This window comes from Thalassophryne amazonica, chromosome 2 (genome assembly GCF_902500255.1).
Source record: "Thalassophryne amazonica chromosome 2, fThaAma1.1, whole genome shotgun sequence".
Classification (NCBI taxonomy): domain Eukaryota; kingdom Metazoa; phylum Chordata; class Actinopteri; order Batrachoidiformes; family Batrachoididae; genus Thalassophryne; species Thalassophryne amazonica.
Genome location: NC_047104.1, coordinates 103,988,009 through 105,141,441, shown reverse-complemented (window position 1 = coordinate 105,141,441; position 1,153,433 = coordinate 103,988,009). Strand labels below are relative to the sequence as shown.

General features: G+C 42.1%; 5 protein-coding genes across 8 annotated transcripts in view; 1 reads left to right on the top strand and 4 right to left on the bottom strand.

The window, feature by feature from the left end:
• tub (TUB bipartite transcription factor) overlaps nucleotides 1–75,657 on the top strand; it is a 168,175-nt gene extending 92,518 nt beyond the window's left edge. For 2 of the 3 annotated variants that reach the window (XM_034191093.1, XM_034191106.1), the window contains exons 2-12: nucleotides 24,326–24,377; nucleotides 28,622–28,784; nucleotides 35,081–35,218; nucleotides 44,089–44,244; nucleotides 48,004–48,125; nucleotides 54,889–55,080; nucleotides 55,246–55,358; nucleotides 63,048–63,162; nucleotides 65,109–65,207; nucleotides 65,306–65,477; nucleotides 74,623–75,657. In XM_034191093.1, coding sequence (XP_034046984.1) covers nucleotides 24,326–24,377; nucleotides 28,622–28,784; nucleotides 35,081–35,218; nucleotides 44,089–44,244; nucleotides 48,004–48,125; nucleotides 54,889–55,080; nucleotides 55,246–55,358; nucleotides 63,048–63,162; nucleotides 65,109–65,207; nucleotides 65,306–65,477; nucleotides 74,623–74,756 — 1,456 coding nt within the window. In that variant the 3' untranslated portion in view covers nucleotides 74,757–75,657. The remainder of the gene's footprint in view (nucleotides 1–24,325; nucleotides 24,378–28,621; nucleotides 28,785–35,080; nucleotides 35,219–44,088; nucleotides 44,245–48,003; nucleotides 48,126–54,888; nucleotides 55,081–55,245; nucleotides 55,359–63,047; nucleotides 63,163–65,108; nucleotides 65,208–65,305; nucleotides 65,478–74,622) is intronic. The other variant, XM_034191101.1, reaches the window with a different exon arrangement.
• Nucleotides 75,658–89,636: 13,979 nt separating this feature from the next.
• ric3a (RIC3 acetylcholine receptor chaperone a) lies at nucleotides 89,637–124,327 on the bottom strand. Its single transcript, XM_034163311.1, has 6 exons — nucleotides 123,948–124,327; nucleotides 121,165–121,379; nucleotides 108,811–108,886; nucleotides 105,844–105,940; nucleotides 93,491–93,648; nucleotides 89,637–90,393 (listed from the first exon to the last, which is right to left on the bottom strand). Exons 1-6 carry the CDS (start codon nucleotides 124,147–124,149, stop codon nucleotides 89,687–89,689), a joined length of 1,455 nt encoding a protein of 484 aa, XP_034019202.1. The 5' UTR covers nucleotides 124,150–124,327; the 3' UTR covers nucleotides 89,637–89,686.
• A 171,267-nt stretch (nucleotides 124,328–295,594) lies between these two features.
• Nucleotides 295,595–848,826, bottom strand: lmo1 (LIM domain only 1). 2 transcript variants are annotated; one of them, XM_034191072.1, is made up of 5 exons: nucleotides 427,668–427,689; nucleotides 417,982–418,079; nucleotides 352,413–352,626; nucleotides 298,250–298,375; nucleotides 295,595–296,364 (listed from the first exon to the last, which is right to left on the bottom strand). In XM_034191072.1, exons 2-5 carry the CDS (start codon nucleotides 418,001–418,003, stop codon nucleotides 296,259–296,261), a joined length of 468 nt encoding a protein of 155 aa, XP_034046963.1. In that variant the 5' UTR covers nucleotides 418,004–418,079; nucleotides 427,668–427,689; the 3' UTR covers nucleotides 295,595–296,258. The 2 variants fall into 2 exon arrangements, with proteins under 2 accessions (XP_034046963.1, XP_034046973.1); XM_034191082.1 differs by lacking the exons at nucleotides 417,982–418,079; nucleotides 427,668–427,689 and adding an exon at nucleotides 848,805–848,826.
• A 191,256-nt stretch (nucleotides 848,827–1,040,082) lies between these two features.
• Nucleotides 1,040,083–1,059,338, bottom strand: LOC117503971 (serine/threonine-protein kinase 33-like). The gene is made up of 6 exons (XM_034163300.1): nucleotides 1,059,261–1,059,338; nucleotides 1,046,423–1,046,510; nucleotides 1,040,680–1,040,755; nucleotides 1,040,475–1,040,587; nucleotides 1,040,257–1,040,342; nucleotides 1,040,083–1,040,172 (listed from the first exon to the last, which is right to left on the bottom strand). The coding sequence occupies exons 1-6, from the start codon at nucleotides 1,059,273–1,059,275 to the stop codon at nucleotides 1,040,083–1,040,085; spliced, it is 468 nt and encodes a 155-aa protein (XP_034019191.1). The 5' UTR covers nucleotides 1,059,276–1,059,338.
• A 10,527-nt stretch (nucleotides 1,059,339–1,069,865) lies between these two features.
• Nucleotides 1,069,866–1,126,984, bottom strand: stk33 (serine/threonine kinase 33). Its single transcript, XM_034163290.1, is given in 11 exon segments — nucleotides 1,069,866–1,069,955; nucleotides 1,070,040–1,070,125; nucleotides 1,070,258–1,070,370; nucleotides 1,070,462–1,070,537; nucleotides 1,076,191–1,076,235; nucleotides 1,076,238–1,076,277; nucleotides 1,089,029–1,089,111; nucleotides 1,107,347–1,107,485; nucleotides 1,111,376–1,111,480; nucleotides 1,126,063–1,126,176; nucleotides 1,126,733–1,126,984. Coding segments are annotated over 11 exon segments (939 nt in total). The 5' UTR covers nucleotides 1,126,781–1,126,984.
• Nucleotides 1,126,985–1,153,433: the final 26,449 nt, after the last annotated feature.

The following is a 1,153,433-nucleotide window of genomic DNA, read 5'->3' as shown; positions in this document are numbered from 1 at the left end:
CCAGAGTAGCTCCGGTCTCTTGCCTGCAAAAACACCTTGACACATTTGTGCTCTGGGTCGTAAACAAACCACAACACATGTCCACTTTCCCACTGCATTGTCACCTTTTCTTTGCATTTTCACTTTCTTTGCATGCACTTTGTCCAAAAACCCATTGAAAATGCCATGGTTGGTCCGCCGGAAGTAGAGAAATGATGTCAGATGCATGATATTTTACCCCTTTAGCGCCCGCCCTCAAACAAGACTGCAGTGTTCTATTACTCAATGGCTCTGTAAATGGAAGGACTATGTAGACAAATGGCCATGATTTCTAAACAGTTAATGTGGTGTTTTTGCAAAAAGTCTACATACAAGCACATCTTGAAAGTTTAATTGAAGCGCGTATAGAAGCACAATTAGGAGAATCTGGGTCACTGTCCAATAACTTATGGAACTGACAGTAGGTGGTTGTTATTGTGGGCTTTGTTTGTTTCTTTGTATGTACAGTAGTGTTCAGAATAATAGTAGTGCTATGTGACTAAAAAGATTAATCCAGGTTTTGAGTATATTTCTTATTGTTACATGGGAAACAAGGTACCAGTAGATTCAGTAGATTCTCACAAATCCAACAAGACCAAGCATTCATGATATGCACACTCTTAAGCCTATGAAATTGGGCTATTAGTAAAAAAAGTAGAAAAGGGGGTGTTCACAATAATAGTAGCATCTGCTGTTGACGCTACAAACTCAAAACTATTATGTTCAAACTGCTTTTTTAGCAATCCTGTGAATCACTAAACTAGTATTTAGTTGTATAACCACAGTTTTTCATGATTTCTTCACATCTGCGAGGCATTAATTTTGTTGGTTTGGAACCAAGATTTTGCTCGTTTACTAGTGTGCTTGGGGTCATTGTCTTGTTGAAACAGCCATTTCAAGGGCATGTCCTCTTCAGCATAAGGCAACATGACCTCTTCAAGTATTTTGACATATCCAAACTGATCCATGATACCTGGTATGCAATATATAGGCCCAACACCATAGTAGTAGAAACATGCCCATATCATGATGCTTGCACCACCATGCTTCACTGTCTTCACTGTGAACTGTGGCTTGAATTCAGAGTTTGGGGGTTGTCTCACAAACTGTCTGTGGCCCTTGGACCCAAAAGGAACAATTTTAGTCTCATCAGTCCACAAAATATTCCTCCATTTCTCTTTAGGCCAGTTGATATGTTCTTTGGCAAATTGTAACCTCTTCTGCACGTCTTTTATTTAACAGAGGGACTTTGCGGGTGATTCTTGCAAATAAATTAGCTTCACACATGCGTCTTCTAACTGTCACAGCACTTACAGGTAACTTCAGACTGTCTTTGATCATCCTGGAGCTGATCAGTGGGTGAGCCTTTGCCATTCTAGTTATTCTTCTGTCCATTTTGATGGATGTTTTCCATTTTCTTCCACGCATTTGTCCATTTTAAAGCATTGGAGATCATTGTAGATGAAGAGCCTATAATTTTTTGCACTTGCGTATAAGTTTTCCCCTCTCCAATCAACTTTTTAATCAAACTACGCTGTTCTTCTGAACAATGTTTTGAACGTCCCATTTTCCTCAGGCTTTCAAAGAGAAAAGCATGTTCAACAGGTGCTGGCTTCATCCTTAAGGGTACACCTGATTCACACCTGTTTGTTCCACAAAATTGACAAACTCACTGACTGAATGCCACACTACTATTATTGTGAACACCCCCTTTTCTATTTTTTTTTTAACTAATAGCCCAATTTCATAGCCTTAAGAGTGTGCATATCATGAATGCTTGATCTTGTTGGATTTGTGAGAATTTACTGGTACCTTGTTTTCCATGTAAGGGCCCTGTCCCACTGGCGTTTAGGATTGCATATGGATTGCGCACAAAATTGGCCCATATTTGCCAGATATCTGCAATATCCGTGTAACATGCCTGTATGAGTCGGCCGTCATCATCCGCAGAGGCACGCATGTCCGCAGCCAGGATTTTTGAGCTGTTCAAAAATCTGGATGCGGATAATATCCGCCTTACATACTCCATATATACTCAATTCATACACAATACATACTCACTCTATGCGCTGTATATCTGCCGTTAACCGCTGATATCTGCAACTGACAGGGAATTGTGGCTTGACAGTGGACCGGGACAGTGTGTAAAACAGATATATTGCGTGCCCATCATGTCCACATCACAAACTAAAATATGTTGTAGGTAATGCATGCAAATTGGCCACAAATAAAGCGTTTTTATTACATCTGCTTTGTAGCTGATTTGTGGACAATCTGAGAATGCATAACAAACACGTCATGTAAACCCAAAGTACTATATGTGTCAGAAAGCGACATACTTACCAGTCAGTGCTGGTCCAGCTGTGTAAATCCACAAAGACGTAATAGCTGCTGCAATCCAGGACTTTTATTTAACACCAACAAAAGGAAGAGTTGCTGTTTAGCACTTGACACTCTCAAAAAAAAAAACCAAGAACACGTCTCACACCCCGAGCGGCTTCCCCCCTCCCGCTCCCCAAACTTATGAACAGTTAACCCTTGCATGACAACATGAACAAACTCTGTGATCAAATGTCCAAGTCCAGCAAATGCTCTAGAGGCTGTATTGTTGGTGCGAATAGTGATGCCGAAAGGAGCGAGTGCGCTTCTTTTATGACCGCAATGCAGATGCCATGTACGCGCAACACGTGCGTGATGCATTGATAATACACCCGTCATACTGCGGTGATAATCTCAATGTGTCGGATCAGTTTCCTCACTACATGCGTTATATAACCATGATTGTTCATCATATATTCGCTATATATTATTAATATATCCGTAACTCATACTGGGACATTTGTCATTTTTGTTGCGAACGACATGGAACGCCCGCAATTTGTATACTCAATTTATGCGCAATTAATCCTCTCCCCAGTGGGACAGCGCTCTAACAATAAGAAATATACTCAAAACCTGGATTAATCTTTTTAGTCACATAGCACTACTATTATTCTGAACACTACTGTAGCTACAGTAATGTTTGCTCCTTTATATCCATGTTAGTTAATTTTGGCCACGAAGTTATTAAAGCGACCCTGTGTAGTCAGTGACTATTGTATTTCTTTTTGTTAATTTGATTTATGTTTGCATACAGTAGTGTTGGGCTGTTAGTAAAAAAAGTAGAAAAGGGGGTGTTCACAATAATAGTAGTGTGGCATTCAGTCAGTGAGTTTGTCAATTTTGTGGAACAAACAGGTGTGAAACAGGTGTCCCCTATTTAAGGATGAAGCCAGCACCTGTTGAACATGCTTTTCTCTTTGAAAGCCTGAGGAAAATGGGAAGTTCAAGACATTGTTCAGCAGAACAGCGTAGTTTGATTAAAAGGTTGATTGGAGAGGGGAAAACGTATATGCAGGTGCAAAAACTTACAGGCTGTTCATCTACAATTATCTCCAATGCTTTAAACTGGACAAAAAAACAGAGACACGTGGAAGAAAATGGAAAACAACCATCAAAATGGATAGAAGAATAACCAGAATGGCAAAGGCTCACCCATTGATCAGCTCCAGGATGATCAAAGACAGTCTGGAGTTACCTGTAAGTGCTGTGACAGTTAGAAGACGCATGTGTGAAGCTAATTTATTTGCAAGAATCCCCTGCAAAGTCCCTCTGTTAAATAAAAGACATGTGCAAAAGAGGTTACAATTTGCCAAAGAACACATCAACTGGCCTAAAGAGAAATGGAGGAATATTTTGTGGACTGATGAGAGCAAAACTGTTCTTTTTGGGTCCAAGGGCCACAGACAGTTTGTGAGATGACCCCCAAACTCTGAATTCAAGCCACAGTTCACAGTGAAGACAGTGAAGACAGTGAAGCATGGTGGTGCAAGCATCATGATATGGGCATGTTTCTCCTACTATGGTGCTGGGCCTATATATCGCATACCAGGTATCATGGATCAGTTTTGATATGTCAAAATACTTGAAGAGGTCATGTTGCCTTATGCTGAAGAGGACATACCCTTGAAATGGGTGTTTCAACAAGACAATGACCCCAAGCACACTAGTAAACGGGCAAAATCTTGGTTCCAAACCAACAAAATTAATGCCTCGCAGATGTGAAGAAATCATGAAAAACTGGTTATACAACTAAATACTAGTTTAGTGATTTACAGGATTGCTAAAAAAGGAGTTTGAACATAATAGTTTTGAGTTTGTAGTGTCAACAGCAGTGGTGTCAAAAGTACACACATTTGTTACTTAAGTAGAAGTATAGATACTGCAGTTTAAAAACACTCTGGTAAAAGTTGAAGTATCAACTTGACCTCTTTACTCAAGTAAAAGTGAAAAAGTATGTGCTCCAAAACCTACTTAAAGTATAAAAGTATAAAGTAACCTTTAAAAAAAAAAAAAACAACTTAGATGCCACTATATGAATTGAAAGCTTAATTTAAAAACTGATTCGTTCTACATGTGGCCCAAGACCCAAAACCCAAAATTACCCCCCAACACCACCTGCACAAAAATGTTTCAATTCTAGAAGCTCTGAAATGCAATCTGGGACTATTCCAGACAATAAACTGCAGTGAGTGCAGCATCCATTTAGTGAAGGGGGAAAAAAACAAAAACAAAACACAACTTTCCTTATTCAAATTCATTCCAGTAGTATTTTGCTCTTACTAGGATGTAGCAGTTTTCTAGTTTGGCAGATAGTTCTGGAGGAAATCACTGAAGAAATTAACAAATTTAAAATATGGTTTGACCAAAACAAACTCATTAAATAAGACAGGGATGAAGTGGAGGTATAAGAATCACTAGGTGTTCACAGGAAACACTCATTTATTTATGTATGTATTTATTTACGTATGTTCATTGTTAGTTGCTTTTATATTTTCTGTTGTGTTTCTATTCAGGTTCTTTTTGCCTCTTTCTCTAGAATTGTATATAATAATCATTAGATTATTAATATATAAACAAAAATAAATTTAAGAAATATTACAATTTGAAAACAAATGCACTCGAACGTGATGACAGCTGCAACTGCATAATGCTAAGTTTTAACATTGAAAATGCCATAGACATGCTAACGCGTTAGCATCTCTCCCGTTTTTAAGTTATAAAATACATCCATCAACTGTTTCAGAAGACCATAACAGGTCAGTTTAACATAGAAAAGGTAAATAATACTCACATAAGTATGCTCTTTAGGGTTTTAGCGGGGGAAAATTAAGCAAAAGAAAGAAAGAATAAACGAAGCAATGGTCGTAGCATTGCTTCAATCTGCGAACCACTGCTTCGATTGGTTCACGGTTCACAGCAAAGCCGTGCTGCAGAAAAGTTGATTACAGGCGCACATGACGTGAAATATATATATAAACATTAAACTGAAGCCAAAAGTAACGAGGCTGTTTGTTTTAAAAATGTAAGGAATAGAAAGTACAGATACTTGTGTGAAAATGTAATGAGTAGAAGTCAGAAGTAGGCAGAAAAATAAGTAATGGAGTAAAGTATAGATACCTAAAAAGTGTACTTAAGTACAGTAACGAAGTATTTGTACTTCGTCACTTGACACCTCTGGTCAGCACATGCTACTATTATTGTGAACACCCCCTTTTCTACGTTTTTTACTAATAGCTCAATTTCATAGCCTTAAGAGTGTGCATATCATGAATGCTTGGTCTTGTTGGATTTGTGAGAATCTATTGAATCTACTGGTACCTTGTTTCCCATGTAACAAGAAAACATATACTCAAAACCTGGATTATTCTTTTTAGTCACATAGCACTACTATTATTCTGAACACTACTGTATATAGATCATGAGCACAGATTTTGTCAACAGCTTGAGACACACACACACACACACAAACTGTTCAGTGGTTCCACAACATCATGCACGGAGCTCAGTGCATATGTTAAAACAAGTGGTCTTGCATAGTGACAAAGGTTATGTTGAAGTCAATTGATTTTTGAAAAATCCCTTTTTTTTACAAGGTAAAATTAGATCTTTACTCGATATGGTGCCACCAGTGTTCATTCTGTTCAGATTAAGAATGTGCATAGTCTAAGAATAGCCATTAAATAAGACTTGCAACCTGTTTCCTGGTGGCCTTAAAGATTTCAAAGGTGTTTCCAGTAATGACAAACCATGCACTTTTATAAGAAGATAACACAGTCACCATTCCTATAGATGCGTTTTTATGTGACAGTTATTTTTCTTTTATTGGCAATTAAATATGTACTACATTGCAAAGTATTGAACATTAATCAGCATGACATAGCTGAACAAAGCCACCCATGTGGTGAACAACATATGTGTGGGATAGATTAGAGCAAAACAAAAAACAAACAACAAACAAACAATCAAAACCAGAAATAAGATGGGATAAGAAAAAATCCCATCAATCCTTCTCACAAGAATCCAAGCTACGTGCCCTAGGCAGAATTCAAGCCACAAGATCTTTTTTGGTTCACTGCAAGCGACATCTGTGTTGTTTCTTCCTTTGTTCCATGTACTCAGCCTGTCAATAACTGTAGGTAAACAACATGTAGATGCTCTAAAAACCACATGTGAAGGGAAATGGCGTGGGGAGGCTTCCAGTGGGTAGCAACCAACATTTTTCTGCTGCAAGCCCAGCTAATAACCAGTGCCTGTTTTGGACAGACATTGAGAACGAGTGTAGTGGCTGAGCAAAAAACATAAATGTCATACAACTCAGAGAGTTTAGAAGCAGCTAACTCCCAGAACCAAACTACTGGAGGGTATTCCCAAAATGTGTGAAAATAAGTTCTTGCAGCCCTTATGGAGCATAAAAAGGAGTTAAGGTCAGTGCTTCATAGGTGTCAAATATGTTGGGTGATATACTCATAATGGATTTCCTGATGATAGAGATTTTTAGAAGACGGGGAAATGTTAGACCAGACTTTGTTCCAGTCAAATACTGGGTCCAAGCAGGAACATGGGTTCTCCCCATACAATCCTAAGCTGCGGGGACCTGTACGCTTGCGGTGACATAAATCTATAAAGTTTAGAGACTAGGTCACTTGTGCCTCTTGTACTATACAAAATTTTATGAAGTGGATGAAATGTGAGATGGTTCTGGGAGGGAACTGCACTGGTCATTAGAGCTGACCTTAATTGCAAATAAAAGGAAAAGGAGCTGCGTGGTATGTCAAATTATGTTTGTAACGCTGCATTTACACATAACGACAACAAGTCACGAATGCCACGAAGTACACATTCTTGGCCGCTGATCACGAATGTGATGATTCGGGGCAGAGTCGTCAAGTGTCCTCAGGAACTGCTGCAACCTGTTACCACACATTACGATTAATGGCAGGTGTTGCTGGAGAATTATCAGGAACCATTACGCACAGTCAAGAATAGTGTTCCGCGTTGTTGCGTGCTATTGCGCATAACAGCGCATCGTTAAGTTCTGTCACGTTGTGAACGAGGTGAATTGTCTCCACACACACACCCATATTCATCCAACCGTTGCTAACAATTCAGATCGCTCCAGTTTTTCAGAAGAACTTTGTGACTGCATGCGTAGTTGGGCTCTGTGCCATGGAGTGGTGCAGAGAGGAGGAGGAGGAGACGGACAGAGCCAGATGTGTGGCTTCATGCGGGTCTCGTCTCGTGCATTTTCCCAAACATCATGCACATGAAGCAGGTGGAACACCTGCATGAGCGTGCTGAAGAGCACTGAAATTAGACTTTTAGCCAGCTTGGTGTCAGCAGTCAAACTGAATGCAGTGCAGCAGGGTTTAATTGTGTGCGCGCTTCTTCCTCCGCCGGACTGGAGGAGGTGCAAAGATGTCAGCTGCACGTGAGTCTCCTCTCGCTCCTCTGGTTGCTCAGACTCATTCTCCCACTCATCGGTTACAACAGCAGGTGGAACACCTGCAGGAGCATCCTGAGGAGCTTCAGCAGGAACTGTGGAACGACATTTGGAGCCGAGTTTAATTGTGCGCACGTGACAGAAAACTGATTCGTCGTGGCGCTCAGAGAAATGTGACACCACCTTACAAGTCATGTCAAAACTTGACAGTTTCCGTGTCACTTCGTAATAACGCGTGACAGTTTGGGCTCCAAGAACCATCACAGGAACCACTATGAATGTTGCCACGTTCTATTAAGGATCAATATTCATCAAGACGGATCAATACGCTCAGTTGCGACCTCCACGACGTGAGACGAAATGAGGGTGGTGTGTGACATTCGTGGAAGATTTTTTGACAGGCAAAAACGTGCTCCAGGAATATCAAGAATATCAAGAACCAACACGCACTATTAAGAAACCTATTCAGATGTGTTAAGTCACATTAAGAATGTCAGGAATGTGTCACGAATGACAGAAAAATGACTTTCGTAATGCGTCTTGGTTATGTGTAAACGCACCTTAAGTCTTGAAAAGAACACAAACCTCCTCACCATAAATGTCCCAGAGTGGACAAATGCTTCTCTCTCCAACAAGTTAAGTGAATGTGCTGGCTACCAATCAGTGGTCTGCCTTAGTTAAACAATGGGGAACAAGTGTTCCACCTGCACGTACAACCACATACTGTAGATTTTCTGTCACCTTGAAGATGGGAAGCAAATGCAACACAATAGGACTGAAATTTATGGTGGTACTCAGAGATTGGCACATTCAAACACATAACATCTTGGAAGGAGTATGGGATCACTACTTCCAGCACACACCACAACAACTGGGCATCAGGCTTGAGTCAGGTAAATGTGGATTTAAATATTCAAAGTTTCAAAGCGAGAGACCATCAGATAGCCTGACATGGTACTGAGCATGTTTTGCAGTCATTTACTTTGCCATAAAAAATTTTGTCAGAGTTGTTTGTATTTTTGCTCCAACCCTGTGGAACTAGAGGAAGAGGTATCACCAAACTACAGAGGTTAATCCTAGGTAGAATATTGATAGTTAATGCTACTTGGCTGCAGAGAGAATTTGGCAGTTGTGACCATCTGTCCAAGATCATTTAAATACTGTATGATTTGAAGGGAAAATTTCTGTCACCAGATACATCAAAATTTGTTACAGTCATAATAACTGGAGAGACCATTAAACATTTCCTAATTCAGTGGTAACAGAGCAGATTTCTGTTAATTTATTTTAAGCCCAGATATCTTCCCATATTCATCAAAAAATGAATACACTGAACAGTGTTATGATACAAGAGCACATCGTTGGCATATATTGAAATATGATGATGCATGTCATTAATGGAGATCAAGGACATCAGAGGAGATTGATGAATTGGCTGAGCCAGTGCCTCAATGGAGAGTCTTGCCTGTTGGGGTAGTATCTCACTGGGCTGCGACAGCTTGCAAATGGCATTGATGAGGGATCCCCTCGTGTGAGTTGCAGAGTGTCACTCACATGGCACTTGATTTTTGAACTGTCCAAAAAATAGTGCAACAAAGTTCCTCACCACACAGTCACGTCGGCATCACATACCCTTCTGAATGTAGTCTCCCTGACTCAGAATATGCAAAACATGTGAAACAACTGTGTGAGGGGTTGACGATGGATGAAACTACACTGTGAGTGATTGGAGACAAAAATGAGGATGTGACATTCCACGTAGGATAAATGCATGACCTGCCTTGGGAGCATGGCAAAATAGCAGAGATGATCGGAGAGGAACACTTTTTTCTGGAAGTGGCTTAGCAAGTCCAGCAACTCCCAGCCAAGCGGCTCTGCTGCCGGCCTGGCTCTGACCCACTCCTGGACTTGCATGGGCTCCTCTCAAAGTGCTACTCGATGTGCTGGAATGGCCACCTCTCTTCACCTCTCCTGCACCCCATCAGTGGGCAGGGCTCCTGCTCACTGATATCCTTACCTGAAGACTACAGTATAAATATGTTTAACCCCTTAATGCCTATTGTCGCATATATGCTACAATATTTGACTCAAATATGCAACATACCAAATTGACCAGTATGCCTGTTGTCAACATACCATTATTATTATTATAACATTATAACATAAATTATTACCAAAATACCAAAATTACTATTTAGTTTTTGTGCAAAAGTGAAATTAATAATCTCAACATTATTTACCATCTACTTAAAGGCAAAAACACACACAAAACATTTTTTATATACACCTATTCAGGCGTTAAGGGGTTAATGCTTTATTGTGTAATCCTCAGCAATTTTATACACTGTATTATTTATTTTATGTACCTGCATCTTAATGCTGATTAAATCTAATCACATCAAAATTGCATAATAATTATGTTAATTATACAAGATAAATGGCATAGGTAATATAATTATTATGCAATTCAAACAATATACGTTATGTATTTTAAATAAATACTGGCATTATTATTGATTTAGAGTAATTATATTTTATTAATACTAAATACATAAAGCTGAGGATTATGCATTTCAAATAAATAGGATTTATTACAGTAATGAATATGCATCATGTAAGGTTTATTTGGTAGGTTTGTATTAAAATTATCTAAAAAAAGTAAATGGGAATTTGTCATGTAATAAAATTACATAAATCTTAAAAGTTAGGGTTAAATATTTCTGTGAGTGCAAGCTCATCTAGCAGAGGATAAAGATAAAGATAAAGATAAACTTTATTGATCTCACAGAGGAGAAATTCACATGTTACGTCAGCTCTTAAAGAACACACAAGGTGGGTGCAAGTAGAGGAAAATGTTCATCAAACAGCATGTGCAAGGATAAGCAATAATAATAATAATAATACTTGTAACAGTACAAGACATAAGAAATGAGGCAGAAATAGAATATGTATGTATACACACACACACACACACACACACACACACACACACACACACACACATACATGCATATGTGTATATACAGTAGTATTCAGAATAATAATAGTGCTATGTGACTAAAAAGATTAATAGAGGTTTTGAGTATATTTCTTATTGTTACATGGGAAACAAGGTACCAGTAGATTTAGTAGATTCTCACAAATCCAACAAGACCAAGCATTTATGATATACACACTCTTAAGGCTATGAAATTGGGCTGTTAGTAAAAAAAAGTAGAAAAGGGGTGTTCACAATAATAGTAGCATCTGCTGTTGATGCTACAAACTCAAAACTGTTATGTTCAAACTGCTTTTTTAGCAATCCTGTGAATCACTAAACTAGTATTTAGTTGTATAACCACAGTTCTTCATGATTTCTTCACATCTGTGAGGCATTAATTTTGTTGGTTTGGAACCAAGATTTTGTTCATTTACTAGTGTGCTTGGGGTCATTGTCTTGTTGAAACAGCCATTTCAAGGGCATGTCCTCTTCAGCATAAGGCAACATGACCTCTTCAAGTATTTTGACATATCCAAACTGATCCATGATACCTGGTATGTGATATATAGGCCCAACACCATAGTAGTAGAAACATGCTCATATCATGATGCTTGCACCACCATGCTTCACTGTCGTCACTGTGAACTATGAACTAACAAAATGAAAATGGCAAAAGTTATTCCACTATACAAAAATGGAAATAAACACATCTTCACAAACTACAGACCGGTCTCTCTACTCCCACAATTTTCCAAAATTTTAGAAAAGCTTTTTAACAACAGGTTAGAATCCTTTAGAGAAAAATATAACATAATTAACGAAAGTCAGTATGGGTTTAGGTCTGGAAGGTCAACTTCACTTGCAATAATTGAAGCAATAGAAGAGATCACAAACACCTTAGATAGTAAAAACTATATAGATGGAATATTCATTGATTTAAAGAAAGCGTTTGACACACTTAATCACTCAATTCTACTCAATAAACTGGAAAGATATGGTATCAGGGGAGTGGCTTGGAACTGGAGTCAAAGCTATTTAACGGAGAGACAACAGTTTGTGCAGATGGGTGCATTCAAATCTGGATGTTTGGGCATCGCTTGTGGGGTCCCACAGGGATCCATACTGGGTCCACATTTTTTTAATCTTTATATAAATGACATTTTAAATGTGTCACAATTATTAAAATTATTATTATTTGCAGATGACACCAATATATGATTATTCCTGTGATAATTATAGCAAACTTATTAATGTGGTAAATAGTGAATTAATTAAGCTGAAAACCTGGTTGAATATTAATAAATTATCCCTAAATATAAATAAGACTAAAGTCAGGTTTTTCGGAAATCATAATGACAATTCTAATTTACCAATAAATATAGACGGTGTTGAAATAGATAAAGTGTCAGAAATCAAATTTTTAGGGATAACCATTGGTAGTAAATTAAGCTGGAAGTCTCATATCAGCCACATACATAAAAAAGTTTCCAAGAATGTCTCTATTATGTACAAAGCAAAATATTTTCTGGATCATAATGCATTATATTTATTGTATTGTTCTTTAGTCTCTACTTATTTAACATACTGTATAGAAATCTGGGGCAACAATTCCAAAAGTTTGCTACATCCCCTCTGTATACTCCAAAAGCATGCAATAAGAATCATCTATAAGGTAGGATATCTCGATCACACAGTCTATTTTTGCAATCCAAATTGTTGAAAATGCTAGATTTGGTTAATTTCTACACTGCGCAATTATTATATAAAGCCAGTAAAAACTCATTACCTAGTAATATTCTGAGTCTCTTCACTCAGAGAGAAGGGACCTATAATTTTACGGGATGTGGTAACTTTAAAGTCAAGGCAGTGAAAACTACCAGGAAAAGTTTCTGTGTGTCCGTGTGTGGCATTAAGCTGTGGAATAGTTTGGTACCTCAGCTCAAGCAATGTCCAAATATCCATGAATGAGGAGAGAGGTGCGTGATCATTATGTCTTTTTAATTTATTTCAACTTAATTTACCTTTGCTTTTTTGCCTTGTCAGCAATAGAAGGGGTCTCGCTAGGACACACAAACTTTCATAAAATACATAGAATTATACTGTACATCAATTTAATTATATATATCATAGCCATAATTGTAAATTATATTATTAAAGAAGAAAATAATAATAATAATAAAATCTTACTATATGTTTGTTAATATAATATATGTTAACATATTTGCATAATACCTGTTATTGCTGGTGTTGTAACCATGGTCAAAAGTATCATTTTTATACATCAAGATCCTGTAGTCGAAATGCTAGTCAAATAGAAGTATGGTGCCGATGGTAATAACTTAGAGAGAGGGGGAAACATATGTATGTATATATGTATATATATATATATGTATGTATGTGTATATATGTATGTATATGTATATATGTGTATGTGTTTGTGTATATATATATATATATATATGGAAAAGAAAAGCGAAGGATTGCACCACCGTGCCGTTCATGGCGCGGGACAAAACCACCTCCGTGCAAGCAAAGAACCAAGCAAAGTTTAAAAAACAAGATAAACCTCAGGCAGGATTCCATCTGCTCCTGGGAATTTGCCCTTGTTCATATTATTGATCACTTCTTCAATTTGTACAGTAAAAGATGCACCTGATTTTCCAGATTTGGTGTTCTAGACACATCCATCCACACAAATGGATTAATGAATTAATTCCCACTTAATCCAGTTAAGGGTCACAGGGGGGGCTGGAGCCTATCCCAGCAGTCGTAGGATGTGAGGCGTGGTACACCCTGGACAGGACGCCAAACTATCACAGGGCCGCACACACATTCACACCCCCACGCACGCCTATGGTCAATTTAAAGTACCCATTTCACCTAATGTGCATGTCTTTGGATGTGGGAGGAAGCTGGAGCCCCTAGAGAGAACATGCAAACTCCAACCAGAAAGGTCCCAGGTGGCAAGCGATCCCACCACCATGCTGTCAGACTCTGGAAATTGATGGACACAATTTTAAAAGCTTCAGAATGTCTAATTGACATAATTTGCAGTTAATTGTGAAACCTTTGGCTGTATTTTACAGCCAACCTGATCAGTGAGTACATTCTTACATTAATGTGCAAGAAAAAAAAATCTGATGAATTAAGCCAGAAAACAATTTTGGATCTCCACAAGCAGAATGTTATCTGAGTGTTGAGCAGCGCAAACGCCGAAATAACCCCTGGGAACATTTAAAAAAACAGGAAAAAGGGTGCCGTTGTGTGATGAGGGATATTTTGGATCCGTTCTATTTATGAATCACCCCCCCCCCCCCCCCCCCCAAAAAAAAAGCAGAAATGATCAAATTCTTCTGTTTGGATATTAATTAATGTGGAAGGAGTGCCACAGGCCAAAAATATTTATCTTGTGTGAATTACAGCTTCAGTTACATAAATGATGTTTTACAGAAAATTAACATTCTAAATTGATAATGAAGTTTCAGCATAATAAAATCAGTTCTATTGAATTTGCTCAACAGTAATTTATTAATGCCAGAGAGCTTGTCAAGCCACTTGTAGCCTGCACGCCACAGTGGGCCGCCCTGCACATGCACTGTGAGTATTTAGGCTTTACAGTTTAATTGCTGTAAAATAATCATAAAATAACATTTTGGTCCTCTGACTGACAGTTTAGTTTGAGATGAAGAAAACCGCACTCCCTTTTCTGTCAGGTTTCCCCACTGCAGACTCACTTCTATTCACTCACTTTGAAACATTCTCCTCTTTTCACACTGTGCAGCAGGCAGCGTGATGGCACAAATATAAGGTCTGCATGCTTGTAGCTCATACCGGTGGACTTCACATGCCACATTTGAAGCTAGGTGTGCTAATGAACACTGATGTTGCGGGTCTTTAGATAACACTATGTCTACAAGTCAGGTTCCGTCTTGTGAGCCATCTCAATATGAAAGGCATCAGGGTGCTGATAAATGTACACGTAAATGTAGTACATATGCATGAAATTGTTGTATGGCTGGGGGGCCTGGCTGCCTTTTTGTTTCTGTCTTTTGTTTTTCCTTCCAGGTGGCTTGCATTTGGGACTGAGTGGCTGTGTTGCTGAGGTTATCAGGACCTCACCCTGATCACCTGCGGCTCGTCAGGACTCACAGCTGAGGTGCATCTATATGGATTGGAACATGGTGGCATTTAAGACTGGAGTATACAGTGTGTATTTGCCAGAGACTCGACCTTGTGACCAGACGGGTGAGATCGTCGTCTCGGGAGCCATCTCATCATCAGTGGATGCAGAGAACGTCCAGGGTTTGATGCACGGTCTGTGAAAGAGGAGGGGGTGAGGTCTCACGCTCGTCAGCACACTTCCTGAGGTACGTTAGATTTTGTGACTAACATTTATACAGTCAGTAAATGTGGTGTCCCTCACACCTTTTTATATTGAACTGTATGTTAGTCATGTATCGGCTTCCACTGCAGTGGAGTTTTGTGAACTGGATGTTCCATGCCTGCAGGTTGGGAAGCTGATTAGTAATCAAGCCAGGAAGTGTTTGCTGTTTGTACACCTTTAAGTGTTCTCTCTGTGTGTAGAGTGTGGACTCACATAATGGTTCCTTCTTTCACAGACTCGGTTTGTTGCGGCCACCTGGGGGGTGTCGGCGGGGTCCTTGGGTCCGAACAGCTTCTGCCTCCGGACCGTTAGCGCTGCTGGGAGCGCACCACGCCAGACCGCACTTTCTTTTGTTATTTTTTGTATCACTGTTATGTATTAAATTCAGTTAGCCTTTGTACCGTGCTCTGCTTATTTCATACTGGGTCCTTCAAACGCTGGTCGGTTCTCCGAGCTGCGTCCGACACATAACAGTAGTCTCTAGCCAAACATCACGGACCCAGCGGTAGCAGAGACGGTAACGCGCCGGGAAGGCGGCAGCAGACGTTCAGAAGTTATCCGGATCAGTTGCGGGTGCTCTCCGCCCGGATGGTGCGTGTTTGAGAACCCATTACTGAATACTGATTCGTGCTCTCTTGCAGCCGTGTTCCTGTGTGTGCCTTATCCGTGGGTCGTGGTGGAGTGTGACTGGCGACGGCTTCGCGTCGCACTTCGACCGGATAAGAGGTTTGAACGGGAGCTGCAGGAGTGAGTCTGTAATGGGTGAACGCGCACGGCGGAGCTCTGTGGCACGGGTCGCGGTGCTTCCTGTGTTACAGTCGTAGCCCCGTTTCCCCGGGTAATGATAGCTACTGCGTCTGTTGTGTCAGCTCCGGTGTTATTTAGTTGAATCACATTTTTGGTTGTGTGCTGCTCACAGAAAGGCAGCATGAGTTTGTTTTCTCAGTTACCAAAGGGGTTTTTTCATTTTTAGCACTTTGGCTCCCTCTTTTGGTGACTGAGTCACATTACCGTCAAGCTCTTAAGTTGGAACAGGTGTGTTCCATTTGTTGGAGCTTGACGGTATAAATCACTTATTTGTTTTGTGTGGGTGTTTTTTGAGTTGGTTTTTGTGTGGGATTTTATTTTTTGTTTTTCACTATTTAGTGTCTGGGGTCGTGACCCTGCAGTTCTGCCAAAAAAAAAAAAAAAAAAAAAAAAAAAAAAAGACCCGAGCAACCTTATGTCAGTCTGTTAGTCTTTCTTTTTATTTTTTTTTTCGGTTTCGCCTCCCAGGGTTTGATGGGACGGTCCCCTGGGGGGTCATGGGGGGGGTATTTGGGTTGTTGTTTTTTCTTTCTTTTTTTTTGTTTTGTTTTTTGTTATGCCCTCTCTTCTCCTCTGACTCCAGCCGTGTGAGCCGTAGTGTCGGCGTTGCTGGAGTGGTGCAGTTAGGTTGTGCTGGGCGTTTCCCAGGTAACCTCTGCACCCGGGAGGGGGGGGGGGGGTTTGGGGTATTTTCTTTTTGTTCCCTCTCTTCTCCTCTGGCTCCAGCCGTGTGAGCCGTAGTGTCGGCGTTGCTGGAGTGGTGCAGTGTGGTTATGCTGGGCGTTTCCCAGGTAACCTCTGCACCTGGGGGGGGGGGGGGGGGTGTTTTCCCCCCAGTTTCCGCCCTCAGGGTTTGACTGTGGTGTCCTCTGGGGGGGAAAGGGCTGTGGGTCCATCTAGCCATAGACAGCCGGGGCTGGGTCCGTTGGTCGTGAGGGGAGGCGTCTCCTGGGGTTGACGAGTGGTCCTCTGGGAGGCGCTGGGAGTCCCCGTGGGTGACGTTGGATCCCAGAGGGACCTCGGCTGTGGTTATTACTCCTAGAGCTGGCGGGAAGTCCTCTGGGGGGTGTTGGTCCCTACATGTCGTTTGGGGGGGGGGGGGGGGGGTGTTTTAGCGCTTTTATTTGTAAGCTTAAGTTTGGGGTTTTCTTTTCTCCTCATCCCGGGGTTTGATAGGACGGTCCCCTGGGGAGGGGGGGGGTGGTTTGGTTGTTTGTGTTTGTCTTTTTTGTTTTATGACTAATGACCGCACATGGTTGGATAAAGGCTGACCGCACAGGTTTAAGAACTCCTGGCCACACCTGTGCTAAGTGACTGACTGAAACAAAGGCAAGGATGCAGCCAGAGGAGAGGACATCAACCATTCTGTTGGAAGACGAATGCAGATGCGGTTTCCAGCCATGGTCCCTGGAGGGGGGTGTTTCTCCTGGGCCAGTTTTGTGTGGTCGCCGGGAGGCTTCCCATGAGGGTGGGGTACTGTTGTATGGCTGGGGGGCCTGGCTGCCTTTTTGTTTCTGTCTTTTGTTTTTCCTTCCAGGTGGCTTGCATTTGGGACTGAGTGGCTGTGTTGCTGAGGTTATCAGGACCTCACCCTGATCACCTGCGGCTCGTCAGGACTCACAGCTGAGGTGCATCTATATGGATTGGAACATGGTGGCATTTAAGACTGGAGTATACAGTGTGTATTTGCCAGAGACTCGACCTTGTGACCAGACGGGTGAGATCGTCGTCTCGGGAGCCATCTCATCATCAGTGGATGCAGAGAACGTCCAGGGTTTGATGCACGGTCTGTGAAAGAGGAGGGGGTGAGGTCTCACGCTCGTCAGCACACTTCCTGAGGTACGTTAGATTTTGTGACTAACATTTATACAGTCAGTAAATGTGGTGTCCCTCACACCTTTTTATATTGAACTGTATGTTAGTCATGTATCGGCTTCCACTGCAGTGGAGTTTTGTGAACTGGATGTTCCATGCCTGCAGGTTGGGAAGCTGATTAGTAATCAAGCCAGGAAGTGTTTGCTGTTTGTACACCTTTAAGTGTTCTCTCTGTGTGTAGAGTGTGGACTCACATAATGGTTCCTTCTTTCACAGACTCGGTTTGTTGCGGCCACCTGGGGGGTGTCGGCGGGGTCCTTGGGTCCGAACAGCTTCTGGCTCCGGACCGTTAGCGCTGCTGGGAGCGCACCACGCCAGACCGCACTTTCTTTTGTTATTTTTTGTATCACTGTTATGTATTAAATTCAGTTAGCCTTTGTACCGTGCTCTGCTTATTTCATACTGGGTCCTTCAAACGCTGGTCGGTTCTCCGAGCTGCGTCCGACACATAACAGAAATGGTGTTTTTGACTATGTACGACTTCATCATATGACTTCTACATGACTCCAAGATGAAGTCATTCATACTAGTCAATCACAAATACTTTGCTGATCAATATATGCTTGATCATCCATCTAGGCTTCTTGGTTGTTGAGATACGAGGTCTGTCCATAAAGTATAGGTCCTTTTTATTTTTTTCAAAAACTATATGGATTTCATTCATATGTTTTTACGTCAGACATGCTTGAACCCTCGTGCGCATGTGTGAGTTTTTCCACGCCTGTCCGTGACGTCATTCGCCTGTGAGCACTCCTTGTGGGAGGAGTCGTCCAGCCCCTCGTTGGAATTCCTTTGTTTGAGAAGTTGCTGAGAGACTGGCGCTTTGTTTAATCAAAATTTTTTCTAAACCTGTGAGACACATCGAAGTGGACACGGTTCGAAAAATTAAGCTGGTTTTCGGTGAAAATTTTAACGGCTGATGAGAGATTTTGAGGTGATACTGTCGCTTTAAGGGCTTCCTACGGTGCGAGACGTCGTGCAGCGCTCTCAGGCGCCGTCGTCAGCCTGTTTCAAGCTGAAAACCTCCACATTTCAGGCTCTATTGATCCAGGACGTCGTGAGAGAACAGAGAAGTTTCAGAAGAAGTCGGTTTCAGCATTTTATCCGGATATTCCACTATTAAAGGAGATTTTTTTAATGAAAGACGTGCGGGCGGATTGCAGCGTCGGCACGCAGCCGCCGCGACGCTCCGCCACAGGAAAAACACCTCCATTGGAAACCTTAAGGACAAGTTGGAACATGTCCAGCTGTTAAACAATTTCTCATATACTCACTCCACTGAAAGCCATCAAAAGCCGCCTGGATTGTTGTATGGCTGGGAGGGCCTGGCTGCCTTTTTGTTTCTGTCTTTTGTTTTTCCTTCCAGGTGGCTTGCATTTGGGACTGAGTGGCTGTGTTGCTGAGGTTATCAGGACCTCACCCTGATCACCTGCGGCTCGTCAGGACTCACAGCTGTGGTGCATCTATATGGATTGGAACATGGTGGCATTTAAGACTGGAGTATACAGTGTGTATTTGCCAGAGACTCGACCTTGTGACCAGACGGGTGAGATCGTCGTCTCGGGAGCCATCTCATCATCAGTGGATGCAGAGAACATCCAGGGTTTGATGCACGGTCTGTGAAAGAGGAGGGGGTGAGGTCTCACGCTCGTCAGCACACTTCCTGAGGTACGTTAGATTTTGTGACTAACGTTTATACAGTCAGTAAATGTGGTGTCCCTCACACCTTATTATATTGAGCTGTACGTTAGTCATGTATCGGCTTCCACTGCAGTGGAGTTTTGTGAACTGGATGTTCCATGCCTGCAGGTTGGGAAGCTGATTAGTAATTAAGCCAGGAGGTGTTTGCTGTTTATGTACACCTTTGAGTGGTCTCTCTGTGTGTAGAGTGTGGACTCACATAATGGTTCCTTCTTTCACAGACTCGGTTTGTTGCAGCCACCTGGGGGGTGTCGGCGGGGTCCTTGGGTCCGAACGGCTTCTGGCTCCGGACCGTTAGCGCTGCTGGGAGCGCACCGTATCACCACCACGCCAGACCGCACACTCTTTTGTTGTTTTTGTATCACATCACTGTTATGTATTAAATTCAGTTAGCCTTTGTACCGTGCTCTGCTTATTTCATACTGGGTCCTTCAAACGCTGGTCGGTTCTCCGAGCTGCGTCCGACACATAACATGGATTTTACAAATGGTTATCAACACGGAGGTGTTTTTCCTGTGCCACCACGCCGCGCCGGCTGCATCCCCACACGCGGACCCGTCCGCAGGTCTTTCATTAAAAAAATCTCCTTTAACAGTGGAATATCCAGATAAAATGCTGAAACCGACTTCTTCTGAAACTTCTCTGTTCTCTCACGACGTCCTGGATCAATAGAGCCTGAAATGTAGAGGTTTTCAGCTTGAAACAGGCTGACGACGGCGGCTGAGAGCGCTGCACGATGTCTTGCTCCGTGGGAAGTCCTTAAAGCGACAGTATCACCTCAAAATCTCTCATCAGCCGTTAAAATTTTCACCGAAAACCAGCTTAATTTTTCGAACCATGTCCACTTCGATGTGTCTCACAGGTTTAGAAAAAATTTTGATCAAACAACGCGCCAGTCTCTCAGCAACTTCTCAGACAAAGGAATTCCGACGAGGGGCTGGACGACTCCTCCCACAAGGAGTGCTCACAGGCGGATGAGGTCACCGACAGGCGTGGAAAAACTCACGCATGCGCACGAGGGTTCAAGCATGTCTGACGTAAAAACATATGAATGAAATCCATATAGTTTTTGAAAAAAATAAAAAGGACCTATACTTTATGGACAGACCTCGTATACAAAGAAGGTGTTATTTGAACCATGTTTTCCTTGTCTTTGACTAAGCTACTCCAAAATCTAATCACCTCTTGATGTAGTCTATGTAGTATTCCTACTGATGCTGAAGGAAATTCATCCAGCTGTTTTTGAGTTATCTTGTTCACACACTGGCTCATATCAAAGATTCACGGCATCATGAACAACTTAACAGTGTAGTCAGTCAGTGCAAAATACCATTTGGGATTTGACAAACATCTGTTTTTAAAGGTCCACCAGAACTTCAGGATCACAACTAAAGAAGAGATGAAGGAGATGGAGGCATTGGATGGAAATGTGACCTTTCAGCGGGCACTCCATCACCATGGCTTTAAAGGTTGCGGACCAAGGAGGAAGCTATTAATCCAAAATTGACATACAAAAGGCATGACCTTTTTCCTAGTGATCAAAGTAAACTGTTCTGTGTGTGTGTGTGTGTGTGTGTGTGTTGTCATCTTGACTGCTCCTGTCTCGGGACGGGGTCTCCACAGCAGGTACAGCCACATCTGCATTGCTAGCTGGCACAGGTTTCACGCCGGATGCCCTTCCTAACGCAACTCCAGTTCCACCCGGAGAAATCAAAAGTAAACTGTTGTGTAGCTTCTTAAAATATCAGTTTTAGAGTAATAGCTTCATCCATGGTTGACAACCATTCCGGCTATGGTGATGAATTGCTGTGTTAAAGGTGACATGATGTCACATTTCCAGCTTCCCTCCTATGGAAAAGCAAGTAATTTTGAAGTATGTACACTGTTGACCCATTATTTTTTTTTAAATATATTCCTGTGTACTTTACAAGTTCTTTTCACAAACACAATATCATTGATACGAATACAAAAAGTACCAAAAATAAACATAGCCTAAAATAATCAAATCAACAAATATTCCAGTATGATTGCTGGGATAGACTCAAGCTGCCCCCCCCCCCCCCCCCAATGACCCTTAATTGGAGTAACTGTGCATAGGTAATGGATGAATAAAAAATCCATAATTCCCAGAATTCTAGTATTATCAAACATATTGATGCAAAAATCCCATAAAAATATTTTAGGTCTATTAAAGGGCCATAGCCTGCATTGGGCAGCGGGGTGAGCAAACATTCAGACTGTAGCTCTGTAAGTGATACTCGAGCAGTAGACACTGCAAGCAGAAGGGGGCAGTACGGGGTTTTTATTTCATTCCATATACCCAAAGTTTTGTTCAGGTGCAGCATTGTTGATCTTGCACACCTGAATCCGTCAGATCTCAAAAGTTAAATAGAGCAGCCCTGAGTACTTGGCTGAGAGACTGTTTAGGGACACCAGGAGCTGCACCTGTTTTGCCATGTATAAAGGCAGCAGAAAGTACAGCGGCAGATTTGAGACAAAAACAAAGCTTAAAAAAATAAACAATGATGTCAGTTATTAAATTAGTTACTGACAGTTTTGATAGTCAACTAATCGTGGCAGCCCTAATTGATGTAAATTAAGTGTAACATATTCAGTGACTTGGAAATGTTCATGTTTCCATCACCTGACTTGTCTAATGAAAACTGGCTGTAAAAGTAATGATTTAATACTTACTATTACTTAATTAATTTATTACTTACTTAATATTTACAATACATTCTACACACCGACCTTTTTTGGAACATGTTGTAGGTCATAAATGCAGGTATAGCTGTATATTAACAAATGAAAGGAAGTTGTACACACAGAACATGAACTACGAATGAACTCGTATGTTGGGTTCATAGTATTTGCAGTGAAACAGAACTCAAAGTGAATGTAAGTAAATGTAGCACTGTGAAGTTGAGGGGGGTGATGCATTTTTCATACCGTGCATCCAGAAAGTATTCACAGCGCTTCACTTCTTCCTCACTTTTGTTATGGTACAACCTTGTTCCAAAATAGAGTAAATAAATTTTTGTCCCTCAAAAATCTACTCATAACACCCCATAATGACAACATGAAAAAAGGTTTGTTTTTTAGGATTTTTTTTTTTTTTTTTTGCAGATTTATTAAAAATAAAAAGTCACACGTACACAAGTATTCACATCCTTTGCTCAATACTTCATTGATGCACCTTTGGCAGCAATTACAGCCTCAAGTCTTCTTAAATATGATGCCACAAGCTTGGGGCACCAATCTTTGGGCAGTTTTGCCCATTCCTATTTGTAGCACCTCTGAAGCTCCATCAGGTTAGATGGGAAGCATCGGTGCACAGCCATTTTCAGATCTCTCCAAAGATGTTCAATCAGATTCAGGTCTGGGCTCTGGCTGGGCCACTCAAGGACATTCACAGAGTTGTCCTGAAGCCACTCCTTTGATATCTTGGCTGTGTGCTTTTAGCATTGATCTGCTAAAAGATGAATCATCACCCCAGTCTGAGGTCAAGAGCGCTCTGGAGCAGGTTTTCATCCAGGATGTTTCGGTACATTGTTGCATTCATCTTTCCCTCAATCCTGACTAGTCTCCCAGTTCCTGCTGCTGAAAAACATCCCCACAGCATGATGCTGCCACCACCATGCCTCACTGTAGGGATGGTGCCTGGTTTCCTCCCAACATAACACCTGGCATTCACACTAAAGAGTTCAATCTTTGTCTCATCAGACCAGAGAATTTTGTTTCTCATGGTCTGAGGTCCTTCAGGTGACTTTTGCCAAACTCCAGCTGGGCTGCCATGTGCTTTTTACTAAGGAGTGGCTTCTGTCTGGCCACTCTACCATAATGGCCTGATTGGTGGATTGCTGCAGAGATGGTTGCCTTTCTGGAAGGTTCTTCTCTCATCACAGAGGAATGCTGGAGCTCTGACAGAGTGACGATCGGGTTCTTGGTCACTTCCCTGACAAAGGCCCTTCTCTCAAGATTGCTCAGTCGTAGATGGGCAGTCAGTCCTAAGAAGAGTCCTGATGGATCCAAATGTCTTCCATTTACAGATAATGGAGGCCACTGTGCTCATTGGGACCTTCAAAGTAGCAGAAATATTTCTGTACCCTTCCCCAGATTTGTGCCTCGAGACAATTCTGTCTCAGAGGTCTACAGACAATTTCTTTGACTTCATGCTTGGTTTGTGCTCTGACATGCACTGTCAGCTGTGGGACCTTATATATAGACAGGTGTGTGGCTTTTTAAATCATGTTCAGTCAACTCAATTTACCCCAGATAGACTCCAGTTCAGTTGTAGAAACATCTCAAGGATGATAGGGGAAACAGGGTGCACCTGAGCTCAATTTTGAGCTTCATGGCAAAGGCTATGAATATTTATGTACGTGTGATTTCTTATTTTTTATGTTTAATATATTTGCAAAAATCTCAATAAAACTTTTTTCACATTTCATCCATTTTGATATAAGACCCTAACATAACAAAATGTGGAAAAAGTGCAGCGCTGTGAATATGTTCTGAATGCACTGTATTGCCCACTGTATGGCATAATGGAGGAACATCTGTAAGGATATATAGTGCACTCTAATTTTTTTAGTTTTAAATTGTTGCTGTTTTTTAAATTTGGTGTTAAATCCTATGGAATACTATATCGAGTTTATGTTTGTAATACGTTGTGTATAAACATGACTGATAAATTGTTTTTTCAACAACTCAATTCCTGTCTTTTCTCGTCTTGCAGCTCTTTAGACGATGAGGGTAGCAACCTCCGCCAGCAGAAACTGGACAGACAGGTGAGTTGTTGCAGTCCTCATTTGAGTTCTGGCAAGAGAGGTTAGATCAGGGTGCCTTCACTGTGACACAAACCTCGGCTGCTCCATCACGAGACTGCAGGCGGCCAGCAACAAATCAATATCACACAGGTCTGCTGGGAAAGTTAAAAATGAAATCATTATTTTACGAGCACAAAATGGAAAGCCAAACCACTGAGATGTTTAGGATTTTGAACTATGATGCTTCTTCTGATGCTGTCAATCTGACAATGGTGCTGACTTTTGCAGCAGAGCCCCACAGAGCTGTGAGCCAGAAAGTCTCATTTCAGTCTCAGTCAGTGCATTTTCAGTTTCTTCCTACAATTTGAGAAAGCTGCTGGAGTTTAAACCCACTGATTTCTGTTCTGATGTGAACCTTTTTGTATTGCATTCAGGTTTCAGTCACATTTTCTTAATGCTGTCAGAATCTTCCTGTCTTGTGTTATAGACAGGCCAACACCAGAGCTTGCTGTTTTCGTGATTGTGGGGGGGGGGGGGGGGCACTGGCCTTCTATGGTGCACTGATCCAGATGCTCAAAGTGCCACACACACACACACACACACACACACACACACACACACACACACACACACACACACACACACACACACACACACACACACACACACACACACACACACACACACACACGCTGTTATGCAAGGCACATCAGGAGCAACATGGGGATTAAGGTCCTTGGTGAAGGGCATCTTAGTAAGTTTGCTGTCTGCTGACCTTTTGGCTCATAGCCCTATTGGGAAGGAAATATTTGCAGCTGAACCCCCACCCAAAGACTCTGTCAAAGGTGACATCAGACCGATGACTTACAGCCTAGGCTAATAAGCAAGCAGTTGAGGAGTTCACGTGCAGAATTTTTAAATGGAGAAAAATGCATTTAAAGAAATGTATTTAAAGAAAAATGCTTTAAAAAATGCCCCGATTTCTATAACAATAAAATGAAAACTCTTTGTTCAATTTGTTTAATATTTTGTACACTGATAATTACCCATCCTGCCAAGTGCATGTTGGCCTTAACTATAAATTTGTGGTTTTGGAGATACTGGGTTTGGATGTGAACCCTTCATTATAAACTCCACCTTGCACTTTGCATGATGAGTCTAATGTCTACAGACAGCCATACAGTACAGTGTGATATGATGCAATTTCACAAACGCAAACATCATCGCACAGAAGCACCCTGGCATACACATTGTGTGTCCCCACTTCTGTCTGACCTGTGCACTGCAGCAAAGGAGGTGCACAACAGGCTGCAGCCTTATCTCTGGTCCACACAGGGTTTCGGGGCAGTGTAATAAAATAAATAAATAAATATAAAAAAAATCAATCAACTTTTACCACTCACATTAGAGAAGTAAAAGTGCCTTCACCGTCTACCCTGCTGGGTGTGACTGCCTTTGGAACTCAGTCATTGATAAAAGGTTGTGGCTATCGTGATGTCACACACCAATACTTATGAGTAACATGCTTGATATGCAAGTTCAAAAATGGGAGTAGGGTTAGGAATAGTGAGTTAAAAAAGCTCCGCCATGAAAATTTGACTCATTTCGTCACGGGAGCATGAAAAAACAAACAAACAAACAAGCAAACAAAAAAACGTGAGACTGGGCTGTTAGTACCCTGCTGTGGCCTATGACTGTTCCTGTCAAACATTTTGGATCAAACGCTTCTGAGCAGAAACTGTATTGCATGTACTGTAAATGTAAGTACTGTTTTGTGTCAGGATTAACAACACAGCAGACTCCTGGAGCTTGTTTTGGAGTCAACAAGCTCCAGGACACAGATGTGACATAGGACAACGACGACATAGCACGAATAAGTAGGAATGAGGGTGAAGCATGGTGAAACAGCTTGCACCAAAACATCGAGCCGAAGTCGGGAGGGACACGGTCTGGCAGGCGTGAACGATCCTGCTGCGATGGTTTTGTGCATGCTCGTGCATTTTATTGAATCCCTCTTATCAAGCGGACAATACAAGTATGAGCCGTCTGTTCCTCTGTAGATGACCCATGGTCACAGACGTACAGTCATGACATGACATGAATCAAACAGTGCGCTCTTATCATGTCCACATCTGCTGGCCTGGCATGTCCAGCCAGCCCCGAGCACATGTCTGGTCCAACACGCATGTCCTGTGGATAGCGCGCCACAGGACAGACACCGTGTCATGTGGAACAGAGCTCATGTGGGTGACGTGACATTCAGATCGCCGGCTGCGTGATATGATCTGATGGTCTGCTTCATCTGGAGCAGCCTGTCAATGTGCGCGCAGTGCGCTAGCTCTCTGCAGCTCGTCCCAACAGCAATATATGTTGTTATGTATGTCTACATGAGGATAGCAAGCAGACAAAGGTGCATCACAGTGGACAGTTGTAAGTTCATGTCTGTCCAAAAATGGTATGTGTTCCCCAGTTGGGACATCCAGAACCAGAGATCTCAACAGCTGCTGCTGTCGGTGGACACACCTCCTGTCATTTCAGTGCGCACACCAACGTGTCACTCTCTGTTATGTGATCATTATTTTTTAGTTATTTGTTATGTAATTGTGTATGTAGGTAGTGTAGTATTTATTAATATACCTGTCCTGGCTGTGGTCTCTGTGTTTGTATTGTGACACGTCCTATGCACTGAGTCGTCATTTGTGGGAGGCAGCTCCTCGTGCTGTGTGTGCTGAGACTTGGCTGTCCGCCCAGCATGTGTTCTTGTCTGTACGTACATAAGAATTCTATGCAAGTGCTTCCCTCCCACACACACACACACTCGCACACACATGCCACATGTGTAGGGGGGAGTGGGCGGGCGGGGGGATACACATACGCCACGTGTTTGAGGGGGAGTGCAGCACACATGCACATGTGCGAGACACATGCACCACGTGTGTGTTGTTGTTTTGCAATGCCACAGTCGTGGGGGCACTTAGACAAATTCCACATCCAGCTTGAACGTGATCGTCTGCTGACTGTTTTCGTGCTGACAGCGGAAATGGCACCACGTTTTCTGAGTGCCAGGCAAGTGGTGTTGGATGTTCATGTGTGTCACCTGGAATTTGGCCGACACCTGCCACAAGAGGAATCGAATGGGCTATCACAGGGCACTCTCTGTCTTTCAGCCGCTGGTGTGCACAAATAATTGTAGCGACACATGTACGAGGCGTTGGAAGCAGCTCCAATTTTTCATGAATGGCATGCAGTTTCTCCTTTGTGCGTGAGTCGGCTTAAATCGTGTTATGTTGGAAGGGGCCCTATGATGGCAGGCTGACCGAGCCCACAGCATAAATCCAAAGCAACATTCACAGACAGACATAAGATCAGGTGATCCATGAACACAGTGTCAGAGTTTCACAAAATAACATGTAAAAATTGTTCCTGGAAGATGTTTGTGATAACCAGGGCAAGAGCAGAACCATGAGAAATACTGTCACACAGTCTGCGATGCCCATACCTTTGCAGGAAAACAGTCCAAGTCTTTAGGATCCTGGTGCTGCCTGTCTTATTGTATGCTTGTGACACTTGGACAAAAGCCCTGTGACCTAAGGTAATGACTGGGTATCTCAGGTACTCGGTCTTGTTGGATCATCTTTGGATACCGCTGGAATGACTTTCTGTCAAAGGAATGGTTCATTCCACAGAATGAGGAGTAACATTTTCATCGAGAAATGCACCACATGGCAAAATGTCATAACTGACATTTGTCAGATTATGATCCAGCATTGCCTCAGTATTGAGGACTCCAGTAGCTTTCGGAAGCCAAGGGGATGGTCACGTTGCACTTGGCTGCTAGAGATACTGTATATGGTTCCTTTTGAGTCATGGGGATGTCTTGGTTTTTCGGCCCGGGTACTTTCTATGTAGCATGCAAGGTGGTTGCGTGGTTTGTAAAAGTGTGGCACCAGTGCATGTTCACAGACTTGATGTCTGAGGAGCTAAAATATGTGAAAAAGGTTTTATTATTTACTGAATAATGCTGCGGGTAATGCTGTGAGTGAGGTGATGTTGGATCATTATGTGCAGTTCTGTAAGTGTCGTAGGAAGACCTCTCAAATGCCAACAGACAGGTTGTTCTGTGATGTGGTAATTGGTGCTTCAGTGTCTCTGATTTCATATTTTCATGTAGTACTGTCACCTGATGCTTGCACCAGTGTGTCTTATGGGTCTTCTCTTTATCTTTTCTTCTGTCTGTGCTTGTTTGTACTCTTGTGATACCACAGCGAGCACTTCTGGAACAGAAACAGAAAAAGAAAAGGCAGGAGCCTCTGATGGTCCAGTCCAATGTGGACGGGAGATCCCGAGCTCGCCGCACCAAACAGAGTGAGGAACAGGCTCCCCTGGTGGAGTCCTACCTCAGCAGCAACAGCAGCACTATCTACCATGGTAATTAAAATGTCCCCTCAGTCTTCACTGTGACGCTTGTGTGGTACCATCAACACCAACACCAACACCACAAACAGAGAATTTAGCATTTGGTTTATTTCTTTATTAAAACCCCCAAAATTGGAGGTAATAACATCCACACAGTCAAAAATAAAATGCAACGATAAAACATACAATAAAAACTATCAAACAATTAAAACGACAGAGTAAGTAAATTGACGAGAGTAAACTCAACAGACTATGGTTTTACAAAATTAAGATAAGAGCTATCTTAAAGAATCAGTGGTGCCATTACACTGAAATTCAATAGATAATTTCCTAAAATTCTAAAAACAATCCAATGGCTTATCGCCCTGCGACATAAATATATCAAATATGGCAACAGTATACAGTTGGTTTTGGATCAGTGTGTGTTAATTCAGATATTTTCATGCATTTGCTAATCATTATATGATATGAAAGTGCATTAAAATATGCATTTATGCACATTATGAAATGCAATATTTTTGTTACAGTGCAAAAATAATGCATATCTTCATACAAACAGAACTGCATCTACAGTATTTTGCATATCCAAATGCATTTGATATGGAATTCACTGTATAGTATCCTAATAAAGACAACCCCCCCCCCCCCCCTCAAACTACCACTATTATGTAGCAGACCTGATAAACTTTCAGAAAGGTGTACACCAAAAAAACAAATGAGGTCAAACATCCAACATAATTTGGTAGTTCAGTGCCTCCACTGACTGTTGGTTTGTTACAGAGGTATTACTGCTCCTGGAGATCTGCCCTGCATGTTTTCCAACTCCACCCATCACTACCGTATTTTCTGCACCATAAGGCGCACCAGATTATAAGGCGCGCCCTCAATTAATGGGTACTTAACCCTTAGAAAAGGCGCACCGGATTATAGCGCGCAGCCTCAATTAGCAGGTACTTAACCCTTACAAAAGGCGCACGCTAAAACATATAGTCTACAAAAAAAAAAAAAAAGTCACGGAAGCAAAACGGTGAGTTTATTTGAACTTTTTAACAACTTTCAACTACCGGTATTTAACAATATGGTACTCACATTATTTTTTATTATGGTTCTGTCACAAATCCATCGAAGTCCTCATCTTCTGTGTCTGAATTGAACAGCTGGTCTTCTAGCTGTGGCCACCTCGCTTTGTTTCTGCGGAAACTCCGTTTGGTCTTTTTAACTTGGCGCAGTTCATTTTCTTGTTTCCTCTCGCAGCTGCTCTGTTCCCATGAACAACCGAGTAACTGATAGCCTGCAGTTTGAATTGTGCCTCGTAAGCATGTATCTTCGCTGGCGCCATTTTCGGGGGTCCTTAGACAAACAAATGTTGTTTTGCAGGATACATGTAGTATACGGTAACTACCGGAGGAGTGGCGGAGGTAAGTGTATGTACCACGGACTCACGGACTCTTCTCTGATTGGTTTATCACTGGCAGCGTACGTACTCTACGCTACCAGCGTACGTACGTTACGTATTATGTAATGTTCTCCGATTGGTTTATCGCTGCCAGGGTACGTACTCTACGCTGCTAGCGTACGTACTTTACGTATTACGTCCTTGTGTCAGCGTGAAATGGTCCGATATTCCGACGATCAAAGACAACGTCGGTCGTTTTTACAGATTTTGGAATTCAGTGCACATATAAGGCGCACCGGATTATAGGGCGCATGGCCGATTTTTGTGAAAATTTAAGCCTTTTAGGTGCGCCTTATGGTGTGGAAAATACGGTAATTAAATAAGTCAGATGTCCTCAGCCAGTCAAGAGGTACAAAACACCAGGCTTGACAAATAAGATACACATGTAAATTGTGCAGAGCAACTGATCTCCAGGAGCAGTGCTGGTGGCCCCTCTAAACAGTGCTGAAATGATCCCTCCTGAATGAATCATTATTTTGTATTTATTCTCCATGGGAGAAATATACACTGCAATTAGACGTACAGTGTGTGTGTGTGTGTGTGTGTGTGTGTGTGTGTGTATATATATATATATATATATATATATATATATATATATATATATATATATATATATATATATAGATAGATAGATAGATAGATAGATAGATAGATAGATAGATAGATAGATAGATAGATAGATAGATAGATAGATAGATAGATAGATAGATAGATAGATACACACACACACACACTATGTTAAATTCATAAAATGTGTTTTTATTTGTAGTATTTACATTTAGGCTTCATGTAAAACCAGTGTATACCAAAGTACAGTTATGCTCAGATATTTACCTCCACTCATAATAGACATGACGGTCATAGCAACACATACACACACACACACACACACACACCCCCTCAACTTCAACCACTTAGTCCAATTAAGGGTCACGGTGGGGCTGGAGCCTATTCCAGCAGTCTTAGAGCGTGAGGCGGGTACACCCTGGACAGGACGCCAGTCTGTCACAGGGCCACATATGGACAAAAAAACAAATTCACACCCGCATACTCATCTACGGACAATTTTAAAGCTTCCAATCCATCTAACTTGCATGTCTTTGGATGTGGGAGGAAGCCGGAGCACCCGGAGAGAACCCATGCAAACACATGCAGAACACACAAACTCCACATAGAAAGGCCACAGCTGGGAATTGAACCCATGAACTTTTTGCTGTGAGGCAACAGTGCTAACCACTATGCCACCGTGCTGCCTGACATAGCAGCACTTGGTTTTTAATTCATTCTCTTTGCTGTTTTTTCCCCCCTCTGGGGCAGAATGATTGAAATAATCCCTCCCAAAAAATTAGTGCATAGGATTTACTTCATTTTAGGTTTACTGAAATCAACAGTCGAATTACAACCCCTGGCAAAAATTATGGAATCACCGGCCTCGGAGGATGTTCATTCAGTTGTTTAATTTTGTAGAAAAAAAGCAGATCACAGACATGACACAAAACTAAAGTCATTTCAAATGGCAACTTTCTGGCTTTAAGACGCACTATAAGAAATCAGGAAAAAAAATTGTGGCAGTCAGTAACGGTTACTTTTTTAGACCAAGCAGAGGGAAAAAAATATGGAATCACTCAATTCTCAGGAAAAAATGATGGAATCATGAAAAACAAAAGAATGCTCCAACACATCACTAGTATTTTGTTGCACCACCTCTGGCTTTTATAACAGCTTGCAGTCTCTGAGGCATGGACTTAATGAGTGACAACAGTACTCTTCATCAATCTGGCTCCAACTTTCTCTGATTGCTGTTGCCAGATCAGCTTTGCAGGTTGGAGCCTTGTCATGGACTATTTTCTTCAACTTCCACCAAAGATTTTCAATTGGATTAAGATCCGGACTATTTGCAGGCCATGACATTGACCCTATGTGTCTTTTTGCAAGGAATGTTTTCACAGTTTTTGCTCTATGGCAAGATGCATTATCATCTTGAAAAATGATTTCATCATCCCCAAACATCCTTTCAATTGATGGGATAAGAAAAGTGTCCAAAATATCAACGTAAACTTGTGCATTTATTGATGATGTAATGACAGCCATCACCCCAGTGCCTTTACCTGACATGCAGCCCCATATCATCAATGACTGTGGAAATTTACATGTTCTCTTCAGGCAGTCATCTTTATAAATCTCATTGGAACGGCACCAAACAAAAGTTCCAGCATCATCACCTTGCCCAATGCAGATTCGAGATTCATCACTGAATATGACTTTCATCCAGTCATCCACAGTCCACGATTGCATTTCCTTAGCCCATTGTAACCTTGTTTCTTTCTGTTCAGGTGTTAATGATGGCTTTCGTTTATCTTTTCTGTATGTAAATCCCATTTCCTTTAGGTGGTTTCTTACAGTTCGGTCACAGACGTTGACTCCAGTTTCCTCCCATTCGTTCCTCATTTGTTTTGTTGTGCATTTTCGATTTTTGAGACATATTGCTTTAAGTTTTCTGTCTTGACGCTTTGATGTCTTCCTTGGTCTACCAGTATGTTTGCCTTTAACAACCTTCCCATGTTGTTTGTATTTGGTCCAGAGTTTAGACACAGCTGACTGTGAACAACCAACATCTTTTGCAACATTGCGTGATGATTTACCCTCTTTTAAGAGTTTGATAATCCTCTCCTTTGTTTCAATTGACATCTCTCGTGTTGGAGCCATGATTCATGTCAGTCCACTTGGTGCAACAGCTCTCCAAGGTGTGATCACTCCTTTTTAGATGCAGACTAATGAGCAGATCTGATTTGATGCAGGTGTTAGTTTTGGGGATGAAAATTTACAGGGTGATTCCATAATTTATTCCTCAGAATTGAGTGAGTCCATATTTTTTCCCTCTGCTTGGTCTAAAAAAGTAACCGTTACTGACTGCCACAATTATTTTTCTTGATTTCTTATAGTGTTTCTTAAAGCCAGAAAGTTGCCATTTGAAATGACTTTAGTTTTGTGTCATGTCTGTGATCTGCTTTTTTTCTACAAAATTAAACAACTGAATGAACATCCTCCGAGGCCGGTGATTCCATAATTATTGCCAGGGGTTGTATACATGAAGGGTCAAAAATACTTGTACTTATACCACTCTGATTCATTCAGTAGTGCTGAAAGTTCCAAAATGTCTTTTAACTTGGCAAAGCTTCTTAATGATCGCTTAGTGATCATGTGTGTGTCCAGCTGGGAGCTTCTTTTTGCTCATATTAAAGGGGTTTATTTGACAGCACTCACTGGACTGACCAATAAACAGTACAGTGGGAAAGTCAAAGGAGTTCAATACTGATCTGAGAAAGAGGATCATGGATTTATCCAAGTCTGGAATGTCTCTTGTATCCATTTCCAAACAACTGCAGATTCCAAGAATATCACTTCTAACAACTGTATAGAATTACAAGTTATTGGGACGTCATCTTAGACTCCCTAAATAAGTGCTTGTTTGACACAAAGTCATTCCAGCAATACCCAAGGATTCTCCGAAGACACCTAGTACCAAAGACATCCAGTCGTCACTTTAGGTGACTGGTTAGTGTCCAACTCTCATAACCATACAACAAGACAGGAAACACCAGGACCCTAAAGACTTGGTCCTTCATGCAGGTGTCTCTTAATCGCAAAAGCTGAGGACCCACAGTGTCACTACTACCTCAATAGTTTCACTACCTACAGATATACTTCTGATGACTGAGTTCAGAAAGTTCTTTAAAGCCTGGCTCTTAGTCTTGATCCAGGACAGTTGCAAACCCAGGCAAGTCCTATTTTTCACTCAACTTCTCAAGTGCTGCAATCAGGTTATCCATTGATTCTACAAAGAAAACACCATTGTTCAAGATTTAAAGTTCAGTAAACCTTTCCTTGCCAACAAAAGCACCTACACCACAACCATACCAAACACTTGGTCCATGCAAGCTTTGGACAGTGTAACAGCCAGAACACCTCCCTGACAAACACCAGTTTTCACTCATAAAAACTCAGAGTCTCTGCCTGCACTCTGCATATCACTCACAGTATCTGTACAGAGGCTGGCTATGATGTCTAGTAACTTCTTGGGGATCCCACAAACTCTCACAATGTCCCAGAGAGCAGCCCGATCAACTGAATCAAACATGTAAGTGACAGCTGGGATAACTAGTGACAGATGGGAGAGGAGTTTTAGAATATTGTGCTATTTCATTGTTAATTTATTTGATGTGCCCAGGGACTGCGGATGGAAATTAGCTATTTAGCTATAATCTGGTGCAGCTCATCTCTAATAATAATAATAATAATAAACTAATACCTGTTGCCTTCAATGCTGTGTGAAGATTGTTTCCTGGAAATTTCAGATTTTGCGTGTGAGGTGAAACGGAACTGAATGAATGGAAGTATATTGTGATCTGTTGCATGCATCACCAAAAATAAGTCCCTTTGCCACAGCAAATCCGAGGTGGATCTGCATTTTGAATTGGCACAGGTTTTATGCCTGGTGCCCTTCCTGATGCAACACCACATTACATGGAGAAATGTGGCAGGAGTGAGGTTTGAAGCAGGAACCTTCCACACTGAAACCAAGTGCACGAACCACCTGGTCACCAGTAAATTAAAAACTGCTTACTCTGACTGGAAACATACTGTTGTGTACTCATGCTGCTGTGTCCAACATGCCCATGGACACAAAAAGAAGCAGAATTCAAGTTGCTTTTGACACAATGGGCATTTGGTGTAAAAACCATAACTGTGTTAGATGGAAACTGTGATTGACACTTGCGTTGTACTCTCGTTTTCTCTCCATTCTTCCCTAACTATTGCTCTCAGTGGTCATTGTCTCCATCTTTTTGTTTAGTGCAAGAAGCTGAGCTTGAGGAGGTGAAGGTGACATCAGACCCACAGCCGCCTCGCTCGGCCAAAAAGGGCAAAGCGTCTTCCAGCAGCACGCCACAGATGGGCAGCGACAAAAAGGAGCGGAAGGGAAAGCATAAAGGTCAGCCTGCTGCCATTAAGACAAACAAGTAGTCAGATTGAGGGAAGAAAGACAGATCTGAAACAAGTGGACAGCTGAGTTTCAAGAAAGACTCAACTACTAGAACAGGGTGCAAACAAACAGGATGTATTTAAACAGTTTGCGATGTCATATATAACAAGCAGTCTTTTTTTTTTTACATGACGGCTTAAATTTGACTGTTAAGCGCAAACTATAGCAATAAACTGTAAGTGTAACAGCTCGGCTGAGAACCCCAACAATGGAAAGTAAAATCAGGTTTACTGTCTCACAGCTGATAAATAGCACAATTTGTACAGCAAGCAACATGCTTGGTCATTTAATAGGCAGAGGTCAGGTACAACAGTCAGGACTCTTTCAGAGGGAGCACTAGACAGGCTGTCCAAAATACAAGCAATAGGTCGGTGAAAAGAAATGTTTCATACCAAGCAAACTAATCCAAGATAGCAGGCACAAACTTAGGACACTTGAAACGGCAGTGAAGGTCTGTAACAGTGAGGCAAAAACACTGCAAAACACTGGGAATTTGAACATGGGAAAGCAGGAACAAATCCAGACAGTCTGGCAAAGAGAGAACGCTCTAACGACAGTTATACAGGCAACTTAACAGTCAAATGCAGGGACACACGACCCTGGAAGGCCAGAAACAGTAAGTTAAGCTACATAAAATGAACTCAGAAGAAATGTCAAGGTAAAAGCACCACACATGATTTAACATTGGACACAATTAACCAGAAATTACAATAATATTCAGAGAATAATGCCAGAAAGAGAAGAATACAGAGAAGAGCACAAGCACCAAAGTGTGACCCATGACGTGCAAGATCAAGATTTCATTTTTGACAGTGTCTTACATGGGCGATGATGCTGCCATTTTAGCTGCTACTGTGGTACCAAAGCTTTCACTGACAGCCTGCCAACACTACAAGTAAAGGCATCAATTAGTCAGCACTCAGTCATAACAAGTCTCCACCGTGTGCTTAGAACAGAAACACAAAATTATTGATTCTGGTTGATAATTTACTTGTACATCTCTGAAATTTAAGATGTTTTTTGTTGTTTTATCTGGTGTGATGCATGATCATCTTTGGTGTGGCTTTGTCCCAGAAAAATGAAGGGAATGAATTCCACTGAGGCATGAGATTAATCAGGCCAGTAGCACAGAGCTCACAGCTGATGGACACGCCTCACGATATGTTTCAGTGTGTGTTAAGTGGCTGCTTATTACTGTACAGTGAACTCAGACAAAATGTAAGGCATAAAGTACAGAGGAATAAAGGATGTGAAAGTTAACCCAGGCAAAATACTTCTCTACATATATATATATATATTAGTGCTGGGCAATGATTAAAATTTTTAAATTGTGATTAATTGCATGAGTTTCTGCAATTAATCGACATTAATTGCACTGTTACGCACAAAATTCAATAATGAATTGAAAAGTAGTGTGTATTGCACACTTTTATTTTAAACGTACTGCTACTGTATATGCACAAAAGAGCAATCACTTTTGGTTTGCAAAGACTAAACAAAGGAAGTGTCAATTCATACGTAACCATGTTAATAATTTCAAATTCTATTAGTATATAGCGCAGCCTGGTTAGGGGTTATGGTTAGCATTAATAGTTGCAGTTAACACAATTTAGGAATCTACGTATCAAGTATGTAGCCTCATGATCACATAATCTATACTGATCAATGAGAGAGACGCTACATACCTATGGCTACCTAATTTTGCTTTATGAATATGGCTACGTGCGACTAGCAACTTTCCAAACAAATAAGCTCTTACCCAGCAATGTCTACAGCAAGAGTGTAAGTTGTAATGCCGTTGTTTTGTAGTCCTCTTCTCTTCATACAACTGGTATATTCTTTTTGTAATGGTGCATCTTGAGGGAGGCTCATCCTAAGAACGTTCCGCAGACAGACATCTTCCACAATACTAGTTAGCCTGTTAGTAACAGTCCACTTCACCATGACATTTATTAACTTGCACTCTAAAAAATTAACCGCTGGCTGAACAAGAAAATGTGATGTAACAATTTGCCTACAATTTCAATTTGCAATTTATTTTCATTTATATATATATATATATATATATATATATATATATTTTTTTTTTTTTAAAGTTATTTCAACTTAACTGAAGTAATTTCAGCTTAACTAGAGAAGTATTCTGGCATTAACTCAGTTGAAAGGTGAAATAACTAAGTTGAAATAACTTAAAATCTATGCAAATTGTTACATCAATTTTTCTTGTTGAGACAGCAGTTCCTTTTTTAGAGTATGCTTTTGTTTATCTTTACTTCCCACACACTGTATCCAGTGTAGTCTGCCGATGCCTCCCTCCACTGTTTGTTTGATTGGGTGATTTGCTGGCATCAACGGTGTGTATTGTATTTACTTGATACCTCAGACTCAAAGTACTCCGATCTTAAGAAAATTCAACTTTGCAGTGGTTACAAATAACTTTGGATCTATTAACTCCACTGTTTGGAATAGATTTATAGTGAAATGTCTATGTAAGAATCTGCTACCAAATTCCTTTTTTTTTTTTGTCCCTGCCAGTTCTTTCCTATTCCAGTTCATGTGAGTGCTGCACCAGTTTTAGGCCCAGCCCAAATGTTCTCATTGGTTGAGATGTGATGACCAGGGCTGGATCCAGAGTGAAAATCTGACAGATGCATTTTTGTCTAATGATAAAATAAAAATCGTACGCGTCTTGTCTTAATAATCTTCATTCTTTTATTCGTGTGCAACATACACTGTCACACTTCTTTTAATATATTTATTATACTTCATGGACACTTCTTATTTGTATAAATATGATGTCCTAAAAAAACAACACTATAACAAAAATTGACTGTAAACAGGATCAAATTTATTGCCAAAATCTTTCAGTTATACCTGAATCTATATATGATTTTTTTTTCAATTGATAAAATCAATAAAAATATGACTGCATATATTCTTAATAATAATATATTGAGATACAGACAGTTCACAGAAGACATTTTCCATTGATACCAATCAAAATTAGAAACAGTCCAGCAGGTAACAATATTCATCATGTCCATGACTAAATGTACTAAAACAAATACATCACAATTGTACATATATCACAATTGTGATATATGTACAATTGTGATGTATTTGTTTTAGTATATTTAGATTTTGTAGTGATTTTGTTGTATGGCTGGGGGGGCCTGGCTGCCTTTTTGTTTCTGTCTTTTGGTTTTCCTTCCAGGTGGCTTGCATTTGGGACTGAGTGGCTGTGTTGCTGAGGTTATCAGGACCTCACCCTGATCACCTGCGGCTCGTCAGGACTCACAGCTGTGGTGCATCTATATGGATTGGAACATGGTGGCATTTAAGACTGGAGTATACAGTGTGTATTTGCCAGAGACTCGACCTTGTGACCAGACGGGTGAGATTGTCGTCTCGGGAGCCATCTCATCATCAGTGGATGCAGAGAACGTCCAGGGTTTGATGCACGGTCTGTGAAAGAGGAGGGGGTGAGGTCTCACGCTCGTCAGCACACTTCCTGAGGTACGTTAGATTTTGTGACTAACATTTATACAGTCAGTAAATGTGGCGTCCCTCACACCTTTTTATATTGAGCTGTATGTTAGTCATGTATCGGCTTCCACTGCAGTGGAGTTTTGTGAACTGGATGTTCCATGCCTGCAGGTTGGGAAGCTGATTAGTAATCAAGCCAGGAAGTGTTTGCTGTTTGTACACCTTTAAGTGTTCTCTCTGTGTGTAGAGTGTGGACTCACATAATGGTTCCTTCTTTCACAGACTCGGTTTGTTGCGGCCACCTGGGGGGTGTCGGCGGGGTCCTTGGGTCCGAACAGCTTCTGGCTCCGGACCGTTAGCGCTGCTGGGAGCGCACCACGCCAGACCGCACTTTCTTTTGTTATGTTTTGTATCACTGTTATGTATTAAATTCAGTTAGCCTTTGTACCGTGCTCTGCTTATTTCATACTGGGTCCTTCAAACGCTGGTCGGTTCTCCGAGCTGCGTCCGACACATAACAGATTTGGCACTTTATAAGCTGATTAAATTGAAATTGAATTGAAATTGAACATTAGTCTTAAAGTAAATAAATATGAAACTGGTCACTGGATCCTTAAACTCTGGACATAATAAACTCTACATGGTGGATCCTTGATCTCTGGACATAAATAGGAATAAACAAAATCTGTAGTTTTTGTCAAAAGCATTTCCTTTCAGGCATTATTGGCATGAATATCTTTCCATATATCTGAGCTGAGCTCTTACAGCTCACTGTGCTTCACTTCAGGATGTAATTTGTAAAGAAATGCAGCACGTTTCATCTTGGGAGGAAAAAACGTTTTAGTCGATTTTAGTTTCTTGTCTGTATTATAACGTTTGGAAAGATGTGTCATTTTATTTAAAGCAGCGATTCGTTTTGAAGTTATTCCAACCGGACTCTGCAGAGAGCCGCGCAGTGTTTCGAGCTGTGTGAATGGAATGGAGGACGATTCTCATTTCTTGACAGCAACAAGAGAAGAGTCCCAGTTAGTGACTTTAATCCACACAAAAGTGACTCAGGGTATTTTAATGACTTTGAGAGGGATTAGGAAGCGGACTTGCCGTTTCTGAAGAGCAGCGAATCAAAGAACCAACGAGCTAGTGGATCGGAGCATTGCTTCAGTGGTTCACAGTTCAAAGTGGAGTCGCGCTGCAGAAACAGTTGATTACAGAGCCGCTGCAGACCAAACCCTGAATATCTGACTTTATTTGTACGCCCGTATAACTCTGAATCTCTGAAAAATCCGTATAATTTATGGACTATAGGTTGACATGAAAACCACCTAAAAGCTGTGTTCACCGCAGGGACACATTCTGCACTATTTGGGATTATTCAAGATTTTTCTTTTACCGATGACGAACGATGCGTAAAAAAATTTGACCGATGCAACTGCATCGGTCCAAACCGGTCTGGATCAGGGCCTGATGACAACCATCCCAAACCAGTCCTGATCAACATCCCCATCCCACCCCTAGCCATACATATTAAAAACTGTAATGATATCAAAAGGTTAAATGTGTTGGGTACAGAAATTATTATCAACCAGCTGGCAAATGACACAAGAGTATTTCTAAAAAAAAAAAAAAAGATCAAATCCCAATAAGTACTGAAAAAAATTCTCTAAGGCTTCATGATTAATGTTAAATTTAACAAAATGTGAACTTTTTGTGCTTCATGACTCACCATTAAAAGAAATTTGCTATGTTCCTATTAAATCAGATATATAATACCTGGGTATTCACCTTACTAAGGACCAAAAATTAAGTCAATCAGTGAACATAAATAAGGAACCTAATGAATGCAAAACAAAATTAAATATATGGCTTCAAAGAGACTTATCAATTTTAGGTCAAATATATCTGACCAAAGTGGAAAGTTTATCAAGATGTTTATCAAGATGGACCCAGTGTATTCACTGTCATTCCAAACCAACTGATGAAATCTAGCAAAATAAATAACGCCTCCTACTGGAATGGTGTGTGAGTCCAGAATGTAATTATCAATGTCCATCGTTCACTGTATCCCTAATTTCTCCAGAAATATTAGTCTTATCAACTTTTTGTATTCGAGGTGTTCATCCTTGACATAAAATACATAAGCATACCAAATGGCAGATGTTAGATCTCCCCAGTTTTTCCATGATTGAAACCAGACACACACACACACACACACACACACACACACACACACACACACACACACACACACACACACACACACACACACACACACACACACACACACACACACACACACACACACACAGGCCACTTGGCTTTTAATATACAGAATTTTATCTGGAGAAACAGACCACATTGCTTGAAGAAAAATCATATAACCCTCCATATCAGATTCCACGAAGTTATGTAATGCACTACCCTGAGAATTTGTATTTCTTACTAAAAACATAATGACACACCAAACTATACAACTGCCCTCACTTTCACTTCAGGGAACTTTAATTCTGGACAGGAAGTGCAGTCGCTCTTTTATTAGAAAGTGTTTTGCAGAGAATTTATTCTCTGGACACCAAAATAAAAATGACATTTTAAATAAATTTGATACAAAAAAAAAAAAAATCAATTACCAAATTGAGAACTATGTATCTTACTTTTTCCATACCCAAGAAACACACTTTAAAATTATGAATAACATCTACCCATCTAAAGAATTACTGAGGTTATGCTTTAATATTGAAGATAATATTTGTACATTTTGTGAAGATGATAGAATAGAATAGAATAGAATGGAATAGAATCTTTATTGTCATTGCACATATATACAACGAAATTGGAACCACTGACCATGTACAGTATGTTTCTTATGTGAGAAAATTCATTATTTCTGGGTTAATATTCAAAAATGGTTGAAAGAAAAATTTCCATCATCGCCAGTTTGTCTCTCAAGAGATAATAATAATAATAATAATAATAATAATAATAACAACCTTTATTTAACCAGGTAGAATTCCATTGAGATTGAAATGTCTTTTACAAGGATGACCTAACATTTGGTTTAATTTTAGGAAACAAAAAAGATAAACTCTGTGTCAATGTCATTTTATGTTTAGCCAAGTTCTTGATACAGAAAACACAATGCAAACATGTTACCCCCCCTCCCAAATTTTACTTTCTTTAAAAATTATTTTGAATTAAATCTTTAAAATTTATTAAAACAGCTAAAGGACAAAAAAAAAAAAAAAAAAAACTGTTCTCTTTTATGATTGACAGCACAGAGGCTCTGATCATGGCAGCAAAAGAACAAGCACACCAGATCTATAAAGGCAGCAGTCTACCACAGCCGACAGCACCCAAGTTGCAGGCTGTGCAAATGTGCTCCAGAGACAGTCCAACACATAGTAGCAGGATGCAAGATGCAAGCTGGGACAGCGTACACTGAGATGCACAACCAAGTTTTGGGAATCGTGACCAGGAACATCTGTGCCCCATATGGATTAGAAATCCCCAAGTCCCAGCTTGCATACTGCTACTATGTGCTGGACTGTCTCTGGGGCACATTTTGTAGACTGTGCAAATGCGCTCCAGAGACAGTCTAGCACATAGTAGCAGGATGCAGGATGCAAGCTGGGACAGCGTACACTGAGATGCACAACCAAATGTCGAGAATTGTGTTCAGAAACATCTGAGTCACATATGGATTAGAAGTCCCCATGTCCCGATGGGAGACACCACCAAAGGTGATTGAGAACGACAGGACTAAGGTCCTGTAGGACTTCAAATTCCAGATAGAGAAGCAGCTGCTGGCCAACCAACCAGACATAGTGATTTTTTTTGATAAGGGAAAGAAAACCGCAGTTGAAAATAGAGAAGTAACAAGGGCTGAAAGAGCAACTGGAGCAGATGTGGAAGGTAAAGTCCAAAGTGGTCCCAGTGGTAATAGGAGCACTAGGAGCTGTAATGCCCCAATTGGAAGAGTGGCTCCAGCAGATTCCAGGCACAACATCAGAGGTCTCTGTCCAGAAGAGTGCCATCTTAGGAACACCTAAGATACTGTGCCGAACCCTCAGAATCCCATGCCTCTGGTAGAAGACCTGAACTTAAGGAACATACATACCACCCTCCCCGGTGGGGGGGGGATTGATTAGCTATCAAGGTGACAAGGCTTTAACTGTGACCTACTTTTATCAAGGTCACAAAGTGCACAGATCTCTGATGTGTGAACTTATCCAAGATGTTTGCGCAGAGCACATGTGCATCCTATATGAAAGTGACACCTGGAAACATATGGACATATGGATGGATGAGCACGCCGGAAGATGAGTCAAAACAGTACTTCACAGCACAGTGGGCATCTTTACTGGCCCAAGAATGACGGGTTTTGTCCTGTAACTCAGTCGTACATGCAGCTACACAAATGGCAACAAGCAGGTTCGAAGACCAGCACAAAGAATGACTCACTAATGCCAGGGAGAGAGAATTTGCAGCTCAGAACCCACCACCATTGACCTGTTTTCCAGTGCCCTCAAGTGTGTTGCTCACAAATTGGTCTCATGGGCCGCTTTTGAAATAATCAATACTAAAACAACTCTCCATTGTCACTGATGGGGCTTGTCTATAATTACCGTATTACTGCTGATATATCATCCAGAATAGTCATGTTTTTACATCATGCAAAAAGGAGAACATGTTTTTGATTATATCTGTCAGGTGCTTGCTTAATTTATAGTAGGACTGCTGAAAAACTAATGACCTGATTTTTTAGAAAATTTGGTGAAAATGTTTGTTCTCCTTGAAATGTAAGAAAATAATATCACATATCATGATAAAGGGGCTGAACAAGCATTTGAAAACTTTGTGTGTGACATGTTTTGAATTAAACTTGAAAAACATTTTGAAGTAAATTCCAATTAAAAAAGAAATAAATCAGTAACAATTCTGATTTTGGCAGTGGATTGGTCTCTGATAGGTGTCTTTCAGTTTGCAGTCATGATCATGTTTTATTTTGTTGTACTTTTCTGAAAAATAGATGCAGAAGTGGAGCTGCTTTTGTAGCCCAGATAAATTTTCTTTTAGAAATATGTACTTGACAGCAGCAGGGATTTTATATCTTTCTTCTTACACAAGCTCACTGAATAGCAAAAGAAAACAGAAACAAACAAATAATCCAATACTTATAGATGTCAAAATAATGCTTTAACCTAAGAGCTTTTTTAGGCTAAGTTTTATTTGTTAAACCTCTTCTGACCACTGTTGTTTTTCCATTCATTTAAATCCTTTTACTATCTGCTGTATATTGAACAGTTGTGAAGTCCTTCTGGCTTGTTGTGGCTCAGCAGGGAGCGATGGCCCGGCTTCCCAGCAGGAGGACAGCCAGATCCAGATCCTGACAGTGGGTCACTTCACCACGGAGGAGGGCGAGGGAGAATCTGTCATGAGCTGCACTCAGTCACAGAGCAAACAGGACCTGCGGGTCACTATGCTCAAGAAAGGTAGTGTCAATGCATGCACAAATGCAACAATAACAAGTGCACATTTACTCCAAATGCATAGAGTGATCCAAGTGTAATCACCAGGGGTGAAGGGCAATCTACAGTCCTGGTCAGAATTGCTGGGCCCCTATAGTTTGAGCACAAATTTAAAATATCTCCAGAAATAAATGCAAATGAACCAATTTTGTGTTGTCAGAATATTTTCTAAAATGTCCAAAGTTATCAATCAATCAATCAATCAATTTTTTATATAGCGCCAAATCACAACAAACAGTTGCCCCAAGGCGCTTTATATTGTAAGGCAAGGCCATACAATAATTATGTAAAACCCCAACGGTCAAAACGACCCCCTGTGAGCAAGCACTTGGCTACAGTGGGAAGGAAAAACTCCCTTTTAACAGGAAGAAACCTCCAGCAGAACCAGGCTCAGGGAGGGGCAGTCTTCTGCTGGGACTGGTTGGGGCTGAGGGAGAGAACCAGGAAAAAGACATGCTGTGGAGGGGAGCAGAGATCGATCACTAATGATTAAATGCAGAGTGGTGCATACAGAGCAAAAAGAGAAAGAAACAGTGCATCATGGGAACCCCCCAGCAGTCTACGTCTATAGCAGCATAACTAAGGGATGGTTCAGGGTCACCTGATCCAGCCCTAACTATAAGCTTTAGCAAAAAGGAAAGTTTTAAGCCTAATCTTAAAAGTAGAGAGGGTGTCTGTCTCCCTGATCTGAATTGGGAGCTGGTTCCACAGGAGAGGAGCCTGAAAGCTGAAGGCTCTGCCTCCCATTCTACTCTTACAAACCCTAGGAACTACAAGTAAGCCTGCAGTCTGAGAGCGAAGCGCTCTATTGGGGTGATATGGTACTACGAGGTCCCTAAGATAAGATGGGACCTGATTATTCAAAACCTTATAAGTAAGAAGAATAATTTTAAATTCTATTCTAGAATTAACAGGAAGCCAAAGAAGAGAGGCCAATATGGGTGAGATATGCTCTTTCCTTCTAGTCCCCGTCAGTACTCTAGCTGCAGCATTTTGAATTAACTGAAGGGTTTTTAGGGAACTTTTAGGACAACCTGATAATAATGAATTACAATAGTCCAGCCTAGAGGAAATAAATGCATGAATTAGTTTTTCAGCATCACTCTGAGACAAGACCTTTCTGATTTTAGAGATATTGCGTAAATGCAAAAAAGCAGTCCTACATATTTGTTTAATATGCGCTTTGAATGACATATCCTGATCAAAAATGACTCCAAGATTTCTCACAGTATTACTAGAGGTCAGGGTAATGCCATCCACAGTAAGGATCTGGTTAGACACCATGTTTCTAAGATTTGTGGGGCCAAGTACAATAACTTCAGTTTTATCTGAGTTTAAAAGCAGGAAATTAGAGGTCATCCATGTCTTTATGTCTGTAAGACAATCCTGCAGTTTAGCTAATTGGTGTGTGTCCTCTGGCTTCATGGATAGATAAAGCTGGGTATCATCTGCGTAACAATGAAAATTTAAGCAATACCGTCTAATAATACTGCCTAAGGGAAGCATGTATAAAGTGAATAAAATTGGTCCTAGCACAGAACCTTGTGGAACTCCATAATTAACTTTAGTCTGTGAAGAAGATTCCCCATTTACATGAACAAATTGTAATCTATTAGACAAATATGATTCAAACCACCGCAGCGCAGTGCCTTTAATACCTATGGCATGCTCTAATCTCTGTAATAAAATTTTATGGTCAACAGTATCAAAAGCAGCACTGAGGTCTAACAGAACAAGCACAGAGATGAGTCCACTGTCCGAGGCCATAAGAAGATCATTTGTAACCTTCACTAATGCTGTTTCTGTACTATGATGAATTCTAAAACCTGACTGAAACTCTTCAAATAGACCATTCCTCTGCAGATGATCAGTTAGCTGTTTTGCAACTACCCTTTCAAGAACTTTTGAGAGAAAAGGAAGGTTGGAGATTGGCCTATAATTAGCTAAGATAGCTGGGTCAAGTGATGGCTTTTTAAGTAATGGTTTAATTACTGCCACCTTAAAAGCCTGTGGTACATAGCCAACTAACAAAGATAGATTGATCATATTTAAGATCGAAGCATTAAATAATGGTAGGGCTTCCTTGAGCAGCCTGGGAGGAATGGGGTCTAATAAACATGTTGATGGTTTGGATGAAGTAACTAATGAAAATAACTCAGACAGAACAATCGGAGAGAAAGAGTCTAACCAAATACCGGCATCACTGAAAGCAGCCAAAGATAACGGTACGTCTTTGGGATGGTTATGAGTAATTTTTTCTCTAATAGTTAAAATTTTGTTAGCAAAAAAGTCATGAAGTCATTACTAGTTAAAGTTAATGGAATACTCAGCTCAATAGAGCTCTGACTCTTTGTCAGCCTGGCTACAGTGCTGAAAAGAAACCTGAGGTTGTTCTTATTTTCTTCAATTAGTGATGAGTAGAAAGATGTCCTAGCTTTACGGAGGGCTTTTTTTTATAGAGCAACAGACTCTTTTTCCAGGCTAAGTGAAGATCTTCTAAATTAGTGAGACGCCATTTCCTCTCCAACTTACGGGTTATCTGCTTTAAGCTACGAACAACAACAAAACAAAATGCTTTAATTTCGTAAAAATGAATGAATACATAAATAAATAATACAGACATGTGTATGTTTGATACTGTCATTGATATCCGTTGACAAATGCACAATCCATAATTACTTTTATAGCCAGTTTTCTTTAGACAAGTGAGGGGATGGATTCATCAACATTTCTAAGTGATTGAATATGTCTGTGTGACTTTCACATCAATAATTAATAAGTATAAAAAGTATGGTACTGTATGGTGGATCTGTCTGCAGTTGACTGTTCTCAAAGTGACTATGCAAGAAGTGGACTAGTGGAGAAACTGGACATAACACAAAACAGACTTTGGTGCAAGAAAACTCAATATTTGCTTGAGTCTCCCATGTGCCTTCTGGCAAACTGCATTTAAAATGTCACCTCTCCTTTTTAAGAAAATCCTTTTCTGATGCAGCAGACAAAACATTTATTTGCCTTGTTTCTCCAGTCACATCTACAGAAGGCATAGCTTTGCCATGGGAATCTTGATGGCTTCCCTCACTTAGTTTTCTTCTTGCAGTTGTTGATAAATTTACCACACAGTAACATACTATTGGTTATTTAGCATTTAGTTTGGGACATATTTTAAATTAATAATCCTGACAAGGGCAGTATATAATAATTTGAAGCCTGCTCCTATGGCTCAAGCAATAACAGAATGACGGAAAGAGTTTGTGGAAAGAGTTTGGATGATGACAGATGAGAAAAGGCTCAGACAATTTTGAGATTCCCCAAGAATTCTCAACTTTTCTTCTAATATAAGTGGCAAATGTCAGGAAAATTATGTACTTCACATTTTGCCAAGATATGACCTATAGTGTTTTTTTTGCCATAACATGGACACACCTTTAGTATTCTGGCTGCACAGAGTCCATCACTAACAGCATCCGTATCTGTTATTTATTTATTTATTTATTGTGGTTTCTCCAGGACTTCAGTTGAGAGTCTTCTCAACTTACATCCTAAACAGGGAACAGTTGAGGCTATATTTATTATTATATTTATACTTATTTCACAGAATCATTGGCAAAAACCAGTTATAACTCATCGTAATACTGTGTTGTTTTCCTTTCATTATTACTTTTTTGTTTGTTTTTTTGCTGTAAATTATATGAATGTTTTCTTTTTGGTTTCCTTTTGAAGGTATATCTAGCAGTATGAACTTTGATGAAGAAGAGGATGATGATGATGAAATTAGCTCCAGTTCTTCGCAGCTGAATAACAACACAAGGCCAGGCTCTGCCACCAGCAAGAAATCATGCAAGGTACAAGGAAAAACTTTTTCTTTTTTTGGTCACGGCAAGTACCTTTTGTTGATGGATGTCAAGTAAAAAAATAAATGAGGTTTCTTCATTCTTCAGCAGGACTCTTTTTTGACATTTGTTTTTATATTAAAATACAAAGTAACTGTAGTGGGAAAATGTCTCCTACAACATTTTTGTCCATATGGTGCTCTTCTCTGGACATGATCCAGCACACAGCTGCTTCAACGTTGAGAAACACAAACTGGAAAGATAGATGGGTGCTTTGAACAGCCCAGTCTCACACTTTTTTTCATCCTCCTGTCACGAAATGAGTCAAATTTTTTTTTTTAACTCACTACTACTAACCCTACTCCTTCCCCCCACCCTAACCATAACCACCCCGACGCCTCCGCTTCACTTTTAATTTTGTGCAGCTATCACGGAATGAATTAGAATGAATTTGTGATGCCGTGACGAAAATAAGGCGCTTTTTGTCACAATATCATGAACCAATAGATTAATGTATATTTTGTGCTGCTGAATCACGACTTGCCGTGAGACCGGGTTGCTTTGAAGAAGTGGGGATGGACCAGTTGTCTGGCCTGGGTGGGTGTTTACCAGGACCCACCGCAGTCCTGTAGTATGGTGGATGTGGTGGATGCTGTGACATTGGAGCAGGGCCCCAGACCTGACCTGATAGACAGCAATGTATTAACTTTTTTTAGCTCTCCAAATAGTCTTTAAGTTATTATTCATTTACACTGAAACCATATGGTGGGTTTTGCATGTTGTGCTTATTCGTGAATACAACTTTTCTGGTCATGTTCTAAATGTGCACATTTCTGTGTGCAGGTGGCACAATAATAATAATTTGATTCACAGCAGAGGAAGAGGGTTCCATAAGGGATGAGGTAATAATAATACTAATAATGACAATAATAATTTTATTTATATAGCACTTTAACAAAAAAGTGCTTCACAAACCAAATGACATTAAAACAATTGCCAAAAAAGTAAAATCATTTAAAATAAATTACAAATTACAAATTAAATTACAAATTATAAATTCAAGACACGAAAACATTTCCCACCATCAACAGTTGTAGGTGGCCAAGAAAATGTAGATTTAAAAATGCCCCGAGCCTAATTTCAGCCTGCAGTTTGTTTCATAGCCACAGTGCACGAAATACAAATGATCGACCACCCGCTGATTCCTGCCTAACTTTCGGAATCAAGCAATCACTGAGTGAGATAGTAAAATGTGCAAAGCCATTTCTCAGTTTTGGTGGGCCAATGACCATCACCTCAGTTTTGTTTGAATTGAAAACAAAGAATTCAGCTGACAATCAACTCCTCACAGTGATTAAACAGGCCTCAGTCTTGCTCATGGTTGTGCTATTCACCCCATCACCAGCAAACAAAGGCAAATACAGCCGTAAGTCGTCAACATAACAGTGAAAGTTCAGTCCAAAGCCATGAATGATCTTCCCTAATGTGGCTACATACAGGGAAAATAACAAAGGTCCTAGAACTCAACCCTAAGGGACCCCATGCTTAACAGTGGTATAATCACATGTCACATTGTTAAAAACAAAACACTGGAATTGACTAAATAAATATGACTTCACCCAAAAAAGCCAAAATCATTCTCAAGCCTATTTAAAAGGACGCTGTGATCAATAGTATGAAATGCAGCACTGAGGTCCAACAACAACAATACTGATACAGAGTTTGAGTCCATATTAATTAATACAACCCAAATTCAGTAAAAAAGTGACAAATTTCTGCCTAAAAAATTTGCATTAAATTTTGGATTAGAATTTTGATGCATTCTTTGGTTTACTTGTTGACTCTGCATTGTGTTGTTATGACTCTGCCCATTCGCTCCCCTCGGGACGCAAACTTACAATCTCCAACATGGAAGTCGGACTCTCTAACCAGAAGGTTAAAACCCAGGGCTCTGGCCTTGTGACCAGAGAGTTCTTTTGAGCTGTTGGGAGTGAGGTTTACTAACTACATATGCACAGTGACACATGCTGGCCTCCGTTACATAAACTCAATTAAAATGAGTGACTGGAATGCACTGGAAATACATTACTCACACTTAAATGCTCTGCTTCTGCACCAGCTCCAGCTCCCCTGGCAACTTTAGTCCAAAGTCCTTTATAGCACAGGGTCCAATGTACCAAGTCAGAGACTTTGACTTCCCTGTGTTCAGTGGGCATTATTATCTAGGAACATCCATCCATCCATTCATCTCTTTCTGCTTACTCTTACTCCAGTTAAGCGTTGATCCAGGAACAATTACTCATCACTCACTCATCTTCAACCGCTTTTCCATTCATCTTTCTGCTTACTCTTACTCCAGTTAAGCGTTGATCCAGGAACAATTACTCATCACTCACTCACTCATCTTCAACCGCTTTTCCTGGGGAAACAGCTCCAGCAGGTGACCCCAGACTTCCCTTTCCTGTGCCACACTGACCACCTCTAACTAGGGGATCCCGAGGCGTTCCCAGGCCAGTGTGGAGATGTAATCTCTCCACCTTGTCCTGGGTCTTCCCTGGGGTTTCCTCCTAGATGGACGTGCCTTTAACACCTACCTAGGGAGGCGCCCAGGAGGCATCCTTACCAGATGCCAGAACCACCTCAGCTGGCTCCTTTCAACACGAAGGAGCAGCAACTCTACTCTGAGCTCCCCACGGATGACCGAACTTCTCACCCTATCTCTAAGGGAGACACCAGCCACCCTCCTGAGGAAGCCCATTTTGGCCGCTTGTACCCGTGATCTAGTTCTTTCGGTCATGACCCAACCCTCATGACCATAGGTGAGAGTAGGAACGAAGATTGACCAGTAGATCGAGAGCTTCACCTTTTGGGTAAGCTCCCTTTTCGTCACAACAGTACTGTAGAACGAATGCAATACCGCCCCTTCTGTGACGATTCTCTGGCCAATCACACGCTCCATCATCCCATCACTCGTGAACAAGACCCCGAGGTACTTAAATTCCTTCACTTGGGGCAAAGCCGTATTCCCTACCCGGAGTAGGCAATCCATCGGTTTCCTGCTGAGAACCATGGCCTCAGATTTAGAGGTGCTGATCCTCATCCCAGCTGCTTCACACTCGGCTGTGAACCAGTCCAGTGAGCGTTGGAGGTCACCGGTCGATGAAGCCAACAGGACCGCATCATCTGCAAAAAGCAGTGATGAGATCCTGAGCCCACCAAACCGGAAACCCTCCTCCCCCCGACTAAGCCTCGATATCCTGTCCATGAATATTGCAAACAGGATTGGTGACAAGGCGCAGCCCTGGTGGAGGCCAACCTCCACCGGAAACGAGTCCGACTTACTGCCAAGCACCCGAACACAGCTCTTGCTTTGCAAGTACAGAGATTGGATGGCCCTGAGAAGGGACCCCCTCACTCCATACTCCCGCAGCACGTTCCACAGTATCTCCCAGGGTACCCGATCATACGCCTTCTTCAAGTCCACAAAACACATATAGACTGGATGGGCATACTCCCAGGCACCCTCCAGGATCATTGTGAGAGTAAAGAGCTGGTCGGTTGTTCCACGACCAGGACGGAACCCGCATTGTTCCTCTCAAATCAGAGGTTCGACTATCGGCCGAACCCTCCTTTCCACCACCCTGGAGTAGAATTTACCAGGGAGGCTGAGTAGTGTGATGCCCCTGTAATTGGCACACACTCTCTGGTCCTCCTTTTTAAAGTCCTTCTCTGTGGTTGCTCTGAACTCCTCCCACACTGCTTTCCCTCTCCAACAGCATAGGCGGCTGCCCTTTGGGCCTGTCGGTACCTTGCAACTGCCTCTGGAGTCCTCCAAGATAACATGTCCTGGAAGGACTCCTTCTTCAGTTGGACAGCTTCCCTGACCACTGGTGTCTACCACAGTGTTCAAGGGTTTCCGCCCCTTGAGGCACCTAAGACCTTCAGGCCACAGCTCCCCGCCGCAGCTTCAGCAGCTTCAGCAGCTTCAGCAGCTTCAGCAGCTTCAGCAGCTTCAGCTTTGAACATTGCCCATTCTGGTTCAATGCCTTCATCCCTGTGGATGCTTGGACTGTTGGACAATGGGCTCCTCCAGATGTTCCCAGTTCACCCGCACTATCCGTTTGGGCTTACCAGGTCTATCCAAAGTCCTTCCCGACCCTCTGATCCAACTCACCACCAGATGGTAATCAGTTGACAGTTCTGCCCCTCTCTTCAGAAGAAGAAGAATAATCGCCTTTATTGTCATTGTAATTTGCATTACAATGAGATTTGAGTGCAACTCCAAAAAGGTGCTTTCTGTGGTCAAATCACATCAAATCAATTTTATTTATATAGCGCCAAATCACAACAAACAGTTGCCCCAAGGCGCTTTATATTGTAAGGCAAAAGCCATACAATAATTACAGAAAAACCCCAACGGTCAAAACGACCGCCTGTGAGCAAGCACTTGGCGACAGTGGGAAGGAAAACCCCCTTTTAACAGGAAGAAACCTCCAGCAGAACCAGGCTCAGGGAGGGGCAGTCTTCTGCTGGGACTGGTGGTGCGAGTAATTTGTAGCCAAATAAAAGACAGTGAAATTTAACAGTAAATTATTCAGAGTATATGTACACCTAATATAAACACAAGGTAAAATAAAATAAAATAAAATGAAATGAAATGTGGACCAAGTAAAATGTAAAATGAGAATTATATACAACTGTGGAATCATATTGCACAGGAATATTGCACATGGTTTACAGATATTGCACAAGAAACTTGAAAGGTGCAGATTTGAGCAATTTGTGACCTCTTCTGTGTGTTGGACCAGTTACTGACTGTATAAAATAAAAAGATTTTCTAGGATTTTCTAAGTAACAGTTTGTCCTCACAGAATTTTAAAATCACCTACAGTTAAAAACTTTTCATAAAATGGTACAAACCTACTGAAGCTGACCAATGAAAGTCTTAAAAGGGGGATTTAACTCAAAAAGCTATAGTTCAAAACTAGAAGGTGAGTCAGTTAAAATATGATAACAGTCAAAATTGTCTCTAAAAAGTAAAGTCAAGCCTGCTCCCCTGCCAGTTGTCTGAGTTGTATTAAAGAACCTAGAATCAGAGGGAGTAAGTTCGGTTCATGGAATGGACTCACCCAAGCTGAGCCAGGTCTCCATTAACACCAGGAAACTCAGTCCACCAGAGTTGTAAAAATCCTGCAATACAAACGTTTTATTGGATCGTGACCTGGCGTCCACAAGCGGCATTCAAATTTTCCCAGCCTCTTTTCATGGTTGCAAAGAATAAACCAGAGTGCAAAACTACACCAGCTCTGCTTGGTCTCCTTCGGAGCCACCACATCTGTGGCTGATGGTCAAGAAAAAGTGGCTAGATCCACTCACAGGTGAACCCCCATTCATGATAAGAGCTGCAAAAGCTATCTACTGTCTAAACAGATATTCCCAAAACAAGAAGCTACGACTCGGGCACTTGCTTTCCACGTCTCCATCGGGCACTCCTCATCCTATCCAGAGAAGTAGCATTCAAACATTGCAGGTTATGTGGCAAATTAGCGAATAACAGAGATTAATTAAAATCCTGAAAACATGGGCCAATTCTCAGAGTATCACAAATCTTGATCAAGGACTGTCAATCAAACATGAACAGCATATTAGCTCGGCAGGTGAGAAATGTTAGCACAGTAATAAAAAAAACAAAAACAGTTTGAGGTGGCAGGGCAACTTTTCTGGCCATGTTATAAATATGCACATCTGTGTGCAGGTGACACAATAATAATAATTTGATTCATAGCAGCGGAGGAGGGTTCCATAAGTGCTGAGGTATGCAAATGTGAGCCTTCTTTTAGAACACTGATGATTCGGTTCAACTCAAACAGCTCAAGGAAACAAATTAAAGAGCCCTATTGTGCATTTTAACAAAACATCAAATGTTTACAGTGCATCTAGAAAGTATTCACAGCGCTCCACATTTTATGTAATAGCTTTATTCCACAATGGAGTAAATTCATTTTTTCCCTCAAACTTCTACTCACAACACCCCATAATAACAACATGAAAGTTTTTTTTCCTAATTTTTGCAAATTTATTGAAAATATAAAACTAAGAAATCACGTATACATAAGTATCCACACCCTTTGTTCCAACACTTTGCTTATGCACCTTTGGCAGGAATTACAACCTCAAATTTTCTTGAATATGATGCCACAAGCTTGGTGCACCTATCTTTGGGCAGTTTTGCCCATTCCTCTTTGGAACACCTCTCAAGCTCCATCAGGTTGGACTTGGGTGTGAAGCCAGACTGCTGTGGTCACTGAGCAGGTAGTAAATGTGACTGAATTCTGTCATCACAACTTTCCTGGCAAGTAAAGAGAAGAGCTGATTTGTCACAATACCATTAACCTTGGGCGTGTTTCTTAAACAAGTCATTTAAATAATTTATCCTAAATGTGCATATTCTTGATGAACTGCATATTTTATGAGCATAATATAATTTAGGAAGATTTATTTAATTCTTATTTATGCAAAACCGCATTCATATTTTATTTGTTGGGAAATTTTCATGACTTATTGCCGTCTTGAGCAGGCCTGGCTCACTGGTGTCAGTCCCACCATTGTGCTTCTCCTCATCTCCCATTCATACCACTCAATCCTCCATTTCAGTTTTATTTTAACCACAATGTGCTTATTATTTGTCCCAGCAGACAGTCTTGCTTCAGGCTTATTACTGGCAGCGGTAAAGCATTCCAGTCACTCACAAAATGTGCACTGCTGTGTCATGCAGGAAGTGGCATCTGCACCCACTCCACCAGTCAAGGAACCGACCATCGACATAGATGACCTTGAGGAGTTTTCTCTGCGGCCTGCACCTCAGGGAGTCAGAGTGAAGTGCAGAATCACCCGGGACAAGAAAGGCATGGACCGAGGGATGTATCCCACCTACTACCTTCACCTGGAGAGAGATGACAGCAAGAAGGTGAGAATGTTTAACAGCCGCGGATCATTTAAACACGTGCACAGGACATGGTTTTAGATTTTGTGAAATTTCAGTATATTAAAACAGCAAACACACAACTCATTCCTCTGTTCTTGTCAAAACCTGTGTTTTTATGAATTTGCTTTCTGGTTTGCCTTGCTGTAGGTGTTCCTGTTAGCTGGTCGGAAAAGAAAAAAAAGTAAAACCTCAAATTACCTCATTTCCATTGATCCCACTGATCTGTCTCGAGGCGGAGAGAGCTTCATTGGTAAACTGAGGTAAGACGTCAGCTCATTCAATTTCCGTTTATCTTATTTTAATTATACAGCGCCAAATCACAGCAAAGCTGCCTCAAGGCGCTTCACACAAGTAAGGTCTAACCTTACCAACCTCTAGAGCAAGTACACAGGTAAGGAAAAACTCCCTCTGATGATATTGAGGAAGAAACCTCAAGCAGACCAGACTCAGAAGGGCGACCCACTGCTTCGGTCATTCTACAGTTACAAGGTTTTTACAAAGTTTTACCAAGCTGAAGAAACAGAAAACAGGAAAAGCAGAATAGCATCAAAAACAAAGTGCATTATTGAGGTGAGCACGCAGTCATTGGAGCCACAGGCAGGGCGTCAGGGCATCAAATGTAATCTACTGTAAATACATAATTGTGCATTAATCTTTTAATTAATTTTGCTTCTTTGATTCAATGAAGTAATGTTTGGTTTAAGCAAAACCTAATTTTTTATTGGATAGTATAATTCATGATTCCACAGGACAACAAACAGGAGATAATAATCAGTGAATAATTCAGCTTTAATGGCAAAGTGTCATCACGTGATATTCATTTTGTTTAGTTTTAATTCTTCGCAAAATTTATCAGTAAATATTTTGGCATGCACAATATGTTCATTACTGCTGTGTATGTCTGTTTTTTTAATCATGTCTTTTATCAAGATTTTTTCACCGTGCAGTACATGCAGATGGCAGCCCCTGTCTTTTATTTCATTCATATGTAATGTCTGCTTGGTGAAAACCATGGTGCAGTGAAAAATCGTATCATTTCCTATTGCCAAATACAACATTTTATTCTTTCAGGCTGTAATTCAAATGTTACTGTTGAGATAGAAACAGCTCCAAGATGTTTAACATTCTGACATTGACTTGATTTAGTTCATTTGGTCTCAGACAAAATTCCATTGAAGGAAAAGCATCTACACTTTCTGGTTTGAAAGAGGAAAGTTTCTTTTTTTTCCCCATCTCATCTCAGTATGTCACTCACATACAAGTGGGTGAAGCTCATGCGCCTTTGGCTTCACAGATATTCAGACTAATATCCACCTGCTTATTAATTTAATCATCATCAGTTTCATTTATTTTCAGAGACTTAAGAATAAACTTCTTTCCGGTGTTGTGAATAAACAAATACTCACAAACCCTCCATGATAACAGGGTTACAGCTGATTTATGAATTTTTTAATGAATTCTTGCTGTCTGATCTAAATTATCTTCTCCCTGTGTGTGTGTGTAAAACACACCCACCTTGTTTTTCTAATGTGATTAATTTGTCAGCACCTGCCACATTGTCTCTATTGTGTTCCATTTTTGGGGTATAATTGTTCATTTTGTATGACGATGTATTTAAAGGCTAAACAATTTGAAGAAATAATTATGTAGAAATTGTCAACCAAATAACACACTGTTTTGAAAACAGACATTGTTTGTCAAAAAATGTCCAATACACACTGAGGTGATGAATCCTGAAAACTCATTTTTCAGTTGTCTAACAAATTAATTTCTGTGTATTTTGCTTAGAATGGAAATAAGAACAGATACATAGAAAAAAAAAGGTGCTAAATGCCACTTAAAGTGGTTCTTGGCTCATAATCATGGCCATAATCAATGCTGTGGTGTGTTGTGATGTGACGTAAACCTCACTCCCCAATGCCAAACGATGTTCTATCGACAGATGTGTGGGGCTTTGAATTTTAGCCTTGTAGCTGCAGCTCCTATGCTGGTGATTGTGAGTTTGAGGACAGTGAAGAACAAAGTGATGCAGGTTAGTAACATGATGGGGAATCAAACCTAGGCCTGCATATTGGTAGCCCAATGAGCTACCTGCTCTACATACATAAACAAGGCATCCAGACGATTGCAATGCCGCCAACTAACTTTTTGTCTACGCTTAACATCTAAAGGTGACATCACTGACATCAGACATCTGTCCAGAACACTTTGAATATCATCTAGTACATGAGATATGGTGTTTAATGAACTCTGATTTGATCTTGACCTTTGACCTATGATGTTGACGTGACCTGTCTCATGAGGTCTATTCACTTAGTTTATCCACCAAGTTTGATTGGAATTGTGCTTTTTTTTAAAGACAAACAGACACAGCCAATTATAATAGCCTCAAAGTAACAGCAAAAGCACGAGAAGCTAAAAAGTAGTTCTAAAGAAATGGATTCATATACAAGATATAATTAAGCAGCACTTAAATGTTTGTTGATAAATACCTGTGAGTTTTTTTCTACTGATATTTGTCTTAAGGAACTGTTCCTGATGAACTGAAGAGTTAAGGTCATGTAACTATTATAAGATGGGTAAGAAGCGAGTGCAGATGTAATCCTTAGAGACAGCTTCAGGGCTGTATTATTGGCTCCATGGAAACTCCGGGGGAGTTTAATCAAATATGGCTCTGTGCAGCCTTTAATCTTCAGAGCCGGTCAGACCTTTGGTCGATGCGCTGCTCAAACCTGTGCAATCATGTTTTGCTCTTGAATGATGGTGATCTAAATTTAAAAGAACAGTGACCTTTCATCTAGTGGTTCTCTACAGTGTTTGAGTGGGTTAGTCTGAATGAGGATGACCAATGAGAGTCGACTGTTTATAGCTTCAGGCTTGAACACCGCTGAAAGGGGGGAAAAAAAACTAACAAAAATAAAGCTACCCACATTTCACTCTTGAAAACACACAAATCTAAGCTCAAGGTTGGTGAGTTTATTTTACCAGTTTTATTTGTTATTATCTATCGTCCACCTGGTCGTTACTGTGAGTTTCTCTGTGAATTTTCAGACCTTTTGTCTGACTTAGTGCTTAGCTCAGATAAGATAATTATAGTGGCCGATTTTAACAAACACACAGATGCTGAGAATGACAGCCTCAACACTGCATTTAATCTATTGTTAGACTCGATTGGCTTTGCTCAAAATGTAAATGAGTCCACCCACCACTTTAATCATACCTTAGATCTTGTTCTGACTTATGGTATGGAAATTAAAGACTTAACAGTATTCCCTGAAAACCCCCTTCTTGTCTGATAATTTCTTAATAACATTTACATTTACTCTGATGGACTACCCAGCAGTGGGGAATAAGTTTCATTACAGTAGAAGTCTTTCAGAAAGCGCTGTAACTAGGTTTAAGGATATGATTCCTTCTTTATGTTCTCTAATGCCATATACCAACACAGATCAGAGTAGCTACCTAAACACTCTAAACTCGTCAATAGTTTTATATCCTCTTTGAGGACAACTTTGGATGCTGTAGCTCCTCTGAAAAAGAGAGCCTTAAATCAGAAGTGCCTGACTCCGTGGTATAACTCACAAACTCACAGCTTAAAGCAGATATCCCGTAAGTTGGAGAGGAAATGGCGTCTCACTAATTTAGAAGATCTTCACTTAGCCTGGAAAAAGAGTCTGTTGCTCTATAAAAAGCCCTCCGTAAAGCTAGGACATCTTACTACTCATCACTAATTGAAGAAAATAAGAACAACCCCAGGTTTCTTTTCAGCACTGTAGCCAGGCTGACAAAGAGTCAGAGCTCTATTGAGCCGAGTATTCCTTTAACTTTAACTAGTAATGACTTCATGACTTTCTTTGCTAATAAAATTTTAACTATTAGAGAAAAAATTACTCATAACCATCCCAAAGACATATCGTTATCTTTGGCTGCTTTCAGTGATGCCGGTATTTGGTTAGACTCTTTCTCTCCGATTGTTCTGTCTGAGTTATTTTCATTAGTTACTTCTTCCAAACCATCAACATGTCTATTAGACCCCATTCCTACCAGGCTGCTCAAGGAAGCCCTACCATTAATTAATGCTTCGATCTTAAATATGATCAATCTATCTTTATTAGTTGGCTATGTACCATAGGCTTTTAAGGTGGCAGTAATTAAACCATTACTTAAAAAGCCATCACTTGACCCAGCTATCTTAGCTAATTATAGGCCAATCTCCAACCTTCCTTTTCTCTCAAAAATTCTTGAAAGGGTAGTTGTAAAACAGCTAACTGATCATCTGCAGAGGAATGGTCTATTTGAAGAGTTTCAGTCAGGGTTTAGAATTCATGATAGTACAGAAACAGCATTAGTGAAGGTTACAAATGATCTTCTTATGGCCTCAGACAGTGGACTCATCTCTGTGCTTGTTCTGTTAGACCTCAGTGCTGCTTTTGATAATGTTGACCATAAAATTTTATTACAGAGATTAGAGCATGCCATAGGTATTAAAGGCACTGCGCTGCGGTGGTTTGAATCATATTTATCTAATAGATTACAATTTGTTCATGTAAATGGGGAATCTTCTTCACAGACTAAGGTTAATTATGGAGTTCCACAAGGTTCTGTGCTAGGACCAATTTTATTCACTTTATACATGTTTCCCTTAGGCAGTATTATTAGACGGCATTGCTTAAATTTTCATTGTTACGCAGATGATACCCAGCTTTATCTATCCATGAAGCCAGAGGACACACACCAATTAGCTAAACTGCAGGATTGTCTTACAGACATAAAGACATGGATGACCTCTAATTTCCTGCTTTTAAACTCAGATAAAACTGAAGTTATTGTACTTGGCCCCACAAATCTTAGAAACATGGTGTCTAACCAGATCCTTACTCTGGATGGCATTACCCTGACCTCTAGTAATACTGTGAGAAATCTTGGAGTCATTTTTGATCAGGATATGTCATTCAATGCGCATATTAAACAAATATGTAGGCCTGCTTTTTTGCATTTGCGCAGTATCTCTAAAATTAGAAAGGTCTTGTCTCAGAGTGATGCTGAAAAACTAATTCATGCATTTATTTCCTCTAGGCTGGACTATTGTAATTCATTATTATCAGGTTGTCCTAAAAGTTCCCTGAAAAGCCTTCAGTTAATTCAAAATGCTGCAGCTAGAGTACTGACAGGGACTAGAAGGAGAGAGCATATCTCACCCATATTGGCTTCTCTTCATTGGCTTCCTGTTAATTCTAGAATAGAATTTAAAATTCTTCTTCTTACTTATAAGGTTTTGAATAATCAGGTCCCATCTTATCTTAGGGACCTCATAGTACCATATCACCCCAATAGAGCGCTTCGCTCTCAGACTGCAGGCTTACTTGTAGTTCCTAGGGTTTGTAAGAGTAGAATGGGAGGCAGAGGCTTCAGCTTTCAGGCTCCTCTCCTCTGGAACCAGCTCCCAATTCGGATCAGGGAGACAGACACCCTCTCTACTTTTAAGATTAGGCTTAAAACTTTCCTTTTTGCTAAAGCTTATAGTTAGGGCTGGATCAGGTGACCCTGAACCATCCCTTAGTTATGCTGCTATAGACTTAGACTGCTGGGGGGTTCCCATGATGCACTGTGTGTTTCTTTCTCTTTTTGCTCTGTATGCACCACTCTGCATTTAATCATTAGTGATTGATCTCTGCTCCCCTCCACAGCATGTCTTTTTCCTGATTCTCTCCCTCAGCCCAAACCAGTCACAGCAGAAGACTGCCCCTCCCTGAGCCTGGTTCTGCTGGAGGTTTCTTCCTGTTAAAATGGAGTTTTTCCTTCCCACTGTCACCAAGTGCTTGCTCACAGGGGGTCGTTTTGACCGTTGGGGTTTTTCCGTAATTATTGTATGGCTTTGCCTTACAATATAAAGCGCCTTGGGGCAACTGTTTGTTGTGATTTGGCGCTATATAAATAAAATTGATTTGATTTGAAACAGCCTTGATTTCTTCTTCTTCCCAATGGGCCTCATGTATCAATGTTGCGCACTTGTGGTGTAAATTTACGGCGTAAACTTGAAATACACCAAAGTCGCCGTGACATGTATCAAGCCGTGCGCACCTGCCCATTTCTGGCGTACGCCTGACGTGATCTTGATAAATGCAGCGGGTAGAAATGATCGTAATTATAATAAACACGGCCATAAATATTCAGACTGCGCTTCAGACACACCCTCATTTTACGACATGGAAGCCGGAAAGACGGCAATGAAAAAGAACTCCACCAATCACGATGCGTGCCAATAGAGCGTCAAAAGCGGCTGTCGTATCAATTGTTTTGTAGTATATAATCAATAAAGTGTTACAGTGGTCCCTCATTAATCGCTGGAGTTACGTTCTAAAAAATAGCCCATAATACGCGAAACCGCGACGTAGTCAGCGTTATTTTTTACAATTATTATAGACATTTCAAAGCTGTAAAACCCCTCACTACACAGTTTATACACTTTCTCAATCAGGCATGAACATTTTCTCACTTTTCTCTTGTGTGTAAACACTCTCAAAGTTCAAACCTCAGTAGGAAAATAATACCAAACTGTTTTCAGGCCCAAACATTTGTTTGAGAAATAAAAATAGAACGTTTTCCTTTAAATAATTATGATGGCATTTAGAACTAACAAATTAATTTTAACGATCAACGAACGAGGTCGGACACATAAGAAATTATTAATAGTGACTGACCAGTATTTCACAGATCGGGCCTCTGCGTCCTGACGCCGCGCCTTTTCCCACTCACACCTGGCTGCAGCAGGTGTGTGTTTCCGTGTGACAAACACAGTTATGAGTAGTTGTTGGCGCTCTTTTCTCTTCTGGGCAACAAGATTCTTATAAACAGATACGCAGAACACAGAACACTGTAAAAAAAAACAAAGGAATGCAAAATTGGACTAAATACTCCGCGAGACTTCGAGGCCACGACAGGTGAACGGCGTTATAGCGAGGGACCACTGTATTCTCTTTTCACATGTCAATAATTCTTGACATGTGGATATTTGCTCGCTCAATTAATAAGACACGCCTAATCTGTCAGATTTCTTTATTTTTTAAATGTATTTCTGTGTTTATTTTATTGTGACAACCGAATGGAGACGACAAAACCTGGTTGCAGCACGGGCGAATTAAGGGAATGACAAAACTACAGTTGTTATTATCAATTTCATAGTCGAAAATGATCACACCACATAAAGTTACGCTCAGCGCTGCTCTGGCTCCAGGCTCGAAGTCTGGAGAAAAAGGCGAGCAGCGCTTTCTTTGCAGTAACGCTGTGGCCACGGATCGTGCTCCATAACAATCCCGCAAAGACGGGATTTGTATTGATTATTATGTAATATAATCAGGAAAGTGTTATTTATGTAACATATGCATTGATTTGTATAATGGCACTGTTTATCATGTTGATCATCTTCATTTTTATGTGGATTCCAGCACTGGTTCATTTTGGTGTATAATTTACGACACCTCTCGACCTGGTGTATATTTTCAGCGCAGCGTACGCCAACGACCACATTGATAAATGCCAAGTACCGCAGCCGTTTTGGCGTACACCCCATATACGCTCAAATATCTCCGTACGCAACGTTGATACATGAGGCCCAATGAGATTAAAACAAAGTCATTGCAAATACACTGTGTGAATCCTGAACTCCCAGGTCACTGAATGCCATGGAGCTTATTTCTGCTTTAATATATTTCAGACATGTCAGAGGACCAAGTTTGTTTTCTCAGAATATCCCGAAAACTAGCTTTTGACTTTTTCTTTGTGTATGTGTGTGCACGTGTGTTTGTGATGTCATATCTGAGTGCTTTGACCACCTCAGAAGAAATTGTGTTTTCTTCTGCAGTCATATCGACTTGGCAGCAGAAGTCTCAGGCACAGTCATTTCAGTTTCATCTGCCAACTGACAGAGCATTTCACTTTTCTTCATAAAGGTCAAACCTCATGGGGACCAAATTCACCGTATATGACAGTGGTCTGAACCCGATGAAGAGCACCACCAGCCTCGAAGCGAGCAATCTGCGTCAAGAACTAGCAGCCATTTGTTATGTGAGTTGTGAAAAATGTTGTTTTTTCCAAACTCTGGCATTTCCTCAAACACATCAACAACTTACAACTGGTGTGAATATTGAAATTAGTTTGTGTGGCAAATGAAAGAGACATTTTAGCTTTTATAATGTAATATAACAAAATATAATATTATCATGTTTTGTCCTTTCAGGCCTTCTGTCATTGTGAGCACTGGATTATACAGTATATGGTTGTTTAGCTACAACATTTCTATGACTGCAAGTGTTGTTTTATTTGCCCTGTATGGCCGAAGCTTGAACATCAGCAGTTCTTTGCGGCCTATGTTGTTTTTCGCAAAATACTGGTTCAGTTGTTTGGACTGCTGCCTGGAACATCTGGAGAATTTGTGGGATCCCCAAGAAGTCACTGGACATCATTGTCAGCCTTTTCACAGATACTGTGAGTGCTGTATGGAGCAAAGGTAGACAACTATGTTTTTCCCAGTGAAAACTAATGTTCATCTTGGATGTGTTCTGGCTGTGACACTGTTCAGTGCATGGACTGGGTGTGTAGTAAGGTTTTGGTAACTAGTGATGTAGGTGCTTTTCTTGGTGAGGAAAAGTTTACCGGTATTGACTTCATGGACGATGCTGTGATCTTTTTGGAATCAGTGGATACTCTGATTGTAGCAACTGAAAAGCTGAGTGAGGAATCATAGAGTCTGTGTTTGAGATTGTCCTGGATCAAGACTAAGATCCAGGCTTTTAGTTGTAATGACCTCCTGAACTCAGCTATCTGAAGTGTATCTGTGTGTGGTGAAAGTGTTGAACTTGTAGAGACATCTCACTTATCTCTGCAGCAATATTCATGTCTCTGGGTCCTCAGACTGTAAGACTGATTGATGCTGAAGAAAAGCTCATGAGGTCACTGGACAGAGGTGTTTGATGATGCTAATATCTTTGCAGTAGAATTGAAGGTCTTAGTCTTTAGGTTCCTGGTGCTGTCTCACTGTATGGTTGTGAGTCTTGGATGGTAACCATTGACCAAAGACTGCCGGTCTGTGGTACCAGGTCTCTTTGAATGATCCTTTGGTACCGCTGGACCGACTTTGTACCAAACCACTGGTTACTTAGGCAGACTACGATGAGGAGTATCACTTCCATTATGAGGGCGTGCCGTGTCACTGTTGACATTTTGCCAATGTGGCACGTTTTGTTTGTGCATGATCCAGCACATCGGTGCTGGATTGTTGAGGACTCCAGTGGCGGGAGAAGACCAAATGGACACCCATGCTTCACATGGCAGCAGTAGAAATAGCTGGTTATTTTAGAGATGACGGAATGGACTAGTTGCCTGTCTGGATGATTGCCATCCAGGATCCAAGGTGGTTCTGTGATGTCATGCTTCCAGACTACAATTGATGGCCAAAGCAGATGGTCACCCCAGTGAGTCTTACCACTGTCCCTTAGTGAAGACACGCATGAAGGAAAATGATTCTGGTCCAACACCTTCAAATAGAAATAATGATTTATTTTTTGTAAATATATTTATGCATTATATTTGTCAATTACATATGTAAACAGACCTGTTATATCAAAAACATGCTTCTTTCTATGAGCAAGGACAGCATCTCTACATCTGAAGTTGGCTCTGGACTGTCCACTGCTCCTAGTGGTTGGACTGTGTCTAATTATAATTAGGATGGATTCAATGCAGAGGACAAATTTCATTATATGTATTCATCTATGTACAGTGACAATAAGGTCCCTTCATCTGTCAGGCTCTTCAATACTGAGGTTGACCAAGGTTGTTAGTCATAGTAGTATTTTATCACAAAAGATTTCATGTGTGTGTGTATATATATATATACATATATACACACACACAAACTGCATTTTGCAGTTTCTTATATTAATAATGTTTTTTCCCCTTTGATTTGATTGGTGACCATGCTGACAATACAGTTTGTCATCTCTTTCCTCAAGGAAACCAATGTCTTAGGATTCAAGGGACCTCGCAAAATGAGTGTCATCATTCCTGGAATGAACATGGACCACGAGAGAGTGTCAATTCGGCCTCGAAATGTATGTGCTGTCTGGTCCATGCTACTCTTATTCCGATAGCAGCCACCAGCTGTCTGTGGTGTCCATGACCAACAATGTTGTCTCCTTCCTTGGTACAGGACCATGAGTCCCTGCTGGCAAGGTGGCAGAATAAGAACACAGAGAGTGTGATTGAACTTCACAATAAAACACCTGTGTGGAACGATGACACACAATCTTATGTCCTCAACTTCCACGGCAGAGTCACTCAGGCCTCCGTCAAGAATTTCCAAATCATTCACGACAATGACCGTGAGTACAAAAATTATATCATAACAATATAAAGGCCCTACAGAGACTTTAGTGACGCTGTCACATCATCATTTTTCGTGTCTGGGTTTATATTACAATTTTAAACACAGAGAGTGGGGGTAAACCAAAACTAAAGATGACTGCATCCATCACTGAAACAAAGAAGTTAATAGTTCTACATGAAAAAGGATTTTAAAAAGTCTTACCATGTCAAGGTTGTCAATGTGTGCAATGGGAGAGGATCAAGGGTAGGTCTCCATTTCAGAAATGGCATCTACTTTGTAGTTTCTGATTCCAAGGTTCAGATGATCATCACCGAGAATCCCAATTGTGTTCTTCTTCACGGGTCAATGATCTTTACTGGGTGATTGTTTGGACATTTGGTTAATACATCTACTGGACTTTATGAGTAAGTGGATGCTTAGCCGCATAATCTCTGTCTTGCATTTTTGACAATTCTTTGTTTTATTTGTTGTTTTTGGTAGTATGACCAAAGCAGATGGTTATCCCTTTGAGTCTTGCCTGCTTGAGTTTTCTTCCTATAATAAAAAATAAAAAAGCCTGAGGGAGTTTTTCCTCATCACTATTGCCAATGTGCTTGCTCAGGGGGTGGGTAAGGTTAGACCTGACATTTACCGTGCGTCCGGAAAGTATTCACAGCGTTTCACTTCTTCCACATTTCAAAGCCTTATTCCAAAATGGAGTAAATGTATTTTTTCCACTCAGTATTCTACTCACAATACCCCATAATGACAACATGATTTTTTTTTTTATTTCTGCAAATTTACTAAAAATTAAAATCTAAGAACTCATGTGTACATAAGTATTCACACCCTATGCCCAGACCTTTGTTGATGCACCTTTGTCAGCAATTACAGCCTCAAGTCTTCTTAAATATCATGCCACAAGCTTGGCGCACCTTTGAGCAGTTTTGCCCATTCCTCTTCAGACCTCTTCAGTGATCTGGTCACTCTACCATACATGCCTGATTGGTGGATTGCTGCAGAGATGGTTGCCTTTCAGGAAGATTCTCCTTCTCTCCACAGAGTAATACTGGACCTCTGATAGAGTGACCATTGCGTTCTTGATCACCAGGATGCAGCTGAGCTCAATTTTGAGCTTCGTGGCAAAGGCTGTGAATCCTTATGTGCATGTGATTTCTTAGTTTTCTTTTTAAATTTGCATAAACTTGCAAAAATATCAAAAAACCTTTTTTCACATAGTCATTATGAAGTGTGGTGAGTGGAATTCTGAGGAAAAATTTAATTTCATCCATTTTGGTATAAGGCTGTAACACAAAATGTGGAAAAAGTGAAGCGCTGTGAACATGTGGTGATTTGGCATAGTATAAATAAAATTAATTGATTTGAACAAAATATTATATGGCATAATTGGTTTTGCATTGCGAGATGTTCATATTTATTTTGCAGTCTTCTGGGTTATTTACAAAGGCACCTTTTGGGGCTTTTCGCCTCCACAATGGACGGAGTAGATTACAACCTGTCCGCTTCTCCTGGAGCATTGTCCTTTGCATATTTTCTGGCTGTGGGACTAATAAAAGAATTGTTTAGGTTGATTTAATGAAATTGTTAGGCTGTATGAGTAAGTTTAGAATTATATTACTGTTGAAATTGTAGCATTAAAGGGGATAACATAATTTATGTTGGATTTTCAAAGAAAAATTTCTTCAAAGTAAAGAAATATTTATTTACTGAAACCCAACTCTTCTGCGGGTCCACTCAGATTTTGTCCATTCCTACTAAAAACTCAAAATATGACTAAATTAAACCGTTGAATGTTTGAACTGTGTGAAAATGGAATCACTGCCTGTTACTGGAAGAAATGTTATTCCATGAATGTGCGGCAATGATGGCACAATTGGTTCTGGTTAATGCTCTTGTTTAACAATCAATCAATCAATCAATTTTTTTTTTATATAGCGCCAAATCACAACAAACAGTTGCCCCAAGGCGCTTTATATTGTAAGGCAAGGCCATACAATAATGATGTAAAACCCCAACGGTCAAAACGACCCCCTGTGAGCAAGCACTTGGCTACAGTGGGAAGGAAAAACTCCCTTTTAACAGGAAGAAACCTCCAGCAGAACCAGGCTCAGGGAGGGGCAGTCTTCTGCTGGGACTGGTTGGGGCTGAGGGAGAGAACCAGGAAAAAGACATGCTGTGGAGGGGAGCAGAGATCGATCACTAATGATTAAATGCAGAGTGGTGCATACAGAGCAAAAAGAGAAAGAAACAGTGCATCATGGGAACCCCCCAGCAGTCTACGTCTATAGCAGCATAACTAAGGGATGGTTCAGGGTCACCTGATCCAGCCCTAACTATAAGCTTTAGCAAAAAGGAAAGTTTTAAGCCTAATCTTAAAAGTAGAGAGGGTGTCTGTCTCCCTGATCTGAATTGGGAGCTGGTTCCACAGGAGAGGAGCCTGAAAGCTGAAGGCTCTGCCTCCCATTCTACTCTTACAAACCCTAGGAACTACAAGTAAGCCTGCAGTCTGAGAGCGAAGTGCTCTATTGGGGTGATATGGTACTACGAGGTCCCTAAGATAAGATGGGACCTGATTATTCAAAACCTTATAAGTAAGAAGAAGAATTTTAAATTCTATTCTAGAATTAACAGGAAGCCAATGAAGAGAGGCCAATATGGGTGAGATATGCTCTCTCCTTCTAGTCCCCGTCAGCACTCTAGCTGCAGCATTTTGAATTAACTGAAGGCTATTTAGGGAACTTTTAGGACAACCTGATAATAATGAATTACAATAGTCCAGCCTAGAGGAAATAAATGCATGAATTAGTTTTTCAGCATCACTCTGAGACAAGACCTTTCTGATTTTAGAGATATTGCGTAAATGCAAAAAAGCAGTCCTACATATTTGTTTAATATGCGCTTTGAATGACATATCCTGATCAAAAATGACTCCAAGATTTCTCACAGTATTACTAGAGGTCAGGGTAATGCCATCCAGAGTAAGGATCTGGTTAGACACCATGTTTCTAAGATTTGTGGGGCCAAGTACAATAACTTCAGTTTTATCTGAGTTTAAAAGCAGGAAATTAGAGGTCATCCATGTCTTTATGTCTGTAAGACAATCCTGCAGTTTAGCTAATTGGTGTGTGTCCTCTGGCTTCATGGATAGATAAAGCTGGGTATCATCTGCGTAACAATGAAAATTTAAGCAATACCGTCTAATAATACTGCCTAAGGGAAGCATATATAAAGTGAATAAAATTGGTCCTAGCACAGAACCTTGTGGAACTCCATAATTAACTTTAGTCTGTGAAGAAGATTCCCCATTTACATGAACAAATTGTAATCTATTAGACAAATATGATTCAAACCACCGCAGCGCAGTGCCTTTAATACCTATGGCATGCTCTAATCTCTGTAATAAAATTTTATGGTCAACAGTATCAAAAGCAGCACTGAGGTCTAACAGAACAAGCACAGAGATGAGTCCACTGTCCGAGGCCATAAGAAGATCATTTGTAACCTTCACTAATGCTGTTTCTGTACTATGATGAATTCTAAAACCTGACTGAAACTCTTCAAATAGACCATTCCTCTGCAGATGATCAGTTAGCTGTTTTACAACTACCCTTTCAAGAATTTTTGAGAGAAAAGGAAGGTTGGAGATTGGCCTATAATTAGCTAAGATAGCTGGGTCAAGTGATGGCTTTTTAAGTAATGGTTTAATTACTGCCACCTTAAAAGCCTGTGGTACATAGCCAACTAACAAAGATAGATTGATCATATTTAAGATCGAAGCATTAAATAATGGTAGGGCTTCCTTGAGCAGCCTGGTAGGAATGGGGTCTAATAAACATGTTGATGGTTTGGATGAAGTAACTAATGAAAATAACTCAGACAGAACAATCGGAGAGAAAGAGTCTAACCAAATACCGGCATCACTGAAAGCAGCCAAAGATAACGATACGTCTTTGGGATGATTATGAGTAATTTTTTCTCTAATAGTTAAAATTTTGTTAGCAAAGAAAGTCATGAACTCATTACTAGTTAAAGATAATGGAATACTCAGCTCAATAGAGCTCTGACTCTTTGTCAGCCTGGCTACAGTGCTGAAAAGAAACCTGGGGTTGTTCTTATTTTCTTCAATTAGTGAAGAGTAGAAAGATGTCCTAGCTTTACGGAGGGCTTTTTTATAGAGCAACAGACTCTTTTTCCAGGCTAAGTGAAGATCTTCTAAATTAGTGAGACGCCATTTCCTCTCCAACTTACGGGTTATCTGCTTTAAGCTACGAGTTTGAGAGTTATACCATGGAGTCAGACACTTCTGATTTAAAGCTCTCTTTTTCAGAGGAGCTACAGCATCCAAAGTTGTCTTCAATGAGGATGTAAAACTATTGACGAGATACTCTATCTCCCTTACAGAGTTTAGGTAGCTACTCTGCACTGTGTTGTTATATGGCATTAGAGAACATAAAGAAGGAATCATATCCTTAAACCTAGTTACAGCGCTTTCTGAAAGACTTCTAGTGTAATGAAACTTATTCCCTACTGCTGGGTAGTCCATCAGAGTAAATGTAAATGTTATTAAAAAATGATCAGACAGAAGGGAGTTTTCAGGGAATACTGTTAAGTCTTCTATTTCCATACCATAAGTCAGAACAAGATCTAAGATATGATTAAAGTGGTGGGTGGACTCATTTACTTTTTGAGCAAAGCCAATAGAGTCTAATAATAGATTAAATGCAGTGTTGAGGCTGTCATTCTCAGCATCTGTGTGGATGTTAAAATCGCCCACTGTAATTATCTTATCTGAGCTAAGCACTAAGTCAGACAAAAGGTCTGAAAATTCACAGAGAAACTCACAGTAACGACCAGGTGGACGATAGATAATAACAAATAAAACTGGTTTTTGGGACTTCCAATTTGGATGGACAAGACTAAGAGACAAGCTTTCAAATGAATTAAAGCTCTGTCTGGGTTTTTGATTAATTAATAAGCTGGAATGGAAGATTGCTGCTAATCCTCCGCCCCGGCCCGTGCTACGAGCATTCTGACAGTTAGTGTGACTCGGGGGTGTTGACTCATTTAAACTCACATATTCATCCTGCTGTAACCAGGTTTCTGTTAGGCAGAATAAATCAATATGTTGATCAATTATTATATCATTTACCAACAGGGACTTAGAAGAGAGAGACCTAATGTTTAATAGACCACATTTAACTGTTTTAGTCTGTGGTGCAGTTGAAGGTGCTATATTATTTTTTCTTTTTGAATTTTTATGCTTAAATAGACTTTTGCTGGTTATTGGTAGTCTGGGAGCAGGCACCGTCTCTACGGGGATGGGGTAATGAGGGGATGGCAGGGGGAGAGAAGCTGCAGAGAGGTGTGTAAGACTACAACTCTGCTTCCTGGTCCCAACCCTGGATAGTCACGGTTTGGAGGATTTAAGAAAATTAGCCAGATTTCTAGAAATGAGAGCTGCTCCATCCAAAGTGGGATGGATGCCGTCTCTCCTAACAAGACCAGGTTTTCCCCAGAAGCTTAGAAAAACAATCACTACAGTTTTGGATAAAACTGGAAACAGGAAATAAATAAACCTACAACCCCAATTCCAGTGAAGTTGGGACGTTGTGTAAAAACAAAATACAATGATTTGCAAATCCTCTTCAACCTATATTCAATTGAATTCACCACAAAGACAAGATATTTAATGTTCAAACTGATAAACTTTATTGGTTTTGTGCAAATATTTGCTCATTTTGAAATGGATGCCTGCAACATTTTTCAAAAAATCTGGGACAGTGGTATGTTTACCACTATGTTACATCACCTTTCCTTCCAGCAACACTCAATAAGCATTTGGGAACTGAGGACACTAATTCTTGAAGCTTTGTAGGTGGAATTCTTTCCCATTCTTGCTTGATGTACGACTTCAGTTGTTCAACAGTCTGGGGTCTCCGTTGTCATATTTTGCGCTTCATAATGCGCCACACATTTTCAATGGGCGACAGGTCTGGACTGCAGGCAGGCAGGTCTAGTACCCGCACTCTTTTATGGTGCGTTTACACATAACGACGACAAGTCACGAATGCCACGAAGTACACATTCTTGGCCGCTGATCACGAATGTGATTATTCGGGGCAGAGGCATCAGGTGTCCTCAGGAACTGCTGCAACCTGTTACCACACGTTACGATTAATGGCACGTGTTGCTGGAGAATTATCAGGAACCATTACGCACGGTCAAGAATAGTGTTCCGCGTTGGTACGCACTATCGCGCGCTATTGCGCATTACAGTGCATCGTTAAGTTCTGTTACGTTGTGAACGAGATGAATTGTCTCCACACACACACCCATATTCATCCAACCGAATTGAGATCGCTCCAGTTTTTCAGAAGAACTTTGTGACTGCATGCGTAGTTGGGCTCTGTGCCATGGAGTGGCGCAGAGATGAGGAGGAGGACAGAGCCAGATGTGTGGCTTCATGCGGCTCTCGTCTTGCGCATTTTCCCAAACATCAGGCACATGCAGCAGGTGGAACACTTGCAGGAGCGCGCTGAAGAGCACTGAAATTTGACTTTTAGCTGACTTGGTGTCAGCAATCAAACTGAATGTTGTGCAGTAGGGGTTAATTGTGCACACGCTTCTTCTTCCGCCGGACTTTAGGAGGTGCAGAGATGTCTGGCTGCACGTGAGTCTCCTCTCACTCCTCTGGTTGCTCAGACTCGTTCTCCCACTCATCGGTTACAACAGCAGGTGGAACACCTGCAGGAGCGTCCTGAGGAGCTTCAGCAGGAACTGTGGACCGACACTTGGAGCCGAGTTTAATTGTGCGCACGGGACAGAAAACTGATTCGCCGTGGCGCGCAGTGAAATGTGACGCCGCGTTACAAGTCGTGTCAAAACTTGACAGTTTCCGTGTCACTTCGTAATAACGCGTGACAGTTTGGGCTCCAAGAACCATCACAGGAACCACTATGAACGTTGTCACGTTCTATTAAGGATCAATACTCATCAAGACGGATCAATACGCTCAGTTGTGACCTCCACGACGTGAGACGAAATGAGGTTGGTGTGTGACATTCGTGGAAGATTTTTTGACAGGCAAAAACATGCTCCACGAATATCAAGAATATCATGCACCAACACGCACTATTAAGAAACCTATTCAGATGCGTTAAGTCACATCAAGAATGTCAGGAATGTGTCACGAATGACAGAAAAATGACATTCGTAATGCGTCTTGGTTATGTGTAAACGCACGTTTACACATAACCAAGACGCATTACGAATGTCATTTTTCCAATCAGATTTCTGTCACGTGCGCACAATTAAACTCGGCTCCAAGTGTCATTCCACAGTTCCTGCTGAAGCTCCTCAGGACGCTCCTGCAGGTGTTTCACCTGCTGTTGTAACCGATGAGCGGGAGAATGAGTCTGAGCAACCAGAGGAGCGAGAGGAGACTCACGTGCTGCCCGACATCTCTGCACCTCCTCCAGTCCGGCGAAGAAGAAGCGTGCGCACAATTAAACCCTGCTGCACAACATTTAGTTTGATTGCTGACACCAAGTCGGCTAAAAGTCAAATTTCAGTGCTCTTCAGCGCGCTCCTGCAGGTGTTCCACCTGCTGCATGTGCCTGATGTTTGGGAAAATGCGCCAGACGAGAGCCACATGAAGCCACACATCTGGCTCTGTCCTCCTCCTCGTCTCTGCGCCACTCCATGGCACAGAGCCCAACTACGCATGCAGTCGCAAAGTTCTTCTGAAAAACTGGAGCGATCTCAATTCGGTTGGATGAATATGGGTGTGTGTGTGGAGACAATTCACCTCGTTCACAACGTAACAGAACTTAACGATGCGCTGTTACGCGCAATAGCGCGCGATAGTGCGTAACAACGCGGAACACTATTCTTGACCGTGCGTAATGGTTTCTGATAATTCTCCAGCAACACGTGCCATTAATCGTAACGTGTGGTAACAGGTTGCAGCAGTTCCTGAGGACACCTGACGCCTCTGCCCCGAATAATCACATTCGTGATCAGCGGCCAAGAATGTGTACTTCGTGGCATTCGTGACTTGTCGTCGTTATGTGTAAACGCAGCATTACTATGAAGCCACGCTGTTGTAACACATGCAGAATGTGGCTTGGCATTGTCTTGCTGAAATAAGCAGAGACGTCCCCGAAAAATACGTTGCTTGGATGGCAGCATGTGTTGCTCCAAAACCTGGATGTACCTTTCAGCATTGATGGTGCCATCACAGATGTGTAAGTTGCCCATGCCATGGGCAACTTACACACCCCCATACCATCACAGATGCTGGCTTTTGAACTTTGCGCTGGTAACAATCTGGATAGTCTTTTTCCTCTTTTGTCCGGAGGACACGACATCCATGATTTCTAAAAACAATTTGAAATGTGGACTCATCAGACCACAGCACACTTTTCCACTTTGCGTCTGTCCATTTCAAATGAGCTCGGGCCCAGAGAAGACGGGGGCATTTCTGGATGTTGTTGATGTATGGCTTTCACTTTACATGGTAGGGTTTTAACTTGCACTTGTAGATGTAGCAACGAACTGTGTTAACTGACAGTGGTTTTCTGAAGTGTTCCTGAGCCCAAGCAGTCAGATCCTTGATGTAGTAATGAATGTAATGATGTAGTTGTTCACAAAGTGGTGATCCTCGCCCCATCTTTGCTTGTGAACGGCTGAGCTCCTTTTATACCCAATCATGACACTCACCTCTTTCCAATTAACCTGTTCACCTGTGGAATGTTCCAAACAGGTATTATTTGAGCATTCATCAACTTTCTAGTCTTTTGTCCCAACTTTTTGGAAACATGTTGCAGGCATCCATTTCAAAATGAGCAAATATTTGCACAAAAACAAAAAAAGTCTGTCAGATGGAACATTAAATATCTTGTGTTTGTGGTGTATTCAGTTGAGTATAGGTTGAAGAGGATTTGCAAATCATTGTATTCTGTTTTTATTTACATTTCACACAATGCCCCAACTTCATTGGAATTGGGGTTGTATAATGCCATGGGGTATTGTGGGCCACAATTGAGGTATGCACTGTAATCATAACCCTTCTACCCTTGATTGTCTGTGGAAAGGTTAAAGTTGTTTAAAAGCTCTTCCCTGGTTGTCCTGCTCTACAGCTGACTACACTGTGATGCAGTTTGGCCGTGTTGCAGAAGATGTCTTCACCATGGACTATAACTACCCTATGTGTGCACTGCAAGCTTTTGCCATTGCCCTTTCTAGCTTCGACAGTAAGTTAGCATGTGAGTAGCTCCCAGTCTAAATTACAGTGGAGAACTGCTCGGTGTGTGCTCTCAACAAGGGCTGATCCTGCACTTTGGGAGCTGGTTGAGAACGCCAAATCACCCAGTACCCTGGAATTCCTGCAAATCTCAAAATGCTTTATGGGCCTCAAAGTTTTTCTCATTGTTGGAGCGTAGGCTTGTCTGGAGTTTGGGTTTGTCTGGGTCAATGAAAGAAATGAAGCACAAAGAGTAAATTCCGATCAAAATTGAAATACTTATTTTGATCAAGGTAATCATTTTTGTAATGTAGTGATGTTAAAAAACACAGTTCCTTCTTGTAGTATTGAGAGGAATTTAACATTTCTTTATGTAAAAATTATAACTAACGTCAAAGCATTTGTAAGTTCTACTGTATGTGTTGATTGGATTCTTTGTCTGCCACACAATATCGCACACTCCCTACAGCATGAATATTACTCTTATAGTTATTGAATTAAAAATATCATGCATGTCACCACACGTTTATTTTGTTATTTATGTATTTATTACAGGTTAATTTTACTTCCATTATTGTTTGCGACATTTTCTGCCACATGCACATGAGATGTCACAACACAAATAAGCATTCATGCAAATTGATTAGCTTCACACACATAAATGGAGCAAAACCACGTTACACTGTGCTGTGTACAATGTACAATATGTCGGAGTGTCCTGTATGTACACGTCTGGGATACAGTGCATGTTATGTTGAACTAGTGGATGGGTATCTGTACATAATTTATTGTGCCTTTGAATGCAAATTCCAGTCTTATGCTTCAGCTATGGATGGAGCAGAACTTTGACTGGTCTTTGCATTTCTTGCTCTTTTCTCATGCATCTAAGATGTTTCTCTGCAGCTAATTTAAAATTATGTCTAACGCAAAATACATTGAATAATAAATAGATGTAGCTGGCACTCTTCCAGATCAGATAATAATGCAAAGTTTGCATCACTAGCAAGTGTTTTATTAATCTTCCAGAGATCATAATAATAACTTTATTTGTGTAGCATTTTCAGATTATTTTCAGAACATTTCAAAGTGCTTTACAACAACAATACCCATTAAAACATGAATTTAATAACAATATTAAGCATAAAGATAAAGAAATATACACAAAATTAACAGAAGTTAAAGGTACACAACCACTCCTATATGCACAGGTTAAAATACTAAATTAAAGTAAAATAAAGAAATGCCTGTATACTAGTTATCAGTGACCACACAAAAGTATGGTTTGACTCTGGATTTAAAATGTTTTATTTAATGTTACAGTTTTCCTATTTTTTAAAATATAATTTAATCATTGTGAATTACATGGTTGGTAATTATTGTTCTTTCTAATGTATTTTATTTTGTGTTGTACTTTTTCTGTATGAATGAAACTGATATGGAAATTGTTGTTTGTTTTTTCACTGCCCCTGTGAAACTATATATATATCCTATAAGTCACATTGTAACATTTATAAGTTGCATTTATTTTTTAAATGTGGTGCTCTTGCTTCATGCAACAAGAACCAAAATGGATTTAATTGGCACATTATTTTTTAAGAAAACAAGTACCATGTCAGCAAGCAGAAGCTACTGGGCTAGTTAATATTATTGTACAAGGCAAAAATAAATAAATAAAAATCAAGAGTAAACTACTTTTTGTCACCATCAAATAGAAGAAAACATTGAAGTGGCATTAAACATGTGCACTTTTACCTCACAAATATAAATAGTTTTAAAAATGACTTTATAATTTTAAAACATTACAGTTAGCCTTGCCTTAGCCTAGCTGTCCTTCTCATTTTGATATCTCTATTCAAGAATGTGGTCTTTCAGTTTAAGAATATGGTGTATTAATTTCACTCATTCTCTAAATACCAGCTCTTCTTCTTCTTCTTCTTCTTATTCTTATTTTTCTTCTCATCCTACCATGAGTAGCATCCTGCTGACTGGCGCATTGCCATTACCTTATGCTCTGAAGTATGGATCAGTCAGTAGCTCGTTTAGATCAGTATACAGGAGCAACTTTCAGTGGTCACATGTAGAAGTATTGTGGCTGCAGATGATGATGCAGTGCATCCAGAAAGTATTCACAGCGCTTCACTTTTTCCACATTTTGTTATGTTACAGCCTTATTCCAAAATGGAGTAAATTAATTTACTCACAACACCCGATAATGACAACATGAATTGTTTGGGGGGTGAATTTTTGCAAATTTATTAAAAATTAAAAATAAAAAAACTAAGAGGTCACATGTACTATATAAGTATGAATATGCTTTGCTCAATACTTTGTTGAGCCACCTTTGCCAGTAATTAACGCCTCAGATCTTCTTGAATATGATGCCGCAAGCTTGGCGCACCAATCTTTGGGCAGTTTTGCCCATTCCTATTTGCAGCACTTCTCAAGCTCCATCAGGTTGGATTGTGAGCGTTGGTGCACTGCACATCCATTTTCAGATCTCTCCAGAGATGTCCAATTGGATTCATGTCTGGGCTCTGGCTGGGCCACTCAAGAACATTTAGAGTTGTCCAGAAGCCAATCCTTTGATATCTTGGCTATGTGCTTAGGGTCATTGTCCTGCTGAAAGATGAATCATCGCCCCAGTCTGAGGTCAAGACCTCTCTGGAGCAGGTTTTCATCTCAGATGTCTTTGTACATTGCTGTGTTCATCTTTCCCTGCTGCTGAAAAACATCCCCACAGTGTGATGCTGCCACCACCATGCTTCACTGTAGGGATGGTGCCTGGTTTCCTCCAAACATGACACCTGGCATTCACATCAAAGAGAATATTTTTTCTCATCAGACCAGAAAATTTAGTTTCTCATGGACTGAGAGTCCTTCAGGTGCCTTTTGACAAACTCCAGGTGAGCTGTCATGTGCCTTTTACTAAGAAGTGGCTTCTGTAAGGCCACTTCTTATGCTATACCAGCCCAGTCTCATGTTTTTTTCATGCTTCCATGACGAAATGAGTCAAATTTTCGTGACAGGGTTTTTTTAACTCACTATTCCTAATCCTACTCCTATCCCCGAACATAACCTTAACCATAACCTAATCTTACTCTTTCCCCCCACCCTAACCATAACCACCCCCGACGCCCCCCCCCCCTGCTTCACTTTTAATTTTGTGCAGCCATCATGGAATGAATTAGAATGAATTTGTGCTGCTGTGACGAAAAAGAGGCACTTTTCGTCACAATATCACGAACCAATACATTAATGTATATTTCATGCTGCTGAATCACGACTTGCCGTGAGACCAGGTTGGCTATACAGGCCTGATTGTTGGATTGCTGCAGAGATGGTTGTCCTTCTGGAAGGTTCTCCTCTCTCCACAGAGGAATACTGGAGCTCTGGCAGAGTGACCATCAGGATCTTGGTCACCTCCCTGACTAAGCCACTTCTCCCCATTTAGACGGGCGGCCAGCTCTAGGAAAAGTCCTGGTGGATCTGAACTTCCTCCATTTACGGATGATTGAGGCCACTGTGCTCATTGGGACCTTCAAAGCAGCAGAAATATTTTTGTACCCTTCCCCAGATTTGTGCCTCGAGACAGTCTTGTCTCAGAGGTCTACAGTCAATTTCTTTGACTTCATGCTTGGTTTGTGCTCTGACATGCACTGTCAACTGTGGGACCTTATATATAGACAGGTGTGTGCCTTTCCAAATCATGTCCAATCAACTAAATGTACCCCAGGTGGATTCCAAATAAGCTGTAGAAAGTCAAGGGTGATCAGTGGAAACAGGATGCACCTGAGCTCAATTTTGAGCTTCATGTCAAAGGCTGTGAATTCTTATGTACACGTGATTTCTTAGTTTTTTATTTTTAATAAATTAGCAAAAATCTCAAGAAAACCTTTTCTCATTGTCATTATGGGGTATTGTGTGTAAAACAATACATTTCATCCATTTTGGAATAAGGCTGTAAAATAAAATGTGGAAAAAGTGACATATAAGTCACTTCAAAACATAATTTGGGGACCATGCAAAAAAAGATGGGCTTCAAGACTGCAAAATACAGTAAAATAATAAATACAAATTATTAAAACACTCATGCCATTACCCTTATGTGGATTTACGTGCAAAACTAAGTGCCCCTTCACACATAGTGTGAATTTGGTTGATTTGCGCATATAGTGTGCATGAAGCAGGAATCGTGTGCAAAACGTGTAAAATCGTAGCTGCCTCGTACACCTGTTGTTACAACTATTTGCGCACACCAGCGGCTGAAAGACAGAGTGTGCTGTGCGAGCCCATCGAACCCTCTTGCGGCAGGTCTCGGCCAAATTCCAGCTGACACACGCGAACATCTAACACCGCTCGCTTGGCACTTAGAAAATGTGTGGCCAGTTGTACTATTAACATGACAACAGTCAGCAGACAATCATTGTTGAGCTGGCAGTGAAATTTATCTAAGTGCCCCACAATTGTGAAGTTGCACATGTGGCATGCCAGAGTGTCGGCTCCCCCACAACATATGTGTGCATGTGTTTTGTGCGCTCCCCCCCAACACATATGTACGTGTGATTTACGCACCCCCCCCGCAGATGAGGCATCTCTCATCTGATCACAGAGTGGCATCTTAGTCTGTGTGCTGACAGGACAGGGGGTGTGGCTGGCTGCCCACAGCTGTTGAGACATCTTTGGTTCTAGACATTACAGCTGCAGCACACGTCCTATGTTTTGACGGACACGTGCGTGTGTGTGCTTCTGTGGAAATACATAAAAACATAAAAACGGACCGTCAGTTCATGTGGACACGCAGTAGGCGATCTGAATGTCACGTCTGACAGGACACACGTCGGGCTGTGACGGCTGTGAGCAGCGCGCCGCACGAACAGGACAAACCAACAGTATGACAAATACGCCACTTTCAGTCATGCATCAGCAGAAATACGTTGTACAAAATGCCGTTTGGTCAGTTATCACAGCAATTTTTTTTCTTTTTTTTAGAAAATACGTTTATCTGCTTGTTGATCTTAGCTATTTCATCCTCCTGTTACAAGACAGTGATTGTAGTGCAGTGGTAAAGTTTCCATCTGGTAATCAGAGAGTGTGGGTTCAAATCCTGTGAGTGGCATTTTTTTTTTTTTGTTATTTAACCAGGGTTAATTAACCACAGGGTTCTGTATTGCATCCCCTTTTATGTATTATTTATATCAAGCCATTGATATGCACTAATTATACAGCTAGTTTTATTTTATTTTCCTCCACACCATTGGCGTGATGTGGTGCAGCTCATCCCATAGAACACAGTGTGTTCCTGCTCGAAAGATACCGTTGCGTGAACGAACCGTTGCACCGGCATTATGCACACTTGCCCGTTGGCGCGACGTTTTGTGGTGCGCTGATATGAGCTCTACCTCCCTGAGTTGTATGTATTCGCACTGTGTGAAGGGGCCCTAAACATTGCTTTAGCACCTCTGACTGTCAGCATGAAGTATCATTACGTCTCACATGAATAACAAGGATCACCATCTCAAGATTAGAGTTAACAATTTCAGGTAAACTGCCTGGTGATGTCAGTGGCCGTAGCTCTCGGAACATTCCACACATGCATTCTGTTTTAATGAACATGCTTCACTGTGCAGTACCAGTGTGCAGAGAGCAGCACACTCTGTTTGCTGCTTCAGATGCTGGCCTGGGTGAGGCAGGCTGTTGCTAGGCCATAATGCTGAAGTGGTTTGACACTTGAATGCCTGCAAATGAAGAGGATGGACTGTGCCGTCCAGTAACACATTTATGCTCCCGGGCAACAATTCACTTGCCAGCTTGTAGAGCTCTCCACCAGCACATTTTGCCTCACACCCAAACATAGCCATAGTTTGTCCTTTTGATTTTGATTTTCAGCCTGTCTGTTTGCTTTTCATATACAGTACAATAAAAGTATCAACTATTTGACACTTTACAGCTGATGCCTTTTTGTCAAAAACCAACACTTCTGCATCTTAACATAGCATTTGTAAAGACCAAAAAGACATTAATGCTGTTTAGCAAAGGTGAGACATGACATAAATGTTAATTATCTTTGTTCTCACAAATGGTAGAAACAGCTTTAGAAAAAAGAACAAAAAAATAAAAATATGGGCAATGCTAAAATGGCACAAGTGAAAAGGATTAGTGGTTTTAATTATATACAATGGGCAGAGCCATATTAATGGGTGTGGCTTGAAGGATGCACACTGTTTATTTATTTAGATTGTCATGCAGTGTTTTTTCCCCTGAATTAAATGTAAAATATAAGCTGGTTACAGTGATCACACTCAATTAGAAGGTGTCATGATATAATTCTTCTTTTTTTTGGCTACATTGCTGAGCATAAATGATTCTTTTGTTTGACTACTTCTCACATGGTAAACTGCTGTACAAATCTGGATGTTGGATGGATATTTACTGTTACTGTCATTTTATGGACGCATACTGGATATTGTGCAATGCTTTGTCTAAAAAAGTACTGTATTCCTTTATTTTTAAAAGGATTATTATTGTGCATACTTGTAATATCGCCTCTCTGTTTCTTTCATCTTTATTTTGTAAATGTTGGAAATCAAATGACAGTGTAGCCTTAAGAAGGAATTGAGATGTGTTAATAAAGTCGTGCATTCCGGAGAGGGGGAGAGGGAGAGGGGGGGGGAGGACCTGTTTCTGGTTTTGTCACTTTATCAATCAATCAATCAGCATTTATAAAGCGCTTTACATCACCGACTGGTGTCCAAAGTGCTTAACATTAAAAACACAAATTTACAAAAATAAAACACACATAAAATAAAATTTTAAAACAACACATAAAAAAAGAACATAAAAATAACAGAACTTTAAATAGAAAGGAGCTGCTGTCTGCTTGTGGGCGTGTCCATGGAGCAAGCAGGACTACAAATATGGTATTCCATGATATGATAAGTATAAGAAGTCATTTTAGGCCTAAATTTTGTTCATAGCAAGGGATTTTCTACATAAGAAACAAGGAATTGTGATACTTTGACTATGTTTGACATAAAATCTCAACCTTATTCACCAGTAAAAGGTATATGAAAAAAGTTATTTTCATACTATGACTGCATTCAGTATTTAGCATTTAACAGTGTGTTACATAAATTAATGAGTTAAAGCTGCTATGTAACTCATCAGGCAGTATGTATATTTAAAAGCTGAGGTACTGTCCCTCAGACAGACCTTTGTGAAGAATATTGTTGAACTTTATTCAAACAAATAAACATCAGTATAATATGGATCACAACGATGAGAAAAAAAACCCTACGCATGTGTAAGGATTGTCATAATATTGTATTTTCCAGACAATATGTTGTGTTTTTTTTTTTGTTTTTTTTGTTTTTTTTAGTAGTTTGGGAGGTCTTGCGACTGACATGTTGGTGCAACATATTTTGAAAAAATCACACATTCAGTACTAGTGATAATATTAGCTTTTTGTACAGGCCTTTCCCAGGAATCAAAGCAGTAAACAAACTTCAATAATAAAAGAATAAATGCCAATAAGAAAAGTACAGTACAACAATGCACAAAAGTTCCATATTAAAGAGCTGATAGTTCAGGAAAAAGGTGCAGGTTATACTCAGGTGCGACTTATATTCTAGAAAATACAGTGTGGCCTAATTAATTTGTGCAGACGGACAGACAGACAGACAATTTGTCAGATGAAGTATGCAATGGCATATACTGTATATTTTATAAGGCAGCAGATTAAAAATCTTGCACATTTAAGACACAAGACTTACAGTGGTTATACCTGTTGATCAGTCCTACCTGAAAAAACACACAAAAACGAAAACAGAAGCAAGTAAATCAAACTAGCATATTGGTTTAAAATATGAATCAATTACAACATTTACATATGACATGTTTTCTATGTGTATCATTTAGATTATTTTATAATTCACACAGGTGCAGTTTGGTATGCTCCTCTTTTAGCTGGCCATGGCTAAAATTTCATTGGTGTTCATACAGTATTTGTTCTGAATTTTTTTTCACTCCTCCTCCTTTGCTAACATTTTTTCTCAAATATATGACAGCATTTTGTACTTCATGGCCATTAAAAGTGCTGAATTAAAGTAAAGAACAATCTCTATTGCTGTTGTTGCTGCACGTTATGAGGAAACCTTTATCAGATGTGCTATTCTTGCAGTCAGTGGTGTTTTGACTGGTTTAAATTTCTATTTTAAAACTGTTGATACTCTTCCAGTAAAGTCAGCATTTCATATATGTGACCAGGATTCAATATGTGTTCCACTTTTTGTTTTTCTTGCTGTTGTTGTGATGTACGGTAAATGATGTACAGTTTACTGTGATGGTACAGACGATACTTTGATGATGGAAGAAATAAATCTTAAGTGGAAATATGCACCTCTGTTCAATGAAGAAAATACTGCAATATTTTTTAACTACAGATTCTTTTAGTGCCCTTTATAAGGAGCCAAGAGGAAATGCCACTCGTCCTTTGAGTGACAATGTTTCCTATTGAGTTTCTTTTTTTTTACTCTTTTAGTATTCTTATTTATCACAGGAGGCCTATTGCTGTGTTAAGATTTCAGTTGGTGCTGTAATTTAAATGTTTTCACTAAAGTTTAAGTTACAATGCTAAGAAAGATTTTAACAAGAATTAAGACATCAGTTGCGGTTCCCTGCAACCCACAGTGAAGATAGTGAAGGGAATTTTCTGCTTGCATTTCCATGAACGTGATGATTTTTACTCACATGCCATTAAGGCATTGTTAGGTCAGTGTTATGGCATGATGCATTGTCACTGGAGACAAACGCTGCAATAGATGAGCTGTCCATGGTGCTGATTAGACAGCAAAGTCAAGTGACCACAGTGTGGAGCATTGTATGATCCACTGTGGAAGCGGATATTTATATGCTTACTGCTTAATTTGTTTGTTTTAAACTGATGGAAAGTAAGTTTTCAAAAATTTGCACTATCCATTGCAACTGTTATTCACTCATCATATCAGGACTGAATCATACATATCTCTTTGTTTAATGAAGGACTTGTTTATGATGTAAATGTTTTTATCGGTGTCCACATAATTGTGCACCAGGTAGTATTGCACAACATTACACAATATGGCAGATACTGTCTCTAATAAACAGATGCCTCTCTCTCTCTCTCTCTCTCTCTCTCTCTCTCTCTCTCTCTCTCTCTCTCTCTCTCTCTCTCTCTCTCTCTCTCTCTCTCTCTCTCTCTCTGTCAATTAGGTAGTGTTTATAAAATAGATAGCTGACATTTTTCAAGGGTGGTAATAAATTAAGCAAAGCTTTTATAATCAGTTACAATGGTGTGTGAGTCTAGAATGTTTTTTAAAGAAAAACTCAGCCCTTTTATTTCCTGTTAATTACAATCTGCTATAAGCAGGTGCTTTAGTTTGACAGAGCCGGTGGTGGGAGACATTCAAAACTATACACATTTCACTCATGGTACCAACATGACACTAAAGTCTCTCATGCTAACAGTAACAACACTTAACAGACTAAACCAATTGAACTACAAAAACACTATGAATCAATAACACTAACAACACTGTTAAAATAACATGAACCACAATAACATTTAAAACCCCCAAACTCCGAACTCCCATGGTGCATTGCAGCAAAACATCCATTATACACTGATTAGCTAAAATCGCTAATTTCTAAAAAAGATTGTCCTATCAACTTTCCGTTTTTGCAGCATTTATCCTTGACCCAAAATACAGAAGCATACCAAACAGCAAATGTCAGCAATCCCCAGTTTCGCTGTGAAAAACCCCAGCTAAACAGCCTCAGCACAGCACCTGAAATCTATTTGTATGCAGTGTTGCACTGCTGAGAGCTCTGCTATCACACCCGGCAACTCTCACTGCACACTTGTGGTTTGACAGGTTATTTAAAGGCCTTCTGGTTCAATCATGCAGCATTTCCCCCAAATACTTTATTACAGTTTTGCTGCTGACATCTGCAGGATCCCCCATCCAAGAAGAAGTTCACCTGCTTTGGTGACGTTGGTTTGTTCACCCTGGAGACTTTTTATTGAAATCACTGCACAGGGATTATTTGCAGGGGTGGTGGTCAAGTGGTTAGTGTGCTTGGTTTCTGTGTGGAAAATACCTGGTTCAAACCCTGCCCCAGTTCTCCATGTGCGAGTTCTGTTAGAAAACTATCCAACCTTTTTATTTTTTGCAAAAACCATATGGATTTGAATCACGTGTGATTGCATCAGCCAAGCTTGAACCTTCGTGCGCATGTGTGAGTTTTTTCACGCCTGTCGGTTGCGTCATTCGCCTGTGAGCAGGCTTTGTGTGAGCAGTGGTCCACCCCCCTCGTCGGATTTTTATTGCGAGTAAAATGTCTGAACGATTTGGAGCTTTGCTGCATCAAATTTTTCCAGAAACTGTGAGAGACAGCCAGGTGGAAACCATTCAGAAGATTCAGACGGCTTTCAGGGACGATTCTATGGGGATCACACAGATTAAGGAGTGTTACAGCCAGTTTAAAGACCGCCCACAGCGGCTGAGAGCACGCCGCACTCCGAGCGACGATCGACAGGCTGAAACGACCAGATCATTTCCAAAGTGAAGGCTGTGTTGATCCGGGACATTGTCTGACTACCACAGAAATGGCAGAAAACGTGGACATCAGCAATTTTTCAGCACATTCCACTGTTACAGTTGTTTTTGTCATGGAAAGAGGAGCAGAGGAATGCGCCACAGAGCCGCGAATGGCGCGGGACAAAAGCACCTCCGTGTTGGTCTCACAGGATGGCTTTCAGATGGCTTTCGGTGGCTTTTCAGTCGTGTGACTATCTGAGAAATTGTGGATGAGCTGGACATGCCAGAACATGTCCTGTGAGGCTTCATCACGGCGTTGCTTTGCGCCATGCGGCTCCGTCCCGACGCGCGAATTTCTCCGCTCCTCTTTCCATGACAAAAACTCCTGTAACAGTGGAATGTGCTGAAAAAGTGCTGATTCTGCCATTTCTGTGGTAGTCACACGATGTCCCGGATCAACACAGCCTTCACTTTGGAAATTATCTGGTCGTTTCAGCCTGTCGATCGCCGCTCGGAGTGCGGCGCGCTCTCAGCCGCTGTGGGCGGTCTTTAAACCGGCTGTAACACTCCTTAATCTGTGTGATCCCCATAAAATCGTCCCTGAAAGCCATCTGAATTTTCTGAATGGTGTCCACCTGACTGTCTCTCACAGTTTCTGGAAAAATTTGATGCAGCAAAGCTCCAAATCGTTCAGACATTTCACTCGCAATAAAAATCCGAAAAGGGGTGTGGACCACTGCTCACACAAAACCTGCTCACAGGTGAATGATGCAACCGACAGGCATGAAAAAACTCACGCATGCACATGAAGGTTCAAGCTTGGCTGTTGCAATCACACATGATTCAAATCCATATGGTTTTTGCAAAAAATAAAAAGGTTGGATAGTTTTCTAACAGACCTCGTAATATGGAGTTGCGCCAGGAAGAGCGTCCGATGTAAAACTTGCCAATTCAACATGCAGATCCACCTTGAATCTGCTGTGGCGACCCCAAGTGATAACAAGGGAGCAGCTGTAAGAACTTACTTCATTGCATAGGGATTATTTATGTTTTCCCTTTGTGCTGTGTTTTAGCACATTATTGCAGGAGGGACTGACCCTGTGTAAAAGTACAACAAACTATATTTGTACATATGTAAGTAAGCCCCTTCGGCTGCTCCCTTGTTTGCACTCGGGGTCGCCACAGCAGATTCAAGGTGGATCTGCATGTTGAATTGGCACAGGTTTTACGCCGGATGCCCTTCCTGACGCAACTCCACATTACATGGAGAAATTCAATTCAATTTCAATTCAATTTTATTTATATAGCGCCAAATCACAACAAACAGTTGCCCCAAGGCGCTTTATATTGTAAGGCAAGGCCATACAATAATTACGTAAAAACCCCAAAGGTCAAAACGACCCCCTGTGAGCAAGCACTTGGCGACAGTGGGAAGGAAAAACTCCCTTTTAACAGGAAGAAACCTCCAGCAGAACCAGGCTCAGGGAGGGGCAGTCTTCTGCTGGGACTGGTTGGGGCTGAGGGAGAGAACCAGGAAAAAGACATGCTGTGGAGGGGAGCAGAGATCAATCACTAATGATTAAATGCAGAGTGGTGCATACAGAGCAAAAAGAGAAAGAAACACTCAGTGCATCATGGGAACCCCCCAGCAGTCTAAGTCTATAGCAGCATAACTAAGGGATGGTTCAGGGTCACCTGATCCAGCCCTAACTATAAGCTTTAGCAAAAAGGAAAGTTTTAAGCCTAATCTTAAAAGTAGAGAGGGTGTCTGTCTCCCTGATCCGAATTGGGAGCTGGTTCCACAGGAGAGGAGCCTGAAAGCTGAAGGCTCTGCCTCCCATTCTACTCTTACAAACCCTAGGAACTACAAGTAAGCCTGCAGTCTGAGAGCGAAGCGCTCTATTGGGGTGATATGGTACTATGAGGTCCCTAAGATAAGAAGGGACCTGATTATTCAAAACCTTATAAGTAAGAAGAAGAATTTTAAATTCTATTCTAGAATTAACAGGAAGCCAATGAAGAGAGGCCAATATGGGTGAGATATGCTCTCTCCTTCTAGTCCCCGTCAGTACTCTAGCTGCAGCATTTTGAATTAACTGAAGGCTTTTCAGGGAACTTTTAGGACAACCTGATAATAATGAATTACAATAGTCCAGCCTAGAGGAAATAAATGCATGAATTAGTTTTTCAGCATCACTCTGAGACAAGACCTTTCTAATTTTAGAGATATTGCGTAAATGCAAAAAAGCAGTCTTACATATTTGTTTAATATGCGCTTTGAATGACATATCCTGATCAAAAATGACTCCCAAGATTTCTCACAGTATTACTAGAGGTCAGGGTAATGCCATCCAGAGTAAGGATCTGGTTAGACACCATGTTTCTAAGATTTGTGGGGCCAAGTACAATAACTTCAGTTTTATCTGAGTTTAAAAGCAGGAAATTAGAGGTCATCCATGTCCTTATGTCTGTAAGACAATCCTGCAGTTTAGCTAATTGGTGTGTGTCAGGGGTGTGGCAGGGGTGGGCTTTAATCCGGAACCTTCTGCACTGAAACCAAGCGCATTAACCACTTGGCCACCACCCCTGTCATATTTGTACATATGTAATAAATGGTTAAAATACATTACAAAGTGAGCTGACCCGCTCTTAAGTCACATATATGTACCTGCAATAAAATCCTGTAATGCAGAAACTGGAAGCTGTTAGCAAATTACAAGCAGGTGGCAACCACCAGTGCTGAAAAAAACCAAAAACTAAATAAAAAACGCAGTATCAGCAAAATATGCAATTCTTTGAATGGCCACTTCAGGTTGGCTCCAAAAGTGAGTCACCCATAGTACTGGCAGGTCTGTGGTTTTCCCACAGTAATGGGCTAGGACATCTGACGTTTTGAAGCAGGTAAAATAATTCTATAATTCTGTGGTGCCAGACCTAATTTGTAAGCAACATGTAGTACAATAACCTGCTGGCTGTATGTGGCTGATGTTAAGCCTCATGTTACATTGTTTCTGAGGAGGATGATGCAAAATTCCTTCATCAAGAGTATTTTTACTAGCAGCAAGAAATGAACAGAAACTTGCATTTTCATGCACAATCATCTCTAGGGTTTAGAGGATTGTCTGAAAAAAGAGTTGCCTTGATGAAAATGCCTTGCTGATGTCAGAGGTCAGAGGAGAACAGGCAGACTGGATGGATGGGTAATTACGTGATATGGTCATGTCAATATGGACCAACATCTCTGAGGAATGTTTCCAACACCTTGTTGAATCTATGCACGAAGGATTAAGGTGGTTCTGAAGGCAAAAGAGGGTTCCTAATAAGGTGTACTTAATAAAGTGGCACATGCACATAACATTCATTGGCATCTGTGGGTCACAAAGTGGCCATGGATATGTGCCTTGGGAATCACAGTCGGTTGGCAGCCTGGTGTGGCTATATATAACCACTGTCAACCTCTTAATGGCACAGTTTTGATTCAGATTCAGAGTTGGTTCAGCAAAATGAATTCATTTGGACCTTGTCAATTTAGCACAGCTGAGAAAAGACTGCACAAACTTTCTCGATAATGTAATCTGTAATGTTACAAGGCCAAGTTTGTGTGAAATCCCTCTATGTAATTTCATGAAGAATGGTGAGCATCAGTGGCTTTTTTGTGTTAAATTGTGCCACTCGTTACACTGGTGTACATTAAACTTTTGCAGTGTTAAATTAAAGCTGCAAAGAGTGCATTTGGCCCCAATCAAAATAGTGTTAAATCAAGTTGATCAACACAAACCAAGTTAATTCACTGCAGCAGAACAGAATTAACAGTGTCATAGAGATCGTTTAAAACTATTTTTTAATGGGACATTATGCCAAATTCACTGTGTGGTCTTTGTGGTAGCAACACAGTGTGCACAGACCCTCCCTGTGACTTACAGACTGCAGACACACAACATGACAATAAGCATTTACTCCAGCATATTTCGTTTCGGGTAGCATTGTGGATTAGTGGTTAACACGGTTACCTCACAGCAAAAAGATTCCAGGTTGGTTTCCGACCTGGATCCTTCTGTGTGGAGGTTCCATGTTCCCCCCGTGTTTTTGTGGGTTCCCTCCAGGTGCTCCGGCTTCCTTCCACTTCCAGAGACATGTAGAATAAGTGAACTGTGACTCAGAATTGACTGTAGGTGTGAGTGAGAATGAGATGCGAGTCTGTGTTTTTCTGTTGGTTTGCTAAAATAATGTTTTTATTGGTTTTATACCATGCACGAAAAACTTCACACACTACTACACATTTTTAGATATTTCTTTTTGCACATATAATCAGCAAAAAGCACATTTTAATGAAGAATACTGAGATGACTATGATGCTGAAAAGATCATTTTTGGCTAAAAACTCCTTCAGGTCTCCCTCCTGTTCCTCATCCTCAGGCCGCTTACCTCCACCTGCTTACTGATGTCTGAATGAAGGGGGCCCTCTGCAGGCAGGGATGGGAACACACACTCGTCCTCTGCTTCAGCCTCTGGGTTAAAACAAATCTCAGCGTTGAATTTTAGCCTCTCTGCCTCCATCACTGGATCATCGTCATCATCTTCCTCCTGTTCTTCAACCTCCTCCTCATCATCATTTTCCTCCTCATCATCTTCCTCCTCCTCCTGCTTCTCTATCCATTCCTCCTCTTCTAAGGTCTCCTCTTTAGGGTAGTGGTAAATATATTTGTGTTCACTGAAGGTGATCTGTTTCTTCCCTCCACTTTGAGCCTGCAGCTCTCTGCTCACCTCCAAACCAACCCACTCCTGTGTTCGCTCTGCATGAGACGAAGGTGCAAGCAGCTCCTGTATCTCCTCTTCCTCATTTGTGTCTTCCTCTTCATCACCCTCTTCTGCCTCCTCCTCCTCCTCGTCCTCCTCCTCCTCTTGTTCTTCATCTTCATCTTCCTCTTGCACAGTGTCCAGTTTCCGTGCCACAACTTCTTCCTCTTCCTGCTCCATCCTTTCTGCCAGAGCCTCAGCAGTCAACAGGTTACTGGCCTCCTCCAGCATGACAGTGCAAGCATCATGTCTGCCAAAAGGCTCATAATGTTCTGGGTAGGTCTCCTCCGGGTAGCCTACATTACAAATTCAGATGTCGTTTGTTGTGCAGACTTATTAATTACAGTGCACCCGGAAAGTATTCACATTGCTGCATTTTTTCCACATTTTTATATGTTACAGCCTTATTCCGAGATGGATGGAATTCATTTTTTTTTCCCACAAAATTCTACACACAATACCCCCATAATGACAATGTGAAAAAGGTTTTTTTGAGGTTATGGCAAATTTATTAAAATGTAAAGCACTGTGCTCATAGAGCACAAACCTCTGCCAACACTAGTTTCCAATTCCACAAATTTTTACCTTGGAAAAAATTTTCAAGGTGAAAGTCCTGTTAGAAGTGACTTTTCATAAGCTAAAAGATCAAAAGGGTTTTTCAATGTTAAAATCAAATATCCGCTAAATTCAAACTTAGATCAAACTTCATTCATTCATTGAGAGTGCCAGTTTGCACCTCATTGTCACAAATGAGTGACTGAGGCACCTTTGATTGAGATATAATGCAAAATGTACACCAAATGGGTTTCTCAATGTTAAATTCAAATGTCCACAAAATCCACAGTCTGCATCAGATCTGGATCAAACTTTGTCAGGTGATACTGAGTGCCAGTCTGCACATCACTTTCAAATATGAAAGTGATTGAGGCACGTTTGATTAAGATATAATGTGAAATATACATTAAATGGGGTTTTCAATGTTAAATTTAAATGGCCACAAAGTCTGTAATCTGGATCAGATCTGGATCAAACTTTGTCAGTCGATAAAGGATACCATCCTACAACCCCTGGCAAAAATTATGGAATCACCGGCCTCGGAGGATGTTCAGACACAGACATGATCACAGACATGACACAAAACTAAAGTCATTTCAAATGGCAACTTTCTGGCTTTAAGAAACACTATAAGAAATCAAGAAAAAAGATTGTGGCAGTCAGTAATGGTTACTTTTTTAGACCAAGCAGAGGAAAAAAATATGGAATCACTCAATTCTGAGGAATAAATTATGGAATCACCCTGTAAATTTTCATCCCCAAAACTAACACCTGCATCATATCAGATCTGCTCGTTAGTCTGCATCTAAAAAGGAGTGAACACACCTTGGAGAGCTGTTGCACCAAGTGGACTGACATGAATCATGGCTCCAACACGAGATATGTCAATTGAAACAAAGGAGAGGATTATCAAACTCTTAAAAGAGAGTAAATCATCATGCAATGTTGCAAAAGATGTTGGTTGTTCACAGTCAGCTGTGTCTAAACTCTGGACCAAATACAAACAACATGAGAAGGTTGTTAAAGGCAAACATACTGGTAGACCAAGGAAGACATCAAAGTGTCAAGACAGAAAACTTAAAGCAATATGTCTCAAAAATCGAAAAATGCACAACAAAACAAATGAGGAACGAATGGGAGGAAACTGGAGTCAACGTCTGTGACCGAACTGTAAGAAACCGCCTAATGGAAATGGGATTTACATACAGAAAAGGTAAACGAAAGCCATCATTAACACCTAAACAGAAAAAAAAACAAGGTTACAATGGGCTAAGGAAAAGCAATCGTGGACTGTGGATGACTGGATGAAAGTCATATTCAGTGATGAATCTCGAATCTGCATTGGGCAAGGTGATGATGCTGGAACGTTTGTCAGGTAAAGGCACTGGGGAGATGGCTGTCATTACATCATCAATAAATGAACAAGTTTACGTTGATATTTTGGACAATTGAAAGGATGTTTGGGGATGATGAAATCATTTTTCAAGATGATAATGCATCTTGCCATAGAGCAAAAACTGCGAAAACATTCCTTGCAAAAAGACACGTAGGGTCAATGTCATGGCATAGGGTCAATGTCAACGAGCAGATCTGATTTGATGCAGGTGTTAGTTTTGAGGATGAAAATTTACAGGGTGATTCCATAATTTTTTCCTCAGAATTGAGTGATTCCATATTTTTTTCCTCTGCTTGGTCTAAAAAAGTAACCGTTACTGACTGCCATAATATTTTTTTCTTGATTTCTTATAGTGTTTCTTAAAGCCAGAAAGTTGCCATTTGAAATGACTTTAGTTTTGTGTCATGTCTGTGATCTGCTTTTTTTCTACAAAATTAAACAACTGAATGAACATACTCCGAGGCCCGTGATTCCATAATTTTTGCCAGGGGTTGTACATAAACCTCTCAAATATGAAATAAATTCGAGTTATGAGTCTTTGAAAATTCATTCAATGTTAAAAATAGTGATTTTTCCAATTTTCCTAGATTTTTCCTGAGTTCGACCTTTGACCTATAACCTTGAAAACTTTATCAGTTATTGCCTATCAGGATATGAATCTTGTGTAAAAATTTCATAACAACATATAAAAAACTGCGAGTTACAAGCTGTTGACACATTTGCAGCTGATTCACATTTTGGGGTCAACAGCATGTCAGAGCACAAACCAAGCATGAAGTCAAAGGAATTGTCTGTAGACCTCTGAGACAGAATTGTGTTGAGGCATAAATCTGTGGAAGGGTACAGAAACATTTCTGCTGCTTTGAAGGTCCCAAAGAGTACATTGGCCTGCTCAGACTGGGGCGACGGTTCATCTTTCATCAGGACAGTGACCTGATGAAAGCCCAGACCTGAATCTGATTAAACATCTTTGGAAAGATCTGAAAGTGGCTGTGCACCGATGCTCCCCACCCATCCTGATGGAGCTTGAGAGGTGCTGCATAGAGGAATGGACAAAACTGCCCAAAGATAGGTGCGCCAAGCTTGTGGCATCATATTCAAGGAGACTTGAGGCTGTAATTGCTGCCAAAGGTGCGACACAGTATTGGGCAAAGGGTGTGAATATTTATGTACAAGTAGTTTCTTGGTTTTTTATTTTTAATAAATTTTCAAAAATTCTCCCCCCAAAAATCATGTTGTCCTTATGGGGTGTTGTGAGTATAATATTGAGGGGAATAAATTAATTTACTCCATTTTGGAATAAGACTGTAACATAACAACATGTGGAAAAAAGTGAAGCGCTGTGAATACTTTCTGGATGCACAGTATGTCCAAAAAACTTTTCAATGAATTCTTAATAATATGGTGGTGAGGCGTTTCAGGACTGAGACCTAAATGTTTACCTTCCCAGTCTACCCCATAGGGCACCTCCTCAGCCTCCATCTCTGGTGATGCCCCCTCCAGCCGACTCTCTTGCATCAGCAGTGTAATCTGTCGGAGCTGTTTGAGTAATTTCTCTTCTTTCTTTGATGATCGAGTTTTATTCTTACTCCTTCTGCTGCTGTAGGAAACAGTACACAAACATATGACACAACAAACCAACAGGCTTTGGCTGGTTAGAAAACTGCTCCTTGTGGAAAAAAAACTTTCTGTAAATAATCCAATCCAGACTTTTCAAGTATAAAGAAGCCTTGATGGCCTTGAATATGAGCTCTTTAACATATTTCTGTTTTCAAAGAGGAAAAAAAAATGCAAAATGTTGTCTGAAATCTTGTGTTTTTCTGATGTTACAGTTACTTTCTAAGTTGGCCATGCGGCTCTGTGCAAACTTGATCCTGTCAGACTGAAGTTGACTGTCAGACTGTCAGTCCTGATTAGTATTTGGCTACAAGATGGCTTTGGGAGCACCACGAGCTGTGCATGTAGAAATGGAGTTGTGTCAGGAAACTTGTACCACAGCCTAATACAGATGTTTGCTAGATCTACTGGAATGGCAGGGGAACAAAAAAGAAAAGGAAATGTTGGTTTCTAATCTATTGTATTTTGCACCTTGTGGCCACTGGACATCAACTGATCATGTGATTCTAGGATTGGCTGTGAGTAATGGATTGTCTCGAGGGAAGATGGGAACTATAGCTGAGAGACTGTAGTTTGATGATTGAATGATCCCTCTCCAAGCCATCATCAAAGAGAATGTAGTACCGAGAGGCAACACTCACTAGAACGCCCCATGACTTTGTTCTGCTGCCACCATGTTGGACTCTTTTAAACCCGACAGATCCACACAGTCTATGTTCAGACCACATGATGTGGCTGATGAAAGAAGCCAAGATCAATGCAGCTGCTACAGATGTGAACTTATTTTTTGTCTTTTTGTCATACTTTGATACTTTGAGTGTTAACACATTCATAACATTTAATGAGCCCCCCGAATGCTACAGTTAAAAACAAACTGTTCTTGCAAACTTCACACATCCACAAAACGATGATCTGGTGTATTGTCAGCATTGTGAAACTTCCTTAAAAATCAAAGCTGGCATTGTAGTATTACACTTTGCTTGCATTTGCGTTGCTTTGCTTGACATCTTGAATGTGTGGTCATTAGAGTGTGGTTCAGGCCTTATATTTCTGTCCAAACCTGACACTGTTAATGTCTTTATTTCCATTCTAAACAAATCCCCGACCAGTGAACAGGAAGAAAGCTGTTACAGCCTGTATTTTATTTTTTTTAATAAACACTAAAGACGTGTGCATCATGTGAAGCAAACCTGTTGGCAGTACACAGAGTAAATTAAGTTTTTCAATCTGACCCATTGACGTTCTTTCACAGCCTGACAAAACTATTATGCACACAAGATGTTTTGGAAGAAGAAGACCGGAAGTACTTTGATTTTTTATTGTGGAAATTGTGTGTGAATAACTGCAGCATTTTTAAAGAAAAGCCTCAGTCTTTTCTCCGGGTGCGTTTCTTAGTCGCCAAGAAGAAGAAAAATCACTTATTTTACAAAAGGTTACGGAGCCCTGCAAGTGTCATCGCAAAATGTTTTGCATGTAGAGAGAATGTGCACACACACATTTTATTATATTGTGTGCTCATTTTATTATATTGTGCAAGCGTTTTATTATATTGTGCGCTCGTTTTATGATATTGTGCACACATTTTATTATATTGTGCGCTCATTTTATTATATTGTGCGCATGTTTTAAGCATCGTTTGAGTAAAACAAGGGCACGATCTACTTAAACGTGGCCACAATTTGTAAAACATGCACTCAATTACTCAATATTGTCATGACACATAAATGCTGGCTATTGTTGTGTGGGCCGCCAGAAGAGGAGGTACTGCTGGCCCACCACCAGAGGGCGCCCTGTCTGGAGTGCGGGCTCCAGGCACCAGAGGGCGCAGCCGCCTCACAGGAGCAGCCAGGGTGACAGCTGTCACGCATCACCTGCAACAGCTGTTACCAATCATCTGATCGGCAGGAGTATATCAGCAGGACGACGTCTCCACCTCTTTGCCGAGATATCGTTTCTACCGAGAAGGTAACGTACTCAGCTAACTGTTTGACAGTGATCTTTGTGACTTTGTGCATTACTCTGAGAGAACTTTCCAACGAGAGGTGGAGGCAGCTTACCTGCCGTTCGGATTCCTGGGTGCGAACGCGCCCTCCTTTAATTGTTCTTTATTCCTCGCCAGCAGTACCAGGTCCGACACGCGGAGGCAGTGGCCACCTGGGAATTCGGGACTTGGTGGCTCCAGTATTCCCGGGGTCTGGTGGCGGAGGAAACCGTGTGGTTCCGGTTCTACTTTGGAGAGGCGTCTCCTATCTTCGAGCCTGCCCACACGACACCTGTGTGAATTTGACTTTGTCCATTATTGTAATCTGTTGTACTTGTTGTGCATATTCACAACAGTAAAGTGTGTTATTTGACCTATTCCATTGTCCATTCATTTGCGCCCCCTGTTGTGGGTCCGTGTACTTACACTTTCCCAACAGGATATCTCGGCCAACGTCATGGACCCCGTGGGGCGTCAACCGGCTGTTGAACGGCCAATGGAAGAACAGGGCGCACTGGCATCTGCAGGAGGAATGATCGGTGAGTTGCAGCGGATCCTCACCGCTTTCACGGCTCAGTTGGATTTAATGACCGAGCAGAACGTCCTCCTTAACCGCAGGGTGGAGGCTCTCGCCGCGCAGGTGGAAGCGCGCCCTCAGGGCGCTGCTGCGGCTCTCCCCTCCTGTCGATCCTATGCGTAACAGTGACGTTCCACAGGTCATTCAACGACCCCTCCCACCTTCCCCTGAAGCATACATAAGCCCTCCAGAGCCGTACGGGGGTTGTGTGGAGACATGCGCGGACTTTCTTATGCAGTGTTCGCTCGTCTTCGCACAACGTCCCGTCATGTACGCGACTGATGCTAGTAAGATAGCTTATGTAATTAATCTGCTTCGCGGCAAGGCACGCGCTTGGGCTACAGCGCTTTGGGAGCAAAAGTCACGGCTCCTTCTGACATATGATGGGTTTGTGAGGGAGTTCAGAACAGTGTTCGATCATCCAAATAGAGGAGAGACCGCTTCAGCCGTGCTGCTGTCAATGAGACAGGGGCGCCGGAGCGCAGCTGTTTATGCAGTCGACTTCCGCATTGCGGCTGCGAGGTCCGGCTGGAATAACACTGCCCTCCGCGCCGCCTTCGTAAACGGACTGTCGTTGGTCCTGAAGGAGCTCCTGGTGGCCAAGGACGAACCGCGGGATTTAGACGGGTTTATTGATCTCGTTATACGATTAGACAATCGGTTAGAGGAACGCCGTCGGGAGCGAGGCGAAGGACGTGACCGGATACACGCCGCCCCTCTCCCTTCCGGGTTCGAAAAGGGGCCGCCCTCCCCACGCTCCACAGCCACAGCGCTTTGTGGGGCAACAGCTCCCCCTGTTGACGTTGTTAGGGAAACGCACAGGGCCAAAATGGGGAGGCTGATCCGTGGAGAGTGTTTTCTCTGCAGCTCAACAGAGCACACACAGAGAGACTGCCCCAAACAACCAAAACGTCAACACTCGCCCTTAGAGACTGGGCTAAGGGGGGGTCAAGACATTCAAGTGTGACACACACAAATTGCCACACGACTCCCAGTCACAATCCTGAGCGGGGATTTAACCCTTCAAGCCCGAGCACTGGTGGACACGGGGTCAGAAGGGAATCTGCTAGACAGCAGATGGGCAAAGGAGGTAGGGCTCCCTCTGGTGGCGCTTCCTACGCCATTGCAGGTGCGGGCACTAGATGGCACCCTCCTCCCTTTACTCACACACAAGACACCACCAGTAACTCTGGTGGTGTCTGGAAACCACCGGGAGGAGATTGAGTTTTTTGTAACTCCTTCTACCTCCCGCGTGATTTTGGGCATCCCATGGATGTTAAAGCACAATCCCCGGATCGATTGGCCGTCTGGGGTGGTGGTTCAGTGGAGCGAAACCTGCCATCGGGTGTGTTTAGGATCCTCGGTTCCTCCCGGTTCCCAGGCTAAGGAGGAGGTCAAAGTCCCTCCCAATTTGACGGCAGTGCCGGTTGAGTACCACGATCTTGCTGACGTCTTCAGCAAGGATCTGGCACTCACCCTTCCCCCGCACCGTCCGTACGATTGTGCCATTGATTTGGTTCCAGGCGCTGAGTTCCCGTCCAGCAGGCTGTACAACCTCTCACGACCTGAGCGCGAATCAATGGAGACCTACATCCGGGACTCATTAGCTGCCGGGCTGATCCGGAACTCCACCTCCCCGATGGGGGCAGGTTTCTTTTTTGTGGGCAAGAAAGATGGCGGACTTCGTCCATGTATTGATTACAGGGGGCTGAATGAGATTACGGTTCGCAACCGATACCCGTTGCCATTATTAGATTCCGTGTTCACCCCCCTGCATGGAGCCAAAATCTTTACTAAGCTGGATCTTAGAAATGCGTATCACCTGGTTCGGATCCGGAAGGGAGACGAATGGAAGACGGCATTTAACACCCCGTTAGGTCACTTTGAGTACCTGGTCATGCCGTTCGGCCTCACAAACGCCCCCGCGACGTTCCAAGCATTGGTTAATGATGTCTTGCGGGATTTCCTGCACCGATTCGTCTTCGTATATCTAGACGATATCCTCATCTTTTCTCCGGATCCTGAGACTCATGTCCGGCATGTACGTCAGGTCCTGCAGCGGTTGTTGGAGAACCGGCTGTTTGTGAAGGGCGAGAAGTGCGAGTTTCACCGCACTTCTTTGTCCTTCTTGGGGTTCATCATCTCCCCCAACTCCGTCGCTCCTGATCCGGCCAAGGTTGCGGCGGTGAGAGACTGGCCCCAACCCACTAGCCGTAGGAAGCTGCAACAGTTCCTCGGCTTTGCAAATTTTTACAGGAGGTTCATTAAGGGCTACAGTCAGGTAGTTAGCCCCCTGACAGCCCTGACCTCACCAAAAGTCCCCTTCACCTGGTCGGATCGTTGCGATGCCGCGTTCAAGGAGTTGAAACGGCGCTTCTCGTCTGCACCCGTTCTGGTGCAGCCTGATCCTAGTCGCCAGTTAGTGGTTGAAGTGGACGCCTCGGACTCAGGGATAAGAGCTGTGCTTTCCCAGAGCGGGAGGACCGATAAGGTCCTTCACCCGTGTGCCTATTTTTCCCGCAGGTTGACCCCGGCCGAACGGAACTATGACGTCGGCAATCGAGAACTCCTTGCGGTGAAAGAGGCTCTTGAAGAGTGGAGACATCTGTTGGAGGGAACGTCCGTGCCATTCACGGTTTTCACTGACCACCGGAACCTGGAGTATATCAGGACCGCCAAGCGGCTGAACCCCAGGCAAGCCCGCTGGTCACTGTTCTTCGGGCCGTTTTGACTCCCGGATCACCTACCGTCCCAGGACCAAGAACCAGAAATCGGATGCCTTGTCCCGGGTACGTGAAGATGAAGTCAAAACGGAGTTGTCGGATCCACCGGAACCCATCATCCCGGAGTCCACTATCGTGGCCACCCTCACCTGGGACGTAGAGAGAACCGTCCGGGAGGCCCTGGCACGAAGCCCGGACCCCAGGACTGGGCCGAAGAACAAACTCTACGTCCCACCAGAAGCTAGGGCTGCAGTCCTGGACTTCTGTCACGGCTCTAAGCTCTCCTGTCATCCAGGGGTGCGAAGAACCGTGGCAGTTGTCCGGCAGCGCTTCTGGTGGGCGTCCCTAGAGGCCGACGTCCGGGATTATATCCAGGCCTGCACCACCTGTGCCAGGGGCAAGGCTGACCATCGCAGGGCTTCGGGACTGCTCCAGCCGCTGCCCATGCCCCATCGCCCCTGGTCCCACATCAGCCTGGATTTTGTCACGGGCCTCCCACCGTCCCAGGGCAACACCACCATCCTCACGATAGTGGACCGATTCTCCAAGGCGGCCCACTTCGTGGCCCTCCCGAAGCTCCCGACGGCCCAGGAGACAGCGGACCTCCTGGTCCACCATGTCGTCCGGCTGCATGGGATACCATCGGACATCGCTTCGGATCGTGGTCCCCAGTTCTCCTCGCAAGTCTCGAGGAGCTTCTGCCGGGAACTGGGGGCCACGGTGAGTCTCTCATCCGGGTATCATCCCCAGACCAACGGGCAAGCAGAACGGGCCAATCAGGAGGTGGAGCAGGCCCTGCGTTGCGTGACAGCCGCGCACCCGGCGGCCTGGAGTACCCATCTGGCCTGGATCGAGTACGCCCATAACAGCCAGGTGTCGGCAGCCACTGGCCTCTCCCCTTTCGAGGTGTGTCTGGGGTACCAACCTCCTTTGTTTCCGGTGGTTGAGGGAGAGGTCGGTGTGCCCTCGGTCCAGGCCCACCTACGGAAGTGCCGTCGGGTGTGGCGTGCCGCCCGTTCTGCCTTGCTGAAGGCCCGGATGAGGACGAAGGCCCATGCAGACCGTCAGCGGACCCCGGCCCCTACGTACCGGCCAGGACAGGCAGTGTGGTTGTCTACAAAGGACATACCCCTTCAAGTGGACTCCCCAAACTGCAGGACCGGTACATCGGTCCGTTCAAGATCATCAAGGCGCCGGCTCTTGGATGTCCGTAGGATGGGCCGGGGCTTCCAGTATTTGGTGGACTGGGAGGGGTACGGACCTGAAGAACGCTCCTGGGTGAAGAGGAGCTTCATCCTGGACCCGGCCCTCCTGGCCGATTTCTACCGCCGCCACCCGGACAACCCTGGTCGGGCGCCAGGAGGCGCCCGTTGAGGGGGGGGGGGTCCTGTTGTGTGGGCCGCCAGAAGAGGAGGTACTGCTGGCCCACCACCAGAGGGCGCCCTGTCTGGAGTGCGGGCTCCAGGCACCAGAGGGCGCAGCCGCCTCACAGGAGCAGCCAGGGTGACAGCTGTCACGCATCACCTGCAACAGCTGTTACCAATCATCTGATCGGCAGGAGTATATCAGCAGGACGACGTCTCCACCTCTTTGCCGAGATATCGTTTCTACCGAGAAGGTAACGTACTCAGCTAACTGTTTGACAGTGATCTTTGTGACTTTGTGCATTACTCTGAGAGAACTTTCCAACGAGAGGTGGAGGCAGCTTACCTGCCGTTCGGATTCCTGGGTGCGAATGCGCCCTCCTTTAATTGTTCTTTATTCCTCGCCAGCAGTACCAGGTCCGACACGCGGAGGCAGTGGCCACCTGGGAATTCGGGACTTGGCGGCTCCAGTATTCCCGGGGTCTGGTGGCGGAGGAAACCGTGTGGTTCCGGTTCTACTTTGGAGAGGCGTCTCCTATCTTCGAGCCTGCCCACACGACACCTGTGTGAATTTGACTTTGTCCATTATTGTAATCTGTTGTACTTGTTGTGCATATTCACAACAGTAAAGTGTGTTATTTGACCTATTCCATTGTCCGTTCATTTGCGCCCCCTGTTGTGGGTCCGTGTACTTACACTTTCCCAACAGCTATTAGCCAACAAACCAGGAGACAGTGTAATACATTTCCGCATTAGAAATAGATGTGGTCAGGATGTATCATCATGGTTTTGGCGCACAAGGACATACAGAGAACTCCAGCTGCCCAACATGGCATCATCTGGAGTTTAATCACATTAAAAAGGATGCTGAGGGTGAAGCGTCTCCCCAGATGACAATTTAGGTCATATTATGGAGTTCATTTTGAACGAAAGGAAAACGTGCACACGTTTTATTAATTCGAGGGCTCAATTAAAGGAAAATGTGCACACAAATTATCATGGCCAGGAAAACGTGTGCACATTTTATTAATTTGAGAGCATGTTTTATTAATTCATGGGCTCAATTAAAGGAAAAAGTGCGCACAAATTATCATGGCCAGAAAAAAATTATCACTTTAAGTGACCTCTCCCGGGTTCCGTAAAAGCTGAAAGTCTCTTCTGTAATTATTTTATTAATCACAACTGTCCCAACATTCACCACAGCCACCTGCCGTCTCTTCAGCATTCTGCTTGCGATGAAAATAAATCCCATTAATAAGCCATAAAGACAAAAAAAGCATATTAAATTACACTGTCCCGATGAGAACATCACCAGTCCAAGATGGCGGCAGCGCTTCCACAATGCCGCCAGTGGCCATTGTTGAAAATGCATCGGAGCTTTGCCTTTTGGTGCTGTTCTCTTTGTCTGGACGTGATAAGTAATAAATATTAGCCTCCATTACGCAACAATGAGGGTGCTCAATTTTATTAGGTGCACTAGCACTCAGTAGGCAGTGTATCGTAGAACAACCACTGATTCCTCTTGTTTTTTTTCAGTCTTTCAGCCTCACTGCTAAATGCACATCCATACAATACAGTACAGGAGAAAACAGTACATCCCTGTTTACGTATCATCGTGGTGGTGCAACACAGCAGCTTCCATCAGGAGGTCATCTCCAATGGATATATGAAAGTTTCATTCTAAGCTTGTGAAAACACATTGATTCACTGTTGTAGGCAATTATGCACTAATGAAGAGAAGGGTGTGAATGCAATACTCCATTTCTGAATCAGAATCAGATTTATTGTCAAGTAAGTTCTCACATACAAAGAATTTCATCTGGTGAATTTGGTGCATAAACAACAATAGAAAGAAAAGGAAAAAAAAAACTCCTGTACACAGTAAATTTTGCTGAGTAAAATTTACTCTGCTGGGATACATTTGGTTCCAGTCTAAATAGGGTAAAACACACTCTATTATAGAGTGAAATCAGCTCTACCACCTTGTCAAATCAAGTGTTTACTCTAGTAAGAGTTGGTTTACACTGTGATAGAGTTGATTTAGCACTGTGATAGAGTATATTTAACTCTGTTTGGACTGGGACCAAATGTTATCCCAGCAGAGTAAATTTTACTCTGCAAAATTTAATTAAGTGAAGGAGTCATATAGACAAATTTCTGCTAATAAATGCCTTAAATCCTATATACTGCAGCTTTAATGTGACCAAAAGGTGTTGTAAATCTCACAATGACAATTTTCTTGACTAAAATAAGTCTGTGGTTTTTGTTCAACGTTGAGATTTCTCTTCCTACTTGAAGAAATTCCTCTGGTTGCCGTGTTTGAAATACAGTAAAACTCGCCTAAGCCATCATCGTATGAACCAGATAGTCGCACTCACTGTCCCAATACTTTTGTATGATTTTCCATGAAATAAACACCGTATATACCGGATTTTCTGTAACGGATTTTCGCTCACATCAGACAAAATGTCCTGTCGGATCGCAATGCATTTCCATTAAATGTCAGGTTTCAGCCCCGTTATGATCTCGGTTCTCATTTTTCCCCTTTTCACTGTGATATTGTACTCATTAGTTTTGTTTTCAGTGTATCTTTTGTTCTCTGGTTATCATACTTTTGTCATGTGTATAGTTTCAGCCCGGTCTTTATTTTTTTCCATTTTGTTATGCTTTTGTTACTGGTTTTATTTTTTGCTTATCTTCATATAGTCATTAGTTGTATTCCTGTGCATTATACTGTTGTCTCTGGTTTTGTTTTCTGTTCTTTAGTTATGCTGTTTAGTCTATAGATTACTTTGCTACTTTATCTTTATTATCATTTATACTTTAGCCATGTCTTGAGTGTCATTCTAGTTTAGTTTGTTATCTAATATAGTCACTTATTGTTTTCACTGTTCGTATTTCATTCACTTACACTCTTGCATCTGCCTGTTTAATCTTTGTCTCTGTCTGCCACGTTCACTAACTCTCTTTTGTCCCTCTTCCCACTTCTTGGATTCACCTAACCACACCTCCCTTTCCTGAACATTCCCTGACACATGTGTCTTGTTTCCCTAATTACTTTACCTGTGTTATTTAACCCTCTGGGGTCTGAGGGCATTTTTTGGACAGTTCACTCACCTGGCATAAATGTTTTATTATTGCTGTTAACAGCTCTCCCTGCATCCCACAATCAAGTTTTATATCTCTTTTTTCAGGACAACCTGTGCTTTCAGAATATATATGTTTTTGTTGTGTTTTATAAGTGTAATAAAGGTTTACAATCAAAAATAGGCCAAGAAAAAATAAAGCGAAAAATAATTTTCCACACACATTTATTCAAAACACACAGTAAAGTATAATAAACAACTGTTTTGACACTTTATAAAGGTAATTTGAGGCCTTATGTGAAAGACTGTACAACAAAAAGGTTCAAACAATAAACACAAATGCACATTTTGAACAATATATACAAAATGGTCTATGCGTTTTGTTGTCCATTGATATGGTAAACAGTGCTTTACCCAGAGAAAGCAACAGAGTTGTCCAGTAACATTCACATGCAAACTAGTGAAGCAATTCTGATAGTTACACACTCTTTGCTTGAGCACGTGAGATTGTCATCAGAGGCTTTCCATGTGCTCCAGCTTTCACTGATCGCTGTGCGTAATGGCGCAGGGCGCACTGAGTATGTACTAATAGTATGTACTCATTGGAGTACCCAGGGGGCTATTCAAATGGGCGAACTAGTAACACATCACTCCTGGAAACGATCTTTGGCTTTTCACGTGAGGTAAATCTGCCCTACGATTGGATTTTGGAAAACCATGTGACGGTGAATTATTTCTGATTGGACACTCACATTGCGCATGTCATCACACAGCTTCTATGAGGAGTACAAAGATGGCTGATGGCTGGCTTGAACGTCCGCGGAGGTAACTTTTCAGAAAAAAGTAAGTTTCTATCTCATATCATTCAAAGGTTATTTATAATTTAGTAAAGCTTGGTCTTAGCCATCGTATACGATGTCGTCGGCCCCAGAGGGATAAGCCCTTCACTTTCTCCACTCCCTGGCACCTTGTTGATCTCTGTATCCTCGTTCCAGCCTTATTACATAGTCTTGTTTTGTCACGCTGTGTGTCAACCTTGCTTTGTTTTTTAGACCTCGCCTTTTGCTTCAGTCCACGTAATTGTGTCTCTCTGTGCTATTGATCCCAGCCTGTTTTTTGACTACGCCTTTGCCTCGTACCTACCTGTACTTCTGCTACACTGCCTGCCTTGCTGTGAACCGAATCCCAGCCTGTTTTTATGATAAATTATTTTTCTTACCTCCAACGCTTAGTCTATTAGTCTGCATATTATGCCCTCCTACTTTCTGTGCTACGCATCCTCGTGCCATGACATTAAAAACCCCTCTCATGTACTGAACAAAGCAGTATGGACGTGCCCAGTAACAGAGGTATGAAATAAAGTTCAGCACTGACACTCGCCGATTCGAGGAAAGTGGGTACCATATTTCCTTGTTTAAAAGCCTGGGCATTTATTTTTTCAAACCGTGCTCACACTGGGTGCCTAAACGAGGCAGAATGGAATTCAAGGCTGGCGATTATTAACAAAATGTTGCTTGCTGCCTGCACTGTAACAAGCTGTTAAGTTTCACACATATCCCAGGGTGTGGTGAACCAAAGACAAATGTTTTAGATCAGAGCCCTCTACATGGCTGTGAACCCTCCCCGTAACCAGACGCGCACCTGCTACACGACGGAGATTGCAAGGGCTGTAATTTGTCACTTTTACATTTTCATTCCTTCCTCTCCTGTCATATTTTCATAGTTTTTGCAGTGTGCACGCTGATTACATTTCAAACATGGATATGTTTGGCAGAAAAGTCTGCAAATATGACCAACTTTACAACACAGAGTCAGAAAAAGATGCTGAAATGACCCACAATTTATGGAGGAGATTGTACGTACCATATCGTTGGTTTGGAGGTTGATGATTGTATAAAGAAGTAGAGCTCATTGAGGGACATACGAAGTATTAATCAAGAAAAAGCCACTGTTTCTGCAGCAAATTGCAATGACACCCACCAATGCAATGGAGAACTTTAAAAGGGTCATGTGCTCGGCCACAGAGTGACAGAGTTGCAGAAGCATAAATCAGGCTTCAGGATTTTAAGGTACCACTTGGTAGCGGACTTAGCAAAAAAGAGTGACTCTACCAAATGTAATCTTTTTTAATGCACATAATGCCTGGCGCTTATTTGAGGCAGGTGTTTATTTTTTCAGACGAAGTTTTGACCTGGTCATGAAATAAGGCAGGTCCCTATTCAAGGCCAGGCATTTAATCAAGGAAATACATAAACCTAATCGGTGCTGGGGATTCCCCGTCGATCGTTCGGCACCTCCTGACAGCAACTAATCTGTTTCATACATATAAGAGATTTTGTCTGTTTTATACAGATTTCAATTAGAACAGACAAAATTTGCTGGTTCACCTGAATCCATTATATGTGAGTTTTACTGTGGCTGTTTAAAATATGAACATTGATATTTACCTGCCAGAATGATGGCCTTTTCCAGAGACCATTCTGTCCACCAGCCTTTGTGTTTTCAACAGCTCCTCCTGAAGCCTGGCGAGCTCACATTCAGTGGCTGTGAGATTTACCAAGAAAACACTGTTAATCTACACCATCAATGCATTTTCCTGTTTGTCTACATATGCATATATACAGTGGTGGGTACAGTTCCGCTAATCCGCTAATTATCAAAGCTAACTTTTTGTTATCGGATTTGCTTTTCAGCTAACTTCAAAAATCAATTAGTTTCTGCTAAGTTTAGCTTTGCTAATTTTTAGTCTGCTAACATTTTATTTGTTGGCATAGTTGGTAAAGCCAAATGGTCAAAACCCTAAAAATCACAAATTAGTCCTCTGTTGTGTTTTGTAGCAGACAGGAAGCTGTGAGGAACTGTCTGAGCTCAACCCAACCCCAGCAGAAGGAGCCTGGCTACTACAATACCAGGAAAGAAAAGAAAAGAGGGGAAAAAGAGGAAAAAAGTAATTTTTCTTGGCAACATCCAGAGTCCCTGCCATGAGGCAGGAGTCATGAAAAGCAAAACAGGTTTGACTTATGGTTTGATTTAAAAACCAAACTAATTCCAGAAGGTTTATTTATATTAGCGTTAACTGTCATTTCTACAAAGTGAAATTATCACAAATATCTTTTAGTTTTAAATTAATGCACTAATTCTAAATGTTTGAGCACTAAAACTCACAGATTCTCAGAGTCATTATGGGAAATTGAGCCTCTCACTGTTGGATGTAAAAAAAAAAAACACAACACACTAGTTAACTTGTGTGTTGGTTTTTACAAATAAACCTGTTTGTATATATGTCATTTTTTTTTCATTTGTAAAAAAAAAACAGTTGGATGCTATTTGCACTTACACTGCCATCCAGTAGATGGTACTGTTCTATGCATTTTGGGTCAAAATGTCATACGGTCGCCATTCGGTGCACTGTATCAGTCAGACTTAAAAAGAATTTTCAATTTTGCAGATATAAATAAACCGTCTGGAATTAGTTTGGTTTTGAAATTAAACCATATGTCAAACCTGCTTTGCTTTTCATAACTTCTGCCTCATGTCAGGGGCTCTGTATGCTGTCAATGAAAATTAATCTTCTTTACACCAGTGAGCAGTGAGCAGGGCGCACAAAGACAGGAAGTCTGAATCATTGTTTGTGTTGGGTTTCTGCTCACCTTCGATTCTACTCAAAAGCATCAGCGGTGCTTAAACTCAAAACTGGCTTGTCAGTAGTTGACAGTGTACCAGAGTCAATATAGAAAGTTAGTGGTTATCACTTAGCTGTAGCTTCTGCTAAATTTTTTTTTTTTATCAGTTTATCATTATAAAAGCTAACTTTTCAGTTGGCAGATTAGCAGATAATGAAGCTAACTTTTGGTTAGCTGTGCCCACGACTGCATATACAAGCAAAGGTGGTCATAGTGTTGTATAGTAACGAAGTAAAAATACTTCACTACTGTACTTAAGTACGTTTTGGGAGACTCTGTACTTTACTTGAGTTTTTCAAATTCAGCTTACTTTCACTTTTACTTCACTACATTTCCGACCTTAATTGCATACTTCTACTCCGATACATTTTCTATGCGCCATGCCGTTACTGGTTACAAAAAAACCCCAACACACACACACACACACACACACACACACACACACACACACACACACACACACACACACACACACACACACACACACACACACACACACACACACGAGAAAAGTCGTGTTTTCACCCAGAGACACCACTGATTACTAGTGACTGCAACAAAGTCAGGCCGATTTGTCATGAGGCATGTCCGGTAGGCTTTTTTGCAGTTGCGCACATTGATTACAGACCTGCAGTGGGTCTGTAATTAACTTTTCTGCAGCGCGGCTTTGCTTTGAACCTTGAACCAATCGAAGCAGTGATTCGCAGGTCGAAGCAGTGCTTCGATCTATGATTCGTGGATTTTATTTCGTTTTATCCTAATTTTTTTCCCTCTAAAACGCCGAAGAGCATATTTTTGAGTAATATTTAATATTTTTATGTTAAACCGACCTGTTATGGTCTTCTGAAACAGTTGACAGATGTATTTTATAACTTAAAAACTGGACTGATGCTAACGTGTTAGCATGTCTATGGCGTTTAATATAAAAAAAAAATCACTCCATTTTTGATTATTAACATTTACTTGTACTTTTACTTTCAATACTTGAGTACATTTAGTTGTACATTACTTGTCATACTTAAGTACAATAAATAGTAGATACTTTAAGACTTTTACTTGAGTAGCATTTCAATCGGTTACTTGAACTTCTACCAGTCATTTTTTTAATGGGTATCTGTACTTTTACTTAAGTGTGATTTTCCAGTACTTTATACAACACTGGGTGGTCATGTACTGAAACAGACTTGTGCTGTCGGGCTGTTCCTTTTGTACCTCTTAGTTTAAATATTTGCCCTGCTGTTGCACAGCCCATCTCCCAAACAGGCTCCATCCTATCATGGGCTCAGATTTATGGGAATTTTAACACTTGTGCAATGACACCAGGACATCAAGAAAGTAGTGACCTAAGGTTACGAAGAAAAACAGACCAGATAGTTTCGACGATAACCAGAATGAGGATGTAACACACACTAAACACACAAGCCAAGTGTGAGCAACACCACAGCAACTCAATAATTACTAAACTGATTTTATTTTTAAATGAAGGATTAAACATTTTATTCATACATGAAGAACAAAGTACAACCTAGACCAAGGTCAAGATGACCATTTTTCTTACACTCTCAAATCCTGTTGTCAGTAATAATTTGTTAAATGTTAAATAATGCACAACCTCATCCTTAACACTTTGTTTGAATGCACTGTCGACATATTCCAAAGGTGTTCTGAAGGACTTCAAAAGTATGCAGAAAGCAAACAGTTATAGTCACTTTGGTTTACAAATTCACTCACTGGTCTTGGTGTCTGTGGTTGCTTTAGTTAAACTGGAATGAGATCTTGGTTTGGTGGTCTTCTCTTTACATGTCAGCTGCAAAGATATATACTGTATGATTAACACAATTAAAACAGTATAATCCAAATGTAAATAGTAATCCAAATAGAATACAGACTGTTACATATAATATTTTGTTAGATTAGACTGGTTAATACTGGGAAATAAATGCACAATTACAGCAAGAAGCACTCACTTTGGTGGCCACCAGACTAAGGTTTTAGAAAAGAAAAAACTGACATGCAATTTCATTTCAACATTCATGTACGAGATCAGTATCATCTGAACTGTGCATATGTTGAGAGACAGACAGAGAAGGAAAAAGTGTCTGCTTTGAATAAATTAATGAAATAATTGTTTCTGTGGGGTTGCTTGGAGATATAACCTTGTTATTACCTCCACCAAGGAGGTTATGTTTTCGGTCGCGTCCGTTTGTTTGTTGGTTGGTTGGTTTGTTAGCAGGATCACTCAAAAAATCCTCAATGGATTTCATTGAAATTTTTACCAGGGGTGTATCTTGGCCTAACTTAGAAGTCAAAATTTTTGGTAATGATCCGGAACACAATCCGGATCCAATAATTTTTTTAAGGATTCTTTATCATTGCAGGATAGGGCCAATTTCAACTTTTTTGCATCTAACTTCATGAAGACGGGTCACAAAGGCTGAACAAAAATTAAGTTACGACACAACAATAATTTGGCATTTGTTTCTCCTCATTGAATAAACTTGTTATTAGAAAAAAAAACTTGTGCAGTTCATGCAGTTTCTCTTTATAAATACATTTGCTGAAGATCTAAGGGTTTAACCCGCTGGGGCCAACGCCGTCGTATGCGACGGCTGAGACCAAGCTTTACTAAATTATAAATAAAATGATATGAGATAGAAACTTACTCTTTTTTTGCTGAAAAATTAACTCCGCAGACTTTCGAGCCACGGTCCACCATCTTTGTACTCCTCATAGAAGCTGTGTGATGATGTGAGCAATGTGTGTGTCCAATCGGAATTGGTTCACCATCACACGGTTTTCCAAAATCCAATCGTAGGGCAGATTCACCTCACGTGACACACCAAAGATTGTTTTTAGGAGTGATGTGTTACTAGTTTATTATAGTTTACTGTGTGTTTTGAATAAATGTGTGCAGAAAATTATTTCCGCTTTACTTTTTCCTTTCTTATTTCTGATTGTAAACCTTTATAACACTTATAAAACACAACTATAGCATATATATTTGGAAAGTACAGGTTGTCCTAAAAAAAAAAAGAGACATAAAACTTGATTGTGGGATGCAGGGAGAGCTGTTAACAGAAATAATAATACATTTATGCCAGGTGAGTGAACTGTCCAAAAAATGCCCTCGGACCCCAGAGGGTTAACCACTGAATCTGAAACATGACAGTAGATGAGTGAAACAACGTGGAATAAGTCTCTTTGCCAGAGGGTACTCCATGTGACGTCAGAGACCCTATGGCCTTGGCGGAGGTTTGCGCTCTCCGAGTGCTTCCAGTTTGATGTTTAAAACATAATCACTGTGAAAAAAAATCTGACTGAGTGTCTGATTTTGTATATTTATATATTATTTTGCATATTTCTTGCAGTTCTCTCTCACACTGATCCATTCACTCAGAATCAGAATCACCTTTATTGTCATTGTAATTTACATTGCAACGAGATTTGAGTGCAACTCCAAAAGGTGCTTTTCCAAGGTGCGAGTAATTATTAGCCAAATAAAAGATAATAAAAATTAACAAAATAAATAATTTACCTATATGTACAACTTAAAATAAAATGTTGCCAAAATATAAAATGCAAAATGAGAAATTATGTACAACTGTGGAATGATATTGCACGGGAAAATATTGCACATGGGTTCAGATACTGCCTATGAAAGTTTGAAAAGTGCAGATTAATGTAGTTTGTTATTGTTCAGTGCAGTGATTGAGGAGAAAGCTGTCCCTGAGTCTGTTTGTCCTAGTTTTGATTGACCTATACCGTCGGCACGAGGGTAGTAAGTCAAACAGGTGGTTTCTGGGGTGGGATGTGACTTTGATGATGCTGGCAGCTCTGCTGAGGTAACGAGAGCTGGCAATGTCCTCCAGGTTGGGCAGAGAGCAACTGCTGCTGAACACCCCCCGTACCATGCGGTAATGCAGTGCGCCAGGATACTCTCGATGGTGGATCTGTAGAACAACACCAGCAGCTTCTCCTCCAGATTGTTTCTCCTGAGCACCCTCAGGAATGGAGTCGCTGCTGGGCTTTCTTCACCACCACTGTGGCATTGGCAATCCAGGAGAGGGTGTCAGAGAGCTGTATTCCCAGGAACCTGGTGAAGCTGACCCTTTCCACACAGTCCTCATGGATGTAGAGCGGGGCTGGGTCAGCCCTGTCCTTTCTGAAGTTCAGGATTATTTCTTTTGTTTTTGTGGTGTTCAGCAGCAGGTTGTTAGCTGAACACCACGCTGTCAGTCGGTTGACCTCATCTCTGTAATGAGACTCATCACCCCCTGAGATGAGCCCAATCACGGTGGTATCATCCACAAACTTCATGATGGTGTTTGAGAGATGGGTTGGAGAGCAGTCAGGAGTGTAAAGGGTGAACAGGAGGGGGCTCAATACACAGCCTTGAGGGGAACCGGTGCTGAGTGTGATGGTGGAGGAGAGGTGGGGGCCAGGTTTCATGGACTGTGGGCGGTTCATGACGAAGTCCTTGATCCACTGGCAGATGGGGTTGTGATGCCCAGATTGGTCAATTTCTGGACCAGGATCTCCGGGATGATGTGGTTGAAGGCTGAGCTGAAGTCCAGGAAGAGCATCCTCACATAGTTCTCCAAGGTGCTCCGGGTGGCTCAGCGTGGTGTGGAGCGCTGTGGTCATAGCATCCTCTGTGGAGTGGTTTGCCCTGTAGGCAAACTGGTGGGGGTCCAGAGTGGGAGGCAGACAGGCTCTGATGTGCTGAGAGACCAGTCTTTCAGAGTACTTTATGACCACAGGCGTAAGGGCAACAGGCCTGTAGTCATTTATGCTTTCCACTGCTGAGTTCTTTGGGACTGGAATGATGATGAAAGATTTGAGGCAGAGTGGAATGATGGCCTGCGACAGAGACAGGTAAAAGATGCAGGTGAAAACTCCAGGCAGTTGGTCAGCACATGCTTTGAGTACCTTGCCAGGTACACCATCGGGGCCGGCCGCCTTCCTGGGGTTCACCGCCTTCAGCACACATCTCACTTCATGCTCCTGGAGTGTCAGTGTGCTAGTGCTGGAGGGTGGTGGGTGTGGAGTTGCTGCTGGTCTGTCTGCTTCAAAGCGGGCAAAGAAGCAGTTCAGTTCCTCTGCCAGCGAGGCGTCAGACCTAGCATTTCCTGGGTTGCTGCTTCTGTAGTTGGTTATATGATTTATTCCCTGCCACATCTTTCTGGGGACATTCACAGTGAAGTGGTCCTCTATCTTTTTCTTGAAGGCCGCCTTGGCCTCCCTGATGCCTCTTTTCAGGTCAGACCTGGCCACGCTGTACAGGGCCCTGTCCCCTGATTTAAAGGTGGTGTTGCAGCTTTTTAATAGGGACTGGACTACGCTGTTCATCCAGGGTTTCTGGTTTGGAAAAACCCTGACCCTTTTGTTGATGGAGACAGTGTCAACACAGTTCTTAATGTAGGAGTGTACGGTGTCAGTGTACTCCTGCAGGTTGTGGCTGGAAAATAAATCCCATACAGTCCATGAGAAGCAGTCCTGTAGCTGGGAGAGCGCTCCCTCAGGCCAGGTTTGGCCAGGCCATACGTTGCTCGGTCATCTCCCCCACTCTTTTTGTTTTACTGCTCAATTCATTCAAAATCCTTTCTGTGGGATTGTGTGGCGTTATGACTTGGTTATTTAAGTTTTAGAATGTAACCATGGTGAAAATAATGAGAATGCAACAATTTACTTCTCTGAGTTAATATATATATGTTCAGAAGTTATGTCTCACTCACTAAAACACGTGCCAAATCCATCACCAATCCAACAGCCACTAACCATCTGGCAGGTGGCAGTGGTTAAGAGGTGGCAGGCAGATCTATTGAATATGAAACAACCAAAACTAAATTTATTTTCAATTTATCTGGTTCCTCAAAATTCATCACATTTTAATGTGTTTGTTTTTGCTATACAGGTGTAATTCAAAAAATTAGAATGTTGTGGAAAAACAGTTTTCATCAGCTATTTCGGAAAGCGAAAATATTATGTACTCTCTAGACACATTACAAATAAACTAAAAATGTTTCAAGCATTTTATTATTTTAATTTTGATAAGTCCAACATACAGCTCCAAAAAAGGAAAAAAGTATTTAAAAATATGAGAATATTTAAAGTTTGCCATTTATAAACTTGCCATTTATGCAGTACAATACAAAGAATCTCTGTCTGATTCAGTACACATAACCACAATTATGGGACAGACTGCTGACTTGAGAGTTGCCCTGATGACATTGTCCACAATGACGGTAAGCCACAGAAGGTCATTGCTGAAAAGGCTGGCTGCTCATAGAGTGCTGTGTCAAAGTACATATATTCATGGCAAGTTGACTGGAAGGGAAAGTTTTGGTGGGAAAAGATGCACAAGCAACAGGCATTACATTTACAACATACAGGAAATAGTGGGGCAGATATGTGAAAAAGATGTTCACTTCTGGCAGAAACTGTGAATTTTTGCACACAGGGGTATTTTCAAATGCTGAATTCAAAAATTGCCAGATCCAAAAGATCTGACCATTGGGTCGGCTGCCATCTTGAATTCCAATGTGGCTGCTATGTTGAAACATTGACAGTCACTATCTTGGTTTCTATAGGACACAGGTTCCTGAAAGTTGGTACACAAGGGTACTTTGATATGCTAAATTAATAATGCAGTTATTAATACATAATAATTGATACATTAATTATTAACACATTACTTATTAATACATGATAAAGTTAGTTCTACTCTACATTTCACATGCCACCAGATACCATCACCACAAGTCCTGAAAAATAAAGAACATAAGTTAAGAAATAATTGGAATGAAGACTGTCAGGACTATTGTTATCCAAAGCTTCTATTACCTTTGAAAATATTATTATGCACTATTACTATGCACAGGTAATAGAGAAGAATTTTACCCATTCATTGCTGTCATTGTATATTTCATGTCACTTTAGTTAAGGTGTAGTAAGCTGCATTGCATTGTTTGTATGTTATAATTATTTTTCATAGAGCAATTTGTGACATTCATAAGACTGAAGTGAAAAATGATAAAAAGGTGACAGCATGTCATATCACTGTGATGCTCTGGGATATATAATGCTATTAGTGTGACCCTGAGGTGCACAAATGAAAAGTCCCTCAGGGTGACCAACTCAGGAGCATCCTACATACAGCTGACCGTGTGATAAGCATGGTGTCTCCAGATTTAAGCCAATCAGTTTCAGTGACTGTCCCTGCGACTTATTGATGGACGTTGCAAAACATGTGTACAGAGGAAACTGGAGCCATTTGAACTGGAAGGGAAGGTCTTATGGGATGATGGTAATCCTTGGAATAAACACATCTTCACCCTGAGCTTCTCCTGTTACTATGGTGGCTTCAATCACATGTGCCATCATATGCTTGATGGTCAGTTGAGTTCCATTACAGAGTTTTGGGGCATGCAGGTTGTGAAGAAGCATGACTGGCCAACCAACCTTTAGCTTTAGGTTGTGAGGTGGAATGCCTGGGGACTCTAGGGAATTCAGGAACTCAGGAGATGAACTCAGGAGATGAACCCACATACTGTGAGGGCTTCACAGTATGTGGGTACCCACGATGGTCCCTGGACAACGTGCAGAAGTCCCAGAGAACAAAGAGACCAGATAGACAGGAGACAAGAAGAAGAGGAGTGTCTCTCCCTTATTTAGCAGGAGTAGGGGAAAAACTACAGAGGATCTTCAGACAGCACAAAATCCCAGTTTACTTTAAACCGGTTAACACTTTGCGACAGAAATTAGTTCACCCTAAGGACAGGATCCCTAGTTACAAACAGAGCAATGTAGTGTACTCTATCAGATGTCAGGAAAACTGTAACGAACACTACATAGGTGAGACTAAGCAACCTTTACACAAAAGGCTATACCAGCACCGCAGAGAGGGCGCCAGTGGACCTCAGTCTGCAGTTCATCTCCAACTTAAAGACACTAACCACATGTTTGAGGACAAGGAAGTTAAAATCTTAGCCAGAGAGAAGAAATGGTTTGAGAGAAGGGTCAAGGAGGCATTCTATGTGAAACAGTTGAAACCCAGCCTTAACCGGGGAGGGGGTCTGAGACACGCTTTATCCCCTGTTTACAATGGGGTACTCAGGTCAAAGCAGTTTCAGTCTTTTGTTCATGGTAATGAGCCATGCACGTCATCACAAGAGTCATCAAGGGAGCCATCAGGAGAGGCGTCCGTTCCATCATTAGGAGGGACAGCTGCCCTATCATTAGGAGGGTGCTAACTAGAGCACAATAGGTGCTAATTAGAAGTATTGTTTAGTCACTAGCCCATAGCAGTCTGCCTCTCCTTAGGAGGGGTCTGGTTAGGTTTAAAACTCCAGCTTTTGTGGCTTCTGTTTATTCTTCTCTACAAGAGTCAAGACAGAAGTCAGACTACCAGAGTAAGAATTTTAGCTGAGGAAGCTTCTGCGATTTGAAGCAAAGCGTCCTCGTGTCAAGCAACCCAGTCCAGTTGAAGATTCAAGCTTCTCTACTATGGAAACCACCTGGGACAACTGAGAGCCTACATAGAAACAAACTTCAAAGATTCTGTATGCAAATTTACCTACTGTCTGCCGGATGTGAACATCTCGGGCAATTTTTGTTAAATATCTACCCCACTAAAAGTAAAGGAACTGAAAAGGACCTGCTAACCTTCATTCAGCTTGGGACCCCGACGAGGGCGGTCGCATCTCCTCCACTCTCCCTTATCTCTGTTCTCTGCTTTAACCTTCAAGTCCCTACTTCACCAGACTGTGAATTCCTCAAATTATATTGGATACTGGATCTGTTGGACTACTATTAGATTGATCAGCTGGTCTCTGAATGCTATTGACACCATTTTTTTTCTACAAGAAGGTCAGGACACGGGAATCCTACCTGCCCAGATGGAATACATCCTGCGGGCTATGTTCTCGACTCCTGGAGTTCTTGGCGTGTGGCATGCTTGGCGCCTTTCTCCGTTGAGGATGTCGAGGATTTATTCATTTTTGGTCTTTTGGTAGCAGGCCTGGTACTTTTTGGCTTATGTGCTGCCCTGATCTACTGGAAAATTGGCAAGACGGCGGCATCAAGAACCATGGCCACTCGCTTGTCCGTCATAATTAACGAGGTTGGTAAGGCAGTGCATTCTCAGACTGCGTTGACTCTTGAACTCAGACGCAAATTGGATGACATCTTGGAGCAGATGCGTGCCTTGCAGTTGAAGTTGAAGATTTCAGAGGCCGGGAAATATTCTTAATTCATAATTGAGAATATTGTTAATTCATAATTGGGATTTGGTTGTTCAAGTGGAACTGTTAAAAGTGTTTTTCACTGCTCAAACCACAACATTACAGGCTTATCAAGCCTGAAGGTCAAACTGCCCGACTGTTTTCCCTCCAGAGGAATTTCTCCGGCCTGGGGATCATTTGGCTGTTTTTTTAATCTCAACTCACAAAGACAATAAACTGTTTTTCACAGGACTGAAGCATGCTCCATTAACCTCCCCCCCACCCCCCTCCTACCCCCCATCAACACTTCCACTCTGGCATCTGCTCACATCATCCCTTTCCCCTTCTGCAGGGGCAGTGCAGTTTTAGCTGCAGCTGGCCCCCGTTCCTCCCCCCAAGCTGACGGCGGCGCATCTCAGGATTGCTGCGTGGCCTTCACCCACTTGCCTCAAGTTGGATAACGGACTTCTTCAAACTTAGTGCACATAAACAATGTCAAATGTGTATGTGCTGTCTTTAATTCTGATGTGTGCCATTATTATGGTAAACAAGTAATAACTGTGGACTAATTGCTGTCTGAGGTAACTGGAGTGTAAACATAATTTCTCCACTGTAAGATCAATAAAGTATATCATCTCTAACAGTAATGACCACGGCCTTGAGAAGAGTGCCAAGCAATGCTGATTCCAGAACTTATAGGTGAAATTTCTAAGGGGTTTACTGAGGGCGGAGCCAATGTATCAAGAGCCACCAGGCACAGATGTGTCTAGGACATGAGCTACAAGTGTGACATTCAGTGTCTACCCACTCCTGAAATCGAGATAATGCCAGCAGAGTCTCACCTCGGCTAAGGAGAAAAAGAACTGGACTGTTGCTTAGTGGCCCAACTCTCTTCAGATGAAAGTAAATTTTGCATTTCATTTGGAAATCAAGTTCCCAGAGTCTGGAAGAAGAGTGTACAGGCCAAGTTGCTTAAGTCCAGTGTGAAGTTTCCACAGTCAGTGATGATTTGTGGTGCGGCGCTAGGTGCTAGTGTTGGTCCACAAAGTCAACACAGTGATCTACCAGGAGATTTTAATGCACTTCTTGGTCCACTGCTGGCAGTGGTGGGCACAGTTCCGCTAATCCCCTAACCACTAATTATCGAAGCTAATGTTTTCATGATTGGATTAGCTTTTAAGATAACTTTGAAAACCATCATCAGACCAATTATCTTCCGATAAATTTTGGTCTGATAATTTTTAAATCACTAACATGTTTTTGTAGGTGAAGTGAATAAATCTTAATCAGTTAAAAATATTTGTTAAATCTGATATCAAAGATTTTAGCACTATCTGTTAATTCTTTTGTAGCAAATAAACAACCCTATTCTCTGTTAATAGAGATTAGCTGGTTTCAGAAGAAACCGCTCTATCCTCTGCAGTCAGAGAAGAGCTGGTCACAAGATAATTGCTCTTGACACCATAGTTACTCACCGGCAATATCACCCAAGTCATCCAGAGACATACAGTTTTAACTTATGGAAAACATCAGCTATATGTTTTAGTTTTAAAGTATTGCACTAATTTTGAAGGTTTTAGTGTGGACATGCTGTGTCCCGGTGCATTATGGGTAATCTCAGTACAGTCACGACAGGAGAAATGTATTTGAGACGCTCTGATCAGGCCCCAGGTTGCTTCTCCACGCAGATTACACGTAGCACACGGATAATTTGGAATATTTGTTTTGACAAGTTTTTACAGTCTCTACTGCCATCTACTGGCCAGTAGTGTTCATGTTAGTATTCACCCTAAGTACTGAGATATCCCATGATCCTTTGCGCAACTGAGAGTTGTTGTAGCCTCTTGCAGCAGCTAAAGAAATAAAAATGTACATTTTGGTTGTATAATGTTCATTTACAACTGTCGTCGTGGATTCTGTTGTTTAAACAGCAGTAACTCTCTGGCACAAAAAAACACCAAACAAACAAACAAACAAACAAACAAACAAACAAAAAAGCAAAACAAAAACTGGTACGCAAATGATTATGGGTAATGGTCTGACCATCTGGGTGCCAGTAGATGGCAGTGTTCTATGCATTTTGAACCCCGGTTATATCAGACGGCTGAAAAATCACAACTTTTGGCTTTTGCAAATGGCTTTTTTAAAACATATGAATAGGATGGTATATTTTACAAAAGAACATTTATATGTAAATACCAACACACACGTCACGTTACATTAACGCATTGGGTTTTACACAGAATGAATGAGTCAACCAATCAATGTTACCCACAATCCCTTTGGCATCTGTCTGTGTTTGTTACAAAACTTCAGAATTAGTGCATTATTTAAAATTAATTATATGTGTTATATTTTAACTTTGTACAAATGACAGAATTGACATTAATGGAGTTATTTTTTATTTTTATTTTTTAAATCAAAACCATAAGTCAAAACTGCTTTATTTTCCAAGACCTCTGCCTCATAGCAGCACGGCTGTATCCTGTTAAGGAATAGTGGCTTCTTTTGTGTGTGTAGAGGTTGCTTCACTGCTGTAAAATATGTAGTAAACAGGAACTTCCAGCAGTGCACAGGGCACACAAAGACAGAAGTTGTTGTAAATGTCCTGGAGACAATACTGAAAGTTATTGGTTAGCTGTAGCCTCTGATAAATTTTTGGGTGATTTATCAGTTTAGTTTTATAAACGATAACTTTTCAGTTAGCTGACTAGCTGTTACTGAAGCTAAATTTTTAGTTAGCTGTGCCCACCACTGTCTGCTGGAAAGCTTCCAGCAAGACTAGGCAACTGTCCACAGTGCCAAAAATAATCATAACTGGTTTGCTGACCATGCTATCACTGTAGTTGATTGTACCCATAGACAATACCTCTTAGATTATCTATGGGGTATTGTCAAGATGAAGATGAGAGACATCAGACCCAACAATACAGACAAGCTGAAGGCCACTATCAAAGCAACCTGGAATTCCATAACACCTCAGCTGTGCCACAGGCTGTTTGCCTCCATACACCATGACATTGATGCAGTAACTTGTTCAAAAGTGGCCCCAACCAAGTTTGGCGTGCACCAATTTACATACTTGCCAGAGGTTTAACATTTCTGTATTGTAAATTTTTGGCTCAGACTCATGAAATATTCTAATATTTTGAGATACACATTTTTCTGTTATATTTTGGAGCTGTAAGCCACAATTAAAGTAAAAACATGCTTGAAATGTTTTAGTTCATATGTAATGTGTCTGGAATATATAAAATTTTCACTTTCTGAAATACCTGGCAATAAAAATGTAATTTTCTCATGATACTCAAAGTCTTTTGAAAGGCCGTGGCTATGGGTACGGACCCGTATCTACAGAGACCATTCTAAAGATACGGAGGGTGTCTTACCGACCAATCAGAATGCACAAATATGTCCGTACCGTACCATATGCGGCTAAAGGTCTGGTAAGGCTTCAAAACTCATCCGTACATTGTCCGTATCTTCAGTGAACCTCGGTCCGTACCTTTAGCAGTTCTGCAGAAGATACAGATGTACGTACCCATAGCCACTTCGTTTTTGAAATACACCTGTCTATCCTTTTAATTTAGAGACAAGATAACAACATTTGGGCTGCATGGTGGGGCAAGCAGTCAGCAGACATAAAATGTGTGTGAAATCAAAGTGTGGATCCATATCAGATCTGCTGTGGTCACCACAACAAAAACAGAAGAAGCCAAAAGATATTACTTACACAATTTATTGATTTTCAGGAATGGTCTTAACAAATTGGAGAAGATGGACTCATTTCTACAGGCTACATGCCTAGGCTTTCCAAAGCCAAGTAATAATAATTGTTGTGTGTTGGGGGGTTTGGCTGGACATTTGGGTGCTGTTTTCTTTTCTTTGCTCTCCAGGTGGTATGCAAACTGATTTTTTCTGTGGAGAAGGTGCTGGCGGAAGAGTCCTTCACCCTCATCAGAACTATTGGCTGCACCTGTGGAGGATGCTCACGTGCAGGCCTAACAACTTGCAGCACCTGTGTATGATGCTCACGTGCAGACTTAAAAACTTTCAGCTGAAGCAGATAATGAGATGGCGTTCTGCATTTAAGCCATGAGTGATTTGAGCAGAACTGCCGGGAACTCGACCTTGTGACGTTCGGTTGTGAGACGCTGAGGACCGCGCCAGGGTTTGACACATCGTGCCTGTGAAGGAGGACGGGTGAGGGACACATGCTGTCAGCACACATCAGAGGTGATTATCGTCTGAATAATCGTTAATAGTAATTTGGCGTTTTGTTACGCAGTATATTTGAACATTGATGAGAATTGTGCAGTTTGCTTCTCACTGCCGTGGCGTACGGATTGATGATCCTCCACCTGTTGTGAGAAGCTGCTCATTTACATAAGGCTTAAATTCAGACCTGAATGTGTTGCTGATAGTGTGTGCCTCTGAAGGATATTTGTTGTAGCTCTGTTGACTTACCTCACCTTTTCCGTCCTTCACAGAGTCAGTTTGTCGTATTCACCTGGGGGGTGTTCGGCGGTGAATCTGAGTCCAGAAGTGCCGGGCTTTGATCCATTTGGGCGCTGGAGAGCGCGCCGTCCTTCACCTTGCCAAGACAGCTGACTATTTATGTTGTACACGGATTATTGCACATGAGGGGGAATAAATTTGTTTCTTGGAACCGCTTTCTGTTTATTTAGCGCTGGGCCATTGTCAGATGCTGGTTCGGTTCTCTGACCCGCGTCAGCACATAACAATAATTACTATTTAATTATGCTTTATGTTGTATTTTATTTATATACAGTACCATATGTAACAGATAAATGCCAAAGTTACTTGTATCAAACAACTTCAATGTCCAGGTCATAGTACATACCTTATACATGATGTAGAGGATGTAAAGGAGGATTCCAAAACCGTATATGGGGATTACTTGAGCCATCAGGTTATATTTTTTGCCTCGTCTTGTACTTTGCAATTTGGCCATGGCTTCAGCACTATGAGTCATGGAGTAAGACTTTTCTACCTCCCACTGCTCTGGGCCCTCTGGAAATGTCAACTGATGCATCATAGGAGGGTAGAATCCAGGCCCTACTGGAAGACAAGTAAGTGATCAGCAATTACATTCAATCTCTTTGTTAATTTGTGACCAAAATATGACTAACAACACAGCTGTGGATATTTTTTGCATCAGGTCTACTCATACACAAACTGTACATGCTGCTGTACACTGTACACCCAGTAGTAAACAATGAGTTGCGTATCTCATGAATGCATAATGAAAACAGGAAGGATTTGGATGAAATGTAGTGAAAAGACAAACCTCTGACCAGGGGCTGCTGGTCACTAGAGGGCGCAATGGTGCCGCCTACTCAAAATAATGAGACAAGGACATATACTACAAAATAATAAATAAGAAATAACTATGATTTGCTCAGAGTCAACGTGTACAAGTGCCTGTCAGTGTCAGTGCACTGCATTTACAGTAACGCAGCCTTGAAGAAAATCCCCCTTCAAGAAGTGAAGGTGCACCCTCTTAAAAATCAGTACCCCCAGCGGCCACTGCCTCCGACTAAGAATTGACTAGATGTGCATAAGAGGATGGAAGGCAATTTTTAAATAATATTTTTTCATTCATATTTTTGGTGTTAGGGCAATGAAATAATCTCTTGAAAAGAGAAATGTTTATTATTTATGATGCCTTTGGTGACCGCCACATTTAAACCATATGATTAGTCACATTTCACAATAATAGACCATAAATCTGGAATGAATGGAACACTATTCTAATTAATGTTCTTAATTTCCCCCAGTGTAGATTATAGTACTGCATACAGTTTTGTTGTTATTGTTGTCATCATCAAAGAACATATTTGTTTCAGTGGTGTGTCATTAATATGACTGTATGAATAACACTGATCAATACTAAAGACTTATGGAAGCATCTCATGGACAAATGGAGAATGTTCCTTCTATGACTGAACTGGCTTTGATCACTGACTCACCAGTTACACTCCATTTTCGGATACTCTACTCTTCACCATTTGAATATGTTTTGAGCCAACACTTGTTGTGTCCACTGGAGTCCATATGTTTTAATTTAATTTAACCAGATTAGTCCCATTGAGATCAAGAGCTCTTTTGCATAGGAGACCTGGACAATTATAAAGTTCCAAATTCACCTAACCTGCATGTCTTTAAACGTGGGAGGAAACCGGAGCACCCGGAGAAAACCCACGCAAACACGGGAAGAACATGCAAACTCCACACAGAAAGGCCACAGGTGGGAATCGAGCCCATGACCTTCTTGCTGTGAGGCAACAGTGCTAACCATTAAGCCACCATGCTGCACATATGTGTGTGGTTGCTGAGCTGCAGCATTTCTGTCCTTGGATGTGTGACAATTCTCCCTACCAGATATAGTTACATCCAATCCACATCCAATTGGCACATGATTATTATTATTGCCTTATTTTGCTAAAATTCACAGTCAGCTGTACTTCTGGTTGTGTTGTGACTTGATCACTATTCATAAAGTGAATAGTGATATAATAGTGAATAGTGAATAAAATCACCAAATCCGAACAACAAAACTGCAAAAGGAAACTCATGAAATCACTTCTTCAACACAAACACATTCTAATAAACGTGAACAAAATTCATGCTACTTTTGCAATCAAGCTAATGTGTTGAGTCGTATGAGTGGGATTTCCCGCTATGAAATTTTACACCATTTTGGTGCACTTTCTGAAACTGTGTAGTGCTTTCACCTTTGTTCATGAGTTTTTTTGTTTTTGGCTTTGCCAATGTGTTTTCTTTAAAGTAGTGTCTTTTTCGCAGGTTCTTAAAGTTGTTGTGTTTTACAATTATGAACCACCTCAGCACATCAAATTGTAGAAGAAAGTACATGAGAAAGCTAAAATGTAGAAAAAGTACTTACAAAATTTTCCCTGTTTGCTTTAATGAGTCCTATAGCTTTGTAGTAATTTGACAACATGCAGTTTTCAGTTAAAATCTTTACATGTAGTTCAAACAATGTCACTAACACTCTTGTAGACGAAATGTGTTAAAGCGTTAAATAACACTATGTAACACATTTTTTGTTCCTGGCTTCTAAGTGTTATATTTCAACTGCTTATGTCTAAAGTCTATGGAAAAATGACTACATTCAGCACAAACTTTGATTTTTTTTTTTTTTTTTTTTAATGTTCTAGAAAGTTCTAAAAGTTTCTTGAAATTTCTAGATAATTCTGGAAACTTCTAGAAAATTCTGGACAGTTCTAGCAGTTAAAGAATATTCTAGATGACTACTCAGTAGTAGTGAAGGCGAATCGAGAATATTCTTGAAAACAGACAAATTTCAAAATATCATTGTCCTGATCACAGAAGCAACGTTTCTGTGGAATAACAGCTATTTTCTATTTATTTAAGGCATAACAGGTTAGAAAAACACACTATGTACCCAGGAACAAAACAAAAATAAAAATTTGTTACATAGTGCAATTAACATAATGTACAACACATCAGTAAATAAAACAACTTGACTGTATATGTGCATATTGAATTATTTTTCTTGGTATAAAATTGCATTTGCACTATAATTGGCTGTGTAGTTATGACTCACTATGTACAGCCAGAATAACAACAACAATCAAAAACCACAGAGACGGAGAGAGCTGGCAATGGATGGATGGATGGATGGATGGAAGGGTGGATTGTTGACGATCTGATAAGCCGCCTTACCCTCAGGCTGCCCTCTCTCCTTTTCCCCTCTGGGTAAAAGCATTCTGGGCAGGAATAGAGAAACACAGAGAACAGAACATGATATAAGAGTAACCTTTTGGCAAGTTGTTATAGACATTTTGTCTCCGATGATGACAGCAGTGCATGTATTTCATTTAAACTGCAAATCTAGATGTCAGTGCTCCATTAGTGACGTTTCTGCCCAGATTAGTGCAGATTAGTCGAGCTGCTTTCAAGGGCTGTATGTAATATTGACTACAAATCCACAAAATACAACGAAAAGTCCAATGGATGTAACACTTCAGCTGCCATTTATCGTCTTTATCATTCACTTTTTTCCATGTCCTTAATTTGGAGCCCTGTTCTAAACAATACCCTTTACTCAATACCCCAGAATGACAAAGCAAGAAAGTATTTCTCCCCCTTGCAAGTGTCTAGACTCTGTGCACCACTTCTTTAAAGGACAAGCTCATTTTTTCCCCGCAACCTTAAACATGTTAAAATAAATTTGTATCAACAAAACGCCTGTCAAGAGCTCCAAATGAACTCAAACCTGTTTTTGAAGATGAGGCATGCATCTTCTAAACTGCAGTGATTGAATAAACAGATCTGTCTGTTTGTCAGTCTATCTGTCTATCCCCTGCAGATTTTTAACATAACTTAAAAACAGTACCATCTTGTAAATCTCCAAATTATAATCAGTTTGCCTTTCTCTCTCACAAAGCAGCACATATCTACATACATGGGCTATGATGTGATTCAGGAACAATACCTCCTAGTATGGGATGGCTTGCTTTGATGAGAGAGAATGGGCAGGGGTGGTCTTGAACACAGAACCTTCTTGCTTTGGAAACAAGTGCCCTAAGAACTTGGATACCATGCTGCCTTCCAGAATATTTTTGCATACTCATGATAAATTACTCTTCTTTTATATATATATATATATATATATATATATATATATATATATATATATATATATATATATATATATTCTATTTCTACCTCATTTTATTATTTTATTGTACTGCTACAAGTATTATTATTATTATTGCTTATCCTTGCACACGCTGTTTGATGCACATTTTCCTCTACTCGCCCCCATCTTGTGTGTTTTTTAAGAGCTGACGTAACATGTGAATTTCTCCACTGTGAGATCAATAAAGTCTTATCTTCTTCTTTTTTTTTTCTTTTTTGTTCATGTTCATGTTCATCAAACACTCCTATTTTCAGACTGCTGTGTAAATGATGTGTAAACACAATGAACACTACCCATTTGTAAATCAATGTGCATTCATGAGGAATGTGAATTAACTTTAATAACATCTCAGTAAGACCATAGAAGACAACGTGTCCTGCTCCATATGCAGATCGCGGGCGCTTATTTAAGTATTTCTTGATTTGCATAAAGTGAGTATTTACGAAGAACACATGAATGCAGCATGTGCCCACTATGCAGGCTTTGGTGTGTGCTTCATACTGCTGACCGGCAGATGGCACTGCAAGCTCAGGTACAGTGCCAGTTAACGGTTACATTTGCTCCAGAAAGTAGTGCTCTTTCAACAACAAACCATTTCAGTTAAAGGTTATTCATTTTACAAAGTGTTTCCCTTTCATCTAATATTTTTACATGATAAATAACCGAGTAGGATATTTTTAAATGCTGTATTTTTGGGTTTGTAATCTCCTTGTTAATGTCATCTAAAGGCTATTTGACCTAAAAACAAATTGGCACCAAATAATATTGCTTACACTGTACATAGATTTTTCATGTTAGTTTATGATGATGACGATTATTATTAAAAGTAGTAGTAATTGTTTTCTTATTATATGACAGAAAGTTTAAAAAAAAAAAAAAAAACTGCAACCCTAACCTTAACCCTAACCCTAACCTGCAGTATTTTTGGCCCCAAAAACGGTTAGTATACTTACCATGAGATTTTCTATGAAGCTGTATTAAAATTAAGGGAATGAGTGGCTCAGTGTTTCCTGAAACATACATGAAATAAAAATGAAGTCTTCTTTTCCAACAAATACTCTTTGAAGAGCTCATGGTTTTCATTATGTCTACAATTTGTATCTCAAAATAAAACAAGTTAATTGTGCTTTTGTACTATTTTACTTCCCACAAAACAATTACGTATCTGGCAGCAACACTGGCCACAGACCACACTGTCCTTATTCATTCATTTCTATACCCGCTTATTATTAAGGGTCATGGGGGGAATGGGGTGGGGGGTGCCTGGAGCCTATCCCAGCAGTCATTGAGCAAGAGGAGGAGTACACCCTGGACAGGCCAACGGTCCATCGCACAGCCAACACACAGAGACAAACTCATTCACACTCTCTCACACCTACAGGCACTCGACATCCAGAAGGAACCCACAAAAACACAGGGAGAACATGCACACTCGACTACAAGAACAGTCTCAACTTTATAAAACAGATTTTTATTTATTTATTTATTTTTAACTGTGTAGACACCAGACCTTAAAGAAAATAGCATAGCACTGATTTGTATTTCTTTATATTTTAAGAAATATATTTCTTCACTTGTGCTACATCAGGAACATTTTAACATTTGCTGTGCAGAGAACCTTGTACATACAGATGAACTTCAAAACTTCCAGTGATGGAGCTGAACACCAAGACCTGAAGTCCAGATGGAAGAAATGAACATCTCTGCTCTTCAAAATGTGAGGAAAGTGTCTCCAAAATCTCCACCAAGAGGCTGAAGCTGCGTAAGAGACCTTAATGTCCTGACAGTCCATCTCACCAATCATCTCTAACACCAAACACCTGCTGCTACGCTTCTACACTCAACAAAAATATAAACGCAACACTTTTGGTTTTGCTCCCATTTTGTATGAGATGAACTCAAAGATCTAAAACTTTTTCCACATACACAATATCACCATTTCCCTCAAATATTGTTCATAAACCAGTCTAAATCTGTGATAGTGAGCACTTCTCCTTTGCTGAGATAATCCATCCCACCTCACAGGTGTGCCATACCAAGATGCTGATTAGAAACCATGATTAGTGCACAGGTGTGCCTTAGACTGCCCACAATAAAAGGCCACTCTGAAAGGTGCAGTTTTATCACACAGCACAATGCCACAGATGTAGCAAGATTTGAGGGAGCGTGCAATTGGTATGCTGACAGCAGGAATGTCAACCAGAGCTGTTGTTCGTGTATTGAATGTTCATTTCTCTACCATAAGCCGTCTCCAAAGGCATTTTAGAGAATTTGGCAGTACATCCAACCAGCCTCACAACCGCAGACCACGTGTAACCACACCAGCCCAGGACCTCCACATCCAGCATGTTCATCTCCAAGATCGTCTGAGACCAGCCACTCAGACAGCTGCTGAAACAATCGGTTTGCATAACCAAAGAATTTCTGCACAAACTGTCAGAAACCATCTCAGGGAAGCTCATCTGCATGCTCGTCGTCCTCACTGGGGTCTCGACCTGACCCCAGTTCGTTGTCGTAACCGACTTGAGTGGGCAAATGCTCACATTCGCTGGCGTTTGGCACGTTGGAGAGGTGTTCTCTTCACGGATGAATCCCGGTTCACACTGTCCAGGGCAGATGGCAGCGTGTGAGGCGTCGTGTCGGTGAGCGGTTTTCTGATGTCAATGTTGTGGATCGAGTGGCCCATGGTGGCGGTGGGGTTATGGTATGGGCAGGCGTCTGTTATGGACGAAGAACACAGGTGCTGTTGGGAAGGTGTCGTAGCACGGACCCACAACAGGGGGCGCAAATGAACGGACAATGAATAAGCCAAAAAGTAACAATTTAATGTTGTGACAACACACAACTAAATACACAAAATTTGCAAAGTCAATTAACACCAGGTGACGTGTGGGCAGGCTTGAAGATAGAAGACCCCCAACGAGAGAGAAGCCGCGTCCCACACGGCTTCCACCACCAACAGTCTGAAGAACACCGGAGCCGCCAAGTCCCGAGTCCCCAGGTGGCCTCCGTCTTCGGCTGTCGACCCTGGTACTGCTGGCAGAAAGCAAAGACAAGATGAATGAGTGTGAGTCCGCACACTCAGTAATCCACAGTCTGCACACAGTTAGGAGGGAGCACCTCCACCTCCAATCACACACTCGTGCAGCTCCTGTTTAAACCACTTATCTGGTTTGGGGTGTGAGGCGAAGCCTTCGCTGTCACACCAAACGCCAATCCCACAGATAAGGACGAACACCACAGGATAACGGCTGCAAAAGAAGTCCAAATTATCACTCAACAATATGAGTCAGCAGAGAAAATTACCTCTTCGGTAGTCGATTTCTCAGCGGGGAGGTGGAGTTGCAGTCCGGCTTATATAGTGGTGTAGATGAGTGACAGCTGGTGCGATGAGTGACAGCTGTCACTTCTTCTGGGTCTGGCGCCCTCTCGTGCTTGGAGCCCGCACTCCAAGCAGGGCGCCCTCTGGTGGTGGTGGGCCAGCAGTACCTCCTCTTCAGCGGCCCACATAACAGGACCCCCCCCTCAACGGGCACCTCCTGGCGCCCGACCTGGCTTGTCCGGGTGTCTTTTGTAGAAATCGGCCAGGAGGGCCGGGTCCAGGATGAAGCTCCTCTTCACCCAGGAGCGTTCTTCAGGTCCATACCCCTCCCAGTCCACCAGATATTGGAACCCCCGGCCCTTATGACGGACGTCCAGGAGCCTGTGGATTGTCCAAGCAGGCTCCCCGTCGATGAGCCGGGCAGGAGGCGGCGTAGGTCCAGGTGCACAGAGGGGCGAGGTGTGGTGTGGCTTGATGCGGGACACATGGAATACAGGGTGGATCCGCAGTGAAGCTGGGAGTTGGAGCTTCACTGCGGCCGGGTTGATGATTTTGAGGATTTTAAATGGTCCAATGTATCTGTCTTTCAACTTAGGGGAGTCCACACAGAGAGGGATGTCCTTTGTTGAAAGCCACACCTCCTGCCCGGGCTGGTATGTGGGGGCCGGGGAACGCCGGCGGTCCGCATGGGTCTTGGCCCTCGTCCGGGCCTTCAACAGGGCAGAGCAGGCGGTCCGCCACACCCGGCGGCACCTCCTGAGGTGGGCCTGGACCAAGGGCACACCGACCTCTCCCTCCACCAGCGGGAACAATGGGGGCTGGTACCCCAAACATGCCTCAAAAGGGGAGAGGCCGGTAGCAGACGAGACTTGGCTGTTATGGGCATACTCGATCCAGGCCAGATGGTGACTCCAGTCCGCCGGGCGCGCGGAGGTGACGCAACGAAGGGCCTGCTCCAACTCCTGGTTAGCCCGCTCTGCCTGGCCGTTTGTCTGGGGGTGGTACCCGGGCGAGAGGCTCACGGTGGCCTCCAGCTCCTTACAGAAGCTCCTCCAAACTTGCGAAGAGAACTGGGGATCACGATCTGATATGATGTCCGATGGTATCCCATGCAGTCGCATGACGTGGTGGACCAGGAGGTCTGCCATCTCCTGGGCCGTCGGGAGCTTCGGGAGGGCCACGAAGTGGGCCGCCTTGGAGAACCGGTCCACTATCGTGAGGATGATGGTGTTGCCCTGGGACGGCGGGAGGCCCGTGATGAAGTCCAGGCTGATGTGAGACCAGGGGCGGTGAGGCACCGGCAGGGGTTGGAGGAGTCCCGAGGTCCTCCGATGGTCTGCCTTGCCCCTGGCGCAGATGGTACAGGCCTGGACGTAGTCCCGATCGTCGGTTTCCAGGGACGCCCACCAGAAGCGCTGCTGGACCACTGCCACGGTCCTACGCACTCCCGGATGACAGGAGAGCTTGGATCCATAACAGAAGTCCAATACAGCAGCTCTGGCCTCTGGTGGGACGTACAGTCTGTTCTTGGGGCCGGTCCCCGGGTCCGGGCTCCTTGCCAGGGCCTCCCGGACGGTCTTCTCCACGTCCCAAGTAAGGGAGGCCACGACAGTGGACTCGGGGATGATGGTCTCGGTGGGGTTCGACAGCCCCGCCTTGGCTTCCTCTTCGTGCACCTGGGACAACGCATCCGATTTTTGGTTCTTGGTCCCGGGGTGGTACGTGATCCGGAAGTACAGAGACCAGCAGGCTTGCCTGGGGTTCAGCCGCTTGGCGGTCCGGATGTACTCCAGGTTCCGATGGTCCGTGAAAACCATGAAAGGCAACTACGCCCCCTCCAGTAGGTGTCTCCACTCTTCAAGAGCCTCCTTCACCGCAAGGAGCTCCCGATTGCCGACGTCATAGTTCCGTTCAGCTGGGGTCAACCTGCGGGAAAAATAGGCACAAGGATGGAGAACCTTATCAGCCTCCACGCTCTGGGACAGCACGGCTCCTATCCCTGAGTCAGAGTCGTCCACTTTCACTATGTACTGGTGATCAGGATCAGGCTGCACCAGAACTGGTGCAGTCGAGAACCGGCGTTTCAACTCCTTGAACGTGGCTTCGCACCGATCCGACCAGGTGAAGGGGACCTTAGTGGAGGTCAGGGCTGTCAGGGGGCTAACTACCTGACTGTAGCCTTTAATGAACCTCCTGTAGAAATTTGCAAAGCCGAGGAACTGCTGCAGTTTCCTGCGGCTTGTTGGTTGGGGCCAATCTCACCGCCGCAACCTTGGCCGGATCAGGGGCGACGGAGTTGGAGGAGATGATGAACCCCAAGAAGGACAAAGAAGTGCGGTGGAACTCGCACTTCTCGCCCTTCACAAACAGCCGGTTCTCCAACAACCGCTGTAGGACCTGACGTACATGCTGGACATGGGTCTCAGGGTCCGGGGAAAAGATGAGTATATCGTCCAGATATACGAAGACGAACCAATGCAGGAAGTCCTGCAAGACGTCATTTACCAAAGCTTGGAACATCGCGGGGGCGTTAGTGAGGCCGAACGGCATGACCAGGTACTCAAAGTGACCTAACGGGGTGTTAAATGCCGTCTTCCACTCATCTCCCTTCCGGATCCGAACCAGGTGGTACGCGTTTCTAAGATCCAGTTTTGTGAAAATTTGGGCTCCATGCAGGGGCGTGAACACTGAATCCAACAGAGGTAACGGGTATCGGTTGCAAACCGTGATCTCGTTCAGCCCTCTGTAATCAATGCATGGACGGAGTCCGCCATCCTTTTTGCCCACAAAAAAGAAACCAGCACCCATCGGGGAGGTGGAGTTCCGGATCAGCCCGGCAGCTAAAGAGTCCCGGATGTAGGTCTCCATTGATTCGCGTTCCGGATGTGAGAGGTTGTACAACCTACTGGACGGGTACTCAGCGCCCGGGACCAAATCGATAGCACAATCGTACGGTCGGTGCGGGGGAAGAGTGAGCGCCAGATCTTTGCTGAAGACGTCAGCAAGATCGTGGTACTCCTTTGGCACCGCCGATAGATTGGGGGGGACTTTAACCTCCTCATTAGCCGTCGTGCCAGGAGGAACCGAGGATCCTAAACACTCCCGGTGGCAGGTTTCGCTCCACTGCGTCACAACCCCGGACGGCCAATCTATCTGGGGATTGTGCTTCACCATCCATGGAAATCCCAAAATCACTCGGGAGGTAGAAGGTGTTACATGGAACACTATCTCCTCCCTGTGATTTCCAGACACAACCAAGGTCACTGGCTGTGTCTGATGTGTGATTAATGGAAGCAGGGTGCCATCTAGTGCTCGCACCTGCAATGGTGCCGGCAGAGCCACCAGGGGGAGCCCTACTTCCTTTGCCCATCTGCTATCCAGCAGATTCCCTTCCGACCCCGTGTCTACCAGTGCTGGGGCGTGAAGGGTTAGATCCCCACAAAGGATCGTCACTGGGATTCGTGCAGATTTGTGGGATTTCCCCGCGTGCGTGTTATGGCCCACCCTTAGCCCAGTTTCTAAGGACGGGCATTGTAGTTTGACCGTTTTGGGGCAGTCCTTCTGCATATGCTCACAAGAGCTGCAGACAAAACACTCCCCGCGGGCCAGCCTCCTTTCTCTGACGTTTGTTTTTACTTTGGCCCTGCTCGTGTCCATAGCCTCCTCAGCAGGGGGAGCTGTAGCCACACGGAGCTCTCTGGCAGTGAAGCGTGGGGACGACGTCACCTTTTCGGAACCGGAAGGGGGAGGGACGGCTCGTGCCCGGTCACGCCCCCCGGCCTGCTCCTGACGATGCTCATTTAAACGGTTGTCTAAGCGTATAACCAAATCGACAAGCCCGTCAAAATCCCACGGTTCCTCCTTAGCCAGCAGGTGCTCCTTCAGGACCGGAGACAGTCCATTTATGAAGGCGGTGCGGAGCGCAACGTTATTCCAGCCGGACCTCGCTGCCGCGATGCGGAAGTCGACTGCATACTCGGCTGCGCTGCGACGCCCCTGTCTCATTGACAGCAGCACGCTCAAGCGGTCTCGCCTCTGTTGGGATGGTCAAACACTTGTTTGAACTCCCGTATAAACCCAGCATAAGACGTTAGGAGCCGTGAATTCTGCTCCCAAAGCGCCGTAGCCCAGGCGCGTGCCTCTCCTCGAAGCAGACTCGACTGGCGTCTGACTCGTACATGACAGGATGCTGTGAAAAGATGAGCGAACACTGCATGAGGAAGTCTGCGCACGTCTCAACACAGCCCCCGTATGGTTCCGGAGGGCTTATGTATGCTTCAGGGGACGGTGGGGGGGGGGTCGTTGAACGACCAGTGGAATGTCTGTTACGGGCCCAGGACCAGCAAGAGGAGTGGCTGCAGCAGCGCCCTGAGCACGCGCTTCCACCCTGGCGGTGAGAGCCTCCACCCTCCGGTTAAGGAGAACATTCTGCTCGGTCACTAAATCCAGCCGAGCCGTGAAGGCGGTTAAGATCTGCTGCAGCTCACTCAACATGCCTCCCGCTGACGCCTGCGCTCCTGGCTCTTCCATTGGCTGTTCAAACTCGGGTTGACGCCCCTCAGAATCCATGACGAATGGCCGAGAAATCCTGTTGGGAAGGTGTCGTAGCACGGACCCACAACAGGGGGCGCAAATGAACGGACAATGAATAAGCCAAAAAGTAACAATTTAATGTTGTGACAACACACAACTAAATACACAAAATTTGCAAAGTCAATTAACACCAGGTGACGTGTGGGCAGGCTCGAAGATAGAAGACCCCCAACGAGAGAGAAGCCGCGTCCCACACGGCTTCCACCACCAACGGTCTGAAGAACACCGGAGCCGCCAAGTCCTGAGTCCCCAGGTGGCCTCCGTCTTTGTTGTCGTAACCAAAACTGCACGCTAAATGGAGTACAATGGCAAATGATCAGTATCACGTGACATACAAACCACCAATCAAATGACAAGGATCTATTCAGGCGTTATATAATAGAAAATACACATTAATCTTTAAGAGCCACACTGCAGTCATTGTTACATAATCTCCTGTTGTGCTTAGAATAAATATTTATTTTTATTTGCAGTGTCTTTTTTCCTGGTTGAAATGCAGATATGAATGAATCTACCAGACTGAAAATTTACACCTCACTTTTCATGCTATTGTATTTGTCTAAAAATAAATGCCAAAGGTCCATGTTAATCAAAAAATTATCTCATCTGAAACAACAACAGCGGACAAGTTATGGTGTTCATTTAAAATTTCTAAAGAATCATTTTTTAAAATTTAATCTTATTTTAATTATAAATGTTCTAATGTAAGAAATGTTTTTAACTTCAAAATGTACAGTAATCAGAAATTAATCTTGAGGTAAAAAAAAACAAACATTTGTAAGGATTTTCTTTAGAAAACTGCTGTGTATAAATTAGCAGTTCTGATGTTCCTCTGGCACAATTGCTGCACTCTGTTGTCTTCTGTGTTTTTGCCTGATGTCTCGTGCTTCTATTGGATGCATGAAGCACCGTCACAGTGTGCAGTGGTGAAAGTTGGATTGAGCTGAATTTTGGCTGAGGTGAGTTTGATGTCAAGTGGTGGTGTGCGTTCCCAGTGGAGCGATGCACAAGCGTGGTTTTTGCACGTTGCATGGAAACGCGCCATTTCTGTGACACTTATTGAAAATAGTGGGTTTTAGAGTGATGCGTGCCGTGTTTGCACGATTGGTGTGAAGGGCTCTTAAGACATCATGCTGCCCACCAGGGGCGTGCTGGGAACATTTTTCAGCCCGGGAGTTTCAAATTCAACCGGCCCTCAAACTGCCAGTGCACAGGGATAATAAGAGTTCTGCTGTGGCATTTAAATCCAGCATTTATGTGCTGACTGACTGTGAAAATTGGGTGGCTTATAATAGAAAGAAAGAGTTAAGGCGGGCTTACACTGTACGAGTTTTGGCCGTTTTTCAGCCAATTTTTCACACGTGCGAGAATTTTTTGGATCGCGTCAAGTTTCAGCTTAATCGTGCGTCCTGCGTCATGCAGTCTACATGGAGTAACGAGCTGCGTTTAACATCTCACAACCACCTCCCGATTGGGAATCATATGGTCGGATGAAAATCAAACCTGTTTGATATTTTGGTCAGCCGTCGTGACTTGTGAGGGTTCCGCACTGTTGAAGCAGCACTACAAGCATCTACGCGCTGATTACGTCACGCACTGTGCATGTGCAAACACCGGAGAGAGCAAGTGATCTCATGTAGTCTTGTGTTTTTTTATTGCGTTCCCTCGCAATAACCTAATATCATATTAAAGTTCATGCCTATCAGGGTGCACAGTGAGTGGAATCAGGTGGGGGGAGACTGAACGTATATGCGCACGCACGCACACACACACAGCAGACAACAACAGGATTTTATGACAGATGAGCACAGCTGTAAGACTCCGTATGAAATATAGTTTATTACAGTGTAAGTACCAACACCTGTTATGAATGTTTGTTTTCTTTTTTACCGTCCTCTCGTGAATCATGTTGCTGTCTGCTGTGTGTGTGTGTTCGCGCATGCATATATGTTAAGTCTCCGCCCACCTGATTCCACTCACTGTGCGCGCTGACAGGCATAAACTTTAATATGATATTAGGTTATTGCGAGGAAATGCAATAAAAAAAAAAACACGACTTTACATGAGTAAAGTCCGGGGAAGACCCAGGACACGCTGGAGGGACTACATCTCTCGGTTGGCTTGGGAACGCCTTGGGGTTCCCCCGGAGGAGCTGGAGGAGGTGTGTGTGGATCGGGAGGTCTGGGCGGCTTTGCTTGAGCTGCTGCCCCAGCGACCCGACTCCGGATAAAGCGGAAGAAAATGGATGGTTGGATGGATGGACTTTACATGAGATCACTTGCTCTCTCCGGTGTTTGCACATGCACAGTGCTCGAGCACTGTGCATGTGCATAATCAGCGCGTAGACGCTTGTAGCGCTGGTTCAACAGCGCAGAAAAAAAGAAAAAGAAAAAAAAAAGCTTCTGTTGCGTTTTGCTTCCAGACGTGTGGTTTTTGAACAATGTGAGCAGTCAGATCGCATCAGAGCATCGGGCTGGACAGTGTGAGAACATGAATCATGCGCTCTGAACTTTTAAACCCTGCAGTTTTGTCGCACAGTTTGAGCTGGAGCTGAGTACAACGATTGAAAATATCATCAGTGAAGTCTGTAAGTAGCTGGAAAAGGTGCTACTGTACTATAAATGTTGCATCAACGGGCACGTAGCCTGTTATGCCCGGCCCTATTTACCATTTCCCTCTTCGCTCTGTCTTCTTGAAAAAATATCTGTGAGCTTTGCACACTTGGCAGCATCTTCCTCCAAAGCTTTCTTTCTTAATCTAGCTTTTTCAGCTCAACCTGGCTTTTTTCTGTCCATCTTTTCACTCATGGGCCACTCTTCCTATACTTGCTAGTAGCGCAAGTGCCATCTGGGCGCACAGGGCTTGATTGGACTGAACTAACTGTGATGAATGCATAGGGGTGTTAAACGTGTAATGGTATGTCCCTACCTTAGGCTTTGGAAAAGATAACAGCATTGCAAAAGAAGCAGTCTTAAGTTATTTTCGTGATTGTAAAACATCTATAACACCTCTCTGCAGCTTCTCTCCCCCTGCCATCCCCTCATTACCCCATCCCCGTAGAGACGGTGCCTGCTCCCAGACCACCAATAACCAGCAAAAATCTATTTAAGCATAAAAATTCAAAAAGAAAAAATAATATAGCACCTTCAATTGCACCACAGACTAAAACAGTTAAATGTGGTCTATTAAACATTAGGTCTCTCTCTTCTAAGTCCCTGTTGGTAAATGATATAATAATTGATCAACGTATTGATTTATTCTGCCTAACAGAAACCTGGTTACAGCAGGATGAATATGTTAGTTTAAATGAGTCAACACCCCCGAGTCACACTAACTGTCAGAATGCTCGTAGCACGGGCCGGGGTGGAGGATTAGCAGCAATCTTCCATTCCAGCCTATTAATTAATCAAAAACCTAGACAGAGCTTTAATTCATTTGAAAGCTTGTCTCTTAGTCTTGTCCATCCAAATTGGAAGTCCCAAAAACCAGTTTTATTTGTTATTATCTATCGTCCACCTGGTCGTTACTGTGAGTTTCTCTGTGAATTTTAAGACCTTTTGTCTGACTTAGTGCTTAGCTCAGATAAGATAATTATAGTGGGCGATTTTAACATCCACACAGATGCTGAGAATGACAGCCTCAACACTGCATTTAATCTATTATTAGACTCTATCGGCTTTGCTCAAAAAGTAAATGAGTCCACCCACCACTTTAATCATATTTTAGATCTTGTTCTGACTTATGGTATGGAAATAGAAGACTTAACAGTATTCCCTGAAAACTCCCTTCTGTCTGATCATTTTTTAATAACATTTACATTTACCCTGTATCTTTGGCTGCTTTCAGTGATGCCGGTATTTGGTTAGACTCTTTCTCTCTGATTGTTCTGTCTGAGTTATTTTCATTAGTTACTTCATCCAAACCATCAACATGTTTATTAGACCCCATTCCTGCCAGGCTGCTCAAGGAAGTCCTACCATTATTTAATGCTTCAATCTTAAATATGATCAATCTATCTTTGTTAGTTGGTTATGTACCACAGGCCTTTAAGGTGGCAGTAATTAAACCATTACTTAAAAAGCCATCACTTGACCCAGCTATCTTAGCTAATTATAGGCCAATCTCCAACCTTCCTTTTCTCTCAAAGATTCTTGAGAGGGTAGTTGTAAAACAGCTAACTGATCACCTGCAGAGGAATGGTCTATTTGAAGAGTTTCAGTCAGGTTTTAGAATTCATCATAGTACAGAAACAGCATTAGTGAAGGTTACAAATGATCTTCTTATGGCTTCGGACAGTGGACTTATCTCTGTGCTTGTTCTGTTGGACCTCAGTGCTGCTTTTGATACTGTTGACCATAAAATTTTATTACAGAGATTAGAGCATGTCATAGGTATTAAGGGCACTGCGCTGCGGTGGTTTGAATCATATTTGTCTAATAGATTACAGTTTGTTCATGTAAATGGGGAATCTTCTTCACAGACTAAAGTTAATTATGGAGTTCCACAAGGGTCTGTGCTAGGACCAATTTTATTCACTTTATACATGCTTCCCTTAGGCAGTATTATTAGACGGTATTGCTTAAATTTGTGATACCCAGCTTTATCTATCCATGAAGCCAGAGGATACACACCAATTAGCTAAACTGCAGGATTGTCTTACAGACATAAAGACATGGATGACCTCTAATTTCCTGCTTTTAAACTCAGATAAAACTGAAGTTATTGTACTTGGCCCCACAAATCTTAGAAGCATGGTGTCTAACCAGATCGTTACTCTGCATGGCATTTCCCTGATCTCTAGTAATACTGTGAGAAATCTTGGAGTCATTTTTGATCAGGATATGTCATTCAAAGCGCATATTAAACAAATATGTAGGACTGCCTTTTTGCATTTACGCAATATCTCTAAAATCAGAAAGGTCTTGTCTCAGAGTGACGCTGAAAAACTAATTCATGCATTTATTTCCTCTAGGCTGGACTATTGTAATTCATTATTATCAGGTTGTCCTAAAAGTTCCCTAAAAAGCCTTCAGTTGGTTCAGAATGCTGCAGCTAGAGTACTGACGGGGACTAGCAGGAGAGAGCATATCTCACCGTGTTGGCCTCTCTTCATTGGCTTCCTGTTAATTCTAGAATAGAATTTAAAATTCTTCTTCTTACTTATAAGGTTTTGAATAATCAGGTCCCATCTTATCTTAGGGACCTCGTAGTACCATATTACCCCATTAGAGCGCTTCGCTCTCAGACTGCGGGCTTACTTGTGGTTCCTAGGGTTTGTAAGAGTAGAATGGGAGGCAGAGCCTTCAGCTTTCAGGCTCCTCTCCTGTGGAACCAGCTCCCAATTCAGATCAGGGAGACAGATACCTTCTCTACTTTTAAGATTAGGCTTAAAACTTTCCTTTTCGCTAAGGCTTATAGTTAGGGCTGGATCGGGTGACCCTGGACCATCCCTTGGTTATGTTGCTTTAGACGTAGACTGTGGGGGGGTTCCCATGATGCACTGTTTCTTTCTCTTTTTGCTCCGTATGCATCACTCTGCATTTAATCATTAGTGATCGATCTCTGCCCCCCTTCTCGGCATGTCTTTTTCCTGGTTCTTTCCCTCAGCCCCAACCAGTCTCAGCAGAAGACTGCCCCTCCCTGAGCCTGGTTCTGCTGGAGGTTTCTTCCTGTTAAAAGGGAGTTTTTCCTTCCCACTGTGGCCAAGTGCTTGCTCATAGGGGGTCGTTTTGACCGTTGGGGTTTTTCATAATTATTGTATGGCCTTGCCTTACAATATGGAGCGCCTTGGGGCAACTGTTTGTTGTGATTTGGCGCTATATAAGAAAAAAGTTGATTGATTGATTGACTTAATGTCTTCTCTTTAAGATACAGCAGCCCAAGTGTCTTGCTGTGTAGCCTAACAGTGGTGGTCATATATGTATGCATATATTAACACCCCCTCACAACAGCCCCAGGTTGGACCAGCCCACCGGGAAAACTCCTGACTCTCCCGATTACCCAGCACGTGGTAGCTGCCCACATTCTTCGGAGTGTTGCTTTTTCATATGTTGAGTTTTGCCTTTTCATGTCGAGTTTTTCCTCTGCCTCAACTCTGCCAAAAATGAGGTGTACCTGGATGAAAAAAAGTTGGCCACTTGAGATTGGCTCCAAAAGTGATCAGACGGCCATCGAAACTCATGCTGAAATATCCAACTTTAGAACAGAAATAACACATTTATATGGAAGTCCGTTTGCGCCACTTGAAAAAAGTTTTTTTTGATTAATTGCGAGATAGTATCTCACAATTCTGACTTATTATATCACAATTCTGAGTTACTATCTCGCAATTCTGACTTATTATCTCACAATTCTGACTTATTATCTCACAATTCTGACTTATTATCTCACAATTCTGACTTATTATCTTGCAATTCTGAGTTACTATCTCGCAATTCTGAGTTACTATCTCGCAATTCTGAGTTACTATTACATAGAATGATAACCATTGTTTTGTGTACATTTTTATAATAATAATAATAATAATAATTTTTTTTTTTTGCTCTTGCTTGCCTCTACTGGTGGTTGGCTCTCACTGCGGTATTGTATCATTTCCTGTTCCGGAGCACAGCGGTGTTTTGCTGTATCTGTTAGCTGTTTAATCTGCACAGTTAGATTGATCTAGTTACCTAGATAACGATTTGTTTCACAGTGTTATCTTCACGTGCCTTAACTAAAGCACTCCCTCTGCTGAATCACCTCTAAATTATTTACACATTATTCGCTTTGTGTGTTTTTAGGAATCCGCTAGCTTAGCGCAGCTACTAGCTCTTAGCCGGTTTAGCATGGCGGCTTCTCCTGTCTCTCCCGCTCTTTTCTGCTCTGGGTGTGAAATGTTTAGTTATTCCTCGGCCTCCTTTAGCAGTAATGGTACTTGTAATAAGTGTAGCTTATTCGTAGCTTTGGAGGCCAGGCTGGGCGAATTGGAGACTCGGCTCCGCACCGTGGAAAATTCTACAGCTAGACAGGCCCCTGTAATCGGTGCGGACCAAGGTAGCTTAGCCGCCGTTAGTTTCCCTCTGGCAGATCCCGAGCAGCCGGGAAAGCAGGCCGACTGGGTGACTGTGAGGAGGAAGCATAGCCCTAAACAGAAGCCCCGTGTACACCGCCAACCCGTTCACATTTCTAACCGTTTTTCCCCACTCGGTGACACACCTGCCGAGGATCAAACTCTGGTTATTGGCGACTCTGTTTTGAGAAATGTGACGTTAGCGACACCAGCAACCATAGTCAATTGTCTTCCGGGGGCCACAGCAGGCGACATTGAAGGAAATTTGAAACTGCTGGCTAAGGCTAAGCGTAAATTTGGTAAGATTGTAATTCACGTCGGCAGTAATAACACCCGGTTACGCCAATCGGAGGTCACTAAAATTAACATTGAATCGGTGTGTAACTTTGCAAAAACAATGTCGATTCCATTCCAGCTTATTATTTAATCAAAAACCCAGACAGAGCTTTAATTCATTTGAAAACTTGACTCTTAGTCTTGTCCATCCAGTTTGGAAGTCCCAAAAACCAGTTTTATTTGTTGTTATCTATCGTCCTCCTGGTCGTTACTGTGAGTTTCTCTGTGAATTTTCAGAACTTTTGTATGACTTAGTGCTTAGCTCAGATAAGATAATTATAGTGGGCGATTTTAACATCCACACAGATGCTGAGAATGACACACACAACACTGCATTTAATCTATTATTAGACTCAATTGGCTTTGCTCAAAATGTAAATGAGCCCACCCACCACTTTAATCATATGTTAGATCTTGTTCTGACTTATGGTATGGAAATTGAAGACTTAACAGTATTCCCTGAAAACTCCCTTCTGTCTGATCATTTCTTAATAACATTTACATTTCCTCTGATGGACTACCCAGCAGTGGGGAATAAGTTTCATTACACTAGAAGTCTTTCAGAAAGCGCTGTAACTAGGTTTAAGGATATGTTTCCTTCTTTATGTTCTCTAATGCCATATACCAACACAGTGCAGAGTAGCTACCTAAACTCTGTAAGTGAGATAGAGTATCTTGTCAATAGTTTTACATCCTCATTGAAGACAACTTTGGATGCTGTAGCTCCTCTGAAAAAGAGAGCTTTAAATCAGAAGTGCCTGACTCCGTGGTATAACTCACAAACTCGCAACTTAAAGCAGATAACCCGTAAGTTGGAGAGGAAATGGCGTCTCACTAATTTAGAAGATCTTCACTTAGCCTGGAAAAAGAGTCTGTTTCTTTTCAGCACTGTAGCCAGGCTGACAAAGAGTCAGAGCTCTATTGAGCCGAGTATTCCTTTAACTTTAACTAGTAATGACTTCATGACTTTCTTTGCTAATAAAATTTTAACTATTAGAGAAAAAAATTACTCATAACCATCCCAAAGACGTATCGTTATCTTTGGCTGCTTTCAGTGATGCCAGTATTTGGTTAGACTCTTTCTCTCAGATTGTTCTGTCTGAGTTATTTTCATTAGTTACTTCATCCAAACCATCAACATGTCTATTAGACCCCATTCCTACCAGGCTGCTCAAGGAAGCCCTACCATTATTTAATGCTTCGATCTTAAATATGATCAATCTATCTTTATTAGTTGGCTATGTACCACAGGCTTTTAAGGTGGCAGTAATTAAACCATTACTTAAAAAGCCATCACTTGACCCAGCTATCTTAGCTAATTATAGGCCAATCTCCAACCTTCCTTTTCTCTCAAAAATTCTTGAAAGGGTAGTTGTAAAACAGCTAACTGATCATCTGCAGAGGAATGGTCTATTTGAAGAGTTTCAGTCAGGTTTTAGAATTCATCATAGTACAGAAACAGCATTAGTGAAGGTTACAAATGATCTTCTTATGGCCTCAGACAGTGGACTCATCTCTGTGCTTGTTCTGTTAGACCTCAGTGCTGCTTTTGATACTGTTGACCATAAAATTTTATTACAGAGATTAGAGCATGCCATAGGTATTAAAGGCACTGCGCTGCGGTGGTTTGAATCATATTTACCTAATAGATTACAATTTGTTCATGTAAATGGGGAATCTTCTTCACAGACTACGGTTAATTATGGAGTTCCACAAGGTTCTGTGCTAGGACCAATTTTATTCACTTTATACATGCTTCCCTTAGGCAGTATTATTAGACGGCATTGCTTAAATTTTCATTGTTACGCAGATGATACCCAGCTTTATCTATCCATGAAGCCAGAGGACACACACCAATTAGCTAAACTGCAGGATTGTCTTACAGACATAAAGACATGGATGACCTCTAATTTCTTGCTTTTAAACTCAGATAAAACTGAAGTTATTGTACTTGGCCCCACAAATCTTAGAAACATGGTGTCTAACCAGATCCTTACTCTGGATGGCATTACCCTGACCTCTAGTAATACTGTGAGAAATCTTGGAGTCATTTTTGATCAGGATATGTCATTCAATGCGCATATTAAACAAATATGTAAGACTGCTTTTTTGCATTTACGCAATATCTCTAAAATTAGAAAGGTCTTGTCTCAGAGTGATGCTGAAAAACTAATTCATGCATTTATTTCCTCTAGGCTGGACTATTGTGATTCATTATTATCAGGTTGTCCTAAAAGTTCCCTGAAAAGCCTTCAGTTAATTCAAAATGCTGCAGCTAGAGTACTGACGGGGACTAGAAGGAGAGAGCATATCTCACCCATATTGGCCTCTCTTCATTGGCTTCCTGTTAATTCTAGAATCGAATTTAAAATTCTTCTTCTTACTTATAAGGTTTTGAATAATCAGGTCCCATCTTATCTTAGGGACCTCATAGTACCATATCACCCCAATAGAGCGCTTCGCTCTCAGACTGCAGGCTTACTTGTAGTTCCTAGGGTTTGTAAGAGTAGAATGGGAGGCAGAGCCTTCAGCTTTCAGGCTCCTCTCCTGTGGAACCAGCTCCCAATTCGGATCAGGGAGACAGACACCCTCTCTACTTTTAAGATTAGGCTTAAAACTTTCCTTTTTGCTAAAGCTTATAGTTAGGGCTGGATCAGGTGACCCTGAACCATCCCTTAGTTATGCTGCTATAGACTTAGACTGCTGGGGGGTTCCCATGATGCACTGAGTGTTTCTTTCTCTTTTTGCTCTGTATGCACCACTCTGCATTTAATCATTAGTGATTGATCTCTGCTCCCCTCCACAGTATGTCTTTTTCCTGGTTCTCTCCCTCAGCCCCAACCAGTCCCATCAGAAGACTGCCCCTCCCTGAGCCTGGTTCTGCTGGAGGTTTCTTCCTGTTAAAAGGGAGTTTTTCCTTCCCACTGTCGCCAAGTGCTTGCTCACAGGGGGTCGTTTTGACCATTGGGGTTTTTCCGTAATTATTGTATGGCCTTGCTTTACAATATAAAGCGCCTTGGGGCAACTGTTTGTTGTGATTTGGCGCTATATAAATAAAATTGATTGATTGATTGATTGATTACTATGTAATAATAATAATCATAATAATAATAATTCTGATGATGATTAGGATACTCTGAATAAATTAATATATTATATACAGACATAATACATATACAGACAATAGGAATGGATGCTAATTTCAACAGGGTCCTCAAACGTTCCACAGTGATTCAAGCTGCATATTCATTTATAACGTCAATGAATAAAATTAAAATCATTTAAACAAATAAACACTAAAACAAACACCGTGTGATGAAACGTCATAAAATAAACATGATAATATCAGACGCTTCATTCCTACTGAACAAAACCAGCCAATTAGTGCTCGGAAATATGAACATATTCTGTTCACTCCCACATATCTGGAGACAACGTGAGATAGAATAAGGATCATATTGATTTGTGTACGTTTTTGTTGCGCAAACTGTGTATCTTTGCTGTTAAATGTGAGTTTAAAGGCGACGAGGTTCAAATGCGCGTTCCTGCGAAGGGGGTGCTTTTCACGGCAGGGGTGCTGAATCCGGCACAACATGTCTCAAGCGATGCCTTGCTCGTAAATCTACGCCACCACCATCCATGAGTCTTAACAGACGGACAGTTTCTCTGTCCGTGGTTATGCCAGCCATCCAGCACTTCTGGTGCATCCATCTGTAGCCGTGTTGTTGACCCGACATCTGTAGCTGCTGATGGATGAACTCCGCCACCTCGACAACATCCGTTTTATTTCACCTGCGCCACAGATGGTTCCTTGCCAAAGTTCTTTGTAAAGTTCGGAGGCTTATTTCAATGTCATCCTCCTCATGTAATAGCGTCCGAATCTCACTGTTTGTGAAACCACACCGAAAATAGCTTTCAATGATCGAATGGAATGACCATGTAGGGGGCAATGCATTTCGTAACATAAAGTATCTCAGAATTGCAAGATAGTAACTCAGAATTGTGAGATAATAAGTCAGAATTGCAAGATAGTAACTCAGAATTGCGAGATAATAAGTCAGAATTGTGATATAAGAAGTCAGAATTGCGAGATAGTAACTCAGAATTGTGAGATAATAAGTCAGAACAGTGAGATACTATCTCGCAATTAATCAAAAAAAACTTTTTTTCAAGTGGCGCAAACAGGCTTCCATACATCACAGGGGGTTGTTTTGACCGTTGGGGTTTTTCCGTAATTATTGTATGGCTTTGCCTTGCAATATAAAGCGCCTTGGGGCAACTGTTTGTTGTGATTTGGGGCTATATAAATAAAATTGATTTGATTTGATTTGATTTATTTTATTTTATTTTTTTGCTGTTGTTTTGTTTTGTTTTTAAACTTCATTTGTAAAAAAAAAAAAAAAAAAAAAAAAAAAAAGCCATTTGCAAAGCCAAAAAGTTGATTTGACAATCATCTGATATAACCGTACGCTTAGTACTTAGGGCGAATACTGCCATGAACACTACTGGTCAGTAGATGGCAGTAGAGGCCTTGAAAACAAAATTCCAGATAATCCCTGTCTGCTACATTTAAAATGTGTGGAATTTAACAAACGCAAATACAATAACAACGTCTATAAACCCAGAGAATATATTCACGAGAGTTTTAGGCACTAGAGTTTAATGCTGTTGTCAGTGGAGCCTGAACAGAGTGTCTGAAATGCATTTGTCCTGTTGTGAATATACTGAGATTACATCATCCTACCCATAATGCACTGGGCACAGCATGTGCTCACAAAACCTTAAAAATTAGCACATTACTTTAAAACTAAAACATATATCTGATATTTTCACTTTATAAAACTTCAGACATGACAGTAATTTTAAATAACTTGTTATGGTTAGGGGTGGGGCAAGGAGTAGGGTTAAGTTATGGTTAAGGTTAGGATTGGGGGTAAGAGTAGGGTTAGTAATAGTGGGTTAAAGAAGTGTACAAGAAAGGACAGAGTTGCCTCCACCTCCTGAGGAGACTGAGATCCTTTGGAGTCAGCAGGCCTCTGCTTAAGACCTTCTATGTCTCTGTTGTAGCCTCTGCTCTCCTCTATGCTGTCATCTGTTGGGCAGCACAGAGCAGGAGAGAAAGCTCTGTCCTGGGCTGTCCTCTGGACTCTCTCTAGGAGGTGGCTGAGAGGAGGGTGTTAGCCAAGTTCAAATCCATCATGGACAACGCCTCTCACCCGCTGCACCGGACTGTAGTGGAGCTGAGCAGCTTGTTCAGTGACAGACTGAGGCACCCTCAGTGCAAGAAGGAACGATACCGCAGGTCGTTCCTCCCTGCTGCTGTCAGACTGTACAATAACACTGTGAAATAACCACATGCAATAATATGTCCACAAATCACGTGCAATATTATCAGTTATCAAGTTGTTCACCAATGAATATGGCTTTGCACACTTGGCAGCATCTTCCTCCAAACCCTGCAGAAAACCATACAGCCTGAGGCCTTCGGGGTGTATGGTTTTCTTCAGGGTGTATAAAGCCATATTCATTGGTGAACAACTTGATAATGATTTTATCATATACAGTGGTCCCTCGTTTTGCTGCGGGAGTTATGTTCAAAAAATAACCTGCGATAGGCGAAATCCGCAAAGTAGTCAGCGTTATTTTTTATAATTATTATAGATGTTTTAAGGCTGTAAAACCCCTCACTACACACTTTATATGCTTTTCTCAAACAGGCATGAACATTTTCTTACTTTTCTCTTCTGTGTAAACACTCAAAGTTCAAACCTTAGAAAAAAAAAAATAGAACATTTTCCTATAAATAATTATGATGGCATTTAGAAGTAACAAATTTAATTTTAATGATCAACCTACAAGGTTGGACACGTAAAAAATTATTAATAGTGACTCACCAGTATTTCACAGTTCCTCTGACCGCGCCTCTTCATTGTGGCGCCGCTCTGCTGTCCGGATTGGCTGATTACTCGGGTGGTATGAAAAATATTACCTGTCCGCGAAAAGGGTGTATTGCTTTTTATTCTTTAGTGTTTTATCCAATCATATTGGCATATCATTTATAGGTATATGATAATAATATGTCCATAAATCATGTACAATAACAACTCGTTTACAAATCCCTGCACTAATGTCACCTTATCACATCTAAATTCCACTTCACATATTGTAAATAAGATGCTCCTGCCTCTTTTTCAATCCCAATCATGTTTATATATATATGCATATGTACTTACACTCAACAAAAATATAAACGCAACACTTTTGGTTTTGCTCCCATTTTGTATGAGATGAACTCAAAGATCTAAAACTTTTTCCACATACACAATATCACCATTTCCCTCAAATATTGTTCACAAACCAGTCTAAATCTGTGATAGTGAGCACTTCTCCTTTGCTGAGATAATCCATCCCACCTCACAGGTGTGCCATATCAAGATGCTGATTAGACACCATGATTAGTGCACAGGTGTGCCTTAGACTGCCCACAATAAAAGGCCACTCTGAAAGGTGAAGTTTTGTTTTATTGGGGGGTAGATACCAGTCAGTATCTGGTGTGACCACCATTTGCCTCATGCAGTGCAACACATCTCCTTCGCATAGAGTTGATCAGGTTGTCAACTGTGGCCTGTGGAATGTTGGTCCACTCCTCTTCAATGGCTGTGCGAAGTTGCTGGATATTGGCAGGAACTGGTACACGCTGTCGTATACGCCGGTCCAGAGCATCCCAAACATGCTCAATGGGTGACATGTCCGGTGAGTATGCTGGCCATGGAAGAACTGGGACATTTTCAGCTTCCAAGAATTGTGTACAGATCCTTGCAACATGGGGCCGTGCATTATCCTGCTGCAACATGAGGTGATGTTCTTGGATGTATGGCACAACAATGGGCCTCAGGATCTCGTCACGGTATCTCTGTGCATTCAAAATGCCATCAATAAAATGCACCTGTGTTCTTCGTCCATAACAGACGCCTGCCCATACCATAACCCCACCACCACCATGGGCCACTCGATCCACAACACTGACATCAGAAAACTGCTCACCCACATGACGCCACACACGCTGTCTGCCATCTGCCCTGGACAGTGTGAACCGGGATTCATCCATGAAGAGAACACCTCTCCAACGTGCTAAACACCAGCGAATGTGAGCATTTACCCACTCAAGTCAGTTACGACGACGAACTGGAGTCAGGTCGAGACCCCGATGAGGACGACGAGCATGCAGATGAGCTTCCCTGAGACGGTTTCTGACAGTTTGTGCAGAAATTCTTTGGTTATGCAAACCAATTGTTTCAGCAGCTGTCCGAGTGGCTGGTCTCAGACGATCTTGGAGGTGAACATGCTGGATGTGGAGGTCCTGGGCTGGTGTGGTTACACGTGGTCTGCGGTTGTGAGGCTGGTTGGATGTTCTCCCAAATTCTCTGAAACGCCTTTGGAGACGGCTTATGGTAGAGAAATGAACATTCAGTACACGAGCAACAGCTCTGGTTGACATTCCTGCTGTCAGCATGCCAATTGCACGCTCCCTCAAATCTTGCGACATCTGTGGCATTGTGCTGTGTGATAAAATGCACCTTTCAGAGTGGCCTTTTATTGTGGGCAGTCTACGGCACACCTGTGCACTTATCAGCATCTTGGTATGGCACACCTGTGAGGTGTTTTAGATCTTTGAGTTCATCTCATACAAAATGGGAGCAAAACCAAAAGTGTTATATTTTTGTTGAGTGTACATTAAAAAATGCTTAAAGTGGCAGGGGTTAAGAGGGTTGTAATGTGTAATGTGTCCTCACAGGTGGAGAACAAATATTGTACCATGAAGAACTGTTGTGTGTGGGCCGCCAGAAGAGGAGGTACTGCTGGCCCACCACCAGTGGGCGCCCTGCCTGAAGTGCGGGCTTCAGGCACGAGAGGGCGCTGCCGCCATGGACACAGCCGGGGGTGACAGCTGTCGCTCATTACCTCTTGACAGCTGTCACCCATCTACTCAACATCATCTCACTCCATAAAGACCAGACGTCATCTCCACCTCGTTGCTGAGATATCATACTTCATTGGAGGTAATATCCTCAGCCGTTTTGCAATATTGTTTGTATATTGTGAGTGTTTGCAGGAGTACCGGTACCGCTGTCAGTGGAAGCTGAGAGAGCGCTAGAAGGCACTCTTTTCCCTGAGGAATCTTCAGTACTCTGCAAGTTATTGAGTGAGAGGTGGAGGTGGCATTCCCACCGTTGTTGTTACTGGGTGTACACACACCCACACTTGACTGTCTTTGTTCTTCGCCAGCAGTACCAGATCCGACAGCCGGGGACGGTGATCACCTGGGAATTCGGGACTTGGCGGCTCCAGTATTCACCAGGTTCTGGGGCGGCGGAAATCGTGTGGTTCCGGCTCTTCTCAGGACAGACGTGTTCTATCCTCGAGCCTGCCCACACGTCACCTTTGTGTATTGACTGTTATGATATTCTGAGATTGTCTGTATGTTCGTTGTGCACATTCACAACATTAAATTGTTATATTTTGGCTCATCTATTGACCGTTCATTTGCGCCCCCTGTTGTGGGTCCGTGTCACTACACTTTCCCAACAGGATATCTTGGCCAGCGTCATGGACTCCGAGGGGCGTCACCCGGCTGTTGAATGACCAATGGGAGAGCAGGGAGTGCAGGCGTCTGCAGGAGACGTGATTGGTGAGCTGCAGCACATTCTCACCGCCTTTACGGCTCGGTTTGATCAAATGACTGAGCAAAACATCCTCCTGAACCGCAGGGTGGAGGCTCTCTCCGCACAGATGGCGGCGAGCGCTCAGGGCGCTGCTGCAGCTCGTCCTCCTGCCTACCCTGTGCAGGATATAAACGTTCCAGTGGTGGTTCAACAACCCCTCCCACCATCCCCTGAAGCATACATAAGCCCTCCTGAGCCGTACAGAGGTTGTGTGGAGACGTGCGCGGACTTTCTTATGCAGTGTTCGCTCATCTTTGCACAACGTCCCGTCATGTACGCGTCAGATGCTAGTAAAATAGCTTATGTGATTGCTCTGCTTCGGGGTAAAGCACGCGCCTGGGCTATGGCACTCTGGGAACAGAACTCACGGTTGTTATCAGCATACACTGGGTTTGTGGGGGAGTTCAGAACAGTGTTTGATCACCCTAACAGAGGAGAGACCGCTTCAACACTGCTGCTGTCAATGAGACAGGGACGGGAGAGCGCAGCCGCTTATGCAGTCAACTTCCGCATCGCGGCTGCGAGGTCCGGCTGGAATAACGTTGCGCTCCGCGCCGCCTTCATAAACGGACTGTCGTTGGTTCTGAAGGAGCAGCTGGTAGCTAAGGAGGAACCACGGGATTTAGATGGGCTTATCGATCTCGTTATACGGTTAGACAATCGGTTGGAGGAACGCCGTCGGGAGCGAGGCGAAGGACGTGACCGGATACGCGCCGCCCCTCTCCCTTCCGGGTTCGAAAAGGGGCCGCCCTCCCCACGCTCCACAGCCGCAGCGCTTTGTGGGGCAACAGCTCCCCCTGCTGACGTTGTTAGGGAAACGCACAGGGCCAAAATGGGGAGGCTGATCCATGGAGAGTGTTTTCTCTGCAGCTCAACTGAGCACACACAGAGAAACTGCCCCAAACGGCCAAAACGACAACACTCGCCCTTAGAGACTGGGCTAAGGGGGGGGTCAAAACATTCAAGTGAGACACACACAAATTGCCACACGACTCCCAGTCACAATCCTGAGCGGGGATTTAACCCTTCAAGTCCGAGCACTGGTGGACACGGGGTCAGAAGGGAATCTGCTAGACAGCAGATGGGCAAGGGAGGTAGGGCTCCCTCTGGTGGCGCTTCCTTCGCCATTGCAGGTGCGGGCACTAGATGGCACCCTCCTCCCTTTACTCACACACAAGACACAACCAGTAACTCTGGTGGTGTCTGGAAACCATCGGGAGGAGATTGAATTTTTTGTAACTCCTTCTACCTCCCGCGTGATTTTGGGCATCCCATGGATGTTGAAGCACAATCCACGGATTTATTGGCCGTCTGGGGTGGTGGTTCAGTGGAGCGAAACCTGCCATCGGGGGTGTTTAGGATCCTCGGTTCCTCCCGGTTCACAGGCTAAGGAGGAGGTCAAAGTCCCTCCCAATCTGACGGCAGTGCCGGTTGAGTACCACAATCTTGCTGACGTCTTCAGCAAGGATCTGGCACTCACCCTTCCCCCGCACCGTCCGTACGATTGTGCCATTGATTTGGTTCCAGGCGCTGAGTTCCCGTCCAGCAGGCTGTACAACCTCTCACGACCTGAGCGCGAATCAATGGAGACCTACATCCGGGACTCATTAGCTGCCGGGCTGATCTGGAACTCCACCTCCCCGATGGGGGCAGGTTTCTTTTTTGTGGGCAAGAAAGATGGCGGACTTCGTCCATGCATTGACTACAGGGGGCTGAATGAGATTACGGTTCGCAATCGATACCCGTTGCCATTGTTAGATTCCGTGTTCACCCCCCTGCATGAAGCCAAAATCTTTACTAAGCTGGATCTTAGAAATGCGTATCACCTGGTTCGGATCCGGAAGGGAGACGAATGTAAGACGGCATTTAACACCCCGTTAGGTCACTTTGAGTACCTGGTCATGCCGTTCGGCCTCACCAACGCCCCCGCGACGTTCCAAGCCTTGGTTAACGACGTCTTGCGGGACTTCCTGCACCGATTCGTCTTCGTATATCTGGACGATATTCTCATCTTTTCTCCGGATCCTGAGACCCATGTCCAGCATGTACGTCAGGTCCTGCAGCGGTTGTTAGAGAACCGACTGTTTGTGAAGGGCGAGAAGTGCGAGTTTCACCGCACGTCTTTGTCCTTCCTGGGGTTTATAATCTCCTCCAACTCCGTCGCCCCTGATCTGGCCAAGGTTGCGGCGGTGAGAGATTGGCCCCAACCAACAAGTTTAGGAAGCTGCAACAGTTCCTCGGTTTCGCTAATTTCTATAGGAGGTTCATTAAGGGCTACAGTCAGGTAGTTAGCCCCCTGACAGCCCTGACCTCTCCAAAAGTCCCCTTCACCTGGTCGGATCGGTGCGAAGCCGCGTTCAAGGAGTTGAAACGACGGTTCTCTACTGCGCCAGTTTTGGTGCAGCCCGACCCTAGCCGCCAGTTCATGGTTGAAGTGGACGCCTCTGACTCAGGGATAGGAGCCGTGCTGTCCCAGAGCGGAGAGACCGATAAGGTTCTTCACCCGTGTGCCTACTTTTCACGCAGGTTGACCCCGGCTCACCGGAACTATGACGTCGGCAATCGAGAACTCCTTGCGGTGAAAGAGGCTCTTGAGGAGTGGAGACACCTGTTGGAGGGAGTGTCTGTGCCGTTCACGGTTTTCACTGACCATCGGAACCTGGAGTATATCAGGACTGCCAAGCGGCTGAACCCCAGGCAAGCCCGCTGGTCACTGTTCTTCGGGCGTTTTGACTTCCGGATCACCTATCGCCCCAGGACCAAGAACCAAAGGTCGGATGCCTTGTCCCGGGTACACGAAGAGGAGGTCAAAACTGCACTGTCGGATCCACCAGAGCCCATCCTGCCTGAGTCCACTATCGTGGCCACCCTCACCTGGGACGTGGAGAAGGCCGTCCGGGAGGCCCTGGCACGGAGCCCGGACCCAGGAACAGGTCCAAAGAACCGTCTGTACATCCCACCAGAGGCCAGAGCTGCAGTCTTGGACTTCTGTCACGGTTCCAAGCTCTCCTGTCATCCAGGGGTGCGAAGGACCGTGGCAGTTGTCCGGCAGCGCTTCTGGTGGGCGTCTATGGAGGCAGACGTCCGGGAATATATCCAGGCCTGCACCACCTGTGCCAGGGGCAAGGCAGTACACACGAAGGCCCAAGGACTCCTCCAGCCGCTGCCGGTGCCTCATCGCCCCTGGTCCCACATCAGCCTGGATTTCGTCACGGGCCTCCCGCCGTCCCAGGGCAACATCACCATCTTCACGATAGTGGACTGTTTCTCCAAGGCGGCCCACTTCGTGGCCCTCCCGAAGCTCCCAACAGCCCAGGAGACAGCAGACCTCCTGGTCCACCACGTTGTCCGTCTGCATGGGATACCCTCCGACATCGTCTCAGATCGTGGTCCCCAGTTCTCCTCACACGTCTGGAGGAGCTTCTGCAGGGAACTGGGGGCCACCGTGAGCCTCTCGTCCGGGTACCATCCACAGACGAACGGACAGGCAGAGCGGGTCAACCAGGAACTGGAACAGACCCTCCGCTGTGTCACATCCGCGCACCCGATGGCCTGGAGTAACCATCTGGCCTAGATCGAGTATGCGCATAACAACCTGTTGTCTTCGGCCACCGGCCTCTCCCCATTTGAGGTGTGTTTGGGGTATCAGCCCCTGTTGTTTCCCGTGGTGGAGGGAGAGGTCGGTGTGCCCTCGGTCCAGGCCCACCTGCGGAAGTGCCGTCGGGTGTGGCGCTCCGCCCGCTCTGCCTTGTTGAAGGCCCGGACGAGGGCGAAGACCCATGCAGACCGCCGGCGATCCCCGGCCCCTGCTTACCAGCCCGGGCAGGAGGTGTGGCTTTCCACGAAGGACATCCCCTTCCAGGTGGAATCCCCAAAACTTCAGGACAGGTACATTGGCCCCTTCAAGATCCTCAAAGTCCTCAGTCCTGCCGCAGTGAAGCTGCAACTCCCGGCTTCACTGCGGATCCATCCGGTTTTCCACGTGTCACGTATCAAACCTCATCACACCTCACCCCTCTGTGCTCCCGGACCGGCGCCCCCTCCTGCTCGGATCATCGACGGGGGGCCGGTTTGGACGGTGCGCCGGCTCCTGGACGTCCGTCGGATGGGTCGGGGGTTCCAGTACTTGGTGGACTGGGAGGGGTATGGACCCGAAGAACGCTCCTGGGTGAAGAGGAGCTTCATCCTGGATCCGGCCCTCCTGGCCGACTTCTACCGTCGACACCCCAACAAGCCGGGTCAGGCGCCAGGAGGCGCCCGTTGAGGGGGGGGGTCCTGTTGTGTGTGGGCCGCCAGAAGAGGAGGTACTGCTGGCCCACCACCAGTGGGCGCCCTGCCTGAAGTGCGGGCTTCAGGCACGAGAGGGCGCTGCCGCCATGGACACAGCCGGGGGTGACAGCTGTCGCTCATTACCTCTTGACAGCTGTCACCCATCTACTCAACATCATCTCACTCCATAAAGACCAGACGTCATCTCCACCTCGTTGCCGAGATAGCATACTTCATTGGAGGTAATATCCTCAGCCGTTTTGCAATATTGTTTGTATATTGTGAGTGCTTGCAGGAGTACCGGTACCGCTGTCAGTGGAAGCTGAGAGAGCACTAGAAGGCACTCTTTTCCCTGAGGAATCTTCAGTACTCTGCAAGTTATTGAGTGAGAGGTGGAGGTGGCATTCCCACTGTTGTTGTTACTGGGTGTACACACACCCACACTTGACTGTCTTTGTTCTTCGCCAGCAGTACCAGATCCGACAGTCGGGGACGGTGATCACCTGGGAATTCGGGACTTGGCGGCTCCAGTATTCACCAGGTTCTGGGGCGGCGGAAATCGTGTGGTTCCGGCTCTTCTCAGGACAGACGTCTTCTATCCTCGAGCCTGCCCACACGTCACCTTTGTGTATTGACTGTTATGATATTCTGAGATTGTCTGTATGTTCGTTGTGCACATTCACAACATTAAATTGTTATATTTTGGCTCATCTATTGACCGTTCATTTGCGCCCCCTGTTGTGGGTCTGTGTCACTACACTTTCCCAACAAAGAACATCACCTCTCAACAAGCCACCATGATGCACATGTGTTGGCAGGCTCCCATGACATGGGAAAAATGACAAACAAACAAGATCAACTTTGGACTGCCCCCAGCCAAGCCACAGCACACATGTGGTAGACGTGACATTAGCCTCAGCAGCTGGCTGATCACAATGACCACATGGATAATTTCAGATGGCCCAGCCTAGCTGCGTGGTCAGCGCCTTGTGCACTGAAGCATGGCTGGGGGTGATCCAAAGGTGATCTTGTTTGTTTTTATTTTTTTACCATGTCAGGACAGCATGTTGACACGTGTGCATCACGGTGCCGTGTTGAGAGGTGATGTTCTTCATGGCATGATATGTGTTCTCCAGCTGTGAGTTGCCCTGGATAGGTGGGCGTGTTACCGGTGAGCCACTGCAGCTCACTGCTGTGCCATCGCTACTCACAGCTGGAAAATTTATTCATGTTCGTTCCTTAATTCCTTGTTTACATCCATGACCCTGGTTCATGAACACGAAGGAACAGAAGGATGTTAATTCTTGTATGGTCTGCTGTTTATAACAGGAATGAAATATTTTAACAGACAAAATGAAATCCATTTGTTTCATCATATCCAACACAGACCGTCAAGTCATCAGGCATCACTTACAAATCATTACCAGTAACATGATTGTCTTACATTTAAACAGTCCATTCTTTGTTCTAATAATGTTCTGTGCTCTCTCATTATTTTGTCCTTACACATTTTTATCAATTTATGTACATTTGTGCAACATGTGATTGCTTCCGCTGCTGTGTGAGCACGATGTGGTATCACACCTCTCACGTGGTTGCACTATGTTCGTGCGCGTGCACAAAATCATCACTGCGGGATCATACACGGCTGTCTGACCATCTGTCCTTCCCAACAGCGGTTGGAATTTTTCAGGGTTTGCCAATTTGTTTTTTTTTCTGGCCTTTTCTACCCAATTTCTGCCTCACTCACGCAACTTTGTGTTATGTGTGAAGGGGCCACAAGGTTACCAAGATCTCGAGAGCTCTTTATTTTTACCCACCATGAGATGTTTCTTGTGTGACACTTTGGTAATGAGACACCTTTTTATAAACCATTACTTGGGACTGAACTGAACTACCTGATATTAATTTGCACTGAAAAGGGCAGGATTACTTTTCTAATTACTGTCAATATGGATTCAGAGCACATAGTTCAACATCACTTGCATTAATAGAATCAGCTGAGGAGATTACAAACGCCATAGACCACAAATTACATTCAGTTGGAATATTTATAGACCTTAAAAAGGCTTTTGATACAATCAATCATGACATATTAATCAATAAACTTGAACAGTATGGGATTAGGAGGTTGGTGTTGCACTGGGTGAGAAAGCTACTTAAGTAACAGAAAACAGTTTGTGAAGTTGGGGGAATATACATCATCATGCTTGGACAATGCTTGTGGCGTCCCACAGGGGTCAGTATTGGGTCCACAACTGTTTCTAATTTATATAAATGATATTGTCAATGTTTCCAAAATATTAAAATTAGTATTATTTGCAGATGACAAAAGCATTTTTTGTTCAGGGGGGGATTTGCAGGAGTTACTGAGGAGGATCAGTATAGAAATGGGAAAACTGAAAATATGGTTTGACAGAAACAAATTATCATTAAACTTAAGTAAAACAAAATACATGTTATTTGGCTATTGTAATACAGACATACAGGTTCAGTTACGAGTCGAGGGGGTAGATATTGAAAGGGTACATGAAAATAAGTTTCTGGGGGTGATAATAGATGATAAGATAAACTGGAAGACTCATATAAAACATACACAAAGTAAACTGTCAAGAAGCATTTCAGTTCTAAACAAAGCGAAACGTTCTGGACCACAACTCACTCCGCATTCTTTACTGCTCACTGGTTTTACCATATTTACAGTACTGTGCAGAGGTATGGGGTAATACTTATAAAGGTACAACACAATCACTATCAGTAATGCAGAAAAGAGCTATAAGAATTATTCATAATACTGGCTATAGAGATCATACAAATCCACTATTTTTACAATCCAAATTCTTAAAATTCACAGACTTGGTTCATTTTCAAACAGTACAAATTGTGTATAAAGCAATAAACAATTTACTTCCAGCAAATATTAAAAATGTTTTTTAACAGATCAGGGGATTGCAGTCTGAGGGGGAAATTTAATTTAAAGCATCAGTGGGCACGAACAACATTAAAAGGTTTCTGTATTTCTGTCTCTGGGGTGAGGATGTGGAACAGATTGGGAGTGGGGCTCAAGCAATGTCCAAGCATGAACCAGTTCAAACAGCGGTACAAAAATATGTTTTTTTCTAGGTATAGGGAGGAGGAAGGGTAATGAGGGTTAGGGTGTTTTTGTTTTTTGCTTTGGCTTGTAAATATATAGTATTTTGTATGTAAGTAGGTATGTGTAGATGTATATTTCTGTTTGTGTGTGTATATAAATAAATAAATAAATAAATATATATATATATATATATATATATATATATATATATATATATATATATATATATATATATATATATATATATATATATATATATATATATATATATATATATATATATATATATATATATATATATATATATATATATATATATATATATATATATATATATCGGTTTAGGTGTGTAGGAATCTATGTGTATATGTGGCAAAGGGTATCACTGGTTGTGGGGAAGAAGGGGTAGGGAAAAATAAGCTGATGCTTCACCCTACCCCTTTTCGGACATGTTGGGTACACAGTAGTGTCGCGGCTCGTCTTTAGTCTTCTCAGGATGTCGTCTTTTAGATAACACAAACTAATTGCAAGTGATATGCTAGAAAATGACACAACACTTTAGAATAATTCAGCCTTAAGCAAGATAAAATGCACAGAGTTTTTAAGTTTATTTAAGCCTTCGACACAAAGCTTAGACAAACTGAGTCCTCTAGAGAGACTGAATAGGTGACAACCGCGCTCATCTATTTATTGGAGACCTGCGGGCATCGCTCCTCCTTCGACTTTTTTATTTATTTCATTCCCAAGACATGGTTTTCTATTGGAAGCGTCCTCTAGTGAACCCTAAGCAGGTGTTAGGCCATTATTTCAATGTGACAAACGCTCCCATTAAAACGTGAAGGATTTACAACTGATTTTTTTAAAAGACCTTCAGCCACAGGTGCAGCTGGCCTGAGGCCCCCTCCGCACGTGGCCTCAGCCACACGTGCAGCTGGCCTGAGGCCCCTGCACGTGGCCTGCGGGAAAGCACCTAAAAGGCCTTGGAAAGCCCCTGACAGACTGAATGACTAATAGAGCCCTTTTTTTGGGGTTGAACACCTGCTAGTTCAACCAGAGGACATACAGTTCGGATCAGGACACTTGATAGTTCATCACAGTTCAAATATGGACCTAAAAACTCTTCTACAGTCCCTCCTCTGGGACTCGAAAGAGTCCCATTACATCAACTATACTCTTGGGTTGTTTACCGACAAGACATCCTCATTTGTGCATTGCAATAAAAAAGAAAAACACATCACTCGACTTACTGATAACTCTGGTGCGGATATGAATATCAGTGATACTTCACACGGTAAATATATTGCAGTGCAGGTGAACCTACATACTAAGGCACAAGGTGAGCAATTAGCCGGATTATATCAATGCCAGGTGACATTCAAACAATGAGTTTTGGTGTAATTCAAGGCACTTAAAATGGCCACATAAAACAAGTTACAGCAACTTCTTAATCATGGCAAAGTAAAGGCTTTACATTGACATCAGTGCAACCAATCATCTTCTGGCATCTATTGACTCACTCAACCAGAGGCTCCAACCCATTATACTTGGTTCTACATATTATTTTGTTAAAGCGTCACACATTTATTATTTAAATGCATCAAATAACCCCTATGTTACCACTATTTAGTCAACCAATCAAGAAACTATTCTAAGGTTAGCGCAGCTATGTCTAGTTAAATGATAAACACAATAAATGGTTTCCCTTCATGTCCGTCCTTAAGTCATTTGCCTTAGTCAATCATATAATGGTTTTCATTATAGGCCATTTCTCAACATTCTCCACTTTGTTTTTCTTCTTTTTCAGCTTGTTTTCTAATGCCCTTTTTTTGGCCAGACGCCAAATTTAGGCGATGCATGTCTCTTGAGGCATGCTATAATTTAAGAAAAAAGGGGTCCCTATGGTGCATCTTTACTACTAAATCTACAAACACGCCGTGTAAGGGTCCCCTTTTTATAACTTTGCAATGTGATATCTATGTGTATGCATTTAGCTTTATCTGTGTTACGCAGATGATGGTAAGGACAGACATTTACCCAACTTTCGTTACTAACATATATCCTTCTTTGTTTTTATTTACACTCAGATTTCTGAAACCAGTCCGCAATTCAAACTCAAGAACCAAGATCATAGTCCGTGTTCAGTGCCATTACGTCAGTCCGCGCTCCTCAGCATTTACTCAGCATCTGAAGTTTTGGGAGAAGTTGGGGAACATGGGGAGGTTGGCCTTTCAGGGGTAGTGGGGGAAGGATCAGGAATACTGGCTTTCAGACAGTCGTGCAGTTCTCTGATGGATCTTTCCAGCTCCTTGTGCTGCTTGGCCAGGTTGTACAGGGCCCCCAGAGAATTCTTGCCCACATTCAGGGTGGTGGTGGCCAGCCCTAGCTGTTCCCTTTCCATATGCTCCATCATGCAGGCTAGCATGTCCATACTAGACTGAAGACCACACAGTTGAGTATGGAGGCCCTCCTGAGCACAAGAGATGTTGGCATTGTCACGGTGTATCCTGAACAGGTATGCAGCTGTCTGACTTAGTTGTGGCATGATTTCCTCAAATAGCTCATGGGGAATGTGATTTGTGAGGGGCAGGAGCTGCTCCAAGGTTTTTGGAACAGACTCTTGTGGAAGACGAAGCTCTCGAACCAAGATTGCCATGTCCTGTGGGGTGACCATGACCAGATTAAGGTTGTGCAGTCCAGGGGACAGGAAGTACAAGGGGGAAGGCATTTCGTGTGTGGGGGGAGTATTGTTGATGTCGCACAGGCAAGTGGGTGGGACACTCTGGGCATTTAGCAGCCTATACAAAGCTCCCCTCTGTCCTGGTGGGTGAGTTTGGCTAAGGTCTACCCCTGCTGATCCTCCTCCAGAGGTACTGGGCTGATCAGAATATCTCTCCTGCCTTGGGGGTGGAAAGCTGGGGACAGGTCCTAGCAGCGAATTGGGTCTAGGATGCACTCGGGCGGTTGCTGCATATGGCCGACCTTGGCTGCCTCCCCTGGAGGGTATCGTTGCCACTGGCACATGTGACTGTTTCCATGGCATCTGCGGAAGGGGTGTGTTCCTGAGTCCAAAGGGTCCTTCAGGTGATGGTGGAGTCCTCGGGCCGACTCTTGCTGCAGGCAGATTCTGTGAAGCTGTCATCGCTAGGTGCTGGAATGATGAAGATCCTTCTGTTGCCAACTGGTTTAGCTGCTGGATGGATGGCGGCTGTGGCGACCAATCATGTCTCGACCATCCCTCCTGTATATCCTCTTCTCCAAACAGTTCTGAGAGTCCAATCAGACTTGATAGAGGCAGATCAGGCATAGGTCCCTGATCAGGGGAGTCTGGTCTCTCAGCCATACTCCTGTGTCCTAGTAATATACATATACGTTCATTATTACAGCTCCATGTCATTCTTTCAGATATTGTCTATCCTATCCCTCATTTTTGTGGGTGCATGTGTGTGAATGTAAATGTGCGTGCATGTCTTCTTCCTCGTCTACAATATCACCAAGCACGGTCCATCCCAGTCCTCCCTATCTGGGGTATACACCACAATATTAGGGAGCTGGGGGCTGTCGGGGAGGATAATTGGTATTTCATCCATTTCCATATATTCTGGTTCTCTGTCTGTTTCGTTTGTGCTTTCTTCTAGGGCTCGGATGGCTAACAGTGGGAGCTGTCCTACTGTGGATGAAATCAATTTATTGACCAGAAATTTTATCAAGGGAATACCACAACATATTACCAGCAAGACCGCCACCCCTGTTAGTGCCAAGATTACACCTATCTGGTATAACCAGTCTTTCCATGATATCCACCCTCTCCTTAGAGTCCCAAACAGTGAAAACAGTGGGCCAATATTCATTCCATTCCCTACAATGTATCCAGAATCGTCAGTTTCATTTCTCCCTCCTATGGAGTTACTTAACAGTTCCTGTTGCATCTCTTCAAGTGTGATTAAGAGCTCTGTCAAATTTCCGTCTTCCCCTGTACGCATGGGAATAGCTGTGCAACATTCGGTGGCTTTGATCATAATACAAACTCCTTGTTCATCAGCCATCATCATCTCGATAGCTAATCTATTTTGCATTGTCATTAGCGAGGTGGCGTGCAGTTGTTCGGTTAAGGCTCCTACTGCTGCCAATGTCCAGTTCAGGTATCTTTGCTGATTATACCACAAGTAATTAATCCACTGCACCTCCTGGAACCTAGAACGGATTTTTGGAGTAACCCCAAACAGAGCCAATGCCCATCCCCATTTATCCGCATCTTCATCTGCTTTAACTCTGCTACTGTCTATGGCTTCTAACTGTCGGGGTATCCCTTCTGGTATCCCATTTCTTACTGTGATGTTGTAGTCTGTTTTAAACGTCATTATTCCTCTTTTCTTACGAAGTTTCTGTGGCATGGGTTGTATTGAATTTGGCATTTCAATTACTGTTATAGCTCCTGTGAGCATCACAGGAGCACAAAGGCCCTTCCAATTAGGGGACAGCGATGACAGGAGTTTCCTTCTTTGTCCGCATATCCAAAAGATGTCAGCTAAGGGTACCATTCCCTTAGCTAAATTTGGAGTAGATACCCATGAAGCATGGGTGAGATTCAGTCCAATTACAGACCCCCCTGTGGCCGGTACTATTTGTTCACACTGTATGCCTGCTGCTGGCAGGGTGTGACAGACGGTAATGTTCCATGCTGTTTTGGCCGGTTTGTATTCTTGCTGCTTTTGCATACACTGTATGTGGTGTTTTGGCTGGGTCGTCCCTACCTGCCAATCGCTTATGTATTGTGCTACTAAGCCTTTAGCTATACAGAATGGGTGTATCATCCCTTTCTCTATTTTAATCATAGGTGGAACGGTTCCTTCTGTACTTAGGGGCACTGGACAAAGTTTACTGTCGGCAGCATATTTTTCATCACCTACTGCCATTTTCATAACACATTGTGTATAGCATTCTGCTTGGTCTGGGTTATGTTGGGGGCTCCTATAACAGTTGTTGATATCAGGTAGGGGTTTAGCCTGAGGTATCACACCTTTCCGGTGACAGGCTATGCAAGGCTTTTCACTGATCTGCCTAGCCGAAAATTTCAACCATTGGTAAAATAAATTGGTCTTCAACCCTTGTGTGCGGGCTAGGTCTGTACTGGGATCCCATCTCCCTAAGTGACTGCTTGTTTCTAGGCTTCTAATTGTCCTCTTTTTCCTTGGTTTGATTTTTACCCATTTTGTGGCTTCATGTACTGTAACAGTTACGTCTTGCTTGGTTTCCCTGCATCCTCTTTTATCACAAATTACCTCTATGTTGAGTGTTCCCTCCTCTTCACATTTGATGCTAATGGCTTCGCCTAATATGTAATCCCCAGCTTTCCCTGTATTCCTATGTTCTTGTAGGCTTTTGATTTAATGTATACCAAATTATATGTTTTTCCTGTGTTTAGAATGCCTTATTTAGCTGCTATTGCGGCCATGGCCACGGCACAGTCCGTTGTATGTTTGGATGTCTATTTTCTCCCATACTGACCACCAGTAGTATTGTCAATCCCTTGAATAATTCCTTAATCATTGCTCTGATGACTGTTGAGATGTGCTACTAGATGTGCTACTAAGTGAGCCGTCACTAGATGAGCTGTCACTAGGGATGTGTGGTGTATCTGTGCTTTGTCTGGGTTGTACTTCCTGCGGTTCTTCTGTCGGTAAATCTACTGAGTTGCTGTCCGAGTCTGATGTCTCCTGTGGCCTGTCTATCTGTCGGTCTGTATTTCTGTCTGTCTGTTGGCCTGCGTCTCCAGTTGTCTCTGAGTCTGCATCTGAGTCTGTCGCTGCTCTATCTGGCAGGGATCCACTACTCTCTGAAGCTGTGCGTCGTCTTTGTTCAATCAGTCTCTGTGAGCGCCTTGGCCAGTGTTCGCCTGGCCGCAGGGAGGCGTGGCCTTCCCTCGGTGCTTCTTCTGGCTGCAGGGAGGCGTGGCCGTCCCTCGGTGCTGCTGTAGGGTCTCTGGCTTCTCCTGCTTCCCCCCTTGGCCCGGCGGCTCTGCCAAGACGAGCTTGCCGAGGCCGCAGGGGCGCTGGGCCACCAACCCTACAGCAGTGGTTTAAATGAAACCAAGTGTCCTTACCGTCTACTTTGACTGCTGTACGTGAGGCAAGAATAACTTTGAAAGGACCTTCTCGGCGGGGCCTGTCCCACTTCTTTTTGAACACCTTGACGTAAACCAGATCACCAGGCTGGATGCTCTGATTTTCAAGTGGAATCTCTGCTTCTCTGTCTTCTGTAGCACCTTTGACCTGCAAAAAGATAGTTTTGTGTATTTGGGTTAACTGTCTCAGATAATTATGCCATTCGTCTTGTAGCTGCTCCAGCGATGGTCCTTCGTAGGGTCCTCTCAGGTATGGAATAGGCATCGGCGGACCTGTAAGAGCTTCAAATGGTGTCAAATGGGTTAGTCGGTTAGTTTGTGAGTGCATTGACAATAAAGCAAGCGGCAACGCATCCAGCCAGGTTAGTTTGCCATTGCTGTCTGCTATGATTTTTGCTAGTTTGTTCTTTAAAATGCCATTAGCCCGTTCCACCGCCCCATTTGATTGGGGGTGATAAACACACCCAAACTTCTGTTTGATACCCAATTGTTTGAATGTTTCTTGTGTAACCTTGGCTACAAAAGCCCTACCGTTGTCAGATGAGATAGTATCTGGAATGCCAAATCTTGGAAAGACGTCTCGGCACAAGAATTTGGCTACCGTTTTATGGTCTTGATTTGCAGAGGCTACTGCCTCAATCCATCGGCTGAATCTGCATATCACTACCAAAACATATCTCATTCGTTTAACTCGGTTTTCAGCTCCCATGTCTATGAAATCCATCATAAGATGTCTGAATGGCCCATCAGGGACCGGAATGTGGGCTAAAGGGGCTGTGAATGATTTCCGGACATTGTACTGTGCACATACCTCACACTCATTCAACAAACGGTCCACTGTTGCTGCCATATATGGTGACCACCAGACAGCTTTTAGTTTGTTCATAATTTGGACTCGCGAACAATGATCGGGTCCGTGGGCCCAAATGATTGCATGTCGTAATAAATTGGTGGGTAACACAAAATGTCCATGACTACTGCGCCACAGCTTGTCCGCTGGCCCCTGACTGCGTGTCTCAATAGCGCCTCGTTTAACCCACATTCGTTTTTCTTCTCCACTGGCCCTACTTTGAGCCACTATCAGTGCGTCAAGTGAAACCAGTGGGGCACAATCTTGGATGGTTAGCAGGGGAAACATATTTTCTCCTTGTGCTCCTTTGCGCGCTGCGTCATCTGCTAGGTTGTTACCTTGAGCTATGATGTTATTATTCTTTTGATGACCTGCACATTTAATGATGGCTACCTCAGACGGTAATTGGAGAGCTTGTAACAGTTGGGAAATCGCTTCTCCATGAGTGACAGGGGTGCCATCTGCTCTCAGGAATCCCCTTTGTTTCCAAATGTTTGCATGTACATGACATACGCCATAAGCGTAGGCTGAGTCTGTGTAGATATTAACACGTTGATCTTTAGCTATCTGGCAAGCCATAGTTAAGGCTTTGATTTCTGCCAGTTGGGCTGAACAAGGCTGATCAATTCCTTGGGACTCCAGTAATTCAAAGGTCTCGCCATCCGTGTTTAGTTTAACAATCCCCATACCCGCATGCAATCCCGCGGCATCCCGAAAGCATGAGCCATCCACGAACAGGGTTAGATCTGCATCTATGGCGTGATTATACAAATGTTCTCTGGCTCTCAAAAATTTCTCTGTCTCTGCCACACAGTTATGTGGAGTACCATCTAACGGTGTGGTCAATTTGGTGGCGGGATTCACCGTGTGACAACGTTGTATTGTTATTTCTGGAGCGGACAACACAACTTCATATCCAGTGCGTCTAGCTTGTGTTAAGACAAAACGTTGACTGGTTAGCAGGGCATGTAACTGATGCGACGTGTACAACGTTACTGCATGTCCCATGATTATGGATGATGCTATTTGAAATGCAAAGGCAGCTGCTGCTAGACCCTGATAGCATGGTGGCAATCCTGTTTCAATGTTGTCAAGCTTTGTACTATAATAGGCCAATGGTTGTTTTCCTTCATTTGTTTCCTGCATTAGTACAGCACAAGCATATCCAGTTTTTTCAGTAACATACAAATGGAAAGGTTTCCCATAATCTGGGTTACCTAACGCGGGAGCAGATTGCATGTCTGTTTTTAGGGCCTCAAAAGCTCCCGTTGCCTGATCTGTCCAGACAAGGAGAGCTGCATTGCTTGTTTGCCCCACTGCTCTAATCATGGCACGCAAAGGTGCAGTTTTTATAGCATAATCACAAATCCACGGCCGACTGTACCCTGCCATCCCAAGGAATGAAAGCATCTGTCCCACTGTTTGGGGTTTGGGAGCCTTGATTATAGCCTCCACTTGGCTTGGGGCTATACATCGCGTGGTCCCACACAACTGTCTTCCCAAGTATTCTACTTGTTGTTTGCAGAACTGCAATTTGTCCTTACTTACTTTATGACCTCCATCTGCCAATGCATGCAATACAATTAATGAATCTTTTTCACACTGTTCTTGAGTCTCTGATGCAATAAGGAGATCATCCATATATTGCACCAATGTACTGGGTATGTCAAGGTGTTGTAAATCTTCAGCCAGGACTTTGTTAAAGATGGCTGGGGACAGGTTCAGTCCCTGAGGTAGCCGTGTATACGTTAGCTGTTGTCCCAGAAATGTGAATGCAAACAAATGTTGTGAGTCTGGGTGCACAGGCACACTGAAATAGGCTGAACACAGATCGATTACTGTGTACCATTTTGCTCCAGCAGGGATGCTTGATAGTATAGTATGCGGATCAGGTACTATAGGTGCATCCATTTCTATTATTGCATTGATAGGACGCAGATCATGTACCAGCCAATACTCTTTGGTATTGTTTTTAGGGATAGGGTAGATAGGAGTATTGCATGGGCTTGCAGTTTTTATTAAAACTCCAGCTGCCATTAGTCCCTTAATTACTGGTTTTATGCCTTCAATAGCCTGAGGTTTTAATGGATACTGCCTTTGGTGAGGCAGTTTTGCTCCCGGTTTTACTTTTATTTTTACTGGTAAGGCTGTTTTTACTAGTCCTACATCCGTTTTGCTTTTGGACCACACCACTGGTGGTATTTGCTCTAACAATTTCTCTTGTTGGGCCGATAACACCATCTGTCCCTCTGATCTAGGATTGAGCTCCACTTTTTGAGCTATAGCCTCATCATTTACTTTTAAATTAATTCGTATAAACTGCTGGTCTTTTGACAGATGTACTTGTGGACTTTCCATGTTTTGCCATTCTTCAACTTCTGAGGCTGTCTTTACCATTGGACCTAGGTCATGGGATTCATACTTTTCTGAGACTAAAAGGGTCACATGAGGCATGGCATTCGGCACTTGATACCATTGTTGTTCAGCTGAAGTTAGCTTGACAGAAGCTGCGGCCCCTTGGGGGCCTAAATAAATTTCTGTGGTGGTTATGTGAAACAGCCGTTGATTCATCAATGCATCCCAGCAGCATGCATAGTCAGTTTGTTCTTGTTTGGCATCGAACATCAGGGTGACATGTAAAGGTAAACTAGGTGTATATACTGCTTCATAGTGTTGTTCTGCCCAGGGCTTCCATTTTTCCCATTCCAGTTGGAGATTTGAATTTTCTGGTTGTAACTTCAGCCAGTATACCATGGGTTGCACAGGTCGGCCCTTGTTTTCCATGTCCATAAGCACCATAATGTTGGCGAGTGCTTCGTCAGGAAAGTGTATTTGCAGTCCTTGATGGGTACACACTATCTGGGTTTGTAGCTTACATAAAATGTCTCTTCCCAGCAAATTCACAGGTGTATTTTGTGAGTATAACAGGGGTACTTCAATTGTTTTTCCTGCAATCGTTACAGGAAGTGGGCGTGTAAAAGGTATTATTTGAGTTTTCCCAGAGAAGCCGATGGTCTTAATTACAGACCCAGAGAGGGGGAGATGAGCGCCCATTTTCCCTATGCAAGAGTATGTTGCCCCTGTATCCACCATGAAAGGGAAATCTCTGTTTTGTATATTAACAGTGACGGTTGGCTCTTCCTTAGGTATCATCGAAATAGCCAATGCCACTGTTTCCCCCTCTGTCTTCTCTAGGCCTCCCTATTGCCAATAGGCAGAGGGTCCAACCCAAGGTCGGGCCGGACAATTTCTCATTCGATGTCCAGGTTGTCCACAGCTCCAACACTCATTAGAGGGTTGATCCCCTATTGGGGGTGTTGGTGCCATAGGCGGTCCCGCTTGACTGTTCCTGGGAGCTGAGTTCTGGAATCTGCTTCCAAATGAAGGTTGGCGAGATCCTCTTCGCCACCCTCCTCTTTGACCTTGAAAGTTCCGTGACTCTCCTCTCCACCCATGACTGTAGGTGGGTCCATTTCCGGGTGTGCCAGTGCTATGGTAGTGATAGTGATGCTCCACTGGTGCTGAGACTTCTCCTGCAGCAGTGCTCCCTGCTGCTCCTTGGGGGCTCTGTGTGGCTGTTACCACAGGTGCCTGTATGGTGGCAGCAGTGTTTGCCGTAGGGCCTGTGCTTGCCGACTCAGAAGGAACAGGGGTCATCATTGGTGCCTGGGTCTTTGTTTTTTCTTTCTTGACTTTGGTTAGCTCTCCCAACTGCATCTGCACCAATTTTTTCGTCAGGGATTTTGCTGCATCTTCTTCTTTTTGTTTTTCTTTCTTGTAGATTTCAAGATGGTGACAAATATGCTCAGAGTATAAAGCCCAATTCATTTTCGATAGTCCCACGACTCCATCTAGGGCTTTCTGAACCTCATCTGGTAGAGCCTTTTTTACAGTTATTTTAAACAGGATTTCAGTTGCTGGAGAATGGTTCCATGCATTTCCTGTTTCCTCCGCCCATCTCTTCTGGAATCGATGCAGGAACTTCTTTGGGCACTCTTCAGGTGTCCACTCCTCATCATCCAATTTAGAGGGATCCAAGACCTCAGGGTACTTTCTTCTCAGTCCTTCCCACATGGAGTTTCTATAGCGATTAAAGGGGACTTCATCATGTTGATTAGTGCCCATCATTTGTGTTAGTCCAACCTTTCCTGCCAATTCTTCAGTGTCATGTTTTTCCCATGACATGCATTAGCAAGGCTTTTATGTCACCTAAAGACAAGGTTACCCCTGCAGTGCCTTCTTCTAAGGCAGTTATCCATCTCCCAGCTCCTTGGGTGATGTCTGGCAGCCTGTTGGCCAGCCCCACCATGTCTGTCCAGCTCCATGGGGTATACACATGATGACCATTTCTAACCACCAATGGGCATATGAGGTCTTCGTCCTCCTCTTCTTCTGTGGGGGCTCCATACTGTCTTCCAGATCGAGTGCGACTGACTGGTTCCAGGCAGTCCATCCAGTCGGTTATATTCTGTTCTAAAGCCGCTATGTCTTTGGCTACACATCGTTGTCTTTGCCTGAGTCGGGCCTCTTTTGCACTCTCAATGATGATCTCACCAGAAATCTTTCGGGTGGGTGGCTGTATAATGTGATTCCCTTGATTGGGCGTCGATTGTTGTAATATTCTTCTTTCCTCGGCGTCCCTATGTCTTTGTATTCTTTCCTTCGCTAGCCGAAGTTGCTCAGCTAGTTCTTCATTATCTCTTCTGGCCACATCCAGTGTGTCACAGAAGCTCTTGTGCCACTCTTCGGAGCCTCTATAGCCTGTGAAGGTCCAGTCGGCTGACTTATGGTGGGAGGGGACGGTTTTCAGTGGACCTCGATGTGCAGGTGGAGCCTTCAGGTCTCTCTCTTTATCCTCGTCTGCCTCCGTGTCACTGTTATTTGTGGCCCCCCCTGCTGGTCGTGGTGTGCGACCACTTACTTTCGGGACTTGGAGACCTTGTATGATCCATTTGACAGACTGAGGACCTGTCTCCTTGTGGCTCTCGAGCTTTTAGTGTCAGTGTGAATTTGCCCTCCACATCCATGCCTTGGTCCTCTTCACGAGTTCCTAATACAAATTGTCCAGCTGTCTTTCCCATATCATGACGTTTATATGGGGGTGGCTCTGATTCCCAGCTCGGTGCACTGGCTTTAGTCTCTTTGGATCTTTCCTCTGTCATTTTTTCTCTTTTCTGCTGTAGCCTCTGTGCTTCCTGCTTGAACAAGGCCAAAACTTCTTTTTCTTCAGTGCGTTTTTTGTTGTTATTTACGTTCTTCTGCTGATCTTTAATTTCTTTTTCCTGTATTTCTACCGCAACTGCTTCACACATCACGGGATCAAATGATCCCTCCAAAGGCCATTGCCTGCCCCCATGTGACCTTTTGTGCCACTTTTTCATACATTGGTTGGCCTTAATGCGTTTTCCTGGATATTTTCTTAGTACTAAGTCTAGCGGGGTACTTTCCCGACCTTGACCTTGAGAGTTACCCATGTAACCCTGACAAACGCTATGTGAGGTGTTTCTATGGTGTTCTGGTAGTCCCTCAGGGGCTGTCCTGATCCAGACCAATAACTTGCTGGCTGTAACACCTGTTTTGTATTTTAAACCCTTAAAAGGATTAAATTTCCAACTGCTATGCCCGTCTTCTTTTTCTTTAACTAAATATGAAAATTTACCTGTTTCCCACCGAACCTTCCTTGGGACCACAGTCAGAGTCAACCTAGGAAACAGTTCTTCACCTGGATCGGTTGGTAGTGTTACTAAATGATTTAATGGTATGCTAAGTTCTTTATTAGGGTCAGCACAAAGCAGCTCCAGCCACGGGGTTAAACCCTGATGCCACAGACGTCTTATCAGCAGCTCCCAATTAATTAGAGGGAATTGTTCTTTCTTTTGCTTCAGATTGATTACCTTAGTAATCTGCCATAATTTCTGATTGATCTCTTGTTCGTCCTGCCAATGTTCTGCTCCTACCCTGTCAAAATAGGTCCTTTCCAGCCAAAAAATGTGTCCTGATTCCCTGGGTTTCGATGTCTCCGTCAGTCAAGTAATGTTCTGGGAGTATTATTTCATCATCACTTAAGTCTCCCATCAAAGACTGTCCCAAGCATTGATCAGTCTGTCAGCTTTTTCACTATAATCTAAGCTTTATCTCTTTTTGATTTATAACCAACTTTATTTATTTAATCCTCTTACAACCCTAACACCTCCTAATGTCTTTGCTCCCGACTTTCTATTTCCCTTCTAATTTTTTTTTTTAACTTTCTGCTTCTCGTCTTTTTCTGCTATGTTTGTTTATTAGTTTTCTCTCTTTGAAATAATATCTACCTTCTCTGTATTTACATAGCACTCTTCTCCTGTCTTTTTCTTCACTGTCTCTGTTTCACACTTTCCTCTCTGCCTGTCATGCACCTCCCAAGTCCTCCTGTTGGGTCTAAATACCTCCCCCTCGTACTCTTTCACATTAATCTTGTATGTCAGCCAGCTTGCAAGCCCTCACAGCTTTGCTTGCACCTCCCCGCTTACTCTCCACTCTCCCACACACAATTTTCAACAGCTTTATACACAAAAATTATTAAAAACAACTTTCTATATATCTCTATCTAGACTTCTGCCACTTTTCACTCCGCGGCTTTAAACAACCTTTTTATTCACTTAACACCAATGTGTTCTGTTTAAGCATGTATCTCTTCTTCACGTTAGACAGCTTCTCCGGCGCTGTCAGCAACTTCATATATTACTTTTTTACAAGCCCTCTTTGAGCGTACAATATTTCATTTACTTCTACGCCTTACCGTGCCTCGCGTGCGTATCCTGTGCTTACTATATTATTTTCACAAGCTCCTTTCTGAGCATACAATATTTCATTTATTTCTACGCCTTACCGCGCCTCGCGTGCGTATCCTGTGCTTACTATATTATTTTCACAAGCTCCTTTCTGAGCATACAATATTTCATTTATTTCTACGCCTTACCGCGCCTCGCGTGCGTATCCTGTGCCTTTCTGCACTTTCTTCTACCTTTTTTTCTTCACTTACTGAGCTCCTCGTGAGCTTAATGTGCCTTTGCACTGAAAATATTCTCTTTTTCTTTTCTTATAAAAAAACTCATATTACTGTGTACTTAATTACTTATTCTTCTCCCACGCCCCACAAGCGTGTATCTGGTGCCTTACTGCACTATTTTCTGCTTCATTAATTCTCATGTATTCTGCACTAACTCTTCATTCATTTTATCTTTTTTTATAGTTTTTCTCTTTTCTTAAAAAATGACGTCCTTTATTGAGCTCTTTTACTTACTGTCAGCTGTGCCACTTTGCACTTTTAAATCTCTTTATCACGTACGGTATTTCTACTGCGCCCCCTCAGGCGCTTATCTTGTGCTTTCTCTGCACGTATTCTCTTGTTAAACTCTTTTTTCTCACTTATTTCACTTCAGTCTCTGTTAAACTCTTTAAATAACCTTGTATTACCTTGTATCTATTTGTCAGTATACTCCCCTAAATTAACCCCTACAGCGCATGCTATCAGCCGGCACGTTAGTAACGAATTTCAACACCAATTATTCCCCATGCATCCAGGTTAGTTCTCCACGCACTCTTTCCGCACCAGAGTTCATGAACATTCCTGACCTTTCACTCACACAGACATTCTTTTTCCCGGGAACACACACACCTTCTGAGCATTTTATCTACAAGGCCTGATAATTTTCAATCTTATCTTTTTTAGTCTCTTATCAATTTTCTTAGTCCAGGTTCTTTTGGGTAAGAGGCAATTAAAAAATATCACCTGTCAACTTGGGCGGAAATCCCGACTCACTCCTCCAGATCGTGCAGAAATTATAAAAGGTTTCTGCTTACCTTTTAGTCGTGATCACTGTTATTTACGGTCTGGAGGGATGAGCTGGACTGCCCCAGGCTGCCGGAATGCCCCTGGACCCTCCTGAAGCTGGCTCGCCAAGTTCTGTCGCGGCTCGTCTTTAGTCTTCTCAGGATGTCGTCTTTTAGATAACACAAACTAATTGCAAGTGATATGCTAGAAAATGACACAACACTTTAGAATAATTCAGCCTTAAGCAAGATAAAATGCACAGAGTTTTTAAGTTTATTTAAGCCTTCGACACAAAGCTTAGACAAACTGAGTCCTCTAGAGAGACTGAATAGGTGACAACCGCGCTCATCTATTTATTGGAGACCTGCGGGCATCGCTCCTCCTTCGACTTTTTTATTTATTTCATTCCCAAGACATGGTTTTCTATTGGAAGCGTCCTCTAGTGAACCCTAAGCAGGTGTTAGGCCATTATTTCAATGTGACAAACGCTCCCATTAAAACGTGAAGGATTTACAACTGATTTTTTTAAAAGACCTTCAGCCACAGGTGCAGCTGGCCTGAGGCCCCCTCCGCACGTGGCCTCAGCCACACGTGCAGCTGGCCTGAGGCCCCTGCACGTGGCCTGCGGGAAAGCACCTAAAAGGCCTTGGAAAGCCCCTGACAGACTGAATGACTAATAGAGCCCTTTTTTTTGGGTTGAACACCTGCTAGTTCAACCAGAGGACATACAGTTCGGATCAGGACACTTGATAGTTCATCACAGTTCAAATATGGACCTAAAAATTCTTCTACAGTAGGAACTTTTTTGTTGTTGTATTCACTGATCTATCTTGTAATTGTTGTTGTATCAAATGTTCGAAATAAACAGTTTTCATTCATTCATTCATTCATTACTGACATATTTCAGCTAGAGTCTTGGCTTTCCATGTGTTTTTGCACATCCCTTTCATCAGGTTTTCAATACTTTTTCCTGTGTCATTTCACATTTTTACACATAATTTATGGACTATCTACAGTTTAATTTTTTTGTATATGTGTGATTACTTGGGTTGTTACAAACATTTGTTGAAAATTTCATGACAATAGACAATGTTCTCTGCAAAATGCACTCTCCTGTATGCTGATTACGTCCTAGCAGCTTTTGACCATAGTTTTGAATTTATATCAGCATCCTTTACAAATAGATTCCACTATGCAACTCAAAACCTGTGAGTATGACTCTTTCTTCTGACAACTGACTCGGTGCTCTCAGTACATTTTCAACTCTCCAAGCACACCTCTAGTAATAGGACATAGCATTTCATCTTTAATGGCTCTATCAGATTGTCTCAGGTTACAGAAACAGACCATCAGGGAACAAACTAATAATAATAATAATAATAATAATAATAAAACAGACACCAAATTATGCTATGCATATGTGTGCTACTACAATTGTAGACCAAAAAAAGAAAAAAGAAGTGGACAGGACTAATAAAGTCATGAATTATACAAGAACTCCCAATTTTTTCCATCAAGCTAATCTTTGAAGAGTAAAAATAACAATTTACATCCACCTTGTTGTTTTAAACTAAATAAAAGAGACTGAAATTTTGGAGCTTGGGTTTTTCATGCAAGAATCTACAGTGTCCAATATTATGAAATCCAAGTGGGAAAGTGTTCACAGTTTCAGAACCATAACCTCAAAAGTAGCCTGTTTTAGTTTTGAAACTGGAGTGGGAATCAACCAGATTGTAGTTGTCACTCACATGACACCTCAAAGCAGCATTCTAAATTGCTTTATGTCAGTGGTTCCCAACCTTTTTTCCTCCAAGACCCTCATTTGTATCCAAGAAAGGCTGAGTCACTACACACACACACACACACACACACACACACACACACACACACACACACACACACACACACACACACACACACACACACACACACACACACACACACACACACACACACTCATTCTGATTTTTGCTTCTTTTTGCTTTTCTCCTATTCATGTTGGTTCATCCAAAGGGAAACAATGACCTTTAATTACTATTGATCAAGTAAATAAGCAACAGCCCCTGTGATCTTTGGCAAATCCCCTGGGGAGTCTTGAACCTCAGGTTTGGAATCAGTGCTTTGTGTGATTAAGAGATGATTAACTGGAAAACAAATTCCAGTTCTGTAGATTTTATGTTATGATAGAACATGATGAGGAAAATGTTGGGAAAAAAGTAACCACAACAATGTACAACACAATCGTCATACATTTACCAAATTCAAAGTGTCATCAATTGCAACAACTTTATTTATAATATTGGTAGAACTAAAGATTAAAATGAGGCAGGCTCTGCATTACCTTAGGTACATCATTGGCTACAACATAAAGAAGTATTTTTATATTTTACCTTTATGAGATTGCAAATAATGACCAGATACCCAGTTGTTGACAGCATTGATGCAGCCCCATGAAATGGAAACTTCATCAACTTTTTAAGGTTTCAGTGACACATATAACTACCATCTGCTGAGCATTTAAGGTTTGTTCGAGGGTAGAGAGAACAAAACAGGACCCAGCACACAACCTTGTGGCATACCACAGGACAGAATAACAGAAGAGGACACATAATTAGCAGCAGATGTTCAAAGACATAGAGATGCAGGAAGAGAACCACTGTGGGATTGACCCCTTATATGCCAACCCACTTCCTAAGTGTGGTGATGAATTATGTCAGAAGCCACAAAGAGATCCAACATTATGAGAACAGAGTGTTCTCTTATATTGCTACAGATTAAAACAGATTATTCTGAGACAAATTGTTTCATTAAAGTGCAGCTGATGAAAACCAGATTGAAAGTCAAAAGGAATATTATGTTCTTTTAATACGTGTGTGAGCTGCTTGCCAACCACCTTTTTCTAATACTTTGGAAATAAAGAAAAATTTCTATAGCATTTTGGGAAAGAAGGAATCCTACATTGACTTGTTTAAGATGTGTGGCTTTTTTCCCCTGGAAATAGCTACCAGATAATGGGCATTTTATCACAAAGCTATTTTTTAAATGAATGTCCACAATAAAGATACATAGTCTGGACAAAGGGAAAATAATCAAGTGTTCATCTTTTGACCTCCATTACGTTTACTGAAAGACATCTCTTGACCAGTTAGTGAGAATAGTAAAAAAACAAATTAACCAGTTTTGTGGTGGAAGCACTTTGTAGTATTTCTATAAAAGTGGTAATTGAGCAAATGACTAATTAAACAAGTGAAAAAAAAATAGCTCCTGTAAATTCATGTTAGGATCCAAATACAAATAAAAGAATTGATGTTTGGTTCTTCTTCTCCCAAAGAAGAATTTAACATATGATATGGGATTTTTTTTTTCACCCAAATGAAAAACTAACATTTCAGCAACACAACAGACTGTGATGGTGATCATGTCACACGTTGGTTCTTGGCAGACGTATTATGATTGAATGATAATTTTTATTTTTGATCATAAGACTTTGTACCTATTGTAATAACTTCATAACTTCTGCTTCCACAATAAAGTCGAAAATGCTGTCAACGGTGGCTTGGATAAATATTATTGGCCATGCCGTACACCCTGTGTAAGCTTTTAATCCTACGAAACAAATATGCATTTGTGTACCCTATCTGGATGAATGGATTATAGATTATCACCACCAACCAGTATATGATGCCAACAGAGATTATGGCTGCTGTATGTCTCATAAAACGGATATCACTGTTTGAGAAATTTTGGCATGGTGACCTAATTCAAAGTATTATGGAAGTACTACAGTATGGACACATAGAGGGCATTTTGGAGCTTTCATTGAAGGGATTCATTTTCATAATAGGTCAGCACTGTATTCTATAGACAGGTGAATTTCAAACTGCTATGTTCACCATTGTTCCGTTTCTGTTTTTTGCTCCTATTATTCCAGTCAGCTCAACTATGAACTGGCTCAAAATATATTTCCATTTCCCCCCATAATTGCAGCATTGTTGAAATAAGACTTTCGTCGTTCTCATGGAAACCCCTGAGTACACATCAAGCTGTGCAATTACTTGAAAAAATAAAACCCGCTAATGTCAGAGTGGTGAAAATATCACAGCGCACTCCCATTCTGAATATCCAGCTGGGAAGTATTAAATTTGAATCTGACCACATGCATATTCGCAGACACAAGGTCTTTTCAGAAAGAACATGCAGAGTATTTTGAGTAGCGCCTTTGAAGCTTTGTCTTCTCTCAGTGATGCCAAACTGAATGAAGGTATGTCCAATTCTCTCACATTGTACCATACTGTTAATATCATTACTTGCCTTTTATGTATTTTGTGTGCCTTTTCCTGTATCAAGCTTTTAATTACTTAATTATTCTTCATTGGACTCAATTAAAGTACAATGGCCTCGGCTGTCATAAAAGTCAACTATTTCTGTTCCTGCAGAGCCGTACACAAAGCACACAAGAGATGGGCTGTTCCATTTGGCCTTCTATTATGTACTTGTAAAAAATGAGATTCTATTATTCTTTGGATGAAAGTCTGGCCTTTCTGATTATTATGCTAAACCAAAATGTAACATTGACTGTTATAAAATGTTCATGCTCTTGAGCCGAGCAAGAAATAGATTCACATACATGGCAATCAACGCACCTTTCCCAAACAAAATTACTTTTAAGAAATAGAAATCATTTTCTTTCTCTATCCATGCAAGTGATTTGTTGCACAATGTCACCTTTCTCAATAGTAGCAGACTGGCTTTACATCAGCTTTTTTTTTTTTTGCACCCCTCTTCTTGCCTCTATCTAAATCAGTCAATTTATTTCCAAATTGCATGTCGAGTGTAGGAGAAAGGGCTTATGGCAGTATATTAAATCAATGCCCTCCGCCACTATATATTTTGAGAAGGTTTAATTTTTTTCCCTTTTTGTTGATACTGATGGGAACGTACCTGCCTTTGCATGTCATGAAGGACACACTGTTGTAAATTTGAAGCTTGGATATTCATAGAAGATAGTTGTGAAATGTTAATGAGGTGCGTTAATGGAGACCAAAAATGTTCAACATAGGCCAGACCTTGAGTGTCTCTTAGCTGTATGGTTGTCGCTCTGCACAATTTAATCTATTAATATTAAAAGGACAGCCAGTCACAATCATCAAGAGATGCAATTTAATTTTGTATTGCCTTTGTGCACTACCATGAACAAAATCAAACACATATTCACTTGCTATTGTATTGTAGACTTGAATGGAAGCTCTTCCTCATACATGAGCACACATCTGTGCACTAAAACATCTTATTATATGTACATATATTTTGTAGTATGTAGTGTTAAGATTTAGCTTGAAGAGAAATCCTTTCTACCATTAGAAATTTCAAATTGTGGACATGAAGACAGTAAGGGCTACAGCCAGAGGTGGGAGGAAGTCACTGTCAAACAGTGGTGGTCATTATGACTTGAGACTTGACTTGGGACTTGCTGATTCATGACTTGATGGTGACTTGCTCCCAGTCACCATCCAGTTACCAGACCCCAGTGGCCTTGACCTTCACTCAAATGACTGACCCCTGGCTGACATTGACAGGGCAATTCTGGAATCCACCTAAGTGTGCCAAATTTGAAGCAAATCATGCTGACAATCAACTCAACCTTTGCGAAAATTTAAGGGCAATTTCTCACTCAACCTTCATTGACATATCAAGTTCTGTAAGGACCTGGGGAGAACAGGTTAGGTCATGAGCCAGTAGACAATTTTGACCTAATGAGGACCACTTAAGGGCACTAAATGACACACTCCAGGCTCAGTATATCATGACCTACACAAAAATGTATGCTGGACATTGCAGCATAATAGGTAGTTAGGTACGGGTCAATGAAGGATTACACAGGGGTCAAATTTGAAAATGCTTCAATCATATTGAAAGTATGTCACATTATTTGTCTGATCATAAAGAGTCCAAAAAAGGCATAGTTTGGATGAACTTTAACTTTTGATCCATGTACAAGCAGGAATTGACCTTTGTCACCATTTTTGCTGTTTTTACCCCATAACTCCAAAACGTTCAGTCATAGTCCAACAATACTTTTATACTATAGTATACTTTACAATATGATTGGAGTATTTTTATATTTTGACCCCTGTGTAATTCTTCATTGACCTCTACCTGACTATAGCTACAACCCGAATGTCACAAGTGTAAGCATGGTTCAGACCCAATGCAGAGATAACACCAGTAAGTTCAAAATCAGTCTTTAAGAGGAGATGTCACATTGAAACAGAGGTGGGACAAAGTCACTGTCAAGTTTTTCTCAAGTCATGAGTTGGCAAGTCTCAAGTCTCAACTCCCAAGTCCCAAGTCTCGAGTCAGCTGGCAAACAATTGGTGGTCATTATGACTTGAGACTTGACTTTGGACTTCACTTGAGACTTGTGACTTGCCAATTCATGACTTGAGAGTGACTTGCTGGTGACTCCGTCCCACCTCTGCATTGAAATCAGAACTTAGATTTAGGCTGTTAGTGACCATCTGATGATACACTGGGCTTAAGTTCTGCACTTCCGTGACCGGTCTCAAAGTACATGGCATTTGAAACAAACAGCTGCAGAGGCTGCCAAAAACAAAGTACTTGTGAGTACTCAGCTTTCAGAGTAGCTTTGAGGAAAACATCCCAGTGCGTGCTTGAATGGAATGTAGCTGTTAAGAATGCAGCCGCAGATGAATTGCAAAGTTTACATAAGTGTGATGTTGTGCTATAAAGACTTGTTTTTAAGTGATAACTGTTCATTTTGACACAGTCACAGTAATTTTGATGCAGTCACAGTAACGGCAGCAACCGCTCTCCACTGTGAGAAGACTTTGTACACTTGCACTGCCATTAGTCATGAACACAGCCTGTTAAAAATAGTCCCTGCTACAGGCTCACCTTTGTGCATGCTTATACGCAGTGTAATTCTTAGATTTTTCACAGTTATATTGATGACATCTGTGATCCAGCAGCCTGAAAAAGAGTGGAGAGGTTCATGTGCAAATTACAACACTGCACTGTTCTGGGACAGATGGCAGACTCCGAACACATTGAAATCCAAAATCCGACAGACTCCCTCAAAGTAAAATAAAAATAACAAACCCTACCAGCTCCACTGAGGAGAACCAAATACAAATACAAAAAAAACAAAAAAAAAAACTGAACAGGGCACTTACCCACGTGATTACCCACATGATTTCCAAGATTAAATATGTCCACACCATCAAAGAAGTCATCACACACAGATCATGCATGATTGCCAGCTGGAGAAAATGTCCCAGGGCAGCGTCTTACAAAGTTTTCTCACAATTGTGGCACATTAAAGAGAAAGTCCATTATCTCCTGAAATTATTCACACTTTTTCAAATGTAAGAAATACATCTGCGTATTTAGGCAGCCTGTAAAAACAGCATAATGGACACATTCCACATGCAAGTTCATGGCCACAGTAAAATAGCATCCTGTGACAGACAACAGAGTCAGCACATGTTAGGATCCAAAATCCAACAGACTTTCAAAAAATTGTCTGTGAGGGGATAGGCAGGAGAGTGATCAGAGAGGCAGAGAAAGGTTCAAAAACACAAGGCAGTTAATAGCAAAAGTGTCCAAAGAGCAAGCAAGGTCAAACATTCACAAGAGGCAAATAAGATCGGCAACAAGAAGACAATCACTGGGCAACACTAGAAGTAATGGCAAGAAGAAAGCAACAAAGTACAAACATTCAAGCCACACACAGTAGGAACACAGGGGTATAAATACACACTGGAGGTAATCACACAGATGGAAACATGTGAGGGTTACCAGTAATTGGAAACAGTTGGGGATGGGACAAAGGAAGGAAGTTAACCAAAATGCACAAGGAAGCTCACACACACACACACACACACACACACACACACACACACACACACACACACACACACACACACACACACACACACATGCACTCATCTTCAACCGCTTAGTCCATTCAAGGGTCACGGGGGGCTGGAGCCTATCCCAGTGTCATAGAACACGAGGCGGGGTCCACAAAGGACAGGACGCCAGTCTGACATACATAAACACAAAGCAAACAAATAGTAGAGTGGGCACCGGGGAAAAATTTATGAATTACACAAATAAGGGAATAAAACTGCAATAAATTATATAACCAAACCTAGGAAGGGCACAAGTGGGAAGCACAGAAAACAGACAGACACAGACATGAAAACTCACAAGGAACTCCAAATATTAACACCAGGAACTGTAACAAGGGATGGCAGAGGATAAGGGCAGACCGACAGAGATGCCAGTACCCCTCCCCCAAGGGCTGCACTAGATGCACCAATAACAAAACAGATGAAAGACACAGTAAACAGTAACACGGAGGGCGGAAGGGACTGGAAAGTAGGCACAAACACTAGAACACAAACAGGGAGGGCAGAGGGGCCCGGAAAGTGGGCACACATGCACACACACACACACACACACCAAAATAATAAGCGGCGCTGACAAACAAAAACATCCAGGGGCCAGCATGTGGCTGACAGGGGGCAACCAGACCCTTAAGAGGACACCCATGAGGCCAACAGGGGACAGATAAACAAACAGTGGACCTACAGCAGAGATGACAGAGGACAGGGAGAGCATCAGGCGGATGCCAATGCAGACAACAGCAGGGAGACAGGCGGTCAGAGAAGCAACAGTGAAGATGACACAGGACAGACAAAACAGAGAACTGACGTCAGGGGAACCAATGGACGTACACTAACAGACGGTTACCTGGGACACTGACAGCAGAGAGAACAACCAGGAAACCACATAATAAACAGGAGAGGAAATGGTGAGGACAGAGAGGACTCCAGACAGAGACACAAGTGAAAGGATATCAAGGAGACAAAGAACAAATGGAGCAATTGAAAAACAACAGCAAACACAACTGTGGGGTCAACAAGGTACAGATAACCCAACAAAAGGATTGAGAGGAGGATGACAAGGACAATGACCCAGGGTGTCAAACAAAATGTCAAACAAGCAAGGTCAAAAAAGGAGGCAAACAGACTGATAGACAAAAGATACAAAAGGTATGGAAAACAACAAAGTAAGATAAGCATGAGACAAAACAAAAGGAATAACTGTCCAAGATGCAGTGACACAGGAAGCACTCTTTGGAGACGGCAGAGGTGCCATAGATTCTGGGGACCTAGGCACTTCAGAGGGAGGAGGCGATTCTGAAGACTATGGAACAGAAGGTGCCGCTGAAGACTCTGGAGACATTGGTGCCAATGAATGAGCTGCTGAAGATGTGGGCACCGCTGAATGAGCTGAGGAAGACTCTGGAGACATGGGTGCTGCTGAATAAGCTGCTGAAGATGTGGGCACCTCTGAAGGCTGACAAGTCATGGCCAGCGTTGCCGCTGAGGGCTGCCGAGGAGTAGGCACTGGAGACTGATGAGACATCACAGCTGGAGACTGTTGAGGCATGGCCGGCATTGCAGTTGGAGACACAAGGTGCACAAGGCGTCAACACTGGAGGCTGCAGAGGCATCTGCACTGGAGGCTGCTGAGGTATCGGCACGGGAGGCTGACAAGACACGGCTTGCATCAGCATGGGAGGCTGGAGGGAGACTGATGTGAAGATGGCGCTGCAGACTGATGTGAAAACGGCACTGGAGACTGACGTGGCATCACCACTAAAGACTGATGAGGCACGGTGAGTGATGAGGACCCATGCAAAGCTAGGTGTGCTGCAAGAGAGAGCACCAATGACTGACGTGCTGAAAAGGGATTCTTTGCAGGCAAAATGTTGAAGCGAGGTCAGGGTTGGTGTTTCTGGTGGCTGCACCAATGGCATGGTGGTAGATGACGAGGCTATTCAGCGATTCGCCAACCTCATCCCATAAAAGGGACATGCCAGATCACGCACTTGACCAACAGCTGACATTGGGTAGGCTTTGGTGGCTATGACTGCTGGTAGGAGAAGTTGAGGGTGTGGTTCTCTGCTGCTCAAGCGCATCCAGCAGGTGTAACTTTTCTGTAACCTGCCCTCATCTTGGAACAGATAAAAAAAAAAGTCTGAGCCTGCATTTCCCAGTTGGCTGCAGAACTGAGGATTACTCCAAATTTCCGTTCAAAATAGAACACAAATATTTACATATCTAGGAATTAAAGTTACCCGTAACATGGAGAAATTGGAAAAGCACAACTTCAATGCACTATTGGAGCAAACAAAACACGATTTTGGGAAATGGTCAACTATACCACTTTTGTTGGCAGGTCAAAATGACAGTCTTATCTGGATTTCTTTATGTGTTTCAGATGATCCCTATATTTATTCCAATGAAAACATTCAAACAGCTAGATGGACTAATTTCTTCATTTATATGGAACAATTCTAACCCAAGGATGAAAAGGTTGTACCTGGAAGTTCCTAAAGATGCTGGTGGCTTGGGATTACCCAATTTTCTTTGGTATTATTGGGCTGCTAACAGTAAAATGTATTTATTGGATTCATACATATGAGAATAAGCTGGGTCCAGACTGGGTTCATATGGAACTGTTATCCAACCCGTTACCAACACTTACATCGTCGATACCACACAATTGTACTACACTATTTACAAACCCAGTTGTTAAAGCCACACTTCAAATATGGTTACAGTTTAGGAGACATTTTGGTTTAAAGCAGTATAATAGGTACTTCCCAATAGCAGATAACCATCTCTTTCTTCCATCTCAGTTCGACAACGCATTCCAATATTGGCATAGAAATAGATTACTATTCTTTCATGATTTGTACCCTGATAATGTTTATCTCATTTGAAACACTTGAAAAGGATTACAATATACCCAGATTGCATGATTTTAGATTTCTTCAGATACACAGCTTTACCAGAGAAAGGTTTCCCTCATTTCCTCGCCCACCACCTAAGAATCATTTAGATGCAATTCTAGGACTGGACCCTTATGAAAAGAAGCATGTATCTGTGATTTATGATATGATCGGGGACTTGAAACCAAGGTCATGGGATAAAGTTAAAATGGCATGGGAAAAAGATTTGGGAGTTGAGCTCTCTGAAGATTTGTGGCAACACAGTTTGAAATGTATTCATACCTCCTCATTGTGTATATGCCATGGTTGAATTCAGTTTAAAGTACTCCATCGCCTGCACTATTCAAGGGATAAATTGTCCAAACTCTTTCCCACTACAGATCCTTGTTGTCCAAGATGCAGTTATGTACCCGCTACAATAGGACACATGTTCTGGTCGTGTACCTCCCTCAACGACTACTGGAGACAGATATTTGATGTATTTTCTAAAATCTGTGGCCAGACTATAACACCTGACTATCATACAGCATCTTTGGCATACCACCTCCAGGCCACAAAGTTTCTAATCTTCAAGCAAACGCCTTGGCATTTGCCTCTTTACTCGCACACAGACTTATACTTTTTAATTGGAAATCAAACTCAGCCCCATCTTTTCTGCAGTGGTTGAGGGAGGTACAATCTTTTCTACCTCTGGATAAATTGAGATACAAGATATGTAAAGCCCACAGAAATTCCACTCTGACCTGGAGTCCCTTTATAGAGTTTGTAGAAAGTTTTCCCTTTCACTGATATACTTTAACATTAGTTGCACTGGATAGTTAAAAAAAAAAAAAATATATATATATATGAGGTCTGTTAGAAAACTATCGGACCTTTTTATTTTTCAAAAACCATATGGATTTGAATCACGTGTGATTGCATCAGCCAAGCTTGAACCTTCGTGCGCATGCATGAGTTTTTTCATGCCTGTCAGTTGCGTCATTCGCCTGTGAGCAGGCTTTGAGTGAGCACTGGTCCAGCCCTCTCTTCATTAAGCAAATGGCGGAATGATTTGGAGCTTTGCTGCATCAATTGTTTCCTGAAACTGTGAGAGACCTCCAGGTGGACACCATTCGGAAAATTAATATGGCTTTCAGGGACAATTTTATGGACATTACACAGATTAAGGAGTGCTCCAGCCGGTTTAAAGACCGCCCAGAGCGTCTGAGAGCGCAGCGTGCTCCGAGCGCCGATCGACAGGCTGACACCCCGCTGAAACAATGTGAAGGCTTTGTTGATCCGTGACGACAAAAAGGCATGGACATCAGCACATTTTCGGCACATTCCACTGTTACAGGAGTTTCTTTCATGGAAAAAGAAGCGGATGAATGCGCCACCGTGCCGCTCATGGCACGGGACAAAACCACCTCCGTGTTGGTCTCTCAGGACGGCTTTCAGGTGGCTTTCAGACGGCTTCCGGTTGCTTTTCAGTCGTGTGAATATCTGAGAAATTGAGCATGAGTGGACATGCCCCAACATGTCCTGTGAGGCTTCATCACGGCGTTGCTTTGCGCCATGTGGCTCCGCCGCGACGCGCGGGATTCCTCCGCTCCTCTTTCCATGACAAAAACTCCTGTAACAGTGGAATGTGCCGTTCATTTCTAAACTGGATGCTGTCTTGATCCGGTATGTCGTCTGACTAGCACAGGAATTGTGGAAGACGTGGACATCAGCACTTTTTCGGCACATTGAGACAGACCCGAACACAGAGAAAGCACCAGTAAGTTTAAAAACATAGTCTTTAATGACCGACGTGGGAAGGGTCAAAGGTCGGTACACAGGACAGCAGTTCGCAACTGTCAACAGTGTCTTGGAGATAGGCAGGAGAGCGGTCTAAGAGGCAGTGAAAGTTCCAAAAACACAAGTCAATTAACAGGAAATGCATACAAAGCGCAAGCAAGGTCAAACATTCATAAGAGACAAATGAGGTCGTCATCAATTTGAATTCAATTTATTACATTTATATAGCGCCAAATCACAACAAAGCTGTCTCATACAAGTAAGGTCTAACCTTACGAACCCCTAGAGCAAGCACATAGGTGACAATGATAAAGAAAAACTTCCTCAGATGATATTGAGGAAGGAACCTCAAGCAGACCAGATTCAGAGGGGTGACCCATTGCTTAGGCCATTCTAACCATTACAAGGTTTTTACAAAGTTTTACACAGCAGAAGAAACAGAAAACAGGAATTCAAGACATCTTCTGTATCAGCTGGCATCTCACAGGCAGTCCAACATCACACTGTTCACAGATGCCACTCATCGCTTACTTCCCTCCGCACCTTTGACAGAGAGAAAAAGAGCAGAATCAGTCAGCTGGAAAACCACACCTAAGGTATAGTTCATTAGCATTAAGTTGACAGGAAAGTAGAGAAAATACTAAGGTGATCACCAGTCGCCAGCCCTAAGCTTCACTAACAGACCCAGAATTTAGATAAAGTTGAGGCAGAGACTAAGACAACAAGAACACAATCACTGGGAAACACTAGAAGTCATGGCAAGAAGAACGCAACAAAGTACAAACATTCAAGCCATGAACGGGGGGAACACAGGGATGTAAATACACACTGGAGGTAATCACACAGATGGAAAACAGGTAAGGGTAACCAGTAATTGGAAACAGCTGAGATAATACCATGACTAAATTACCTATACATCTCATAACACTAGATGACACTGTTTTACAGCTGCACACACATTTTCAGTGACAGATTTGATGGCTCTTTGTTGAAGCTAACTTGGCACACATATACTTTAGTAGCAGTAGTATTAGTAGTCATTGTAGTAGTAGTAGTTCAGGGGAGAGACACGTTGTGCTGCAGAACTGAGCCAAACTTGGCACAGATATACTTTGACATAAGGGGAGTGACATAAGCTGTTGAGCACTTTAGCAGCAGCAGTAGTAGTATTAGTAGTAGTAGTTAAGAGGAGAGACACTTGTTTTGCATCATCATCATCAGCATGATGTGATAAAAGGCTGGTGTCAAACATTTCTATTCTCTTCTTTGTCCTTTGAACTTTTTACCTCTTAATTTTGCAAGTAACAGTAGCAATAACATAGTAGTAGTAGTATTAGTAGTAGTAGTTAAGAGGAGAGACACTTGTTTTGCATCATCATCATCAGCATGATGTGATAAAAGGCTGGTGTCAAACATTTCTATTCTCTTCTTTGTCCTTTGAACTTTTTACCTCTTAATTTTGCAAGTAACAGTAGCAATAACATAGTAGTAGTAGTAGTAGTAGTAGTAAAAGCAACTGTCTTTTCTTGAGGCAGCTTTGGTTACGCAATAACAGTTTTCTGGAATCCTGGACAGGTAGGAGGTGATACCTTTTTTTGGTGAAGGTGAAATAAAGGTGTAAATAAATAAATAAATGTAGTGACCATGTTATGTTACTCAGAGAATGAAATGTTTGAAAAGACTGCAAATACAGGCCGTGGGTGCTGTCATTTTTATGGAGAAAATAATGGTTGTTGTCATCATCTTTGAATGCACTAATGGCACAATACTCTTCTCAAGCATGTTGAAGAAATGACAACAACAACAAGTAAAATATGTTTTTAATTATCTTTCAGGCATCATCATCATCTTGCTCACTATAATGTTCACTAAAGCCCAGTAATCCTAATATATTACGGGCGTGGCTTCTTTGAGTAACAGCTCGTATGTTATCGCTACTGTCACTCAGAGGCTGCTGCTCTGAAGGCCATTCTTTTTTTAGCAATTTTTTTTTAAACGAATATCTGTCATAATGCTGTATGGCTTGCTGTGTGGTTAAAACTTCCCATGAATCATCAAAGAAAAGTGTGTGTGTCACCAACAAAATGACCCCCCCCCCTAAAGATTGGTCTGTCCTGCCTTCACTGCGCACTCTGTAGCACTCTGATTGCTCCCCATCTTTTATGACAAAAAATGCTGAATTTATGTGGAAATGATTGTTGTACAAAAGCTTCAGATATCTCTCGCTGAGATAAATGATGACTGGAGTGCAGTTTTAAGAAGAAACGAGGCAATAATCGGTTAATTGCTGATGGCGCTCTGAAATGACGCATGCACAGCGAAGGCAGGGGGAATGATTTTTAGGGGGGACCATTTGGTCGGCGACACCGGCATTTGCAATGAGTGAAATTATCATGCGATGTCCTTTTGGCTGGATTTTTAGCAGCGACCGGTAGCTTCATGAAGTTAGGTTGTTAATCCATGATTAATGAGAAAATAGGGTACTCATAATTTTTAATGCCCACACCAAAGCAAAACCATTATGCCAACCACAGCTCAGCTCTCGCACCAAAGGGTGTAATAAACACCCAGGGCTTCCTTTGTCCTGCCCAGGTCATACACGGTGTCACCCATGTTCCACCTCTTTACTTATATACATATATGAGCTGGACACACACACACACACTAGGTCCTTTATATATATATATATATATATATATATATATATATATATATATATATATATATATATATATATATATATGGGGGAACACTATATGTGCACACATGTTGTTCTTGTACATATGTGTGTGTGTCTTCACTCTTTGCTTTTTCAAAGTATTTTAATGTTTGAATTTATGTGTTAACATATACAGTTCATTGTGCTACATCTGTGCCCACCATTTTCCATATTAAATAAGAGTATGTTTCTCTGGTGTGTGTGTGTGTGTGTGTGTGTGTGTGTGTGTGTGTGTGTGTGTGTGTGTGTGTGTGTGTGTGTGTGTGTGTGTGTGTGTGTGTGTGTGTGTGTGTGTGTGTGTGTGTGTGTGTGTGTGTGTGTGTGTGTGTGTGTGAGGCACCTTGAATGCCCTTAACCAGCACTAATAGAAGATAATGATTGGTGTTCAACAACAACCAGAAAAAAAGAGATTCATTTTGAATTATTAACAAGTTAACTTTGTAGTGGAGGCACTTTATCCCTGAGGAGAAACAGCCCAAATGTTTGCAAAATATAATTAAGCCGAGGCATCTTTAAATGTCATTGCTGCCTGTGCCATGTTTCAAATTGTTCTGCATCAACAGAATTTAACGAGATGGCTAAGGAATCCATTTGCTGCAAGCATGTGATAAGCCACACATACAGTGGAGCACTTTCATTGATTGCCAAAATAAAGCATTTTGTATGCAAATGGGGGAATGGAGTGGCTAAGCTGATTCAGCCTCATGGACACCAAATAATGGTCTTTACAATTAATACTTTTACATGCTATCCATTGAAAATGTCATCTTCCATTTAATGGCTCTAAAACGTTTACACATGCCCAGGAAAGGCAGGAAAATGTGCTGTGTTCCAATGGATTAATATGAAAGCCAGCAAACAAATAAAGCCATGCATCCCTCTTTCCCCCAGTGTACTGGTCTCTTTCCTGTCGTCTCATGCTCCTGCACATTTTGGATTAACAGATAATCTTTGAACATGAAGGAAGGTCTGCTAAACCCGAGGGGGTGGGATGTAGTGAGTGAAAGAGAGCACGGGATTGGAGGCGGTAGTGCATTGTTTGAATGAGACGTGCTTGTCTTGTTCTTGTAAACACGAGTCTTTATGTAGTGGCGATACAGCCTGAAACAACTCTCTTTCATTTTTGCATGTTGTGCTACATGACCCCACAGGTCTGCATAGATAATGGATACGTGGGCATCACTTAAATACATTAAGTCTGGTAGAAACCATTCAACTCAAGGTTTACCAGGGCTGAGAGGGACTAAACAAACCACTTTAGAATTTGACTATGAATAGGTGCTTTCATAAACCTTCCTGTTGACCTGTCTGGTCTCAATGCTTTAACAGTTCTATTATGAAAGTATTTTGAAAGCACAAGGAAATTATATTTAGATAGACCTACTCACCTTCCTGTCTATGCAGATTGGTCACAGTCTTGGATAAGGTCAATGACTATTGTGTTGTTCGCAGCCTTTGCAAGTCAAAGGGGTCCCTGAATGTACAGTACTCTGAGTAAAAAGAAGTGGGTGAAGCACATATTACTGAGGGATGGGATGCTGAGTGAGTCTTCCTTTAGGGCCCCTTCACACATAACACGATTGAGGCCGACTGGCGCACGAAGGAGGACTTGCAAAAAATCGGAGCCACCTCAAAAGCCTCGTACAGCTGTCGCTACAATCATTCGCACACACAAGCGGCCGGAAGACAGCGAATGCCCTACGAGTGCCCATTCGACCCATCTCTTGGCAGGTGTCGATCAAATTCCAGGTGCCACACACAAACATCTAACGCTGCTCGCCGGGCACTTAGAAAAAGCAGGGTTATTCACGCTCCTGGCACGATAATAGACACCAGACAACCACATTCGAGCTGGCTGTGATATTTGTCTAAGTATCCCCATGAGTGTGGCGTTGCCAAGCAACACACATGGTGTGCCAGAGTGTCACCTTACCCCTCAACACATGTGGCTGATATGAAATGCTGATATGTATGTACAGACATGATCACATGTGGCCAGCCATGTCTGAGCGCACACAGCACAGTAAGGCACCTCTCAGTTGATCACCAGCCAGCCACTCTGACAGCTGGAAGTGACGGCTTAGTGCACACGACGTGTTACATTAAAAACACAGAGACCACAGCCAGGACAGGTTTGACACTGTTGAAGGATGGGTAATCTGTTGATCTTCAAATGCCAAATAAATATGGATGGGTGTAAAAGGTCAAAGTAATCAGGTACCCAGTTTGCGAAACATACAGCAGCTTATTACTGTAAGAAAGATTGCAGTGCTGTCCCACTGGTAAATTATAGTAAGCAGCTTTGGTTACCAGACTTATTCTGCAAAAAATACAGTAAAATAATTACATTTTATTTAGATTATAATTTAATAATAAGCAATTCATTTAGTAATAAGCTGTGGAGACACTGTAGAATAACAGAACAGTAACACTGGAGATTAACAATACAATGGCAACTGTATTTTTTTTTTTTACTACAGTGTATACAGTTATGTCATTGCTTTATGATTATGATATTATGCATGTAATGAGAGGGGCTAACATTAATTATTTCAAGTCTTATGCTTGTTACCCTTTTGCTATGTTGCTTGCTATGCATATGCATTGGTTATACCAGTGGTGTCCAAAGTATTCCAGAAAGGGCCAATATGGTGCAGGTTTTCTTTGCAGCCACTGACTCCAGCAGGTGATTTCACTGATGAACTCAGCCCATCTGCTGAAAGTGATTTTAATCAGTGAAATCACCTACTTGAGTCAGTGGCTGCAAAAAACCCTGCGCCCTCTTAGCCCTTTCTGGAATACTTTGGACACCACTGGCTTATACTGTACATTGGAAAACAATTCTTTGACAATCCTGTTTAAAAATAAGTATTCATGACAGTCATTTTCATCCTTTTCTGTAAAATCTACCACCATCTGCCTTTCCACATTGCTCACCATGACATTGTATACTGTCATGACTGGGGCTTGTGGGGTGTTGGGAAGTTTTGTTATTGTATTATTTCATTCTGTTGTATTATTCTTGCTTAGGGTTTGTGTCAGGGATTTCTCTTGTCTGGTGTTTGGTGTTACCTGCCATGCCCCATTCCATCATTTCCCCTTTATTAGTCACACCTCTTCCTACACCGGGTTATGAGATTACTGTGCCCTGTGCCTCTTTCAAGTGTTTTTCCTCTGAGTCCTGTTTTGACCAGGCTGCCTGTTTTTGTATTTTGTCTCTGCCTTATGTTTTGAATACTGTTGCTTATCCTGGCCTGCCTTTTTGTGTACCGAACCCTGTCTGGACTTACATTAAACTCTGCAACACTAACTTTTGAATCCTGCATTTTTGTCCAACCACTTTGTGCCATCGAGTGTGTCATATACAGAATATCCATTACTTCCTCATCGTCTCTGTTCCCTTGACCAACATGCCCACTGAAGTTCTCCATTCACCACTTTTAGCTTCCTACCATCTCATCTAATTCCTCTGTAAGTCCAAACTTATCTCATTCTCACTTCTCTCATTTTGTCTTCAAACTGTGCTACCAGTGCTAAGTGGGAATAGTTTGCATTGTAATTAACATTTTTTTGAACAGTTCCAGAATTCTGTGATAACGTTGCACCTGTGATGTCATTGTAATACACTACAATTACTTGCAACACACAGCTTAATGATTTGTGTTATGTTTTTCCAAAGTAAATGCAGACTTTTTCATTCCACATGTGAGAGAGACTTTTGTTATTACACTTTTGGTGCACGCTATTTGGAAGAGTAATTGAGAACTGAAGCAGTATTGAGATTTACATGTCATGCCAGTGACCTTCTGAAGATCTCTTGACCAATATGCCATGCTATTATGCAGTGTTGGACATGTGCAGAGGAGGGACCCAGGGTAAATAGGGAGAAAGATGCTGAGGATGGAGCCACCAGGCAGGAGGGGAAAAGGGAAGCCAAAGAAGAGGTTTACTGATATGCTGAGAGAGGACATGCAGGTGGTTGGCGTATATATAGCACCATATCAAAACAAAACTGCCTCAAGGCACTTCACATGGGTATGGTCTAACCTTACCAACTCCCCTGAGCAAGCACACAGGTGACAGTGGTAAGGAAAAACTCCCTTCGGTGTTTTGAGAAAAAACCTCAAGCAGACCAGACTCAGAGGGGTGACCCATTGCTTGGGCCATTCAGAGTCACTTGTATTAAAGTACAAATGGTCCAGCTTGGTGCAAAGTCTCTAGTTTCAGCTCTTGAATACTTCTGACAGGAGATGTTGTGTGTTGGGGGGTGTGGCTGGACATTTTGGTGTTCTTTTCTTTTCTTTGCTCTCCAGGTGGCATGAAAACTGATTTGTCTGTGGAGAAGGTGCTGGCTGAAGAGTCCTTCACCCTCATCAACATCATGTGCAGCACCTGTGAATGGTGCTCACGTGCAGCCTTAAAGACTTTCAGCTGAAGCAGATAATTGGATGGCGTTCTGCATTTAAGTCATGTGTGATTCAAGCAGAACTGCCGGGAACTCGACCTTGTGATGTTCGTTTGTGAGACGCTGAGGACCGCGCCTGGGTTTGACACATCGAGCCCGTGAAGCAGGAAGGGTGAGGGGCACATGCTGTCAGCACACATCAGAGGTGATTAAGTGTTTGACTAATTGTTGATAGTAACTTGGTATTTTGTTACGCAGTATATTTGAATTGTGATGAGAATTGTGCAGCTTGCTTCTCGCTGCTGTGGCGCGCGGACAAGTGATCCTCCACCTGTTGTGAGAAGCTGCTCATTTGCATAAAGCTTAAAATACAGACCTGAATGTGTTGCTGATAGTGTGTGTCTTTTGAAGGATATTAGTTGTAACTGCTGACTTACCTCACCTCTTCTATGCTTCGCAGAGAGTCGGTTTGTCGTGTCCACCTGGGGGGTGTTTGGCGGTGGTAGTGGGTCCAGGAGCGCCGGGCTTCGATCCTTTTGGGCGCTGGAGAGCGTGCCAGCCTTCACTCCACCAGAAGGACGCTATTTTAGTTTTTACACTTTATTATGCACCAGTGGGTGAAATAAATAAATTGTTTTTGTTATTGGAACCGCTTTCTGGTTATTTTTAGCGCTGGGTTCCGTCTGACGCAGGTCCGCTCCTCAACCCGCGTCGACACATAACTTAGTCTGGTATTCTGGAAACAGCAGCAACACCTCGAACACAGAGAAGTAGAATCAGTCAGCTGGAGATAACAGCACCTAACTGAGCTATTCCAAGAACTGTCGTTCCTTCCCGAATCATCCCAAACAGCAAATCAAGGGTGCATTTTGAAACATCACAGTAGCTTCTTGATCCATCTTTGTCAATCTTGAACAACCTTGGTATGCGTAGTAGTTATGGCCATCATCGCCACCAGTTTTGAAAACCAGGGTGAAATTTTTGAGCTGTTCAAAAATTTCATCCTGATTCACCAAATGATCGCTAGTGTGTGGAAACGTCTGGGTGATCATAGTCTTAACAGCTTCAAACATAATTGAACATCTTTAAATGGGTTAGTCCTAGTGAGCACAGCTTGAAACCTGTTTTTTGTGCTCCATTGGGGTAAAAATTTGAAGCAGAAGCAGTGTTTTTTGTGGTTCTGGCTGAAGACGCAGTTTCTTACTTTTGTTATTGGCCAGGTTGCCAAGTCTGTGGTTTCTAAGCCAGCCAGTTGCCAGGTCTGCACTTTATAACCCAGCCTGTTAGGAGGCAAGCTGGAGTGCACTTTTTTGGATTGTGGGTGATCTTAATAGAATGGTGCTCTGTGGAATAGGGTGTAAGGCATTAGTTTGTCAGCAGTAAATCAACAGGGAAACAGAGATTACTAAAGTGTTTACCAGCAGCTAGCTCTGTGCTTCATTAATATACCTAGAATTTAGGTATAGTGAGGCTGAGAGGGGCAGAAGAAGATACAGAGGAAAGGGTGAGATGGAAACAGTTGATCTGCTGTGGCGACCCCTAATGGGAGCAGCCAAAAGCAGGAGTCACTTGAAAAGTGTGACGTTGCTGATTTCAAATAAGTACACACGTACTATAATGAGTGACTATATCTATCCCTTTTTTCTTAAAGGACATGTTGCACTGAAATCATAACAATTTAGATTTAGACTGTTAGTGACCATCTGATGATCCACCGGGATTACGTTGTGCACTTCCGTATATGGCATTCACAGCAAACAGCTACGGAGACTTCTGAAAACAAACTACTTGAGTAGACTAGAAGCGTCCCAGCGTGCACTTCAATGGAATGTATCTGTTAACGTTAAGAACGGAGGGACAGATTAATTCCAAAGTTTACACAAGTATGATGTTGTGTTATAACGACCGTTTTAACCCGCATGTCAGCTGTTTTTTAAGGGATTATTCAACATTAATTCTCTTTTAAAAAGTTCCTTATAGAGATTGCCAGTTTATGACATTTGAGAGAGTCTACAAGCTTAATGCTGATTATATATTGTTCAAATTCAGAAGTCAGTGGTCCATGTAAATTGGGGGTAAAACAGCTGTCTCACACACACACACACACACACACACACACACACACACACACACACACACACACACACACACACACACACACACACACACACACACACACACACACACACACACACACACACAAAGAAAAAAGTACTTTCATTGAATGAACACAAAGCAAAAGATGAAAAAAAAAACATTCCACTCACCCCAGTAAAGGTTTCCAAATAAGTCCACAACAAAGACAAGCCTTCACACGTGATTGCAATTGCGATTGCCAGCCATGGAACAGTCCACCCGTCCTCAGTTACTTGGATCCACAGCCAGAGATCATTTTCAAGTTCCACTAGGCCAGAGAATAATGTCCAGATCCACTTGCTCTCAGGTTCAGATCGAACATTATGTGCGCGGGCGCATGTGTAATGGCAGAGGAATAAAAACATCAGAAACCACTAATTATGATCGCATGTGTGCAGGGAGGCTTACAGTCATGACTACTTTGATGTTGCATTGATAACTGGAATGTTAAAACACATGCGACATGTCCTTTAAGTCTGAAGATTCAACCTTGAGTTCATGGAGCATTTTGTTCTTTTATTTGAAATCCATTTATACAGCACCACATCGCAACATCTCAAGGCACTACACACAAGCATGGTTTAACCCCCTACCACCCGCCTCGTTTTGGCATGTCAGTATCTCAGAAAGAAAAAGTGAAATTTTCCATCGATGGGAAGTTGTACAAGCTGTCATTGAAGGTTTTCAGTCAGCCAGGTAAGAGATATCTGAGGGTATTTTTACATCTGAAAGTCTGAAAAAAAGGTCAGAAGCAAGGCTAATGTTTGTATGCATTTAGTCCTGTTAGTTTAGTTTCACATTGCAATGTTGTATTGGCACTAAAGAACTTTTCATCATGCACATATATACTGATGCTGCGACTCCTTATATTTGATATGAATTGTTTGTAGACTTGTGTGCATCTGATGTTTGAATTTGTTGAATATTTGGTGGATGGCTCCATTTGACTGTAAGAAAAGGCAGCATGCGATGTCACTTATTCTCACAACATTTTCAACTTTTACCATCTACTGTAGCGACAAGAACAACACCGATGTTGTTTTATCTTTAATGAGAAGAAAAGACAGACAGTGAGAGATGTACTACTTAAATACAGAGAGACACCCAGTTTTAATCAGGTAAGCATGAATAATTTGTGTCATATTACAGAGAAGAATTAATCACCAAAAGAGCTTATGCTTCCCGTTTTAATATAACTGTCCAAAACAACAAAACTCTGTTTTATCTTTTAATTAATTAAATTATTGTCAGGTTCTTTTCTTCTGCTGTTTAGTGGATGACAATAACCTGCTTCAGCTTCCTATAATTGGTCTGAAGGTCCAAACCATCCAAAAAGTGTGTTCAAAAAATGGATACAAACGACCATGGGCTGAGGCACCTTTCACGCCTACTATTTTGGATCACACCAAAGGGAAATGTCTGAAGGTCTGGACTGACACGCTCGATGGCACAAAGTGGTTGGATACAAATGCAGGATTCAGAAATCAGCATTTCAGAGTTTAATGTCAGTCCAGGAAGGGTTCGGTACACAAATAGGCAGGCCAAAAAGAGCAACAGTAGTCGAAGCATGAGGTAGAGACAGGATCCAAAAAACAGGCAGACAGGTTGATACACGGGTAAGAAAAACAGGACTAGAAAACTCAGAGGACATCCACTTGAAAGAGGCACAAAGCACAACAAAAGGTTTGGTTGAATACGGTGAAATGGTGTGAAACAGTTAACATCACGAAACATTGCACTGACGGGCAGGCGTGCACGATCCCAGTGTGAGGGTTTGTGCATGCGACGGTGTCTTTTGAGCAGGAAACATAGTGTGAGGTGCATCACATCACGCCGCTGATGTGGATTAAATACAAAATAAAAACCAGCTGGTACCTGTGGAACCACATTGTGTCACTGATGTGGAATAAATATAGAGAAGAAAAAAAATATACTACCCACAGGATTTGTACCTGCACTTTACTGATTACCAGCTTGAAACTTTACCACTGAGCTACCATCACTGGCCTATAAACAGTGCAGGGAAAATACCTGAAATCAACAAAGAGACGGACGTATTTAAAAAAATAAAACCATACACCATAAAAAAACACAGGCATTTTATACTGAATCCCTCTTATCAAGCAGGCAACACAAATATGATCCGTCTGTTCCTCTGTAGATGAACCATGGTCACAGACATACAGTCATGAAATTACATGAATGAGAAGCAGTTCGCTCTTCACATGTCTATATCTGCTGACGCGTGTCCAGCTGGCCTGTGCGCGTGTCCTGGCCAACACGCATGTCTTGTGGACGATGCGCCAGAACTGACACCGCGTCATATGGAACAGAGCTCAAGTGGGTGATGTGAAAGTCAGATCGCCCGCTGCGTGTTCTGATCTGATGGTCCATTTCAGCCTGGGGCATGTCAATGGGCTGCAGCGAGGGAGCGCATGCACACAGCATAAATCGCCACAGCGATATATGTTTTTATTTATGTCCACTTGATGACAGCAAACAGACACACGCGCGTCACAGTGGGCAGTTGTTAGTCCATGTCTGTCCAAACACAGTATGTGTTGTCCAGCTGGGATGTCCAGAATGACAGATCTCCACAGCCGCTTCAGTGGGCGGACACACCTTCTGTCAGTTCAGTGCACACACCAAAGCCACACTCATGGGGAACTTAAACAAATTTCACTGCCAGCATGACAGTGATTGTCTGCAGACTGTTGTCGTGCCAAGAGTGCGAATGGCCACACGTTTTCTAATTGCCAAATGAGCGGTGTTAGATGTTCGTGTGTGTCAGCTGGAATTTGGCCGACCCCTGCCGCAAGAGGGATCGATGGGTTCGCACAGCGCACACTGTTGTGTGGGCCGCCCAAAGAGGAGGTACTGCTGGCCAACACCAGAGGGTGCCCTGCCTGTAGACGGGCTTCAGGCACCAGAGGGCGCAGTTCGCCACCAGGAGCTACAGGGACCCTGACAGCTGTCACTCATCATCTCATCTAGCCATCCATAAAAGCCTGGAGAGGACACCACACCCCTGCCGAGAAATCATCTGAAGTATTCAGGTAAACGACTCAGCCGTCTTGTGCAATTTGCACACATTAAGCTTGCAGCTAAGCGTAGTTGTAACGTCCTTTGCATCTAGGCTTGGAGAGCTGTTTAATTATATATTCTGAGTTTGCAGGCGTAACCCATTACACTTGCAGCTGGTCTGGAGGAGTTGGCGTTCCCGCTCCTCGGCGGTTAAGTGTAAATTGGGATCTGCACGAACTGTGGATATTGTGAGAGTGGGAGGTGGTGTTTTCTCCCCTTTATCATCAGAACTCTGCTGACTGTTTGCTGGGTGTGTGCTCACACACCCACCCTTGACTGTTTCTGCTTCCTGCCAGCAGTACCCGATCTGACAGCTGGAGACGGTGGCCACCTGGTGACTCGGGACTTGGCCGCTCCGGTGTGTTCCAGATCCGTTGGTGGTGGAAATCGTGCGCGTCCCGACTCCTATCTGGACAGGCGTCTCCTATCCTTGAGCCTGCCCACACGACACCAACTGTATAAATTGACTGTAGTATTGAATTGTATCTGTATCCATTGTGCACATTTCACAACATTGTAAGTGTTACTTTTTATTTCCATTGACCGTTCATTTACGCCCCCTGTTGTGGGTCTGTGTCATTACACTTTCACACAACACACTGTTTTTCAGCTGCTGGTGTGCGCAAATAGTTGTAGCAACAGGTGTATGAGGCGTTCGAGGCGTTCGAGGCAGGGACACGTTTCCTGGTTCATGCACACCTCGACCAAACTTCGCACTATGTGTGAAGGGCCCTAACAGACACTTATACACTTTCTTTTCAAAGTCAATAAAGACTACTCATCTCTGGGGGATGATTGGTTAAAATGTGTGAAATATCATCAATTGTCTTGGGGAGAGATGAAATGACTACAGTGATGCATTTTTGCAATGACCTCAAGTTAAACAATGTTGGATAAACTAAACAGCAACTATACAAATGTAGCACTGGAGAAGCAACACCTTGGGTCAGGATTCTGCAGATTGTACCTTCATCTAAAAGACAGGGGGAGGAATTTTGAGGGAACAAGATGCACATCTGGCAAGACAGATGATGTCAATCAATCAATCAATTTTTTTATATAGCGCCAAATCACAACAAACAGTTGCCCCAAGGCGCTTTATATTGTAAGGCAAGGCCATACAATAATTATGTAAAACCCCAACGGTCAAAAACGACCCCCTGTGAGCAAGCACTTGGCTACAGTGGGAAGGAAAAACTCCCTTTTAACAGGAAGAAACCTCCAGCAGAACCAGGCCCAGGGAGGGGCAGTCCTCTGCTGGGACTGGTTGGGGCTGAGGGAGAGAACCAGGAAAAAGACATGCTGTGGAGGGGAGCAGAGATCGATCACTAATGATTAAATGCAGAGTGGTGCATACAGAGCAAAAAGAGAAAGAAACAGTGCATCATGGGAACCCCCCAGCAGTCTACGTCTATAGCAGCATAACTAAGGGATGGTTCAGGGTCACCTGATCCAGCCCTAACTATAAGCTTTAGCAAAAAGGAAAGTTTTAAGCCTAATCTTAAAAGTAGAGAGTGTGTCTGTCTCCCTGATCTGAATTGGGAGCTGGTTCCACAGGAGAGGAGCCAGAAAGCTGAAGGCTCTGCCTCCCATTCTACTCTTACAAACCCTAGGAACTACAAGTAAGCCTGCAGTCTGAGAGCGAAGTGCTCTATTGGGGTGATATGGTACTACGAGGTCCCTAAGATAAGATGGGACCTGATTATTCAAAACCTTATAAGTAAGAAGAAGAATTTTAAATTCTATTCTAGCATTAACAGGAAGCCAATGAAGGGAGGCCAACACGGGTGAGATATGCTCTCTCCTGCTAGTCCCCGTCAGTACTCTAGCTGCAGCATTCTGAACCAACTGAAGGCTTTTTAGGGAACTTTTAGGACAACCTGATAATAATGAATTACAATAGTCCAGCCTAGAGGAAATAAATGCATGAATTAGTTTTTCAGCATCACTCTGAGACAAGACCTTTCTGATTTTAATGTAAATTTTAATGTTGTAATTCATTATTATCAGGTTGTCCTAAAAGTTCCCTAAAAAGCCTTCAGTTGGTTCAGAATGCTGCAGCTAGAGTACTGACGGGGACTAGCAGGAGAGAGCATATCTCACCCGTGTTGGCCTCCCTTCATTGGCTTCCTGTTAATGCTAGAATAGAATTTAAAATTCTTCTTCTTACTTATAAGGTTTTGAATAATCAGGTCCCATCTTATCTTAGGGACCTCGTAGTACCATATTACCCCATTAGAGCGCTTCGCTCTCAGACTGCGGGCTTACTTGTAGTTCCTAGGGTTTGTAAGAGTAGAATGGGAGGCAGAGCCTTCAGCTTTCAGGCTCCTCTCCTGTGGAACCAGCTCCCAATTCAGATCAGGGAGACAGATACCCTCTCTACTTTTAAGATTAGGCTTAAAACTTTCCTTTTCGCTAAGGCTTATAGTTAGGGCTGGATCGGGTGACCCTGGACCATCCCTTGGTAATGTTGCTTTAGACGTAGACTGTGGGGGGGTTCCCATGATGCACTGTTTCTTTCTCTTTTTGCTCCGTATGCATCACTCTGCATTTAATCATTAGTGATCGATCTCTTTTTCCTGGTTCTTTCCCTCAGCCCCAACCAGTCTCAGCAGAAGACTGCCCCTCCCTGAGCCTGGTTCTGCTGGAGGTTTCTTCCTGTTAAAAGGGAGTTTTTCCTTCCCACTGTGGCCAAGTGCTTGCTCATAGGGGGTCGTTTTGACCGTTGGGGTTTTTCATAATTATTGTATGGCCTTGCCTTGCAATGTGGAGCGCCTTGGGGCAACTGTTTGTTGTGATTTGGCGCTATATAAGAAAAAAGTTGATTGATTGATTGATTTTAGAGATATTGCGTAAATGCAAAAAAGCAGTCCTACATATTTGTTTAATATGCGCTTTGAATGACATATCCTGATCAAAAATGACTCCAAGATTTCTCACAGTATTACTAGAGGTCAGGGTAATGCCATCCACAGTAAGGATCTGGTTAGACACCATGTTTCTAAGATTTGTGGGGCCAAGTACAATAACTTCAGTTTTATCTGAGTTTAAAAGCAGGAAATTAGAGGTCATCCATGTCTTTATGTCTGTAAGACAATCCTGCAGTTTAGCTAATTGGTGTGTGTCCTCTGGCTTCATGGATAGATAAAGCTGGGTATCATCTGCGTAACAATGAAAATTTAAGCAATACCGTCTAATAATACTGCCTAAGGGAAGCATGTATAAAGTGAATAAAATTGGTCCTAGCACAGAACCTTGTGGAACTCCAAGAGGGGTGTAAAGATGTAAGAGGGGTGTAAAAAGAACCTTACCTTATATTGTGGGAGGTCGAAAATAAAGTCTTTGTACCACTTACAAAGCAATAGTTTTATTGCTTCCCAAGAACAAGGATACACATCCTGATACACATGCACAGCATTTACACATCCATCAGGGAGCGTGTACCCAGTAAGTGTCTGGAGACAAGTAAACTTCAACGATTCTCGGGAGGAACTGTGTAATGATCTCTTTTATTGAACATATTGACCTTGTTTGTATTACAATAGAAAATCTCTCCCCATAACATTACATCCTAAGCATAACACACAATCCTCCCTTTTCAAAACTGAAGCAGCTACTTGGATGAGTGGTAATATGTTTTGAAGGTGAACAAGAAGTAAAGCTGCAGTAAAGTTTTAGACGTTGTGGAGCATGATGTCAGACTTCCAGCAAGCTGTTTTGTGTGGCAATGGAAAAACTCTGGAACATTTCATCCTGAGACAATGGGTTCAACTTATATCTCAGGAAAAAAAAAAACATGATAGTTGGTCCAATACTGTTAAGGAGGCTACACAAAGAGTTGACAATCGCTACATCTGCCCTTTTTGACATCCCCCATTAGGTGCTTTTTTGCTCATTCCTTCATGTTCTATACCCACTTATTCCAATAAGGGTTGTGGTGTGCATGTGCTGTGGCTGAACAGCTGTGCCGATTGCTGTACGAGGTATGCGAATGTAACTCAACTTTTCATGGATGTCATTCAAATCCTCCTTCGTGGCCCATTTGGCCTCATTTGTGCGATGTGTGAAGGGCCCTTTACGGTGGCTATAGAATGAATGAACAGAATCAGACTTTATCTGAGCAGACAGACTATTCCACAGAATAGGTGCATGAACAGAGAAAGTTCTGTGGCCTGCTGAGTTCTTTTTAACCTTTGGAACCCATAGGAATCCTGTCTCCTGCGAACGCAGAGTCAGTACTTAAGGTTAAATTAGTTCAGTGAGGTAGAGAGGTGGTAGTATATGGAGGATTTTGTATATGTTAATTTTAAAAAATCCTTAATATCTGACCTGACACAGACAGGAAGCCAGTGGAGGGAATAATACAGTGAATTCAGAACATATTCACAGCATTTCACTTTTTCCACATTTTATGTTACAGCCTTATTCCAAAATGCATTAACTTCATTTGTTCCCCTCAAAATTCTACTCACAACACCCCATAATGACAACATGAAAGTTTTTTAAATTTTTTGTTATTATTATTCTTGCAAATTTATAACCCCCCCCCCCCCCCAAAAAAAAAAAAACAAAAACTAAGAAATCATAGGTACGCAAGTATTCACACCCTTTGCTCAATACTTTGTTGATGCACCTTTGGCAGCAATTACAGCCTCAAGTCTTCTTGAATATGAAGCCACAAGCTTGGCACACCTATTGGTAGTTTTTCCCATTCCTCTTTGCAACACTTCTCAAGCTCCATCAGGTTGAATGGGGATTGTCGGTGCACAGACATTTTCAGATCTCTCCAGAGATTTACTCCGTTTTGTAATAAGGATGTAACATAACAAAATGTGGGAAAAGTGAAGCGCTGTGAATACGTTCTGGATGCACTGTATGCATAGAAATGATAATAAGATTAGTGAGTTACACACAACTGTAAAAACCTGACAAAGGACCTTTCACAAAATATATATTTGAATGTCAGAAATGACACATTTAACATATTATAATTTGCTACAATCTGAATTAAAAAGGACCACTGTATGACAGACTGGCACCCTGTGTCTGCTGGGATAGGCTCCGGCCCCAGTGACTCTTAACTAGAATTGGCGAGTATAGAAAATAAATGAATGAATGGAACTGTACCGTTACTGAATCAGATTGTAGCCCATGTATCTAGATAAGTATCTTATTATTTTATAACCAAGATATGCACACCCCTAGTATAAAACAATTTATTCTGGTGAACAATGTCCTCTCATTTTGTCTGTAAGATCTCAACAATGACCATCTTTCATCACTTTTGTATTTCTTTCTTTTACTAGGACATTGTATCATTTTCAAAGTATGAACTCTGTATCATTTCGAGTCAAGGACAACAAGAAAGACTGTTGACAGCAGAGATTGGAGTAATGAGAAAGATGAATGCTTCTGCAGCTTGCAAAGCGAAAGTTACATTTAAGAGTGCAAGATGGGCAAGAAGCACGATGACAACAATGATGATGATGATGATGGGACTGACCTTCTGATCAGGCGAGCGTGAGGAGGCCTGAGGACACAATCCTCTCTTTGCTGCCCAGGCTGGAATTTTGTGCTTGAGAAGTGTTAAAGTTTCTCAAATCCCAATTGCACTCAGTGGGGAGTGTCCGTCTTCCATTTACCCACAGGTTTAGGAACTGCCCTTCGCCTGAGTCTGGGGGAGATCAATAGGATGGCGCCTTGCCTGTGTGGCAGAGGTGCAGTTAAGCTAGTAGAGAGAGAGAGAAAGGGGTGAGACAGTGAGAGTTAGAGATATCTGAGTTGGAATTATCCATGACACCGAGCTCTCAAGCTGCAACCTTTAAGTACCTGATTTAGGATCACCTCTTTTTGTGGGACAGCCAGCGCACATTCAGCACAATATATCCCAGGAAATGTGCTCTGGCAGCTTGAACAGCTGTGAGCCATTTTCAGCTCTTTTAATTGTTAAACTGTCATTGTGTGCAGTCTTTATAATTGTGTATCCTCACATTGTCAGCAATGTGTGCGTGACATTAAACACCAGCAAAAAAGAGCAAAATACTGAAATACTCTTCATTTTAATCATCCCCATTTGCTGTGAAAATGGTATAAAAAGATACATCTCTTTTTAAAAATAACGAAAAACTGCTAAACATTTAATGTTAAAGAATCAATGTGACGTTTCCTCTGAACCTTGCCTCAGTGTTGAGTACTGCAGCGACTGGAGAAGGCCAACGGGGCACCCATGTTTGACCTGGTAGGTGCGGACCATTGGTTGAGAGGTGAGGATGTTCCTGTTGCATGCCTGGGTGGTTGTCATCCAGAACCCAAGACAATTACATGTTTGGGAGGCTGCATTGAACCTGTGGCACCAGTGCACCTGATCTGACTAAATATAAATAAGTAAGATGTGTGATGAATTGGAGCATTTTAAATAGGCCCCATTAAAAAAAAAAAAAAAAAATTAGTTTTTCATCCTTGAGATCAGAGAAAAAGGTGATGAGGGAGGGGGGATTTTTTATTTTATTTTCTTTTATTTTTCTTAGAAACAGAACAAATACAGTATAATTTTGAAGTTCCCCTAATAAGACACAAAGACAAAAAGTATAGTATAAAGTATTGTTTCACTTAGAACTATGACAAAAGCAGCCTCACAGCTCTGCAACAATATTTGATTAAAATCCACAAAAATAGAAGGTGGACCAAGCGACAGGTACTAACGAGAAGTAGAATAACAAGAAGAAGAAGTGGACGAGGAAAAACTCACCTTGCAACCATTGAACTTAGCGTCCAAGCTACCTCCATTGTCCAGCATTCCACACACATATTGGCGGTAAATATCGCTCATGGTCGCCTCGGGGGGAACACTCACCCCATACCATGGCTTCAGCTTCTTGGCCTTATTGGCAATCTATCTTACAATAAATGGCATCGTCCTCGTGTGGCTGTCAATGACAACAAGCTGCAGCTTCCCGGTCCGGCTCACTTTGCCTGTCTTTGGCCAAAGCATACTCGCCACCTAGTGGACATGCCGGTTCTTGCAAATTTGCAAAAAACAAAAAACCAAACAAACAAACAAGAAAAAAATTCATGCGGGCTGTTTTCGGCACAGAGGTGGGGATGATAAACTAGTTTTTTTTTTTAATGGGGCCTTATTTATAATTTAGAAAAGTGCGTACCTGTAATTTAAAAGAAAACTGGTTTATATTTTAAAAAGCTTTCCTTATTTTGGGTGATCATCTGCAGCTTTCTGTTGTGAAAGTGTTGGAACACGGACCCACAACAGGGGGCGCAAATGAACGGACAATGGAGGAAGTCAAATAGCACTTTTACTGTTGTGAAATAAGCACAACAAGCACGACAGATCACAATAGAAAATAATAAAGTCAATTCACAAAGGTGTCATGTGGGCAGGCTCGAAGATAGAAGACGTCTGTCCAAAGCAGAACCGGAACCACACGATTTCCTCCGCCACCGAACCCCGGGGATACTGGAGCTGCCAAGTCCAGAACTCCCAGGTGGCCACTGCCTCCGCTTGTCGGATCTGGTACTGCTGGCGAGGAACAAAAACAGTTAGATGTGGGTGCGTATGCACCCAGCAACACAGATGGTGAAAAAAACCACCTCCACCTCTTGTCAGGAAAATGTGAGTACTTATCCAAAAAAAGGGTTCAGTACAGTCTCCAGCTGCAAGTACTCACCAACCACTGTCAAAACACAAGCAACAAAGTCACTGTCTGAAAGACAACACAACGGCTGAGTTCGTTACCTCCTCGGTAGAACGATATCTCGGCAAAGAGGTGGAGATGACGTCTTGCTGATATACCGATGCAGATCAGATGAGTGGTGACAGCTGTCATAGGTGATGAGTGTCAGCTGTCACCCCGGCTGCTCCTGTGAGGCGGCAGCGCCCTCTGGTGCCTGGAGCCCGCACTCCAGGCAGGGTGCCCTCTGGTGGTGGTGGACCAGCAGTACCTCCTCTTCAGCGGCCCACACAACAGGACCCCCCCCCTCAACGGGCGCCTCCTGGCGCCCGACCAGGCTTGTCCGGGTGGCGGCGGTAGAAATCGGCCAGGAGGGCCAGGTCCAGAATGACGCTCCTCTTCACCCAGGAGCGTTCTTCGGGTCCGTACCCCTCCCAGTCCACCAAATACTGGAAGCCCCGGCCCATCCTACGGACATCTAAGAGCCGGCGCACAGTCCAAGCCGGCTCGCCATCGATGATCCGGGCAGGAGGTGGTGCCGGACCCGGAGTACAGAGGGGTGAGGAGTGATGTGGCTTAATCCGGGACACATGGAAAACGGGATGGATCCGCAGTGAGGCCGGAAGCTGAAGCCTCAGCTGATGACCTTGAGGATTTTAAATGGGCCGATGTACCGATCCTGCAGTTTTGGGGAGACCACTTGGAGGGGGATGTCCTTTGTTGACAACCACACTTCCTGCCCTGGCCGATACGCAGGGGCCGGGGTCCGCCGACGGTCTGCATGGGCTTTCGTCCTCATCCGGGCCCTCAGCAAAGCAGAACGGGCGGCACGCCACACCCGACGGCACTTCCGTAGGTGGGCCTGGACCAAGAGCACACCGACCTCTCCCTCAACCACCGGAAACAAGGGAGGCTGGTACCCCAGACACACCTCAAAAGGTGAGAGGCCGGTGGCTGACGACACCTGGCTGTTATGGGCATACTCGATCCAGGCCAAATGGGTACTCCAGGCCGCCGGGTGCGCGGCCGTCACGCAACGCAGGGCCTGTTCCACCTCCTGATTGGCCCGTTCTGCTTGCCCGTTGGTCTGGGGATGGTACCCGGATGAGAGACTCACCGTGGCCCCCAGTTCCCTTGCAGAAGCTCCTCCAGACTTGCGAGGAGAACTGGGGACCGCGATCGGAGACAATGTCTGTTGGAATCCCATGCAGACGGACGATGTGGTGGACCAGGAGGTCCGCTGTCTCCTGGGCCGTCGGGAGCTTCGGGAGGGCCACGAAGTGGGCCGCCTTGGAGAATCGGTCCACTATCATGAGGATGGTGGTGTTGCCCTGGGACGGTGGGAGGCCCGTGACAAAATCCAGGCCGATGTGGGACCAGGGGCGATGAGGCACGGGCAGTGGCTGGAGCAGTCCCGAAGCCCTGCGATGATCAGCCTTGCCCCTGGTGCAGGTGGTGCAGGCCTGGATATAGTCCCGGACGTCGGCCTCTAGGGACGCCCACCAGAAGCGCTGCCGGACAACTGCCACGGTTCTTCGCACCCCTGGATGACAGGAGAGCTTGGAGCCGTGACAGAAGTCCAGGACTGCAGCCCTAGCCTCTGGTGGGATGTAGAGTCTGTTCTTCGGTCCAGTTCCGGGGTCCGGGCTTCGTGCCAGGGCCTCCCGGACGGTTCTCTCTACGTCCCAGGTGAGGGTGGCCACGATAGTGGACTCCGGGATGATGGGTTCCGGTGGATCCGACAACTCCATTTTGACTTCATCTTCATGTACCCGGGACAAGGCATCCGATCTCTGGTTTTTGGTCCCGGGACGGTAGGTGATCCAGAAGTCAAAACGGCCGAAGAACAGTGACCAGCGGGCTTGCCTGGGGTTCAGCCGCTTGGCGGTCCTGATATACTCCAGGTTCCGGTGGTCAGTGAAAACCGTGAATGGCACGGACGTTCCCTCCAACAGATGTCTCCACTCTTCTAGAGCCTCTTTCACCGCAAGGAGTTCTCGATTGCCGACGTCATAGTTCCGTTCGGCCGGGGTCAACCTGCGGGAAAAATAGGCACACGGGTGAAGGACCTTATCAGTCCTCCCGCTCTGGGAAAGCACAGCTCCTATCCCTGAGTCCGAGGCGTCCACTTCAACCACTAACTGGCGACTAGGATCGGGCTGCACCAGAACGGGTGCAGACGAGAAGCGCCATTTCAACTCCTTGAACGCGGCATCGCAACGATCCGACCAGGTGAAGGGGACTTTTGGTGAGGTCAGGGCTGTCAGGGGGCTAACTACCTGACTGTAGCCCTTAATGAACCTCCTGTAGAAATTAGCAAAACCGAGGAACTGTTGCAGCTTCCTACGGCTGGTGGGTTGGGGCCAGTCTCTCACCGCCGCGACCTTGGCCGGATCAGGAGCGACGGAGTTAGGGGAGATGATAAACCCCAAGAAGGACAAAGAAGTGCGGTGGAACTCGCACTTCTCACCCTTAACAAACAGCCGGTTCTCTAACAACCGCTGCAGGACCTGACGTACATGCTGGACATGGGTCTCAGGATCCGGAGAAAAGATGAGAATATCGTCCAGATATACGAAGACGAATTGGTGCAGGAAGTCCCGCAAGACGTCGTTAACCAAGGCTTGGAACGTCGCGGGGGCGTTGGTAAGGCCGAACGGCATGACCAGGTACTCAAAGTGACCTAATGGGGTGTTGAATGCCGTCTTCCATTCGTCTCCCTTCCGGATCCGAACCAGGTGATACGCATTTCTAAGATCCAGCTTAGTAAAGATTTTGGCTCCATGCAGGGGGGTGAACACGGAATCTAATAATGGCAACGGGTATCGGTTGCGAACCGTAATCTCATTCAGCCCCCTGTAATCAATACATGGACGAAGTCCGCCATCTTTCTTGCCCACAAAAAAGAAACCTGCCCCCATCGGGGAGGTGGAGTTCCGGATCAGCCCGGCAGCTAATGAGCCCCGGATGTAGGTCTCCATTGATTCGCGCTCAGGTCGTGAGAGGTTGTACAGCCTGCTGGACGGGAACTCAGCGCCTGGAACCAAATCAATGGCACAATCGTACGGACGGTGCGGGGGAAGGGTGAGTGCCAGATCCTTGCTGAAGACGTCAGCAAGATCGTGGTACTCAACCGGCACTGCCGTCAGATTGGGAGGGACTTTGACCTCCTCCTTAGCCTGGGAACCGGGAGGAACCGAGGATCCTAAACACACCCAATGGCAGGTTTCGCTCCACTGAACCACCACCCCAGACGGCCAATCGATCCGGGGATTGTGCTTTAACATCCATGGGATGCCCAAAATCACGCGGGAGGTAGAAGGAGTTACAAAAAACTCAATCTCCTCCCGGTGGTTTCCAGACACCACCAGAGTTACTGGTTGTGTCTTGTGTGTGAGTAAAGGGAGGAGGGTGCCATCTAGTGCCCGCACCTGCAATGGCGAAGGAAGCGCCACCAGAGGGAGCCCTACCTCCTTTGCCCATCTGCTGTCTAGCAGATTCCCTTCTGACCCCGTGTCCACCAGTGCTCGGGCTTGAAGGGTTAAATCCCCGCTCAGGATTGTGACTGGGAGTCGTGTGGCAATTTGTGTGTGTCTCGCTTGAATGTCTTGACCCCCCCTTAGCCCAGTCTCTAAGGGCGAGTGTTGACGTTTTGGCCGTTTGGGGCAGTCTCTCTGTGTGTGCTCTGTTGAGCTGCAGAGAAAACACTCTCCACGGATCAGCCTTCCCATTTTGGCCCTGTGCGTTTCCCTAACAACGTCAACAGGGGGAGCTGTTGCCCCACAAAGCGCTGCGGCTGTGGAGCGTGGGGAGGGCGGCCCCTTTTCGAACCCGGAAGGGAGAGGGGCGGCGCGTATCTGGTCACGTCCTTCGCCTCGCTCCCGACGGCGTTCCTCTAACCGATTGTCTAATCGTATAACGAAATCAATAAGCCCGTCCAAATCTCGCAGTTCGTCCTTAGCCACCAGGTGCTCCTTCAGGACCAACGATAGTCCGTTTACGAAGGCGGCACGGAGGGCAGTGCTATTCCAGCCGGACCTCGCAGCCGCGATGCGGAAGTCGACTGCATAGGCAGCTGCGCTCCGGCGCCCCTGTCTCATTGACAGCAGCACGGCTGAAGCGATTTCTCCTCTATTTGGGTGATCGAACACTGTTCTGAATCCCCTCACAAACCCATCATACATCAGAAGGAGCCGTGAATTTTGCTCCCAGAGCGCTGTAGCCCAAGCGCGTGCCTTACCGCGAAGCAGATTAATCACATAAGCTACCTTACTAGCATCAGTCGCGTACATGACGGGACGTTGTGCGAAGACGAGCGAACATTGCATAAGAAAGTCCGTGCACGTCTCCACACAACCCCCGTACGGCTCCGGAGGGCTTATGTATGCTTCAGGGGAAGGTGGGAGGGGTCGTTGAACGACCTGTGGAACGTCACTGTTGCGCACAGGATCGACAGGAGGGGGACCCGCAGCAGCGCCCTGAGGGCGCGCTTCCACCTGCGCGGCGAGAGCCTCCACCCTGCGGTTAAGGAGGACGTTCTGCTCGGTCATTAGATCCAACCGAGCCGTGAAAGCGGTGAGGATTCGCTGCAACTCTCCGATCATTCCTCCTGCGGACGTCTGCGTGCCCTGTTCTTCCATTGGCCGTTCAACAGCCGGTTGACGCCCCTCGGGATCCATGACGTGGCCGAGATATCCTGTTGTGAAAGTGTTGGTGCACGGACCCACAACAGGGGGCGCAAATGAACGGACAATGGAGGAAGTCAAATAGCACTTTTACTGTTGTCAAATAAGCACAACAAGCACGACAGATCACAATAGAAAATAATAAAGTCAATTCACAAAGGTGTCATGTGGGCAGGCTCGAAGATAGAAGACGTCTGTCCAAAGCAGAACCGGAACCACACGATTTCCTCCGCCACCGAACCCTGGGGAGACTGGAGCCGCCAAGTCCCGAACTCCCAGGTGGCCACTGCCTCCGCTTGTCGGATCTGGTACTGCTGGCGAGGAACAAAAACAGTTAGATTTGGGTGCGTTTGCACCCAGCATCACGGATGGTGAAAAAAACCACCTCCACCTCTTGTCAGGAAAATGTGAGTACTTATCCAAAAAAAGGGTTCAGTACAGTCTCCAGCTGCAAGTACTCACCAACCACTGTCAAAACACAAGCAACAAAGTCACTGTCTGAAAGACAACACAACGGCTGAGTTTGTTACCTCCTCGGTAGAACGATATCTCGGCAAAGAGGTGGAGATGACGTCTTGCTGATATACCGATGCAGATCAGATGAGTGGTGACAGCTGTCATAGGTGATGAGTGTCAGCTGTCACCCCGGCTGCTCCTGTGAGGCGGCAGCGCCCTCTGGTGCCTGTAGCCCACACTCCAGGCAGGGTGCCCTCTGGTGGTGGTGGGCCAGCAGTACCTCCTCTTCAGCGGCCCACACAACACTTTCTTTGTCTTGTTGTGTACTGGGCAGTACACTTAAAAAGAAATAATTAATTTTAATGAGATTTACAAATTGACAAATGAAACATTTCTTCAATGAAACAAACAAACAAAGAAAAAAAAAATCACCTTTGACTTTTGTTGAAATAAGAAATTACATGGAATGTAATGGAAATTACAAATTGCTATTGACCCAGTGAAGAATAAAACAAATACAGCAAGGCGCCCAGATTATTGCACTGCCTCACTATCACTCCCTCATTTTTTGAATTTGCTTAAACTCATCATGTGATATAATTAACATCCTAGATGTGATACAATTTTTCTTCCAGCAGAGCAAAAATCCATGACCTTGACCTTTTATATATGACCTTAAAATTGCTGTGCTGCAAGAGGACCATCTATTAAGTTTATTCAGCATTTTTCACTGAAATTGCTCTTTGTGTTTTGACGACATTACCACAGACAGACAGTCCGACTGACCGACCGACATGGCCAGTACAGCCTCTTTCTGCTTCACAGCAATGTTAAAAACAACCAAACACTGTTTTTAACTAAATTACGGGTTGATGTCTAAATTAAAATCCACAGTCTTTCAGCTAAAAACACTGTTTCTATGTTTTGTATAGACATAGCGGAAAGACGACTGATGAAACACAACACATTTTTGAAAAGACTGATAGAAGAGATGCAATTTAATAGAAAATGACGATGCCACAGTTCGTCTTCAGAATTGCGACACATTAATCCAGTGTTGTGGGAAATGTTGATAAAAAGTACACGTCGTGAATATTTGTAACAAGTGGCATCAATTTCCTCTTTGAGTGTCACTGAATGAAGATTTCTGAGTCGATTGCATTATTTACTGAGAAGCTCACAGAACTGTCAAATCCTCACTAGCTTATTTCTTGGTGGTGTTTTTTTTTTATTTCTTCAAGAGATCCCAACAAAAGCTATGCAAATGTCACAGGTTTAAAATGCCCTATGGTGACAACGTAGCTTTCATCATACCTAGATTAATTAAGCTTGGCTTTAGCGTCGACTTGCCATTTCCTGGCTAATTGTGTATGCATGAGTGCTTCTGTCTTGGTCTGCTTTCTGATGATACGCTGATGCCGTATGGTGGTGAAAATAGCTTGAAGTAATCTGAATCTTTGAGAAGCATATAAAGAGGCAGAGCAGAGGCAGGGTCCCTGCCAGTTCACACATCCTCTGTGACACCAGGCGAGGTTTAATCAAAGATTCGTTACCTGACTCCAGTTTTTGGTTGGTTATTTGAAGATTGAGTGATAGGGCCTTTCTTTAAAACAGGAAGGGCACGAAGGTAGTTTTCCTTTGCCCCTAATGCGTCTAGGTGAAATTAGAAGCTTCAGAATGAATGGCCCGGAGATAATTTTAATGGAATAAATTGACAAGTCTCTTTAAAAGCAGAGAAAGGTTTGATGTACTCACTCAAATCAAAATGAGTGATAATGAAGATAGCCTTAATAAATTAATTAATTAATTGATTCCATTTGAATGGCCATATTCAACATCCCTCCCCCCCCCCCCCCCCCCCCCCACCCCCTCACATACAAAAGAGAAGCAATCACAGATTTCAAATACTCACCCTCCCCATCAGTTCTCCGCTTTGAAAATAAGTCAATTACAGAAACACCTTATCTGCCCCCCAGATCAACACAAATCATTTGAACCGGATCATTTTATGCAGATTGGCACGCTTTAATGATTGATGTTGTATCTTTTTAAATTTCAGGGTTAGGCACATCACCTCAGATGGAAGCTGAAAAGATGAAAACGTTCCTCTCTCAATGGTGATAATTCTTTAAAAAAATAAAAACAAACAAATAAATAAATCTAGTATCAAGTAGGGTTTGACATCCCACTGGGAGGACGACTGGAGACACTCACCACTTAGCTTGTGCAAATAAGAACATTTTCACCACAGGAACTCACAGGTCATTTGAAGGGGTTTAGCTCCGTTGCGCCTGTCTACATCGCGGGGGCCGCCCCTGAAAGCTGATTGTTAGGGCTGGGCTCAGTGCTGATTGGTCATTGACTCGTGCAGGAGAAGACAACAACAAGAAGCACCATGCCAGGCAGTGCCAGCCCTAACCAATTTGGTGCCCTAGGCAATATTTTTAATGGGGCTCCCCACTCACCCACCCACAAACACACACACCCACACACACATTCCTCTTGACAATCAATGCATGTCAAAATGACAGGGAGAAACTCAGATCAAAGCCTCTACCAACTATTCCCACCCCAACAAAACAGTTTATTTTGGATAGGTCAGTTTAGGGGAGCCTCACCCCGAAATGCCTTAGGGATTAGCAAACCATGGATGAAAGCAAATTAACACTGCCAGCTACCTGATGCGATGCAACTGAAAAAAATAATTCATGATATTATTGTGGTGAGCTGCATGGAAGAACGAAGACCGAGGCAGAGCTTTTGTCTTTTCTGCAGTCTGCCACAAGGAGGTGCTTTTATTTTATTTTATTTTATTTATTAAATAATCGTTGACTGATGAAGAGGTGCAGATATTGTTGGCTTACTTCTTGATAGATGAGGTCCAGCGATGATATGAGTAACCGAGGAGGAATGAGAAAATCTATATTGCAGCTGAAGCTGTGGCAGAATTATTATATGTCACTGTACATGCACCTACATGACCCCGTGGGTATTCACCACAATGGAGACACAATGGCTGAGAAGGCCAATTAACGGGGCCAGTCCTGTAAATTTACTTCTGGGAAGTAATTTGAGTTTCAGTGGCAGAAACCCACCTAATTTTATCAGTTTCATAAGAAATAAAGGCCAAAGTGTTAATGGACCTATGGACCCTATTTGCCACCCAGAAAAAAAGCAGCAAACAGTGCAACCAATTGTCATTTTTGCATTCGAGCCAACACAATTTTGGTTTTCATGCACAGTACCCATGTCGTAAATTGTGGTCAGTCTGCTCTGTGTAAGGCTGATCTTGTCAGATATCAGAAGCTAAGCAGTGTGGGACCTGGTTAGTACTTGAATGGGAGACCTCTTCTGTGTCTCCAAGTAAAAGTAGAGTTGTGTCAGGAAGGGCATCTGGTGTAAAAAAAAAGAAAAAAAAGAAGTTGTGTCAAAAACCAATGTGGATCTGGCTGTATCTGCTGTGGCAACCCCAAACAAATGGGAGCAGCTGAAAGGACAACAATAACAGCAATTCATGTTGTAAGTCACAAGCAGAATTGCACTAATTTGTTTACATATGAGTGTGTTCAGTGTCAGGCCCACTGCAGATACACAAAGGAGAAAGTAATAGCACTATAGATCACCAAAAACCAGGTCAAAAGTCAAGCACAATGTATGTGGTATTTTTAAACATCTCAACACTCAGATGGGCCTTACATAACCAGGTTTATGAGGAATATACACTATTCTTGTATACAGAATGAAGCTGATTTGAAAACAACCACAGAATAACAGTAAATACTCATGGAAAAATACAAAACTTCCCCTGTTTTACTGCTTCACCTCAGGGAGGTTTGGTGGCCACTATCAGTTGGTGTGTGGTGTTAACTCATCAGAAAACATCTCACTTGAGTCCACCTTCTCGTTTACAGAGCACTGTGTTCATGTTATGCCCAAAATGTGTTGTGTTGTGAGCAATCCCACAACAACAATACAGCTGCCATTCTCCAAAGATAAGACCCGTGAGGCTCTCCTATAGTTTCTCCTTTCTGGAGATGAGGCACCAAATGAGTACACAATCCCATTTATAGTATATTACCCTCAGATGGAAGGCAGCTGCAGAATTGCTGTTATATCTGTATACTGTGAAAGCGTTAAACTCGTAGAGACATTCATTTATCTCAGCAGTGACATTCATCTCTCTGGATACTTGGTCTCTGAGATCAAGAGACACCTGAGAAGAGCTTAAGGGGTCATGAGGCAACTTCGTGGTACATTGTTGCAGAATGAAGGTCCTTGGTGCTTCCTGTCTTAGGGCCTCTTCACACATAACATGAAAGGCACAGAAACCGGAAGAAAATCTGTGAACCAAAAACGAAATGGGAACCATGAAACATTCTACCTGCTGTTGGGAGGGGCGCACTGTCGGACAGACATGCATGATACTTCAGCAACGGTTTTGTGCATGCGCGTGCACGAACACAGTGCGGGCAGCTGGAACATGTTGCACCACATTGCGCCACTGCTGTGGAGGAAAAAAAAACATACACACCATAAAAACACACCACAATATATTGAATCCTTCTTATCGAGTGGACAATACAAGTATGAACCTTCTGTTCCTCTGTAGATGACCCATGGTCACAGACGTACAGTCATGAAATGACATGAATGAAGCAGTGCACGCTGATCATGTCCACATCTGGTGGCCTGGCATGTCCAGAGGAGACACACCACATCATGTGGACTACAGCTGACGTGGGTGACGTGACATTCAGATCGCCAGCTGAGTGTTCAGTGGTCAAACGGTCTTTTTCACATGGAGCAGCCTGCCGGTGTGCACGCTGAGTGGCTGCCCCAACCTGTGGCAATATTTTTAAGTATTTCCACGTGAGGACAGTATGGCAACCTACGCACCTCATGGTGGAGTCTTGTAAGGTGATGTCCATCATAACATGGTATCTGTTGTCCAGCTGTGACTCGCGGGTCCAGAGATTTTAACAGCAGCAGCTGTTGCGGACATGCCCACCTCACTGAACAAACTCAGCTCAAAGACAAAAGTGTCACTCTCTGTTCCTTTATGTGATTATTTACGTTATGTATGTGGTATGTAATTATGTATGCAGTTATTGTTGTGTGTATTTATTTAATTGTCCTGTTTTTAATTTAAAACGTCATGTGTACTGAGCCGCTGCCAGCTGGCACTGCCGAGAGCATGAGTGTATACATGTGCAGTGAGTGGAGTGTTGTTCATGTTCTTGACACATATGTCCTCCAGTTGAGGTGCGGGTACACAGTGGTCAGCTGTTCCAGCCAGACATTACAGCTGTCCAGGTGTGCACTAAGCTGGACAGCAATCGTATCACAGCCACCTCAGGGCACCTGACAAGGTACGATCATGGCGTGGGTGGGGGATGACCGCAACATACTCCTCAAGACATCTGTGTTGTGGGGGGGGAGGCGATACATACGCACTCCCCATGTGTTGAGGAGGAGCACACTTGCTTGACATATGCGCTGCTTGGACACGGCCCAGTCGTGGGGCACTTAGGAAATGTTCACAAACTGCTCGAATGTGGTCATCTGCTCTTTTTTATTGTCCTGGGAGCGTGAATAGCCCCGCCTTTTCTAAGTGTCCAGCGAATGGTGTTGGATGTTCGTGTGTGACACCTGAAATTTGGCCTGCCGTGAGAGGGATCGAATGGGCTCTCGCAGGGCACTCTGTATGTGCGAATAGTTGTAGCAACAGGTGTTAGAGGCGGCTCCGATTTTTCACGAATGGCACGCAATTCCTCCTTTGTGTGCTAGTCAGCTTCAATCGTGCTATGTGTGAAGGGGCCCTAACTCTATAGTTGTGAGACTTGGACTCTAACTTGTGACCTAAGATTTAAAAAAAAAAAGGATGCTTTTGGTATTGGGTTTCTTTTGATGTTCTTTGGGGATTGCAGGAATGATTTTGTGTTATATAAGCATTTACTTAAGGAAACTCAAATTAGATGTATCACTAATATTGTGAGAGAGCATCAGCTTAGACATTTTGACCATGTGGTGCGTTTCTCTGTGTATGATCCACCATGTAGGTTCCTCAGTGTGGAGCTGGAAAAGACCAAGAAGCAGGTAGATGGTTACTTCTGAGAGGTGGTGAGGGACTGGCTGCCTGCCAGGGTGGTTGACATCCACGACCCAGGACAGTTCCGTGCAATGGTGGACACAGCGGGACATAGTACCAGTGCATGCTCCCAGACATGACTCCACTTGCTCAAAACCTGCCCATGACTAATGAGGGAGATAAATCCCACCCCTCTGTGCCCAGTAGCCATCTTTGCTTTCAGATTGTGCGTCATACAATTTAAAATAAATAAATTCATTAGACACACCCCAAATGGATTAGTGCTATGAGCAGAAAGCTGTGCGCTACAGATTGTCAAGATAGGCTGATAGTGTGATAATAAAACTACTCTTTTGGAAAGAACAGCTCCAGATGTTACCATTGGAGACTGATAAGGAGAGGTGAGACATGTCCATCTCCTAGCAATGGTGACCCAGGTCTAAGTCATCATCCTCAGTGACCTGGACACATCTCAAGGTTAACAGATGATGACTCTTCACACATAATGTCAAAAAAATTTAAAGTTACTCAAAATCATATTACTACACATAGAGATTAAAATGTCCAAAAAAGTATTTTCCCTCAAGATGAAGAAGCATTAAAGCGTCTGGAGTGTCTGGTTTCAGACAGAGTGATGTTGGTCTGAACCTGGATCCAGCTGAGCTTGAAATATACAGACACATCATAATGCATTAACTTGTTTAAAAATGGCAATCAGAAGAATTTTTTTAAATTTCTGCAAACAAACATCCACAAACACAAGATGGTTCTCACAACCTTGTTCCTGAAACCAAAAAGCAAATAAAAAAACAACAAAACGATGCTGTAATATGTTCTAAACATAACACACTTAATGAACTAGCTGGTATAGGTTGAGCAGAAAAACAAATCTCATAGAGAGCACAGATTTGTGGACATACCTTGTACTTGAATAAAACATCTGTCTCAAAGCAAAAGGTAAAACGACAGACACAGGGCTTGAGTTTGCAGAAATGAAACTCTGTCTTTTCCACCATGCCCGAGAGAGTTTAGCCTTGATGCATTTTTACACCGGCCCCAAAACCTGCTTTGACAAGTTATCTGTGACCTGTGGTTAGAGCAGAAATGACTGCGGTGAAAATCAATCTTTGCCTCTCCTCTTGCCTTGAATACCAGCAGAGCAAACAAACAGGCCTAAACAATACAATATATACCACATATCAATTACACTAAATGCCTCAGTATCTATACTTCACTGTCCCAGGCACACACCAGTTACAAGGCACACACGCTGTTTTAAGATGATAATGCTCCTGCATTGTTCCTCACCATCTGGGGGACTGATAAGGCTCGCCTGTGCATAGTTGATAATGAGAACAGGCAGAGGAAAAACTGAGTGTTAAACATTTCCTTGGCCCATGAAAAAGGTTCCATTAAGTCCACTGACCCCAATTGAATATTAATGAGCTAATTAACAGATTTATTGTTATGTGCAGTTTCTGGAGGGGCAATTTTTTCAAGTGCTATTATTTTTTCTAATTATTTTCTGTACTTTTTTTATAATTGAATCTTTGTAGCTGCCAGCATCCTGTTTGTGCCTTGGCAACGGCAAAAAAAGCATTTGGCATTTTTCCTTCTTTTTGCTTGCCATTACTACAACACAAACAAAACAGCGATCTTTGGATGCCACAGTGTTTGTCATCACAACTACTCCCAGTACCTCCACCAGCTCAACACAAGCCACTAAATATTACTTTTAAATGCACCCTCTTTGCTATGTTTCAGAAATATACAGAGTGATGATGAGATGTTAGACTACACTGGTTCAGTTAACGTGAGGGACTGCGGGTTGCAGTGCACGCAGGACTTGACAAAGGTTTAAATGGCCAGTGACAGCTGGGGTTGATAGATAGTATAATCAGCTGATGTAGAGGATGCAGTGAGGCCATCCTCAGTGGACAGCTGGAGAGAGCAACTGGCCTGAGACACGGTAACCTTGAGACAAATGACTAATACTGTATTTTTTAAATGGAAATCTACAGCACAAATAGTGAATGTGACATTATTGTACTCCCATCTAGCAAAATCATTACTTGTGCTTTTTTTAAAGGCCATTTTTGTTTTGCTATTGTATTAATATACAAGGTGGGTTTGGTCAGGTCAGTTCTGGAAGCAAGCATCACCACATCCACCACATTATAGAACTATCTTGTGTCTAGGATTGCAAGCACCCAGACAGCCATCAACCTGCTACAGCCGGGTGAAACATGGGCATCCCCATGGTCCTCTTCATTCACTATGTTCCTCGCTTGAGGTACCCATGTGCTGGATCATGCCCAGAGAAATGCACCACAAGGCCAAATTGTTCTAGCTGGCATTCCCTGATAATACAAGTGGTACTCCTCACCACAGTCTAAGTAACACCTCATTTGACACAAAGTCATTCCAGTAGTACCTCAAGATTTTCCAAAAAGACCTAGGACCAAAGGGACCAAAGATTTCCAGTAGTCTCCTTATGTCACTGAATAACGTTCAAACCATTCCTCTTGATGAAACCATTTCAGAAATGTCTTCTCTGGTCAAAATTGGGTTTTGAGGATCTGTCTAAGTTTGACCAGGCTTATAAAAGGCATGAAAAGAGCAATGAACATCTGAGTCTAAGTGTCATTGACAGGACACTGGTCAAGTCCCTGGAAAAGATGCCAACTTGTATGATAGGGTCACAGACCATTTTCTTGAAAAGGAACCAGAATTTACATACATCTTATGATGTAAGCGGACAATAAGCTTCCCCTCTTAGAGAGAATAGCAGCCACCACTGATTCACACCTATGGTCAATTTAAAGTTTCCAATTCACTTAACCTGTATGTATTTGGACATTGATCTGCATGGCAGGAATTACCAGTTTCAGTGCTCCCCTGTTCTGTTCTGTGTGAGAGCAACCTATAGAGAAACAACCGAAGACACTGGGTTTTCACTGCACCACATCCAGTGAGACTAGCCTAGCTGAGCTGTAGTTATGGATCCTGACTGTCTACCTTGTATAAATTCCACACCCATGTCAGATAAATGGTTGTGACTGACCTGGTCAAAAATTGCCAGGTTGGAAACCCAAGTCTGTGGGAGAGGGACTACACTAGTCTGCCACAGCATGTCAAATATGAGCTCTCAGATGCAAAATGTCTGCATTTGTGGAAATGGACATGTCAAGTCACATCCAAAATCCCACATTCAAAAACAAAACAAACTACAAAAACACAGGCCACAACCAATGATGGACAAGTACAGTACAGTGTTATTTCATTAAAGTCATCATCTGATACCCAGTTCTGAGGACAACATACATAATCACACATGTTGTGATTTAACAAAGACATTAGGAGGCACTGTATGTGCATTTTTTAACAAATATATGTGTGTCATATACTGTGCCAATAAATCAATCAATTTTATTTATATAGCGCCAAATCACAACAAACAGTTGCCCCAAGGCGCTTTATATTGTAAGGCAAGGCCATACAATAATTACGTGAAAACCCCAACGGTCAAAACGACCCCCTGTGAGCAAGCACTTGGCGACAGTGGGAAGGAAAAACTCCCTTTTAACAGGAAGAAACCTCCAGCAGAACCAGGCTCAGGGAGGGGCAGTCTTCTGCTGGGACTGGTTGGGGCTGAGGGAGAGAACCAGGAAAAAGACATGCTGTGGAGGGGAGCAGAGATCAATCACTAATGATTAAATGCAGAGTGGTGCATACAGAGCAAAAAGAGAAAGAAACACTCAGTGCATTATGGGAACCCCCCAGCAGTCTACGTCTATAGCAGCATAACTAAGGGATGGTTCAGGGTCACCTGATCCAGCCCTAACTATAAGCTTTAGCAAAAAGGAAAGTTTTAAGCCTAATCTTAAAAGTAGAGAGGGTGTCTGTCTCCCTGATCCGAATTGGGAGCTGGTTCCACAGGAGAGGAGCCTGAAAGCTGAAGGCTCTGCCTCCCATTCTACTCTTACAAACCCTAGGAACTACAAGTAAGCCTGCAGTCTGAGAGCGAAGCGCTCTATTGGGGTGATATGGTACTATGAGGTCCCTAAGATAAGAAGGGACCTGATTATTCAAAACCTTATAAGTAAGAAGAAGAATTTTAAATTCTATTCTAGAATTAACAGGAAGCCAATGAAGAGAGACCAATATGGGTGAGATATGCTCTCTCCTTCTAGTCCCTGTCAGTACTCTAGCTGCAGCATTTTGAATTAACTGAAGGCTTTTCAGGGAACTTTTAGGACAACCTGATAATAATGAATTACAATAGTCCAGCCTAGAGGAAATAAATGCATGAATTAGTTTTTCAGCATCACTCTGAGACAAGACCTTTCTAATTTTAGAGATATTGCGTAAATGCAAAAAAGCAGTCTTACATATTTGTTTAATATGCGCTTTGAATGACATATCCTGATCAAAAATGACTCCAAGATTTCTCACAGTATTACTAGAGGTCAGGGTAATGCCATCCAGAGTAAGGATCTGGTTAGACACCATGTTTCTAAGATTTGTGGGGCCAAGTACAATAACTTCAGTTTTATCTGAGTTTAAAAGCAGGAAATTAGAGGTCATCCATGTCTTTATGTCTGTAAGACAATCCTGCAGTTTAGCTACTTGGTGTGTGTCCTCTGGCTTCATGGATAGATAAAGCTGGGTATCATCTGCGTAACAATGAAAATTTAAGCAATGCCGTCTAATAATACTGCCTAAGGGAAGCATGTATAAAGTGAATAAAATTGGTCCTAGCACAGAACCTTGTGGAACTCCATAATTAACCTTAGTCTGTGAAGAAGATTCCCCATTTACATGACCAAATTGTAATCTATTAGATAAATATGATTCAAACCACCGCAGCGCAGTGCCTTTAATACCTATGGCATGCTCTAATCTCTGTAATAAAATTTTATGGTCAACAGTATGAAAAGCAGCACTGAGGTCTAACAGAACAAGCACAGAGATGAGTCCACTGTCTAAGGCCATAAGAAGATCATTTGTAACCTTCACTAATGCTGTTTCTGTACTATGATGAATTCTAAAACCTGACTGAAACTCTTCAAATAGACCATTCCTCTGCAGATGATCAGTTAGCTGTTTTACAACTACCCTTTCAAGAATTTTTGAGAGAAAAGGAAGGTTGGAGATTGGCCTATAATTAGCTAAGATAGCTGGGTCAAGTGATGGCTTTTTAAGTAATGGTTTAATTACTGCCACCTTAAAAGCCTGTGGTACATAGCCAACTAATAAAGATAGATTGATCATATTTAAGATCGAAGCATTAAATAATGGTAGGGCTTCCTTGAGCAGCCTGGTAGGAATGGGGTCTAATAAACATGTTGATGGTTTGGATGAAGTAACTAATGAAAATAACTCAGACAGAACAATCTGAGAGAAAGAGTCTAACCAAATACCGGCATCACTGAAGCAGCCAAAGATAACGATACGTCTTTGGGATGGTTATGAGTAATTTTTTCTCTAATAGTTAAAATTTTATTAGCAAAGAAAGTCATGAAGTCATTACTAGTTAAAGTTAAAGGAATACTCGGCTCAATAGAGCTCTGACTCTTTGTCAGCCTGGCTACAGTGCTGAAAAGAAACCTGGGGTTGTTCTTATTTTCTTCAATTAGTGATGAGTAGTAAGATGTCCTAGCTTTACGGAGGGCTTTTTATAGAGCAACAGACTCTTTTTCCAGGCTAAGTGAAGATCTTCTAAATTAGTGAGACGCCATTTCCTCTCCAACGTACGGGTTATCTGCTTTAAGCTGCGAGTTTGTGAGTTATACCACGGAGTCAGGCACTTCTGATTTAAAGCTCTCTTTTTCAGAGGAGCTACAGCATCCAAAGTTGTCTTCAATGAGGATGTAAAACTATTGACGAGATACTCTATCTCACTTACAGAGTTTAGGTAGCTACTCTGCACTGTGTTGGTATATGGCATTAGGGAACATAAAGAAGGAATTACTTAGTGTAATGAAACTTATTCCCCACTGCTGGGTAGTCCATCAGAGTAAATGTAAATGTTATTAAGAAATGATCAGACAGAAGGGAGTTTTCAGGGAATACTGTTAAGTCTTCAATTTCCATACCATAAGTCAGAACAAGATCTAAGATATGATTAAAGTGGTGGGTGGACTCATTTACATTTTGAGCAAAGCCAATAGAGTCTAATAATAGATTAAATGCAGTGTTGAGGCTGTCATTCTCAGCATCTGTGTGGATGTTAAAATCGCCCACTATAATTATCTTATCTGAGCTAAGCACTAAGTCAGACAAAAGTTCTGAAAATTCACAGAGAAACTCACAGTAACGACCAGGAGGACGATAGATAATAACAAATAAAACTGGTTTTTGGGACTTCCAATTTGGATAGACAAGACTAAGAGTCAAGCTTTCAAATGAATTAAAGCTCTGTCTGGGTTTTTGATTAATTAATAAGCTGGAATGGAAGATTGCTGCTAATCCTCCGCCTCGGCCCGCGCTTCGAGCGTTCTGGCAGTTAGTGTGACTCGGGGGTGTTGACTCATTTAAACTAACATATTCATCCTGCTGTAACCAGGTTTCTGTAAGGCAGAATAAATCAATATGTTGATCAATTATTATATCATTTACTAACAGGGACTTAGAAGAGAGAGACCTAATGTTTAATAGACCACATTTAACTGTTTTAGTCTGTGGTGCAGTTGAAGGTGCTATATTAATTTTCTTTTTGAATTTTTATGCTTAAATAGATTTTTGCTGGTTATTGGTGGTCTGGGAGCAGGCACCGTCTCTACGGGGATGGGGTAATAAAGGAACATTTATTTCAAACACACGTTTGGGCCTCACAGCAAAATGAAAATTCAAGTCAAACAAAAGAAACCCTAATTGCTCTTTCAGAAAGGATCAATATTCAAACCTGTGTGACGTATCCAGCTGTCAAAAATTGTAACTGTGAAAAGCTGCATTAAGACTTCAAAATACACCAATTCCAACAACCTTTCAAAGCCAAGAAATCTAACTTAGAGCCGACAACAAAGAATAGGAAGCAGCACATGCCATTCTGATAACCTTTTCAATACCACTAATATAATTATTATTACATTTTCCCTCCATGTATGCCTAATTCTGTTTATGCCTGAAATTGAATTCCAACTTAATAGAACCATCAATTTCTTTTGGTTACTTCACCAATATAACTTAGAGTAATGAACTCATTTTGCTGTTGTATGGAAATTTTGTCTCATTACAATAATTTTGCCTGATCCAGTCGGCAGCCAATATTAAAAGTAAGGCCCTACAGTCATGAACCGGGTTATTATGCTATACATCACAAAGTGCATTAAGCTCATATAACCTGTCAACAATAAGGTTGGAAAGTTTGTGCACATGGCCCAGCAGGTTAATATATTTCCTCCAAAGACTGAAGTGTCCAAGCTATATTGCTGTGGTACAGAAACCAATTTTCTGCTAGTTGGGAATCCCAGATTCAATACTCATCCCCCTTCACACACATTACTTATCCTTAATCGACGCAGGTGCATTTGCCGTCAAATCTGCAATTTTCTCCTCTAATCTTTCTACAGAGAAAGTAGATTTGATCTATTTGTGAAGTTGAAGTCCAAGTTGAAGTCCAAATTGAAGTCCAAGTTGAAGTCAGATTCAGCACACAAATAACTTCAAGAAGGGGTACCAGTCCTTTTCTAACTAGAGATTACCATAAACATGCAAAGAGTGAGTAAAATCAAGTACAAACGTACTGTAACAATGTGATGTCTTCAAAGGGTTATTATAGTATTCCGTGATGTACCATATTTTCCATAGTATAAGTCGCACCTTGCCTCTTGAAGAGGAAAAAAAATCATATATGTCATACTTTTTTCTGTATGTGAAACAAAGTGACTTTTAAATTCCAATAAAAATCTAGATAAACAAATAAACATGTAAGGGGCAACATAATGGATATTATTTGATGCAGATTGAACAACAGACAATAGCAGATGGACACTACAATAAAAATGTAACTCCATTTGCTTTGTTTTTTCAATCAAGCAATTTCATTTAGGTTTTTTTTGCATTGTTGTTGTGCGCTTTTATTACTGAGTTTCTTTTCTTTTGAGTGTTGATTCCTGGGAAAGCCCAATATAAAATACTTATTACTGTTATTATTATTCATAATGAATGCTTAAGTTTGAATGTTGTCGCCGTGTTTGCGTGGGTTCTCTCCAGGTGCTTCGGTTTTCTCCCACATCCAAAGACACTCAGGTTAGGTGTATTGGAATCTTTAAATTGTCCATAGGTGTGTGTGCAGATGTGAATGTGTTTGTCTGTCTATACGTGGCCCTGCAACAGACTGGCGTCCTGACAGGGTACAGGACACCAGTCTGTTGCAGGGCCACGCGCACTATGATTGCTGGGAAAGGCTCCAACATCCCCTTGACCCTTGCTTAATTTTTCAACACATACATTGCACCAGAGTATAAGTTGCAGGACCTCCCAAAGTAGTAAAAAAAAAAAAAAAACCCTGCAACTTATACTCTGGAAAATATGGTACCCACCCTTAGTGGCTCCCTGACAAAGCAAGTATTCTGAATTCAGATGCTATAATGCAGAATAAAGTTGCTTTTTGACACAAACTGTTTACACATCACATCTCAATTCAATTCAATTCAATTCAATTCAATTTATTTTTATAGCACCAAATCACAACATCCTTCAGTCCAAGGCACTTCACAAGAATAAGATCTCACCTTGTTTGGTGGTAAGAAGACCCCTCAAGCAGACCAGATTCAGCGGGATAACCATCTGCTCTGGCCATTAACAAGAAAAAAATCTAATAAAAAGTCAAATTTTAAAAATGCACAACAAAGAACTGTCAATCGGAGTCCATATCCATGGGTAATAGGGCTCGGCCACCAAACATCCTCCTGAACAGTTACGTTCCAGTTAAGGTAAATCCAAACGTCGGCCCTTCCAAAATCAAAGACGTACATTTTAGAACATATATTCAATTTCAATTAATTTACAGTAGTGTTCAGAATAATAGTAGTGCTATGTGACTAAAAAGATTAATCCAGGTTTTGAGTATATTTCTTATTGTTACATGGAAAACAAGGTACCAGTAGATTCAGTAGATTCTCACAAATCCAACAAGACCAAGCATTCATGATATGCACACTCTTAAGGCTATGAAATTAGGCTATTAGTAAAAAAAAAAAGTAGAAAAGGGGGTGTTCACAATAATAGTAGCATCTGCTGTTGAGGCTACAAACTCAAAACTATTACGTCCAAACTGCTCTTTTAGCAATCCTGTGAATCACTAAACTAGTATTTAGTTGTATAACCACAGTTTTTCATGATTTCTTCACATCTGCAAGGCATTAATTTTGTTGGTTTGGAACCACGATTTTGCTCCTTTAGTGTGCTTGGGGTCATTGTCTTGTTGAAACACCCATTTCAAGGGCATGTCCTCTTCAGCATAAGGCAACATGACCTCTTCAAGTATTTTGACATATCCAAACTGATCCATGATACCTGATATGCAATATATAGGCCCAAAACCATAGTAGGAGAAACATGCCCATATCATGATGCTTGCACAACCATGCTTCACTGTCTTCACTGTGAACTGTGGCTTGAATTCAGAGTTTGGGGGTCATCTCACAAACTGTCTGCGGCCCTTGGACCCAAAAAGAACAATTTTACTCTCATCAGTCCACAAAATATTCCTCCATTTCTCTTTAGGCCAGTTGATGTGTTTTTGGCAAATTGTAACCTCTTCTGCACATGTCTTTTATTTAACAGAGGGACTTTGCGGGGGATTCTTGCAAATAAATTAGCTTCACACAGTCATCTTCTAACTGTCACAGCACTTACAGTTAACTCCAGACTGTCTTTGATCATCCTGGAGCTGATCAATGGGTGAGCCTTTGCCATTCTGGTTATTCTTCTATCCATTTTGATGGTGGTTTTCCATTTTCATTTTCATTTTCTATGTTTTTTTGTCCATTTTAAAGCATTGGAGATCATTGTAGATGAACAGCCTATAATGTTTTGCACCTGCGTATAGGTTTTCCCCTCTCCAATCAACTTTTTTAATCAAACTACGCTGTTCTACCTTGTTTCCCATGTAAAATAAGAAATATACTCAAAACCTGGATTAATCTTTTTAGTTACATAGCACTACTATTATTCTGAACACTACTGTATATAGCTCCAAATCACAACAAAGCTGCCTCAACGTCAACCTTACCTACCCCCTAGAGCAAGCACACAGGCGACAGTGATAAGGAAAATCTCCCTCAGATGTTGTTGAGGAAGAAACCTCAAGCAGACCAAACTCAGAGGGGTGACCCACTGCTTAGGCCATTCTAACAATTACAAAGTTTTTACAACATTTTACCAAGCTGAAGAAACAGATTCACACACATACTTAGAAGGCATAGTTTAATATCAACATTTTTGCAACTGCATCATTAAATACACAAAACATACTATATGGAGGCCGAAGGTTTCAGTTGTACACGTTGTACTTTGTGAAGACATCACTTTACATTTACAGCAGTTTGTTGCATAAGTGCTCATGCATATACAGACACTACATTGACTTTAACCTTTACAAATGAAATTCAAAAACAGTGTAAGCCTGGTGTATCCACTTGTGTTTCTATGTGTCAACACCAAATCAAATGGAATGCTTCGAAGCATTTGCTTTGAATAGGTTAGTGACACACCAAGACCACATTTAGCACAGCTTGCGATGTCTTCCTTTATGGTACAGACTCCAGAACACTGTTTTAAAGAGGCTTTGAAATACTACCAAGCAGTGTCTTGAGTTAGCGTCACAAATTTGTAGAACTGACAAAATATTTTGGCACTATCCCCTGCCATGCATCTACCTAATGTTTAATTTCAGTTGTAGTTTCCCATTCTGTTGTATATTTTGTCTAGAATTTGCCTACACAGCGGGCATGATTTTTTAAACCTGCATTTGTTATCTTGTTCACTGGATGGATCACCTTGACAAACACATGACATGTCCAGTGTCCAGGAGGCAGACAAACTATGAGTTTTTGACCATAGCTGTTCTGGATTTTGTCACTTTATCCATCATTCACTAATTGTCCATAAATTGAATAACTCATGAATACAGGTGCCTCAACTAAACATCCAGCAAGTGACAGCACATCTATGGGATATCACATAGGCAAAGGTAAGTTGCTCCTTCAATCAGTCTGGTGCATCAGAGTTAACCAGATGCAATAGGGTTTGCCCTCATTATGTTCTTTAAACCTGGACAGTTTCAAGATGATAGCATGGACTGTTTTTGAGTTCACACAATCTTACTTGGATGGACTAACTCATTCACCCATTCATTTACATTTTTGCTGCCCAAGCTATACTTTGTTAAAATTTAAGGAACAAGCAGATTGTGCATCCTGCCATCCTTTATGGAAGCCATGGTTGCCATTGGGCCCATGCAACTGGCAAATGAGCTGTATTCAAATATATAAGGAATCAATGGGGACAATGATCAAAAAATGTGTTTGCAAACGTAACGCCACTGCTCTATTGAGCTGAGTATTCCATTAACTTTAACTAGTAATGACTTCATGACTTTCTTTGCTAACAAAATTTTAACTATTAGAGAAAAAATACTCATAACCATCCCAAAGACGTATCATTATCTTTGGCTGCTTTCAGTGATGCCGGTATTTGGTTAGACTCTTTCTCTCCGATTGTTCTGTCTGAGTTATTTTCATTAGTTACTTCATCCAAACCATCAACATGTTTATTAGACCCCATTCCTACCAGGCTGCTCAAGGAAGCCCTACCATTATTTAATGCTTCGATCTTAAATATGATCAATCTATCTTTGTTAGTTGGCTATGTACCACAGGCTTTTAAGGTGGCAGTAATTAAACCATTACTTAAAAAGCCATCACTTGACCCAGCTATCTTAGCTAATTATAGGCCAATCTCCAACCTTCCTTTTCTCTCAAACATTCTTGAAAGGGTAGTTGTAAAACAGCTAACTGATCATCTGCAGAGGAATGGTCTATTTGAAGAGTTTCAGTCAGGTTTTAGAATTCATCATAGTACAGAAACAGCATTAGTGAAGGTTACAAATGATCTTCTTATGGCCTCGGACAGTGGACTCATCTCTGTGCTTGTTCTGTTAGACCTCAGTGCTGCTTTTGATACTGTTGACCATAAACTTTATTACAGAGATTAGAGCATGCCATAGGTATTAAAGGCACTGCGCTGCGGTGGTTTGAATCATATTTGTCTAATAGATTACAATTTGTTCATGTAAATGGGGAATCTTCTTCACAGACTAAAGTTAATTATGGAGTTCCACAAGGTTCTGTGCTAGGACCAATTTTATTCACTTTATACATGCTTCCCTTAGGCAGTATTATTAGACGGTATTGCTTAAATTTTCATTGTTACGCAGATGATACCCAGCTTTATCTATCCATGAAGCCAGAGGACATACACCAATTAGCTAAACTGCAGGATTGTCTTACAGACATAAAGACATGGATGACCTCTAATTTCCTGCTTTTAAACTCAGATAAAACTGAAGTTATTGTACTTGGCCCCACAAATCTTAGAAACATGGTGTCTAACCAGATCCTTACTCTGGATGGCATTACCCTGACCTCTAGTAATACTGTGAGAAATCTTGGAGTCATTTTGATCAGGATATGTCATTCAAAGCGCATATTAAACAAATATGTAGGACTGCTTTTTTGCATTTACGCAATATCTCTAAAATCAGAAAGGTCTTGTCTCAGAGTGATGCTGAAAAACTAATTCATGCATTTATTTCCTCTAGGCTGGACTATTGTAATTCATTATTATCAGGTTGTCCTAAAAGTTCCCTGAAAAGCCTTCAGTTAATTCAAAATGCTGCAGCTAGAGTACTGACGGGGACTAGAAGGAGAGAGCATATCTCACCCATATTGGCCTCTCTTCATTGGCTTCCTGTTAATTCTAGAATAGAATTTAAAATTCTTCTTCTTACTTATAAGGTTTTGAATAATCAGGTCCCATCTTATCTTAGGGACCTCGTAGTACCATATCACCCCAATAGAGCGCTTCGCTCTCAGACTGCAGGCTTACTTGTAGTTCCTAGGGTTTTTAAGAGTAGAATGGGAGGCAGAGCCTTCAGCTTTCAGGCTCCTCTCCTGTGGAACCAGCTCCCAATTCAGATCAGGGAGACAGACACCCTCTCTACTTTTAAGATTAGGCTTAAAACTTTCCTTTTTCCTAAAGCTTATAGTTAGGGCTGGATCGGGTGACCTTGAACCATCCCTTAGTTATGCTGCTATAGACGTAGACTGCTGGGGGGTTCCCATGATGCACTGTTTCTTTCTCTTTTTGCTCTGTATGCACCACTCTGCATTTAATCATTAGTGATCGATCTCTGCTCCCCTCCACAGCATGTCTTTTTCCTGGTTCTCTCCCTCAGCCCCAACCAGTCCCAGCAGAAGACTGCCCTTCCCTGAGCCTGGTTCTGCTGGAGGTTTCTTCCTGTTAAAAGGGAGTTTTTCCTTCCCACTGTAGCCACGTGCTTGCTCACAGGGGGTCGTTTTGACCGTTGGGGTTTTACATAATTATTGTATGGCCTTGCCTTACAATATAAAGCGCCTTGGGGCAACTGTTTGTTGTGATTTGGCGCTATATAAAAAAATTGATTGATTGATTGATTGATTGAATGTGGAGCCCTGAAATAGAATTATAAGGCGTCACGATTCTGAAATAGCTTGATGCTTCTTGAAGTGGATAATCGTTTGTAACAATCAATTACGACACATTTACCCTCCATCTCGACACTAATAGAGGCTGTCTGTGCACACAGTGAGGCACGTCTCGTAAATATACACTGTTTTCCTTTTAAATGTCTTATAATATGCATGGGGAACACACAAACACACTATCAATCAATTTCAATCAATTTTATTTATATAGCGCCAAATCACAACAAACAGTAGCCCCAAGGCGCTTTATATTGTAAGGCAAGGCCATACAATAATTACGTGAAAACCCCAACGGTCAAAACGACCCCCCTGTGAGCAAGCACTTGGCGACAGTGGGAAGGAAAAACTCCCTTTTAACAGGAAGAAACCTCCAGCAGAACCAGGCTCAGGGAGGGGCAGTCTTCTGCTGGGACTGGTTGGGGCTGAGGGAGAGAACCCAGGAAAAAGACATGCTGTGGAGGGGAGCAGAGATCAATCACTAATGATTAAATGCAGAGTGGTGCAACAGAGCAAAAGAGGAAGAAACACTCAGTGCATCATGGAACCCCCAGCAGTCTAAGTCTATAGCAGCATAACTAAGGGATGGTCCAGGGTCACCTGATCCAGCCCTAACTATAAGCTTTAGCAAAAAGGAAAGTTTTAAGCCTAATCTTAAAAGTGAGGAGGGTGTCTGTCTCCCTGATCTGAATTGGGAGCTGGTTCCACAGGAGAGGAGCCTGAAAAGCTGAAGGCTCTGCCTCCCATTCTACTCTTACAAACCCTAGGAACTACAAGTAAGCCTGCAGTCTGAGAGCGAAGCGCTCTATTGGGGTGATATGGTACTATGAGGTCCCTAAGATAAGATGGGACCTGATTATTCAAAACCTTATAAGTAAGAAGAAGAATTTTAAATTCTTTATAGAATTAACAGAAGAGAGGCCAATATGGGTGAGATATGCTCTCTCCTTCTAGTCCCCGTCCAGTACTCTAGCTGCAGCATTTTGAATTAACTGAAGGCTTTTCAGGGAACTTTTAGGACAACCTGATAATAATGAATTACAATAGTCCAGCCTAGAGGAAATAAATGCATGAATTAGTTTTTCAGCATCACTCTGAGACAAGACCTTTCTAATTTTAGAGATATTGCGTAAATGCAAAAAAGCAGTCCTACATATTTGTTTAATATGCGCATTGAATGACATATCCTGATCAAAAATGACTCCAAGATTTCTCACAGTATTACTAGAGGTCAGGGTAATGCCATCCAGAGTAAGGATCTGGTTAGACACCATGTTCTAAGATTTGTGGGGCCAAGTACAATAACTTCAGTTTTATCTGAGTTTAAAAGCAGGAAATTAGAGGTCATCCATGTCTTTATGTCTGTAAGACAATCCTGCAGTTTAGCTAATTGGTGTGTGTCCTCTGGCTTCATGGATAGATAAAGCTGGGTATCATCTGCATAACAATGAAAATTTAAGCAATGCCGTCTAATAATACTGCCTAAGGGAAGCATGTATAAAGTGAATAAAATTGGTCCTAGCACAGAACCTTGTGGAACTCCATAATTAACCTTAGTCTGTAATCTATTAGATAAATATGATTCAAACCACCGCAGCGCAGTGCCTTTAATACCTATGGCATGCTCTAATCTCTGTAATAAAATTTTATGGTCAACAGTATCAAAAGCAGCACTGAGGTCTAACAGAACAAAGCGCAGAGATGAGTCCACTGTCTGAGGCCATAAGAAGATCATTTGTAACCTTCACTAATGCTGTTTCTGTACTATGATGAATTCTAAAAACCTGACTGAAACTCTTCAAATAGACCATTCCTCTGCAGATGATCAGTTAGCTGTTTTACAACTACCCTTTCAAGAATTTTTGAGAGAAAAGGAGGTTGGAGATTGGCCTATAATTAGCTAAGATAGCTGGGTCAAGTGATGGCTTTTTAAGTAATGGTTTAATTACTGCTACCTTAAAAGCCTGTGGTACATAGCCACTAATAAAGATAGACTGATCATATTTAAGATCGAAGCATTCATAATGGTAGGGCTTCCTTGAGCAGCCTGGTAGGAATGGGGTCTAATAGACATGTTGATGGTTGGATGAAGTAACTAATGAAAATAACTCAGACAGAACAATCGGAGAGAAAGAGTCTAACCAAATACCAGCATCACTGAAAGCAGCCAAAGATAACAATACGTCTTTGGGATGGTTATGAGTAATTTTTTTCTCTAATAGTTAAAATTTTATTAGCAATTGAAAGTCATGAAGTCATTACTATGTAAGTTAAGGAATACTCGACTCAATAGAGCTCTGACTCTTTGTCAGCCTGGCTACAGTGCTGAAAAGAAACCTGGGGTTGTTCTATTTTCTTCAATTAGTTATGAGTAGTAGATGTCCTAGCTTTACGGAGGGCTTTTTTTTTATAGAGCAACAGACTCTTTTTCCAGGCTAAGTGAAGATCTTCTAAATTAGTGAGACACCATTTCCTCTCCAACTTATGGGTTATCTGCTTTAAGCTGCAAGTTTGTGAGTTATACCATGGAGTCAGGCACTTCTGATTTAAAGCTCTCTTTTTCAGAGGAGCTACAGCATCCAAAGTTGTCTTCAATGAGGATGTAAAACTATTGACGAGATACTCTATCTCACTTACAGAGTTTAGGTAGCTACTCTGCCACTGTGTTGGTATATGGCATTAGAGAACATAAAGAAGGAATCATATCCTTAAACCTAGTTACAGGGCTTCTGAAAGACTTCTAGTGTAATGAAACTTATTCCCCACTGCTGGGTAGTCCATCAGAGTAAATGTAAATGTTATTAAGAAATGATCAGACAGAAGGGAGTTTTCAGGGAATACTGTTAAGTCTTCAATTTCCATACCATAAGTCAGAACAAGATCTAAGATATGATTAAAGTGGTGGGTGGACTCATTTACATTTGAGCAAAGCCAATTGAGTCTATAATAGATTAAATGCAGTGCTGAGGCTGTCATTCTCAGCATCTGTGTGGATGTTAAAATCGCCCACTATAATTATCTTATCTGAGCTAAGCACTAAGTCAGACAAAAGGTCTGAAAATTCACAGAGAAACTCACAGTAACGACCAGGTGGACGATAGATAATAACAATAAAACTGGTTTTTTTGGGACTTCCAATTTGGATGGACAAGACTAAGAGTCAAGCTTTCAAAGGAATTAAAGCTCTGTCTGGGTTTCTGATTAATAATAAGCTGGAATGGAAGATTGCTGCTAATCCTCCGCCTCGCCGTGCTACGAGCATTATGGCAGTAGTGTGACTCAGGGGTGTTGACTCATTTAAACTAACATATTTCCTGCTGTAACCAGGTTTCTGTAAGGCAGAATAATCATATGTTGATCAATATTTATCATTTACTATCAGGGACTTAGAAGAGAGAGACCTATGTTTAATAGACCACATTTAACTGTTTTAGTCTGTGGTGCAGTTGAAGGTGCTATATTATTTTTCTTTTTGAATTTTTATGCTTAAATAGATTTTGCTGGTTATTGGTGGTCTGGGAGCAGGCACCGTTTCTACGGGGATGGGGGTAATGAGGGGATGGCAGGGGGAGAGAAGCTGCAGAGAGGTGTGTAAGACTACTATGATCGAGCCTTTGAGCTTCAAAGCTGGAGAAGCAGTTCAGCTGAGCTTCTCAGTCAAAGAAATGAGAATGGAACCATTTGTGACTTTCCTCCCATTAGCCAGATTGAATTACTGTGTTTTACTTTAAGGGCCATCTGTTCTGGTTTAAGTCATATTTCTAAATCTGTCGTACTGTGTGTGTGTGTGTGTGTGTGTAGAATGCATTGTTGATGGGTCGATTTATTTATTTAGTTTTTGCTACAAACATCGTGTTGAGGACTATTGGTTTGGGATGTAAATGCTGCAGCATCTTGCAGAATTTTGATTCTTCTTACCTTGCCTGGATGGCATTTGTAAGGTTGTATTACCCTGTGACAAGCAGACTGCCAAGAAATGGACATTGTGAAAGATGTCATTTATAGGTTGTATAGTTCTGATGGACTCCGTAATGCGATATCTGATTTCAGGCAGAGAACTGACAGATAATTACATTTTTTTTCTGGATTTATCTCTGTGGATGTGGGTCAGATGAAACTGTTCATGCTAATGACGTCGACTCTGACATATCTGGTATGGAACGAAATGGCTTTGCCCGTTTTACCTTCAGAATCTGATAGATAGATAGATAGATAGATAGATAGATAGATAGAGATAGATAGATAGATAGATAGATAGATAGATAGATAGATAGATAGATAGATAGATAGATAGATAGATAGATAGATAGATAGATAGATAGATAGATAGATAGATAGATAGATAGATAGATAGATAGATAGATAGATAGTAGATAGATAGATAGATAGATAGATAGATAGATAGATAGGGTGATGAGTGATGTGGTTCCTCAGAGGCTGTAGCGTAATGAGTCTCGTATTGAATTGGCCTATGGAAGATCACTCAAACGCCAGATTGCATCAGAACAGAGTGAAAGATCTGACCTCTGGTTCACAGTCAATTATTAATGTCCGTAATTCTCAAGGATGCTGTTTTACAGTCTCCCTCCAAAACTATTATAACAACAAAGCCAATAATTTATTTTTGCTATATGCTGAAGATGAAGCAACACGGTGGGGTTAGTGGTTACCACTGCCAATGTTACCTCTCAGTGAGAAGCTCCCAGATTTGAATCTTACCTGATTCTTTGTGTGTGGAGTTTACATGTTCTCCCCATGTTTGTGTGGATTCCCTTCAGGTGCTCCAGCTTCCTCCCACTTCCAAACACATGGACATTAGGTGAATTGGTGACTCTAAATTGGGGTGAGTGAGAGTGTGAATGAGATGTCCATATTATTCCATATGATAGATTGTCCATATCATATCATAGTGTTCAGAATAATAGTAGGGCTATGTGACTAAAAAGATTAATCCAGGTTTTGAGTATATTCTTATTGTTACATGGGAAACAATTGGTACCAGTAGATTCAGTAGAGTCTCACAAATCCAACACGACCAAGCATTCATGATATGCACACTCTTAAGGCTATGAAATTGGGCTATTAGTAAAAAAAAAGAAAAGAAAAGAGGGGTGGTTCACAATAACAGTAGTGTGGCATTCAGTCAGTGGTTTGTCAATTTTGTGGAACAAACAGGTGTGCATCAGGTGTCCCCTATTTAAGGATTGAAGCCAGCATCTGTTGAACATGCTTTCTCTTTGAAAGCCTGAGGAAAATGGGACGTTCAAGACATGTTCAGAAGAACAGTGTAGTTTGATTAAAAAGTTGATTGGAGAGGGGAAAACCTATAGCGCAGGTGCAAAAAATTATAGGCTGTTCATCTACAATGATCTCCAATGCTTTAAAAATGGAAAAAAAAACATTAGAGACGCTTGAAGAAAACGGAAACAACCATCAAAATGGATAGAAGAATAAACCAGAATGGCAAAGGCTCACCCATTGATCAGCTCCAGGATGATCAAAGACAGTCTGGAGTTACCTGTAAGTGCGTGTGACAGTTAGAAGACGCCTGTGTGAAGCTAATTTATTTGCAAGAATCCCCGCAAAGTCCCTCTGTTAAATAAAAGACATGTGCAGAAGAGGGTTACAATTTGCCAAAGAACACATCACTGGCCTAAAGAGAAATGGAGGAATATTTTGTGGACTGATGAGAGTAAAATTGTTCTTTTTGGGTCCAAGAGCCGCAGACAGTTTGTGATGAACGACCCCCAAACTCTGAATTCAAGCCACAGTTCACAGTGAAGAAAGTGAAGCAGGGTTGTGCAAGCATCATGATATGGCATGTTTCTCCTACTATGGTGTTGGGCCTATATATCGCATATCACCAGGTATCATGGATCAGTTTGGATATTCAGAATACTTGAAGAGGTCATGTTGCCTTATGCTGAAGAGGACATGCCCTTGAAATGGGTGTTTCAACAAGACAATGACCCCAAAGCACACTAGTAAACGAGCAAAATCTTGGTTCCAAAACAACAAAATTAATGCCTCACCGATGTGAAGAAATCGTGAAAAAACTGGTGGTTATACAACTAAATACTAGTTTAGTGATTCACCGGATTGCTAAAAAAAAAGCAGTTTAAGCATCTGCTTAAAGTGCTGTGAATCAGTGAAATCACCTGCTGGAGGTCAGTGACTGCAAAGAAAACCTGCACCCTCTTGGCCCTTTATGGAATACTTTGGAAACCACAGCTGTAGACTGACAAAAATACATACAGTACATGAGGCTGGTTGTTGCCATTTAATGTTCTGATTTCCAGAAAATGTAAACATTTCTCTAATTTATATAATTATATAATTTCTAATTCTCTAATTTGAGTGGAGTCACCCAGTCTGCACACACTAGAAATGTTCTTTGTTCAAACTGCAAACTGCCCCAAAACTACTGACCAAACATTATATTTCAGTGATAGCTGACGGTTTTTAAACCATTAAAATCATTCTGAAATTAATACAGACTACAGGCTTTTTTAATTTCAGAACAATTTTGTAATTCTTTAATGTTTTTTTCTCCATAATAATCGATTAATGTAACACACAACTGCTTACCTCCTTCCTGAAGGGGTTCCTGGGCTTGTTCAGGTGGGTCAGGGGGGACTGACAAATGTGCTGCTGCTCCTGATGTGTCTGTTCAGAACATGCGTCATTTTTTATTTAGCAGAGCAGCTTGCTAAACATTTGCCTGCATTGATTAGTTAACTAAAACAACAGTGAAACGTATAACTTCAGAGTTTTCCTCATAAATATGAATTAATATGGGGAGAAATGTGAGTTAACTTATGAATTATGGACAAAGTAAGGAATAGACAACAGGCTGACATTCCTTAACCTTCCATCACAGACCCCCCTTGCCTATGTAAGGTCTGGGTGATATACTGTTGATCCTTCACTTCTTTCTCCTGTCTGACCTTTTTTTTTTTTTGCTTCCTGAACTCCTGGTCTCCTGCTTCTCCTCCTCACTCACTGTCTGTGAAAGGTTTCTGTAACTGTCTGATGGAGCAGGTGGAGCCATTTTTACGTAAATACAGAGGGGGTGTGAGCATTCAGAAATGTTTCCAAAACAAATAAACCTAGTGTTACCAATACATTGTAAAAATATATATATAATAAGTTCATTATTGATTGTCATGTTATTTGTCAGTATTATACAATGTTGTAATTGTATTAGAGGCCTCTCTGGGCCCCTGTCAATCATGGGCCCCTAGAATCCTTCTCCTTATTCTCCCCTCTTCAGCACCCCTGGTACTTGTTGCTGTTCCTGTCCACTGCTCCTGTTAAATTAAAGATGTTCTATTTAAGCTGAAAGTAGCGTGTGGACACCGCATACTTTTACACTATTCTCCTTTGTTAACTGAATCATCCTGTCGCTCCCGATCCCGCAGTGTTTTTTTAGCTGCACGTTCCCGCCCACAGTGAAGTTCGTACCACCCACTCCTGTGAGATTTGCGTTGGGTCCTGCAGGACCCAATACCAATGCAGCCCTCTAACTACAATCACTTCTACTGTTACAAGTAAAAGTAAGTCCCTTCGGCTGCTCCCTTGTCTGCACCTCTACTTGCACCCATCTTGTGTGTTTTTTAAGAGCTGATGTAACATGCGAATTTCTCCTCTGTGAGATCAATAAAGTTTATCTTTATCTTTATCTAAAGAGAGGATATTTGTGACTAGTAGCAATATGTGCAGGCAGAATGTACGTGCATTGCAAAGCTGCATATGTTGGCACTTCTGCCTGCTGCAATGTTTGTGCAGAACCAGGCCGAGCTAGACTTTAGACCTGGTTTTTGCCGGTCTAAGTGAAATTGCTTTCTAGGGACAGACATGATGAACGTGACAGCGCTGCACCTTCACCACACCTCATATTTATACCAATGCACCCAGCAAGTGGTATCATTATTTAGTGCATGCAGGTGCTTTGCATTGCACTGCTTTGTACCGGGTGACTGACAGGGTATTGAATATCTATTGTAACCTCCTGAATAAAGCTAAAAGAAACATTTCTCTGTTGGAGTAGGGATCCAATCAGCAGAAGTGAAGGTTTTTACATACATGGGCCATTCTTCAATGCTGCTCATTTTATCAAATGACTTAAATACAGGAAAGGAAAGATATACATCTTTCTTGATTTTAATATGTTTTGTGCTGTGTTATATTCTTTTGCGTGAGTTGAAATTATTACAGCTACCTGTACAATTTAGATGTCTCTAAATTGTCAATGATCCCCTGTACCATAGCAAAGACATATGCATGACTTTAGAGGAACACGCCATTTCCCTGTGAATAGAAAGATGCTCCAGCATGTCTCTCCAGCCCAGCAGGCCTTGCACTGTCAAAGAGTACCACAATTGAATTGAATGGTCCAGAGATTACTCAGTTATTTCTATATACCAGCCTTCCATGGCAGACTAAAGGCCCATTATTGGAAGGACTAAGACCATAGGAACGTATTACAAGTGTGACCTTTTAAAGCCTTTCACTGTGATGGATCTCAGGTGAGACTTTACTGGTATCAGTTTTTTATCTAGAAGCTCTGTGCTTGCTCACTGGCCCAACCCAGGGTGGAACATTTGCTTTATAAAAAAGTAAAAAGGGGGCGGAGAGAGACATCCCCCTGACTACTGGAAATGGGCAACATTTTAAAGCACCCCAAATGCCTTTGTGTCCTTTTCTCCCAAATTAAAGAGACTTTGAAATACAGAGCTGCAGGAAGTGCCGGAGTATTGTGCTTAATCAAGGTGGAAATACAAAGACAGAGCCAGTTCCCCAAAGGTTCACATCAAAAGGTGCATCCCACTTTGTGAGCTATTTAATCAGTTAAAACACAGATGGCAGGCTGCTGCAATTAATTAATCATATATGAGGCATCCTGTACCTGCTAGCAGAAAGTATGTCAGTGCTACAGAGATCTTGTTTGAATTTCAGCATAATTATGTGCCACCAGAATAATTGCTGAATATGAATAGAACTATAGTTTCACAACTGTGGGTGAATGAATTTGAACCTCCATTTTCTCTCCACAGTTACTTGTAGGTGCAGGTCTCGGGGATGGGTAATAAGGAACATTTATTTCAACACACGTTTGGGCCTCACAGCAAAATGAAAATTCAAGTCAAACAAAAGAAACCCTAATTGCTCTTTCAGAAAGGATCAATATTCAAACCTGTGTGACGTATCCAGCTGTCAAAAATTGTAACTGTGAAAAGCTGCATTAAGACTTCAAAATACACCAATTCCAACAACCTTTCAAAGCCAAGAAATCTACTTAGAGCCGACAACAAAGAATAGGAAGCAGCACATGCCATTCTGATAACCTTTTCAATACCACTAAATATTATTATACATTTTCCCTCCATGTATGCCTAATTCTGTTTATGCCTGAAATTGAATTCCAACTTAATAGACCATCAATTCTTTTGGTTACTTCACCAATATACTTAGAGTAATGACTCATTTTGCTGTTGGTATGGAAATTTTGTCTCATTACAATAATTTTGCCTGTCCAGTCGGCAGCCATATTAAAGTAAGGCCCTACAGTCATGAACCGGGTTATTATGCTATCATCACAAAGTGCATTAAGCTCATATAACCTGTCAACCATAAGGTTGGAAAGTTTGTCACATGGCCCAGCAGGTTAATATATTTCCTCCAAAGACTGAAGTTCCAAGCTATATTGCTGTGGTACCGAAACCCTTTTCTGCTAGTTGGGAATCCCAGATTCAATACCATCCCCCTTCACACACATTACTTATCCTTAATCGACGCAGGTGCATTTGCCGTCAAATCTGGCAATTTCTCCTCTAATCTTTCTACAGAGAAAGTAGATTTGATCTATTTGTGAAGTTGAAGTCCCAGTTGAAGTCCAATTGAAGTCCAAGTTGAAGTCAATTCAGCACACAAATCTTCAAGAAGGGACCAGTCCGTTTTCTAACTAGAGATTACCATAAACATGCAAAGTGAGTAAATCAGAGTACAAACGTACTGTAACAATGTGATGTCTTCAAGGGTTATTATAGTTTCGTGATGTACCATATTTTCCATAGTATAAGTCGCACCTTGCCTCTTGAAGAGAAAAAACATATATGTCATACTTTTTCTGTATGTGAAACAAAGTGACTTTTAAATTCCAATAAAATCTAGATACACAAATAAACATGTAAGGTCACATAATGGATATTATTGATGCAGATTGAACAGACAACAGCAGGGACACTACAATAAAAATGTAACTCCTTTGCTTTGTTTTTTTCAATCAAGCAATTTCATTTAGGTTTTTTTGCATTGTTGTTGTGCGCTTTATTACTGAGTTTCTTTCTTTTGAGTGGTTGATTCCTGGGAAAGCCCAATATAAAATACTTATTACTGTTTTATATTCATAATGATGCTTAAGTTTGAATGTTGTCGCCGTGTTTGCGTGGGTTCTCTCCAGGTGCTTCGGTTTTCTCCCCCACATCCAAAGACACTCAGGTTAGGTGTATTGGAACTTTAAATTGTCCATAGGTGTGTGTGCAGATGTGAAGTGTTTGTCTGTCTACGTGGCCCTGCAACAGACTGGCGTCCGACAGGGTACAGGACACCAGTCTGTTGCAGGGCCACGCGCACTAGATGCTGGGAAAGGCTCCAACATCCCCTTGACCCTTGCTTAATTTTTCAACACATACATTGCACCAGAGTATAAGTGCAGGACCTCCCAAAGTAGTAAAAAAAAAAAAAAACCCTGCAACTTATACTCTGGAAAATATGGTACCCACCCTTAGTGGGCTCCCTGACAAAGCAGTATTCTGAATTCAGATGCTATAATGCAGAATAAGTTGCTTTTTGACACAAACTGTTTACACATCACATCTCAATTCAATTCATTCAATTCAATTCAATTTATTTTATAGCACCAAATCACAACATCCTTCAGTCCAAGGCACTTCACAAGAAAAGATCTCACCTTGTTTGGTGGTAAGAGACCCCTCAAGCAGACCAGATTCAGCGGATAACCATCTGCTCTGGCCATTAACAAGAAAAAAATCTAATAAAAAGTCAAATTTTAAAATGCACAACAAAGAACTGTCAATCGGAGTCCATATCCATGGGTAATAGGGCTCGGCCACCAAACATCCTCCTGAACAGTTACGTTCCAGTTAAGGTAATCCAAACGTCGCCCTTCCAAAATCAAAGACGTACATTTAGAACATATATTCATTTCAATTAATTTCAGTAGTGTTCAGAATAATAGTATGCTATGTGACTAAAAGATTATCCAGGTTTTGAGTATATTTCTTATTGTACATGGAAAACAAGGTACCAGTAGATTCAGTAGATTCTCACAAATCCAACAAGACCAAGCATTCATGATATGCACACTCTTAAGCTATGGAAATTAGGCTATTAGTAAAAAAAAAAAGTAGAAAAGGGGGTGTTCACAATAATAGTAGCATCTGCTGTTGAGCGACAAACTCAAAACTATCGTCCAAACTGCTCTTTTAGCAATCCTGTGAATCACTAAACTAGTATTTAGTTGTATAACCACAGTTTTTCATGATTTCTCACATCTGCAAGCATTAATTTTGTTGGTTTGGAACCACGATTTTGCTCCTTTAGTGTGCTTGGGGTCATTTCTTGTGAAACACCCATTTCAAGGCAGTCCTCTTCAGCATAAGGCAACATGACCTCTTCAAGTATTTTGACATATCCAAACTGATCCATGATACCTGATATGCAATATATAGGCCCAAAACCATAGTAGGAGAAACATGCCCATATCATGATGCTTGCACAACCATGTTCACTGTCTTCACTGTGAACTTGGCTTGAATTCAGAGTTTGGGGGTCATCTCACAAACTGTCTGCGGCCCTTGGACCCAAAAGAACATTTTACTCTCATCAGTTCCACAAAATTCCTCATTTCTCTTTAGGCCAGTTGATGTGTTTTTGGCAAAATTGTAACCTCTTCTGCCATGTCTTTTATTTAACAGAGGGACTTTGCGGGGTTCTTGCAAATAAATTAGCTTCACACAGTCATCTTCTAACTGTCACAGCACTTACAGTTAACTCCAGACTGTCTTTGATCATCCTGGAGCGATCATGGGTGAGCCTTTGCCATTCTGGTTATTCTTCTATCCATTTGATGGTGGTTTTCCATTTTCATTTTCATTTTCTATGTTTTTTGTCCATTTTAAGCATTGGATCATTGTAGATGAACAGCCTATAATGTTTTGCACCTGCGTATAGGTTTTCCCCCTCTCCAATCAACTTTTTTAATCAAACTACGCTGTTCTACCTTGTTTCCCATGTAAAATAAGAAATATACTCAAACCTGGATTAATCTTTTTAGTTACATAGCACTACTATTATTCTGAACACTACTGTATATAGCTCCAAATCACAACAAGCTGCCTCAACGTCAACCTTACCTACCCCCTAGAGCAACACACAGGCGACAGTGATAAGGAAAATCCCCTCAGATGTTGTTGAGGAAGAAACCTCAAGCAGACCAAACTCAGAGGGGGTGACCCACTGCTTAGGCCATTCTAACAATTACAAAGTTTTACAACATTTTACCAACTGAAGAAACAGATTTCACACACACTACTTAGAAGGCATAGTTTAATACAATTTTTGCAACTGCATCATTAAATACACAAAACATACTATATGGAGGCCGAGGTTTCAGTTGTACACGTTGTACTTTGTGAAGACATCACTTTACATTTACAGCAGTTTGTTGCATAAGTGCTCATGCATATACAGACACTACATTGACTTTAACCTTTACAAATGAAATTCAAAACAGTGTAAGCCTGGTGTATCCACTGTGTTTCTATGTGGTCAACACCAAATCAAATGGAATGCTTCGAAGCATTTGCTTGAATAGGTTAGTGACACACCAAGACCACATTTAGCACAGCTTGCGATGTCTTCCTTTATGGTACAGACTCAGAACCTGTTTTAAGAGTCTTTGAAATACTACCAAGCAGTGTCTTGAGTTAGCGTCACAAATTTGTAGAACTGACAAAATATTTTGGCACTATCCCCTGCCTGCATCTACCTAATGTTTAATTTCAGTTGTAGTTTCCCTTCTGTTGTATATTTTGTCTAGAATTTGCCTACACAGCGGCATGATTTTTTAAACCTGCATTTGTTATCTGTTCACTGGATGGATCACCTTGACAAACACATGACATGTCCAGTGTCAGGAGGCAGACAAACTATGAGTTTTTGACCATAGCTGCTGGATTTTTGTCACTTTATCCATCATTCACTAATTGTCCATAAATTGAATAACTCATGAATACAGGTGCCTCAACTAAACATCCAGCAAGTGACAGCACATCTATGGGATACCATAGGCAAAGGTAGTTGCTCCTTCAATCAGTCTGGTGCATCAGAGTAACCAATGCAATAGGTTTGCCCTCATATTTCTTTAACCTGGACAGTTTCAGATGATAGCATGGACTGTTTTTGAGTTCACACAATCTTACTTGATGGACTAACTCATTCACCCATTCATTACATTTTTGCTGCCCAAGCTATACTTTGTTAAATTTAAGGAACAAGCAATTGTCATCCTGCCATCCTTTATGGAAGCCATGGTTGCCATTGGGCCCGCAACTGGCAAATGAGCTGTATTCAAATATATAAGGAATCAAGGGGACAATGATCAAAAATGTGTTTGCAAACGTACCCACTGCTCTATTAGCTGAGTATTCCATTAACTTTAACTATAATGACTCATGACTTTCTTTGCTAACAATTTAACTATTAGAGAAAAAATACTCATAACCATCCCAAAGACGTATCATTATCTTTGGCTGCTTTCAGTGATGCCGGTATTTGGTTAGACTCTTTCTCTCCGATTGTTCTGTCTGAGTTATTTTCATTAGTTACTTCAGTCCAACCCATCACATGTTTATTATACCCCATTCCTACCAGGCTGCTCAAGGAAGCCCTACCATTATTTAATGCTTCGATCTTAAATATGATCAATCTATCTTTGTTAGTTGGCTATGTACCACAGGCTTTTAAGGTGGCAGTAATTAACCATTACTTAAAAAGCCATCACTTGACCCAGCTATCTTAGCTAATTATAGGCCAATCTCCAACCTTCCTTTCCTCTCAAACATTCTTGAAAGGGTAGTTGTACAACAGCTCACTGATCATCTGCAGAGGATGGTCTATTTGAAGAGTTTCAGTCAGGTTTTAGAATTCATCATAGTACGAAACAGCATTAGTGAAGGTTACAAATGATCTTCTTATGGCCTCGGACAGTGGACTCATCTCTGTGCTTGTTCTGTTAGACCTCAGTGCCTGCTTTTGATACTGTTGACCATAAACTTTTATTACAGAGATTAGAGCATGGCCATAGGTATTAAGGCACTGCGCTGCGGTGGTTTTGAATCATAATTTGTCTAATAGATTACAATTTGTTCATGTAAATGGGGAATCTTCTTCACAGACTAAAGTTAATTATGGAGTTCCACAAGGTTCTGTGCTAGGACCAATTTTATTCACTTTATACATGCTTCCCTTAGGCAGTATTATTAGACGGTATTGCTTAAATTTTCATTGTTACGCAGATGATACCCAGCTTTATCTATCCATGAAGCCAGAGGACATACACCAATTAGCTAAACTGCAGGATTGTCTTACAGACATAACGACATGGATGAACCTCTAATTTCCTGCTTTTAAACTCAGATAAAACTGAAGTTATTGTACTTGGCCCCACAAATCTAGAAACATGGTGTCTAACCAGATCCTTACTCTGGATGGCATTACCCTGACCTCTAGTAATACTGTGAGAAATCTTGGAGTCATTTTTGATCAGGAATGTCATTCAAAGCGCATATTAAACAAATATGTAGGACTGCTTTTTTGCATTTACGCAATATCTCTAAAATCAGAAAGGTCTTGTCTCAGAGTGATTGCTGAAAAACTATTCATGCATTTATTTCCTCTAGGCTGGACTATTGTAATTCATTATTATCAGGTTGTCCTAAAAGTTCCCTGAAAAGCTTCAGTTAATTCAATGCTGCAGCTAGAGTACTGACGGGGACTAGAAGGAGAGATGCATATCTCACCCATATTGGCCTCTCTTCATTGGCTTCCTGTTAATTCTAGAATAGAATTAAAATTCTTCTTCTTACTTATAAGGTTTGAATAATCAGGTTCCCATCTTATTCTTAGGGACTCGTAGTACCATATCACCCCCATAGAGCGCTTCGCTCTCAGACTGCAGGCTTACTTGTAGTTCCTAGGGTTTTTAAGAGTAGAATGGGAGGCAGAGCCTTCAGCTTTCAGGCTCCTCTCCTGTGGAAACCAGCTCCCAATTCAGATCAGGGAGACAGACACCCTCTCTACTTTTAAGATTAGGCTTAAAAACTTTCCTTTTTCCTAAAGCTTATAGTTAGGGCTGGATCGGGTGACCCTTGAACCATCCCTTAGTTATGCTGCTATAGACGTAGACTGCTGGGGGTTCCCATGATGCCTGTTTCTTTCTCTTTTTGCTCTGTATGCACCACTCTGCATTTAATCATTAGTGATCGATCTCTGCTCCCCTCCACAGCATGTCTTTTCCTGGTTCTCTCCCTCAGCCCCAACCAGTCCCAGCAGAAGACTGCCCGTCCCTGAGCCTGGTTCTGCTGGAGGTTTCTTCCTGTTAAAAAGGGAGTTGTTTCCTTCCACTTGTAGCCACGTGCTTGCTCACAGGGGGTCGTGTTGACCGTGGGGTTTTACATAATTATTGTATGGCCTTGCCTTACAATATAAGCGCCTTGGGGCAACTGTTTGTTGTGATTTGGCGCTATATAAAAAAATTGATTGATTGATTGATTGATTGAATGTGGAGCCCTGAAATAGAATTATAGGCGTCACGATTCTGAAAATAGCTTGATGCTTCTTGAAGTGGATAATCGTTTGTAACAATCAATTACGACACATTTACCCTCCATCTCGACACTAATAGAGGCTGTCTGTGCACACAGTGAGGCACGTCTCGTAAATATACACTGTTTCCTTTTAAATGTCTTATAATATGCATGGGGGAACACACAAACACACTATCAATCAATTTCAATCAATTTTATTTATATAGCGCCAAATCACAACAAACAGTAGCCCCAAGGCGCTTTATATTGTAAGGCAGGCCATACACTAATTACGTGAAAACCCCAACGGTCAAACGACCCCCTGTGAGCAAGCACTTGGCGACAGTGGGAAGGAAAAACTCCCTTTTAACAGGAAGAAACCTCCAGCAGAACCAGGCTCAGGGAGGGGCAGTCTTCTGCTGGGACTGGGTTGGGGCTGAGGGAGAGAACCAGGAAAAAGACATGCTGTGGAGGGGAGCAGAGATCAATCACTAATGATTAAATGCAGAGTGGTGCATACAGAGCAAAAGAGAAAGAAACACGCAGTGCATCATGGGAACCCCCCAGCAGTCTAAGTCTATAGCAGCATAACTAAGGGATGGTCCAGGGTCACCTGATCCAGCCCTAACTATAAGCTTTAGCAAAAAGGAAAGTTTTAAGCCTAATCTTAAAAGTAGAGGAGGGTGTCTGTCTCCCTGATCTGAATTGGGAGCTGGTTCCACAGGAGAGGAGCCTGAAAGCTGAAGGCTCTGCCTCCCATTCTACTCTTACAAACCCTAGGAACTACAAGTAAGCCTGCAGTCTGAGAGCGAAGCGCTCTATTGGGGGGATATGGTACTATGAGGGTCCCTAAGATAAGATGGGACCTGATTATTCAAAACCTTATAAGTAAGAAGAAGATTTTAAATTCTATTAGAATTAACAGAAGAGAGGCCAATATGGGTGAGATATGCTCCTCCTTCTAGTCCCCGTCAGTACTCTAGCTGCAGCATTTTGAATTAACTGAAGGCTTTTCAGGGAACTTTTAGGACAACCTGATAATAATGAATTACAATAGTCCAGCCTAGAGGAAATAAATGCATGAATTAGTTGTTTCAGCATCACTCTGAGACAAGACCTTTCTAATTTTAGAGATATTGCGTAAAATGCAAAAAAGCAGTCCTACTATTGTTTAATATGCGCATTGAATGACATATCCTGATCAAAAATGACTCCAAGATTTCTCACAGTATTACTAGAGGTCAGGGTAATGCCATCCAGAGTAAGGATCTGTTAGACACCATGTTCTAAAGATTTGTGGGGCCAAGTACAATAACTTCAGTTTTATCTGAGTTTAAAAGCAGGAAATTAGAGGTCATCCATGTCCTTTATGTCCTGTAAGACAATCCTGCAGGTTTAGCTAATTGGGGTGTGTCCTCTGGCTTCATGGATAGATAAGCTGGGTATCATCTGCATAACAATGAAAATTTAAGCAATGCCGTCTAATAATACTGCCTAAGGGAAGCATGTATAAAGTGAATAAAATTGGTCCTAGCACAGAACCTTGTGGAACTCCATAATTACCTTAGTCTGTAATCTAATTAGATAAATATGATTCAAACCACCGCAGCGCAGTGCCTTTAATACCTATGGCATGCTCTAATCTCTGTAATAAAATTTTATGGTCAACAGTATCAAAAGCAGCACTGAGGTCTAACAGAACAAGCGCAGAGATGAGTCCACTGTCTGAGGCCATAAAGAAGATCATTTGTAACCTTCACTAATGCTGTTTCTGTACTATGATGAATTCTAAAACCTGACTGAAACTCTTCAAATAGACCATGTCCTCTGCAGATGATCAGTTAGCTGTTTTACAACTACCCTTTCAAGAATTTTTGAGAGAAAAGGAAGGTTGGAGATTGGCCTATATTAGCTAAGATAGCTGGGTCAAGTGATGGCTTTTTAAGTAATGGTTTAATTACTGCCACCTTAAAAAGCCTGTGGTACATAGCCAACTAATAAAGATAGACTGATCATATTTAAGATCGAAGCATTCAATAATGGTAGGGCTTCCTTGAGCAGCCTGGTAGGAATGGGGTCTAATAGACATGTTGATGGTTTGGATGAAGTACTAATGAAAATAACTCAGACAGAACAATCGAGAGAAAGAGTCTAACCAAATACCAGCATCACTGAAAGCAGCCAAAGATAACATACGTCTTTGGGATGGTTATGAGTAATTTTTTTCTCTAATAGTTAAAATTTTATTAGCAATGAAAGTCATGAAGTCATTACTAGTTAAAGTTAAAGGAATACTCGACTCAATAGAGCTCTGACTCTTTGTCAGCCTGGCTACAGTGCTGAAAAGAAACCTGGGGTTGTTCTTATTTTCTTCAATTAGTTATGAGTAGTAAGATGTCCTAGCTTTACGGAGGGCTTTTTTTTATAGAGCAACAGACTCTTTTTCCAGGCTAAGTGAAGATCTTCTAAATTAGTGAGACACCATTTCCTCTCCAACTTATGGGTTATCTGCTTTAAGCTGCAAGTTTGTGAGTTATACCATGGAGTCAGGCACTTCTGATTTAAAGCTCTCTTTTTCAGAGGAGCTACAGCATCCAAAGTTGTCTTCAATGAGGATGTAAAACTATTGACGAGATACTCTATCTCACTTACAGAGTTTAGGTAGCTACTCTGCACTGTGTTGGTATATGGCATTAGAGAACATAAAGAAGGAATCATATCCTTAAACCTAGTTACAGGGCTTTCTGAAAGACTTCTAGTGTAATGAAACTTATTCCCCACTGCTGGGTAGTCCATCAGAGTAAATGTAAATGTTATTAAGAAATGATCAGACAGAAGGGAGTTTTCAGGGAATACTGTTAAGTCTTCAATTTCCATACCATAAGTCAGAACAAGATCTAAGATATGATTAAAGTGGTGGGTGGACTCATTTACATTTTGAGCAAAGCCAATTGAGTCTAATAATAGATTAAATGCAGTGCTGAGGCTGTCATTCTCAGCATCTGTGTGGATGTTAAAATCGCCCACTATAATTATCTTATCTGAGCTAAGCACTAAGTCAGACAAAAGGTCTGAAAATTCACAGAGAAACTCACAGTAACGACCAGGTGGACGATAGATAATAACAAATAAAACTGGTTTTTGGGACTTCCAATTTGGATGGACAAGACTAAGAGTCAAGCTTTCAAATGAATTAAAGCTCTGTCTGGGTTTCTGATTAATTAATAAGCTGGAATGGAAGATTGCTGCTAATCCTCCGCCTCGGCCCGTGCTACGAGCATTCTGGCAGTTAGTGTGACTCAGGGGTGTTGACTCATTTAAACTAACATATTCATCCTGCTGTAACCAGGTTTCTGTAAGGCAGAATAAATCAATATGTTGATCAATTATTTTATCATTTACTATCAGGGACTTAGAAGAGAGAGACCTAATGTTTAATAGACCACATTTAACTGTTTTAGTCTGTGGTGCAGTTGAAGGTGCTATATTATTTTTTTCTTTTTGAATTTTTATGCTTAAATAGATTTTTGCTGGTTATTGGTGGTCTGGGAGCAGGCACCGTTTCTACGGGGATGGGGTAATGAGGGGATGGCAGGGGGAGAGAAGCTGCAGAGAGGTGTGTAAGACTACTATGATCGAGCCTTTGAGCTTCAAAGCTGGAGAAGCAGTTCAGCTGAGCTTCTCAGTCAAAGAAATGAGAATGGAACCATTTGTGACTTTCCTCCCATTAGCCAGATTGAATTACTGTGTTTTACTTTAAGGGCCATCTGTTCTGGTTAAGTCATATTCTAAATCTGTCGTACTGTGTGTGTGTGTGTGTGTGTAGAATGCATTGTTGATGGGTCGATTTATTTATTTAGTTTGCTACAAACATCGTGTTGAAGGACTATTGGTTTGGGATGTAAATGCTGCAGCATCTTGCAGAATTTTGATTCTTCTTACCTTGCCTGGATGGCATTTGTAAGGTTGTATTACCCTGTGACAAGCAGACTGCCAAGAATGGACATTGTGAAAGATGTCATTTATAGGTTGTATAGTTCTGATGGACTCCGTAATGCGATATCTGATTTCAGGCAGAGAACTGACAGATAATTACATTTTTTTTCTGGATTTATCTCTGTGGATGTGGGTCAGATGAAACTGTTCATGCTAATGACGTCGACTCTGACATATCTGGTATGGAACGAAATGGCTTTGCCCGTTTTACCTTCAGAATCTGATAGATAGATAGATAGATAGATAGATAGATAGATAGATAGATAGATAGATAGATAGATAGATAGATAGATAGATAGATAGATAGATAGATAGATAGATAGATAGATAGATAGATAGATAGATAGATAGATAGATAGATAGATAGATAGATAGATAGATAGATAGATAGATAGATAGATAGATAGATAGATAGATAGATAGATAGATAGATAGGGTGATGAGTGATGTGGTTCACTCAGAGGCTGTAGCGTAATGAGTCTCGTATTGAATTGGCCTATGGAAGATCACTCAAACGCCAGATTGCATCAGAACAGAGTGAAAGATCTGACTCTGGTTCACAGTCAATTATTAATGTCCGTAATTCTCAAGGATGCTGTTTTACAGTCTCCCTCCAAAACTATTATAACAACAAAGCCAATAATTTTATTTTTGCTATATGCTGAAGATGAAGCAACACGGTGGGTTAGTGGTTACCACTGCAATGTTACCTCTCAGTGAGAAGCTCCCAGATTTGAATCTTACCTGATTCTTTGTGTGTGGAGTTTACATGTTCTCCCCATGTTTGTGTGGATTCCCTTCAGGTGCTCCAGCTTCCTCCCACTTCCAAACACATGGACATTAGGTGAATTGGTGACTCTAAATTGGGTGTGAGTGAGAGTGTGAATGAGATTGTCCATATTATATCCATATGATAGATTGTCCATATCATATCATAGTGTTCAGAATAATAGTAGTGCTATGTGACTAAAAAGATTAATCCAGGTTTGAGTATTTCTTATTGTTACATGGGAAACAAGGTACCAGTAGATTCAGTAGAGTCTCACAAATCCAACACGACCAAGCATTCATGATATGCACACTCTTAAGGCTATGAAATTGGGCTATTAGTAAAAAAAAAAGAAAAGAAAAGGGGGTGTTCACAATAACAGTAGTGTGGCATTCAGTCAGTGAGTTTGTCAATTTTGTGGAACAAACAGGTGTGAATCAGGTGTCCCCTATTTAAGGATGAAGCCAGCATCTGTTGAACATGCTTTTCTCTTTGAAAGCCTGAGGAAAATGGGACGTTCAAGACATTGTTCAGAAGAACAGTGTAGTTTGATTAAAAAGTTGATTGGAGAGGGGAAAACCTATACGCAGGTGCAAAAAATTATAGGCTGTTCATCTACAATGATCTCCAATGCTTTAAAATGGAAAAAAAAATAGAGACGCTTGGAAGAAAACGGAAAACAACCATCAAAATGGATAGAAGAATAACCAGAATGGCAAAGGCTCACCCATTGATCAGCTCCAGGATGATCAAAGACAGTCTGGAGTTACCTGTAAGTGCTGTGACAGTTAGAAGACGCCTGTGTGAAGCTAATTTATTTGCAAGAATCCCCGCAAAGTCCCTCTGTTAAATAAAAGACATGTGCAGAAGAGGTTACAATTTGCCAAAGAACACATCAACTGGCCTAAAGAGAAATGGAGGAATATTTTGTGGACTGATGAGAGTAAAATTGTTCTTTTTGGGTCCAAGAGCCGCAGACAGTTTGTGAGACGACCCCCAACTCTGAATTCAAGCCACAGTTCACAGTGAAGAAAGTGAAGCATGGTTGTGCAAGCATCATGATATGGGCATGTTTCTCCTACTATGGTGTTGGGCCTATATATCGCATACCAGGTATCATGGATCAGTTTGGATATGTCAGAATACTTGAAGAGGTCATGTTGCCTTATGCTGAAGAGGACATGCCCTTGAAATGGGTGTTTCAACAAGACAATGACCCCAAGCACACTAGTAAACGAGCAAAATCTTGGTTCCAAAACAACAAAATTAATGCCTCACAGATGTGAAGAAATCGTGAAAAACTGTGGTTATACAACTAAATACTAGTTTAGTGATTCACAGGATTGCTAAAAAAAAAAGCAGTTTAAGCATCTGCTTAAAGTGATGTGAATCAGTGAAATCACCTGCTGGAGTCAGTGACTGCAAAGAAAACCTGCACCCTCTTGGCCCTTTATGGAATACTTTGGAAACCACAGCTGTAGACTGACAAAAATACATACAGTACATGAGGCTGGTTGTTGCCATTTAATGTTCTGATTTCCAGAAAATGTAAACATTTCTCTAATTTATATAATTATATAATTTCTAATTCTCTAATTTGAGTGGAGTCACCCAGTCTGCACACACTAGAAATGTTCTTTGTTCAAACTGCAAAGCAGGGGGATGAGAGCCCCAAAACTACTGACCAAACATTATATTTCAGTGATAGCTGACGGTTTTTAAACCATTAAAATCATTCTGAAATTAATACAGACTACAGGCTTTTTTAATTTCAGAACAATTTTGTAATTCTTTAATGTTTTTTTCTCCATAATAATCGATTAATGTAACACACAACTGCTTACCTCCTTCCTGAAGGGGTTCCTGGGCTTGTTCAGGTGGGTCAGGGGGGACTGACAAATGTGCTGCTGCTCCTGATGTGTCTGTTCAGAACATGCGTCATTTTTTATTTAGCAGAGCAGCTTGCTAAACATTTGCCTGCATTGATTAGTTAACTAAAACAACAGTGAAACGTATAACTTCAGAGTTTTCCTCATAAATATGAATTAATATGGGGAGAAATGTGAGTTAACTTATGAATTATGGACAAAGTAAGGAATAGACAACAGGCTGACATTCCTTAACCTTCCATCACAGACCCCCCTTGCCTATGTAAGGTCTGGGTGATATACTGTTGATCCTTCACTTCTTTCTCCTGTCTGACCTTTTTTTTTTTTTGCTTCCTGAACTCCTGGTCTCCTGCTTCTCCTCCTCCACTCACTGTCTGTGAAAGGTTTCTGTAACTGTCTGATGGAGCAGGTGGAGCCATTTTTACGTAAATACAGAGGGGGTGTGAGCATTCAGAAATGTTTCCAAAACAAATAAACCTAGTGTTACCAATACATTGTAAAAATATATATATAATAAGTTCATTATTGATTGTCATGTTATTTTGTCAGTATTATACAATGTTGTAATTGTATTAGAGGCCTCTCTGGGCCCCTGTCAATCATGGGCCCCTAGAATCCTTCTCCTTATTCTCCCCTCTTCAGCACCCCTGGTACTTGTTGCTGTTCCTGTCCACTGCTCCTGTTAAATTAAAGATGTTCTATTTAAGCTGAAAGTAGCGTGTGGACACCGCATACTTTTACACTATTCTCCTTTGTTAACTGAATCATCCTGTCGCTCCCGATCCCGCAGTGTTTTTTAGCTGCACGTTCCCGCCCACAGTGAAGTTCGTACCACCCACTCCTGTGAGATTTGCGTTGGGTCCTGCAGGACCCAATACCAATGCAGCCCTCTAACTACAATCACTTCTACTGTTACAAGTAAAAGTAAGTCCCTTCGGCTGCTCCCTTGTCCTGCACCTCTACTTGCACCCATCTTGTGTGTTTTTAAGAGCTGATGTAACATGCGAATTTCTCCTCTGTGAGATCAATAAAGTTTATCTTTATCTTTATCTAAAGAGAGGATATTTGTGACTAGTAGCAATATGTGCAGGCAGAATGTACGTGCATTGCAAAGCTGCATATGTTGGCACTTCTGCCCTGCTGCAATGTTTGTGCAGAACCAGGCCGAGCTAGACTTTAGACCTGGTTTTTGCCGGTCTAAGTGAAATTGCTTTCTAGGGACAGACATGATGACGTGGACAGCGCTGCACCTTCACCACACCTCATATTTAGACCAATGCACCAGCAAGTGGTATCATTATTTAGTGCATGCAGGTGCTTTGCATTGCACTGCTTTGTACCGGGTGACCTGACAGGGTATTGAATATCTATTGTAACCTCCTGAATAAAGCTAAAAGAAACATTTCTCTGTTGGAGTAGGATCCAATCAGCAGAAGTGAAGGTTTTTTACATACATGGGCCATTCTTCAATGCTGCTCATTTTAATCAAATGACTTAAATACAGGAAAGGAAGATATACATCTTTCTTGATTTTAATATGTTTTGTGCTGTGTTATATTCTTTTGCGTGAGTTGAAATTATTACAGCTACCTGTACAATTTAGATGTCTCTAAATTGTCAATGATCCCCTGTACCATAGCAAAGACATATGCATGACTTTAGAGGAACACGCCATTTCCCTGTGAATAGAAAGATGCTCCAGCATGTCTCTCCAGCCCAGCAGGCCTTGCACTGTCAAAGAGTACCACAATTGAATTGAATGGTCCAGAGATTACTCAGTTATTTCTATATACCAGCCTTCCATGGCAGACTAAAGGCCCATTATTGGAAGGACTAAGACCATAGGAACGTATTACAAGTGTGACTTTTAAAGCCTTTCACTGTGATGGATCTCAGGTGAGACTTTACTGGTATCAGTTTTTATCTAGAAGCTCTGTGCTTGCTCACTGGCCCAACCCAGGGTGGAACATTTGCTTTATAAAAAAGTAAAAAGGGGGCGAGAGAGACATCCCCCTGACTACTGGAAATGGGCAACATTTTAAAGCACCCCAAATGCCTTTGTGTCCTTTTCTCCCAATTAAAGAGACTTTGAAATACAGAGCTGCAGGAAGTGCCGGAGGTATTGGTGCTTAATCAGGTGGAATACAAAGACAGAGCCAGTTCCCCAAAGGTTCACATCAAAGGTGCATCCACTTTGTGAGCTATTTAATCAGTTAAACACAGATGGCAGGCTGCTGCAATTATTAATCATATATGAGGCATCCTGTACCTGCTAGCAGAAAGTAGTCAGTGCTACAGAGATCTTGTTTGAATTTCAGCATAATTATGTGGCCACCCAGAATAATTGCTGAATATGAATAGAACTATAGTTTCACAACTGTGGGTGAATGAATTTGAACCTCCATTTTCTCTCCACAGTTACTTGTAGGTGCAGGTCGGTTTGGTAAAACTGTTTTACCTGTTTGCCTTTGTACTTCCGTCAGATCAGATTGCAGTCAACACAACAAACACACATGCACATGGTTTTGGACACAGTTCTTGTCAATTTTAAGTTCTCATGTGATAAAGTACAGCAGTAAAATGTAAATTTCAAAAACTATGGAATTAAACAAACTAAGAAAGAATATTTAATGATTGTAATATTCTGGTTTCTTTTTCTTTTGGACTTGTGTGAAAGGTTATTTTTTGTACACTTGGCTACATATGCACAAGCATTTGCAACACCATACCAAACATTTTAGGTGCTCCATAACCTTGGGGGACTAAAGTAGCTTAGATACTTTTTTCACTAATCTGTCATACTATGAAAGTCCTATACCGGTCCATTGGACCAGTGCTAATGCCCAGTATAACGCAGTGGAAATAGATGAGAGTCTATGACTGCACTTGGATGGGCCACGAGTGACATGGTAACTTCCCCATTGAAGGCCTGAAGAGCTTTTACTGATCGGTAGACTAGAATGATGCAGATGAAGTTGTCCTTGTAGAAGGCAAAGACTGGTAGTGTGACAGAGAATCAAACCCAGGTCTACAGCTTAGCAGCCCAGATCCTTATCTCACAGGTAAGTGCACACCTGGAATTGAACCCCAGTCTGTTTGTTAATAGTCCGTCTCTTGGCCCACAGAGACATCAATTTTTTATGGCCACACAGTCTTTTTCCACTAATAAATGTGAGATGTGATATATTTTCTTTGCACAAACTAAGGGCCCCTTCACACATAGTGCGAAGTTTGGACGAGGTGCACACTTGGTGCACATGACGCAAGAATCATGTGCAAACCATGTAATGTTGTCCTTGTCGCCAAAGCCTTGTACACCTGTTGCTACAACTAATTACACACACAAGTGCCTGAAAGACAGAATGTGCGCTGTGCAAACCCGTCGCACCCTCTCGTGGTGACGGCCAAATTCCAGGTGACACGCACGGACACCTAACACCGCTCACCTGGCACTTAGAAAATGTGTGGCCAGTCGCAGTCTTGGTACAACAGCAGACTGCAGACAACCACTGTCATACTGGGAGTGAAATTTGCAGGTGAGACACATCTCGTCAGATCACAGAGGGACACTTTGGTCTGTGCTCTGAACATCTCTGGACCTGAACATCAGAGCTGCAGAACACGCACCGTGTGTTGACGGACACACGTGTGTGTGTGTGTGTGTGTGTGTGCGCACTTGCTGTACTAACATCAAAAACATAAAAACATATATCACTTGCAACAGGCTGGAGAGCGCGCACATTGACAGGTCCAGCTGGACCAGAGCGTTAGTTTATGTGGACATGCAGCAGGCGATCTGAACGTCATGTCTCTCTGACAGGACAGTGAGCGGGCACTGCAGGACCATATGACAGGCCAACAGTACGACAAATACACCACTTTCAGTCACATATCAGCAGAAATACACTGTAGCAAACGCTGTTTGGTCAGTTATCACAGCGCTTTTTTCTTTTTTTTGAGAAAATACGTTTGTCTGGTTGTTGATTAGAGCCATTTCATGCTTGTTTTACAAGACAGTGGATGTGGTGCAGTGGTAGAGTTGCTGTCTGGTAATTAGGACATGTGGGTTCAAATCCCATGAATGTTGTGTTTTTTTTTTTTGTTTTGTTTTTTACCAGGGTTGTTTAACCGCGGAGTTCTGTATTGAGTCCCCCTTTATGTATTATTTATATTAACCCACTGATATTCACTAATATACAGCTGTTTTTTATTTCATTTTCCTCCAAATCAGCAGCGCGATGTGGTGCAGCTTGTCCCATGGAAGACATTGCTGCTGTTCCTGCTCAACAGACACTGTCATGTGCACGAACCGTCATGCTGGCGTTGTGCACGTCGTCGGTACGATGTTTCGTGGTGTACTAATTTTAAACTGTTTCATGCTGTTTCGCCATTTTCATCCACACGTCTTCCACACTTCGCACTATGTGTGAAGGGGCCATTATGGTTGTGGCCAAAAAGTTACATTTGGTCTCATCACTCCAAATGACTTTGTTCTCTGTGCTGTTTGGCATATTGTAAGGGGGATACTTTATGACATTTGCGTATTAATGGCTTTTGTCTGGCGACTCGACCATGCAGCCCATTTTTCTTCAAGTGCCTTACTGTGCACCTTGAAATAGCCACACCACTTTTTTTCAGAGTGTCCTCTATTTCAGCTGAAGCTATTTGTCAATTTTTCTTTGTACCCCAAACAATTTTCCTGGCACTTGTTGAAATTTTTGTTGGTCTATGTGACTGTGGTTTGGTTCCATCAGAATCCCTCATTTTCCACTTCTTAATTAGAGTTTGAACAATGCTGATTGGCATTTTCGGTCCCTTGGATATCTTTATATATCTCTTTTCTGTTTATACAGTTCAATTACCTTTTCTTTGACAATTCTTTGCTTTCCCTGTAACTCGTAAACCAGAAACATCAGTGCAGCAATGAATGAAAGATGCAATGGTATGTCAGGAGACTACAAACTCACTGACCTTTTATAAACATCCTGATTACAAGCAAACAGATCATGAATGTTTATGTGAGCACTGGTAAGAATATTTTCATTCTTTGAAAGATGGAATGTACCATTCCGTGAGGTTTGGATGGTACATTTCATCTTTATACAAATAAAAATATTATTTCCATTGCACAAATGGAAAACATTCATTATTTGTTTTATATGACACCTCAACATATATAACTAATATTTTACTTAAAATTAGACAGGTGTTTCTCCTTGGAGAAGGAAGGGCAGCGGGACCAAGATGTTTACTCTGCCCTGCAGGATTTTCTGACACACCACTGAATTTAGTAAGCTGCTGCGCTGAAGAGCTCAGTGGTTTGTGTGGAAACAAATCTGTCTTTTTCAATACAGCGAAAAATTGCTCCAAGAACTTGTACAAATCTTCATCTGACAGTGAAAGATGAAATGTTCCATTCAACTTGACTCCGCCTTGCTGAATGGAACATTCCATCTTTCACCTCAGGAACTATTCTTTCCATTGCATGAATGAAAAAAAAAAATCATTATTTGTTTTATATAATGCCTAAAATAGATCATTGTCATTTGATATCTTATTAATTTATAAACAAAAGAAAAGGGAGTTACGCCCTTCCCAGTCTTACAGGCCACCAAAACTTAGTAACGAGGCCAAGATGCTCCATCTCACCCAGATGTCATCTGCACGGAGTTGCTCGTGCCCCAGTGGCCACTGTTAACCCCAAAAATGTGAATCAGCTGCAAATTGTGATTATCTGCAAACCGTGAATTGCAAATTGTGAATTACTGAAGAATATCTCACGAAACATGAACACACATCTCCCAAAAATGTGAATTTCTTCACAATTTGGTGTATGTTCTTGGCTGAGGAGCGAAGAGTATGAAGGTACCATCTGTGGGATTATGACCATGCACTTCTCAGTTTCAATGCACCTCGGGGCTTCATGCCACTCCTTGACTCATGTACGTGTTAGACTCTTTCATGTTTGCTATTAGTGGGTGAACAATCCAACACTTGGTGAATTCTGCTTCATTATGATAAGAAGAGCTGACATTGAAGGATCAAAAAGTGACATTGCTATGAACTCTTGGTTGCCACAAGCCAGTTACCCTGCGGGAACTTTTCTGACACCTCCTGCTGAAAACCCAAAAACTCGAGGCCCCGCTATCCCCGTCTGTATTCATACTGAAAATCAAGATCAAGTGAGCTTTTGCCCTTCTGCTCCACAGGAGGTTTCTGTCTGGTGGTTGACATCAGAATCGAGAGCCCACTCACTTCCCCACCTAAAAAAAAATATATATATATATTTTTGCAGAGATAGGGTTTGTGAACAAGATTTCCTGAAGTAAGTGATCTATAAACTGAAATCTATAAACTACTTAAACTGAAAGAAAATATCTATCAGGAGTGATATTCACATTTTGCAACTTGCGTTTTGTGAGACCTACGTTCATGTTTTGTGGGATATTTCATTCACAGTTTGCAGCAAAATTGTTAACGGTTCGCAGATAGTTTGTGTAAATTTTCATTAATAGTTTGCAGATAATTTATGAGTTGCAGCAGATTCATGTTTTGGAAGTCAACAACCCACCACAAGCCCTGAGCTGTGGTGGGGCCAACCCGGCCTGCGCGGCTCCGCTTCTGACAAACAGTGCTTTCTCAGGACCCTCCCCCCGACTTGCTCTTGAGCCCCCTTGATGCATCCAGCCTTCCCGTCCGTTACCCAGAGAGTCTGGGCGCTGTGTCGGGCCGCTGTTTGTTTTTTATTCGGTGGTCGGGGCGTGTACTGATACACAATGTATGGAACCAAATTTGCACGGTAAATGGAACACAATGACAAATGGGATGAATGACCAATAACAGATGACATAAAAACCACCAATCAAATGACAAGGATCTATTTAGGCGCTTTATAATACAAAATGGAGGGGAAAAATGCACAGATCATACCATAATGCACACGTCATTTCACCCATACAAAGGGACAAATATGGAATGTAACGTGACATAGAATCCACCAATCACATGAGAAGGATCTATTTAGGCATCATATTATGGATGCTAGGTTTTCTGAGATACTTTCCTAAAATCAACTTATTGCTCCGCTCAGGCGAGGTAGAACATTTCTGTAATTGTGCTGTCACGTGGATTAGGTTTTGTCTGGATGTTTAGAAAATCATCATCTGCTGCAACAGAGACCCTGATAATTTATGTAGATGTATTTCTCACACTGATGGATGTCGGGATAACTTCAATCATCATCTTTTTTTAAATGTGGGCGCTGGAGCTTTATATGGTCAAATGCATTGATTTGATTAGCTCCTTTCTGAGCAGCCCAGCTAAGAACTAGTTTGGAGGAGAGAGGATTTGAACTGTGGGCTGCTTCACTTCCCAGCACTGCTCTGCTTTAACACAGTCCTGGACTTGGCAATAAATTGCTTTGGTAATCAGTTTTCAGAAAAGCTTATTTACTTCTTGTTTTGTGTATGTTGTACTGCTCAGACTGAAATATAAAATTGGATTTTATTACATGGGCAATTTTCTCCTCTTGTAAAGAATAAAGGCAGCACACGTCACCTCGCTGAGCCTGGATGATCCACACAGGATGAACTCTGTGTAATATTTTTGATTATTACACTATCGTGCTGCAGTATCTGTGTGCAATAATACAGCCCCTGGCAACAATTATGGATTCAACACATGCAGAGGATGTTCATGCAGTGATTTTTTTTTTTTATTTTGTTGACAATAACAAATAAACAGATATGTCACAAAATAGCTTTTGTTCAATCCTCTGTCACAGTGAAACACAACTCAAACAAATTAAATTCAGTTAGTTTAATTAATGACATATTTTCCCTCCTATATCAAGTATATGAAAATCTAATGTATAGAATCCCTCAATGTTGAGGAAAAAACAATAGAATTACCTCAAATTTGTCTAGCAATGCAAATCAGTCTGCATTTCAAAGAAGGTAATTACAGATCTTAATGAGGTGTTGGAAGCATGGTCCCAACAACAGAGTTGTCAGGTGAAACAAGGTAATGATCAGTCTCAGAGTGTGCCAAAATATGTTGGTTGTTCCCAGTCAGCTGTTTCTGAAATGGGAATCTTATCAATAGAAAACATACAGATAGACCAATGAATATGACACAACATGTGTCACACTCAAGGCAATGTGCTGGATACTTCTGCAAATGCTGCAAAAGACACATGTTCCAGAAGAACATATATGTGGTCCTTATGGGTATTAGAATACCATATGCAGCAGTGCCATTATGGAAAATAAAACCAGGACTGAACAACTCATAGCTCGGCTTCTTGCAAAGTTGAGCATTTAGACATTTTCACCATGGTTGATAGAGGGGGTTGGTATAGTCCTTGTAGCCAGTGAAGACCAGGCAGATGAAGTTCCTTGTCCAAGGACACCAGTAGTATTTGGATTAATAGAGTTGCACCACATCCGTCCAGTGCTTTCATTATTGAATTAATACAACAGTCACATTTGGGATTGCAAAGGTCATTTTATTCAGAAACCTTACTATTACATCTACTGTGTTTTCATTGTAGAGATAAATTAGCAAAAACATTCCTGAAATGTTGAAATCTCTGTTTCCCTACTCCTCCCAGGTCCTTGGCCCAATTTCCACCAAATTTCAAAACATTAAAAATTTTCATACTGCCTCTGGTAGCTTGTATTAATAGATGGTGGTAATTTCATATGTTGGTTGAAAATTAATAATAATGTTACAAAAGTAAATCTACAATAAAAGCCATTATCTCACCAATGCTGTCCCAGCAGTTTACAGCTTTCAGAATCCATGACTGGGCATATAGTGTATGACGTATTGGTCAGTTGGGAATACGATACTCCTGTCTGACTTCACCATCGGCCTTTCCACAGAGTCCACTTGTTTGTCCCTTCATCCAGTCTACAACTTGAACCTGCATGGCCAGAGAAATTGGGAAGTACAGAAATTTGCTAAAAAGTAAGAGCTCTGGGGAGTTTTATTTGACAGATTTTATGAATGATTCAGTGTTCAGGCAGAAATTGCTCAAACAGATGTTCATTATGTTTAATTGCAGAATAAAGTACAATGTCTGAAACTGAAAAGTGTTACCTTCCACGGGTCCTTGGCAAATTAGACCTTTTGAAGACCATGGCTTGGAGCATCCACAGAGATTCATTCCTTATTTGGTTTGACCTCAATGTTCACTTTGGTTAAAGTTACTAAGGATCAATCATTGGGGTCAAAGTCATTGGGCCAAAGGTCAAAATGTAAGGTTTCACTCCTTTGGAACACATATGGAGGTGGGTTCCAATGATTACCAAAAGTCAGTCACTGGGGCTAACATCATGGCTGTCTGTCTGTCTGTCTGCTGGCCTACTTTTTACAGTTTTTTTTGTTGATTTCTACCAAGCTTGGCAGGTAGTTGGCCCTGACAAAGCCCTTAAAGAATTCATTTTGGCAAAGGTCAAAGTCAAGGAAGTGGATGATACCCAAATACCTGCTATCACAGATGCCTCTACTGAGCTGAGTTGAGGATGAAGGCCGTGGCCAGACTAAAGCAGACAGCACCATGACCAAGAGTACGACTCCCATGGCTCACTGAAAAAGTCCCATCAGAAGAGATGCTAACAGACATGAACACAGCTCTACTCACCATCCCCACTACCAGCATTACAGAAACCAATGAGCTCATATATGCCACTGCCACAGTAATCCTTGACACACTTGGGTAAAAGATCAAGAATGCCCCCCAAAGGGAGAGCCCTGCATGGAGAAGAATATTGGAAGCCCAAATCCAGAAAGCCCAAAAGGATGTTAACCGAATAACAGAGGCACAGAAGGGCATCATGTGGGACCTGGATGGATAAATACAACAAGATGTCCATAACTGAGACACTGGAAACTGCCAAACAAAGGTTCACAACTCTGGCTAATCGGCTGAAAAGATATACCCGCTAATAAGAGGCCAAGAAATAAATGGCCTGTTCTCGAATGATCCATCCAGGGTGTACTCCCAGCTGAAAGGGGAATATAGTTACAAGAACACAGCTGAAGCTAAGCAATACTGGAACAACAACCTCGTCTCATGCAAGTCGTGATTCAGCAGCACGAAATGTACATTAATCTATTGGTTCGTGTTATTGTGACGAAAAGCGCCTCATTTTCCTCACGGCAGCACAAATTCATTCTAATTCATTCTGTGATGGCTGCACGAAATTTAAAGTGAAGCGGGGGGGTTGGGGGTGGTTATGGCTAGGGTGGGGGGAAAGAATAAGTATAGGTTATGGTTAAGGTTAGGATTGGGGGTTAAAAAAAACCCCGTCACGAAAATTTGACTCATTTCGTCACGGGAGCACGAAAATAAACAAAACGTGAGACTGGGCTGGGAACAACATCTGGGAGAAAGAGGCATCACACAACACCAATGCGAAGTGGCTGGAGGATCTAAGAGCACACCACAGCTACCTCATAGAACAAGAATCAGTCAACATTGCAAAGGCAAACATCCAACAATGAGTCTCAGGGATGAAGAGCTGGACAGCACCAGGGCCTGATATGCTCCACACCTACTGGCTGAAGAAGCTACCAGCGCTTGATGTGCACCTGGCAATATAAATGGGTGGGCTATGAACAGCAGGTACTCACCCAGACTGGTTAACACAGGACAGGACAATCCTGATCATGAAGGACCCCTGCAAGGGTACGATACCCTTAAACTACCAGCCAATTACATGCCTCTCCACAGCATGGAAGCTCCTATCAACCAATTTTAGGAAACACATGAGTCAACACATAAGCACAGCTCAGAAGGGCATTGGAAACAATACCAGAGAGTGAAAGTGCCAGCTAATGTCTGACCGAGCAGTACACCAGGATTCAAAGACCAGGCAGACCAACCTGAGCAAGTCCTATGACTCATACCCTCACACATGGATACTGGAGTGCTTGACACGATACAAGGCTAACAGTGCACTGATAACCTTCATCAGCAACTCAATGGAAATATGGAAGACATCACTGGAGGACAACTTCAAGGCAATCGCACAAGTCACCATCAAGTCAGGAATATACCAAGGTGATGCATGGTCCCCGCTGCTGTTCTGCATAGGCCTCAACCCCCTCAGCCAACTCATCACAAAGAACAGCTACAGATATCGATTCAGGAGTAGAGTAAGCCACCTTCTGTACATGTTTCTGTGAAGGCTCTCAGTTGTCCAGGTGGTTTCCATAGTAGAGAAGCTTTAATCTTCGACTGGACTGGGTTGCTTGACGTGAGGATGTTTCGCTTCTAATCGCTTCCTCGCAGAAGCTTCCTCAGCAAAAATTTTAGCTGAGGAAGCTTCTGCGAGGATATTTTTGCTAAAATTTTAGCTGAGGAAGCTTCTGTGATTAGAAGCGAAACATCCTCGCTTCAAGCAACCCAGTCCAGTCGAAGATTCAAGCTTCTCTACTTCTGTACATGGATGACATCAAGCTGTATGCCAAGAGTGAGCAAGACATTGGCTCACAGATCCACCTCACTAGGATCTATAGCGAGGATATCGGGATGTCATTTGGATTGGATAAGTGGGGCCAAATGTTGCCAAAGAGAGGGAAGGTGATCTGGAAAGGAGGGGGTGGAGTTGCCAGAAGGCAGGATAGTGGATATACAGGACAGCTACAAGTACCTTGGAATACCACAAGCCAGTGGGAACCATGATAAAGATGCAAGAAGGTCAGGCAAAGCCAAATACCTTCAGAATGTAACACAGGCACTGAGAAGCCAGCTTAATGGTAGGAATAAGATCCAAGCCATAAATACATACACCCTACCATTCATCAGATACCCATCTGGGATAATAAGCTGGCCACAGGAGGAGACAGATGCCACTGATATCAAGACACAAAAAGTCCTCACAATGCACATACCCCGAGGCAATTCAATTTCAATTTATTTCATATATATAGCACCAAATCACAACAAAGTTGCCTCAAGGCGCTTCACACAAATAAGGTCTAACCTTACCAACCCCTAGAGCAAGCACACAGGTGACAGTGGTAATGATAAAGTCCCTCTGATGATTTGAGAAAGAAACCTCAAGCAGACCAGACTCAAAGGGGCGACCCTCTGCTTCGGCCATGCTACCACCACAAATTACAATATGAATATCTGGTTGTTAAGTGTGATGTAACGCATCATGTAATTTCCAACATCTGGCTCCAAACAAAAAAGGCACGCTGTCATTAACATTGAGAGCTGCACTGAGACACTCTGATCAGGCTGCACTTAAACCGCTGCACACGGACAACAGCATTAACATCGCAACATAAAACTCTTTGTATATTGTGCCTAAAACTCTCCTGGATATATTAACTGGGTTTTTAGACGTTGTTATTGTGTTTGTTTTATGTAAAAATGGCAGAAGCTCAGGTCGTTCCTTTGTTATTTTCAGTGGGAGTTGGTGTGAGCTGTGATCTTTTCCTGTTCATGTCGTTTGGGGGGAAAGTGAAGTTTGCACTTTAACGTTCTGTTTATTGTAATAAATATATATATATATATATTTTTTTTAATTAACAAACAGACATGTATATTTTACCTGTGCATAACAAAATATATAAATTAAAAGAAAAAAAACGTTTTATTAAGTGTTCTTACCTTAGAAACAGACATGCGGTTAATGGAGGTGGAGGTGGAGAAGGGAGGGACGGAGGTTTGCGCACAATGTAAACACAAACTAAACTTAAACTGTAGATCCTTAAAAGGATCATACAGACATAACTTTAAGTGTAAACTTGCAGGTCTTTGGACCCGGAAGCAGATTTATCACGTGATGCGTTACATCAGAGCTTAACAACCGGATACAGGAAATTTTGGGAAATTGGCACTGGCAAACTTAACATAATTGAAGGAAGGATGAATGTAAAAATCAATCAATCAATCAATTAATTTTTTTATATAGCGCCAAATCACAACAAACAGTTGCCCCAAGGCGCTTTATATTGTAAGGCAAGGCCATACAATAATTATGTAAAACCCCAATGGTCAAAACGACCCCCTGTGAGCAAGCACTTGGCTACAGTGGGAAGGAAAAACTCCCCTCTAACAGAGACAATGTTCAGAAACATTCTGCCAGCTACCAGGATGATGAAGATGAAACAATGGGGCATTTCAGGAAGACAGTGATCCCAAACACACAACCAAGGAAACTCTCAATTAGTTTATTAGAATGAAAATAAAGCTGCTCAAATGGCCCAGCCAATCACATGACCTGAATCCAATAGAAAATCTATTAAAAGAACTAAAAATCAGAGTTCATTGAAGAGGTCCACAGAACCTTCAAGATTTGAAGACTGTTTGTGTGGAAGAATGGGCCAAAATCACATCTGAGCAATGATGTGACTAGATTCTCCATGCAGGAGGTGTCTTCAAGCTGTCATTACCAACAAAGGCTTTCATATGAAGTATTAAATAAATTTCAGTAAGCGTGTTCCCTGTGTCATTCCATTTTATTACACATAACTTAATTTCTGTACTTATTTGTTTTGGATTCTTTATATGTGGATTACTTGGGTTGTTACTGACATCTGGTGAAAATTTCATTTCAATAGCACCTTTAGAAATATATTTGCTGAGAAAAATGGTGACTTCTTCAATACTTATTTTATGTATATATATATATATATATATATATATATATATATATATATATATATATATATATATATATATATATATATATATATATATATATATATACACGAGATGTGTGAGAAAAGTATCTGACCTTTTTATTTTATGCAAAAAATATATGGATTTGATTCATGTCGGTTGCATCATTCGCCTGTGGGCAGGCTTTGAGTGAGCATTGGTCCACCCCTCTCGTCCTTGTTTCATTGCGAGGAAATGGCGGAATGATTTGGGCTTTTTTTCCATCAGAATTTTTTCAGAAACTGTTAGAGACAGGCAGCTGGAAACCATTCGAAAAATTTATCTGGCTTTCGGTGAAAATTTTACGGGCTTCACAGAGAATAAGGAGTGTTACTACAGCTTTAAGGATGGCCCACAATGGCGCTCGGCGCGCTGCACTCCGAGCCGCCATCGAGAGGCAGAAACCACCACATCATTTCTAAACGGATCGCTGTGTGGAGCCGGGACCGTCGTGTGCAATTTCTCTGGTTATCACAAGAGCTGGACATCAGCCATTTTCTGGCAGATTTCACTTTTAACAAGAGATTTTCTACTGGTGGTTGGCTCTCACTGCGGTATTGTATCACTTCCTGTTCCGGAGCACAGCGGTGTTTTTCTGTATCTGTTAGCTGTTTAATCTGCGCAGTTAGATTGATCTAGTTATCTAGATTACGATTTGTTTCCCAGTGTAATCTTTACATGCCTTAACTAAAGCACTCCTTCTGCTGAATCACCTCTAAATTATTTACACATTATTCACTTTGCGTGTTTTTAGGAATCCGCTAGCTTAGCGTAGCTACTAGCTCTTAGCCGATTTAGCATGGCGGCTTCTCCTGTCTCTCCCGCACTTTTCTGCTCTGGGTGTGAAATGTTTAGTTATTCCTCGGCCTCCTTTAGCAGTAATGGTACTTGTAATAAGTGTAGCTTATTCGTAGCTTTGGAGGCCAGGCTGGGCGAATTGGAGACTCGGCTCCGCACCGTGGAAAATTCTACAGCTAGCCAGGCCCCTGTAGTCGGTGCGGACCAAGGTAGCTTAGCCGCCGTTAGTTCCCCCCTGGCAGATCCCGAGCAGCCGGGAAAGCAGGCTGACTGGGTGACTGTGAGGAGGAAGCGTAGCCCTAAACAGAAGCCCCGTGTACACCGCCAACCCGTTCACATTTCTAACCGTTTTTCCCCACTCGACGACACACCCGCCGAGGATCAAACTCTGGTTATTGGCGACTCTGTTTTGAGAAATGTGAAGTTAGCGACACCAGCAACCATAGTCAATTGTCTTCCGGGGGCCAGAGCAGGCGACATTGAAGGAAATTTGAAACTGCTGGTTAAGGCTAAGCGTAAATTTGGTAAGATTGTAATTCACGTCGGCAGTAATGACACCCGGTTACGCCAATCGGAGGTCACTAAAATTAACATTAAATCGGTGTGTAACTTTGCAAAAACAATGTCAGACTCTGTAGTTTTCTCTGGGCCCCTCCCCAATCAGACCGGGAGTGACATGTTTAGCCGCATGTTCTCCTTGAATTGCTGGCTGTCTGAGTGGTGTCCAAAAAATGAGGTGGGCTTCATAGATAATTGGCAAAGCTTCTGGGGAAAACCTGGTCTTGTTAGGAGAGACGGCATCCATCCCACTTTGGATGGAGCAGCTCTCATTTCTAGAAATCTGGCTAATTTTCTTAAATCCTCCAAACCGTGACTATCCAGGGTTGGGACCAGGAAGCAGAGTTGTAGTCTTACACACCTCTCTGCAGCTTCTCTCCCCCTGCCATCCCCTCATTACCCCATCCCCGTAGAGACGGTGCCTGCTCCCAGACTACCAATAACCAGCAAAAATCTATTTAAGCATAAAAATTCAAAAAGAAAACATAATATAGCACCTTCAACTGCACCACAGACTAAAACAGTTAAATGTGGTCTATTAAACATTAGGTCTCTCTCTTCTAAGTCCCTGTTGGTAAATGATATAATAATTGATCAACATATTGATTTATTCTGCCTAACAGAAACCTGGTTACAGCAGGATGAATATGTTAGTTTAAATGAGTCAACACCCCCGAGTCACACTAACTGTCAGAATGCTCGTAGCACGGGCCGGGGCGGTGGATTAGCAGCAATCTTCCATTCCAGCTTATTAATTAATCAAAAACCCAGACAGAGCTTTAATTCATTTGAAAGCTTGTCTCTTAGTCTTGTCCATCCAAATTGGAAGTCCCAAAAACCAGTTTTATTTGTTATTATCTATCGTCCACCTGGTCGTTACTGTGAGTTTCTCTGTGAATTTTCAGACCTTTTGTCTGACTTAGTGCTTAGCTCAGATAAGATAATTATTGTGGGCGATTTTAACATCCACACAGATGCTGAGAATGACAGCCTCAACACTGCATTTAATCTATTATTAGACTCTATTGGCTTTGCTCAAAAAGTAAATGAGTCCACCCACCACTTTAATCATATTTTAGATCTTGTTCTGACTTATGGTATGGAAATAGAAGACTTAACAGTATTCCCTGAAAACTCCCTTCTGTCTGATCATTTTTTAATAACATTTACATTTACTCTGATGGACTACCCAGCAGTAGGGAATAAGTTTCATTACACTAGAAGTCTTTCAGAAAGCGCTGTAACTAGGTTTAAGGATATGATTCCTTCTTTATGTTCTCTAATGCCATATAACAACACAGTGCAGAGTAGCTACCTAAACTCTGTAAGGGAGATAGAGTATCTCGTCAATAGTTTTACATCCTCATTGAAGACAACTTTGGATGCTGTAGCTCCTCTGAAAAAGAGAGCTTTAAATCAGAAGTGTCTGACTCCATGGTATAACTCTCAAACTCGTAGCTTAAAGCAGATAACCCGTAAGTTGGAGAGGAAATGGCGTCTCACTAATTTAGAAGATCTTCACTTAGCCTGGAAAAAGAGTCTGTTGCTCTATAAAAAAGCCCTCCGTAAAGCTAGGACATCTTTCTACTCATCACTAATTGAAGAAAATAAGAACAACCCCAGGTTTCTTTTCAGCACTGTAGCCAGGCTGACAAAGAGTCAGAGCTCTATTGAGCTGAGTATTCCATTATCTTTAACTAGTAATGACTTCATGACTTTCTTTGCTAACAAAATTTTAACTATTAGAGAAAAAATTACTCATAACCATCCCAAAGACGTATCGTTATCTTTGGCTGCTTTCAGTGATGCTGGTATTTGGTTAGACTCTTTCTCTCCGATTGTTCTGAGTTATTTTCATTAGTTACTTCATCCAAACCATCAACATGTCTATTAGACCCCATTCCTACCAGGCTGCTCAAGGAAGCCCTACCATTATTGAATGCTTCGATCTTAAATATGATCAGTCTATCTTTATTAGTTGGCTATGTACCACAGGCTTTTAAGGTGGCAGTAATTAAACCATTACTTAAAAAGCCATCACTTGACCCAGCTATCTTAGCTAATTATAGGCCAATCTCCAACCTTCCTTTTCTCTCAAAAATTCTTGAAAGGGTAGTTGTAAAACAGCTAACTGATCATCTGCAGAGGAATGGTCTATTTGAAGAGTTTCAGTCAGGTTTTAGAATTCATCATAGTACAGAAACAGCATTAGTGAAGGTTACAAATGATCTTCTTATGGCCTCGGACAGTGGACTCATCTCTGTGCTTGTTCTGTTAGACCTCAGTGCTGCTTTTGATACTGTTGACCATAAAATTTTATTACAGAGATTAGAGCATGCCATAGGTATTAAAGGCACTGCGCTGCGGTGGTTTGAATCATATTTGTCTAATAGATTACAATTTGTTCATGTAAATGGGGAATCTTCTTCACAGACTAAAGTTAATTATGGAGTTCCACAAGGTTCTGTGCTAGGACCAATTTTATTCACTTTATATATGCTTCCCTTAGGCAGTATTATTAGACGGTATTGCTTAAATTTTCATTGTTACGCAGATGATACCCAGCTTTATCTATCCATGAAGCCAGAGGACACACACCAATTAGCTAAACTGCAGGATTGTCTTACAGACATAAAGACATGGATGACCTCTAATTTTCTGCTTTTAAACTCAGATAAAACTGAAGTTATTGTACTTGGCCCCACAAATCTTAGAAACATGGTGTCTAACCAGATCCTTACTCTGGATGGCATTACCCTGACCTCTAGTAATACTGTGAGAAATCTTGGAGTCATTTTTGATCAGGATATGTCATTCAAAGCGCATATTAAACAAATATGTAGGACTGCTTTTTTGCATTTACGCAATATCTCTAAAATCAGAAAGGTCTTGTCTCAGAGTGATGCTGAAAAACTAATTCATGCATTTATTTCCTCTAGGCTGGACTATTGTAATTCATTATTATCAGGTTGTCCTAAAAGTTCCCTAAAAAGCCTTCAGTTAATTCAAAATGCTGCAGCTAGAGTGCTGACGGGGACTAGAAGGAGAGAGCATATCTCACCCATATTGGCCTCTCTTCATTGGCTTCCTGTTAATTCTAGAATAGAATTTAAAATTCTTCTTCTTACTTATAAGGTTTTGAATAATCAGGTCCCATCTTATCTTAGGGACCTCGTAGTACCATATCACCCCAATAGAGCGCTTCGCTCTCAGACTGCAGGCTTACTTGTAGTTCCTAGGGTTTGTAAGAGTAGAATGGGAGGCAGAGCCTTCAGCTTTCAGGCTCCTCTCCTGTGGAACCAGCTCCCAATTCAGATCAGGGAGACAGACACCCTCTCTACTTTTAAGATTAGGCTTAAAACTTTCCTTTTTGCTAATTCTTATAGTTAGGGCTGGATCAGGTGACCCTGAACCATCCCTTAGTTATGCTGCTATAGACGTAGATTGCTGGGGGGTTCCCATGATGCACTGTTTCTTTCTCTTTTTGCTCTGTATGCACCACTCTGCATTTAATCATTAGTGATCGATCTCTGCTCCCCTCCACAGCATGTCTTTTTCCTGGTTCTCTCCCTCAGCCCCAACCAGTCCCAGCAGAAGACTGCCCCTCCCTGAGCCTGGTTCTGCTGGAGGTTTCTTCCTGTTAAAAGGGAGTTTTTCCTTCCCACTGTAGCCAAGTGCTTGCTCACAGGGGGTCGTTTTGACCGTTGGGGTTTTACATCATTATTGTATGGCCTTGCCTTACAATATAAAGCGCCTTGGGGCAACTGTTTGTTGTGATTTGGCGCTATATAAAAAAAAAATTGATTGAATTGATTGATTGATTGATTTTGTCATGGAAAGCCGCGCGAAGGCTTTGCATGTCTTGACGGATTCGCTGATGAAGCGAGACAAAGCAACACCTCCGTTTCGGAGTGTTAGAGGACAAGTTGGGACATGTCCAGCTCTCCACAATTTCTCTTATACTCACTTGATTGGTAAGCACTGAAAGCCGAGATAGGCTTGTCCCAACTTGTCCTCTAACTCACGCATGCGCACGAAGGTTCAAGCTTGGCTGACGTAAAAACATATGAATCAAATCCATATAGTTTTTGCATAAAATAAAAAGGTCGGATATATATATATATATATATATATATATATATATATATATATATATATATATATATATATATATATATATATGGTGTTTTTCCTGTTTTTCCTGCATCCCGACGCGCGGACCCGTCCGCATGTCTTTCATTAAAAAAATCTCCTTTAACAGTGGAATATCCGGATAAAATGCTGAAACCGACTTCTTCTGAAACTTCTCTGTTCTCTCACGATGTCCTGGATCAATAGAGCCTGAAATGTGGAGGTTTTCAGCTTGAACAGGCTGACGACGGCGGCTGAGAGCGCTGAGCGACGTCTTGCACCGTGGGAAGTCCTTAAAGCGACAGAATCACCTCAAAATCTCTCATCAGCCGTTAAAATTTTCATTGAAAACCAGTTTAATTTTTCGAACCGTGTCCACTTCGATGTGTCTCACAGGTTTAGAAAAAATTTTGATCAAACAACGCGCCAGTCTCTCAGCAACTTCTCAGACAAAGGAATTCCGACGAGGGGCTGGACGACTCCTCCCACAAGGAGTGCTCACAGGCGAATGACGTCACCGACAGGCGTGGAAAAACTCACGCATGCGCACGAGGGTTCAAGCATGTCTGATGTAAAAACATATGAATGAAATCCATATAGTTTTTGAAAAAAATAAAAAGGACCGTTGCTTTATTGACAGCCCTCGTATATATGTATATAGATAGATAGATAGATAGATAGATAGATAGATAGATAGATAGATAGATAGATAGATAGATAGATAGATAGATAGATAGATAGATAGATAGATCAGTTGTCTTCAGCATTGACATGTGGAATCATAACTGAAATTAGATGAGGCATGAGCAAAAAGTAATGGTAAGTTCTTTCAGCTTTTCCCTTCAGGTGCCTCAGCAGATCCAGTGACATGGAGAACAGGCACGGGTGGTCTTGAACGGTGAACCTTGTTCTCTGGAAACAGGCACACAAACCATTTGGGCACCACACTGCCAGGATCAGCAAAATGTAATGTCTGCATAATATTTATGAATATAAATTGAGGAAGTGATGGCAGAGGAGAAAACTCTATGTGGGGTTTATTCACAGTTATATAATATTAGAAGGAAAACTAGGCGTTTCTCATTTTGGTCACTTATACCTCATTGTAAAGGTCTGTATATTTCATTGCTGGTGCAGCAGCTTAGGGGATATATTTCAAAGCAGCAAATAAAAATTGGCTAAACTTCCAAAATTAGCACTTCAAAGTCAAACATGATTTACAGCGAGGCAAGGGGTGAAAGCAGTGTGACTGTGAAAGTGCGTTTGTAAAAGCGAACTGTGTGTGTGCCCGCACGCATGTTTGTGTGTGTGTAGCTGATGTGTGGGGTTCAGCATTAGGCCTTAGAACCAATTTCTAGGCAAATTGGTTTCATTTAAGAATGAGATCACAGAGTAAGCAAACCTCTTTCAGGGTAAGTTCATGCATCTGTAGCCATTTATTTCAGTTTTATATGCATTGCTGTGCACTGGTTGTTTGGGTGTAGAATATGCATAATCTTAGCCATGGGCACTGCTCTATAGTTAACATGCTCACATTTACCTGTTATTACCATGGAGTTAAATAGCTTTTTTTCATTTTATTGCATTCTGTCAGACAGCACTCCAACAGTAATTTAGTATTTTGTTTTCCATATTCTTTCCAGCACTGTTATGGATCAGCACTAATCAAAGTCACATGAAGCTAATTGCCCTGCACATCTCTTACTCAGAGCACAGGCAGCCTCATTAGGCATCACGAGAATGTACTTTAGAGTTTTGTGTGGGCATGAAAATCGCTTTACTTTCAAAAGAAATAAAAGATCTTGACCACCTTCTGTGCATGTTGTCCTTGGTCACAGTAAGTACACTCAACAAAAATATAAACGCAACACTTTTGGTTTTGCTCCCATTTTGTATGAGATGAACTCCAAGATCTAAAACTTTTTCCACATACACAATATCACCATTTCCCTCAAATATTGTTCACAAACCAGTCTAAATCTGTGATAGTGAGCACTTCTCCTTTGCTGAGATAATCCATCCCACCTCACAGGTGTGCCATATCAAGATGCTGATTAGACACCATGATTAGTGCACAGGTGTGCCTTAGACTGCCCACAATAAAAGGCCACTCTGAAAGGTGGAGTTTTATCACACAGCACAATGCCACAGATGTCGCAAGATTTGAGGAAGTGTGCAATTGGCATGCTGACAGCAGGAATGTCAACCAGAGCTGTTGCTCATGTATTGAATGTTCATTTCTCTACCATAAACGTCTCCAAAGGCGTTTCAGAGAATTTGGCAGTACATCCAACCAGCCTCACAACCGCAGACCACGTGTAACCACACCAGCCCAGGACCTCCACATCCAGCATGTTCACCTCCAAGATCATCTGAGACCAGCCACTCAGACAGCTGCTGAAACAATCGGTTTGCATAACCAAAGAATTTCTGCACAAACTGTCAGAAACTGTCTCAGGGAAGCTCATCTGCATGCTCGTCGTCCTCATCGGGGTCTCGACCTGACTCCAGTTCGTCATCATAACCGACTTGAGTGGGCAAATGCTCACATTCGCTGGCGTTTGGCACGTTGGAGAGGTGTTCTCTTCACGGATGAATCCCGGTTCACATTGTTCAGGGCAGATGGCAAACAGTGTGTGTGGCGTCGTGTGGGTGAGCGGTTTTCTGATTTCAATGTTGTGGATCGAGTGGCCCATGGTGGCGGTGGGGTTATGGTATGAGCAGGCGTTTGTTATGGACGAAGAACACAGGTGCATTTTATTGATGGCATTTTGAATGCACAGAGATACTGTGATGAGATCCTGAGGCCCATTGTTGTGCCATACATCCAAGAACATCAGCTCATGTTGCAGCAGGATAATGCACGGCCCCATGTTGCAAGAATCTGTACACAATTCTTGGAAGCTGAAAATGTCCCAGCTCTTGGATGGCCGGCATACTCACCGGACATGTCACCCACTGAGCATGTTTGGGATGCTCTGGACCAGCGTATATGACAGCGTGTACCAGTTCCTGCCAATATCCAGCAACTTCGCACAGCCATTGAAGAGGAGTGGACCAACATTCCACAGGCCACAATTGACAACCTGATCAACTCTATGCGAAGGAGATGTGTTGCACTGCATGAGGCAAATGGTGGTCACACCAGATACTGACTGGTATCCCCCCCCCCCCCCCCCCCAGTAAAACAAAATTGCATCTTTCAGAGTGGCCTTTTACTGTGGGCAGTCTAAGGCACACCTGTGCCCTAATCATGGTGTCTAATCAGCATCTTGATATGGCACACCTGTGAGGTGGGATGGATTATCTCAGCAAAGGAGAAGTGCTCACTATCACAGATTTAGACTGGTTTGTGAACAATATTTGAGGGAAATGGTGATATTGTGTATGTGGAAAAAGTTTTAGATCTTTGAGTTCATCTCATACAAAATGGGAGCAAAACCAAAAGTGTTGCGTTTATATTTTTGTTGAGTGTAAAATGTGGTACATCTGTCCCTACAGCTATGATGTTGGTGAAGGACAATGTCACGGCTCATGGGAAGACAATATTTATGATCAATTTTAATTATATTTTCATAAATGTCATACAAAACTTGTAGTACTGTGGATAGGTTTGTGCATGTTTTATACATCCTTAAAATCTTGCCTAAAATGTAATGTCTGATTTTTTTTACTTGTCAGCAAATCAATGGAAAATCTAATTTGAGATTTTATAAGATAATCCTTTATTAGTCCAATGACGGTAAATTTGTGACATTACAGCAGCAAAGGGATAGTTACAAAACAACTGTGACAAAACAAGGACGTCTCCATTGAATTTTGTAGGCGATCCAGATCCAGATTCTGGATCAAGTTTCACTTTATACAGGCTTTGAAGGATTATGTTAAAACTAATTCATGGATTCTCACCAAATTTGCACCACAGCTAGATGTTAGGGCATGGAAGACTCCGCTGAATTTGGGAGGTCATCTGGATCCGGATCCAAATTCTGGCTCAGGATTTCACTTCATATAGGCTTTGAAGGATTATATCGAAACTACTTCATGGATTGTCACCAAATTAGCACCACAGATAGATATTAGGGCATGGAAGACTTTGCTGAATTTTAGAGGTGATCCGGGACCGAATTGGCAGATGTCAAAATCTCTGATTGCTCTTGTTATTTATAGTGGTTTTGTTCCTTCCTGTTGTTTAGAAATTATTTTCTCATGCTCTCCTTCACTGGTTGGTTGGTTTATTTATTTGTAAAACCCAACACACAAGTTACTGTAACATGTGTTGGTTTTTACAAATAAATGTGTATTTGTAAATATGTATTTTTTTAATTTGTAAAAAAGTCATTTGCAAAACTGAAGTTTAATTCACAACGAATAGTGACCAACGTTGGTCGCTATTCACACTCCCATGCAGTAGATGGCAGTGCTCTATGCATTTTGACAGGGGGAGTGATTGAAAGAGACTTTTTTTTTCCATAATGCCATTTGGTGCGTGTGTCTGTTAATGCTAAAACCTTCAGAATTAGTGTATCACTTTAAAAGATATGTGTGCAAAAATGACAGAGTTACCATTAATGTTGATAAACTGTCCGGAATTAGTTGTTTATAAGTGAAACCATGAGTAAAAAGTGCTTTGTGTTTCATGTCTCCTGCCCACTGTCTGTGTTGTTGCATGCGGAAAGTACCTTTTTTTTTTTTTGCAACAGGAGCTGTCAACTGGCCAGCTCCTTCTGCTGGGGAGGGTTGAGCTCACAGCAATCTGACTGCTGCAAAACACACAACAGACAGAAACTAACATGTATGATTTTATGGTTTACAAGTTTTTTTTACCGTTAAGCTTCACTCACTATGCCAGCCAGAAATGTTAGCGGGCTGAAAGTTAGCGGAACTAAATTTAGAGGAAGTTAATTGGTCCACTGATGGTTTTCAAAATTAGCTGAAGTCACTAATAAAAAGTTAGCTTCACTAATTAGCCATTATAGAATAGAATGGAATAGAGCCTAAGTGAAGTACGTATTGCACATACATACATACATACAACAAAACTTGTCCTCTGCATTTAACCCATCCTAATTACAGTTAGACACAATCTAACCTCTAGGAGCAGTGGGCAGCCACAGTCTAGCTCCCAGGGACCAACTTTAGATGTAGACACTGCCTTGGTCAGGGGCAGAAAAAGGAACAGACCCTAAATAAGCATGTTGTTTGATTGTGGGATGAAGCCGGAGTGCCCAGAGGGAACCCACACATACACGGGGAGAACATGCAAACTCCACACAGAAAGGCCGGGAATAGATCTCACAACCTTCTTGCTGTGAGGCACCAGTGCTAACTACTAACCCACTGTGCCAGCTTAGTGGATTAGTCGAACTGTGCCCACCACTGGGTGGGTGGCACCATTAAAAATCTTGCCTAGGGCACTTAATTGGTTAGGGCCAGCACTGGCACGCCAATCTGGGTTTCATTTGTATTCAGAAAAACCCCACATCCAATATATCTAAATAAGACTGAAAAGCACAATGTAGTAATAAATGCATACCATGAGATTTTCATCCCACTGAGTTCTCCTCCACTCAGCAGCCACGTGGAATCGTTCCTGCTTTGTTTCCAAAGTTGTTATCGCCTTTCAAATCATGACGCATGACGATCAGTAAAGATCTGATCTTTGTGTTTGTTTTGCTTTCACATGTCATTTGTTCATCCACAGTCATTGATATGGAAAGCAGGTAACATTAAATGGCTTTGGGCAGGTGTGGTGTACACTGCACATATATTTGTGTTAAAGGTACAGGGCACTAAGCTTTTTAAGATTTAAGGCATAAAAATAATTTTCATTGGTTCCACTATAATTTTATTTGTTAGGCTTTAAATAGGGGATTCATGATTTGACATTGCCAATATGATCAAAATTTGTGTTGTCTAGAAAAAATAAACAAAAAGTTCCCCTGAAGAGGAAAAATACAAAAGAAAGACAGCCTTGAACTACTTATGGTAGTGACACATACAGTTTATCATAGCGACCATAGCGACATCATAGATCACGTGGGGGCTTCTCTCGACTTATGCGAGGAATAATGGGAAGCACATGGTCACAGCCAATTAGAGTAGAGATGCTTATGGATGTCTGCTGGCTGATTTGTCTCTCTGGCTGCTAATAACACATGACGGAAATGCTCCAAAACAACTGCATTTCTGTGTAACTTTAACATGTTTCTTATATATTATGTAAAGATTGGTGGGAAATAAATACTTTGAAATCCAAAAATGCTGTTTATGCAACCAGAAAACACCTCTGAAGTGATTTACAAGACATCTCATGGACGTTAGCATGCATCACCCGAGGTCATGTTAATGATTGCATGATGGCATCACCAGCAATTATTTTGTTTGCTTTTGCGTTTTTACGTGTTTAGCTTGGATTTATGTTCCTTTGCCTTCTCTTGTGAGAACCAATATGTACTGTATATCTTCTATTTTCCAAAAATGTGGGTTCTCAAATTTGCTAGCCTGCATTAGCAACTTGTTAATTGTGTAGGAGAGCATCCACTAATTCTTCTTCTTTTTTTTTAAGTCTTCTGGCCACGTTGCAAAATGACTATGTCCCCTTATGGCTAATGTATCAACATTCACCCTATTGAGGTTTCAAATCCAGCAAAATCTCGCAAAACTTTGAAGAGGTCGCTGCTTTGCAAGATGTCAGTAACATTGAGAACTGCATTTAGATGCTCTGGTAATGCTGCACTTTAACCGCTGCACACAGACAACAGCATTAACATCGCAAAATAAAACTCTTTGTATATTGTGCCTAAAACTCTTGTGAATATATTATCTGGGTTTTTAGACATTGTTATTGTGTTTGTTTTATGTAAATGTGTGAGAAGCTCAGCTTGTTTCTCCGTTATTTTCACTGGGAATTACTGTGAGCTGTGAACACTTCCTGTTGATGTCTTCTAGGGGAAAGTAAAGTTTGCTGTTTAATGTCCTGCTTATTGTCATTTGCAACACAGTTTGTTCTGTTTGTTCCAGAGTAACATATATAAAATGTCTGAAATAAGGTTTGCTTTTATGAAGATCCATGTAGTAGTATAAACGCAGTAGACACGGAAATATTTGGAATATTTGCTTTAGCAAATTTTCAGGGTCTTATGCATGCATTCTCTGATTAATGTGATGAAATGTTCATTTGCAATTGTTGTCATGTTGATTCTCTATGTTGTTTAGACTGCAGCAGCCTCGCAGCCTCGCAGTTTCGCGGATTTTTTTAGTGCAATTTTGCATGCTTTTTTTTTTAACAGCGCATTGTGTTCTGCGTCCTTATCAGGCGGGCTGGTCGCGGCACCGGTCGGCATCACCGCGATTGCTTTCACTGCCTCCGATGCACTTACTGAGTCTGCGGGCTCGGTAAACACAGCAGTGGGCCACTCACACCACCCTCCTGTCTGCTGTGCAGAGCTGCGCCAAATCTAGCAACAGGTCCAGATACTACGCTTGCTGTTTTGATGCGGATGTTCACCGCAGCCACAGAGCTCCGTGGCCACTGAGAGAGGACTTGGATTCTTTGCGGGTCCTGCATCCGTACCTCCGGAGGCAGTGAGCGAAGGGAGAGTTCTGCGTGTGTCTGTTTATAATCTTCTTGCCCAGAAGAAAAAAGAGAGTGTTTACACAGGAGAGAAAAGTGAGAAAATGTTAATGCCTGTTTGAGAAAAGTGTATAAAGTGTGTAGTGAGGGGTTTTACAGCCTTAAAACATCTATAATAATTGCAAAAAATAGTGCTGACTACTTCGCGGATTTCGCTTATCGCGGGTTATTTTTAGAACGTAACTCCGCGATAAATGAGGGACCACTGTATTCATGTTTTGCAATTAACGGTTAGCGGATGATTCATGATTTTCAGCTGATTCACGTTTTGGGGGGTTAACACCTTTCACTGCTATGCTGATGTTACTCATTTAAACATGCTGATAACTGCTGGTAATCTCATTCACATAAAATCCTTAGAAGATTGCCTTGCATCAGTGAAAAGATGGATGTCTAGCAATTTCCTACTTTTCAGCTCGGACAAGACTGAAGACAAGACTTTCTTGGTCCAGCTAGACATCGGCATCAATTTGACCAGCTAACGCTTAACCTAGGCTCGTATGTCATACATCACACTGACAAAGTGAGGAACCTGACAAGTGAGGACAACCATGTTGTCCTTTGACCTACACATTAGAGATATTACGAGGACTGCTTTCTTCCACCTGCGAAACATATCAAAGATTTCTCCCATCCTGTCTATGGCTGATGCAGAGACCCTGATTCATGCATTTGTTTCTTCTAGATTGGACTACTGCAATGTTCTTTTTCTGGCTTACCACAGTCCAGCATTAGGGCTCTCCAATTGGTTCAAAATGCTGCTGCCAGACTTTTGACAGGAAGCAGAAAGTTTGACCACATTTCACCTATTTTGGCATCTTTTCACTGGCTTTCCGTCCTTGTGAAATCAGATGTTAAGGCTCTGCTATTAACCTATAAAATTATTCATGGACTAGCACCTCCCTACTTAGCTGACCTAATTAAACCCTATGTACCAGCCATGGGCTCTGCATTCAAAGGGCGCAGGGCTACTTTGTGTCCCAAGGGTGAAAAAAGTCTGCGGGCAACAGAGCCTTCTCTTATCATACACCTGCTTTGTGGAACGATCTCCCTACGGCAACAAAACAGTCAGATTCTGTGGAGACCTTCAAGTCCAGACTTAAGATGCATTTATTCTCCCTTTCATATGGCTAGCATACTGGCATGGTACTGTGCTTTCTATCCTTTTAAATTAATTTTATTAGTAAACAGAGTGGGTCTCTGCCTCAACTTTATCTAAATTCTGGGTCTGTTAGTGAAGTTTAGGGCTAGGGCCGGTGATCACCTTAGCATTTTCTCTGCTTTCCTGTTGCTTAATGCTGATGAATTTTACCCTAGGTGTATTTTTTTCTGACTGACTGATTCTGCTTTTTTCTGGAACAGACTCTGCCACGGGAACAGGCCCACTGAATAGCATGATGGATGACCCCTGTCTGTGGAATAGACACCTGCATGGATTTCTCATCAAATTCATCTTTTGTTGTGTTATGTTTTGTTTTGTAAAACTTTGCAAAATCTTGTAACTGTTAGAATGGCCTAAGCAGTGGGTCACCCCTCTGTCTACTTGAGTTTTTCCTTACCTCTGTCGCCTGTGTGCATGCTCTAGGGGTTGGTAAGGTTAGCCTTTGCTTGTGTGACACACCTTGAAGCAGCATTGTTGTGATTTGGTGCTGTAGAAACTAAACTAAACTAAGAAACCGCATTGATTTGTTGTTGCAGGTACTTATATACACTAATGAACAGATACTTATGAATGCTATAATGGATTTCTGCCAATAAAATCCCTAAATCCTATACACAGTAGCTTCAAAGCAAGCTTTACAATTTTGTCTCAAACAATTCCTAAGTAGGTGAACTGTATGAGTCCTTTTCAAATCAGTGTCAAAACGCTACCTTCAGATTTGGTGGAATGATGCAGCATAAAACCCGAACCATCCATCTTGTCATGGTCATCTCTCAAAAAAGCCTCTATAATGTGCCTGTTGAGAATAAGTACACTTTGTAGTGCTTACATTATCATATTTCATACTTTAAAAAAATTTACACAGAATCCAATCCACTGGCTTGCAAAGAAGGGACACTTCCAAATTACAAATTACATTCGCTTTTCCATCAACAAAAAGTTGCACTGATTTTTTTTCCAAACCCACATACTCATAATGAGGTTGAGCTCATGCCAGCAGTTGGACAGCAAAATAAATAAATGGCTGGCTGGATGTTATTTTGAACATTACCTGCAAAAATCATAATCCAAAGCCTAACAGTGTCTTCTCAAAAATGATAATAATAATAAAAAAAATCATCATTAAATTAAAACTCATCCTGAGAAAGAACTGTTGCAGCGCTGATGGATAAAAAATCAAAAGCAGAATCTGCAGTTTGAAAAATAATTTTGGCAGCCCTTCCACCTTATCTGCCTTCCTTGTGGTTTTCCTTCCATGTGCGCCCTTTATGACCACGCTCCGCTGACAGCTGTCCCTATGTCAATACGAATGTCTGTCAAGAGAGATTATACATCACATGAATCGAGGCAGATAATGAGCAAGAGGGAAGGGCACTTTTTAACACCCCCTCGTGTGCAACATATGACACAAGCCAAGCTAATTAAGCAGATGCCATAATGCGGTAATCAGGAACACAGAGGAGGTTGGAGAATTCCGAAACTTGAGTCATAACAGCACAACATTTGGTGCTTAAGAACTTTTCTACTAACACAAGCAGATGGGGATGCCAAGCTGGAGTGCACGTGTGCGTGCCTGAGTCTGTATTATGTTGTGCATTTCTTAGTGAAATGGGTCCATATGCGTTATATTACTGCTATATATCTATAGCTAGATGCACACAAGTCTTCACATGCGTGTGCATGAAAGAGCACATCTTTGCATGTGTGCATCGTACTAATTTACTGCTGGGGACAGTGTTACCTGGTGAGGTGTTTTCCTCATTATTTTTTCCAGAAAATGAGCAATCAGCCATATTGCAGGGAGCCTGATTGTTTCCCTCTGTAAATCAATCCAGGAATTGCAATTAAAATGTTCTTTTATGTGGTATAATTGATGTCTACCTAATCCTTTATTTGCACACCTGCCAGTGAGTTAGAATTTTTAATGAATTTCTAATTAATGCTCTTTGCACACTTGATTTATGTGTTAGCAAATTATATTGCTTTTCTGTTTCCCGCTGGTAGGAAAGTGCCTACAGAATGTCACACCTAAAACAAGATTTTTTTTTTTTTTGGAATCCACAAAACAATAGAAAGTACACAGTGTGGTGCAATTTACTGATACATCAGATGGGCCATATTCACTGTGCTGTGTCTTTATGCACTTTTGAGCTGTGACAATCTCCTTATCTTGCTTGTAGTGTTGTTACATTGGGGGTTTTGGACATACACTTGTATTATATTATGCCAAATTAGTTTTTACTTACCTTTAACAAGTTACATTTGACTGTCCCACAATTCAGTTTCTGTGCATGGAGAAACTATGCTCTAAAAGAAAATGTCAGAAATGGCCTGTTTTAAGACATTTTCACACTTGAACATCCAGAACAGGTTCATATTTTCCTGTTTTGTCCAGTTACTTTGGTTTCACATTGCAATCTTTTGTCCGCACTAAAGAACTTTCCACAACATACTGTGCATCCAGAAAGTATTCACAGTGTTTTACTTTTTCCACATTTTATGTTACAGCCTTATTCCAAAATGGATTAAATTAATTTTTTCTTCAATATTATACACACAATACCCCATAATGACAATATGTAAAACGTTTTTTGGAGATTTTTTTCAAATTTGTTAAAAATAAAAAACTAAGAAAATATGCGTACATAAGTATTCACAGCCTTAACAATGAAAACGTGGAAAAGTGTGGTTGCAATGTAATAGCCTTTCATTGGTCTCCTCCTATTTGTAAGTAAATTATGTAATTAATCCACTTACAGTCATTTTAATTATTGAATGAGCACTAGCAACAGCCTTTGGGTTGTCATCTAAAGGATACTACCCCGATTAAGAAATCAAGTTTTTGAATTAGATTATATTCATCATTTAATAATTTACAAATGTATTGTATAATACTGTCTACAGTGCATCCAGAAAGTATTCACAACACTTCGCTTTTTCCACTTTTTGTTATGTTACAGCCATATTCCAAAATGGAGTAAATTCATTTCTTTCCTCAAAATTCTACTCACAACAGCCCATAATGACAACATCAAAAAGGTTTTATTAAATTTATTAAAAATAAAAACTAAGAAATCACGTGTAGGTAAGTATTCACATCCTTTGCTCAGTACTTTGTTGATGCACCTTTGACACCAATTACAGCCTCAAGTCTTCTTGAATATGATGCCACAAGCTTGGCACACCTATCTTTGGCCAGTTTTGCGCATTCCTCTTTGCAGCACCTCTTAAGCTCCATCAGGTTGGATGGAGAGCATCGGTGCACAGCCATTTTCAGATCTCTCCAGAGATGTTCCATCGGATTCAAGTCTGAGCTCTGGCTGGTCCACTCAAGGACATTCACAGAGTTGTCCTGGCCTGTTGTCACCATCATCACCATCATCTATGTAGATAGTGCCTCCTTATACTTGATATTGCTTGGTTTATAGATGTGCATGCATCTGATTCATCTGAAACAGTTGAAACAACAGTATGGGAACCCAAAATGCAAGGGGGCAGCAGTAAAATGTAAGACGTTTATTAATGAAATATGTGCACAAGTGAAGTCACAGGAGGAAGGGATGACACTGTGAAGGCCAGGTGGATGACTGGGTGGAACCTGTGGCAGTAGTATGGTTCTGGAGATACAAAAAACAAACAAGTTAGCAAGTCAGGTGAAACCAACTAACGGAAAAACTAAAGAGACACAGGGATTGACTCGATGAGATTACAGTAAACTCAGAGGACCAGTGGTACCGCTTGGTCGTTGGACTAATCTGGCGACACTTGGGAGGAAAACCGAGGAATAAGTAGCCTGGTAATTGAGGTGCGGGTGTGACAGGCACCACAGGTATCCAGAATCAACAATCCACAGTGGGAGTAGAGGGAGGTGAGAGAGGGAGAAAGAGACAGACAGCACCACAGCACAGAAGAACACAACAGGTAGCTGTCTTTGAATGTGGAGAAAAAAATTATGTCTTTTCAAGTTGAACTTTTACTTCTTCTGCCCAAATTGCAATTAGAAACTTCATCCCCTTCTCTCCCCATGTGCTCCCACTGCTCATTGTTATTACACGTTTTATTTCTTCTGCTGTTTAATGGGTGACATTAAACTGTCTGATCTTCCTGTAATTGGTTCAAATTCCTGAACTATTCAGAAATTCTGAAAACACTGCAAATGAACCGGATCATGGTTTAGTTGGATGTTGACCGACACCACCTCTTTTGGTTGGACCAAATTTTGGTTCCTTGGTCTGGACCATGTATCTTTCACCACTACTAGTATGGTTTGCACCAAACTGAAAAGTCTTGTGGTTCAGACCAAATAAAATAGGTACGAAAGCATCCTAAGACTTCTGCAATGTACCATATCTTCCGGAATATAAGTCACACTATAGATCAGGGGTTTTCAAAGTGTGGGAGAGTGAGCTCCCCACCCCTCACAGAACAAATGAACAGCTGCACCCCCCCCCCCCCCCCCCCCCACACACACACACCACAACACACATACTTACAATTTCAATATCTTTGTGTGTTTCTTTTTATTCTTTTACACATCTTAAATGCATTTTAAAAGTATTTATGTGTTTTTAAGAAACTGTCTATGCATTTACATATTTTACAGCCTTTGTAAATATTTTAAACATGTTTTTAAAGAACTTTCTATTCTTTCACACATTTGACACCATTTTCAAACATTTTAAACATGTGTTTTTAAAGCCCTTTCTATTCTTCTATTTTTTTTTTTTTATCTTTTGTCATATTTTAAACATTGTTTTTTTTAACATTTAAACATCTCTGTGTGTTTTTAAATGTCTTTGGCATAACTAACACATTTTAACATAAATAATAAGGGATTGATAACATTTTATCGATATTGATGTCATTATCAATTCTGCTTATTGATCCGATTCCTTATCGATTCCCTTATCAATACCTCTTGTGAATTTTCTGTGTACTAAAAGTAGGATTTACAGGTTTTCAATGTCAATAACATTTTATTGAGTCTTAAAGTAAATAAATATGAAAGTGGTCACTGGATCCTTGATCTCTGGACATAAATAAAAATAAATAAAATCTGTAGTTTTTCTGAAAAACATTTCCTTTCAGACATTAATGGCACAAAGCTAACTCCATAACTCTGAGCTGAGCTCTTGCAGCTGGCTGCACTGCAAGTCAGCATCAATGTAATTCATAAAGAATGCAGGACGTCTCATTTTGGGAGGAAAAAACATTTTAGTCTGTCTGTTTTACAACATTTGGCATTTGATTTAAACGGTGATTCACTTTGAAGTTATTAATTCCGGCCAGACTCTAACTTGACTCGGCAGAGAGCAGCGCAGTATTTGGAGCTGTGCGAACGGAACGGAGGACGATTCTCGTTTCTTGCTTGCAACAAGACAAGAGTCCCATTTAGTGACTTTAATCTGTACAAAAGTGACTCACAATTGACATTTTTAAATGGCTTTGAGAGGGGTTAAGAAGCAGACTTGCCGCTTCTGAAAAGCTACGAAACAATGAACCAATGAAGCAGTGGATCAGAGCACTGCTCATTGTTTCAAGCTTCAAAGCAGAGCCGTTACAGAAGCGACACCTATCCCGTCAGTCTTAGGGTGAGAGGTGAGGTACACCCTGGTCAGGACATCAGTCTATTGCAGGATAAGGACTTGTAAATTCCAAATGTAGACAAGATGGACAAATATGTAAATGTGCATTATACAACATAGTGGATGTTATTTGATACAGTTTGGACAAACAGAATCATGACAGAACAGTGTATTTATTCATGAACCCTTCAGCCTGTGGTGTGTACTATCAGGACATTAAATAACAAAGAATAAACAAGATGGACAAGCAAACATGATGCATGACAAATTGATTGCCATTTAATACAGATAAACACATATTGCTGACCCAAAGTATTGTAAATACTACAACAACACTATTGAGATTTTTGTGCATTGTTGTAGTTTACTTTATTATTGGCATTTATTCGTTTATTATTGAAGTTTATTTTGTTTAGTGCATTGACTGCTGAGCAAGCCCTATATTAGTAGTAGTAGCAGTTGTAGCAGTAGTTGTTGTTACTATTATTATTATTTAGAATGAACATGTGATTTGCTCTATTTATTTATTTATTTTCAGTATATAAGTCACACAGGAGTGTAAGTATCAGGACCGTTTAAACTAGTAAAAAACCACAACGTATACGTTGGAAAATACAGTGTGTCACTGAAGTCCATATCTGAAGTGCATTATGATTTGAGGCACTTGCAATGAACTAGTCTGCACTTTGTGCATTACATCTACGTGAGATGGAGAGGCACCTGCTCTATAAAAGGCAAGGGGTGAGGCCTCAGCAGCTGTTTCCATTTAAAGAGTTCGTTTCTTTGTCCACATTTAGACTACAGACAGGTCTTGATGCTTAATTCCAATTTTCTGCCATTATCTCATGTGTCATATCTTAGCATTTTTAACCGAGGCCAAAGTATGGCCATCAGGTATTGTGATGGCCTTGTGTCCATTCGTCTGTCCATCTGTCTGTGCTCAGCATAGGTCCAGTCCTATTACTGCCAGGGTCTTCAAATTTAGAGGGAACATTCTTGGGACACAGACCAAGGACAAGTTCAAAGAAGGTTAACCGTGACCTATTTTAAGCGGTCAAAAGGCCACATTCTGTTTCCTATTTTATGCTCATACGGCCGAGGGTATTTTAGCATGGCGTTATATTTACATCTGCTTTGTTAAGATATCTGATACTCTGTTTACATTGGCTTGGACCTGAAACCCTCCAAATGCAAAGGCAAAGCTTTCTGCATTCTCTGAGGTGGATGCAAACGTAACAGTGCACGAGATGAAGAAGCGACAGAAATACTTCTACAAGGTGCTTTTTTCAAAAACCTATCACGTTTTCAATCAAAGAAGAATGATTTGACCAGTTTTTGCAGCTTGGGTTGTGCAGCAATGATTGCTGTTCACAGGTGCAAGCTACATTTTGCAATGAGTCACAATAACAAAAAAGATTCTGATTTGTGTGTTTAAACAACAGTTGCGCTAGCACATGCCCAATATGTGCCTGATTTGCTGTATTTCCACATATTCATATGGTCCAAATCAGATCTGACAATATAAAATGCTGAACTGCACACACGGAGCAACGTGGGGATTTAAGATGGGCCTCCACTTTCACAAATTGTCAAGAGCTATAAGCCAAACCACTATGAATTGTAGTTTCTGACAGTCCTTGGCCCTTAGGTTAAAAAATGCACTGCCCACCATATAGTTTGAAACCACAAATACACATCTGTGATGCCACAACCTCAGCAAAACCTGGGGATTATTTTGTTGACAATAACCCCTTTGAGCCACTGTGCCACTCCATGGGACAGCACTTACTGAAGTGGTAAATGATCTTCTGCTTACAGTGGACTCAGATATCACCACGTTGTTGCTATTGTTTGACCTTAGTGCTGCTTTTAACATGGCCAATCATCCTATATTATTGGATAGGCTTGAGAATTACTTTGGGGTTACTGACAATGTTCTCGCTTGGTGGACATCTTAGTTATCTAGTCCTTCTCAGTCTGTCTTGTATAACAATGTTGTTTCAAATCATGTTCCAGTAAAATATGGGGTACCACAGGGGTCCATATTAAGCCCTCTGCTCTTCTTTCTCTGTGTCGCACCTCTTGCGATATTTTGGAATTACTTCTCATTATTATGTTGATGACAATCAGTTGTACATGCCAATTAATGCAGATGATCTCACCCACACTAGGACTTTAGAAGACTGCCTGGCTGTAGTGAAAAACTGAATGTCTAGCACAGGGGCGGTTGTGAGGGGGGGGACGGCACGACCGTGCGGAAAAAAAACGCTCAAAAAAAAAAACAGGGTAGGGGGGTTGTCCTGATGGGGGGGTTCGTGGTTTCGTTATGTTACGGCAGAGTGGCGCCCCCACCTTCCCGTCCCATGGCGGCTTTCCTCACTCATTCCCACAGCTTCACAGTGCTATAAACAGTAGAGAAGCAAAGACTGCAGCGAAACGAGACAAGTCATTGGATAAATACTGGGCTTTGTCCCACCCATCGGACGCTCAGCGTGTCTGGGGGTCTGTGTGGCAGTGGGCTGGCCTCGGCTGGCCTGGACGCTCAGCTTCTGCATGATGATTGGATGATCTGTCTGAGGCTGAATCCCTTTTTGATTGACAGCGAAATGAGCGAATCAGCGATCTTTTGGTAAACATCCGTGGGAGCATTTTCATTCTTTTCTGAGTTGAACCAGAGAGTTTCTTAATCCTCTTAGTGGCATTTTGTTTGTTAAAAATGACTAGCGACAAATCGAGCTTCTATTTCTGGTGTGTTTTTTGTGTTTGGAGACTGACTTCTATCACTCTTTCTGACTTCTATCGCAGTTTCTGTCCCTACCGAGCAGCGGGTGCTGCTGAGCTCCTCCACCGTCACATAGCACTCACAGGCAGACAAACTTCACACTAGCCTCGCTAGCTAGGTAGCAAGCTGCACATAATGGCAGACAATTTGAATGTTGTGGACCGGATTTTGGCAAAGCCATTTGATAGTCTTCCTTACGAAGAAGCCATGGCTGCTGTCATGGCTTCAGCTCTCAATGGTTTGCAGGCCAAAGTTAAAGCAATAGCCCCCAGTGCAATGTTTGTGCATTGCTATGCACACAGACTGAATCTGGTTCTGTCTCAGGGGGCTAAATGCTTATCTGAGTGCAGAATATTTTTTGCATCACTCTCTGGGTTTGCCACATTTTTCTCAAAATCCACAAAGAGGATGTCTTTTCTTGAGTCTGCAGGCTGCTCAAGGTTGCCCAGAAATGCTCCTACTCGATGGAATTTCACATCACGGATAGTGAGCACTGGGGCAAACAATTATGATGCCCTCCTGCAAACTTCTGAGATGATCATTACAGATAAGTCCATGAATGATGACACATTAGACTGTGCCAATTTCTTTGTGTTTGTTATTGCAGTAGTCATTAAAACTGGAAATTTGTTCTTGAAAATAGCTGTTGTGAGTTAATTTGTGGGATTGTGGGTGTTCAGGACGAAGTTAGTGTTTTCATGGGTGGTGGGGCGGAGGTGGTGGCCACGTTAGTGTGCGCGCGGGGGGGGGGGGGGGGGGGACGCAGGGGGCGCACGCAGGGGGTTTCGCCCGGGGAGTAAATCACTCTAGGACTGCCACTGGAGCTTCTTACTTTTAAACTCTGACAAGGCCGAAATGATGGTCATGCAAGGCACTTGATCATGTAATGTTAACCTTGGACTCGTGCGTTATTCATTACATTGATAAAGTGCAAAATATTGAGGTGACCTTTGACCCCTTACTGGTCTTCCACCTGTACATTAGAGAAGCAACTAAGAATGGTTTCTATCACCTAGACTGGAGTACTGTAATCTGGCTAAACGCAATCCAACATCAGAGGTTTCCAAGTGGTTAAGAATGATGCTGCTAGAGTTCCAACTACAAGAAGAAGGTTTGCCCATATTATTCCAGTTTTGGTCTCCCTTTAACTGGCTTCCTGTCTGTATGAGGTCACATTTTAAGATTTTGTCATTAACATAGAAAATTCTCCTGGATTTGTGCATCTCTATATGGCCAATCTAATTAAACTGTATGTACCCACCTGTGCTCTGCATTCTCTGGTGGCTGAATTACTGTGTTTCAAAGGTAAGAGAGCTTTCCCGTACCGTGAACCTGTTCTGGGAACAGTCTACCTGCTGAGATAAAACATTCTGATTCTCTGGAGATATTCAAATCCTGATTAAAGACCCATCTGTTCTTTCATATGAATAAGATATTAGTGTTGCACTGAACCATTTTACTAATAGTGGAGTAGATCTCGGTCTCATCATATCTGAATTGGGGGACTGTTAAGGCCCCCTGACACTTGCCCGACTTTGATACATGCACTTGTAATTGCGCAAAGAGAATTTTGAAATGTTCAAAAAAATCTGTCATGCATAAATGCCGTGCAACAAATATGAAGTGGTAGTGAACGATGCACGATCTACTTGCCAACACTACGTGCAGCTCGTCAAGTTGCGTAAAGAAGTGAACACTGTGAGTGATTGCGTCAGCACACCGTATCAGAGTGCAGCTTGTCTGAACGATTATAATGAGATGTTAAATCTATCACAAACATACTTTTACAGCTGCACACAAGAAGGAAAGCACGTGCAATTGTTTTACCAAGCCACCACAAAATAAACATGACAAATAATTACCTTTTTAGACAGCTCTAAATGCATTCTTCACCTCATTCAGCACATGTGCACGAGAAAATCTGCAGCTGGAGAGCTCCTCTGTAATTCAGGAAGCAATTTGAGCCGTTTTCAACAGCCAACTTGAAGAGAAAATAATTAATCCGCTACAAAATAATTATTTTACAGACGCAGCGTCCAGCGCACAGTGCGTGGCAACCAGTGGAACTTAGTGCGGTGTCCAGCTGGGAACACAGCAGGTGGGATGGTCACAATGATGTGTGTGCAAGTGCGCGGATCAAAGTCGTGTAAGTGTCAGGGCATCTTTAGTGAAGCAAAGGGCTACCTGATAGTGACCACATTAGTATCCTGCTTGTGATTCTGTTATTTTATTGCTAAGAAATAGTGTTCTGAGATTTGTTAGTTCCAGTTGAGATTCTGCTCTCTCTCTGTTTGAGGTGTGATAGTAGAACATTTTTGCAGATGGTTGTGGTGGATGGGTGGACCCTTTTAGTGGTCCCCTGGCTAAGGGTACAGCCTGTCTGAGGAAGGTGTTTGGATGACAACTGCTGAAGGACCATAACGTGACTATATACTTTCTGTTTGTGTTTTGTATGTTTTAAAATTCTTTGTTGTGCTTTGGTTTTTGATCTTTGTTGTTGTTTGTATGGCCTATGGCCCACCAGTCTGGTCTGGTTGAGGTTTCTTCCTCAAAAAATGCCAGATGGAGTTTTTCCTTACCTTATATAAATAAATTGAATTGGACATTGTAGTTATGTCTGACGTCGCTCTCAAGGAAAATTGCAACACATCAGCTCTGCAGTCCCCACCTCATGTCTTTTTGTCAGCACATGCCCGCAAGCCATACAACATAGCTCATCTCAATAAGTCTTGTAAATGTTCCATTTCACTCCTGCAGACACCCTTGAATCACACATTTCTTTTGCTGTTCTCCACTTACTCTCCTTCTCCTTCTCCACTTACTCCATCGTGCCTGCACTTTTTCACCTCTCCATGAGACTCTCCATTACTTCTTACAAACACCTTCACGAAATCTACTCCTTGCAATTTTAGTATTCCACCATTCTCCACCATTCATGCATAGGGAACTCATCTTACCCCGACTCACTTTTTTTCCCCTTTCCCTCAAGTACCTACCTTCACCTCTTCAGGTTCATCTCAGCCTTCTTCCAACTCTCACAACAGATTAGTGTCATATGCAAACATCATACTCCATAGGTAGAGACTCCTGCCTGATGTAATCCATCATCTGTTCATCTCCAATGCAAACAAGGAAGGCCTTAGAGCTGATCCTTGATGTAAACCCACATCCACCACAAACTGTCCAGATGTCACACCCAGTGCCTTCCTAGATGTCTTCTCATCACAGCATCAGTATTTGTCCAGTTGTTCAGCATTTATTTACATTCACCCAACACTTGTCTCACCTCCTCCGAATTCTACACAACAATGTTCCTCCTTCAGTTTTCAGCATTTCTTATACCTCTAAGCTCATCCAACAACCCACTACCTAATGCCATCTAGCTACCCTGTCCCATGCTACCTAAAGTTCCCCATACATCTCTTGCATAGGACACAGTCCACCCGTTTGCACCTTCCTCCACTGCTCCTCCTTCATAAAATATGTATTCACCAAAACTATTTCCATTCTTTTTACAAAATCCACCATCTGCACTTTCATATTCCTCTCCTTAACACATTATCTACTCATTACCTCCTCCTTTCCACCTTCACACTTATCATTCTGTCAGACACGCATTTCATCTCCTACATACTCTTAACATGCTCTTCTTTCATAACTACCCCAACTCTGTTTCTCCTCCCATCCATACCATCATAGCACAATTTGAACCACCCTCTGATGCTCTTGACCTTACTTCCCATCCACTTGGTCTCATCAACACAGCATACACCTATGTTTCGTGTGGCAGTCCGAATGGCAACATTCAAAAGTCCACCGCTTCTAACCTTTCTCCTCTCTAGATGCCTTCAGACACACTCTCCTTCTGTTATCCTTCTTCACCCAAGAGTGGTACAGTTTCTGTCAGTGTCCAGCTGGACACCAGTACAAGTGGCAGTCATTGTTGCTCCATGTCTTGATTGATTCAGTATCAAAATTTGTGAATGGCACTTTGGTTTGGCACTTTATGCAAGATGCCTTTTCTGACACAACCATGCTAATGTATCCAAACTTTGGATAAACACTCAGAATGCACTGGCTTGTGCAGGCCACAGTGACAAAGCTGAAATGTATGTACCCTGAATTGTTAGAAAAACAAACAAAAAACAACAACTAAAAGGTTGTCCACACTGGTATTTACTTTGTTTGCATTCTGTTTACTTTGGGCCCTGTATTTTTAATATAGTCTTTCTGAAAAAAATAGTTAAGTCATGTTTCCTCTTGTGAACCAAAAAGAAAACCAAACTATGACATAATGTAGTTATTGAGAGATCATACAAATTTACAGTCACTTGACATTTAGGTGATTTTGCAAAGGGGCAGCACTCACTTCTTTTGTATTTTACAGTTTTACATATCTATCTATCTATTTATCTATATCTATCTATCTATCTATCTATCTATCTATCTATCTATCTATCTATCTATCTATCTATCTATCTATCTATATATATATATATATATATATATATATATATATATATATATATATACACACACACACACACATATTCAATTGAATGGGAATATGTGTCCAAACTTTTATGACTGGCACTGTGCTTGTACAATAGTGTTCAGAATAATAGTAGTGCTATGTGACTAAAAAGATTAATCCAGGTTTTGAGTATATTTCTTATTGTTACATGGAAAACAAAGTACTAGTAGATTCAGCAGATTCTCACAAATCCAACAAGACCAAGCATTCATGATATGCACACTGAAATTGGGCTATTAGTACAAAAAAGTAGAAAAGGGGGTGTTCACAATAATAGTAGCATCTACTGTTGATGCTACAAACTCAAAACTATTATGTTCAAACTGCTTTTTTAGCAATCCTGTGAATCACTAAGTAAATGGTAAAAAATGGTAAATGGACTGCATTTATATAGCGCTTTTCCATCTGCATCAGACGCTCAAAGCGCTTTACAATTATGCCTCACATTCACCCCGATGTCAGGGTGCTGCCATACAAGGCGCTCACTACACACCAGGAGCAATAGAGCATTAAAGGCCTTGCCCAAGGTCCCTGAGTGATTTTCCATTCAGGTGAGGATTTGAACCCATGATCTTCTGGACTCAAGCCCAACACCTTAACTACTAGACCATCACCTCCCCTAGTATTTAGTTGTATAACCACAGTTTTTCATGATTTCTTCACATCTGCGAGGCCTTAATTTTGTTGGTTTGGAACCAAGATTTGTGCTTGGGGTCATTGTCTTGTTGAAACAGCCATTTCAAGGGCATGTCCTCTTCAGCATAAGGCAACATGACCTCTTCATGTATTTTGACATATCCAAACTGATCCATGATACCTGGTATGCGATATATAGGCCCAACACCATAGTAGTTGAAACATGCCCATATCATGATGCTTGCACCACCATGCTTCACTGTCTTCACTGTGAACTGTTGCTTGAATCATCTCACAAACTGTCTGCGGCCCTTGGACCCAAAAGAACAATTTTACTCTCATCAGTCCACAAAATATTCCTCCATTTCTCTTTAGGCCAGTTGATGTGTTCTTTGGGAAATTGTAACCTCTTCTGCACGTCTTTTATTTAACAGAGGGACTTTGCGGGGATTCTTGCAAATAAATTAGCTTCACACAGGCGTCTTCTAATTGTCACAGCACTTACAGGTAACTCCAGACTGTTTTTGATCATCCTGGAGCTGATCAATGGGTGAGCCTTTGCCATTCTGGTTATTCTTCTATCCATTTTGATGGTTGTTTTCCATTTTCTTCCACACGTCTGTTTTTTTTTTTTTTTTTTGTCCATTTTAAAGCATTGGAGATCATTGTAGATGAACAGCCTATAATTTTTTGCACCTGCGTATAAGTTTTCCCCTCTCCAATCACCTTTTAATCAAACTATGCTGTTCTTCTGAACAATGTCTTGAACATCCCATTTTCCTCAGGCTTTCAAAGAGAAAAGCATGTTCAACAGGTGCTGGCTTCATCCTTACATAGGGGACACCTGATTCACACCTGATGAACTCACTGACTGAATGCCACACTACTATTATTGTGAACACCCCTTTTTCTACTTTTTTGTACTAATAGCCCAATTTCATAGCCTTAAGAGTGTGCATATCATGAATGCTTGGTCTTGTTGGATTTGTGAGAATCTACTGAATCTACTGGTACCTTGTTTCCCATGTAACAATAATAAATATACTCAAAACCTGGATTAATCTTTCTAGTCACATAGTACTACTATTATTCTGAACACTACTGCTTGTTCACACACTCACATGCATATGTATATATATATATATATATATATATGTTTGAGGTATTAAACAGGTTGGCATGTTGTACAAAGCACTGTTTTACATGGTTGATTGAGTTCTTACAACTCTTTATACACACTGTGCATTGGTGAGATAAAGGTATCATGCAGTTTTTCACTTTTGAATATCCCACTGATTTATTGCAATGTTATTTTTGAACCTCAGGACTTAAATTTGACGAAATGATGTGGTCATTACATTTTTCTAGAAAAACAATGTTTTTTGTTATCACTAATTGCATGCTGTTGTTTTGTAATGTAATAAAAATGCTTGTAAAAACCTTCACAGATCATAACACGACAGCAGAGGTGAGATTTTAATATGGCAAAATGAAGTCAAATTGACCCCATGTGGCTAAAAATGTTAAATTCATAATCTAATTGCATAAATGGTTGTGCAATAACTTGCCTAAACTTAAAATGATGGATTAGAGTATAAATTACCACCAGTAAAATTACATTAATGGATAGGACAAAGACTGCAACATAAATGTGTCACCTTCTTGCAGATGTGAATATTTAATTACATTTTTACTGTATCTCAAACTGTGACACTTCAAGTCTATATACCATACTGGTGAGAAAAATAAATAATACAAAAATTTGGTATTATAAATGCTTGATAGTGCCAAGCATTCCTGTTCTGCCAACAAAGTGTTTGTCCTTTTTCATTGTGGAAATCAGTGAAATGGTATGCTGCAAAGACTATTTTAAAATACACAAACAACCCCCCCACATCTAAAAAGAACCATATATATATATATATATATATATATATATATATATATATATATATATATATATATATATATATATATATATATATATATATATATATATATATATATACATACATACATACACACACACACACACACACACACACACACACACACACACACACACACACACACACACACACACACACACACACACACACACACACACACACTTTGGCCTGACCTAAAGCAGTTGTTCAACACTATTAAAAGTAAAATAGTACATTCTAAAGGGTTTCATATCTTTTAATTTTCTGAAATTATTTATATCATTTTCTTCAACAAACAACACTTATTACCCCAAAATGTTTCTGTTGCCCTATTTGTCAGAAGTGGACAGTTATACAGAATCTTTATAGCCATTCTATGCTGTTTGTTGGATGTAAAATCTAAGCAATCTTCTGCAGTTTCACTTTTACAGAAATACATTCAATCATGCCCTTATATTAAGTTGTATAATATTATAGAAACACTTGAATGGTAGGGCAGCTGTAATGGCTATGCGAAAGAACTGGTACATAACTGATTCTTGGTCTGTGTATCACGTGCAAGCTTATCAGATAAACAGCATCACACAGCTCCATTAACAGTCTTGTGGGAAAGGACTTTTTAATACAGTTCTGTACCTCTTTTGCTGATGAGTTTGAATGAGTTCAAACTCAATGAGCTTTTATTTTCTAATTTATTTGCTCTTGCATTTAATTTCCAGACCAATTCACCTTCATAATCAGATTGCAATTAGCGAAGCATGAATCAGAGCGAGCCGCTCGCTTTGACTCCTTTTCACAGCACCTACACGCTCACAACCACACAGTTTGGAGAAGCATTCTTTTATTCCAAATAAAATCGTATTTAGTTCATTTGAAACAGCATTTCTAATTCCATCAGAACTCTGTAAAACTGTAATAAAACTTATTTTCTTGCATCATGTTTTAAAGAAGTACTTCAAATATATCTTCTCTTGCAAGACTTTTGCAGCACTGCAGTTTCTGGAGATTATATATTCACAGATGGGCCAACGTCCAACAACTTTGGTTTTAGTACAAGAGGAAAAAACTCACTATGAACATTTACGAATTTTTAATTCACACTTGTAATAAAATTGCATTACATTTCATAAAATAAATGTTCCAGTTTATATATACAGAGAAAACAGACTGTACATACCCTCCAACGAACCATTTCTAAAAGGAAACGAGAAACAAAACCAACCTGAAACAAAGTTCACAAAACATACAAGCAATACAGTGCTCAGCTAAGCAGGCACAACTGTACATCAAAATTTGTAACTGCTCAGTGACAGGGGTGTGGGAGGGACAAAAAGTTAAACATTTACAATAGAGTCCTTAGGGACTGATAAAGGGGTCTTAAAAAGTATTGCAGGCAAGCAGACAGACGCTTGTCTTTTTTTCCGAGTGCAGCAGAACATCCATCTGGTGTGTACATGTGGAGCTGATTGTTGCTGCCACATGGCGCGACTACTGAACCTGTGTCTCAAAGCTTCCGTTCAGCTGGCCCTCCTCATAGTCCATTTGACACAAAATCATGTTGTTTTTAAGGAAAAACTTGTCCCCCACGCAAAACCTGTTGGCACACACAAACAAAATGAAAATTATAGTAGAATTCCAACAATTTCAAACCTTGAGCCAATTTTCAGATTGTTTTACAAGACGTCTGTGAGGAAAAAAGAATACATTGCTGTAAAATGCTTCTCGTGGCCACCGAATGTGCGAAAATTATTGATTGTGCCAATAACCACATCCAATTTTATTAACCAATGTAATTCTGAAGCCTATTTTCAAGTCATTTGAATTTGATGGCTATCCGTAATTAATTGGACCAAATATACTGTGGAAGCTCCAACAGACAAGTTGTTTTCTGCTAAAAGTTGCTCAATTACATAATTTTGTTGGGCGCTATGTCGTGATGTTGACACAGAACAACAAAATCAGTGAAAGAATTTCTTTCACAATTAAAAATGTGATGAGCAAAAACAGTAGCTTTCAACAAATTTTTTGCTGACACTGTTCTACGTCTGTGTGATGTGCTCAATGACATCATGTCATTTCAAAACTTTTAGCAATTCAACCTGCCTCTGAGAGCTTCCTCTGAGACTAAATTGTGCAGCACAACAGGGCTGGTATGATTTAAATCGCTCTAATAAAATAATAATAATAAAAAAAAAAGATAAAAAATGATTGTTTTTAGAAATCAGTCCTTAAACCATCACCGAAATATGAAATCAGTACCATTAATTAATAGTACTTGTACATGTTGTATGTGCACCTTTATGTTTTAACTTGTCAAAAAGATTATAACTAATGATATTATTTGTATAGTGGCATTTAGAAGTGTGAAATAAATAAAAATGAAAAAAGTCCATTTAAATCAATAAAAGGCCATTTACATGAAAAAAAAAAAATCAAAAATTGTGACTTTTGTGAAAAAAGTAGATTTTTTTTTACTAGCCCTGCAGCAGAAACAGGTGATTTGATTCTGCTGTTTAGTGCCATTCGTTGCAATATTCAGCATTCAAATTAAAATGACTCATCTGTATTTTCAAAATTCACTACTTCGTGGAGGTGACACTTATCGTTTGACTCTTATGGCTTTTCAGTTGACTACTGCAAACATAAGGAGCTGCCTGTCTAATCAGTGGTTTTGAAAATTTTCTTCACATTTACTGAGGTAAAGGTTGAGCCCAAAAACAATAAAGGTTCAACAATGTCAAACTTCTGCTTTAAGACCTGTCTTGGAATTCATCCTAACAAAATCCTCATCAGTTTAAATCGTGCAAATTTAAACTGATGCAGGTCAGCTCCCCTCAGTCTGGCAAAAAAAAGAAAAAAAAAAGAGAAAAAAGACTGGCACAAGAGTTTCCTGTGGTAATACAGCACCAGATGAGACCTGGCTTGGTGTCTGCCAGCTGAGTGGAGCGACTGCACTTGTAATTCCCTTATAGCAGGCGTTCACTATGGTAACTGAGCGTGGTCGAAAGAAGGTTAATGGCTTGTGCTGTGTGGGGTAACAGGGTCACACGCCCCGCAAACATGCAAAGGACATTCTGCTTCAGAATGCTGCCATTACTGACAGTCTATTAATATGGCTATGTCACATCCTACACGCTGTACATCACCATGATGTGTGATGTTACCATCAAGTAAAACCTGCTTCCAATGTGTGTTTGCAGCATCAATGTTTTTTTTAACATATCGCTGATTTATACACTTAGTAACAAATAAGCACAAACAAATTCAGGTCACAACAAGAAATAATTAGCAGTGCACCAAAATGTTTTAATTCAGATATTTTTTGTTCATAATAGATTCAGATCAGAGCACTCTGCTGCACATTAGCACATCTTATTCAACAGCTTTTAAGCTACCGGCCATTTTAACACTTCATTCATGTCTTTTTTATTTATTTATTTACAAGTCAATGCCATTGTGCAGTTATGATCTATTCTTACCTCTGGTTACAAAGCTGACAGGCAAAACAGTCCAAATGGTAAACATTATCTCTGGCTCTCATCACCATTTCAAAGGCTGGGATCAGCTTACTGCAGGCTGCACAGTTCCCCGTTGTTCCAAAGAGCCTGAAAGACAGAGAGCGCAGACACAGATTAACCCACCTTCCATTCACTTTGATGGAACGCAAGAGCAAACAAACATGTGCAGACAGAACAACAGAGCCAAAACCAAAAACAAAATGATAGGGAAATGTAGATGACATCAAAATACATTCAACAAAATGCACCACTTTTTCTCTTAATGACAAAAGATGTCCTCCTGAGTGTCCTTTCCTGCTACATTTTACTACAGGATGTTAAACTCTTCGTATAATTGATTACAAGCTACCCCATGGCTGGCCAACAGGGGGCAAAAAGACACTGCCCATCCTGAAATGTGATGTTAAATTTACTTCATTTTTTATAGCACTTTTCCATCTGAAGCAGATGTTTGAAGTGCTGTACCATTAGGCTTCATATTCACCTATACATTGGCATTCTGGTTTGAATGGGATTTGAGCTGAGGATCCTCAGAGCCTCAATTTGACTGACTTCTTTTTCTTTGGATTACTAGAGCTCTTGGAAAAACTCTATTGTACCTACATTAACAGTAAACATTCACCAGGTGGAGATATTGCTCCATTTCAAGAACCTTGAGTATAGGCTACTGTGGGACACCGCCAACAATGACCAACCTGTTGCTTATATTTGTAGATGCCACAAGCGTGTGTAGCAGTTGAGTGCTCCAACCATCACATTATATGTAGGAAACTGATTTTTTATCATAACACATGTAGAAAAATGGTCTTTATTAACACTGAAGCTGTCATCCAGTTCACTTTTTAATCATTTAAGTCATAAAAAAATGATTTTCTTCAGGATGACTATAACTTTGTCCCTTTGTATTCACATAAGGGATTCACAGTCTTATACTGTATGTCAATATACTTAAAATAGCCTGTTCTGGAAACAATCCAGGTTAGTGTTAGCATCATGGAGCCCCTCCACCCCCCAAAAAACAGAAATGGAAATGTGAAATGGAAATACAAAGACAGTGATGGACAAAGATAATTTAACATAAACAAATACATTTTTACACATGGAATTGGTCTTGCATTAGTTCTTACCACAGAATGCCAGTGTATTCCAAGTCTGAGGTGAGAGCACTTTATGCAATTTAATATTTGAAATGATGCACATTTGAAAGAATGTTTTATATCAATGTGTGTATAATAGTGTTTTCAATCAAAATACACCACACTTCGGATAAAATTTAATTTACGTAGCTTGAATAGCATGAAACAAAGTTTTTAATAACGATCCACAGTAACTAAAATTTTATAGTTATAGTGATTCTAAGTATCTTTTGTAAACAAGTGATAAACTGGTCATCGTAACAGCACTCAAATGTACAAATCATGCTTGAGTGGGGAATGAGGGATGTATTTGGTAAGGTTTTTACTGTATTTTAGCAAGCTATGAACATAATAAAGCGAAATTACACAGAAGCCTGAAATATCCTAGATTTAGAAATTCTGAATTACAAAGTACTTGGACTTGATAACCTTCCTTATTGTGCGGACTCTTTAGGTCTCTAAACTGGATGTTTGGCCACTGTGTGGGACCGTTTGCCCAGGTATCTAATGACCAGTGGTGGGCACAGATAACCAAAAAATTAACTTTGATAACATAAGATAACTGAAAAGTTATCTTTGATGAAGATAAATCGATAAACCACCCAAAAATGTATCGGAAGTTACAGATAATCGATAAGCGATGAATTCCGGTGTTTTCTATGGGATATTTGCAGTTACTAAAGAACTGAAATTCATTTTTAACTTGAAAAATAAAGTCATACTAACTTATGGTTTTTTGAAAATACTGATAGAATAACTCCATTAATGTCAATTCTGTCATTTGTACAAAGTTAAAATATAACATATATCTTTTAATGTTGAATAAGGCACTAATTCTGAGGTTTTGTAACAAACACAGACCGCAAAGCATTCTGGGTAAAAGTGCTAAACAGTGATTGGTTCAGTAATCCATTATGTAAACCAACACATTAATGTGACGTGTGTCCTGTGTTGGTTTAAAGATAAATGTGCTTTTGTAAAATATTCCATTTTTATTTGTAAAAACAGGCATTTTTACGGAGCCCTGGAAGTGTCATCGCAATTGCATGTTTTAAAACTTTTATGATGTTGTAAAACGTGCACTCAATATTAGTAAGTAAGTAAGTAAATTTATTTATATAGTGCCTTTCACAGACATAAGGCCATGTACACACGTTGTCGGGTATTTGTAAAACCGAATATCTTACCCTTTCAGTTTGGGGAAAAAACTTCATCGACACTACGTCGTTTAAAAAAAAAATCCATCCACATCGAACCGTATAAATGTGTTGTAATTAGTCTGCCAAACCTTTGGGTGGCGGTACTGATTAAAATTCTATCCAATCAGGAGCCTTATTCTCTTGTCGTCACTTCCATAAAAACTAAAAACATGGCACCAACCTCGTTCGTGTGGACCGATAAGGAGTCGGAATTACTTCTAACCGTAGTTTTAGAATACAAAGTTAACAAATATATGCACACAAAAAGCGCCTGGACAATGGACAATACCAACACTTTGAGAGCAGCCATGTACCCAGATGTTTAATACTGCCATGAACACTCCTGGCCAGTAGATGGCAGTAGCGGCCTTGAAGAAAATGTCAAAATTCCAGATAATCCGTGTCTGCTACATTTAAGATGCGTGGAATTTAACAAATGCAAATACACTAACGTCTATAAACCCAGAGAATATATTCACGAGAGTTTTAGGCACTAGAGTTTAATGCTGTTATCTGTGGACCCTGAACAGAGTGTCTGAAATGCATTTGTCTTGTCGTGAACGTCTGAGATTACCTTATGCTACCCATAATGCATTGCTGCCTGGCACAGCATGTGCTCACAAAACCTTAAAAATTAGCACATTACTTTAAAACGAAAACATATATCTGATATTTTCACTTTATAAAGTTCAGACATGACAATAATTTTAAATAACTTGTCTAAAATAAGTGGTTAAAATTTGAACCATAAGTTAAACATGTATGCCTCTGGATGACTTGGTGACATTGCGATTATATTAGTATGTTGTTAAAGGAAATGACTTTTTTTTTGGTCACCGGTTCTCCTTTGTTTACAGACAATAGAGTGGTTTCTGTTTGCAGAGGGTAGAACATCATGCCTATTAGGAAACTTTTAACAGGTAGGTCTCAACAGCTTCAACAGTTTTAAAAATGTTTTTCACTGTACAACTTAGTTTAGTACGTTATCGGTCTAAAAGTTATCAGACGGTAATTCATCGGAAGATAATTAGTCCAATGATGGTTTTTAAATTTATCTAAAAAGATAATCCGATAATGAAAATATTATCTTTGATAATTATCTGTTATCAGATTATCGGAAGTGTGCCCACCACTGCTAATGACAGCATATACAGAAACTCTTTCAGGTTTTCTTCAGGCAACTTCAGCTTGTATCTCGGATCAACTGTGTGATTGCGAATGGTTTGTTTTTGGCATCTTTAAGATGGCCGCTTCTAGGTAAGGTCTTGTCATGTCACATGCAGCTATTCACTACTTTTCTCAATTCATGGTTCTCTCCTGTGTAAAGGAGTGCTTTCACTCAAAAGAAATCTTTCTTAACTCAATTGCACACTCATGCATAGCAACATAAATTTATGGCCTTTGGGTTTTTTAAGACTTAGGTCATAGAAAGATTTTCTTTGGCACCATTATAATGTTATTTAAATAGGGGATTCATGATATGATCAAAATTTGCGTTGCCTGGAAAAAAATCTATAAATAGTTCCCCTAAAGAGAAAAAATTCAAACAAACAGACAGCTTTGAAGTACATTCGGTAGCGACCCACACAGTCCATGATAGCAACCACAGCGAAACCTTAAATCACGTGGAGGCCTCCTCTGATTTGCACAAGGGACGTTGGGAAGCATATAGTGCTAATCAGAGTAGAGATGCATGGTGAGGTCATCTGGCTGCTCACTCAAACAAAATAATGCGTGATGTGGGAAAAGGCTCCGAAACATTTTATTTTTATGTAATGTAATGTATGTGATGTCTTACTGACTGTGCAAGTTGGAGACTGATGAGGAAAGCAACCAGGTGTTTGAGAAGTGCCTACGTGAAACACATTTACAAAACTGTTTTAATTTTTTAATGATTAATGTAGTTGAAGTCCAAGACATATCCAGTGACTTGGAAATGTTCCATTTATCCATTCACTAATTTGTCAAAAAAGAAAAGCTAGCTGTAAAAGTTTTTTCCATGCATAAATTAATGTCTAAAAGAATGTTGTTGTAGTTACTGTTCAGCGGGGCACGGTGGCTTAGTGGTTAGCATTGCTGCCTCACAACAAGAACTTCTCACGATGTGTGCATGCACCGGCTTCTTCCCACTTCTAAAGACATGCAAGCTAAGCATCCGGGTGCCAGTAGATGGCTGTGTTGTATGCATGTTGTCCCCGGTTATATCACAAGGTTGTCAACCTGAATCACAACTTAACAGACTTTTCGGTTTTGCAAATGCCTTTTTTAAATAAATAAATAAAGACATATTTTAGGGCCCCTTCACACACAGTGCAAAGTTTGGATGAAGTGCACACTTAGTGTGTATGATGCAGGAATCGTGTGCAAACCATGTAATGTTGTCCCTGCCTCCAACACCTCGTACACCTGTTGCTACAACTATTTACGCACACAAGTGCCTGAAAGACAAAGTATGAGCTGTGCAAACCCATCGAAACCTCTTGCGGCAGGTGTCGGCCAAATTCCAGGTGACACGTATGAACATCTAACACTGCTCGCTTAGCACTTAGAAAATGTGTGGCCAGTCACACAGTTCCCCACAAGTGTGACTTTGCAAACACATACTGACACTTGAATGTGTGCGCTCCACTCAAGGGAAGCGTGGCTTTTGACAGAAGCAGCTGTGGTGATCTGTCATTCTGGACATTCCAGCTGGACAACACCTACTATGTTTGGACAGTCGTGGACAAACAACTGTCCACTGTGAGGCACATGTGTCTGATTGCTGTATTTACATGGACATAAATAAAAACATATATCGCCGTGGTGGCGACAAGCTGCAGCAAGTGAGTGCGCGCGCAGAGCGGACACTGACAGGCCCCCAGGTTGAAACGGACAATCAGATCAGAACACACAGCGTGCGATCTGACCATCACATCACCCAAGTGAGCTCTGTTCCACATGATGTGGTGTTTGTGCTGCGGCGCGCCGTTCACAAGACACGCGTGTCGGGCAGAACATGCGTGCGGCTGACTGGATGCACCTGACCAGTAGATGTGGACATCAGAGTACACTGCTTCTCATTCATGTCATTTCATGACTGTATGTCTGAGACCATGGGTCATCACCAGAGGAACAGACGGATAATATTTGTATTGCTCGCTTGGGGAACACATACCGTGTTAGGACGGACATGAATTAACAACTGTCCACTGTGATGTGCGTGTGTCTGCTCGCTGTCGTCACATGGACATACATAACAACATATCGCTGTTGTAATGGGCTGCAGCAAGTGCGCGCACATGGTGCACATTGACAGGTTACCTCAGGTGATCCAAATCAAATCAAATCCATTTTATTTATATAGCGCCAAATCACAACAAACAGTTGCCCCAAGGCGCTTTATATTGTAAGGCAAAGCCATACAATAATTACGAAAAAACCCCAACGGTCAAAACGACCCCCTGTGAGCAAGCACTTGGCGACAGTGGGAAGGAAAAACTCCCTTTTAACAGGAAGAAACCTTCAGCAGAACCAGGCTCAGGGAGGGGCAGTCTCCTGCTGGGACTGGTTGGGGCTGAGGGAGAGAACCAGGAAAAAGACATGCTGTGGAAGAGAGCAGAGATCAATCACTAATGATTAAATGCAGAGTGGTGCATACAGAGCAAAAAGAGAAAGAAACACTCAGTGCATCATGGGAACCCCCAGCAGTCTAAGTCTATAGCAGCATAATTAAGGGATGGTTCAGGGTCACCTGATCCAGCCCTAACTATAAGCTTTAGCAAAAAGGAAAGTTTTAAGCCTAATCTTAAAAGCAGAGAGGGTGTCTTTCTCCCTGATCCAAATTGGGAGCTGGTTCCAGAGGAGAGGAGCCTGAAAGCTGAAGGCTCTGCCTCCCATTCTACTCTTACAAACCCTAGGAACTACAAGCAAGCCTGCAGTCTGAGAGCAAAGCGCTCTATTGGGGTGATATGGTACTATGAGGTCCCTAAGATAAGATGGGACCTGATTTTTCAAAACCTTATAAGTAAGAAGAAGAATTTTAAATTCTATTCTAGAATTAACAGGAAGCCAATGAAGAGAGGCCAATATGGGTGAGATATGCTCTCTCCTTCTAGTCCCTGTCAGCACTCTAGCTGCAGCATTTTGAATTAACTGAAGGCTTTTCAGGGAACTTTTAGGACAACCTGATAATAATGAATTACAATAGTCCAGCCTAGAGGAAATAAATGCATGAATTAGTTTTTCAGCATCACTCTGAGACAAGACCTTTCTAATTTTAGAGATATTGCGCAAATGCAAAAAAGCAGTCCTACATATTTGTTTAATATGCGCATTGAATGACATATCCTGATCAAAAATGACTCCAAGATTTCTCACAGTATTACTAGAGGTCAGGGTAATGCCATCCAGAGTAAGGATCTGGTTAGACACCATGTTTCTAAGATTTGTGGGGCCAAGTACAATAACTTCAGTTTTATCTGAGTTATGTGTGTGTGTGTTATGATCCAGACCGTCAGATCATAACACACAGCGGGTGATCTGAATATCACACCACCCACGTGAGCTCTGTTCCACATGATGCGGTGTCTGTCCTGCGGCGCGCCATCCACAAGACATGTTGGGCAGGACATGTGTGTGGGGCCGGCTGGACATGCCGCCAGCAAATGTGGACATAATAAGCGCGCACTGCTTCTTATTCATGTCATTTCATGACTGTACATCTGTGGCCATGGGCCATCTACAGAGGAAAAGACGGATCATACTCGTACTGCCTACTTGATAAGAGGGTTTCAATAAAATGTGGTGTTTTTATATGGTGTGTGGTTTTATTTTTTTAAATACGTCCATGTCCTTCTTGATATCAGGGATTTTCCCACACCTTTCACAGGGCAGCGATGGTAGCTCACTAGTAAAGTTTCAGACTGGCAGTCAGAGCTTTTGGAAAGTGGAGGTTCGAATCCTGTGGGTGGCATGTGATTTTTATTTTTTTTTATTTTCACAGTAGCTGCGCGATGTGTTCCCACGTGTACGAACTGTCGGAGTGGCATCATGCATGCCTGCCAGTTGGCTCGATGTTTTTGTGGTTCGCTCATACAAGCAGTTCTGCCGTGAGTCGCACCGAGTAGTAATTATTCATACTATGTGTGAAGGGGCCCTTACAAATGACCTGCATATTGTCAAGTTTCCAATCTTTTTAAAAATAGCAAAAGTATCTCCAAACACCTGATTTATATGTTTTAGGTGTGTTAAAAATCTCTTCCAACTGCTTGCAGCTGTTCGGGTTGAGGTAGAACTGTCCTTTGTGGCTTCCGTCCATGTTCGAAACAAAATGCGGAGCAGTGATGATGCATTCAATGTGCTTCGGAATAAAACGATGCAAGCACGCAGTGAGCGATGTATCACAATTTCACCTGTCAACTGAATCGATGCACACTGAATGATTACATACATTCGTGTTGCACATGTTTGTATTTAGATACAGATTCATATTGATCAATCTCCACATGCCTAACGACAATGGTTCTGAATGCTATATACCATTTCTGTTAATAAACACCCCTAAATCCTACACACTGTAGATTTAAGGCTATTTTTTGTTCCTCACAACAAGGTTAGACATGATGTGACTAAAATCTTCTCTGAATAGTATGGCTAAATGTTGGAGTGCTTTCAGTGCTTTTTCATTTGTTTACTGATTTTGCACTGAATCATAGTGACATATAATTATTATTAGAATGTATTGCAGCCCAGATTTGCTTTTTTTCAATCAGGTGGCGCAGAAGAAATTCAAAATATTTAATTCATATTTTATTCCGGCTCAATCCTTTCTTTCTTTCCCTGCTCCTTTACATTTCGTTCTGAGGAGAGGCATAAATGAAGAGTTAAATGAATACTGTCAGTAGCGCAACAGACTCTCTGCTTGTTTTTGCCTTATTAGAAAGGAGCCAAATGATAAAGGTCACAAACGGAGCAAGGAGGCACTGCTGTTACACCTCGTTTCTCCTCTAAGCAAAGGAACTTAAATGCTTTTCCCACTCATATTCACATTCTCATTTTCCAAGTGCCTGCGCCGATGTTTAATTTACAGATAGACAGATTTATATATTCTGCAAGAGGAAAAGGAGAATTTCACAGCTTTGCGAGGGGATGATAAGGCCAGATTGCTGTTCCAACAATATGTTAAACACTTTTCCCACAAAAGCGCTCCGTACGGACAAGAAGTCACGTTGTTGATATTTCTCTTGTTTGTGCGAGTCCCACTGAGCTGCTTTCACCTTGTTAAGGAAAACGTCTATCCAGCAGCCCTGATTCTAATTAGGGGCCAGTGCCCCTGAGGACTAACACAGACAGAAATCAAGAGGGGAAGAGGCTGTTATGTTCCATGAGAGGGATTCACAGGTTGTTAAACAGCGACATTGTTACAACTGGTTACCATTTTAGTAAAATACTGCAAGTTCTCAGACAGCAGACTTCTGCCACCCACAAGGCCTCATCTAACCCACATTTTGATTTTTTTTTTTTTGTCAAATCAAAACCCACTTTACTTTTCCCCCAAACAGCCACAAAACCTCTCACATTTGGTACTGACTGAAAAACTGACAAAATAGCTATATCTTCTCTGAACAAACTGACCCTGTTTTCTTCATACTGCAATATTCCAGTTGCATTTACTGCAAAAGCTGAAGCTTCCTTGTGTTTGCTATTCAACAAAAAGGTGTCACTACCAGATACAGCTCAATGACTCCCACTTTTCCAGCCGGAGGAGGACGGGGGTCTGGGGCTGTGGGAGCAGGTTGCACCAAACCTGAGTTCTTCTGTTCTCAGAGGTTATGTGGTCATGTTGTTCTCTCTCACAACAGAACCAAAGGTATAAAAGAGCCCGAATAGCTGTAGATATATTTGGCCACCCTGGGGTGTTCCTGGTTAACTAGCTCTCTAGATACAGGTTATGAAAACACTTGGTAGAGAAGCCCAGCTTGTGGCCCACAGCTTCTCCTTCAGTCAAGCACCATGTTTTCTTCTTATAAAACATCTTTCAGTGATTTCTAAATCCTCTACAATCCAGGTACCCAGTGCTTAACTTTTAAGGTCCAGATGACTCAAAACTATACAAACAAAAGTAATAGGCATAATGTCATTTATAAATGTTACAAAAATGTATTTAAATACACATTGGGGTGAATGTGAGACATTATTTGTAAAGCGTTTTGAGCGTCTGATGCAGATGGAAAAGCTCTATATAAATGCAGTCCATTTAAATATACAAAATGCTCAAATTGCAATATATAAAAACAAATGGCATGAAAAGTATCAGAGGGCTGAGGCATACCTGGAGCTATTTTTTGGTACTATTTTTTGACTTTCTGACTTCATCATGAAGTCAGTTATACAACTCAATCAATGGTAAGTCACGGATCATAAGTCCTTTGTAAAATGAAAAGGATCTTATCCATGACTTAAAAATTGTTTAGTGTAGCTTTAAACATACTGAAAATTAGGGTTGATTTTTTTCACATCACAAGACCCACGGTTTGCAACAGATCATGGTTTTTATCATGTCATTCATCCGCAATGCACAAAATACCATTCTGCATTTTAAATATGTATTTTAAATACATGTGTAAGAAATACTGCCCAGTCCTGAGTACACACTTATTAAATTGTATTCTTAAATATTATGTTTGTACTTTTTTAAGCACACAGTGAAGATGTTTTCTTACATCACAAAAAATGTAATTCTGTAAAAACAATATCTGTTTTTAACAACAACAAAAAAGGACAAATTCATTTTCAATGTTTGCTCCAGGGCCCAGTCACACACACAAAAGCAGTAGTTGGATGTTGTGTGGGCCGCCAGAAGAGGAGGTACTGCTGGCCCACCACCAGAGGGCCCCCTGCCTGAAGTGCGGGCTTCAGGCACGAGAGGGCGCTGCCGCCACGGACACAGCCGGGAGTGACAGCTGTTACTCATTACTTCCTGACAGCTGTCACTCATTCTTCATCACCTCACTCCATAAAACCCAGACGTCATCTCCACCTCATCGCCGAGATATCGTACTTCATTGAAGGTAATATCCTCAGCCGTTTGTGTCTTTTGCAATATATCTGTATATTGTGAGTGTTTGCAGGAGTACCGGTTCCTTTTTCTGTGGAGGCTGAGTGAGTGCAGGGCGGCACTCTTTTCCCCTGAGGAATCACTGCGGTACTCATCACATATTGAGTGAGAGGTGGAGGTGGCATTCCCACCGTTGTTGTTGCTGGGTGTACACACACACCCACACTTGACTGTCTTTGTTCTCGCCAGCAGTACCAGATCCGACAGTCGGAGACGGTGATCACCTGGGAATTCGGGACTTGGCGGCTCCAGTATTCACCAGGTTCGGTGGTGGCGGAAATCATGTGGTTCCGGCCCTTCTCCTGACAGACGTCTTCTATCCTCGAGCCTGCCCACACGTCACCTTTGTAATTTGACTGTAATCATATTCTGAGATTGTCTGTATATTCGTTGTGCACATTTCACAACATTAAATTGTTCCTTTTTGGCTCATCTATTGACCGTTCATTTGCGCCCCCTGTTGTGGGTCCGTGTCACTACACTTTCACAACAGGATATCTCGGCCAGCGTCATGGACTGCGAGGGGCGTCACCCGACCAATGGGAGAGCAGGGAGCGCAGGCGTCTGCAGGAGGCGTGATTGGTAAGCTGCAGCACATTCTCACCGCCTTTATGGCTCGGTTGGATCAAATGACTGAGCAAAACATCCTCCTGAACCGCAGGGTGGAGGCTCTCTCCGCACAGATGGCGGCGAGCGCTCAGGGCGCTGCTGCAGCTCGTCCTCCTGTCGACCCTGTGCAGGATATAAACGTTCCAGTGGTGGTTCAACAACCCCTCCCACCATCCCCTGAAGCATACATAAGCCCTCCTGAGCCGTACGGAGGTTGTGTGGAGACATGCGCGGACTTTCTTATGCGGTGTTCGCTCGTCTTCGCACGACGTCCCGTCATGTACGCGTCAGATGCTAGTAAAATAGCTTATGTGATAGCTCTGCTTCGGAGTAAAGCACGCGCCTGGGCTACGGCGCTCTGGGAACATAACTCACAGTTGTTATCAGCATACACTGGGTTTGTGGGGGAGTTCAGAACAGTGTTTGATCACCCTAACAGAGGAGAGACTGCTTCAACTGTGCTGCTGTCAATGAGACAGGGACGCGAGAGCGCAGCCGCTTATGCAAGGCTGCGAGGTCCGGCTGGAATAACGTTGCGCTCCGCACCGCCTTCATAAACGGACTGTCGTTGGTTCTGAAGGAGCAGCTGGTAGCTAAGGAGGAACCGCGGGATTTAGATGGGCTTATCGATCTTGTTATACGGTTAGACAATCGGTTGGAGGAACGCCGTCGGGAGCGAGGCGAAGGACGTGACCGGATACGCGCCGCCCCTCTCCCTTCCGGGTTCGAAAAGGGGCCGCCCTCCCCATGCTCCACAGCCGCAGCGCTTTGTGGGGCAACAGCTCCCCCTGCTGACGTTGTTAGGGAAACGCACAGGGCCAAAATGAGGAGGCTGATCCGCGGGGAGTGTTTTCTCTGCAGCTCAAAGGAGCACATACAGAAAAACTGCCCCAAACAACCAAAACGACAACACTCGCCCTTAGAGACTGGGCTAAGGGGGGGTCAAAACATTCAAGTGAGAAACACACAGATTGCCACACGACTCCCAGTCACAATCCTGAGTGGGGATTTAACCCTTCAAGCCCCAGCACTGGTGGACACGGGGTCAGAAGGGAATCTGCTAGACAGCAGATGGGCAAGGGAGGTAGGGCTCCCTCTGGTGGTGCTTCCTTCGCCATTGCAGGTGCGGGCACTAGATGGCACCCTACTCCCTTTACTCACACACAAGACACAGCCAGTAACTCTGGTGGTGTCTGGAAACCATCGGGAGGAGATTGAGTTTTTTGTAACTCCTTCTACCTCCCGCGTGATTTTGGGCATCCCATGGATGTTGAAGCACAATCCCCGGATTGATTGGCCGTCTGGGGTGGTGGTTCAGTGGAGCGAAACCTGCCATCGGGTGTGTTTAGGATCCTCGGTTCCTCCCGGTTTACAGGCTAAGGAGGAGGTCAAAGTCCCTCCCAATCTGACGGCAGTGCCGGTTGAGTACCACGATCTTGCTGACGTCTTCAGCAAGGATCTGGCACTCACCCTTCCCTCGCACCGTCCGTACGATTGTGCCATTGATTTGGTTCCAGGCGCTGAGTTCCCGTCCAGCAGGCTGTACAACCTCTCACGACCTGAGCGCAAATCAATGGAGACCTACATCCGGGACTCATTAGCTGCCGGGCTGATCCGGAACTCCACCTCCCCGATGGGGGCAGGTTTCTTCTTTGTGGGCAAGAAAGATGGCGGACTCCGTCCATGCATTGATTACAGGGGGCTGAATGAGATTACGGTTCGCAATCGATACCCGTTGCCATTGTTGGATTCCGTGTTCACCCCCCTGCATGGAGCCAAAATCTTTACTAAGCTGGATCTTAGAAATGCGTATCACCTGGTTCAGATCCGGAAGGGAGACGAATGGAAGACGGCATTTAACACCCCGTTAGGTCACTTTGAGTACCTGGTCATGCCGTTCGGCCTCACCAACGCCCCCGCGACGTTCCAAGCCTTGGTTAACGACGTCTTGCGGGACTTCCTGCACCGATTCGTCTTCGTATATCTGGACGATATTCTCATCTTTTCTCCGGATCCTGAGACCCATGTCCAGCATGTACGTCAGGTCCTGCAGCGGTTGTTAGAGAACCGACTGTTTGTGAAGGGCGAGAAGTGCGAGTTTCACCGCATGTCTTTGTCCTTCCTGGGGTTTATCATCTCCTCTAACTCCGTCGCCCCTGATCCGGCCAAGGTTGCGGCAGTGAGAGATTGGCCCCAACCAACAAGCCGTAGGAAGCTGCAACAGTTCCTCGGCTTCGCTAATTTCTATAGGAGGTTCATTAAGGGCTACAGTCAGGTAGTTAGCCCCCTGACAGCCCTGACCTCTCCAAAAGTCCCCTTCACCTGGTCGGATCGGTGCGAAGCCGCGTTCAAGGAGTTGAAACGACGGTTCTCTACTGCGCCAGTTTTGGTGCAGCCCGACCCTAGCCGCCAGTTCATGGTTGAAGTGGACTCCTCTGACTCAGGGATAGGAGCCGTGCTGTCCCAGAGCGGAGAGACCGATAAGGTTCTTCACCCGTGTGCCTACTTTTCTCGCAGGTTGACCCCGGCTGAACGGAACTATGACGTCGGCAATCGAGAACTCCTTGCGGTGAAGGAGGCTCTTGAGGAGTGGAGACACCTGTTGGAGGGAGCGTCTGTGCTGTTCACGGTTTTCACTGACCATCGGAACCTGGAGTATATCAGGACCGCCAAGCGGCTGAACCCCAGGCAAGCCCGCTGGTCACTGTTCTTCGGGCGTTTTGACTTCCGGATCACCTATCGCCCCGGGACCAAGAACCAGAGGTCGGATGCCTTGTCCCGGGTACACGAAGAGGAGGTCAAAACTGCACTGTCGGATCCACCGGAGCCCATCCTGCCGGAGTCCACTATCGTGGCCACCCTCACCTGGGACGTGGAGAAGACCGTCCGGGAGGCCCTGGCACGGAGCCCGGACCCAGGAACAGGTCCGAAGAACCGTTTATACGTCCCACCAGAGGCCAGAGCTGCAGTCTTGGACTTCTGTCACGGTTCCAAGCTCTCCTGTCATCCAGGGGTGCGAAGGACCGTGGCAGTTGTCCGGCAGCGCTTCTGGTGGGCGTCTATGGAGGCCGACGTCCGGGAGTATATCCAGGCCTGCACCACCTGTGCCAGGGGCAAGGCAGACCATAAAAGGTCCCAAGGCCTTCTCCAGCCATTACCGGTGCCTCATCACCTCTGGTCCCACATCGGCCTGGATTTCGTCACGGGCCTCCCGCCGTCCCAGGGCAACACCACCATCTTCACGATAGTGGACCGATTCTCCAAGGCGGCCCACTTCGTGGCCCTCCCGAAGCTCCCAACAGCCCAGGAGATAGCAGACCTCCTGGTCCACCACGTCGTCCGTCTGCATGGGATACCCACCGACATCGTCTCTGACCGTGGTCCCCAGTTCTCCTCACACGTCTGGAGGAGCTTCTGCAGGGAACTGGGGGCCACCGTGAGTCTCTCGTCCGGGTACCATCCACAGACGAACGGACAGGCAGAGCGGGTCAACCAGGAACTGGAACAGACCCTCCGCTGCGTAACATCCGCGCACCCGACGGCCTGGAGTAACCATCTGGCCTGGATCGAGTATGCGCATAACAGCCAGGTGTCTTCTGCCACCAGCCTCTCCCCATTTGAGGTGTGTTTGGGGTACCAGCCCCCATTATTTCCCGTGGTGGAGGGAGAGGTCGGTGTGCCCTCGGTCCGGGCCCATCTTTGGAGGTGCCGTCGGGTGTGGCACACCGCCCGTTCTGCCTTGTTGAAAGCCCGGACGAGGGCCAAGACCCATGCAGACCGCCGGCGGTCCCCGGCCCCTGCATACCAGCCCGGGCAGGAGGTGTGGTTGTCAACGAAGGACATCCCCCTGCAAGTACAGTCTCCAAAATTGATGGACAGGTTCATCGTCCCCTTCCGTATCCTCAAAGTCCTCAGCCCTGCCGCGGTGAAGCTCCAGCTCCCAGCTTCACTGCGGATCCACCCGGTCTTCCATGTTTCCAGGATCAAACCTCACCACACCTCACCCGTCTGTGCTCCCGGTCCGGCGCCGCCGCCTGCCCGGATCATTGACGGGGAGCCGGCTTGGACAGTGCGCCGGCTCCTGGACGTCGGTCGAATGGGCCGGGAGTTCCAATATCTGGAGGACTGGGAAGGGTATGGACCCGAAGAACGCTCCTGGGTGAAGAGGAGCTTCATCCTGGATCCGGCCCTCCTGGCCGACTTCTACCGCCGACACCCCGACAAACCTGGTCGGGCGCCAGGAGGCGCCCATTGAGGGGGGGGTCCTGTTGTGTGGGCCGCCAGAAGAGGAGGTACTGCTGGCCCACCACCAGAGGGCGCCCTGCCTGAAGTGCGGGCTTCAGGCACGAGAGGGCGCTGCCGCCACGGACACAGCCGGGAGTGACAGCTGTTACTCATTACTTCCTGACAGCTGTCACTCATTCTTCATCACCTCACTCCATAAAACCCAGACGTCATCTCCACCTCATCGCCGAGATATCGTACTTCATTGAAGGTAATATCCTCAGCTGTTTGTGTCTTTTGGAATATATCTGTATATTGTGAGTGTTTGCAGGAGTACCGGTTCCTTTTTCTGTGGAGGCTGAGTGAGTGCAGGGCGGCACTCTTTTCCCCTGAGGAATCACTGCGGTACTCATCACATATTGAGTGAGAGGTGGAGGTGGCATTCCCACCGTTGTTGTTGCTGGGTGTACACACACCCACACTTGACTGCCTTTGTTCTCGCCAGCAGTACCAGATCCGACAGTCGGAGACGGTGATCACCTGGGAATTCGGGACTTGGCGGCTCCAGTATTCACCAGGTTCGGTGGTGGCGGAAATCGTGTGGTTCCGGCCCTTCTCAGGACAGACGTCTTCTATCCTCGAGCCTGCCCACACGTCACCTTTGTAATTTGACTGTAATCATATTCTGAGATTGTCTGTATATTCGTTGTGCACATTTCACAACATTAAATTGTTCCTTTTTGGCTCATCTATTGACCGTTCATTTGCGCCCCCTGTTGTGGGTCTGTGTCACTACACTTTCACAACAGTTGGAGACCGGAGCACGACAAAAAATTTACAACTTGCTATTTATTATGTTGCAACCATGAATTCCTAAAATGGAAGTGCTGAAGATGGCAACAAGATCTGTGGCCACCTGCAGTCAGGTCAGTCACACAGCAATAAAAAGACCATGAGAAGGAGTCTGACAGCGAGCTGCCTGCTGTGGGTGTCAAGTTGGCAATGACCATATTTTCTGGAGTATTAGTCACACCGAAGTATAGGCTAAGTCACACCTGTTAAGAAGTATTTATTATTAGAAATCCTCAGTAGTTTGCCCTATTGGAATCCATCAAAAATTCCATTTAGCACTTGCAATGAGTGGCGAATTTATGTCCAACCAGCTGTGATGTGTTCATACAAGCACAGAAGATCACGTCACAAGGTCTTGAATTGTTTCCCAATGTGTAGTTATTTATAGTTGAAAATTTATAATGATTTACACAATAAAATCAATTTGGCTTCATTGCTTTGAAGCCTTCTGAGGTCAAACTGATTTGGGTAAATCTAAACTAATACCTTCGACATATCACAAGACCCCTTTTTGTGAAGCACCTTTGGCTTGACTTTGCTCATTTCCAGCACTAACATGACCTTGTTTCTGCTTGTAACCCAAGATGATGGATGTCAGGAGGTAACTGCAGGGTATTCCTTCCAAACAGTCAAACCACACATCCAACCTTTTGCAAATGTTGTTGTTAGCATCTAATTTCTCCAGATCTAAGGGGCGGTCCTTTGCCGTTAATGTGAGCATGTGCTTTGTTAACCCCCAAAGCGTGAATCAGCTGCATATCGTGAATTATTTGCAAACCATGAATTGCAAAGCGTGAATACTGAAAAAACATTTCCAGAAACGTGAACGCACATCTTGCAAAATGTGAATTTCTTCATGATTTGGTGTATGTGCTTGGCTGAGGAGCCAATGGTGCAAAGCTACCATCTGTGGGATTATGACTGTGCCTCTCACTTTCATTGCACCACAGGTCACCCCTCGACTCACGCACATGTTAGACTCTTACACGTTCCCTATTAGTGGGTGAACAATCCAACGCTTGGTGAATTCTGCTTCATGATGATACGAAGAGTAGACGTAGAAGGATCAAAAAGTGACGTCACTACACTCTAAAAAAGGAACTGCTGTCTCAACGAAAAAAAATTGATGTAACAATTTGCATAGATTTTTTAAAACATATTTCAACTCAGTTATTTCAACTTTCAACAGAGTTAATGCCACAAGACTTCTGTAGTTAAAATGAAATAACTTTAGCTAATTTAAAATAGCTTAAAAAATCTATGTGTTGGGGATTTTCCCGCGTGCTGATCCCCTCCCCGTAGTTTAATATGGGGAGCAAACTCCGAAGACTCAAAGACTGACAGAAAACGGACTTCATATTCAGATGTCGTATTAAAAGATGATACCTTTACTGAACAAAGAGTTGCTACGACTGCTTGCAAACCACCGTCCCACGGCGCTCTACCTACGTCCTCCGCCTGCTCTCGACCCCGCGCCCAGATGGGTGGGCCATTGCCCTGCACGTGGATCAGTGGAGCTATATGATTGGATGAAAAGTGTTTTATTTCATGTTTATTTGCGGGTGACCTACTTGCATTGTTTATCTGAAGTGGTATGTGTAAAAGCAAAATTGTGTTCTGTCGGTGTGGCGTGATAAGCAAAGAACAGTATGTATCATGGTGTCCGTGCCCCAGAGGAGATATGAAATTATCAAACAGACCGAGGACATCGCCATGAGACATACTATCTAAGATATGCAAATTATTACATCACTTTTTCTCAATGAGACAGCGGTTAATTTTTTAGAGTGTATGAACGCTTGGCTGCCACAAGCCATATTATCCCTGTGGTAACTTTCCTGACACATCCTGCTTAAAACCCAAAAGGTATCATGAGGCTCCACTTTCACGGTCTGTATTCATACTGAAAATCAAGATCAAGCTCTTTGCCATTCTGCTCCACGGGAGGTTTCTGTCCTCCTTGAGTTTGCCTTAGGACACCTGTGTTACCGTTTGACAGGTGTACTGCCTCCCAACCTGCCACTGTTCAAGGAGTGTGCGCTGTGAGAGCCCATTGAATCCTCTCGCGGCTGGTGTCCTCCAAATTTCAGGTGACACGCATGAACATCTAAAACTGCTCGCTTGGCACTTAGAAAATGTGTAGTCATTCGCACTGTTAACACAACAGCCAGCAGACGATCACTGTCGAGCTGGATGTGAAATTTGTCTAAGTCCACTCAGGGCTCGCCTCACCAGGTGTAGTGAACCCACCCCCACAAAAAAAAAAATCATTTTTGCAAATGGGGTTTGCTATCAAAATTTGATTTGAAGTAAATGATCCATAAACTGAAATCTGTAAACTACTTAAACTTAAAGAAAATATATATCATGAATAATTTTCATATTTGGCAAGACCTGCGTTCACATTTTGTGGGATATTTTAGGATATTTTAACAGTTCGTGGATATTCGTGGATATTCATCTAGTGAATCCATCTATCACCTTATATACGTATAAAAGTGGACTAAAAGCGAAGATCCTGCAGGAGTATTTACAATGATTTGTTTTAATCTGGGGAAAATGGTGTAATTCTGTTGTATTCTGTTATGTTTGCTTTGTTTGGGAGTGGATTCTTTATAAGCCTTTTGGCTTCCACCACTCCCTTGCACATTACTTATATTGTATTTTTTTTCTCTCTCCCTCTCTCTTTTGTTGTTTTATGTATATACATTATTTTGTATGAGTTATTTTGTGCTAAATAAACAAATCAAATCAATTCATGGATTGTGTAAATTTTCATTAATAGTTTGTGGATAATTCATGATTTGCAGCAGATTCACGTTTTGGGGGTCAACAGCTTTAAAAATGTGAGTAAATTATAAAAATGAGTGAGTGTGATCTGCTTAAAGTTTTTTCCAGTTAATCAAACAAACACACAAATGTGACAGAAGCCAGCAGGAGTCGATGTACAATAGTAGTCAGTAAACCTCACTTCTCAACAGCTAATACGACTCTCTGGCTACAGGGCCCCAGCCCAGGTTTTAGCCTTCTGGTTAGAGCGTTCGCCTCCCATGCTGGAGATTGTGAGTTTGTGTCCCAAAGGGAGTGAGTCGGAGGACTCATCTCAACAACACAATGCAGACAGAGTGCAGCTGCTACACAAACAAATGAAAAAAATCCTGAACATTGTTCCAAACTAACTTGTTCATGGGGTCGGTAAGATGTAGAATTTACTTGTTGTGTATCGTGCTTTCAAGTGAGTTCCATTCCTTGATCTGTTGATATATGTTTAGAGATATCCTGTTGCCAGAGACAAAAATCGTGCTGTTGAGCACACAAATACACAGTGGCATTAGCATTTCTCATTGACTAATGAGTAAATTCTATATAATACAACCTGTCGAAGATTACTAAAATTGGACATGTATTTACTTGTTCCCTTCGTACAATGAGTATAAAATCTGTGACTGTGCAGCACTCAGAGTTCTCCAGCCCACATTTGATGTGTCTGGGTTATAACATAGCATCAGCATACTGCTTAATTGGGCTGCTTGTGCTAAGACGAGATTACAGGCTGAAAGAGCTGTTCAAACACATTACACTCATACTCTCCTCCTGTTCCTATAAAGCTAAAAGCTGCTGGAGTCAAACTCCCACTGCAGCAGACTCATGAGTCACTCGTGAAATATAGCGATTATTCTAGTCACCGCTAAAACCTGTTTCACGCCAAAATATGATAGAGAAGCAAAACATCCTCCAGTTTACAGTGCAGAGTGTTGGAGAGAGATTTCTGTCTTACATTCCGTAATTTTCTTACTTCTCTTTTGTGGTCAAAAAATATTTTTTTCCACTGGTAGACATACTATGGCTTCAGTATTAATCGCAGACAAATGTTTGTTTCATACAGATTTTCCTTGTAATTCGTAACTTTTTGTAATTATTCATTTCATTTTATGGCATATTTATGGTGTGTGTGTGTGTGTGCGTGTGTTCAGAGAGCAAAACACACAGCCACAAGGGGAAACTGGGCAAACTTATCATGATCTTGTAAGAACTCTATTCTGGAAAGTTACCGTTTTGTTCAAAGGAAATTCATCTAGCCTGGTGGGACTGTGTGAGTAGAGCATTTGTGAAATTGTAATAATGACAAAAGGACATGGCAGCGCAAGATAAACTGAAGGAAAGCAAAGTAAGTGAAAAGGGAGTGTGCGGATGCACGAGCATGCAGCAAATATTATGTTTGTTGGAACCCCCCCACCCATATATTTCAATAAATAATCATCACTATGGGTGTAACGATACACAAAAATCACGGTTCGATACCTACCTCAGTTTTGAGGTCACGATTTGGTTAATTTTCGATACCGTAAGGGAACAAAATGCAAAACCTAAATTTGCTTGTTGTTTAAACCAACAATTCATTGTAACATTATACAACCAGGAAAATAAAATAATTGCAAAGTGCTGCCCGGTAATAAGGTAAATAAAATGTTCTCAAATAAACAACAAATATGTCAATTGATGCTGTCAAATGATTTCCTGAAAGCTGCACTCCTCATGCGGTGTGAATTCACACACACAGTGTAAATATTAGGTTTTACCTGTGCATTTTAGTGCTCTGTGGCACTTTGCGCCATCAGATCAGTTAGCAGAGCGGAGTCTTCTCCCCCGCTCCTTCCCCACCGGTTCTCTGTCTTGGCGCAACAAGTCGAAAAAGTCACAGCGCCTCAATGACGTCTCATTTACCACAGCCTCCATGTGATCCTGGCTGCACACGCAATGAAATCTCAAGAAAAAGTTATAAAATTATTCAGTTCTCCGTGTGGAGCATGGGCACCGTGCGTGCGCGGTGGATGATGTGCACGTCAATATTTACATGTAACACTTCAGGAAAAAAAACAAAAACAATTACACTACGTATTTAATTAAAAGTTAAAAAATCTTTCTGTGTAAATATCTCATGTTACAACGTGGAGACCTGTGGCTTATTTATGTACAATTTCTTTTTTCTTTTTAAAATTGGCGGGTGCGGCTAATATTCAGATGCGCTCTATAGTCTCGAAATTACGGTAAACACACACAACGGGAACTCACCCGTGCATAGCCCTGTACCAAACCAAACATCCCATACCGAAACGGTTCAGTACAAATACATGTATCGTTACATCCTTAATCATCACACCTATTTAGTGCCAGTTCCATTCCGCCTTGTGCCCAACTCTTGTATTGCAAACTCTCAAAATTACATGTTTGTCGTATAACTACTCTTGACAAAACAAACAAACAAGCAAACCAAAAAAAACAAAACAAACGTGTGCATGTGTAATTAATTATTGAATAAAAAATCCCCATTGAAAACAAAAGTTATTGTGGGTCAACCAGATACTTTTACAAAACTCGGGAAAGACCAGTGCACACTGAAGATGTCACAGGTAAGACGAGGAAGTGATGAGAACCACCTTGTGAAAACTTGTCATTTTTTGCTTTATACGATGTGTTGGGGTTACAAAATGAATGAATTAATGTATCGCTGTCCAAATAATAGAGCTGACTGTATATTTTGACTTCAAAAATAATATTTTCACATTTCTTCAATCTTAATATACTATTGTGCATCAAATCAGTTGTATTGATGACTGCTGACAAAATGCACCAATTACTACCACACAAGAAACAAGCAACTCAGTGTAAAATATATAGAACAGAATTAGGCCCACTTGGGGTTTTGGAGATACAGTTAGAACTGACATTCTGAATGTTGTGCCTCGTTACATCTACAGCCACAAAGAACTGCCACCGAGGCACACCTGTGGCACATTCTGATCTCCTGAAGTTAGCCATTTACTTCAGGTGATATATTGTTATCCCCTTGGCTTGGTCCAGCCAGCGGGATCCTCAGCACTGAGCCACATCTGTGCTGGATCATGCTCTGTCAGCTGGCACTCCATCATGAGGTCTTGTTGTACAAATATGGAATAGAATAAACTAAAATGTGCCCTGTGAGAGTTCATATCTCTTCCTGGGTAATGTTATGATGGCCACCAACTGACAATGGAGGACAGTCAGCATTCTGATCTTTGACTCCATAAGATCTCAGAAAGCAAAAGGCCAGGTGCTGTCCAAACATCCAGCCACATGTGTGAGGTCTGTGCCAGATCTGGCCCAGACCAATTTTTTTATTTGGGATTTGGGATATTATGACATCGTAAGGAAAGAACATTGTAGAACTGAATAAAATGAAGGTTGCAATATTACAGAAATTGAAGGAAGACATAAAAGTAAAATGAAAAAAGGTTTGGATCACCACCAAAACTCTTTTCATTTATTATTATTATTATTAAAGCTTTATTGAACCAGATAAAAGCCCATTGAGATCGAAACCTCTTTTAGGTGATGGTCTAGTGGTTAAGTTGTTGGGCTTGAGACCAGAAGATCCTTGGATCAAATCCCTGCCTGACTGGAACATCACTAAGGGCCCTTGGGCAAGGTCCTTAATCCCCTATTGCTCCCGGTGTGTAGTGAGCTCCTTGTATGGCAGCACCCTGACATTGGGGTGAATGTGAGGCATAACTGTAAAGTGCTTTGAGCGTCTGATGCAGATGGAAAAGTGCTATATAAATGAAGTCCATTTTCCATTTTACAAGGGCAACCTCGCCAAGTAAAGCAGCAGCACGTCATAGTAGACAAAATAAAAAAAAACATCAAGATAACAATTTAAAATAAATACAATACAAGCAATTAACAAATAAAACACAATAATTTCCAACTGTATCAATATATGTTAAAAACAGTTTAAAATTTTAAAAACACAGGGACTGTTCAAAAGATTTCCATTCTCGATTTTGTAAAATACAACCCCAATTCCAATGAAGTCGGGATGTTGTGTAAAATGTAAATAAAAACAGAATACAATGATTTGCAAATCCTCTTCAACCTATATTCAACTGAATACACCACAAAGACAAGATATTTAATGTTCAAACTGATGGATGTTTTTGTTTTAGTGCAAATATTTGCTCATTTTGAAATGGATGCCTGCAACATGTTTCAAAATAGTTGGGACAGTGGCAACAAAATCCTGGGAAAGTTGATGAATGCTCAAAGAACACCTGTTTGGAACAATCCACAGGTGAACAGGTTAATTGGAAACAGGTGAATGTCATGACTGGGTATAAAAGGAGCATCCCCAAAAGGCTCAGCTGTTCACAAGCAAAGATGGGGCAAGTATCACCACTTTGTGAACAACTGCGTGAAAAAATAGTCCAACAGTTTAAGAACAATGTTTCTCAATATTCAGTTGCAAGGAATTTAGAGATTCCATCATCTACAGTCCATAATATAATCAGAAGATTCAGAGAATCTGGAGAACTTTTTTACAGGTGAGCGGCAAGGCCGAAAACCAACACTGAATGCCCATGACCTCGATCCCTCACTGCATTAAAAACCGACATCATTGAGTAAAGGATCTTACCGTGTGGGCTCAGGAACACTTCAGAAAACCATTGTCAGTTAACACAGTTCGTTGCTCCATTTACAAGTGCAAGTTAAGATAAGATAAGACTTTATTGATCTCACAGTGGAGAAATTCACGTTACTTACCATGCAAAGTGAAAGCCATACATCAATAACATCCAGAAACGCCGGCGCCTTCTCCGGGCCCGAGCTCATTTGAAATGGACAGATGCAAAGTTGAAAAGTGTGCTGTGGTCTGATGAGTCCACATTTCAAATTGTTTTTGGAAATTATGGATGTCGTGTCTTCCGGACAAAAGAGGAAAAAGCCCATCCAGATTGTTACCAGCACAAAGTTCAAAAGCCAGCATCTGTGATGGTATGGGGATGTGTTAGTGCCCATGGCATGGGCAACTTACACATCTCTGATGGCACCATCAATGCTGAAAGGTACAACCAGGTTTTGGAGCAACACATGCTGCCATCCAAGCAACGTATTTTTCAGGGACGTCCCTGCTTATTTCATCAAGACAATGCCAAGCCACATTCTGCATGTGTTACAACAGTGTGGCTTTGTAGTAAAAGAGTGCGGGTACTAGACTGACCTGCTTGCAGTCCAGACCTGCCACCCATTGAAAATGTGTGGCACATTATGAGCACAAAGTACGACAATGGAGACCCCGGACTGTTGAACAAGTGAAGTCATACATCAAGCAAGAATGGGAAAGAATTCCACCTACAGAGCTTCAACTTAGTGTCCTCGGTTCCCAAATGCTTATTGAGTGTTATTAGAAGGAAAGGTGATGTAACACAGTGGTAAACATACCACTATCCCAGCTTTTTTGAAATGTGTTGCAGGCATCCATTTCAAAATGAGAAAAACATGACTTATTTCTATAAAAGAAGCCTAGCTTCACCCTTAACTTGGAGATTAAGTGTTTAAAATGAACTTTAAAATCAAAGCTCTGTATCAATAATTAGTCCCAGATACTTGTAACTGGTCACAAGCTCAAGAGTTTTACCTCAAGCAGGTATTAATTGTATATTCTCAGAGGAAAGAGGTGACTTTGAAAAAAAGCATTATTTTACATTTTTCAGCATTTAAGAACAGTTTGAATTTTTCCAGACAGCTCTCCACCACATCAAAGGCAGACTGCAATAATTCAAATGCTTGTGTAATTGTGTCTGAACAACAATAAATTACAGTGTCATCTGCATAAAGATGATATAAGTTATTTGATAGGTTAGCATACAGATCAGTAATATAAATCAGCCCAGTCTCACTTTTTTTGTGCTCCTGTCACGAAATGAGGGGGGAGTGACGGGGTTATTTTTGTCATGAAAATGAGGCGCTTTTCGTTACAATATCAAAAACCAATAGATTAATGTATATTTCGTGCTCCTGAATCACGACATGCCATGAGACAGGGTTGTATAAATTGTGAACGAAATAGGTCCTAAAACTGAACCTTAAGGAACACCTTTTGTGACCTCAAGGAAAGTGGAACTAATACTAGCCATCTGAATGTACTGTGTCCCACTTGCCAAGTAGTCTGCAAACCAAGAGATGGCATGTGTGGAGATACCATTTTTGTAGAGTGTTTCTAACATTAGACTATGATCCATAGTATCAAAAGCCTTAGGAAGATCAAGAAACATCCATCTTCTACCGCTTAGTCCAACTAAGGGTCGCGGGGGGCTGGAGCCTATCCCAGCAGTCATAGGGCGTGAGGCGTGGTACACCCAGGACAGGACGCCAGTCTGTCGCAGGGCCACAAACAGACAAACAAACACAGACACACCCACATGCACACCTAAGGACAAATTTTAAAGATTCCAATCCACCTAACCCGCATGTCTTTGGATGTGGGAGGAAACCGGAGCACCCGGAGAAAACCCACGTAAACACGGGGAGAACATGCAAACTCCACACACAAAGGCCACTGGAATTGAACCCACGACCTTCTCGCTGTGAGGCAACAGCGCTAACCACTAAGCCACCGTGCCGCCCAGATCAAGAAACAGAGTGACACAAAACTTTTTAGAATCCATTGCCTCAAACACATCATTTAAAACTTTTAAAACAGCAGTGACAGTGTTATGCTGCTTCCTAAAACCAGACTGACGAGGGTTTAGAATATTGTTTGAGTCTAAAAATTCCTTCAGTAATTTAGCCAAAATGCATAATTTTGAGATTACTATGTAATTATTCACGTTTGAAGGTTTGTCTCCTTTTAGCAGTGGGAGGACAATAGCAGATTTCCAAAATTTAGCCAAAATTTAGGGAGTTTGTTTGCGCTTAGGCTCAAACTAAAAATACAAGTTACAACCTCAGCAATCAAATCAGCAGCCAACTTGGTAAAAAAAAAAAAAAGATCCAAACCATCAGGACCAGCTGATTCTTTTGGAATCCAACATATTCCAGCCCAGTCTCACGTTTTTTTTTTCGCGCTCCCATCACTAAATGAGTCAAATTTTCATGACGGGTTTTTTTTAACTCACTATTACTAATCCTACTCCTACCCCCAACCCTAACCTTAACCATAACCTAATGCTACTCCTTCCCCCAACCCTAACCATAACCACCCCAGACCCCCCCCCCCCCGCTTCATTTTTAATTTCGTGCAGCCATCACGGAATGAATTAGAATGAATTCATGCTGCTGTGACGAAAATGAGGCGCTTTTTGTCACAATATCATCAATATCATGAACCAATAGATTAATGTATATTTTGTGCTGCTGAATCACAACTTGCCGTGAGACTGGGTTGCATATTCAACATCACACAGACCTCAGACGCACACACAGATTTAACATAAAATAAACAATCAACAGAACGACCGCTCACAACAACAGAATCACTATTTAAAACAGTTTTTTAAAAAATGCCCTGCTTTAATAAAATGTTCACTAAAGTACGAGGTCTGTTAGAAAATTATCGGACCTTTTTATTTTTTGCAATAACCTTATGGATTTGAATCACGTCTGATTGCATCAGCCAAGCTTGAACCCTTGTGCGCATGCGTGAGTTTTTTCACGCCTGTTGGTTGCGTCATTCACCTGTGAGCAGGCTTTGAGTGAGCACTGGTCCTCCCCCCTCATCAGATTTTCATTGTGAGGAAAATGTCTGAACGGCTGGAGCAGCGCTGCAGCAAATTTTTCCAGAAACTGTGAGAGACAGCCAGGTGGACACCATTTGGAAAATTCAGATGGCTTTCAGGGACGATTTTATGGGCATCACACAGATTAAAGAGTCGTACAGCCGGTTTAAAGACGGCGCACAATGGCGGAGGGCGCGCCGCGCTCCGAGCGGCCATCGGCAGGCTGAAACAACCAGATCATTTCCAAACTGAATGCTGTGTTGATCCGGGACGTCGTCTGACTACCAGAGAAATGGCAGAAAAGGTGGACATAGCACTTTCCCGGCACATTCCACTGTTAAAGGAGATTTTGTCATGAAAACAGGAGCGGAGGAATTCGCCACGGAGCCACTAATGGCGCGGAACGAAAGCACCTCCGTGTCTCACAGGACATGTTGTGACATGTTCAGCTCTTCGACAATTTCTCGGATACTCACTCGACTGAAAAGCCACCCAAAGCCGTCTGAATCTTCCGAATGGTGGAAGAGCTGGGCATGTCCCGTGAGACTTCCAACACGGAGGTGCTTTTTGTTCTGCGCCATTAGCGGCTCTGTCCTGACACGCCTTTCATTACAAAATCTCCTGTAACAGTGTAATGTGCCGATAAAGTGCTATGTCCACCTCTCTTGCCATTTCTCTGGTAGTCAGACGACGTCCCGGATCAACACAGCCTTCACTTTGGAAATGATCTGGTCGTTTCAGCCTGTCGATGGCCGTTTGGAGCGCGGCACGCCCTCAGCCACTGTAGGCCGTCTTTAATCCGGTTGTAATGCTCCTTAATCTGTGTGATGCCCATAAGATCTTCACTGAAAGCCATCTGAAGTTTCCAAATGGTTTCCACCTGGCTGTCTCTCACAGTTTCTGAAAAAAGTTTGATGCAGCAAAGCGGCAGTCGCTCGGCCATTTTCCTGACAATAAAAATCCGCCGAGGAGGCTGGACCACTCCTCCCACAAAGTGTGCTCACAGGCGAATGACGCAACCGACAGGCATGAAAAAACTCACACATGCGCACGAAGGTTCAAGCTTGGCTGATGCAATCACACATGATTCAAATCCATAAGTTATTGGAAAAAATAAAAAGATCCGATACTTTTCTAACAGACCTCGTAATTTCACATGGCACATTTATCAGTCAGATTTGCCGGGGACTATGCCTCCCAGGGTCAACTGTCAATTTCAATTTCATTTCAATTTATTTTCATTTATATAGCACCAAATCACAACAAAGTTCCTCAAGGCGCTTCACAGAAGGTCTAACCTTACCAACCCCTAGAGCAAGCACAGGGGCAACAGTGGTAAGGAAAAACTCACTCTGATGATTTGAAGAAGAAACTTCAAGCAAAGCAGACCAGACTCAAAGGGGCGACCCTCTGCCTGGGCCATGATAGCAACACAATTGACAAAACAATTTACAAAACCAATATATAGGAAATTTTGCCAGTGCACAGGAGGGGATGGTTGCAGAAGTAGACACCACACCCATCTCTGGATGGAGCTGCACCTCAAACAGAGAAAAAACAGAATTAGGCATCGGAAAGACAACAAATACAGTATAATTTATCAGCATTACGCAACAAGAAAAGCAGAAGAAATACTAAGGTGATTGCTGGCCACCTTAGTATTTCTAAGTGGCCAACCCTAAGGTGGTCTCAGCCCTAAGGTTCACTAAAAGACCCAGACTTTAGATTAAGTTGAGGCTGTGGCCCGCTCTGTTTCCTAATAAAATGAATTTAAAAGGGTAAAAAGCATAGTAACATACTATGCCAATAGGCTTGCCATGCGAAAGGGAATATAAGTGCGTCTTAATTCTGGACTTGAAAGTCTCTACAGAATCTGACTGTTTTATTGATGCAGGAAGATCATTCCACAGACCAGGTGTACGATAAGAGAAAGTAGTCCTGCACCCTGACAACGCAGAGCCCGGGCCGGTACATAGGGTTTAATTAGGTCAGCTAAGTAGGGAGGTGCCAGTCTGTGAACAATTTTATAGGTTAGCAGCAGAACCTTAAAATCTGATCTCACAGGGACTGGAAGCCAGTGAAGAGATGCCAAAATGGGTGTAATGTGGTCAAACTTTCTACTTCATGTCAAAAGTCTGGCAGCAGCATTTTGAACCAATTGGAGACCCCTAATGCTGGACTGCGGTAAACCAGAAATAGAACATTGCAGTAGTCCAATCTGGAAGAGACAAACGCGTGAATCAGGGTCTCAGCATCAGCCATAGACAGGATGGGACGAGTCTTCGCTGTATTTCTCAGGTTGGAAGAAAGCAGTCTTCATAATATCTCTAATGTGGAGGTCAAAGGACAACATAGGTTCATCAAGGTTCATCACTTTGTCAGTGTGATGTATGACACACGAGCCTGGCTAAGCGTTAGCTGGTCAAATTGATGCCAGTGTCTCACTGGACCAAGAACCATCATTTCAGTCTTATAGTTTAGTTTAAATGCAGGAAATTGCTATAAATCCAGCTTTTCACTATTGCAAGGCAATCTTCTAAGGATTTTATGTGGATGAGATTACCAGCAGTTATCGGCATGTACACCTGAGTATCATCAGCATAGCAATGAAAGGTAATCACAAACCGCCGCAATATGTGCCCAAGAGGTGCTATATAAAGGGAGAAAAGCAGGGGGCCTAAGACGGACTGAGATCTAACAGCACCAGAACCGTAGTGGTGTCCGAATCCATTGCAAGCAGAAGATCATTCACCACTTTAGTGAGAGCCGTCTCTGTGGAATGATCTTTTCTAAAAGTGGAGTGCAGTGGCTCAAAAAGATTATTCTCAGTAAGGTGGTCCACGAGTTGCTGTGAAACTACCTTTTCCAGAATTTTAGAGCAAAATGATAGATTTGATATCGGCCTATAGTTTTTCACTACACTAGGGTCAAGATTAGATTTCTTAAGTAATAGTCTAATCACTGCAGATTTGAAACATTTAGGAACAGATCCAGAGGTTAAGGAAAGATGAATAATTTCCAGCACAGTTGGCCGAAGAATGGACCACATGTCCTTAAACAGCTTTATTGCTATTGGATCAAATAAGCAGGTAGTGCTTTTCGTAGAGATTACGAGTTTCGTCAGCAAGCCTAGTGAGATAGTATCAATTTATGCAACTCTATGTAATACCTCAGTAATGGCAACCACCTCAATAGCAGGGTGTAGTGGCTGGGTTAAGGCATGCTGGGATATGTTTAACCTAATGTCATCTATTTTCTTCTCGAAGTAATCAAGAAATCTTGTGCTGTAAAAGAAAAGCGACTCACTGGTGGGTTTCCATGAATAAGTGTTGCCGCCATGTGGAACAAGAACTTTGATTTATGCTTGTTTTTGTTGATCAAATCAGAGTCATAGGCCCGCTCAGTAGCTAGTAGTGCATGCTTATAGTCTAAGACAGCAACATGCCACGCGAGGTGGAATACTTCTAATTTTGAACGACGCCATTTCCATTGTAGGCCTCTAGCCTTATGCTTGAGGTCACACAAGTAATCACTGAACCAAGATGACTGTGTTTTTTTGGGGGGGGGGGGGGGGGGCATGCTTTTAATATAAGTGGCGCAATCATGTCGAGTGCAGTTTTGAGCGCTGAGTTTAACTATCCAAAGACTGTCTACTGATTGGGCATGTTTGAAACAAGGTTCGGTCAGATCGGCACACAGAAATGATCACACAGACTGCATTTTGCTAGAACAAAAAGGCGTATATTTATTCCCCGCAAAAGCAGTTACATCAAACACAAGTGGTTGCAGCGCATAAAATATCTCTTTCTCTCTTACCGTGACGCCTTTAAGGTGGAGAGCCAACACCTTCGGCAGAGTGCGCCTGTCAACCGGCTGGGCGTTCGTACGTAAACCCGCAGCAGACTCTTAAAGTTCTACTGGTCCTGATTGCATTTTTCCTAAGGACACAGCCTGCTGTATGGCTTCCTTTGCCATATCAAATGAGCATTGTTGTTCCTCCCCCCTACAAAAGAAGAAATGCCAAAAAACAAGATGCACAAAAGTCCCAAGTAGTGATAATGCAGAAAAAAGGTGCAATTTTTTTTTCATCTTCAAGAGGCTTTTTTTTAAACAGGTGCAACTTATACACCAGAAAATACAGTACTAGTAACAATAAATTCCCACTTTCCACATATAACATTTCTGCAACTAATTCATTGTAAATCAAGACTCAAGACAGCAGGTGTGTTTAACATTCCTGAACATGACAGACGTGTCAAATGAGTGCACACAAATCCATCATCATCTCTAAAATACCTCCCAATGGAGCTTTCTCTTTAACCTCCACCCGTTTTAACATCTCACATAAAACCGGTGGAGTCGCGGTGGGAATTGCTCCAGTCCACGACCCAGGGCGTCCCCCACGTCGCCGTAGAAGCTGGCCTATTTCTTTAGAAGTGATCCCATCCCACCCAGGGACCACTTCTTCCTGTTGAGATGCCTCCTTGGCATCCTTCTTTCCCAATCTAAAGCAAGACTCCTGCTGAGATGCCACCTCTGCATCTCTCTTTCCCAATCTAAAGCAAGACATTTCTGTGTGTAGTCTGAGCGTAACCGTATCCTGCCGACAACGCCAAAAATGTTTTGAAACAAGGTTCGGTCAGATCGGCACACAGAAATGATCACACAGACTGCATTTTGCTAGAACAAACAGGCGTATATTTATTCCCCACAAAAGCAGTTACGTACGAACGCCCAGCCGGTTGACAGGCGCACTCTGCCGAAGGTGTTGGCTCTCCACCTTAAAGGCGTCACGGTAAGAGAGAAAATGCGCTGCAACCACTTGTGTTTGATGTAACTGCTTTTGTGGGGAATAAATATACGCCTGTTTGTTCTAGCAAAATGCAGTCTGTGTGATCATTTCTGTGTGCCGATCTAACCGAACCTTGTTTCAAAACAGGGCATATTCCAAATGTGAAGCTAAGATATAAGGCAGTCTAGCTTCGAGTTCAGTCATAGTTGAGGAGTTGATTCATCGCCGCAATGATAAATAAGGTTGCTGTTCCACTAAACACAGCAGCGAAACTGTAAACTTAATAAGCGCACTGATGCAAGAGTCATGATGTCAATATTTGTGACAGCAATACCACGTGTGAGAACCAAGTCCTGGGTATTTCCAGTAATGCTAATCCTGAATGCATTGCTGGAATCCTAATGCATCCACAATTTCCATAAATGATTTGCAGAGGGGATCAGAAGGCTTATTTATATGAATGTAATCACCACTGATACTCAACAATAATCAGAATGTTATCTCCATTATTCGAAAAGTTAGAGATGAACTCACCAAATACATCTAAGAATTCAGAGTATGGGCCAGGGGCCCTATATACAGAAGCATCGTGGGCAGAGCAGAGAATCAGATGTTCAAAGGAGTTATATTTGTGACCCCCAACAGCTAATAAACTAAACTTACATTTAGAAATAAGAGTAACACCCCCGCCTTGCTTCGCATCACGAGGAACGCGACTAATTGTGTACACCAGTGGGCAGGCCTCATTTACACGACGGCTAAGACGAAGCTTTACTAAATTATAAATAACCTTTGAATGATATGAGATAGAAACCTACTTTTTTTTTTTTTTTGCTGAAAAGTTAACTCCACGGACTTTCGAGCCAGCCATCGGCCATCTTTGTACTCCTCATAGAAGCTGTGTAATGACGTGCGCAATGTGAGTGTCCAATCGGAATTGGTTCACTGTCACATGGTTTTCCGAAATCCAATCGTAGGGCAGATTTACCTCACGTGAAAAGCCAAAGATCATTTTCAGGAGTGATGTGTTACTAGTTGGCCCGTTTGAATAGCCCCCTGGGTGCTCCAATGAGTACATACTATTAGTACATACTCAGTGTGCCCTGCGCCATTACGCACAGCGATCAGTGAAAGCAGGAGCAGACGGAGAGCCTGTGATGACAATCTCACATGCTCAAACAAAGAGCGTGTAACTATCAGGATTGCTCCACTAGTTTGCATGTAAATGTTACTGGATAACTCTGTTGCTTTCAGTGCATAAAGCACTGTTTACCATACCAACATACCCGGCTGTTGACCAAGGCAGGGATGTACATCTGGAGCTGGTCCCCGGGCGCCTAATGGCGACTTCTGCTCCTACTGGCAATTAGGATGGGTTAAATGCAGTAGACATATTTCATTGTGCAGGGAACATGTTCTTCTGTGCATATGACAATAAAATTCCTTTGAATCCTTGAATCAATGGACAACAAAACGCATAGACCATTTTGTATATTTGTTCAAAATGTGCATTTGTGTTTGTTGTTTGAACCTTTTTGTTGTACAGACTTTCACACAAGACCTCAAATTACCTTGATAAAGTGTCAAAACAGTTGTTTATTATAGTTTGCTGTGTGTTTTGAATAAATGTGTGTGGAAAATGATTTTTCGCTTTATTTTTTCCTTACCTATATTTGATTGTAAACCTTTATTATACTTATAAAACACAACAAAAACATGTATATTCTGAAAGCACAGGTTGTCCTGAAAAAAAGAGACATAAAACTTGATTGTGGGATGCAGGGAGAGCTGTTAACAGCAATAATAAAACATTTATGCCAGGCGAGTGAACTGTCCAAAAAATGCCCTTGGACCCCAGAGGTTTAAGCCAGGTTTCACATAACCAAATCATATCTAAGAGATGATCCATAATTATATCACAAATCAACAGTGATCTTATGTTCATGAGACCCAGGCTAAGGACCTCAGTGAGGTTGACAGTTGGACTGTCTAGATTTAGGGGTGGTTCCAGAGTAGCTGATATAAGATGACTTGAAGTAGGCTTATGTTTGAGACATTCCGCGCGGGTTGTAGGTAGCAGACACAAAATATTTGCTATTGCTGGAACAGCCAACATCCTCAATTTCAACGTCATCCAATGTAGTAATGGGTATTAAGTTTGCAAAGCATATCCCTCTATGATTTTTATGGACATGTCTGCAGAAACAGGCCACAGTCTCAACTTGACGAATTTCCCTCCCTGGCACATAAACTGCACCATTACCATAGTGGATTTTCTGCAAGAATTTCCCCGCTAAGCTAATGGATTCCACACCCACATTTGTCATAAGCCTTGCAGAGTCTTTCATCACCTGCTCCATGGCCTGCTGTAAAATCCTAATGTTACCCTCCCTGTCAAGCTCTATGTTCGCAGAAAGATTGTGGCGCCTTCCCCAGTGGGGTGAAGGCTGTCCGGCATCAGCAAACCACGGCAGCCCCAGAACTGCAGGCCAAAATACCAGTTATCAATAAATCTAAAGCCTTGCTGTCTACAAAATTGTGTCGGCCACCTATTTAACGATATCAGTCTGCTAAACACCTCATCATTATCCTGGGAGGGGAGGGGACCAGAGACTATTAATTGATGCCGACACATCTTTCTGGCAAGGTCACAAGTCCTCTCTATGTCCATTTTTGTGACCTCAGAGTGCTTCATTCTGACATCATTAGCGCAGATGTGAAAAACAATGTGACTGTATCTAGTGTCATATTCCTTTGTCTGTCTACCCTTCTGCAGCGTCAGTACCCTAAGATAGGAGGCAATGTTGGGAGCTCTGGCCTCAGGAATACATTTAACATCAGCCGGCATCTGTAACCTGACTTTGCAGGTGATAGAATCCCCTATCACTAAAGCCCGGCGTTTCGGCCTGCAGATAGGAGTGGAAGTCACGCATGGGCTCAAAGAACTCACAACAGGCATATCCAAGGGAGGAAACCGGTTCACAATTTGCAGTGGTGAGCGTGATCAGGGTACCGCAACTGGGCACCAAGCCCTACGTGACTTCCTCCGCCTAACCACAGTCCGAAAGCCGTCATCCACAGCAGGCATTTCTAGGCTGATGCTAATGGGCACACTAGCCAGCCCAACACTAACCTCATCTGGAGTGCCTGTAATATCTAAATCCACTGAGCTAGGAAGCTGTTCTAGCTCTAAGTGAGCCACCCTCTCTGCCAGCATCATGCAAGATTAATGTAAAGTTTAAAGCAGTGTAGTTTGTGCACCAGAAAATTCAAGAGTGCAGCCAAGCTAGCACGAGGTAACTGCTAAGAAAATGCTAATCTAACCACTCCTAAGATCCACACAGGAATAGAATAATGAGCTATAATTCACAGCAGTTACACTGAAAAACTAACAGAACTATTAGACTGGTAGTAACAGTAATAAAAGAAACCATTAAAAAAAAGCTATATTCTTTATCTGTGCATGAGTGGCAAGCCATGCATAAAGGCACCTTGACACTTGCTCGAAATTAATTCCTGCAATGCCTTGTAATTCGTCATGTCAATGTGACCCGCTTTGTCCCGCTGGATGCCATGTTATATAAAATAATTATTTCGTAGTGGATGATGTATTTGCTCTCAGAACTTGGCTGATGAAACCATCTCTCATCACTCCCGAAATCACAGATCAAATTCATGCAAGTGTCAAAGTACCTTAAGTACCACCAGGACAGCATAACTGCAGGGATCATTTGCTCCCCCCAAGTTGGATTGGGCTTCTTTTATTGTGGAGAATAAAAAACAAAACTCTCAGGCCTTGTACTGATTATTGTGGCCTAAATTATATTACTGGTTAAAATGATGCACTTTGATATCTTCTGCTTTTGATTTCCTGCAGGGTGCCTGTATCTGTACTAAACTGGACATGAGAATTGCCTACCATCTCATCAGCATCAGGGAAGGCAAAGAATCTAAGACTGCCTTTCACACCCCTAGTGGCCACTATGAGAACTTAGCGATGCCTTTTCGTCTTTGCAATGTCCCAGCGTTCATCCAGGCCATGGTACATGACACTTTATGTGACATGTACAAGATTATCTTTGCATAGTGAGACAACATTTTGATCTTCCCTAAAGAAAGGAGAACATACAGTATGAATAGTTTTCATGTAAGAAAAGCATTACAAAGACTGTTGTAAAATATGCTGTACGCAAAGCTGAGAAGTGTTTATTTCACCAATCTACTAATGACATAGATAGATTCCCTTAAATGGCCCAATTTAATCCACTCGACAAACTCCTATCTGCTAAAGAAATGGCCAAACATATGGTACAGCACTCCTGTCAGACACTGTCTTGGGCCATGGGTCACAATTTGTGTCCCCAGTTCTGGCAGAAGTTCTGCAGACTGATCGGAGCAACCGAGAGTCAGGTTACCATCCACAATTCAGAGTACATCAGCTAGGATAAATAAGCCCATAACTCTCTTCCAGTGTCCACCACCGGCATGTCTCGGTTCTGTTGCACATACGGGTATCCGCCACCTCTCTTTTCTGAACAGAAACAAGAGACGGTGATTCCCTCCCTGTCAGCCTATGCCTAATACTGTCACCTCATGTGGAGGAAGGCATGAGCTTAATGAGGAGCCTGTCTTATAAGGAGGAGCCAGGGAGCATTGCCAGTTGGCTCCCTGGCTCCTCCTTATAAGACGGGCCAGTGCCTGATACAGAGGAGCCAACTGAAGAAAACTGGCACCCTGGTTATTTGGTCCTTTCCCAATTGCAAAAGTTCTGACGTAACGTGTTCCGCCTCTCCTTACTTGGACCTCTACATTTTCATCTCACTTTTCACATCTTCCATGTGAAGCCAGTGGCATCTAGCCCTTGTACCCTGTTGTCTCATCTCCTCCACCCGTGAGGGTCTGAAAGTCTTCTTGCGGTCCATCAGGTGGGTCAGGACTGTCAGTTCCTGGTGGACTAGGAGGGCTATGGTCCTGTGGATTGGTCGTGAGAACCAGCTTTCATCATGTTTCCATGTTCTTTGTTTACATTTCACTTTCCACCGCTCCTTCTCCCTGTGCACCTGTTCTTGTTGTAATCTCTCTATCCCTCTGTCTCTCCATGCCCTGTCTTTGTGCTTCTGTCATTAATTGCTTGGCATTCTTTTTAAGCCCTAGCTCTCTGCTCTAGCTAGCTTGCATTCTGTTTATTCCTTGTGTTCTCTCTGTGTATGAACTCGCTGCCACTTTTGATCTTGGAGTTTTTCTGCTACACCGGACTTGTTTGCATAGTCAGAGTGATCTTTGTTATTTACCTGTGCTCTATTATCAGATTAACCTTGCTGTTCCCCTCTGACAGACTGTCACCTGTTGGAGTGTTTTCCTGTGTACCAACCTTGGCTGACATCAACAACGCTGAGTCTGACTCCTGTTTGCAAGTGGAACTGATTACTGAGAATTGTGATTGTGGCAGCCTTTATGTTGTATCTGACTTAATTTATTAATTATAAACAGTGATTTCTCCAAAAACTTTTGTCTCTCTCTGCACTGGGGTACCAGCCTGATTTGTCATAGCTTGGCTGATGGACTAGTGTATTGTTACTGAAAATGTTACCCTTCCTAATTAAGACTTCCTACAGCCTTCAAAATAAAACAACCACCACTATGTCAACTTAAAATGTTCTCTCATTCAGGATTAAAATAAAGTACTTTGTGTACCAATGTGGGCTATTCAAAGTGGAACTGAGCAGCACTTACCTGTATTTTTAGAAGGCTGTTTCTCCTTTTTGTGCTGTTGTTGAGTTTAAATAATGAATCATTTAAGATAGGACAGGCTGTTTTGGGTCTTTCAACTTGCTACTTTTGCTTGTAACCTTTTTTTTAAACACTGCCACACCGCATCATTTACCCTCCTCACATTGGGCTGTCACACTTGCAGATTCCAACTTGTTGTCTGAGGTCTCTGAGACTTCATGGACTGCATGGGGACTGGGAAATTTCGTAAAAGGGAAGCTGTTAGTGCATACATCATATGTTTCGACCATTCCCAACAGTTGTCTTTTTCAAAGTGCAAACCTGTCTGCTCAGATCTTTTGTGTACAGACATGTGGACTGGAGATGCTACAGAAGGAAAGTGACTCTTACTTAAAGCAGCGACTGAAGAATGGATTTGAAAAACAGTCACATTCAGATGGAGCACTTCCTTCCCCCCATGCCCTTTTACTGGTTGGTGGATAACTCATAATTTTCATTATCTTGAAAACGTCTTCCTCTTGTGGTTAATTAGACCCCATCTTGATAAGTGGATGACTGTTATGTCCTCTCTAATTTATGAAATGGAAGATTAAATTATTTCAAGCTTCAAGTCCTGGTGATCACTCCATGACAAGCCTGTCAACCCTCTGATGGAGTCATACAATCCGAGGCCCCAGCCGTAATGGAAATGCCTGATTAATATATTATTCTAATCTTTAATGGGAGCGTGGACAAACTGTTGAAAAACAAAACAGAGTGAAGCAAGCAGTTGGCAGTGGCTGTGTGGACATTTTAGTATTTGTGCATTCAAGCTGAAGATTGCAGGAAATAAGGAGAAGTTGCTAATGCCACTGAAGGACAACCTCAGATGGAGCTCCTATAATAATCATTGTGAGGATGGCAGGGTTCCAAACCTTGGAAAATAAACAAAGTGTGTTTGATCCACCCACTTCTCTTTAATGAAGAGCAGGAGGCTAATTCAGTGTGCAGATTTAACTCCATTATGACGGTGAGGGGAGCCGTCGTCTGAATGCACAGTGAAAAGGAAGCCGTGACTGGATGTAGGCTGCCTCACCTTCTTTTATACCCTCAGCCTTCTAAAACTGCCTGTTCTCTATATGCAAGGCAAGGTTTTTAATATGTTCCATAATAGAATTCATCTCGAGCATCTCTTGCCATTAAGTGTTCTGCATTTGTCATAGCCTGAACAGCGAGTGGGATGGATTTCATTAGGTGATCTGGGGTAAGAGGGAAGAACAGAAAGCCCTCTCCTCCTCCTCCTCTTTTCTAGTCTCCATTTCTAACACTGATTTCATGCATCATTCTCATTCTTTTTTCTCTGACCTCTACATTACTGATGTAATATATGTGACTTATGGCTTGGCGGTTAAGGTCACTGTACTTGCAGCAAATGTATGAAACTCTGAGGTTCATCATTTTTGCTTCCTCTTGGTCATTTGCCCATATATTATTACCTCATCTGCACCATCTGCCCCTTCAGGGGGCAACACCGGGTGTTAGTGTACCTCTCACTGCATCTTAAAAGGATTAACTGTGGGTGGGAGCTGATGGATGGTAATGGCTGATCTTAGTGCAACATGGTGGAGTGCATCTGAGTGGGTGTAGGCTTCTTTCTACTCAAAATAAATTGAAATCTAAGAGAGATTTCGTGGAACTCCACAGGTGAGGAAGAGCGTGTACCAAGCTGATCAGGGTTTATCATACTTTGAGTTTTGTAAGTGATGTGAAATGATGAAGTGAGCCAAAAGTAGTGGCAGCAATAAGCTGGAAGTCTTGGTGAGAGAGCAGAGAGAATTCAGAAGGAGAAAGGGGGAAGGGGGATGGGTAACTTTAAGGGTGGGGGGGTGGGGGGCTACAGCACCAGCATCCCTAAGTCGGCCCCAGGGGGATTCCCTCTCAGATAAATGGTAGGCTCTCATTGAGAATGTGACTTAACGCCCAGGAAATGATCATGTTTAATTTAACAAGCAGATGGCAGAAGGGGACTGAAGGGGAAAATAACGGAGCTTCAGACACTGGAGCAGCAACAAGCCTGCCTGGAGGTTTCTCACAGCCTACAGCTCTACTAAAACTGAGACCAAGTCCTGCATGACAGGATTCTCCTGTGCCATGTAAACATGGAGTAAGGAAAAAAAGAAAAAAAACGAAAATATGACAAAAACAACCTTGTGCAAACACTGTGTATAATGTTCTATCCCTGACAGCTGAGAATCAGCACAAGCAGATAATGGGCTCTATTGTGCAGCCAGTGCAAGTGTCACTGCTACTTTCCACCAGAAGCAGTTGCCATTTTTATTTCCAGCACCCATGTCCTCTAAATAACAACATAACTTGCACTCATGTGGATGTGACAGTCTAAAAATGAGGTGTGGTCGGGTGCATTGTGATGGTGCCAGAGACCACCAACAACCAGGTCTTAAAAAAATGTTAATCAGATGCACTTTTATAACCTAGCTGGCAGTGCATTTACACTCTGCTTGTCCGCACATCGTCGCAAGTCACCTGCAGTGTTTTTTTTATATGACTGCATATTATGGCCACTGTAGGCAAGGTATGCATAAAATACATGACCAAAATGAATTGAAAACAACCATTAAATGAAATAACAAAAATAAACACTCATGACAAAAAGAAAAAAAAAAGTCTCATCTTACTGTAGGCTTCACCTTAGGGAGCCTTGGTGGATGCTGTCCACTATGCGCTCAGACATGTTGGTTCTCAACCATTAACATGGAAGAAATCCTTTCCCTTGCATTCAATCCCTTAATACCACAGGATTGTGCAGTTGGTGCAGTACAATTTGAAGAGAAGTACAGACGCCTGAGTATAGCTGTCTTCAGGCATACGTGTACTCCACTATTGTGTGCATATACAGTATGCTGCTTTATGACATGGAGACATTGCCATCGAAATTTAAAATTGGTTGGACTTTGCACACCACATTGACCATTGCATGCTCAGCCAATGAGTATAGAGTAGGGCTGTGACAATGACCACAATGAGTGAGAAACTAATATAGCACATTTACAAAGATGAGCAAACTGTGTGATAAGTGGCTGCAGTTTGGGAACAGTCAGAGACAAGACTTGCTGTTATTTTGTGTGTACTATTATTATTACTATTATGTCAAATAAATAAGTAAATCACTAAAATAAAATAACAATAATAATAATAAAAAACACCCTATCTTGCAATGTGAAAGAAGGTGAAAAAATATTGCCCCCTAATGGCCCGGTCACACGGCATATGACAATTCCTGAACAAAGAGAAAAAAGTAAAAAGAAAAAGGTGGTTGAGAAAAGGTGGATGAATGAGCTTTTGATTTTTCCCATCACTGACTAGCCTGCAAATCAAGAGTGCAAAAGGAATGAAAGAGGAACAAAATGAAATCAAAGCTAACGTTGAGCTCCATGCTTTAAACAAAACGCACCTGGAGCCACTGTTGGAGCAGTGTATGTCTGCATCCTATTCTACGTTCCAGGACTCTGTGCTGGGACGGAGCACTGTAGTGCCTGAGTCCTGGAGAAGCTGCTACCCGAACCACTGTGGAGATCTGTGCGCACGTCGGTGGATCCACCTGCTCTGGTTGCTCCTCCAGAACAACAGAGGGATCATCTCCTTCATCATCAGAATCCTCACTGTCTGGTTCAGACTGATGATGCGCTGTGTGCTCTGCATGCTCCAATTGAAAAAAAAAAAAAAACTGAAGCACTTGCTCAACATTCATAAGACGCCTCATTTTTACAAAACAAAAACAAAAAAAAAAGGCTGCTCTATCACTGTATTACATTACTAAGCCATATATATTGATTTATAACAGAAAACTGTCAAAAGGCAGAATAAAAATAAGTGTAAAGATGACTCCTACACTCTCACACACACACTCATCTTCAACCGCGTAATCCAATTAAGGGTCGCAGGGGCTGGAGCCTATCCCAGCAGTCATAGAGTGCGAGGCGGGGTACACCCAGGACAGGATGCCAGTCTGTCACAGGGCCACAAACAGACAAACAAACAAATTCACACCCACTCACACACCTACGGACAATTTATAGATTCCAATCCACCTAACCCGAAAGCCCTTTGGATGTAAGAGGAAACCAGAGTACCTGGAGGAAACCCACGCAAACACGGGGAGAACATGCAAATTCCACACAGAAAGGCCACAGGTGGGAATTGAACTGACAGGGTTTTCTATATGTTATCAATATATATTATCAAATATTAATGTCTTCACTTTGATGTACTCTCTGTGATCATGTCTTTGATTCTGTTCTCTATTTTTCAGTTCTGGCCGTGTGAGTCAGATCCAGATCGGCGACTGGGTGCTGATAAAGACTAGTAAGTGAAAGAATTGGTCATCTCTGAGGTGGGAAGGTCCATTCCGAGTGCTGCTAACCACCCCCACTGCCATGAAAAACTGTCCCCTGTGAACTGTCCCCTTCAGCTCCTATGCCCAGATAAACTGCACCTTTTTGAACTGTCACAAGAAAGAAGACATCTTTCTTCTGAAAATTCTTACAGCTACAGTTCTTACAGTTCAACGTTCTTACTAGCTTTATGTCCGTTCTGTACCAAAAAGGTCAATAATGCTAAAGTGTCCTGAGTGCAGGCTAGTTTTGTCTCTGATGCGACTAAACCGCTTAAAGATCTTGCACCATTCTCCATCCCACGGAGGGAGGTGCCTTTTTCACTGGAAATACTGGTGTATTACAAGGTGAATCTGGACATTCAATCAACACTCCAGCAGATAATAAGGCTACAATTACAGGCCTTATACCTTCAACAGCATCAGGTTTTAAGGCATACTGTCGCATACAGGGCCTGTATTCAGTTTTGGGCCGTACCTGAATCAGTTGTATCCCTGTAATCAGTCCTACGTCAGCAGGTCCCTGAGACCACAAGCAGTCAGGAACGGTGGCTAGGTCAATGTTGTCACTTTCTGACAGTAAGTGCATGGTTCATTTTTGTGTAATCTCTCCATGTGTGTGGATCACAACTTGGGCTGGAGCAGCCCAATTTAGTCTGTATCGATAAGCGTCCAGTCTGGCACTGTATTCTTCTCCGGCTTTCATCTCGATCCAGTCTCTTGCTGCCATACACCGCGTCACAAACAACCCTACAGCGGACCATGGAGCATCTGCTGTTTTTGCCAAGAAGATGTGGAGGTCAGAACAACCATGGTAACATGCCATGGCGTCCGTGGGGATGCCCACCCCCACTCCAAATATGCCCTGGCCATGTGTACCTAAGCGCAGATGTGTACCTTTAATTAATGGTTCAGCCTTGAGGAACAGCATTGTAACCGGAACACCAGTTCAGGGGCTGGACATTGTTATGGGAAGCTTAGGAGACTGAGGGCTCAAAGCCATAACAGTTTTCATATCAATGTGAGACCAAGCTTTGTGTCTTTCCATTGTTTTGTGATATTGTCACTCCTATATGCTGTATGTAACTACGAGGTCTATTAGATAATAAACCGACCTTTTTATTTTTTCAAAAACTATATGGATTTGAATGACATGCAATTACACCAATCATGCTTGAACCCTCGTGCGCATGCGTGAGTTTTTTCACGCGTCAGTGACGTCATTTCCCTGTGGGCAGGCCTTGAGTGAGATGTGGTCCCGCCCTCTCGGCTGAATTCCTTTGTTTCACACGCTGCTCCAGACGGCGCGCGTTGCTTTATCAAAAATTTTTCTGGACCTGTGAGGAATATCCGAGTGGACACTATTCGAGAAATTAAGCTGGTTTTCGGTGAAAAGTTTAACGGCTGATGAGAGATTATGGGGTGTTTCTGTCAGTGTAAGGACTTCCCACGGAGCGGGACATCGTGCAGCGCTTCCAGGCGCCGTCGTCGGCCTGTTCCGACCTGAAAACATCCTAATTTAAGGCTTAATTCACCCAGGACGTCGTGAGAGAACAGAGAAGATTCAGAAGAGGCCGGCATGAGGACTTTATGCGGACATTCCACTGTTTAAGGACATTTTTTAATGAAAGACGTGCGCGCAAATTTGCCGAGTCGTTTCCGTGACGACTCGGCGAATCTGTGTGTGCCGCGACAGGAAAAACACCCCAGGGTTGAAAACCATTTGTAAAATTCAGGCGGCTTTTGATGGCTTTCAACAAGTGAGTAACTGAGAAATTGTTTAACAGCTTGGGCATGTTCCAACTTGCCCGTTAATGTTTCCAACGGAGGTGTTTTTCCTGTCGCGACCCCCAGCGGTCGGGTCCGGCCCGACATGCGACTCTGCCCGCATGTTCTTTCATTACAAAATGTCCGTTAACAATGGAATGTCCGAATAAACTCCTCATGCCGACTTCTTCTGAAAGTTCTCTGTTCTCTGACGACTTACTGGGTCAACAGAGCCTGAAATGTGGAAGTTTTCAACTTGAAACGGCGAGACGCTGCTGCCTCGGAGCGCAGATCGCCGTCAGGCACCGTGGGCCATCCTTACGGTGACACTACCAGACCAAAATCTCTCATCAGCCGTTAAAATTTTTACCGAAAACCAGCTGAATTTATCGAATGGTGTCCACTCAGTTGTGCCTTACAGTTTTGAAAAAATTTTGATCAAACAAAGCAGCAGTCTCTGAGCCATTCCTAAACAATGAAAAAATCGACGAGAGGGTGGGCCACTCCTCACTCAAAGACTGCCCACAGGCGAATGACGTAACCGACAGGCGTGAAAAAACTCTCACATGCCCACGAGGGTTCAAGCATGTCTGATGTAATCACACGTGACTCAAATCCATATGGTTTTTGAAAAAAATAATAAGGTCGGATACTTTTCTAATAGACCTCGTATATTCAATAAAAAGGAGAAGCAAATGGGCGGGGCCTTCAGGAGGGACGACAGTTCTTGCTGGATGAGCTCCTCGTTTGGCCTCTCCTGATCAGGAAAAAGAAATTCAGTGTCTCTTGCGTGATCATTTCTGTGTTTGTGTGTTAACTGGGTTGTTCTTTCCAGGTCCAACTCCGAACAACTGAGAACCCATGACCTTCTCGCTGTGAGGCAACAGTGCTAACCACTAAGCCACCATGCTGCCCAATTCCTACACTCATATTGTTATATTTAATAAAAAATAATAAGCACATGCAGGAGGCAATTGCTGCTGCTGCGTTCAAGTACCATTGGAAATTACACGAGTTTTATGTTGTTTCAAATTCAGCAGTTGCTTGTAGCAGGAGCATGGTTTTCATTTTATTTTTGGTAAAATAATTCATTGTATCCACACAAAAGATTAATTATGGCCTATATAAGGTGCCTAAGCCCAGCGAAGTTGACACCCCACCCAGATAAAAAAAATCTAAGCAAACAGGCTGAGTTTGCCGTGTAATTTCCGGCGGTACATGAACACAGCAGCAGCAGCAGTGCTCAGCTGGTTGAACGAAGTCAAGCTAAATGCTAACGTTACAAAAACTAAGCAAATGATAAGAAATTGTGAAGAACAACAGCAACATGAAATAGGGACAAATTGAGGTTTTTGGAGGTATTCGTTAAAATTTTTCGACAGTTTAAAAATCCTGACGAAGTGCCAGCTACAGGAACGAAGCTGCACGAAGGTTAAATGATAACAACGAAAGTCAACGAAAGTCCAGATTTCTTGTTTCGTTGCCCTTCGTTAAGTGCCGTGTGACTGGGCCTTTAATCACATCTGCTCCAAAAGTTAACAGTTTCTTCCTTTTAGGAAGTTTTATGAAAATCAGTTTAGTAGTCTTGTATAATTCTGCTGACATATGTCTGAAGTATTGGCAGGGGTATGCATTTGCAGAGCACTAGTTTTTAAATGTGTTGTCCATTTCTCTTGAACAACTCTTTTAGTCTTAGCAACATACGAGGTCTATTAGAAAAGTATCCGACCTTATTATTTTTTTCAAAAATCATATGGATTTGAATCACGTGTGAGTACATCAGACATGCTTGAACCCTCATGGGCATGCGAGAGTTTTTTCACGCCTGTCGGTTACGTCATTCGCCTGTGGGCAGTCTTTGAGTGAGGAGTCGCCCACCCTCTTGTCGATTTTTTCATTGTTTAGGAATGGCTCAGAGACTGCTGCTTTGTTTGAGCAAAATTTTTTCAAAACTGTAAGGCACAACTGAGTGGACACCATTCGATAAATTCAGCTGGTTTTCGGTAAAAATTTTAACGGCTGATGAGAGATTTTGGTCTGGTAGTGTTGCCGTAAGGACGGCCCACGGCGCCTGACGGCGATCTGCGCTCTGAGGCGTCGTCATCTCGCTGTTTCAAGCTGAAAACTTCATACAAATATGATCCATCTCTTCCTCTGTAGATGACCATGGTCACTGATGTACAGTCATGAAATGACATGAATGACATGAAGCAGTGTGCTCTCAACATGTCCACATGTGCTGGCGAGTGTTCAGCCAGCCCGTGCGTGTGTCCTGCCGGCGCTTAACTATATGGATTTGATTCATATGTTTTCACATCAGACATGCTTGAACCCTTGTGCGCATGAGTGAGTTTTTCCACGCCTGTCGGTGACGTCATTCGCCTGTGAGCACGCCTTGTGGAAGGAGTGGTCCCGCCCCGTCGTCGGATTTTCATTGTCTGGAAATGGCGGAATGATTTGGGGCTCAGCGTGCGGAGGCTTCGCGCGTCAGGACTGATTCGCTTTGGAAGCGAGACAAAGGAACACCTCCATTTCGGCATGTCAGAGGACAAGTTTGGACATGTCTATCTCGGCTTTCAATGCTTACCAGTCCAGTAAGTATCAGTGAAATTGTGGAGAGCTGGACATGTCCAAACTTGTCCTCTGACACGCCAAAACGGAGGTGTTCCTTTGTCTCGCTTCCAAAGCAAATCGGTCGTGACGCGCAAAGCCTCCATGCGGCTTTCCATGACAAAATCTCTTGTTAAAAGTGAAATCTGCCGGAAAATGGCTGATGTCCAGCTCTTGTGATAACCAGAGAAAGAGCACACGATGGTCTCATATCCACAGAGCCATCATCTTAGAAATGGTCCGGTGGCTTGTGCTGCGTCATCGCAGTTCAGAGCGCGGCGCGCTGAGCCTCCTTAAAGGGGTCCTTAAAGCTGTACTAACAGAACTTATTCTCTGTGAAGCCCGTAAAATTTTCACCGAAAGCCAGATAAATTTTTCGAATGGTTTCCAGGTGCCAGTCTCTAACAGCTTCTGAAAAAATTCTGATGGAAAAAAACCCCAAATCATTCCACATTTCCAGACAATGAAAATCCGACGATGGGGCGGGACCACTCCTTCCACAAGGCGTGCTCACAGGCGAATGACGTCACCGACAGGCGTGGAAAAACTCATGCAAACCTCCGCCAAAACTAGTTTCCAATTCCACAAAGTTTTACCTTGGGAAAAATTTTCAAGATCAAAGTCCTCTTAGAAGTGACTTTTCAGAAACTAAATTAGATGTGATCAAATATCAGAAGCATGTAATTATTTTATGCACTTGTATCAAATCTTTTTGTGGTGTTGTCAGGTTTTTTTTTTTCAACTTAGTTTCTAAATGCTTTCTCAAATAATTTTCACAGAACATTGGTGATGCAATGAAAAATTGTGCATAGCACGATTTTTCATTGCACTTTTTGGCTCTTGGTTTTCGAATGATAACTGGAAGATAGACAGGTATAAAATTGGAACCTCCATTCAGTTTTGGTGGTGTAGGTAAATCCATAACAGAAAAATGAGTGACTGAGGCACTCTTAATTGAGATATAATGCAAAATGTACACAAAAAGAGCTTTTCAATATTAAATTCAAATGTCGACAAAATCCTGAATCCGGATTAGATCCAAATCAAACTTTGTCAGGCGATAGTGGGTGCCAGTATGCACCTCACTTTCAAATATGAGAGTGATTTGATTAAGATATAATGTAAAATACACATTATGGTATAAGCATGGTGGCTTAGTGGTTAGCACTGTTGCCTTACAGTTGGCTGCCTCCCACATCCAAAGACATGGAGGTTTGGGTGAAGTGGAAACTTTAAATTGTCTGCAGGTGTGCGTGCAAATGTGTTTGTTTGTCTATATGTCACCCTGCAATAGACTGGTGTCCTGTCCAGGGCGTACCCTGCCTCACGCATAACTGCTGGGATAAGCTCCAGCCCCCATGACCCTTAATTGGAGTAAGCGGTTAAAGTGAATGAGTAAAAAATACATTTAGGGCTGCAGCTATTGATTATTTAAGTAATCGATTATTCTATCGATTATTCTGGCGATTAATCGAGTAATCAGATAAAAAGTAGTTTTGCGTTTTTAAACAACATGAATAGTCCAGGGCTCTCCCTAAGCAATGGCACAACATAGCTACGCCAAAGTGTTGACATTTTGCTGAAATGGCGATGGGATGTGGCTTTCTGTTTTGTGTTTTCTCCAACTTGTAAAATGTAACCATTTTTAAGTTGTTTTTTTTCATATAAAGGCTAGTGGACTGGGTCCCTGTGTGATTTTGTGTTTCTCTGCGATTCAGCAGATGCATTTCAGATGGACGTTGAATATGCAGCCTCGCAGTCGTTTTTTTAAATAATTATTTTATTTAAGTTACTGTGTTTGTGAAGTGTTGTGTGTTGCCCAAAAAAGCGAAAATTAAAAAATGAAACACAGAAGAAAGACTGGACTTCTGCTGTTTGTCAGTGTAGCCAGGGACGGAGTTGTGACTCGCACCAAGCAGAGAGAGACAGCAGCCGGCCACCGGGTCAATAATCACTCCCCACATCGAGCGGACCGTGTGTTTTTTAAAAATAGACAAACAAACTGCTTTGCTTTAAATACACAGTAAGTCTATTTCAGATGATCAGCGTGGACCCTCTTTCTCTTAAAAAGCTTTATTTTACTCCATGTGTCTCACTGGAAAGCTGTAGCTATCGTTCCTAATTTGATTAGCCGTTATGCTCTCGTCTTCTTCTGTTTATTTTTTTTCTGGGGACACTGCAGCGCCACACACAGGCCTGGCACATGCACTACAACATTAAACAAAGCTTTGAGGCACAGAATTTGCCTTGAACATTTTTTGTAATTGAATTATTTGAGTTACTCGACTAATCGTTTCAGCCCTATATACATTATATGGAGTTTTCAATGTTAAATTTAAATAACCATAAAATCTGTAATCTGGATCAGATCCTGATCAAACTTAGTCAGTCGATAAAGGATACCATCCTACATAACGAATGAAATATGAAAGAAATTTGATATTTTTTGACAGAGGTATGACTTTTTGAAAATTAATTCAATGTAAAGATAAGGATTTCTCAAAGATTTTTCTGGACTTTGACCTTTAACCTTAAAAATGTAATCACTTCTTGCCTATCAGGATATTAATGTTCAGTAAATGTCATAATTATAAATGAAAAATTGTGGGCTCCAGGCTATTCATAAACAAACACAAGTACACAAACAAACGCACAGGGGCAAAAACACAACTTCCTTCATCTTCGTTCGCAGAGGTAATACGATAAAAGTAGCTGAAAGGTGGACTTGGAACATAAAGGCACATCATTTTTCAAGGTATTATGGCCAAAGCGAGGGTGGGTGAAATTCCTACACTGGGTGTGAGTGATTTGTCCATTGTCCAATCAAATTAGATTAGAAAACAATGCCAATAGACCTTAATCAAGGCTGGCATTATAGTGCACTGTGCGCATGTGTCATCCTGGAGATGCATAATATGGAAGCTGGGCTTTATCAGCATCAGTCAATAGCACAAAAGTCAGGTTTGTTAATAAGCATGTTTGTCACAATATATGCAGAAATACTGAAAGACATTCACAATCAATCAATCAATCAATTTTTTTATATAGCGCCAAATCACAACAAACAGTTGCCCCAAGGCGCTTTATATTGTAAGGCAAGGCCATACAATAATTATGTAAAACCCCAACGGTCAAAACAACCCCCTGTGAGCAAGCACTTGGCTACAGTGGGAAGGAAAAACTCCCTTTTAACAGGAAGAAACCTCCAGCAGAACCAGGCTCAGGGAGGGGCAGTCCTCTGCTGGGACTGGTTGGGGCTGAGGGAGAGAACAAGGAAAAAGACATGCTGAGGAGGGGAGCAGAGATCGATCACTAATGATTAAATGCAGAGTGGTGCATACAGAGCAAAAAGAGAAAGAAACAGTGCATCATGGGAACCCCCCAGCAGTCTACGTCTATAGCAGCATAACTAAGGGATGGTTCAGGGTCACCCGATCCAGCCCTAACTATAAGCTTAGCAAAAAGGAAAGTTTTAAGCCTAATCTTAAAAGTAGAGAGGGTGTCTGTCTCCCTGATCTGAATTGGGAGCTGGTTCCACAGGAGAGGAGCCTGAAAGCTGAAGGCTCTGCCTCCCATTCTACTCTTAAAAACCCTAGGAACTACAAGTAAGCCTGCAGTCTGAGAGCGAAGCGCTCTATTGGGGTGATATGGTACTACGAGGTCCCTAAGATAAGATGGGACCTGATTATTCAAAACCTTATAAGTAAGAAGAAGAGTTTTAAATTCTATTCTAGAATTAACAGGAAGCCAATGAAGAGAGGCCAATATGGGTGAGATATGCTCTCTCCTTCTAGTCCCCGTCAGTACTCTAGCTGCAGCATTTTGAATTAACTGAAGGCTTTTTAGGGAACTTTTAGGACAACCTGATAATAATGAATTACAATAGTCCAGCCTAGAGGAAATAAATGCATGAATTAGTTTTTCAGCATCACTCTGAGACTAGACCTTTCTGATTTTAGAGATATTGCGTAAATGCAAAAAAGCAGTCCTACATATTTGTTTAATATGCGCTTTGAATGACATATCCTGATCAAAAATGACTCCAAGATTTCTCACAGTATTACTAGAAGTCAGGGTAATGCCATCCAGAGTAAGGATCTGGTTAGACACCATGTTTCTAAGATTTGTGGGGCCAAGTACAATAACTTCAGTTTTATCTGAGTTTAAAAGCAGGAAATTAGAGGTCATCCATGTCTTTATGTCTGTAAGACAATCCTGCAGTTTAGCTAATTGGTGTGTGTCCTCTGGCTTCATGGATAGATAAAGCTGGGTATCATCTACGTAACAATGAAAATTTAAGCAATACCGTCTAATAATACTGCCTAAGGGAAGCATGTATAAAGTGAATAAAATTGGTCCTAGAACAGAACCTTGTGGAACTCCATAATTAACTTTAGTCTGTGAAGAAGATTCCCCATTTACATGAACAAATTGTAATCTATTAGACAAATATGATTCAAACCACCGCAGCGCAGTGCCTTTAATACCTATGGCATGCTCTAATCTCTGTAATAAAATTTTATGGTCAACAGTATCAAAAGCAGCACTGAGGTCTAACAGAACAAGCACAAAGATGAGTCCACTGTCCGAGGCCATAAGAAGATCATTTGTAACCTTCACTAATGCTGTTTCTGTACTATGATTAATTCTAAAACCTGACTGAAACTCTTCAAATAGACCATTCCTCTGCAGATGATCAGTTAGCTGTTTTACAACTACCCTTTCAAGAATTTTTGAGAGAAAAGGAAGGTTGGAGATTGGCCTATAATTAGCTAAGATAGCTGGGTCAAGTGATGGCTTTTTAAGTAATGGTTTAATTACTGCCACCTTAAAAGCCTGTGGTACATAGCCAACTAACAAAGATAGATTGATCATATTTAAGATCGAAGCATTAAATAATGATAGGGCTTCCTTGAGCAGCCTGGTAGGAATGGGGACTAATAAACATGTTGATGGTTTGGATGAAGTAACTAATGAAAATAACTCAGACAGAACAATCGGAGAGAAAGAGTCTAACCAAATACCGGCATCACTGAAAGCAGCCAAAGATAACGATATGTCTTTGGGATGGTTATGAGTAATTTTTTCTCTAATAGTTAAAATTTTGTTAGCAAAGAAAGTCATGAAGTCATTACTAGTTAAAGTTAATGGAATACTCAGCTCAATAGAGCTCTGACTCTTTGTCAGCCTGGCTACAGTGCTGAAAAGAAACCTGGGGTTGTTCTTATTTTCTTCAATTAGTGATGAGTAGAAAGATGTCCTAGCTTTATGGAGGGCTTTTTTATAGAGCAACAGACTCTTTTTTCCAGGCTAAGTGAAGATCTTCTAAATTAGTGAGACGCCATTTCCTCTCCAACTTACGGGTTATCTGCTTTAAGCTACGAGTTTGTGAGTTATACCACGGAGTCAGGCACTTCTGATTTAAAGCTCTCTTTTTTAGAGGAGCTACAGCATCCAAAGTTGTCTTCAATGAGGATGTAAAACTATTGACAAGATACTCTATCTCACTTACAGAGTTTAGGTAGCTACTCTGCACTGTGTTGGTATATGGCATTAGAGAACATAAAGAAGGAATCATATCCTTAAACCTAGTTACAGCGCTTTCTGAAAGACTTCTAGTGTAATGAAACTTATTCCCCACTGCTGGGTAGTCCATCAGAGTACATGTAAATGTTATTAAGAAATGATCAGACAGAAGGGAGTTTTCAGGGAATACTGTTAAGTCTTCTATTTCCATACCATAAGTCAGAACAACGTCTAAGATATGATTAAAGTGGTGGGTGGACTCATTTACTTTTTGAGCAAAGCCAATAGAGTCTAATAATAGATTAAATGCAGTGTTGAGGCTGTCATTCTCAGCATCTGTGTGGATGTTAAAATTGCCCACTATAATTATCTTATCTGAGCTAAGCACTAAGTCAGACAAAAGGTCTGAAAATTCACAGAGAAACTCACAGTAACGACCAGGTGGACGATAGATAATAACAAATAAAACTGGTTTTTGGGACTTCCAATTTGGATGGACAAAACTAAGAGTCAAGCTTTCAAATGAATTAAAGCTCTGTCTGGGTTTTTGATTAATTAATAAGCTGGAATGGAAGATTGCTGCTAATCCTCCGCCCCAGCCCGTGCTACGAGCATTCTGACAGTTAGTGTTGACTCATTTAAACTAACATATTCATCCTGCTGTAACCAGGTTTCTGTAAGGCAGAATAAATCAATATGTTGATCAATTATTATATCATTTACCAACAGGGACTTAGAAGAGAGAGACCTAATGTTTAATAGACCACATTTAACTGTTTTAGTCTGTGGTGCAGTTGAAGGTGCTATATTATTTTTCTTTTTGAATTTTATGCTTAAATAGATTTTGCTGGTTATTGGTAGTCTGGAGCAGGCACCGTCTCTACGGGGATGGGGTAATGAGGGGATGGCAGGGGGAGAGAAGCTGCAGAGAGGTGTGTAAGACTACAACTCTGCTTCCTGGTCCCAACCCTGGATAGTCACGGTTTGGAGGATTTAAGAAAATTGGCCAGATTTCTAGAAATGAGAGCTGCTCCATCCAAAGTGGGATGGATGCCGTCTCTCCTAACAAGACCAGGTTTTCCCCAGAAGCTTTGCCAATTATCTATGAAGCCCACCTCATTTTTGGACACCACTCAGACAGCCAGCAATTCAAGGAGAACATGCGGCTAAACATGTCACTCCCGGTCTGATTGGGAGGGGCCCAGAGAAAACTACAGAGTCCGACATTGTTTTTGCAAAGTTACACACCGATTTAATGTTAATTTTAGTGACCTCCGATTGGCGTAACCGGGTGTCATTACTGCCGACGTGAATTACAATCTTACCAAATTTACGCTTAGCCTTAGCCAGCAGTTTCAAATTTCCTTCAATGTCGCCTGCTCTGGCCCCCGGAAGACAATTGACTATGGTTGCTGGTGTCGCTAACTTCACATTTCGCAAAACAGAGTCGCCAATAACCAGAGTTTGATCCTCGGCGGGTATGTCATCGAGTGGGGAAAAACGGTTAGAGATGTGAACGGGTTGGCGGTGTACATGGGGCTTCTGTTTAGGGCTACGCTTCCTCCTCACAGTCACCCAGTCAGCCTGCTTTCCCGGCTGCTCGGGATCTGCCAGGGGGTAACTAACGGCGGCTAAGCTAGTTTGGTCCGCACCGACTACAGGGGCCTGGCTAGCTGTAGAATTTTCCACGGTGCGGAGCCGAGTCTCCAATTCGCCCAGCCTGGCCTCCAAAGCTACGAATAAGCTACACTTATTACAAGTACCGTTACTGTTAAAGGAGGCCGAGGAATAACTAAACATTTCACACCCAGAGCAGAAAAGTGCGGGAGAGACAGGAGAAGCCGCCATGCTAAATCGGCTAAGAGCTAGTAGCTACGCTAAGCTAGCGGATTCCTAAAAACACGCAAAGTGAATAATGTGTAAATAATTTAGAGGTGATTCAGCAGAAGGAGTGCTTTAGTTAAGGCACGTAAAGATTACACTGGGAAACAAATCGTAATCTAGATAACTAGATCAATCTAACTGCGCAGATTAAACAGCTAACAGATACAGAAAAACACCGCTGTGCTCCGGAACAGGAAGTGATACAATACCGCAGTGAGAGCCAACCACCAGTAGAGGCAAGCAAGAGTCAAGTTCACAGGTACAAACAAAACAAATATCACTGCAAACAATGAGAATGAGTTGAGCTGGCAGATAAAAGTAACAGTTAAAAGCTTCGCATTCTGCCATGAAAAGCCAATGAGAAGGAGGAGGACAAATCCAAATAACGGTCAATTTGATGTGATGGGAAAACGGCTTTGCTACCACAGACTTCCACCTTAAAAACTCCCTGAACTATTATCCAGATGTGACCACTACTGACATTTTGCTGACATCCACCATGAGATGATATCCATAACCATATCATAAGACAATACAAACATTTTAAAGCACAAGTGTGGGGGAACTTATTAGAACCATTCATTCTGTAAAGGAATACCATAGCAAACTCGTGATTCAGTATGACTTAAGCTGCGTTTCTGTCAGTGTGATCTGACAACAAACTCATATTTAGCTTCTGATACACCTTTGTAGCAAATTTAGTGTCACACTGCTCATGGAATGCTGTAGTTTTTGTGAGTGTTGTGAGTGCAGAGGGTGACTGTTTCTTTCTTGCCTTAGATAGTCCCTGCGACAGAGGATGAGGTTGGCTTTCGTGTAGAGGGTGGAGCCCACCTCCCCCAGGCGACAGTCGCAGCAGGCACATTTCAGGCAGTCCTCATGCCAGTATTTGTCCAGGGCCTTGAGCAGGTAGCGGTCTTTAATCTTGCGATTGCAGCCAGCACACCCCTTCTGTTTCCCTTTGGGCTGGACGGAGAGCATTGGCACACCTGTAGTGATAAGCAGACAAACAGCTGTGCGTGATTTACGGCCCGGGAACACGAGTGACTTTTCATGTTCTCTTTTTGATAAGCCCGCTGCTTCTCCAGGCATCTAAGCCTGGCTTCGTGCGAGGCCGCGGTGCACCGCCTGCCTGCTTCATATGCATTAAAAAAAACATTCTTCCATGTAGATAGGCACACAGGTCACATTGGACGACAAAGCCCCCTAACTTACTTGTTCTGCTGTGAACACGCTGGAATACTAAAGTTACATGATCACTTGTAGCAGGCTCCAGAGAAAGGGCCACATCTTGGGGATAAACCAAATGTTTGTTTTGCTTACTGTTGCATTTGCAGGGCCCTGTGCACTGTGTTAGTTACCTACCATTTCATCAAAGCCCATTTCACTCAGATTTCCACAGCTGTAAAAGCTCCTCATGGGCTTTGTTTGGTATAGATTAACATTAACCTTTTAAAAAGCCTCTGACCACAGAAACGCTGCTACCAGACCCAAGTGAGATATGTTATGGCCTAAGTGCCTTTTAGCATGCACTCACACTGTCTCCTACATACACAGTGACGCACACACTCGCACACCACTCGCAGCATTACAGCCTCTCCTCCTTTTACACTTATCTGTACTCGTGTCTGCAAAGTGAGCCTCAGTTACCAAACTCGCAAATTGCCCTGCTGTCACGCAGGTCCCCTTTAAGTGCACCTTTTAGCCTCCTAAAGGACAAATAAAGTCCATTTAATAACTGCACTAAACACTAATAGTCTATGTGTGGTTGACATTTGTGTTTGGACTAAAAGCCCCCCTCAGGCCACTGCTGGAACAGAGGCAGGGGCGCACAGCTCCCCTCTGCAGCACCAACAGGTCTGCCACAGCTGAAAGCACAAGACAACAGCTCTTAAGACACTTTCTCACACACTGAGCTATTGATCTGTCTAAAAGAACACACAGTGGATGCCACTTGCCACTCGACTTTCAAAACACATTTCTTTCTCCCTCTCTCGCTCACTCTCTCTCAAAAAAACTTCACGGGGAGGGTTAGGTCAGCAAGTTCTGTGTGTTGCTGTCTAAAAAAGCCTGGAAAACGAAAATCTCCTCTTTACAAGAAGTGAAGCCCTGAGCTTTACAGAAATGTCACATCTTTTATTTTACTGTCCAATGGTACTTACATTAGAACCTTTTAATTGCCCCAACTGTGGAGGGTATGTTTTCACCAATGTCTATTAGCTGTTGTGTTTGTTTGTAGGACAGGATTATGGAAAAATTATAAAAATAATTTTCATGAAACTCAGCAAAGATGAAAATGTCACTAAAGTCACATTTGTCAAGGATCATAATAATAATAATAAAAAAAAAAACAGGACCTGAAAAACTACAAAACTGATGGGTTGTTTCCTGCTTAGTCATAGTTACTGGTATGGTTTGAGCTGTCAGTCGGAATTCCAAGGTTTCAAAGGGTAGATTTTAAAAAAGCATAAAAAAGTGCAAAGCATAGAAAAATACATCTTTGCCACCTTGTTATTATCATTAGTAGTAGTAGTAGTAGTACTGTTAGTAGCAGTAATCATAGTTGCAGTTGTAATAGTAGTATTAAAAAAGAGAAGTTCCATTTGTCATAAAACATTGTGGGGACCAACCAAGTGAGCATGTCTTTGGAAGTGAGAGGAAACACCCAGAGGAAACACATGCAAATACGGGAAGAACATGTAAACTTCACATGGAAGGGACCAGGTAATTCATGGTGGTGGCAATAAAATGCCAGAAAATGTCAATTACTGCAGTCCAGTTGCAGATATAAGTTACATACAGCTTGGCTACAAACATTCAAACTCAATTTTCTCAAGCTGTCCATATTCTATATTATTTCAGTTTAATTTATTTCATTTACAGTATATGGCACCAAATCACAACAAAGTTGTCTCAAGGCCCTTCACACAAGTAAGGTCTAACCTTACCAACTGCCAGAGCAAGCACATAGGCGACAGTGGTAAGGAAAAACTCCCCTCTGATTTGAGAACGAAACCTCAAGCAGAGCAGACTCAAAGGGGTGACCCTCTGCTTCAGCCATGCTACCGACACAATTGATAAAACGAATGTACAGGAAATTTTGGGCATCCATGTCAGTGCACAGGACAGGAGGCTTGCAGAAAAACACACCACCCCTCTGGAAGCACCTCAAACAGAGAGAAAAAAACAATCAGGCATCAGAAAAACAACAAATACCGTATATTTTATCAGCATTAAGCAACAAGAAAAACAGTAGAAATACTAAGGTGATCACTGGCTTTTATTGAAGCTCAAGTGCAAATTACTGGTTGAGCTAATAGGATTAATAAATGGAATAGTTTTGACTGTGTTGCGTGCTTGGTTTGCAAAGTAAAGGTTAAACAATATCAGCATCCATTGGATTCTATGACATGTGACATATGCTACCTTGTAACATGATAACTAAGCATGATACATGATGCAAACTATTCCTTTTTAAAACCGTATTCACCCAACTAATAATTTGCATCACTTTTTACCAAAATTGGAGCAACTTTAACTTTTGACCCCTGTACAAATTGAAACTGACCTTTGTCACTGTTCTTGCTATTTTTACCCCATAACTCCGGAACATTCATTCACAGATAGTCCAAACTATACCTTTTTGGAATCTTTATGATCAGACAAATAATATGGAATACCTTTCAATATGATTGGAGCATTTTTAAATTTTGACCCCTGTGTAATACTTCAATTGACCCCTTCTTGGCCGCATAATGAAAGTTCACGGGGGTACCCGGCATTTTTAAAAGAGTAATGTCTAAGGAGTATGTGTGCCAAATTTGGTGCTTGTATCACCATTTGAAGGATCCCTCAGTAAATATTCACTTATCTGCTGCACTATTTATGTTAAGTCGAGGAGTTCCATAATCAACTCTAAAAAATGGTGGATGAAGCCAATAAAAAGGATGTACTAATCATTCAAGGAGATTGAAATGCAAGAAGATACACTGATACAATAGCAGACTGGAAGGAACATCAACCAACGAGAAATAAAATGACAGAGGATTCACACTCCCATTCAGTAGATGGGAGTGCAAATACCAACTGCCACACAATTGCTGTACGTGATGAATCACACTTAAACAGAATTTTCAGTTTTCAAACTGCCTTTTTTTTACAAATGAAAAAAAGACATTTATAAATACAGATTTATTTTTAAATGCAACACACACTTTACAGTAACTTGTGTGTTGGTTTTTACATATAAATAAACTGACCAACCACTGATGACAGGAAGCTCATTTTCCCATAATGTCTTTTGGCATGTATGTCTGTAAATGCTCAGACCTTCAGAATTAGTCCATTACTTTAAAACTAAAACATATAGCTAATATTTCACTTTGTAAAAATGACAGACGTGATGTTAAATTTGATAACCTGTCGCAAATTAGTTTGTTTAAATTTTAACCATAAGTCAAAATTGCCTTGCTATGCATGTCTTCTGTGACATGTCTGCAAGACTGTATGGCTGTGAAAATAACTCATCTTTTTTTTCTTTTCTTCCTTTCTTTCTAGTAGCCAGGTCTCCTCTGCTGGCAGAGGACTGAGCTCTACCTCTCATAGCTCTCTGTCTGCTACAAAACATGTAACAGGCAGGACGTAAAATGTATGATTTCAGGCTTTACAAATGTTTTAGCTGTTAAGCTTTATTCACTTTGCCTGCAAAAATATATGAGCGGTCTAAGCATTATCAGAAATAAATTTAGCAGAAGTTAATTGATCTGCGGATGGTTTTCAAAGTTAGCTGAAAAGCTAATCAGCTAACCAAAAAGTTAGTGGATTAGCAGAACTGTGCCCACCACTGTCTGCAATGTCATCTGGGACACAGGGGTATGGACCACGCCTTGGACCCGATCAATTGTGATCACTATACCAAAAAAGGAAACCTTCAACTGTGTCAAAATTACTGTACCATTAGCTTGATAAGTCAGGCAAGCAAAGTAATGTTGAAAATCTTATTGAAAAGATTGAAGCCACAAGCAGAAGCAATCATTTCAGAGGAACAAGCAAGATTCCGAGAAGGCAGAAGTACCACTGAGCAAATATTCATCCTGTCACACCTGTCACACCTTGAAGATTTAGCCAGCGTATGCTGACCATATAAAAAAATGCTGACATACGCTGGTGTATGCATAACAAAATTATGGGTAAGTTATGTGTAAGTTAAGAGCACCTTGAAGCACGCTGACATAAGTCATAATACACAGAGCACCTCCAAAAATTTTGGGCAGGCACAATATTTTAGACGAATGCCAGCGTATGTCTCATAAGTGCAGTGGGACATAAGTTAAACTTACACGTTTCTGGTAATTTACTCCTAAGTCAAAATACGTCCATTAATGCTGTCCATTGATTGGCTGAAAGCTGCAGACCTCAGGCAAACAGACTGTTTTAGTGGAGTAAATATAAAGTCTTAATCTTACCTGTTCATTTCAGTCGGATTCATCATCACAGCCTGTCAAACACATATCCACATAAAGCCTCCTGATTTTGGAAAACAACGTCTGAAAATACTTTACTTCCTTGTCGTGGCTGAAGAAACAAGTCCCCCTGTGTTTTTCTGCTCTGGGTGCGTGTCTCAGCTGGCACTTTGCGCCACATTCATTAACATCTCAGCATTTATCACAGGCTTCAGTCAAATTTGTCTGCATGCGATGAAAATAAATCTAAGGATCCACAAAGACAAAATAAAATAAAGTTAAATTACTCTGTTTTGCCTCTGTGTGGAGCGGAGATGCCGTGCAACACCGTATGTGTACTGGATAATGTGCTTGTCAATATTTAAGTGTTCCACCTGCCAAACAAAGGGTTCTGCCTGTGGTGGAAACACAATGATACTGCGCATTACCGAACCAAACCACTCGAAAATGGGACTGTCAGTATACTCTGGTTAAATCATCAAGGTATGGCAGCTGCATTAATCAGCGAGAACATCAGAGAGAACTACATCACATCTTCATAGACTTCAAAAACTTTTTGACAGGGAATGGCAGGAAGCTCTGTGGGATTCCATGAAGAGATACAACACGGGATCAAAAATAGTAACATCGATAAGGGCCCCTTCATACATAGTACACTCAACAAAAATATAAATGCAACACTTTTGGTTTTGCTCCCATTTTGTATGAGATGAACTCAAAGATCTAAAACTTTTTCCACATACACAATATCAACATTTCCCTCAAATATTGTTCACAAACCAGTCTAAATCTGTGATAGTGAGCACTTCTCCTTTGCTGAGATAATCCATCCCACCTCACAGGTGTGCCATATCAAGATGCTGATTAGACACCATGATTAGTGCACAGGTGTGCCTTAGACTGCCCACAATAAAAGGCCACTCTGAAAGGTGCAGTTTTATCACACAGCACAATGCCACAGATGTTGCAAGATTTGAGGAAGCATGCAATTGGCATGCTGACAGGAGGAATGTCAACCAGAGCTGTTGCTCGTGTATTGAATGTTCATTTCTCTACCATAAGCCGTCTCCAAAGGCGTTTCAGAGAATTTGGCAGTACATCCAACCAGCCTCACAACCGCAGACCACGTGTAACCACACCAGCCCAGGACCTCCACATCCAGCATGTTCACCTCCAAGATCGTCTGAGACCAGCCACTCGGACAGCTGCTGAAACAATCAGTTTGCATAACCAAAGAATTTCTGCACAAACTGTCAGAAACCATCTCAGGGAAGCTCATTTGCATGCTCGTCGTCCTCATCGGGGTCTCGACCTGACTCCAGTTCGTCGTCGTAACCGACTTGAGAGGGCAAATGCTCACATTCGCTGGCGTTTGGCACGTTGGAGAGGTGTTCTCCTCACGGATGAATCCCGGTTCACACTGTTCAGGGCAGATGGCAGACAGCGTGTGTGGCGTCGTGTGGGTGAGCGGTTTTCTGATGTCAATGTTGTGGATCGAGTGGCCCATGGTGGCGGTGGGGTTATGGTATGGGCAGGCGTCTGTTATGGACGAAGAACACAGGTGCATTTTATTGATGGCATTTTGAATGCACAGAGATACCGTGACGAGATCCTGAGGCCCATTGTTGTGCCATACATCCAAGAACATCACCTCATGTTGGAGCAGGATAATGCACGGCCCCATGTTGCAAGGATCTGTACACAATTCTTGGAAGCTGAAAATGTCCCAGTTCTTGCATGGCCGGCATACTCACTCACCGGACATGTCACCCATTGAGCATGTTTGGATGCTCTGGACCGGCGTATACGACAGCATGTACCAGTTCTTGCCAAAATCCAGCAACTTCGCACAGCCATTGAAGAGGAGTGGACCAACATTCCACAGGCCACAATTGACAACCTGATCAACTCTATGCGAAGGCGAGGTGTTGCACTGCATGAGGCAAATGGTGGTCACACCAGATACTGACTGGTATCCCCCCCAATAAAACAAAACTCCACCTTTCAGAGTGGCCTTTTATTGTGGATAGTCTAAGGCACACCTGTGCACTAATCATGGTGTCTAATCAGCATCTTGATATGGCACACCTGTGAGGTGGGATGGATTATCTCAGCAAAGGAGAAGTGCTCACTATCACAGATTTAGACTGGTTTGTGAACAATATTTGAGGGAAATGTTGATATTGTGTATGTGGAAAAAGTTTTAGATCTTTGAGTTCATCTCATACAAAATGGGAGCAAAACCAAAAGTGTTGTATTTATATTTTTGTTGAGTGTACGAATGTGGTTGAATTGCACATAAAGCAGGAATCGTATGCAATATGTGTAAAAACATAGCTGTCTCCAATGCCTCGTACACATGTTGCTATAACTATTTGCGCACACCAGCGGCTGAAAGACAGAGTGTGCACTGTGAAAGCCCATTCAACCCCTCTCGTGGTAGGTGTCGGCCAAATTCCAGCTGACACATGAGCATCTAACACCACTCGCTGGGCACTTAGAAAATGTGTGGCCATTCGCACCATTAGCACGACAGCAGTCAGCAGACAATCACTGTCGAGGTGGATGTGAAATTTGTCTAAGTGCCACACGAGTGTGACTTTGCAAACAGACACAGTGACACATTGGTGTGTGCACTAAACGGCCAGGGGGTGTGGCTGCCGACAGGAGCAGCTGCGGAGATCTGTGGTTCTGGACGTCACATGTGCCCTGTTTGGATGGATATGAACTTATAACTGCCCACTCTGATGCGCGTGTGTCTGCTTGCTGTCCTCCCATGGATATACATAAAAACATATATTGCTGTTACAATGGGCTGCAGCGAGCGCGCACATGCCGAGCAAATTGACAGGTTACCCTAAGTGAAATGGACCATTAGATCGTAACACACAGCGGGCGATCTGAATGTCACGCCACCCACTTGAGCTCTGTTCCACATGAGGCGGTGTTTGTCCTGCGCGCACTGTCCACAAGACACGTGTGTCGGGCAGGGCACGCGCACAATGATCTATTAACCAATGTGAGGAAGCAAAAATCTAAGTGGCATGGACAAATCATGAGGTCAGATGGTCTTGCCAAAACCATACTGTAAGGAAATGTAGAAGGCAAAAGGAAGAGAGGATGGCAGAACAAAAGATGGTTGGACACCATCAAAGCCAATATGACATTTGCTGAATCGCAACAGTTGGCACACAGCCGTCAAAAATGGAGGAAACTGGTGGACTGCAGCTCGAAATGGCACCCTAGTGACTCCAGTAGGAGTTAAGGGAAAGAAAGAGGAGGAGGAGGTGGTGACAAGATAGACTTATTTCCGTTTTAATTTATTGTGTCAGACTTTCGGTGAGTACACCAAGATGAATGCCTCTTTGAACCACATGGAAGTTCCAAAACATTTCAGAAATTGATCAAATTTCTTTTAAAAGATTCTGAATGACAAACTGGAATAATTTGGTGTTAATTGGGGAGTCTCTGGTTGTGTTTATGGGCCTAAATCAGGTGTGGGCAACTTGTTCCAGAAAGGGCCAAGAGGGTGCAGGTTTTCTTTGCAGCCACTGACTTCACCAGGTGATTTCACTCATTAACTGATTCCATCTGCTCAAAGTGATATTAATGAGTGAAATCACCTGGTGGAGTCAGTGGCTGCAAAGAAAACCTGCACCCTCTTGGCCCTTTCTGGAACAAGTTGCCCACCCCTGGCCTAAATAAAGAGCGAATACCTTCTTATACTTAAAAGCAGAAACAAAATTCTGAAGAATTAAGTCAAGGATACTTTCAAAGTTTTGGATGAAGACAAGCCAGGTTCCTCTGCAGAAGTGATCTTGAAAAAAGATCGTAGTACCACAACCAGATTTATAGTTTAGTAACTAAGTAAGTCCCTTCAGCTTCTCCCATGTTTCACCACAACAGGCCCAAGGTGGATCTGCATGTTGATTTGGCACAAGTTTTACAATTGATACCTTTCCTGACGAAACGCCACATCACCTTGAGCTGGGAATCTTCCGCACTGTAACCAAACATGCTTAATTACTTGTCCACTACCCCTGCTCAACAGTACAGCATAGTTTATTATACAAAAATATAGGTAAGTGCCAGAGTGTACCTCATTGAGGAAGGAGGGCAAAATTAACACCCAGGAATGAATGAACTTTTGTTCTAAAGGTCCAACATAACGTTGGGATCACAATTAAGGAATTGATGAAGGAGTTGGAGGCAACAGATAGCAATGTGCCCTTTAAGAGAGAACCCCATCACAATGAATTAAAAGCCAAAAACCGTAAATTGATATACAACCCCAAGTCAGTGAAAGTTAGGAAGGTATAGAAAAAATAAAATAACTCTGCAGTGATTCTTAACTATCTTGAGAGTGTTCTTAACTTAACAACTCTAAATCAGAAGAAGTTGGCAATACAAATTAAGAAAAACAACACAAAGCGTGCAGTGACTCTTACATTTACTTTGACCTCTGTTTCACTGTATGCAGAGTATGAACCCAAGATATTTCATGTTTTGTGTGGATACTACAACTAATTTGTTAATATACATCAGTTCCTGCATTTCAGACTTAGTAATGAGGTTAAAAAAAACATACACTCATACTCACAACTACTTAGTCCAACTGAGGGTTGCGGGGAGTGGAGCCTATCCCGGCAGTCATGGAGTGCGAGGCGGGGTACACCCTGGACAGGACGCCAGTCTGCCGCAGGGCCACACATAGACAAACAAACACACTCACAACCGCATGCACACCTATGGACAATTTAAAGTTTCCAATCCACCTATGCTGCATGTCTTTGAATCAGGGAGGAAGCCGGAGCACCAGGAGAAAACCCACACCAACACGGGGAGAACACGCAAACTCCACACAGAAAAGCCACAGGAAAGGAATCGAACCCATGACCTTCTCGCTGTGAGGCAACAGTGCAAACCACTAAGCAACTGTGCTGCCCTTAAAAAAAACATAAAAGGTTAAAAAACATAAAATAAACAAATAATGAAGTTATTTCAAACAGGGCTCGGTGGCATGATTGGCATCTGAGTTGCACTATGACATAGTGGAAATGTGTGTAGTCAGATAAGTCAGTATTCCTGATTTTTTTTGTGTGCTCTGGACCAGGGACAAAAAGGACCATCCAGACTGCTATCAGCAACAAATCCAAAAGCCAGGTCTGTTATGTTATGGGATTGTCAGTGCCCTTGACAGAGGTTATTTACACTTCTTTCATGACCGCATTAATGCAGAAAAGTACACTGAGACTTTATAACAACATACTCTGTCTACAAGATGACATCTTTTCCAGGGACATCCGTCCATTTTTTTCAACAAGACAATGAAAACCACTTTCTGCACACATTATAATAGCATGGTTGTGGAATAAAAGGGGTACAGATACTGGACTGGGCTGCCTGCAGTCCTAACCTGTCCCCAATACATTTTTTGTGCTTATTCATGCTATAAATAATCCGTGGGCATTTCTGTTCCCCTTTAAACACAGAGTGCGTTGTAGCGGCAGTTTGTATCAGGGCTTTGAACCAGAATTTTTCTTTCCCAACTGGTTCTTATGGTATTTTAGCCTTAACAGTTTTGGGTTCCACCCCAAAATCGATGTTCCCAAACTGGTTACAAAAAAATGTTCCCGAACCACTTAATAATGATTCATGTCAGCTGTGGGACACTGAAAACACTGTATATGCCAGACCTGTATATGGTGCTGTAATGCTCCCATGAAAAGACAATATGTACTGTAGCAGGCAGCAGAAGCTACAACTTTTCAAAATGGGACACTGCAGTAAAATAAAGCCATTTAAGAGAAAGAGCGTCAACCCTGATCACCTGAAACAGACATAAAGTGGATATGACACCTAAATTAGATAAAACTGATATAAATATCAAAATATACATACAGTATAGTAAGTTGAAAGTGGTTTTAATTATTATTACTGAGAAATAAAGTTTGTACAGTTTCTCAAAAGTGTGTTTCTTGGAAAGCGCGCTGGTAGCGTTCCATCAGCGGCCACGTGATGCCGTGACGTCACAGCGTGTAGAGTCCCGTCTTTGTCTGTTTGATTAACAACAGGAACAGATGGACCTCAGCATGGACAGTGACGAGATCAAGAACTTTTCTGACTCCTTTTCAAGTGTGGATTATTTCTGACTGGGATCCTGAGGATGTCGCAGCAGTGATTAGACCCTACAGACTGGAGCTGTATCTTTCAGACGAACATTCAAAACAGGAGCATTCTGGCAGCGAAAATAATGCCGACGGTGTTTATGGCGGAGCCGAAGCAGAGGCAAGAGACGTGGCAATTCCGATGGATTTTGAAAGGCTGCAGAATATGGAATAGTAAGGTAGGCTTTGATTTTTGTAGCTGTCTCCCTTAGAGATAGGGTGAGAAGCTCGGTCATCCATGGGGAGCCAGGTGGTTTGGGCATCTGGAAAGGATGCCTCCTGGGCGACTCCCTGGGGAGGTGTTCCAGGCATGTCCATCTGGGAGGAGACCCTGGGGAAGATCCAGGAGTAGGTGGAGAGATTATATCACTTATATCACTTATGGCCTGGGAACGCTTAGGGATCCCCCAGTCAGAGGTGGTCAATGTGGCCCAGGAAAGAGAAGTCTGGGATCCCCTGCTAGAGCTGTTGACCCCACAATCTGATCCCAGATAAGCGGGTGAAGATGAGTGATGAGTGAGTGATTTCACCGTCTGACGTATCTTCAGCATTCTGCTCGTGACAAAGATGAATCTCACTTGATCCACAAAGGCAAGAGAAAAAAAAGCAGAATAATGACTGGAATAAATGCAGTGTTTTTAAAGAAGTCCGTCCATGTTTGTCCACTCCGGGTGCATTTCTCAGCGTGAAACACAGGACACACTTTGTCCTGCCAACAACATCCAGAATAAACGACAGGTCGAAATGAACCTGACAAGTCTTCTTATTCTTCTTCTGTTGAGTTTATTGTCAGTTTGCAAACTGGCATGATGCATTCCCGCCATCAGTTGTTTGAGTGTACAGTATTAATGGAGTCTGGCATGCTCACTGGGTCACTATAAACTGAAACTTTTTCAAGAATAAATAAATAACAGTATTAACTGGTTACCATTATTTTAAATAAATGGTTCTGTTCCACAACATAACAAAAATTATGAACTTTCTGGTTTCGTTTTCATTCGTAGCAAAATATCAAGTTTCTGGTTTTCATTTTTATTCCACAAACCGGTTCAACTGAGTTGCTACTTTTGCTTCCTTTTTTTTTTTTTTATAATTTATCATTTTTATAGGGGAAAAAATGAGCTGAGCAAAATGAGAGTACAATCTAAAGACTTTTTTTTTCATATATTTTTATTTTACTTTTTAATCATTCTCATGGTATTGTAGGGGTGGTGAGCCAAGTGGTTAAGTGCACTTGTTTCCAGGGCAGAAAGTTCCGGGTTTAAGACCCACCCCCTCCATTATCCATGAAATGTGGAGTTGTGTCAGGGTATCTGGCATAAAATGTGCCATATCAACATGCAGATCCACCTCAGAAAACAAGGGAGCAGCTGAAGGAACATACAGTTGTGCTCAAAAGTTTACATACCCTGGCAGAAGTCTTCTTTTTTTTTTTTTTTTCTTTCCATTTTTCAGATAGAAAACGAATGATAGCATAAAAAATTTTTTCTCACCCATGGTTAGTGTTTGGATGAAGCCATTTATTGTCAAACAACTGTGTTTTCTCTTTTTAAATTATAATGACAACAGAAACTACCCAAATGACCCTGATCAAAAGTTTACATACCCCTGTTCTTAATACCGTGTATCGTCCCTTTAACATCAATGACAGCTTGGAGTCTTTTGTGGTAGTTGTAGATGAGGCTCTCTGATGGCAAAGCTTCCACTGAATCTTGGGCTTTATTTACGTCAATTAAGAAGAAATAGTGGTGATACAAACTGCAAAATTTGCACTGTGCACAACTTCTCCAATCACAGTTACATAAGCCTGTAACTTCTTCTGAGTTGTCTGGGTGTCTTGGTTGCTTTCCTCACTCTTCTTCTTGCACAGTCACTCCGTTTTTCAGAACTTTCTACTCCATGCAGATTTATCATCCAGTGCCATACTGTTTGTATTTCTTCGTTAACACCCTTCTTGCACTTTTTTGGATTGTGGCCGATTGTAATAGAACACCGCCCGATGGAATAGGGGTGTTAAAGTCACCTGTTTTATGATCTGTGCCTCACATGTCAAATTGCCATTTAATAATCCGTGGCTCTTGGACAACAAAAGCTATATGTACTATGGATAGTGAAATGTGGTTTATTAATTCATGTCTCTTAGATAACAAAAGTCACATATTTACTCTATTAAACACTGCTACAAAATTTAGCTCCAGTTGCAACACTAAAACCACAAATATTGTCAGCAGATTTCCAATTTTCCCATTCTATTAGGCTAGTTGGGCATTTTGTTATGACATATTACATTCTATCCAATCAGAAGGCAAAGTGTGGCAAGAGTGTTTTGATAAAACAATTTTGTGTGCAGCATGTAACTATAAAGCACTTTCATCGCCTTGACCTGACTAAGGGCCCCTTCACACATAACACGATTGAAGCTGACTAGCGCACGGAAGAATTGCATGCCATTCGTGAAAAATCGGAGCTGCCTCAAATGCCTCTGTCGCCACAAAATTCGCACACACAAGCAGCCGAAAGACAACTAGTGCCTTGCGTGTGCTCATTCGAGCCCCCTCTCGGCATGTCGGCCAAATTCCAGGTGTCACAGAGGAACATCGAACACCACTTGCTGCACACTTAGAAGAGGTGGGGCTATTTGCTCACCTGGTACGATAGCAGAGAGCAGGCGATCACATTCGACCTCTCTGTGAAAAGTGTCTAAGTGCCACACCATGAATCTAACATTGTCAGCTGTGGCTGAATGTCCCAGAGTCCGCTGATGCAGCACCTCAGAAGACACAGTATGTATGCAGGTGTCATTGCTTCATGAGGACCTGCTCTACCCCGGACTTGAAGACGTCACCCGTCGAGATGAGGTGCCTCGCGCAACTGCAAATGGGGAGATGATGTAACTCGCTCGACGTGCAACTGCGCATGCGTATTTTGTTTGTTTTTTTGTTTTGTTTTTTTCCATCAAAGTTTTTTTTTTAATTGTATTCAGTGTATTTATAGCCTAGTAAGTAAAACTTTCTGTATTTTACATTAGGAGCATAAATGTATGTATATGTATATTTTGCCTGTCGAAATAAGCTAACTCCAGGTTAAAAATACATTACTACGTTCGGATCAACAATTTATACATTTACTTGCCCATCAAAATAAGCGAACTTCATCAAGTAATTTTTTCAGTGCACACATATGCAGTTATGCGAGGAACCTCATTTCAACAACGCACCTCATCTCGACAGACTTATCTGTCCAGCGGAGGTGCCATGCACCTCATCTTGACGATGCACCTCATCTCGACAGAACACCGGCCAGCGTCTGAGCGCGCAGCATGGTGTGAAGCCGCCCAGCCGGCTGATTTCACTTCCACCACATAAATTGCATTTTACATGACAGACAAAAAGAGTGGAAATTAAATCAAACAAATAAGGGTGACGAAGGTGTGAACTCATTCTTGTGTGATCGCTTTGCTGTGGACACTAGCGCATGTCAGCTGACTGCCGACTGACTGACAACTGAACATGACCATGCACGCAAGGTGTTACATTACAACACAGACAAAAATATGCCGTAATAAATGCCATTTTGTCAGTTATTATGGAACGTTTTTCTCTTTTTTTAATACGTTATCTCCTTGCCGATTTTAGCCATTTTATGCTCCTGTTATATGACAGTGATTGTCGTGCAGTGGTAAAGTTTCCATTTGGTAATCTGAGCTTTTGTAAATTGCAGGTTCAAATCTTGCAAGTGGCATTTATTTTTTATTTAACCGCAGGGTTCTGTATTACGTCCCCTTTTATTTATTATCGATATCAACCCAGTGATTTTCAGTAATTATACAGCTGGTTTTATTTTACTTTTCTCCACATCAGTGGCGTGATGTGGTGCAACACGTTCCAGCTGTCGCACTGCGATGGTTTAATGCACGCTTGTGCATGTGCACGAAACTATTGCCGATATGTTGTGTTTGCCTGTGCAACTGTGCATCCCTCACAACAGCAGGTGGACGGTTCGTGGTTCCTCATTTCGTGTTTGGTTTGTGGATTTTCAGCCGGTTTCTGTGTCTTTCATGTTATGTGTGAAGGGGTGTTAACCAAGGAAACATCATAAAAAGACTTCTGTCCAAAAATGTTCATGTCGGGTTTAAATCAGTTTCACATCTGTCACAGCTGATGAAAATGACTAATATCTGACAATCAACTAATTTTAAGCAACTTAGCAGCACTTCAAGCCAGTGTATCTTTCGTATACGTTTGATGTCATCGAACAGATGGGTCACTGGCATAAGGAGTTGGGCCACCAATATGTAGACCTGGGTTTGATTCCTATTTACACAATCTATGTGTTTGGACAAAACACTTTGCCTGGATTGTCTCACTTCAGCAAGCTGAAAATAGGTACATGCCTTGGCTGGTGAAGTAACCCGCGCCAGAATTGTGATCCATCCAGGGAGTGCTGAAGAGTCTTATCTATTTCATGCTAAATAATACGAGGTCTACTAGAAAAGTATCCTACCGTTTTATTTTTTTCAAAAACTATATGGATTTGAATCACGTGCGATTACATCAGCCAACCTTGAACCCTCGTGTGCATGCGTGAGTTTTTTCATGCCTGTCGATTGCGTCATTCGCCTGTGGGCAGGCTTTGAGTGAGGAGTGGTCCAACCCTCTCGTCGGAGTTCTTTTGTCTGGGAACTTCCTGAGAGACTGGCGCTTTGCTTGATCAAAATTTTTTCAGAACCTGTGAGGCACATCAAAGTGGACACCATTCGAGAAATTCAGCTGGTTTTCAGTGAAAATTTTAACGGCTGATGAGAGATTATGGAGTGTTGGTGTCGCTTTAAGGACTTCCCACGGAGCGGGACGTCACGCAGCGCTCCCAGGCACCGTTGTCAGCCTGTTTCGAGCTGAAAACCTCCAAATTTAAGACTCTGTTGACCCAGGACGTCGTGAGAGAACAGAGAACTTTCAGAAGTGGTCGGGATCAGCAGTTTATCCGGACATTCCATTGTTAACGGAGATTTTGTAATGAAAGACGTGCGGACGGATTGGCGCGCCGCCACAGGAAAAACACCTCCGTGTTGACAACCATTTGTAAAAACCAGGCAGCTTTTGATGGCTTTCAGTTGAGTGAGTATCTTGTATATTGTAAGGCAGTTGAGGGCCTTACAATATAAAGCGCCTTGGGGCAACTGTTTGTTGTGATTTGGCGCTATATAAATAAAATTGATTGATTGATTGATTGATCTGAGAAATTGTTTAACAGCTGGACATGTTCCAACTTGTCCTTAAGGTTTCCAACGGAGGTGTTTTTCCTGTGGCGGCGCGTCGCGCCGGCTGCCTGCCGATGCGCCAATCTGTCCGCACGTCTTTCATTACAAAATCTCCTTTAACAGTGGAATGTCCAGATAAACGTTGCGTGTGCTTTTACTGTATATCCACACATATAACTGCAAACACGTGGGTGTGTTAAATGTTCATCAGTGTGTCTCTCATGTGCACAGATGACTTCTTGTTTTCACACTATTAATGGCTCCCTGGATCACCTGTACATGTCGGAGATGCACAATAGGTGTAGTAACATGCGTACGCCAGCCATGATTTCTGCATGATGCACCGCACATTTCCACGCTCAAGTCACTTTTGATACATCTGCACGTGGACGTGGAGACGGGCATACGCTACGTTTTTGTGCATACTCACGCTTTGTACATGAGGCCCCTGGTGGGTAGTACAGAGGCCACAACTCTTCCAAATGAAGACAACAGCAAATGCTACCACCATAGCAGAGCTATCACTGTAGTTTAAGAATACAAAAGAAAAGAGTTATGAGATAAAGTGGTCAATAAATAATGTGACAGATACCCGATGTGAGCTGGTTTATGTGTTGCTGAGCACAAATCTACAGTATATTTGTGACTGACACAAAACCATGGGGGGGGGGGGGGGGGGGGGGGGGGAATGCAGTTTTGATTTAATTTAGAGCTCTTCTGCTGATGTCCTATTCACACTCATACAGCTCCTTTTCAGCATTTTTTCAATGACGTTTTCTTAACACGCAACTGCTAAAGGTGAATACAATATTCAGAGGCTCAACTGCTACAAGTGTTTGACTATGACTAAGGCTGTTTAAACAAAACTAAGTGTGAACTCATTCTTTCAAAAACAAAGTTCAAAATGGTTCAAAAAATGCTCTTGCCAGAATTTTGACAAGCAGAAAGTTCCACCACATTACACTGATTTTGGCCTCTCGTCTCTGTGAGGTCTGATTTTAAGGTTCTGTTACTAACCTATAAATAACTCATGGACTAGCACTTTCCTACTTAGATGACCTAATTACACCCGATGTACCAGCCTGTGGTCTGTGTTCTCAGAGTGCAGGACTGCTTTGTGTCCCTAAAGTAAATAAAAAGTCAACGGGTCACAGAGCCTTCTCTTATCATGCACTTGTTTTGTAGAATGAGCTCCCTGCAATGAAAAAACAGTCAGAGTTCATAAAGACATTCAAGTCCAGACTAAAGATGCATCTATTCTCTCTGTTGTATGGTCAGCATTACTGGCATAGTATGAAACTATGCTTCTTATGCTGTTAACTCATTTTATTAGCAATGGAACAGGTCTCAGCCTCACTTCATCTAATTTCTGGGTCTGTTAGTGAAGCTCTGTGCTAGCGGCTGGCGATCACCTGCTTCCCTGTCGATTTACTGTTGGTGAACTCATACTTTAGGTGCAGTTATTTCTGGATAACTGATTCTGCTCTTTTTCTCTCTGTCCTAGGCACTGATGAGACCTCCTGCGCATGACGGCTACACATCCCAGGGTGCCAGACTAAACTCACTGACCATTGGACATACAGTCATGGGCTTGTGGAGCCCATGACTGTATGTCCAGCGCAATAATGCAGTTTGTTTTTGATGTTATTCTGTTTGTTTGTTTTTTTCTGTTTCCTGTTTGTTCAGCCTAGTAAAATTTTGTAAAAACCTTGTAACTGTTAGAATGGCATAAGCAGTGGGTCAAGAAGTCTGGTCTGCTTGATGGTTCTTCCTCAAAATCATCAGAGGATGTTTTTCCTTACCAATGTCACCTGTGTGCTTGCTCTAGGAGTGTTGGTAAGGTTAGACCTTATGCGTGTGAAGTGCCTTGAGGCATCGTTGTTGTGATTTGGTGCTATATAAATGAAATAAATTGAGCTGAAATTCTTTATGACAAGTTATAGAGGCAGTAAAAGTCATAAAAAATAGATCATATAGTTTAAACCACTTCAAAACATGTCTGAGATGATGCAAAGAAGTACAACAGACTAAAAAGTATTTATCAGGAACAAAAATAATAACATAATATACACTAGAATTTATTGAAGTCCACCACATAAAAATATATATTTTTCATAACTGAGAATTATATTTATGTCAACTCTTGAAGTTATTAACACAACTAAGAAAGTAATAGATATAATAATAACAATTCTTCCTTTAACATTCTTAGGGTTACTGTATTCCTGACTTGGTCTTTCCTGTCTGTATTTACAGAATATAATGTTAAGTGTCCAAAGAGTTATTTTACGGTTTGATCTGCTGTTTAACTGTAACATAAAGTGTAAGGTGTGCTGATAAACACAACTTGAGCTGGTAACGAGGCTTCACTCCGTGCACTATGTTCCCTCTGTTGAGTCTGTCAAGTTTGTTCCCTTTTACAAAAACCTAATACCATTTTTCAAAGACTTCTTTGGAAAACATATTCTCTCACTCACGCATGCACACACACACACACACACACACACACACACACACACACACACACACACACACACACACACACACACACACACACACACACACACACAAAGTGACTCACAAAGTCTGTTATAGGATCCAGATTTGCTCTGCATTTTTTAAACCATCCACACATTAATAATTCTATGGATGTTTGTAATTAGCATTTCTCCTTTTAAAGAAGAGGTGAAAGAAATAGGAGCTTGTTAGTCAAATTTATGGCAGTTTATATGTCAGCAAGTGCTGCGGCGGTGTCGAGCCGTCTTATTTCTTTATCAGAAGTGGAGAGATGAGGCTAATTGGTCCAGGGCTGGTGATGGGTGCCATCAATTAGTGTTCTTCCTGCCCTCCAGCTCTCTCACCTCCTTCCTCCCCCAAAACAGGCCCCTTGAAGCTTGCACATTAGGATCACAAAACCTGCTATAAATACCAATGTTGAGTGTAAATGAAGCTCAAAAGCTTCAAATTCAAGCCACAGCAGCTAAGGGCGGACTATTCCACCTGCATTTCATGGCTTGTTAGGGGAGTTCTCTGCAGGTATGCCAGCAGTGTTTGCCTGACAGGCTTCCACAGAACTAAAAACAGCCTTAATGAGGAGGGAGGAAATGCCTTTGTGTGTGTGTGTGTGTGTGTGCGCGCGCGAGTGCATGTGCACGTGTGTGTATGTGTAAAGAACCAGAAAAGAGTTGCTTCCGTTAAAAATCTTTAATTTGCCTTTTATGACACCTAATTAGTTATTCTACTCAAAATCTTTGCTTTAAATAAGAGAACTAATTATACAAAAAGGTCGTTCCCCCACCTCCAGAGAAATACTCCTAATTGGTTGAGAGCGCCATTCAGCATGCGCTCCTTAAAAATATCACGTGTTTTACATCATGTTTGAAAAGGCCAAAGCTTAACTTAACCAAGAAATGCTGCTCACTGCCCGCTGTTCAATATGAACCTTTGTTCAAAATCCAACTCTGCACCTTCAAAGTGACACTCTACAACTCGGCTTCTGTGTTTGCAGTCAGTGTGACGCTCCTTTCTTCATCCACACATCCTGGTCCTTCAGGCCTCACTGCGAGAGATGTGCCTTAACAAGAAACCAGCATGCACGTTGAAGTGATGCATCTTTCTCAAAGCAGGGAAAAAAATGTTTGATGTCTTCCAACAAAGCGGCCTGTGGAAAACAGCTTTAATAGCAGTGTAGCAATCCGTAGCTCAAACTGCTAAACAAAGAGCAGCGATGGGCGGGGTGGGGGGTAGACTGTGTAAAGTAAATGTCTTTTCAATTCCCTTAATGCCACGAGACATTTTCTTGCACCTGTCACAGCACTCAGCATTATGTCAGTGCGTAGAGTTGAACAGAACGTCCCATACTTGGCACCTCCCAGGAAAAAAAAAGCTGCATTATGAAAGGAAGGAGCAGACTAGGAGGCAGCCTCCACTTAATCCAATCCATTTAACAGATACAAGTACTGCTGACCTTCCAGTGTCATTTGATGTCACCAAAAGCATGACTCTCTGATTCATTCTCCAACAAGGGATGCATTTAACCCCTCAAACTGGATAGAGACAGCTTTGCCAAATACGTATTTTTACAAAAAGTGAATTTAATTTGCCATTAGCGCTGGGTGCAAAGACCTGCTTCCATCCATTTTCTTGAAGATTTTATCTTTCAAGAACATGTACAGTCGCTTTTCCTTAGCTCAAGCAGTCTGTCAGAGTAGTCCATTGTTTTCTCGCTCATTTAGACATTTTTATAGCTATCAGTAAATCACAGTCTGTGAGCATTTTTGATGTTTTTGAGGTTTGAAAGAAATAACCTATTTGAAGGACTCAACAACACTTTTGTAAGTTACAAGATGTAGCCTTATATAACAAAACAGTTTTGTGTTGATTTTTGCTACTTCTGGCCACATGCATGTGGTTTGTTGGCAAAATTCCGCAAATTTTTATGATCACAGATGGCTGAGGTTGATGACTCTAAACATGGACTAAGGTAAAGTTAGGAAAAATAAAACACAGTTCTTCAAAAATTGGAAGCTAATATAACTGTATTTCATGAGATTCAACGATAAGGTTGTTCCTAAATTTTGGAACAGTAGATTCCGTTGCATGTGGTGGCAAAGCCACACAAATGGGTGGAGCGAGCAAAGTTTTAAAGAACTTTAAAATTGCAGAGAAGATAGCTCTGTGGGACGAGGGTGGACTGCCAACATGCTAACCTGTGCTTGATTCCTAGTCATGCTACCTCCCCATGTCCTTGGACAAGACACTTCATCTGCATTGTTACAGTACACCCAGCTGTAAGTAAATAATAGGCACATTAATTATGAAATGGATCAATAAAAATGGATGTAATCATGAATTTAAAAAAATTAAAAAATCAAACTTTATATAGTCCATTTGACCAAGTAACACATTTTATGGATCTTATTGAAATAGCCAGTTCCAACTACAACTATCCATCCATCCATGCATTTTCTAAACCCGCTTACTGCAGTTAAGAGTCACAGGGGGCTGGAGTCTTTTTCCCAGTGACCACTTAGATAACGAGGATGAGAAGTCATGAAATTAAGTACAAGTTGTACTGTTTCTTGCCTTTACTGATGTATGTAGCCTAATGTGTGCTCTCGTAGTACTTACACCTCATACATTGTCATGCTTACTACACTGCATTCATTCAATAGGTTTATTTCTATATATAATTTTATACGCCAATGACCCAATTGAAATGGCCATAGGTGTTAAAATTAAACAGCAGGAGAGAGACGACTGTAAGTAATTCTGTGTTGCTTAAATATTTTAAATATGTTTATGTGATGCAAACGTTGTCAGTTCATGGAGAGGTTAAAAAAAAACCTTTATGGGGATCACTCAGCTTTCCTGACACTTAAGGAGGGAGGATTTCAGGGAGGTGGAAGCAGACCTTGGGTGGCCCCCTGTAATTACTATTCCCAGCTGCAGCACATAAGAGAGTGGTAGCCACTGCCGTGTCAAGTATGCAAGTCATGATGCTCAGAAAAATTACATACTACAGCCAAAACAATTGTATTTGTCATTATCATTGCAACTACCACCTCTTTATTTTATGCACTCCTGCACGACATCAAGTGGATACAGTGCATCCAAAAGTATTCACAGCGCTTCATTTTTTTCGCATTTTGTTATGTTACAGTCTTATTATAAAATGGATTAAATTAGTTTTTTCCCTCAAAATTCTAAACACAATACCCAATAATGACAATGTGAAAAAGGGTTATTTTTTTTAAAGATTTTTGCAAATTTATTTATAAAACAAACAACAACGAAAAAACTAAGAAATCACCTGTACATAAGTATTCACAGCCTTTGCCATGAAGCTCAAAATTGAGCTTCAGTGCATCCTGTTTCCACTGATCATCCTTGTGATGTTTCTACAGCTTAACTGGAGTCCACCTGGGATATATTCAGCTGACTGGACATAATGTGGAAAGGCACACGCCTGTCTACATATAAGGTCCCACAATTGACAGTGCATGGCAGACCACAAACCAAGCATGAAGTCAAAGGAATTGTCTGTGGACCTCCGAGACAGGAGTCAAGGGTACGGAAACATTTCTGCTGCTTTGAAGGTCGCAATGAGCACAGTGGCCTCCATCATCCATAAATGGAAGAAGCGCCGATCCACGAGGACTCTTCCTAGAGCTGATCACCCGTCTAAACTGAACGGGGAGAAGGGCCTTAGGGAGGTGACCAAGAACCCAATGGTCACTCTGTCAGAGCTCCAGTATTCCTCTGAGGAGAAGAAAACCTTCCAGAAAAACAACCATCTTGGCAGCAATCCACCAATTAGGCTTGTATGGTAGAGTGGCCAGATGGAAGCCACTCCTTAATAAAAGACACATGGCAGCCAGCCTGGAGTTTGCCAAAAGGCAGCTGAAGGACTTTCAGATCATGTGAAATTAAATTCTCTGGTCCGATGAGACAAAGATTGAACTCTTTGGCGTGGCAGCATAATGCTGTGAGTATTTTTTTAGAAACTGGGAGACCAGTCAAAATTCAGGGAAAGATGAATGCAGCAATGGACAGAGACATCCTGGATGAAAACCTGCTCCAGAGTGCTCTTGACCTCAGATTGGGGCAGGACAATGACCCAAAGCACACAGCCAAGATATCAAAGGAGTGGCTTCAGGACAACTCTGTGCATGTCCTTGAGTGGCCCAGCTGGAGCCCAGACCTGAATCCGATTGAACATCTCTGGAGAGATCTGAAAATGGCTGTGCACCGATGCGCCCCATCCAACCTGATGGATCTTGAGAGGTGCTGCAAAGAGGAATGGGCAAAACTGCCCAAAAATAGATGCGTTAAGCTTGTGGTATCCAGATGGACTCCAGTTAAGCTGTATAAAGATCTCAAGGCTGATCAGTGGAAACAAGAAGCACCTGAGCTTAATTTTGAGCTTCATGGCAAAGACTGTGAATACTTATGTACATGTGATTTCTTAGTTTTCAATTTTTAATAAATTTGCAAAAAAAAACAAAAAAAAAAAAACTTTTTTTTCATGTTGTCATTATGGGCTGTTGTGAGTAGAATTATGAGGGAAAAAATGAATTTACTCCATTTTGGAAGAAGGCAGTAACATAACAAAATGTGGAACAAGTGCAGTGCTGTGAATATTTTCTGCATGCACCGTATTAATGGGCTGTGATAAACTTATTACCTAATGTAAGAACTTATCAAACTATCTTGTGTAAACCCAGAATTAAGAATACTTTTCAAAGCATATTATATTATCCATCCAACCATCTATTTTCTATACCTGCTCACTCCAATTAAGGGTCATGGTGGGGCTGGAGTCTATTCCAGCAGTCGTATGGCATGAGGTGGGGTACACCCTGAACAGGACGCCAGTGTATTGCAGGACCACATACAGACAGCCAAACACATTCTCACCCGCACGCACACCTGCAGTCAATTTAAAGTTTTTAATTTACCTAACATGCATCTATTTGGATGTGAGAGGAAGTCAGAGCACCCAGAGGGAACCCAAGCAAACACAGGGAGAATATGCAAACGCCACACAGAAAGGCCCAGGTGGAAATCAAACCCACAACCTTCCTGCTGTGAGGCAACAGTACTGACCGCTAATCCACCGTGCTGCCCATATTTTATTATAGTATTATATTCCTGCATGGCTGTTTTTAGTTTTTCATGACAAAAGAAGAAAAAAATCATCTGTATTTTATGAACCGAAATGCTTACAACCGATAAACTGCAGAGTACAGTGGAAAATCAAAAGTTAGTATTCTGTTTTGCACAAACTTGCTTTGACTGTGCAGCTAAGAATCGACAGGCGCTGATTCAAACCACTCTCTTTTGTGTTGCTGCCACCACTGTAAATGTTGTGGCCATGGCAATCCCAAATAAAATTTGTCCCTGGGCCAATATGTCTGCCACTAAGGTTAATAGGGGTCTTGTGCAGATGTCTTGCCATTGAATACATGAATGCGTCTCTTTCATTCGGCTTCCATCATTGAACCACAGACGCATTTCTCAATTGCCAATACAAAATAGAAGACATCTGGTAATAATATCAGATGGGATTCACAAGGCACTTAAAAGCAGATTGATGAGCGTCTTCTGAATGATAAGCAAAAAGAATTCCATTGATTTACTGTGATTCATGATCCTGTCAATAGGAGTAAAAGAAAAGATGCTTTTGTGTGCACACAGTTGAAAAAGAATCCATTGTCAAATTTTGCAGTTTCTTACAGTGCCCAAGTCAATATTACATTTCATAGTAACTGTGTTTTTCTGATGGTTCTCTGTGAGACCCGTCTATGTTACTGTAGGGCATGATACACTTCCAGATGGTTGTGTATGAATGCTGGGGTTTGTGAGGTGATTTCTGGGACTGTGTGCATGCTATGATTATGACATAATTAACACCCGCAGTAAGTGGGAGCGAGCAAGCAGACAGGGCTGGTGCACAAGAGGAGGGGACTGTTCATTAACAAGATGCACTCTCAAACTTTGCAGCTTTCTGTGGCTAATAAGCCCCTGTGAAACGGAGCCCAGCCGTCCCTTGCATTGACCCTGGCACTGCCCAGGATAAGGGAGGGTTTTGTCTCCTGGAATAATTGCTCTTTTCACATGTTACATGTGTCCTGACCCCCACGGTCGGCAGCCACTTTTCCTACCATAATTACTCCTGATCCGCTCCAAATGAGTCAGCCACATTAGGGCTGCAATAACACTGGCCCAGCTTCAAGCGCAGCATGGGGAGTCTCAGCAGAGCAGCCTGGAACAGGACTGCCTTTTCTCTCAGCCCACGGTCATTTCCATCACGTCAGAAGTGCATTTCTTACACTTGAAGTCAGCACGAAGGCCCTGGGCCCATTTTGAGGAGGCAGAGAGGCTTACAGAAGGCATTGTTAACTCCAGGTGATCAACACTCACTGTGGTTTGGCGGAGACTCCATCCCAATTAGCAGAAAACTTCATTAGGGTATTTTTTCCGCACTTTTCAGCCCCTGTTATTTTTAATTTATTCACATGGGGTTAATTAAAAGAAATGTATCACAGAGATATGCAACAGTTTTCTAATTAAATTCATTGCTTCTTTTTTTCTTGAGACATGAAACTGGCAGTTTCCAAATTATTACAGAAGGTGACTTGTTCCAGCACTTGGTTGCTCAGTAGTATATTAAATTAGAGCTCTGCAAGGTAAGCTGTCACCAACAGATGCACAGTGAGGAAGGGAGAGATGGAGCAAAAAAAAAAAAAAAAAATTAAAATGAGGAAATAAGATGAAGTGGAAAAGATACAAAGCATTCACGGCTTTATCATGCAGTGTTTGCCACATGACAAAAATCCACAAGAATTTTTACATCCCCTTCATACAACACAAAAGGCCGATGATGCAGGTTGAGTGAACACATGCTGAACTTGCAGTGAAGACAGTAAAAGAAGATTGCAGTTTTCAACTACAGCCAACAGTGTAGGTCCATAAACAGCAGTAATAAAAATAGCAGGAAAGCAAGAAATTAGCAATATCTCCCAAGGACAATTAATGAATCTTAACAGCTATTTTTTTTTTTTTTTTGAAATTATAGAACGAAGAAAAGTATCTGCAGGATATATTTTGTGACTTTGCAGACATGTCTGTAGTTGACAACTGCGAACACACAGAAGCTTAGCAGGCTCATTTCTGGGCCAGTATAATGCTAGTTAGCTAAGCCTGACATGGAAAGACATTGATTGTGTCTTAATTCGGGGGATGCATCCTGTGAAAGCTGTATTCTTTGTCCACATGCATCATACTACCACGACTAGGGTGTCTTATTTTCAAGACTCCTTGGAATGCGGTCAACAAGTGCACCCTGCTCTCCCCTGAAGTTTGGGGTATCCTGCACAGCCCATATCCCAAGAGTCATTTCATGGTCCCTGAATTAAGACACACCCACAGTATGAACAGACTGTTGTTACATTCTGAGTACGCATGCACAGCTCTGCGTAAATGTCGCAGAACTAAGCGTGAACTCCCAACTCTGTTGCCGGCATGGGGGCCAATCATTAAATGCATATTCATCCAAAATATGTCCAAGGAGTAGCTCTCTATGCCAGCTAAGGAGGACCTGATGCCCTCTACAGCATGGATACTCGACAGGCTGGACTGGTCACATCAGCACAGTGCTCAGCTGCTTAAAAATCCTTTGTTGTTGTTGTTGTTGTTGGATCGTTAATGAGATTTATTTTCATTGCGAGCAAAAAAAAAAACTGAATGACAGATCACTGACAAGAGCGATCATGAATAAATGGAGCACTGTGGTGCTAATTAAACTTGTTCAGCTTTATAAAATAAGTGATTTTTTTTTTCCTTTTGTCTGTGGAATGACAAAACAGCAGCAGGATGCAAAACGCACCAGGAGCACCGTATTACACCAAGGGATCCCTTCAAAAATGCTGCATTTATTCACAAATAGTTTCTACAATACGGGATTTAAAGTATTTCCAGAACAAGGATGTCTTATTTGGACATCAGTGTGTCTGTGATGATGGATACAGATGAAAGGAGTAAATAACAGGTCAGATTAAAATATTTTATTTACTCTGTGTGCTGCTGACAGGTCTGCTTCACAAGAGGCCAATATCTGTTTTTGTTCATTAAAAAAAAGAAAATACAAGATCTAATGGCTTTATTCCAGTTTGTGGGGATTTGTTTTGGATGAAAATAACACATTTTGACAGAAACATCAAAGGACATATCACATGTTATTTAACTTCCCGGTTAGCAATGCAACATTAAAGTGTTCATGATTGTAAGTCTATCCTTGCACATGCGGTAATAAATACTGGTCACTGATGTATTTTATTGCTAATTATCTCTCTTGCTTGGCAGGTTAGCAGGTGGATTTCCAGAAAGCGACTTACTCTGCATTTCTCGCCATTTCTCAGTGTGTGACATCTTTGAGGAAAAGCAGAAACATCCCAATGGCGGAAAGACAAAGTGAAATGAACACTGCTGTAGCCGATAACGAAACATCTGAGCTGTCATTTGAAAGTGATGGCTCGGATTTACACAGGATAAACAAACAGAAGGCAATATACTTCACCCGTGAACCTGCACATGGAATGTCTCCACGGCACTGTTTTTACAGGCTGCCTGAACATGCAGATGTATTTCTTACATTGGAAAAAGTCAGAATACGTTATTTTCAGAAGATAATGAACTTTTTATCTAACGTGCCAGAATCAAGAGTGAACTTTGTGAGGAGCTGAGGGTGGAGCTCATCAGTGTTATTTTTATTTTACTTTGAGAGAATCTGTTGGATTTTGTATCTTGATGAGTGCAGGTATCTGTTCTCTGTAACAGAGCAGCACGCTGTTTTAACCTTAATATTGCTCTCACCATGAACGTGCACGTGCAACTCTCCACAGTTTTTCAGGCTGCCTGATCACAGAGAAGTATTTCTTAGATGTTTCACAGTTATATCGATGACAACACTTATAAGCAGACTGCTTTTAACAGGCATTCATGATGGACATGCATGCAAACTAAGTCTCCCCACAGCAGAGAGCAGCTGCAGCTTTTACTGTGACTGCATCAAAATTGACAGTTATCACTTAAAAACAAGTCATCATAACACAACATCACACTTATGTAAACTTTGCAATTAATCTGTGGCTCCATTCTTAATGTTAGCAGCTGCATTCCATTCAAGCACGTGCTGGGACATTTCGTTAAAGCTACATAATCGCTGTTGGAAACACTCGGAAAAATGAATACTCGCGGGCACTTTGTTTTCTCTGTAGCTGTTTGTTGCAAATGCCATATACTTTGAGACCCATCATGAAAGTGCACAAAGTAATCCCATCATCGGATGGTCACTATTGGCCTAAATCTAAGTTATTATGATTTTGGTGCAACATCTCCTTTAAAATGTCCGTCGGATTCAAGTCGGGTTTGGACAGGAATATGAGGCAAAATCCAAACTTTATTGCCTTCCAGATCCAAGACTGACAGCCTCTCTGATACGGACACTTTGGTTTACGATAAATTCAAAAGATGTCTGTGAGCTACTGGGGACAAACGAGGACAGGCCGAGTGACCGCGAGACCTCCAATTGCAGGGACAAAGTCCGGTCAAGTTTACCTGCATACAGTGTACCTTTTACTGTTTCTAAACACCGGAAAAACATTGAGTTGGTGGGTTTATTTAATTTTAATTATTTATTTATTTTTTTGGTTATGACTAGAGCAGTGTGTTTGAATGTTTTTGATGAATGAACGGAATGTTGCATTTTTACAGCATTCTGCAATTTGCCTGAGAACAATGAAAGGTATGCTGTTTTTATGGCTTTCCTCCCAAACACAGCTATCATTTGTGTGAAGCACGTTTCAATCAAGACATTAAATATAGATTCACACAAGCTGTTATTATTGATGAAATACTGAATGATGACAAAAATGAGCACATAGTGTGTGCAGGATTAGAGCTGACAGCGGAAATATTCTCTATTAAATATTGTCTTATTGTTCAGATCGTCACATCTTGGACATGTTTCAGGGACGGACATTTGCCACAGTGTTATCCATAAACTCAGTCATGTCTGTGTCTTTACATGGAGCCTCCATGTGCGCATTAAAGGATGTTCTACATGAGCGACTTGCAGAGTACTCTGTGCGCATGTGCCAAACAATGTAACAGTAGTCTATTGGTTTCATGGACAGGGTTACATTTAGCTAGAAAATGCAGCCAGATAGGCCTCATAAATAACCAATTACATTAAAGGGGAACAGAAATGCTTTTTGAGAATTTGTTTGTGCATTCCTTGGTAAAAATTGTTATTCATACACTTAAAGAATGTTTGAACGCAGTGGAGGTAATATTATTTGAATTAAATATGCCACAAAATTGACATGTAAATCGCCATTGGCTGAGGTCAGCAGAGGGCATGTCCAGTTGACGTCACTGGTTGGGGTCTCCTCTGCTGCGGACGAGTGTAGTTCACTGAGCTCACTCACTGAAGTTCTATTAGTCTCATCAAGAAACAAGTGAAATATGCCAGAAAGCTGCACATGTTGGCAAAGCCACAAATGGAGTAACAAGGGAGACAATATCTCCTTCCATAAGTAAGTGGTTTTGGTCCGTGACATCTGCTTGATAAACAGGTGTATGTTTCCTGCCTGTGCCTGTGTCGTTGAGGACATGGACAACACTTACACAAACCACAGAGATGTGCACACACACTACTGACTTCATGAATGAAACTCAGTCAATAAAGGATAATTGTGTAAAGATATATATATATGTATATATATATATATATATATATATACCGTATTTTCCGGACTATAAGTCGCACTTTTTTACATGTTTTGGCCGGGGGTGCGACCTATACTCCGGTGCGACTTATAAATGAAAAATATACCGGTAGGATCTCAATTAATTTACTGTAACAAAACAATTTTACGTGACAGAGTCGATCTATGTTTTAAAATGGCCACTGGAAAAGGAAATGCAATGCATCATGGGCACTGTAGTATGACGGCCATCCTATAGTTCACGCTGGTCGCGATAACCAATCAGAGAACAGAACTTTGCATGCGTATTCCTCACCTCGCCCACAGCGTGTGAAGCTGACGAACACGGTGCTTGCTGTTATTCCGGCATGGCGAACAGAACAGCTTCAACCCTTGGATATCAGTGTGAGCAGAGTGTTTAAGTTGACGCTGAGAGCTGCGTGGGAGCATTGGGTGAGCGATGGCGGAGGATTAGCGTGTGCACTTGGAAGGAGCTGGCGTCGATGATTGTGAAAAGCGTTTGAAGCAGACGAACATGGTGTTTATTCTGGGACGGCTAACAAGACAGCTTCAACCCTTGGATATCAGTGTGAGCAGAGTTGACGCTGAGAGCTGCATGGGAGCACTGAGCGACGGCGGAGGATTAGCGTCTGCACTTGGAAGGAGCTGGATCGACACCGCTGGGTGGTCATGAGCTGCGCAGGTAGGTGCTGCATGGTTCGGCTCGCAATGTGGTCCGCAAAATACAAACATATCCGTAGGTAAAATGCAGCTCACGAGAGGGCACTCGAGGCTTGTGTGACTGTTCCTGCGACTTCTGACTACCATAGAAAAATACAAATTTTAACGTTACTGATAACTTAACAAGACAACGGAGAAGGCCCGAAAAAATGCCACCAAAAAGAAAATCATACTCTGCAGATTACAAGTTGCGACTGGTGAAATATGCATCCGAAAACGGTAGCCGTCACAATATTATCATCTGAACTTTTCATGTTAACATACCTGTATGTCCATGGGACTTATAGTCCAGTGGACCTTATTTATGGTTTATTTTTCTTTATAATGGATAAAGTGGCTGGTGCGACTTATACTCCGGTGCGACTTATAGTCCGGAAAATACGGTATACGAGGTCTATTAGAAAAGTATCCGACCTTATTATTTTTTTCAAAAACCATATGGATTTGAATCACGTGTGATTACATCAGACATGCTTGAACCCTCGTGGGCATGCGAGAGTTTTTTCACGCCTGTCGGTTACGTCATTCGCCTGTGGGCAGTCTTTGAGTGAGGAGTCGTCCACCCGCTCGTCGATTTTTTTCATTGTTTGGGAATGGCTCAGAGACTGTTGCTTTGTTTGATAAATATTTTTTCAAAACTGTAAGGCACAACTGAGTGGACACCATTCAATAAATTCAGCTGGTTTTCGGTAAAAATTTTAACGGCTGATGAGAGATTTTGGTCTGGTAGTGTCGCTTTAAGGACGGTCCACGGCGCCTGACGGCGATCTGCGCTTCGAGGCGGCAGCGTCTCGCCATTTCAAGTTGAAAACTTCCACATTTCAGGCTCTGTTGACGCAGTAAGTCGTCAGAGAACAGAGAACTTTCAGAAGAAGTCGGCATGAGGAGTTTATTCGGACATTCCATTGTTAACGGTCATTTTGTAATGAAAGAAGGTGCGGGCAGAGTCGCATGTCGGGCTGGACCCGACCGCGGGGAGTCGCGGCAGGAAAAACACCTCCGTTGGAAATCTTAACGGGCAAGTTGGAACATGCCCAAGCTGTTAAACAATTTCTCAGTTACTCACTTGTTGAAAGCCATTAAAAGCCGGCTGAATTCTACAAATGGTTTTCAACATGGAGGTGTTTTTCCTGTCGCGGCGCACACAGATTTGCCGAGTCGTCACGGAAACGACTCGGCGAATTTGCGCGTACGTCTTTCATTAAAAAAATGTCCTTAAACAGTGGAATGTCCGCATAAATTCCTCATGCCGGCCTCTTCTGAATCTTCTCTGTTCTCTCGCGATGTCCTGGGTGAATTAAGCCTTAAATTAGGATGTTTTCAGCTCGAAACAGGCTGACGACAGCGCCTGGAAGCGCTGCAGGACGTCCCGCTCCATGGGAAGTCCTTACACCGACAGAAACACCCCATAATCTCTCATCAGCCGTTAAACTTTTCACAGAAAACCAGCTTAATTTCTCGAATAGTGTCCACTCGGATATTCCTCACAGGTCCAGAAAAATTTTTGATAAAGCAACGCGCGCCGCCTCGAGCAGCGTGTGAAACAAAGGAATTCAGCCAAGAGGGCGGGACCACATCTCACTCAAGGCCTGCCCACAGGGAAATGACGTCACCGACACGCGTGAAAAAACTCACGCATGCGCACGAGGGTTCAAGCATGATTGGTGTAATCGAATGTCATTCAAATCCATATAGTTAAAAAAAAAAAAAAAAGGGTCGGTTTATTATCTAAGAGACCTCGTATATATATATATATATATATGTTTCGTAATGGTTTTAGGAGCCGCGCTATGCTGAAAACAGCAGCAGCAGCTGGTTCAGCCCAGCAATGCATCTTAACAGCACAGATCCTTGTAACTTTCAACACTAATATTTCTGAATGTGTGGGTGTCAGAGTAAGTTTAATACTTTCCTGACATGATTTAATGTTAATTAATTTTACCCGCTCGATATCCAGGTCAGAATGGCATTTTAACACAGATTTTGCGAGTGTTTTTCTGAGTGTGTTCAGTCGCGAATCCCCACTGAAAATGCATTAACATTTGGGAACTTCGTCAATATTTTGCCCGGTTAGGAGGCGTCATGTTGCTGTCCATGAAGGGACGTTGGCGTTTAGTGGGCAGCATTGGGAGTACGGACTCTAGTAGTCATTTATAACCTCGTTGTTGGTGCCTCTGGCAGGGAATCTCAGAACGAGGCTCATCTTCCCCCCAACCAGTGACGTCATCCGCCTGACCTGCATAAATGGTGGAAGCCGGTCGATGTCAAAGCCTCTCAGAACATGACTAAGACAAGGTTTTCTGTAGATGTTTTATGGTCTTTAGTGTTTCCTTGAACAATAATCCATAATTTGTGTTTATTCATGCTATAAATAATCCGTGGGTGTTTCTGTTCCCCTTTAAGTAAGTTTCTCTTTACAACTGACTGCAAATTATATCAATATGTTTTTGGAAGAGTTTAGAACATATTAGGAAATATCTGATGAGGTATATAATATAACAGCCACTACCATAAAGTAGCATAGAGAACATTGGCTGTGCCTCAGTTGAGAGGCCACATCCTTTGAAGGCTGCATTCTACAAAAGTCTGGTCTTTCAAGACAAGAGAACCTGAGCCAACCATTCACAAATAACTATTCAATTTATTTCATTTATACAGCACCAAATTAACAACAACGCTGCCTCAGGGCACTTCAGATGAGTAAGGTCTAACCTTACCAACCCCCTGGGCAAGCACACAGGAGCAAGCACAATAACATTAACTTTTCTAACCGATATTCCCTGTTGGCTAGCAACCTTGACAACTGCATCCAGTAAGCATTTTATCAACCATTTTGTCTTGGGAGGGAAATCATGCATTGACTCTTAGGGCCCCTTCACACATAGTCCAATTTTGGATGAAGTGCACACTTAGTGCGCATGACGCAGGAATCGTGTGCAAACCGTGTAATGTTGTCTCTATCGCCAATGCCTCGTACACCTGTTGCTACAATTTGCGCACACAAGCGCCTGAACCCATTGCACCCTCTTGCGGCAGGTGTCGGCCAAATTCCAGGTGACATGCACGGACACCTAACACCGCTCACATGGCACTTAGAAAATGTGCCAGTCGCACTCTTGGCACGACAAGAGACTGCAGACAATCACTGTCATACTGCTGTGAAATTTGTCTAAGCTCCCCATCAGTGTGACTTTGCAAACACACACACTGACACATGGGTGTATGCACTCCACTCATGGGAGGTGTGGCTTCTGACAGAAGCAGCTGTGGTGGACTAACAGTTGTCCACTGTGAGGCGCATGTGTCTGATTGCTGTATTTGCATGGATATAAATAAAAACATATATCGCGTGGTGGCGACAAGCTACAGCAAGCGAGCGTGCGCATGGAGGGGACACTGACAACCCCCCAGGTTGAAACAGACCATCAGATCAGAACACACAGTGGGTTATCTGACCATCACGTCACCCACATGAGCTCTGTTCCACATGACATGGTGTCTGTGCTGTGGTGCGCCGTCTAAAAGACACGCGTCAGGTAGAACACGTCCGCGGCTGACTGGATGCACCTGACCAGTAGATGTGGACATCAGAGCACACTGTTTCTCATTCATGTCATTTCATGACTGTATGTCTGTGACCATGGGTCATCACCAGAGGAGCAGATGGATCATTTTTGTATTGCTCGCTTGATAAATGTGTTTTTATATGGTGTGGGATTTTAATTTTATTTGGTAATACTTCCATGTCCTTCCTGGTAGGAGGCAGCTCCCCGTAGCTTTCAAAGAACAGCTCTGTAGCTCAGTGGTAAAGTCTCTGATTGGGAATCAGAGATTTTGAAAGGTGCGACTTCGCGTCCCGGGTGGTGTGTTTTTTTTCTTCTTTTTTTTCTATTATTCCACATCAGTGGCGCGATGTGGTCCTACAGGTACCAGTTGGTTTTTATTTTATCATTTATTCCACATAAGTGACACGATGTGCTTCCACACGTATCAGCTGTTTTTTATTTCTTCCACATAAGCAGTGCCATGTGGTGCACCTGGCACTGTTCCTGCTTGATGGATACCGGCGCATGCACGAACTCTCGCACCAGGTTCGTGCACGCCTGCCCATCGGAGCAATGTTTCGTGCGCTAATTTCAAACTGTTTCGCATTGTTTCACCGTTTTCGTCCAAACGCCATCTAAACTTCGCACTATGTGTGAAGGGGCCCTTAAGGATTGTATGGGCACCTAAGGATACACCTATTGCATCCCTCATTTTTGGGGGAAAGAAGACTGCATTTGGTGACATTCCAAGGAACCTTCAAAATGAGATCCATCCCCTGAATTGAGACATGTCCATTGTAATGAGTAGTCCACATTACCTAGCTAGCTTGGACATGATGCACACAATACTAATAATAATTTACTTTAACACTTATGTGAAGGGAGTGTATTAAACACAAGTGTCAGTCTACTTTTGGTTTTTAGAACAGTTTATAGTTTGATAGGCTAGAATTTAAAAAAATGTGATGATCTCTAGGATAGCTGCTACCATTCTGAAGGTAGTTTTCACTTTCGCTCAATAGACACCATGTGTTTTCTTGCTTGTTGTACATACCAGCAGTGCTGTCAATAGAAGTAGGATAGCAAAGAATGTTTCCCCCTGAATACAGGCAAGGCAAACCACACGGGATGCAACACTGGGTGGATGTCCTGCACTGGTCCATTCAGAATACATGGGTAATGTACACTTAACCCATGTCACTTCCCAGTTTGGAAAAAAAAAAAAAAAATTAAGATTCTGTAGTATTTCTTCTTCTTTTCAAAAACTGTCAGAATTATCATTCTGTACTTAAGAGTCGAATCCTTGTGCCACTCATTTTTTATTAACACTAACCACAAAAAGATGACAGTATACCCTGGGAAATGGATGTATGTCACCCCCCATGAAATTCTGACTAAATGTGAATAGAAGGACATAATGGCCAAGATGTACTGCAATTCGCTGCCATGCCCGGCCCTGATCTAGGCTTTGATCCCTATTTTGCCCCTTCCTTTTACTTGCCGTCTGCTTCTGCTTGGATTTATTAGTTGTTTATTTTCATTATCCTGGGTTCTGTTTTACTTTGCTACTTTGTTACTTTCATACTTTAGCCATTATTCAGTTCTGTTCTGCCAGGTTGTGTTTTCATTTAGTTATCATCTGTTTATTTTTGCTGTTTTCATTTCTGTCATTTTCTGCTGTACTTTAATATCGGGTTTTGCTTTGTGGGTCCAGCCGCCCTGGATGCCGGGCCTCCGCCTGGCCTGACACCAGCGTGTGAAAGACTTACAAAAAGTTCATAACTTTATATCAACATAAAATTTGCCTGTATAGCTGAAGTATAATCCATATTTTGCAAAGGATATGGCCCACATTTCCCTGTGTTCCTTCCATCTACATAGCAGACAAGGCTGGATGTTGACAGTAGGCCCTTGTACAACACATCCCTGCTTGTACTGGAAGGCCACAATAACATTTCTAACTAACATGTAGACAGGTAGCACAATGCTTGATGCTATTACCTAGGACCCTCACCTTGTTTCTAGCCCTGTAGAAGGTAAAAGCAAAACTGCCAACTATTTTGAGAGATAAATCTTGCAATAAATAATGTAAAGAAGGCAGAAGGATTGTGACAAAGGTGATGTTGTCTAACAAGAGGACTCATGACTTTATCAAAAAAGATAAAATGCACTGAGATTTTTTTTCCTCCCCACACCTTTAACATCTTTCAAAGATTAAAGGAGAAAGACTAAAAAATTGTGCAGGCAAAGGGGTGGTGTTGGAACTAGCCAATGAAATGTAGCCTAGCTATTGGGCATTTTGCACTGTGTGTGTGAGGTGTCTGCTTCTTAAAACCTGTAATTTGACCATTCTTTCATTGAATTTCAAATGGTTAGAAACAGAGAGAGATCACATTTTCTTTGTCAGAACATCGTGTGCAAGATGAAGTGACATTTTTATGTTGCATAGACTGCATTAGAGGTTGAATATTGGGGAATCCATCTCCTCTTAAAGTATATACTTTCAAACTTTGAGCGAAGAAGCAATCTTATCTACCACTCATGAGAGAGAGAGAGAAACTCCAACCATTAGACCTGTCACAGCCACTTTCCCCCATCCGGAACAGAATAATGCACAAACACTTTTTAGTCCACATTAAAAATGCATTTGGAGAGGAATAAATGTAGCCCTCTAAAGTTTGTGTCACTCATGAGGTCAGGATGTGATGTACAAAATCCTGCCTACTCCCCAGCAATTACTGCACACTTTATTTGAAAGGATATGCCAGGAGACAGGTGTGCCATTGAGGGTGCTCAGTATGGTGAAAATGGAGGGGAAGAAGAAACACTGCATCACAGTACACTGTGTGAGGCTGTTTAATCTTGAATAATGCACATTCCCCACAGGGGACAGTTATTTGGCAGCAAGTGCCTCTAATGTCATTCAAGCACCTACTCTAGCACATGATGGGGTAAATAATTAGGATGAGTAGTTGGGTGCACCGTTAAGATGCACATGTGATTTTTATGAAGCTTAATGGGGTGCTCCTTCGAAATTGTTCAAGTACAAATCCTAGTTTTCAGCCCCGTGGCATCGTTTTTGTTTTTAAAAGTACATATAAACACACACTGATATAAAACCAAAAAACAACAACGCCATAGGAAAGAAAACTGGGATGTCGGGCTGCACTGTATTCTCATGATACATTTTGTATGATATATGAAAAATAAAACACTATATTTTGTGCATATTCCTACAAACTTTCACATATGCATTTTGCATTTAATGTTCAGAAACAGATATTATCATTTTGGTTAGGGTTAGAACAACAATAACAATAATAATAATGAAAAATACGCAATTTTACTTTCAGTGATGTCATCACCACTTGCCGTCTGACAAATAAGTGACATATGCATGACTTTTTGTGGATTACTTTTCGCATGTTTTAGTGCAAATTTTTCATGAGCATAACCTGAGGGTACTGTTTTGCAATTTAACACTTATGTACGCTGAAGATGTTTCATGTTTTTCCACAAAGAAGTCAGATCACAAATCAGGAAAACTGCAGATGACCCTGGCTGACAGTGAAGTTGACATGTTTTAAACTAATTCCTTTTCACACTTTTGGATTTCTTTGTAACATACAAATTAATCTTTTCTTGCTGAATGACTAATTGTTAATACGGCCTGAAATCAAATTATGATTCCATTAGCAACAACTGAAAATGAAAAGAAAAGTGTAAATAGGATGGGGAAATGAATGTCTTAGAAACAAGTGTCAATTGTTGTAGGATTCAGAATGTATGTGGATTAAAAGTGATTTGCCTCTCAGTTCACTACTGCACAAGCAAACATGATAGTTGAGTGATTAAATCAACCCTTCACCATAAAAAACATCCTCTATCCTCCAATCACAACTTTAATTAGCTATTCATGATTTGATTTATTGAAGGTCATCCAATTAGACATTTGCTTTCGAAAAAATTGCCTCTAATTTGAAGATGTTCCACTTTTTCAATTTACAAACACTGCAGAAACATCTCTATGAAAAGCGGTTGCAGTCTTTTCTGTGGATATTGTACTAAAAAGTAGCTTTGATGAAGCTTTTAACTTTATTGTGTTTGAAATAAATATGTTGTACAACATGCGTTTTCACTGTCATACTGCAGCTGCACTAATACAAGCATCATTTACAGCTAAAACTTCCTTCACTATTCCAGGCTCCTTCTCAAGTGCAGTCATTTGTAACCTTGTAGTGTTGTGACATGCTGAGATTAGATGTTTGTATACCTCTTGTTAAAGAGGAGATCCCTCAAAGCGCAAAGCCATTTCTGACAATTCTTGAGCAATTGATGACCACTTGCTCGATAGCGCGCCAGTAACAAAAATGTACATGTCTTATGGCAATCTCCATAACTTTAACTAGTAATGACTTCATGACTTTCTTTGCTAACAAAATTTTGACTATTAGAGAAAAAATTACTCATAACCATCCCAAAGATGTATCGTTATCTTTGGCTGCTTTCAGTGATGCCGGTATTTGGTTAGACTCTTTCTCTCCGATTGTTCTGTCTGAGTTATTTTCATTAGTTACTTCATCCAAACCATCAACATGCTTATTAGACCCCATTCCTGCCAGGCTGCTCAAGGAAGTCCTACCATTATTTAATGCTTCAATCTTAAATATGATCAATCTATCTTTGTTAGTTGGTTATGTACCACAGGCCTTTAAGGTGGCAGTAATTAAACCATTACTTAAAAAGCCATCACTTGACCCAGCTATCTTAGCTAATTATAGGCCAATCTCCAACCTTCCTTTTCTCTCAAAGATTCTTGAGAGGGTAGTTGTAAAACAGCTAACTGATCATCTGCAGAGGAATGGTCTATTTGAAGAGTTTCAGTCAGGTTTTAGAATTCATCATAGTACAGAAACAGCATTAGTGAAGGTTACAAATGATCTTCTTATGGCTTCGGACAGTGGACTTATCTCTGTGCTTGTTCTGTTGGACCTCAGTGCTGCTTTTGATACTGTTGACCATAAAATTTTATTACAGAGATTAGAGCATGTCATAGGTATTAAAGGCATTGCGCTGCGGTGGTTTGAATCATATTTGTCTAATAGATTACAGTTTGTTCATGTAAATGGGGAATCTTCTTCACAGACTAAAGTTAATTATGGAGTTCCACAAGGTTCTGTGCTAGGACCAATTTTATTCACTTTATACATGCTTCCCTTGGGCAGTATTATTAGACGGTATTGCTTAAATTTTCATTGTTACGCAGATGATACCCAGCTTATCTATCCATGAAGCCAGAGGATACACACCAATTAGCTAAACTGCAGGATTGTCTTACAGACATAAAGACATGGATGACCTCTAATTTCCTGCTTTTAAACTCAGATAAAACTGAAGTTATTGTACTTGGCCCCACAAATCTTAGAAGCATGGTGTCTAACCAGATCGTTACTCTGGATGGCATTTCCCTGATCTCTAGTAATACTGTGAGAAATCTTGGAGTTATTTTTGATCAGGATATGTCATTCAAAGCGCATATTAAACAAATATGTAGGACTGCCTTTTTTCATTTACGCAATATCTCTAAAATCAGAAAGGTCTTGTCTCAGAGTGATGCTGAAAAACTAATTCATGCATTTATTTCCTCTAGGCTGGACTATTGTAATTCATTATTATCAGGTTGTCCTAAAAGTTCCCTAAAAAGCCTTCAGTTGGTTCAGAATGCTGCAGCTAGAGTACTGACGGGGACTAGCAGGAGAGAGCATATCTCACCCGTGTTGGCCTCCCTTCATTGGCTTCCTGTTAATGCTAGAATAGAATTTAAAATTCTTCTTCTTACTTATAAGGTTTTGAATAATCAGGTCCCATCTTATCTTAGGGACCTCGTAGTACCATATTACCCCATTAGAGCGCTTCGCTCTCAGACTGCGGGCTTACTTGTAGTTCCTAGGGTTTGTAAGAGTAGAATGGGAGGCAGAGCCTTCAGCTTTCAGGCTCCTCTCCTGTGGAACCAGCTCCCAATTCAGATCAGGGAGACAGATACCCTCTCTACTTTTAAGATTAGGCTTAAAACTTTCCTTTTCGCTAAGGCTTATAGTTAGGGCTGGATCGGGTGACCCTGGACCATCCCTTGGTTATGTTGCTTTAGACGTAGACTGTGGGGGGGTTCCCATGATGCACTGTTTCTTTCTCTTTTTGCTCCGTATGCATCACTCTGCATTTAATCATTAGTGATCGATCTCTTTTTCCTGGTTCTTTCCCTCAGCCCCAACCAGTCTCAGCAGAAGACTGCCCCTCCCTGAGCCTGGTTCTGCTGGAGGTTTCTTCCTGTTAAAAGGGAGTTTTTCCTTCCCACTGTGGCCAAGTGCTTGCTCATAGGGGGTCGTTTTGACCGTTGGGGTTTTTCATAATTATTGTATGGCCTTGCCTTGCAATGTGGAGCGCCTTGGGGCAACTGTTTGTTGTGATTTGGCGCTATATAAGAAAAAAAGTTGAAGTTGAAGTTGATTGTGGACAGTATAGAATCACTCAGTCAATAGTGGAGCTTATATCTGCAAATAGTGCACTTTGTGCATATACTCTTGAGAATTTTTCAGGTGGGGACTAAAGATGCATATGTGCGTACCTACTGTCACTGCATTTTATTTAAAAAATTAAATAAATGAGACCAATTGTTAGAAAGAATGTCAACCGCAAGTACATTCATTAATTTTATATACCCGCTTATTTCAATTAAGACTTAAGAGGGAGCTGGAGCCTATCCCAGCAGTCATTGGACGAGAGACAGGGTACTGTGGAAAGGGCCACATACTGACAGACAAACATTTTCACACTCTCACTCATCCCTGCGGTCAATCTAGTCACCAATTCACCTAACCTGCATGTCTTTGGAAATGGGAGGAAGCTGGACCACCCGGAGGGAACACGGAGAGAACATACAAGCTCCACACAGAAAGGACAAAGTCAGAAGCCATCACAGGACTTCTTGCTGTGAGCAACCATGCTGCTAACCACTAAGCCACCGTGCTGCCCACCACAAGTACAGATCAAGTTAATCTTTTTGGATTTTACTCTAAATCCTAAAACAACCACTTAATGGAAAAACTACCTTGAAAATGGAAGGGAAAGAAAGCCTCAGAGCCTAGCTCTGGGAATTACTCACGTAGCACGTCCCTGTTTGGGTTTCTACAATGCATTTTAATGGGAAGATCTGTCCAAACTTTGGACTGGTAGTGTAAAGCTGTAACATCAGCTTTTGAGCTGCCTTCTGCAGTCAGAGATGTTGGGCTAAGTGACACACATTTAAAGAGGGAGAGGATGCCCAGTGCATTTATGGGACCGCTGGAGCAAAGTTGACTTGGCAGCAGCCATTGCCCTGCCGATCACTGATTTTCTGGTGCTGTAGAACTTTGGGAATTTTACAGCTTTGTCTGATATTCTCATGAAGTGAGCAGAACCAAAGCCAAATTGTATACTCTATGCTGGCACCTAATCCACTCATACATGATGAGCTGCAGCAGAACTTCAGAGCATCGCAGTTGCACAGTTTTACTATTAGTGGTTCACTTCATCTCCAACTGTGAGAATGAAATATTTCAAGACACAGTGAAGTAATTCAAATGGGTTTAGCACAAAATAACCTGTGTGGATATCTGAAAGTTTCATCCCTTTTGATTGTTATCAAACTTGGCAAAATTTATTTCATGACAAAATGTAGTTAATACCTTTATTTCTGTTCATCACAAAAGATCATTTTATTGCTGATGTTTATGTTGGGGAAATTCCATTGAAAATATAGGGAGGTCAGTCTAGGATTTTGTAGGCGACATGATATAGCATGATCTCAAACAGCAGGCTCTCTGGTTTGGTATGTTTACTAGCTGTTCCCATCGCTTTCTTTCTGCTTCAAGTTTACATAATTTTCAGGCACTTTCAGTCACAGCTGAAGGTCTGCTGTGTTTCTTCATCATGATGATAACACTAACATTTGTAAATAACCCCCACGTCATTTATGACATCATCCCAAAAAGTGTCATGGTATCTTGATGGTGTATTTTTAACCCATGTGGGTCAAAATCCTAAACTGTTTTCAGATCAGATAAATTTATACTGACAATATAAGATCAGGAATCCTTTATTTGAATGCTAATAATACAATAACATGCTTCTGGAGGGCGATATGCATTTTCAAGAGGCCCGACGTCCATGCCCAGTTGCCCAAAATGACAGCTATTCACCCGAGTTAGATGAGGGCGAATAGCTGTCATTGCGGCCGACGTCATGGACGGAGAGACTCAGAAAAATGCATACCACATGACAACAGCATGTTATTTGCATTATTATCACTGTTTGCTGAGATACACAACATGTAATGCATACATAAAAAGTTGGCTCACTTTAACTTTTGTCGTGTCGGCTGGCGTGCGCTGCTCTCCAAATTCGCCAGTGCGTCCTCATGAAGCTGGCTGCTCATGGCTGCTGTTGTCATACTATCCATGAGAAAATCATCCGGAATATCCATATTGGGACCAACACACACTTCTCGCCTTTTTAGTTTTTTTTTTTTTTTTTCCTTCTCTGCGGACAGTTCTTGGGCTGCGCACGCTATGACGTCATTTGTTTACGCACAGCGGGTGCGTATAGCCAGATAGCGTCGGCGTAAATCTACGATGCCGGCCTAGCAATGCCTCGGTAAAATGATAATAATGAACAATATAGTGGTATCCAAGAAAATAATTTTCATGAAAATTCAGTAAGGTATATCTTCTATTATACATTCCAAATTTAAGGTAGAACTCTACTAGTGTATACTAAGGTACACCTAAATATCTTAAAATTTTCAGGCACTTTCAGTCACAGCTGAAGGTCTGCTGTGTTTCTTCATCATGATGATAACACTAACATTTGTAAATAACCCCCACGTCATTTATGACATCATCCCAAAAAGTGTCATGGTATCTTGATGGTGTATTTTTAACCCATGTGGGTCAAAATCCTAAACTGTTTTCAGATCAGATAAATTTATACTGACAATATAAGATCAGGAATCCTTTATTTGAATGCTAATAATACAATAACATGCTTCTGGAGGGCGATATGCATGTTCAAGAGGCCCGACGTCCATGCCCAGTTGCCCAAAATGACAGCTATTCACCCGAGTTAGATGAGGGCGAATAGCTGTCATTGCGGGCGACGTCATGGACGGAGAGACTCAGAAAAATGCATACCGCATGACAACAGCATGTTATTTGCATTATTATCACTGTTTGCTGAGATACACAACATGTAACGCATACATAAAAAGTTGGCTCACTTTAACTTTTGTCGTGTTGGCTGGCGTGCGCTGCTCTCCAAATTCGCCAGTGCGTCCTCATGAAGCTGGCTGCTCATGGCTGCTGTTGTCATACTATCCATGAGAAAATCATCCGGAATATCCATATTGGGACCAACACACACTTCTCGCCTTTTTAGTTTTTTTTTTTTTTTTTTTCCTTCTCTGCGGACAGTTCTTGGGCTGCGCACGCTATGACGTCATTTGTTTACGCACAGCGGGTGGGTATAGCCAGATAGCGTCGGCGTAAATCTACGATGTCGGCCTAGCAATGCCTCGGTAAAATGATAATAATGAACAATATAGTGGTATCCAAGAAAATAATTTTCATGAAAATTCAGTAAGGTATATCTTCTATTATACATTCCAAATTTAAGGTGGAACTCTACTAGTGTATACTAAGGTACACCTAAATATGTTAAAAAAAAAAACAAAAAAAAAAAACAGAGCCACTTATGTGCCTGGTCTTGAGAACCAGGGGTGGTAGGTTAAAAAGCTTTTTTATCCCATGGGAACTCTCCCTACCCACCTAAGCGGCTCAGGAATATGGACAGCATGTATATAAGTGACATTTACACAATCAGGGCAGTAAACAACATGTATAAGAAATATAGTTACTACATAATATTATAGGAGTTAGCTCCTGAATCCTAAGTGTTCATACAGGAGAAGATTGCAGCATACATCTACCTAGTCTGTAGACTTGTTGTAAAACTAAATTACGAGGGCTGTCCGTAAAGTATAGGTCCTTTTTATTTTTTTCAAAAACTATATGGATTTCATTCATATGTTTTTATGTTAGACATGCTTGAACCCTCGTGCGCATGCGTGAGTTTTTCCACGCCTGTCGGTGACGTCATTCGCCTGTGAGCACTCCTTGTGGGAGGAGTCGTCCAGCCCCTCGTTGGAATTCCTTTGTCTGAGAAGTTGCTGAGAGACTGGCGCTTTGTTTGATCAAAATTTTTTCTAAACCTGTGAGACACATCGAAGTGGACACGGTTCGAAAAATTAAGCTGGTTTTCAGTGAAAATTTTAACAGCTGATGAGACATTTGGAGGTGATTCTGTCGCTTTAAGGACTTTTCACGGTGCGAGACGTCGCTCAGCGCTCTCAAGCGGCGTCATCAGCCTGTTTCAAGCTTAAAACCTCCACATTTCAGGCTCTATTGATCCAGGACGTCGTGAGAGAACAGAGACGTTTCAGAAGAAGTCGGTTTCAGCATTTTATCCGGATATTCCACTGTTAAAGGAGATTTTTTTAATGAAAGACGTGCGGACGGGTCCGCGCATCGGGACGCAGCCGACGCGGCGCGGCGGCACAGGAAAAACACCTCCGTGTTGATAACCATTTGTTAAAATCCAGTTGGCTTTTGATGGCTTTCAGTGGAGTGAGTATATGAGAAATTGTTTATCAGCTGGAGATGTTCCAACTTGTCCTTAAGGCTTCCAGCAGAGGTGTTTTCCTGTGACGGTAAAAACATATGAATGAAATCCATATAGTTTTTGAAAAAAAATAAAAAGGACCTATACTTTACGGACAGCCCTCGTATAGCTAGTAGGCTAAGGATCATGACTTATGATACTGTTGACCATAAAATTTTATTACAGAGATTAGAGCATGCCATAGGTATTAAAGGCACTGCGCTGCGGTGGTTTGAATCATATTTGTCTAATAGATTACAATTTGTTCATGTAAATGGGGAATCTTCTTCACAGACTAAAGTTAATTATGGAGTTCCACAAGGTTCTGTGCTAGGACCAATTTTATTCACTTTATACATGCTTCCCTTAGGCAGTATTATTAGACGGTATTGCTTAAATTTTCATTGTTACGCAGATGATACCCAGCTTTATCTATCCATGAAGCCAGAGGACACACACCAATTAGCTAAACTGCAGGATTGTCTTACAGACATAAAGACATGGATGACCTCTAATTTCCTGCTTTTAAACTCAGATAAAACTGAAGTTATTGTACTTGGCCCCACAAATCTTAGAAACATGGTGTCTAACCAGATCCTTACTCTGGATGGCATTACCCTGACCTCTAGTAATACTGTGAGAAATCTTGGAGTCATTTTTGATCAGGATATGTCATTCAAAGCGCATATTAAACAAATATGTAGGACTGCTTTTTTGCATTTACGCAATATCTCTAAAATCAGAAAGGTCTTGTCTCAGAGTGATGCTGAAAAACTAATTCATGCATTTATTTCCTCTAGGCTGGACTATTGTAATTCATTATTATCAGGTTGTCCTAAAAGTTCCCTAAAAAGCCTTCAGTTAATTCAAAATGCTGCAGCTAGAGTACTGACGGGGACTAGAAGGAGAGAGCATATCTCACCCATATTGGCCTCTCTTCATTGGCTTCCTGTTAATTCTAGAATAGAATTTAACATTCTTCTTCTTACTTATAAGGTTTTGAATAATCAGGTCCCATCTTATCTTAGGGACCTCGTAGTACCATATCACCCCAATAGAGCGCTTCGCTCTCAGACTGCAGGCTTACTTGTAGTTCCTAGGGTTTGTAAGAGTAGAATGGGAGGCAGAGCCTTCAGCTTTCAGGCTCCTCTCCTGTGGAACCAGCTCCCAAATCAGATCAGGGAGACAGACACCCTCTCTACTTTTAAGATTAGGCTTAAAACTTTCCTTTTTGCTAAAGCTTATAGTTAGGGCTGGATCAGGTGACCCTGAACCATCCCTTAGTTATGCTGCTATAGACGTAGACTGCTGGGGGGTTCCCATGATGCACTGTTTCTTTCTCTTTTTGCTCTGTTTGCACCACTCTGCATTTAATCATTAGTGATCGATCTCTGCTCCCCTCCACAGCATGTCTTTTTCCTGGTTCTCTCCCTCAGCCCCAACCAGTCCCAGCAGAAGACTGCCCCTCCCTGAGCCTGGTTCTGCTGGAGGTTTCTTCCTGTTAAAAGGGAGTTTTTCCTTCCCACTGTAGCCAAGTGCTTGCTCACAGGGGGTCGTTTTGACCATTGGGGTTTTACATAATTATTGTATGGCCTTGCCTTACAATATAAAGCACCTTGGGGCAACTGTTTGTTGTGATTTGGCGCTATATAAAAAAATTGATTGATTGATTGATTGATTATAGGGTTAAAAAACCATGAAAGGTGACATGTACAAGTTACAAAGACATTACATGACAATCTACCATAAGTAGTTAAAGAACAAAAAACGGTGATGTTCCATCTTGTAGCTATTGACTGTCATTTCACATGGTCACACCGTCACACTGTCATGCGTCAAGAAAGCCCCACAACTGAGATTAACATGGCTGCAACCCAAAATGTTTATAATAGTGTGATAAACCATAATGTATACCATATAAACAATGTGACAATCATGACATCAAACAGGCTATGAATGAAATATCAGCTCAAATAAGGGCTCATTTCAGTGACAGCTATGAGCTGGAGGAGTCCTTTTCAAATTAGCTCACACACAAAATGCATCACAGAGATGTGACTTAAAAAAAGAGTTACATATTTTCTTATCACCTATGACAATGCAGACTTCCTGACCAGTGAACACTGCCATTCACAACACGGCACACTCACAGTAACAGCAGTGAAAACAAATAAGAAGGATTCAGCAATGCACTGAATGATGGGAAGGTGCTACACTGATGGGATAATAAGAAATCGGTAAGGATCAAGCCTCTGGCAAATGGGAGATAGCAGGATGGTGTGGGCAAGAACTTCTGCTGCCACTCAGTGTGGCGTGCACTTTAGATCGACCTACAACCTCTTTATTTAAATATCCGATCCTAAATTCATATTTATATAGCGCTATATTCCTCTGAGTGTCCCTTCACACAGACTCAGCGTAAACCCAATTTACCAATGGAAATATACTTTTAGCACATGAATGCACATACCAGCAGAGTCCAGCTGGAATACACCTGCTAACATATGTTCTCATTTACCAGAATCAAAAGTAACACTAGTGCTCCTCAGGATTGACTTTCAAGGAGAAATTGCAGGATTTCCTGATCAGTAGCTTGCTGAAAGACAATTATTCATAGTCATGCTCCAACAGGTCAGATGAGGTCAGGGAGCATGCGCTGGTGCTGCACATCACTACATCCACAACACTATGAAACCACCCTGGGGGAGGCAACCTCCCAGCCAAGCAACTGGTCGAAGTCCACCTCAAGAAAGTTGTCATGTGTCTGCCACAGCCAGGTGTACCGAGGGTAATCCCTTATACTGATTTTACTCATGCTAAATTTGCAGCCCATGTGCAGCCTGTTGTGTCTGTGCAACCTGCTCTCACAGCAAGTTGTGATTGAGCAGCACGAAATATACATTAATCTATTGGTTTGTGACATTGTTACGAAAAGTGCCTAATTTTTGTCACGGCAGCACAAATTCATTCTAATTCATTCCGTGATGGCTGCACAAAATTAAAAGTGACGTGGGGGGGTCGGGTGGTTATGGTTAGGGTGGGGGGAAGGAGTAAGATTAGGTTACGGTTAAGGTTAGGGTCGGGGGTAGGAGTAGGGCAGTGTTGTATAAAGTACCGGAAAATCACACTTAAGTAAAACTACAGATACCCATTAAAAAATGACTTTGGTAGAAGTTCAAGTCACTGACTGAAATGCTACTCAAGTAAAAGTCTTAAAGTATCTAGTATTTATTGTACTTAAGTATGAAAAATAATGTACAACTAAATGTACTCAAGTATTGAAAGTAAAAGTACAAGTAAATGTTAATAATCAAAAACGGACTGATTTTTTTTTTTTTAATAAAAGTTTATCTAGGCTTGTAAATGATGTAAATGGTAGTATTAGTCAAAATACTGAAAATTATGCACATCACACAAAAACACTTCAGAAACAAGGTTTCAAAACCTAAACGAGAGTAGGCTACTCACTAGGTGTTCACAGGAAACAGTTATTTATTTCTATATGTATTTATTTATTTTCATTGTTACATGGTTTTATCTTTTCTGTTGCATTTTGTTTCATTAGGTTCTTTTCGTCTCTTTCTCTAAAATTGTATTGTAATATTATTAGTCTATTATTATTGACTATTATTGTCTATTATGTAGACTATTATTGTTTTTGCTATAATATATTAATAAAAAAAAAAAATACAATTTGACTCTTTTACAACAACGAACGCTGAGCCATTAATTATACAGAAAACAAATCAACACAAACGTGCTCATGCGAACAGCTTAATGCTAACTTAACATTGAAAATGCCATAGACATGCTAACGTGTTAGCATCGGCCCCGTTTTTAAGTTATAAAATACATCTATCAACTGTTTCAGAAGACCATAACAGGTCGGTTTAACATAAAAATATTAAATATTACTCACAGACATATGCTCTTCGGGGTTTTAGTGGGGAAAAAATTAGGAAAGTGAGTGAAATATAGTGAAGAAAGTAAGTGAAATATAGCAATCAATCCACGAATCATAGATTGAAGCACTGCTTCGACCTGCGAATCACTGCTTCGATTGGTTCAAGGTTCAAAGCAAAGCTGCGTGGCAGAAAAGTTGATTACAGACCTGCTGCAGGTCTGTAATCAATGTAGAGAAATGATCATTTTCCTGATAAACAAGTGCGCAACTGCAAAAAAGCCTACCGGACATGCCTCATGACAAATCAGCCTGACTTTGTTGCAGTCACTAGTAATCAGTGGTGTCTCTGGGTGAAAACACGACTTTTTTCGTGTGTGTGTGTTTTTTTTTTTTTGTAAAGAGTAACGGCATGGCGCATAGAAAATGTATCGGAGTAGAAGTATGCAATTAAGGTCGGAAATGTAGTGAAGTAAAAGTGAAAGTAAGCTGAATTAAAAAAACTCAAGTAAAGTACAAAGTCTCCCAAAGCGTACTTAAGTACAGTAGTGAAGTATTTTTATTTCGTTACTATACAACACTGGAGTAGGGTTAAGAATAGTGAGTTAAAAAAAAACCTGTCACAAAAATTTGACTCATTTCGTCACGGCAGCACGAAAAAAAAAGCGTGAGACTGGGCTGGTCTGTGACATGTGTACAGAGCTGACTCAAATCAATGCTTCCTTTTCCACTAGCTCCGCAGCAGTACATTTCAGTTGCTTCCCAGCTGGAACACCATGTACCACTATGCAGCAAACAGACAAGAGGTCTATACTGTATATAAGTGACTGACTGAATTTTATTTTGCACTTACAGCCATTGACATGCAAAATTCTCATTTATGTACTGCTGTTTAAGTCATGTTACCCACCAATTACCAATTGTGCGATTAGTCTTAGGAAATTGCCTGCCAAACTTTGCATTGCCCATGCAATTTAGCACTCATTATCTAGGCTCTTAGTATATCATGTCCAAATTTATTCCAGCGGAACTCAAGTATCCTCAGAAGAGGAGATGTACAAAAGACATCTAGTTGTCGCCTTCGGTCACTGGTTATCCTCCAAGTAAGCATCTCTGCAATACAATAAGAAAGGAATCGCCACTAAATATTTAGACCTTTGTTCTCCTGCAAAGGTAGCAGCATTGCTAAATGCCTCTATCCTGTGACCTCATGTGTCCACAAGCTCTTCCTAGATGTTCCTCCAGCTCAAAGGCTGAGTACCCAGACGTCTCCCAACGTGCCATGTCAGACACGGCAAGGCTGCGGAGATTTTCACTCTGATTTCTTCCGAAGCCTGAGAAAGCTGAGCGATCACCATCTTGCATTTGCGTCTGCAGAACCATAAAAAAGCTTAAAAAACAGCAGCACAACAAGTCTCCCATCACCCTGCTGGGATAAGCTTTTTTCAGCGACTTTTCAGAGTGACGCCGAGCCAAGGGAGGACTGACGACTTGGTGGGCGATGGAACCGCGACAGTGGGCCAACCCACATGGAGGAGCCGGGGTTCAGGCCTCATCCCTGGGCAGAGCATGGCAAGCAGCCGGGGTGATGAAGCAGACCCACTCAGTCTGAAATTACTCACTTTTGGATATATAAAAACACCCAGTTTAAGCAACAGAGCTTACTTCTGCAAATTTGTCTGAGGTGAGAATAATTTTAAAATAAATTGTGATGTGCACGTCTGACGGTTTAATGTTTGGCTAACATTAGCTTAGCCTTTTAGCTGTAGAATCACAGTCGGGCTGAGTGAATGTTTTAACTTGTAAGTAATTTTTTTTTTTAACCAAATAAAGCTGCAGCATTTTTGTTAATTCTGAGACCATAAAACTCAACTTTAAATAACTTTTTTTTTTTGGGGGGGGGGGGGGGGGGGGTTGGTGTTGTTTTTTATTTTCATTATTTTTAACTGTTTAGTATTTCTTTATATTTTAAGTTATCTTTTTTCTTTGTCCCACAATCAGGAATATTTGCTCTGCAGACACACTTCAAAAACTTCAAGTGATGAGCTTAACACCAAAACCTGAAGTCCAGTCAGAAGAAAACATCTCTGCTCTCCAAAATGGGAGAAATGTCTTTAAAAACTCCAGAGGTCGAAGCTGCAGAAGAGACTTTCATGTGGTTAAATGTCCTGAGAGTCCAGCAAACCAACACCATTTTATTATTTTTAAAAAGCTGTTTCATTTCATATTTTAACATTAAATGAATGGGTCATTAAACATGTCCATGAAGTCTAAAGTTCAGTCAAAAGACATTTGCACAGGTAGAAGAAGCCCTGCCCTGATTGTGCATAATTTTAAAATATTCACAGTCACTAGAATAGTCAAATTCATATTTTTAGAAATTGATCTGTCCTGATTGCAACAGTAAGCAATCACATAGTCAACGAGGACATAATTAAATGTTGAAATGACTAAATTAAAAAATGATTTCATCATGAGGTTTATGTCGCATTAACAATCACACTGCAGTCATTGTTAAATTATCTACTGTTGCATTTATAATAAGCATTTGTATTTATTTGCAGTGTCTGTTTTTCTGGTTTAAAATGAGATATGAATAATCTAACAGACTTAAAAAATGTACACAATTTCATGGTATTTTATCTGTCTAAAAATAAATGTCCAAGGTTCCTTATGTTAAACAAGAAATCATCTAATCTGAAATAACAGGCAAGTTATGGTTTTAATTTACAGATGAAGAAAAGGTTTCAAAAGAATCTTTTATTTTTACTATTTTAATTATAAGTGTTCTAAACCTTTTTTACAGCAATCAGAAATTAATTTTGAGGTAAAAAAAATTTGCAAGAACTTTCTTCAGAAAACTGTGAGTAGTTCTGTGACACGTTTCTGCCACAGATCTGTATATAAAAGTGTTTTATACAGATCAGTGGTTTCTGCATTGTAGTCTTCTGTGTTTTTAGCCTGACGCCTCATTTCTATTGGACAGCGCAAAGCTACGTCACAGCTCAGGGTGGGGAAAGTTGGATTGGGTTGAACTTTGACCGCGGCAGCCTGTCGACAAGTGGCAATGCGTGCTCCCACATTTAGCTCCTTTTTTACGCAAAGCTTCTGCCGCATCAAACAAGTGACGCGTCTCATTGAAAATAATGCTATTTAGACTGATTCGCTACGCATCTGCTGTGGCTGATGCCTCTGGTGTGAAAGTCCCTTTAGTCTTTATCCAGGACCATCACAAACCCAGACACTCTGGTTACTCACTCAGCTTCTCAAGTGCTACAATAAGGACATCCACTGATTCCACAAAGATCACAGCATCATCTGTGAAGTCAAGATCAATAAACCTTTTCTCATCAACAGCTACTACAATGCTAACATTTATGTGGTGCTTCATGCACCCAACCAGAGAAAGACTATGTTCACACATAAGTATCTTGTTTCCACTATTGTAGTGCTCTTGATGGTGTTCAGCTCAGATCTTTTAAGAAACACCCTGCAGTTGGTTGGAAGCTCACTGAATGATATTATGTTGTCAGTGTTGCATTCAGAGCAGCAAAGTGGCTTACAGAGTTACACAGTTGCCTATATAATAGTATACAAACTAAAGCTTAATGGTGCCCCAACCCATCCTAAACAACATATCAAAAGTCCTGATGAATTCTCCTGCTGCTCACTTAGAAATTCAGCCTCCACAGGTGATTTTCAAACGTTAGCTAGTATAGAGTTATATAGCATAAAAATAGCAACATTTAAATGCTTTCTGAGCTACCTCCTAAAAATTAATTTACACAAAGAAAATTTTACACATGTTTTCTTATCAACTGGAACCTATTCAGGGGTCAAAACAAGGACCACCTTACTCTACATTTACCTTTAGTGTGAATGTGTTTGTCTGTCTATATCTGGCCCTGTGATGGACTAGCAGCCTGTCCAGCATATACTGCACCTCTTCCCCAATGACCACTGGGATAGGCTACAGCTCCCCCATATCACTTAACTGGAATAAGTGGGTATTGAAAATGAATGAACATTTCATTTTTAAACATACTGTATTTACCTTTTCACACACACACACACACACATCTTGGTGTTACTTTGCACACCAGAAACAGGACCAGAACCTTGTTCAAGGAAAGTGATACAAGTGCTGTAACCTTTCTCACCCACATTTTCCTGTCTAGCTGGGTGATTAACTGCTGTCATAGATGGTCATAAGCTCACTTCCATATATATATATATATATATATATATATATATATATATATATATATATATATATATATATATATATATATATATATATATATCCATCTATCTATAGAGAGATAGATAGATAGATAAATAGATAGATAGTAGGGATGTCCCGATCCGATCACGTGATCGGAAATCGGGCCTGATCATGTGGTTTCAGACTTGATTGAAATCAGACCCAATCTTTTTTTTTCATTTTATGTAATTGAACTAAAGAAAAAACATGAGTTCAACCCAATCTAACTTTCGACACTCTGAGCTGTGACGTAGCTTCGCGATGTCCAATAGGAACGACGCGTTGGGCCAAAACACGGAAGACTAGTGGCAGAAACCACTGATCTCTACAAAACAGATCGGTGCAGAAACCACTGATCTGTACAAAACAGAAACGTGTCACAGGACTGCTCATTTATAGAGCTGTTTTCTGAAGAAAAATCCTTGGAAAAGTTTTTGTTGTTGTTTGTTACCTCAAAATTTCTGATTACCGTTTAAAAAAAGTTTAGAACACATGTAATTAAAATAGCTAAATCAATAAATGGCTCTTTAGAAACCTTTCATCTGTAAATTAAAACCACCTGTTATTTCAGATTAAATAATTTCTTGTTTAACATAAGGAACCTTGGACATTTATTTTTAGACAAATAAAATAACATGGAAATTTGTACATTTTTTAAGTCTGGTAGATTATTACTTGATTGTTCAAGCTACCTCAAGGAGAAGTGCACTGTTTAAGTGATAAATAATAAAATAAGGTGATTAAAATGAAAATATTATATATTTAGCATTTGTTCATTGTTCATTCAGTTTTTTTAAAGTATCGGATCAGGACTCTGTATCGGCAGATACTCAAAATCAGATGACTCAGAATCAGATCGGGGCCAAAAAAACCTGATCGGGACATCCCTAATAGATAGACAGATATTAGATTGTTCACAGTTATATACAACACTTATTAGCATTTATAACATGCTGCTTTTATGGACGCAAGTGCAAAAAACCTTCTCATAGCTGCTCCTTTTACCATGACTGCATCAAAATGAACAGTTATCACTGAAAAATGAGTCGTCATAACACAACATCACACTTGTGTAAACTTTGGAATGAATCTGTGCCTCCGTTCTTAATGTTAACAGATACATTTCATTGAAGCACACGCTGGGATGCTCCTAACATCTACGTCACCTGTCGGCAGTGGTGGGCACAGTTCAGATAATCCGATATGAGATAATTATTGAAGCTAATGTTTTTGCTATCGGATTAGCTTTTCATCGGACCAATTATCAATCAATCAATCAATTTTATTTATATAGCGCCAAATCACAACAAACAGTTGCCCCAAGGTGCTTTATATTGTAAGGCAAGGCCATACAATAATTACGGAAAAACCCCAATGGTCAAAACGACCCCCTGTGAGCAAGCACTTGGCGACAGTGGGAAGGAAAAACTCCCTTTTAACAGGAAGAAACCTCCAGCAGAACCAGGCTCAGGGAGGGGCAGTCTTCTGCTGGGACTGGTTGGGGATGAGGGAGAGAACCAGGAAAAAGACATGCTGTGGAGGGGAGCAGAGATCAATCACTAATGATTAAATGCAGAGTGGTGCATACAGAGCAAAAAGAGAAAGAAACACTCAGTGCATCATGGGAACCCCCCAGCAGTCTAAGTCAATAGCAGCATAACTAAGGGATGGTTCAGGGTCACCTGATCCAGCCCTAACTATAAGCTTGAGCAAAAAGGAAAGTTTTAAGCCTAATCTTAAAAGTAGAGAGGGTGTCTGTCTCCCTGATCCGAATTGGGAGCTGGTTCCACAGGAGAGGAGCCTGAAAGCTGAAGGCTCTGCCTCCCATTCTACTCTTACAAACCCTAGGAACTACAAGTAAGCCTGCAGTCTGAAAGCGAAGCGCTCTATTGGGGTGATATGGTACTATGAGGTCCCTAAGATAAGATGGGACCTGATTATTCAAAACCTTATAAGTAAGAAGAAGAATTTTAAATTCTATTCTAGAATTAACAGGAAGCCAATGAAGAGAGGCCAATATGGGTGAGATATGCTCTCTCCTTCTAGTCCCCGTTAGTACTCTAGCTGCAGCATTTTGAATTAACTGAAGGCTTTTCAGGGAACTTTTAGGACAACCTGATAATAATGAATTACAATAGTCCAGCCTAGAGGAAATAAATGCATGAATTAGTTTTTCAGCATCACTCTGAGACAAGACCTTTCTAATTTTAGAGATATTGCGTAAATGCAAAAAAGCAGTCCTACATATTTGTTTAATATGCGCTTTGAATGACATATCCTGATCAAAAATGACTCCAAGATTTCTCACAGTATTACTAGAGGTCAGGGTAATGCCATCCAGAGTAAGGATCTGGTTAGACACCATGTTTCTAAGATTTGTGGGGCCAAGTACAATAACTTCAGTTTTATCTGAGTTTAAAGGCAGGAAATTAGAGGTCATCCATGTCTTTATGTCTGTAAGACAATCCTGCAGTTTAGCTAATTGATGTGTGTCCTCTGGCTTCATGGATAGATAAAGCTGGGTATCATCTGCGTAACAATGAAAATTTAAGCAATGCCGTCTAATACTGCCTAAGGGAAGCATGTATAAAGTGAATAAAATTGGTCCTAGCACAGAACCTTGTGGAACTCCATAATTAACCTTAGTCTGTGAAGAAGATTCCCGATTTACATGAACAAATTGTAATCTATTAGATAAATATGATTCAAACCACCGCAGCGCAGTGCCTTTAATACCTATGGCATGCTCTAATCTCTGTAATAAAACTTTATGGTCAACAGTATCAAAAGCAGAACTGAGGTCTAACAGAACAAGCACAGAGATGAGTCCACTGTCTGAGGCCATAAGAAGATCATTTGTAACCTTCACTAATGCTGTTTCTGTACTATGATGAATTCTAAAACCTGACTGAAACTCTTCAAATAGACCATTCCTCTGCAGATGATCAGTTAGCTGTTTTACAACTACCCTTTCAAGCAGTTTTGAGAGAAAAGGAAGTTTGGAGATTGGCCTATAATTATCTAAGATAGCTGGGTCAAGTGATGGCTTTTTAAGTAATGGTTTAATTACTGCCACCTTAAAAGCCTGTGGTACATAGCCAACTAATAAAGATAGATTGATCACATTTAAGATCGAAGCATTAAATAATGGTAGGGCTTCCTTGAGCAGCCTGGTAGGAATGGGGTCTAATAGACATGTTGATGGTTTGGATGAAGTAACTAATGAAAATAACTCAGACAGAACAATCTGAGAGAAAGAGTCTAACCAAATACCGGCATCACTGAAAGCAGCCAAAGATAACGATACGTCTTTGGGATGGTTATGAGTAATTATTTCTCTAATAGTTAAAATTTTATTAGCAAAGAAAGTCATGAAGTCATTACTAGTTAAAGTTAAAGGAATACTCGGCTCAATAGAGCTCTGACTCTTTGACAGCCTGGCTACAGTGCTGAAAAGAAACCTGGGGTTGTTCTTATTTTCTTCAATTAGTGATGAGTAGTAAGATGTCCTAGCTTTACGGAGGGCTTTTTTATAGAGCAACAGACTCTTTTTCCAGGCTAAGTGAAGATCTTCTAAATTAGTGAGATGCCATTTCCTCTCCAACTTATGGGTTATCTGCTTTAAGCTGCGAGTTTGTGAGTTATACCACGGAGTCAAGTACTTCTGATTTAAAGCTCTCTTTTTCAGAGGAGCTACAGCATCCAAAGTTGTCTTCAATGAGGATGTAAAACTACTGACGAGATACTCTATCTCACTTACAGAGTTTAGGTAGCTACTCTGCACTGTGTTGGTATATGGCATTAGAGAACATAAAGAAGGAATCATATCCTTAAACCTAGTTACAGCGCTTTCTGAAAGCAATTATCTTCCAGTAAATTTAGTTCTGATAACATTTTCTTTGCTGGTAAAGTTTAATGGTCAAAAACGTTTGTAAGTCCTAAAATCAAACATTTTAGTCCGTTTGTTGTGTGTTTCTAGCCACCGAGCAGACTGGCTGCCTGTCGCTTGCTGATGACATCATCATTAAGCGCAAAACGTGATTGGCCGGTCGACGCAGGGAGCATTGTGGGTAGTGTACTTTAGGTTCACTTTGCAAGTTACAGTGACTAGTCCACTCGACACAAAAACAACAGACTAATTTTAACATTATTTTATTTTATTTCTTTGTGGCTGTAATTTAATTGCCAAGACTCGGTGGGGGAGAGGAGCTCTCATGGTGTACCTGTGTGTACAGAGGGAGGGACTTTTCTTCACGTTTACACATTGTTTTGGATTTAAAATGTGGATTATTTATTCAGATGAATCCCACTAAAACTAACAGGTAAGAATTTATATTTACTACATGTATATTACTCTGCCAATCAATGCTTTAATGGATGTATTTTGGTTGTTTAAGCTGCAGGGTTCAAAGCATGTGAAGAAAGCAGCAGCTTTTAGCTCGTAAATGATGGTGTATCTAATACCGAGATAAACTGTGACTTTTAATACTGTATGTTACTGCTTTTGAAAGATGATGCCAGTGTTTGGGGTTTTATTTTTTTATTTATTCATTTTTCGTGTGTTCTTTGTGTTTGTGTTCCTTGAATTTACCCAGAAGCCCCTACAGCGCTTAAAGTGAAACTGGTTTATCAGAAGCTGACAGTGTAATCGCGTCTAAATCAATAGTTATCGGTTATCTGTAATAAAGATACATTTTTTTTAGCAGTTTATCGGTTTATCGTCATAAAAAATAACATTTCAGTTATCTGATTAATGGTTATCAAAGCTAACTTTTTGGTTAGCTGTGCCCACCACTGCCTGTCGGAAACACCCGAGTACTCACAAGTAGTTTGTTTTCGGAAGTCTCCATAGCTGTTTGCTGCAAATGCCGTATACGAGGTCTATTAGAAAAGAAACCGACAGTTTTATAAAAAAAAAACAAAAAAAACTATATGGATTTGAATCACGTGCGATTACACAAGACATGCTTGAACCCTCGTGCGCATGCGTGAGTTTTTTCACGCATGTCGGTGACGTCATTCGCCTGTGGGCAGGCTTTGAGTGAGCACTGGTCCAGCCCTCTTGGCTGAAATCCTTTGTCTGAGACGCTGCTGGAGACGGCGCGCGTTGCTTTATCAAAATTTTTTCAGGGCCTGTGAGGGATATCCGAGTGGACACTATTCGAGAAATTCTGCTGGTTTTCGGTGAAAGGTTTAACGGCTGATGAGAGGTTGTGGAGTTTCTTTCGCTTTAAGGACAGCTCACAAAGCGGATCGGCGCGGCGCGGTCGGAGGTGGCGTCCGTCTGGCTGTTTCGAGCTGAAAACTTCCTAATTTAAGGCTCTGTTCACCCAGGACGTCGTCAGAGAACAGAGAAGTTTCAGAAGAAGTCGGCATGAGGAGTTTATGCGGACATTCCACTGTTAAAGGAGATTTTGTAATGAAAGAACGTGCGGGCAAATTTGCCGAGTCGGTTCCGTGACGACGACGCAAATCCGTCTGCGCCGCGACAGGAAAAACACCTCCGTGCTGAAAACTATTTGTAAAATTCAGGCAGCTTTTGATGGCTTTCAACAAGTGAGTATCAGAGAAATTGTTTAACAGCTGGGCATGTTCCAACTTGTCCGTTAAGGTTTCCAATGGAGGTGTTTTTCCTGTGGCGACCCCCCGCAGTCGGGTCCGGCCCGACATGCGAATCTGCCCGCACGTTCTTTCATTACAAAATCTCCTTTAACAGCGGAATGTCCGCATAAACTCCTCATGCCAACTTCTTCTGAAACTTCTCTGTTCTCTGACGACGACCTGGGTGAACAGAGCCTGAAATGTGGAAGTTTTCAGCTTGAAACAGCGAGATGACGACGCCTCGGAGCACAGATCGCCATCAGGCGCCGTGGGCCATTCTTAAAGCGACACTTACAGACCAAAATCTCTCATCAGCCGTTAAAATTTTTACCGAAAACCAGCTGAATTTATCGAATGGTGTCCACTCAGTTGTGCCTTACAGTTTTTGAAAAATTTTTTATCAAACAAAGCAGCAGTCTCTGAGCCATTCCTAAACAATGAAAAAATCGACGAGAGGGTGGGCCACTCCTCACTCAATGACTGCCCACAGGCGAATGACTTAACCGACAGGCGTGAAAAAACTCTCGCATGCCCACGAGGGTTCAAGCATGTCTGATGTAATCACACGTGATTCAAATCCATATGGTTTTTGAAAAAAATAATAAGGTCGGATACTTTTCTAACAGACCTCGTACATGGAAACCGGTCACAGAAGTAAACAACATAATCACGGTGGATCATCGGATGGTCACTAACAGTCTAAATCTAAATTATTATGATTTCAGTGCAACATGTCCTTTAAATGAATTGTTACACAGCTTCAAAATGTTTGAATGTACCTCATTCACATACTGATTATTATATTGATTAGCTTATTGTGATGTTTACTCTCCATGCTGATAATTGCTCACAAGCGGTGAGTGTGAAAAGCGCTGGTATGTGCTGCAGTCCAAAGCGAGAGCAGTGATTGCAGCACACAAGCAAAGTTCTCCTCAAACAGGTGAGTTTAGGCTGGCTCCTGGAATCGCTGACTTTGACATTAATAATTGTGAGAATGTTATAGAATTTACATTTTTCCTATAGGTAGGTGTTGCAATATTGTGATGACCTTCATCACAGGTGTTAAGCTCATTCCCAATAAAGTCAACCAAAAACATTTTCCCTGCATGATCAAGCCGGTAGCGTGTTACTGAATCACTGCCATTCAACACACGGAGAATATCTCTCCTTCCTCTCTGTCTTTCTGCCATCTTGCCTATTTAGGACACTCTTAAAAGTCCTCTTAAAGTTAAAGTTCTTAAAAGTCCTCCTCCCTCCTTTTAACAGTTGCACCTTAGGAGCTCTCTTAAGGCCTAAGATCCTTTGTGAATACCTCTTATCTTACCAAGGGAAAATTCTAAGAAATGTCTAAGAATTCAAGGAAATCTAATATTTTTCTTAGAATGGTGTCACCAAGAGGTACCTTTAGCCTTAGGATGCTTTATGAATACGGGTCCAGGGCTCCAGCCAGAGAATCCTTTTAGCTGTTGGGGAGTGAGGTTTACTAACTGCTATTACACAGCGACTCCTACTGGCCTCCATCTCAGCACCAATGTAGCGACTCGCTCTGTGTTGTGTTTTTTGACTGCTTGCACTCGCTCCACAAACTCACAATCTCCAGCATGGGAGACGGATGCTTTGACCAGTCAGCCAAAAACCCGGACTCTGGTCTTGTGGTCAGAGAATCCTTTTCACTGTTGGGGAGTGAGATTTACTGAGATTTACTGGCTACTATTGCACAGCGACTCCTGCTGGCCACTGTCGCACTAAGATAAAGTATAACTGTGCTATTCTTTTAACCCCTTAAGCCCTAGAGCCTATTTCACCAAAATCACATACCCATACATTATGATTTTTTTCTCAGCTTATACAAGGTCAAAAATGCAAAAGTTTGGATCAGCTAAAAGACAGGTCCTAGGGGATGTTGTGGATGCAAAAAAAATTGAAAGTAAATAATATTTAGTAGGCGTAAATGAGGTTTGTTTGTTTTTTCCCAAAAAATGATGTTGTGAAAGTGTAGGAACACGGACCCACAACAGGGGGCGCAATGAACGGACAATGGAGGAAGATAAATAACAAGGTTTACTATTGTGAAACAAGCACAATAAGTACAACAATCACAATTTGGGGTCGAATTTGCTGGTGTCGTGTGGGCAGGCTCGAAGGTAGGAGACACCCGTCTCAGTCGAACCGGAACCACCCCGATCTCCTCTGCCACCGAACCCTGGAAATACTGGAACCGCCAAGTCCCGAATTCCCAGGTGGCCACTGCCTCCGCTCGTCGGATCCGGTACTGCTGGCAGGAGAGAGCAACAACACACAGGTGTGATGCGACAGCACCCAGTAACGGAGAGGGGAGAAGCCGCCTCCACCTCTTGTCAATGCACAACAGGAAGGTGAGTACTTCTCCAAGCAATATAGCTTCTAGCAGTCAACAATCCTGAAAAGGTTTAACAAATGATTAGCTGGTTAATCAGAATAAGAATGCAGAGATACTACCTCAGTCTTAGGCGATATCTCGGCACTGAGGTGGAGACGCCGTCCTCCTGATATACCTTGGTGCCGAGTAGAAACAGCTGTGTCCAATAATGGGTGACAGCTGTCACCCTGGCTGCTCATCTCAGGTGGCGACGCCCTCTGGTGCCTGGAGCCCGCACTCCAGGCAGGGCGCCCTCTGGTGGTGGTGGGCCAGCAGTACCTCCTCTTCAGCGGCCCACACAACAAAATGAATTCCGATTTATGTCTTTATTTGCTTGGCATTTCAGCTGTGGTTAGTTGATATGTGATTGAAGTGGATACTTTTGTAGAGGAGACTTCGCCTGACATTTTGATGTATAATGTGTATGTTGGTGTCAACATTGGTTAGTTATGAGTGTTCAAATGTTCCAAAACAGGGCAAGTCCCCAAATTTGGGGACTCTAGGGTTTAAGAGGTTAAACAAATACGTATCTGGGCACTATTTCAACAACGATCAAACATTTGATCTTGTACAAGATCTTTTTAATAGTGAATAAATATCTGTTAGCATGATGATTCCATAGAGCAGAGACGCCCGTTTACACACGAGCAATGCACTTAACAATTCAAAACATTTCTTTTTCTTTTGCATCTAATTCTTTTAAAATATGTCAAGTATGCTGTTTTTATGACTATGTTAAAACATAAGAGAATACTGAGGCGATAAGGTCAAATACAGTTTCTTCATAATTTCACTGCAGTTACAAAAAACCCCACAAATCTAAACACATGAATGACATTTACAGTGTTCTTCTTTAGAATTCTGTAACTATATATTTGAAAAAAAAACAACAACAAATAAATACAAAGGTGGCAGATTTTACTTCCTTCCACAAAAAAAAAAAAAAAAAAAAAAAAATCTTTTCTTGAGCAGCTTGCACTCATTTGCTAAAGTCATACTGTTGGTGACATTGTGGTTCATGATTGCTGAACCAAAACACTCTTCCACAGAATAATGAATATGCTATACATGCCCTTCTGGGTGCCAAACAAGTCACAACACAGTCTGCACAAAAGGTAAACAGGCGAATAAATAAATAACTTTGCGTGGAAAAAAAGTGTGAGATGTAGCAGTAACTGTGTGCGTGTTTGTAGAGGCAGCGCTGTAGGAATACTTTTTTCAAATCTACATGACAGCAGTAAACAGCAGCTTTAGAGGCAGCAGTGACATGCAGCGGTGAGACTTTCGTCCCACGAGTTCAAATGGAAATAAGTAATACTTATAATATACTGTACACAATGGGTCACCAGCCGTAACACTGAGCCAGCTGCTGTCAACAAATAATTTTTCATCAGCACAACCGCGGATGATCCTGAGATCACCAGAGTTACCGCTCTACAGTTTAAGCAACCTCTCCGGAACTGCAAAGGTAAGAATACTGGGTTTCTCTCAGGTGCTTTTAAAGGTGGCTGCTGTTAATTCTGTAAAATATTTCAATTCAAAATTTTGTATTACATGATCTAGTCACCTTGAGCTCACCTTTGAGCAGGCACTGGTACTTCTTCATGTCAGAAATTCTTCTTTCTACTGAAAATATCACTCAAGTCACTAAAAAACAAACTAGTAAAAAGGAGGTGGTCTTGGAAAATAATCTCACCAGGTGTCGCTGAAGAACTTTCTGAGAATTTGTGTGATAATGTTGGCTAGCATGTGCCCTCTGTCTACAGCAAAGAGGATGCTCTCACAGCGTAAGAGTGCATAATTGAGTTTGTGTGCTACAATGATGAGTGCATCCATTTCCATCCAAGGTAGGTGGGCGCACTCGATAACACGCGTCGCTTAAGTATCAGCTCATTCCCTTTAAATTCTGCTGAGATTATGGAAAATGATACGCACCTCCCAGACTCACCGATATTAAAACTACCCAGGCTGATAGGGATCTAGTGGTTTTGTGAGATGAGGTAAAAACTGTCTCTTGTGAGTCTGTGTGTCTTTGATCAGTTCTGGATTAGAAGGAATTAAATGTTTGTTGCTAAAAACAGTGTTCTTTTGTGGTGTTAAGTAGCATAGTGAGGAGAGCTTTTGTGCAAACTGGATGACCAAAACACAAGCATGCGTTAAGCGTCGACACAGAGGAGGCAATTTTATTATCACGCCCACACGATGAAACTGCATACTGCAGCTTTTGCTGCTAAATTGTTGTATGTATGCAACTGAACAAACTGTATTTTTCTCCTCTATTAAGGTGGACACCTGCAACTTTTATCATACTAGTGTCCATTATTGCAATTTGTTTTGCAAAAGATATAGGGTGCTTGAAATAAAGCGTTATTTAAAAAAAAGCGACTTAGAAAATATCAAATGAAGCAATATGTTTGTAATATTGTTTGGGCCCACAGCACAAAAAAAAAAAAACCCAAATGTAATTTCAATATCTGAAATGGGCAAGTTTAATTTTGAGGTAAGAGAAACCAATAAGCAGAGAGAATAACAAATATGAGAGAACAAATTACATTCCGTTGGAAAAGTGAAAAGACTTAAGGAACATATAAAAGTAATCTCCAACTGGAAATTAGAAATCAACCCTCAGAAACCAAATAACAGAAAAGAAATATTACTGTCCACTTTCTAAATCAATATAGCACTGCAACAAGACAGCATTACCATGGTAACTCGGGTAAAGAATGAAGCAATTCTTATTATTTCAAAATAAAAATCACAGCCCGGAGCCCAAGTTTTATTACAGCATCCGACAGATCAGTGGTCTGGACTGAATGTAAAGATTGCTTTTCAATCATGTGCTTTATGAATGCACAAATTTCACCAGACGGAATGATCACAAGGTTGTAAAACTGGTGAGTGAGGTATCCAGAAATGTCCCAAAGGCCTGGTAGGATGCGCGTCCACCTGAGGTGTTTAAAGAGTACAGGTGTATGAATGTTGAGTGAGTATCTGCATGCAGCATGGAGGCACTTTATTCTCCAGCAGCTGGTACTTCCAAGGAGAGAAAATGGCTGAGTTGCTTTTTCGTCTTAAATTAGAAGCAAATTGGATCCTTCATCTCACAGGGTGAAATAAAAATGTTGACACAAGACATTTTGGTACATGTGTTGCTTTTCATTACGAGCTATAACCTGTATATTAGGTTATTTTTACAGAGTGCCTGCTAAGTCTTCCTACACCTCCTCAGATAGAGTGCATCAGAAGTTAATGATGAGTCGTTTGCACTGCAGAGTAACATAAGCAGGTTTTTCTCTCATCCAATGCCTCAGAATTGCACTTTTAATGTAAATATAGCATGTTCTGAACTGTTTTATGGAGAAAATCAACAGAGAAGAGCAGTGTGTCTGTTACATCTGTGACTCCTCAGTGATCAATGCAAGATGATTTGTGCCGCTGCAAATTTTCTCAGATTACAGATCTGATTCAGAGACCCTGCTTTGCTTAAAACCAGTCGGCTGAACAGGCAGCGCCACTGATCGCACACTTTTAAGCACAGCATCAGTCGCACTAATGAGCTGTTTTATTGGACTGAACGCTTAAGCGTATATAGACAAACAAATGTGCATAATTGTGAATCAATCAAGAGCAATGGACAGCGATCATACACCCATGTGGCCAGTCAAAACACCCACCCACGCCTCCCTCTCCACACAAGGCACTAAGTGGCTACATTAGACAAGGGGGTTGAATTGACAAGCCTATAACTTTAGAGCCAATAAATGCTGAGAAGCAGCACAGCGATGGAGATTGGATCCAAGCAGCAGCACTGTTCACAACCCGGCCAACACGCTGGAGCCATTGGTCAGGTCCAGCAAGTAAAGGGTGAAGCTTTTAAGCAATGAGCAGCAGGTGATCTCAGCTTTTCTGAAAGTCCTAATGCTCCTAAAAGCCACTCTCCCTGGTTCTGTAATTGGGCATCAGTAGTTAATGTAGTATTGACTGCATTACATGCTCCTGTGCATCCTTTCCCACTAATGCCATTTGCATCACCTTGTACATTTACCATATTGCTTAGCCAATAACTGTTAAAAGCAATCTGAATCATGAATCATATGGAACTTTCAGTCAGACAGACATCCAAAGGAGACAATTTACAGTTGAGTTAATTTGGGTACATTAGCAGCACAGCTTGGATTCAGCCTGACGGACCAATTTATGTCTCTGCCACAATCCTTTTATTGGTTTTTAGAAGTGAAAGGAAGCCTCCCTGAGATAGGAAATATCCTTTTTGTAACATAAATAACGGCTAACAAGTGCATCCATTACTTTTGTGGGACACCAAAGTCAACGCTATATATATCTTTGACAAATAGCACAAAATGAGCTTTCCTTTTTTGGTGGGTTATTGTAGTGCGTGGCAGCAGGTGCAGAAAAAAAATAATGCTTTTAAAGCAGTGACAGCAGCGGAAAAAACAGAAAATAACTATTTCAAACCATCTCAACATTAGTTCAATTGGAAATGGGACGTCATTAGAGGCCAGGTGGATTTAAATTAAAATTAATTAGATTGCCTCACCCATTAACCTAAATACAGTGAAAAAGATAAGTAATGCAAGCGGGCCTATTTGGATGGAAAGTGCAGGCTGCACGGCGCTATCCATAATTTGCAATCAAGTTAAAAGCACTCCGCTGTCATCTCCCATCCCGCGGTGATGTCAAAGGCTGCCTCGCGAACTTCACACGCGCACAAAGCACTTAGAAAAGAACAGAGGAGCCGCGCGCACCGCAGCGTCCGCGCGCTCTCCTCAAACATCCCTTCAAAAAAAAAAAAAAACTGCCAGTCAGCTCCAAATAAACAAGCAAGTGCCCCAAACTGAGCTAAAGTTTGGGTAAAGATAATAAAAATTAAAGAGGCGGCTGCATAAAACGTGAGTAGCGCGTGCGTGCATGTGTGTGTGTGCGCTATCGTAGCATCCGACGGCTGATGAAACGTTACTCACCCTCTTCCTTGTCCAACACCATCGTCCTGAGGACCGAGTCCTTCCCCGGGCGGTCCGTCCTCGGCTTCGGCTCGCTGCACCGCTCGGTCCGCGCGCAGCTTCTCCTGGAACACACGCGACTGTGAATCACACGACGACGCACGCCTCGCGCACTCAAAAAACCGGCGACGATAAATGAACGGTGTTTTCTCTTTTTTTCTTTCTTTCTTTCTTGTTTTTGTCTTGAAAATCACTACGAATTCATACGCGGTGTCGCGCGCGGCCGAACCTCTCTATCCGAACTGAACTGGAACACAAATAAACGAAGCAGCGTCGTTGGCTCTTTGATAAATTCCATGCGATTAAGAAGAAGAGAGAGAAAAAAAATGAAAAAAGGGAGAGCAAAACAATGAACAGCAAAGCGACGTTCAAAAAAAAACAAAAAACAAAATCTACGTGTCGCCTGCGTGTCTGTGAGCGGAGGCGCGCGCGCGGACGGCTAAGGTGGCGCGTGAGCTCTCCTCTCTGCGCTAATATTCTCTCTTTCTGGCTCCGAAACGGCAACTATATATTCAAACAAATCCGAACGCGAACGTGACAAGTGCTACGCGAGCGAACTCACTGCCGCCGCCGCCGCCGCTGCTGCTCAATAAATGCGCGCAGTTTCCACACAGCCTCGGATTCCCCTGTTAATTAAATCAATTCATTATGCTCAGATCTGATTAGCAGCCCTTCCCCCCTCTTTGAATCAATTATTCAATACACAAACATAATTGCTTGTGCCAGAGGTGTCTAAGTATTAGCTTATTTAACTCCAAGGACACTAATTACCCCTAGGGCAAGGGAACTTTTCTCATTAATTCTGACAAAACACAAAAGCACAGCTAAGAGAAAGCGTGCGCGTACGCGTGTGCGTGTCAAAGAGAGGAGGAGGAGGAGAGAGATGCTGAGAGGGAGTGATGCTGCTCTATAAGTAAACATAAATTGCTTTTTTCTTCCCTAAAAAAAAAAAAAAAATCTGAATTTAAAAGTAAGATCTAATTGTGATTTATTTAGCAGTTAATTAGTGTCCAGCCACACGTGTCTCACGCTGCAGATAAACAGGTTTTGAAGGAAAAAGCGACAGCACAACAGATGGGCTGCGTTTTTGATTAGTGGCTGAGATAGAAGGTTCGCTTTCAAATCTGGTAATATAATTGTTGCCTGTTATTGCCAAGATTAAAGTGTTGCTGTTTCATGGTGGAGCCTTAAATAGCACCACTTTCACTTGCCCTGCGGAGACTGTTAACCAATTAAGGGTGAGATCCAACAAAGATTAGCCATTTAGAAGACTGGAGTGGAGTATAGCTACAATCACGCAGGCTCGTCAGCAGCCAGCGGGGCTGTCTGTGGTGTGAGTTGCTCAGTCTGTCCTTGGCTCCTCTTAAATTTTTGCACCAATTTTAGCTGCCCTATCTTTAGCTTGTTATCATTAGAATCATATAATAACAATAAACTACTCATTATCTCTTGCTGTATTAACAGAAAGTCCGAAATATTTTCTTATCAAAGCCCCAACGGGCAGCGGTGAGCACAGCTAACCTAAAAGTTATCTTGAATAACCCCTAATCCGCGCACTGAAAAGTTAACTATGGCTCTGTCTCAGTTCAGGGGCTGCATCCAATGAGGGCGGAATTCTATTCAGTGCTTTAACGTACAGGTGGGCGGATCGATCCTAATATTGATAATATCGATACCAACGCTGGTATTGATATTGAACGAGCCTCGTGTAAAAAGATCGATACTCAAGGTTTTTTTCTCTCCCGCATGCACTGACTGCTGCGCATGCATATTGATCAAAATGTACTCTCTGTCTGTAACAGCAGCGCTGTGCTGTGTCACACAACATGGAGCAGCACCCCCTTATATTCTGGTTTGTCAGCCCTCTACCTCAGGAGATTTTGTTTTAAGTTGTGTTGAGTGATATTTTTTTAAACAAAAATGTTGATTGTGATAATAAAGTATTTTGTTGTCACGTACAGTGTTTGGCGAAATTCTATCCTAGGTCTTTTGGATCCTTTGGATCTATGAAGCTTAAATATGAAAAAGTATCGGTATCAATATCGGTGATACTGGGCCTGCATTTACTTGGTATCGGTTCAATACCAAAATTCCCGGTATCGCCCACCTCTACTTTAACATTTCCCATAATCCCCCTGGCAGCCCCATGTGCTTCCCAGAATGCACTATGGCACCAGCAGAGCTCTGGTGTTGCAGACCGAAAGGTCCCCCTAAAAATCTGTCCCCCCGATGACGCGGTTCACAGATTAACACCTCGTTTCTGCTTCAAACTGCACCCCAGTCATCATCTATCTCAGCGACAGATATCTGAAGCTTTAGTACAACAGTCATTTCCACATAAATTCTGCATTATTTCAACATAAAAGGTGGTGGAAGTGATCAGAGCGCCACGGCTAACAAGCTGCTAGCTGATGCGTTCACTTTGCATCGGTCATTTCAAACTGTCACGGAATTTCGTTGAGTTTCTGCTTAAAACGGCCTTGTTTTTGCTTAAAACTGACTTTAAAATGATTTATGAGGTTTTATCTTTATCATCTGATGGTTAATAATCCCATTAATCCATTTGGGGCTTTGGGTGAATATACTCTGTCTCAGACGTGTTGCTGTGGTCCCAAATGACGCATGCACAGATGCAAACGGCGGACTGATTTTTAGGGGCGGACCGTTCAGTCTGCGACACCAGCATCTCACAGTAAGTAAACAAGGGCTAGCGAGGATGTGGATGCCGTTGATCCAGCGTGTTCAGAATCAGAATCAGAATTTCTTTATTGTCCTGTGAAGGGTAATTAGTGTTGCAGCAGGAGCACACAAAAAACAAGGTACACAATGACAATATTAACAGTGAGAATAAGACCCAATGAAAAGTCTAAAATCAGACATAATAAAAACAATAGAATATAAAAAAGCAACACACACACACAAAATCACTATCAAATGTCTATCAAATGTTCATGGGTGATTATGATGATGACACGTTCTCCCAAGTTGAGAGGGTTATCTAGAGGAGGTGTAACACCTGTGATGGACTTCTGCCGTGCCCAGATGTTGTCTTGTTGTCCATACTTCACAAGGTTTGTTTACATTGTACCCTGAACCGGAACTCTGCTGAAACTGACCTCTCACGTGAGTCACAGGCCGCGGGACGGCGTGAGATTCACAACTGCGAAACAGTGAATGATATGTCCTTCTGAGACGGTAGAAGCTTGAAACAACCATTCTGAAATTAGACTTTCTGGGCCACCCTCAGTAGCTTTTCCTGCCCCCTACCCTCTGTCGCCTGGCGACCTTGACAGCTGCTGCTGGTGTAGGTGCCGTCAGGGCCAATTCTAACCTGCTGTGTTAAAGGGCTGGTAGAAAAATAGGTGGGCAACATGGGTTTGTAAATTCAACTTGGTGATCTGAAAATGTAAGGACGCTCTGTAGCTCGAGAAGGACCAGTGTCTCGCTGATTAACAAACAATTTCTCATGGATCAAAATGAAAAGACAAAGAGCAGATTAAAATTGGAGTTCATGTTTCAATCAAGCTACAGTATACTCAATGGTAAAAGTGGGATTTGACTAGCCCAGTCTCACGTTTTGTTTTGTTTGTTTTTTGTGCCGCCATCACAAAAAGCACCCCATTTTCGTGCCCCCATCATAAACCCATAGATGAATGTACTTTTCATAATGCCGCCACAAACTGCCATGAGACTGGGTTGGATTTGACAGGTGGGGGAACCTTAAAATTCAGTGTCATGGTGCAGCGGGGGAAGATCACTTGCCTCAAACTTAGTATTGCAAATAACTGTATTCACTTTATTTTTGGCCTATTGGTATCATAACAACATTGCTTGTGAACATTACAACATAGAACACAACCTTGTTTTCATTGTTTTACAATATCAATTTAAATATTAAATGAGAACCCTAAAACTGCTAAATATTTAATATACCAAGGTGCCTGCTGATACACAATTATAGCAGAAATAAATTACAGCATAGGCTTTCTGCAGAATCAATCATCAGACTCAAAATCACAATGTATGCCAGGCCTGTATGTTGCTTTGTAACGCTTCCACAAAAAACAGAAAAAGATATGGAGCATGCGCATAACCGGTGTAAGGAGCTAATCAATGTAGCAGCAGAAGCAAGAACTTTACAAAGCATGACACAGAGTGAACACAAAGTCTTTTAATCTGACCTGTTCTGTCTTTCAACTGGATTCATCATCACAGCCTGCGGAAAACTGTTGTCCACATAAGATGCCCTTGTTTTGGAAGACAATGTCTGGAAATGCTTTAATTCCTGGTTGTGGAAATTGCTTGTGAATGAATAAAGAAGTCCCTCTATTTTTGTCTTCTCTGGGTGCATTTCTCAGCCTGATCCAGAGGACACAGCTGCTTCATCCCACCACCAAAATGGAAGAAAATCAGTTATTTTAAAGCTGAAAGTCCTTTCTGCAATGATTTTATTAGTGTCATAATACTCTGTTTATTCATTATCAACGTTCACCACAGCCATCTGTAGTCTCTTCAGCATTCTGCTAGCAACAAAGACAAATTCCATTAAGGATCCACCAAAAGAAAAAAAAAGTTAAATTACCCTGTTAACATGCCATTCATTATGAGTGGCTGAGGTTAGAGAGGTGGAGCTACAACATCATAGGTTCAGAAAAGGTCTGTATTGGCTCTCCTCACAAAAACGCAACTCCAGCATTTACATCGTTTATCCACTCTGGAACCCGTTTTCAAAAAAGTAGAGTTTTGGGCTGTGAAAACAGTGGTTCTGTGTGAACGGGGCCTCAAACACTGAGTTTCTTATGGACTGATATGGATCACTGATGCACTGAAATGAAGGCAAGGAGACAGGACTGTGAGAACAGAGGGGAGAGATACTGCATGTTTGTGAAGGCAGGGCCAGAGGATGATAGTACCCTGATTTGTTGAGAGCCAGGAAGCACACAAAAAATTAATTGTTAACGATGCATTGCTCTGATTTTAATTTGAATTCAATTATTAATTTATTTGTCTGAGGTTCTGGAACACAGTTCTGGACCATTCTGGCCCACTTGAACCCTTGGCAGCACCTGCATCTGAAAAGCGTGCTTTGCTAGTGGGAGGGCTTTGAGGTGGTGCTGTTTTGTTATTGGCTGAAAAAAAAAAATCTTGATTCTGATTGGGTGGATAAGATGCTCGTTTGGAGGAGCTCCACCCACCCCAGTCCATGCCTATATCTGGGCCTGGAGGATGTAATCTTTACTTTAATAATCCTTTTCCAGTATTCATTTATACTTTGTTTATAAACATTACTGAGTTACAATTGTACATATGAAGCCCAAAAAAGTATTTTTTTTTCCTTTTTTCAATTTACCAACCATTTTGTCTTAAAAAAAAATCGCACAATTAGTCATGGGCTAAGAAGGATACACCTTAGTATCCTTCATTTTCGGGGGGGGTGATGCATACTTGGGCCACATTCCAAGGAGCCTTCAAGATGTGACAACCTAATCGTGTCATGTGTGATGTATAAGGTGATGTGCCAGTTTCACTTGTTAGATTTGTGCAGCCGTTCTCAAATTTAAGAAGTCCAGGGCTCACTTGGAAATCTGAAAACCATCTGGGCTCCACCCAAAATCTTTAATCACAATTCTGATCACAACACTTGAGACTAAGATGAATTATTGTCATATGTAATATATGTTAAACTAAGATAAATTAAGAAAACATCATTTAGATCCCTTGGCTTTATTTTACATTTTTAAAAAAAAATCACAAAAAGCGCCCCATTTTTGTGATGCGTTTTTTAATTATTTTTTTTTTATTTAGAATCCTCCGCCTTCTCCTAGCACTAATCACAACCCTAACGTGTTTCCTTTCCCTTAACCCTAACCATAACCCCCCCCCCGCCTGTCACCCCGCATCTCGTGTCCCCGTCACAAAATAAACTTCTTCTCCATCATAAAACGCAAGCCATTTTTGTGACAGTGTCATGAATCTTAGATTAATTAGACTGTGTTGGGGTTTTCACAGATATTTTTAATGACCTCTCATCGTGCCCCTGCAGTACCTTCATCGCCCATCAGGGGACCATGGGCCACAATTGTGAACCACTGGATTGATGTCTGAGCTCCAACATGAACAAAAAATGTTTGATCTTTGGGTTTGCAATCAGTTTTGACCATTAAACTTTACAAAAAATGTGTTTGCTGACTTAAAGTTATGTGAATTGAATTTAGAGAATGCTAACTGGTCTGCTAAAGGTTTTCAAAGATAGCTGCAAAACTAATATTCTCATTAAAAAGTTAGCTGTGATATTTAGCGGTTACCTGATTAGCTAAACTGTGCACACCACTCCCAGGCCAATCCACAGCTGTGCGTGTTTACTTCCTGATGCACATGCGAAGATCAGTACAAGATCAAGAGCCGTATTTTGTAGTCCAGTCACGTCTGACAGAAAGTTGTTGTTTTTGTTTTTTCTAAACTCAAGAATGGGATCTGTGTGGAGTTTGTTCTCCCCGTGTTTGCCTGGGTTTCCTCCTGGTGCTCCGGCTTCTTCACACATCCAAAGACATGCAGGTTAGATGAATTGGAAACTTTATAATTGTCCAGGTCTCCCTTGTAAAAGAGATCTCGATCTTAATGGGATTAACCTGGTCAAATTTAAAATTTTAAGTTTTGACCACGCGCACAGACAATTGAGTTAAAATGAAAGACTATAGAAAAGCCTACAGGTTAAGGCATGACATTGTTTGATGGAAGCGGTAGTGTCTCTGACAACCCAAGTAGGGCTAGTCAAATATTATTGTGTCATGATATGTGACTGCCTCTGCTTGACTTCATTTTTTGGTATACTGGTATGTACACTCACCGGCCATTTTATTAGTTACACCTGTTTGATTGCTTGTTAACACAAATAGCTAATCAGCCAATCACATGGCAGGAACTCAATGCATTTGGGTAGCTAGACGTGGTGAAGAGGACTTGCTGAAGTTCAAACCAAGCATGAAAATGGGGGAAGAAATGGGATTTCAATGACTTTGAACGTGGCATGGTTGTTGGTGCCAGACGGCCTGGTCTAAGCATTTCAAAAACTGCTGATATACTGGGATTTTCATGCACAGCCAACTCTAGGGTTTACAGAGAATGGTCTGAAAAAGAGAAGATAGTGAGCGACAGGGTTCAACCTGGTACTAGCAAGGTGTACCTAACACAGTGGCCAGTGAGAGTAGCTGAAGCATGGAGTAGTTATGACCAAAATCTTTACTGTTCACAGATCCACTTCATTAAGATGCACTTATGGAAGACTCTCCTTCATTTGTCAGTCCCTTTATGCTCTGCTTCACAAGTCAACCTGGTCATTGCTACTTCTTAAAGGAATAATCTGAGATTCAGCTCATTCACGTAACTTTTGATTGATTCTGTCATTGCTCATTGTGATGTTCTGGTCCTCAGAGTCCATTCACTCTATTTATACTGTTCCAAAACTGTAACATAGGTCACCTTTGGATGCTTGCTCATGGATTGAGTGCTTGCTCATGGGTTGGATAAGGTCTACACTGACCTTACCTACCCCAAGTGCAAGCATACTGACAAGTTACTGTAATTATATTAGCTTACCTCTGGTGACACGCAGCATCAGAATTGTTCCACTTTCACACTGTAATTATGATTCCATGTAAGACATCCAGAATTTTGTGAAGCCCTTCTGTAATTCTGGAAGTGGCCTTGCAACAATGTTGAAGTTGTACCATATCAAAATTCAAAGTCTTCCAAATCTTTATCCAATACATTTTGTGTGTTTCAAAAATTAATCCCTCACCCATATGGAAAAAAAAGTGATTTGTAAGGTGGCAGCATGATGACTTACTGGTTAACACTGTCACCTCAGGAAAGTTCCAGGTTTGAATCCAACACGGCCCGTTCTGTGTGGATTTTGGATGTTTGTGTGAATTCCCTCCCAGTGCTCAGGTGTTCTCCCACTTCAAACTCAAGTAAACTCAAAGATGTGCAGGTTAGGTGAATTGGAAACTCTAAACTTGGCCGTAGGCATGATGAGAGTGTACAACTCATGATAGACTGGTGACATGTCCAGGGTATTCCTGCTTTTTTGCCAATGGCTGCTGGGATAGGCTCTGGCACCTTGTGGCTCTTAAATGGAGTATACAGGTTCAGAAAATGAATGAATGATTTTATAGGCCACTGTGCAGCTGAGTCATGAGCTTAGCACCTTGTTCTGATTCCAGAAGTGCACAGCATACTTCTGGATGTGGTGACAAGTTTCAAAAGCATAAAACTTTTTTATTTCATCTACATTCCAATATTACATAGAACATATACACTTAAAGAAGCACGGCGGGTGAGACACCATTGAATCATACAGACAGTCTTTCAGAATAACTGTAATGTCAGTGATCTGAATGGAAAATGACTTTTTTTTTTAACCATTCCTCTTAATCTGTCATGATAAAAACAATTATCAAAGCATTTCAAATGCACTGTTATAGCTCAGTTGGTAGAGTAGGATGTCCACTAATCAATGAATTATGGGAAAAAAATATCTGATTGATCAATATCCTTGATGCTAAATATCAAAATTTTATTTGACCTTGGGATACACTGACCTGATACAAAGATGTAGCTGAAAAGCTGAATAATATGAAGGCTGGTTCAGATCTCAGTGTTTTAGATTAAGATTAATGCTTTATTGGCATATGACTTCATCAGTGCTTGCTTTTATTTTTCATGACAACGAAGTCAGTCATCAAAAATGTAGCTCACTGTACATAGCCTACAGGGATCATTTCAGTTTAGGGCAGCAGGCTGCGGTGAGATTGTGTTGGCCCTGAAATCAATGGGCTGATTCCTCTCTGTCCAGCTTCCGAGCTGACATGCTTGACTTTTCATCTCCACAGTCACATAGATTGATGACTTATGACCGAGAATGTATGTTTGCTGACCTCTAGCAAAGTGAGTGACACATAATTAATCCAATCACACAGAAACTGGAATGGAAAGGGAGAAGAATGGTCCAGCATCGCAGAGGCTTGACTCCAAATAGCCGTTTGACATTATATTGTGGAGAAACTGAATGAAGGCCGTCCTAAGACAACCATACTGACTGACAATAAAATGGAAAAAATAATTGGAGCTTGTTACAGTTATCTCAGTTCAGTTATACTGCAGTTTGAGTTGGAATAGTGCCATATTTTACAGACTATATGTTGCACCAGGGCATTGGTCATATTTGACCGAAAATGTCATGAAGAGAGAAAAAAACATAATAGTTGCATCAGTCTGTAAGCCACATATCGTTTTTAAACATGGTGCTACTGCTTTATGCAATGAAAGGCATCAGAGGGATGATGCATACCCTGCTCACTCTACACACAATATAAATGTAAAGGTAAATATAGCTATGTCTGTAATGGTGTTATTGACAATGTTTGACCATCATATGATATCATTATGAAATCATTCCAATTACAAATGATGATCCTAGATGATCTAAACCAATTACATATGGTTTAGATCATCTAGGCTTCTTGGTTGTCAAGATATATATATATAAAAAAAGTGTTTTTCTGATCATGTTTTTGTTGATCTTTGACCAAACTAAACCAACATCTAATCACCTCTAGATCTCTGTCCAAGTTATCTTGCATGCGCACACACACACACACACGCACACACACACACCAGTGAAAACACTACCCTGCTATCACCACTTTGCTGATGCACAGGGTAACAAGAAGACCCCCAAGCAAAATCATTTATATTCATCTCCTTAGCAATTACCTGGGCATGGAGATATAACTGCATCATTGATAAAGGAGAATTCTACCTAATTACAACCTAGGCTCTATTTTTAGATGTTAGATTTTTTTTTTCTTTTTTTGCCAGCGGAGTCTCACTCATCGTATCTGCGCAGATCCATTTCCTCATCACTTTGGCTGACTTCATGATAAAATGCCCATCAATAATAAACTGGATAAACCCAACCCCTTTGTGCACTGTCCACATTTGTCCACATTTGTTCTCAGTTTACCTAGCCTGTAAGATAGTGACATACTGTAACCTGTGATATGATTAATATAGTAGACATTCAGAAGTTTTTGTACAATTTGTTTGGCGACATGTAATCATTGCACTGCATGCTTTTGGTAAACTCCAAATTTCAAAATCATTGCAATGACCTTCGAGCTACTTCCTAGTGAACGTACACTGGCACCATGCTTGATTCTGCAAGCTAAAATTTAACTGAGTAGCAGTGTGGTTCTAATTCCAAGCCCTTAGTAGCCCATGAACAGGAAATAGGAACAGTATAGACATAGGACATTGTAACAGCCTTGGTCATTATACAGGCTGACATCAGGCACATGTGTTCAGTACAACAGCTAACAGTTTTTTTTTTTTTTTTCTGAAGGAAGAGTAAACGGTTATCCAAAACCCAAGCAGAAGGTCAATGCGCAGAGTTCAGTCCTACCAGGTGATGAAATTCAGCAGCGTAGGTCTGTAACAAGGAGGAAAACACAAGAAAATACTAGAAATATAATGCGAGAGAGCAGGAACAAACAAAAGATAATCTGGCAGTGATGGAACACTCTGACAGTGGCCATAAAGGCAACCAAAAATTTGGACACGGAAGTGCAGAGACAGGTGAACCCAGAAGGCCAGAAACAGGAAATGACTCTGCATGGACAATTCACGGAAGAGATATCAAAGCAAAAGCATCAAAGACAGTCCAACACATGATTTTTTAACCTTTTTTTTAAAGTACCGGTCTTTAGACACTTAACTTTTATGTTAAAACAATGTCAATGTTAATATTAACACCACTTAACACAGCCGCCACTGAGACCTGAAGTATGCCAAAACCACATTGCATGTTGAGACCCTGAAAGACTGAATGTGGTTGCTTATGGGGTGTGTAAGATTTAAACCTTGCTCAAGTGTGGCTTTTCACGATTACTTCTGTCGTTGAGATTGCAAGGTATAAATAAATTCAACTGTATGGAACCTGTCAGACTGCACATCAGACAGTGGCCACCAAAGCTCCCTGAAGTGAAGCACTAAAGCAGTAAGGTTCCATTTTTTCTGTTCCATTTTTGCATGAGTGTGTACTTCTATTTCATTTAAAGGTTGCTTTCCACTCACCTTCATTGCATTACAGCATACGAGGTCTGTCAATAAAGTATAGGTCCTTTTTATTTTTTTCAAAAACTATATGGATTTCATCAGCCGTTAAAATTTTCACCGAAACCTTAGAGCTTAATTTTTCGAACCGTGTCCACTTCGATGTGCCTCACAGGTTTAGAAAACATTTTGATCAAACAAAGCGCCAGTCTCTCAGCAACTTCTCAGACAAAGGAATTCCGACGAGGGGCTGGTCGACTCCTCCCACAAGGAGTGCTCACAGGTGAATGACATCACTGACAGGCGTGGAAAAACTCACGCATGCGCACGAGGGTTCAAGCATGTCTGACGTAAAAACATATGAATGAAATCCATATACTTTTTGAAAAAAATAAAAAGGACCTATACTTTATTGACAGACCTCGTATAATGTTGCTGTACTTCTATTACTGCCTGTGACAAAGTTTGCTGGAAAAGTGACAACACGCAATGGACTAGACCAGTGAAAATATGTCATGCTACAGCTGTATATACATAGGCCAGAGGAGGGTTGGTGTGAGATAATGGGGATCCTTTTTGGACATGGAACAACATCACTTCACTTTACAACCTCACATGTTCGGCATGCCAAATGTGCATATTATTGATGTACAACAGCTTTGAACATGGCTGCATATTAATATTACGTGTTAACTAAAGAGTATATGTTTTGTGTGAGTACATATGTGTAAGTCTTATATAGGCCCTGAGGCCCATTGGCCTCAGCAGATGATAGTTCACAACTCCCCCTGTATGAGATGCCAGTTTGGCACAGGTTACTTCCCCAGGCCAGTACCCATTTACAGCTGTGTGGACTGAGACAGTGTATACTAAGTGTCTTGTCCACTGATACAGACAGGTAGCATGAGTGGAATTCAACCCCAGGTCTATATGTAGGCAGGCCCAGTCCTTAGCCACTCAACTACCTGCTCATGTACTTGTGTTTGAGAGAGTAAAAGAGGGTCGAAGTGTCTCTTGTCTTTTCTCTCCTCCCAATCATTTTTTTCCCTTCAATGGCCATAACATGTAGTTATAATAAACGGTTGGAGGTAACCAGAAATGATATGTGCAGGCAAGCAGACTGCATGTGTATTAGGAATTCGCTTATGTAAGGTGCATCTGAGTGTTGCTTTCTTCCAAGAAAGAAATACATCATGCTTAACTTTAGACCAGGATTTGGTGGTGTAAGGCGCAAACAATTTCTTGCGATTGATATGAACACAACAGCACTGTGCCTGACCACATCTCATTTTCAGACCCACATGAGTGCACATGGTCTCGTGATTTAGAGGACGTGGGCACTGGATATAAAAATAATGACTTTCAGCTGTAAATTAATAATTACACTCCTGTTGTGCACCAATTTGCGCAGAGAGGAAAATAGGGCCTTATACTGTATGTTTTTAACAGTATAAGTAGCACCGGAAGATTTCCTAGAATTGAACATTCTTGTAGAGGTTAAGCGATGTCTCAATGACTGTAAGAGACAGACAGTGATATGTGGCCTCAGAAGTTACATTAACGGAATGACTGCAGTGATTCTTACTGCGGTTTTCATCAACATAAATTACCCATATTACTCTTGCGTAAAGAAACAATATTCACTGTCTTTGTGTCATCAAGGCAACGTTTTGGTCTTCCACCGCTTTCACGGTGTCTCAGGTACCCACCCTTCCACACTCCACTACTAAAAGTGGGGTCAGTACACACTAGAAACAACCCCCTGAGTGGGCTTCTCTGATACACAGTTAATTAAAATTCATTTCTGCTCTTGCATTAGCCATGCCTATCTATTTATGGGCGGCTCTCAAATGCAGCCACTACAAAACAGTGCTCTGTAATTAACCCTGCCTAATCAGATAGCGCACTAGTGTTGTGTTCCTATTCGTCCTCAGGCACACAGCCGTTGGACTGGGGTTTTACCAAAAGGATGAGCCCATTCTATAGTTTTGAATGGCTAAGGAGATTAAAACCTCATATCAAACATGATATTTACAGGCGAGGCTCAGTGGAGAGTGGTCCTTTTATGTGGGTTGGGGAGAGGCTTCAGGGCTGGGCTTTTAAAGCCTTGTCCCTTAATTGTATTCCAGCTAAGTGGGATGAATGGTGCTTTTTAATCAGACTACGGGCAGGACTCTGCGTTATAAAAGTATAGCAACAGAGCCTGAGCTTTAAAATGCTAAATGATATGCTTTTAGCTCTTGTTCTGCAACTTCTCCCAAAATTCAAATGCATTTAAGCATTGTGCTGACACCTGTAAACACCAGTGTGATTTCCCCTGGTGTTTTTGTAAGAAAACAGTTTGACAAGCTGTTGTACAAAAAAAACCAAAACAAAACAAAACAACAACAAAAAAAAAAAACAGTTATGTCACCATCAGTGCAATAAGTTTGGACTGCTTGGGCAAAAAATAAAAAATCAGCTACTCTGTGCAAATGTACACAATGCTAAGTAAGCAATTTCCTGTTCAGAGAGCAAAGTCTGTCATTTTATTTGATTGAAGCTTTCAGAACAGTGTAACCTGTTTTACTTTTCAACCACCAGAAATATGTTTTGCTCCTCTTACTAGCTGATCTTTTTGATGTATTTATCTGAGAAAATATGATAGTAGAAATTTATCACGTACAGTGCATCCAGAAAGTATTCACAGTGCTTCACTTTTTCCACATTTTTTCCATGTTCCAGCCTTATTCCAAAATATAGCAAATTCATTTTCCCCCTCAAAATTCTGCTCACAACACCCCATAATGACAACATGAAAAGTTTTTTTATTTTTCCAAATTTATTAGTTGTCCTGTAGCCACTCAATATCTTGGTTGTGTGCTTAGGGACATTGTCCTGCTGAAAGATGAACCGTCACCCCAGTCTGAAGTCAAGAGCGCTCTGGAGCAGGTTTTCATCCAGGATGACTCTGTACATTGCTGCATTCATCTTTCCCTCAATCCTGACTAGTCTTCCAATTCCTGCTGCTGAAAAACATCCCCACAGCATGATGCTGCCACCACCATGCTTCACTGTAGGCATGGTGGTGGCTAAGTGATGAGGACTTCCTCCAAATATGATGCCCGGCATTCACACAAAAGAGCTAAAGTGAAGTGATGTGAATACTTTTTAGATGCACTGCATTAAAAATTTGGGGTGTAATAATCCATCGATATGATAAAAAAAAAAAAAAAATCTATTTTAAAGTAATAGATATGACACAATGGGTAGACAGACATCTGAATCAATCTAAATGTACTATGAACTGGTCAAAGAATCGATTATCACTTAATACATTTTCTGATTTAATCTGGTTTTGCTGCTGCTTGTGAGTATTCAAATTCTCAAAAAATTTAAAGGTTGGTACATAAGAGTGGTCACTGCAATGTTTGACTTTGTAAAATATAAACAAAATCAACATGTCTGATAGTGGCAGGCAGTATAACATAAATTTACCCATTTAAACTTGATGTTCGATTCACAATTTTTTAATCCTGTCATGCCAGTTCAGAATAGGAAATTTATGCTATGTTAACTACAGCTTGCATCTTCTTCAGTGCTATAATTTCTGCTATTGTATGTGGTGCTGCTGCTGAACAAAAGGAAAGCAGGCAGCACAGTAGCAAAGGTCTGAAGATGGTCCTTAGTTCTTCATGAAATTTATATTTGAAGGTAAGCAATGTCACTGTTGCGTTATTCTAATTACCTCCGCCAATAAAGTTGGACGGAGGTTATGTTTTGGTCCCTGTTTGTTTGTTTGTGAACAGCCTGGAACCCACAATTTTTCATATGTTGTGATGACTTTTTTAAACAGAGGATTCATATCCTGATAGGCAAAAACTGATTAAATTTTCAAGGTCATAGGTCAAAGTCAGGAAAACTCTTTGAAAATTGGAAAAATCCTTATTTTTGAACATTGAACACATTTTCAAAAATCAATATCTCTATCAAACATGATTAAAGTTCTTTCATATTTGAAAGCATTATGTAGGATGGTATTCTTTATCGCCTGACAAAGTTTGATCCGATTGTGTAGACATTTGAATTTAATATTAAAAAGCTCATTTGGTGTACATTTTGCATTATATCTTAATCAAACGTGCCTCGGCCAGTCTCTTTTATCTGTTAGGGATTTACCTACACCACTAAAATTGGAAGGAGGTTCCAGTTTTATGCCTGGTTGTCTGTCTTCCAGTTATCAGTCAGAAACCAAGTGTCAAAAAGCAATGACAATTGTGCATAGCAGAGATAATAAATGTTCTGTGAAAATTATCTGAAAAAGAATTTAGAAACCAAAAATGTTGAAAAACCAACCCCCCCCCCCCCCCCCCCCCCCCAAAAAAAAAAAAGAATCTCAATTTAACAGGACACTGACCTGAAAATTTTTTCCAAGGTAAAAATTTGTGGAACTGGAAAATAGTGCTGGCAGAGATTTGTGCTCTACGAGAACAGTGTTCTAGTTTATCATGGAAAATTAATGTCTACATTAAACAAATAATAGTTTGACATTGCATTGTATCTCACTGAATCTAATCAAATTATCAAATAATGAGAAGTATCATCCTGAAACCATATCATAGCCCATGTATTGAGATATGCATTGCATTGGTTTGAAAGGGAGAGATACACAGCCAAAGTAAATGTAGAACCATGTTAAATGACTAGCCTGTGAGATGACTGGTGAGAAATAAGAATTGTAGGGATCTTTTAGATGCATCCTGACATGTTCACCATGTACAAAGTAATACAGAAGGTATAAGCCCTTCTGTTCACCCAGTCAATTTGAATTTCATGACCAATCAAATGTAGACAAGGTGTCATTTGGAGGGTAGGGAAGAGGAGAGAGTGAATCCCTTTCCCAAACAGTTAATCCAACTTTAATCCCAGTCATTAGGAATTAGACATGCAGAGCTGTCCGGCCATGCCTCTAAATTACAATCAAACGGTTACCAATTACACAAATTATTGATGGTAGATTCTCTTTTCAACTGCAAATTAAGGCTATTAAGGAAGACTCCTTTTTAATGCAAAAGTGACTAATTAACCAGCGGATGGGAAATCTGCTGCCCAGATATCAAAAAAGTTCTCAGCACACATTGCAGAAACACAAGGGAACCAATTAGTTTAATTATCAAAACAGCTAATTAAAATTGCACAGTTCCTAATTAGTTCTTTGCTTTTGCCTCTAATTGACAGCATGGAGATAAATGGGCTGCCGATGAAAATGGCGAGAGGAGGAAAAAAAAACAGGAGAAACTTCGGCGGAATATTTATGCTGACTTTATCTCCGTCTGTGTGGCAGCCCTTGAAAGTGGAAAATTAATGACCTTAATTCCCAAACTGTTTTTCCTCTAACAGTGCTCCCCTCTGCGCTCCTGGTGCATGCTCCTTTGTCTGGGCCTGCCACCCTGCCAACTGCTGGAATGGGGAAAAAAAGGGTACTTGGGGGTGGGAAGGAGCCACGATTCTCCTCGTAATGTGACAGCTTCCACCTAACAATGGAGAAAGATGAAAGAATGAAGCAGATGGAACCACTGGGAGCATTGCATCATGGGACTGCACCTCTTTTGCACTTTCTTTTAAATCTCATCTCTCATCTACGGGGGTGCTAATTGTCCTGTGTAAAAGACGGAGGTCTGCTGGGACAGACAGATAACAGATATGATTCCAGATTGATTGATATGAGGCACTGCAGTGAAAAGCTTACAGAAATGTACCCTTCACAAAGATTTTAACGTGCTAGCGTGTGGTCCAAAGAGTGCTAACAGAATGGAGAAGCGATGGTTACACCCTCTGGATTTACTGTTACGGCTCTCCCTCCTTATTGCTATGATCTGTTTAAAAGTCCTTGAAAATAAAGAAGAAAGATGGATTCTGTTTGACAGAAATGCTAGACTAGCAAACCTGAACGACAACCATTTACCTTCCAGGATCCTGTGTTGTGTGTTTGTTTGTTTGTGTGCGTGTGTACCTGTCTCTCTCTCTCTCTCTCTCTGGTGTCTGTCCTTCTGGCAAGCTTTGTCTCTTTGTGTTCCTGCAAGGCCAACCTTGTCATGTGTAATCCTTCCCCTCTGTCTGTACGCAAGTGACATGTGGCTCCTCTTGGCACATTAGTAGATAACAATCAGCTAATCAGTTTACTTTTGGGACTGTGTTAAAATGTAAATTGCATTAATGCTCAAATTATGCACCAAACTACGCACATAGGCCAGGCCAGAGGCTGCATAATGCTAGGATCATTTGGTTAGTGCCCTCTACATGCAGTGTTAATGCACTCTGATTTACGCGGCTCTGGTTCAAATCAAGTGCAATACGTCAGTCAGGTGATGTCTGGGAAACTGGAAGAGCTTTATATAAAGTGGAAGAGAAAGCCTTGTTTTTAGCTTTAAGAAAGTGACATATTGGCCATTGGTTTGTCTAATCCAGTGGAAAGTACTGTTTGCTGTACTGTAGCAATTTACTTGTACAATGGACAAGGATTAAACCCGTGGTGTGTATTGGTCAGGGCCAGCGTGAGGCTATGTGACAAATATTAGGGCCCCTTCACACATAGTGTGAATTTGGTGTAATTGCGCATTAAGTGCACATGAAGCAGGAATCGTATGCAAACCGTATAATTTTGTAGCTGCCTCTAATGCTTCGTACACCTATTCCTACAACTATCTGCATACAGCGGCGGCTGAAAGACAGAGTGTGTGCTGTGCGAGCTCTTCGAACCCTCTTACGACAAGTGTCAAATTCCAGGTGACACACACGAACATCTAACACCATTCGCATGGCACTTAGAAAATGTGCAGCCATTCGCACTGTTGGCACAACAACAGATTGCAGACAATCACTGTCGTACTCGCAGTCAAAATGTCTATGTGCCCCACGCATGTGTCTTTGGTATGTGCGCTGAACTGACAGGAGGTGTGGCCGCTGACAGAAGTGGCCGTGGAGATCTGTCATTCTGGACATCCCAGCTGTACAGTACTATGTTTGGACGGATCTGACTGTCACGTCACCCACGTGAGCTCTGTTCCACATGATGCAGTGTCCTGTGGCGCACCATCCACAAGACGCGTGTCGTCAAGCCGGACTCACGCCAGCAGATGTGGACATGAATGAGATGAGCGAATTGCTTCTCATTTGTGTCATTTCATGACTGTACGTCAGAGACCATGGGTCATCTGCAGAGGAACAGATGGATCATATTTGTATTGCTTGCTTGATAAGAGGGATTTAGTACAATGCAATGTTTTTATATGGTGCATCATTTTTATTTATTTTTTTTAAATACATCCATATGATTTCTGATATAATTGAATGTTAATTTCTCTACCATAAGCCGTCTCCAAAGGCGTTTCAGAGAATTTGGCAGTACATCCAACCAGCCTCACAACCGCAGACCACGTGTAACCACACCAGCCCAGGACCTCCACATCCAGCATGTTCACCTCCAAGATCATCTGAGACCAGCCACTCGGACAGCTGCTAAAACAATCGGTTTGCATAACCAAAGAATTTCTGCACAAACTGTCAGAAACCGTCTCAGGGAAGCTCATCTGCATGCTTGTCTTCCTCATTGGGGTCTCGACCTGACTCCAGTTCGTCGTCGTAACCGACTTGAGTGGGCAAATGCTCACATTCGCTGGCGTTTGGCACGTTGGAGAGGTGTTCTCTTCACGGATGAATCCCGGTTCACACTGTCCAGGGCAGATGGCAGACAGCGTGTGTGGCGTCGTGTGGGTGAGCGGTTTTCTGATGTCAATGTTGTGGATTGAGTGGCCCATGGTGGTGGTGGGGTTATGGTATGGGCAGGCGTCTGTTATGGACGAAGAACACAGGTGCATTTTATTGATGGCATTTTGAATGCACAGGTTGCAAGGATCTGTACACAATTCTTGGAAGCTGAAAATGTCCCAGTTCTTGCATGGCCAGCATACTCACCTTACATGTCACCCATTGAGCATGTTTGGGATGCTCTGGACCGGCGTATACGACAGCGTGTACCAGTTCCTGCCAGTATCCAGCAACTTCGCACAGCCATTGAAGAGGAGTGGACCAACATTCCACAGGCCACAGTTGACAACCTGATCAACTCTATGCGAAGGAGATGTGTTGCACTGCATGAGGCAAATGATGGTCACACCAGATACTGACTGGTATCCCCCCCCCAGTAAAACAAAACTGCACCTTTCAGAGTGGCCTTTTATTGTGGGCAGTCTAAGGCACACCTGTGCACTAATCATGGTGTCTAATCAGCATCTTGATATGGCACACCTGTGAGGTGGGATGGATTATCTCAGCAAAGGAGAAGTGCTCACTATCACAGATTTAGACTGGTTTGTGAACAATATTTGAGGGAAATGGTGATATTGTGTATGTGGAAAAAGTTTTAGATCTTTGAGTTCATCTCATACAAAATGGGAGCAAAACCAAATGTGTTGCGTTTATATTTTTGTTGAGTGTATACACTGAATGGAATCTAATTGAGTTAAAGCTGTGTAACATATTTCAGTTACATGTATCAAGCAGTATCAACTGTCTAAGATAAAAAAGAGGAACATGTAGGGCCACCAAAATTTCACTTAAACTGACAAAATTTAGTTTCTCCTGAAATCCAAACATTATAATTTTGGTTTATTTTTGAAACATCAAGAGAACATATTTAACTGGAGGGAATTCCATAATGAATATTTTCTTTTCTGTTTAATGCCATCTGTAGGAGGACATGCGTGTGCGCATGCATGAGCTTTTGAAAAGATCGGAAGTTACCTTGATGTGATGCGCGATGCTGACATCCGTGAAATGTCTAAATCATTCCTGAGGTGTTACTGGATTACAAAAACAGTGTTTTTCATTTTAGAAGTGCTTATTTTTTGTTAGCTTTTACACAATATATGAGAAACATCTTAGATTTCCATATAAAAACTGCGGTTTTAAAGCATTTTCCACAATGTTGGAGGACAAACCAAAATGAAGCGAGCCAGCACAAGTCACTCAAGTCACCTTTATTGTCGTTGCACAGCAATCAGCACAACGAAATTTGCTTGTGTATCCTCAAAAACAATGCCCACCCTCACACATAACTTACCCACACACATACGTCAATAAATATTAAGAACACTGGGAGGTTGGGGGGGGGACCTTGTCTCATATTGCACTGTCCCCAACAAACCAAACTCGTATTACACTGATCCCACATTGTCATTGTCCCATATTGCACATATCCCTCTAAAACATCAGTTAACATTTAAAATACCCAACTTTAATAAAAAGAAAACCTTAAATAGCTTAAAAAATCTCTCTACTCTAATTGGTTGCCACCGTGTACTTCCTATAATGCCTCGTACAAGTTTGGGGAAGCCCCCACCTGATCTACTATGACGTCACTGTATGGGTCTCAACTGTCATGCCATGAGTATAAATTATTTCTAGACAATGCGAATTTTGATCGTATTGGTAATGGCATATTATGAATCCCCTATTTAAAGGCTAATAAATAAAATTATAGTGGGTTTTTTGTCATTGTGGTAGTTCAGGGCAGGGCAGGTCTGGGATATATGCTGGTTCTGTCAATCTCTACAACAACCACACTATGGAACTGCCTTGGTACCTGGATGGCAACCGCCACAAATAGCCATCTGTCTGCAGCAACCAGGTGAAAAGTGAGCATACCTTTGGTCATTTACCTTTGCTGTGGTCCAAACCACTGAAGTACCTGCATGTTGAATTATACCCAGAGAACCGCACAATATGGCCAAAATGTCATAACTCATGTTCCCTCACAATGCAAGTGGGATACCTCATTTGAATCTCTCGAAGAAACCATCCATTTTACACAAAATCATTCCTGTAGTACCTAAGGGTCCTCCACAGGGATCTAGTACTAAAGATATCCAGTCATCTCAGTAAGTGCCCAACCACAATCTCAACCCTAAAGACTCGGACCTTCGCTCTCCTGTAAAGATGCTGTTATTGCCAAGCCCCTCTGTCCCACAACCTCATGACATCACAAGCTCTTCCTAGCTTTCTCATGAGCTCAAAGACTGATGTCCCAGAGACATGAACATCATTGCAGAGATAAGGAAATGTCTCTACAAGTTCAACACATGTAGCACACACACAGATATGTGTCACATAGGAAAGGACCAACTAAGTTTCTAGATTCCACAGCCCTACACAACACCTAACCCATGCAAACATTGAACAGCATTGGACCCAGAACACATCCCTGATGTTCACTGATGCAAGCACAGAGTTTCTGTCTCTGACCTGCACATTACTCACAGTACCTGTGTGCGCTGACTAACCCCGATGCAAAGCTATACGCCAACTTTTAAAATGCGTCATAAAGCAGTGACTTGCGAATTTGGTATGTCCAATAAGGAAAAAAAAAATTGGTGTTTGAAACCCAGTAAGTTTTAAGGTTCTGGTAGGATAGTGATTAAAATGTCAGTATGAACTGACGAACACTGAGGTAAAACTGTGTGCAAAATTCAAAAACAGTGAGACTGGATATTTCATTGCACACATACACACAAACAAATTAATCCATAGATGAATAGAATTTCTTTCACTGGAGTGTATTCACTAACATTCAGCTCATCCTAACCATTTACATACGATACACCAAAGAGGCAGTTGTGTTGCAAACTCTTGGCCTGGAGGAACTTGCTGCCCATGACTAACAAACACAAGTCTCGCACTAATTGATTGTCTTGTGTTTTATTTATGGTGCAGTAGTAATTAGTGGACAGCATAATGTAAGCCATTCATTAGCACCTGGCTACCGCTATGGATTTCAGTGCTTTGTCTCAGATGCACACATCATTAGGGAGAAACAAAAACCGGAATTTATTAGCGTGGCTTCTTATAAATATTCTTAAAGTCAGTGTGCCTTTAAGGAAGCACACAGGCCTGTAAAACTTTTGTCAGCGTTTGCTCACTGATTCCATTTGCTGCAGAATATGTTAAGGAAGAGCAGTATAAATTTAATTTTAATTGTTTTGTACACACGCCAGTGAAAAGGAACTGATTGGATACAGTTCAGAGACAGTATATTAATACGTTATTTTCATATGTTAATTGGTTTGTATAATCTCCCCCTTTGCTTGGTTTGGAAGTACCTGGCATTGAGAAGGGGAATGAAGAGAATAGAAGACACCAATTTACATAAAACCAGCTCCTCTGAACATTAAATAATAATGCATCTGCAAGCTGAAGGTGTGTTCAGTTAGCAGAAAGCACATTTTTATAATTTATAGTCCAGCTGTTTCAGTGCTTTTGAGTCCATTTTCCTCCCTGCTTGCTTTTAATGAAATCTTGTTACTGGAGAATTGACTGGGGCGAATAGAGATTTTAATCCCACTGATGTTCTACCGTGGCAATGCACACTGGTGGGAACTTTTAATGATGGACTCAGTAATCAGAAGACACTTGTATTCAGCTGCATACAATAATGAATCTCATCAAATGTTAAAGGCTGGGTGGCGTGCGAGGGGCTCAAATTTCAAGGTTTTTGACCATCCCCATTTGAGAAATTCCTCCGGGAGTGTGTGATTACTCAAGTTTAGCAGTTTATTGCCTCATCTTTCAATAGCCACTGAAGCACAAAATTCTCATCTAGGTTTCTCTTTTTTCTACACTTGAAGAACAGGCCAATATAGACTGCAGAACAGCTGCTCAGATCCCGAGGAACTGCTGTTGGCACTGCAATGTTATTAGCTGCCACCATCATTGTCCACACGCAGTGTCATTTAAAGGACAATAACTAAATTCAATGACACATTCAGTGATGTGATTTTAATTGTGAATATTATGTTATATCTAGAAGTATTTCTACATGGGACCGCAGTAACACTAATCAAGGAATGTGTAAAAGGACATAAGCTCAAAATAACACATTTTGCAAATGACAGACGATATGGGGAAACCAAATGCAAATATGACTGGAAGATGTTCTGAACAAAAAAGAAAAAAAAAAAGAAAAAGACTGGAGTATTCTAGAAAAATGAATTAGTTTCTTCCAAGCAGCAACCTCCAGTGCTGAAAAATGATGGTGACGCAGAAGTGCCAAAACTTGCAGATCCTTGAAAGGCTGCTTGAGGTTGGCTTCAAAACTGAGTCACTCGCCTTAGATGTCCATGTTGAAATGCCCAACTTTACAACAGAAATAAACATGTTTACAGCCTGGTGCAAAAAACCCATTTGCTCTCTATAATGAGTTTCCCAGTTTATGGCAACTAAATGTGGTGGATTTGTACATAATTCACAAGTTTAAGTTATAATGTTATGAATAATTAGTGGTGTTATTTGGTTAATTGTACTAATGGCCCATCAAAGAAATCTGTGCTCCAGTATTTGCATTGAGTGAAATTTGAGTGTTATTTAATTTCTAGGTTTACACCATTAACAGTAATTAGCAGGTATTGATAGCTTAGTGACATTAGCTACATTAATGGTGTTATGATCACTAGGTGTCACGCCCTTCCCACACTCTGTTTCAAGGGATTCCTTTGACATGTTTTGTCAGTTTCTTTTCTCTAGGTGCATATTCATAGCTTTCTTTTACTCTGTCAAAGGACATTGATACAGTTTCTTTTTTGTGGGTTCATTTGTCAACCTCTCATCATTTCAGCAGAGATCACATGTTTATGTGTGTTTTTCCACTGACATCTTTTTTCTCCTCCCTCATGTTGTACTCACCGTCTCATATGGGTTGTCGTGGTTTTGATTCCTTTCTCAGGTTTTATTTCAGTCATTTTTTTTTTCTGTGTTTGTGTTGCATTCAAGGTCCCTGGTTATTTTCACTTTTTGTTATGAACATCTACACATCATTTCTTCATGTCTAGCAGACAATTAGGCCGTTATCTGCTGTCCGCTTTATAAGCAGAGCTGTTCCACTCACTCAACACCAGATGGTTAGTCAACGCTGTGTGTGTGTGTGTGGGGGGGGGGGGGGGGGGGGAACCACACATTTTGATTATGAGTGGCATCCTACACTGACGGAAATAAATTTTAGGATTGTGTATTTTTAACAAAACTTTTTTTTTTTTTTTGGAAATCTGAAAGAAATCTTATATGTTATAAAATATAATCCTGAAATTTTACTTGTATCTTTTATTGTAATTATAAAAGAATAATTTTTTTAAATAAAAATTCTAAAATAATATTCCAGGACAAAAAAAAAAAAATGGTCAGCCTTTTGAGGGAACAACAGTCCCAACATGGTGATTAGATGGTGTGTTTCTCTGTGCCAGCAGACAAGTACCTCAGTGTTTATTTGCCATGCCCTGACAAATTCCTTTGGAATCTGCCTTTAAGAAGACATTTCCAAGTCAGTGATTGGTAGTTAGCTAATTTCAAGGTTTTATGTCTTGACCTAATTGGTATAGCTGCTGAATTAAAACAAAAATGTACCTACCACCGACGTTGAAGACAGTACTTTCCTTTTGTACAAATAAATAAATAAATTACTTCAATAGTTTTTGTGAACCAACCTACAAACAGACACGAGAAAAAAAAAATCCTTTGGCCAAAGAAGCAATGTTTTGAGCTGGGAAAATAAAGAAAGAAGCATAGAACTACAGGTTGTCATACCAAGCATAAGTCCTCTTACCCTTAAATTACTTCTCCCTCAACATTAGAGAACTGTTGAGCCAGTGGTTGCACAGAATACAAAAGGGACACCAACAGTCACAATACATGTCCTGAGTACTGAATTCATTAAGATATACAAGGTCAAGGCCTCATCCAGATTATCAATGAGGACTAGTCTGTGTGTGTCCTATTCTGCTGGGCCCTCAGACACTTAACTTTTTTAAATAATCTAAAGTGAATATCAATGTTATATTAAATATATTGTCAGTTTTCCCCACACATTACACACACATTACACACACACACACACATTCTGTTTTACATTCTTTGCACCATAATACTTTTCAGTGACCCCTCGACTCTGGAGGAGGCTCCAGCAGGTGATGTGGTTTAGGATGATGTGTTGCTGTTTAATATGTGAATAACTTCATATGACCTTTGAGATTAGAGGAGGAGCTGCTTCTCAGGGGCTGAAGAGAGTCCCTGCTGCTATGAAGCTCATTTCCCTTTGATCCCCCAGTAATGAGATGAACACTAGGCATTGTGCTCACCGAACACTGACACGCCATCATGGAGCCGACAACTTTGCACATGCTAATAGTGGTTGCGATGTGTGTGTTCACAAAATGTGTTTCAAAGCGTCAGCGGGGGTTTATGTGACTATGAGGTATGATGGCTACATGAAGAAAGCTGGCTATAACATGCAGCATTAAGAACTTGGCTTTTGGTTCACTGTGCAATGATCAATCATTCCATGCCATTTTTTTTGTTGTTGTTGTTGTTTTACTTTTCAATCTGCAATACAAAAACTGAAACCAGTACAAGGTGTGTCAGTGTGCTTTTGGTCAGGAAACTGTTTAAATGGATGCCAGTCAGGTCTGAAATCTCTCTCTCTCTCTCTCTCTCTCTCTCTCTCTCTCTCTCTCTCTCTCTCTCTCGCTCGCTCGCTCGCTCGCTCGCTCTCTGTCTCTCAACACAACTGTGGCCAATCCCACTTCCCCAAGATATCTTCAGAGATCCACTGAAGATCAATCATGACTGAGGCCATCCCCACGAGACTCTGAGTAACAGCCACTGATTGCTTTTCGCTGTGCACGCCATTAACTGAAATCTAGCAAGAGACTCCTGGACAGCACTTAACAATCAGTCAGAGGCCACAACCATTTCACATTGCATACTGGTCCCCACCTCCCTGTATTATACATAAACAATACTGTAGTTCAGGTGAGGAGAAGTGACACTTTAGAATCACTACAACAATGTGCTGCATGACTTGGCGAGAAACAGACATGGACGGTTGACAGATATAGATAGCAGGTTTCACATACAGTCAGTGCTGAGGAATCTGTTGAGTTGTCCCCCATTGGAGGTTTGAAAACATATTATGAGCAGAGTTCATCAACTTGAACAATACTGGTTTGCAACCAATCACCTCAGCAAGTGCGTTCACTGACGAGATCCTCCACATAACTCCAAAGATGTTGGAATCACCTACTGAACTTATCAGTTACAATGAAAACCCTCAGAACATTGGCCCTTTATGAAATATACATGCATATCCCTTTAGTGTAGTCCATTTGGCTTTGATTATGTGTGGTGAAGGTACAAAACGGTTCAGGTTTTTATTCAGTGATTTATCAGTGATTCAGAAAATGAATGCCTTAATGCAGAAATTGCTCACAATGGACAGAAAGATCTATCTATCTATCTATCTATCTATCTATCTATCTATCTATCTATCTATCTATCTATCTATCTATCTATCTATCTATCTATCTATCTATCTATCTATCTATCTATCTATCTATCTATCTATCTATCTATCTATCTATCTATCTATCTATCTATCTATCTATCTATCTATCTATCTATCTATCTATCTATCTATCTATCTATCTATCTATCTATCTATCTATCTATCTATCTATCTATCTATCTATCTATCTATCTATCTATCTATCTATCTATCTATCTGCCCCTCCCTTGCTCCATTTGCCTGTCTGTCTGTGTGTGCACTTATACTGAGCAAAATATCTAAGGCGATCCTCTGATCTCATCTTTATTGATCATGTTTAGTATTTAATACTATGTTGTTGTGAAAGTGTAAGTACACGGACCCACAACAGGGGGCGCAAATGAACGGACAATGGAATAGGTCAAATAACACACTTTACTGTTGTGAATATGCACAAGTACAACAGATTACAATAATAGACAAAGTCGAATTCACACAGGTGTCATGTGGGCAGGCTTGAAGATAGGAGACGCCTCTCCAAAGTAGAACCGGAACCACACGGTTTCCTCCGCCACCAGACCCCGGGAATACTGGAGCCGCCAAGTCCCGAACTCCCAGGTGGCCACTGCCTCCGCGTGTCGGACCTGGTACTGCTGGCGAGGAACAAAGGACAATTAAAGGAGGGCACGTTCGCACCCAGGAATCCGAACGGCAGGTAAGTTACCTCCACCTCTCATTGGAAAATACTCAGAGCAAAACACAAAAGTCACAAAGATCACTGTTAAACAGTCAGCTGAGCACGTTACCTTCTCAGTAGAAACGATATCTCGGCGATGAGGTGGAGATGCCGTCCTGCTGATATACCCCTGCAGATCCGATGATTGATGACAGCTGTCGCAGGTGATGGGTGACAGCTGTCACTCTGGCTGCTCCTGCAAGGCGGCGGCGCCCTCTAGTGCCTGGAGCCCGCACTCCAGGCAGGGCGCCCTCTGGTGGTGGTGGGCCAGCAGTACCTCCTCTTCAGCGGCCCACACAACACTAGGTATGTAGTTGGTAGGATTTAATTTCCCTCTTTCAGTCACCTTCCTTTCAGTCATGGAACACAAGTGTGAAGATCAGAAGGGCTCCACTGCAACCAGTGTTGATTTTCTCAAAGCATCTGACTCTGCAAAAGCATCTGCCAGCTTTGTAGGACATTGCGAGATGCTGTGGGATCCTCACAAAGTTGCTGGACATTATAGCCAGCACATACAGAGGCACTGTGAAGTCTCTGTGCAATGATGGAAGAATCTCTGACCTGTGACCTCTGATCATTGGTGATTTCAATGTGATCACAGGCACTGACAGGGCTGGTAAAGAGGATGGTATTGGTCTTTATGGCTCTGGTGACCATGGTGAAAATTATTCAGTGATCCTTGACTTTGCAAAAGATTGGAGGATATGAATTGCTCGAATCCTGGTTCCAATATCCAGAGCAGCACATTTAGACGTGGTACTTGAAAAATTGTGGTGTAGCTAAGAGAACTGATCATATTATTGTGGAAAGATGCCGCAAAACTGTAAGATTTATATATGTGCCCAGTTTGTGAATTGTGGCCACAAACTTGTTCTAGCTTCCAAAAGGGTTCAGTTAAAGTCCTGCAGACTACTGTCTGCCTGGGGTCCCAGACTACTACAGCTAGACTTAAAGAATTTTGCTGGACTGTGTGTGGTGAAGCAGACAAGTTATCTTATTTCTGGGACAATTGGAAATCATGAATGAACATGATGAGTTGGACTTCTGACACCACCCTGGGAATTTCACCCAGGGAACTCTCTCTAATGAAATTAACTCTGGAATAGTTGACACCACAGACCCTATATCTATCAGACAAGGGATCACAACTCCCCCATACTTACCCCTACATAAGGACACAATGACACAAGTTTGGGCACTTCCTTGTCACCTGTTCTAAACTATCCCGAGCCAGTAACATGCCCCCCGAACTGTGACTCCACAGCTCGGCAGGTATTAGTTTCCCGACCTCTGGGCAGAGTGAGATGGCCTATTTGACCGAAAAGCCGACAAAAAGAGCCGACCACGGGCCATCAACTCAACTCTTTCAGACCCCTCATTTCACACAGCTCTGAGACCTGGGAAGATCTGGCCTCCACTTGGCCAACAATCAACCTCTCCATTGATGGAGCACCACCACTAAAGGACACAATAGGCAGGGACTCTACACCAGGGCTGGACACAGCCGCAGCCCGCCCCCACCTCAGCCTCTCATTCTCCATCCTGGGCTGAGTGACTAACTCTCTCAGCTCCTGCATTTCCTCCACCATCACTTAGCCTTACCATCTGAGACTTTTCCACGGAAAAGGCGAGACCACAATAAAAAAAGGAAATCACTCCCACAGAAGCCGACTGCTGCTTTGCCCTGGAAAAGAAAAGAAAACAGACAAATTAGCACACACAAAAAATGTTGCTTTTCACCAAAAAAATAACAAAAAACACACCCCTCTGCTCTCAATTTGCATCCCACGTCTGACACCAAAATGTGACAAAGCAGACAAGTTATCTTATTTCTGGGACAACTGGAAATCATGAATGAACATAAGTCAGACTTCTGACACCACCCTGGAAATTTCACCCAGGGAACTCTTTCCAATCAAATTAACTCCATTGTTAGGCACACAGGTTCGTTGCAGACAAGGTAGAGTAGGAGGGACACTTACAAAGCAAACTTATTGAAACTGGTTTATTATAAAAACACAAACAGCAATGTACAACACCAAGGGTGTCTGTACGTTCAACATAAATCAACATTCCCCATCTACAGGTGGCCTCTCTAAACAATAGAGGACACCATCGCACCACCAACTCCACAAGCAGGTGTTAGCCTAATCTCCAGGGTGACGACAAATCCAGGCAGATAGCAGCAGACATCAGGACAGAGCAACAGACTCAACTCCGCACAAAACAGCAGTGGCATCTGCAGAGATCACTCCTTTCCATCATGAACCTGTAACACTTCGTCGGTCCCAGGCAATACAGCACAAGCCGAGGAATTAACACTGCACCGGAGTGTCCAACAGCCAGCAGCTACCCGGCACCACCTGTGCCGAGCAGCGCACAACCAGCGACAACTCCCACAGGTCTATCCCTTCACAGGAACATGGAAGTGGAAACATCACACAAACGCCTGCTGCAAACCTCCACAAGTGAGAGAAAGAAGAGTATTATCCACCCTCTTTTATGTGAACACTCCCCCACACAGACTGGCTGAAATCCAACCACCAGCTGAAGATAATTGAGCTCATTCATACTGCTACATGTGCATGCAATCTGGGTGGAGGACTTACAGATATGGGCACAATAAATAACTAAAGAAATGTGCAAGTTACTCCGCAAAATAACCCTGCAAGTTTCTAGGGATTGCATTGGCATGGCCAGTGCTCACTGTTGGAGGTTTTTCCATCTCTGAAAGTACTCTGAATATGATACAGAGGAGTTTTAGTACATGACTTTGGGGGCCATTTCTAGCTGTAATGGCACTGAGGACCGAGAAGGATGCATTTCTTAGAGGAATCTGTGTGGAGGTAAAACACTGTCTCTGGTCTAGTGTCTCTAATGTGCCCATCTGAGTCTAGGGCTGAGTTGGAGATGATCATTCATGTGTTTGTCTCATCACGGCTTGACTACAGTCACTCGATGTTTTTAGCCTTAACAAGTCCTCTCTGGACTGCTTACAAATGGTCCAGAATATGGCTGCAAGGCTTCTTACGGGGTCATCAAATAGGTCCGATGTAACACGATTCTCTTCACCTTGAACTGGCTCCCCATCTATTTCAAACTGCAATTTAAAATTCTGGTGCTGACTTTTAGATCTTTACATGGTCAAATGCCACTTTATATCTCTGAACTGTTACACCCATATGTCAGAAGCATGCCTCTGAAGTCTTTGGACCTGGGCCTGTTGGTTGTCCCTAGGACAAGGCTGAAAACCATGGGAGACTGTGCATTTGAGGTTGTGGCACCTAAATTGTGGAATACACTGCCTTTGGAGCTACACTCCGTGGACTCTGTTGAAACATTTAACGTGAAGCTCAATACCTATTTGTATAGGCTGGCTTTTACCTAGTTTTGTGTTTCTGTTGTTTTAATTTATGTGTTCTTATGTCTTATGAGAAGCACTTTGTGATTTTTATCTGAAAAGTTGCTATATAAATAAACTATACTTACTTGCTTATAGAGAGATCAACCATTCCTTTCCGACTCATCCCACTGCAGTCATGCCAAGGGACCGTAAGGTCCTGACGGATGACTACTTTACTGAACTGTACTGGGTTGGTTCCTTTCGTGTTTGACTTTGCCAGTATCTTTGAAGTGGAGAAAAAGTCCAAGTCTTCAGGGTACAGTTTGCAGTGTTACAGTTGGTTCTGAGACTTGAACACTAATAACAGTCAAATGTGAAGATTGGATGTCTTTGGTACCAGGTTTCAGGGGAATCCTTGAGTACTGCAGGAATGATTTTGTGTTGCATTTTTACTCAAATAAGGTGATCTACTTGCATTGTCAGGTTCAACACAACAGTCATGTGGCATCCTTTGAGTGTAATGTAGGTGCCTCAGTGCTGAGGAACCCATCAACTGGAAAAGGCCACGAGGACACTCAAGTATGACCTGGCAACAGCCATTTTTATATCCAGTCACTCTGTTTTCAGTGGCCATAACTTACTGGACAAAATCAATACAGATATTATTGTTTATATAAATCATCATACCAAGTCAGTGAATGTGTCTTCGATGTAATTTGTATTCATGATTAAATTCAAACAGTATGGTGCTGTATGGTGAATCTCTCTGGAGGAAGTTCTTCAAAACTGTGCAAAAGAAGGAAATGAATCATGGAAGCCAACAAGACACAGATGACAGCACTGAAAGGGTTATACACATCTGTGACTATGATTGAAGAAACTGGAGCTCGTGCGACTTCTGTCTGTTCCATCAACAGTCACAGCTTCATGGTGGAGTGGAACAGGAGTTTCATACAAGAAAACAGTCTTGTCTTGAGTCTCTCATGTCCCTTCTGGCAAACTGTAGCTGGAATTCTATGTCTTCTTTGCTGGGTTGTGGTGAATGTGGCTATGTGTAGTGGCAGCTCATTGTCCAAAACCTGCCCTGATGTTAATACCAAAAATACCAAAAATCATGCCATATATATTTTGTGATTTCTGACTTTATATACAGTAGAAATTCTGCTGTAACGACAAGAACAAGACAGAGACTTAGAATTTATTCATTGATTAAGGATTCCATTGACTTAATGAACCTTCAACCGTCTCTCATATGACTAGCCAATATATGTTGCAATCTCTAAAACGGATGTCTGGCTGTAGATCCTTTTACCTGAATTGATCTACTCAGTGCTTCTGAAATGGGGAAATGGGCAATATTGATATGATTCTTGACTTTTTGATGGATGTGTGTGATGTAAACACGAGCACCATGGGCCAGCATGCTGTGGGGTAAGCACAAATTCAGCGAACAGCTTTACCGGAATTCTTTAGACAAAGCAATATCATTTGTGTCAGTGCCAATCTCAATCCAAAACCCATTTCTTTGTTGCCTCATATTTATAGAACTAAATCATGAATAATGTCAAAGCATAGCATACTTTCTACTTTTAGAATGTTTTGTACTCCCCTTTACTTGCTTACGAATTGACTCAAGCTAATATTCCTTATTATTATTATTATTAGTTCAATAAACCTGTCATCAATTTTTTTTCTGCAATCACTATTTACTCAACATCTACACACTCTAGTTACCCCAAAATTTGCATAATAATGTCTCACTTACTCCGATTGTACCTTAGAGGAGCCATGTTTTGACAGGACACATACCTTGAGGCCCAGATAATTATCATTTTCTCCACAGTGAGCAAGATTTGTACTACAAAACTTGTTAAACATAAAAAATAGTGCATACTTTACAACCCTCCCAATTTTGATTGCGTAAATCTCAGTGCATCCAGTATTTGACAAAGACACTTTCTGATGGGTTTGAACACAAATTGTGAAGGCACGACATTGCCACTTTGGGAAACTACTTTTATCTAACGTCAAAATGGGGTTTTATGACTGTCATTCCAATATTGCCACAGAGATGTTAAAAAAACCCACATGATGGAGCATATCATATCTTTTTGTTTTGGTTTTACCAAGATGTAGTTTTAAAACGCTTTTGTAACTGAGAAAGTGGTGAGGGAAGGGAAATATCACTATATTTATGATAAATGGCATGATAAACATCATGAAGTGATGTTTTGTCAAAATGGTAGTTATCATTTTTTATTGGAGCCTATCTCAGTTGAGTGATTGGGTGAGAGATGGGGTACACAGAGGTGAGGATTTTATCTATATTATAATGACCAAGTAGCCTCTGTGTGTGTATGTGTGTGCATGTGTATGGCTTCGATCACGGAGAAACTGGGGAGAGATGACATTTGCCGTTTGGTATGCTTATGTACTTTGGTTCATGGATATCAGGCTGGTTGGTCAGAAACTTTTGGACACAAATGCATGGCTCGAACAGACAGCTCTGGTTGTAAAAAGGCTTTATTCGGGTGGATAGGAGTGGTCAGTACATAAGAAGGCAGTCCAGAAAAAGCAACAGCACAATAATCATCAGGCTTGAGGCGTGGTCGATGCAACAGGCAAGAGGTCAGGAACACTATGAGGCAGGCAGAACAATGGAATGACCAGCTCATCCACTACTACTCCACCCATCGGAAAACTGCACGCTGGTACAGGACAGTGTTGCTGTACTTCCTTGACATTGCAACCACAAATGCATTCATCTTGCATCGTGAGATCAGCAGTGTCAAGCAAGTGCAGCCCACGACACACAAGGACTTAATGGTGGAGCTGGTGTGTCAACTGTGTGGCACAGCCAAAACAGGTGTCCCACAGAACAGGAGCCAGAACCAGGGTCGGACTGGGAACAAATTTCGGCCCTGGCATTTTTCCTCTGGACCAGCCCACTATTGGCCCGACGAATCCACCCCCAAACACGCACACCCACCTGTCCATACCGAACCCCCAATGAACAAATACTATACACCTAAACACCATGAACACACACCTAAACACACACTTTCACTGTCATTTCACCTTGATCATAGTACAAAACGCGGACCTGGCGCCACGAGGGGGCGTCCTGATAACATTAAAGGCAATTACATATTTTGACGAAATTACAAGTTTAAATGACTATATATATATATATATATATATATATATATATATATATATAATATCATGAGGTTTATGTCACAGAAATCCTACTTTGCAATCACACTGCAGTCATTGTTAAATTATTTCCTTTTGCATTTATAATAAACATTTGTATTTATTTAGTGTTTGTTTTTCTGGTTGAAATAAGATATAAATAATCTACCAGACTTCAAAAAATATACACGTTTCCATGTTATTTAATTTGTCTAAAAATAAATGTCTGAGGTTCCTTATGTTAAACAAGAAATGATTTAATCTGAAATAACATACAGATAAAAAGTATGAAATACAGATGAAAGGTTTCTAAAGAACCATTTATTGATTTATTTACCTGTTTTAATTACAAGTGTTCCAAACTTTTTTTAACAGTAATCAGAAATTTTGAGGTAACAACAACAAAAAACATTTCCAATGATTTTTCTTCAGAAAACTGCTCTATAAATGAGCAGTCCTGTCACACGTTAATGTTTTGTACAGATCAGTGGTTTCTGCACCAATCAGATTTGTACAATCCATTTTGTAGAGATCAGTGGTCTTCCGTGTTTTGGCCTGACGCGTCGTTCCTATTGGACAATGCGAAGGTACGTCACAGCTCAGAGTGTCGAAAGTTGGCGCACCTCATCTCGACAGAACACCGGCTCTGTGTGGTATGTAGGAGATCACTTGACCGAGGGTCTATACGTTCAAATAATAATTAAAAAAAATACTGTCATCACTCTTCACTCTTAGTCAGTCTGTGACAACTTCTTCTTTGTCTTTCGGCTGTTCCCGTTAGGGGTTGCCACAGCAGATCAATCGTTTCCATCTCACCCTGTCCTCTGTATCTTCCTCTGTCACACCAACCACCTGCATGTCCTCTCTCAGCACATCCATGAACCTCCTCTTTGGTCTCCCTCTTCTCCTCCTGCCTGGTGGCTCCATCCTCAGCATCCTTCTCCCTATATACCCTGGGTCCCTCCTCTGCACATGTCCAAACCATCTCAATCTCGCCTCTCTGACTTTGTCTCCAAACCGTCCCACCTGAGCTGTCCCTCTGATATGTTCATTCCTAATCTTGTCCATTCTTGTCACTCCCAAAGAGAATCTCAACATCTTCAGCTCTGCCACCTCCAGCTCTGCCTCCTCTTTTTGTTAGTGCCACTGTCTCTAAACCATACAACATAGCTGGTCTCACTACTGTTTTGTAAACTTTCCCCTTCACTCTTGCTGATATTCTTCGGTCACAAATCACTCCTGCCACCTTTCTCCACCCACTCCACCCTGCCTGCACTCTCTTCTTCACCTCTCTACCACACTCTCCATTACTTTGAACAGTTGACCTCAAATATTTAAACTCATCTACTTTCACCACTTCTACTCCTTGTAACTGCACTATTCCATTGGGCTCCCTCTCGTTCACACACATGTAGTCAGTCTTGCTTCTACTGACTTTCATTCCCCTTCTCTCCAAAGCATATCTCCACTTCTCCAGACTAGAATCAACTTGCTCTCTACTCTCACTACAGATCACAATGTCATCTGCAAACATCATAGTCCATGGGGACTCCTGTCTGATCTCATCTGTCAACCTGTCCATCACCACTGCAAACAAGAAAGGACTCAGAGCTGATCCTTGGTGTAATCCCACCTCCACCTTGAATGAGTCTGTCATTCCGACTGCGCATCTCACCGCTGTCACACTATTCTTGTACATGTCCTGCACTACCCTAACATACTTCTCTGCCACTCCAGACTTCCTCATACAATGCCACAACTCTTCTCTTGGCACCCTATCATAAGCTTTTTCTAAGTCCACAAACACACAATATAACTCTTTCTGTCCTTCTCTGTACTTTTCCAACAGTATTCTCAGAGCAAACATTGCATCTGTAGTGTTCTTTCTCGGCATGAAACCATATTGCTGCTTACAGATCTTCACCTGTTTTCTAAGCCTAGCTTCTACTACTCTTTCCCATAACTTCATGCTGTGGCTGATCAGCTTCATGCCTCTGTAGTTACTGCAGCTCTGCACATCACCGTTGTTCTTGAAAATAGGAACCAGCACACTTCGTCTCCACTCCTCAGGCATCCTCTCACTTTCCAAGATTTTATTAAACAATCTGGTTAGAAACTCTACTGCCATCTCTCCTAGACATTTCCATGCCTCCATTGGAATGTCATCTGGACCAACTGCCTTTCCACTCTTCATCCTCTTCATAGCAGCCCTCACTTCTTCCTTGCTAATCTCTTTTACTTCCTGATTTACTCTCGTCACATCATCCAGCCTTTTCTCTCACTCATTTTTTTTATTCATCAACTCTTCAAAATATTCCCTCCACCTTCTCAGCACACACTCCTCACTTGTCAGCACATTACCATGTGCATCTTTTACCACCCTCATCTGCTGCACATCCTTTCCAGCTCTGTCCCTTTGTCTGGCCAATCGGTACAAGTCCTTTTCTCCTTCCTTACTATTCAACTTCTTGTACAGCTCGCAATATGCCTTTTCCTTTGCTTTTGCCACTTCTCTTTTCACCTTACGCCGCATCTCCTTGTATTCCTGTCTACTTTCTTCATCTCTCCGACTATCCCAAAACTTTTTCGCCAACCTCTTTCTCCTTATGCTTTCCTGGACCTCTTCATTCCACCACCAAGTCTCCTTGTCTTCCTTCCACTGTCCAGATGTCATACCCAGTACTGCCCTAGCTGTCTCCCTCACCACATCTGCAGTACTTTTCCAGTTTCCAAAATTGCTTCCCCTCCAACTAGTGCTTCTCTCACCTGCTCGCTAAATTTCACACAACAGTCTTCCTCCTTCAGCTTCCACCATCTGATCCTTTGTTGATCTCTCACTCTCTTCTTCTTCTTTACCTCTAAAGTCATCCTACAAACAACCATCCTATGCTGTCTAGTGACACTCTCTCCTGCTACCACCTTACAGTCTGTGATTTCTTTTAGCTTGCATCTCCTATAAAGAATGTAGTCCACCTGTGTGCACCATCCTCCACTCTTATATGTTACCCTGTGCACCTCCCTTTTCTTAAAGTAGGTATTCACCACAGCCATTTCCATCCTTTTTGCAAAATCAACTACCATCTGTCCTTCCCCATTCCTATCCTTGATACCATATCTACCCATTACTTCCTCATCACCTCTGTTCCCTTCACCAACATGCCCATTGAAGTCTGCTCCTATCACCACTCTTTCATGCTTGGGCACACTCTCCACCACCTCATCTAATACACTCCAGAAATCTTCTTTCTCCTTCATCTCACAACCTACCTGTGGGGCATATGCACTGATGATATTCATCATCACCCCTTCAATTTCCAACTTCACACTCATCATCCTGTCAGACACTCGCTTAACCTCCAACACACTTTTAACATACTCTTCCTTTAAAATGACCCCAACACCATTTCTCTTCCTGTCCTCACCATGGTACAACAACTTGTACCCACCGCCGATGCGCCTGCTCTTACTTCCCTTCCACTTGGTCTCTTGCACACACAATATGTCTACCTTTCTCCTCTCCATCATATCAGCCAGCTCTCTCCCTTTACCAGTCATACTACCAACATTCAAAGTCCCCACTCTCATTTCCACCCTTCTAGTTTTCCTCTTCTCCCGCTGTTCGTGACAACGTTTTCCTCCTCTTCTTCGTTGTCTTGGCCCAGCAGTAGCCCAATTTCCACCAGCACCCTGTTGGGCAATAGCACCGGTGGTGGATGTTGTTAACCCGGGCCGCGACCGATCCGGTATGGGAATTCGATTCTGAGTCTGCATAGTTGGGTTGGCTTGTTTTATGCCGGATGCCCTTCCTGACGCAACCCTCCTCATTTATCCGGGCTTGGGACCGGCACTCAGAATGTACTGGCTGCACACCCCATGTGGCTGAGTTAGTCAGTCTCTTACAACGGTGCAGCGTAAATACACGAGCTTTCCAGGAGCGCACGTCTCCTCCGGTGCGCACTTTTTTTGGGGGGGGGGGCGACCCCGCCCCCATGATATACATATATATACATATATATATATATATATATATATTTTTTTTTTTTTTTTTCTGGCGCCGGGTCTGACAAAATGGAAGCAAAAGCACACAAGCGGAAAAAAGTTTTTGTGTCTCCAAAGTAAGTGTGTGAGTGAGAGAGAGAGAGAGCGAGAGAGAGAGAGAGAGAGAGGTAATGTGTAACCACTGCTAGGATTCACACAGCAGCAAATTAAGGAGCTGAAGTCCGTAGCTGTTGCATTTAAAGATTAACAAAAGTAAAGCACAGTTAATTAAGATAAAAGAAACGATTCCAACCTTGTATCAGTAGAAGAGCGGAGAGAAGTCCAGGCGCCGAGGACTCAATGCATTCACAGGGGCGGGAGCGGCCGCCTGCTCTTCCTGCAATCTGATTGGCCACCCTGTATGCTTCTCCATTGTCATTGGCTGTTGGTCATGTCAATCATTGTGCTCGATGTAAGTCTCCGTTGTGTGATCAAACGGAAACAAAACTGAAACCTAGAATAAGACTGCGCCGTGTATGAAACGCTACAGAACTTTTATTTTGACACAAATTCAGGAAGTGGCTCTGCAGCTGCGCAGATTAAATGCTGTAGCTTCACCGATCACGGATTTTCCTCGTGTTGACAGCAGCGAGCGGTTCGAGAACACTGTATATTTCCATAATCTCTATAAATATGGGACGGCCGGCCCACGCACATCTAAACGTGCAGCGGCCCACCGGGCAAATGCCCAAAATCACAGATTACCAGTCCGAGCCTGGCCAGAACCATGTTCCTGTGCCAATTGTGACAAGCACAGATCCACGCCAAAAAGCCACAAAAGGCAGATTGAGGTGCCAATGGTGTCTTCAGGTGTGCAAGAAGAGGAGTGACACATCATAGAAGTGTCAGGCCTGCGATGTGCTCCTCTGTGTTGTGTTGGACAGGAATTGTTTTTTGAGTGGCACAAATAATTTGTGTTGCATCTTATTTTGACATCTGATTGTATTCTAAATAGTTTAGGATTAGCATTTCCTGCACTATATGTTTTTGAAATGTACAATTTATATTTACATTCTAAATCTTACTGTGATATCTGACTGTTTTGTAACTAATTGTACAAAAAAATGCCTGAAGCATTTCCTGTATTTATGTAAATAGTTGTATTAAACTTTTTTTTTGCTACATTTGTATGTATGTTTTAGAAATTTACAATTTCTATTTACATTTTAAGTTATGAAAATGGTTTGTTAAACAAACCAAAAGTAGTCAAAAATGTCAAATTATACCCTGGACTCCAGAGGGTTAAAGTGTGCGTGCATGTGTGCATAATTTTATTTAGTAAGTTCAATGTAGGCACATGATATAATTGTAAATGTGTTAAAAATACATGGATGACACAAGAAACTGAAAACACTTATTTCCATTTAAAAATCAATTGACAGAAGTAATAATAATAATAACTAGGACTGCAAGCAGTCATATACGGGCCCTCGTTCCGCGCGACCACCTACCCAGGGCAGTGTGTTCTGTTGTGACCAAATGTGGGCATGTGTGTACAGGGGCAACCACTCGTGCCACAGTTCAAATTTCAAGCAAATCACACAATGCATGAAGGACTTATGACATGTTGATGGTTCATCCACTAGGGGGCGCGCAGTGTACAAACAGAGGGGCCAGGTGTGTTGAGGGGCCAACCGTCATCATTCATGTGAAGTTTCAAGTCAATCAGGCAAAGCATGAAGGAGTTATCATGACTTGATGTTTCATGGCAAAGGGTCAAAATGGCGGCACCATAGCGGCCACACCCTTCAACATAGAGAAAAGCTTTCGATAACTTTTGGTCAGTATCATCTTTGGATGCTGTCAAAGAAATTTGAAGTGCATTGGACAAAATCCCTAGGAGCAGTTCGTTCAAATACAACATGTGGAAATCATTTCAAAATGAGAAGAAAATGCAAAATGGCCGACTTCCTGTTTGGAGTAGACTCATGGTGCAAGAGACTTTTTTGATAAGATATGTAGACGTTCAGGGCAGAGCCCTCATCACGTCCAGCAAGTTTGAAGGATCTTCGATGAAGTATGTGGGCGTGACAGCCGTTCAAAGTGAAATGGCGTGCTCCCAAAAGCTCGCCAAAGTTTGACGACCCCTAGCAGCCACGCCTTTTGACTTAATTAGAATGTTTTGATAACTTTTGATCACCATTGTGTTGTGATGATGTTGACCAAATTTGAAGACGATCGGATGAAATCCCTAGGAGGAGTTCGTTCAAATACAACATGTGGAAATCACGCCAAAATGAGAAGAAAATTCAAAATGGCCGACTTCCTGTTTGGAGTAGACCCATGGTGCAAGAGACTTTTTTGTACGTCTATGCAAGTCACACATGTGTACCAATTTTCATCTCCCTACTCCCAAAAAACCCCTACGTGGAGGGTTTTTTGAAAGCTTCAAGGGGGCGCTATTGAGGCATTTTGCCCCACCCATGGGCGACGCCCCTATGAATTGTAAGAGGTTGTCGTGCTCAACCGATGCTTCAATTTTCATGATGATATGACAAAATTAAAGCCGTCAAAAGGAAGAACGTAATTTCATGGTGAAGGGGCGCTATTTGGTACGCCGCCACACAGAAGCCGCTACTCGTAAGTTCACGGCGATCATCGCCTACGTTCAACAACTTGTTCTGCATGGTTTAGAAGTGGAAGAAAGTTCATGGGGTTAACTATGTGACTTCAGTACCTGTTTAAGTATAATGTTCCATGGCGAAGGGTAAAAATGGCGGCGCCATAGCGGCCACACCTTTCAACATAAAGAAAAGCTTTCGATAACTTTTTGTCAGTATCGTCTCTGGGTGATCTGGAAGAAATTTGAAGTGCATTGGACAAAATCCCTAGGAGGAGTTCGTTCAAATACAACATGTGGAAATCACGCCAAAGTGACAAGAAAATTCAAAATGGCCGACTTCCTGTTTGGAGTAGACCCATGGTGCAAGAGACTTTTTTGTACGTCTATGCAAGTCACACATGTACCAATTTTCATCTCCCTATTCCAAAAAAAAAAACCCTATGCGGAGGGGTTGTTGAAAGTTTCAAGGGGGCGCTATTGGGACATTTTGCCCCACCCATGGGCGACGCCCCATGAATTGTAAGAGGTTGTCGTGCTCGACCTGTGTATCAATTTTCATGATGATGTGACAAAATTAAAGCCATCAAAAGGAAGAAGGTAATTTCATGGCGAATGGGCAATATTCAGCACGCCGCCACACGGACGCTGTTACTCGTAACTTCACGGCGTTCATGGCCTACGTTCACCAACTTGTTCTGCATGTTTTAGACGTGGAATGAAGTTGATTGGGTTAAGTATGTGACATCAGGACCTCTTAAAGTAAAAATAGTACATTTCCCGCCACCACCGGGGGGCACTATGGCGGAGGTGGGAACGTAAGATATGTAGACGTTCAGGGCAGAGCCCTCATCACATCCAGCAAGTTTGAAGGATCTACGATGAAGTATGTGGGCGTGACAGCCGTTCGAAGTGAAATGGTGTGCTCCGAAAAGCTCACCAAAGTTTGACGACCCCTAGCAGCCACGCCTTTTGACTTAATTAGAATGTTTTGATAACTTTTGATCATCATTGTGTTGTGATGATTTTGACCAAATTTGAAGACGATCGGATAAAATCCCTAGGACTAGTTCGTTCAAATGTAAGTAGTGGAAATGGCCAGAAATGGCAAAAAATTTGCTCAAAATCGAAACTTAAAATCAAAATGGCTGACTTCCTGTCGATATTTCACCATGACAGTAAGAGACATTTCGTGCGTCCTGGCATGGTAAATATGTGTACCGAATTTCGTGAGGCTACGACGAAAAAAGCCCAATGCGGAGGGGTTTTTGAAAATTTCTAGGGGGCGCTATTTCGCGATTTTTCTGCAACCATGTGTGACACCCCCAAAATATCGAATTTCGGATCCGGCTGGACGACTTTGGAAAGTTTGGTGAGGTTTTGAGCATGGGAAGAGGCCGAAATTTCGATTTCAAGAGTGAGAATAATAATAATAATAATAATAATAATAATAATAATAAACAGCACAATTACAATAGGGTCCTCGTAGGATGTTGCCTACTCAGGCCCTAATAATAATAGTGTGTGTATGCTAACAAGAACCTAAACAATTTATAAATACATTAAGACAATAAATTAACATTAAAAACTAACAGGCAATAAAGGGTTGAGTTCTTCTAAAAACCCCTGAGGTCTAAGGTTCTAAAAACATTCTAGACTCACACGCCATTCCAACTCATTATGGAAACTTTGCACAATTTATTACCACCTTTGAAAAATGTCAGCTACCTATTTTATAAACACTATCCAATCTAGAGTCTGTGGATCCCCACAGGCAACACACTAGTTATTATTATTATTATTATTATTATTGCTGTTGTTTCTTGAAGGTAATTGTTACCCATGACACTCTGGTGAAGAGATTTAGTTGCAGACATTTTTATTTGAAAGTTATTTGAAGGCTTCATGAGTCTTTGCAGTAAAGCAGTCAGAGCAAGTTTCACATGTGCATCACAATGGTTTATGTGATGTGAAAAACAGATAGCAAATATTTGTATATGTCAGATTACACCCAAGGGAGCAGGAGATGTCTGTATCACCCCAGCTTTGTGTTTCTCTGCTGAGACAGATTCACAGCCCAGTTGTTTTGGCAGAGGTTAGAACTTGTAACTGTTCACTTCCCACAAAGGAAAACCATTGCTCCATCTAAGCAACCGTGAGTGCCATTACTAATCACCGCTGTGTCAACACACTGTATTGTGATCCTCAGCACAGATGAGCCTCAGACAGCATCAAATGACATCGTCTGTCTCCAAGCTGAAAGCAGCACAGATTGGAATGTTTAATGTCCCTGAAGTTCATTTCACTTGTAGAAAGGCATTTTGTGAAAACTGAGACAACAAAATTCTTCCTCTGATCTTTTACAGTGCATCTGGAATGTATTCACAGCACTTCACTTTTTCCACATTTTGTTATGTTACAGCCTTATTCCAAAATGGATGAAATTCTTTTTTCCCCTCAACATTTTGCACAATGTGAAATAGTTTTTTTTTTATTAAAAATAAATTTATTAAGAAAAAACAAACAAAAACAAAACTTTGGGTTCCTTCTTACACAGTATCACTCGTATGAGCGAACCACAAAAAAATCACGCTGACGGGCAGGTGTGCACGATCCTGGTGCGACGGTTCATGCACGCAATGGTGTCTTTCAAGCAGGAACACAATGTGAGCAGCTGCACCACATCACGCTGCTGATGTGGAGAACAATAAAATAAAAACCAGTTGTATAATTAGTGAATATCACTGGGTTGATATAAATAATACATAAAAGGGGTACATACAATACAGAACCCCTGGTTAAATACCCCTGGTTAAATAAAAAAATGTCACTCACGGGATTCAAACCTGTAAGCTCTGTTAACCAGATAGAAACTTTACTACTGCGCTAACATCGCTGCCCTGGAATCAGTGTGGAAAAATGCCTGAAATCAACAAGGACATGAAGGAGGTGCACTGTGTGTGGCCGCTGCAGCCCGGCGCAAAGGCGAAAGCAGGCAAAAACACACGCTTCACGAAAGAATGTTGTAAGTTCATGTCCTTCAAAACATGCTACGTGTTCTCAAGCTGGAACGTCCAGGAGCAGAGATCTTTACAACCGCGGCTGTGAGCAGACACTGACTCCCATCCGTTCAGCGCCCACACCAATGTGTCACTCTGTGTTGTGGTCATTCATTTCCATTATTTGTTATATAATTGCGTATGTAGGTATTGTCATAATTATTTACATAACTGTACTGGCGGTGGTTTCTGTGTTTGTAACATGTGCACTGAGCTGCCATCCAGCTGTCAGTATGCTATGATCAGTTGACAGGCCCCTCCCCATGCTGTGTGCGATCAGACCTTGCTGTCCGGCCCCCATGTGATCAGATCTGTACATACATATAACCATTTTATGCAAGTGTGAGACACATGCACCACGTGTGTGGCTGTTTGCAACTCCACAGTCCTGGGGAACAAATTTCACATCCAGCTTGACAGTGATTGTCTGCAGACTGTTTTCATGATGATAGTGCAAATGGCCACAGATAGATAGATAGATAGATAGATAGATAGATAGATAGATAGATAGATAGATAGATAGATAGATAGATAGATAGATAGATAGATAGATAGATAGACAGACAGACAGACAGACAGACGATGATAGATAGATAGATAGATAGATAGATAGATAGATAGATAGATAGATAGATAGATAGATAGATACTTTATTGATCCCAGAGGGAAATTCAAGGCATCCAGCAGCTTACACATTAGACAAGACACACACATTGCACCAGACACACAAAAATAGGGTTAAGTAAATAAAAGAAAAATAGACTAATCAATAAAAGCTACTAACTAAAAATAAAAATAAAATTTGTGTGCAAGTACAGCATCCAGTCTCAGAGAATATGACGGAGGAGTAAATGTAGTAGTGCAGTAGTGAGGAGGTAGCACAGATGTAAACAGTACACAATGTGAACAGTGTAGGTTGTGCAAAGAAGTAAGCAGTGTAAACAGTGTTGGTAGTCCAAAAGAAAGCAATAAAAGGTCAAACAGATGTGTCACAGGATTATTTCTTACTGAAATGGGAAGAGTTGAACAGTCTGATGGCCTGAGGGACAAAAGACTTCCTGAATCTGTCCGTGTGGCAGGACTGGGACAGCAGTCTGCCACTGAATGAGCTCCTCTGCCTGATGATGGCGCTGTGCAGAGGGTGCTCAACATTGTCCATGATGGCCAGCAGTTTACTGAGGGTCCTTCTCTCTGCCACTGATGTTAGTGTGTCCAGCTCTGTTCCCAGCACTAAACCAGCTTTCCTTACCAGCCTGTCCAGTTGCCCGGCGTCCCTCCTCTTCACGCTGCTCCCCCAGCAGACCACCACAGAGAAGAGGACACTGGCTACCACAGACTGGTAGAACATTCACAGGAGTTTATGGCAGATCCTGAAGGACCCTAACCTCCTCAGGAAGTACAGTCTGCTCTGTCCCTTCCTGTAGAGGGTGTCAGTATTGGCTGACCAATCCAACCTATCGTCCATAAGTGTCCCCAGATATTTGTAAGTCTGGACCACCTCCACATCGATCCCCTCAATGGAGACTGGCTGCAGAGTGGGCACGGACCTTCTGAAGTCCACTACCATCTCCTTTGTTTTGGCAATGTTCAGCTGCAGGTGGTTTGATTTGCACCACTCTACAAAGTCTTGTATCAGGTCCCTGTACTCTCTTTCCTGTCCCTCTCGCACACATCCCACAATAGCAGTGTCGTCCGAAAACCTCTGCATGTGGCACGACTCCGAGTTATAATTGAAGTCTGATGTATACAGAGTGAACAGAACTGGAGAGAGCATGGTTCCTTGTGGTGCTCCAGTGCTACTGATCACTGTGTCCGAGGTGCAGTTACTGAGTCTGACGTATTGTGGTCTTCCAGTTAGATAGTCAGTGATTCAGGTGATCAGATGAGTGTCCACCTCCATCTCCATGAGCTTGTCTCTAAGTAGCAGGGGCTGGATGGTGTTGAAGGCACTGGAGAAGTAAAAAAACATGACCCTCACAGTGCTGTTACCCCTGTCCAGATGAGAGTGGGCCCTGTGAAGGAGGTAGAGGATGGCGTCCTCCACTCCCACTTTCTCCCTGTATGCAAACTGCAGTGGGTCCTCAGCATGTCTGACCTGAGGTCTGAGGACGCTCAGCAGCAGTCGCTCCATGCTCTTCATCACGTGGGATGTCAAAGCGACTGGCCTGTAGTCATTCAGCTCCTTCGGGTGTGCCTTCTTAGGAACTGGAATGACACAGGATGTCTTCCACATGACTGGGGCCTTTCCGAGATGCAGGCTCAGGTTGAAAACATGCTGGAGGGGCTCCCCCAGTTGGTTGGCGCAGGCCTTAAGCATTCTGGGACACACTTTATCTGGGCCTGCTGCCTTCCTGGGGTGGAGTCTCCTTAGCTCTCTCCTGACCTGGTCTGCCGTGAAGGAGGGAGGACGGTGAGAGTGGGTGCTTGTTCCGGCTGACTGTGACGATGATGATGATGATGATGGTGGTGAGGATGGTGAGGGTGAGGACGAGGGCTGATCTACTGTGGGTTTTGGTGCTGACGGTGATGATGATGATGATGGTGAGGGCTGATCTGCTGGGGGTTTTGATGGTGATGAAGTGATAACTGCTGCGGGAGGGGTTGATGGGAGGTTTGCAGAGGTAGAACAATCAAACTTGTTAAAAAAGTCATTAAACTGGTTTACTTTGTCCACACCCCCATCTACTGGGCTGCGGCTGCTGTTTTTTGCAGCCTGTGATGGTTTTCATTGCATCCCAGACCTCCTTCATGTTGTTGTCTTGCAGCTTTCTCTCCACCTTCTTCCTGTAGGACTCCTTGGCCTCTTTAAGGCAAGCCTTTAGTTCCCGCTGTACACTGTAGAAAAACCAGATTGTGATCTGATTTTCCCAGTGGTGGTAGTGGAGTAGCTGTGTATGCTTCCCTCACGTTGGCATACATCAGATCAATAGACCTGTTCTTTCTGGTGGGACAGTCCACAAACTGATGAAAAGCAGGGAGAGTGGAGTTCAGTGTGACATGATTAAAATCACCAGAGATTGCGAAGAAAGCCTCAGGGTGTTGTGTCTGCAGTGCTGCGATAGTGGAGTGGATGACGTCACACGCCGCCTGCGCGTCAGCCCGTGGAGGAATGTAAACACACGTAAAGATGATAGTGCGAATGGCCACACATTTTCTAAGTGCCAAATGAGTGGTGTTAGCTGTTCGTGTGTGTCAGCTGGAATTTAGCCGACACCTGCTGCAAGAGGGTTCGACAGGCTCTCACAGCGCACACTCTGTCTTTCAGCCGCTGGTGTGCGCAAATAGTTGTAGCAACAGGTGTACGAGGCATTAGAGGCAGCTACGATTTTACACGTTTTGCATACGATTCCTGCTTCATGTGCACTTCATGCACAATTCAACCAAATTCGCAGTATGTATGAAGGGGCCCTTAGAAATCACATGTACATAAGTATTTACAGCCTTTGCAATGGACCTCAAAATTGAGCTCAGGTACATCTTGTTTCCACTTATCATCCTTGAGATGTTTCTATAGCTTAACTGGAGCTCACATGGGGGAAATTCAGTTGATTGGGCATGATGTGGAAAAACACACACCTGTGTACATATAAGGTGCTACAGTTGACAGTGCATGTCAGAGCACAAACCAAGCATGAAGTCAAAGGAATTGTCTGTAGACCTCCGAGACAGGAGGTCTGCAGAAGGTCCCAATAAGCACAGTGGCCTCCATCATCTGTAAGAGGAAGAAGTTCAGATCAACTAGGACACTTCCTAGAGCTGGCCGCATGTCTAAAATGAGTGATCGGGGGAGAAGGTCTTAGTCGCGGAGGTGACCAAGAACATGATGGTTATTCTGTCAGAGATCCAGCATTCCTATGTGGCGAGATGTGACCTTTCCAGAAGGACAACCATCTCTGCAGCAATCCACCAATCAGGCCTGTATGGTAGAGTGACCAGATAGAAGCCACTCCTTTGTAAAAAGCACATGGCAGCCCGCCTGGAGTTTGCCAAAAGGCACCTGAAGGACTCTCAGACCATGAGAAACAAAATTCTTTTGTGTCAAGAGATAAAAATTGAAGTCTTTGGCGTGAATGCCGGGCTTCATGTTTGGAGGAAACCAGGCACCATCCCTACAGTGAAGCATGGTGGTGGCAGGAACTGGGAGACGAGATTGAAGGAAAGATGAATGCAGCAATGTACAGAGACGCCCTGGATGAAAACCTGCTCCAGAGCACTCTTGACTTCAGAACGGGGCGATGGTTCATCTTTCAGCAGGACAATGACCCTAAGCACACAGCCAAGATATCAAAGGAGTAGCTCCAGGACAACTCTGTGATTATCCTTGAGTGGCCCAGCCAGAGACCAGACCTGAATCTGATTGAACATCTCTAGAGAGATCTGAAAATGGCTGTGCACCAACGCTCCCCATCCAACCTGATGGAGCTTGAGAGGTGCTGCAAAGAGGACTGGGCAAAACTGCCCGGAGATAGGTACGCCAAGCTTGTGGCATCATATTTGAGAAGACTTGAGGCTGTAATTGCTGCCAAAGGTGCATCAAGAAAGTATTGAACAATGGGTGGGAATACTTATGTACATCATGTGATTTCTTAGTTTCTTATTTTTAATAAATTAGCAAAAATAAAAAAAAATAAAAAATCATGTTGTGATTATGGGGTGTTGTGAGTTGAAATTTGAGGGGGAAAAATAAATTTACTCCATTCTGCAATAAGACTGTAACATAACAAAATGTGGAAAAAGTAATGTGCTCTGAATACTTTCCTGGATACACTACATATGGTTGTCAGAAGTATTCAGCTTTTATGTGACATGAAAAAAATGTCCGTATAGGTCAAAGGCCCTGCTAATTTAAACTCTGATGATATAAACTAATTTCTTGTCACTAACTGCTGCCAAGAAGGTGAAAATAATAATTTAAAAATGTATTACAGAAGATCTGTAGATTGCATTGTAAATGCCAGTCCAACAGGAAATTATAATTAAGGAGAGGAAATGGCTTCATGTAGCACTCACAATTGAAAATGAACCAAAATGAACTATCAAATTATGTAAACATGTAATTATGGACCAATTTCCCAAGGCCGCGTTCTTTGTCTGTCTGTGTTGCTGACATTTACCTGACACTGTTATTTACCTTCCTCTGTGAAGGTTCTGTTAAAGGTTTCAGGTAGAAACATGATATTTTGTTGGTGACTATAACAGTTTACTTTGCATTGTCTTACGATACATGTAACCTCTAAAATTAGGAAAAGTAGGGTTCTGTGACCCTAGTGAATATCCACCGTCAACAACTCGTGTAGTGACAACATAAATGAGTAAGCTGTATGTGTTTATAAAACTATGGTTAAAATGTATAACCATCATATTTCACAAATTTGTGCTCTTGAAACACTGGAAAAGATGGCTTCCTGGCCCCTGGCATCTTACACATCACTGACCAGGGGCCTCATGTACAAAGTATACGTATGTACAAAGCATGCGTAATCAAAAAGACCTGGCATACGTCCGTCTCCATGCCCACGTTCAGATCTATCAAATGTGAAATGACTGCAAATGTGCAGTGCATCATGGAAAAATCCTGGCTGGTGTACGCACATTTCCACATTTGATACGTTTGAAAATTCTTGTGCTTAAGCCAGTTTCTGGGTTTTGGTGTACACCATGTTTTAATAGGAAATCCACACAAGTCTTTGTACATGAGACCCCAGTTCATGTTTGAGTTTGACATTTCTGATATCTCTTCATATTTAAGAGGATATCCATTGTGGTCCATTTGTCACACTTTTGTTTTCCTGTGATTCCCAATATAGAACCATTATATTTCACGAAGTTGTTCTCTTGGAAAATAAGGATAGTTATAGGTAGTTTCCTGACCTGACATCCCAACATTAACAAACTGATGAGTTCCTGTTGGAATTTGAAGTTGCTAACATCTTTCAATGTTTAAGAAATCTGTTTTCATCCACTTGTCCCGCCACTGTTTTCTTACCATTTAGACGTGACCTAATCCCCACATCTGTGCCAGAACTGTGTGCACTGTTGCTACCAGGACTACCTGAGAAGTTTTGAGCCTGACCCAAAAAAAGTTGACTGTGGTTTTCCATCATTTACATTCTGAGAAATCAACACTTCTCAAACTTTTTTTAAAAATATTTTGCAAATTTATTAAAAAATAAAATAAAATAAACCTAAGAGATCACGTGTACATAAGTATTCACACCTTTTGCTCAGTACTTTGTTGATGCACCTTTGGCAGCAATTACAGCCTAGAGTCTTCTTGAATATGATGGCATAAACTTGGTGCACCTATCTTTGGGCAGTTTTGCCCAGTCCTCTTTGCAGCACCTCTCAAGCTCCATCAGGTTGGATGGGGAGGGTTGGTGCACAGCCATTTTCAGATATCTCTAGAGATGTTCAGTCACATTCAGGTCTGGGCTCTGGCTGGGCCACTCAAGGACATTCACAGAGTTGTCCTGAAGACACTCCTTTGATATTTTGGCTGTGTGCTTAGGGTCATTGTCCTGCTGAAAGATGAACCGTCACCCCATTCTGAAGTCAAGAGCGCTCTGGAGCAGGTTTTCATCCAGGATGTCTCTGTACATTGCTGCATTCATCTTTCCCTTAATCTAGTCTCCCAGTTCCTGCCACCACCATGCTTCACTGTAGGGATGGTGCCTGGTTTCCTCCAAACATGAAGCCTGGGATTCACGCCAAAGACTTCAATTTTTATTTTGTTTCTCATGGTCTGAGAGTCCTTCAGGTGCCTTTTGGCAAACTCCAGGCGGGCTGCCATGCGCTTTTTACAAAGGAGTGGCTTCTATCTGGCCACTCTACCATACAGGCCTGATTGGTGGATTACTGCACTGATGGTTGTCTTTCTGGAAGTTTCTCCTCCAGAGCAATGCTGGATCTCTGACAGAGTGACCATTGAGTTCTTTGTCACCTTCCTGACTAAGGCCCTTCTCCACTCATCTAAACTGGCCACTCAGTTTAGATGAGTGGCCAATTCCAGGAAGAGTCCTGGTGGAACTTGTTCTATTTACCGACGATGCCAGTGTCGCCGACCAAACGGCCCCCCCTAAAAATCGGTCTGCTCTGCCTTCACTGCACATGCGTCATTTCTGTGCATCAGCCACGGTTCACTGATTAACACCTCGTTTCTTCTTAAAACTGCTCTCCAGTCATCATCTATCTCAGGAACAAATATCTTAAGCTTTTGTACAACAATCATTTCCACATAAATTCAACATTATTTCATCATAAAATATAGAGGTAGCGATCAGAGCGCTGCAGCCAGATGAGCCGCTAGCTGCTGCATTCACTGCACCTTCGTCATTTAAAAGCATCAGTAGCGACTCATCAATTACCGCCTTGTTTCTGCTTAAAACTGACTTTTTTTTGGGCGGGGGGGGGGGTGCGTTCGGTCTGTGACACTGGCCGCTGTGCTCTTTGGGACCTTCAAAGCAGCAGAAATGTTTCTGCACCCTTTCCAAGATTTGTGCCTTGAGACAATCTGTCTTGGTGGTCTACAGCCAATTCGTTAAACTTCATGCTTGGTTTGTGCTCTGACATGCACTGACAACTGTGGGACCTTATATGTAGACAGGTGTGTACCTTTCAAATCTTGTCCAATCAACTGAATTTACCCCAGGTGGACTCCAGTTAAAGTAGACCTGCATTGAAATAAATGTGGTCAGATCTCAGAAAGAAATAGCTGATGTGTATTTATAACACCCTTATGAATGCAGTAAAGTAAATCTGCAAACCCAAATTTGTAATTCAGCGGAGAAATCTTCATTTAAAAATGACAAATTTGCAGCTAAAATTTAGCCCTCCGCGAAAACAGTTTGTACATCCGGGTCATTTCCATGACGTCGGGGAGAAGACGGAGCGCTCGCGCCTTCAGTCCGATCCCGCATTGAAATTGATTTTATTAGTTAGTAATGTTACTGTTATACACATCTTGGCTTCATCATTGAAAAGAAAGCTGCAATGAATGAGAGATACAGCTCTGCATGCTCAGATTAGCGGCGACATCGACAGCAGGCGACGTTCTTCTCCGACGCCTTGCTCTCACTGCCTCCAATGTGCTTACCGAGTCTGAGGGCTCGGTAAACGCCACAGCGGGCCACTCACACCGCCCTTGTGTCTGCTGTGCAGCTGGCACCACCTCCCTGTCTACTGAATGGAGGTGCGGCCAACTTGGCAGCAAGTCCAGAGACTACGCTCACTGTTTTGATGCGGAGCGGCCGGTGACACCTGTTGCCCGCAAGGACAGACTTCTTGCGGCAAAATCCGCTGTGCCGCACGGTCTCGGTAATCGGAGCTGCAGAGCTCCGTGGCCGCTGAGAGAGGTTTATATCTTTTTAATGACTTGAATTCTTTGCGGGTCCCGCATCCGTACCCCGCAACGGTAACACCGGAGGCTAAAGACAGTAGATTTTCAATGCGACACCACTCAATCAAATGGGCGTATGAAAAAGTCCCCAAAAATCATTTTCAAGCAACAATAAAAGAAATGTATACTCACCAAACGTACCGCAAGACAATATAAAGTTTTTAAAAAAGTCGATCCTTCTGTATAAGACAATAAAAAGGTGCTTTTGTAAGAGATGCAAACTGACGTAAATCCACAAATTACAGTTGGCGCGCGCAACACATGCTGGGATAGGGTCTTCTCTCTGATGTCTCAGCAGCGTCCTGGATGTGCTGACAGTTTTGAGGAGGGCTAAATTTTAGCTGTAAATTTGTCATTTTTAAATGAAGATTTGTCCGTTGAATGACAAATCTGGGCTTGCAGATTTACTTTACTACATTCAGAAGGATCTTATGTATAAATATGTCATTTTTTGGTCCAAAGATCTGACTGCATTTATTTCAATGCAGGTCTACTTTAAGCTGTAGAAACATCTCACGTATGATCAGTGGAAACAGGATGCACCTGAGCTCAATTTTGAGCTTCATGGCAAAGGGTGTGAATACTTACGTACATGTGATTTCTTAGTTTTTTTTTATTTATAATAAATTTGCAAAAATGTAAGAAGAACTTTGAATGGAAAAAAAAAATATTTCATCCATTTTGGAATAACAAAAAGTGGAAAAAGTGAAATGCTTTGAATACTTTCTGGATGCACCGTACATGCAGGTGTGCAGAAACCACAGCAGGTTTAACAAAGACAGCTATCTCATGATGACTTGAAAAAGAAAAAAAAAACATTATCTATCCTTATGTAGCTGTGCTTAACAGGACTTTGTGAAGTGCATCATCAACTGTGTAACATATATCATGGACCAGCCCACCTCTCACTGGGGCGTGTTTGAATGATGAGGACTGTTAGAGCAGGGAAAGCAGCAGGAATACATAGTATCAGAGCTGAACGCCTCCACGTGGTTGGGGATGCGATCTTCTTTAAAATGTATGCAGTCTTTGTTTCCATCTAAAAGACAGGTGTCATTTCAACTGATTGGAAGAAAGGACTTATGGTAAATGGACTGCATTTATATTTACACCAAGAGTCAGAGGGGACAGACAAGAGAAGCAGAGACAGAAAAACCCAAGCAGAAAGAACCCAACAATGGAATGCACACACAGAAAAGCAACATAACACAACAAAACCATGAAAATAAAACCAGACAAAACCCAACTCCTGACAATTGTGTTTCTGTTAAAGGTGTTAACATCTGGAATAACTGTCCTGACAATATTAAAGTATTTTGGACTTTAGTTGGGTTTTAAAGGCATTACAAGAGCAATCAAATTGCTTGCTATCGTTTGAATACAGGTGTATTCAAACTACTACTTACTACTTGTTTGTCTGGTTGTGTTTTGTACATTTGAGTTCATTGACTAATTTTGCATGCTTTTTTGGTATTTGTTATCATGAGTGTGTTTATGTGTGTATATGTAGGTATGTATGCATGCATCTACGTAAAAAAAAAAAAAAAAAAAAAAAAAAAAAAAAAATATATATATATATATATATATATATATATATATATGTGTGTGTGTGTGTGTGTGTGTATGTATTTATGAAATTATGTTTATGTGTGCATGCATGTATATATGTATGTGTGTATACACTTCTTATTTTTACAGTATAAGGGGTGGGTATTTACAAGCTTTGCTTCTGCCCTCACCTTTCTGGTCACACGGGTTTGTTGTAGAATTGTTTTGTTATGAGTTTTTTGTTATTGTTGATTTGTGTGCCGAATAAATTCATTCATTCTTTCATTCATTCATTTATCAAGATTCTGCTGAAAGTATGCAATTGACTTTTTTGTTTTTATTGGCTTTCATGATTTTTTTCTTTGATTATTATTTTATATTTTGCTTTGGATAATGGGATAGGCTGAGATGTCTGCTGGTTTGGTCCATTGTGTTTTATCAAGTCCAAAGTAAAAGCCATCTACCATGAGAATTTTGAGCACTTCATGTTTACAACTGCTGACAAGCTTTCTATACTGATTTCCTTTTCCAGGAGGACCTGCTCACGGTGCCAACCTACTAGTAAGTGGTTTGCTGTCCATGGTACTACTGTACTTGACTGGCCCCACACACAAGAGTCCATAAATTGGATTTGGGGTATTGTCAAGAGGAAGATGAGAGACACCAGACCCAACAATACAGATGAGTTGAAGACCACTATCAAAGCAACCTGGTTTGCATAACACCTCAGCAGTGCCACAGGCTGATCACCTCCATGCCACACCGCACTGATGTAGTAATTCATGAAAAAAGAGCCCCAAGTAAGTAGTGAGTGAATAAATGAGCATACTTTTTAGTCGTTTGACATTTCTAAATAAATAAATTATTTTTAAAAATATTGTTATGAAATATTCTACTCACTCACTAATCTGCAACTGCTTAGTCCAATTAAGGGTCGCGGGGGGCTGGAGCCTATCCCAGCAGTCATAGAGCGCGAGGTGGGGTACACCCAAGACAGGATGCCAGTCTATCACAGGGCCACAAACAGACAAACACAGTCACACCTGTACGCACACCTACGGATTCCACTCCACCTAACCCGCATGTCTTTGGATTTGGGAGGAAACTGGAGCACCCGGAGGAAACCCACGCAAACATGGGGAGAACATGCAAACTCCACACAGAAAGGTCACAGGTGGGAATTGAACCCATGACATTCTCGCTGTGAGGCAACAGTGCTAACCACTAAGCCACTGTGCTGCCCTGAAATATCGTAATATTTTAAAATATACATTTCCTATTTTTTGGAGCTGCAGGCTGTAATTACCAAAGTTAAAATACAAAAACGCTTGAAATGTTTTAGGGCCCTGTCCCACTGGCATTTAGGAGGATTTGCATATGGATTGCGCACAAAATTGGCTCATATTTGCTTAACATCCGCAATATGTGTGAAACATGCTTGTATGAGTCGGCCAACACCCACACACGTCCGCAATTATCTGCAGAGGCACGTTTTTCCGTTTCCAGGATTTTTGAGCTGCACAAAATTTTGGCTGCGGATGACATCCGCCTTACATACTCCATACATACTCAATACATACACAGTACATAATCTATGCGCTGTATATTCGCCGTCATCTGCTGATATCCACAACTGACAGAGATTTGCGGCTTGGCAGCGGACTGGGACAGTGTGTAAAACAAATATTTGCGTGCCCATCATGTCCACATCACGGACTAAAATAAGTTGTAGCGACTGCATACAGATTGGCCACGAATAAAACATTTTTATTACGTCTGCTTTGCATCTGATTTGCGCCAGATGCAAATCAGATGCGCTGTGTTCACAGCTGGAAGCCGTTCTTTGTTATACCGGCTGCCACGCGCTCTGCACTGGACACTGTGTATATAAAATAATTATTTCATGGCAGATTAATCATTTTATTCTGCAAATTGCCTGTTGAAAACGGCTCTAATCACCTCCTGAATCAGAGGAAGCTGCGCGCGCGAACGGGTCCAGCTGCAGAAAGCATTTTGAGCCATCTAAAAAGGTAATTATTTGACTTGTTTACATTGTCAAGGCTTGATAAAACAGTTGCGTGTTTTTCCTTCTTGTCTGCAGCTGTTACAGTATTTATTATTTTGTTTATAACAGATTTAACTTCTTGTTATAATCGTTCAGACGAACTGCGCTCTTATGCATTCCGCTGACATCACCACTCACCCTGTTCACTGCTTCTTTACTCCAGTCAACTTGTCCAAGTCCAGCAAATCCTCCAGAGCCTGTATTGTTGGTGTGAATAGTGATGCCGATGGCCCGAGTGCGCTTCATTTATGACCACAATGCAGATGCCGTGCACGCACAACACGTGCGCGATGCATCATAATACACTCGGAATACTGCCGTGATAATCGCAATGCGTCGGATCCGTTTCCTCACTACATGCGTTATACAACCGTGATTGTTCATCATATATTCGCTATATATTATTAATACGTATATCCGTAATTCATACTGGAACATTTGTAATTTTTGGCCACTTTTATTGCGTGAAATACCTGACAAGAAATATTGAACTTTTTCACACTATTTAACTTTTTTGAGATGCACCTGTACATTCATGTGATGTATGCACATTTTCAGGCTGACTTGAACATTTTATCTTTTCCATTTTGCAGTCGTACATTATGCAACACAAAACAAACACAGAAATAGTCATACGAGTGTCACATCTTTACTTCTGTACATCTATCCAATAGTTTTATGTTTTACAGCCATAAAGGTGACCCCTGAAATCACCCCTTTTACATTTTGCAAGATATTTTTTGACAACATTTTAAGTTTTTGGCCATTTTATGTTTTGCAGCTGTACAGCAGTCACACCCATTCAAATCTCAACTGACGGCAGTGAAAATACATGATCTCAGAGCCCAGTGTGATAGATGCACCAATCAATGTCTGTCCACGTAACTCAAACTACACTTTTTATTTCCAGAATTAAGCATTTTATTTTAAAATGCAAACCTTATTTTACTTAAAATGAGAAAATAACATTTATTTAATAATTATTTTATTAATAGAGTACTCTCCAGTTCAATGTGAACATTAATAATAAACACTACTGAATTGTGCTTTCTTTTATTTGGCAATCATTTATCAACTAGATTAGATAGAACTTTATTAATCCCTTGGGAAGACTTCCTCAAAATAAATTGAGGTTGTAGCAGCATTGTATAGCAGCACACTGGGTAAGAAGTACACAAAGTATCAAAAGTGAAGGTAAAAAACAATTTGCAAATCTAAATATAAATACACACATATAAATACCAGAAATACTGCTCGCTACTGGTTTAGTAGCTACTACTGTTGCTCTCCTTCCCGTCCTCTGTCTTTCTGTTACTCCTACTCCCCCTGAGTGAGGAGTTGTACAGTCTGATGGCCTGAGGGACAAAGGAGTTTTTCAGTCTGTTGGTCCTGCACTTGGGAAGGAGCAGTCTGTGGCTGAAGAGGCTCCTCTGGTTGCTGATGACGGTGTGCAGAGGGTGACTGGCATTTTCCATAATGTCAGGCAGTTTGCCCAGTGTTCTCTGCCATCGTCACCAGAGAGTCCAGCTTCATGCCAACCACAGAGCCAGCCCTCCTGATCAGTTTTTTGTCCAGTCTGGATGTGTCTTTCTTGGATGTGCTGCTCCCCAGCACACCATGTTGTAAAAGAGGATTCTGGCTGCTATGGGCTGGTAGAACATCCACAGGGGTTTCCTGCAGATGTTAAACCACCACAGCCTCCTCAGAAAGTACAGCTTGCACTGTCCCGTCCTGTCCAAGTGGTTGGGGTGGGTTGTCCGGTCCAATTTGCTGTCCAACCACAACCCGAAATACTTCTAGGAATTCACAGCCACCACCTCAGCTCCCTCGATCAGAACTGGTTGCAGGCTTGGTCTGGTCTTCCCAAAGGCAATGTCCAGCTCCTTTGTCTTCGAGGTGTTGAGCTGTAGTTTGTGTGGCATCAGACAGCAAATATCCCTCACTAGGCTCCTGTTCTCCTTCTCCTTCTCCTCCTCAGATGCTGATAGAACTGAGGCTACTTCAAAATATATGTTACTGAATTTGTCAGGCTAGGTGAGAGCCTGGCACCCGGACCAGGCTTTGGAGTAAAAGTAGTTGTCGTGTTTATTCCAGGCTGAGGTTCAGTATACAGGTTGTCAGGCGGTGGAGCAGAGGTACAGACAGGGTAAGCCAAAAGTGCAGTCATATCCAGGCAGGGGTCGGAGGCACGAGCAAACACCGACATAAGGGCTAAGGCAAAAAGCGCAGTCAAGAAACACAGAGCAAGCTACAGGTACACAGCAAGACAAATCAGGACTGAATACAAAAGGCTGGAATGTGTGCTAGAAGCGACAACAATTTGTCGGGGAAGTGGTGGCTGGGAGGTGTTTAAATAAGACAGGACTTAACAAGGTGCACATGAGGAACAATCTAGAAAGGGGTGTGGCCAGTGAACAAAGATTAAACACAGTGCAAGATAGGGAGGAAGAGAGTGCACAAAGTGAAGTGATGTAGGATACAAAGATGCGTGAGCATGTGCCAAGAGTGTGAGTGAAAGAAAACAGAGCGGACAGAATCAAAATGTGAGACAAAGATAATAGCAGGTGCTGTGCTGTGGAGTGGGAACATACTCAGAGGGGTGTGAGGGAAACTGAGAACTATGAACAAAAGTAAAATAAAAACTGAGGACAGAATAACATAGCCAAGAATTGGGCATGAACAGGAGAACAAAACACGAACCAAGAGATAATGTAAGTAACAAAACAAAGTGACACAGCAAAACTAGAACACAGAATAACCACATGATGAAAAAATAACTACTAAATCATGGCTGGGGCACGTGAAGGGGAAAAAGAAAGAGGGAAAACCTGAATCAAAACCCAGATCCGGCCGAAACTGTGACAGAATTGGAACACGTTAGACATTATGACATTTGCTTGAGGAAATTTTCTGTAAATGGACCTCTTTAAATTTGAATTGAATACCCCTTTTGAAGACTGTGTCTGTGGTGTTATTTTTTGCAGCTATAGAATTTTGTTAAAATGGTTCGAGAGTGTGTGAAAAGTCTACCTGTGAAAAACCAACATCATAAAAAGTATATCAGAAAAATGATATTGACAAAAAAAGGTTCTGTTTGGAATGTACTATGTTCTGTGTAATGGTTTCCAAAGCAGAGTTAGTTTTTGTGTGTGTATATCTTCCTCTAAGGATTCAGAAGCTACAAGCCCTGTTCACAGTGATGTCACGCAGCTTCTCCACAGACAGGCTGAGTAAGAGGAACAACAGAATTTCAGCTGGAGAGATCAATTATAGATAGAAGGAAATGAATGGGAAAAGTAATTTAATAAATTATTGACTTGATGTCTTACAGTATATCATGTACAAAAGCAAATGAAAAATTAGATTGTGCATTTGGATGAAGTTGGATTTAAAGAGCTTCAAAATTATATTTAATTAGACAAGGAAAAATGTGTCATGGGTATATGAAGTTTCACTGGGAAGAATAAATTAATGATTGCATTTGTGGCAATAATAATACAGTGACGCTCTGGAAAGGCAAGGACAAGGTCAGGGACTGTTTAAAAGAGTCAACGCCACACTACCCTTCTAGCTTCATTTTTACCCATTAGATGGGCATAATGGGATATGTATTTCTCCACTGCATGTACTCCCCAGTATTAATAGCCTACTAACTACTAATGGTACGTACAATACAACCACAAAAAAAAAAAAAAAGAAAACAGCTGGATTTCTGTCGCAAGCACATGTCTTCTCCTATTTCTACAAATACAGGTACAGGTGGTTGATATGGGTTGTCCAGTCCAGTTTACTGTCCAACCACATATATTAAAAACAAACACACAAACACACACTCATCTTCAACCGCTTATGCAAGTTCGGTACACCCTGGACAGGATGCCAGTCTGTTGCAAGGCCACATATAGACAAACAGACACATTCACACCCACACTTAAAGTTGCCAATTCACCTAACCTGCATGTCTTTGGATGTGGGAGGAATTCAGAGCACCTGGACAGAACCCACGCAAACACGTGGAGAACATGCAAACACCACACAGAAAGACCACAAGAGGGAATCGATGCCATGACCTTCTCGCTGTGAGGCAACAGTGCTAACCACTAATCCACCATGCTGCCCTAAAAACAAACAAACAAAACAAACAAACAACAACAATAACAACAACAAACCAATTGGGACAGGGGCCATTTAGGGCTATTAATGAGATAAGTAATAATGTTGTTGTTTGCCTTGGATTGATAAACAACCAAACTTGGCACATGGGTAGTCCAAACAGGAGGACGTTACCGTAACAACAAAGTTCAAGTGCCATTCTAGTTTTCTTTGTGACATTGAATGAACTCCACATGTGTTGGATACTGTCCAAGAAATTTTAGTTTCCTTAGTTGCTTTTCTGCTAATGACAAATGTAATTATTCATGCAGGATAAAGTATTAACAAATTTGAAGCTGTTGTCATGTTAAAAAAAAAAAGGTCTGCACTGAAAATTAAAGTTTTTGGTTGTGAAATTCCCACACCCACAAAGACCTTGTGACAATGAAACTTAAAAGAAAAATGAAAATCTAATACTCTCTGCAAAGACTGAAAAAAGCAAAAATGTACAAGAACTTTAAAAGCATAACAGAATTTGATGCATTTTGTTTATTATGCATTTAGGGTTTTCTTTTTTCTCTGCCCCTGAACAAGGCAGAGTCTCTACATCTCCCCGGGCGCCGGACTTTGGCTGCCCACTGCTCCTACTGGCTGAATTGTCTCTAACTGTAATTAGGATGGGTTAAATGCAGAGGACAAGTTTTGTTGTATGTATGTAAACTAGTGCAGTGCCCATAGGAAGTTTGTATTCCTATAGAAAATTGGGAGCTTAAGTAGATTTTTCATGGATGGTCGTATGAGGTTGTGTTTGAAGGTGGAATGTTCAAAGAGGTGTACTTACTCTTACATAGTTTTAACAAAGTGCACGTGGTTGACATGGAGATACAAAGAGACACACAAATACAGTTATTTTAAGAAAAAGATTGACATTCATCCAACATGATCAGACATACAGTATGTACACACATAGAGATATAGGAAGGAATAAACACATTTAGTGCACACGAAGCACAAACATATGGATGTGAATACAGTAGTTATTATATGTGAGTCAGGGACATTTATGTTTGTTGTGAAATGTGTGGATTGATTGATAACTGTTGTGTTTTCATATATTTTGGCTTTTAGCAAGAAATCTGTAGGTCATTGAACCCCATTCCACTAAAGTGAAAGTACCACTACCAGTGCCTTTTGCTTTTTATCCATTAAGTAAAAGCAAAAACAGTAATGCAACAACATGATTTTTAAAAGTGTTCTGAAGGTTCAGTCTAGTTAGATTTCTTTTTGAGGTAACATATGGGTGAATATGGTAATAAGTATGAATTTGTTTTGGTAATCTGCAGACAGTTGTCAGGGTCTGACGGTTTATTTGATTTTCTGATTTTGGTCTGCTTTTGGTCTTTTCCCTTTTTCATGTATTGCTTTTCTGTGTGTTCTTTTCTTGTTGGAATTTTACTGCCTGAGTCTGTCTGCTGTTCTCTCTCTGGCCACACTCTGTTTCTGGTCCCTTCCATGCACACCTGTTTGTGATCTGCTGATTGTCACCTGTGGATTTATAAGCTCCCTGGTGGTGTTTGTTCCTCACCAGTTTGATGCGCCCTGTGCCTTCATTCTAGCTCTCCTGCTTCATTGTGTTCTTGACCTATACTGCCTGTTTGTTCCGACTTTGCCTAGCCTGATGATCATTGTACTGCTGCTGTGTTTTTTTGGACTGCCTACCCGAGTACTGACCACTGCTTACTTCACCACTAAAGCCTTTTTGCAACCAGAGCTGTTTGAGTGAGCTTCGCATTTGTGTCCTACCTAACCAGCCTGTCAACAGTTTTAGACATAAGGTCAAGTGGGAGGGGGAAGCTTGGCTTTTTAAATACTTGAAAGACACTGGACTCATTGAGAGGATTTAGTACTGCTATAACAGACTGATGCAGAAGGTGGCAGCAATGCAACAATAAGGATGCTGCCATTATCCAGAAGAAGATAATAGAAGAGAGGTGCACTTGATTTGTTCACAGGGTAAGTTGGTTCCACTCCACCAGCCAATGCAAAGGAGTCAGTATCAGGTTATTTGGTCATGTGACTTTTAGTCAGGATTCTGACATTTTGCTGATTGGCTGAGACACGCCGCTTTCTGATTGGCTGCAGCCTTTGTTTACAATGTAGGACTGGTACCACAGTCTCTGGAGGAGTGGAACCAACTTACATTTTCGGCGGTTGCGCCACAGCCAATCACAGAGCGTGGCGTGATAGCCAGTAGTGGCCGACATATCAGATGGACCAATCACAGCCATGTTTTCAAAAACACGCTACCAGTCTCTTTGTATAAGAGGCTGTGGTACCAGTGCTATTCACAGGGCTACATTTTGATAATGGCGCACATTTCAGCATTTAAAAAAATGCCACAAAAACAATGAAACAATTAAAATTAAATAAAACTAGTAATTTACTCATATTTGCAATCAATCTGTGTCAGTCTGGGTAGCTCGTGGGACCCATTGATTGTTCAGCTAAGGCTAAAATAACATTAGCTGATTAAACTGGTGCATGAAATACCATAGAAGAGAGGGTGTGCCTTATTTTATTCATGGGCATGTTTGAAGAAGCGGACTAAACCTGTAATGAAAATAAAGGTTTTAAAATAAAGGTTTTGAAAATTATTCACCCAAATTTTCATAATAAAGGATGCACATCATCATGCCATGCACAAGTCATGTCTGAAAGCTGAGGCTGATCTGACAAATAGTCAGAGAGATATGAGAGCCACATTCTCGCAGTCACACAGACATTTTTTATTTAAGGGCCCCTTTACACATAACACAATTTAAGCTGACTAGCACACGAAGGAGAAATTGCATGCTGCCTCCAATGCCTTGTACAGCTGTAGCTACAACTATTCGCTCACACCAGTGGCTGAAAGACAGAGTGTGCCCTGTGAGAGCCCATTTGATCCCTCTAGTGGCAGGTGTTGGCCAAATTCCAGGTGACACACATGAAGATCTAACACCACTCACCTGACACTTAGACACTTAGAAAATGTGTGGCCATGTGTTGCACCCACCTGCACTCCCCCCCAAACACATGTGGCGTATGTGTGCTTCGCTCCCCCCCACTCCCTGTGTTCGACCGGACATGCGTGCGGGGCCAACTGGACACACCAGGCCAGCAGATGATAAGAGCGAACTGCTTTATTCATGTTATTTCATGACTGTACGTCTGTGACCATGGGTCATCTACAGAGGAACAGATGGCTCATACTTGTAATGTCCACTCGCTAAGAGGGATTAAATAAATTGTGGTGTTTTTTATGGGGTGTGGTTTTATTTTTTTAAATATGTTTATCTCCTTGTTGATTTCAGGCATTTTACGCACCTTTTATAGACAGCGATTGTAGCGCAGTGGTAAAGTTCCTGGCTGGCAATCAGAGCTTTTGTAAATTGCAAGTTCGAATCCTGTGGGTGGCATGTATTATTTTTCACAGCAGCTGCGTGATGTGGTTACACATGCTCCAGCTGCTCGCACTGTGTTCCAGCTGCAACAGTTTCGTGCATGCTCGTGCACAAAACCTTCGTAGTGGAATCGTTCATGCCTGCCCGACCACGTGTCCCTCCCGACATCAACTCAGTGTTTTTGTGGTTCACTCATATGAGCTGTTTCGTCCTGATTCACCCTGATTTGTACTTATTCGTATTATGTGTGAAGGGGCCCTTATAGATGGATGTACAATGACAATAAAGATTCTATTCTATTCTATTCATTAGATGATGGGATTGTGGGTTTTAATTCATGCTGTTGTTTTATTATTCCAATAGCCAAGTGCAATGATAATTAAACAATAGACCCAAGACCTTATTAAAGCATATGAGCTGGCTTGCACAGCTGCCCCAGGAAAGCAAATACAAATTGTAATTAGATGGAGAAACTGTAAAAGTTGGATTTCAGACTCTCCTTTGCATGAACTGTGATGTGTTAAGGCCACAGGACAAATAAGCGGGAGGTGGGAGGAGCAGCATTTGGAGAACAGAGGGAGGAGACATGGGAGAATAAAGCCTAATTTATGTGTGAGCTTCCACAGCCATCTCTGGGACACTGTTATCCCCTTAGATTCTGTCACCTGCCATGTGGAGAGGCATGATGCAAATGGAGTTTCTAGGTGAGGTTGGGTGCAGTCGCAGGCCTGTGTTGGGACCCGGGTACGCAGTTGGTAAACAAGTGTTCTTTGTCATTGTGGGCCCCTGGGGCCGAGCCAAACCAATCCCATCATCTGCAGTGTTGTGTTACTTAAGCAAAAATACTCAAGTTTGCAGCCACTATTTATAAGATGAAAGACCCTCTTCAGGGAATGTCAGAATTAGTTATTTTCTTCCCAATTAATTTGTGTTGTGAGAACGGTTTCACGGGCCCTGCATCGGTTCCCCAGTGGATTGGTTTTCTGTACTCGATCGTCGATGTGTCAGAACTCAAGGAATAAGAGACTATTTACTTGTGGTTGTGTTGTGTTTTGCTGCTGTGAACTCACTTCTTGTAAGTGGATATTATTCTGAAGTAACAGAACAACAGACTTCTGTAGAGTGCAGATAATTCATTTGCTAGTGGAGCTATTTGAACATAAAGTACTATAAAACATGTCAGCATCTCTCTCTTAGTTTTCCTAATCATATTTAAGGATGTGCAGTGAGTAAAGGACAGTCTTTGATGAATTAAGAAACACTGCGTTGACTAAAGCGAAGATAAAATCATCACTGTAATTGAATGTGACGCATCATTTATCTATAGATTTGCACCAGACTACTTTATTGAACTGCTTTCCTGCATCTGAATAATGCTTTAGCAATTTACAAAAATTCTAAAGGGGCTCATAAAAATGAGCTCATGGCAAATTTTCTTTAAATTTTCTTCCTTCAAATCCATATTATAAAGTTTTAGACTAAGCCGCCTCTAATCATGGAAGTTTGGCACTTCAATTTGTGGTCTTCTTTGTGCCGGAGGGGAAAGCTGCACATCTTGAAGCATTGCTCCAGCCATGGAACTGAATAAGGTGCTAATAAAAAATGTGTGACTCCACTAATGAATACGATTCTGCAGTTCTGCAACTCAAGCACTTAATTATCATAGGACATTTGCTAATGTGCTTATTTAAATGAGTAACACTTTGCTTGGAATAAACTGTATGGGTTAATGATTTGAGAAAAGAGCCTGCTGATGACATCCTGCTCTCTTATCAGCACTTCCCCAAGACTGGCACAAAAGATGGTGGGCGGATATGATCCCACTGGCCTGTAAATGAATACCGCTAAATGTTCATTGGTGTTCAATGTGGTCACAGAGGCGCTGAGACGCACACTTTATCAATCATTATTTCGCATTGTTTCACGATGATAATGACACCAAAAACTAAGGAAATGAGAAATTTATGGTTGTCACACTTGGGATCTATGGAAGGGGTGCCGTTGGTCTTTGTTATAACATCTGCCAGTGAAAAGAGATAAAAGAAATAGAAGCACCATATTTTGAGCACCTTCAGCTCTAAATAGCTTTACTATGTCAGCCAACATCAAAGTCATTATGGCTGTATGTGATACACCCATTAGTTTCACATTCAACTTTTGTGGCATTAACTGCTCATTGTATTGTGTGTGTGTTCATGTGCCCACGCAGTAGGTTTGGCACAATAGGAAGCGTAGCATTAAGTCCCTCAGCGGAGCTGTGCACAAATGATGCGCTTCAATGGCCTTGCCACTCTTTGCACCATTGTAATTGAATAATGTACAGAAAAGCTGTCGCATTGTCACTTTTTGGTTTCCTCTCTCCATAACATGTAAAAAGTCCTCTTGTAACTACCTGGGAGAGCAACCCATCAACAGCTGTTAGAGCTGACTTGAAGGTTAAATATTAGGAAGGAATCCAATTTCTCTTGTCTATTCAGCTCAGCGGTGTGTTAGATTGCAGCTGGACTGTGCTTACGGAGTGTGGGATATGAAGTGGGCTAATCAATCCCCTCTGCTTCATTCTAAAATTCCTCTCATATCAGGTCCCTGCCCCCCGGGCAGGCCTTCTGCCTTCCGAAAGCCAATTCCACACGAAATAAGAACTGTGACCTGCAGCTAGAGGGTGAAGTTGAGTTTTCCCTTCATGATTAATCTCTTCTTGGGTGGTTTTCAAAAAAAAAAAGAGAGAGAGAGAGAGAGAGGGGGGGATAGAGCAAGAGGGTGCAAAAAAAAAAAAAAAAAAAAATCATGCAAGTCGCTGCCTTGTGACCCGCAAGTTTTTTTCCTTTGAATGAGCCTGGTGCACTGGAGCCTGCTTATCTCCCGAGAGAAAGACGGAATTCATTTTCTGACAAGGTTTCATGTTGACACTGAGAAAATGAACTACCTCGATTCTATGATTAAAACTGAGCTGTCATAATTGTCATCTGAACTTTTTTTTTAAAACAGCACCTTGTTTGGAGGACCTGCAGTTGAAGAAATCAACTCTTAATTCAAAGGTTTCCAAACTGTGCTGCGATGGGACAAATATATTTGGTGCATGCACACACACGCACGCACGCACACACACACACACACACACACACACACACACACACACACACACACACATACACACACACACACATGCTAAAAACAGTTTTAAAAACAGCCTACAATTTTCACTTGCTGATGATGATCATAACAGCCATTTTGGATTTTCATTCCGTCATTGATTTTCTGCCACTTATAGGAATCTGGGTTGTAGTGGCAGCAAACAAGCACCTGCCCTATCCTCTGCCAAGTCCAGCAACTCTTCCTAGGGGATCCAGAGGTGTTCCCAAACCAGCTGGGAAATATAATCCCTCTAGCATGTCCTGGGTCTCCCAGTTGGGCATGCTTGGAATCCTCCATAGTGAGATGACCAGGGAGCATCCTCACCAGATGCCCAAACCGCCTTGGCTTGCTCCTTTTGATGTGAAGAAGTAGCAGCTCTACTCCAAGTCCCAACCGGATAGTCACGCTTCTTACCCTGTCCAGGAGTGTAAGCCTAAATTCCCAACAGAGGAATCTTATTTGTGCCGCTTATATCCGCAATCTTATCCTTTCAGTCATTACCCAAAGTTCATGACCATAGGTGAGGACAGGAGCGTAAATTGAGAGTCTTGCCTTCATGCTCAGCTCCCTCTTCATCATGATGATCCGACACAGCATCTGCAAAACATCAGACTCCACCCCAATTCGTCGAAGGATCTCATGCTCCAACTTACCCCCTCTCCTGAACAAGACTCCGAGATACTTGAACTCATTTTGGACTTTTGAACTCAAGGGTATCTGACTCTCAAATGATTTGGCAAGTTGGAATTACAACCTCAGTCGAATCTTCTGATTCATAACTGGGGAAACCTATGAACTCAGAGGGCAACTGGAAGACTCCATTAAACTCAACTTAAGGCAAAAGTTAGACACTAGCTAACATTAGCATTCATCCATAGACACGTGACATATTCAGAACCTTTGAAAGTACAAAAGTAAAGTATATACAACAAGCTAGACAACTACCTACATTAACCTGTTACACTATCCTTTAGATTGCACCATGCCTTAGAGCATAGACTTAAATGATCCTTTCCAGTAATTGGAGTGAGGCAGGTAGACATTTAGCTGAGGTTAAGAAATAGTTTGGTCCCCTTTAAGGAAGCAGGAGGTGGTAATGGTAGAAAATATATTTGTTTTCAAATATGCTTACATCCACTTCAGAGATTGTGCATTTTGTAATTTGGGAGATATTTCATATAGGAAGTGGGTGTCTACCATGACAAAACCCCCCCACCCCATGCAAAAAAGAAAACTGCAATATATACTGTAATTTTAACATCTTTCAAAATATTAGAATGTGATTGTTTTGACTTCATGATTAGTTTTGACGAACCCTGCATTGAACACAACATTCAAGTTTATGATATATAATGCTCCTGACTTGGTAGTACTTGTTTTAGAAAAGTCACAAAAGCTACATAAGTACTGATATTATTACAGTGATCATGCAATTACACATGTAATTTCAAGTCACAGCATGGCAAGTTGTAGTAAATCAAGTGTCATGGCCAAGCCAAAAACAAGATCTCAGGCTAAAGAATTTGATAAAACCTTTGACAATGGTTTATGTTTTTAAAGTTTTTGAAGAGCATGGCCTCCTCCTAAGTTCTGTTATTCACACAGTGTTACTGAAATAAAACCTTTGACAATGGTTTATGTTTTTAAAGTTTTTGAAGAGCATGGCCTACTCCTAAGTTCTGTTATTCACACAGTGTTGCTGAAATAAAACCTTTGAAATGGTTTATGTTTTTAAAGTTTTTGAAGAGCATGGCCTCCTCCTAAGTTCTGTTATTCACACAGTGTTACTGAAATAAAACCTTTGTGAAAGAATTGTGTTTATAAAGTTTTTGAAGAGCATGGACAAACTTTACACATAGCAGAATAGCCATATAATTGAAAATAGACCATACTTTGTTACATTCAAGGGGATGGGGGTTATTTTCAAGATATAGGATTCATTTTGATGCCAAAATGCTGGTATTAATATTGTGAATCATTTCCCAAGTGGATGTATTGAAATTCTGACTTGTGATTTTACCACCTCCTGCTATTTAAGGCTCATTTATGCTCCTTTTACATACATACATACATGCATCTATCCATGTGTTTCAGTCAGTTTAACTGTCACACTGTTGACATGCTTCCATGAGAAACAAAAGCGTAGGCAGTGGTGTAGCCAGAGGTGATCTGTGTGGCCATTAAATACTTATCAAGATGATATAAATAAAACTCTTATCAAAAGGTGCCACCATTGTTAATTGTTTTCATCAGTCTTCATCAAGTAATTTTGAATTGTGCCTCACTTTATCTTTGGCTACACTGCCCCCTGACGTTCAAGTTGTATTGTTCCATTTCATCTGTATTGGTAAGGTTTCAAAAATCAGACACAAATACAGATGAGATGAGTTTGGACAAAAGACTCCATCCATATCCCTTCATGACTGAACGTAAACGAGCCTTTAGGGGTATCTGAAATTGTATTACACGATTCTTCTCGGCATGACCACTGATTACTAGTGAAATGGATATATAAAAAAAGCTTGGAATCCACACACTGTTGTTTTACCTCTTTCAGGAGGGTCTTAAACTTAAGTCTTAATCAGGGAGAGTCAGACCCCTCAGGACCCTCTGTCATTCGAACCATGGTTATGACCATAAGTGTTTTTGCCAGTGTATTCAAGGCCCAAACTTCCTAAACATTCAAAGGCATTTTGAAAATGTTGGTATAATAAGGTCTTGTCAAGTCACGGATGTTGAGCACATTGGTTATATGACCTAAAACAAAGGAGCGCACCCTTATTATTGAGCAGATGGGCTGCCAGAGTGGAAGGGTAAAATGATATAACTTTAAAGTGTCAGTATCACATTTTGCAGGTTATAATGGCATCTGTCAGTGAGAAGGGACCTGTCAGCCACTACTTTCATGCAGCTGAATTGCTCTTAATGGCTGTTTCTGGGGGTTCAGACCCTCTTTAGACACAGTGTGAAGTCTGTCTAAAGGAAGAGCAACGTTAAAAGCACTGGCTCAGAAGAAGATGGACTCACAGACCATTACTATTGTCCTTTGTTCAATGTTTCTCAATTAGCTTGTTCTCTTAGTTGAAGGGAAGAACTCCCATGAGGATGGATATGACTTCAGCGTTAAATGGTCAACATACAAAGCATCAGTGTAGAAGAAATGTGCTCACACAGGGATTCTTAAGGGCCTCTGGAAGTGTTTACATTTTTAATGCTGTAATGATGATCTCACAGTCAATGTACATGTTTTACTCACCCATCTTTTAAATTTTTTAAGCATGTAAAACATTCCATTTGGCCAAACAGCCCATTTGCCCACTGCCGCTTACCAAACAAATTGGTTGAGAACAACAACTTTCAATCTGTGCCTGAATATTTCTTTGTTTGCATCTTTTCAGCTCCAGCAGGGCACTTATGAAAGTGCTCTTTTGCATCAGAGCCCCACTGGGAAGTAAGTGAAAGTGGGTTTTGGGATATGTGGGAGACTAAATTCCTCCAGCTAGAAGTACCTCTGTGCCAGGCTAAACAGTGGGCTAAGGCCTCAACACACATCTTAATGGAAGTCTGAAGTAGCATTCAGTGTTCGAGTTCAAGTTTAGACTGAGGTAAACAAGCCTCCATCCACTGCGGATCCAAGAGTCTGTAAGTTATTCATTAAAAAAAGGTCTACACTTATAGCTCCAGCAACTGTCCCACTGAGTTTTAAATTCATATCAACTGAGCTATGTTTATCAGGAAGGAGTTTCATGAAAATTATAAACAAGTTTTCAGCCGAAAGAATGCAGTCTGCCTTCAATAGCAAAAGTTATCAAATGTAACAAATTACAAAAATAATGAATGTAAGCTGAAAGTGTAACTCAGTGTACAGAAGGTACTTAAACACCACCTTGGGTTCTGGATGACAACCACCTAGGCAGACAACCGCTCCATCCCCACCTCTCAAAACTAACCATCTACAGGTATCTGTCACTGCCGGGGGGGAAGGGGCACACACACCAGCAACATTATTAGGTACTCTTTGCTAGTACCTGGTTGGACTCCCCTTTACCTTCAGAACTGCCTTAATTCTCCGTGCCATGGATTCAACAAGGTGTCCTCAGACAGTATAACAAACACAACATTGACATGACAGCATCACACAGTCACCCATTCAACTAGTCTAACCGTTCTCCTCTGACATCACCAAGGCATGTTCGTCCACACAACTGCCGCTCACTGGATATCTCCTCTTTTTCAAACCATTCTCTTTAAACCCTAGAGATAGTTGTGTGTCAGCAGTTTCTGAAATACTCATACCAGCCCGTTTGGCACCAACAGCCATGCTACATTCACAAGTCACTTGAATTCCACTTCTTCCCCATTCTGATGTTGTGGTTGAACTTCACCACGTCTAGATGCCTAAAGGCACTGAGTTCCTGCCAAGTAATTGGCTGATGAACTATTTGTGTTAACAAGCAGTGAGTGAGTGTGTGTGTGTGTGTATATATATATATATATATATATATATATATATATATATATAGGGATGTCCAGATCAGGTTTTTTGGCCCCGATCCGATTCCAAGTCATCTGATTTTGAGTATCTGCCGATACCAAGTCCTGATTTGATACTTTAAAAAACTGAATGAACAATGAACAAATACTAAATATATAATAATTTCATTTTAATCACCTTATTTTATTATTTATCACTAAAACAGTGCACTTCTCCTTGAGGTAGCTTGAACAATCAAGTAATAATCTACCTTAAAAAAATGTTTTTGATCTGTAATAATCTGATTTTAAAAAAATGTACAAACGTCCATGTTATTTTATTTGTCTAAAAATAAATGTCAAAGGTTCCTTATGTTAAACAAGAAATTATCTAATCTGAAATAACAGGTGGTTTTAATTTACAAATGAAAGGTTTCTAAAGAGCCATTTGTTGATTTAGCTATTTTAATTACAAGTGTTCTAAACTTTTTTTAAACAGTAATCAGAAATTCTGAGGTAACAAACAACAAAAACATTTCCAAGGATTTTTCTTCAAAAAACTGCTCTATAAATGAGCAGTCCTGTGACACGTTCCTGTTTTGTACAAATCAGTGGTTTCTGCCACTAGTCTTCCGTGTTTTGGCCCGACACGTCGTTCCTATTGGACAGCGTGAAGCTACGTCACAGCTCAGAGCGTCGAAAGCTGGATTGGGCTGAACTTATGTTTTTTTCTTTTGTTCAATAAAATAAATAAATAAATAAATAAAGATTGGGTTGAACTTTGACCACGTCAGCCTGCCGACAAGCGGCAATGCGCGCTCCCGTCAGAAGCGTTGCTTTGTTCAGCTTTTGACGCGACGCTTCTGACGCCTCTAAAAAGCAACACGTCTCATTGAAAATAATGCTTTTAGACCGATTCCTGACGCCGCTGATGCTTCCGACATGTGAAAGGCCCATTAGTCTGCAATAATGAGCTTGAAATAGCTCTGATCAAAATAATGAGGATAAAATCTATATCGGATTCGTGATCAGGATGCAACGTCCGATTTCGATCAAGTCTGAAACCACGTGATCGGGCCTGATTTCTGATCACATGATGGGATCGGGACATCCCTATATATCTATATACGAGGTCTGTTAGAAAAGTATCCGACCTTATTATTTTTTTCAAAAACCATATGGATTTGACGTGTGATTACATCAGAAATGTTTGAACCCTCGTGGGCATGCAAGAGTTTTTTCACGCCTGTCGGTTACGTCATTCGCCTGTGGGCAGTCTTTGAGTGAGAAGTCGCCCACCCTCTCGTCGATTTTTTCATTGTTTAGGAATGGCTCAGAGACTGCTGCTTTGTTTGATCAAAATTTTTTCAAAAACTGTAAGGCACAACTGAGTGGACACCATTTGATAAATTCAGCTGGTTTTCCGTAAAAATTTTAACGGCTGATGAGAGATTTTGGTCCGGTAGTGTTGCTTTAAGGACGGCCTACGGTGCCTGATGGCGATCTGCGCTTCGAGGCGGCAGCGTCTCGCTGTTTCAAGTTGAAAACTTCCACATTTCAGGCTCTGTTGACCCAGTAAGTCGTTAGAGAACAGAGAACTTTCAGAAGAAGTCGGCATGAGGAGTTTATTCGGACATTCCATTTAACGGACATTGTGTAATGAAAGAACGTGCAGGCAGAGTCGCATGTCGGGCCGGACCTGACCGCGGGGGGTCGCGACAGGAAAAACACCTCCGTTGGAAACCTTAACGGACAAGTTGGAACATGCCCAAGCTGTTAAACAATTTCTGTTACTCACTTGTTGAAAGCCATCAAAAGCCGCCTGAATTTTACAAATGGTTTTCAACATGGAGGTGTTTTTCCTGTCGCGGCGCACACAGATTCGCCAAGTCATCACGGAAATGACTCGGCGAATTTGCGCGCACGTCTTTCATTACAAAATGTCCTTAAACAGTGGAATGTCCGCATAAAGTCCTCATGCCGGCCTCTTCTGAATCCTCTGTGTTCTCTCACGACGTCCTGGGTGAATTAAGCCTTAAATTAGGATGTTTTCAGGTCGAAACAGCCAGACGACATCGGCTGGAAGCGCTGCATGACGTCCTGCTCCGTGGGAAGTCCTTACAGTGACAGAAACACCCCATAATCTCTCATCAGCCGTTAAACTTTTCACCAAAAACCAGCTAAATTTCTCGAATAGTGTCCACTCGGATATTCCTCACAGGTCCAGAAAAATTTTGATAAAGCAACGCGCGCCGTCTCGAGCAGCGTGTGAAATAAAGGAATTCAGCCGAGAGGGCTGAACCACATCTCACTCAAGGCCTGCCCACAGGGAAACGACATCACCGACACACGTGAAAAAACTCACGCATGCGCACGAGGGTTCAAGCATGATTGGTGGAATTGCATGTCATTCAACTCCATATAGTTAAAAAAAAAAAGATAGATAGATAGATAGATAGATAGATAGATAGATAGATAGATAGATAGATAGATAGATAGATAGATAGATAGATAGATAGATAGATAGATAGATAGATAGATAGATAGATAGATAGATAGATAGATAGATAGATAGATAGATAGATAGATAGATAGATAGATAGATAGATAGATAGATAGATAGATAGATAGATAGATAGATAGACAGACAGACAGACAGACAGACAGACAGACAGACATTTCTTAAGCTCAAAAATGTAGCTCCTGACCGGAAACGTGGAGTTTTGCAAAGATTCAAAACCTTGGTGCACAAAAATATTTGATCCTTAATGATGCATATGGTGACGTGGAAGACTATTATTTTGTCCAGTGCTTTTACCACAGGGTGCAGTTAAGGTGAGAAAATTCTGTTTTTGCAGAATGATGGACAAAGTGCAGCTGCCCTGTCTTTACACTGGCTTCAACTGTCATTTCAGGCTTATTCAGAGCTCCGCAGCACTTAGGCTCCATTTGCTTTTAAGAATGTCTGACAGGACAGCAGCCACGTATGATCAAAATTTACTTTCACTGTGCACTTGTGAAAGTTCATTGAGAGAGGCTCTAATGTGCTCTCAGCAGTGTTCTCCACTCTGTTGCCTTGATTCACCTTCCCCATCTGTGTCAAACAGCACTAAGTTGACAATGAAAGGAAGTTAATTCTCTTCATGTGAGTCAAAAGTGTTTTCCTAGTTGAAAGCCTGTACTGATTATACCTTTGTCTATGCAGTCTTGTACTGGCAGGGCCATCAACGAAATCTACACTTGCCTTCTCCCTTTGTGCTTTAAATCATGCTAGACATGAGATTGTTTACATGAGTGAAGTTGTTTGTACATTTATTGTCATTTTCATTGGATTCACAGCTTAAAAAACTGTATCAGCAATTTTATTGGTAAAGCCCAGAATACTCCAATGTAATGTTGGCATAGAGGCTGCAATACTGTCAATTTCCAGGTGCAAGACTGGCATTTTGGAAAGCAAAAAACTAAAACTGGGACTCTAAAATCACCTTTTCCTTCCTTTCCTGTGTCCCAATCTGGAATATTCTTAAAGGGTAACTGTGATTTTACAACCTAAACTCTATTTTTAGACATAAGGGGGATCATCTTTTCACTAAGGACCCAAACTAATGACAATCAGTGCATTATTGATTTGGCACATAAACACTGTCATAGGCTAACAAACTAATTAATGAAATGCTGTGGGGCAATCAGAAATACTCAGTGTAAACTACTCAAAAACTAGTCGACTGGTAATCACCAGTTGCCATGGATGTGCTGGGTCTTACAGAACAAAATGTATGTGTCATCCAAGTATGACCTATATTCTAATTCAAATAGTACAGCCCCACACTGACCTTGAACCCATGACCTCACACATGGAAGGTGGTCGCACTAACGCGGAGGCTAACACCAAAGGTCTATTTGGGTGTCAATGTGATATACTCACTGCACAGGGCCATACCCACTGGCTACTGTTACACAAGTGGCCAGTGGTGGGCACCGTTCCGCTAATCCGCTAATTAGCAAAGCTAACTTTTTTGTTAGTGGATTAGCTTTTCAGCTAACTTCAAAAACCATCAGCAGACAAATTAGCTTCCGCTAAATTTAGTTTCACTAACTTTTAGTCCGCTAATGTTTTTTTTTTTTTTTTTGCTGGCATAGTAAGCAAAGCCTAGTAAAGGTCAAAAACATTTGCAAACCCTAAAATCACATGTTAGTTCCCCTGTTGTATATTGCAGCAATCAGGTAGCTCTGAGGAGCTGAGCTCAACCCAACCCCAGCAGAAAGGACCTGGCTGCTACAAAAAAAAGTAATTTTCCATCATAGCAAACAGCGCCCCTGACATGGACAAGCAGGTTTGACCTATGGTTTAATTTCAAAACCAAAGTGATTCTGGACAGTTTATTGATATTAACATTAACTGCCATTCTTACAAAATGAAGATATTACAAATATCTTTCAGTTTTAAAGTAAATGCACTAATTGTAAATGTCTGAGCATTAAAACTCACAGATGCCCAAAGGCATTATGGGAAATTGAGCCTCCTCATCATCAAGTTACTGTAACCTGTGTGTTGGTTTTTACAAATAAATTTGTATTTGTAAAGCTGTATGTTTTTTTTTTCATTTATAAAAAAAAGGCATCTGCAAAACTGAAAATTCTGTTTAAGTCTGACTTATACAGCACAGTGAATGACATTTTGACCCAAAATGTAGCAGTAGTGTAGAGTCTGCTTTAGATTGCTGTGGTCTAGATGAAGCTGAGCCAGAAAACAAAAGTCTCAATTTTACCCGTGAATAAACTTTGGGTGATTTCCTTCACAGAGTGAGACTCAACCATAATAATCTTACATGTGGAAAAAGCTCAAAGTAGAACTGCTGTTGCTCCTTGTCGATAGATGTCAGTTGAGGTGTTCTGGGCATATAATCACCATACTTCCTGGATGCCTCGCTTTGGAAGTTTTCTAGACATTGCCACCCTGTTACCCAGAATATTCTGGGGGGCTATATATGTCATGTGGTGTGGGAATATGGAACAATGGATCAGGAACTATGTAAAATTTAATTTTAATAAGCATGGGGCTATAAAGCTAGTTAGGCCAATAGTCTAGAAAGTGGATTGGACCTTGTTCTGAGAGTGAATGACAAAGACCAGCATAGTTTGCAATTTTGGGTGGACTGAATCAGCATCTGAGAATTTTTGGGCATGTATGACTAAGCCAGAACACTTCAAGTGTCACATCGACACAAATTACACGTTATATATTCATATTTTATTGTTATTGTAGTGGACCAAACATAAGCACGGACAACAAAGGTGTAAAAGAATATTTTCCCAATTTAATGAAGCCAACAAAATTTAACAAATCATTGTAAAAAAACAACAACAACAAAAAAAAAACAATTAACACAGATTTGGGCCCAACTGATCAGTTCAGAAACTCAAGAAAACTGACCTAATGATTATTAACAGAGGCTGCTTTAAAAGGGTAGAGTAACCAAACCTTAACTCAAGAGGGGCGATATCAAATCAAAAGGAAACAAAACTACTAATTTAGCAACAAATGTAAAAACCCAAAGTAAAACAATATAACTTTAACTTAACAAACTCAAAAGTGATTACAAAAGTGAGATAAAGCAAATTAAATATCTAAATTAACCAAAATTAAACTGAAGTTTCCCCCCTCAGTCCATTTTGCGTTGGTAGGCCTCCGAAGTTATAAAATGGCTGCCGGCCCCTTCAACCATCCTTTTTTTCCAAGCAGCTCCTCAAACAGAAAACAAGGGTAAAGACAAATATTAACTAAAGTGTGCACCCAATAGAAAATATGTGTCCAAACTAAATATATAGAAATTGTGTGTTTAATTCTGAAATAATAAAATTAATGAAAAGAGACTAACACTGTATGGTGGTGGCAGGGGGTGTCCACCACAGGTTGCTATTACATCAACAGTATCACTATATTTATGTTTAGTCAATGTCAGATTTAGGGAACGTGAAGAGCAATCCTTCTTCACTTAGCTGTTACGACAATGATATCATGTCAGTGTAAAACATAGAACCCATCTGTAAGTACAGTTCCTCAAATGGTTCTCACATAATGAGTCAGTGCCATTGATGAACTGAAGCAAAGGCAAAGAACCAGGATATTTGGATGTCCCACTGTGACATGAGCTCAGCGGGGTGTTCATCAAAAGGTGCTAATGATCACTCTCTGGTCTTCAGTTTTGGTGTTTTTATGATTTAAGATGCATTTTGTTAGAAGTCTCTTGAAGGCTTAATAAATATGAAACTGAATCAGATTCCTTTTCTCTGTCTCACTTTTTCTTTTGTGCTTTGATCATGCAGTGCGATGACATATCATTCCTCGATGTCTAAGCTCCTGCAGGAGTGGGCAAAGCCTAATTGGTGCAATGAGGAATAAATTAGAGCAAAAAATGGGACATGTTCTAAGCAGAGCTCGAAGTGCATTTAAACCTTCTCATGTCCGGTGAGTTTACAAGTCACATTGTGTGATATTTTTCCAACACTGTTCTGGCGGATGTCTTGCTGTGTTTTGACATTACAGATCCATCCTCTGAGCTACCTATGCTGCTCTCTTGGTCCTTATTCTAATCTTATTTAACAGTCTCTGCCTGACACGCAATTCAATGCAGGCCCCAAGATTGGAGAGTTTCCAAACAATCCTGAGCTCACCCAAGCTTGGAATTGGTTTTCCGTGGAACATCTCCCTCCTCCCTTTGGGCACTTTACCAATTTGACCAAATTTGTTCCATCGCTGGTTCTAAGTACCAGAAGTGATTTCTGCCCACACTTGGACTCATTTCTGCAATTTGCAGATTCTTTTCAGAACATTAACGGCTTTGTCAAGGGCTGAGCTACCGGCTGCTGTGGTGTAGGAGCCCCCGTTTCAAAGAATACTAAACAGAAGAATGTGACAAAATTTTTCAGACATGTTGGCATCGTGATTGCACATTAAACAATGAAGCATATTTTGTTTTAGCAAAGCCTGACTTCATCATTACATTTGTACCACTGATTTTCTGTTCTTAAAGGAGAAGTTTGTCTTTTATGCAACCTAGACTATTTTTAGATGTTTTGTGGATCATCTTTTCACTTGGGACAAATATGAGTTTAATCAGTGCATTATTTATTCAGAATGCAAACACTGCAGAAACTGACCAAGTGATTAATGCTATTCGGAATGGGCAATAATAATTCAGAGTAAACTGCTTCCAATTTGTCTGAAAAGTCTCGGCCTTTAAGGCCAAGCCCTTCCCCTGCACTCAACCTGTAATAGGGAGGTTAAGCAGTGACAGTTTCAAACGGCTGCTACGGCAACTGAAAGTGGACTTAAATAAGAACTATGCAGCATTTTTATCTTAATTTTACAATTTGGGAGTAACTGTAATTGCAAAATTACTTGTTTTAGGGAGAATGGGGGCTCTCTCCCCACCTCCTCCAAGCGTGTAAACCAGCCTCGCAGCTTTAGAAATGTCGACCCGTTGTGCTTTGAACAAGAGTCTCGGGTCTTACAAGAGACACCTACTGCTTTACGGCACTACAGCAACACGTACACGTCCCCCAAAGGCTTTATTTCTTAAATGGATGTTTAAAAAATAAAGACAGTGACTGTACCCACTAACAGTACCCCCCTAAAAATCGGTCCGCCTTGCTTCAGTGCACATGCGTCATTTCGGATCACAGCAGCACGTCTGAGTCTCTTCACCCAAAGCAATCAAATGTATTAATGGGATTATTAACCATCAGATGATAAAGGTAAAACCTCTTAAATCATTCTAAAGTCAGTTTTAAGCAGAAATAAGGCCGTTTTAAGCAGAAACTCTGCAAAATTCCATGATGCTTTGAAATGACCGACGTGCATTGAATGCATCAGCTAGCAGCTGGTTTATTCTCGGAGCTTACTCCCTCTTTTATGATGAAATAATGCTGAATTTATGTGGAAATGATTGTTGTAAAAAAGCTTCAGCTATCTGTCGCTGAGATAGATGATGACTGGAGTGCAGTTTTAAGCAAAAAACAAGGTGATAATCCATGAACCAGGGCTAATGACGCATGCGCAGTGAAGGCAGGGGGACTGATTTTTAGGGGGAGCCTGTTCAGTCTGCGACACCGGTAATCTGCATCCAACACAGATGCAGACCTGCCATTCTGGTTGCTGCACTTGTCAGCATACTGAGATGAACTCTCTGTTCCTTATGTACTTCTGTGTATTGTGACTTTCTTGACACAATTCCACAGATTGCATTTGTCGGCTCCATTGAAAACAAATGCACATACACAGCAGGAGAAGAGGGGAGTTTTTATGACCGTTTTGTGACATATGTACTCCTGAGCTATAGGGGGAGTGCTGTCGAGAAGAATCTGACCAAAAAAAGAAACAACGAAGAAACAGCAAAAAACTGACCAGATTTGCATAGCTCCTCCTAAAGTCTCTCCTTTAGTGGTGTAGCACAGGAGTTTGAGACAACACATAATACAATCTAACATGGCAAAATTTGGAAACTCTAACAAAAAATGCAGATTGAACTATTCCTAATTAAACAGTTTTCACCTGGATTGGTTGCTATATCTGATTTAACAGCTGATTTAACATCTGATTCAGCAATTAAAAATTGACTTACAAAACACAGTTTGAATGAAACTACACATCTGTCAACTGTTTTAAAATGTGTTTCAGAATAAATACATAAGTAGTTTAACAAGGACCTCTTTTTGTTTAAATTTTTTGTATAATAGTATCATTCTATGTGTTAAATTCAACAAGCAGATCCACCTTGGATTTGCTGTGGCGACCCCAAGTGCAAACAAGGGAGCAGCCGAAGGGACTTACTATTCTAAGTGTTAAATAAAACTATTTTTACTTATTTTCACTTCTGTGTTGTAATTATATAATGCACTGGTTAAATTAATTTTGTCCTTAGTAAAAAGATGATCCCTACAACATCTAAAATTTGTAATTTTCCAGAATTCTTCTTTACTATCTAGTAAAGTCTAAAGCTAATGTTAATGCCACTCTCTCCTGTTGGTCCAGTTCATTGTGAGGAAAAAAAAGTTTTCAATAATACTAGCACCAGTGGTGGGCACAGCTAACCAAAAAGTTAGCTTCGATAACTGGTAATCAGCTAACTGAAAAGTTATCTTTTTTAACGCTAAACCGATAAACTGCCTAAAAACTTATCAGAAGCCACAGATAACCGATAACTTTCAATTTTGCTTCCCATACACTCTCAGCTACTAAGAAGCTGATTTTGAGTTTAAACACTGCCAAAGCTTTCTAGGCGCAGTCAGCGTCTAGAGGGGGTCCGGTTTGGGAACCACAGAATCTCGTCTCTGCTGTTTGCGGACGATGCGGTTCTGTTGGGTTCATCAAATCAGGACCTTCAGCGTGCACTGGAGCGGTTTGCACCCGAGTGTGAAGCATCCTGGATGAAAATCAACACCTCCAAATCCGAGGCCATGGTTCTCGACCGGAAAAATGTGCTTTGCCCTCTTCAGGTCAGTGGAGTGTCCTTGCCTCAAGTGGAGGAGTTTAAGTATCTCAGGGGGTCTTGTTCATGAGAGAGGGACAGATGGATGCAGCATCTGCAGTGATGCGGTCACTGTATCGGACCGTCGTGGTGAAGAGAGAGCTGAGTAGGGGGGCAAAGCTCTCGATTTACCGATCAATCTATGTTCCGACCCTCACCTAGGGTCATGAGATTTGGCTCATGACCGAAAGAACAAGATCGCGAGTACAAGCGGCAGAGATGAGTTTCCTCTGCAGAGTGGCTGGGCGCTCCCTTAGAGATAGGGTGAGGAGCTCGGTCACTCGGGAGGAGCTCGGAGTCGAGCCGCTGCTCCTCCACATTGAAAGAAGCCAGCTGTGGTGGCTCTGGCATCTTTTTCAGATGCTCCCTGGATGCCTCGCTGGAGAGGTGTTCTGGGCACGTCCCATTGGGAGGAGGCCCCGGGGAAGACCCAGGACACGCTGGAGGGACTATGTCTCGCAGCTGGCTTGGGAATGCCTCGGAGTTCCCCCGGAGGAGCTGGGGGAGGTGTGTGTGGATCGGGAGGTCTGGGCAGCTTTTCCTGAGCTGCTGCCCCCACGACCTGACCTCGGATGAAGCAGAAGAAAATGGATGGATGGATGGATACCGCCAAAGCTTCTAACAGAACCAATGGCGATCACAAACCCAAACAGCAAATGAGCTGTAGCAAATGTGCTGCAGAAGAGTCTCTCTCCTCTGTTACGATGATTGGCTGCACCTGTTGCATTCTCATGCGGCTCTCTATCAGGACAATCCACGACACCTGTGATGTTCACGTGCAGATCTGAGGACTTCCAGCTGGTACCAATGTAGTGATGAAGAACTACATTTAAACCAGCAGTGAGTTGGATAAGATTGCCGGAGAATACGACCTTGTGACGACCGTGTGGGGACGCTGAGGGCCGTTTCAGAGTCTGACATCGCGCCTGTGAAGGAGGACAAGGGTGAGAGGCAAACGTTGTCAGCACACGACAGAGGTGAATATTCTGAAAGGTTTATCTGTGAATGTAAATTGGTGTTTATACGCAGCTATAAGTAATTATTGGTGGAAATTGTTTGGCGTGCTCCTCACGGCAGTGGCGTGCAGATTAATGATCCTCCACTAGCTGTGAGCAGCAGCCTCTTTGAACTAAGTTTTGAAACCAGACCTAAACGTGTAGCTGATAAGTTTGCCTCTAAACAATATTTCGTAGTAATAAGTGTTGAATAATCTCATCTCTGTTCCTCCTTCGCAGAGTACAGTCTGGGAAAGTCACCTGGGGGGGTGTTGGCGGAACTCCTGAGTCCTGAACGTTCGGACTCCGACTTTTGAGACGCAGAGAGCGCGCCGCCTTTTCACCTCACCAGAACTTAATTATTTAGTATTTCATGTATAGCACAAAGGGAGAAAAATAAATGTGTTTTCTTTTTGGAACTGCTTCTGATTATTTCATGCTGGGTTCAGTCAGATACTGGACCGCTCTTCAATTCGTGTCTTATCCTTAACAGAATTCTCCGGCCAAACCAATATGGACCCAGCGGCAGAAGCAGTTCCATTTCAGGAGAAAGTGCAGAAGCACCTGGAGATGATTCGGGAGCAATAAATCATCACTGCTAGAATCCTTTGATGAATTTTCCCGTGAACTTCGTTTGGTTTTTGATCATCCAATGAAAACAAATATCGTGGTTCAACGATTGCTGAACCTCCGACAGGGGCGACGAAGCGCAGCTGATTATTCTGTGGATTTTCGAGTCTTTTCTGCTCAGTCTGGTTGGAATGCTGCTGCTATGAGGGGGGTGTTTGTAGACGGGTTGAATGACTCCCTGAAAGACGAGCTAGCCGTCCGTGACGAACCGAAGGATTTAGATGAGTTAATATCCTTGGTTATTCATCTAGACGATCGGATTAGGGAGCGTGGACGAGAGAGAGGGCGAGTGTCCGAGCGGGGTGTTTTGTCTCAGGGTTTTCCCCGACACAAGTCCGGACCGCCTCTTCTTCGTTCCTCTGAGACTCCTCCAACGGGACCTCTAGCTCCTCTAGTGGACGAGCCAATGCAACTTGGAAGGGTCAGAACAGCCATATTGCCCCGGTCAAACGAGCGTCAGGAGACAGCATCATAACATGGCTCCAGGTGTTTTATGGACAATTTTGTGGGATATAAACAGGAGTTTTTGTAAACCAGGTTTTGTGTATAGCACTTGAGGTAGTTCTGGTGGGGTGAACAGGCTGGCTGGTCGGAGTTCGTTTGGACTCAGGTAAGCGTGTATTTTTTTTTTATTGTTTAAAGTTATTTAATTTTTGTTAGCAGAATGGGTCATTTTATTTTGTTGGTTTTTATTTCCCTGTCCCCTAACCCCAGCCTCACACACTTCTGGCCGTTCCTCTTTGGTGTTGTGGGGTGGTGCAGTTTGGTTGCTGGGCATTCCCATGAGGACCTCTGCACCTGGGGGGGGGGGTCCAGGGCTCTTTTCTTAGATTTAGTTGTTTCCCGGTTCCTCTCCAGCCTCAGCGTGCCTCTGACCGTTCGCCATTGGCATTGCTGAGGTGTCGGGCAGTGGGGATATACTCCAGTCCGAGCAGTGGGGCCAATCAGTGCCGTACGCCTTTTCCGCTGCCCACCCCTCCCGGTAGGCTGGAGTATAGTCGGGGGGTTGGCACCGGCCGTCTTGCCGGTTTTCCCCTGCCCTTGGGGGTGGAGCCGGGTTGCGTTTTTCCTATTGGCTTAGTAGTCCTGTGCCGATTGCCACGACGTGTTTCCCGACGGACCTGGAGGGTCTTTCTGGGTGCTGGGGAGGTCAATGGGGCTTTCTGTGGTTTTTGTTTGCTCCTGGGGTGGTTTTTGGAAATCCCTGGGGGTTTGGGGTTTTTGTTTCCTCCTGTTTCCCCCCAGGGTTTGATGGGACGGTCCTCTGGGGGGGAGGTTGACTGTGGGGCCAACCGGCCGTGTTGGGCTGGGGTGGGGTTCCTGGGTTGTGGGGGTGTCTCCTGGGGTTTGATGGGACGGTCCTCTGGGGGACGTTAAGGCTCCTGTGTATGCCTGGGGATTCCTGGATGGCTCCTGCTGTGGTCGTTGCTCCTGGGGTTGACAACAATTTCCCCTGGGGGAAGTCGGGCTCCGCATGTTGGGGGAGAGCGTTGTTTGTTTTTTCCTTTGACCTGTGTTCTACTGTGTTGGGGGGTTTTTGTTGGGGTTTTTGGGTTTGTGTGTTTTTTTGTTCCTCCCCAGGGTTTGATGGGACGGTCCTCTGGGGGGGGGTGTTGGGTTGGGTATTGTGTTTTTCTTTTGTGTTTACCCCGGTGTGCTTCCCTGGGGTATGTCTGTGGTACTCTCTGGGGGGGATGCTGGGGGTCTTTTTTTTTGTTGTGTTTTGTTTTTGTGTTTGGGGTTGTTTCGGGATTTTTTTTTTTTGTTTTGATGCCGGCCAGCCTTTCTGCCGCATCTCCCGGCTTTGCTGCCTGCTGTGATCTCTGCCCTCCTCCTGCTTTGGCCTTTGATGTGTGGGGTGGTTTTTGGGTCTGGTTTGTGCGGTCGCCGGGAGGCTTCCCGTTGATGGGGGGGGTACTGTTGTGTGTTGGGGGGGTTTGGCTGGACAAGGTTGGGTTGTTTGTGTTTATTTTCCTTCCCAGGTGATTTGGGGCTGTTCTCTGAGGAAAATGTGCTGCAGAAGAGTCTCTCTCCTCTGTTACGATGATTGGCTGCACCTGTTGCATTCTCGTGCGGCTCTCTATCAGGACAATCCACGACACCTGTCATGTTCACGTGCAGATCTGAGGACTTCCAGCTGGTACCAATGTAGTGATGAAGAACTACATTTAAACCAGCAGTGAGTTGGATAAGATTGCCGGAGAATACGACCCTGTGACGACCGTGTGGGGACGCTGAGGGCCGTTTCAGAGTCTGACATCGCGCCTGTGAAGGAGGACGAGGGTGAGAGGCAAACGTTGTCAGCACACGACAGAGGTGAATATTCTGAAAGGTTTATCCGTGAATGTAAATTGGTGTTTATACGCAGCTATAAGTAATTATTGGTGGAAATTGTTTGGCGTGCTCCTCACGGCAGTGGCGTGCTGATTAATGATCCTCCACTAGCTGTGAGCAGCAGCCTCTTTGAACTAAGTTTTGAAACCAGACCTAAACGTGTAGCTGATAAGTTTGCCTCTAAACAATATTTCGTATTAATAAGTGTTGAATAATCTCATCTCTGTTCCTCCTTCGCAGAGTACAGTCTGGGAAAGTCACCTTGGGGGGGGTGTTGGCGGAACTCCTGAGTCCTGAACGTTCGGACTCCGATTGTTGAGACGCTGAGAGAGCGCGCCGCCTTTTCACCTCACCAGAACGTAATTATTTAGTATTTCATGTATAGCACAAAGGGAGAAAAATAAATGTGTTTTCTTTTTGGAACTGCTTCTGATTATTTCATGCTGGGTTCAGTCAGATACTAGACCGCTCCTCAATTTGCGTCTTATCCATAACACGATTTTCCCCTTCCGACAATCTTAAGGACGCCCCTACAATCATGATGACGCTAAACATAATCTTATCAGATATTCCTGCCATGTGTGGTTTGTAAGAGCCCTCTGATCTGCTCAGAAGGACGTGAGGAGCTAAATGTAATGTGCAGCCAATCAGAAAGCAAGGTGTCTGACCTGGGAATGTTCGTTCGTGTGTGAAATCTTGTTTTTACCGTGTGGCTGACACACACTGTACAACTAAACCTGTCAGATCTATGATATTTTTTTTATCTCCACATGTGGGGTCTCTCAGGTTTTGGAAACCTACAGATAATTTTAAACTCCTGCAGTTGACAACACTGTGATATAACCACCAGTCGCCAGTAGATAGCAGTGTTCTCTGCATTTTGACACCGGTTATATCACACAGCCTGAATCACAATTGAACAGACTTTTTGGCTTCTTCTGGCATTTTTACATAAAACAAATACAATAACAATGTCTATAAACCCAGAGAATATATTCACAAGAGTTTTAGGCACAATCTACAAAAGGTTTAATGCTGTTATCCGAGTGGAGCCTGATCAGAGCATCTCAAATGCATTTCTTCTGTCGTCAATACCCATAACACACTGGGCAGCTGCATGTCCATACGAAAATCTTCAAAATTACTACATTACTTTAAAACTAAAACATATAGCTGATATTTTCACTTATAAAACTTCAGACGTGACGTTAATTTAAATAACTTGTCCGAAATTAATTTGGTTAAAATTTTAACCCTAAGTTAAAACTCTATGCCTCTGGATGACTTGGGTGATATTGCCAGCATATTAGTATGTGGTCAAAAGAAATAAGCTTTTTTTTTTTTTTTCCTTTCTATGACCAGTTCTCCTTTGCCTGCAGAGGGTACAGCGTTTTTCTCTAGAACCAGTTCTCCTCTGTATGTAGAGGATAGAATGTGCATCTACTACAAAAAGCCACATCTGCAAAAATGTTAGCAGTCTAAAAATGATCGGACCAAAACTTATCGGAAGGTATTTGGTCTGATGATGGTTTTTAAAGTTATCTGAAAAGCTAATCCGATAACAAAAACATTATCTTTGATAATTAGTGGTTAGAGGATTAGCAGAACTGTGCCCACCACTGACTAGGGCATTGCCCGTTGGGATCCACTGGCTCTAGATTGGGTAGTGTTTATAAGATAGGTAGCTGACATTTTTCAACGGTGGTAATAAACTGTGCAAAGTTTCTGTAATGAGTTGGAATGGTGTGTGAGTCCAGAATATTTTTAGAACCTTAAAGCTTAGACCTCAACAGTTCTTAGAGGAATAGCTCAATCCTTTTTTTTCCTGTTAATTATGTATTTTTTTTTAATGTTAATTTACTGTCTTAATGTATTTATAAATTGTTTATATTATTGTTATCATATATACACTACTATTATTATTATTGCTTCTATTTTGTCATTTGATTTTTAAATGGACCACAATTGTGTCATCCATGTATTTTGCACATACGCACACACACATGCATACATGTACTAAGACATCACTTTGGTTTTAATGTATAGATGATTTAATTCCCCCTGCTGGAATGGCGTGTGAGTCCAGAATGGAATTATCAATATCCATTGTTCACTGTTGTTAGCTACTATCTGTAGTTTCTCCAAAAATATTAGTCCTATTAACATTCTGTTTTGGCTGCTTTCATTCTTGACCCAAAATACATAAGCATACCAAACCGCAAATGTCAGCTCTCCCCAGTTTGTCCGTGATCAAAGTTATACACACGTACGCATACACGCACACAGGGGCCACTTGGCTATTATAATATAGATTAGTTTGTATGTCACACTTCATTAAACAATAACAAAAAAGGATGTTGTCTTCCTAATCACGAAGGCATCAAATACTGCACCCAGCTACAGTTTAGATTTTATGCCATCTAATTTGAGATAAAGATTCAAGGCTATCATTGATGCATACTGGGAATACAATGGATCACTGAAAGTTGATATACTGTAATGGTGTAAGATAATTAGAGTTATAAAACCCTCCATAAATGCCCCATTGAGATCAGGAGTGCAAGATTATACCCACAGAAATGCACGCCCACTGCTTTTTTTAATTTAAGGGATGAGTGTTAGCAGAAACATCATTTAGCTGTGTGATCACTTTGAAGGTGTACATATAGATAAAGTCCGGGATGCTTCATAAAGCACTGCTATAGACTTAAGTGATAAGTACATGAATTACAAGTCTTATATGACCGAGTGACGGTAAACTTTCCAGCAGTTTAGCAGTTCTGAGGCATGAGCTGCTGCAGTGAAGAGCTTCAGGCTCCAAAAGTAATTAACAAGAACTTAAAATAATTTCGGCTAATTCTTCTTTTGCTATCTGCAGAAAATGATGCATTACTGTATGTGTTGATTATGAGGGGAAAGAATGCCTTTATCTGCAAAGTGAATACCTTATGCTGAGCCTGCTTCTTTAAGGAAGCAGCTTCAGGGGAAATTTGCAATGTGCTTTGTCTCATTTGCATTGTAACTTTACATCCAAAATTCAAATTCATGAAATGTTTTCATCATCATGTGTGTTTTAACATTCAGGAAGGAGCAAGTCAACTAGTGTGTGTCTGCATGTGTGTACTTGGGTGTGCTATATATTTTTCAATGAAGCTGCTTTGCGGGACATCCTAAAAATATTTGGATCCCCAATAAATTGCTGGATATCATTGTCAGCCCATACACAAGTACTGCCACATTTAGAGCACCTGTAATACTGAGAACACAATCCAAAACATGGATCTAAGGTTGTCTCTAGAAATAACCACAAATAAGGCAGTGTTGATGACACAAAACATGAGAAATTTACATGCCAAGTTTTTAAAGATATTTTGTTCTATTTTCCAGAATACACCAAGACTTTGTTCATCTTTGATTTAATTGCTGTTACATTATTATGCAACCTGCAACGTTAGATGGGTCGGAATTTATTTGTGTAATTCTACAAGGCTTGGTTGATGGTGGCCTGTTGTAACAACCTGTCCTCCCCAGCTCTGATGACTCCGTCAAAGCAAAATTGAGGAAGAGAATTGACCTATTAATGTCCTCTAATGGGCTGAGCCTATTCTTTATCTCTTTCTGCATCATGTCTTTCTGAATGGCTTTGAGGGCCCGGTCATACGGCACACGGCGATAGCTGGACGAAGGATAAAAAGTCAAAACGTTACAAATTGTCAACAAAAGGTGGACAAACAATCCTGCACCTTTCCCATCACTAGAAAGCCTGCGAATCAAAAGCGAAATAAGGAATGAAACAATGAAACTAAACTAATGAAAGAAAAAGAAAGTGAAAGTCGACCTTGATGCTTCAAACAAAATCAAAACAAAACATTCACGATGACGTGACCAAAAGCGGGTATAAAACCGAGCGCAACCAGCCTTATCCTCATGTCCGCAGTACTTGCAGGTGCGGGATTTTGCTTGTCTTGACAACAGGTGAGAGATGTGTTTGTCTTTACAGCAACAATGTATCTGCACATGCAGGCCAGCCACATACCATTGTCCTTCTGCTCCAGCATTCCTCTGTGATGGAATGCTGGAGCACTGACAGAGTGACCATCGGGTTCTTGGTCATCCCCTTGACTAAGGCCCTTCTCCCCCAATATCTCAGTTTAGATGGGCCGCCAGCTCTAGGAAGAGTCCTGGTGGATCTGAACTTCTTCCATTTGTGGATGATGGAGGCCACTGTGCTTATTGGGACCTTCAATGCAGCAGAAATCCTGTCTCAGAGGTCTCCAGACAATTCCTTTGACTTCACGCTTTCACTGTGCTCTGCCACGCACTGTCAACTCTGGGACATTACATGTAGACAGGTGTGTGCCTTTCCAAATCATGTCTAATCAACTGAATTTACCCCAGGTGGACTCCAATTAAGCTGTAGAAACAGCCCGAGGATGATCAGTGGAAACGAGATGCACCTGAGCTCAATTTTGAGCTTCATAGCAAAGGATGTGAATACTTAGGTACAACCCCAATGCCAATGAAGTTGGGACGTTGTGTAAATTGTAAACTAAAACAGAATACATTGATTTGCAAATCCTCTTCAACCTATATTCAATTGAATACACCACAAAGACAAGATATTTAATGTTCAAACTGATAAACTTTATTGTTTTAGTGCAAATATTTACTCATTTTGAAATGGATGCCTGCAACACATTTCAAAAAAAAAAGCTGGGACGGGGCAACAAAAGAGTGGGAAAGTTGATGAATGCTCAAAGAACACCTGTTTGGAAACAGGTGAGTGTCATGATTGGGTAGAAAAGGAACGTCCCCAAAAGGCTCAGCCCTTCACAAGCAAAGATGGGGCGAGGATCACCACTTTGTGAACAGCTGCGTGAAAAAATAGTCCAACAGTTTAAGAACAATGTTTCTCAACGTTCAATTACAAGGAATTTAGGGATTCCATGATCTACAGTCCATAATATAATCAGAAGATTCAGATAATCTGGAGAACTTTCTACACGTAAGCGGCAAGGCCGAAAACCAACATTGAATGCCAGTGACCAGATGTGGGCACAGTTCTGCTAATGGCTAATTATCATTATAAGATAATGTTTTCATTATCGGATTAGCTTTTCAGATAACTCTGAAAACCATCATCGGACCAATTATCTTCCGATAAGTTTTGGTCTGATAATTTTTAGACCGCTAACAGTTTCGCAAGTGTGGTGAATAAAGATAAACAGTTACAAACATTTATTAGGTCTAAAATCAGTTGAGTATCTACCTGTTAAATGTTTTGTAGTAGGTCTGCAGTTCTATCTTTTGCAAACAGAGAAGAGCTAGTTCCAAAAGAAACCACTCTATCCTCTGCAGAGAGAGAGAGAGAGAGAGAGAGAGAGAGAGAGAGAGAGAGAACTAATTTCTTTTGACCCCATACTGATATGCTGGCAATATCACCCAAGTCATCCAATCAATCAATCAATCAATTTTTTTATATAGCGCCAAATCACAACAAACAGTTGCCCCAAGGCGCTTTATATTGTAAGGCAAGGCCATACAATAATTATGTAAAACCCCAACGGTCAAAACGACCCCCTGTGAGCAAGCACTTGGCTACAGTGGGAAGGAAAAACTCCCTTTTAACAGGAAGAAACCTCCAGCAGAACCAGGCTCAGGGAGGGGCAGTCTTCTGCTGGGACTGGTTGGGGCTGAGGGAGAGAACCAGGAAAAAGACATGCTGTGGAGGGGAGCAGAGATCGATCACTAATGATTAAATGCAGAGTGGTGCATACAGAGCAAAAAGAGAAAGAAACAGTGCATCATGGGAACCCCCCAGCAGTCTACGTCTATAGCAGCATAACTAAGGGATGGTTCAGGGTCACCTGATCCAGCCCTAACTATAAGCTTTAGCAAAAAGGAAAGTTTTAAGCCTAATCTTAAAAGTAGAGAGGGTGTCTGTCTCCCTGATCTGAATTGGGAGCTGGTTCCACAGGAGAGGAGCCTGAAAGCTGAAGGCTCTGCCTCCCATTCTACTCTTACAAACCCTAGGAACTACAAGTAAGCCTGCAGTCTGAGAGCGAAGCGCTCTATTGGGGTGATATGGTACTACGAGGTCCCTAAGATAAGATGGGACCTGATTATTCAAAACCTTATAAGTAAGAAGAAGAATTTTAAATTCTATTCTAGAATTAACAGGAAGCCAATGAAGAGAGGCCAATATGGGTGAGATATGCTCTCTCCTTCTAGTCCCTGTCAGTACTCTAGCTGCAGCATTTTGAATTAACTGAAGGCTTTTTAGGGAACTTTTAGGACAACCTGATAATAATGAATCACAATAGTCCAGCCTAGAGGAAATAAATGCATGAATTAGTTTTTCAGCATCACTCTGAGACAAGACCTTTCTGATTTTAGAGATATTGCGTAAATGCAAAAAAGCAGTCCTACATATTTGTTTAATATGCGCTTTGAATGACATATCCTGATCAAAATGACTCCAAGATTTCTCACAGTATTACTAGAGGTCAGGGTAATGCCATCCAGAGTAAGGATCTGGTTAGACACCATGTTTCTAAGATTTGTGGGGCCAAGTACAATAACTTCAGTTTTATCTGAGTTTAAAAAGCAGGAAATTAGAGGTCATCCATGTCTTTATGTCTGTAAGACAATCCTGCAGTTTAGCTAATTGGTGTGTGTCCTCTGGCTTCATGGATAGATAAAGCTGGGTATCATCTGCGTAACAATGAAAATTTAAGCAATACCGTCTAATAATACTGCCTAAGGGAAGCATGTATAAAGTGAATAAAATTGGTCCTAGCACAGAACCTTGTGGAACTCCATAATTAACTTTAGTCTGTGAAGAAGATTCCCCATTTACATGAACAAATTGTAATCTATTAGACAAATATGATTCAAACCACCGCAGCGCAGTGCCTTTAATACCTATGGCATGCTCTAATCTCTGTAATAAAATTTTATGGTCAACAGTATCAAAAGCAGCACTGAGGTCTAACAGAAAAAGCACAGAGATGAGTCCACTGTCCGAGGCCATAAGAAGATCATTTGTAACCTTCACTAATGCTGTTTCTGTACTATGATGAATTCTAAAACGTGACTGAAACTCTTCAAATAGACCATTCCTCTGCAGATGATCAGTTAGCTGTTTTACAACTACCCTATCAAGAATTTTTGAGAGAAAAGGAAGGTTGGAGATTGGCCTATAATTAGCTAAGATAGCTGGGTCAAGTGATGGCTTTTTAAGTAATGGTTTAATTACTGCCACCTTAAAAGCCTGTGGTACATAGCCAACTAACAAAGATAGATTGATCATATTTAAGATCGAAGCATTAAATAATGGTAGGGCTTCTTTGAGCAGCCTGGTAGGAATGGGGTCTAATAAACATGTTGATGGTTTGGATGAAGTAACTAATGAAAATAACTCAGACAGAACAATCTGAGAGAAAGAGTCTAACCAAATACCGGCATCACTGAAAGCAGCCAAAGATAACGATACGTCTTTGGGATGGTTATGAGTCATTTTTTCTCTAATAGTTAAAATTTTGTTAGCAAAGAAAGTCATGAAGTCATTACTAGTTAAAGTTAATGGAATACTCAGCTCAATAGAGCTCTGACTCTTTGTCAGCCTGGCTACAGTGCTGAAAAGAAACCTGGGGTTGTTCTTATTTTCTTCAATTAGTGATGAGTAGAAAGATGTCCTAGCTTTACGGAGGGCTTTTTTATAGAGCAACAGACTCTTTTTCCAGGCTAAGTGAAGATCTTCTAAATTAGTGAGAATTAGCATTAGAGAACATAAAGAAGGAATCATATCCTTAAACCTAGTTACAGCGCTTTCTGAAAGACTTCTAGTGTAATGAAACTTATTCCCCACTGCTGGGTAGTCCATCAGAGTAAATGTAAATGTTATTAAGAAATGATCAGACAGAAGGGAGTTTTCAGGGAATACTGTTAAGTCTTCTATTTCCATACCATAAGTCAGAACAAGATCTAAGATATGATTAAAGTGGTGGGTGGACTCATTTACTTTTTGAGCAAAGCCTATAGAGTCTAATAATAGATTAAATGCAGTGTTGAGGCTGTCATTCTCAGCATCTGTGTGGATGTTAAAATCGCCCACTATAATTATCTTATCTGAGCTAAGCACTAAGTCAGACAAAAGGTCTGAAAATTCACAGAGAAACTCACAGTAACGACCAGGTGGACGATAGATAATAACAAATAAAACTGGTTTTTGGGACTTCCAATTTGGATGGACAAGACTAAGAGACAAGCTTTCAAATGAATTAAAGCTCTGTCTGGATTTTTGATTAATTAATAAGCTGGAATGGAAGATTGCTGCTAATCCTCCGCCCCGGCCCGTGCTACGAGCATTCTGACAGTTAGTGTGACTCGGGGGTGTTGACTCATTTAAACTAACATATTCATCCTGCTGTAACCAGGTTTCTGTTAGGCAGAATAAATCAATATGTTGATCAATTATTATATCATTTACCAACAGGGACTTAGAAGAGAGAGACCTAATGTTTAATAGACCACATTTAACTGTTTTAGTCTGTGGTGCAGTTGAAGGTGCTATATTATTTTTTCTTTTTGAATTTTTATGCTTAAATAGATTTTTGCTGGTTATTGGTGGTCTGGGAGCAGGCACCGTCTCTACGGGGATGGGGTAATGAGGGGATGGCAGGGGGAGAGAAGCTGCAGAGAGGTGTGTAAGACTACAACTCTGCTTCCTGGTCCCAACCCTGGATAGTCACGGTTTGGAGGATTTAAGAAAATTGGCCAGATTTCTAGAAATGAGAGCTGCTCCATCCAAAGTGGGATGGATGCCGTCTCTCCTAACAAGACCAGGTTTTCCCCAGAAGCTTTGCCAATTATCTATGAAGCCCACCTCATTTTTTGGACACCACTCAGACAGCCAGCAATTCAAGGAGAACATGCGGCTAAACATGTCACTCCCGGTCTGATTGGGGAGGGGCCCAGAGAAAACTACAGAGTCCGACATTGTTTTTGCAAAGTTACACACCGATTTAATGTTAATTTTAGTGACCTCCGATTGGCGTAACCGGGTGTCATTACTGCCGACGTGAATTACAATCTTACCAAATTTACGCTTAGCCTTAGCCAGCAGTTTCAAATTTCCTTCAATGTCGCCTGCTCTGGCCCCCGGAAGACAATTGACTATGGTTGCTGGTGTCGCTAACTTCACATTTCTCAAAACAGAGTCGCCAATAACCAGAGTTTGATCCTCGGCGGGTGTGTCGTCGAGTGGGGAAAAACGGTTAGAGATGTGAACGGGTTGGCGGTGTACACGGGGCTTCTGTTTAGGGCTACGCTTCCTCCTCACAGTCACCCAGTCAGCCTGCTTTCCCGGCTGCTCGGGATCTGCCAGAGGGGAACTAACGGTGGCTAAGCTACCTTGGTCCGCACCGACTACAGGGGCCTGGCTAGCTGTAGAATTTTCCACGGTGCGGAGCCGAGTCTCCAATTCGCCCAGCCTGGCCTCCAAAGCTACGAATAAGCTACACTTATTACAAGTACCGTTACTGCTAAAGGAGGCCGAGGAATAACTAAACATTTCACACCCAGAGCAGAAAAGTGCGGGAGAGACAGGAGAAGCCGCCATGCTAAATCGGCTAAGAGCTAGTAGCTGCGCTAAGCTAGCGGATTCCTAAAAACACGCAAAGTGAATAATGTGTAAATAATTTAGAGGTGATTCAGCAGAAGGAGTGCTTTAGTTAAGGCACGTAAAGATTACACTGGGAAACAAATCGTAATCTAGATAACTAGATCAATCTAACTGCGCAGATTAAACAGCTAACAGATACAGAAAAACACAGCTGTGCTCCGGAACAGGAAGTGATACAATACCGCAGTGAGAGCCAACCACCAGTAGAGGCAAGCAAGAGGATCCAACAAGAGGCAGTGATGATGATCCAGAGGCATACAGTTTTAACCTATGGTTAAAAATTTTAACCAAACTAATTTTATTTAAATTAACGTCAAGTCTGAAGTTTTATAAAGTGAAAATATCAGATATATATTTTAGTTTTAAAGTATTGCACTAATTTTGAAGGTTTTAGTGTGGACATGCTGTCTCCAGGTGTATTATGGGTAATGTCAGTACATTCCCCACAGAAGAAATGCATTTGAGACTATGATCAGGCTCCACATGGACAACAGCATGAAACCCTTTGTATATTGTGCCTAAAACTCTCATGAATATGTTCTCTGGGTTTATAGACATTATTGTGTTTGTTTTATGTAAAAATGCCAAAAGAAGCCCACGTTGCGTCACCATTATTTTCAATTGGAATCATTGCAATCGAGTCCTGTTTGCTATTTAGAGTCCTGTTTATGTCAAACACTGTCTGTCGTCTTTGTTCCAGAGTAATATATGTAAGATGTCTGAAATTCAGTTTGTGTTTATTAAATTCCACGCATCTTAAATGTAACAGACTCAGAATATCTAGAATTTTGTTTTGACAAGTTTTCACGGTGTCGACTGCCATCTACTGGTAGTGTTCAGTGTTCATGGCAGTATGAGCGTCTGGATTCCAGTAGATGGCAGTGTTATATTTATTTTGACCCCGGTTATGTCAGACGGTTGTCAAAATAACAACTTGACTTTTTGTTTTTTTTGCAAATGGCTTTTTTTTTTACAAATAAAAAAGGCATATTTTACAAAAGCACATTTATATGTAAACACCAACACACACACACCTCACATTAACATGTTGGTTTTTACATAGAATGAATGAGTCAGTGTTAGCCGAGGCACATTTTAGCCATAATCCCTTTGGCACCTGTCTGTGTTTGTTACAAAACTTCAGAATTAGTGCATTATTTAAAATTAAAAGATATATGTTATATTTTAACTTTGTACAAAAGACAGAATTGACATTAATGGAGTGATTCTATCCGTATTAATTTTATTTATTAATCAAAGCCATAAGTCAGCATTGCATTATTTTCCAAGACCTCCATCTCATGGCGACACTGCTATTGAGACGATAGTTGAGCTTTGCTACTTATCTCAGCTGCTTCACTGCTGCAAGCTATGTAGTGAACAGTAGCTTCCAGCAGTGGGCAGGATGCACAAAGACAGAAATGCTGACTTATTATTTGGGTCTGGTTGTCTTTGATGCTACCAGAAGCGATTCAGCTTGTTAGTTGCAAGTGTACCAGAGACACTACTGAAAGTAATCGATTAGCTGTAGCTTCCAACAATTTTTTGGGTGGTGTATCGGTTTAGCTCCATAAAAGATAACTTTTCAGTTAGCTGATTATCTGTTATCGAAGCTAACTTTTTGGTTAGCTGTGCCCACCACTGCCCGTGACCTTAGACCCGTCAGGTGGCATTGCATATTAAAAACCGACATCATTGTGTAAAGGATCTTACCGTGTGGGCTCAGAAACACTTCAGAAAATCATTGTCAGTTAACAAAGTTTGTTGCTACAAGTGCAAGTTAAAACTCTACCATGCAAAGTGAAAGCCATACATCAACAACATCCAGAAATGCCGGCACCTTTTCTGGGCCTGAGCTCATTTGAAATGGACAGATGCAAGGTGGAAAAGTGTGCTGTGGTTCGATGAGTCCACATTTCAAATTGTTTTTGGAAATCATGGACGTCGTGTCCTCAGGACAAAATAGGAAAAAGACCATCCAGATTGTTACCAGCGCAAAGTTCAAAAGCCAGCATCTGTGATGGTATGGGGGTGTGTTAGTGCCCATAGCATGGGCAACTTACTTGTCTGTGATGGCACCATCAATGCTGAAAGGTACATCCAGGTTTTGGAGCAACACATGCTGCCATCCAAGCAACGTCTTTTTAAGGGATGTCCCTGCATATTTCAGTAAGACAATGCCAATGCAGGAGCTGATGAGATGTGGATCGGGTGTGTCGATCAGCTTGAGGCGTGCCACCTGTGCAGAGGAGAGGGAGAGAGAGAAAAGCAGCAGCAGCAGGGACAGGCAGCACACAACACTACCCCCCTCAATGGGAGCCTGCAGATAACCTACCAGGATGACCAGGACGGTCAGGATGGTCCCGGATGAGGGAAGGGTCCAGGATAAGCCTTTGCTTGACCCAGGAGTGTTCTTTGGGGCTGTAGCCCTCCCAGTCCACCAGATACTGAAAGCCCCGTCCCCGACGACATACATCCAGGATCTTCCGGATGGTCCAGGCAGGATGACCATCCACCATCCGGGCAGGGGGTGCCAGAGGAGCTGTAGGACACAGTGGACTTGAGTGTACTGGCTTCAGCCAGGAAACATGGAAGACCGGCTGGATCCATAGTGAGCGGGGCAGCTGGAGCCGGACAACCAACCGGTCAACCACAAAAGGTCCAATGTACCTAGGAGCCAGTTTGGGTGAGTCTGTCTGGAGGGGAATGTCCTGCGACGAAAGCCACACCTCTTGCCCGGGTTGATAGTCGGGGGTGGGGGTCCAGTGCTGGTCAGCATGGCCCTGCCTCCGGGTCCGGCTCTACAGCAGGACAGAACGGGCGGTCTTCCACACCCGACGGCACCTCCTGAGGTGGAGTTGCACTGAAGGAATGGATATGTCGGTTTCTTGAGATGGAAAGAGAGGAGGTTGGTAGCCTAGGCTTCAAAGAGAGAGAGTCCGATGGCTGAGGATACCTGTGAATTGTGGGCATACTCCACCCAGGGCAAGTGTAGACTCCAGTCTGTCGGCTGGGCTGGGGAGACACACTGGAGGGTCTCGAGGTCTTGGTTGGCCCGTTCCAGCTGCTCATTGGTTTGGGGATGGAACCTGGATGACAGGCTGACCGAGGCCCCAAGGGTGGCACAGAAACTTCGCCAGACTTGCGAGGTGAACTGGGGCCCTTGGTCAGATACAATGTCCAGGGGTATGCCATGCAGCCAGACCACATGGAGGACAATAAGGTCGGTGGTCTCCTGGTTGGATGGGATCATCGGCAGGGGAACAAAGTGGGCTGCCTTGGAGAACCGATCCATGACTGTGAGGACGACTGTGATGAGATGGACACCATCTCAGGAGACCCTGAGATGGAGGAAGTCTGGTGACAAAGTCCACTCCAATATGTGACCACGGGCGGCCGGGAATCGGTAGCGGTTGTAGAAGTACAGCGGGAGGTTGTTGGGAAGTCTTGCCCCTGGTACAGACTGAACAGGCTTGAACAAACTCCCTAATGTCTGCTTGGGCCGTGGGCCACCAAAAGCGGAGACAAATAAGTTCCAGGGTGTGGTGAACTCCAGGATGGCAGGCCAGCTTGGATGAATGACAGAATTGAAGTACCTGAGATCTCGTCTCGGGTGGAACGAAAAGCCGACCAGGCGGCCCTCCCCCAGGATCCGGATAGTGGATGAGGGCTTCCTGGACGGCTTGATCGACATCCCAGGTCAGCGCCCCCAGAATCATGGATCGGGGAAGGATGGTCTCTGGAGTACTGTGTGGTTCCCTTGATGATGAAGAAAACCGATGAGATAGAGCGTCCGGTTTAGCGTTTTTGCTGCCTGGTCGGTATGAAATGGAGAAGTTAAATCTTCCAAAAAACAACGACCACCTGGCTTGCCGGGAGTTCAATTGTTTGGCAGACTGAATGTACTCCAGACTGCGGTGGTCTGTCCAAACGATAAACGGAACTGTGGCCCCCTCCAGCCAATGTCTCCACTCGACTTGTGCCTCTTTAACTGCTAGGAGTTCCCGGTTACCCACGTCATAATTTGTCTCAGCAGGGGACAGACACCGTGAAAATAAGTGCACAGATGTACCCGGTTGTCGCTCTCCGACCTCTGTGACAAGACCGCACCCAGCCCCAAGTCAGAGGCATCAACCTCCGCGATGAGCTGGTGGTCCGGGTCTGGGTGAGTGAGAATTGGTGCGGTGACGAACCGGGTTTTAAGCAAAGTAAAGGCGGCATCTGCCTGAGGTGTCCACTGAAAGGTGATCTTGGAGGATGTGAGAGCGGTGAGGGGAGCTGCAACCTGGCTAAATCCGCGAATGAAATGCCGGTAAAAGTTAGCGAACCCGAGAAATTGTTGTAACTGCTTAACCAAGGATGGGACCAGCCACTTTACTACAACACTGACCTTAGCTGGATCAGGTTTGACCTGATTATGGGAAATAATGAACCCCAAGAAGGAAACGGTGTCGAAGTGGAACCCGCACTTTTCAGCTTCACCTTGGATGCTAATACTAAATCAATGAAATCACCCTCGGCTCCAGTATCAATTAGAGTCGGGGCCAAGATAGTCTCATTACCAAAACAAAGAGCTGCCGGGATTTGAGTGTGACTGGATCCTACACCCGTGAATTTAGCTTGGCTCATCCGCAGCTCGGACCCTCCGAGCCGCCATCGAGAGGCAGAAACCACCACAACCAACCACGACATCATTTCTAAACGGATCGCTGTGTGGAGCCGGGACCGTCATGTGCAATTTCTCTGTTTATCACAAGAGCTGGACATCAGCCATTTTCCGGCAGATTTCACTTTTAACAAGAGATTTTGTCATGGAAAGCCGCGCAGAGGCTTTGCGCATCATGACCGATTCGCTGATGAAGCCAGACAAAGGAACACCTCCGTTTTGGAGTGTTAGAGGACAAGTTGGGACATGCCCAGCTCTACACAATTTCTCTTATACTCACTCGACTGGTAAGCACTGAAAGCCGAGATAGGCATGTCCCATCTTGTCCTCTAACACTCCGAAACGGAGGTGTTCCTTTGTCTCGCTTCATCAGCGAATCAGTCGTGACGCATGAAGCCTCCAGCCTCTGCTGGAAAATGGCTGATGTCCAGCTCTTGTGATAACCAGAGAAATTGCACACAACGGTCCCGGCTCCACACAGCGATCCATTTAGAAATGATGTCGTGGTTTCTGCCTCTCGATGGCGGCTCGGAGCGCGGTGCGCCATTGTGGGCCGTCCTTAAAGCTGTAGTAACACTCCTTATTCTCTGTGAAGCCCGTAAAATTTTCACTGAAAGCCAGATAAATTTTTCAAATGGTTTCCAGCTGCCTGTCTCTAATAATTTCTGAAAAAATTCTGATGGAAAAAAAAGCCCAAATCATTCCGCCATTTCCTCGCAATGAAACAACGACGAGAGGGGTGGAGCAGTGCTCACTCAAAGCCTGCCCACAGGCGAATGACGCAACTGACAGGCGTGGAAAAACTCATGCATGCGCACGAAGGTTCAAGCTTGGCTGACATAAAAACATATGAATCAAATCCATATAGTTTTTGAAAAAAATAAAAAGGTACAATACTTTTCTAACAGATCTCATAAATAAAAGTCACACTTATTTTTCACACACAGCAATGCATACGGTAGCAGGAGACATCAAACGCAAGGTACTTTTAACTCATGGTTTCATTTATAAGCAAAACTAATTCCGGACAGTTTATCAACATTAATGGCAACTCTGTCATTTTTACAAAGTGAAAATATTGCACATATCTTTTAAAGTAATGCCCTAATTCTGAAGGTTTGTTTGAGCATTAACTGACACACACGCCAAAAAGCGTTATGGGAAATGTATCTCCTCTCATCACCCCCTATCAAAATGCATAGTACACTGCCACCTACTAGATGGGAGTGTGAATAGCAATCAATGTGTGATTGGTGATTCACAAATGTTGAATCACATTTCACGAATAGAATTTTCAGTTTTGCAAATGACTTTTTTTTTACAAATGAAAAAAACATACAAATACACATTTGTTCATGAAATCCAACAAACAAGTTACAAATCGGAAATTTGTGTTTGTGGATCGCAAAACACAGTCAAGGATTATTTGTGAGGGAGGTGATGGTCTCGTGGTTAAGCACTGGGCTTGAAACCAGAGGATCCTTGGTTCAAATCCCAGCCTGACCGGAAAATCACTAATGGCCCTTGGGCAAGGTCCTTAATCCCTGTTCAGTGATGACAAGAAGTGTTTTACTCTGATGTTTTTAGCTCGCCTCATACACGTGTATGGCTGTCTAGCCAGTGACAGTTTTCACATTCAAACTGCATACTGGACCGATTCAAGTCCTTTTATATCCCAAGTGAAAAGCTGAACCAAAAAACATCTAAACGTAGGCCCCAGGTAAAAAAAAAAATGTTGGAGTCAATCTTTAAACAGAAACAGAAAGGGCTTCTGTCGCTACTGTATATAATCAGACTTACGGTTGTTGAGAAAGGCCACACTCTCACTCACTCATATTCAACAGCTTATGCAGGATCGTGTCACGGGAGCACAGTGCTTCCAAATTAAAAGACAAGTGCAAACATAGAAAACACAGCTGCATCCATTCAGTAGCAGGTAGTTGCAGCAAAAAACAAATTGCAAATTAAAAGAAATGCTTGCAAACATAGAGCTCACAAATGATTAGAACCTACAGCATATATAACTTTTTAAATTGGTAATGTGTCTGCTGCATATTTACACAACACACCCAAACAAGGCTCCACAACATAATGGAAGTATTATTAACAACACAGAGAGGTTTCTGCCTGAAGGACTTTAACTGACTTCAACTAGCAAAAAAATAAAATAATAAATAATTAAACAAATAAACTCACTCAACTATTTTAACTTTTAACTCCTACTGTTGCTCCTACATAGTATTTTTACCCCGTCGTTGTCTAGTTCTTTCTGGTTTTGTGATCATTTATTTTCCTTGTTGTCTCCCGTTTATTTATTTATTTATTTATTTTTTGCCACCACCAGTTTTGAACTTTTTCATACACTGGTTGCCACTTTCACTGTTTGAACTCTTTGCTCGTGCCTTGTACAATAAATCACCTGGGTTCTGGACACACCTCATGTTTCATCACTGTCTGCAATATTGGGTTTAGCTTATAACCAAAACCTAACAATTTGATGTTTTTATATATACCGTATTGTATTCTGTGCCATGCACAAGAGAAAGATAATAAAATTTAGAACCTTGAATCATCACAGATGAGACATAGCAGGCTGTTGCCATGGAAGGGCTCTTATTATATGTTTCTGACATACAATTTGAGAGTGTTTCTCATCATTATAGTAGATTTTTTTTAGCAACAATAGTTCCAATTATTATAGTTTGTTTGTGAAATTGATTAGAGACACCAAGTGGTTAAATGGTGCATTACAATGATACCATTTTCCAGTCAATACACTTCAAACTTATTTTTGCTCCTACACAATAGCTTCCAAATGTTTTTTTTTTAAAGCAAACCAAACAGGCTGTTTGATGATATATGCTGTGGTTTTAGTTCGGAAGAGAGTATATCTATTGAAGGCATTGCAAACGTGACAATTGATCTTAATCTGTTCTTTTATTTTTGTAGTGGAAATTTACGCACTCTTTTTCATCAAATTAATTTCCTGACAACTTTACAAAGATGCAGAATATGCTTTTCTGTATTTATTTCATCAAAATGTCTGTTGTTATGTCTTCTGTCAACAGTAATATACACTAAAGCAACTACAGTTTTAAATTACTCCTCCAGCTGAAAAGGTTACATTTTATTTGCTTTGTTTTCTTGGATAAATTAAGAAGTTGTAATTCATCATCAGTTGGAAAAGCCTTAGTAAGATGACAAAAATGAAGAAAATAAAATACTTTCTTCCATCACATGAGTAAAATCTATATGAGCCGGATTTTAAAAATAACGAGATAACTCTATCTGTACCCGCGAGGATGGGGATGCATAAACCCTATGCATACGCAGGTAAGTGCGGTGGGGCAGCCCGCCGTCCCAGCAGCCTTTTAGTGAGGTTGTCATGTTTGCTTCCTGCGGGTACCCACAGCCAACTCAACACAGCAAAACCTACTTAAAATCTGAGCATATTCAGGCCAGTGGAAGATAACGGGATTGCACATGAGACCTGTGCTAATGTCTTCTGAAGGGCATTGGGATAAACAGACACTTGTCTGTGCATGGGGGAGGAAAGGGGACGTGTGGAGGGAAAGTGAGGAAGGGAGATAACCAGACTCTTCTAGCCACATGTCCTCCCCAGATGCCGCACAGCCGAAGCCTCTCACCCGTGTTCTCCACCCAACTTTGGGCCCATAGTCTCTCTGATATTCTTTGTATGAAGGCCAATGTTCTTATTTATGTTTTTTTTTTTCTATCAGTGTGGGTGCTCAGAGACTCCAGTGGTGGTGAAGTTGCCATGACTTTCATTAAAGCCGAGGCCAAATGAAATATGGATGTGTGGGGACTGAATTCGAGTGATAGAATGAGCCAAATATTGTCTCGGCAATACTGTCTTGCGGGGATAAACAGTTTGGCCTGAGGAAAGTAAAAAATTCTTCTTCAGGTTCAGTTCAGCACATTCATCAACAGGCCAGAGACGTTTGCCTCCATGCAATGTTAACGCCTGCTATGAAATATTTTGGTGAAAAAGTGGGATTTCTGGAGATTTCTCTCACCTTTACCCTTGATGATAGGCTGACCTTTGGGTCAGTGTCAAAGTTTAACAAATCTGATGCATTTCTGACAAACATCACTGGTTCTTGCACCCTGATGCACTTTTAATGTTTTACAGAGAAATGACTCACACAGGAGTAATTTAACACCTTCTCTCTGTATCACACTGAATGCTAATGTTATGCAGTAGGCTTGGAAAACTTTTTTTTATAAATGGCAACAAAGAATCTAGTGAAGTAAATGAATATTTTTTTCCACTAATTTGTAACAAACTACTGTATGGAAATGATTTTATCATTTGACATCAGGTATGAGAAGGCAGCAGCGGCACTTTATTTTAAACTACTGAAGCTACTGTACATAAGTATGCTGTTAAACATTAAATACAACACAATGACAAAACAAACCCTAACATCTGTTTTCTTACATTGTCATTGGATGGCAGCCAGTTCTTGATTTGTAATGGCAATGTGGTGCCATGACTGTCAAAAAACACGACGCTAACTGTCTTAAGAGTCTCACTGAAATCGTCACAGCATATACACTTGGTGTGTGCCTACCCTAGATTGGAATAACCGCTGTAAGAGAATAATATAGCATAGGAGTGGAACAACCTAAAAAATAGAAAATCAAGTTTAAAGTAATAGATATTCAATGTTATAAATTGGATGAGTTAATCTTGTTTCCCTGCTACGACAGTGTCTTCAAACTCTCTTAAAGGTTCAAACGTTGGTGCGAGGCTCTCACAAACTAGTCACAGAAACATTAACTTTTAGTGCAGCAGATGAATTCATTTTATCAGGAAACTTTTTGCACATCTTCTCCTTAGACTAAGTCTACAGATTTACTGGATAGCCACTCAAAATTTCAAGATGGCTGCCTTTTTCAAGATGGCCACCAATCAGGTTTTTAATCGCACAGGTTATGTGCTTCTGGTCATGTGTTTGTGAATTTTTGTTGGTTTTATATAGCCTATGCAATATCAGTGGACAGGAGCATTACGTATTTTTGCTAAAGATTTGTTTCGGCATACCAGGTCATTATTGTAAATGAGAATTTTTTTTCTTAATAACTTACCTAGTTAAATAAAGGTTCAATCAAATATACACTCAACAAAAATATAAATGCAACACTTTTCGTTTTGCTCCCATTTTGTATGAGATGAACTCAAAGATCTAAAACTTTTTCCATATACACAATATCACCATTTCCTTCAAATATTGTTCACAAACCAGTCTAAATCTGTGATAGTGAGCACTTCTCCTTTCCTGAGATAATCCATCCCACCTCACAGGTGTGCCATATCAAGATGCTGATTAGACACCATGATTAGTGCACAGGTGTGCCTTAGACTGTCCACAATAAAAGGCCACTCTGAAAGGTGCAGTTTTATCACACAGCACAATGCCACAGATGTCGCAAGATTTGAGGGAGCGTGCAATTGGCATGCTGACAGCAGGAATGTCAACCAGAGCTGTTGCTCGTGTATTGAATGTTCATTTCTCTACCATAAGCCGTCTCCAAAGGCTTTTCAGAGAATTTGGCAGTACATCCAACCAGCCTCACAACCGCAGACCACGTGTAACCACACCAGCCCAGGACCTCCACATCCAGCATGTTCACCTCCAAGATCGTCTGAGACCAGCCACTCAGACAGCTACTGAAACAATCGGTTTGCATAACCAAAGAATTTCTGCACAAACTGTCAGAAATCGTCTCAGGGAAGTTCATCTGCATGCTCGTCGTCCTCATTGGGGTCTCGACCTGACTCCAGTTCGTTGTCGTTACCGACTTGAGTGGGCAAATGCTCACATTCGCTGGCGTTTGGCACGTTGGAGAGGTGTTCTCGTCATGGATGAATCCCGGTTCACACTGTCCAGGGCAGATGGCAGACAGCGTGTGTGGCGTCGTGTGGGTGAGCGGTTTTCTGATGTCAATGTTGTGGATCGAGTGGCCCATGGTGGCGGTGGGGTTATGGTATGGGCAGGCGTCTGTTATGGACGAAGAACACAGGTGCATTTTATTGATGGCATTTTGAATGCACAGAGATACCGTGACGAGATCCTGAGGCCCATTGTTGTGCCATACATCCAAGAACATCACCTCATGTTGCAGCAGGATAATGCACGGCCCCATGTTGCAAGGATCTGTACACAATTCTTGGAAGCTGAAAATGTCCCAGTTCTTGCATGGCCGGCATACTCACCTTACATGTCACCCATTGAGCATGTTTGGGATGCTCTGGACCGGCGTATACAACAACGTGTACCAGTTCCTGCCAATATCCAGCAACTTCGCACAGCCATTGAAGAGGAGTGGACCAACATTCCACAGGCCACAATTGACAACCTGATCAACTCTATGTGAAGGAGATGTGTTGCACTGCATGAGGCAAATGGTGGTCACACCAGATACTGACTGGTATCCCCCCCTCCCCCCAATAAAACAAAACTGCACCTTTCAGAGTGGCCTTTTATTGTGGGCAGTCTAAGGCACACCTGTGCACTAATCATGGTGTCTAATCAGCATCTTGATATGGCACACCTGTGAGGTGGGATGGATTATCTCAGCAAAGGAGAAGTGCTCACTATCACAGATTTAGACTGGTTTGTGAACAATATTTGAGGGAAATTGTGATATTGTGTATGTGGAAAAAGTTTTAGATCTTTGAGTTCATCTCATACAAAATGGGAGCAAAACCAAAAGTGTTGCGTTTATATTTTTGTTGAGCGTATAAACAGATAAAGGTACCTTTCTGAAAGGGACACAACTTCTTCTTACCTGGCATGAATTTTCTTTTTCTTCAGTTGCTAATATTTATAGAAGTCGATACATTAAAAGTAGCACAAAGTAAAGCTGGATACTCAATTATTCTGCTAAAATGTTCATTACCTGATGTCATTATCCAGCAAGATTGCTACTCACATAATGCAGCTCTCCTAGCTCGCATTAGAAAAATTGAGCTAATACACAACAGGAATGCACACTTTTCAGTAGTAGAATATTTTTTAAATCTGTTCTTTATTATATTTTTCCTAGATATCCATGGTGCATCTTTGTATTCATGAATTCTATAAATATTTCATGACATGCAAAGATTATTATAGGTATCTCAAAACTCTTGCATTAAGAATAGGTTCTACAAATAAGGCAACATTGCGTTCAAAATACCATTTGCATTCAAATACCAATTTGATACTTTGTTTTTATACTTGGTTATTGTGATTTGCTGGTGCGCTCTTTATTAACACCATAGAGTCATTTATTATGCATATCAATACAAATTCGAGAAGCAAATTTTCTTGTCTTATAAATGAAGAAATGAAGGCATATCGAAAAGAGATTTTGGTTTTTCTTTTTGTCGTTAAACACCAAAAGAGTCTCTCGGTGGTCATTTTGTATTCTCTCTTTAATCACAATGCTAAATATATTACTTTGTGGCATTTTCAGTTACCTGTTCTGTAGAGTAGGACAGGGTTTGAATGCTTAATTGAGTATTTTTTTCACATGTAAATATGAAAATTGACCGAAATTGGTACAATCAGTGGCCATATTGAAAAATGGCAGCCATATTGAAATTTTGTGTGGCTATCCAAACTTTTCAAAAGAGTGGGTCTTAATGAGCAATTGTACCAAATTTTATCATTCTTTAACAAACTGAAGTATTTTTCTGCTTATCTGCTGCACTATTTGTGAGGTATGAACAAAATCAACATGTCTGACAGTAGTAGGCGGTATAATGGATAAATGCAAAAAAGTTTGGTTCATAAATTGTTTGTGTCATGCTAGTTCAGAACTGGAGCGTTATATTTTAAAAACAGCTGGATTCCACTTCTGGGCTTCTTGTAGTATGTGATGCTGCGCCAAGTCGTGAACAAAAGGCGAATAGAGGCAGCACCTGCGTGCTTTAGCGTAGCAGTAAAATCCTGAAGACGTAACATGGCTGTTCATGCAATATACGCTGCTCAAAAAATTAAAGGAACATTTTGATAACATCATATCAGATTTCAAAGGGGATGGGGGGGTAAGGGATATCTTTCCTGATATGGACTGGGAAATGTGTTGGGAACAAAAGGCTGTCACATCAAATGATGGAAATAAAACTCTCAACCTACAGAGGGTTGACACTCCAAAAATCAAAGCAAAAAAATGATGCGTCAGACTTCATTTCACTGTAGCAACTCAAAATGGTACTCGGTAGTCTCTATGGCCCCGATGTGCTTGTATACCTGCCTGACAATGCCAGGGCATGTTCCTAATAAGAGGACGGATGGTGTCTTTGGGATCTCCTCTCAGATCTGGACCAGGACATCACTTAGCTCCTGGACAGTCTGAGGTGCAACCTGGCAGCATTGGATGGACAGAAACATAATTTCCCAGAGGTGTTCTATTGGATTTAGGTCAGGCGAGTATGGGAGCCAGTCAATGTTATCAATTCCTTTATCCTCCAGGAAATGCCTGCATACTCTTGCCACATGAGGCCGGGCGTTATCGTGCAACATGAGGAACCTAGGACCCACTGTACCAGTGCAGGTTCTGACAGTGGGTCCAAGGATTTCATCCCAATAACTAATAGCAGTCAGAATTCCGTTGTCTAGACTGTAAAATCAAACACACAACAAAATCCAACATGAAGAGAACAAAGAATGAACAAAAACTCCAAAAACTAAATACAACAGTAACAGGAGGAAACAAAATCTCTGAGTACTCATGCAAAACAAATCACAGCAGGGACCAACACAAGCAATGTGAAGAAACCAGGAAATGAACAAAGACACAGGTGCTACTTAAATACTAACTCAATTGATGAACAAACAGAGGACAGGTGTGTGACAGGGTCAAAGGTCAAGAGACAAACTAACAACAAAAGGTGACTAGAAACTAACAAACATCAAAAGATAAGTAGAAAAAAAGCATGACCATAACCAAAACATAACCTAAGAAGAAAAAAATCACAAAACCAAAATACAGACACCAAGAAAGACAGATGGAATACTAAAGTGACACTTGTGTACAAAAACTTGATCAAACAATTGGCCAAACAGTCCGTAGGAGCAGAAGGCAGAGTCTGATGGCCAGCCTCGTGACCAGGTGGGACTGAAGGCACAGTCTGGCGGTCGACCGTGAGGCTAGCTGGTGTCCCTTGCGGTGTCCAGGGCATGGACTTGCGGCAGCCAAGAGTCCATGACTGAGACATGCAGATGACCGTGCGGGTGCCTGGAGTCCACAGTGGTGTCCATAGGGTGGCCATGTGGCTGGCAAGGGTCTACAACAGAGTCAACTGGATAGCAGAACGGACTCCCCAGGGGTCCACGATGGAGTCAGTTGGATGGCCCACAGGGGTCCACAATAACATCAGGTGGATGGCCCACAGGGGTCCACAATGAAGTCAGGTGGATGGCCCACAGGGGTCCACAACGGAGTCAGGTGGACGGCTGGACTGCCCCACAGGAGTCAACTGCAACAGGAACACAGCCATGTGACCTACAGGAGTCCACAGCAGTGACAGGAAAGTGGTCATATGGCCCACAGAGATCCACAACCAAGGCAGGACAAAGAGTGGCCCACAGAAGCACCAACGTCATCTGGCATGGGGCGGACACCCCCGTCGGAAAGCTGACGTCAGCAGGCGCAGGACCAAAAAGCCCCTTTGGGAGCACTGGTACCATCAGGAGCCGAACTTGCCAGTCACGCCGGATCATAGACGTCATCAGGGACAGGGGCGGATGGCGCCTCCAGAACACCAATGTCATCAAGCCCAGAGACGGATGGCTCCTTTGATCACCTTAGTATTTCTTTTGTTTTTCTTGTTGCTTAATGCTGATAAATTTTGCTGTACTTGTTGTTTTTCTGATGCCTGATTCTGTTTTTTCTCTCTGTTTGAGGTGCGGCTCCATCCAAAGATAGGAGTGGGTAGATTCTTCTCTTTCCAGCATGGACTCCCAAAATTTCCTGTATACAGTGGTCCCTCGTTTATCGCGGGAGTTATGTTCTAAAAATAACCCGCTATAAGCAAAATCCACGAAGTAGTCAGTGCTATTTTTTGCAATTATTATAGATGTTTTAAGGCTGTAAAACCCCTCACTACACACTTTATACACTTTTCTCAAACAGGCATTAACATTTTCTCACTTTTCTCTCCTGTGTAAACACTCTCTTTTTTGTTCTGGGTGAGAAGATTATAAACAGATACGCGGAACACAATGCGCGTGCTCTCCCTTCGCTCACTGCCTCCGGAGGTATGGATGCGAATCCAAGTCCTCTCTCGGTGGCCACGGAGGTCTGCGGCTGCGGTCAACATCCGCATCAAAACAGCGAGCGTAGTCTCTGGACCTGTTGCCAGATTTGGCGCAGCTCTGCACAGCAGACAGAAGGGCGGTGTGAATGGCCCGCTGCTGCATTTACCGAGCCCACAGACTCTGTAAGCGCATCGGAGGCAGTGAGAGCGATTGTGGTGATGCCGACCGGTGCCGCGACCGGCCCGCCTGATAACGACGCAGAACACAATGCGCTGTTAAAAAAAAAAGCATGAAAAATTGCACTAAAAAAATCCACGAAACTGCGAGGCCACGAAAGGTGAACCGCGTTATAGCGAGGGACCACTCTATGTGTTTTGTTAATCGTCTCAGTAGCATGGCCAAAGCAGAGGGTCACCCCTTTGAGTCTGGTGTGTTTAAGGTTTCTTCCTCAAATCATCAGGATTTTTTCTCACCACTGTTGCCTAGGTGCTTGCTCTAGGGGTTGGTAAGGTTGGACCTTACTTGTCTGAAGCACCTTGGGGCAACTTTGTTGTGATTTGGCACTATATAAATGAAATAAATTAAATTAATTAAACAGACATGCTGCAGGCACAGACAATGGACAAACCACCAGAAGGAACACACACAAATGACGGACAGGGGAGAAACACACACAGAATACAAAAGGGGTGCAGGCAAAAGATAATAATTACATGAACATAGACACAGAACCAGACAGGCAACAACAAGACAACACCACAACAGGACACAGATATGGACCGGGAGCACACACACACACACACACACACACACACACACACACACACACACACACACACACACACACACACACACACACACACACACACACACACACACACACACACACACACACACACACACACACACACACAAAACAATAGCAAATGCCAGTCAAGCTCCAGAGCACCAGCCAGTGAGCACAAAGTCCACTACAGGACATCTGGCCCTCGGGCCACCCTCATGTAGTCTGTTTCCGATTGTTTGGTCAGAGACATTCACACAAGTGGCTTGCTGGAGATCATGAAGCCAGAGGATACACACCAATTAGCTAAACTGCAGGATTGTCTTACAGACATAAAGACATGGATGACCTCTAATTTCCTGCTTTTAAACTCAGATAAAACTGAAGTTATTGTACTTGGCCCCACAAATCTTAGAAGCATGGTGTCTAACCAGATCGTTACTCTGGATGGCATTTCCCTGATCTCTAGTAATACTGTGAGAAATCTTGGAGTCATTTTTGATCAGGATATGTCATTCAAAGCGCATATTAAACAAATATGTAGGACTGCCTTTTTGCATTTACGCAATATCTCTAAAATCAGAAAGGTCTTGTCTCAGAGTGATGCTGAAAAACTAATTCATGCATTTATTTCCTCTAGGTTGGACTATTGTAATTCATTATTATCAGGTTGTCCTAAAAGTTCCCTAAAAAGCCTTCAGTTGGTTCAGAATGCTGCAGCTAGAGCACTGACGGGGACTAGCAGGAGAGAGCATATCTCACCCATATTGGCCTCTCTTCATTGGCTTCCTGTTAATTCTAGAATAGAATTTAAAATTCTTCTTCTTACTTATAAGGTTTTGAATAATCAGGTCCCATCTTATCTTAGGGACCTCGTAGTACCATATTACCCCATTAGAGCGCTTCGCTCTCAGACTGCGGGCTTACTTGTAGTTCCTAGGGTTTGTAAGAGTAGAATGGGAGGCAGAGCCTTCAGCTTTCAGGCTCCTCTCCTGTGGAACCAGCTCCCAATTCAGATCAGGGAGACAGACACCCTCTCTACTTTTAAGATTAGGCTTAAAACTTTCCTTTTCGCTAAGGCTTATAGTTAGGGCTGGATCGGGTGACCCTGGACCATCCCTTGGTTATGTTGCTTTAGACGTAGACTGTGGGGGGGTTCCCATGATGCACTGTTTCTTTCTCTTTTTGCTCCGTATGCATCACTCTGCATTTAATCATTAGTGATCGATCTCTGCCCCCCTTCTCGGTATGTCTTTTTCCTGGTTCTTTCCCTCAGCCCCAACCAGTCTCAGCAGAGGACTGCCCCTCCCTGAGCCTGGTTCTGCTGGAGGTTTCTTCCTGTTAAAAGGGAGTTTTTCCTTCCCACTGTGGCCAAGTGCTTGCTCATAGGGGGTCGTTTTGACCGTTGGGGTTTTTCATAATTATTGTATGGCCTTGCCTTACAATATGGAGCGCCTTGGGGCAACTGTTTGTTGTGATTTGGCGCTATATAAGAAAAAAAGTTGATTGATTGATTGATTGATTTTACAGGGCTCTTGCAGTGCTCATTCTGTTCTTCTTTGCACAAAGGAGCACATACCTGATCTTTCTAGATTTACAGATCCTCATCCAACCTGATGGAGCCTGAGCGCTGCTGCAAAGAGGAATGGGCAAAACTGCCCAAAGATAGGTGCGGCAAGCTTGTGGCATCATATTCAAGCAGACGTGAGGCAGTAGTTGTTGCCAAAGATGCATCAACAAAGCATTGAGCAAAGGGTGCGAATACTTTTTCATGTTTAATAAATTTGCAAAAATCCCCCCCACCCCCCAAAAAGAAAAAAAAACTTTTTCCACATTGTCACTATGGGGTATTGTGTGTAGAATTTTGAGGGGAAAAATGAATTTTATCCATTTTGATATAAGACTGTAACATAACTAAATGTGGAAAAAGTGAAGCGCTGTGAATACTTTCCGGATGCACTGACCGTCCTGGCATAGAACGATGCATTTGAAAAACATGCTTTGCGTCTTCAGCTCACCTACGTGGTTTCAGACAAAATAATCCATTGCTCTGAATGCAGATTATGATGCTCTTCACAAGGACCGCTTTCTATATTTAAGCACTGGAGCCGTTCATCTCTTTTTCTGTTTATGCCCTCCCTTTCCTCACAATCAGTGTTCTTCCCTCCAACCCCATTTTGCCAGCTGTTAACATACACATCTCTGTGGCAAACAGATGAAAAACCAGTTGCCAAACTTCAGAGTCACGGGAGTCATGGAGCGCATCTTGTTCATCTTCAGAATACGCTCTGCAACTAATTTGCAGTCCAATAGACATCATAAAAACCCTTTTTTTCAGTTGTTATCAAGCTAATGTGGTGAAACACACCTGAGTTTGTCTTCAACTTGTGGCAGGATGGTTGTAACCAAGCAATATTCAATATTCGCCCAGAGTGAAATTTTTGTTTTATTTAATGTTGTATGCTAATGGCATTAGCACTTTTAGCAGTTATCGGTAGTCTAATCTGTTAGTTCCCATTAATGCAGGATTACTGAGAAAACAAGTAGCTCATGAGTTTTTATGCCCACAGCTAAAAAAGAAAACATGATGAGAACCACCACGTGCTGTCCAAAAATATGATTTAATAAACACCCAAACCAAGGTTAGCCTGTTAGCTTAGGTGGTTTGTACTTGAAGATAGAGGCATGTTCATGCTTTTTTCATCTTAGAATGGAGCCAGCCACACTCCAGCTCTTTATCCATTTATAAGTTTTTTGTGATGTAGCCAAAGTCAATGCTGCTACTGTTGCCAACATGAAGACACCCAGGTATGAGCTTCATATTTTTTTCCCTCAGCCCCAACCAGTCTCAGCAGAAGACTGCCCCTCCCTGAGCCTGGTTCTGCTGGAGGTTTCTTCCTGTTAAAAGGGAGTTTTTCCTTCCCACTGTTGCCAAGTGCTTGCTCATAGGGGGTCGTTTTGACCGTTGGGGTTTTTCATAATTATTGTATGGCCTTGCCTTGCAATATGGAGCGCCTTGGGGCAACTGTTTGTTGTGATTTGGCGCTATATAAGAAAAAAGTTGATTGATTGATTGATATCAGCTGCTCCATTTCTTAGTAAAATCCTATGGGTGACATCATGCAGGCTTTATCCAGTATATATACAGTTTATGGCTGTTTAATGAAATATGTCCAAAGTCAGAGGACGTCCAGACACCAACAGGATTCTCCCTACAGATAACAGTTCAATAAATCTAGAATCTCAAGTGGCCAGAGGCAAAAGATCAAAGGTCATAAAAACAGCCAACATTGGGATGGAACCACAGTGCTCCTTGTTGGGAAGAACACAGGCCCTTCAATACATGAATATAATATATGATAACAAAAGAGAGAAATTGTATTTTCTTTTCCCATTGTTAGAGTTAACCAAAGACAAAATTTATATTCCAATTTAATCTGTTACACGTTTTTCATGTGACGCTTTAAATGTAATTTATTGACTTATGAATTAATTGTCATGGCAAATTCCCTTTTCTAGGATGGATTTGGGAAACTTAGTCAACATATATTTTGTTAGCCAAAGAAGAAAGGAGGTATATGTCATTCATTTTATCTAGTGTGTGTGTGTGTGTGTGTGTGTGTGTGTGTGTGTGTGTGTGTGTGTGTGTGTGTGTGTGTGTGTGTGTGTGTGTGTGTGTGTGTGTGTTTCAAATAACTTTCTTTGGGAGAAACCTGAGGCTAAGTCCATGTGCCAGCCATGTGCCAGCCTCTTTAAAATGACCCTGAAACAAAAGAACTCTCTCTTCCTTTCTTTTCTGACCCTACTGCACCCCTCTAAATCACTGCTAAATGTTGTCACTCTACCACAGAGGCCTAATAGGTGGACTGCTGCAAAGACTGTTGTCCTTCTGGAAGGCTCTCCTCTTTCCATAGAGGAATGCTGGAGCTCTGACAGAGTGACCATCAGGTTCTTAGTCACCTCCCTGACTAAGGCCCTTCTCCCATGCTCAGTGTAGATGGGTGGCCAGCTCTAGGAAGAGTCCTGGTGGATCCAAATCTCTTCCATTTATGGACGATGGAGGCCACTGTGCTCATTGGGACCTTCAAAGCAGCAGAAATGTTTCTGTACCCTTCCCCAGATTTGTGCCTCTAGACAATCCCATCTCTGAGTACAGACAATTCCTTTGAGTTTATGCTTGGTTTGTGTTCTGACATGTACTGTCAACTGTGGGACCTTATATGTAGACAGGTGTGTACCTTTCCAGATCATGTCCAACCAACTGAATCTACCCCAGGTGGACTCCAGTTAAGCTGTAGAAACATCTCAAAGATGATCAGTGGAAACAGGATGCACCTGAGCTCAATTTTTAGCTTCATGGCAAAGGCTGTTAATACTTACAGTGGTATGAAAAAGTCTTTGCCCTCTTATGCTTTTACATGTTACAAATGTTTAGGACATCAAAAAAACAAACAAACAAACAAAAAAAAACCAATCAAACAAACAAACAAAAAAAAAAAATCAGGCTTTGCATATTAAAATTCCAAAAATTATGCCTATTATACTCACAGTGAAAAGTAATCTCTACATCATGAATTAAAGTAATAAAAATCTAAAAGCCAAAATGATGGTGTGAATAAGTAAGTGCCCCCTTTAGTATAACACATGCAAACCGTCACTTTTACATCCAGTTTTCTTCTGACAGGTCAGGGGATGGATTCATCAACATTCCCAAGACACTGATTATGTCTTGGACTGTATTTACATGAATTATGAAGAAATACAAACAGTATGGTACTCTATGGTAAATCTACAGTGAGGAAAATAAGTATTTGAACACCCTGCGGTTTTGCAAGTTCTCCCACTTAGAAATCATGGAGGGGTCTGAAATTGTCATCTTAGGTGCATGTCCAAGACATAATCGAAAAAAAATTCCAGAAATCACAATGTATGATTTTGTAATTATTTATTTGTATGTTACTGCTGAAAATAAGTATTTGAACACCTACCAACCAGCAAGAATTCTGGCTCACACAGACCTGTTAATTTTTCTTTAAGAAGCCCTCTCATTCTGCACTCTTTACCTGTATTAATTGCACCTGTTTGAACTTGTTACCTGTATAAAAGACACCTGTTCAGACACTCAATCAATCACATTCCAACCTGTCCACTATAGCCAAGACCAAAGAGCTGTCTAAGGACACCAGGGACAAAACTGTAGACCTGCACAAGGCTGGGATGGACTACAGGACAACAGGCAAGCAGCTTGGTAGAAGACAACAACTGTTATGATTATTTAACAGAAAGTGGAAGAAACAAGATGACTGTCAATCTCCCTCGGTCTGGGATTCTATGGAAGATCTCACTTTGTGGGGTAAGGATGATTCAGAGAAAACTCAGAACTACACAGGAGGACCTGGTCAATGACCTGAAGAGAGCTGGGACCACAGTCACAAAGATTACATTAGTAACACATGATGCTGTCATGGTTTAAAATCCTGCAGGGCAGCAAGGTCCCCCTGCTCAAGCCAGCACATGTCCAGGCCTGTTTAAGTTCACCAGTGACCATCTGGATGATCCAGAGGAGGCATGCGAGAAGGTCATGTGGTCAGATGAGACCAAATAGAGCTTTTTTGAATCAACTCCACTTACCATGTTTAGAGGATGAGAACAACCCCAAGAAAACCATCCCAACTGTGAAGCATGGGGGTGGAAACATCATACGCTGGGGGTGCTCTTCTGCAAAGGGGACAGGACGACTGCACCGTATTGAAGGGAGGATGGACAATTCTGCCACAGTCGTGTGAGTTTCTGAAAAAAGGAAGGCAGTCTTATTAATTTGTGCCACACGCACACAGCTGTCCCACACAACAAGGTTGCCACTCTACTGCATATGGAGGGCGTCAGTGCAAACAAGTCTTATATAAGTAGTTGCAAAGTTTTTTTAACAAGGTTGCTGATCATATTCTTGAGGGAGCTGCACTGGTGTCACCCTAACCCCAGAAAGGGCAAAGAGGGTGCAGGTTTCTTTGTACCCACCAACTCCACCAGGTGAGGTCATTGATGAACTCATCCCATCTGCTGTTAATCAGTGTCAGTTAATCCATGCAGCTTGTCACAATCTATAATATAGTGATAAACTGTGTCTTCTTTTGTTAAAGATGACAGTGTTTGGGGTTTAATTTTTTGTTTGTTTGTTTATTTTTCGTGTGTTCATTTAGGGCTTGTGATTGCCTTCCAATTTACTTAGAAGCCTCAGTGGTGTTTAAAGTCCAAACTGGCTTATCAGTAGCTGACAGTGTACCGAGTCAACAATAAAAGATAGCGGGTTATTGGTTTACCGTTAAAAAAATTAACTTGTCACTTAGCGGATTAGCAATTATGGAAGCTAACTTTGTGTCTAGCTGTGCCCACCACTGCTGATGGTGCACATCAGTTTGGGTGATATGGACTAAGCTTCATATCACATACAGCATTTTTAACTGGATAATTTCAGGATTATATTCGCAGTTTAATATGCATATGTCACGGACATGAATGAACGATGCTCGTCAGCATCTCACCATGTTATTTAGGTCCTTCATACTTTATTTTGAGTAAATGCTTCAGGGGAGCATTAGCATGGCAAAAACCTTTCAGATACTGGCCCCCCAGACCCCCCCGCCTTTTTAAGCATTTTCCTTATTTTGCCTTTCAGCTTCTGGAGGAGCTCTGACCCCCATACTCTCCACCTTTTTAAGTATTTTTCTTTTTTGCTTTTCAGATGACCCCCCACTTACAGTCCTCTTAACCCCCTGCCACTTTAAGTATTTTTTTTAATGTAGATGTAAATTAATATTCAAAGTTTTCAGCTATTTGACAGTAGAGCTGTACATTCATTCATTCATTCATTCATTCATTCATTCATCTTCTACCGCTTCATCCAATTAAGGGTCGTGGTGGGCTGGAGCCTATCCCAGCAGCCATAGAGCGCGAGGCGGGGTACACCCAGGACAGGACACCAGTCTGTCGCAGGGCCACAAATAGACAAACAAACACAGACACACCCACACACACACCTACGGACAATTTTAAAGATTCCAATCCACCTGACCCGCATGTCTTTGGATGTGGGAGGAAACCGGAGCACCCGGAGGAAACCCACGCAAACACGGGGAGAACATGCGAACTCCACACAGAAAGGCTATGGGAATTGAACCCACGACCTTCTCACTGTGAGGCAATAGTGCTAACCACTAAGCCACCGTGCTGCCCTAGAGCTGTACAATATGGTCAAATTATCATATTTCAATATTGTCATATAAATTGTCATGTAAATATCACTTATACACATGCTGTCCATATTCTTGAGCCGCTTAGGTGGGTAGGGAATGTTGCGATAGGATAAAAAAGCTTTTCAACCTAACATCTCTGGTCCTCAACACCAGGCACCTAAGTGGATCTACTCTCTCTCTCTTTTTTTTAAGATATTTAGGTGTATCTTAGTAAACACTAGTAGAGTTCCACCTTAGATTTGAAATGTATAATAGAAGATATACTTTACTGAATTTTCATATCGATATACGATATGTCTATGATTTGACACGAAGTGCAGCAACAGTGAAAATTAAACATTCTTAAACAAACAGTAATAATACCACACTCATTTTGTACTCATCATAAGGTTAGGATACTGTGCCCTCTAAAAGTATTGGAACACAAAATACAAAAAAAAAAAAAAAAATTATCTTTCTCAAACTCAAACTGAAAGCAAACCTCTAAAACTTGATAAAACCTGCAAATAATAATCAGTTTTATTGCCAGTTTTTTTTTTTAGACAAGTCGGGGGATGGAAACATGAACATTTCCAAGTCACTGAATATGTCTTGGACTTTATTTACATCAATTATGAAGAAATAGAAAAGTTTCTTTCACCAAAACATCAAATCTAATTCTAATCTAATTAGCACCTATTGTGAATTAGAGCAATTGTTAGTCACTAGTCAATAGCAGTCTGCCTTTCGGTAGGACAGGTCTGTTTAGGTTTAAAACTCCAGCTTTTTCTGGCTTCTGTTATTCTTCTCTACAAGAGTCAAGACAGAAGTCAGACTACCAGAGGAAGAATTTTAGCTGAGGAAGCTTCTGCGATTAGAAGCGAAACATCCTCCCATCAAACAACCCAGTCCAGTCGAAGATTCAAGCTTCTCTACTATGGAAACCACCTGGACAACTGAGAGCCTTCACAGATAGAAAAATACACTACATTATTTGTCTAATCATAAAGATTCCAAAAAGATATAGTTTGGACAATCTGTGACTGAATGTTATGGAGTTATGAGGTAAAAGCAGCAAGAATGGTGTCAAAGGTCAGTTTCAGTTTGTACAGGGGTCAAAAGTTAAAGTTGCTTCATTAATTTTGCTACAGCTGTATTTGTGCTGAATTTGATGCTTGTATCAGCATTTGAAGGATTGTTTCATTTATCTGCTGCACTAATAAGCCCACAGAGCATGAACCAGTGGCTGTCTGTTAGCTTAAATATGTGTTTATAAGACCCCTCAAATTAAAGGAGAAATGCTGCTTTTAACAACCTGGACCTCATTTCTGACATAAAATACGGTCGTTTTGGTGTGATTAGAAGTCCATAGTTCAAATGACGTGTTCAGTCCAAATCTGAAGCAAACATTTTTCTTCTTCTACTAAGGTGGATTAGAACGTTTTGTGGTACACAGCACAAACTACTGGACAGGAGAAACCTAGCAGTCAATATTGACTCACTGATTTGAAAATGCAAGTCTTTCAACCAGATGTGTGGTGCTGTGACATGTCAATCATCTGTGTCCAATCAGATTTCAGAGGAGTCCAGTGAAACCCCGGCCTCCGCTCTAGCTCTACCCATGCCAGGAAGTGTTCAACATTTCCTGTTTCACTGTGACTGATAAATTGGCACTTCCTGTTTGAATGTGACCTTGCCACTGAGTTCCCGTGATTCCTTGGGATCTCATCTGTCAATCCAGGAAGTGTTTGACATTTGAACATTTCCTGTTTTACTGTGGATTTGAAAATTGTCACTTCCTGTTTAGGAGGCCCTGTACCATGAGTGAGCTTCACGCTGCTGTGCGACGCTTCGCTCATATTATTTACTGATACTCTCAGTACCCAGGCTTTTGAAGAATGTGGAACATGGGCAGTGCGCTCAGTCAGCCAGTTCTCATGAAATGTATGTAAAAATGGTGCACAAAAAATTCATACATATGTATGTTTTTTTGTTTGTTTTTTGTAGATTTCATTCGTGCTCCATATATTTTCTCTCAGGAGCCAGTGATGGCATCACCCATAGAAGATGGCAGATTATTTGTGCAAAAATAAAAAGCGGCAAGTTATCTTATCCTTATTATTATGGTTAAACTAACCCTCACCCTAAACCAAAACTAAACCTTTAACCAAAACACAAACCAGCATGTCTAAAGATTTTAAGGGAAATGCACATTGGGCATTCATGCAAGAATTTGTATTGAAAAATGAATGGCCAAAACCTGCATTTCCTGAAATTGCCACCTGAGGCTGGCTCCAAAAGTCAGTCAGCCCACATAGACTCCTGTGTTTAAAAGTTCAAATTTCAGCAGAAACAAATGTTTACGGCCGAGTACATTTTTTTCTCTATAGCGGTGGTTTGCAAGCTGTCGGGCGTGCACCAGAGTTCTTCGGGGGCAAAAAATAACTGTAAACACTGTTAACCAACAAAAGAAGGGGGAAAAAAGGAAAAAGAAAACATTGTTAGCTAACATGCGAGGAGCAAAATGGATACATTTTTAGTGCATAAATCTACCAGTGAGAAGACAGAGTGTGGGGCAACCAAAAAAAGAAGAAAGTAGAGGACGATCTTCGTTTGCTCCTCTCCACAGTCCGTCCCCGCATCAGCGCCTGTGCACGTCATCCCAGACTAACTGCTCGCACTAAACAAGAGGTGAGACTAGATGACAGACTAAACATGTATAAAAATTTAATTAATATTATTTATGTTAAAATGTGTTAGTTATGTCAAAGATGTCTAAAAATACACAGAGATGTTTAAATGATAAAAAAAGATGTTTAAAATATGACAAAAAATAAAAATAGAAGAATAGAAAGTTTTTAAAAATATATGTTTAAAATGTTTACAAAGGCTGTAAAATGTGTAAATGCGTAGACAGTTCCTTAAAAACACATACGTAAATACGAGGTCTATTAGATAATAAACCGACACTTTTATTTTTTTTTTAACTATATGGATTTGAATGACGTGCGATTACACCAATCATGCTTGAACCCTCGTGCGCATGCGTGAGTTTTTTCACGTGTGTCGGTGACATCATTTCCCTGTGGGCAGGCCTTGAGTGAGATGTGGTCCCGCCCTCTCGGCTGAATTCCTTCGTTTCACACGCTGCTCGAGACGGCGCGCGTTGCTTTATCAAAATTTTTTCTGGACCTGTGAGGAATATCTGAGTGGACACTATTCGAGAAATTCAGCTGGTTTTCGGTGAAAAGTTTAACGGCTGATGAGAGATTATGGGGTGTTTCTGTCGCTGTAAGGACTTCCCACGGAGCAGGACGTCGCGCAGCTCTTCCAGGCGCCGTCGTCGGCCTGTTTCGACCTGAAAACATCCTAATTTAAGGCTTAATTCACCCAGGACGTCGTGAGAGAACAGAGAAGATTCAGAAGAGGCCGGCATGAAGACTTTATGCGGACATTCCACTGTTTAAGGACATTTTTTAATGAAAGACGTGCGCGCAAATTTGCCGAGTCATTTCCGTGACGACTCGACGAATCTGTGTGCGCCGCGACAGGAAAAACACCTCCGTGTTGAAAACCATTTATAAAATTCAGGCGGCTTTTGATGGCTTTCAACAAGTGAGTAACTGAGAAATTGTTTAACAGCTTGGGCATGTTCCAACTTGCCCGTTAAGGTTTCCAACGGAGGTGTTTTTCCTGTCCCGACCCCCCGCGGTCTGGTCCGGCCCAACATGTGACTCTGCCCACACGTTCTTTCATTACAAAATGTCTGTTAACAATGGAATGTCCGAATAAACTCCTCATGCCGACTTCTTCTGAAAGTTCTCTGTTCTCTGACGATTTACTGGGTCAACAGAGCCTGAAATGTGGAAGTTTTCAACTTGAAACGGCGAGACGCTGCCGCCTCGAAGCGCAGATCGCCGTCAGGCGCTGTGGGCCGTCCTTAAAGCGACACTACCAGACCAAAATCTCTCATCAGCCGTTAAAATTTTTACCGAAAACCGTCTGAATTTATCGAATGGTGTCCACTCAGTTGTGCCTTACAGTTTTGAAAAAATTTTGATCAAACAAAGCAGCAGTCTCTGAGCCATTCCTAAACAATGAAAAAATCGACGAGAGGTTGGGCCACTCCTCACTCAAAGACTGCCCACAGGCGAATGACATAACCGACAGGCGTGAAAAAACTCTCGCATGCCCACGAGGGTTCAAGCATGTCTGATGTAATCACACGTGATTCAAATCCATATAATAAGGTCGGATACTTTTCTAATAGACCTCATATATTTAAAATGTGTTTAACGTGGAAAAGAATAAAACGAAATTGAATGAAAAAATGTTGAAATTGTATGTAGTGGGGGGAGCACAGCTATTCATTTGTTCTCTGGAGGGGCTCACTCTCCCACACTTTGAAATCCCCTGCTCTATTCGGCCTATTGATGTATCCCATAATCTCTTGCGCGCCAGCGAGTCGCTGCAGTCAAACAAGCTAGAGAATCCACATGATGACAATTGTAAATGAATATTATACTACAAAAATGGAATTTTTTTTATGCATTTCGTCATGTTAATAAGAGACTGCTGCATTATACCCTGAAAACCTGCTAAAACAATTATAACGAATAATCTGTCTGCTACGTTTAATCTGCGTGGAATTTAATAAAGGCAAACCGAATTTCAGACATATTATATACGAGGTCTATTAGAAAAGTATCCTACCTTATTTTTTTTTTTCAAAAACTATATGGATTTGAATCACGTGTGATTACATCAGACAAGCTTGAACCCTCGTGGGTTAGGGTTAGGGTTAGCGAGAGTTTTTTCACGCCTGTCGGTTGCGTCATTCGCCTGTGGGCAGGCTTTGAGTGAGCACTGGTCCACCCCTCCCGTCGGAATTCCTTTGTCTGAAAACTTGCTGAGAGACTGCCACTTTGCTTGATCAAAATTTTTTCATAAACTGTAAGGCACATCCTAGTGGACACAATTCGAGAAATTCAGCTGGTTTTCGGTGAAAATTTTAAGGGCTGATGAGAGATTATGGAGTGTTACTGTTGCTTTAAGGACAACCCACGGAGCCAGACAACGTTTATTTATAGAGCCCTTTACAACACCGAAGGTGACCAAAGTGCTTCACAATAAAACAAAAACAATTTAAAATGTATAAGACAATTAAAACAATACATAAATGCACACAACTAAAAGAGGAAAATACATTCAGGTAAAGTGTCACTGTGCTACTGCGTGTTGAAAGCCAGTCTGAAAAGATGAGTTTTAAGCCTAGATTTAAAGAGGCAAAAGTCAGTGATAGTGCGCATGTCGGGGGGCAGTTTGTTCCAGAGTCTGGGCCCCGCGACTGAAAAAGTCCGATCACCCCAATGTTTATATTTCACTTGAGGGACATCCAGCAGGAGCTGATCTGAGGACCTCAAGGCTCTGATCGAGCTCCGAACCTTCAGGAGCTTGGACAAGTACAGAGGGGCAAGGCCATTGAGGGCTTTAAAAACAAAAAGCAAAATTTTAAAATCAACTCTAAAAGAAACTGGAAGCCAGTGCAATAAAGAAAGGACTGGGGTGATGTGCTGACATCTACGTACGTTTGTTAAAAAACGGGCAGCGGCGTTTTGTACCAGCTGGAGGCGATTCAGATAGGACCGAGGGACTCCAACATAAAGTGCGTATAACTATACTTTAACTCATATATAACTCTTATATAACTAATAAATTTGAGCAGTGTTAATCCATGAAGTTATGGATAATAAGTGGCATGGACATTTTGATCTAGTGTGTGCAAATATCTGAATAACTATGACTTCCTGTGCAGGTCATTGCACAAACAGACCTTGTCAAAGGTCTGTGTACCACAGTGGTGGGCACAGATAACCAAAAAATTTACTTTGGTAACAGATAATCAGATAACTGAAAAGTTATCTTTGATAAAGTTAAAACAATAAACCACCCAAAAATGTATCGGAAGTTACAGATAACTGATAAATTCCAGTATTGCCTCCAGTACACTTGCAACTACTAACAAGGTGATATTGAGTTTAACACCACGATCGCTTCTGAAAGCATCAAATGCGACCACAGACCCAAACAATGAGTCACCACTTCTGTCTTTGAACAGTCCTGTCCCCTGCTGGTTTACAACATAGCTTCCAACACAAATGCAGCTGAGAGAAGCCATAAAGCTCATCTCTCTACCCAACCACAATGCTGCCGTCAGGCTGAGGTCTTGGAAAATAAAGCAGTGCTGAGTTATGGTTTAGTGTATAAATAAAATTAATACTGATAGAATAACTCCATTAATGTCAATTCTGTCATTTGTGCAAAGTTAAGATATAACATATATCTTTTAATGTTGAATAATGCAGTAATTCTTATGTTTTGTAACACGTTAATGTGAGGTGTGTAGTGTGTTGGTGTATACAAATAAATGTGCTTTTATAAAATATTCAATTTTTTATTTGTAAAAAAAGGCGTTTAAAAAAAAAAAAAGCCATGTTGTAATTAGATAACCGTCTGATATAACCGGTGTCAAAATAAATAGAACACTGCCATGATCTACTGGTGCCAGTGCAAGTTTTGGCCCTTTTTCAGTTTTCAGCCCGAGTTTCAGGTTAATTGCGCGTCCTGCATCGTTTAGTATACATGGAGTAAGGAGCTGCGTTTAACATCTCACGACCACCTCTCGCACCGTGCCTGTGCAAACACCGCAGACCTGTCTTGTAATTTTTTTTTTTTAACTTTGATGTCTCCCATTGAGAGTTTTTGTAAATTAAGTTTGAAAAAAGCTTCTGTTTACATTTTGCTTCTGGAAACACGAGTCCAACCTGTGGTGTTTGAATGTACAATGTGTGTGAGAACATAAATTGAGCTGAGCTTTTACACCGTGCAGTTCTGTGGTACAGCTGAGCTGGAACCGAGTACAGTGATTGAAAATATCAGCCCAGCTTCAGTTTGAATGCTGCCATGAACATTACTGGCCAGTAGATGGCAGTAGAGACTTGCCAAAACAAAATTCCAGATAATCTGTGTCTGCTGCTACTCTGCTACGTTTAAGCGATGCGTGGAATTTAATAAACACAAACACAGTAACGTCTATAAACCCAGACAATATATTCACAAGAGTTTTAGGCACTAGAGTTTAATGCTGTTGTCCGTGGAGCCTGATCAGAGTGACTCAAATGCATTTTTCATGTTGTGAATGTACTGAGATTATCCTATACCCATAATGCCCCTGGACACAGCATGTCCCCACTAAAACCTTAAAAATTAGCGCATTACTTTAAAACTAAAACATATATCTGAAATTTTCACTTTATAAAACTTCACAAGTGATGTTAATTTAAATAACTTGTCCGAAATTAGTTTGGTTAAAATTTGAACCATAAGTTAAAAATGTATGCCTCTGGATGACTTGGGTGATATTGCCATCATATCAGTATGGGGTTAAAAGAAGTGAGGTTTGTTTTTTTGTGACCAGTTCTCCTTTGCTTGCGGAGGATAGAGTGGTTTCTTGTAGAAGCAGCTCTCTTCTTTTTGCAAAGAGTAGAACTGCACTTCTGCTACAAAACATTTAACAGGTAGGTGCTCAACTGATTTTAAATTTTATAAATGTTTGTAGCTATTCAGCTTTAAAATTTATCGGCGGATAATTAGTCCAGTAATGGTTTTGAAAGTTATCTGAAAAGATAATCCAGTAATGAAAACATTATCTTTGATAAGTATCGGATTATCGGAACTGTGTCTACCACTGGTGTACTAGTACCTGGTGAGTGAAATTTTGTAATATTTTATATTGGTATCATGAGTATTATTTGCCAGTTATGGATAGGTAGGGAACGCTAGCTACACTGATAGTGCCACGGTTACTGAGGCTGCGTAATTTTTTACACCTGAGACATTCATTATTATAGCCACCGCCCAGTATATAAAAATATGTTAACCCAGGTAGCATAGTTTATATAACCTGTTGGCTTGTTTGGCCTTATCTAGCTTGGGAACAGAGGGACGTATTTGGGCTTCATTTTTCCCACTTGGGTTATGCTAGTCCTCCCCATCTTCCACTCCTTTGCCCATTTATGGCTTGGTCGGGAGTTAGGTGAGTCAAGCACTGCAAATATGGCAACATCTAAAACCATAACACTTGAAGTTCAAACCCACCCCTCAACAAAACCTCTGGGTAATGTTAGAGATGGTTTAAACAGTATATGCATGCTACCTGCATCTTGCTCCCGCCAGAAGTCCCAGCCCTCACTCTACTTTTAAACCTGCAGACAGTTTTGAGACACTGCAGACAATTACCCACTTCTTAAATGAGCATGTATTAGCCAAGACCTATTTTTAAGATCACAGTAACTTTGTCAATATGACACAAAGTGAATCACATATTTGTATCCAACAGTTCCAGATGAAAAGTGTCAAAAAACAAAATTGGTGTCTCTTTCAGTAGCCACCAAGCTATCTAAAAAAGCCTTTTAGAATCTGTGTGGATCATAAGATCCACTTATCCCATTTCACAAATCTTCTTTGCCTGAGCAACTTTTTTGCCGTATCAAAAAAGTGTACTGTTTGTAGTGTTGATGTAAAGAGGGTAGGCTGTAGAGGGAAAAGAAAAACTTAATTGAACAAACTAATGAGTATTTTTCCCCCATTGAGGATATGCTAGTGAGATTGTTTGACAGTTTATCTATGATAAATAAATGCCTTAGGAGCTAATTAGCTTTTAGTTCCTCAGGGAGGGGGGGGGGGGGAGTGTCCAAGCGCAAGTGTGTGTATGTTTGCGTATCTTCACGTTGATATTATTCCACTTCCTCCTATTCTATCACTGTCACACACACTTAGCCTTTCACTCTCCCACACAAGATAAAAGCAAATCAATTCTGTAAATCACGCTGTAAAGTTAATTTGGAAGGTTGAATTGCGTTGAAGTTGGGACGTTATGTAAAATGTAAATTAAAAACAGAATACAATGATTTGCAAATCCTCTTCAACCTATATTCACTTGAATACACCACAAAGAAGATATTTAATGTTCAAACTGATATTTTTTGTTTTTGTGCAAATATTTGCTCATTTTGAAATGGATACCTCCAACACATTTCAAAAAAGCTGGGACATGCAAGGGCACTCCCAGTAATCCCAAAATGATTTTCCAGTGTATCAAGTAGAATATGATGATCCACTGTATCAAATGCAGCACTGAGATCTAACAGCAACAGAACTGTAGTGGTGTCTGAATCCATTGTAAGCAGAAGATCATTCACCACTTTAGTGAGAGCCGTCTCTGTGGAATGATATTTTCTAAAAGCAGACTGCAGTGGCTCAGAGAGATTATTCTCAGTAAGATAGTCTACGAGCTGCCGTGACACCACTTTTTCCAAAATTTTAGAGCAAAATGATAGATTTGATATCAGCCGATAGTTTTTCAATACACTAGGGTCAAGATTAGGTTTCTTAAGTAATGTATAATCACTGCAGATTTGAAACATTTAGAAACAGATCCAGAAGTTAAAGAAAGATTAATAATTTCCAGCACAGTCAGCCCAAGAGTGGGCCACAGGTTCTTAAAGAGTTTTGTTGGTATAGGATCATATAAACAGGTTGTGCTTTTTGTTGACATTATGGGTTTCGTCAGCATGCCTAGTGAGATACTGTCAAATTCTGTAAATCTATGTAATATCTCAGTAGTGGCGCCCTCATCAATAGCAGGATGTAGTGGCTTGGTTAAGGCATGGTGGGATATGTTTAACCTAATGTCTTCTATTTTCTTCTCAAAGTAATCCAGGAAATCTTGTGATAAGTGTTGCCACCGTGTCGAACAAGAACTTTGAGTCATGCTTGTTTTTGTTGATCAAATCAGAGTAATAGGTCCACTTTGTAGCCAATAATGCATGCTTCTAGTCTAAGATAGCATCATGCCATGCAAGGTGGAATACTTCTAATTTTGAACGACGCCATTTCTGTTCTAGACCTCTTGCCTTATGCTTGAGGTCACACAGGTAATCATTGAACCAAAATAACTGTGATTTGGGGGAGTGCGGTTTTAACACAGGGGACGCAATCATGTGGCGCAATCATCAACTTTCCCGGTCTTTTGTTGCCCCGTCCCAACTTTTTGAAATGTGTTGCAGGCATCCATTTCAAAATGAGCAAATATTTGCACAAAAACAAAAACGTCTATCAGTTTGAACATTAAATATCTTGTCTTCATGGTGTATTCAATTGAATATCGGTTGAAGAGGATTTTCAAATCATTATATTCTGTTTTATTTACTTTTTACTCAACGTCCCAACTTCATTGGAATGGGGGTTGTAGATGTTCGTGCATGTCACCTGGAATTTGGCCAGCACCTGCTGCGAGAGGGTGCGATGGGTTTGCACAGTGCAGTTTGTCTTACAGGAGCTTGTGTGTCCAAATAGTTGTAGCAACAGGTGTATGAGGTGTTGGAGGCAGGGACAACATTACACGGTTTGCACACGATTCCTGCGTCATGTGCACTTCATCTAAACTTCGCACTATGTGTGAAGGGGCCCTAACGTTTGGGCCATCTTCAAGAAAATCTTGTCATAACCTGGTTGCAGAAGAGCAGAGTCACACAAGGGTCCAAGCTTCAAGCATTTATGTGTTTTGTGTCATATATAACTACTTAGTGAAACATCTACATTCTGCGGTTTCAGGAGTGCTGTGATCATCATGGCTCTGCTTTAAAACATCTCTCAAACCTCTCCTCTGTTAAGGATTTCTCAACAGTTTAGGGTTCTTTTTCTATGTCTGTGTTTATGCTACAGCTTGTTCTGATAAGTGTATATCTAACGGTGTGACAAGCTAAAGTCCTATCTCAGTATGTGGGTGTGTGTTACAGCTGAAAATCAGAGTCCACGGTCCCCGTGGTGATGTTCACTCTGTAAGATGGAACCAAGTCGTCAGCTAGACGAAATGTGCGTTAACTGGAATTTATGTTGTGGAAATACTCAAAGCAGTTTTAATTTGATGCGTATTTTCCATATGGTTTTTGTTGGACGACAGACAGAGAGCCAGTAACCAGGAAAGCCCAACACAAATAGAAAAAGCTACAAAACAAACATCTGTATTTCAATATTACATCAAGAAACATGTAGATTTAACACAAAAGCATGTTCACTTCAAGAAACATGTTGGACAGTTTGCAGTGACAGTACATGCATGGCAAAAAAAAAAAAAAAAAATGCTGCAAATACACCAAGTCCAAGCAAACTGACCAAACTGAAATTGCAAACTGACCGTGAAACCAAAGAAATTTGATTAGAAAAACAATGGAACATACAACTTCCTTTTCCAATGAAGTTGGGATGTTGTGTGAAATGTAAATAAGAACAGAATAACATGATTTGCAAATCCTTTATACACCACAAAGACAAGATATTCAATGTTCAAACTGATAAACTTTATTGTTTTTGTGGAAATATTTGCTCATTTTGAAATGGATGCCTGCAACATGTTTCAAAAAAGCTGGGACTGTGGTATGTTTACCACTGTGTTACATCCCCTTTCCTTTTAACACTCAAGTGTTTGGGAACTGAGGACACTAATTGTGAATGTCATGATTAGGTATAAAAGGAGTATCCCCAAAAGTCTGAGCCGTTCACAGGCAAAGATGGGGTGAGGATTACCACTTTGTGAACAACTGCATGAAAAAATACTCCAACAGTTTAAGAACAATGTTTCTCAATGTTCAATTGCAAGGAATTTAGGGATTCCATCATCTACAGTCCATAATATAATCAGAAGATTTAGATTTAGGAAGACTGTTTTGGACTGATTATATGTTAAACTCTAGTGAGTGTTACTGACCATTCTTCCTGTCTGCCACACTGCTGTTGTCTGCCTGGAACCCACAATTTTTTATATATCATTATGAAATTTTTACAGAGGATTAATATCCTGTTAGGCAAGAACTGATTCAATCTTCAAGGTCAAAGTCAGGAAAAATATTTAAAAAATCTCTATCTAACATTGAACGAATTTTTAAAAATTCATAGCTGTCAAAAAAGATCACATTTCTTTCATATTTGAGAGTGCTATGTAGGATGTTATCCTTTATTGACCTACAAAGTTTGATCCGGATCTGATCCAGATTATAGATTTTGAGGCCACTGAAACCCCATTTAATTCAATTCAATTTATTTAGTTTATATAGCACTAAATCACAACAAAGCGGCCTCAGTGCACTTCACACAAGTAAATTCTAACCTTAATAACCCCTAGAGCAAGCACACAGATGACAGTGGTAAGGAAAAACTCGTTCTGATGATTTGAGGAAGAAATCTCAAGCAGAGCCGACTCAAAGGGGTGACCCTCTGCCTCGCTCATTCTACCAAAAAGGTTTACAGTACAGGACACAACACAACAATTGATGAGAGTCCATGCAAGCATCCAGTCCACCATCGGGGGGGGATCACTGAGCCACGCACTGGATCTGTTCCTACAGTGGAGTCCATCCCACGTCCGCCACAGAAATCATCCAATCAGCACGTGGATCCAGCTGCATCTCAGACAGAGAGAAAAAGAAAACACGTCAACCAGAAAAACTACACTTAAGGTATAATTCGTCAGCATTAAGCAACAATAAAACAGAAGAAATACTAAGGAGATAGCCGACCACTCGCCCTAAAGTTCCCTTTTAGACACAGACTTTTGATAGAGTTGAGGCCGAGACCCGCTCTGTCTACTAATAAAATTAATTTAAATAGTTCATAGTATCATACTATGCCATTATGCTAGGGAAAATAAATGCCTTAAGTCTGGACTTGAAACTCGCGACAGAATCTGTTTGATGCAGGAGATCATTCCACAAAGCAGTGGCACAATAAGAGAAAGCTCTGGGGCCCGCAGACTTTTTCTTTACCCTAGGGACACAAAGTAGTCCTGCGCACTGAGAATACACAGCACATAGGGCTTGACTAGGTCAGCTAAATAGGGAGGTGCTAGTCCGTGAATAATTTTATAGGTTAATAGTAGAACCTTAAAATCTGATCTCACAGAGACATGAAGCCAGTGAAGAGATGCCAAAATGGGTGTCATGTGGTCAAACTTTCTGCTTCTTGTCAAGAGTTTGGCAGCAGTATATAATATACAGTATATTTACTGTATATTTTACATTCTGTTTTAATCAAGCATGCCCCAATCACTCTCATATTTGAAAGTGAGGTGCAGACTGGGACTCACTGTCACCTGATGACAAAGTCTGATCCACATCTGGCCCAGATTGTGAATTTTGTGGACATTTTGAATTTAATATTGAAAAGCCCATTTGGTGTACATTTTGCATTAGATCGCAATCAAAAGTGCCTCAATCACTCTTATTTTTTTGTTATGGATTTACCTACACCACCAAAACTCTATCTTCCAGTTATCAGTCAGAAACCAACTGCCAAAAGCAATGACAAATTGTGCATAGCAGAAATAACCAATGTTCTGTGAAAATTATCTGAAAAAGAATTCAGAAACCAAAAGTTAAAAAAAAAGCCTGACAACACCACAAAAAAATTTTTTGATTCAAGTGCATGAACTAAATGTATACTCCTGACATTTGATAACATCTAATTTAGCTTATGAAGAGCCACCTCTAACTGGACTTTGACCTTGAAAATTTTTTCCAAGGTAAAATTTGTGGAATTGGAAACTAGTGTTGGTTTCCACTCTATGAGAACAATGCTCTAGATATTATTATTAATTCATTTTCCATACACACTTACTCCAATCAAGGGTCCCAGGTGGGGGTTAGGGTGGGAGCTTATCAAAAGCAGACCTAGGTCAAGAGGTGGTGTACAGGACACCAGTCTATATTGCAGGGCCACATATAGACAAACAAAAAAATAATTCACACCTGCATGCACGCTTATGGTCAATTTAAAGTTACCAATTCACCTAACCTGCATGTCTTGGGAATTGGGAAAAACCTGGAGTACGAGGTCTGTCAATAAAGTATTGTACCTTTTTTTCAAAAACTATATGGATTTCATTCATATTTTTTTACGTCAGACAAGCTTGAACCCTCGTGCGCATGCGTGAGTTTTTCCATGCCTGTTGGTGACATCATTCGCCTGTGAGCACGCCTTGTGGAAGGAGTGGTCCCGCCCCCTCGTCGGATTTTCATTGTCTGGAAATGGCGGAATGAAAAGGACTTTTTTTCCATCAGAATTTTTTCAGAAGCTATTAGAGACTGGCACCTGGAAACCATTAGAAAAATTTATCTGGCTTTCGGTGAAAATTTTACGGGCTTCACAGAGAATAAGGACTGTTACTACAGCTTTAAGGATGGCTTTAAGGACGCTCGGCGTGCCGCGCTCCGAGCTGTGACTTGTCATGGGACAAGTTAGGACAAGCCCAGCTCTCCACAATTTCTCTGATACTTACTGGACTGGTAAGCATTGAAAGCCGAGATAGGCATGTCCCAACTTGTCCCATGACACGCCGAAATGGAGGTGTTCTTTGTCTCGCTCAAACAGCGAATCGGTCGTTACGCACGAAGCCTCCGCGTGGCTTTCCATGACAAAATCTCTTGTTAAAAGTGAAATCTGCCATAAAATGGCTGATGTCCAGCTCTTGTGATAACCAGAGAAAGAGCACACGACGGTCTCGTATCCACAGAGCCATCAGCTTAGAAATGATCTGGCGTTTTCTGCCTTGTTGTCGCAGCTCGGAACGCGGCATGCCATGCGCCATTGTGGGCTGTCCTTAAAGCTGTAGTAACAGTCCTTAATCTCTGTGAAGCCCGTAAAATTTTCACCGAAAAACAACCGAATCTTCAAAATGGTTTCCAGCTGGTTGTCTGGCAGAGCTCCTGAAAAAAATTTCATGGAACAAAGTGGCAGTAGCTCAGCTGTTTGCTGAGAATGAAAATCTGACGAAGGGGCGGGACCACTCCTTCCACAAGGCGTGCTCACAGGCGAATGACGTCACCGACAGGCGTGGAAAAACTCACGCATGCGCACGAGGGTTCAAGCTTGTCTGACGTAAAAACATATGAATGAAATCCATATCGTTTTTTAAAAAAATAAAAAGGTACGATACTTTATTGACAGACCTCGTACACGGCAGGAATATGCAAACTCCACGACACAGATTGGCCCAGGTGGGAATTGATCCAAGAACCTCCCTACTGTGAAGCAACAGTGCTAACCACTAATCCACCATGCCATCCTATTATTATTGTTGTTATTATTACTGAAGAATAAAACATATTGAAACTGTCCTTCACTGTTGTAGGGTCCTATTCTATAGCTCATTTACCGATAGGGCCCTTAAATTATAAGTTACTTCACACAAACAATTTTCTTTTTAAGACTTGCCACATATTATTTTTTTCAATATTAAAAACTAAGAGCTCTAAAAATAAAAGTGATGTGGTGCTTAAAGAAAAATGGTAAATGGACTGCATTTATATAGCGCTTTTCCATCTGCTCAAAGCACTTTACAATAATGCCTCACATTCATCCTGATGTCAGGGTGCTGCCATACAAGGCGCTCACTACACAAGGGCCCTTAGTGATGTTCCAGTCAGGCTGGGATTTGAACTGAGGATCCTCTGGTCTCAAGCCTGGTGCTTAACCACTAGACCATCACCTCCCACTAAGAAGAGTGAATTATTTTTAATAATGCACTATTTAGCCATTAACATGTGCAGAAAAGGATCCTTTAAAGATGTTGCAAAAAGTCCCTGAATAGCAAGTTACAAATTAAAAGAAAAACTTATTGAAGACTTTGACGAAAATAAATGAAAACTTTTTTTATTGTAGCACAAGACATCCTTTATACTGTCAAGGACTCTGCTTTTGTTAATCTGTGAAGCAAAAGACTGTACACCATGGTCAAACATTGAAGAACAGAACTATAAATTTCTATGCAATCAAAGTAAGTTGAAGTAAAAACATGAAGAATAAAAGGTGGAACAAAATACGTACAGGTAGAATACGGTAAACTTGATAATTGTGCTGAATTATAAAGTGTTGCTGACATCTGTCACCCCCAAATTTCTTTCATGTAATGAAGAGAAACATACACAGACTATTCCTGTGTTGTGAAGAAGTGTAATCCTCTTGCCTCTCTGTCCTCTTTTCTTTCCTCCTGGCAATGATAATTACAGTTTTTGTTGGACGGCTTTCAAGGATTTATCTCCTTTTTGTATTAATGGATTTTTTGAAGTTTTTAAATCCAAAAAGTTTAATTCACTGGTTCTCTGTGCAGCTATTGTGGGTTTTCAATTTTACATACTTCAGTTTGAAATACCTTAAACCTGCGATGTGACGTTTTTCATGATGTTATGCTGTAAAAATATTTCCAGAGTTCAATGATGTATTAACTGAAATACAACTTAAAAATGTGAAGTACAATGTCACTTTGAACACATTTTTCCAAACAGTACCTGTTTTTGTTTCACATCAAATACTACATAACGTTTAAAAATCTATTGCAGACCTATCAGGACAAGGTAATTCCCCATCCCCGTAGAGACTGTGTCTGCTCCCAGACCACCAATAACCAGCAAAAATCTATTTAAGCATAAAAATTTAAAAAGAAAAAATAATATAGCACCTTCAACTGCACCACAGACTAAAACAGTTAAATGTGGTCTATTAAACATTAGGTCTCTCTCTTCTAAGTCCCTGTTAGTAAATGATATAATAATTGATCAACATATTGATTTATTCTGCCTAACAGAAACCTGGTTACAACAGGATGAATATGTTAGTTTAAATGAGTCAACACCCCCGAGTCACACTAACTGCCAGAATGCTCATAGCACGGGCCGAGGGGGAGGATTAGCAGCAATCTTCCATTCCAGCTTATTAATTAATCAGAAACCCAGACAGAGCTTTAATTAATTTGAAAGCTTGACTCTTAGTCTTGTCCATCCAAATTGGAAGTCCCAAAAACCAGTTTTATTTGTTATTATCTATCGTCCACCTGGTCGTTACTGTGAGTTTCTCTGTGAATTTTCAGACCTTTTGTCTGACTTAGTGCTTAGCTCAGATAAGATAATTATAGTGGGCGATTTTAACATCCACACAGATGCTGAGAATGACAGCCTCAACACTGCATTTAATCTATTATTAGACTCAACTGGCTTTGCTCAAAATGTAAATGAGTCCACCCACCACTTTAATCATATCTTAGATCTTGTTCTGACTTATGGTATGGAAATTGAAGACTTAACAGTATTCCCTGAAAACTCCCTTCTGTCTGATCATTTCTTAATAACATTTACATTTACTCTGGTGGACTACCCAGCAGTGGGGAATAAGTTTCATTACACTAGAAGTCTTTCAGAAAGCGCTGTAACTAGGTTTAAGGATATGTTTCCTTCTTTATGTTCCCTAATGCCATATACCAACACAGTGCAGAGTAGCTACCTAAACTCTGTAAGTGAGATAGAGTATCTCGTCAACAGTTTTACATCCTCATTGAAGACAACTTTGGATGCTGTAGCTCCTCTGAAAAAGAGAGCTTTAAATCAGAAGTGCCTGACTCCGTGGTATAACTCACAAACTCGCAGCTTAAAGCAGATAACCCGTAAGTTGGACAGGAAATGGCGTCTCACTAATTTAGAAGATCTTCACTTAGCCTGGAAAAAGAGTCTGTTGCTCTATAAAAAAGCCCTCCGTAAAGCTAGGACATCTTTCTACTCATCACTAATTGAAGAAAATAAGAACAACCCCAGGTTTCTTTTCAGCACTGTAGCCAGGCTGACAAAGAGTCAGAGCTCTATTGAGCCAAGTATTCCTTTAACTTTAACTAGTAATGACTTCATGACTTTCTTTACTAATAAAATTTTAACTATTAGAGAAAAAATTACTCATAACCATCCCAAAGACGTATCGTTATCTTTGGCTGCTTTCAGTGATGCCGGTATTTGGTTAGACTCTTTCTCTCCGATTGTTCTGTCTGAGTTATTTTCATTAGTTACTTCCTCCAAACCATCAACATGTCTATTAGACCCCATTCCTACCAGGCTGCTCAAGGAAGCCCTACCATTAATTAATGCTTCGATCTTAAATGTGATCAATCTATCTTTATTAGTTGGCTATGTACCACAGGCTTTTAAGGTGGCAGTAATTAAACCATTACTTAAAAAGCCATCACTTGACCCAGCTATCTTAGCTAATTATAGGCCAATCTCCAACCTTCCTTTTCTCTCAAAAATTCTTGAAAGGGTAGTTGTAAAACAGCTAACTGATCATCTGCAGAGGAATGGTCTATTTGAAGAGTTTCAGTCAGGTTTTAGAATTCATCATAGTACAGAAACAGCATTAGTGAAGGTTACAAATGATCTTCTTATGGCCTTAGACAGTGGACTCATCTCTGTGCTTGTTCTGTTAGACCTCAGTGCTGCTTTTGATACTGTTGACCATAAAATTTTATTACAGAGATTAGAGCATGCCATAGGTATTAAAGGCACTGCGCTGCGGTGGTTTGAATCATATTTATCTAATAGATTACAATTTGTTCATGTAAATGGGGAATCTTCTTCACAGACTAAGGTTAATTATGGAGTTCCACAAGGTTCTGTGCTAGGACCAATTTTATTCACTTTATACATGTTTCCCTTAGGCAGTATTATTAGATGGCATTGCTTAAATTTTCATTGTTACGCAGATGATACCCAGCTTTATCTATCCATGAAGCCAGAGGACACACACCAATTAGCTAAACTGCAGGATTGTCTTACAGACATAAAGACATGGATGACCTCTAATTTCCTGCTTTTAAACTCAGATAAAACTGAAGTTATTGTACTTGGCCCCAACAAATCTTAGAAACATGGTGTCTAACCAGATCCTTACTCTGGATGGCATTACCCTGACCTCTAGTAATATTGTGAGAAATCTTGGAGTCATTTTTGATCAGGATATGTCATTCAATGTGCATATTAAACAAATATGTAGGACTGCTTTTTTGCATTTGCGCAATAGCTCTAAAATTAGAAAGGTCTTGTCTCAGAGTGATGCTGAAAAACTAATTCATGCATTTATTTCCTCTAGGCTGGACTATTGTAATTCATTATTTTCAGGTTGTCCTAAAAGTTCCCTGAAAAGCCTTCAGTTAATTCAAAATGCTGCAGTTAGAGTACTGACAGGGACTAGAAGGAGAGAGCATATCTCACCCATATTGGCCTCTCTTCATTGGCTTCCTGTTAATTCTAGAATAGAATTTAAAATTCTTCTTCTTACTTATAAGGTTTTGAATAATCAGGTCCCATCTTATCTTAGGGACCTCATAGTACCATATCACCCCAATAGAGCGCTTCGCTCTCAGACTGCAGGCTTACTTGTAGTTCCTAGGGTTTGTAAGAGTAGAATGGGAGGCAGAGCCTTCAGCTATCAGGTTCCTCTCCTGTGGAACCAGCTCCCAATTCAGATCAGGGAGACAGACACTCTCTCTACTTTTAAGATTAGGCTTAAAACTTTCTTTTTGCTAAAGCTTATAGTTAGGGCTGGATCAGGTGACCCTGAACCATCCCTTAGTTTTGCTGCTATAGACTTAGACTGCTGAGGGGTTCCCATAATGCACTGAGTGTTTCTTTCTCTTTTTGCTCTGTATGCACCACTCTGCATTTAATCATTAGTGATTGATCTCTGCTCCCCTCCACAGCATGTCTTTTTCCTGGTTCTCTCCCTCAGCCCCATCCAGTCCCAGCAGAAGACTGCCCCTCCCTGAGCCTGATTCTGCTGGAGGTTTCTTCCTGTTAAAAGGGAGTTTTTCCTTCCCACTGTTGCCAAGTGCTTGCTCACAGGGGGTTGTTTTGACCGTTGGGGTTTTTTCCGTAGTTATTGTATGGCCTTGTCTTACAATATAAGTGCCTTGGGGCAACTGTTTGTTGTGATTTGGCGCTATATTAATAAAATTGATTTGATTTGATTTGATTCCAGGAAATAGACCTAGCCCATTCACCTTGCGCCAGCTTGTTTTACTAAATTAACATATCTATACAGCTATTCACGTGTATTTACATTCTAATTTGCATATGAATGAATCGATACTGCTATTGGCATTATTGTGACATATGAGGAGTGTATTTTGTTTAATTTGAGGTACTTTTGGGGCATTTGTTTTCTGGTGTATTTATCTGCACAATGTTGATCTGATGTATATTTTTTCTATTTTTGTTTATGTATTTCAGTTTCACTCAACCTTTTAGAGCCACAATTTACGTTGTAAGCTGTCTTAAGAAGACTAAAGAGAGCAAGACGCTCGGATCCTGGCTCAGAAAATGAGTTTGGCTTGCTGTTTACCTACGTTCACATACACAGAGTATTAACACATAGTGGGAACAGTATAGTGAAAAGCCATACCAGCAGTTGGCGAAAGGTGAAAATCAAGATATAGTGATGGAGATTGACAAAGGTCACGCATGCAGCCACAAAGAAGATAAAGCTTCATCTAAGGTGATATCAAAAACTAGTTCCAGACACAGATCCTCCATAAAGCTCAACATGGCCGAAGCAGCCGCCATTGCTCGAGTCTCAGCAGAAGCCGCACGAGCCAAAACATTATACATCAAAAAGCAATTAGAAATCAAACGACAACAAGCAGCACTAGAAGCAGATTTGGAAATATTAGAAGCAGAAAAGGAAGCAGCGGCTGCTACAGCAAAAGCCGAATTCTTGGAAGCAGCTGCAGAACAGGATGACTCGGCCAGCAGAGGGAGCTCCGTCCCAGCAGAAATAGTCGAACAAAGAACCAAAGAGTATGTGCAACATCAAACTCAGCTAAGTGCCCCAGCCCCACCACCACAAGATAAGACACCTCAGTACGGTCCAACTCCAAAGACACAGCCAACGTTCACACCAGTGGATCCTGCACAAAGCCTTCCCCCCTCAAAGCCTTTAAGCAAACGACGAGACCACGTGAGTCCATGTAGCCCCAGAGCACCTCCTTATGATCCTAGCAACACATCTATGTTAGATTTTGCTAAGTTTCTCGCACGTAAAGAGTTAATTACTACAGGGCTCTTTAAGTTTGATGACACCCCTGAAAATTTTAGAGCATGGTAGTCATATTTTCAAAATGCTACTGAAGATGTAGGGCTCATATACAGTGAGGAGTTAGATCTCCTCGTCAAGTGGCTCGGTAAAGAGTCTTCTGACCATGTTAAAAGAATTAGAGCTGTTTACTCCACTGATCCCAAAGCGGCATTAGAAATGTCATGGGACAGACTTAGAGAGTGCTATGCTACACCAGAAATAGTTGAAAATGCCCTCTTTAAGAGGCTAGACGCTTTCCCTCGCCTTACTAACAGAGATAATGTAAAACTCAGGGAGCTTAGTGATTTGCTCACAGAGCTGCGGGTTGCAAAAGATGAGAGCTATCTCCCAGGGCTCGCTTACCTTGACACTCCACGTGGCGTTAGGCCTATAGTTGAGAAACTGCCCCCTAGCCTACAAGACAAGTGGGTCCATACAGGCTCAAAATACAAATATAACTATGATGTGACATTCCCCCCAAGTTTCGCCCCAACATACAGCAGCCAGTCCTATAGCAAAAGTGAGCTACCCCCATTCAAACAAAACAGTTACAAAATGCCTATTTCTGTTCACAAGACAGACATTAATGCTACTCTAAGTAACAAAGGCGAAGATCTAACATGTTACTGCCCAGTTCACAAGAAAACACATCCCTTAACCAAATGTAGAGCTTTTCGGACGTAACCACTACAAGAAAGACGCAACATACTCAGAGAACACAAACGCTGCTTCAAATGTTGCTCTCCCAATCACATAGTAAGAGACTGTCAAACAACACTTAAATGTGATGTATCAAAGCGAAAAACACTGCTCTGCCATGCACCCCGACGCAGCTCAACAACCTCAGTCACCATTTACACCTGAGCCAGAACCCCAAGTCAGCTCTCCTCCTGAGGTAACGTCACGGTGCACCGAGATCTGTGGAGAAGGCAGCCCTCCACGCCCCTGCTCTAAGGTGTGTCTAGTTAAAGTATTCCCCAGAGGCCAACCTGAGCGCTCAGTCAAGATGTATGTGATCCTTGACGATCAGAGTAATTGCTCGCTAGCCCGCCCAGAATTCTTTGAGCTCTTTGGCATAAAAGGCGACCTGTTAACGTACAATATGAGAATGTGTGCTGGTCTAACAGAAATGATTGGCAGGAAAGCAGTGGGATTCCAAATTGAGCCAGCAGGTGGTGGTTTATATCTAGACCTCCCTCCCCTCATTGAATGTAACGAGATTATGTTTAATAGAGACGAAATACCAAATCCTGAAACTGCCCTAGCACATGCCCACTTGAAACATCTGGCCCCTCACATTCCTGAACATGACCCTGATGCCCAGATAGCTGTCCTACTGGGCAGAGATATTATACGTGTCCATAAGGTGTGGCAACAAGTCAATGGCCCCCACAATTCCCCCTTCGCGCAGCGGTTAGACCTAGGGTGGGTAATCGTGGGCGAAGTGTGTCTCAATGCTCATAAGCCAACCGTTAACGTGTACAAAACTCACATGCTTCCCAACGGATGTCCATCCCTCCTCACTCCTTGCCCTAACAGCATCAGTGTCAAAGAGAAACTATGCTACGGCGGGGAGTACAGGACGGGCCTCTCTAAACACTTCTTAAAGCCTGCTGCAGCTGAAGATAAGCTTGGGCACAATGTCTTTGAACATACAGAGAGCGATAACAAATGTGCCATGTCCTTCGAAGATGAGACCTTTCTAAAAATAATGGAGAAAGAGGTCCATCAGGATCAAAACAGTAATTGGGTTGCTCCTTTGCCATTTAGGTCTCCTCACTTGCCACTCCCAAACAACAGGGACCAAGCAGTGTCCAGACTTAGCTCTCTAAGACGCAACCTAACAAAAAATCCTGAAATGCGCCAACAGTTCTCAGAGTTTATGGAAAAGCTATTCGAGAACAGACATGCAGAAATCGCACTGCCCATCAATGACAAAACTGAGTGCTGGTACTTACCTACTTTCGGGGTGTATCACCCTCAGAAGCCCGGTCAGATACGGGTCGTCTTCGATTCAAGTACAGAACAGTTTGGTGTGTCCCTCAACTCAGTGCTGCTAACAGGCCATGACCTCAATAACACCTTGCTCGGTGTTCTCATCCGATTTAAGAAGGAAACTATTGCAGTCACTGCCAACATCCAGCAAATGTTTTATGGATTTCTTGTCAAACCTGAACACAGAGACTATCTCAGGTTCTTATGGCACAAAGACAATGATCTGTCAAAGGAGGTGCAGGAGTACCGCATGCGCATACATGTTTTCGGGAACAGCCCGTCGCCAGCGGTAGCCATCTATTGCCTACGGAGAGCTATCCGACAAGGCGAGCCAAAGTTTGGAACTGACACAAAACACTTCGTCGAGAGACACTTCTATGTGGATGACGGGTTGTTTTCACTTCCCACAGAATCCGCAGCAATAGACTTGCTCAAACGCACCTGTGCATCTCTGGCTGAGTCTAATGTCAAGCTCCACAAAATTGCCTCAAACAGTGTCCCAGTCATGCAAGTCTTTGAGCCCAATGACCTAGCCACAGGTATCAAAGACCTAAGCCTGGACAATGACACTCTACCAGCGCAAAGGAGCCTAGGCCTATGCTGGGACATAAACACGGACCCTTTTACATTCAAAGCAGCTGTTAATGACAAACCCTACACTCGCCGGGGTGTACTCTCAGTGATCAACAGTATCTTTGACCCCTTGGGATTAGCAGCACCAGTGACAATAAAAGGCAGACTGCTGTTACGTGAACTTGCAAATGGAGTCCAAGATTGGGACACCCCTCTCCCTCAGAACCAGATGGAAACTTGGGAAACATGGAAAATGTCCCTCCAAGATTTAAGCAGTCTTAAAGTCCCACGCTGCTTATGTCCCAGCTTCCCTGTCGAGATCTGCGTACACTGAACTGTGTATTTTTTCAGATGCATCAAGCTGGGCCATTGCAGCAGTGGCATACTTAAGAACTGTCAATGAACAAGGACAATGCGAGGTGGGATTTGTGCTTGGAAAGGCAAAGCTGTCACCTCAACCAGAGCCCACCATACCTCGCCTTGAACTGTGCGCAGCCGTTCTCGCCGTCGAGATAGCGGAGCTCATCCTGGACGAATTGGATCACAAACCAGACGCTGTAAAATTCTATTGTGACAGCAAGGTGGTGCTCGGGTACATCTGCAACGATTCAAAACGTTTTTATGTGTATGTCCATAATCGTGTCCACCGCATACGCCAGACCACCACCCCCGAACAGTGGCACTATGTCATTTCGGAGCGAAACCCCGCTGACCTCGCAACCAGGTCTGTTCCCGCACTGCAACTTATGGATACCATGTGGTTCAAGGAACCTGGTTTCCTTCACAAACTTCCCGAACCAGAGACATTTGAGCCCTCCGACCTTGTCCACCCTGAGGGAGATATCGAAATCAGACAAATCTCTACTCTCGCAACCAACATTCAAGGAAAAAGGGGACTCACATCAGAGTGCTTTCAACGGTTTTCCACATTGGACTCCCTAGTACATGCCATTGCCTTGCTGATCCACCAAGCTCGCTCTCACACAACTAACAACTCATCTCAACACGTATGCAAAGGTTGGCATCAATGCAACAAACCACGCACTCCGGATGAACTAGAAGCAGCCAAAGAACTCATCCTCCTGTCTGTTCAAAGAGATGCTTACCCCAAGGAGTATGCTGCTCTCCAAGCTGAGCAAATCATTCCTAGCTCAAGTACCATCTTACCACTCAACCCCTACGAGAGTGAAGGCCTCATCAGAGTCGGGGGCCATCTCAGACACGCATCACTGGAAACAGAGATAAAAAAAAACCTATAATCCTCCCAAACAAACACCACGTAACTACACTGTTAATCAAACGCCACCACGCAAGGGTAATGCACCAAGGGAGACAGTTCACAGAGGGGGCCATTAGACAAGCTGGGTTCTGGGTTGTAGCAGGCAAAAGTCTGATCTCATCCATTATCTACCACTGTGTAACATGCCGAAAGCTCAGGGGCAAAATAGAGACTAAAAAAATGGCAGATCTCCCCCCTGAGAGACTAGACACATCCCCACCTTTCTCTTATGTCAGGCTGGATGTATTTGGCCCATGGACAGTAGTCACACGACACAGACGAGGTGGTACAGCTGAAAGCAAAAGGTGGGCTATTCTTTTCACCTGTATGGCTACTAGAGGGGTACATTTCGAAATCATAGAGTCTATGGATGCCAACAGCTGCATAAACGCGTTACGTAGGTTCTTCTCAATCAGAGGGCCAGCAAAACAACTCCGATCTGATAGAGGCACAAACTTCATTGCAGCCAGCGTGGAACTAGGCATGGTGCAACCAAACAATACCCAACCAAACATCCTCAACTATCTCCACACCAATGGCTGCACGTGGGAGTTTAACCCTCCTCATGCTTCCCACATGGGGGGCATCTGGGAAAGGATGATTGGTGTGACATGCAAAATACTGGACTCAATGCTTTTACAGAACAAGCACACCCGTCTAACACATGAAGTGCTTTGCACCTTAATGGCAGAGGTATCTTCCATAATCAACGCAAGACCCTTGGTCCCCATTTCCACGGATCCCTCGTCACCATCTCTGCTCTGCCCTGCCATGATCTTGACTCAAAAACAACCTGTGCCTCCTCCACCAGGGGACTTCACGGTCAAGGATCTGTTAAAAAATCAGTGGAAGCAAGTGCAGGCACTCGCAAGTGAATTCTGGAGCCGTTGGAGGAACGAGTACCTCAGTACCCTGCAGTCTAGGCGCAAATAGCACAGAACCTGCCGCAATCTCCAAACAGGGGACATTGTGCTCTTAAAAGACCTCAACTCACCCAGGAACGAATGGACAATGGCCATAATCACATCTACCTTTCCAAGCAGTGATGGGAAGGTCAGAAAGGTCGAAGTGAGGACATCATCTCAGGGTGTTTCAAAGACTTATTTGCGTCCTATCTCAGATATTATCGTTCTCTTGGAAAATTATCAAAAGTGACTGATTGAATAGTAGTAGTGGCATTAATAATGCCAGGCGGGGAGTGTTCTGCCCTCAGTAAAATGGGTTTGAGATTAAAGTTAAAAAAGGTTCAGAATAATTTAGTTATAAATATTTCATAATTCATTTTTTGTAATTCATGGTAAAAGTGTAAGTTAAAAAACATTGTAGAGTCAGTATTTGTTTATTTTGCATTTTATTTTTGAGGCGGACCTTGTTTGCTATGCATTGTGGGAAGTGGAGTCTCAGTGTGAAAAGGACAGCAGTCAGTGTGCAAACATGTCCTCTCATGTCTCAGCTGTGTTTTAAATCTCACCCAAGCCTCCGGAAGCAATGGCTGAAAGTTTATAAGTGTTTAGTATCTAATGCTATAAGAATTAATAAGTTTTGTGAGCTTTGTTTGAGTTTGTTTTCTTTCATGTTTTATTCCAGGAAATAGACCTAGCCCATTCACCTCACGCCAGCTTGTTTTACTAAATTAACACATCTATACAGCTATTCACGTGTATTTACCTTCTAATTTGCATATGAATGAATCAATACTGCTATTGGCATGTATTGTGACATATGAGGAGTGTATTTTGTTTAATTTGAGGTACTTTTGGGGCATTTGTTTTCTGGTGTATTTATCTGCACAATGTTGATCTGATGTATATTTTTTTCTATTTTTGTTTATGTATTTCAGTTTCACTCAACCTTTTAGAGCCACAATTTACGTTGTAAGCTGTCTTAAGAAGACTAAAGAGAGCAAGAGGCTCGGATCCTGGCTCAGAAAATGAGTTTGGCTTGCTGTTTACCTACGTTCACATACACAGAGTATTAACACGTAGTGGGAACAGTATACTGGTTTTTGGGACTTCCAATTTGGATGGACAAGACTAAGAATCAAGCTTTCAAATTAATTAAAGCTCTGTCTGGGTTTTTGATTAATTAGCAAGCTGGAGTGGAAGATTGCTGCTAATCCTCCCCCTCGGCGGGTGCTACGAGCATTCTGACAGTTAGTGTGACTCGGGGGTGTTGACTCATTTAAACTAACATATTCATCCTGCTGTAACCAGGTTTCTGTAAGGCAGAATAAATCAATATGTTGATCAATTATTATATCATTTACTAACAGGGACTTAGAAGAGAGAGACCTAATGTTTAATAAACCACATTTAACTGTTTTAGTCTGTGGTGCAGTTGAAGGTGCTATATTATTTTTTCTTTTTGAATTTTTATGTTTAAATAGATTTTTACTGGTTGTTGGTGGTCTGGGAGCAGGCACCGTCTCTACCGGGATGGGGTATTGGGGGGATGGCAGGGAGAGAGAAGCTGCAGAGAGGTGTGTAAGACTACAACTCTGCTTCCTGGGTAGTCACGGTTTGGAGGGTTTAATAAAATTGGCCAGATTTCTAGAAATGAGAGCTGCTCCATCCAAAGTGGGATGGATGCCGTCTCTCCTAGCAAGACCAGGTTTTCCGCAGAAGCTTTGCCAATTATCTATGAAGCCCACCTCATTTTTTGGACACCACTCAGACAGCCAGCAATTCAAAGAGAACATGCGGCTAAACATGTCACTCCTGGTCCGATTGGGGAGGGACCCAGAGAAAACTACAGAGTCCGACATTGTTTTTGCAAAGTTACACACCAATTCAATGTTAATTTTAGTGACCTCCAATTGGCGTAACCGGGTGTCATTACTGCCGACGTGAATTACAATCTTACCGAATTTACACTTAGCCTTAGCCAGCAGTTTCAAATTTCCTTCAATGTCGCCTGCTCTGGCCCCCAGAAGACAATTGACTATGGTTGCTGGTGTCGCTAACTTCACATTTCTCAAAACAGAGTCGCCAATAACCAGAGTTTGTTCCTCGGCGGGTGTGTCGCCGAGTGGGGAAAAATTGTTAGAGATGTGAACGGGTTGGTGGTGTACAGGGGGCTTCTGTTTAGGACTACGCTTCCTCCTCATAGTCACCCAGCCGGCCTGCTTTCCCGGCTGCTCGGGATCTGCTGGGGGGCAGCTAATGGCGGCTAAGCTACCTTGGTCCGCACCGACTACAGGGGCCTGGCTAGCTGTAGGATTTTCCAAGGTGCGGAGCCGAGTCTCTGATTCGCCCAGCCTGGCCTCCAAAGCTACGAATAAGCTACACTTATTACAAGTACCGTTACTGCTAAAGGAGGCAGAGGAATAACTAAACATTTCACACCCAGAGCAGAGAAGTGCGGGAGAGACAGGAGAAGCTGCCATGCTAAACTGGCTAAGAGCTAGTAGCTGAGCTAAGCTAGCGGATTCCTAAAAATACACAAAGTGAATAATGTGTAAATAATTTAAATGTGATTCAGCAGAAGGAGTGCTTTAGTTAAGGCACGCGAAGATTACACTGTGAAACAAATCGTTATCTTGTTATCTAGATCAATCTAACTGCGCAGATTAAACAGGTAACAGATACAGCAAAACACCGCTGTGCTCCGGAACAGGAAGTGATACAATAGCGCAGTGAGAGCCAACCACCAGTAGAGAAAATAGCAAAAAAAAAAAATTCAAAGTCAATTCAAGTCAGCTATCATATTAGGGAGGGGTGTTATTTCAAAATTTTTTGAAATCTATAAATTTTTTGCATGGAAAATGGAAATATACATGGAATAAACCATAACAGTATAATTTTTGGGTCATTTGGTTCCAAAAACCCATATGGACGGAACGTTTGAACATTTCAAGTAACACGTGTGTTGTATATGTGCTGTTGACGTAGAAAACCACTCTGTTGCTTATAATTAGTTCATTGTGGCCATGTCATTCTTTACATGTGATGATTATACTCAACTGATGTTCCTGAAATAAAAACTACATAGATTTTGTTTGTTACAATTGATCGTAACATATGTACTGAAATTAGGTTTTTTGTCAATTACTCTTAAAAAAACACCAGATACGCTTATTGTTACTATAGAAGTTGAATATAAACTTTGGGTCAAGCAACATTTGGAGCCAAATTTCAAGTCTCTAGGTGCAGCGGTTCTCAAGATATGACATTTTCGTCAATATTTTTGGCAATTTTTGAACCCGATATCTTCACTGGCTCTGTCCATATGGGTTTTTGGAACCAAATGACCCAAAATTTATCCTGCTATGGTTTATTCCATGTATATTTCCATATTCCATGCAAACATTTATAGATTTCCAAATTTTTTGAAATAACACCCCTCCCTAATCATATTGTGCTGTAATAATTGAAGGTACCAAAGCTCTAAAACTGTTCTCCCCCTCCCACCTGTCGTACTATGGTTGGGACTCTCAAACAGGACCTTTCATATGAGCACATCATGTTCAGAAGATGTACCAGAAACACCCTCACAATCTCACGCACCACTGAAATAAACAAAGGTCAAAGTTGGTCATTTGGTTCAGTTTGTATTCCCTTCATAAGGGAACCAAATCACTAGGAACCAGGCTGAGTCTCCCCTTTTGAAGAGGGCTGTGAGCAGGCTGCCTCATCCACAGTGGACTTTGAATATTCAGTCATACTATTCATACTACTATTCATACTACCCCGCCGAGAATGAGTTTTGGGATTCTTGCATTTCCCCGTTGTGGGACTAATTAGGGAATAACCCTGTTGTGTCTGATGATGTGGAGACGTTCATGTTGGGTTATACGGTCGAAAATAGAGCTTTACCGGCAACATGTAGTGGAGCCAGTAAAAACGAGTTTTTTAAATGGATAACCATATAACAGCATGAACGTCCCCATATCATCAGACACAAGAGGGTTATTCCCATTCTAATCCAATTCCATCGTTTGCTCGGTTTATTTTTCTGTTGGTAATTCGGTCGGCGAGGCTTACCATAAAGCAGCGAGCCTCTCTCCAACCACGATCAGGGCGCAAGGTAATCCATCAAATGTGAAAATCCATCAAACGTGAAATGGCTAACAGCACTAACAGCTAGTACATGCACAGCCGGTGTTCTGAAGAATTGTGCGTCTCGACAGTTCCGTGTCCCAACAATACTGCGCATGCACAGTTGCGCGCGCATGCGCTGTTGCGCACAAAGGACAAGAATGACATTCCACAGTAATGACATCTTGTCAGAACACTGGTCAGGGAGTGGAGTAGGACATCTTTGGCCACTGTTCCACAGATATTATATGCCTGATATGTCACACGATTAACCAATCAGATTCTAATTGGTCAAAAAAATGTAATTGGATTAGAATAAAAGAATACTTTAGGTTAAATTAATGTTTAATGTTTAACCTGATTTTTAGTAAATCAGTTTACGAGGTCTGTCAATAAAGTATAGGTCCTTTTTATTTTTTTTCAAAAACTATATGGATTTCATTCATATGTTTTTACGTCAGACATGCTTGAACCCTCGTGTGCATGCGTGAGTTTTTCCACGCCTGTCGGTGACGTCATTCGCCTGTGAGCACTCCTTGTGGGAGAAGTCGTCCAGCCCCTCCTCGGAATTCCTTTGTCTCAGAAGTTGCTGAGAGACTGGCGCTTTGTTTGATCAAGCTTTTTTCTAAACCTGTGAGGCACATCGAAGTGGACATGGTTCGAAAAATTAAACTGGTTTTCTGTGAAAATTTTAACGGCTGAAGAGAGATTTTGAGGTGATACTGTCACTTTAAGGGCTTCCCACAGCGTGGGACGTCACGCAGCGCTCCCAGGCGCCATCGTCAGCCTGTTTCAAGCTGAAAACCTCCACATTTCAGGCTCTATTGATCCAGGACGTCGTGAGAGAACAGAGAAGTTTCAGAAGAAGTCGGTTTCAGCATTTTATCCGGATATTCCACTGTTAAAGGAGATGTTTTTAATGAAAGACGTGCGGACGGATTGCAGCGTCGGCTCGCAGCCGCCGCGATGCTCCGCCACAGGAAAAACACCTCCGTTGGAAGCCTTAAGGACAAGTTGGAACATGTCCAGCTGTTAAACAATTTCTCATATACTCACTCCACTGAAAGCCATCAAAAGCCGCCTGGATTTTACAAATGGTTATCAACACGGAGGTGTTTTTCCTGTGCCGCCGCACCGCGCCGGCTGCGTCCCGACGCGCAGACCCGTCCGCACGGACCTGTCCACACGGACCCATCCGCACGGACCCGTCCGCACGGACCCGTCCGCACATCTTTCATTAAAAAAATCTCCTTTAACAGTGGAATATCCGGATAAAATGCTGAAACTGACTTCTTCTGAAACTTCTCTGTTCTCTCACGATGTCCTGGATCAATAGAGCCTGAAATGTGGAGGTTTTCAGCTTGAAACAGGCTGACGATGGCACCTGGGACCGCTGTGCGACGTCTCGCACCGTGGGAAGTCCTTAAAGCGACAGTATCACCTCAAAATCTCTCATCAGCCGCTAAAATTTTCACAGAAAACCAGCTTAATTTTTCAAACCGTGTCCACTTCGATGTGCCTCACAGGTTTAGAAAAAATTTTGATCAAACAAAGCGCCAGTCTCTCAGCAACTTCTCAGACAAAGGAATTCCGACGAGGGGCTGGACGACTCCTCCCACAAGGAGTGCTCACAGGCGAATGACGTCACCGACAGGCGTGGAAAAACTCACGCATGCGCACGAGGGTTCAAGCATGTCTGACGTAAAAACATATGAATGAAATCCATATAGTTTTTGAAAAAAATAAAAAGGACCTATACTTTATTGCCAGCCCTCGTATTTTTTTCAAGGTTCATTTTATTACAAAAGAAAAAATAAGAGTACTAAGTGGTTAATGTTTTCTCTTTATAGAAAAACTTACATTATTTCATGGTTTAATGTTAAAATATTCACTTTGGTTCATGTTGAAAAACATTGATAAATATTAAGGAATTCATAAGAAATTCATAGTTCAGTTGTAAGCTAAAAAAAGGTTGAATTTCAGATTCATTTAATTTCTTTATTAATCTTTTTGGTTGTGATGCTTTGAGTGCTTTACATTAGACTGGAAAGGAAAAGAAAGAAAGCGGGAGTTGTGAGGCGGAGGAGGACGGAAGGTGCCATGCAGGTGCATGCAGGAGACATGCGTTTTGAAGAGACTGAAAGTAATTAAAAGCAGAACTATCATGAGCTTGGGTACAATCACTTGCCCAGTTCTGGATCATTGCCGGTTCTGGATCACTGCTGTAGTATTTGCGCCGCTGTATCTCGTAATCAGCGCAAATAAGTTAATACTTGGTACCAGTGGAAAGACTGATGTTTTGTCTACAAACGACCACAAGCTCAACCAGATCCAGCCATCCTTGTGATCAGCAGAGGAATCAAAACATCCAGTCTCAGTGGTGTGTGCGCGTTTTCTGACTCACTCATTCGTGCAAGTGTGAAAGTGACGATCTCTAAGTAGCAAAGGTGAGTTAGCCATTCAGTGTCACTGGTTCTAGAGTGGGAAAATACTAACTTACTTGGATAGAAAATGTCAGTGTGTTATGTCTTGCTGTTAATTGCTGCACGCATTTATCTCTGATGCAAAAATTTGCCGGTTGTAGATCACTGAAGCAGCAGCCTCGTGTCAGTACTTGTGAGCCATGTGTACTTTGGGGGTCATCTCAACATCACGAATGGGCATGAATGTGGGGACTTTTACTTTTTTATTCGGGAGAAATCTCACCTCCACACTTCATTTTTTGCTCGTAAAAACGTATAACGGCACCTTTCGAAACTAAGCAAATTCTCATTTAATAAGTATAATTTATATCATTTTGTGTTCAAAACACATTCTCGGGCACAGTGTGTATTGTTCTGCATTAGAAGGGCTTCAGCCAGATGCCAGGAATGCCCCCAAAGTGACACAGAGTGTCGTGATCCACAACCGGGCAAAGTGATCCATTTACGGCAAACATTTGCACCACACATAATGTGGCTTCACACTTTAAGTAGAAAGGCTACCCCATCCTGACTTTTTCAGCTAGATAACATCCAAATGCCCAATACAACAATACACAATTAAAAGACATTCTGTTGCATTATGGCTCCGTATAGCGGGACTTTAAAAAAGGTGATCCGGAACTGGGCAACCGTCTGTACCAGTTCCTCACATCCATAGACTGCAGAGGAGGTTTCTGAACAACTCGTACCACAAAGGAGTGAGTTTGAGCTGCAGTCCCAGGATGGAGCTGAGCAGGCTAGGCTAATGCTAACAATGAAGCTTTGAAGTTTTACCTCGTTAAGAGTCGGGAGAAGAGACGGTGTTGTTCCCAGTGCCCAGCTGAAGTAATAACCTCGTTAAGAGCCGAATGGGAGGAAAGACAGTGTTGTTGCCAGTGAAACCACACTCACCTGCATGGAGGACCAGGGAAAGGAGTTTCTGCAAGCACATGGTCACTCTCTGGGTCTTGAGGATGAGGATTTGCTCCAGACTGGTAGGATTATTGCTTTCCAAAGGGTTTTTCCAAGGGATATGACGCGCCAACAGTCTTAATTTGCAAGCTTGCATAAAACACTCAGGGTATACTCTTAAGAGTAAGACTTAATTGTATTAGCGTTAAAACATTATTTCATATTTCAGTTTAAATGTGTGTTTACCTTATTTTTTTTTGTTTAATTAATACAAGAGGAGACAATTATAAAACTGCATTTATTGTGTGTGTTTATTATTTCTTTGGTTTCAACAGTACATTCTAGAGATAATATTCCTCAGTTAACTGGTAAGTTACTGTACTCAATTACTTATTCACTGATTATTTCTGGGAGAACCTCTTATTATTAGTTGTGTAAGGTACAAAAGTTATTTATACATCGGAATGTCTCTTTTACCATAGAAGTCAAGGAAAAGGGGTGTACAGTGGTCCCTCGCTATAACGCGGTTCATCTTTCGCAGCCTTGCAGTTTCGCGGATTTTTTAGGCCAATTTTGATGCTTTTTTTTTTTTCTGCGTCCTCATCAAGCAGGCCGGTCGCGGCACCGTGAAGGGAGAGTATGCGCATTGTGTTCTGCGTGTCTTGTTTATAAGAATCTTCTCGCCCAGAAGAAAAAAGAGCGCCAACAACTACCCATAACTGTGTTCTTCAATCGGAAAAAGACACCTGCACCAAGGTGTCACTCAGTGGAAAAAGACGCGACAGCGGAGCGGCGCCAGGACAAAGAGGCGCGGTCAGAGGAACAGTGAAATACTGGTCAGTCACTATTAATAATTTCTTATATGTCCAACCTCGTAGGTTGATCGTTAAAATTAAATTCATTAGTTCTAAAAGCCATCATAATTATTTATAGGAAAACGTTCTATTTTTATTTCTCAAACAAATGTTTGGGCCTGAAAACAGGGTCTTATTTTTCTACTAAGGTTTGAACTTTGAGATTGTTTACACACGAGAGAAAAGTGAGAAAATGTTAATGCCTGTTTGAGAAAAGTGTATAAAGTGTGTAGTGCGGGGTTTTACAGCCTTAAAACGTCTATAATAATTGTAAAAAAATAACACTGACTACTTCGCGGATTTCGCCTATTGCGGGCTATTTTTAGAACATAACTCCCGCGATAAACGAGGGACCACTGTACAATAAGAAATTACTCCCTTACCATAACGAGCCGGGTGGTAAAAGGGTTACATGTTATTAGGATATGTGAATAAATAATGAATTACATTACAGTTTAAATTGTGGAGTTAAACAGGATCATGTTATAGCCTGTAATTTATGTTAGATTGACAAACTACAATTAGTTACATTTGGTAACAGTACCTTTAGGCAGGAAGACAGTAATGGCTACACAAGGGTGGTCCTCTACAGTATGCCAAAAATAAAAATGTGACTTTCTTAAGGTACTTCCTGACAAAATTGTTCATCTTGATGAGAAAATGTTTTGTGCAAAATTTTATTTTGATATGACTATTCTAACCACTGCCACATGCAGGGTAGAAATGGCAATGGCTGAGCAAATCAGCAATAGTAATGTACCTGTTCACAAATAAAATAACAATTGAAACAACAATCCTTTCTGCTTTAACTGACTATACAGGAGAGATTTTTAAAAAAGTATTACGTCACTGTCCACCTATTTAGTGGAAACAAACAGTCATGGGGAGTGGCGTTTGGTTCTGATTTTCTTTGCCTCCAGGAACTGACATTGATGCCGCTCAACAACAACAGCAGGTATACGAGGTCTGTTAGAAAAGTATCCGACCTTTTTGTTTTTTTTTCAAAAATCGTATGGATTTGAATCACGTGTGATTGCATCAGCCAAGCTTGAACCTTTGTGCGCATGCGTGAGTTTTTTCACGCCTGTCGGTTGCGTCATTCGCCTGTGAGCAGGCTTTGTGTGAGCAGTGGTCCACCCTCTCGTCGGATTTTTATTGCAAATAAATGTCTGAACGATTTGGAGCTTTGCTGCATCAATTTTTTCCAGAAACTGTGAGAGACCTCCAGGTGATAACCATTCGGAAAATTCAAATGGCTTTGAGGGACGATTTTGTGGGGATTGCACAGATTAAGGAGTGCTCCAGCCGGCTTAAAGACCGCCTACAGCTACTGAGAGTGCGCCGTGCTCCGAGCGCCGTTCGACAGGCTGAAACAACCAGATAATTTCCAACATGAAGGCTTTGTTGATCCGGGACGTCGTCTGACTTACACAAAAATGGCAGGAGACGTGGACATCAGTACTTTTTCGGCACATTCCACTGTTACAGGAGTTTTTTTCATGGAAAGAAAAGCGGACAGATGCGCCACAGTGCCCGTTCATGGCGCGGCACAAAACCACCTCCGTGTTGGTCTCACAGGACGGCTTTCAGATGGCTTTCAGACAGCTGTCGGTGGGTTTTCAGTCGTGTGACTAACCGAGAAATTGTGGATGAGCCTGGACATGCCAGAACATGTCCTGTGAGGCTTCATCACGGCGTTGCTTTGCGCCATGCGGCTCCACCGCGACGCGCGGAATTCCTCCGCACGTCTGTCTCAATGTGCCGAAAAAGTGCTGATGTCCACGTCTTCTGCAATTCCTGTGCTAGTCAGAGGACGTCCCAGATAAAACACAGCGTCCAGTTTGGAAATGAACGGCACATTCCACTGTTACAGGAGTTTTTGTCATGGAAAGAAGAGCGGAGGAATTCCGCGCGTCGCGGCGGTGCCGCATGGCGCAAAGCAATGCCGTGATGAAGCCTCACATTACATGTTCTGGCATGTCCAGGCTCATCCACAATTTCTCGGTTAGTCACACGACTGAAAACCCACCGACAGCCGTCTGAAAGTCATCTCAAAGCCGTCCTGTGAGACCAACACGGAGGTGGTTTTGTGCCGCGCCACGAACGGCACGGTGGCGCATCCGTCCACTTTTCTTTCCATGAAAAAAACTGCTGTAACAGTGGAATGTGCCAAAAAAAAGTACTGATGTCCACGTCTCCTGCCATTTTTGTGTAAGTCAGACGACGTCCCGGATCAACAAAGCCTTCACATTGGAAATGATCTGGTTGCTTCAGCCTGTCGATCAGCGCTCGGAGCACGGCGCGCTCTCAGCAGCTGTGGGCGGTCTTTAAGCCGGCTGGAGCACTCCTTAATCTGTGTAATCCCCATAAAATCGTCCCTCAAAGCCATTTGAATTTTCCGAATGGTGTCCACCTGGAGGTCTCTCACAGTTTCTGGAAAAAATTGATGCAGCAAAGCTCCAAATCGTTCAGACATTTATTCGCAATAAAAATCCGACGAGAGGGGTGGACCACTGCTCACACAAAGCCTGCTCACAGGCGAATGACGCAACCGACAGGCATGAAAAAACTCACGCATGCACACGAAGGTTCAAGCTTGGCTGATGCAATCACACGTGATTCAAATCCATATGGTTTTTGAAAGGTCGGACACTTTTCTAACAGACCTCGTAAGTGAAGTGCGCAATGCATCTGCGCATGCGGGGGTCAAACGGGGGCAAAAATTCCAGCTACCAAACTCACACCCCTCCCACTGAATCTCGTATACAGTAGCATTAGTGGACTGTAAAAGTTAAGGCTTACAGGGATTGTTTCAAAGGCTTTAAGCATTAAGCGACGCATATAATGACAGGAGCGCATTGTGCTGTTTGCAAATGCTCGAACGGAATTTATCGGCTTGAAAGGTGGCTGAAAACACACGATTGCAAGGCTCCGCCGAGTCCACACAAAGACGGAAAGAAGAAGAAATGTGGTTGTAAATCTCCATTTATTCTACACAATTTCCCCACAGAAAAGAAAGATCCAGACGGACATAAAAGACGGACTAAAATTGTAAGTTTCTTGCACACATTTATTTTGTCAATATCCTGAAACTGTGCCGAATTATAATGTGGCTGATGATGCCGTTTTTGTACATTGGCTTATCACTGTAATGTCACGCCTTGAATGACGTGGAGCGTAATATTGTAATATTGACATGTTCTATGAACAAACTGCATTCATGCACATATCATTGCATGTCTGTCAACTTATCAAAACGAACGTGACACCAAAGAGGTTATATGTGAGACCCACCTTCATTGTAGTCATTACGAAGCCGGCGGAGTAGTGATTTCTCATCCCTGCTTAGGAAATATTCTGGAATATCCACAGTTTCAGACCCTGGATTGTCTAACCATCTGTCAGTTGCCTTCAAGGGGTCAGAAATTTGTTTGTCTCAACTATCAACAAGGACTGGTCATTTTCAACAGCAGCTCTCCCTTCCTCCTTTGTCGGCACCAACGGTAGTTTCTGTAACGATGCAGCATATGCCAGCGCAGCCAGCTCTTCTTTCCATTTCTGTCCACTGCCGTACGTAGTCCTGGTTGTAACATGCAATTCGCGGAGCTTACAAAAACACTTTAAATTGTCAACTTTCCAGCGGTTGAAATGATCCAAATCATAGCACTCCTCGCTACTTTCTGCTGTCATAGCATGTGGATTGATAGCCAAAAAATTTTGCGTATCCATAATGCACCATGTGGCCTGATATGTGCACTTCACTTATTGGCGCTGCTGTTTATCCTTTAAGATCTGATTGTAATCCTGGATAAGTGCAACTCCTCGCTCAGCAAAATCCTTGACACCAGCAATGTTAAGGCCCACTGACACGAGCATGCCTTTGATTCATGCAAACCAAGACCTGTGTCGCGCTGTGTCAAGAAAACACAGCACCCGTTAAACTTGTCTTTAACGGGTGCAGACAGGACGCCAGAGGGGCCACAGTGCATGCTATTGCACACAGAGAATTATGAAATGTTCAAAAAATCTTTCACACACAAATGTGCTATGTGGCGTGATCTAATCTCTAACACTACGTGCAGCTCGTCAAGTGGAGTAAAGAAGAAGTGAACAGAGCGAGTGGTGACGTCAGCAGATTGCATCAGAGCACAGCTTGTCTGAAGGATTATAACAAGAAGTTAAATCTGTCATAAACATACTTTAACCCTCTGGGGTCGGCCATACAAGTTTTATTAAATGATACACAGTTTTTTAATGATATTAGATAGAAACTTACTCTTTTTTTTGCTGAAAAGTACACTCCTCGGACTTTCATTTCAGCCATCCACCATGCTTGTACTCCTCATAGAAGCTGTGTAATGACGTGCACAATGTGAGTTTCCAATCGGAATTGGTTCACCATCACATGGTTTTCCAGAATCCAATCGTAGGGCAGATTTACCTCTCGTGGTGAAACAAAGATTGTTATTAGCAGCAATCTGTTACTAGTTGGCCCGTTTGAATAACTCTCTGGCTGCTGGCTCCAATGCGCCCTGCGCCATTACGCATATGAATGGAAATGATCAGAGTAAGAGGGCCTCATACAATCTCACGTGCTGAAACAAAGAGCGTGTGAGTAGCAGAGATGCTTCACTACTTTGCCTGTGAATGTTATTGAATAAGCCTGTGGCAAGCTCTCTCACTCCAGCGTAAAGACCCTTTCACACCGGGGGTGCTTCCAGTTGCTTCCTGTGGCATCATGATGATGCCGAAAAACCACGCTGTTTGGAGTTAATTGCCCGTTAATTGCTGTGTCGGCTTGCGCCCGATGATGTGTCACTGTGCTGCGAGTTTTGCTTCCAGGTGCTTCTCCTCACTTCACCTTGTTCTTGTGATGAGCTGCAGGTCTGCGCTCTGAGTTTTGTTATAGTTTATCTTTCTTCCAGTGACCACGAGCTGCGAGCACGTGCGCGCGAATGAACGTCTGTGTGGAGATGTCTGGAGTTAAACTTGATGTGGACATGTCCTGTCTCTAGCATTCAGTCTGTGAGCAAGTCTCATGTCCTTTTTTTTTAGTCCTTTTATTTAACAGAGTGATGAGAGAGTTTGAGAGGAGAGTGAGGAAGTGCTACCAGCCAGTTTTTTTTTTTTTTTATTGTTCACATGTGCATGCGAGAACGAATCATCCGTGAGTGGACTGGAGATGTCCGGACTTTTTACTGGATGTGGACATGTCCCGTCTCTGGCAATCAGTCTGTGAGCAGGACTGTCTTGTGAGGATGTGGCTTCCAGTCACGCTGAGTACCGTCCTGTTGCTCTGACTTGTGCTGAAACCACTTAATTTCTCCGTCGAGCAGAGGACGCAAAAAAAATTAAACATGTTTAATTTTTGGCGTCCGATTTGCTTCATCCTTTGTGCCCCTCGCGCTGTTGCGGCGCTTCGTCTCGGCACCCGGTTGCTTCCACGCGGCGTCGTCATAACGACAGACAATGCAACTGGGAGCTGCCACGGTGGGAAATGGACTTTAAGCACCGTTTACGCATATGAATGGAACAAGGGGGAGGGGGCGCTCCTCAAAGTGTGAACGGCCTCCTGAGTGTGACAGCTTGTTTTCAGTGCAGGAAAACACTCCAAAAACAACAGTCAACTTCATAGAAGTAGAACTTTGTGATGTGACATTTGTGTAATAGCAGACAGAAATTGCTTTTGATGAAGACCAGCAAAACGCATGGACCATTTTGTATATATTGTTCAACATGTGCATTTGTGTTTATTGTTAGAACCTTTATTTTGTACATTCTTTTGTACAAGAGCCCAAACTACCTTTATAAAGTCTCAAAATAGTTGTTTATTATAGTTTGCTGTGTGTTTTGAATAAATGTGTGTGAAAATTATTTGCCGCTTTATTTTTTCCTTTCTTATTTCTGATTGTAAACCTTTATTACACTTATAAAACACCACTATAGCATATATATTTTGAAAGTACAGGTTGTCCTGAAGAAAAGAGACATACCACTTGATTGTGAGATGCAGGTTGAGTTTTTAACAGCAATAATAAAACATTTATGCCAGGTGAGTGAACTGTCCAAAAAAATGCCCTCGGACCCCAGAGGGTTAACAGCTGCAGACAAGAGGGAAAGAACACACAACTGTTTTATCAAGCCATGATAATGTAAACATGACAAATAATTACCTTTTTAGACAGCTCAAAATGCTTTCTGCAGGTAGTTAGGTGTGCAGCCTCCTCTGTGATTCAGGATGATTAGAGCCGTTTTCAATGGCCGAGAGAACAAAGAATGGCATCCAGCTGTGAATGTCACGACGACATCCGTGCTATTGCGTGAGTCGCAGGCATGCTCATGTCAGTGCACCTTTATCCAGGACCTACTGTGATGACTGGAATGACGTGTCCTCCCACTCTGAGGGTCCTTGATGAGGAACTGCTAGTTGATGTTGAATGCCTCAAAAATGTGACCACAGAATCTGCCACAGATTCCATGAATGTATCCAGTCCATAACTCAAAATGTCACTCACACGTCACAAAAAAAAAAAAAAAAATCAGGGCCCCGGCGGCAGTGGTTAATATTTTTCAAATCTCATGAAATTTCACCCAATTGATTTTTTTTTCCCCCCTAAAGGAACCAAAACATGAAGAACCACCTTGGAAAAGTTGAGGTTTGTTTTACAGAACCACTCTAGGGTACACCAATCTAGCATTTAACACCAGTGAACTGAATCTTCATCCAAATGACTGACCTTCTGACCTTCAATTCTGGAATCCCCCTAGGTGTATGCCACATTTTGCCTGAATTTGGCTGAAAATTTACTTTTTTGACCTTGAGCTTTAGCAAAACAAATCTTTTAATGCCAGGTTTGGAACTAATCCTATTAACATACGTTTACTAGAAATAAGAAAAAGGATATGGGAGGAGTAGGCCAACAAGCAGATATGACATTAACCCCAATGATTGACGTTTGACAAATTTGATCTTGCTGTCACTTCCTCACTTCCATATATGTCTTGAGTCTGGAACAAACCAAATTGAAAACCTTGAATTTTGACCTTTGACCCCAGTGGTAATTTCCCTAATGATCGGCAAATTTTGCTTAACCTGGGCAATTCCAGAATATACCTCCTTATGTGTACCATGTTTGGTTGAAATTGGAGAGAAAAATTAAAATTTTCACCTTTGATCTTAAATAACTTAACCTCAGTGATTGACCTTTGTATACTTGATATCCAAAACCAACGCTGATATGCGTGCAAAGTTTTTTGCATATTAGAATGAAACTCCCCCTCCCCCATGACTTTGACTTTTGCCAAAGCAAACCCTTTACATCACGTATTCTATTCTTTGGGCTAGTGACCGACGATCACCTTCTTATTAGGGCCCGAGTAGGCAACGTCCTACGAGGACCCTATTGTAATTGCGCTGTTTATTATTATTATTATTATTATTATTATTTATTATATTTAGGTGCCCGAGTAGGCAACGTCCTACGAGGACCCTATTGTAATTGTGCTGTTTATTATTATTAGGGCCCGAGTAGGCAACGTCCTACGAGGACCCTATTGTAATTGCGCTGTTTATTATTATTATTATTATTTATTATCGCGCGGAACGAGGGCCCGTATATGACTGCTTGCAGTCCTAGTTATTAGTATTATTATTTATTATTATTATTATTATTCTCACTCTTGAAATCGAAATTTCGGCCTCTTCCCATGCTCAAAAACTCACCAAACTTTCCAAAGTTGTCCGGCCGGATCCGAAATTCGATATTTTGGAGGCCTCGCACATGGTCGCAGAAAAAACGTGAAATAGCGCCCCCTAGAAATTTTCAAAAACCCCTCCGCATTGGGCTTTTTTCGTCGTAGCCTCACGAAATTTGGTACACATATTTACCATGCCAGGACGCACGAAAAAGTCTCTTACTGTCATGGTGAAATATCGACAGGAAGTCGGCCATTTTGATTTTAAGTTTCGATTTTGAGCAACTTTTTGCCATTTTTGGCCATTTCCACTACTTACATTTGAACGAACTCGTCCTAGGAATTTCATCCGATCGACTTCAAATTTGGTCAAAATCATCACAACACAATGGTGATCAAAAGTTATCAAAAGATTCTAATTAAGTCAAAAGGCGTGGCTGCTAGGAGTCGTCAAACTTTGACGAGTTTTTCGGAGCACGCCATTTCACTTTGAATGGCTGTCACGCCCACATACTTCATCGTAGATCCTTCAAACTTGCTGGACATGATGAGGGCTCCGCCCTGAACGTCTACATGTCTTATGTTCCCACCTACGCCATAGCGCCCCCTGGTGGTGGCGGGAAATGTCTTATTTTTACTTTAAGAGGTCCTGATGTCACATACTTAACCCAATCAACTTCATTCCACTTTTAAAACATGCAGAACAAATTGGTGAACATAGGCGATAAACACCGTGAAGTTACAAGTAACGGCATCCGTGTGGCGGCGTACCGAATATTGCCCATTCGACATGAAATTACGTTCTTCCTTTTGACGGCTTTAATTTTGTCACATCATCATGAAAATTGATACACAGGTCGAGCACGACAACCTCTTAAAATTCATAGGAGCGTCGCCCATGGGCGGGGCAAAATGCCTCAATAGCGCCCCCTTGAAACTTTCCAAAACCCCTCCCCATAGGGGTTTTTTTGGAGTAGGGAGATGAAAATTGGTACACGTGTCACTTGCATAGACGTACAAAAAAGTCTCTTGCACCATGGGTCTACTCCAAACAGGAAGTCGGCCATTTTGAATTTTCTTCTCATTTTGGCGTGATTTCCACATGTTGTATTTGAACGAACTCCTGCTAGGGATTTTGTCCAATGCACTTCAAATTTCTTCCACATCACCCACAGACGATACTGACCAAAAGTTATCAAAAGCTTTTCTTTGTGTCGAAGGGTGTGGCCGCTATGGCGCCGCCATTTTGACCCTTCGCCATGGAACATTATACTTAAACAGGTACTGATGTCACATACTTAACACCATCAACTTCCTTCCACTTCTAAAACATGCAGAACAAGTTGGTGAACGTAGGCGATGATCACCGTGAACTTACGAGTAACGGCTTCTGTGTGGTGGCGTACCGAATATCGCCCCTTCGCCATGAAATTACGTTCTTCCTTTTGACGGGTTTAATTTTGTCATATCATCATGAAAATTGATACACAGGTCAAGCATGACAACCTACTACAATTCATAGGGGCCTCGCCCATGGGCGGGGCAAAGTGCCTCAATAGCGCCCCCTTGAAAATTTCAAAAACCCCTCCCCGTAGGGGTTTTTTGGAGTAGGGAGATGAAAATTGGTACACATGTGTGACTTGCATAGACGTACAAAAAAGTCTCTTGCACCATGAGTCTACTCCAAACAGGAAGTCGGCCATTTTGAATTTTATTCTCATTTTGAAATGACTTCCACATGTTGTATTTGAATGAACTCGTCCTAGGGATTTTGTCCAATGCACTTCAAATTTCTTTGACAAAAAAAAGCTTTTCTCGAAAGCTTTTCTCTATGTTGAAGGATGTGGCCCCTATGGTGCCGCCATTTTTACCCTTTGCTATGGAACATCAAGTCATGATAACTCCTTCATGCTTTGCCTGATTGACTTGAAACTTCACATCTATGATGACGGTTGGCCCCTGAACACAACCAGCCCCTCTGTTTGTACATTGAGCGCCCCCTAGTGGATGAACAATCAACATGTCATAACTCCTTGATGCATTGTGTGATTTGTTTAAAATTTTAACTGTGTGATGAGTGGTTGCCCCTGCATGCACATGCCCACATGTGGTCACAATGGCACCCACTGGCCTCGGTAGGCGGTCGCGCGGAATGAGGGCCCGTATATGGCTGCTTGCAGTCCTAGTTTCTTTTGTTCTTCTTGTTGCTTAATGCTGACAAATTATACTTATATTTTGATGCGTAATTCTGTTTTTTTTTCTCTCTGTTTGAGGTGCGGCTCCATCCAGAGATGGGTGTGGTATCTGTTCTGGAAACCCTCCTGTCATGTGCATCAGCACCATTTCCCGTATATTTGTTTTGTGAATTGTTTTGTAATTTGTGTCGGTAGCATGGCCCAGGCAGAGGGTCACCCCTTTGAGTCTGGTCTGCTTGAGGTTTCTTCCTCAATTGGAGTTTTTCCTTACTAATGTCGCTTGTGTGCTTGCTCTGGGGGTTGGTAAGGTTAGACCTTACTTGTGTGAAGCGCCTTGAGGCAACTTTGTTGTGATTTGGCGCTATATAAGTGAAAATGAATTGAAAAATTTAAATTTACAAATAATTCTGAGGTTGACTGTCATCCACATATTATTAAGTGTGGTGGAAACCAACCTAAGGAACAGGCAGAAGTAGGAGAGCAAACAGACATAATTTAAAACAAATATTTTGATCACTGATCACAAAGATGTTATGGGGTCGATACACACAACAGCTTTTTTGGAAATTAGCCTACATACTTTGGATGAATAGTGAAACACACACAAACAAACAAACAAACTTTTATCAGATTATATTATGATATAGAATAAATTACTGAAAATGTTAGTTTGGATGACAGCAGCTGAGCAGCTATTACACATAAATGACAACAGTTCCAGAACACAAAATTGGCAAACACTCATAGTTCTCTTAAATCACTCATTCACAGCATTTAAGAGCAAATCTGTTAGTACGAGCGGTTCTTGCTTGAGGCCCATTGACAGGTCAGACAGTGTGCCCCTATATTTAAAGCATTGTCCTTATAGCTAGAGTGGGTTAAATTGAGTTGCTAAACTGAGACTCACAGGGCCAGAGCTGTGCTTCATTACCGAGTTGCTGGTTCTGACCAGGTTCTGTCCTTGCTCTATGTGTGTGCCTCTCTATTCTTCAGTACCTTGCAGGCATGGTGCAGAAATGAGAGCCGGCTGCTTGGTCCTCCACATCACTCCATGGCCGCAATTTGTCATTTTTCACACGAGATGAAGCCTTTTATGAAACGAAATGAGTTTCCCTAAAATGAAGCACCACAAAAGCTCCGTGATTAATTTGCTTGTTAGGCTATTGCAGCTGTCACCTGTGGAAGACAGCTGGACAGCAGATTGACTAATGCCAGCAGTAGGGCTGAAATGTATTTCTCTCTCTTCTAACCTACCCTCCAGTCAGCCTTTCACAGGGCTTTTAAAGGCGCTGCTCACTGTTTGAAATAGCCTTTTTTTGAGGGGCAATTAATCAGCGTTACTTGTGATTGACATGGTAATTAGCTGCATTAATGTGGTCATAAGAGGCTTTGTATGCAGTGAACTGATGAGGGGTGGGTAGTAGGAAGCGGGGACTAAGCACTGCGACCTCACTTAAAAGCTAATTGTCCATTTGATTACAGCACTTTTTGACAGTGATTTTGTCAAAAATGGCATGGTCAAAGTAACACACTGTAATTTCAGCTTTCACATGATTGTGTAAATTTTTCAGGGCGAATATAGAGGATTTTTAAAAATGGTATGATTAGCAGTTAGGTGTAATCTTGTAGAGTGAGTTTTTTTAAAAGCAACATGCATTTATGTAGTTCATTAGATAGATTTCTTCGAATGGCACCACATACAAGAATGTACTTCCACACGTTGTCTTTGCTGCTTTTCCACACTAAATCAGCGATGCTTCATTTTCCTCCTCTCTGTGAGAGCTTAGTGGTTTTGGGAGCCTGCTGTAGAGTACTGAACCATGTAATGGTGATCAGGAGCTTATTTTTTAATTATTGAGGCATTAGAGGATAGCACTGGTTTATTGTTGTATTCTGTGTAATAAGGAAATGTTTCTTGAAAACATGAATTTGGTTTGTTGGCATAACTGGTGTCTGGTAAATAAAAACACAATACAATACTTTAAGATTCACACAGTAGATTTGATCAGTCTATTTTGATGGTATTAGGTGGATCACATTTCCCCGTGTAATTAGGAAATTTTTGAGAGGGGGGGGAAGGGGGAGAGAGAGACCTTGCTGAAGTCAATGAAAATCCTGCAGTAAGTGAACATTTTAAGATGAGGTACTATCTCACTGGACTGTGACTGTTGGAAAGAAGTTGGAGACATGAGCAACCAAACAGGCAAATTAACAACAAATTTGCAGTTGGTATCTCAGTGAAGTGGTACAAACAACACGTCAATGCATGTCAACTGAATGTCAGCCGTATTTCGCACAGACTGGGGGTGAAGATGTCCACATACATGTCGCACGAGTGCCCCTTGAATGCCACGCAGCACTCGCAGCTGAAATGATAACACTTTTGTGCACAAATGTTCAGCTGCTATTATCCTGCTATTATCCATGTGAAGAAACGCTATAGGAATTCTCCCAACTGTACCCAGTCAAGAACAGGCCTGTAAATAATAATAAAAATAATATAATATTAATAATAGTAAGAAAGCTTAGTGTGGCTCCACTGATGAGAAAAAAATAGAAAAAGAAGAAAACTCTGGAAAGGGCACTCACCCACTTCTAAAATGATTTCCCACAGAATGAAATATATAAGGTCCAGTGGACCACAACAACAGTCCCCAACCAGAGGATGAAATATGTAATGTCCAGCGGACCATGCCATCAAAGACCTCCCAGCCGGCACTGTCATACACGGATGGCACACAAAGTCATCCTGTGGACAAATATCCTTGTCGGTTCTGCTGCGCTGAATATGTAGGGTGACCATGCATGCACGCTGCTCATGGTTGCCAACATGAGACCTTTTCCTATTGTGGTCACAATTTAGGATAAAAAATATATATCATCCCAGCTGCCATAGACAGGTGTGTCTAGCCCTCTGACCATGCATGCATGCATATGGGTTGGCAGTTGAGCCGCGGCTACTGGACTCCCTTGATCACTTCCAGAAGCACTCTCTCTCTCCGATCATCTCCGCTATTTTGATATGCTCCCAGAGCAGCATTTCTCATGGGGAATATCAGATCCTCATTTCTGTCTCCCAGCACTCACAGTGTAGTTTCATTTGTTGTCAAGCTCTCACAAAGTTCTCTCATGATTGTCACACATTATGAGTTGCGTACACTACATTGAGATAGCTTCCCAATGCCCGTGATGGCTCTGCGAGTGTGTGGGACTGTGGCGTGAGAACCCTTGTCACCTCATCAACTTTGAACTGTTCAAAAGCCAGGTGCGACACATGCAGTGCCCTGCAAGTCAAGCAAGGGAAGAGTGCCACCCAGTGAATGTCATGTGAAATCAAGTGATTTTCCTCACAAATGCTGTTTACACCCTGTTGCAGCCTAGTGAGATAGCACCCTTACTGACAGTGAAGCCAATATTGACATAATCAGTACACCACATATAATCTGTTTTGAAGACCAGAACTGCCACCTTCTCACAGGCCGCCCCTGGTACACGGAGGATCTACGGAGGTTGAAAACAGCTGGCCGTGTTCTTGAGTGGTGCTCTGTAACATCTGCTGTGTTTGTTCATAAAATTGCATACCATGACTATCAAAAACTACGCAAAATCACTAAAAACAGTTCAAGCTCAGTACTACTCACATCAATCAATCAATCAATCAACTTTTTTCTTATATAGCGCCAAATCACAACAAACAGTTGCCCCAAGGCGCTCCATATTGCAAGGCAAGGCCATACAATAATTATGAAAAACCCCAACGGTCAAAACGACCCCCTATGAGCAAGCACTTGGCCACAGTGGGAAGGAAAAACTCCCTTTTAACAGGAAGAAACCTCCAGCAGAACCAGGCTCAGGGAGGGGCAGTCTTCTGCTGAGACTGGTTGGGGCTGAGGGAAAAAACCAGGAAAAAGACATGCCGAGAAGGGGGGCAGAGATCGATCACTAATGATTAAATGCAGAGTGAGGCATACGGAGCAAAAAGAGAAAGAAACAGTGCATCATGGGAACCCCCCCACAGTCTACGTCTAAAGCAACATAACCAAGGGATGGTCCAGGGTCACCCGATCCAGCCCTAACTATAAGCCTTAGCAAAAAGGAAAGTTTTAAGCCTAATCTTAAAAGTAGAGAGGGTATCTGTCTCCCTGATCTGAATTGGGAGCTGGTTCCACAGGAGAGGAGCCTGAAAGCTGAAGGCTCTGCCTCCCATTCTACTCTTACAAACCCTAGGAACTACAAGTAAGCCCGCAGTCTGAGAGCGAAGCGGTCTAAAGGGGTAATATGGTACTACGAGGTCCCTAAGATAAGATGGGACCTGATTATTCAAAACCTTATAAGTAAGAAGAAGAATTTTAAATTCTATTCTAGAATTAACAGGAAGCCAATGAAGAGAGGCCAACACGGGTGAGATATGCTCTCTCCTGCTAGTCCCCGTCAGTACTCTAGCTGCAGCATTCTGACCAACTGAAGGCTTTTTAGGGAACTTTTAGGACAACCTGATAATAATGAATTACAATAGTCCAGCCTAGAGGAAATAAATGCATGAATTAGTTTTCAGCATCACTCTGAGACAAGACCTTTCTGATTTTAGAGATATTGCGTAAATGCAAAAAGGCAGTCCTACATATTTGTTTAATATGCGCTTTGAATGACATATCCTGATCAAAAATAACTCCAAGATTTCTCACAGTATTACTAGAGATCAGGGAAATGCCATCCAGAGTAACGATCTGGTTAGACACCATGCTTCTAAGATTTGTGGGGCCAAGTACAATAACTTCAGTTTTATCTGAGTTTAAAAGCAGGAAATTAGAGGTCATCCATGTCTTTATGTCTGTAAGACAATCCTGCAGTTTAGCTAATTGGTGTGTGTCCTCTGGCTTCATGGATATATAAAGCTGGGTATCATCTGCGTAACAATGAAAATTTAAGCAATACCGTCTAATAATACTGCCCAAGGGAAGCATGTATAAAGTGAATAAAATTGGTCCTAGCACAGAACCTTGTGGAACTCCATAATTAACTTTAGTCTGTGAAGAAGATTCCCCATTTACATGAACAAACTGTAATCTATTAGACAAATATGATTCAAACCACCGCAGCGCAGTGCCTTTAATACCTATGACACGCTCTAATCTCTGTAATAAAATTTTATGGTCAACAGTATCAAAAGCAGCACTGAGGTCCAACAGAACAAGCACAGAGATAAGTCCACTGTCCGAAGCCATAAGAAGATCATTTGTAACCTTCACTAATGCTGTTTCTGTACTATGATGAATTCTAAAACCTGACTGAAACTCTTCAAATAGACCATTCCTCTGCAGGTGATCAGTTAGCTGTTTTACAACTACCCTCTCAAGAATCTTTGAGAGAAAAGGAAGGTTGGAGATTGGCCTATAATTAGCTAAGATAGCTGGGTCAAGTGATGGCTTTTTAAGTAATGGTTTAATTACTGCCACCTTAAAGGCCTGTGGTACATAACCAACTAACAAAGATAGATTGATCATATTTAAGATTGAAGCATTAAATAATGGTAGGACTTCCTTGAGCAGCCTGGTAGGAATGGGGTCTAATAAACATGTTGATGGTTTGGATGAAGTAACTAATGAAAATAACTCAGACAGAACAATCGGAGAGAAAGAGTCTAACCAAATACCGGCATCACTAAAAGCAGCCAAAGATAACGATACATCTTTGGGATGGTTATGAGTAATTTTTTCTCTAATAGTCAAAATTTTGTTAGCAAAGAAAGTCATGAAGTCATTACTAGTTAAAGTTAATGGAATACTCAGCTCAATAGAGCTCTGACTCTTTGTCAGCCTGGCTACAGTGCTGAAAAGAAACCTGGGGTTGTTCTTATTTTCTTCAATTAGTGATGAGTAGAAAGATGTCCTAGCTTCACGGAGGGCTTTCTTATAGAGCAACAAACTCTTTTTCCAGGCTAAGTGAAGATCTTCTAAATTAGTGAGACGCCATTTCCTCTCCAACTTACGGGTTATCTGCTTTAAGCTACGAGTTTGTGAGTTATACCACGGAGTCAGACACTTCTGATTTAAAGCTCTCTTTTTCAGAGGAGCTACAGCATCCAAAGTTGTCTTCAATGAGGATGTAAAACTATTGACGAGATACTCTAACTCCCTTACAGAGTTTAGGTAGCTCTTCTACTCACATCTACTCAATAAAACTCCTGGGGACTTAAAACATCTTTTTTTTCCACAATAAACCACCTCCTGAAATCATATGTGCCTTCCAACACATTTGACTCAGAGGAACACTGCAATAAATTCAGTGAATTTTTTGCTACCAAAGTTGTTAAAGCTGCGTTTACACATAATGACGACAAGTCATGAATGCCACGAAGTACACATTCTTGGCCGGTGATCACGAATGTGATGATTCGGGGCAGAGGCTTCAGGTGTCCTCAGGAACTGCTGCAACCTGTTACCACACGTTACGATTAATGGCACGTGTTGCTGGAGAATTATCAGGAACCATTACGCACGGTCAAGAATAATGTTCTGCGTTGTTGCTATTGTGTGTAACAGTGCATTGTTAAGTTCTGTCACGTTGTGAATGAGGTGAATTGTCTCCACACACACACCCATATTCATCCAACCGAATTCAGATCGCTCCATTTTTTCAGAAGAACTTTGTGACTGCATGCGTGGTTGGGCTCTGTGCCATGGAGTGGTGCAGAGAGGAGGAGGACAGAGCCAGATGTGTGGCTTCATGCGGCTCTTGTCTCGCGCGTTTCCCAAACATCAGACGCATGCAGCAGGTGGAACACCTGCTGAAGAGCACTAAAATGAGACTTTTAGCCGACTTGGTGTCAGCAATAAAACTGAATGCGGTGCAGCAGGGTTTAATTGTGTGCGCGCTTCTTCCTCCGCCGGACTGGAGGAGGTGCAGAGATGTCTGGCTGCACGTGAGTCTCCTCTCACTCCTCTGGTTCCTCTGCCACAGACTCGTTCTCCCGCTCATCGGTTACAACAGTAGGTGGAACACCTGCAGGAGCTTCCTGAGGAGCTTTAGCAGGAACTGTGGAATGACACTTGGCTGACTTCGCGTCACTGTTCGTCTTCGGCATACTGCATCAAACTGAACGCTGTGGAGCCGAGTTTAATTATGCGCAGAATTATGACAGAAAACTGATTCGTCATGCCGCGCAGTGAAATGTGACGCCACGTTACAAGTCATGTCAAAACTTGACAGTTTCCGTGTCACTTTGTAATAACGCGTGACAGTTTGGGCTCCAAGAACCATCACAGGAACCACTATGAACATTGTCACATTCTATTAAGGATCACTAGTCATCAAGACGGATCAACACGCTCAGTTGCGACCTCCACGACTGAGACAAAATGAGGGTGGTGTGTGACATTCGTGGAAGATTTTTTTGACAGGCAAAAACATGCTCCACGAATATCAAAAATATCATGCACCAACACGCACTATTAAGAAACCTATTCATATGCGTTAAGTCACATTAAGAATGTCAGGAATGTGTCACGAATGACAGAAAAATGACATTCGTAATGCCACTTGCTTAAGTGTAAATGCATCTTAACATCCGCACTTCTCTTTCCCATTCCACCTCAAATCTCTCTGCTGACACTCCCAAGCCTGTAAACAACCTTGTGGAGTTTGAGAAAGTCTTGCTGGAGCAGGTGGAGCACACTATCCACAAGATGGGGTCCACCACTTGCCCGCTGGGCCCTCTCCCCACTGCTTTGTTAAAACAAAACCTCTCTGCCACCAGTCCTCTTATAAATTCAGTAATAAACTCCTCACTTTACTTTGGTCTCGTCCCATTACCTCTAAAATCAGCCCTCACAGCTGGAGTAACATCTGCAGACCCGTGGACTTCATGAAAAATTTCAGTCTGGCTTTTGTCCAGCGCACAGCACTGAGACAGCCCTGGTCAGAGTCACTAATGACCTGCTGATGGCGGATGACCAGGGCTTTCCTTCCATCCTGGTGCTGTTAGCTCTGACTACCGCTTTTGACACTGTGGACCACCAGATCCTCCTCCACGAGTTGCAACACACAGTTGGTTTGACTGGAGCTGTCCTTCAGTGGTTCCAGTCCTTCCTCGCAGGTAGGGCTGACATGTGGCCATGGGGGACGCAAGGTTGAGGCCCCACACTGTCATCTGTGGGGTTCCTCAGGGGTCCGTTCTTGGCCCCACCTTATTCATCATCTATATGCTCCCCCTGGGTTACATCATCGGCAAGCATGGAATTTCCTTCCACTGCTATGCCGATGATACTCAGCTATACCTGCAAACCGACCTCACATCCCCAGCAACCATTCTGTCTACACTTAGAGCCTGCCTGGAGGAGATAAGGTCGTGAATGACAGAAAATTTCCTACAGCTAAACAGCACCAAAACAGAAGCCATTCTTGTTGGCACACCACATCAGTTCCGCTCTTCCCCCATTACAGTTCTCTCATTTTCAGGCCACTTCATCCCCCTCTCCTCCTCTGTAACAAATCTCGGGGTCAGGTTTGACCCCACTCTCTGCTTTGATCATCATATCCACCACCTCTGTATAATCTCATTTTACCACCTTAGAAACATTTCTAAGCTCCGCCCCTTCCTCTCCTTCAGTGATGCTGTGCTGCTCGGGTCCTGATGAAGAGGCACAAATATGACCACATCACCCCCATACTTCAGTCCCTCCATTGGGTCCCGGTCCAGCAGGCACTTTTTTTTTTTTTGTATTTTATGAATGTTTTTCCATCCTGTGAAGCTGTTTGTTGTTTTTTAAAGCTGCTGTTGTGTTGTTTTATGTATAGCTGTTTGGAAAGTACCACCAGAAATGCAATGGCAGTAAACATCAATTACTATATGGCTGCGATGCTACGTGCACTCTGATTGGCTGATTAATGGTTGTTACCATGAAAATTGGTCCCAACACATATTTTAGTAGGGTAGGTGATGGTCTAGTTGTTAAGGCATTGGACTTGAGACCAGAAGGTCCTTGGTTCAAATCCCAGCATGACTGGAAAATCACTAACGTGGGCAAGGTCCTTAATTCGCTTTTGCTCCCGGTGTGTAGTGGGCGCCTTGTATGGTAGCATCCTGACATCGGGGTGAATGTGAGACATTATTTGCAAAGCACTTTGAGCATCTTATGCAGATGGAAAAGCGCTATATAAATGCAGTCCATTTACCATTTACCATTTTCTTTTGGTCCGAATGGGTATTTTCTTTACAAACCAGGAAGCTAAAAATGTGTTTAGAAAAAAACAATTCGGACATGAAGTAGAGAAGCTTGAATCTTTGACTGGACTGGGTTGCTTGACGTGAGGACATTTTGCTTCTAATCGCAGAAGCTTCCTCAGCTAAAATTCTTGCTCTGGTAGTCTGATTCTGTCTTGACTCTTGTAGAGAAGAACAACAGACTCATTCTTCCATCCTAGAAACATTTCTAAGCTCTGCCCCTCCCTCTCCTTCAGTGATGCTGAAAGGGTGGTCTGTGCCTTTGTCTCCTCCAGGCTAGACTGTTGTAATGCCCTGAGCAAGAATTTTAGCTGAGGAAGCTTCTGCGATTAGAAGCGAAACGTCCTTGCGTCAAGCTACCCAGTCCAGTCGAAGATTCAAGCTTCTCTACTATGGAAACTACCTGGACAACTATGAACCTTCACAGAAACTTCGGACATGAACATACTCCATAAATAACTAAACAGCATCTTAAAAAACACACATATGGAAAGCTTACCAGCTCGACCATGAACATCTGTTAGCAAGTTCCTGCTCTGCTCTGCTGGTCTGTGAGGACACTGACCGTGGGCTCTGAGGTGAGCTAAGGTGAACCGTTGCTCAGCTCGGCTTCAGAGCTCTGAAGTGAGCAGAGGAAATTAAGTTGTCCTTTTTTTTTTTTTGCAGGTGAACTTGGCTGCTCACCTTAGAGCTGATTGCTCGGAGGTGAAGCTTCACCTCTGAGTATGAGCTCTATCTACGAGCCGTCAGCAGCTTCCATATTCGGGCATTCGCATGTTTATCTATCTATGAATCTATCTATACATACAGTACATGTATGTGTGTGTGTGTATATATATATATATATATATATATATATATATATATATATATATATATATATATATATATATATATATATATACAGTGAGGAAAATAAGTATTTGAACACCCTGCAGTTTTGCAAGTTCTGTTGTGAAAGTGTTGTGACACGGACCCACAACAGGGGGCGTAAATGAATGGACAATGGATAAGCCAAAAGTAACAATTTACTGTTGTGAAGTGCACAAAGAGATACAAACAGTTACAGTTTTTGGAGTCAAACAATGTACAACGGTGACGTGTGGGCAGGCTCGAGGATAGAAGATGTCTGTCCAGAGAAGAGCCGGGTCCCACACGATTTACACTGCCAACGGATCCGAAGCACACCGGAGCCGCCAAGTCCTGAGTCCCCAGGTGGCCACCGTCTCCAGCTGTCAGATCCGGTACTGCTGGCAGGAAGCAGAAACAGTTAATGGTAGGTGTGTGTGCACACACCCAGTAAACAGACAGCAAACAGTTCCGTCCGGAGGGCAAACACCTCCACCTCCAAACAACCACGTGCAGGTCCTGACACTACTTATCCGTGAGGAGAGAGATACGTCGTCTCCTGTTGGATGTACAATCCCAGCCTCCAGCTGTGGAAAGGTCCAGGAAGGCCTGCAAGACAATCAAAGATCACTGTGTGATCGGCACCAAAACTGCTGAGAGGTTTACCTGCTAGGTAGGCTGATTTCTCGGCAGCGAGGTGGAGTTGCTGCCCGGATTTTATAGTGATGGTGATGATGATGAGGGACAGCTGTCAGATGGTGATGAGGGACAGCTGTCATCTCCAGCTGCTCGCTTGAGGCGGCGGCGCCCTCTCGTGCCTGAAGCCCGCCATTCAGGCAGGACGCCCTCTGGTGGTGGACCAGCAGTACCTCCTCTTCTGGCGGCCACACAACAAGTTCTCCCACTTAGAAATCATGGAGGGGTATGAAATTTTCATCTTAGGTGCATGTCCACTGTGAGAGACAGAATCTAAAAAAAAAAAATCCGTAAATCACAATGTATGATTTTTTTAATAATTTATTTGTATGTTACTGCTGCAAATAAGTATTTGAACACCTACCAACCAGCAAGAATTCTGACTTTCACAGACCCGTGAATTTTTCTTTAAGAAGCCCTCTTATTCTGCACTCTTTACCTGTATTAATTGCACCTGTTTGAACTTGTTACCTGTATAAAAGACACCTGTTCACACACTCAATCACACTCCAACCTGTCCACCATAGCAAGACCAAAGAGCTGTCTAAGGACACCAGGGACAAAACTGTAGACCTGCACAAGGCTGGGATGGACTATAGGACAACAGGCAAGCAGCTTGGTAGACGACAACAACTGTTATGATTATTTATTACAAAGTGGAAGAAACACAAGATGACTGTCAATCTCCCTCAGTCTGGGATTCCATGCAAGATCTCACTTTGTGGGGTAAGGATGATTCTGAGAAAGCTCAGAACTACACAGGAGGACCTGGTCAATGACCTGAAGAGAGCTGGGACCACAGTCACAAAGGTTACATTAGTAACACATGACGCTGTCACAGTTTAAAATCCTGCAAGGCAGTAAGGTCCCCCTGCTCAAGCCAGCACGTCCAGGCCCGTTTGAAGTTCACCAGTGACCACCTGGATGATCCAGAGGAGGCATGGGAGAAGGTCATGTGGTCAGATGAGACCAAAATAGAGCTTTTTGTTATCAACTCCACTTACCATGTTTAGCGGATGAGAACAACCCCAAGAAAACCATCCCAACCGTGAAGCATGGGGGTGGAAACATCATGCTCTGGGGGTGCTCTTCTGCAAAGGGGACAGGGTGAAAGTAGTCCTGCACCCTGAGAACGCAGAGCCCGGGCCGGTACTCAGACAACTTTTATTGATCCCTAAAGGGGCAATTACGTTTACACTCCAGTTACCTCAGAATTGAGGCAAAGTGGGTGAAGGCCGCAGCAGGAGGGGCCCGCGCCAGCCATCTTTTTTTATTTATTTATTTATTTATTTATTTTGGCATTTCAGACAGTACGCAGGGTTTAATTAGGTCACCTAGGTAGAGAGGTGCCAGTCTGTGAACAATTTTATAGGCTAGTAGCAGAACCTTAAAATCTGATCTCACAGAGACAGGAAGCCAGTGAAGAGATGCCAAAATGGGTGTAATGTGGTCAAACTTTCTGCTTCATGTCAAAAGTCTGGCAGCATTTGAAACTAAATGGAGACCCCCAATGCTGGACTGCAGTAAACAGAAAGTAGAACATTGCAGTTGTCCAATCTAGAAGAGACAAACACATGAATCTGGGTCTCATCAGCCATAGACAGGATGGGACGAATCTTCGCTATATTTTTCAGGTGGAAGAAAGCAGTCCTTGTAATAATGGGCAAATAAGAGTACCTTATTTGCCCAGAGTAGTTACCAAGTTGTAAGAGTTTTTCATAAAGAGTCATAACTGGAATCAGCACATCAAGTGGCTTTATGCTATAAATAAACTACTTCTAACAGACCTAAATCAATCAATTTTTAATCTGACTAATTTAATTGACGCATTTGGAAAATTTTCAGGCTTTAAAGTAAATGAAACAAAATCCTCCATCATGTTTTTGAACAAACAGGAGCAGATAAATTCAGTGATAAAACACCCTTTCAATAATGCAATAAATGGATTTAAATATCTCAGTATCACTATCACCCCAACCATTAAAGATTTAGTAACCTATGATTCTGTGATCTCCACAGTAACTGAATCCATGAATAGTTGGTCATCATTGCCAGTCTCTTTATTGGGGCGTATAAATGTAATCAAGATGAATAAAGTCAAGCAACTATTTACAAAGTTTATTTGGAATAACAGAAGGTCAAGGTTGAGAATGTCACTTCTTTGCCTGACATAAGAGAGAGGAGGGTTACAATTACCCAATTTACAATGGTATTTCTGGGCTGCTCAAATCAAAGCTGCAATACACTGGTTCTCGCCTGAACCTTACCTACCTTGGGTACAACTTGAAGGTACTTCCACCAAAGGCCTGCGACTTGACACTTATTTGTACTCTGCCTCTGTCAAAAAATTGAATTGGCTTACTGATAACCCTTTTGTGAGGAACACAATTAACGTCTGGCACAATGTGCAATCACTTCTTGGTGAATCCACTATGTTTTCAGGCTTCTCACCAATATGGGGGAATGATAACTTCACTCCTGGCAGAAAAGACCAAGGTTTTAAAATGTGGGCAACAAAGGGCATTTGCAAAGTTATGGATCTATACAAAGAAGGTAAATTAGTTTCATTTGAAGAAATCAGAAATGAATATGATATTCCTCGGACACACCTGTTTAAATACCTACAGCTACGGAGTTTTGTTTATGCACAGATGCACTCTTATACACAGCCCCCTTTGTCCCTGTTAGAAAACATAGCAGTGAACAATCGTTCTGGCAAGGATCAAATATCCTTACTCTATAATATACTGGTGACAAATCATAAAGACTCTGCTGAACACAGGAAAATTCAATGGGCAACTGACTTGAAAATAGACCTCTCAGAGGAGGATTGGAGAGAGGTGTGGTCAAAGGCTCAACTCCTAACAGTAAATACCCACCTTAGACTGATTCAATATAATTGGATTATGAGAACTTATATTACTCCAGATAAATTGAATAAGATGAATCCAAATATTCCTGATATCTGTGTTAAATGCAATGTTGAAAAGGGCACCTTACTTCACTGCCTATGGGACAGTCCTGAGATACGAAATTTCTGGAATGAAGTTCTAAACTGCATTTCTCAGATGACTTGGAATCTAGTACCCGACTGTCCTGCACTTCGTATTCTTAATTTATATCCAAAGGACTGTATGCTAAACAGCGAAGAGAAGAAACTCACAGACTTATGTTTAGTACAGGCTAGACGTTTGATCTCTCTTTGCTGGAAAGACATTAGGAGACCTTCTGTTGGTCGTTGGCTGAAAGAACTGTCATCATGCCTTGTTCTCGAAAAGTACATATACACTAAAAAACAAATTAGCCAAATTTAAAGAGATCTGGAATCCCTTTCTTGCATTTTTAGAGAACTGTGAAGTTGAAGAAACTCTGGAAACTTAAAGTTGATATGTCCCTTACTGTTGATACCTTAACTGTGACATTAAGCTGTGCATGATGATGTAATGTCGTTATCCACTTATTTATTTTTTTTCTCTTTCATTTTATTTATTTATTTATTTATTTTTAAGTCACCTTTGGGGTGGGGGGAGTGGAATATTTTATAGTTTTATAGTTTGGTTGTTATATGCCTTGTTCAGTGTATTAAAATACTGTTTTTGTTGTAAGCTGTTGAAACTCAATAAACATATGTTTCTAAAATATATATATATATATATATATATATGAAAAACTGTGTGAATTATAAACGCCGGATCATTCTCTTTTTTTGCTCGCAACAGTCCTGGTAGTCATGATTGGCATCTTTAAATGGCTGAATAAATGAATGGATGAATAAATTGAGGACGCTCCACTTCTAAATCAGGACCAGCGCATCCACAATCAATGTAGAAAAGTCATTATTTAACTTTTCCCGTGACACACCCTCAGAAACAGTGTAACAGGGCAACTACAGCGAAATTTTTTCAGGCACGTGTTATAGCGCTGGAGAGAAGTGCATATATATAAATATATAATATAACATAACGGGGCCCAGCCGGGCTCAGCCAGAAAGAGCGATGTGGGCCCGCCCTCCTGCGGGTTCACCACCTGCAGAGGGGGCCATGGGGGTCGGGTGCAGAGAGGACTGGGTGGCAGTCAAGGGCGGGTGACCCGGCGGCCCGGTCCGCGCTCACAGCCTCTGGCTGTTGGGACGTGGAACGTCACCTCGCTGGGGGGGAAGGAGCCTGAGCTTGTGCGGGAGGTTGAGAGGTACCGACTAGAGATAGTCGGGCTCACCTCCACACACAGCTAGTACCCAACTCCTAGAGAGGGGCTGGATGCTCCACTTTTCTGGCGTTGCTCACGGGGAGAGGCGGCGAGCTGGGGTAACATTGCTTATTGCTCCCCAGCTCAGTCACCATGTGTTGTAGTTCACTCCGGTGAACGAGAGGGTCGTGTCCCTACGCCTTCGGGTTGGGGACGGGTCTTTCACTGTTAGCTTGGCCTATGGGCCAAGCAGCAGTGCAGAGTACCCAACCTTCTTGGAGTCTCTGGAAGGGGTACTAGATAGTGCTCTGATCGGGGACTCCATTGTTCTCCTGGGGGACTTCAACGCCCACATGGGCGGCGACATTGAGACCTGGAGGGGCGTGATTGGGAAGCACGGCCTCCCTGATCTGAACCCGAGTGGTGTTCAGTTGTTGGACTTCTGCACTAGCCACAGTTTGTCCATCATGAACACCATGTTCGAGCACAGGGGTGTCCATAAGTGCACGTGGCACCAGGACACCCTGAGCCGGAAGTTAATGATCGACTTTGTAGTCGTATCATCTGACCTTCAGCCATGTGTCTCGGACACTCGGGTAAAGAGAGGGGCTGAGCTGTCAACTGATCACCAACTGGTGGTGAGTTGGATCTGCTGGGAGGGGAGGAAGCTGGTCAGACCTGGCAGGCCCAAACGTATCATGAGGGTCTGCTGGGAATGACTGGCAGAACCCTCTGTCAGCGAGGTCTTCAACTCCCACCTCCGGGAGAGCTTCTCCCAGATCCCGGGGCAGGTTGGAGACATGGAGTCTGAGTGGACCATGTTCTCCACCTCCATTGTCGATGCAGCCGCCTGTAGCTGTGGTCACAAGGTCTATGGTGCCTGTCGCGGTGGCAATCCCCGAACCTGGTGGTGGACGCTGGACGTAAGGGATGCCATCAAGCTGAAGACGGAGTCCTACTTGTCTTTGTTGGTAGGTGGGACCCTGGAGGCAGCTGACAGGTACCGGCAGGCCAAGCGTGCTGCAACCTGTGCGGTCGCAGAGGCAAAAACTCGGGTCTGGGAGGAGTTCGGAGAGGCCATGGAGGAGGATTATCGGTCGGCCTTGAAGAAATTCTGGCAAACCATCCAACGCCTCAGGAGGCGGAAGCAGCTCTCCGCCAACACTGTCTATAGTGTAGGTGGGGAGCTGTTAAACCCTGACTGGGGATGTTGTTGGGCAGTGGAAGGAATACTTCAAGGATCTCCTCAATCCCATCGTCACATCTTCCAAAGAGGAAGCAGAGACTGGGGACTCAGAAGCGGACTCGTCCATCCCCAGGCCGAAGTCACCGAGGTGGTCAGAAAGCTCCTTGGTGGCAAGGCTCCTGGGGTGGACGAGATCTATCCCGAGTACCTTAAGTCTCTGGATGTTGTGGGACTATCCTGGTTGACATGTCTCTGCAACATCGTGTGGCGGTCGGGGACAGTACCCCTGGATTGGCAGACCGGGGTGGTGGTCCCTCTGTTTAAGAAGGGGGACCGGAGGGTGTGTTCCAACTACAGGGGGATCACACTCCTCAGCCTCCCCAGTAAGGTCTATTATAGGGGGCTGGAGAGGAGAATTCGACTGATAGTCGAACCTCGGATTCAGGAGGAGCAGTGTGGTTTTCGTCCTGATCACGGCACACTGGACCAGCTCTACACCCTCCATCGGGTGCTTGAGAGTTCATGGGAGTTCGCCCAACCAGTCCACATGTGCTTTGTGGATCTGGAGAATGCGTTTGACCGTGTCCCTCAAGGCGCCCTGTGGGGGGTTCTCCGGGAGTACGGGGTGCGGGGTCCTTTGCTAAGGGCTTTCCGGTCCCTGTACGACCACAGCAGGAGCTTGGTTCGCATTGCCGGTAGTAAGTCAAACCTGTTTCCAGTGCACTTTGGCCTCCGACAGGGCTGCCCTTTGTCACCGGTTCTGTTCATTACCTTTATGGACAGAATTTCTAGGCCCAGCCAGGGTGTAGTGGGGGTCCGGTTTGGGAACCACAGACTCTCGTCTCTGCTGTTTGCGGATGATGTGGTCCTGTTGGCTTTGTCAAACCAGGACCTTCAGAGTGCACTGTGGTGGTTTGTAGCCGAGTGTGAAGCATCCGGGATGAAGATCAGCACCTCCAAATCCGAAGCCATGGTTCTCGACCAGAAAAAGGTGCCTTGCCCCCTTCAGGTCGGTGGGGTGTCCTTGCCTCAGGTGAAGGAGTTTAAGTATCTCGGGGTCTTGTTCACGAGTGAGGGACGGATGGAGCGTGAGATCGATAGACAGATTGGTGCAGCATCTGCAGTGATGCGGTCACTGTATTGGACCATCGTGGTGAAGAGAGAGCTGAGCAGGGGGGCAAAGCGCTCGATATGGTCATGAGATTTGGCTCGTGACTGAAAGAACAAGATCGCGAGTACAAGCGGCTGAGATGAGTTTTCTCTGCAGGGTAGCTGGGCACTCCCTTAGAGATAGGGAGCTCTGTCACTCAGGAGGAGCTCGGAGTCGAGCCACTGCTCCTCCACATTGAAAGGAGCCAGCTGACGTGGCTCGGGCAGCTTTTCCAGATGCCCCCTTGACGCCTCGCTGGAGAGGTGTTCCAGGCACGTCCCATCGGGAGGAGTCCCCAGGGAAGACCCAGATCACGCTGGAAGGACTATGTCTCTCAGCTGGCTTGGGAATGCCGTGGGGTTCCCCCCGGAGGAGCTGGGGGAGGTGTGTGTGGATCGGGAGGTCTGGGCAGCTTTGCTTGAGCTGCTGCCCCCGCGATCCGACTTAGGATAAGCAGAAGAAAATGGATGGATGGATGGATGGATGGATGGATGGATGATTAACATAACTTTGGGCAGATGGAATCAGTCAAATCACCTGGTGGAGTGGGTGGTTGCAAAGAATACCTACACCCTCTTGGCCCTTTCTGTAATCAGTTTGAGGCCTCTGATCTATGGGAATTAAAATGAGAATTGATCTAAAATCGGCAATTCGATCTTTTCAACCCAGCAGTCCCAGACCTCATGCCACAATAGTCTCTGCCAAGATGTGTCTTGACAAACAAGGTCGCCCATACACTACATTTTGGTTTGCTGTGCATGTGACATACTACTTACAGGGGAGACAGTCTCGGCTATATCACTCTTGCCATGGTCATCTTCACGTGGAGTAAAGACTGGTTCAGTGATGAAGGGCATTGTTGAGTGTAAATGTACTTAACTCCTTGGCTACACTTCTGCTGCATCCCTGTAGCTGCAGCCTCAAAGTCATTTTAGACAGAACTAACAAAGTAATCTGGTCCCTACCAGGCACTCAGTGAAATGACACCCCCTCCTAAGACTTCAGATCCCAGTTTCTCTGCTTCTTCGTCCTAATAACTTTCCTTTCATAAAGGCACAGCCAGAAATACAAACACACCGTGGCATATTGCCATGACGCCGGTGTTTTTAAGATCAAATGCCTGGCCACATAAAAGCTGCATTTCCAGCCACACATGGAAGCACATATACACAGCGCACAGATGGACACACTCAAATACACACAATGCACGACAATGACTGTCGCAGGACCATTTCAATAATTCCCAGCATCTATGTTTAATGGTGAGGGCCCAACAGGAAATGATCAGCAAATGAAACGAAGCAGCGGGTTATTACGTACCACTCTGGTGTCAGCTCAGGCCTCCTCACCATTAATTTTATTGTAACTCATTTCTGTGGCCAGAGTGGAGCAGGATTTAATGTTTCCATTCCCCACTCCTGTTCTGCATGACAAATTGTTTTAATAAACATATACCGGATCATAATAAAGTAATAATAATCTTACCAGTCACCTTATATCACTGCAGTTAAATTTTCCCATAAGCCAACACTGGTTACAATGACAATTACATGGTAGCCAATCCTCAGCAAGGCAAACACAATGGGCAGATTTAATATAGTTTGTAAATATGATTAGTGTGCTGTCGCGTTATTGGAGTCTAGTATTTACATTTCTCTTCGGGCCTTTTTACAGTACAGGATCAGCATTAAATAAGGCATTCACTCTTTTTCCTTCCTGCTTCCTTTCTTCTCACAGAATGCCCCCCCTCTCCTTCACAAGTTAATGAAAAACATTGTTGACCGTTAATATTCCACGGATCAGTCACCATTTTTAATTTTGCGGATAAATGTGCTATTGTGAAATCCTCAAAGGTCTCTCCCACCTTGTTTGTGTCTGTGTGTGTGTTTGGTTTCTTTGTGAATGAGAATATGTTCGCCAAATGGCTCACAGTTGTTTTGGAGGGCAATTTTATGCTACATTTCAATTATTGCCTAAATTTGTTTTTATGTCTCCACTGCGATGCATCTGCCTGCAGGCGGGACCAGATGCAAATATTTTCAACAATTACAGATGACAGGCCTTTACCCCTTTATGCTTTTGTCTTCTGGCCCTCTTAAACATGCAACAAAAAGCCTGCATTTACAGTATTTTGGATAGTCAAGTGAAATCTGGGAGTATGCACTGGTGTCATGCATTGCCTCATCCACCACACCCCCACTTCTTCATAGTAACATCCACCTGCCACAGCCAGGTAAAGTGTGGATGTCCGCTTAGCCATCTCCAGCTGGTGGAGTCCTCAACACTGAGGCACATACGCGATGGATCATGCACAGAGAACTGTGTCACATGGCCACAATGTGGAAGCTGATGCTCCCTCACAATGCAAGTGATTCTACTCATGTGGGTCTCCCTAAATAAGTTTGTTTGATGTAAACCAGTGGTGTAGTCTACGTGGAATGCAGGTAGACGGCGTCTACTCACCTAAAAAGACCCGGAATTTCCGTCTACCCACTTCAAATTGCCCCAGGGAATGTGACTGTGTAAATAAAATGAGCCCTTATTGACTGTAATTTTATTTTCTCCCTTTAAAAGACAGCCATCAGGCATCCATCACTCCAGAGTGCATGGTATGTGTCCCATCCCCATCCTCCCCCCGCTCGCTCTGCTAGGTAAGAGTTTTAATTGGCTCATAGATAGATGGGGGCTGGGCTACCAGCTAATCAGCGCTAAAACAAGAAGAATGCTAGAGAAAGTATTGATGGTGATTATTACCAAATAAAATGAAAAGAAAACAGGTCTCGGTTTTAGATTTTTTTCGAAAACGTCCACCTGCTGCTTCAGGGCCGATTGATGAAGTTTGCACCCTGAGTGCAGGAGATAAACCTGGCACTGTCTGCATTGCTGGTAAGTGGGCTACAACAGCTAGTTTTTTTAATTTGTTCACTAAGCGAATGGGGCTTTCACACTGAATACGTCAGAATGCGTCAAAAAAATGGTCTAAAAAGCATTATTTTCAATGAGACGCATTGCTTTTTAGATACGTCAGAAGCGTCGCGTCAAAAGCCGAGCTAAACTGACGCTTCTGATGGGAGCGCGCATTGCCGCTTGTCGGCAGGCTGACGCGTCAAAGTTCAATCCAGGCCAACTTTCAGTGCTCTGAGCTGTGACGTACCTTTGCGATGTCCAATAGGAACAACGCGTCGGGCCAAAACACGGAAGACTAGTGGCAAAAACCACTGATCTCTACAAAATGGATCGCTGTAGAAACCACTGATTTTTCAGTGGTTTCTACAACCTTTTCTAAAACCACTAAGGTTTTAGAAAAGGTTGTCTTTTTACAGTTACAATCATTTTTAGAAGACAATCTCATCCTTGAAAAATTCCAATCTGGGTTTAGATTGCGACACAGCACTGACTCAGCACTTTTAAAAGTTCATAAAGACATTACTTTGTCGGTGGATGCAGGGAATCCTGCTGTGCTGGTTCTGTTGGACCTCACAGCAGCCTTTGATACTGTGGATCACACAGTACTTGTTTCCTGGTTAGAACATTTTATTGGCATTCATGGTACTGCACTTAAGTGGTTTAGATCATATTTGGCTGAAAGGAGCTTTTCTGTCATGATTGGGGACCTCTCCTCATCAACTGCTCATCTGTCTTGTGGTGTGCCGCAGGGTTCTGTCCTGGGGCCGATTCTATTTTCTTTGTACCTTCTGCTATTGGGGTCAATTATAACCCAGCACAAGCTGTCCTTTCATTGTTATGCAGATGATCTGCAAATCTATTTGCCTGTGAGGACTAATTGGAGTGATGCTTTGTCATCATTATTTAATTGTATTCACGATGTAAAGCAGTGGCTGTCCCAAAACTTCCTTTACCTGAATGATGGTAAAACGGAGATCATGGTGTTTGAGCGCTCTGGCATAGCAAATGTGGTAACATCAAATTTTGGTGCTTTGGCTAACTATGTAAAACCAGCTGTCAAGAATTTGGGAGTGATATTTGACAGCTGCTTGAGGTTTGATCAACAGACAAACTCTGTTGTCAAAGCTAGTTTTTTCCAACTTCGCCTTTTGGCTAAAATAAAGCACTTTCTCAGTAGACGTGATCTTGAGACAGCCATTCATGCTTTCATCAGCTCCAGACTTGATTATTGTAATGCACTTTATTCAGGCATTAATCAGTCATCTCTTGCATGTCTCCAATTGGTGCAGAATGCTGCTGCTCGTCTTTTAACACTTTTAGACGTGAGCATATTACGCCCGTCCTGCACTCACTCCACTGGCTTCCAGTTCGTTTTAGAATTGATTTTAAAATTTTAATGTTTGTTTTTAAAGCTATTTATGGCCTTGCACCTCCCTACTTGTCTGAAATTTTAACTTTGCGCACCTACAGTAGGACACTAAGGGCGTCTGGCCAGCTTTACTTAGATGTTCCGAGGTCAAGATATAAACGTTGGGGTGATCATGCTTTCGCGGTAGCTGGCCCCAGACTGTGGAACGAGCTACCTCTTGACTTACGTACTATTCCTGACCTAGCACTTTTTAAATCTAAGTTAAAGACTTATTTATTTAAACTGGCTTTTAACACTTAGTGGGGAGGTGACATGTTCTGTTTTTATGTGCTGTTTTAAAATTTTATTTATTTAATTATTATTAATTATTTATTTATTTAATTTTTGTGAATTTGTGTTTTTAATGTTAAGCACTTTGGACACCAGTTGGTGCTGTAAAGCGCTTTATAAATAAATGTTGATTGATTGATTGACTTATCTGTACAAAACAGATTGGTGCAGAAACTACTGATCTCTACAAAATGGATCGGTGTAGAAACCACTGATCTGTACAAAACGGATTGGTACAGAAACCACTGATCTGTACAAAACAAACGTGTCACAGGACTGCTCATTTATGGAGCAGTTTTCTGAAGAAAAATCCTTGGAAATGTTTTTTGTTGTTGTTACCTCCGAATTTCTGATTACTGTTAAAAAAAAAGTCTAGAACACTTGTAATTAAAATAGCTAAATAAATCAATAAATGGTTCTTTAGAAACCTTTCATCTGTAAATTAAAACCACCTGTTATTTCAGATTAGATAATTTCTTGTTTAACATAAGGAACCTCTGACATTTTTTTTAGACAAAATAACATGGAAATTTGTACATTTTTTAAAGTCTGGTAGATTATTTATATCTCATTTCAACCAGAAAAACAGGCACTGTAAATACAAATGTTTATTATAAATGCAACAGGAAGTAATTTAACAATGACTGCAGTGATTGTAAAGTAGGATTTCTGTGACATAAACCTCATGATGAAATTTTTAAATGGTCATTTCAACTTGTAATTTCACCAAAATATGTAATTACCTTTAATGTTGTTATCAGGACAGAGTCGTTTCTAAAATATGAATTTGAGCACAATAAGCAGAGAGCTTCTACTTGTGCAAATGTCTTTTGACTTTGATTCGTGGACATTTTTAATGATCTATTCATTTATTGTTAAAATATAAAATGAAACAGCTTTTTAAAAAATAATAGAGTTTTGCCCGTAATCTACAGATGTCTCTTGAGCTTGAGTCCCGTTGGCTGTTGGATAGTGTAGTTTTAAAATGACTGGAATTGGTAAGTGGCATACTCTCCGATTTTAGTTGCATGGTTGTCTTCATACTATACTTTTGTGCCTACAATGTTTTTGTCATGGGTTGAAAAGGTTTCTGCAAAGTAAAGCATCAACCATATTTTCATTGTTGTATGTGAATTTTCTGGGAGCTAGCTTCTGTCCTTCAGCCTAGCTGCTGTTTTAATGGAACTTAACGTATGCTAATACTAGCTTGTTTATACTGGGTAGGTTTCCTTATGGACCACAAAGCCTACAGGTTCCACTCCCCCGTCTGGACCTGATGATGGACTGTCAACTTCAACAGAGATTGTGGTAGGAGGCGTGAGGCTATGCAGCCAGTGCATGCTCATGTAGACCGGTGTGTTCTGTTTTGTTTTTGTTTATGCGTCTAAACTGTACACAAACAATGCGGGGGCATGCGGATTATATGAAGGGTGAATCTTGCAGCTGCTGAATTTGGCAGTAAAGGCTCATATCCGGTACTAAATAGAGGGAGGAAAAGTGAACTCTTGCAATATACTTAGTTGGGAGGCAATAATCTGCTACTTATTATTGTTAAGAGAACTTTTCTTTCTTAATAACAAGGAGTCACAGTCACTTTTTTTTTGAGTGACTTAAAGTTGTCTTATTTACTGTTAAACAATACACAGTAGCTTGCATATGATACTTTTGGCTGGATTTAAACATTGTTTATTCCTGGTTTATGACCTGTTTAAATTTCTTTGTTAAATTAGGTTTTCAGATGCCAAAAAATAAATGTATTTGATCTTTGTATTTTTTAATCACTCTTTTAGATTTACTGTTGTACACTGTATTTTGCAATTGGTGCAAATTACTTACTTACATTCTGACACATTTCTCACATTTATAGTGGCAAATATAGAATATAAATGATCAGATGGAAAGTATAGATCTATTTGTTGTTATGGTGTTAAAAATGTTAATAACTGGGGGCGCATATGCACGGGGTTGATGACGGGCAAAAAACACAGTCTACCCACTTCAGAAATGTAGACTACACCACTGATATGTCACAAATAAAAGATTATTTAAATCAGTTTAAAAATAGATTTAGTATTGTTGCAATCACTGAATCTTGGCTTAATGATCTCATGGCTGATGTTCAAATGGAGGGCTATGAGCTGTATTTTGTGAACAGAAGAGATAAAAGGGGCGGTGGTGTTGCTCTGTACATAAAGGCAGATCTGATATGTACAATTGTAGAAGAAATGACAACTGTGGATGACATCATAGAAATTGTAACAGTGGAACTTGTACATGAAACATCTAAGAATATTCTAATACGTTGTGTATACAGAGCACCAGACACTTGTGTTGTGAAATTTACAGATAGAATAATAGAGTTATTCCATCAAATTAAAAACAAAACGCTTTTTATATGTGGAGACTTTAACATTAACATAGAAAGCTCCAGTTGCCAAAGAATAAGTGATTTTGTGAATTCAATGTATAGTTTGGGGTTATTCCACTTGATAACAAAACCAACCAGAATTACATCGCAAAGTGCAACGGTAATTGACAATATATTTACAAATAGATGAAATTATCAGGAATGGGATCTTGATGACAGATGTTAGCGATCATTTACCAGTTGTTTCAATATTTAAATATAAAAATAGGTACAAGAAAAAAAACTGTTATAAACTTTAAAAGAGATAAGTCAGTAAAAGCCTTAGAGGCATTAAAATATGATCTTAAAAATCAAAATTGGGAAGAAGTGTATTTCAGTGATGTTAATGTAGCATATAACTCATTTATGAAAATATTGATGAAATCATATAATAAAAACTGTAAATTAATAGAAATTAGTTAGAAAAGAGTAAATAAACCATGGCTGACAAAGGGAATAAAAAATGCTTGTGCAAAAAAAAACTATTTATACAGGTGCTTTTTAAAAATGCAAACAAAGGAAACAGAACACAGATACAAAAAAATATAAAAATAAACTATTGACAATAATTAGGAAACAAAAAAAGATTGTTATAGTGAACGATTAAATAAGAGTAAAGATAATATGAGGGCAACATGGGGAATTATAAAAAGTGTGATTGAAAGTGATGGAGCGAAAGCAACTTTTCCAAATTACTTTGTCAAAGAAAATAAAGAGATATATGACATAAAAGAAGTGGCAAATGGGTTTAATGATTATTTTTCAAATGTAGGATCAAGTCTGGTGGGAAATAAACGAATAGTAGAAGATACATTACATACACTTGTAAATACGGTCAATAGTATTTTCCTGGACAATGTGGAAAAAGATGAAATAAGAAATATTGTAAAAAAACAAACAAACTGTGTAACCAAAAGATCAACTGACCATGAAGATTTAGACATGATGACTGTAAAAAGTATAATAGAAACTGTTATTGAACCATTCACTTATATTTGCAATCTGTCTCTGTCAACAGGGATTTTTCCAGATGAAATGAAAATTGCCAAGGTAGTCCCATTATATAAAAATGGAGACAAACATAAGTTCTCTAATTACAGGCCAGTATCATTGCTTCCACAGTTTTCTAAAATTATGGAAAAAGTTTTTGTGACAAGGTTGGATAAATTCATTGAGAAACATCATATTTTAAATAATGCTCAGTATGGATTCAGAACAAAACATTCGACAGCTATGGCAATTATGGAATTAATAGAGAAAATATCAAAAACAATAGAAAATAAGGATTATTTTGTAAGTATTTTTATTGACTTGAAAAAGGCTTTTGATGTTATTGACCACTCAAGATTGCTTCACAAGTTACAACAATATGGAATAAGAGGTATTGCACATCGGTGGGTAAAAAGCTACTTAGAAAACAGAAAACAGTTTGTTCAGATAAATAATACCAAATCAGAATTGTGTAATATTACTTATGGAGTACCACAAGGATCGGTACTTGGACCCAAACTGTTTATTTTGTATATCAATGATTTTGTGAATGTATCTAATGTGCTTGGTAGCATTTTATTTGCTGATGATACAACGCTGTTTTACTCTGGATCAGATATACAGGAAGTAGCACAAGTGATAAATACAGAATTAGAAAAAGTTAAATATTGGTTTGATATAAACAGACTGTCACTAAATATTAATAAGAAAAATTTCATATTGTTTAATGATAGAGTAAAAAAAAAATAACGTGTCATTACAAACAGATGGAATGGATATACAAAGGGTAAAAGAAACAAAATTTTTAGGAGTCATGATTGATGAAGATCTTACATGGAAGTCACACATAAATTACATAAAAGGACAAATAGCGAAAGCCATTGCTGTTTTGCATATAAAGTAAAATATTCTTTAAATAGTTATGGTTTATTAACATTGTACAATTCATTGATTTTCCCATATTTAACTTACTGTGTAGAAATCTGGGGATCAACATATACAACTTATATACAACCTTTGTTTATTCTGCAGAAAAGGGCTTTAAGGGTGATTAGCAACAGTGGTTTTAGAGATCCATCTAATCATTGTTCATTAAGTATAGGGTACTTAAATTTCGTGATTTGGTCGATTTGAAAATATTACAAACAATGTACCAAGCTAATAAAAATGCTTTACCAACAAACATTCAAAATGTGTTTGAGAAAAGAGTAAGTAGTTATAAATTGAAAGGAATAGAAGTCTTTAGAAAACCAAGATTTAGAACCAAAGTAAAGGAATGGAGTATTGCAGTAAATGTTGTAAAATTATGGAACAATCTCAACAAAGAAATTAAAGAATTAAGGTCACTTAAATTATTTAAAAAATGTATTAAACTAGATGTATTAAGTAAGTATGAAACTATTAAATAAGTCAGTGGGCTGTAAGGAAGTCAAAAAGGTAATTTGTTAATAATGTTTAAAATGTTTTAAGTTTAAAAATGTAACCTGTCAGAGATGTAATCTATTAAATAATGGTCATAATTATGAAATAAGTCAGTGGTATGTGACAAGTTAAAGAAATACAATCTGTTAAATAATGTCGAATAATGACGCTGGATATGGAAAGATTGTATTGTAAAAAGGGGCAGAAAATATAAGACTTGTTCTTCTCTCTGCTCCTTTTCATTCTGGTAATTGAGATGCTTTATTTCTGCTTTTCTGTTTTTGTTTTTGTTTTTTTTTCTTTTAAATGAATGAAATAAATAAATAAATATAAACATAAAGTAATTCCAATGGTAGCTAAGGATTCTCTGAAGAGACCTAGACTTCAGGTTTCCAGCATCAGTCACTCTTTGGCATCCATGTTTTACAACCATATAGTAAGACAGGAAGCACCAGAACCCTAAAGACTTGAACCTTCATTCTTTTGCAAACATACCGCACTGGCAAGCATCTCTGTTCAGCAGCTTCATGACTCCATAAACCCTTCTCAGTCTCAAAGGCTGAAGCCCCAGACACATGAATGTCACTGCAAAGATAAGTGAATGTCTAGGATAAACACACCATAAATAACCAGAAGATATTGTGGTATGGCCCTTGTCCTCATCGTTTGTCAGCCTGTCTGTTTTCGTGTTTTAATTGTCATTGTCGTCTGTCTGCGTCCTTTTGTTGATGTTCTCTCCCCTGTCTATGTTGTGGTGTGCCCCCTGTCTGTGTCCCTGTGTTAAGTGTTATTGTGTTCTGTCTGGAACCTTTTGTTGGTATTCTTTGTATTCTGTCCTTGTTCCTTTTGTGAGTGGTTTTTGCATTCTGTCCCCTGTCTGTGTCTGTTGTCCTTTGTGAATTGTCCTGGTAGTCTGTCCCCAGTCTGGGTCCCCGTGTTTCACCCCTGTGTCCTCACCTGTCACTCTTGTTGTGTCTCCCACTGTGTACTCTGTCACATCTTTGAGTTTCATGCTTTTTGGTATTTGAACATGTTCTCTGTTTGTATTTGTATTATTATGTTTTTTGGTTTAGTCTCCACTTACCTCTGTGCTACTTTTGAGTTCTGAGCCACTTCTCTGGTATGTTAGTTTCACGTGTGTTTGTATCAGCCTCCTCTAATTCCTTCCGTGTCCGTCACACCTGCTGCTTGTTTGTTTATTTGTGTTGTTGTGTATTTATGCTTGGAGGTTTACTGTTTCATTTTCTGGTTCATTGCCCTTGGTTCGTGTCGTGGTGAATTGTAAGTACTTCGATCTTCCTTGTTATTCCCCCATATTTAGCTGTATCTTTGTCTGTTGTTGGATTATCTCTGTGACTCTTCTGTTTGTTTTGCCATTTATTACCTCCCATTGTTAATCCTGTTTGTTTGTTGACATCCTCCACCCATGTTGTTAGTTAGTTTGCTCCTGGATTGGGTTGGGCGATCAGAAGCATATCTGCCCTCAAAACCCTCACTCAGAGAAATATATTCCACCTGTTCTGAATCTGAGGAAGGATTCATGTCTGACACTGAGGGAGACCATGCGTTAAATCCAGTAGATGACTCAGACATGCTGGACCTTCGCAACATCTCAGAGGTTTTTTTTTTTTTTAGAATCCAGGACCTTTATTTAGATGACCCCCACCAGCTCAGACTGGTTAGAAAAGGACAACATGTTGGATACAGTAGAAAACATCATACACACAGAACCTGACATCATGACAGACTGCCTAGACCTAAGCAACATCTGGTCCTTCTTTATACAAAAAGGAATCACCTATTACATAGATTACACCATGGACTTTTTATATTCTCCAGACCCATTCCATTCTCCTCAACACCAGACCCTCCTTCTGTTTAGTTTCATACTCCATCCACACCCACAGCCTCTGTGAATGACATGACTTCCCTTCAGACTATACTCACAACCCTACAAAACACACTCACAGGCATACAATTGTTCCTCCCTCAGCCATTAGGCAAACACACCTGTTCTCCGACCTCTGTATTGGACTCCGCATTCCACACACCTCTGCAGTTGCTGGCACTCCATACTCTTCAGCTGCAGCCGACATTCCGCATTCTGCCGCAGGTGGCATTCCACACCCCTCTGCAGCAGCTGGTGTTGCACGCTCGTCTGCCACAGCCAACATCCCACACACTTCAGCAGCCACCGGCTGTCCAGGTGTCACAACACCTGCCGGAACCCCCAATTCCTTTTCCATCACTGCCCTCAGCAAACACCACCTCTGGCATGGGTGGTGCTAAAACAAAGAGGAGAAAATGCCACTCCAAGCCCAGCAGGAAGGATTGGGGGGCCGTCCACCTATCTGCCTGATGACAGCTGTGTTCCTGTGGGGTCATTCAGCCATCCGCCTGACGACATTGGGGTTCATGAGGGGCCACCAGGCCACCCTCCTGACTCTGCCATGGACTCCTCCTGCCACCCCCTGGCTTTACTGTGAACTCCTGTGGGCCACCTGGCCACCTTCCTGACTCTGCTGTGGACTCTTGCCATCCGCATGGCCACCCACCGGATGCCGCAGTTGACTTCAGTCAGCCACAAGGCCGACCTCCACACTGCCTTCGGCACCTGCTGGCCGCACGGCCGTGCACCTGCACTCTTCACTTTGAACTGTTTTCACTTTGGTGCTCCTAGTTTGGTTGTCGGTAGTTCCCTCCTTCTGGTCCCCTTCTCCCATCCTGGTTGTGTTTTTTTTTTTTTTTTTTTGCCTGGGGGGTTTATTTTTTGTTGGGTTCCTTATTCTGTTCTCGCTGCATGTGCTTTTGCTGTCTCCATTCTGTGTTTGGGGGGATGGGTCATCCCTTGAGAGGAGAGGGTAGGGTTCCTGTTGTGGTATGGCCCTTGTCTGCATCATTGTTCTGTTTAGTCATTGTCCTTGAGATCTGCCCACTGTCTGTGTCTGTTTTTTTTTTTTTGTTTTTTTTGTCATTATGTCTTTATCATGTGTTCCTTGGTTTATCATGTTAAGTTTCCCTGTTTGCACTTTGTTCACTTTTGAGTTCCTACCCACCCAGAAGCAAACATTTGCGAACATCAATCAAATGTTCATAGAACGTTTGTTTACTGTTCAACAAGTTTGCGAACATTCATGTAATGTTCGTGATGTTTGTCTAATGTTTGTATGGAAGCGAAAATTTGCGAACATCATTTGAACGTTCATAGAATGTTCATTTACTGTTCAGAAAGTTTGCAAACGTTCATATAATGTTTGTGATGTTTGTCTAATGTTTGCATGGAAGAGAACATTAGACAAACATGTAAGCAAACATTTGCAAAAATCAATCAAATGTTCATAGAATGCATGCTTAATGTTCAGTGTGTCACTATTGGAATCAAACCTATTGAATTTTAGAACATTTATAAGGCTTGTTTTACTTAATTTTTTAGTTCTCAATAGGAACAATCACAAAAATTGTTGGTAACTGAGCAAGAACAATCAAATCAAAAGCAGAAACTACCCACCCGGAAACCCAACGTTCTTTGAATGTTCATTGAACGTTTGCATGAGAATATTCGCAAACGTCGCATGAACATTGCACGAACATCATATGAATAAAGAATGAGGACAGGTAATGTTCGCATTTGAACATTATACAAATGTTCATTTAATGTTCTCCTGCAACTGTTCATATGATGTTTGTGAACATTTGTGAACGTTTGTATAATGTTCATTGAATGTTCGCATGCAAACATCACCTGTCCTCATTCTTTGTTCATATGATGTTTGTGCAATGTTCATGCCACGTTTGCGAATATTCTCATGCAAACCTTCAATGAACATTCAAAGAACGTTGGGTTTCCGGGTGGGTAGTTTCTGCTTTTGATTCCTTGGTTTGGTATTTTGGTTTTTTGTGGTTCCCTTTTAAGTGTAACAATTGTGATGATGTTTTTTGGTTTTACACACCCCGAGTTTATTTTGAGTTTTCAGTCACCTGTTATGTTTAACTTTTACATGTGTTGCATTCCCAGTCACCCTTATTCCCGCACCTGCCGCTCATTTGATTTGTTACAAATCTGCCCTGCTTTCTGTTTAGTTGCTGTTTTCTGCTCTTTGGTTCCTCCCGTGATTCCATTTTGCAAGTATGCTGATTATCTTTGTCTCCTCCTGCATGTAGTTTTGCCCAGTTTATTGATGTTCAAAAGGATTCAAAGGATTCAAAGAAATTTTATTGTCATATGCACAGAAGAACATGTTCCCTGCACAATGAAATGTGTCTACTGCATTTAACCCATCCTAATTGCCAGTAGGAGCAGAAGTCGCAGTTAGGCGCCCAGGGACCAGCTCCAGATGTACATCCCTGCCTTGGTCAACAGCAGGGCTGAGCAAACCAACACCGACCCATAACAAACAACACACACACAACACACAACACATAGGCCGGCCCGGTACATAAAACATATATATGAAAGCAAAACACGAGGGAAAAGGAGAAAAAAATCCCCATCAGCACAGAAAAACAATAATCACACAGACAAAAACAAGGACACAGGACGACAACCGAGATTTGAAAAGGTCCAGTTTATCAGAACACTCCGGAGTCAGCCTGTTTGACACCGTCAACGGCCTTGTCCGACAATCCTGGAGGGGGAGGGGGCAGCCCTGCGCAGTCTGAGCAGTCCTGAACATTCCTAACACAGTCAACGTCAGAGCTGGAGAAGCTGAAGGGAGGGGGGAAGACCAGGGAGTGAGGCTTAAGTGTTGATCTTCTGAGGAGGTTTTATCACTGCGACCTTGAAGTGCAGCTGTATTTGGGGAAGCCAAATGAATAGCCAGATTAGCAGACGCCTGAAAGATTCCACAGTTCTGAGAACAGAGTGGCTCTCAATGCATCTGAATGTAGAATGTGGTCTTCACAGACGGTCAGAGCAGGTTTCCAGGGCTGCAATCCTGCTCGAGATGTTTTCCAATGCGCGGTTAACCCCCGCCGACTGCGCAGCCATTGCCTTCCAAATCGAATCAATCATGTAGGGCAGCCTGGAAGGACCAATCAAAGCTGCTTCCACTTTCTTGATTTTCCGGTAAACCAGCATAGTGCCCGCTCCACACATCAGAAAGCCGGTCACCACCAAGCCGAATATGTACACATCTTCGACGTCCTCCACAGAAAGCATGTAAAGGCACATGACCTGCCATCTCCTCCACGAGTCCATCACGTAACCCATCACATGCGTCCCGGCAGGACAGGTCGGGTCCTCCGCCCCCGAATGTCTTGTAGAAAAAATATTGTCAATTGCGTTCAGAGACCACTTTAACAGATCCATTTTTGTCGTTTTCCAGAAGAGCAAAGCTGCAGCCTCACAGACAACACGCCACAGAAGCAGGAAAGATAAGGAGGGAGGGAGAAGAGAAAAGTGCATCCGTCTCGGCCGAGTGCAAGCTGGCAAAAAAAATGTTGATCATACTGTTACCTCTGTTGTGTTTCCTGTGTGTTTGCATTCCGCTGTGTGTTCATTTTTGACTTGTGCTTAACCCCTTGTGCTCACTTTGTTTGTTGGACTGTTCTCACATGTTTGGATTAATAAATCTCCTGTGTTATCACCTACCTCCCGTTTGACTACTGCCTGCATAATTGGGTTCATTTTGTAACTGCTAATCGTAACAGAAGATGCTTTTTGCAGGTGATCCAGTAGATCGTAATGAAGTTACAACAGGTGAAGGGTTATGATAGTTTTTGAAATGTTCCAAAAGTGTCGATAAGCCACCAATTATTCACCTTAACTGCAAGGTTGGCACCAGCTGGTTCATCCTGTTAATAGTAAAGGCAGAGTAGAAAGAGGGAGAAAGAAAGTTGACCAAACCAACAGCAAAAGCATGATATTGCATTTGTACTCACAAAGTGGTGCACCGTCAGTCATTACCATGTCTGACAATTACTTAGAAAGCAGATGACTCTGTGAGATATTTGACTCACCAATATATAGGCTTTGGCTCTGTGCCATTCTATCTGTGTCTTTGGCAAGGACCCTTCATCTGTATTTGTTGTGAAGGTGTAGGAACACGGACCCACAACAGGGGGCGTTAAATGAACGGACAATGGATAAGCCAAACAGTAACAATTTAATGTTGTGAAGTGCACAACGGAATAGACAAATACAGTTTTGGTACCACAGACAATTAAATGTTGAGTGACGTGTGGGCAGGCGTGAGGATAGGAGACATCCGTCCTGAACCGAGCCGGATCCCACACGGCCTTCACCACCAACGGATCTGAAGAACACCAGAGCCGCCAAGTCCTGGAGCCCCAGGTGGCCACCATCTCCAGCTGTCAGACCTGGTACTGCTGGCAGAGAACAGAAACAGTTTTGATGAGTGTGAGTACGCACACTCAGTAATCCCACCGCCTGTGTTCTTTTGGGAGGGAGCACCTCCACCTCCAATCACACACTCGTGCAGCTCCTGTCTAACCACTTATCTGGTTGGGGTGTGAAGCGAAGCCGTCGCTGATCACACCAAACGCCAATCCCACAGATAAGGCAACACCACAGGAAAACGGCTGCAAATAAGTTCAGACTATAAGTCAGTGTTTAGTTCAGCAGAGAAAATGACCTCCAAGGTAGCTGATTTCTCAGCGAGGAGGTGGAGTTGCAGTCCGGCCTTTATGGTGAGGTTAATGAGTTGGCTTGAGTGACAGCTGGTGCTGATGGTGTGTGACAGCTGTCACTCCCAGTGGCTTCGATGCCCTCTCGTGCTTGAAGCCCGCACTTCATACAGGGCACCATCTGGTGGTGCTCGGCCAGCAGTACCTCCTTTTCAGTGGCCCACACAACAGCATTGTCCCAGTCCACCCACCTCTAAATGCATACCGGTCTTGGGTGGGGAAGTAACTTTCAATGGACTGGCGTCCCATCCAGGAAGAGTTGTCAGTTATCATCCACTTCGCAGTATGGTATCCTGGGATAGGCGTTGGTATAAAGGGCCTCAGGGCTTTATAGGACATAGATAGATAGCTTTATTGTCATTACAAGTGCAATGATATTTCTTCCCACACACTCACCTCAGACAAAATGCAGTTATTCCACAATTATTACAAGTTGAACATAATAATGGCACAGATTATCATCATTAGCACACCCATACATATACATTTGATTGTTTATGTATGCTAAACTTTAAGACCGTCCATCATCCGAATTGAGGCAATGTGTTTGTGGGGGGGCGCAGCAGTGTCCCGTGTAGAGGGGGAGTTGTAGAGGTGGGGGGGGGGGGGTGCGTCATGAGTGCAGATGAGATGAGTTTGTATCAGTCAGATAGTTTGTATCAGTTTCTGTCATTGTGTGCATAATGTCTGGAGTTGCCTTGACAACAACAGACTGACTGACTGCCGGGGAGAGCAGAAGATAAGAGGGAGCCAAATGGCTCACCAAGGCCATAGAAATTCTTCTGGAGGAAAACAATGGAGCATTTTGATCTTTGGAGGCTGATAAGCCTGCCATGTTTAGAGTTGAGCAGAGACAGCACATTTGCAGCTGGTCTCAGACATCTTCCTTTGCAAGGTGTACGTTTGCTCCAAGACATTATCCAACTTATGTCTGAGTTCAAGGTTAACGCAGTCTGAGAATGTATCGCCTTGCCTAACTCATTAATCATGATGGACAGATGACGGGTCGTGGTTCTGGTAGCAGCCACCTTGCCAATTCTCTGGTAGGTCAGGCAACACATAAACCAATAAGTACCAGCACTCCTACAATAAAACCAAATATAAATAAATCTTTGACGTTCTCCACAGAGAGTGGTACCAAGCACGCAACATGCCATTTCTCCCAGGCATCGAGAACATAGCCCGCAGGATAGGTTCCATTTGGGCACTCAGGATCCCCCAGCCCTGATTTCCTTGTTTTAAAAATGGTGTCAATAGCATTCAGAGACCAGCTGATCAATTCCATTCTTAATCCAAATATAGTTTGAAGAATTCACAGTCCGGTGAAGTAGGGACTTTGAAGGTTGGAGCAGAGATAGAGAAAAAAGGAGAGAGGAGGACATGTGACTGCCCTCGCCGGAGTCCCAAGAGCTGACTTACTTCCATAATATTACAATAATGCAGTTTCCATGTCTCTTACATATAAGCACCTATTGCAACAATTTTGTTGCACGTGTTAGAGATGTACTATTGCTATGACCACGCTTCGGCTTTGCCTACAGCTTGTGCCCCATTATGGAGCAGTTATGGGGTTTGTTACCTTGTTCAAAGGTACTTTGACACTCTGGCAAAATTAGGGATCAAAATAACCTTTGGTTAGTGAACCACCCAGTCCATTCAGTGTGGGAGCATTTATCTAAGATCCCACCATAAATTACAAGTTTTTTCCATAAAAATGTAATGAGAAACTTATTGAAAGTTGACCAAAAATGCAGTAAAATCCAGTAAAAATGGGTTGTTTCATCACCCTCTTGTATCCAGCTAAACAGGTCACCTAATATGACACCTATGTAATATTCAAGTTGTGCGAGTCCTGGTTGACTTGTTTGAGTCATCCAGATCCTACTTACTAACTTATGAGTTACAACTCTGTGGTCTTTTGGTTCTACACCTGCTCCCAACACCAGGCCATTAAGAGCTTCACTCAACAGTCACCTTATAATCTCATTACAACACACATCAGTCTGTCATAGTGAATGATAATCCTTCTTGTTAGTACGAATAAGAAGGGACCGGGATGACCATTGATGACCATTCATTGATGACCACTCTCTGTGTGCAGACTCAGGACTTGTGTAAGTCAGGAATTCAGTGAGGGGATCAGGCACACCTCTTCATAAATCAGATCGGAGTGTTTGCTTCCTGCATCCAGAGTTGAGACTCGTGTCTCACAGACTTGCTGTGAATGAAACATGGACAACCACAAATTCACACCCCGGGTGATTCTTAGATTCACACATTGCACAGACTGATAAACTGCAGATTTGACAACATCATCTAGTCAAGTGTCAAATAAATACTGTAATATTGACTAACTTGATGGGAATACACAGTTATTTAGTCCTAGCTCAATTTTTTTGTAGCTAGCTGAATTATACAAATATTTTGAATCAATTTACACCGTTAGGGTTTGTGTCCTTACACTTTTTTGGGGTGCCAAAATCTTTTTTCAATTGCTCTAAATGAGAGGTTCATTATTTGTCACTTTAAATTAAATTAACATTTAATTAAACGTTAACTGTGTTTAGTAATCATCGCTAATGGTGTTCAATATCTTTATGAATATAAATATGTATAAATTAATACCATATTTAACATGAAAAATAAATTATATATTATTATTTAAGTCTTAATTCACTGTTAACTCATCCTTATTAATGCATTAATTAATGTGTGCATTTTGCAAAATATTACCTAGTGGGCTTGTGTTTCACTAGTAGGATTTCTGCATTATTGGTGAGCACAGGAACAAAGCTACTTTATGGTGCACAGGGTGCAGGAGTCACCATGGTAAGGAATTCATGACAGGGAGAGAAGCTGGGAGTCAGACCATCAAGCAAGGAGAAAAGCTGGCCCAGGACGAAAAAAGGTGTCTGACTCAGAGGTCCAGCACAGATGAGTAAAAAGGGTGTAGGGTTAAGTGACTCAACAGATGCATAAAACCCAGTTCTGCTTAATGAGTGCCTTAATTTGGCCTCTACTGGTGGTTGGCTCTCACTGCGGTATTGTATCACTTCCTGTTCTGGAGCACAGCGGTGTTTTGCTGTATCTGTTAGCTGTTTAATCTGCGCAGTTAGATTGATCTAGATAACGATTTGTTTCACAGTGTAATCTTCACGTGCCTTAACTAAAGCACTCCCTCTGCTGAATCACCTCTAAATTATTTACACATTATTCACTTTGTGTGTTTTTAGGAATCCACTAGCTTAGCACAGCTACTAGCTCTTAGCCGGTTTAGCATGGCGGCTTCTCCTGTCTCTCCCGCACTTTTCTGCTCTGGGTGTGAAATGTTTAGTTATTCCTCGGCCTCCTTTAGCAGTAATGGTACTTGTAATAAGTGTAGCTTATTCGTAGCTTTGGAGGCCAGGCTGGGCGAATTGGAGACTCGGCTCCGCACTGTGGAAAATTCTACAGCTAGCCAGGCCCCTGTAGTCGGTGCGGACAAAGGTAGCTTAGCCGCCGTTAGTTCCCTTCCAGCAGATCCCGAGCAGCTGGGAAAGCAGGCCGACTGGGTGACTGTGAGGAGGAAGCGTAGCCCTAAACAGAAGCCCCGTGTACACCTCCAACCCGTTCACATTTCTAACCGTTTTTCCCCACTCGGCGACACACCCGCCGAGGATCAAACTCTGGTTATTGGCGACTCTGTTTTGAGAATTGTGAAGTTAGCAACACCAGCAACCATAGTCAATTGTCTTCCGGGGGCCAGAGCAGGCGACATTGAAGGAAATTTGAAACTGCTGGCTAAGGCTAAGCGTAAATTTGGTAAGATTGTAATTCACGTCGGCAATAATGACACCCGGTTACGCCAATCGGAGGTCACTAAAATTAACATTGAATCGGTGTGTAACTTTGCAAAAACAATGTCGGACTCTGTAGTTTTCTCTGGGCCCCTCCCCAATCGGACTGGGAGTGACATGTTTAGCCGCATGTTCTCCCTGAATTGCTGGCTGTCTGAGTGGTGTCCAAAAAATGAGGTGGGCTTCATAGATAATTGGCAAAGCTTCTGGGGAAAACCTGGTCTTGTTAGGAGAGATGGCATCCATCCCACTTTGGATGGAGCAGCTCTCATTTCTAGAAATCTGGCCAATTTTCTTAAATCCTCCAAACCGTGACTATCCAGGGTTGGGACCAGGAAGCAGAGTTGTAGTCTTACACACCTCTCTGCAGCTTCTCTCCCCGCCATCCCCTCATTACCCCATCCCCGTAGAGACAGTGCCTGCTCCCAGACCACCAATAACCAGCAAAAATCTATTTAAGCATAAAAATTCAAAAAGAAAAAATAATATAGCACCTTCAACTGCACCACAGACTAAAACAGTTAAATATGGTCTATTAAACATTAGGTCTCTCTCTTCTAAGTCCCTGTTAGTAAATTATATAATAATTGATCAACATATTGATTTATTCTGCCTTACAGAAACCTGGTTACAGCAGGATGAATATGTTAGTTTAAATGAGTCAACACCCCCGAGTCATACTAACTGCCAGAACGCTCGTAGCGCGGGCCAAGGTGGAGGATTAGCAGCAATCTTCCATTCCAGCTTATTAATTAATCCAAAACCCAGACAGAGCTTTAATTCATTTGAAAGCTTGACTCTTAGTCTTGTCCATCCAAATTGGAAGTCCCAAAAACCAGTTTTATTTGTTATTATCTATCGTCCACCTGGTCGTTACTGTGAGTTTCTCTGTGAATTTTCAGACCTTTTGTCTGACTTAGCGCTTAGCTCAGATAAGATAATTATAGTGGGCGATTTTAACATCCACACAGATGCTGAGAATGACAGCCTCAACACTGCATTTAATCTATTATTAGACTCAATTGGCTTTGCTCAAAATGTAAATGAGTCCACCCACCACTTTAATCATATCTTAGATCTTGTTCTGACTTATGGTATGGAAATTGAAGACTTAACAGTATTCCCTGAAAACTCCCTTCTGTCTGATTATTTCTTAATAACATTTACATTTACTCTGATGGACTACCCAGCAGTGGGGAATAAGTTTCATTACACTAGAAGTCTTTCAGAAAGCGCTGTAACTAGGTTTAAGGATATGATTCCTTCTTTATGTTCTCTAATGCCATATACCAACACAGTGCAGAGTAGCTACCTAAACTCTGTGAGTGAGATAGAGTATCTCGTCAATAGTTTTACATCCTCATTGAGCACAACTTTGGATGCTGTAGCTCCTCTGAAAAAGAGAGCCTTAAATCAGAAGTGCCTGACTCCGTGGTATAACTCACAAACTCGCAGCTTAAAGCAGATAACCCGTAAGTTGGAGAGGAAATGGCATCTCACTAATTTAGAAGATCTTCTCTTAGCCTGGAAAAAGAGTCTGTTGCTCTATAAAAAAGCCCTCCGTAAAGCTAGGACATCTTACTACTCATCACTAATTGAAGAAAATAAGAACAACCCCAGGTTTCTTTTCAGCACTGTAACCAGGCTGACAAAGCATCAGAGCTCTATTGAGCTGAGTATTCCTTTAACTTTAACTAGTAATGACTTCATGACTTTCTTTGCTAATAAAATTCTAACTATTAGAGAAAAAATTACTCATAACCATCCCAAAGACATATCGTTATCTTTGGCTGCTTTCAGTGATGCCGGTATTTGGTTAGACTCTTTCTCTCCGATTGTTCTGTCTGAGTTATTTTCATTAGTTACTTCCTCCAAACCATCAACATGTCTATTAGACCCCATTCCTACCAGGCTGCTCAAGGAAGCCCTACCATTAATTAATGCTTCGATCTTAAATATGATCAATCTATCTTTATTAGTTGGCTATGTACCACAGGCTTTTAAGGTGGCAGTAATTAAACCATTACTTAAAAAGCCATCACTTGACCCAGCTATCTTAGCTAATTATAGGCCAATCTCCAACCTTCCTTTTCTCTCAAAAATTCTTGAAAGGGTAGTTGTAAAACAGCTAACTGATCATCTGCAGAGGAATGGTCTATTTGAAGAGTTTCAGTCAGGTTTTAGAATCCATCATAGTACAGAAACAGCATTAGTGAAGGTTACAAATGATCTTCTTATGGCCTCAGACAGTGGACTCATCTCTGTGCTTGTTCTGTTAGACCTCAGTGCTGCTTTTGATACTGTTGACCATAAAATTTTATTACAGAGATTAGAGCATGCCATAGGTATTAAAGGCACTGTGCTGTGGTGGTTTGAATCATATTTATCTAATAGATTACAATTTGTTCATGTAAATGGGGAATCTTCTTCACAGACTAAGGTTAATTATGGAGTTCCACAAGGTTCTGTGCTAGGACCAATTTTATTCACTTTATACATGTTTCCCTTAGGCAGTATTATTAGACAGCATTGCTTAAATTTTCATTGTTACGCAGATGATACCCAGCTTTATCTATCCATGAAGCCAGAGGACACACACCAATTAGCTAAACTGCAGGATTGTCTTACAGACATAAAGACATGGATGACCTCTAATTTCCTGCTTTTAAACTCAGATAAAACTGAAGTTATTGTACTTGGCCCCACAAATCTTAGAAACATGGTGTCTAACCAGATCCTTACTCTGGATGGCATTACCCTGACCTCTAGTAATACTGTGAGAAATCTTGGAGTCATCTTTGATCAGGATATGTCATTCAATGCGCATATTAAACAAATATGTAGGACTGCTTTTTTGCATTTGCGCAATATCTCTAAAATTAGAAAGGTCTTGTCTCAGAGTGATGCTGAAAAACTAATTCATGCATTTATTTCCTCTAGGCTGGACTATTGTAATTCATTATTATCAGGTTGTTCTAAAAGTTCCCTGAAAAGCCTTCAGTTAATTCAAAATGCTGCAGCTAGAGTACTGACAGGGACTAGAAGGAGAGAGCATATCTCACCCATATTGGCCTCTCTTCATTGGCTTCCTGTTAATTCAAGAACAGAATTTAAAATTCTTCTTCTTACTTATAAGGTTTTGCATAATCAGGTCCCATCTTATCTTAGGGACCTCATAGTACCATATCACCCCAATCGAGCGCTTCGCTCTCAGACTGCAGGCTTACTTGTAGTTCCTAGGGTTTGTAAGAGTAGAGAGCCTTCATCTTTCAGGCTCCTCTCCTGTGGAACCAGCTCCTAATTCAGATCAGGGAGACAGACACCCTCTCTACTTTTAAGATTAGGCTTAAAACTTTCCTTTTTGCTAAAGCTTATAGTTAGGGCTGGATCAGGTGTTCCTGAACCATCCCTTAGTTATGCTGCTATAGACTTAGACTGCTGGGGGGTTCCCATGATGCACTGAGTGTTTCTTTCTCTTTTTGCTCTGTATGCACCACTCTGCATTTAATCATTAGTGATTGATCTCAGCATGTCTTTTTCCTGGTTCTCTCCCTCAGCCCCAACCAGTTCCATCAGAAGACTGCCCCTCCCTGAGCCTGGTTCTGCTGGAGGTTTCTTCCTGTTAAAAGGGAGTTTTTCCTTCCCACTGTAGCCAAGTGCTTGCTCACAGGGGGTCGTTTTGACCGTTGGGGTTTTTCCGTAATTATTGTATGGCCTTGCCTTAAAATTGATTTGATTTGATTTGAATGAGTGACTCAGAAGCATTCAACTCAAATTCATAAAACAAGTTTGCCATCTATAGTGATCATGCAGATCATTGTATTTTACATCAAAGTTCAAGAAATTTGAAAGCTGAAGTTCATGCCATAGATCCATACAGCACTATTGGACAATATCACATAAATTAATCAGTGATGATCAGAAAATCATGAACACAAAATGTGTTTTTCCAGCAGAACATGAAGAATGAACTTGAACCACATTGTATCTACATCAGTACAGTGTCTCCAGTGGACAGATGAGTTTATGTGATGTGGGTGATTGCTTGCATGAGCCCTGTCTAGAAATGATGGGGGTGATACATAAGTGTGTAGATCTGTGCCACTATGAAGTTTTGGGGCCAGAGTCTGCTTTGTGTTGTATAAGCCTGCCTGTCAAAACTGAAAGAAGCACCACTAATTGTTGTCAAGCATCACTCCATTTCTGCTGGACACCCATGGCAATCATATCAGGAGGAAAAAAGTCCGCAGTGCTGCTCTTTGGCTTCTCGTTCAAATGTGAGTCTTTTGTAACCACCGCCTGCTGTTAGGCTTTGGTAAGTTCAGTGTTCTCTCACACATATCACCGACCCATCAAAAAAACTAACATGAAAGAACTCTCTTCTATCACGTACATGCCACTGACAGTTGAATGAAATATTTATTTATGAAATTAAAAACATGTATTCACCCTTGACACTAGATTCTGGGAACATTGACTTCTGAAGCACCTCACCGCCACCAGAGTCTGACCCTCCAGTGAGTCAATTATGATCGCTCAAAAGAATGTCTGCATCATCTCAGACTCCTTTCATAGGAGTCTGGGCTGAAAACAGCAAAACTTGACAGGCCACTTCTTTCAAACCTGCACGCAAAACTTAAATTTTGAAAGTCTTGCCCTGATTGTTTCAGGTCTCCATCATACCAGCCTTCTACAACCCCTGGCAAAAATTATGGAATCACCGGCCTCGGAGGATGTTCATTCGGTTGTTTAATTTTGTAGAAAAAAAGCAGATCACAGACATGACACAAAACTAAAGTCATTTCAAATGGCAACTTTCTGGCTTTAAGAAACACTATAAGAAATCAAGAAAAAAATGATTGTGGCAATCAGTAACGGTTATTTTTTTAGACCAAGCAGAGGAAAAAAATATGGAATCACTCAATTCTGAGGAAAAAATTATGGAATCACCCTGTAAATTTTCATCCCCAAAACTAACACCTGCATCATATCAGATCTGCTCGTTAGTCTGCATCTAAAAAGGAGTGAACACACCTTGGATAGCTGTTGCACCAAGTGGACTGACATGAATCATGGCTCCAACACGAGAGATGTCAATTGAAACAAAGGAGAGGATTATCAAACTCTTAAAAGAGTTTTGCAATGTTGCAAAAGATGTTGGTTGTTCACAGTCAGCTATGTCTAAACTCTGGACCAAATACAAACAACATGGGAAGGTTGTTAAAGGCAAACATACTGGTAGACCAAGGAAGACATCAAAGCGTCAAGACAGAAAACGTAAAGCAATTTGTCTCAAAAATCGAAAAATGTACAACAAAACAAATGAGGAACGAATGGGAGGAAACTGGAGTCAACGTCTGTGACCTAACTGTAAGAAACCGCCTAAAGGAAATGGGATTTACATACAGAAAAGCTAAACGAAAGGCATCATTAACACCTAAACAGAAAAAAACAAGGTTACAATGGGCTAAGGAAAAGCAATCGTGGACTGTGGATGACTGGATGAAAGTCATATTCAGTGATGAATCTCGAATCTGCATTGGGCAAGGTGATGATGCTGGAACTTTTGTTTGGTGCCTTTCCAATGAGATTTATAAAGATGACTGCCTGAAGAGAACATGTAAATTTACACAGTCATTGATGATATGGGGCTGCATGTCAGGTAAAGGCACTGGGGAGATGGCTGTCATTACATCATCAATAAATGCACAAGTTTATGTTGATATTTTGGACAATTGAAAGGATGTTTGGGGATGATGAAATCATTTTTCAAGATGATAATGCATCTTGCCATAGAGCAAAAACTGCAAAAACATTCCTTGCAAAAAGACACATAGGGTCAATGTCATGGCATAGGGTCAATGTCAATGAGCAGATCTGATTTGATGCAGGTGTTAATTTGGGGGATGAAAATTTACAGGGTGATTCCATAATTTATTCCTCAGAATTGAGTGATTCCATATTTTTTTCCTCTGCTTGGTGTAAAAAAGTAACCGTTACTGACTGCCACAATCGTTTTTTCTTGATTTCTTATAGTGTTTCTTAAAGCCAGAAAGTTGCCATTTGAAATGACTTTAGTTTTGTGTCATGTCTGTGATCTGCTTTTTTTTTCTACAAAATTAAACAACTGAATGAACATCCTCCGAGGCCGGTGATTCCATAATTTTTGCCAGGGGTTGTATGTTACTCTCTCCAGTCAGCCCGGCCTGCTGAGCCTTCAGCTGCCCATCTCGTCAGTTTTTCTGCCCTCCTACATTGGATCAGTCATTTCAGTCACAATCCGATTGAAATCTCTTAAATGGCTGTGCATACTCTACTCCATGCCCACTTCTAAAGCTAGGTGTTGTGAGTGCCTGCATGGGAGACTGTTTGTGTACACTGGTATCCCGTCTCCTCCACAACCTCAGCAGGTACTTACCTCTTCAATGCCTTTTCTGCACTTTGTCCGCAGCCACTCACCTTTCTAGTACCCATTACTACTTATCTGTCCAGCTTCTGCTGTTAACCACATCGTTCGGACCTCCATAGCCACCTACTTCTTCCCAGTCACTAATATTGGTACAGGGCAGCACACCCCAGCCCACAAACCCCACCCTACATATGCAGTCTGCATATGTGATCAATTCAGAGTTCTGTAAGAGTTCTGTAAGATTCGATCAATGTTAAACTCAGCCAATGCTTCATAACAACCTGCTCTCTCAGCTGCCACCCTGCAGGTGATGAGGGAAAAAGTCAGCATGCTCATACGTACAAGCTGTTCAGCAAACCCTGCTCCAACTGGATCAGCATTCCTCAAGTACTACATCTGCCATCCATCACCAACTCAGTTGCCGGTGCTTCTTCCGCTCCCTGAGAATGTGTCTTTCTCCAGAGAACTTGTGATGTACTGTACCTTCCTGATTGTCTGCTCAGTTCTGATGCTCATCATGCTTCTAACTGACCAAAAGCTAAAGTGTTGCCGCCATCTTGCCCTGACTATGATATGCCAGTGGACTGGGCTGAGATGGGAGTTGGGATCTTCCAGCTGCCAGTGGGTTACCCTCTTCTTCAAATGCTAGAAGAGGATTTTTGACTACAGCCTGGCACCTATGAACTGTCTTTCACATTGGCACACCTCAACAAGGCATTGGACTAGTGGTGGAGTAATCTGTGGGGTTCCACCTTGGCAGCTTGGAATGATGTGGGTTTGCAAAATGGTTTCAATGAGAGTTTATCAGACTACATTAAGGATATGCTGGACAACCTCAACAGTTCTATAGTTCCACAGAGGGGCTACTGGAAGTGTCCTATCACATTGGTGCCTGGATATGTTATTGCAGCTCAGAAAAAAGGGAGCACTCAGGTCTGGAGCCACTTCCGATTCACAACAGAAGGACGCCAGTCAATTGTGTTATCATACTGAGGGCTCAACACCATCCTCTGGATTAGCCATAAGTACACCCAAGATATGAAATAAGGGTAAAATTTCTCACAGTTTCTAACAACGGAGTGCATTCATCCATAGTTGGCGCCCTACAAGTGAACCATTCTTGCTCCAGGCCACCTCTCCACTGCCATTAAACTGCTCCTTTGGGTAGAAGCCACACTATGCTCATTCTAGGTAATTCAGAAGTGTACCAGAACTTTATTTTTTGTTGGCTAGTGTAGTATGTTAGGTCACACACTACACTAGCCCCATATATTTGCAAGCTTCCAGCAATCACAATGAAATGCTCATCTTTCATTCTTTCATCCTGGAGCATCCATGGCTGACCATCCATGACATACAGACTAAAGTATGGGCTGGGGTTTTTTCTGGAGTGAGTTCTGTCTGAGTAATTTTACCTCCACACTGGACCATGGTCCTTTACCTACTGTTCCTCCAGCAGACATATCAGGAATTCCTAAAGCTTACCATGATTTGGGGCCATGTAGAATACAACCTGACCTTCCCCTTTGCTGCCTCCCCCACCCATACAACTAGGGTAGGCTAGGCTAACTACTGGTGGGTTTATCACCTTTCCCGATAGAAAGGAAAATCACTCGATAGGCTGGAAAATCATTTTAGGATTACTGGGAATGCCCTTGCATGGTTGACATCATACCTGACCAGTCGTTCTCACTGAGTTTTATACAATAACACTACCTTTAACCTTAGTGACATGAAATTTGGGGTTCCACAGGGGTCTGTCTTAAACCCCCTGCTTTTCTCCCTTTACATAGCACCCCTTGGGCACATATTGCAGCTTTTTTTGGGATTACTTTTCATTGCTATGCCGATGATCCTCAGTTATACATGCCGATAACTGCGGGTAATCTCATCCACATAAAATCTTAGAAGATTGGCTTGCATCATTGAAAAGCTGGATGTCTAGCAATTTCCTACTTTTAAACTCTGATAAGACTGAAATGATGGTTCTTGGTCCAGTGAGGCATTGGCATCGACTGGCTAACGCTTAGCCTAGGCTGTCATACATCACACTGCAGTGGTGGGCATAGCAAACCAAAAAGTTAGCTTTCATAACTGTTAATCCGCTAACTGAAAAGTTAGCCTTTAAAAAGCTAAACCGATACACCCCTAAAAAATTTAGCGGAAGTTACAGATAAAAGCTAAACCGATAACTTTCAGTATTGATTTCAGTACACTAGCAGCTACTGACACAACGAGCCAGCACGTCTGTCTCAGATCAGCCTTCTCTCAGCAAGAGAGACCTGGTGACCATAAAGAAAGGAAAGAGAAGAACGAAAGGAAGAAGAAAAGAAATTGTATTAACACTGCCTTCAAACCCCCCACACCTCAAAACCCCAACTTTTGACCGTTGGGGTTTTTATGTAATTATTGTATGGCCTTGCCTTACAATATAAAACGCCTTGGGGCAACTGTTTGCTGTGATTTGGCGCTATATAAATAAAATTGATTGATTGATTGATTGATTGATTGATTGATTGATTGATTGACTGCCATGAACACTGCCATCTAGTGGCCACTAGATGGCAGTGTTCATGGCAGTATGAACAGCATTTGCCCCCACACATTCGCTAAAAGTGCTGAATCCACTTAACAAACCGAATTTTCAGTTTTAAATTGCCTTTTTTTACAAATGAAAAAAATTGACATATTTACAAATACAGATTTATTTGTAAAACGCACCTCACGTTTCAGTAACGTGTCATGCCGACCAGCCAACCACTGATGTCAGGAAACTAATTTACCCATAATGCATTGTGGCATGTGTGTCTAAATACTAAAACCTTCAAAATTAGTGCATTACATAATACTAAAACATATACTTGATATTTTCACTTTGTAAAATGACAGACATGACATTAATTTCAATAACTTCTCCGGAATTAGTTTGTTTAAAATTTAAACCATAAGTCAAAACTGTCTGCCTGTGCATGGTTTGTGTGATATGCCGGCGAGTCTGTATGGTGTGAAGAGAAATCATCTTTTTTCCCCTTCCTCCCTTTTTCTGTCTGGTAGTCAGCTCTCCTCTGCCTGCAGAGGACAGAACTGTACATAGCTGTCTGTCTGCTACAAAATATGTAATAGGCAGACACTAAAATCTTTGATTTCAGACTTCACAAATGTTTTTAACTGTTAAGCTTTATTTACTATGCCTGCAAAAACATGTTAGCGCTTTAAAAAATTATCTGAACTAAATTTATCGTGTCAGGATTCTTGGACGAGTGGCACAAAAGGAGGGGGACACAAATGCAGACCCACAGGCAGAGGTGAGGGAATTATCAAAAGGCTTTATCTGGAGGAAAAGCAGTGGTTCGGTACACTTGTAGTCAGGCAGCGGTACAGAGGTAACAGGTAGAGGTTGGGCTGAGGCATAGTCAAAAACAAGCAATGTTCAAAAAATACGGTGATGCAGAGTATGCAGGCAGAGACGAGAGCAGAGTCAAAAAAACACAAGCAGGGTCATACACGGTAAGGCAACCAGATCAAAGTCAAACTATGTCATGAAAAAGAGCAAAAAGGGCTGGGACGAGGGCAGAAGCACAAGGCATGGAGTACAACGAACTAGCAGTGCAGAGCATGAAAGACGGGGCTTAAATGCGGGTGGGGTAATCAGGACATGATAAGAGTCAGGTGTGGTTAAGGTGAGGATGTGACAAAGATGAATCCAGCAGGTGCAAGAGAGTGCAGGAAAGTGAAACTTTAGTAAACAAAAGCAGAATGAAAGCTGGGGCAAGAGAGTGCAGGAAAGTGAAACTAAGTAAACAGAAGCAGAGAATTCAGTGACAGTAACTAGAAATTAAAATGAGACCAAAAATGTTCAACAAGGAAAAAGATCAAGACTAAACTAGAATGGAACTACATGTGGCAGCAGTATATAAACAGACAGCACAATCGGTGACTGAAAAGAAACAGAAAAGAACAAAGGGCAGAGACAAAACTAAAATGGCACTCACTACAAGGCAAGAGAAAACAACCAAACAGAAAATCACTAGGCAGAATCACAGAAGGAGGGCAAAACCATAACGGGGGGAGAGGGCCAAACCATGACAATTCGGAAGCTAATTGGTCCGCTAATGATTTTCAGAGTTATCTGAAAAGCTAATCTGCCAATGAAAATGTTAGCTTTGATAATTAGTGGTTAGCGGACCTGTCCACCACTGTCACACTGACAAAGTGAGGAACCTTGGGGTAATGTTTGATCCTACATTGTCCTTTGACCTCCACATTAGTGATATTATGAGGACTTCTTACTTCCACCTGTGAAATATATTCAAAGATCCGTTCCATCCTGTCTATGGCTGATGCTGAGACCCTGATTCATCCATTTGTTTCTTCTAGATTGGACTACTGTTTTCTGGTTTACTGCAGTCCAGCATTAGGGGTCTCCAATTGGTTCAAAATGCTGCTGCCAGACTTTTGACAGGAAGCAGAAAGTTTGACCACATTACACCCAATTTGGCATCTCTTCACTGGATTCCTGTCCCTGTGAGATCAGATTAAGGTTCTGCTACTAACCTATAAAACTGTTCATGGACTGGCACCTTCCTACTTAGCTGACCTAATTAACCCTACGTACCGGCCCGGGCTCTGCGTTCTCAGGGTGCAGGACTACTTTATGTCCCTAGGGTGAAATAAAAAGTCTGCGGGTCACAGAGCTTTTTTCTTATTGTGCCCCTGTTCTGTGGAATGATCTCCCTGCATCAATAAAACAGTCAGATTCTGTAGAGACTTTCAAATCCAGACTTAAGACGCACTTGTTTTCCCTTTCATATGGCTAGCATACTGGCATAGTATGTTACTATGCTTTTTACACTTTTAAATTAATTTTATTAGGAAATGGAGCGTGCCTTGGCCTCAACATTATCTAAAGTCTGGGTCTTTTAGTGAAGCTTAGGGCTAGTGGCCAGCGATCACCTTAGTATTTCTTCTGTTTTTCTTGTTGCTTAATGCTGACAAATTATACTGTATTTGTTGTCTGATTCGTTTTTTTCCTCTCTATGTGAGGAGAGGCTCTATCCAGAGATGGGTGTGTTGTCTTCTTCTGTAACCCTCCCATCCTGTACACCAGCAAAATTTCTTATATATTTGTTTTGTCAATTGTTTTGTCAATTGTGTCGGTAGCATGGCCCAAGCAGAGGGTCACCCCTTTGAGTCTGGTCTGCTTGAGGTTTCTTCCTCAAATCATCAGAGGGAGTTTTCCTTACCACTGTTGCATGTGTGCTTGCTCTGGGGGTCGGTAAGGTTAGACCTTACTTGTGTGAAGTGCCTTGAGGGAACTTTGTTGTGATTTGGTGCTATATAAATGAAATAAATTGAAATACATTGAATTTCCATGGTGACTTTTATTCTCTATCTGCCAGTGAATGAAAAGCTATAGAGTGTACACTTTAGAAGGAATGATGGTCAAGATCATCTGCCACACCGTTTCACCAGCTGGAGTGGAGTTCTTCATGGAAAAGATGTACAAGAACTTCCACCTTGACATTGTGCACAGAGGTTTCAGTTAGATCACCATCAAAAAATACTTACCCCTGTCCTTATCACTTCCATGTTTAAGCCTATACAGACACCCACAGTCTTCCTGAAGAAGCAACTATGGAAGTCCAGTGATCTGCTGAGGCTCTGAGAAGGTGACAAATAGAAACATTCTTCATACACCAAGTCACACAAGTACCCAGTCACGGTTTTTGGACTTACCAACTATACAGCTGACATTCAGTCAATTATTAATGATATTCTTTATGATATGGTTGGATCTTTCTTTTTGTGTAGTTTACATTTTTGTCTATTCCCATAATCACAGAGAACATGTAAAACAGGTGCTGTGTTTTGTACAATGGCTGATGGAGAATCACCTCTTTGTTGAGCTGAAGTGCATGTTCCATGCCAGCATTGGTCCTTTCTTGGGCTCTGTTATCTCCTCAATCTGACTCTGTTACTAATTCATTACCCAGCTCCTCTGTTGAGTCTTTGCAGCAATATCTTTGCTCCTCTGTTCTCCATTGTGCTAGCTTTGTACAAATTGTTCCCTGATCAGTCACTGGCTGGTGTTTCTCTCTGCATTTCTTCCCACGGTTACCTGTGTTGGATCTCCCACTACCCCTCCATCACCTCCTAAAGGGTTCTACAAGCCTCTGCCTTTACTCACATCATTTTTTAAAATTCATTTCACTTCAATTTATTTGTACAGTACCGCATGACAACATAAGTCACCACAAGACACTTCACACAAGTAAGGTCTTATGTTACCCACCCCTGAGCAAGGGCATTGGCAACAATGTGAAGGAAAAACTCCCCCAGGTGTTTTGATTATAAGAAGAAACCTGAAGTGGACGATATTCAGTTGGGTGACCATCTCCTTTGCTCATATTAACTATTCTGAAGCTAAGCAGTGTCAGTACTGGTCCGTGCCTGGGCAGGAGATGATCTGACTACACACACGTTCTCCACAACCTCTGCAGCTACTTGGCTACTTCATCCAATCTCCATAGCCACATGATCCTCCAGCTTTCATAACATCTCTCTAGTCTCTGCAGTCACTCAGCTCTCCAGTCTCCACAACACCTCACCTCCAGCCTTGAGCATATCTGCAGTCTCTGCAGCCACTCTACAGTTTGCCATTATTCCAGTGTAGCACACCCCTGCCAAGGCCTTACTGATTGGCAGCTGTACTTGAAGTTCATTTCTTCAGCCAGTCAACAATTCTTTGACTATTTATTCATGAAACACATGTTGAAATTGTCTGTGTCTGAGTGGATTCAAATCAGGCTCTTCTTACACAAGCTGTGGTTTTAATGGAGTTGTCTTAGATTTAAGATATTGCTATGAATTCAATTTCAATTCCATCCATCCATCCATCCATCCATCCATTTTCTTCCACTTTATCCGGAGTCGGGTCGCGGGGGCAGCAGCTCAAGCAAAGCCTCCCAGACCTCCCAATCCACACACACCTCCCCCAGCTCCTCCGGGGAAACCCCAAGGTGTTCCCAAGCCAGCCGAGAGATGTAGTCCCTCCAGCGTGTCCTGGGTCTTCCCTGGGGCCTCCTCCCAGTGGGACGTGCCCGGAACACCTGTCCAGCGAGGCGTCCAGGGGGCATCCGGAAAAGATGCCTGAGCCACCTCAACTGACTCCTTTCGACGTGGAGGAGCAGCAGCTCGACTCCGAGCTCCTCCCGAGTGACCGAGCTCCTCACCCTATCTCTAAGGGAGCGCCCAGCCACCCTGCGGAGGAAACTCATCTCGGCCGCTTGTACTCGCGATCTTGTTCTTTCAGTCATGAGCCAAATCTCATGACCATAGGTGAGGATCAGAACGTAGATCAATCGGTAAATCGAAAGCTTTGCCCCCCTACTCAGCTCTCTCTTCACCACGACGGTCCGATACAGCGACCGCATCACTGCAGATGCTGCACCAATCCGTCTATCGATCTCACGCTCCATCCGTCCCTCACTCGTGAACAAGACCCCGAGATACTTAAACTCCTCCACTTGAGGCAAGGACACTCCACCGACCTGAAGAGGGCAAAGCACCTTTTTCCGGTCGAGAACCATGGCCTCAGATTTGGAGGTGCTGATTTTCATCCCGGACGCTTCACACTTGGCTGCAAACCACCCCAGTGCACGCTGAAGGTCCTGATTTGACGAAGCCAACAGAACCACATCGTCTGCAAACAGCAGAGACGAGATTCTGTGGTTCTTATATAGCACCAAATCACAACAATGCTGCCTCAAGGTGCATCACACGGGTAAGGTCTAACCTTACAAGCCCCCCTGAGCAAGCACACAGATGACAGTAGTTAGGAAATCTCCTTCTGGTACTTTTGAGGAAGAAATCTCATGCAGATCAGATGCAGAGGGGTGACCCACTACTTGGGCCATTGTAACAGTTACAAAGTTTTTAAAGAAAATAAAAAAAACAAAACAAAAAACAAAGTCAGTTATTTTTGCCCCGTTTACACTGGACTGAGACGCATAAAAGACCTACAGGACCATGACATGTTGTTAACTCTCACAAGTCTTGGCTGGTCTCCAGTATGATTTGTTATTTTCACTTACACCAAGTGTGCATTGCGACTGAATTGTGCAAGTGAAATATATTTTAATATCCGCGATCAGTGATGTAACCCCATGCAGAGTCAATTTAGGGTCCATTACGAAAGGAGCATTGAAAGGAGCCAGCTGAAGTGGTTCAGGCATCTGGTAAGGATGCCCCCTGGGCTCCTCCCTAGGGAGATGTTCCATCTGGGAGTAGACCTCAGGGAAGACCCAGGACTAGGTGGAAAGATTATATCTCCACACGGGCCTGGGAACGCCTCTGGACCCCCGAGTCAGTGCTGGTCAATGTGGCCTGAGAAAGGGAAGTCTGGGGTCCCATGCTGGAGCTGTTGCCCCCATGACCCAATCCCTGATAAGCGGTGGAAAATGAGTGATGAGTGATGAAGAGGCCATATCTCAATCTCACATCGTACTGGTGTCAGTCTGACTCCAGAAAGGGCAAAGAAGGTACAGGTGTCTTTGTAACCATAACTCCACCAGGTGATTTCACTGATTAACAGCAGACAGGGTGAGCAGATGCGATGAGTTCATCAACAAAATCACCTGGTGGAGTTGAAAGAAACCTGCACCCTCTTTGCCCTTTATTGAGTCAGGTTGACACCTATGACATTGGTCGTAGACTCGTGGAAGGTTGTGTAAACGTGGTGTAAGTCAAGTCAAGTCCTTGTTGTCTTCAGGCCGACCTGGTCTCCTGCTTTGAATGCAGCATTCTGAGCCTTCAGAAGCCTGAAGACCTCTCCTCTCAGCTATGGCTTCTGATTGGCTTGAACAATGACGTTTTGAGGGCCGTTCCATCAACAATGCATTTGGTGATGTTGGCAGCAATGGAGTCCGTGTACTTCTGGAGTGGAGTTGGAGTTGTAGGAGATATCTTGCTTGAACACCTCCCAGTCGGTGGTGTTAAAGCAGTCCTGAAGTTCCTCTACAGGCCCCTCTGGCCAACACTCACCTCTTTCTGAACTGGTTTGATGACTTTTACAGTGTGCTTAGTGCATCCAGAAAGTATTCACAGTGCTTCACTTTCTCCACATTTTGTAATGATACAGCCATATTCCAAAATGGATGAAATTAAAATTTTCCCCTCAGAATCTACACACAATACCCCATAATGACAATGTGAATTTTTTTTTAGATTTTTACAAATTTATTAAAAATAAAAAACTAAGAAATCACATGTACATAAGTATTTACAACCTTTGTTCAATACTTTGCTGATGCACCTTTAGCAGCAATTACAGCCTCAAGTCTTCTTGAATATTATGCATCATATTTCCGCTGATCATCCCTGAGATGTTTCTACAATGTAATTGGAATCCCCCTGGGGTAAATTCAGTTGATTGAACATGATTTGGAAAGGCACAAGGCAACCCTCTTGGAGTTTGCCAAAAGGCACCTGAAGGACCCTCAGACCATGAAAAACAAAATTCTCTGCTCTAATGAGACAAAGACTGAACTCTTTAGCATGAATGTCAGGCATCATGTTTGGAGGAAACCATGCACCTTTTATGATAAGAGAACAAAGTTAGGACTCAAAAGGCAGAGTACAAAAAATGCCAAATAACAATTTATTGTGTAACAGAACATGGTAATATTGCACAGGAAGAAGGCACCAGGGCAGGGAGACACTAACTTGACCAGAATGCTTGATGGTGTGAGTTCTTGGACCAGGTGGTGGTGGAACCAGGACCAGGCGACCGCAACGGAGCTGACAGGTGGCAAGAATGCTAGAGGCACAAGAAACAGAGAGGTCAAAAAATGCAAGGACTGATCACAGGAAAATTCTAAGAAATACTTCACGGAAAAAGCACTGAGGACAGGTATCACATAGGCAAAGCTGAGTTTCTGGTGATTGTAGAGAGGCAGGACTGGGGTTAAAATTCAGGTGATGGTGATTGCTGGTAGGTGCGCAGAATCAGCTGTGACACAGCACCTGGAAAATCAAGAAGGGAGGGGGAGCAGAGCAGAAACCAAGGCAGCACAACAGGGACCATTCCTACCGTGAAGCATGGTGGTGACAGCATCATGCTGTGGGGATGTTTTTCAGCAGCAGGAACCGAGAGAGTAATCAGGACCGAGGGAAAGATGAATGCAGCAATATACAGAGACGTCCTGGATGAAAACCTGCTCCAGAGCAATCTTGACCTCAGACTGGGGTGACGGTTCATCTTTCAGCAGGACAATCACTGTAAGCACACAGCCAAGATATCAAAGGAGTGGCTTCAGGACAACTCTGGAGCGGCCAGGTCAGAGTCCAGACCTGAATCCAATTGAACATCTCTGGAGAGATCTGAAAATGGCTGTGCACCGACACTCCCCGTCCAACCTGATGGAGCTTGAGAGGTGTTGCAAATATGAATAGGGGAAAAACTGCCTTCAGGACCCGTATTTATTGCCAATGTTTTCAGAGCTACTGGCATGTAAATCCATCTCTGATATCCAGTAACTGGACATCTACAACTATCTCATCAGGAATGCAAATAGTTCATTGCGGAGTATGTGAATAAGATAATCATAAGACAAGTCTCAGATCATCATATTATCATAGCAAAAATGAGTTGTTTTGTGTACCCTTTTGTTTTTTCAAAATAGGGGCAAGGAAAATCACACTGTGAGCACATTCACAGTGCAGGGATTAGTTTATGATGTTCTTTTTGCTCGTCTTCCTGATTTGCAAGACACGCAGGTAAAGTGCATGTTAAATACTTTTCATACCAAAGTAACTTGCTTTAATGATTATCACTGTTTTATCACAAATGCAAATGAGTCTGTGGGTTTACCACCGTTAATTCACAAACTGCTGGTTCGGCTTTAAGGATCATTAATTAAACAGCCTCAGCTCAGACAGGCTTAAAACAGTCTGAAACTGTTTGATTCATTATGATTTTATGATTGAGTCTAAAACTGCTTGATTCATGATGTCATGTGAACTGTCCCGTCGTCCATACTGTGACATCCGACACCTCTGCTGGTTCGGATATAGCGATCGTAAATAAAACGGCTTCACAGAGCTCCGACAGCCTTAAAACAGTCTAAAACGGTTTGATTCATGATTTTTTCTGTTTTAATCTAAAACTGTTTGATTCATGTTGTCACAATGTAGACTGTCCTGTCACCCACCCTGTGACATCCAACAATGCTGCTTACGGAAGAGTGAACACAGTTAGCTGTAGCTTGTTTAGCATTCAACATTTCGATATACTGCTGATTTCTGGGTTTGATGACATCATGTGAATACCTTCTATTGGGTATTGACAGCTGTTGTCACGACTCACTCTGATGTACTTTTTAAAAATCTTTTCTCATGTCCTAAAAGACAGTTTTCTTTATGCAAGTTGACACCATTAAGTTCCTGATAATCACTATGACATGAGGGGGAGGCAGGGCCTTTCTTCATTTGTGAAACCAAATACAACATGCGTGTGTGTGTGTATGTGTATTCACAGTTTTAGAGTATCCCAGAATCCTTTGCGTGCTGGGGAGGGAGGCTTGATAATGGCTCAGCTTAATGCTAACTTTAATATTGAAAATGCCATAGCCATGCTAACACATTAGCATCGGCCCCGTTTTTAAGTTATAAAATACATCGATCAACTGTTTCAAAAGACCATAACAGGTCGGTTTAACATAAAAAAAGGAAAATATTACTCACAGACATATGCTCTTTAGGGTTTTAGTGGGGAAAAATTAAGATAAAGCGAAATAAAACAAAGAACCAAGCAGATCGAAGATTGAAGCACTGCTTCATTGGTTCAAGGTTCAAAGCAAAGCCACACTGCAGAAATGGTTGATTATACAGACCCGCTGCAGCGTCTGTAATCAATGTAGAGAAATGATCATTTTCCTGACAAACACCCCCAAAACAACAACAGCCACTCCGAAGGACCGATAAGGGAATCGTTAAGCAAAAAGGCAATTGATGTCGATGGATTGAATCATTTCTTAAGGATACCCGAAAAGAACCAGTTCATGACACGCAACCCTAATGGCAACAGGATTTTTTTTTTTTTTTAAATAAAACTCAATAAAATTTAATAAAATTCCTTTTTTATTGATTGTGTTCAGGAACTAGGAGATAATTTTAAGTTTAGGGAGCTAGGTGTTAATTTGACTGTTGCAGGGCAAGGCCTTGATTTAGTTACAGTAACTGAAGAGGAAGTTAAGAAGGTGATTTGCTCTTTAAGAAATTCAAAAAGCAAAGATACTTCCCATCAGGACACAGTGTTTATAAAAAAAAATCAGCTGCTCTAATTTCCCCCATTACTCATTTACTAAATCTTTCCATAACACATAGTTTTTTCCTGTGGATTGGAAGCACGCCATTATGACTCCAGTTTTTAAATCTGGTGATCGTTGTATAGTTGGTAACTATAGACCTATAAGCATATTGCCAGTAATCTCCAAGATAGCAGAGAAAGTGGTTATAAAACAATTCACAGACCACATTAACCGTTGTAATCCTGGTCCAGCCCAGTTTGGATTCAGAAAACATTACTCCACAGAAATGGCCATTTTACATCTAACAAAGCAAATTCTATCTCATCTTGACAAAGGTGGAGTTGTTGGAGCTGTGTTCTTAGACTTAAGTAAGGCCTTCGACACAGTTAACCATACAGTTATGATATCCAAACTTTCCAGCTTTAATCTTTCAGCTAACACACTTGCATGGATGTCATCATACCTATCCAATAGGAGCCAGTGTGTGAAAATTAAAGATGTATATTCCAGTTACTTGAAGTGCACAATGGGTGTGCCACAAGGATCTGTATTAGGCCCACTACTTTTTAGTCTTTACATTAATGACCTTCCACAGTTTTGTCATAATGTGGAGATGCAACTCTACGCTGATGACACTGTTTTATATACCCATGCAAAGTCAGTTCAACAAGCAGCTGAAAAATTAAATAATGCTTTGGTTGGAGTGGCTGAGTGGTTACACCACTCCTGTCTCACTTTAAATGTAGGTAAAACTAAAGGTATGTTCTTCTCCAAAACGAAAATGAATATCTCAGATGTAAAAGTCTGCAGTGGGGGTGAACAAATTGAGATTGTTACTGAATTCAAATATCTTGGTGTGTTACTGGATCTGAATTTGAGCTATAAGAAACATATCAAAAAAATGACAAAACTATTAAATATAAGCTGACCCTATTTAGACAAATTAGATCCTTTTTATCTACTGAGGCTGCCAAGATATTTTTGCATGCTTTAATTTCTCCCCATATTTCATACTCTATTACTTGTTGGGGTCAGGCTAGCCAGACAGCAATTAGGCCCTTAGAATCCCTGTCCAAACAGTCCCTGAAAATTTTTGACAGAAAGCCACTGAGGTATCATCATTGTAGCCTAAATTTAGGATATTTTCAAATTTATGTGCTGTTTACAAAATCTTAAACGGCTTGGCTCCTGTTTGTGCAAGTTTATCTATTATCGTGGCTTTGTAAGGTCTACAAGAATAGCTTCCATACATGACTGTGTTTTAACCCTTCGCTACTCAGCATTTGGGCAGACAGCCTTTTCTGTTAAAGCTGTTACACAATGGAATGCTATTCCAGACAACATAAAAAATTGTAGCTCATTTGGTGATTTAAAGTTAATATCAAAAAATATTTAAAGCGTTCACAACAATGCACCAACTAATAAGTTAGTGCTTGTGTGTGTGTGTGTGTGTGTGTGTGTGTGTGTGTGTGTGTGTGTGTGTGTGTGTGTGTGTGTGTGTGTGTGTGTGTGTGTGTGTGTGTGTGTGTGTGTGTGTGTGTGTGTGATAAGGAGTGTGTGTGACTGGGGGCAGTGTTGTGTGCTGTGCATGCTACTACACCTTGATTATGTATATGTTTGAGTGCTTATGAGGGGCATTTTATTTACAATACATAGTGTTGCTACATGTTTTGATCTGTTAAGTGATGTTTAACATCTTGGTTGTATTTATTCATGATGTTAGATGTTTTTATGTGTCATATTTATTTGTGATCAGGGACTGCAGATGTAAATTAGCCTAAGGCTAACTCTGGTGCAATGCATCAAATGGTAACATTTAAGTTTTAATGGTCATGGACATGGTCCCTTTCAAATAAATTGAAATTAAAATTAAAGACTAACGATTATCTTAGTTAAACACTGAAACACATATTTTGGTTGAACTCACCTCCATAATGATGCAATGTTGCAAACAACTTGCTTGTCCACCTGTAAACGCTTGTTTACACTGACAATGAAATCTCAGCCTCCCCAGCGAGAATATGATTTATGCGCGAGATTTGACACCGTAAAGGCGTCAATAGGGAGATCCAGCTCTGCATGTATGCAAATTGTATTTTCTGTGATACTCTTCTTACCCACAACAGCGTATTGAGTTGCCATGATTCCAGTGAATATTTGGTCAGAAAATACAAAGAGTCACATCTGAAACTTGGTAACCAGTGCAACACTGAGATCCTCTGCATGAAATTACCTAGTTCTTTCATTACATGCAGAATAAACTCAAGTCTTCCCATTTAATCTGCAGGACTTTAAACTCAGCATCTTGACATTCATAAAACAGAAGCAGAGGAGAGAGACTTTAGAGACCTCCCTGAAGGGCAGGCTTGAGGAGAGACGACCAGAGACGGTAATGTAGTTGTGCGAGGGGGGAGCGCTCTGTGGTGCTTGAGGCAGTCGAGAACTCATTTCAGACCTGATCCTAACCCTCTCAGTCACTCAGTCATCTCTCCTTACAACTCAATACTAAGGACCCGTGTGTCTTTCTGTCTGTCACTCGGCGTAACTCTTCATTATCCACCAGGCAAATTCAACACAGCCTCTCTCCTCCAACCTCAAAGTAGTGCAGCACTGAGGGCCCTCTTTGTTAGACCAGAGTCAAACAAGCTGCCCCCACTATGCACTTTCCAACATGGCTGGAATGTTTTCCTGTTAGTTTAAGTCTCATCTCAACTAATTAATATTTTTGCTTATAGCTGTTGTAGATCCCATGGGAGGCTCCTTAATTAATCATTTATAAATCTACACAACCTCCCAGTTTATTAGTCTCTGCCTTTGGCGTTGGCTGACTGCATTGGGAAACCACAAATGATTAGTTACAGGAATGAAAGCTTTTTCCCCCCTTCTTTCCCTCCCTTGTTTGCTACTGATTAGGGCCTCACACAGAGGTATTTCCACAGCCCTGCTCTGCTCTTTAATTCATTCAGAGCACCTGACACATTATTCAGTCTCCTACCTCTCTGATCCTCTGCCTATTGTTTGAACTGGTGTTATTCTCGGCTGTGTTGATGCACGGTCTTCACTTTATGCTCACTCTCAGCCTGGTCAAAACCAAACGCCGCACCATGGAACAAGCAAAAGGGGAATTATAACACTCAGCCCCAGGGTGATTTCTGGTCATCTTTTCAAGATTGCGTTAAAGGCGGGACTGGTGACGGCAGCAGAAATCCATTCATAGTTAATTCCATAGAGCTAAGGACTTGCAGCCAGGCCGCAGTGCTAAAGCTGTCAGGCGCTTATTGGAAATGAGGCAATATTTCTATCAGTTTAACAGAAAAATAAATTAATTGAATCAACTGAAAGCAGCGTGGGAGGCTTTCATAATCTCGTTGCACTCTCAGGCAAGAAGGTTTCGTGCAACAGGGTTCCTTCATCCAATTAGACCTCCACTGGCTGGCTCACACTGCTCAACATTCCACTTTATCACTGCCTTTTTATCCCCTTTATCATCAAAGTGACTGCACTTTACTTTGGCATATAGGTAAAGCTAGCAAACCCCTCCTAGAGAGACAGGCTAATTATGTTATAAGAGTCACACTGTGCAGCTTTGGACAGCCTGCTACACACTTAGCAGTGCTGGTAAAGCCTTATGTTCAAATGATGTGAGAGTGGGTGTTAAGCATTAAATATTTCAAAGCAACCACACCATAAAATACATTGTAGAGGCAAGAACTTTATAGACTTTATGCTATGATGCAGCACCTGCAAAAACATTTTTGGGCTACTTGTACAATCATGGTTATGTTGTCAAATTATTCTCAGTAAAAAAAAAAAAAAAAAAAGCATTTTCCAGGGACATCATGTAGGATGACATCACCAATTAATCAATGAATGGCATACAACTCATTTAAATTCTATTCATTTAATTTTATATAGCACCAAATCACAGCAACACTGCCTCAGCGCATTTCACATGAGTCAGGTCTAACCTTACCAACCTCCCTGAGCAAGCACACAGGTAACAGTGAGGAAAAACTCCCTCTGGTGATAATGAGGAAGAAACCTCAAGCAGACCAGAGGACATTCTACAACCCCAATTCCAGTGAAGTTGGGACATTCTGTAAAATGTAAATAAAAACAGGATACAATGATTTGCAAATCCTCTTCAACCTATATTCCATTGAACACACCAAAAAGACAAGATATTTAATGTTCAAACTGATAAACTTTATTGTTTTTGTGCAAATATTTGCTCAATTTGAAATGGATGCCTGCAACACATTTCAAAAAAGCTGGGACAGTGGTATGTTTACCACTGTGTTACATCACCTTTCCTTCTAACAATACTCAATAAGCGTTTGGGAACTGAAGACACTAATTGTGAGTGTCATGATTAGGTATAAAAGGAGCATCCCCAAATGTCGCAGCCGTTCACAGGCAAAGATGGGGCGAGGTTCACCACTTTCAATGTTGAATTGCAAGGAATTTAAGGATCATCTACAGTCCATAATATAATCAGAAGATTCAGAGAATCTGGAGAACTCTCTACACGTAAGCGGCAAGACTGGAAACCAACACTGAATGCCCGTGACCTTCGATGCCTCAGGCGGCACAGCATTAAAAACCGGCATCATTGTGTAAAGGATCTTACTGCGTGGGCTCAGGAACACTTCAGAAAATCATTGTCAGTTAACACAGTTCATCGCTACATCTACAACTGCAAGTTAAAACTCTATTATGCAAAGTAAAAGTCATACATCAACAACATCCAGAAACGCTGCCACCTTCTCTGGGCCCCAGCTCATTTGAAATGGACAGATGCAAAGTGAAAAAGTGTGCTGTGGTCTGATGAGTCCACATTTCAAATTGTTTTTGGAAGTCATGGACTTCGTGTATGGACAAAAGAGGGAAAAGACCATCCAGATTGTTACCAGTGCAAAGTTCAAAAGCCAGCATCTGTGATGGTATGGGGTGTGTTAGTGCCCATGGCATGGGCAACCTATACATCTGTGATGGCAACATCAATGCCGAAAGGTACATCCAGGTTTTGGAGCAACACATGCTGCCATCCAAGCAATGTCTTTTTCAGGGACGTCCCTGCTTATTTCAGCAAGACAATGCCAAGCCACATTCTGCACATGTTACAACAGGGTGGCTTTGTAGTAAAAGAGTGCGGGTACTTACTAGTCTGGCCTGCTTGCAATCCAGATCTGTCGCCCATTGAAAATGTGTGGCGCATTATGAAGCGCAAAATACGACAATGGAGACCCCGGACTGTTGAACAACTGAAGTTGTACATCAAACAAGAATGGGAAAGAATTCCACCTACAAAGCTTCAACAATTAGTGTCCTCAGTTCCCAAATGCTTATTGAGTGTTGTTAGAAGGAAAGGTGATGTAACACAGTGGTAAACATACCACTGTCCCAGCTTTTTTGAAACATGTTTCAGGCATCCATTTCAAAATAAGAAAATATTTGCACAAAAACAATAAAGTGTATCAGTTTGAACATTAAATATGTTGTCATTGCGGTGTAAGTAAGTCCCTTCGGCAGTCCTTTGTTTGCACTCGGGGTCACCACAGCAAATCCAAGGTGGATCTGCATGTTGAATTGGCACAAGTTTTACGCCGGATGCCCTTCCTGACGCAACTCCACATTACATGGAGAAATGTGGCAGGGGTGGAATTTGAACCCGGAACCTTCTGAACTGAAACCAAGCGCATTGACCACTTGGCCACCACCCCTGCTATGTATTCAATTGAATATAGGTTGAAGAGGATTTGCAAATCATCGTATTTTATTTTTATTTACATTTTATACAACATCCCAACTTCATTGGAATTGGGGTTGTAAGAGTTCCAAAGTTTTTACAAATTCTATAAGAATTTCTTTATAAACAGAAGAAAGAGAAAAAAAAAACAGAAGTGCAACAAAAACAGAGTCCTGAATTGAAGTCAAAAAGCTGTGGGGTCAGTCTGACATCCTGGGTTTCAGGGCCAGTCTTGTCAGTTCCTAAGACAGAGAGAAAAAAAAGAGCAGAATCAGTCATCTGAAATAACTACACCTAAGGCATTAATTCACCAGCAGTAAATCAACAGGGAAGCAAAGAGATTACTAAAGTGGTCGCTGGCAGTTAGCCCTGTGCTTCACTAACAGACCCAAAATTTAGATGTAGTGAGGCTGAGACTTATTCCACTGCTAATAATATGAATTAAAAGGAGAGGAAGCATAATTCCATACTACACCAGTATGCCAGTCATACAAGAGGGAGAACAGATGCGTCTTTAGTCTTGAATGTCTCTACGGAATCTGACTGTTTTATCTCTGCAGGGAGATTATTCCACAAAACATGTACACAATAAGAGAAGGCCCTGTGGCCTGTCGACTTTTTTAACATTAGCGACACAACGTAGTCCTGCATTCTGAGAATGCGGAACACGGGCCTGTATGTAGAGTGTAGGTCAGCTAGGTAGGGAAGTGCTAGTGCATGAATAATTTTATTAGTTAATAGCAGAACCTTAAAATCAGTGTTATATGGGCAAACTTCTGCTTCTTGTCAAAATTGTGGCAGCAGCATTTTGAACCAACTGGAGACCCCTATTGCTGGACTGCTGTAAATGAGAGAATAGGACATTGCAGTAATCCAGTCTAGAAGAGACAAATGCATGGATCAGGGTCTCTGCATCATTCATAGACAAGATGGGATAAATACTTGCTATGTTTCAAAAGTGGAAGAAAGTAGCCCTAGTGATTTTTCTAATGTGTAGGTCAAAGGACAACTGTGATTCTTTAGGGCCCCTTCACACATAGTACAAAGTTTGAACAAAGTGCACACTTAGTGCGCATGACACAGGAATCATGTGCAAACCTTGTAATGTTGTCCCTGCCTCCAACGCCTCATACACCTGTTGCTACAACTAACTGCGCACACCAGCGGCTGGAAGACAAAGTGTGCACTGTGCAAACCCATCGCACCCTCTCGTAGCAGGTGTCGGCCAAATTCCAGGTGACACACACAAACATCTATCACTGCTTGCATGGCACTTAAAAATATGTGGCCAGTCGCACTCTTCACATGACAGCAGACTGCATGCGATCACTGACATACTGCTGTGAAATTTGTCTAAATTCTACACAAATGTGGCTTTGGTGTGTGTGCTGAGAACTGAGGTGTGGCTGTGACAGAAACAGCTGTGGTGATCTGTCATTCTGGACAACACCTACATTATTTGGACGGACATGGACTAACACCTGTCCACTGCGAGGTGCGTGTGTGATTGCTGGACTTACGTGGATATAAAAAAACAGAATACAATGATTTGCAAATCCTCTTCAACCTATATTAAATTGAATACACCACAAAGACAAGATATTTAATGTTCAAACTGATAAACTTTATTGTTTTTGTGCAAATATTTGCTCATTTTGAAATGGATGCCTGCAACACGTTTAAAAAAAGCTGGGACAGTGGTATGTTTACCGCTGTTTGACCTCTGTAATGGCAGACAAAGGCTGCTGTACCAAATATTAACATTGATTTTCACAGGTGTTCAAATATTTATTTCCGGCAGTAACATACAAATAAATAATTAAAAAATCATACATTGTGATTTACGGATTTTTTTTTTTTTTTTTTTTTAGATTATGTCTCTCACAGTGGACATGCACCTAAGATGAAAATTTCAGACCCTTCCATGATTTCTAAGTGGGAGAACTTGCAAAACCGCAGGGTGTTCAAATACTTATTTTCCTCACTGCACATATGTACTGCAGTGGACTACAAATCAAATCAAATCAAATCAATTTTATTTATATAGCGCCAAATCACAACAAACAGTTGCCCCAAGGCGCTTTATATTATAAGGCAAAGCCATACAATAATTACGGAAAAACCCCAACGGTCAAAACGACCCCCTGTGAGCAAGCACGTGGCAACAGTGGGAAGGAAAAACTCCCTTTTAACAGGAAGAAACCTCCAGCAGAACCAGGCTCAGGGAGGGGCAGTCTTCTGCTGGGACTGGTTGGGGCTGAGGGAGAGAACCGGGCAAAAGACATGCTGTGGAGGGGAGCAGAGATCAATCACTAATGATTAAATGCAGAGTGGTGCATACAGAGCAAAAAGAGAAAGAAACACTCAGTGCATTATGGGAACCCCCCAGCAGTCTAAGTCTATAGCAGCATAACTAAGGGATGGTTCAGGGTCACCTGATCCAGCCCTAACTATAAGCTTTAGCAAAAAGGAAAGTTTTAAGCCTAATCTTAAAAGTAGAGAGGGTGCCTGTCTCCCTGATCCGAATTGGGAGCTGGTTCCACAGGAGAGGAACCTGAAAGCTGAAGGCTCTGCCTCCCATTCTACTCTTACAAACCCTAGGAACTACAAGTAAGCCTGCAGTCTGAGAGCGAAGCACTCTATTGGGGTGATATGGTACTATGAGGTCCCTAAGATAAGAAGGGACCTGACTATTCAAAACCTTATAAGTAAGAAGAAGAATTTTAAATTCTATTCTAGAATTAACAGGAAGCCAATGAAGAGAGGCCAATATGGGTGAGATATGCTCTCTCCTAGTCCCCGTCAGTACTCTAGCTGCAGCATTTTGAATTAACTGAAGGCTTTTCAGGGAACTTTTAGGACAACCTGATAATAATGAATTACAATAGTCCAGCCTAGAGGAAATAAATGCATGAATTAGTTTTTCAGCATCACTCTGAGACAAGACCTTTCTAATTTTAGAGATATTGCGTAAATGCAAAAAAGCAGTCTTACATATTTGTTTAATATGCGCTTTGAACCATCAACATGTTTATTAGACCCCATTCCTGCCAGGCTGCTCAAGGAAGTCCTACCATTATTTAATGCTTCAATCTTAAATATGATCAATCTATCTTTGTTAGTTGGTTATGTACCACAGGCCTTTAAGGTGGCAGTAATTAAACCATTACTTAAAAAGCCATCACTTGACCCAGCTATCTTAGCTAATTATAGGCCAATCTCCAACCTTCCTTTTCTCTCAAAGATTCTTGAGAGGGTAGTTGTAAAACAGCTAACTGATCACCTGCAGAGGAATGGTCTATTTGAAGAGTTTCAGTCAGGTTTTAGAATTCATCATAGTACAGAAACAGCATTAGTGAAGGTTACAAATGATCTTCTTATGGCTTCGGACAGTGGACTTATCTCTGTGCTTGTTCTGTTGGACCTCAGTGCTGCTTTTGATACTGTTGACCATAAAATTTTATTACAGAGATTAGAGCATGTCATAGGTATTAAAGGCACTGTGCTGCGGTGGTTTGAATCATATTTGTCTAATAGATTACAGTTTGTTCATGTAAATGGGGAATCTTCTTCACAGACTAAAGTTAATTATGGAGTTCCACAAGGTTCTGTGCTAGGACCAATTTTATTCACTTTTTACATGCTTCCCTTAGGCAGTATTATTAGACGGTATTGCTTAAATTTTCATTGTTACGCAGATGATACCCAGCTTTATCTATCCATGAAGCCAGAGGATACACACCAATTAGCTAAACTGCAGGATTGTCTTACAGACATAAAGACATGGATGACCTCTAATTTCCTGCTTTTAAACTCAGATAAAACTGAAGTTATTGTACTTGGCCCCACAAATCTTAGAAGCATGGTGTCTAACCAGATCGTTACTCTGGATGGCATTTCCCTGATCTCTAGTAATACTGTGAGAAATCTTGGAGTCATTTTTGATCAGGATATGACATTCAAAGCGCATATTAAACAAATATGTAGGACTGCCTTTTTGCATTTACGCAATATCTCTAAAATCAGAAAGGTCTTGTCTCAGAGTGATGCTGAAAAACTAATTCATGCATTTATTTCCTCTAGGCTGGACTATTGTAATTCATTATTATCAGGTTGTCCTAAAAGTTCCCTAAAAAGCCTTCAGTTGGTTCAGAATGCTGCAGCTAGAGTACTGACATGGACTAGCAGGAGAGAGCATATCTCACCCGTGTTGGCCTCTCTTCATTGGCTTCCTGTTAATTCTAGAATAGAATTTAAAATTCTTCTTCTTACTTATAGGGTTTTGAATGAGCAGGTCCCATCTTATCTTAGGGACCTCGTAGTACCATATTACCCCATTAGAGCGCTTCGCTCTCAGACTGTGGGCATACTTGTAGTTCCTAGGGTTTGTAAGAGTAGAATGGGAGGCAGAGCCTTCAGCTTTCAGGCTCCTCTCCTGTGGAACCAGCTCCCAATTCAGATCAGGGAGACAGATACCCTCTCTACTTTTAAGATTAGGCTTAAAACTTTCCTTTTCGCTAAGGCTTATAGTTAGGGCTGGATCGGGTGACCCTGGACCATCCCTTGGTTATGCTGCTTTAGACGTAGATTGTGGGGGGGTTCCCATGATGCACTGTTTCTTTCTCTTTTTGCTCCGTATGCATCACTCTGCATTTAATCATTAGTGATCGATCTCTGCCCCCCTTCACGGCATGTCTTTTTCCTGTTTTTTTCCCTCAGCCCCAACCAGTCTCAGCAGAAGACTGCCCCTCCCTGAGCCTGGTTCTGCTGGAGGTTTCTTCCTGTTAAAAGGGAGTTTTTCCTTCCCACTGTGGCCAAGTGCTTGCTCATAGGGGGTCATTTTGACCGTTGGGGTTTTTCGTAGTTATTGTATGGCCTTGCCTTGCAGTGTGGAGCGCCTTGGGGCAACTGTTTGTTGTGATTTGGCGCTATATAAGAAAAAAGTTGATTGATTGATTGATTGAATGACATATCCTGATCAAATGACATATCCTGAGTTTGATGCTACAAACTCAAAACTATTATGTTCAAACTGCTTTTTTAGCAATCCTGTGAATCACTAAACTAGTATTTAGTTGTATAACCAGTTTTTCATGATTTCTTCACATGTGCAAGGCATTAATTTTGTTGGTTTGGAACCAAGATTTTGCTCATTTACTAGTGTGCTTGGGGTCATTGTCTTGTTGAAACACCCATTTCAAGGGCATGTCCTCTTCAGCATAAGGCAACATGACCTCTTCAAGTTGACATATCCAAACTGATCCATGATACCTGGTATGCGATATATAGGCCCAACACCATAGTAGGAGAAACATGCCCATATTATGATGCTTGCACCACCATGCTTCACTGTCTTCACTGTGAACTGTGGCTTGAATTCAGAGTTTGGGGGTCATCTCACAAACTGTCTGCGGCCCTTGGACCCAAAAAGAACAATTTTACACTCATCAGTCCACAAAATATTCCTCCATTTCTCTTTAGGCCAGTTGATGTGTTCTTTGGCAAATTGTAACTGCTTCTGCACATCTTTTATTTAACAAAGGGACTTTGCGGGGATTCTTGCAAATAAATTAGGTTCACACAGGTGTCTTCTAACTGTCACAGCACTTACAGGTAACTCCAGACTGTCTTTGATCATCCTGGAGCTGATCAATGGGTGAGCCTTTGCCATTCTGGTTATTCTTCTATCCATTTTGATGGTTGTTTTACGTTTTCTTCCACGCGTCTCTGTTTTGGTTTTTTTTTTTGTCCATTTTAAAGCATTGGAGATCATTGTAGATGAACAGCCTATAATTTTTTTGCACCTGCGTATAAGTTTTCCCCTCTCCAATCAACTTTTTAATCAAACTACACTGTTCTTCTGAACAATGTCTTGAACGTCCCATTTTCCTCAGGCTTTCAAAGAGAAAAGCATGTTCAACAGGTGCTGGCTTCATCCTTAAATAGGGGACACCTGATTCACACCTGTTGGTTCCACAAAACTGACGAACTCACTGACTGAATGCCACAGTACTATTATTGTGAACACCCCCTTTTCTACTTTTTTTTGCTAATAGCCCAATTTCATAGCCTTAAGAGTGTGCATATCATGAATGCTTGGTCTTGCTGGATTTGTGAGTATCTACTGAATCTACTGGTACCTTGTTTCCCATGTAACAATAAGAAATATACTCAAAACCTGGATTAATCTTTTTACTCACATAGCACTACTATTATTCTGAACACTACTGTATATATTACTCTGTAACAAAGATGACAAACAGTGTTGTACAGGACAATAACCACGACATTAAAGAGCAAACAGGAAGCAATTGCAACTCACAGTGATTCGAATTGAAAATAATGGAGAAGCAACCTGAGCTTCTTCTGGCATTTTTACAAAAAACAAACACAATAACAACATTTATAAACGCAGAGAATATATTCACAAGAGTTTTAGACAAAGAGTTTAATGCTGTTGTCTGTGTGGAGCCTGATCAGAGCATCTCAAATGCATTTCTCTTGTCGGGAACTTTTACCCATAATGCACTAGCACTGCCGAGGCATGTCCACACTAAAACCTTCAAAATTTGTGCAGTACTTTAAAACTAAAACATATAGCTGATATTTTCACTTTATAAAACTTAAGAAGTGATGTTAATTTAAATAACATGTCCGAAATTAGTTTGATTAAAATTTTAACCATAAGTTAAAACTGTATGACTCTGGATGACTTGGGTGATATTGCTAGTAAGCTAGTATGGTGTCAAGAGCAATTATCTTGTGATCAGTTCTTCTCTGACTGCAGAGGATTGAGCAGTTTCTCCTGAAACCAGCTCTTCTCTGTTTACAGAGAATAGAGCTGTTGTTTATCTGCTACAAAACATTTAACAGATAAAATAATTGATATCAGACTTAACAATTGTTTATAACTGTTAAAGCTTTGTTCACTACATCTGCAAAAACATGTTAACTATCTAAAAATTATCAAACCAAAATATAGCCGATAATATAAGATAATTCGTCCGATGATGGTTTTCAAAGTTATCTAAAAAGCTAATCCGATAATGAATACATTAGCTTCAATAATTAGTAGTTAGTGGATTTGCGGAAATGTGCCCTCCACTGGCAACATGACGTTAAACTATGAACAACAGAACCTCAGGATACTACGAAATTTTAAACTGCACATCAAGCAAGATAGGCAGATTCAAGATGTTTCAAACTTGGAAAATCAGTGACCAGAAACATTGATGATACTTAAACCTTTGCAGGAAATTGAAGGTCCACATCTTTATCCTGGTGCTGAATGTCTTACAGTATGGTTGTGAGTCTTGGATGCTAACCAGTAACCTAAGGTGATAAAGGAATGTCTTTGATACTCGATATCTTGAAAGGATTCATGGGTACCACTGGAATGACTGTCAAATGAACAACATTCGGGAACATGTGACTCATTTCTCTGTACATGACCGAGTACGTATGTGCCTCAGTATTGAGAACCCCATCACCTGGAGAAGGCCATGGGGATGCCCACATTTCACCTGTCTGCAAAAAATGGATGGCTACTTTCAAGAGGTTGGGATGGACCGGTTGTCTGCCTAGGTGCTTGGCTACTAGCATCTGGGTGAGTGCCATGGTGTGGTGGATGCAGTGACATGCTACACCAGTGCATGCTCCCAGACGTAACATGGCTTGAAAAGAAATGCTGATATAAGAAAGGATACATTGATATTGAACTGCAAGTCAAGGTGTGTCCCTGCACAGTTTGACAAAATCCAAACATTTCCATTGATTCATTAATTCTTTCATTCATTCATCATGGATCCATCCATTTTCTGGTCCCAAACATTTCGATTATATTTTATTATATAATATATGAAGGTTGTGTGGTGGTGAAGCAGGTGGAGCCTGTAGTTTAAGACCACCTGTACCCATTTCATATTCCATCTAATGTGAAGTTGCATCAGGAAGGGCATTCTCCCAGTAAATGTTTTAATCAGCTCAACAGTATACTTCTGTCACAGATAACAAAGGTGGAAAAACATAATCATAAGAGAGAGGGCAAGAGGGAGAGGGGCTTCACAGAAAAGGCAATTACATCCACATTCATCTACATAGTGACAAATGTGACTCTGTTTTGTCTGAATTACTTTTATTGAAATGTGCTGCAATTTCCTTTCTCCCCTAATAGCGATGATTCTATTCCAAACTGTGTAAATGTTGACGTGTCATTCCATCTCTGTCTTGTGCTGTCTGCGCTATTGAATGGAAAGACAACCTGCTTCTCTTGATGATGTCATTATACCATTACAAAATTGCCTATTGACTCCCCTAAAATAGAAAATGGAGAAAACCTGAAATATATACAGTGCTATGATGAAATGGAAATGCTCTGCTGATATGTACAAGATAGGAAATATTTTTAAAATGTGCAGTGTTGTGCAAAAGTCTGAAGCAGCCTTGTGTTTTCAAATATGTGTAGTTCTGTATTTCTTCATTATTTAGTCAGTGAAAGAGCAAATTTGATATTTCAAATGTTTATTAGAAAAATTTTATTTTCTTTAATGAAGTAATGTACCGTTTTTTGGGGGGGGGGGTTTTGGCCATTTTTCAGAGAATGTGAATGATAACACAAAAACTTTTTCTTCACTCACCATTGGTGGTTTTGTGAACCCATTTATTGTCAAACAGCTGTGTTTACTTTTTTAAATCATAGTGGCAACAAAAACTACTACCCAAATGACCCTGATCAAAAGTTTACATATCCCAGTTCTTAATACCATGTATTGCCCCCTTGAACATCAATGACAGCCTGGACTCTTTTGTGGTAGTTGTGGGCGAGGCTCTTTATTTACTCTTACAGTAAAGCTGCCCATTCTTCTTGGCAAAAAGCCTCCAGTTCTTGTAAATTCCTGGGTTATCTTGCATGAACTGCATGCTTGAGATATCTCCAGAGTGGCTCAGTGATATCGAGGTCAGGAGACTGAGATGGCCACTCCAGAACCTTAACTTTATTCTGCTGTAGCCAATGACAGGTGGACGTGGCCTTGTGTTTTGGATCATTGTCATGTTGGAACATCCAAGTACACCCCATGTGCAGCTTCTGGGCAAATGAGAGCAAATTTTCCTCCAGTATTTTCTGATAACAAGCTGCATTCATCCTGCCATCAATGTTGACCAGTTTTCCTGTGCCTTTGTAGCTCACACATCCCTAATACATCAGCAATCCACCTCCGTGTTTCACAGTAGGTATGGTGCACCTTTCATCATAGGCCTTGTTGACTCCTCTCCAAATGTAACATTTATGGTTGTGGTTAAAAAGTTCAATTTTGGTCTCATCACTCCAAATGACTTTCTTCTCTGTGCTGTTTGACATATTGTAAGTGGGATAGTTTGTGGCATTTGTGTTGTAATGGCTTTCTTCTGGTGACTCAACCATGGAGCTAATTGTTCTTCAAGTGCCTCCTTATTGTGCATCTTGAAACAGACACACTATTTTTTTTTTTTTCAGAGAGTCCTGTATTTCAGCTGAAGTTATTTGTGGGTTTTTCTTTGTATCCCAAACAATTTTCCTGGGAGTTGTTGCTGAGATTTTTGTTGGTCTACCTGGCTGTGGTTTGGTTCTAATAGAATACCTAATTTTCCACTTCTTAATTAGAGTTTGAACACTGCTGAGTGGCATTCACAGTCCCTTGAATATCTTTTTATATTCCTTTCCTGTTGTATATAGTTCAGTTACCTTTTCTTTGACAATTCTTTTGCTTTCCATATGACTCAGAAACCAGAAACGTCAGTGTAGCAAAGATGCAAGGGTCTGTCAGGAGCCCAACAACTCACTGACCTTTTATACACACACACACACACACACACACACACACACACACACACACACACACACACACACACACACACACTGATTGCAAGTAAATGAATCACAGGTGAGGATGGTTACCTTTTGTAACCATTCAATCCTGTAGTTTCTGTTGTCATCAAGATTTAAAAAGAGTAAATACAGTTGTTTGACAATAAATGGCTTCACACAACCACTAACATGAGTAAAAAAGTTTTTGTGTTATCATTCATATTCTCTGAAAAATGGCCAAAAAAAATAAATCAAGAATTCTGTTTGCAGGAAAAACTGGAGTGTTAAAATCTCAGAGCCAAATATTTCAGGACATTTTTTGTTTATTTTTAGTACTTTCAGTCCCAAACCTTGCACGATGTAGGATTTGTTTCACAGAGTGGGTTACACTAGTCTTGATTCAACTCTCCACAAGTGTAATTTAACTCCCTTTAGGTGCAATTTGAATTGTTCATGTGGTTGCTGAGCACCACAAAAGACAAGAGCTTCTTGCTGTCTGTGGTTCCTCAGGGTATTGCAGATCTTCATTGGGATTTGCATGAGTGTTATGTCAGATGACAAAGTTATTTTAGTACTCTTGAAGATGGTAACAGGGCAGCATGGTGGGTTAGTGGTTAGCTGTTGACTGAAGCCTGTTTCACATGGCAGGATTTTAAAATTGTCTGTAGGTTTCCAAAACCTGAGAGACCACACACATGGAGATAAAAAATCATAGATCTAACAGTGTTGGTCGTACAGTGTGTGGTGTACAGGCACACAGTAAGAACAACAACACCAAACACAAACAGATTTCACACACGGACATTCCCAGGTCAGAGGGGAAATCTCGCAAAATCTCTCGAGATTAAACGTGACTTCAGAGTAAACAAACGGAGATACTTTGTGGCCTATTTACAACAGAGGGAAAAAACGATACAAAAAGAAAAAGAAAAGGTGTTCTTTAAAAGAAGTGGAGACAGCGCAACCACCGGACTTTCTGATAGGTCAGAACAGCTACTTTGATTTTATTTTCCGCTCTGTGTATCCGTCATGTCACATTCAGCAGGCTGCGTGCTCTGTTGTGGTCGGAGGACACAACACACACTGCGATATTGGGCAAGACAATCCAACATGTTGAATATCTCCGATTTGCGATCGGAATGCCCCTGAAGTCCTTCCGAGTAGATCAGAGCGCTCTTAACACACCACAGATGGCAGGAATATCTGATAAGATTATCTTTAGCGTCATCACAATTATCAGGCGTCCTTAAGATTAAGATTGTCAGAAGGAGAAGATTGGGTCCGATATGGGCCTAATTAACTTGCCGTGTGAACCAGGCTTAAGCGGTTTAAGATGAGTGAGTGAGTGAGTGAGTGAGTGAGTGAGTGAGTGAGTGAGTGAGTGAGTGAGTGAGTGAGTGAGTGAGTGAGTGAGTGAGTGAGTGAGTGAGTGAGTGAGTGAGTGAGTGAGTGAGTGTGAAGAAGATAACTCAGAGAATTATATACATTTTATGAACTGAGGAATAGTGATTCTCAATTGCACTGCCTTTCTATGTCTTCGGATCTGCAGTGTCCCAGTCCATCCAGTTGCAAATGGGTACTGACTTTGGCTGGGGAAGTAGCTTGTGATGGAATGGCATCCTGTCCATGGGGAGTCGTAGAATCTCATTCACCTCACATTATGGTATCCAGGGATAAGTATGTGCCCAATGTGCCACAGGGCCCCTATAGACTTTCCTCTTATTATTATTCTAAGTGATAATCATAAAATACGTTCGGACAACTGTCTGAATGACCTAAAACCATTACTTTTTCAAATAATTTATCCTGCTCTGGGTCACTGGAGGGCTGTGTGATTTTCCAGCATGCATTGCAGTGGATATGACAGATTACCAGTATGTCAAAGGTCAGGCACATACACAGAAAAACACACTCTTATGAACACATACAGTTGTGCTCAAATGTTTACCAACCCTGACAGAATTTTGGATTTTTTTGGCCATTTGTCAGCGAATATGAATAAGAAAAAAAACTTGTTTTCACTCATGGTTAGTAGTTGTGTGTGATGAGGGTCATTTGGGTAGTTTCTGTTGTCCTTATGATTTAAGGACAGCAGAAACAACAACAGTTGTTTGACAATAAATGGCTTCATACAACCACTAACCACGAGTGGAAAAACAAGTTTTTGTGTTATCATTCATATTCTCTGAAACATGGCCAAAAAAATCCAAAATTCTGCCAGGGTATTTAAACATCCGAGCACAACTTTATATTGAAAAATATACACACTTATGTGGTTCATTCAGACATTCCAATGCAATGAAAAAAATCGTCATATTTCAAGTAACAAGACCCAGAACACTTAAACTGCACAGAAAAGCACGGGTCAGCTGACAGTTAAAACCCAGCTCTTACCTGCTGTGAGATGCCGACGCTAAGGACCCCTTCACACATAATACAAATGTGGTCAAACTGAGCATGAATTGTGCATGAAGCAGGAATCGTACGCAATATGTGTAAAATGGTAGCTGCCTCCAATGCCTCGTACACCTATTACTACAACTATTTGTGCACACTCTGAAAGACAGAGTGTGCGCTGTGAGAGCCCATCAAAGTGTCTCGCAGCAGGTGTCAGCCAAATTCTAAGTGACACACGAACGTCTAACATGGCTCCCTTGGCACTTAGAAAATGTGTGGCCGTTCATGCTATTAGCACAAAAACAGCACACGATCACTTTCGAACTGGATGTGAAATTTCTCTGAGTGCCCAATGACTGTGAAGTTGACAAGTACGCATGTGGTGTGCCAGAGTGTCAGCACACCGCGTGTGCCGGCATGTCCCCCCCCAGGTGAGGTGCCTTTCATCTGATCACAGAGTGACATCTTGGTCTGTGTGCTGAACAGACGGGGACATGGCTGGCTGTCAACAGCTGTTGAGACATCTCTGGTCCTGGACGTCACAGCTACAGAACACGTACCATGTTTTGACGGACACGTGCGTTTGTGTGCTTGCTGTCCTCACGTGGAAATATATAAAAACATATATCGCTTTTGCGACGGGCTGGAGAAACGGACCGTCAGTTCATGTAGACACGCAGCAGGCGATCTGAATGTCGCGTCTGTCTGACAGGACATGCATGCAAGCCCACCCCGACATGTGTGTCCTGTGAGCGGCGCAGGACTATATGACAAGCCAACAGTGCGACTAATGCAGCACTTTCAGTCACATATCAGCAGAAATTCACCATAACAAATGCCGTTTGATCAGTTATCACGGCGCTTTTTTCTTTTTAAAAAATACCTTTATCTGCTTGTTGATGTTAGCCATTTGAAGCTCCTGTCATAAGACAGTGATTGTAGCGCAGTGGTAGTTTCCGAAGTCTGGTAAGCAGGCTTGAATCCCTTAAGTGGCATTTATTTTTTAATTAACCAGGTTTATTTAACCGCGGGGTTCTGTATTGCATCCCCTTTTATTTATTATTTATATCAATCCAGTGATATTCACTAATTATACAGCTGTTTTTTTATTTTATTGTTCTCCATGTCAGCGGTGCGATGTGGTACACCATGTCCCAGCTGCTCGCACTGTGTTCCTGCTTGCACGACACCGTCACAAGCACAACACTGTCACAGCGGGTTCTTTCACGCCTGCCGGTCGGCTCAATGTTTTTGTGGTTCACTCATATGAGCTGTTCCGCCATGACTCGCCCTGATTTTTACTTATTCGTACCATGTGTGAAGGGGCCTTAACCCCTGTTCTGCACATGACCTAAACAAAAATTGCTTTTGGTTTATGATCATGCTGTGTATACTAGAGGCAACCTTCCTTGATCCATCTGTTTTTTCCTCAAGCTGAGCCGATCTGTAAAATCTTGGTGCTTTGTAGCCTTTTTTTGTGTACAAGGTTTAATTATGAGTGGGTAAACAACAAAGTGCACGGAGAAAAAATGATTCATTTGGGTGTTTTGGCTTTTTCACATGATGAATGATGAAAGATGATTATACATGAATGTGTTCTTTGAGGTCACAGTAGTATATTGCATTTCTGTGCAATGCCATTTCATGTTCAAATCTTACCACTGTGACAAAGCTGCATAGATATAAGTTCTCACAGTGCAATAACATACACAATGACCCCATTATTCCCAGTTTTCCTTAGTCCTGAAAAGTCAAATTTTAGATATAAATTTAGTTTGGGCCTATGCAGTTGCCTTCCACAGCTAAAATAACTTAGAAATATGTTATTGCTTGAGTGTAAGAGAGAGCCTTAGGCTAGGCCTTTTATTCTTGCATTGTTGGTTTGATTAGATTTTATTTTTCAAAATTGCACAACACAGAGAGCTCAAACATTAGCACACTACAACAACTAACAGCAATATCCTCTGTGCTGTTGCTTTCTTTGTACACTCAATCCTATCATCTCCTTTATGTTTTGCTATCTTTGTTGAAATCCACATTAAGACAGGTGAAACATTGAAATGTGTTTTATGAATGAGGCTGTTTGTTGCCTTTGATTTGCCTGTACATAATAATACTCTTATCACTCCTGCAAGCTATTTGGTTGTGAAATTGTTGCATCCCGTTCTCACCTATCAGAATCCATGTTATCATTTGGAAGCGGTACTACAACCCCAAATCTTTCATTTACTTGGACTTCTATTTCATTGCACACCATATGAACCCAAAATATTTCATGTTTTGTTTGTTTAACTTCATTTTATTTGTTAATTTACATCCATTCCCTCATTTTAGGCGTACAGCACATTCCCTAAAAAGTTGGAAAGCAATAGCATTTTCCACCTCGAAATGTTGCCATTCCTTCTCACAACACTTGAAAGATGTTTTGACATTGAGGATATAAGTGATGAAGCATTTCAGGTGTTATTTTGTCCCATTCTTCTTGCAAACATGGGTTAAGGTTAACACTATGGGGCCGTCGTCGTTGCATTTGTCACTTCAGTGTTCCCCACACATTGTCTGTTGGTGACAGGTCAGGACTGTAGTCAGGCCAGTACCTGTACCTTCTGTTTCCTCAGTCATGCTTTCTCAGTGTGTGCAGAATGTGGTTTTGCATTGCTTTTTTGAAAAATGTGTGGATGCCCATGGAAAAGATGTTATCTTGAAGGTATTGCTCTAAAAATCTCAGTGTACTTTTATTTTGTGCTAAATAAATGAAATGAAAATACTTTTCTGCATTAATGCTGCCATCACAGATGTGTAAATTACCATTGCCAAGGGCACTGACACAACCTCATACCATGACAGACCCTGACATTTGCACTTGTTGCTAATAACCGTCTGGATGGTCCTTTTCATCTTTGGTCCAGAGCACACTGGCATCCATTTCTTCCAAAAGAAATCTACAGGGGTCCAATCTACAGGGGTCACTTCACGGTTTGGAAATTTGGAGTCCCTGGGACTCCATAGGGTCTGGTGTACCCTAGTCATTTAATGGCATTCCCAATCAATCAATGAATTCTGATATTGAAATACGATGTACAGTTGAATACAGCCAACTTACCTTTTCTGCGTGGTATATGCATACCTTATTATTTTTCCCTTATTATTCCTTATTTAGCTGCTGCAATGTACATTATAAAGCTGTGGCAGCTTTTCTAAAATGTTGCAATGCAAGTTTTGATGTTTTAGATTTTTAAAGGTTTTTTTTTTTTTTTTTTTTTTTTAAACAAAACGCCCCTCAAAAAGCTGTATCATTTGGACTCCACTGCACATGCATAATAATATACCATTGCGTTTGTCTGACAGTGAACAAGTTTGTTTCAGTGAATGTAGTCACATGCTCTGACCGCCACAAACTGTGTCTCATCACTTTTCCCCTCTCTCTGACTGAAACATTCTGTCCGCAGTTAGGGGTGAAAAATGCAGTCAAACTCCAGTGATGAAGCTAATTTCCACATGGTGCTCTGGCACTGATGACTTATACAGAACCAAATTTTACATTCTGTTCATTCCGCGTCCCCAGGACAATACCCGTATTTAAAATCCACCTCCTTTTTATATATTAGCTAGTTTATTTTGTGAAGAAAGATGGTATTAAATCAAACCCTGGACCTAGACAGCTGTAAACTCAGAGACTTCAATGCTGCTTCTGGCCAAGACAAACATAAGGCTTATGTTTTGAACAATAAAGATTTAAGTGGTATTTGTGAATGTAACTCTGTATTGTAGTGTTTGACAAGGTCTCCTAAAGTAATCCCTTGCACATGTGATCAGCTATTGATGAATGAAAATTCTACATGCAGCTTGCACCCTTGCGCTTTACACACCTTCTGGCAGTATAGTGCATCTAGGAAGTATTCACAGCGCTTCACTTTTTCCACATTTTTATGTTATAGTCTTATTCCAAAATGGAGTAAATATTTTTCCCTCAAAATTCTACTCCCAAGACCCCATAACATTAAAAAGTTTTTTTGTTTTGTTTTGTTTTTTTTGCAAATTTATTACAAATAAAAAACTAAGAAATCACATGTACATTGACCCTGCTACAGACAGGCCTCCTGTCCAGAGTGTACCCCACGTCACATCCTATGACTGCTGAGATAGGCTCCAACCCCCTGTGATCCTTAATTGGAGTAAACACTGAAGATATGTGGGACCAGTTGGCATATACTAACTAGATTAGGTAAATATAACATTTAATTTCTTGCATTCAGAGGTGACAATTCCACAGTTAGAAGTTATAAGGTTAATTTGGAATGCCCAATGAATTTCAAACATCACATATGAGGTCTGTGAGAAAAGTATCGTACCTTTTTATTTTTTTCAAAAACTATATGGATTTGATTCATATGTTTTTACGTCAGCCAAGCTTGAACCTTCGTGCGCATGCGTGAGTTTTTCCACACCTGTCGGTTGCGTCATTCGCCTGTGGGCAGGCTTTGAGTGAGCACTGCTCCACCCCTCTCGTCGTTGTTTCATTGCGAGGAAATGGCGGAATGATTTGGGCTTTTTTTCCATCAGAATTTTTTCAGAAACTGTTAGAGACAAGCAGCTGGAAACTATTAGAAAAATTTATCTCGCTTTCGGTGAAAATTTTACGGGCTTCACAGAGAATAAGGACTGTTACTACAGCTTTAAGGACGCCCCACAATGGCGCACGACGCGCCGCGCTCCGAGCCGCCATCGAGAGGCAGAAAACACCACATCATTTCTAAACGGATCGCTGTGTGGAGCCGGGACCGTCGTGAGCAATTTCTCTGGTTATCACAAGAGCTGGACATCAGCCATTTTCCGGCAGATTTCACTTTTAACAAGAGATTTTGTCACGGAAAGCCACGCAGAGGCTTCGCGCGTCACGACCGATTCGCTGATCGAGCGAGACAAAGGAACACCTCCATTTCGGAGTGTTAGAGGACAAGTTGGGACATGCCTATCTCGGCTTTCAGTGCTTACCAGCCCAGTGAGTATAAGAGAAATTGTGGAGAGCTGGGCATGGTGGTGAAAGATGGTGAAAGCTCCAACGGCGGCTGGAGTGCAGTGCGATTGCTGTCCAGTGCAGTGCGCACACCTGGACAGGTTGTCATGAGACATATTGCGGCATTTTGGGATCATCTTTCATTGCTATGTTGATGATATTCAGTTATACATGCCAATAACTGCTGGTAATCTCATCCACATAAAATCCTTAGAAGATTGCCTTGCATCAGTGAAAAGCTTGATGTCTAGCAATTTCCTACTTTTAAACTCTGACAAGACTGAAATGATGGCTCTTGGTCCAGTGAGACATCGGCATCAATTTGACCAGCTAAGGCTTAGCCTAGGCTCGTGTGTCATACATTACACTGACAAAGTGAGGAACCTTGAGGTAATTTTTGATCCTACATTGTCCTTTGACCTCCACATTAGAGATACAGTATTATGAGGACTGCTTTCTTCTACCTGCGAAATATAGCGAAGATTTGTCCCATCCTGTCTATGGCTGATGCTGAGACTTTGATTCATGCGTATGTCTCTTCTAGATTGGACAATGTTCTATTTTCTGGTTTACCGCAGTCCAGCATTAGGGCTCTCCAATTGGTTCAAAATGCTGCTGCCAGACTTTTGACACAAAGCACAAAGTTTGACCACATTACACCCATTTTGGCATCTCATCACTGGCTTCCTGTCCCTGTGAGATCAGATGTTAAGGTTCTGTTACTAACCTATAAAATTATTCACAGCCTAGCACCTCCCTACTTAGCTGACCTACTTAAACCCTATGTACCGGCCCGGGCTCTGCCTTCTCAGGGTGCAGGACTTCTTTGTGTCCCTAGGGTGAATAAAACGTCTGTGTGTCACATAGCTTTTTCTTATCGTGCACCTGCTTTGTGGAATGATCTCCCTGCATCAATTTCAATTTCATATCAATTTCATATAGCTAGCATACTGGCATAGTATGCTACTATGCTTTCTACCCTTTTAAATTCATTTTATTAGTAAAACAGTGGGCCACTGCCTCAACTTTATCTAAATTCTGGGTGTTTTAGTGTAGCTTAGGACAAGTGGCACCTTAGCATTTCTTCTGTTTTTCTTGTTGCTTAATTACTGACAAATTATACGGTATTTGGAGTCTTTCTGCCGCCTGATTCTGTTTTTTTCTCTCTGTTTGAGGTGCGGCTCCATCCAGAGATGGGAGTGGGTATCTTCTTCTGCAGGCCTTCTGTCCTGTGCACCAGCAAAATTTTCCAAAATTTCCTGTATATTGATATTGTCAATAGGGATGGGACTGATCCAATCCGGGATCGGTATCAGGTTCCGATACCAATGTAATTCACGTATTGGAAATTATTATCACTTACTGAGGCGTTGCTGGCCCGGTAGCATAGATTTACATTTACACTACCTGTCAGTACCTGCCCACAGTAACGGGTGGGTATCCCAATACCCGCCTGCTGTGCATACAGTGATAACATCATAGCATGCGCAACCCAAGAACTGTATGCAGACGATAACGTGAAAAAGCAAGAAGTGTGTTTGTCCCAATATGGATATTCCAGATGATTTTATTATGGATAGTCCGACAATGAACAGCAGCCAAAGCAGCCAGCTTGATGAGGACGCCCTGGCAAATTTGGAGAGCAGTGTGGTACCAACACGACAAAAGTTAAAGTGAGCCAACTTTTTATGTATGCGTTTGCTGGGTGTCGTGCATTTTGAAATGACATTAAATATTGTTAATGTGATTCCACATGTTGTGTATCTCAGTAAGTGATAATAATGCGAATAACATGCAGTTGTCGTGTGGTATAAATTGTTTGTGTCCCTCCGTCCATACCCAGTTGCCCAAAATGACCGATATTTGCCCTCATCTAACTCAGGCGAATATCGTTCATTTTGGGCGACTGGGCATGGACGGAGGGACTCTGAAAATGCATACCGCCCTCCAAAAGCATGTTATTGTATTAATACCGATCCAACCTGTGACATTTTCTGATACCGGAGAAGAGCCACTGTGAATCCTCTCAAATGCTGTTGTTTGCTCTCTGCTTGTTTGCTGCCGAGCGTGAGGAGGGGAGGAGGGGGGAGGTTTTCTGAAGCCGAACTGATTGAGAGAGCTCTCTTCTGCAGTGTTCTAGCTGTGGTTAGCGGCCAATTTCTGCTTGGGTCTCGGGTTCAAATTGTTTGTCGAGCACAGATTTTCTGAAAAAGTAACTGAATTGTTGCTGAAAATGTGTGCTAAAAAGTTAGCCACTTCACTGTCCCAAGGCTGTAAAACACTATGAAAAGCCAGCTCAGCATGCAGCCGAGGAGGAAAAGCCAAACAGAGATTCTGTCCGCTGAAAGGGAGAAAATCTCCATTAAAATCCTGTGTGCGTTGATGATGATACATTTATTTTACAGTTGAAAGATTTCGTGTTTCCAAAAAGTTTGATATTTACGCAGCATGAAAACCACTGTTTTTGAGAGGACAAAAGAGAGAGAGCCAGAAGGAGAGAGAAAATGAGTGAGAGAGAGAAAGCAAGCGAAAGAGAGAAAGCGAGCGAGAGAAAGAGAGAGCGAACAGCGAGGGAGAGAGACAGGCAGGGAGAGAAACAGACAGAGTGCTGTCTTTTCTCTTTAAGTCTATAAAAATAAAGCTATAAAAGTCTATAAAAAATTAAAGTACTTAATTCTTTCACCAGAACATCAGTCTAGGCTTTCATCTTCGATACACCTTTTGGCAAATTGTAGCTGAACTTTCAGGCCTCATTTTTAAGAAAATCCTCATATAAAATCAACACTAATGATAATAATAATATTAAAGCAAACAGAGCTCTGGTATCGGATCGGAAAAGTATTGATATCTGCAGATATCCAAATTCAGGAATCGGGATCAGATCGGAAGTGAAAAATTGTTGATCGGTGCATCCCTACATTTAATTTCTTCTGCTGCTGTGACAGCACGATGTGGTATCACACCTCTCACCGTGGTCACACTGTGTTCGTGCGTGTGCACACGATCGTGCACAAAATCGTCACTGCGGGATCGTACAGCATCTGTACATGGCTGTCCGACCATCTATCCTTCAGCCTGATTCGCCCAACGTCGTGTTATGTGTGTGGGGCCTTAAAGTTAGTTGATTGATAGAATACAGACAAGTATGTGGTCAAAGGTAATCCTAATAGCTATAAAATGTTGAAAAAACATTTTTTTCACACTGCCACTTTATCAATAGTATATCATTTGTTTTACCATAATACATTCAGCTGTTGAGATAATAGATACACTTGTAAAGTGCTGCTGACAAGTGAAAAGAACTGTTGTTAAATGGTAAACACATACAGCCCTCAAAACAGCCACGGTATTCTGTGGTAGAATAAAGGCAAGACACATCTGAGTGCTGATGTCATTCCTCAGGACTGATGGTTACAAAAAAAGACAGAGAAACTTTAAAGCTTGGGATTTGTGACAGGATGTCCAGCATAGTCTTCCTAATCTGCTCTAATAGAATCCTGATTTCTTTCACTTAGAGATGAGCGTCACTGTGATACAGCACTCAGACATTTTCTGGGGCTCTGCCCATCTGTGATAGGGCAGAGGAATATCAGACAGATATAAAGGGTATCTTCACTTTTAATGAAATAGTTTGGTGTTCATCTTCAAACCTTTAGTGGAAAATGGGGGAAATACTTTTTTTTTTTTCTGGGAACATTTGAACCTGTTTTAAAGTTGATGAATTGTTCTTCTCCTCCCAATAATGATCTGATCATTTCCTAGGCTTTTGAAATCCCTTGATATACACTCTCCAAAATGTAGTGAGTGAATGAATAGATGGGTCAATCAATTCATTAGATAGATAGATAGGTAGAGAGATCCATTCCCTCTAGATTCTGAACACAATAACTCAAAAACTATACATGCTATTGTCTCTAAATTCACACCATTAAAAGGGCATACAATGAGGACAACCTCTTTCACTTCTGGTGAATGTTGATAAATCAGATCAATCCAAAAAGCAACTTTTGCCTATGTTATATCCCTTTAATGTGTCTGCCACCTGGTCAGTAGATGCAGGTGTGGTTGTTAGTGGGAGAGATGTGTTGTTCCCACACAGAAATGTTCTAAATCAAAGCAGTAAACTGTTACGTTCCGATTTTTTTTTTCACGGCTGTTATATTGAATTTAACTGTAGGTGAATGGGAGCCATGTGAGAGAGAGAGAGAGAGACAGAGAGAGCAAGAGTACATACTGTATTTCCATGCAGAAATTTATTGGTGTTGCCTGTTTTACTGTATGGAGGTGAGCCTTGGATGCTGTACCAGGTCTCTGTGGAGGATCCTTGGATAATGCTGGAATGATTTTGCATGAAAAGAGTGGGTGCTTAGGGGAACTCAGATGAGGGGTATCACTTTGCATTATGGGTGAGTATCAGCTATGACATTTTGTTCATGTGGCAATTTTCACTGTGCATGACCCAGCAAGTAGGTACCTCAGTGTTCAGGACCCCAACAGCTGGAGATGGGCAAATGAACCTACAGCTTGTGAACCACATTTCACCTCACTGCCACTGATAGATGGTTGCTTTGCAGAGGTTGGGTTGGACCTGCTGTCTTCCTGGGTCCTTGCCGTCATTGTCCATGGTGTGGTGGCAATGCATGGCACCAGTGCATGCTCTTAGACTTGACTTGACTTGAAGGAAATAAAACAAAAAGTTAGTGTTTTAGGCCCCAAGGCTTGTTGATGGCGATGCTTATCCATGGAGTTTGGCTGAAAAAGACACCTGAGTCAGACAGGTGTCGAGTCCGGGGAGTGATAGGCTCTCAACCACTACACTCAACAAAAGTGGTACACATTTACAGCTGGGTGACTGGACACAATGCACATATAGAAAGAAACTGCAGTGCTGGAATCAGACCTCAGACATTTTTGCTATGAGGCAAAAGTGCGAACCACTCAGCCATTGCACTGCCCCAACAGCAGCTTTAAAGAAGCTTGTTTGTCTAAATGTTTTCTGTCTAAAGTTGGTAAGGTTAGACCTTTCCCTTGGGGTAACTTGTGTTGTGATTTTCTACTATATGAATAAACTGAATTGAAATGAACGCCTAGGTCTGTTCACCACCAAGGCCACTGCTGCTTGTTAACAAGCATGTTAGAACTGTTTTTTTTTTTGTTTTTTTTATCTTGCACTGTAATGTATTGACAAATATAATTTTTAGCCTGGTGGACCACAAACCCTTTGATGATGCAAAAAGAAATGGTCGATTATTCATCGTCCCACACTGATGGAAAAAAGTCATCTGAACGGTTGTTGAGTGCTGTAATCATAAATGACTAAACATCCCTTTCTCTCGCATATTCTATACTTCTCGCTCTTGTCATGCAGCACATCAGGATAAGAGATGAATCAATATTTGAGATAGCTGCTAAATTATGCATTTAAAAGGATGGTGAGCCATTTTGCACTCAGAGCTTCTACATGTAAAGTTGAGCCCTTTAACAGGACCTTCGATGGTTTTGTGGTGTCCTTGTGAAGCATTACATTGAAATCACACCATTTTGAAAATGGCTTTCTATTAGTGACCTTGGTTGAAAGAATCGCAGATAATCTACATCTAAACTGATGTATTTTGTCCTCACAAGGACAAAAAAAAAAAAAAATTCAGTGGAAAAATTGACATCCACCAAAACAGTAGCGCCCATCACTGATACATACAAAATACAATGTTAGCAAATGGTGACATGGCAGCAAATTAGCCTCTGAAACTGAAGATAGCTTGATAACCTTGTAAAAGAAAATCAGTGCCACAAATTAAAGCTACAGTGTGTATGATTTAGTGTCATCTAATGGTGAGGTTGTAGATTACATTATTCCATTACTGGTCATGATTTTGTTTCCCATCACAGTTTTGCTTATTTGGTGACAAGCATTCATGGTCCCTTGCCATGAATGCAACGGAACAGGTCTCGGCCTCAACTTTTTGTAAATTTTAGTTCTGTGAGTGAAGCTTAGGGCTAGCGGCTGGCGATCACCTTAGTAATTCCAGGCACTGAAGCACTTTTGCACTTAGCACTTATCACTTTAATACAGTACTTTTGCATGTCAACACCCATCATGAAACTCTTTTGGTTCCTCCACCTGTCGGCTACTTATTATCTATCAATCATTGTTACTATGAATTGTAAATATTTGTATGTGTATTCTGTTTTAATTGTTTTTCTGTCATGATTAATTTATTTTGGTATGTTGTGTGGTCTTAGTCTCTTTCTATGTTGCTGGGACTACAGATGGAAATTAGCATCTTGCTGTAATCTGGCATATTTACATGTAACTATGTTCATTAATATGCATTGTTCCATTTCAAATAAACATAATTTCTTTGTTTTCCTGTTGATTTACTGGTGATGAATTATACCTTATAGTTTTTCCGGCTGACTGATTCTGCTCTTTTTCTCTCTGTCCAAGGTACGAACGACGGATGGCTCTGATCTGAAGGGCCCGGATGGACTGTGAGGTGGAAAACCTGAGGCAGGTACTGCATGTTGCAGTCTTCATGTGAAAGTGACCCTGTCAGGCCCACTGATGGCGTGGACAGCCCCTGTCTGTGGTGCTGATGCCTGCATGGACTTCTCATCTTCTTTATATTATTATGTTGTTTGAGTTTCTATTTTCTGTTTCTTCAGCTTTGTAAATACCATGTAACTGTTGAATGGCCTAAGCAGAGGGTCACCCCTTTGAGTCTTGTCTGCTTGAGGTTTCTTCCTCAACATCATCAGAGGGAGTTTTTCCTTACCGCTGTCATCTGTGTGCTTGCTCTAGGGGTTGGTAAGGGTAGACCTTACTTATGCTTAGTGCCTTGAGGCAGCTTTGTTGTGATTTGGCGCTGTATAAATTAAATAAATTAAATTGAAAATTGCCATCTCTTGTGATCAGCAATGTGCATGATCCTCCATTTTGATCATCCAGGTGAGGGTTCTCAAACTTGTGAGCCTGTACTACAACCAGCAGACTGTGTACAGGGGAAAAACACTGATTCCTCTTCTTTTTTTTTCTTCAGTCATTTTTATGTTGCAAAATACAAAAAAGCAGAGTAAATATGTTCCTTTTTGCAACATGACAGCCTCCGCGAGGAGGCCTGCATCCATGCAGATATAAACCGTTCATTCTGATCTCATGAAAACACATTGATTTGTTGTTGTAGGTAATTATATGTTAATGAAGAGATGGATAAATATGCTACATTCCATTTCTGTCAATAAAAAAAAAAATCCCTAAATCATACACACTGTAGCTTTAAATGAACTGGCTCATAAAATTTCTTGGCATACTGTCCACTTTATTAAAAAATAAACAGGCGCGTCCCAACTTTAATGCTGTTTACCCACCTGACGGAAGTGTAACACTGATTTGGCACCTATGTCCAGATAGAACTGGAAAATGACTTGCTAATCTGTTTAGGTATTTGGAGTAATTGGGTCTGGTGCCAGTGAGGGGGATTTCCTTGACTGTTGAAAGTCTCTGCTAGTCGTCCATTCCCAGCTCCTTGGTATAATTACTCTGACAGAGCTGTGGCCACAGGGCCTGTGAGCAGGGCTGCTTTTTAAACTGTAAATTATGAAGGATTAGCATTTATGAATTTTAAATCAGGACTGTGGTAGGAGACACTAAAGCTGCTTAGTGATTGCAAACGGCAGCGTCTAAGCAAGCGGCTATACACCCCGTACTCTCCAAGCTGTTCACTCAGTGTGAGCATGGCTGTTTATTCAAATGTGGTTCTGCATAAACACAAAATGCTCAGACTGGACTCACTGAATTCACTTAAAGCAAACAAGAATCTGACATCTTAACATCAGCCCCATTGCAGCAAATGTGTGCACCTTTTGTCTGTTTGTCCAAAGTGTGTTTGCAGACTCACGTGGGGGGGAGTCTCCCCTGTCAGTCTTTCTCAGGCTGGGGTTCTGCTCCTGACTAGCGTGTCACACTATGCAGACTATCCAATGGGTGATTATGTTAATGTGGGACATGATCCATGTTAAATTATGCACAATGGATTGATGTGGCACAAAGTCATCAATTAGACGGATATCAGCGTTAAAAAGTGTGACACAGCATAATACTCCCCCCCCCCCCCCCCCCCTTCTGTTGTGAGTTCAGTTTCCTTGTTTAGTTGTGTGAAGCCGACTTTGCTGCAGTTCATATTTACAGTCATCATGCTCTTCGGGTGAGGCGCGAGCCTGTGACTACCACGTAGTGTTGTTCAGCAGACACCAGAGGTCTCATATCACACCTCCAGGAGCTGTCCGCACCTGGGGTCACTAAGCCGTGACCTCCAGCCTGCAGTGTTAACCAGCTAAGGCAGGTGGCAGTATCACAGGGTGCAGGGTTTGGTGAGTTTAGCATTACAACTGCAGTGTGCAGGATTCATATTTATTGGCAGTAATGATATACAGCATTCATAACAATCTCTACATTTGTGTATAATTAGATACAGCAACAAATTAATGTGTTTTTATGAGCTTAGAATGATCCCTTCATATCTACACAGGAACAGGCCCCTGTAGAGACCACCCTGTTGCCATGTTGATACAGTACCCCAAAAGGGACATGCTTACTCCATCTTGTGCAGTTTGCAACGCAGCCAGAAGACTGGAGAATAAAGAAAAGGAATCAGCAGTTGCTGCCTCCTGGTTGGTAGCACAGACGAACGAGTTAAAGAACATACATTTTTGTGAACTGGCAGATCATACAGATTTTTTATTACAAGAAAAGCTGCCAAAGAAGAGAAAATGTGACAGGAAACAAACTTGTGACTGGCAATGACAAGATGTAATCTACAACCTCACCACTAGATGACACTAGTTATTACACACTGTAGCTTTAAAATTCGGTGTTGAACACCAGAATATAAGACTAGGCTTTATCCTCACCAGACATCCATGCACACTATTTTTCCAAAGTTTATTTTATTGTCTGTTACAAACAAAATTCTCATTGCTCATGGGTCTGCAGTGTTTCCAATTCAGTGTCACGTTTTCTTCTTGTCCCCGGCACGAAAGAGCCCCATTTTTATGACAGATTTTTTTATTTTGCTATTTATAATCCTCTCCCTTCCCATAACCCTAACCATAACCCCCTCCCCGTCACCCCACATTTTGTGTCCCCATCACGAAAGCACCCCATTTTCATGCCCCTATCACAAATCCAATGCCACCATGAACTGCTGTGAAACTAGGCTGGTGTTTCAGTGAAGTAATGTGCAGCAAAGATGATCTCCTGGAACTTTGAATTAATCTTTCAAGGGGTCATACTGTGCAACAAATGACAATTTACTTTTTACATTTTGGAGATATCATGTTAAGTGTCCTTAAATCCAACCTACACTACCAGTCAAAAGTATGGACACACTTGGGAAAGTGTGTCCATACTTTTGACTGGTGTTTGTAAATGCAGAAACAAATTTTAGAGGTAAAAGACGTTTGTGACAAACAGTCATGTCCACAGGTATTTAAATAGTGACTCAAATTTAGTAATTATCTCCGTACACCACCATAATATCAATCAACTCAATCAACTTTTTTCTTATATAGCGCCAAATCACAACAAACAGTTGCCCCAAGGCGCTCCATATTGTAAGGCAAGGCCATACAATAATTATGAAAAACCCCAACGGTCAAAACGACCCCCTATGAGCAAGCACTTGGCAACAGTGGGAAGGAAAAACTCCCTTTTAACAGGAAGAAACCTCCAGCAGAACCAGGCTCAGGGAGGGGCAGTCTTCTGCTGAGACTGGTTGGGGCTGAGGGAAAAAACCAGGAAAAAGACATGCCGTGAAGGGGGGCAGAGATCGATCACTAATGATTAAATGCAGAGTGATGCATACGGAGCAAAAAGAGAAAGAAACAGTGCATCATGGGAACCCCCCCACAATCTACGTCTAAAGCAGCATAACCAAGGGATGGTCCAGGGTCACCCGATCCAGCCCTAACTATAAGCCTTAGCGAAAAGGAAAGTTTTAAGCCTAATCTTAAAAGTAGAGAGGGTGTCTGTCTCCCTGATCTGAATTGGGAGCTGGTTCCACAGGAGAGGAGCCTGAAAGCTGAAGGCTCTGCCTCCCATTCTACTCTTACAAACCCTAGGAACTACAAGTAAGCCCGCAGTCTGAGAGCGAAGTGCTCTAATGGGGTAATATGGTACTACGAGGTCCCTAAGTTAAGATGGGACCTGATTATTCAAAACCTTATAAGTAAGAAGAAGAATTTTAAATTCTATTCTAGAATTAACAGGAAGCCAATGAAGAGAGGCCAACACGGTGAGATATGCTCTCTCCTGCTAGTCCCCGTCAGTACTCTAGCTGCAGCATTCTGAACCAACTGAAGGCTTTTTAGGGAACTTTTAGGACAACCTGATAATAATGAATTACAATAGTCCAGCCTAGAGGAAATAAATGCATGAATTAGTTTTTCAGCATCACTCTGAGACAAGACCTTTCTGATTTTAGAGATATTGCGTAAATGCAAAAAGGCAGTCCTACATATTTGTTTAATATGCGCTTTGAATGACATATCCTGATCAAGAATGACTCCAAGATTTCTCACAGTATTACTAGAGGTCAGGGAAATGCCACCCAGAGTAACGATCTGGTTAGACACCATGCTTCTAAGATTTGTGGGGCCAAGTACAATAACTTCAGTTTTATCTGAGTTTAAAAGCAGGAAATTAGAGGTCATCCATGTCTTTATGTCTGTAAGACAATCCTGCAGTTTAGCTAATTGGTGTGTATCCTCTGGCTTCATGGATAGATAAAGCTGGGTATCATCTGCGTAACAATGAAAATTTAAGCAATACCGTCTAATAATACTGCCTAAGGGAAGCATGTATAAAGTGAATAAAATTGGTCCTAGCACAGAACCTTGTGGAACTCCATAATTAACTTTAGTCTGTGAAGAAGATTCCCCATTTAAATGAACAAACTGTAATCTATTAGACAAATATGATTCAAACCACCGCAGCGCAGTGCCTTTAATACCTATGACATGCTCTAATCTCTGTAATAAAATTTTATGGTCAACAGTATCAAAAGCAGCACTGAGGTCCAACAGAACAAGCACAGAGATAAGTCCACTGTCCGAAGCCATAAGAACATCATTTGTAACCTTCACTAATGCTGTTTCTGTACTATGATGAATTCTAAAACCTGACTGAAACTCTTCAAATAGACCATTCCTCTACAGGTGATCAGTTAGCTGTTTTACAACTACCCTCTCAAGAATCTTTGAGAGAAAAGGAAGGTTGGAAATTGGCCTATAATTAGCTAAGATAGCTGGGTCAAGTGATGGCTTTTTAAGTAATGGTTTAATTACTGCCACCTTAAAGGCCTGTGGTACATAACCAACTAACAAAGATAGATTGATCATATTTAAGATTGAAGCATTAAATAATGGTAGGACTTCCTTGAGCAGCCTGGCAGGAATGGGGTCCAATAAACATGCCGATGGTTTGGACGAAGCAACCAATGAAAATAACTCAGACAGAACAACCGGAGAGAAAGAGTCTAACCAAATACCGGCATCACTGAAAGCAGCCAAAGATAACGATACATCTTTGGGATGGTTATGAGTAATTTTTTCTCTAATAGTCAAAATTTTGTTAGCAAAGAAAGTCATGAAGTCATTACTAGTTAAAGTTAATGGAATACTCAGCTCAATAGTGCTCTGACTCTTTGTCAGCCTAGCTACAGTGCTGAAAAGAAACCTGAGGTTATTCTTATTTTCTTCAATTAGTGATGAGTAGAAAGATGTCCTAGCTTTACGGAGGGCTTTTTTATAGAGCAACAAACTCTTTTTCCAGGCTAAGTGAAGATCTTCTAAATTAGTGAGACGCCATTTCCTCTCCAACTTACAGGTTATCTGCTTTAAGCTACGAGTTTGTGAGTTATACCACGGAGTCAGACACTTCTGATTTAAAGCTCTCTTTTTCAGAGGAGCTACAGCATCCAAAGTTGTCTTCAAAGAGGATGTAAAACTATTGACGAGATACTCTAACTCCCTTACAGAGTTTAGGTAGCTACTCTGCTCTGTGTTGGTATATGACATTAGAGAACATAACGAAGGAATCATATCCTTAAACCTAGTTACAGCGCTTTCTGAAAGACTTCTAGTGTAATGAAACTTATTCCCCACTGCAGGGTAGTCCATCAGGGTAAATGTAAATGTTATTAAAAAATGATCAGACAGAAGGGAGTTTTCAGGGAATACTGTTAAGTCTTCTATTTCCATACCATAAGTCAGAACAAGATCTAAGATATGATTAAAGTGGTGGGTGGACTCATTTACTATTTGAGCAAAGCCGATAGAGTCTAATAATAGATTAAATGCAGTGTTGAGACTGTCATTCTCAGCATCTGTGTGGATATTAAAATCGCCCACTATAATTATCTTATCTGAGCTAAGCACTAAGTCAGACAAAAGGTCTGAAAATTCACAGAGAAACTCACAGTAACGACCAGGTGGACGATAGATAATAACAAATAAAACTGGTTTTGGGACTTCCAATTTGGATGGACAAGACTAAGAGACAAGCTTTCAAATGAATTAAAGCTCTGTCTAGGTTTTTGATTAATTAATAAGCTGGAATGGAAGATTGCTGCTAATCCTCCCCCTCGGCCCGTGCTACGAGCATTCTGACAGTTAGTGTGACTCGGGGGTGTTGACTCATTTAAACTAACATATTCATCCTGCTGTAACCAGGTTTCTGTTAGGCAGAATAAATCAATACGTTGATCAATTATTATATCATTTACCAACAGGGACTTAGAAGAGAGAGTCCTAATGTTTAATAGACCACATTTAACTGTTTTAGTCTGTGGTGCAGTTGAAGGTGCTATATTATTTTTTCTTTTTGAATTTTTATGCTTAAATAGATTTTTGCTGGTTATTGGTGGTCTGGGAGCAGGCACCGTCTCTACGGGGATGGGGCAACGAGGGGATGGCAGGGGGAGAGAAGCTGCAGAGAGGTGTATAAGACCACAGCTCTGCTTCCTGGTCCCAACGCTGGACAGTCACAGTTTGGAGGATCCAAGAAAATTGGCCAGATTTCTTGAAATGAGAGCTGCTCCCTCTAAAGTGGGATGGATGCCGTCTCTCCTAACAAGACCAGGTTTTCCCCAGAAGCTTTGCCAATTATCTATGAAGCCCACCTCATTTTTTGGACACCACTCAGACAGCCAGCAATTCAAGGAGAACATGCGGCTAAACATGTCACTCCCGGTCCGATTGGGGAGGGGCCCAGAGAAAACAACAGAGTCCGACATTGTTTTTGCAAAGTTACACACCGATTTAATGTTAATTTTAGTGACCTCCTGATTGGCGTAACCGAGTGTCATTACTGCCGACGTGAATTACAATCTTACCAAATTTACGCTTAGCCTTAGCCAGCAATTTCAAATGTCCTTCGATGTCGCCTGCTCTGGCCCCCGGAAGACAATTGACAATGGTTGCTGGTGTCGCTAACTTCACATTTCTCAAAACAGAGTCGCCAATAACCAGAGTTTGATCCTCGGCGAGTGTATCGTCGAGTGGGGAAAAACGGTTAGAGATGTGAACGGGTTGGCGGTGTACACGGGCTTCTGTTTAGGGCTACGCTTCCTCCTCACAGTCACCCAGTCAGCCTGCTTTCCCGACTGCCCGGGATCTGCCAGGGGGGAACTAGCGGCGGCTAAGCTACCTTGGTCCGCACCGACTACAGGGGCCTGGCTAGCTGTAGAATTTTCCACGGTGCGGAGCCGAGTCTCCAATTCCAATAATAGAGCTGAAATTAAAGAATGAAGATGTGCTTGCAGTGTCGACTTTTAACTTTATGTCAAGGATTTGAACAAAAATATCACAGAAACAAATTTTCAGAATTAGAGCCATTTGTATACACTGGCTCTTCATTTTTAGATTGCATAAGTCATCAGACATGTTTCAAGAATTATTGTTCATAGAAATCATCACTTTTAGAGAGTCCTTTTAGACGGGTCAGAGGATGGATACACAAACAGTGAGTTGAATATGTCTTGGACTTCATTACATCAGACATTAATGAATGTAAACAGTATAGCACTGTTTGGTAAATTTGCCTGGAATACAAAGTTCTCATGTTGTCTTGGAGCGAATCCACCAAGACACCATGATAACTCTGAAGATGTAGACTTCTGTGGGTGTGACTGGTGAAACGGTGTATAGTGCAACTTTTGTGTGTTCCATCACCAGTTCTGCAACTTCACTTTGGAGTTCCATGGAGAATTTTTTCTTTAAGAACACCTGAAATTTAAGCCTGAAGGCATATGGGAGAGTCAGTCTAAGATTTGAACTGTTTTCTTGCACTATTTTTTTCCTCTGTTCTATTCCACCATGAAACTATGACTGGTTTCTCTCATTCACTACATTCAACTACAAATAAGTTCAACCCACACAGAAGCATCTTAAGTTAATTAATTAATTTCATTTATATAGCGCCAAATCACAACAAAGTTGCCTCAAGGCGCTTCACAAAAGTAAGGTCTAACCTTACCAACCCCCAGAGCAACCACACAGGCAACAGCAGTAAGGAAAAACTCCCTCTGATGATTTGAGGAAGAAACCTCTAGCAGACCAGACTCAAAAGGGTGACCCTCTGCTGGGGCCATGCTACCTACGTAATCGACAAAACAATTTACAAAATGAATATACAGAAAATTTTACCGGTGCACAGAATGGTGCACTCATCGCAGATCAATCGCTGTGAATGGTTTTAAACATAATGAAGGACCCTGCTCCAGTGGACTGGTGGAAATTGATCTTCGCCTTAGTTTGTACTGCTAAGAGCAAATCTGCTTCTTGTTCATGGATTTTGTAATTACATCCCCTGAAAATTTAATGCATGAAAATATAAAACTGAAAGAAAAAAAAACACTGGTGCATGTTCCCACTGTAGAGACCCAAAGAACATTTTATGAAATCTAATGTTGGATACCCATCTTTGGCCAAGTGGTCCTTTCATAAGCATACAGTAAGTGGACAGATCTTATTGATTTTTCTTCAAGCCGGATTGCATTGATTGCTGTGAATACGGCAGACAAATCCAGCTGGTTGTGTGTCCACTGGGACAAAGTGTATAGGGTAGATGGGGAGCTGTGACTGGGCATACCACAGCAGGGGGGCAGTCTTTATGACCTAAACTAAGAGCCCGATGGCCTGGCAGAGCCTCCGACCCCCATCCAGCACTCTCCATCCTCTACTTACCCCAAAATTAAACTGAGAGCTTTTTAATTATTTATCAATACCATGCACTCATCACAGATCAATCACTGTGAATGGTTTTTAAACATAATGAAGGACCCTGCTCCAATGGACTGGTGGAAATTGATCGTCATCTTTGCCATTATGCCTTAAGCAAAGCTGAGCCGTGGTGACAGCAGTGGTGGTAATTTGATGTTTGGGTAAGGATGAAGTGGAGCACCACAGGGCTTCTCCTTTGCTACAACACAAGTGTGCTTCAGTAAGGACAGACAGTGTCTGTGCTGAGGGCTGCTTCATCCTCCAGCATTAATCACGCTCGTAAAGAGGGCACATCTGATCTTCCTATTACACAAGACCAGATCAGCACAGTCCCTGAGGCCAGGTGCATCATACGCCTCCTCAGACTACCTCTGAAGAATTGTGCTGGGTTTGACTGCCGTGCACATTTGATTCAAGCATAGGTGGGCAAAGATAACCTAAAAATTATCTTCAATAACCACTAATCCGCTAACTGAAAAGATAACTGTATTCAGCTTTAGCTTGTGTTTTTTTGACTCTAAAAAACCCCACGAAGACAGACATAACGAGATGAAAATTTAACATGTTGTAGGATAAAGTTGGACGTTTCCTAAATGGGTTAACATGGCAAGACCAGTAGATGATCAAAATGTACATAAAAAAATAATAAATGAACAAATAGTAGTTTACAAAAAACACACACAATGGGCAAAACCCCTCAATTCTCCTGCAAAAGGAAATGTTACATTCAAAACAATGTTATTTATTCCCAAAATTGTATTTTTTTTCCAAATGACACACACAAACCATCATATGAATAGACATTTATAAGAACCGGTTGAACACTGACGTGCTCAATGTAAAACACTATGATGAATTGAAAACACTTCTCCATTCTTCATTAAGTCTTAGGCCTTTTTGTTCAGTGTTACTACAGAGAGTACATACATAAGTGTTGGAAAATATTTTAGAATATTGTTTTTATACTCAGAACACATACAGTGGAGTGCAAAAGTGTTTGACCCTTGAGCTTTTACAAGTTAGAAATATTTTAGGACATCAAAAAAACAAAAACAAAATGAGGCTTTGTATATTAAAATTTCTAAAATTATGCCCTTTAAACTCACAGGGAAAAGTAATCACTACATCATGAATTAAAAGAAATAAAAAATCTAAAAGCCAAAATGATGGTGTGAATAAGTATGTGCCCCCTTCAGTACTGTATAACACATACAAACCATTACGTTTACACCCAGTTTTCTTTGGACAATTCAGGGGATGGATACATGGACATTTCTTCCTCAGTCCTGTCTCGGAGGTCTACAGATACTTCTTTTGACTTCATGCCTGGTTTGTGCTCTGACATGCTCTGTCAACTGTGGGACTTTATATGTAGACAGGTGTGTGCCTTTCCAAATTATATTCAGTCAACTGAATTTACCTCAGGTGGACTCAAATTTAGCTGTAGAAACATTTCAAGGATGATCAGTGGAAAAAGGATGCACCTGAGCTCAATTTTGAGCTTCATGGCAAAGGCTGTGAATTCTTATGTACGTGTGATTTCTTAGTTTATATGTGAGGATTAAACAACTCGAAGCCATGCATTATACGGTTTGAATGCACGACGCGGTGTTACTCCGCGAAGTGCATTCAAACCGTATAATGCACAGCTTCTCGTTGTTTAATCCGCTTATACCATGGTCCCACACAGTGAGCTAACACACAAATATTTATTTAAGTTAACAGAACTTGATAAAAATGTGTGAGTATTTGGGACTATTTTATACCAGTCTCACGATATTTTGTCTCCAATGCACTTACCGAGTCTGCGGGCTCGCGCCGCAGCGGGCCACTCACACCGCCCCCTCTCTGCTGTGTGGAGCTGTGGCAAACTCTGGCAACAGGTCCAGAAACTACGCTCACTGTTTTGATGCGGCCCACAAGGACAGAACCATTCTCTTCTTCTTTCCTGTCTTCAATCTTGTCCAGTTCGTCCGATGTTAAATCTTTACACTGTTGCTTTTGCTGTTCTTCTCGTTTGATCTCCTCCTCTTTCCATCCCTCAAACATTTTATTTTGGCCAAAAATATTAAAATTCACTTGGAAATCCATGTTTTATCATGTTTCTGTCATTCACCTGTCAAACACAGCTGATCTGCGCCAACTGATTTGCGCGTTGCTATGGTGACAACCAAAGCGGAGTGATTATAACAGTGACTTAACTCACTGAACTACGTGTGCATATACACAAAAATAATGCATGCCAGTTAGACATGGAATTCTCACTGACCATGGTATAAATATGTATAAATTTGCCAAAAAAAAAAAAAACTTTTTCACATTGTCGTTATGGGGTATTGTGTGTAGAATTTTGAGGAAAAACATGAATTTAATCAATTTTGGAATAAGGCTGTAATAAAAACATATATATGGAAACGTGAAGCACTGTGAATACTTTCTGGGTACACTATATGATTTTAGGGTTTGCATATATTTACAGTCATTAAGTTTTGTTTTTTAAAAATGTTAGCTGACTTAATGTTATACCTGAGCTAAATTTAGTGGAAGCTAACTATCCATTCATGGTTTTAAAAGTTAGCTGACAAGCTAATTCACTAATGAAAAAGTTAGGTTCACTAATAAGCCAACCTGTGTCCACTACTGGGTACAATTTGATCCATTATGCTTCTGTAGCATCTGAATGAATAAACACCCTCAACTTCCCTTGCTGTCTCCATATTACTTCCTGGATGTGTTACAATCACACATGGAATTATTTGCCACAGACACACTATGCAATCTAATTTCATCCCACCACATTCAATCTCTATGAATTCAGTGTCACAAGGGCAATAAATAAGATGTGGGGCAGGTTTTTCAAAACAAATAAAGGCTTTGGCTCTCAATTTCTGCACATGGACATGACATTTGGGAGGAAAACGTGTTACCTGTCATTCACATACATTAATGTCCATTTATGAACAAATGAGACTAAAACTCTGACATTGAAATCAGAAGATTGTTTGTGAACGAACAAGCCAGTATAAAGCAGGACAGTATAATAGATTCCTATGTCATTCTTTTTTCAGTGGGGGTGGAATTGGATTATTGGGGTCTTATTTGTATGTGATATTGCACACAGCAAAAATAAATTCACACCTATTCAAATTGAAATCAAACCTAGGTGCATCAGATAATCCTTTTTAAGATAGTACAAACTCACAGTCCAAGCCCACACACATGAAATAATCTATCCGGAACAAAACATATATATAGGGTACCTTGCCAAAAGCATTCTAAGATTTTTTACAAATATTTACCAGTCAAGTATGTGCTTAATTCCCCTCTGCTGAGAGGCATAAACATTTACATTCATATTCATAGGGAATCTGAGCCTGTCTCCCAATCATCATGTCACAAAGAGTCTTAGCAAAAGCACCTTCCCAATAGCTCAGTTTGTAGCTGGATCAGGAAACCTGATTTTGTTTTGAATCCGGGAGCCTTTTGAGACATCAGGCTGTATCAGCGGAGAAGCCAGTGATGGCTGCAGTTATGCACCATGGCTGCTCCAGCTGCTCATGAATCTTTTTGAAATGGTTTATTTCTGAGGGAGTGTTGGGACATAAGCCAGAAAGAAGGACAAGGTTTAGTGTGAAGATGAATGATGGGTGGCTGCTGTGGAAGCCACGTGCTGCCGCCGGTGTCAGCGGTTGTGGTGAGAATGTGAGAGGCTCTAATGTGAGATGGAATGGAGCTGGGAGCCAGGGGCCGGGGGTGTAATGCAGCCTTGACATGAACCCAAACGAGTTGTGAGCTTCACACACAATTTTGCTGGCATTCGTATGAGCAGCTTAGTGCTTTATCTCTCAATTGTCTGAAAGCAAGCGAAGCCCTGTGTGATGTCCACTGTAGGTTCGTCCAGTCTCCTACGGGGAGTTTGTTGTTTCTAGTTCCACCTTCATCTCCTTCCAGTGTGTCCAGCTGGAGCTCTAAGCCCACACAGATGTATCAACAAAGTACACTATGTGTTGACATGTTGTGAGGTCCTTTGATGACGGTGTCACCTTCTGATGCTTTGTGCTTCCACGCCAAACCTTTGCACTTTTTTTTTTAACATCAGCACAGCACCTTATTTCGGTCCACAAAAAGCAAACATGTGTTGAGTCAGAGTTTAAACCTCACACGTCTAACACTCTAATATTTCACTTCCTACGTGTGTTTTTTAGGTCTTTATCCTGATTCTGTCTCTTAGAATATTTCTGGCACTTTTCCTTTTTGGCTGTGTCACTCTGCCTCCTCTTCCACCGTGACACACATGCAGGGTCTTTGTAAATTCAACAACCAATATAGAGTCTGTCAGCAACATGGTGGCTTAGTGGTTAGCACTGTTGCCTCATAGCTAGAAGGTCCCAGGTTCACTTCCAACTTGGTCTTCTCTGTGTGGAGTTTGCATGTTCTCCTCGTGTTTGCGTGGGTTCCCTCTGGGTGCTCCGGCTGCCTCCCACTTCCAAAGACATGCCGGTTAATGGTGACTCTAAAGTGAGTGTAGATGTGAGCAAGAGTGTGAATGAGTTTGTCTTTCAATATACAGTGAGAAAAATAAGTATTTGAACACCCTGCGATTTTGCAAGTTCTCCACTTAGAAATCATGGAGGGATCTGAAATTTCATCTTTAGGTGCATGTCCACTGTGAGAGATAATCTAAAAAAAAAAAAACAAATCCGGAATCACAATGTATGATTTTTTTAAATAATTTATTTGTATGTTACTGCTGCAAATACGTATTTGAACCCCTACCAACCAGCAAGAATTCTGGCTCACACAGACCTGTTAATTTTTCTTTAAGAAGCCCTCTTATTCTGCACTCTTTACCTGTATTAATTGCACCTGTTTGAACTTGTTACCTGTATAAAAGACACCTGTTCACACACTCAATCAATCACACTCCAACCTGTCCACCATAGCCAAGACCAAAGAGCTATAGACCTGCAGGCTGGGATGGACTACAGGACAACAGGCAAGCAGCTTGGTAGAAGACAACAACTGTTATGATTATTTTTTAGAAAGTGGAAGAAACACAAGATGACTGTCAATCTCCCTCAGTCTGGGATTCCATGCAAAATCTCACTTTGTGGGGTAAGGATGATTCTGAGAAAGCTCCGAATTACATAGAAGGACCTGGTCAGTGATGGTCACTGGTTCACCAGTGACCATCTGGATGATCCAGAGGAGGCATGCGAGAAGATCATGTGGTCAGATGAGACCAGAATAGAGCTTTTTGGAATCAACTCCACCATGTTTAAAGGATGAGAACAACCCCAAGAAAACCATCCCAACCGTGAAGCATGGGGGTGGAAACATCATACTCTGGGGGTGCTCTTCTGCAAAGGGGACAGGACGACTGCACGTACTGAAGAGAGGATGGATGGGGTCATGTATTGCGAGATTTTGGCAAACAACCTCCTTCCCTCAGTAAGAGCATTGAAGATGGGTCATGGCTGGGTCTTCCAGCATGACAATGACCCCAAACACACAGCCAGGGCAACTAAGGAGGAGCTCTGTAAGAAGCATTTCAAGGTCCTGGAGTGGCCTGGCCAGTCTCCAGACCTGAACTCAATACAAATCTTTGGAGGGAGCTGAAACTCTAAACCTGAAAGATTTGGAAAAGATCTGTATGGAAGAGTGGACCAAAATCCCTGCTGCAGTGTGTGCAAACCTGGTGAAAAACTACAGGAAACGTTTGACCTCTGTAATTGCAAACAAGGCTACTGTACCAAATATTAACATTGATTTTCACAGGTGTTCAAATACTTATTTGCAGCAGTAACATACAAATAAATTATTTTAAAAAATCATACATTGTGATTTCTGGATTTTTATTTTTTATTTTTTTTAGATTATGTCTCTCACAGTGGACATACACCTAAGATGTAAATTTCAGACCCCTCCAAGATTTCTAAGTGGGAGAACTTGCAAAATCACAGGGTGTTCAAATACTTATTTTCCTCACTGTATGTCAGTTCTGCAGTAGACTGGTGGCCTATCCAGGGTGTACCTGCTCAACCCATGGCCAGTGGGATAGGCTTAAGCCTCTCATGACCCTAAACTGGAATAAGTTGCTATAGCAAGTGAATGAATGAATGAAAATACAGTATGTACAATAATTATCACAAAGCACCTGGGATGGATGTCTTGATGTTGTGACTAAAAATTTAAGAGCCATTTGATGCAGATGCTCAAAACACTTTGCTTTGATCCATTACACTGACACGTTCACACTGTGTTGTCCCGTTGCTACCTTACAAGGTCCTTAATCACAGACTAAAAGTAAAGGCCCTGACACAAGCATGACTTTTGTTTCATGCACTTGCACCATGTGCTCTGCGCTGGACGCTGCGTATATAAAATAATTATTTTGTGTCCGATTAATCATTTTCTCTGCAAACTGGCTGTAGAAAATGGCTCTAATCACTTTCTGAATCACAGAGGACCGCTTCAGCCATTCGGCGCGCGCCTAACAAGCTGCAGAAAGCATTTTGAGTCATCTAAAAAGGTAATTATTTGTCATGTTTACATTGTCATGGCTTGGTAAAACAGTTGTGTGTTCTTTTCTTCTTCTGTGCAGCTGTTAAAGTGTGTTTTTGACAGATTTAACATCTTGTTATAATTGTTGTTGCTCTGATGCGATCCGCTGACGTTACCACTCGCTCTATTCACTTCTTCTTTACGTCACTTGACCGAGCTGCACGTTGTGTTGGCAATTAGATCGCGCCACATAGCACGGCATTATGAGTGAAGGATTTTTTGAACATTTCAAAATTCTCTTTGCGCAATTGCACGCATCACCACCCCTCTCGCATTCAGTCTACACCAGTTAAAGTTGAGTTTACTCTCCTGCATGACACAGGTCGCGCAAGTGCATGAATCAAAGTCATGCTCCTGTCAGGGGGCATTAACTTGACTCAAATCATGGCCTATAAAGGTAGATGCAGAGGGATGCACAGAATCCAACAAAAGAAGTTTGATTGTACGGTTCATGGTTCAGAAGTTATTAGCAAAATGTAAAAGTGATTATTATGGCACCACCATGATGATGGTATTTTTTTGAATCTGAGTAGCAGTGGTGATTTCAGACCTACTTGCTAAGGGCCCCTTCACACATAACACGATTTAAGCCAACTAGCACACGAAGGAGGAATTGCATGCCATGCGTGAAAAATCGTAGCTGCCTCCAATGCCTCGTACACGTGTCGCTACAGCTATTCGTGGACACCAGCAACTGAAAGACAGAGAGTGCGCTGTGAGAGGCCGTTCGATCCCTCTCCCGGCAGGTGTCGGACAAATTCCAAGTGACACACACAAACATCTAACACGATCACGTTCGAGCTGGCTGTGGAATTTGTCTAAGTGCCCCCAGAAATGTGGCGTTGCAAAAAGCAGCACACATGTGGTGCATGTGTCGTCTTGCACAATGTGCGCATGTGTCGTGCCCGCACAGCTTCCCCGAACACGTGGTGTATGTGTGTTTCATGCACACACACCCCCCCCCCCGCACTGCACCGTTAGCAGCTGACCAACCACAGCACCTTAAAATATAACGTAATGCTAGAATATCCTCAGCCATATGAGCATAAAAATAGGAAACAGAATGTGTGACCTTTTGGCCACTTAAAATAGGTCAAGTTTGGCCATCTTTGAACTTGTCGAAAAATTTAAGGCCACTTTATCAATATTCATTATGAAATTATGAAGTCATAGAATCAGTTAATTTAAATACAGTATGGAGTCCATATATCCAAATACAACAGTAATTACTTCCGCCAAGGACATTATGTTTTCATCAGCATTTGCCTGTTTGTTGTCCCATGAATAAGAAGGTCTATTGAAATGGGACTCCGTCTGTGTGTCTGTTCATCCATCCATCATTCGTTAAGGTCCCTAGATTTGCCTCTAACTCCTTGCATGCATAGTACACACCCATACTGTATAGTACACAGACACAAATGTGACATCCAGGCATATGACCTTGGTACAGATTTTCAAGGGCATCCAAGATAATGGCTGACAAAGACATGCACTGCCTGACACCAGATTGTCACTTTGTCTCTCCAAATATCATTTCTACAGCTTACATTTATATTGTACACCTACAGAAAATCACTCATCCTGATTCCCTTGACCTGACTGCATTTGACCTTGAAGCTCAAGGTCAAGGTCAAACATGACAATTAGTGAAAAAAATGCACCGTCTGACCCCAAAAATGGTTACTTCCACTTTTATGCACGCATTGTGGACAGAACTAATAATTACACTTAACAGTCGACATGCACTTCAGTTTCAGCATAGATTGTACTCTCCACTGAAGTGCCTCTGTCTGGCATAGCATTCTATAGAAACTCATGCTTTCAATGCCCACAGTTATCTGTTAACACCTGCATGTACACATCACATGTATCACATGTACACATCAGCATAAAACACGGGGGGACCTCAGCCGAGTATTGGCTTGTTTGTTTGTCTGTCTGGTAGCAGGATAACTGAAAGAATAAATGAACTTTAGTGGGCAGATATATAATGTTCTGGGAAATAAGTGATTGAATTTTGGAGGTGATCTGGAGCATAATTTGGAACTAACATCCAGAAGAATATTTGGCACCTAGCAACACAAAAAGATGTGAGAAGATGCTGACGAAATTTGTTGAGGAGATTGATAATGCCCTAGAAAATGTCGGTCCTTTTTAAAATTATTTCTTTTTAATTTAGGAACATATTATTGATCTAGGAACCAGGATAACTTTTATGCATTCAGGAACATGTGACCTTGGCAGAGGTATGCGTTTTCTGAGTGTTCCTTCTAGTTTCATTAGAGTCAAATTGATGCAAAAAGAAAAAAAGAAAAGAAAAGCCGAAATACTCCCAAAGACAATTTTATGCTTGTGCTCAGTGACTTTTACGCACTGTCCCCCAGTGTGCACAGCAGGAGATGCCTATTACCTACCTGGGGTGCATGACTTTTTTTTTTTTTTTTGTCTTCCCAAAACGGGGGTTGTAACAGGAAAAGTGTAGAAACCACTAGGGTGTCATACCAAATTGTCATTTGCTGGGGAATGAAGTGAAAAAAAGAAGGGACTGCTATTTAAAAACTCAGACATTATGAAACAAGAAGAGACTGAAAGATAGATTGAAAACGGGGGTCATTACCTCAGACAGCGACATTCTGCAAAAAACCTTGTTCCATCTAGTGGTAAGTAGCCAACAAACACTTGGAGGAACGCACACCGTGGCACAGAGAAAAACTTATTTGGGTTGTAATGAGTGACCTTTCCGTGAAGCAGCAAACATGCATTTTTATGCCAGGGCATAAATAGCTGAGCTACATAACAATTAAGGTAACCTTTCTGTTTGAATAAGAGGCAATTGCTCAGAGAACTGAAATAACATGAATGATAAATTATCTTTGTAACCCAGTGCACAGACGTGAAGAATAAGGAACAATGAAGTGGGGGAGGGCGAAGTAGTGCCTTGTCTCAATTGTAAATCCCAGTTATAATGCCTCGTTAAAAAGATTTGGGAAGGCGAAACAGAAGCAGACACAGTCTCTCTTTCTTAAAGGTAGACAGGTCTCACTGGGATTCATTAATGTGTGTCCCGGTGGTAGTCTTCCTCTTACAGCACAATCGCCTGGGTTAGCACCAATCCTGAAATTACACCTAATTGGACAATTAGTCAAACTCAGAAACCTCGTGCAATAAGCCAACAAGGCCCCTAATAAACACCTTGTCTTCTAATAAAAACAAGGAAGTCATTTGCGTCACCCAAGAGGCCCAATTTTTTTTCATCTCCGCTAAATTTATTTGAAAAATAATTGTATGTTCAAGGAATGAGAATATTAAAAGGGTGGCATTGACACAGACAAAAAAAAAGTGCATGCATGTGTGAGAAAGGGAGAGTAAAAGAAGGAAAGAAAGACAATAATGCAAACTCCACCTTAAGCTCAGTGTTGCTGTCTGCTCTCCTGGGGGGAGCTCATTTGTTCCACAGATAAGCACATTCCACGCTGCACCATCGTAACATCACTGCTGTCATTTGATATAATGAATTAATTATTATTTTGCCTGGCTTTTAACCCAAGCCCAGCTTTTACCCCATCTCGTCCACTTTGACCCATCTCTCCACCCAGGCTGAGTCATATTTTCCTTGTATCTACTACACCATGGAACTGCCTTAGGTCCTGAATGGTATCCACCCAGGCAGACAACTTGTCCATCTCTACCTTGCAAAAGTAAGAGTTTATGTGTCACAGCCAGGTGATGTGTTTGTCCACTTGGTCTGCTCCAGCCAATGGGATCACAAAACACAGCAGAACCTCTATCATATCCAGAGAAATGCAACACATGGCCAAAATGTTCAACATGCCTTTCATTATGTCTCCTTGATTTTGATGCAAAGTCATTCCAGAGGTACCCAAGAATCCTCTGAAGAGACCTAGCACCAAAGTCATCCAGTTGTTACCTTAAGTCACTAGTCAGCATCCAAATCTAGCAACCACACAGTAAGACAGGCACCACCAGTACCCTATAGACTTAGACCTTCCTTATCCTGCAAATATATCAGCATCACCAAACACATCTGATCAGCACCCTCATGACTCCATAAGGTCTTCCTGGGTGTCTCTTAATCTCAAAGGCTGAGGGTCTAGAGACATGAATCTTACTGTCGAAATGAGTGAATGTCTCCACAAGTTCAACACTTTTACCACACACAAGATACACTTCGATGGATGAATCCAGGATGTCATTGAAAGCCTGGATCTGAGTCTGGACCCAGGACTATTGGTCTGCCTGTCTTTATGTTAGGAAGCATAGTGAAAGAGTTTCTTTGAAGGCTTTCAGAATGCTGTAAAATGAAAAGCTGTAATTGGTACAGAGCTTGGCTGGTGTAGAACATGCGACGACTGGGATCCTGTCCATGGGGAGTTATAGCCTCTCATCCGCTTCACACTATGAAATCGGGGATAAGCAACGACATTAATGGGCCTCAGGACCTATATTGGACTTAGTAGCAGTATGTCATTTTCAATTTGTAAACTCGTCTACTCCATCACTTGGCTTTCAGGCCCTTATTCTCCTCCAACCTGCCCTGTCCTATTGTGACCTTTCTGCTGTGTGCGCCACTCTAGAATGTGAGCAAACCCATTTTCACATCTTACCCACGTCAGACAAGGAGAACAGATGAAATAAATAATCATAGCTGACCTGGAGCAGTTAGGACCAGCAGCCTAACACCTCCATTGGCAAAAGTTCACCAAAATGCCACTCTCCTGCCACGGCCGAAGAATAAAGGGGGAAAAAAAAAGAAATGACAGGAACGAGAGAGCCACGTGAGAGTGGACAGTGACAAATGGTGTGGAAAAAACAACAGAGGCAGGCCATCTGAAGGGAAGACAAGAGTAATACTCACAAATAATTAACTGGGTAAATATTGGAGAGGCAGGCTGACTAATTACTTCACACGTCTGACTGCGCTCTCATTACTGTTGCTGTCACTGTTAACCCTTTCCCACAAGGTGTGAATGTGCAATGAGGCTCAACTCTTCACAGTAAAGTGGACAAATTATTTACATCTTTTAGATTTTACCCAAGGCATCAAATATGGCCATCAGGTATTGCGAAGGCTTTGCGTCTGTCAGTCTGTCCTCTGTCTGTCTGGCTCAGCATAAGTCCAGTCCTATTACTGCCAGAGTCTTGAAATTTACAGGGAACATTCTTGGGACGCAGAACTTGGACAGTTTCAAAGATGGCTAACCTTAAGAGGTATTTAAAGAGGTGTAAAATGTCACATTCTATTTCAATCTGTTCCATTTGTTTTTGAGTGGGCAAGCCTGACAGCCAATCAGAAGTAGAACTGCACCATGACATCAGCAGTTGGTCTCTCCAACATTGCTTTGTTTTGTGTATTTTTATACATGCTTTTCATATATTATGTAAAGATAGCGAGAAATAAACACTTCTAAATACTGAAAACACTTCTTTTTGGAACCTAATAACACCTCCGAACGTATTTACAAGACATTTCGCGGATGTTAGCATGGTGACGGTCACAGGCTAAAACTCCTTTGTTTGTAAATATATCCTCTTTGTCATATATTACGTAAAAGCTAGCAAGAAATAAACCAATCTAAACTGAAAATGCTGTTTTTGTAACCTGGTCAACACCTCTGGAGTCATTTACAAGATATTTGCTGACGTTAGCGTGCATGCTAACTTTGGCTAACTCACAAGCTAACTTCCTATGGAGTTAATTTGTCTCATTAATACCTACAAATGCACACAGGGTGATCTACAAATATTCCTTGATTTGCACAACTTCTGCTCTTAAATTGTGCAAATGTAAGAAAATTGGATCTTACTAATTAATTAAACAATTGCAAATTACAAAGAACACAGTGCTCATACGGCCAAGGGTATTTTAGCATTGCATTATATTTATATGCGCAGGAGCTGGTCGCCAAGTGGTTAGTGTGCTTGGTTTCAGTGTGGAAGGTTACCTGGTTCAAAACCCCACCCTTGCCACATTTCTCCACATGTAATGTGGAGTTGCGTCAGAAAGGGCATCTGGTGTAAAACCTGTGCCAAATCAACATGCAAATCCCCCTTGGATCTGCTATGGTGACCCAAAGTGAGAGGACAGGGGCAGCTGAGGGGACTTACTACTATATCTTTATATACTTAATGCAGATGAAAATCAGTGAGGACCACACATGATAGAATGCTACCTGTATACAATAGAATACAGTGGAATACTGCATACATAATCATCTATCCATTAGTGTATAATTTACCTGCAACAATGAATTGTTGTGTTTCCATAAGCTTAAAATGGGTCCTTTCTAACTACATGGAAGCCAGCACCCCATGCCACATTGCAGCATGTTGCCAGGTAGCCCAAAAGGGACATACTTACTCCATCTTTTGCATTTTGCAGCACGGCTGGAAGACTGAAGACAAAAGTAGAGGAATGAATGGTTGGTCCCCTATACACTGTCTACCGGTTGATAGTGCAGGCTAACAAGAGAACCCTCATTTTTGTGAAATAGAGCATCACACATTGCGTTTAACAAGCGAAGGCAAGGGAGGATGAATCCCCATCATGAAAGAAGCAAAACATGAAAGGAAATAAAATTATGAATGGTGACCGCATAATGCAGTCTGCATCACCACCAGATGACACCGAATCCTACACACTGCAGCTTTAGATACAGTCTTCCTTTAAACTACTTCATCTCAGCATTTTATTTTTTTATTATTCATTAATCGTCCCACAATAGATACAGATGTCAAAGTAAGAATTTTCAGTGTATACCAATGCAAATAAATGAACAAATATTAACTTTATCTCAAGCAAGTTCCTAGTCTGTGGAAGATGACTGACATTGTATGTAAATTAATGCATCCCAACAGCTGTCTGCAAGTGAAACAAAAAAAAAAAAAAAAATTAAGAAATGCTTTGAAGATAAATGTTGTTTTAGGCTACAACAGGCAGAAACACTATTGTTGTTTGACTACTCAATTATCTGTGTTTAGTTTCCCATGCAAGCTGCCCACAAACATCATCCAGCTCAATTAAGAAAACTCACAATTTCAATTTGAAATTAACTTTCCACATATGTCACCCTCCAGGCAAAACGTGCAGTAATTAAAATGATGGTCAAAATACTGCAGAGCATTGAGAGTCACAATTCAGCTCTTTCGCAAACACAGATGTTAATGTATCTATATGGGTGAGTAAACGTCACAAGTCAGGTGGCTTGAATATGTCAAAGTACTTTTTTTCCACTCACTCATCAATTTCAATTCAATTTATTTCAATTTATTTAGTTTACCTAGCACCAAATCACAAAAAAGCTGCCACAAGGCACTTCACACAAGTAAGGTCGAACGTTACCAGCCCCTAGAGCAAGCACACAGAGGACAGCGAAAAGGAAAAACTCCCGTTTGGTGATGCTGAGGAAGAAACCTCAAGCAGACCAGACAAAAAGGGGTGATGCACTGCTTAGGACATTCTACCAAAAAGGTTTACAATACAGAACACAACAACAACTGACAAGAGTCCATGCAGGTGTCCAGTCCACCGTTGGGGGGTAGATCTGTTCCTACAGCAGAGTCAGTCCTGTGTCTGCCACAGAAATCATCCAATCCAGCACATGGATCCAGACGCATCTCAGTAAGAGAGAAAAAGAAAACAGAATCAGTCAGCCAGAAAAAAATCACACTCAACTTCAACGGCTTACTCCAATTAAGGGTCACGGGGGTTTGGAGCCTATTCCAGCAGTCATAGGGCATGAGGCGGGGTACACCCTGGACAGGGTCAGATGTAGACAAAAAAACATAGTCACAGCTGCAGACACACCTACGGACAATTTAAAGTTTCCAATTCACCTATCCTACATGTCTTTAGATGTGCGAGGAAGCCAGAGCACCTGGAAGGAACCCATGCAAACACAGGGAGAACACGCAAACTCCACACAGAAAGGCCACAGGTGGGAATGCCTAAATACAATCCATCATCACAGTCAACTCACTTGTATCCAGTGGTGTGCACAGATAACCAAAAAAGTTACCTTTGATAACCATTAATCCGATAACTGAAAAGTTATCTTTTATGACGCTAAACCGATAAACTGCTAAAAAATGTATCTTTATTACAGATAACCGATAACTTTTAGTATTGATTCAGACGTGGCCACAATCAGATTACACTGTCGGCTTCTGATAAATCAGTTTCACTTTCACTTTTCGCTGCTGGGTAAATTCAAGATTCACGAACACATAAGGACGCACGAAAAATGAATGAATAAAAAATAAAATCCCAAACACTGTCGTCATCTTTCAAAAGCAGTAAAACGTAATATTAGAAGTTACAGTTTTCTCAGTATTAGATACACCGTCATTTACAAACTAAAAAGCTGCTGCTTTTTTAACACGCTTTGAACCCTGCGGCTTAAACAAAAGAAAAACATCCATTAATGCATTGATTGGCAGAGTAAAAGACACGCGTAGTAAATATAAATTCTTACCTGTTAGTTTCAGTGGGATTCATCTGAAGAAATAATCCACATAAAGCGTCCGTTTTTTAATCCAAAACAGTGTCTAACCGGTGACGAAAAGTCCCTCTGTACACAGCTGCGCTGTGAGAGCTCCTCTCCTCCACCAAGTCTTTCCAATTAAATTATACCATCAGCCACAAAGAAATGAAATAAAATAATGTTAAAATTAGTCCATTTTGTTTTTGTGTGGAGCGGATGATTCACTGTAACATTCAAAGTAAACCTGAACTACACTACCCACAATGCTCCCTGCATCGACCAGCCAATCACGTTTTGCGTTTAATGATGACGTCATGAGCAAGTAACAGGCAGCCAGTCTGCTACAAACACACAAAAGATGGACTAAAATGTTTGATTTTAGGGTTTACAAACGTTTTTGACCGTTGAACTTTGCTCACTATATCAGCAAAAAAAGTTATCAGACTGAAAGTTAACGGAACTAAATTTATTGGAAGATAATAGAGGGTTTTCAGTCAGGTGACCGATTTGCTCCCGTCTCCGTAGATTACTATGCGGCTGGTGCATGAAAGAAAATAGAGAGAATGAAAGCTTATTACGAGGCTTTAAACCCTTGAGATATCACAATCGATGTGTAGCAGTTGGTTCAGTGGATCTGTATGTTGTACCGGATAGTGAATTTAATGACAGTGTAACGAAGTGGCTGGCAGTTTCACAGCATAAGCTTAATAGGGCCAGAACCAAGCAGACCACCCGTAAATCCACCAGAGGAAAAGTTCCGAAGAAGCAGCTCGCTACCAAAGCCACCTGAAAGAGCATTCCAGCTACCGTCGGTGTGAAGAAGCCTCACAGTTACAGGCGCAGCACCGTGGCACTGAGAGAGATCCACCGCTACCAGAAATCCACCGAGCTGCTGATCCGCAAGGTGCCGACCAGGTAAGCCTCACTGACCTCCTTCACAGCGGAGCTCTGAAAGCGGAGGTCGGTCTTGAAGTCCTGAGCGATTTCTCTCACCAGTGCTGGAAGGGCAGCTTTCGGATCAGCAACTCTATGGATTTCTGGTAGCGACGGATCTCTCTCAATGCCACGGTGTCGGGACTGTAACGGTGAGGCTTCTTCACATCGACGGTAGCTGGAGCGCTCTTGCGGGCGGCTTTGGATTTACAGGCGGCTTGCTTGGTTCTGGCCATATTAAAGCTTCCTTCAGACCTGCTCTGTCTATTCTGCTGAACCAGGTCTCTGTGTCGCTTAGAAAGCTCGTAACACTCCACTGCATGTTGCACAATAACTGCTGGTAGCCTGCAAAATGAGCGACCTGCCTCATTTTTATCACCTCCATTTGAACAACTGACGACATCTCAAAAGTTGACCATTGTTAAAGCTTCTGCAATTGTTTGCCAAATGCACGTCATGTATAACAGCAGCCACCGCGTCGTAATCCACAATGGGTGTGGGGCGCAAAATCATGTGAGCGATACATCACATGAAAACCCTCTATTGGTCAGATGATGGTTTTAAAACTTATCTGAAAAGCTAATCCGCTAGCAAAAACATTAGCTTTGATAATCTGTTATCGGATTAGCTGAACTGTGCCCACCACTGCTTGTATCGTTTTCCTTCCATGATATAGTTGCTGAATATTTGCTGTCTTGTGACATCTGTGCAATGGCACAGTGCCTTGGAAATTTGAGATTTAATGAGGATTTGAAATGGGAATTCTTTGTCATTGGTGCATCTCCAGCTAGTCCAGGACACAGAGTTTGCCAACATGATCAGTGTCCTCAGGCTATTCACTCATTTCCTCAAGTCTGATAACCACCCAGACCCACATGACCCTTCTCCATCAGGTGCATTCAGTTCTTCTGAACTAGATGCACCTGCCAAAGACGCAATTACATGTATAATTGGATAAATGATCCTGTATCTGTACCTGTGACATGCATCACCATCCTTACTGGCTTGGTCATGTAGCCTATACCAGAATATTATGACAGATATGGAATAAGAATAATTTGTGTGTGCTTTATATGTAGATGGCTGCTGCTGCTGTACATACTGTCCACGGACCTGTCCACAGTCCTGACCGTGGACTGTGGAGCTGACAGCTATCACCCCCAATGAGCAACAGCGCACAGGAGCTGAACAAAAGCACACAGGACAGACGTTCTATTTCTATTTCATAGAAAGACGTGATAAATGACATATTTAATTTTATTTAGGCTGTGGATGTTGTTTAATCATGGTATTTTCTGTGTTAACCCTCTGGGGCTGATGTCGTATACGACGACTGAGACCACGTTTTACTAAATTATAAATAAATTTTAATGATATGAGATAGAAACTTATTCTTTTTTGCTGAAAGGTTCATTCCACGGACTTTCGAGCCAGCCATCCACCATCTTTGTACTCCTCATAGAAGCTGTGTGATGACGTGCGCAATGTGAGTGTCCAATCGGAATTGGTTCACCATCACATGGTTTTCCAAAATCCAGTCGTAGGGCAGATTTACCTCACGTGATACACCAAAGATTGTTTTCAGGAGTGATGTGTTACTAGTTGGCTCGTTTGAATAGCCCCCTGGCTGCTGGCTCCAATGCTCCCTGCAAAATTATGCACAGTGATCAGTGAAAGTGAGCAGACGGAGGTCCGCTCAAACAATCTCACGTGCTCAAAGAGTGTGTGAGTATCAGGACTGCTCTGCTAGTTTGCCTGTGAATGTTATTGGATAAGCCTGTGGCAAGCTCTCTTGCTCCGGCGTAAAGCACCATTCACCATATCAATGGAACGAGAGGGAGGGGCCGCTCCTCAGAGTGTGAATGGGCCTCGAAGTGTGAAAGCTTTTCAGTGCAGGAGAGAACAAACACACAGTCAACTTCATAGAAGTATAGGTTTGTGATGTGACCTTTGTGTAATAGCAGACATAAATTGCTTTGAGATGAAGACAAACAAAACGCATAGACCATTTTGCATATATTGTTAAAAATGCGCATTTGTGGTTGTTTGAACCTTTTTGTTGTACAGTCTTTCACACAAGGCCTCAAATTACCTTTAGAAAGTGTCAAAACAGTTGTTTATTATAGTTTGCTGTGTGTTTTGAATAAATGTGTGTGGAAAATTATTTACCACTTTACTTTTTCCTTTCTTATTTCTGATTTTAAACCATTACTACACTTATAAAACATCACTATAGCATATATATTCTGAAAGTACAGGTTGTCCTGGAAAAACGACATAAAACCTGATTGTGGAATACAAGGAGAGCTATTAACAGCAATAATAAAACATTTATGCCAGGCGAGTGAACTGTCATACCCAAACAACTCACAAGGAATTTCTTTGAATTGGATTTATGTGTCTCCAATGATTATGCAACAGTGGCTAAGCAACCATCAAGGTTTCAAGCATGCAAACTTACTGCCCCTTAAATGATGCTTTAGCCTTGTTAAATGATGTTGCGTGTGCAAAAATCACTGATTTCCATGTACAACAGCCAAACCATTGCACACTCAGGTAGTTACACCCCAAATTGTAAACGCATGAAGGCAAGACTGTTCAATGGACAATTCACCATAATTAGCATTGACAAGACACAATATGCAGTGTGCAAAGTCAATAAATCAGCATTCACATTTTTTTACACATGCAAACCTTCAGCAAATTCGGTCCATAATCTCTTTATTTGTTTATCATCCAGGTTTATCATTTCACTGTATGCCAGTTTAATTTGATGAATTATAAGATGATAGCATTTTGCATTATTATGTTAGCAAACAGGAGGTATGGACTCATTTATCTATCTGTTAATTTACTCATTAAATTTTAAAGGGCATGTGCAGTGGTGGGCACAGCTAACCAAAAAGTTAGCTTCGATAACCATTAATCCGCTAAGTGAAAAGTTAAGTTTTATAACACTAAACTGATAAACTGTAAAAAAAAATTAGTGGATGTTACAGCTAACTGCAAACGTTTAGTACTGACTCGGTCGCGGCTACTGTTGGCTACTGATAAGCCAGTTTTGAGTTTCAGCACCGCAGGGGCTCACAAACACAAAATGAATGCACAAAAAAAGAAAAAATTAAAAAATAAAACCCCAAACACGGTCATCACCTTTTCTCAGTAAACCGGAGTATTATATATTTATATATTTCTAAACTGTTAACGGAGCTACGGCTCACCCGTACTGTGTTCATAAACACAAAACAAATGCACAAAAAAATAAATAAATAAATAAAAATACTGACTTTTGAGCTGCTTACATACCATTTTTGTCCACAGTATAACTTCTTCCGTCAGGATTTGAGGTTTGTTGTGGTTCTGGTTTTATTTTTCTAGTTTGTTTGTTATCTTTTCTGTTTCATTGGTTTTCTGTGGGTTCATTTTCTTGTGGGGCTTTTCTGCTTGGGTCTGTCTACCTCTATCTCGCTTGGTGCTTGGTGTGGCCGCACCCTTATTCTGATGCTTTCCATGCACATCTGTTCTTGATTTGCTGCTCATCACCTGGGGTTATATAAGCTCACTGGGTGTGTTTGTCCTTCGCCTGATTGTCATGCCTTGTGCCTTCATTTCAGCTCTGTACCTGCGTTCCATAGTCCTGCCTCCTTCCTTGTATGTTGCTGACCTCCAACCTGTTGCATCGATGATGTCTTTTTGCCTGATGATTTTTGTACTGCTGCTTTTCTTTGCCTACTCGTGTACTGACCTCTGCTATCCACAACAGTAAAACCTTCTAAAAACCAGAGCTGTTTGTTTGAGCCTGACATTTGTGTCCAACAATTCCTGACTATCCAGCCTGATACTTTCGGATCTATGTTCTGTAGCAGGAGGAGTATTCTCCGTCTTTCCCCTGATACCCATTTGGTTCATCCAATCCTCGCTAGGGGCGCACTTTAAAAGGAGTAGTACCTTAGTGGGTGGGCCCCTTCCTGGTTCGGTATGGCATTGAGCAGGCATACTTAGCTGCTCCACTTTCACCACCTGATTGTTTGCTTCACTCCTGGTGCAGGTATGTAGCAGTGCTGTGCTGCGTATCAACCTTATTGTTTTGGTGCTTGTTGTTAATGATTTAATTCTGCAGCACGTCATTGTGCAGTGAGCGGCCAGCCTCCTCCCGTGTGCTATCTGGGTACGCGCCTCGTTTTCTGCAGTTCAGGTACGTTGCTGTAGTCACACTGCCTGCAAGACAGCTAAAAGAGGCTATAGCTCATTATTATATTTGTAAATTTGCAGCGGACAGAAAATCTGTGCTATCGTGTTGTGGGGAAACGTAATCTGCAGGTCGTTACGGTGGCGTCAGCAGCTGTGGCGCTCCTCCCCCCTCTCCCTTCCTGTGACCAAGTGGGTTTTTTTATTGGTATGTAGCGTAATGTGTTAGCAATGCACATATTATGTTTTTTTTTTGTTTTTTTTTGGTAATTTAATCATTTGTAATGTCATGGCAGATTCCTGGGGTGGACGGTGGCTCGGGATTGGCTGCATAGGACCGCTGCTGCTTTGCCGTATTTGGTATTAGTGTGTGTTCTCTTACCGTGCTAACGTTAGCATACCTTCGGGTGGCTAACTCAGACACCCGCAATATATAACCAGGTCTCTTTGTGCAGTAGCCCTGGCGGGTGTTCGGACCAGAATTTATTAATTTTATTTTATCTTTTCTCTTTTAACTGTATGTGTGTTTTCTTTTAATATTAGCTGATATGTTTTTCTTGTGCCTAGTTATTTGTGGTTAATTTTAAATACTTTTTTGTGAGCCATGTTTCATTTGAGGGATTGTCTTGATTTCTTTTATTATTTGTTTTTCAGTTGTAGGGTGACGGTGGTGGTTTAGGGGCCCAGGATGTTGGATTCCTTGATTTTGGTGTATTGTGCTTCACCCACCCTGCTGGATTGGACTCTCACAGTGTGATTGTGGTGTGTGTGTCACGTGTGACTGGGGTGCTTATCTTTTTCTTTAGGGACCATCACTGCTGGTGCCTCCTTCTCACCGGTAAACCCTCGTTGTTGGTCAATCCCTCAATGTTTTGTGAGCATGTGTTAATTATGTTTAACCACAATACAATTTGTCCATTTTTAAATATTTGGAAATAAAACTGTAAATTATTGTAATTGGGGTCACGTCTCTGCTTGTCTTTCTTACCCTAGTTTGAGAATCTCTTTTTTTTTTTTTGGTGCCTTGTAGGTGTCGCCACAGTTCCAACAGCAGCAGTGTCTTCTTACCAGCGCTTGTGTGCTTTGACCTGTGAGCCGAAAGCTACACTCGACACACTGTTGATTTACGCTACGGGAGCTCATCTCGACCGGCCTGACTGTTGTAGACACACAACAGACAAGAACTAACATTCAAAAGAATTTTTATTGTCATATGCACAAAGGAACATGTTCCCTGCACAATGAATTGTGTCTACTGCATTTAACCCATCCTAATTGCCAGTTAGGAGCATAAGTCGCCATAAGGCGCCCGGGGATGTATGATTTTAGGGTTTACAAACATTTTTGACCATTAAACTTTACTGACTTTACCAGAAAAAAAAATGTTACCGGCCTGAAAGTTAGCGGAACTAAATTTAGCAGAAGCTAATTGGTCCGCTGATGGTTTTCAAAGTTAGCTGAAAAGCTAATTCGCTAATGAAAAAGTTAGCTTTGCTAATTAACAGTTAGCGGATTAGTGGAACTGGGTATGTGCAAACGTTTTGGTAAAACCTGGAACCCTAAGCATGTAAATAACATACGAGGTCTGTGAGAAAAGTATCTGACCTTTTTATTTTTTTCAAAAACTATATGGATTTGAATCATGTGCGCTTGCATCAGATGAGCTTGAACCTTCGTGCGCATGTGTGAGTTTTTTCACGCCTGTCAGTTGCGTCAGTTGCCTGTGGGCAGGCTTTGAGTGAGCACTCGTCCACCCCCCTCGTCGGATTTTTATTGTCAGGGAAATGGCAGAGCGACTGCCGCTTTGCTCCATGAAATTTTTTTCAGAAACTGTTAGAGACAGCCAGTTGGAAACCATTCGAAAGATTCAGATGGATTTCGGTGGAGATTCTGTCGGTATCACACGGATTAAGGACCACTAAAACTGGATTAAAAACGGCCCACGGCGGCGGAGGGCGCACGGCGCACCGAGCGGCCATCGACAGGCTGGAACGAGCAGATGACTTCCAAATTTAAGGCTCTGTTGATGCAGGACATTGTGTGACTAGCAGAGAAGTTTCAGAAGAGGTCGGGATCAGCACTTTATCGGCACATTCCACTGTTAAAGGAGATTTTGTAATGAAAGACGTGCGGACGGATTCGCGCGTTGAGACGCAGCCGCTCATGGCGCGGGACAAACAACACCTCTGTGTTGGAAGTCTCACAGTGGCATGCCCAGCTGTTAAACAATTTCTAGGATACTCACTCGACTGAAAAGCCACCGAAAGCCGTCTGAATCTTACGAATGGTTTCCAACACGGAGGTGTTTTTTCGTTGCGCACCTTGAGCGGCTCCGTGCTCATGCGCGAAATCCTCCGCACGTCTTTCATTACAAAATCTCCTGTAACAGTGGAATGTGCCGCAAAAGTGCTATGTCCAGCTGTCTTGCCATTTCTGTGGTAGTCACACGATGTCCCGGATCAACACAGCGTTCAGTTTAGAAATGATCTGGTCGTTCCAGCCTGTCGATGGCCGCTCGGTGCGCCGCCGCCCTCCGCTGCTGTGGGCCATCTTTAAAAAGGTTTTAACACTCCTTAATCCGTGTGATGCCGACAGAATCTCCACCGAAATCCATCTGAATCTTTCGAATGGTTTCCAACTGGCTGTCTCTAACAGTTTCTGAAAAAAATTTCATGGAGCAAAGCGGCGGCCTCTCAGCCATTTCCCTGACAATAAAAATCCGACGAGGGGGGTGGACCAGTGCTCACTCAAAGCCTACCCACAGGCGAATGATGCAACCGACAGGCGTGAACAAACTCACACATGCGCAAGAAGGTTCAAGCGTGTCTGATGCAAGCGCACATGTTTCAAATCCATATAGTTTTTGAAAAAAATAAAAAGGTCGGATAGTTTTCTCACAGACTTCGTATGTACAAACATAACAGAGGCACCATTGCCCCTCTGTGTGACATTTTGCTCATGTGCAGGTCCTATCATATGCTGCAAAGAGTTTACTGCGTAATGAGTTTCTTTTGCAATGTAAATAAACCTGTTTTGAATGGATTTTTACTAATGAAACAGTCAAGATGCTGGAAAACAAAAATCCTCAGCACTTGCATACTCAACAAGGCTGCTTGGGATCTTTTATAACAAACAGGACTTCAAGCTGATCACAGCCCTGCAAGCTGCAAACTTTCTACAACTACTACCTTTCAGGTCAGCAGGGGGTACGTTGTTGAACAATTAAAGATGAATTTTGGGTAGGTAATTACTTTAAGGCTGGATGGTGGGAATATGAGCTGTTTGTGCTGGACCCATTGTTCTTCATTGGCGTTCCAACTGATAGTCCTCAGGTAAACTGGTGAATGTGCTCACACAAGGACGTTTCTCCAATAATCTGCAAGGCTGTGGTTAATGACAGCAGCTGTGATGGAGGCATGCACCACTTCCAAGCTGATTTAAGTTTAACGAGCCACTCTAGAGTGCTATTGATTCAAATCTGTATTTGACAAGATACACTGTGAGCATATATTAAATGGATAAGAACACCTCTTGGAAACTGATTGCCAAATGGAAGAGAAAGCAGCAAGGGTGTTTTTGTTAAGTGATCAGAGTTATGCCACTGTGGTGGTTGTGCAAGAACAAGATCTCACAATATCCTTTTTTTTCCCCATTTTCATGAGAAATAAGAAAATATGAACAATTCTAGCTTACATTTTAATTGTCTTCTCTCTCTAAATGATTGACCATGTGTTTTAAATGAATTAGAATGCATTTTTTCTTTTCATTATCCCTCACGATAAAATAGATAGGATTCATAATGAACTCTGCATTAATGACCATTCTTTTGAAGTAGTTAGCAGAGGAACGTCTCAGTTAGAATAATCATATCAGCAGTGGTGGGAGAAGCTAAACAACAATTTAATTTGTGTTGTACGTTATCAAACAACTGTAAAGCAGGTGTGCAGCATTTTACATTAACTGACAGTCTCAAGTGGATTTAACTACAGTTCAACAACAAAAACAACCCAGATAATGGTCCATGAAACCAAATGGCGAAAGCAGCATTTAAAGAATGGTTTCACTGGATTACACCTACATTTTCCCTAATCTTTGAACTGTAACAATGACATTTGTGAAATATTAACTGTGTCCTGATATTTTAATGAATTTCAAGTGCGGTTACAATAATTTGTCAACCTCACAAATATGAACATCTTGACTTAGACTGTCTGCAATGAAACAGGAGTCGAAGTTAACGTAAGGATCACTGAATATTATTGTTTGCTTGTTTGCTTCATGTTGACGGTTTCTGTTTTGCATTTTTTTTAAATCATCCCTATACACTGTAAAAAATTACTTTAAAAAATGTGGCACCAAAGTGACACATAATATAATTAAATGCATTTTAAGTTCTAGAATTTGATTAAAAAGTATGAATACATTACTCAAACTTAAGTTTAAAAAAAATGAAGGTACATGTTAATAAAAGCAACAGTTGAAATGAGTTGGATTTAGTAATAGTACACCAAATGATGAGTTATAATCGTCAAAAAATATTTAGTCAATTTCACAAGGAAAGGTTACAGCGGAGGATTTACACCAGATGCACTTCCTGATGCAACATGGGGAAAGGTCACAGGGGTGGGGATTGAACCAGGAACCTTCTGCACTAAACCAAAGCACACTAACCACTTGGCCACCACCCCTGCCCAACTCATATTCTAGCACATTGTTGCTTAATTCAATACATTTATACTACTCAATATCCTGTCCAAATTTAAGGGCCCCTTCACACATAGTGCGAATCTGTACAACTCAGGGCAACTCACAGTGGAAGAGCTTGCATGAGTGCACCATAAAACATCTCACCAACGGGCAGGTGTGCATGATGCCGGTGTGACAGTTAGTCCACGTAGGAACACAGAGCCTGTGAAAATAAAAAAATAAAAACTACATGTCACCCACGGGATTCGAACCCACACTTTCCAAAAGCTCTGGTTGCTGGTAAGAAACTTTACCACTGAGCTACCATCGCCGGCCTGTGAAAGATGCTGGAAACTGCCTGATATCAGGAAGGACATGGACCATATTTTAAAAAATAAAACCACACACCATATAAAAACATCGCATTATGTCGAATCCCTCTTATCAAGCGGGCAATACAAATATGATCTGTCTGTTCCTCTGTAGATGACCCATGGTCACAGATGTACAGTCCTGAAATGACATGAATGAGAAGCAGTTCACTTGTCTCATTATGTCCACATCTGCTGGCGTGTGTCCAGCCGGCCCGCGCATGTGTCTTGTTGGCGTGCCGCAGGACTGACATGCGTCATGTGGAACACAGCTCACGTGAGTGACGTCACAGTCAGATCACCCGCTGCATGTTCCTTTTTCAATATGGGGGGCAGACTGTGAATGGGCTGCAGCATGCACACGCTCGCTGCAGCCCATCACCACAGCATATATGTTTTATTTATGTCCACATGATGACAGCAAGCAAACTCGAGCGTCACAGTGGGCAGTTGTTAGACCATGTCGTCCAAACACACAGTATGTGTTGTCCAGCTGGGATGTTCCAGAACAACAGATCTCCACAGCACTTCTGTCGGCTAGCCACAAACTACTGTCAGTTTAGTGTACACACCAAAGCTAGACTTCTGGGACAAATTTCACTGACAGCACCACAGTGATTGTCTGCTGACTGTTGTCGTAGTGCGAATGGCCACATATTTCTAAGTGCCAAATGAGTGGTGTAAGATGTTCGTGCATGTCACCTGGAATTTGGTCAACACCTGCCACGAATGGTTTGATGGGCTCGCACAGCGCGCACACTGTCTTTCAGCCACTCGTGTGCACAAACAGTTGTAGCAACAGGTGTCAGAGGCAACTGTGATTTTAAATGTTTTGCACACGATTCCTGCTTCATGTGCACTTTATGTGCAAATTGACCATATTCGCACTATGTGTGAAGGGGCCCTTAAGTTTGGTCAGGATATTGGGTACGGCAACAAAATGACATTCAATATCATGGGCCCCTTCACACATAGTGTGAATATGTACAACTCAGGGCAACTCACGGCAGTAGTGCTCGTATGAGAGCCCCACGAACCATCGCACTGACAGGTAGGCGTGCACAATGCCGGTGCGACGGTTCGTGCACGCAATGGAGTCCTTCGCATGGAACACAGTGTGAGCTGCTGCAGCTGCTCGCACTGTGTTCCATGGGATGGGATGCACCACATCGCACCTCTGATATGGAGTAAAATAAAATAAAAAACAGGTATATAATTAGTCAATATCATTGGGTTGATATAAATAATACATAAAAGGGAATGCTATACAGAAGCCTGCAGTTAAATAACCCTGGTTAAATAAAAAGAAAAAAATGCCACAGGATTCAAACCTGCACACTCTGATTACCACATGGAAACTTTACCACTGCGCTACAATCACTGTCTTGTAACAGGAGCGTGAAATAGCTAAAATCAACAAGAAGATAAATGTATTTTATAAAAAAAGTGCTGTGATAACTGACCAAATAGCATTTGTACAGTGTATTTCTGCTGATATGTGACTGAAAGTGGCGTATTTGTCATACTGTTGGCTTGTCCTTGTCCTGCAGCGCGCCGCTCACAGCCCTCATGGCCCGACATGCATGTCCTATCAGACATGACATTCTGATCGCCTACTGCGAGTCCACATGAACTGACGGTCCATTTTTATGTATTTCCACACAAGCACAGACATGCACATGTCCATCAAAACATGGGACGTGTGCTGCAGCTGTGATGTTCAGAATCGGAGATGTCTCAACAGCTGTGGGCAGCCAGCCACGTCCCCTGTCTTGTCAGCACACAGACCAAGATGTCAGTCTGTGATCAGATGAGAGATGCCTTGCCTGTGGTGGGGGAGGGGGGTGTGCGAACCCCACGTACACATGTATTGGGGGGAGCGGTGGGGAGTGCACAAAACACACGCACATGTGTTGTGGGGGAGCCAACATTCTGGCACGCCACATGTGCACTCAGCAACGTCACAGTCGTGGGGCACTTAGAACAGTTTCACTGCCAGCTTGACAATGATCATCTTCTGATTGTTTTCGTGATGATAGTGCGAATGGCCACATATTTTCTCAGTGCCAAACAAGTGGTGTTAGATGTTCGTGTGTCAGCTGGAATTTGGCCAACACCTACTGCGAGAGGGTTTGATGGGCTTGCACAGCACACAATCTGTCTTTCAGCCGCTGGTTTGCGCATGTAGTTGTAGCAACAGGTGTACAAAGCCGCTACGATTTTCCACGTTTTGCACATGATTCCTGCTTCATGCGCACTTTATGCGCAAATCGACCAAATTCGCACTATGTGTGAAGGGGCCCTATTGCATATATTTAAAGTTTTGTTTTACATAATTAAAACTTAAAATTAATAAATTATTTTAGGTACAGATAAATTAGAACGATAGTACAAATGTGTTGAATACTGTAGATCAGTAGATCAACTTAAAATCTATTCAGTTATATTTTGTGTCACTTTATTGTCACAGGTTTTTTTATGTAACCATTGGTTAAAATTTTTACAGCGTACTTTTTTCTGATCTGGGGTTGTATATGAGTTTTGTTTTGTTTTTATAAGACTTTATTCTTTGTTCTAGCTGAATTTTATAAACTCCTATAGCTAGCTAATATTATAGTCTCCACTATAGGCATATTTATTTTTATTATGTCCATTCACCTTCTTGCTTGTCAACCTGTAGCACAAACAGCACAGCACTGTAATAGTTACGCAATTATGTTCATGATATAACACTGATCTAGGAAGTCAAGCATGAAGGAGGATTTACACCAGATGCACTTCCTGATGCAACATGGGGAAAGGTCACAGGGGTGGGGATTGAACCAGGAACCTTCTGCACTAAACCAAAGCACACTAACCACTTGGCCACCACCCCTGCCCAACTCATATTCTAGCACATTGTTGCTTAATTCAATACATTTATACTACTCAATATCCTGTGCAAACTTAAGGGCCCCTTCACACATAGTGCGAATCTGTACAACTCAGGGCAACTCATGGTGGAACAGCTTGCATGAGCGCACCATGAAACATCTCACCGGGCAGGCGTGCACGATGCCAGTGTGATAGTTAGTCCACGCAGGAACACAGAGCCTATGAAAATAAAAAAATAAAAATGACATGTCACCCACGGGATTCGAACCCACGCTTTCGAAAAGCTCTGGTTGCCAGTAAGAAACTTTACCACTGAGCTACCATCGCCGGCCTGTGAAAGATGTTGGAAACTGCCTGATATCAGGAAGGACATGGACATATTTAAAAAAAAAATAAAACCACACACCATATAAAAACATCACATTATGTCGAATCCCTCTTATCAAGCGGGCAATACAAATATGATCTGTCTGTTCCTCTGTAGATGACCCATGGTCACAGATGCACAGTCATGAAATGACATGAATGAGAAGCAGTTCACTTGTCTCATGTCCACATCTGCTGGCGTGTGTCCAGCCGGCCCGCGCATGTGTCTTACTGGCGCGCCACAGGACTGACACCGTGTCATGTGGAACAGAGCTCACGTGAGTGACGTCACAGTCAGATCACCCGCTGCATGTTCCGTTTCAATATGGGGGCAGCATGTCAATGGGCTACAGCACACACGCGCTCGCTGCAGCCCATCACCACAGCAATATATGTTTTTATTTATGTCCACATGATGACAGCAACCAAACTCGCGCGTCACAGTGGGCAGTTGTTAGACCATGTCCATCCAAACACAGTATGTGTTGTCCAGCTGGGATGTCCAGAACGACAGATCTCCACAGCCACTTCTGTCGGCAGCCACAACTACTGTCAGTTTAGCGTACACACCAAAGGCACACTTGTGGGGCACTTAGACAAATTTCACTGACAGCACCACAGTGATTGTCTGCTGACTGTTGTCATAGTGTGAATGGCCACACATTTTCTAAGTGCCAAATGAGTGGTGTTAGATGTTCGTGCATGTCACCTGGAATTTGGTCAACACCTGCCATGACTGGGTTCGATGGGCTCGCACAGCGCACACTTTGTCTTTCAGCCACTCGTGTGCACAAATAGTTGTAGCAACAGCTGTCTGAGGCAACTGTGATTTTACATGTTTTGCACGCGATTCCTGCTTCATGTGCACTTTATGTGCAAATTGACCAAATTCGCATTATGTGTGAAGGGGCCCTTAAGTTTGGTCAGGATATTGGGTACGGCAACAAAATGACATTCAATATCATGGGTCCCTTCACACATAGTGTGAATATGTACAACTCAGGGCAACTCACGGCAGTAGCGCTCGTATGAGAGTACCACGAAACATCGCGCTGACAGGCAGGCATGCACGCACAATGCCGGTGCGACGGTTCGTGCATGATGGAGTCCTTCGCATGGAACACAGTGTGAGCTGCTGCAGCTGCTCGCACTGTGTTCCATGGGACGGGATGCACCACATCGCACCTCTGATATGGAGTAAAATAAAATAAAAAACAGCTATATAATTAGTCAATATCATTGGGTTGATATAAATAATACATAAAAGGGAATGCAATACAGAAGCCTGCAGTTAAATAACCCTGGTTAAATAAAAAGAAAAAATGCCACAGGATTCAAACCTGTACACTCTGATTACCAGATGGAAACTTTACCACTGTGCTACAATCACTGTCTTGTAACAGGAGCGTGAAATAGCTAAAATCAACAAGAAGATAAATGTATTTTATAAAAAAAGAAAAAAGGTGCTGTGATAACTGACCAAATAGCATTTGTTACAGTGTATTTCTGCTATGTGACTGATAGTGGTGTATTTGTCATACTGTTGGCTTGTCCTCGTCCTGCAGCGTGCCGCTCACAGCCCAGAGATGCCTTGCCTGCGGCGGGGGAGGGGGGTGCACGAACCCCACATACACATGTATTGGGGGGAGTGGTGGGGAGTGCACGAAACACAGGCACATGTTGTGGGGGAGCCGACATTCTGGCACGCCACATGTGCACTCAGCATCGTCACAGTTGTGGGGCACTTAGAACAATTTCACTGCCAGCTTGACAATGATCATCTTCTGACTGTTTTCGTGATGATAGTGTGAATGGCCACATATTTTCTCAGTGCCAAACAAGTGGTGTTAGATGTTCGTGTGTCAGCTGGAATTTGGCCGACACCTACTGCGAGAGGGCAAATCGACCAAAATGATGACAGCAAGCAAACTCGACCAAATTCGCACCATGTGTGAAGGGGACCTATTGCATACATTTAAAGTTTTGTTATACATAATTAAAACTTAAAATTAATAAATTATTTTAGGTACAGATAAATTAGAATGATTGTATAAATGTGTTGAATAGATCAGTGGATCAACTTAAAATCTATTCAGTTATATTTTGTGTCACTTTGTTGTCAGTTTTTTTATGTAACCATTGGTTATAATTTTTACAGTGTACTTTTTTCTGATCTGGGGTTGTATATGAGTTTTGTTTTGTTTTGTTTTTTATAAGACTTTATTCTTTGTTCTAGCTGAATTTTATAAACTCCTATAGCTTCCTAATATTATAGTCTCCACTATAGGCATATTTATTTTTATTTATTATGTCCATTCACCTGATCTAGGAAGTCAGGCACGAACACAGTCACGGACGAACATCAACTACCAACCCTAATGTACAAAATCAAACTTTTTTTTTAATGATGCTGAAGTAGTTTGTATTACCAAGCTCTTAACCTCACACAGGTGATATTTGGGTAAATATGTAGTGCGTGAGCTCTTAATGAAAGTGTTTTTTTTTAAATAGCTTCATCATGTGAAGTTGCAAAAAGAGGACTATTTATATTTTTCTGTTGTACAGTTGGCACCAAAAGCTTTCATGTAATTAGCATGGGCTATAAGTAGCGGTAATTTTAAGTAGCACTTAGACAAATGGCACAGACAGTTCAATAATGTGTGAGCACTGTAGAAACACATCACTGACTGTTAACTGAATCATAACCAGAGTGAATCTGAGACACTCGTCACCTGCTGCATTTCTCCATCACGCTCACACTGAGCAAGGCAGCAGAATATTTTGAATTCTGTGTCCTCACTTTCATGATCTTCAAACTATTTATTTATATAACTCACCACGGGAAGTGGTGTGAAATGAAATTTAAAAATGTTTCCTTGATTATATGCTGTTTTTGAAGTACGGATAACAAATGTTTTCAAAATCTACAATGAGTTGAAATCTGTTTTCCCCACCAGCCCAACTGACAGCTTCCTAATGCTGCCACATTAAAGTGGTTTTCCAGCGCGTGTGATGCAGCTTTAACTAGGTCCCGAGGGCATTGTTAGTTATCATTGCCTACTGCTGGAGTGAGCCCCAGTGAAAGCAATTTTAGCTTTCCTCCCAATCAGTGGTGCAACATGAGAGATGGCCAACGAGAACAAACGGCCCAGCTCACCACTTCCCACCACGGATCTTATCTGAAATGCTGCTCCTGTCTCGAAAGGGGCCCGCGAACGCAACAACCCACCCCCTCCCTTAAAAAAAACATGACATGGCTCGCCCCAGGCTCTCCCGATTCATGCAGATATCTGTAAATTAGACTTATGGAAACGCACCAAAATGTCCTCCGAGGGTATTAGACATGAGCACTTATACGGCGGAACATGTGAGAGGCTTTGCGGGAGTGCAGAGGATATGATCAAAATACATGAAAATGCCATCATGAAGTCCCACCACAGCTGAGGCTTTGCCTGTTCCTATTTTGGCCCATTGTGCATGCTGTGCCGTGTCGTGCTATCAGTGGACTCATACTGCACCTACACACAAAGTAAACTCAACTTACCATTAATGACTTTTCATCCGTCACCTGTGAGGCATTTATTTTTTGCAATGAGAAGTTTTTTTTATCTAATTACTGAGTGCCTGTTAATGTAACTGTTTAATCAAATAAGTGATGTTTTAAATGTAGTTTTACAAGGATGGGAAAATGTGACTGTAGATGGATGGCCCCTGTGATTACTCATAATTATTATGTTCATGGTGATTAACGCCGCTAACGCTGATGTTAATGTACCAAACTAAAGAAAGCATTTCCCAGCTCTGCAGCGTCAGAGGCGTTTTAAACCCGCAGACGTGTCCGTGTGTATGTGTGTGTGTGCGTCTGTGTGTGTGTGTAAGCGAGAGCCACACCACTGTCAAAACAATCAATTTCTCTGGTTCTCTGAACTGAATCCAAATGTGAAGGAATCAATTAATCTTGGTGAGGACAGTCCTTTATGTGCTTTATCCAGCAGCAGGCAGGCAGCAGGCAGACAATATACTGCTGCTGATGTTTTTAATAATACACATACACGATTTTCACATCTCAAATGTTTACACTGAATTTCTGTATCAGAACAGCCATTAATTCCCAACAGTTTTTCCCCCACAACTGCCATTAAATGCCAAGGATGGAAATACAATTACCACCGTAGCAGCAACAGCACCATTCCAACTCATTAACAAGTCAGACAAAGTACACTGTGTTCAAAGCAGATGAAAGTAATAACTGATTGGGAAAAGCTGTTAGCGAATGTGCCGTAGTGCATTTAAGACCAAAGGATACCTCAGATTTACTGAAGCACCGAAAGGACTGATCCAGGTTGGTTTAAAAACGAGTGAGTTTCAATTCATGTGTTATTCCATTAGCCGTGTAGGCTAACTTAACGTAACCAAAGCTTGTAGCACCATTCTGTGTAATCAAACTACAATGTTTGCACTTAAAAAAAAAAAAAAAAAATGTACTTGTGCATAAAATGAACAAATCTGGAAGCCCGGCATCAGCATGAAATGTTTGAAGCTGAACCGAATCATTGAGCCCAACTGTGTCATGAAAAAATGCTTCATAACACCTTGCTAGAGCATACAGTGAAGTCAGGGACACTGAGCCGCTAAAAATCATAGAGTGGTGTTAGATATGATGAGATTAGACTGTGTCTCATAGATGTATTGGTTGTTGTCTAGGGTGACCATATTTTGATTCCCGAAAACCAGGACACTTGGCTGAGCAATGAGATACTTAAATGATACTCGGTTGGCAATGGGTACTAATCGGCGGAACCGGAACGGTTGACAGAACCGGAATGATAATACAACTGACGGATTTATTAACAGAATAGCACCTTACTATGCCCCCTACTCTCAAGATACTGATAACCAATCTCAAGATAATATAATAAGATGTTATCATACAAAGCAGAAAGTCCCTCCATCATGTGCACAGCACAAATGTATCTCTTTTCTGTCCCAGTTAGCACTAATCAGCGGAATAGCAGATCACCATATTGGGAAAATTTACACCCACAAACACTAGATGGCACCACACAAGCTCCCGTTCTGCCATTCCGTCACCGTTCTGTCAAATGTTTGGGGCTTCTAATGCCTTATATAGCTTTGTATTGTGGCTAAATGACTTCTTTATTTTAATGGTGAGAGCTAATCATCTCATCAATACTTGTTTTGAATGCAATATAAGCAAAAATAACCCATTCCACCAATTACCAATTGTTCCAGTTCCATTCCGCCTCTCATTCCGGCAATTAGTAGCTCCCTGAATTCCGGTCAATTTAATGGCCCAATAAAAAACAATGAAAACCAGGACATTGTCATAACTTTTTAAAAAATCCAGGAAGGCCAGGACAGGACATGAAAACAAGACATGTCCTGGGAAAACAGGATGTTTGGTCAGCCTATTGTTGTCAAAGTCTGACTCCCTGACTTCATGAAAAGCTTCATTATTTGAAGTGTTATATTAACATCTTCTTCTTCTTTTTCTGGCTGCTCCATTCCATGTCACTGCAGCACCTCATTGTCATCCTGACATCTACTGGTCAAATAATTTGGAGGACAATACTATAATATGATTAAAACACAGTTTCTTTGGGCTTTTGACCTTATTGACTTCTATATTTATTGAATTTATTTATTCATTCATTCATTCATTTTTCCATGGTATTGAATTTGGTATTACGGATTGTGCAATTTCACTTGTACTGGTATCAACTACTAAATCTTTGATCGTTCATCTTTTGTTGTCATCATGTGCTAAATTTTGGAAAATTGTGTTAATGTGATGCTCAGACACCTTAAAGGTGAGATCCAGGTGCTGAAATTAACGACTGCATGATGTTAGCCAGCTTACAGATTTAAAAAGTGTGCTTACTTGTTGGTGGTCGTCAATGGCTGTGTGTACACTAAATATAATTTGCAAAGGTTTTTAAATCTTAATAATAATACATGTTCAATGTGGTCTAGTTTCAGTCTACATATTATGTCTGTGTTAGACCATGTACATATCAGAATGAATGATAATTGCGTTTATAGTCATTAATTGGAAAGAGGTGGGTGTCGTGATTGGGTATAAAAGGAGCATCTCCAAAAGTCTTAGCCGTTCACAAGCAAAGACGGGGCGAGGATCACCACTTTGTGAACAACTGTGTGAAAAAATAGTCCAGCAGTTTAAGAACAATGTTTCTCAATGTTCAATTGCAAGGAATTTAGGGATTCCATCATCTACAGTCCATAATATAATGAAAAGATTCAGAGAATCTGTAGAACTTTCTACACATAAGCGGCAAGGCCGAAACAAACATTGAATGCACGTAACCTTTGATCCCTCAGGTGGCACTGCATTAAAAATCATTGTGTAAAGGATCTTACTGCGTGGGCTCAGGAACACTTCAGAAAACCATTGTCAGTTAACACAGTTTGTAGCTACATCTACAAGTGCAAGTTAAAACTCTACCATGCAAAGCGAAAGCCATACATCAACAACATCCAGAAACACCGCCACCTTCTCTGGGCCCGAGCTCATTTGAAATGGACAGACGCAAAGTGGAAAAGTGTGCTGTGGTCTGATGAGTCCACATTTCATATTGTTTTTGGAAATCATGGATGTCGTGTCCTCCGGACAAAAGAGGAAAAATACCATCCAGATTGGTACCAGCGCAAAGTTCAAAAGCCAGTATCTGTGATGGTATGGGGGTGTGTTAGTGCCCATGGCATGGCCAACTTACACATCTGTGATGGCACCATCAATGCTGAAAGGTACAACCAGGTTTTGGAGCAACACATGCTGCCATCCAAGCAACGTCTTTTTCAGAGACATCCCTGCTTATTTCAGCAAGACAATGCCAAGCCACATTCTGCACATGTTACAACAGCATGGCTTCATAGTAAAAGAGTGCAGGTACTAGACTGGCCTGCCTGCAGTCCAGACATGTCACCCATTGAAGCGCAAAATACGACAACGGAGACCCCTGACTGTTGAACAACTGAAGTCATATACCGAGCAAGAATGGGAAAGAATTCCACCTACAAAGCTTCAACAATTAGTGTCCTCAATTCCAAAACACTTATCCCAAATGCTTATTGAGTGTTGTTAGAAGGAAAGGTGATGTAACATACCACTGTCCCAGCTTTTTTGAAATGTGTTGCAGGCATCCATTTCAAAATGAGCAAATATTTGCGCAAAAACAACAAAGTTTATCAGTTTGAACATTAATTATCTTGTCTTTGTGGTGTATTAAATTGAATATAGGCTGAAGAGGATTTGCAGATCATTGTATTCTGTTTTTATTTACATTTTCTGCAACGTCCCAACTTCATTGGAATTGGGTTTGTATATCAGCACACCAAATTTAGTGTCGATAAGATCAAAAGTGTAGATTTTGATAAGCATCCCTCACACACACAAACTCACACACACACACACACTACGATTTATTTTAAATACGGAATAGATATGAGTATTTGTTATCAGTATAAATATTGATAAATAGTGTTATAAATTAAGAATACACTACATCTGAGTTTTAGTTCTATGTGTAAAGTCTATGTACTTCAAACTAGATGTACTTATTCATTTGTTTTTTTTGTAACAAGGTAGTTGTCAAGCCTGGGACCAGGCACTGGTGCTGTGCTTTGCCACATCCAAGACACCACTGAATTACTTTCAGTCGTGGATGACAGCCACCCAGGCAGACAACCAGTCTCAGTAGCTGACAAAAGGAAAAAAGAAAAAAAAAAAAAAAACACATATTATTTTGTGAAAAGTGGAATTTTGAATAATTCATATTAAATTTATAGATTTTTAATGAACCGTGAGAAGAAAAAAACATTTAATTTTTGTTAAAAGTGGGAAATTTGGACATTTCACATTGTATTTGCTGTTTTTAGTCATCAATGTAAAAATCTCAATTTTTATTTGGATATTTCAAATTGGATTTATTCATTCACTGATTTTCTTATTTGTTTTAAAATGAAGGTTTTTGCTTGGAAATGGCCTAGTGTCAACAATAAGAACTTATATTTGATGTTTTTTGAAATGGAAAGTTTAGATATTTCAGGTTTTATGTTTGTTTGTTTGCACAGTGATTAAAAAAAAAAAGTCTAACAGGGTATTTGTATCAGAAACAAAATGGGCAGAAGGTTTTTGCACAGTGCTCTTGAGGCCTCATTGCACACAATAATTTCAGCCAGGAATGCTTTTAATTACATTACCATGTTTATGTTTTGAGCAACCAATGAAAGCCATCTAATAATTAGTTGTTTTAGTTTTGGTGTTTGTATGTGTGGCCGGGGTTATGCATCAGAAAGTAATCATTTCTTGGCACACTGGGTCACAGCTGAGATTGTGGAGGTTGATGATTAAGATGAAAACACATTGTGGGGTATTGAGGTAGGTGACCTGCCGCTCGCTTCAGATAAGACTGCAGTTAATCCAGGCTGAATTGGAGTAATGTAAAATAAAGATAATTACAAAATCACCAGGCTACATTGCTTTGATAGATTTTTGTTACTCTGTGTTATTGCTGCAAGGAATAAAAAATTAAATGGATTATATCACAGCATTTTCAGATGGATTACAACTGCTTTTAAATAACCGCAAGAGCAATTTCATCAGACCTGCAACTGGAGGAGTCACTGACAGGCACTGCAGGATTCAAATTGAACTTGCTCTCATCATTTTAATATAGCGCTTCAGTCTTCACCTCCAGCAGGCGCATGCACAGAAACACATTCACATATGAATTAAACACTGTTTTCTCTAAAAACAACGCATGCTTTAATAAAGATTACCACCTGCTTCCAAAGCAGCTAGAATGGTGCCATGAAATAAGTTATGAATTTGGAGTTTTACTGAGATTTTCAGTGCTTTCAAAGAGTTTTAGGGCAACAAACAACTTGACCACAGACACATCTTCAAATAAACTTGGCACTACGAGAATGAGGATGTCAGAGAATTTGTGTTTTCTCTGCTGTGTTTGAAGTTGGAGTTTAAAAACAGTAAATAGTGGACAAGTAATGAAAGGCATGTGATGAGAGATTTCACGGGTGGCTATCTCCAGGTCCTTGCAGCCGTTTGTGTGTGCGTTGGGAGATTGTAGAAGTGGCCGTGCCAAACGCCCAGGGCTGATGCAGTGACTGCTCTCCTTTAAAACCATGCTGGCACAGAGCCCCCTATCAAAGCCAAGGCCTGACTCCGTAAGCATTTAGTATTGCTTTCATTAGAATAAACATCACATCCTCCCTGTAGACCGACTCCCTCACTTTTAAATGCGCTTTGACAAGGCTGCATCCAACCTGCAAAATGAGAAGAGTGCCCACATTTTATTGTATTTATTTATATAATTCTGTATTTAGACTTCTCAAACACATTTCTGCCACTGCTTTTACATGAGGAGCTTTTAAATGTTGGTCTCTGAGTGCCTTTACTCTCCATGGAAAACTGATGGGAGTGCCAACACAGAATGGAAGACAGCCTAATTGCTAATTTGTGCTCTTAAAAAAACAAGGGCAGAACAGAAAAGCTGCATTTGTGTCAAGACTTGAGTACTCATGAAAGTGTCCATGCACAAAATACTAGATACTATATATATACGAGGTCTGTAAATAAAGTATAGGTCCTTTTTATTTTTTTCAAAAACTATATGGATTTCATTCATATGTTTTTACGTCAGACATGCTTGAACCCTCGTGCGCATGCGTGAGTTTTTCCACGCCTGTCGGTGACGTCATTCGCCTGTGAGCACTCCTTGTGGGAGGAGTCGTCCAGCCCCTCGTCGGAATTCCTTTGTCTGAGAAGTTGCTGTTAAAGGAGATTTTTTTAATGAAAGACGTGCGGGCGGATTGCAGCGTCGGCTGGCAGCCGCTGCGACGCTCCGCCACAGGAAAAACACCTCCGTTGGAAGCCTTAAGGACAAGTTGGAACATGTCCAGCTGTTAAACAATTTCTCATATACTCACTCCACTGAAAGCCATCAAAGGCCGCCTGGATTTTACAAATGGTTATCAACACGGAGGTGTTTTTCCTGTGCCGCCGCACTGCGCCGGTTGCGTCCCGACGCGCGGACCCGTCCGCACGTCTTTCATTAAAAAAATCTCCTTTAACAGTGGAATATCCGGATAAAATGCTGAAACCGACTTCTTCTGAAACTTCTCTGTTCTCTCACGACGTCCTGCATCAATAGAGCCTGAAATGTGGAGGTTTTCAGCTTGAAACAGGCTGACGACGGCGCCTGGGAGCGCTGCACGACGTCTCGCTCCGTGGGAAGTCCTTAAAGCGACAGTATCACCTCAAAATCTCTCATCAGCCGTTAAAATTTTCACCGAAAACCAGTTTAATTTTTCGAACCGTGTCCACTTCGATGTGTCTCACAGGTTTAGAAAAAATTTTGATCAAACAAAGCGCCAGTCTCTCAGCAGCTTCTCAGACAAAGGAATTCCGACGAGGGGCTGGACGACTCCTCCCACAAGGAGTGCTCACAGGCGAATGACGTCACCGACAGGCGTGGAAAAACTCACGCATGCGCACGAGGGTTCAAGCATGTCTGACGTAAAAACATATGAATGAAATCCATATAGTTTTTGAAAAAAAAAAAGGACCTATACTTTATGGACAGACCTCGTATATATATATATATAAAATCCGTGTGTCAGAGTGCCCAGGTTAAATGCCCACCCTTAAATTAAATAAACTTTTTATTAAACATACAGCGTGACAAAAAAAAAAAAAAACAGAACCCATAAGAATTGTAATGAATCCTAGTCTTGGGGAAGAGTACTGTTCCAATCGTCTTCCCCGACATGTCTTGGTCAACCAAGGAAAAGGCATTTTGCCTGGAGGCTTATTTTGCCAACAAATCATACCATTTGGAGCATAATTAAAAAAAAAAAACATGACTTTTATGCAAAGTACCCAAGATAAATGAAACTTTGGGGAATGATCATACACAGACTGAAGTTTAAGTCCAGCAAATCCTACATGTGTAGGATTTATTACAATTTTTATGGGTTCTGTTTTTTGGGGGGGTCAGGCTGTACCTAAATGCCTAGAACCAGGAATGCAGACACAGCTCCTACTTTGTTCATATAGAGACTGGATCGCACATTGTAGTGGTTTCAGTATCCCATACTCCCCACAGGACATCTCAAGGGACCTGGGTGCATTCCATTTCCAAGTCCACAAAACACATGCAGACTGATTGGTCATATTCCCAAGACCCTTCTAACATCCCTGTGAAGATAAAGAGCTGGTCCATAATTGCATGACCACAACAAAGCCTGTATTGTGCCACCTGAATCTGAGGTTCAACCAACAGTCTAAGTCTCCTCTCTTGTACCCCAACATAGGCTTTCCCACGGAGAAGTGTGATTCCTCTGTAATTGGAACACATTCTCTGTTCCCCATTTTTACAGATGGGGACCACCACCCAGTTTGCTAATCCAGAGGTACTGTCCCCAACTTCCATGCAACATTGTCCAAGCGTGTCAACCATGACAGCCCAACAACATCCAGAGACTTCAGCATCTCAAGGCGAATCTCATCCACCCCGGCGACTTGCCACCGAGGAGTTTTTTAACTATCTCTGTGTTTTCCGCTTGGGTGATGGCACCAAATCCTCCTGTGTCTTCTGTCCATGCCACCTCAATGGGGAGCATGTCAGTAGGGTTGATGAGATCTTCAAAGTGTTCCTTCCACTGCCTGATGATATCCTCAGACCAGCTTAGCAGCTGGGCTAAGAACTACCTAACTTTCCTGAGTCACCTGACATTTTGCCAGAACCACATTGAGGCTGACCGAAATTCATTCTCCATGGCCTCTCCAATCTCCTCCTACACCCAAGTTTTTGCCTCAGCCACCACTGAAGCTGCAGTCCTTCTGGCCTGCCATCGTCCAAAGATTCCCGAGACCTCTGTGCCAAACCAGACATGAAAGGCCTCCTTCATCCTGATGGCTTCCCTTACCTCAGGTGTCCCCCAGTGGGTTATTGGGTTGCTGCAGTGCCAAGCAACGACACCAGTCTGCCCACAATTCAAAGCAGCTACCTCAACAATGGAGGCCTTGAACATGGACCACTCTTCCATTTCGTTGGCATCCTTTGGGATGTAAGAGAAGTTTCTGCAGAGGTGTGAGTTGAATTCCATATGGACATGCTGTTCCACCAAATCCATCCATCCATTTTCTATACCCGCGTACTCCAACTAAGGGTCATGGGGGGCCTGGAGCCTAACCCAGCAGTCACAGGGCGTGATGCAGGGTAACCCTGGACAGGACCCCAGTCTGTCGCAGGGCCATATCTAGACACATGCACTCCTACGGTCAATTAAAAGTTTCTAATTCACCTAACCTGCATGTCTTTGGATATGGGAGGTAGCTGGAGCACCCAGAGGATACCCACACAGACACAGGGGAGAACATGCAAACTCCACACAGAAAGTGTGGGAAGTGATCCCACAACCTTCTTGCTGTGAGGCATCAGTGCTAACCATGAAACCACCTTGCCGCCCTTTTCCATGAGATGTTCTCAGAAAACCTTCACAACTTGTTTAGGCTTTCCAGGTCAGTTCGGTGTCTTACCCAGCCATCTGACCCTACTCATCATGAGGTGGTGATGAATTGACAGCTCTGCCCATCTCTTCACACGGTCTCAGGTCTGATGACATGATTACAAAATCATTCATAAAACTTTTATCTGGGGTGCTCTGGCCAGCTGACCGTACTCATAACCAGGTGGTTATCAGTTGATAGCTCCGCCCCCTCATCACCCAAGTGTCCAAGACACACAATTGCAGGTTTGATTACACATTGACAAAATTGATCATTAACCTTTGACCTGGGTACTGTGGTACCAAGTGTAGCTATGAACACCCTTGTGCTCAAACAAGGTTTTTGTTATAGCCAATCCATGACCAGCACAGAAGTACAACAATAAAACACCACTCAGATCAGTGGGGCTATTCCTCCCAATCATTTCCCTCCAAGTTTATCCATCATTGCCAATGCCAGAATTAAAGTTCCCCAGTAGAACTAGGGATTCCCCAGCAGGAACCTTCTCCAGGATTCCACTAAGACTCTCCAAGAAGGCTGGATATGCTGAACTGCTGTTTGGTGCATATCCAGAGAAACCAGTCAGATTCTTCTCTGTGACAGAAAGCCACATTGAGGCAGCCTTCTCGTTCAACTTTGAAAAACTCCAAAATAATGACAGTCAGCCAGGGACTTGTGAGTATCCCCAAACCAGACCCTCACCTCTAACCCTGGACAACTCTGGATAAAGAGAGAGTCGAGCCCCTCGCCAGGATTTTGGTTCCAGAGCCCATGCTGTACATGGAGGTGAGCCCAACTATTTCAAGTTGGTATCGCTAAACCTCCCGCACAAGCTCAGGTTCTTTCCAAACCAGAGAGGTGATGTTCCGCGTTCCAAGAGTCAAGTACCATAATCAATTGCCAGTCCGCATGGGCATTTGACTCTGTCCATTGCCTGTAAAACAGTGCACCAGAACATTTACATTCTCCCTGCAGGTGGTGAGCCCACATGGAATTGAAACCTTGTTCTTTTTTCAGGCTGAGCCCAACACAGGAGGAGACTCCAGTTTCCCTAATCTTGGCGATATACACTCAACAAAAATATAAACGCAACACTTTTGGTTTTGCTCCCATTTTGTATGAGATGAACTCAAAGATCTAAAACTTTTTCCACATACACAATATCACCATTTCCCTCAAATATTGTTCACAAACCAGTCTAAATCTGTGATAGTGAGCACTTCTCCTTTGCTGAGATAATCCATCCCACCTCACAGGTGTGCCATATCAAGATGCTGATTAGACACCATGATTAGTGCACAGGTGTGCCTTAGACTGCCCACAATAAAAGGCCACTCTGAAAGGTGCAGTTTTATCACACAGCACAATGCCACAGATGTCGCAAGATTTGAGGGAGTGTGCAATTGGCATGCTGACAGCAGGAATGTCAACCAGAGCTGTTGCTCGTGTATTGAATGTTCATTTCTCTACCATAAGCCGTCTCCAAAGGCGTTTCAGAGAATTTGGCAGTACATCCAACCAGTCTCACAACCGCAGACCACATGTAACCACACCAGCCCAGGACCTCCACATCCAGCATGTTCACCTCCGAGATCGTCTGAGACCAGCCACTCGGACAGCTGCTGAAACAATCGGTTTGCATAACCAAAGAATTTCTGCACAAACTGTCAGAAACCGTCTCAGGGAAGCTCATCTGCATGCTTGTCGTCCTCATCGGGGTCTCGACCTGACTCCAGTTCATCGTCGTAATCGACTTGAGTGGGCAAATGCTTACATTCGCTGGCGTTTGGCACGTTGGAGAGGTGTTCTCTTCACAGATGAATCCCAGTTCAGACTGTTCAGGGCAGATGGCAGACAGCGTGTGTGGCGTCGTGTGGGTGAGCGGTTTTCTGATGTCAGTGTTGTGGATCGAGTGGCCCATGGTGGCGGTGTGGTTATGGTATGGGCAGGCGTCTGTTATGGACGAAGAACACAAGTGCATTTTATTGATGGCATTTTGAATGCACAGAGATACCGTGATGAGATCCTGAGGCCCATTGTTGTGCCATACATCCAAGAACATCACCTCATGTTGCAGCAGGATAATGCACGGCCCCATGTTGCAAGGATCTGTACACAATTCTTGGAAGCTGAAAATGTCCCAGTTCTTGCATGGCCGGCATACTCACCGGACATGTCACCCATTGAGCATGTTTGGGATGCTCTGGACCGGCGTATACGACAGCGTGTACCAGTTCCTGCCAATATCCAGCAACTTCGCACAGCCATTAAAGAGGAGTGGACCAACATTCCACAGGCCACAATTGACAACCTGATCAACTCTATGCGAAGGAGATGTGTTGCACTGCATGAGGCAAATGGTGGTCACACCAGATACTGACTGGTATCCCCCCCCAATAAAACAAAACTGCACCTTTCAGAGTGGCCTTTTATTGTGGGCAGTCTAAGGCACACCTGTGCACTAATCATGGTGTCTAATCAGCATCTTGATATGGCACACCTGTGAGGTGGGATGGATTATCTCAGCAAAGGAGAAGTGCTCACTATCACAGATTTAGACTGGTTTGTGAACAATATTTGAGGGAAATGGTGATATTGTGTATGTGGAAAAGTTTTAGATCTTTGAGTTCATCTCATACAAAATGGGAGCAAAACCAAAAGTGTTGCGTTTATATTTTTGTTGAGTGTATATCACCCACTACGTGGCCTGCTGTGGATTCCTTATGCTATTCTTCCTTTCAAAATCTATCTATGTTTGCAGATAAGAGGGTGTCACCTTCCCCAGTAGAGTGAAGGCATTCCAGCACCTGCAAGCCACGGTGACCCCAGACAAAGGGGCAGTGATCAATAAATGTAATTCCTTGCTGCCTACAGAACTTCACCAGCCACTGTTTTTTGGGATGTCAGCCTGCTGCAAACCTCATAATTTCCCCAAGGAAGGGGGTGTTGGGAAAGTGAATGCACGGACCCACGTTAGGGGGCGTAAATGAGCGGTCAATAGGAATTCCAGTAAATAACAATTTATTATGCAAAAGTGCAAACAGATTATGAATATGCTGAGTCCAATTAGTAGCAAAATGGTGACATGTGGGCAGGCCCGAGGGTAGGAGACGCCTATCCAGAGAAGAGCCGGAACCCACGAAGTTCCACCGCCAGCCGGAGGCCTGCAATACACCAGAGCCGCCAAGTCCTGGTCCCCCAGGTGGCCACCGCTCGAGGCTGTCAGACTGGTGCTGCTGGCAGGAGCAAAAACAGGTTAAGGTGGGTGTGTGTACACCCAGCAAACAGTCAGCAACTCACAGTTATCCTCTTGGAGGAATAAATCCAGATACTCCCAGAGTGCAGAGGAAAAACTGGAGGACGTGCAGTGTCAAATGTTATACTCAGTAAGTCAGAAGTGAGGAGTGGAGACGCCAACTCCTCCAACTTCCACAAACTCGGCTACAAGCTGCAAGTATAAGTCACAAATGCAAAGACTTCAGTAACAATGAATGTGTGTACGGCACAAAACGGCTGCGTAGGTTTACCTGTGTGGTAAGCTGATAACTCGGCAGAGTTATGGTGTCCTTCCCAGGCTTTTATGGTGAAGATGATGATGATGGAAAACAGCTGACAGCCTAACGGCGCACCTGGTAGAACCAAAATGCCAGTGCGCCCTCCAGAGCCCAAAAGATGCCAGCATGGCAGGGCGCCATCTGGTGGTGGGCCAGCAGTACCTCCTCTTCAGCGGCCCACATAACGGGGGGGGGGGGGGGGGGCAGACCAGAGAAAATTAATCAATGCCAACATATCTTTCTGGTGAGGTCACAAGTCCTCTCTATGCCCATCTTTGCAACCTCAGACTGTTGTATGTGCCAGCACCATAAGATGTGAAGCAGTGTCAGATGCTGTGGCCAGAAGTAAACATTCATCATCAGCTGGTTTTAGCTGAGCTTGCGGGTGATGGAATCCCCTATCACTAACGCATGGCACTTCAGCCTGGAGATGGGGATGGAGGTTGCCCATAAGATGTGAGGACTATCAATAGGCATCTCAAGGGCAGAAAAATGTTTCACAGTCTGTCAATCTGTCAGAGTGACTGTGGACTGGGAACCACAACTGGACACCAAGCTTTTCAGATTTTCTTCCGTCTCACCACAGTCCAGAGAATGTCATTTTTTTACCAACAGAGCTAAGCTAGCACTAACAGCCATGCTTGCCACCCAACACTAAGCTCATTTGAGATGCCTGGAACATCCAACTCCAAAGAACTAAGAAGCTACTCTAGCTTATATAGTTGACCACCCTGTCTGACAGCATTGTGCAAACTACTATAAACATTTGTAATCTTACTAACATGGAACTGAGTCCAGGAAGTTCATGCAGGCTTAAAGCTGATAAAACAAACTAACCACTCCTTGGATTTACACAAGGATAGAGTACCGCGTTTCTTAGCAGTTACAGTAGAAGTTGAAAATAACATTAAAGCACAGGTAGTTACACTAAAAGAGAAGTGCTTATGACCTTTTGTTAAATAGAGGAGTGCTTTGTGCCATTCAAGTTGTCAGCAGCACAGGACAATGATCTGGCATGAACTAGCAGCAGTAGCAGACTGTTACAATCCATAACTGCAGTGGGGCAAAGTGTTGATTTGGAGGAACAATGCATTTTGGTCCTTCTGTAAGTAGGTTGAGAGTCACTAGACCACAGACAGTGTGTCACCTGATCATAGCTTACTCTAACAAACACCTTCTTGTTCATTCTCAGGGCCATCACAACCCACTTCCTTAGCTCCCTACAGCCTAAGATTTCCATAAAGCAGTGCATTATGGCTCCTGTGAATGATATTTACAGTGTCCTCAGATATAAAACACCTCCTCTTATGGACACTAACAGCTCCAATACAATTTTCAGGGTCTGGTTGTGGAAGAACTCTCACAACCTATTCAGCTCACCAGTTCCGCACATGTCTGCAAGTCCTCCAGCCAAATTGCATGCAAATTCCTGAGAAACAGTCTGATCTTGAAATGTGGCTAGATTTAGTCCTGGGCACTAGCCTGCAAGACTTCAAATGAATCATCAGGGAAGCCACAACAAGTCTATGGTCATAATTCACAAACTGGGCACAGCTGTAGAGACTACGGTTCTGGAGAATTCTCCAGCATTTCTCCACAAGGACATGGTCAATCTACTTGGCATCACCACCGGTATTAGTATACCATGTTCAGTGGTGTACACCTGGAGGTTGAAACCAGGATCCTGGAACTTGAAGCCCCCAGATTTTTACAAAGTCAAGGAGCATTGTGTCATTTTCACAATGGTTACCCGAACCATGCGGACCAATGCAGTCTTCATAACCAGCCCTGTCAGTGCCAGGGGTACCATTAAAATCACCCATGACCAATAAAGTGTCACCTCTGAGGCAGTCGTCAATCACTGAGTGAAGCTCTGAACACAAGGTCTCCTTCACAGAGATATCGCTCACCGCAGTTGGAACACAAAAGGAGACAACAGACACAACACCCAGTCAACATTTGAGTCTGAGCCTCATAAAATGCTCTTTGGCAGGGATAATATCCGACACCACAGGAAGGAGCTGGTCTGCCACATTGTAAACCGAACAGTCCATTTTAATACAATAATTAAGTTAATGTAACTCAAACTTTGAAAAAAGTTATAGTCACTCATTTCCATTAATTAAACTAACTCAAAAATGAACTGTCATAACAACTCAGTTCCTTTAAGTGCATTTAACGTTTTGGGGCATTTAAGTGTTGGTGATGTATTTCCAGTGCATTCCATTCACTCATTTTAATTGAGTTTATGTAATGGAGGCCAGCAGGTGTCGCTATGCATATGTAGTTAGTAAACATCACTCCCAACAGCTGAAAAGCCCTGGGTTTTAGCCTTCTGGTTAGAGTGTCCAACTTCCATGCCTGAGATCGTGAGTTCGCTTCCTGAGGGGAGCGAATGGGCAGAGTCATAACAACACAACGCAGAGTCAACAAGTAAACCAAAGAATTCATCAAAAAATCTAATCCAAAATGTAATGCAAATTTTTTAGGCAGAAATTTGTCACTTTATTATTGAAAAACATAAACTACATTTACATAAGTTTAATTAACTATAAATTGTTGTTACTAAACTTTAACAATTAAAAATTTTAAATTATTTTATTTAAGTTGGTAAACTCAAATGGTTAAAGGCAACTGGTTTCCTCAAATGGTTTGAGTTCAACTAACTCACTGAGTTTTACAGTGCACACCAACTACCACTCCCTCTCTATGTCGACTGTTGAAACCACCAGACCAACAGTAGGTGTATCTACCCACGGTGATCTGGCCACTTTCAAATCTTCTTGCTTCAGACAGTGCAAAATGGAGTTTTCCAACCTTCCTCGACAGCAGTGGAAGATGGTTATCATTGCTGATTGAAAGAATATTCCACATTATGTACAACCCCAATTCCAATGAAGTTGGGACGTTGTGTGAAATGTAAATAAAAACAGAATACAATGATTTGCAAATCCTCTTCAACATATATTCAATTGAATACACCACAAAGACAAGATATTTAATGTTCAAACTGATGAACTTTGTTGTTTTTCTGCACAAATATTTGCTCATTTTGAAATGGATACATGCAACACGTTTCAAAAAAGTTGGGACAGTGAAACAAAAGACTGGGAAAGTTAATGAATGCTCAAAGAACACCTAATTGGAAACAGGTAAGTGTCATGATTGGGTATAAAAGGAGCTTCCCCAAAAGGCTCAGCCATTCATAATCAAAGATGGGGTGAGGGTCACCACTTTGTGAAAACCTGCATGAAAAAAATAGTCAAACATTTAAGAACAATGTTTCTCAATGTTCAATTGCAAGGCATTTAGGGATTCCATCATCTACAGTCCATAATATAATCAAAAGATTCAGAGAAACAGGAGATCTTTCCACACGTAAGCGGCAAGGCCGAAAACCAACATTGAATGCCTGTAACCTTCGATCCCTCAGGCGGCACTGCATTAAAACCCAAACATCATTGTGTAAAGGATCTTACCACGTGGACTCAGGAACACTTCAGAAAACCATTGTCAGTTAACAGTTCGTCGTTACAAGTGTAAGTTAAAACTCTACCATCCAAAGCTAAAGTCATACATCAATAACATCCAGAGACACCGCCGGCCTTCTCTGTGCCCGAGCTCATTTGAAATGGACCAACGCAAAGTGGAAAAGTGTGCTGTGGTCTGATGAGTCCACATTTCAAATTGTTTTTGGAAATCATGGACGACGTGTCCTCCGGACAAAAGAGGAAAATGACCATCCAGATTGTTACCAGCGCTAAGTTCAAAAGCCAGCATCTGTGATGGTATGGGGGTGTGTTAGTGCCCAAGAAAATAGGCAACTTACACATCTGTGATGGCACCATCAATGCTGAAAGGTACATATAGGTATTGGAGCAACACATGCTGCCATCCAAGCAACGTCTTTTTCAGGGACGTCCCTACTTATTTCAGCAAGACAATGCCAAGCCACATTCTGCATGTCTTACAATAGCGTGGCTTCGTAGTAAAAGAGTGTGGGTACTAGACTGGCCTGCCTGCAGTCCAGATCTTTCGCCCACTGAAAATGTGTGGCACATTATGAAGCGCAAAATACAACAATGGAGACCCCGGACTGTTGAACAACTGAAGTCGTACATCAAGCAAGCATGGGAAAGAATTCCACCTACAAAGTTTCAACAATTAGTCTCCTCAGTTCCCAAATGCTTATTGTGTGTTCTTAGAAGGAAAGGTGATGTAACACAGTGGTAAACATACCACTGTCCCAGCTTTTTTGAAACGTGTTGCAGGCATCCATTTCAAAATGAGCAAATATTTGCACAAAAACAATAAAGTTTATCAGTTTGAACATTAAATATCTTGTCTTTGTGGTGTATTCAATTGAATATAGGTTGAAGAGGATTTGCAAATCATTGTATTCTGTTTTATTTACATATTACACAATGTCCCAACTTCATTGGAATTGGGGTTGTACAAATGTATGTACTAACTCACCTTTCTCTGTTTGTGATGCACAATCACAAATGCTCCCTCCTCCACCACACTCCCAAAAGTTGGTCCTTGTCTGAGGGGTAGCCTCTGCCTCTGCCTTCTCCAGACAGTAGGATTAGAGCCTTTCTGGTGGAACTGCCTACTCCAGTCATATTGACCATACAGCACATTACTGTTTGTATTTCTGGCCATCTGTCCAGAGTGTGTTCCACCTGTCACCCATTGAGCTTTGAAATAGCCTCTAGGACCCCATCTGACCTTTGATTGTAACAAGCAGATACAGAAACTGAAATGAGGTCTAAATTCATTGACATGGAAATGTCAATGAATGTATGTATCCTCTACTTTTGTTGGGGAAAGTGTAGTGACACGGACCCACAACAGGGGGCGCAAATGAACGGTCAATAGATGAGCCAAAAGGTAACAATTTAATGTTGTGAATGTGCACAACAATGATACAATCACAGAATCTGACAGCAGTCAATACAGCAAGGTGACGTGTGGGCAGGCTCGAGGATAGAAGACGTCTGTCCTGATAAGAGCCGGAACCACACGATTTCCACCACCACAGAACCCGGAGAATACTGGAGCTGCCAAGTCCCGAATTCCCAGGTGATCACCGTCCCCGACTATCGGATCTGGTACTGCTGGCGAGGAGCACAAACAGTGAGATGTGGGTGTGTGCACACCCAGTAACAAAAACAGTCAGAAGGTGGAAAGTCACCTCCACCTCTAATCACACACTCATGCAGCTCCTGTTACTCCACTTATCTGGTTTGGGTGTGAAGCAAAGCTGTCGCTGTCCACACTAAACGCCAATCCAGCAGATAAGGCACACTACAGGAAAGCGGCTGCAAAAAGAGTTCAGACTATGACAGTTGTAGATACAGCAGAGAATATTACCTTCACAGGTAGATGATATCTCGGCAACGAGGTGGAGATGATGTCCGGTCTTTATGGAGTGAGATGATGTAGAGTAGATGGGTGACAGCTGTCAAGAGATAATGAGTGACAGCTGTCACCCCCGGCAGTGTCCGTGGCGGCAGCGCCCTCTTGTGCCTGAAGCCCGCACTTCAGGCAGGGCGCCCTCTGGTGGTGGGCCAGCAGTACCTCCTCTTCAGGCGACCCACACAACACTTTGTCAAAATACAAACTGTAAAAGTGATAATTTGTGTCAACAGTAATCCCTATATATAGTATTTGTTCAACTGCTTGAATTAAAGCTGGTGATCAACAGAGGTAAAATTACAAAACCCTGTGCCTACTACATATGAACATGACTGTATAGGGGATATTTAGAATTAAGTATTTTATAGAACTGGCTATATATATATATATATATATATATATATACGAGGTCTATTAGACAATAAACCGACCCTTTTATTTATTTTTTTTAACTATATGGATTTGAGTGACGTGCGATTCCATCAATCATGCTTGAACCCTCGTGCGCATGCGTGAGTTTTTTCACGCGTGTCGGTGACGTCATTTCCCTGTGGGCAGGCCTTGAGTGAGATGTGGTCCCGCCCCCTCGGCTGAATTCCTTTGTTTCACACGCTGCTCCAGACGGCGCGCGTTGCTTTATCAAAATTTTTTCTGGACCTGTGAGGAATATCCGAGTGGATACTATTCGAGAAATTAAGATGGTTTTCGGTGAAAAGTTTAACGGCTGATGAGAGATTATGGGGTGTTTCTGTCGGTGTAAGGACTTCCCACAGAGCGGGACGTCCTGCAGCGCTTCCAGGCGCCGTCGTCGGCCTGTTTCGACCTGAAAACATCCTAATTTAAGGCTTAATTCACCCAGGACGTCGTGAGAGAACAGAGAAGATTCAGAAGAGGCCGGCATGAGGACTTTATGCAGACATTCCACTGTTTAAGGACATTTTTTAATGAAAGATGTGCGCGCAAATTCGCCGAGTCGTTTCCGTGACAATTCGGCGATTCTGTGTGCGCCGCGACAGGAAAAACACCTCCGTGTTGAAAACCATTTGTAAAATTCAGGCGGCTTTTGATGGCTTTCAACAAGTGAGTAACTGAAAAATTGTTTAACAGCTTGGGCATGTTCCAACTTGCCATTAAGGTTTCCCCCTGCGGTCGGGTCCGGCCCGACATGCGACTCTGCCCGCACGTTCTTTCATTACAAAATGTCCGTTAACAATGGAATGTCCGAATAAACTCCTCATGCCGACTCTTCTGAAAGTTCTCTGTTCTCTGACGACTTCCTGGGTCAACAGAGCATGAAATGTGGAAGTTTTCAACTTGAAACGGCGAGACGCTGCCGCCTCGAAGCGCAGATCGCCATCAGGCTCCGTGGGCCGTCCTTAAAGCGACACTACCAGACCAAAATCTCTCATCAGCCGTTAAAATTTTTACCGAAAACCAGCTGCTTTGAAAAATTTTTTATCAAACAAAGCAGCAGTCTCTGAGCCATTCCTAAACAATGAAAAAAACGACGAGAGGGTGGGCGACTCCTCACTCAAAGACTGCCCACAAGCGAATGACGTAACAGACAGGCGTGAAAAAACTCTCGCATGCCCACAAGGGTTCAAGCATGTCTGATGTAATCACACGTGATTCAAATCCATATGGTTTTTGAAAAAAATAATAAGGTCGGATACTTTTCTAATAGACCTCGTATATATAGCCAGTTCTATATATATATGCCTTTGTTTACTATTAAGCACTAATATTATGTAAATAATGAATGTTTATGAGTGCAATGGTAAGAATATTTAATGAGGTGAAAGATGGAATATTCCATTCAATGAGGTGCACATTGCAAAAATGAAGAAAACATTCATTATTTGTTTTATATAACGTGTAAAATATTACTTGTCATTTTATATTTTTAAAAAAATTATAAACAAGAGAAGAGGCACATACATTTTGGTGCATATCCAGCAGAGTTGAGTCTGGTTTGCTTGAGGTTTCTTCCTCAAATCATCAGAGGGAGTTTTTCCTTACGACTGTCACCTGTGTGCTTGCTCTAGGGGTCAGACCTTACTCGTGTGACGCGCCTTGAGGCAACTTTGTTGTGATTTGGCGCTACATAAATGAAATTAAGTGTTGCATGTTAGTCAAGGATGAAATGGTTACATTTTGGGAAGAAGTGAGGTGATCGAGTTTGTGCTGTGCCTTGTTGCTGCATCCACCACATAAAGAGGCCGACATGCCAGCTTTGTCTACTCAAAGCGACTATCTGCAGTATCTGCTGCAGCCAGGTGTTACATTGCCATCTCCTTGGTCTAGTCCAGTCATTGGGGTCCTCAGGAGGCACCTGCATCACATGGCTAGAGTGAGGCACCCTCACCATTGCATGTCATAAACCTCACCTAGGTATCCTTAAATAACCATTTATTAGACACAGTGTCATTCCAGCAAAGTCCAAGGATTCTGTACAGACACTGAAAGACATCCAGTCACTGTCTTATCTCAGTGGTACAGCTATTTAAATGTCTGCAAAGCTATTTAAATAGGTTTGATAGTTTTGGCACAAATTACACACAGCTTCACATTTTCCTAACTTGCATCCAACTGTGGTTATTCACTGCTGTCATAAAATGTGCTGACTAAACTTGATTCTTCAGATGTAGCCTTTTTCTTTATTGACAACATGAAGCACATGTTGGATGTTCACTGTGACTGTCACTCTTGCAGTACTAACATGGTTTTACTCTCATTACCAACAGTCCTGTCTGTTTTACTGCTGGCACACACCTACAACACTGCAGTTCCAACAAGAAGACAACAATGAAGTTTAAAAGCTATTTTCAACTGTAATGTAATTGCAACTGAGAAACGAAGCTGAACTTGACACCAAAATGACCTCTTTGGATGGACTGGTGACATTATAGTTCCAAAAAAGACTGAATCTGTCCAGTGGCACTCGACTAGTTTACTTTTTGGAACCAGTGCTTTACAAACTAGAAGTAATTTCAAATAAAAAATTATGGAAACGATCATTGTAGTGATCTGAAGAAAACACCATGTACTGTAACAACAGTTCAATGTTTATTCAAATTTGGCTTCAGAATCTGGATTATGTTTTTAATTAAGGGCCCAGAAGAATCAATACAGAGCATAAAGGGGAGGTGATGGTCTAGTGGTTAAGCATTGGGCTTGAGACCAGAGGATCCTCGGTTCAAATCCCAGCCTGACCGGAAAATCACTAAGGGCACTTGGGCAAGGTCCTTAATCCCCGAGCTGCTCCCGGTGTGCAGTGGGCGCCTTGCATGGCAGCAGCCTCACATCGGGGTGAATGTGAGGCATTGCTGTGTTAAGCACTTTGAGCATCTGATGCCGATAGAAAAGCGCTATACAAATGCAGTCCATTTACCATTTATAAAGAGTGTATTAAACAACAGTAAAATCTGAGTGTCAATTGCAAAGCTCAATTTTAATACTAGAAGAGTACACTGTAAACTAAAGCATTTCAAGAAATATTACCTTGCAAATGAAAGTTCAACTGCTGCTATGAAAACAAAAGGTAACTCAGCTTAAATAATAAGTTTGTTTCAACTCACACAGTGGTTTAGTGGTTAGCACTATTGCCTCTCATCAAAAAGGTAATTAGTTCCCACCCATGGCCTTTATGTGTGGAGTTGCCATTTTCTCCCTTTGTTTGTGGTATGCTCTGACTTTCTCCCACATCCAAAGACATGCAGGTTGGGTGAATTAGAAACTTTAAATTGTCTGTTGGTGTGCATGCAGATGTGAATGTGTTTGTCTGTCTATATGCCACAGATTGGCATCCTGTCCAGGGTGGACCCTGTCTTACATCCTACAACTGTTGGGATAGGCTCCATTCCCACCCCCACTCTCCCATGTCCTTCAGTTGGAATAAGTGGGTATAGAAAATGGATCAACAACAGTAATAATACAACCCCATTTCCAATGAAGTTGGGACGTTGTGTAAAATGTAAATAAAAACAGAATACAATGATTTGCAAATCCTCTTCAACCTATATTCAATTGAATACACCACAAAGACAAGATATTTAATGTTCAAACTGATAAACTTTATTGGTTTGTGCAAATATTTGCTCATTTTGAAATGGATACCTGCAACACATTTCAAAAAAGCTGGGACAGTGGTATGTTTACCACTGTGTTACATCACCTTTCCTTCTAACAACACTCAATAAGCATTTGGGAACTGAGGACACTAACTGTTGAAGCTTTGTAAGTGGAATTCTTTCCCATTCTTTCTTGATGTACAACTTCAGTTGTTCAACAGTCCAGGGTCTCCATTGTCGTATTCTGCACTTCATAATGCGCCACACATTTTTAATGGGCGGCAGGTCTGGACTGCAGGCAGGCCAGTCTAGTACCCACACTCTTTTACTACAAAGCCACGCTGTTGTAACATGTGCAGAATGTGGCTTGGCATTGTCTTTCTGAAATAAGCAGGGACGTCCCTGAAAAAGACGTTGCTTGGATGGCAGCATGTGTTGCTCCAAAACCTGTATGTACCTTTCAGCATTGATGGTGCCATCACAGATGTGTAAGTTGCCTATTCCATGAGCACTAACACACTGCCATACCATCACAGATTCTGGCTTTTGAACTTAGCGCTGGTAACAATCTGGATGCTCTTTTTTTCCTCTTTTGTCCAGAAGACACGATTATCCATGATTTCCAAAAACAATGTGAAATGTGGACTAATCAGACCACAGCACACTTTTCCACTTTGCGCCTGTCTATTTCAAATGAGCTCGGGCCCAGAGAAGGCAGCAGCGTTTCTGGATGTTGTTGATGTATGGCTTTCGCTTTGCATGGTAGAGTTTTAACTTGCACTTGTAGATGTAGCGACGAACTGTGTTAACTGACAATGGTTTTCTGAAGTGTTCCAGAGCCCATACGGTAAGATCCTTTACACAATGATGTCGGTTTTTAATGCAGTGCCACCTGAAGGATCGAAGGTCACAGGCATTCAATGTTGGTTTTTGGCCTTGCCACTTACGTACATGTAGAAAGTTCTCCAGATTCTCTGAATCTTCTGATTATATTATAGACTGTAGATGATGGAATCACTAAGTTCCTTGCAATTAAATGTTGAGAAACATTGTTCTTAAACTGTTGGACTATTTTTTCATGCAGTTGTTCACAAAGTGGTGATCCTCACCCCATCCTTGCTTGTGAACAGCTGAGACTTTTTGGGATGCTCCTTTTATACCCAATCATGAGTGTCCTCAATTCCAAAACGCTTATCCAAAATGCTTACTGAGTGTTGTTAGAAGGAAAGGTCCTGGAGAGGTGTAGCCAGTATCCAGACCTGAACTCAAAAGAAAATCTTTGGAGGTAGCTGAAACTCGAAACCTGAAAGATCTGGAGAAGATTTCAATTTCAATTTAATTTTATTTGTATAGCGCCAAATCACAACAGAGTTGCCTCAAGGCGCTTCACACAAGTAACCCCCAGAGTAACAGTGGTAAGGAAAAACTCCCTCTGAGGAAGAAACCTCAAGTAGACCAGACTCAAAGGGGTGACCCTCTGATTGGGCTATGCTACAGACATAAATTACAGAACAATTCACAAAAGGAATATACAGGAAATGCTGTTGGTGCACAGAACAGGAGGATCGCCAGCACAAATACAACTCCCATCTCTGGATGGAGCTGCACCTTAAACAGAGAGAAAAAAAAAGACAATCAGGCATCAGAAAGACATGAAATACTGTATAATTTTCCAGCATTAAACAACAAGAAAACAGAAAAATACTAAGGTGATTGCCGGCCACTAGCCCTAAGCTTCACTAAAAGACCCAGAAATTAGGTAAAGTTGAGGCCGTGGCATGCTCCGTTTCCTAATAAAATGAATTAAAAGAGTAAAAAGCGTAAAATAAAACTGTACCAGTATGCTAGCCATACGAAAGGGAAAATAAGTGCGTCTTAAATCTGGACGTGAAAGTCTCCACAGAATCTAACTGTTTAATTGATGTAGGACGATCATTCCACAGAGCAAGCGCATGATAAGAGAAAGCTCTATGACCTGCAGACTTCTTCTTCACCCAAGGGACACAAAGTAGTCCTGCACCCTGAGAACGCAAAGCCCGGACCAGTACGTAAGGTTTAATTAGGTCAGCTAAGTAGGGAGGTGCCAGTCCATGAACAATTTTATAGACTAGTAGCAGAATTTTAAAATCTGATCTCACTGGGACAGGAAGCCAGTGAAGGGATGCCAAAATGGGTGTAATGTGGTTGAACTTTCTGTTTTGTGTCAAAAGTCTGGCTGCAGCATTTTGAACCAAATGGAGAGCCCTAATGCTGGACTGTGGTAAACCAGAAAATAGAACATTGCAGTAGTCCAATCTAGAAGAGATAAACGCATGGATCAGGGTCTCAGCATCAGCCATAGACAGGATGGGACAGATCTTTGCTATATTTCGCAGGTGGAAGAAAGCAGTCCTCATAATATTTCTAATGTGGAGGTCAAAGGACAAAGTAGGATCAAAAATTTCCCCAATGTTCCTCACTTTGTCAGTGTAATGTATGACACACGAGCCTAGGCTAAGTGTTAACTGGCCAAATTGATGCCGATATCTCACTGGATCAAGAACCATAATTTCAGTCTTATCAGAGTTATGTTTCTAGATATCAACTTCTCACTGATGCAAGGCAATCTTCTAAGGATTTTATATGAACGAGATTACCAGCATTTATTGGCATGTATAACTGAGTATCATCAGCATAGCAGTGAAAGGTAATCCCAAAACACCGCAATATGTGCCTAAGGAGTGCTATATAAAGGGAGAAAAGCAGGGGGCCTAAGACAGACTCATGTGGAACCCCAAATTTCATGTCACTAAGGTTAGAGGTAGTGTTACTGTACAAAACATACTGAGAATGACTGGTCAAGTATGACGTCAGCCATGCAAGGGCACTCCCAATAAACCCAAAATGATTTTCCAGCCTATCAAGTAGAATATGATGATCCACTGTATCACTGAGATCTAACAGCACCAGAACCGTAGTGGTGTCCGAATCCATTGTAAGCAGAAGATCATTCACCACTTTAGTGAGAGCCGTGTCTGTGGAATGATATTTTCTAAAAGCAGACTGCAGTGGCTCAAAGAGATTATTCTCAGTAAGATAATCCACGAGCTGCTGCAACACCACTTTTTTCAGAATTTTACAGCAAAATGGTAGATTTGATATCGACTGATAGTTTTTCAATATACTAGGATCAAGATTATGTTTCTTAAGTAATGGTTTAATCACTGCAGATTTTAAACATTTAGGAACAGATACAGAAGTTAAAGAAAGATTAATAATTTCCAGTACATTCGGCCCAAGAGTGGGCCACAGGTCTCTAAACAGTTTTGCTGGTATTGGATCAAATAAACAGGTTGTGCCTTTTGTTGACGTTACGAGTTTCGTCAGCATGCCTAGTGAGATACTATGAAATTCTGTAAATCTAGGGATTACCTCAGTAATGGCACCCACCTCAATAGCAGGGTGTAGTGGCTGGGTTAAGCCATGCTGGGATGTTTAAATTAATGAAGATCTGTATGAAGGAGTGGACCAAAATCCCTGCTGCAGTGTGCAGACTTGGTCAAGAACTACAGGAAACATCTGACCTCTGTAATTGCAAAAAAAAAAGGTTTCTGTACCAAAAATTAAGTTCTGTTTTTCTATTGTATTGAATACTTATTTCATGTAATAAAATGCAAATGAATTATGTAAAAATCATATAAAGTGATTTCTGATTTTTTTTTTTTTTTTTTTTTTTTTGGATTGTCTCTCACAGGTGAAGTGTACCCATGATAAAACTTACATACTTCTCCATTCTTTGTAGGTGGGAAAACTTGCAGAATCGTCAGTGGATCAAATACTTATTTGCTTCGCTGTATATGACCTATCTGACTGCTGGGATCAGTAGGCAGAGGAGAAAATCTTTCACTTGGCACTGATGTCTTCATAACAGCACAGTGCACCTTCTGTTGTGGTTAAAAGAAAAAGCATCAATGATTTGGTCGCTGTCCAGGGCCCATGTTTTCTGAGGGTTAATTGGCAGGAGTGCCAGGTCACTGGTTTGGTCGTGCCTACTGCTGTTCCTCAGGTAGTTCTTTAGGCCACACAGACTTCACTTCTTTCCAGTTCCACTCGTGGATATTTAGGCAGAAAAAAACAATCCAGTTCACCAACTAACTACATTATGTCATATTTGAAGACATGACCTCATTAAACATGACGTTTTTGAACGTCATGATCACGTGTGTGAATAATTAGCTCAAAGGTCAAATGTGATCACAAACCCAAGTACAATCAGCAAGCACAGATCTGTCTCAAACAGGCAACACAATGAAGTACTGTAAGTTTAACTTTCCAGAAAATTATAATACAGTTGACTTGAAACTCTCAAACTCAGAGCTTCCTCAAAGAGAAGAAATAAATGGACAAAACTTGATTTGGCTGTAATGTTTTACAGAGTGCAACACCCCTTTTCTTGTATGTTTGACACAGATTCATGTCAGTTAATTGTTTGTAATTCAGTGAGTCCACAGTATATGGTTCTATATGCTCTTGACATTTGATCAAGAATTAAACAGTTATTACTGTTTGACCTTTCAAGATCAAAGATCAAAAGTCATGCGACCAATAGAAAGATCAAATATGGCTATGATGCTACGTGTGCTCTGATTGGCTGATATCCGGCCTGATATTTTCCCATATCAGAATATTAACATGACAATCGGTCCGGATGTCGTATCAGATTTGCGACTGTTTACAAATTTCACGGCGCAAAATACAACAAAACAAAACGTGAACAAAGAAAATGAAGGAATTAACAGCAAATGAGCCTGAAGTGGACGTGCAAAATGAATGAATTCCAACAAGATTAAAACACAGCCCCTAACAGACAAAAACAGATTGAAAACATTGTTACAAACCAGAAAGCAAAAGACACGATTAGAGAAACCAAGTCGGACATTAACATACTCCATACATATCTAAACAGCATCGGAAAAAACACACAGATTAAGAGCTTACCAGCCGACAACCGGGCCATCTGTTAAGCAGGTTCTTCATGCAGGAGAAGAAAGCGAACGGGTCTGATTATGAGCCCAAGACAAACGATACCGGAGGTTCACGTGTTTATATATAATAGCCATATACTAAACAAATTATTATCCTTGCTTGTTCAGTTAACAATCCTTTAATTGTAGTGTGCCACAGTAACCACAGTTGTAGCGTTAGTTCCTCAAAATTATAGTTACATAATATGCTACAGTCCTAACTGATGCATCTAAAAATGCCCAAATTCAAATGGATGCAGATGATGCAGTAAAACAACATCCAAGATGTCTCTGTGACGCTTAAGTTTGTAATGATCCATATTCAGGATTATCTTACGAAATCATGCCTCTATTTGCATCTAAAAAACAAAAAAGAACTGTACATTATTTTCACACAACAACCACTAGCCGTGACATATTCTGTGTTTCCAAGAGCAAAGGAGCATCACATTGGACTTTACATTAACCTTTAAAAGTCATGTGAAAAATGTATGAAATAAAGTATAATTTGCATGATTTTAGGAAAACCAGACTATTTTTAAACAACGAATGCTGCCAGGATGAGTTTTCACATACTGAGTGCTGTTTTGCTCATTAGTCACTAACAGACTAACCAACACTTAAGGCAGGCCCAGCGCCAGAAAAAAAATATTAAGGGGGCGATGAGTTTGTCACAGGGGGCGGGGTCGCCCCCCCCTCAAAAAAAGTGCGCACCGGAGGGTACCTGCCTCTGAGCGTGCGAAATGAATTGGGTGCGCTCCTAGAAAGCTCATGTATTTACGCTACACCGTTGTAAGAGACTGACTAAGAGTAAAGAGTGATAACTATTTTTGTAATTATTATTTGAACATATAGACCCTCGGTCAAGTGATCTCCTGCATACCACAAAACCAAACCAACAACTGATGTGAGAAACGACACGAGACAGTAGATTAACCCCACATACAGCCCTCCATCACAAGCGCAAACACAGAGCAATTGGCCATGACAGTCACCCAACGGGTCAAAGATAAACCTTTCATGTAGATATACAGTGGTCCCTCATTTATCGCGGGAGTTACGTTCTAAAAATAGCCCGCAATTTGCGAAATCCGCGAAGTAGTCAGCGTTATTTTTTACAATTAATATAGACATTTTAAGGCTGTAAAACCCCACACTACACACTTTATACACTTTCTCAAACAGGCATTAACATTTTCTCTCATGTGTAAACACTCAAAGTTCAAACCTTAGTAGAAAAATAAGACCAACCTGTTTTCAGGCCCAAACATTTGTTTGAGGAATAAAAATAGAATAATAAAAAACATTTTCCTATAAATAATTATGATGGCTTTTAGAACTAACAAATTTAATTTTAACGATCAACCTATGAGGTTGGACACATAAGAAATTATTAATAGTGACTGACCAGTATTTCGCAGTTCCTCTGATCGTGCCTCTTCGTCCTGGCGCCGCGCCACTGTTGCGCCTTTTTCCACTCACACCTCACTGCAGGTGTCTTTTTCCGAGTGAAGAACACAGTTATGGGTAGTTGTTGGCGCTCTTTTTTCTTCTGGGCGAGAAGATTCTTATAAACAGACACGCAGAACACAATGCACGTACTCTCCCTTCGCAGTGCCGCAACAGGTGTCCCGTCATCTTGACAGAACACCGGCCTGCTTGATGAGGACGCAGAGCACAATGCGCTGTAAAAAAAAAAAAAGAAAGAAAAGCATGCAAAATTGGACTAAAACAATCTGCGAAACTGCGAGGCGCTATATTTTCCAGTATTACTTTTTCTTTCTTTTTTATTTTTAATTTTGATAACACTCATATCCGAGGGGGCGAGGTTGATGACATGAGGGGGCGTCGCCCCCAAACGCCCCCTCGTGTGCCGGGTCCGACTTAAGGTACCTTGACACTTGCAAGAATTTGAACCCTCACTTAATCCACCAAAGTTGGTCCAATGTGGACCAAATCCTTCACTTTATTTTCTTTACACACAAACAGACAGAGGGAGAAATGCACAGGACTGAAAACATGTGCTACTGCCCTTTGGCATAACAAAACAATAAACTTATTGTATGGCCGTTAGATAAATGTTACACAGAGGAGAATTCCAGACTGAGTACAGCAACATTTTATGCTGCAGATTTGCACTCTGTGAGAAAAGATAAATGGTTGCAAGTGGAAAATCTGAAAAACTTGGAAACAGTATACACTGCCAGTGTTTTGTTTGTTAGTTCTTTTATTATAGAGAAGTAGAAACCCTGAGGTTTCAGAAACGTTTAAATCCAAGCAGAAAATCACAACAGTGTGAATAGTGTGGTGTGTTTCCAACTGTCGCGCGTCTGCCAGCAAACATCATTTGGATAGAACAACTAAAAGACAATAGAGCAACAGGCACTGTCATCACTGCTATTGACAATAACAACAGCAGCAACAACAAACAAAGGGCATCCTGGGAGATCTAGTCACATTTGTTTCTGCATTTGCTGTGTGAAAGGCACTGTAATAAGGCTGCCTTTCCACTTGCATTTGGCGTGTCGGGGATGTCAGCGGGCCACAGGCACGAAGGTTTCATCACACGGCCACACTCACTCTCCACCTAACTAGGCCAGCAGGCCTGACACTTTGAGCTGGAGGAGCACATCTCAGATAAATGAAATGCAGATGATTGCTAAAACAGTCCCGTACACAAAAGCAAATGTCATAAGGCTTTCGTGTCTGCCTTGTTGCCGTTTGGTGTCTATAGTGGCGTGCCTTGAGCCTCTTTGGTTCTAGTTCTGACTGACAGACAGACGTATCCTGCACGCGGCCTTTACAGACACACAAATAAAGACAGAGCAGCAAGTCAACAACTTATAAGTGTATCTCTTTAAAGACGTGACTCAGTTGCTTACACAGTGACGATAAAACTTTTACAAAAAAGCAGAGTTTGAAACTTTCAGGGAGAAAGAGTAAAAAGAACTAGTGATCTAAAGAGTATTAAAATCATTGGTGGACACATTTAAGCTAATCAGCTCAGACCTAATTAGCAAAGCTAACCTTTTCATAAAATTGATTTTCTTTTGAGTTAATTTTGAAAACCATTAGTGCTTCTGCTTACTTTACCTTAGCTAACATTTAGTATAGTGGTCAAAAGTGTTTGTTAACCCTAAAATCATACGTTCTTTCCTGATGGCGCTTACACTAATTCTATTAGCGAAAATGACACAGGCAACAAATATGACCATGAGAAGCCATTTGAATTAATATGTGTTATTCATTTAATAAACTTTGTGTTGAACGGAAGCTATTGCTTAATTTCATTTGTTCATTTAAATACTTATGTACATTTTAATCTTCATCTGATGTTGTTGTGCTAAACCTTTATGGGAACCTCCATGTTCAGACTACAATATATTAAAACTCTGCTCTTTAGGTGTGGAGAGAGAGGGAGGAAATCTTTAATGCGTTTGGGATACAAACCCATGCCACTCAGTGTTGCCAACTAGCAACTTTGTTGCTAAATTTAGCGACTTTTCAGACCCCTGTAATGATTTTTTTTTTTTTTTTTTTTCAAAAAAGTGACTAGTGAGAAATCTAGCAACTTTTCCTGATGCTACTGGAAACTTTTGGAGAATGATGTGAAAGCACGCATTTCTCCTCAATGACCAGCGGGTGTTTTTCCGTGGGACTGGACCCCTCTCCCATTACAAAGCACTCACAGGAGAGTGTCCGCCTCCTCCGCTCACACGGAAAAGGAGGCAGACGACCAGCAGCGAGTTACTCCATTTCCTTCGCTGAGAGCTCCTAAGTGAGTGCTTCTGATTGGCTCACACAGAGGCAAGACAGGCTAGTTCCCTCCTCCATCTTTGCAACTCATACTCACCCTCACTCATCTTCAACCGCTTACTCCACGGGGGGCTGGAGCCTATCCCAGCAGTCATAGAGCACATGGGTGGTGCCAAGGGGGCGCTGGGGGTGCTAGAGCTCCCCCTGGATTTGTCATAGCACCCCCATATCGCCCCCAAGAAAATAATTCCTCATTTATTATTTTAATTTCATTTCATCCCATGTTTTTAAGGCCTTGTCTACACTGAAACTGAACTTCTGCTATACAATCTTTGTCATTTTGTCATTTTCAAAAAGTGTTCTAATCAACAAATATTTCCGTTGTCACAGATCCAGTGAAACCATGTGAAAATGCTGTAGTACACATGCCAGGCCTTTATGTGACTCTGTAACGCTTCTACAAAAAATGGAGATGATAACGTGGGGCTAATGTAGCAACGAAAGCTAACACTTTAGAAGCCAGCTCACTGATTAAATAAAGTCTTTTAGTCTGACCTGTTGCCAGAATTCATCATCATAGATGAAAACTGTTGTGTACATGACACCCTTGTTTTGGAACATGATGTCTGTAAATGCGTTAATTAATTTGAGTTTTTAAAGAAGCCCCTCAGCGTCTCTCTGCTCTGGGTGAGTTTCTCAGACTGAGCTGGAGGACGTCTGCACTTTGTCCCACCACCAAGAAAAGAAATATATTTTCCCTAAATTAGACTGTTAAATTACACTGTGCACAACATTTTACATAGGCAGGGCGATGACATCATCCTTTCAGTTTTCCACAGTAAGACACTTCTGGCATTTCCAGATTTATGTGATTAGATAAATATTCCACTCATAAAAGAAAATAAACATTCATCAACAGAACTGATTGTTTTACATGAGTGTAACATGACGTTCAACAATGTCATGATAATAATAATAAGGCACCTTTCATTAATAAAAACCTGTGCTTCTGAAAAAAAACAAGGATAAATAAGAGAATAAAAACATAAAATCTTAAGATTAAAAACAGTAACCAGTATGTAAACCAAAATAAGATAATAAAATAGAATAAAGAGACTAAGATGATGGTCAGGGAGGGAGTTCCAAATATGAGGGGCAGCTGAACAGAAGGCCCTGTCTCCCATGGTGTGAAGCTTGGTGCGAAGGAGATGGTGAAGATTAGTGTTGTATGAATAGGAGGGTGTGTGGAGAGTGAGGAGGTCTTTGAGGTATGTGGGGGCATTGCCATGGATGCACTGGTGGGTGATGAGAGCAATCTGAAAATGGATTCTGTAGGTGATGGAGAGCCCATGAAAGTTATGGAGAATAGGTGTAATGTGCTCCTGTTTACATACTCTCATCAGAATTCTAGCTGCACTGTTTTGAATGTATTGGAGCCTTTGGAAGTTTTTTCAACAGATCCCAAAGAGCAGGGAGTTACAGTAGTCAAGCCAAGAGGAGAGAAAGGTACAGATGAGTTTTTCAGCATCAATGATGATGTCATACTGCAGTGAGTGTAGTTTCAAGTTGTTGAAATGGTTCAGTTTTTGCTGCCCAAATATCCATGAGTGGAATTGAAAGGAAGTGAAGTCTGTGTGGCCTAAAGAACTACCTGAGGAACAGCAGTAGGCACAGACAAACCAGTGACCCGCTGTAAGTCTTTGCAATATCCTTCAGAGAACAAATCATTGATGCTTTTGCTCTTAACCACAACAACCAGCACATTGTGCTGTTATGAAGTTATCAATGGCATGTGAAAGATTTTCTCTCTGCTTGCTGTTGCCATTTTTTTCCCTGAGGCTGTAGGCTACATGTGGAGGTCTGTAATATTTGTATTGAACAGTAGCCTAGGTTTGTATGTGTGATTTTGGTCATTCTGTATGTCATTAGTGGTTGTCACAGATGAGAATGTGGCTATGTGTACGCATGCCCGCAAATGTGGCAGAGGTTTAGCGGAGCGCCGTCACAACACATGAGCCCACAGCACACTCATAAAAATGTCAGGCTCCGCCATAGCACCTGCAGAAAAATATCTCTGGAGCTGTCACTGAAATTTGAAAGGCTGAAAATTGAAAGGATGTACATCTTTAATGTATCCAAAACAAAGAGATGGTGATTGACTTTAGGAAGAATCAATCGTCTAGGGTCAATGGTGATGAAGTTGTAGAAGTGGTACAGCTTCATCGATAATAAGCTCACCTTTGAAGCCCAGGTGGATGCCGTCCTTAAGAAACATATCAGCGAACATGCTTCCTGCATAAGCTTTGTAGTTTTAATATTGAAAGTGTTTTCATGAAGATTTGTTATTTGTGTTTTATTTAATCCTGACCTTCTCCTTGGTGTTCTGGTTGGGTCTGCTGACCCTAAAGAACAGAAACTAGCATCAGAGTGTGACTAAAGTACACAACAAAATTGTGGGCAAACCCTTAAGTGACCTGAGAAGTTTATCTGATGTCAGGTCTGTGAAGATGGCATGTCATGGTTCATGGTGGCTTGACCCTGAAGGTTGTAGGAGGCAATTTGCAGACTCACAGACACAGGTGTTGTGAAATAAAACTAAGAAATAAGGTGGTGTGTCCAAGAGTGGAAAACCAGAAAACTAAAGATAAAACAAGAGGACGTGATACAGGCAAGTGAATGCAGTAAACATGACAAAACAAACTATTGACTGAACTGGAAATAAATGATGAACAAAAACAAAACCAGAGACTACAGAAAACAGGTAATGTTATGAATGACCAAACCACAAATAAATGAAAAACAGAGAATTATACAAAGTATTATGCAAAGTAAAGAAACTAACAGACCAAAACCAAGATAACATATAACGATATCAATCAATCAATCAATCAACTTTTTTCTTATATAGCGCCAAATCACAACAAACAGTTGCCCCAAGGCGCTCCATATTGTAAGGCAAGGCCATACAATAATTATGAAAAACCCCAACGGTCAAAACGACCCCCTATGAGCAAGCACTTGGCCACAGTGGGAAGGAAAAACTCCCTTTTAACAGGAAGAAACCTCCAGCAGAACCAGGCTCAGGGAGGGGCAGTCTTCTGCTGAGACTGGTTGGGGCTGAGGGAAAGAACCAGGAAAAAGACATGCCGAGAAGGGGGGCAGAGATCGATCACTAATGATTAAATGCAGAGTGATGCATACGGAGCAAAAAGAGAAAGAAACAGTGCATCATGGGAACCCCCCCACAGTCTACGTCTAAAGCAACATAACCAAGGGATGGTCCAGGGTCACCCGATCCAGCCCTAACTATAAGCCTTAGCGAAAAGGAAAGTTTTAAGCCTAATCTTAAAAGTAGAGAGGGTATCTGTCTCCCTGATCTGAATTGGGAGCTGGTTCCACAGGAGAGGAGCCTGAAAGCTGAAGGCTCTGCCTCCCATTCTACTCTTACAAACCCTAGGAACTACAAGTAAGCCCGCAGTCTGAGAGCGAAGCGCTCTAATGGGGTAATATGGTACTACGAGGTCCCTAAGATAAGATGGGACCTGATTATTCAAAACCTTATAAGTAAGAAGAAGAATTTTAAATTCTATTCTAGAATTAACAGGAAGCCAATGAAGAGAGGCCAACACGGGTGAGATATGCTCTCTCCTGCTAGTCCCCGTCAGTACTCTAGCTGCAGCATTCTGAACCAACTGAAGGCTTTTTAAGGAACTTTTAGGACAACCTGATAATAATGAATTACAATAGTCCAGCCTAGAGGAAATAAATGCATGAATTAGTTTTTCAGCATCACTCTGAGACAAGACCTTTCTGATTTTAGAGATATTGCGTAAATGCAAAAAGGCAGTCCTACATATTTGTTTAATATGCGCTTTGAATGACATATCCTGATCAAAAATGACTCCAAGATTTCTCACAGTATTACTAGAGATCAGGGAAATGCCATCCAGAGTAACGATCTGGTTAGACACCATGCTTCTAAGATTTGTGGGGCCAAGTACAATAACTTCAGTTTTATCTGAGTTTAAAAGCAGGAAATTAGAGGTCATCCATGTCTTTATGTCTGTAAGACAATCCTGCAGTTTAGCTAATTGGTGTGTATCCTCTGACTTCATGGATAGATAAAGCTGGGTATCATCTGCGTAACAATGAAAATTTAAGCAATACCGTCTAATAATACTGCCTAAGGGAAGCATGTATAAAGTGAATAAAATTGGTCCTAGCACAGAACCTTGTGGAACTCCATAATTAACTTTAGTCTGTGAAGAAGATTCCCCATTTACATGAACAAACTGTAATCTATTAGACAAATATGATTCAAACCACCGCAGCGCAGTGCCTTTAATACCTATGACATGCTCTAGTCTCTGTAATAAAATTTTATGGTCAACAGTATCAAAAGCAGCACTGAGGTCCAACAGAACAAGCACAGAGATAAGTCCACTGTCCGAAGCCATAAGAAGATCATTTGTAATCTTCACTAATGCTGTTTCTGTACTATGATGAATTCTAAAACCTGACTGAAACTCTTCAAATAGACCATTCCTCTGCAGGTGATCAGTTAGCTGTTTTACAACTACCCTCTCAAGAATCTTTGAGAGAAAAGGAAGGTTGGAGATTGGCCTATAATTAGCTAAGATAGCTGGGTCAAGTGATGGCTTTTTAAGTAATGGTTTAATTACTGCCACCTTAAAGGCCTGTGGTACATAACCAACTAACAAAGATAGATTGATCATATTTAAGATTGAAGCATTAAATAATGGTAGGACTTCCTTGAGCAGCCTGGCAGGAATGGGGTCTAATAAACATGTTGATGGTTTGGATGAAGTAACTAATGAAAATAACTCAGACAGAACAATCGGAGAGAAAGAGTCTAACCAAATACCGGCATCACTGAAAGCAGCCAAAGATAACGATACATCTTTGGAATGGTTATGAGTAATTTTTTCTCTAATAGTCAAAATTTTGTTAGCAAAGAAAGTCATGAAGTCATTACTAGTTAAAGTTAATGGAATACTCAGCTCAATAGAGCTCTGACTCTTTGTCAGCCTGGCTACAGTGCTGAAAAGAAACCTGGGGTTGTTCTTATTTTCTTCAATTAGTGATGAGTAGAAAGATGTCCTAGCTTTACGGAGGGCTTTTTTGTAGAGCAACAAACTCTTTTTCCAGGCTAAGTGAAGATCTTCTAAATTAGTGAGACACCATTTCCTCTCCAACTTACGGGTTATCTGCTTTAAGCTACGAGTTTGTGAGTTATACCACGGAGTCAGACACTTCTGATTTAAAGCTCTCTTTTTCAGAGGAGCTACAGCATCCAAAGTTGTCTTCAATGAGGATGTAAAACTATTGACGAGATACTCTAACTCCCTTACAGAGTTTAGGTAGCTACTCTGCTCTGTGTTGGTATATGACATTAGAGAACATAAAGAAGGAATCATATCCTTAAACCTAGTTACAGCACTTTCTGAAAGACTTCTAGTGTAATGAAACTTATTCCCCACTGCAGGGTAGTCCATCAGGGTAAATGTAAATGTTATTAAAAAATGATCAGACAGAAGGGAGTTTTCAGGGAATACTGTTAAGTCTTCTATTTCCATACCATAAGTCAGAACAAGATCTAAAATATGATTAAAGTGGTGGGTGGACTCATTTACTTTTTGAGCAAAGCCGATAGAGTCTAATAATAGATTAAATGCAGTGTTGAGGCTGTCATTCTCAGCATCTGTGTGGATGTTAAAATCGCCCACTATAATTATCTTATCTGAGCTAAGCACTAAGTCAGACAAAAGGTCTGAAAATTAACAGAGAAACTCATAGTAACGACCAGGTGGACGATAGATAATAACAAATAAAACTGGTTTTTGGGACTTCCAATTTGGATGGACAAGACTAAGAGACAAGCTTTCAAATGAATTAAAGCTCTGTCTAGGTTTTTGATTAATTAATAAACTGGAATGGAAGATTGCTGCTAATCCTCCGCCCCGGCCCGTGCTACGAGCATTCTGACAGTTAGTGTGACTCGGGGGTGTTGTCTCATTTAAACTAACATATTCATCCTGCTGTAACCAGGTTTCTGTTAGGCAGAATAAGTCAATACGTTGATCAATTATTATATCATTTACCAACAGGGACTTAGAAGAGAGAGACCTAATGTTTAATAGACCACATTTAACTGTTTTAGTCTGTGGTGCAATTGAAGGTGCTATATTATTTTTTCTTTTTGAATTTTTATGCTTAAATAGATTTTTGCTGGTTATTGGTGGTCTGGGAGCAGGCACCGTCTCTACGGGGATGGGGTAATGAGGGGATGGCAGGGGGAGAGAAGCTGCAGAGAGGTGTATAAGACCACAGCTCTGCCTCCTGGTCCCAACGCTAGACAGTCACAGTTTGGAGGATCCAAAAAAATTGGCCAGATTTCTAGAAATGAGAGCTGCTCCCTCTAAAGTGGGATGGATGCCGTCTCTCCTAACAAGACCAGGTTTTCCCCAGAAGCTTTGCCAATTATCAATGAAGCCCACCTCATTTTTTGGACACCACTCAGACAGCCAGCAATTCAAGGAGAACATGCGGCTAAACATGTCACTCCCGGTCTGATTGGGGAGGGGCCCAGAGAAAACAACAGAGTCCGACATTGTTTTTGCAAAGTTACACACCGATTTAATGTTAATTTTAGTGACCTCCGATTGGCGTAACCGAGTGTCATTACTGCCGACGTGAATTACAATCCTACCAAATTTACGCTTAGCCTTAGCCAGCAATTTCAAATGTCCTTCGATGTCGCCTGCTCTGGCCCCCGGAAGACAATTGACAATGGTTGCTGGTGTCGCTAACTTCACATTTCTCAAAACAGAGTCGCCAATAACCAGAGTTTGATCCTCGGCGAGTGTATCGTCGAGTGGGGAAAAATGGTTAGAGATGTGAACGGGTTGACGGTGTACACGGGGCTTCTGTTTAGGGCTACGCTTCCTCCTCACAGTCACCCAGTCAGCCTGCTTTCCCGACTGCACGGGATCTGCCAGGGGGGAACTAACGGCGGCTAAGCTACCTTGGTCCGCACCGACTACAGGGGCCTGGCTAGCTGTGGAATTTTCCACGGTGCGGAGCCGAGCCTCCAATTCGCCCAGCCTGGCCTCCAAAGCTATGAATAAGCTGCACTTATTACAAGTACCGTTACTGCTAAAGGAGGCCGAGGAATAACTAAACATTTCACACCCAGAGCAGAAAAGTACGGGAGAGACAGGAGAAGCCGCCATGCTAAACCGGCTAAGAGCTAGTAGCTGCGCTAAGCTAGCGGATTCCCAAAAACACACAAAGTGAATAATGTGCAAATAATCCAGAGGTGATTCAGCAGAAGGAGTGCCCCAATCAAGGCACCAAACAGGCCATGAAGCAGCACAGGCAACGCACGACAACAGCGAACGCACGACAACGGTGCTAAAATAAAATAAAAATTAAAAAAATAAAAAAATAAAAACGAAAGCGTTAGCAAGCTAGTTAGCTTGCCAACGCTAATGAAAGTTAGCTGATAAAAGTGCTCCGTCGCGATGTTTCGACCGTTAGAGGTCTTCCTTAGGCGTTGGAGCACAGTAAAAAAGTTAAAAAAAAGTAAAAAGGTAAAAAAGTAAAAAAGTCTTGAAAAAGACTGTTAGTTCAAGTCCAAAGCAGCAGGTAGCAGTCTCTGTGTAAACAGTCCCAACAGAGAGCCAAAATTCTGATGCAAAGGAGTCCAGGTAAAGTCGATGGCTTGACTGCAGACGGTGGCACCGGTGCTCCAGTAGAGTAATTTCACTGCTGATATGAAAATTAAAATCGTAAAATCCTCAGAGAAAGCCTAGACCCAAATAAGGGGAAAACCCAGACATGATCCCCGGGCTGGGGCAGATCTTGACATCACCCCCTACCAAGGCAGATGGCTGACATAACCAGAAATACATGATTGGCCCAAACACAGAAATTTCAGCATAGAGAAGCTTGGATAACTTTGCAACAGTAGAATCCCCAAAAAACAGATAGATTAACAGGAGATTTACGTGGGGGGCTATCCAGGCCAAATTGCCCCTTATGGTCCCAGGAAGAAAACTTTAGTGAACCACGAAGTAGGATTCTAATCAGTTTCCAACAAATATGCAAATAGTGAGGGGACTCATGAAAAAAACAGACATTGAAACAAATGACTAACAACAAGATTGAAAATAGCTTAGCACAAAAGGAATGCAGGGGCTCAGTGGTGTCCTGAAAAAAGACATTAAACAGACATCCTAACGGACACTGAACATGGGGAAGTAACATCAAGAAAAATAACAAAAGGCTCACAGTCCCGCTGATCATGGCTGCAACAGATCTCATTGGGAAGAACTCTGAAGAATGGATGAGTGGCAGAGGAAGTGAGGAGATTTCTTGTGACGGACGCACTGTTGTTGATTCTGCTGACGGTGCTGAGAACTGAGGAGCAGTGTTCACCGTGGCTGTGTTGGCTGGCTGCGCTGTTAGCAGAGCGGCTGGATGTGCAGCTGTATATTGTGGCCTGGCTCGTACCGTGTCGGTGTCAGATGACAACATGGCAGACTGAGAAGCGGCGTGCGCTTCAGCTGGTTTCACTGGTGGCAGCGGAGCTGGGCGCACGGCTGTTGATTGTGGCCTGACGTGCACAGCGTCAGTTTCAGATGATGTCACGGCAGGCTGAGGAGTAGCGTGTGCTTCAGCTGGCTTCGCTGCTGGTCGTAACGGCAAACGTGTCATTGCTGCATGAGACAGGAACAGGGTGCGTGCCGTAGGTGACGCCAGTGACGAGGGCTTGGATGACATCAGTGTCGGTGTGACGGGCTGTGACGACGCATGCTGTTCCACTTCCTTCAGGGGCGTGTTTTCCAGAGACGTCTCTGTGGGCGTGTGCTGCTCTGATGGTTCCCGGGATGTCACGACTGATGTTGCTGAGTGCGGAAGTGCATGGTGCTTCGGGGGGCTGGCAGGGGGGCCAAACGAGGCGGGACCGGGTTTGGTGCTGCATATGATCGCAGCTCTGGCTTCTTGGATTGATTCAACTCCGTAGGTTCCTGTATGAACAGCCTTCATGGAGCAGGAATTGGAGGCAGACCGAATGTGTGAGGTGTGGATGGGTGAGGAGGTATGACTGCTTCGGCCGACAGCGTGATGAAGCGGGGCGTGTCCAGACAGGAATCATAGATCTCAGATTCAAACAAGTAGCCCATTGGATCTTCGACACAAGTAGGAAGCCGACCTTGCTTAAACAGAGTTTTGATATGTTTTAGCTCTGGGAAGGCAGTTACCATTTCGGGTGCAGCATGCAGAAGGTGTTCTAAAGCAGAAAGAATGCGCTGCTTGTTCCACTCTCCTGAACTGTCTCTGAACTCAAAAAATAAGTCCTGTATTTTGAAAAGAAACTCTGCCATCTGCTGGAGTGATGACTCTTCTGTCTCAGATGAGGTATCCTCATCTAAGTCAACCCACTCAGCGTCATCATCGCATGGCGGGCAAGTAGACTGCAGATATAGCTCAGGTTGCTTCACCCAGTCAGGCAGCCTCTCTGCAGAAAACAAACTGTCCAGGTGATTTCACTGATTAACCATCTGCTCAAACTGATTCCATGTGCTCAAAGTGATATTAATCAGTGAAATCACCTGGTGGAATCAGTGGCTGCAAAGAAAACCTGCACCCTCTTGGCCCCTTCTGGAACAAGTTGCCCACCCCTGATTTTGACCCCTGTGTAATTCTTCAATTGACCCCTACCTGGCTGCCTATTGAAAATTCAAGTTTAAAGAGTTCATGTCTATGGATTATTTGTGCCAAATTTGATGCTTGTATCACCATTTGCAGGATTCCACTCTAAATATTTTCTTATCTGCTGCACTATATACAGTATGAGATGTAAGATGCTGCTCCTCAGTGTTTCTCAGTTGCCCTCAAAAGTATTGGAACACTTGGTATTTCACACATTTTAATTTGTTTATTCCATTTCAAATACTTTTTTCTAACATTATCTTCCTTAACTCAGACTGAAAGCAAATCTCTACAACGTCATATAAATGTATTAAAAATATAAAATCCAGTTTCCTGGTGAAGTGGTGTAGAGGAGGATTTTCTTAAAAAGAAGACCTGAAAATTCAACTACAATTTGACAAAAAGTACATTTGAGATGAAAGCCTAGATTTGATGTTTTGGTGAAAGGAACTTTTGTATTTCTTCATAATTGATGTGTTCGCAAAATTAGTGTGGTATTATTACCTTTTTGTTTAAGAATGTTTAATTTTCACTGTTGCTGCATTTTGTGTCATATCGTATATCATATTGATATGAAAATTCAGTAAGGTATATCTTCTAATATACATTCCAAATCGGAAGTGGAACTCTACTAGTGTTTACTAAGGTACACCTAAATATCTTAAAAAAGAGAGACAGAGAGTAGAGCCACTTAGGTGCCTGGTCTTGAGAACCAGGGATGGTAGGATAAAAAGCTTTTTTATTCCATGGGAACTCTCCCTACCCACCTAAGCAACTCAAGAATATGAACAGCATGTATATAAGTGATATTTACATGACAATTTATATGAAAATATTGAGATACGATAATTTGACTATATTGTACAGCCCTACTGTCAACTAGCTGAAAACTGTGAATATTAATTTACATCTACATTTAAAAAATGCTTAAAGTGGCAGGGTGGTTAAGAGCGCTGTAATTAGGGAGTCAGCTGAAAAGCAAAAAAATAAAAATGCTTCAAAAGGTGTGTATGGGGGGGCAGAGCCCCTCCAGAAGCTGAAAGGCAAAATAAGGAAAATGCTTAAAAAGGCGAGATGTCTGGGAGGGCCCCCCCCAGAAGCTAAAAGGTTTTAGTCATGCTCATGCTCCAAAGAGCCATTTTACTAAAAAAAAAAGTCTGAAGGACCTACTAAAGAACATGGTTAGATGGTGAAGAGCTTTTCCAAGTATGTGAGAGGCAAATATAGAAAAGTGCTTAAAAAGGCGGGGGGGGGGGGGGTCCCCCAGAAGCTGAAAGGTTTTTGCCATGCTAATGCTCCCCTGAAGCATTTACTCAAAATAAAGTCTGAAGAACCTAAATGACATGGTGAGATGCTGACGAGCTTCGCTCGTTTATGTCCACAACATATGCATATTAATAATAATAATAATAATAATAATAATAATAATAATAATAATAATATAATTATTTTCCACAATTATTTTGTGTGCTGTGTATTAAATAATTATTTTATACACAGCGTCCAGCAGCACAAAGCACAGCATCCAGCAGAGCACAGCGGGTCACATTGGCACGACGAATTGCGTGGCAGTGCGGGGGTTAAATGCATGCAAATGTCAAGGTGCCTTTAGACAGCTCGCTTTCTGAACCTTTTGCTTCATTTAGATGTGAAAAGTAGAATAGCACAGCTAAAAAGCCATTCATATGCAGCTTATGGAGGCAGAGCTGTGTTTAGTTTGATAAACAGCTTCTTGATGGCTGGCAAGTAGTGAAGCATGTCATTCATTATATAAATAAATATGCAATATATACAGTTGTGTGACTTTTTAGTATAAAATCTGAATATTTTCTGTAATTGCATTTACACTTTATTAATGCTTTACTAATGCTTTATAGCGTGCAGTTAAAATAAATGTTACCCAAACCTCCTATTTGGCCTCCCTCTTCTCCTCCTGCCTGGTGGCTCCATCCTCAGCATCCTTCTCCCTATATACCCTGGGTCCCTCCTCTGCACATGTCCATACCATCTCAATCTCACCTCTCTGACTTTGTCTCCAAGCCGTACCACCTGTCCCTCTGATATGTTTATTCCTAATCCTGTCCATTCTCATCCCCTCTGATATGTTTATTCCTAATCCTGTCCATTCTCATGTTCTGATTCCCAAAGAGAATCAGAACATCTTCAGCTCTGCCACCTTGAGCTCTGCCTCCTGTCTTTTTATTAGTGCCACCGCCTCTTAGTCGTACAACATAGCTGGTCTCACTACTGTCTTGTGAACTTTGTGCTTCACTCCAGATATTCTTTGGTCACAAATCACTCCTGCCACCTTTCTCCACCCACTCCACCCTGTCTGCACTCTCTTCTTCACCTCTCTACCACATTCTCCATTACTTTGGACAGTTGACCCCAAATATTTAAACTCATCTACTTCCACCACTTCTACTCTTTGGAACCACACTATTCAACTGGGCTCACTCTCATTCACACACATGTAATCAGTCTTGCTTCTACTGACTTTCATTCCCCTGCTCTCCAGAGCGTATCTCCACCTTTCTGGACTAGACTCAACCTACTCACTGCTCCCACTAAAGATCACAATGTCATCTGCAAACATCATAGTCCATGGAGACTTCTGTCTGAGCTAATGCATCAACCTGTCCATCACCAATGTGAACAAGAAAAGACTCAGAGCTGATCCTTGATGTGATCCCACCTCCACCTTGAATGAGTCTGTCATTCCTACTGCGGATTTCGCCACTGTCACACTGTCCTTGTACATGTCCTGCACTACCCTCACATACTTCTCTGGCACTCCAGACTTCCTCATACAATACCACAACTCTTCTCTTGGCACGCTATCATAAGCTTTCTCTAAATCCACAAACACACAATGTAACTTTTTCTGGCCTTTATGCTTCTGTAGTTACTGCAGCTCTGCACATCACCGTTGTTCTTGTTGAGGCATTCCCATGCCTCCACTGGAATGTCATCTGGCCCAGCTACCTTTCCACTCTTTATCCTCTTCATAGCTGCCCTTAACTTCATCCATACTAATCTCTTGATCTCTTGCACTTCCTGATTTATTCTCTCCACATCATCCAGCCTTCTCTCTCTCTCTCTCTCTCTCTCTCTCTCTCTCTCTCTCTCTCTCTCTCTCTCTCTCTCTCTCTCTCTCATTTTCTTCATTCATTTGCTCCTCAAAATATTCCCTCCACCTTCACAATACACTCTCCTCGCTTGTCAGCACATTAGCATCTGCATCTTTTACCCACCCTAACGCTAACCTAACCTGCTGCACATCCTTTTCAGCTCTGTCCCTTTGCTTGACCAATTGGTACAAGTCCTTTTCTCCTTCCTTACTATTCAGCTTCTTGTACAGCTGTCTGTATGCCTTTTCCTTAGCTTTTGCCACTTCTCTTTTCAACTTACTCCTGTCTACTTTTTTCATCTCTCCGAATATGCCAATTCTTTTTCTTCACCCTCTTTCTCCTTATGCTTTCCTGAACATCTTCATTCCACCTCCAAGTCTCCTTGTCTTCATTCTGCTGTCCAGATGTCACACCCAGTACCTTCCTAGCTGTCTCCCTCGCCATATCTGCAGTACTTTTCCAGTTATCCAAAACTGCTTCCCTCCATTCAGCGCATCTCTCACCTGCTTACTGAAATTTCACACAAAAGTCTTCCTCCTTCAGCTTCCACCATCTGATCAGTTGTTGAGCTCTCACTCTCTTCTTCTTCTTCACCTCTAAAATCATCATACAAACCACTATCCTATGCTGTCTAGCTACACCCTCTGTAGTCACCACCTTACAGTGTCCAATTTCTTTTAGCTTGCATCTCCTACAACAAATGTATTCCACCTGGGTGCACCTTCCTCCAGTCTTATATGTCACCCTGTGATCCTCCCTTTCCTGAAAGTAGGTATTCACCACAGCCATTTCCATCCTTTTTGGAAAACCTTGTGCCCTTCAACATTTCTGTCCTTGATACCATATCTACCCATTACTTCCTAATCACCTTTGTTCCCTTTACTAACATGCCCATTGAAGTCTGCTCCTATCACCACTCTTTCATGTTTGGGCACACTCTCCACCACGTCATTTAACTCACTCCAGAAATCTTGTTTCTGCTTTGTCTCACAACCTACCTGTGGGGCATATGCACTGATGATATTCATTATCACCCTTTCAATTTCCAACTTCACACTCATCACCCTGTCAGACACTTGATTAACCTCCAACACACTCTTAACATACTCTTCCTTTAAAATGACCCCAACACCATTTCTCTTCCTATCTTCACTATGATACAACAACTTGAACCCACCGCCTATGCACCTGCTCTTACTTCCCTTCCACTTGGTCTCTTGCACATACAATATGTCTACCTTTTTCCTCTCCATCATATCAGCTACTTCTGTCCCTTTACCAGTCACACTGCCAACATCCAAAGTCCCAGCTCTCACTTCCATCCTTCTTGTTTTACTCTTTTCCCTCTGTCTGTGGACACGTTCTCCTCCTCCTCTTCTTCTTCATCACCCAGCAATAGCCCAATTTCCGCTGGCACCCTGTTGGGCAACAGCACTGCCGGTGGTTGTTGTTAACCCGGACCTCAACCAATCCGGTATCGAAATTCAGTTTGTCCTCTAGATCTTTATTTTGGCTTGTTTTACACAGCTTGCCCTTCCTGACATAACCCTACTCATTTATCCAGGCTTGGGACTGGCGCTCAGAGTGTACTGGCTGCACACCCCATGTAACTGAGATTTGGCAAACTTTAAGGTTAACCCCCTGGTACAGTTTAGTAAAACAGTTTATGGTAAATCTGTCTGGAGTAGGCAGTTCTTAAAAGCTCAGTTACCGTGCAAGGAGAATAGTGAGGGGAGCCACCAGGATATCTTTACCAACTCTGAAGGAGATATAGGCCTCTGTGACTGTGACTGCAGAAACTGTTTATAGTGCACCTTTTGTCTGATGCAACACAACTTCATTGTGGAAAGGCATAGAGAAGGATTTTCTGAAAAAGCATTCAGTTACAATTTACAAGAAGGTATATGGCAAACTCAGGCCTAGATTTAATCTGTTTTCTTGTATGCAAACTCGCTTCTGTTCCCTAGTCCATCACCTGATATATCCAAACAACATAAACAAAACTGGCTGTAAAACCGATGATTTGTTTTAAAAATAACATTTATATTCCATTTGTCCATATACTTATGGCCTCTGAAAATAGAGGGGCTGCGGATAAAAACTGGCCATAATTCCAAAATGGTCAATGCAACATTGGTTAAGTTTTCAAAATAAATCTATTTGAGCACAATTCCATTGTGGTGGTGTACTGAAGCAAAAGAAGAAAGAAATTTGCTGTCCAATCACTTGTGGACTTTACTCTATGTGACTATACACTCAGCCAGAATTACTATCCATGTTTTGTGCACATTTGGAAAATGTTGGTGGTTATCACGCTGGTAACAAACTGAAGAGCATATGTTGTCACTTGCATGAGCACTTCACTGTAAACCAAGGCTTTGAACCGGTTCATGGAAAGAAAACAAAAACCAGAAACTTTTTGGTATTTTGCTAGGAATGAAAATAGGGCTGCCAACCGTCACTTGAAAAACGGAATCGTCCCTTATTTGGAAATAAAAGTGTGCGTTCCGTATTGACCTGAAACGAGACGCAGTTTGTCCCGTATTTCTGTGAGAATCAAAAAGTCTGTAAAATGTCAATGGAATTGACTGGCGCTTTATATGGAAACTTATGGTAAATTTGATCCCAGCCTTTCTCCTGCTTTTCACCAATGAGCTGACAGACACGAGTTGACAATACAGAATCACTCTTATCTCATTGGTCGAGGGACATCTGCTCGCAAGAAGATACCGACGTCATGAGCCGACGACGGTCGCTGGACGACAGTGACAAAGCAGCATGGCTGATATCGATACAGACACCGACACTGGCACTGCAGATATGCCTACGGACAGCAATGTCTGTAACGTCGTTGCTACTCCTCCTAAAAAAAAAAAACAAACAAAAAAGAATGCAAAAATACAGGGGAGAATGAGAAAAGGAAAATGGCTGGGTGGAAAAGGTGCGCGACAACAGTATTGTTTACTTTTCAGACTTTATTTTTTGCACTTGTTATTACACTAAATGTGTAAATGTGCACTGTTACATTGTTTTGCACTGTTACATTGTTTTGAATTACGCAAATTTTCTATTGTTTTGTTTTTTTGTTAATTTATACAATTTTAAGTTAAGCAATACCACTACAGAGATTTATTTTTAAAGAAGACAGAATGCTCATATTGAAATTGTGAGTGAAAATTTATTTTGCACTAAAAATAATTGCTAAATAATAATTTGTTTTCCACATGTTCATATCAGAACAAATGCATGTATGCATCTACCTAAATTCAGGGTCAAGTCAACAGTCAAATGGTTAAAAATCGTTTCACACAGACGCTGGGAAGGGTGAAGGCAATGGTCAGTCGGCCAGTCGGCCCTGGCGGTGAGGTGTCCCTTATTTGTTTTTCAGAGAGTTGGCAACCCTAAATGAAAATGAAATCAGAAACTTTAGTTTTTTTAGTATGTTCCCAAACAGAATGGTTTATTTAAAATAATGGTTAATACTGTTATTTTTATCATTCTTGAAAAGATTTACATTTGCAATGACCTAGTGAGGTTGTCAGACTCCATTAATTCTCCACACCCAAACAGTTGATGGCAGTAACCGCAAACCGCCAATAACCTCAGAACAAGAATTTGATGACCCAGTAAGGTTCACTTCCACCTTAGCGGGACAAAGTGCCATTTCACACTGAGAAACGCACCTGGAGCAGACAAACATTGACGGACATCTTTAAAAACACTGCATTCACTCGGGTCATTATTATGCGTTTTTTTTTTTTTTTTTGTCTTGGTGGAACAAATGGGATTTATTTTCATCACGTGCAGAATGCTGAAGATACATCAGATGGCTGAACCCTGGCAGGAAAATATTACAACTTTTAAAATAACTTACTTTTCTTGTTGTTGACAGGACAAAGCACTGGAGGTCTCTTGTTGAGGCTGAGAAACACACCCGAGGCAGACAAACACTGAGAAACCTCTTTAAAAAAACACTGCATTTCTTCAGTAATTTCCATGATAAGGATTAAAGTATTACCCAGACGTCGTCTTCCAAAACAAGATCAGGCTGTGAAGATGAATCCGACTGAAATGACTTAACATGTCAGATTAAAGCTTTACTCAGTGTATGAATGGTTTTAATATTTTGAACTGTCGAACTGTATAGTTTGACAGTTCAAAATATTAAAACCATGTGTCATGTGAGGACTGTAGCTTTAGCTACTAAGTCAATTGATGGACAGCAGAGGGTTACCTGCAAGGGTGACAGCAACACATCACTGTGTCTTTCAAAAATACGCGTACACACTGCTTCTCGTTAAATACACATTAAGTCTGTTTCAGGTGATCAATGCAGACCCTCTTTCTCTTAAAACATTTTATTAAATCAGTGTTTGGAAAAGTTGTAGCTTCTGCTGTCTGCTACAGTACGCTTTATTGTCTTCTCTGTTTTTCGTAGAACCGTCACAGCACCACATGCAGGTCTGTCATATACAGTGTTTTCAGTGTCTCACAGCTGACATGGAATGATATTAACTGGTTTGCAAACTATATTTTTTGTTCTAACCCATTCAGAAACTTCAATTTTGTGGTAGAACCTAAAACCGGAAACATTAAAATGCTGTTAACTGTCAGTCAACAGTGACATCACACTCACAATCTTAAAGACAAAAATTCCCACAAGGTCATCCAAATACAGTGTTCAGAATAATAGTAGTGCTATGTGACTAAAAAGATTAATCCAGGTTTTGAGTAAATTTCTTATTGTTACATGGGGAACAAGGTACCAGTAGATTCAGTAGATTCTCACAAATCCAACAAGACCAAGCATTCATGATATGCACACTCTTAAGGCTATGAAATTGGGCTATTATTAAAAAAAGTAGAAAAGGGGGTGTTCACAATAATAGTAGTGTGGCATTCAGTCAGTGAGTTCATCAATTTTGTGAAACAAACAGGTGTGAATCAGCTGTCCCCTATTTAAGGATGAAGCCAGCACCTGTTGAACATGCTTTTCTCTTTGAAAGCCTGAGGAAAATGGGACGTTCAAGACATTGTTCAGAAGAACAGCGTGGTTTGATTAAAAAGTTGATTGGAGAGGGGAAAACTTATACGCAGGTGCAAAAAATTATAGGCTGTTCATCTACAATGATCTCCAATGCTTTAAAATGGACAAAAAAACAGAGACGTGTGGAAGAAAACAGAAAACAACCATCAAAATGGATAGAAGAATAACCAGAATGGCAAAGGCTCAACCCATTGATCAGCTCCAGGATGATCAAAGACAGTCTGGAGTTACCTGTAAGTGCTGTGACAGAAGACGCCTGTGTGAAGCTAATGTATTTGCAAGAATCCCCCGCCAAGTCCCTCTGTTAAATAAAAGACATGTGCAGAAGAGGTTACAATTTGCCAAAGAACACATCAACTGGCCTAAAGAGAAATGGAGGAATATTTTGTGGACTGATGAGAGTAAAATTGTTCTTTTTGGGTCCAAGGGTCGCAGACAGTTTGTGAGACGACCCCCAAACTCTGAATTCAAGCCACAGTTCACAGTGAAGACAGTGAAGCATGGTGGTGCAAGCATCATAATATGGCCATGTTTCTCCTACAACAGCAGATGCTACTATTATTGTGAACACCCCCTTGTCTACTTTTTTTTACTAATAGCCCAATTTCATAGCCTTAAGAGTGTGCATATCATGAATGCTTGATCTTGTTGAATTTGTGAGAATCTACTGAATCTACTGGTACCTTGTTTCCCATGTAACAATAAGAAATATACTCAAAACCTGGATTAATCTTTTTAGTCACATAGCACTACTATTATTCTGAACAGTACTGTATCTACTATCTTTGTTACCATTAGAGCAAAATGAAACATTGTCCTGAAGAAGATGTGTCAGTATTGTGGCTGCAAAGGGTCAAATCATTTGTGAACTAACCCAGTCATAAAGGCCTCTGGGAATGTTCGAGATAGTCAGGAGAAAACAGCTTTGGACTGTTAAAGACACCTTGTTGTTATCTTCAATCAGGGGTCAGAGTTGAATTTGTTTGAACACTGAGTGCAGTAACAAATTGTGTGTCACTGGATCCACAATTACTTCAGTTCCACTTGAAAAGTAAAGTAAAATGTGGGGCCGACACTGAAAGGTGGTGTTAAGGACAGCACTTTAAATGTTGCTTCAACACAGAAAATAGTTATTTTGTGTGATTAATTTTTGCACATTTCCAAAGATGACGTCTGTGATCTGATCTGAAGGCCAGGTAGGAGTGGGGGGCGTCCTCCAGCAGTTAACATTCCTGAACAAACATCACCGAAAATATCAAGTATTGTTTCCTACCCACTTTACCTTTAATAACTCTACTGATTTAATCAACGTTAAAACCCTGGATTGTTCGTCTGCTGCATGAAAAAGCCTAAAAGGGAAGCAGATGCATTAAACCTGTTCCTTTCTTAAATAATTAGTCATTATATCTGTTTTCTTCTTTATTAATGTCTGTTTGATTTTAGTACCTGCAAAAGCACCAACTTCAGAAAAGTGTGAGAGAATCTTTATAGCATCTGTTTCCATGCTTTGCTTGACAAACGTGTTATTCTCTGACGACCACTACAGAAGCAGCTGCAGGATGGTTTATCTGAGCTCTGTCATCTGATGAAAGGGTTTAGTGGCGGCGAGGGATGTGGTTCTGGATGACAGATTTTAATTACAGGAACACAGACTGGTGACACTCGAATGACCAGTCGCAGGTTACCATCAGCCAATCACAGCTGATAACCAGATGACGAGCGCAGAGCGACCAATTAGCTGTGAAAGGCCAGCAGTGCCACATCAGCTATAGTGCTGCTATGCCGCATGATCTTCACTGCAGGTGTGAATTTCAGATGGCAAACTTCTGACATCCTGTCAGAACGGTTAAATGGGCCGACCCCCATGTCTGTATTATGCTGTGCTGCTGCAACATTACAAAATATAGAGAAGATGTTATCCACCAAAATGAATAATCATCACCGTCTTCATCATCATCACTAGCATATCCTTATCATTACATCATCATGATCATCGCCAGTATCATCATCACTGTCATTGTCATTATCATCAGCATCATCAACATCATATCGTTATCATCATCTCAACCACCATCAGCATCACTATCGTCATCATCATCATCACCATAATCATCATCTTCATCATAACCAAACTCATCATCACCACCATCAGATGGCTCTGATTGTTGTGATTTTCCTGACTGAAGTCAGCTACCAGGGTTCACCACAAGGAGGTCAACAAGCTGAGCACCAGTTGTGCGGTATTCTAGCGTGCACCAGTTCTCAGCTTACACAAGTACTATTATTAATCTTGGTAAGTGTTATTATTTGTATGAGCTAGTCGCTGGTATTTTGACTGTGTTCTGTGTGTTGCTGGGTGAGCGCAAAAAAAATAAATAAATACTTTTATGTATTTACACAAAAGTACATGGTGCAAATGGAGAAGAACTTTCCCCTGTGATGAGTTAAGTTTAAATCTGTGAAAGAAAATTAACTCACTTTGCATTTTAAAAGAAAACTAATTTTGTTTGACTATTTGAAGAATGTTAAATTGAATGGATTTATTTATGTATTTATTTATTTAAATGTGGAGAATCACACACATGTGGAGTGACAAATCCAGACTTTTTAAAATGTCTCTCATGACACCATCCTCAGGTTCCTCCAGCCCTGAGAAAACGTTCTTGTTAGTAGCTGGAAAGTGGTGTTTAACCAGTCATTAGGGCCCCTTCATACATAGTACGAATAAGTACAAATCAGAGGCTGTCGGTGGACACGCCCCCTGTCAGTTCATCGCACACACCATGTCATTTCATTTTTACTGTTTTGCAACGCCACACTCGTGGGGATGCTTAGACAAATTTCACATTCAGCTTGAAAGAGATGGTCTACCAACACTCTGACATGCCACATGTGTATTGCATGCTGACGCCACAATCATGGGGCACTTAAGACAATTTTCACAGCCAGCTCAAAAGTAGTCACCTGCTCTCTGTTTTCATGCTGACAGCGTGAATGGCCACACATTTTCTAAGTGCCAAGTGAGCGGTGTCAGATGTTCGTGTGTGTCACAAGGAATTTAACTGACACCTGACGCAAACTGAATTTCAGACATCTTATATATATATATTCCTCTGGATGACAGGCAGTGTTTGACATAAGCAGGACTCTAAAGCGTAAACAGGAATCAATTGCAGTGATTCCATTTGAAAATAATGGAGAAGCAACCTGGGCTGCTTCTGGTATTTTTACATAAAACAAACACAATAACAATGTCTATAAACCCAGAGAAAATATTCATGAGAGTTTTAGGCATAATATACAAAGAGTTTAATGCTGTTGTCTGTGTGGAGCCTGATCAGAGTGTCTCAAATGCATTTATTCTGTCGTGAATGTACTGAGATTACCCATAATGCACTGGGCACAGCATGTCCACACTGAAACCTTCAAAATTAGTGCATTACTTTAAAACTAAAACATACACTCAACAAAAATATAAATGCAACACTTTTGGTTTTGCTCCCATTTTGTATGAGATGAACTCAAAGATCTAAAACTTTTTCCACATACACAATATCACCATTTCCCTCAAATATTGTTCACAAACCAGTCTAAATCTGTGATAGTGAGCACTTCTCCTTTGCTGAGATAATCCATCCCACCTCACAGGTGTGCCATACCAAGATGCTGATTAGACACCATGATTAGTGCACAGGTGTGCCTTAGACTGCCCACAATAAAAGGCCACTCTGAAAGGTGCAGTTTTGTTTTATTGGGGGGGGGGGGGATACCAGTCAGTATCTGGTGTGACCACCATTTGCCTCATGCAGTGCAACACATCTCCTTCGCATAGAGTTGATCAGGCTGTCAATTGTGGCCTGTGGAATGTTGGTCCACTCCTCTTCAATGGCTGTGCGAAGTTGCTGGATATTGGCAGGAACTGGTCCACGCTGTCGTATACGCCGGTCCAGAGCATCCCAAACATGCTCAATGGGTGACATGTCCAGTGAGTATGCCGGCCATGCAAGAACTGGGACATTTTCAGCTTCCAAGAATTGTGTACAGATCCTTGCAACATGGGTCCATGCATTATCTTGCTGCAACATCAGGTGATGTTCTTGGATGTATGGCACAACAATGGGCCTCAGGATCTCGTCACGGTATCTCTGTGCATTCAAAATGCCATCAATAGATGGCAGATGAGCTTCCCTGCCCATACCATAACCCCACCGCCACCATGGGCCACTCGATCCACAACATTGACATCAGAAAACCGCTCACCCACACGACGCCACACACGCTGTCTGCCATCTGCCCTGAACAGTGTGAACCGGGATTCATCCGTGAAGAGAACACCTCTCCAACATGCCAAACGCCAGCGAATGTGAGCATTTGCCCACTCAAGTCGGTTACGACGACGAAAATGGGAGCAAAACCAAAAGTGTTGCGTTTATATTTTTGTTGAGTGTATATCTGATATTTTCACTTTATAAAACTTCAGACGTGACATTAATTTAAATAACTTGTCCAAAATGAGCTTGGTTAAAATTCTAACCATAAGTTAAAACTCTATGCCTCTGGATGACTTAGGTGATATTGCCAGCGTATCAGTATGGGATCAAAAGAAATGAGCTTTTTTCCTTTTCTGCGACCAGTTCTTCTTTGCCTGCAGAGGATAGAGTGGTTTTGTCTGGAACCAGCTCTCCTCTGTTTGCAGAGGATAGAACTGCACATCTACTACAAAACATTTAACAGGTAGGTACTCAGCTACTTTTAGACTTCATAAATGTTTGTAACTGTTAAGCTTTGTTTACCAAGTCTGCAAAAATATGTTAGCGGTTTAAAAATTATTGCACCAAAACTTATCGGAAGATAACTGCTCAATGATGTTTTTCAAAGTTATCTGAAAAGCTAATCCGATAATGAAAACATTATCTTCGATAATTAGCAGTTAGTGGATAAACGGAACTGTGGCCACCACTACACGTATTGCATACGATTCCTGCTTCGTGCGCAATTCAGCCACATTCGTACTATGTGTGAAGGGGCCCTTAGGAGCGCAACAATAACCTGATACAAATTGAAAAAATATTTTAAACACTGCAGTGATGCAGTGATGCATGGACCCCTGAATTTCTCGAGTAAATGTACTATGAATGATGCCTTGATTTCAGTGTTATAAATCAGTTAAGTTAATCTTGTTTCACTGCTGCTTCCATGTCTCCAAACTCATAAAAGTTCAAAGGTCGGCACTGCCAAGAGACTGGTCACAGGAGCATTTAACTTAGTGAGGTAAAAACAAAATCAGAACTTCCTATAGTAATCTATATACTAAGAGACAACTCGTGTGTGTGTGTGTGTGTGTGTGTGTGTGTGTGTGTGTGTGTGTGTGTGTGTGTGTGTGTGTGTGTGTGTGTGTGTGTGTGTGTGTGTGTGTGTGTGTGTGTGTGTCTAAACAGCAACTCGAAAACGGAGCCAAACTTGGCACACATATAATTTGACATACCAGGAGTGACATTGAGCACTTTAGTAGTAGTAGTAGTAGTAGTAGTAGGAATAGTGGCTGTCTCTTCTTGAGGCAGCTGTAGTTGTGCCCTAAGAGTTCTCTGGAATCGGGATCGGTGGGACGTGATAGCCTTGCTGGTGAAGATGAAGTTTTCATTTCAGTTGATGAATCAAACCTGCCCTGGGGCGAGTAATCAGCTAATAGGTGGTATTTCTGCTACTCCATGTGGTGCTACCAACAGTGGTGAACAAAAGGCGAGCAGAGGCCGTGCCAATGTTCTGCAGCACAATCGCAAAAATCTGAAGAAGGACCATAGTTTTCCATGAAATATGAATTTGAAAGTAAGCAATTCCACTTTTTTATTTATTCTAATATGTCTACAAAAAAATGAATGTCTACATTAAACAAAGAATTGTATCGGACTGCACTATATCTCACCAAATTTAATTGAACTGCTATTTTAAAAAAAACTATGTAATGTCAAACTATGTACTGTAAAATGTACAGTATAAGGTCCCACAGTTGACAGTGCATGTCAGAGCACAAACCAAGCATGAAGTCAAAGGAATTGTCTGTAGACCTCCAAGACAGGATTGTCTCGGAGCACAAATCTGGGAAGCATACATAAACATTTCTGCTGCTTTCAAGGTCCCAATGAGCACAGTGGCCTCCATCATCTGTAAATGGAAAAAGTTCAGATCCACCAGGACTGAGCAATCGGAGGAGAAGGGCCTTAGTTAGAGAAATGACCAAGAACTTGATGGTCACTCTGTCAGAGCTCCAGCATTCCTCTGTGGAGAGAGTAGAACCTTCCAGAAGGACAACCATCTCTACAACAATCCACCAATCAGGCCTGTATGGTAGAGTGGCTGGACAGAAGTCACTTCTTAGTAAAAGGCACATGGCAGCCCACCTGGAGTTTGCCAAAAGGCACCTGAAGGACTCTCAGTCCATGAGAAGCATGCTTGACATCAGACTGGGGCGACAGTTCATCTTTCAGCAGGACAATGACCCTAAGCACACAGCCAAGATGTCAAGGGAGTGGGTTCAGGACAACTCTGTGAATGTTCTTAAGGGTCCAGCCAGAGCCCAGACCTGAATCCGATTGAACATCTCTGGAAAGATCTGAAAATGGCTGTGCAGCGATGCTCCCTATCTAATCTGGTGGAGCTTCAGAGGTGCTACAAAGAGGAATGGGCAACATTGCCCAAAGATAGGTGCGCCAAGTTTGTGGCTTCATATTAAAGAAGATTTGAGGTTGCAATTGCTGCCAAAGGTGCATCAACAAAGTATTGAGCAAAGGGTGTGAATACTTACACAGTAAAATCACCAGTGTAAAACTAGCACTGACAGTGTTAAATTAACACTTCCAGTGTACATATGGTCCTACTCTGGCCAGAGTGGGACCATATGTACACTGTCACTGTTAATTTAACACTGGTGATTTTACTGTGTACGTACATGTGATTTCTTAGTTTTTTATTTGGAATAAATTAGCAAAAATACAAAAAATAAATAACTTTTTCATGTTGTCATTATGGGGTTCTGTGATTACAGGTTAGGTGTCTTGTGTGTTTGAGTGTGAATGAGTTTGTTTGTGTATATGTGGCCATAAAACAGACTGGTGTTCTGTTCAGGATCTCCACAGCCTCTCGCCCTATGACTGCTGGGATAAGCTCTAGAGCTCCACTGTGACTCTTGAATTTGGTAAGTGGGTGTAGAAAATTAATGAGTGAATGGTCATGTATTTGTAAAAACAGAGATACTCAGGAAGTACTTCTCTCCTTCTATGCTGACCAACGGAGAAATTGTGCCTTGGGATTAACATTACAGTTTGTCTACAGACTGATTTTTGAAAACAGAGCAACTTCATTAGTGTCACCTGTGTCTGTATTCACAATTCACTATAACAAATTTTGAAAAGGCTGAAGATTTGCATGAAATTCCCGTACCGGCTGTCCATCATGGTGTCTGCATGACTGAAAGTTTTCATCAAGGTCAGTATATCTGTTTTTGTTTGTTTGTTTTTTATAGAGATAAATGCAGTTTAAAATGGGGATTTTGAGAAAAAAATGTATGAAAAATGAATGGATTTCCAGAAATAAAATGAAAATACTTTGACCAAATTCTTTAATATTTTGCACACTGATAAATTTCCCAAAGACCCAGATGCATGTTGGGCTAAAAGTTAGTGGTTTGGGAAATACTGGGTTTAGCATCTGATTTGTTCATTTCTTTATGAGAAACTAATCAAAATCGGGAAGAGGTTTCTTTTAGGAAAGTGTACAGATTATGTACAGAGCAAAAAAACAAAAATAATTTGCTTCTGGGAAATATTCAAAAAATGTTTTGTGACAGGGAGGGAGGTGCGTTATAATTTAAGAAGGGTGTTAAACTTAAAAAAGCACTGTGTTCACACTACTATGAAGAGCATGTGTATTTCAGTTTGTGGGGTGGATTTGTGGAATCAGTTGGATGAAGAATAACAGAAAAACACTAACACATAGCACTTAAAAAATGTACACAAGGAAGAATTACTGTAACAACATATGCAGATGAGCACGTTTACAATGACAGATGGGTTATATCTAAATAATTTTTTTTTACTGTTTATATAATTGATTTATTTAATTATAATGTATTTTTGTTTATTATTTATGTTTTGGCACTGGGTGGGTATAATACTGTAAATAATGGATTTACATGGTGATCTGAGTTGTCATTTATTTTAATATGAATAGTAAGAAGAGGGTAGGAGTTTACAAGTGTTTAATTCTTCCTACTACTTTTTGAGCATTGCTTCTTACTTGACATATTTTTCTTGTGCATTATTATCATTAATATTTTATTTTTCCTTTGTTCAAAATAAATTTCATTCATCTTTTTTTTTCCTTAATTAGCCATCTCACTATGTACCAAGAAGGCACACTGAGAATGGAAGTTAAAGAGTTATGTCAGGTCAGGTCAGGTCAAGGAGCATGCACTGGTGCCACGTGTTGCTGCATCCACCACACCATGGAAATGCTGTGGGTCCTGGATGGCAGCCACAAAGCCAGACCAACCGGTCCATCCCTACTCCTTGACAGTAACTCAGGGCTCTACGCTTAGTCTTAGACGTCACTTGCCATGCCAGGCAAGTTGGGGGTTTGATCTACTTTACATGTAAATGGTAAGTGGACTGCATTTATATAGCGCTTTTCCATCTGCATCAGGCGCTCAAAGCGCTTTACAATAATGCCTCACATTCACCCCGATATCAGGGTGCTGCCATACAAGGCACCCGCTACACACCAGGAGCAACTAGGGGACCTTGCCCAAGGGACCTTAGTGATTTTCCAGTCAGGCTGGGATTTGAACCGACAATCCTCTGGCCTCAAGCACAACACTTAACCACTAGACCAGGGGTGCCCAAGTTTGGTCAAGGTAGATCTCGAGGACCGAACTTGGGCACCCCTGCACTAGACCATCACCTCCCCAATAGATGGACGGACGGACGGACGGACGGACGGACGGACGGACAGACAGATAGATAGATATCTGTATCAGCAGATACTCAATATGATATGATTGAGTATCTGCCGGTACAGATTCCCAATCAGATACTTGTATTTTCGTAGATATTGCGCTCGCACACAAACATGTTGCAAGCACATTAAAAATCAGTCAATTGTGCATGCTTGACAATTAAAAGTTTTGTGAAATACAACAGTCTGAGTATTTATTAGCAAAGTTACATGTCATGACAATCCAGTAAATAATATTCACCTGTCCCCAAAGGTAGGCCTATTATGTGCACAGCAGTAAAAGTATCCAAGTTGTACATACGATTCTTCAGTATTCAGTTGCAGTAACAGAGAAGCACAGAGTTTGACAAATGATTATACAAAGCTTGATTTCACAACTAAAAGGATTATAGCAAATCATGTTTCTACAGTAATGTTCAGTACTGGCATAGAGAAATAAAGTCATATAGCCTACATCCATCTTAGAATTACAGGTTGTGAAATAATATCAGCACAAGTTAGTTATTCTGAGATATTGGCTGTCACTCCTTGCTGAGTAGGATGGCAACTTCTCTGGTGCGAGTGCAGTCCTATGCGGTGTTGGCAGATCCTGCCAAAGTTGGGACAGGAGAGAGAGTTAGGAGCTGTTGAAGCAAGTGAGGAGACTCTATTCACACAACACTGGCTTTTTTGTTTCGTCTGTTTTTCCAAGTGGTTGTCGATCATCTTGAGTGACTGACTCACGAGGTGGTGCGAGGCAGTTCAGTCTTGAGCATCCTTGTACCATGTTGAGAAGCTGATGTTGCAGACGTTCAGGTAGACAGTCTTTGACACGTAGCTTGGGCTGACCAGCTCTCCTATTCTTCTCCTTGAGCTCACCATATAATAGAAGACTGCCTTTGGTAGTTGAGAATCCTCCATTCTGTCACGATCTGCCTCTGTCTGCCTCTCTCCTTTCCTTTTTTAACTTTGTGTGTAGTTTGTTAGTTTTCCCCCAGATGGCACCCTGCAGAGCCGAGGAACACCTGCTGCTCATCACCACCACACACCTGACGTGCATGAGCAGCTCATCAGCAGCGGGTTACAGAGCGCTTAGTTCTGCCATGCTTCAGTTAAGTTCCTTCATGTTCTGTGAGATCCTGCTTTCACATGGTTCCCGTCAGTGACTGTGCTTGACTAAGGGCTATTTCCAAGAACTGTCTCCAAGAACTGCTTCAAGATCTAGTACCAAAAACTATTTCCATGAACTGTTTTCCTAGAACTGTATGAACTCTGATATTGAATCACTAAGAACTTTCCAAGTAATTTCTAAAGTCAAGTCCTGCTTACTTGGAACTGCGTCACAACACGCACCTGACCTCTGACCTCTGAAGATAACTCATAAACTGTGAACGATTCCTCAACAGCAAACCTTATTTCATAGACTGTGAACATTATTTCCAGAGCTGTAAAGATTCTTGTTTTGAGCCTTTTGTGAACTGTCTGTTGTTAAAGGCTTCAGTGTTACGAATGCAGTCACTCACCTCTCTTCTCCTAGTTCCTGTTCTCGGCTCTGTGCACTCATCTGGCTCCGGACCCAGCTCCCATACACCCCAGGATTCCTGCTTGTTCTCAGTCTCCCAAGTCTGTCCATGTGTGCACTGCAGCTCCCAAATGTTCCACAGCTAGAAGCGGGCCTTGTCTTGGCTCAGCAGGCCATCTAACCAGCACAGCATTGTTCATTGGTTTATTGTAAATAAATCTCTTTTTGTTCACAACCAGTTTTGTTCCTTGCTCCCAGCATTTGAGTCCATCACCTGTAACGGTCTGGTCCCATCACCATAACACATTCACCCTATTGAGGTTTCAAATCTCGCAAAACTTCGGAGAGTTTGTGGCTCTGCGAGATGTCATTAGCATTGAGAACTGCATTGAGATGCTCTGATAATGCTGCACTTTAACTGCTGCACACTGACAACAGCATTAACATCGTAACATAAATCTCTTTATATATTGTGCCCAAAACTCTCTTGAATATATTATCTGGGTTTTTAGACATTGTTACTGTGTTTGTTTTATGTAAACATGTGAGACGCTCAGGTTGTTTCTGTTATTTTCAATGGGATTTGCTGTGAGCTGCGATCGCTTCCTGTTCATGTCATTCTGGGGGAAAATGAAGTTTGCTCTTTAACACACTTCACAACAACACTGTTTGTCCAGTTTGTTCCAGAGCACGGGTGGCCAAGTTCGGTCCTTGAGAGCCACCTTCCTGACACTCTTAGTTGTCTCCCTGCTCTGCTCCAACACACCTGAGCAGGGAGACAACTAACAGTGTCAGGAAGGTGGCTCTCGAGGACCAAACTTGGCCACCCCTGTTCCAGAGTAATATGTATAAGATGTCTAAAATTCAGTTTGTGTTTATTAAATTCCACGCAGGTTAAATGTAGCAGACACTGATTATTTGGAATATTTGTTTTAGCAAGTTTTCAGGGTCTCATGCATGCAGTCTCTTATTAACGTGATGAAAAGCATAAAAAATTACATTTTGGTAGGATAATGTTCATTTTCAATTGTCGTCATGTGGATTCTCTATGCTGTTTTGACTGCAGTGACTCTCTGGGGTGCAAGGGATTATGGGATATCTCAATAGGGCAAATACGCACTACATGGCCTGTCCATTAGCTGGGTGAGAAAGGCGTCAACACTGGAGATTTTGGCTCGCTGGCTCACCTCGGTATTCGAGACTCTCTCTCTCCATTGGATTTTCATGACATGAAGAACATGACTCTCCAGTGGATATTCTGAGACGCTGTAACTTAATGAGTAATGAAAATAAGGACCTTTTGCCTGTGGTCCTGAATGAGAACAAGGCTTCCAGTGTTTTACAGAATATTTTAACATGCTTGATTGTTGGATTAACTTGCATCATGAACAGCATCAGTGAAGACAAAAATTGCCTTTACTGAAATCATGAAAAGTACAAAAGAGAGAAAGCAAAGTTTATTTGTATAACACCTTTCAAGATAAAATCACAAAGTCCTTTACAATGAAAAAAATAAAATAGGAACACAGAAATTAAAACAGCAGTAACATAAAACTAGTTAAAAGTGAACGTGTACAAGTGAGTATTGAGCTTCTCTTTAAAAGTTCCAACAAAGTCCACAGAATGTAGAAGCAGTGTTCATACAGATCAACTGTGATCCATTACAACACTAAACCACGTAAATCTGTGATTCTGTGGAAATTTCACATCCCTTATGCTAAATCAGTCTGTAATTTTCCCCCGGCTCTTTCTATAACACTGTCCCTCACAAAGTACAAACTCAAACTGCACTTTTAAATTTAATTGAAGTCACAGTGAAAAATCAGGCCTGGATTCTGAAGAACGTCTCTCACAGACAAGATCAGCTCTTTCAGAACACCGAACAATGGACACAAACAGTTTTTAACCTAGGTGTGACAACCTAGGTGTGACAAAAGCGGACCTTATTTTGGAAAATCCTTCCCTTATTGGTCCCCGTGGCCATTCGTGGGAGGTCCCACCCCCTGCCCATGACCCGCGCAATAATGGGACATATATGATTTATTATGTAATCTGAATCTCTTTGTCCTAAGTGGTAAAACTGGTTAAATCCAGTTCAACATGCACATTCCAAAAGAGAACAGAGAAAAATATATAAAACTAAGGATACAATCCTAAGTAAAATAACTAAATCAAATCAAATCAAATCAATTTTATTTATATAGCAAATCACAACAAACAGTTACCCCAAGGCGCTTTATATTGTAAGGCAAAGCCATACAATAATTATGGAAAAACCCCAACGGTCGAAACGACCCCCTATGAGCTAGCACTTGGCGACAGTGGGAAGGAAAAACTCCCTTTTAACATGAAGAAACCTCCAGCAGAACCAGCCTCGGGGAGGGCAGTCTTCTGCTGGTACTGGTTGGGGCTGAGGGAGAGAACCAGGAAAAAGACATGCTGTGGAAGAGAGCAGAGATCAATCACTAATGATTAAATGCAGAGTGGTGCATACAGAGCAAAAAGAGAAAGAAACACTCAGTGCATCATGGGAACCCCCTAGCAGTCTAAGTCTATAGCAGCATAACTAAGGGATGGCTCAGGGTCACCTGATCCAGCCTTAACTATAAGCTTTAGCAAAAAGGAAAGTTTTAAGCTTAATCTTAAAAGGAGAGAGGGTGTCTGTCTCCCTGATCCGAACTGGGAGCTGGTTCCACAGGAGAGGAGCCTGAAAGCTGAAGGCTCTGCCTCCCATTCTACTCTTACAAACCCTAGGAACTACAAGTAAGCCTGCAGTCTGAGAGCGAAGCGCTCTATTGCGGTGATATGGTACTATGAGGTCCCTAAGATAAGATGGGACCTGATTATTCATAACCTTATAAGTAAGAAGAAGAATTTTAAATTCTGTTCTGGAATTAACAGGGAGCCAATAAAGAGAGGCCAATATGGGTGAAATATGCTCTCTCCTTCTAGTCCCCGTCAGTACTCTAGCTGCAGCATTTTGAATTAACTGAAGGCTTTTCAGGAAACTTTTAGGACAACCTGATAATAATGAATTACAATAGTCCAGCTTAGAAGAAACAGTGAGAGCCAGTGAGAGCCAACCACCAACTACTTTAAAACCAGAACAAATAAAGTAAACAAATAAAGAAAACAATAATTAAACACAACTGTATAGCTAGATAGATAGATAGATAAATACTTTATTCATCCCCTATAAGGGGAAATTCATCTGCCTGAGAGCATACATACATACACAATTCATCCATACAATAAAATACCAATAAATAAGACAAATATAAAAACACATGGAAGTAAAACTACATTAAATGGACTGCATTTATATAGCACTTTTCCATCTGCATCAGACGCTCAAAGCGTTTTACAATTATGCCTCACATTCACCCCGATGTCAAGGTGCTGCCATACAAGGCACTCACTACACACCGGGAGCAATACGGGATTAAAGGCCTTGCCCATGGGCCCTTAGTGATTTTCCAGTCAGGTGGGGATTTGAATCCGTGATCTTGTGGACTCAAGCCCAACGCCTTTAACCACTAGACCATCACCTCCCCATTAACAAGAAGCGTTAAACAATCTCATGGCGGCCGGGACAAATGATCTTCTATACCTCTCAGTCCTACATCTCATGGAGAGGAATCTGTCACTGCAGTTGCTTTTCTGAGCAACCACAGTGTCGTGTAGAGGATGAGATTTGTTGTTAATAACAGAATTCATAATACACCTCAACCTACACTCCACCAGTTCACCCACAGAGACTGCCTCCCTCCCCATCACTGACACGCACTTCCTGACAAATTTGTCCAGTCTGTTACTATCCTTAACAGACAAGCTGTTCCCCCAACACACAACAGCAAATAATAGAGTGCTGACCACAACAGATTGATAAAAAAGGAAAAGCATATCGCTACAAACATCAACAGATTTCAGTCTTCTGAGGAAGAACAATCTGCTTTGTCCCCTTTTATACGCTGCATTTACCTGCACTGACCAGTCCAATCTATTGTCAATGTGGACACCGAGGTACTTGTATGTGGAGACCACCTCAATGCCCACATTGTCTATACTGACTGGTAGGTGTTGTGCTTTCCTCTTGCCAAAGTCAACTATCATCTCCTTTTTCCATCAGAAAAATGCTTCTGCTGCCCAGGGAACATCAGTGAAATACGTTGATTTTTGGCCAGATTTCTTTCTAAATGCACTTGAAAATGAACTTGCCACACTGGACAAGAGAGGGGCATGGAGAACTAGTCTAATAGCTCTGATCACTTGGCAATGTCGAGTGGACAAGCATTACTATCTATCTGTCACAGCCAAGTGAAACGTGCATCCTTTTGGCCTCTGGGGTCCTCAACACTGAAGGACCTGCACACGCCCAAAGAAAGATGGCCAAAATGTCACAGCTGACACTCCCACTGGTGCGTCTTGAAGTAGTTTCTCAAAACAGCCATTCTAAATGAGGTTGACATTTCAAGGTCACCTCAGGTCAAAGGTCATTTGTCATGTGACCAGTAGAAAGCTGATGTATAACTTTATGTTAGTGCCAATAACCACAGGTGTATTTTTTGTCTGGCTTGGAAACATAAAATATAACCACGAGGTGGAGCATTTGAAACAAACATTTACTGTACTACAAGACTAAAAGTAAAATAAAGATGGAGCAATGGAGATTTCAGATTACTTATGCAACCGCTGATGCTGTTATACAGAAGTGGGACAAAGTCACTGTCATGTCACTCTCTAGTCATGAATCAGCAAGTCCCAAGTCAAGTCTCAAGTCAGTTTACAAACAATTGGTGGTCATTACGACTTCAGACTTGATTTGGGACTTGCTGATTCATGACTTGAGAGTGACTTGATGGTGACTTCATCCCACGTCTGCTGTTATAACTGAAGTGGAAGCACTCGGCCCAGTCATTAAAGTCATTAAAATATTTCATTTCATTTATTAATTCATGTCGAGCAGTGTAACAAAATACATGAACCTAGTACATATTAAACAATCAGATACATTTAATTTTTGCTCGAAAAGGAGTGGGAAGAAGAAAAATATCATGAGTCACTTTTGTGTGTATTAAAGTCACTAACTGGGACTCTTGGCTTGTTGCAGTCAAGAAATGAGAATCGTCCTCCGTTCCGTTCACACAGCTCGAAACACTGTGCGGCTCTCTGCAGAGACAGAGTCTGGTCGAAATTAATAATTTCAAAATGAATTGCCACTTTAAATAAAATGACACCTCTTACAAACGTTGTAATACAGACAAGAACCTACAATCGACTAAAAGGTTTTTTCCTCCCAAAATGAAACGTGCTGCATTTCTTTACAAATTACATGCTGAAGTGGAGCACAGTGAGCTGTAAGAGCTCAGCTCAGATATATGGAAAGACATTCATGCCAATAATGTCTGAAAGGAAATGCTTTTGACAAAAACTACAGATTTTGTTCATTCCTATTTATGTCCAGAGATCAAGGATCCACCATGTAGAGTTTATTATGTCCAAAGTTTAAGAATCCAGTGACCAATTTCATATTTATTTACTTTAACACTCAATAAAATGTTCAATTTCAATTTAATCGGCTTATAAAGTGCCAAATCACACCAAAATCTAAATATACTAAAACAAATACATCACAATTCTGCACATATCACAGTTGTGATATGTGTAGAATTGTGATGTATTTGTTTTAGTACATTTAGTCATGGACATGATGAATATTGTTACCTGCTGGACTGTTTCTAATTTTGATTGGTATCAATGGAAAATGTCTTCTGTGAACTGTCTGTATCTCAATATATTATTATTAAGAATATATGCAGTCATATTTTTATTGATTTTATCAATTTAAAAAAAATCATATATAGATTCAGGTATAATTGAAAGATTTTGGCAATAAATTTGATCCTGTTTACAGTCAATTTTTGTTCAGTGTTTTTTTTTTTTTTTTAGGACATCATATTTATACAAATAAGAAGTGTTCACTATGGTCCATGAAGTATAATAAATATATTAAAAGAAGTGTGACAGTGTATGTTGCACACGAATAAAAGAATGAAGATTATTAAATAACAAGACGCGTACGATTTTTATTTTATCATTGGGCAAAAATGCATCTGTCAGATTTTCACTCTGGATCCAGCCCTGTGATTGAGGCACTTTTAATTGAGATATAATGCAAACTGTACACCAAAATGGGCTTTTCAATATTAAATTCAAATGTCTACAAAATTCACAATCTGGATTAGATCCAGATAAACTTTATCATGTGATAGTGAGTCCCAGTCTGCACTTCACTTTCAAATACAAGAGTGACTGGGGCACGTTTGATTAAGATATAATGTAAAATATACATTAAAAGGGATTTTCAATGTCAAATTTAAATGGCCACAAATTCTGTAATTTGGATCAGAACCAGATCAAACAAACAGGGGCGAAAACATAACCTCCTCCAACTTTGTAGGTGGAGTTGTCGTTTATGTAGAAAGAAGATTGAAATTCCATGTTTAGATCATATTGGCCACAAAGTATCGGTTTTATTCCTTTTAATTAGATTGACCATTCCACAAAGTTTTGCAGACAAAATAGACAAACACCAGTGCTCACACCACCTCTCTAGTTAATGACAATAATAAGATGGTAAAACACAGGAAAGTTACTTTTCAGCTTCAAAGATAAATATGAGGTGTTTCCACAGAGAAAGGAGTTATGTCACTGAGTAAGCGAGCGTTCAGTGCAGAGTTTGACGCAGCTTGAAACCACTTGCTGTGTGTGCAGCTAACCGCTCATGAGTGCGGCTGGAGTATTGAGTGTCGTTAATATCGTTAGCTGTGATCGCGCTGGCTTTAAACCATTCAGGCACTCAGGCACTGTGCTCGACAGCGGAGGCCAATCCTGCCCTGTCCAACACTGTGGATATGAGCACGGAGCAGTTTCGTCCTTGTCTCTGCTGCTGTTGTAGCCTGCTGCTCTGTAGATACGCACGCCGCTGGCTGGGAGTTGTGCACTGTGAACAGTAACACCCAGGATAAATTACACAGCAAAAGAAGAGGATCTTCCTGCCACCGCCGCCGCCGCCACCACCCCGCCCCACCATGGTGGCATCACAGGGGCAGAAAATGACAATTCCTTGAAAAGGTCATACAAGACGTCTGCACTGTGATACGAGCTTACAGCCAATCTGACAATCTTAATTCAAATCATGACATTCCCCCCAAAAAGTAGAACGTTTTCATCTTCCCATGTCAGAACAGCAGTCTGACCTTTAGCATGTAAGAACTTCACTGAGTTTTAACAAATGCTAATGAGACCCCTTCATTAGCGGGGATCTTCCACGTTCCACAGACTGGCCCATTTGCAATTTATGTATTTCACGCTGAGATTCAAAAGAGTAATGGGATTCCTACAATATTCTATTAACACACCGATATTTCCAGTCTGTCTAAAGTGAAGTGATGCTTTTAAATATGACACAGTGGTCAAAATGAGAAGGAAAAATGTCTTTTGTGAAATTGTGTGGCATTTTGCATCCAGTATTTTTTAAGGGGCTTATCATTTAAAGCCTCTCATGGTAGCTCTGGTATTTTCTCTGTATCTATTATATGTTAAAGTGGAAGAAAATGCAGTGAATGTCATGCTTCAACCCCGCACCACCACAACTTTTACCCACAGCCTGTACAAACCCACAGGCTTTCTGAAGAGAGGGTTTGAAGCTTTGGATGTTAGCATCTCAGCCGTCCCTGACTCGCTACATCTAACTACCAACAAACCCACTCACTCACTCATCTTCAACCACTTACTCCAACTAAGGGTCATGGAGGGACTGGAGCCTCCCCCAGCAGGCAGGGTACAACTGGACTGGATGGCAGTCTGTCACAGGGACACACATAAACAAACAAACGCATTGACACCAGCACGCACACAATAATCATCTTGTTGTGTGGCAGTAGTGCTAACCACTAAGCCACCGTGCTGCCCACCACCAAACCAACAAATAAATAAAGAGGTGTAGCATGACCTGGGCAAGACAAATGACATCCGAACATAGTGTTGCTAGGTCCACTGTTTCGTTTTGTTGTTGGTGTTGTTGTTTGTTTGTTTGTTGTTTTCAGGATTGGCTACTTTTTGATTTTCAGAGACAGCAGGAGAGGAGGAAAACTGGAACAGACGTGAGAGTCAGCGATTTTGATTGTTGGCAGAATAATGGCTAAAGGGAGAGGTTTGGCTATAATGATGGGGAGACAAATGTGGATATATTTGACATACAAGGAGCAAACTGAAGGGGAAGTAAGGCCAGGAGCATCATAGGTGGGTTCAAGTTGTATCATGGTGAGGGTAGGAAGAGAAATGGTATTGGTCATTTTAAAGGAAGAGTATGTTAAGAGTGTGTTGGAAACTGAGCGAGTTTCTGTGACAGGGTTATGAGTGTGAAGTTGGAAATTGAAAGGGTGATAATGAATATCATCAGTGCATATACCCCAGAAGTAGGTTGTAAAATGAAGGAGAAAGAGAGTGGTGATAGGAGCGGACTTCAATGGGCATATTGGCGAAGGGAATCAGAGGTGATGAGGAAGTAAATAGTAGATATGTATCAAGGATAGGAATGTGGAAAGGCAAATGATACTTGATTTTGCAACAAAACTGGAAATGGCTGTGGTGAGTACCTACTTTAACAAAAGGGAGGAGCACAGGGTGACATATAAGAGTGGGGGAAGGTGCACACAGGTGGATTACATTCGTTGTACGAGATACAAGCTAAAAAAAAAATTGGAAACTGTAAGGTGGTGACAAGGAAGAGTGTAGCTAGACAGCATAGGATGGTGGTTTGTAGGATGACTTTAGAGGTGAAGAAGAAGAAGAGAGTGAGAGCTCAACAAAGGATCAGATGGTGGAAGCTGAAGGAGAAAGACTTGTGTGAAAACCAGGGAGAAGGTGAGAGAGGTACTAAATGGAGATGGAATTATTTTGGACACTTGGAAAAGGACAGTGAGATGGTGAGGGAAACAGCTAGGAAGGTGCTAGGTGTGGCATCTGGACTTGGTGGTGGAACAAAGATGTTCAGGTAAGCATAAGGACGATCGTGCTGGCGGAAAACACTACATGGATAAATAATGCCACTAAATCTCCTTTAAAAATGCACGCAGTAGGCCAGGCATCAAAGTCATTCCAGCGATACCCAATATGAAATACGTAGAGTACAGTCATGAATCACAATTTGTTTAAGACTAAAGAAGGTGTGCCTGCTTTGACAGATTAATCTTGAATGTTAGCAGTCCTTCTGTAGACAGCTAATCATGTTCACATAATGCCTATACTGGACCCCTGCCATGACTGGTCATTGTTAGGGTTTCCTCTCAGAAGTCATTTGGTCCAGTTGTAGTTCGACAATAAGGAAACCTGCTTTCCTGTCAACAGCTGTTTACCACAAAGTCACGACTACACCTTTCAAAAAGTGGAAAAACAATTTGCTCAGAAAGACTGAGACATAAATCAACTCTTGTACTCAGATGGGTCATAATAAACTTCTTTTCAGCAAACTAATAAAAAATAATAGTAATATATGAGCGAAGCTTCGCACAGTGGCACGAAGCTCACTCATGGTACAGGGCATCCTAAACAGGAAGTGCCAATTTTCAAATCCACAGTAAAACAGGAAATGTTCAAATGTCAAACACTTCCTGGATTGACAGATGAGATCCCATGGAATGTTGCGGGAACTCAGTGGCAAGCTCACACTCAAACAGGAAGTGTCAAATTTTCAGTCACAGTGAAACAGGAAATGTTCAAATGTCAAACACTTGCTGGCATGGGTGGAGCTAGAGCAGAGGCCGGGGTTTCACTGGACTCTCCTGAAATCTGATTGGACACAGATGATTGACATGTCACAGCACCACACGTCTGGTTGAAAGAGCTGCATTTTCAAATTAGTGAGTCACATTGACTGCTAGGTTCCTCCTGTCCAGTAGTTTGTGCTGTGTACCACAAAAAGTTCTAATCCATCTGAGTAGAAGAAGAATAATGTTTGCTCCAGATTTGAACTGAACACGTCATTTGAACTATGGACTTCTAATCACATCAAACTTATATTGGTGAGTAAACGACCATATTTTATGACAGAAATGAGGTCCAGGTTGTTAAAAGCAACATTTCTCCTTTAATTCGGGTTGACTTATATACACATGTTTAAGGTAACAGACAGCAGCTGGTTCTGTTGGCTTATTAGTGCAGCAAATAACTGAAACAATCCTTCAAATGTTGATACAAGCATCAAATTCTGCACAAATACAGCTGGCGCTAAATTAATGGAGCAACTTTAACTTTTGACCCCTGTACAAACTGAAACTGACCTTTGTCACCATTCTTCCTGCTTTCACCTCATAACTCCATAACATTCAGTCACAGATTGTCCAAACTATACCTTTTTTGGAATCTTTATGATTCGGCAAATAATGTGGTGTAGTTTTCTATATGATTGGAGCATGTAATTTAGACAAGGGGTGGGCAACTTGTTCCAGAAAGGGCCAAGAGAGTGCAGTTTTTTTTTTTTTGCAGCCACTGATTCCACCAGGTGATTTCACTGATTAACTGATTCCATCTGCTCAAAGTGATATTAATCAGTTAACGATACCCTAAAGGACTAATGGTGGATGTCTGAATGTATGTTGTTTGTATCTGTTTTATTGTTTTTTGTACTGTTTTTAAGCAACAAGTAGCAATGTGCCCAGGACAAATTTCCCTTTGGGGACAATAAAGTTTTTTCAATTCTATTCTATTCTATATCATAGTCATAAGGTGCACCTAAAAATCTTAAAAAAAAAAAAAAAAGAGAGAGAGAGAGTCAAGCCACTGAGGTGCCTGGTCTTGAGAACCAGGGATGGTAGGTTGAAAAGCTTTTTTATTCCATGGGAACTCTCCCTACCCACCTAAGCGGCTCAAGAACAGGACCGCATGTATATAAGTGACATTTACATGACAATTTATATGACAATATTGAGATACAATAATTTGGCCATATTGTACAGCCCTACTGTCAACTAGCTGAAAACTTTGAATATTAATTTACATCTACATTAAAAAAAATGTTAAAGTGGCAGGGGGTTAAGGCTGTAATTGGGGGATCAGCTGAAAAGCAAAAAAGAAAATTGCTTAAAAAGGTGGTGAGTATAAGGGGCAGAGCCCCTGCAGAAGCTGAAAGGCAAAATAAGGAAAATGCTTAAAAGGCGGGGGGTCTGGAGGGAGGTGAAAGGTTTTTGCCATGCTAACGCTCCCCTGAAGCATTTACTAAAAATAAAGTTTGAAGGACCTAAATGACATGGTGAGATGCTAACGAGCTTCGCTCATTCATGTCCGCGACATATGCATATTAATAATAATAATAATACATAAAAACAATTAAAACATTACAATAGGAATAAAAGCAAATGTTTCCCAAACTGGGACCCTTGGCAGCCACAGTTAGAATCAAAATGTACTCAATATCCAACATCTCCTATGTTCAGGTAAAGATTCTTTATTATCATTGTAACAAGTACAACGAAATGTAAGGTGCAAGCCTTTCAGTGCAAATATAAACCATGTGCAGAATTAAAAGACTGGGTCCGTATCCTCAGTGCATCTCAAAGTGCTCTCAAGGAGCTCCTAACTTAGCCTAAAATATCCTGGCAAGGACTCCCAGCCTCAGAGAGACCCAAGAGGTGTCTGAGAGCAACTCTGGGCAAGGAGTTGACAGAAACTCCGATCTTAGTGAGGAGGTTGACCCCGTTGCTAGGTATCACATGGTTCTGTAAGAGCTATGATTGGTTGTCACGAAAGGGAAGGGGAAATGAAAAAAAATGCACTCTGCGCTCCTACATATGAATAGGGATGGGTATCGGGAACCGGTTCCTTTAGGGTATCGTTAAGAAATGATTCGGTCCACCAACATCAATAATCTTTTTGCTTAACAATTCCCTTATCGGTCCTTCAGAGTGGCCGTGTTTTTGGGGGTGTTTGTCAGGAAAATTATCATTTCTCTACATTGATTACAGACCCTGCAGCGAGTCTGTAATCAACTTTTCTGCAATGCGGCTTTGCTTTGCACCTTTAACCAATCGAAGCAGTAATTTGCAGGTCGAAGCAGTGCTTCGATCTGTTAGCATTAAGCTAACAGATTAATGCTATTAGCATTAATAACAGCAAACAGCATTAAGCTGTTTGCGTCTCAGCTTGTTTGTTAATGGCTCAGCTTTCGTTGTCGTAAAAGAGTCAAATTTTAATTTTTTTAATTTATTTTTATTCATATATTAATAATAATAGCAACAACAACAATAACTGCAACTGGGGGTTTTAAATGTTGTTATTGTGGTTCATGTTAGTTTAATAGTGATGTTAGTGTTATTGATTTATTGTGTTTTGTAGTTCAGTTGGTTTAGTGAGTTAAGTGTCACCATGTTATCACCATAAGTGAAAAGTGTATCATGTGTGATGACGCCCCCTCACGGTTTGTGTTGTTACATCTGAAAAATAAGAGCATCTCCTAGCGGCAGAGTGCCAAAAAGACAAAACCTCTCACTTGTCTTTCATTATTCCACACAGTTCACAACAAAATGAATTGTTACACAGCTTGAAGATGTTTTAACATATATCATTCACATGCCGATTATCTCTACATATTAAAAGTGTGGTTTGGTGCACAAGTTTATTAATAAGTTCAATGTAAGTACATAATATACGTAAAATTACATGCATGACACGTGAAAACACTTATTAACATTGTGGTCCATTTAAAAATCAAATGACAAAATAGAAGTAATAATAAAAGAAAATAATATCAATAATACTGATAATAATAAAATAATAATACTATTAATGTGTGAATATGATAACATAAAAGAATTACGTAGATCAATCTATTAGTGTGTTACTGACTCACTGTCATTCTACATAGGGAGAATATCTCTGCTTCTTCTTTGTCGTTTCCACCAGCTTGTCTGCTTAAGACACTCTTAGGCTTCTTAAAAGTCCTCCTCCCTTTTTTTTTACCAGTTTGGCACCTTAGGAGCTCTCTTAAGGCCTAAGGTGCTTTGCAGACAACTTTCACCTTACCAAGGGAAAATTCTGAGAAATGTCTAAGAATTCGAATTTGTCTAAGAATGCATGGGTGTCTAATAAATTCAATTCAATTCAAAACTCAGTTCAATGCAATTTGAGGAATTCTAAGATTTTTCTTAGAATAACGTCACTAGGAGCTATTTTTTAGCCTTGGGCTGCTTTGTGCAAATGGGCCCTGGGGAAGAAAAGAAAATGAAAAAGGTGTGTTCAAAGTGCAAAATAAAAAAATTTTTATTAGTACGTAGTAGCAAAAAAAGATTGTATATAATTCATTTCATTGGCAGTGGATATTGCACATTAACAAATATTGCATTCATTTCAAATGTGGCATGTGACCTGGCTATTTGGTTCTAGTGGCATTCATACCTCTAACAGTTGGGTAGAAGCTGTTTTTCATTTAATTTGTACTTGCTTTAATGTACCATCTGCCTGATGGCAGTAGCACAAACACAGAATGGTCCAGGTGGCATGAGTCCTTTAAGCTGGTGTTGGCTCTCCTGAGACAGTAAGAACCATCCCCCAGTGTGAGTAGAGGGCACCCAGTGATCTTCTGTGCCATTTTGGTAACCCTCTGGAGCTCTTTCTTGTTTGTCACCGTGCGGCTGGCAAACCACGTACAGAGGCAGCATGTGAGGATTCTCTCCATGGTAGAGCAGTAAAAAGACATGAACAATCTCTGGTTTATGTTATTAGTAAGTCGAATTTGTGTATCAAGCTTCACCTTGATGTACAGTCTTTTTCAAGATCGAAAACACACACACACACATAGACAGACAGACAAATGCACACATAGAGAAATGCACTGCACACAAAAGCTAAGGATTCCTAGTCCCTGTAAAACCTAAATAATTTAGGCACAATTGCCTTTTCAGCCCATGATGTCACTATGTCACTGAGAACATTGAACAAAGGTGCATTTTTCTTATTTTATCTACTTGCCTTCATCTCTCTATGACAGTGTACTGACTCCAATTATTTGTCGAAACATGCATTTCTCACATTCCTGCTGGACAGAAAATCTTGTCGCCAGTCCTACAGTGCACATTCAAACAGAGACGGCTACAATCCATTCAGCAATGTGCTGTGATCTGTGTTGTATTGAAACAAGCTCTTTGCAAAATCCAAACATGGGCAGAGATACCAACGAACTCATGTGGACGGGAGGCGGTAAGGCATCAAAACCTTCCTCACAGCCGGGTGCCCAGATTAATAGGTAAGATAGACATAGTGTATATTTTACTCATCACTCTGACGGTGTCTGACTCAGACAGAGGTTTTATTTGAACAGATGAGGACTGTAGCTGTAACAAACAAGCCCCAACCTCCTGTGCTGGAAAATGACGCCAACTCAGAAGTGCCAAAACTTGCAGAATGTCCATTTGAGACCAACTCCAAAAGTGACACACTCCCCATAGCAACCTATGTTAAAACCTTCAACTTCAACCAGCACAAATAACTATGTTTATTGCCTAGTACAAAAATTGTTTTGTTCTCTGTAGCTAGTTTTCCTGGGGGTCATAATATATATATATATATATATATATATATATATATATATATATATATATGCAAGCTAGAGGAGTCCAGACTCTGGGGCCCGGCTAGCAGTGCCTACTAGCTGCTATGGACTCAACCATATTTGTACTTTATGGACATTTTATTACAAATATCTGAGACAATATGGACTGTGGTGCAGTACTAAATAACCATTTAAGCAGACTGTGTTCCATTATTTCCACTGATTGAAACTTTTGTTTTATTTAATTTTTATGTTAATGCCTTTTGCACTAATTAGCAGGTAATGGTAGATTGATGCATTGGGTTCAGTGACAAACCTGGAGCCACGAGGGGGTGTTTGGGGGTGACACCCCCTCACGTCATCAATCCCGCCCCCTCGGATGTGAGAGTTATCAAAAAAATAAAAATAAAAAAGAAAGAAAAAGAAATACTGGAAAATATAGCAAAATATTAGTTATTCAATATTATTATCACTTTACTGGGGTGTTGCTGGGCCGGTATCATAGATTTACGTCGACGGTACCTGGCTATACCCGCCCACTATGCATAAACAAATGATGTCATAGCGCGCACGCAGCCCAAGAACTGTCTGCAGAGGGGGAAAAAAAAAAAAAACTGTCCACAGAGGAAAAGATGAAAATGCGAGACGTGTGTTTTGGTCCCAATATGGATATTCCAGATGATTTTCTCACGGATAGTACGACAATGAACAGCAGCTAAAGCAGCCAGCTTGATGAGGACGCACTGGCTAAATTGGAGAGCAGCGCGCGCCAGCTAGCCAAGAGCCGACACAACAAAAGTTAAGTGACCCAACTTTTTATGTACGCGTTACGTGTTGTGTATCTCAGTAAAAAGTGATAATAATGCAAATAACATGCTGTTGTTGTGCGCTACGCATTTTCTTAGTCCCTCCGTTCACAGCCAGTCGCCCGCAATGACAGATATTAAAGTTATGTATTGTTGTAAATATATCTACATGAAAGGTTTATCTTTGACCCGTTGTGTGACTGTCATGCCCAGTTGCGCTGTGTTTGCGCTTGTGATGGAGGGCTGTATGTGGGGTTAATCTACTGTCTCGTGTCGTTTGGTTTTGTGGTATGCAGGAGATCACTTGACTGAGGGTCTATACGTTCAAATAATAATTAAAAAATACTGTCATCACTCTTTACTCTTACTCAGTCAGTCTCTTACAATGGTGTAGCCTAAATACACGAGCTTTCTAGGAGCGCACCCAATTCATTACGCACGCTCAGAGGCACATCCCCTCCGGTGCACACTTTTTTTTGGGGGGGGGGGGGGGGGGGGGGCTGCGATAAATTGTGATAAACTCATCGCCCCCTTAATATTTTTTTTCTGGCGCCGGGCCTGTTCAGTGATGGTGCAACATTTTCTGAACCAATATGCTTGTCATATTTTGGTATACCCACCCTCAAGCCACCCATTATGAAAACCGCCACCCAGTCTGTAAAAATATGCATTAATTAAACACCAGAACAAACGTTAGCCTGTTAGACATAGCTTGTTTGGCATGTTGCAGGTACATTTGTCCCAAGTCAATCCAGTCGTTCCTATGCTCCGCCTCTTTACTCATTTATTGGTTGGCCAGGAATTAGGTGGAGTCAAGTAGTGCCAATATGGCAACATTTTGGGGCTGAACCAAGTGAGTTTTAAACCCACTCTTCAGAAAACCTAGGGGTACATCACAGAGGGTTTGTCACACAATTTCTCTATCTGCCCCTCAAATCAGTCGTATTCCTCTGAATATGCAACAGGACTTAATGTTTTCTATGAACATCCTTATTTTCCTACTACAGAGCACTTCAGAAAGAGATTAAAATATGAAATGCAGATGCTGCGAGTTCAGGTTTTACAAGCAGCAGCACTTCAGGATGTGACCTGGTGCCGTGCATATCTTCTGTCTTACTGGAACATTTCTCCCGCCAAGGTGAATGAGCCTGACACATTGGTGCCCTAAGCCTGCTCAATAGACAGTTACCTTGCACTCCTCCCTCTTTTCTTTCTGCATGTCTTCAACCTTCAGCTCAATGTTTTCACAGCTGAAAACAGTGATATCACTTACCACACACATCCAGGGGAAACTTAACAAGAAGCAGAGTGGTCACCTGTGATTTCAAGACTGCTAAGCAAGGTCATCCACTCAGGAACAAGCAGCATCTCCTCAGTTTGTCAGTCTCATTCTCTGAGGGATAACTGTCTTCTAATAAATTACGACTTTTCTCTTCTGCTTCCACTATCCAGTCCACTCTCACCATAGAAACATTTCAAGCATTATGCTATACTGAATTTTTATTAATCAGTCGAATAGTTTGATGATGAGCACATGCTGATTTGCAGGAGCAAGCTTTAAATCTGTGGCCTTATCAATTTTTTATTCAACATGACTGTAGCATTAGTGGCTGAATGTGCTGCCACACTTATACATTCACACACTTTCCCTCTGCCTTAAGTTAAAGTGCCTTAAATTAAAAGCCTTTTGAAATCAATGCAAGTAGCATCCATGGGAAAGCACACATCTTCGACAGTCTGTCTCCTAATGCATCACTCAACACATGCACAGCAGTGGTCTGAAAGCACTTAATGTGCCACAAGAAGGAGCTTACCTCGAAGTGTTGCCACAAGCTGGATGCGCATAAAGGGGTCATATTGTGCACCTCTATCAGGAAGCTAATGCATATATCCAAGTGCCTCGTAAATTTTTTCAATGTCAATTTGTTTTCATTTATATAGCGCCAAATCACAACAGAGTTGCCTCAAGGCGCTTCACACAAGTAAGTTCTAATCTTACTAACATCCAGAGCAACAGTGGTAAGGAAAAACTCCCTCTGAGGAAGAAACCTCAAGCAGACCAGACTCAAAGGGGTGACCCTCTGCTTGCAGACATAAATTACAGAACAATTCACAAAAAGAATATACAGGAAATGCTGTTGGCGCAGAGGAAAGGAGGGTCTCCAGCACAAATACAACTCCCATCTCTGGATGGAGCTGCACTTTAAACAGAGAGAAAAACAGAATCAGGCATCAGAAAATCAGAAAGACAAGAAATACAGTATAATTTGTCAGCATTAATCAACATGAAAAACAGAAGAAATACTAAGGTGATTGCCGGCCACTAGCCCTAAGCTTCACTGAAAAACCCAGAATTTAGGTAAAGTTGAGGCCACGGCACGCTCTGTTTACTAATAAAATGAATTAAAAGAGTAAAAAGCGTAAGACAAAACTGTACCAGTATGCTAGCCATACGAAAGGGAAAATAAGTGCGTCTCAAGTCTGGACTTGAAAGTCTCCACAGAATCTGACTGTTTTATTGACACAGGGAGATCATTCCACAGAACAGGGGCACGATAAGAGAAAGCTCTATGACCTGCAGACTTCTTCTTCACCCAAGGGACACAAAGTAGTCCTGCACCCTGAGAACGCAAAGCCCGGACCAGTACATAAGGTTTAATTAGGTCAGCTAAGTAGGGAGGTGCCAGTCCATGAACAATTTTATAGACTAGTAGCAGAATTTTAAAATCTGATCTCACTGGGACAGGAAGCCAGTGAAGGGATGCCAAAATGGGTGTAATGTGGTTGAACTTTCTGTTTTGTGTCAAAAGTCTGGCTGCAGCATTTTGAACCAAATGGAGAGCCCTAATGCTGGACTGTGGTAAACCAGAAAACAGAACATTGCAGTAGTCCAATCTAGAAGAGATAAACGCATGGATCAGGGTCTCAGCATCAGCCATAGACAGGATGGGATGGATCTTCGCTATATTTCGCAGGTGGAAGAAAGCAGTCCTCATAATATTTCTAATGTGGAGGTCAAAGGACAATGTAGGATCAAAAATTACCCCAAGGTTCCTCACTTTGTCAGTGTGATGTATGACACACAAGCCTAGGCTGAGCGTTAACTGGTCAAATTGATGCCGATGTCTCACTGGACCAAGAACCATCATTTCAGTCTTATCAGAGTTTAAACGTAGGAAGTTTCTAGACATCCAACTTCTCACTGATGCAAGGCAATCTTCTAAGGATTTTATGTGAATGATATTACCAGCAGTTATCGGCATGTATAACTGAGTATCAGTGAAAGGTAATCCCAAAATGCTGTAATATGTGCCCAAAGGGTGCTATATAAAGGGAGAAAAGCAGGGGGCCTAAGATGGACCGCTCGGGAACCCCAAATTTCATGTCACTAAGGTTAGAGGTAGTGTTTCTGTACAAAACACAGTGAGAACGACTGGTCAAGTATGACGTCAGCCATGCAAGGGCACTCTCAGTAATCTCAAAATGATTTTCCAGCCTATCAAGTAGAATATGATGATCCACGGTATCAAATGCAGCACTGAGATCTAACAGCATCAGAACTGTAGTGGTGTCTGAATCCATTGTAAGCAGAAGATCATTCATCACTTTAGTGAGAGCTTCTCTGTGGAATGATATTTTCTAAAAGCAGACTGCAGTGGCTCAAAGAGATTATTCTCAGTGAGATAGTCTACGAGCTGCCGTGACACCACTTTTTCCAGAATTTTAGAGCAAAATGATAGATTTGATATCAGCTGATAGTTTTTCAATACACTAGGGTCAAGATAAGGTTTCTTAAGTAATGGTTTAATCACTGTAGATTTGAAACATTTCGGAACAGATACAGAAGGTAAAGAAAGATTAATAATTTCCAGCACAATCGGCCCAAGAGTGGGCCACAGGTCCTTAAACAGTTTTGTTGGTATAGGAACAAATAAGCAGGTTGTGCTTGTTGTTGACGTTACATGTTTCGTCAGTATGCCGAGTGAGATACTATCAAATTCCATAAATCTAAGTAATACCTCAGTAATGGCACCCACCTCAATAGCAGGGTGTAGTAGCTGGGTTATGGCATGCTGGGATATGTTTAACCTAATGTCTTCTATTTTCTTCTCAAAGTAATCCAGGAAATCCTGTGCTGTAAAAGGAAACCGAACTACAGGTGGTTGTCCATGAATAAGTGTTGCCACCGTGTCGAACAAGAGCTTTTGAGTTATGCTTGTTTTTGTTGATCAAATCAGAGTAATAGGTCCGCTTTGTAGCCAGTAATTCATGCTTATAGTCTAAGATAGGATCACGCCACGCAAGGTGGAATACTTCTAATTTTGAACTATGCCATTTCCATTCTAGACCTCTTGCCTTATGCTTGAAGTCACACAGGTAATCACTGAACCAAGGCAACTGTGATTTGGGGGAGTGCGGTTTTAACACAGGTGGCACAATCATGTCGACTGTAGTTTTGAGCACTGAGTTTAAACTATCCACAAGACTGTCTACTGATTGGATATTTGCTTAATGTGAAGCTAAGACATCAGGCAGTCTAGCTTCGAGTTCATTCTTAGTTGAGGAATTGATGCATCGCCGTAGTGATATATAAGGTTGTTGTTCCACAACACGGCAGCGAAACTGGAAACTTAATAAGTGAGTGATCAGAGACCACTGATCTAAGAGGCATGACATCAATATTCGTGACAGCAATACAACGTGTGAGAACCAGATCCATGGTATTTCCACTAATGTGTGTCGAGTCCCGAATGCATTGCCGAAATCCTAATGCATCCGCAATTTCCATAAAAGTCTTGCAGAGGGGATCAGAATGCTTATTTATATGAACGTTAAATTCACCAATGATCAGATCATGATCTGCACTAGTTGACAAGTTAGAGATGAACACACCAAATTCATCTAAGAATTCAGAATATGGGCCAGGAGGCCTATATACAGTGACAAAGTAATACGGCTGATTTTTATTCTTCTGACCTTGGTAATGTGTAATATCCTGAGCAGAGCAGAGAATCGGATGCTCAAATGAGTTATATTTTGACCCCCAACAGCTAATAAGCTAAACCTAGATTTATAAATAAGAACAACACCCCTGCCTTGTTTCGCATCACGAGGGATGTGACTAAATGTATATGCTGGTGGTCAGGCCTCATTTAAGAGGAGGACAGCTGTAGGTTTAAGCCAAGTTTCACATAACCAATCATATCTAAGTGATGATCAATAATTAGATCATTAATCAACAATGATTTTGAGGACAGTGCTCTTATGTTAATGAGACCCAGACTAAGGACCTCAGTGGGGTTGTCATTTGAACTGTTTGGATTTAGGGATGGTTCCAGAGTAGCATATACAAAATGCCTAGAAGTAGGTTTAGGTTTGAGACATTCCATGCGAGACATTCCAAATGTTAAAGTTTGGAAGCACAGTTACAGACTGAGGTGAAAAATATTTATAAGAAGAAATATGTTCAGATCTCTTTGTGTGCTTTCACACCTGCCCTGTTTGGACTGTTCCACTCAGACTGTGGGAGTTTTTTTTTTTTTTTCTGATTGTTCAGTTTCTTTGGGGAGGTGTGAAGATGAATGAATGATGATTTATTGTCATTACACAAGTGCAACAAAATTATCTTCACACCTAATTACCTAAGACAAAATACAATTAATCCACAATTATTACTAGTTGAACGTAATAATGGTACACATCAGAATTAAAACAACTGTACATATACATTTGATTGTTTATGTGCGCTGAACTTGAAACAGTCCATCATCTGAATTGAGGCAAAGTGAGTGTAGGCCGCAGCAGAAATACAGCACAGCCAAGCTTGGGGGGTAGTGGGGGCTGCTGCAGCTACAGGTGCTGCGCAGCCTCCTGGAGGGGGAAGGAGGAGTGGCACGTGTGGAGGCCGGGGTGGGGTGAGAGTGCGTCCATGTGTGCAGGTGGTGCATATCAGCCATAGAGTCTGAAGTGGCCTTGATGACAACCGCAGTCTCTGTCCATGTGTGCGTAGAGTCTGTGGGGAGGGCATATGAGAAGCGGAGCCGTGTGCGTCACCAGGGCCGTTGAAATCTTCTGGAGAAAACACAAGATGGATTCAAGTTCTGGCATGTATTAAACAAGCTGACTATGGTCCACCTCAAAAGGTGTGACTCACTTCTGAATGGGGAGTATAACATGTGACCCCAGTTCAGAGAAGAGACCAGATGATTTAATTTGTTTGTTTGTTTTTTAACAATCAGCCCAGGAACAATAACAGGTGATTCAGTTCAGGGACAACAACAGGAATTCAGTCAAAACATGGAAGTCTTTCAAGGGAGGCAGTATAGAGTCATCCAAAATAAAGGCTATCATATCAATCAATCAGTCAAAAATGGCACACACACAAAAAAAAAAATTATCAACCAAGGTCTGTAACTGTTGTAGTTTGGCCCCTGTCTTTCACCTTCTGTTAGGGGTTATTGTGTTGTATCTGTGTTTTTTCTGTTTGTCATCTTTGTGATCTATCCCGTCAGTGTCTCTGTGTTGGTTGTCATTAAATTTCAGTTCTGTGTTCTCATGTCTGCCATTTTTGTAGTTTTCCTGGTTTTTGCACTTTAGCATCTTTGAGTTCCATGTTAGTTTTCTTACATGGTTATTTTGTGGTTGCTCTTTTAGTTTGATTATTACTGTGAGATGGTTTTGGTTCTACTCATCCCTATGAATTCTTTTGAGGTTCATGTCACAAAGTAACATGAACCTCACTGCACAGTTTCTGTGTGCGTGATGTAAGCGTGTCTTGTTTTCCGGCCTCCCCTATTATTCTTTGTCTCTGTGCGTAATATATTGTGAGTAATTGGATTATCTTTGTCACCCCCCATGTGTAGCCGTGTTTCTGTTTAAAAGTTTTGGCTTATTCCTTGACACCTCTATGAGTTTTGCCATTTTGTTACATCCCTTTGTTTAATCCAGTTTGTTTCTTGCCTTCCTCTGCTTGCGTTTTACTTTCTTGTTTTTGTTTGACTCCTGTGGAACCCTTGTCAGGTCACTCTGTTTATTGGACTTTACTCTAGTGTGGTTTTGGACAATAAACCACCTTTGTTTCACCTTACCTCCCATTTCTGCATTCTTAGATTCACTCAGAAACTGCTCACGCAACAGTAACAGGAAATGCCTGAAACACATGAAAAATGCTTAACAATTGAAAAAAAACAATGTACAAGAGCAAAACACTAGTATACTATGACAGCAAATGACAGTTTGAGTGAGCTGTGGAAATTACTAATTGAACATGAGGCAGGCATAAAGAGAACACAAGCAGGAGCCAGAGACCAGATAGAGAGAGGACAAAGGATGTGAACTCTAAATCATGGGACTGATTGCCACCTGTGGCCTTTCTGTGTGGAGTATGCATGTTTGGGTTCCCTCCGTGTGCTCTGGCTTTCTCACACATCCATCCTATATGTGGCTCTGCGACAGACTGCTGTCCTGTCCAGGGTGTACCCCACATCACGCCCTATGACTGCTGGGATAGGCTCCAGCCCCCCCCAAATGTGTCAGTGACTATTAACAATGATGGAGAATTAGCCAGATAGCTTGGAGAATAATACTAAGGACAGAATAACATGGAGATCAAACACCAAAACATGACTTGTTCAGACTAAAACTGACAGCTCCCATAATAGCACCAAAGTTTAACAGACTCCCAAAACTGCTGCTCTCACATGTAACATGGAACATCAATATATCACACACAAGTGGCAACCTCTCCTCAAACAAAATGAGGCACACCCTTGACTGGCTACTTGAGGCTGGCTGCAAAAAGGACCATGTTCCTATACGAGGTCTGTCCAAAAAGTATGATCGACTTTGTAGTAATATCATCTGACTTTCAGCCACGTGTCTCGGACACTCGAGTGAAGAGAGGGGTTGAGCTCTCGACCGATCACCACCTGGTGATGAGTTGGATCCGCTGGGTGGGGAGGAAGCCGGTCAGACCTGGCAGGCCCAAACGTATCGTGAGGGTCTGCTGGGAACGACTGGCGGAACCCTCTGTCAGCGAGGTCTTCAACTCCCACCTCCGGGAGAGCTTCTCCCAGATCCCGGGGGAGGTTGGAGACATGGAGTCCAAGTGGACCATGTTCTCCACCTCCATTGTCAATGCGGCCGCTCATAGCTGTGGTCACAAGGTCTCTGGTGCCTGTTGCAGCAGCAATCCCCGAATCCGGTGGTGGACGCCAGAAGTAAGGGATGCCGTCAAGCTGAAGAAGGAGTCCTACTTGTCTTTGTTGGTAGGTGGGACCCCGGAGGCAGCTGAGAGGTACCGGCAGGCCAAGCGTGCAGCAGCCCGTGCGGTTGCAGAAGCAAAAACTCGGGTCTGGGAGGAGTTCGGGGAGGCCATGGAGGAAGAAATTCTGGCAAACCATCCGACACCTCAGGAGGCGGAAGCAGCTCTCCACCAGCATTGTCTACGATGCGGATGGGGAGCTGTTGGCCCTGACTGGGGATGTTATTGGGCGGTGGAAGGAATACTTCGAGGATCTCAATCCCATCGTCACGTCTTCCGAAGAGGAAGCAGAGACTTTGGACTCAGAGGCGGACTCATCCATTACCTAGGCCGAAGTCACCGAGGTGGTTAGAAAGCTCCTCGGTGGCAAGGCTCCTGGGGTGAATGAAATCTGTCCTGAGTACCTTAAGTCTCTGGATGTCGTGGGACTGTCTTGGCTGACACACCTCTGCAACATTGCGTGGCGGTCGGGGACAGTGTCTCTGGATTGGCAGACTGGAGTGGTGGTCCCTCTGTTTAAGAAGTGGGACTGGAGGGTGTGTTCCAACTACAGGGGGATCACACTCCTCAGCCTCCCCGGTAAGGTCTATTCCAGAGTACTGGAGAGGAGAATTCGACTGATAGTCGAACCTCGGATTCAGGAGGAGCAGTGTGTTTTTCGTCCTGGTCGCGACACACTGGACCAGCTCTACATGCTCCATCGGGTGCTCGAGGGTCCATGGGAGTTCACCCAACCAGTCCACATGTGCTTTGTGGATCTGGAGAAGGTGTTCAACCGTGTCCCTTGGGGCACCCTGTGGCAGGTGCTCCGGGAGTATGGGGTCCGGGATCCTTTGCTAAGGGCTATCTGGTCCTTGTATGACCGCAGCAGGAGCATGGTTCGCATTGCCGGTAGTAAGTCAAACCTGTTTCCAGTGCACGTTGGCCTCCGCCAGGGCTGATCTTTGTCACCGGTTCTATTCATTATCTTCATGGACAGAATTTCTAGGCGCAGCCAGGGTGTAGAGGGGGTCGGGGAACCACAGAATCTCGTCTCTGCTGTTTTCAGACAATGTGGTTCTGTTGGCTTCGTCAAATCAGGACCTTCAGCATGCACTGGGGCGGTTTGCAGTTGAGTGTGAAGCTTCCGGGATGAAAATCAGCACCTCCAAATCCGAGGCCATGGTTCTCAACCGGAAAAAGGTGCTTTGCCCTCTTCAGGTCGGTGGAGTTTCCTTGCCTCAAGTGGAGGAGTTTAAGTATCTCGGGGTCTTGTTCATGAGTGAGGGACAGATGGAGCGTGAGATCGACAGATGGATCGGTGCAGCATCTTCAGTGATGCGGTCACTGTATCGGACTGTTGTGGTGAAGAGAGAGCTGAGTAGGGGGGCAAAGCTCTCGATTTACCGATCGATCTACGTTCCGATCCTCACCTATGGTCATGAGATTTGGCTCATGACCGAAAGAACGAGATCGCGAGTACAAGCAGCCGAGATGAGTTTCCTCCGCAGGGTGGCTGGGCGCTCCCTTAGAGATAGCGTGAGGAGCTCGGTCACTCGGGAGGAGCTCAGAGTCGAGCCGCTGCTCCTCCATGTCGAAAAGAGCCAGTTAAGGTGCCCCCTGGACGCCTTGCTGGAGAGGTGTTCCGGGCACGTCCCATCAGGAGGAGGCCCCGGGGAAGACCTAGGACACGCTGGAGGGACTACGTCTCTCGGCTGGCTTGGGAACGCCTTGGGGTTCCCCCAGAGGAGCTGAGGGAGGTGTGTGTGGATCTGGGCGGCTTTGCTTGAGCTGCTGCCCCCGTAACCCGACTCCAGATAAGCGCAAGAATATGGATGGATGGATGGATGGATGGATGGATGGATGGATGGATGGATGGATGGATGGATGGATGGATGGATGGATGGATGGATGGATGGATGGATGGATGGATGGATGGATGTTTTTAATGTCCACACCAAAGCCACACCTTATTAAATCCATGGTCTAATCCCCAAAAATATGATTTAGTAAACATCGAAACCAAGGTTAGCTTGTTCAGTGAGTCGGACTTGGAGACTGTTCATGCTTCATTCATCCCACCCAGATCATAATGAATTTTGCCCATATTTCACCTCTTTACCCATTTATGAGTTGGTTGTGATGAAGGCAGAGTAAGCATAACATGGGACCCCCCGAGCAGGCCTTCAAAATGGCTCTTCCAGGTCTCCATGGAAAATCCATGGGTAACATTATGCAAGGTCTGTCCAGTATATATGCAGTCTTATAGCTAAGCACTCTCTCCCTTCAGGACATGTCCCTGCCTGTCTACCATAAGCTGTGCAGGTGTATTTTACACAGATATCCTCATTAGTTGAATGTTGATGATTCTGCAAAGGTCCAGAAATCTTAAACAGCCTAATATTTGCTTAAAGATTGGCCATTTCTACATAAGCATCCACAGAACTGTGGGATTTTGTGAATGATTAACATGAAACCTTTTAAAAGGTAGATTTGCGCAAAAAAAAAAAAAAATTAAAAAAAATTGCACAATATGGCCCTTTTTAACATGCACTTTAATGCTACATTGCAGACTACTTCAATCTGACTTTTTTTTTTAGAGTGAAACTCTAAAAGTCAAACAAAACATCAATGAAATGCAACAAAAGCCTTTAAGATACTTTGTGTAGGTTTTAGCGTTGTCTCGTGGTGAGGTTGCAGATTGCATTGAATCACAAGTTTGGATTTTGTTTCCCTTCCATTTATGTTTCTTTGGTGATGAGGATTCATGCTCCTGTGCCCTTTCTCATGAAAGGCATGAATGGCATATATATGAGCCCCCATTTCACAAATATGAGGTTTCTCAAACTTGTTAGCTTGCACTAGCAACCAGTAGACAGTGTATAGATTAGATTAGATTACATAGAACTTTACTGATTCCTTGGGAAGACTTCCTCTGGAAAATTGAGGTTCCAGCAGCATTGTATAGCAGCACACAGGGTAAGAAGCACACAGAGTATCTAAAGTGAAAAACAGTATGCAAATATAAATATAAATACAAATACACAATATAAATGCTACACATACTGATCAATACCGGTTTACTGGCTACTACTGTTCCTCTCCTTCCCATCCTCTATCTTCCTGTTCCTCCTCCTCCCCTTGAGTGAGGAGTTGTACAGTCTGATGGCCTGAGGGACAAAGGAGTTTTCAGTCTGTTGGTCCTGCACTTGGGAAGGAGCAGTCTGTGGCTGAAGAGGCTGTTCTGATTGCTGATGATGGTCTGCAGAGGGTGACTGGCATCATCCAAAATGTCCAGCAGTTTGTCTCGTGTTCTCTTCTCTGCCACCGTCATCAGAGATGCCAACCACGGAGTCAGCCCACCTGATCAGTTTGTCCAGCCTGGATTTGTCCTTATCTTCTTTCTTTCTTCCATCATCTAGCCACACTGCAAAATGTGAAAGGTGGAGTATGTACTGTATGTCCAATTTGGGCTCCTGTATCAACATAGCAGCTAGAGGTGGGCGGATCAATCCTAATATCGATAATATCGATACCAATGCTGGTATTGATATTGAACGATCATCGTGTAAAATGATCAATACTCAAGCTTTTTTCTCTCCCGCACTCACTGACTGCTGTGCACGCAGATTCATCAAAGTCTACTCTCTGTCTGTAAGAGCAGCGCTGCACTGTGTCACACAACACGGAGCGGCGCACCCTTGTCAGCACTCTACCTCAGGAGATTTTGTTTTAAGTTGTGTTGAGTGATATTTTTTAAGCAAAAATGTTGAATATGATAATAAAGTATTTTGTTGTCATGTACAATGTTTGGCGAAATTCTATCTTAGGTCTTTTAGATCCTTTGGATCTATGAAGCTTACATATGTAAAAGTATTGGTATCGGTAACGATATCGGCGATACTGGGCCTGTATTTAGTTGGTATCGGATCAATACCAAAATTCCTGGTATCGCCCACCTCTAATGGCGGCCTCGATGAGGGGACACACCCCCATGTGGATATGAAGGCTTCATCGTAAGCTTCTGAAAACACATTGATTCATTGCTGCAGGTAATTAAACACTAACAAACTGAAGGTTCTGAATGCTTTATTCAGTTTGTACTCATCAAAACCCCTAAATTACACACACTGTCGCTTTAAATCTGACACCCAGTTCCATGCAAACAAGTTCTGCTTTCACAATGAATTTTCCAAAGCTATGCCACGTTAATTCTTTATGACCACCTGTGCATGATATCTGAATGATGGTGTGTGGGAGCAGTTTTAATGATACATCAAATAAGCCTCATCTCACAGGGAGCATGGCAGCTGATTTCGAAGCGAGATGACTGAACTGCCCACACTAGGTCATTCCTACAAAACTGCTAACAATAGATTTCCTCCAGACAGGAGATTGGGGTTTTTTTTGTTTTGTTTTGTTTTTTTTCCTATCAAAGATGTGGTTCCTGTCTCAGTATGTCACCCTCATCTTTCTTTAATTGAAAGCTTCATCCAACACATGTACTCCAACGTTCAGAATTGTAAGTACAGTGAATCAGCAGCGCCAGCGAGTGAGGCGGCAGAGGACTGCACGAGAAGACCTCATTAAAACTGTGACACACACAGACATGCTTGTACAGACTCAAGATAATTTGTGAGTAAATCCAAGCCTCCTGTTCGACATCGTATTTCTAATTGCCTCTGAAAACATGCACATTTGCGCACTTTAACATGGCTGCACATACATGACATATAAGATCTGCTCATACAGTCCAACCTGAAAAATATATGAGATCTTTGTCGCTCAAATGGCTGCAGGTTTCCTAAGTGCTGTCAGAGGAGGGATGAGGCCAACATGCATTATGGAATACAGCACCTTGCTAAGCACCTTGGCTCTCCTCTGCAGTGCAGAACCATCTAATGGAGTTGAAGACGTGGTGATTTCTGCTGCAGCCTAAGATTCTACAATAATATCTAACACTAATTAACCTCTGAGGCATTGCATGGGCTTTCTGCGCTGTCTGCGGCTGCTAATTCTTTCCATCCGGGGTGTGGAAAAGTATTTATGGGAGTTTACCTGATTAGGCCAAGACACAAGATCTTTAAAGGGAACTACTTGTTCTCCTCAAATCAGAGATCCGTCCTTCTTGCACAGCAGTGTGGGGGATCCGCTAACAAAGCCCCATTGTTTGCTGATGTGACTGGTTTGACAGGACATCTAAAATTGGTGCCAGTTGCATGAAAGAAATTCCTTTATTTAACTGAGGTTTAAAGCAACAAGGTGTAGGATTTAATCCTAATAGATTATAGCAGTCATAACCTTTGGCTGATTAGTGTATAATTAACTGCAAGAATGTACACTGAAAAAAATGTGGAATGGTATTTACTTGATAAACCTAGGCAAGTTTTTCCACTCAGAAATTCCAAATAAAATTTACATGTGTTCTTTGGCAAATTGTAACCTCTTCTGCACATGTCTTTTATTTAAAAGAGGGACTTTACAGGGGATTCTTGCAAATAAATTAGCTTCACACAGGCATCTTCAAACTGTCACAGCACTTACAGGTAACTCCAGACTGTCTTTGATCATCCTGGAGCTGATCAATGGGTGATCCTTTGCCATTCTGGTTATTCCTCTATCCATGTTGATGGTTGTTTTCTGTTTTCTTCCACGCATCTCTGTTTTTTTGTTTTGTTTTGTTTTGTCCATTTTAAAGCATTGGAGATCATTGTAGATGAACAGCCTATAATTTTTTGCACCTGCGTATACGTTTTCCCCTCTCCAATCAACTTTTTAATTAAACTACGTTGTTCTTCTGAACAATGTCTTGAACGTCCCATTTTCCTCAGGCTTTCAAAGAGAAAAGCATGTTCAACAGGTGCTGGCTTCATCCTTAAATAGGGGACACCTGATTCACACCTGTTTGTTCCACAAAACTGACAAACTCACTGACTGAATGCCACACTACTATTATTGTGAACACCCCCTTTTCTACTTTTTTTACTAATAGCCCAATTTCATAGCCTTAAGAGTGTGCATATCATGAATGCTTGGACTTGAATTGACTGAATCTACTGGTACCTTGTTTCCCATGTAACAAAAAGAAATATACTCAAAACCTGGATTAATCTTTTTAGTCACATAGTACTACTATTATTCTGAACACTACTGTGTATATATATATATATATATATATATATATATATATATATATATACGAGGTCTGTTAGAAAAGTATCCGACCTTTTTATTTTTTTTCAAAAACCATATGGATTTGAATCCCGTGTGATTGCATCAGCCAAGCTTGAACCTTCGTGTGCATGCGTGAGTTTTTTCACGCCTGTCGGTTGCATCATTCGCCTGTGAGCAGGCTTTGTGTGAGCAGAGGTCCACCCTCTCGTCGGATTTTTATTGCGAATAAATGTCTGAACGATTTGGAGCTTTGCTGCATCAATTTTTTCCAGAAACTGTGAGAGACCTCCAGGTGAAAATTAAAATGGCTTTGAGGGACAATTTTATGGGGATTACACAGATTAAGGAGTGCTCCAGCTGGTTTAAAGACCGCCCACAGCTGCTGAGAGTGCGCCGCGCTCCGAGCGCTGATCGACAGGCTGAAACAACCAGATCATTTCCAACGTGAAGACTTTGTTGATCCGGGACGTCGTCTGACTTACACAAAAATGGCAGGAGACGTGGACATCAGTACTTTTTCGGCACATTCTACTTTTACAGGAGTTTTTTTCATGGAAAGAAAAGCAGACGGATGCGCCACCGTGCCGCTCATGGTGCAGCACAAAACCACCTCCGTGTTGGTCTCACAGGACGGCTTTCAGACGGCTGTCGGTGGGTTTTCAGTCATGTGACTAACCGAGAAATTGTGGATGAGCCTGGACATCCAGAACATGTCCTGTGAGGCTTCATCACGGCGTTGCTTTGCGCCATGCGGCACCGCCGCAACCTGTGGAATTCCTCCGCTCCTCTTTCCATGACAAAAACTCCTGTAACAGTGGAATGTGCCGTTCATTTCCAAACTGGACGCTGTGTTTTATCCGGGACGTCCTCTGACTAGCACAGGAATTGCGGAAGACGTGGACATCAGCACTTTTTCGGCACATTGAGACAGACGTGTGGAAGAATTCCGTGCATCGCGGTGGAGCCGCATGGCGCAAAGCAACGCCGTGATGAAGCCTCACAGGACATGTTCTGGCATGTCCAGGCTCATCCACAATTTCTCGGTTAGTCACACGACTGAAAACCCACCAACAGCCGTCTGAAAGCCACCTCAAAGCTGTCCTGTGAGACCAACACGGAGGTGGTTTTGTGCCGCGCCATGAGCGGCACGGTGGCGCATCTGTCCGCTTTTCTTTCGATGAAAAAAACTCCTGTAAAAGTAGAATGTGCCGAAAAAGTACTGATGTCCACGTCTCCTTCCATTTTTGTGTAAGTCAGACGACGTCCCGGATCAACAAAGCCTTCACTTTGGAAATGATCTGGTTGTTTCAGCCTGTCGATCGGTGCTCGGAGTGCGCCGCGCTTTCAGCAGCTGTGGGCGGTCTTTAAACCGGCTGGAGCACTCCTTAATCTGTGCAATCCCCATAAAATCGTCCCTCAAAGCCATTTTAATTTTCCGAATGGTTACCACCTGGAGGTCTCTCACAGTTTCTGGAAAAAATTGATGCAGCAAAGCTCCAAATCGTTCAGACATTTATTCGCAATAAAAATCCGATGAGAGGGGTGGGCCACTGCTCACACAAAGCCTGCTCACAGGTGAATGACGCAACCGACAGGCGTGAAAAAACTCATGCATGTGCACAAAGGTTCAAGCTTGGCTGATGCAATCACACGTGATTCAAATCCATATGGTTTTTGAAAAAAATAAAAAGGTCGGATACTTTTCTAACAGACCTTGTGTGTGTGTGTGTGTGTGTATATATATATATATATATATATATATATATATATATATATATATATATATATATATATATATATATATATATATATCATAAATCCACATCATCATGAAGGGAAACAAAATCATGGCTGTCAACAGCATAATCACTCAATGAACATTTATTTACATAGCCCTTTACAGCAGTCTGACAGCATACCTTTACAGTAAAATCAAGGAATAAAACTTCAACAGAATAAAAACAAGCATACTATAGAATTGAAAGGAAAACATAAAAGCAAAACATGTAACAATGCCCCTAGGTAGTAAAAATCAACAGGTAACATTCCACAGTTTAGGGAAAAAGCACAATGACCCCAAACTTTATATTTTAACCTCAGAACATCTAAATAAAGTTGAACAGATGACTGCAATGCCCTACTGTAAGTGCAGAGAGTTCAGTTTTGCTGCAAGTAAGATGGTGCAATGCCATTAATGGCTTTAAAAACAAACATTAAAATCTTAAAATCAATTCTAAAACAAACTGGATGCCAGTGGAGTGAGTAAAGTACAGGGGTAATGTGCTCACATCTGGAAGTGTCTGTTAAAATACGAGCAGTACAGTGTAATGTGCAACCACACCACTAGATGGCAATAATTCCTACACACTGTAGCTTTAATATGTTTGACATTCACCTATATGAAGTGCATGCCATTCCAATTACACTTGTATCAGCTCTGTGGACATTCCATGTATCATAGATATGTATCTCTGTAGACAAACCAAAGGCTACAAAATAACCAATATCATAGATAACTGAAATTATCTAAAACGTTGTTGCAGCTGATTAGATGCAGAGATCAGTGACAGTCTAATTCCAAATGCAGCAGAGGGTGAGCAATGATATTTGTTTCTTTCCAACAAACATATTTAATCATATTAATATGTCTTGCTGGCTTTGGTGAGATCTAGACCTGTCCTGATAAGACCAAGGTCATCTGTTAGAAGTGTCTGCATTGGAAATGAGTGCAAGCTCCCAGCAGACTCAGCAAGAAGGCGAGAGAGACGAGTTAATAGTCACCAGTCTGGTTTTCAAGTCTGTCTGCAGCCGAAGTTCAGCCCAAGAGTGTTAACGAGAGCGACTGAGACAGAGGACAGAAAGGAGGAGACACAACAACAGGGAGTGTTTACGTGGTTCATTTTGGCACGTCACCTGATTCTACCCTCTAATCATCACCCAAACATGTCCTGTCTGTGGAGTTCATGAGATGCTGGCATTACGTGGCACACTGCAGGATGGATCCGCACTCGTCGATGTTAGTTAAGTGAATTTTCCCATGTGCCACTTTAGGTGGCCTTGAGAAGCCGTCTCGCCTACAGCTTGTGTCAGTCACAGCTGGCAATGACGAATTATTAAGGTGGATTTGACATGAAATGTTGGACGTAGTCCCTCTCTACCTTTTCTCCACCCATTAGTCTCTGAGAGGAGTACTTGACAGGGAGTGCCTTCAGCCAGCATCAGCTCAGGCTGCACAGCGCTCTCCTCCCCCGCAGATGCACCTTGGGCCCACAGTGGTCTCCTCCTCTTCTTTGTTCAGTGCATCTGTTCAGCATCAGATGACAGCACTGATTAGCCTCACCCGGGGTCTTAATAAGACAACCGGGCTGCAGAAAGGAAGGTGCACAAACACACCGTGTCATCCACTTTTAATCACACCATTCGCAGCCTTGATGTGCAGCTACGCCTTTACCCTTAACCTAACAACGAAGCCGTCCTGAACCCGAGTACGAGGGGAGATGTCCCTATCTATCTGTGTATAGTCCAGCGTTCCCGCTGTCACTGTCTCCTGTAGTCCACACTGCACTGCACGAATCCTAATTTATTTCATCACATCTGTAAAACTCAAAATTATGCCTAAGTGTACACTTCGCTGCCCAAAACTCACAGCGATTTCATTACTTTATAGAACTGTTTGAAACTACATTAAATAATCCTTCCCATTTATTACAGACTGAGTAAAGTACCATCAATTCAAAGGTAATCAAACGGCGACACAAATTTGTGCTTCACCTCTGAACAGCAACACAATGGAGCTGAACTGAAACAACCAAGATGTGCTTCGTACTGTCTACTTTCAGTTTTGTACAGGCTGAACAAAACAATCACATTAACTGTAGGAATTACAACCATTTTCATAGATGGTCCCTATGTTTTCAGAGGCCATAAGTAATTGGACAAACTAAATGAAGGGATTATTGTGAACAGAAATCATAATCTTTTTTACACTTTTCTTTCCACAAGACAGCTAATGGATACATGAATATTCACTGAATATATCTTGGACTTCATTTACATTTGGTGTCCCCTATGTAAGGATGAAGCCACCACCTGTTGAACATGCTTTTCTCTTTGATAGCATGAGGAAAATGGGACGTCCAAGACATTGTTCAGAAGAACAGCGTAGTTTGAGTAAAAAGTTGATTGGAGAGGGGAAAACGTATACGCAGGTGCAATAAATTATAGGCTGTTCATCTACAATGATCTCCAATGCTTTAAAATGGACAAAAAAAAAAAAACAGAGATGCGTGGAAGAAAATGGAAAACAACCATCAAAATGGATAGAATAATAACCACAATGGCAAAGGCTCACCCATTGATCAGCTCCAAAATGATCAAAGACAGTCTGGAGTTACGTGTAAGTGCTGTGACAGTTAGAAGACGCCTGCGTGAAGCTAATTTATTTGCAAGAATCCCCGCAAAGTCCCTCTGTTAAATAAAAGACATGTGCAGAAGAGGTTACAATTTGCCAAAGAACACATCAACTGGCCTAAAGAGAAATGGAGGAATATTTTGTGGACTGATAAGAGTAAAACTGTTCTTTTTGGGTCCAAGGGCTGCAGACAGTTTGTGAGATGACCCACAAACTCTGAATTCAAGCCACAGTTCACAGTGAAGACAGTGAAGCATGGTGGTGCAAGCATCATGATATGGGCATGTTTCTCCTACTATGGCGCTGGGCCTATATATCGCATACCAGGTATCATGGATCAGTTTGGATATGTCAAAATACTTGAAGAGGTCATGTTGCGTTATGCTGAAGAGGACATGCCCTTGAAATGGGTGTTTCAACAAGACAATGACCCCAAGCACACCAGTAACCGAGCAAAATCATGGTTCCAAACCAACAAAATGAATGCCTCGCAGATGTGAAGAAATCACGAAAAACTGTGGTTATACAACTAAATACTAGTTTAGTGATTAACAGAATTGCTAAAAAAGCAGTTTGAACATAATAGTTTTGAGATTGTAGTGTCAACAAGCAGATGCTACTATTATTGTGAACACCCCCTTTTCTACTTTTTTTTACTAATAGCCCAATTTCATAGCCTTAAGAGTGTGCATATCATAAATGCTTGGTCTTGTTGGATTTGTGAGAATCTACTGGTACCTTGTTTCCCATGTAACAATAACAAATATACTCAAAACTTGGATTAATCTTTTTAGTCACATAGCACTACTATTATTCTGAACACTACTGTATGTGCAGTGACGGCAGGGCGGACGGGGGACCGTTCAGTCAGTGACTCTGTCTGGTCAATGCAAGTGGTTTTAAATCAAATCAAATCAAATCAACTTTATTTATAAGGCACTTTAAAAAAAAACAGCTGCAGCTGAAACAAAGTGCTGTACACAAGGGGACATATAAAAGGTAACAAACCACAAAGTACAAATTAAAAAAACAAGCCCCCCCCCCCCAAGAAAAAAGAACTAAAACAAGTAAAATCAGTTAAAACAACCAAAATAGATCAAGATCTCATTCTGGGTTAAAAGCCAGTGCATAAACGTGACCGGTCCCCTTTAAAAATCAGTCCCCCCTGCTTTGACTGTGTATCCACCCTTTTCAGGTTTTAAATCCCGCAAAACTTCGGAGAGGTCGCCGCGCTGTGAGATCTCAGTAATATTGTGAACTGCATTGAGACGCTCTGATCAGGCTGCACTTTAACCGCTGCACACAGACAACACCATTAACATCGCAACATAAAACTATTTTTATATTGTGCCTTAAACTCTCATGAATATATTCTCTAGGTTTTTAGATGTTATTGTGTTTGTTTTATGGAAACATGCGAGAATCACAGGCTGTCTCTCCATTATTTTCAATGGGAGCTGCTGTGAGCTACGCTCGCTTCCTGATCATGTCGTTCTGGGGGAAAGTGAAGTTTGCTCTTTAACGTCTTGATTATTGTTCTTTACCACACTGTTTGTCCTCTTTGTTCCAGACTAATATATATAATGTGTCTGAAATTCGGTTTGTGTTTATTAAATTCCACACAGATTAAATGTAGCAGACGGATTATTTGTTATAATTGTTTTTGCAAGTTTTCAGGGTATCATGCAGCAGTCTCTTATTAACGTGATGAAAAGCATTAAAAATTAAATTTTTGTAGTATAATATTCATTTACAATTGTCATCATGTGGACTCTCTATGTTGTTTGACTGCAGCGACTCTCTGGCATGCAAGGGATTATAGGATACATGAAAACCCTGGATGCATCATTTCTGAGCGTCAGCAGCAATCACCGCTGGACTGATAGTATTGCACACCGGGCATTTGCCCGCTGGCCTGATGGCCTACTGGCCTGCAGATTTTTTTTTTTTTTTTTTTTTTACGAAGTAAAGCGAGCTGTGAGCTTTTCATCCACGTTTTTGTTTTTTTTTTGTAGCAGCTACGACTCGTCGTCACCTCTTAAAGCGTGGTGATAACAGCACACCTGCACTGAGCTTTACAAAGACATTTTTATGCTTTTTTCCTCCTTTATTTAGAGCTGAGCTGAGCCGCTCCGTATCTGCACATTAAAACAGCTGATCCTCCGCGACGTATCAACAACTAACACTATTTTCCACTCAAATGCACCTAAACTCTCTTTCTGGGGAGCGCATGATGTGAAAACGCAATAAAACTTTCTGACCTGTAAATCTGGTCATGTTTTCTGCATAAATAAATGTTATCCATTCTTTGTGCTCAAACGCCAAAGCAGGGGCGAATCCAGATGGAATGGGGGTGTGGGGCAAGGATGTCCCCCCTCACAACACCCCTAGATTAAAGGTCCAGTTTTGAAGGCTTTTTTTAGTACAACTACTAATACTACTTAAAATAATAATAATTTTGACAAGTAAAACGTTTAGAGAAAATTTAAATGTTAGAAAAATGTTAGAAAGAATTTAATAGTTACATTTATTAACAATGTAGGTTAGAAATTACAAGTTTTACTGTTACAGTGCTGTCAACAGTTAAACATGAGGTCAAGAAAGAGGTCTTTATTTTACTTTTTATAAAACAAGTATATATTTTCATTCAAGTCAAGAAAGGGTGACTATAAAGTGAGGCGGGGACCACTACGGCCATGACGGTAAGTGAAGGTTAACTTCAGCTATTAATTGATGAACAGCAACCTAACTTGTTCATAAATCAGACATCTGTGTGTGAGAGAGACATTCTGATCTTTTGGTCCGAAGTAAAGTGCTGTCTAACTGGGTCACTCAGATATGAATTAAGGTTGGATATTATTTTCGTTCGTGCTAACTCTGCCAGTCACGTAACCTAGCCTAGCAATGTAACCTGTGCAAATGGCATGCATGGCTAGCTACCATGCTGTCGCCGCCAGGTTGTTTCTTTATTCTTTATTCTATTTGTGTGACGGTCGTGCGTCGGTCATACGAAGTATGCTGTTTTGCACAGTCTGTGGTGCGGTGGCGTGGTATAACAGCGTCCCTGTCTAAAATGTATTTTCCTAAGTCCTGGCATAATTTCACATACCTAACATTTTACTTTAAATTGAGAGTCATTCTCTAAGTTGATTAGCAACACAAATTGGTAATAAAAGAAATCCTTGATGTTACTTGTAGCTTGAAGTGAGATAGACAACTGTCTCCATCTTGTGGCCTTTTTGTGTATTGCAGTTTCAAAAGTTCAACCTTTGTATCCAGTCATTGGTCCAGTCATCCAGTCATTTCTTGCTTTATATGATGAATTGTATCACACAAGTAATAATATATTATTTATAGTATAGCCTACAGTATTTATATAACAAATGTTTTTAAATAATTTCTATTTCTAAATTTAAGTAACAAGGCTGAATGAAATGACGGCTTATTATGTCTAAAAAGTAATGTGACCTACTGTCAATAGATCGTACTTTTGATAAGCCTATGATAACTGTATTTTGGGAGAACTTTTCATAATGCTTCTTATAGTGTTAAAATGTATGTGTCACCTGGTGCACACTGATCGGTTAAGGGACCAAAAAAAAAAACCACGCTGTCACAGCAGGCTTAATTTTTTTCCCATTTTTTTACCTGGTGGTGGGCTGGTCAGTCCAGCCCTGGCAGCAGTTCACTGATTATCGCCTTGTTTCTGCTTAAAACTGCACTCCAGTCATCATCTGTCTCAGTGACAGATATCTGAAGCTTTTGTACAACAATCATTTCCACATAAATTCAGCTTTGACTGGAGTGCAGTTTTACACAGAAATGAGGCGATAATCGGTGAATTGCTGCTGATGCTCAGAAATAATGCATGCAAAGTGAAAGCGGGGGGACCAATTTTTAGGGGGGACTGTTCAGTCTGTGACACCGGTTCTTGCATCAGCTGTACCGTTATCAATGAAATTCAGGGAAAAAAAAATTTAATTGATGCAGGCCGATTTCAGCCTGTGGGCAGGAATGATAAACTCATTTTTTTTGTTTGTTTGTTTTATGGGGCCTTATGGAAAAGTACCAAATCTACATAGACATTGTTTAAAGTATTTTTTCATTTTTAAATATCATGCCACACAGTTTTAAATCAATGTAACTGTGGTTGGAATGGATTCCATTTGCAAGAAAAGATAGAAAACAACACTTCATTTGTATCTGTATGACATATACACTGCATGCACAATTTTTATGTGAATATCCTGACCTCATCATCATTTCTATGCATATTTTCTAACTCAGAGCTGTATGAACCTATATGCTTATTGGATTTAAGCATTATCAGGTGCTACTTATTTGTGTAATGATGTAGGGAGGATGTTCATTCAGTTGTTTAATTTTGTAGAAAAAAAAGCAGATCACAGACATGACACAAAACTAAAGTCATTTCAAATGGCAACTTTCTGGCTTTAAGAAACACTATAAGAAATCAGGAAAACAAATTGTGGCAGTCAGTAACGGTTACTTTTTTAGACCAAGCAGAGGGAAAAAAATATGGACTCGCTCAATTCTGAGGAAAAAATTATGGAATCATGAAAAACAAAAGAATGCTCCAACACATCACTAGTATTTTGTTGCACCACCTCTGGCTTTTATAACAGCTTGCAGTCTCTGAGGCATGGACTTAATGAGTGACAAACAGTACTCTTCATCAATCTGGCTCCAACTTTCTCTGATTGCTGTTGCCAGATCAGCTTTGCAGGTTGGAGCCTTGTCATGGACCATTTTCTTCAACTTCCACCAAAGATTTTCAATTGGATTAAGATCCGGACTATTTGCAGGCCATGACATTGACCCTATGTGTCTTTTTGCAAGGAATGTTTTCACAGTTTTTGCTCTATGGCAAGATGCATTATCATCTTGAAAAATGATTTCATCATCCCCAAACATCCTTTCAATTGATGGGATAAGAAAAGTGTCCAAAATATCAACGTAAACTTGTGCATTTATTGATGATGTAATGACAGCCATCTCCCCAGTGCCTTTACCTGACATGCAGCCCCATATCATCAATGACTGTGGAAATTTACATGTTCTCTTCAGGCAGTCATCTTTCATCTTTCATAGATAATTGGCAAAGCTTCTGGGGAAAACCTGGTCTTGTTAGGAGAGACGGCATCCATCCCACTTTGGATGGAGCAGCTCTCATTTCTAGAAATCTGGCCAATTTTCTTAAATCCTCCAAACCGTGACTATCCAGGGTTGGGACCAGGAAGCAGAGTTGTAGTCTTACACACCTCTCTGCAGCTTCTCTCCCCCTGCCATCCCCTCATTACCCCATCCCCGTAGAGACGGTGCCTGCTCCCAGACTACCAATAACCAGCAAAAATCTATTTAAGCATAAAAATTCAAAAAGAAAAAATAATATAGCACCTTCAACTGCACCACAGACTAAAACAGTTAAATGTGGTCTATTAAACATTAGGTCTCTCTCTTCTAAGTCCCTGTTGGTAAATGATATAATAATTGATCAACATATTGATTTATTCTGCCTAACAGAAACCTGGTTACAGCAGGATGAATATGTTAGTTTAAATGAGTCAACACCCCCGAGTCACACTAACTGTCAGAATGCTCGTAGCACGGGCCAAGGCGGAGGATTAGCAGCAATCTTCCATTCCAGCTTATTAATTAATCAAAAACCCAGACAGAGCTTTAATTCATTTGAAAGCTTGTCTCTTAGTCTTGTCCATCCAAATTGGAAGTCCCAAAAACCAGTTTTATTTGTTATTATCTATCGTCCACCTGGTCGTTACTGTGAGTTTCTCTGTGAATTTTCAGACCTTTTGTCTGACTTAGTGCTTAGCTCAGATAAGATAATTATAGTGGGCGATTTTAACATCCACACAGATGCTGAGAATGACAGCCTCAACACTGCATTTAATCTATTATTAGACTCTATTGGCTTTGCTCAAAAAGTAAATGAGTCCACCCACCACTTTAATCATATCTTAGATCTTGTTCTGACTTATGGTATGGAAATAGAAGATTTAAAAGTATTCCCTGAAAACTCCCTTCTGTCTGATCATTTCTTAATAACATTTACATTTACTCTGATGGACTACCCAGCAGTAGGGAATAAGTTTCATTACACTAGAAGTCTTTCAGAAAGCGCTGTAACTAGGTTTAAGGATATGATTCCTTCTTTATGTTCTCTAATGCCATATACCAACACAGTGCAGTGTAGCTACCTAAACTCTGTAAGGGAGATAGAGTATCTCGTCAATAGTTTTACATCCTCATTGAAGACAACTTTGGATGCTGTAGCTCCTCTGAAAAAGAGAGCTTTAAATCAGAAGTGTCTGACTCCGTGGTATAACTCGCAAACTCGTAGCTTAAAGCAGATAACCCGTAAGTTGGAGAGGAAATGGCGTCTCACTAATTTAGAAGATCTTCACTTAGCCTGGAAAAAGAGTCTGTTGCTCTATAAAAAAGCCCTCCGTAAAGCTAGGACATCTTTCTACTCATCACTAATTGAAGAAAATAAGAACAACCCCAGGTTTCTTTTCAGCACTGTAGCCAGGCTGACAAAGAGTCAGAGCTCTATTGAGCTGAGTATTCCATTAACTTTAACTAGTAATGACTTCATGACTTTCTTTGCTAACAAAATTTTAACTATTAGAGAAAAAATTACTCATAACCATCCCAAAGACGTATCGTTATCTTTGGCTGCTTTCAGTGATGCCGGTATTTGGTTAGACTCTTTCTCTCCGATTGTTCTGTCTGAGTTATTTTCATTAGTTACTTCATCCAAACCATCAACATGTTTATTAGACCCCATTCCTACCAGGCTGCTCAAGGAAGCCCTACCATTATTTAATGCTTCGATCTTAAATATGATCAATCTATCTTTGTTAGTTGGCTATGTACCACAGGCTTTTAAGGTGGCAGTAATTAAACCATTACTTAAAAAGCCATCACTTGACCCAGCTATCTTAGCTAATTATAGGCCAATCTCCAACCTTCCTTTTCTCTCAAAAATTCTTGAAAGGGTAGTTGTAAAACAGCTAACTGATCATCTGCAGAGGAATGGTCTATTTGAAGAGTTTCAGTCAGGTTTTAGAATTCATCATAGTACAGAAACAGCATTAGTGAAGGTTACAAATGATCTTCTTATGGCCTCGGACAGTGGACTCATCTCTGTGCTTGTTCTGTTAGACCTCAGTGCTGCTTTTGATACTGTTGACCATAAAATTTAATTACAGAGATTAGAGCATGCCATAGGTATTAAAGGCACTGCGCTGCGGTGGTTTGAATCATATTTGTCTAATAGATTACAATTTGTTCATGTAAATGGGGAATCTTCTTCACAGACTAAAGTTAATTATGGAGTTCCACAAGGTTCTGTGCTAGGACCAATTTTATTCACTTTATACATGCTTCCCTTAGGCAGTATTATTAGACGGTATTGCTTAAATTTTCATTGTTACGCAGATGATACCCAGCTTTATCTATCCATGAAGCCAGAGGACACACACCAATTAGCTAAACTGCAGGATTGTCTTACAGACATAAAGACATGGATGACCTCTAATTTCCTGCTTTTAAACTCAGATAAAACTGAAGTTATTGTACTTGGCCCCACAAATCTTAGAAACATGGTGTCTAACCAGATCCTTACTCTGGATGGCATTACCCTGACCTCTAGTAATACTGTGAGAAATCTTGGAGTCATTTTTGATCAGGATATGTCATTCAAAGTGCATATTAAACAAATATGTAGGACTGCTTTTTTGCATTTACGCAATATCTCTAAAATCAGAAAGGTCTTGTCTCAGAGTGATGCTGAAAAACTAATTCATGCATTTATTTCCTCTAGGCTGGACTATTGTAATTCATTATTATCAGGTTGTCCTAAAAGTTCCCTAAAAAGCCTTCAGTTAATTCAAAATGCTGCAGCTAGAGTACTGACGGGGACTAGAAGGAGAGAGCATATCTCACCCATATTGGCCTCTCTTCATTGGCTTCCTGTTAATTCTAGAATAGAATTTAAAATTCTTCTTCTTACTTATAAGGTTTTGAATAATCAGGTCCCATCTTATCTTAGGGACCTCGTAGTACCATATCACCCCAATAGAGCGCTTCGCTCTCAGACTGCAGGCTTACTTGTAGTTCCTAGGGTTTGTAAGAGTAGAATGGGAGGCAGAGCCTTCAGCTTTCAGGCTCCTCTCCTGTGGAACCAGCTCCCAATTCAGATCAGGGAGACAGACACCCTCTCTACTTTTAAGATTAGGCTTAAAACTTTCCTTTTTGCTAAAGCTTATAGTTAGGGCTGGATCAGGTGACCCTGAACCATCCCTTAGTTATGCTGCTATAGATGTAGACTGCTGGGGGGTTCCCATGATGCACTTTCTTTCTGTTTTTGCTCTGTATGCACCACTCTGCATTTAATCATTAGTGATCGATCTCTGCTCCCCTCCACAGCATGTCTTTTTCCTGGTTCTCTCCCTCAGCCCCAACCAGTCCCAGCAGAAGACTGCCCCTCCCTGAGCCTGGTTCTGCTGGAGGTTTCTTCCTGTTAAAAGGGAGTTTTTCCTTCCCACTGTAGCCAAGTGCTTGCTCACAGGGGGTCGTTTTGACCGTTGGGGTTTTACATAATTATTGTATGGCCTTGCCTTACAATATAAAGCGCCTTGGGGCAACTGTTTGTTGTGATTTTGCGCTATATAAAAAAATTGATTGATTGATTGATCTTTATAAATGTCATTGGAATGGCACCAAAGAAAAGTTCCAGCATCATCACCTTGCCCAATGCAGATTTGAGATTCATCACTGAATATGACTTTCATCCAGTCATCCACAGTCCACGATTGCTTTTCCTTAGCCCATTGTAACCTTGTTTTTTTTCTGTTTAGGTGTTAATGATGGCTTTCGTTTAGCTTTTCTGTATGTAAATCCCATTTCCTTTAGGCGGTTTCTTGCAGTTCGGTCACAGATGTTGACTCCAGTTTCCTCCCATTCGTTCCTCATTTGTTTTGTTGTGCATTTTCGATTTTTGAGACATATTGCTTTAAGTTTTCTGTCTTGACACTTTGATGTCTTCCTTGGTCTACCAGTATGTTTGCCTTTAACAACCTTCCCATGTTGTTTGTATTTGGTCCAGAGTTTAGACACAGCTGACTGTGAACAACCAACATCTTTTGCAACATTGCATGATGATTTAGCCTCTTTTAAGAGTTTGATAATCCTCTCCTTTGTTTCAATTGACATTTTTCATGTTGGAGCCATGATTCATATTAGTCCACTTGGTGCAACAGCTCTCCAAGGTGTGATCACTCCTTTTTAGATGCAGACTAACGAGCAGATCTGATTTGATGCAGGTGTTAGTTTTGGGGATGAGAATTTACAGGATGATTCGATAATTTATTCCTCAGAATTGAGTGAGTCCATATTTTTTTTCCCTCTGCTTGGTCTAAAAAAGTAACCGTTACTGACTGCCACAATTTGTTTTCCTGATTTCTTATAGTGTTTCTTAAAGCCAGAAAGTTGCCATTTGAAATGACTTTAGTTTTGTGTCATGTCTGTGATCTGCTTTTTTTCTACAAAATTAAACAACTGAATGAACATCCTCCGAGGCCGGTGATTCCATAATTATTGCCAGGGGTTGTACTTTTCCTCAGGCAAAATGCACCAAAAAAGAGAAAAAAACACTAAAAAGTCTTTTTTTTTTTTTTTGCCTCCTTGCTCTCAGCCGAGACGGTCGCATTTTTCTCTTCTCCCTCCCTCTTTATCTTTCCTGCTTCTGTGGCGTGTTGTCTGTGAGGCTGCCAGCTTTGCTCTTCTGGAAACAGCAAAAATGGATCTGTTAAAGTGGTCTCTGAATGCAATTAACACTATTTTTTCTACAAGACACTCGGGAGCAGAGGACCCGCCCTGTCCTGCCGGGACACATGTGATGGGTTACGTGCAGGTCATGTGCCTTTACACGCTGTCTGTGGAGGACGTCGAAGATGTGTATATGTTTGGCACGGTGGTGACCGGGTTCCTGCTGTGTGGAGCGGGCATAGCGCTGGTTTACCGGAAAATTAAGAAAGTGGAAGCGACAATAATTGGCCCGTCCAGGCTACCCCACATGATTGATTCGATTGGAAGGGCAGTGTCAGCTCAGTCGGCGGGTGTTAACCGCACGTTGGATACCATCTCGGGAATGGCTGCACTGGAAAACCGCAATGATCATCAGTAATGACCACATCTCCTCTCCTAATTCAGATGTATTGAAAGCCACTCTGTCTCAGACTGTGGAATCTTTCAGGCGTCTGCTAATCTGGATTTTCATTCGGCTTCCCAAAACACAGCTGCACTTCAAGGCCGCTGTGATAAAAACCTCCTAGAGAAGAACAACACTCAAGCCTCACTCCCTGGTCTTCCCCAGCCTCAGCTTCTCCAGCTCTGACGTTGACTGTGGACAGTGGACTGTTCAGGGCTGGGCTCCTCCACCCTCCAGATTGGAAGAACAAGGCCGTTGATGGCGCCTAAAGGCTGCCACTGAAGTGTTCTTTCTGATAACTGGACTCTTACAAATCTCGGACATCGTCTCTCGTCCTGTTGTTGTGTGTGATCATTGTTCATTGTGCTGATGGGTTTTTTCCTTCATTGCTGCTGCATGATTCAATGCAGCAGCTATGAAGGTTTTTCTTTCCCAAGTTTTACCTTGTGTGTGCTTTTTATATGTGTTCATGTACCGGGCCGGCTTATGTGTGTTGTGTGTTGTGTGTTATGTGTGTGTCGTCTGTCGTCATGAGGCCGGTCATGGTTTGCTCAGCCCTGCTGTTAACCATAAGGCAGGGATATACACTTGGAGCTGGTCCCCGGGTGCCTAAAGGTGACCTCTGCTCCTAACTGGCAATTAGGATGGGTTAAATGCAGTAGACACATTTCATTGTGCAGGGAACATGTTCCTTTGTGCATATGACAATAAAATTCTTTTGAATCCTTGAATTTGAATTTGAATTATAAAACGCCATTTCTGACAGATGCAACATTCTTCATGCAGCTAAGTTACTCAGGCATGATCACAGAACAATCAAACATTTGAATTGCAAGTAACATGGAGAAGAAAAGATGCAAATTAACTGCAAAAGACTTGAGAAGGATTAAATGTGACGCTATCAGGAACACATTATCCACATGTGTAACCACGTTCCAGAACTGCAACCTACCTGGAACGTCTAAAAAGGAGGCATGCAACCAGCAGTGAATTCCTCCAATTCATTGGCTGGACAGCTCTTTGCACTAAGCGCATCTGATTGGCTCACACAGAAGTAAGACGCGCTGGTTCCCGCCTCCTTCTTTGCTACTGTGCTCATTTTGATGCATATTTATTTTCGCCGCATAAAATTTTATTCATAATTAGAATCTAGCTGAAGTGTTAAGTTTTTTTATTATTATTATTTTTTCACTGACACTCAAAATCAAAGCAGAAACCAAAAATAAATAAATAATGTCCAAACTGCCTGTGTGTCACACCCGGGCAAAAATCTGCCTGTTGCTGTGTGCCCGCCTCCTTTTCCACATGTGTGGAGGAGGCGGGCACACAGCCTCTGTACCTGGAGAGTCTAGAAGTACATGGACTTCAGTGCTCAGAGACACAGCCATGGAAAGGAAGTCTGAAATACAACCACCACTGAAAAAGACTCACAAGTTGAAACTTCAAGAATGGAAACATCTGAATACATTCATTCATATTCTATTCTATTCTATTCTGTATTCATCACAGGTGGGGTACACCCTGGCCAGGATGCCAGTCTATTGCAGATATTTGAAGACAGATTTTTCAAAGGGTTTATGGACAGATGAAAGGAGAGTGACTCTTGATGGACCAGATGGATGGCCCTGTGGCTGGATCACTAATGGAGAACAAAGCACTGATTTGGGTCAGATGCCAGCAAGGTGTTGAAGGGGTACTGGCATGGGCTCCTGTTATTAAGGATTAATGAGTTGGATTTTGTTCAGGTTGAAAATGGATATAAAATCATCTCCTAAACCAACTTTGTTTTTAGAAGATGCTTTCTTCAAGCAGTGGTACAGGATAAAGTCAGTATCGCTCATGAAAGCCGTGGTTTTTATGCAGGACAATGTTCCATCACATGCATCCTAGTACTCCATTGCTTGGTTAGCAAGTGGAGGCCTTAAAGATGACTGAATAATGACACGGCTCTCTTATTCACCTGACTTAAACCCTAGTGAGAACTTGGGGGCACCTTCTTAAATATGAGATAAAGAGAATGATACACCTCTTTGAACAGCATTTGGGCAGGGTTGGGGGGGGGGGGGTGTTGTGTTTGCTGCTGCACAAAAAGCTGATCAAGAAACTGATAGAGTCCATGGATGGAAGGCTTGACAGTTATTGAAAAGAAGGGTAGCTTAATTGGTCACTGAATAGTTTTGAAATGTCAACACTGTTTATCCATTAATTGAGTTTTTTTTTTATTTTTATACTTACTCTAATGAAGGAAAATAAACAAATGAGATGTTAAAATTTTAGTTTTTCATTTTGTTGCATAATAATTCTGCACACTAAAAGTTGAATAATACATGTGCACACACACATATATACGAGGTCTCTTAGATAATAAACCGACCCTTTTATTATTTTTTTTAACTATATGGATTTGAATGACATGCGATTACACCAATCATGCTTGAACCCTCGTGCGCATGCGTGAGTTTTTTCACGCGTGTCGGTGACGTCATTTCCCTGTGGGGAGACCTTGAGTGAGATGTGGTCCCGCCCTCTCGGCTGAATTCCTTTGTTTCACACACTGCTCGAGACTGCGCGCGTTGCTTTATCAAAATTTTTTCTGGACCTGTGAGGAATATCCGAGTGGACACTATTCGAGAAATTAAGCTGGTTTTCTGTGAAAAGTTTAACGGCTGATGAGAGATTATGGGGTGTTTCTGTCGGTGTAAGGACTTCCCACGGAGCGGGACGTCCTGCAGCGCTTCCAGGCGCTGTCGTCGGCCTGTTTCGAGCTGAAAACATCCTAATTTAAGGCTTAATTCACCCAGGACATCGTGAGAGAACAGAGAAGATTCAGAAGAGGCCGGCATGAGGAATTTATGCGGACATTCCACTGTTTAAGGACATTTTTTTAATGAAAGACGTACGCGCAAATTCGCCGAGTCGTTTCCGTGACGACTCGGCAAATCTGTGTGCGCCGCGACAGGAAAAACACCTCCGTGTTGAAAACCATTTGTAGAATTCAGGCGGCTTTTAATGGCTTTCCACAAGTGAGTAACTGAGAAATTGTTTAACAGCTTGGGCATGTTCCAACTTGCCCGTTAAGATTTCCAACGGAGGTGTTTTTCCTGCCGGTCCAGCCCGACATGCGACTCTGCCCGCACGTTCTTTCATTACAAAATGACCGTTAACAATGGAATGTCCGAATAAACTCCTCATGCCGACTTCTTCTGAAAGTTCTCTGTTCTCTGACGACTTACTGGGTCAACAGAGCCTGAAATGTGGAAGTTTTCAACTTGAAACGGCGAGACGCTGCCGCCTCGAAGCGCAGATCGCCGTCAGGCGCCGTGGACCGTCCTTAAAGCGACACTACCAGACCAAAATCTCTCATCGCCGTTAAAATTTTTACCGAAAACCAGCTGAATTTATTGAATGGTGTCCACTCAGTTGTGCCTTACAGTTTTGAAAAAATTTTTATCAAACAAAGCAACAGTCTCTGAGCCATTCCTAAACAATGAAAAAAATCGACGAGCGGGTGGACGACTCCTCACTCAAAGACTGCCCACAGGCGAATGACGTAACCGACAGGCGTGAAAAAACTCTCGCATGCCCACGAGGGTTCAAGCATGTCTGATGTAATCACACGTGATTCAAATCCATATGGTTTTTGAAAAAAATAATAAGGTCGGATACTTTTCTAAAAGACCTCGTATATATACTCAACAAAAATATAAACGCAACACTTTTGGTTTTGCTCCCATTTTGTATGAGATGAACTCAAAGATCTAAAACTTTTTCCACATACACAATATCACCATTTCCCTCAAATATTGTTCACAAACCAGTCTAAATCTGTGATAGTGAGCACTTCTCCTTTGCTGAGATAATCCATCCCACCTCACAGGTGTGCCATATCAAGATGCTGATTAGACACCATGATTAGTGCACAGGTGTGCCTTAGACTGCCCACAATAAAAGGCCACTCTGAAAGGTGCAGTTTTATCACACAGCACAATGCCACAGATGTCGCAAGATTTGAGGGAGCGTGAATTTTCATATCATATTAAACAACAACTGCAAATATATATATATATATATATATATATATATATATATATATATATATATATATATATAAAATTATTTGTTTGTTTTGTTTGTATGCATGTGAACGCAGCTTAATGAAAAGAACTTATGGCGTTGAGTTATAGTCTCAGTATATCGATATTAAATTGCGACATAACGACTTTAAAATAGACACTTGTTTTACATAATTACATTAAGGCTCTTGTACAGTTCATTTTAGTATTTGAGAATTTGTTTTTGTAGCTTGTGCAGTTGATGGTGAAGCACTGGCTGCCTTTTTTCCCCTCATTTCACTTCTGTTTAACAGGCTCAAGGTCTCTCTCCACCCTTAGTAATGGCCGCTGTGCGGCATGCCGCTAGTCACGTGACGTCCATTCCAGTCTCTATTTCCATGTATCATCATGTCAAAATTTTCTATTGTATATCAAAGAAGGTCTATGCAAAAAAAAGTGATGCTTTTACCATATTTTCTTACACGATGATTCTATACCAATCACAATGACAGTGATTTTAAAAATTGAGGTTGGCATGATATCCGATTTTTACCTCCGCCAAGGAGGTTATGTTTTCGGTCGAGTTTGTTTGTTTGTTTGTCTGTCTGTCTGTTTGTCAGCAGGATAACTCAAAAAGTTTTGAAAGGATTTTGATGAAATTTTGTGGAGTGGGTGGAAATGACAAGAGGAACAAGTGATTAAATTTTAGTGGTGATCCGGATTTTTTTAAAGGATTCTTCACCATTGCGGGATAGGGGGAATTTTGACATTCTAGTTTCTAACTCCACAAAAACAAGGCAGAAAGGCTTGAAAAAAATTAGGGTGTAACATAGTCAAATGTTCTATCAAACAACAAAGTTTGGTGATGATCGGATCCGGATTCTGGATCTGGTGATCCAGAATATGCAAAAATATAGGGAAAATAGAAAATGTGTCAGTGTGAGGTGACAAATGAAGCAAGAGATGCACAACTAACACCAAATTGTAGCTGAATCTGTACTGATTGAGTAAGGTGTCATCAGATTTGATGTAGTTTCAAATGTTATGTAGCTAGATCCAGAAGAAAACCGCCATTACCGAAAAATCGTTTTTATACAATAACTTTTGAACTAATAAAGACATAAAAGTGATTCCAAGTTCTAGTGGTATGTTTTTATGGTCAAGGATGTCAAATATAAAGGAAAGAAAAGTGTATGTATCATAGTTTTGGTTGTAACACTGAATTGTTGAATAGATCACTGTGCCAAGGAGGGAATCTCTTTAGGGTCAGTGACCCTATGGCCTTGTTAGTAAACGATGTCAAATACAACACAATGCAAAGAGGAAATCCCTCATGACAAACTATACAGGGCTGGGGAGCACAATGAATTTATTAGATGAAGGACTATCGTTTGGCATTATTATATTTTAGTGGCAATGAATATCACTACCAAGATTACTTCACTTAGCAAAAGCAAAGTGATGATTCAGCAGTATAATCAATCAATCAATCAATTTTTTTATATAGTGCCAAATCACAACAAACAGTTGCCCCAAGGCTCTTTATATTGTAAGGCAAGGCCATACAATAATTATGTAAAACCCCAACGGTCAAAACGACCCCCTGTGAGCAAGCACTTGGCTACAGTGGGAAGGAAAAACTCCCTTTTAACAGGAAGAAACCTCCAGCAGAACCAGGCTCAGGGAGGGGCAGTCTTCTGCTGGGACTGGTTGGGGCTGAGGGAGAGAACCAGGAAAAAGACATGCTGTGGAGGGGAGCAGAGATCGATCACTAATGATTAAATGCAGAGTGGTGCATACAGAGCAAAAAGAGAAAGAAACACTCAGTGCATCATGGGAACCCCCCAGCAGTCTACGTCTATAGCAGCATAACTAAGGGATGGTTCAGGGTCACCTGATCCAGCCCTAACTATAAGCTTTAGCAAAAAGGAAAGTTTTAAGCCTAATCTTAAAAGTAGAGAGGGTGTCTGTCTCCCTGATCTGAATTGGGAGCTGGTTCCACAAGCAGTGGTTCAATTCTGGTTCAGTGCACATCACTGAACCAAGCACACAAGGTGCAAAACCCACTCCCAGGTGTTGATGAATCACGCCTAGGATCCAGAAAACCCAGAGGCTGACATCAGCACCTTACTGTCGCATATATTCTGCTTTGGTGCACTTCACTGAATATATAGAAGGTGCACTTCATTATGTAGCACATGCAACACTTAAAAATAGTTCTAATTCAGAATTTACTGTTATTTATTTAGAGAAGTGTTTCAGAAATGTTAAAAAAAATCATATATTTGCAGTTTAGTTGAATAATAAATTGAATTTTGTCTCTTATTTGTTTTTGTCTATAAGCACATGCAATATCAATATCAGTACTCAGATGACAGTAGCTTCTGGGAAAGGTGCAAGCTGCAATAAACTGTGATGCCAAGCGCTAAGGATACATGCTATCCAGTCACAGCAGATGAAACTTTTTTACTACTGAGCAAACATCATTGTTAGACTTTTTTAGGTTCAATGATTACACGGCGTGTAGATGTTATGGCATCAGTGACCTCATGGCCTTGGCGGAGGTTTGCACTCTCTGAGTGCTTCTAGTTTTTATTATTATTATGATATATCAAAGAAAGTTTGTGTAGAATTTAGTGGTTTGTACATAAAACACACATAGAGATACTTTACACACATCTACCACGCTAAATGTGATATTTTTGTGAAACCCCTTGAATTAAAGATGAAAGCCCATCTTGATTGCATCATTTCAAATCCACTGAGGTGGTATACAGAAGCAAAAGTAGAAAAACTGTGTCACTGTCACAGTAATTATGGAACTGTCTGCATATTGTTTAGCTTAAAATATGCTAACAAAGTACTTTTGAGGGTTTTTTTTCCTTCTTCTTTTTTTTCCCGTAAGTGGTGTGTCTGTAAATTTAAAAAAAAAATGTAACAACAGTGGTGTTTTCCTGTCAAATTAAAGAGTAAATCATGCACAAGAAACCTCCAGATATTCATAGACTGTTTTAACAGGACTGAATTATACCTGTCGCTGTTTTCACAATCTGCCTCGTTCATACATCTCCTCTTTTAATGACTGTAATGTGAAGCAACACGGAGGAGCAGCACTGAAAGCCATTTATTTTCAAAACTCAAGCACCTTTTTTTTTAAATTCAAGCACATGCATGGGTGCAACCGAAAAGAAGTGTGGCGTGCACGTGTAAGGGCAGCATAGGAGAAATAAACATTTTGTTGTGTTTGTTGTTATTTTTTTCCCTCCTAGTTGAACGTGTGTATAGGTAGCCAAACACCCTCTCACACGGGCTACATTCCTTCAGGGTGAATGTCTCCCACTCGTCTTCACCGTCTCCCCCCAGCTGCCTCCTGGCGGATGCTCCTCACCCTGATGTGTGTGTCCCAGCCCACCTGTTCAGGCCTCATTACTGTCAGGCCTGTGTTAATAAATATCCAGGTGTAGAGCGCTCCTCAGTGCCTGTACTTCATCACCGAGGAGCTCAGTGTGCCGGCTGCCCCCTCCTCTGCTGCAGCAGGGCTGACAGGAACCATGATTACACTGTAAGCACTGCAGTTATTCACCTTCTGCCCAAACTCCGACATCGCACTCCATCTTACACACTGCCGCTGTGCGCACACACACACACACACACACATAACTTATGCACGTGTGAACCACACACTGACAAACAAATGCTTACGGATATTTGTTCTTTCGTTCCCATTATTTTTTACTTCTGTACAGCCACGGGTGTGCAGGTAGCATGGATGATACTTTGCTGTTTGCACTTTGCTCAAAATCATTGCTGTAAGAACATGTCTTCCAGCAATGTTTGGTGACGGCTCCGTCGCTCCAACATTACTTCCGTTCACACGCATATTGGGCAATCCAGAGGAATCATTTCTTATTTATTGCCATACATTAGTGCAGGAAAAACTCTTTTTTGTTTGTTTTTTAGATCAGCCTGGGAGAAGCTAAAGCCCCTTTCACACTGGGCCGGCGTACAGTTGCACTGTGCTGTGTATCTATTACGCAGGAATGGCTGCGTATGTTGCACATGCGTGGGGTGGGGGCTCTTCTTCTTCTGTGGTTTTGGCCCACCTCTTCTTCTTCTTCTGTGGTTTTGAAGTTTCACTGCCAGCAAAGTTCAGCAGAGTCCAGCGGGATGAATAAAATCTAGCAATGCAGGTATGTACTGATAAAAAACCGAATGCTGCGTTTACACATAACACGACGACAAGTCACGAATGCCACGAAGTATACATTCTTGACTGCTATTCACGAACGTGATGATTTGGGGCAGAGGTGTCAGGTGTCCTCAGGAACTGCTGCAACCTGTTACCATACATTACGATTAATGGCACATGTTGCTGAAGAATTATCAGGAACCATTACGGACAGTCAAGAATTAATGTTCCGCTCTGTTGCATGCTGTTCCACAAACATTCTGTTGCATTGTGAATGAGGTGAATTGTCTCCAAACACACACCCATATTCATCCATCAGCTGCTGAACAGTTCAGATCGCTCCAGTTTGCTCCTCAAAATCCACAGCAGAACAACTTTGTGACTGCATGCTTAGCTTGGCTCTGTGCCATAGAGTGACGCAGAGAGGATGAGATGGAGAGAGCCAGATGTGTGGCTCCATGCAGCTCTCGTCTTGTGCATTTTCCCAAACATCAGGCAAATGACGGTGGTGTGTGACATTCATTGAAGATTTTTTGGCAGCCAAAAACATGCTACACGAATATCATGAATAACACGCACCAACATGCACTATTAAGAAACCTATTCAGATGCATTAAGTCACGCTAAGAATGTCAGGAATGTAACGCATCATGCCTATGTGTAAATGCATCATTAAGGATTTTTTTGCCAGAATGGAGTGGGGTAGCATACAATTGCGGAGGCTGGGTGTACAGTAGCGTAGTGTTACGTAGACTTGCATAGCAGGGTGTTGCATAGACTTGCGTAGAGCACTGCATCCAGTGCTCTAGTGTGGTCAACTATTATCTTCACATGGCAGTTTGTTACAGTACAGACCGTGTCCTTCCCCAGTACATATCTGTAACAATGATAACAGCGCTTTACATTGCTAAATTTGAGCACAATAACAATAAATTGTGTGGTCTTGCATTTTTCCTCTCATAAATTGAGTCCATGAAAATTATCTCCTGAATAATTTATTGGTAAGATTTTAATCAATTTTTTTCTTCAACCATTTGTTTTCTGTACCCTAATTTTTTTTTTTTCATTTATACAGTGAAGCTAATAAGCACATTTTAAGAAACATATTTGCACCGTGTTCCTTACAGAGAAAATATTCCTGCATTTATGATGCATTATATGTTTGTGTTGGCTTTGTGTCTTTATGATTTGGACTTAATTTGGCTTTTTGGTGCAAGTTTGCATTCTGCATATTACAGTTGCAATGCACATAAAAGTTCAGTAATAATTTATTAGTGGGTTGAACAACCTCAAGCACCTGTTTTCTGTCTTCTGTACAATTTATAAAGAAAGTGGTAAAACCCTCCTAATTAGTCAAAACCACAGGTTTAACATGCTGATTAATCAAACACATTAAACATGATAGCACCTTGTTTTTTATTGATTGTTTTAAACACAAAGGACTGCCTGGATTGATTCATGAGCAATACATACATTTATAATTCATTGTTGAGATGGTCCTTTGATATTTAGAGTATAAATCCAGATTTATGTCACTGTATGAAGCTATAACAGTCTCTCCGGTATTAAAAACATCAGAATAAAATATACCCCCTGTCTTGGACAGCAGGTATATGTCATTTATTCCTGCTATACTGTAAGTGAACTGCAGTTTTGCTGTACTTCTTAGAAAGTCAAAAATTTACTTTCACTAAGTTGTATACATCACAGCATTTTGAAATGTCATCCATTGTAATTTTGGCTTTTTTAATAAACATGAAATGTGATATATGGAGCTATTCATAGCAAACAGATTGGGAAAAAGGTACAATGTTGATGAGGTTGTGCACAACATTGCCATTTTGTTTTGTGTTTGTTTGTTTTTGTTTGTTTGGTTTTTGTTTTGTTTATTGTTTTGTTTTTTGCTTGGTTTGCTTTGGTTTTTTGTAAAAGATTTACAATTTATACATGGTTTGTTATTTATATCTGACTTTTATTGGACCAATTTTACAGCGGTTCTTCTTATAAACAGAAATGTAGCACTTCAGGGGCACTCAGTCGAGTTCAAGCCTCCATATGATGCAATAGTCTTTTCAACCTATAACACAATGCTAAAATACCCTTGGCTGTATGAGCATAAAAATAGGATACAGAAAGTGACCTTTTGACCTCTTAAAATAGGTCAAGGTTAGCAATCTTTGAACTTGTCCAAGGTCTGTGTCCCAAGAATGTTCCCTGTCAATTTGAAGATTGTGGCAGTAATAGGACTGGACTTATGCTGAGCACAGACAGACAAATGGACGGACGCAAAGTCTTCATACCCGATGGCCATATTTTGGCCTCGGGTAAAAACAGAAGGTAAAATGCATGACTGCATATATGCGTATAGTCTGCATGGTGCAAAATACTAAGAATTGCACCCTCTCATATAAAGTCATTTAAAGCCTGTCTCACCCGAATCAGTTATGCATTAAGTGATTTATTAATCAGTCATACTGCACGCATGATAAGATTTTCATGGTGGCAAAAGAGGAAATGTTTTGCTGCTTTAAGTCCCTTTGGCTTCTCAATTGTTTATTCACTCAGGGCCACCACAGCAGATCCAGTGTGGATCTGCATTGTTGAATTTTGCACAAGTTTTGCATCTCATTGCCCATTCTCCAGATTACATGGAGAAAGGGCAGGGGTGGGCTTGAACCAAGGAACTTTCCACACTGAAACAAGGTCACTTAACCGCTTGGCCACCACCCCTGGCATGCTGCCCATAATTACCACAATTAATGTTCATTAATAAGGTACAAAACCCAAACCATTTTTAACCCAAATGAAAAAACTATTACTCACTCGCTCACTCATCTTCAACTGATTAATTCATTTAAGTGTCACGACTGGGCTGGAGCCTATCCCAGCAGTCATAGGGCATGAAGTGGGTTACATCCTGGACAGGATGCCAGTCTGTTACATACACATATAGACAAACACATTCACACCCGCATGCACACCTACGGACAATTTAAAGTTACCAGTGCATCTAACCTGCATGTCTTTGGATGTGGGAGGAAGCCGGAGCACCTGGAGGGAACCCACTTAAACATGGGAAGAACATTCAAACGCCACACAGAAAGGCCACAGGTAGGAATCGATCCCATGACCTTCTTGCTGTGAGGCAACAGTGCCAATGACTAAGCCACCGTGCTGCCCGAAAACTGTATTAACCAGTTAACAATAATAATAATAATAGTATGAGCATTTGTTAAATTGAATAGTTGTGTCATTGATGTACGGTCTGTGCTCCTGTATTGTTTGTGTTGACACTTCACGTTGCCACACAGTCAGCTCTGCGCCACAGAAAACTCCTTTTGAAAATCTGTCAATCAAGAAGCTAAATATAAAACATCACTTTCAATTGGCAGCAAATGAGTACTCATTCCACAAAACCTGGACTCTTCAGTATCTTATGTTTCACTGCTTGGTCTGTGTAGCAGTACCAGTTGGATGAATTAACTGTGCAAATGGACAACATTTGAGCCTCTTCAGTACATTTTTTCAAAATTATAGGATATTTGAATTCTTTCCATATCATATTCACCATCAAAAAGATTCATTTATTTGGCAGCCACAAAAACATATACTTGTATAATACATAACAAATGGCAAGCTGTTAAATTGTGAATGAGTTGTTGTCTAGCAGAGATTTAATATTGAACAGCATATACATATTATGGCAGCACTGTGTCTTAGTGGTTAGCACTGTTGCTTCACAGCAAGAAGGTCATGGGATTGATTCCCAGCCGGGGCCTTTGTGTGGAGTTTGCATGTTGTTCGCTTGGGTTCCGTCCGTCTTCCTCCCACATCCACAGACATGCAGGTTAGGTGAACTGGAAACTTTAAATTGACCGTAGGTGTGTGTGCGGGGTGTGAATGTGTTTGATGTGATATGGCTTTGTCTCGCTGAGGATCGATACACCATGTGGCATCACTGGCCACTCACTGATTGCACATCAGTGGTTCACGGTGTCAAGAGGCCTCATCCGGCAAACATACTGGGCACAGATCTATTGATTTTTATAAGTAACAAGTTTCAAAGCTCACAAATTGCATATCAGATGCATAGCATGTTCTTGTGTTGCCATTTCTTTCTCAGTTTTTCCTTAATCCTCCCAGGCAAAATTATAAAATTTTTACACATTTTACAAACTTCATGTCTTGACAGTAGCAAGGCTCCCATTTTGACTCAAATGGTAATTGGTCAGTAATTCATGCAGACACAGTAGGTTCTGTGTTGAATGATATGTGCACAACTTAATCATCGGTCTTATCAGACGGTTTCACCGTGCAGCAAAGTGTGTGTGTGTGTGTGTGTGTGTGTGTGTGTGTGTGTGTGTGTGTGTGTGTGTGTGTGTGTGTGTGTGTGTGTGTGTGTGTGTGTGTGTGTGTGTGTGTGTGTGTGTGTGTGTGTGTGTGTGTGTGTGTGTGTGTCGTACAACTATCCTCAACTGCTTTGAACAAAGCTAAACTCTTCTGAGTCACCACTTTTGTGGATTTTGTTTTTAAAAAGTGTTTTCATTTAGTTCTTGCTCGGGCTCTTGTGTCATTACATGTATGAGGTCAGTGTGAGAGGGTTAACCAGACCTGTGTGAGGACTCTCAGCGGCCTCGAGTAGCCAAGGCAGTGATGGCGGTGTCCGTGGGAATGACAGGGAGGACACGACCACTTGACTCTGGAGAAGCAATCAGACACTAAGGGCTTTAATGCACTGTGTTGGCTCTGAGCTGCAGCAATTGTGTTTGATAGCCGTGTCATTATGAGAAGAGAGTGTGTGGAGGTCTTCAGTGACCAGGGATTAGAGAACAGAGAGAAGAGTGGAGGGGAATGGGAGGTGGGCATGTGTGTCCACTTTGGGACGCACACCTTCCTCACCTGTCATCACCGTCTGCTCAGTGCGTCCTGAAAAATCCACTAACTTTAACATTACTGCATGTTTGTGTCACTATTTGTTACAAGGCAGCAGGTTTGTTTACCTCACTGCAGTCCAAATATACAGTATTGTGCAAATGCACTGTTGCCTCACAGAAAGAAGACTGTTGGATTTCTTCAAGCCTGAAAAGTTTCTCTTGTCTGTCATGAGGAAAACTGACTGTTTCATCAAGATCAATGCTTATTATATATATATATATATATTTCATTCATTTAAAAGAAAAAACAGAAAAGCAGAAATAACAAAACATAACAAACCACTGAATGAAAAGGAGCAGATTGGAAGAACAAGTCTTATATATTCTGCCCCTTTTTTACAATACAACATTGCAATATCAAGCATTATTAATCAACATAATTTAACAGATTACATTTCTATGACTTTGTCACATGCCACCGATTTATTTCATAATTTTAGCCATTATTAAAAAGACTACATCCCTAACAGATTACATTTTAAACTTCAAACATTCTAAACACTATTAACAGATTACATTTTTGGCTTTGTCACAGCCCACTGACTTATTTCATAGTTTTATACTTACGAAATACATCAAGTTTAATATGTTTTTAAATAATTTAAGCCACCTTGATTCTTTGATTTCTTTGTTGAGGTTGTTCCATAATTTTACACCATTCACTGCAATACTCCTGTTGTGTGGGCCGCTGAAGAGGAGGTACTGCTGGCCCACCACCAGAGGGCGCCCTGCCTGAAGTGCGGGCTTCAGGCACGAGAGGGCGCCGGAGCAACCGGGAGTGGCAGCTGTCACTCATCAACAACACCAGCTGTCACTCATCATCATCAACCACATCTCCATAAGAGCCGGGCAGCATCTTCACCTCACTGCCGAGAAATCGTCTACCGATCAGGTAAACTGCTCAGCCCGTGTAAACAGTAGTAACGTCTTTACTTCTGTGTGTAATCCCTGCTTTTGCAGACGAACCTTTTTGTACGCTAAGGAGTAGTCGTGAGTTGGGGGAGCTGGCGTACTCCGTTCCTCAGTTGTGGACTGCTAAGTGTACCATCAGGATCTGCAGTTAGTTTGGGAGTATAGTGGTTAAGAGGTGGAGGTGTTTTCCACCATTGTTCTGAACTGTTTGCTGGGTGTTCGCGCACCCACCATCACCTGTCTGTTCTTCCTGCCAGCAGTAACTGATCTGACAGCCGGAGGCAGTGGCCACCTGGGTCCCAGCGCTTGGTGGCTCCGGGGTGCTTCAGATCCAGTGGAAGTGGAAGGCGTGTGGGATCCGGCTCTTTTCTGGACGGGCGTCTTCTATCCTCGAGCCTGCCCACACGACAACGTGCCTAATTGACTGTTAATCTCAATTGTGTTGTCTGTTGCTCTGTTGTGCACATTCACAACATTAAATTGTTATATTTTGGCTTATTCCATTGTCCGTTCATTTGCGCCCCCTGTTGTGGGTCCGTGTCCCTACACTTTCACAACAACTCCGTTCCTTTATCTTGGTTTTGAATCTTGGTTTTTTAAAGACTTCTATGTCCTTCAAATTATAACTACTTACTCTTTTTTTAAACATATTTTGAATGTTTATTGGTAAGGTATTGTTATTCGCTTGGTACATTGTTTGTAATAATTTCAAATCAATCAATCAATTTCAAATCATGAAATTTAAGTACCCTATACTTAATGAACAATGGACTAGATGGATCTCTAAAACGACTGTTGCTAATCACTTTAAAAGCTCTTTTCTGCAAAATAAATAAAGGTTGTGTATAAGTTGTACATGTTGATCCCCAGATTTCTACACAATAAGTCAAATATGGAACAATCAATGAATTGTACAATATAATAATCCATAACTATTTAATGAATATTTAACATTATACAAAACAGCAATGGCTTTCGCTATCTTTCCTTTTATGTAATTTATGTGTGACTTCCATGTAAAATCTTCATTAATCATAACTCCTAAAAATTTCGTTTCTTTTACCCTTTGAATGTCCATTCCATCTATTTTAATGACACATCACTTTTTTTTTTTACTGTCATTAAACAATATGAAATTTGTTTTATTAAGATTAAGTGACAATCTGTTTATATCAAACCAATATTTAAGTTTTTCCAACTCTGTATTTATCACTTGTGCTACTTCCTGTATATCTGATCCAGAGTAAAATAATGTTGTATCATCAGCAAATAAAATGCTACCAAGTACATTAGATACATTCACAAAATCATTGATATACAAAATAAACAGTTTGGGTCCAAGTACCGACCCTTATTGTACTCCACAAATAATATCACACAATTCTGATTTAGTATTATTTATCTGAACAAACTGTTTTCTATTTTCTAAGTAGCTTTTTACCCACTGATGTGCAATCCCTCTTATTCCATATTGTTGTAGCTTGTGAAGCAATCTTGAATGATCGATAACATCAAAAGCTTTTTTCAGGTCAATAAAAACACTTACAAAATAATCATTATCTATTGCTGTTGATATTTTCTCTGTTAATTCCATAATTGCCATAGCTGTTGAATGTTTTGTTCTGAATCCATACTGAGCATTATTTAAAATATGATGTTTCTCAATTAATTTATCCAACCTTGTCACAAACCTTTTCCCATAATTTTAGAAAACTGTGGAAGCAATGACACTGGCCTGTAATTTGAAACGTTATGTTTGTCTCCATTTTTCTATAATGGGACTACCTTGGCAATTTTCATTTCGTCTGGAAAAATTCCTGTTGACAGAGACAGATTACAAATGTAAGTGAATGGTTCAATAACAGTTTCTATTATACTTTTTACAGTCATCATGTCTAAATCTTCATAGTCAGTTGATCTTTTGCTTACACAGTTTTTTTACAATATTCCTTATTTCATCTTTTTCCACATTGTCAAGGAAAATACTATTGACCATATTTACAATTGTATTTAATTAATCTTCTACTATTGGTTTATTTCCCACCAGACTTGATCCCACCTTTGAAAAATAATCATTAAACTCATTTACAACTTCTTTTATGTCATATATCTCTTTATTTTCCTTGACAAGGTAATTCGGAAAAGTTGATTTCAATCCATCACTTTCCATCACACTTTTTATAATTCCCCATGTTGCCCTCATATTATCTTTACTCTTATTCAATTGTTCACTATAATAATCTTTTTTTTTTGTTTCCTAATTATTGTCAATAGTTTATTTTTATATTTTTTGTATCTATGTTCTGTTTCCTTTGTTTGCATTTTTTAAAAGCACCTATATAAATATTTTTTTTACCCAAGCGTTTTTTATTCCCTTAGTCAGCCATGGTTTATTTACTCTTTTCTTACTAGTTTTTATTAATTTACAATTTTTATTATATGATTTCATCAGTATTTTCATAAATGAATTATATGCTACATTAACGTCACCGACATAAACTTCTTCCCAATTTTGATTTTTAAGGTCATAATTTAATGCCTCTAAGGCTTTTAATGACTTATCTCTTTTAAAGTTTATAACAGTTTTTTTTTGTACCTATTTTTATATTTAAATATTGAAAAAACTGGTAAATGATCACTAAGATCTGTCATCAATATCCCATTCTTAATAATTTCATCTATTCTATTTGTGAATATATTGTCAATTACAGTTGCACTTTGCAATGTAATTCTGGTTGGTTTTGTTATCAAAGGGAATAAGCCCAAGCTATTCATTGAATTCACAAAATCACTTACTCTTTGGCAACTGGAGCTTTCCACATTAACATTAAAGTCTCCACACATAAAGAGCGTTTTGTTTTTGATTTGATGGAATAATTCTATTATTTTATCTATAAATTTCACAACAGAAGAGTCTGGTGCTCTGTATACACAACTGATTAGAATATTTTTAGATGTTTCATGTACAATTTCCACTGTTACAATTTATATGACATCATCTATAATTGTCATTTCTTCTACAATTTTACATGTCAGATCTGTTTTTATGTACAAAGCAATACCGTCGCCTTTTTTATCTCTTCTATTTACAAAATATAGCTCATATCCCTCCATTTGAACATCAGCCATGAGGTCATTTTTAAGCCAAGATTCTGTGATTGCAACAATGCTGAATCTATTTTTAAACTGGTTTAAATAATCTTTTATTTTTGACATTTTACAGTACAAGCTTCGGATGTTTATATGTATGAGTGACAGGGTATCTTCAGTAATTTTTTCACTATTTAACTGTTTTTCCATATAATACTCACAACCAATTGTAGTCAAGGCAAATATACTTTCATCAATATTGGTGTCTGTCATATATTTTATCATCTGTTTCCATATTTGATCTGATTTTTTGTTGGTCATACTACCAACTGACTTTTGCATCTGAGAACTGATTAAAATGATGAAAATACATGCATCATGCCATGTCAAAGTAAGAAATTATCCAGATCACAACTTTCTATCTAGACCAGCAACAAAACAAAAAATCTTCAGTAACACTTTACCTGAAGGTACCGTCATAATCGTGACAAGACACTGTCATAACTGTTACATGACACAGTCATGAATGTGTCATAAACATTATGTCAATGTCATAAATGTTTATGACTGCTGTCATTAAGTGTGATTCGGTTTTTGTCATGACAAGTTGATATTTTTTTGGGTTGTCTTGATTATGACAACTTGACATTAATCAAAGTGACATTACCAGAAGTTGTCTTTATCATGACAACTTGACATTAAATTTGTTTGAGTTGTCCTTATTATGACAACTTGACATGAATCAATATGACATTACCAGAAAATGTCTTTGTTATGACAACTTGACATTAACAACATATGCATCTATTTTTGTGTTTATGGCAAGCTGACATAACGATTATTAGGTAGCACTTTATAATGACTACACCTTATTTAGCCTTAATTAAGCATGAATAAATATGTAATGAATTCATCACAAATAATTAAGAATGTGAAGTAATTAAGAAGTCCCTTTAGCTGCTCCATGGTTTGCATTTGTGTTGTCCCAGCAAATCCAAGATGCATCTGCATGTTGAATTGGCACATCAGATGCCCTTCTTGACTCAATTCCATATTACATGGAGAAATGTGGCAGCGGTGGGGTTTGAACTAGGACCTTTCCACACATAAACCAAGGGCATAACCACTTAGAGCCACCACTCCAGCCTACTTAATAATTAATACATTTAATTAATGCTTAACTTCTCATGAATAGTTCCATTCATCATGTTTATTCATTGGTTTTCATACTTAATAAACAATGAACAAACTATTTAAGTGCACTATGTATACACTATTATGCCATGAATTACTTTGTGTTCATGGCAAGTTGACATGATTATTATAATTACATGCACAAGATTACAGACCAATTCGAATATCTTCATTACACTGCCATAACTGTCATGACTCATGACAGTCAGTTGATAATTCATGATATGTTAATGACAAATCAAAATGCTACCACTTTACTTGAGGTCAAAAATATCTTTATTACATTGTCATAATGGTGTCATGACAGTCAGTTTATATGTCATGATATGTTAATGACAAATCATAAAGCTACCACTTTACTTGAGGTCAAAGAATACCTTCATTACATTGTCATAATGGTGTCATGACAGTCAGCTTATACTTCATGACATACTAATGACAAATCAAAAAGCTACCACTTTACTTGAAGTCAAAGAATACCTTAATTACATTGTCATAAGGGTGTCATGACAGTTCGTTTACACATTGTGATATGTTAATGACAACTCAATTCTGCAATGCATTACTTTTTTTAACAATATTTTTATTGAAGTTTCAATTGCATATAGAACATTATGTCGAATGCACAAACATTTTCATTTTTATCCCCTCGAAACAGTCATTCATTCACACAGGTAAAGAAAGATAATAAAAACAGACATCAAAAATAAAAATAAATACAAGAATAAGACAAAATGGAGCAAAAATAAAATAAACAAAAACTAAATAAAATAAAATTAAATCAAAATATAAAAGGCAGGATCATTTTATAACCTACTGTTCAGTCAATGTTTTCCATTTCTCAAGAAGGACATAAATGATTCCCAAATCCGAGCAAACTCTTCCCGTTTACCCTTAACAATGTATGTCAATCTCTCCAGTCCAAGACAAGTCATCAACTCCTTTTTCCACATTGCCATTGATGGTGTTTATACATTTTTCCAATATAGTGCAATTACTCTCCTTGCATGGAGAAGTCCGAACTCAATCATCTTTGATTGCTTTTTTGTTTTGATGAAGTTCTTGGGGAATATTCCAAGTACACAAATTGTTGACATCAGAGGTACGTTACACTTAACCATCCGTGATAAACATTTAACTACATTATCCCAAAACACCAAAATCTTAGAGCATGCCCATAGGCAATGAAACAGAGTTCCCTTTTTGGTTATACATTTAACACAAACATCAGGAATGTTTGGGAACATATGGTGAAGTTTTGCAGGCTTCTACTGGTGGTTGGCTATCACTGCGGTATTGTATCACTTCCTGTTCCGGAGCACAGCAGTGTTTTGCTGTATCTGTTAGCTGTTTAATCTGCGCAGTTAGATTGATCTAGTTAACTAGATAATGATTTGTTTCACAGTGTAATCTTCACGTGCCTTAACTAAAGCACTCCCTCTGCTGAATCACCTCTAAATTATTTACACATTATTCACTTTGTGTGCTTTTAGGAATCCGCTAGCTTAGCACAGCTACTAGCTCTTAGCTGGTTTAGCATGGCGGCTTCTCCTGTCTCTCCCGCACTTTTCTGCTCTGGGTGTGAAATGTTTAGTTATTCCTCGGCCTCCTTTAGCAGTAACGGTACTTGTAATAAGTGTAGCTTTGGAGGCCAGGCTGGGCGAATTGGAGACTCTGCTCCGCACCGTGGAAAATTCTACAGCTAGCCAGGCCCCTGTAGTCGGTGCGGACCAAGGTAGCTTAGCCGCCGTTAGTTTCCCTCTGGCAGATCCCGAGCAGCCGGGAAAGCAGGCCAACTGGGTGACTGTGAGGAGGAAGCGTAGTCCTAAACAGAAGCCCCGTGTACACCGCCAACCCGTTCACATTTCTAACCGTTTTTCCCCACTCAACGACACACCCGCCGAGGATCAAACTCTGGTTATTGGCGACTCTGTTTTGAGAAATGTGAAGTTAGCGACACCAGCAACCATAGTCAATTGTCTTCCAGGGGCCAGAGCAGGTGACATTGAAGGACATTTGAAACTGCTGGCTAAGGCTAAGCGTAAATTTGGTAAGATTGTATTTCACGTCGGCAGTAATGACACCCGGTTACGCCAATCGGAGGTCACTAAAATTAACATTGAATCGGTGTGTAACTTTGCAAAAACAATGTCAGACTCTGTAGTTTTCTCTGGGCCCCTCCCCAATCGGACCGGGAGTGACATGTTTAGTCGCATGTTCTCCTTGAATTGCTGGCTGTCTGAGTGGTGTCCAAAAAATGAGGTGGGCTTCATAGATAATTGGCAAAGCTTCTGGGGAAAACCTGGTCTTGTTAGGAGAGACGGCATCCATCCCACTTTGGATAGAGCAGCTCTAATTTCTAGAAATCTGGCCAATTTTCTTAAATCCTCCAAACAGTGAATATCCAGGGTTGGGACCAGGAAGCAGAGTTGTAGTCTTACACACCTCTCTGCAGCTTCTCTCCCCCTGCCATCCCCTCATTACCCCATCCCTGTAGAGATGGTGCCTGCTCCCAGACCACCAATAACCAGCAAAAATCTATTTAAGCATAAAAATTCAAAAAGAAAAAATAATATAGCACCTTCAACTGCACCACAGACTAAAACAGTTAAATGTGGTCTATTAAACATTAGGTCTCGCTCTTCTAAGTCCCTGTTAGTAAATGATATAATAATTGATCAACATATTGATTTATTCTGCCTTACAGAAACCTGGTTACAGCAGGATGAATATGTTAGTTTAAATGAGTCAACACCCCCGAGTCACACTAACTGCCAGAATGCTCGTAGCACGGGCCGAGGTGGAGGATTAGCAGCAATCTTCCATTCCAGCTTATTAATTAATCAAAAACCCAGACAGAGCTTTAATTCATTTGAAAGCTTGACTCTTAGTCTTGTCCATCCAAACTGGAAGTCCCAAAAAACAGTTTTATTTGTTATTATCTATCGTCCACCTGGTCGTTACTGTGAGTTTCTCTGTGAATTTTCAGACCTTTTGTCTGACTTAGTGCTTAGCTCAGATAAGATAATTATAGTGGGTGATTTTAACATCCACACAGATGCTGAGAATGACAGCCTCAACACTGCATTTAATCTATTATTAGACTCAATTGGCTTTGCTCAAAATGTAAATGAGTCCACCCACCACTTTAATCATATCTTAGATCTTGTTCTGACTTATGGCATGGAAACTGAAGACTTAACAGTATTCCCTGAAAACTCCCTTCTGTCTGATCATTTCTTAATAACATTTACATTTACTCTGATGGACTACCCAGCAGTGGGGAATAAGTTCATTACACTAGAAGTCTTTCAGAAAGCACTGTAACTAGGTTTAAGGATATGATTCCTTCTTTATGTTCTCTAATGCCATATACCAACACAGTGCAGAGTAGCTACCTAAACTCTGTAAGTGACATAGAGTATCTCATCAATAGTTTTACATCCTCATTGAAGACAACTTTGGATGCTGTAGCTCCTCTGAAAAAGAGAGCCTTAAATCAGAAGTGCCTGACTCTGTGGTATAACTCACAAACTCGCAGCTTAAAGCAGATAACCCGTAAGTTGGAGAGGAAATGGCGTCTCACTAATTTAGAAGATCTTCACTTAGCCTGGAAAAAGAGTCTGTTGCTCTATAAAAAAAGCCCTCCGTAAAGCTAGGACATCTTACTACTCATCACTAATTGAAGAAAATAAGAACAACCCCAGGTTTCTTTTCAGCACTGTAGCCAGGCTGACAAAGAGTCAGAGCTCTATTGAGCCGAGTATTCCTTTAACTAGTAATGACTTCATGACTTTCTTTGCTAATAAAATTTTAACTATTAGAGAAAAAATTACTCAGAACCATCCCAAAGACGTATCGTTATCTTTGGCTGCTTTCAGTGATGCCAGTATTTGGGGTATAGGGTAGTTGTAAAACAGCTAACTGATCATCTGCAGAGGAATGGTCTATTTGAAGAGTTTCAGTCAGGTTTTAGAATTCATCATTAAAGGCACTGCGCTGCGGTGGTTTGAATCACATTTATCTAATAGATTACAATTTGTTCATGTAAATGGGGAATCTTCTTCACAGACTAAGGTTAATTATGGAGTTCCACAAGGTTCTGTGCTAGGACCAATTTTATTCACTTTATACATGCTTCCCTTAGGCAGTATTATTAGACGGCATTGCTTAAATTTTCATTGTTACGCAGATGATACCCAGCTTTATCTATCCATGAAGCCAGAGGACACACACCAATTAGCTAAACTGCAGGATTGTCTTACAGACATAAAGACATGGATGACCTCTAATTTCCTGCTTTTAAAATCAGATAAAACTGAAGTTATTGTACTTGGCCCCACAAATCTTAGAAACATGGTGTCTAACCAGATCCTTACTCTGGATGGCATTACCCTGACCTCTAGTAATACTGTGAGAAATCTTGGAGTCATTTTTGATCAGGATATGTCATTCAATGCGCATATTAAACACATATGTAGGACTGCTTTTTTGCATTTACGCAATATCTCTAAAATTAGAAAGGTCTTGTCTCAGAGTGATGCTGAAAAACTAATTCATGCATTTATTTCCTCTAGGCTGGACTATTGTAATTCATTATTATCAGGTTGTCCTAAAAGTTCCCTGAAAAGCCTTCAGTTAATTCAAAATGCTGCAGCTAGAGTACTAACAGGGACTAGAAGGAGAGAGCATATCTCACCCATATTGGCCTCTCTTCATTGGCTTCCTGTTAATTCTAGAATAGAATTTAAAATTCTTCTTCTTACTTATAAGGTTTTGAATAATCAGGTCCCATCTTATCTTAGGGACCTCATAGTACCATATCACCCCAATAGAGCGCTTCGCTCTCAGACTGCAGGCTTACTTGTAGTTCCTAGGGTTTGTAAGAGTAGAATGGGAGGCAGAGCCTTCAGCTTTCAGGCTCCTCTCCTGTGGAACCAGCTCCCAATTCAGATCAGGGAGACAGACACCCTCTCTACTTTTAAGATTAGGCTTAAAACTTTCCTTCTTGTTAAAGCTTATAGTTAGGGCTGGATCAGGTGACCCTGAACCATCCCTTAGTTATGCTGCTATAGACTTAGACTGCTGGGGGGTTCCCATGATGCACTGAGTGTTTCTTTCTTCTTTTGCTCTGTATGCACCACTCTGCATTTAATCATTAGTGATTGATCTCTGCTCCCCTCCACAGCATGTCTTTTTCCTGGTTCTCTCCCTCAGCCCCAACCAGTCCCAGCAGAAGACTGCCCCTCCCTGAGCCTGGTTCTGCTGGAGGTTTCTTCCTGTTAAAAGGGAGTTTTTCCTTCCCACTGTCGCCAAGTGCTTGCTCACAGGGGGTTGTTTTGACCGTTGGGGTTTTTACGTAATTATTGTATGGCCTTGCCTTACAATATAAAGCGCCTTGGGGCAACTGTTTGTTGTGATTTGGCGCTATATAAATAAAATTGATTGATTGATTGGTTATACTAGGTCTGTCTATAAAGTATTGTACCTTTTTATTTTTTTCAAAAACTATATGGATTTCATTCATATGTTTTTACGTCAGACATGCTTGAACCCTCGTGCGCATGCATGCGTTTTTCCACGCCTGTCGGTGACGTCATTCACCTGTGAGCACGCCTTGTGGAAGGAGTGGTCCCGCCCCCTCGTCGGATTTTCATTGTCTGGAAATGGCGGAATGAAAAGGACTTTTTTTCCTTCAGAATTTTTTCAGAAGCTGTTAGAGACTGGCACCTAGAAACCATTCGAAAAATTTATCTGGCTTTCAGTGAAAATTTTACGGGCTTCACAGAGAATAAGGACTTTAACTACAGCTTTAAGGACTGTCGGTGCGCTGCGCTGCGAGCTGCGACACAAACCACTGGAACATTTCTAAGCTGACTGTTGTGTATTGGGGGGTTTGGCTGGATGTTTTTGTGTTGTTTTCTTTGCTTTGCTCTCCAGGTGGTATGCAAACTGGTTTTTGTCTGTGGAGAAGGTGCTGGCAGAAGAATCCTTCACCCTCATCAACATTATTGGCTGCACTTGTGGAGGATGTCCACGTGCAGGCCTAATGACTCGCAGCACCTGTGGATGATGCTCACATGCAGACTTAAGGACTTTCAGCTGAAGCAAATAATTAGATGGAGTTCTGCATTTAAGCCATGAGTGGTTCAAGCAGAATTGCCGGGAACTCGACCTTGTGACGTTCGTTTGTGAGACGCTGAGGACCGCGCCTGGGTTTGACACATCGTGCCTGTGAAGGAGGACGGGTGAGGGACACATGCTGTCAGCACACATCAGAGGTGATTGATTGTCTGAATAAGTGTTAATAGTAATTTGGTATTTTGTTACGCAGTATATTTGAACATTGATGAGAATTGTGCAGCTCGCTTCTCACGGCCGTGGCGTGCGGACTGATGATCCTCCACCTGTTGTGAGAAGCTGCTCATTTACATAAAGCTTAAATTCAGACCTGAATGTGTTGCTGATAGTGTGTGCCTTTGAAGGATATTAGTTGTAGCTGTTGACTTACCTCACCTCTTCTATCCTTCACAGAGTCAGTTTGTCGTGTCCACCTGCGGGGTGTTTGGCGGTGAATGTGAGTCCAGAAGCACTGGGCTTCAATCCCTTTGGGCGCTGGAGAGCGCGCCGTCCTTCACTCCGCCAGACAAACCCTATTTTATGTTGTACACTGAGTACTGCACAAGAGGGAAAAATAAAATTGTTTTGTTTTTGGAACCGCTTTCTGGTTATTTAGCGCTGGGTTCAGTCAGACGCAGGTCCACTCCTCAACCTGCGTCGACACATAACGTTTTGTAACAAGGTTCGGTCAGATCGGCACACAGAAATGATCACACAGACTGCATTTTGCTAGAACAAACAGGCGTATGTTTATTCCCCACAAAAGCAGTTACATCAAACACAAGTGGTTGCAGCGCATAAAATATCTCTTTCTCTCTTACCGTGACGCCTTTAAGGTGGAGAGCCAACACCTTCGGCAGAGTGCGCTTGTCAACCGGCTGGGCGTTCGCACGCAACCCGCAGCAGACTCTATCGGAGCATGGCTCTGCCCCCTCTTTTCTAGTATGTGCGCGAAGGGAGGGTGAGTGGCCATCTCAAACTCCCAGGTGCACATAATTCCTTTAATCAACAGGCATCTGAAAGTTCAAAAACATAATGACCCCAGCTCTTCACTCCCAGTTCAGAATGACCCCAGCATGCTTCACTCCCAGTCGTTAGTGGCTACAAAAATAAATTCGTGCAATTAGTGTAATAATAACAAGTACATCATTAGGGTTACTTTAAGACAGGGGCAAAACAACATAATCTTTTCTCCACACATTCCACTCTTGGTGTTTTGCACCAGTCAATTTATGTAACCACTTGCAGATTCAGGTAATGCTGGGCTCCAGCCTATTCCAACGATTATGTCCTGCCATAGCATTTCCCACATTTCTTCTAGTGATTCACAAACAAAATTTTGAGTAATATAGTCTTGATTATACCTGTTCCAAACAATATACTCATATACAAAACCCGATGTTGTGGGGTCTAATGTGACATTATATTGGTTTACTCCAAAGGGATCATGACATAGCAAAGATAACTTCATCTCATACGCTGAAATATTACCCATTCCACCTCTCGCCGTAAACGTATAACATAAACATGTAAAAATATTACAAAAAGTCATAACACATATTGCTATAATTAATAAAAGGGCGGCACTAAGGTACTCCTGGCAGTGATGGACATCCCTGAAAAGATATCCCACCAATGGTGTGCTGACGCTTGCTGTACTAATTTTGCCACATGTTTTACCCGTTCGCTAGCTATCAATGTAGACACCATGAGACTGGAGACGTTGGACGTATGTGACTCTATTAATTGCTGAATTTCCGTAGATTGTTCCAATGCGCATTTGAAACGCTCCAGGGAAAGACTCCATGGGGAATGCAATACATCCCATTGTAATAATTAGTCAAACGATACGTCTGATCACCCCAATGCCATAAATGCACATTGTTCAGGCAGCCAGTATACGGAACCGAAGGTACCTGTGAATTATTTTTCATTGTTGCAACACACAGAGCATGTGGGCCGATCTGCCACAACATTTCTCTTGGTGTTTCCCTAGTCCAGTCACAAAGTACAACCTCTGAGTCGGTTAGACATGGATTAGCATATCCAGTTTGCAGCACACAGGCCATACCCTTATCCGTTATATCACACAGTTTAGTATCAAAAGTTATATTGGTTTTTGGTTCTAACCACTCTGCATCCATATGCAAGAACCAATAACCATTAGTCGTTATCACAGGTAATACTTGACCTGTGTTTGACAACATGGTTCTGGTCACTTCATTATCAACTGTATTTGATACTCCTAGGACAGTTCCTGTTCCTCCTAATAAAGTTTCATACCACGCTCTTCGGCGCCTTTTGCAAGTTGGAATATTTGGAAAGGTAACTTGCCAATATACCTTTGTCTTCACTGTTGCTTGTGCCAAATAGGTGCAGGTATCAATTAAAGGTGCAACCTGGGTTTGTGTTGCCTTAGCCTCTGTTGGTAGTACCCACAGCATGTACAGGAATGATCTCCTCCCTTTAATTTCAGTACTATTACTGATCATTACTTTACTCCACGGTTTAATAGTCCAGGTGGTTCCATTGACATTACTACATGAATAACTTGTCATATTAAAAACACACATGTTCACCCTAGCACGAAGAGTGACATTACATCCCATAGTAAATACTGGTATATGGTGTCTGGCAAAACAGTTCACACATCGCCATAATTTGCAATCACTAGTGAGATTAGCCACTTTACATGATTGGTTTGCTGAGCAGGTGTAATCATCTTGCGTTCTGTTGTTGGCAGAGTTCTTCCATCCTGTTTGGAACAATGATATCTCTTCAAGTTCGTTTCCTTCTGTCATCCCCCAACAACTGGAGACCATGGCCCCACCTACAAGGAGGAGTATGACCCAGCAACCGACACCTCCAATTCCGGGACTTCCACTGGTTGCCATGCCGGCGCCCACCTCCTGTGGTTCTTGATCGCCCGATCAGCAACTCCCACCAGGGCATCAAGCCTAGACAACACAAGGGTAACTACGGGTAGAATGACGATGATTAGTCTTCTCTTACATAACACTTTGATACAGGCACATTTACCCATTTTTCTTCACCCTGATAGAGTATACTAACAGTTGCATCATTCCCTTGAGCTATAATTTCTGCCGCTTTAGGCGGTCCGTTAGGTTGTTTAACCCAAACTTTGGCACCTGCTTGATCTGAGGAACCAAAGCCTTGCGTTCCTCATGTAGTTATTACTACGGGTTTTGGTATCTCCTGTACCAACCCCATTTCTGTGTTCCCCTGAATCATGATGTCATCGATGTAATGTGAGATCATCATTTTTGTTGGAATCTGGAACTGTTCCAAATGTTCTGCCACTACCCTATGGCAGATGGTAGGGCTATGCAAATAGCCTTGTGGTAATCTGGTGAAGGTATACTGTCGGCCTTCCCAAGTAAACGCAAACTGTTCCATTCTATCCTCTGGAATTGGTATGGTAAAGAATGCGTTGGCCAAATCTATTACAGCATACCATGTACCGCTATGGTGTTGCACTTGTTCAATGATACTCACAGCATCAGGTACAGCTGAAGTCAGCGCCGGTGTATATTTCTTTAGACCTCTAAAGTCCACAGTCATTCTCCATGAGCCATCCGACTTACGGACTGGCCATAAAGGATTGTTCCACTTTGTCGTTACTGGTTTTAGGACTCCTGCCTGCAAATACTCTTTAATAGTTGCAGTAATTTCTGCTTGTCCTCCCGGAATGCGATATTGTTTTTGATTGATTACTCGTGTAGCTTCAGGTATGGGGAACGGCTCCATTTTCACTTTTCCCACCAAAATCATTCTGATATTAGCCTCCCCAAACTGAAACCTGCCCCGTTGCAAATGCAGAGTCATTCCTGCAAGAATGTTCATACCAATTATCCATTCATTAATTGGAGTTACTACCACCATATAGGTTTTAATGGGCATGTTTCCAATTTTAAGTGGTATCTTTATACTTTTTCCATAAACCATTTGTCCTCCTAACCCAGTTAGCGGAACTACTGGTCCCTTCATTTTTTCTGGATTGCCATGAATTAATGAGGCCTCCGCTCCTGTGTCCACTAAAGCCGAAGTAACTTGAACTGATTTAATCCAATAAATTTCCAATCGAACATAGGGCCTAATATCACTTGTGGACCATTGTGTTAAATCTCGGCGGGCCACAAGAGCTTGACCATTTTCCTAATCCTCATCATAACAATCAAGACTCCGGGAACGCCTTCCCTTATTCTTTCCTTTCTTTCTATCTTTCTTGACCTTACGCGTAGCAGCTATGTGCACCATGTCGTCATCGGAATCCTCCTCCTCTTCCTCCTCAATGGGAGGGGCACTCGGCTTAACTCCTTTTCTCCTACCTGCATGATCACCATATGCACAGCCTTCAACTCCGCCCACTGACTACTTTTTCCTTCTCCTAATTCTTCTAAAGATTGACCTAATTGTGGGTTGAAAGCTCCTGCTTTCCATCGCCTTTTTCCTGCTTGATATTGACAAGAACCATCCGTAAACCATGCTCGACTTCTCTCATCATCTGACAAATCATCCCATCTTTTTCCCGCTTTCACAGGAGATTCCTCTAATGGTTGAACTTCAAAAGGTACCTCATCTTTCTCAGGAGCATCAGCTACTTGTTCATGCAACAGCGAAACCCCCTTCTCACCTGGCTTTACCCGCTCTGATAGATACCATTTCCATTTTATTACACTAGCCTCCTGAGCTGTCCCTATTGTGTGTGGTGGGATTACTCATCACCCATGCCAAAATTGGTATATGTGTCCTCATCATTACTTCATGTCCTGCCGTTTGCGATTCAGTTTCAATTAACGCCCAATAACATGCTAAAAGCTGTTTTTCAAAAGGCGTATAATGCATTCTCGCATCTGGGAGTTTCCTCGACCAGAACCCTAAAGGTTTTCGTATCCTGTTTTGTTTTTGCCATAAGCTCCAATTAGCATAATCATTTAGAGCAGACACTTGAAGTTCTACTGGTCCTGATTGCATTTTTCCTAAGGACACAGCCTGCTGTATGGCTTCCTTTGCCATATCAAATGAGCATTGTTGTTCCTCCCCCCATACAAACTCCTTTAACTGTCCCTCCAACTGTTTTACCTGTTGTTCTAACTTCGTCACTTTTTGTGACTTAGCACATTCTGACGAACGGACTGTGTCTAAAGTTAAGACTCGCTCCTTCCAAGCTTCCGCACAAATCCACATCATCTCTAAAATACCTCCCAATGGAGCTTTCGTTTTAACCTCCACCCGCTTTAACATCTCACATAAAACCGGTGGTGTCGCGGTGGGAATTGCTCCAGTCCATGGCCCAGGGCATCCCCCGCGTCTCCGTAGAAGCTGGCCTATTTCTTTAAAAGTAATCCCATCCCACCCCGGGACCACTTCTTCCTGTTGAGATGCCTCCTCCACATCTCCTTTCCCCCTTCTAAAACAAAACATTTCTGTGTGTAGTCTGAACGCACTTTATCCTGCCGACAATGCCAAAAATGTTTTGTAACAAGGTTCGGTCAGATCGGCACACAGAAATGATCACACAGACTGCATTTTGCTAGAACAAACAGGCGTATGTTTATTCCCCACAAAAGCAGTTACATCAACACAAGTGGTTGCAGCGCATAAAATATCTCTTTCTCTCTTACCGTGACGCCTTTAAGGTGGAGAGCCAACACCTTCGGCAGAGTGCGCTTGTCAACCGGCTGGGCGTTCGCACGCAACCCGCAGCAGACTCTATCGGAGCATGGCTCTGCCCCCTCTTTTCTAGTGTGTGCGCGAAGGGAGGGTGAGTGGCCATCTCAAACTCCCAGGCGCACATAATTCCTTTAATCAACAGGCATCTGAAAGTTCAAAAACATAATGACCCCAGCTCTTCACTCCCAGTTCAGAATGACCCCAGCATGCTTCACTCCCAGTCGTTAGTGGCTACAAAAACAAATTTGTGCAATTAGTGTAATAATAACAAGTACATCATTAGGGTTACTTTAAGACAGGGGCAAAACAACATAATCTTTTCTCCACACATAACAGTAGTTCCCGGCCTTCTAAAATGGACCCAGTGGCAGAAGCGGTTCCGTTTGCCGAAAGAGTTCAAGAACACTTGGAGAAAATATGGGAGCAATTACAGCATCTCGCAAACCAAAGTAAACAAACAGATGCCCGCATTACGGAGCTTGCAGCGCAAGCCGTTCCGCTTCCTGCTGCTCCAGCTGCGGCACCATCGATACCGGTGCAGATAACTCCGTCACCCAGAGATTCGGCTTCCGAACCCATTATTTGTCATCCGGAGCCTTATGCGGGAAACGTTGAAGCCTGTGCTCCGTTTTTGATGCAGTGTTCTCTGGTTTTTGCTCAGCGACTGGCTTCCTTCTCTTCTGATGGTAGCCGTGTCTCACATGTGACAAATTTGCTCAGAGGTGACGCCTTAGCTTGGGTCACTGCATTATGGAGTAATAACTCTCCATTGTTAGGATTCCTTAAGGAGTTCTCCCGGGAGTTCCAATTGGTTTTTGACCATCCGGTGAAAACAAATACCATTGCCCAATGGTTGCTGAATCTCAGGCAGGGGAGGCGGAGTGCGGCGGATTATTCCGTGGATTTCCGAATTTTTTCTGCTCAGTCCGGTTGGAATACCGCAGCTTTAAGAGGAGTGTTTGTGGATGGTTTGAATGATTCATTAAAAGACGAGCTAGCAGTCCGTGACAAACCAAACGATTTAGATGAGCTAATATCTTTGGTTATTCGTCTAGATGATCGGATAAAGGAGCGTGGACACGAGAGAGGGCGGACATCAGAGCGGGTCTTTTCGTCTCGGGGCTTTCCCCGACACAGATCTGGGCTGCCTCTTCTTCGCCCCACTGAGACTCCTCCGACGGGACCTCTGGCTCCTCTTGCGGATGAGCCCATGCAGCTTGGAAGAGCTGAAGCCGCCATATTGCCCCGGTCACATAAGCGTCAAGAACGATAGTGATGACGTATCTCCAGGTGTTCTGGGACAGGCACAAGAATGGACACACAAAAAAAAACATAATTAGTTATGTGGCTGTTTTTGTTTTTTTTTGTGAGGGGTTATGAATTGTTTGGGTGTTTAGAGGCGGTTCTGGTGGAGTGAACGACTGGCGGACCCCGGAGGGAGGTGCTGTTCTCGGGCCTGGTCTGTTCGGTCGCCGGGAGGCTTCCCGTTGATGGGGGGGTACTGTTGTGTGTTGGGGGGTTTGGCTGGATGTTTTTGTGTTGTTTTCTTTTCTTTGCTCTCCAGGTGGCATGCAAACTGGTTTGTGTCTGTAGAGAAGGTGTTGGCAGAAGAATCCTTCACCCTCATCAGCATGATTTGTAGCACCTGTGGATGATGCTCACGTGCAAACCTAAAGACTTTCAGCTGAAGCAGATAATGAGATGGCGTTCTGCATTTAAGCCATGAGTGATTCAAGCAGAATTGCCGGGAACTCGACCTTGTGACGTTCGTTTGTGAGACGCTGAGGACCGCGCCTGGGTTTGACACATCGTGCCTGTGAAGGAGGGCGGGTGAGGGACACATGCTGTCAGCACACATCAGAGGTGATTGATTGTCTGAATAAGTGTTAATAGTAATCTGGTATTTTGTTACGCAGTATATTTGAACATTGATGAGAATTGTGCAGCTCGCTTCTCACGGCCGTGGCGTACGGACTGATGATCCTCCACCTGTTGTGAGAAGGTGCTCATTTACATAAAGCTTAAATTCAGACCTGAATGTGTTGCTGATAGTGTGTGCCTTTGAAGGATATTAGTTGTAGCTGTTGACTTACCTCACCTCTTCTATCCTTCACAGAGTCAGTTTGTCGTGTCCACCTGGGGGGTGTTTGGCGGTGAGTCTGGGTCCAGAAGCGCCGGGCTTCGATCCCTTTGGGCACTGGAGAGCGCGCCGTCCTTCACTCCACCAGGCAAACACACTTTTATGTTGTACACCGAGTATTGCACAAGAGGGGAAAATAAAATTTTTTGTTTTTGGAACCGCTTTCTGGTTATTTAGCGCTGGGTTCAGTCAGACGCAGGTCCGCTCCTCAACCCGCGTCGACACATAACAATCTTTGGCATTATTTTTCTCAAACAGCACATTCAACACTCTCCTGATGTTATGGAAGGCTTGTCGTTGTAATACAAAACCGTTCTGATCATTACTGACCAATTGAGGAAGATACTGTTCTAATCTTTTAGAGAGAGCTTTACACAAAATTTTGTGTCACATCCCATTAAACTAATAGGCCTGAAAGATGAGCAACTGATAGGTGATTTATCAGGTTTTAATATCACAGTTATCATAGCTAATCGTAATGATGGTGGAAGAGTTCCTGTTTCATATGATTCGTTAAACATATCCAATAAAGGTTTTGCAAGTTTCTGTTTAAACTTCTTATAAAATTCTTTAGGTATCCCGTCGGGACCAGGTGCTTTACCGCTGTTCATACTGCTCATGGCATCATAAAGATCCTCAACTGTCAGTGCCCTGTCCAGTGCTTCCTTTTCCTCGTAAGATAATTGCTGGAACTGTTGCTGATCGAGAAATGCTTGTTGTTGTGTAGCTCCAGAATATTCAGATTTGTATAATAGTTCATAAAATTTTCTAAAGGTAGTATTAATTTCAGTTGGGTCTGTTGTTAAGTCGCCTGACATAGTCTTTATACTGTTAATTGTCCTTTCGCCTTGCATTTTCTTGATCCGCCAAGCCAGTAATTTGCTTGGTTTTTCACCCTGATCATAGTATGTTTGCTTGGTCCATAAAAGGTTTTTAGTAATTTTGTCAGTTCTTAGTTTATTGTATTGCGCTCTCATTACTGTTAATTGTTGCTGTTTATCCTCATCATTATTCTCATAAAGATCTAATTCTAGCGTTTTAATCTGTCTTTCCAATGTCTGTATTTCCTTTTTGTGCTGTTTCGTCTTTGAGCTTGTATATTTAATAATTTCTCCCCTTATGTATGCTTTGAAAGCTTCCCACCTTACACTGGCAGTTGTTTCATCCGTATTTAGTAGGAAGTAATTATCTGTGCAGGTTCCTATGAATTTAATAAAGGGTGGATCTTGTAGCCAATATATCTGGAACCTCCACCTCTGATGTTGAGCAGATATGCCTAAGCATATTCCCATTGAGGCAGGTGCATGGTCACTAATCACTATGCTGTCATAACAGCACTTTGTGACATTAATAAGCAGTTCAACAGATATTAGGAAATAATCGATACATGAATATGTTTTATACGTAGACGAGTGACAGGAAAATTCTTTTTTTGGGGGGGATTTCTTTCCCTCCATATATTGACTAGTCTTAGATCTTTTATGATTTCAGTCAACTTTCTCCTTGTCTGTACGTGCGATGTATCAGTTCCAGTAAGTCGATCCAATGCTGGATCTAATGTGCAATTAAAGTCACCCCCAAAAATATAGAGACCTTCTAAGGTGGACACAGTCAACAGTAATTTTTCAAAAAATGAAGGCATGTCCTCATTAGGCCCATAAATATTAATTAGGTTGACCTTACGTGACATAATGTTTCTTTGTACAATCACATATCTACCCCTTGGAGCTTGAATAGTCTGAGTAATTTGGAATGGAACTGACTTGTGTACAAGGATAGCAACACCTCGAGCATAATTATTACAGTATAAGAAGAATAAATCACTTGGCCTGGCCATCTTTTTTTTAGACAAGGTATGTCTGAGGCCGTCATACAGTATGAGTTTCCTGTAGGAAAACAATTTTAGACCTAAGATGTTTCAACCTAATAATAAGTTGCTTCAGTTTAGTCAGTTTTCTAAGCCCCCTAACGTTCCAGCTGGTGATCTTAATTTCGGAATTATTCACAGACATAATTTATTGCACTTAGTAACATCTTCTGACATCCAAATGAAGATATAAATGTTATTGATTCTGCCAAAACCATACACAAAAATATAACACACACTAGGGGGGAAAAGAAAAAACCACAAGAACAATGAGAACCAGAACAAGAAAAAACCTAGTCCCATCCCCTAGCATTTCCACTGAAATGCTTTCCCACATCCCCTATTGTAAACCAACTATGGAGGATGCTGATCCACTATTACTGAGGAGCAGCTAGTCCACGTGCCCTTGTCTCTGGACAGAACAGCCATAAGTCCACACAACCATCATGTTTTCTCTCAACATGAACCCCTTTTCTCAATTAAAGGCCCCCCCCCCCCAAAAAAAGGATTATATTAAACATTGCTATACTAGAAGTAACGTTGGCTTATATATTGCACCACAGAAAATAGAATATATTATTTTTTTCCCTTTTTCTTTTAACCTCTCTTTTTCCCTTTTCTCTTTCCCATGTTCCCTTATTTGTAATTCTGACCCCGTCTGAAAGTTTTAACCATTTCTTATCTTTTCAATATAACATTTAGCAACAGTAACACAAAAAAGCACTGTTTATTAGTCTCTGTATATCATTTCTGATACCTGAATCAGCTGTTATTGTTCTTCTTGGTGCATTCAATGTCTGTCGTAACTTCAGGAACTGAACATCACGTCCTTAGCCTTTATGTAGACTGTGTTATGTCTTGGTGAAACCTCTCGGCTTCTTGCGGCGTTGAAAATAGGTGAATTTTTTCCGTTGTGCAGCACTCTTAGTTTACAAGGATTGTGTTGAAAACCTCGGAAATTTCCCAGGGCCACGAACTGCTTCACAACTGGAGTAAATTCTCGACGAATGCAGAGCGTTTCTACAGACAGATCCTGGAAGAAAGACAGGTTGCTGTCACCGTGCATGATTTCTCACTTCCTTGCTTCATGATACACAAATTCCTTCTCCTGAAACTTCAAAAAACGGACAAGAACTGCTCGGTTCTGGTGAGGTTTGGCTGGTGCCAGTGTGCGATGAACTCGCTCCAGAGTGAAAGTTTTATAAGGACAATCGAGCCATCGCGGCAGCATGTCGCAGACAAAGTCAAAGAGTGGCTTACTTCCTTCAGCTCGTTCATGTAGTCCAAAAATCCGTAGGGTCTTCCTTCTGCCACAATTTTCCAGATCTTCTGTTTTTGATTCAAGATAGGCAATTCATTTGGTGGCAGACTCAAGTGCCTCTTGAGTGTGCTGTAGCTTGTCTTCTGTTGTTGCTATACGCGTTTCTGCCTATCTTGAAGAAGATAGCAGGACGGTTACCAATGTTGTCCAGTTTGATCCAAAGTCCGAGCGAAGTGACTTCAACTCCGTTAGCCCATCAGCTAAATTGCCATCCTGCTATCTTCATTAGCCGCCACTGCTGCCGGAGAAGTTGTCTCAGCAATGTTGCCTTGCGTGCTATGGTGAAAATGTCGTAGGGTTTCGATTCGGGTGTACTGACATATCCAGAGCCGCACTGTTTACTCAAAATTGTCGGTGCATTTGTTGGGTTTTCTAAAGTTGTGTCTGGCTGTGTGGAGCTTCCAGGTTACGCCGACATCTTGCTCTCTGTCCCACGTGACCCCCCTGCAATGCATTACTAATTCAGGCAATTACAACTACTTTTTGTGAACACTATGAAAGTGAAGACTATTTATGCTTTATAAAGTATTTGTTAAGGTAGGCAAAACCCTTAAATGTCACAAATCTCTTTCAGTACAGAAATCAGACCAAAATCACTATAAGTAAAGCCACAAGACGTCGATACAGAAGTAAGTATTTGCAAAACTGTACAGAAATAAAAACAATGTACAATGTACAAAGCGCCTTTGGATAGGCCACTTTCTCTTACCGTGCCTCTCAAACCTGGAACACCATCCCAGTGACTGTACGCGAACTGCCATCACTCAGCTCCTTCTCTGAGCAATTGAAATCATGGCTATTGGACAAGCAAGTCTGCACTCACAATTGAATTTATATGAACAAAACTGAGCATTTTTTGCACACAAGTTGGGTATCTGTAATCATATTTATTTTAGATTTAAATGAACTGAACTGAGCCCCTTTGCACACAGGTTAATTTTAAACAAAGCATTTTGCATACAAGCTGGGGACCTGCAATTGTATTTATACCTGTATCTTGTAAATAGTGTGTAAATACTGTGGTTTGAAGGAATGACAGTGAGGATGTGTCTAAGCAATTTGAATGAAATGAGAGCGAGGACTTGCCCTAACCTTTTTTAATATTATTTGTCTATTTTGTCCACTGTGTGGATGGGTCGGAGCGTGTTGCTGTGTGTGTGTGCCTGAGTGTAAGAGAGAGAGATGGGGTGACTATGGATGCCTTTGACCTATGTTTTATGTCAGGCCATGTGCCCATACGGGGACTAAGGAGGAAATTAGCTTAGGCTATAACCGTGTGTTATGATGTGTCCTCTGTACATTGTCTTTTTAACATGCGCTGTCCCTTGATAAATAAATACAAATACAAATATGTACACACTTTTACATATGTTCTAAAAGAAAAAATGGCAAAATGTCCCATTAAGACTTAGCCACACAGTTGCAAAACTTGTGTAGGCCTACTTACACAAAACAATAATAAACAAAAATATTTTATCAGGCAAATACTTGTAAACACAACTCTGAAATACTTTTCAAAGGCAACAATATCTTAGTGCAAATGTTTCTAACATAAATACAACTCTGAAATACTTCTGAACGAATGAACAGTTAACATGATAATCCATCATTACTTTATCCTAAAAGGCAGTATCGTTTAGATTTGTAGTCTTTAATCAGCTGTCCTACCTCTGGATCCTCTGTTATTGTAACTGCCGCACTGCGCTGCAAACAGAGAGCTTAACCTGATTGTTGTAGTTTTTAAGATTTCCCTATATTTGCTACGTGCAGTGATTGACAGGTCTGCGATGGGAGCTGTTATCACGATGGTATTCCGGTCCACTCGATAGCACATCAACGCCAAGCCATTGTCGCATCTCTCCTGAAGAGCTTGAGCAGACATCGGTACCGGGACACCACCTGATTTGGACTTGGGCTGGAATAGAAAGTATTAAATACCAATTGTAAATGTAAAAAAGATACACAACAAAAAACACATGCAAATAAAATAGGAAAAATATTAGTAACAGATTTACATCTCTGACAGTCTTCCTCCTCATTCTTCTGTGACTTTTCCCCTCATCCTGTTTTGGTCTTCCTCTTCTTCTTGTCATCATTCTGATGACAGTGGTGATGAGCAATACTCAGATGACTCAGACGAACAATCTAATGCGGTGTCGGAGGAAAGACTTAATGCGTCTCCGGATCCTTTTTAGAGTGGGTGTCCTTTTAAAGAACTGTGAAAACAATCTAAAGATAAGATAATTGATTAAAACATTACAATAGACTCTCTTTGCTGTATAATTGTAATTGTTAGAGCAAATAGAGAAATACACACAGGGACAACACCTACAGTACATTTTAATATAGTGAAAAAGATTTACCTGATGCCAACTGCTCTCAGAAAGTCTCGCTGAAATACAGATGCACTGATCACATAACGTCCTTATTAACTCATTACGCACCAGGGTCTGTATTCACAAAGCATCCTAAGGCTAAAAGTAGCACTGAGTGACATCATTCTAAGGAAAAATCTTAGAATTCTCAAATTCTTATACATTTCTTTTGTAAGATAAAAGGTATTCACAAAGCATCTTAGGCCTTAAGAGAACTCCTAAGGTGCAAAACTGTTGAAAGGAGGGAGGAGGACTTTTAAGAAGCTAAGAGTGTCTTAAATAGGCAAGACGCAGAAAGACAGAGGAAGAAGAGATATTCTCCGTGTGTTGATGGCAGTGATTCAGTAACACACTACCGGCTTGATGCTTGTGGTTTGACCTCATCAGGAATGAGCGTACTTTTCTCACCCAGCGTAGTAACGCCATAAGGTCTGCGATGAGGTCATCAGAACATTGCAACACCTGGCTATGGGAAAAATGTAAATTCTATAACATTCTCACAATTATTAATATCAAAGTCAGCGATTCCAGCAGCCAGCCTAAACTCACCTGTTTGAGGAGAACTTTGCTTGTGTGCTGCAATCACTGCTCTCAGACTGCAGCACATACCAGCGCTTTTCACACGCATCACTTGTGAGCAATTACCAGCATGAAGAGTAAACATCACAATAAGATAATCAGTATCAGTATGTGAATGAGGTACATTCAAACATTTTGAAGCTGTGTATCAAATTATTTAATCTTACTGAGTTTCATCATCATGACATTAAATTATTTTCATGATTACACATTTCTAATACAGTCCAGGTTATATGATTGGTTGATTTTACTGTCCATTCATAACTAGGGACCGCATTTTTTTTATTTCCCTTTTTGTGACAACCAATCATAGCTCTTAGAAGACTGCATCATACCTTGCAATGGGTCAACCCCGCCTCCTCACAAAGACAGAAGTTTCTGTCCACTCCTTAGAGTTGCTCTCAAACACTTCCTGGATTCCTTGCTAGGAATCTTTAGGCTAAGTTGAGAGCTCCTCTGAAAGGACTCTGAGCTGCTTTGTGAATACGGACCCAGATATTTTAAAGGTGCCCTTTTTAACATTTTCTGCCTGTGAGTGTTGTAGCAGCTGTGTTTTCACCATCAAAACAAAGCTTTCCTTCTCAGCCATGCCTCCCCAAAGCATCCGTATTCCAAAACTGGGCAGAAGAAAGGCAGTTGGAGCCTTTTAACAAGTTCTAATGGCTGTCTATGTGAGAAAAGCCAGAAATATGTGGATTCTAGTCCAACCACATTTTTGACAGAGTAGGGTGAAGCAAGAAATTCACAGGGCGGGACTCACATGCACAAAACATACATGTGCAGAAATTTGGTGCACTAAATGTGCACATGCAAACAGACCAGGAATATAAACGAGACCAAAAAGTTCACAGCACAGAAAGAATGTTGCTCATTCTCTGCACAGGATGCAATTTAAAAACAAAAATCTTTAGAAAATAGTTGTTGGCTGCAAATATTAATGCGCAAAAAGTCATTTTTGGACACCTTTAATTACTGGTTTTTACTGTTTTAATTAACTACTAATAACAACAGCTAATTAAGAGCAAGAAATCAATAACACTGAAATATTTTCTCTCCTCGTCCTGTCTGTCAGCCTTCCTTTGCTCCTTACGATCACTATAAAATTCAAGGAAACACACCTCAGCATAAATCTGAGACATTCCATAAAAATGCTATTACCAAGCACGTCATTAAAATGTGACACTCCACACTAGTCTTGCTTAATGACTGGCTTTGCCAGACTCATGCAGTGCATCTTATTTGCTTCTTTTCTGTTGACTGAAGACTTGGAATCATTAATTTCCTATTTCCTCCTGTTGAGTTTTGCGTTAGCCTCGACCTGCGCGTCCAAGAGAGATGTGCAGAGTGAACTGGGACCCATGATAGATGCAACTGCAGATGCTAGGGTAAGAGTTGTCATCAGAGTTCCTGGAGCCTTATGGAAGAGAGCCAGGTACACAGCTTTGATTGGGCCTACTGTGGCTGTGCTGTTTGCACAGCACAGCTTTGATTAGTGTCTCCATGAAAATGTATGCCCTATGCTCAAAGAAAACCGGGGAGTAACTACCTGTCAAGAAATGCACAAACAAGGCTACTTAGTGCACAGGGAACTGTATATTTTAAAGTCTAATATTCACCACCATTTCCTTTCATTGTGGGGAGGGAAGGTTGCCAAATCCCCACTGATACCCACCTTACCTTTGCAAAGGGTCCCAAGATAAGTAGGAGGTGCAGTGCTATCCCCTTCAAAAGATCACATGGGAGAAGGCGCACTCTGTCAAAACTCACAACAAAGGCTCTCTGCCAGATGCTGTGAATACCAAAATCCTGTAACGCACATAAAATGTATGAATTAATCATAGCGCAGGTAAATAAATAAATAATGTATATGAGCAGCTAATTAAATGTGTTTATTCCTGTTATCATATGCTGCCCTCATTTCCACCACTTGAAGTCATGAATCATTAAGTGGCTGCTAAATTGGTCTCAAGGGCCGTCCCAGTGGCAGGGGGCGGTCAGATCCTGTCTGGCAGAAGGCAGGTGTGCATCGGACGGACGGCCTGTGCTCCCGTCGTCCACGGACAGTGGCGCCTGACAGAGGGAAGCAGGCGTCATGCTGGGAGGTGAGTGGCCGGAGGAGAGCTTGTAGCAGAGCGGCTGACAGGACCGCCCGTCACCGGGCCAGCTCCGCTTTGATTAATGAGGGCATTTGAAAGACAATTAGTGGGAGCAGATTTGCCTTCAACTGCCTTATCAATCAGAACTCTTTTAATTCAAAGTGTAGCACCCTCTGAGTGTGTGAGCAGCGTGAATCTGAGCAGGAACCACCTGTCAGTTAAAACAGGGATGAAACATAAACCTCATTTCATGTAGCATTTAAAGTGTAGATGAGGCACATGTTGCTGATGAACATGAGACATAAACGAAGGCCACCAAAGTGGTTTTGCAGTTGTTTTTTTTCCACCAAGACATATCAAAAAACTGAACAAGCTGTTAATCCAAATGCACACAGTGGCCTGAATTGCCAAGGTACTATGACATTTGGAAATTGCACAATTTCACAATCAGTTCCAACTTTACATGACCTTCTTTATTTGAGAAGGTCAAATTTGGCAAAAATGTCTTGAAAGTACTTGAGCACAGCCTGCTTAACGATCAGGGCCTGTATACTCTGTGCATCTCAAAGCTCTCTCAAAGAGCTCCTAACTTAGCCTAAAATATCCTGGCAAGGACTCCCAGCCTCAGAGAGACCCAAGAGGTGTCTGAGAGCAAATCTGGGCAAGGAGTTGACAGAAGCTCCTATCTTAGTGAGAAGGCGAGGTTGACCTTGTTAGGTATGACATGGTCCTGTAAGAGCTGTGATTGGTTGTCACAGAAAGGGAAGAGGAAATAAAAAAAATAAATGCGCTCTGCCCTCCTACATATGACTGAACAGTAAACTCACCGATCATATAACCCAAACTGCATTAAGAAATGCGTAATCATGAAATAATTAGTGTTCATGATGATAAAAACTCAGCAAAATTAAATTGGAGCAATCGCCAGGCAGGTCGCTAAACCTGTAAATTGTTGAGCTGCAGTGCATTATGGGAGTTTTGGGGTTTTAATGTTGTTATTGTGGTTCATGTTAGTTTAACAGTGATGCTAGTGTTATTGATTTATTGTGTTTTTTGTAGTTCAGTTGGTTTAGTGAGTTAAGTGTCACCATGTTGTCACCATAAGTGAAAAGTGTATCGTGTTTGATGGTGGCCCTTCCACGTTTGTGTTGTTGAATCTGAAAAATAAGAGCGCCTCCTAGTGGCAAAGTGCCAAAAAGACAAAAGCTCTCTCCTGTCTTTCATTCCACACAGTTCTCATACAGTATCTCTTTCACATGTCGATTATCTATGTTATTAAAAGTGTGCGTGCGTGCGTGTGTTTATAATAAGTTCAATGTAAGTACATAATATAATCGTAATACGTTAAAATTACATGCATGAAACAAGAAAGTGAAAACACTTTCCATTAACCATTTAAAAATCAAATCGCAAAATAGAAGTAATAATAAATAAATAATATCAATAATACTGATAATAATAATAATAATGCTAATATTAATGGTGTAAAAATGATAACAACCTAAACAATTTCTAAATACATTAAGATAGTAAATTAACATAAATAATTACGTAGATCAAGGTGTTACTGATTCATGTCATTCTACAAATGGAGAATATCTCTCCTTCTTCTGTGTCATTTCCGCCATCTTCTCTGCTTAAGACACTCTTCTTAAAAGTCCTCCTCCCCCCTCTTACCAATTTTGCACCTTAGGAGCTCTCTTAAGGCCTAAGGTGCTTTGCGGACAACTTTGATCTTACCAAGGGAAAATTCTAGGACATGTCTAAGAGTTTGAGGAATTCTAATATTTTTCTTAGAATAACATCACTAGGAGCTATTTTTAGCTTTAGGCTGCTTCATGGATACGGGGCCAGGACTTCTAAGAACTGAAGCTGGTCAAACTGTGAAGCAGGCTCTTCCAATTCTGTTTTCATCTTATTTCTATAAACTAATCTGTGCAGAACATCACATCTCTCTCTCTCCCATTTCATTTCAATGGAGCTTTATTGACATGAAACATACATTTACATTGTCAAGGTGTTACATAGAGCAAAATACAAAAACAAAAATTAAGGAGCTGTAAATACAGTTAACAATATTCTACAATAAATAAATGTGTAAACAGGAGATGTGATATTGAAATAATAGTAAAAATTGTGCTTTCCTATAAAATGTGTTATTATTACACATAGATAAAGTGACATAGCAGTTCTATCCCCTGTTTTGGGTTTACGGTGGTTTATGTCCGTTGCTCCTTTTAATGTCACAGCAGCTGACAAACCTTGCTGCTGTTTTTGCACATTGTTGTACTTCACCCAACAGATATGGAAGTTTTTTGATGTTGGTCATGCTTGCAAAGTCTTTATGGGTATTTGTGATCTGTGGGAAGTACGGGTCTCTGATGTCTTGGTACAGCGGGCAAGTGGATAGGAAGTGCAGCTCGGTCTCCACCTTGTCTTGTGAGCAGTGGATTTGTCTTCTCTGGGGAGCCAGGTCTGTCTGTGGCGTCCTTTCTTCATGGCGAGCCTGTGCTCACTGAGTTTGTACATGGTCAAGGATTTCTAGGGGCTTTGGGTTGGTCACAGTGTTCAGGTATTCTTCTACTCTACAGTCTCTCTGTGGATCAGGGCTTTATGGAGTGTATTGGGGCCACTATTTTTAAGGTGGTCACACGCCCATCTCCATGCTCACATTCAAATGTATCAATGTGAAATGACCGTGGAAATGTGCAATGCGTCACACAAAAATAGTGGCCGCCATATGCTCGAGAGCAGGAGTTTTAATTCTTGCTCTAGAGCAAGAATTTTAGCTGAGGAGGCTTTTGCGATTAGAAGTGAAACGTCCTCGCGTCAAGCAACCCAGTCCAGTCAAAGATTCAAGCTTCTCTACTATGGAAACCACCTGGACAGCTGAGAGCCTTCACAGAAACATTGCAACCAACTGTGGGCATGAGGCCCTGAAACTGGTATACTGGAAAAGACTGCTAAAAAGATAGCTAACTTTAAAAACCACTTAAGATTTAACCTGAGATGCAGCCAAAACAACATTATTCCCAAATACATGCAGCAAAAGGCACTAGAAGCAGGTCACACAGCAGAAAAGATCCAGTACAGTTAACTTAGACCCACAATAAGATCACAAAGTTCATAGTTAAAATTCAAATGTCTGAGCATTTAAAAAATAAGGAGTGGCAAATCAGGAAGTTTCACAACCTTTTAGTGCAGAAAAGGCTTACTTTCACGGGCAGTTGGGGTAGGTATAAAGATACAGCCAGACAAATTAGAACAGAGTCACAGCAGTGCTGAACAGTGCTAAGCCTTCTCCTTCCACATCACAATAGAAGAACGGAAAGCACTGTTAGCACTGCAGAAGGACCAAAGCATCCTTATCCTGCCAGCAGATAAAGGCAGATGCATGGTGGTCCTGAACACATCAGACTACAAGGCTAAGGTCAACAACTTGCTCAGTGACTCCAAAACATACGAGCATCTGAAGAGAGACCCCACAAGTGGCTATAAGAAGAAAATCATTAACTACCTCCAAAACCTGGAGAAAGAGAGACTCATCGACAGGCAGGAGTACTACAGACTGTACCCTGGGGATGCCACTCCATGCATCTATGAACTGCCCAAAATCCATAAACAGGACGTGCCACTCAGGCCTATTGTATGAAGCACAGATTTCATCACTTACAATTTGGCCAAGCACCTCAAGTGGATTTTGGCTCCTCTAGTGGGTAACTCAGACCACCATGTGGAGAACACACAAGATTTTGTGAACAAGATCAAGGACATTCAGCTGGAGGCAGATGAAACTATTGTGTCATTCGATGTGACATTGTTGTTCACCTGCATCCCCACTGCTGAGGCAGTCGCGCAGCTGTGAGGCAGAGGCTGCTGGAGGATGCGTCTCTACTTGAAAGGACCAAACTTACACCAGACCACATCTCTCAACTCTTAGAGATCTGTCTTAACATCACGTATTTCCTTTTTAGGGGGAATTACGACAGGCAGATCCATGGTTGTGCGATGGGGTCTCCGGTATCCCCCATTGTGGCCAATCTGTACATGGAGCTAGTGAAGAAGAGCCTTGGCGTCGTTCATGGGCATCTCTCCCAGTCACTGGTTCAGATATGTCGATGACACGGGTTAAAATCAAGCAACAGGAAGTGGAGGCTTTTTAAGAGCACATCAACTCGGTGGACTCCAATATCAAGTTCACACGTGAGGATGCCAGAAACAATCATTTAGCCTTCTTGGACTGTGATGTTACGATTGGAGAGAACAAGCAGCTCCAGACAGGGGTTTACAGAAAACCCACTCACACTGACCAATATCTGCTCTTTGGCTCAAACCACCCCCTTGAACACAAGCTTGGGGTGATCAGGACTCTTCAACCAGAGCCCTACAGGTGCCCACAAAGAACCATGTACAGAAAGCCCTCATAGTATGTGGGTACCCACGGTGGTCCCTGGATAAAGTGTAGAAGTCCCAAAGAACAAAGAGTCCAGACAGACAGGAGACGGAAACAAGAAGAAGAGGAGTGTCTCTCCCTTATTTAGCAGGAGTAGGGGAAAAACTACAGAGGATCTTCAGACAGCACAAAATCCCAGTTTACTTTAAACCTGTTAACACCATGAGACAGAAATTAGTTCACCCTAAGGACAGGATCCCTAGTTACAAACAGAGCAATGTACTGTATTCTATCAGATGTCAGGGAAACTGTAATGAACACTACATAGGTGAGACTAAGCAGCCGTTGCACAAAGGCTATACCAGCACCGCAGATAGGGCACCGGTGGACCTCAGTCACATGTTTGAGGACAAGGAAGTTAAAATCTTAGCCAGAGAAAAAATAGTTTGAGAGGGGAGTGACGGAAGCATTATAGTGAAACAGTTCAAACCCAGCCTTAATTGGGGAGGGGGTCTGAGACACGCTTTGTCCCATTTACAATGGGGACTAAGGTCAAAGCAGTTTCAGTCTTTTGTTCATGGTAATGAGTCATTCACGTCATCAGGAGAGGCGTCAGTCCCATCGTTAGGAGAGACAGCTGCCCTAGTGCCCATTAGGAGGGCACTAGAGCACAATAGGTGCTAATTAGAGCAATTGTTAGTCACTAGCGTATAGCAGTCTGCCTCTCCGTAGGAGGGCTCTGGTTAGGTTTAAAACTCCAGCTTTTGCTGGCTTCTGTTATTCTTCTCTACAAGAGTCAGACAGAAGTCAGACTACCAGAGCAAGAATTTTATCTGAGGAAGCTTCTGCGATTAGAAGCAAAACATCCTCACGTCAAGCAACCTAGTACAGTCGAAGATTCAAGCTTCTCCACTATGGAAACCACCTGGACAACTGAGAGCCTTTACAGAAACTCATAAACCAATATCAATTACCAAGGCCACTGTTACTGGAGTTGTGCACAGAACTTCAGCCGGTCCAGAGCACAATACGGTGAGGAGCCAGGGGCCGTCTGTGTCGTCACAGGTTCTGACCACACTGGGTGCCCTGGCATCAGGGCCAATCCGGTATGAGCTGACCGACTGGTCAGGAGTGTGCCAGTCAACCTTGCACCGGACCATCCTAGCTGTGTGGAACGCAATCATCCAATTGTCATCCAGGTACATCACATTCCAACATTAAAGTGCAATTTGCAGCAAGAGCCAGTTTTTCTAATGTAATTGAAGCTATTGACTCCACCCATGTTGCTATAAAGGTGCCATCACAGGATTAATTTGTTTTTCTTAACAGGAAACATTTTCATTCCAACATAAACACAATCAAGAGACAATGGCAGACATCATCAAACACAAAACACCTACACTACCGTCAGCAAGACACAGCCAAACTATTTACATATTCAGATAGAGGCGTGGCCAGGGAGGAGCTTGATGCATGTGTGTGTTCTCAATTGATTGGGATGTATAAACCGAACATGCTTGTATCCATGCCTACATACACTTTGATACATCTGAATTTTTTTGTGCTTATGACAGTTTCTGGGTTTTGGCGTACACCAAGTTTTAGGAGGAAATCCACATGTGTTTTTGTCCATGAGGCCCCAGGAGAGCATCAGTTTGACTCTGTATCTTCATGCCATTTTTATCATCTGGTTTGAACACAAATCTCTTGGCCTGAAAGGGGCCTATTCTGCTGAAGAGCAAGTCAAGGGAGCAAGGAAGGAGCCCACCTTCTCTGGGGGCTGGTTATGGTGTACGTTTTCCCACTTCCAGTGACACCGTAAGTAAACAACAAACCATTCTGGACCTCCCACATAAACCCCATCAGGAAAAAAGGCACAGCAGAGGATGTACTTCCTCAGACAGCTCAGGAAGTTCAACCTGCCCCAGGAACTGCTCAGCATCTACTCCACATCCATCATCCAGTCTGTCCTGTGCATCTCCATCTCCGTTTGGTTTCCATCTGCCTCCAAACATGACAGCCACAGACTTCAACGAATTGTCAGTTCTGCAGAAAAAAAATCATTGGAGCCAGCCTGCCCTCCATCCAGGACCTATACCAGTCCAGGACCAGAAAGCAAGTTGGTAACATCTCTGCAGACCCCTCACATCCTGGATACACACTATTTAAACTCCTCCCCTCTGGTCAACATTACAGAGCTGTAAGTCAAAACGAGACACAGGAACAGTTTCTTTCCACAGGCCATCACACTGATGAATAATTTAACCTGCCAAAAAACTCACTCATTCATATACTTCATATACAACTTCAATGTGTTTGTCTGTTTCACATTTTTTTCCTCTTATTGCACATTTTATTTTCTTGCACATTTAATTTGCACATTTTATTGCTGTGAGTTTTCAGTGTTTAGTGTATATTTATACATACAGAGAGAGTGCAGCTCAAACCAAAGTCAGATTCCATGTATTCTTGTGGGTAATTATTGAATAAAAGCTATTCTGATAAAAATAGGTCAAACAACTTACAAATATAAAGCATTCAGTGAACTCAGCTGAGTGATTGATCCAACACTAACCCAACCTGCAGCTAATGGCTAAGCTAATGTTAGCAAAGAAAACTTCAGTGTTCAGTGGTGCACTAATGTCAAATTTTATTTTGCATCTGTGTACATGTCCAGATGTCCAGAATGTCATACTTGGAGTGTGTCTGCTGGATCAGGCCTGCTGCTTTGGCTCAGCCTCACTGGCGGAGGGTTACGGGAAAAACTCCTCCAAGCATGGTGGTGTCCGTCACTCATTCTTCTTTTTCTGATAATGTTGTGGTTATGGTTCGGACACTGAGTGCTTCACTTGTTTTTTTTTGTTTTTTTTCTGGAACACACGAGTCTTCACAAACATGACGACTCTTACACTATGCTCGTTCAGTATTTGTGCATCCAGACACACAAAAAACACCTGTGAATGAGGAAATGAGGACACAAGCTGGGAGTTCAGCGAGGACAGTCGCATCTCCTCCTCTCTCTTCTCCTGTGTTTTTCTATCTCTGCTCCAACCTTCAAAAGTCCCAACTTCACCAGACTGAATTAGTCAAGCTATATTTGGAATAACCATGGAATTGATCAGCTGGTCTCTCAATGTCATTGGCACCATGTTTTCAATAAGGAAATCAGGGCTGTGGACCCTGCGTGCCCAGATGGAACCTATCCTACAGGCTATGTTTTGACGCCTGGGAGAAATGGTGCATTACATGCTTGGCACCACTCTTCGTGGAACGTCAAAGATATATTCTTACTTGCTTTTATGGTAGGGGGACTGGTGTTAATTGGGTTATGCGCTGACCTGACCTACCAGAAAATTGGCAAAACGGCTGCTACCAGAACCACAACCCCACAATTGCACCTTTATGATTAATGAGGTAGGCAAGGTGGTACAATCTTAGACCTTTGCCTTGCAAAGGAAGATGTTGGAGACCAGGGAATATACATAAATTGGATTTTGACGGTCACAGGAGCAAAAGGAATTTCTGTGTCTCCCTGTCGAACCCAAAACATGGCAGCTTTATCAGCTACTGAAGGTCAAAACACCCCGCTTGTTTTTCCTCCAGAAGGATTCAACGGCCTTGGTGAAGCATTCGGCTCCCCTCTTTTCTGCCCTTATGCCCTCCCCTATAGCCTGTTGTTGTCAAGGAAACTCCAGACTTTATGCACACACGGACAGAGACTGATACAAACTCATTTGCATACATGACGCACGCCTCCCACCCCCCTTGAGTTTCTGAATTGCACCTTTTAGGGATCAATAAAGTTGTTTGAATCTTGAATCTTGAAATATGAGTGCACCATGCACTATGTGACAGGCCCCAAAGATGGATTCCAGAATTGCCCTTGCAAGGTCAGCCAGAGGTCAAACGTTTGGGTCAGTTCATGCTCATGGATTACAAAGTCATTAGAATAAATGTTGGTGGTGTAAGCCTTTATAGTGCAGCAGATAACTGAAACAATCTTTCAAATGGTGATACAAGCACCAAAGTTGGCACAAATACTCCATTAAACATTACTATTTTGAAAAAGCAGATGATCCACTTGATTTTCCAATAGGTGACCAGGTAGGAGTCAATGAAGTATTACACAATGGTCAAAATTTACAAATACTCCAATCATTTTGAAACATATAACACATTATTCGTCTGATCACAAAGATTCCAAAAATGTATAGTTTGGACTATCTTTGATTGAATGTCATGGAGTTATGGGGAATAGTTTGCACCATGTGTCATACTTAGTTTTCATGTTACAGGGTAACATATGTCATATGCCATAGAATCCAATGGATGTCGACATTGTTTGTGCTTTAATTTGGAGAGTAAACACAGTCAAAACTATTCCATTAATTAATCCTATTGGCTCAACCAATACGTTGCATCACTTTTTACCAACTTTAACTTTGGCCCCCTGTACAAACTGAAATTGACCTTCGTCACCATTTTTGCTGTTTTGTTACACCATGACATTCAGTCAAGATAGTCCAAACTATACCTTTTGAAACTTTATGATCAGACGGATAATGTGGCATACATTTGGCCTCTCTTCATTGGCTTCCTGTTAATTCTAGAATAGAATTTAAAATTCTTCTTCTACTTATAAGGTTTTGAATAATCAGGTCCCATCTTATCTTAGGGACCTCATAGTACCATATCACCCCAATAGAGCGCTTCGCTCTCAGACTGCAGGCTTACTTGTAGTTCCTAGGGTTTGTAAGAGTAGAATGGGAGGCAGAGCCTTCAGCTTTCAGGCTCCTCTCCTGTGGAACCAGCTCCCAATTCAGATCAGGGAGACAGACACCCTCTCTACTTTTAAGATTAGGCTTAAAACTTTCCTTCTTGTTAAAGCTTATAGTTAGGGCTGGATCAGGTGACCCTGAACCATCCCTTAGTTATGCTGCTATAGACTTAGACTGCTGGGGGGTTCCCATGATGCACTGAGTGTTTCTTTCTTCTTTTGCTCTGTATGCACCACTCTGCATTTAATCATTAGTGATTGATCTCTGCTCCCCTCCACAGCATGTCTTTTTCCTGGTTCTCTCCCTCAGCCCCAACCAGTCCCAGCAGAAGACTGCCCCTCCCTGAGCCTGGTTCTGCTGGAGGTTTCTTCCTGTTAAAAGGGAGTTTTTCCTTCCCACTGTCGCCAAGTGCTTGCTCACAGGGGTTGTTTGACCGTTGGGGTTTTTACGTAATTATTGTATGGCCTTGCCTTACAATATAAAGCGCCTTGGGGCAACTGTTTGTTGTGATTTGGCGCTATATAAATAAAATTGATTGATTGATTGGTTATACTAGGTCTGTCTATAAAGTATTGTACCTTTTTATTTTTTTCAAAAACTATATGGATTCATTCATATGTTTTTACGTCAGACATGCTTGAACCCTCGTGCGCATGCATGCGTTTTTCCACGCCTGTCGGTGACGTCATTCACCTGTGAGCACGCCTTGTGGAAGAGTGGTCCCGCCCCCTCGTCGGATTTTCATTGTCTGGAAATGGCGGAATGAAAAGGACTTTTTTTCCTTCAGAATTTTTTCAGAAGCTGTTAGAGACTGGCACCTAGAAACCATTCGAAAAATTTATCTGGCTTTCAGTGAAAATTTTACGGGCTTCACAGAGAATAAGGACTTTAACTACAGCTTTAAGGACTGTCGGTGCGCTGCGCTGCGAGCTGCGACACAAACCACTGGAACATTTCTAAGCTGACTGTTGTGTATTGGGGGTTTGGCTGGATGTTTTTGTGTTGTTTCTTTGCTTTGCTCTCCAGGTGGTATGCAAACTGGTTTTTGTCTGTGGAGAAGGTGCTGGCAGAAGAATCCTTCACCCTCATCAACATTATTGGCTGCACTTGTGGAGGATGTCCACGTGCAGGCCTAATGACTCGCAGCACCTGTGGATGATGCTCACATGCAGACTTAAGGACTTTCAGCTGAAGCAAATAATTAGATGGAGTTCTGCATTTAAGCCATGAGTGGTTCAAGCAGAATTGCCGGGAACTCGACCTTGTGACGTTCGTTTGTGAGACGCTGAGGACCGCGCCTGGGTTTGACACATCGTGCCTGTGAAGGAGGACGGGTGAGGGACACATGCTGTCAGCACACATCAGAGGTGATTGATTGTCTGAATAAGTGTTAATAGTAATTTGGTATTTTGTTACGCAGTATATTTGAACATTGATGAGAATTGTGCAGCTCGCTTCTCACGGCCGTGGCGTGCGGACTGATGATCCTCCACCTGTTGTGAGAAGCTGCTCATTTACATAAAGCTTAAATTCAGACCTGAATGTGTTGCTGATAGTGTGTGCCTTTGAAGGATATTTTGTGTTGACTTACCTCACCTCTTCTATCCTTCACAGAGTCAGTTTGTCGTGTCCACCTGCGGGGTGTTTGGCGGTGAATGTGAGTCCAGAAGCACTGGGCTTCAATCCCTTTGGGCGCTGGAGAGCGCGCCGTCCTTCACTCCGCCAGACAAACCCTATTTTATGTTGTACACTGAGTACTGCACAAGAGGGAAAAATAAAATTGTTTTGTTTTTGGAACCGCTTTCTGGTTATTTAGCGCTGGGTTCAGTCAGACGCAGGTCCACTCCTCAACCTGCGTCGACACATAACGTTTTGTAACAAGGTTCGGTCAGATCGGCACACAGAAATGATCACACAGACTGCATTTTGCTAGAACAAACAGGCGTATGTTTATTCCCACAAAAGCAGTTACATCAAACACAAGTGGTTGCAGCGCATAAAATATCTCTTTCTCTCTTACCGTGACGCCTTTAAGGTGGAGAGCCAACACCTTCGGCAGAGTGCGCTTGTCAACCGGCTGGGCGTTCGCACGCAACCCGCAGCAGACTCTATCGGAGCATGGCTCTGCCCCCTCTTTTCTAGTATGTGCGCGAAGGGAGGGTGAGTGGCCATCTCAAACTCCCAGGTGCACATAATTCCTTTAATCAACAGGCATCTGAAAGTTCAAAAACATAATGACCCCAGCTCTTCACTCCCAGTTCAGAATGACCCCAGCATGCTTCACTCCCAGTCGTTAGTGGCTACAAAAATAAATTCGTGCAATTAGTGTAATAATAACAAGTACATCATTAGGGTTACTTTAAGACAGGGGCAAAACAACATAATCTTTTCTCCACACATTCCACTCTTGGTGTTTTGCACCAGTCAATTTATGTAACCACTTGCAGATTCAGGTAATGCTGGGCTCCAGCCTATTCCAACGATTATGTCCTGCCATAGCATTTCCCACATTTCTTCTAGTGATTCACAAACAAAATTTTGAGTAATATAGTCTTGATTATACCTGTTCCAAACAATATACTCATATACAAAACCCGATGTTGTGGGGTCTAATGTGACATTATATTGGTTTACTCCAAAGGGATCATGACATAGCAAAGATAACTTCATCTCATACGCTGAAATATTACCCATTCCACCTCTCGCCGTAAACGTATAACATAAACATGTAAAAATATTACAAAAAGTCATAACACATATTGCTATAATTAATAAAAGGGCGGCACTAAGGTACTCCTGGCAGTGATGGACATCCCTGAAAAGATATCCCACCAATGGTGTGCTGACGCTTGCTGTACTAATTTGCCACATGTTTTACCCGTTCGCTAGCTATCAATGTAGACACCATGAGACTGGAGACGTTGGACGTATGTGACTCTATTAATTGCTGAATTTCCGTAGATTGTTCCAATGCGCATTTGAAACGCTCCAGGGAAAGACTCCATGGGGAATGCAATACATCCCATTGTAATAATTAGTCAAACGATACGTCCGATCACCCCAATGCCATAAATGCACATTGTTCAGGCAGCCAGTATACGGAACCGAAGGTACCTGTGAATTATTTTCATTGTTGCAACACACAGAGCATGTGGGCCGATCTGCCACAACATTTCTCTTGGTGTTTCCCTAGTCCAGTCACAAAGTACAACCTCTGAGTCGGTTAGACATGGATTAGCATATCCAGTTTGCAGCACACAGGCCATACCCTTATCCGTTATATCACACAGTTTAGTATCAAAAGTTATATTGGTTTTTGGTTCTAACCACTCTGCATCCATATGCAAGAACCAATAACCATTAGTCGTTATCACAGGTAATACTTGACCTGTGTTTGACAACATGGTTCTGGTCACTTCATTATCAACTGTATTTGATACTCCTAGGACAGTTCCTGTTCCTCCTAATAAAGTTTCATACCACGCTCTTCGGCGCCTTTTGCAAGTTGGAATATTTGGAAAGGTAACTTGCCAATATACCTTTGTCTTCACTGTTGCTTGTGCCAAATAGGTGCAGGTATCAATTAAAGGTGCAACCTGGGTTTGTGTTGCCTTAGCCTCTGTTGGTAGTACCCACAGCATGTACAGGAATGATCTCCTCCCTTTAATTTCAGTACTATTACTGATCATTACTTTACTCCACGGTTTAATAGTCCAGGTGGTTCCATTGACATTACTACATGAATAACTTGTCATATTAAAAACACACATGTTCACCCTAGCACGAAGAGTGACATTACATCCCATAGTAAATACTGGTATATGGTGTCTGGCAAAACAGTTCACACATCGCCATAATTTGCAATCACTAGTGAGATTAGCCACTTTACATGATTGGTTTGCTGAGCAGGTGTAATCATCTTGCGTTCTGTTGTTGGCAGAGTTCTTCCATCCTGTTTGGAACAATGATATCTCTTCAAGTTCGTTTCCTTCTGTCATCCCCCAACAACTGGAGACCATGGCCCACCTACAAGGAGGAGTATGACCCAGCAACCGACACCTCCAATTCCGGGACTTCCACTGGTTGCCATGCCGGCGCCCACCTCCTGTGGTTCTTGATCGCCCGATCAGCAACTCCCACCAGGGCATCAAGCCTAGACAACACAAGGGTAACTACGGGTAGAATGACTGATTAGTCTTCTCTTACATAACACTTTGATACAGGCACATTTACCCATTTTTCTTCACCCTGATAGAGTATACTAACAGTTGCATCATTCCCTTGAGCTATAATTTCTGCCGCTTTAGGCGGTCCGTTAGGTTGTTTAACCCAAACTTTGGCACCTGCTTGATCTGAGGAACCAAAGCCTTGCGTTCCTCATGTAGTTATTACTACGGGTTTTGGTATCTCCTGTACCAACCCCATTTCTGTGTTCCCCTGAATCATGATGTCATCGATGTAATGTGAGATCATCATTTTTGTTGGAATCTGGAACTGTTCCAAATGTTCTGCCACTACCCTATGGCAGATGGTAGGGCTATGCAAATAGCCTTGTGGTAATCTGGTGAAGGTATACTGTCGGCCTTCCCAAGTAAACGCAAACTGTTCCATTCTATCCTCTGGAATTGGTATGGTAAAGAATGCGTTGGCCAAATCTATTACAGCATACCATGTACCGCTATGGTGTTGCACTCGTTCAATGATACTCACAGCATCAGGTACAGCTGAAGTCAGCGCCGGTGTATATTTCTTTAGACCTCTAAAGTCCACAATCATTCTCCATGAGCCATCCGACTTACGGACTGGCCATAAAGGATTGTTCCACTTTGTCGTTACTGGTTTTAGGACTCCTGCCTGCAAATACTCTTTAATAGTTGCAGTAATTTCTGCTTGTCCTCCCGGAATGCGATATTGTTTTGATTGATTACTCGTGTAGCTTCAGGTATGGGGAACGGCTCCATTTTCACTTTTCCCACCAAATCATTCTGATATTAGCCTCCCCAAACTGAAACCTGCCCCGTTGCAAATGCAGAGTCATTCCTGCAAGAATGTTCATACCAATTATCCATTCATTAATTGGAGTTACTACCACCATATAGGTTTTAATGGGCATGTTTCCAATTTTAAGTGGTATCTTTATACTTTTTCCATAAACCATTTGTCCTCCTAACCCAGTTAGCGGAACTACTGGTCCCTTCATTTTTTCTGGATTGCCATGAATTAATGAGGCCTCCCGCTCCTGTGTCCACTAAAGCCGAAGTAACTTGAACTGATTTAATCCAATAAATTTCCAATCGAACATAGGGCCTAATATCACTTGTGGACCATTGTGTTAAATCTCGGCGGGCCACAAGAGCTTGACCATTTTCCTAATCCTCATCATAACAATCAAGACTCCGGGAACGCCTTCCCTTATTCTTTCCTTTCTTTCTATCTTTCTTGACCTTACGCGTAGCAGCTATGTGCACCATGTCGTCATCGGAATCCTCCTCCTCTTCCTCCTCAATGGGAGGGGCACTCGGCTTAACTCCTTTTTCTCCTACCTGCATGATCACCATATGCACAGCCTTCAACTCCGCCCACTGACTACTTTTTCCTTCTCCTAATTCTTCTAAAGATTGACCTAATTGTGGGTTGAAAGCTCCTGCTTTCCATCGCCTTTTTCCTGCTTGATATTGACAAGAACCATCCGTAAACCATGCTCGACTTCTCTCATCATCTGACAAATCATCCCATCTTTTTCCCGCTTTCACAGGAGATTCCTCTAATGGTTGAACTTCAAAAGGTACCTCATCTTTCTCAGGAGCATCAGCTACTTGTTCATGCAACAGCGAAACCCCCTTCTCACCTGGCTTTACCCGCTCTGATAGATACCATTTCCATTTTATTACACTAGCCTCCTGAGCTGTCCCTATTGTGGTGTGGGATTACTCATCACCCATGCCAAAATTGGTATATGTGTCCTCATCATTACTTCATGTCCTGCCGTTTGCGATTCAGTTTCAATTAACGCCCAATAACATGCTAAAAGCTGTTTTCAAAAGGCGTATAAGCATTCTCGCATCTGGGAGTTTCCTCGACCAGAACCCTAAAGGTTTTCGTATCCTGTTTTGTTTTTGCCATAAGCTCCAATTAGCATAATCATTTAGAGCAGACACTTGAAGTTCTACTGGTCCTGATTGCATTTTTCCTAAGGACACAGCCTGCTGTATGGCTTCCTTTGCCATATCAAATGAGCATTGTTGTTCCTCCCCCATACAAACTCCTTTAACTGTCCCTCCAACTGTTTTACCTGTTGTTCTAACTTCGTCACTTTTTGTGACTTAGCACATTCTGACGAACGGACTGTGTCTAAAGTTAAGACTCGCTCCTTCCAAGCTTCCGCACAAATCCACATCATCTCTAAAATACCTCCCAATGGAGCTTTCGTTTTAACCTCCACCCGCTTTAACATCTCACATAAAACCGGTGGTGTCGCGGTGGGAATTGCTCCAGTCCACGGCCCAGGGCATCCCCCGCGTCTCCGTAGAAGCTGGCCTATTTCTTTAAAAGTAATCCCATCCCACCCCGGGACCACTTCTTCCTGTTGAGATGCCTCCTCCACATCTCCTTTCCCCCTTCTAAAACAAAACATTTCTGTGTGTAGTCTGAACGCACTTTATCCTGCCGACAATGCCAAAAATGTTTTGTAACAAGGTTCGGTCAGATCGGCACACAGAAATGATCACACAGACTGCATTTTGCTAGAACAAACAGGCGTATGTTTATTCCCCACAAAAGCAGTTACATCAAACACAAGTGGTTGCAGCGCATAAAATATCTCTTTCTCTCTTACCGTGACGCCTTTAAGGTGGAGAGCCAACACCTTCGGCAGAGTGCGCTTGTCAACCGGCTGGGCGTTCGCACGCAACCCGCAGCAGACTCTATCGGAGCATGGCTCTGCCCCCCTTTTCTAGTGTGTGCGCGAAGGGAGGGTGAGTGGCCATCTCAAACTCCCAGGCGCACATAATTCCTTTAATCAACAGGCATCTGAAAGTTCAAAAACATAATGACCCCAGCTCTTCACTCCCAGTTCAGAATGACCCCAGCATGCTTCACTCCCAGTCGTTAGTGGCTACAAAAACAAATTTGTGCAATTAGTGTAATAATAACAAGTACATCATTAGGGTTACTTTAAGACAGGGGCAAAACAACATAATCTTTTCTCCACACATAACAGTAGTTCCCGGCCTTCTAAAATGGACCCAGTGGCAGAAGCGGTTCCGTTTGCCGAAAGTTCAAGAACACTTGGAGAAAATATGGGAGCAATTACAGCATCTCGCAAACCAAAGTAAACAAACAGATGCCCGCATTACGGAGCTTGCAGCGCAAGCCGTTCCGCTTCCTGCTGCTCCAGCTGCGGCACCTCGATACCGGTGCAGATAACTCCGTCCCCAGAGATTCGGCTTCCGAACCCATTATTTGTCATCCGGAGCCTTATGCGGAAACGTTGAAGCCTGTGCTCCGTTTTTGATGCAGTGTTCTCTGGTTTTTGCTCAGCGACTGGCTTCCTTCTCTTCTGATGGTAGCCGTGTCTCACATGTGACAAATTTGCTCAGAGGTGACGCCTTAGCTTGGGTCACTGCATTATGGAGTAATAACTCTCCATTGTTAGGATTCCTTAAGGAGTTCTCCCGGGAGTTCCAATTGGTTTTTGACCATCCGGTGAAAACAATACCATTGCCCAATGGTTGCTGAATCTCAGGCAGGGGAGGCGGAGTGCGGCGGATTATTCCGTGGATTTCCGAATTTTTTTGCTCAGTCCGGTTGGAATACCGCAGCTTTAAGAGGAGTGTTTGTGGATGGTTTGAATGATTCATTAAAAGACGAGCTAGCAGTCCGTGACAAACCAAACGATTTAGATGAGCTAATATCTTTGGTTATTCGTCTAGATGATCGGATAAAGGAGCGTGGACACGAGAGAGGGCGGACATCAGAGCGGGTCTTTTCGTCTCGGGGCTTTCCCCGACACAGATCTGGGCTGCCTCTTCTTCGCCCCACTGAGACTCCTCCGACGGACCTCTGGCTCCTCTTGCGGATGAGCCCATGCAGCTTGGAAGAGCTGAAGCCGCCATATTGCCCCGGTCACATAAGCGTCAAGAACGATAGTGATGACGTATCTCCAGGTGTTCTGGGACAGGCACAAGAATGGACACACAAAAAAAACATAATTAGTTATGTGGCTGTTTTGTTTTTTTTTGGTGAGGGGGTTATGAATTGTTTGGGTGTTTAGAGGCGGTTCTGGTGGAGTGAACGCTGGCGGACCCCGGAGGGAGGTGCTGTTCTCGGGCCTGGTCTGTTCGGTTCGCCGGGAGGCTTCCCGTTGATGGGGGGGTAGCTGTTTGTGTGTTGGGGGGTGTTGGCTGGATGTTTTTGTTTGTTTTCTTTTCTTTGCTCTCCAGGTGGCATGCAAACTGGTTTGTGTCTGTAGAGAAGGTGTTGGCAGAAGAATCCTTCACCCTCATCAGCATGATTTGTAGCACCTGTGGATGATGCTCACGTGCAAACCTAAAGACTTTCAGCTGAAGCAGATAATGAGATGGCGTTCTGCATTTAAGCCATGAGTGATTCAAGCAGAATTGCCGGGAACTCGACCTTGTGACGTTCGTTTGTGAGACGCTGAGGACCGCGCCCTGGTTTGACACATCGTGCCTTGAAGGAGGGCGGGTGAGGGACACATGCTGTCAGCACACATCATAGGTGATTGATTGTCTGAATAGTGTTAATAGTAATCGGTATTTTGTTACGCAGTATATTTGAACATTGATGAGAATTGGGCAGCTCGCTTCTCACGGCCGTGGCGTACGGACTGATGATCCTCCACCTGTTGTGAGAAGGTGCTCATTTACATAAAGCTTAAATTCAGACCTGAATGTGTTGCTGATAGTGTGTGCCTTTGAAGGATATTAGTTGTAGCTGTTGACTTACCTCACCTCTTCTAGTCCTTCACAGAGTCAGTTTGTCGTGTCCACCTGGGGGTGTTTGGCGGTGAGTCCTGGGTCCAGAAGCGCCGGGCTTCGATCCCTTTGGGCACTGGAGAGCGCGCCGTCCTTCACTCCACCAGGCAAACACACTTTTATGTTGTACACCGAGTATTGCACAGAGGGGAAAATAAAATTTTTGTTTTTGGAACCGCTTTCTGGTTATTTAGCGCTGGGTTCAGTCAGACGCAGGTCCGCTCCTCAACCCGCGTCGACACATAACAATCTTTGGCATTATTTTTCTCAAACAGCACATTCAACACTCTCCTGATGTTATGGAAGGCTTGTCGTTGTAATACAAAACCGTTCTGATCATTACTGACCAATTGAGGAAGATACTGTTCTAATCTTTTAGAGAGAGCTTTACACAAAATTTTGTGTCACATCCCATTAAACTAATAGCCTGAAAGATGAGCAACTGATAGGTGATTTATCAGGTTTTAATATCACAGTTATCATAGCTAATCGTAATGATGGTGGAAGAGTTCCTGTTTCATATGATTCGTTAAACATATCCAATAAAGGTTTTGCAAGTTTCTGTTTAAACTTCTTATAAAATTCTAGGTATCCCGTCGGGACCAGGTGCTTTACCGCTGTTCATACTGCTCATGGCATCATAAAGATCCTCAACTGTCAGTGCCCTGTCCAGTGCTTCCTTTTCCTCGTAGATAATTGCTGGAACTGTTGCTGATCGAGAAATGCTTGTTGTTGTGTAGCTCCAGAATATTCAGATTTGTATAATAGTTCATAAAATTTTCTAAAGGTAGTATTAATTTCAGTTGGGTCTGTTGTTAGAGTCGCCTGACATAGTCTTTATACTGTTAATTGTCCTTTCGCCTTGCATTTTCCTTGATCCGCCAAGCCAGTAATTTGCTTGGTTTTTCACCCTGATCATAGTATGTTTGCTTGGTCCATAAAAGGTTTTTAGTAATTTGTCAGTTCTTAGTTTATTGTATTGCGCTTCTCATTACTGTTAATTGTTGCTGTTTATCCTCATCATTATTCTCATAAAGATCTAATTCTAGCGTTTAATCTGTCTTTCCAATGTCTGTATTTCCTTTTTGTGCTGTTTCGTCTTGAGCTTGTATATTTAATAATTTCTCCCCTTATGTATGCTTTGAAAGCTTCCCACCTTACACTGCAGTTGTTTCATCCGTATTTAGTAGGAAGTAATTATCTGTGCAGGTTCCTATGAATTTAATAAAGGGTGGATCTTGTAGCCAATATATCTGGAACCCTCCACCTCTGATGTTGAGCAGATATGCCTAAGCATATTCCCATTGAGGCAGGTGCATGGTCACTAATCACTATGCTGTCATAACAGCACTTTGTGACATTATAAGCAGTTCAACAGATATTAGGAAATAATCGATACAGTGAATATGTTTTATACGTAGACGAGTGACAGGAAAATTCTTTTTTGGGGGGGATTTCTTTCCCTCCATATATTGACTAGTCTTAGATCTTTATGATTTCAGTCAACTTTCTCCTTGTCTGTACGTGCGATGTATCAGTTCCAGTAAGTCGATCCAATGCGGATCTAATGTGCAATTAAAGTCCACCCCAAACATATAGAGACCTTCTAAGGTGGACACAGTCAACAGTAATTTTTCAAAAAATGAAGGCATGTCCTCATTAGGCCCATAAATATTAATTAGGTTGACCTTACGTGACATAATGTTTCTTTGTACAATCACATATCTACCCCTTGGAGCTTGAATAGTCTGAGTAATTTGGAATGGAACTGACTTGTGTACAAGGATAGCAACACCTCGAGCATAATTTACAGTATAAGAAGAATAAATCACTTGGCCTGGCCATCTTTTTTTTAGACAAGGTATGTCTGAGGCCGTCATACAGTATGAGTTTCCTGTAGGAAAACAATTTTAGACCTAAGATGTTTCAACCTAATAATAAGTTGCTTCAGTTTAGTCAGTTTTCTAAGCCCCCTAACGTTCCAGCTGGTGATCTTAATTTCGGAATTATTCACAGACATAATTTATTGCACTTAGTAACATCTTCTGACATCCAAATGAAGATATAAATGTTATTGATTCTGCCAAAACCATACACAAAAATATAACACACACTAGGGGGGAAAAGAAAAACCACAAGAACAATGAGAACCAGAACAAGAAAAAACCTAGTCCCATCCCCTAGCATTTCCACTGAAATGCTTTCCCACATCCCCTATTGTAAACCAACTATGGAGGATGCTGATCCACTATTACTGAGGAGCAGCTAGTCCACGTGCCCTTGTCTCTGGACAGAACAGCCATAAGTCCACACAACCATCATGTTTTCTCTCAACATGAACCCCTTTTCTCAATTAAAGGCCCCCCCCCCCAAAAAAAGGATTATATTAAACATTGCTATACTAGAAGTAACGTTGGCTTATATATTGCACCACAGAAAATAGAATATATTATTTTTTTCCCTTTTTCTTTTAACCTCTCTTTTTCCCTTTTCTCTTTCCCATGTTCCCTTATTTGTAATTCTGACCCCGTCTGAAAGTTTTAACCATTTCTTATCTTTTCAATATAACATTTAGCAACAGTAACACAAAAAAGCACTGTTTATTAGTCTCTGTATATCATTTCTGATACCTGAATCAGCTGTTATTGTTCTTCTTGGTGCATTCAATGTCTGTCGTAACTTCAGGAACTGAACATCACGTCCTTAGCCTTATGTAGACTGTGTTATGTCTTGGTGAAACCTCTCGGCTTCTTGCGGCGTTGAAAATAGGTGAATTTTTTCCGTTGTGCAGCACTCTTAGTTTACAAGGATTGTGTTGAAAACCTCGGAACTTTCCCAGGGCCACGAACTGCTTCACAACTGGGAGTAAATTCTCGACGAATGCAGAGCGTTTCTACAGACAGATCCTGGAAGAAAGACAGGTTGCTGTCACCGTGCATGATTTCTCACTTCCTTGCTTCATGATACACAAATTCCTTCTCCTGAAACTTCAAAAAACGGACAAGAACTGCTCGGTTCTGGTGAGGTTTGGCTGGTGCCAGTGTGCGATGAACTCGCTCCAGAGTGAAAGTTTTATAAGGACAATCGAGCCATCGCGGCAGCATGTCGCAGACAAAGTCAAAGAGTGGCTTACTTCCTTCAGCTCGTTCATGTAGTCCAAAAATCCGTAGGGTCTTCCTTCTGCCACAATTTTCCAGATCTTCTGTTTTGATTCAAGATAGGCAATTCATTTGGTGGCAGACTCAAGTGCCTCTTGAGTGTGCTGTAGCTTGTCTTCTGTTGTTGCTATACGCGTTTCTGCCTATCTTGAAGAAGATAGCAGGACGGTTACCAATGTTGTCCAGTTTTGATCCAAAGTCCGAGCGAAGTGACTTCAACTCCGTTAGCCCATCAGCTAAATTTGCCATCCTGCTATCTTCATTAGCCGCCACTGCTGCCGGAGAAGTTGTCTCAGCAATGTTTGCCTTGCGTGCTATGGTGAAAATGTCGTAGGGTTTCGATTCGGGTGGTACTGACATATCCAGAGCCGCACTGTTTACTCAAAATTGTCGGTGCATTTGTTGGGTTTTTCTAAAGTTTGTGTCTGGCTGTGTGGAGCTTCCAGGTTACGCCGACATCTTGCTCTCTGTCCCACGTGACCCCCCTGCAATGCATTACTAATTCAGGCAATTACAACTACTTTTTGTGAACACTATGAAAGTGAAGACTATTTATGCTTTATAAAGTATTTGTTAAGGTAGGCAAAACCCTTAAATGTCACAAATCTCTTTTCAGTACAGAAATCAGACCAAAATCACTATAAGTAAAGCCACAAGACGTCGATACAGAAGTAAGTATTTGCAAAACTGTACAGAAATAAAAACAATGTACAATGTACAAAAGCGCCTTTGGATAGGCCACTTTCTCTTACCGTGCCTCTCAAACCTGGAACACCATCCCAGTGACTGTACGCGAACTGCCATCACTCAGCTCCTTCTCTGAGCAATTGAAATCATGGCTATTGGACAAGCAAGTCTGCACTCACAATTGAATTTATATGAACAAAACTGAGCATTTTTGCACACAAGTTGGGTATCTGTAATCATATTTATTTTAGATTTAAATGAACTGAACTGAGCCCCTTTGCACACAGGTTAATTTTAAACAAAGCATTTTGCATACAAGCTGGGGACCTGCAATTGTATTTATACCTGTATCTTGTAAATAGTGTGTAAATACTGTGGTTTTGAAGGAATGACAGTGAGGATGTGTCTAAGCAATTTGAATGAAATGAGAGCGAGGACTTGCCCTAACCTTTTTAATATTATTTGTCTATTTTGTCCAACTGTGTGGATGGGTCTGGAGCGTGTTGCTGTGTGTGTGTGCCTGGAGTGTAAGAGAGAGAGATGGGGTGACTATGGATGCCTTTGACCTATGTTTTATGTCAGGCCATGTGCCCATACGGGGACTAAGGATGGAAATTAGCTTAGGCTATAATCCTGTGTGTTATGGATGTGTCTCTGTACATTGTCTTTTTAACATGCGCTGTCCCTTGATAAATAAATACAAATACAAATATGTACACACTTTTACATATGTTCTAAAAGAAAAAACTGGCAAAAATGTCCCATTAAGACTTAGCCACACAGTTGCAAAACTTGTGTAGGCTACTTAACACAAAACAATAATAAACAAAAATATTTTATCAGTGCAAATACTTGTAAACACAACTCTGAAATACTTTTCAAAGGCAACAATATCTTAGTGCAAATGTTTCTAACATAAATACAACTCTGAAATACTTTCTGAAACGAATGAACAGTTAACATGATAATCCATCATTACTTTATCCTAAAAGGCAGTATCTTTTAGATTTGTAGTCTTTAATCAGCTGTCCTACCTCTGGATCCTCTGTTATTGTAACTGCGCACTGCGCTGCAAACAGAGAGCTTAACCTGATTGTTGTAGTTTTTAAGATTTCCCTATATTTGCTACGTGCAGTGATTGACAGGTCTGCGATGGGAGCTGTTATCACGATGGTATTCCGGTCCACTCGATAGCACATCAACGCTCAAGCCATTGTCGCATCTCTCCTGAAGAGCTTGAGCAGACATCGGTACCGGGACACCACCTGATTTGGACTTTGGGCTGGAATAGAAAGTATTAAATACCAATTGTAAATGTAAAAAAAATGATACACAACAAAAAACACATGCAAATAAAATAGGAAAAATATTAGTAACAGATTTACATCTCTGACAGTCTTCCTCCTCATTCTTCTGTGACTTTTCCCCTTCATCCTGTTTTTGGTCTTCCTCTTCTTCTTGTCATCATCTGATGACAGTGGTGATGAGCAATACTCAGATGACTCAGACGAACAATCTAATGCGGTGTCGGAGGAAAGACTTAATGCGTCTCCGGAATCCTTTTTAGAGTGGGTGTCCTTTTAAAGAACTGTGAAAACAAATCTAAAAGATAAAGATAATTGATTAAAACATTACAATAGACTCTCTTTGCTGTATAATTGTAATGTTAGAGCAAATAGAGAAATACACACAGGGACAACACATACAGTACATTTTAATATAGTGAAAAAGATTTACCTGATGCCAACTGCTCTTCAGAAAGTCTCGCTGAAATACAGATGCACTGATCACATAACGTCCTTATTAACTCATTACGCACCAGGGTCTGTATTCACAAAGCATCCTAAGGCTAAAAGTAGCACTGAGTGACATCATTCTAAGGAAAAATCTTAGAATTCCTCAAATTCTTATACATTTCCTTTTGTAAGATAAAAGGTATTCACAAAGCATCTTAGGCCTTAAGAGAACTCCTAAGGTGCAAAACTGTTGAAAGGAGGGAGGAGGACTTTTAAGAAGCCTAAGAGTGTCTTAAATAGGCAAGACGGCAGAAAGACAGAGGAAGAAGAGATATTCTCCGTGTGTTGAATGGCAGTGATTCAGTAACACACTACCGGCTTGATGCTTGTGGTTGACCTCATCAGGAATGAGCGTACTTTTCTCACCCAGCGTAGTAACGCCATAATGTCTGCGATGAAGGTCATCAGAACATTGCAACACCTGGCTATGGGAAAAATGTAAATTCTATAACATTCTCACAATTATTAATATCAAAGTCAGCGATTCCAGCAGCCAGCCTAAACTCACCTGTTTGAGGAGAACTTTGCTTGTGTGCTGCAATCACTGCTCTCAGACTGCAGCACATACCAGCGCTTTTCACACGCATCACTTGTGAGCAATTACCAGCATGAAGAGTAAACATCACAATAAGATAATCAGTATCAGTATGTGAATGAGGTACATTCAAACATTTTGAAGCTGTGTATCAAATTATTTAATCTTACTGAGTTTCATCATCATGACATTAAATTATTTTCATGATTACACATTTCTTAATACAGTCCAGGTTATATGATTGGTTGATTTTACTGTCCATTCATAACTAGGACCGCATTTTTTTTATTTCCCTTTTTGTGACAACCAATCATAGCTCTTAGAAGACTGCATCATACCTTGCAATGGGGTCAACCCCGCCTCCTCACAAAGACAGAAGTTTCTGTCCACTCCTTAGAGTTGCTCTCAAACACTTCCTGGATTCCTTGCTAGGAATCTTTAGGCTAAGTTGAGAGCTCTCTGAAAGGACTCTGAGATGCTTTGTGAATACGGACCCAGATATTTAAAGGTGCCCTTTTTAACATTTTCTGCCTGTGAGTGTTGTAGCAGCTGTGTTTTCACCATCAAAACAAAGCTTTCCTTCTCAGCCATGCCTCCCCAAAGCATCCGTATTCCAAAACTGGGCAGAAGAAAGGCAGTTGGAGCCTTTTAACAAGTCTAATGGCTGTCTATGTGAGAAAAGCCAGAAATATGTGGATTCTAGTCCAACCACATTTTTGACAGAGTAGGGTGAAGCAAGAAATTCACAGGGCGGGACTCACATGCACAAAACATACATGTGCAGAAATTTGGTGCACTAAATGTGCACATGCAAACAGACCAGGAATATAAACGAGACCAAAAAGTTCACAGCACAGAAAGAATGTTGCTTCATTCTCTGCACAGGATGCAATTAAAAACAAAAATCTTTAGAAAATAGTTGTTGGCTGCAAATATTAATGCGCAAAAAGTCATTTTGGACACCTTTAATTACTGGTTTTACTGTTTTAATTAACTACTAATAACAACAGCTAATTAAGAGCAAGAAATCAATAACACTGAAATATTTTCTCTCCTCGTCCTGTCTGTCAGCCTTCCTTTGCTCCTTACGATCACTATAAAATTCAAGGAAACAACCTCAGCATAAATCTGAGACATTCCATAAAAATGCTATTTACCAAGCACGTCATTAAAATGTGACACTCCACACTAGTCTTGCTTAATGACTGGCTTTGCCAGACTCATGCAGTGCATCTTATTTGCTTCTTTTCTGTTGACTGAAGACTTGGAATCATTAATTTCCTATTTCCTCCTGTTGAGTTTTGCGTTAGCCTCGACCTGCGCGTCCAAGAGAGATGTGCAGAGTGAACTGGGACCCATGATAGATGCAACTGCAGATGCTAGGGTAAGAGTTGTCATCAGAGTTCCTGGAGCCTTATGGAAGAGAGCCAGGTACACAGCTTTGATTGGGCCTACTGTGGCTGTGCTGTTTGCCACAGCACAGCTTTGATTAGTGTCTCCATGAAAATGTATGCCCTATGCTCAAAGAAAACCGGGGGAGTAACTACCTGTCAAGAAATGCACAAACAAGGCTACTTAGTGCACAGGGAACTGTATATTTTAAAGTCTAATATTCACCACCATTTCCTTTCATTGTGGGGAGGGAAGGTTTGCCAAATCCCCACTGATACCCCACCTTACCTTTGCAAAGGGTCCCAAGATAAGTAGGAGGTGCAGTGCTATCCCCTTCAAAAGATCCACATGGGAGAAGGCGCACTCTGTCAAACTCACAACAAAGGCTCTCTGCCAGATGCTGTGAATACCAAAAATCCTGTAACGCACATAAAATGTATGAATTAATCATAGCGCAGGTAAATAAATAAATAATGTATATGAGCAGCTAATTAAATGTGTTTATTCCTGTTATCATATGCTGCCCTCATTTCCACCACTTGAAGTCATGAATCATTAAGTGGCTGCTAAATTGGTCTCAAGGGCCGTCCCAGTGGCAGGGGGCGGTCAGATCCTGTCTGGCAGAAGGCAGGTGTGCATCGGACGGACGGCCTGTGCTCCCGTCGTCCACGGACAGTGGCGCCTGACAGAGGGGAAGCAGGCGTCATGCTGGGAGGTGAGTGGCCGGAGGAGAGCTTGTAGCAGAGCGGCTGACAGGACCGCCCGTCACCGGGCCAGCTCCGCTTTGATTAATGAGGGCATTTGAAAGACAATTAGTGGGAGCAGATTTGCCTTCAACTGCCTTATCAATCAGAACTCTTTTAATTCAAAGTGTAGCACCCTCTGAGTGTGTGAGCAGCGTGAATCTGAGCAGGAACCACCTGTCAGTTAAAACAGGGATGAAACATAAACCTCATTTCATGTAGCATTTAAAGTGTAGATGAGGCACATGTTGCTGATGAACATGAGACATAAACGAAGGCCACCAAAGTGGTTTTGCAGTTGTTTTTTTTCCACCAAGACATATCAAAAACTGAACAAGCTGTTAATCCAAATGCACACAGTGGCCTGAATTGCCAAGGTACTATGACATTTGGAAATTGCACAATTTCACAAATCAGTTCCAACTTTACATGACCTTCTTTATTTGAGAAGGTCAAATTTGGCAAAAATGTCTTGAAAAGTACTTGAGCACAGCCTGCTTAACGATCAGGGCCTGTATACTCTGTGCATCTCAAAGCTCTCTCAAAGAGCTCCTAACTTAGCCTAAAATATCCTGGCAAGGACTCCCAGCCTCAGAGAGACCCAAGAGGTGTCTGAGAGCAAATCTGGGCAAGGAGTTGACAGAAGCTCCTATCTTAGTGAGAAGGCGAGGTTGACCTTGTTAGGTATGACATGGTCCTGTAAGAGCTGTGATTGGTTGTCACAGAAAGGGAAGAGGAAATAAAAAAAATAAATGCGCTCTGCCCTCCTACATATGACTGAACAGTAAACTCAACCGATCATATAACCCAAACTGCATTAAGAAATGCGTAATCATGAAAATAATTTAGTGTCATGATGATAAAACTCAGCAAAATTAAATTGGAGCAATCGCCAGGCAGGTCGCTAAACCTGTAAATTGTTGAGCTGCAGTGCATTATGGGAGTTTTGGGGTTTTAAATGTTGTTATTGTGGTTCATGTTAGTTTAACAGTGATGCTAGTGTTATTGATTTATTGTGTTTTTGTAGTTCAGTTGGTTTAGTGAGTTAAGTGTCACCATGTTGTCACCATAAGTGAAAAGTGTATCGTGTTTGATGGTGGCCCTTCACCGTTTGTGTTGTTGAATCTGAAAAATAAGAGCGCCTCCTAGTGGCAAAGTGCCAAAAAGACAAAAGCTCTCTCCTGTCTTTCATTCCACACAGTTCTCATACAGTATCTCTTTCACATGTCGATTATCTATGTATTAAAAGTGTGCGTGCGTGCGTGTGTTTATTAATAAGTTCAATGTAAGTACATAATATAATCGTAAATACGTTAAAATTACATGCATGAAACAAGAAAGTGAAAACACTTTCCATTAACCATTTAAAAATCAAATCGCAAAATAGAAGTAATAATAAAATAAAATAATATCAATAATACTGATAATAATAATAATAATGCTAATATTAATGTGTAAAAATGATAACAACCTAAACAATTTCTAAATACATTAAGATAGTAAATTAACATAAATAATTACGTAGATCAAGGTGTTACTGATTCATTGTCATTCTACAAATGGAGAATATCTCTCCTTCTTCTGTGTCATTTCCGCCATCTTCTCTGCTTAAGACACTCTTCTTAAAAGTCCTCCTCCCCCCTCTTACCAATTTTGCACCTTAGGAGCTCTCTTAAGGCCTAAGGTGCTTTGCGGACAACTTTGATCTTACCAAGGGAAAATTCTAGGACATGTCTAAGAGTTTGAGGAATTCTAATATTTTTCTTAGAATAACATCACTAGGAGCTATTTTTAGCTTTAGGCTGCTTCATGGATACGGGGCCAGGACTTCTAAGAACTGAAGCTGGTCAAACTGTGAAGCAGGCTCTTCCAATTCTGTTTTCATCTTATTTCTATAAACTAATCTGTGCAGAACATCACATCTCTCTCTCTCCCATTTCATTTCAATGGAGCTTTATTGACATGAAACATACATTTACATTGTCAAGGTGTTACATAGAGCAAAATACAAAAACAAAAATTAAGGAGCTGTAAATACAGTTAACAATATTCTACAATAAATAAATGTGTAAACAGGAGATGTGATATTGAAATAATAGTAAAAATTGTGCTTTCCTATAAAATGTGTTATATTACACATAGATAAAGTGACATAGCAGTTCTATCCCCTGTTTTGGGTTTACGGTGGTTTATGTCCGTTGCTCCTTTTAATGTCACAGCAGCTGACAAACCTTGCTGCTGTTTTTGCACATTGTTGTACTTCACCCAACAGATATGGAAGTTTTTTGATGTTGGTCATGCTTGCAAAGTCTTTATGGGTATTTGTGATCTGTGGGAAGTACGGGTCTCTGATGTCTTGGTACAGCGGGCAAGTGGATAGGAAGTGCAGCTCGGTCTCCACCTTGTCTTGTGAGCAGTGGATTTGTCTTCTCTGGGGAGCCAGGTCTGTCTGTGGCGTCCTTTCTTCATGGCGAGCCTGTGCTCACTGAGTTTGTACATGGTCAAGGATTTCTAGGGGCTTTGGGTTGGTCACAGTGTTCAGGTATTCTTCTACTCTACAGTCTCTCTGTGGATCAGGGCTTTATGGAGTGTATTGGGGCCACTATTTTTAAGGTGGTCACACGCCCATCTCCATGCTCACATTCAAATGTATCAAATGTGAAATGACCGTGGAAATGTGCAATGCGTCACACAAAAATTGTGGCTGCCATATGCTCGAGAGCAGGAGTTTTAATTCTTGCTCTAGAGCAAGAATTTTAGCTGAGGAAGCTTTTGCGATTAGAAGTGAAACGTCCTCGCGTCAAGCAACCCAGTCCAGTCAAAGATTCAAGCTTCTCTACTATGGAAACCACCTGGACAGCTGAGAGCCTTCACAGAAACATTGCAACCAACTGTGGGCATGAGGCCCTGAAACTGGTATATAAGCTGGAAAAGACTGCTAAAAAGATAGCTAACTTTAAAAACCACTTAAGATTTAACCTGAGATGCAGCCAAAACAACATTATTCCCAAATACATGCAGCAAAAGGCACTAGAAGCAGGTCACACAGCAGAAAAGATCCAGTACAGTTAACTTAGACCCACAATAAGATCACAAAGTTCATAGTTAAAATTCAAATGTCTGAGCATTTAAAAAATAAGGAGTGGCAAATCAGGAAGTTTCACAACCTTTTAGTGCAGAAAAGGCTTACTTTCACGGGCAGTTGGGGTAGGTATAAAGATACAGCCAGACAAATTAGAACAGAGTCACAGCAGTGCTGAACAGTGCTAAGCCTTCTCCTTCCAACATCACAATAGAAGAACGGAAAGCACTGTTAGCACTGCAGAAGGACCAAAGCATCCTTATCCTGCCAGCAGATAAAGGCAGATGCATGGTGGTCCTGAACACATCAGACTACAAGGCTAAGGTCAACAACTTGCTCAGTGACTCCAAAACATACGAGCATCTGAAGAGAGACCCCACAAGTGGCTATAAGAAGAAAATCATTAACTACCTCCAAAACCTGGAGAAAGAGAGACTCATCGACAGGCAGGAGTACTACAGACTGTACCCTGGGGATGCCACTCCATGCATCTATGAACTGCCCAAAATCCATAAACAGGACGTGCCACTCAGGCCTATTGTATGAAGCACAGATTTCATCACTTACAATTTGGCCAAGCACCTCAAGTGGATTTTGGCTCCTCTAGTGGGTAACTCAGACCACCATGTGGAGAACACACAAGATTTTGTGAACAAGATCAAGGACATTCAGCTGGAGGCAGATGAAACTATTGTGTCATTCGATGTGACATTGTTGTTCACCTGCATCCCCACTGCTGAGGCAGTCGCAGCTGTGAGGCAGAGGCTGCTGGAGGATGCGTCTCTACTTGAAAGGACCAAACTTACACCAGACCACATCTCTCAACTCTTAGAGATCTGTCTTAACATCACGTATTTCCTTTTTAGGGGGAATTACGACAGGCAGATCCATGGTTGTGCGATGGGGTCTCCGGTATCCCCCATTGTGGCCAATCTGTACATGGAGCTAGTGAAGAAGAGAGCCTTGGCGTCGTTCATGGGCATCTCTCCCAGTCACTGGTTCAGATATGTCGATGACACGGGTTAAAATCAAGCAACAGGAAGTGGAGGCTTTTTAAGAGCACATCAACTCGGTGGACTCCAATATCAAGTTCACACGTGAGGATGCCAGAAACAATCATTTAGCCTTCTTGGACTGTGATGTTACGATTGGAGAGAACAAGCAGCTCCAGACAGGGGTTTACAGAAAACCCACTCACACTGACCAATATCTGCTCTTTGGCTCAAACCACCCCCTTGAACACAAGCTTGGGGTGATCAGGACTCTTCAACACAGAGCCCTACAGGTGCCCACAAAGAACAACATGTACAGAAAGCCCTCATAGTATGTGGGTACCCACGGTGGTCCCTGGATAAAGTGTAGAAGTCCCAAAGAACAAAGAGTCCAGACAGACAGGAGACGGAAACAAGAAGAAGAGGAGTGTCTCTCCCTTATTTAGCAGGAGTAGGGGAAAAACTACAGAGGATCTTCAGACAGCACAAAATCCCAGTTTACTTTAAACCTGTTAACACCATGAGACAGAAATTAGTTCACCCTAAGGACAGGATCCCTAGTTACAAACAGAGCAATGTACTGTATTCTATCAGATGTCAGGGAAACTGTAATGAACACTACATAGGTGAGACTAAGCAGCCGTTGCACAAAAGGCTATACCAGCACCGCAGATAGGGCACCGGTGGACCTCAGTCACATGTTTGAGGACAAGGAAGTTAAAATCTTAGCCAGAGAAAAGAAATAGTTTGAGAGGGGAGTGACGGAAGCATTATATGTGAAACAGTTCAAACCCAGCCTTAATTGGGGAGGGGGTCTGAGACACGCTTTGTCCCATTTACAATGGGGTACTAAGGTCAAAGCAGTTTCAGTCTTTTGTTCATGGTAATGAGTCATTCACGTCATCAGGAGAGGCGTCAGTCCCATCGTTAGGAGAGACAGCTGCCCTAGTGCCCATTAGGAGGGCACTAGAGCACAATAGGTGCTAATTAGAGCAATTGTTAGTCACTAGCGTATAGCAGTCTGCCTCTCCGTAGGAGGGCTCTGGTTAGGTTTAAAACTCCAGCTTTTGCTGGCTTCTGTTATTCTTCTCTACAAGAGTCAAGACAGAAGTCAGACTACCAGAGCAAGAATTTTATCTGAGGAAGCTTCTGCGATTAGAAGCAAAACATCCTCACGTCAAGCAACCTAGTACAGTCGAAGATTCAAGCTTCTCCACTATGGAAACCACCTGGACAACTGAGAGCCTTTACAGAAACTCATAAACCAATATCAATTACCAAGGCCACTGTTACTGGAGTTGTGCACAGAACTTCAGCCGGTCCAGAGCACAATACGGTGAGGAGCCAGGGGCCGTCTGTGTCGTCACAGGTTCTGACCACACTGGGTGCCCTGGCATCAGGGCCAATCCGGTATGAGCTGACCGACTGGTCAGGAGTGTGCCAGTCAACCTTGCACCGGACCATCCTAGCTGTGTGGAACGCAATCATCCAATTGTCATCCAGGTACATCACATTCCAACATTAAAGTGCAATTTGCAGCAAGAGCCAGTTTTTCTAATGTAATTGAAGCTATTGACTCCACCCATGTTGCTATAAAGGTGCCATCACAGGATTAATTTGTTTTTCTTAACAGGAAACATTTTCATTCCAACATAAACACAATCAAGAGACAATGGCAGACATCATCAAACACAAAACACCTACACTACCGTCAGCAAGACACAGCCAAACTATTTACATATTCAGATAGAGGCGTGGCCAGGGAGGAGCTTGATGCATGTGTGTGTTCTCAATTGATTGGGATGTATAAACCGAACATGCTTGTATCCATGCCTACATACACTTTGATACATCTGAATTTTTTTGTGCTTATGACAGTTTCTGGGTTTTGGCGTACACCAAGTTTTAGGAGGAAATCCACATGTGTTTTTGTCCATGAGGCCCCAGGAGAGCATCAGTTTGACTCTGTATCTTCATGCCATTTTTATCATCTGGTTTGAACACAAATCTCTTGGCCTGAAAGGGGCCTATTCTGCTGAAGAGCAAGTCAAGGGAGCAAGGAAGGAGCCCACCTTCTCTGGGGGAGCTGGTTATGGTGTACGTTTTCCCACTTCCAGTGACACCGTAAGTAAACAACAAACCATTCTGGACCTCCCACATAAACCCCATCAGGAAAAAAGGCACAGCAGAGGATGTACTTCCTCAGACAGCTCAGGAAGTTCAACCTGCCCCAGGAACTGCTCAGCATCTACTCCACATCCATCATCCAGTCTGTCCTGTGCATCTCCATCTCCGTTTGGTTTCCATCTGCCTCCAAACATGACAGCCACAGACTTCAACGAATTGTCAGTTCTGCAGAAAAAAAATCATTGGAGCCAGCCTGCCCTCCATCCAGGACCTATACCAGTCCAGGACCAGAAAGCAAGTTGGTAACATCTCTGCAGACCCCTCACATCCTGGATACACACTATTTAAACTCCTCCCCTCTGGTCAACATTACAGAGCTGTAAGTCAAAACGAGACACAGGAACAGTTTCTTTCCACAGGCCATCACACTGATGAATAATTTAACCTGCCAAAAAACTCACTCATTCATATACTTCATATACAACTTCAATGTGTTTGTCTGTTTCACACATTTTTTTCCTCTTATTGCACATTTTATTTTCTTGCACATTTAATTTGCACATTTTATTGCTGTGAGTTATTCAGTGTTTAGTGTATATTTATACATACAGAGAGAGTGCAGCTCAAACCAAAGTCAGATTCCATGTATTCTTGTGGGTAATTATTGAATAAAAGCTATTCTGATAAAAATAGGTCAAACAACTTACAAATATAAAGCATTCAGTGAACTCAGCTGAGTGATTGATCCAACACTAACCCAACCTGCAGCTAATGGCTAAGCTAATGTTAGCAAAGAAAACTTCAGTGTTCAGTGGTGCACTAATGTCAAATTTTATTTTGCATCTGTGTACATGTCCAGATGTCCAGAATGTCATACTTGGAGTGTGTCTGCTGGATCAGGCCTGCTGCTTTGGCTCAGCCTCACTGGCGGAGGGTTACGGGAAAAACTCCTCCAAGCATGGTGGTGTCCGTCACTCATTCTTCTTTTTGCTGATAATGTTGTGGTTATGGTTCGGACACTGAGTGCTTCACTTGTTTTTTTTGTTTTTTTTCTGGAACACACGAGTCTTCACAAACATGACGACTCTTACACTATGCTCGTTCAGTATTTTGTGCATCCAGACACACAAAAAACACCTGTGAATGAGGAAATGAGGACACAAGCTGGGAGTTCAGCGAGGACAGTCGCATCTCCTCCTCTCTCTTCTCCTGTGTTTTTCTATCTCTGCTCCAACCTTCAAAAGTCCCAACTTCACCAGACTGAATTAGTCAAGCTATATTTGGAATAACCATGGAATTGATCAGCTGGTCTCTCAATGTCATTGGCACCATGTTTTCAATAAGGAAATCAGGGCTGTGGACCCTGCGTGCCCAGATGGAACCTATCCTACAGGCTATGTTTTGACGCCTGGGAGAAATGGTGCATTACATGCTTGGCACCACTCTTCGTGGAAGACGTCAAAGATATATTCTTACTTGCTTTTATGGTAGGGGGACTGGTGTTAATTGGGTTATGCGCTGACCTGACCTACCAGAAAATTGGCAAAACGGCTGCTACCAGAACCACAACCCCACAATTGCACCTTTATGATTAATGAGGTAGGCAAGGTGGTACAATCTTAGACCTTTGCCTTGCAAAGGAAGATGTTGGAGACCAGGGAATATACATAAATTGGATTTTGACGGTCACAGGAGCCGCAAAAGGAATTTCTGTGTCTCCCTGTCGAACCCAAAACATGGCAGCTTTATCAGCTACTGAAGGTCAAAACACCCCGCTTGTTTTTCCTCCAGAAGGATTCAACGGCCTTGGTGAAGCATTCGGCTCCCCTCTTTTCTGCCCTTATGCCCTCCCCTATAGCCTGTTGTTGTCAAGGAAACTCCAGACTTTATGCACACACGGACAGAGACTGATACAAACTCATTTGCATACATGACGCACGCCTCCCACCCCCCCTTGAGTTTCTGAATTGCACCTTTTAGGGATCAATAAAGTTGTTTGAATCTTGAATCTTGAAATATGAGTGCACCATGCACTATGTGACAGGCCCCAAAGATGGATTCCAGAATTGCCCTTGCAAGGTCAGCCAGAGGTCAAACGTTTGGGTCAGTTCATGCTCATGGATTACAAAGTCATTAGAATAAATGTTGGTGGTGTAAGCCTTTATAGTGCAGCAGATAACTGAAACAATCTTTCAAATGGTGATACAAGCACCAAAGTTGGCACAAATACTCCATTAAACATTACTATTTTGAAAAAGCAGATGATCCACTTGATTTTCCAATAGGTGACCAGGTAGGAGTCAATGAAGTATTACACAATGGTCAAAATTTACAAATACTCCAATCATTTTGAAACATATAACACATTATTCGTCTGATCACAAAGATTCCAAAAATGTATAGTTTGGACTATCTTTGATTGAATGTCATGGAGTTATGGGGAATAGTTTGCACCATGTGTCATACTTAGTTTTCATGTTACAGGGTAACATATGTCATATGCCATAGAATCCAATGGATGTCGACATTGTTTGTGCTTTAATTTGGAGAGTAAACAACACAGTCAAAACTATTCCATTAATTAATCCTATTGGCTCAACCAATACGTTGCATCACTTTTTACCAACTTTAACTTTGGCCCCCTGTACAAACTGAAATTGACCTTCGTCACCATTTTTGCTGTTTTGTTACACCATGACATTCAGTCAAAGATAGTCCAAACTATACCTTTTTGAAAACTTTATGATCAGACGGATAATGTGGCATACATTTCACTGACCCCTATCTGGTTGCCTATTGAAAAATCAAGTGGATAGTCTGCTTTTTCAAAACAGTAATGTCTAATGAGTATTTGTGCCATATTTGGTGCTTGTATCACCATTTGAAAGATCCCTCTGTAAATATTCTCTTATCTACTGCACTATTATGGGGATGAGTTGTAAAATTTAAAGTCATTCACTGTTCTGGAGAGAAATACAAAAATTAAACAAATATGTACAAAAAACGTGGATAGATAGAGCAGTGTACAGTAGTGTTCAGAATAAGAGTAGTGCTATGTGACTAAAAAGATTAATCCAGGTTTTGAGTATATTTCTTATTGTTACATGGAAAACAAGGTACCAGTAGATTCAGTAGATTCTCACAAATCCAACAAGACCAAGCATTCATGATATGTACACTCTTAAGGCGATGAAATTGGGCTATTAGTAAAAAGTAGAAAAGGGGGTGTTCACAATAATAGTAGTGTGGCATTCAGTCAGTGAGTTTGTCAATTCTGTGGAACAAACAGGTGTGAATCAGCTGTCCCCTATTTAAGGATGAAGCCAGCACCTGTTGAACATGCTTTTCTCTTTGAAAGCCTGAGGAAAATGTGACGTTCAAGACATTGTTCAGAAGAACAGCGTAGTTTGATTAAAAAGTTGATTGGAGAGGGGAAAACTTATACGCAGGTGCAAAAGAATTATAGGCTGTTCATCTACAATGATCTCCAATGCTTTAAAATGGACAAAAAAAAAAAAAAAAAAAAACAGAGACGCAACCATCAAAATGGATAAAACAACCATCAAAATGGATAGAAGAATAACCAGAATGGCAAAGGCTCACCCATTGATCAGCTCCAGGATGATCAAAGACAGTCTGGAGTTACCTGTAAGTGCTGTGACAATTAGAAGACACCTGTGTGAAGCTAATTTATTTGCAGGAAACCCCCACAAAGTCCCTCTGTTAAATAAAAGACGTGCAGAAGAGGTTACAATTTGCCAAAGAAAACATCAACTGGCCTAAAGAGAAATGGAGGAATAATTTGTGGACTGATGAGAGTAAAATTGTTCTTTTTGGGTCCAAAACCTGGATTAATCTTTTTCGTCATATAGCACTACTATTATTCTGAACACTACTGTAGGTGCTGAACTTTAAACACAGTGTAGTAAATATAGTCAAACAATTCACTACAGGAACCAGAGAGTTCCTGCAGAGTGATGGTTCATTACAGTTCAGGGTACTGCTGGTGCAAAAGTGCCCACATAGGTCTTTGTTTCTCTGTTTACGCGGCCAAATTAGTATTGCTGAGACTGTCTGAAGTAAGTTAGACTGCAACCAACTCCCAGAAAATTGTACAAGTCCGCCTCCCAAATTGCTACTAATGAATCCCTTCTCAGCATGTTTTACTGACAGCTGCAAAGTCGATATTGGGGACATATTTTTTTCAGGTTCTTGACAGCCCAAAAGACTACTCAACAACTGCACACATTAAGAGTTCACCTCTGTGCTACTGCACTTTGTCTTACTATGAACAGCCTTTTTGCACAATTGCACTTGTCAGTCATTTGAAGCCAAATTATATGAACCACTGGAGAAATGATGTAGATCTACCCGTGTGCTTAAGAGGCTGAATAATGTGTTTTCATAAAACTGTAAACAAGCAAAGAATGAAGTGTCTCTATTGATCCCACTGCCTGTAAATAAAACAGTGTCACTGAAGAAAAAGAAACGGCAGAGAGAACATGGGAGAAAAAAATCAATAGGTTCCCTCACTGGTGGGTCTTCTCTGGTCAGACTGTTCTCTCTGGGTTCAGCCGTCTGCAGCCCAGCACATACTCAAAATCTCTTTATTTTCAAATGTGTAATATATAACGGACTCAACTGTGGATGCTCCCATATATATTTATTAATCTTACAGATTTGAGGATCCAGCCAAGCATGATTAATATTTTTTAATAGAGATTCAAGTGAGAGTACATTCAAAATAAATAAAACATGACACCATAGATATGTACAATTCAACAATAGCCTTAAAGGAGACTTCATATTATATGCCACTTCTCCAGCTGCAGTGAAATTCTCCACATCCTTGGGCTTGAACTGAATTTATTTTATTGTATTTCATTTTGATAATAAACCAAAATTTAAAATTTAGGCTTCTTCATATGACCCTGAGCAGACTGCAGCCTATAAATATGAGTCATATTTTCATATGGACCTCGCCGGGAACCATCACCTTATCATGGTGGAGAGGTTTGTGTGCCACTAGGAACCTGAGAGCAGTGTTGTCTGGAGCCTTAGTGCTGTTGGTAGAGTATCCCGTGGCAAATTGGTCTCAGCCAGACTAAGAATGGTTCATAAGACACCATGACAAAATGAGGCAGAGGAAATGTGACCTGGCCCGGAGGAAGACCAGGGCCCCCATCTGGAGCCAGGCCTGGATGTAGGGTGCATCAGCGAGCGCCTGGTGGCTGGGTTTGCTACGGAGCCCAGCTAGGCACAGCCCAAAAGGCAACATGGACCTTCCATCTCCACCCTGTGGACTCACCACCCACAGGGGGAACCGCTGGTGTCAGGTGCACTGTCCCATGGGTGGCAGTGAAAGTCGAGGGCCTCAGCGTACCAGACCCAGGCAGCAGGGGCTAGCTCTGCGGGTGTGGAACATCACCTCACTGTGGGGGAAGGAGCCGGAGCTTGTGCAGGAGGTGGAGCGATACCAGTTAGATCTGGTGGGCTCCGGTACCACTCTCCTTGATAGGGGTTGGACTTATTCTTCTCTTGAGTTGCCCAGGGTGTGATGCACCGGGTGGGTGTGGGGATACTCACAAGTCCCCTCTACACTGGCGTTTACCCCGTTACATGAGAAGGTTGCCTCCCTGCGCCTTTCGGTGGCCGGGGGGAAACTTTGACTCTTGTTTGTGCATATGCGCCGAACAGCAGTTTGGAGTATTCAGCCTTCTTGGAGTCCCTGAATGGATTCCAGTATGTAATGGGCTCCAGTGTTCCGCTGGGGGACTTCAACGCACATGTGGGCAATGACAGAGACACCTGGAGAAACATGATTGGGAGGAACGGCCTCCCCAATTTAAATCCGACTGATTTTGTGATTGTATCATCTGATCTGAGGCCTCATGTTCTGGACACTCGGGTGAAGAAGGGGGCAGAGATGTGAACTGATCACCATCTGGTGATCAGCTGGATCAGAGGATGGGGGAGGACTTTGGACAGACCTGGTAAGCCCAAACGGGTAGTGCGGGTGAACTGGAAACATCTGGAGGAGCCCAATGTCCAACAGATCTTCAACTCACACCTCCAGCGGAGCTTTTCTAGCATCCCTGTGGAGGTTGGGGGCACTGAACCAGAATGGGCAATGTCCAAAGCTTCCATTGCTGAAGCTGAAGTGGAGAGCTGTGGTCTGAAGATCTTAGGTGCCTCAAGGGGTGGCAACCCTCAAACACAGTGGTGGACACCGGTGGTCAGGGAAGCCGTCCGACTAAAGAAGGAGTCCTTCTGGGGTGCGTTATCTCGGGGGACTCTGGAGGCAGTTGCAAGGCACCGATAGGCCCAAAGGGCAGTGACGTCTGCTGTAGGGAGGCAAAGCAGCGGGTGTGGGAGGAGTTAGGAGCAGCCATGGAGAAGGACTTTTAGTCAGCACCAAGGTGTTTCTGACAGACTATGACGCACCTCAGGAGGGGAAAAGGGGAACCATCCAATCTGTCGACAGTAAGAATGGGACTCTGTTGACCCCTACTGAGGATGTAATCCAGCACTGAAAGGAACACTTTGAGGAACTCCTGCATCAGACCGGAGCACCTGCTATATAGGGGCAGAGCTGGAAGCTGATGGAGGATTTTTATCAACTTCCCTGGTGGAAGTCACTGAGGTAGTCAAACAACTCCACAGTGGCAAGGCCCCGGGGGTTGATGAGATCTGTCCAGAAATGCTGAAGGCTCTGGGTGTGGAGGGATTGTCTTGGATGAGATGTCTCTTCACATTGCGTTGAGGTCTGGGACAGTGCCTAAGGAGGGGTAAACTGGGGTGGTGGTCCCCATATTTAAAAAGGGGGACCAGAGAGTGTGTGCCAACTACAGGGGCATCACACTACTCAGCCTTCCTTGTAAAGTCTACTCCAGGGTGCTGGAAAGGAGGGTTTGGGCGATAGTCGAACCTCTGATTGAAGAGGATCAATGCGGGTGCCATCCTGGTCATGGAACAACTGACCAGCTCTTCACTCTCAAAAGGATCCTGGAGGGTGCCTGGGAGTATGCCCATCCAGTGTACATGTGTTTTGTTGACTTGGAGGAGGCATATGATCGGGTACCCCGGGAGATACTGTGGGAGGTGCTGTGGGAGTATGGAGTGAGGGGGTCCCTTCTCAGGGCAATCCTGTTTGTGATATTCACGGACAGGATATCAAGGCGTGGTCAGGGGGAGAAGGGTTTCCAGTTTGGTGGGCTCAGGGTCTCATCACTGCTTTTTGCAGATGATGTGGTCCTGTTGGCTTCATTGGCTGGTGACGTCCAACACTCACTGGATCAGTTCACAGCCGAGTGTGAAGCAGCTGGCATGAGGATCAGCACCTCTCAATCTGAAGCCATGGTTTTCAGCAGCAAACCGGTGGATTGGGTAGAGAATGCGGTCTTGCCCCAAGTGAAGGAGTTCAAGTACCTCGCGGTCTTGTTCACAAGTGAGGGGACAATGGAGTGTGAGATTGGCCAGAGAATCAGCGCAGCAGGGGCGGTGTTGCATTGGCTGTACCGTACTGTTGTGATGAAAAGGGAGCTGAGCCAAAGGCGAAGCTCTAGATCTACTGGTCAGTCTTCGTTCCTACTCTCACCTATGGTCATGAGGGTTGGGTCATGACTGAAAGAACTAGATCACGGGTACAAGCGGCCGAAATGCTTTGTTAGGATGGTGGCTGGTGTCTCACTTAGAGATAGGATGAGAAGTTCGGTCATCCTTGGGGAGCTCGGAGTAGAGCCACTGCTCCTTCGCATTGAAAGGAGCCAGCTGAGGTGGTTCTGGCATCTGATAAGGATGCTTCCTGGGCACCTTGCTATGGAGGTGTTCCAGGCATGTACACCTGGGAGGAGACCCCGAGGAAGACCCAGGACTTTGTGGAGAGATTATATCTCACTGGCCTGGGAACGCCTCAGGATCCACCAGTCGGAGGTGGTCAACCTGGCATGGGAGAGGGAAGTATGGGGTCCCCTGCTGGAGCTGTTGCCCCCGCGACCCGATCTCAGATAAGCAGGTGAAAATGAGAGAGTGATGAGTGAGTGAATTTCATGAGGATGCACATGCGTGACCCATCCAAGCAGGTGAATCTATTCTCCAGTTGGCAGCACAGCGTGTGACATCTTTTTCATGCAGACTCCTGAGCAATCTTCATAACAGTGGTGTTTGAAAGAATTCAAAATGTTTCAAAATAGTGTTTCATGTTAGCCATCACAAATTTGCAGTAACAGCAAAAGGTTTTGGTATTTGGTAACTGGTTTTATTTACTGTTATACGAGGTCTGTCAATAAAGTATAGGTCCTTTTTATTTTTTTCAAAAACTATATGGATTTCATTCATATGTTTTTACGTCAGACATGCTTGAACCCTCGTGCGCATGCGTGAGTTTTTCCACGCCTGTCGGTGACGTCATTCGCCTTTGAACACTCCTTGTGGGAGGAGTCGTCCAGCCCCTCGTCGAAATTCCTTTGTCTGAGAAGTTGCTGAGAGACTGGCGCTTTGTTTGATCAAAATTTTTTCTAAACCTGTGAGACACATCGAAGAGGACACGGTTCGAAAAATTAAGCTGGTTTTCGGTGAAAATTTTAACAGCTGATGAGAGATTTTGAGGTGATACTGTCACTTTAAGGACTTCCCACGGTGCGAGACGTCGTGCAGCGCTCCCAGGCGCCGTCGTCAGCCTGTTTCAAGCTGAAAAGCTCCACATTTCAGGCTCTATTGATCCAGGACGTCGTGAGAGAACAGAGAAGTTTCAGAAGAAGTCGGTTTCAGCATTTTATCCGGATATTCCACTGTTAAAGGAGATTTTTTTTAATGAAAGACGTGTAGGCGGATTGCAGCGTCGGCTCGCACCGCCACCGGAAAAACACCTCCGTTGGAAGCCTTAAGGACAAGTTGGAACATGTCCAGCTGTTAAACAATTTCTCATACACTCACTCCACTGAAAGCCATCAAAAGCCGCTTGGATTTTACAAATGTTATCAACACGGAGGTGTTTTTCCTGTGCCGCCGCACCGTGCCAGCCGTGTCCCGACGCGCGGACCCGTCCGCACGTCTTTCATTAAAAAAATCTCCTTTAACAGTGGAATATCCGGATAAAATGCTGAAACCGACTTCTTCTGAAACTTCTCTGTTCTCTCACGACGTCCTGGATCAATAGAGCCTGAAATGTGGAGGTTTTCAGCTTGAAAAACACCTCCACTTCGATGTGTCTCACAGGTTTAGAAAAAAGTTTGATCAAACAAAGCGCCAGTCTCTCAGCAACTTCTCAGACAAAGGAATTCCGACGAGGGGCTGGACGACTCCTCCCACAAGGAGTGTTCAAAGGCGAATGACGTCACCGACAGGCGTGGAAAAACTCACGCATGCGCACGAGGGTTCAAGCATGTCTGACGTAAAAACATATGAATGAAATCCATATAGTTTTTGAAAAAAATAAAAAGGACCTATACTTTATTGACAGACCTTGTATATTTCATCACATATTTAGCCACACAACAGGCAATATGTTTCTCCCATACGTTTCTTAACTCTACTTGTTAGCTGATACTAACATGTCTACGGGATAGGGCTGCATGATACTGGGAAAAAATTGACAATGCAATTTTTTTTTTTTTTTTGCCAATGGTGATACATATTGTGATATATGAATATCTTGCAGGATTTTTCAGGATACACTAAAACTCCCTGAAATCCCTGTAATATGCCAAGCCTGTTTGTGGCGCTGTAATGCTTCCACTGTGGAAGCATTTTGTGGAAGTTCCACAAAACACTGAGAAGAAGATATGTGTAAATGTCTAGTTAATGTAGCTCTGAACCTTCAAGTTTTCAAAATGGCACACTGAGTAAAATAAAGCCTTGTAAGAGAAAGAGGGTCCATACTGATCATCTGAAACAGACTTACTGTGTATTTGAAGCAGTGTGTTGATCAACAGAGTGAACAGTGGATTTTATCAATGCAGCTTTTGCAGAAAATTTTAGAAGAAGATTTGCAGAAGATTTTATGGGCATCACACAGATTAAGGAGTGTTACAGCCGGTTTAAAGACAGCGCACAATGGCGGAGGGTGCGCCGTGCTCTGAGCGGCGATCGACAGGCTGAAACGACCAGATCATTTCCAAACTGAATGCTGTGTTGATCCGGGACGTCTTCTGACTACCAGAGAAATGGCAGAAAAGGTGGACATCAGCACTTTTCTGGCACATTCCACTGTTAAAGGAGATTTTGTCATGAAAACAGGAGCAGAGGAATTCGCCACAGAACCGCTAATGGCGTGGAATGAAAGCACCTCCGTGTTGGTCTCACAGGACATGTTGTGGCATGCCCAGATCTCCGACAATTTCTCGGATACTCACTCGACTGAAAAGCTACCCAAAGCCATCTGAATCTTCCAAATGGTGGAAGAGCTGGGCATGTCCCGTGAGACTTCCAACACGGAGGTGCTTTTTGTTCTGCGCCATTACGCGGCTCCGTCCTGATGCGCGAATTCCACCACACGTCTTTCATTACAAAATCTCCTGTAACAGTGTAATGTGCTGAAAAAGTGCTATGCCCACCTCTCTTGCCATTTCTCTGGTAGTCAGATGACGTCCCGGATCAACACAGCCTTCACTTTGGAAATGATCCGGTTGTTTCAGCCTGTCGATGGCCGCTCGAAGCACGGCGCGCCCTCAGCCAATGTGGGCTGTCTTTAATCCAGTTGTAATGCTTCTTAATCTGTGTGATGCCCATAAGATCTTCACCGAAAGCCATCTGAATTTTCCGAATGGTTTCCACCTGGCTGTCTCTCACAGTTTCTGAAAAAATTTTGATGCAGCAAAGCGGCAGTCGCTCAGCCATTTTCCTGACAATAAAAATCCGCCGAGGGGGCTGGACCACTCCTCCCACAAAGCATGCTCACACGCGAATGACGCAACCGACAGGCGTGAAAAAACTCACGCATGCGCATGAAGGTTCAAGCTTGGCTGATGCAATCACACGTGATTCAAATCCATATGGTTTTTGCAAAAAATAAAAAGGTCAGATACTTTTCTAACAGACCTCGTATCATGCAGCCCTACGATGGGATATTTCATAGGCAAAACAAAGTTGCATTTGAGATTGATCTGGTGCATCAATATTCACCACAAATTAATCAGTTTATCCTCATTATGTACTCTTTTTCTTTTGGTGATTTACAACAGGATAATAAATAGCATTTGTTGTTTTTGAGTTATTCTTCACAAAGCTGGCTGGGATGGACTGACTCACCCATACATCTAAATTTGTGCTATCAGTTTTAAACAATATGCTGTTCAATCTCACATAGAAAAGATGTGTACAAAATGATATAAACTGAATAATAATAAACATAAGGTAATGGATTCCAGAAAAAATACACACCTACATACCAAAAGTAAATAATCAATTTAGACAAGACAGCAAATGGATTCTTGAACATTTTCAAGGCACTGTATGTAATTTTGAAAATCATTTTGAATCCCCTGACTTTAAAGTGATGATCTATAGTAAAGTGTTATGGAGTCCATTCTGTTAAAAACGTATTTTATTTTTTAAAAACAAAATTTTATCTAAAGAACCACATTTTATGTAAATAAAACAAAATAAACACATAAAATCCAAAGATAGTACACATTTTTAATCATCATTGTATGGAGAATAATCAGATTATCTATTTCATATTTTATATGAAGTACATATCCTCAGCGTAATTAAATACAGGACAGTTGTGCACATCCGACGGCCGTCTTGTCTCCTTGTTCCAGCAAACGACCGATAAAGAATGCTGCCTGGTGTCTTCCATTTCCCATTAGCTGTTTTATTTCACGGGAAATTTGCTTCCAGCTTGCTGTAATTGCTATGGAGCCACCTCCTGATGTGGGCATTACGATTTTTAATGCAATCTTTTATACAGGTGAGAATGCGCATATATTACCCTTTTAATAGCACATTATTTGATTGCTATTCAGTTATTTATCCTTACAAAGTGTGAAAGGAAATGAAAGATTGTGGAAAATGTTATTAGCTAACTACAGGTGGGCATAACTTTGTTTCCACACCCTAACTGCACAATGCTGATAATAACATCAACCTGTAGTTCTGAATAGGACCGACTGTATTTTATCCAAAGCAGTGTTGTGTGTGTGTATATATAGGAATTGTGAACTTGTACTGAAATGTAGCACTTTAGTTCACAGAAACAGATGGAAATTTCTTTTTACCTTTTTTATTGTTGTTTTATTGCTTTTTTTTTTTAACTTCATCCCAAATTTTTCAGGATATTTTTGGGTCCACTCAGGATCAACACATTCTGAGATTCGTATCAAAAGGCAAAGTTCAAGCATTATTACTGTAGTTACCACCCAATACAGTTGTCATTTATGCCCCCACATCATCCAGATCACAGTCCCACTTGCACACATGCGAATATGTTGGTGGAAAAGTCAGGTGTGGCCAGGGGCAGTACTGATATTGTTACCTTAATATTCTAAATTAAGGGCATTTATATTTAAAGTGCAGCCCAAAAACAACATCAGTTTAAAGCTCACTTTATTACAAACTAAGAGAACCAACACTAGAAAATTGTTCCATTTTCATTCATTCATTCATTTTCTACAGCTTATCCAGGTGTGTGTTGCAGTGGCAGTAAATGAAGCAGTTCAGTCCACAGTCCCCTGTCCTTTGCCAAGTCCTCCAACTCTTCACGAAGGGTTCCAGGTGTTCCCAAGCCAGCTGGGAAACAATCCTTTCAGCATGCCTTCCCGAGAGCCTCCTACCGGTTGGATGTGCCTGGAATCCCTCCCTAGGGAGACAACCAGGAGGCATACTCACAGGAGCCTCATGTACAAAGACTGCGTATGCACGAAAACATGGTGTACACCCGTCTCCATGCTAACGTTCAGATGTATCAAAAATGAAATGGCCATGGAAATGTGTAGTGTGCCACACAAAAATCATGGCTGGCGTACACAGGCTTCTACAGCTATTGCCCCTCTGCTGACACATTAGAGGTGATGCTGGGAAACTGTTAATAGTGTGAAAACAAGATATCATCAGGGTGATGTGCACTGAGTGTGTGAATTGCAACTAGATGCGTGGATATGAAAGCATGTGAAAAGTGATTAGGAAAATGGCATTAACAATGGTGCATTAGTGTTGTTAGAGGACCTTGCAAATGGTGCAATCTGATGTGACTGGAGTTGCGCACAGAACTGAGGCTAGCACAGAGTGCAATGCAGAGGAGACAGGGGTTGTTTGTGCCCACACAGGTGCTGACTACACTGTGCTTCCTGGCAACAGGGGCATTCTAGCAGGAGCTGACCAATCAGTCAGAAGTGTGCCAGTCAACCTTAAGCTGAGCCATGCCAGCTGTGTGGAACACAATCATCCAAATGTCATCCAGGTACATCACTTTCTAACGTTAAAGCGCAATTTGCAGTGAGAGCCGGTTTCCAAAATGTAATTGAAGCTAGTGACTGCACACATATTGCTATAAAGGCGCCATCACATGATAAATTTGTTTTTGTTAATAGGAAACAATTTCATTCCATCAATGTTCAAATCATATGTGATGCACAAATGCATTTGGTTGGGTTGGGAAGAGGTTAGGGGCTGGCACAGTGCGCGATGGATGGCTGTGTGGGTAAATAGTTTATTCATGTACACTCAACAAAAATATAAACGCAACACTTTTGGTTTTGCTCCCATTTTGTATGAGATGAACTTAAAGATCTAAAACTTTTTCCACATACACAATATCACCATTTCCCTCAAATATTGTTCACAAACCAGTCTAAATCTGTGATAGTGAGCACTTCTCCTTTGCTGAGATAATCCATCCCACCTCACAGGTGTGCCATACCAAGATGCTGATTAGACACCATGATTAGTGCACAGGTGTGCCTTAGACTGTCCACAATAAAAGGCCACTCTGAAAGGTGAAGTTTTGTTTTACTGGGGCGGGATACCAGTCAGTATCTGGTGTGACCACCATTTGCCTCATGCAGTGCAACACATCTCATTCGCATAGAGTTGATCAGGTGTGGCCTGTGGAATGTTGGTCCACTCCTCTTTAATGGCTGTGCGAAGTTGCTGGATATTGGCAGGAACTGGTACACGCTGTCGTATACGCCGGTCCAGAGCATCCCAAACATGCTCAATGGGTGACATGTCCGGTGAGTATGCCGGCCATGCAAGAACTGGGACATTTTCAGCTTCCAAGAATTGTGTACAGATCCTTGCAACATGGGGCCATGCATTATCCTGCTGCAACATGAGGTGATGTTCTTGGATGTATGGCACAACAATGGGCCTCAGGATCTCGTGACGGTATCTCTGTGCATTCAAAATGCCATCAATAAAATGCACCTGTGTTCTTCGTCTATAACAGATGCCTGCCCATACCATAACCCCACCGCCACCATGGGCCACTCGATCCACAACATTGACATCAGAAAACTGCTCACCCACACGACACCACACACGCTGTCTGCCATCTGCCCTGGACAGTGTGAACCGGGATTCATCTGTGAAGAGAACACCTCTCCAACGTGCCAAACGCCAGCGGATGTGAGCATTTGCCCACTCAAGTCGGTTACGACGACGAACTGGAGTCAGGTCGAGACCCCGATGAGGACGACGAGCATGCAGATGAGCTTCCCTGAGATGGTTTCTGACAGTTTGTGCAGAAATTCTTTGGTTATGCAAACCGATTGTTTCAGCAGCTGTCCGAGTGGCTGGTCTCAGACGATCTTGGAGGTGAACATGCTGGATGTGGAGGTCCTGGGCTGGTGTGGTTACACGTGGTCTGCGGTTGTGAGGCTGGTTGGATGTACTGCCAAATTCTCTGAAATGTCTTTGGAGATGGCTTATGGTAGAGAAATGAACATTCAATACACGAGCAACAGCTCTGGTTGACATTCCTGCTGTCAGCATGCCAATTGCACGCTCCCTCAAATCTTGCGACATCTGTGGCATTGTGCTGTGTGATAAAACTGCACCTTTCAGAGTGGCCTTTTATTGTGGGCAGTCTAAGGCACACCTGTGCACTAATCATGGTGTCTAATCAGCATCTTGATATGGCACACCTGTGAGGTGGGATGGATTATCTCAGCAAAGGAGAAGTGCTCACTATCACAGATTTAGACTGGTTTGTGAACAATATTTGAGGGAAATGGTGATATTGTGTATGTGGAAAAAGTTTTAGATCTTTGAGTTCATCTCATACAAAATGGGAGCAAAACCAAAAGTGTTGCGTTTATATTTTTGTTGAGTGTAATTGTTCCGAACCAAAGCCAGCGTGGGCACAACATTCAAATATGTTTTTTGTTATTATTATTAATGTGTTTTTTTTTTCTTGATGGTGAAACTAGAGCTGCAGATTCTCCACAAGCCCCCGATTGTCTCCCTGTGTTCATTATTTGTCAATAAACGCGTTTACGGCCTCACACACATACACGCTCCCGCTAACTTTTTTTTTTTGTTTCAAAACAAATATGGTGGATGAAACCCCTGCAAATTCTGTTTGAAGACCCCATTGTAGCAAAGGCATCAAAAGGCCTCAGACAAGTGGTATTTAGGGAGACTCAGACTTACATTGTTATGGATCATCAGTTATGACATTTTTCCCATGTTGCACCTTTCCTTGTCCATGATCGAGCACAAAGGTACAACAGTGCTGAGGACCCCAGTGGCTGGAAAAGGCCAAGCATTTGCCCATGTTTCACTTGGCTGTGGCAGATAGATGGTTACTTTAAAGAGTGTGGTACTGGTGCGTGCTTGGAGTTACCTAGCCGCCAAGTAAAATATGACGTTTCAACTTTTTCTGTTTACAGTATGGAAACTTTTATTTCTTTATTTTTTAACCCAAAAATAGTTTTGTGCACCACAGCTTTCTAATTATTACTAAACTTGTCATGTATGTGTCAGGATGTGAGTTTTTGTTTTCATGCTTTTGCCACGTTTCTGTTGTTTCTCTATAAGCTCACTCTGTTGCTGGGGGTTTTTCCTGCTTGGGTTTATCTGTCCCTGTCTCTTGTCTGTCTCTCCTGTTTCTTGGTGGTGGCCATTTCCCTATCTCTGGCCTCACCCTCATTCTGGTGCGTTCCATGCACACCTGCTCCCAATCTGCATCTCATCACCTAGGTGTATTTAAGCTCCTCATTTTGCCCTGCTTCCTCACCAGATTGATGCACCCTGTGCCTTCTCTCGAGCTGTGTTTTTGTGTATTTTGGACATGCTTGCCTCTCGTGTGTTTTGACCACCTGCCTGTATTATCATCCACGCCTAAGCCTGATGTTCCTTGTACTTTTGTTGTTGTTGGACTGCTTTTTTGTGTACCGGACACTGTTTACTACTTCAGTAAACTGTTTTTACATACAGAACTATGTTGTCGAGTCCTGCATTTGTGTCCATTCCATTTAACCGGACCTGATAGATCAGTCTGGCCAACGATGTATGCAGCGGACCCGAGTCCTTTTCAGCAAGCCGTACGTCATCAGAGCAAGCAGCTAGCCCAACAAGAGGACCGGCTCACTGCTCTAAGCACTGGCTTTAGCGAGCTAGCTCAACGCCAAGACGGTTTCATGTCTTCCGTGAGCTCCCAGATGGAACAACTCCTGTTGAGGCTCAACTCTCAGGCAAGCCAGCACTCGGTTAAAGGTAACACCTGTCTTCCTACATCAAGTTCACCAGCCGCCTTACCGGCTTCCATACCAGAGGCCACCATCTGCACTCAGCTTTCCTGCCTGGAGCGATTCTCCGGGGAGACTGGTGATGTTATGCCTTTTATTACACAGTGTGAGCTTCACTTTGAAATAATGTCATCTATATTTCCATCTGAAAAGGCGATGATAGCATACATGATATCTCGCCTGTTTGGCCGGGCTGTGGTGCGGGAAACCGCTGAATGAAGCCGTCAGTTGCCATCTTGCTCCTCCTTCCAGGCGTTCACCGCCGCGCTCCAGCAGGTGTTCCAACACACTTCTCCGGGGCGTGAGGCAGCGCGCTCCCTTCTGAGGCTGAAGCAGGGCACCCGTTGGGTGGCTGACTACGCTGTTGACTTCCACATCCTCGTCACCAAGAGTGAATGGAACCCAGCCGCACTCCTTGATGTGTTCTTCCAAGGGCTGTCCACTGACATCAGGGATAAACTCCTTTCCACAGATCTTCCAGAAGACCTTGACGAGCTGATTGCCCTGGACATCCAGATCGACAGGCGCCTGGTGGAGCGGCCCCGGCGAGAGACTCGCCTCCTGCCACCATGCCCACTCATCAGTTCTCCTCATCTTGTCGCTCCAAAACCGACCTCACTCCGCTCTCCGCAGCACCGAAGAACCCATGCAGTTGGGCTGTACACAGCTGTCCTTGGAGGAACGACGCCGCAGATAGGAAGACGGACTCTCAGAATATTATTCCTGCTAAATTAGAATCTGATCTGTCCTCTGTTTCTGTGTCCACTTTTGTGGATTCTGGCTCTGACGCCAATTTAATATTATCCCTGCACCTTAGATTTTTCTGCCTCTCGCAACCTCTGGTGGTGAAGGCTGTGGATGGTCATAAACTGGGACAAATTACTCACCGCACTCAGTCAGTCTGCTTAACTGTCAATAAGAACCATGTAGAGTCAATCAGCTTCTTTGTGTTACACCAAATGACTCATTCCGTTATTCTGGGGCACCCCTGGCTGCAACAGCACAATCCCAATTTCAATTGGGCCAACGGGAAAATAAATGCGTGGGGGGCCTTCGTGCTCCAAGAATTGTCTGATTAAGATCTGTTCTCTTCCGTCAAATGCTATTCCTGATGTTGTGGGGGTGCCATCCTGTTATTATGACTTAGAACCAGTGTTCAGCAAAGCTAAGGCTAAATCGTTGCCTCCTCATCGCGTTTACGACTGCGCGATCAATATGTTGCTAGGGGCGAGACCACCTCGGGGAAAGCTGTTTTCTCTGTCAGCTCCTGCATGCACCGCTGTCACGTACAATTCTTTCCGCCTCACCATACTGTTGTAACGTGCAGAATGTGGCTTGGCATTGTCTTGCTGAAATAAGCAGGGACGTCCCTGAAAAAGACGTTGCTTGGATGGCAGCATGTACCTTTCAGCATTGATGGTGCCATCACAGATGTGTAAGTTGCCCATGCCATGGGCACTAACACACCCCCACACCATCACAGATGCTGGCTTTTGAACTTTGCCCTGGTAACAATCTGGATGGTCTTTTTGCTTTTTTGTCTGGAGGACACAATGTCCATGATTTCCAAAAACAATTTGAAATGTGGACTCATCAGACCACAGCACACTTTTCCACTTTGCGTCTGTCCATTTCAAATGAGCTAGGGCCCGGAGAAGGCAGCAGCATTTCTGGATGTTGTTGATGTATGGCTTTCGCTTGACATGGTAGAGTTTTAACTTCAATCAATCAATCAACTTTTTTCTTATATAGCGCCAAATCACAACAAACAGTTGCCCCAAGGCGCTCCATATTGTAAGGCAAGGCCATACAATAATTATGAAAAACCCCAACGGTCAAAACGACCCCCTATGAGCAAGCACTTGGCCACAGTGGGAAGGAAAAACTCCCTTTTAACAGGAAGAAACCTCCAGCAGAACCAGGCTCAGAGAGGGGCAGTCTTCTGCTGAGACTGGTTGGGGCTGAGGGAAAGAACCAGGAAAAAGACATGCCGAGAAGGGGGGCAGAGATCGATCACTAATGATTAAATGCAGAGTGATGCATACGGAGCAAAAAGAGAAAGAAACAGTGCATCATGGGAACCCCCCCACAGTCTACGTCTAAAGCAACATAACCAAGGGATGGTCCAGGGTTACCCGATCCAGCCCTAACTATAAGCCTTAGCGAAAAGGAAAGTTTTAAGCCTAATCTTAAAAGTAGAGAGGTTATCTGTCTCCCTGATCTGAATTGGGAGCTGGTTCCACAGGAGAGGAGCCTGAAAGCTGAAGGCTCTGCCTCCCATTCTACTCTTACAAACCCTAGGAACTACAAGTAAGCCCGCAGTCTGAGAGCGAAGCGCTCTAATGGGGTAATATGGTACTACGAGGTCCGTAAGATAAGATGGGACCTGATTATTCAAAACCTTATAAGTAAGAAGAAGAATTTTAAATTCTATTCTAGAATTAACAGGAAGCCAATGAAGAGAGGCCAACACGGGTGAGATATGCTCTCTCCTGCTAGTCCCCGTCAGTACTCTAGCTGCAGCATTCTGAACCAACTGAAGGCTTTTTAGGGAACTTTTAGGACAACCTGATAATAATGAATTACAATAGTCCAGCCTAGAGGAGATAAATGCATGAATTAGTTTTTCAGCATCACTCTGAGACAAGACCTTTCTGATTTTAGAGATATTGCGTAAATGCAAAAAGGCAGTCCTACATATTTGTTTAATATGCGCTTTGAATGACATATCCTGATCAAAAATGACTCCAAGATTTCTCACAGTATTACTAGAGATCAGGGAAATGCCATCCAGAGTAACGATCTGGTTAGACACCATGCTTCTAAGATTTGTGGGGCCAAGTACAATAACTTCAGTTTTATCTGAGTTTAAAAGCAGGAAATTAGAGGTCATCCATGTCTTTATGTCTGTAAGACAATCCTGCAGTTTAGCTAATTGGTGTGTATCCTCTGGCTTCATGGATAGATAAAGCTGGGTATCATCTGCGTAACAATGAAAATTTAAGCAATACCGTCTAATAATACTGCCTAAGGGAAGCATGTATAAAGTGAATAAAATTGGTCCTAGCACAGAACCTTGTGGAACTCCGTAATTAACTTTACTCTGTGAAGAAGATTCCCCATTTACATGAACAAACTGTAATCTATTAGACAAATATGATTCAAACCACCGCAGCGCAGTGCCTTTAATACCTATGACATGCTCTAATCTCTGTAATAAAATTTTATGGTCAACAGTATCAAAAGCAGCACTGAGGTCCAACAGAACAAGCACAGAGATAAGTCCACTGTCCGAAGCCATAAGAAGATCATTTGTAACCTTCACTAATGCTGTTTCTGTACTATGATGAATTCTAAAACCTGACTGAAACTCTTCAAATAGACCATTCCTCTGCAGGTGATCAGTTAGCTGTTTTACAACTACCCTCTCAAGAATCTTTGAGAGAAAAGGAAGGTTGGGGATTGGCCTATAATTAGCTAAGATAGCTGGGTCAAGTGATGGCTTTTTAAGTAATGGTTTAATTACTGCCACCTTAAAGGCCTGTGGTACATAACCAACTAACAAAGATAGACTGATCATATTTAAGATTGAAGCATTAAATAATGGTAGGACTTCCTTGAGCAGCCTGGCAGGAATGGGGTCTAATAAACATGTTGATGGTTTGGATGAAGTAACTAATGAAAATAACTCAGACAGAACAATCGGAGAGAAAGAGTCTAACCAAATACCGGCATCACTGAAAGCAGCCAAAGATAACGATACATCTTTGAGATGGTTATGAGTAATTTTTTCTCTAATAGTCAAAATTTTGTTAGCAAAGAAAGTCATGAAGTCATTACTAGTTAAAGTTAATGGAATACTCAGCTCAATAGAGCTCTGACTCTTTGTCAGCCTGGCTACAGTGCTGAAAAGAAACCTGGGGTTGTTCTTATTTTCTTCAATTAGTGATGAGTAGAAAGATGTCCTAGCTTTACGGAGGGCTTTTTTTATAGAGCAACAAACTCTTTTTCCAGGCTAAGTGAAGATCTTCTAAATTAGTGAGACGCCATTTCCTCTCCAACTTACGGGTTATCTGCTTTAAGCTACGAGTTTGTGAGTTATACCACGGAGTCAGACACTTCTGATTTAAAGCTCTCTTTTTCAGAGGAGCTACAGCATCCAAAGTTGTCTTCAATGAGGATGTAAAACTATTGACGAGATACTCTAACTCCCTTACAGAGTTTAGGTAGCTACTCTGCTCTGTGTTGGTATATGACATTAGAGAACATAAAGAAGGAATCATATCCTTAAACCTAGTTACAGCGCTTTCTGAAAGACTTCTAGTGTAATGAAACTTATTCCCCACTGCAGGGTAGTCCATCAGGGTAAATGTAAATGTTATTAAAAAATGATCAGACAGAAGGGAGTTTTCAGGGAATACTGTTAAGTCTTCTATTTCCATACCATAAGTCAGAACAAGATCTAAAATATGATTAAAGTGGTGGGTGGACTCATTTACTTTTTGAGCAAAGCCGATAGAGTCTAATAATAGATTAAATGCAGTGTTGAGGCTGTCATTCTCAGCATCTGTGTGGATGTTAAAATCGCCCACTATAATTATCTTATCTGAGCTAAGCACTAAGTCAGACAAAAGGTCTGAAAATTCACAGAGAAACTCACAGTAATGACCAGGTGGACGATAGATAATAACAAATAAAATTGGTTTTTGGGACTTCCAATTTGGATGGACAAGACTAAGAGACAAGCTTTCAAATGAATTAAAGCTCTGTCTAGGTTTTTGATTAATTAATAAGCTGGAATGGAAGATTGCTGCTAATCCTCCGCCCCGGCCCGTGCTACGAGCATTCTGACAGTTAGTGTGACTCAGGGGTGTTGACTCATTTAAACTAACATATTCATCCTGCTGTAACCAGGTTTCTGTTAGGCAGAATAAATCAATACGTTGATCAATTATTATATCATTTACCAACAGGGACTTAGAAGAGAGAGACCTAATGTTAATAGACCACATTTAACTGTTTTAGTCTGTGGTGCAATTGAAGGTGCTATATTATTTTTTCTTTTTGAATTTTTATGCTTAAATAGATTTTTGCTGGTTATTGGTGGTCTGGGAGCAGGCACCGTCTCTACGGGGATGGGGTAATGAGGGGATGGCAGGGGGAGAGAAGCTGCAGAGAGGTGTATAAGACCACAGCTCTGCCTCCTGGTCCCAACGCTAGACAGTCACAGTTTGGAGGATCCAAAAAAATTGGCCAGATTTCTAGAAATGAGAGCTGCTCCCTCTAAAGTGGGATGGATGCCGTCTCTCCTAACAAGACCAGGTTTTCCCCAGAAGCTTTGCCAATTATCAATGAAGCCCACCTCATTTTTTGGACACCACTCAGACAGCCAGCAATTCAAGGAGAACATGCGGCTAAACATGTCACTCCCGGTCTGATTGGGGAGGGGCCCAGAGAAAACAACAGAGTCCGACATTGTTTTTGCAAAGTTACACACCGATTTAATGTTAATTTTAGTGACCTCCGATTGGCGTAACCGAGTGTCATTACTGCCGACGTGAATTACAATCTTACCAAATTTACGCTTAGCCTTAGCCAGCAATTTCAAATGTCCTTCGATGTCGCCTGCTCTGGCCCCCGGAAGACAATTGACAATGGTTGCTGGTGTCGCTAACTTCACATTTCTCAAAACAGAGTCGCCAATAACCAGAGTTTGATCCTCGGCGAGTGTATCGTCGAGTGGGGAAAAACGGTTAGAGATGTGAACGGGTTGACGGTGTACACGGGGCTTCTGTTTAGGGCTACGCTTCCTCCTCACAGTCACCCAGTCAGCCTGCTTTCCCGACTGCACGGGATCTGCCAGGGGGGAACTAACGGCTAAGCTACATTGGTCCGCACCGACTACAGGGGCCTGGCTAGCTGTAGAATTTTCCACGGTGCGGAGCCGAGCCTCCAATTCGCCCAGCCTGGCCTCCAAAGCTACGAATAAGCTGCACTTATTACAAGTACCGTTACTGCTAAAGGAGGCCGAGGAATAACTAAACATTTCACACCCAGAGCAGAAAAGTACGGGAGAGACAGGAGAAGCCGCCATGCTAAACCGGCTAAGAGCTAGTAGCTGCGCTAAGCTAGCGGATTACCAAAAACACACAAAGTGAATAATGTGCAAATAATCCAGAGGTGATTCAGCAGAAGGAGTGCCCCAATCAAGGCACCAAACAGGCCATGAAGCAGCACAGGCAACGCACGACAACAGCGAATGCACGACAACGGTGCTAAAATAAAATAAAAATAAAAAAAATAAAAAAATAAAAACGAAAGCGTTAGCAAGCTAGTTAGCCTGCCAACGCTAATGAAAGTTAGCTGATAAAAGTGCTCCGTCGCGATGTTTCGACCGTTAGAGGTCTTCCTTAGGCGTTGGAGCACAGTAAAAAAAGTTAAAAAAAGTAAAAAGGTAAAAAAGTAAAAAAGTCTTGAAAAAGACTGTTAGTTCAAGTCCAAAGCAGCAGGTAGCAGTCTCTGTGTAAACAGTCCCAACAGAGAGCCAAAATTCTGATGCCAAACTTGCACATTGTAGATGTAGCAACGCCCTGTGTTAACGACAACTGGTTTTCTGAAGTGTTCCTGAGCCCACGCAATAAGATCATTACAACAATGATGTCGGTTTTTAATGCAGTGCCGCCTGAGGGATCGAAGGTCACAGGCATTCAATGTTGTTTTTTTGGCCTTGCCACTTACGTGTAGAAAGTTCTCCAGATTCTCTGAATCTTCTGATTATATTATGGACTGTTGATGATGGAATCCCTATATTCCTTGCAATTGAACATTGAGATTATTCTTAAACTGTTGGACTATTTTCTTCACGCAGTTGTTCACAAAGTGGTGATCCTCGCCTCAGCTGAGACATTTGGGGTCCTTTTATACTCATCATGACACTCACAATTAGTGTCCTCAGTTCCCAAATGCTTATTGAGTGTTGTTAGAAGGAAAAGTGATGTCAGATGTTATCAGAGTTTAAAAGGAGGAAGTTGCAAGACATCCAGCTTCTCACTGATGCAAGGCAATCTTCTAAGGATTTTATGTAGATGAGATTACCAGCAGTTATCGGCATGTATAGCTGAAAGGTAACCCCAAAAAGCCGCAATTTGTGTCCAAGGGGTGCTATATAAAGGGAGAAAAGCAGGGGGCCTAAGACGGACCCCTGTGGAACCCCAAATGTCATGTCACTAAGGTATAGAGGTAGTGTTACTGTACAAAACACAGTGAGAACGACTGGTCAGGTATGACGTCAACCATGCAAGGGCACTCCCAGTAATCCCAAAATGATTCTCCAGCCTATCGAGTAGAATACGATGATCCACAGTATCAAATGCAGCATTGAGATCTAACAGCACCAGAACTGTAGTGGTGTCTGAATCCACTGCAAGCAGAAGATCATTCACGACTTTAGTGAGAGCTGTCTCTGTGGAATGATATTTTCTAAAAGCAGACTGCAGTGGCTCAAAAAGATTATTCTCAGTAAGGTAGTCCACAAGCTGCCGTGAAACCACTTTTTCCAGAATTTTAGAGCAAAAAGATTTTATATCGGTCTATAGTTTTCAATACACTAAGGTCAAGATTAGATTTCTTAAGTAATGGTGTAATCACTGCAGATATGAAACATTTAGGAACAGATCCAGAAGTTAATAAGAGATTAATAACACTATGTAACAAATTTTTTATTTTTTGTTTTGTTCCTGGGTACACAGTGTGTTTTCCTAACCTGTTATGCCTTAAATAAATAGAAAATAGCTGTTATTCCACAGAAACTTTGCTTCTGTGATCAGGACAATGATATTTTGAAATTTGTCTGTTTTCAAGAATATTCTCGATTCGCCTTCACTACTACTGAGTAGTCTTCTACAATATTCTTTAATTGCTAGAACTGTCCAGAATTTTCTAGAAGGTTCCAGAAGTATCTAGAAATTTCAAGAAACTTTTAGAACTTTCTAGAATGTTTAAAAAAATACAATCAAAGTTTGTGCTGAATGTAGTCATTTTTCCATATACTTTTAGACATAAGCAGTTGAAATATAACACTTAGAAGCCAGAACAAAAATTGTGTAATAGTGTAATTTACAGCACAGTCGGCCCAAAGTGGGACACAGGTCCTTAAACAGTTTTGTTGGTATATAGGATCAAATAAGCAGGTGTGCTTTTTGTTAGACGTTACGAGTTTTGTCAGCATGCCTAGTGAGATACTCTCAAATTCTCTAAATCTAGGTAAATACCTCAGTAATGGCACCCACCTCAATAGCAGGGTGTAGTCAATTTCAGTTTCAATTATTTCCTTTTATAGTGCCAAATCACAACAGAGTTGCCTCAAGGCGCTTCACACAGGTAAGGTCTAACCTTACCAACCCCAGAGCAACAGTGGTAAGGAAAAACTCCCTCTGAGGAAGAAACCTCAAGCAGACCAGACTCAAAGGAGTGACCCTCTGCTTGGGCCATGCTACAAACATAAATTACAGAAACAATTCACAGAACAATTCACGGACGAATATACAAGAATTGCTGTTGGTGCACAGGACAGGAGGGTCGCCATCACAAATACAACTCCCATCTCTGGATGGAGCTACACCTTAAACAGAGAAAAAACAGAATCAGGCATCAGAAAGACAAAAAATACTGTATAATTTGCCAGCATTAATCAACAAGAAAAACAGAAGAAATACAAGCCCTAAGCTTCACTAAAAGACCCAGAATTTAGGTAAAGTTGAGGCTAATTACTAATAACATGAATTAAAAGAGTAAAAAGCGTAAAACAAAACTGTACCAGTATGCTAGCCATATGAAAGGGAAAAGAAGTGAGTCTTAAGTCTGGACTTGAAAGTCTCCACAGAATCTGATTGTTTTATTGACGCAGGGAGACCATTCCACAGAACAGGGGCACGATAAGAGAAAGCTCTGTGACCCGCAGACTTCTTATTCACCCTAGTGACACAAAGTAGTCATGCACCCTGAGAACGTAAAGCCCAGGCCGGTACGTAAGGTTTAATTAGGTCAGCTAGGTAGGGACGTGCCAGTCCATGAATAATTATATAGGTTAGTAGCAAAACCGTAAAATCTGATCTCACTGGGACAGGAAGCCAGTGAGGAGATGCCAAAATGGGTGTAATGTGGTCAAACTTTCTGCTTCGTGTCAAAAGTCTGGCTGTAGCATTTTGAACCAATTGGAGAGCCCTAATGCTAGACTGCGGTAAACCAGAAAATAGAACATTGCAGTAGTCTGATCTAGAAGAGATGAACGCATGGATCAGGGTCTCAGCATCAGCCATAGACAGGATGGGACGAATGTTCGCTGTATTTCGCATGTGGAAGAAAGCTGTCCTCGTAATATTTCTAATATGGAGGCCAAAGGACAACGAAGGATCAAAATTACCCCAAGGTTCCTCACTTTGTCAGTGTGATGTATGACACATGAGCCTAGGCTGAGTGTTAACTGGTCAAATTGATGCCGATGTCTCACTGGACCAAGAACCATCATTTCAGTCTTATCAGAGTTTAAAAGTAGGAAGTTTCTAGACATCCAACTTCTCACTGATGCAAGGCAATCTTCCAAGGATTTTATGTGAACGAGATTACCAGCAGTTATCGGCATATATAACTGAGTATCATCTGCATAGCAGTAAAAGGTAATCCCAAAATGCCGCAATATGTGCCCAAGGGGTGCTATATAAAGGGAGAAAAGCAGGGGGCCTAAGACAGACCCCTGTAGAACCCCAAATTTCATGTCACTAAGGTTAGAGGTAATGTTTCTGTACAAAACACAGTGAGAACGACTGGTATGACATCAGCCATGCAAGGGCACTCCCAATAATCCCAAAATGATTTTCCAGCCTATCAAGTAGAATATGATGATCCACTGTATCAAATGCAGCACCGAGATCTAACAGCACCAGAACCGTAGTGGTGTCCGAATCCATTGAAGATCCATTCACCACTTTAGTGAGAGCCGTCTCTGTGGAATGATATTTTCTAAAAGCAGACTGCAGTGGCTCAAAGAGATTATTCTCAGTAAGATAGTCTACGAGCTGCCGTGACACCACTTTTTCCAGAATTTTAGAGCAAAATGATAGATTTGATATCGGCCGATAGTTTTTCAATACACTAGGGTCAAGATTACATTTCTTAAGTAATGGTTTAATCACTGCAGATTTGAAACATTTAGGAACAGATCCAGAAGTTAAAGAAAGATTAATAATTTCCAGCACAATTGGCCCAAGAGTGGGCCACAGGTCCTTAAACAGTTTTGTTGGTATAGGATCAAATAAACAGGTTGTGCTTTTGGCTGGGTTAAGGCATGCTGGGATATGCTCAACCTAATGGCTTCTATTTTTTCTCGAAGTAATCCAGGAACTCTTGTGCTGTAAAAGGAGAGCGAACTACAGGTGGTTGTCCATGAATAAGTGTTGCCACTGTGTTGAACAAGAACTTTGAGTTATGCTTGTTTTTGTTGATCAAATCAGAGTAATAGGTCCGCTTTGTTGCCAGTAGTGCATGCTTATAGTCCAAAATAGCATCACGTCACGCAAGGTGGAATACTTCTAATTTTAAACTACGCCATTTCTATTCTAGACTTCTAGCCTTATGCTTGAGGTCATGCAAGTAGTCAATGAACAAAGGTGACTGTGTTTTGGGGGGGCATGGTTTTAACAAAGGTGGCACAATCATGTTGAGTGTAGTTTTGAGCACTGAGTTTAAACTATCCACAAGACTGTTTACTGATTGGGCATTTGCCAAGACTGCCAAGATATCAGGCAGTCTAGCTTCAAGTTCAGTCGTAGTTGAGGAATTGATACATTGCTGTAGTGATAAATAAGGTTGTTGTTCCACTAAAAACGGCAGCGAAACTGTAAACCTAATAAGTGTGATTAGAGACCACCGAAGCAAGATGCACGATGTCAATATTCGTGACAGCAATACCACGTGTGAGAGCCAAATCCAGGGTATTTCCACTAATGTGCGTTGAGTCCTGAATGCATTGCTGAAATCCTAATGCATACACAGTTTCCATAAATGATTTGCAGAGGGGATCAGAAGGCTTATTTATATGAATGTTAAAGTCACCAATAATCAGAATGTTATCCGTACTCATTGACAAGTTAGAGATGAATGCACCAAATTCATCTAAGAATTCAGAGTATGGGCCAGGGGGTCTATATACAGTGACAAAGTAATACGGCTGATTTTTATTCTTCTGACCTTGGCAATAAGTAGCATCGTGGGCAGAGCGGAGAATCAGATGCTCAAATGAGTTATATTTGGGACTCCCAACAGCTAATAAGCTAAACCTAGATTTATAAATAAGAGCAACACCCCCCGCCATCTCTGTGACTCAGTGACTTTGTCACTGTACTTCCACCATCTAAGGGACACACGGTCATTCTGACTGTCGTCGATCGGTTATCCAAAATGTGTCATTTTGTGCCATTGCTTAAGTTACCCCATACCCTGTATGGTCCTCTGTCCATACAGTACTGGCCTTCAGCATTTATTAACGATATGTTCCCAGTATGGGTATGACTTTGACATTAAATATAATGCCAAAAAGACTAACATCATTATTGTTAGAAGTAAGTCAGATAAGAAGTTGATGACTCCTGACTTCTCCCTGTCTGGCACAGTTCTCAACATATGTAATGAGGTCAAATACTGAGGGCATTTTATTCGCCCTACTGACATATCCCGTAATCCCTTGAGCGCCAGAGAGTCGCTGCAGTCAAACAACATAGAGAATCCACATGATGACAATTGTAAATGAATATTATACTACAAAAATGTAATTTTTTAATGCTTTTCGTCACGTTAATAAGAGACTGCTGCATGATACCCTGAAAACTTGCTAAAACAATTATAACAAATAATCTGTGTCTGCTACATTTAATCTGCGTGGAATTTAATAAACGCAAACCGAATTTCAGACGTATTAAATATATTAGTCTGGAACAAAGAGGACAAACAGTGTTGTAAAGAACAATAATCAAGACATTAAAGCGCGAACTTCACTTTCCCCCAGAACGACATGATCAGGAAGCGAGCATAGCTCACAGCAGCTCCCACAGAAAACAACGGAGAGACAGCCTGTGATTCTCGCATGTTTACATAAAATAAATGCAATAACAACGTCTATAAACCCAGAGAATATATTCATGAGAGTTTTAGGCACAATATAAAAATAGTTTTATGTTGCGATGTTCATGGTGTTATCCGTGTGCAGGGGTTAAAGTGCAGTCCGATCAGAGCGTCTCAATGCAGTTCTCAATGTTACTGAGATCTCGCAGAGCGGCGACCTCTTCGAAGTTTTTCTGGATTTGAAATGTCAATAGGGCGAATACAGGATGATCTGTCTGATGACCATGACATTTATAGGCAGTATTGTATGGTGTATGCACAAGCAAATATGCTGATCAGAAAACTTGGTATGTGTTCATCTTCTGTAAAAATAGCACTTTTTAAAGCTTTCTGTATTCCAGTGTACACTGCCCATCTGTGGCGGTGATATAAAAGAAGCAATTTACAGAAACTCTCTGTGGCATACAATGATGGTATGAGGTTACTGCTCAAAGTGCCTAGATGGAGTAGCGCTAGCCATTTGTTTGTAAATACTGATGTACCCACATGTCCTGGGGCTTGTACTACGAAGCGGGGTTAACTTACTCAGATGTAACAAAGGGTCAACCTCTTAAACCAGGGTTGACAAAACCTGGTTTTCTCAAGTGGTGTTAATCGGTACTTCTTCTTTGTCTTTTGGCTGTTCCCGTTAGGGGTCGCCACAGCAGATCAATCGTTTCCATCTCACCCTGTCCTCTGTATCTTCCTCTGTCACACCAATCACCTGCATGTCCTCTCTCAGCACATCCATGAACCTTCTCTTTGGTCTCCCTCTTCTCCTCCTGCCTGGTGGCTCCATCCTCAGCATCCTTCTCCCTATATACCCTGGGTCCCTCCTCTGCACATGTCCAAACCATCTCAATCTCGCCTCTCTGACTTTGTCTCCAAACCGTCCCACCTGAGCTGTCCCTCTGATATGTTCATTCCTAATCTTGTCCATTTTTGTCACTCCCAAAGAGAATCTCAACATCTTCAGCTCTGCCACCTCCAGCTCTGCCTCCTGTCTTTTTGTTAGTGCCACTGTCTCTAAACCATACAACATAGCTGGTCTCACTACTGTTTTGTAAACTTTCCTCTTCACTCTTGCTGATATTCTTCGGTCACAAATCACTCCTGCCACCTTTCTCCACCCACTCCACCCTGCCTGCACTCTTTTCTTCACCTCTCTACCACACTCTCCATTACTTTGAACAGTTGACCCCAAATATTTAAACTCATCTACTTTCACCACTTCTACTCCTTGAAACTGCACTATTCCACTGGGCTCCCTCTCATTCACACACATGTACTCAGTCTTGTTTCTACTGACTTTCATTCCCCTTCTCTCCAAAGCATATCTCCACTTCTCCAGACTAGACTCAACTTGCTCTCTACTCTCACTACAGATCACAATGTCATCTGCAAACATCATAGTCCATGGGGACTCCTGTCTGATCTCATCCGTCACCACTGCAAACAAGAAAGGACTCAGAGCTGATCCTTGGTGTAATCCCACCTCCACCTTGAATGAGTCTGTCATTCCGACTGCGCATCTCACCGCTGTCACACTATTCTTGTACATGTCCTGCACTACCCTAACATACTTCTCTGCAACTCCAGACTTCCTCATACAATACCACAACTCTTCTCTTGGCACCCTGTCATAACTACGACACTGAATAAGATGTTGATTTGTTGAACCTGTGTTAACCTAAGTGGAGTATGTGCGCGTTCACAAAAAAGGGGCGGGTTGCAGCACACGTCACCATTTTTCAATGATGGCACGGTCACCTTACTTTACCGCAGAAGAATGCACGATTATTATGCGGAGCTACGAGGAATTTAAATTAACGTTAAGGGTGAAATCAAACACATCGTCTGCCAATAAAGCAAGACAGGCTTGTTGGCAACATATTGCTGATCGGGTAAATGCATAAGTACAATTTAATTGTTCTCCAAATCTGTTACAGATGATTAACCTGTGGAATGTCTAATACAGTATGTGTAAAAAAATGACCCTCTTTCATTAATTACGCCCAGATGCAACACGATTCAGAAGTGGGCATAGGCCTACTAATAAATGTTAGGTTAATTTAATGTTTCCTAAATAGGCTACCTTGACTGTATGATTGCTATTCCTAATCATGTCAATATGTGAGATGCAATAGCAGTGCCAAACGCACCTGGCGGCAGGTGAAGATGAAATATAAAAACATCCTTCAGAACGGTAGGTTTATATTCACAGCTTGATAAGCCCCACTTCGCCTAATTAAGGGACATGCATTAGACCTATTTTGATATTAGTAATTACCCGTGATTGCATAAAACCCTTCTTTGATTTGCATTGCGGATAAATGGCCAGGGAAAACGACAAATGCATCCAACAGTTTAGATAGAGCAAGTACTACCTTGCGAATCTCAGATGTTCAGCATCACCAATGGAATACATAAATTGTCCACTGGCAAAATAGGCACAAGGCACATATCTGCTCGATCGTCGGGGCATTGCTACACTGTAAAAAATGACTTGTTTTTACAGGAAAACGCTGGCAGCTGTGGTTACCGGGGAATTCCTGTAAAACATACAGCAGCACAGTAGATAACATTACAGACATAATATGTATATGGATTTACAGTGAATGAATCACGGCTGACTCACATTAAAGGAACTGTTAAATCTACAAACAAGAGCTCTCTTTTTTGTATATTTAACTGCTGTATTTTTACAGGAATTCCCCGGTAACCACAGCTGCCACCGTTTTCCTGTAAAAACAAGTCATTTTTTTACAGTGTACGATGGGTGATGTTACAGATAAGTTAAGCGAAAACCTCAAGCTAACCTAGAACATAAGCTGCTAGGAGCAGGTTTGGCACACAGCGTAAATTGCCATGGCAGCATACCTCGATCAAAACCTATCCACCTTTCGTAGTATGGGTTAACCGGGAAGTTACTCCACACGTCATCAACTTACTCCCGAAGTTACCCTGATAAGCCAGTAACCCCGCTTCGTAGTACAGGCCCCTGTTGTACTCAGGAATCTTATGTATACATGTATGTGTAGACTTACTGTGTCATGCAAGAGGATAATTGCAATGTTCGTGAATCCTGCAATGAGTAGTCAGATTCAAATCAAGATTATGGAATCACTGGCGTCATAGATTATATGTGACTCTATGAATAATGTCATGTACTGTGGTCTCTTAGATCCTATTAACTTATTTATATTTTTATACGCTTGTATATGTCTTTACTATGGACCTTCTCTGTGTCTGCAATAAAGATTGCCTTCTGCCAAGGAATTAGCTGGGATTTTGCTCACTCACGTGTTTCATCTCCATGGTTTCCCGTAGGATATCGTCTCTGACCGGGGTCCTCAGCTAATCACTCGATTTTGGAGGGAGTTCTGCCGTTTCCTTGGGGCCACCTCCAGTCTCACATCGGGGTAACTTCGACAAGCAAACAGTCAAACATAACGCTTTAATCAGGAGTTGAAAAAGGGGCTTAGAATTCTGTGTCATCAACATCCGTCAACCTGGTCATCTCAGTTATCATGGATTGAATTAGCACACAATAGCTTGCCTTCTGCCTCATCCAGTTTTTTGCCATTCCATGTAGTCTTTGGTCATCATCACTCATTGTTTTCAACCAGGACTCTTCAGTCCCCAGTCTCGTCTGCCCTTAATTTAGTCATTAGGTGCCAGCGAACCTGGGAGCGGGCTCAACAAGCCCGTAGCTGATCTTCTGTATTATACAAGCTGGCGGCTAACCATAAGCACTCCACCGCTCCTGCCTACACTGCAGGCCAAAAAGTCTGGTTGTCCACTCAGCATTTGCCACTCCGCTCCCAGATTTGCTGGTCACTTTCCCATGTCTAAGGTCATAAATCCCATCTCTGCGGATTCACCCCTCTTTCCACGTTAGTCATATTAAACCTGTCAAGTCTAGTCCTCTGTGCCCTCCAGCCATTCCTCCGCCTCCCGCCCGGTGCGTGGGGAGGCCTGTTTTCTCTGTGTGGCGGCTTCTTGGCTCCCGTCATCAGGGCCGCGGGTTCCAGTACTTGGTTGATTTGGAGGGATATGGTCCTGAGGAGCAGTCTTGGATTCCCTCCCGCTTCATCCTGAACCTCGGTCTCATCCGTGACTTTCATGTAGCCAATCCTGCTGCTCCTAGGCCATCTTGAGCCAGCCCCTTGGAGGGGGGGGGGGGGGGGGTACTACTGTCAGGATGTGAGTTTTTGCCTGGTTTTGTTTTCATGCTTTTGCCATGTTTCTGTTGTTTCTCTATAGGCTTACTCTCTTGCTGGGGTTTTTCCTGCTTGGGTTTATCTGTCCCTTTCTCTCTTGTCTGTTTCTCCTGTTGTTGGTGGGCATTTCCTTCTCTCTGGCCACACCCTCATTCTGGTGTGTTCCACGCACACCTGCTCCCAATCTGCACCTCATCACCTGGGTGTATTTAAGCTCCTCATTTTGCCCTGCTCCCTCACCAGATTGATGCGCCCTGTGCCTTCTCTCGAACTCTATTTTTGTGTATTTTTGACCTGCTTGCCTCTTGTGTGTTTTGACCACCTGCCTGTATTATCGACCATGCCTGAGCCTGATGTTCCTTGTATTTTTGCTCTTGTTGGACTGCCTTTTTGTGTACCGGACCCTGTTTACTACTTCAGTAAACTGTTTTTACATACAGAGCTCTGTTGTCGAGTCCTGCATTGGTGTCCAGCCATTCCGTTTAACTGGACCTGATAGTATGTTACATAGCACCTCTCCAACAACACTAGTGAAGTGATCAAAAGTCACCATGGGTTGAGTAGTGCGCTGTAATGCTTACTTTTATTTTTGGTTACTTTGCCCTGAAATCATCTACATATGGTATAAGTGTCCTGGCAACACAGTTTGAACATTTATTTGGTACTTTGGCAACCTTTAGGGCCACATAGAGCATGTTCTCTAAGAGCTCATCTTACCACCTAGTAATTAACTCTGTCTTTGCCCTTCTAATCCAAACATTTTTAAGGATTTGGTTACTGCAAATTGGTAGTCAATTGTGAATTTGGAATTCAAGACACATGCAATATTGAATAATGGTGAAATTGCAGCAAGTCTTTCTGCAGCAGAGGCCAGAAACTGGGTGCCATAATGATATTCATTTTCAAACAGGAGAACATTCTAATGGGCAATTAAGATGATCAAGCCTGCCAAGATACACGTGAAGAACGGAGCACTGCTGGTGCCAGTGATTGCATGTCTTCCGCCCCTGCCTCCTTCCTTCATTGGCCCAGACGTTGTCTTATGTGGGCGCATAAGTAGCGGGGAGGAAAAGAGGGAAAATGCTCCAAAAGCACAGTATAATTGAACTTTCCACATTATTTCTCACTAATATGTGCTGCCACTTGGTCTCATTAGTGGAATGATGTGTTCTGCCATTCTGGAATGAACTCTTTGCCCAAGTAATTAAGGCTCCTAAAGTTTCTAGTCCTTTGTTTAAAGAATTCGTCCTTGTGCTCTCCATGCCCCATCAGCTGCCTAATTAGCAAGGCCTTTGTGTGATTAAAAATTCTCACAGAGATTCCGTTGGATATTTTCCTCTGTTAATGAGTGTTTGTGGACAGCTGGGAACGGGCGCAGGCTCCCTTCTCGCAGGACCTCCTGTGCATTAGGCAGACCTCTGTCAGGGCCCAAGAGTGAGAGCTGTCATTTCTGTAATGGGGATGGAAAATGGTCAAAACCGGCCAATGCCCCTGCAGGAATGGAAATGCCTTGAAATATAAATGAGGATGAATATTCATATTTCTTCCACTTCGATAAAAAAGTGCTGAGTATTAATATACATGTCTGTCAGTTTAAGCAGCAGCAGGAACTGCGTGCGCACTGTCTGCCCATTAACGCAGCCCTTGGCCTCATTTGCTATTATTCTCAGGTTCTCTTTCTCCCTAAAGTTGGGGTCACCCTCTCCGCTGAGGATTGTACGGTGGAGGCTTGCCTTTTGTTATATTTCTACCACTTAGTTGAGTGTCTCACAGAGAGAAAGAGACAGCCCTGAAAGAGCCCGAAAGACGTTTAATGAAGCCCACTCGGAAGTAAGGTAAGCAGGGGTCAAACCCAAATGAAATGAACAAGGCTTCTATTTGTGCGGCTGAGGACAGAAGAAATCCAGAGGGGGAAAAAGAGAGATGTCGGGAGGAAAGTCCCTGGAGAAAGTGGTCCAGGTTGGTTTAACCGTCTTGGACAGATGGCCTTCAGCCATCTACAGACGCCTCGTTCCCATTTTGTCTTCATTTGTCTGCTGCTGTAGTGTTGGTATAAAATGTTAATGTATTTATTCATACAATAAATCATATCACTGAATAAGCAGATTGTGTTTCACAAGGAAGAGCTATTCCGTATCCACTGCCCACTGCAAAAGCAAATGTGGATAGCCAGCTTCACTTATAGAGTGTATGAAATGGCCTCATTACATTTTTAAATAGAATTTAATCCAAGCAGCAACTTCCGGCGTTGAAAAATGAATCCAACAAGGAAGTGCAGAAACCTACAGTTCCATTTGCCATTTGAGGAAGGTCTTCAAAAGCAAGTCATTTCCCATAGACACCCATGTTAAAATGTTCAGCTTTACAGCAGAAATAAATATGTTTACAGCCAGGTACAAAAACTGTTTTGGTCTCTAGTGCTAGTTTACCCATTCATGACAATTGTCTGGAAGGTGAATTTTATTTATTTTTAAAATAACTCAGTTTAAATTGTATGACACCCCGAAGTTATGCATATAGCTGATGCAAATACTTATTTTACAAAAAACGAGAAGCACATGGTGATGTTTAAGAGTGGAGGAAGATGCACACAGGTGGACTACATTCTATGTAGGAGATATTACCTAAAAGAAAGTGGAGACAGTAAGGTGGTACCAGGGAACAGTATAGCGAGACAGCATCAGATGTGGTTTGTAGGGTGACTTTGGAGGTGAAGAAGAGGAAGTGAGTGACAGCTGAACCAATAAGCAGATGGGGGAAGATGAAGGATAAAGACTGTCATGTGAAATTCAGGGAGGAGGTGAGGCACACACTGGATGGAGATTAATTTTGGACAACTGAAAAACTACCATGAATGTGTTGATCGAGACAGGAAGGTACTGGGTGTGACACTGGACAGAGGAAGAAAGACAAGGAGACTTGGCAATGGATGGAAGAAGTTCATCAAGGTATACAGAAAAAGCGATTGCAAAAATGAAATGAGATAGTCAGAGAGATGTTGACAGAGGAATACAAGCAGAGGAATACAAGGAGATATGTGGTAAAGCTAAGGGCCCCTTCACACATAGTACGAATAAGTACAAATCAGGGCTAATCCTGGCAGAACACCTCATATGAGTGAACCACGAAAACATCGAGCCAACGGGCAGGTGTGAACAATGCAACTGCGATGGTTTTGTGCATGCAGAACACAGTGCGAGCAGCTGCTAGGATGTCCGTTTCACGCAGCTACTGTGACGAAAAAAAAATACATGCCACCCACGGGATTCGAACCTGCAATTTCCAAAAGCTCTGACTGCCCTATCCTGTAAAAGGTGTGGGAAAATGCCTGATATCAAGAAAGACATGGACATATTTAAAAAGAAATACAACCACACACCATATAAAAACACTGCATTTTATTAAATCCCTCTTATCAAGCAGGCGATACAAGTATGATCCATCTGATCCTCTGTAGATGATCCATGGTCACAGATGTACAGTCATGAAATGACGTGAATGAGAAGCAGGGCGCTCTTATCATGTCCACATCTGCTGGGGGGCATGTCCAGCTGGCGCCACACGAGTGTCTAGCCCGATACATGTGTCTTGTGGATGGCGCACTGCAGGACAGACACCGCGTCATGTGGAACAGTGCTCATGTGGGTGATGTGACATTCAGATCGCCCACTGCGTGTTATGAACTGACGGTCTGTTCCACCTGGGGTAGCCTGTCAATGTGTGCGGCATGCGCGCACTCGCTGCAGCACATTGCAACAGCAATATATGTTTTTATGTATGTCCATGTGAGGACAGCAAGCAGACATACACGTATCACAGTGGACAGTTGTTAGTTCAAGTCCGTCCAAACACTGTACGTGTTCTCCAGCTGGAATGTCCAGAACCAGGGATCTCCACAGCCGCTCTCATGGGTGGACACACCCCCTGTCAGTTCAGCACACACACCAATGTGTCACTGTGTCTGTTTGCAAAGCCACACTCATGGGGCACTTAGACAAATTTCACATCCAGCTCGAAAGTGAGTGTCTGCTGACTGTTGTCGTGCTAATAGCATGAATGGCCACACATTTTCTCAGTGCCAAGCTAGCAGGTTGATGTGCAGAGCTGCAGTAAGTACAGAGGCATAAAGTTAATCAGCCACAGCATGAAGTTATGAGAAAGAGTAGTGGAAGCTAGGCTTATAAAAAAAGGTGAAAATCGCCAAGCAGCAATATGGTTTTATGCTGAAAATGAGCACTATACATACAATGTTTGAGTTGAGATTACTGATGGAGAAGTATAGAGAAGGCCAGAAGGAGTTGTGTTGTGTGTTTCTGAATTTAGAGAAAGGCTATGATAGGGTGCCAACAGAAGACTTGTGGCATTGGATGAGGAAGTCTGGAGTGGCAGAAAAGTATGTGAGGGTGGTGCAGGAAATGTACAAGGACAGTGCAACAACAGTGACATGCACTGTAAGAATGACATATGCATTCAAGTGGAGTGGGATTACATTAAGAATAAGCTCCAAGCCCTTTCAGTGGTGACTGACAGGTTGATAGACGAGGTCAGACAGGAGTCTCCATGGACTATGTTGTTTGCAGATGACATTGTGAGCTATAGTGAGAGAAGAGAGCAGAATGAAACTAGCCTGGAGAGGTGGAGGTACACTCTAGAGAGAAGGGGAATAAAAGTCAGTAGGAGCAAGAAGGACTACGTGTGTGAATGAGAGGAAGCACAGAGGAATAGCGAGATTCCAAGCAGTAGAGGTGGTGAAGATAGATGAGTTTAACTACTTGGAGTCAACTTTCCAAAGTAATGGAGAACATGGTAAAGTGGTGAAAATGAGAGTGCAAGCTGGGTGGAGGCAGTGGCAAAAGGTCAGGAATGATTTGTGATAGACGGATGTCTGCAAAACTATAAGACCAGCTATGCTGTATGGCTTACAGCTTCATTTGTTCCACCTAGATCATGCTGGTCTTGCCCACCATTTTTGGGTTGGCCGGGAGTTAGATGGACTCAGTCAAGATCATGACATCCAGAGCTACCATACCTGTTTCTCAAATCCACTCTTTAAAAATGTGGGTGGTTCCTCTATAATTTTAGTAGTATGTATAAACCCATCTATAAAACAAGAAACATCTGTGCGAGTGCGAGTATGTGGCTCACATATCTCTAACTGTTTGTTAGATCGGCCTCAGCTTTAAAATATGGCTTGGCTTGTGCATGGCACGATGATGTGCATCCTTTATTATGAAAATTTGGGGGAATAATTTTTAAAACCTTCATTTTGAAACCTTTTTTTTTTTTATTACACAGTTGGCCCGCTCAGGAAATGCATTGCTTCTCCAAACGTGCCCATGAATAAAATCAAGCGCACCCTCCCTTCTTCTATGGTGTTATTATCTTAGCCTTAGCTTAGATTGTTCAGCCATAGCTGAACAATCTATAGGTCCCACCCCCACAATCTATACAAACTGACCCAAACTGACTGCAAATATGAGTAAATTAACTACTTTTATTTAATTGGCTTTTTGTGTCATTTTGTAAAAGCTGAAATGCTCTCCATCGTTAAAATATACCCCTGTGAACAAATCAAGCGCACCTCTCTTCTATGGAGGATAACGGCCGGAATCCTTATTGTTGCATTGCTGCTACCTTCTGCATCAATCCGTTATAGCAGTACTAAATCCTCTCGATGAGTCAGTCCGGTGTCTTTGAAGTATTTAAAAAGCCAACAGTTCCCCCTCCCACTTGAGCTTATGTCTAAAACTGTCTGCAGATCACCAAAACAAATTTATACTTATTACAATATTCCTCCATACATAACCTTTACGTTACCTCAAAAATGAAATCTTACCATATTGAAACTTCAAAACACTTTCAAAAATCATGTTGTTGCATTACTGTTTTTGCTTTTACCTAATGGATAAAAAGCAAAAGGCACCAGTAGTGGTACTTTCACATTAGTGGAATGGGGTTCAACTACCTACAGTGTCCTTGCTAAAAGCCAAAATATATGAAAACACAATAGTTAACAATAGAATACAATAGAAAACAATTCACACATTTCACAACAAACTTAAATGTCTCTGACTCACATTACCAATAACTGCTGTATTCACATCCATTGTTTGTGCTTCATGTGTACTAAATGTGTTTATTCGTTCCTATATCTATATGTGTGTATACTGTATATGTCTGACCATTTTGGATGAATGTCAATCTTTTTTCTTAAAATAATGTATTTGCATGTTTGCCTGTTAGTCTGTGTAACAGTAAGCACACCTCTTTGTACATTCCATCTTCAAATGCAACCTCATACGACCATCCATCAAAAATCTACTTAAGCTCCCAATTTTCTATAGGAATACAAACGTCCTACGGGCACTGCACTACTCCTGTTAAAATAGGATGTGACTGTGGGACAAAAACATTGGAATATGGATGGTGCAAATGGGCTTGCCTCTACTGGTGGTTGGCTCTCACTGCGGTATTGTATCACTTCCTGTTCCGGAGCACAGCGGTGTTTTGCTGTATCTGTTAGCTGTTTAATCTGCACAGTTAGATTGATCTAGATAACGATTTGTTTCACAGTGTAATCTTCACGTGGCTTAACTAAAGCACTCCCTCTGCTGAATCACCGCAAAATTATTTACACATTATTCACTTTGTGTGTTTTTAGGAATCCGCTAGCTTAGCGCAGCTACTAGCTCTTAGCCGGTTTAGCATGGCGGCTTCTCCTGTCTCTCCCGCACTTTTCTGCTCTGGGTGTGAAATGTTTAGTTATTCCTTGGCCTCCTTTAGCAGTAATGGTACTTGTAATAAGTGTAGCTTATTCGTAGCTTTGGAGGCCAGGCTGGGCGAATTGGAGACTCTGCTCCGCACCGTGGAAAATTCTACAGCTAGCCAGGCCCCTGTAGTCGGTGCAGACCAAGGTAGCTTAGCCACCGTTAGTTCCCTTCCAGCAGATCCCGAGCAGCCGGGAAAGCAGGCCGACTGGGTGACTGTGAGGAGGAAGCGTAGCCCTAAACAGAAGCCCCGTTCCCATTTCTAACCGTTTTTCCCCACTCGGCGACACACCCGCCGAGGATCAAACTCTGGTTATTGGCGACTCTGTTTTGAGAATTGTGAAGTTAGCGACACCAGCAACCATAGTCAATTGTCTTCCGGGGGCCAGAGCAGGCGACACTGAAGGAAATTTGAAACTGCTGGCTAAGGCTAAGCGTAAATTTGGTAAGATTGTAATTCACGTCGGCAGTAATGACACCCGGTTACGCCAATCAGAGGTCACTAAAATTAACATTGAATTGGTGTGTAACTTTGCAAAAACAATGTCAGACTCTGTAGTTTTCTCTGGGCCCCTCCCCAATCGGACCGGGAGTGACATGTTTAGCCGCATATTCTCCTTGAATTGCTGGCTGTCTCAGTGGTCTGGCCAATTTTCTTAAATCCTCCAAACCGTGACTATCCAGGGTTGGGACCAGGAAGCAGAGTTGTAGTCTTACACACCTCTCTGCAGCTTCTCTCCTTCTGCTCTGGGTGTGAAATGTTTAGTTATTCCTTGGCCTCCTTTAGCAGTAATGGTACTTGTAATAAGTGTAGCTTATTCATAGCTTTGGAGGCCAGGCTGGGCGAATTGGAGACTCTGCTCCGCACCGTGGAAAATTCTACAGCTAGCCAGGCCCCTGTAGTCGGTGCGGCCCAAGGTAGCTTAGCCGCCGTTAGTTTCCCTCTGGCAGATCCCGAGCAGCCGGGAAAGCAGGCCAACTGGGTGACTGTGAGGAGGAAGCGTAGTCCTAAACAGAAGCCCCGTGTACACCGCCAACCCGTTCACATTTCTAACCATTTTTCCCCACTCAACGACACACCCGCCGAGGATCAAACTCTGGTTATTGGCGACTCTGTTTTGAGAAATGTGAAGTTAGCGACACCAGCAACCATAGTCAATTGTCTTCCGGGGGCCAGAGCAGGTGACATTGAAGGACATTTGAAACTGCTGGCTAAGGCTAAGCGTAAATTTGGTAAGATTGTAATTCACGTCGGCAGTAATGACACCCGGTTACGCCAATCGGAGGTCACTAAAATTAACATTGAATCGGTGGGTAACTTTGCAAAAACAATGTCAGACTCGGTAGTTTTCTCTGGACCCCTCCCCAATCGGACCGGGAGTGACATGTTTAGTCACATGTTGTCCTTGAATTGCTGGCTGTCTGAGTGGTGTCCAAAGAATGAGGTGGGCTTCATAGATAATTGGCAAAGCTTCTGGGGAAAACCTGGTCTTGTTAGGAGAGACGGCATCCATCCCACTTTGGATAGAGCAGCTCTAATTTCTAGAAATCTGGCCAATTTTCTTAAATCCTCCAAACAGTGAATATCCAGGGTTGGGACCAGGAAGCAGAGTTGTAGTCTTACACACCTCTCTGCAGCTTCTCTCCCCCTGCCATCCCCTCATTACCCCATCCCCGTAGAGACGGTGCCTGCTCCCAGACCACCAATAACCAGTAAAAATCTATTTGAGCATAAAAATTCAAAAAGAAAAAATAATATAGCACCTTCAACTGCACCACAGACTAAAACAGTTAAATGTGGTCTTTTATACATTAGGTCTCTCTCTTCTAAGTCCCTGTTAGTAAATGATATAATAATTGATCAACATATTGATTTATTCTGCCTTACAGAAACCTGGTTACAGCAGGATGAATATGTTAGTTTAAATGAGTCAACACCCCCGAGTCACACTAACTGCCAGAACACTCGTAGCACAGGCCGAGGTGGAGGATTAGCAGCAATCTTCCATTCCAGCTTATTAATTAATCCAAAACCCAGACAGAGCTTTAATTCATTTGAAAGCTTGACTCTTAGTCTTGTCCATCCAAATTGGAAATCCCAAAAACCAGTTTTATTTGTTATTATCTATCGCCCACCTGGTCGTTACTGTGAGTTTCTCTGTGAATTTTCAGACCTTTTGTCTGACTTAGTGCTTAGCTCAGATAATTATAGTGGGCGATTTTAACATCCACACAGATGCTGAGAATGACAGCCTCAACACTGCATTTAATCTATTATTAGACTCAATTGGCTTTGCTCAAAATGTAAATGAGTCCACCCACCACTTTAATCATATCTTAGATCTTGTTCTGACTTATGGTATGGAAATTGAAGACTTAACAGTATTCCCTGAAAACTCCCTTCTGTCTGATCATTTCTTAATAACATTTACATTTACTCTGATGGACTACCCAGCAGTGGGGAATAAGTTTCATTACACTAGAAGTCTTTCAGAAAGCGCTGTAACTAGGTTTAAGGATATGATTCCTTCTTTATGTTCTCTAATGCCATATACCAACACAGTGCAGAGTAGCTACCTAAACTCTGCGAGTGAGATAGAGTATCTTGTCAATAGTTTTACATCCTCACTGAAGACAACTTTGGATGCTGTAGCTCCTCTGAAAAAGAGAGCCTTAAATCAGAAGTGCCTGACTCCGTGGTATAACTCACAAACTCGCAGCTTAAAGCAGATAACCCGTAAGTTGGAGAGGAAATGGCGTCTCACTAATTTAGAAGATCTTCACTTAGCCTGGAAAAAGAGTCTGTTGCTCTATAAAAAAAGCCCTCTGTAAAGCTAGGACATCTTACTACTCATCACTAATTGAAGAAAATAAGAACAACCCCAGGTTTCTTGTCAGCACTGTAGCCAGGCTGACAAAGAGTCAGAGCTCTATTGAGCCGAGTATTCCTTTAACTTTAACTAGTAATGACTTCATGACTTTCTTTGCTAATAAAATTCTAACTATTAGAGAAAAAATTATTCATAACCATCCCAAAGACATATCGTTATCTTTGGCTGCTTTCAGTGATGCCGGTATTTGGTTAGACTCTTTCTCTCCGATTGTTTTGTCTGAGTTATTTTCATTAGTTACTTCCTCCAAACCATCAACATGTCTATTAGACCCCATTCCTACCAGGCTGCTCAAGGAAACCCTACCATTAATTAATGCTTCGGTCTTAAATATGATCAATCTATCTTTATTAGTTGGCTATGTACCACAGGCTTTTAAGGTGGCAGTAATTAAACCATTACTTAAAAAGCCATCACTTGACCCAGCTATCTTAGCTAATTATAGGCCAATCTCCAACCTTCCTTTTCTCTCAAAAATTCTTGAAAGGGTAGTTGTAAAACAGCTAACTGATCATCTGCAGAGGAATGGTCTATTTGAAGAGTTTCAGTCAGGTTTTAGAATCCATCATAGTACAGAAACAGCATTAGTGAAGGTTACAAATGATCTTCTTATGGCCTCAGACAGTGGACTCATCTCTGTGCTTGTTCTGTTAGACCTCAGTGCTGCTTTTGATACTGTTGACCATAAAATTTTATTACAGAGATTAGAGCATGCCATAGGTATTAAAGGCACTGTGCTGCGGTGGTTTGAATCATATTTATCTAATAGATTACAATTTGTTCATGTAAATGGGGAATCTTCTTCACAGACTAAGGTTAATTATGGAGTTCCACAAGGTTCTGTGCTAGGACCAATTGTATTCACTTTATACATGTTTCCCTTAGGCAGTATTATTAGACAGCATTGCTTAAATTTTCATTGTTACGCAGATGATACCCAGCTTTATCTATCCATGAAGCCAGAGGACACACACCAATTAGCTAAACTGCAGGATTGTCTTACAGACATAAAGACATGGATGACCTCTAATTTCCTGCTTTTAAACTCAGATAAAACTGAAGTTATTGTACTTGGCCCCACAAATCTTAGAAACATGGTGTCTAACCAGATCCTTACTCTGGATGGCATTACCCTGACCTCTAGTAATACTGTGAGAAATCTTGGAGTCATTTTTGATCAGGATATGTCATTCAATGCGCATATTAAACAAATATGTAGGACTGCTTTTTTGCATTTGCGCAATATCTCTAAAATTAGAAAGGTCTTGTCTCAGAGTGATGCTGAAAAACTAATACATGCATTTATTTCCTCTAGGCTGGACTATTGTAATTCATTATTATCAGGTTGTCCTAAAAGTTCCCTGAAAAGCCTTCAGTTAATTCAAAATGCTGCAGCTAGAGTACTGACAGGGACGAGAAGGAAAGAGCATATCTCACCCATATTGGCCTCTCTTCATTGGCTTCCTCTTAATTCTAGAATAGAATTTAAAATTCTTCTTCTTACTTATAAGGTTTTGAATAATCAGGTCCCATCTTATCTTAGGGACCTCATAGTACCATATCACCCCAATAGAGCACTTCGCTCTCAGACTGCAGGCTTACTTGTAGTTCCTAGGGTTTGTAAGAGTAGAATGGAAGGCAGAGCCTTCAGCTTTCAGGCTCCTCTCCTCTAGAACCAGCTCCCAATTCAGATCAGGGAGACAGACACCCTCTCTACTTTTAAGATTAGGCTTAAAACTTTCCTTTTTGCTAAAGCTTATAGTTAGGGCTGGATCAGGTGACCCTGAACCATCCCTTAGTTATGCTGCTATAGACTTAGACTGCTGGGGGGTTCCCATGATGCACTGAGTGTTTCTTTCTCTTTTTGCTCTATATGCACCACTCTGCATTTAATCATTAGTGATTGATCTCTGCTCCCCTCCACAGCATGTCTTTTTCCTGATTCTCTCCCTCAGCCCCAACCAGTCCCAGCAGAAGACTGCCCCTCCCTGAGCCTGGTTCTGCTGGAGGTTTCTTCCTGTTAAAAGGGAGTTTTTCCTTCCCACTGTTGCCAAGTGCTTGCTCACAGGGGGTCGTTTTGACCGTTGTGGTTTTTCCGTAATTATTGTATGGCCTTGCCTTACAATATAAAGCGCCTTGGGGCAACTGTTTGTTGTGATTTGGCGCTATATAAATAAAATGTTTTTGATTTGATTTGATTTGAATATCACAAGGGCCCAAGACGACAACAGATTGGCATTACTGTAATGTTTGTAATGATTTGTTTATTTCTATTTGTCCTGAATAGTGTTAGACGATGTCACCATTTGCTGGGAAGTGATGGATTTCTTGCAAGCATAATGTCAATTTCATGATGTCTTTAATGTCAGATGTGAGGCTCACTTGTGGAAGGTGGCAGAAAATCAAAATAATGGGAAGTTTTAGCTTGCATAAAGTAAGAGTATTGAGCTGTGCAATGGGGTGACTGAATGTATGGAAAATGCAAATAAAAAAACGCAATTATTCTTGGATTCACTTCTGTTTCATTGCAGACCATATGAACCCAAGATATTTCATGTTTTGTCTAGTCAATTTCAGTTTATTTATTAATATACATCCATTCCTGCATTTCATACCTGCAACACATTCCAAAAAAGTTGGGACGGGGCCATTTTGGGCTAGTAATGCAGTAAAAATTAAAACATTAAATAATGATATTTCAAACAGGTGATGTCAAGAGGTGACTGTAATTATGATTTGATACAAAATCCATGAAAGGCGATGTTCCTCAAAGAAAGATTGGAAGGGATATTTCTCCCTTTACAGTGCATATCATTAAACAAATCAAAGAAAGGACGAAATTCAGTGTAAAAACAGCAAGTGTGCAAGACTAAATACCCACCTGTGTTCTCTAATCTCTCAGACTGCACTGCATCAAGAATCATCATTCATCTACAGCTGATATAACCACATGGACAAGTAAATAAACATTAAACATAACATTAAATCGGTGTGTAACTTTGCAAAAACAATGTCAGACTCTGTAGTTTTCTCTGGGCCCCTCCCCAATCGGACCGGGAGTGACATGTTTAGCCGCATGTTCTCCTTGAATTGCTGTCTGTCTGAGTGGTGTCCAAAAAATGAGGTGGGCTTCATAGATAATTGGCAAAGCTTCTGGGGAAAACCTGGTCTTGTTAGGAGAGACGGCATCCATCCCACTTTGGATGGAGCAGCTCTCATTTCTAGAAATCTGACCAATTTTCTTAAATCCTCCAAACCATGACTATCCAGGGTTGGGACCAGGAAGCAGAGTTGTAGTCTTACACACCTCTCTGCAGCTTCTCTCCCCCTGCCATCCCCTCATTACCCCATCCCCGTAGAGACGGTGCCTGCTCCCAGACCACCAATAACCAGCAAAAATCTATTTAAGCATAAAAATTCAAAAAGAAAAAATAATATAGCACCTTCAACTGCACCACAGACTAAAACAGTTAAATGTGGTCTATTAAACATTAGGTCTCTCTCTTCTAAGTCCCTGTTGGTAAATGATATAATAATTGATCAACATATTGATTTATTCTGCCTAACAGAAACCTAGTTACAGCAGGATGAATATGTTAGTTTAAATGAGTCAACACCCCCGAGTCACACTAACTGTCAGAATGCTCGTAGCACGGGCCGGGGCGGAGGATTAGCAGCAATCTTCCATCCCAGCTTATTAATTAATCAAAAACCCAGACAGAGCTTTAATTCATTTGAAAGCTTGTCTCTTAGTCTTGTCCATCCAAATTGGAAGTCCCAAAAAACAGTTTTATTTGTTATTATCTATCGTCCACCTGGTCGTTACTGTGAGTTTCTCTGTGAATTTTCAGACCTTTTGTCTGACTTAGTGCTTAGCTCAGATAAGATAATTATAGTGGGCGATTTTAACATCCACACAGATGCTGAGAATGACAGCCTCAACACTGCATTTAATCTATTATTAGACTCTATTGGCTTTGCTCAAAAAGTAAATGAGTCCACCCACCACTTTAATCATATCTTAGATCTTGTTCTGACTTATGGTATGGAAATAGAAGACTTAACAGTATTCCCTGAAAACTCCCTTCTGTCTGATCATTTCTTAATAACATTTACATTTACTCTGATGGACTACCCAGCAGTGGGGAATAAGTTTCATTACACTAGAAGTCTTTCAGAAAGCGCTGTAACTAGGTTTAAGGATATGATTCCTTCTTTATGTTCTCTAATGCCATATACCAACACAGTGCAGAGTAGCTACCTAAACTCTGTAAGGGAGATAGAGTATCTTGTCAATAGTTTGACATCCTCATTGAAGACAACTTTGGATGCTGTAGCTCCTCTGAAAAAGAGAGCTTTAAATCAGAAGTGTCTGACTCCGTGGTATAACTCACAAACTCGTAGCTTAAAGCAGATAACCCGTAAGTTGGAGAGGAAATGGCGTCTCACTAATTTAGAAGATCTTCACTTAGCCTGGAAAAAGAGTCCGTTGCTCTATAAAAAAGCCCTCCATAAAGCTAGGACATCTTTCTACTCATCACTAATTGAAGAAAATAAGAACAACCCCAGGTTTCTTTTCAGCACTGTAGCCAGGCTGACAAAGAGTCAGAGCTCTATTGAGCTGAGTATTCCATTAACTTTAACTAGTAATGACTTCATGACTTTCTTTGCTAACAAAATTTTAACTATTAGAGAAAAAATTACTCATAACCATCCCAAAGACGTATCGTTATCTTTGGCTGCTTTCAGTGATGCCGGTATTTGGTTAGACTCTTTCTCTCTGATTGTTCTGTCTGAGTTATTTTCATTAGTTACTTCATCCAAACCATCAACATGTTTATTAGACCCCATTCCTACCAGGCTGCTCAAGGAAGCCCTACCATTATTTAATGCTTTGATCTTAAATATGATCAATCTATCTTTGTTAGTTGGCTATGTACCACAGGCTTTTAAGGTGGCAGTAATTAAACCATTACTTAAAAAGCCATGACTTGACCCAGCTATCTTAGCTAATTATAGGCCAATCTCCAACCTTCCTTTTCTCTCAAAAATTCTTGAAAGGGTAGTTGTAAAACAGCTAATGTTGTGTGGGCCGCTGAAGAGGAGGTACTGCTGGCCCACCACCACCAGAGGGCGCCCTGCCTGGAGTGCGGGCTCCAGGCACCAGAGGGCGCTGCCGCCGACGAAGGCTGCCAGGGTGACAGCTGTCACCCATTACTGGACACAGCTGACTGCACTCAGGACGGAGGTATATCAGCAGGACAGCGTCTCCACCTCAGTGCCGAGATATCGCCTTGAGCCTAAGGTAATCTTCTCTGCAGCTTCTTTAAGTATAATCCTATAATACTTGTTAAACCTTTCAGGACAGCTGACTACCGAAAGCCGAGTGATCGGATAAGTACTCACCTTCCTGCTTATTGTGACAAGAGGTGGAGGCGGCTTGCCCCTCTCATCTACTGGGTGCGGTCGCATCCCAACCTGTGTGTTTGTGTTCTTTCCCGCCAGCAGTACCGGATCCGACGAGCGAAGGCAGTGGCCACCTGGGAATTCGGGACTTGGCGGTTCCAGTACTTCTGGGTTTCGGTGGCAGAGGAAATCTGGGTGGTTCCGGTTCGACTAGGACGGACGTCTCCTACCTTCGGGCCTGCCCACAAGACACCAGCAGATTTCGGCTTACACCTCCAAATTGGGAATTATTGTATCAGTTGTGCTAATTTCACAACAGTAAAACTTGTTCTTACCTTTTTCCATTGTCCGTTCATTGCGCCCCCTGTTGTGGGTCCGTGTACCTACACTTTCACAACAGCTAACTGATCATCTGCAGAGGAATGGTCTATTTGAAGAGTTTCAGTCAGGTTTTAGAATTCATCATAGTACAGAAACAGCATTAGTGAAGGTTACAAATGATCTTCTTATGGCCTCGGACAGTGGACTCATCTCTGTGCTTGTTCTGTTAGACCTCAGTGCTGCTTTTGATACTGTTGACCATAAAATTTTATTACAGAGATTAGAGCATGCCATAGGTATTAAAGGCAGTGCGCTGCGGTGGTTTGAATCATATTTGTCTAATAGATTACAATTTGTTCATGTAAATGGGGAATCTTCTTCACAGACTAAAGTTAATTATGGAGTTCCACAAGGTTCTGTGCTAGGACCAATTTTATTCACTTTATACATGCTTCCCTGCTTCCCATGCTACCCAGCTTTATCTATCCATGAAGCCAGAGGACACACACCAATTAGCTAAACTGCAGGATTGTCTTACAGACATAAAGACATGGATGACCTCTAATTTCCTGCTTTTAAACTCAGATAAAACTGAAGTTATTGTACTTGGCCCCACAAATCTTAGAAACATGGTGTCTAACCAGATCCTTACTCTGGATGGCATTACCCTGACCTCTAGTAATACTGTGAGAAATCTTGGAGTCATTTTTGATCAGGATATGTCATTCAAAGCGCATATTAAACAAATATGTAGGACTGCTTTTTTGCATTTACGCAATATCTCTAAAATCAGAAAGGTCTTGTCTCAGAGTGATGCTGAAAAACGAATTCATGCATTTATTTCCTCTAGGCTGGACTATTGTAATTCATTATTATCAGGTTGTCCTAAAAGTTCCCTAAAAAGCCTTCAGTTAATTCAAAATGCTGCAGCTAGAGTACTGACGGGGACTAGAAGGAGAGAGCATATCTCACCCATATTGGCCTCTCTTCATTGGCTTCCTGTTAATTCTAGAATAGAATTTAAAATTCTTCTTCTTACTTATAAGGTTTTGAATAATCAGGTCCCATCTTATCTTAGGGACCTCGTAGTACCATATCACCCCAATAGAGCGCTTCGCTCTCAGACTGCAGGCTTACTTGTAGTTCCTAGGGTTTGTAAGAGTAGAATGGGAGGCAGAGCCTTCAGCTTTCAGGCTCCTCTCCTGTGGAACCAGCTCCCAATTCAGATCAGGGAGACAGACACCCTCTCTACTTTTAAGATTAGGCTTAAAACTTTCCTTTTTGCTAAAGCTTATAGTTAGGGCTGGATCAGGTGACCCTGAACCATCCCTTAGTTATGCTGCTATAGACGTAGACTGCTGGGGGGTTCCCATGATGCACTGAGTGTTTCTTTCTCTTTTTGCTCTGTATGCACCACTCTGCATTTAATCATTAGTGATCGATCTCTGCTCCCCTCCACAGCATGTCTTTTTCCTGGTTCTCTCCCTCAGCCCCAACCAGTCCCAGCAGAAGACTGCCCCTCCCTGAGCCTGGTTCTGCTGGAGGTTTCTTCCTGTTAAAAGGGAGTTGTTCCTTCCCACTGTAGCCAAGTGCTTGCTCACAGGGGGTCGTTTTGACCGTTGGGGTTTTACATAATTATTGTATGGCCTTGCCTTACAATATAAAGCGCCTTGGGGCAACTGTTTGTTGTGATTTGGCGCTATGTAAAAAAAATTGATTGATTGATTGATAAATACTTTGAGAAACCTTTGTCAAGCACTATAGTTCACATTTCACACAGTTTGTCATGTAATGGGAGTTGTGTCAGTATCCCTGCCAAAGACTGACTGATTCCATCTGCTCAAATTATGTTAATCAGTGAAATCACCTGGTGGAGTGGGTGGTTCCAAAGAAACCCTGCACCCTTGTGGCCCTTTCTGGAATCAGTTTGACACCTCTGTTTTACAGTAACATATGCTGCCTTCAAGACGACATCTTTTCCAGGGATGTATATGCATTTTTCAAGACGACAATGCAAAACCACATTCTGCTCAGATTATAAAGGAATGACCTCTCCCCAATTTAGAATGCGAGGAGAATTTTGAAATGAAAACTAAAACAATGACCCTATACTGTTGTACACCTTGAGATGTGTTTACAGGATTAATGGGACAAAGTAACACCTGAAACACTTCATCACTTGTATCATCATTGCCAAAATGTCATTTAAGCGTTGTGAAAAGAAATGGTGACATTACAAAGTGATAAATGTTTTAGTCTCCCGCCTATTTTTTATGAAATGCGCCGCAGGCCTTAAAAGCAGGAATGGTTATATATTAATAAATGAAGATATGAAATTCAGTTGATTAGAAGAAGCATGAAATATTTGGGGTTCATACTGTCTGCAGTGACATAAAAGTCAAGGTAAATGTAAGTATCAAGGCAGGTCTCCAAACTCCAAACACACACACACACACACATACCCTTCATTGCCATCTCATCCCAACTTCTGATCTGGAGTGGTATATTTTTTTCTCATGTAACGTCCTCACAATGACAGCTGATGGAAAGTATGAGTTTCATTTCATGCACATGAGTGGAGCTCCATGAATCATGCCGCGAGGTGCTACCAAACGCAATTGTGTATTCAACGTTTGGGGCAGGCTGGGGTCCAGACACAGACACTGACTGATTGGAGTTTTGTATCAGTCATTTTCAAGTCTACAAGGTGCGTAATTGTATATATCTGAGCTGCTACTTCAGGTCAGGATTTATTGTCATACATGTCTAACTGCAAAGGTGGGATTGTCCATGGATAACTAAGCTACGATTACACAGAAACGAATGCGACAAAACTATATGGTCATGAAGCAGTGTAGTAGCACTGACTCACCTGTGGTGGTGCAGTTTCATACATTGTGATAGTAGGTAGCTGATTTTGGGAAAGCAGCATGCCCGCACACATAACCACATGCTGGGGTGTCTGTATCTTATTTTGTGTATACACAGCAGCTACAAACGAAATCACTGACGCTCCTGAGAAATACCAGCAATGATCTATCATCGTAGTCCAGAAATTACAGAATTAATAATTTTGTATGAACAAAACAAATTAAAATGATTTGGCTCTAAAACACAATAAAGGTCACAGACATCAAACTGAATATCAAATCACTCAGTTATCATTTTTTTATTTATTTTTTTACATAGACTCCAGACTGGTTTCTGATTTTCTTGTGTGTGTGTGTGTGTGTGTGTGTGTGTGTGTGTGTGTGTGTGTGTGTGTGTGTGTGTGTGTGTGTGTGTGTGTGTGTGTGTGTGTGTTAGTGAGCTTTCAGGTGTTTTAACCTGTTTACCTCCTTTCAACAGTCCTGTTGAGATGGAATTAAGGTTTATTTGCATGCAGCTCTGGGTGACGTCTTTGTTTTTCATTCAAATCGAATGCAGCTTTCTCACAGCCTGGCAACTCTGCAGCTCTGCCCAGTGACTGGGGGATATTTAATAAGCTGCAGTGCTGAAAGTTGTTTCATTAGGTGTGAAAAGGGCTGATAACTCAATAGCCAAAAGCCAAACATCCTCTGCGTCAGTTTCCTGCCTCTTTAATCTGTTTTTCATTCTGCCTGGCACGCTGTAGCAGTTACACGGGGACTTCAGAAAAAGGAAAAGACATTCATCACCATCGGGGCCTCTGACAAACCACAATGACACAGTGAGCCAGCTGCTTTGGCTGGGGATGAAACCAGCCCGCACCAGCTACAGCACCTTGTTTGTGCTGGACTTTGAGTGTGCATGTGTGTGTCCATCTGTCTATGTGTGATCATTTGGACCTTTAGCATGAATTGCGAAATGAGAAAACCACAAGTGAAGGGGATCAGGTGAGAAATGAGAATGATGAAAGTATTTGTAACGAAGGGTATGATAGGGCTGGTGCATACTCTGTAAACCGCAATGTAAATGTTCAAGAAAATATGCTTTAATTAGTTTTTGACTGTGTGACTTCAACAGATGACTTCTGTGTGATCTTATGATGAGGTAATTCATACCAATCAATCACAAACAATTTGCTGATCAATATATGCTTGTGTTCATCTATCTAGGCTTGTCGGTTGTTTAGATATACAAAAGAGTTGGTTTCCGAACCATGTCCTACAGGCCCAGAGGCCTTTTGGTGCCCATCTTTGGCTTCCACAGCTTCAAGAGTCTGAGAGGTCACACCTTCATGGGACGCCAGTCTGAAGCAAGTTACTTCACGTTGCTCCAGTCCCCATTTACAGTTGAGTGGACTGTGACAATGCAGATTAAGTGACTTGTCCAACGGCACAGACGGGTAGGGTGAGTCGGATTCAAAGGTATTGACAGGACAGCTCCTTATCCACTCAGCTACCCGCTCTCCTCCACTGACTAAATTCTCCAAAATCAAGTCACTTCCAAATATCTTTCTAAGTAATATTCCCACCAAGTTTTATCCATCTGGGCTTCTTGGTTGATCAGATATACAAAAAAGTTACTTATTTTTCTTGACTGCGACCTTTGACCAAAGTATTCAAAATCTAATCACCTTTAGACATCCATCCAAGTAATACTTTCACTAGGTTTGTATGAAATCTGTCCATCCGATTTTGAGTCATCTTGTCCACAGACAAATGAGCATACCGACACACGCACACACACACACACACACACACACACACACACACACACACACACACACACACACACACACACACACACACACACACACACACACACACACACACACACACACACACACACACAGTTACAGTATTGCAAACCACAGGGCTCCCTGGTGTGGTACCTTAAAACTTAATCAATTGTCTTTCCTTTCACTGAAATGATGTTACTCGATGTGGCTCATTAAATTTTATTAACGTTGCAGAACATGCAATCTTTCGATTCACTTGGACTTCCAGCAAAAAAACCAACAAGAAAATTTCACCTAAAAACATTTTTAAATTGGGAGCAACAAAAAAACTCATCATAGCTAATATGCATATGTCACAGACATGAACGAGCAAAGCTCTTCATCTCACCATGTCATTTAGGTCCTTAAGAGTTTTTTTTTTTTTTTCAGTAAATGCTTCTGGAGAGCATTAGAAGGGCTAAAAACCTTTAGCTTCTGCGGAACTCCCCCCCGACCTCCAACTACAGCCCTCTTAACCCTGTGCCATTTTAAGCATTTTTCTTTATTTGCATCTCACATGCCTGTAAAGTCCTCACCATCTCATTTAGGTCCTTCACACTTTATTTTCAGTAAATGCTTCTGACAGGGGCGTAGGTTTGCATATGGACCATAGGGACAAGTCACAACCAATATTTTGGGATGGCAAAATAGTCCCTACCAATATTTAGAATTTTTTTTATATAACAAAATCATTCACTATTTTTTTGCGAACTCGATACTATAATTTTAGTCGTCACGTTTTGTGTTTTCGACGTGCCCGAGTGACAGGGTTACCCATGTTGCAATTTCATTAGCTCACATTCTTCTCACATGGACGTAAACAAAGCGCATCTCGTGGCAGGCAGTGCTTAATTTGTAAAGTGGGAGGTCCCAGAGCGCAGAGGATGGGTGGCTCCGGTGCAGTGTTGCCAGATGTACGATAATTATCGTATTTGTACGATAGTTGTGCCCTCTGTACGATGTACGATCAATAAATGTACGATCAATAATGGGAAAAAATCCAATATGTACGATAATTTCAGTTGGTTGCCCAAACACGCATCTCTCTCTGACACCCAAGTATCATTTTGCAGGTGTTGCACTCAGGCGGCATCAAATGCTGGCTTTGGGCGACCGGGACAGTCATTTGAAAGCCCGCCCCCTCTCCATACAAAGTAATGAGTTCCCATCCAATCTTTACCGTGACAGGAAGATTCCCCAACCAACATCTTTTTTTTTTTTTCGAAATTTTATTTCAACAAATGCAATAACAAACGAACAAAACACAAGAGCAAAGAGATATACAAGAAGAATAAAAAAAAGTTAAAGTTCCTTATGGAGGTGTCAACATTTTTTTCTGTGTTCAACAAAATCTGCACAAGTGGCCATGGCATCGGATGACGACAGCGACCTCGAGGTTGAATTTGACTCTTTCTAGTCTGGTAATTAACACGTTTGTGTCCCTTCACAGAAAAAAAAAAATCTTTCTAGTCTGGTAGTGCATTTGCTTGTGCATTTGCGTTCTTTTTGTGCCATAGTTTCCCCATTACTATAATTACTGTTTACAAATGTGACATAAAATTCTTTGTAAATTAAAAAAAAAAACGCTAAAATAGCTACGTTGTATGCGTTTTGTTTGTGTACGATAATTTCTCCCAAAATACGATAATTTTGAGGTTTTGGTACGATAGTTTCATATTTCATATCTGGCAACACTGCTCCGGTGCAGAAAAACAAGAAGGGCGGGGGCTTGCGAACAATGCTGTGCGCCACACTTAAAATAAATTGCACACCCACACAAACACGCACGCACACCTTCACAAATGACACTAACACCCTGCCTTTTCCTCAAAAATTACTACATTTATGTTTGCTGTCTGTCTCTGTACTTTTCTGTCACTTTTGCGCTCTTTTTCATACTTTTCCCTCGTTTCAAAAGTCACCGAACGCACTTTACCGTAATATATGCAACATATAGCATACTGTTGCAAAGCACGGGTTCTTGGCTTGCTGTCAGTGTTGAAATTTTTCAGCGTGAGGGCTTACATGAGAACTTACGGTAATGAGAATCAGCGGCGCACTAGTGTGAAACTTCCATGTTTTTCCTCTGCGTTATGACATCACAGGCTTACGTTTACCGTAATACACCATATATATCATTGTAAAGCCCTTTTTTTTTTGTTGGTGAATTAGGTTGCCAGATACCTACAACTGCATTATTGATGAAGAGAATAGATTATATATCTTGGTTGCAAAAACTTTTTTTTTTGTTAGCTCCACAAGTATTTTTTTTGTTGTCTTGTTCTCTCAGGTGTAGGCCTATAGAATAGATTTGTGATTTTGGGTGCAATTTTGTTATTTAAGCTATTTGTTTGTTTGCCTACACACTTAATAATGTAAATAAAGTGTTAAATTATTCAGCATTATGTCGTCATATGTTATGTATTATGCTGTACTTGTGCGTCTAATGGTATGAGTGGGTTAGGGGGTGGTGGTGGTGGGCAGGGGGGCGGGGGGGGGGTGGTATTGTCCCTACCAAAGCTGAGACCAAACCTACGCCCTTGGCTTCTGAGAAGCATTGGCATGGGTAAAAGCCTTCAGCTTCTGAGGGGGGCTTTGCCCCAGACCCCACTAACTACAAAATAAGTGGACTCAAGCTGCTTCACATAGTATGTTCTAACGTTACCCACCCCCTAGAGCACGCACATTGACAACAGTCAGGAAAAACCCCCTCAGCTGTTTTTTTTAATTTGGCCACGGTACAAATAACAAAAAATTAACTAAACAAAGTACAACAAAGAAATTATCTAACATGCAAAGAGTGTTATGCTAGAACTAGGCATCCAGGTAATTATCCAGTCTTGTGGTCATAATGACCACAAATCAGCCAGGTGGTAAACATATTTCACCACTGTCTATCATGGTTACAAGACAGTTCGGTCCCTTAATTGTTCAATGGCACTAACACTTAAACCAAGGCGCCATTTACTATCAATAAAGAAAAGAGGAGTCCATGTCTATGCAGTACTATATACGTCAAACAAAGCTGCTTCTTCGGTTGTTGTGCATCAAAGTTTAATCACGTGAATTACAATTACAAGATGATAGTATTTCTTTGTTTTTGAGTTATTGCTCACACAAACTAGCTTTAATGGACTAACCCACCCACTCACTCACCCACTACTCTACCCACTACTGTACATGCCCTACACTGTTATAAGCATGGGAAATATCATTTCTTATGCACAGAGACTGTTGGATGCACAAAGATAGTTGTGTTCTCTATCTAAAATAATCAGATTAAACAGATTAGCTGTTTAATCTGCGCAGTTAGATTGATCTAGTTAACTAGATAACGATTTGTTTCACAGTGTAATCTTCACGTGCCTTAACTAAAGCACTCCCTCTGCCGAATCACCTCTAAATTATTTACACATTACTCACTTTGTGTCTTTTAAGGAATCCACTAGCTTAGCGCAGCTGCTAGCTCTTAGCCGGTTTAGCATGGCGGCTTCTCCTGTCTCTCCCGCACTTTTCTGCTCTAGGTGTGAAATGTTTAGTTATTCCTCGGCCTCCTTTAGCAGTAATGGCACTTGTAATAAGTGTAGCTTATTCGTAGCTTTGGTGGCCAGGCTGGGCGAATTGGAGACTCGGCTCCGCACCTTGGAAAATCCTACAGCTAGCCAGGCCCCTGTAGTCGGTACGGACCAAGGTAGCTTAGCCGCTGTTAGTTCCCCTCCAGCAGATCCCGAGCAGCCGGGAAAGCAGGCCGACTGGGTGACTGTGAGGAGGAAGCATAGTTCTAAACAGAAGCCCCGTGTACACCGCCAACCAGTTCACATTTCTAACAGTTTTTCCCCACTCGGCGACACACCCGCCGAGGATCAAACTCTGGTTATTGGTGACTCTGTTTTGAGAAATGTGAAGTTAGCGACACCAGCAACCATAGTCAATTGTCTTCCGGGGGCCAGAGCAGGTGACATTGAAGGAAATTTGAAACTGCTGGCAAAGGCTAAGCATAAATTTGGTAAGATTGTAATTCACGTCGGCAGTAATGACACCCGGTTACGCCAATCGGAGGTCACTAAAATTAACATTGAATCGGTGTGTAACTTTGCAAAAACAATGTCAGACTCTGCAGTTTTCTCTGGGCCCCTCCCCAATCGGGCCGGGAGTGACATGTTTAGCCGCATATTCTCCTTGAATTGCTGGCTGTCTGAGTGGTGTCCAAAAAATGAGGTGGGCTTCATAGGTAATTGGCAAAGCTTCTGGGGAAAACCTGGTCTTGTTAGGAGAGACGGCATCCATCCCACTTTGGATGGAGCAGCTCTCATTTCTAGAAATCTGGCCAATTTTCTTAAATCCTCCAATCCATGACTATCCAGGGTTGGGACCAGGAAGCAGAGTTGTAGTCTTACACACCTCTCTGCAGCTTCTCTCCCCCTGCCATCCCCTCATTACCCCATCCCCGTAGAGACGGTGCCTGCTCCCAGACCACCAATATTTGTTGTTATCTATCATCCACCTGGTCGTTACTGTGAGTTTCTCTGTGAATTTTCGGACCATTTGTCTGACTTAGTGCTTAGCTCAGATAAGATAATTATAGTGGGCGATTTTAACATCCATACAGATGCTGAGAATGACAGCCTCAACACTGCATTTAATCTATTGTTAGACTCGATTAGCTTTGCTCAAAATGTAAATCAGTCCATCCACCACTTTAATCATACCTTAGATCTTGTTCTGACTTATGGTATGGAAATTGAAGACTTAACAGTATTCCCTGAAAACCCCCTTCTGTCTGATCATTTCTTAATAACATTTACATTTACTCTGATGGACTACCCAGCAGTGGGGAATAAGTTTCATTACAGTAGAAGTCTTTCAGAAAGCGCTGTAACTAGGTTTAAGGATATGATTCCTTCTTTATGTTCTCCAATGCCATATACCAACACAGGGCAGAGTAGCTACCTAAACTCTGTGAGTGAGATAGATTATCTCGTCAATAGTTTTATATCCTCTTTGAGGACAACTTTGGATGCTGTAGCTCCTCTGAAAAAGAGAGCCTTAAATCAGAAGTGCCTGACTCCGTGGTATAACTCACAAACTCGCAGCTTAAAGCAGATAACCCGTAAGTTGGAGAGGAAATGGCGTCTCACTAATTTAGAAGATCTTCACTTAGCCTGGAAAAAGAGTCTGTTGCTCTATAAAAAAAGCCCTCTGTAAAGCTAGGACATCTTTCTACTCATCACTAATTGTAGAAAATAAGAACAACCCCAGGTTTCTTTTCAGCACTGTAGCCAGGCTGACAAAGAGTCAGAGCTCTATTGAGCCGAGTATTCCTTTAACTTTAACTAGTAATGACTTCATGACTTTCTTTGCTAATAAAATTTTAACTATTAGAAGAAGTGAAGGTTACAAATGATCTTCTTATGGCCTCAGACAGTGGACTCATCTCTGTGCTTGTTCTGTTAGACCTCAGTGCTGCTTTTGATACTGTTGACCATAAAATTTTATTACAGAGATTAGAGCATGCTATAGGTATTAAAGGCACTGCGCTGCGGTGGTTTGAATCATATTTATCTAATAGATTACAATTTGTTCATGTAAATGGGGGATCTTCTTCACAGACTAAGGTTAATTATGGAGTTCCACAAGGTTCTGTGCTAGGACCAATTTTATTCACTTTATACATGTTTCCCTTAGGCAGTATTATTAGACAGCATTGCTTAAATTTTCATTGTTACGCAGATGATACCCTGCTTTATCTATCCATGAAGCCAGAGGACACACACCAATTAGCTAAACTGCAGGATTGTCTTACAGACATAAAGACATGGATGACCTCTAATTTCCTGCTTTTAAACTCAGATAAAACTGAAGTTATTGTACTTGGCCCCACAAATCTTAGAAACATGGTGTCTAATCAGATCCTTACTCTGGATGGCATTACCCTGACCTCTAGTAATACTGTGAGAAATCTTGGAGTCATTTTTGATCAGGATATGTCATTCAATGCGCATATTAAACAAATATGTAGGACTGCTTTTTTGCATTTGCGCAATATCTCTAAAATTAGAAAGGTCTTGTCTCAGAGTGATGCTGAAAAACTAATTCATGCATTTATTTCCTCTAGGCTGGACTATTGTAATTCATTATTATCAGGTTGTCCTAAAAGTTCCCTAAAAAGCCTTCAGTTAATTCAAAATGCTGCAGCTAGAGTACTGACAGGGACTAGAAGGAGAGAGCATATTTCACCCATATTGGCTTCTCTTCATTGGCTTCCTGTTAATTCTAGAATACAATTTAACATTTTTCTTCTTACTTATAAGGTTTTGAATAATCAGGTCCCATCTTATCTTAGGGACCTCATAGTACCATATCACCCCAATAGAGCGCTTCGCTCTCAGACTTCAGGCTTACTTGTAGTTCCTAGGGTTTGTAAGAGTAGAATGGGAGGCAGAGCCTTCAGCTTTCAGGCTCACCTCCTCTAGAACCAGCTCCCAATTCGGATCAGGGAGACAGACACCCTCTCTACTTTTAAGATTAGGCTTAAAACTTTCCTTTTTGCTAACGCTTATAGTTAGGGCTGGATCAGGTGACCCTGAACCATCCCTTAGTTATGCTGCTATAGACTTAGACTGCTGGGGGGTTCCCATGATGCACTGTGTTTCTTTCTCTTTTTGCTCTATATGCACCACTCTGCATTTAATCATTAGTGATTGATCTCTGCTCCCCTCCACAGCATGTCTTTTTCCTGATTCTCTCCCTCAGCCCCAACCAGTCCCAGCAGAAGACTGCCCCTCCCTGAGCCTGGTTCTGCTGGAGGTTTCTTCCTGTTAAAAGGGAGTTTTTCCTTCCCACTGTTGCCAAGTGCTTGCTCACAGGGGGTCGTTTTGACAGTTGGGGTTTTTCCGTAATTATTGTATGGCTTTGCCTTACTTTTGGTTTATGTGAAGTGTTTGTTATGCATTCGCAAATTGTCCGCAAATCAGATGCAAAGCAAACGTAATACAAACGCTTTATTCGTGGCCACTCTATGCATTTGCTACAACTTATTTAGTTTGTGATGTGGACGTGATAGGCATGCTATACATCCTTTTTACACACTGTCCCAGTCCGCTGCCAAGCTGCAATTCCCCATCAGTTGCGGATACCAGTGGATAACGGCGGATATACAGCGCATTGATTGAGTATGTATTGCGTATGTATTGCGTATGTAAGGCGGATGTCATCCGCAACCAAAATTTTGTGCAGCTCAAAAATCCAGGCAACAGAAAACGTGCCTCTGCGGATAATTGCGGACGTGTGCGGATGTCGGCCGACACATACAAGCATGTTTCATGGATGTTGCGGATGTTTAGCAAATATAAACCAAATTTGTGTGCAATTCATGCGCAAATCTTCCTAAACGCCAGTGGGACCGGGCCTTAAAGTAAAATCCACCTCAGACTTACTTTGGTCTACCCGAACAAAATCTGTCAGCCCAAATATCTTGCTGAATAGATAACAAAGTCCCTAATTTGCAGTCGGAGATCGGTGGCACACAGTTGAGCGTTCCCCCTCCCGCGCTCACTCCTTCAGGGAGGACTTCTGAAGCTCTTACATTAATAGCCTTCACGTGTTGAACTACATCAAGCCCACTAATCCTTGTAGATTGAAGCTGCCCACTCATTTAGACTGGCATTATGTGTTTCATAAACGTTCCACTCAGAGGTTTTATATTGGAAAAATCTGAAGAGGTGGAGGTGGAATAGACGGCGTAAATGGTCCTTTCATTACCATTCATCCCTCTCTCGGCTGCATTTAAACAGGCCAGTGTAGATGTGCTCACTCAGTGGCTCTGTTCCACCTGAGATGAAAGGATATTTACATCCAGCGATGATTGCTGCAAGAGCGGTGTCGTTTCCAAGTGACCAGTTTTCTCTGATCATTGTCATTTGAGAGGCTTGATCCAGCAGAGCTCTGCAGACATTGTGACGACCGTGCTTAATTGATCAGAGAGGAAGTGCTGTAAGTGCAACAGAAGTATGACAAGTGATGAAAGAAAACAGAGGTCACCTCTAAAGCTTTAGGATCCATCATCTGATTTTAAAACGTACAAACCAAAACCAACGGCGATGACAGCAAAGCTGGAAGGAATTTGATTTTCCTGCCGGCTCATTATATTTTTCTTTGCACTCACAGTTGATAAGTTGGCCACTGATAAGTGGTATTCATTTCAAGAGTAAGCTAATTAAAATTTGAGTTTCATCTAATTTGATAGTTAGACATAATTTGCAAAATTCCCAGTTAATAGTGAGGTTTAATTTAATTTTACAGTTTCCTGCAATATTGGATTAAAAGGATTGAAACTTTGCCATCCAATTACACAACTCTGTTGGGCTATTTAATTAGCTGCCTTTGCTGCTCAGACATGTACGTAAGGTGAAATCCCACGTCACAAAAAAATAAATGAATAATTAAAATGCATGCATCATTTATAGCAGCAACAGCTTCAACAGCAACAGTGTTGTGCAGAAATTTTAGGGATATTAAATGAGTATAAAAATAATGAAAACTAGATAAATCTCATATTTATGGTAAGTCCTTTCGGCTGCTCCCTTGTTTGCACTCGGGGTCGCCACAGCAAATCCAAGGTGGATCTGCATGTTGAATTGGCACAGGTTTTTATGCCAAATGCCCTTCCTGACGCAACTCCACATTACATGGAGAAATGTGGCAGGGGTGGGATTTGAACCCGGAACCTTCTGCACTGAAACCAAGTGCATTAACCACTTGGCCATAAGCAAAACATGTTAGCACTTCTCACCCTTTAAAAAATCTAAATTACTTTTAAGTGATAAGCTACGTCATTTTATTTTATTTGGTGGGGAGGGGGGGTATCCAGTCATTTGTAAACAAATTAAGTTTTTTTAATCAGGTTTTTACGATCATTTTATTATATGAGTGATTATCAGCAACTGTTTCTAATGTGTAGCTTATGATGAGGTTTATAACTTTATAATTTTTTATTTAATCAGGTCAACTCTGGGAGGATGTGCTGGTGCCGCATCCACCACACCACCAAACCATCTTCAGCTCTGAAAGTCACCACAGATGATGATGATGTCACATACAGAGGAACTGTGGGGGTGAACTTTGTCTTGTCTAGCCACTGGGGTCCTCAACACGAGGCTCCTGTACACTGTATGAATGCACAGACAAACACAGCATTTGGCCAAAATGTTGTAGCTGACTTTCCATCACAATGCAAGTGATACTCCTCATCTTTGTCTGTCAAAATAACTGCTCATTTGACAAAAAGCCATTCCAGTGGTACCCAACGATCCTCCGTAGAGACCCGGCAGCAAGGATATCCAGTACTCACTTTCAGTCACTGGTTAGCACCCAAGTCTCACAACTATACCACAAGACAGGTAGTAGTAGGACCCTAAAGACTTGGACCTTCATTCTCTAGGAAAGACATCAAGATCTCCAAACACCACTGTCCAGCAACCTCATGACTCCATGAGCTCTTCTCATGTTTCCCTTGATCTGAAAGTCTGAGGACTCAGAGATATGTATGCCACTGTAGCAATAACAAATGTCTCAACACTTTCGCCACGTACAGATACACTTCTGATGGCTGAGTCCAGCAAGTCATTAAAAGCCTGGATCTGGAGTACCCTATTTTCCATCGTATAACCTGAGGTGCGTTGTTGTTGTTTAGTTTTACTCGTTAAGGAGGTCCTGCTACTTATATACTAGTATATACAATAAGTGTGAGTTGTACACTGAAAATAATATAGGCTTTCCCAGGAATCAAACACTAAACAAAACAAATTCCAATAATACGAGCGAAGCAGCATGCAGTGGCACAAAGCTCGCTCATGGTACAGGACGTCCTTAACAGAAAGTGACAAATTTTGAATCCACAGTAAAACAGGAAATGTGCAAATGTCAAACACTTCCTGGATTGACAGACGAGATCCCATGAAATCTCACGGGAACTCAGTGGCAAGCTCACACTCAAACAGGAAGTGCCAAATTTTCAGTCACAGTGAAACAGGAAATGTCACATGTTGAACAATTCCTGGCATGGGTGGAGCTAGAGTGGAGGCCGGGGTTTCACTGGACTCCCCTGAAATCTGATTGGACACAGATGATTGACATGTCACGGCACCACACATCTGGTTGAAAGAGCTGCATTTTGAAATTAGTGAGTCACATTGACTGCTAGGTTCCTCCTGTCCAATAGTTGGGGCTGTGTACCACAAAAAGTTCTAATCCACCTTAGTAGAAGAAGAAAAATGTTTGCCCCAGATTTGAACTAAACACGTCGTTTGAACTATGGACTTCTAATGACACCAAACTTATATTGGTCAATAAACGACCATATTTTATGCCAGAAATGAGGTCTAGGGTGTTAAAAGCAGCATTTCTCCTTCAGCTTGCCTTATAGACACATGTTTAAGCTAACAGACAGCAGCTGGTTGATGCTCTGTTGGCTTATTAGTGCAGCAGATAACTGAAACAATCCTTTAAATGGTGATACAAGCATCAAATTCAGCACAAATACAGCTGGAGCAAAATTAATAGAGCAACTTTAACTTTTGGCCCGAGTACAAACTGAAACTTTTGTATTTCTTCATAATTGATGTAAATAAAGTCCAAGACATATTCAGTGACTTGGAAATGTTCATGTTTCCATCCCATGACTTGTCTGCAGATAACTATCAATAAAACTGATTATTATTTACAGGTTTTATCAAGTTTTAGAGAATTGCTTTCAGTTTGAGTTTGAGGTAGATAATTTAAGAAATTTTTATTCTTTAATTTTTTTGTATTTCTTGTATTTAAAATGCCATAAACAAATTAAAATTTGTGAAATTCCAAGGGTTCCAATACTTTTTGAGGGCAGTGTATCACCTTATGATGAGTGCAAAATGAGTGTGGTATTATTACTGTTTTGTTTAAGAATGTTTAATTTTCACTGTTGCTGCACTTTGTGTCAAATCATAGTCATATCGTATATCATATTGATAAAGCAATATTGAGATACGATAATTTGGCCATATTGTACAGTTCTACTGTCAAGTCGCTGAAAACTTTGAATATTAATTAACATCTACATAAAAAAAAATGCTTAGGGGTTAAGAAAGCTGTAATTAGGGGGGTCAGCTGAAAGGCAAAAAAGAAAAATACTTAAAAAGGTGGGAGGTATGGGGGGGAGCCCCCCAGAAGCTGAAAGGCTTTAGCCATGCTCATGCTCCCAAGAACCATTTTACTAAAAAAAAAAGTCTGAAGTACCTAAAGGAACATGGTTAGATGGCGAGGAGCTTTTCCACGCATGTGAGAGGCAAATAAAGAAAAATGCTTAAAAAGGCGGAGTGTTGTGTGGGCCGCCAGAAGAGGAGGTACTGCTGGCCCACCACCAGAGGGCGCCCTGCCTGAAGTGGGGGCTTCAGGCACGAGAGGGCGCTGCCGCCACGGACACAGCCGGGGGTGACAGCTGTCACTCATTATCTCCTGACAGCTGTCACTCATTCATGCTTCATCATCTCACTCCATAAAACCCGGACGTCATCTCCACCTCATTGCCGAGATATCGTCAAACCGTTCAGGTAGTATTCTCAGCCTTGAAAGTGAACTGTGTATCAGTCTGAACTTTTTTTTGCAGCCGTTTTCCTGTGGTGTTCCGTGTCTGTGAGACCGGCGTTCGGTGTGACCAGCAATGGCTCCGCTGCACACCTCTACCAGATAAGTGGGTAGACAGGAGCTGCACGAGTGTGTGTTAGAGGTGGAGGTGGCATTCCCACCGTTGTTGCTACTGGGTGTGCACACACCCATATCTTATTGTCTCTGCTCCCTACCAGCAGTACCAGATCCAACCTTCGAAGACGGTGGCCATCTGGGGACTCGGGACTTGACGGCTCCAGTATTCTCCGGGTTCGGTGGCGGAGGAAATCGTGTGGTTCCGGTTCATCTCAGGACAGATGTCTTCTATCCTCGAGCCTGCCCACACGTCACCCTTGTGATTGACTGTCTGTAAAATTTCACATTCCTCTGTGTTGTGCTCATTCACAACAGTAAAATGTTCATATTTGACTTTTTCATTGTCCGTTCATTTGCGCCCCCTGTTGTGGGTCCGTGTCACTACACTTTCCCCAATAGGATATCTCGGCCACCGTCATGGATCCCGAGGGGCGTCACCCATCTGTTGGACAGCCAATGGAAGAGCAGGGTGCATAGGCGTCTGCAGGAGGCGTGCTTGGTGAGTTGCAGCAAATCCTCACCGCCTTTACCGCTCGGCTGGATTTGATGACCGAGCAAAACGTCATCCTTAATCGCAGGATGGAGGCTCTCACCGCACAGGTGGAAGCGCGCGATCAGAGCGCTGCTGCGGCTCCTCCTCCTGCCGATCCTGTGCCCGATATTAACGTTCCACTGGTCGTTCAACGAACCCCCCCACCATCCCCTGAAGCATACATCAATCAATCAATCAACTTTTTTCTTGTATAGCGCCAAATCACAACAAACAGTTGCCCCAAGGCGCTCCACATTGCAAGGCAAGGCCATACAATAATTATGAAACACAGTCTACGTCTAAAGCAACATAACCAAGGGATGGTCCAGGGTCACCCGATCCAGCCCTAACTATAAGCCTTAGCGAAAAGGAAAGTTTTAAGCCTAATCTTAAAAGTAGAGAGGGTATCTGTCTCCCTGATCTGAATTGGGAGCTGGTTCCACAGGAGAGGAGCCTGAAAGCTGAAGGCTCTGCCTCCCATTCTACTCTTACAAACCCTAGGAACTACAAGTAAGCCCGCAGTCTGAGAGCGAAGCGCTCTAATGGGGTAATATGGTACTATGAGGTCCCTAAGATAAGATGGGACCTGATTATTCAAAACCTTATAAGTAAGAAGAAGAATTTTAAATTCTATTCTAGCATTAACAGGAAGCCAATGAAGGGAGGCCAACACGGGTGAGATATGCTCTCTCCTGCTAGTCCCCGTCAGTACTCTAGCTGCAGCATTCTGAACCAACTGAAGGCTTTTTAGGGAACTTTTAGGACAACCTGATAATAATGAATTACAATAGTCCAGCCTAGAGGAAACAAATGCATGAATTAGTTTTTCAGCATCACTCTGAGACAAGACCTTTCTGATTTTAGAGATATTGCGTAAATGCAAAAAGGCAGTCCTACATATTTGTTTAATATGCGCTTTGAATGACATATCCTGATCAAAAATAACTCCAAGATTTCTCACAGTATTACTAGAGATCAGGGAAATGCCATCCAGAGTAACGATCTGGTTAGACACCATGCTTCTAAGATTTGTGGGGCCAAGTACAATAACTTCAGTTTTATCTGAGTTTAAAAGCAGGAAATTAGAGGTCATCCATGTCTTTATGTCTGTAAGACAATCCTGCAGTTTAGCTAATTGGTGCGTATCCTCTGGCTTCATGGATAGATAAAGCTGGGTATCATCTGCGTAACAATGAAAATTTAAGCAATACCGTCTAATAATACTGCCCAAGGGAAGCATGTATAAAGTGAATAAAATTGGTCCTAGCACAGAACCTTGTGGAACTCCATAATTAACTTTAGTCTGTGAAGAAGATTCCCCATTTACATGAACAAACTGTAATCTATTAGACAAATATGATTCAAACCACCGCAGCGCAATGCCTTTAATACCTATGACATGCTCTAATCTCTGTAATAAAATTTTATGGTCAACAGTATCAAAAGCAGCACTGAGGTCCAACAGAACAAGCACAGAGATAAGTCCACTGTCCGAAGCCATAAGAAGATCATTTGTAACCTTCACTAATGCTGTTTCTGTACTATGATGAATTCTAAAACCTGACTGAAACTCTTCAAATAGACCATTCCTCTGCAGGTGATCAGTTAGCTGTTTTACAACTACCCTCTCAAGAATCTTTGAGAGAAAAGGAAGGTTGGAGATTGGCCTATAATTAGCTAAGATAGCTGGGTCAAGTGATGGCTTTTTAAGTAATGGTTTAATTACTGCCACCTTAAAGGCCTGTGGTACATAACCAACTAACAAAGATAGATTGATCATATTTAAGATTGAAGCATTAAATAATGGTAGGACTTCCTTGAGCAGCCTGGCAGGAATGGGGTCTAATAAGCATGTTGATGGTTTGGATGAAGTAACTAATGAAAATAACTCAGACAGAACAATTGGAGAGAAAGAGTCTAACCAAATACCGGCATCACTGAAAGCAGCCAAAGATAACGATACATCTTTGGGATGGTTATGAGTAATTTTTTCTCTAATAGTCAAAATTTTGTTAGCAAAGAAAGTCATGAAGTCATTACTAGTTAAAGTTAATGGAATACTCAGCTCAATAGAGCTCTGACTCTTTGTCAGCCTGGCTACAGTGCTGAAAAGAAACCTGGGGTTGTTCTTATTTTCTTCAATTAGTGATGAGTAGAAAGATGTCCTAGCTTCACGAAGGGCTTTCTTATAGAGCAACAAACTCTTTTTCCAGGCTAAGTGAAGATCTTCTAAATTAATGAGACGCCATTTCCTCTCCAACTTACGGGTTATCTGCTTTAAGCTACGAGTTTGTGAGTTATACCACGGAGTCAGACACTTCTGATTTAAAGCTCTCTTTTTCAGAGGAGCTACAGCATCCAAAGTTGTCTTCAATGAGGATGTAAAACTATTGACAAGATACTCTAACTCCCTTACAGAGTTTAGGTAGCTACTCTGCTCTGTGTTGGTATATGACATTAGAGAACATAAAGAAGGAATCATATCCTTAAACCTAGTTACAGCGCTTTCTGAAAGACTTCTAGTGTAATGAAACTTATTCCCCACTGCAGGGTAGTCCATCAGGGTAAATGTAAATGTTATTAAAAAATGATCAGACAAAAGGGAGTTTTCAGGGAATACTGTTAAGTCTTCTATTTCCATACCATAAGTCAGAACAAGATCTAAAATATGATTAAAGTGGTGGGTGGACTCATTTACTTTTTGAGCAAAGCCGATAGAGTCTAATAATAGATTAAATGCAGTGTTGAGGCTGTCATTCTCAGAATCTGTGTGGATGTTAAAATCGCCCACTATAATTATCTTATCTGAGCTAAGCACTAAGTCAGACAAAAGGTCTGAAAATTCACAGAGAAACTCACAGTAACGACCAGGTGGACGATAGATAATAACAAATAAAACTGGTTTTTGGGACTTCCAATTTGGATGGACAAGACTAAGATACAAGCTTTCAAATGAATTAAAGCTCTGTCTAGGTTTTTGATTAATTAATAAGCTGGAATGGAAGATTGCTGCTAATCCTCCGCCCCGGCCCGTACTACGAGCATTCTGACAGTTAGTGTGACTCGGGGGTGTTGACTCATTTAAACTAACATATTCATCCTGCTGTAACCAAGTTTCTGTTAGGCAGAATAAATCAATACGTTGATCAATTATTATATCATTTACCAACAGGGACTTGAAGAAAGAGACCTAATGTTTAATAGACCACATTTAACTGTTTTAGTCTGTGGTGCAATTGAAGGTGCTATATTATTTTTTCTTTTTGAATTTTTATGCTTAAATAGATTTTTGCTAGTTATTGGTGGTCTGGGAGCAGGCACCGTCTCTACGGGGATGGGGTAATAGGGGGATGGCAGGGGGAGAGAAGCTGCAGAGAGGTGTATAAGACCACAGCTCTGCCTCCTGGTCCCAACGCTAGACAGTCACAGTTTGGAGGATCCCAAAAAATTGGCCAGATTTCTAGAAATGAGAGCTGCTCCCTCTAAAGTGGGATGGATGCCGTCTCTCCTAACAAGACCAGGTTTTCCCCAGAAGCTTTGCCAATTATCAATGAAGCCCACCTCATTTTTTGGACACCACTCAGACAGCCAGCAATTCAAGGAGAACATGCGGCTAAACATGTCACTCCCGGTCTGATTGGGGAGGGGCCCAGAGAAAACAACAGAGTCCGACATTGTTTTTGCAAAGTTACACACCGATTCAATGTTAATTTTAGTGACCTCCGATTGGCGTAACCGAGTGTCATTACTGCCGACGTGAATTACAATCTTACCAAATTTACGCTTAGCCTTAGCCAGCAATTTCAAATGTCCTTCGATGTCGCCTGCTCTGGCCCCCGGAAGACAATTGACAATGGTTGCTGGTGTCGCTAACTTCACATTTCTCAAAACAGAGTCGCCAATAACCAGAGTTTGATCCTCGGCGAGTGTATCATCGAGTGGGGAAAAACGGTTAGAGATGTGAACGGGTTGACGGTGTACACGGGGCTTCTGTTTAGGGCTACGCTTCCTCCTCACAGTCACCCAGTCAGCCTGCCTTCCCGACTGCACGGGGTCTGCCAGGGGGGAACTAACGGCGGCTAAGCTACCTTGGTCCGCACCGACTACAGGGGCCTGGCTAGCTGTAGAATTTTCCACGGTGCGGAGCCGAGCCTCCAATTCGCCCAGCCTGGCCTCCAAAGCTACGAATAAGCTGCACTTATTACATGTACCGTTACTGCTAAAAGAGGCCGAGGAATAACTAAACATTTCACACCCAGAGCAGAAAAGTACGGGAGAGACAGGAGAAGCCGCCATGCTAAAACGGCTAAGAGCTAGTAGCTACGCTAAGCTAGCGGATTCCCAAACAGGGAATCCGACACTAGACAGGCTGTGGAGCAGCACAGGTAACGCACGACAACAGTGCTAAAATAAAATAAAAATCCACTAAGTGGATAAGTCCATAAGTCCCCACATAAGTCCCCCAGAGCTGTACGGGGGTTGTGTGGAGACGTGCGCGGACTTTCTGATGCAGTGTTCGCTCGTCTTTGCACAACGACCCGTGATGTACGCGTCTGACGCCAGCAAGGTGGCTTATGTTATTAACTTGCTTCGTGGTGAGGCACGCGCTTGGGCTACAGCACTTTGGGAGCAAAACTCACGGCTCCTTACCTCTTATACTGGGTCTGTGAGGGACTTCAGAACAGTGTTTGATCACCCTAACAGAGGAGAGACCGCTTCAACAGTGCTGCTGTCAATGCAACAGGGGCGCCGGAGCGCAGCCGAATATGCAGTCGACTTCCGCATCGCGGCTGCGAGGTTCGGCTGGAATAACGTTGCGCTCCGCGCCACCTTCATAAACGGACTGTCGTCGGTCCTGAAGGAGCACCTGGTAGCTAAGGAAGAACCGCGGGATTTAGATGGACTTATCGATCTCGTTATACGGTTAGACAATCGGTTGGAGCAACGCCGTCGGGAGCGAGACGAAGGACGTAGCCAGGCACGCGCCGTCCCTCTCCCTTCCGGGTTTGAAAAGGTTCTGCCCTCCCCACGCTCCACAGCCTCAACACTCCGTGTGGCTACAGCTCCCCCTGCTGACGAAGCTATGGACACGAGCAGGGCCACATTTAGACCACCTAACAGACAGAGGAGGCTGGCCCGCGGGGAGTGTTTTGTCTTCGGTTCTAATGAGCACCTGCAGAGAGACTGCCCCAAGCGGTTAAACACCAACGCTCGCCCCTAGAAACTGGGCTAAGGGTGGGCCAAGACATTCACGTGGGACATACACATATTTCCACACGACTCCCAGTTACAATCCTAAGCAGGGATTTAACCCTTCAAGCCCCAGCACTGGTGGACACGGGGTCAGAAGAGAATCTGCTGGACAGCAGATGGGCAACGGAGGTAGGGTTTTTTGTGACTCCTTCTACCTCCCGCGTGATTTTGGGCTTCCCATGGATGTTGAAGCACAATCCCCGGATCGATTGGCCGTCTGGGGTGGTGGTTCAGTGGAGCGAAACCTGCCATCGGGTGTGTTTAGGATCCTCGGTTCCTCCTGGTTTACATGCTAAGGAGGAGGTCAAAGTCCCTCCCAATCTGACGGCGGTGCCGGTTGAGTACCACGATCTTGCTGATGTCTTCAGCAAGGATCTGGCACTCGCCTTTCCCCCGCACCGTCCGTACGATTGTGCCATTGATCTGATTCCAAGCGTTGAGTTCCCGTCCAGAAGGCTGTACAACCTCTCACGACCTGAGCGCGAATCAATGGAGACCTACATCCGGGACTCATTAGCTGCCGGGCTGATCCGGAACTCCACCTCCCCGATGGGTGCAGGTTTCTTTTTTATGGGCAAGAAGGAAGGCGGACTCCGTCCATGCACTGATTACAGGGGGCTGAATGAGATTACGGTTCGCAACCAATACCCGTTGCCGTTGTTGGATTCCGTGTTCACCCCCCTGCATGGAGCCAAAATCTTTACTAAGCTGGATCTTAGGAATGCGTATCACCTGGTTCGGATCCGGAAGGGAGACGAATGGAAGACGGCATTTAACACCCCGTTAGGTCACTTTGAGTACCTGGTCATGCCGTTCGGCCGAGGGTCTGGAAGCTGAAAGGTTTTAGTCACGCTAATGCTCCCCTGAAGCATTTACTCAGAATAAAGTAAGCCTGAAGGATATATATATATATATATTTTTTTTTTTTTTTTTTTTTTTTTTTTTTTTTTGAGTATATATATATATATATATATATACTCATCAAAAATATAAACGCAACACTTTTGGTTTTGCTCCCATTTTGTATGAGATGAACTCAAAGATCTAAAACTTTTTCCACATACATAATATCACCATTTCCCTCAAATATTGTTCACAAACCAGTCGAAATCTGTGATAGTGAGCACTTCTTCTTTGCTGAGATAATCCATCCCACCTCACAGGTGTGGCATACCAAAATGGTGATTAGACACCATGATTAGTGCACAGGTGTACCTTAGACTGCCCACAATAAAAGGCCACTCTGAAAGGTGCAGTTTTGTTTTACTGGGGGGGGGATACCAGTCAGTATCTGGTGTGACCACCATTTGCCTCATGCAGTGCAACACATCTCCTTCGCATCATCCGTGAAGAGAACACCTCTCCAACGTGCCAAATGCCAGCAAATGTGAGCATTTGCCCACTCAAGTCGGTTACGACGACGAACTGGAGTCAGGTCGAGACCCCGATGAGGACGACGAGCATGCAGATGAGCTTCCCTAAGACGGTTTCTGACAGTTTGTGCAGAAATTCTTTGGTTATGCAAACCGATTGTTTCAGCAGCTGTCCGAGTGGCTGGTCTCAGACGATCTTGGAGGTGAACATGTTGGATGTGGAGGTCCTGGGCTGGTGTGGTTACACGTGGTCTGCGGTTGTGAGGCTGGTTGGATGTACTGCCAAATTCTCTGAAACGACTTTGGAGACGGCTTATGGTAGAGAAATGAACATTCAATACACGAGCAACAGCTCTGGTTGACATTCCTGCTGTCAGCATGCCAACTGCACGCTCCCTCAAATCTTGCGACATCTGTGGCATTGTGCTGTGTGATAAAACTGCACCTTTCAGAGTGGCCTTTTATTGTGGGCAGTCTAAGGCACACCTGTGCACTAATCATGGTGTCTAATCAGCATCTTGGTATGGCACACCTGTGAGGTGGGATGGATTATCTCAGCAAAGGAGAAGTGCTCACTATCACAGATTTAGACTGGTTTGTGAACAATATTTGAGGGAAATGGTGATATTGTGTATGTGGAAAAAGTTTTAGATCTTTGAGTTCATCTCATACAAAATGGGAGCAAAACCAAAAGTGTTGCATTTATATTTTTGTTGAGTATATTATATATACGAGGTCTATTAGAAAAGTATCCGACCTTATTATTTTTTTCAAAAACCATATGGATTTGAATCACATGTGATTACATCAGACATGCTTGAACCCTCGTGGGCATGCGAGAGTTTTTTCACGCCTGTCGGTTACGTCATTCGATACATTCGAATGACGCCATTCGATAAATTCAGCTGGTTTTCGGTAAAAATTTTAACGGCTCATGAGAGATTTTGGTCTGGTAGTGTCGCCGTAAGGATGGCCCACGGCGCCTGACGGCGATCTGCGCTTCGAGGCGGCAGCGTCTCGCCGTTTCAAGTTGAAAACTTCCACATTTCAGGCTCTGTTGACCCAGTAAGTCGTCAGAGAACAGAGAACTTTCAGAAGAAGTCAGCATGAGGAGTTTATTCGGACATTCCATTGTTAATGGACATTTTGTAATGAAAGAACGTGCGGGCAGAGTCGCATGTCGGGCTGGACCCGACAGCGGGGGGTCGCGACAGGAAAAACACCTCAGTTGGAAACCTTAACGGACAAGTTGGAACATGCCCAAGCTGTTAAACAATTTCTCAGTTACTCACTTTTTGAAAGCCATCAAAAGCCGCCTGAATTTTACAAATGGTTTTCAACACGGAGGTGTTTTTCCTGTCGCGGCGCACACAGATTCACCGAGTCGTCACGGAAATGACTCAGCGAATTTGCGCTCATGTCTTTCATTACAAAATGTCCTTAAACAGTGGAATGTCCACATAAAGTCCTCATGCCGGCCTCTTCTGAATCTTCTCTGTTCTCTCATGACGTCCTGGGTCAACAGAGCCTTAAATTAGGATGATTTCAGCTTGAAACAGGCCGACGACGGCGCCTGGAAGTGCTGCAGGACGTCCCGCTCCGTGGGAAGTCCTTACACCGACAGAAACATCCCATAATCTCTCATCAGCCGTTAAACTTTTCACCGAAAACCAGCTGAATTTCTTGAATAGTGTTGTGTGGGCCGCTGAAGAGGAGGTACTGCTGGCCCACCACCACCAGAGGGCGCCCTGCTTGGAGTGCGGGCTCCAAGCACGAGAGGGCGCCAGACCTAGAAGAAGTGACAGCTGTCATTTATCCCCTGCACCAGCTGTCACTCGTTCATCATCATCACCACCATAAAAGCCGGACTGCAACTCCACCTCCTCGCCAAGAAATCGACTACCAGTACCAAGGTAATCACACTCACACATCATATCTCTGCTTTCTGCCAGCAGTACCAGGGTCGACAGCTAAAGACAGAGGCCACCTGGAGACTCGGGACTTGGCGGCTCCAGTGTTCTTCAGGCCGTTGGTGGTGGAAGCCGTGTGGGACGCGGCTTCTCTCTCGTCAGGGGTCTTCTATCTTCGAGCCTGCCCACACGTCACCTGGTGTTTATTGACTGTGCAAATTACTGTACATTTCGTTGTGTATTATCACAACATTAAATTGTTACCTTTTGGCTTACTCATTGTCCGTTCATTTGCGCCCCCTGTTGTGGGTCCGTGCTACGACACCTTCCCAACAAATAGTGTCCACTCGGATATTCCTCACAGGTCCAGAAAAAAGTTTGATAAAGCAACGCACGCCATCTCGAGCAGCGTGTGAAACAAAGGAATTCAGCCGAGAGGGCGGGACCACATCTCACTCAAGGCCTGCCCACAGGGAAATGACGTCTCCGACACGCGTGAAAAAACTCACGCATGCGCACGAGGGTTCAAGCATGATTGGTGTAATCGCATGTCAATCAAATCCATATAGTTTTTTTTTTTATATATAAAACTGCCGGTTAGTTTTATAAGATACCTCGTATATATATATAGCACCAAATCTGCTCTGTGTCAGCCTGATCTTGTCAGGTCTCAGAAGCTAAGCAGTACAGTATCTGGTTAGTACTTGGATGGGGGACCTCTTCGGAACACCATCGGCTGTGTGTGCTTCTGCAGGGTAACACTGGAGTTGCGTCAGGAAGGGCATCTGGCGTAAAACTTGAGCCAAATACCAGTGCGGATCTGGCTGTATCCACGGTGGCAACCTCAAACAAAAACGGGAGCAGCCGAATGGACAACAACATCAACATATATATAAAAATAGTGCCACTTATAAATGTTTTTTCCTCTTCAAGAGGCACTTTTTGACAGATTAATTTATACTCCCGATAATACGGTAGTCTGGATCCATGACAATCACAAATCCAGACACTCTGACACCTCACTCAGCTTCTCAAGTGCTGCAAACAGGGTGTTTATTGATTGTGCAATGATCACAGACCTGTCCACGACGTCATGGTCAGTAAACATTTCCTCACCAACAAAGGCACCTCAGTCATTGGTTCCCACAACCCTACCCAGCACATACAAACATTGAACAGTGAAGAAGCCAGAACACATCCCTGATGAACACCAGAAATTAACTCTGAAACTCCCCATTTACAATACCTGTGTATAGATAGGATGACTATCATGTCCAGCAACTACTTGTCAATCCCATGAATTATTTAATAAAACGGAGGGGAGGCAGGGGGAACAGATTTGATTTTTATTTATTTATTTGAAGAAAATTTAAACAATATGTCAAGTTAATGTAAGTATGGAAGCATGTACTGGTCCTGTGCTTCACCACATCCTCAACATCACAGAACTGCCTTGGGCCCTGGATGGCATGCACGCAGGCAGATAATCAGTCCATCTCTAATAATAATAATAATAATAATAATAATAATACTCATCATCATGATGAAGATGGAAATGAAAAAGATGACAAAGAAGAAGAAGAAGAAGGAGGAGAAACACTGATTGTCAAAAATCTAGACTGCCTAAAATTTATACACACTCCTATAGATTAGTGTGAAAAATGATGAACGGGCATAACTGTGAGCCCCGGGTCCTGCAGGTTTAAATTATGAAGTAAGAAAATAGAGCAAATGAAACAAGCAACTCTATTTTTCATGAATAAGGTCACTTATCAGTGAATGTAATGTCACCGAGTTCTCTTCATCAATTCCGCAACAGCGCCAAAATGGGGGGAAAAAAATAGTTGGGTCATTTCTTTGTAATACCCGTGGGCTTTTTATTATGACTTCATTTCCCGTTGTAATATTGGAACGTCTCTATAATTGTAAAAGTGTAATAGACTCTAATATAATTTCATTTTGAACCCTGAATGGTCTGTGCCATCTCTGCTCAATTTGAGTAGAATAATGATTTTTAATGTCCACACATGGCTTCCTGTGACCTTATTCAATCTCTGGGCTGATCAGGAAATATATTGATTCAATTACAGTGCTGATGACAAGCGAACAGAGGAGAGGAGGGGAAAAAAGGTCAGCACATATTTGAAAATGTAAATCTTAACAATGTCTTTTGGGTTTGCTGGAAAAAAGCTATTATCAAATGCCATTTGGCTCCAGTGGCATGTAGCCCTCTGCCTTTTCTCTCACACCAATGGGAATAGTTAGAACATTTCAGATATCCATAGTGGATTTTGGCTTTGTCAGCATATAAGATCTATTCAGACCATGTGCCTTTATTTTGCTATTTTCTATGATTGTGTGGGGTATAATAGTGCACATTATTTCTTTAGCATAATGTCCACAACTGGCCTTTTGCACTGTTCTTAATGACCTTGAGGTAATAACTTTCCAGTGGTTTTGTGTGTGCCTGTGTGTTCTTTTGTCGCATAAGTTGCTCTACAAGCAAATTAGCTTGATGACGTTGACGCTCAAACGTTGAACAAAGCGCTCAAATTTATTTCAAATTACATGCACACACACCACACCGGGCTTTACTAATTATTTGTTTGGTCATTAAAAACTCATTAAAATTAAATTGTTCATTTGCATAGCACTGTGTTTTGCATCATAAAATATTAACTGAAGATAAATAAATAAATTCAATTAGAAACATAAGTCGCGCAACATATGCACCGACAGACATCCACAGCGCGTCTCTCTATTTTGTTCTTCTTTTGACGTTGAGGTTGCAGGATGCGTTCAATCCACTCGCAGAGCAAAGCGATTGTTGTTAAACGACAGCATGTGAAAGCAGAAGCTGCTGTGCACTGGTCCCAGCTGCACGGTTAAACTGAATGCACAAGTAAATTCTTTCCACGGACAAAAACAAAATAGATATTTGTTCCTCATTTCTGTTTTACATTTTGCTGATTAACTCCCCTCCCCTGCTGTCACTATTTGGCTTTGATGAATTTGAATAAATTGACTTTTTCTCTAGCTGACAAATATTTATGCAATCCAGCCAAAAAAAAAACAAAAAACAGCTATTTTCCTTAACCCAGCTTGTTACATCACATCTGGATGTGTTTTGTGGTTCATCTCAGAGCTGGAATAATATTCCATCTCATTGCAAACAGCTCTAATTCTGCTCCCCATGTCGGTTCTTATTTCGGTTACTTTATATTCCCTCTATTTTCCAGTTCCTGGGATTGGTAAATGTTCACCCTTTTACAAATCACTTCATTAATTAAATGGGATTGGGAAAGGTTCTGAGCTAATGGATTAGACTGTGGCTGGCTGGTTCAGGCCTTTTTCCAGAGGTCACATTTCATTTGCTGCCTATGTCAAGCGACCAGCAGCAGTGCCTCAGAGGCAATCTAATCAATGTCTGCGTGCCGCAGCCCTTCAATGAATCCATTAAAGTTATGTGGATGCATCCTGCACAGTAGAGGGGAAAAAAAAGTCTCCTGATACTTGTGATAGAAATTAGCCATGAATTAGGAGCGAGGCTGGACTCATTCTGGACGCCAGCCAAAGAAGAATTAATAAGCCATCAGAGCCTCTTGTGTGTTAAATCCCATTTGTTCACACACGGTTTATGAAGGCTCCTCCCGAACACCCACCGCAAAACTTCACTCATTAAATAAAGTTGTGGGAGGAGACGAGGTGGGCAGGCACCGGGGATCGCTGCACTTTAAGCCACCGTGGATGGAGACGGTGATTGGGAGGGATGGAGGTTAGGATTGCATTTGGGGTTTGGACGGTCAGACTCTGTGGTCAGGAACAGAGCTAAGAGCAGGATGCTGAGTGGGGGCGATGATCGTAGGCCTCTTCAGTGCTAACTTTATCTCAGCGGTGTCCACTAACGCCACAAATTGACCCTCAGTGTTTCTGTGTGTAAGGGGGGGGCGACTGCTGTGACCAAATCTCTTTGGAAAAGGAAGTCTGAAGTGCCAAAACCAATCAGAACGGAAGCTTTCACCTCCACAATTTTTCAGGCATTTTGTGACATTGCTTTTTTATTTTCAGTATGCCTGAAAACACATCGTATCATAGAGGATAATTACTGGGTATATACTTTACTAGTGGACCAACGTCTTTTGGCATGTCTGCCATGCTTAGATTAGTAGCTTTGAAGTTTTCTGCTGATAAAAAAAAACTGTGTTCTGCTGTTAGATTTTTACCTCTGACAAGTTTTAGTTTCCACTGTGCTGGACTGTTAGCACGACTGTTTTCTTCATCCAACCTGTAGGGATTTATAGACTTTAAAAGAGGGTCATATGATACACCTTTTAAGCGATATCCTGTAAGTCAGCAAGGGTGTTAAATACAGACATTTGTAGCCAGAAACATCCAAGCAGCAACCTCCAATCATGAAAAATGAAGCCCACATGAAAGTGCCAACTCTTGCAGTTCTTTGAATGGCCATTTGAGGTTGGCTCCAAATGCCAGTTATTCTTCATAGAACCCCATGTTAAAATATCCAACTTTACAGCAGAAATAAATGTGTTTACATTGCCGTACAAATAAAAATGTTTGCCCCTATAGATTGTTCCCCAAGCTATTTTAAACCATAAAGTTATGATTAATTAGAAACGTGGTCACTTTGCGTGACAGTTAGTGTGTGCTGATAGGTCCAAGCAGCCACCTGCTAGCAGAAGCCACTGCTAGCTGCTGTGGACTCCAGCACGTTTGTCCTTTCTGAGCATTTTATTACTAATGTCTGAGATAATATGGGTTGATGTGTGGATAGGTGCACCACTAAGGGGTCATCTAAGAAGTCTGTGCCTCAGTATTTGCTTTGAGTGAAATTTCAGTGTTATTTCATTTGTATGTTAGCACAGTTAGCACAAAGCATCATGTATGGAGATATTGGTGACATTATGTTAACTGATACTCAATGGTTACTGAGGCATTATGCCAGTCAATTTCAATTTATTTTCATTTATATAGCGCCAAATCACAATAGAGTTGCCTCAAAGCGCTTCACACAAGTAAGGTCTAACCTTACTAACCCCAGAGCAACAGTGATAAGGAAAAACTCCCTCTGATGAAGAAACCTCAAGCAGATCAGACTCAAAGCGGTGACTCTCTGCTTGGGCCATGCTACAGACATAAAATACAGAACAATTCACAAAACAAAAATACAGGAAATGCTGTTGGTGCACAGGACAGGAGGGTCACCAGCACAAATACAACTCCCATCTCTGGATGGAGCTGCACCTTAAACAGAGACAAAAATAAACAGAATCATGCATTAGAAAGACAAGAAATACTGTATAATTTGCCAGCATTAAACAACAAGAAAAACAGAAGAAACACTAAAGTGATTGCCGGCCACTAGCCCTAAGCTTCACTAAAAGACCCAGAATTTAGGTAAAGTTGAGGCCGCGGCCCGCACCGTTTCCTAATAAAATGAATTAAAACAGCAAAAAGCATAAAGCAAAACTATACCAGTATGCTAGCCATACGAAAGGGAAAATAAGTGCGTCTTAAGTATGGACTTGAAAGTCTCCACAGAATCTGACTGTTTAATTGACGCAGTCATTCACGCAGATCATTCCACAGAACAGGGTACGATAAGAGAAAGCTCTATGACCTGAAGACTTCTTATTCACCCTAGGGACACAAAGTAGTCCTGCACCCTGAGAACGCAAAGCCCGGGCCGGTACGTAAGATTTAATTAGGTCAGCTAGGTAGAGAGGTGCTAGTCTGTGAACAATTTTATTGACTAGTAGCAGAACCTTAAAATCTCATCTCACTGGGACAGGAAGCCAGTGAAGGGATGCCAAAATGGGTGTAATGTGGTTGAACTTTCTGCTTCATGTCAAAAGTCTGGCCGCAGCATTTTGAACCAATTGGAGACCCCTAATGCTAGACTGCGGTAAACCAGAAAACAGAACATTGCAGTAGTTCAATCTAGAAGAGATAAACACATGGATCAGGGTCTCAGCATCTGCCATAGACAGGATGGGACGAATCTTCGCTATATTTCGCAGGTGGAAGAAAGCAGTCCTCGTAATATTTCTAATGTGGAGGTCAAAGGACAATGTAGGATCAAAAATTACCCCAAGGTTCCTCACTTTGTCAGTGTGGTGTATGACACACGAGCCTAGGCTGAGTGTTAAGTGGTCAAATTGATGCCGATGTCTCATTGGACTAAGAACCATCATTTCAGTCTTATCAGAGTTTAAAAGTAGGAAGTTTCTAGACATCCAACTTCTCACTGCTGCAAGGCAATCTTCTAAGGATTTTACGTGAACTGGATTACCAGCAGTTATCGGCATATATAACTGAGTATCATCAGCATAGCAGTGAAAGGTAATCCCAAAACGCCGTAATATGTGCCCAAGGGGTACTATATAAAGGGAGAAAAGCAGGGGGCCTAAGACAGACCCCTGTGGAACCCAAAATGTCATGTCACTAAGGTTAGAGGTAGTGTTACTGTACAAAACACAGTGAGAACGACTGGTCAAGTATGACGTCAGCCATGCAAGGGCACTCGCAGTAATCCCAAAATGATTTTCCAGCCTATCAAGTAGAATATGATGATCCACTGTATCAAATGCAGCACTGAGATCTAACAGCACCAGAATCGTAGTGGTGTCCGAATCCACTGTGAGCAGAAGATCATTCACCACTTTAGTGAGAGCCGTCTCTGTGGAATGATATTTTCTAAAAGCAGACTGCAGTGGCTCAAAGAGATTATTCTCAGTAAGATCGTCCACAAGCTGCCGTGACACCATTTTTTCCAAAATTTTAGAGCAAAATGATAGATGTTTCTGTGTAGGCTCTCAGTTGTCCAGGTGGTTTCCATAGTAGAGAAGCTGGAATCTTCGACTGGACTGGGTTGCTTGACGCGAGGACGTTTCACTTCAAATCGCAGAAGCTTCCTCAGCTAAAATTCTTGCTCTGGAAGTCTGACTTCTGTCTGACTCTTGTAGAGACGAAATGATGAAATCATTTGTCTCAAAATAACAGCTTTCTAAATGCAATGATAACACCTCATTTCACTTATTGTATAACTAGTTGGGCCCAAGCAAATCCAACAACGTTAAGACCCTTGGAGTCCCTGTACAAAAGGGCTCTCAAAATCCTCGATCAAAAAAGCATCCAATACCACCATTGTCATACATTGAGCAAATACGCCATACTCAGTTTTGAAAATCTTATCTTTCTCCATGAGGTTCAAATGGTATACAAAATAGTCTATAATCAAGCTCGGCCACCTCTCAAGAACTTTATTCACCTGTCCTCTGATACAATAACAAGGGTAACAAGAGCAACCACTCTGAGGCAGTGCACTATTCCCAAATGTAAGACTGCATTTGCACAATCAACGTTTACTTACAGAGCCACAAAGAAGTGGAATATACTACCAGAAGAAATAAAAACACAACAAGACTTTAAGACATTTTCTGTAGAGGTAAACTCATGGCTCCTCCAAAACCAAAGATGCAGGCACTAAATATATAGCACTGCTAAAGGTAACATTGAACAAGTGTAATAAGTGTTCTGACTTTGCATAGTAATTGAGAGACAAATGAACTGCATGAATGGTGAATATCTTTTACAACTGTTTTGATATTGTACAGTAATTGAGAGAGCGACCTAGATGAATTTATAAATGTCTTGACAATTTTGATGTTTTGATATTGCATGACATGAGTGACAGGGATGAATTATGAATGATTGTTTTAAATGTTCTGTTATGGCACAGTATTTTAGAGATGAATGACATATGAATGAATTTAGTATTACATATTTTATGAATTTAGTATTACATAATTTGTAGGTGTTGTTTGTGTTGTATTTAATAGCCCTATGTGTATCCCCCTGACCCTCAAGGACTACAGATGGAAATTAGCTGTTGCAGCTATAATCTGGTACAAACATCTCTGCTCAATGAGCATAATGTAACTGTATGCTGTCCTTGCACAAATGAATGAAATGAAATGAAAAAATGAAACAGTTTTGTTGGTATAGGATCAAATAAACAGGTTGTGCTTTTTGTTGATGTTACAAGTTTCATCAGCATGTCTAGTGAGATACTCTCAAATTCTGTAAATCTAGGTAATACCTCAGTAATGGCACCCACCTCAATAGCAAGGTGTAGTGGTTGGGTTAAGGCATGCTGGGATATGTTTAACCTAATGTCTTCTATTTTCTTCTCAAAGTAATCCAGCAAATCTTGTGCTGTGAAAGGAGAGCGAACTACAGGTGGTTGTCCATGAATAAGTGCTGCCACAGTGTCAAACAAGAACACGGTTTTCCTTCCCACTGTCACCAAGTGCTTGCTCACAGGGGGTCGTTTTGACCGTTGGGGTTTTTCCGTAATTATTGTATGGCTTTGCCTTACAATATAAAGCGCCTTGGGGCAACTGTTTGTTGTGATTTGGCGCTATATAAATAAAATTGATTTGATTTGATGGTTGTTTTGTTGATCAAATCAGAGTAATAGGTCCGCTTTGTAGCCAATAATGCATGCTTATAGTCTAAGATAGCATCATGCCACGCAAGGTGGAATACTTCTAATTTTGAACGACGCCATTTCTGTTCTAGACCTCTTGCCTTATGCTTGAGGTCACGCAGGTAATCACTGAACCAAAGTGACTGTGATTTGGGGCTAAGACATCAGGCAGCCTAGCTTTGAGTTCAGTCTTAGTTGAGGAGTTGATGCATCGCCATAGTGATATAAGGTTGTTGTTCCACTAAACACGGCAGCGAAACTGCAAACTTAATAAGTGAGTTATCAGAGACCACTGATGTAAGAGGCATGATGTCAATATTCGTGACAGCAGTACCACGTGTGAGAACCAGATCCAGGGTATTTCCACTAATGTGTGTCAAGTCCCAAATGCATTGCCGAAATCCTAATGCATCCACAATTTCCATAAATGATTTGCAGAGGGGATCAGAAGGCTTATTTATATGAACGTTAAACTCACCAATGATCAGAATGTTATCTGCACTAGTTGACAAGTTAGAGATGAACACACCAAATTCATCTAAGAATATGGCTGATTTTTATACTTCTGACCTTAGCAATGCGTAATATCCTGAGCAGAGCGGAGAATCAGATGCTAAAATGAGTTATATTTGTGACCCCAAACAGCTAAAACCTAAACCTAGATTTATAAATAAGAGCAACACCCCCGCCTTGCTTCGCATCACGAGAGATGTGACTAAATGTATATGTTGGTGGGCAGGCCTCATTTAAAGGGAGGACAGCTGTAGGTTTAAGCCAGGTTTCACATAACCCAATCATATCTAAGTGATGATCAACAATTAGATCATTAATCAACAATGATTTTGAAGACAGTGATCTTATGTTAATGAGACCCCGACTAAGGACCTCAGTGGGGTTGACAGTTGAACTGTTTGGATTTAGGGGTGGTTCCAGAGTAGTATATATAAGATGCCTAGAAGTAGGTTTAGGTGTGAGACATTCCATGCGCGTTGTAGGTAGCAGACACAAAATCTTTGCTATTGCTGGAACAACCACTGGGCCATCCTCAATTTCAACATCATCCAATGTAGTAATGGGTATTAAGTTTGCAAAGCATATCCCTCTATGATTTTATGTACATGTCTACGGAAGCAGGCCACAGTATCAACTTGCTGAATTTCCCTCCCTGGCAAATAAACTACACTATCACCATAGTGGATTTTCTGCACTAATTTCCCCGCTAAGCTAATGGATTCCACAACCACATTTGTCATAAGCCTTGCAGGGTCTATAATCACCTGCCCTGTGGCCTGCTGTAAATTCCTAATGTTACCCTCCCTGTAGAGCTCTATCTATGTTTGCAGACAAGATGGCAGCACCTTCCCCAGTAGGGTGGAGGCGTCCAGCATCAGCAAGCCACGGTGGCCCCAGAACGAAGGCCAGTTATAAAGCTAAAGCCTTGCTGTCTACAAAATTGTGCCAGCCACCTATTTAATGATGTCAGCCTGCTAAAGCCTCATCAGTACCCCGGGAGGGAAGGGGACCAGAGACTATTAATCGATGCTGACACATCTTTCTGGCAAGGTCACAAGTCCTCTCTATGTCCATTTTGTAACCTCTGAGTGCTTCATCCTGACATCATTGGTGCCGATGTGAATAACTATGTGACTATATCTCATGTCATGTTCCTTAGTCTGTCTTCCCTTCTGCAGCACCAGCACCCTAAGATGGGATGCAATGTCAGGAGCTCTGGCCCCAGGAATACATTTAACATCAGCAGGCGTCTGTAACCTGACTTTGCGGGTGATAGAATCCCCTATCACTAAAGTCCGGTGTTTCGGCTGAGACAGGAGTGGAAGTCACTTGTGGGCTCAGAGAATTCACATCAGGCAATTCCAAGGGGGAGAACTGATTCACAGTTCACAGTGGCGAGTGTGATCGGGGTACCACAACTGAGCACCAAGCCCTATGGGGCTTCCTTCGCCTAGCCACAGTCCGAAAGCCATCCTCCACAGCCAGCATTTCAAGGCTAATGCTAATGGGCTTGCTAGCCAGCCCAACAGTAACCTCATCTGGAGTGCCCCTAACATCTAACTCCACTGAGCTACAAAGCTGATCTAACTTACTGACACGGCTCTCTACGAGAGCCACCCTATCTTCCGACATCACACAGGATTTATGGAGGGTGTAAAGTAGGTAAAGTAGTGTACTTTGTGCACTAAGAAATTCAAGAGTATAGCCAAGCAAGCATGGCCTAACCAATAATGGATGTTTGGTGCCGTTCCAATGAGATTTATAAAGATGACTGCCAGAAGAGAACATGTAAATTTCCACAGTCATTGATGATATGGGGCTGCATGTCAGGTAAAGGCACTGGGGAGATGGCTGTCATTACATCATCAATAAATGCACAAGTTTACGTTGATATTTTGGACACTTTTCTTATCCCATCAATTGAAAGGATGTTTGGGGATGATGAAATCATTTTTCAAGATGATAATGCATCTTGCCATAGAGCAAAAACTGTGAAAACATTCCTTGCAAAAAGACACATAGGGTCAATGTCATGGCCTGCAAATAGTCCGGATCTTAATCCAATTGAAAATCTTTGGTGGAAGTTGAAGAAAATGGTCCATGACAAGGCTCCAACCTGCAAAGCTGATCTGGCAACAGTAATCAGAGAAAGTTGGAGCCAGATTGATGAAGAGTACTGTTTGTCACTCATTAAGTCCATGCCTCAGAGACTGCAAGCTGTTATAAAAGCTAGAGGTGGTGCAACAAAATACTAGTGATGTGTTGGAGCGTTCTTTTGTTTTCATGGTTCCATAATTTTGTCTTCAGAATTGAGTGATTCCATATTTTTTTTCCCTCTGCTTGGTCTGAAAAAGTAACCGTTACTGACTGCCACAATTTGTTTTCCTGATTTCTTATAGTGTTTCTTAAAGCCAGAAAGTTGCCATTTGAAATGACTTTAGTTTTGTGTCATGTCTGTGATCTGCTTGTTTCTACAAAATTAAACAAATGAATGAACATCCGGTGATTCCATAATTTTTGCCAGGGGTTGTATAAGTAAACCACTCCAAAGATTAACACAAGAGGTAAGTACTAAGCTAAAATTCACAACAGTTACACTAAAAAACTAACAGAAGTATTAAAAAAAAATGTGTGTGTGTGTGGGGGGGGTCGAACTAGATAATGCAAGATACCCACTAGCTAAAATGCTAGCCGCTCCTAAGATTTACACAGGAGTAAAATAATGACCTAAAATTCCCAGCAGTTACACTGAAAAACTAACAGACGTATTAATCAGGTTAAAAAAGAAACAGCTATAAAATAATGGCAGGGGGAGAGTCAACCTAGCTAGCAAAAGCTAACCGCTACCGAATGCTAACTGCTAGCGATTCACAACAGGACTGTAGTTAAATAAGGTTCAGAGTAGATACACTTAACAACCAGAAGAGTCCTAAACAGAAATAAAAGAAACGTGTACAGCCGTGCAAAGTTCAGAAGAGCGTCACAACAGCAAACAATCCGTCGGAAGCAAGTTGCCAGATCTGTGTCAGTCATAATTTTTTATATCTCCAACCAGGTCATCACTAATGAAAACCTCCATCCACTTTGCAAAATTTATCTGTTCATAAAACACCACAACTAAGATTAGCTTGTTAGCTGTAGTTTGTAACTCCAAGAACGGGGTGTGTGTTTGGACTTCATTCAGCCCACCCAGGACACAGCAGTCTTGCCTGGGATCCACCTCTTTACCAGGCAGTAAACTTCAATTGTCTCAGATGAGACCCACCCGTAAGAAGAATAAGTTGCAGTTCCTTGACTGGCCACTTGAGATTGGTTCCAAAAGAGAATAGTTTCCAATTCATGTCCATGTTAAAATGTCTAACTTTTGAACAGAAATAAACATGTTTACAGCCTTGTAAAAACAATCGTTTTAGTTTCTTCCCTCCACGACAACTGTATGTGGGTTTTTTAACTTCTTAGTTTAAGATGTTTTATGCCATAAAGTTATGCATAATTAGTGGCGTAACTTTAGAACAGAAATAAATATGTTTACAGCCTTGTAAAAACAATAGTTTTAGTTACTTCTCTCCATGACAACTGTATGTGGGGTATTTTTTATATCTATATAACTTCTTAGTTTAAGATGTTTTAAGCCATAAAGTTATGCATAATTAGTGGTGTAACTTTAGAACAGAAATAAACATGTTTACAGCTTTGTAAAAACAACAGTTTTAGTTTCTTCCCTCCATGAAGATGTTTTAAGCCATAAAGTTATGTATAATTAGTGGCGTGGTCACTTTGAGTGACAACTGTTGAGCTTGGCGTCTCTGACTCTCAGTGTAGGTACCTCAATGCAGCCTACAGCTGTTGTGACAGGCTATGGCACTCCTTCTGAGCATTTTATTACAAATATTTGGTATCATATGGCTTGTTGATCATCTAAGACATCCCTGCTGCAATATTTGCGCTGAATGAAATTCTTGTCTTTTTAATGTTGTATGCTCATGGCGTTAGCACTTTTTGCAGCTATCTGTGGTTTGATATGTTAGTTCCCGTTAATGAACAATTACTGAGAAAATAAGCAGCTCATAACTTTTAATGCCCACACCAAAGCAAACCACTATGAGGGCCACTACACTCGAATCGAGGTTAGCCCAGTTCAGATTCCAAGATACAGACGTGTCCAGGATTCTTTCATCGCACACCAAGTCATCCACACTCTACCTCTCTTAATCATTTATGGGTTCGCTGTGACGTAGGCAGGTTCGCTGCCAACATTGCATCACATTGATATGGACTTCATATTGGCTGTTCTGGGTCTCTATAGAAAAACACAATCAGTCACGTTACACAGGGTGTGTCCAGTATATATACAGTCTAAAGTAATGTTTCATAAAGAAAAATATTTTTCAGTTCTTTAACAAGCCTCTGCTATGGAAATAAAGAAATTTACAAATGCACTCATTTCAATTTACATATATAACTTCAAAAGTCCTGATATTTTGAAAGTGAGAGTGAAAGAAGATGTGTCTGCTTCAGCTACATTCATTACAAAATACTTTCTGGAGGGCAGTGTGGACTCATCACCTTACAATTTGAGTTTTAGAGTACACCATTAAACAATCAGAAAATAGTTGTAATTTGTTCAATTCAGAACATTTCTGCATAGAAGTGCTTTCTCTGGTTCACACACAGACCCCATTCACTGCGTACTTCATTCAGTCATTTCCCACACACTCTTTCACAGCTACTTTTTTACACTGGCTTGTGTGGACGTCACAATCACAAAGTAACATTTTGTTTCTCTGATTTAACACAAATCTGTGCAAAAAACGGTCTGTCTCTCTCAGTGGCAAGCACACCTGCTTCTAATCCATCATTAATCTACCATTCACCAACCATCCAGCAGGTAAGAGATATGTTGATGTGATATCACACAGGCAAAATGAAGTTGTACTTTCAATTGATCAAATGTGTCTTTAATATATGTCATTTTATTTTACACAAGATGATAGTAAGTTTCTTCAGCTGCTCCCTTGTTTTTACTCAGAGTCGCCCCAGCTGATCCAAGGTGGCTCTGCATGTTGAATTAGCACAAATTTTACTCCGGATGCCTTTTGTGATGCAACTCCACATTACACAGAGAAACATGGCAAGGGTAGGGTTTGAACCGGGAGCCTTCTACACTGAAATCAAGCGTGCTAACCACTTGGCCACCAACCCTGCGATCTACACAAGATGATACTGATACGAGGTCTGTTAGAAAAGTATCAGACCTTTTTATTTTTTCAAAAATCTGATGGATTTGAATCACGTGTGCTTGCATGAGCAAACCTTGAACCTTCGTGCGCAGGCGTGATTTTTTTCACGCCTGTCGGTTGCATCATTTGCTTGTAAGCAGCCTTTGTGTGAGGATGGGTGTAGTCTCTCGTCGTTTTTTCTATGCAAGGAAATGGCGGAACAACTGGAGCAGCGCGACTTCATCAAATTTTGCCAGAAACTGGGCCACAGCCAGGTGGAAACCATTCAGATTATTCAGATGGCTTTCGGTGATGATCCTCTGGGCATCACACAGATTAAGGAGTGGTACAACCGGTTTAAAGACGTGAAAAAGTTCACGCACGCGCATGAAGGTTCAAGGTTTGCTCACGCAAGCACACGTGATTCAAATCCATCAGGTTTTTGAAAAAAATAAAAAGGTCCTATAGTTTTCTAACAGACCTCATATGTAAAAGTTGATTCTTATTTCTGCCCACTCATTCCTTATTCCTGTGTTGGGAAAGTGTAGTGACACAGACCCACAACAGGGGGCAGGGGTAGACACCTGGCTGTTATGCGCATACTCGATCCAGGCCAGATGGTTACTCCAGGCCATCGGGTGCGCGGATGTGACGCAGCGGAGGGTCTGTTCCAGTTCCTGGTTGACCCGCTCTGCCTGTCCGTTCGTCTGTGGATGGTACCCGGACGAGAGGCTCACGGTGGCCCCCAGTTCCCTGCAGAAGCTCCTCCAGACGTGTGAGGAGAACTGGGGACCACGATCTGAGACGATGTCGGAGGGTATCCCATGCAGACGGACAACGTGGTGGACCAGGAGGTCTGCTGTCTCCTGGGCTGTTGGGAGCTTCGGGAGGGCCACAAAGTGGGCCGCCTTGGAGAAACGGTCCACTATCGTGAAGATGGTGGTGTTGCCCTGGGACGGCGGGAGGCCCGTGACGAAATCCAGGCCGATGTGGGACCAGGGGCGATGAGGCACCGGCAGCGGCTGGAGGAGTCCTTGGGCCTTTGTGTGTACTGCCTTGCCCCTGGCACAGGTGGTGCAGGCCTGGATATATTCCCGGACGTCTGCCTCCATAGACGCCCACCAGAAGCGCTGCCGGACAACTGCCACGGTCCTTCGCACCCCTGGATGACAGGAGAGCTTGGAACCATGACAGAAGTCCAAGACTGCAGCTCTGGCCTCTGGTGGGACGTACAGACGGTTCTTCGGACCTGTTCCTGGGTCCGGGCTCCGTGCCAGGGCCTCCCGGACGGTCTTCTCCACGTCCCAGGTGAGGGTGGCCACGATAGTGGACTCAGGCAGGATGGGCTCCGGTGGATCCGACAGTGCAGTTTTGACCTCCTCCTCGTGTACCCGGGACAAGGCATCTGACCTCTGGTTCTTGGTCCCGGGGCGATAGGTGATCCGGAAGTCAAAACGCCCGAAGAACAGTGACCAGCGGGCTTGCCTGGGGTTCAGCCGCTTGGCGGTCCTGATATACTCCATGTTCCGATGGTCAGTGAAAACCGTGAATGGCACAGACGCTCCCTCCAACAGGTGTCTCCACTCTTCAAGAGCCTCTTTCACCGCAAGGAGTTCTCGATTGCCGACGTCATAGTTCCGTTCAGCCGGGGTCAACCTGCGTGAAAAGTAGGCACACGGGTGAAGAACCTTATCGGTCTCTCCGCTCTGGGACAGCACGGCTCCTATCCCTGAGTCAGAGGCGTCCACTTCAACCATGAACTGGCGGCTAGGGTCGGGCTGCACCAAAACTGGCGCAGTAGAGAACCGTCGTTTCAACTCCTTGAACGCGGCTTCGCACCGATCCGACCAGGTGAAGGGGACTTTTGGAGAGGTCAGGGCTGTCAGGGGGCTAACTACCTGACTGTAGCCCTTAATGAACCTCCTATAGAAATTAGCGAAGCCGAGGAACTGTTGCAGCTTCCTACGGCTTGTTGGTTGGGGCCAATCTCTCACCGCCGCAACCTTGGCCGGATCAGGGGTGACGGAGTTAGAGGAGATGATAAACCCCAGGAAGGACAAAGACATGCGGTGAAACTCGCACTTTTCGCCCTTCACAAACAGTCGGTTCTCTAACAACCGCTGCAGGACCTGACGTACATGCTGGACATGGGTCTCAGGATCCGGAGAAAAGATGAGAATATCGTCCAGATATACGAAGATGAATCGGTGCAGGAAGTCCCGCAAGACGTCATTAACCAAGGCTTGGAACGTCGCGGGGGCGTTGGTGAGGCCGAACGGCATGACCAGGTACTCAAAGTGACCTAATGGGGTGTTAAATGCTGTCTTCCATTCGTCTCCCTTCCGGATCCGAACCAGGTGATACGCATTTCTAAGATCCAGCTTAGTAAAGATTTTGGCTCCATGCAGGGGGGTGAACACGGAATCTAACAATGGCAACGGGTATCGGTTGCGAACCGTAATCTCATTCAGCCCCCTGTAATCAATACATCAATCAATCAATCAATCAATTTTTTTATATAGTGCCAAATCACAACAAACAGTTGCCCCAAGGCGCTTTATATTGTAAGGCAAGGCCATACAATAATTATGTAAAACCCCAACGGTCAAAACGACCCCCTGTGAGCAAGCACTTGGCTACAGTGGGAAGGAAAAACTCCCTTTTAACAGGAAGAAACCTCCAGCAGAACCAGGCTCAGGGAGGGGCAGTCTTCTGCTGGGACTGGTTGGGGCTGAGGGAGAGAACCAGGAAAAAGACATGCTGTGGAGGGGAGCAGAGATCGATCACTAATGATTAAATGCAGAGTGGTGCATACAGAGCAAAAAGAGAAAGAAACAGTGCATCATGGGAACCCCCCAGCAGTCTACGTCTATAGCAGCATAACTAAGGCATGGTTCAGGGTCACCTGATCCAGCCCTAACTATAAGCTTTAGCAAAAAGGAAAGTTTTAAGCCTAATCTTAAAAGTAGAGAGGGTGTCTGTCTCCCTGATCTGAATTGGGAGCTGGTTCCACAGGAGAGGAGCCTGAAAGCTGAAGGCTCTGCCTACATGGACAAAGTCCGCCATCTTTCTTGCCCACAAAAAAGAAACCTGCCCCCATCGGGGAGGTGGAGTTCCGGATCAGCCCGGCAGCTAATGAGTCCCGGATGTAGGTCTCCATTGATTCGCGCTCAGGTCGTAAGAGGTTGTACAGCCTGCTGGATGGGAACTCAGCGCCTGGAACCAAATCAATGGCACAATCGTACGGACGGTGCGGGGGAAGGGTGAGTGCCAGATCCTTACTGAAGACGTCAGCAAGATCGTGGTACTCAACCGGCACTGCCGTCAGATTGGGAGGGACTTTGACCTCCTCCTTAGCCTGTGAACCGGGAGGAACCGAGGATCCTAAACACCCCCGATGGCAGGTTTCGCTCCACTGAACCACCACCCCAGACGGCCAATCAATCCGGGGATTGTGCTTCAACATCCATGGGATGCCCAAAATCACGCGGGAGGTAGAAGGAGTTACAAAAAACTCAATCTCCTCCCGGTGGTTTCCAGACACCACCAGAGTTACTGTGGTATATTCCCGGACGTCTGCCTCCATAGACGCAGTAAAGGGAGGAGGGTGCCATCTAGTGCCTGCACCTGCAACGGCGAAGGAAGCGCCACCAGAGGGAGCCCTACCTCCCTTGCCCATCTGCTGTCTAGCAGATTCCCTTCTGACCCCGTGTCCACCAGTGCTCGGGCTTGAAGGGTTAAATCCCCGCTCAGGATTGTGACTGGGAGTCGTGTGGCAATTTGTGTGTGTCTCACTTGAATGTTTTGACCCCCCCTTAGCCCAGTCTCTAAGGGTGAGTGTTGTCGTTTTGGCCGTTTGGGGCAGTTTCTCTGTGTGTGCTCAGTTGAGCTGCAGAGAAAACACTCTCCACGGATCAGCCTCCCCATTTTGGCCCTGTGCGTTTCCCTAACAACGTCAGCAGGGGGAGCTGTTGCCCCACAAAGCGCTGCGGCTGTGGAGCGTGGGGAGGGCGGCCCCTTTTCGAACCCGGAAGGGAGAGGGGCGGCGCGTATCCGGTCACGTCCTTCGCCTCGCTCCCGACGGCGTTCCTCCAACCGATTGTCTAACCGTATAACGAGATCGATAAGCCCATCTAAATCCTGCGGTTCCTCCTTAGCTACCAGCTGCTCCTTCAGAACCAACGACAGTCCGTTTATGAAGGCGGCGCGGAGCGGAACGTTATTCCAGCCGGACCTCGCAGCCGCGATGCGGAAGTTGACTGCATAAGCGGCTGTGCTCTCATTGACAGCAGCACGGTTGAAGCGGTCTCTCCTCTGTTAGGGTGATCAAACACTGTTCTGAACTCCCCCACAAACCCAGTGTATGCTGATAACAACCGTGAGTTCTGTTCCCAGAGCGCCGTAGCCCAGGCGCGTGCTTTACCCCGAAGCAGAGCAATCACATAAGCTATTTTACTAGCATCTGACGCGTACATGACGGGACGTTGTGCGAAGACGAGCGAACACTGCATAAGAAAATCCGCGCACGTCTCCACACAACCTCCGTACGGCTCAGGAGGGCTTATGTATGCTTCAGGGGATGGTGGGAGGGGTTGTTGAACCACCACTGGAACGTTTATATCCTGCACAGGGTCGGCAGGAGGACGAGCTGCAGCAGCGCCCTGAGCGCTCGCCGCCATCTGTGCGGAGAGAGACTCCACCCTGCGGTTCAGGAGGATGTTTTGCTCAGTCATTTGATCCGAGCCGTAAAGGCGGTGAGAATGTGCTGCAGCTCACCAATCACGTCTCCTGCAGACGCCTGCGCTCCCTGCTCTCCCATTGGTCGTTCAACAGCCGGGTGACGCCCCTCGGAGTTCATGACGCTGGCCGAGATATCCTGTTGGGAAAGTGTAGTGACACGGACCCACAACAGGGGGCGCAAATGAACGGTCAATAGATGAGCCAAAATATAACAATTTAATGTTGTGAATGTGCACAACGAATATACAGACAATCTCAGAATATCATAACAGTCAATACACAAAGGTGACGTGTGGGCAGGCTCGAGGACAGAAGACATCTGTCCTAAGAAGAGCCGGAACCACACGATTTCCGCCGCCCCAGAACCTGGTGAATACTGGAGCCGCCAAGTCCCGAATTCCCAGGTGATCACCGTCCCCGACTGTCGGATCTGGTACTGCTGGCGAAGAACAAAGACAGTCAAGTGTGGGTGTGTGTACACCCAGTAACAACGGTGGGAATGCCACCTCCACCTCTCACTCAATAACTTGCAGAGTACTGTAGATTCCTCAGGGGAAAAGAGTGCCTTCAGCGCTCTCACAGCTTCCACCGACGGAGGAACTGGTACTCCTGCAAACACTCACAATATACAAATATTGCAATTACAAAACAGCTGAGGATATTACCTCCAATGAAGTATGATATCTCGGCAACGAGGTGGAGATGACGTCTGGTCTTTATGGAGTGAGATGATGTTGAGTAGATGGGTGACAGCTGTCAAGAGGTAATGAGCGACAGCTGTCACCCCCGGCTGTGTCCATGGCGACAGCGCCCTCTGTGCCTGAAGCCCGCACTTCAGGCAGGGCGCCCTCTGGTGGTGGGCCAGCAGTACCTCCTCTTCTGGCGGCCCACACAACATCCTGACCTATTAACCAGTATGTAACAGTTCTACATGGGTTACGAGGGAACAAAGCATCATGGATTTCCAATGCGTTTGACACTGAAATTATTTTACACAAAATTAAAATTCAATTAGAACAAGTGTAATAGAGACCAGCAAGTGGTGTAAGTTAAATAAACCTCACTCAACCAAGGACAAAAGATGCCCTAGCGACAAATGCTAGAGACCGTGGCTTTTAGCCTTATGATTAGAGTGTCTGCCTTCCATCCTGGGGACCGTGAATTTGAGCCCAGAGTGGGACGAAGCAATGCAGGTTACACAAGCACCTTGTTTTCAGAGTTTGGTTTACTTTTTACATGAACTAACTCTCTCTCTCTCTCTCTCTCTCTCTCTTTGTGGTTTCAAAGAAATTACACATGCTGCAGTTATGCCAGATATAGAATTATACTCAGCCCAAGTGTCTGTGAGTGCATCAGGTATACTGTCTTGTGTATAAGATAACTTGGATAAAATTGATTTGATTGTCTCCAAATGTGAACTCACTCACTCACCGTCAACCATTTACTCCAATTAAGGGTCATGGGGGTGCTGGAGTCTGTCCCAGCAGTCATAGGGCATGAGGTGGGCTACACCCTGGACAGGACGCCAGTCTGTCACAGGGTCCAAATGTGAACTGTAGATCCTAAATGAAATCATCTTAGTTGTGATAAAATTTGAGTATGATCATGTTTCACCAAGGTCTTCTAAGGATTGCCAACTCTATTGAACAGAGTATTGATTATTGTAATTATCCCGTGGCAGCTGTCATGGTTTTTTGTTTGTTTGCTTTTTGTTTTGTCAGTATTAGCTGTGTCTTTTTCATAACCCTATCCTAACCACACATACAAAAAACAACATTCATCTTATGTAAATTATAAACCTTCCAGCTTTAAAATTTTAAAAGCACGACTGCCAGTATTGTATTTACCCAAAGTCCAGTGTGGTAGTGTGGTTTGATCAGCAGCACAGCTGGTTGTTTCCAGAGTATCAGAACACAAAAGATATGCTTCAGTCAATGTCCCCTAATTTATCAAACAGTGACCAACACTAATACACTGAACAACTATACTTTACTTCAACTGGCCATGGTCCCGGCAGGATGCTGGATGCGTGAGTGTATTTTGTTGCAATTGTTGTTGCCTGTGTCCTGCGCCCTGCACATTTTGGTTCTGTGCCACGGGAGAGTGAGCTGTCAGCAAACCGCCGAACTTTCTCTCTTTCACACAGCACAACATCCTTTTGACTTCTTACTTAAAATTGTCTATTTGTTGGCCATGCAACACAAGCACAAAGGAGAGCCGTTGATATGCACATGATCACAGAATTTCAATGACAAGATCTGAAATATGTGTGAACAGAACATAAACTCATGTCAACACCAAATATTTACTGGTGCCGGGTGGATTGTCTTCCAAAAATGCACGCAGATCTGTGTGTAAAAGGGGCGGGGGGATCATCTCTGAACTGTAGTCCATGTGGGCGTTGTTGCAGAGTACCAATTGGGTATCGCGGTCTCGTTTGAGGATTCATTATCAAAGCCAACTTTTTTGTTAGCCGATTAGCTTTTCAGCTAACTTCAAAAGCCATCAGAGTACCAATTAGCTTCCGATAAATTTAGTTCAGATAGCTTTTAGACCGCTAACATTTTTTTACACACTAACAGTGAAAAACATTTATAAACCCTGTTGACTCCTGTCCGCTTTGTATTTTGCAGCAATGAGACAGCTGAGCTGAACTCTACTCCAGCAGAAGGGTCCTGGCTGCTACAAAAAAAACAAAAACAAAAGTCATTACCCTTGACAGCATACAGTGGTCCAGCCATGAGACAGATGTCTTGAAAAGGAAAGCAGGTTTAACTTATGGTTTTGATTTATAAATCAAATTATTCTGGATAGAATAACTACACTAATGTCAACTCTTAAAATGTACAAAGTGAAAATATACCACATATCTCTTAATTTTAAAATAACACACTAATTCTGAAGATTTGAACATTAACACACACAAATGTCCAAAGGGATTATGGGTAAACTCAGCCTCCGCTCACACTGATTGGTTGACTAATTCATTCTATGTATAAACCAGCACAAGTTAATGTAACGTGTGTGTGTGTGTGTGTGTGTGTGTTTTGGTGTTTGCAAATAAATGGGTTTTGTAAAATGTCATTTTTTTTCATTTGTAAAAAAAAAAGAAGGCATTTGCAAAACCGAAAAGTCTGTTAACTTCTGATTCAAGTCGACAACAGTGTGATATAACGGGGGTCAAAATACATAGAACACTCCCATCTACTGGCACCCGGTGATATCACACGGTTGTCAAATCACAACTTACCCATAAACCCTTTGGGCATCTGGGTGCATTCAAATCTTCAGAATTAGTGCATTATTTTAAAATTAACAGATATGTGTTATATTTTCATTTTGTACATTTTAAGAGTTGACATTAATGTAGTTATTCTATCTGGATTAATTTGATTTATAAATCAAAACCATAAGTCAAACTTGCTTTCCTTTTCAAGACATCTGCCTCGCGGCTGAATCTCTGTATGTTGTCAAGGTAAATGTCACTTCCTTACACCAGTGGGTAAGGTGTACAATGACAGAAGTGCTGACTCATTGGCTGTGTTTGGGTTTGTGATCACCTTTGATTCTATTAGAAGCGCTGGCGGTGTTTAAACACACACACATGTGACGTGATGCTGTGTTTGTGTTATGCAATGGCAGGCTGTCCTCAGAAGTGGTCAAATCTGTTGTGTGGGCCGCCAGAAGAGGAGGTACTGCTGGCCCACCACCAGAAGGCGCCCTGCCTGAAGTGCGGGCTTCAGGCACGAGAGGGCGCTGCCGCCTCAGGAACAAGCCGTGGTGACAGCTGTCACCCATCATCTGTGACAGCTGTCACTAATCCATACATCTGGTATAAAAGCAGGAAGACTCCTCCACCAAACTGTCGAGGTATCATCTTCATTTGGAGGTACTACTCTCAGCCTTTTTTTGAGATTTATAAATCTGTGATTGTGAGTGTTTGCAGGAGAACCGGTCGTTTTGGTGGAGGCTGTGCATGACGGCGCTCCTTTTCCTCTGAGACCACTGCAACGTGTTGAGTGAGAGATGGAGGTGGCATTCCCACCATTGTTACTGGGTGTTCACACACCCACCCTTTGACTGTCTTTTGCTTTCTGCCAGCAGTACCAGATCCGACACGCCGGAGAGGTGGCCACCTGGGGACTCCGGGACTTGGCGGCTCCAGTATTCCTCGGGTTCAGGTGGCGGTGGAAATCGTGTGGTTCCGGTTCGTTTCCTGACGGGCGTCTCCTATCGTCGAGCCTGCCCACACGACACCTTTATTAATTGACTGTTGCACATTCTGATTCTGCTGTGTTTGGTTGTGACATTCACACCAGTAAAGTGTTATAATTTGACTTCTTCCATTGTCCGTTCATTTACGCCCCCTGTTGTGGGTCCGTGTCACTACACTTTCCCAACAAAATCCTGCGATATCACACAGGATTTCAAAGGAGACTGCGTCGCCCCATAGACTGACTCAGTGGGTGTGTCTCACAAAACAAGAGGAGTCCAGAGGTAAACATCTTTGACATACAGTTGTATGTAAAGGTTTGGGCACCCCTGATGATTTCCATGATTTTCCTTTATAAATCAGTGGTTGTTTGGATCAGCAATTTCAGTTAAATATATCATATAGCAGACAAACACAGTGATATTTCAGAAATGAAATGACGTTTATAGGATTTACAGAAAATGTGCAAAAATTCTGTAAACAAAATTAGGCAGGTGCATAAATTTGGGCACCCCAACAGAAAAAAATACATCAATATTTAGTAGATCCTCCTTATGCAGAAATAACAGCCTATAAACACTTCCTGTAGCCTCCAATGAGACTCTGGATTCTGGTTGAAGGTATTTTGGACCATTCTTCTTTACAAAATATCTCAGGTTTGTTGATTTCCGAGCATGGACAGCCTGCTTAAAATCACACCACAGATTTTCAATAATATTCAGGTCTGGGGACTGAGATGCCCATTCCTGAATGTTGCACTTGTTCATTTGCATGAATGCCTTAGTAGATTTTGAGCAGTGTTTATGGTCAATGTCTTGTTGAAAGATCCAGCCCATTGTTCTCAAGAATCTACTGACTGGAATCCATGTGACCCTCACTTTAACAAGATTCCCAGTACCTGCACTGGCCACACAGTCACACAACATGATGGAACCACCTCTAAATTTTACTGTAGGTAACGTGTTTTTCTTGGAATGCTGTGTTCTTTTTCAGCCATGCATACCACCCCTTGTTATGTTCAAATAACTCAATTTTAGTTTAGTTTCATCAGTCCACAGCACCTTATTCCAAAATGAAGCTGGCTTGTAGCATAGGTATGCTACAAGCCAGCTTGTTTGTGGAGTGTACGCAGAAAAGGCTTCCTCTGCATGCCACTTCGGGCCTTAACTAGTACTGTGCCTGTGGTCTTCCATTTCCTCATTATGCAACTCACAGTGGAAACTGACAGCTGAAATCTCTGAGATAGCGTTTTGTATCCTTCCCCTAAACCATGATGTTGAACAGTTTTTGTTTTCAGGTCATTTGAGAATTGTTTAGAGGCTCCCATGTTGCCACTCATTAGAAGAGATGCAAAGAGGGGAAACATTTGCAAATGGCCACCTTAAATACCTTTTCTCATGATTGGATTCACCTGTGTAAGGAGGTCAAGGGTCAATGATCTTACCAAACCAATTTTGTGTTCCAGTAATTAGTGTTAAATGTATTAAAATCAATAAAATGACAAGGGTGCCCAAATTTATGCACCTGTCCAATTTTTAAATAATTATTGCACACATTCTCTAAATACTGCAAACCCAGTTCCAATGAAGTTGGGACATTGTGTGAAATGTAAATAAAAACAGAATACAATGATTTGCAAATCCTCTTCAAGCTGTATTCAACTGAATACACCACAAAGACAAGATATTTAATGTTCAAACTGATAGATATTTTTTGTGTTTATGCAAATATTTGCTCATTTTGAAATGGATGCCTGCAACACATTTAAAAAAAAGGTGGGACAGAGGCAACAAAAGACTGGGAAAGTTGAAGAAGGCTCAAAGAACACCTGTTTGGAACATTCCACAGGTGAACAGGTTAATTGGAAACAGGTGAGTGTCAGTCAAAACAGGTGAAGCTCAGTCGTTCACAAGCAAAGATGGGGTGAGGACCACCACTTTGTGAACAACTGCACGACAAAATAGTTCAACAGTTTAAGAATAATGTTTCTCAATGTTCAATTGCAAGGAATTTAGGGATTCCATCATCTACAGTCCATAATATAATCAGAGGATTCAGAGAATCTGGAGAACTTTCTACACATAAGCGGCAAGGCCGAAAACAAACATTGAATGCCCGTGACCTTCGATCCCTCAGGCGGCACTGCATTAAAAACCAACATCATTGTGTAAAGGATCTTATTGCGTGGGCTCAGGAACACTTGAGAAAACCATTGCCAGTTAACACAGTTTGCCGCTACATCTACAAGTGCAAGTTAAAACTCTATCATGCAAAGGGAAAGCCATACATCAACAACATCCAGAAATGCCGCCACCTTCTCTTGGCCCAAGCTCATTTGAAATGGACAGACGCAAAGTGGAAAAATGTGCTGTGGTCTGATGAGTCCACATTTCAGATTGTTTTTGAAAACCATGGATGTCGTGTCCTTCCAACAAAAGAGGAAAAAGACCATCCAGATTGTTACCAGTGCAAAGCTCAAAAGCCAGCATCTGTGATGGTATGGAGGTGTGTTTGTGCCCATGGCATTGGCAACTTACACATCTGTGATGGCACTATCAATGCTGAAAGGTACATCCCGGTTTTGGAGCAACATATGCTGCTTATTTCAGCAAGACAATGCCAAGACACATTCTACACGTGTTACAACAGCGTGGCTTCGTAACAAAAGAGTGCGAGTACTAGTCTGGCCTGCCTGCAGTCCAGTCCTGTCACCCATTAAAAATGTGTGGGCCATTATGAAGCGCAAAATACGACAACGGAGACTCCGGACTGTTGAACAACTGAAGTCATACATCAAGCAAGAATGGGAAAGAATTCCACTACAAAGCTTCAGCAATTAGTGTCCTCAGTTCCCAAATGCTTATGGAGTGTTGTTAGAAGGAAAGGTGATGTAAGACAGTGGTAAACATACCACTGTCCCAGCTTTTTTGAAACATGTTGCAGGCATTCATTTCAAAATGAGCAAATATTTGCACAAAAGCAATAAAGTTTATCAGTTTGTACATTAAATATTTTGTCTTTGTGATTTATTCAGTTGAATATAGGTTGAAGAGGATTTGCAAATCATTGTATTCTGTTTTTATTTGCATTTTACACAACATCCCAACTGCATTGGAATTGGGGTTGTAGAAACTCAATTTCAGTTCTCAAATATCACTGTGTTTGTCTGCTATATGATATATTTAACTGAAATTTCTGATCTAGACAACCAATGATTTATAAAGGAGAATCATGAAAATTATCACGGGTGCGCAAACTTTTGCATACAACTGTATATATTACTACTATTATATAAACACATTTATCTTTAATAGTTACAGTATGTGTCAAGTGTTGGTATGTGCTCTTGGAGCACTTATTGTTTTGACTGAACTGTGGTGGTGTACAGAGGAAAAAAAAAAAAAAAAAATCTCTCTTTCTAAGTACTTATGTACCCAACAATATTACTGAATCACAAGGAAATAATTTGCATGACTCGATGTTAGATGTGCGTGTTGCGCTCTCTGAGTGCCTCTTCTTGCTTGTTTTAATTCTTAAAGCCCCTCTGTCAGTGTGACATTGCTGCTCCTGAGAGCGCTGTACTGTATAACTGCAACTGCACTCTAACGAATGCACTTCTAGTTTCATCACTGTGTTGAAGATGATTTGACCAATGGTGATTTTCAAACAGACACAAACAACGCAGTGTCGATTTCCCTCGCTGGAGCTTGTGAACGCCACCAAGGCACTGACTCACCTTGACAATGGCAATGATAACATCTGAGTGAACCGTTCCCACCCAAATCAAACAGCCAATCAAAACACAGCGAAGGGTGGCGAAGGGGGACGGCCCTAAACTGCTGCCGTGCAAAGAAGTTTGCGTACTGATCCCGCTGGAGCGCCATTACAGCTCATCCGTTCTTTACATTTGACCGATAAACAGCAATTCCCAGAGTCCCCTGCTCCTCCATTGTCTGAATTTACATGAGGTTTGGGGGCTACAGCACGTGCGAGTGATGGAGGTCAGTGCATGAGTGTATTCACAAGCATGCAACACAAGGAGAATGATAAGCAGAATAACTTTCCCGAAAATTCTCTGTGAAGCGTTCAAAAACACATATTTAGCATATAGGCTAAGCTTGAATCTGCAAGTGCACTGTTGCACAATCTGCTGCATTCATGCTTCCCTTAACCGCGTGTTCATATGCACACGCACACGCATTCAAACACATTCTTATGCCGTTACAGACCCACTATATGTAAATGAGATCAAAAATGGCTCTTATGCTTGCCCTCTTCCTCCAGTGCCAGAGTCACGCATCATTGTCAGCAGCCAGCAAAACAAGATGAAATAAAATTCTAAGCCGTCCTGGCAGTCAAGGACACCATTCCCTCACCGTAATAGCCTGTATCGCCTAGCCACTCCATGTGTTGCTTTTCTTCATTGCTCTGGGCTTTTATTCCTGGCAATAAGCTCTTTATCACTCCTCAACACAATTCATTTAAAAGCACCGTCAAGAAGCAATCAAACCTTAAGTAAGAGGATTCAAAGTCAGTGTGTTATTGTTAAGCAAAGTAGCATTACTTCATTTCCATAATGCACATGGACAGAGATGCCAAATAGGTAATAATAAATAACAGTGCACAAGAAAGTAAACAGTTAATATTTTCTCGCTGCTGAAACCCCAATTTGAATGCAGCACTTTATCTACTCTTCTTTTCTGGCTTTGCTTCTTTTCTGCCTCCAGAATGACATTATGTTTGGGTTAGTTGTCTTTCTGCCTTGGGCAGCTATGATTTAGCAATTCTTGACATATCCATTACACCTCACAGATTGGCTGTTCTCCTTTCCCTGTGTCTTGGCAACCTATAGAAATGACACGTACCCTTCCATTTTTTTTTTCCTCACACGTCCTCGATTCACAGGTGGTGCATTTAGAAAGAAGTGGATTCTAATTTCAGGAGTGTTCCCGTACTATTAACCATAGCTACAGGAGAGACATCAATCTTGACAAGGTCTTTTTGTACCACATCAAAAAACCCTACAGTGTATTTTTCTTCTGCTGGCCAAAGATGGGCTTTTCTGCTCCTGGTTATTTGCTTCAATTTTGTTATGGCAGGGGTTAAAGAAAATATTTTACAATTACAGTATGTACATTTTGCATGTTGATTTGTCTGATAAAATCCAATACAACGATAGACTTTTCAAACAGCTTCATGGAGCATATCATCAGCTTCATTGACAACTCAGTTCTGGCCTCCCACACCGATTTTTACTTGTAGATTTGTAAATAGATCGTTATTGTGCATTTACTTTTCTATTCAGGCTTGATTTATACATTCTAGTCCATCAGTATTAATTGATTCATTGAAGCAGGAAGTTCATCAGACATGAATTATATCAACCTATGATTGGATTCTGTATGACCATGTAACACAAAGGTCAAAATATGCCCCAAGCAGTGTGTCTGGTTTGCATATTAATGATAGTGAAGTCCAAAACCAAGATAACTTCTGCAATCTCAGCCCAGTTTATGCCAATACAGATAAGATAGTGGATCCACAAAGTATTCACAGCACTGCACTTTTTCCGCATTTTTTTATGTTACAGCCTTATCCCAAAATGGGTGAAATTTTTTTTTTCCCCCTCAAAATTCTATACACAATACCCCATAATGACAATGAGAAAAAAGCCACACACCTGTCTACATATAAGGCCCCATATTTGACAGTGCATGTCAGAGCACAAACCAAGCATGACGTCAAAGGAACTGTCTGTTAACTTCTGAGACAGGATTGTCTCAAGGAATACATCTGGGAAAAGGTAGAGAAACATTTCTGCTTCTTTGAAGATCCCAATGAGCACAGTGGCCTCAATCATCCATAAATGGAAGATGTTCGGATCCACCAGGACTCTTCCTAGAGCTGGCCACACATCTAGAATGAGCGATCAGGGGAGAAGGACCTTAATCATGGAGGTGACCAAGAATCCGATGGTCACTCTGTCAGAGCTCCAGCATTCCTCTGTGGAGAGAGGAGAACCTTCCAAAATTCTCTGTCTAATGAAAGAAAGCACCATCCCTACAGTGAAGCATGGTGGTGGCAGCATCATGCTGTGGGGATGTTTTTCAGCGGCAGGAACTGGGAGATTAGTCAGGATTGAGGGAAAGATGAATGCAGCAATGTACAGAGACATCCTGGATAAAAACCTGCACCGATGCACTCTTGACTTCAGACTGGGGCGACGGTTCATCTTTGACCAGGAGCAAGATATCAAAGGAGTGTCTTCAGGACAACTCTATGATGTCCTTGAGTGGCCCAGCCGGAGCCCAGAACTGAATCAGATTGAACATCTCTGGAGAGATCTGAAAATGGCTGTGCACCGATGCTCCCCATCCAACCCGATGGAGCTTGAGAGGTGCTGCAAAGAAGAATCCGCAAAACTGCCCAAAGATAGGTGCACAAAGCTTGTGCCATCATATTCAAGAAGACTTGAGGCTGTAATTGCTGCCAAAGGTGCATCAACAAAGTATTGAGCAAAAGGTGTGAAAACTTATGTACAGGTGATTTTTTTTTTTTAACAATTTGCTAAAAGAAAAAAATCTTTTTATGTTGTCATTATGAGGTGTTATGAGTAGAATTTTGAGGGGGGAAAATGTATTTACTCCTTTTTGGAATAAGGCTGTACCATAAAATGTGGAAAAAGTAAAGCGCTGTGAATAATTTCTAGATGCACCGTATGCTTTATATATGAACTGTTTTTAGCCACTGATCAGAATCCATCACTATTTAATTTAAACCTGTCTGTATGAATACCATATTTTTGGAATATAAGATGACCCCGATTATAAGACAAACCCAATTTTTCAAGATGTTTTTAATTTGAAAATAATGCTCATGAAAGCATGCTCACCTGTCAGTCTCTTCAAAGCCCTGCTTTTAGGACCACAGTAAGCTTTTCTAACTGTTGACAGTTTCAAGAAGGTTATTTTGGGTTCACGACCTTTTAACATTACACTCTGTCACACCATATTTCACGACTGCTTGAGAGTTGTTTGATGACGCTGCTGCATTTATCAGTTATTAATTTTTGTTAATATTATAACCTCTTCACATTTGTGCAAGTCCTTTGTTTGTATAACTTTTTTTCCTGGCAGAAAAGTGCTGTCATGACACCGTGGTGCACTTCATCACAGTGTCTTCATTTTTTTTATAAAGCACTGTGTGGGGGTTTTGTTTCTATGACAACAATAAAAAACAAAGAATCTTACAATGTGTATGATGATTTTTTACAATAACAACAACAACACTTACCAGCAACATTTAGATGCTATCTAGTTACATATTTCCACAGAAAGTTAGAGGGGTGAGGTCTTCAGTACTGTGGTGCACACTCATTTCCTGGGTATCTGTCACCACCTACTGTTGTGCATATATTGACATGCAAGTGACTCAACCCTGAATAAAAGGTGACCTCATTTTTCAGATGTACTGCCAAGAAAAAAAAAGTTGTCTTTAGAACAACTCAGATTTTATTATAAACAGATGCCAAACTATTGTGTACAGTGCATAGGATTTAATACTGGAACAGATGGGTGTCTTTTTTGTTCATGTGTAAGTGTGTATACAGACTACTACCAGCTCAGCATGAATAACTGAACTGCTGCATTTATTTATCTTTAATAGTTATTGCCTATCACATAGGTGTACCTCCTTCAACAGTGAGCCATAAAAGACACACTTTGATAGACACCACAAACAAACCAAGACTACTGCAGAAATATTGTTAATAATATTCAATCTGATCACTAAAATTGTGCAGATCACATGCACAGGCCCACAGAGAATCATCATCAGCAAGGGTGAAGTACCATGATAACCACATCAAGACCAATAAGAAACACTGACAGTCATTATCCCTTCCACAGTTTAACTTACGCAGGTCATGCAGGAGTATTTTCACCAAGACTGATATCCAACAGTAAAACCATAATAAATAAACCAAAACTAGCAAACAAACATTGTAATAATCACTTTAATGGTTTACATTATCGAGGTTATGTGGTGTCAACCAGCAACACCTTTTTAAAGCCTAAGGGCAGTGGTTCTCAAACTGGTCCTAAGTACCACCTCAGCAACACCTTTTCCATCTCTCCCTGCTCTGCCACAATCTGATTAACTTATTCAGGTGTCTGTTAGTACTTGATTGGCTGCACACCTGAATTAACTAATCAGTTTGTGACAGAGCGAGACAGAGAATGTGTAGATCAGGTAGTACTTGAGTACCGTGTGGAAATCCACTGCCTTTGGGCACTGAAAAGTAGGCCACAAATTAAGATCCCCAAATGGAACAGACTGAGGTGCAAAGGAACCCCTCAACCTCATATCACCCATGTAGTTAAACTGCCACATGATGGTTGCAAAGACCACTAGGCCAAGAATCTCAGTAGAGCACCAGAACAACAAAAAGATCCCAGGTCACAAGACAGGCATTCACAGTTTAGGTCTACGGGGCCTCAGCAATGCAGAGCAAGCTAACAGCACAAGATGCACTCTCACAGTGCCCCCCACCTCACCCCCCCACCCCAAATACAGAACATACACAACTGTAAACAACGGCATTCGTGAGGACGACACATGAAAAGAAGCATTAACACACATAAACAGGAGGCACCTCGACCCCACAACCACATGGACTGCCTGCAACCCAGAAAGTAGATGTTGGTTGGAGATATACTGTAGAAACAGCCATATGCTAACCCGAGTCCAGACCAACAAACCAGACATGGAGGACCTCCCACCCAGACAACTGGGCATAGAAGGCACACCCACCAATAAATACACCAGGGGTCCACCGGGATAGCTCTCCCCCATCATCCAGCACAGAGCCCACTCAACTCTAAACAGAACATTCTCCACTAACCAACAAAGCAATCATGTTTTATACAAACAAATGTTTTCTAATCTAGCCACGTCACTCCAGAAATCCCCACCTTTAACCCTTCACATCACCTATTTCTCTTCTGTCTTTATCTTCACACTGTCTGGTTTGTCCAGACGTTGTTTGTCGACTCCTGCTGACCCTGACCTGAGCTCTCATCTTTCATGACACTGACCCGTCACTCGAGTCCGTGATGTACTCCTCCGTCTCTAGGCAACACATGAACAATAACCTGATCCTCTCTGAAAAGTTGCTCTCTTCGTCTCACATGTTTGTTTTGTCATTCTACTATTGTCTGTCATGTTTTGTTTATCTGTAGTTGTCCTCCTCTCTGAAAAGTTGCTCTCTTCGTCTCACATGTTTGTTTTGTCATTCTACTATTGTCTGTCATGTTTTGTTTATCTGTAGTTGTCCTCGTGCAGCGTGAAGGTTCATGGACAGAGAGTAACGGGAGGAAATATGAGGGTGATGAAAGACCTTCTGTTGGTTACGAGGAATATTACTGTACTAAATAATAACAGAAATAACAGAGGACCTTTTGTCTGCTTGTGTCAGCTGATGACCTCGCCAGAGGTCTTCTTAAAAACATTGCTGAAAAGAACCATGAACCAAAAAAAGAAGTTGACCCCCAGCACGTCCATAGGAACATCCAGGCAGGGCAGTGAGTCATTCATGACAACTTCCTCAGAAGACACATCCAGAACACAAAGCAGGTGTGGCTGTGACACCTTTGAGTAAAGAGTGCATCACCATCTCTTTCATATGTTTTTGGCAGCTATTTTGCATTAAATGTTGATAATTATTTATGAATTAACAAACTTCTATTCTGCCTTCATGCATTTTTTTTTTTTTTTACAGCTCACTAACAATATTCCACAATATGAACAAAAAACACTTGTCAAATGGACTGCATTTCTTCAGAGCTTTTCCACCTGCGGCCAACAAGAAAAGAGCTTTACAATGATGTCTCACATTCACCTATTCACACACACACACACTGATGTCAGCATGCTGCCACACAAGGTGCTCAGCAACACACTGGGAGCAACTGGGGATTTAAAGGAGAACTGCATACGTTTGGCCAGCTTTTTGCCATTTCACTTGGTTTTTTTTTTTTTGGTCACATTCTTTTCTAGAGCTCCCCCTATAACTTGGGAACAAAACTGTTAAAAAAAAAGATTTTTTTTTTTTTCTTTTGTGGATTCATTAATGTGCTGTAAATGTTTATGGTGTGTGTGTGTGTGTTCATGCTATGGCTCAATGACTAATACAATCTATGCAATCTATAATTCAAATATCGACATATGCAGTGATCTGATTTGAGTGCCTATATGTTTTTTAAGTCCTACACGCACAGCCACAAAAGTAAGAAATCTGTGAAGCATCTACAGTAATGTGTTCTAATGCAAATTGTTGCTTGTTTGCACACAGGTGTAACCATTTTCACTGTGGTTGTGCATGCATTTTTATAAGCATCAGTAACCCCCCCCCTCCCCGAAATTTTTTTCCACATCCATATCATTTTCGCAAACATTTGGTGTGTTTGTGCTCTATAAATAACAGAGTTGGGTCGGTACTTGTACTTGAGCAAATACGTGTACTCGGACTCAAGTACATTTTGCAGGATGCCAAAAGTACTTGTACTTGGACCAAATCCTTTTTTAAAGTACTTGTACTCAAGATCTTTTGAATGTACTTGACCCAACTCTGATAAATAAAGAGAATCAAAATTCAGCCTGAAGTTAACAAAAATTAACAAACAAAATCAAATATGTGGAGGTGCACAGTTATAACAAGTAAAATGTTTTAATTTCATGTCTGTTCTCACCACCCTCCACTGCTTTCCATTTAATACACCCACCTCATCAACAGGGAGATTAAGACTAATTCCTAAAAGAGCACAGCCTAAAATTGAAAAGAATTAACTGTAATTAGCACACTAACAAATGGCTAATTCATTGCCAATTGCTTTATTTTTATTTTACAAGTAATCACAGGAGCCTCATTCGATAAGTGTTGAATTGGTTGAGGTATTATAACACTGCATCATTAAATGCATGATTAAAACCAGCTAAAAATACCCTTGGTGATACGATTCTGTCATTATTTTGTATGTTCAGTGGTGACTCAATAGTGTTTTTCTTGGTGGACTGAAGTGTAATTATTGTGAATTTATAGTTAATTAAAGTAAATTTCAATGTCATACAGCTACAAAGTGTGGTGTCACGCATCCACAACAAAAAATTATATTTATTTATATATGTATTTATTTCAGATCATGTCTCATAACATAATAAACTGAAAATCAAAGTTATAACATCAAAAGATGTGTACAAAAAGGAGAGAGATGAAGTGAACACTAAATTCCTCTGCTTCTTTTTTGTGGCCATATAGAATTGACTTTTAACACCATTCTGAACATTATACTTGAATTTTCTTGCCAACAAGAAAAAATAATAAAAATTTTAAAAAATGCACTGAAGATGGTTGTATACTATCTTTTTGAAATGGCAGTAGCTATCCATATGTAGCTTCATAACTTATTCATTCTCGATATAACCGCTTAATCCAATCAAAGGTCAATGGAACTGTTGGACAGTATGTCCCATGACCCTGTCCTCGGACCATCTGATAGCTTCATATCTCCTCTGAAGTGACAGGCACCATGATACTGTTTTTTGCTTATCACACCACACAGACAGAACACAGTTTTGATATGACACATACCATTTCAGACAAACAACACGAGCAGGTCAGCCGCATATAAATGACAAATGCAACACTTTGCATCCAATCACATAGCTGTACTGATCCATGCACAGGGTAAAGGGCCACCCAAGTGGGTGCGGGCCGAGAACAGGCTTAAAACATGGGCGGGGCGCGAGGTCAGGACTCTTGTATGCAGCTCCGGTGGGGAACGTTTGCTGCAAGAGTCCAGCGCTGTCGTGATGACTCTCTGTTCATTCCATGAGGGTGTCTTTTTAATATAACATCTGATTTTGAAGTCCATTTATGTGTCAGTCTTTTGAGTCCTTGAGTTCGCTCACCACATTAAATTACTGGGGAGTAGATCCGAAGGCAGAACCCCCCCCGTTATCGTATGGTGGATAGTACTCTGCTTTGAGGCCGTAGCAACCCCGCTTCGAACCCGGGCCACGGCACCATATTTGTAGGGGATTTTCTGGGGGATAAGCGATGAATCGCTGCTGAAGGTTAGAAATGATGCTCCAAAATGACGCATGCACAGCAAAGGCAGGGCAGACCAATTTTTAGATGGGACCGTTCAGTCGGCGGCACCGGCGCCAGGCACAGATTTGCAGAGGAGCCTTGCATTGCTCTGAGGGGGTCACTGTTTTTTTTTTAGGTCCCAAGTGTAAAGTCCTATTTAATCGGGGTTTCTCACTGAGATATTTAAAAATCTGAGGTGTTAAATATGCAATTATAACGTAGTTTGAGAAGGAAAGAGCAATCGTCTCATGTGTGCGGATAGGCCTCAGACTTTCACGTCTGCATCTCCATGTGCCCACGTTTCTGGTCCTGTCACAGGTTGTCTGGTTGCCTGGCATGTCTACACTTAAAGCTCCACCACATCCAAAGAAGCAAAAACGATTGCAAATGTACAGACCTGAGTGGGAAGAGTCAAATCCCTGGCTTGGGTACAAGGCAAACTGTAAGCAAACTTTAAGTCCCTTCGGCTGCTCCCTTGTTTGCACTCGGGGTCACCACAGCAAAATCTAAGGTGGATCTGCATGTACACTCAGCAAAAATATAAACGCAACACTTTTGGTTTTGCTCCCATTTTGTATGAGATGAACTCAAAGATCTAAAACTTTTTACACATACACAATATCACCATTTCCCTCAAATATTGTTCACAAACCAGTCTAAATCTGTGATAGTGAGCACTTCTCCTTTGCTGAGATAATCCATCCCACCTCACAGGTGTGCCATATCAAGATGCTGATTAGACACCATGATTAGTGCACAGGTGTTCCTTAGACTGTCCACAATAAAAGGCCACTCTGAAAGGTGCAGTTTTGTTTTATTGGGGGGGGGGGGGATACCAGTCAGTATCTGGTGTGACCACCATTTGCCTCATGCAGTGCAACACATCTCCTTCGCATAGAGTTGATCAGGTTGTCAATTGTGGCCTGTGGAATGTTGGTCCACTCCTCTTCAATGGCTGTGCAAAGTTGCTGGATATTGCCAGGAACTGGTACACGCTGTCGTATACGCCGGTCCAGAGCATCCCAAACATGCTCAATGGGTGACATGTCCGGTGAGTATGCCGGCCATGCAAGAACTGGGACATTTTCAGCTTCCAAGAATTGTGTACAGATCCTTGCAACATGGGGCCGTGCATTATCCTGCTGCAACATGAGGTGATGTTCTTGGATGTATGGCACAACAATGGGCCTCAGGATCTCGTCAAGGTATCTCTGTGCATTCAAAATGCCATCAATAAAATGCACCTGTGTTCTTCGTCCATAACAGACGCCTGCCCATACCATAACCCCACCGCCACCATGGGCCACTCAATCCACAACAATGACATCAGAAAACCGCTCACCCACACAACGCCACACACGCTGTCTGCCATCTGCCCTGGACAGTGTGAACCGGGATTCATCCGTGAAGAGAACACCTCTCCAACGTGCCAAACGCCAGCGAATGTGAGCATTTGCCCACTCAAGTCGGTTACGACAACGAACTGGAGTCAGGTCGAGACCCCGATGAGGACGACGAGCATGCAGATGAGCTTCCCTGAGACAGTTTCTGACAGTTTGTGCAGAAATTCTTTGGTTATGCAAACCGATTGTTTCAGCAGCTGTCCGAGTGGCTGGTCTCAGACGATCTTGGAGGTGAACATGCTGGATGTGGAGGTCCTGGGCTGGTGTGGTTACACGTGGTCTGCGGTTGTGAGGCTGGTTGGATGTACTGCCAAATTCTCTGAAACGCCTTTGCAGACAGCTTATGGTAGAGAAATGAACATTCAATACACGAGCAACAGCTCTGGTTGACATTCCTGCTGTCAGCATGCCAATTGCACGCTCCCTCAAATCTTGCGACATCTGTGGCATTGTGCTGTGTGATAAAACTGCACCTTTCAGAGTGGCCTTTTATTGTGGGCAGTCTAAGGCACACCTGTGCACTAATCATGGTGTCTAATCAGCATCTTGATATGGCACACCTGTGAGGTGGGATGGATTATCTCAGCAAAGGAGAAGTGCTCACTATCACAGATTTAGACTGGTTTGTGAACAATATTTAAGGGAAATGGTGATATTGTGTATGTGGAAAAAGTTTTAGATATTTGAGTTCATCTCATACAAAATGGGAGCAAAACCAAAAGTGTTGCGTTTATATTTTTGTTGAGTATAGAATTGGCACAGGTTTTATGCTGGATACCCTTCCTGACGCAGCTCCACATTACATGGAGAAATGTGGCAGAGGTGGGATTTGAACCTGGAGCCTTCTGAACTGAATTTTTTTTTAAATTTTCTCTTAAAGTAAAAATGTCCTCACTTTAAAGATTAAAATTATTGGTCTGTTTTCCTTACTAATTATGTTTATTATTGCACACTTCAGCGACTGCACAGTTTATCATTAACAGTTTCGTGTTAAAGCACTTAAAGCTTTAAGTATGACTAAATGCTTTTTTCAAAATTAAATATACCACTCCTTGGGTGGTGGTAGTGGCCCTAAGGAACTGTGGTAGGTGTCCTTTATTTTTATTTCAGAAAGGTGGCAACCCTAGTAGTGAAAATATTAAACACTTGATGTGGTTCCAAAATATTTGTAAGTATCTATCTTTCTAACTTTACCACAGTTATTTCATACTTGAAGTGATTGTTTGTGTAATGTTCCATGAGTGCTATGAAACCTGGGGTTGTTACAGGACTGGATCAGTCAGAGAATACTGGTTGTTGTGAGAGGCTGAAAACATAATACTGGGTCTACAACCCCATCAAGTCCTCCCGTGGCACCACCTGTCCTTTAGCATGTGACACAGAAGAATTAAAGACAAGTAACCCTATTACAAGCACAGCATCATTCCACCTACAGCCACTACAAGCAGTGTGCCACATTAAACACACTGCAAATTGTCCTTTCAGCCTGTGAATACAGCTAATTAACAGTAGATTCACCACGCTTCTCTTACGAAGCCAGCTATGTGTCTCCTGGTGGCCCTGGGCTGTAAGTTCTGCAACCTTCAGCACGCCAATTGTCACAGAAAGAAAAAGTGACGGGCTGTCGTGAGAAGGGATTAGTTGGCTCTGATATTTATTGGATGGATGGAGTATTTTCTCTCGCTTCACATTCTGCTGTCTTTCTTCACAAATGGCAATAAAAATAACAATAATAACAATAAGAATAGCATTGCGTCAGTCTCCCTTTCAGTCATCGCATTGTTCCACCCTTTTCCGTTTCTGCTTAAAATACATTTAACTTCATTTGCTGCAGTCTGCAAACAGGATTACTGGTACTTATCGAAAATGAAAGTGCATTTTTAACAGTTTAATAATGGAGCAATGAAGCTGAATCTAATTCATTTCGGCAGCTGTCAGCACGCAATGTTTATATTCTCCCTTACATGCCCGTTGCCGCTGCTAAAAACTGCAAAAGAAACAAATGTATGTAATCTGCCGCGGCCTGACACGAGTGGTGGTGATCACAGGGAGGCTGAAGAATCCTCATCCAGCCTTGAAGAGCCTCTCAGAAGACGCAGCTGCAGCAAACTTTAAAAAGCAACCAAGATCCTCAAACTGTGCAACTTTTCTTGAGAGTCTTGAGCAGAGAGCAGGGTGAAGGGGCGGACTGTGAGGAGAGAGGAGGGATTGCAGCATGTCCACATGCATCTAAAGTGGTCAGCAGTTTGAACGTGCCTCCTGTTCCATTATGGAATAGTAACACAGGGGGCTGTTTGTTCGCCAAACACAATTAACAAGGTTTCTGCTGCACATCAATACTGCTATTTGCATAGGGTATTGATCTGAAGTCCTTATAATCACAAAATGTTAATTGCACCAATTAATTCTCAATCTGTTTGTGCCCTTGTCTGGCCGCCTTGAGCCCTGAAGGTCAGTGTGAAAATGAACTGCTCTTTGATTCCCCTCCAGGAAAAGATTTTTTTCCCCAAGACAACACAGTTCGCTACTCCAGAATCAAAAAGGCCGACCATCCTTTATCATTATTATCATTCCCTGTGAGTAGCAGCTAATGGGTTTGAAATCTTGTGATCTGATTTGTCCTTTGAAACAAGGTTTTTCTTGTCTCGTTCATTAACCAGGGCCGCTGTGTTCTCTGCACAGCTACTGCTATTTACACCTCAAAGACACAGTATCGCCCTCTATATTGACTAATAAGTCATTTTGTGAGACAATGCATTGCCCATTTGATTCATGGCCCATACGCTGAGCCTGTGAGTTTCCTGTGCCTATGGTGTTCCTGCTACACCGTGTTATTACACGCTGAAACATGACCTCCCGCTTTATTGTCTGTTTGAGATGATCAGAATAATAAGTCAGAGCTGTCGACTCCGTGGCTCTTCTGATAGGCTGGGAAGTGGAACCTCTTTTTGTTTGCCAGCTGCTCATTTTTCTCTGTAAAGCAGTGGCCCCCCCGGGGGAGCACCAGAGTTCTTCAGTGGGGGCCCAAGTATAACTGTAAACACTGTTAAACAACAAAAGAAGAAAAGGAAAAAAGGGAAAAGAAAACATTGTTAGCTAACATGCGAGGAGCAAAATAGATACATTTTTAGTGCATAAATTGACCAGTGAGAAGACAGACTTTGGGGCAACCAAAAAAAGAAAAAAGTAGAGGACGATCTTCATTTGCTCCTCTCCACAGTGTGTCCCCGCATCAGCCACCTGTGCGCGTCAAAGACCCAGACTCACTGCTCGCACTAAACAAGAGGTGAGACACTAAATATGTATAAAAGTTTAATATACAAATAATGAATGTTTATGAGTTCAATGGTACGAATATTTCATGAGGTGAAAGCTGGAACATACCATTCAACTCAGCTTCACCTCGTTTAATGGTATGTTCCAGCTTTCACCTCATGAAATAGTCATTCCACTGAAAGAATGTAAAAACATTCATTATTTCTTTTATATAACAGCAAAAATATATCCTTGTCTTTTGATATTTTATTAATTAATAAACAACAGAAAAGGGACTTACATTTTGAAGTTCCACTGCTGCTAAAGTCCAAATTGTGACGTGTAGCCCAGTGATGCTGTGCATTGACTTTGGACTTCCATTAAAAAAAAGACTTTGTGTAGTTCCTCAGTCCAGCCAAAAATCATATCAGCTTTTCATCTGAACAGCTCTTCATGCAACCAGATGGCTTACAGCGAAGTGGATTTGTGTGTGTGTGTGTGTGTGTTACAAGAACTAGCACAGTTAGCTTAGCTCAATCAAATCGTTGTCTCGCTTGTGGCAAAAAAAAAAAAGACTGTGTACTCCGCAGTGCAGCGAAAAAAAAAATCACTTCAGAAATTAGTCCAGCTTTTCATTCTAACATCCTGCAAACAGTCTCCAGACGGCTTACAGTGCAGTAGATTTGTTTTGTGTTCGTGCACGCGTGTGTGTGTGTGTACACGCACGCAGAGTGCAAAGGTACCAAACATATGGAACTAAATTTGCACTCTAAATGGAACCAAACTGCACTCTAAATGCAATGCAACACAAATGAGACAAATTAATCCATGTCATGTGACATACAAAGCACCAATCACATGACAAGGATCCACTCATCTGTTATATAATTAATATTAATGTTAAAATGTGTTAGTTATGTCAAAGACATTTAAAAACACACAGAGATGTTTAAATGTAAAAAAAAAAAAAGATGTTTAAATATGACAAAAGGTAAAACTAGAAGAATAGAAAGCTTTTTAAAAACATGTTTAAACTGTTTGAAAAGGGTGTGAAATGTGTAAATGCATAAACAGTTCCTTAAAACATATAAATATATTTAAAATGTGTTTAACGTGTAAAAGAATAAAAAGAAACACACTAAGAAGTTGAAATTGTGTGTTTGTGTGTCGGTGGGGGGAGGGCAGCTATTCATTTGTTCTCTGGGGGGGCTCACTCTTCCACACACACACACACACACACACACACACACACACACACACATTATATATATATATAGAGAGAGAGAGAGAGAGAGAGAGAGAGAGAGAGAGAGAGAGAGAGAGAGAGAGAGAGAGAAATGTAAAAATTAGAATATTGGCTAACCTTTGATCCACTGACTAATGTTCATTATTCTCAGATTTTCGCTCCATATTCTCAATTTCCTTTACATTTCATCCCCTGTATCTGTGCATGTCAGTGCAAAAGGACCCCTCTTTCAGTCTCCGTCACCCATGCCTGAACACCGCCAAATGACAAATGAGTCACCCTGTGTGAAAGATGAATTTCAATCCACTACACCTGTGCCACCCCACAAAATGAAAGGACTGATTGCCTCCAACTGCATATTTAAAATGCTTAATTCCTCCATTAAGAAACCTATTTACATGAATTAGGGACAATTAGCATTTTCAGACCCACTTCAACTTTGTTCGCCCCCCTCCATTAACATTTGAAAGTGTCGGCTGCCAGACACAAGAAAGCCTCTCCACCTGATTTGAGCTGACCCCCTGTGTAGGCTGCCTGGATGGACATTTTCCATCGGTACCACCTCACTAAAGAAGAGATCGGCTCTGGGTCTGTCGAAAGTCAACTCATTATTGTTAATCAGGCAAAGCCGGTGATGAAGGACAACACAGGAAACTGACATCTAATGGAGAGAAGCAAAGATGTACAGTGCATCAGGAAAGTATTCACAGCACTTCACTTTTTCCACGTTATATTACAGCCTTATTCCAAAATGGATGAAATTCATTTTTCCCTCAAATTCTACTCACAATAACCCATGAAGACAACATGAATAAAATGATTTTGAAAGTTTTGCAAAGGTGTTAAAAATAAAAACTAAGAAATCACACGTACATAAGTATTCACACCCTTTGCTCAAGACTGTGTTGATGCACCTCTGGCAGCAATTACAGCCTCAAGTCTTCTTGAATATGATGGCACAGGTTTGGGACACCTATCTTTGGGCAGTGTTGCCCATTCCTCTTTGCAGCACCTCTCAAGCTCCATCAGATTGGACAAGGAGCATCGGTGAACAGCCATTTTCAGAAGAGATGTTCAATCAGATTCAGGTCTGGGCTCTGGCTGGGCCACTCAAGCACATTCACAGAATTGTCCTGAAGACACTTCTTTGATATCTTTGCTGTGTGATTAGGGTCGCTGTCCTGTTGAAAGATCCAGCCCCGGCATAATTTCAACTTTGTCACTGATTCATGAACATTGTTCTCAAGAATCTGCTGATATTTACTGGAATCCATGTGACCCTCAACTTTAACAACGTTCCCAGTACCTGCACTGGCCACACAGCCCCACAGCATGATGGAACCGCCTCCAGGTTTTACTGTAGGTAGCAAACGTTTTTCTTGGAATGCTGTGTTCTTTTTCCACCATGCGTACTGCCCTTTGTTATGTCCAAATAACTCAGTTTTAGTTTCATCAGTCCACAGCACCTTATTCCAAAATGAAGCTGACTTGTCCAAATGTGCTTTAGCATACCTCAAGCGACTCTGCTTGTGGCGTGTACACAGAAAAGGCTTCCTCTGCATTACTCTCTCATCCAGCATCTCTTTGTACAAAGTGTGCTGTATAGTTGAATGATGCACAGAGACACTATCTGCAGCAAGATCATGTTGTAGGTCTTTGGAGCAGGTCTGTGGGTTGACTATGACTGTTCTCACCATCCTTCGCTTCAGCTTATCTGAGATTTTTATTAGTCTGCCACTTCGGGCTTTAACTAGTACTGTGCCTGTGGTCTTCCATTTCCTCATTATGTTCCTCACAGTGGAAACTGACAGCTGAAATCTCTGAGATAGGTTTTTGTATCCTTCCCCTAAACCAGGGGTGCCCAAGTTCGATCCTTGAGATTTACCTTCCTGACACTCTTAGTTGTGTCCCTGCTCCAACACACCTGAATCCAATGAAAGACTCATTAAAAGCCTGCTAATGAGTCTTTCATTGGATTCAGGTGTGTTGGAACAGGGAGACAATTAAGGGTGTCAGGAAGGTAGATCTCGAGAACCAAACTTGGGCACCCCTGCCCTAAACCATGATGTTGAACAATCTGTTTTCAGGTCATTTGAGAGTTGTTTATATGCTCCCATGTTACCACTCATTAGAAGAAATGCAAAGAGGGGAAACGTAAATGGCGAGCTTAAATACCTTTTCTCATGATTAGATTCATCTGTGTAAGGAGGTCAAGGGGCAATGATCTTACCAAACCAATTTTGTGTTCCAATAATTAGTGCTAAATGTATTCAAATCAATAAAATGACAAGGGTGCCCAAATTTATGTATCTGCTTAATTTTGTTTAAATAATTATTGCACACTTTCTGTAAATACTACAAACTTCATTTCACTTCTCAAATATCAGTGTGTTCGTCTGCTCTATGATATATTTAACTGAAATTTCTGATCCAGACAACCAATGATTTATAAGGGAAAATCATGAAAATTATTAGAGTTGCCAAAATTTTGTGTACAACTGTATCCGTTCAACCAAGAAGTCCAAATGGATCAAACATGGTGGGATTACTTGGACAGATCTTTAGAAGTGACTTGATTTTGGAGAACTTTAGTCAATGGACTGATCCCACACAAAGGTTAACAAAACATGTACCAAATTTGCACCCCATCAGGTTTCTGAAACTGCTGGACTGTCTGCCTCCATCCAGTCAATGCACAGTCGGCTCTGACTGTGCCTTCTGCTTATGCAGTTTTTTATTGGTCAGCAATTACAACGTCTGATTCAAGCTGCTTCCACATCTGAGGTTTTTGATGGAGAAAAGCTGTCATCTCCTAATGAAGATGGTGGAGGCTCTCAGGGGAAAAATAAGACACATCATGTGAGTCATGTGTAATGCTTTTATTGCTGCAGTCACCACAGGCAGAGCGAGAGACAATTTTGATGATTATATTCACTCTTGAGACTATATTAATTCCTCTTTGAGTAATACAAAAGCATGGGAGTGTGTGCGTGTATACACGGTATGCTTGTTTATGGATTTTTTTTTTTTCAATGATTTTTTTTTAATGCCATTTCAGCATTTTGAAAAGTAAAGTTCTTTTTGAACACTTTGAAACTGAGGAAAATTAAGTGGCATCACTGAGTTGCATTTGTAACAGTTGTAAATGAACTATGCATGAATGTACAGTAGTACTTGAACATTTGTGTTCATGAAGGCAGTTGCTACGGGTCCGGACCCGTATCTACAGAGACCGTTCTAAAGATACGGAGGGTGTCTTACCGACCAATCAAAATGCGCAAATATGTCAGTACCCGTACCATATGCGGCTAAAGGTCCAGTGTCATGTACAGTTCTTTCCGCCTCACTTAGAAAACAGTGTTTGGAAATTGAGGTGGATGGATGATGAACATGGCAAAACACCTTCGCAATTTACATCGATATTTTGATGAATTTCTTCATTTACATTTGATGAATTTCTTAAATTACAGCAGCTTCATTAAACAAATGTACTCGAATGATTATCAGCATGACGGTGAGCTTACAGGCTAACCTCCGCTAACACTAGAAGACAGTTGCCATTTATGGCTTCTGAAACAAGGGAGAAAAAAGAAACAGCACAGTTCAGCTGAAGCATTAGTGGACGTAAAATATTCTGTGTCTGTTAAGAGCTTCACCGCTTGTGGGAAATACACACCGTGTGTATTTCCCACCGGTGTCACGTACGTCCACACAGTGAACCTCAGTCCGTACCTTTAGCAGTCCCGCAGAAGATACGGATGTACGTACCCGTAGCCACTTCAGTTCATGAAAGCCAGCATCACTTCAAGAGAAACTAAGATTTGTTAACAATGGAATCTAAACAAGTTTACAAGAGTCGTAAATGCAAAGTTAAGGGACAAGTTCATGTTCTTCCAACCACAGCCACATTAAAACATTATGAGCATTAAGCCTCTTAGTGTCTTTGATTGATTATGTTGTATGAGAGAAACCCACTTTCCCACAAATAGTTCATATTTTTTGAACAATCACTTGATTGGTGGTTTGTATGTCATGTGACATGGATTATTTGTACCATTTGCCATTGTTTCATTTACTGTGCAATAGTGCTTTTTCACGTGCAATTTGGTTCAATATAAAATGTGCTATTGCACGGCTCGACCACCGTGCCCGCTCACAGTACTGGGGACAGTGATTAGCTAAACATGGCAGAGTTTGTTTTGCTGATGGACAACAATTTGAACAAGCTAAGTGTGTGTGAGACTGTTATAAGAATTAGCACCGTCACACAAAAACAAATCCACTACGCCATAAGCCGTCTGGAGGCATGAAGACCTGTTAGGATGAAGTTAGGCTGAAGAGCTGGACAAATTTCTGACAAGATTTTTCGCTGGACTAAGGAAAGCAGAGCGAAGTTCGTCTGTCCACAAACTTCGCCTCGTTGAATGGAACATTTCATCTTTCACCTCATGAAATATTCATGTCATTGAACTCATAAACATTTGTTATTTGTACAATATTACTCCAATTAAGTGTCACGGGGGGGCTTTAGCCCATCCCAACAGTCAAAGGGAGTAAGGCAGGATACACCCAGGACAAGACGCCAGTCTGTCACAGGGTGTATCCAAGCTACTATCTACTATGGATTATCAATTTTCAGAAATTGTTGAAAAGTAAAATACATGGGTGTCAGTGGGGCACCTGCAGTAGAACTCAAAATAAATTCAAACCATGTTTGCAGTGTGGTTATTAACACATTTGTTCATTTAATAATAATATTTATTATTCATATTATTTTTATAACTTTATTTGATAAAGATTTGCCTATAACATATAGCACTGCATACTATCAGACCACAAAAAGTGCCAAATTTTGAATCCACAGTGAAACGGGAAATGTCAAATGCTGAACCCCTCGTGGATCAACACTTCCTGGATTGAAAATAAAGGAGATCTCATGCCTCTAAAGTGAGAGGCAGCGTGCACCTTGACATGTGAGATCAGTCAGTGTCTGTTTAGTGTGTCAATTTCATGACATTTCTTAGCCATGCTAATGCTCCCCAGAAGCATTTACTGAAAATAAAGTGTGAAGGACCTAAATGAGATGGTGGGGACTTTTTTGTGAGAAGCAAATAAAGAAAAATGCTTAAAGTGGCAGGGGGTTAAGATGGTGGTGGGGGGGGGGGCGAAGCTCCCCAGAAGCTGAAGTGTTTTAGCCATGATAATGCTCCCCAGAAGCATTTATTGAAAAAAGTCTGAAGGACCTAACTGATATGGTGAAATGCTGAAGAGCTCCGCTCATTCATGTTCCAAATGGCTCAAGTCGGTCACTGTGGCTATTGCTGTTGTGAACATACAGTGAACTTTTTTTTTAACTCTCATCAATTTCTTTCTATAGTAATTTTTTAAATGAAGGAAAACAGCCTTGAAAGGTGAATAACATCACTTGGAGGTTTGATCGTGAACAACAGGTATCATGCAAGAACATTATTGTAAACTTCTGTTAAAGTTCTTGAACCTTTTTTAGTATGATGGGTTCACTCCCCTCTACCCGCTTTCTCCTGCAGCGTTGGAGTTGGAATGGGTTTGATTCTTGCATTGTTATATTTGTACAAGTCATATCTTGCCAAACCTCTTCACCAGCATGTACGTTATGACCAGTGGTGGGTAGAGTTCAGCTATTCCGATAGCAGATAATTATCAAAGCTAATATTTTTGCTATCGGATTAGCTTTTCAGATAAGTTATAATTGGTCCGATGATGGTTTTAAATTATGGTTTCATGATGGTTTTTAATTATGGCTTTATCAGAACTAAATTTACCGGAAGATAATTATCTTCCGTTAAATTTCCGATAACATTTTTGTGCTGGTAAAGTGTGCAAAGTTTAACGGTCAAAAACATTGTAAACCCTGAAATCAAACATTTTAGTCCCTCTTTGTGTGTTTGTAGCAGACTGGCTGCCTGTCACTTGCTGATGATGTCATCATTAAGCGCAAAATGTGACTGGTCGGTCGATGCAGGGAGCATTGTGGGTAATGTAGTTCAGGTTCACTTTAGACGTTACAGTGAGTTGTCCACTTGACCCAAAAACAAAACAGACTAATTTTAACATTATTTTATTTTATTTCTTTGTGGCTGTAATTTAAAAGCCAAGACTCGGTGGGGGAGAGCAGCTCTCACGGCACAGCTGTGTGTATAGAGGGAATTTACACACTGTTTTGGATTTTTAAAAAAAGGACGCTTATGTGGATTATTTTTCAGATGAATCCCACTGAAACTAACAGGTAAGAATTTATATTTACTACATGCATTTTACTCTGCCAGTCAATGCATTAATGGACGTATTTCGGTTGTTTAAGCCGCAGGGTTCAAAGCATGCGAAAAAAGCGACAACGTTTAGCTCGTAAATGACGGTGTATCTAATACCAAGATAAACTGTGACTTCTAATACTGTGTTTTACTGCTTTTGAAAGAAGATGACAGTGTTTGGGGTTTTATTTTTTTATTTATTCATTTTTCATGTGTTCTTTGTTTTTGTGATCCTTTAATTTACCCAGCAGCCCCTGCGGTGCATAACCCTCTGGGGCCGACGCCATCATATACGGCAGCTGAGACCAAGTTTTACTAAATTATAAATAACTTTTTAATGATATGAGATAGAAACTTACTTTTTTTGCTGAAAAGTTAACTCTGCGGACTTTTGAGCCAGCCATCCATCATCTTTGTACTCCTCATAGAAGCTGTGTGATGACGTGCGCAATGTGATTGTCCAGTCAGAATTGGTTCACCGTCACATGGTTTTCCAAAATCCAATCGTAGGGCAGATTTACCTCACGTGATACACCAAAGATTGTTTTTAGGAGTGATGTGTTACTAGTTAGTTGGCCTGTTTGAATAGCCCCCTGGCTGCTGGCTCCAATGTGCCTTGTGCCATTATGCACAGCGATCAGTGAAAGTGAGCAAACGGAGGGACTCTCATACAATCTCACATGCTCAAACAAAGAGTGTGTGAGTATCAGGATTGCCCCACTTGTTTGCCTGTGAATGTTAATGGATAAGCCTGTGGCGAGCTCTCTCGCTCCGGCGTAAAGCAGTGTTTACCGTATCAATGGAGCCAAGGGGAGGGGCCGCTCCTCAGAGTGTGAATGGGCCTCAAAGTGTGAAAGCTGCTTTCAGAGTAGAAGAGAACAAACACACAGTCAACTTCATAGACGTATAAGTTTGTGATGTGACCTTTGTGTAATAGCACACAGAAATTGCTTTGAGATGAAGACAAACAAAATGCATAGACCATTTTGTATATATTGTTCAAAATGTGCATTTGTGTTTATTGTTTGAACCTTTTTTGTTGTACAGTCTTTCACACAAGACCTCAAATTACCTTTATAAAGTGTCAAAACAGTTGTTTATTATAGTTTGCGCTGTGTTTTGAATAAATGTGTGTGAAAAATTATTTCCGCTTTATTTTTTCCTTTCTTATTTCTGATTGTAAATCTTTATTACGCTTATAAAACATCACTATAGCATATATATTCTGGAAGTACAGGTTGTCCTGAAAAAAAGAGATATGAGACTTGGTTGTGGGATGCAGGGAGAGCTGTTAAAAGCAATAATAAAACATTTATGCCAAGCGAGTGAACTGTCCAAAAATGCCCTCGGACCCCAGAGGGTTAAAGTGAAACTGGTTTATTAGAAGCCGACAGTGTGATCTGATGTGGCCGCGTCCGAATCAATACTAATAGTTATCGGTTATCTGTAATAAAGATCAATTTTTTAGCAGTTTATCGATTTATTGTCATAAAAGACAACTTTTCATTTATCTGATTAATGGTTATCGAAGCTAACTTTTTGGTTAGCTGTGCCCAACACTGGTTATGACCACATCCTTTCCAACAGTTGTTTATAGAGATGCAGGTTATGATGAAATCATTTTTGTAATTTTGTGAGGGTCATCCTGTCAGTTTTATCACAAAACAGCAGGTATGTGTCATTATGTTCATCTCTAACATCAGTCTTGAACCATTTGCAATAACATACATTTACCACAAAATGGAACACTAAATTTGGCACCAACACATCAAAAGAGGGCGCTTTCTCAGGTTTTTCACTGTGTATTTGGCTGTGACACACTTTCGAAGTTTTAGAAGGTGATATTTTGATCTCACAATAAAACAACACAGGTGTAAAGTGTTTACTGGGACCGGTTATGTTTCCATTTTTGCACCATTGGGTATGGTTGAATGGCACTTGTCTCAGTGTAGCACAGATAACTGAAAAGATGCCAAAGCTACATGCACACGTGATAAACACAATGCTGCCTCTTTGAATGCACTCAGTGTCTGTATATTGCAAGGACAAGTTCCACCATCATAATTGTGTTATTGATTACACATAACTCACTTTGTCTAATTATGATTACAATTTAATATTGACTTTTCCTCTGCAATGAATTCACTCTGCTGGTGTCAGTCTTGTTGACTTGTATGATCTATGAATCATCAATACCATTGATTCTCCCAAAGTTCACTCATCCATATGTGACTGGCACGTCAGTATTTTACATAAAGAAAAAAAAGATTGAGGAGAGGTAATCTGCATGTCAGCAAAATATCACTGTAATTGAGCTTGTCTGGTGTTATTGTCCCTTAACGAAGTTCAGACTGTTTTATAAACAGGTCTGGGACAAGAGGCATCAGTCACAAGGGAGACTGTTGACATTACCAAGGACAAGAGCGTCACACTTTAAAGAGGAGGAGCAGATGTGCCATCTTTCTCTCTATCCATCTATCCATTGATCTATGTATCTATCTATCTATGTTAACTTTCTGTGGCCTCATCCATCATCTATCTAGATGTAATTTTATCCTGATTACCTTTATACCTGTATTGGGCAGTGAGGTTGGTTCCGAAACAGAAGATTCCTTGATTAAGACCACCCATGTTCCATTCTCCATGTACATCTGGAGCTGCATTAAGAACAATCACATGCTGACCTTTGAACTTTTGCAAGAGTTTGAAGACATGGAAGTAGCACCCTGCGACACTGGCTGTTTTGTTTTACATTAAATCCTGTCTCACATTATTTTTGATTTCTACTTCATCATATCAGGCTGTATTTGCTCTGAAAAACATATTCATGGAGTAATGAATGCATGAGGTATGTGCATGTTGTACATTTCACTGCAAACTTCACCTTTATAAATATATTTGGGTGTAGGAAAATGCATATGCATGTTTTGTTTTGTGTCTGTGTGTGTACATGTTGTTTATGAATGAGGACCAAGATGTTGAGATTAAATTGTTCAGAGACCCCAAGTTTAAATATGATCCAATTGAATATTTTTTCAAGAAGGTTCTTGATAAATACCTGCTTTGACGTTAGATTTCAGTGAGATCATTTCTTGCTACCTCTCAGTAACCACTGAGGTCAGAAACCAAATCTTAAAATTAAATTACTGAAAGATCACAAATTTGTATTTCATCCAACTAAAGTTTTCCTGAAAATGCCTGTTTTGGCCTTTAACCTCATGAAGTCACATTTCTCTGCACCTCAGTAAGAAGTATGACCACAAATTTCTGTTTTGGCCACACTGAAAGTGTAGCTAATTATTTAAGCTATTTCATCAAAATTATTTGAGCTAAAATGACTCAGCTCACTCTTTTTTTTTTCTTGTTTTTTTTTTTTTACCTTTGACCTCAATTAAATTGGCTCTCTGTATGTCTGTAACCACTGAGGCCAGATAGTAGATTTTGGTCTTAAATTACTCATAGCCCCATTTAATATTTTTCTGAAAATTGTCAAAAATCTCAGTTTTTACATTTAACTCCAATGAAATGACTCCTCACTGCATTTCAATCCAATATCTTACAGTAATATTCAGTACAAACAGATATTCATTAATTCATTTTCTGTACCCACTAACTCCAAACTAACAGTCATGGGGGGTTATCCCAGGCAGATTCCAGCCTGTCCAGGGCCGCATATAGAGGACAAAGCCCCACCCACGCAAATATACAGCCAATTTACAGTCACCAGTTTGCCTGACCTGTATGTCTTTGAATTGGGGAAAGCCTAAGCACCAGGAGGGAACCCACAGGAACACAGGGAGATCATGCAAACTCCACACAGAAAGGAGCAGGTGGAAGTGATTCTATGACCTTCTTGTGTTGAGGCAACAGTGCTAACCACTAAGCCACCATGCTGCCCAAGAAGTATACTTAAGAAAATGCAAGATTCAGAGTTAAATATCCTTTTTGCAGTGAATCCAAAAGGCAAACAGTTTTGTGCAGTATGATTGTAATTTTCCTGGTCCACCTGCTGTCTCCATGCCTCTGTTTGTTGTCTGTCTTCCTTCCTGCCGTATCTGTTTGTCTGCATATCTATTTGTCTTTCAGTCTGTGATTGCTGCTAATTTAAAAAGCCTGTCACTGATTACAGACATGATCAGAGCAAGTCTGTTGTGTGCATATGTGTTTTTGTGTGTTTTAGTGTGTGCCTGCATGTGCATTTGTGTATAATTATGTGTATGTTTGTTGTGTGCCTGTGTGCTTGTATCCGCATACATGTTCCTTTGTGCATTGGTAAATACAATGAACAAAAATATAAATGCAACACTTTTGTTTTTGCTCCCATTTTTCATGAGCTGAACTCAAAGATCTAAAACATTTTCTATATTCACAAAAGACCTATTAATCTCAAATATTGTTCACAAATTTGTCTAAATCTGGGTTAGTGAGCACTTCATCACCGAGATAATCCATCCCACCTCACAGGTGTGGCATATCAAGATGCTGATTAAAATTCAATTCAAATTTATTATTTATATAGCGCCAATTCACGACAAAATCGTCTCAAGGCGCTTCACAACATAAAAACAATAAAAAAAAATTTAAAACACAATAAAAACAACCATAAAGAAAGACGCAGTAAAAGAATACAAGATTAAAAACACATCATAACACTAATGATAAAACAGGGAAAATAAATGAGTCTTCAAACGTGATTAAAGGTCTCCACAGTGTCCGACTGCCGAATGTGTGCCGGCAGATCGTTGCACAGAGCTGGGGCACGATAGGAAAAAACCTCTGTGACCGGCAGACTTTTATTCACCCTGGGAACACACAGAAGTCCTGCACCCTGAGAACGCAGGGCCCGAGCTGGTACATAGGGGCTTACCAAGTCAGCCAGATAGGGAGGTGCAAGTCCATGAACAATTTTATAAACTAAAATCAGTACTTTAAAATCCGATCTTGCAGAAACAGGAAGCCAGTGCAGGGATGCCAAGATTGGCGTAATGTGGTCAAACGTTCTGCTCCGTGTCAAAAGTCTGGCAGCAGCATTCTGAACCAATTGAAGACCCCTGATCCTGGACTGCGGTAAGCCAGAGAATAGAGCATTACAATAGTCCAATCTAGAAGAGACAAACGCATGAATCAAACTCTCAGCATCAGCCATAGAGAGAATAGGACAAATCCTCGCTATATTTCGCAAATGGAAGAAGGCAGTCCTTGTAATGTCTCTAATGTGGAGATCAAAGGACAATGCAGGATCAAAAATTACTCCAAGGTTCCTCACTTTATCCGTATGATGTATAACACACGGACCTAAGCTAAATGCTAGCTGATCAAATTGATGCCGATATCTCGCTGGACCAAAAACCATAACTTCAGTCTTATCAGAATTTAAAAGTAGGAAGTTACTAGACATCCAACTTCTTACTGATGCAAGACAATCTTCCAATCTTATGTGCGTAAGATTACCAGCAGTTATTGGCATATACAATTGAGTGTCATCAGCATAGCAATGAAAGGGAATCCCAAAACGCTGCAATATATTCCCGAGGGGTGCTACATAAAGAGAAAAAAGCAAGGGGCCCAAAACGGATCCCTGAGGAACCCCAAACTTCATGTCTCTACGATCGGAGGAGGTTCCATTACACAATACACAGTAGGAACGACTGGACAGGTACGACGTCAACCATGCAAGAGCAGTTCCAGTAATCCCAAAGTGATTCTCCAGCCTATTGAGTAGAATATGGTAATCCACAGTATCAAATGCAGCACTAAGATCCAGCAGCACCAGGACCGTAGTAATATCCGAGTCCATTGCTCGCAAAAGGTCATTCACTACTTTAGTAAGTGCTGTCTCTGTGGAGTGAAATTTTCTAAAAGCAGACTGCAGTGGCTCAAAAAGATTATTCTCAGTGAGGTAGTCCACGATTTGATATCGGTCTATAATTCTTCAATACACTAGGGTCGAGATTAGATTTTTTAAGTAATGGTTTGATCACTGCAGACTTAAAACACTTAGGAACAGATCCAGAAGTTAATGAGAGATTTATAATTTCCAGCACAGTTGGTCCAAGAATGGGCCACAGGTCCTTAAACAGTTTTGTTGGTATAGGATCAATTAAACAGGTTGTGCTTTTAGTAGACGTCACGAGCTTCGTCAGTGTGCCTAGCGAGATACCATCAAAATCTGTAAATCTGGATACCACCTCAGTGGGCGCATCCACCTCCACAGCAGTATGCAGTGGTTGAGCCAAAGCCTGCTGAGATATACTCAACCTAATATCCTCAATTTTCTTCTCGAAGTAATCCAAGAAGTCCTGTGCTGAGAAAGGAGAGTGAATAACAGGTGGCTGTCCATGAATAAGAAGTGCTACAGTTTCAAACAAAAACTTGGAATTATGCTTATTTTTATTAATCAAATCAGAATAATAGGCACGCTTTGTAGCCAGTAGTGCCTGCTTATAATCCAAGACAGCATCTCGCCATGCAAGATGGAACACCTCTAACTTAGAACTACGCCATTTCCGTTCAAAACCTCGCGCCTTCTGCCTAAGGTCACGCAGGTAACCATTAAACCAAGGTGAGTATGCCTTGGGAAGGCGTGTCCTCAAGAGAGGAGGCGCAACCTTGTCCAGTGTGGCCTTGAGCGCTGAGTTCAAGCCATCCGGAAGACTATCTACTGATTGAATATTCTCTAACCCAGAGGCCAAAATTTCAGGCAGTCTGGCTTCGAGTTCTATCATAATTGAAGGAGTAATGCGTCGCAGCAAAGAAAGACAAGGCTTTCGATCCACTAGGCGCGGCAACATAAATGCACACCTAACAAATGAGTGGTCAGAGATCACCGAGGCAAGAGGCAAAATGTCAATGTTTGTGACAGCAAGGCCACATGTGAGTACCAGATCAAGGGTATTTCCACTAGTATGCGTTGAATCCTGAATACATTGCTGGAATCCCAGCGCATCCACAAGTTCCATAAATGACTTGCAAAGGGGATCAGAGGGCTTATTTATGTGAATATTAAAATCACCAATAATCAAAATGTTGTCCACACTAGCTGACAGGCTAGAGATGAATGCACCAAATTCATCTAAAAATTCAGAATATGGGCCAGGAGGCCTATAAACAGTGACAACATGGCATGACTGATTTCCATACTTCTGACCCTGACAATATGTAGCATCATGGGCAGAGCGGAGAGTCAGATGCTCAAACGAATTATATTTATGCCCCCCAACAGTCAAGAAGGTAAACTTGGATTTATAGATAAAAGCACACCCCCGCCTTGCTTCGCACAACGAGACATGTGACTGAATGTGTACCCTGGTGGGCAGGCCTCATTCAGAGGAAGAACAGCTGTGGGTTGAGCCAGGTTTCACATAACCCAATCATGTCCAAATGATGATCCATAATTAGATCGTTAATCAACAGGGATTTTGAGGACAAAGATCTGATGTTAATAAGACCCAAACTGAAGACTTCTGTCGGTTTGACAGACTGACATCTTTGAATAGGCCTGAGTATCTTAAAATCCACTCCACGTTTTCCATCCAGCGCCCGGAGAGTGTCAGGAACCGCTGTCATCACATCAGGACTACAATTCCCAGAAGCTGCAGCGCTCTGATGACTTGGGCGCTGAGCACCGATGCGCTCAGCTGACCAGATGACCGTGTTCGATGGAACACAAACTTTCTCTGGGAGCCTCTGTGGACACAGCAACGTCGGCGGAACAAGCCAAGCTCTCTGATAGCGAGAATGTCCCGAGGGACATTATTGTTGTTCAAGCTTCGTAGCTCAGCTGCAGAGTAGCTTAGCATCACGCCAGCCGAGGGAGTGAAATGCGGCATCGTACAGCGCAAAGCAGGCAATAAACAATCAAAGATAACTAAAGATGCACACTGAAGGACCAAAAACCACGTTAAGTACATATCCAAAATAAAAATTACACTCAAGCCACTAAAAACCGAATTACACACGAGAAAACTGGAGAAAATCAGACGAGCGGCGAACACACAACGCCAGCAACTCTTCTTCCTACCATACAAGACGCTCCATTAGACAGCATGATTATTGTACAGATGTGCCTTAGGCTGGCCACAATAAAAGGCCACCCCACATTAAAGACATTATGAGGACTGCTTTCTTCCATCTGCGAAATATAGTGAAGATTCGTCCTATCCTGTCTATGGCTGACGCTGAGATCCTGATACATGCATTTGTTTCCTCTAGATTGGATTATTGCAATGTTTTTATTTTCTGGGTTGCCGCAGTTCCGAATTGGGGTCTTCAATTGGTTCAAAACGCTGCTGCCAGACTCTTGGCATAAAGCAGAAGGTTTGACCACATTACTCCCATTTTGGCATCTCTTCACTGGCTGCCTGTCTCTGCAAGATCATAAATTAATGTCCTGCTACTGGCCTATAAAGTTGTTCACAGACTGGCACCACCCTACTTGGCGGATCTACTTAAGCCCTACATACTGACCCAGGCTCTGCGCTCACAGGACGCAGGATTGCTCTGTGTCCCAAGGGTGAAGAAAAAGTCTGTGGGACATAGAGCTTTTTTCCTATCGTTCCCCGGTCCTATAGAATGATCTCCTGTTTTAGTGAGGCAGTCAGACTCTGTGGAGACTTTTAAGTCGCATCTGAAGATGCATTTGCTTGCTATTTATATGATAATGTACTGTTTACTATGCTTTTATTATTTTAGGTTTTTTTTTATCTTTTAACTTTTTTATCATGTTTTAACCTTTATCATGCTCTTTGATTTTTTTTTTATTTAATTTGTTTTGGTTTTTATTGTTGAGTTGTTTTATGTGAGGCGCCTTGAGACGAAGCTGTCGTGATTTGGCGTTCTATAAGTATAATAAATTTAATTGAATTTCCACTCTGAAATGTGCAGTTTAATCACACAGCACAATGCCACAGATATCACAAGTTTTGAGGGAGCATGTGATTGGCATGCTGACTGCAGGAATGTCCACCAGAGCTGTTGTTCGTGAATTGAATGTTCATTTTTCTACCATAAGTCATCTCCAAAGACGTTTCAGAGAATTTGGCAGTACATCCAACTGGCCTCACAACCGCAGACCACGTGTAACCACACCAGCACAGGACCTCCACATCCAGCATGTTCACCTCCAAGATCGTCTGAGGCCAGCCACCCGGATAGCTGCTGCAACAATCGGTTTGCAGAACCAAAGAATTTCTGCACAAACTGTCAGAAGTGCTCTTAGTGAAGCTCATCTGCATGCTAGTTTTCCTCACTGGGGTCTCAACCTGACTCTGGTTTGTTGTCGTAACCGACTTGAGTGGGCAAATGCTCACTTTTGATGGCGTCTGGCACATTGGAGAGGTGTTCTCTTCATGGATGAATGCCGGTTTTCACTGTTCAGGACAGATGACAGAAAGCATGTGTGGCATCGTATGGTGAGCGGTTTGCTGATAATGTTGTGGATCAATGGGCCCATGGTGGTGTTGGGATTATGGTATGGGCAGGCGTATGTTATGGACAACAAAAACAGGTGCATTTTATTGATGGCGCTTGAATGCACAGAGATACTGTGACAAGATTCTGAGGCACAATTCCTGGAAGCTGAAATCATCCCAATTTTTGCATGGCCAGCATACTCACCGGATATGTCAGCTACTGAGCATGTTTGTGATGCTCTGAATCGATGTATACAACAACATGTTCCAGTTCCTGCAAATATCCACAAACTTCGCACAGTCATTGAAGAGGAGTGAACCAACATTTCACAGGCCACACTCAACAACCTGATCAACTCTATGCAAAGGAGATGTGTTGTACTGCATGAGGCAAATGGTGGACACACCAGACACTAACTGGTTTTCTGAACGCCCCCCCAAATAAAACAAAACTGCACATTTCAGAGTGGCCTTTTATTGTGGCCAGCCTAAGGCGCACCTGTGCAATAATCATGCCGTCTAATCAGCACCTTGATATGCCACACCTGCCTGTGAGGTGGGATGGATTATCTCAGTAAAGGAGAAGTGCTCACTAACACAGATTTAGACAGAATTGTGAACAGTATTTCAAAGAAACAGGTCTTTTGTGAATATAGAAAATTTTTGTTCAGTGAACATGGATTTGTGTGTGCGTGCATCTGCATTTGTATATAATTGTGTGTGCATGTAATTGTGTAGGCATGTGTGTTTGTGACTGTATTTTTGTGTGTGCATGAGTGGTTGTGTGTATGTGTGTGTTTGTGGGGGTATGCGTATGTATATGTCATTGTATGTTCATGTGCATCTGTGTGTATGTGGGTGTCTATTTGTCTGTTTGTGTGCATGTGTTTATTTGTGTGTGCGTTTGCTCCTGTGTGCATTTGTGTATCCGTTTGTGGGTGTATTTGTGTTGCATGTTTGTGTGTTATTGTATGTGTCTGTGTGTTTGTGTGTGCATGTGTCTGTGTATGCCTTGCCTTGCGTGGGCTGCATGGCTATTCAGTCCATACACCTGTGTGTCTCTGCTGTTGGGCTCCTTCTGGACACTGCTGTGACAGTGGGCTGCCCTCGGAGGTCTGTGGATATCCAGTGTAAATCCAGCCCAGTGGAGCTGTGAAAAAAGCTAATAATATGTTATTGCATTGTGGGTCCCCCTGTCGCCTCTCCATCAGAGCACCACTGTCACCTCGCACACAGACCACGGTGTGATAATGGACAATAATATGGAGTAGCTGAGAGTGAGAAGTCCAATCTGCCTCCTGTGTAGAGACGAGTGCACACAGACACACACACGCGTGTACACACTAACATACACAGCCTGCCGTGAGGTCCTGACTCAGAGACCTGCAGTTATTTTCAGTCCCGTCCATATATAGAAAAGAAGCTGCAAACAACACCATTGCCTAATTATTTCATCATAACGCACTTATTAATTTTTAATGGAGATGCAGTTTTTTTGCACTTAAAAAAAACAGGCATTTTGGGAGTTTAGCAAAGAAATAAATGAGTGGATTTATTTGGTGTTTGAATGTCTCAAAGAGAATGTAAAATCATGCTCTCATAACTTCAGGCATGTTTGGACTTAGTAAAGTAATTACCACAATGTTGTTACACACTCTTGTTTGTTGCAAAGTTTTACAAAAGAATCATTCCGGCATAAATAATAAACTGTTTTCAAACCTAAACAAATTGAATATATTAAATATATATATATATATATATATGAAAGCAGCGTTTATGATCGGAAGTGCTCAGGCAGATAGTGACCTCTAGAGCCTGGTAAATGGCAGTCATGAACATGAAGCAGTAACATGAATTAGTTTATCAAGTTCAGTGTAAGGTAGCACAGGGCTCCAAGAAATTTGCATACTTGTTTCCCATACAGAAGGTCCCTGGTTTAAGGCCACCTATGCCCAGCTCTCCCAGTACACCACAGCTGTGTCAGGAAAGGTATCCACTGTTAAATTTGCGCCAAATAAACATGTGGAGCCATACCAGATCCACTGTGGCAAAACACGAGCAGCAAACAAAGATAAATCTGCAGTCTCATTTGAGGGCAGGCGCTAAAGGGGTAAAATATGACGCACGTCATAATTTCTTTACTTCCACGGGGAAAAGTCATAGCACTTTCTCTGAGTTTTTGGACAAAGTACACCCAAACAAAGTGAAAGTGCAAAGAAAAAGTGATGATGCAGTGGGAAAATGGACATGGATGAAAATGGATGATCAGCTGTAATTACATTTTCCCACACGAGGGCGAAGCTACTGAATACTGTGTTAAAAATATAGCAGAAGAAGAAACAGCAAGATGTGTAAAGCTAGCAGCTGCAGGTTTGGTGATTAAAACGCCTGCCGTTTTTCTTTTCTGCAAATATATGTACTTATGTCTCCATGTACTTTTCTACACACTTTACTTTTTCTTGTTCCCCCCTTTTAATATTATATTTAAGTAAATATTGGAGGAGTGGGGTTCAATTAGTTATACCTAACAGCTAACGTTTAGCTTATCTAGCCGATCTTAGCAACGTTCATCGTAGCTTACAAAATAGTTGGTTCCTTTGTGTTTGATAACAATCTTCTCCTGTGATGTCTTATCCTTCTTATGTCTTATTACTTATTATATATACCTTTTTCTTGAGCTGCTTAGGTGGGTAGGGAGAGTTCCCATGGGATAAAAAAGCTTTTTGACCTACCATCCCTGGTTCTCAAGACCAGGCACCTAAGTGGCTCTACTCTACTCTTTTCTACTCTCCTATTTTACTCTTCCTTTTTAGATATTTAGATATACCTTTGTATACTGGCATAGTTCCACCTTAGAATTGGAATATATAAGATATCTTACTGAATTTTCATGTGTTGCGGTTTGTTTATGACCCGGAGCACAAATGTGCTGAGGCGGTTTTGCAGACAAGAGGACGGAGCTACTCTGGTTAGCTGTGTATGCTAACACTTACCGACATGACATCTCCCATTTGCCTTGTCTTCCCTTCTCCACTGGGAACTGGAAAAAAAAAACACTTTTCACAACTGTTTGGTGACTGCAGCCGAAAACAAAATAGTACACCATTTTTCCATGTGAAGTTATGCTGTGTATATATTGCACACCGGGACCGGCTGTCCCTATAAGTGGTTAAATCCCGCGATATCACGCAGGGGTCAAACGAGCCCTATTATCACCCCTTAAAGTTGCAACCCCTGCCATATTGAATTGCAGCACATGAAAAAAAGCAGAGATTTGCAGTATGACTCCTTTTAAAACCAGTGCAGTATAGTAAGCATCACACTGCCTTTTACATTTATCAGCAGAGAAGAAATTCACACTGCCTTTCTAATTGTAATTATGATGTCCTACAGTGCATCTGGAAAGTATTCACAGCACCCCACTTTTTCCACAAAATGGAGTAAATTCATTTTTTTCCCTCAAAATTCTACTCACAACACCCCATAATGGCAACATAAAAAACCTTTTTTGAAATTTTTGTGAATTTATATAAAAAAAAGAAATCACATGTTCAAATGTATTCACAGCCTTTGCTCAATAGCACCTCTCAAGAGCCATCAGGTTGGATGGGCAACATCAAGAACATTCACCAAGTTGTCCTGAAGTCACTCCTTTGACATCTTGGCTGTGTGCTTAAGGTCATTGTCCTGCTGAAGGATGAACCATCGCCCCAGTCTGAGGTCAAGAGCGCTCTGGAGCAGGTTTTCATCCAGGATGTCTCTGTACATTGCTGCATTCATCTTTCCCTCAAACCTGACTAGTCTCCCAGTTCCTGCTGCTGAAAAACATCCCCACAGGATGATGCTGCCACCACCATGCTTCACTGTAGGAATGGTGCCTAGTTTTTTCCAAACATGACAACTGGCATTCACACCAAAGAGTTCAATCATTGTCTCTTCAGACCAGAGAATTTTGTTTCTCATGGTCTGAGAGTCCTTCAGGTGCCTTTTGGCAAACTCCAGGTGGGCTGTCATGTGCCTTTTACTAAGGAGTGGCTTTCGTCTGGCCACTCTACCATACAGGCCTGATTGGTAGATTGCTGCAGAGATGGTTGTCCTTCTGGAAGGTTCTCCTCTCTCCGTGGAGGAATGCTGGAGCTCTGACAGAGTGGCCACCGGGTTCTTGGTCACCTCCCTGACTAAGGCCCTTCTCCCCGATCGCTCAGTTTAGATGGGCAGCCAACTCTGGGAAGAGTCCTGGTAGATCCAGAAGTTTTCCCTTTTCAGATGATGGAGGCCACTGTGCTCATTGGGACCTTCAAAGCAACAGAAATGTTTCTGTAGTCTTTCCTAGATTTGTGCCTTGGGGACAATCCTGTCTCAGAGGTCTACAGACAATTCTTTTGACTTCATGCTTGGTTTGTGCTCTGACAAGCACTGTCAACTGTCAATTGTGAGACCTTATATCGAGACAGGTGTGTGCCATTCCAAATCATGTTCAATCAACTGAATTTACCACAAGTGGTCTCCAATTAAGCTGTAGAAACGTCTCACTTGAAACAGGGTACACCAAGCTCAATTTTGAGCTTCATGGCAAAGGCTGTGAATCCTTATGTATGTGTGATTTCTTAGTTTTTATTTTAAATAAATTTACAAAACTTTAAAACAAAACTTTTTCACATTGTCATTATGGGGTACTGTGCATAGAATTTTGAGGAAAAAAATTAATTTCATACATTTTGGAATAAAGCTGTAACATAACAAAATTTAGAAAAAGTGAAGTGCTTTGAATACTTTCCGGATGCACCGTATGATTGAATTTCTGCCCTTCACAGTGGAGGGTTGTACTTTGTTGCGTGACCATGGGCTTTGTGGTTTTCCAAGCCTCACGAGACCAATTTCCATTATTTACTTGACTGTAACCCTGTATCGTGACCCCCCTCGAGTCTCGCGTTCTCCAGAAGCCTACTTTTAAATTGCCCGTCTAATAGCAAACCTGCATTTTTACTGAACTGTAATGAACGCTCCAATTACACTGAAGGTGACGGAGGCGATTTCCCCATGATGGAAGGGGTGATTGCATCTCCCACACTCCATCCCACTATGTCTGCTCTACAGGCATTCCCACAGACCTGTGGTCAGCACTAACTGCTGGGAGGAACACTCAGCCCCCACTCATGGTAAGGCACAGCGCTCTTACTGCCTATGCATACCGCGGAGGTGACGACAGAATTAAGTGCTTGAAATACATGAATTCATTCCGGTAGAAATGTGTCAAATGACCTTTCTGCTGCTCATTACACGTGGCGCATGTTACACCGGAGGAACACCGGCGTTGTCTAGGCTCTTTTGTTTCTCCCTCCTCTCTGCCTTGTCAAAGGGGAATTGTAATTAATTGAAATCATTTCCATGTGTAAGGTTGTGTAGAGTCCTCCTCAAGGTACATCAGCGGGTCGATGGATATTTGGAGTGTAGAGTGGAGCAGGCAGTAAGAACTTTCAGGCTGAAAAGCCAATTCAAGGGCAGTTTATAGAAAACAGGTTCAAAGTGGGGAGACAGTGTCCCTGGTGAATGATATTGTCACAGCAGAAATGCTGGTCACTACCACAGACTGTATTTCCACAGAACAAACCCTCAGTGAGGTCAGCCATAAGTTTTCTGAAAGAACGTGACTCCACAAACTCATAAATGAGTAAAGAGGTGGAGCATGGGCAAGACCGGCATGATCGGTGAAACCTGAACATGCCCTTCATCTTGCAGTTACCAAACAAGTGCAGCTCAGGCTAACAGGTTAACGTTGGTTCAGGTGGTTGATTAAGGCATATTTTTGTGGAATGGGGGGTGGTTTTCATAATGGATGACTTGGGCGCAGCTATTAAATGTCATTTTCACAAGAAAGGTTGCAAACAAATTCCCACTTTTATTGTGAAACAATGTTTAGGAAAGGATAGTTCTTGATCCTGGAGTGTCACAAGTAGAAGTCAAATCAAAAGCCAGTGTGTCCCAAACGTGGTGCTAACAATGCTAACATTACAATTACAATTACAACAATTTCGTCAGATGACACAAAATATATTCATCATTGGCCACTTTTTTCACAACTAAGACAAGACAATGACGGGACTTCAACTACATTAACATACATTATTGTTGATGGAAAAAAATTAAACTAAAGACTAAAATGTTTTGCATGAAATAAATGAAATAAAATAATTTCGGGCAGCGTGGCTTAATGGTTCACACTGTTGCCTCGCAGCAAGAAGGTCATGCCATTGATTCTCTCATGTGGCCTTTGTGTGACGTTTGCATGTTCTCCCCATGTTTGTGTGGGTTCTCTCCAGGTGCTCTCGCTTTCACCCACCTCCAAAGACATGCAGGTTAGGTGAACTAGAAACTTTAAATTGTCCGTAGGTGTGTGTGCGACTGTGAATGTGTTTGTCTGTCTATATGTGGCCCTGTGACAGACTGGCATCCTGTCCAGGGTGCAGTGTTGCCACAGTAACTTTGCAAAGTTACTTTAAACCAGAGGTCTCAAACCGGTTCCAGAAAGGGCCGAGAGGGTGCGGGCTTTCTGTGCAACCACCCACTCCAGCAGGTGATTTCACTGATTAACATCACTTTGAGCAGGTGAAATCAGTTAATCAGTGAAATCACCTGCTGGAGTGGGTGGTTGCACAGAAAGCCTGCACCCTCTCGGCCCTTTCTGGAACTGGTTTGAGACCTCTGCTTTAAACACTTACATTATACAGTTACTTCATTAGCAGCTCCAGACAACTTGTCAGCAGCTGTTGAATGTAACTAATAAAGTAACTAGTAATCTATCTTAGTTATTTTTAAGATTGCGCACTCAGTAAAGTAACTATTAGTTACTTTAGTGATTAGTTACTTTGCTGAGTACTCAATCTTAAGAGTAACCAAGTGAGATTACTAGTTACATTATTAGTTACAAGTTGTTGGCAGCTCCTAATAAAGTAACTGCATAAAACTGGTAATGAAGTAACTCTATAAAGTAACTAATAAACTAACTTTTCAAAGTAACTGTGGCAACACTGCCAGGGTGTACCCTGCCTTACACCCTGTGACTGCTAGGATAGACTGCAAAACCTGCGACCCTTAATTGGAATAAGTGGATGAGTGAATAAAATCATTTTTCGTCTTCATTTTCATCTACGCGCGCATAATTGCATTCAGAATGTTGTGGCAGCCACCCATGGAGACAGCTGTATTTCCTGTACTGCTGCTGCCACCTTGTGGCTGCAACATGAAACTATATGGAGCTAACAGATCTTGAAGAAGAAACGGCTAGATATCTGGTCCCATTTTAAATGTCATGAGACTGGCAAAAAAAACTGAATGTCTAATTGCATCTGACGGGAAGCCTTGAAGATTTAAAATATCAAGAGAAAACAGCATAAATTTGAACCAGGGACCTTCTTGCTTTGAGGAAACAGTGACAACCGCTAAGTCACTGTGCTGTCCTTAAGCCATATTACCTCACATATTTGTAATAAAATGCTCAGGAAAGAATACATTTGCAAAAATCTAAAAAAAATCAAACTTTTTCACATTGTCATTACGGGGTATTGTGTGTAGAATGTTGAGGGAAAATGAATTTCATCCATTTTAGAATAAGGCTGTAACATTAAAAAAATGTGGAAAAAGTGAAATGCTATAAATACTTTCCGGATGCACTGTATGTCAAGTACTGGTAGAGAGTAGCAAGTGCCTCGTAATAAAGAAATGAAAGCATTATCGCACATGCAAATTTGGCCAAACTTTGTAAGGAAGTGAACATTCAGGGTGTCAGCTGGGAAGCTTTGGACATTATTGTGTGTTCTACTTGGAATTTCCAGCCAAGGTTTGACTGGAGTGAGCCAAAAGAGAATTCCCAAAGTCAACAGTGGATTGGACGCTACTGAGATCACAAAGTTTGGTGAAATTACACCAGCATTCATCCACTCTCTCACTGGCGGTCCAGGCATCTCAAAAGATTCAATAATAAAATAAAATCTCTCCCGTGCATATATTTTTTTTCTACCATGCAAGTTCTTTCAGCTTCTTCCGTTTTGTTCGGGGTCTCCACCACAAATCTGAAAGGATTTTTTTTTTTTATACACTGGATGTCCTTCCTGATGCAACCCCACATTACTTGGAGAACAGTGTTTTCTACCATGAATATCCTCAAGGCCAAACATTTTGCATTGTTAAAGCTCAGTGTCAAACAACTAGGATAACAAAAAAAATGTAATGGCTGCATGTGATTCTGGACAAGACAATGGGGGGGAACCATATGGAGGATTCTGCTCCTGTACAATTGGGTAAGTGATTCACTTTGACATTTAAAATTGAAGGAAAAAGCCTCCATCAAGCTAATGATTAGCTGTATGAATCGTGATACAACCAAAGAACCATATAAATGTTTTTAAGCACCTTGCTCCTTTCAAAATGGTTTGAACAAATAAAAATCCAGTTTTTGTCTCAGGTTTAAAAAGTGAAAGTACTTTAGTTTACCACTTTAATTACTGCAGCCTGTGCACAGCAGAAACTCATGCCACTATTCATCCTTTTGAATGTTTTAAGTGTCAAAACGTCACGTTTATTTGACAGTTTCAGAGGGATTTGACCCCAATCCACTTCAGGTTGCTCCATTGTTTGCTGTCAGTGCAAGTGAAAGCGGAACTATACCTGTTGTGTGGTGCATGCTGGGACCATGAAGGACTCTGTGGGGAGTGATTTTATTTTGGAGCCAGCCTCTTGTGTCCATATAAGGGACCAGTGTTGGGAATAACGCATTACAAGTGTAATGCAATTACAGTAATGTATTATTTTTTGCTGTAACACAGTAATGTAAGGCATTACTAGAAACGCATGTTACAACACACTTTTAAGCCCATATCTCATGGAGCAGTATGCTGACAAATGTAGCAAATTTTGAGTTTTGTTGGGGTTCGTAAAAGGTTGCAAAACAGTTTGCAAACAGTTTTTCAGGTCACAAACAATATTTCTTGTTGCAAAATATTTTTGAACATTGAAAATTTCTTTGCCAATTTTTCCGGAAACAGTTGCAAATGTTGGTAAAACACTTTTAAGTGTTTGTAAGAGTCCCTTCACACATAGCATGAATAAGTGGGAATCAGGGCAAATCACGGCGAAACAGCCCGCACAAAAACATCGAGCCGACATTGGGAGGGACACATGGTCAGACAGGCGTGAACGATCAGCAGCTGGAGCATGTGACCACATCGCGCAGCTGGTGTGGAAAAAAAGAATACATGCCACAAATAGGATTCGAACCTGAATTTACAAAAGCTCTGATTTCCAGACAGAAACTTTACTTCTGTGCTACCATCACTGTACTATAAAAGGCGTGTAAAATCCCTAAAATCAACAGAGATAAATGTATTTAAAAACAAATAAAACAACACACCATAAAAATACTGCATTTTATTGACTCCCTCTTATTGAGCGAACAATTCAAGTATGAACTTTCTGTTCCTCTGTAGATGACCCATGGTCACAGACGTACAGTCATGAAATGACATGAATTAACCAATGCACTCTTATCATGTCCACATCTGCTGGCCCAGCGTGTCCAGCCAGCCCCGCGTGCATGTCCAGCCCAACACGCGTGTCCTGTGGATGTCGCACTGCAGGACAGACACTGCATCATGTGGAACAGAGCCCATGTGAGTGACGTGACATTCAGATCACCCACTGTGTGATATGATCTGACGGTCCGTTTCACCTAGGATAGCCTTTTCAATGTGTGCGCGGTGCGCTCGCTCGCTGCAGCCCGTCGCAACAACGATATATATTTTTATGTATGTCCACGTGAGGACAGCAAACAGAGACACACACATCACAGTGGACAGTTGTTAGTTCATGTCCGTCCAAACATGGTATGTGTTCCCCATCTGTAACCTCCAGAACCAGAGATCTCAACAGCTGCTGCTGTTGCCGGACACGCCCCCTTTCAGTTCAGTACACATACCAACGTGTCACTCTGTTTCTGTGTCATGTGGTCATTTGTTTTTAGTTATTTGTTATGTAATTGTGTGTGTAGGTTGTGTAGTACTTATTAATATACCTGTCCTGGCTGTAGTCTCTGTGTTCTTAATGTGACACGTTGTGTGTACTGAGCCATCATTTGTCAGCAGCTGAAAGGCAGCTCCCCATGCTGTGCTTTGTTGGCAAACCCAAAAATCGCAATGTTCTTCAGCATTCACCGGTCTGTGAGATACTAACCTTAATTCGAAAACAGCCTTGTGTGGGGCTGTGGAAAGTAGCTTTTCTGCATTGATTTCCTCAAATGCCACAGTGATAAATCTGCTGTGCACCCTGTTGACGAACAGATCAAAACTCTAATCAAACCCAATAAGAATCAGCCTGATAGAGGCATTTTTTTGATTAGCCAGTTAAATCTGAGTCACTAAAAAGTGTGTTTCCTCTCGGTTTTGTCTGTAAGATGGAACAAGCAGCCAGTGTTTGCTGCGGGGATCAACACACAGGACTGTAATTTTAAAAAACATATTTGCATACTGCTTCACATTAAATACTCAATAAGTCTCTTTTCGATCATCAACAGTGTGTGTCTGTATCATGAATAGTTCGGACTTGCAGAGCTGATACACCCTTTCTCTTCAGGTCTGTTCACACAGTGGCAGACTCACATGGGTGAGGAACCTTCCATCCCTTACAGATGCACTTTTGAATGCATTTTAAAGAGTTTTTGCACATAATAAGAATAATAATGATAATATTAACCACATTATACTTCTTAGGAAAAATAATATATTTAATATATTATTACTACTATTAATATTCATATGTCGCGGACATGAATGAGCGAAGCTCGTCAGCATCTCACCATGTCATTTAGGTCCTTCAGACGTTATTTTGGGTAAATGCTTCAGAGGAGCACTGGCATGGCAAAAACCTTTCAGCTTCGGGGGGGTGGAGCTCCCCCCAGACCCCCTGCCTTTTTAAGCATGTTTCTTTCTTTGCTTCTCACATGCCTGGAAAAGCTCCACCATCTAACCATGCCCTTTAGGTCCTTAAGTCTTTTTTCAGTAAAATGGTTCCTGGGATCATAAGCATGACTAAAACCTTTCAGGTTCTGGAGGGGGCTCTGCCCCCATACTCTGCACCTTTTTAAAACTTGATAGTAGCTGTAAATAATCAGTTTTATTGCCAGTTTTCTCTAGACAAGTCAGGGGATGGAAACATGAACATTTCCAAGTCACTGAATATGTCTTAGACTTTATTTAAATAAATTATGAAAAAATACAAAAGTTTCTTTCACCAAAACATCAAATCTCGACTTTCATCTCAAATGTACTTTCTGTCAAATTGTAGCTGAACTTTCAGATCTTCTTTTTAAGAAAATCCTCCTCTATACCACTTCATCACAAAGCTGGATTTTATATTTTTAATTAATTTATATCAAGTTGTTGAGATTTGCTTGCAGTTTGAGTTAAGGAAGATAATTTTAGGGAAAAAAAATGTATTTGAAATGGAATAAACAAATTAAAATGTGTGAAATACCAATACGAACTCCAAGTTACACTGGAGTTGCGTCAGGAAGGGCATCTGGTGTAAACTTGTGCCAAATGACAAACGGGAGCAGGTGAATGGACAACAACAACATTTGCCTCACCTTGATCCAGCACGCCGTTTTACACATCTTGGATGTGCGTGTCTTTTTCATTCATCTTTGTAACAAAACCAGGTGAGCGAAGCAGAGGAAATTAAAGTGATGTCCTGTGTGTGTGTGTGTGTGTGTGTGTGTGTGTGTGTGTGTGTGTGTGTGTGTGTGTGTGTGTGTGTGTGTGTGTGTGTGTGTGTGTGTGTGTGTGTGTGCGTGTGTGTGTGTGTGAGAGAGAGAGAGAGAAATAAATTCAAATGAACAATCCAAACTTGTTTTACTAAATTATAAAATTAATTTATACATTTATCTATATGCCATACAATATGTCTTTGTTAAAGAGCATAAGACAAAGTCTTTCAGCATGAAAGTACGTATTTTTAATGACAGCATCCTGTATCTTAACTGAATCTCTGATGTTTCTAACAAACCAAACTGTGGGAAAATCGGGTAAAAATTCAGGGAGTTATAGATTATTGTAGTTGGGGCTTCTCTCCTTTCTCTTTGTTTACCAGGTCTCCAATGCTGAGAGAAGGCCGATCTGAGACAGAAGCACTGACTTGTTGTTGTGTCAGTAGCTGCTGTGTACTGAAATCAATACTGAAAGTTACTGGTTTAGCTTTTATCTGTAACTTCCGCTAAACTTTGTAGGGATTTATCGGTTTAGCTTTATAAGTTAGCCTTTCAATTAGCAGATTAACGGTTATCAAAGCTAACTTTTTGGTTAGCTGTGCCCACCACTGCTTGTACTGCACCTTGAGCCTCCAATGCACCAATTATATTAATTATATTGTTGTCAGCAGTGGTGGGCACAGTTCCGATAACAGATAATTATCGAAGATAATGTTTTCATTATCGGATTATCTTTTTAGATAACTTTAAAAACCATTATCGGACTAATTATCTTCCGATGAATTTTTGTCCGATAACTTTTAGACTGATAACATAGTAAACAAAGCTGAACAGCAGCAAACATTTCTAAAATTGAAAATCAGTTGAGCACCTACCTGATAAAAGTTTCCTAACAGATGTATGGTTCCACCCTCTGCAAACAGAAGGCAGCTGCTTCTATGAAGAACTACACTATCCTCTGCAGGCAAAGGAAAAACTGGTTTTAAAAAAAATAATAATAATTTCCTTTAACACCATACTGATACGCTGGCAATATCACCCAAGTCATCCAGAGGCATACATTTTTAACTTATGGTTCAAATTTTACCCAAACTAATTTTGGACAAGTTATTTAAAATTACTGTCGTGTCTGAAGTTTTATAAAGTGAAAATAACAGATACGAGGTCTGTTAGAAAAGTATCCGACCTTTTTATTTTTTTCAAAAACTATATGGATTTGAATCACGTGTGATTGCATCAGCCAAGCTTGAACCTTCGTGCGCATGCGTGAGTTTCTTCACGCCTGTCAGTTGCGTCATTCGCCTGTGAGCAGGCTTTGTGTGAGCACTGGTCCACCCCTCTCGTCGTTTTTTTATTGCGAATAAATGTCTGAACGATTTGGAGCTTTGCTGCATCAATTTTTTTCCAGAAACTGTGAGAGACCTCCAGGTGGACACTGTTCGGAAAATTAATATGGCTTTCAGGGACGATTTTGTGGGGATTACACAGATTAAGGAGTGTTACTGCCGCTTTAAGGACCGCACACAGCGTCTCAGAGCGCGCCGCACTCCGAGCGCCAATTGACAGGCTCACACCCCACCGAAACAACCAGATCATTTCCAACGTGAAGGCTTTGTTGATCCGGGACGTCGTCTGACATTCATAAAAAGGCAGGAGACGTGGACATCAGCACTTTTTCGGTACATTCCACTGTTACAGGAGTTTTTTTCATGGAAAGAAAAGCGGAGGGACGCGCCACGGAGCCGTTCATTACGCGGCACAAAACCACCTCCGTGTTGGTCTCACAGGACGGCTTTCAGGTGGATTTCAGACAGCTGTCGGTTGCTTTTCAGTCGTGTGATTATCCGAGAAATTGAGCATGAGCTGGACATGCCCCAACATGTCCTGTGAGGCTTCATCACGGAGTTGCCTTGCGCCATGCGGCTCCACCGCGACGCGCGGAACTCCTCCGCACGTCTGTCTCAATGTGCCAAAAAAGTGCTGATGTCCACATCTTTTCACAATTCCTGTGCTAGTCAGACGACATACCGGATCAAGACAGTGTCCAGTTTAGAAATGAACGGCACATTCCACTGTTACAGGAGTTTTTGTCATGGAAAGAGGAGCGGGGTTCCGCGCGTCGCGGTGGAGCCGCATGGCGCAAAGCAACACCGTGATGAAGCCTCACAGGACATGTTGGGGCATGTCCAGCTCCTGCTCAATTTCTCGGATAATCACACGACTGAAAAGCAAGGTCGGATACTTTTCTAACAGACCTCGTATATGTTTTAGTTTTAAAGTAATGTACTACTTTTTAAGGTTTTAGTGTGGACAAGCTGTGCCGAGCAGTGCATTATGGGTAGGATTATGTAATCTCAGTAAGTTCACGACAGGACAAATGCATTTCAGACACTCTGTTCAGACTCCACAGACAACAGCATTAAACTCTAGTGCCTAAAACTCTCGTGAATATATTCTCTGGGTTTATAGACGTTATTGTATTTGCGTTTGTTAAATTCCACGCATCTTAAACGTCGCAGCAGACATGGATTATCTGGAATTTTGTTTTGGAAAGATTTCAAGGCCTCTACTGCCATCTACTGGCCAGTAGTGTTCATGGCAGTTCATGGCAGTAATCGTCCTGAAGATGAGCAGACACTGTATATTTTAATCACAAGTTAAGTTTTTTCAAACTTAATTTACAAAAACTCTCGATGGGAGACATCAAAGTTTAAAAACAAAATGACAAAAAAAAAAAAAAAAACATTACAAGACAGCTCTGCGGTGTTTGCACATGCACAGTGCGAGCGGTAGGACGCTTGTTGCCCCTCACTCAGCAGCAGGAAACCCTCACGATGGCCGACCAGAATAATATCAAACAGGTTTGATTTTCATTCGACCATACGATCAGCAATCAGGAAGTTGGTGTGCGATGTTAAACGCAGCTTGTTACTCTACACGATGCAGGACGCGTGATTAACCTGAAACTCGGTCCAAAAAAATTCTCACATGACTGAAAAATCATCTGAACATTCTCACATTCTCTCCACATGCAAAACATGTTGTGATGACACTTCCAGGGCTCCGTAAAAATGCCTGTTTTTACAAATAAAAAAATGGAATATTTTACAAAAGCACATCTGTAAACACCAACACACGACACACGTCACATTAATGTGTTGGTTTACATAATGAATGACTGAACCAATCAGTGTTTAGCAGAGGTACATTTTACCCAGAATCCTTTGCGAGCTGTCTGTGTTTGTTACAAAACCTCAGAATTAGTGCATTATTCAACATTAAAAGATATATGTTATATTTTAACTTTGTACAAATGACAGAATTGACATTAATGGAGTTATTCTATCAGTATTAATTTTATTTATACACCAAACCATAAGTCAGTATGACTTTATTTTCCCAGACCTCCGCCTGACCGGAGTGTTGATTGGTAGAGAGTTGGGCTTGGTAATGGCTCTGAGCTTGCCTCTGCACTGTAAGCAGTGTAGTAAATAAGAACTTCCAGCAGGAGGCAGGATGTTCAAACATAGAAGTGTGGGCTCATTGTTTGGGTGTGCTATCACTTTGATGTTTCCAGAAGCGATCGTGGTGTTAAAACTCAAATTCAGTTTATTAGTAGTTGCAAATATACTAGAAACAATACTGGAATTTATCGGTTATCTGTAACTTCCAATACATTTTTGGGTGGTTTATCGGTTATCTTTATCAAAGATAACTTTTCAGTTATCTGATTATCTGTGGACCTAGTCATTATGCTACACTACATCGCCCTCCACTGGATGTATAATGAGGTGCACTAAACTACATTCTAGCATTTTAGAATTTAGAATTACTTCTGCAGTTATTTTGGTAGTAACGCAGAAGTCGTGTAACGCATTACAATTCAGACAGTAATAGTGTAATATAACAAATTACTCTGAAATGACTGATTAATTTGTAAATACACCTTGCGAACGAGTTTGTAAATACATCCCTCACTGCAAGGGACTGCAAGATTTGCTACTTCTGCATTGGCTTTATTTTTTAGCACCGGAGACTGTCGCTTGCAGAAAAGAAACACAAGGTGGGGAGACAGCACTCCTGGTGGATGATACTGTCACTGCACTGATGATGGTCAGGGGCAGAAATTGAAATGTTTTGGATCAATCAAGGCTGAGCACATTTTCTTTTCACATATTTTTTTTCCTCATGATTACACAGTTGACTATGAAAACTGTCTCCTCGGAAGTGCTTTTGTGTCGTTTGCCTAAACGCACAAGAGGGCGAGAGCTTAACGCTGAAGCTGCCTGCCAAAGAGAGATGTGGCTTTAAGAGGCCTGTACACACTGCCGATTAGTTTTACTGAGCACAGCATGCAAAGACCAATAAATTCAATATGAATAAATTAAAAATGTACTCTAGCAGAAAATTGCTTGGAAAACAACCGCCTCTCATTAGAATATGTATAGTAATGCCTTTTATGCGAACTAACTTGGGATTAGATATCACTGTAAATTAACACACCACCCAACCGTAGTCGAGAACTTTTCGCTTTTAACAAGGACTTGTTAAAATAGGTATTTACTCCAGTGTGTTCAGTAATTAATTTGATATTCAAATGAGCGTATAGTTTGTATTATAATTGCAAATATCCCCAATAAGTGTAGTTTTTTTTTAAGGGGGAAGTGTCAACAAAGATTGATGGGGCTTGCTTTGAAATTGCCATCTGTTTCAAATGTTTACTCAAGGCAGTGTTTCCACTCTCTTTGCCAACAGAGGCATTGTGAGCAACTCCTACCATTTGGCCACATGTAGTTTTTGGGGTGTGCATAAAAACGAGCACATGCATCTCCACAGATGAGGCCACGTAAACGTCGAAAGGGATCAGGAGGAGCATCAGCATGTGCTAAGAGCTCCCACAGATAATGTCTGCATGACATTGTAGCTGTGTTACCTCATTACCACAATGTCACCGTGGCAATATGAGGATGTGTTTGTTGCAAGCATGGAGAAACTTGTGATGGTGGGAGGGGCAGAGCTCAGCTGCAGGTATTGGGCCTCTGCAGATGAGTTGATTAATTAAAAGCTCTATTAAGGTTATTGAGATGTGCTCACTCCCCTCTGTTTTTTGCAGCCTTCTCTGTGCACAAAGGTGGATGAGACAGATGGAGGTCCGAAGAAGAAGGTGCATCCTCACCTCTTTTGGTATTAGCCCACTTGAACCCTACTAGCACAACCCCGCGACTCTTGCCACAAGTGCCTCTCTGCACCCCACCTTTGCGGGAGTGGCACCGTCCTCGGGCTGCAAAATAGGCCTGCAGGGTTTTTAATCCCTGCAGCCATCAAGCCACCCACCCTTACTTCCATCTGTCAGCAGCACTGCTGGAGGAAAGGGGGAGGGCTGGGGTGGCCACAGGGCGCATCCCTTGTTCCATCCCGTCGAATTTTCTAATTTCCTTTGCCTCCATGCTTTTGTCCCAAATTCACGCCCCTAACCCAACCACCATGTAGCCGTGTTCGTTCTGAAGGACTAAATGTTGCACGGGCAGCACACACACGTCTGCACCTTCTGATCAAACATGAACACAGTGACTCTTGTGTTTTGCGCAGCACCTCAGTCTGCTTGAATTCATTCCACCCGGAGGCTTGTGGGAACACTCCAATTTGCAGTATGTTACATTTGACTTGCACAAATCAATTTGGTGATGTTTGTTTGTCTATTATTAATTACAAGTCTGCCAGAAGACAATGAGGACCATATGTTGAAATCCCACCTCTTCTGACAAAAAAAAAAAAGCCACACAAATTTTATGCAAATTCTGCATAGTACTCTAAAGGGAAAACAGGTTTAACTAATATATATATATATATATATATATATATATATATATATATATATATATATATATATATATATATATATATATATATATATATATATATATATATATATATATATATATATCATTTTAATTATGGAGAGTACTAACAAATTAAAAATCCACTTTAAGAGCGAGACAGCAGCATAAATGTTGTATTTAGCTTTGGTTTGAAAGCATGTGCAGACAGAACTAAGCATTTTATGGTTACATATTGTAGATGGCATTTTTGGACAGACGGGGACTTTGGCAATAAAGACAAATACCAAAACTTTGTGCGTAAAATTGCTTGGAAGCTTGAATCACTTGAACTTCCTGCAGCTCCATCTGCTGTCTGCTCAAGTTAATGTTTCAAATATGGTGTTTTTGTTTTTTTTTAACAAACACCTTAAATCAAAGATAATTCACACAGATTTTTGTTTATTCTCATTAATTGTGAAATGAATTACAGTTAGGGATTGCTCAGCATACAACATATTCAGATAAATCAGCAACAGTGTCCATGTGGAAGGAATTAGACAAAGAATCTGCATACATTTTGACAGAAACATGCCGAAATACAGTCTGAAAATATATTTGAAAATGTTGCACTGTGCACTAAAACAGAGCGCACAGGAGCGTGCAGGCCCCATTGTTGGCACTCATTCACTTCGAGATGCAAATCGGTGGATTTGAAATTCAGCCTCTGCGTGTTATGCTTGGCTACTTTAATGTTGTATCTATGCCAGGGATTATTCTCTCTGCAGCAGAAAAAAACCTGTGCGTGAATGGCAGTGCCCTCAAAGCGGCTCCTACTGCTTTCAATGGCCTCCAAACGAGATTAGACCCGTGGCTGCCCTCAGTCCCAATCCTCTGCATTCACATGGAGCAGAACCATCCTGTGTGACACTTTTTCTGTTTTGACACTGAGCGCAAGCACTCGCTGCATGCACGCACAGCGTTTGGAAATTAAGAGGTCATAAAAGAAAGACAAAAAAGCCTCTTCCTCAATGCAGTGTTGTGATATTCAACAAAGTCTTCAGTCAAATCTTGTCTTGTGATTTGCATTATAAAACAGCAAGCATTTAGTTATTTTAAATCCTGAATACAAAATATAACTAATCTGGTGTATATTTGGCATCGTTTTAGATTCTAAATCTCAAAACAGAACACACAAAGAAATTATCATTCATCCATGAGAAAATAGTTAACCTGTAACAATTCCTTTTAATTATTATTGACAATACTGGCAATGCATGAAATTACAAATAGATTTTACTGTGCAAAGGTTTTAGACATGCACCCTGCATTGGTACAGATCGACAGGTGGGCAAATAAATTAACGTTTTTAAATCAGTGGGTCAAACAAAAATCAGGAGGGAAATAATATTCCCCACATCAACAAAAAACAAATATGAAATTTTGTTTTTGTCAATTTCATTGAAGAAACTAAACAATTAAGTGATGAATCCTATCTTTAAAAAAAAATTAAGTCAGCCACCTGCAAATCGTTTGGGTATACTCAAATTAAAAACATGACTGGGATATGTTTCTAAGTTGAGTAAACCCAAAAACATCTGTGCAGATGATTGTGAGGAGGTTTTGTAAACTCAGGTTTTGTTTATTTGTTTTTTTTTACTGTGTATGACACAAGGTCCTGAATAGAATTACTGCTAATAAAATAATCAAATAATCAGTTTTCTCACAAATTTGAGGACATAATTTAAAAAAAATGGATGCTTTCATCACTTAAACAAATAATGCATTCATAAAGGTGAAAAGGGGTAAAACCTTTTTTAAGCTAATCTATTAATTTATAAATAATATTTAGCTGCATTTAAGCTTTAATCACATTCAGTATGCCTACAAAATTTGCACAGTAGTATTTTCAAGTACTGAAACCTCATGTATTCTCACTGAACATTCACCCCAGTACATCCGTGTCCCTCTATACATAAAAAAAGTTCAATAAACGCTCCCTTCAAAAAAAATCTAAGTGACTATTACTGGCTCTACAAAGTCATACATTCACACTGTGCTATGTAAATATCAACAAATACAAGATGTTCAGCTGACGTAGGTAGTATAACATAGGTAGTATTCACTCCTTCAAAATAAAAGTATTCAATTACCACATCTGAAAGTGGATTTCAGTGACTGCTGACCAGAGTCACTGCCCCATCCAGCAGGACGACTGAGACACTGCTGAGGCTCAGAACAAGCTGCAGAATTATATAGAACAACACAAATTACAAAACCGAGTAACAAATTATCATTTAGAATATGTTTCTTTTATTTCATGCTAAGTGGATCGTGCTCAGCCACCAATCTTATTTCTTGGACTTGTTACTGCGACAGTTTTTGGTGTTGCAGCCAGCAGCTGGTCTACTGGAGGCCGGCGTAACTTTACAGGAGGTAGAAGGTTTCTGGTTATCTGCTTTCTTTGTTGAGGAGTCTGGTTGGTGGCTGTGTGGAAACTGGTGGGGACTGTTCTGCACCTTGTCTTGCTGCTCTGTACTCATCTGTCTGGAGGGTTTAAAACCAGCATAAGACTGCAAAGAAAAGACCCACGATCAACTTATATAAGTGAATGAACATCCTCATTTCAATACAGGTGCAGAACTACATTAGAGCTTCTCAAACAGGTAGTTCTGGTACCATCTAGTGGTAGTTAAAGGCAGTTGCACAGGGCAACTTATTTGACGGTGGCGGTGGAGTTTGTTAGTTTGAAAATTGGCTTTCTCTCTCTCTCACTGTGGAATGATTTCAAACTTGTCCGCCAAATATAGTCTTAAATGGGGAAAATGCTTGAAGATGTTTGCTGGTAATATATGGTGTTATTCAGAAGGTGTAGTTAATTATTTGACTTTGTGCAGAACACTTGTGATTGCCACAAGGTGCAAACATAAACTGACTTTCAAAGATTTGAATTATCTGTCCATTTTGTATCCCCACTTACTCCAAATTAAGGGTGATTTTAATAATACATACTCAAAACTTCAGACAGGGTCAATGGCCCACACCCGGTTATTACTGTTGTTTAGATATCATCTTATGAGCATTACAAATTATATATAGTGGAGATTAACTAGCCACTTTGACACTTGCATGAATATGATCCCTGCACTGCTGCGCAATTTGTCGTGCCAATGCGTCCCGTTTCATCCCGCTCGACACCACGCTATATAAAATAATCATTTCATAGCCGATGACACATTTACTGTCAGAACTTGGCTGATGAAAGCATTCTCTCATCGCTCCCAAAATCACAGAGAAATTATCTACAGCTACAGGTTGTCATTTTCATTCCTTCTTATGAGTTAGATAATGTATCTGTAAAGTTATGTTTATTATAGTTGTAAAATCTCGTCATAATCAATCAGATTTCATGCGCGCAATGACACGCAGTGACATACAGTGTTTTCAAATAGGTTGCAAAATGTTCACGACTAGTTCACACTAGTGGCGTGACATTAATGCATGCCAGAAATGTTTAACATTTTAAAATTTTATTATTTTTTTATAATTTATTATTTTCTATATGCACTGGCATGCAGCCGCGCACAATTCACGCACAGTTTACAACTGATTTACTCATTGGTACGCCAGATTGCGTGCCACTGTGGGGATCAAATTTGTGCAAGTGTCAAGGTACTTTTACTTGCCTTAAAATCACACCAAATGCCTCAGATTATAGGCTCAGTTCAAAAGGTGATCAGGAAAACACCGAATAAAACAAATGAGTAAATCAAAGTCAATTAACATACTTGTTAGATAAGATACTAATACCAGGCCAGGACTGAGAGCATATACTGGTGCTGTGCATCTTTGAAATGCACCACAATGGGCCCTGGATGGTAACCACCCAGACAAATAACTGGTCTAACCTCACCTTTTAAAAGTAACCATCGATTTGCCAAAGACAGGTGAAATGTGGGAGTCCCTCGGCATTCTATAGCCACTGTCGTCATCAACACTGAGGCACCTACATGCTGATTCATGCAAATAAAAGTGGTACATGTACATGTATATTTCTCACCTTAGTCTCCCCAAGTAACTGTTTTACACAAAGTCATCCCAGTGGTACCCACAGGTCTTCCGAAGAGACCTAGTACCAAAGACATCCCGTCATTGTCTTAGGTCAGTGGTTAGCGTCAAAGTCTCACAACCATACAGTAAGACAGGAAACACCAGGTCTGGCTTGGCTTGTGTTTCCACCAACAGCAATACCCTTTTGTTTGGTAGGCGGAGCATGTAGATGTTGACATGCATGGCATCGAGAGCGCATACAGTGCTGCGCGGCCTCGCCCCCTCCACAGAGTCCAAAGTGTAATCTAGCATTTTTTAATTAAATAAAATTTAGTTTTTGTCTTGGTGCATCACAGGATTTATTTTAATCTTGTGCAGAATGCTGAAGAGATGACGCATGGCTGTGGTAAATGCTGACATAAATGAATGAGGCACTGTGACTCAACTAAGTTAACTGTCTTGTTGGTGGGACAAAGGACCAGCGTCATTTGTCGCAGGCTCAGAAATGCACCTGGAGCAGACAAACACTGAGGGACTCCTTCTAAAAATGCTGAGTTTCTTCAGTCACAACAAAAACTAAGTATGTCCAGGTGTCATTTTCCAAAATAAGGACGCTTTATGTGGATACGTTTTCGTCGAGCTGTGGTGATTAATCCGACAGAAATGATGTAAAAGGTAAGATTAAGGCTGAATCTCAATTCTACCCTTCAGCCCTTACCCTTCCCCTCCGTTTTGCGCGGGCACGAGAGACAGAGGGGTGTCTCAATTCTCTTTTTGGAGCGAGGTGGAGGGCTAGGCGGAGGGCTGCAAACACCTTCAAACTGAGTGGATCTGGATGCACACTCTGCTTGGAGGGGTAGGAGGAGCTTACCGCATTCTCCACAGAAACATGGCGCCCAAAGCGGCACAAATGAAAGCGGCTTTCATTACAAATTACGCTGTTTAGAAAGTAATAATTTGCCCAAAAATTTACAGGCAGTTGCCTATGACAGCAACGTGTATGCTGCTGGATGCATGTTGCGCATATTGTCGTTCTGAAGAATATCATAACTTTTCTCGTGCGCTGAGGCGTTATAATGCATATAAACATGAACGCTACAATAAGACACTTTTATATCTCACAATGGAGAAAATCATGATAAAGGATAAGCACGGTAATTTGTATGCTCATAAATCTTTGGATAATAGCGATTCCTGCTGTTGGATTTCAAGGTCTGTAATGTCTGTGTATTTTGCAAACAAACAGGGAGCCCTGAGCACACTCGTCTCCTTAATAAGCTTTCGGGCAGAAAATGAGAAGTTTCCTCAATGGGCGTAAGTTGGAAAATATGTACACACACATGTATATGTTTAACACATAACCTGACATCCTAATAGACTGCTATTATTTGTCAAGGACATTTCTAAAGGAAATAGGGCTGGATGTGCCTGGAACACCCCCTTAGGGAGGCGCCCAGGAGGCATTCTTACCAGATGCCCGAACCACCTCAGCTGGCACCTTTCAACACGAAGGAGCAGCAACTCTACTCCGAGCTAACCACGGATGACCGAACGTCTCACCCTATCTCTAAGGGAGACACCAGCCACCCTCCTGAGGAAGCCCATTTCGGCCGCTTGTCCCCACAGTCTAGTTCTTTCGGTCATGACCCAACCCTCATGACCATAGGTGAGAGTAGGAATGAAGACTGACCAGTAGATCGATAGCTTCACCTTTTGGGTCAGCTCCCTTTTTGTCACAACAGTACGGTACAGCAAATGCAATATTGCCCCTGCTGCGCCGATTCTCCGGCCAATCTCACGCTCCATCGTCCCCTCACTCGTGAACAAGACCCCGAGGTACTTGAACTCCTTCACTTTGGGAAAGGCCGTATTCCCTACCCGGAGTAGCCAATCCATCGGTTTCCTGCTGAGAACCATGGCCTCAGATTTAGAGGCACTGATCCTCATCCCAGCCGCTTCACACTTGGCTGCAAACTGATCCAGTGAGTGTTGGAGGTCACCAGCCAATGAAGCCAACAGGACCACCTCATCTGCAAAAAGCAGTCATGAGACCCTGAGCCCACCAAACCGGTACCCTCCTCCCCCCGACTATGCCTCAATATGCTGTCCATGTCAAGCCCATATTTTGTTTTCAGGGTTGTCATTTCACCAATGGAAATTCAAAGGCGTGCATACACTTAAAGATATATTTATTGATAATGTCTTTCCCACATTTCAACAACTCCAGAAAAAGTTTAATATAGACAGCAAAGATTTTTTCAAGTACTTACAAGTACGTGACTTTGTCAGAGAAATATTTCCATCCTTTCCCAATGCACCGCAGAGTACTGCTTCAGATGATTTGTTCCTGACAAACCCACTAAGGAAAGGGGCTATTTCCAGGATTTACAACAAACTTTCACAATTAGACTGTATAGCCACATTGGATCACCTGAAAGATGCCTGGTGCAGTGAACCAGGTGTTAACATGACTGAGGAACAGTGGACTACAGCGCAGGAACGGGTTCATTCCTCCTCAATCTGCTGCAGACATGGACTAATACAATTTAAAATATTGCACAGATTACACCTGTCCAAACTGAAGATGTCTAAAATGTTTTCAGGAGTAAATCCCACATGTGATCGTTGTGGACAGGCTCCCGCTTCATTGTCACATATGTTCTGGACATACATTAATATCGGCACTTATTGGGTTAAAATATTTGAAACACTGTCTGAAATTTTTAAGAAGAAACTCCCCCAGATCCAATAATGGCATTGTTTGGTGTATATACATGTAAGGATTTAAGTAAAAAAGAAATGCATGTTTTGAGTTTTGTGACGTTGTTGGCGAGACGTCTTATATTGTTGAATTGGAAAAGCAAAGCTCCTCCGATCCATCCAGCCCTATTGAGAGATGTTATGCACCATTTACAATTGGAAAAGATCAGATATTCACTGAGAGACAATGTCAAGCTGTTCCACTCAACATGGCAACCCTTTATGGATCATTTTAACAAGTAAAATGTGACCAGCGTCCTCCTGGTTTTTTTATTATTTTTTTGGGATATGTTAACCTAGTGTTTTTTTTTTTTTTTTTTTAAGGGGGGGGTGTTTTTGTTTTATTTTATTTTATTTTTATTTTTTTTTCGGGTATACAGTTATGAATGTAAAGAGTAATACTTGAACAAGTTATTATATGATGATACTGTTATGTTGTTTATTTCTGTTAATGTTGAAAATAATAAAATCAATAAAAAGATTGAAAAAAAAATGCTGTCCATGAATATCACAAACAGGATTGGTGACAAGGCGCAGCCCTGGCGGAGGCCAACCTCCAACGGAAAAGAGTCTGACTTTCTGCCGAGCACCCAAACACAGCTGTTGCTTTGTGAGTACAGAGATTGGATGGCCCTAAGAAGGGACCCCCTCACTCCATACTCCCGCAGCACCTCCCACAGTATCTCCCGGGGTACCCGATGATATGCCTTCTCCAAGTCCACAAAACACATGTAGACTGGGTGGGCATACACCCAGACAACCTCCAGGATCCTTGTGAGAGTAAAGAGCTGGTCGGTTGTTCCATGACCAAGACCGAACCCGCATTGTTCCTCTTCAATCAGAGGTTCGACTATCGACCGAACCCCCCTTTCCAGCACCCTGTAGTAGACTTTACCAGGGAGGCTGAGTAGTGTGATGCACCTGTAGTTGGCACACACTCTCTGGTTCCCCTTTTTAAATATGGGGAGCACCACCCCAGTTTGCCACTCCTTAGGCACTGTCCCAGACCTCATCGCAATGTTGAAGAGACATCTCATCCAAGACAATACCTCCACAGCCAGAGCCTTCAGCATTTTTGGACGGATCTCATCAACCCCCAGGGCCTTTCCACTGCAGAGTTGTTTGACTACCTCAGTGACTTCCACCAGGGAAATTGATGAAAATCCTCTGTCAGCTTCCAGCTCTGCCCCTACTATAGAGGGCACTCCAGTCTGATGCAGGAGCTCTTCAAAGTGTTCCTTCCAGCGCCAGATTACATCCTCAGTTGAGGTCAACAGAGTCCCATCCTTACTGTAGACAGCTTGGACGGTTACAGTAAGGAAAGAACTAAAAGCTAGAGGAACTAAATTTAGCAGAAACTAACTGGTCCACTGATGTTTTACAAGTTAGCTGAAAAGCTAATCCAATAACAACAAAAAAAGTTAGCTTCGCTAATTAGTAGTTAACGAATTAGCAGAACTGCGCCCATCACTGCTCGTCCTCCATCCTCCTGTGTTTTGGCTCTGATGGACAGATGCTGTCACATTTCCATGGCACGGCATTTAGCAGAAAGATTTTCCCAGTTTACAGACACATATTTACACTGTTGGAGCTGGACCTCAGCAGTGTGCCATTTAATGAAAGCATGTTGTCATATTACTCACTGTTCTGCATCCCTCACAACGAGCACATTAAAGAACTCCCACCGCATGTCCTCAGAGCGAGAGAGAGAGAGAGAGAGAGAGAGAGAGAGAGAGAGAGAGAGAGAGAGAGAGAGAGAGAAAGGGGGAGAGAGACAGAGCGAGAGACAGAAAAAGGATTCAAGATGACACAGAGCCTCAATAAAAGAGACCTTAAATGTACAAATCCAGAAAGCTCAAACAGCAGCTGCATTTCTGCTGCAACTGTGGCCAGGCTGGTAGCAGCTCGTCCACTCCCCTGCAGCTCGTGCATGTAGCCCCTCCCCACCCCTCCCACAGTTCTCTCATGAATGACAGTCCCAGAGAGTACATTCAGAGGGTCACATAACACCAGCAACGGCTCTGGGTGCACACTGGGAAGAGCCTTGTCACCTCGCCAACTTTGAGAAGTTCAAAATCTGTGCGCGATGCTGGCCACACCCTGCAATTGAAGAGAGGGGAGAGGGAAGAGCACCACTAAGCCAACGTTGTGAAAAATCAAGTGATTTCCCTCACAATTGCCATTCGCAGGCTGTCGCAGCCCAGTGAGATCGGACCCTACAGACTTGGACCTTTGTTCTCCTGCAATGATATCAGCATCACCAGGCACCTCTGTCCAGCCACCTCATGACTCCATAAGCTCTTTCCATGTGTCTCTCAATCTCAAAAGTCAAGAATTAAGAGACATGATTGGTGAATGTCTCTACAAGTTCAACAAAGCAACATGTCAAATACATAACCACAATTTGAGGTGCCAGGAAGCAATTGAAATGCCTTATAACTCTGTATGAATATAGAATACATTGCTGAAGGTCCTAAGGGTGCTGAGGATTCACAAAACATTTTTAAAATTTGAAAATTTACCAAAACTTTGAAGAAGGCAAGAGGTCAATAGTGCATGGCAATCAGCTGATTCAGAAGCTGCAAGCTGCTGTGCTTACCCATCTCCTGGAGACAACAGGCAGACTGCCACCCCTGTTCTCCCCACCCCCCATGCATATGGTGTGCATGCCAAATTTGCTGCAATTAAAAATGTGATGCGTGTTGTGGCAAAGGAGTCACAATATAGGGAAGCAGGAAGCAAGGGAATCCTTAGATCCCATTTTGTTCCTCATGCCCAAACCCCACCTGCACTCCAAAACCTACACAGAATTTACAATAACTAAACAACATGAAATTAAAATGCAAGAAGGCCACACACCCTCCCATCCACAGACCAAAAACTCCACAAGCCCTCCATGGACAGTTCTCATGTGGTTGTCTAGAGGAGGCAAAAGATAGAAAGATAAAAGAGCTCCTGGTTCATCATCACCACTGAATTGGGCTGCATTGCCAACATACGATTCTCACCCTGGTGGACAAAGTGCCCGATAAGAGATCTTTCTGGTACTCATCCATTGAATTTCACGAATGAAGCTAAAACAATGAGCCTTACTGTAATCCATGGGCTGTCCAGTAGCTGACCAGCTGATAAGCGGTCCCCAGGGTCTTCCTTCAGAAGGGAAGTCAAAATATTTTTTGCTGTTGATACAGGATCAAATTAGTTACAATAATCCAGACAAAACAATCTCCATCTCTAGCTCCTCTTGTGCATGGAGATATAATGCTGACATTCAATATACATAAGTACATTTATTTAAGAATGAGTGTCACCTTCATCACTGACTGTGTTCCAGATGGAATGAGTAAATTTGACTTTTTGCTCACTTATCTCCTTAAGTAGCGGTTCCTTTTGAGTGGATCGATACGGTGGCTCCCCACATAGTCTATAGGGACAGACAGGACAGACTCCGATTTCTGTCCAGTATTGAAATAAAACCACAACACATGCATTAGTTTGGGAAGTTTGTCCACTTACAACATGTACATAATGACTCCTATGCTCCACAAATCACACTGCTTGCTGAAAGGCTGTTCTTTCATCTTTTCAGGTGCTGAAAAACCACAAACATATTGTTTCATTTGTCATGGATATTTAGAAGTGAGCCACATATTGTTTTTTTTTTTTTCTTGTCAGCCATCAACCCCATTCTGCCCCACTGAACACATCAATATCAGCAGGGCTTCTTTGTGGCTTATGTTGATAATCACAAAGCCTTTCATTTGATTGATCAGGCTTCTTTATGGCACAACCTGAAAATTCAGGGGATCCTGACTAACTTCCTGCACATCTTAGCTGGCTGACTGACATAGACTGGCATTCATTGCTGCGTGGAGTGGAGGTGTAGTCTCTGACTTATTCACAGTCAATTCTTGCCACTGTGAGTGATGTGTTGTGGCTCCTCCTGTGCTCAGTGTTTGCATGGACCGGGTGTTTGGTCAGTCAATCAATCAATCAATTTTATTTATATAGCGCCAAATCACAACAAACAGTTGCCCCAAGGCGCTTTATATTGTAAGGCAAGGCCATACAATAATTACGTAAAAACCCCAACAGTCAAAACGACCCCCTGTGAGCAAGCACTTGGCGACAGTGGGAAGGAAAAACTCCCTTTTAACAGGAAGAAACCTCCAGCAGAACCAGGCTCAGGGAGGGGCAGTCTTCTGCTGGGACTGGTTGGGGCTGAGGGAGAGAACCAGGAAAAAGACATGCTGTGGAGGGGAGCAGAGATCAATCACTAATGATTAAATGCAGAGTGGTGTATACAGAGCAAAAAGAGAAAGAAACACTCAGTGCATCATGGGAACCCCCCAGCAGTCTAAGTCTATAGCAGCATAACTAAGGGATGGTTCAGGGTCACCTGATCCAGCCCTAACTATAAGCTTTAGCAAAAAAGGAAAGTTTTAAGCCTAATCTTAAAAGTAGAGAGGGTGTCTGTCTCCCTGATCCGAATTGGGAGCTGGTTCCACAGGTCCCACTATAATTATCTTATCTGAGCTAAGCATTAAGTCAGACAAAAGGTCTGAAAATTCACAGAGAAACTCACAGTAACGACCAGGAGGACGATAGATAACAACAAATAAAACTGGTTTTTGGGACTTCCAATTTGGATGGACAAGACTAAGAGACAAGCTTTCAAATGAATTAAAGCTCTGTCTGGGTTTTTGATTAATTAATAAGCTGGAATGGAAGATTTCTGCTAATCCTCCGCCTCGGCCCGTGCTACGAGCATTCTGGCAGTTAATGTGACTCGGGGGTGTTGACTCATTTAAATTAACATATTCATCCTGCTGTAACCAGGTTTCTGTAAGACAGAATAAATCAATATGTTGATCAATTATTATATCATTTACTAACAGGGACTTAGAAGAGAGAGACCTAATGTTTAATAGACCACATTTAACTGTTTTAGTCTGTGGTGCAGTTGAAGGTGCTATATTATTTTTTCTTTTTGAATTTTTATGCTTAAATAGATTTTTGCTGGTTATTGGTGGTCTGGGAGCAGGCACCGTCTCTACGGGGATGGGGTAATGAGGGGATGGCAGGGGGAGAGACGCTGCAGAGAGGTGTGTAAGACTACAACTCTGCTTCCTGGTCCCAACCCTGGATAGTCACGGTTTGGAGGATTTAAGAAAATTGGCCAGATTTCTAGAAATGAGAGCTGCTCCATCCAAGTGGGATGGATGCCGTCTCTTCTACAAATTTCTGATTTCCGATTGGGGAGGGGCCCAGAGAAAACTACAGAGTCCGACATTGTTTTTGCAAAGTTACACACCGATTCAATGTTAATTTTAGTGACCTCCGATTGGCGTAACCGGGTGTCATTACTGCCGACGTGAATTACAATCTTACCAAATTTACACTTAGCCTTAGCAAGCAGTTTCAAATTTCCTTCAATGTCGCCTGCTCTGGCCCCCGGAAGACAATTGACTATGGTTGCTGGTGTCGCTAACTTCACATTTCTCAAAACAGAGTCGCCAATAACCAGAGTTTGATCCTCGGCGGGTGTGTCGTCGAGTGGGGAAAAATGGTTAGAAATGTGAACGGGTTGGCGGTGTACATGGGGCTTCTGTTTAGGGCTACGCTTCCTCCTCACAGTCACCCAGTCGGCCTGCTTTCCCGGCTGCTCGGGATCTGCCAGAGGGAAACTAACGGCGGCTAAGCTACCTTGGTCCGCACCGACTACAGGGGCCTGGCTAGCTGTAGAATCTCCGATTCCGAGTCTCCAATTCGCCCAGCCTGGCCTCCAAAGCTACGAATAAGCTACACTTATTACAAGTACCATTACTGATAAAGGAGGCCGAGGAATAACTAAACATTTCACACCCAGAGCAGAAAAGTGCGGGAGAGACAGGAGAAGCCGCCATGCTAAACCGGCTAAGAGCTAGTAGCTGCGCTAAGCTAGCGGATTCCTAAAAACACACAAAGTGAATAATGTGTAAATAATTTAGAGGTGATTCAGCAGAGGGAGTGCTTTAGTTAAGGCACGTGAAGATTACACTGTGAAACAAATCGTTATCTAGGTAACTAGATCAATCTAACCGCGCAGATTAACAGCTGACAGATACAGCAAAACACCGCTGTGCTCCGGAACAGGAAGTGATACAATACCGCAGTGAGAGCCAACCCTGAGAGTGAGAGTCAGGTTGCGGAGTCCAGTGACTGTGTTGTTTCACTAACTTTGACTTTGTGGTTGAACCACTGGAGGCCCCAGTTGCACCAATGGAGAAGATGATGGAGTCAGTGGTTCTGAGTTTGTGATCATTCTGGGTCAAGACTTAGGCCCAATCCCAATACTCTCCGTTCACCCAACAACTTCACCCTTAAATGTGCCAAATGAAGGGAAAGGGTGAAGTGGGCAAAATGAGGGTATTGGGTTTGGGCCTTAGATCCAGCCCTTCACTGACTTCCTGGACTGGCCATCAGCAGTATATCTGCATGTGGTAGAAGTATTAAACCTGCTGAGAGGTTCTCTTATCCTGACAGTGACATTCTTACAGCCAAGGTGATCCCCAAATATCAACTTGCTTTGAGAGCAGGGTATGAACATACCAAGGATCCTTCCCAACCCATTGGCTGATAAAAACTGGACACAAACCCTGTGGCTATTCTTGTGGGAGGAGAGCCTATATCTCCGTTTTGCGACTTTAGATAAGCCTCACTGGGCATCAGGGTTTAAGTCCTGGCTACCAGGCACTCACCAAGGAACTGCCATCCCAAGCCTGGCTTGAGGAAAAGGATCTAAGAAAGGGTAGGCAAAACCTAGCTGAAACTGTTTCTAGCATGAGTGGAAAACTGCTGGTCTATGAAGGGAATACTGTCAGGTACACCTGAATATTGATGGATTGTGACAGATGAGATTGCTCTTCAATGTCCAATGTCATGAGAAGACTGGGAGAACTACCTCTGGACTGGCAGACATTTTTAAAAAAGAGACTTGCTCGCTATGGTTTGTCCGAGGCTCTTGAAGGCCTGTGCTGTGGAGCTGGGAGAACCGCTGCAACGGGTCTTCAACCTGAGTCTGCGGCCGGAGAAGGTTCCCTTACTATGGAAAACATCCTGTATTGTGCCAGTTCCCAAGATCAGTCGCCCTCGGGAGCTCAATGACTACAGGCCAGTCGCTCTCACGTCACACGTGATGAAAACATTGGAGCGACTGGTTCTGCAGTTCATGCAGCCCCAGGTGCAGGCAGTGAGGGATCCTCTCCAATTTGCCTACCGGGAGAGGGTGGGTGTTGAGGATGTGGTCCTCTATCTCCTACATCGTACTCTTAAGTACCTGGATGGGAGGGGATGCACTGTGAGAATGCTATTTTTTGACTTCTCCAGTGCTTTTAATACCATCTACCCCAGCCTTCTCCAGGATAAACTCAACATCATGGCTGTGGACCCCCATTTAGTGAGCTGGATCTCGGACTACCTTACCAATAGGCCGCAGTTTGTCCGGGTGGGGGACTGCAGTTCTTCAACTCTGACTTGCAGTACTGGAGCACTTCAAGGGCACAGTGCTCTCTCCTCTCCTCTTCACCCTCTACACCATGGACTTTCGTTACAACTCCAATACATGTCACATGCAGAAGTTCTCAGATGACACTGCAATTGTGGCATGTATTCGGGAGGGGGACGAGAGGGAGTACAGAGGCCTGGTGAAGGACTTTGTGCAGTGGTGCCGGCTGAATACGCTCCAGCTGAACACCACTTAAACAAAGGAGATGGTGTTGGACTTTCGCCAGACGCCACCCTCTCTGCAGCCCATTAACATCGGTGGAATGGAGGTGGAGGTGGTCTCCACGTATAAGTACCTGGGACTACATCTGGACAATAAGCTGAACTGGGCAGCCAACATGGACGCTGTTTATAAGAAGGGCCAGAGCAGAATGTATCTTCTCAGAAGGCTGGCCTCGTTCAGAGTCTGCCCTAAGTTAGTGCACCTGTTTTATCTGGCTATTGTGTCCAGTGTTCTTTTTATGCCGCGGTGTGTTGGAGGGCAGTGCTTTTAAGAAGGACATTCATCGACTGAACCGGCTCATTAAGAGGGCCGGTTCTGTAGTGGGTCTGGGCTTGGACTCTGTGGAGACAGTGGTGGAGCACTGAACACGAACAAAGACCCATGCCATCCTGTCTAATGAGAGTCACCCTCTGAACTCTGTCTTCTCCATCCAGAGAAGCTCAGTAAGCTTGAGATTTCTCTCATTGAGATGTTCTACACAGAGACTGAGGAACTCACTTGTTCCGTGTGCCATCAGGCTGTTTAACGAGGCCTCTGCTGGGAGGAGCAGGAGGGAGAATGTGCTTTAGCAGCTAGTTTGCAGTTATTATTTATTTATTTTTGTGGTGGGCTTTGTTCCTTCCATTTTATTGTATCTTTTAATTCTATCTTCATTGGAGTAAGAGGATATGGAAAATGAATAAAAGAATGACTTGCTGACTTTACTGTCAGGTTTCCTTTTTTCTGTGGGTGTTTCTTAATTTCCCCCGTGCTCCATTTTCTGTCTGCCTCCATGACAGATGTTTATGTATCTATTTGTTTGTCATGTTTGTGAGTCATCAGCTCATCCTCCCAGCCATTACTGATTTCCTCTTTAACACTTCAATAATTACAGGATTGTAAACTTTTTCCATGGTGTTCTGTTTGAAGGGAAACAATGGTGTCCATTCAGTTACATTCGTTTTTTGAAAGTGGAAGAGGCATTGGCCTCTCCAACAATATATGCTGGGATAGGCTCCTATCCTCAAGACACTCAAATACAAAACTGCACTGAGTAGTTTGAGAAATTAAGACATTAAGATGAGAGTCCTCCTCCTCTCCCCTATAACAGTGATCATATCTTCTCTGTGTTAAGATATCTTCCTGGTTACAAGTTCACATGATGGCAGACTGTAAGGTTCCGTTGTTGGGTTTAAAGATAACGAGTGGCTGTGCACCCTCTGATCTGGCTGAGTTATTCAAGCCTTATGTGCCAGGATGTGCCCTGTATTCGTAGAGAGCCATTTTTTGTGTGTGTTCTGGAACTTCAGAACATGATGGTTAATATGCCTTTTGTGTATTGTTTTATGGTTTTGCTGTACATCACTTTGAATTTTCTGAATGTGCTTTATAAATAAAATTATTATTATTGTCATCATCATCATTATTATTACTATTATTATTATTATTACATGTAGTAATAATAATAATAATAATAGTAATATGCAATAAAAATACAATTTAGTTTCTTACCCATGTACATAAGAGTTCCACGGGTGCCTGACAGCATATTCTCAATCCCAGTACCACCCATCTTTTCTGATAAGCCAAAGTCTGACACCTAGGTAGAAAAAAACAAAGATATACAAGACACACAATGATGATTTACACATACCAACAGAGCACAAAATATTTTGCTTTTACAGGCAATCTTATTTTTAACCTAAGCCGTTTGATATAAAAGGGTGACATTATAAATCACCCCTCATAAAAAATTATAAACTAAAAAAAAAAATCCCCAAGACATCTGTCCCAAAGGATCAATACATTGTGCCAAATTGGTACTGTAGTGTGCATTGCAGTCCTGGCAGGTACTGTACAATCAGTCGATACTACGTATTATATACTATGTTCACAGTTATTAAGACAAGTGAATAATCTGAACTTATCATGATTTCTCTGCATAGTTTCTATCTTCAAGCCATACAAACCCAAATGCTTACTGATTTAAGCATTCTTAGGTAATATGTATTTGTGTAATGAGGGAGCATGTGGCCCAAAGTGGTTCACACCCAACATGACTGTGTGCATAATGATGAGGCAGGTTTTTTGTTTGTTTGTTTTAACATCAGGTAAAATGGGCCAAAAAGGAGCTTTAATAGACACTGAAAAGTCAAATTTGAAAAATTAATTTAGGGGGTTGCAACACCTTAGAAATACAACAGGTAAGCTACTGAGGCAAGATCACCGAACAGTCAAATATTTTGTTGCAAATTGTCAACAGGGTCATAAGAAAACCGCAGAGAAGATGAAACTAAAAAAAAAAAAAAAGTTTAGGAATTGTGTCACCATATTCCTGAACTGCAACCTACCTGGAGAGAAGTAGAAGAACTTCAGTGCTCAGAAACAGGCCAAGATAAGGAAGGCTGAAACATGACCACCATTGAACAAGTTCACAAGTTGAAACTTCAAGATTGGGCCAAGAAATATCTGGAGAGATTTTTCAAAGGTTTTACGGACATAAATAAATAAGGATGCCCTCTTGAGAGACCAGATGGGTGGGCATGTGGCTCGATCACTAATGGACACAACTTCAAGTGAGACACCACCAAGGTGGAGGAGTGGTAATGGTATGGGCTGCTATTATCAAGGATGAGCGGTTTAGACCTTTTCTGGTTGGACTTAAAATCAACTCCCAAGCCTAATGCCAGGTTTAGAAGATACTTTCTTCAAGCAGTGGGATGGGAAAAAGTTTGTATCATTCAAGAAGGCCATGGTTTTAATGCAGGACAATGCTCCACTGTCATTAACATCCAATTTGTTATAGCAATATATCAATATTTCATTTATATTCCTTATGTATTCACTAGAATCTGGTTTATTGTTTTTTCCTATAATAATTTCAATTTTTAATTTTCAATTTATTTTAATTTATATAGCGCCAAATCACAACAGAGTTGCCTCAAAGCACTTCACACAGGTAAGGTCTAACCTTACCAACCCAACACAAATACAACTCCCATCTCTGGATGGAGCTGCACCTTAAACAGAAAAAAACCGAATCAGGCATTAGAAAGACAAAAAATACTGTATAATTTGCCAGCATTAAACAACAAGAAAAACAGAGAAATACTAAGGTGATCGCCGGCCACTAGCCCTAAACTTGACTAAAAGACCCAGAATTTAGGTAAAGTTGAGGCCGCAACCCGCTCCAATTACTAATAAATGAATTAAAAGAGTAAAAAGCATAAAACAAAACTGTACCAGTATGCTAGCCATATGAAAGGGAAAATAAGTGCGTCTTAAGTCTGGACTTGAAAATCTCCACAGAATCTGACGGTTTTATTGACGCAGGGAGATCATTCCACAGAACAGGGGCACGATAAGAGAAAGCTCTGTGACCCGCAGACTTCTTATTCACCTTAGGGACACAAAGTAGTCCTGCACCCTGAGAACGTAAAGCCCAGGCTGGTACGTAAGGTTTAATTAGGTCAGCTAGGTAGGGAGGTGCCAGTCCATGAATAATTTTATAGGTTGGTAGCAGAACCTTAAAATCTGATCTCACTGGGACAGGAAGCCAGTGAAGGGATGCCAAAATGGGTATAATGTGGTTGTACTTTCTGCTTCGTGTCAAAAGTCTGGCTGCAGCATTTTGAACCAATTGGAGACCCCTAATGCTAGACGGCGGTAAACCAGAAAATAGAACATTGCAGTAGTCCAATCTAGAAGAGATAAATGTGTGAGTGGATCAGGGTCTCAGCATCAGCCATAGACAGGATGGGACGAATCTTCGCTGTATTTCGCAGGGGGAAGAAAGCAGTCCTAGTAATATTTATAATGTGGAGGCCAAAGGACAACGAAGGATCAAAAGTTACCCCTAGGTTCCTCACTTTGTCAGTGTGATGTATGACACACGAGCCAAGGCTGAGCGTTAACTGGTCAAATTGATGCCGATGTCTCACTGGACCAAGAACCATCATTTCAGTCTTATCAGAGTTTAAAAGTAGGAAGTTTCTAGACATCCACCTTCTCACTGCTGCAAGGTAATCTTCTAAGGATTTTATGTGAACGAGATTACCAGCAGTTATTGGCATGTATAATTGAGTATCATCTGCATAGCAGTGAAAGGTAATCCCAAAACGCTGCAATATGTGCCCAAGGGGTGCTATATAAAGGGAGAAAAGCAGGGGGCCTAAGACAGACCCCTGTGGAACCCCAAATTTCATGTCACTGAGGTTAGAGGTAGTGTTACTGTACAAAACACAGTGAAAACGACTGGTCAAGTATGACGTCAGCCATGCAAGGGAACTCCCAGTAATCCCAAAATGATTTTCCAGCCTATCAAGTAGAATATGATGATCCACTGTATCAAATGCAGCACTGAGATCTAACAGCAACAGAACTGTAGTGGTGTCCGAATCCATTGTAAGCAGAAGATCATTCACCACTTTAGTGAGAGCTGTCTCTGTGGAATGATATTTTCTAAAAGCAGACTGCAGTGGCTCAAAGAGATTATTCTCAGAAAGATAGTCTATGAGCTGCCGTGACACCACTTTTTCCAGAATTTTAGAGAAAAATGATAGATTTGATATCAGCTGATAGTTTTTCAATACACTAGGGTCAAGATTAGGTTTCTTAAGTAATGGTTTAATCACTGCAGATTTTAAACATTTAGGAACAGATCCAGAAGTGAAAGAAAGATGAATAATTTCCAGCACAGTCGGCCCAAGAGTGGACCACAGGTCCTTAAACAGTTTTGTTGCTATAGGATCAAATAAACAGGTTGTGCTTTTATAATAATACTACAAAACTTTATTGTTCACTCATCTTCAACCGCTTATCTGGGATCGGGTCACGGGGGCAACAGCTCCAGCAGGGGACACCAGACTTCCTTTTTCTGGGCCACATTGACCACCTGTGACTGATGGATCCCAAGGCCTTCCCAGGCCAGTGAGGAGATTTAATCTCTTCACCTAGTCCTGGGTCTTCCCTGGGGTCTGCTCCCAGATGGATGTGCATGGAACACCTCCCTAGGGAGGCACCCAGGGGGCATCCTTGCCAGATGCCCAAACCATCTCAGCTGGCTCCTTTCAACGTGAAGGAGCAGCGGCTCTACTCCAAGCTCCCCTTCTCACCCTATCTCTAAGGGAGACACCAGCCACCCTCCTAAGGAAGCCCACTTCGGCCGCTTGTGCCCACAATCTAGTTCTTTCGGTCATGACCCAACCCTCATGACCATAGGTGAGAGTATGAACGAAAACTGACCAGTAGATCAAGAACTTCGCCTTTTGGCTCAGCTCCCTTTTTGTCACAACAGTACGGTAGAGCGAATGCAATATCACCCCTGCTGCGCTGATCTCTGGACAATCTCACACTCTGTTGTCCCCTCACTCATGAACAAGACCCCGAGGTACTTGAACACCTTCACTTGGGGCAAGAACGCATTTCCTACCCGGAGTAGGTAATCCGTCGGTTTCCTGCTGAGAGCCATGGCCTCAGTTTTAGAGCTGCTGATCCTCATCCCAGCCGCTTCACACTCAGCTGCGAACCGAACCACTGAGTGTTGGAGGTCACAGGCCGATGAAGCCAAAAGGACCACATCATCTGCAAAAAGTAGTGATGAAACCCTGAACCCACCAAACTGGAAACCCTCCTCCCCTTGACTGCACCTCAATATCCTGTCTATGAATATCACAAACAGCATTGTTGACAAGGCGCAGCCCTGGCAGAGGCCAACCCCCACCGGAAACAAGTCCGACTTACTGCCGAGCACCCGAACACAGCTCTCGCTTTGTGAGTACGGAGACTGGATGGCCATGAGAAGGGACCCCCCTCACTCTATACTCCCGCAGCACCTCCCACAGTATCTCCCAGGGTACTCGATCATACGCCTTCTCCAAGTCCACAAAACACATGTAGACTGGGTGGGCATACACCCAGACAACCTCCAGGATCCTTGTGAGAGTAAAGAGCTGGTCAGTCCTGGCTGGACCAGGATGGAGCGTGTATTGTTCCTCTTCAATCAGAGGTTCGACTATTGGCCAAACCCTCCTTTCCAGCACCCTGACTTTACCCGGGAGGTTGAGTAGTGTGATGCCCCTGTAGTTGGCACACACTCTCTGGTCCCTTTTTTAAATATGGTGACCACCACCCCAGTTTGCCACTCCTTAGTCAATGTCCCAGACCTCAACGCAATGTTGAAGAGACGTGTCATCCAAGACAGATCCTCCACACCCAGAGCCTTCAGCATTTCTGGACGGTTCTCATCAACCCCCGGGGCCTTGCCACTGCAGAGATGTTTGACTGCCTCAGTGACTTCCACCAGGGAAACTGATGATAATCCTCCATCAGCTTCTTGTTCTGCCTCTACTATAGAGGGTGCTCCGGTCTGATACAGGAGTTCCTCAAAGTGTTTCTTCCAGTGGTGGATTGCATCCTCAGTTGAGGTCAACAGAGACCCATCGTTACTGTAGACAGCTTTGATGGTTCCCCATTTTCCCTTCCTAAGGTGCCTCACGGTCTGCCAGAAGCACCTTGGTGCAGACAGAAAGTACTTCTCCATGGTTGCTCAAAACTCCTCCCACATCCGCTGCTTTACATCCTGCACAGCAGAGGCTGCCGCCCTTCGGGCCTCTTCAGGTCTGTCATGACCTTGCAACTGCCTCCAGAGTCCTCCAAGATAACGTCTCAGAAGGACTCCTTCTTCAGTCGGACGGCTTCCCTGAGCATTGGTGTTTGAGGGTTGCCACCCCTTGAGGCACCCAAGACCTTCAGGCCACAGCTCCCCGCTGCAGCTTCAGCAATGGAAGTTTTGAACATGGCCCTTTCTGGTTCAATGCTCCCAACCTCCACAGGGATGCTACAAAAGCTCCATTGGAGGTGTGAGTTGAAGATCTGTTGAACAGTGGGCTCCACTAGATGTTCCCAATTCACCCGCACTATCCATTTGGGCTTACCAGGTCCGCCCAAAGTCCTCCCCCACCTCTTATCCAACTCACCACCAGATCGTGATCAGTCGACAGCTCTGCCCCTCTCTTCACCCAAGTGTCCAGAACATGTGGCCTCAGGTCAGATGATATGATCACAAAATCAATCATCAATCTTCGGTCGGCCTAGGGTGCTCTGGTACCACGTACACTTACACTGTACACGTACACTGAGCAACCTGATGTTCGAACATGGTGTTTGTTATGGACAGTCCATGACTAGCACAGAAGTCCAATAACAAACGACCATTGGGGTTTAGATCGGGGAGCCCGTTCCTCTCACTCGCGCCTCTCCAAGTGTCTCTGCCATTGCCCAAGTGTACGTTGAAGTCCCCCAGCAGAACAACGGAGTCCCCCACTGGAGCGCCATACATTACTCCATTCAGGGACTCCAAGAAGGCCAAATACTCCAAAATGCTGTTCGGTGCATACGCACAAACAGTAGTCAGAGGGAGGCGATCCTGTGCCTTCAGGTGACGGGGGTGGGGTGACATCATGCTTTCTTCTTCTTCTTCTTATTATTAGTAGTAGTAGTAGTAGTAGTAGTAGTAGTAGTAGTAGTAGTAGTATTATACTACGGTCCAGTGCAATATTGAGTATGCCTGCAATTTGCAATTGGTATTGGAGATGGCAGTACTGCACCTTTAGTACATTACCATGAGCCATACAATGCAAAAGAAGAAGACTAAACTTTTTTAAGTAGACTAAACTTTAACAAATAAATTCAGCATATATCCTAATGTTCTTTTATGTTGTCAGATTCTGCACTGAAGTAGTTTAATTGGTCCCATTTTTTTTTAAATCAGATACCAGTCAGCAGCCATTATTTGTAGCTAAGGCTGGAGCTGTGTGGGGCTGCTTTCTTTGAACAAGAAGGGGACTTTGTTCGCTGCATGAACTGTGATGCTAAAGTATTGCAGGAGAAGCACCAGCTCCATGATTTACATCAGCAGGCAACCGCCAAAGGACAATTAGGATTCACCGCTCCTGTAGGAGAAAAAACAGGCAAACCCCGACCTCCACAAGTGGCTACATGCCACCTGTTAGCGTGTTGCCCCCCAGTAGGGCAGCTGTGACTACAGGTAGAGAGGTGCCTGAAGCAGCATTCTGTGGGGACATTTTTGTCAGGGTGAAAGACGAGGCTCACTTCACTATGGATCAACAAATCACTGCATAAATGTATCAATATGTGGCTGCTTGTACTGATACTGCATTGGGAAATGTCTTTGAGCGAATACATAGATTCTGATGATTCATTGGCAGTCCTTGCTCCACATGCATCCAAGTACTTTACTGCTTGGCCAGCCAGCAAAGGCCTCAAAAATGACAGAATGATGACATGACCCCCTTCCTCACCTGATTTAAACCCTGTTAAGAACTTGTGGACCTTCTATATGTGAGATTTACGGTGATGGAAAATAACTTCTTTCAGCAGCATTTGGGAGGCTGTGGTTGCTGCTGCATGAAAGGTTGATCATCAATAGATCAAGAAACTGAAAGAATCCATGGATGGAAGGCTCATGGCAGAAGGATGGCTATATTGATCACTGAATATTTTTGAAATTTGTTCATTTTGTGTTGTTTATTTATTATACTTTAATAAATGATAGTAAAGTGAGATGGGAAAATTTTTGTTTTTATTTCATTGCATAATAATTATGCAAAAGCATGTAGTATAGATTTTGTCTTCCTATAGTAAGCTAGCAGGGTGAACTTTAGCTAGATACCTAAAACATATTACATCATAGCTTCTGTTTCTATAATAAAGTAACCATATTTATAGCTTAGCCGACTAGCTATAATTAGATTTACAACAAGTCTACAGACTAGGTAGACATATACTACAATCTTCTCCTGTATGAATATTTAGGTTTTAGTAGCTTACTCCAATAATATTATGTAGTAACTATATTTCTTGTATAGGTTGTTTACTCCCCTCATTGTGTAAATATCACTTATATACATGCTGTCCATATTCTTGAGCAGCTTAGGTGAGTAGGGAGAGTTCCCATGGGATAAAAAAAGCTTTTAAACCTACCATCCCTGGTTCTCAAGACCAGGCACCTAAGTGGCTCTACTATTCTTTCTTTTTTAGATATTTTAATATATACTTTAATATACACTAGTAGAGTGCTACATTAGAATTGGTATGTATAACAGAAGATATACCTTACTGAATTTTCATGCACACAAACAGTTAATAACTGTGCACACACACATAGATATTCCCCAAATAAAGCCAAACCTCACTTTTTCTTTGTTAAACATCTATGATAGAGGTTTATTAACATTTTGGATTAACAAAATACACTGTATTTGATAAACAATGAAATTAATTCTCAGAAATACAACTTGCCTAATAACTGTGCATGCATTGTATGTTCAAACTGTAACAGTATATGAACTCAAGCCTGTTTGAAAAGTTAAAGTAGAACTGCTAAACTGTATTGTATAAGTTAATGTCTTTTTTTCCAAAAATCTGTTTTTCCAAATATCCCAATGAAAATCCCTATTTCTTCCAACTCCTACGTAATTCATCATGTCATTCTATAATGTTGTATATCATAAATGACATACAACTATGTATATTTTCTTTCAAGGCAATGCTCTAAAGCATTTTGCAGCTGCTTAGCAAAGAAAAATCAAATAATATACTTATGTATACTAAAATATATCTCCAATAAGTCCATTTCTCATATAAATATAAGAACAGTGAGGAAAATAGTATTTGAACACCTTGTGATTTTGCGAGTTCTCCCACTTAGAAATCATGGAGGGGTCTGAAATTTTCATCTTAGATGCATGTCCACTGTGAGAGACATAATCAAAAAAAAAAAAAAATCAGAAATCACAATGTATGATTTTTTTTAATAATTTATTTGTATGTTACTGCTGCAAATAAGTATTTGAACACCTGTGAAAATCAATGTTAATATTTGGAACATTAGCCTTTGTTTGCAATTACAGGGGTCAAACGTTTCCTGTAGTTCTTGACCAAGTTTTCACACACTGCAGCAGGGATTTTGGTCTACTCTTCCATACAGATCTTCTCTAGATCTTTCAGGTTTGGAGTTTCAGCTCCCTCCAAAGATTTTCTATTGAGTTCAGGTCTGGAGACTGGCCAGACCACTCCAGGACCTTGAAATGCTTCTTATGGAGCCCCTCCTTAGTTGCCCTGGCTGTGTGTTTGGGGTCATTGTCATGCTGGAAGACCCAGCCATGACCTATCTTCAATGCTCTTACTGAGGGAAGGAGGTTGTTTGCCAAAATCTCACAATACAGGACCCCATCCATCCTCCCTTCATACGGTGCAGTTGTCCTGTCCCCTTTGCAAGAAGAGCACCCCCAGAGTATGATGTTTCCACCCCCATGCTTCACGGTTGGGACGGTTTTCTTGGGGTTGTTCTCATCCTCTAAACATGGTAAGTGGAGTTGATTCCAAAAAAAAAAGCTATATTCTGGTCTCATCTGACCACATGACCCTCTCCCATGCCTCCTCTGGACATCCAGATGGTCACTGGTGAAATTCAAACAGGCCTGGACATGTGCTGGCTTGGGCAGGGGGACCTTGCTGCCCTGCAAGATTTTAACCATGACAGCATCATGTGTTACTAATGTAATCTTTGTGATTGTGGTCCCAGCTCTCTTCAAGTCACTGACCACATCCTCCTGTGTAGTTCTGAGCTTTCTCAGAATCATCCTTACCCCACAAAGTGAGATCTTGCATGGAATCCCAGACCGAGGGAGATGACAGCCATCTTGTGTTTGTTCCTCTTTCTAATAAATAATCATAGCAGTTGTTGTCTTCTACCAAGCGGCTTGCCTGTTGCCCTGTAGCCCATCCCAGCCTTCTGCAGGTCTACAGTTTTGTCCCTGGTGTCTTTAGACAGCTCTTTGGTCTTGGCTATGGTGGACAGGTTTGGAGTTTGATTGATTGAGTGTGTGAACAGGTGTCTTTATACAGGTAACAAATTCAAACAGGTGCAATTAATACAGGTAAAGAGTGCAGAATAAGAGGGCTTCTTAAAGAAAAACGAACAGGTCTGTGTGAGGTAGAATTCTTGCTGGTTGGTAGGTGTTCAAATACTTATTTGCAGCAGTAAATTATAAAAAAAAAATCATACATTGTGATTTCTGTTTTTTTTTTTTTGATTATGTCAGTGGACATGCACCTAAGATGAAAATTTCAGACCATGATTTCTAAGTGGGAGAACATGCAAAACCGTAGGGTGTTCAAATACTTATTTTCCTCACTATAGCGTAAGGTCAGAGGATACACGGAAACTCTTAGTATATTATCAATGCTACCAAGACAATGTTTCTGTGAAGGCTCTCAGTTGTCCAGGTGGTTTCCATAAACCCCTGGCAAAAATTATGGAATCACCGGCCTCGGACTGTTCATTCAGTTGTTTAATTTGTAGAAAAAAAGCAGATCACAGACATGACACAAAACTAAAGTCATTTCAAAAGGCAACTTTCTGGCTTTAAGAAACACTATAAGAAATCAAGAAAAATAATTGTGGCAGTCAGTACTGTTACTTTTTTAGACCAGCAGAGGGAAAAAAATATGGACTCACTCAATTCTGAGGAAAAAATTATGGAATATGGAATCATGAAAAACAAAAGAACGCTCCAACACATCACTAGTATTTTGTTGCACCACCTCTGCCAGATCAGCTTTGCAGGTTGGAGCCTTATCATGGACCATTTTCTTCAACTTCCACCAAAGATTTTCAATTGGATTAAGATCCGGACTATTTGCAGGCCATGACATTGACCCTATGTGTCTTTTGCAAGGATGTTTTCACAGTTTTGCTCTATGGCAAGATGCATTATCATCTTGAAAAATGATTTCATCATCCCCAAACATCCTTTCAATTGATGGGATAAGAAAAGTGTCCAAAATATCAACGTAAACTTGTGCATTTATTGATGATGTAATGACAGCCCCATATCATCAATGACTGTGGAAATTTACATGTTCTCTTCAGGCAGTCATCTTTAAAAATCTCATTGGAACGGCACCAAACAAAAGTTCCAGCATCATCACCTTGCCCAATGCAGATTCGAGATTCATCACTGAATATGACTTTCATCCAGTCATCCACAGTCCACAACTGCTTTTCCTTAGCCCATTGTAACCTTGTTTTTTTCTGTTTAGGTGTTAATGATGGCTTTCGTTTAGCTTTTCTGTATGTAAATCCCATTTCCTTTAGGGCGCTTTCTTACAGTTCGGTCACAGACGTTGACTCCAGTTTCCTCCCATTCATTCCTCATTTGTTTTGTTGTGCATTTTCAATTTTTGAGACATATTGCTTTAAGTTTTCTGTCTTGACGCTTTGATGTCTTCCTTGGTCTACCAGTATGTTTGCCTTTAACAACCTTCCCATGTTGTTTGTATTTGGTCCAGAGTTTAGACACAGCTGTCTGTGAACAACCAACATCTTTTGCAACACTGCGTGATGATTTACCCTCTTTTAAGAGTTTGATAATCCTCTCCTTTGTTTCAACTGATATCTCTCATATTGGAGCCATGATTCATGTCAGTCCACTTGGTGCAACAGCTCTCTAAGGTGTGATCACTCCTTTTTAGATGCAGACTAACGAGCAGATCTGATTTGATGCAGGTGTTAGTTTTGGGGATGAAAATTTAAAGGGTGATTCCATAATTTATTCCTCAGAATTAAGTGAGTCCATATTTTTTCCCTCTGCTTGGTCTAAAAAGTAACCGTTACTGACTGTCACAATTATTTTTCCTGATTTCTTATAGTGTTTCTTAAAGCCAGACAGTTGCCATTTGAAATGACTTTAGTTTTGTGTCATGTCTGTGATCTGCTTTTTTTTCTACAAAATTAAACAAATGAATGAACATGCTCCGAGGCCGGTGATTCCATAATTATTGCCAGGGGTTGTTGAGAAGCTTGAATCTTCGACTGGACTGGGTTGCTTGATGCGAGGACGTTTCGCTTCAAATCGCAGAAGCTTCCTCAGCTAAATTTCTTGCTCTGGTAGTCTGACTTCTGCCTTGACTCTTGTACAGAAGAAGATCAAACCAAAGCCAGCAAAAGCTGGAGTTTTAAACCTAACAAGACCACTCCTATTGAGAGGCAGACTGCTATTGGCAGTGACTAACAATTGCTCTAATTAGCACCTATTGTACTCTAGTTAGCACCCTCCTAATGACAGGGCAGCTGCCCCTCCTAAGATGGGCCTGACGCCTCTCCTGACGACTCTCCTGGCGACGTGAATGACTCATTACCATGAACAAAGAGTGAAACTGCTTTCACCCGAGTACCCCATTGTAAACAGGGGACAAAGTGTGTCTCGGACCCCCCTCCCCAGTTAAGGCTGGGTTTCAACTGTTTCACATACAACGCTTCCTTCACTCCCCTCTCAAACCATTTCTTTCCTCTGGCTAAGATTTTAACTTTCTTGTCCTCAAATGTGTGGTTAGTGTCTTTAAGGTGGAAATGAACTGCAGACTGAGGTCCACCGGTGCCCTCTCTGCGATGCTGGTATAGCCTTTTGTGCAACGTCTGCTTCGTGTCACCTATGTAGTGTTCGTTACAGTTTTCCTGACATCTGATAGAATACACTACATTGCTCTGTTTGTAACTAGAGATCCTATCCTTAGGGTGAACTAATTTCTGTCTCAAGGTGTTAACAGGTTTAAAGTAAACTGGGATTTTGTGCTGTCTGAAGATCCTCTGCAGTTTTTTCCCCTACTCCTGCTAAATAAGGGAGAGATACTCCTCTTCTTCTTGGCTCTGTCTCGTCTGTCTGGTCTCTTTGTTCTTTGGGACTTCTGCACTTTATCCAGGGACCATCATGGGTATCCACATACTGTGATGGCTGAGGAAACTCCTGCGATTAGAAGCAAAATGTCCTCGCGTCAAGCAACCCAGTCCAGTCAAAGATTCAAGCTTCTCTACTATGGCTACCAAGAGAAACATTGCCACCAATTGTCAGATTTTTTTTTTCTTGCCTTTTACCTATTTTGATGAGACTACTCCTGACAGTAGAATCCTCCCTGGTTAATCAAGAAAAACTAGATCAAGTTCGGCACCCTGTGAAGTAATGTGACATAGTTGTGAGATCAACTTTCATCCTAAACTAGATGGTCCTTTGTGCTAGTACACATGAGAAGATCCCTTGAATGAAACATTGATTTCCTCCTAAAGCATTAACAAATGCTGGTGCTCCGCCTTACTGGGGGGAGCTACATCTTTACACCTTGCCACATAGATCAACAATACAGGACCTACAATTTCCATTTTTAAATGTGCACTATAAAAGAAGATGACAGGTCATATTTTGGCAATATTATCAGATACAGAGAAAATCAATAACTGGTGGAAATTCTCCAGTTTGTGTCTTACTCTTACCTTGATGTCAATCATGTCCTTATCTCCACTGAGAGGCCTTTTCACAAGAATGTTCTGAAGTTTCAGATCTTGATGAACTATGTCTGTAAGATGGAAGGAAGGAAGGGTTTTACAAATTCATAATGGACTTCCATACTAGTGTAAAGACATTTCAGTGTAGAGTAGTGTTCAGAATAATAGTAGTGCTATGTGACTAAAAAGATTAATCCAGGTTTTTAGTATATTTCTTATTGTTACATGGGAAACAGGGTACCAGTAGATTCAGTAGATTCTCACAAATCCAACAAGACCAAGTATTCATGATATGCACACTCTTAAGGCTATGAAATTGGGCTATTACTAAAAAAAAAAAAAAAAAAAAAAAAAGTAGAAAAGGGGTGTTCACATAATAGTAGCATCTGCTGTTGATGCTACAAACTCAAAACTATTATGTTCAAACTGCTTTTTAGCAATCCTATGAATCACTAAACTAGTATTTAGTTGTATAACCACAGTTTTTCATGATTTCTTCACATCTGTGAGGCATCAATTTTGTTGGTTTGGAACCGATTTTCAAGGATTCAAAGGATTCAAAGAATTTTTATTGTCATATGCACAGAAGAACATGTTCCCTGCACAATGAAATGTGTCTACTGCATTTAACCCATCCTAAGGCGTCTTCTAACTGTCACAGCACTTACAGGTAACTCCAGACTGTCTTTGATCATCCTGGAGCTGATCAATGGGTGAGCCTTTGCCATTCTGGTTATTCTTCTATCCATTTTGATGGTTGTTTTCCGTTTTCTTTCACACGTGTCTGGTTTGTTTGTCCATTTTAAAGCATTGGAGATCATTGTAGATGAACAGCCTATCATTTTTTGCACCTGCGTATAAGTTTTCCCCTCTTCAATCAACTTTTAATCAAACTACGCTGTTCTTCTGAACAATGTTGTGGACATCCCATTTTCCTCAGGCTTTCAAAGAGAAAAAGCATGTTCAACAGGTGCTGGCTTTATCCTTACATAGGAGACACCTGATTCACACCTGTTTGTTCCACAAAATTGACGAACTCACTGACCGAATGCCACACTGCTATTATTGTGAACACCCCCTTTTCTACTTTTTTTTTTAACTATTAGCCCAATTTCATAGCCTTAAGAGTGTGCATATCATGAATGCTTGGTCTTGTTGGATTTGTGAGAATCTCCTGAATCTACTTGTTTCCCATGTAACAATAAGAAATATACTCAAAACCTGGATTAATCTTTTAGTCACATAGCACTACTATTATTCTGAACACTACTGTATGTTAGTTTCTTTAAATGACAATAATCTGAATCAGAATTCATACTATTCATTCACTCATCTTCTATACCCGCTTGCCCGTCTTAAAAGTGAAAAGAGAGGAAAAAGAATGAGAGTTTCAGCTCAGACGTGAACTAGAGTTAAAGCGCATCGAGGTAGAAGCTGCCACCACTAGAAAAGTGGAGTTGAGAAAGTTGGAAGCAGAGTCGGTTTTTAAAATGCGGCAGCTGGAGCTGCAGGTCCGGGGTTCGGTTACGGAACCTCGCACGGTCAGTCCACATGATGCATTTGATGTCACTAAAAACATTCAGCTTGTCCCAGTTTTCCGCGACAGTGGAGTCATATTTTGGGGCTTTGAGCGCATTGCGGTCGCACTACACTGGCCACGGGATGTGTGGGCTATTTTACCTGCAATGTAAACTGCGGTAAAGCGTTAGAGGCGTGTGCGTCATTGTCTGTTTCAGATAGCCTAAATTATGATAAACTGAAGGGCGCTATTCTTCGCACATACGAATTGGTCCCAGAGGCATACTGACAGCGTTTTAGGGGGCTAAGGAAATTTTTTACCCCAAAGTTTTGTGGATTTTGCCCGTGAAAAGAGCTTGTTATTTGACAGGGGGTGTTCCACCAGTAAGGTGTCCACTTATGCGTCATTGTGTGAGTTGCTTTTGATTGAAGATTTTAAAAACTCTCTGCCTGAGCGTATTATTATTTATCTTAATGAACAGAAAGTAACTACACTCCAGCAGGCTGCGGTTTTGGCAGATGAGTTTGCGCTTATGCACAAAGCAACTTTTATACATGATTCTGTTTCCAAACCAACTGACAAATCGCCACAGACTAATTTCTCAGTCAGTGCCACGCCTGAAAGGCAAAAGCAGTGTTTTTATTGTCATAAAATTGGTCACCTTGTGGCTGATTATGTTGTCCTAAAACAGAAACAACAACTTGTGCCAAAACCTAAAGGTGTGCGTTTAATTAAAACTGCGCCTCCGGCCGTAATTCAGTCTGTTTGCACGCCACTTGTTACTCCTGACGAGTGTTTTAAGTCTTTTATATTGATGCGTTTGTTAGGTACCAGGAGAGGAGAAGCGCCCTGTTAAGGTCTTGCGGGATACGGGTAGGTCTCAGTCTTTTATGCTTTCTGGGGTGTTGCCCCTTGGCTCAAACACTGACTGTCACTCAGCATTGTAGTTAAGGGCATTGGTTAACTTATGTCCCGGCTCCACTGCATAATGTCTATCTTGAGTCTAAGTTGGTTAGTGGCGTATTTCCAGTGGCTGTTCGTGACCAATTTCCCATTGACGGAGTAGATTTTATCATGGGAAATGACATCGCAGGTGGAAAAGTCTACCTGGCTCCTGAAGTTGTCAGTCAGCCTATTCCAGGATCTGAAAAAGGATGAGGTTGGCCACAAAATCACCCTGGCGTGTTTCCAGTGTGCGTCTTGACATAAGCCAGGCACAGAGAACACCGGAAGGTGAAGTTGATTTAGGTGACTCTGTGCTCGCCCCTGTTTGCATGGGGATTGTGCGCCATCTTCTGGCAAGATTGAGAAGGACTCAAAGATTAATGTTGACACTGGGGAGTTCCAGACAGGCTCGCTTATGTCTCTTCCACTAACATGTGAAGCTCTTATTGAAGCTCGAAAAGCTGATTCTACTTTAATGAAATGTTTTTCTGTTTTAGAGAGCCCAGTTGATAGCAACCATACTTCCTGGACCAGAGAGTGTTGATGCGCAAGTGGGTTCCTTGGTCAGGAACAGTGCTGATTCCAATGGTTGGTGTGTAGTGTTCCAGATTGTGGTCCATAAATGTTATCGACCTCATGTGCTATCTCTAGCCCATGAAGATTGGTGGTCTGGTCATCTTGGTGTGACTAAAACTTCTAATCGTGTTCTACAGCATTTCTTTTGGCCAGGTCTGAAAACTGATGTGGCTCGTTTCTGTAAATCCTGTAGTACCTGCCAGATTGTGGGAAAACCAAACCAGGTGGTACCGCTGGCACCACTTCACCCTGTGCCTGCTGTCGGTGAATCTTTTGAGCATGTAATTGTGGATTGTGTTGGCCCCTTACCAAAAAATCTGGTAACCAATTTCTGTTGACTATGATGTGTGTTACCACTCGTTTTCCTGAAGCTATTCCTCTGCGAAGAATCACTGCTTCCTCTATCATAAAAGCACTTATTAAATTTTTTACTACATTTGGTCTCCCCAAGATTGTTTGTTTTTGATTGATTGGAACAAACTTATTGTCTCGAGCATTTGGGGAGACATTACAGTCATTTGGTGTAACCCACTCCGTGTCTAGTGCTTATCATCCAGAGTCACAAGGTGCACTAGAAAGATGGCACCAGACTCTTAAGTCTGTTGAGTAAGTTTTGTTTTGAGACTGGCAAAGACTGGGATGAGGGCATTCCCTTTATGTTATTCGCTATTAGGGATGCCACTCAAGAATCCACTGGTTTTAGTCCAGCCAAGCTTGTGTTCGGTTATAACCTTCATGGCCCTTGAAAATGCTCAAGTAAAAATTTTTATCCAGGGCAATACCCAAGGGGACGTGTCGGAATTTGTCTTTAAGATAAGGAACGGTTGCAGCGGGCCGCTAAACTAGCTAAAGAAGCTCTTTCTTCTCAAGCTGACGAAGGGCGTTTTGATAAAAAGGCTGTGGTTCAACATTTCCAGCCTGGTGATAAAGTGTTGGTGCTGCTTCCTATTTTGGTTCTGCTCTCTCAGCTCGTTTTGCCAGTCCTTATGTCATTGACAAAAAGGTATCGGATACGAACTATCTCATTCTTACTCCTGAGAGAGGAAAAAACCTGTCTATGTCATGTAAACATGTTAAAGCCTTTTTATGTGCGGGATGAGAAGCCAGCACAGTCCTTACTGGCTGTGCCTTACATTTCTCTTGTTTTCAGATGTGCCGCTTGAGGGAGACTTGGAAGAGCCTAGTGTGGCCCAGCAATGTGCGGCTGTCCAACTCTGAGTTTATGTCCAGTATAGGTGTCAATCTGTCATATCTCAGTGAGGATCAGTTTTGTGATATCTGGCTCTGTTACAGTCCTACCCTTTATTTGGTGACATTCCTTCTCGCACTACTGTACTTGAGCATGACATAGATGTTGGTTCCACTGCTCCTATCAAACAGCATGCATATCGTTGCCCTCCGATGAAACGTGAGGCCATAAAGAAGGAGGCCCAATATCTTTTGGACAATGGCCTTGCAAAACCCAGTCATAGCCCTTGGAGTTCCCCTTGCCTTCTTGCTCCAAAGTCCGATGGGACTCCACACTTTTGTACGGATTTCCGGAAAGTTAATGCAGTCACAGCACCAGATTCTTTTCCCCTACCCCGTATGGAGGACTGTATAGACAGTATTGTTCCGGCAGTACACATCACAAAGTTAGATCTGTTAAAAGGCTACTGGCAAGTTCCGCTCACAGCTAGAGCCTCGGAGATCTCTGCCTTTGTGACGTCTGATCATTTCTTGCAGTATACTGTAATGGCGTTTGCCATGAGAAATGCACCAGCTACTTTCCAGCACCTTATGCACACAGTTTTAAGTGATGTAGCTCATTGTAATGTGCATTTGGACGATATTGTTGTCTATTCAGGCACTTGGACCGAGCAGATTCGTACACTATATGAGGTTTTTGAGTTTGTCTCAAGCTAACTTGATGCTAAACCTAGCCAAATGTGATTTTTGGCAGGGCTACCGTGTCTTATCTTGGGAAAATAGTTGGTCATGGACAGGTACCCCCTGTAAATGCAGAAGTTGAAGCTGTGCTTTCCTGCACAACTCCTACTACTCACCAAGAGATTTGCCAGTTTTTAGGCCTAGTCGGCTATTACCGGTGTTTTTTGTAAAAATGTTTCTGTGCTAGTTGCCCCTCTCACTGCTCTTTGTAGCTCATCCGTACCATTTATTTGGACAGCCGAATGTGAAAAGGCTTAACTAGCAGCTAAGTCACACCTGTGTAGTTCTTTTAGCCCCAGACTACTCTAAACCTTTTCGCTTGGAAGTTGGTGCAAGTACCAACTAGTGCCATTGGTTTCTGGTGCCGTGCTTGTACAGGAGGATGAGGCTGGAGTCCCCCATCCAGTCGCATACTTTTCTACCAAATTTAAAAAGCACCAGCTCCCTTGTTCAACAACTGAAAAGGAGACAATGGCTATGCTCCTAGCCCTTCAACATTTTAATGTGTATGCTGGTTCTACTAATGTTCATGTTTCTGTGTCAACCGACCACAACCCTCTTGTTATGTGGATACGTTTTTCGTCGAGCTGTGGTGATTAATCCGACAGAAATGATGTAAAAGGTAAGATTAAGGCTGAATCTCAATTCTACCCTTCAGCCCTTACCCTTCCCCTCCGTTTTGCGCGGGCACGAGAGACAGAGGGGTGTCTCAATTCTCTTTTTGGAGCGAGGTGGAGGGCTAGGCGGAGGGCTGCAAACACCTTCAAACTGAGTGGATCTGGATGCACACTCTGCTTGGAGGGGTAGGAGGAGCTTACCGCATTCTCCACAGAAACATGGCGCCCAAAGCGGCACAAATGAAAGCGGCTTTCATTACAAATTACGCTGTTTAGAAAGTAATAATTTGCCCAAAAATTTACAGGCAGTTGCCTATGACAGCAACGTGTATGCTGCTGGATGCATGTTGCGCATATTGTCGTTCTGAAGAATATCATAACTTTTCTCGTGCGCTGAGGCGTTATAATGCATATAAACATGAACGCTACAATAAGACACTTTTATCTCTCACAATGGAGAAAATCATGATAAAGGATAAGCACGGTAATTTGTATGCTCATAAATCTTTGGATAATAGCGATTCCTGCTGTTGGATTTCAAGGTCTGTAATGTCTGTGTATTTTGCAAACAAACAGGGAGCCCTGAGCACACTCGTCTCCTTAATAAGCTTTCGGGCAGAAAATGAGAAGTTTCCTCAATGGGCGTAAGTTGGAAAATGTACACACACATGTATATGTTTAACACATAACCTGACATCCTAATAGACTGCTATTATTTGTCAAGGACATTTCTAAAGGAAATAGGGCTGGATGTGCCTGGAACACCCCCTTAGGGAGGCGCCCAGGAGGCATTCTTACCAGATGCCCGAACCACCTCAGCTGGCACCTTTCAACACGAAGGAGCAGCAACTCTACTCCGAGCTAACCACGGATGACCGAACGTCTCACCCTATCTCTAAGGGAGACACCAGCCACCCTCCTGAGGAAGCCCATTTCGGCCGCTTGTCCCCACAGTCTAGTTCTTTCGGTCATGACCCAACCCTCATGACCATAGGTGAGAGTAGGAATGAAGACTGACCAGTAGATCGATAGCTTCACCTTTTGGGTCAGCTCCCTTTTTGTCACAACAGTACGGTACAGCAAATGCAATATTGCCCCTGCTGCGCCGATTCTCCGGCCAATCTCACGCTCCATCGTCCCCTCACTCGTGAACAAGACCCCGAGGTACTTGAACTCCTTCACTTTGGGAAAGGCCGTATTCCCTACCCGGAGTAGCCAATCCATCGGTTTCCTGCTGAGAACCATGGCCTCAGATTTAGAGGCACTGATCCTCATCCCAGCCGCTTCACACTTGGCTGCAAACTGATCCAGTGAGTGTTGGAGGTCACCAGCCAATGAAGCCAACAGGACCACCTCATCTGCAAAAAGCAGTCATGAGACCCTGAGCCCACCAAACCGGTACCCTCCTCCCCCCGACTATGCCTCAATATGCTGTCCATGTCAAGCCCATATTTTGTTTTCAGGGTTGTCATTTCACCAATGGAAATTCAAAGGCGTGCATACACTTAAAGATATATTTATTGATAATGTCTTTCCCACATTTCAACAACTCCAGAAAAAGTTTAATATAGACAGCAAAGATTTTTTCAAGTACTTACAAGTACGTGACTTTGTCAGAGAAATATTTCCATCCTTTCCCAATGCACCGCAGAGTACTGCTTCAGATGATTTGTTCCTGACAAACCCACTAAGGAAAGGGCTATTTCCAGGATTTACAACAAACTTTCACAATTAGACTGTATAGCCACATTGGATCACCTGAAAGATGCCTGGTGCAGTGAACCAGGTGTTAACATGACTGAGGAACAGTGGACTACAGCGCAGGAACGGGTTCATTCCTCCTCAATCTGCTGCAGACATGGACTAATACAATTTAAAATATTGCACAGATTACACCTGTCCAAACTGAAGATGTCTAAAATGTTTTCAGGAGTAAATCCCACATGTGATCGTTGTGGACAGGCTCCCGCTTCATTGTCACATATGTTCTGGACATACATTAATATCGGCACTTATTGGGTTAAAATATTTGAAACACTGTCTGAAATTTTTAAGAAGAAACTCCCCCAGATCCAATAATGGCATTGTTTGGTGTATATACATGTATTTAAGTAAAAAAGAAATGCATGTTTTGAGTTTTGTGACGTTGTTGGCGAGACGTCTTATATTGTTGAATTGGAAAAGCAAAGCTCCTCCGATCCATCCAGCCCTATTGAGAGATGTTATGCACCATTTACAATTGGAAAAGATCAGATATTCACTGAGAGACAATGTCAAGCTGTTCCACTCAACATGGCAACCCTTTATGGATCATTTTAACAAGTAAAATGTGACCAGCGTCCTCCTGGTTTTTTTATTATTTTTTGGGATATGTTAACCTAGTGTTTTTTTTTTTTTTTTTTTAAGGGGGGGGTGTTTTTTGTTTTATTTTATTTTATTTTTATTTTTTTTCGGGTATACAGTTATGAATGTAAAGAGTAATACTTGAACAAGTTATTATGATGATACTGTTATGTTGTTTATTTCTGTTAATGTTGAAAATAATAAAATCAATAAAAAGATTGAAAAAAAAATGCTGTCCATGAATATCACAAACAGGATTGGTGACAAGGCGCAGCCCTGGCGGAGGCCAACCTCCAACGGAAAAGAGTCTGACTTTCTGCCGAGCACCCAAACAGCTGTTGCTTTGTGAGTACAGAGATTGGATGGCCCTAAGAAGGGACCCCCTCACTCCATACTCCCGCAGCCTCCCACAGTATCTCCCGGGGTACCCGATGATATGCCTTCTCCAAGTCCACAAAACACATGTAGACTGGGTGGGCATACACCCAGACAACCTCCAGGATCCTTGTGAGAGTAAAGAGCTGGTCGGTTGTTCCATGACCAAGACCGAACCCGCATTGTTCCTCTTCAATCAGAGGTTCGACTATCGACTATCGACCGACCCCCCTTTCCAGCACCCTGTAGTAGACTTTACCAGGGAGGCTGAGTAGTGTGATGCACCTGTAGTTGGCACACACTCTCTGGTTCCCCTTTTTAAATATGGGGAGCACCACCCCAGTTTGCCACTCCTTAGGCACTGTCCCAGACCTCATCGCAATGTTGAAGAGACATCTCATCCAAGACAATACCTCCACAGCCAGAGCCTTCAGCATTTTTGGACGGATCTCATCAACCCCCAGGGCCTTTCCACTGCAGAGTTGTTTGACTACCTCAGTGACTTCCACCAGGGAAATTGATGAAAATCCTCTGTCAGCTTCCAGCTCTGCCCCTACTATAGAGGGCACTCCAGTCTGATGCAGGAGCTCTTCAAAGTGTTCCTTCCAGCGCCAGATTACATCCTCAGTTGAGGTCAACAGAGTCCCATCCTTACTGTAGACAGCTTGGACGGTTACAGTAAGGAAAGAACTAAAAGCTAGAGGAACTAAATTTAGCAGAAACTAACTGGTCCACTGATGTTTTACAAGTTAGCTGAAAAGCTAATCCAATAACAACAAAAAAAGTTAGCTTCGCTAATTAGTAGTTAACGAATTAGCAGAACTGCGCCCATCACTGCTCGTCCTCCATCCTCCTGTGTTTTGGCTCTGATGGACAGATGCTGTCACATTTCCATGGCACGGCATTTAGCAGAAAGATTTTCCCAGTTTACAGACACATATTTACACTGTTGGAGCTGGACCTCAGCAGTGTGCCATTTAATGAAAGCATGTTGTCATATTACTCACTGTTCTGCATCCCTCACAACGAGCACATTAAAGAACTCCCACCGCATGTCCTCAGAGCGAGAGAGAGAGAGAGAGAGAGAGAGAGAGAGAGAGAGAGAGAGAGAGAGAGAGAGAGAAAGGGGGAGAGAGACAGAGAGAGAGACAGAAAAAGGATTCAAGATGACACAGAGCCTCAATAAAAGAGACCTTAAATGTACAAATCCAGAAAGCTCAAACAGCAGCTGCATTTCTGCTGCAACTGTGGCCAGGCTGGTAGCAGCTCGTCCACTCCCCTGCAGCTCGTGCATGTAGCCCCTCCCCACCCCTCCCACAGTTCTCTCATGAATGACAGTCCCAGAGAGTACATTCAGAGGGTCACATAACACCAGCAACGGCTCTGGGTGCACACTGGGAAGAGCCTTGTCACCTCGCCAACTTTGAGAAGTTCAAAATCTGTGCGCGATGCTGGCCACACCCTGCAATTGAAGAGAGGGGAGAGGGAAGAGCACCACTAAGCCAACGTTGTGAAAAATCAAGTGATTTCCCTCACAATTGCCATTCGCAGGCTGTCGCAGCCCAGTGAGATCGGACCCTACAGACTTGGACCTTTGTTCTCCTGCAATGATATCAGCATCACCAGGCACCTCTGTCCAGCCACCTCATGACTCCATAAGCTCTTTCCATGTGTCTCTCAATCTCAAAAGTCAAGAATTAAGAGACATGATTACATGATTGGTGAATGTCTCTACAAGTTCAACAAAGCAACATGTCAAATACATAACCACAATTTGAGGTGCCAGGAAGCAATTGAAATGCCTTATAACTCTGTATGAATATAGAATACATTGCTGAAGGTCCTAAGGGTGCTGAGGATTCACAAAACATTTTTAAAATTTGAAAATTTACCAAAACTTTGAAGAAGGCAAGAGGTCAATAGTGCATGGCAATCAGCTGATTCAGAAGCTGCAAGCTGCTGTGCTTACCCATCTCCTGGAGACAACAGGCAGACTGCCACCCCTGTTCTCCCCACCCCCCATGCATATGGTGTGCATGCCAAATTTGCTGCAATTAAAAATGTGATGCGTGTTGTGGCAAAGGAGTCACAATATAGGGAAGCAGGAAGCAAGGGAATCCTTAGATCCCATTTTGTTCCTCATGCCCAAACCCCACCTGCACTCCAAAACCTACACAGAATTTACAATAACTAAACAACATGAAATTAAAATGCAAGAAGGCCACACACCCTCCCATCCACAGACCAAAAACTCCACAAGCCCTCCATGGACAGTTCTCATGTGGTTGTCTAGAGGAGGCAAAAGATAGAAAGATAAAAGAGCTCCTGGTTCATCATCACCACTGAATTGGGCTGCATTGCCAACATACGATTCTCACCCTGGTGGACAAAGTGCCCGATAAGAGATCTTTCTGGTACTCATCCATTGAATTTCACGAATGAAGCTAAAACAATGAGCCTTACTGTAATCCATGGGCTGTCCAGTAGCTGACCAGCTGATAAGCGGTCCCCAGGGTCTTCCTTCAGAAGGGAAGTCAAAATATTTTTTGCTGTTGATACAGGATCAAATTAGTTACAATAATCCAGACAAAACAATCTCCATCTCTAGCTCCTCTTGTGCATGGAGATATAATGCTGACATTCAATATACATAAGTACATTTATTTAAGAATGAGTGTCACCTTCATCACTGACTGTGTTCCAGATGGAATGAGTAAATTTGACTTTTTGCTCACTTATCTCCTTAAGTAGCGGTTCCTTTTGAGTGGATCGATACGGTGGCTCCCCACATAGTCTATAGGGACAGACAGGACAGACTCCGATTTCTGTCCAGTATTGAAATAAAACCACAACACATGCATTAGTTGGGAAGTTTGTCCACTTACAACATGTACATAATGACTCCTATGCTCCACAAATCACACTGCTTGCTGAAAGGCTGTTCTTTCATCTTTTCAGGTGCTGAAAAACCACAAACATATTGTTTCATTTGTCATGGATATTTAGAAGTGAGCCACATATTGTTTTTTTTTTTTTCTTGTCAGCCATCAACCCCATTCTGCCCCACTGAACACATCAATATCAGCAGGGCTTCTTTGTGGCTTATGTTGATAATCACAAAGCCTTTCATTTGATTGATCAGGCTTCTTTATGGCACAACCTGAAAATTCAGGGGATCCTGACTAACTTCCTGCACATCTTAGCTGGCTGACTGACATAGACTGGCATTCATTGCTGCGTGGAGTGGAGGTGTAGTCTCTGACTTATTCACAGTCAATTCTTGCCACTGTGAGTGATGTGTTGTGGCTCCTCCTGTGCTCAGTGTTTGCATGGACCGGGTGTTTGGTCAGTCAATCAATCAATCAATCAATTTTATTTATATAGCGCCAAATCACAACAAACAGTTGCCCCAAGGCGCTTTATATTGTAAGGCAAGGCCATACAATAATTACGTAAAAACCCCAACAGTCAAAACGACCCCCTGTGAGCAAGCACTTGGCGACAGTGGGAAGGAAAAACTCCCTTTTAACAGGAAGAAACCTCCAGCAGAACCAGGCTCAGGGAGGGGCAGTCTTCTGCTGGGACTGGTTGGGGCTGAGGGAGAGAACCAGGAAAAAGACATGCTGTGGAGGGGCAGAGATCAATCACTAATGATTAAATGCAGAGTGGTGTATACAGAGCAAAAAGAGAAAGAAACACTCAGTGCATCATGGGAACCCCCAGCAGTCTAAGTCTATAGCAGCATAACTAAGGGATGGTTCAGGGTCACCTGATCCAGCCCTAACTATAAGCTTTAGCAAAAAAGGAAAGTTTTAAGCCTAATCTTAAAAGTAGAGAGGGTGTCTGTCTCCCTGATCCGAATTGGGAGCTGGTTCCACAGGTCCCACTATAATTATCTTATCTGAGCTAAGCATTAAGTCAGACAAAAGGTCTGAAAATTCACAGAGAAACTCACAGTAACGACCAGGAGGACGATAGATAACAACAAATAAAACTGGTTTTTGGGACTTCCAATTTGGATGGACAAGACTAAGACAAGCTTTCAAATGAATTAAAGCTCTGTCTGGGTTTTTGATTAATTAATAAGCTGGAATGGAAGATTTCTGCTAATCCTCCGCCTCGGCCCGTGCTACGAGCATTCTGGCAGTTAATGTGACTCGGGGGTGTTGACTCATTTAAATTAACATATTCATCCTGCTGTAACCAGGTTTCTGTAAGACAGAAAATCAATATGTTGATCAATTATTATATCATTTACTAACAGGGACTTAGAAGAGAGAGACCTAATGTTTAATAGACCACATTTAACTGTTTTAGTCTGTGGTGCAGTTGAAGGTGCTATATATTTTTTCTTTTTGAATTTTTATGCTTAAATAGATTTTTGCTGGTTATTGGTGGTCTGGGAGCAGGCACCGTCTCTACGGGGATGGGGTAATGAGGGTGGCAGGGGGAGAGACGCTGCAGAGAGGTGTGTAAGACTACAACTCTGCTTCCTGGTCCCAACCCTGGATAGTCACGGTTTGGAGGATTTAAGAAAATTGGCCAGATTTCTAGAAATGAGAGCTGCTCCATCCAAGTGGGATGGATGCCGTCTCTTCTACAAATTTCTGATTTCCGATTGGGGAGGGGCCCAGAGAAAACTACAGAGTCCGACATTGTTTTTGCAAAGTTACACACCGATTCAATGTTAATTTTAGTGACCTCCGATTGGCGTAACCGGGTGTCATTACTGCCGACGTGAATTACAATCTTACCAAATTTACACTTAGCCTTAGCAAGCAGTTTCAAATTTCCTTCAATGTCGCCTGCTCTGGCCCCCGGAAGACAATTGACTATGGTTGCTGGTGTCGCTAACTTCACATTTCTCAAAACAGAGTCGCCAATAACCAGAGTTTGATCCTCGGCGGGTGTGTCGTCGAGTGGGGAAAAATGGTTAGAAATGTGAACGGGTTGGCGGTGTACATGGGGCTTCTGTTTAGGGCTACGCTTCCTCCTCACAGTCACCCAGTCGGCCTGCTTTCCCGGCTGCTCGGGATCTGCCAGAGGGAAACTAACGGCGGCTAAGCTACCTTGGTCCGCACCGACTACAGGGGCCTGGCTAGCTGTAGAATCTCCGATTCCGAGTCTCCAATTCGCCCAGCCTGGCCTCCAAAGCTACGAATAAGCTACACTTATTACAAGTACCATTACTGATAAAGGAGGCCGAGGAATAACTAAACATTTCACACCCAGAGCAGAAAGTGCGGGAGAGACAGGAGAAGCCGCCATGCTAAACCGGCTAAGAGCTAGTAGCTGCGCTAAGCTAGCGGATTCCTAAAAACACACAAAGTGAATAATGTGTAAATAATTTAGAGGTGATTCAGCAGAGGGAGTGCTTTAGTTAAGGCACGTGAAGATTACACTGTGAAACAAATCGTTATCTAGGTAACTAGATCAATCTAACCGCGCAGATTAACAGCTGACAGATACAGCAAAACACCGCTGTGCTCCGGAACAGGAAGTGATACAATACCGCAGTGAGAGCCAACCCTGAGAGTGAGAGTCAGGTTGCGGAGTCCAGTGACTGTGTTTTTCACTAACTTTGACTTTGTGGTTGAACCACTGGAGGCCCCAGTTGCACCAATGGAGAAGATGATGGAGTCAGTGGTTCTGAGTTTGTGATCATTCTGGGTCAAGACTTAGGCCCAATCCCAATACTCTCCGTTCACCCAACAACTTCACCCTTAAATGTGCCAAATGAAGGGAAAGGGTGAAGTGGGCAAAATGAGGGTATTGGGTTTGGGCCTTAGATCCAGCCCTTCACTGACTTCCTGGACTGGCCATCAGCAGTATATCTGCATGTGGTAGAAGTATTAAACCTGCTGAGAGGTTCTCTTATCCTGACAGTGACATTCTTACAGCCAAGGTGATCCCCAAATATCAACTTGCTTTGAGAGCAGGGTATGAACATACCAAGGATCCTTCCCAACCCATTGGCTGATAAAAACTGGACACAAACCCTGTGGCTATTCTTGTGGGAGGAGAGCCTATATCTCCGTTTTGCGACTTTAGATAAGCCTCACTGGGCATCAGGGTTTAAGTCCTGGCTACCAGGCACTCACCAAGGAACTGCCATCCCAAGCCTGGCTTGAGGAAAAGGATCTAAGAAAGGGTAGGCAAAACCTAGCTGAAACTGTTTCTAGCATGAGTGGAAAACTGCTGGTCTATGAAGGGAATACTGTCAGGTACACCTGAATATGATGGATTGTGACAGATGAGATTGCTCTTCAATGTCCAATGTCATGAGAAGACTGGGAGAACTACCTCTGGACTGGCAGACATTTTTAAAAAAGAGACTTGCTCGCTATGGTTTGTCCGAGGCTCTTGAAGGCCTGTGCTGTGGAGCTGGGAGAACCGCTGCAACGGGTCTTCAACCTGAGTCTGCGGCCGGAGAAGGTTCCCTTACTATGGAAAACATCCTGTATTGTGCCAGTTCCCAAGATCAGTCGCCCTCGGGAGCTCAATGACTACAGGCCAGTCGCTCTCACGTCACACGTGATGAAAACATTGGAGCGACTGGTTCTGCAGTTCATGCAGCCCCAGGTGCAGGCAGTGAGGGATCCTCTCCAATTTGCCTACCGGGAGAGGGTGGGTGTTGAGGATGTGGTCCTCTATCCTCCTACATAGTACTCTTAAGTACCTGGATGGGAGGGGATGCACTGTGAGAATGCTATTTTTTGACTTCTCCAGTGCTTTTAATACCATCTACCCCAGCCTTCTCCAGGATAAACTCAACATCATGGCTGTGGACCCCCATTTAGTGAGCTGGATCTCGGACTACCTTACCAATAGGCCGCAGTTTGTCCGGGTGGGGGACTGCAGTTCTTCAACTCTGACTTGCAGTACGGAGCACTTCAGGGCACAGTGCTCTCTCCTCTCCTCTTCACCCTCTACAACCATGGACTTTCGTTACAACTCCAATACATGTCACATGCAGAAGTTCTCAGATGACACTGCAATTGTGGCATGTATTCGGGAGGGGGACGAGAGGGAGTACAGAGCCTGGTGAAGGACTTTGTGCAGTGGTGCCGGCTGAATACGCTCCAGCTGAACACCACTTAAACAAAGGAGATGGTGTTGGACTTTCGCCAGACGCCACCCTCTCTGCTGCCCATTAACATCGGTGGAATGGAGGTGGAGGTGGTCTCCACGTATAAGTACCTTGGGACTACATCTGGACAATAAGCTGAACTGGGCAGCCAACATGGACGCTGTTTATAAGAAGGGCCAGAGCAGAATGTATCTTCTCAGAAGGCTGGCCTCGTTCAGAGTCTGCCCTAAGTTAGTGCACCTGTTTTATCTGGCTATTGTGTCCAGTGTTCTTTTTATGCCGCGGTGTGTTGGAGGGCAGTGCTTTTAAGAAGGACATTCATCGACTGAACCGGCTCATTAAGAGGGCCGGTTCTGTAGTGGGTCTGGGCTTGGACTCTGTGGAGACAGTGGTGGAGCACTGAACACGAACAAAGACCCATGCCATCCTGTCTAATGAGAGTCACCCTCTGAACTCTGTCTTCTCCATCCAGAGAGCTCAGTAAGCTTGAGATTTCTCTCATTGAGATGTTCTACACAGAGACTGAGGAACTCATTTGTTCCGTGTGCCATCAGGCTGTTTAACGAGGCCTCTGCTGGGAGGAGCAGGAGGGAGAATGTGCTTTAGCAGCTAGTTTGCAGTTATTATTTATTTATTTTTGTGTGGGCTTGTTCCTTCCATTTTATTGTATCTTTTAATTCTATCTTCATTGGAGTAAGAGGATATGGAAAATGAATAAAAGAATGACTTGCTGACTTTACTGTCAGGTTTCCTTTTTCTGTGGGTGTTTCTTAATTTCCCCCGTGCTCCATTTTCTGTCTGCCTCCATGACAGATGTTTATGTATCTATTTGTTTGTCATGTTTGTGAGTCATCAGCTCATCCTCCAGCCATTACTGATTTCCTCTTTAACACTTCATAATTACAGGATTGTAAACTTTTTCCATGGTGTTCTGTTTGAAGGGAAACAATGGTGTCCATTCAGTTTACATTCGTTTTTTGAAAGTGGAAGAGGCATTGGCCTCATCCAACAATATATGCTGGGATAGGCTCCTATCCTCAAGACACTCAAATACAAAACTGCACTGAGTAGTTTGAGAAATTAAGACATTAAGATGAGAGTCCTCCTCCTCTCCCCTATAACAGTGATCATATCTTCTCTGTGTTAAGATATCTTCCTGGTTACAAGTTCACATGATGGCAGACTAGTAAGGTTCCGTTGTTGGGTTTAAAAGATAACGAGTGGCTGTGCACCCTCTGATCTGGCTGAGTTATTCAAGCCTTATGTGCCAGGATGTGCCCTGTAGTCGTAGAGAGCCATTTTTGTGTGTGGTTCTGGAACTTCAGAACATGATGGTTAATATGCCTTTTGTGTATTGTTTATGGTTTTGCTGTACATCACTTTGAATTTCTGAATGTGCTTTATAATAAAATTATTATTATTGTCATCATCATCATTATTATTACTATTATTATTATTATTACATGTAGTAATAATAATAATAATAATAGTAATATGCAATAAAAATACAATTTAGTTTCTTACCCATGTACATAAGAGTTCCACGGGTGCCTGACAGCATATTCTCAATCCAGTACCACCCATCTTTTCTGATAAGCCAAAGTCTGACACCTAGGTAGAAAAAACAAAGATATACAAGACACACAATGATGATTTACACATACCAACAGAGCACAAAATATTTTGCTTTTACAGGCAATCTTATTTTTAACCTAAGCCGTTTGATATAAAAGGGTGACATTATAAATCACCCCTCATAAAAATTATAAACTAAAAAAAAAAATCCCCAAGACATCTGTCCCAAGGATCAATACATTGTGCCAAATTGGTACTGTAGTGTGCATTGCAGTCCTGGCAGGTACTGTACAATCAGTCGATACTACGTATTATATACTATGTTCACAGTTATTAAGACAAGTGAATAATCTGAACTTATCATGATTTCTCTGCATAGTTTCTATCTTCAAGCCATACAAACCCAAATGCTTACTGATTTAAGCATTCTTAGGTAATATGTATTTGTGTAATGAGGGAGCATGTGGCCCAAAGTGGTTCACACCCAACATGACTGTGTGCATAATGATGAGGCAGGTTTTTTGTTTGTTTGTTTTAACATCAGGTAAAATGGGCCAAAAAGGAGCTTTAATAGACACTGAAAAGTCAAATTTGAAAAATTAATTTAGGGGGTTGCAACACCTTAGAAATACAACAGGTAAGCTACTGAGGCAAGATCACCGAACAGTCGAATATTTTGTTGCAAATTGTCAACAGGGTCATAAGAAAACCGCAGAGAAGATGAAACTAAAAAAAAAAAAAGTTTAGGAATTGTGTCACCATATTCCTGAACTGCAACCTACCTGGAGAGAAGTAGAAGAACTTCAGTGCTCAGAAACAGGCCAAGATAAGGAAGGCTGAAACATGACCACCATTGAACAAGTTCACAAGTTGAAACTTCAAGATTGGGCCAAGAAATATCTGGAGAGATTTTCAAAGGTTTACGGACATAATAAATAAGGATGCCCTCTTGAGAGACCAGATGGGTGGGCATGTGGCTCGATCACTAATGGACACAACTTCAAGTGAGACACCACCAAGGTGGAGGAGTGGTAATGGTATGGGCTGCTATTATCAAGGATGAGCGGTTTAGACCTTTTCTGGTTGGACTTAAAATCAACTCCCAAGCCTAATGCCAGGTTTAGAAGATACTTTCTTCAAGCAGTGGGATGGGAAAAAGTTTGTATCATTCAAGAAGGCCATGGTTTTAATGCAGGACAATGCTCCACTGTCATTAACATCCAATTTGTTATAGCAATATATCAATATTTCATTTATATTCCTTATGTATTCACTAGAATCTGGTTTATTGTTTTTTCCTATAATAATTTCAATTTTTAATTTTCAATTTATTTTAATTTATATAGCGCCAAATCACAACAGAGTTGCCTCAAAGCACTTCACACAGGTAAGGTCTAACCTTACCAACCCAACACAAATACAACTCCCATCTCTGGATGGAGCTGCACCTTAAACAGAAAAAAACCGAATCAGGCATTAGAAAGACAAAAATACTGTATAATTTGCCAGCATTAAACAACAAGAAAAACAGAGAAATACTAAGGTGATCGCCGGCCACTAGCCCTAAACTTGACTAAAAGACCCAGAATTTAGGTAAAGTTGATGGCCGCAACCCGCTCCAATTACTAATAAATGAATTAAAAGAGTAAAAAGCATAAAACAAAACTGTACCAGTATGCTAGCCATATGAAAGGGAAAATAAGTGCGTCTTAAGTCTGGACTTGAAAATCTCCACAGAATCTGACGGTTTTATTGACGCAGGGAGATCATTCCACAGAACAGGGGCACGATAAGAGAAAGCTCTGTGACCCGCAGACTTCTTATTCACCTTAGGGACACAAAGTAGTCCTGCACCCTGAGAACGTAAAGCCCAGGCTGGTACGTAAGGTTTAATTAGGTCAGCTAGGTAGGGAGGTGCCAGTCCATGAATAATTTTATAGGTTGGTAGCAGAACCTTAAAATCTGATCTCACTGGGACAGGAAGCCAGTGAAGGGATGCCAAAATGGGTATATGTGGTTGTACTTTCTGCTTCGTGTCAAAAGTCTGGCTGCAGCATTTTGAACCAATTGGAGACCCCTAATGCTAGACGCGGTAAACCAGAAAATAGAACATTGCAGTAGTCCAATCTAGAAGAGATAAATGTGTGAGTGGATCAGGGTCTCAGCATCAGCCATAGACAGGATGGGACGAATCTTCGCTGTATTTCGCAGGGGGAAGAAAGCAGTCCTAGTAATATTTATAATGTGGAGGCCAAAGGACAACGAAGGATCAAAAGTTACCCCTAGGTTCCTCACTTGTCAGTGTGATGTATGACACACGAGCCAAGGCTGAGCGTTAACTGGTCAAATTGATGCCGATGTCTCACTGGACCCAAGACCATCATTTCAGTCTTATCAGAGTTTAAAAGTAGGAAGTTTCTAGACATCCACCTTCTCACTGCTGCAAGGTAATCTTCTAAGGATTTTATGTGAACGAGATTACCAGCAGTTATTGGCATGTATAATTGAGTATCATCTGCATAGCAGTGAAAGGTAATCCCAAAAACGCTGCAATATGTGCCCAAGGGGTGCTATATAAAGGGAGAAAAGCAGGGGGCCTAAGACAGACCCCTGTGGAACCCCAAATTTCATGTCACTGAGGTTAGAGGTAGTGTTACTGTACAAAACACAGTGAAAACGACTGGTCAAGTATGACGTCAGCCATGCAAGGGAACTCCCAGTAATCCCAAAATTGATTTTCCAGCCTATCAAGTAGAATATGATGATCCACTGTATCAAATGCAGCACTGAGATCTAACAGCAACAGAACTGTAGTGGTGTCCGAATCCATTGTAAGCAGAAGATCATTCACCACTTTAGTGAGAGCTGTCTCTGTGGAATGATATTTTCTAAAAGCAGACTGCAGTGGCTCAAAGAGATTATTCTCAGAAAGATAGTCTATGAGCTGCCGTGACACCACTTTTTCCAGAATTTTAGAGAAAAATGATAGATTTGATATCAGCTGATAGTTTTTCAATACACTAGGGTCAGATTAGGTTTCTTAAGTAATGGTTTAATCACTGCAGATTTTAAACATTTAGGAACAGATCCAGAAGTGAAAGAAGATGAATAATTTCCAGCACAGTCGGCCCAAGAGTGGACCACAGGTCCTTAAACAGTTTTGTTGCTATAGGATCAAATAAACAGGTTGTGCTTTTATAATAATACTACAAAACTTTATTGTTCACATCATCTTCAACCGCTTATCTGGGATCGGGTCACGGGGGCAACAGCTCCAGCAGGGGACACCAGACTTCCTTTTTCTGGGCCACATTGACCACCTGTGACTGATGGATCCCAAGGCCTTCCCAGGCCAGTGAGGAGATTTAATCTCTTCACCTAGTCCTGGGTCTTCCCTGGGGTCTGCTCCCAGATGGATGTGCATGGAACACCTCCCTAGGGAGGCACCCAGGGGGCATCCTTGCCAGATGCCCAAACCATCTCAGCTGGCTCCTTTCAACGTGAAGGAGCAGCGGCTCTACTCCAAGCTCCCCTTCTCACCCTATCTCTAAGGGAGACACCAGCCACCCTCCTAAGGAAGCCCACTTCGGCCGCTTGTGCCCACAATCTAGTTCTTTCGGTCATGACCCAACCCTCATGACCATAGGTGAGAGTATGAACGAAAACTGACCAGTAGATCAAGAACTTCGCCTTTGGCTCAGCTCCCTTTTTGTCACAACAGTACGGTAGAGCGAATGCAATATCACCCCTGCTGCGCTGATCTCTGGACAATCTCACACTCTGTTGTCCCCTCACTCATGAACAAGACCCCGAGGTACTTGAACACCTTCACTTGGGGCAAGAACGCATTTCCTACCCGGAGTAGGTAATCCGTCGGTTTCCTGCTGAGAGCCATGGCCTCAGTTTTAGAGCTGCTGATCCTCATCCCAGCCGCTTCACACTCAGCTGCGAACCGAACCACTGAGTGTTGGAGGTCACAGGCCGATGAAGCCAAAAGGACCACATCATCTGCAAAAAGTAGTGATGAAACCCTGAACCCACCAAACTGGAACCCTCCTCCCCTTGACTGCACCTCAATATCCTGTCTATGAATATCACAAACAGCATTGTTGACAAGGCGCAGCCCTGGCAGAGGCCAACCCCCACCGGAAACAAGTCCGACTTACTGCCGAGCACCCGAACACAGCTCTCGCTTTGTGAGTACGGAGACTGGATGGCCATGAGAAGGGACCCCCTCACTCTATACTCCCGCAGCACCTCCCACAGTATCTCCCAGGGTACTCGATCATACGCCTTCTCCAAGTCCACAAAACACATGTAGACTGGGTGGGCATACACCCAGACAACCTCCAGGATCCTTGTGAGAGTAAAGAGCTGGTCAGTCCTGGCTGGACCAGGATGGAGCGTGTATTGTTCCTCTTCAATCAGAGGTTCGACTATTGGCCAAACCCTCCTTTCCAGCACCCTGACTTTACCCGGGAGGTTGAGTAGTGTGATGCCCCTGTAGTTGGCACACACTCTCTGGTCCCTTTTTAAATATGGTGACCACCACCCCAGTTTGCCACTCCTTAGTCAATGTCCCAGACCTCAACGCAATGTTGAAGAGACGTGTCATCCAAGACAGATCCTCCACACCCAGAGCCTTCAGCATTTCTGGACGGTTCTCATCAACCCCCGGGGCCTTGCCACTGCAGAGATGTTTGACTGCCTCAGTGACTTCCACCAGGGAAACTGATGATAATCCTCCATCAGCTTCTTGTTCTGCCTCTACTATAGAGGGTGCTCCGGTCTGATACAGGAGTTCCTCAAAGTGTTTCTTCCAGTGGTGGATTGCATCCTCAGTTGAGGTCAACAGAGACCCATCGTTACTGTAGACAGCTTTGATGGTTCCCCATTTTCCTTCCTAAGGTGCCTCACGGTCTGCCAGAAGCACCTTGGTGCAGACAGAAAGTACTTCTCCATGGTTGCTCAAAACTCCTCCCACATCCGCTGCTTTACATCCTGCACAGCAGAGGCTGCCGCCCTTCGGGCCTCTTCAGGTCTGTCATGACCTTGCAACTGCCTCCAGAGTCCTCCAAGATAACGTCTCAGAAGGACTCCTTCTTCAGTCGGACGGCTTCCCTGAGCATTGGTGTTTGAGGGTTGCCACCCCTTGAGGCACCCAAGACCTTCAGGCCACAGCTCCCCGCTGCAGCTTCAGCAATGGAAGTTTTGAACATGGCCCTTTCTGGTTCAATGCTCCCAACCTCCACAGGGATGCTACAAAAGCTCCATTGGAGGTGTGAGTTGAAGATCTGTTGAACAGTGGGCTCCACTAGATGTTCCCAATTCACCCGCACTATCCATTTGGGCTTACCAGGTCCGCCCAAAGTCCTCCCCCACCCTCTTATCCAACTCACCACCAGATCGTGATCAGTCGACAGCTCTGCCCCTCTCTTCACCCAAGTGTCCAGAACATGTGGCCTCAGGTCAGATGATATGATCACAAAATCAATCATCAATCTTCGGTCGGCCTAGGGTGCTCTGGTACCACGTACACTTACACTGTACACGTACACTGAGCAACCTGATGTTCGAACATGGTGTTTGTTATGGACAGTCCATGACTAGCACAGAAGTCCAATAACAAACGACCATTGGGGTTTAGATCGGGGAGCCCGTTCCTCTCACTCGCGCCTCTCCAAGTGTCTCTGCCATTGCCCAAGTGTACGTTGAAGTCCCCCAGCAGAACAACGGAGTCCCCCACTGGAGCGCCATACATTACTCCATTCAGGGACTCCAAGAAGGCCAAATACTCCAAAATGCTGTTCGGTGCATACGCACAAACAGTAGTCAGAGGGAGGCGATCCTGTGCCTTCAGGTGACGGGGGTGGGGTGACATCATGCTTTCTTCTTCTTCTTCTTAGTAGTAGTAGTAGTAGTAGTAGTAGTAGTAGTAGTAGTAGTAGTAGTAGTATTATACTACGGTCCAGTGCAATATTGAGTATGCCTGCAATTTGCAATTGGTATTGGAGATGGCAGTACTGCACCTTTAGTACATTACCATGAGCCATACAATGCAAAAGAAGAAGACTAAACTTTTTTAAGTAGACTAAACTTTAACAAATAAATTCAGCATATATCCTAATGTTCTTTTATGTTGTCAGATTCTGCACTGAAGTAGTTTAATTGGTCCCATTTTTTTTTAAATCAGATACCAGTCAGCAGCCATTATTTGTAGCTAAGGCTGGAGCTGTGTGGGGCTGCTTTCTTTGAACAAGAAGGGGACTTTGTTCGCTGCATGAACTGTGATGCTAAAGTATTGCAGGAGAAGCACCAGCTCCATGATTTACATCAGCAGGCAACCGCCAAAGGACAATTAGGATTCACCGCTCCTGTAGGAGAAAAAACAGGCAAACCCCGACCTCCCACAAGTGGCTAACATGCCACCTGTTAGCGTGTTGCCCCCACGTAGGGCAGCTGTGACTACAGGTAGAAGAGGTGCCTGAAGCAGCATTCTGTGTGGGACATTTTTGTCAGGGTGAAAGACGAGGCTCACTTCACTATGGATCAACAAATCACTGCATAAATGTATCAATATGTGGCTGCTTGTACTGATACTGCATTGGGAAATGTCTTTGAGCGAATACATAGATTCTGATGATTCATTGGCAGTCCTTGCTCCACATGCATCCAAGTACTTTACTGCTTGGCCAGCCAGCAAAGGCCTCAAAAATGACAGAATGATGACATGACCCCCTTCCTCACCTGATTTAAACCCTGTTAAGAACTTGTGGACCTTCTTATATGTGAGATTTACGGTGATGGAAAATAACTTCTTTCAGCAGCATTTGGGAGGCTGTGGTTGCTGCTGCATGAAAGGTTGATCATCAATAGATCAAGAAACTGAAAGAATCCATGGATGGAAGGCTCATGGCAGAAGGATGGCTATATTGATCACTGAATATTTTTGAAATTTGTTCATTTTGTGTTGTTTATTTATTATACTTTAATAAATGATAGTAAAGTGAGATGGGAAAATTTTTGTTTTTATTTCATTGCATAATAATTATGCAAAAGCATGTAGTATAGATTTTGTCTTCCTATAGTAAGCTAGCAGGGTGAACTTTAGCTAGATACCTAAAACATATTACATCATAGCTTCTGTTTCTATAATAAAGTAACCATATTTATAGCTTAGCCGACTAGCTATAATTTAGATTTACAACAAGTCTACAGACTAGGTAGACATATACTACAATCTTCTCCTGTATGAATATTTAGGTTTTAGTAGCTTACTCCAATAATATTATGTAGTAACTATATTTCTTGTATAGGTTGTTTACTCCCCTCATTGTGTAAATATCACTTATATACATGCTGTCCATATTCTTGAGCAGCTTAGGTGAGTAGGGAGAGTTCCCATGGGATAAAAAAAGCTTTTAAACCTACCATCCCTGGTTCTCAAGACCAGGCACCTAAGTGGCTCTACTATTCTTTCTTTTTTAGATATTTTAATATATACTTTAATATACACTAGTAGAGTGCTACATTAGAATTGGTATGTATAACAGAAGATATACCTTACTGAATTTTCATGCACACAAACAGTTAATAACTGTGCACACACACATAGATATTCCCCAAATAAAGCCAAACCTCACTTTTTCTTTGTTAAACATCTATGATAGAGGTTTATTAACATTTTGGATTAACAAAATACACTGTATTTGATAAACAATGAAATTAATTCTCAGAAATACAACTTGCCTAATAACTGTGCATGCATTGTATGTTCAAACTGTAACAGTATATGAACTCAAGCCTGTTTGAAAAGTTAAAGTAGAACTGCTAAACTGTATTGTATAAGTTAATGTCTTTTTTTCCAAAAATCTGTTTTTCCAAATATCCCAATGAAAATCCCTATTTCTTCCAACTCCTACGTAATTCATCATGTCATTCTATAATGTTGTATATCATAAATGACATACAACTTATGTATATTTTCTTTCAAGGCAATGCTCTAAAGCATTTTGCAGCTGCTTAGCAAAGAAAAATCAAATAATATACTTATGTATACTAAAATATATCTCCAATAAGTCCATTTCTCATATAAATATAAGAACAGTGAGGAAAATAGTATTTGAACACCTTGTGATTTTGCGAGTTCTCCCACTTAGAAATCATGGAGGGGTCTGAAATTTTCATCTTAGATGCATGTCCACTGTGAGAGACATAATCAAAAAAAAAAAAAAATCAGAAATCACAATGTATGATTTTTTTTAATAATTTATTTGTATGTTACTGCTGCAAATAAGTATTTGAACACCTGTGAAAATCAATGTTAATATTTGGAACATTAGCCTTTGTTTGCAATTACAGGGGTCAAACGTTTCCTGTAGTTCTTGACCAAGTTTTCACACACTGCAGCAGGGATTTTGGTCTACTCTTCCATACAGATCTTCTCTAGATCTTTCAGGTTTGGAGTTTCAGCTCCCTCCAAAGATTTTCTATTGAGTTCAGGTCTGGAGACTGGCCAGACCACTCCAGGACCTTGAAATGCTTCTTATGGAGCCCCTCCTTAGTTGCCCTGGCTGTGTGTTTGGGGTCATTGTCATGCTGGAAGACCCAGCCATGACCTATCTTCAATGCTCTTACTGAGGGAAGGAGGTTGTTTGCCAAAATCTCACAATACAGGACCCCATCCATCCTCCCTTCAATACGGTGCAGTTGTCCTGTCCCCTTTGCAGAAGAGCACCCCCAGAGTATGATGTTTCCACCCCCATGCTTCACGGTTGGGACGGTTTTCTTGGGGTTGTTCTCATCCTCTAAACATGGTAAGTGGAGTTGATTCCAAAAAAAAAAGCTATATTCTGGTCTCATCTGACCACATGACCCTCTCCCATGCCTCCTCTGGATCATCCAGATGGTCACTGGTGAAATTCAAACAGGCCTGGACATGTGCTGGCTTGGGCAGGGGGACCTTGCTGCCCTGCAAGATTTTAAACCATGACAGCATCATGTGTTACTAATGTAATCTTTGTGATTGTGGTCCCAGCTCTCTTCAAGTCACTGACCACATCCTCCTGTGTAGTTCTGAGCTTTCTCAGAATCATCCTTACCCCACAAAGTGAGATCTTGCATGGAATCCCAGACCGAGGGAGATTGACAGCCATCTTGTGTTTGTTCCTCTTTCTAATAAATAATCATAGCAGTTGTTGTCTTCTACCAAGCTGCTTGCCTGTTGCCCTGTAGCCCATCCCAGCCTTCTGCAGGTCTACAGTTTTGTCCCTGGTGTCTTTAGACAGCTCTTTGGTCTTGGCTATGGTGGACAGGTTGGAGTTTGATTGATTGAGTGTGTGAACAGGTGTCTTTTATACAGGTAACAAATTCAAACAGGTGCAATTAATACAGGTAAAGAGTGCAGAATAAGAGGGCTTCTTAAAGAAAAACGAACAGGTCTGTGTGAGGTAGAATTCTTGCTGGTTGGTAGGTGTTCAAATACTTATTTGCAGCAGTAAATTATAAAAAAAAAATCATACATTGTGATTTCTGTTTTTTTTTTTTTTGATTATGTCAGTGGACATGCACCTAAGATGAAAATTTCAGACCATGATTTCTAAGTGGGAGAACATGCAAAACCGTAGGGTGTTCAAATACTTATTTTCCTCACTATAGCGTAAGGTCAGAGGATACACGGAAACTCTTAGTATATTATCAATGCTACCAAGACAATGTTTCTGTGAAGGCTCTCAGTTGTCCAGGTGGTTTCCATAAACCCCTGGCAAAAATTATGGAATCACCGGCCTCGGACTGTTCATTCAGTTGTTTAATTTTGTAGAAAAAAAGCAGATCACAGACATGACACAAAACTAAAGTCATTTCAAAAGGCAACTTTCTGGCTTTAAGAAACACTATAAGAAATCAAGAAAAATAATTGTGGCAGTCAGTAACTGTTACTTTTTTAGACCAAGCAGAGGGAAAAAAATATGGACTCACTCAATTCTGAGGAAAAAATTATGGAATATGGAATCATGAAAAACAAAAGAACGCTCCAACACATCACTAGTATTTTGTTGCACCACCTCTGCCAGATCAGCTTTGCAGGTTGGAGCCTTATCATGGACCATTTTCTTCAACTTCCACCAAAGATTTTCAATTGGATTAAGATCCGGACTATTTGCAGGCCATGACATTGACCCTATGTGTCTTTTTGCAAGGAATGTTTTCACAGTTTTTGCTCTATGGCAAGATGCATTATCATCTTGAAAAATGATTTCATCATCCCCAAACATCCTTTCAATTGATGGGATAAGAAAAGTGTCCAAAATATCAACGTAAACTTGTGCATTTATTGATGATGTAATGACAGCCCCATATCATCAATGACTGTGGAAATTTACATGTTCTCTTCAGGCAGTCATCTTTAAAAATCTCATTGGAACGGCACCAAACAAAAGTTCCAGCATCATCACCTTGCCCAATGCAGATTCGAGATTCATCACTGAATATGACTTTCATCCAGTCATCCACAGTCCACAACTGCTTTTCCTTAGCCCATTGTAACCTTGTTTTTTTCTGTTTAGGTGTTAATGATGGCTTTCGTTTAGCTTTTCTGTATGTAAATCCCATTTCCTTTAGGCGCTTTCTTACAGTTCGGTCACAGACGTTGACTCCAGTTTCCTCCCATTCATTCCTCATTTGTTTTGTTGTGCATTTTCAATTTTTGAGACATATTGCTTTAAGTTTTCTGTCTTGACGCTTTGATGTCTTCCTTGGTCTACCAGTATGTTTGCCTTTAACAACCTTCCCATGTTGTTTGTATTTGGTCCAGAGTTTAGACACAGCTGTCTGTGAACAACCAACATCTTTTGCAACACTGCGTGATGATTTACCCTCTTTTAAGAGTTTGATAATCCTCTCCTTTGTTTCAACTGATATCTCTCATATTGGAGCCATGATTCATGTCAGTCCACTTGGTGCAACAGCTCTCTAAGGTGTGATCACTCCTTTTTAGATGCAGACTAACGAGCAGATCTGATTTGATGCAGGTGTTAGTTTTGGGGATGAAAATTTAAAGGGTGATTCCATAATTTATTCCTCAGAATTAAGTGAGTCCATATTTTTTCCCTCTGCTTGGTCTAAAAAGTAACCGTTACTGACTGTCACAATTATTTTTCCTGATTTCTTATAGTGTTTCTTAAAGCCAGACAGTTGCCATTTGAAATGACTTTAGTTTTGTGTCATGTCTGTGATCTGCTTTTTTTTCTACAAAATTAAACAAATGAATGAACATGCTCCGAGGCCGGTGATTCCATAATTATTGCCAGGGGTTGTTGAGAAGCTTGAATCTTCGACTGGACTGGGTTGCTTGATGCGAGGACGTTTCGCTTCAAATCGCAGAAGCTTCCTCAGCTAAATTTCTTGCTCTGGTAGTCTGACTTCTGCCTTGACTCTTGTACAGAAGAAGATCAAACCAAAGCCAGCAAAAGCTGGAGTTTTAAACCTAACAAGACCACTCCTATTGAGAGGCAGACTGCTATTGGCAGTGACTAACAATTGCTCTAATTAGCACCTATTGTACTCTAGTTAGCACCCTCCTAATGACAGGGCAGCTGCCCCTCCTAAGATGGGCCTGACGCCTCTCCTGACGACTCTCCTGGCGACGTGAATGACTCATTACCATGAACAAAAGAGTGAAACTGCTTTCACCCGAGTACCCCATTGTAAACAGGGGACAAAGTGTGTCTCGGACCCCCTCCCCAGTTAAGGCTGGGTTTCAACTGTTTCACATACAACGCTTCCTTCACTCCCCTCTCAAACCATTTCTTTCCTCTGGCTAAGATTTTAACTTTCTTGTCCTCAAATGTGTGGTTAGTGTCTTTAAGGTGGAAATGAACTGCAGACTGAGGTCCACCGGTGCCCTCTCTGCGATGCTGGTATAGCCTTTTGTGCAACGTCTGCTTCGTGTCACCTATGTAGTGTTCGTTACAGTTTTCCTGACATCTGATAGAATACACTACATTGCTCTGTTTGTAACTAGAGATCCTATCCTTAGGGTGAACTAATTTCTGTCTCAAGGTGTTAACAGGTTTAAAGTAAACTGGGATTTTGTGCTGTCTGAAGATCCTCTGCAGTTTTTCCCCTACTCCTGCTAAATAAGGGAGAGATACTCCTCTTCTTCTTGGCTCTGTCTCGTCTGTCTGGTCTCTTTGTTCTTTGGGACTTCTGCACTTTATCCAGGGACCATCATGGGTATCCACATACTGTGATGGCTGAGGAAACTCCTGCGATTAGAAGCAAAATGTCCTCGCGTCAAGCAACCCAGTCCAGTCAAAGATTCAAGCTTCTCTACTATGGCTACCAAGAGAAACATTGCCACCAATTGTCAGATTTTTTTTTTCTTGCCTTTTACCTATTTTGATGAGACTACTCCTGACAGTAGAATCCTCCCTGGTTAATCAAGAAAAACTAGATCAAGTTCGGCACCCTGTGAAGTAATGTGACATAGTTGTGAGATCAACTTTCATCCTAAACTAGATGGTCCTTTGTGCTAGTACACATGAGAAGATCCCTTGAATGAAACATTGATTTCCTCCTAAAGCATTAACAAATGCTGGTGCTCCGCCTTACTGGGGGGAGCTACATCTTTACACCTTGCCACATAGATCAACAATACAGGACCTACAATTTCCATTTTTAAATGTGCACTATAAAAGAAGATGACAGGTCATATTTTGGCAATATTATCAGATACAGAGAAAATCAATAACTGGTGGAAATTCTCCAGTTTGTGTCTTACTCTTACCTTGATGTCAATCATGTCCTTATCTCCACTGAGAGGCCTTTTCACAAGAATGTTCTGAAGTTTCAGATCTTGATGAACTATGTCTGTAAGATGGAAGGAAGGAAGGGTTTTACAAATTCATAATGGACTTCCATACTAGTGTAAAGACATTTCAGTGTAGAGTAGTGTTCAGAATAATAGTAGTGCTATGTGACTAAAAGATTAATCCAGGTTTTTAGTATATTTCTTATTGTTACATGGGAAACAGGGTACCAGTAGATTCAGTAGATTCTCACAAATCCAACAAGACCAAGTATTCATGATATGCACACTCTTAAGGCTATGAAATTGGGCTATTACTAAAAAAAAAAAAAAAAAAAAAAAAGTAGAAAAGGGGGTGTTCACAATAATAGTAGCATCTGCTGTTGATGCTACAAACTCAAAACTATTATGTTCAAACTGCTTTTTTAGCAATCCTATGAATCACTAAACTAGTATTTAGTTGTATAACCACAGTTTTTCATGATTTCTTCACATCTGTGAGGCATCAATTTTGTTGGTTTGGAACCGATTTTCAAGGATTCAAAGGATTCAAAGAATTTTTATTGTCATATGCACAGAAGAACATGTTCCCTGCACAATGAAATGTGTCTACTGCATTTAACCCATCCTAAGGCGTCTTCTAACTGTCACAGCACTTACAGGTAACTCCAGACTGTCTTTGATCATCCTGGAGCTGATCAATGGGTGAGCCTTTGCCATTCTGGTTATTCTTCTATCCATTTTGATGGTTGTTTTCCGTTTTCTTTCACACGTGTCTGGTTTGTTTGTCCATTTTAAAGCATTGGAGATCATTGTAGATGAACAGCCTATCATTTTTTGCACCTGCGTATAAGTTTTCCCCTCTTCAATCAACTTTTTAATCAAACTACGCTGTTCTTCTGAACAATGTTGTGGACATCCCATTTTCCTCAGGCTTTCAAAGAGAAAAGCATGTTCAACAGGTGCTGGCTTTATCCTTACATAGGAGACACCTGATTCACACCTGTTTGTTCCACAAAATTGACGAACTCACTGACCGAATGCCACACTGCTATTATTGTGAACACCCCCTTTTCTACTTTTTTTTTTAACTATTAGCCCAATTTCATAGCCTTAAGAGTGTGCATATCATGAATGCTTGGTCTTGTTGGATTTGTGAGAATCTCCTGAATCTACTTGTTTCCCATGTAACAATAAGAAATATACTCAAAACCTGGATTAATCTTTTTAGTCACATAGCACTACTATTATTCTGAACACTACTGTATGTTAGTTTCTTTAAATGACAATAATCTGAATCAGAATTCATACTATTCATTCACTCATCTTCTATACCCGCTTGCCCGTCTTAAAAGTGAAAAGAGAGGAAAAAGAATGAGAGTTTCAGCTCAGACGTGAACTAGAGTTAAAGCGCATCGAGGTAGAAGCTGCCACCACTAGAAAAGTGGAGTTGAGAAAGTTGGAAGCAGAGTCGGTTTTTAAAATGCGGCAGCTGGAGCTGCAGGTCCGGGGTTCGGTTACGGAACCTCGCACGGTCAGTCCACATGATGCATTTGATGTCACTAAAAACATTCAGCTTGTCCCAGTTTTCCGCGACAGTGGAGTCATATTTTGGGGCTTTTGAGCGCATTGCGGTCGCACTACACTGGCCACGGGATGTGTGGGCTATTTTACTGCAATGTAAACTGCGGTAAAGCGTTAGAGGCGTGTGCGTCATTGTCTGTTTCAGATAGCCTAAATTATGATAAACTGAAGGGCGCTATTCTTCGCACATACGAATTGGTCCCAGAGGCATACTGACAGCGTTTTAGGGGGCTAAGGAAATTTTTTACCCAAAGTTTTGTGGATTTTGCCCGTGAAAAGAGCTTGTTATTTGACAGGGGGTGTTCCACCAGTAAGGTGTCCACTTATGCGTCATTGTGTGAGTTGCTTTTGATTGAAGATTTTAAAAACTCTCTGCCTGAGCGTATTATTATTTATCTTAATGAACAGAAAGTAACTACACTCCAGCAGGCTGCGGTTTTGGCAGATGAGTTTGCGCTTATGCACAAAGCAACTTTTATACATGATTCTGTTTCCAAACCAACTGACAAATCGCCACAGACTAATTTCTCAGTCAGTGCCACGCCTGAAAGGCAAAAGCAGTGTTTTTATTGTCATAAAATTGGTCACCTTGTGGCTGATTATGTTGTCCTAAAACAGAAACAACTTGTGCCAAAACCTAAAGGTGTGCGTTTAATTAAAACTGCGCCTCCGGCCGTAATTCAGTCTGTTTGCACGCCACTTGTTACTCCTGACGAGTGTTTTAAGTCTTTTATATTTGATGCGTTTGTTTAGGTACCAGGAGAGGAGAAGCGCCCTGTTAAGGTCTTGCGGGATACGGGTAGGTCTCAGTCTTTTATGCTTTCTGGGGTGTTGCCCCTTGGCTCAAACACTGACTGTCACTCAAGCATTGTAGTTAAGGGCATTGGTTTAACTTATGTCCCGGCTCCACTGCATAATGTCTATCTTGAGTCTAAGTTGGTTAGTGGCGTATTTCCAGTGGCTGTTCGTGACCAATTTCCCATTGACGGAGTAGATTTTATCATGGGAAATGACATCGCAGGTGGAAAAGTCTACCTGGCTCCTGAAGTTGTCAGTCAGCCTATTCCAGGATCTGAAAAGGATGAGTTGGCCACAAATCACCCTGGCGTGTTTCCAGTGTGCGTCTTGACATAAGCCCAGGCACAGAGAACACCGGAAGGTGAAGTTGATTTAGGTGACTCTGTGCTCGCCCCTGTTTTGCATGGGGATTGTGCGCCATCTTCTGGCCAAGATGAGAAGGACTCAAAGATTAATGTTGACACTGGGGAGTTCCGGACAGGCTCGCTTATGTCTCTTCCACTAACATGTGAAGCTCTTATTGAAGCTCGAAAAGCTGATTCTACTTTAATGAAATGTTTTTCTGTTTTAGAGAGCCCAGTTGATAGCAACCATTACTTCCTGGACCAGAGAGTGTTGATGCGCAAGTGGGTTCCTTGGTCAGGGAACAGTGCTGATTCCAATGGTTGGTGTGTAGTGTTCCAGATTGTGGTCCATAAATGTTATCGACCTCATGTGCTATCTCTAGCCCATGAAGATTGGTGGTCTGGTCATCTTGGTGTGACTAAAACTTCTAATCGTGTTCTACAGCATTTCTTTTGGCCAGGTCTGAAAACTGATGTGGCTCGTTTCTGTAAATCCTGTAGTACCTGCCAGATTGTGGGAAAACCAAACCAGGTGGTACCGCTGGCACCACTTCACCCTGTGCCTGCTGTCGGTGAATCTTTTGAGCATGTAATTGTGGATTGTGTTGGCCCCTTACCAAAAAATCTGGTAACCAATTTCTGTTGACTATGATGTGTGTTACCACTCGTTTTCCTGAAGCTATTCCTCTGCGAAGAATCACTGCTTCCTCTATCATAAAAGCACTTATTAAATTTTTTACTACATTTGGTCTCCCCAAGATTGTTTTGTTTTTGATTGATTGGAACAAACTTATTGTCTCGAGCATTTGGGGAGACATTACAGTCATTTGGTGTAACCCACTCCGTGTCTAGTGCTTATCATCCAGAGTCACAAGGTGCACTAGAAAGATGGCACCAGACTCTTAAGTCTGTGTTGAGTAAGTTTTGTTTTGAGACTGGCAAAGACTGGGATGAGGGCATTCCCTTTATGTTATTCGCTATTAGGGATGCCACTCAAGAATCCACTGGTTTTAGTCCAGCCAAGCTTGTGTTCGGTTATAACCTTCATGGCCCTTTGAAAATGCTCAAGTAAAAATTTTTATCCAGGGCAATACCCAAGGGGGACGTGTCGGAATTTGTCTTTAAGAATAAGGAACGGTTGCAGCGGGCCGCTAAACTAGCTAAAGAAGCTCTTTCTTCTCAAGCTGACGAAGGGGCGTTTTGATAAAAAGGCTGTGGTTCAACATTTCCAGCCTGGTGATAAAGTGTTGGTGCTGCTTCCTATGTTTGGTTCTGCTCTCTCAGCTCGTTTTGCCAGTCCTTATGTCATTGACAAAAAGGTATCGGATACGAACTATCTCATTCTTACTCCTGAGAGAAGGAGAAAAACCTGTCTATGTCATGTAAACATGTTAAAGCCTTTTTATGTGCGGGATGAGAAGCCAGCACAGTCCTTACTGGCTGTGCCTTACATTTCTCTTATGTTTTCAGATGTGCCGCTTGAGGGAGACTTGGAAGAGCCTAGTGTGGCCCAGCAATGTGATCGGCTGTCCAACTCTGAGTTTATGTCCAGTATAGGTGTCAATCTGTCATATCTCAGTGAGGATCAGTTTTGTGATATCCTGGCTCTGTTACAGTCCTACCCTTTATTTGGTGACATTCCTTCTCGCACTACTGTACTTGAGCATGACATAGATGTTGGTTCCACTGCTCCTATCAAACAGCATGCATATCGTTGCCCTCCGATGAAACGTGAGGCCATAAAGAAGGAGGCCCAATATCTTTTGGACAATGGCCTTGCAAAACCCAGTCATAGCCCTTGGAGTTCCCCTTGCCTTCTTGCTCCAAAGTCCGATGGGACTCCACACTTTTGTACGGATTTCCGGAAAGTTAATGCAGTCACAGCACCAGATTCTTTTCCCCTACCCCGTATGGAGGACTGTATAGACAGTATTGTTCCGGCAGTACACATCACAAAGTTAGATCTGTTAAAAGGCTACTGGCAAGTTCCGCTCACAGCTAGAGCCTCGGAGATCTCTGCCTTTGTGACGTCTGATCATTTCTTGCAGTATACTGTAATGGCGTTTGCCATGAGAAATGCACCAGCTACTTTCCAGCACCTTATGCACACAGTTTTAAGTGATGTAGCTCATTGTAATGTGCATTTGGACGATATTGTTGTCTATTCAGGCACTTGGACCGAGCAGATTCGTACACTATATGAGGTTTTTGAGTTTGTCTCAAGCTAACTTGATGCTAAACCTAGCCAAATGTGATTTTTGGCAGGGCTACCGTGTCTTATCTTGGGAAAATAGTTGGTCATGGACAGGTACCCCCTGTAAATGCAGAAGTTGAAGCTGTGCTTTCCTGCACAACTCCTACTACTCACCAAGAGATTTGCCAGTTTTTAGGCCTAGTCGGCTATTACCGGTGTTTTTGTAAAAATGTTTCTGTGCTAGTTGCCCCTCTCACTACTCTTTGTAACTCATCCGTACCATAGATTTGGACAGCTGAATGTGAAAAGGCTTTTCTAGCAGCTAAGTCACTCCTGTGTAGTTCTTTTAGCCCCAGACTACTCTAAACCTTTTCGCTTGGAAGTTGGTGCAAGTACCAACTAGTGCCATTGGTTTCTGGTGCCGTGCTTGTACAGGAGGATGAGGCTGGAGTCCCCCATCCAGTCGCATACTTTTCTACCAAATTTAAAAAGCACCAGCTCCCTTGTTCAACAACTGAAAAGGAGACAATGGCTATGCTCCTAGCCCTTCAACATTTTAATGTGTATGCTGGTTCTACTAATGTTCATGTTTCTGTGTCAACCGACCACAACCCTCTTGTTTTTTAGCCCAGATATACAATCAGAACTAATGGCTGATGCGGTGGGCCCTCCTGGCTCAGAACTACAACCTGCGCATCGTTCACAAGAAGGGGAAGGATAACATCGTAGCTGATGCCCTATCGCGAGAGCGAGACTGAAGACCACTATCACCACTTTTTGTGAGTGGTGGTGGGCATCTATATCCTTTTAGCATGTTTGAGGCCTTAAGATAGGGTGTTATTGTAACTTTTATTTTGGAGAGTGTAGGATCAGGTTTTATGGGGGGAGGTGTTACGTATGTTGATTTTGCCTTGCCTCCACTTCTCAGATCCGCCCAGCTGATCAGCGGCACCTGCCAGCTGATGCCCACCTGGGAGTATAAAAGTCCAGCATGCCACATGCTTGGGAGCGTCTGGGTTTCTTTTGCTGCAGCATGTTTTTCTTTCGTTAACCTTTTGTTGTATTTTTCTTTCTTTTCGTTATGTTTGTTACAATGGGAGTATTTATGAATTGTGAATAAGGGAATTCTAGTAAAAACCACAACGAACAAAAACAAATCAATTACATGAAAATTAGTTCTGTTGTTTGGGCACTTTGCCTTGGTCATGGTCTGAGTTATGAAAAAGAAATGAATGTTAAAACGTCAATGTCTAAAGGTCAAATCTGTACTTTAGGGCCAGAAATTGAAGCTATCACATAGTAGAGACGCTTGAATCTTCGACTGGACTGGGTTGCTTGATGCGAGGACGTTTCGCTTCAAATCGCAGAAGCTTCCTCAGCTAAAATTCTTGCTTTGGTAGTCTGACTTCTGTCTTGACTCTTGTAGAGAAGAATAAACAGAAGCCACAAAACTGCAGTTTTAAACCTAACCAGACCCCTCCTACAAAGAGGCAGACTGCTATAGGCTAGTGATTAAACAATAGCTCTAATTAGCACCTATTGTGCTCTAGTTAGCACCCTCCTATTGACAGGGCAGCTGTCCCTCCTAATGATGGGATGGACGCCTCTCCTGCCGGCTCCCTTGACGACTCTCCTGATGACGTGAATGACTCATTACCATGAACAAAAGACTGAAACTGCTTTGACCTGAGTACCCCATTGTAAACAGGGGACAAAGCGTGTCTCAGACCCCCTCTTCTTCTTGTCTCTGTCTCCTGTCTATCTGGTCTCTTTGTTCTCTGGGACTTCTGCACTTTGTCCAGGGACCATCGTGGGTACCCACATACTGTGAGGGCTTTCTGGACAAGTTGTTCTTTAGCCCTTCCCTCTGCAGTTGTGGGCACCTGTAGGGCTCTGTGTTGAAGAGTCCTGATCACCCCGAGCTTGTGCTCAAGGGGTGGAAGAAAGAGACCAGATAGACAGGAGACTGTTATGTGGGCCGCCCGAAGAGGAGGTACTGCTGGCCACAAAAGGAACTGAACTGAATTGCTGATTGTTCTGCTGGGTGTGCACACACCCACCATTAACCTGTCAGCAGTACCGGATCTGACAGCTGAAGTAGAGGCCACCTGGGGACTCGGGACTTGGCAGCTTCGGTTTGCTGCAGGTCTTCGTTGGCGGCGGAACCTTGTGGGCCCCGGCTCTTCTCTGGATAGGCGTCTCCTACCCTCGGACCTGCCCACATGTCACCTGTTGACATTTGTAATTGACTGTCTAAAAATAGTATTCGACCTGTTGTGCACATTTGCCACAATAAATTGTATTTATTTGACTACCCATTGACCATTCATTTGCGCCCCCTGTTGTGGGTCCGTGTCATTACACTTCCCCAACAGAGACGAAGACAAGAAGAAGAGGAGTGTCTCTCCCTTACTTAGCAGGAGTAGGGGAACACTACAGAGCATCTTCAGACAGCACAAAATCCCAGTTTACTTTAAACCAGTTAACACCTTGAGACAGAAATTAGTTCACCCTAAGCACAGGATCCCTAGTTACAAAGAGAGCAATGTAGTGTATTCTATCAGATATCAGGAAAACTGTAACGAACACTACATAGGTGAGACTAAGCAACCTTTACACAAAAGGCTATACCAGCACCGCAGAGAGGGCGCCGGTGGACCTCAGTCTGCAGTTCATCTCCACCTTAAAGACACTAAACACACGTTTGAGGACAAGGAAGTTAAAATCTTAGCCAGAGAGAAGAAATGGTTTGAGAGAGGGGCCAAGGAGGCATTCTATGTGAAACAGTTGAAACCCAGCCTTAACCGGGGAGGGGGTCTGAGACACGCTTTGTCCCGTTTACAATGGGGTACTCAGGTCAAAGCAGTTTCAGTCTTATATTCATGGTAATGAGTCACTCACGTCATCAGGAGAGTCATCAAGGGAGCTGGCAGGAGAGGCGTCCATCCCATCATTAGGAGGAACAGCTGCCCTGTCATTAGGAGGGTGCTAACTAGAGCACAAAAGGTGCTAATTAGAGCTATTGATTAGTCACTAGCTTATAGCAGTCTGCCTTTCGGTAGGAGGGGTCTGGTTAGGTTTAAAACTCCAGCTTTTGTGGCTTCTGTTTATTCTTCTCTACAAGAGTCAAGACAGAAGTCAGACTACCAGAGCAAGAATTTTAGCTGAGGAAGCTTCTGCGATTTGAAGCGAAACGTCCTCTCATCAAGCAACCCAGTCTAGTCGAAGAGTGAAGCTTCTCTACTATGGAAACCACCTGGACAACTGAGAGCCTACACAGAAACAAGCTATCACATACTACTGCTTACTGGATTGTTAAGAATCCAGGTAATGTTGTGGGTACTTTAAATTTGACCTTGACCTTGAGTCCCCCACCTCATCAAAGGTAGGTCACTCTAAAAGATTGCTGACCACAATGATTTTTTTTTTATTTATAATTAAAAAAGGTTTATTTATTTATGTTCTTCATTTTTGAAGGTCAAGGTTAAAGGTCAAATATGTTTTCTATGTCATGTAAATGATACCCCATCACACTAGAGGAAAAATGAGCCCAAATCCCATCCGAATGAAAATTCGACCCACATTCAGGAGGTGTCGAGGTGTATTTGCGGCCACCAGACAGCATTCTGAGCGCAGTCTAAACAGTTGGCCACAATCAGGCACAGTTGTCCGGCCGCCTCAAATGTTTTGCACATGTTCAAAACATTTGTGGAGCAGTCAAAGTGGAAAGACTATCGAACGGCAGTTGAAGTGCCATCTGACCGCACTCTGACTGCATTCTAAACAATTGGATGGCATGAAAACGCCATTTGTGACATACTGATCACATTTGGGGGGACGTTTGGCATGTTTCCGCCACACCTGAATGTTCCGAATGCACCTGAACACACCACGAGGGCACCTCGAGTGTTGCTGGATGGTATTTCCTCCACCCGCAATCGGACCTCACTCGTACGGCTTTGTAAATGCATTTGTCATATTCTCACTATATTTTGACAGCTACCTGGATGATCCTAATGTGTTCCACCAACATTTGTACTGCGTTCGGAGGCTAGTGCACATGACAAGTGCACGAATCAGTCCAGGTGGGTCAGAGCAGAATCTGGGTATTCGGACAGCTGTCCTCCGCAATTCTTATTCTCCCACACATGGGGCACAAATCCTGGCTTTTTTGACATTCTGCCTAATTCCGCTTGGCTCGTGCTCATTCGTACTAAGTGTGAAGGGGATCTGAGGTAAGCTTTTGGGTCTCTGTTGAAAATTTGATAGACCCCTTTCAACTGATGCCGTTAAAGGGCCCTACAACAGCTCATCCATTTCCATCCATCTTCCTATGTCACACCAGCCACCTGCATGTCCTCCCTCACCACATTTATAAATCTCCTCTTTGGCCTCCCTCTTCTTCTCCTGCCTGGTGGCTCCATCCTTAGCATCCTTTTCCCTATATACTCTGCATCCTTCCTCTGTGCATGTCCAAACAATCTTAGTCTTGCCTCTCTGACTTTGTCTCCAAACAGTCCTGCTTGTGCTGTCCCTCTGATATGTTCAATCCTAATTCTGTCCATTCTCACCACTCCCAAAGAAAATTGCAACATCTTCAGCTCTTCCTCCTTTCTTTTTGTTAAGGCCTGGTCACACGGCACACGGCGTTAGCTGAATGAAGGAAAAAAGTCACAAAGCCACAAATCGTGGAGACAAAGTGGACAAATGAGCCGGCACTTCTCCCATTATCGAAAAGCCTGCAAGTGCAGAGCGCATAAAAAACTGAAACAAAACTGAAATGAACAACAGAGAAACAAAGCCAACAGCGACCTTGACGCTTTGGAGCTGCGAGAGCTAGTTGTTTTGACAACAGGTCTGCCTTCACTACGTGTGCGCACACATGCACATTGCAGAGACGGCTGCAACGTGCGTAAATAGTTAAAGTAGTTGATCAAACGTTCTTGCCACTATTGTTTGTTTTGGTGTCCTTCGTTAGTGCTGCATGACCAGGGCTTTAGGGCCACTGCCTCTAAGCTGGTTTTGCTACTGTCTGGTAAAATTTGCTTTTCATTCTTCCAGATATTTTGTCACAAATGACTCCTGTCACTTTTCCCCACCCACTCCACCCTGCCCGCACGCTCTTCTTCACTTCTCTGGAACACTTTGGATAGTTGAACCCAAGTATTTAAACTCATCTACTTTCACCATCTCCATTCCTTGTAACCACACTATTCCACTAGGCTCCCTCTCATTCTCATACATGTATTCAGTCTTGCTCCTACTGACTTTCATTCCCCTTCTCTCCAGAATGTACCTCCATCTCGCGAGGCTCATCTCAACCTGCTCTGTACTCTCACTACAGATCACAATGTCATCTGCAAACATCATAGATCAGGAAAACCTGTCTGATCTAATCCGTCATCATGTCCATCACCATTTCAAACAAGAAAGGACTCGGAGCCTGTCCTTGAAGCAATCCCACCTCCACTTTGAATCAATCTGTCACTTAAGCTGGGCATCTCACTGTTGTCACACTGTCTTTATGTATATCCTGCACCACCTCATATACTTGTCTGCCACTCCAGACATCCACATACAATACTAAACCTCTTCTCTTGGCACCCTGTCATAAGCTTTCTCTAAATCCACAAACACATAATGCAACTCCTTCTGAGTCTCTCATCTTCATCAGCACTCTCAGAGCAAACATTTGCATCTGCAGGGTTCTTTCTTGGGATGAAACCTTATTTGCTGCTTGCAAATCACCTCTTTTCTAAGCCTGGTGTCCACTTCTCATTACCATAATTACGTCCACCAAGGACGTAATAAAATCATCTGCATTTATTTATTTGTCTGTCTGTTAGCAGGATTATATCAAAACTACTGCATGGATTTTGGCAAACCTTTCACCACAGATACACATATTAGGCCATGGAAGACTCCATTAAATTTTGGAGGTGATCCGGATCCTGGATCAAGATTTCACTTTATGTAGTCTTTTAAGTATTACGTAAAAACTACTTCATGGATTATCACCAAATTGCACCACAGATAGATATTAGGCTATGGAAGACTCCACTAAATTTTGGAGGTGATCCGGATCCACATTCTGGATCAAGATTTCAATTTGTACGCTTCAATTTGTCAGATTTTGAGGATTATGTCAAAGCTACTGAACAGATTTTCACCAAATTTTCACCACACATTGTTGTTAGGCCTTGGAAGACTCCATTAAATTCTGAAGGTGATCTGGATCCGGATTGTGGATCCGGATTTCACTTTGTAGACTTTTAAGGAATACGTCAATATTACTTCACCGATATGACATTGATGTAAAACCAAGATCAGGAAAACACAATTTTGTTTCAGCTTGTGAATTAAATATGACACTGCAATATCTTGATCGGTCAGACCATTATGGATCAGTATGCAATTATTACATCCGCCAAGGACGTAATAAAATCACTGGCATTCATTTATTTATTTGTCTGCCTGCCTAACTGTTAGCAGGATTATGTCAAAACTACTGCATGCATTTTGATGAAATTTTCACCACAGATAGATATTCGGCCCTGGAAGACTCCACTTTTGGAGGTGATCTGTATCAAAATTTGACTTTATATAGACCTTGAAGGATTACATAAAAACTTCACGGATTCTCACCAAATTTGCACCACTGATACATATTATGCCATGAAGACTCCACTGAATTTTGGAAGTGATTTTCACCACACATTGGTATAGGCCCTGGAAGACAGCATTAAATTTTGGAGGTGATCTGGATCCGGATTTGGATTCTGGGTCAGGATTTTACTTTGTAGACTTTTAAGGATTATGATTTTGTTTCAGCTTGTGAATTAAATATCACATTGCAACATCTTGATAAGTCGGACCATTCTGGATCAGTATGCAATTATTGCATTGTGTTGTGAAATCCAGATACAGGAAAAGTCTGGGGTCACGATGTGAATCACAAATCTGTTATTTTGAGTCCTCATTAACCCTTGACGGATGTCAGAAATCTCGGATTACTCTTTTTGCATGGTGTGGCCTCTGTAGTTACTGCAACTTTGTACATCACCCTTGTTCTTAAAAATCAAAAGCAGCACACTTCTCCACTCCTCAGGCATCCTCACACTTTCCAAGGTTTTATTTAACAAACTGGTTCAAAACTCCACTACCATCTCTCTTTTCACACCGGGCTTGCATACAGTTGCGGGTGTACGCTGGAAAATTGCGCAGATTTGGGGTAGTCCCTGTGTAGGCTGGTGTGTGATGGCACATGGTTGCATTCCTCGTCTTGCTTACAGCTGCGTAAGGCCCTGTCACACCTTGACAATTTATGAAAAACGCTGGCATAAATTAATGTAGCTGTCTCACCTTGACGACCAGCATATGCTGACAGCCCAGTTTCCACCAAGTGGTTCGGGTCGGTACTGGATGGTGTGTTTTTTTTTTGTTTGTTTGTTTTTTTGTCTTGGTGGACCATTTTCTTTGTGTACAGAATCCTGTTGAGTCTGGCTGTGGTAAATGCTGCCGTGAATAAATAAAGTGCAGTGCAGTGACTCTAAACGTTTAAAGCGCCAGTTGCTTTCTGATCAGACCAGATCAAGTCTGTGATGACCTGAATAATGAAGCGCTGTGATGATTTAACTTTTAAAGCGCCAGTCGACCGTGATGAGGTGCTTGCTGATCGCAGTCGACTAGCGCTTTAAAAGTTTAAATCATCACAGCGCTTCTGTGTGACCAGGTGTGATCAGACCATATCCTCTGAGAAACACACCTGGAGCAGAAAAAACACAGAGGGACTTGCTTCATAAGCATCCTGTTTCTTGTCAGCATTGTAGAGAGAGAGAGAGAGAGGGCCAGGGCAAAAGACAGAGCGAGAGCAAGGGAGCTGTGTCCTCTCTGCTCTTTTATTCCAAGACCTGCTGTTTCTGTTCTTTGGATTTATGAGTTGAAAGAATAAGTTTTCTGATCAGATTACTGAAGAGCATGTAAACGCTCGATCAGCTGTTTTATGAACACACACACATCTGAGGAATTATTACACCACAAACTGGAATGCCCATTCAATGACCTGTTGTAAAGCACACAGAGGTGCTGCAGGCTGCGTGGATCATGCACCCACACCCACGCGCTACACCTGTTCTCCTCCAGCAGATTCATTGTGGATGCATGCACTCAGTTTTTGGATGTGTACAGCTGCACAGTGTTGTGTAGATTTGCAAACAGTAGTGCAGTTTTGTGCAGACCTGCGTAAAAACTATGTGCTTTCTGCGTCCAGTGCTCTATGCAGAAAAAAATTTATCATGTTTAATTTCTAGCTGAAGAAGGAGTCCTACTTATCTTTGTTGGTAGGTGGGACCCCAGAGGCAGCTGACAGGTACCGGCAGGCCAAGCGTGCCGCAGCCCGTGCGGTCGCAGAGGCAAAAACTCGGGTCTGGGAGGAGTTCAGGGAGGCCATGGAGGAGGACTATCGGTCGGCCTCGAAGAGATTCTGGCAAACCGTCCGACGCCTCAGGAGGCGGAAGCAGCTCTCCACCAGCACTGTTTACGGTGCGGGTGGGGAGCTGTTGACCCTGACTGGGGATGTTGTCGGGCGGTGGAAGGAGTACTTCGAGGATCTCCTCAATCCCATTGTCACGTCTTCCAAAGAGGAAGCAGAGACTGGGGAGTCAGAGGCGGACTCATCCATTACCCAGACCGAAGTCACAGAGGTGGTTAGAAAGCTCCTCGGTGGCAAGGCTCCTGGGGTGGATGAAATCCGCCCTGAGTACCTTAAGTCTCTGGATGTTGTGGGACTGTCTTGGCTGACATGCCTCTGCAACATCGCGTGGCAATCGGGGACATCGCCTCTGGATTGGCAAACCAGGGTGGTGGTCCCTCTGTTTAAGAAGGGGGACCGGAGGATGTGTTCCAACTACAGGGGGATCACACTCCTCAGCCTCCCCGGTAAGGTCTATTCCAGAGTACTGGAGAAGAGAATTCGACCGATGGTCGAACCTCGGATTCAGGAGGAGCAGTGTGGTTTTCGTCCTGGTCGCAGCACACTGGACCAGCTCTACACGCTCCATCGGGTGCTCGAGGGTTCATGGGAGTTTGCCCAACCAGTCCACATGTGTTTTGTGGATCTGGAGAAGGCGTTCGACCGTGTCACTCGGGGCACCCTGTGGGGAGTGCTCCGGGAGTACAGGGTCCGGGGTCCTTTGCTAAGGGCTATCCGGTCCCTGTACAACTGCAGCAGGAGCTTGGTTCGCATTGCTGGTAGTAAGTAAACCTGTTTCCAGTGCACGTTGACCTCCACCAGGGCTGCTCTTTGTCACCGGTTCTGTTCATTTTTTTTTTATGGACAGAATTTCTAGGCGCAGCCAGGGTGTAGAGGGGGTCTGGTTTGGGAACCACAGAATCTCGTCTCTGCTGTTTGCGGACGATGTGGTTCTGGTGGCTTCGTCAAATCAGGACCGTCAGCGTGCACTGGGGTGGTTTGCAGCTGAGTGTGAAGCGTCCGGGATGAAAAGGCCATGGTTCTCGACCGGAAAAAGGTGTTTTGCCCTCTTCAGGTCGGTGAAGTGTCCTTGCCTCAAGTGGAGGAGTTTAAGTATCTCGGGGTCTTGTTCACGAGTGAGGGACGGATGGAGCGTGAGATTGATAGACGGATCGGTGCAGCATCTGCAGTGATGCGGTCGCTGTATCGGACCGTCGTGGTGAAGAGAGAGCTGAGTAGGGGGGCAAAGCTCTCGATTTACCGATCGATCTACGTTCCGATCCTCACCTATGGTCATGAGATTTGGCTCATGACCAAAAGAACGAGATCACGAGTACAAGCGGCCGAGATGAGTTTCCTCCGCAGGGTGGCTGGCGTTCCCTTAGAGATAGGGTGAGGAGCTCGGTCACTCGGGAGGAGCTCGGAGTCGAGCCGCTGCTCCTCCACGTCGAAAGGAGTCAGCTGAGGTGGCTCGGGCATCTTTTCCGGATGCCCCCTGGACGCCTCGCTGGAGAGGTGTTCCGGGCACGTCCCATTGGGAGGAGGCCCCGGGGAAGACCCAGGACACGCTGGAGGGACTACATCTCTCGGCTGGTTTGGGAACGCCTTGGGGTTCCCCCGGAGGAGCTGGGGGAGGTGTGTGTGGATTGGGAGGTCTGGGCGGCTTTGCTTGAGCTGCTGCCCCCGCGACCCGACTCCGGATAAAGCAGAAGAAAATGGATGGATGGATGGATGGATAATTTCTAGCATCTGCTCACGTAGCCCTCAGCATACTGTCGCGTAGGGAGCAAAAACCCGGCACAGAGCTACTTAAACGCAGCGTAGAGCTGCATAACTCGGTGTAGACAGTATGGCACATTATGCAATTCTACGTTGGCCCCGGTGTGAAAGGGGCTTAAGCAGTGGGTCACCCCTCTGAGTCTGGTCTGCTTGAGGTTTCTTCCTCAATAACATCTGAGAGAGTTTTTCCTTACCACTGTTGCCTCATGCGCTTGCTCTAGGGGTTGGTAAGGTTAGACCTTACTCGTGTGAAGCACCTTGAGGTAGATTTGTTAGAATTTGGTGCTATATAAAATTAAATAAATTAAATCATCGCCCAACTTCACACTCATCACTCTGTCACACACTTGCTTAACCTCTAACATGCTCTTAATACACACTTCATTTACAATGACCCAACACTATTTATCCACTCATCCACACCATGATACAACCTGAACCCGCCTCCAGTGCTCCTGGCCTTACTTCCCTTCCACTTTGTCTCTTGAACACACAATATGTCTCCCTTTCTACTATTCATCAAATCAGTAATTTTCACGCTTTACTGCTCATACTGCCAACATTCAATGTCCTGACTTTCACTTCCAAAACTATAACTCTCCTCCTCTCCCACTGTCTCCAAATACATTCTCCTCCTCTTCTTCTTCTCCTTCACCTAGAAGTAGCTCAATTTCTGCCAGCACCCCACTGGATAACAGCACTGGTGGAGGTTGTTGCTAACCTTTGTTTGAAACCATTGTTTTCTTTGTTTGAAATAAATTTCATTCATTCATTCATAACCTGGGCCTTGATTGATCTGGTATGGAAATTTGATTTGTTTTGAAATGTACTGGCTGTACACCCCATGTAACTGAGATTTTCACAAAAAGTTATGCAAAAACTACAACCCCAATTCCAATGAAGTTGGGATGTTGTGTAAAATGTAAATAAAAACAGAATACATTGATTTGCAAATCCTCTTCAACCTATATTCAATTTAATACACCACAAAGACAAGGTATTTAATGTTCAAACTGATAAACTTTATTGTTTTTGTGAAAGTGTTTGGTCATTTTGAAATGGATGCTTGCAACACATTTCAAAAAAGCTGGGACAGTGGTATGTTTACCACTGTGTTACATAACCTTTCCTTCTAACAACACTCGATAAGCATTTGGGAACTGAGGACACTAATGAAGCTTTGAAGGTGGAATTACTTCTCATTCTTGCTTAATGTATGACTTCAGTTGTTCAACAGTCCGCGGTCTCCGTTGTCGTATTTTATACTTTATAATGCGCCACACATTTTCAATGGGCAACAGGTCTGGACTGCAGGCAGGCCAGTCTAGTTCCCGTGCTCTTTTACTACGAAGCCATGCTGTTGTAACACGTGCAGAATGTGGCTTGGCATTGTCTAGCTGAAATAAGCAGGGGCGTCCCTGAAAAAGACATTGCTTGGATCGCAGCATGTGTTGCTCCAAAACCTGGATGTACCTTTCAGCATTGATGGTGCCATCACAGATGTGTAATTTGCCCATGCCATGGGCAGTAACACACTTGAACTTTGTGCTAGTAACAGTCTGGATGGTCTTTTTGCTCTTTTGTCCGGAGGACACGGCGTCCATGATTTCCACAAACAATCTGAAATGTGGAATCATCAGACCACAGCACACTTTCCACTTTGCGTCTGTCCATTTCAAATGAGCTCGGGCCCAGCGAAGGTGGCACCGTTTCTGGATGTTGTTGATGTATAGCTTTCACTTTGCATGGTAGAGTTTTAACTTGTACTTGTAGATGTAGCGACAAACTGTGCCAACTGACATTGGTTTTCTGAAGTGTTCCTGAGCCCACGCGGTAAGATCCTTTACACAATGATGTCAGTTTTTAATGCAGTGCCGCCTATTGGATTGAAACATTGTTCTTAAACTGTTGGACTATTTTTTCACACAGTTGTTCACAAAGAGGTGTTCTTCACCCCATCTTTGTTTGTGAATGCCTGAGCCTTTTGGGGATGCTCCTTTTATACCCAATCATGACACTCACCTGTTTCCAATTAACCTGTTCACCTGTGGAATGTTCCAAACAGGTGTTCTTTGAGCATCCATTAACTTTCCCAGTCTTGTGTTCCCACTGTCCCAGCTTTTTTGAATTGTGTGGCAGGCATCCATTTTAAAATCAGCAAATATTTGCACAAAAACAAAAAAGTCTATCAGTTTGAACATTAAATATCTTGTCTTTGTGGTGTGTTCAATTGAATATAGGTTGAACAACATTTGCATATCATTGTATTCTGTTTTTATTTACATTTTAAACAAGTCCCAACTTCATTAGAATTAGGGTTGTACAATACCAAATGCAGTGGCCTCTGGGCCTCCATAACTATATTAAGGTGCTGTGTGAATTTCTTCTACTGGAGGTCTGCAAATGATAGTGGTTAGTTCTTCTATACAGCGGTCCCTCGTTATAACGCGGTTATCCTTTCGCGGCCTTGCAGTTTCACGGATTTTTTTTAGAGCAATTGCATGCTTTTTTTTTAACGGCGCATTGTGTTCTGTGTCCTTATCAGGCGGCCGGTCGCGGCACCGGTCTGCATCACCGCGATTGCTCTCACTGCCCCCGATGCACTTTCTGCGGGCTCAGTAAACGCAGCAGCGGCCCACTCACACCGCCCCCCTCTCTGCTGTGTGGAGCTGCACCAAATCTGGCAACAAGTCCAGAGACTACGCTCGCTGTTTTGATCCGGATGTTGACCGCAGCCGCAGAGCTTCGTGGCCACCGAGAGAGGGCTTGGATTCTTTGCGGGTCCCGCATCCGTACCTCCGGAGGCAGTGAGCGAAGGGAGAGTATGCGCATTGTGTTCTGCGTGTGTCTGTTTATAATCTTCTGGCACAGAAGAAAAAGAGAGTGTTTACACATGAGAGAAAAGTGAGAAAATGCCTGTTTGAGAAAAGTGTATAAAGTGTGTAGTGAGGGGTTTTACAGCCTTAAAACATCTATAATAATTGCAGAAAATAGTGCTGACTACTTCGCGGATTTCGCTTACCACGGGTTATTTTTAGAATGTAACTCCTGCGATAAACGAGTGACCACTGTATAATATAAATGAAAACACAAAGAAAATGGATGAAGAATCTATGAAATGCAGTTACCATTCTTGTGCAGGTAAACCATAGCATCAGTTAAGCTGCCGATGATGTGCCTTGTCTCATCTTCAGTAAAATAAATCTTCTCCTCCAGCACTTTCTTAAGTTCACCACCACTGCACAGCTCAGTAACCAAATAAATTTTCTACAGTACAATCAGAACAAATAATGCATCTCACTGAATGGCTATGTGCTTATACATGTTGTATACACAGGAACAGACTCAGTACTAGGAGATCATGAGTTATACTTGACTGCATTAGATATCAATCAATCAATCAATCAATTTTTTTTTATATAGCGCCAAATCACAACAAACAGTTGGCCCAAGGCGCTTTATATTGTAAGGCAAGGCCATACAATAATTATGTAAAACCCCAACGGTCAAAACGACCCCCTGTGAGCAAGCACTTGGCTACAGTGGGAAGGAAAAACTCCCTTTTAACAGGAAGAAACCTCCAGCAGAACCAGGCTCAGGGAGGGGCAGTCTTCTGCTGGGACTGGTTGGGGCTGAGGGAGAGAACCAGGAAAAAGACATGCTGTGGAGGGGAGCAGAGATCGATCACTAATGATTAAATGCAGAGTGGTGCATACAGAGCAAAAAGAGAAAGAAACAGTGCATCATGGGAACCCCCCAGCAGTCTACATCTATAGCAGCATAACTAAGGGATGGTTCAGGGTCACCTGATCCAGCCCTAACTATAAGCTTTAGCAAAAAGGAAAGTTTTAAGCCTAATCTTAAAAGTAGAGAGGGTGTCTGTCTCCCTGATCTGAATTGGGAGCTGGTTCCACAGGAGAGGAGCCTGAAAGCTGAAGGCTCTGCCTCCCATTCTACTCTTACAAACCCTAGGAACTACAAGTAAGCCTGCAGTCTGAGAGCGAAGCGCTCTATTGGGGTGATATGGTACTACGAGGTCCCTAAGATAAGATGGGACCTGATTATTCAAAACCTTATAAGTAAGAAGAAGAATTTTAAATTCTATTCTAGAATTAACAGGAAGCCAATGAAGAGAGGCCAATATGGGTGAGATATGCTCTCTCCTTCCAGTCCCCGTCAGTACTCTAGCTGCAGCATTTTGAATTAACTGAAGGCTTTTTAGGGAACTTTTAGGACAACCTGATAATAATGAATTACAATAGTCCAGCCTAGAGGAAATAAATGCATGAATTAGTTTTTCAGCATCACTCTGAGACAAGACCTTTCTAATTTTAGAGATATTGTGTAAATGCAAAAAAGCAGTCCTACATATTTGTTTAATATGCGCTTTGAATGACATATCCTGATCAAAAATGACTCCAAGATTTCTCACAGTATTACTAGAGGTCAGGGTAATGCCATCCAGAGTAAGGATCTGGTTAGACACCATGTTTCTAAGAATTGTGGGGCCAAGTACAATAACTTCAGTTTTATCTGAGTTTAAAAGCAGGAAATTAGAGGTCATCCATGTCTTTATGTCTGTAAGACAATCCTGCAGTTTAGCTAATTGGTGTGTGTCCTCTGGCTTCATGGATAGATAAAGCTGGGTATCATCTGCGTAACAATGAAAATTTAAGCAATACTGTCTAATAATACTGCCTAAGGGAAGCATATATAAAGTGAATAAAATTGGTCCTAGCACAGAACCTTGTGGAACTCCATAATTAACTTTAGTCTGTGAAGAAGATTCCCCATTTACATGAACAAATTGTAATCTATTAGACAAATATGATTCAAACCACCGCAGCGCAGTGCCTTTAATACCTATGGCATGCTCTAATCTCTGTAATAAAATTTTATGGTCAACAGTATCAAAAGCAGCACTGAGGTCTAACAGAACAAGCACAGAGATGAGTCCACTGTCCGAGGCCATAAGAAGATCATTTGTAACCTTCACTAATGCTGTTTCTGTACTATGATGAATTCTAAAACCTGACTGAAACTCTTCAAATAGACCATTCCTCTGCAGATGATCAGTTAGCTGTTTTACAACTACCCTTTCAAGAATTTTTGAGAGAAAAGGAAGGTTGGAGATTGGCCTATAATTAGCTAAGATAGCTGGGTCAAGTGATGGCTTTTTAAGTAATGGTTTAATTACTGCCACCTTAAAAGCCTGTGGTACATAGCCAACTAACAAAGATAGATTGATCATATTTAAGATCGAAGCATTAAATAATGGTAGGGCTTCCTTGAGCAGCCTGGTAGGAATGGGGTCTAATAAACATGTTGATGGTTTGGATGAAGTAACTAATGAAAATAACTCAGACAGAACAATCGGACAGAAAGAGTCTAACCAAATACCAGCATCACTGAAAGCAGCCAAAGATAACGATACGTCTTTGGGATGGTTATGAGTAATTTTTTTCTCTAATAGTTAAAATTTTGTTAGCAAAGAAAGTCATGAAGTCATTACTAGTTAAAGTTAATGGAATACTCAGCTCAATAGAGCTCTGACTCTGTCAGCCTGGCTACAGTGCTGAAAAGAAACCTGGGGTTGTTCTTATTTTCTTCAATTAGTGATGAGTAGAAAGATGTCCTAGCTTTACGGAGGGCTTTTTTATAGAGCAACAGACTCTTTTTCCAGGCTAAGTGAAGATCTTCTAAATTAGTGAGACGCCATTTCCTCTCCAACTTACGGGTTATCTGCTTTAAGCTACGTGTTTGTGAGTTATACCACGGAGTCAGACACTTCTGATTTAAAGCTCTCTTTTTCAGAGGAGCTACAGCATCCAAAGTTGTCTTCAATGAGGATGTAAAACTATTGACGAGATACTCTATCTCCCTTACAGAGTTTAGGTAGCTACTCTGCACTGTGTTGTTATATGGCATTAGAGAACATAAAGAAGGAATCATATCCTTAAACCTAGTTACAGCGCTTTCTGAAAGACTTCTAGTGTAATGAAACTTATTCCCTACTGCTGGGTAGTCCATCAGAGTAAATGTAAATGTTATTAAGAAATGATCAGACAGAAGGGAGTTTTCAGGGAATACTGTTAAGTCTTCTATTTCCATACCATAAGTCAGAACAAGATCTAAGATATGATTAAAGTGGTGGGTGGACTCATTTACTTTTTGAGCAAAGCCAATAGAGTCTAATAATAGATTAAATGCAGTGTTGAGGCTGTCATTCTCAGCATCTGTGTGGATGTTAAAATCGCCCACTATAATTATCTTATCTGAGCTAAGCACTAAGTCAGACAAAAGGTCTGAAAATTCACAGAGAAACTCACAGTAACGACCAGGTGGACGATAGATAATAACAAATAAAACTGGTTTTTGGGACTTCCAATTTGGATGGACAAGACTAAGAGACAAGCTTTCAAATGAATTAAAGCTCTGTCTGGGTTTTTGATTAATTAATAAGCTGGAATGGAAGATTGCTGCTAATCCTCCGCCCCGGCCCGTGCTACGAGCATTCTGACAGTTAGTGTGACTCGGGGGTGTTGACTCATTTAAACTAACATATTCATCCTGCTGTAACCAGGTTTCTGTTAGGCAGAATAAATCAATATGTTGATCAATTATTATATCATTTACCAACAGGGACTTAGAAGAGAGAGACCTAATGTTTAATAGACCACATTTAACTGTTTTAGTCTGTGGTGCAGTTGAAGGTGCTATATTATTTTTTCTTTTTGAATTTTTATGCTTAAATAGATTTTTGCTGGTTATTGGTAGTCTGGGAGCAGGCACCGTCTCTACGGGGATGGGGTAATGAGGGGATGGCAGGGGGAGAGAAGCTGCAGAGTGGTGTGTAAGACTACAACTCTGCTTCCTGGTCCCAACCCTGGATAGTCACGGTTTGGAGGATTTAAGAAAATTGGCCAGATTTCTAGAAATGAGAGCTGCTCCATCCAAAGTGGGATGGATGCCGTCTCTCCTAACAAGACCAGGTTTTCCCCAGAAGCTTTGCCAATTATCTATGAAGCCCACCTCATTTTTTGGACACCACTCAGACAGCCAGCAATTCAAGGAGAACATGCGGCTAAACATGTCACATTAGATATCTTTGATGTTTAGAACTTGGAAGGCAAAAAAAAAAAAAAAAAAAAAATCACCTTTGTAGTTTCAAACACTTCCTTGAGATGTATTATATGAGGATGAATCACTTCTTTGAGGATGCTTACTTCCCGATCCAGGAACTCAACTTTTGGATTGCCTGGCTGAAACGACAAGACGACATCGCTGATGGAGGATCACAAGTGCGTACTGTTTTTTAAAAGAAGAGATAAGTCTTACATAGGGCCCGAGGACCATATAGTGTGCCATGAATCAGATTCTACAACTCTCTGTTGACAGGATGCCAGTCCATCAGAGATTACTTCACCAGCCACGGCCAGTACCCATTTACAGCAAAGTGAACAGGGACCATGCAGATGAAGTGTCTTGTCCAAGGCAGACAGGTAGCATGACTGGGACTCAATCCCAGGTCTACATATTGGTAGCCCAAGTCCTATTTTAGGCTCCAGTTACACTCAAGGAAAGAGAGGACGGCAATCTTACTGTGACTAGAAAAAAATGGTGGTCACCTGCTGACTGCAGTGAATAAAGTCACTGTTGGTAAAGGATTGCAAGGAGTTGAGGCAACCAGCTAGTCACATGGAGGTTGAGAGTGCAGCACCATCAACCTTCGTGCAACCACATTTAATTTCAACGCAATTGCACAGATTGCCTGGTGGGAGACGATCTGTTCCCAAATGACCTCGGTCCGACTCAGACTGAATGCAGTCACTGTCAGACAGATTGGCAGTGGTTACAAATAATGGCCATCTCATTTAATGAATGCAGACACACTGCCCACACATTGCAATAAAATGTAGCCAGCCTGTGACCCTGCAAATCATACATATATGAGCGATGCGCCAATCAGCTTTTACGTCATCTGAACCCACTACTACACATAAATCAGCCATCCACCATCCACTCGATCATCATTACAATTACTTATTTGTCAATGGGTGATTATGTATGACAAATATTTTAAAAACCTGCACACAAACTAATCATGCACATGTATGATTAGTTTGGGCACAGGCTTTGAAGCGTGTGTGCAGGTTTTGATACTATTTAATCGCCATATTTATGGAAGTCATTGAACAGTGACAAGCTGCAGCCTCCTGCTACAGCAGCAACCTACTGTATGACTGAATTTTGCCTCTCTCCCTCCATGGTGCTGAAATGAGCGAAAATGGAAAATTAACCCTGAGAAAATTAAAAATTAACCCATATAGTCCCAGAGGCACGATGTTGCCTGTATCTACCTTGGGATTCCATAGCGTCAAGCAGATAAGAGCCTACAACTCTCCCTGGACAGGACGCCAGTCCAATGCAGGTTACTTTCACATTTACAGCTGGGTGCACTGGGACTACATACATTAAGTGTCTTGTCCAAGAACACAGACAGGCAGCATAAGCAATATCTGAACCCAGCTCTACATACTGGCAGGCCAGCTACTTATCCACTCAGTGACCTGCAGTACAAAATTAAAAAATAAAATAAAATTTCCCCCACCTTCAAAGCATGCAGCTGGCAATGGGTATGCATGAGAGCAAGCACAGATGGAAAATATATGAGGGTGTGTTTGAATACAGACACACACCGGGAGCAATAGGGGATTAAAGACCTTGCCCAAGGGCCCTTAGTGATTTTCTAGTCATGCTGGGATTTGAGCTAAGGATCCTCTGGTCTCAAGCCCAACGCCTTAACCACATGACCAGTCGTGATCCACGATTTATTTCATCCACCTGCAACCCACCCAATTAATCATAATGTTTTGGGGGTTTTCTTTATTTTCTTTTGTTTTGTTATGTCTAGCTAGCAACAATAGTCCAGCAGCTTAACTCCAATATGTTTAAGAATCGTTCAGTTTGTGATAAAAGCATGAAATTTGGTACACATACGAGGTCTGTCAATAAAGTATTGGTCCTTTTTATTTTTTTCAAAAACCATATGGATTTCAATCATATGTTTTTATGTCAGACATGTTGAACCCTCGTGCGCATGCGTGAGTTTTTCCACGCCTGTCAGTGACGTCATTCGCCTGTGAGCACTCCTTGTGGGAGGAGTCGTCCAGCACCTCGTCGTCCGCACGTCTTTCATTAAAAAAATCTCTTTTAACAGTGGAATATCCGGATAAAATGCTGAAACCGACTTCTTCTGAAACTTCTCTGTTCTCTCACGACGTCCAGGATCAATAGAGCCTGAAATGTGGAGGTTTTCAGCTTGAAACAGGCTGACGACGGCGCCTGGGACCGCTGCGCGACGTCTCGCACCCTGGGAAGCCCTTAAAGCGACAGTATCACCTCAAAATCTCTCAGCCATTAAAATTTTCACCAAAAACCAGCTAAATTTTTTGAACCATGTCCACTTCGATGTGCCTCACAGGTTTAGAAAACTTTTGATCAAACAAAGCGCCAGTCTCTCAGCAACTTCTCAGACAAAGGAATTCCGACGAGGGGCTGGACGACTCCTCCCACAAGGAGTGCTCACAGGCGAATGACGTCACCGACAGGCGTGGAAAAACTCACGCATGCGCACGAGGGTTCAAGCATGTCTGACGTAAAAACACATGAATGAAATCCATATAGTTTTTGATAAAAATAAAAAGGACCTATACTTTATTGACAGCCCTCGTATAGCCAAAGGCATATCGAAAAGATATGGAAATGGAGGCATCATGAATTTTCAACATGGCGCCCATGGCAGCTATTTTTCAAAATGGCCACCAGAAACAACAGTTTTCTTATGAGTGATGGATATAATGTGACATTGTACACAGAATTCAATTAATTAATTACCATAAGTGCTTGCTAATGTGTTTTTTTGGATTAGACATTTTCATTAAAAATTCAAAATGGTCGCCATTGTTTCCAGACTGGCTAGATACGGATAAACTCTGTGTCGAATTATACATTTTTCGTGATGCATAATTTGAATTAGCAAATGTAGAATTTCTGAGAAGCTTTGTTCTATCTCACAAGACATATATTAAGTGAGGCCAAATCTAGGGTCTATCACAAGGAAGACTATTCACACTCGCCTTCACAGAAGCAGAGGGCAGTGCATTGTAACTCAGCTTTTTTGCACTTGCAATGCCCAACACAACCCTTCTTACATTTGCAAGAGACAAGTTCATAACTGGACTGGCCTGCATCTGGTAGGCATGTCCAGAAGGGTTCACAGTCTCCCTCAGATGTCTTTGACCAACCCCATTTGCACGGTGAAGGTAGTTCTGGTGTTGAAACCAGCACTTGACCCCACACGTGACCTCCTTGGTATACTGCTCTCTTGACATGCTCTTCCAGGGCAGCCTTGGTCGGAGGGATTGATTCTGCATTGTGCGTCTTGGCGAATAACTTCCTTCTTGCCATATCTATTTCTGTGCATGTGCTGGTTCGGTCATAGAGTAGGATAACAAACCTCTCAATTGTGGCCATTACCTCTTGTGGTATCTCAGTTGGGGCTGAAGACAGTTTCAACAGGGCATGCGTAAGCTCAGGAAATACAGTCCATACAGCCCATGCAGTCTTTTTCCCATGGCCAACAAAGCTTGACACAGTGTCGCAACCCGTCACTGCATGGAACAGTGGTAGCGCACGTGCTTTCTCAGATCCTAGCCCTGCTGCAATTTCATGGGCTGCTAAGTATCGGAAACTCTTTCCAGTTCTGAAAGTCAACCAAAGCTCGTCTTCTGGTTGTAGAGTCTGAGCCACTATTATTATTATCATTATTATTATTGCTTTTATTATTATTTTTTCACAACAGGGAGATGACAAGGGCTCTCAATCCGAAACACAACCCCCCCTAACCGAAATGAACTTTGCAACACACTAGTACCAGTTTGGTACAGTGTGGAAAAAAGTAACGTAAAGGAGAAACTGAAAGGAGTAGACAACGTTGCAGTGACAGCTGACCTGTGGAGTAGTGTGGCTCAAGACCACTACATCACTGTCACTGTTCACTATGTAGTGGAGGCGGAGCTGAGGGAGAAAGTCCTCCATACAAGGGCAGTGTATGTCTCACAGACAGGGCCCGTTGTAGCAGAAGTAATAGATGGCATCCTAGATGACTTTGAAGTCAAATCCAAAGTGGTAGCTGTTACTGTTGACAACGCTGCTAACATGGAAGTAGCTGTCAAGAAGATGAGGGTGTTGAAGATGGGGTGTTTCGCACACACCCTCAACATTGCAGCTCAAAAACTGTACACTGTGAAAAACATATCCAGTTGGTCTGGGAGGATACGCGCTGTTGTGCTGTGGCTTAGAAGAAATAGCCTTGCAAAGCCTGTTCTGAAAGAGAAACAGAAACTCCTCGGTGGGTGAAAGAAGGCCAATTTGTAGAAGAATAAAAAAATCTTGTAATGGTAATATATCTAAATACATATTTTATTTGTACTCTTCTTTCAACTACATTTAACTGGGACAAAACTCTGTCTTTGTCTTCTTTAAGGCCTTGATGAGCACTCCCTCATACTGGATGTGAGAACCAGGTGGAACAGTCTCTTCCTGATGGTAGAGCGATTCACTGAACAGTACCCTGCCATCCAGGCTGCTGCAAGGGACCCACGCATAAAGAAGGCCATGGGCAGAGACAGGTATAAACTGATTTAAAAAAATAAGTCCAATAGTAAAGAGATGACAAAAATTTAATTACAAGTATCCTGCTGACACAAAACATCCTTATCCATATATACTTTGTATTTTGCTCCTAGGTTAGAGAGGGTGTCAGATGATGACATAAGCATGTGTGAGGACTTTGTGGACACCATGAAAGTCCTATACACATCCACACTTGTAGTCTCCTCTGACAAGAACGCTACAGCAGGGCAGATCCTCCCCATCCTGGACAAACTGAGGGCCAAGTTCGAGGTGACAGATGAAGACTCTGCATTCAGAAGAGCCATCAAGGAGAAGGTCTGGGGTGACCTCTCCTGCCGCTACACAGTATGTAAATCATTCAATTAATTTTGCCATCCAACTGTTCACATTTAGAATTGATCACCAAATAATTTTATGTTCTTTTATAGGAGGAAGCAAATAAAGAGCTTCCACTCTTCCTTGAGGAGGCTACAGCGCTAGATCCACGCTTCAAAGGCTAGGTGCATGATGAGGCTGTTTGGACCCGCCTAGAAAATGCAGCTGTGGCACTAAGTGCAAACAAGGTTTGTTCACTCTGGGGCATAAAGTAGACTTGTGTGTTCTGTTGTAATGCAAACATTGTTTTAATTACTTGTTGTGTATGCTATATTTTTAAGGGTGGAGTGGTGACCCATGAGGAAGAGGAGGCAGAGAAGACAGAAAGAAATGTGCTGCAAGATGACGAATATGAAGGAGAAGAGGCAGCAGCACCTGTAAAAAGAAAGAAGCTTTCAGCACTTGGTCAGCTCTTTGAGGACGAAGACCAGGCCCTGCTAATGCCAACTGAGGCAGATGTCACTACTCCCTCAGTGACTGAAAAGGTAAAGAAAGAGCTGCAGACCTACAGGAGCTTTCCAGCAGTCCTAAGCTCCACCAATCCCCTCCTGTGGTGGTGGCGGCAGAAGAATGACCAAATGCCAATGCTGGCAAGTTTGGCCAAAAAATATCTCTTGTGTGCAGGCCTCTTCCACTCCTTCTGAAAGAGTGGTCTCGACAGCTGGGGACATAGTCAGCGTGGAACGGCCTCGGCTCTTGCCAGAAAAAGTCAACATGCTCATGTTCCTTAAAAAGAACTGTTAAAAATGTGTGTATCCTTTAAAAGTTGTTAGTCAGCAGACACTAATGTGAAACATTTTATACAGTTATTTATTTTGAAAGTTGTTTGTTACTGTAAAGCCAGCAGACACTGATGTGAAACATTTTATACTGTTATTTTATACAGTTATTTATTTTGAATCTATTTATTTTTGAGTTATTTACTTTATCACATGTTTTTCTCAAGGTCTATGTTGGAGTTATTTCACTTATAAATGTTCAAAATTCCAAAGTTTGGACTATTTTTTTAAATATACAAAATAACTTTTAATTACCAAACACATATCCCCCCAAAAAAGTATCGAAAACAGGTACCGAAAAATACCGGTATCGATTCGCAGGTACCGAGTATCGGTATCGTATCGATTCAGATGTGAAAGGTACACATCCCTAGTTCCTGGGAATGGCTGCATCACCTAACACACATCTCTGAATCCCAGTTCCACGCTTTGCTCTTGTAGCAGCTTTCAGAGAAACAGACAAGTAGCGGTCCCACACCAGATCAAGCCTGGACACACTTTCATGTTTTCTGGTCAGATATGGGCTGAAGATCACATGGGCATAGTCACTGAAGGTTTTTACTGAACTTGGTTTCAGCATCTGGATGATGGCTGCCCCATCTACAATGGTACAGGTAGCCTTTGGACTTTCTGAGTAAGCACTGTGAACTTTTTCCAGGCATGGAAGCAGATCACTCTTCTGTCCCAGGTGGAGACCTCCCCCATCAGACAGCGCTGGTGGACACGGTTGGTTCTCGTGTCGAAAGAATTCATCTAAGTTTCCATCCCTGGTCTGGCAAGCAATAAATAGTCTTGAAAAGAGTGCCATATCCTGTTTGAGAGAAACCAGTTTCTGTTTTGGTTTTGATAGTGTCCTCCTGGTTGAAGTACCGAACACCTGCCGCTTGTTTCTTGGTATGGTGTCATCCACTGGTTTTATTCTCTCAACAATGCGTTCTTTTGTGAAAGCGTCAAATTGTTGCTCTCCTGTCTGTTTCACCTTTCTAACTGCCTCAGCAGCTGAAGGTCCAACAAGTTCCTTTGAGTGGAGAACAACCAAGTCCTTGCTTTCCTCTTCAAATGGATTTCCAAAATGTTCCATTGCACTGACCAAAGACCGTACATCTTTGATGAATGAGATCTGGGCACTTGTTGTTTGATCATGGTGAAGTGTGTTATCTGATTTTTTTTTAACTAATCTCAAATTCCTGTATGGATCGGGCTACTTCTGGTCCTGCTACCATCCATCGCAATAGTGCAGATGGGTTATCAGTGAGGCCCACAGCACCACCATCTCCTTTGATGCAAGCATTCATCTGCTCATAAGCCTGGTCAATGGCCATGGAGGAAAACACATTATTGGTCTTCTAGACTGAACTTGCCTTCCCTGAACGCTTGAGCTACGCACGGGTGTGTCCTTGGTAGTTCAGCCATGTCCCTCAGGTGAACTGGAATCCATCTTGCATAATTGGTATGATCCATTGCATGAAACCACTTGACTAGTTCTGTTAGTGCATCAAGGTACATGGAGAAACATCCCTCTTGCAATGACCGCACAAATACTAGCATGAGCAGCTCTAATTCAAGAACAATAGACCAGTACTGAAATTGTGGGATGTTTTCTGCTCTCCTGCTGCACCAAACTTCAAATGCAAGTGGCACTTGATCTGTTTGTGTTTGACAATAGTTGTCATAAGCCCGGTGCTGCAGAACATACAGAGCTGTTGCTGTAATTTGATGGGCTCTCCTGGTGCGAGTTACATGGGCTGCTTTAAGGAAGGAGTCAGCTTTCCCTGGAGATGAGATGTCAGCTTGCACTAGTGCTTCAACCCAACCGCTTCCTTGTAACCAGTTCCCCAACATCTTCAATGCCGCCATCTCAATATGCAGTCCACCAAACATAACCACCAGCTTGTCTTAATCATATTTTTCTGGCCATTTGAACTGGATTTGTTTTGCCAGGGTGTATAATGGTTGGTCAAATGGGACCACTGGACTTTGGCCAGGATTCAAGTGTTCCACAGCCTTACTATGACATCAAGTGAATGCTTAATCATGGCCACAGTGTGAGCACTCTCCTGAAACAGTGGAAGGAGAGCAGTGGAACATGTGGCACGAATTCCTGGTGTCTGATGGCTAGCATGGAAGGCAGCCCAAGAGGTATCCAAGGAGTCTGCAGTGCTTTTGTTTTCAATGACCTCACTTGCATTGTCTAGCCACTGGTACTCTTCCTTGGTATACTGGCTAATTCCATCTCTAGTGAGTGATTCTAGCCTGGTTTCTGGAACCTGTGAGACCTTGATATTGCTAGCAACAGGGGGAACCTCAGTGTAGTATGCTGGCAAGCGGTCAATGGTCTTGGAACATCCTCCTGCAGGTCCACTGAGTGCCAGGAGGCTTCGATCAGTCCCTTCACCAACAAAAGATGGATGCTGGAACAAAGAGATTGCTGCGCCATGGAAAGAATCCCTAGCTGTTGTGGAACTGGGATTATGATCAATATTGTCAACTGCAGCAGTGGTAAACACATGACTGTGCAACTGTGGAGGGCACACCACTTGTTCGCTATGAAACTGCTGGCAGACTTGGTTCCCCATCTGAGTTGAAATCTGAAAAACACGATCATAGGATACGCTCAGGCCCAGATGTGCCATTTTATCGACAAGTTCCCTTTTACGTGTGTGGGCATGCAGCATCAGTCCCACGTATAATGGAACTGGTGTCTCCTGTGCAGTACTGTGTCGGACAAAAGCAGTTCTGTCTGGTGCCCGCTTGTGCTTAACACTGTTGAATTTTAGCAACTGAGCAATTGTAAGTGCTGCAGGAGATGTTGCTTCTTCCATCTGGACTTTGATACTGGGTCCCTCTAGTACCATGTTAACAAGGGTAAGCAACAGCTGTGGCACAGAGTCCTCTTGGCAGTGTTCAGGAAAACCATTAAATGGTTTTGCCTCACCAAACATGACGGCGGACTATCTGTGCAGCACGTGCAATGTGCATAGCATCTTCATTGTTATCCTGCTCACAGGCTTTGACAAGAGCAGTGCCGATGTCGATTATAAAGACCTGCTAGGCATCTGGAGTGATACTTTGCTTCAACTGCCACCATGTCCCCAGCACTAAGTCGTCCAAGTAATTTTGTGTCTTGTAGCAGGGCTGCAGCAGCACGCACCCGATTGTCTACTTGAAATGTTGCAGCCTCATGAAGGCCTTCATTGCCAGCAGGCTGTCTGCAGAAGAAACAGATGTCTTGTCTCATTTCAGGAGTCCGACTTGGTTGGGATCTTCTGAGTTTGGATTCTGACTGTTGATCAGGACTTTCACTGCATGCTCGCTTTTTTGCCCTTTTCAACATGGTTTCATTGTACTTCAGCCTACATGTATGATGATATTGAGCTTTGTTCACAACCATGGTTGCTTCAATACCATAACCCTCATCCAGTTTTCCAAAAGGAAATGTTGAAGGGAGCTGGCCAAGTTCATTGAATTGGATTAGATGCTCTGCAAGTGAAGTATATCCACTCCCCTTGTCTTCTTGCTTAGACTGCAAAGGACATCTCAATGCCTCTGTTGTGTGCTCTTGGCAAATAATACAGAGCTTCCAGTCAGTCTTGGCTGTGCAAAAGGTTGATGGTCCTTGACCATCAAAATTCACAAGTTGTAATTTCTTTGACATTTTCTCAAAAAAAAAAAAATGTTTGCAGTAAAGGCCGAGGGTTTATCCTTTTACCACCATTTACTACCAGGGACAACAGTAACACATTTGTGTATGGGATACAACTAGGTTCGGACAAGAAAACTGCCCTACACCTAGTCCGATCGTTCATCCAATGCCATTTCATTCCTGTGCGATCTGTACACCATCCGGGTAACAATATGAAAGTCATATAAAGCCCCATTACCCTTGGCTCGGCTCTCCCACGCTGGCACATCCTGTCCATTCAGGTGCGGCTATCTAACTACATCTAAATTAATAAACTATTAAGTAGATGTGGGGCTAACATTAGATAGCATTTAGGAAACTAAACTACACTACTACTAAACTATCACCACAACCAGCACATTACAGAAAATATGGCATTATTAAGACTAGAGGAGTGTATTTAGCTGGCACTGAACCCCATGCTGAGTTTCACAGCAGTGGTGTCGCCAGTGTGCCCTGGCTGTGCTTTGACATCCACTCTATTACATTTCCATTCATTGAATGGTTCAGTTCTTGCAGATATGGGGATTTTTACTTTATTGTTCAACATTTTAATTCCAATAAAATGTATACGAGGTCTATTAGAAAAGTATCCGACCTTATTATTTTTTTAAAAAACCATATGGATTTGAATCACGTGTGATTGCGTCAGACAAGCTTGAACCCTCGTGCGCATGCGTGAGTTTTTTCATGCCTGTTGATTGCGTCATTCGCCTGTGAGCAGGCTTTGAGTGAGGTGTGGTCCACCCTCTTGGCAAATTTTTATTGCGAATAAATGTCTGAACGATTTGGAGCTTTGCTGCATCAATTTTTTTCCAGAAACTGTGAGAGACCTCCAGGTGGATACCGTTCGAAAAATTAATATGGCTTTCAGGGACGATTTATTGGGGATTAAACAGATTACGGAGTGTTACTGCTGCTTTAAGGACTGCCCTCAACTGCTGAGAGTGCGGCACGCTCCCAGCCCCCATCGACAGGCTCACACTCCGCTGAAACAACCAGATCGTTTCCAACGTGAAGGCTTTGTTGATCCGGGACCTCGCCTGACTTTCACAAAAAGGCAGAAGATGCGGACATCAGCACTTTTTCGGTACATTCCACCGTTACAGGAGTTTTTTTTTCATGGAGAGAAAAGCGGAGGGACGCGCCACGGAGCCGTTTATTACGCGGAAAAAAAACCACCTTGGTGTTGGTCTCACAAGACAGCTTTCAGGTGGATTTCAGACGGATTCTGTTTGCTTTCCAGTCGTGTGAATATCCGATTGTGATTGTGCATGAGCTGGACATGCCAGAACATGTCCCGTGAGGCTTCATCACGGCGTTGCTTTGCGCCGAGCGGCTGCACCGCGACACGCGGTGGAGCTGCTTCTCTTTCCATGACAAAAACTCCTGTAACAGTGAAATGTACCGTTCATTTTTAAACTGGATGCTGTCTTGATCCGGTATGTCATCTGACTAGCACAGGAATTGTGAAAAGACGTGGACATCAGCACTTTTTCGGCACACTAAGATAGACGTGCGGAGGAGTTCCGCGTGTCGTGGTGCAGCCGCTCGGCGCAAAGCAACGCCGTGATGAAGCCTCACGGGACATGTTCTGGCATGTCCAGCTCATGCACAATCACAATCGGATATTCACACGACTGGAAAGCAACCGGAATCCGTCTGAAATCCACCTGAAAGCTGTCCTGTGAGACCAACACCGAGGTGGTTTTGTCCTGCGTAATGAACGGCTCCGTGGCGCGTCCCTCCGCTTTTCTTTCCATGAAAAAAACTCCTGTAATGGTGGAATGTACCGAAAAAGTGCTGATGTCCACATCTTCTGCCTTTTTGTGAAAGTCAGATGAGGTCCCGGATCAACAAAGCCTTCACGTTGGAAATGATCTGGTTGTTTCAGCGGGGTGTGAGCCTGTCGATGGGGGCTGGGAGCACGCCGCGCTCTCAGCAGTTGTGGGCCGTCCTTAAAGCGGCAGTAACACTCCGTAATCTGTTTAATCCCCATAAAATCGTCCCTGAAAGCCATATTAATTTTTCGAACAGTGTCCACCTGGAGGTCTCTCACAGTTTCTGGAAAAAAACTGATGCAGCAAAGCTCCAAATCGTTCAGACATTTATTCGCAAAAAAAATCCGCCAAGAGGGGTGGACCACACCTCACTCAAAGCCTGCTCACAGGCGAATGACGCAACCGACAGGCATGAAAAAACTCACGCATGCACATGAGGGTTCAAGCTTGTCTGATGCAATCACACGTGATTCAAATCCATATGTTTTTTTTTTTAAATAATAAGGTCGGATACTTTTCGAATAGACCTCGTAATAGCTCTATTTACATGCAATTATACATTTTATTGTGGGCCATATGGCTGCCATTTTGAGAGAAACAGTGGTCATGTTCAGTTGTGAGGTAGAAGGATGCTTCTGGCCAATTTTAAGTTCAGAATTTGAATTCTGCATCATAAACGATGACTGATTTGACACCGAGATCATACATATCAGACCATCATACAAGTGACGGCTGCCATCTTGGGAAATGGTGGCCATCTTGAATATGAAATGACAACTTTTCAATTATCCTATAGACATTTACCAAGTACAATATATGGTAAAATGTCTAAAATATCATATTATGTCCGTCACTCATAAGAAAACAGGCGTTGCTGGTGGCCATTTTGAAAAATGGCTGCCATGGGCGCCATGTTGAAAATTCATAATGCCTCCATATCCAAATCTTTTTGGTATGCCTTTGGCTATATGTGTACCAAATTTCATGCTTTTATCACAAACTGAACGATTGTTTTGGTTATCTGCTGCACTACAAACAAGAGATTTGTCAGTTCCACTATCTTGAAAGGCTGTTACTGAATAAAAAAAAAAACAGATACTGCCATTTACTTTGATATCGTCAATTGCAATGTAAAAATAAAACATGAATAAAATCGTATTTTCCATGTCTTGCCATTTTTAAGATGTTTGAAAGACTGACTTAATACATTTTAATACCAATTAAGGCCTTTCAATTCAATTTATTTATAAAGCCCCAAATCACAACATAAGTCACCCCAAGGTTTTCACAAGGGGAAGGTCTAACTTTACCCACTCCCATGCACAAGCACATAGGTACCAGTGGTAAGGAAAACCTCTCTTGTGTGTGTTTGTGGAAGGAACCTCAAACAAACCAGAGGGGTGAGCAACTGCTTTGGTCCTACTAAAGCCACCATGACACTTGCATGAATTTGATCCCTGTACTGGCAAACAATCTTGCGTGCCAATGAGTAAATTTCTTGTAAAATTTTGAAATGTTAAAAATTACTGGCATGCATACATTTTTTGCCACTTGCGTAAACTTGAGTCCCTTTATACAGAGAGTAGCAACAACTGAGAACATGGTGCCATTATGAGGTCAATTGTGCTGAACTACTGAACTAACTTTTTATGTTTTCAACTTTTTTTTTTATCAGTTAACCACATACAGCAACACATCCAGGTACAGGTACTATCAAAATAAATATAAAAATAGTTAAGCTGTCAAATTTAGAAATATATGATGATTTATTTAATTAATTTAAAGCCAGATTTATGCTTCTGAAACTCTGGAACTCCGTGTCATGCAATGATGTTAACGTGCATGACAGTTTTAACGTTCTCCGTCGCTGGATTATGCTTTATTCTGGATTCATTTGTCCCTCAAAAAGCTTTTCTTTCAACAATCATCACCTCCAATTCAAAGGTAAGTACAATTTCTTCTTTTTCTGACTCAGTGTTGTAAATGTGCGGATTTTTCTGCCAAACGTATTTTATCCTAATCAGTGTGCACACTGCAAAAACTATTAAAATATGACAGGAAAGAGTGAAAGCAGAAAAGTGTCAAATCACAGCCTTTTGAGGAGTCTGATTTTACAGGTGTACGTCAGGCTGCGGGTCCGTGTCTGAGCACAGTTTGAAAAAAAATAAACGGGACTTTAATCATAGAAATGACTCCGGTCCCACTTTCCTTGAATCGGCAAATGTCAGAGCTGAACTTTAATTTTGTACCTCTATTACTGGGCATGTATGAGAGTGGTTTTTAATGGAAATACAATGCGATCAACACAGGACATTTTATCTGATGTAAGCGAAAATCCGTTATGCAAAATCCATTATATACACAGTGTTTATTACATGGAAAACCATACAAAAACATCCGGTTTATGCGATCACGGTTTACTGTACATGGGACTGAACACTAAATTTACCACTCAATTTTGATGTCTAGCTGGATTTACATGCAGATAGTTTAACCGCGACCCCTATTTTGGCATCACATTATATGACTTTTTTTCCGGCTCGTCATGTTGTTCCTCTCTGTATAAAGAGACTCTATTATAAACTAGTCATGAACATTAGGCAATCTATTCACAAGCACTGTGTGTCAATGCGTGTCATTGCGAGCAGGGCCTCGCACAATTTACAATGAATTTATTCATTGGCACACAAGATTACGTGCCAGTCCGGGGATCAAATCTGTGCATGTGTCAAGGTGGCTTTTCAAGCGTACCATCTAAATGACACACACTGGCACAACGAATTGCACAACAGTGCAGAGCCAAAATTCGTGCAAGTGTCAATTTGGCTTTAGAATAACAAATATAACGCAATGCTAATATAGTTGTGGCCATATGAGCATAAAAATAGGAAATACAATGTGACCTTTTGATCTCTTAAAATAGGTCAATGTTAGCCAACATTGAACTTGTCCAAGGTCTTTGTCCCAAGAATACCCCTGTGAATTTGAAGACCCTGGCAGTAATATGACGGGACTTATGCTGAGCACAAACAGACGGACAGATGGACAGACACAAAGTCTTCGTAATACCCAATGGCCATATTTTGGTCTCGAGTAAAAATCAAATGAACCAAATACCACAAATAATTATCACACATCCAAAACAGACAAAGATGACTGTAAACCCTTATTTTTAAATGAACTTGCACACCCATAGAAGGCGACTTACTGCCAGATTCCTTCTTATGGCCATTTCAATGCTATCTGATTGCGCAACTGACTGTGGCTGGCCGCAGGATCTTGATGTGGTCTTCAATGTGCCCAACTGACTGCGGCTGGCCACAGGATCTGGTCGTGGTCTTCAATGTGCCCAATTCATGGATTCACGGTTGCAACATCATAGTAAAGGGATTGTAACAAATACGCAAATTTTGGTCGTGCTGCAGTCTGGTGCAACTGAGGCATTATAGAGCTACCTCCTCATCACTTTTTGCATAGACTTAACATTGTGACATACACACACATACTGTATATATTCCATATGCACTCACCTCTGGTTTGCAAATCACTTTAATAGCCCATTTAGTTTGTTTCTCAATGTGGGTGGCTGCAAAGACGGTCCCAAAGCCACCCTGACCCAATTTCTTTTCAAATGTATAGATTTCCTGTGAGGATAAGAAGGAAAACATTAATAGCCATGTAATCTTAACGTGTTCTCCCTCAGTTAGAAAGAGTCCTGTACATGATTTCCCTTGGGTTTGGAGGGGACATATGTGTTTAAGACTTTAACATCAATTACTTCAAAAACATTATGCATTAGTTCAAGACCTATATTCTGAAGTAAACCCTAATTTCAAGCATAAATGAAAGAGAAGCATTTCTTTTCAGAATTCTGAGAGGAAATGAAGCACTCCAGTCTCGAGTTGCAGAAAATAGTATTTCTAATCAAGTTACAAATGATTAAGTTGCTGCCGCAGTTCATTCAATCTCAGGTCTAATTAACTTGATCATTATCTATGTGCATGCAACGCTGAGCACTGGCTGCTCTGGATTTGGCAAAGGGAGTAATCAAATTCCCCAATGAAAGGGGTGTGCGTAGGAGCAAATTCAAGCTTGATTTTCCTCCACTGCAGATGGAGCATTCTATGCACAGTGACTGACATTTTCAGCTGTGTCACGATGTCACACTGTAGGAGAAACTGTTGGGGATGTTCTATATACCTTGATGTCAGTATCATCTGCCAGACGAGTGTGTGGCACGTTCCTCATCGTTTCCTTTGGTTTTGCATGAACACCCTTTTCAGTTCTGGGCCATTAACATCTGTTTGTGTCATCTAAAGATGGAAACAAAAATCAGTCATCATCTGTCTGAAACTCAATGGCAGAGCATGGAATTGCAGAACTGTCCTTGATGAAAAACCTTCTTAATTGAACTGCATTTAGCTAATTTTTAAACAACTGAAATTAAATTTATTGAATAAAATGGTAATCAGTCATCCATGCAGTTTGTGGATGTACATGTTTTCAGAAAGGGAACTAATCTTACAGTGGTAATTCTCCCAATCACATAGAGGAAAAGATTTTAGTGTCTGCCTGAGACGAGGTCTGTTAGAAAAGTATCGGACCTTTTTATTTTTTGCAAAAACCATATGGATTTGAATCACGTGTGATTGCATCAGCCAAGCTTGAACCTTCGTGCGCATGCGTGAGTTTTTTCACGCCTGTCGGTTGCATCATTCGCCTGTGAGCAGGCTTTGTGTGAGCAGTGGTCCACCCCTCTTGTCGGATTTTTATTGCGAATAAATGTCTGAACGATTTGGAGCTTTGCTGCATCAATTTTTTCCAGAAACTGTGAACCTCCATGACCAGTAAAAGATCAAGGACCGAGACGTCGCCCGGTATGGCAGAACCGGGGTCCCACCCTGGAGCCAGGCCTGGGGTTGGGGCTCGCGCGAGTGCCTGGTGGTCGGGCCTTAGCCCATGGGGCCCGTCCGGGCTCAGCCGAAAGAGCGACGTGGGCCCGCCCTCCTGTGGGTTCACCACCTGCAGAGGGGGCCATGGGAGTCGGGTGCAGAGAGGACTGGGTGGCGGTCGAGGGCGGGTGGCCCAGCGGCCCGGTCTATGCTCACAGCCCCTGGCTGTTGGGACGTGGAATGTCACCTCGCTAGGGGGGAAGGAGCCTGAGCTTGTGCTGGAGGTTGAGAGATACCGACTAGAGATAGTCGGGCTCACCTCCACGCACAGCTTGGGCTCTGGTACCCAACTCCTGGAGAGGGGCTGGACGCTTCATTTTTCTGGCATCGCACACGGGGAGAGGCGGAGAGCTGGGGTCGCATTGCTTATTGCTCCCCAGCTCAGTCGCCAAGTGTTGGAGTTCACTCCGGTGAACGAGAGGGTCGCGTCCCTATGCCGTCAGGTTGGGGACAGGTCTCTCACTGTTGTCTCGGCCTACGGGCCGAGCAGCAGTGCAGAGTACCCGACCTTCCTGGAGTCCCTGGGAGGGGTACTAGATAGCGCTCCGACTGGGGACTCCATTGTTCTCCTGGGGGACTTCAACACCCACGTGGGCGGCGACAGTGAGACCTGGAGGGGGGTGATCGGGAAGCACGGCCTCCCCCATCTGAACTTGAGTGGTGTTCAGTTGTTGGGCTTCTGTGCTAGTCACAGTTTGTCCATCACGAACACCGTGTTCGAGCACAAGGGTGTCCATAAGTGCACATGGCACCAGGACACCCTGAGCAGGAGGTCGATGATCGACTTTGTATTCGTATTATCTGACCTTCGGCCACATGTCTCGGACACTCGAGTGAAGAGAGGGGCAGAGCTGTCGACTGATCACCACCTGGTGGTGAATTGGATCCACTGGGAGGGGAGGAAGCCGGTCAGACCTGGCAGGCCCAAACGTATAGTGAGGGTCTGCTGGGAACGACTGGTGGAACCCTCTGTCAGTGAGGTCTTCAACTCCCACCTCCGGGAAAGCTTCTCCCAGATCCCGGGGGAGGTTGGAGACATGGAGTCCGAGTGGACCATGTTCTCCACCTCCATTGTCGATGCGGCTGCTCGTAGCTGTGGTCGCAAGGTCTCTGGTGCCTGTCGCGGCGGCAATCCCCGAACCCGGTGGTGGACACCGGAAGAAGCTGCCGTCAAGCTGAAGAAGGAGTCCTACTTATCTTTATTGGTAGGTGGGTCCCCAGAGGTAGCTGACAGGTACCAGCAGGCCAAGCATGCCGCAGCCCGTGCAGTCGCAGAGGCAAAAACTCGGGTCTGGGAGGAGTTCGGGGAGGCTATGGAGGAGGACTATCGGTCGGCCTCGAAGAGATTCTGGCAAACCGTCCGACGCCTCGAGAGGCGGAAGCAGCTCTCCACCAGCACTGTTTACGGTGTGGGTGGGGAGCTGTTGACCCTGACTGGGGATGTTGTCGGGTGGTGGAAGGAGTACTTCGAGGATCTCCTCAATCCCATCGTCACGTCTTCTGAAGAGGAAGCAGAGACTGGGGACTCAGAGGCGGACTCATCCATTACCCAGGCCGAAGTCACCGAGGTGTTTAGAAAGCTCCTCGGTGGCAAGGCTCCTGGGGTGGATGAAATCCGTCCTGAGTACCTTAAGTCTGTCGATGTTGTGGGACTGTCTTGGCTGACACGCCTCTGCAACACCGCGTGGCGATCGGGGACAGTGCCTCTGGATTGGCAGACCGGGGTGGTGGTCCCTCTGTTTAAGAAGGGGGACCGGAGGATGTGTTCCAACTATAGGAGGATCACACTCCTCAGCCTCCCCGGTAAGGTCTATTCCAGAGTACTGGAGAGGAGAATTCGACCGATGGTCGAACCTCGGATTCAGGAGGAGCAGAGTGGTTTTCGTCCTGGTCGTGGCACACTGGACCAGCTCTACACATTCCATCAGGTACTCGAGGGTTCATGGGAGTTCGCCCAACCAGTCCACATGTGTTTTGTGGATCTGGAGAAGGCGTTCGACCGTGTCCCTCGGGGCACCCTGTGGGGAGGGCTCCAGGAGTACTGGGTCCGGGGCCCTTTGCTAAGGGCTATCCGGTCGCTGTACGACCGCAGCAGGAGCTTGGTTCGCATTGCCGGTAGTAAGTCAAACCTGTTTCCAGTGCACACTGGCCTCTGCCAGGGCTGCCCTTTGTCACAGGTTCTGTTCATTAGTTTTATGGACAGAATTTCTAGGCGCAGCAAGGGTGTAGAGGGGGTCCGTTTTGGGAACCACAGAATCTCATCTCTGCTGTTTGCGGACGATGTGGTTCTGTTGGCTTCGTCAAATCAGGACCTTCAGCGTGCACTGGGACGGTTTGCAGCCGAGTGTGAAGCGTCCGGGATGAAAATCAGCACCTCCAAATCCGAGGCCATGGTTCTCGACCGGAAAAAGGTGATTTGCCCTCTTCAGGTCGGTGGAGTGTCCTTGCCTCAAGTGGAGGAGTTTAAGTATCTCGGGGTCTTGTTCACGAGTGAGGGACGGATGGAGCATGAGATCGATAGATGGATCGGTGCAGCATCTGCAGTGATGCGGTCGCTGTGTCGGACCGTCGTGGTGAAGAGAGAGCTGAGTAGGGGGGCAAAGCTCTCGATTTACCGATTGATCTACGTTCCGATCCTCACCTATGGTCATGAGATTTGGCTCATGACCGAAAGAACGAGATCGCGAGTACAAGCAGCCGAGATGAGTTTCCTCCGCAGGGTGGCTGGGCGCTCCCTTAGAGATAGGGTGAGGAGCTCGGTCACTCGGAGCTCAGAGTCGAGCCGCTGCTCCTCCACGTCAAAAGGAGTCAGTTGAGGTGGCTCGGGCATCTTTTCCGGATGCCCCCTGGACGCCTCACTGGAGAAGTGTTCCGGGCACGTCCCACTGGGAGGAGGCCCCGGGGAAGACCCAGGACATGCTGGAGGGACTACATCTCTCGGCTGGCTTGGGAACGCCTTGGGGTTCCCCCGGAGGAGCTGGGGGAGGTGTGTGTGGATCGGAAGGTCTGGGCAGCTTTGCTTGAGCTGCTGCCCCCGCGACCCGACTCCGGATAAAGCGGAAGAAAATGGATGGATGGATGGATGGATGGATGTGAGAGACCTCCAGGTGGACACCATTCGGAAAATTCAGATGGCTTTCAGGGACGATTTTATGGGGATTACAAAGATTAAGGAGTGCTCCAGCCAGTTTAAAGACCGCCCACAGCGTCTGAGAGCGCGGCGCAGTCCGAGCGCCGATCGACAGGCTGACACCCCGCTGAAACAACCAGATCATTTCCAACGTGAAGGCTTTGTTGATCCGGGACGTCGTCTGACTTCCACATAAAAGGCATAAGGCGTGGACATCAGCACTTTTTCGGCACATTCCACTATTACAGGAGTTTTTTTCATGGAAAAAGAAGCGGACGGATGCGCCACCGTGCCGCTCATGGCGCGGGACAAAACCACCTCCGTGTTGGTCTCACAGGACAGCTTTGAGATGGATTTCAGACGGCTGTCGGTGGCTTTTTAGTCATGTGACTATGCGAGATATTGTGCATGAGTTGGGCATGCCCCAACATGTTCTGTGAGGCTTCATCACGGCGTTGCTTTGCGCCATGCGGCTCCGATGCGATTCGCGTAATTCCTCCGCTCCTCTTTCCATGACAAAAACTCCTGTAACAGTGGAATGTGCCGTTCATTTCTAAACTGGACGCTGTGTTTTATCCAGGACGTCCTCTGACTAGCACAGAAATTGCGGAAGACGTGGACATCAGCACTTTTTCGGCACATTGAGACAGACATGCGGAGGAATTCCGCGCATCGCGGCGGAGCCGCATGGTGCAAAGCAACGCCGTGATGAAGCCTCACAGGACATGCTGGGGCATGTCCAGCTCATGCACAATATCTCGGATAGTCACATGACTAAAAAGCCACCGACAGCCGTCTGAAATCCATCTCAAAGCTGTCCTGTGAGACCAACACGGAGGTGGTTTTGTCCCGCGCCATGAGCGGCACGGTGGCGCATCCGTCCGCTTCTTTTTCCATGAAAAAAACTCCTGTAATAGTGGAATGTGCCGAAAAAGTGCTGATGTCCACGCCTTATGCCTTTTTTGTGGAAGTCAGACGACGTCCCGGATCAACAAAGCCTTCACGTTGGAAATGATCTGGTTGTTTCAGCGGGGTGTCAGCCTGTCGATCGGCGCTCGGAGTGCGCCGCGCTCTCAGACACTGTGGGCGGTCTTTAAACTGGCTGGAGCACTCCTTAATCTGTGTAATCCCCATAAAGTGGTCCCTGAAAGCCATCTGAATTTTCCGAATGGTGTCCACCTGAAGGTCTCTCACAGTTTCTGGAAAAAATTGATGCAGCAAAGCTCCAAATCGTTCAGACATTTATTCGCAATAAAAATCCGCCGAGAGGGGTGGACCACTGCTCACACAAAGCCTGCTCACAGGCGAATGACGCAACTGACAGGTGTGAAAAACCTCACGCATGCACACGAAGGTTCAAGCTTGGCTGATGCAATCACGTGATTCAAATCCATATGGTTTTTGCAAAGAATAAAAAGGTCCGATACTTTTCTAACAGACCTCGTACATGCTTTGTAGCAGACAAACATCTATGAGAGGTACAGCTCTATTCTCTGCAGGCAGAGGAGAGCTGACTGCCCAAGAGAAAGAAAGAGGGAGAAGAAAGATAATTTCTGTTCACACCATATAGATTCGCCAGCATATCACCCAAGTGATGCACAGGCAGATAGTTTTGACTTATTGTTAAAATTTTAAACAAACTAATTCCAGACAAGTTATTTAAATTAACGTCACGTCTGTCATTTTATAAAGTGAAAATATCAGCTATATGTTTTAGTTTTAAAGTAATACACTAATTTTGAAGGTTTTAGCATTTAGATACACATGCCACAGTGCATTATGGGTAAATTTGGATTTACAAATAAATTTGTACTTGTAAATATGTCTTTTTTCATTTGCAAAAATAGGCAATTTAAAAACTGAAAATTCTGTTTGTTAAGTGGATTCAGCACTTTAAGCGAATGTGTGGCACTTGGTATTCATACTGGCATGAATACTGCCATCTACTGGCCAGTAGGGGTTTATCGGTTTCGCTTTATAAAAGATAACTTTTTAGTTAGTGGATTAACTGTTATCAAAGCTAACTTTTTGGTTAGCTGTTCCCACCACTGAGCAAGAGGAAACATTATCGAGGCTGTTTTAACCACACAAACAAACCCGTGTACTGTGGCTGGGCTGATCATGTGATTTTCTTGCCGCTATTTTAAAAATATTTATAATTCTGATCTGGTGTTGTTGTTTAAACTGTGCAAAAAAGTGCCCAAAGGCACAGAAATCTAACACACTTATTACTCTCAACAATACTTTATCTACAGACCAAGTCAGTGATATCTAAACAAAATGGAGCAAAGTGTGATTAATCACAATTTCAAAAAATGAATGCATTATAGGTGCTGTAATTAATTAATGCATGACAGTAACACACTCACTGGCAGAAACGTCCAGCAGAGTGAAAACCCACAGTCCATCTTGTCTCTCAATTCACTTATTAATAGGGCTGGGTATCAAGAACCAGTTCTTTTCGGGTATCGTTAAGAAATGATTCGATCCACCATTATCAATAGGCTTTTTGCTTAACAATTCCCTTATCGGACCTTCAGAGTGGCCACTGTTTTTGAGGGTGTTTGTTGACAGAAATGATCATTTCTCTACGTTGATTACAGACCCTGCAGTGGCTCTGTAATCAACCGCTTCTGCAGCGTGACTCCACTTTGAAGCGTGAACCAATGAAGCAGTGCTTCAGTCCACTGGCTCATTGGTTCTTTGATTCACTGCTCTTCAGAAGGGGAAAGTCCGCTTCTTAACCCCTCTCAAAGCCATTAAAATATGTCAATCGTGAGTCACTTTTGTGTGGATTAAAAAGTGACTAAGTGGGTCTCTTGTCTTGTTGCTGTCAAGGAACGAGAATAGTCCTCCGTTCCGTTGGCACAGCTCCAAACGCTGCGCGGCTCTCTGCCGTGACAGAGTCCGGTCGAAATTAATAACTTCAAAATGAACTGCCGCTTTAAATAAAATGACACCTCCTTCCAAATACTGTAATACAGACAAACTACAATCAACTAAAACAATTTTTTCCTCCCAAAATGAGATGTCCTGCGTTCTTTATGAATTACATCCTGACGTGCAGCACAGACAGCTGCAAGAGCTCAGCTCAGAGGTATGGAAAGACATTCATGCCAATAATGTCTGAAAGGAAATGCTTTTGACAAAAACTACAGATTTTATTTTTATTTATGTCCAGAGATCAAGGATCCAGTGACCAATTTCATATTTATTTACTTTAAGACTCAATAAAATATTGTTGACATAGAAAACCTGTAAAGCCTACTTTTAGTACACAGAAAATTCACAGGAGGTATCGATAAGGGAATCGATAAGGAATCAGATTGATAATGGTATCGATATTGATAAAATCTTATCAATACCCATCCCTAATTATTAAGCTGAGTCCAAAGCTCTGAGCTTCTCAGGGGTTTGGAACGCAGCATTGATGTATGCCACAGCCCCTACTTTTCACAGTTGCATATGATGTAAACACAATGTGCTGTGTACACCCAGTGTCGCAGACAAACGGTCCCCCCTAAAAGTCGGTCCGCCATGTCTTCACTATGCACGCATTATCATCCGCAGTTCACGGATTATCACCTTGTTTTTGCTTAAAACTGCACTCTAGTCATCATCTATCTCAGCGGCAGATATCTGAAGCTTTTGTAGAACAATCATTTCCACATAACTTCATTATTTCATCATAAAAGATGGAGGAAGCAATCAGAGCGCCGCAGCTACAGGAGCTGCTAGCTGATGCATTCACTGCGTGTCAGTCATTTCAAAGCGTCACAGCATTTTGCCACGTTTCTGCTTAAAATGGCCTTGTTTCTGCTTAAAACCGACTTTAGAATGATTTAAGGGGTTTTACCTTGTCATCTGATGGTTAATCCCATTAATCCATTTGATTGCTTTGGGTGAAGAGACTCTGTCTCAGACGAGCGGCTCAGCTCCAAAATGACGCATGCGCAGTTGGAGGCAGGGCGGACCATTCAGTCTGCGACACCGGAGCCCACAGAGATTACACTGAAAGCTTTGTTTTGTGAAAAATATTGATTTTACATGAGAATCTAGAAGAGATGTGTGGAGTGATTTTAACCTGACTGAAATCGCACCAGGAAGGGCGGGACCTGACTAGACAATGACATTTAGAGGCAGATCAAACGGTCTGGAACACCGATAGCCACTGTAACAGTGGTAGACTCCGACAAAAACAAAAACAAAAAAATCCCTTTTCCCGCTTGGCAGTGTCACCCAAATCGCCCTTATGAACAAGCCACCCCTGTTGATATCCGTGAAGTCAGAGACAAATTTGCTGACTTAGAAATGGCAAGGATCAATGCATGATTTGTCCACAGAAAACTGTGAAAGTTAGGAAAGTTAGGAAAAGTGTACACTTTTTTTTTTGTCATTGCATAGAAGCATTTTGTGTTGTTCTTGTTTTTTGATTACTTTGCACAGTTCAATAAATATTCTGATAATACAAATTTGGCTCTTTTGCATTTATTTCTGTAGTTTTCTCTGGGCCCCTCCCCAATCGGACCGGGAGTGACATGTTTAGCAGCATGTTCTCCTTGAATTGCTGGCTGTCTGAGTGGTGTCCAAAAAATGAGGTGGGCTTCATAGATAATTGGCAAAGCTTCTGGGAAAACCGGGTCTTGTTAGGAGAGACGGCATCCATCCCACTTGGATGGAGCAGCTCTCATTTCTAGAAATCTGGCCAATTTTCTTAAATCCTCCAAACCGTGACTATCCAGGGTTGGGACCAGGAAGCAGAGTTGTAGTCTTACACACCTCTCTGCAGCTTCTCTCCCCCTGCCATCCCCTCATTACCCCATCCCCGTAGAGACGGTGCCTGCTCCCAGACCAACAACAACCAGTAAAAATCTATTTAAGCATGAAAATTCAAAAAGAAAAAATAATATAGCACCTTCAACCGCACCACAGACTAAAACAGTTAAATGTGGTCTATTAAACATTAGATCTCTGTCTTCTAAGTCCCTGTTAGTAAATGATATAATAATTGATCAACACACTGATTTATTCTGCCTTACAGAAACCTGGTTACAGCAGGATGAATATGTTAGTTTAAATGAGTCAACACCCCCGAGTCACACTAACTGTCAGAATGCTCGTAGCACAGGCCGAGGCGGAGGATTAGCAGCAATCTTCCACTCCAGCTTATTAATTAATCAAAAACCCAGACAGAGCTTTAATTCATTTGAAAGCTTGACTCTTAGTCTTGTCCATCCAAATTGGAATTCCCAAAAAACAGTTTTATTTGTTGTTATCTATCGTCCACCTGGTCGTTACTGTGAGTTTCTCTGTGAATTTTCGGACCTTTTGTCTGACTTAGTGCTTAGCTCAGATAATTATAGTGGGCGATTTTAACATCCACACAGATGCTGAGAATGACAGTCTCAACACTGCATTTAATCTATTGTTAGACTCGATTGGCTTTGCTCAAAATGTAAATGAGTCAACCCACCACTTTTTAATCATACCTTAGATCTTGTTCTGACTTATGGTATGGAAACTGAAGACTTAACAGTATTCCCTGAAAACCCCCTTCTGTCTGATCATTTCTTAATAACATTTACATTTACTCTGATGGACTACCCAGCAGTGAGGAATAAGTTTCATTACAGTAGAAGTCTTTCAGAAAGCGCTGTAACTAGGTTTAAGGATATGATTCCTTCTTTATGTACTCCAATGCCATATACCAACACAGTGCAGAGTAGCTACCTAAACTCTGTGAGTGATTATCTCGTCAGTAGTTTTGCATCCTCACTGAGGACAACTTTGGATGCTGTAGCTCCTCTGAAAAAGAGAGCCTTAAATCAGAAGTGCCTGACTCCGTGGTATAACTCACAAACTCGCAGCTTAAAGCAGATAACCTGTAAGTTGGAGAGGAAATGGCGTCTCACTAATTTAGAAGATCTTCACTTAGCCTGGAAAAAGAGTCTGTTGCTCTATAAAAAAGCCCTCTGTAAAGCTAGGACATCTTACTACTCATCACTAATTGAAGAAAATAAGAACCCCAGGTTTCTTTTCAGCACTGCAGCCAGGCTGACAAAGAGTCAGAGCTCTATTGAGCCGAGTATTCCTTTAACTTTAACTAGTAATGACTTCATGACTTTCTTTGCTAATAAAATTTTAACTATTAGAGAAAAAATTACTCATAACCATCCCAAAGACATATCGTTATCTTTGGCTGCTTTCAGTAATGCCGGTATTTGGTTAGACTGTTTCTCTCCGATTGTTCTGTCTGAGTTATTTTCATTAGTTACTTCCTCCAAACCATCAACATGTCTATTAGACCACATTCCTACCAGGCTGCTCAAGGAAACCCTACCATTAATTAATGCTTCGATCTTAAATATGATCAATCTATCTTTATTAGTTGGCTATGTACAACAGGCTTTTAAGGTGGCAGTAATTAAACCATTACTTAAAAAGCCATCACTTGACCCAGCTATCTTAGCTAATTATAGGCCAATCTCCAACCTTCCTTTTCTCTCAAAAATTCTTGAAAAGGTAGTTGTAAAACAGCTAACTGATCATCTGCAGAGGAATGGTCTATTTGAAGAGTTTCAGTCAGGTTTTAGAATTTATCATAGTAAAGAAACAGCATTAGTGAAGGTTACAAATGATCTTCTTATGGCCTCAGACAGTGAACTCATCTCTGTGCTTGTTCTGTTAGACCTCAGTGCTGCTTTTGATACTGTTGACCATAAAATTTTATTACAGAGATTAGAGCATGCCATAGGTATTAAAGGCACTGCGCTGCGGTGGTTTGAATCATATTTATCTAATAGATTACAATTTGTTCATGTAAATGGGGAATCTTCTTCATAGACTAAGGTTAATTATGGAATTATGGAGTTGTGCTAGGACCAATTTTATTCACTTTATACATGCTTCCCTTGGGCAGTCTTATTAGACAGCATTGCTTAAATTTTCATTGTTACGCAGATGATACCCAGCTTTATCTATCCATGAAGCCCGAGGACACACACCAATTAGCTAAACTGCAGGATTGTCTTACAGACATAAAGACATGGATGACCTCTAATTTCCTGCTTTTAAACTCAGATAAAACTGAAGTTATTGTACTTGGCCCCACAAATCTTAGAAACATGGTGTCTAACCAGATCCTTACTCTGGATGGCATTACCCTTGTTGTGAAAGTGTCGTGACACGGACCCACAACAGGGGCCGTTAATGAACGGACAATGGATAAGCCAAAAGTAACAATTTAATGTTGTGAATCGCACAACGACGTACAGACAATAACAATATGGTAGACTGTCAATTATACACCAGGTGACGTGTGGGCAGGCTCGACGATAAAAGACGCCTGGCGAGAGAAGAGCCGGATCCCACACAGCCTTCACCACCAACGGAGCTGAAGAACACCGGAGCCGCCAAGACCTGCGCCCCAGGTGGCCGCTGTCTTCAGCAGTCAGACCCGGTACTGCTGGCAGAGAACAGAGACAGTCCTGATGAGTGTGAGTTGATAGTTGGTAGCTGATTTCTCGGCGGGGAGGTGGAGTTGCAGTCCGGCCTTTAAGGTGGTGGTGATGATGTGGATGAGTGACAGCTGATGCTGATGACGAGTAACAGCTGTCACTCCCGGTTGCTATGACGCCCTCTCATGCTTGAAGCCTGCACTTCAAGCAGGGCGCCATCTGGTGGTGGTGGGCCAGCAGTACCTCCTCTTCAGCGGCCCACACAACAGGACCCCCCCCTCAACAGGCGCCTCCTGGCGCCCAACCAGGCTTGTCCGGGTGCCGCCGGTAGAAGTCGGCCAGGAGGGCCGGGTCCAGGATGAAGCTCCTCTTCACCCAGGAGCGTTCTTCGGGTCCATACCCCTCCCAGTCCACCAAATACTGGAACCCCCGGCCCTTCCGACGGACGTCCAGGAGCCGGCGCACGGTCCAAGCCGGCTCCCCGTCGATGATCCGGGCAGGAGGCGAAGCCGGTCCGGGGGTACAGAGGGGTGAAACGTGGTGAGGTTTGATGCACGACACATGGAAAACCGGGTGGATCCGCAGTGAAGCTGGCAGCTTCAGCTTCACTGCGGCTGGACTGAGGATCTTGAGTATGGGGAAAGGTCCAATGTATCTGTCCTTTAAGTTCTGGGATTCCACTTGCAGGGGAATGTCCTTCGTGGAAAGCCAAACCTCCTGCCCAGGCTGATACGCAGGGGCCGGGGCATGCCGGCGGTCTGCATGGTTCTTGGCCCAGGTCCGGGCTTTGAGCAGGGCAGAGCGGGCGGTACGCCACACCCGACGGCACCTTCTCAGATGGGCCTGGACCGAGGGCACCCCGACCTCTCCCTCCACTAGCGGGAACAATGGGGGCTGGTACCCCAAACACACTTCAAACGGGGAGAGGCCGGTAGCAGACGATACTTGGCTATTATGAGCGTACTCGATCCAGGCCAGATGGTTACTCCAGGCCGTCGGGTGTGCGGAGGTCACGCAGCGGAGGGCCTGTTCCAGTTCCTGGTTTGTCCGCTCTGCCTGCCCGTTCGTCTGGGGGTGGTACCCAGACGAGAGACTGACGGTGGCCCCCAGTTCCCTGCAGAAACTCCTCCAGACCTGGGAGGAGAACTGAGGACCACGATCCGAGACAATGTCCGATGGAATCCCATGCAGACGCACGACATGGTGGACCAGGAGGTCTGCAGTCTCCTGGGCCGTTGGGAGCTTCGGGAGGGCCACGAAGTGGGCCGGCTTGGAGAACCGGTCCACTATCGTTAAGATGGTGGTGTTGCCCTGGGATGGCGGGAGGCCCGTGACAAAGTCCAGGCCAATATGAGACCAGGGGCGACGAGGCACAGGCAGAGGCTGGAGGAGGCCTTGGGCCTTATGGTGGTCGGCTTTGCCCCTGGCACAGGTGGTGCAGGCCTGGACATACTCCCGGACGTCGGCTTCCATAGACGCCCACCAGAAGCGCTGCAGGACCACTGCCACGGTCCTTCGCACCCCTGGATGACAGGAGAGCTTGGAACCGTGACAGAAGTCAAGGACTGCAGCCCTGGCCTCTGGTGGGACGTACAACTTGTCCTTCGGACTTGTCCCCGGGTCCGGGCTCCGTGTCAGGGCCTCCCGGACGGTCTTCTCCACGTCCCAGGTAAGGGTGGCCACGACAGTAGACTCTGGGATGATGGTGTCAGGGGGGTCTGACGGCTTGGTCTTGACTTCCTCTTCATGCACCCGGGACAGGGCGTCAGATCGTTGGTTTTTTGTCCCGGGGCGGTAGGTGATCCGGAAGTCAAAACGCCCGAAGAACAGCGACCAGCGGGCTTGCCTGGGGTTCAGACGCTTCGCGGTCCGGATGTACTCCAGGTTCCGATGGTCCGTGAAAACCGTAAATGGTACCGATGCTCCCTCCAACAGGTGTCTCCACTCCTCAAGAGCCTCCTTCACCGCAAGAAGTTCCCGATTGCCGACGTCATAGTTCCGTTCAGCTGGGGTCAACCTGCTGGAAAAGTAGGCACATGGATGGAGAACCTTGTCGGACTCCCCGTTCTGGGATAGCACGGCTCCTATCCCTGAGTCAGAGGCGTCCACTTCAACTACGAACTGGCGCTTGAGATCGGGCTGCACCAGAACCGGTCTCGTTCAGCCCTTTGTAATCGATGCATGGACGGAGTCCGCCGTCCTTCTTGCCCACAAAAAAGAAACCAGCACCCATCGGGGAGGTGGAGTTCCGGATCAACCCGGCGGCTAACGAGTCCCGGATGTAGGTCTCCATTGATTCGCGTTCCGGACGTGAGAGGTTGTACAGCCTGCTGGACGGGTACTCAGCGCCCGGTATCAAATCAATGGCACAATCGTACGGACGGTGCGGGGGCAAAGTGAGTGCCAGATCCTTGCTGAAGACGTCAGCAAGGTCGTGGTACTCGGCTGGCACCGCCGCCAGATTGGGGGGGACTAAAACCTCCTCCTTAGCCGTCACACCGGGTGGAACCGAGGATCCTAAACACTCCCGGTGGCAGGTTTCGCTCCACTGAACCACAACCCCAGACGGCCAATCAATCCAGGGATTGTGTTTTAACACCCATGGAAAACCCAAAATCACTCAGGAGGTAGAAGGTGTTACATAAAACACAATCTCCTCCCTGTGATTCCCAGACACCACCAATGTCACTGGCTGTGTCTGGTGTGTGATTAGAGGAAGAAGGGTGCCATCTAGTGCCCGCACCGACAATGGTGACGGTAAGGCCACTAGAGGGAGCCCAACCTCCTTTGCCCATCTGCTATCCAGCAGATTCCCCTCCGACCCCGTGTCCACCAGTGCTGGGGCGTGAAGGGTTAGATCCCCACTCAGGATCGTGACTGGGATACGTGCAGATCGTCGGGGTTTCCCCGCGTGGGTATTGTGACCCACCCTTAGCCCAGTCTCTAAGGACGAGTGATGCTGTTTTGACCGTTTGGGGCACTCTCTCTGTATGTGCTCGGTTGAGCTGCAGAGAAAACACTCTCCACGGATCAGCCTCCTTTGTCTCTGATCTGATCGCTTTTTGGCCCTGCTCGTTTCCCTAGCAACGTCAGCAGGGGGAGCTGTCGTCACGTGGAGAGCCCTGGCAGCGGAGCGTGGGGAAGTCGGCTCCCTTTCGGACCCGGGAGGAAGAGGGACAGCTTGTGCCTGACCATGCCCTTCACCTCGCTCCCGTCGGTGTTCTGTTAATCGGTTGTCTAACCGTATAACCAGGTCGATAAGCCTATCTAAATCCTGCGGCTCGTCCTTCGCCACCAGGTGCGCCTTAAAGACCAGAGACAGTCCGTTTACAAAAGCGGCGCGGAGCGCAACAGCATTCCAGCCGGCTCGCGCTGCCGCGATGCGGAAGTCGACTGCATACTTCACTGCGCTCCGACGCCCCTGCCGTATCGACAGCAGCACGCTTGAAGCGGTCTCGCCTCTATGAGGGTGGTCGAACACCTGTCGGAACTCCCTCACAAACTCAGTGTAAACCGTTAGGAGCCGTGAATTCTGCTCCCAGAGCGCCGTAGCCCAGGCGCGTGCCTCTCCTCGAAGCAAATTTATAACGTAAGCCACCCGGCTAGCGTCTGACACGTACATGACGGGACGCTGTGAAAAGACGAGCGAGCACTGCATCAAGAAGTCCGCGCACGTCTCCACACAGCCTCCGTACGGCTCCGGAGGGCTTATGTATGCTTCAGGGGAAGGTGGGGGGGTTCATTGAATGACCAGCGGAATGTCTGTCTCTGGCACACGGTCAGCAGGAGGAGGTGCTGCAGCAGTGCCCTGAGCATGCGCTTCCACCTGGGCGGTGAGAGCCTCCATCCTACGATTGAGAATACTGCTCTGCTCGGTAACTACGTCCAACCGAGCGGTAAAGGCGGTTAAGATGTGCTGCAGCTCACCCAACACGCCTCCTGCTGGCGCCTGTGCACCTCGCTCTTCCATTGGCTGTTCAAGCGATGGTTGACGCCCCTCGGGATCCATGACGCTGGCCGAGAAATCCTGTTGTGAAAGTGTCATGACACGGACCCACAACAGGGGGTGTTAATGAACGGACAATGGATAAGCCAAAAGTAACAATTTAATGTTGTGAATCGCACGACGACGTACAGACAATAACAATATGGTAGACTGTCAATTATACACCAGGTGATGTGTGGGCAGGCTCGACGATAGAAGACGCCTGGCGAGAGAAGAGCCGGATCCCACACAGCTTCCACCACCAACGGAGCTGAAGAACACCGGAGCGGCCAAGCCCTGCGCCCCAGGTGGCCGCTGTCTTCAGCAATCAGACCCGGTACTGCTGGCAGAGAACAGAGACAGTCCTGATGAGTGTGAGTTTGCACACTCAGTAATCCCACAGTCTGTATACAGTTAGGAGGGAGAACCTCCACCTCCAATCACACACTCGTGCAGCTCCTGTCTAACCACTTATCTGGTTGGGGTGTGAAGCGAAGCCGTCGCTGATCACACCAAACGCCAATCCCACAGATAAGGCAACACCCACAGGAAAACGGCTGCAAAGAAGTTCAGACTATTAGTCAGTGTTAAGTACAGCAGAGAATATTACCTGAACGGTAGCTGATTTCTCGGCGGGGAGGTGGAGTTGCAGTCCGGCCTTTAAGGTGGTGGTGATGATGTGGATGAGTGACAGCTGATGCTGATGACGAGTAACAGCTGTCACTCCCGGTTGCTATGACGCCCTCTCGTGCTTGAAGCCCGCACTTCAAGCAGGGCGCCATCTGGTGGTGGTGGGCCAGCAGTACCTCCTCTTCAGCGGCCCACACAACAACCCTGACCTCTAGTAATACTGTGAGAAATCTTGGAGTCATTTCTGATCAGGATATGTCATTCAATGCGCATATTAAACAAATATGTAGGATTGCTTTTTTGCATTTGCGCAATATCTGTAAAATTAGAAAGGTCTTGTCTCAGAGTGATGCTGAAAAACGAATTCATGCATTTATTTCCTCTAGGCTGGACTATTGTAATTCATTATTATCAGATTGTCCTACAAGTTCCCTGAAAAGCCTTCAGTTAATTCAAAATGCTGCAGCTAGAGTACTGACAGGGACTAGAAGGAGAGAGCATATTTCATCCATATTGGCCTCTCTTCATTGGCTTCCTGTTAATTCTAGAATAGAATTTAAAATTCTTCTTCTTACTTATAATGTTTTGAATAATCAGGTCCCATCTTATCTTAGGGACCTCATAGTACCATATCACTCCAATAGAGCACTTCGCTCTCAGACTGCAGGCTTACTTGTAGTTCCTAGGGTTTGTAAGAGTAGAATGGGAGGCAGAGCCTTCAGCTTTCAGGCTCCTCTCCTGTGGAACCAGCTCCCAATTCAGATCAGGGAGACAGACACCCTCTCTACTTTTAAGATTAGGCTTAAAACTTTCCTTTTTGCTAAAGCTTATAGTTAGGGCTGGATCAGGTGACCCTGAACCATCCCTTAGTTATGCTGCTATAGACTTAGACTGCTGGGGGGTTCCCATGATGCACTGAGTGTTTCTCTTTTTGCTCTGTATGCACCACTCTGCATTTAATCATTAGTGATTGATCTCTGCTCCCCTCCACAGCATGTCTTTTTCCTGGTTCTCTCCCTCAGCCCCAACCAATCCCAGCAGAAGACTGCCCCTCCCTGAGCCTGGTTCTGCTGGAGGTTTCTTCCTGTTAAAAGGGAGTTTTTCCTTCCCACTGTCGCCAAGTGCTTGCTCACAGGGGTCGTTTTGACCGTTGGGGTTTTTACGTAATTATTGTATGGCTTTGCCTTACAATATAAAGCACGTTGGGGCAACTATTTGTTGTGATTTGGCGCTATATAAATAAAATTGATTTGATTTGAACATATTTCAAGATCTGTACATACTTCAGGGGTGCCAGTAACTCTTGACCAGGATGTGCAGCCAAGATTAGACTCATTAGTCATATCCAAACATATAAACATAGCCACTGGTAATGCGGGAGACAATCATCTTCGATCTTGAAGGACAGCCAAGATGTGAACTGATGCCATATAGAGTGTGTGCAATCAGAAAATAATACTTAAGCTAGGGGATGGAGATACAGAATGAGCAGAGAAGGAAAAAGAGTGAGGTTAATGAAGCCGTCAACCTGAAACGCGATCTACTCATGTATGACATATCACCTGTCATGTCCACAAAAGGAAGCCACACATCAGCTAACAGTAGCGGGAGATAGGGACAATCGATGAATCAAGTAACACAAGCAAGCCTGTTTTCAAGAAAATATATTGCAGTCAAACTGTAAATGCATTCCATTTCAAAGTCATTACAATTTGCCTGAATGTCATAAAAATGGTTTAACTTCAGTCATTAAGAAATATTTAGTGCATGAGCCCAGAGGGGCTACCATGCACACCCAGGAATACATCATAAGTGTTATCAATCAATCAATCAATTTTTTTATATAGCGCCAAATCACAACAAACAGTTGCCCCAAGGCGCTTTATATTGTAAGGCAAGGCCATACAATAATTATGTAAAACCCCAACGGTCAAAACGACCCCCTGTGAGCAAGCACTTGGCTACAATGGGAAGGAAAAACTCCCTTTTAACAGGAAGAAACCTCCAGCAGAACCAGGCTCAGGGAGGGGCAGTCTTCTGCTGGGACTGGTTGGGGCTGAGGGAGAGAACCAGGAAAAAGACATGCTGTGGAGGGGAGCAGAGATCGATCACTAATGATAAAATGCAGAGTGGTGCATACAGAGCAAAAAGAGAAAGAAACAGTGCATCATGGGAACCCCCCAGCAGTCTACGTCTATAGCAGCATAACTAAGGGATGGTTCAGGGTCACCTGATCCAGCCCTAACTATAAGCTTTAGCAAAAAGGAAAGTTTTAAGCCTAATCTTAAAAGTAGAGAGGGTGTCTGTCTCCCTGATCTGAATTGGGAGCTGGTTCCACAGGAGAGGAGCCTGAAAGCTGAAGGCTCTGCCTCCCATTCTACTCTTACAAACCCTAGGAACTACAAGTAAGCCTGCAGTCTGAGAGCGAAGCGCTCTACTGGGGTGATATGGTACTACGAGGTCCCTAAGATAAGATGGGACCTGATTATTCAAAACCTTATAAGTAAGAAGAAGAATTTTAAATTATATTCTAGAATTAACAGGAAGCCAATGAAGAGAGGCCAATATGGGTGAGATATGCTCTCTCCTTCTAGTCCCCGTCAGTACTCTAGCTGCAGCATTTTGAATTAACTGAAGGCTTTTTAGGGAACTTTTAGGACAACCTGATAATAATGAATTACAATAGTCCAGCCTAGAGGAAATAAATGCATGAATTCGTTTTTCAGCATCACTCTGAGACAAGACCTTTCTGATTTTAGAGATATTGCGTAAATGCAAAAAAGCAGTCCTACATATTTGTTTAATATGCGCTTTGAATGACATATCCTGATCAAAAATGACTCCAAGATTTCTCACAGTATTACTAGAGGTCAGGGTAATGCCATCCAGAGTAAGGATCTGGTTAGACACCATGTTTCTAAGATTTGTGGGGCCAAGTACAATAACTTCAGTTTTATCTGAGTTTAAAAGCAGGAAATTAGAGGTCATCCATGTCTTTATGTCTGTAAGACAATCCTGCAGTTTAGCTAATTGGTGTGTGTCCTCTGGCTTCATGGATAGATAAAGCTGGGTATCATCTGCGTAACAATGAAAATTTAAGCAATACCGTCTAATAATACTGCCTAAGGGAAGCATGTATAAAGTGAATAAAATTGGTCCTAGCACAGAACCTTGTGGAACTCCATAATTAACTTTAGTCTGTGAAGAAGATTCCCCATTTACATGAACAAATTGTAATCTATTAGACAAATATGATTCAAACCACCGCAGCGCAGTGACTTTAATACCTATGGCATGCTCTAATCTCTGTAATAAAATTTTATGGTCAACAGTATCAAAAGCAGCACTGAGGTCTAACAGAACAAGCACAGAGATGAGTCCACTGTCCGAGGCCATAAGAAGATCATTTGTAACCTTCACTAATGCTGTTTCTGTACTATGATGAATTCTAAAACCTGACTGAAACTCTTCAAATAGACCATTCCTCTGCAGATGATCAGTTAGCTGTTTTACAACTACCCTTTCAAGAATTTTTGAGAGAAAAGGAAGGTTGGAGATTGGCCTATAATTAGCTAAGATAGCTGGGTCAAGTGATGGCTTTTTAAGTAATGGTTTAATTACTGCCACCTTAAAAGCCTGTGGTACATAGCCAACTAACAAAGATAGATTGATCATATTTAAGATCGAAGCATTAAATAATGGTAGGGCTTCCTTGAGCAGCCTGGTAGGAATGGGGTCTAATAAACATGTTGATGGTTTGGATGAAGTAACTAATGAAAATAACTCAGACAGAACAATCGGAGAGAAAGAGTCTAACCAAATACCGGCATCACTGAAAGCAGCCAAAGATAACGATACGTCTTAGGGATGGTTATGAGTAATTTTTTCTCTAATAGTTAAAATTGTGTTAGCAAAGAAAGTCATGAAGTCATTACTAGTTAAAGTTAATGGAATACTCAGCTCAATAGAGCTCTGACTCTTTGTCAGCCTGGCTACAGTGCTGAAAAGAAACCTGGGGTTGTTCTTATTTTCTTCAATTAGTGATGAGTAGAAAGATGTCCTAGCTTTACGGAGGGCTTTTTTATAGACCAACAGACTCTTTTTCCAGGCTAAGTGAAGATCTTCTAAATTAGTGAGACGCCATTTCCTCTCCAACTTACGGGTTATCTGCTTTAAGCTACGAGTTTGTGAGTTATACCACGGAGTCAGACACTTCTGATTTAAAGCTCTCTTTTTCAGAGGAGCTACAGCATCCAAAGTTGTCTTCAATGAGGATGTAAAACTATTGACGAGATACTCTATCTCCCTTACAGAGTTTAGGTAGCTACTCTGCACTGTGTTGGTATATGGCATTAGAGAACATAAAGAAGGAATCATATCCTTAAACCTAGTTACAGCGCTTTCTGAAAGACTTCTAGTGTAATGAAACTTATTCCCCACTGCTGGGTAGTCCATCAGAGTAAATGTAAATATTAAGAAATGATCAGACAGAAGGGAGTTTTCAGGGAATACTGTTAAGTCTTCTATTTCCATACCATAAGTCAGAACAAGATCTAAGATATGATTAAAGTGGTGGGTGGACTCATTTACTTTTTGAGCAAAGCCAATAGAGTCTAATAATAGATTAAATGCAGTGTTGAGGCTGTCATTCTCAGCATCTGTGTGGATGTTAAAATCGCCCACTATAATTATCTTATCTGAGCTAAGCACTAAGTCAGACAAAAGGTCTGAAAATTCACAGAGAAACTCACAGTAACGACCAGGTGGACGATAGATAATAACAAGTAAAACTGTTTTTTGGGACTTCCAATTTGGATGGACAAGACTAAGAGACAAGCTTTCAAATGAATTAAAGCTCTGTCTGGGTTTTTGATTAAGTAATAAGCTGGAATGGAAGATTGCTGCTAATCCTCCGCCCCGGCCCGTGCTACGAGCATTCTGACAGTTAGTGTGACTCGGGGGTGTTGACTCATTTAAACTAACATATTCATCCTGCTGTAACCAGGTTTCTGTAAGGCAGAATAAATCAATATGTTGATCAATTATTATATCATTTACTAACAGGGACTTAGAAGAGAGAGACCTAATGTTTAACAGACCACATTTAACTGTTTTAGTCTGTGGTGCAGTTGAAGGTGCTATATTATTTTTTCTTTTTGAATTTTTATGCTTAAATAGATTTTTGCTGGTTATTGGTAGTCTGGGAGCAGACACCGTCTCTACGGGGATGGGGTAATGAGGGGATGGCAGGGGGAGAGAAGCTGCAGAGAGGTGTGTAAGACTACAACTCTGCTTCCTGGTCCCAACCCTGGATAGTCACGGTTTGGAGGATTTAAGAAAATTGGCCAGATTTCTAGAAATGAGAGCTGCTCCATCCAAAGTGGGATGGATGCCGTCTCTCCTAACAAGACCAGGTTTTCCCCAGAAGCTTTGCCAATTATCTATGAAGCCCACCTCATTTTTTGGACACCACTCAGACAGACAGCAATTCAAGGAGAACATGCGGCTAAACATGTCACTCCCGGTCCGATTGGGGAGGGGCCCAGAGAAAACTACAGAGTCCGACATTGTTTTTGCAAAGTTACACACCGATTTAATGTTAATTTTAGTGACCTCCGATTGGCGTAACCGGGTGTCATTACTGCCGACGTGAATTACAATCTTACCAAATTTACGCTTAGCCTTAGCCAGCAGTTTCAAATTTCCTTCAATGTCGCCTGCTCTGGCCCCCGGAAGACAATTGACTATGGTTGCTGGTGTCGCTAACTTCACATTTCTCAAAACAGAGTCGCCAATAACCAGAGTTTGATCCTCGGCGGGTGTGTCGCCGAGAGGGGAAAAACGGTTAGAGATGTGAACGGGTTGGCGGTGCACACGGGGCTTCTGTTTAGGACTACGCTTCCTCCTCACAGTCACCCAGTCGGGCTGCTTTCCCGGCTGCTCGGGATCTGCCAGGGGGGAACTAACGGCGGCTAAGCTACCTTGGTCCGCACCGACTACAGGGGCCTGGCTAGCTGTAGAATTTTCCACGGTGCGGAGCCGAGTCTCCAATTCGCCCAGCCTGGCCTCCAAAGCTACGAATAAGCTACACTTATTACAAGTACCATTACTGCTAAAGGAGGCCGAGGAATAACTAAACATTTCACACCCAGAGCAGAAAAGTGCGGGAGAGACAGGAGAAGCCGCCATGCTAAATCGGCTAAGAGCTAGTAGCTACGCTAAGCTAGCGGATTCCTAAAAACACGCAAAGTGAATAATGTGTAAATAATTTAGAGGTGATTCAGCAGAAGGAGTGCTTTAGTTAAGGCACGTAAAGATTACACTCGGAAACAAATCGTAATCTAGATAACTAGATCAATCTAACTGCGCAGATTAAACAGCTAACAGATACAGAAAAACACCGCTGTGCTCCGGAACAGGAAGTGATACAATACCGCAGTGAGAGCCAACCACCAGTCAGTGGACTGGTCAGTTTTTTCAGTGGACCATCCTGTTTGGGAATAATGATGTTGACACTTGATATCCTGGAATGGACTATGGATACAGTCATTTTTCAAAATGGCCTATGTGCAAACTGGCAAAAATTAATTTTTTTATATCTCAGCTCATAGACAATATACAGATATGAATTTGGTATCAATACTGATGTTTTTGGGATCATGTAAGCACCATCATTAGTGTTAAATGTGACATTTCTATGAGTCTTGTCAAAATCTAGGATGGGTGCCATATAATTTGCAATTGTTTCCTCTAAAATGCCTGCTACGTATTTTTCATGAAACACTCTATCTCTTCATCTCAGCAGCACTGGATCACCCTAGGGCACGGTGCTGGCCCCTCTTCTCTTCACCCTGTACACCTCAGACTTCTGCTACAACTCTGAGCTGTCACATTCAGAAGTTCACATATGACACAACCATTGTTAGTTGCATCAGGGATGACAGAGAGAAGGAGTACAAGAGCCTAGTGAGGGACTTTGCTGTCTAGTGCCACACAATCTACAGGCGATCACGATCTACAGCCCAATACCTCAAAGACAAAGGAGCTGGTCACTGACTTTGGGAAGTCCAGACCAAGCCTGCGACCAGTTTTGGTTAAGGGAGTTGAGGTGGAAGCAGTTGATTCCTACAAGTACCTGTGGCTGGAGAGGAAACTGGACTAGACAACACACACCAACCACCACCAACCACCTGTATGGGACGAGACAGAGCAGGCTGTACTTCCTGAGGAGACTGCGGTTGTTTAACATCTCCAAAAAACTCCTGTGGATGTTCTACCAGTCCATGGTACCCAGCATCTTCTTTTACACTGTGGTGTGCTTGGGGGGATGGGGTCAGCACATCCAAGGACACATCCTGGCTGGACAAACTTATCAGGTGGGCTGGCTCTGTGGTTGGCATGAAGCTAAACTATCTGGTGACAGTGCCAGAGAACACTGGACAAACTGCTGGACATTATGGACGATGCCATTCACCCTCTGCACACTGTCATCAGCAACCAGAGGAGCCTCTTCAGCCACAGACTGCTCCTTACCAAGTGCAGGACCAACAGATTGAAAAACTTTGTCCCTCAGGCCATCAGACTGTACAACTCCTCACTCAGGGGGAGGAGAAGTAACAGGAAGACAGGGGATGGGAAGGAGAGTAACAGAAGTAGCCAATAACCAAGTAGCGGGCAGCATTTCTGGTATTTATATTGTAGTTACATTTTGCAAATTGTTTTTTACTTTTAATACTCTGTGTGCTTCTTTTCCTATGTGCTGCTATATGCTGCTGGAACCTCAGTTTCCTTGAGGGAAACTGAGGTTCCCAGGGGATTAATAAAGTTCTATCTCATCTAATCTCTTTGATATGATAACTTAAAATGACCCCTTCCTGGTGGAATATGAGCATGTTAACACTCAACACTTTGGTAATGGTCCCTTCGGCTGCTCCCTTGTTTCGGGGTTGCTACAGCAGAGGTGGATTTGCATGATGATTTGGCACAAGTTTTACACTGGATGGCCTCTGATTTTTCACGACTGCAATTAAAATCCTCCTTCATGTGCCATTCTGCCTCAATTGTGCTATGTGTGAAGGGGGTCATAAAGAATCCATCTGTTGTTGACAGACGATACGGAACAGGTTTCACAGGGTATTTCATGAAATCTTTTATCGGCAACTTCAATCCATCTTTAGCATGAACAAGCAACTGCAACATGATGGTGCTTTGCTGTCTGTATTCAATTACTTTGTTCTTCTTCTATATTGTCTTTGAGCTGAGATATGAAGAAAATTAATGTGTGCCAATTTGCATGTAACCATAGTCCATCCCAGGATATCAAGTGTTAACATCACGATTCTCAAACAGGATGGTCCACCCAACATACTGATACCATCCATGTTGGATTCTGAGTGAAATATTTGTGTGTAGGCCATCATAGCAGAGAAGAGGAGTTAGGACTCAATAAGAATTTTTGCTTCTTCTTCTCGAGCATATTTCTTTTTCTTTTTTGTTAAATCGATACTAGGTGTTGTTTTTGGAGAGTTAGTTTTCATGTCTATTTCACATTGTGTCTGTTCAAGATAAAATAAAAAAATAAAACTAAAAATATAATACAAATATACAGGAATGTACTAAATCAGAGACATAAATTATTTTCTGACTGTTTAACAGCAGTTACCTACTAAAACTCAAATCTTATGGTTACTAGTCCAAAGAGCATTTCATTCTACAGATACAGACAGTGCTTACTAGAGTGGTGAATAATTTTCTGTGTGCAATGGATTCGGACACCATGATGGTTTTAGTGCTTTTAGATCTTAGTGCTGCGTTTGATACTGTGGATCATCGTGTTTTACTTGATAGGCTGGAAAATTACTTTGGGATTATTGGAAGTGTTCTTGCTTGGTTGACGTCATACTCCAGTCGTTCTTATTGTGTTGTGTATAATAACACTACTTCTGGCCTTGGTGAAATGAAATTTGGGGTTCCACAAGGGTCTGTGTTAGGCCCTTTGCTTTTCGGACTTTATATAGCGCCCCTTGGGCATATTCTGCAGCATTACGGGATTGCCTTTCATTGTTATGCTGATGATTGTACATGCCGGTAACTGCTGGTAATCTTGCCCATATAAAAGCTTTAAAAGACTGCCTTATATCTGTGAGAAGTTGGTTGTCTAGTAATTTCCTACTCTTGAATTCTGATAAGACTGAAATCGGCATCAATTTGACCAGCTGGTGCTTAATTTGGGTTCGTGTGTTGTGCATCATACGGACAAAGTGAGGAATCTTGGAGTACTTTTTGATCCTATGTTGTCTTTTGGCCCCTACATTAGAGATATTACAAGGGCTGCCTTCTTCCATCTGAGAAACGTGGTGAGGATTCGTCCCATCCTGTCTATGGCTGATGCTGAGACTTTGATACATGTGTTTATTTCTTCCAGACTGGACTATTGTAATGCCTTATTTTCTGGTCTGCCGCAGTCTAGCATTCGGGGTCTTCAATTGGTGCAGAATGCTACTGCCAGACTTATGACACAAAGTAGAAGGTTTGACCACATTACACCCATTCTGGCATCCCTTCATTGGCTTCCGGTTTCTGCCAGATCAGATTTCAAATTCTTATTGTTGGTTTATAAAACTGTTCACGAATTGGCACCTTTCTAGCTGGCGGACTTGGTTAAGCCCTACATACCTGCACGGCCCTTGAGTTTACAGGGCGCAGGGCTTCTGTGTGTTCCGGGGGTGAACAATACGTCTGTGGGGTATAGAGCCTTCTCCTACCGTGGTCCGACTCTTTGGAACAATCTACCTGCAGTTATTAGGCAGTCTGACATGGTGGAGACTTTTAAATCAAGACTGAAGACCCACTTTTTTAGACTGTCTTATCATTAATTTGTTTTTATGTTTGCTTTGTAATTTCTTTTTATTCTACTGTGTTTTATTTGTTTTATTGTGCTTTTCTTGATTTTAACTGCAGTGGGGCCAGAGTATCAGGGATGTGTTTTGGGTCCTACTCTGTCCAATGTTTGAATGAACTGTGTATTGGGTAGGGTTGGCTTAGGAGCCTTTTTTTGGCCAGGAAAGGTTTACCGACCTTGAGTTTGATGCTGAGATCTTTGCAGAACTAGTGGATGCCCTGTTTGCATCACTCCAGCAGCTGAGTGAAGTCAAAGTGTCTGGATTTAAGATGGTCTTGGATCAGGACAAAAATCAAGGGCATCAATGACTTTCTTGACTCAGCAGACAAAAGTGTATTTGTATGTGGTGGTGAAAGTGTCGAACACGAAGAGAGATTCACTTATTTCAGCACTGACAATAATGTCTCTGGGTCCTCAGCCTATGAGATCAAGATATATCTGGGAGGTGCTTACAAAGTTAAGAGATCCCTGCACATAGGTCTTTTCAAAGGATCCTTGGGACAGCTGTCATAACTTTGTGTCAAACAAACACTTTCTTAAGGAGACTCAGATCAGACATATGACTTGCATAGTGAGGAAATGTCAACTTAAGACATTTTGTACATGTAGTGTGTTTCTCTGGGCACGAACAAGTGCATAGGTGCATCAGTGTTGAAAACTGCAGTAGGTGGGAAAGGCCAAGGGGATGGCAGATGCATGGCTACTTTTGTGAGTTGGGGATAGACTGGTTGCATGCCTGTGTGGTTGCCGTCCAGAAACGCCTTCGGTTCTGGACTATGGTGGATAGGGCAGCCTGGGAGCATGCCTGGGACATTACATGCTCCCAGACTTGACCTGATCTGTGCA

Coding starts and splice junctions, on each gene's coding strand:
- ric3a (XM_034163311.1), bottom strand. CDS start 124,149: ATGTCTATAACAACTTGCCAAAAGGTTACTCTTATATCATGTTCTGTT. Junction 108,887..121,164: donor TCCTCTACATCATGTATAAG/GTATGTACTATG, acceptor ATATCTTTGCAG/CTGACATGTAAAGAGAAGAC. Junction 105,941..108,810: donor AACCACAGACACCAAGACCA/GTGAGTGAATTT, acceptor TAAATCTCACAG/CCACTGAATGTGAGCTCGCC.
- lmo1 (XM_034191072.1), bottom strand. CDS start 418,003: ATGGTGTTGGACAAGGAAGAGG. Junction 298,376..352,412: donor TGTCGCAGGGACTATCTAAG/GCAAGAAAGAAA, acceptor TCTGTCTTTCAG/GCTCTTTGGAACAACGGGGA. Junction 296,365..298,249: donor TGTCAGCTTTGTAACCAGAG/GTAAGAATAGAT, acceptor GTGTGCCAACAG/GTTTTGCGTGGGGGACAAGT.
- LOC117503971 (XM_034163300.1), bottom strand. Junction 1,040,588..1,040,679: donor GGAGTCATTATGTACATGTT/GTAAGTGGACAA, acceptor CTGTCCCTATAG/ACTATGTGGGGAGCCACCGT. Junction 1,040,173..1,040,256: donor TGGACAGCCCATGGATTACA/GTAAGGCTCATT, acceptor TTTGTCCACCAG/GGTGAGAATCGTATGTTGGC.